At 38.6% G+C, this 1,084,984-nt stretch overlaps 45 protein-coding genes, 3 long non-coding RNA genes and 1 other non-coding gene across 53 annotated transcripts; 22 read left to right on the plus strand and 27 right to left on the minus strand.

The window, feature by feature from the left end:
- Nucleotides 1-2,724: 2,724 nt before the first annotated feature.
- Nucleotides 2,725-5,048, minus strand: LOC135076190 (dnaJ protein homolog 1). Its single transcript, XM_063970699.1, has 3 exons — nucleotides 4,926-5,048; nucleotides 3,962-4,790; nucleotides 2,725-3,661 (listed from the first exon to the last, which is right to left on the minus strand). The coding sequence occupies exons 2-3, from the start codon at nucleotides 4,784-4,786 to the stop codon at nucleotides 3,428-3,430; spliced, it is 1,059 nt and encodes a 352-aa protein (XP_063826769.1). The 5' UTR covers nucleotides 4,787-4,790; nucleotides 4,926-5,048; the 3' UTR covers nucleotides 2,725-3,427.
- Nucleotides 5,049-6,220: 1,172 nt separating this feature from the next.
- On the minus strand, nucleotides 6,221-15,538 carry LOC135076285 (cysteine-rich protein 2-binding protein). The gene is made up of 13 exons (XM_063970800.1): nucleotides 15,087-15,538; nucleotides 14,870-15,007; nucleotides 14,611-14,759; nucleotides 14,422-14,514; nucleotides 14,134-14,278; nucleotides 13,827-13,950; nucleotides 13,293-13,708; nucleotides 13,111-13,198; nucleotides 10,108-10,298; nucleotides 9,508-9,626; nucleotides 8,469-8,650; nucleotides 7,687-7,767; nucleotides 6,221-6,331 (listed from the first exon to the last, which is right to left on the minus strand). Exons 1-13 carry the CDS (start codon nucleotides 15,296-15,298, stop codon nucleotides 6,239-6,241), a joined length of 2,031 nt encoding a protein of 676 aa, XP_063826870.1. The 5' UTR covers nucleotides 15,299-15,538; the 3' UTR covers nucleotides 6,221-6,238.
- LOC135076380 (transcriptional adapter 2A) lies at nucleotides 6,325-7,647 on the plus strand. The gene has a single exon (XM_063970892.1). It carries the CDS (start codon nucleotides 6,340-6,342, stop codon nucleotides 7,633-7,635), a length of 1,296 nt encoding a protein of 431 aa, XP_063826962.1. The 5' UTR covers nucleotides 6,325-6,339; the 3' UTR covers nucleotides 7,636-7,647.
- A 775-nt stretch (nucleotides 15,539-16,313) lies between the features above and the next one.
- Nucleotides 16,314-25,474, minus strand: LOC135076493 (lysosomal Pro-X carboxypeptidase). The gene is made up of 8 exons (XM_063970979.1): nucleotides 25,173-25,474; nucleotides 23,934-24,022; nucleotides 22,759-22,916; nucleotides 21,027-21,228; nucleotides 18,372-18,615; nucleotides 17,829-17,942; nucleotides 17,257-17,473; nucleotides 16,314-16,540 (listed from the first exon to the last, which is right to left on the minus strand). Exons 1-8 carry the CDS (start codon nucleotides 25,368-25,370, stop codon nucleotides 16,365-16,367), a joined length of 1,398 nt encoding a protein of 465 aa, XP_063827049.1. The 5' UTR covers nucleotides 25,371-25,474; the 3' UTR covers nucleotides 16,314-16,364.
- Nucleotides 25,475-26,579: 1,105 nt separating this feature from the next.
- On the minus strand, nucleotides 26,580-34,241 carry LOC135074778 (dynein assembly factor with WD repeat domains 1). Its single transcript, XM_063969164.1, has 9 exons — nucleotides 34,040-34,241; nucleotides 33,471-33,680; nucleotides 32,858-32,980; nucleotides 31,899-32,083; nucleotides 31,570-31,702; nucleotides 30,302-30,461; nucleotides 29,379-29,516; nucleotides 28,935-29,027; nucleotides 26,580-27,609 (listed from the first exon to the last, which is right to left on the minus strand). The coding sequence occupies exons 1-9, from the start codon at nucleotides 34,150-34,152 to the stop codon at nucleotides 27,505-27,507; spliced, it is 1,260 nt and encodes a 419-aa protein (XP_063825234.1). The 5' UTR covers nucleotides 34,153-34,241; the 3' UTR covers nucleotides 26,580-27,504.
- A 25,150-nt stretch (nucleotides 34,242-59,391) lies between these two features.
- On the plus strand, nucleotides 59,392-106,060 carry LOC135078091 (solute carrier organic anion transporter family member 4A1-like). Its single transcript, XM_063972702.1, has 12 exons — nucleotides 59,392-59,536; nucleotides 88,003-88,096; nucleotides 88,665-88,866; nucleotides 92,517-92,685; nucleotides 96,081-96,183; nucleotides 98,572-98,693; nucleotides 99,305-99,553; nucleotides 99,931-100,024; nucleotides 100,860-101,071; nucleotides 101,982-102,123; nucleotides 102,677-102,859; nucleotides 103,332-106,060. The coding sequence occupies exons 2-12, from the start codon at nucleotides 88,005-88,007 to the stop codon at nucleotides 103,597-103,599; spliced, it is 1,836 nt and encodes a 611-aa protein (XP_063828772.1). The 5' UTR covers nucleotides 59,392-59,536; nucleotides 88,003-88,004; the 3' UTR covers nucleotides 103,600-106,060.
- A 75-nt stretch (nucleotides 106,061-106,135) lies between these two features.
- Nucleotides 106,136-108,924, minus strand: LOC135077909 (vacuolar protein-sorting-associated protein 25). Its single transcript, XM_063972475.1, has 3 exons — nucleotides 108,783-108,924; nucleotides 107,012-107,376; nucleotides 106,136-106,695 (listed from the first exon to the last, which is right to left on the minus strand). The coding sequence occupies exons 1-3, from the start codon at nucleotides 108,830-108,832 to the stop codon at nucleotides 106,583-106,585; spliced, it is 528 nt and encodes a 175-aa protein (XP_063828545.1). The 5' UTR covers nucleotides 108,833-108,924; the 3' UTR covers nucleotides 106,136-106,582.
- Nucleotides 108,925-109,445: 521 nt separating this feature from the next.
- Nucleotides 109,446-111,764, plus strand: LOC135074789 (NEDD8-conjugating enzyme UBE2F-like). Its single transcript, XM_063969173.1, has 3 exons — nucleotides 109,446-109,879; nucleotides 110,108-110,269; nucleotides 110,421-111,764. The coding sequence occupies exons 1-3, from the start codon at nucleotides 109,604-109,606 to the stop codon at nucleotides 110,538-110,540; spliced, it is 558 nt and encodes a 185-aa protein (XP_063825243.1). The 5' UTR covers nucleotides 109,446-109,603; the 3' UTR covers nucleotides 110,541-111,764.
- Nucleotides 111,765-111,851: 87 nt separating this feature from the next.
- Nucleotides 111,852-267,293, minus strand: LOC135076957 (obscurin). Its single transcript, XM_063971487.1, has 65 exons — nucleotides 262,574-267,293; nucleotides 262,365-262,480; nucleotides 255,135-255,281; nucleotides 241,044-241,175; nucleotides 232,487-232,657; nucleotides 230,368-230,533; nucleotides 219,052-219,144; nucleotides 212,220-212,522; nucleotides 211,554-211,707; nucleotides 210,190-211,305; nucleotides 209,399-209,992; nucleotides 208,732-208,980; nucleotides 207,933-208,074; nucleotides 207,284-207,474; nucleotides 194,917-195,038; nucleotides 194,034-194,169; nucleotides 193,048-193,225; nucleotides 192,367-192,544; nucleotides 190,465-190,655; nucleotides 187,528-187,683; nucleotides 186,979-187,099; nucleotides 186,035-186,195; nucleotides 182,915-183,090; nucleotides 179,400-179,568; nucleotides 175,835-175,953; nucleotides 174,687-175,292; nucleotides 174,451-174,552; nucleotides 173,240-174,061; nucleotides 165,060-165,341; nucleotides 164,493-164,726; nucleotides 163,797-163,986; nucleotides 163,545-163,597; nucleotides 163,329-163,461; nucleotides 162,543-162,721; nucleotides 161,528-161,754; nucleotides 160,663-160,838; nucleotides 157,757-157,935; nucleotides 157,100-157,225; nucleotides 156,364-156,497; nucleotides 155,639-155,784; nucleotides 153,678-153,856; nucleotides 152,485-152,681; nucleotides 151,223-151,381; nucleotides 149,498-149,742; nucleotides 148,793-148,918; nucleotides 147,802-147,977; nucleotides 146,015-146,202; nucleotides 143,765-144,026; nucleotides 141,397-141,631; nucleotides 140,776-141,013; nucleotides 139,768-139,925; nucleotides 136,033-136,157; nucleotides 134,423-134,721; nucleotides 133,831-134,100; nucleotides 131,324-131,529; nucleotides 129,625-129,740; nucleotides 127,538-127,646; nucleotides 126,893-127,031; nucleotides 125,054-125,286; nucleotides 120,433-120,613; nucleotides 119,601-119,899; nucleotides 118,556-119,265; nucleotides 117,202-117,383; nucleotides 116,530-116,679; nucleotides 111,852-112,606 (listed from the first exon to the last, which is right to left on the minus strand). The coding sequence occupies exons 1-65, from the start codon at nucleotides 267,164-267,166 to the stop codon at nucleotides 112,457-112,459; spliced, it is 18,795 nt and encodes a 6,264-aa protein (XP_063827557.1). The 5' UTR covers nucleotides 267,167-267,293; the 3' UTR covers nucleotides 111,852-112,456.
- Nucleotides 195,452-197,216, plus strand: LOC135077412 (putative nuclease HARBI1). The gene is made up of 5 exons (XM_063971985.1): nucleotides 195,452-195,968; nucleotides 196,039-196,320; nucleotides 196,475-196,862; nucleotides 196,943-197,076; nucleotides 197,166-197,216. Exons 1-4 carry the CDS (start codon nucleotides 195,714-195,716, stop codon nucleotides 197,071-197,073), a joined length of 1,056 nt encoding a protein of 351 aa, XP_063828055.1. The 5' UTR covers nucleotides 195,452-195,713; the 3' UTR covers nucleotides 197,074-197,076; nucleotides 197,166-197,216.
- On the plus strand, nucleotides 199,413-201,162 carry LOC135077502 (putative nuclease HARBI1). Its single transcript, XM_063972084.1, has 5 exons — nucleotides 199,413-199,914; nucleotides 199,985-200,266; nucleotides 200,421-200,808; nucleotides 200,889-201,022; nucleotides 201,112-201,162. Exons 1-4 carry the CDS (start codon nucleotides 199,660-199,662, stop codon nucleotides 201,017-201,019), a joined length of 1,056 nt encoding a protein of 351 aa, XP_063828154.1. The 5' UTR covers nucleotides 199,413-199,659; the 3' UTR covers nucleotides 201,020-201,022; nucleotides 201,112-201,162.
- LOC135078003 (14 kDa phosphohistidine phosphatase-like) lies at nucleotides 237,408-754,222 on the plus strand. The gene is made up of 4 exons (XM_063972585.1): nucleotides 237,408-237,426; nucleotides 751,946-752,063; nucleotides 752,251-752,450; nucleotides 752,532-754,222. The coding sequence occupies exons 2-4, from the start codon at nucleotides 751,988-751,990 to the stop codon at nucleotides 752,724-752,726; spliced, it is 471 nt and encodes a 156-aa protein (XP_063828655.1). The 5' UTR covers nucleotides 237,408-237,426; nucleotides 751,946-751,987; the 3' UTR covers nucleotides 752,727-754,222.
- Nucleotides 320,730-333,029, minus strand: LOC135076964 (uncharacterized). The gene is made up of 19 exons (XM_063971498.1): nucleotides 332,934-333,029; nucleotides 332,056-332,178; nucleotides 331,242-331,373; nucleotides 329,612-329,791; nucleotides 328,497-328,574; nucleotides 328,094-328,162; nucleotides 327,641-327,709; nucleotides 327,482-327,514; nucleotides 327,257-327,301; nucleotides 327,133-327,189; nucleotides 326,896-326,934; nucleotides 326,676-326,732; nucleotides 326,548-326,599; nucleotides 325,975-326,037; nucleotides 325,828-325,904; nucleotides 322,109-322,343; nucleotides 321,829-321,954; nucleotides 321,549-321,674; nucleotides 320,730-320,764 (listed from the first exon to the last, which is right to left on the minus strand). Exons 1-19 carry the CDS (start codon nucleotides 333,027-333,029, stop codon nucleotides 320,730-320,732), a joined length of 1,692 nt encoding a protein of 563 aa, XP_063827568.1.
- On the plus strand, nucleotides 335,294-336,569 carry LOC135074800 (uncharacterized). The gene is made up of 2 exons (XR_010257894.1): nucleotides 335,294-335,922; nucleotides 336,011-336,569. It is a non-coding gene; the product is annotated as an uncharacterized LOC135074800 (long non-coding RNA).
- Nucleotides 355,450-362,709, minus strand: LOC135076970 (putative leucine-rich repeat-containing protein DDB_G0290503). The gene is made up of 10 exons (XM_063971510.1): nucleotides 362,176-362,709; nucleotides 361,780-362,011; nucleotides 361,312-361,464; nucleotides 360,863-360,943; nucleotides 360,738-360,791; nucleotides 360,579-360,663; nucleotides 360,311-360,497; nucleotides 359,771-359,895; nucleotides 356,264-356,347; nucleotides 355,450-355,665 (listed from the first exon to the last, which is right to left on the minus strand). Exons 1-10 carry the CDS (start codon nucleotides 362,243-362,245, stop codon nucleotides 355,450-355,452), a joined length of 1,287 nt encoding a protein of 428 aa, XP_063827580.1. The 5' UTR covers nucleotides 362,246-362,709.
- Nucleotides 363,567-430,460, minus strand: LOC135076605 (uncharacterized MFS-type transporter C09D4.1). 2 transcript variants are annotated; one of them, XM_063971062.1, is made up of 7 exons: nucleotides 429,589-430,460; nucleotides 379,355-379,579; nucleotides 368,256-368,397; nucleotides 367,721-367,920; nucleotides 367,410-367,624; nucleotides 366,816-366,921; nucleotides 363,567-366,387 (listed from the first exon to the last, which is right to left on the minus strand). In XM_063971062.1, the coding sequence occupies exons 1-7, from the start codon at nucleotides 429,958-429,960 to the stop codon at nucleotides 366,226-366,228; spliced, it is 1,422 nt and encodes a 473-aa protein (XP_063827132.1). In that variant the 5' UTR covers nucleotides 429,961-430,460; the 3' UTR covers nucleotides 363,567-366,225. The 2 variants fall into 2 exon arrangements, with proteins under 2 accessions (XP_063827132.1, XP_063827192.1); XM_063971122.1 differs by lacking the exon at nucleotides 429,589-430,460 and adding an exon at nucleotides 408,754-409,407.
- Nucleotides 471,895-477,294, minus strand: LOC135074808 (proteasome subunit beta type-2-like). 2 transcript variants are annotated; one of them, XM_063969197.1, is made up of 5 exons: nucleotides 477,176-477,294; nucleotides 476,689-476,852; nucleotides 474,647-474,840; nucleotides 473,420-473,582; nucleotides 471,895-472,273 (listed from the first exon to the last, which is right to left on the minus strand). In XM_063969197.1, exons 2-5 carry the CDS (start codon nucleotides 476,801-476,803, stop codon nucleotides 472,110-472,112), a joined length of 636 nt encoding a protein of 211 aa, XP_063825267.1. In that variant the 5' UTR covers nucleotides 476,804-476,852; nucleotides 477,176-477,294; the 3' UTR covers nucleotides 471,895-472,109. The 2 variants fall into 2 exon arrangements, with proteins under 2 accessions (XP_063825267.1, XP_063825261.1); XM_063969191.1 differs by having other exon boundaries at nucleotides 476,689-476,860.
- Nucleotides 484,315-583,734, plus strand: LOC135076981 (uncharacterized). Its single transcript, XM_063971516.1, has 18 exons — nucleotides 484,315-484,333; nucleotides 484,450-484,776; nucleotides 503,688-503,795; nucleotides 504,344-504,444; nucleotides 505,273-505,422; nucleotides 568,603-568,823; nucleotides 575,186-575,330; nucleotides 575,499-575,612; nucleotides 576,821-576,960; nucleotides 576,992-577,102; nucleotides 577,812-577,926; nucleotides 578,008-578,667; nucleotides 578,783-578,903; nucleotides 579,233-579,279; nucleotides 579,459-579,816; nucleotides 580,006-580,336; nucleotides 581,456-582,115; nucleotides 582,489-583,734. Exons 2-18 carry the CDS (start codon nucleotides 484,673-484,675, stop codon nucleotides 582,801-582,803), a joined length of 3,801 nt encoding a protein of 1,266 aa, XP_063827586.1. The 5' UTR covers nucleotides 484,315-484,333; nucleotides 484,450-484,672; the 3' UTR covers nucleotides 582,804-583,734.
- Nucleotides 562,248-813,074, plus strand: LOC135077259 (unconventional prefoldin RPB5 interactor-like protein). Of its 2 annotated transcripts, XM_063971879.1 has the most exons (5): nucleotides 562,248-562,258; nucleotides 811,233-811,314; nucleotides 811,394-811,637; nucleotides 811,805-812,387; nucleotides 812,534-813,074. In XM_063971879.1, the coding sequence occupies exons 2-5, from the start codon at nucleotides 811,285-811,287 to the stop codon at nucleotides 813,042-813,044; spliced, it is 1,368 nt and encodes a 455-aa protein (XP_063827949.1). In that variant the 5' UTR covers nucleotides 562,248-562,258; nucleotides 811,233-811,284; the 3' UTR covers nucleotides 813,045-813,074. The 2 variants fall into 2 exon arrangements, with proteins under 2 accessions (XP_063827949.1, XP_063827891.1); XM_063971821.1 differs by lacking the exon at nucleotides 562,248-562,258 and having other exon boundaries at nucleotides 811,160-811,314.
- On the minus strand, nucleotides 584,176-587,155 carry LOC135077691 (queuosine 5'-phosphate N-glycosylase/hydrolase). Its single transcript, XM_063972297.1, has 4 exons — nucleotides 586,985-587,155; nucleotides 586,639-586,854; nucleotides 586,059-586,518; nucleotides 584,176-584,426 (listed from the first exon to the last, which is right to left on the minus strand). The coding sequence occupies exons 1-4, from the start codon at nucleotides 587,090-587,092 to the stop codon at nucleotides 584,200-584,202; spliced, it is 1,011 nt and encodes a 336-aa protein (XP_063828367.1). The 5' UTR covers nucleotides 587,093-587,155; the 3' UTR covers nucleotides 584,176-584,199.
- Nucleotides 588,970-591,655, plus strand: LOC135077600 (nucleoporin Nup43). Its single transcript, XM_063972188.1, has 3 exons — nucleotides 588,970-589,429; nucleotides 589,745-589,916; nucleotides 590,005-591,655. Exons 1-3 carry the CDS (start codon nucleotides 589,077-589,079, stop codon nucleotides 590,521-590,523), a joined length of 1,044 nt encoding a protein of 347 aa, XP_063828258.1. The 5' UTR covers nucleotides 588,970-589,076; the 3' UTR covers nucleotides 590,524-591,655.
- Nucleotides 592,415-720,144, minus strand: LOC135076984 (rho GTPase-activating protein conundrum). The gene is made up of 12 exons (XM_063971532.1): nucleotides 720,009-720,144; nucleotides 699,230-699,295; nucleotides 650,350-650,497; nucleotides 608,789-609,027; nucleotides 597,075-597,199; nucleotides 596,379-596,554; nucleotides 595,844-595,949; nucleotides 595,451-595,559; nucleotides 594,798-594,957; nucleotides 594,113-594,279; nucleotides 593,106-593,283; nucleotides 592,415-592,602 (listed from the first exon to the last, which is right to left on the minus strand). Exons 1-12 carry the CDS (start codon nucleotides 720,036-720,038, stop codon nucleotides 592,415-592,417), a joined length of 1,692 nt encoding a protein of 563 aa, XP_063827602.1. The 5' UTR covers nucleotides 720,039-720,144.
- On the minus strand, nucleotides 730,135-733,964 carry LOC135074823 (immunoglobulin-binding protein 1b). The gene is made up of 7 exons (XM_063969208.1): nucleotides 733,755-733,964; nucleotides 733,367-733,575; nucleotides 733,129-733,246; nucleotides 732,621-732,846; nucleotides 731,991-732,144; nucleotides 731,120-731,201; nucleotides 730,135-730,247 (listed from the first exon to the last, which is right to left on the minus strand). Exons 1-7 carry the CDS (start codon nucleotides 733,881-733,883, stop codon nucleotides 730,137-730,139), a joined length of 1,029 nt encoding a protein of 342 aa, XP_063825278.1. The 5' UTR covers nucleotides 733,884-733,964; the 3' UTR covers nucleotides 730,135-730,136.
- LOC135076986 (carboxypeptidase N subunit 2-like) lies at nucleotides 735,691-741,481 on the plus strand. 2 transcript variants are annotated; one of them, XM_063971595.1, is made up of 3 exons: nucleotides 735,691-735,794; nucleotides 737,821-738,253; nucleotides 739,180-741,481. In XM_063971595.1, exons 2-3 carry the CDS (start codon nucleotides 737,871-737,873, stop codon nucleotides 741,032-741,034), a joined length of 2,238 nt encoding a protein of 745 aa, XP_063827665.1. In that variant the 5' UTR covers nucleotides 735,691-735,794; nucleotides 737,821-737,870; the 3' UTR covers nucleotides 741,035-741,481. The 2 variants fall into 2 exon arrangements, with proteins under 2 accessions (XP_063827665.1, XP_063827734.1); XM_063971664.1 differs by lacking the exon at nucleotides 735,691-735,794 and adding an exon at nucleotides 736,083-736,189.
- Nucleotides 742,994-746,216, minus strand: LOC135076768 (putative uncharacterized protein DDB_G0291608). The gene is made up of 2 exons (XM_063971233.1): nucleotides 746,156-746,216; nucleotides 742,994-746,054 (listed from the first exon to the last, which is right to left on the minus strand). The coding sequence occupies exons 1-2, from the start codon at nucleotides 746,165-746,167 to the stop codon at nucleotides 743,079-743,081; spliced, it is 2,988 nt and encodes a 995-aa protein (XP_063827303.1). The 5' UTR covers nucleotides 746,168-746,216; the 3' UTR covers nucleotides 742,994-743,078.
- On the minus strand, nucleotides 748,526-751,548 carry LOC135074833 (uncharacterized protein C19orf47). Its single transcript, XM_063969216.1, has 6 exons — nucleotides 751,407-751,548; nucleotides 750,856-751,027; nucleotides 750,617-750,735; nucleotides 750,207-750,303; nucleotides 750,036-750,121; nucleotides 748,526-749,939 (listed from the first exon to the last, which is right to left on the minus strand). The coding sequence occupies exons 1-6, from the start codon at nucleotides 751,423-751,425 to the stop codon at nucleotides 749,389-749,391; spliced, it is 1,044 nt and encodes a 347-aa protein (XP_063825286.1). The 5' UTR covers nucleotides 751,426-751,548; the 3' UTR covers nucleotides 748,526-749,388.
- LOC135077153 (2-(3-amino-3-carboxypropyl)histidine synthase subunit 2) lies at nucleotides 754,591-756,516 on the plus strand. Its single transcript, XM_063971737.1, has 6 exons — nucleotides 754,591-754,848; nucleotides 754,923-755,035; nucleotides 755,131-755,345; nucleotides 755,430-755,636; nucleotides 755,717-755,976; nucleotides 756,061-756,516. Exons 1-6 carry the CDS (start codon nucleotides 754,711-754,713, stop codon nucleotides 756,496-756,498), a joined length of 1,371 nt encoding a protein of 456 aa, XP_063827807.1. The 5' UTR covers nucleotides 754,591-754,710; the 3' UTR covers nucleotides 756,499-756,516.
- Nucleotides 756,506-762,848, minus strand: LOC135077805 (coiled-coil domain-containing protein 124). Its single transcript, XM_063972375.1, has 5 exons — nucleotides 762,753-762,848; nucleotides 762,503-762,682; nucleotides 762,244-762,426; nucleotides 757,133-757,239; nucleotides 756,506-757,043 (listed from the first exon to the last, which is right to left on the minus strand). The coding sequence occupies exons 2-5, from the start codon at nucleotides 762,659-762,661 to the stop codon at nucleotides 756,860-756,862; spliced, it is 633 nt and encodes a 210-aa protein (XP_063828445.1). The 5' UTR covers nucleotides 762,662-762,682; nucleotides 762,753-762,848; the 3' UTR covers nucleotides 756,506-756,859.
- Nucleotides 763,040-764,903, plus strand: LOC135076846 (proline-rich protein PRCC). Its single transcript, XM_063971351.1, has 6 exons — nucleotides 763,040-763,213; nucleotides 763,291-763,544; nucleotides 763,625-763,678; nucleotides 763,766-764,269; nucleotides 764,352-764,567; nucleotides 764,759-764,903. The coding sequence occupies exons 1-6, from the start codon at nucleotides 763,114-763,116 to the stop codon at nucleotides 764,843-764,845; spliced, it is 1,215 nt and encodes a 404-aa protein (XP_063827421.1). The 5' UTR covers nucleotides 763,040-763,113; the 3' UTR covers nucleotides 764,846-764,903.
- LOC135076918 (small ribosomal subunit protein uS11) lies at nucleotides 764,891-766,026 on the minus strand. The gene is made up of 4 exons (XM_063971471.1): nucleotides 765,755-766,026; nucleotides 765,453-765,684; nucleotides 765,262-765,327; nucleotides 764,891-765,076 (listed from the first exon to the last, which is right to left on the minus strand). The coding sequence occupies exons 1-4, from the start codon at nucleotides 765,922-765,924 to the stop codon at nucleotides 764,969-764,971; spliced, it is 576 nt and encodes a 191-aa protein (XP_063827541.1). The 5' UTR covers nucleotides 765,925-766,026; the 3' UTR covers nucleotides 764,891-764,968.
- On the minus strand, nucleotides 766,542-810,495 carry LOC135076985 (NBAS subunit of NRZ tethering complex-like). Its single transcript, XM_063971548.1, has 44 exons — nucleotides 810,217-810,495; nucleotides 808,875-808,972; nucleotides 808,670-808,803; nucleotides 807,960-808,093; nucleotides 807,422-807,516; nucleotides 807,167-807,344; nucleotides 806,259-806,414; nucleotides 805,468-805,695; nucleotides 803,304-803,408; nucleotides 802,833-802,919; nucleotides 802,529-802,726; nucleotides 801,878-802,003; nucleotides 801,559-801,682; nucleotides 801,328-801,467; nucleotides 800,929-801,245; nucleotides 800,308-800,632; nucleotides 799,876-800,031; nucleotides 798,638-798,774; nucleotides 798,065-798,250; nucleotides 794,139-794,244; nucleotides 793,714-793,913; nucleotides 793,038-793,150; nucleotides 792,749-792,881; nucleotides 790,330-790,462; nucleotides 790,020-790,183; nucleotides 789,535-789,729; nucleotides 788,613-788,789; nucleotides 785,678-785,792; nucleotides 782,334-782,437; nucleotides 781,431-781,639; nucleotides 778,899-779,110; nucleotides 777,718-777,905; nucleotides 775,918-776,073; nucleotides 775,416-775,576; nucleotides 774,794-774,981; nucleotides 773,831-773,967; nucleotides 773,381-773,470; nucleotides 772,424-772,549; nucleotides 771,787-771,954; nucleotides 770,879-771,129; nucleotides 768,897-769,023; nucleotides 768,387-768,504; nucleotides 767,871-767,987; nucleotides 766,542-766,957 (listed from the first exon to the last, which is right to left on the minus strand). Exons 1-44 carry the CDS (start codon nucleotides 810,286-810,288, stop codon nucleotides 766,649-766,651), a joined length of 6,993 nt encoding a protein of 2,330 aa, XP_063827618.1. The 5' UTR covers nucleotides 810,289-810,495; the 3' UTR covers nucleotides 766,542-766,648.
- Trnaf-gaa (transfer RNA phenylalanine (anticodon GAA)) lies at nucleotides 776,731-776,803 on the plus strand. Its single transcript has one exon. It is a non-coding gene; the product is annotated as a tRNA-Phe (tRNA).
- Nucleotides 813,075-813,316: 242 nt separating the features above from the next.
- LOC135074838 (small ribosomal subunit protein mS29) lies at nucleotides 813,317-815,593 on the plus strand. Its single transcript, XM_063969222.1, has 8 exons — nucleotides 813,317-813,480; nucleotides 813,590-813,803; nucleotides 813,987-814,079; nucleotides 814,322-814,467; nucleotides 814,617-814,777; nucleotides 814,868-815,009; nucleotides 815,153-815,245; nucleotides 815,344-815,593. Exons 1-8 carry the CDS (start codon nucleotides 813,403-813,405, stop codon nucleotides 815,530-815,532), a joined length of 1,116 nt encoding a protein of 371 aa, XP_063825292.1. The 5' UTR covers nucleotides 813,317-813,402; the 3' UTR covers nucleotides 815,533-815,593.
- A 94-nt stretch (nucleotides 815,594-815,687) lies between these two features.
- LOC135074847 (ATP synthase subunit g, mitochondrial) lies at nucleotides 815,688-816,414 on the minus strand. The gene is made up of 2 exons (XM_063969232.1): nucleotides 816,261-816,414; nucleotides 815,688-816,008 (listed from the first exon to the last, which is right to left on the minus strand). Exons 1-2 carry the CDS (start codon nucleotides 816,295-816,297, stop codon nucleotides 815,749-815,751), a joined length of 297 nt encoding a protein of 98 aa, XP_063825302.1. The 5' UTR covers nucleotides 816,298-816,414; the 3' UTR covers nucleotides 815,688-815,748.
- Nucleotides 816,415-816,523: 109 nt separating this feature from the next.
- On the plus strand, nucleotides 816,524-824,476 carry LOC135076987 (dolichyl-diphosphooligosaccharide--protein glycosyltransferase subunit 2). The gene is made up of 12 exons (XM_063971564.1): nucleotides 816,524-816,695; nucleotides 817,058-817,242; nucleotides 817,499-817,767; nucleotides 818,340-818,501; nucleotides 819,035-819,182; nucleotides 819,476-819,912; nucleotides 820,465-820,606; nucleotides 821,207-821,354; nucleotides 822,762-822,943; nucleotides 823,035-823,071; nucleotides 823,192-823,431; nucleotides 824,096-824,476. Exons 1-12 carry the CDS (start codon nucleotides 816,683-816,685, stop codon nucleotides 824,233-824,235), a joined length of 2,103 nt encoding a protein of 700 aa, XP_063827634.1. The 5' UTR covers nucleotides 816,524-816,682; the 3' UTR covers nucleotides 824,236-824,476.
- Nucleotides 824,477-825,099: 623 nt separating this feature from the next.
- On the minus strand, nucleotides 825,100-827,934 carry LOC135078273 (ribonucleoside-diphosphate reductase subunit M2). The gene is made up of 6 exons (XM_063972899.1): nucleotides 827,728-827,934; nucleotides 827,268-827,498; nucleotides 826,716-826,951; nucleotides 826,311-826,539; nucleotides 825,822-826,040; nucleotides 825,100-825,747 (listed from the first exon to the last, which is right to left on the minus strand). The coding sequence occupies exons 1-6, from the start codon at nucleotides 827,785-827,787 to the stop codon at nucleotides 825,595-825,597; spliced, it is 1,128 nt and encodes a 375-aa protein (XP_063828969.1). The 5' UTR covers nucleotides 827,788-827,934; the 3' UTR covers nucleotides 825,100-825,594.
- A 3,588-nt stretch (nucleotides 827,935-831,522) lies between these two features.
- Nucleotides 831,523-840,652, plus strand: LOC135078360 (COP9 signalosome complex subunit 2). The gene is made up of 8 exons (XM_063972969.1): nucleotides 831,523-831,668; nucleotides 832,261-832,455; nucleotides 832,808-832,933; nucleotides 833,047-833,214; nucleotides 833,437-833,611; nucleotides 833,913-834,051; nucleotides 834,212-834,544; nucleotides 837,095-840,652. Exons 1-8 carry the CDS (start codon nucleotides 831,612-831,614, stop codon nucleotides 837,246-837,248), a joined length of 1,347 nt encoding a protein of 448 aa, XP_063829039.1. The 5' UTR covers nucleotides 831,523-831,611; the 3' UTR covers nucleotides 837,249-840,652.
- Nucleotides 840,653-841,728: 1,076 nt separating this feature from the next.
- LOC135074857 (arrestin domain-containing protein 4) lies at nucleotides 841,729-847,851 on the minus strand. The gene is made up of 7 exons (XM_063969242.1): nucleotides 847,745-847,851; nucleotides 847,222-847,422; nucleotides 846,856-846,972; nucleotides 846,392-846,609; nucleotides 844,234-844,416; nucleotides 843,518-843,703; nucleotides 841,729-842,045 (listed from the first exon to the last, which is right to left on the minus strand). The coding sequence occupies exons 2-7, from the start codon at nucleotides 847,340-847,342 to the stop codon at nucleotides 841,881-841,883; spliced, it is 990 nt and encodes a 329-aa protein (XP_063825312.1). The 5' UTR covers nucleotides 847,343-847,422; nucleotides 847,745-847,851; the 3' UTR covers nucleotides 841,729-841,880.
- Nucleotides 847,852-853,150: 5,299 nt separating this feature from the next.
- On the plus strand, nucleotides 853,151-859,740 carry LOC135078472 (tubulin gamma-1 chain-like). Its single transcript, XM_063973048.1, has 10 exons — nucleotides 853,151-853,364; nucleotides 853,441-853,643; nucleotides 853,777-853,923; nucleotides 854,684-854,820; nucleotides 855,297-855,491; nucleotides 855,921-856,041; nucleotides 856,123-856,254; nucleotides 856,399-856,581; nucleotides 856,940-857,126; nucleotides 859,486-859,740. Exons 1-10 carry the CDS (start codon nucleotides 853,316-853,318, stop codon nucleotides 859,500-859,502), a joined length of 1,371 nt encoding a protein of 456 aa, XP_063829118.1. The 5' UTR covers nucleotides 853,151-853,315; the 3' UTR covers nucleotides 859,503-859,740.
- Nucleotides 859,741-861,502: 1,762 nt separating this feature from the next.
- LOC135078577 (alpha-endosulfine) lies at nucleotides 861,503-864,019 on the minus strand. Its single transcript, XM_063973139.1, has 4 exons — nucleotides 863,855-864,019; nucleotides 862,162-862,208; nucleotides 861,954-862,070; nucleotides 861,503-861,829 (listed from the first exon to the last, which is right to left on the minus strand). The coding sequence occupies exons 2-4, from the start codon at nucleotides 862,198-862,200 to the stop codon at nucleotides 861,638-861,640; spliced, it is 348 nt and encodes a 115-aa protein (XP_063829209.1). The 5' UTR covers nucleotides 862,201-862,208; nucleotides 863,855-864,019; the 3' UTR covers nucleotides 861,503-861,637.
- A 5,507-nt stretch (nucleotides 864,020-869,526) lies between these two features.
- On the plus strand, nucleotides 869,527-893,758 carry LOC135076989 (structural maintenance of chromosomes protein 6). The gene is made up of 23 exons (XM_063971578.1): nucleotides 869,527-869,840; nucleotides 870,351-870,509; nucleotides 870,717-870,958; nucleotides 871,199-871,449; nucleotides 871,697-871,889; nucleotides 871,957-872,048; nucleotides 872,118-872,208; nucleotides 874,816-874,939; nucleotides 875,142-875,264; nucleotides 875,622-875,735; nucleotides 876,100-876,213; nucleotides 876,953-877,099; nucleotides 877,639-877,766; nucleotides 878,453-878,648; nucleotides 879,617-879,782; nucleotides 880,381-880,600; nucleotides 881,285-881,455; nucleotides 881,699-881,857; nucleotides 885,407-885,601; nucleotides 888,730-888,840; nucleotides 889,255-889,455; nucleotides 892,045-892,178; nucleotides 893,529-893,758. The coding sequence occupies exons 1-23, from the start codon at nucleotides 869,618-869,620 to the stop codon at nucleotides 893,548-893,550; spliced, it is 3,576 nt and encodes a 1,191-aa protein (XP_063827648.1). The 5' UTR covers nucleotides 869,527-869,617; the 3' UTR covers nucleotides 893,551-893,758.
- A 94-nt stretch (nucleotides 893,759-893,852) lies between these two features.
- Nucleotides 893,853-914,757, minus strand: LOC135078819 (G1/S-specific cyclin-E1). Its single transcript, XM_063973414.1, has 10 exons — nucleotides 914,510-914,757; nucleotides 913,682-913,735; nucleotides 913,528-913,594; nucleotides 913,175-913,452; nucleotides 912,799-913,030; nucleotides 903,238-903,349; nucleotides 901,790-902,012; nucleotides 901,206-901,414; nucleotides 898,688-898,893; nucleotides 893,853-897,481 (listed from the first exon to the last, which is right to left on the minus strand). Exons 2-10 carry the CDS (start codon nucleotides 913,693-913,695, stop codon nucleotides 897,209-897,211), a joined length of 1,614 nt encoding a protein of 537 aa, XP_063829484.1. The 5' UTR covers nucleotides 913,696-913,735; nucleotides 914,510-914,757; the 3' UTR covers nucleotides 893,853-897,208.
- On the plus strand, nucleotides 903,635-905,403 carry LOC135074866 (putative nuclease HARBI1). Its single transcript, XM_063969251.1, has 5 exons — nucleotides 903,635-904,155; nucleotides 904,226-904,507; nucleotides 904,662-905,049; nucleotides 905,130-905,263; nucleotides 905,353-905,403. Exons 1-4 carry the CDS (start codon nucleotides 903,901-903,903, stop codon nucleotides 905,258-905,260), a joined length of 1,056 nt encoding a protein of 351 aa, XP_063825321.1. The 5' UTR covers nucleotides 903,635-903,900; the 3' UTR covers nucleotides 905,261-905,263; nucleotides 905,353-905,403.
- A 499-nt stretch (nucleotides 914,758-915,256) lies between the features above and the next one.
- LOC135078911 (protein pigeon) lies at nucleotides 915,257-934,541 on the plus strand. Its single transcript, XM_063973529.1, has 14 exons — nucleotides 915,257-915,462; nucleotides 915,542-915,967; nucleotides 916,140-916,279; nucleotides 916,508-916,639; nucleotides 917,582-917,752; nucleotides 918,769-918,949; nucleotides 919,380-919,684; nucleotides 920,159-920,332; nucleotides 925,218-925,418; nucleotides 928,520-928,693; nucleotides 929,786-929,979; nucleotides 931,587-931,801; nucleotides 932,660-932,866; nucleotides 933,920-934,541. The coding sequence occupies exons 1-14, from the start codon at nucleotides 915,402-915,404 to the stop codon at nucleotides 934,066-934,068; spliced, it is 2,730 nt and encodes a 909-aa protein (XP_063829599.1). The 5' UTR covers nucleotides 915,257-915,401; the 3' UTR covers nucleotides 934,069-934,541.
- Nucleotides 934,542-936,917: 2,376 nt separating this feature from the next.
- LOC135078989 (replication termination factor 2) lies at nucleotides 936,918-938,638 on the minus strand. The gene is made up of 4 exons (XM_063973639.1): nucleotides 938,470-938,638; nucleotides 938,204-938,383; nucleotides 937,829-938,038; nucleotides 936,918-937,663 (listed from the first exon to the last, which is right to left on the minus strand). The coding sequence occupies exons 1-4, from the start codon at nucleotides 938,536-938,538 to the stop codon at nucleotides 937,133-937,135; spliced, it is 990 nt and encodes a 329-aa protein (XP_063829709.1). The 5' UTR covers nucleotides 938,539-938,638; the 3' UTR covers nucleotides 936,918-937,132.
- Nucleotides 938,639-941,987: 3,349 nt separating this feature from the next.
- LOC135079086 (uncharacterized) lies at nucleotides 941,988-942,786 on the plus strand. Its single transcript, XM_063973722.1, has 2 exons — nucleotides 941,988-942,333; nucleotides 942,414-942,786. Exons 1-2 carry the CDS (start codon nucleotides 942,105-942,107, stop codon nucleotides 942,746-942,748), a joined length of 564 nt encoding a protein of 187 aa, XP_063829792.1. The 5' UTR covers nucleotides 941,988-942,104; the 3' UTR covers nucleotides 942,749-942,786.
- A 55-nt stretch (nucleotides 942,787-942,841) lies between these two features.
- On the minus strand, nucleotides 942,842-943,501 carry LOC135079282 (uncharacterized). Its single transcript, XR_010258775.1, has 2 exons — nucleotides 943,340-943,501; nucleotides 942,842-943,204 (listed from the first exon to the last, which is right to left on the minus strand). It is a non-coding gene; the product is annotated as an uncharacterized LOC135079282 (long non-coding RNA).
- Nucleotides 943,502-943,679: 178 nt separating this feature from the next.
- On the minus strand, nucleotides 943,680-946,482 carry LOC135079198 (MICOS complex subunit MIC19). The gene is made up of 3 exons (XM_063973820.1): nucleotides 946,279-946,482; nucleotides 945,659-945,934; nucleotides 943,680-943,932 (listed from the first exon to the last, which is right to left on the minus strand). Exons 1-3 carry the CDS (start codon nucleotides 946,381-946,383, stop codon nucleotides 943,816-943,818), a joined length of 498 nt encoding a protein of 165 aa, XP_063829890.1. The 5' UTR covers nucleotides 946,384-946,482; the 3' UTR covers nucleotides 943,680-943,815.
- Nucleotides 946,483-1,070,129: 123,647 nt separating this feature from the next.
- LOC135074878 (uncharacterized) lies at nucleotides 1,070,130-1,070,763 on the minus strand. The gene is made up of 2 exons (XR_010257895.1): nucleotides 1,070,559-1,070,763; nucleotides 1,070,130-1,070,306 (listed from the first exon to the last, which is right to left on the minus strand). It is a non-coding gene; the product is annotated as an uncharacterized LOC135074878 (long non-coding RNA).
- Between the last annotated feature and the right edge of the window lie 14,221 nt (nucleotides 1,070,764-1,084,984).

Here is a 1,084,984-nt window from a genome sequence, read left to right on the forward strand (position 1 = left end):
ATATTAAGTCCTCATAAATCCTTTGTTTGCATTGTCAGAAGAATCGAGAATGTTTTGTAATAAACGATTATATTTTTTTATATCGGGAATGTAGGTTACCACACCTACATACCAATTTAATTTTTGCTTTTTATGTCTTTAAGTTTCAGTTGTTGTTGTGTGGGTAATATTCTTCATCTTCATCATCATCAGTTTTATTCTAATGGATCGCTAATCTTTACCTAGGTTTAATTGTAGTTTAAGTTTTAGTTAAACCAACCAACCATCATTGCTCTTTCTCTTTTTTTTTTGGGTCAAAGCACCAGTAGGTATAGTTTAATTTCACCGATCACTGTAAAGTAAAGTAATGGTAACAGGTTTATTCATTCCTGTTACACTTTTTCGTGGAGCCCACATGGCAACGGCCAATGACCTCTCCCTCCTCCAACGAAGCACGGTGCCCAATGGCCATCATTTGAAACTAGTACCGAAATATAGATTAGACAATACGTAACTTTTGAATAGGCCTTCTAGGTAAGTGAGTGAAAGTGCTGAGTCAATTTTAGAAACTTACATGTAGGCCCTGAGTAGTTTAAATTGGTAGGTAATTAAAGTTCGTGGAGATACTTTATAATTTCTATCTTTGTTAAACCTATGACATTTGAGCCTATTGTTAAAGACTCTAGTTCAAGCTAGAGCATGATACGGTTTGCAAAAACTTTAGAGGTAGTTACTTAGCCGTACTAAGACGTTAACCATGTTGTGGACTTGAAGGGCAGTTAGGGTCAATGTCGAATGTTCTTTTGATTATGTTTCATCTTATGTAACATGATATTGATATAGTACATAGAAATAGGCAAGTGGAATGTCGCGTTTTAATTACTGAAGTGACATTGTTAATAGGGTAATTACCTGCTATATTGACCTGTTAATTTATTTACCCATCAGCTAGCTAGTAGGTTTGTACGTACAGTTTGGGGCAGTAACCGCGCCTGTTGACCTACTTAATTTGTTCGAAAGTGAAAATGTTTACTTCACCTAAGTTGGCTGGTTTTTAACAGTTTTATAAAGAATATTAACCCCTCGAAGAAAGCTAATAAAAGCTTGTGTTCACCGCAATAGTCCAGCGGCGCAGCAGGAATCGAACCCGCGTTCCTCGGATCCGATCCGATCTCGACACCATTGGGCTATTGTTATATTAATAAAATTGATTTTAGGAGTTATTTATTTATGATTAAAATGGACCTCTCCTAATTTACCTTATGTGTAAGTACAAGTACCTAATTTATTAGGTATAAGTATTAGGAAGGTAGGTACTTCACAAAACCATGATTAATTTATAAATTCTAACTGGGATAATCAAATGCCAGAAATAACATTCTACGTCTCTCATCTTCTACATATTATTATTTCTTAGTTAACAGAGAATCAATGTCAAGATATTTTAGGGACACGGAAATTTGGTGAGTTTAAAAACCTTGGTGAAGTGTTGACGAGTGTCTTATGGTTTTGATAATGAAAGCAAGAAAATTAAATAAATAATTAAATACCTCTATTAGGTAGGTATCTAGAGCAAGTTAGTGTTGGTTAGGGTTTAGATTTAATTGATTTGTAGTACAGCGCATCCTATCAATGTTTCCCAACGATCTTGCTGCGTTGCGTGCGGAACTGCGGACTGCGGTGCACGGGTCGGGCGCGGCGCGTATTTTTGACGCGTGACGTCACCGCGCCTCGGCCTCCATAGCACACGTGTGAGGCTGGGCCACTATAACGGCGATTATGTTGATTAGATTATCACCACCTGAACCACCTCCAATGGCTTCCGGTACCCGCTCACACATGCATAATGTTGCGAATGCACTAATGCAAATGCAAGAACAACAAATTCACAGGAAATATTTTTTAAAGCATAGGTATTTGGTAGGTAGGCACTAGGTAGATACTAGGTACTATCGTATAGGCAGGAACTAGGTAGGGGGTAGGGGGAGGTAAGTAGGTACTTTGTATTTTACAAATGGACACTTGAAATTAGTCGTTGTTGTAGTGATGTAACAACTCAGTACCTACCTAGGAAAAAACCACGTGATTAATTTAGCCTTGAAAGATAAAAACCTAATCAAAATGTTGATCCGTATGAGCAAATATTACCTAATAATAAAACACGTGTTTTGCTTTATTTATAGTGGGAATGTTTATTTCACATCTCATCCCGCTCGATAGCATAATAGCAACTCGCGTATTTCGTGGCCCGACGCTTCCAGCTCAGCACCAAGGTCCATCAGGTTCCCGTCGCTGCCAACGCGACGATGTGAATTATGAATTTACAGCTGTTTATACATTAAAATACCCCAGTGAATTTAAATTTTCTTTTGCATCTTTCTCTCATATTGACATCCAAAAGTGGATTGCTATTGCTACCCTCTGGATACTTTGCGATCCGTGCGTACCTACACACTAACACTAATCTGTCTTTACTGTAAAGAAAGTGTGGACATGTCATGTCAATAGGGAGGAACCAGGAGGAACAGACCTCCCTCCTGCTGCCTTTTCATTCTCTGCATATTTATGTGGTGTGTGTGTGGCCAACTTATAATATACAAAAGCCCTAGAAATGCCTACATACTTATCCCTGGCGTCTGAATACTCGCGCGCGCAAAAATAGATTCGCGTGGGCGATCTAATCTTGAATATCTAACGATTAAATGTGGCTTCCCACCGAGACACTTATAAAATGAAACAACTGCAATCTTTTGAATGTTTGTTTATTAGTTAGTCATTTTAACAGCAATTATAAGTGATAAGTTTTCTCTTACTCTTGCCTATAAGTCACTACTACAATAGAATTCGAACAATTTAACCTATGGGCCACAAAGAGTTGTCACAACCTGTCACGTGGTGACTCCACTTTGGTACCCTTACAATATGCAATTGCTAGTTCCACGTTTCCCTTCTGCTCCGAAACCTACAACTTACAATCGCTGTCATGAAGATCACAATATTTACATAACAATGTATAAAATATTTACAGCTTACCAAATTAAATAAAAATACACACACAAAACAAGTAATCAGTCATCCTAACAGCACTTTGTACTAAAACGCACAAAGATCACTCAAACACACAAATTTTGGCTAAACCAGGCATTGTCCTACAGACACACACTGGACCCAATATTAATTAGGCAGCAACATAATTAACATCCTACATGACTAGTAGGAATGTCTCACAACAAATTGAGCATATAAACTGCAGTCCTGATGGCTTCCTTGGAGATCAGGCAAGTCCATACCAAAGGCCTAATCAGTATGAATTTGCAGTCTCCAAGTCAATTTGAAAAAGATTTACTTTGACAAATGAACACTACAACTAGAAAGTCATCGGAACTAGCCAATTATACACTTAAATCTGTACTAATGAGATACACAGCAGTCTTGGGTGGTGATTAACTTAGTTAGGCAGAGTATCACTGAGTATTTCCTTGACACCTGATGACAGACGGTCGGGGAATTTGATGTCAAAGGCGACCAGAAGGTCACCTTTCCTCGTTGGTTCCTTGGGGAAGGGCAGCCCGTATCCCGGGAACCTCTTCACTGTGTGTGGCTTGACTATTTCTCCTTGGAGGTTCACTGTTAACTTCTCACCAGACATGGTCGGCACTTCAATGATGGTCCCGCAAAGAGCCTGCAACAAAAGAAAACAATGGTTATCTACTGGATGATGACTCATACTTTAATAAACTTGCATTACCATAAACTGAACAATGATATCACAAGTCCTATAAATGTAGTAGGTTGGAAAATAATACCTAACAAGTTCATTGCTACTCTCAATGACAGTAAATCATATCCAATTAAGTTCAATGACATAAAAATTAAGATGAATATTCATGGAATTTCAAGTTATGAACATTATTATGACAATACATAGCACAATCTAGAAACAAAACAATGATTTTATAGCATACACAAAGTGACTGCTTACCTGTTTTAATGAGATTTTCGCTGTATATCTGATGTCACTGCCTTCTCTCTTGAACTGAGTGTGTGGCTTATCCCTGATGATGAACACTATGTCTGCTGGGATCTTGTTGCGGCCCTGGTCGCCCTCCTTCTGGAAGGTGATCTTAGTTCCCGCTTTCCATCCTGGCTTCACGTGTATTGTCAGAACTTTGTCTTCCTTCTTCGACGTGCCGTCGGGCTGTATGACGCGTCGCGAGATCTTCATCTTTTTGACGCACCCACGCGCGATGTCTTCTAGTGACACGTACAGATCATGTTCAATGGGCGGATCCTGGGTCTTCTCTTTTCTGCTTGGCGAACCGTGGAAGTTGAAACTGTGGCTGCGGAACGCGCCGCCGGGGCCTCCCGGCCGCGACTGCCCCATGCCCATGTTCGCAAACGGATCCATGTCCACGTCCATATCGCGGTCGAAGAACATCGTCGTGCCACCGCTTCCGCCATTCAGATCGAAGAAAGCCTGGAACGGGCTTGCGGAACCGAAGAACTGAGCGAACGTCGCCTTCGGGTCTCCGTGGAAGGCGTAGGAGTATGACTGACCCATTCCAGGACCATGACTGCCGGCTCCGCCCTTCAGACCTTCCTCGCCGTGAGCGTCAAAGATTTCTCTCTTCTTTTTGTCTGACAATACCTCGTAAGCTTCTGCCACCTCCTTGAATCGTTCTTCAGCGCCCGGGGCCTTGTTTTTGTCTGGGTGATATTTGAGCGCTAGTTTACGGTATGCTTTCTTTATCTCATCGTCCGTCGCACCTTTTGAGAGTCCTAGAATTTTATAGTAATCTTTCCCCATATTTCTGAAACAAAAAACGTAAAGATATTTAGCCTCTGTTCGGCTGAGACCTTTTTTGGAGATGTGTACGCTGATCCGTTCTAATTCCGTAAAAATGAATTTACAAATTTTAAAACACACTTGTTACAAAGATACTTACAATAACTACGAAATCCGATCGATAATTCAACGAAATCCAACGGGTTACTAGAAATATTGTCCAAATTGCACCTCACACACTACACAACACTTCACATTCGCAACTTCACAAATGAATGAAACGTTGCGCGCTCGTCGCGCCAAAATATATACATTAAAACGTCTAGAACATTCTGGGGCCTTCACCCGCCATAGAAAAGAGATACAAATAACTTTAAATGCGCTGCATCAGGTGTGTTAGAAAGAGATAAATATAAATTTCACAGTTCAAAGTTCCAGAAAATTACCACTGTTTGCTCACGTCATATTTAAATCAGTATGTTCTCTGTGGCTACGTCTGATAAGATTTTACTTTGAACCAATCCGAATAACTCAATCCAATCAATCGGAACCAATCAAAGGTTTTGACAAAAAGTTTCATTCAATCGTAAATCAGTATTTTGGGAGTGGAAGTAGTATTTAACCTATTAGTCGCCCAGCCCATGGCGGGGAGGCGCCTGGAACCCTGGAAATTAATGAAATATCTTGGAATTATCTTAGAAGCTGCTTCTTAATTTGACAGTCTCTAACATAATTTTAATAGTCCACCTGATCAATGAAAAACTTCGCATTTGTTCACCTGGGTGAAATAATTCCTAGGTGAACAAAGGCAACCCTTAGTCGACTCAATTCACCCGGAAAATAATGTTGGGTGAAATGGTTCCGAGGTGAAATGAGGACACTATTAAAAACCATGGGTTCACCTGGGTGAACAAAGTGGAATAAACCGTCCATAATATCTGTAAAACCCACAGATATGGATTAGAGGCTTAGATTAGAGGTAAAACCCTAAGTGAAACCGTCCCATTCCAACTATTATGATATTGTCAGGAGCGCGCTACTATTTATACTGGATTATTAGTTTCGATTTTTGCCACATTGGACAACCAAAGAAATATGACATTTGCATGAGGGCGCTACTATCAATATATTGCTGGGATAATATAAAAAAAATATAGTTTGTTCTCTATTCTGAGAGATTTTTGACGTTTTTCTGAATCGTCGGACGTCAACCAAAATTCATTTAGAAGAAAAAATAAACTGAAGACTTGGCTGTATAGCGCAATTGCCTTGCCTTTTCCTGAAAAGGAAAGATTTACAAAAAAAAGACAAGTGACAACTTTGACAAGCACGAAAAACGAAAACAACCATTCGCGTGATCGTGCTATTTATTTTTATCATAATTTGCTTGCAAATACTACAAATATTTGTGTTTATTGTTTGTATCGAGGAGTGTAAGTACTTAAACAACAGTGCTGTTTTTGTAATCTTTATTTATCTGATAAGCCTTAAGAACAACGCGTGCCGGCAGCCCTTGTACTCGATGTCGAAGTACTTTTCGTAGAAGTCTTGAATTAGCTCCTCGACCTGCGAACATGTCGAACGATATATTACAAACGAAATGCGATGCTTGCTCGGAGGTGGCTCACGAACCCTTCATTGAGTGTTGCGAGTGCGAGAGTAACTTGTGTATGTCATGTTTTGCCTCTGGACGCGAAGTGAATTCCCACAAAAACGACCACAAGTACGCTGTCCGCCGCAACGACTTCCCTCTATTCGAAAACTGCAACTGGTCCGCCAAGGAAGAGTGCAAGTTACTCTCTGCACTGTCCTCTTATGGTTATGGTAATTGGGAAGAGATCTCTAAAAGTGTACACACTAGATCAAAGCTTGAATGTCAGGAACACTACAAGAAATATTATATCGAAAATGTGCAGTATAAAGGGCTGAAACTTTTGCCAGAAACACAACAGTCCCTGTTCCCTAGACCTGTGATACCTTATTTGTATAGCACAGAGGTGACAATAAATCCACCTCGCAACAACCAGGGTGATCAGCATTTGGCCGGTTATAATGCACACAGATCTGAATTTGAGTTAAGCTATGATCATAATGCAGAAAGCATTTTTAATATTGAAAACAATTATTCCGATGAAGAGGATGATGAAGATGATTGTATGGACTCTTTGAAAATAGCTTTAGTCAACTCACTGAACACCAGGCTGAGAGAGAGGCAGAGGCGGTATAAAATTATACAAAACCATGGGCTCATAATGCCCAGCAAGCTGGTCTCCTGGTTACAAAAGTTTGATAACACCCTGGGAAGGCAGAAATGTGAGAGGTTACTTGCGTACATGCAGTTTATGACTGGAATACAGTTTGATGCATTCATGGAGGGCCTGAGTTTGGAGTGCGAGATCATGCAGAGAATACTGCGGTTGTGCGAGTACAGGAAGTGTGGCATTCGGACACTGTACGCTGCAAAGTTGTACAAGCACTTGAAGAAGGACAATGACATGATGATAAAGGAACAGCAGCACTCCACATTTGTGATGATGAGGAAGTTTGAAGGTATATCACCCGTCAAGAGCAAAATCTTTGGGAGAGACGATGGGAAAGTCAAGAAAATCAAGAAGTGTATTATGCCTCTTGAAATTGTAGATTTACCAGGTTTTCATCTTTTGTCGGAGTCTGAGAAAGTTTTGTGCTCTAATCTGCGTTTGGTCCCGAAAAACTACTTGGAATTCAAGGAACAGCTCGTCACAGAAAATAATAAGTTGGGTTTCCTCAGGCTTTTGGATGCTCGGAGGATAGTTAAGATAGATGTTAATAAAACTAGGAAAATCTATGATTACTTAGTAAGCGAAGGATTTCTTACTAAACCTTTATAAATAAACTCATAATATTGTGTCATTATGTTGTTTTCTTTTGTCTTTGCTTACCTTGAAACCAAACTTTTGGTACAAAAATATGGCAGGGTTAGTTGGGGATACATGGAGTGTCACATCTTTTCCGGAACAAGTCTGTAATAAGAAAAAACATTTAGAATGCCTAAAATGCATTTCAAATAAATATAATAATGAAAATAATCGCATTTCAGACATTTTTGTTCTTGAATACATTCTCTTTTATTTCTTGTTAAATATTTAGAGCTGATTTGGAGTTTTGTTAACTCGCGATGATATTATGAAGCCGCGTTTTTGCCTCGGCCAGCAAGTTTTAGAGGCGAGAATAGACCCAATAACGACATCTTTTACCATTTTCTTAGACGATTATCACACTGCACCGCGCTCCGCCGCGGTCCGCGTGATTACATATAAAAAATCCCGTGCGCAGACGCGTTGTCAGTGTGTTGTGCCGCGCGTGTTATCTATACAAACTGAGGTACTTGTATACAATGATTAAATCTATCGTCCCGCGTACCGCGGCGGAGCTCGGTGCAGTGTGATAATCGCCTTAGTCCTCGGTAGGGCATGGAATCTGCGCGTCATAGCAAGAACCGGTTCCAAAACCCGGTACTTGTTATGACTCACAAGGACCTGTTCCAAGTCTCCTATACCTAAGGCCCAGAACACACGGTGAAACGCAATTGCAACGAAACTGCAACTTCTAGTTACTTTTGAGTTGCATCTAAGTTTCTGCCATAGATTCCGTTGAGACCATACATGACGCGACCATTTTAAAACCGGTTTCAAACTGGTCGTCTGGGCCTTAGTCCTCATACCTGCAGTAGATGGTACAGCATGAAGGACGCGATGCCAGCGCCGCGCCACTCGGGCCGCGTGAGCACGAAGGAGATATAGGCCTCGTTCGCGCGCGCGTCTGGCACCAGGAACGCGCAGCCCACCACCAGCCGCCGATACGTCACCACGCAGCTGAATTCCGGGTACTGCAGCGCTTCGGTCACTAAGCAACAATGTAAGTACTCGTAGGGCTATATTTCACCGGGACACCATGGCGGCGCAACCAGTTGCCGCTACCAACAAAATGTATACAGCTTTGCGCAACCAAACGGACACCAGGTGAGTAACTCTCCATAGAGCTGTATACATTTTGTTGGTAGCGGCGACGGGTTGCGCCGTAAGTTTATGATGTCGAGCCCTGCGTACCCAAAGGGCTATATTTCACCGGGACACCATGTAGAAGCAACCAGTCGCCGCTACCTACCAACAAAATGTATACAGCTCTATAGAGAGTTACTCACGTGGTGTCCGTTTGGTTGCGCAAAGCTGTATACATTTTGTTGTTAGCGGCACTAGTTGCGCCGCCATGGTGTCCCGGTGAAATATAGCCCAAACACCTGCACGCAGGAAGATTTAATCAAGGCTACTGACAACGCCGCTCTTGTAGCGGAGTTTTGGGCTGACACTGTGGTGTAGGTTTGCTGTCGACACGACAAGAAGACGAAGTAAGTTCATGTGTTCTTCACAGAGGACATAGACAAGTACCTACATACAGTCGGCAGTACATCTTGCATCAAAAAAAATTTGATTGCACATTTTTATTTCAAAGAACTTTAGTGCTTAGCTTGATGATGTCGTCATCACATTACGACGTCGAGAGCTGATTTTGCGAAATACATATTCTGCGTTAAATACATCCGATAGTTTGCAAAAACATGGATTAATCTCCATGGTAAAAATCAAAAGATTTTTTTCTGTAAACTCTTGATAGGAACATGTGAACTGCTTGCAAATCTTTTCTCAGCAGTGATTAAGTTGGAATCATTAATTTCTTACTTAATTTAATTAGGGAAGACTTACAATCGATCCCCGGCCAGAAGAACTGCGCGCAGAGATTGTTGACCGCCGCGATGTGTTGCGGGCGCACGTATGAGAAGTCCAAAGTGCCGCGCGGTGGTGGTACGTAACCTTTGATGTGCCTGCAAGAATACGTCTCTTAGCTTTCCAGATTTGGAAAAAAAATACTTTCATATATTATTATACCTACTAGTAAATCTAATTCTTACAAATAGCGCACAGCTGATGGTCGCTGGTACAGAAAAAATCTCGAGTTGGCGACTACGAGACGGATGACTTAGTGTGGGCAGACCGTCAACTAGGTGGACCTACGAAGGTCAGGTGAAGGTCACGAGAAGCACCTAGATGCGGGGAGCGCAAGAAATCCTTGGGGGAGGCCTTTGTCCAGTAGTGGAACGTCATATGGCTGAAACGAACAAACTTCAACTCTGTGGGAGAATGATGCAAGGACACTATGTATGTAGCAAGTCCTAAAACCCCTGTTAGCCTTGGCTTTAGTAGTAAATAGTATGTCTGTCTAGTGTCTACCAGTTCACCCAAGTATCCACCAAGTAACAGCGGATACTAGGCCGAAAAATTTTCAGATTAATCAGTATCCCTCACTTGTTGGTCTTCCGCAGCAGCTCATCCGTGAGCTTCAGCCACAGCGGCGTGGAGTCCGCGTCCCGTCGGATGTAGGGCTTCAGTAGCGCGCCCGAGTACGGCGATCGGAACGGTGCCGGCTCCGTCTTGGCCACCACAGTTGTCCCGTAGTTTGTACTGGCTATGGTGCCGCACAGGTTGTCCATTAGGTACTGAAATAATAATGAATTAGTTTAAATTTTAAATTAGACAACATATTTTCATTTGGTTAAAAACTAGGGAAGTTCATCGAGAAAACTACTTTAGACTCAGGGCCGGACTGTGAGTTTAAGGGGCCCTTGGCTAACATTTCTTAGGGGCTCACTCTCGCATTATTGTCGACTTTGACTTGACTTAACTAGGTGCCTCTTGAATACACGGGGCCCTGGGCTGAAGCCCAAACAGCCATAATAATATGGTGAATCCAGCTCTGTTTAGACTCGTCGTTTCAGCCAAATGACGTCCACTGCTGGACAAAGGCCTCCTCCAAGGTTTTCCTCCAATGTTTGCGCCTCAGACTAGCGGATCAGGTTCAGCTGGGATAGGTAGTACTCGTACTCAATGAATAATTTTATATTTGAATTTAGACTATAACGTTTATTTGACGTTTACAATGGCAATCGAATGAAATTTAACAAGTTAGGTAATGAATTGAAGTTAAACCAAGTATGTGTGACGTCATCGGGTACGGTCGCATCCCAATCTATTTTTAGAAGCCACAGCTTTTGAATTAATATTTTGGCAATGATAATAGCTGGAGCTAATAAACCTAGCGGGTCATAAATTTGAGCTTTAATGGCTAACATACGACGTTTAGTAAGTACTGTATTTTCTTTCATATCGATTTTAGACGCAAAATACAGGGTGTCCCGTAATGCAACGTCAAGCCGGAACTGGGTGTTGAGGCAAGTTATGCTGGTTATCAGAAAAATATAAAAAAAAATCTATGTGGCATTTTGTCAAAATAATAGGCATTTAAAAAAAAACAAAAAATTCTACTCCCGGTGACGGTCTTTTTACTCGTGTTGCCACTAATCTTCTCTTTTTCCAAATTTTTTTTTTGTTATGTAACCCTGAATAATGCTTCTCTAAATTGTTATCAAAATTACAAAACCAGCTGCTCCAGCTTGGATGAAAAAAATACATTATTCCCAAAAAAATTTTCAAAATAAAAATTTTGCCTAGTTTAAACTGACTGTACTGAAAAAAAATTGTACTACGCGAGTGTGGCAAGTGACGTCATAATTTGGCGCATTTAGTAAGGATTCCAAAATAGTATAACACTTGGTAAATTCTTGCTGTAATTGTCGACAATTTTTGTTTTTTTGGAAATAATCCCGTTTTTAACTTTATCTACCTTGGTTAAAAAATATTATTCTAATGTGCCCAAAATTCAAGTTTCTGTGACTGACTACCGTACAGTCAGTCACAGAAACTTCTGTCACCATGACAGTAATTAGTAGTTGACATACTGTGACAAAAGTCACCCGTGCGCGCCTTTACTACCTGCTCTGCCTGCACTTGTACTTGGTAACAGGGATAATAAGGATATAAAGTTTCGGTTATGGATACGGTTACGGATATTAGAATAATATTATACCGGTTTCGGTTACGGTCACGGATATGAAATCATTTCAGATTATCCGAAAGTTTCGGATAATTTCGGTTACGGAATTATTAGAATTTCAAAAATGTAGGTATAATTCAAATAGCAAAATGCTGCATGACCCACATAGCTACTTTATGTAGGTACCAACTAAGACGACACCTATGTATGATAAAGGTAAAACAGGCTGGCATATTAGATGGTGCCAGGGAATGCCAGACAAGTTGGTAACAAATATTAAGATTTAAGGTACAATTCCAAGACGGGCCGCAGACCGCAATCTGCAACCGCAAACTGCAAAACTCTATGAAATCGGCAGCGCGGCATTGCAGCTGCGGCCTGTATACTGCAGATTTCATAGAGTTTTGCAGTTTGGAATTGTACCCTTAGACTCCGCCTTTATCCGAAACTATCCGTAACTTTTGAATCAGTTTCGGTTACGGTTATGGATATTTTTTATTTCGGATATCCGATAGTTTTGGTTACGGTTACGGATATCCATAACATCCCTGCTTGGTAAGATGGCCCTTTCCGTCCCGCTAATACCTTTTAAAATGGCTTCTTCACCTCAATTAAGCCAGAAACTTGAATTTTGGGCACATTAGAATAATATTTTTAACCAAGGTAGATAAAGTTAAAAACGGGATTATTTCCAAAAAAAACAAAAATTGTCGACAATTACAGCAAGAATTTACCAAGTGTTATACCATTTTGGAATCCTTACTAAATGCGCCAAATTATGACGTCACTTGCCACACTCGCGTAGTACAATTTTTTTTCAGTACAGTCAGTTTAAACTAGGCACAATTTTTATTTTGAATTTTTTTTTTGGGAATAATGTATTTTTTTCATCCAAGCTGGAGCAGCTGGTTTTGTAATTTTAATAACAATTTAGAGAAGCATTATTCAGGGTTACATAACAAAAAAAAAATTTGGAAAAAGTGAAGATTAGTGGCAACACGAGTAAAAAGACCGTCACCGGGAGTAGAATTTTTTGGTTTTTTTTAAATGCCTATAATTTTGACAAAATGCCACATAGATTTTTTTTTATATTTTTCTGATAACCAGCATAACTTGCCTCAACACCCAGTTCCGGCTTGACGTTACATTACGGGACACCCTGTATAATTCATCAGTAGAATTTAACCAGCCCAATCCTAACGTTTTGTTTTGAATTAGTTCACCAATCGAAAGTTCCTTTGAACATTGTTGCGTAATGTCACTACTTAAGGTCCATTTTCGAAGTGGAAAACTGTTCTCCACTGAACTGAATTCTGTCGATTCTGTTTAGACTGCTTTTATTAAAACTGCAGAGCGCAATCAAAGATTTCTGATGGATCACTAGTGAATGTGGTGTGTGGGATGGGATTGTAACTTACCGATCTTTGGAATCTATCCAACACTCTTTCAGTGTTCATGACGTCTCTGGGGTCTTCTGTCAAGTAGCCACCTAACAGCTTCACAGCTCTAAAACAATCAAGTAGGTACGTCAAGTTTACCGATCTAGTATTTTCTAAATTAAAATATATCAATAGAGTGCAGAATAAAATTGAAAACTCACTTGTCCAAATCAAATAAAGGCAAGTGTTTATGCCTCTTCAGTCTCCTCAAAGCCAGTTTTGCTTTCAACCTGCACAAATACGCCTTCTTATTTGGATCCTTCATTTTCGGTATCATTCCCTCGACCTGTTTCAACAGCTGCACCTCTTGATACTGCGTCATCGGCACCAAATTCTTATCTGGTTCTGGAAACTTTTCCATCCAAGGCAAATCGACAGAATTCAGTTCAGTGGAGAAAAGTGATTCTCTTTTTTCATAAGGATTTTCCTCTTGTTGCTTTTTGGGTTTCACGTCTGTGATCGATTTCTTGGTATCGTAATCATCGGATTGCGTTTCTTGGGGGTGACTGGAGCTGCTTAGACGAGAGTCGGAATCGTAGTACAGGAGGGGTTGAGAGTGGATGCTTGATGAGTCACTCTGTAAAAAAGATAGAAGATGAATGCTAGGTGTTTCCATTGGAGACATCCAAAATTGGACTCATGTGAGCTGATGATTACACAGTTCCTACACAGAAAAGGGAAAGGAGTATACTTACGTGGAATAGCGTTTGCACAGTGGTGGGCGTGAACTCAAACTTGCACATCCAATTGCTCTCCACCTCCGAATAGCTCGGTTCGCGCGTCGACGACAGTAATTCTTTATATTCTTCGGCTTCTTGTCTGGATACACAAGATTGATAATATAAAATTTGTGGATGTAAAAAAAAAAGTAAGAAATTTTCTGCGTTAAATAAAAAAAATTGCACATTAATACATCCCCATTTTGTCCCTTTTACAAGAAGGATAATAAGGAACTACCTACTAGAAAACTTTTGGATAAATTCTTCACTATTCTAATATTACCTTCCATCTGAATCTGGTTCACCGAACAATAGGCTGCTTGAACTGTCAAAGTCGAACCGTTTCTTTTTGGCTGGCACAGGCTCAACACTCGGGGTGATCGGTGTAATTGGCTCTTCCTCCTCTTTGTTTATTAAATGCTGGTAACCTGTTGTTAATTAGGAATTACATTTTGAACTAATTAATCAAAACATTAAGTTAGTAAATCAGTTTCCTGCAGTGGAGAAAACATTAGCTTACAGTTTTGATGTTTCTTATAAAGTTTATCGATATTTTGTGTTTGATATTTACCCAATTCTATTACTTTTGACATAAAGATAACTTTGGCCACAGAAAAATTATTCCGAGACCGGCCCTTTGGCTTCTCTTTGGCTATTTCTTGAACTGAAATGCAAATAAAAAACATTTTAATTAAATGCAATCATAACATCTTATGTTAATTATTAGTTTCTACTGATTTAGGATACTACTTCTACATACTTATATCAGCAGCAACGGCTGGTGAGAATCCGTGCAGAAGCTTCCACCAGCCTGTTTCTCCGAGCACGTAAGATCCAGAGCGAAACATAAAGTTGTTGTACACCGACAGGACTCCAGCAATGGTGCCAACCCAGTTCTTCTTTTGTTTCCTGGAAATATAGTATTGAGTACATTAGAAGACATGTACACAAGACTATTTGGATATTAATTTTATGGATAAAAGCCTTTAGATTAGCTTTACAATACTAATACTACTTACGTATGCGCTCCAAACAACAGACTCCATGACCGATCAATGAAGGAGCAGATGTGTGTTTTGTAGTGGAAGAAACCATTGTTGCTGATACCATGCGCCTGGGTGTTCAGGTGATGAAGAGTTAGTAAAATAACATTTACCCTGGGCAAGAAAAATATATAAGTAGTTTTCTAGTATAATTGGGACTGAATTTTGAAAATGTAGACAAACGAGTACTAACCAGGGGAATTTATTACGTTTGAAAATTTCTTGATGTGTAGGCGAGCATTCGTAGCATGTAAAATCGAAAAACACGTCGCAGGCAAAATCACCAGGCGTACCGGGGCGGCGAAGACACGATAGGTGCACGAAGCAAGAGCAAACCTCGCATGTCAGCCCAGGGCTGTCTTGCTTGCACTCTGGCTGTTCGCAATACTTGCAATTAGCACACATTATTGATGAAAGACTCCGTTTGATGTTAATTATCTTCAAAAAATACACGATACAGTATTTTAGTTTTCCGAAAACAACACCAAAACAAACAACATAACCTCACTTTTTTACGTCAAATAATGTCAATGTCAAATAAATGTCAACATTGATAAATGGCAACGGAATACTATAATATAAAGCAAACGTTAAATTACCGTGCTCAAAGTAATTTTATTTCTCTAACAATGTTTCAACAGCATTGAATTGTACATACATGTGCAGGAAGATACAACTTGAACATAAGCCAATTCTACTACTAAAACATTTTTAAATAAGTTAACGTGGGTAGGTATTATTCAGTGAACAATAAATTAAACACACTAGCTATTATAGCTTAATTGATCACGCTAGATAATAAATATTATTTCCCGAAAGTATTCGTTTGTATACCAGTTTGTATTCCAGTGGGCAAAATAATAAAAAAGTGTGCGGTCGGCTAAAATAACTTTTATTCTAGTGCTTTATTCCTAAGCGCAATAAAAAAAAAACATTATTTTGTAAAGAAAAAAAATACGCGGGGTACCAATGTTTTCTTGGGAAAGTGAAGCTGGTGATGAAGCGTTAATTTTTTATTTTTAGTTACAATGCATTTACAAACCGTCGGTCGATTATTGTAAAATAGGGTTCATAAGTTTTCGTGAAAGTTCATGAGGTGCAAAATAAAACAACGATTTCAGCAGTATGAGGTAAGATAGCCAGTTCTTTTTGTGGTTGACGATTCTAAGCGAGCTTGCTTCCACCTTCGGCCAGATCATCATTTTCCATCATCTGAGATGTTGTCGATAAAAAAATCACGACGGTTAAGTATTTCAACAGTGAAATAACGTTTATTTAGAACGCCCATACCGTTTGTGAAACTGCACACGATGTAACTAAAATTATATTGCATTAGACAATAATATACCGTAATTCTTGTCCTACAAATTCTACCTACATGGTGTCAAACAGGGGATTAAAAACAAAAAAAAAACAAAAATAAAAAATCCTTATTCATTTATTTATCTAAACTAAAACTAAACAGCTAACTCTAGTTCATTTTCCTAAACTGCCTGATCCACTTTTGGATCCTGTGCTTGTGGAAGTCGCGCGCATACACGACGGTCGACGGGTCGCTGGGATGGCTCGGCATCAGGTCGAGGTGGTGCGCCCCGTTCAGGATCACCACGGCTTCCACCGACTCGCTCACCGTGTTGAGGATACCACCTGAGACAAAATAGGGATTTAACCATCATTTATAAAACACTAGCTGCTCGGAGTGCTGGGCGTATTTCTTACAGCCTAAGAGCGTGCGCGCACGGGTTTTGTCACCATGACAGCACAAGATAGAATTTTGTGGTATAGATGACCCACGCTGAAATGTCCCACCAAACTCAATGACAGGGGGGCGCTACCATCGTTCAACTATATGGTTTCCAACATGGCAAAAATCTGAACCAGCGATCCGGTATTGACGGTGGCGCCCCACTGTCAATGTCATCGACAGGACAGTCCAGTATTTTGGAACTATAACAGTTTGTCTCTCTTTTTCTCTTTATAGAAGTGTAAAAGAGAAAGATATATTGTCATGATGACAAAAAGTCACCCGTGCGCGCGTGCCTCTACTGACAATGATTGTTGTCAGTGAGATGGTCCTAACGTCGCGTCGCGGGCTATCCGTAGTTTATTAGATTAACTAATAAACTACGGATAGACATTGCCCTCCTTTTTTGGGTAGTTGGGTAAAAAGTCCTGTATGTTATTCCAGGGTGCCAGTCACCTACTTCGATATTAAATTTCATCAAAATCTGTCTAGCCGTTCTTAAGTTGATCGATGTTGTATTGTTTCTGAATCCCGACCAGAAAACGATTAAGTAAAGTAACTGAGATGTTTTTGGAGAGTATGAATGTGAACTTTCGCCAACAAGAAAGTGGGTACGAACCTGCTGTCCACGGGTCCAGTAGCCCATTGCTAAACACGATGTTAGAAGCGGCCGCGAGTCTGTCGCCCCCATACGCGATCCTGGCTGCGTCAGGCTGCGGGTAGACTCCAAACTTGGCGTGGCAGTCCTCCGAGAACCGCGTGAAGTTCCACGGCTCAACCTCGAACATGTCGTATTGCCCGTTGGTGCACATTGGCATCACCATCTCTGTGCATGCCTGGTGGACGAAAGATAGCTATTTTATGATAGTACTTTGGGAAACTTCATGACATTTGTTGGTGATTTTTAGATGAACTTGTAAGATTAAGATGATAAAATTAAATAAAAGTAAAAGTAATGTGCACTAACTCAACTAACATAATATAAGGAAAAATTGTTACTAATCCCAACTAACAAACTATGGATGAAAGTCTGAAATAAATTATTTATTATTTTTTAGATATTTTTTTTTACTCTAAGTCCATAGGTTCTTCGGTTTAACGTTAATAACTCACGGGCTCATGCCATTATTAAAAGATAGGGATTCCCAAAATATGGAATCCTTTTACAGCTAAGTAGAGACGGGCATATACCTGATAGTCCCAACCGGACGCGTCCAAGTTTCCGTAGTCGCTCCCTTTCTTGTAGTCCACGCATTTTGATTTCTTGTCGTAGTTGGTGAACGTGTCCAGCACCTTTCCGATTTGCTGTGGAAATAAAACAGTGTTTTAAAATAAACAGCAAAGTTGCATAATATCGGTAGGCAGGTACCGTACTTCATGTATTTTAACTTGAAAAATATGTTGAAATAGAAATGTTAAGGTCGCTGGAGGTGCCTGAATGCGAGCAGCGCAGGACCCGTCTGTGTGGAAATCATTGGGGGCGGCCTTTGTCCAGCAGTGGACGTCTTTCGGCTGAAACGAACGAACGCGTTTTTTTTTCCAAGAAATAGATAAGGATATGGAAGACGTAGTGTGGGCAGGTCTTCCATTAGGTGAACCGACGATCCGGTGAAGATCGCGGGAAGTACCCGCTGGATGCGGGCAGCGCCGGACCAGTCATTGTAAAATCCTTGGGGGAGACCTTTGTCCAGCAGTGGTCGTCATTTGGCTGAAACGATGATATAACGATCTTACCTCCAGCAGCACCGTGTTATTATTGAACGTCTCGTTCAAGTACTGGCACACGACCCTGACTGGGTAGGCGGGCAGCGGCACGAGGAAGTCCGACTCGAACGGGTAGTTGACCATGGCCAGCGTCTCGTACATGGACTGCAGGAAGTCTACCAGCTGCTGCACGTCGGTGGTGTTCTTGACGGGGTCGCAGAGGTTCCATTTGGATTTCAACCAGGCGGTGTTGTTGGCTGAGGTGGCGAAGTTTCTGGAAAGGGATTATTGTTTTTTTACCCGACTGCGCCAGAAGGAGGGGTTTTTTGGCATCCAGAAGGAGGGTTATTGTATCTAATTGCACTGTTTAGTTCGAGCCCAATGTAGCTTAGCTAGTTAGTCTTGGCAAGTTCTCTAGGAATACTAAAAAAGCCAACTAGAGTCAGTTTAGGCGTGCAGGCAGGCGCTTCCAACTAAGTTACAGGAGTCATCATCATCATTATTTCATGGCTGCGAGGCGATCTTTATTGCACTTACCATGATCAGTCGCTTAGCGTATTATGTGTTTATGATGTTACTATAACAACAGAAAATTTTACGTAACGCATCTGACGCCTATAATTTAGCATGCACAACTTACTGCCAGACATAAGGAACACTATCTGTTGCTTGTGTCTTAGCACGTTGACGTCCTAAGACGATTCATATGTAACTTCACCAGGTGAGGGCACTTCATGCGGAGTATGCGGCCAGCATACTACCGTACGAGTCTGAAGAGGATGGCAAGGTAACCAGCTCGTGTCCTTACCTCAAGACTTTCCAAGAGCGCTTGATATTGTCCCGTGCACCGGCGCCGACGCCGCGATGGTGCCCGACACCAGGTGAGGGTACTTCATGCGGAGGTATGCAGCTAGCATGTCGCCGTACGAGGCTGGTGAATGGATCAAGGTACTAGCTAGTTTTCTTACCTCAAGACCTTCCAGGACCGCTTGATGTTGTCCCTACAGGCGCCGCGCCTGTCACCAGGTGAGGGTACTTCATGCGGAAGTATGCGGCCAGCATGACATCATACGAGCTTGGAGAATGGACCAAGGTAACCAGCTCGTGTCCTTACCTCAAAACCTTCCACGACCGCTTGATATTGTCCCTGCAGCTCTGCCCTTCAAGCGCGAAGCTGGAGGTGACGATGCGGAAGTAGGCGTCGCAGGGCGCCATGCCAGGATACATGTGCACCGGTGCCGACGCCGCGATGGCGCCCGTCACTAGGGCTGGTTTTAGTGTCACGCGGACTGTCAGTGCGGATCGCTCCGCACAGCCGATCTGTATGAACTGCTAGGGAGCGGAGCGGTTCCTCCGGACCGCATTACTCTAAAACGCTCCCTAGAAGTTCATACAGATTGGCCGTGCGGAGCGGGTCCGCACCGGACGGTCCGCGTGACACTAAAACCAGCCTAGGTGAGGGTACTTCATGCGGAAGTAGGCAGCCAGCATGCTACCGTACAAGCTTGGGAAGGATGGGCCAAGGTGACTAGCTCGTGTTCTTACCTCAAGACCTTCCAAGACCGCTTGATGTTGTCCCTACAGCTCTGCCCCTCGAGCGCGAAGCTGGAGGTGACGATGCGGAAGTAGGCGTCGCAGGGCGCCATGCCAGGATACATGTGCACCGGCGCCGACGCCGCGATGGCGCCCGTCACCAGGCGAGGGTACTTCATGCGGAAGTACGCGGCCACCATGGCATCATACGAGCTTTTTTTTTATCCACAACGAGGAAGCTCTTGGCCTGTATCTCACCTGATGGTAAGTGACGATCAGGCCGAAGGTGGAAGCGAGCTTCACCCGGAATCCTCTACCACGGAGGAACTGGCTATCTTACCTCTAACTGCCGGAACACAACAATCCTGTTAACATTGTTGTTATGGCGACAGACTTAGGTAAGAAGGTGGTAGATAGCCAGGCGGACTTAGAACAAGCCCTACCACCAACCAAACCGAACAGAAAAATCAGCCCCCACTGGGAATCGAACCCGGGACCTCTGCGTCTGAAGCAGGTGGTCTTACCACTAGACCACAGCGGCGGTTGGAGGATGAGCTAAGGTAACCAGCTCGTGTCCTTACCTCAAGACCTTCCAGGACCGCTTGATGTTGTCCCTACAGCTCTGCCCCTCGAGCGCGAAGCTGGAGGTGACGATGCGGAAGTAGGCGTCGCAGGGCGCCATGCCAGGATACATGTGCACCGGCGCCGACGCCGCGATGGCGCCCGTCACCAGGTGAGGGTACTTCATGCGGAAGTATGCGGCCAGCATGACATCATACGAGCTTTTTTTTTTATCCACAACGAGGAAGCTCTTGGCCTGTATCTCACCTGATGGTAAGTGACGATCAGGCCGAAGGTGGAAGCGAGCTTCACCCGGAATCCTCTACCACGGAGGAACTGGCTATCTTACCTCTAACTGCCGGAACACAACAATGCTGTTAACATTGTTGTTATGGCGACCAGACTTAGGTAAGATGGTGGTAGATAGCCAGGCGGACTTAGAACAAGCCCTACCACCAACCAAACCGAACAGAAAAATCAGCCCCCACTGGGAATCAAACCCGGGACCTCTGCGTCTGAAGCAGGTGGTCTTACCACTAGACCACAGAGGCGGTTGGAGGATGAGCCAAGGTAACCAGCTCGTGATCTTACCTCAAGACCTTCCAAGAGCGCTTGATGTTGTCCCTACAGCTCTGCCCCTCGAGCGCGAAGCTGGAGGTGACGATGCGGAAGTAGGCGTCGCAGGGCGCCATGCCAGGATACATGTGCACCGGCGCCGACGCCGCGATGGCGCCCGACACCAGGTGAGGGTACTTCATGCGGAAGTAGGCAGCCAGCATGCCGCCGTACGAGCCTGGAGAGGATCGCAAGGTAAATAAATTGCATTATCACTACTTACTTATTAAAAAACAAAGTCGCTTTCCTGTCTGTCTGTCCCTATGTATGCTTAGATCTTTAAAACTACGCAACGGATTTTGATGCTGTTTTTTTTAATAGGTAGGTACTTAGATTGAATCAAGAGGAAGGGTTTTAAGTATAATACTAATCGCTAGTTTTTCATAAAATGTAGAGCTAAACATTTTGGTGCAGCAATAGACAGATTATTTAAGATAAAAAAACTTGATGCAACATGTATGGTACAAAAGGTCAACTTAATGCCGTGACATTTTCTTCCAGTCTTAACTTTTGGTCCAAACATCTCATTCTCGTTTACCTTCATAACTCTTGGTTTACTAACTATTTACGTTCTTAGCGCCATCAGCTTTTGAGTCATTATTAGCGAAAAAGAGATGGTATACTCATACATAGCGTGTGTTTTTTTCAGGCATTTCCATCGAATGGAGTGCTCCGTGTAAGCGATCGTAAAACGAACATATTATTATGTACTAGCGGCCGCCCGCGACTTCGTACGCGTGGATCCCGTTTTACCCCCTTCATCTATCTTACGCGGTTTAGATTTTTTCATACAAATGTTTTTTCCCGCTAACTCCCGTTCCCGTGGGAATTTTGCAATATCCTGTTGTAACTAAGCTTTAAGTTTACTAAGGTACCTGCACGCCAAATTTCAAGCGTCTAACTTAAGCGGTTTAGATTTTTCATACAAATGTTTTTTCCCGCTAACTCCCGTTCTCGTGGGAATTTTGTAATATCCTGTTGTAACTAAGCTTTAAGTTTACTAAGGTACCTGCATGCCAAATTTCAAGCGTCTAACTTAAGCGGTTTAGATTTTTCATACAAAAGGATTTTCCCGCTAATTCCCGTTCCCGTGGGAATTCCTAAGTATCCTATAACCTGCCCAGGAGTATGAAGAATAATTGTACCAAGTTTCGTTAAAATCCGTCGAGTACTTTTTGTTTCTATAAGGAACATACAGACAGACAGACAGACAGAAAGACAGACAGATAGACAGACAGACAGACAGACAGACAAAAATTTTACTGATTGCATTTTTGGCATCAGTATCGATCACTAATCACCCCCTGATAGTTATTTTGAAAATATATTTCATGTACAGAATTGACCTCTCTACAGATTTATTATAAGTATAGATTAGTGTCTGAAAAAACCTCGTGTGCATAAAGCTCAGAGTTCTAATTTTAGTTCAACACAGCAGTTCTAAGGCCCCTCGCCAACGCGACTTTTGTAGCGATGTAGTAGTGATTCTATTGCGCGTTCACATCGATACAGTCGTGATTCTGTAGCGCGTTAGTAGTGCGTTGGCATTACTTCTGTCTGTAGTGCGTTGCAAATGTGTCTAGCGCGCGTTAGTAGCGATGCTGTGGCTCGTTTACGAAACGCGCGACAGCATCACTACAAAAGGTCACCGTGGGCGAGGGGCCTAAATGCTGCAGGTAATCCGCAATATTCCAAACTGTTCTCATACCTCCAAAAGCAATGACCGGGTACTTGGGCTTGACTGCGTGGTCTTGCAGATGGTCGAGCAGGTCGGCGTAGTCGGCCAGCGCCTGCGCAGACGTCAAGTAGCCCACGTGCTCCTTGTCCAGGGACTTGTTGCCGAACGGCATCGACGTGCCGTAGTACCTGGAAGTTTATGTCAAGATGTGGATGACGACTGAAGGAAGGTTAGAAAGGCTCGGGAAACAATTGCCAGCTGTCGAGGTTTCAAAGTAGGAAGCGTCTTTTTTAAATCTTTTTCATTACTATGGGTCTTTCTTTATGCTTAACTCAATCAGTGCCTGAGGTATACGAGCGGCACGGGAGTGTGGGTGTTTTTGTAACGGCAAAATGTCAGCGAGACTTCAGATTTTCTTCAGATTTATATGCTCTATCACGTCATAATGTTAATGTCACCACTCCCGTGCGGGAGCGGCACCTCAGACACTGACTGAATTAAGCGCTAGATCTATTAAAGTATTTTGTTAAAATATTCCTTTCCTTTTTGAGCTAATCAACCGACTTCAAAAAAAGGAGGAGGTTCTCAATTCGACCCGTATGTTTTTTTTTTCTATGTTTGTTACGCGATAACTCCGCCAATTATGAACCGATTTGAACAAATCTTTTTTCCGCGTATAGGTAATACCTTAAGAGTGGTCCCATTTAAATTTAATAATAAAAAAAACAACCCCCAAGGGTGGAAAATTGGGGATGAACATTTTTATACGCAATATCTCCGCCGATTATAAACCAATTTGAACGATTATTTTTTTGTTGAATAGGTATTATCAAAAGGGTGGTTTCATGCGAATTTGAAGAAAATATTTCACCCCCAAGGGCGGAAAATTGGGGATGAACTTTTTTATACGCAATATCTCCGCCGATTATGAACCAATTTGAACGATTATTTTTTTGTTGAATAGGTATTATTTGTGTACACGCATTTGAAGTCGGTTTTATTTTTTTTTAAAGTTATTATTATTCAATACCAGTAATGATTCAAGGGTAAAATGTAAAAAATAAGGTACGTAGGAGAATGGAACATTGCAAGTTCCACCCTCTTCCTAGGTGTCAAGTCGTTCACCGTAGGAAAAGTTTGCCTTTTGCATGATCACTTTTCCCGTGGTATACAAAAAGTGGTATTATTCCTTCAATAGAACTAACCTGTGTTCTGCAAATACAATCTTTGCGTTGAACTCCTGCGCGATCTCCCACATGAAGCCCGTGTGTTGGGCGAATACTTCAATTTGACCCTGAAACATTTTATTCACATTTCAGGATGGGAATTGATTAAAATTGCCAACTGTTTTATTAGATTCGTCATTAAATGACCATAAAATCGTCAAAGGAATGTAGGTAATGTACCTTAAAAATAACTCTACATTTTCATTAAATAACCAAGAAAGCCGTGGAAACTTATGAAAATCAGAGAATAGAATATTTATCGACCTCCACCCACTTGACTGTAATCTTTCTTGAACATTTTTTTCAGAGGTTTGAAATTGGCTCAAAGTAAATTAAAGTTCGCAACTCTATATTTTTTTTGTGAGGTCAATAACCAATTACATTTCGGTCATTCAACTTTTCTAATCAGTTCACTCTTAACTGTTCTTTTCTATAAATATACTGACGAGCAAATCTTCTAAATTAATGATAATTTTTTATCAATTAAAACGCGAAATAAACATGGTTCACAGCTAAAGTTATCAAGCAACGACGAACTTCTTTATTGAAATATTTATAAAAGTGCGTAACTTATGTAATAGCAGTACATACATACAATGGGTACATAAGTAATTTACTTTAATAGCAGTACTGATATTTGAGCCATTTAAGATCACATGTCAAGAATGCGAACCACAATACTTAAGTACGTTAAGTACACTACTTGATTCAACATACAAAGTTCACTTGAACTTAGACACATTATTATTACTAGTAGAAGATAAAATTAATGAGTACTCATAAAGTAATGAGGAATTTGATGTATTGCGAAACGCGATAATACTATTAATCTGAGAAAATGAGACCTTGACCTAACCCCTATTAGTTTCGTAATACCTACTAGTAATAAGTAGATTAGCGAGCAGCTTTGAATGTAACAATCTTGGGAATACCCATATCATAGTCATAATAGATTTTTTATCGAAAGCATTCACGGAATTATTGTCAATGATGCTGCTGTTACTTTACAAACTTTTGACTCTACCTCTTAATGCCTACCCATGCTATAACAAGTCTTGCCAATTGTACACATGATTCTTCTTCCTTTTGAGCTGATGATGGTTTCAATGTAAGACTGAGTTATCCATGTTGTAGACGGATTGCAATGAGCAAATGAAACGCTACTATTTTTATGCACAATTTTAAATAACACATCTAAAAGAAGAACCGTTGTCTTACCTCATTCCCGGTGTAGAAGAATATAGGTCCATTATTAGTGTTCCAGTAATCGTCATTCACCAGATACTTGATCTGGAACTCCTCGCTTCTCTGGTAGCCGAAGTGATCCAACGGCACTTTGAAATATTTCGTCTCATACTTATACTCTGACTTCGCTAGCGCTACAACTAGAGTTAAAATTAATAACTTTGGCAACATTATCACTGGTATTAACTAACTAGTAACTGTGAACACAACCGCTCTGCAAGGAGTTCGCAGTGCTAATGAGCTGACCATCCATTTGAGCGGGAATGTGCACATATGTAATGTTTACGTACGCTCCGTAACAGAAGTGTTACTTACTTGATAAAACATTAAAATTGACGTACCTATTTTCCTTAAATATTTGTTTTGATTTATAAATTATTATTCCTTATAAGTGTTTGAGGAAAATTATTTCTGTAACATTGTAGCACTTGTTTTTCAGGCTACAAAGGGTTAGCAACATTTTAAACTGTGTTTTCAGAGAGAGTTCTAAGATGAAAATTACTGGATTACAGAAGTAATCCGTACAAACGGATTTTCCCACCATTTTCATCTTTGGTGTGTTCTGAAATGGACTATGAAAATAAAAACCATAGTAACAACCTCGCTAATTGTTACCTCTACGGTTTCGGTAGCTCTACGTCTGCCATAGGGTTCATATAAACACCATTGAAGCGTGTTTCGTTTTGAAAGGATGCATTTCTAGCGATGGTTCGTGATCAAATGTGTGGTGATTTCTCGATTGACAGCGCCAAACTGATTCACGCCCGTATTCACAAACATTACTATGAGGTCTCACAGTGCATGTGGACGCACAGGGTGACACACACCTCTATTCAACGCTGTGCGTTCGATTTGCTGCTTCACTTAAGCAAGCATCGTTTGTAAATACGGGCGTCAGACTTCTCAAATAACTCGAGCGTCAGATTGCACTATTATGTAACACATCTAACGCTAGTGTTGGCGAGTGTGCGGCTTATCGGGTCTCATTTGACCCCCGTCCCGGCAGGATGCTCCCGTTAGCGATGACTCTTTGTTTACACTTGTTGATATTGTCGACGATTGCCGCTCAATTTACTCGGCTGAGAAAATACAGATAATCTAGTTACATTTTAGTAGCAGCCATTTGTGATTGAAGTTATGGCCAATAAATCACTTTAGTCAGTTTTTGTGGGTCAGAGATCATTTTTTTATCTCGTCTTGTTGTTCTGACGTCATCAGAAGATAGTTGGAAAGATTATTTGTGAATGTAACATTGTTTTTAAGTATGATGGAAGCATCCTGCGTATTATTGTTTTGCAACCCTGCGGCGTTAAATTAGGTAGAGACGGCTACGTACTTAAGTGAATGAATTGTTCATATAGGAATTAATGAAAAAGTGTGTCATCGTAAAAAATTATTTATTACCCTCTTTATCACTAAACAATGCATTGAGCAGCAGTAAAAAGTGCATTTTAGTATACTCTATTATAATGTCAATTATTGATCAACAACAGTAAATATCGTAGTGCTTCTTTAGAAATAATTTAATTACATAACTTGTAGTATTTTAATAAACTGGAAATACAATGAATTATTTTAGGTGTACATTATTCATGATTCCAATAAGTAAGTTTACTGGGAACTCATTCAGAAAGTTACTTATCTTTGCAGTAAGTAAGTAAAATAATTGTTGTTTGTTAATGCGATAAGTCGGTATACATTAGTTTCGAAACATTGATATAATATAAAAGCTAAGATCGATAAGACTTCAAAAGTTCAAAGATAAGACTGTTCCAATTTTACGCGGTGTGTGATCCGCGGTGTTACCTTTCAACTTTCATTTTAGTAAATGGATTTAGCTACCGCGACATAAGTTTTCTTCGACTAACAATACTAAGGGAAAGAGCTAGCTAAATATTATACTAGTATACCTAATTATGTATCGTATGAGAAAGCTACGTAAGCTATCTACGTGAAAAAACTATGCAAGAAAAGTGTTTATCAAGTTTTCAGACTTACAAAAAATAAGATTGAAATGATTACTTCGTGATACTGTTTTTGTAAATTGAATCTAATTAAATTATGTACGTTATTATTTTAATTAAGATTAATTGTTACTAATCCTCTTCCGCATTATTTTTAATTTCATTACACATTTTTCCTTTTTTTCATGTGTTTCTCAAATAAAGTTTAAAGTATATTCGTTCCTCATATAAATCGTTGCTACATTATTGCAGGAAAATTCTCAGTTACCAGATCTCCAAAGGATAATAAAATAGAAAATTGTAAGAAGTCCCAGTGGCTGCGCCTACAGCCACCAGTCGAATCATCTCCAGATCCTGCAGGTGTTGTCTTTGGAGGCTGTGATGATGGCATCTCCGGCGTAAGAGTAGGCGCATGAGAAGATTTCCCCTTGGTGACCAGAGAGAACCTACAAAGAAATCATCATTAGGTCTTGAAAACATCATCTTGATGATGGTCATTTAGTCTCCACTAAGGAGAGACGACCCTTTGTAATTTACTAAATTAGAGGCAAATGCATGATTAGATCTTCATGAAAAAACCCTAATAAAATGAGGAGAATCCTTCAGCCCACGAGAGGTCGCTTTCTTTGCTAGGAATGTTTTAAAATGAGGTTGAGACTGCATTACGCGGAATGCGAGGCTGCATTGACAATGATTTTTGCCTGTGCGCGTGCATACAATCATCATCATCATCATCTCAGCCATAGGACGTCCACTGCTGAACATAGGCCTCCCCCAATGCTTTCCATGTTGCCTGGTTGGTAGCGCATACAATGCATTCTAGCAATCCGCGCAAAGGAAGTCGCTGAGTCAATGTTCCAAATGAAAAAAAATTGAAAACATTCGCGCCAAAACACAAATACTCGAAGACGAAACGATTCAAACGGTGATGAACAAAGAAAACACAAGTAAAACAATAAATACAGATGTTCCTTGTGAAATGGAATTAGTAGGTAATTGGGAAATGAAAGGAAAACTGTATCGGATCCACGAAACGGTGTCGCGTAGTGAATCATTACATTCGCTGTAACAAAGTTGAAATGAGTCAGTGACTAATTATTATGCAAATAATATTGTGTTGAATAATTTACTTGCAATATCTACATAATATTAAGCTAATTAAAACAAGGAATTTGATTAGTATTTTGCATGATTTATTCAGGTTTTTCATGCTTATCTTTTTAATGCAAAAAAATGAATGAATGAATTTGTTCGCCATACCAATGAATATGACAACAAACTATTGAGGCCATGGGTTCGATTCCCGCCTTAGGCAGTTGGATTTTTTCAAGTTATTTATAATTTAGTTTGATATGCAACTCTTATCCCAAGATCGCTGGGCCAGAAAGACCCGGGAGCGAAGACCCCGCAACAACACCCGCGGCAGGGGAAGACCGCCTAAACGGTGGACAGACGACATCCGGCAGCAGGCTGGAGTAAACTGGATGCAAGTGGCCAGGGACAGAAGTCGGTGGAGGGTTGAAAAGGATAGGCCTCCTCTTCGTTTGCCGTTCGAAGGCGAACCCCCTAAAGGCTGATATAGACAGATGCAACTCTAGGCTGGTATAGATTAAATTTAAAAACTATTGAGTACCTGTGGCAGACGAGGCGAAGAAGATCGGCAAGACTTGGAGCGAGATAAAACACATAGCTCAAGACCGAACGCGATGGAGGACTGTTGTGGACGCCCTCTGCCCCATCTAGGGGACATAGGACCATAAGTCAAGAGTACCTGTATACAGTTGCCCGTGTTGGTATTCCAGACCCTGGCGGAGCGGTCGGCAGACGCCGTCAGCAAGCAACCTCCAGCCGGGCTGAAGCACACCTGAATGGAATAGAGCAAGTAAGTGGCAGTTTAGTCAGTTTATCAATCTTATAACTAAGTCATGTATCTAATTTGTCTTAATTTCAGGCAGAAAACATAGTAGAACATACGAATTAGAAGCGACCTGCACCATAATTATGTTTATTGGATGAAAAGTACCTATTTTAAATAAATTTTAGTACGCACAGAAATACGAGTACATCACAAGTGGTTTGGCTAAAATCCTGGCCTGATTGTACCACCCTCTCGTTGCGCTGCTCTTCTACTGCAGGAACGTCATTTCGTTCCATTTTCCAGTAGGACAAACCGGACAATACGAAGAACGAGATGACGTCCTAAATAAAGTCTGACCTTGGACACCTCCTCCCTATGGCCCTTCATGACGGCCAGCTCCTTGAAGTCAGAGCGCACGTCGTAGATGCGCGCCGAGCAGTCGCTGGAAGACGTCGCCATCCTCTGCCCGGCCCAGTCGAAGCAGATATCGAGGACCTGGTTATGCGGAAGATAGGATGATAAGTAAATTAAGTGTTTGCATGTATGGTTGGATAGAGCATTCATAGTCAACAGGTGTTTGTACACTTATGTTATACTTGTGCCGCCCTTGTGGGCGGCTCGAGTGTTTATAGTCAAATTGAGCAGATCTCTGAGCCTTAATGACTGCTCAAGCAGGCGGTTTAATGTATTCCAAAGAATGAAATATCATACTTCATATTAAAGTTTTTGTTGCTTGAAACAATTGGTGCAGACTACTTCAGCTAGCTTGCGTATCATATTGGTAAAGTTCTAAGTTGCATGAAATCTTCTGAATACCATCATCTGTAGTTCAGTTGGTACCTATACTGTTTTGTGCTTAGCAAATATTATGATCATCATCATCATCATCATCATCATCATCATCATTTCAGCTATAGGACGTCCACTGCTGAACATAAGCCTCCTCCAATGCTTTCCATGTTGATCGATTGGTAGCAGCCTGCGTCCAGCGCTTCCCTGCTACCTTTATGATGTCGTCGGTCCACCTTGCAGGTGGACGTCCCACGCTGCGTTTTTCGGTACGCGGCCTCCATTCCAGAACCTTGCTGCCTCAACGGCCGTCAGCACCTATTATGCTTGTGCATAAATGAAGTGTACAAGAATCTATATGCTACGGGACTACTCCCACCTCTCGTTACCACCGCTGCAACTCCTGTGTAGCCAGGATCTACAGCATCTAATCTAAAGCCTAATCAGTACTAAGCTTATTGACAGAACTAGTGTAAATACCAGGCACCGACCTCGTCCGTGTGTCCCGCCACAGTGGCCAAACAGGCGGTGCTGCGAGCGTCCCACAGCTTGGCGCTGCCGTCCAAGGACGCGGAGCCCACTAGCGAGCTGTCCCAGTTGAATTGCACGCTGGAGATTTCACCATCGTGGCCTTGGAGCACTGATACACGGCTGAAAAATTACAGTCAGTCAGAAGTAGTTTTAGAATCCGATAGTTAGGCCCGGTTTCCATCAAGGCAGAACGGAGACAACGGAGTGGAGAAGGGTTTTGAATAACTATATTTATTCAGGAAACTAGGAAATCTGATTGGTTATTTAAAACACGTCTACTGTCATCTTCGCTCCGCTTCGCATTGGTGGATTTAATACTTTTTGCTTTTTGTATGAAATTACTTCCGAACGCGGCAGTACTGATGTCGTGTCAGTGTAAATTATCTTATTTAGATTAATCGATAGCGAATGTGGACCACAAGGTGGACCGACGACATCATAAAGGTAGCAGGAAAGCGCTGGACGCAGGCCGCTACCAACCGGGTAACATGGAAAGCATTGGGGGAGGCCTATGTTCAGCAGTGGACGTCCTATGGCTGAGATGATGATGATGATGATAGCGAATGTAACATTGTCTACATAGAGCTCTATAGGCATTTTGGTGCAACATGTTACCTGCCATTTACCTCTTACAAATTGGTGTAATTTTGTATGAATCCAATTACAATCTGCATCATTCATGATCAATGGCAATATTCAAGATGAGGCGTAAGAACAGCTACATGCTTAACTAACAAGAAACAACTTGTGTCTATGCATTTAAATACGAATTTATGCAAATGCACCCAAAATGCAGTCTGGAGGTCTTTATTCTGATTGAAGTAGGTGGACGCCTACATTCGTCTGTCTCAGTGACTCCGAGCATAGCGTCATCGTCATATTAGTTGAATGAAAATTTCCTGCTCAAATCCTTTATTTTTATGAAGACTGAACAATTTGTATGCGTCATGACACGCACGACTCCTACCCTGACATGACACTCCTGTGACTAATTTTAGTTCTCTTTACTTCTAAATTGCAAGATAATTATGTAGTTTTGGATAATGTAACTATCAAGTAAAGTTTTTACATTATAACCAAAATTAATTTCCAAATAACCAACAAAACGCCTATTAGAAGTATTAGAGCAAAGTTTCTTTGGTATGAAACATTGCGCACATAGATACGCAAGAAATATTTTGTTTGAGTCAAAAAAGATATTTTGGATGGCATTGTGCCGACTACTTACTCCTTGACCCTGGTGTCCCACATTGAGATGGTGCCATCGAAGGAGCCTGTGATGAGGCGTTGGCCTTCGTTGGGGTCAAACTGCAACGCGATCACCTCCGCCGTGTGACCAGTGTAGTTGTGAATTTCAGCCCCTGTGACAAAGTAACGTCAATTTTGGCAATTTTTGTATTAATACAATAACAATACCTTAATTCCTGTAGTCTTCAGAAGGTATAGCCATAAGGTAGGTACTTATTAGTGAGGTCATTATTAGGCATCGAAACTTTTTGGACGCGCTTTTAATTTTTTTTTCCTTTCTAACCAGTATTGTCAAGCATCCAATCTCACCTGTTCTAACATCATACAGCTTGGCCGTATGGTCCATAGAGCCAGTGGCTGCAAGGTCCCCCTTGGCGCTGAACTGGGCCGCCACCACCTCGCCGCGGTGGCCCCATAGAGTGGCCAGGCACTCTCCCGTGGATGGGTCCCATACGCGAGCCGACTTGTCGAACGAGCCGGTGATGACGCGGTCGCTGGTGATGAAAGCATTGAAGAATGATGGTGCTGGTGATGATTTGATAAGTAAGTGTGTAGTAAGTGATAAAATCCATCATCTTACAGAAGATACTGAAACTGCAAAGTTTTGGTTTAGGTTAGTAAATTACTTTTGTGCATTTGTAAAATATTATTTTTTCTAATAACTGAATACAAAAGCTTTGTAATGTCAGACACGACTGACGCGTCGCCTTACAAAAACAATGAAGATGACTCAAAACCATTGTTTTCAATTAGTATCCAATGTTGGGTCTCTGTTCAGTTTAATATTTAAACTTTGTGAATTTTTGTAGCCTGCGTCTAATGTCTTTCGCAATTTTAATAACAAATTAAGTAGATGATTAATATTTACAGCGAACTGCCCCTAGTGAGAAAGAAACTATTTATGTCTAGTTGCAAAATAAAATGTATTTTGTAAAACATTTCGATACCAGTTTTTCAGAAGAAGAGGATTTTTATGATGTCATTTAGAAAATTGCCAAGGTCTACTAGTGCGTACTACTTATCGACAACGAATTGCACTGGAAATCCTCGTAATACATTTAAACCTGATTGACGTTAAGTGACCTGTACATAAACTGTTGTTTTGTGGATATTCTGCCATGTTGTTTTTGCGATTATGTTCCACTGAAAAAATTTTTGGTTATCCAAAATCAATCAGATTATTATTTTATTTTCAATGACGAGACTTCATCCTAACTGTGCAGTTTAAATGTTATTTTCTTGTTAAGAAAAAATAAACTTTAACTCACCAGGTGGGAAAGTTAAAGGCAACAGAGTACACCACGTTCTGGTGGCCAGCCAAGGTCTTCAGTTCCTTGCCGGTGTCCACATCCCAGACCTTGCATGTCCTGTCGTAACTTCCCGACAAACATCTGTGAACACAACCTTACTATTAATGTGCTATTAAGTATATTCGTTCGTTCGTTCCTGAATTCGTAGCCAAATGACGTCCACTACTGGACAAAGGCCTCCCCCAAGGATTTCCATAACGACCGGTCCTGCACTGCCTGCATCCAGGTTCTTCCAGCGACCTTCACCAGATCGTCGTTCCACCTAGTGGTCGCCACTCGAGAACTTTTCTGCCTCAACGGCCATCAGCTCTACGAGCTATGTGCCCCGCCTGATCTCCTTCTTGAGGGAATCTATCAAATTACTATAGAGTATTGACATTATTATTGTTACTAGATTACCTGTTGCCAGTCTTATCAAAGGCTACGTTAGTCAGTGGCAAAACGTGGGTCTGCAGGGTCTTGTACATGTAGAATCGCTTGCCAGTCAGGCGTCGTGCTCGATCCTCTTCTTGAGGGTAAGTATCTACTCTATCTACCACCTATTAATATTGGTAATACTCTACTAATATACCTATTGCCAGTTTTATCAAAAGCTACATTGGTGAGCGGCAGGACATGGGTCTGCAAGGTCTTGTAGATGTAGAACCGCTTGCCAGTCGGACCCTCGTGCTCGATCCTCTTCTTGAGGGTATCCAGGCACTGCTCCAACTGCTCACGGACCTCTTCTGTGATCAGCACCTCCTTCTTGTAGAGGCGTTTGGCTATCTCTTTTATGTCTGAGCTGGAATCAAGAAAAACACATTGGAAAAACATAATATTATACTCGTACAGGTTGTGGAGATATTCTACCATGCATGTGAACGAAAAGAAGAAAAACTATTTTACGAATCGTTCGCTTAGACTAGCTAGAGTGTAGACCTGCCAGCCAGCGCCCTGCAAACTATTAGCAGGAAAAATACGAAAAATACAAATCTTATGGCGAGTCAAACCTTATGTCAAAGTGTACACAAGTGCTCTAAATTTTTAACCACACATTCAGTTTAGTCACCCATGCAAATCAAATAAGATAATTATAAGAATCTGATCCAGATAAAAACAAGACCGTTTATTGAATATTACTGATAAGAAGCACATTCTTACTTGCAGTTAAGATCTAACAGGTCAATGTCCTTATTCTTGACGACCCCTTTCTGCAGGTACTCCAGAATGATCCCCGGGGGGTGGTACCTCAGGTGGAACTTCAACAGCTTCATAGTCAACTAACAAGCTTCAAAAAACATGTTTATAAATATTTTTTACGTTTCAAAAATTGATTACAAAACGTCTGACGATTTTGTCAATACGGCCGTTGCTAGGCAACGACGTTTTGTTTATTTTTCTTTTTTCAGCGATCACGTTCTTATAGGTTTGACTAAGTAGGTCAGTATGTTTTTTAAAGAAGTTTAAAATACTGTCAATGGTAAGGTCAATGGCATGCAATAATGCAAAAAAAAACTATAACGAAATTCCTTTTGCATTTTGCAGATTAATCAGTAGATGCTTTTATCCTGTCTAACTGCTCAAGCGAGAGCATAAATACTTATATTTTTGATACAGTGTTTGAAATAACTTAATCGACGTCTTTACGTGGCAGGCAGATACCTATAGGAATCGAATCTAGGACCTCCCGTTCGGATACCTCTCTAGACAACAGATGTTAGTAAAAATCTACTTGCAAGATTAGTTTTCAGGCTTACGTGGCAGTTTTTATGCCGTCATCTGGATTCCGTGTGAGGCATACGGGCCTCTGATTAGACGGGAACAAAGGCAGCGCACAGGTGCCCCAGTTTGTTCGCCAACTGGCTGGCTGGTAAGGGCGGGCGCATACGTACCTTACCAGATCGTGAAGTAGGTAACAAACCTTAGGTTCAGTTTTCTCGAACCAATTAAAAAATATGTTACTAAGGAGTCGATTTACTTTATAAATGAAGGTATTTGTTTTAGACTAAAACGTAGGTATTGTAACGTAACATTGAATATTAATTTCAAGATTCAATGTTACGTTGATTCGGTATTTTTTATTACAAGCTTTTTATTACAAGCTTTATATTGACTTCACTTGTTAGTATGTGTGGGACAAATCTTGCAACTGAATTTAAGACCAGTTCTCCTCAACCGACTGAGCTGAAATTTGGTATACTTATGGAAGTACAATGACAATGCAATATTATGGTACCATTGAGCTGGTCTGATGATGGAGTCGGGAGGTGGCCATAGGAACTCATAAACAAAACGGCAGAAACTCATCGAGTTTGGGTTCGTTGGATTTGTCTTTTCGAGCACTTTAGTGTTAGATAATTTCCAGGGTCCTGAGATTAAGATATAGCTAAAAAGTGTAAAATAAAATTATAATAAAAATAAACTTTTTTAAAAACAAGCTTTTATTCTGAATTTCGAAAGCTTGTAGCGCAAACAGAGAAAAAGAGGAATAAATTCCATGCGCGATACAAGCTTTCGAAATTCAGAATAAAAGCTTGTTTTTAAAAAAGTTTATTTTTAACTTTTTTGATCATTCATTCATTACTGAATATTAAATTAATACTTATGAGAACTCGTTGATGTCTTTTTTACAAGTGTCGATTTTACGCTTATGTATTTATTATTTAAGTTTTATTACTTAACATCATGCTAAATTGAATTATCATCATTTCAGGATATGGCAGTCTACTGAATAAGGAGACCACAAACCAAAGTCTAGATTTTTTGATCCTGCAACACTACCACCAGCTATCTTCCCGAGGCTAACTCCTACACTACGACCAAGATGTTTATTATTTTAACTATTAGACTATTTAACTCTCTGTATGTTTTGATTTGCCATCAGTCAGCCTCCAGCTTTCGGTCGGTTCTGCTGTGCTTTTTTGTCTATCAGACTATGTTGCAAGCGTGCCCCCAGCCTTACCTGAAAGGAGTTCCCCAGTCTCTTTTCAGCACCTTTCAGCGCACATTAGCCGCGCCCGCGGCTGAAACAACCTGCCGTTTTTGTAACTGTAAGTAGTCTGACATTGCGGCCGTCTTGAAATGAAGCCAGAATACAGGTCATATTTATATTTTTAACTTTGAGTGGTTAAAAGTGAACAGATAAATCCTTAGGACAATCCATCTTACTTCAACTTTAACAAACGTCAAAAATCAGCCAAACTCCATACAAAAAACACCGGTTATCGTCAAAGTTACTACGGTCAAAGTTGGGTGGTGCAATTTAGCAGTAAGGTTCATTGAAACGTTTATGTAATAAAAACCAAAATACAGTAAATAGGTAGGTAACTAGGTAGGTACTGAGGAATTAGTCTACGTATGACGCCACTTGTTTTACAACTCTATTTACTATACTAATCAATTACAGGTATTTTTTTATACAGTTATGCCTTGGAATTTGGTGTTAACTACCTAATCAGAATATTTTTTAAACTTTAGCATTAGCAATTCAAATTTTATTATACTTGATGTTTACTCCATGAGTGTGGTAGCACGACTTGTTCATTGTAATTCAATTGAAAGTTACAAAAGGAGCCCAGTTCCAGGCTACTGGGCACGGCAACGCTTTTTTGTTCAGCTTCGGCTGCCTATTTCTCTGACTGGGCTCAGGTATTTCCGGTAGGGCGACCACATGTTGCACTTATTTGTAAGAGTGGCTTACGTTAGCCGAAGTACCACTAATAGCAGGACCTAAACGACTAGTGCCCGTTTTCACCATCAAGCCCTAATTTTTAAGTGACCGCTATGAAAACAAAATTCCGGTTGTGTTACCATAGGGGTCACTTAAAAAGTAGGGATTGATGGTGAAAACGGGCATAAGTCTAAAGAGAAAACAGTTTAATAAGTATATCTCTTTGTACACAATATTAAAAACCAAGAAAAAAGTGACAAAACATAACAACACAAGATCAAATTTATCGCTAGAAGACAAATTCTATTATTACTGATGCTTACCAAAAATCTCTAATGAAGAATGGAACTCTGCAAGATGCTATTGTTAATTAATTAAATGATTAAAACCAATCATCTGTGTAGCGTTAGAAAAAGGGAAAGTGAAGTCATTCGTTCCGCTGCTAATTATTAATAGAAAAAATCTATTTCGTTGAACACTAAATAAAGGTGAAACTTCTCATTTAAGCTAACAAAGTTAATAAATCTTTCATCGGGATACTTGCGATCAAAGTGAACGTACCTACACTACTGCGTGTTGTCTAAGGGATTAAGAGATTATCTAATGTGAATGTGATTACTATCTCACTTAGAACTTTTGGCTTAGGAAATAAATTGTAATACCTAACCACCACCTACTTAGGCTGAGTTCACTACCTAACTTTGACCGTAACTTCAACGATAACCTGTGTTTTTTGTATGGAATTGTTAAAATAAGATGGTGCAACCCAACCTTAGGATTTTCGTAACTATGAAGCCTCGTCTTTAGTTTAGAATTCAGAAGTTGGAATACAAAATTCGTATAAAAGGAATTTCTGAGTTGGTATAGTGTATCTTAAAAATTACTTTGTGTGATGTTTCTTGTTCGATTAAGGTTCCATGTTAGATTGAATCTAAATTAACTTATGTATACCTAAGTTGGATAGGCACAGATTATAGGTATTCGCCTGCTAAGGTATTAGCAGTATTCAGTATTTACCATTATTACAGTTTTTCGCTGTTCATTTTAATAGAGTCGATAGCACATAATCAAAATTTTTATTTACAAAATAGCATCTTATTACCTCCACTTAAGGTGTCACAGTGAAGCTCAATGGGCCTTCCGTACCGCCAGTATAACTGTGCAATAGTAAATTAAAAATGTAAATTGTTTCCCTTCCACAATAACCATGTTATCAAGTCTTCAAGCCCCACTGCGTCTGTAGTTATAATTAGGTACCCCACCGTAACTACGAGAAGCGTGTCCAACGAAATTCCCTGCTTCCCCCAACTTATGGTGGCCCTACACATGTCCGGCCAAACAGGTTGTATACTCCAGGGGTTAGCAACCTAGGGCATTTATGGTGGTTTATTTTAAATGTCATTAATTTTATTTGAATGATTTATGTCGGTAATTTTATTTTATAATTAAGCTTGAATTTTGAAAGCATGATTTAATTGTTCATATAATACAGTTTAATATTTGCGTGCTTGCTGCGTCGTTGTCCGTAGGTACATAATTATGTACTTTGTAAGTAAAGTAACTAGAATATGTTTAATAACTTAGTAACATGATGCCTACAAAGTTATAAATTAACTTAATATTGTGCATTACAAAGTAATTGAGGTTATTATTTTCCTAAAAGTATTTTCAATAGGAATAGTAGTAGTTAATTATATTAATTTAATAATAAACGTTCAAAGTGATTTGTTTCATGCGAAAAGTTTACAAGACTATTTAACAAACGATTAAAATGCTACGGCATTTAACATGACAAGACAATACTTACTTAATTATTGACATCAGCTTTATTTTTTAGGACCGAGGAGAATTGAAGAAAGATGTTAAGATTTCAGGTTCGCACCGCAAAATGCAGTTATTGAACAGTATTTGGTAAGATTGCAAATTATGTCATATTTATCTACAAATTAAAACTACGTAATTTTATTAGTCGTATCGTAATCTTTAATTTTATTTTACTGACCAACTGTCGGTCTTGTTTTTTAATATGTAACCTGTTTACCTGGACAACGTTACTCGATAACTGATTTTAATTCAAAGGAATCAAAGGAAATGGTTGCGCCAGTATTAAAATGCAGGAACTCCCTGTGCCATAAATGTGTTGACTCAAAAAATGCTGAGTTAGGTACCCCTGTGTTAATCTCCAATGCGGGTAAGATAAGAGATAGTAATGCAAATTACTAAGTAAAAATGTTCGCGACCCCTGCGCGGGCCTTGACACGCGCGGGCGCAGTCCGCCGCGAGACAGGTGCGTGAGCGCTCGTACTGCGCGTACGCCGCTATACCGCACACTTTTACTTTCGTTGCGTCACTAAATACGATGTAACACAACCTTTTGCTTCAAGTGTTTCCGTGGTGTTGTGAAATCCATTGTCAAGTTTTGGATGTGCTATTGTTTACATTGTACCCGCGGTATTTTTGTAAAGTTTCAGTGAAATGATTGAAATTGATTTATAGTGATACGGTTTGACTCCTGGAATCAAATAAAAAGTATGTACGAATATAATTAATTAATATATATTTTATGTTAGTTTTGTAATTCTTTTAACGTACTACAAGTGCAAACAACGCTCGATGAAGCATTAATGTTATGTAAATAAGTTTTTTTATAATAAAGCAAATTTTTCAAGCATGCAATTAAATACCTGACATGCTATTAAAATGTATATTACTTCACAATATTTTAAACATTTAGTATGTAGCATTAGCATTCTGCAAATATTAAACTCAACGGGCGGAACGATTTACCTGCACGAATGTAAGTGAAGGCTTCTATGTCTTGGTAGGACTTCTTAATAATGCTCGGGCAGGCTTACAAGACATAGAGTGTGGGTAGAATCTAACTTTTAATAAATGGAAAAATAGTCTTAGAAACCCCTAAGCCATTTTACAAGACCTATCTAACGATATCCCATATGATGGGGTAGAAGGTGAAAAAAAAATTCATCCCCACTTTACATGTAGGGGAGCTACCATAATTTTTTTTTTTTTTTCAAAATTTTATTTTACCTTTTTGTCGCCGTGATTAATAAACATACCTCCACAAAATTACAGCTCTCTAGTGCCAATAGTTTTCAAGCAAAACCTCGGACAGACAGACAGACAGACATAACATCGAAACTATAAAGGTTCCTTGTCAGGACTACGGAACCCTAAAAAAGACTAAAAGACCTATGCGACACAAGAAATCTTAAAAGCTCTAGAAGAAAAGTTTTTAGTTATGTAAATGTTGTGGTTTAAGGCTGAGTTGCACTACCTAACTTTAACTGTAACTGTAACGACAAACAGTTTTTTAACATTTGTTATTCTTAGTTAAAGCACAGTTAAAGTAAGCCTAGGCGCAGACCATCGATTTTTCGTGGGCCGATAGTTTAGTCGGGCAGTTGATCAGTATGGGCATGTATGGAAGTGCGCACATTACGCCGATTTGATTTGGCCAATTCTTCACACAAATTAAAATCGGGCCCAACTATCGGCCAACTAAAAATCGGTGGTCTGCGCCTAGTCTAAGATGGTGCAATCCAGCCAAAGAAGTCAATTTCAGATAAGTACCTAGCAAATTCAAGTACCAAGGAGATAAGGAATCAAAATCGATTCTTTATTAAATCGTAGTATAGCGTCAAAGCCTTGTATTGCTACGAAATCTGGTATAGGGAGTGGACACTATAGTGCTATGGTAAGGTGTTGCAAATACATAAGTAGTTTATAAGTATGTAAGTAATAGCAATAGGTACGGGTTGGTACGGCCGATAGGCAATCGTAGCATAACATTGTTTAATTAAAACGTTTCCACCGTAGTTGTGACCGTAGTTGCAATAGCTAGGATAGCAAATAATTAAGATACCGCAAGTATTGTTTGCTCAGGATTGTGCATTGATAACTCATTAGTGGTTAATTAACTGTGAAATAATTGCTAGTTAAGCTTCGTATCTCTGTCTGTGATATCAAGTTATCAGACTGTGAGTGTCATGAATGATTTACTCGTAGCTACTATTTGAACCATTTATTTCTGTTCATACACACCTAGGTAAGATAACATAAATAAATACATTTATGTATCTAGCTAGATATGAAGGCATTCTCAAACAACGGTTTAGGCCCGATTCGACCAAACTTTAATCCGAGAATAACTCCTGGTATAACTGGCACATTGACAGTTTCAGTATGGGAAATACATGTTACATATTATGTCAAAACTGACGATTTATTCTGAGATTATTATTTACTCTTGTTCGGTCGAATCCACCCTTAGGCTGAGTTGCACCACCTAACTTTGACTGTAACTATTACGATAACCTGTGTTTTTTGTATGGAGGTTGACAGATTTTTGACATTTGACTTAAAGTAAGATGGTGCAACCCAGCCTTAGTGTTTAGAGATTTGGTATGGGTTATCTGTGGTCTATGGAATGTAGGTACAGTTTGTTTCATGACGCGTGTTCGGCGAAACTAATCCAGATTTGATATGCTGATTGTTATTCATCATTGCAAAAGACGCACAAAGCGACTAGAAAAATGAAAATCTGAACAACTGATTTAAAAGTAAAATAAAGCTTTTTCTTTACATCTAAAAGTTTTGCTCTAAAACCGTGATTGGGTGCCTAAAACCACCGTTTAATTAATATATTTTCGTTGTTTTATTTTACTAGACATTTGACCGTATTATTTAAACAACTTTATCTTATCAATAACGACATATTACTATTTAAATTATGATATTTTCTAATGACTAAGTAAGTAAGTAAGTATGTATCGTAAGTATTCTCTTTGTCGAAACTTACAGTGGTGGAAAATTCGTTTCATGTTAATGTAAGAAAATTTCACAAGATTTATGTAAGTAACATGATGTTTTCATAGATGAACGCGAGATGATAAATGAACATATTTGAGAGTTGTTTTACATATTAATTACCACTTTTTTGTCTTCAGATTACACAGTCGGTGTCTATGATGAAAACTGTAACATTATATTTGCATACAGGTGGTTTTATTATACGAACTTGTCTACACGTAGACATCTTAAAAGTACTGTAAAATGAACTGAAAAGATACTGCAGTAAATGAAAATTGTGTCTTAGTATCTTAACTTTTAATTTATTTCTTTTGACCTTCAGAAGAAGCATTACAAAAAGTAAAAGAATCACTCGTATTGTTATGCCAATCATACTAATTTTGATTTAAATATTATAACAGTATGTTTGTCTGAAATACAGGTGATACAGGGGCAGGCATTGTTGTTATTTCGAGTATCGTACCTACTTACACATCTCATACTAGAGGGTTCTACTACATAGAGGGTTCCATTTAAACCAGTACTCGATTGTTTTTCAGCAATAATATAAGTAGGTGCTCGCTTATTGAACAAAAACAAGTAGATAAGCCAGCGTCATAGTCACCCTAACTATGATATACATATTTACTAAGTTATACTTATCAGATTTTAGGGAAAGGATTTAATTTATGAAACGTCAAATATTACAATGCAGGTTACATTCTCGTCACAACTTTGTGTAAATTTTATCTTTCAGCCATCTTGTGATAATAAAACCAAACATGCAAAATCAACATACTTAATACTTAAGTCTCTTATCTAGTCTCCTTCGTATTATTTGTATATGATTGTGTGTATTAATTGAAAAATGGCTTAAAGAGCTTTATGTGCCTCTGAACTCAGTGTCCTATATTACACGAGAAAAGAAAACTGGTAGGTACACTGTCAAGACTGTCTTATGCGTGTTGTTAAGGTAATACGTAGAGCCTTGAATTTCTTGTGGGCCTTAGTTTTCTTTCAATCACATTTTCTAATAAAGTTTATTATAATTAGACAAACCTTCCAGTTCTTATTTTACCAAGAATCTAGGAGAAAGTTATTTCCTTAATTTTTCTTAAAATTGTGAAAGCTATAATTTTAATGAGGCTAAAAACTGTTAAATTAGTTTTGTCTAGACCCTTTTTTGTTATCGATTACAACGATTATTAAGACCCTGCATCTCTCGTGAAGGAGCAAATCTCTTGTGACTCTACATACATCTCTACACGTGCTTATCAACAATAGTGTTCCATTAATCTGCCTTTACAAGTTTAAGATAAGGTGACCTTAAGGTCTAAGCCGTAGAGCGTAATCATCACTATCTCATATCTCATGTGGAAGGGGAAGGGGAAGTTCATAGAGTTCGGGATCGTAATAATTAAAGTAATCGTGTAGTGATAAGAAGGCTTTGATAAGAGATAAGCCTAAAGATGTTGTTTATTTTCTTAGAAATTATCCACAGATCAGTTTGCAAACATAATATTATGATTACGATTGAGTCTGCGAATGTGTCTATCTATGATAGACCTTAGTTTTATGAGACAAATAATAAAACTGACAAATATTTTTTAGTTTCATGCATGATATGATGATACGTATAATACACATCTTTTATTCAGTGCTTAGTATACGTAGGTCGATAGTACCTGACCATGAAAAACGATTTTAACTTAGTCATTCTTAGCTCTACAATAAGTGAGTGACTGCGGAGAAAAACTAGTATGGGCGGTGTGTGGTACTGTACTGTAAGGTACATTCAACTTTTATACCTTGGCCAGCACTGTACAACTCATGTACGTTCAAAACACCGAAAACCTTTTTTACGAACAGCTAGATGTTCGGAGCAGGTCGTGCTCGAGTCAGTAAACAGTAATTTAATATGATCAGGTACGCGGGTTATTTTCCAGGGCAGTGAGTGTGAGTGGAGACGAGTGAGCGTCGTGACAGAAAATTGGTTCGCATACCACAAGTGTGTTTGTATTTTATTATGCGAGAGAGTCTATTTTTAAGGGATGAGATGAGATGAGAAGCCGTCCTTAGGTAACTAACTAGTTATCTGTTAAATTAGTAACTACTGAAGCCATGCTCGAGGGTTTTGAATCGAGATAAGATATTATGCAAAGTTTTGGTATGATTTTCATCTCTCCAGAGGTTTTTGCAAAATGGTGATTTTGCTCAAACACTTCAGGGTGAAAGGATAATAGAGCTGAGTAACTATATGGAAATGGTCATATATTAACTTATGGGTTCATGGATCCATGGTAAAATTAGTTATTCCATTTGAGCAACATAAAGTAATAACTTATTAAAAGATCGAATATAAATAATCAATATCTCATTTCAATTTTATTGAAGTCGAACTTACGCACATGGTTTTTCCGACGGCAGATTAGGCATTGGGATGTCAAATGAGAGAGGTTTTTTTGTTTAAAGAGCAAACATATCATTGTCTGTAGTGTTCACGTACAAAATATCTGAAAATATCCTTCGTAAGTTCGAAAGGTTTATGGTATTTTTATGTTCGCCATAAAGACGTATTGTTATTGCTAGTACATATATTGTTACCCAATACCGCAAGCGTTTGGAGGCGTGGGCACATGTGCACAACGCAGAACTACGGTGACGTCTCTAGGGATGCTTTACTTTAGTTTTCGTGTCAGTAAACATGCGTTTGAACTGTCACTTTCTACGAGTATACAAAGTGGAAACGATAAGTGATCTCATTCGATTATTTCTAAACTATACAAGATATTGAAAAACTGGTTACTGATCCTAAAAGTGCTTCACGAGCTTTTTCAAACGGTACCAATAATAGGTTACAGAATAAACTGGAACTATCCGAAAATTCAATGTTTCCATACTAAATGTATGCCAACCACACAATATTAGAAGTGTAATTTATTTTTGTTTTTTGGAAGCTGGAAACATTGAATTTTCGGATAGTTCCAATTTATTCTGTAACCTATTATTGGTACCGTTTGAAAGAGCTCGTCAAGAACTTTCAGGATCAGGAACCAGTTTTTCGATATCTTGTATAGTTTAGAAATAATCGAGTGAGTTCACTTATCGTTTCCACCCTGTATAATATTCCGATTGTTAAAAAATGACGTGACATATCCGATTCTCCCTGATGTTCCTCATAAAGGAGTCTTTCTCTTTTGTGAGTAAAGCGGGAAGGGAACAAACTTACTTAACTTAAGGGTCACCTAGTTTTTCTCACGAAACTCCAAAGAAACTGATCTTCAGCTTTTCAGCTGCGACCAGCTATTTATTACAATCGTCCATCGAGCTGAGAGAGGTCCAACGTGTGTAAAATTATCCTAGCTTATAATAGCTTCAGTAGAGTACACGTAGTCACGTCAATTATAAAAGAAAAGTTTAGGTTGACGGGATGACTAATTGTGGAAATGGAAAACACTATAGAAAATCAGTTAACAGACCACAGTGACAAGCTGAGATTTCGAATCAATATCAATTTGATTCTTGTGAAATCTGCATGTTAACTGAGAAATAAAATGACAATCGTGCGTGCTTTCACTTCGGCTTTGACACAGCAAATGTCAACGACAGCGTATGACAGCCCTAGCTCATAGAAGGTGCGCCGGCGCATATCGTTTCCCATGGCGACCGCCATTGTGGTGTGGTTTCGAAAATCTCTATACCAGTTGGATTCTCATGAGTTTCAATCGCGTTTCCTATGTGACCGTTTATGGAAGCTTTTTTGCTGATTGGCACTGCCGGCTTTCTATACGTGTGACTTATTAAGTTCTAGCAAAACACACTTAAGTGTAATTGGCTGTAAGAGCTAAGTTGTGGTTTTCTGAATAAAGAAAAATAAAATAAGTACTTTCTGGACGGGATGATGCCTGTAGTTCTCGTGATTTGGACGCTATCAGAAACAGCTAGGCTACCTACAATAGATTTAATCCAATTTTTAACCGACTTCAAAAAAGGAGGAGGTTTATATTCGACTGTCGATGAACTTCCTGAAAAAGTAAGAAGTAGTTAGGTAAATTCCACTCCAGTGACACGTTTACTCTGAAAAAGTTCGGGAAACTTAACTCGCGCACACGATAGAAGAACAAAAAGTAGTGATCAGGATCTGATCACTCATTTCACTGTTATTCATAAATATCTAATGTCCGCCTATTATTAATTTTAATGAACAAAGTTTTTCATATTTATTGTCATTATGGTCACGTCAGTGTTCCCTTAGAACAATGGTACGGAACCCCCGCCGTGGGAGCGTGTCGCCCGTGACCCGCTTTTACTCGTTGTTCATTCATTACTTGTCTTAGAAGTAATATTATTGGGGTCTCAATTATTGTCTTTTTCGTTACAAAAAAAAAATTCATTCCATGAAACAAATTTCTGCCATTAAAGTAAGGCCCGGTTTCCACCAAAGCGGAGCGGAGCCGAGAAGTGACTGTCAAAGTTTATCTATAGAACTAGCGACCGCCCGCGACTTCGTACGCGTGGATCCCGTTTTACCCCTTATGGGTGGAGTTTCGTAAAATCCTTTCTTAGTGGATGCCTACGCAGCTACGTTATAACATCTACCTGCATGCCAAATTTCAGCCCGATCCGCCCAGTGGTTGATAGATCACTGGTGGGGCTGTGCGTTGATAGATCACTATGTCAGTCAGTCAGTCACCTTTGAGTTTATATTTAGATTTGACAGCGGCGGAGCTGTGCGGAGTGGAGAAGAGAAGTAGCAATAATGAATAATCTAATTGATTATTCAAAACACTTCTCTGCTCCGCACTGCCTAGGTGGAAACCGGGCCTTAGTCTTCTATGTATTTAAGTTAAAGTCTATTAATTATCCCAGTTCACATAAAATCATAAGTTCTAGTCATGCGATGAATGAATGATAATGATAAAAAAAAATATAGGTGTGATTAAACTAATAGCCGTGTATTTTATTCGTTTGTTCTCTTAACGACCATGTGTACATTACTTGTGTGCTGAGCACACGTACCTATAAATCATTGTTGACACTAACCGATGACTTTGGTTTGGTTCCTGTTGAAGTTCAATGTACCGTATTTAGGCCGTCTTTACGGGAATCAAAAAGTACCTACCTACTTAACAGCTTTTCCTTTAATAGGCTAGGTTGCTCTTGGAATTTTCCGTTACGGTCACACAAGGTCTTTAAATTGAAAAAATCTAGGTCACAATTTTGGATCACCATTTTATTTCATACTCAAATTAGACTAACTAGAATGCTAATTAAAATCAATTTGGGTATTTGCAGTGTCAGTTTATCTTGAATTTGTAGCTTGTGAGAGTCAAAGCACGCGATGTGTTGCGGCGCCGCGCCACACAGCAATATGATATCGCCGTATCACGCCGTGTTTTCGCTACAGACTTAGATTAATAAAACCTAGATGGATAGTCTTCATACAAACGCTTCGTCAAGAGTGAGGCAAAAATCTTATGTCATTAGTGTCAATTTTGTTGGGGAGTGTAGACAGTGAAGGCGATTTTCCCGAAAGTAGGGAAATTTTTAATACGTTTTTAATTATTTTATAATTAACAAAAACAAAACGCATCATGTACTTACTTATTTATTGAATTCAAAGTACCTACCTAATTACAATAAGATAAATCGACTTAAAAGTCTCGATTTCATAAAAAAAGGAAGTGTATTTGTACGGCGAACAATTGGGAAATAAATTTTCTTGTTACTGGTATTATTCCCGTATTTAAGCCAAATTCAAGCAAAATACGCGTCGAATCGTAGTACTTACTTATGAAATATAACACTGGTCACTTTCTTTCGTTTTTCTGATGTATTTAGACACCCTTTCACAGCACAAACCGTCTTAATTAATTAAAAGTCGTCGGACGTGTTTACCAATTTTTCACTTTGACAGTTCATGTGACGTTTACGGGTGAGCCATTCTGGCTTACTAAAATCTGCCTCACTTTTCGTGCACTGACTATCTATCTAGGTTTTATTAATCTAAGGCTACAGATATTTCCATGTAAGATGACGCAGCAACACCGCTCCGTCGCAACGCATCGTGTGCTTTGGCTCTGAGTAACAAAAACTGTTTTATTGTATTTAATGCTTGTGTCCCCAGGTTCCAAGATGGCGCAGGGCGGGTGCGTGAACAAAGCCTTCGAGGGCGCCGACGACGGCTTCCACACCATCGACCTCCGCGCCAACCGCGACGAGCGCCACGACAGATTGCACCCGGTAATTATAACATTTTTAGCCCGTCTTCACCATCAATAATCCCTAATTTTTAAGTGACTCCTATGGTAACATTTAACAACATTTTTAGCCCGTCTTCACCATCAATAATCCCTAATTTTTAAGTGACTCCTATGGTAACATTTAACAACATTTTTAGCCCGTCTTCACCATCAATAATCCCTAATTTTTAAGTGAACCCTATGGTAACACATAACAGGAATTTTGTTTTCATAGGGGTCACTTAAAAATTTGGAATTGATGGTGAAAACAGGCATTAATCTAATCTAATTAGGGCGAGAATAGCCCAAAGGTGTCGGTGTCAGACTAGCTGGCTCAAGATACGATAAGAAAGCTGGTTCGAACCGCGTCGCCTGCTGGATTATTGTGGTTAGTCCACTTCTAACACAAGCATATTATTGTAGCTTAGTCACGGAACTTTTGATAATATATTGCATAGGTACTTAGATTAATAGTAGAAGCCGTTAGGTCTCGGCAGAGTAGAATAGGACCACGACCACTATCCTCATGGCTGTCGTAAGACGTGACTAAGGGGTTAATATGGCAAAATCATCGTAGGTATCCCAACAGACTGGCCACCTGTATGTCAAATCCTCCATTTGCTATCAAATTAGAGGGCGTGATCTCGCAGTGGAGACTTGTGACCCTTTAATATCTTTTAATACTGATAATTAAGTAAATAGTAGCTATAAAACTACTCCTAGACCAATTAAGATATTATTTCTTTTTTTAATTTAATTGGTATTGCTATCACTAGCTCATTGAGTTGATTGCGGGCGAGAGAAAAGAGCGTAGTCCATGATAAGGTTGTATCTGCCAGTCACACTCGTATTGTTTATAATGCCGACCGAGAACTCGTTTATATCGATAACTTTTTATTAACTTTTGCTTGTCCTGGTATCTATGGGTCATAATTATTACCTTGAATTTGATTGGACTGAATTGCCGGAGATAAATTAAGATGTTATTTTGCATAGAGGTGCTTTAGTACCTATTAATTAGCAATTTAAATGAAGTTAGAGAAATTGATTTTTAATTTTAAAAATCTATTGAAAATATTGCTAGATCTTGTTAAAAGCTCAATTAAGCTTTTATAAAAATAACGAGCAACATCCATAAAATCGCCAATATTTCTCTTAAAAACTTTTACGTGTAATTTTTATAAACTCAATTATACGAGAATATCGTAGAGCTTTCTCGCTACAAGCGAAACAGGAAATTCTTTTATTCGCTAAAAGGCTTCTTAAAGCAGCCTCTCACTCGGCCACTCTCGATTTCCCCCAAATGCCATAAATATGGCGCGAATTTAATTTTGTTCCAAATTCAAATTAAAGTCACGTCAAGTTGCCGCACGTGCGCAATGCACCGCGCAGAATACTCAAAAAGTTGAGAGTTTACATGTTGCGTAATATTGTCTGTGACCCAATACGGACGTGGGTGATTTTCAACCGACTTCAAAAAAAGGAGGAGGTTCTCAATTCGACCCGTATGTTTTTTTTTTCTATGTTTGTTACGCGATAACTCCGTCAATTATGAACCGATTTGAACAAATCTTTTTTCGGCGTATAGGTAATACCTCAAGGGTGGTCCCATTTAAATTTAATAATAAAAAAAACAACCCCCAAGGGTGGCAAATTGGGGATGAACTTTTTTATACGCAATTATCTCCGCCGATTATAAACCAATTTGAACGATAATTTTTTTGTTGAATAGGTATTATCAAAAGGGTGGTTTCATGCGAATTTGAAGAAAATATTTTACCCCCAAGGGTGGAAAATTGGGGATGAACTTTTTTATACGCAATATCTCCGCCGATTATGAACCAATTTGAACGATTATTTTTTTGTTGAATAGGTATTATCAAAATTTTTTAATTTTTAGTTTTTTTTTGTGTTCACGCATTTGAAGTCGGTTATATTTTTTTTAAAAGTTAATTATATGAAATAATAAAAAAAAACGGGTCAATGGTCTATTCATTGACAGTTTCTGATTTCTTGATTAAGTGATTATGTAATGCGACTTTCTTCTGTTCTGGTTAATTAATAAATGCAGATGGCGATGAAGCGGAACTGCCCCAATACTTTCATTATAATTTAAGTTTCATTGTCAATTTTATCGCACAAGCCCGCATGACTTGCATTATTTTAACCATTGTAACAGCTATTCCTTGTAGTCTAGTTAGGAGGAATTTAATAGAAAGTGCATTTCGGCCATTCTCAAATTAGCTAGTTTTTGCGTGTCCGGGCTGTTAAATCCTTAAAAATGACAAGTTAGAGACATGCAAGTATTTTTATATGTTACTTCACAACCTTATCCAGTTGTGCATAAAATCATAGGCCTCTATTTTAAGTATTAGTGGCTAAATTAATTTCATGAACCTCTGTTATATAATTATCGTGACGCGTCCGCACACCGACTTAATGTTAAAAGTTGGCTGTAATTTTTATGTCGTATAGATTTGATTGACTCCATTCAACATTTTAAAGAGTTTATAAGATTGTCTTATGCTTGGCAAAATATCTATTCAATAGAACCATTCTGTAAATAATTATAATTAAAAAACCGCTTGTCCGAGCTAAAGTCCTAATTACCGTTACGTTTTCTGTTCGTGGTCATACTAGCCTAAGTAATAGTATTTGACACATCATTACCGCGCGCGGCGCTAGCCCTTAGTTAGTGCCTTGACCTGTTAGCAAGTGGATGTCTATTGCGTTGGCGTAACCGTCGATGAATTGCGTTAGAGTATAATTACCATATCTTTGGTTTTCAATTTTTCTAATTACCATGTCCTTATTTTTATACTAGATTTATAAAGGTAGATCCACGTTGTTAGTTTAAATAGAAACATTACTTTGGCCTCCGTACATTGTAGTAAGACAGTATTTGCATACCCTGCAGATTTTGGAAATTTTGAAGAAAAACTATCGTTTTATAATTTCCATGTACTAATTACCATATATTTATAATCACCGTTGTATGAAATTATTACCTACAAATTGCACTTACGATTGAATAAGTATGTTAATAAAATATGAAAAAAATACCTTAACTTTCGCATGACATGTTTACGGACTTTTCTTCCAATCTGACATCAAAATTTTGAAAAGTTTTCGTTAGTTACCTCGAAATAGATTCGATTTCATGACGAATGTTCAGCTTTAGTTGCTGCATGGTTGTTGGATTATAGAGTACATTTTAACTCTTAAGGTAACCCCACAAAAAGAAGTTAGCTGGAGTGAAATCGGGGCTTTCTGATGGCCAGGAGATGTCACCCCTGTGTGAAACATGTCTTGTACCAGATATTTATTTTTCTATCCATATTACCTTCGCTATAAGAAGAGGAGATTGTCCAACAGTAACACTTACCTGGCGTGAACACATTAAGAACAAAAGGGAACAAATGAACAGACAATGGGCCTTTTCAAGGCGAGAGTGTATAGGCACTTTGTACCATCCTAGACTGCATCCTACCTGCCTTGTTATGCATAGAAAAAGCATCGTGATATGCAATGAATACTGGGCAGAAGAAGCTTGGAGAACAAACTATTTACAAATGCATCCTAAGAGCCATGTAGACATATGGCATCGACCCAGCCTCTCAAATGTAGAAATACTTTAACGTTTTCAAATCAAAGTATTAAAAATCTTGAGCTGTACACCTTGGTTTACAAAGTCCAATGAAGTGATACCAAACTTCAAAGAGGAAATCTATTTGCTGCATCCCTTCTAAATTCTGAGAACTCTACATTCAGGCTCAGGAGAAAGCGAATAGCATCAATCTGAAAACGTATTGTAAAAGAATCGAGGTAACAAATCATGGGCTATGCAGAGCTGGAACTGTCATTATTACAAATTCAATCCAATCTGATGAGGCTGATGGCTGATCGCAGATAGATTAAAAAAGGGAAAAAAACACTAATATCATTAATTAATTTTTCGATATATGCATTTTAGGTTATCCGAAAAGACAAATTTGTGAGATTTGATCCATTATCTGTATCCATCGTTTGTACCACATTTAAAGCAAATAAAATAATGATGATTCTGATTCAGCTAAATGCTCTCATTTGAAATGTGACACGTAGCCCCTTCTTGCTCAAACTAAGTGTTCCTGTTATAGCCTCTATTCTTGCAGTATACTGAAAATATCTTAATTCAATAAATAATAGAAATTGGTGTTTTTCTTTTTAAAAAGGGTTTTAAGAGTACCTACAGCGTTTTTTATGACGGTATATATTTGTGTACAAATTTATCAATGCAAGATGTTGTTTTGTTTGTTATTTTACATATCTTTTCTAATTACCGTTAGATTAAGTATTAGTCTTATCTAATTACCGTGACCATAAAATTTTTGGGCCTCATTTGCGCGAAAACTGCTTTGAATAATTTGACGCCTTTACGATTATTCAATTCGTACTTTTCAGGTGTTTTATATTTAAATGCGTTTAAGTCAATTAAGCCAAATTTCAAAAATGATATGGTAATTAGGCTGAGAACGCCTAATCGTGAGAATGACCGATTTAATTGGCACAGTTATTAATGCCATAGATAGAGTATAAAGTAAGTTCGCGCCTTGGATCCGCGCTAATACAAAATTAGTATGTAATGTAGTATTACTATGCTGCAGTAGCGGCGTAAGGGGGGGGGGCGGTGGGGGCGCACGGTGGGCTGATATTAGAGCTTCATAGACTTAGCGTCGCTCAAAAATCAAGTGCCTAATTTTGAAAAAATAAATACGCCAATGTGTTCCTTTACCAAAAAGGAATATTTTATGTTTTGTAACGTTTCTTGATAAAGTTATTATTTAATAAGTTATTGACAATTTCCTTTTTTTTTTGTATGGAGCTCAACATTTATTTTTATTTTATTCGTTATTCTTAAGCTTTCTTAAGAAATTGACTTTTGTATTTGACTCATGTCCTGGACCCGACGAGAGAGAGAGTTTTGGAAGGCCAAGTTGGTCCTGACGGCGGCGGCACAATCTGGTATCGGTTTCATGGCAAACTCGAGCTAGTATTGGCACACAAAAATAAAAGTATTAAAAATATTGGTAAACACTTACTGCTGTCGTCGTCTGGATCTGCGAGGCTGAAAAGATTGCTTGTCATCGGGAAACCAGAAGTTCGGGACGCTACTCCGGTCGGGATGCCGAGGGTCACCAAGCTGCACCTGAAAAAGAAAATATATTTTACTGAAAATATAGAAACACGGGTCGGGATTCGAAGGGATTATCACGGGCGTGGAAGCGACGGGAATTCCCATATTGAAAGTGGGTCACAGAGTCGGGTAAAAAATGGCAATCATCGGATAGGAGAAAATGTGGGAGAGGATCTCAGTGGGCATGATGTATCCTGCTATCTGGCATTCGCTCTCACTTATCTTGGTATGATGACACGGCTTCTGTATCACACGAGGAAGAATATGGCTGATGAATGCGATGTCGCCAAACGCTCCCATGCGTTCTATCAGATGTGTTTTGTAGCATCTTTTTCGATATTCAAAATTCAAAGTATTAAAATAATACTTACTGGGTATATTGAATATAACCACGTCAAGTATAACGTAGCAAAATTAGTAGAAAAAACAGTAATACACATTTGGCAACACTTTAGTAAACTCCATTCGGGATCGAAATCTGAAAATAAAAATAGATTAATAATAAATAAACAAAATATATAGTCAAAACAAGTAAAACAGTAATAAATAAAATTGGAATAATAGTATTAAAATTATAGAAATTAAAAGAAATAGTAAACTTCATGAAAACAATTCATCTAAACTTCTCTATCTTCTAAATTATACTGAACAAAATTGAAAAACGTCATAAAAAAGGCTCTGATCACCACGTCAGAGGTACCAGTTTAAAACTAAAAAAAAAAAAAAAAAAAAAAAAAAACATCTATTGTAAAACAAATCCTTTTGCAACCAAATGTAAGCTTACACAGTGTCAATGTTATTTCTTAGTTAATTTGAAAGAAACATTGCATAAAATTGCAAAAATAAACATAATCCGGACAAAAGGTGCTAGGGATATCATAATTTATTTATTTAGCATGTTAACAAAGTTGACGAATTACAGTCATGTGTTTTAACTTCGTATTTCATAAAAAGCAAAAAGCTACTCGTATTACCGCAGTAACATTTTAGAATAGGAACTCAAATATTTACAATATCTCCTAACCCACGTCCATTAAGGAACCACTTATTTGTCTCCAAGCTGAGGGTGTACTGCGGGCCCTTTGTTTATATACAGTGGCGGGCCATGCCGGCTCCCAGTTTCCCGCGTAGGGCGAGTCGGGCGAGTCGTCCTCGCTACCCGTCCGGACGAAACTTTTACGACACGCTCTTTTCGAATTTGGAATGTTTTGAAGTTTGTTTTTTTATTTTTTATTGGAAGCTGCCAGTGTGCTCGAATATGGTAAATGAGTTTTTTTTAAATAAGGTTTGGCAAAAAATTTAAACTGTGTTGACTTGAAGTTCACACGCCTCTAAGAAACTTGTGGGATTTTCCCCACATTTTTCCATTAATGTTGCTTACGAATCATATTCATAGGTGGAAAATTGTTTTTTCATTCTAACTGAAAGAAAACGATTTACAAGATTTACTTTAAGTGTTTGTTAATCTATCAAATTACTGTAAAAAATAAAATAAATCGACGTCAAACATAAGTAGGTAAATTAATTAATTTTCTCCTTACGTTAATACCAAATACCTACCTAATTATTTAAAATATGAAATGTAATAAGAAACGAAAACTTAAGAATAAATATTAATGAACAGTTTGATCAACATTACACGCGTGAAATTTTGACAGGAAAATACATTAATATTTGGTGTAAATCATTTTTTTAGTGTAAATATTTACTAAAAATATAATTTTCTTTGAATTAAATTATCATAAAACTGCACAATCCATTTGTTATACGTTTAGTTTTTCACTACGGCTTAGCGAAACATTATTTGTCTGTAATTGATAAAAGAAAACGCGCTTTTCATAATAGAAAAAATTGACATAAATACTTATCTGAGTTATTAAACCTATCATTCAATGTTATTTATTATAATAATAGTAACAAAGTTTATCAGATATCTTTATAAGGCAGTTAACAAGACATTTCTGATTTAATTGACTTGTTATTAGCAATAAGTAATAATACAAGTTTTTCTTTATGTAAAAGTGATTGGCGCTGAAGTTAGAACAGTAATCATTTTGCAGTTGTTAACTTAAGTTACAGTTGTAAGCATTTAGTAGCCTAACGAACCATGCTTAAAAACAAATTTAATGGCAGTATTATTTTTGACTAGAAGATAATGTTAACTGCATTTCTGATGTTGATTACGTGTTTACGTGTGGTGAAGTGTGGTCATGAGGCATCTAATGCATCATCATGATTAATAATGGATAAATTTAAGCCCCCTCTCGAAGTGCTACTAAGTACAATCTCTCGTTTTAGTCATAAAAAAAATTAAAAACAAAATAAGTGTACAACGCAGTTAAGAAAAAAGTTCTGACAAATGAATTGTATCTTCTTTTACAGCCATAATATATTGTGTATATCAATTACTTTTGAGTTTGGACATTGTACACCTATAAAGCCTTGTGGTTTTCTAATCAGCGTGAAGGCCACGGCTGGTCACTGGCAGGCCGAAGCAGGTCGTTGCCACAGGCTGTCGGCCATCGGTCATCAGGCGAACTTATTACTATTCTTGTACGTAGCAATTGAAAGCACCATAGAGCCCGATTCTAGGAAATTATGAAGGTATATTACATCAAATCGCTTTTTATCGTTTTTCATAATAAAATTAACGTGTCGTAAAAATAAATTAAAAGGATTTATTACGGTAATGCAGCTGTGATAACAATTTAGTAAACCATATTTTTAGATTATCGTTTAATGGTTTTATTAGTATAAAACCATTAAACTATGTACGGGATGCTTATGGGATACTTAGTAGTATCCCTTAATATTGTCGCATCTTAAGTACTTTCTTGAGTGTAAGATCCTCAATATAAGTGTTGTACAAATATTATTGGAATTAAAACCCACACACCTAATTTTAGATCCTTTTCCGTGTGTTACTGTGCGTGACTGTAATTACAAACTAGTATATGGATTCGAAAACCATTTTAGTTCTAGTTTTGTGTGGAAAAATTCGTCATTAAAAAGTTTCTTAGATTTTTATTAGATAAGACGTCATAGCTGTATAAACTTATAATTTACTTAATTTATTTGGGAACTTTTGTAGGTCATAATGGTATTATTTTCAAACTAAGTATGTTTTCTATAATAAGTAGAAGAAGAAAAAGTAGAAGTAATTGTTATTTATTTAAATCCAAAATCGTCTTTACCATTCTTCTCATCAATCTTACAAACCCACAAACTTTTATCTTCGTACGACCTACAACCAATATTAGCACAGGTTTTCATACGTGCCTATTACGAATACCACACTCCCGACCATGGCTTGACAAATCAAATTATTTTAACGCTATATCCTAACGGTGCTAGCATTAACTTGGTGTCTCATCTTAAACCAAGACCAAGGCCGGATGATCACCGACCCCACAAAGCTTTACAGCTATTAACCGGCACAAAGGCCAGGATGGCAGCTGTTGCGAGCCGCATTGTGTCGCTGATGCATGGACTACGTGATAGCGTGAATGGCAAGCCGATTAGTGTATTCAGTAGGTCTAAGGCGGGTTCCTCATTTGGATGGATGGAGGGTATCAGATTCATAAGCCTAGTATAGATTCATAATACACTACACAGCGTTTAAATACCCTAAGATAAATCTTGCTATAGATAAGTATGTAGTTTTTATATTCATGAAAACAAAATACTGAAAGCAAATATGAAAAGATCAAATGATTAAATTTCGTGTTTTTCAACTTGTAAATATCAGAGTGATTACCACGTTGGGCGCCAATTAGAAAATTATTAGGTGGATTGGATTTATCTAAAATGAAAAAGAGATCCAGTTTAATTAAGAACAATCGGTTGGTAGACGACCTGCAATGTAAATGAAGTATCGCTCAATGATTGTGTTATTGTTTTAAATTGTCTTTTTTAATTTAGGTTAATGTTAATTATTTTTAATTAAAGTTACTGCTTAATCATGTGTGGGTTACGTAAGGTCAGAAACTTATTAAAAACTTTATCACTATTCCACCAGGTATTATACCTAACAGAGTCTAGTTTAGTTAGTAATGACTACAACCTTGTTTAATTATCTTTTTTCTGCACTTATCATAAATAATTACGAGTGTTTGCTTTTATTACTGCACACTTGTGAAGCAATTGTTGCGTGAGCGACCGCTTCATGTATGCATGCAAATAACTTACCATGCATGATTGTACTTTATTATCTTTCTATAACGTGTTCATTAAAATGTTATACTGTCACACCATAATAGTCGGCGATGCACGACAGTCGTTAAAACAGAATAATTATATGTGTCACTTAAACATAATGTAATAGATACTACGTACCTATTGAAAAGCTGCTCTACTGCCACTTTCTACGGTTGATTTTGGTTATGCTATTCTGCTACAAGTAATATCAGCTGTTTCTGTTCCAAATTAAACTTGAGTACCTACCGTTTTGCTAACAATACTCGTAGATATAGAGACTCATGAGACTCTTTCATGAATACATGAACAGACACGTAGGTGGATAAGATTAAATAGGTCCATTTATTCAATCGGTTCATATAATGAAAGCTATTTACATACCCTCGTGATTCAACGTCGTAGGGATGGCCGTTGCAAATCAACAATTTTATCGAATTCGGTTGTTTCAGGATCGTTTGAAATGCTCCATAGATCTTCATTTTCTAGAGATTTTTTTTATGCATAACAAGGCAGGTATTTGACCGCAATCGCACCTGGTGTTAAGTAAGATGCAGTCTAGGATGGTACATATCTGCCCTGTAAGTGCCTATTCACTCTCGCCTTGAAATGATAATGAGAATTATAATGATTGGACTATCTACTTATTAGTAACTAATAACTAATAAGTAGATATTATAAATGGAAATTAAGTCACAAGTTTCTCTACTTTATCCGCGAGGATTTCAGTCTGTAACAAAGGTGAACATTTTACACACAATTTTTGTATATCTTATATCCTTATTCAAAATACAATCTACTTATCTCTACATAAAATGAACCAAAATTAACCACAAAGGTGTAAAAAAACCTACATGAAACACGTAATAAAAGGGCAAACGAAGTAATTTAAGAAAATACTTTATAAAGTTACTATTGATTTGAATTAAATAAATCTTGGTAGATGTTGAGTAATTGGACTATCGCTATCGATGTTTAAAGTCAAAGGCTCCCAACCTTTAGTATCCTTAATTCGTGCAGTCAGCCCGCCCACCGAATCCGGCGCAGCGCACATGCCGCATTAAATCTTTATTTAACTATAGTCTGTCTGTCACAAATGTATTAGACCAGTTCCGGTCTCCGAGTCCACTTGTGGGGAAATTAGTGTAGGACGAACAGTAATTTATTGAGTACTAGCTTTTGCCCGCGGCTTCATCCGCGTGAAATTTAATTTGTCACAGATCGTCATAAATTATTGCCTATATGTTATTCCGGGTTATAAACAATAATACTGTAAAGTTTCATCAAAATCCGTTCAGTAGTTTTTGTGTGAAAGAGTAACAAACATGTTGACATCCAGACATCCATACAAACTTTCGCATTTATAAATTAGTAGGATAGGATTAGTAATATGATTCATTTTGGAATGTAACAAAAATTGTCTAGTGACAAGACATCGTTCCAACGTCTCTTTCTTTAATTTGAAGATAAGAAAACAAGTTCACTAGTCCGTTTTTTAAATATTTCGATTTCGTGATCGCTTTGCAATAGGTATCCCCAAGCTAAACAATACTGCAATTAATGTTACATCTGCGGCAGTAGTTACTCACTAACTTGTAATTACAAAATAATACTACAAAAATATTTATCGATTTCTGCACCAAATCTTAATTGTTTTGATTGGTCATTGTAGGATATTCGACATTCTACAGTAATTTGTGTTCAAACAGAATAATTTTCCAAACCCGTTATTTCAGTAACTAGGTTTGAAAGTAGAGACAAGTGGCGACCTCATTGTAAGGCCATTGCCGTTCGGTTTCAATACACTCATGAATTTTTCAGTGATCTGAACACAGTTTACCTAAATGACATTTCTCTATTATTGGAAGTTGTTAGTAAGTAAAGGTAGAGTGCGCAGTGTTATCCTCAATGAAGTGAATCTAGAGTTCTAGACTCTAGACACAATATTTAAAAAAATGTTGAATTTCTAATCAATTTATTGGGAAGTTTTCAAAGTCATTTTGATCAATTTTGTTAATTGGGATCCCATTCACTGTACGCATTAAATAACTTTTTATGAATTGTCTCAGTTAATGTTCCTGGGGAACAACATAGCGTAGATATAGACGCTTAAAATAAAATTACAACACAATATTATTGTCAATTTTAAACTAAACTTTTGCTAAATGCATACTTATCCTATCCTCAGCAACACGGTGTTTACCTAATTGAAAGTTGAGAATTATAATAAATATGTTTCGTTTGCTTTAGCCGAAAGACGTCCACTGCTGGACAAAGGCCTCCCCCAAGGAATAATATAAACTCATAATCAAAGATTTTTGCAGTCAGAAGTGGTTTTGACCGGGTTTTACAGTAACATGACGTGCTACTTACACATTGTATAAGTATTTAATTGGAATTTTCTTTGCAGCCGGACCCAGAGCCGCCTTCGGACGGGCCGGCGGCGTCCCCGGACAAGCCCCGGGCCTTAGACTGCGGTTGGGGCGTGTTCCGGCCGGCTTGGCTGCAGCGCTTCCGCACAGCCAAGTGGGCGCTGTTCTGGCTGTGCTGGGCAGGCGCTATACAGGGTGAGTGGTTATAGTAGGAACCTAGAACAGATCCACATAATGAAGCAGGCAAGATAAGACCCGGATCAAATACGTACCAGTTTAACTTTCGCCCGGGACAAAGTTGACCTTCATTAGTTGGGTTTTTACAAGCTCAAGCTGTAGATCCTGGCTACACAGAAGTTGCAGCGGTGGGAACGGGAGGTGGGAATAGTGCTGAAATCCGCAGTACCCCTGGATGTGATCGGTAGTAGACCGGCATACGATCCGTACTATAAGTCCTGATATTAACCGTATTAGACCCGAAAAAGATACGTACTGAAACCGGGAAAGATCTGGAAGCAAGCCGGCTAGGACATCATATTCTGGAGAGCTTCTGGAAAGAGTCTCGTCTATGTAAAGCACAAAGTAATGTCTCTAGAGATAGGATAGAGTTTTTTGTTTGTCTGTCGGAAAATGAAAAGTTACGTAAAACACTAAAATTATATCGTCTTAAACACCTAATAAGATCGAAAGAGTGAGATATAATTAAATATCATGCCTGGTACTGCAGTATGTAGTTTATCAAATCACAATAGTCATTACAACTTAGCATAACGGCAGCATAATTACCTCTACAACGTTTTTTTGTTTGTCATCACGTCGCATGTCAATATTTACGAGTATATGCTCTTCGCAGCAACGAGTCGAGTCGGTGAAGTTTAAATGTATATTTTAATTTTTTACTATTTATCATCGCGATATCACTAACTGACTACTTAGACAGTTAGTTAGCCTTTTTTATTCATTTATATCTATCACAACAGACATTGTGTAGCAATTAGCACAGGCGTATTCATTTTACATAAAAAAGTAACAGAAACAATTACACAGAAATATGTATAGATAAATTACCCACAGTCAATTACCGACCGCTTTAGCGTAACTAGATAGAGTTATCGAACGCTGAATGTAAGGCAAAACAAGTGATTGACATACTTATAACAAGTCTATAAAACGATTATGTAACTAAGTTTTCGTGCATGTAGCTAATACTAAACATACTTACTTACTTTTGTCACAATGATTCTAATTGCAACATTAAACATTTTCTTAGTGTTTTGATGATTAAGTTTAATATGTCTGCCTTTAAGATTGACGGGAGGAGGAATCTATGTCTCGTTTAAACCTTTTTAAGAGCGGAAATCATTCAATTATTTTTTAATAGGTATCTATTTAAAGCTTACTTAGAGGAGTTAATTGGGATACCATAAGTACATAACTTTAGAGGAGCTAAGAATTAAGAGCGTTTACGCGAAGCGCGGCGTTTCAAGGGGCATCATTGGAAATGATTCGCGCGCGGCGTTTTTTAATAGTTTTCAAATGTTTATAGCAAAACAATAACAATGAATTATATATCGTTTCAAAGTAAATATTTCAAAGATGTTATTTTTTTATATTAAGCTACTTTTATATTGAATTAATGAAGAATAATGGTGTAAAAATCACTTTGATTTTTGAGTATTTCACGTTCTTTGAATTTGTGATTTCTTATTGTAAAATGCTTAAATCTAAGAATTTTCTCAACTAACTATTTGCCTAAGGACCTATACTATAGGATATAAATGTTTGTTATATCGTTTTCACAGTATTTTTATAAAAATTTCAGCTTGTAAACTGAAGCTAAAGTGGAAATTTGAAAACCTGTGTGGACTTATCTTGGTAGCATTCTTAAATACTATACTAATCGTAATATTTTCTCAACTATTTAGACGACAAAATTGCCTAATTATTTATGCCTGTTGTATTTGTAATGTAACTGGTTAATGATTGTAACGGGTTGAAAAAGTTCTGTTTTTGCGCTAAACGGCGTAAACGCTCCTAAGTGTAAAATTATGAGTGACGTTTAGTTATAATTAAACAACCTTAAAATAAAGCCCTGTGTGTATGATACCTGTTCAATAGTGTATTGGCGACGAGCCTGTTATTGAGAATGTATGTCATAACACGCGTCATAATGGCCCATTAACACCACGTTTGGTTTCACCTCGCGTGCGCAGACGCAGATTGCGTCCACAATTTCTGGTAGGGCTGTCACAAAAGACTTGTAATGTAGGTTTATTTATTAATTTCATTGTGTCATATTTCTTCCAAATATCATTAGTTACATAAATTAAGCTTGCATTCCTCGCGAAGAATATTAATATTCTTATCTTCTATCCCAGGTTTTTTTTTATCTTAAAAAGGAGATTTTTTTTTATCATCACGATTATTATTGAGTATTTCTTTTCCAACTTCATCACTGTGTTCCTAATTTAACTAATTTTCATTCCATTCGGTAGTTTGGTAACCCTGTAGGTGATATACCGTGATACGCAAATAACTCAAATCAATTTTCTCGCTAAAACCAGTGCAGTGTCGGAATTTATTAATAGAGTATGCTAATTACCTAGCTAGTCAGATAATTATAAATCAAGCTGTTGAAAGTGCTGGTTTTAATTTACTCACATGAAGTCGATGTCTTTACTTTTTTAAATAAATGAAATTTATGTTAAAATATATTAAAATAATTTTAAAAACGACTGATATTCGTACTTTAAAAAGCCGTTAGCGTTTTCTGTATCACAGGCCATTTATAGTTTACCTATTTTTATAATTAGAATTAAGTATTTATGACAGTTTTATTTTTAACATGAAGCAAATTAAATAATAAATGACCATTGTAATCACTTTTCACAAAAACCTTTATTAATTCTGCTAAAATTAAAAAGTTTACATTCCCCGTTCCTCGAAATTCAGCAGCACTTAATTCAAGTCATTCGCACCTCAAAATGGCCGCCGTTCCCGCCTTCATTAACCGCGCAAACACCGAAAAGGGTTAATGAAATAATAAAACACAGTAATTAATATAAAAAACACAAACTACAGCTTCCTGGGGGGAGCTAACTAGATTTGGGCGATTTGCTCTTGGAATTAACTCGGGGCAAGTTGGGGCGAGAGCGGGTTATTTAGGAGCCATTTTAGTGTTAATTAATTTAATTTTGGTGCCATTTTCGTTCAATCAAAGACGATAGGTGAGGTTCTAATGCAACGACCAATAAGTTACGTTTAAGTTTACGTGTGGCGAATAAAGTTTATAAGTAGGTATTTCATAAGACAGACATTACTAAAAGCTCGCTTAAAGTCAACGGTATTTTTAAAAGATACGGTCGCCATTTTCCTTGTTGTTTTCAATCTTCGTTGGATAGTCACCGTAAAATTGTGAATTCCGTCAGATTATAATCTAACGTAGTTAAATTACAATCTATCCTAACCTAACCCACTGTTAGTTTACAATCTAACGCGTTATATTATAAAAGATAATAAGATAAAAGATTTTGGAGAGGCTAATGCAGCCTGAGCTGGCGAAATATGTACGCGTGAGTGATGCTCAGTTTGGTTTTCGTCCGGGCCTCGCGACGGATTCCGCTATATTATGTTTAAAGCACGCGATTAATTATTATAACACCCGTGATACCTCAGTATACGCATGCTTTCTCGACTTAAGCCGCGCTTTCGACCTGGTAAATTATAATTTATTGTGGTCAAAAATGCAACAATCGCACGTGCCTAAACGTATAACGGGACTATTCCCACCTCTCGTTCCCACCACTGCAACTCCTGTGTAGCCAGGATCTACAGCTTGACCGCCACAAAAACCCAACCAATGAAGGTCAAGTTTGTCCCGGGGGAAAGTTAAACTGTCATTGGACCCGCAACGAAATTAATCAGAAGAACATAGGAGGAGTTCGAAATTAAGGTTCGACTTCCCTCCATTGCAAAGCGGATGACAGGTGACAAACAAAGGTTTATTAAAAACCTTTAAGAAAAAGATTATGCACCACGGACAATAAATTAAATTAAGGGGGCCTATCTTATGAGCAATTAGCAACTACCTGCCAATAATATTTTTCACAAAATCGCTTAAAAGCACGGAAATTTTTCCTTGTCGCGACAAGATCGGTGTAATAAATTGCGGAAACAGATGTGTGTTGTATTGAATTAAGCATTATATCACGTTCATGTTTCCAAAGATTACACTCCCACAAGATATGATGGGCAGACTGCTCATGACTGACATCATCAGTGGAACACTCGCAAAAAGGAGACGGAACTAGTTTGAATTCGTGAAGTGCCTAAACGTATAGTGGACCTGTTCAGGTACTGGTACGGGAACCAAACTAACTGTGTGAGATGGGGCGACGCGCACTCTAGTGCCTATAGACTAAAGTGCGGCGTTCGTCAAGGTGGACTTACCTCGCCGGACCTGTTTAACTTATTCGTAAATGACCTGATTGAGGAGCTGAGAGGCACCGGACTCGGTTGTCATGTGCAGGGTGTTTGTTTCAACAACCTCAGCTATGCCGACGACATGGTGCTTCTCAGCCCCTCAATAGGTGGCCTGCGTAAACTTCTTGCCGTCTGTGAAAGGTTCGCCTCCACACACGGCATGAAATACAATGTGAAAAAATCAGAATTAATGATTTTTCGCGCTGGCAAGGGTCCGGAGAGGGTTCCGCCGGTGTATTTGAATGGCTCGCCGGTTCAGGTTGTGAAGCAGTTTCGCTATCTGGGTCACGTCCTCACCGAGCACCTGGACGACGACGCCGACATGGAGCGGGAGCGCCGGGCGCTGGCCGTGCGCTGCAACATGTTGGCGCGCAGGTTCGCGAAGTGCTCGAGGGATGTCAAGGTGACTCTCTTTAAAGCATTTTGTACATGTTTTTACACCTGTCAGCTGTGGCGCAAGTACAAGAGAAAGTCCTACGGCACCCTTCGGGTACAGTACAATAATGCTTTTCGTATTATAATGCGATTGCCGAGATGTTGCAGTGCATCTGCTATGTTCGCGGAGGCCGGCGTTCCGGATTTCTTTGCCCTGTTGAGAGAACGCATAGCTTCTTTCTGGCAGAGGATTCGTGACTCACCTAACGAGCTGCTAACTGTAGTCAGCAATGACCTGTATAAAAGTCCATTCCTCTCACATTGGTTGGATGTTCACCGGAGCGCGAATAGGAAATAAAACAATATTTTTTACAGTTTTGAAAATTATTCAATAATCCATTAATTTTTAATTTATTAAATAATTAAAAATTTTACCCATGTTTTTAAATAACTTTTAAAATTTTATAAATTTTATGTACTAGGTAAATTATAATTATTGTCTCCAACGTTACAACTTACATTTTTTGAAAATTTATTATTAAGATATCTATGGGATGTAAAAGCCTGAAATAAAGACTATTTATTATTTTATTTATTATTATTTATAAACTGACAGAGTTCACAATTTCACGTTGACAGATACAAACCTCTATGGAACACGTTGATGTATAAAAAAAAGAAAATTGCAATAGAGGACAGAAATAGTTTGGCTAACGAACGTTAAGTTTATTAGGTTAGTATCGTCAGTGTCGGAAACGATAGCAAACCGTGGCAAACGCTTCAAAGGCAAATTTTTAAGGTTTTATTGGAATTAAGAATTAAATGGTGTATGGATGGATAGATTTGATTCGTTAGGTGTTTAGTGATCCTATTTGAAATTTGTTACTTGGGATGTAATTATAATTTGCAGTGTTCTTAATTTGGTTTTGAAGGTACCTATTTAGTTTTCAAATGGAAAGATTATAAAACGTTTCAACTCTAAATAAAACGTTCTTTAAAAGAACGTTGGTATAAGATAAACCAAAACCTCAATTTGAGAGATGTTATTCTTCGCCAAAAGCCACTAACCGGCTAAATTAATACGAAATTAAACACGTTCGCAGCTCTGTTTCAATGGTTCATAAAATGTTGAACTCGCGAAACTTTGTACTGAAAATCTTGCAAAAACAATTTTCCCTGGTCTGAAACTTGATTTAAAATGAAGTTTTTATTATTCATGGAAATTATAATAGTAAAGGAAATGATATAATGATTAACTTTTTAAAAAAATAAAACCGACTTCAAATGCGTGAACACAAAAAAATACTAAAAATTAAAAATATTGCGTATAAAAAAGTTCATCCCCAATTTTCCACCCTTGGGGGTGAAATATTTTCTTCAAATTCGCATGAAACCACCCTTTTGATAATACCTATTCAACAAAAAAATAATCGTTCAAATTGATTTATAATCGGCGGAGATATTGCGTATAAAAAAGTTCATCCCCAATTTTCCACCCTTGGGGGTTGTTTTTTCTATTATTAAATTTAAATGGGACCACCCTTGAGGTATTACCTATACGCCGAAAAAAGATTTGTTCAAATCGGTTCATAATTGGCGGAGTTATCGCGTAACAAACATAGAAAAAAAAAAAACATACGGGTCGAATTGAGAACCTCCTCCTTTTTTGAAGTCGGTTGAAAATGAAATACAAGATAGGTATGAAGGAAATTATCAAAACCATTTGAGTGTCTATTAATTTGGTCTTAACATGAAATACCTAACGAAAATCATTTCTGTTTCTACACTTATCTGATGCAATTTAAAAACTTACATAAACTGCATTGAGGAAGTAGAAAAGTAGACACACCGACACAGATATCCAACAAAATACTTTTAAACCAGAGACCCAATTCTGCGAAATGTTAGCTGTAATCGAATCTATTCGACTCTCTCGTTCATTCTGAAAAGTTATCAAGTTTGAAGGAGACAGATACAGCTAATACCTCGCTAAGTTTTCCCAGGTTGTATTGGATCCTTGCTAGAGTTAGTGCATGGTCTATTCTGTAAAATTATATCGCTATGTTTGTCTCTTTTACGCATACGGAGAACTAAAACGATAGAAAGAGTCGGATAGATGCCATATATCGAAATCGTTTTACAGAGTAGTCCCGCGGGTTGTATCGTTGCTAATAGCTTGTGCGTTATAATTTCCCGCGGGAAGGCGCCTAGGGTCCCCACAGCAATGTTGCCAATGCCGGACATTTACCAAAATCTGCGGATTTCTCAATAAAATTGGAAATATTATGTTAGGTATTTCAGGAGTGGTAGTTTAATGCAAAAAATATATTGGGACGTATAAAGGGTTCTTTAAAAACCAACTTAGAGAAAAGAATCGTATAGCAAAGTTTATAAAAATTTTCATCTGTAACATCTAACATAGTTTAAGGCGGTTTCAATAAAAAGTAAAAAGTAGTTGTAGTTGATATTAATTTGATTAGATTAAGAAATTAACTTAGAAGAAGAGAAAAGAAGTCTAGTGTACTTATTTTGAAAATTCTGCTCCTTCAGACGTTCCTCGACACTCTTTAATTCGGAGAAATCTAGGGAAACCCGGACGTATGGCAGCCCTAGTCCGGCAGACGCGGGATCAGAACCGCGGGACCCGGGACCCCGGGATCGCGATAATGCGGGATCTCATCCCGATAGCGCGCGGGATTTCAATTTATGAGCGCAATCTCTTATTGGTATCGGAAGTGGATACTTGGATGTTATTTTAATCAGATTTTAAATTGGTACTTCAACATTTTTAAGTTAAGTTCATGTTACATGAAAGTAGATTGTTGCGATAGTGCACGCCAGTGTGGTTTCAGTATCCTTAATCAACCACACTGGCGTGCATTGTATTGTATAAAACTTATTTTAAGATGCCTTATTTTAATACGAGTACAAACTAAAACGTTTTTGCTTTCTTTTGCTATATTATATCAGTCATCATCTATAATGTAAAAGTGCTTTGATATCTGTTGCAGCAATTTTTCAAGCAACCAAAATATTTACAAATTAAAACTCTAATCTATGTATTTACTACATTATACAAGTCATGTCCTATCTTTCAGATAAAAAGATAGATAGAATTCCTTGGACAATTTCTCACAGCGCCAGTTAGGCCCAAAGTAAGCAACTAATAATAATATGCTTGTGTTATGGGTGCTAGCTTAACGGATTAACTACAATATACTTTTTTAAATACATACTTACATAATTATACATAGTAACACACAGATTAAATTCGATCAGGGGTGGAATTGTGTAAAGCAATCGTAATCCTTTGACAGTTCATAACGTACGATACAGTCAGTTAAAGAAAGCGTTTGCCAGAATAATCGTACGTTATGAACTGTCAAATGATTACGATTGCTTTACACAATTCCACCTCTGATCAGATAACATAATCTAACTCCCAGACACTGCATCAACTTATATTTTTGCTATTTATCTGCTATCGAATGTCCGAAGCTCAAAAACCCGTAGTTTTTATAACAAAAGTGAGTTTACAGCACATTCGAAAGCCATTACGCCTGCAGCGGGCGACGTAATACGCTGTGTACATAACGAGATATTACTTACAATGAAACACAACGAGATGGGGCTGGAAGCGGTATTCAAATATTACTTTACAAAAAGATTCGTACTCAAATACTTCAAATATAAACGCAAAATAGGTAGCTCTACATTCAAGAAAGTAGAATAAAATCACTTTGCCTTATACTCGACGAAAAGGAACTAGTAAGATTGCCTCAAAAATACCTATCTGTCCGTTTACCTACACACAAGTGTTGAAGTGTTCAGAAGTGAAGAACTTCAGTCTGTTTATGAGTATTAATAAACCAATTACCAATTTTATCGAAGCAAAGCCAAAGGCAAAAAAGCTCTTAAGGGTAATGGTAGTAAGGGTAACTAAGTAATTTGTTTTATATTTCCTTCTAACCGTTAAAAACTATCCTGAAAAGGTCATATTGAGGAATTTATTTGAAAGCAATTTCAATAAACGGCCTACGGTGCTGATATGCGCGAAGGCGACGGTAGAGCGAAAATACGAAAATCTTTTGTTGACAATCCTGCCTCTTCCAGTGTTGCTATCCTGCGCCCCGTTAGTATCCCCGTAAATCTGCATTAAGGCGGTCTGGCGCGCGAGTTACGGGGACAACAGGTGTATGCTTCTTTTTGTCACACGTACTTTCATTCTTTACAAAAGAACGATAATCTCTCTCAATAATGTTGTATTGATAAGCTTTTCAGCGCACTTTTTCGACCGGTTTTTGCAAGAGTACACTTTGATGAGAGCATCCCAGTGGGAGCAGATTTTTTTGTTCGGTTTGGTTGGTGGAAGGGCTTGTTCTAAGTCCGCCTGGCTAGCTACCACCATCTTACCTAAGTCTGTCGTTTGTTGTGTTCCGGCAGTTAGAGGTTAGACAGCCAGTTCCTCCGTGATTGAGGATTCCGGGTGAAGCTCGCTTCCACCTTCGGCCTGATCATGACTTACCATCAGGTGAGATACAGGCCAAGAGCTTCCTCATTGTGGATAAAGAAAAACACTAAATTAAAACTGAGTTTTGGCACGCGTGGCTACTCTAGGAAAAAAAGAGCTGGAAGTAAGTAATATAAAGCGAGTCCAAGGTTTGTTTTTAAATAAGGTCATACAATTCGCCGTTACATCCAGTGTTACCTGCAATGACCTGCATGTTAGCCAAAATAAGCGCAAATGAGCAATTTGTTTTGACGGCAGTCGTGTTGATACTTTGGTACTCCAGTTTTGCTTTCCTCGCTGAAATTCAATATCGTTTAATCAAATTTGGACCAAAAATTTCATATGCTCTCCTAAAACTTGGCTGGTAAGCCATTTCAGCGTCTCTATTACTTACTGTCTACTAGCTTTCCGCCGGTGGCGAAAAACTATATCTCGCGCGTCTCTGCTTCAAAAACCGGGATAAAAACTGTGTCCTTTCTCGGGACTCAAACTATCTCTATGCCAAATTTTATCAAAATCGGTTCATTGGTTTAGGCGTGAAAGCAAGACAGACATAGTTACTTTCGCATTTATAATGTTAGTATAAACTAGTATAGATAGTATAGATGATTGAATACCTATAAGAGAACAATCACTAGTTCCCTGCCTCATCCAGTGTTGCTATCCCTTACGTGAAGTCCCGTAAATCTGCATTAAGACGGTCTGGCGCGAGAGTTACGGCGGACAACAGGTGTACCCTCTTTTTGCCGGCACTTTGTTCTCTGTACTAAAACATTTCCAGGCAGTATATTTCTTCCTGATGTATGAGGTATACTTTATGGTCAGCCCTCGCTGTCTGAGGTACGAAATGCTTGGATTTAAGGTACTGGTAGAGGTAGATAGTTAGTTAGAGACTGTTGGAAACTACATCATTGTATACGAGCATATTTTTTTTATAAATGATCCGGGAAACTTCAACATAGCCGAGCGGTGAAACCACGATAGCCGAGCGGTGACGGGGTCGGACTGGCTGACTCGTGATCCGGGGAACGCGGGTTCCGTCCCCGCCGTCGCTCGACTATAGGTATTGTGGTGAGCTCACTAACGGGAGGGTGCGTGACAGTTTATATAAGTTTATATGATATAAATTCATTTCAATAACGTTCATATTGTATAATAAACGTATGTTATAATAACACTTGATATAATTTTTTTACATATAATGTTTACTTCATATAATAAATCATTTCTAATAATATCATTTCAGATACCAATCACAACGCATAAAGACATTTGATATAAACCTTACTTAATCTAAGACTCATTTGATGTAATTTTGTTTAATATAAATATTATTTCACATAACCATTACTTGTAATAAATATTATTTGTTATACTCTTTAATTGATATAATTTCTGATAGATATAACTTTAAGTATGTTCTTCTTTAGCTTGACTTATAAATGACTTTAGTGACAAAAACGAATCGCCGTAAAACCGACTCCACGTAGTCTTGTCTGCCCTACCCCTAGAGTGTAATTTAGAAGCGCGTAGGCACGGTGTCGAGCGAAAGCCATCTGCGACGATTAGCACGCGAGGGACCGCCAGAGCCCCGCAGTGCCGGAGCCGTGACAGAAGTCTCAAGTTTTAAGTCAAATTTGCATGCTGCATGCCTGCATGCCTGCTTGCTTGCTTGTTTGCCTGCTTGCCTGCTTGCTTGCTTGCTTGCCTGCTTGCTTGCTTGCTTGCCTGCTTGCTTGCTTGCTTGCTTGCTTGCTTGCCTGCTTGCTTGCCTGCTTGCTAGCTTGCTTGCCTGCTTGCTTGCCTGCATGCTAGCTTGCTTGCTAGCTTGCTTGCTTGGTCGCTTGCTTGCTTGCTGCATGCAATGCTTATTATAACAAATGAACTTTATATAAAATTATTATTGTTATATGATTTAAGTTTTATAGGAAAAGAATTTTATCTCATTTGATTGTTCGACATTTTATTTTTATATGATTTGAATGTTATTTGTTTTAAATAGTATACATTGTAAGTTTTATAGAAAATATTCATTATATCAAACCATTTTATATCAGTTAATAGTTATTTGTCTTAAAATTATTCGTTTTAAAATTATATTATTCGTTTATTATAGTAAATAATTATTATATTAAACGATTTTATATAATTTGATGTTATATCCTCTAAGTATTATATGATATGTAGTTATATCATACATTACACACCCCTAACGGGAATAATATTAGTAATTTGTGTATTAACAAATTTTAATTACTAATAATCTTTTCTAAAAAAACATTGTTCAACTCTGTTTAAATCTACTGCAATGTTCGACTATTTCGTTTTAACTGTGATGATAACGAAAGTGTTTAAAAAACTGACGAGTATGAGCACAGGAATTTTAGACAGATTAGTGAAGTTGTAAAAAGGCATTACATACTCGTAATTGAAAGATATTAAAGATCCTTTTTGTTTAACATTTCCCTCCACATCTTGTACCGTTCGCAAAATATCCTCGCAACGTTCAGTTCACAAATCAAGAGCTTACGGCTACCGCCCGTTAATTCTAATATCGTTCCATTGCAGCCGTTATTGCATCTAATATCGCTGCGTTATTGAGCTGATGATATCCGCTAAATATGGTAAGTCGGCCATAAATAAGGCTCCTCTTTAGGGGCTCCTTTGAATAGTTAATTGAAACTCCAAGATCCGTATTCTGAAACGACGCTCAAAACTCGGTTCGAACTCAAGTAAATGAATGATAATGATAATAAATTGTTTATTAAATGAAATCACTTAATATCAGTTTCAGTGTAAAACCGCTTTTTAGAAGCCTACTTGCATAAATAAAATGAGTTTTATAAGTTTTTTTACGAGTTTTCATTTGTTCAGTTAAGTGAATAGCGTTTATTATGTAATTTTGTGTTAAGGCTTAAAAAAGTAAGTACCTACTTCTTCTGAAAGTCTCCTAGTAAGTAGATAGATAAAGTTAATTAAGGTAGAAGTTTTTACAGCCAACTAAGGCACAATAGCCTGAAACTTTGAAATTGTCAAGATTTTCCATTAGACAAAGCGTTTAAGGAGCAAACACAAAGTGATAAAAATGTCTAAAATTAAATGAGGCACACCTGTTGTGCCGAGCACCGAGAACTAGAGTTCAACTTGCTAGGGCTGGGACAAAGTCCAGGATCCGTACGCAATCCCCGGATAATTTAGGCCCCGGATCTCGGATATCCGAAGGAAGGACCAATTTTAAAGGGTCAAATGGGACAACAATGTTTAGTTTCAACAAAATACCGTCGCGTATTCATTTAAAAATATATTTAGATTAGTAGTAGAGTTACGACTATAACTAAAGCTTTAATAAAATGTTGAAAGTAGGTAGGTAATTCTTGAAGCTATTTTGGTAGAGTATTTTACTTAACGGAAAATTGTGTTTCATACCAAAATATTCTACGGAAAATAAACTTGTAAAAATAATGTCTTTACAATTTATAAACATTTACCATACGGATTATTGCAAATTAATATTATTGTAAAATAAAATTAACCCTTTTAAAAGTGCATAAAATCATTTAACTCGGACAACTCTACCGAGAGTGGCCGACGCAACTTGCAAACTACGCTAACTTCGGAAATTATGCTTGCGCTCGAGACAGATTGGCTTTTTTGTGAGGGAAATACAAGTTTGAGCTTCATAATAGCGTTGGTATTAAACCTTTTTCTGAAGGCTAACTACTTGTCTTTCGTGATTGCAATTCCACGTATTATTTCGTATGTACTCACTGTAGGTAGCACTCGCTACACATGCTTAAAATGGTAGGAAGATCTGACTAACTGCTCTGTTTTTTATTGTAATGACTAGCGGCCGCCCGCGACTTCGTACGCGTGGATCCCGTTTTACCCCCTTCATCTAAGCTTTAAGTTTACTAAGGTACCTGCATGCCAAATTTCAAGCGTCTAACTTAAGCGGCTTAGATTTTTCATACAAAAGGATTTTCCCGCGAATTCCTGTTCCCGTGGGAATTCCTAAGTATACTATAACCTGCCCAGGAGTATGAAGAATAATTGTACCAAGTTTCGTTAAAATCCGTCGAGTACTTTTTGTTTCTATAAGGAACATACAGACGGACAGACAGACAGACAGACAGACAGACAGACAAAAATTTTACTGATTGCATTTTTGGCATCAGTATCGATCACTAATCACCCCCTGATAGTTATTTTGAAAATATATTTCATGTACAGAATAATTCTGTGCCCAGGAGTATGAAGAATAATTGTACCAAGTTTCGTTAAAATCCGTCGAGTACTTTTTGTTTCTATAAGGAACATACAGACGGACAGACAGACAGACAGACAGACAGACAGACAAAAATTTTACTGATTGCATTTTTGGCATCAGTATCGATCACTAATCACCCCCTGATAGTTATTTTGAAAATATATTTCATGTACAGAATAATTCTGTAAATCTGTAGAGAGGTCAATTATTGACCTCTCTACAGATTTATTATAAGTATAGATAGATGATAGTTAGTCAAGGATAGAAGAACCTTTTATGTCAAACTACCAGCAAAATTGATCAAAAGGCACAAAAGAACCTAAAGAAATTATTTCAAACAGACAAAACGAAGTAAAAACACAGCCACGACACGACGAACGCAACGTAAAAATCGTCTAATACTCGATTACCCCCAATCCCATTGTAATAAAAAAGAATTACATTTAAATTCGCTTTATTTATTCGCGAACACTCCAATGACTCCAATATCCACCCATATCAAATCCTAGATGGGCCCGAGGAGATCAAAAGGTGTTTACAGGCGTGTAGTCAATAAACGACAGTTATCACCGGCATCCCGCCAGGCTTCCATATTGGATCCCGAGGGCTTTTCCGTCCGTTTGGGGGCAGGGATGCACTCTAAAAATGTCTAAGGGGCCCCGTTTCAAACGGAAGAAACTAACTTAAGTCAGTCAGCCTTAAGGCTGACTTGCACCGTTGCATCACCTAACTTTGACCGTAACTATTATGTATAACGATAACCGGTGTTTTTTGTATAGAGTTTGACAGATTTGTGACGTTTGTCAAAGTCTAAGTAAGATAGTGCAATCCAGCCTAAGTATCTTATTGTCTTGGGAAGTTTGAATGACTGCGGAGCCCCATTGATACAGAAGCTTTAACACTGACTTGTCTTAATGTCTTGTAAGTTGCACATCTATTGATGTAGAATAATGGTACGACTAGCATTGACAAAAACATTAAACCTATTAAGATTCTACGCAGGTCCGAGCCGACCTTCAAATATTTAAGTATTTCAATTGGGATGCATGACATCGTGGCAAGTGACGACAACCGCTAAACCTGATTGTTCATATACTGGAGTAAATTTTGGGCTAGAAAATAGTTAAACAACTATTTATTTATTTTCTTGATATATCAATTACTTATTTTGACGTTCTGGCTACGTTAGGATAAGAATGGATGGAATAATACTCAATATGATGATTTACGTACTCTAAGCTGTCTTTCTTTTTCCCCTAATCACCGAAAATGGGGACTAAAGTCAAATGCAAATATTATTGCGCGCACCTTAATAGTCCCTAGATCCGTCCCTGTGCTGTTGCTATACCTACACTAATTGAGTTGTCGGCATCGTAGTAAAGGGCCCTCAGTCGATCAGCGTCGATGTAATTAGCCTGTAACCGAGCTGTCTGCCATTCATACGGAACAATACATAACAAATAAGCTCCGAGGGTGCAAGCAAATGATTGGGAAAATCTTAATAATAGAGGTACACCTAATTGTGTGCGTTTAATTAACGTTGGTACTTTAATTAGTAGATAAGAATGTCCGCAGCGATAGTGCCAGAAAACCAATCCAAGCCTCTGGCTAGACGGAGCTTTTAATTGTACGTTTGTTCGGGATTCTTATAGATATCTACTCGATGAAGGAGACACTGTTTCGTGTTTCAGACGGTTTATTACTTGTTACAAGGAAATACATTAAAATTGCGTAGTTGCTCTGATGTGAACGATGCAAAAACAAAGATGTGACAGGCGCGCGCGGGGGCCCAGCGGGCGCGGGCCCCACCACGCGGCGTAGTGATGTTCTTGTGAACAACGTTTCTTTTAGATACGTAGCTCAAACTCGAATCAATTTTAAACATACATTTAGGTTTTTGTTTGGTTGAATTTCAATATATTAGACTATGACTTGACAGATCTATGACTGAGATTTAATTTTATATTTTGAATCTTAGAGTAACAACTATTTCACAAAATACGCACAAAATAAGTAGTAATAACATCATCCTAATTTAGTTTTTCCGGGCACGGTATTGTCACAAATGATGTACAACAATACTATTGAGGGCAATTTGTATGATCCATTAGTTAGTGTACTATGGATCAATCGTGATTCGTTGTACTATACAAAGCCGTAGCTAATGCGGAAGCTGCAATTAAGATTTAATAGGATTTTTATCCACTTGTCCTAGTTGTAGGGCTAAGTTAAGTCAATTTATATAATTTTTACTACATGTGTATTTGCTTACACGCCCGCGACTTCGTACGCGTGGATCCCATTTTACCCCCTTAGGGGTGGAGTTTCGTAAAATCCTTTCTTAGCGGATGCCTACGTCATAAAATCTACCTGCATGCCAAATTCAGCCCGATCCGTCCAGTGCAGTGGTTTGGTCTGTGCGTTGATAGATCACTATGTCAGTCACCTTTGAGTTATATTATTTTGATTACAAGACTAATATCAGAGATATTGCTTAATACAACTATGTCATAGAAACAACATATTAAATTTATGTTCGTCATTTGTCACTCGTACACTCGAGTGCATTTATGGAATGTCATAATCCGAGCAAGGAGTGCGACACCACGACCACACCATAAGGGGAAGAGCACGGGTGAAATAGAATAAATACATACCAATCGCAATAATAATATAATAAGTTATTTATTTATTATTTATAAATTATACTGAAAACGTGCTGCTACTGATCGCCTGACCGTGTGTTGGTTATAGAAAAACATGAGGCATTTACAGTAAATTATTTAATAGTTGATGATCGTTTGTAAATACGCTTGAGGTTGAAAAATGAAATGGAGATAATTCAAAGATGTTTTTTAGTTAGGTTAAACTATTTTTGCTATAGGTACATAGGAGACAGCTATCCCGAATATCAGTCCTTTTTTGTAAATAAATAACAAGCTTATACCAAAGTACGTCACGTCACGTAAGTCAAAAGAGCTACATAACAATATTAAATAGTTATGTGTTCAAATTAGATTACGTATTGTTTTGATTTCCCACCCCTAAACAAATTAAAGTTTCTTAAACAAAGCGTCTCTAAACCCGCCAACGAAGACATTAATCAAAAGTTCAACGTGTTAATTTACACACGATAATTAGTTCACCACCTCTGGCGTAATTAAAAAAGTTGCGCGCCAGAGGTTGACAGCCCTCGGTCGGATTATGTACCGTCCATTTTTAATTTATGTCCGGGATAAACCTGGATTTGGGGGACGAGGAAACTGTCGTAATAAATAAAATAGCAGGTGCTATAATTAATTTTAATAGACGTGATTGGCACCAGCTATAAGTTGGGATTATGATCAGTTAACTGTCCGTTAAAATTGAACTGGCAACATCGATTAACAATCGCGTCGTTTTAAATAATGTTTTTACTATTATAGTTTTACTATCATACTGTGAAGTTACTACGTTACGTGCACAGTTACCTACGTGTCTTCTACATTAGAGTAGCATATTGTGCAAAAATTTAACCGCAACATTTATATTAGGTCGAATAATAAAATGAAAAATTAATAATAATTGTGTAAACTGTCTATAAATAACTTTTTCTGATAATAATTAATTATATTCTACGCCTACGTTTGCTTGAAATTAAATTTAAGAACAAAAGAAATTAAAACAAAAACTTGTTTTGTTTGTTTTAATTTCTTTTGTTCTTTTTACATGATACTGACTAAGCTGGCTGGATACGCTAAGGTTAGCCATAATTATGAAAAAAGAAAGTTTTTCCTCAAATTCGAAATTCAAATTCTTAATTTTCCGGGCACACGTCCCAAATACAGTTTGGCTTGCGAGGACCAAAATTAATACCTCTCAAGTAACGCCAAGCGAAGTGGCTAAGACCTATTAGTTTCTGGTCGCGATCGTCAGCGACTTCGATATTCAGGAACTAATCCATATTATGGTGAACGGAAAAGCTCTCAATCTTGAAAAGTCCTAAATGATATTATTTCGAAACTTCCGCGTTGTATAATTTAATTTCTAACTTAATCAGACGCCACTAACTTACAATGGGGTAGTCCTAAATAAATGATAAATACAACTGAATAAATATTTAGTCCATCTATAGTTTTAAATTGAATTCAAATACCTACGTAAGTAAGCTTATATTTTTAAAACCAATATTTAACCAACTCCCGTCAAAAGCACAAGTCTAAATAATTGCACAGCATTATTTCAGAACAGTGTATTTCGAAAAACGATAAGAAACGCGCGGTTATCAAATGCACGGCCGCGGGGCCCGTCGCCTGGCCACCATGCACCACACACACTCGGTGCAACCACAGTATATAATTTATCTACTGTGGTGCAACTTTAATGCGTTGTTTTAAAATACTATTGCCATTTTCAAACAAGTCTCTATTTTTTTTTCAGTACTCAATAATTTATTTCATACCACAATGTAATGTGAATCTTGCAAAATAAATACTTTTTTGAGTAGACAAAGAAATAAAAGGCGGCTTTAATGGATTTTTTATTTTTATTTTATTTATTTGGAATAACAACAGCCGACACATATAATAGACTTAAATCAAATATTTTTCTTAAACTAATTAGGCCAAAAAGGTTATCCACATTAATTATTGATTAAGTCGTTTGTACTTTTGTATTACTACTAGATACTATACAATATATCTGCTCAATACTTTAATCATTCACCTTACAAATCCGGAATCATCGGAACTCTACATTTTCCTTCTACAACATATGGCCAACCCATCGCTACTTAAGTTGAAACAATTGGGGGGTTCAACCATCAAAAACCTTCCCCTATAAGCATTTTTATTTCCTAACATACTAGAATGTTGCGAAGAAAAATTAGCAAAAGCTCTGTTCGGGCAGTGTGTCACCCGCCCTACGGCTTGGGCGGGCGGCGAGGCAATGTTGTGTACACCCGCGACACGAGTCCATTGCAGTCCGTCCGTCAACATACGTATAGGTAGAGTCCACCCTCGTTTGCAGTGTATTTAACTGCTGTGTATTATTTTGTGACTTTTTAGATGTCTACCTTTTTCACTTGTGTCCGAATAATGCAAATAAATTATTTGAATAATGTTGCTATACATGTATTTGTAATGTAGTTATTGTAGTAGCCACTTTCGACGATTTTTGTCTGGATTTGATGTCTGGAATGATGTCTAGAATGCTGTCGAAAAATGGGTTTTAGGCCCCAAGAACTAATTTATAAAGTGGAGTGTTCAAAGATCAAGACAACGTGGAAAAAAAAATCCATGAACTTTAACTCCTTAAATGCTACTTTGTTCCCTGAATGCAATACATCTCTCATAGAACCTGCTCTTTACCGTTTTACTCAACTCTTGCAATTAAATCCAAGTGCTCACCTTAATATACGAGCTCCGCAACATTCTAAAATTAACGTAATGCACACTAAAGTGTGCGTTAACGAATTACCCCACGCAGTCTCGAGCGGTTCGTAATACACCCCCGAGTAGCTTAATCGAGTTAGCTCGCTCGAGTGGAGCGCGAATCGAGAACCCCGCAATAAGGAGTTAAATGAGTTTATTTAATAAATTTAAATTACGATTGAACATTAAATTAAATGTTGTGACACCATTTTCCTGTGCTGTTATAATACCTAGCTATAAAATAATGGTGTAAGAATTATCAAAATTACTCTTCGTTTGTTCGTTTCAACCGAAAAACGTCCACTGCTGGACAAAGTTCTCCCCCAAGATTTTCCACAAAGACCGGTCCTGCGCCGCCCGCATCCAGGCACCTCCCGCGACTTTCACCAGAGCGTCGGTCCACCTAAATACATTTTTTTAAATCTAGATCAAATTCGTTTAAACGGTACATGATGGTCAAACTTCTTTTTCCTTGGAAGTATAAATTAATCAGCCAGTAGAATAAGTCCTACTATCTATCAATAACAAACCAAAGCCCGTCGCTGACGATTGTATTCGTCTGAATGGCTCGATTGCATTTGTAAAACTAATCGAATGAATGCTCGCCGCGACCTGTGCGCGGTCAGCTGCGAACTGTGCTAGTTGCCTCGATTATGATGTAGGGCCAGTAGTGGCACAACAACTATTACTAGAATAAGTACTAGCACTTCGTAAAAAGGCAGTGATTAACGATTCTGCAACGTTACTTTATGTTGGAAACCAACAAAGAGTTTTTATACATTTTATTATTTTTTCTTCCAAAACAAAATAAAATTACTTCTTCACTTTGACAGCTGAAAGAAAGTCGTTTGAATCATACATTTTATCCATATTTTAATACATTATTCAGTAATTCATACATTTTATAATTAATTTATGTCTTATGCAACACTTTACATACATTTTGTTTCGATTGAAGTCACTCTGTTTAGTGATATAATTGTTTACCAGTATGTACATTTTATTTCGACTGAAATCACTCCTCTTAGTAATTGACAATGCTACATCCCTATTAGATCGAAGAAACCTACTTACTTCTGTTTTTAGCGTTAAGTAAATGGCTGTTTAGTCGGAGGTTCTGAGAAGCATCTCAGTCGCTACGACAGCCGTTTTGTATGCGGTGTGTAAAGCGGTTCAGTTGATAGATTTGCTTCCAAAATTAATGATCTCCAAATGCTTAATAGTGTGTATCACACTTGCACGGTAATACTATCTATACAGTATTCCAACTCGACCATATTTTTAAAATAAATGTCAACAGCCGCTCGGAACGTCACGGTATGACAACATGCGATAGGGCTGCTCACCTGCAGACCCTATTTTCATTACATCTGCCTACTTAGAATTTCTATCTAGTTTTGTAAATGTTTTTTGTGATTGTATTTTGACAAACAAAATATTTTGTGAATGAAATAGGATAAACATGCATGTTGTTTAGGATTTAATTAAAAAAATATATTTGTGTTAAGATTTAGTAACAAATCTTATAAATTTTCGATCGTAAAATGAGGCGAACAAAATGCTTGATTATTATACAGGGTGTTAGGTAAATAGGTTTTTATGCCGACACTAGTTCATGTTAACATGTGTATGTATAATTATAAATGGTATGGTGAAGTCAGAAAATTGATAATATAATTTTAATAATTTGAATTTTTATACAAATCTGGTTTTATAAATTTTATTTTGTATGAAAATTAAAAAAAATAGAATGATGATATCACTGACTTCACCATACCATTTAATGTTAACATGGCCTAGTGTCGGCTTATAAACCCATTTACCTAACACCCTGTATAAATAGGTACTTGTAATATTTTTTATAAAAAAAAGAGCGCTTACTGTTTATAAAATAACACATCGTCCGTTTATTACTGTGGCACATTCGTGACACCCCCGACTTTTGCATGTCGAGCGCATACCGAGATTTGAATTTCGAAGGAAAGCTCGCGTTTCGTCCGTTTATATGAAGTTACAATACTGTATGATAGTATTACCGTGACACTTGCCTTTGCCCCCTGCTGGGATCAAACCCGCAACCTCATCTGGCATTGTACTCCGGTTCGCAAAACCTCCGCAAACCACTATGTCGAGCAAGCGTTAATATGGTATATGAAACTGTGTTACTTATAAACGCTTGTAAAATTAATCCGGTTAATCTCAACTTCGAGTCACTTTTGAATATTTTAAACGCAACTTTTCTCGTTTTAGCTTCAGTGACACTAGGGACATATTAATGTCCCCCAAGATATGACATCGCTGAAACTATGTCCCTTTCAAAGTGAGTGTACTTGATTAAAGTAAATACTATGTAGGACTTAACTATGTCTTACTTGTATTTATAATGACATAATGAATTCAGTTACATGCAAGTGAAATTAACAAAAGCGTGTTATCGCGTGTTAAGCAGATTTTCTTTTGATCGCTTTATATTAAGACTAACTCAAACATGTAAAACATTTTATTAAAATTTATTGTGTCATTAATAGAATGTTGTATATCAGTCGATGTTTATTTATTAACATTACAACAACTTTGAATTTTTTACCCGACTGCACCAGAAGGAGGGTAAAAAATTCATTCATATTTACTACGATATACTGACTAAAAAGTTACACACTACTATGCAGCCATCAAAGTAAAAAAACCTAACCTAAACGACTCTCGTGGTGTTACCATAACCATAAATCCTTTTTAAAAATAATTTGAAAATAGGTCGCACGGCAGCGCACGGCTAAGTTCTTAATGCCGCAAAAATAATCATGAAGTATGGTGCCGCCCGCGGGACGCATTTGTCGGGTCATCCCGGCCCCGGGACGTCCGGGACTCTCATTGTTTTCCGCGATCCCGGGATATAACCGCTAATGCCCACATTAGTTTGGATTGCGAATGGACACGTAGCGGAGTTTCGGCGACTTTTCTTTGCGAAGCCAAAGCCGAGTTATCAATTAGGATGTGAAGCATCTGCTGTACTAATTGTTGTTGGATAAATGTTTGGGAGGACGAACCGTTTCATTGTGATAGAATTTTCTGCCATTGATATTTTACGGAGGCTTTTTATCTTTGTCAGGAATTTTCAGACCTAACACAAGATTTTTTAGCAAACTTGTCAATACCGTTGATTGGTATCCATCGTAGGTACAAGCTTTGCTTAGTTTGCGACTAGATGACGCAGTGTAAAATGTCCAAGTATATTTATTTGTTTATTTATTATGTGGTATCCTACAGAACGCAGCGTGGAACGTCCACCTACAAGGTGGACCGACGACATCATAAAGGTAGTAGGGAAGCGCTGGACGCAGGCCGCTACCAATCGAACAACATGGAAAGCATTGGGGGAGGCCTATGTTCAGCAGTGGACGTCCTAAGGCTGAAATGATGATGATGATGATCCTACAGAAAGAGTACAAATAAATACTCTATACTATAATATCATAATAATACGCAAGGTACAAATATATTCGATTTTATCCATCAAAGCAGAACGTAGTAAAGCAAACACAATACCCCGCGATCTTTTCGTTTTGCACCCCCCTCGATCAGTAATCCCACAACAGGATTACTGCGCAAGCGACGCGATGGAGCGAACACTTGAATGCCGCGGTTTGAGCACGCATTTCATTGTCCAGGCTATTTTTAGTCCATTTCAATGCACATAGGGGGAGAAGGATTCTTTTCCGTCGTCTATGTTATGGTTAAGTATCAAGTGTTTGTTGAATTATGGTTTTAAAAGCACCTGGCTGCAACTAGACGTATGTCATGGTTGGTTACCGATGCCATAGCCTATGCGCTCCAAACGTGCATCATCATCATTAAGTATCACTTGAATTATAGGACGTTCACTGTTGATCATAAGTAGGCCTCCCCTAATTGTTTCCGCGACATTAGTTCGTTTACGGATCTCTTCATACGAAAGTGCAAAATAGAGATGAAATTGCCAGGTATTTAGATTTTATACTTTTAAAATAAAAAAAATCGAATAAACAATTTTTTTTTTGCCAAACTTGGGCCTATTTTGCCACGTTCTACAGTAAACAAATAATTGCTAAGAGATCTGATTACTAGTCGAGCAAATCTTAACCACTTTCTCTTTCACGGATGTCAGATAACATAAGTGAAAGCTCAAATCTTTGTCGTCCGGTAACTTAATTGAATTTGCAAAAACACGCCCGAATTGTGCCAAAGATAAGCGATTCATTTCATTACATTCTTTCTTTAACAAGCACCAAGAGATCTAATCAAAATCGATTAAGTGGTTTAGGCGTGAAAAGGTTGTACAGACAGACAGAGTTACATCTTTTATAACAACTTTTGGTACCTAAGTATGAAAGTTATAGAGACAAATGAGTAAAGTATGCGATGGAACTGTGGAAGTTATGGATTTCAGTTAAATTGCCTTTAACAAACGGGGACGTCTTTTAAACTTGTTTTCATATTCATTCTAGAGCACGTGTTGATCGTAAAAAAATATGTCAATTGATTGGAAACGTGCTTTTTGAACCATTCTTACACTATCGCGTCCATAGCTTTTCATCTCATCACAGAATTGTAACCTAATTCTTTCTCTGCAAGTCTCATGCCCATTTTCACCATAAATCCCTAATTTTTAAGTGACCCCTATGAAAAAAAATGTCTGTTAAATTTTATCATAGGGGTCACTTAAAAATTAGGGATTGATGGTGAAAACGGGCATCAGGGTCTCACCAAAGAGGTTTTCAGCTCTGATGAGAAGCTGCTTTCTGCCATTGTGGAGTGAACAATGAAAAGTTTTAAAAGGTGTTTGTACATCCATTATTGTTGGGTGTATAGCACGTGATGCGGCAGACTCGAGGCTATTAATCATCGGCGGCTAATAACAAAAAGGCTGCTTAAACAAATCTCGCAAAATTATAGGGCCGAGGCGTACACGAGCACTCTATAAAAATAGAGAGAAGATTCTTTAAAATATTTTTTTTTCTTTATCACTAAGTGACCCGATAAAGGGTTTCCTGTTATTTGAAATTATTTAGCAAGTCGTATCCTATAGAAAAAGGACATTCAGTATTTCCCGAATTTGTAATGTTTCCGGAAACTTTTTCAAAATTTTCTTTTCATGAACCATTACTTGAACTTCAAAGAATACTTAGAAAAAAAAACATCGAATTGGCCCAGCACTTGGCAACACATTTAGCGATAAATGTCAGGAAATAAATTGATTTTCATTAAAATTTAAAATCCTAAAACTTTTTAATGAATCAGAGCATTAAAACGATTATAAAAAAATATTATGTTACGTTCGACGTTCGTCAATAAAATAGTCAAGCTTACGTGTAGGTAGGTAGGTATATCGTAATAGTAGCTGGTTTAGTGTGTACATTAAATTAAAGCTTAAAATAGTAAGTATTTACGAAATGTTATTTGGGCAATAATTAGAAGTAGTTTCCCCATCAGCCGGACAGTTTTGACAGTTCCAACTCCTTGCCAGAAAGTTTTTTAGGGTATCTGCTAAAGCCACGATGACCCAAACTTCATGATTCACCAACATTATATCCTATATTGGGAGCATACGCTGACAAACTTTTAGCTTTTATAAAATGACTCTATAAAAGCTCTTAGTCTATAAGTTACAGGCTAGACGGTCCAAAGTCCAAAAACAAGAGTCCAAAGTTCTCATGGTGTCTAACAGTGTACCTACCATGAGTTTACGTTAGGTGTGCTCGCTAGCGAGTACGTCAAAAATCTCTATGAAGATTTTGTTTCTTGAAAGTAGCCGCTAGGGGCGCTGCACAATATGTCATACAATTAAATGTCATTTTTATACGCAGTCGCTAGCGAGCACACCTAACGTAAACTCATGGTAGGCACACAGGTTTATTGTGGTTTTAACATTACCTAATAGACAAATCCGTTGGGTTGCGTAACTCTCTTTCTTGGTTATAAATTCGTCGTTTCCTAAAAATAAAAATTAATCAGACAATGCAGTCCACATTTTGATTAATAACAATTTGATATGAAAGACTATGTTAGTAGGGTTAGTAAAATGTTCTTAGAAGTAAGCAGTACAAAGAAAGCTTAGTGTGGCTAACGTCTATGCAGCCAAGGGTCGTTTAATCTCACGAACGAAATTAAAATAATAAAGTAAGTAAATCTTTCTATAGTAGCGCCGCCCTGGTGGTAGAAAGTGATACCTCATTGATATCAGGATCAGCACGCGATCGTATATTGTTTGCGAATATTTCCACGAAAAACAAACGCCCATTGTTTCATCCGATCCTCCTAATTAATTTTGTACTAATTGAAGTTTGATTTATCGCTACCTTCATAATTAATTAATATTAATTTTAGCTGTCATGTTAAATATGTAGTATACGAAATAATTACTTATTGGTTTAATAAATGCGTAAACGCGGGCGATAAATTATTCGCTTTGATTACTTTTTTGTATTTATTTACGTCTAACTAACTTTTTCGTGGTAATAGATAGGTATTAATAAAACATGAATTTTCAGTCTTCGCTTTTTGTAAATAAGATTTTTCGACTAAAATGTTTTATAATCGCGTATAAATTACAATTAATCTTACAACTTAGGTAATTATTAATACCAAATAAACAATTTCTGTCTAAGTAATAAAATACTTTAAAAATCAATGTTGTTGTAAAAAGTTTTTGCGTGTCTTTGTACGTTTAATTCTGGGATAGAAAACTGATTTTCATGGGTACGGTTTTCATAGCCGTCTTATGAAGTATGCCCCTTGAGTAAATATACACAACAATTTTATATAATTTTCTTTTGTTTTATAAAAAACTTTTCTCGTCAATCATCACAGCCACACATTCATTTAAGCTTATCTAGTATACGGATATTACGGATATTGCTCTTTATGGTCTGTGCAACGATTTGCCATACCACGGCATTCCTCAGATATCTGCGGACTATGTAATGGACCCATAAGGAAGGCGATGACCTCCTTCGTGTCTATGCCCCATGGCGGCCAGACCGGTTCCAGTTAAAAAAGAAAATTATTACCATGTAACAATGCTCATTAAAATGTAAGAAATGTATGATGCGGCCGGTGTTCTTTATTAGACGTTAATTAAGTATTAATCCATCCGATGCAGGAATGTAATTTCCTGTTGGACTAACTTGCCATAGTTGCCGGTGTTCATAGATCATTTAACAAAAAATATGAAAAACTTACATTTTATACGCAGCCGTTGGCAAAAGAAATTAAAATGGCAACTGAAATACCTCATTTAGAACTTTATGGGGGTAGGATACTCTACCTGTAGATGTAGGTACGATACGGTAATATAAACTTAATTAAAGATTATCAAGACTAACAAATTCTATTAAGCGGTCAACAACTGCAATAGTTGTCGTCAGCATAAAAATGCTATACTTACAATAAAACTATAAACAATAAAAAAAACTAACCGGGCATAACTACGACTAAAGCCTGAGGTAGACCTCGTCCGAAAAATAACATTTTACGGTTGTTTTTTTGTAAATTTACCCATTTGAAGCACTTGTAAGCCTCTCAGTGTGCCCCAAGCCTCCAATTTCGGGGATGCGTGACGCGGCATAAGTTTGGCCCGCGAGTGTTCGCCGCTTTATTTGTCTACCTCGCTGCGGCCTAATGGAATTTATTTGAAACCATGAATAGAGACGAGCTTCTGTTTAGATATTGAGGCAAAGTGTTGTTTATCTTTGAGATTTTTTTTTGCTGTTTTAGCCGGAGTATCATCGCATCTATGTAGGTATGTATAACAAATCAATTTCGATGGCCCGGTTCCTGGATTGAGATTTTTGCCTTGATTGTGCTCATTTTCGTCGCTAAGACTCAATTTAGAATTCGGGCCAATGTGTGTTGTTTTATAAAGATTTCTTATTGATTGATTATCACCTAAATTAATAAATAACTTTCATCTTCTTGGACAAAAATGCGTCACCAAAATGTATCATTAAATTGTTACTTTTATTTGTTGTTCTTCAGTTCCAAATGGAAATCGGAAGTACAATAATGGCTGATCTGTTTCAGATGATCGACCTTGTGTTTACCGGAAGTCATTTCACGGTATAGCTCCCTCATTGTGCCTTAATGACGTAAACACAGTATTGGAATTGATCCGATTTTATCGTTTCAAATTATAAATCTGCATAATTATAAGGATGTAATGTTTATTACGCCTGTAAAATGCCAATGTCATAATATCAATTAAATAATTTATCATCACCATCACAATTTCGGCCACAGGACGTCCACTGCTGGACATAGGCTTCCCCCAATGATTTCCAAATTGGCCGGTTTGTACTTTTGTAGCGGCCTGCATCCAGCGCCTTCCTGCTGTCTTTAAGAGGTCCACCTTGTTGGTGGAAATAATTTGTAGTTGGGCCGATTTTTCAATCTCTGGTTAGTTAACATAATTATCAGTTTTTGTAAAAATGACTATAAAATTAACTCTCATAGTAAATAGCTCTACATATTTGGACGTGAGCTTTCCGAAAGCTTCGTTGAAAATAATTGACTTTCATGACTAAGTATTATCATGAAGAGTAAATGACCTGCTCATTTTAATACCGAAAATAAACTTTAACTGTGCTTTTAAAATGAGCTTTCGTCCAAAACTAACACAGAGCGACGTGTGGGTTCTATTTCGGTCGGATCGGCTGTCCGTCCATCGAGCAGTGCAATTTTAATGGCTGTCGAGCGAGGATATTTTTGTGCAATAACTGAGCCTTCATTCCAGTTAATATTGGTCGAGGATGAGGATTAAACTTTATTATTGTGAAGTTAAAATCCATTCAATCCACTTTAAACTGGTTAAACATATATAACAACTAGATACCTGATGAATACAAATAATGATATTCATTTATTCGAACTGACCTGGCATTACTATTCAGAAATTACCTTCTAATTATTATAATTCCAATATATTTTATTGTATCCAATTACTGATGTCCAATTTAATGCTTAAAATTTATACAAGACACGAATGTTAATGTTTTAAATATGTATTTTATGCAGTGCCTTCCAAGGGATCATGTTAGATCTATGTACAACAACCTGCAGCAATGAATAAATGCATTATAATTTAAGATTTTCTCCGCTGGTAATATTATAGTATGACTAGCTGAACAATTTATTTATTCCAAACATATTATAAGCTAACAGAATAACTGGTATACTGGCTAAAGCGCTTCAAGACTAATTACAGTGCAAGAAATGTTAAATTATTTCTACAGGTGCTCTAAAAATAATAAAACTGTTACACAGGACTTTTTTACATAAACATGCTATACGTATATCTCAAAGTTATTTGAAACTTTAAACTTATAAAAATCGACTATTTCATCCTCTCGTTCTCAGAACAGTAGCCTTGCAAGCGAAACGTCGTGAGTTCGATTAAAATTTACGAACACTAAGTCGTTTTATCACCTTTACTGGTTGGGTTTTTATGGCGTCAAGCTGTAGATTCTGGCTACACAGGAGTTGCAACGGTGGGAGCGAGAGGTGGGAATAATTACGGAAACTAATTTCATGATGTTCTAGTCCTCGGAAAAGGGCAAGATTGTGATGCTATGGTTTGTTGCAGGTATGGTGGTGAACGGGTTCGTGAACGTCGTCATCACCACCATCGAGAAAAGGTTCGGGCTGCGCTCCATGCAGACGGGCGTCATCGCTGGCGGGTATGTTATAAAAACGTTATAAAATTATAAATAAACATAATTTATTATCTAGTTTATGATGTAATCTTGTTGGTGATCTTTTAAATAAATATTAAATAAACAAGTTAAAGATTCAAAAGTTTGGTCCAAAAATAACTTAACTCTACGAGTAAATGTTCTCTCTCCAAACTCACGAAAAATGTTAAATTGGTAGAGTGAACATGAAACATTTTCACTGAATTCATGATAGTGATGAATCATCAGAAAGTGCATAATTTTAAATTATTCATATTGGTAGATTATTCCTATGATCATCTATCAATCAGCCATCATAATTCTTTATCGCCATGAACAAGGTTTACATCATTGAATAACTGCATACATACCATACAACCATCTAGTTACTTATAATATTTATCAGGCTCTCTTCTTGTCAGACAATTTATAGATCTTCTTTATGATTTTAATTTTGTGTAAATCTTATTGCACTTTTCCACTTTGTGATTATTATTGTCGTATGTTTGTTATATCCAAAATACCATTTTCATTCTTTTTTAGATGGACTGTCATGTTAATTTCCTTCTTCTAGATACGACATGGCCTCCTTCGCGTGCCTGGCGCCCGTGACCTATCTGGGCGGGCGGGGCTCCGCGTCCAAGCCTCGCTGGTTAGGCTGGGGCGTGCTGCTGATGGGCGCGGGGTCTCTACTCTTCGCACTGCCGCACTTCCTCGTGGCTCCTTATAGAGTGGCGGGAGAGGAGCCTGAGGATGTGTGCGCTGTTAACCAGACTGTGGTATGTGATCAACATTATTTAATAGGCTAGTAGTTTTGTTCTGGCTCGCTGCAGTTCGCACTGCCGCACTTCCTCGTGGCCCGCTTCAGAGAGGCGGGCGAGGAGCTTGAGGATATCAGCGCTGTTAACCAGACTGTGTAGATAAACTGAGTAGGTACTAGCAGTAGGGTTGATAACATAAACTTATTGGGTAGGGTCTGAAAGATTGACAAGAAGATCAGCAGGTGCTGATGGGCGCGAGGTCTCTGCTATTCGCGCTGCCGCACTTCCTCGTCGCCCCTTATAGAATGGCGGGAGAGGAACGCGAGGATGTTGCGCTGTCAATCAGACTGTGGTAAGTGCTGGACATTCGGATGTTTCGTAGTGACAGAACGACGTAATTACCTACAGGCGAATAGAGTACCTTCGTCATCGTAAGGTCAGCTTCAAGAAGGCCCAGATAACGCCTGGTTATGTCTAGGTACTGGTAAAGCATAATTTGCTTTGGGAAGCTGCTTTGGCTAGATCTTGCGTGTTTTATTCTGTGCATTTATACTGTTTTCCATAGACTGTCGTCTCTTGCTTCAGAAAACCGACCACTTAGATATAATAAACGATTACCTACATAACTAACTACCGCAGAACAAAACATAAACAAAGCTGCTCAGAATTTCCTCCGACAGCTAAAAGCATTAAAGAGATCGAACGTCAATAATTAAAAGCTGAGCCGTCGGATTGTTCGCAACTTTTTGACGTCCGCCAGCGTCGCAGATTTAATGGAATCTGACAAAAACTTTGTAGCATCAGCTTTGTCGGTTTTCAGTCAACATTGTGAAGTGGCTTAATATGACTTACTTACTGCTTAAAGCTATTTGCAAATATTTTTTACACATCGGTGCCTCAGATCAATTCTATCTCATTTAACAACCACTCTACGCAGGGAGACGACAACTTCGAGGCGCAATTTGTTGACGGCTATCGCAGGTTGCCATAGGAAACCAGCTGAACGCTCGGGCGCGACTACAATGAGCCTGTCCTTCGGTAGAGAGCGGGGAGAACAGCCACCACATAATATTAATGTAGAGCTACGACGCTACAGGTAAAAGATCGAGTTCGCGCGCTGTAGTGTAGAGCGCGAATAATAACTGGTGGTTATGTAAAGTAGCTTGTAATTCAATATTACATTCACCAAATTACAGGTTTGGTGAACCTATTTTTGAGTTCTGAGCGTCGGTCGGTACGTAGGTTCGTAGCAAGGTAGATAGGTTCTCTTCCTTTAATAGTGTGTGCAGAGTTAGATAAGTAAATAAGTATAATTAACAAGCGAATAGAGTACCTTCGTCATCGTACTACGTAACAAGCGAAAAAACAGTGTACAAATCTTAATTAGCAATTCAGGTAAGCTGTGCTTTAGCGTTTAGGTAACCACACTATAAAATTGTTCCCGACAACATGTTTTTCATAAGAACACAAATATTGATTTGGACATCGCGTAAGAATTAAATTATTTTGACTTTCGGATTTCTTCAGGCTATGTCCCCGAGGTCCCAGTGGCTGCACCTATTGTCAACTAATCGCATTTAATACTATATTTGATATATTTGATGCGCGTTGTTTGATACTTGTCGAGCTCTTGGAACAGATTACAATTTCCGATTCTATTGAGGACTTTAATAGAGCTTAGCTCGTAACTTACGCTTTTGTTCTCTATTACACAAGTACATACCTAATCGTAATTATTTTTGGTATTTTTTTTATCAAATAAATGAAAAACTTTTAAGTTTTAATTATTTTTGAGGCATTTGCTCATAAAGCGTCTCTAATTGCATCGTTTAGGCTCGTAACAGCGCACTTATTGCGCGCGTTGCGTTTTTTGATAAATCTATTATTGCAATTCAAGTGCCGTAATGTCTAAATCCTTTTAAAAATAACCAGTAATTTTTGGGGTTCACTAAAATGTGATAAATAATGCGTTACGTTTATAAACTTATTATTTTTACAACACACTCGTAAAGTGGTTCTTTCTGCTCTATTTTTCTTGTTTATTTATGATGCGTATAAACACGCACGCGCAATTTTTTCTTATTTTCAACCGACTTCAAAAAAGGAGGAGGTTCTCAATTCGACCAGTATGTTTTTTTTTTTTTTCTATGTTTGTTACGCGATAACTCCGCCAATTATGAACCGATTTGAACAAATCTTTTTTCGGCGTATAGGTAATACCTCAAGGGTGGTCCCATTTAAATTTAATAAAAAAAAAACAACCCCCAAGGGTGGAAAATTGGGGATGAACTTTTTTATACGCAATATCTCCGCCGATTATAAACCAATTTGAACGATTATTTTTTTGTTGAATAGGTATTATCAAAAGGGTGGTTTCATGCGAATTTGAAGAAAATATTTCACCCCCAAGGGTGGAAAATTGGGGATGAACTTTTTTATACGCAATATCTCCGCTGATTATGAACCAATTTTTTTTGGTCTCAGTGTACTGCCTACCTTCAGTGGTAACAACTAAAAAGCAAGAAATAAGTAAAATTTTATAAAAAAAAATAAAACCGACTCCAAAAAACCTTTAGTGCAGGCAAACTTTACATGTTTCATAATCTTGGCACCGACTCCAGAAGTATCAATCATGGTATACCTACATAAATATTAATAATTCGTCCTAATAAATAAGTAGGTAATTAGTAATAATTTTTCTACGTTTTAGTGTAGGTTTTTTGGAGTCGGTTTTATTTTTTTTTATCATTACCACACTGTGTTATAAAAATATCCTCCTCCATTTATAAAGTATTTATTGTTTCTAATGCCGCCTAGACTACAATAAACAGCTTAGTTTCCTTCTTTTCTTTGTCAGTGAAATAAAGATCTAACACACATAGAATATAAAGGAAGGGCAAAAAATAAGGGTTGTAGTATTGTGCCGTTTGTCGCTTCTATGGACCCGGCTCGCGAGCGGTGGTTGTTAACACATATTTATATTATCTGACTTAAAACTGACTCTATTGCACCATTTGGCTCGCAGTCGAACCATTGCTGTCTAGGCCTCTCGGTAGCATCTTTGTTCTCAGCAAGACCACGCGACTCCAGAGATAGGCTCGTGGTGGTGGTGTTATTAAGCTTTTGCACTTAGTCGAGCTACTACTGTCAGGACCACGCTGTTCCAAGTTTGTGGTGGTGGTGTTAACCAACTTTTAACTGACGTTTAACCTTTTTTCTGCAGTCGAGCCATCGCTGCCAGGGCCCGGCGGCGGCGGACTTGTAACCGACGCCAGTAGCGGCGTAAGGGGGGGGCGGTGGGGGCGGTCCGCCCCGGGTGCCAAGCATCAGGGGGTGACACAAGTCGCGCAGATTAGTACTCACTGGCATATCTGCATGGCAAATCTGCGGTCTATGTCATGATACGGGGGGGTGATTGTCTTTTAATCTTCGAATCGGTAGGTAACCCCAAAATCCTGGGGGGTACCAGGGGGTGCCATAGGACTTGTGACGGGGGGGGGGGGGGGTGATCGCCCCGGGTACCAACCCATGCTACGCCGCCACTGACCGACGCCGTTTCACCTTTTGTTCTTAGTCGAGCTACCGATGTCAACACCACGCGGCGTCAGAGATACGCACGTGGTGGTGTTTTTACTTCTAAGTAACGTTGAACTTCTTGTCTGCAGTCGAGCCACCGCTGCCAGGGCCCGGCGGCGGCGGAGAGCGGCTCGTGGGCGGTGGTGGTGTTCGTAGCGGCGCAGCTGCTGCACGGCGCCGGCGCCACGCCGCTGTTCACGCTCGGCGTCACGTACATCGACGAGAACGTGTCCAAGAAGATGTCCTCGGTGTACTTGGGTGAGTGCATTGATTCATCATCATCATCATCATCATTTCAATCATAGGGCGTCCACTGCTGAACATAGGCCCCAATGATTCCCAAGTTAACCGGTTGGTGGCGGCCTGCGTCCAGCGCCTTCCTGCTACATTTCGGTCCACTTTGTGGGTGGACGTCCTATGCTGCATTTTCCGCGGCGTCCACTCCAGAACCTTGCTGCCCCATCGGCCGTCAGTTTTGCGTACTATGTACCTTGATTGTTTAACTAAAAGTCGTAAAGTCATAAAATTAATTAATTTCTGCAACACTTCTAAAAAGCGCTTTTACTTGTCTCAGTTTTAATTTAACCCTACCACTGATACGGGAAAAGAAATGGGTCAGTGCTGAAAAGAAGCAGCGTAAGAAAACCTTTGACTTATAGCGCAACATCTATGAGAGATATAGGCATACTTTTAAAGTCTGATTGTCCACTGTTGAAAGGTACATCCATCATTTACCTACCTCATAAAGGCAATTTAACAGTGATATTAACGTTTGCAATACTTCAGTGCAAGTATATTAAGCTGAAAGCTCCTTTACCTAAACAAAGCTGAAAGTAACTCATGGCATTTCCACGGAAATCCGCTTTACCTTCCTAAACGACAACTATTAAAGCGACGGAAAGTTTTACACGCACGTTTAAATGCTTTATTCGCTTTACAATCACTGATTTAAAGCAATTTTTTTTTAATTTAAAAAAATGGGGTGTTCTACCGAAGTGACCACAAAATAGATCTTGCTCATCAGTCTTGTTGAGTGTATACGATTATTAACTATGAAGTTACTACCGTTCCCATGCAAGTCTATATTTACATTGGCTTATTAAAATATGTAACAAAACTTTATGCCATCAAGCCTGGTGCTTATATCAGTAATTTGTGTGTACATTAACGTCATCTTGGAGCCATAGAGTCGCAGCGCCGCGGGAGCCGCTACAGAGGAAAGCACTCCACGTTATGTGCGCCTGCGGTCGTAACCGTATCTCGCACAATCCACATGCTCGGCGACTTTATTTTTATGGCCATAAGGCACAGTTTGACAAGCCACTTTGTGAACGCCGGGAAATATTGCTATAGGCTTTTAGCTCATGATGGTGTTAGGTAAGCTCTTTTAGCGCTTAGTGACGTAATGTTGCATTTTATTTTTAATGGTTTAATAAACATTGAGTTCCTAAAGATACTAATGCATCGATAAGTCTGTTGAGTTCAATAATGCCACTAATAAACTACGTAGAATTAAATAAAATATATAAGTTTTTATGTCAAGTCGAAACTTATTGTCTTTAATGAAATTATAATGTTTATGGGTATAAATTTCTCTTTAATTGTCAATGTAATAAGTATAATTAATTAGAACTATAATTTTAATTACAAAAATATTTCAAGGCCAATTTTATTTTATGACACAAAATATTGACAAGTATTTTTTTTTGTAAATACGGTTTTTAATAAATTGTATTGTGAATCGAGAACCAGTACATAGTACGAGTAATGTATAATTACAAGTAAAAGAAAATGCGTAATTATTTTTCACTTTAAAAGTAAAATAAACTAGTGATCTTACTTCAAAGAATACGTCAGCTATTGCATTGTGGAAATCATTGGGGGAGGCCTATGTTCAGCAGTGGACGACCAGTGGCTGAAATGATGATGATGATGATGACTTACCTAGTTATAGTTAGAAGGATCCATTTAGGGCTGGCACACTCCCGAGTCCCGATGGTTCCGGCTCACCGCGTTGTCAATTTACCTATGCAATTAATCGAGTTGCGATTGCGGAAACGCATTTGGCTGCATTTCCGATGCATGCCGCGCGGTGACGTCTCGGCCGGATTGCAGGCTCACTTCAGAACAGATACCAGAAACTATATTATGGTGCATTCTAGCAAGATACCAGAACCTAAATCATCCTGAAAACTAGGAACTAAAAAGGTGTCATTAGAATTCAGTAAATAATGAAATAAGTTTGTACTATTTCTTTCTTTCAGTGATTTAATTGGTTATCTGCTTGACTTTTAACTAAGATTATCTAGCAAAAAAAGCCTTACTTATGGCAGTAAGTTCGCCATAGGTAGGTATGTAGGTAATATGGCATTCAAGATTAAATAAATAAATAAGGGTAGAAATTATATAATATTTGTTTGATAGGGTATATAGAGTAAGTAATTAATTTAGTTCATTGAAAAATCATTCAAGGGCTGAAAGTTTCAGACTTGCCTTAGTCAGATTTCAATGAAAAACTAATTTCAATGTCTCTAATTTTGGTATTGGTATCAAAGCACAATAAAATTCTGGTTTCTGTTACCACCCACACTAGACCTCTGACGGAACCAATCCGCCGGCGATGTTTATTTACCCGGGATAGATCGGTTTCGCCCCATTGTTCCTTGTGTAGGTGACGACTCGGATCCGATATTATTCGATTCGGATACGTTCCTGACTGACGTTTCATTCCCCCGTGAATGGCGGGAACGGGAACAAAGCCCGATTGTATTACTTTAATGGGGAATATAACGTGCCTTGATTACCTTATGTCCGCTATTCTGATGCCAACTAAAGGATCACTGTTCATTCGTGAATTGTAGCCTCGCTACCATGAAAATTGTTCGTTCATTTGCTGGGTAACATTTTTGGATCTGTCGCATGTTTATTAATTTTTTTTTCTGTGCCTACTTATTCTATTTTTCTTACCAGTCTACCACACTGGGTCTTTTGTAAAGAAAAGTTATCTTTTGTGAGACAAAAATGTTTTAACTTTACATTTTCAACTGAAAAGATGTAGTAACTAAACATACTATACCAGCAGCTATACCACTGGACTACAACCCCTCCCCCGGCTTTTAACTGTGAAAATACAGCCCTCAAGTGGTCCCAAGACTACGAGGAACGTGATATCGCCGATGGTGTTTGTTCGGAACTCGGAACAATGCGGAGTGTCGCCCGCACTCGCGGGAAACACTGAAATCTTTTAGTGCACGAGAGCAAAGCACCCTAGGTGTCGATTTCCTCACCATTAACTTTCAAACAAGCTTTCACAGGCTCTTCAAGGGCTATGCACTTGATACATAAATGCATACTACATTATTATGCTCACAGTGCGACAATTTCCAAATAAGCATGAATTTTCCTATCGTGAAAATTGTGTTGGATAGCGCCGTAGTAAATAGCTGTGTTAGTAGGAGCAGAGCATCGATGAAAAATTTTGCGAAAATGGGAAAAAATATTCTAACTGTTTTCACGTTTAGGGAGTCGCGGGCATATAACAGTAACTTTCTTAACTTTAAAAAATGATCTCTCCTAACCACTTCTTTTCTTGCAAGCCGAGATGATGGAAACCTGAAAAGTTCAGTCCAGTTCAAACTTGTTATTGTTGACAGGCGTGTACTACACAATGGCCGTGGTGGGCCCAGCGCTGGGCTACGTGCTCGGAGGACAGATGTTGAAGATCTACACGGACTTCGTCACCGTCGACTCTGACACGTAAGTTTGGGATTTAAATTGATTTTTACGAGTATTTTTACATTTTTATTATGTTACTTAAATAATCTCATTTACAAAACTATTGTTGTTTATTGCAAACTGTGAACAGTTTTGATGAAATGCTATGCTTTTTTACAAAGAAGAATAAAATTGAAACTAAGTGCGTTATACTCGTAGACTCATAGGAACTTATCAATCTAAAAATATTCCTTGATCATTTAAAATCCTTTCTAAATAAATCGTGGTCTCTCATTTTTAATTTTGTTCTCCTGGTTAAAAACTCAATTTGTGTCCAACCAACAGAGATGAAGAGCGCATAACCTCAAAATGAGTCGTTTTCCCCGCGCACGGCAGTCCTGCGTTTTTAATATTTCACCGGCGATGGCGCGGCTTCATTCAGCCAACTTGCCCTCTCGCTTTCATCTCATTGTGCGCTCTCCAAGCAACTTTTCAGCCAAATTAATTCCCCGTTTATACTTCCATGGCTTCTGCAACGAAATATGATTTTCCGCGCGCCGAGTTTTGAACGACCTTTTCGGTATGGCTTCACTTTTAATTTATGGCGCGTTCGTAATTTGAAAATTTGATTTCATTATAAAACTGGAGTTGTAAAGCTTCTTAAACCCAATACCAGCCAGTATTTTTATTTCATGTTGTGATTGGAAGAGATTAGATGCAAATTAATTAAAATTAAGAAATCCAAGCATAATTAAATGAACTCGTTAAGCGATTAATAATTACTTCTTAACTTCTTTTTTTTTTGCCGATATGGCGCTTGCTTACACAGAACTTGGTTGTATAAACTTCAGAACAAACTCTGTAGTTTATTGTTGGACCGAAAGAACTTGTTTTCGAAATAAAAACAGACGTAGGGTGAGGCCATTTGCAATTCAATGGCCGAGATCGGCGTATTGTTTTAATTCATCTCCGCAGCCCATAGACGTCCACTTCGTTTTCATAAGGACCCTGGGCCCGATTCTTGAGTCGATCGTAGGATTTAGTACTAAAACTGAAAATTTATATTCTTACTAGCTTTCCGCCCGCGGCTTTTCGCGCGCGTCCCTGTTTCAAAAACCGGGATAAAAACTATCCTATGTCCTTTCCCGGGACTCAAACTATCTCTATATGCCAAATTTAATCAATTTCGCATTTATAATATTAGTATAGACTAGTATAGATTGTAGTGAAAAAGATAGGAGATAAACAGTTGACATACTTAGAGACGTGCGTATTGGAAAGAGACAAATTCTTACACAAATCTTTATCAATCATACTGTAACTAAAAAAACTGTAAGTTTCAATTCTTAATGCCACTAGTATTAGAGGGGTCGTTTTCCAGTTTCATAAACGTACCTGATACATAATAATATTCGCTTCTGAAGACAAATCAATTTTCCCCGAAAGATCTTATTTAAGTACTTGCCTACATAGTGTGTAAGGAAGCTACTGTAGTCGAAATTGTTTTTGAATGTAGAACACCCAAATCTACGGACTCCAGAATAGGACCTCTTCTGAAGTCAGTCCGTCTGCACTGAGAGCATCGGTCAGATTTACATAAGAAAACACCGGCTGTTGCCGCGTAATTACGACAAGTCATAACAGACTTGACTTGAGTTGAGTGACTTGACTCACAACACAGATGCATTTACTTCGTTTACATAATAAGGTATATTCATGTTTACTCAAGTAGTCAAAACTTAAAAGAGATTTGCTCTATTGGGTAAAATTAGTTAATGCCGACCACCTGGCCTCGTGGACGGACTACGGACTACACTAAAGCCACGGCCAGGCGAACTTCCTTCCTAGACATAGAATAGAATATACTTTAATTTAATTACCCTTTTTGATGGATTAGTCAAAGCATTAGGTGTAACCTGCAAAAGAGGAGTTCGAAATTGCAAGATATGAACCGACCTAAAACTCTAATGACATGCATGATACCTTCTAAATGAGGTGCTATTATCCACGCAAGCCTTGAAACGCCGCGACATTGCGCTTATCCAGCATGTAAGTGCCAAACTTTATGGAAAGTTCGCGTTCTTATTGATACAGGTGTAGACATACGTACCTATATACATAGGTACGCAACGGCTCATCAAGGGTGCATAGGTACTGCATACTGTAGCAATTTGCTGAGTAAGTAAGTATTATAGGGCCAGGATTTGATTATTTAAAGCATAATAACTAACTCCTTAAGCAAAGGGTGACAGAGGCGATCTCTAGGTCAACGTTAAGGCTAATACTTTCTTAGATGGTTGTGAAATCTATGTGAAGCAGGTAGATAGTCTCTTACCTACTATGAAATAAAAATTGTTTTCTTTTACGTTTCACGAATAGGAGGGCATGAAAAACAACCCTTGCAATTAAAATGTTCTCCGTTATATTCAGGTTGGGAATCACTCCGGCGAGCTCGGTGTGGATTGGTGCGTGGTGGGTGGGATTCATCCTATCAGCCGTGTTGTGCCTCATCGTCGCTGTCCCACTGCTGGCCTTCCCTTATGAGCTGCCAGGTAACTCTACCATACTCGCTATCGGACCTTTATCGTGATCGATTGTAGTGACTTTTGTGCAATGAGAACAAGTTCGAGTGTATTAGTGGACAGTACCTCTAGCACGAAACACTTTCACTTCGAATCGTTTGTGTATTATTATCGCCATCAAAAGGTTTAGTACGCCCCTGTGAACGTGACGTAAACGTAGCACGAAAGTAGTTTTGACAATGAAGATCGTCACTTTATCGTTGAATTCGAAGGCTGGATATCGAATTTTGTCAAATACGCAAACGATTCGAAGGCAAAAGTTTTTCGTGCTGGAGGTACAGTGGTAACAGTATCAAACGTATTACGAGGGTAGACAGGTTTGTCGTTCGATAAACACCTACCTACTTAAATGTGAAGTAGGTATATGAGAGCTCATTATGCGAAAACATGTAAATGGTGTATAGTTTCTTAAGCAGTGGTTATTAATCTGTTATTTTCCGAACGTGAGTTTCACTGTATGTTTTCCGAACAAAATAAAATAAAATAAAAAATAAAATAAATTCTTAGAAAATATTAAAAAAAAATTGCCGCCTTCAAAAATGACTGTTTGTAGCGAAGATCTGAGTAAATACTACTTGCAGGTGCCGACGAAATCCGAGCGTCAAAAGTTTCCGAAGCGCACGAGGGCGCGGCGTCCAAGTCAGCGGCTTTTAGCGCTCTCCACGAGCTGCCGCGCGCCGCTGCAGCGCTGCTGCGGAACCCCACGTTCCTGTTCCTGAACTTGGCCGGTGCCAGCGAGGGCATGCTCATATCGGGCTTCGCTGCGTTCCTGCCTAAGCTTATTGAGAACCAGTTCGCGGTTAGCGCTTCTGAAGCGGCGCTTCTTTTAGGTAAGTAGGTACTTAGATGAGTAGATAGGTCTTTTAGAATCTTTTATTTTACATGCCCTGAAGTCAAGAAATTTAATAAACTAACCATTTTTTTGGTTCGGTAATTTAGGTTTCAAAAGCTCTTTTTCATTTGATTTCAGTACCTTCGTTTTTGGAACTTCTCACGTTCTAGCTTTCTTTCTGGTGAAGCAAGCCTCATCCAGTTACAATTACTTACTTATTAACATTCACTTTTACTTAATATTATTGCTGGCTGCTAAGAAACTGCTCTTTGATTATAAAGTATGATGATGCGATTCGAATTTCGGGCCGATCAAGCTCGGCTCTTATGGCTTCTGAAATCCTGGGGAGGTAAAACCATAAACAAAACTTTCCAGGAGTAATAACAGTGCCAGCGGGCGGCGGCGGCACGTTCGCGGGCGGCTGGCTGGTGAAGCGCTGGCGGCTGTCGTGTGCCGGCATCATCCGGCTGTGCGTAGCGGCCACCGTCATCGCCGCCGTCTTCACCGTCAGCTTCGTGCTAACATGCGACGACTACCCCTTTGCGGGCGTTACGGTGCGGTACAACTCTCCTGCTGTGCCGGGGTGAGTGGCGTCAGTGGATAGGTAATGAAGTTTGGTACTTAGGTCTTTGAAAATAAAACCCATTAGACAAAGATGGAACAGTCTCATAAACAGACTGTGTGGTGACCAGTGACCACTGTCATCACCGCCGCCTTCACCGTCAGCTTCGTGCTCACGTGCGACGAATACCCCTTTGCGGGCGTTACGGTGCGGTACAAATCTCCTGCTGTGCCGGGGTGAGTACCGGATAATGGAGATTGGTATTTAGGACTTTGGAAATAGGACCCATTATACAAAGATGGAACAGCCTTATAATCATCAGACTATGTGTAGCGGCCACCGTCATCGCCGCCGCCTTCACCGTCAGCTTCGTCCTCAAGTGGGACGACTACCCCTTTGCTGGCGTTACCGTGCGGTACAATTCGCCTGCTGAGCCGGGGTGAGTGGGCTCGCTAGATGAAGAAGTTTGGGTATCCAGGCTGTGCGATTACACAGACGCTGCAGGATTTGTAATAAAACCTTGCCTTGACCCTCAATTGTTAAGTTTTGCGATGCGGTACATGGGAACAAGAAGTGGAGAAATAAGTGCCGTTTAATTCCTGGAGCGGCCTGTCTCTCTCTGTGTTTCCGAACTCTTATAACCATAAGACCTTCAAGGTATGGTAAACAGCCATCTTCTGAGCAATCTCGATCCATCATAGATCCAATTTACACCTGTTCTTAAATGCTACTTAACTTCCAGCGGCGACCGGCTTTCCGCCAGCTGCAACTCAGGCTGCGGCTGCGCCGATTCCCGCTACGCGCCGGTGTGCGGTGCCGACGGCGTCGTGTACTACTCGGCCTGCCACGCCGGCTGTCACGAGCGAACGCTGGCCGGCACCGCGCAGCTGTTTCGACGCTGCGACTGTATAGCACCGCTCAACGGGACACTGCCCACTTACAAACTTGATGGAGGTAGGTGGAGAAGGATGCATTGTCCACAGCAGGTGTGCTTTGCAGACGACTCCGAAGAGTTCTCTCTTTAGACGCCCGCTACGGACGGCGTCGTGTATTACTCGGCCTGCCACGCCGGCTGTCACGAGCGAACGCTGGCCGGCACCGCGCAGCTGTTCCGACGCTGCGACTGCATTGCGCCGATAAACGGAACGCTGCCCACTTACAAGCTTGATGGAGGTGAGAAGAGATGGATGTTTTGTCCACAGCAGGTGCATTGCAGACGATTCTAAAGTTATCTTAAGGCACCCGCTACGCGTGCCGTGTGGTGACGGCAGAGTAGAATACATTTGTCACCAACCCCTACTCTTCCCGCGGGTGTCTTAAGAGGCGACTTAGGGACTACACATCAAACAGAGAATGGGCAGCAGCGCTCTCTGAAAAACATCAATCTTTTAAACTGCGATCTCCAACCCGCCTGCCAAGCGTGGAGATTATGGCAAAACCCTCCACTATAGTGGAGGAGGCTCATAGTCCAGCAGTGGACTGTAAAGGGCTGTTGATGATGACCCGCTACGCGCCGGTGTGCGACGAGGACGATTTTTCTACCGCCCTAGTCAAAGTATCGTTCGAATCAATTCGTAAGTAAATTGACTCATAATAATTGACCATGAAATCTGAAGCGAAGCGGAATTAAGATTGTGACGTTGTTAATTACTTACAGACTTTGTCAAGGGGGATCTTACTTTAGAAGTGCAGTCTAAGTATTTGACAGAGTCCTCGGCATTCAATCGACCACGTGCTCTTGATCAGCGGCACGCAAGTAGGTGTAGGTGAGTCCTGTAAATAAAGCGCCGTGTCTTTCGGTTATAATTGTTTTCTGCACACAAAATAAGCGCCATTGCAATTTTAATAGAGTCGTTTGTTGCAGCGAACTCGTCGACGTCGTACGAAGCCATCAACAGCCCGTGCAGCACTGACTGCCCGTACCTGTGGCTGTTCGTGTTCCTGTCCTTCTGCGTCATGCTGTTCACCTTCCTCGCCACCATGCCCGCGCTCTCCGCTACTTTGAGGTTGGTTCTCTTCAGAAAACGTAGCATTTTCTCTGTGCTGTCTTTCTGATATGTCGTTACAATCCATTCAAACCAAAGGTCTAGTCTTATCATCATCAGGTCACTTAGTCTCCACTGCAGGAGCACGACCCTCTAATTTACCAGAGGCAAATGGAGTATTTGGCCTACACTCCCCACCCTGGCCAGACGAGTTGGAGAGGCAGGTTAGAAGGTCTAGTCTAGACACGATAATAGGCTGTTCTGACATATTTTTCCATGGAAGAGTAGATAGAGAAGAGAGAGAGAGAGAGAAACAGACGAAACATCAGAGTCGAAAATATTACTCGCCCTACTAACTACTCCTTCACGTCACGACTGACGATAAAAAGAAGTTTCATAGAATTTTGACACTTTTGCAAGCTAAGAAATCTTCAATCACCATCATTATCAGGTCTCCCCTTCAGGAGAATAACCTTCTCTAATTTACCAGAAAAAAATGTTGGCTTTGGCTTACACTCCCCACACTAGCCTACGAGTTGGGGCATCTTCCAATCCTTTTAAACTTCTCTTCCAGATGCGTGCGGGAAGACCAGCGCTCGTTCGCGCTGGGCATCCAGTGGATCAAGGTGCGTCTGCTGGGCACCATCCCCGCGCCGCTGCTGTTCGGCTTCCTCATCGACCTGTCGTGCTCGCTGTGGGACCAGGCCTGCGGCGCCACCGGCGCCTGCCTGCTGTATGACAACGTCAATATGAGCAGGTAATGTTAGCCCCCCTATCTGAAGGTCTAGTCCTTGCGCTGGGTAAGGTGAAGTAAAATCTTCCTCACTGGCAAGGGGACCAGGCCTACGGCGCCACTGGTGCCTGCTGTATGATAATGTCAATATGAGCGAGCAGGTAATGTTAGAACTCCATTTGAAGAATTATCCATTTTGCGCTTGGTGCAGTCCAGTGTACCAAAGGGTGCCTCATCGACCTATAGCAGGAGGCTCAGTCCTGCGGCGCGTGCTAGGTATAGTGAACCCTCAGATCATACTATGATCTGAGAGTGAACCAGAGTTAATTACGTAGGTACAACGTGTCGATCTCACTGTATGACCAGGCCTGCGGCACGACTAACTTTATGGGCTTTTCGTGATCGTAACTGACGATTATCGCTTTGTCTTCAAATATGACTGGGGGATATAACTAAACTAATTCATCTTGATTTACTTATTATTATTAATTTTCAGATACATGTTGGCTCTGGCGCTAATCGGGAAGCTCTGCTCCGTTCTCTTCTTCTTCCTTGCGTGGTGGTTCTACCGCCCGCCTGGCGGCAAGAGCGGCAACGCCATTGTACCGTCTGTGGACCTCGTGGTCCGCGGCGAGAAGACCAACGGCAACGTCGGCAACGTTCCGAACGGGACCAACGTCGTGAACGGCAACGGCGTTGCCAACGGGAACGTCACTAGCAACGGGTATTGTAACGCAGCTTTAGAGTGTAGCGAACATCTATAAGTATGTAGATTATGTGACCGTAATGCTTTTGATGGTGACTGGAATACTACTGAGATGTGATACCTACTCAATTACTATATAGTAATTGAGTAGGTATCACATCTCAGTAGCTGGTGTGATTGGTGATCGAAAAAGCTTTCTCTTACGTTTTCGGAAGAATGCTCAGCCAGCATCTTGTACCTAACAGTTGGAGCTTCTTACTATTTAGCGGATGGAAGACATAAATTACCAATCATATCAAATACGAGAAAAGGTTTATAAATTGTTGGATACTGAGTACCTACCTCGTGGTAACTTAGTACGTAAATTACATCAAATCACTTATACAAATTGACCGATAAAATAGAAGAACACTGCCAGAGACGTTAAACCTTAATACCTACTTGGGTATTTAGCTTTTATACTAAAGTTATATTGAAACACAATCTTTTTCTATAAATACATAAAACATTCTGATGTATTATTTATCTTCTGTGTATCGTCGTAATATTATTTCCGTTCTTGTTATTTATTTAAAAACTTTATTTTAAACTTTCTTAAAATTATTATTCTTGAGAATTTCCATCTCGAAATTATTTATATTTATTTAGATCTAAAGCGTGTGTAAATAAAATTAATTATTTTTAATGAATAAAATATCGAGGCAAGCAACTAATAAAAGTACACGATATTGTATGTAGCTACTACACAATTATTATTAATAATTATTAGTTTAATTATCAAATGTAATTAATCATTCCAAATCATTATTTCTGTTGTAATGTTATCTGTGATGTTGTTAGACTAGAGTAAGCTAATAGATAGGACGTCTTAATAATTAGTATAGGTTGCGATAGCATTTTATACGTAGAAATGTCTGCTACTTAGGTATATTTTGTGCTTACTTAACTCAAGTTTTATAATCATATAAGTAAGAGGTATAATATCAATTAAATGTCCCCCAATTTGATGCTGTTCAAGCCATTTACAAGTTATATTTTTAAGTACATATTTATTTATTCCATTTTAATAATACTGAGGGATAAAAGTTGCAGACATTGCTATTGTTTTAAGAATGTAAAAGATACCTAGTTGTCAAATAGAGTACAATTTGTAACATTTCGGCAATTTTATTAAAACTAAGGGTTTTTAAGTGTAATTAATGTTTAAAACTTTCGTGGATACAACTTCAATAGGCCCTAGCTAGAGTACTGATTTGCTTGTTACAAATTTAGCATGACAAACGTCGTCATCTAGCAGGGGAAATACCGAGTAGGGATTTATCTACTGTCATTTTACAAACTCCACATAAGTAGGTTGTTCTTGTGTCCACGAACGTGTTAACTTTAGCATCACATAACTAACTAGGCCTAAGGTATGTACACTGTGTACAGAGTTTTTAACTTATTTGTTGAGTGTCAATAGTTGTTAAAGGTGTATTTTGGTTCAAGACTGATTGTTTATTATTGTAGTGTAGATTTAAAAATATACAAATGTGGTGTGGGGTGTGTCAGAGTTATTCCTTTTTTTGTAAAGTAGATATCTATATCCTTTGTCTACCTAGTAACATGATTGTTTTTAAAATATCGTGGCACACCTTAGACAAATACAATTGGAAAAAGCTCATAGCATGAAAACTCAAACTGAAAAACTAATAACTTTGAAGTTGTGACACGCTGCATAAGCGATAGGTTTCCGTACGTTTACCAAGCTTGGTATTTTGAATGGACGAAATCGCTTTGAGATATAAGTGCGCAAATACTGATTCTTGTCGATTTATAAATATATCCTTAATTTTCAACTAATATGAATGTATGGTGGTGGTTCGTAAAGTACGGAAACCTAGAAGTAAGTACAAGTGTGTCTCGAAACATAATAGATACATAAACAAAACAAACGTGTATAGTTATAGTTTCGAACTGAATTGGTAATGCAAACAAAGACGTTTGAGGCTACAATCCTAAGTGGATATTATAATTTGATGTAGGTATAATAAAATAGATAAGTCAATGGTTGTATTAGTAAATGAAAAGTGTAAAGGTATGAACTTAAGCAAGTGTTAGATGATAAAAAATAATGTTTCTAATACTATTTAACCTGAACAAAAAGCACACAAATACAGAAATAACTTACATATAATTTCATGGTACAGTATGTAAAACAGCATGTAAAAATATCAATAAAGTCTTTAATGGTAGGTTGGTTTGCTGTGACTGTACTTAGTTTTATAAATATGTAAGTTTAAAATATTCCTTAGCTGCAACTAATGTTTCTTCAAAGTGGAATATGAGGAAAAGAAGAATCTACCAACATTGAGAGTGCCGCCGAAATGATCTTTGAATATTAAAAATACACCATTTTGGAGTTGTAATGTTTTTAGATTTTCTAATGTAATTTATACTAATAGATGTATTTGAAGTGATCCATTTTGTAATTGTACAATTTTACACGGATTGATTGAAATAAAAATTTCCAATTTTAACCTTTGATGATTCCTTGATATCCCACAATATTGAACATGTGTAAAAATTGGTATGTATTGAAATAAAAGACTGTATAAAAAATATGAGGCAATATATTCCAACATTAAAATAGCTATAACTTAACAAAATGCATTCAACATTTTCATATAGAAAATAAAATGTACTTACAATATTAATCGATTCACCCCCTTTTTCTGAGCTCCACCACGAAAATTATCAGCTTTTAGTTAGCGCCATCTAGCGGTATATCAATGAATTAGATACTTAGTACAATGAATTATAGAAATTCCTGTTGTGTTATTACTTTTTAATCATTCTCTGAATAGGCAATGGACATAATCCATACAGCCTAGTATTTCATGATTGGGTTGATATGGGTTTAAGAAAAATGTATAAAACAGAAATCGCGGGTAGGTCGTAACTCTGAGGCACCCGCGTTTTATCCTCTGATAATGCTTTAAAAACTGTTAATTTTGCGTCGAAGTCAGTAACCGGGGGTAGGAACACTATCTAACAGTCGCTCAGAAGAACTTCACACCTTGGTTTTCATCAAATTCTATCAGTTCACATTTGCCTTTCAGTTCTAGTGTTTTTAGTGCCTTCACAAGTACGTTCATGTCTAGACCGTGGAACTCTGGAAAAGACAACCAAAATGTAAGTACTAACATAATTACAAACAGAAACAACAGATTTTGATACTTTATTCAATTTTACAAGCTAAATTAGGCAGGTCTGCACTACCTTAATATCTTTTTAAAGAGTATTATCTGAAAAATGATATTTTATGGTGCGTCCAGACTGGGCGAATGGGCTCGCGCGGCAAACTCAATATCCTGCTCACTCAAGAGCAGTGTGAGCAGGATGACAAGAGTGCCGCGCGAGCACATTCGCCCAGTGTGGACGCACCATAACAAACATGCATTGATGGTAGAATTTATTTGTTATTATACCTTCATCAGTAGTGTTGTCTCCTTCCCTCAATTCAAATAAAGTACAAACAGAATTGTTCATTCCATTATTGCAGGCCCAGTTGTACACCATGTTGCCCCATTCATCCAGCGAATGCCAGTATATTTCCCATATAGTTTTACTTTTATCTATAGGCGCTGCCTTTCCCGTCTTAACCATGTCATCTAAAACAGTCAGAATGGCTTCTTGTGATAACTTTCTATTTATAGATGTATTATTGAATAAAGGGCTATTCTGTGACTCCCTTATGTCTATAGTGGACTGTTTTGTTTCCTTCAAGTAGTCTATTATCAACTGTTCCCACGCTTCTAATTGCTTTGCTCTCGTTTCTGAATGTGGCTGGATTCTGTAAAGATAGAGAAGGTGATAAATAAAATTTCCATTTCTTTTCTATATTGTCATTTCTGTTCAGTATATACCAGTAGGTACTTGAGAGATTTTGCAGTTGAAGAAGCCCATGATTGAATACTTACAATCTTCTGTTCCATTACTGTTCAATTTCCCTAAAACTCTTGTAGAGCTCAAAGAACATCTTTTCATTTTTCTTTCTTTTCATCAGAGTTTTAGTTGATTTTGGTTCTAAATCGGTCACAGCAATTCTGTAGGATGCTTTGTTACCTCCAATATTTATAATTGGCAACCCTTTAGTGACATCAAATGTAAAGCTGATCATGATGGAACAGTCTTTGGCGATGGCAGATATCATTGCCAAGTGCAGAGGGTGACCAGCAGTGAAAAATGTTTCTCTAGCCTTCTCTGAGCTTAGATCTACTTTCTCTGAGTCCAAATAATTCAATATCTCAGACACATAATCAGTGTTTTCTTGGAATGATTCATTGTCAACTTTATACTTTTCTGATAGCTTTTGAATGTGGAGTAATTTGTATAAGAAACTATCACTAGGTAGTTCATGACCTTCAGTGCATTTTTCATTTTTATATCTGATTGATGACATTTCCTTTGGGATTTCCATAGTGATTACATCCTCATTACTACTGAGTAAAATTGCTATCACAAAGTCAATGAACAAATGGGTTGAGTTGCTAAAGGGCAAAATATCTTTTATGATCTCATCAAAATCTTTGACTGATGATGTTTCATTAAAAACTAGAACTTCATTTCTAAAGAGTTTAAAATTGTTCTGGGGGTTGTCCATTAGGCTTAAAAGGGCAAATTTCATTCTCTCTTTGTTTCCCGAGAATAGATCTAAAGGACAATATTCACTAATATTATCTATTTGTCCCTTGTTCAATTTTACATACTGCTTTAAACAATAGAAACATTTTGATGAATTCTTCAAAGTGGAAGGTATGAAGCCTTCTTTAGGTTTAATCTCTATGCAGTAGTTTGAGACACATTGTGGGCCAATTATTAATAAATTAGGAGCTCTAATGGCATAGCAGCTTATGTTTGATTTATTCTTTCTATGTATTGGCCTAACATCCTCCAAACGTTTTAATAAATGTATTAGATCATTCTCAGAGATCTCAATGATGTCATACCTGACATGCTCATGGATAGTTAGTAATGGAATCATTACTTTGTTTACAAATTCAGTGGAATTTGTTACACATTTCAAACTTGTAGTTTCTCTTTCTTCTTTGATGAGTCGAAGGACGTATTTTGAAGATTCTATTTTGATGACAATGTGAGCATTCCCTTCGTTGATATATTTCCATGATTTACCCAGAAGACTCATTTTGTAATCACAAATAGTACGAAATTGTAGCAAGTAAGACAAAAATTACTTACGTAAAGAACGGTGGGAAATTATACTGCCAAGGCCACGATATTTCTGCCATTTTTATTTGTTATGATAATATCAAATAATTATATTTTCACTTTTATTTCGCTGCCACAAAAGAAAGAAATTCACGAAAACTCCCAGCCCAGCTGATTCAGATTCTTGATAAGTCAAATGTCAATGTCAACATAGATAGACGTTGGACAGTTGGCAGAATTGATGTTTGTAGTCTATGGACTAGGGTAGGATACAGGTATAGATGACCCACGCTGAACTGTCCCGCCAAACTCAATGACAGGGGGGCGCTACCATCGTTCAACTATATGGTTTCCAACATGGCAAAAATCTGAACCAGCGATCCGGTATTGACGGTGGCGCCCCACTGTCAATGTCATCGACAGGACAGTCCAGTATTTTGGAACTATAGCAGTAAATCGTGGGCGTTTTTTTATATGGGGTTTTAATTTCACTTATCCTTCCCCTACTAAAGCTGCTGGTATCGAATGCTTCATTTATGGATCACGGAATATGATACGCATCAAGTAAAACATGATGAATCCTAAGTGATGCCGAATGTGATCGAATCGCTGACTCGCTGTACGTTATTGTTCGATTTTGTACCGCTACCACATCCCTAACAACCAGCTGTCCTGTCACTTGTCAGTCGTGACATCTGTGGTGACATAGGATATTTCGCATTTTGCTTGCAAAAAACTGGCAAAAATATTTTTTGTACTTTGTTTTGTAAAACTAATTTCAAGAAATCATTGTAGTTGTCACACTTGATATGTTTCAAATTTATCCTAGTTTTTAATATTTAAGTTACACCATGATTACGCTTAATAGAAAATTGAAAAAAGATGTTGAGCCCCCGATCACGAATGGTATAACTGTGGAGTCCGTGAAAAGAATCTCCGTGAGGGACAAACTGCTGGTGAAGGAGGTGCAGGAGATGAATGAGAACCTGCCGGCGACGTGTTCTGTCCACTTTGAGGACCACAACGTTCTTAGTGAATTCATTCTGAACGTGTGCCCAGACGAAGGCTACTGGCAGGGGGGCAAGTTTAAATTTAGTGTGTTCGTCACCGAAGACTATAATATGGCGGTAAGTGCGATACTTTTGAAATATCCCAATCATGAATGAAGCTATAAAATTGATGTGGAAGTTAGAAGACTTCCTATTTAATTTGTTAGTAATATTAGTTGTTGTTGCAGCTAATTGTGGCTATTAATTACCTACTGACCTTAATTAAATTGTGTTTTGAATGTTGAAATTCTTGGTACTTCTTTTGTATTTTTATTGTTATTATCAAGTTCTCTGTCTCTCTTTTAGCCTCCAAAAGTAAAATGTCTGACAAGACTGTGGCACCCGAACATAAATGTTGATGGTGACATCTGCCTATCATTGCTCCGACAGACTTCCATTGACGAGCACGGCTGGGCGCCCACACGCCGATTGAAGGATGTGGTTTGGGGACTTAACTCTCTATTTACTGTAAGTGAGCTTGTACTGTTGTAACATAGGATTAATGTAGACTTCTAGATTCATTACTTTATAGCCTAAAGTTTGTCTTATTTATGTTTATAATAAAATAACTTTTGTATTTGTTTTTGATACTGATAGATTTGTCAATGTTTTGTTCCAGGATCTCTTAAATTTCGAAGACCCTTTGAACATAGAAGCAGCAGAAATGTACAAGAAGAACAAAACTGAGTTCCAAGCGAAAGTTCAAGAGTACATCGCGGTCTCCAAGGGTAAAAGATGAAACTGGCTAAAGCTGGCTCACTCGCTACCTTTCTATCTCATTAGGAAACTTTATACATACTTCATTCTTATCAACTTGTTTGTATTACACCATTTAGCACAAGAATAATGATGCTAATGTTGTTTTCGTGTTTGCCAAAAATAAACTGAGGAAATATTGCATTGTTGAGCACATATTTTAAGAGTTTATGGCATATTATTTTCCTGGTGACAAAACTAATAAAGTATCTAGGTAGCATTTAATTATTTTGGAGACAATTTTAGGTGTTTTGTCAACCATTAAATTGAAAAAGAGTACTCTAAATACTAATTGCTTATTTTTTAAAATTTAATGTTGTTACTGAAACAAAAACTTGATTAGCTACTAATGCATTATTTTTGGTACCCACTTAAATTCTTTTTCTATCTCTTATTTATGTATTATTTTGTCGCCGGGTTAAATGCATGCCTTTAAATACATGTATTATAATATATTCTTCACATTTCCACACTATAATAATTATTGGAACAATTCTAACTTCACTTCTGTATCTATGAACTAGAATTTTGTGCAAACATGAAATTAAACAATAAGTTTCAAAATGTTCGTTAATAAAATTGTTGGGAATATTATAGCTAAAAGTTAACTAATGCTGAGTGGTTTAATATTTGTAGATAAATATAATAAATACTCCAAAATGGTGATATGTACATTTATCTGTTTTTGGTGTATTTTTCTATTGATGAATTAATCTTGTCATTATTTAAGGAACTTTCCATTATTATAAATAATTAATAGATATTAGTTTTACCTTGTATTTTGAATGATCAAGATATTTAGTGTTTTGGCATAGTCAACATGTATTTTTTATTGAGATAGCAGTAGCCATTAATTTTTTATAGTTCTTTCTTATCATAATAACATACAAGGTGTCAATAGATAAGTATTTAATTTGAAATACCTGTAAAGATATTGGATTTTCATGCATTACATATAATGTGACTATTTTATAAAAAGTTTGCTTTGAAACTTACTATGTGAGCTAAATGTGTTGATAGTTGCTCAATTCTTCACTTCATCATTTTGATATTATGTTCGTAAAATGTTGTTGTATGTTTAAATAAATTAATAAAAATACACCAAAAACTAATCAACACATAACAACTGTGAACAGATTGCAATAATTTAAATGAATTTTAATGTAATATGTTTATTGCTGTAACATAATAGTGAATTTTTACTACAGATCTGGGTTTTATTTCCTAATTTATAAATGGTTTTTTGGTAGTAGCACAGGTAGTAGTTACAAGAGTAATAAAATAAAACAAAATATCAAATAATGCCCTTTATTAAGTTCTTTAATACTGGAGCATCAAGTATTCCAATTAGTATAAATAGTAAAAATTTGTATACAATAGTAATAAATAGCTTAACAATAACAAAAGTTTCGTAACAAAATTTCATTATGACTAGAATTTCGTTTTGTGTAAAAATGTACATGAATTTAATGTAATGATAGAATGAATTAATGAGTTTAAAATTGGCAGATGATTGGACGTATATTTCACCTATATTCAGTTCTGAATGATTTATTTATAAAATCATAAGAACATATTGCTTTTAATTAGTAAATTATTTTAAGAATCATCTACTGTCAGAGGAGAAATACTTTCTTTAATTTTTTGTTTTCCAATATGATCTGCCAGAGAAAGATGAGTAATCTGCTTTCTTTTTTAAGCTACAAGCGTTTACTTAAATCTGCTTGAGACAGTCTCTTGAGTTCAGTTGGTGACTGCGACCGAGGGATGCATATATCCCAGTTGTTATGTCAGTGGAGCTATTAATGGCGTTTTCATCCCCATTCATATAAATAGCCAGAGATGGTTTGGTTTAAAATATTTTGGTCAAAGATATGTTGAGTGGCGGTGTGTGGAGTGTCAGTGGCTGGAGAAGTTTGTGAAGAGTTCCTCCTGGATGCTGTTGGAGCGCGTGAGGTGCCTGGGCGCCATCTTGCCGAAGGCGGCGGCGACGGAGTCCGCTTGTGACGCCACGGCCGCCTTCTGCTCGTGGTATTCGTCGGAGAATTCCTGGAAACAAAATAAGGTATTATTGTCGGTTCTATATTGGCTCACATAAAATTCTAAATCCTATTCTTTGTCTTACTACCGATTTGTGTTCATAATAATCTCTCTTCATAATTTTATTTTTCATACTTTTTTTATTCATACATTTTTATTACTACCATCGGAGCTCATAACAGTTAGTAATCATATTTTTTTTATCAATACTGTTACTACCAAGAAACATTTAAAATACATAATTTTTATTTTCAGATCTTTTTTCTTCATAACATTCATTGATCATATTGTTTTAATTAATAATGTTGTTACTAAGAACATACTTCAACTCATAATGTTGTTGTTCAGAATAATTTACTTTATAACAGACATCCTCGTATCTTTAAAAAAATCATATATAATCTAATAGAGTAGATAAGCATGCAGAGCATGCAGCATGAAAGCAAGCATGCAGCATGCATTGGTATCTCCTCGTCTCCGGCGCTGCGGGATGTGCAGCCCTTCCGCCCTTGCGTAACGAGGCTCATGCACCCACGCTTGCTTCCGCAGCTTCGGCTTTTTGGATCGCCATCGGCGCCTTCGGCGCCTCGGCGACCAGCCTCAGCCGCTCCAGCTCGCCCGGGCGCCTGAGCCTCGTTACAGCGGGCGAGGGCTGCCCTCCCTCCGCGCCTCCGGCTTTTAAATTACACTCTAGGGGTAGGGCAGACAAGACTACGTGGAGTCGGTTTTGCAGCGATTCGTTTCTGTCACGTTAGTTTTGTGGCACAAAATATTGCCTGTTTTGGACCATTTCAAATTAATTTAATGTTAAAATACGATTTAATACGAATATAGACATCATGATTTTCAATAATATGGATAAATACACTTATGAGTAATAAATTTATGAAAACAAATATTAGGATACATCACATTTATGAATATTATAGTTATTTATTCGAATGATTATGAGTTTCGATCATTAGTATAGAAAAATATATGAAAACAAATATTAGTAAAAACTAAGTGTATGATTAGTGATATTATGAATATCAATGATTATGTTTTTAAATAAGTAGGTTTTAAATTTTTTATGAGTAATGATCATTATGGTATCAAATTGTATGAGAAATATTTTCGGACCTCCAATGATAGGAATTGAAAAGTTATGTAAGAAAATGCGCTACCATTATTGTCATTATATTCTATAGTGTTGGGTAATCTATCTTCTTATTTTATTCAATATTTGTAAGAGAGTGGTTACGTACTACGCCCAAATCCGAGAAAATACGGTTCGGAGCAGTCGCAGAACTATTTGTATGGTATGTTACACACTTATAGATCATTCGATTTCTGTAATTAGTTTTCTAGATCCGTATTTTGAGAATTGTATCAGATCTAGTATGAATCCGTTCTAAGGGGGCGTGGCCTAGATCGGTAACTAAACTCGATAGGTGGCGGTAGCAGCAGTTAATTCTTGGGTGCAGTCCTGTTGTCCCCCCTGGTTGGCCCCCCTGGGGGAGCCAACAGGATTTCGAAATCCTGTTGTCTCCTAGATTACTAGATTTTTAATCAATGATTTGAGGACTGTTGTCCCCCCTGGCAAACATGATTTAAAAGCCATATATTATTTGTATAAAATATTTTTTTAAAATAACTGAAGTACTTGACTGAATGCCAAATTGCCAAACTGAATACCTCCTAACCGTTTGTTAAATAATAATTACTATTTTGATAACGAAAAAAATAAGATGTTGGTGCCGATACTGACACCTACAAACTTAAAATTTGGCAGGTAGGTTCCTTATAGAGTGTAGACATCTGCCAAAAACGGATTTTATTTAACTATTTATTTAAGGATATGAAATAATATGAAGGATATAATAGAATTTTACGAAATTTTAAAACGGATTCCACGCATACGAAGTCGCGGGCGGCCGCTTGTTGAATCACTGAGCAAGTGTAGAATATTATGATTAATTTAAAATTATGCAGTTTTAACGTCCTACCTACTAATATTATAAATGTCAAAGTTTGTGAGTATGGATGTTTCATACTCTCCACGTATTTAAAAACTACTAAACGGATTTTAGTAAACTTTAAAGAAGATAATATTTTTTATACATGAGAATAGCATACCTTTAACTTAGCTTTTGCCCACGGCTTTGTCTGCGTAAAATTTTGTCTGTCACAGAAAAAAATATAAGAGCGCCTTCCTGCTTAAAAAACTGGCATAAAAACTATCCCACGTCCTTTCCCGGGACTCAAAACTATCTCTTTACCAAATATTAAAATAGGTTCAATGGTTTAGGCGTGAATTCGTAACAGACAGACAGATAAAGTTTTTCGCATTTACTTAATATTATTTAGTAGGGATAATTCATAAAGATTTTCGGATACCGGTACTGCCGATACCAACAACTTATATTTTTTTCGTTAACAAAATGTTAATTATTATTTGACATTCGTTTAGGTATTTAGTTTGGCAATAAGTATGACATTCAGTTAGGTACTCCATTTTCAGTTCATCTTAAAAGTTATAAAAATATATGGCTTCTAAATACTCAATGTTTGCCAGGGGGGGACAACAGTCCTCAAATCATTGATTGAAAATCCAGTCCTGTTGTCTCCCCTAGCCAGGGGGGACAACAGGATTTCGAAATCCTGTTGGCTCCCCCAGGTGGGCCAAGCAGGGGGGACAACAGGACTGCACCAATTCTTGTAGGTGGGTGGTCGTATTTACATGTTATAGTCTATCCAATATAGCTTGATTAGAATGACAGCTGCCATCAAAAGTAACGACATAACTTTGTAGTAGCGATCAATGAGAGCTAAATATTGGCGGACAAGAAATAATTCACGTCTGACCTACAAACAATATTTTCGACGACAGTGCTTCCAATAAAAATGTTAATTTCGTGTAAATGCAGCGTTAAATTACACCAATAAGTAGTAATTCGAAATTATAAAAATCAAGCTATAGTATTAACGACGTCTCTACAAGGTTATCTCGAGTTACAAAAATGTTAGTGTTGGGACATATCGACAAATGTCATATTAAATTAAAACTTATTGTTTAACATATTTAACAATTTTTTTTTCTAATTTTTTAACATATTTAAGTCAAGTTATACGTTTTTCTAAATGTTCACTATTCAAAACCAAAAAACATTTCATTCTTAAATTAATCAAACATCGAAAATCAATCACCAGTAATTTTTTGGGTATTCATAGCACCGTTGCTCTAGAAGAGATGCCCACCGCCCTCTAGCGAGAGGAAAAAACCACTGAAGAACACTGATGATAATGACTACGACTTAGGTTGTACACCCTTGACATGAATTTTAAATTTTACTGTCTTTAAATTTAAATCATAATTGTCATTTTTATGAATAAAAATATGAAGAACAATTGGGTGCATTTTTTTATATCATTTTTTCGAAAACTTATCGATACATCTATGTGAACCGTACGAAACATACACAGCACTAGTCACATTCGTTTGACAGCCGTCATTCTAATCAAGCTATATTGGATAGACTATAAAATCATTAGGTTTGTTCTAAACCAATATTTAGCGCCATCTATAAGCAACTGTTTGTAAAACGCCATCTATGGTTCTTCCTTTGTTACGGAAGTACCGGGAGACTCGTCAGGACGAACTAATTTATACAAAGAACCATAGATGGCGCTACACATGTCCGTGCTGCTTTTCATCGACAGGGTTGTACTCCTGCAGTGGAGACTATGGCCTGATGATGGCGATAAAGCGTACCTTAAATGGTCACCGCAAAATAACAGCGTCATGTTCTGGGTTTTATTTACCACTCCAGAGCATGACACATGCTGAGCGGTGGCCAATTTTGGTTCTAAGTTGTACTTGTTTTTTGTTATCTGTGTGTTATATTTTAAGTTGGAAGCAAATAAATGTTTTTCTTTCTTTCTTTCTTTACCTTCAATCTGTTCCCGAGGAAGACGGCGCGCTCTCGCTTCTTGTTCATGAAGTCGCTCTGCGTCAGCCAGCGGTGCTCGTAGCACTCCTCGGCCGTCGGCCGCTTGAGAGGAACCTTCTTGAACAGGAACATCAGGAACCGCGTAGCCTCCTGTACAGGGAAATGAGATTAGTTGACGTCACGAATGGAAAGAAAGACATTGTTTTTGTTAACTGACTATTAGAAGATTTAGCTGCAAATACTCTGAAGTTTTTGTGAGCCTCTCAATGATGTTAAAAGGATGCACTATTGCTGAAACAGGGATATCTAATACCACCTTCGACTTTCTTTCACCAATGGAAAAAAATGATACATCTAACTTAAAAAAAACATATTATTCTTCTATTTTTCAGTGGTGTGCGATAAAAAGTATCCGTACAGGATGTCCCAAAAACAGTGTCAAGCTGAAGCCCAGATGTACCCGAATCACCTCCATGGATTTTCCGCGCTTTTGATAGTTTTCGAGTTTTCTTTTATTACAATTTCTCTTCTCTCTAAACTTTAAAAAAATCATAACCCGATATAAAAAAATCGCGAAACATACACATACTTTCTCTAGGCTTCGACTTGACACTGTCTTTTGGGACATCCTGTATAAGGAACATGTTACGTCAATCAGATACTCCACTTTACCTGCGTGATCTCCTTGTAGAGGTGCTCGAAGCGGTACCGCACGAAGGAGATGTTCTGCTTGGTCTCGGCGTCGTCGGAGCCGCGGAAGGGCGCCACGCCCGAAAGCATGATGTATGTTAGGACGCCCAGCGACCAGATGTCCGTTTGAGGATACGCCGGCTCGTCGTTCACGATTTCAGGCGCTGCGTGGAAAGTAAGATGGTTATACCTATTGATGATTTTTTATAGTAAAACGAGAAATAGGCTAGATGACAAAATTTCAATTACTTCTAATTAGAAAATATTACTCTTTTTTTTTTTTTTTTTTTTTTGTTTAATGGCAACCAAACCTCTCTGGGAGGTTTATTTCTGCCAACGTCGAGTGAAAATTGACATAGTTATCAATAGAACGTGGGTGTTTCAGTCTTTTAGTTCTATGAGTTCTGAGTTTGTTCCGGCGTTTCTTCTCAGCACTTGCCATATGTTTGTCTCGAAGCGCTGGTAGGGCCCAAAAGATAAGGAGACATGTAAAGTGCCCCATAAGGGCTACCTTTTTCTTTTTTTATTATTTTCTATTGACGTTCATAAGTGCCACTTGTGGTCTAAACTGAATAAATATTTTTGATTTTGATTTTGATTTTATTGATTTTTCATGGATTCCGTGGAGTTAAGTAAGTTTTATTTCATAATTAAATAATAACAGTGCTACATCGAGTTGAAATGGCGCGATACGTCACGCTTGAGTAGAATTTTTACTCAAAAATAACGTCACGCGACATTTCAACTCAATATAATACTGTAAATATTCGATTATGGAAAAAATTAAAAAATATGAGTCTAATATTTTCTTATTATCTGTCTGACGGACTAAATAGAATTTTGATTTCATTACCCAGTCATCATCCCTATTATAATTACAGAGGTCGCGTAAATAAAATGCGGACGGAGGAATGACACTTGACAACATTGCAGCGTCATAAGCCGCGTATCCAATAGAGGCAGCCTCGGGTCGAGCGGCTGCCTCGTCCCACAAAACATGTGGCTCGGTCCGCTGCGACGAATTTGCCTCGCAACGAGTCGTACCTCAGGTTTTGGCAGCGTCTCCATTTGAGTAGCTGAGGTTCAAAAAGGCCGCTCGACTCGAGGCTGCCCGGTTGCCTCTAGTGGAGATCTGGTTATAGAATGAGCGTTGCGCGTAATGTTAAGTTACACTATTTATTCTGCGGAATACCTAGAAGTTTATTAGAGGTGAGGAAGGTATTTATTTATTTTAAATGCAAGCTGTGACGTCACACACTTTAAGTACATCATCTACTCAGCTCTAGTTTTAAAAATAATTACTTTTACAAAAAATATGAGGGAAATTGTCACATACCTTTGTAATCTAAATCTCCCACTTGTGGTACACTAGTTCCCAGCTTCGTGACCTTGTGCGCTGATCCGAAGTCCACCAATTTGACCTGGATCGACCTGACAGACGCCATGACAACGTTATCCGGCTGCAAGTCCAGGTGACAGTAGCCTCGCCAGTGCAGGTACTGAAGTCCGTCCAGGATTTGTGTGACGATGGTCGCTACCATCTGTTCCGTGTAGTCATGACGGCTGGATAAGTATGTCAAGACGTCAGCCCCTTGTAGTTTTTCCAAAATGAGCGCGGTAACAGGCGAGCCGGGCGCCTGGTAAGCGGCTAACAAGTTCGATATCCTCTCGTGCCTGAGCCTTCGTAGACATTCGAACTCCCTCTTGATCTGGACTTCGGTTTCTGGTCTGTTCTCCAGGATCTTGGATACGACGACGTTGTCGGTGGTCTTGTCTACGCCTTTGACGACGATGGAGAATTTGCCGCGCCATAATTCGGAGATGAAGCTGTAGCGTTCTGTGAAGGCATCCGAGGAGTCCCATTCTACAGGTTTCTCCTCAGTACTGTAGTCCAGACGTGGCCGTTGTTCGTCTAAAGATACTTCTTGTCCGGATTCCGTGATCTGCTGCAAGTGCTTCATGGCTTTGGTGACCTCGATCTTGGGCGCTCCAGATGCTTTGGTCTTGATCAGGTTTGTAGGGATGCCTTTGTCGCTCCAGCCGATCCTGTAGCATGAGAAAAATATTACTCTGTTAATTTGTTTTGAATTTGCAAAATAAATTACCTCCACGCTCCATCTAAAATAGAAAGACACGGGTCTTAACGAGACATTTAAAAGTGAGCTATATTATGTACTCACGGCTTGTGTCTTTCTATTTTACTTTGAAATGGAACGCGAAAGATTATTTCCATCTTTGTTCATTCAGGCCCCTGGCAATTTTTTTCAGTGGAAATCGCCCTGAAGCATCGCGAATAAGGTCCCGTGGCATTTTGCCAGCCCTGCCACCTATAGTTACAGACTTGTGAGTAATATTAACTTTAAATTGAATGTTATACTGACCTGTTCCTTGAGGATAGCCTGAACTGGTAGCTAGTGTCGGGTGTAAGGTCGCGTACTACAAAGAACTCGTGGTCGATGTTATTGGCGACGTCCTTCCATTCCACGCTGTCGCCGCGTTTGTACTGCAGTCCATAGCATAGCACCGGCGAGTTCCCATCGTATTTGGGCTGCTTCCAACGCAGTAAGACCTCAGTGTCGGATGTTTCAGTCGCTTGGGGACTATCGGGGGCGTTAGGCGTGGTTGCTTCGACGACTCGCGTGCGAGCTACGGTCTGTCCGCACTTGTTGCGCGCGACGGCCTTAAAGATAAAGATATTTATTTACATAAACATATGTGAAAACATATTACAGAACAATATGATTTTTTATCTTACAATTTGCAAAGAATAGGTTGTTACAGATAGTGCTTTAAATACATAGTGCTCTAATCTCCTAAAATAGGTACATTAACATGAAATTATTGTCCAGACATTCCTGAATACTGTAAAAGCAGGAATTGTCTAAGCTTTCTGGTCATTACTTTCACATGACCTTTTTTTACAAGTGTGTCAACATGTTTTACCAAGATATTGGCATGTGAATTATAATATGTCAAGTAAGAATATCAATAATACATTAATAATTTTTAAGTATTAATAAAAAACACTAACAATAAAGGCGAAAGTTTGTAAGTGTGTATCTTTATTATTTCTTCACGTCTAAACGGTTGGCGCGATTTTACAAAATTTGGTATGGAGTTAGCTGATACCCTGGATTAACACATAGGCTTCGTTATACCGCGGGTAACACCACGGGGCACAGCTAGTTGATAATAAAATGAAAATTGTATAACCTTGTAGAAGCCGACGTCGTGGTGCATCGCAGGTGAGAAACGCAATAAAGAGCGTCCTTCTTCATCCTCACTGATGGTGACGCGGGTTCCTTCGGCGAGCACCATGTCGTTCTTGAACCACTGCACGCTGGGCTTCGGGTCGCCCACGGCGTAGCACGATAGTTGAGCTGGTTCGCCCTCTCTGTAAAGATAAATATGATTAGTTTCATCCCTTAAGATCGCTTTAGATAGTTTCATACTATATGACAGCCGATGACTGCCTTCACATTATAAAAACCCCGCTGTCGCTCTAATGTGAAAGCGGTCGAGCGATCTAACCGAATCGCTATAGTAACATCCGTTTTAAGCTGCCTTGAGCCTCAATTGAAGTCAGAGTTCGACCTGTGTACTTTAGCGCAAAAATTCAACAGGTTAAACGGATGAATACATGTCGATTGGTATTACCTTTGGGTACGTAGTTCTGTTGACTGTGTACCTAGTTGCTGTGAATAACTTACGAGTACATGGTCTGTAGTGAGAATTAATAATATTATAAAGCTGTGTATCCACTAGTCACTAGAGGTAGCATTAGGCCGAGCGGCAGCCTTGCCCCGAGCGTCAAAATGTGTCTCGGTCCGCGGCGACGAAATTTGCCTCGCAACGAGTTTGGAGTGAAGGCTACGTACCGGAAAACGTAGCGTGGGACTACCACCCGCAAGTTGGACCGACGACCTGATAAAGGTAGCAGGAAGGCGCTGGATGCAGGCCGCTACCAACCGTGCGATGTGGAAGTCATTGGGGGAGGCCTATGTTCAGCAGTGGACGTCCTGTGGCTGAAATGATGATGAACGAGTCGTGCTTCAGACTGAAGCAGCTTCTTCATTTGAGCGGCCGCCTCTGGTGGAGATTCCCGAGCTCGTGCTCGGCGGCGGACGGTCGTGTGACGTCACCTGACGGGCAGCAGCTGCGGCCGCTCGCGGAAGAAGGGCGTCTGTCCGTCGCGCTTGGCGTCCATGAGCGCCTGGGCCTCTGCGTAGGAGTCGAGGCGCGTGCCGAGCTCGTGCTCGGCGGCGGACGGTCGTGTGACGTCACCTGACGGGCAGCAGCTGCGGCCGCTCGCGGAAGAAGGGCGTCTGTCCGTCGCGCTTGGCGTCCATGAGCGCCTGGGCCTCTGCGTAGGAGTCGAGGCGCGTGCCGAGCTCGTGCTCGGCGGCGGACGGTCGTGTGACGTCACCTGACGGGCAGCAGCTGCGGCCGCTCGCGGAAGAAGGGCGTCTGTCCGTCGCGCTTGGCGTCCATGAGCGCCTGGGCCTCTGCGTAGGAGTCGAGGCGCGTGCCGAGCTCGTGCTCGGCGGCGGACGGTCGTGTGACGTCACCTGACGGGCAGCAGCTGCGGCCGCTCGCGGAAGAAGGGCGTCTGTCCGTCGCGCTTGGCGTCCATGAGCGCCTGGGCCTCTGCGTAGGAGTCGAGGCGCGTGCCGAGCTCGTGCTCGGCGGCGGACGGTCGTGTGACGTCACCTGACGGGCAGCAGCTGCGGCCGCTCGCGGAAGAAGGGCGTCTGTCCGTCGCGCTTGGCGTCCATGAGCGCCTGGGCCTCTGCGTAGGAGTCGAGGCGCGTGCCGAGCTCGTGCTCGGCGGCGGACGGTCGTGTGACGTCACCTGACGGGCAGCAGCTGCGGCCGCTCGCGGAAGAAGGGCGTCTGTCCGTCGCGCTTGGCGTCCATGAGCGCCTGGGCCTCTGCGTAGGAGTCGAGGCGCGTGCCGAGCTCGTGCTCGGCGGCGGACGGTCGTGTGACGTCACCTGACGGGCAGCAGCTGCGGCCGCTCGCGGAAGAAGGGCGTCTGTCCGTCGCGCTTGGCGTCCATGAGCGCCTGGGCCTCTGCGTAGGAGTCGAGGCGCGTGCCGAGCTCGTGCTCGGCGGCGGACGGTCGTGTGACGTCACCTGACGGGCAGCAGCTGCGGCCGCTCGCGGAAGAAGGGCGTCTGTCCGTCGCGCTTGGCGTCCATGAGCGCCTGGGCCTCTGCGTAGGAGTCGAGGCGCGTGCCGAGCTCGTGCTCGGCGGCGGACGGTCGTGTGACGTCACCTGACGGGCAGCAGCTGCGGCCGCTCGCGGAAGAAGGGCGTCTGTCCGTCGCGCTTGGCGTCCATGAGCGCCTGGGCCTCTGCGTAGGAGTCGAGGCGCGTGCCGAGCTCGTGCTCGGCGGCGGACGGTCGTGTGACGTCACCTGACGGGCAGCAGCTGCGGCCGCTCGCGGAAGAAGGGCGTCTGTCCGTCGCGCTTGGCGTCCATGAGCGCCTGGGCCTCTGCGTAGGAGTCGAGGCGCGTGCCGAGCTCGTGCTCGGCGGCGGACGGTCGTGTGACGTCACCTGACGGGCAGCAGCTGCGGCCGCTCGCGGAAGAAGGGCGTCTGTCCGTCGCGCTTGGCGTCCATGAGCGCCTGGGCCTCTGCGTAGGAGTCGAGGCGCGTGCCGAGCTCGTGCTCGGCGGCGGACGGTCGTGTGACGTCACCTGACGGGCAGCAGCTGCGGCCGCTCGCGGAAGAAGGGCGTCTGTCCGTCGCGCTTGGCGTCCATGAGCGCCTGGGCCTCTGCGTAGGAGTCGAGGCGCGTGCCGAGCTCGTGCTCGGCGGCGGACGGTCGTGTGACGTCACCTGACGGGCAGCAGCTGCGGCCGCTCGCGGAAGAAGGGCGTCTGTCCGTCGCGCTTGGCGTCCATGAGCGCCTGGGCCTCTGCGTAGGAGTCGAGGCGCGTGCCGAGCTCGTGCTCGGCGGCGGACGGTCGTGTGACGTCACCTGACGGGCAGCAGCTGCGGCCGCTCGCGGAAGAAGGGCGTCTGTCCGTCGCGCTTGGCGTCCATGAGCGCCTGGGCCTCTGCGTAGGAGTCGAGGCGCGTGCCGAGCTCGTGCTCGGCGGCGGACGGTCGTGTGACGTCACCTGACGGGCAGCAGCTGCGGCCGCTCGCGGAAGAAGGGCGTCTGTCCGTCGCGCTTGGCGTCCATGAGCGCCTGGGCCTCTGCGTAGGAGTCGAGGCGCGTGCCGAGCTCGTGCTCGGCGGCGGACGGTCGTGTGACGTCACCTGACGGGCAGCAGCTGCGGCCGCTCGCGGAAGAAGGGCGTCTGTCCGTCGCGCTTGGCGTCCATGAGCGCCTGGGCCTCTGCGTAGGAGTCGAGGCGCGTGCCGAGCTCGTGCTCGGCGGCGGACGGTCGTGTGACGTCACCTGACGGGCAGCAGCTGCGGCCGCTCGCGGAAGAAGGGCGTCTGTCCGTCGCGCTTGGCGTCCATGAGCGCCTGGGCCTCTGCGTAGGAGTCGAGGCGCGTGCCGAGCTCGTGCTCGGCGGCGGACGGTCGTGTGACGTCACCTGACGGGCAGCAGCTGCGGCCGCTCGCGGAAGAAGGGCGTCTGTCCGTCGCGCTTGGCGTCCATGAGCGCCTGGGCCTCTGCGTAGGAGTCGAGGCGCGTGCCGAGCTCGTGCTCGGCGGCGGACGGTCGTGTGACGTCACCTGACGGGCAGCAGCTGCGGCCGCTCGCGGAAGAAGGGCGTCTGTCCGTCGCGCTTGGCGTCCATGAGCGCCTGGGCCTCTGCGTAGGAGTCGAGGCGCGTGCCGAGCTCGTGCTCGGCGGCGGACGGTCGTGTGACGTCACCTGACGGGCAGCAGCTGCGGCCGCTCGCGGAAGAAGGGCGTCTGTCCGTCGCGCTTGGCGTCCATGAGCGCCTGGGCCTCTGCGTAGGAGTCGAGGCGCGTGCCGAGCTCGTGCTCGGCGGCGGACGGTCGTGTGACGTCACCTGACGGGCAGCAGCTGCGGCCGCTCGCGGAAGAAGGGCGTCTGTCCGTCGCGCTTGGCGTCCATGAGCGCCTGGGCCTCTGCGTAGGAGTCGAGGCGCGTGCCGAGCTCGTGCTCGGCGGCGGACGGTCGTGTGACGTCACCTGACGGGCAGCAGCTGCGGCCGCTCGCGGAAGAAGGGCGTCTGTCCGTCGCGCTTGGCGTCCATGAGCGCCTGGGCCTCTGCGTAGGAGTCGAGGCGCGTGCCGAGCTCGTGCTCGGCGGCGGACGGTCGTGTGACGTCACCTGACGGGCAGCAGCTGCGGCCGCTCGCGGAAGAAGGGCGTCTGTCCGTCGCGCTTGGCGTCCATGAGCGCCTGGGCCTCTGCGTAGGAGTCGAGGCGCGTGCCGAGCTCGTGCTCGGCGGCGGACGGTCGTGTGACGTCACCTGACGGGCAGCAGCTGCGGCCGCTCGCGGAAGAAGGGCGTCTGTCCGTCGCGCTTGGCGTCCATGAGCGCCTGGGCCTCTGCGTAGGAGTCGAGGCGCGTGCCGAGCTCGTGCTCGGCGGCGGACGGTCGTGTGACGTCACCTGACGGGCAGCAGCTGCGGCCGCTCGCGGAAGAAGGGCGTCTGTCCGTCGCGCTTGGCGTCCATGAGCGCCTGGGCCTCTGCGTAGGAGTCGAGGCGCGTGCCGAGCTCGTGCTCGGCGGCGGACGGTCGTGTGACGTCACCTGACGGGCAGCAGCTGCGGCCGCTCGCGGAAGAAGGGCGTCTGTCCGTCGCGCTTGGCGTCCATGAGCGCCTGGGCCTCTGCGTAGGAGTCGAGGCGCGTGCCGAGCTCGTGCTCGGCGGCGGACGGTCGTGTGACGTCACCTGACGGGCAGCAGCTGCGGCCGCTCGCGGAAGAAGGGCGTCTGTCCGTCGCGCTTGGCGTCCATGAGCGCCTGGGCCTCTGCGTAGGAGTCGAGGCGCGTGCCGAGCTCGTGGCGCAGGCGGCGGATGGTGTAGCTCTCGGCGCCGTAGTTGTTGATGCGCTCGCGCTGCTCGTCCTCGATCTCCTCGTCCATGATGTCGGTGAAGCGACGCCGCTCGCGGATGATTGGTGTCTGGAGGAAAACAATTTGTTTAAAAAAATACCTATGAAAGAATTGGACACGCCCATTGTAAACAGTTTTTGTCAGGGGTGTCACTTCTGTCCTGAGAGATGTATAGCTACGGGGTTGCCGCTAGGCGCAAACGCAAGTCGCGTCAGATTCAGCAATCTAAATAAATAAAAGGAGAAACTGACTGACTTAGTGACAGATCAACGCACAGCCTAAACGGCTAAACGTATGCACTTGAAATGGCAATGCCAGATTTTGTATGGAAGGTGGCGTCTTTTTTTTTTCGCGCGGCCATCGACCAAACTTTGTTTTTTGATTACAAAATAGTGTAATAAACCAAACTTACTATGACATGTATACCTCTAAACTCAGTCTGAACTGAGTTACGAGCATTAGAAGTTTGATGATTTACATACTAGATTTGCTTTTTGGGCGCAAGTTTTGTAAGAAATTGCAACAAAATATTGCGCTATTTTTTATTGCGCTGATTCTGCTCCACGCTGATGTCTGGAGCCTTTAATGGATGGTATTGTTTGTTTACACATACAATGTCACTATTTTGTTGCAATTTCTTACAAAACTTGCTCGCAAAAAGCAAATCTAGTATGTAAATCATCAAACTTCTAACGCTCGTAACTCAGTTCAGACTGAGTTTAGAGGTACACATGTCATAGTAAGTTTGGTTTATTACACTATTTTGTAATCAAAAAACAAGGTTTGGTCGATGGCCGCGCGAAAAAAAAAGACGCCAATTTCCGGCATTGTCTTTTGGAAGGGACGTAGCCTAGGTACCGTAGAGGTGCACTAAGAAAGGAATTCCCGTAATTCAAACGGAAATGAGAATTAGCGGGAAAATCCTTTTGTATGAAAAATCTAAACCGCTTAAGTTATACGCTTGAAATTCGGCATGCAGGTACCTTAGTAAACTTAAAGCTTAGTTACAACAGGATATTGCAAAATTCCCACGGGAACGGGAGTTAGCGGGAAAAAACATTTGTATGAAAAAATCTAAACCGCGTAAGATAGATGAAGGGGGTAAAACGGGATCCACGCGTACGAAGTCGCGGGCGGCCGCTAGTTGTTTATACGCGTGACTGCGTCTCTCCTATTCACTCCTTTTTCGCGCGCCCCTTCTCCCTTCTTGAGGCGCGTAGTTTCGGCAGAGTAGAATAGGACCACTGCCATTCATTCCGTGGATGAAATAAGAGGCAACAAAGAGAGGAATATGCGGACATCAATCCTCTTTAACCCGTCTGGCTACCTTGGGAAGTGTTGTAGGCTACTGGTAAATTAAAGAGTCGTTCTCCTACATGGAGACTAAATGATCAGCAGGGCTACTCTGAAATGACACTGTCATTGTCGCTGATGCTGCCAATCTCGTTGTTATAGGAATGGAAATCTTCGAACTTCGAATTAAATTTTTGGGAGTAGCCCCACTGATGTCTCCGCCCTATACTTCTCTCTCACTTCTTAAGTAACCTTGTAACTGGTAAAGCGAAAAATATTTTTAATATCTTTTGAAACTTATCTCACCACTTAAAGCTCAAAATCTGGTGACACCAATTCTGCCATCGCCAGGTAAAGACTTAAAATGGTGTAGCTAACTCACCCGTGGGTCGTATGTGTCGTGCACGCTGATGCTGTATCCAGGCGAGCGGTGGCACGCCACCTTCATGTACTCGCGGAGACGAACCGGGAATTGGACGTCACGGAGTTGTAGGAGATACGTGTCCGGACCGTTCTGGTAGCTGCAAGATATTGTAAATATACCATAGCGGCCAGACAACCGAAGATAGATTGTATTGTGATGCGTTGCGAGGAGAAGCGACCTCAAATATAGGAAAAGGCAAAGCAGAAGAAGAAGAAATAGTACCATATTGTCATTTTGCACACAGCTACGTAAGGTTATGGAAACAGTCACGTTTTTTTGCTTGGCAAAAAGATGGGACCCTTCATCATCATATTGCACGATATAAGATTATAATTTTAACACCCAGTAAAACGAATGGAACCATCTTCCTAAAGACAGCACCTAGATCTGTCTCACACGTGTGGTTGGAATTTTTTTTTGTTAAATTAAAGAAGGTTGATCTCCTGCAATGGAGGATAATACTATTACTTCTTTGCCTGGCCCATTCCCATTTTATTTGGGGTCGGCCCTCCGCTATCGGTCGTTATTGATTACGGACATCAATGTAATGGAGAATAATGACCTGATAATAAAGACTCTCTGACTTGGCGGAAGTGAACTTACTGGCTTTCTGACTTGGCGGAGACCTCCCAGTCGGGGTGCTCCCACTGCTTGAACTTCAGGTCCCAGCCGGCCGAGCGGTCGCGGGACGAGCGCTCTCTTTCGGGGGTGCCTGCGAATAAACGAAGGAGATGGTTTAAAACTTTTAGTATTGATTTAGGTAACGCGGTTCCGTATGTCAGCGTAAATTAATGTAACTACAAAACACTACACAATAAGATTGATGGATAATACAGGGTGGAAACCTCAGATATGGAAACGTATGTGATCTCACTCGATTATTTCTAAACTATACAAGATATCTGGTATACTTAGATAGCTGGAAACATTGTATTTTCATATAGATCCACTTTATTCTGTAACATTATTGGTACCGTTTGAGAGAGGTCGTGAAGCACTTTCAGGATCAATAACCAGTTTTTCGTATAGTTTACAAATAACCGAGTGAGATCAATTATCGTTTCCACCCTGTATAATACACATTAGACAAGTTCTCGTCACAAACTTTGTTATGATTTTATTTACCTTCTTTTAATCACATAAATTAAAAGGTTTCATATTCTCATTTACAGCATGTATCAATGAGGATCATTTCGATTTTTAGCTGTGAATGCAGATTTATAGGGCTAAGAAATCCTTAATACACAGTCCAAAAATTTTTGTTCTACGACAAAAATTGACGAAGTTATGGCCAAATTACTAAAAAAGTTCACTGACCGCCCGGCGCGGGGACGATGACGTCATTATATCCGATCCGAACGCTGCCGGCGTACTGCGTGGATAGAAAATATTTTTTTCTAGCCAAACTATCAGTTTTAGAAAAAAACTTGTAATGACATTTATTCATCAGAATAAAGTAAGCTATCGACAGGTAATTTTTAAAAATAGAAATTGTGAAAAATATCGCAAAAAATCAATACGCTCATACGATTCAATGGAACGCAGAGACGCGATTGGGGTCTCCGCGGTGGTATATTTGGCGATTTATTCAAATAAAGTGTTCATAAGTGTTGTTAGAGTCATGTCTTCTTCCAAGTAAAATATAAAAATGTATAATTTATTTCCTTCTAACAATAAGGTATAGCTGAGGCAGATACACTCTGCCTAGGCTACAAGACATTGCTATGAAGATCATTTCGATGTACACGCAATACCTACCTGTTATTTAGTTTTTCTGAGTTAAACCTACGTACCTACCTATCTATTCGCCGTTCCCATGGGCGGGCCAGCTGCTGCAGGAAAGGACAGCTGCACCTTCCTGGAAATCTATTTAATCTTAGCCCAGAAGCTGGGTATGACTCCCCCGCCCCCCTCCTTTCCCCAGGTCATAAGCTGGGCATGACTTCCCCCTCGGCCAGAAGTTGGGTATGATTTACCCCCCCAGGCCCGAAACTGGGTATGACTTGACCCCCCCCCCCCCAGGCCAGAAACTGGGTATGACTTGCCTCTCCCCCCCTCCCACCAAGGCCAGAAGCTGGGTAAGGCTTGCCCCTCCCCCCAGGCTATAAGCTAGGTATGACTTATCCCCCCCCCCCCCCTTAGGCCAGAAACTGGGTATTAGCATCATATTTTGTATTATTATGTTCAATACAAACAATCATTAAGTTACACTCACCCCAACCGCGTCTCCGCATTCCATCGAATCCTATGAAAATGTGGTTTTTGGACATAGCGATACTTATTTTTCACAATTTTTATTTTTAAAAATTACTGGTCGATGGGTTACTTTATTTTGATGAATAAATGTTATTAAAAGTTTTTTTCTAAAACTGATAGTTTAGCTGGAAAAAAATATTTTCCATCCCAATAGTACGCCGGCTGCGCTCGATTCGGATATAGTGACGTCACGCGGCCCTGCGTACGTTGACTTTTAGCGGCAAAAACGGCCTATGTTTATTACTTAATATCTTCGTAAGTAATGGTCCGATTTGGATAATTCAAAAAGATATATCTTTCTTATGTCTTAAAGATTAACGTAGATACTAGTTTTATTGCATTTTCTACAACAGTACTGATCCTCATTGACTCCGGCACGGAAGCTTCGCGGTCAAACTTTACTGTCAAAGTTTAACATGTAACAAACAACTCACCCTCCGGCGTGTAGACCTCTCCCGGCGGGTAGACCATCTTGGAGGGGTGCTCGAAGGCGCCGGACAGCGGCCGCCGCCGGAACCACGTGCGGCACGCCGCGTTGCCCGTCCAGTCCCTGGCCAGGTCCAAACATTGGTACATCCACGACTTCACTATCTCCATGTTCAACATTTTATCCATTTTTGCACTTATCAGTTTGGGAAGACTTGAAAAGGTACACTTCAGTATTCACTGATTCTCAGTTTACTACTTTGGGAAAACTTGAAAAGGTACAACTTCAGTATTCACTGATTCTCGCTTTACTACTTTGGTAAACCTTGAATAGTTACACTTGAATATTCACTGGTTTTCTCACAAACAAAGAGTCTATTCCAAAGTTATTGACACTGCTTGATGCACGTTTGAACAAAAAACTACATGTATCCTCAATATTTCAGATACAAAAAAAAATTAAATAAGTTTGAACTTTGATCTGAACATTGAAAATAATGCAAACTAAGCTTTAGGATATTCGTTCAGTAAAACATATTTTTAGCACCACTCTTTTCTTTATCAATTCCCATTATTAATTTTGAAAAAATGATTAGGTATCGTATTCAATTTGAAACGTTAATAAATGAGCTCCCAAATAAGTTTTGATATCTAGTCTGACAATAGATGCAATGAAGGTGATCTGTTCTCGGTCAAAGATTTCCGCGATCATACGCAATGTGACTCAATGTATTGTGTAATCCACGCATCTGTACAGATTAGGTTGGTTAGCCACTGATTTATAAGCATAGCATGCGATTGAACATACAAAAATCTTAAGGAAACGTACACCACAATCATGGCGTATATGACATGCACCAATATCAAAATAAGTCTCTATTTCGTTTAACATTTTAAATTTGTAATCCACGTAGGTTAATTAAACAAATATTGTCATAATTTGTGTCATGATAATAATTATGTCCTCATTCTGCTTCATGGGTAGACAATGGCCCTAATTATTTCATAAATAGACAGCTGGCGTGGTGCCACGGACTAATTAAAAGTCAATCAGTAACTCTTGGAGAATTCATTAACGCAGACGGGATGGCTGATGCTAATTTCAAAGGTGGGTGCGTAAATATATTGATGACATTATTGTTTGTGCAAAAGGTAAATATATCAATGACATTATAGTTTTTTGTCAGGCCATTTATGATTCATATAATTTACGACTATCCCGCAAAGTATTTATTATGCCACATTCAAAAATATACGAGTCACCTTCATAACAAACTTATTTGATCTTATCTTTTTTTCTAACTGGAAATAAAGTAAAGCGTCAGAATATGTACCTAATGGCAAGCTCATCGAGTCAAGCAGTTAGTTACTCACTTACGGCGAGTGGGTACTGTCTCTTACCTAATTAATTGAAAGTGCTACAACTCAAATAAAAAATTTGGGAGCCCATTTTAGCGCATATATCAAAATTTTATAGATACAAGCATACGATACAGCCCAGTAGCCTTATTCACGTAACAAAACTTCAACGACTACAAAACACTGAGTTGCGACCCTATCGAGTAATCGTTCTATTAAAATGACCCTTGTGAATACGGATTTAGAACTGTTTTTCAATGGGATGACTTCTGAACGTCAGCGAGATCTTGACTGTCAATACGCGAATTAGGCCACTGTTTAGTCTTATTTACGTTATCTCAAACTCACCGGTACAAGTTGTAGTAGTTCCTCAGCCTGTCAGTCGAAATGTGGTACTCCTCTTGGTAGACCTTATCAGCCAGCGTCAGCCAGGGGTGCTGCAGCGCGGTGTCCACGTCCATACGCTCGTGCCAGTTGTACACCAGCAGCTTGCTGATGAAGTCCCGGCTCTCGCGGCTCAGGCGCGACCACCATTCTTCGTCGTGCCATTCCCACTGGGGATAGATGTGGTTAAGATAGGGTATGGATCTTGGATGTTAAAATAGTAAATAAGATTAGCTAATAGATATCGTCCATGAATGATAAAGATATAACAATGGTATTCCCATCAGTCCAAAATTTAAAGGTTATTGTAAGATAAACGAAATACAGTGACGTAGCATTTTCTGAATAATTTAATTCGAAAGGTTTCACATGATGTGAGTTGTGACTACCGCAAAAGCAGCACATTCTTGGTTGACTTTTCTAAACAGCAGCGAAGCAAAGGCCACGCCCTCGTCCTTAGAGCCCACGTAGCTTTAAAAAAAAGACGCAACCATTTACTGTACTGATGACGCCGACTCTTCATATACCAGCAGCCACAGAAACGTCCTCAGGCTACCAATCCTCCTACTTCTAGTAGTTATAAGCATTTAAACCCCACAAACACAAATAACTTTACTTACTCTGCCTTCCCTGATCCTGGTCAGCGTCTCCCTGTCGTTAATTCCTCGGAAGGGCGAGTGTCCGCTCAGCAGGATGTATGTTATTATTCCCATGCTCCACATATCAGCAGCGAATGACACGCCCTCTCCTGACGCCACTTCAGGCGCCACGAACTCTGGCATGCCGTAGTCTAATTAAGAATCCAGAATCCCAATCCAGTTGTCAAAATGGATGCGGCGCGAGAGTCCGTAGTAGCTGATCTTGAGCTCATCGCAAATACAAACATTGAGGCAAATAGCCAACCACCCACATGTCAGCCGCAATAGAAAACCTCAACGCTAGCACCCTTCTATAGTCTGGTCAGTGAGCACGTAGAATTTTGTCCAATGACCCCAAGCTACCCATCCTTATCGCTCTCGCGTAATTATGTTGCTATCGCGCTCGCACACTCACTGCGGGTGCCTGTCGCACAGTCGCGACAGCAATATAATTACGCGCGAGCGATAAGGATGGGTAGCTAGGGGTCATTGGACAAAATTCTACGTGCTCACGGACCGGGCTTTAGAAGCTTTATGCTTTGCAACACCACTTACCTCTGCTTTCCCTGATCCTGGTCAGCGTCTCCCTGTCATTAATCCCCCAGGAGATCGAATCCACTGAGCAGGATGTAGGTAATTATCCCCACGCTTTAAATACCCAAACCCGTATTACATAACAAAGATAAAAACCACTTACTCTGCCTTCCCTGATTCTCGTCAGCGTCTCCCTGTAGTTAATTTCTCGGAAGGGCGAGTGTCCGCTCATCAGGATGTACGTTATTATTCCCACGCTCCACATATCAGCAGCAAAGAACACGCCCTCACCACTATCGCCCTTCATAGCTACAAACAATAAAATTGCTACTTACTCTGCCTTCCCTGATCCTGGTCAGCGTCTCCCTATCATTAATTCCTCGGAAGGGCGAGTGTCCGCTCAGCAGGATGTACGTTATTATTCCCACACTCCACATATCAGCAGCGAATGACACGCCTTCTCCTGATGCCACTTCAGGCGCCCCAAGAGGTGAATATACCCACGCCCCAGATACCAGTAGCTATGGAATCACCTACACTATATAACAATGATGTTGCCACTTACTCTGCCTTCCCTGATCCTCGTCAGCGTCTCCCGATCATTGATTCCTCGGAAGGGCGAGTGTCCGCTCAGCAGGATGTACGTTATTATTCCCACACTCCACATATCAGCAGCGAAGGACACGCCCTCTCCTGACGCCACTTCAGGCGCCACGAACTCCGGCATGCCGTAGTCTAATGAGGAATCCAGAGTCCCAATCCAGTTGCCAAAATGGATGCGACGTGAGAGTCCGTAGTAGCTGATCTTGAGCTCATCGCAAATACAAACATTGAGGCAAATAGCCAACCACCCACATGTCAGCCGCAATAGAAAACCTCGTCGCTAGCACCCTCTTAGAAGCTTCATGCTTTGACAACACCACTTACCTCTGCTTTCCTTGATCCTGGTCAGCGTCTCCCTGTCATTAATCCCGCAGGAGATCGAATCCACTGAGCAGGATGTAGGTAATTATCCCCACGCTTTAAATACCCAAACCCGTATTACATAACAAAGATAAAAACCACTTACTCTGCCTTCCCTGATCCTGGTCAGCGTCTCCCGATCATTGATTCCTCGGAAGGGCGAGTGTCCACTCAGCAGGATGTACGTTATTATTCCCACGCTCCACATATCAGCGGCGAAGGATACACCTTCTCCTGATGCCACTTCAGGCGCCCCAAGAGGTGATTATACCCACGCCCCATATACCAGTAGTTATGGAATCACATACACTATATAACAATGATGTTGCCACTTACTCTTCCTTCCCTGATCCTCGTCAGAGTCTCGCGATCATTGATTCCTCGGAAGGGCGAGTGTCCACTCAGTAGGATGTACGTAATTATTCCCACACTCCACATATCAGCAGCGAATGACACGCCCTCTCCTGATGCTACTTCAGGCGCCACGAACTCTGGCATGCCGTAGTCGAGTGACGCATGCTTGCCGAACTGAATGCGGCGAGATAGACCGAAGTCGCAGATCTTGAGTTCGTCGCTGCCAACGTGTGAGAGGAGGAGCTCGCCGATCTGCAAAAATAGTTGATAACGTTAATATTTTATGTATTGGTGAATGTATTCTAATCATGGATCATCAAGCAGCAGCCTGATGTAGCCCACTTTACTCTTTATGTAGCCCAACTTATTAAAAATCTATTAGCCGTAATAGATTTTTAATAAGTTGGGACAGTATCGACTGAATCAATCATTTTTTGTTCTAAATTATTACATCACGCATCGTCATACCAAGATGCGCTACATGAAGTGCCCGCATCAGCTGGCTTATGTATCCAACTGGCGCACGTGGCCGGCGATGTCGCGCTCGGTGTAGCCCGGCTGTGACGTCACTCACCGTGAGCCCGAGGTGCGCCACGCTGTTGTCGTGCATGTGCTTGAGGCCGCGCAGCAGCTGGCGCACGTGGCCGGCGATGTCGCGCTCGGTATAGCCCTGGCTGGGCAGCAGACGGTCGCGCACGAGTTGTCCGCCGGCGGCTAGCTCGGTGACGAGGGCGAGCGTATGGTCGTGCTCGTAGGCGTCCCGCAGGCGGATCAGGTGGCGGTGGTTGAGCAGGTTCATGATTTCGAGCTCGTTCTTCATGAACGGCTTGAGCTCGGAGTGACCGTGCATGATCTTGGCGGCGTAGTTGCGGCCTGCGGGTGGACACAGTCATTAAAATGTAGTCGTTCAAATTTGGCAAGTCACACAGAATTTTCTAATCCAAGTCACGGTAATACTATCTATACAGTATTCCAACTCGGCCATATTTTTGAAATAAATGTCAACAGCCGCGCGGTACGTCACCATATGACAACATGCGATAGGGCTGCCCACCTGCAAACCCTATTTTCATTACATCTGCCTACTTAGAATTTTTATCTAGTTTTGTGAATGTATTTTGTGATTGTAATTTTTTATTTTATTTTGACAAACAAAATAACTTACTGAATGAAATAGGATAAAATGCATGTTGTTTTGTGATTAGTAGATTTAATTAAAAATTATATTTGTGTTAAGATTTAGTAATAAATCTTATAAATTTGCGACCGTAAAATGTATGCGCCTCGACTGAGGCGTACAAAATTCTTGATTATTATAATAATATAGGGTGTTAGGTAAATGGGTTTATAAGCCGACACTAGCCCATGTTAACATGTGCATATAAATGGTATACTTAGTGAAGTCAGAAAATTGAAATCATCATTTTAATAATTTTAATTTGCATACAAATCTGATTTTATAAATTTTATTTTGTATGAAAATTAAACAAATTAAAATGATATCACTGACTTCACCATACCATTTATATGCATAATATGTTAACATGGGCTAGTGTTAGCTTATAAACCTATTTACCTAACACCCTGTATAAATAGGTAATTGTAATTATTTTTATAAAAAAGAGCGCTTACTGTTTCAAAAACAACACATCATCCGTTTATTACCGTGGCACATTCGCGACACCCCCGACTTTTGCATGTCGAGCGCATACCGAGATTTGAATTTCGAAGGAAAGTTCGCGTTTCGTCCGTTTATATGAAGTTACAATACTGTATGATAGTATTACCGTGTCCAAGTTAGGTCTGATTTACCATCACCGGAGAACCAGAAGCAGGTTACCGTATCGTCCCTACATTGTCGAGGAAGGAACCAGAAGCAGGTTACCGTACATTGGCGACGTTTCACCAGCTCGTACTAAGCGTTTCGATAACTCTTATAATGCAAACAGCTAGGGACTAGAATTCACTGCTTACTGTTGTCTTTTCCGAACACTAGTCCAGGCCTTTACAAGGCGAGAATGAATAGCCACTTACAGGGCAGATACATACCATCTCATTTCATTCTCATAAGATCTCATTTAACAACATGTGCGACTGTGGTCAAATACCTGTCCTGTTATGCATAAAAAAACTTCTAGTTCCAAAACCTAACATCTCAAAAACAAAAACTTTGTTACTAGTTACCGGTGAGCCTCTCCGCGGCGTGGTAGACGACGCCCTGCACGCCGCGGCCGAGCTCGTCGCCGAGGTCGTAGAAGTCGCCGAAGGGCTTCGTGCTGGCCTTCACGCGCGGCGGGTGCTCGCGGATCCTGGGGGAATAACAGAACGTCAACGTAAAGATCTATGTGTTTTTGCTCTTGGAGATAGATGATACAATGAGCTGCTACACTGGCGGATTCCAAGCGTTTTCAAAGCGGAGCGGCGACGCAGCGAACACGCCGCGTGTCCACGGCGAAGACGTCGCGGCTGCGCGGCGAACACGAGGAGAAAACTCTAAGCAGAAATCCGCCAGTGTGGCAAGCAAGGCCCTTAGGTCCGGTTTCCACCAAGGCGGAGCGGTGTGGAGCGGAGCAGAGAAGTTTTTTGAATGACCAATTAGATTCCATTATGTGCACCACTCCGCTTCGCTTCGCTGGAAATGCGCAGAAAAGCGGAGAAGTGTCTTGCACACTTGTTGTCGCATTTGTTTTTCTATAGAATTTGACAGCGGTGGCGGCGTGGCGCGGCGTAGTGCGGAGAAGAGCGGAAATATGCGAAGCGGTGCGGTGTTTCATAGATAGCAATAGACTGACAGCTGACAGCTACGCACAGCTCACACATCTCCTCTAGTCTCCGCCCTGCTCCGCTTTTCTCCGCTCTACTTTGGTGGAAATAACCTGGCAGCTTAGCCGCACATCTCTAGTCTCCACACCGCTCCGCCTTGGTAAAAACCGGGCCTTACTCTACAAAACAATCCTTCTCAAATTCTCTCTTGTAATTGGTTTTTTTTTGGGGCCTTCATTTGCGTCAGCTCGGCCTGTGTTTAGAGTTCACTGCTTAGTCCCGTTGAGTCTATACATTTCCAGATTCTTTGGAGCGTGATATCTGCTATCTCATCCGGGTGCATGATGGTGTCGCCCGAGATGGATACTTATTTTGCTCATAAGCGGGCCGCATGAGCAGAGAACACGCATGGCCGTTTCTTTTTCTGTTCTTTCTTCATGTTCATGTTTGATTTATGTTTGTTTAGTTTGCAGTGGCCGGTTAGTATTCTAGTCACTGCACAAGCTTTGTATCTTTTGAACTTTAACAGTTCCTTAGTTACTTTGTTACTATTTCCCTGAATGAGAGTTTTTGTCCCGATGTAGACTTCCACCACTCAATAGCCTCTTGTTTGCAGAGGGCGGTTAGTAGTGTGGTGGCTCGTTGTTCTCTCTTGTGTTACAAAAGTGGATCTAACCTGTCGGAGTAGTGGTGCTCGTCCTCCTCGACGTGCAGCATGGCGGAGGAGCTGACGGCGCCGGCCACGTTGCGGGCCGACACCGAGTACAGCCGCGTCCTTGAGGATGCAGTTAAGTCCGCTGTGACCTTTATGTCGAGCTACCTGTCGGAGTAGTGGTGCTCGTCCTCCTCGACGTGCAGCATGGCGGAGGAGCTGACGGCGCCGGCCACGTTGCGGGCCGACACCGAGTACAGCCGCGTCCTTGAGGATGCAGTCAAGTCCGCTGTGACCTTTATGTCGAGCTACCTGTCGGAGTAGTGGTGCTCGTCCTCCTCGACGTGCAGCATGGCGGACGAGCTGACGGCGCCGGCCACGTTGCGGGCCGACACCGAGTACAGCCGCGTCCTTGAGGATGCAGTCAAGTCTGCTGTGACCTTATGTCGAGCTACCTGTCGGAGTAGTGGTGCTCGTCCTCCTCGACGTGCAGCATGGCGGACGAGCTGACGGCGCCGGCCACGTTGCGGGCCGACACCGAGTACAGCCGCGTCCTTGAGGATGCAGTCAAGTCTGCTGTGACCTTATGTCGAGCTACCTGTCGGAGTAGTGGTGCTCGTCCTCCTCGACGTGCAGCATGGCGGACGAGCTGACGGCGCCGGCCACGTTGCGGGCCGACACCGAGTACAGCCGCGTCCTTGAGGATGCAGTCAAGTCTGCTGTGACCTTATGTCGAGCTACCTGTCGGAGTAGTGGTGCTCGTCCTCCTCGACGTGCAGCATGGCGGACGAGCTGACGGCGCCGGCCACGTTGCGGGCCGACACCGAGTACAGCCGCGTCCTTGAGGATGCAGTCAAGTCCGCTGTGACCTTTATGTCGAGCTACCTGTCGGAGTAGTGGTGCTCGTCCTCCTCGACGTGCAGCATGGCGGAGGAGCTGACGGCGCCGGCCACGTTGCGGGCCGACACCGAGTACAGCCGCGTCCTTGAGGATGCAGTCAAGTCCGCTGTGACCTTTATGTCGAGCTACCTGTCGGAGTAGTGGTGCTCGTCCACCTCGACGTGCAGCATGGCGGAGGAGCTGACGGCGCCGGCCACGTTGCGGGCCGACACCGAGTACAGCCGCGTCCTTGAGGATGCAGTCAAGTCTGCTGTGACCTTATGTCGAGCTACCTGTCGGAGTAGTGGTGCTCGTCCTCCTCGACGTGCAGCATGGCGGACGAGCTGACGGCGCCGGCCACGTTGCGGGCCGACACCGAGTACAGCCGCGTCCTTGAGGATGCAGTCAAGTCTGCTGTGACCTTATGTCGAGCTACCTGTCGGAGTAGTGGTGCTCGTCCTCCTCGACGTGCAGCATGGCGGACGAGCTGACGGCGCCGGCCACGTTGCGGGCCGACACCGAGTACAGCCGCGTCCTTGAGGATGCAGTCAAGTCCGCTGTGACCTTTATGTCGAGCTACCTGTCGGAGTAGTGGTGCTCGTCCTCCTCGACGTGCAGCATGGCGGAGGAGCTGACGGCGCCGGCCACGTTGCGGGCCGACACCGAGTACAGCCGCGTCCTTGAGGATGCAGTCAAGTCCGCTGTGACCTTTATGTCGAGCTACCTGTCGGAGTAGTGGTGCTCGTCCTCCTCGACGTGCAGCATGGCGGAGGAGCTGACGGCGCCGGCCACGTTGCGGGCCGACACCGAGTACAGCCGCGTCCTTGAGGATGCAGTCAAGTCCGCTGTGACCTTTATGTCGAGCTACCTGTCGGAGTAGTGGTGCTCGTCCTCCTCGACGTGCAGCATGGCGGAGGAGCTGACGGCGCCGGCCACGTTGCGGGCCGACACCGAGTACAGCCGCGTCCTTGAGGATGCAGTCAAGTCCGCTGTGACCTTTATGTCGAGCTACCTGTCGGAGTAGTGGTGCTCGTCCTCCTCGACGTGCAGCATGGCGGAGGAGCTGACGGCGCCGGCCACGTTGCGGGCCGACACCGAGTACAGCCGCGTCCTTGAGGATGCAGTCAAGTCCGCTGTGACCTTTATGTCTATCTACCTGCTAAACAAGCACCTATACAACATAGGTGTCACAGACAGCCCACTGTGCAGGGGGTGCATGGAGGCAGAGGAAACACCGCAGCATGTGCTCATGGAGTGCAGTAGCGTGGAAGAACAACGGGCTCAATTTCTTCGATCACCGTCGTCGCTACAGGAAGCCTGCAGCAGCCTGGACGGGCTGCTCGCCTTCTGGGGGGATCTGGGGTGGTTGGAGTAGGAAGATAAACCACAAATCGCGCACAATGGCCCTATCATGAGGCTAAGTGCGGTATTCGATTGCCCTGCAAAACTAACTAACTAACTAACTAACTATGTCTATCTACCTGTCGGAGTAGTGGTGCTCGTCCTCCTCGACGTGCAGCATGGCGGAGGAGCTGACGGCGCCGGCCACGTTGCGGGCCGACACCGAGTACAGCCGCGTCCTTGAGGATGCAGTTAAGTCCGCTGTGACCTTTATGTCGAGCTACCTGTCGGAGTAGTGGTGCTCGTCCTCCTCGACGTGCAGCATGGCGGAGGAGCTGACGGCGCCGGCCACGTTGCGGGCCGACACCGAGTACAGCCCCTCGTCCTTGAGGATGCAGTCGTGGATCGTCAGCACCGTCGTGTCCGGCTCGATGAATTGGATCTGGGAAAATATGTGGCGTTTAAAAGAAGAACTCTGTATTTTGGATAGTGTGATTTTTTGCAGTTTTTTATGCATGTAAAACCGGGTCTCCAGCGCGTTTTTTGCCCTACACAATCAACAAAAAAATCTCAACATTCAACAAAATTGCCTACAAAAAATGTTGAATGTTGACATGTTTTTGTTGATATGGTAGGAAAAAACACGCACTGGAGACCAAAGTATAAATAATGTGCACTACTAGTATGATTGCGCATGAATACAACACACACACAAGCTTTGGGTGTGATAAAACTGAAGATCCTAGTTTCAAAGGAGTTGCAGTGTTAGGTAATATCCCAGCTACCTAGTAGTTGCTCAAGCTGAAATAAAACATGTGAGCGTCATCTCACCTTGATCCTGATGCTGGCTGCGAGCAGCTGCCAGTCCTTGTACCACTTGATGTCTGGGTACGGTACGCCGGTGACGCGCGCTTCTACGCGGACCGTCTTCCGCTGCAGTTCCACGGCTTCTTCAGACCGGCAGAGTAAAAGTAGGATACTCTGACAGTCCCAGGCACACCTGGTCACACTCATTGGTGGCTACAACCTAGTACCAGACCACATTACGCTTTAGCATGATACCTTGATCCTGGTACTGGCTGCGAGCGGCTGCCAGTCCTTGTACCACTTGATGTCTGGGTACGGCACGCCCGTAACTCGTGCCTCTATGCGGACCGTCTTCCGCTCCAGCACGACAGCCTCTTCAGGCCGGCGAATGAAGGTGGGGTACTCCGAGAGTTCTAGACACGCCTGGTCGCGCTCGTTGGTGGTTAAGGCTTCGTACAAGTCTTCGTCACACTCTAGCATCATACCTTGATCCTGGTGCTGGCTGCAAGCGGCTGCCAGTCCTTGTACCACTTGATGTCTGGATACGGCACGCCAGTGACGCGCGCTTCTATGCGGATGGTCTTCCGCTCCAGCACGACAGCCTCTTCAGGCCGGCGGATGAAGGTGGGGTACTCCGAAAGTTCTAGACGAACTCTCTGGCGAGCTTGACCGTGCTCGTTGGTGGCTACTGCTTCGTACCAGCCCGCGTCGCGCTCGAGCATTCTGGAGGAGAAAGGGTGTGTTAGAAAATGTAGTGAGGGTAGAGCAGGAAATAAAATGGGCAGTCAATCTGGCAGTGAATTTAGTTAGAACTTTGAATGCAATATCGTAAGTTTTATTTTTTGGAAAAAATCATTTCATTATTGCACTCCTTTAATACATTTTGTATGAGTTTGTATTCATGTAGCCTAGCAATTAGTCGATGATCAGACAATCAGGTGTGACGTCACGAGACGAGCCCCTACTACGTTTGAAGCGCTTTATCTCTGTGAATTTTCATTGATTTGATAAAGCGAAAAATAAGTGCCGGGTATTTTTGATAAGTTATGGAAGACTAATTCGAACTATTGCATTTTTACTCAAGAAACCTATTATAATAAACTCACTTGTTGATAAACAGCGTAGCCTGTCCATTCCTAGTGTAGCTCCAATCATACCGTCCTCCGATCTCGATGGGCTCATCATTGAACAGGTACGTGATCTTGGGCTTGGGGTACCCGTACACGAACCAGAACAGGCTCGCGTTGTGGTTCTTCACGCCGTACTGAGCGTCGTGCTCCTGGCGCAGGAAGCGTGGAGCTTGCGCGTAGCCGTCGTGAAGCGGGCGCTCGATGTCGAAGTCTTGAATAAAAAACAAACAATTTATTTCTGTTATATCTGTCACCGTAAAATTGTGAATTCCGTCAGATTATAATCTGACGTAGTTAAATTACAATCTAACCTAACCTAACCCACTGTTAGTTCACAATCTAACGCGTTATATTATAAACTGGAAGAGTTCACAATTTCACGTTGACATATCCAATACACAAGTTATACAGCGTGTTGTGGAGAGGGTGTTTTTTTAGGAGACTTAATAAAAAATGTGGATATCCGTTAATGAACTAAGAACATTGACATAGCTTGACGGATTTGCAAACTGAACTGGCAATGGGTAGGGCACATAGTACACAGAACTGACGGTCGATGGGGCAGCAAAGTTCTGGAGTGGAGGCCACGCCACGTACCGGAAAGCGCAGTGTAGGACGTCATACCCATAAGGTGGACCGACGATCTCATAAAGGTTGGAGAAAAGCGCTGGATGCAGGCAGCTACCAATCGATCAACGTGGAAAGCATTAGGGGAGGCCTATGTTCAGCAGTGGGCGTCCTATGGCTGACATGATGATGATGATGATGAACTAAAAACATTGACATAGCCTGACGGACTTGCAAACTGAACTGGCAATGGGTAGGTCACATAGTACACAGAACTGACGGTCGATGGGGCAGCCAAGTTCTGGAGTGGAGGCCACGCCACGTACCGGAAAGCGCAGCGTAGGACGTCATACCTATGGTGGACCGACGATCTCATAAAGGTTGGAGAAAAGCAAAAGCAAAATCATTTGGGGGAGGCCTATGCGTTCAGCTGTGAACGTCCTGTGACTGAAATGATGATGATGTTCAATGTGACACTTGAGACCCAACAACGAGCAAACTGCAATTCAGTAGACCGAGGTATTTTCTTTCCGAGGGCCGAAAAGATAATCTCTATAAAAACTCCAAGGTTCACGCGGTATTCTCACAGGCTTCGTTAAGGAGTTGCGTAAGAGTGGGCACTGGGCACTGACCTTTAGGGCTATATTTCACCGGGACACCATGGCGGCGCAACCAGTCTACCAACAAAATGTATGCAGCTTTGCGCAACCAAACGGACACCAGGTGAGTAACTCTCTATAGAGCTGCATACATTTTAAAATAAATAAATAAATATCCTTAGACATTTTACACTGCGCTTCTAGTCCCAAACTAAGCAAAGCTTGTACTAGGGTAGGGGTGGGTACTAGACAACGGATATAAACATACTTAAATACTTTTTTTTTGTAAATACCTACTTATTATACATAGAAAACACCCAGTCCAATACAAACAAATATGTTCATGCACACAAATGTTTGTACTGTGCGGGAATAGAACCCGCTACCTCCGGAATAGTAGTCCGTTTCGAACCACTACACCAAACGGCCGACGAATTTTGTTGGTAGCCGGCGACTGGTTGCGCCGCCATGGTGTCCCGGTGAAATATAGCCCTTAGGGAAGTGGTCTACTGGGCACTGACCTTTAGGGAAGTATGGCGAGGTCTCGAGACGGAATAATCTCTCCAAGGTGTAAGCCAGTCTTTCCCAAAGTGGGCGATAACGCCCCTTTGTGGGCGCTGCAGGCTTAAAGGGGGGCGGTAAGGGACCCAGAAAAAAAATCGGGACGTTGTGTAGAGGCTTGGGAGGCGTCATCTACTAGGAGGACTCTTAGACACCGACTGAGTTCGACTCTTGACTACAAAAATGGGGGGCGCTAAAAAATAATTTATTCTCAAAGTGGGCAGTAGACTAAATAAGTTTGGGAACCGCTGGTGTAAGCGGAATTCTCACAGGCTTTCTTGAGGTTGCGCAGGAGTGGCCTACTGACCTTTAGGGAAGTACGGCGAGGTTTCTGGCCTGAAGTCGATGCCGGGCGCGAGGTAGGGCACGAACTTGGGCGGCGCGGGCTCGAGTCGCGCGCGGTGCGTGGCGGCGTACGGCGACGGGTCGCTGACCCCGTGCCGGTTGAAACACTTATAAACTAATCGGCTTAAGATGTCGATTTATTTAGCTACATATAAAGTATCTATCCTACCTAAATTGTTGCTAATTATAAATTAGACTGAACGTCTATGGTGCGCCGCCATGGTGTCCCGGTGAAATATAGCCCTTAGGGAAGTGGTCTACTGGGCACTGACCTTTAGGGAAGTATGGCGAGGTTTCTGGCCGGAAGTCGATGCCGGGCGCGAGGTAGGGCACGAACTTGGGCGGCTCGGGCTCGAGTCGCGCGCGGTGCGTGGCGGCGTACGGCGACGGGTCGCTGACCCCGTGCCGGTTCTCCACGCGGACCCGGAAGCGGTAGTCCCGGAACGGTTCTAAGTTCCGAATGTCGCACACGCAGGAACGGAGGCCCGAGCGGGCGGTGAACCAGTCGCCGTCGGGGACTTCGCACATCTCCACCTGTGAACGCGTATTGGACGTTAATGATGAACTACACTGAAATATCTTTTTTTTTGACACTGACAGGGGGGCCACCATCAATAGTGGATCGCTGGTTCCGACTTTTGCCACAGTGGAAACCAAATAGTTGAACGAAGATGGTGGCGCCCTTCTGTCAATGTCGTCGGTGGGACATTTCAGTGTAGTTTACCTCTAACAAAGTGATTTGTACAATGACGTCACAGTAAAGCGTCCATTAAAGTTCTTGCAACTCACGAAGACAAGTGAGCTTTACTTGTGTGTGTACGTGTGCATGCACATAACGATTAGTGTAATGTCTATCAAAACTTTTGGAAAATGAACAGTAGCGAGCCACCACACATGTAAAGCTCACTCGCCTTCGTTAACGCAACAACTATTCAAAAAAATAAAACAAAACTATTTTGAATGATCCCATTCTACATAGTAAGCCAGCCATGCATCGGGGAGTTGATCCCAATCCCTGTCGCCTTATGTGACTCATTTTGACAAAAAAATGGAGTGACGTCACAAAGCGTCCTTAGCGTCATAACGTTTAGGACGCAAGTTTTTTATTGCACAACTTTACAGATGATGTCATAAACGCCAGTTTGCTTCATCCGGACCAATCCATTCAAAACTGCTTTTGTTAGTATTGCGGAACTTTAAAGTTTCACTATCGACAGTGGACCACAAATTTTTTTCAAGATATCGATAGTATTACAATATTGGTATCGATATTTTTACTTTTGCCTTTAATATTAGTTCAATAGTAGACTATCAATAAGCAACAGTACTTTTTCTTCCACCAACCTGGTATGTGACCGGGAACCTCGGCCCATGTGGAATAGAAGGCTTCCAGGACAGCGTGAGGTTCCTGTCTGTCATCCGGGAGATGATTGGCGGCTCGGCGAGAGGCATGGAAATGCCTGTCTGCTTCATCTTGTCGAAGCCCGAGTCATTAAGCAACACTACAACCCGGTCAAGTAGCTTGCGCACCTGGCAGCTGTGACGTCACAACGACCCTCTGACAAGAGGGATTGAGAATCGCATTCTAGCGAAGTACGCAGTTTGTTAGCTCGACCGGGTTGTACTATTCTTCCACCAACCTGGTATGTGACCGGGAATCTCGGCCCGTGTGGGATAGAAGGCTTCCAGGACAGCGTGAGGTGTCGGTCAGTCATCCGGGAGATGATGGGCGGGTCGGCGAGTGGCATGGGAATGCCTGTCTGCTTCATCTTGTCCAAGCCCGAGTCATTAAGCAACACTACAACCCGGTCAAGTAGCTTGCGCACCTGGCAGCTGTGACGTCACATCGACCCTCTGATAAGAGGGAGGGAGTCGTATTCTAGCGAAGTACGCAGTTTGTTAGTTCGACCGGGTTGTACTATTCTTCCACCAACCTGGTATGTGACCGGGAACCTCGGCCCGTGTGGAATAGAAGGCTTCCAGGACAGCGTGAGGTGTCGGTCAGTCATCCGGGAGATGATTGGCTGGTCGGCAAGTGGCATGGGAATGCCTGTCTGCTTCATCTTGTCGAAGCCCGAGTCATTAAGCAACACTACAACCCGGTCGAGTTCCTTGCGCACCCGGCAGCTGTGACGTCACATCGACGCTCTGATAAGAGGGAGGGAGTCGCATTCTAGCGAAGTACGCAGTTTGTTAGCTCGACCGGGTCGTACTCTTCTTTCACCCACCTGGTAGGTGACCGGGAACCTCGGCCCGTGTGGGATAGAAGGCTTCCAGGACAGCGTGAGGTGTCGGTCAGTCATCCGGGAGATGATGGGCGGGTCGGCGAGCGGCATGGGAATGCCTGTCTGCTTCATCTTGTCCAAGCCCGAGTCATTAAGCAACACTACAACCCGGTCAAGTAGCTTGCGCACCTGGCAGCTGTGACGTCACATCGACGCTCTGATAAGAGGGAGGGAGTCGCATTCTAGCGAAGTACGCAGTTTGTTAGATCGACCGGGTTGTACTTTTCTTCCACCAACCTGGTATGTGACCGGGAACCGTGGCCCGTGTGGAATAGAAGGCTTCCAGGACAGCGTGAGGTGTCGGTCAGTCATCCGGGAGATGATTGGCGGGTCGGCGAGCGGCATGGGAATGCCTGTCTGCTTCATCTTGTCAAAGTCGGAGTACTGCTCGCCGATGGGACGCTTGTGCGTTGTCGGCTCGAGGGCTGTAAGAAAAAGCGTGGTTAAGACGAGTATACAAGGGTTTGAAATGTAACCGACATAATTAACATAATCAAATCCTAATCATCATTGTAATCGGTGCCTCGCAAAGGTAACCATTAGAACGGAAACTTTAACTTACTTTATTGTTTTATAATTTAATATTGTTATACTCTGTGTCGCTATTCATCGTGCTGTGTGTATACAATTAGGTTGCCAATCTAGCTCTTAACTACTAACCATGTGTACTTAAGTATCTACTAACAAAACTCGATTGTCAACTGTAGTATATACCTAATAAATAAATAAATAAATCGTTATTATTCGCCGTTGCAGACGGACGACCCTCTCAAAGGCAAATTGACGATTTGGCCTACACTTCTCACGATGGGTAGGCGGGTTGTGAAGGCCTAACTATGTAGCATTTCTTAAGCAGCCTCTTCCGATATCAACGGAAAGAGTGGGAGTGGTCATATTCTGATCTCACGGAATCACACGGCTGCAACTATGTAAAGGTTCAGTCAAACCTACGCGATCACTCGCGATCAGCCGGCGTGCAGGGATGGCGATCAGACCTAAATGCATTGATCGCCATTGCTGCACGCAACCTTAAGTCAACGACTACTTTATTATCTTTCGTTGCGTAGTTTTGTCATTCGCTTGGATAACGGGTAACGGGTCCACGCCGCTGATGGTCAGGCGTAGAGGCCAGCGGTCTCCTGTCCATGCTCTCACGAGCGACTGTTACAAGCTACGGCTCACTGTCGTATGTCAGCTGCGCGGTGCAGGAGGCCTCGCCGTGCGGGTTGTAGGCGCGGCAGGTGTAGGCGCCGACGTCGCTGGGGTCCACGCCGCTGATGGTCAGGCGTAGAGGCCAGCGGTCTCCTGTCCATGCTCTCACGAGCGACTGTCGTTACAAGCTACGGCTCACTGTCGTATGTCAGCTGCGCGGTGCAGGAGGCCTCGCCGTGCGGGTTGTAGGCGCGGCAGGTGTAGGCGCCGACGTCGCTGGGGTCCACGCCGCTGATGGTCAGGCGTAGAGGCCAGCGGTCTCCTGTCCATGCTCTCACGAGCGACTGTCGTTACAAGCTACGGCTCACTGTCGTATGTCAGCTGCGCGGTGCAGGAGGCCTCGCCGTGCGGGTTGTAGGCGCGGCAGGTGTAGGCGCCGACGTCGCTGGGGTCCACGCCGCTGATGGTCAGGCGTAGAGGCCAGCGGTCTCCTGTCCATGCTCTCACGAGCGACTGTCGTTACAAGCTACGGCTCACTGTCGTATGTCAGCTGCGCGGTGCAGGAGGCCTCGCCGTGCGGGTTGTAGGCGCGGCAGGTGTAGGCGCCGACGTCGCTGGGGTCCACGCCGCTGATGGTCAGGCGTAGAGGCCAGCGGTCTCCTGTCCATGCTCTCACGAGCGACTGTCGTTACAAGCTACGGCTCACTGTCGTATGTCAGCTGCGCGGTGCAGGAGGCCTCGCCGTGCGGGTTGTAGGCGCGGCAGGTGTAGGCGCCGACGTCGCTGGGGTCCACGCCGCTGATGGTCAGGCGTAGAGGCCAGCGGTCTCCTGTCCATGCTCTCACGAGCGACTGTTACAAGCTACGGCTCACTGTCGTATGTCAGCTGCGCGGTGCAGGAGGCCTCGCCGTGCGGGTTGTAGGCGCGGCAGGTGTAGGCGCCGACGTCGCTGGGGTCCACGCCGCTGATGGTCAGGCGTAAGAGGCCAGTGGTCTCTTTGTCCATGCGGATGCGCTCGCAAGGGAATAGTTTTTCTCCGTTGCGGAACCTGGCAGAAGTAGATGGCAGAATTAATGGAGGTTAGGGCCTTGCCACACTAGCGGATTGCAAGCGTTTTCTGGGCGGAACATAAGACGCCACGGCATTTTGCAAGCTTTTTGGCGACCGCAGCGTGCTTGCTGCGCCGCCGCTCCGCTTGCAATCCGCGAGTGTGGCAAGACCCTTACAATAGTGTAGTTGGCACAATCAATGGACTGAATTTGAAGGGCGATGGGCGAGGCAAAGTGGTGCCATGATCAGTTTTTTTTCAAAAAGTATAAAATTTGAGCCCAAATTATAAATGTGACAACTATTTCAGTGGTGGCCTTCTATGAAGGGTCAGGTTTTAGAGACGTAATTAAAATACAATTTAGGAAAAATCAATCTTTACGAATCGTAACATTTCTCATGTATAAAATGTATCTTACATCAATAAACTTCAGTGACTTTACGCGAGTGAGTTGATAGAAATGTAGGCGTTATAGCATGAGGGATAAAGGCGAGATTATAGATTTAATGTTCCTCAAACTAGGATAAAAATGGCAAAACAAACTGTTGAGTTTTTTAAATCTATACTAATATTATAAATGCGAAAGTAACTCTGTCTGTCTGTATGTCTTGCTTTCACGCCTAAACCACTGAACTGATTTTGATGAAATTTGGCATAGAGATAGTTTGAGACCCGGGATCCTTTCCCGGATATGAATTGGATAATTTTTATCCTGGTTTTTGAAACAGGGACGCGCGCGATAAAGTTTTCCTCTGACAGAAAAAATTCCACGCGGGCGAAGCCGCGGGCGGGAAGCTAGTAAATAAATAAATTACCATTCGACGTCGGGGTCGGGCGTGCCAGTGGCGCAGGCGGTGAACTTGGCGCTCATGCCGCGGAACACCTCGGTGTCGCCGATCTTCTTCAGGAACGCTGGGGGCTCCACCTTCTGCTTTCTTGCACTGCAACATTATGCCAGCGTCATTAACCGCTATGAAGTAGGTACTTGTAGCTTTAGACTTGGATATTTTTAGAGGTAGTAAACACAAAAGGAAATTATTCTCAATTTAGGCAATAATAGCACCAAAGTGTTAATCTCGGACTGATATCGTAGGAGGATAACCTAACCTAATCTAACAAAGGGAAAAAATTATGTGAACATCAGGGCTCAATAGCGCATCTGGCCAGAGTGAAGAGTGAAAGCCAAATCTTTCATTTGCCTCTGGTAACTTGAAGTGTTCTTGGAGTGGAAACTAAATGATATGATGACTACTAATCCTCCATTTGTCTTTAGCAAATCTAAATCACCTGCAGGCCTAGGATAAACGCCGTGAAAAAATCTTATCAATGATTTTAGATGACAAATATTAAAGCTTGTTGTGTAAACTCGATAAAATGGCACGATAAAAGCTAGGACTACAAATGATGATAACTGTAGTACACTTACAGAGCAGATATGTACCATCCTAGACTGCATCCCACATCAGGTGCGATTGTGGTCAAATAACTGCTTGTTATGCATAAAAAAAACTGCTACTCACATCTTGTCCACTACGTCCAAGGCCGCCTCGCACGAGGCTTCACCCTCTCTATTCTTGGCCACACACTTGTAGGTGCCAGCGTCTTCTGGAACCAAGTCCCGCACGTAGAGGCAGCAGGCGTCGCCGTCCCGCTTGATATTGTATTTGTCCCCGTGACGTAATGGCGCACCGTCCTTGTACCAGGAGATCTCTGGAGCGGGAACGCCGAGAACGCGCGCCGGGAACTTGGCGTCGAATTTTGGGAGCTGGGAAAGTAAAATGTTGGTTATGAGTTTTGATGAGGAAATGTTCCCTTGTCTTTTCAATGTGTCACTATGGCTATATTGACGGTAGATGTTGTGCGCTAAAACTTGGGCGGGTGTCGTCGCGCGTATGAAAATTGCCTCACAAGTCTGCGCCAAACTGCGCCAAACACAGACACGCGTGTGTCGCAGTACCGGTCTTTTTGAAAATCCTTGGGGAAGCCTTTGTCCAGCAGTGGAGGTCATTTGGATGAAACGAACTGAACGAGCTATTTTAAAATTCAACCTGTTGGCAGCGAGAGCTGGGACCGAAATGAACTTACTCTGGGCTCTGAGAGCTCCTAACATTTAGAAACGTTGAATCGGTGCGACAGCGGCTGGTCAGCCCTATTCTATACAAACATCCGATATAACAAACAGTGCGCTCGCTCAAGTTTTAGGCCTTGTATCCACTTGAGCATGTTCAGGCGAATAAGCGGCTCATTTGTTCAAGTCGCTCGATTAAATATACAAGACTTTTCTGCCTCGCTGATCTCTAGGCCAGCTGTGGAGAAAGGGTCACACCTTGCGCACGTTTACAGCCGCCTCGGAGTTGTCCAGCTGTTGACCAGGGTCACGCCATACTAGCTAGCATCAAGAATTCAAGACGTTCTGCCTCGCTGATCTCTAGCCCAGCTGTGGAGAAAGGGTCACACCTTGCGTTCGTTAACAGTCGCCTCGGAGTTGTCCAGCTGTTGACCAGCGTCACGCCATATTAGCCAGCATCAAGACGTTTTGCCTCGCTAATCTCTAGCCCAGCTGTGGAGACAGGGTCTCACGTTGTCAAGTTTACAGCCACCTCGGAGTTATCCAGCTGTTGACCAGCGTCACGCCGTACTTGCCAGCGTCAGGCAGTTCACTAACCCAGTTATGGAGACAGAGTCTCACTTTTCGCACGTTAACAGTCGCCTCGGAGTTGTCCAGCTGTTGACCAGGGTCACGCCATACTAGCCAGTATCAAGCAGTTCTGCCTCGCTGATCTCTAGCCCAGCTGTGGAGACAGGGTCCCACCTTGCGTACGTTAACAGCCGCCTCGGAGTTGTCCAGCTGTTGACCAGAGTCACGCCGTACTAGCCAGCATCAAGACATTCTGCCTCGCTGATCTCTAGCCCAGCTGTGGGAACAGGAAGGAGGTCTCACCTGTTGCAGGTCAGTGAATCGTTGCGAGAAGGTGGGCGGCGTGTAGGCCTTGCGCACGTTGACCGCTGCTTCAGAGTTGTCCTCGCCGAGAGGGTTGACCAGCGTCACGCCGTACTTGCCCGCATCAGGCAGTTCAAGCTCACTGATCTTTAGCCCAGCTGTAGAGACAGGGTCTCACCTTGCGCACGTTAATAGCCGCCTCGGAGTTATCCAGCTGTAGACCAGCGTCACGCCATACTTGCCAGCGTCAGGCAGTTCTTGCTGATCTCTAGGCCCAGCTGTGGGAACAGGAAGGAGGTCTCACCTGCTGCAGGTCGGTGAACCGTTGCGAGAATGTGGGCGGCGTGTAGACCTTCCGCACGTTGACCGCCGCTTCAGAGTTGTCCTCGCCGAGAGGGTTGACCAGCGACACGCCGTACTTGCCAGCGTCAGGAAGTTCTGCCTCGCTGATCTCTAGTCCCACCTGGGGACAGAAAGTGATTTATTAGTAAAAGTTGTCTTTCGTGAGTATTGTAGGTTGCGATGATCTCTCTAAGCCCAGCTTTGGGGGGAGACAATGGTGCTTATTAAAGTTGCCTTTCTGAGGGTTGTGAGTTGTGACAGTGAGTCACAAACTATTCTTCTGTCGTGAAATTAATAAGAATGAGGGCAACAAAAATTATGACAGATAATGACGAATAAATGTGCCTTTTCAAGCTTGATTTTTTTTCAGTGAGAGATGAGTGAGCGGCAATGAGTTTGAATACACTTGGTAAAGTATTATTGGCTAATGAACTATTAGGTGATGTGAGACAAAAAGTTTGCAAACAGCTGCAAAGTGTCAGTCGTCACAACTTTATATCTCGTACTTACTAAGGTATCGTAGATAATTTACTCACCCTTTTGCCATCGCAAGTGAGCAGCACCCTTTCGCTAGGCTTCAGCGGCTGGCCGTCCTTGGTCCAGGCCACTTCAGGCACAGGGTTGCCTACGAATGGAGCAGATAGCAGCAAGAGCTGGCCCTCCAATGCGAAGGTGTTATATTTACCAAGCTGTTGATATTCCACTTACCCTCTTGCCATCACAAGTGAGCAGAACCCTTTCACTAGGCTTCAAAGGCTGGCCGTCCTTAGTCCAGGCCACTTCAGGCACAGGGTTGCCAACGAAGGGAGCAGATAGCAGCAAGGGCTGGCCCTCCTCCGCGAAGGTGTTATATTTACCAAGCTGTTGATATTCCACTTACCCTCTTGCCATCGCAAGTGAGTAGCACCCTTTCGCTAGGCTTGAGCGGCTGGCCGTCCTTGGTCCAGGCCACCTCAGGCACAGGGTTGCTTACAAACGGCACGGATAGCAGCAAGGGCTGGCCCTCCAATGCGAAGGTGTTATATTTACCAAGCTGTTGATATTCCACTTACCCTCTTGCCATCACAAGTGAGCAACACCCTTTCACTAGGCTTCAGCGGCTGGCCGTCCTTAGTCCAGGCCACTTCAGGCACAGGGTTGCCGACGAAGGGCGCAGATAGCAGCAAGGGCTGGCCCTCCTCCGCGAAGGTGTTATATTTACCAAGCTGTTGATATTCCACTTACCCTCTTGCCATCACAAGTGAGCAGAACCCTTTCACTAGGCTTCAGCGGCTGGCCGTCTTTAGTCCAGGCCACTTCAGGCACAGGGTTGCCTACGAAGGGAGCAGATAGCAGCAAGGGCTGGCCCTCCTCCGCGGTGGTGTCGCGGAGGCCGTGGATGAGGCGCGGGCGCTCTTGTGGGTTGGAGTCGTCAGTGCGACCTGCGAATGATGGTGGTGACTTTTTAAGTGATTTATGTATAATTTAATTTAACACGATTTTCCCCCTTGTGCTTCATGAAAAAGAAAGATCACCCAAATCTACAGGTGATAAGAATAAATGAAATTACGAGTATATCATCATTCCAATAATTCAAGTTATTTATGAATCTATGCTCGAGTTTTAATCAAGTTTTATACGCCGTTTCAAGACTTGAACCGTGTAGCGCTGAAAGTAGACATTTCATGAATCTCAAACACAAGATAATTAAATGAGAGATAACGGGAAAGAACTATAGAATATCAAAGTTCATAACGCTGTACACAAAGAAAGTTTTAACTACACTCGGCATCAAATAATCGCACCTCCCGCGACAAGCACTTATCAAACGTATGCATCCCCACTTCCCACCAACATTGGTACCATTTGAAAGCCTAGTTCTAAACTCCATTTCATTAAAGGAAAGGTTTTTACCCCAAAAATGTGTCTTTACAAGGATCCAGAGTCACTTCTTCAAAAAATAGTAGTTACGCTATAGCCATTTTTTATGACTATAAAACTGTTAAGTTGGGATTAGTCGCTATCCATCTGTTAAAGAGGACACGTGAGATCTTTATTTGGTTTTAAAACCATAAAAATTGGTCTAATTGATCCCAGAGGTGAGCCCAAAGTGAGGTCTATTTTCAAGTCACATTTATGGTAAATGTTAATCATTTATTTAGAAATGAAATGTATTTTTCTTTAAGGATATTTGTTAGGCTTTCAAATAACACCAATATTGTTGGGGTAAATGATTGTGTCAGAAGAAAATCTTTAAAGTTCGCGTCGCGGAAGGTGCGGTTTATTTGATGTTGAGTGTATGTTATGTGATCAAAATATGGACTAGATTGTGACGAGATAACTTCTTCATGTAGTCTTCAATAGTGATGGACTTATGAAGCCCCAAAATCCAAAGAAACTGTAAATGCCAGATATACTTTTAATGTAACAATACTCACTGGCAACAGTGAGTTCAGCGCTGCTGCCGGTCTCTCCCTTGTCGTTGATGGCCATTACGCCGTAGGTGCCGGCGTCGGCGGCGGTGGCCTTGTCGATGAGCAGCGCGTGCGAGCCGTCCGGCTGCGATACAACCCGGACGCGCGTGCCGTCCGGGACGATCTCTTTGCCGTTGTGGGTCCTGCGGAAGATAATTAAATAAATAAATATCCTTGGACAATTTGCACTGCGTCTCTAGTCCCAAACTAAGCAAAGCTTGTACTGTTGTGAACAAAACTCAAAACTCGACTCAATTTCAGACAGAATTTCATGTGTTAAGCAATCGTAATCATTTGACAGTTCATAACGTACGATAAAAAGCGTTTGACAGAATAATATCGTACGTTATGAACTGTCAAATGATAACGATTGCTTTACACAATTCCACCTCAGGTTAGTTGAATTTTCGATATTTGGACCAAACACAGGACAGAACTTATGACCAAGATTGCTACAAGTTTTGAGCGTTGTTTGTTAAAAAAGCATGATAAGTGTAAACACTTGTTATAGTGAGCAGCGAAACGTCATTCTTTTTTAAAGAAATTTTTTTTAAATTAATTTGTCTATTAAATTATATTACATACTTGATTACTTCACATAGAAAGACAGTAAAATCACAGACTCACGCGGCAAAGACCCTCCATTTGACAGGGTTATTCTCATTTCTCACGGTCACGAAAAGATCCACAAATGAAACAAAAGACACTAGATGCTTGAGACATCCAGTCTTACCACTTGATGGTGGGTGGCGGGAAGCCCAAGACCTTGACCTCGAGCTTGACGGGGAAGCCCTCGATGACCTTGGTGGGCATCAGCTCTGCGATGAACGCTGGCTTGCGCTCCTTCTGCGTCAGTTCCACCTTTGTCCTTATTAAAGTAAGAACAAGACAACCAGCCTTACCACTTGATGGTGGGCGGCAGGAAGCCCAGCACCTTGACCTCGAGCTTGACGGGGAAGCCCTCGATGACCTTGGTGGGCATCAGCTCTGCGATGAACGCTGGCTTGCGCTCCTTCTGCGTCAGTTCCACCTTTGTCCTTATTAAAGTAAGAACAAGACAACCAGCCTTACCACTTGATGGTGGGCGGCAGGAAGCCCAGCACCTTGACCTCGAGCTTGACGGGGAAGCCCTCGATGACCTTGGTGGGCATCAGCTCTGCGATGAACGCTGGCTTGCGCTCCTTCTGCGTCAGTTCCACCTTTGTCCTTATTAAAGTAAGAACAAGACAACCAGCCTTACCACTTGATGGTGGGCGGCAGGAAGCCCAGCACCTTGACCTCGAGCTTGACGGGGAAGCCCTCGATGACCTTGGTGGGCATCAGCTCTGCGATGAACGCTGGCTTGCGCTCCTTCTGCGTCAGTTCCACCTTTGTCCTTATTAAAGTAAGAACAAGACAACCAGCCTTACCACTTGATGGTGGGCGGCAGGAAGCCCAGCACCTTGACCTCGAGCTTGACGGGGAAGCCCTCGATGACCTTGGTGGGCATCAGCTCTGCGATGAACGCTGGCTTGCGCTCCTTCTGCGTCAGTTCCACCTTTGTCCTTATTAAAGTAAGAACAAGACAACCAGCCTTACCACTTGATGGTGGGCGGCAGGAAGCCCAGCACCTTGACCTCGAGCTTGACGGGGAAGCCCTCGATGACCTTGGTGGGCATCAGCTCTGCGATGAACGCTGGCTTGCGCTCCTTCTGCGTCAGTTCCACCTTTGTCCTTATTAAAGTAAGAACAAGACAACCAGCCTTACCACTTGATGGTGGGCGGCAGGAAGCCCAGCACCTTGACCTCGAGCTTGACGGGGAAGCCCTCGATGACCTTGGTCCTCGATGGACCTCGACCAGCTCATCTATGAACGCTGGCTTGCGTTCTTTTTGGGTCAGCTCCACCTTTGTCCTTATTAAAGTAAGAACGACAACCAGTCTTACCACTTGATGGTGGGCGGCGGTAAGCCCAAGACCTTGACCTCGAGCTTGACGGGGAAGCCCTCGATGACCTTGGTGGGCATCAGCTCTGCGATGAACGCTGGCTTGCGTTCTTTTTGGGTCAGCTCCACCTTTGCCTTCGATGCGACCTGGTGGTTTTGGAATTTTGGATGTTAGGATTCTGTTTAGAATACGAAACAAATAATAATATCTTCTTTGGTTTTTTTAGCTAGCAAAATTTGTATAGTGATCATAATTTAAATGAAGGGTTGCATGTAACCTCCTTGCTCAAACATACCAGATATGTGCGTATTATGTTATGTCAAGTTTATGGACGTGCACGCATTCGTGAACCAGTGACTTAACGCTTAAAAAGTTCAAAATTGTGAAGTGTAAAAGTGAGTTTTACTCGATGGACCAACGATCTATCCAGTTAAGGTCGCGGGAAGCACTTGGACGCAGGCAGCAAACTCTTGGCTGCTGTATTTGACACCGTTTGGATGAAACGATTGTTAATGGTAAGGTCTTCGACTGATAAGGACTTAAGGATTGTATTGATGTAGTTTACTGGTTACTGGTCGCTAGTGAAAACGAAAACGAAATGCGAGAGCCGACCCCGCGCAGACCGCCGTAGTGACGTAGCTAGCTTCAAGTCGCGCGTAGTGATGTGGGCAGCCTGGTGACACGAGTCCAGAAGATGTGCAGACACGATTTATATCAAGAGTTACCTCTCCCAGCTTGTTGGCGACGGTGAGCTCGTAGCGGCCGGCGTCCTCGGGCCGGCAGCAGTCCACGCTCAGCCCCACCACGCCGCCCGGCTGGTTGATGAAGTTCACCGCCTGCGACGGACGCACTGGCAGCCCTGTATGAACACACAGTGTAAAGATGACGGCAGATCAAGCGAGACAGTGCGGAGTCTTATGCAGCGAAAGGTCACTGACTGACTCACATCAGGACATCCCAGAAATTACAAGTGCTACGAGTCTCAAATTTTGCATGGGGGTTCCTTTTAGAATGTAGGTGCTCACTGACGGGATTTTGCAAAATTCAGCTCCTAAAGAGGCAAAACGGGGATCACGCGTACGAAGTCGCGGGCGGCCGCTAGTTTTAATATCACATGAATCCAATAAGCTAAGGTGTGAATCGAATCCACGAACCCTTAGCAAAATAAATGTCACTGCAGTATAAGTTGACAAAACCTATTTAAAAAAAATTGGTGTAGAGATAGATGGAACCTAGGAGTTGGACAGGATTTGTCAAAGGAATATTAAATGAAGTAAAATAGGGAATGAAAGATTATGGTAAAGGAACTATTTCATGAAAAAGACGAAAATTAAGACTATTCTGCAAAGGGTAAATCTCGAAATTATCACAGAGTAGCTGAAGACTAGCTACCTTTATTTCTCTCAAACTCACAGGGCCAAAATAAATAAAGTTTTAATAAGAACATCATGAATGACTCACCATCCTTGAACCACTTGACCTCGGGCGCGGGGAAGGCCATGACGCGGGCCTCGAGCTTGAAGGGCTGTCCCACCACGGCTTTCACGTCTTCCAGCTCCTGCGTGAACGACGGCTTGCGCGGGGTCGCTGGTGAACACACACTTGTTAGAAAAGTGATAAGAAGTTTGGATGCTAAAAGGACCATTAAAAGATTGCTGACAATTAACAGCAGAAGTATCGTCTAAAAAAAAATAGATATCTCATAGATGCGGCTGAAATGGCTGCGCGTTGATATGTCGCAGGTGACTGGATGTGAAACCACACAAGATCAAGGTAAATGGAGAAATCTCTTAACGAATCTCTAGTCTTGTATCCTGTAGGACAGAGGTTCCCAAACAGTGTGTGGTCTACGGACAACCCCGGCGGTCCGCAGGGGATAAAATATGGTCTGCAAACAACTTTAAATTTCGCGAGCGATGGACTTATCATGAGATTATCTGTATTTGACTTTCTAAATGAAGATGTCCTCTTTTTAATTAATGCTTGTTTTAGATAGACTGTTTGGTATCTCTTTATTTACAGATTTTTTTTAAATGGTCCCTGCGAACAATAAAGAAATCAAAGTGGTTCCTAGTCCTAGAAAAGGTTGGGAACCACTCATATAGAGGGCACACTCACGGTTGACGGCGACCGCGCACTGCGCCGCCTGGTCGCCGTGCGGGTTGGAGACGACCAGCTTGTAGGCGCCGCAGTCGGCGGGCTCGGCGCGCTCGATGCTCAGCTTGATGGTGCCGTCGGGCAGCGCGGTTTGCTTCACGCGGCTGTCGTCTTTGGGAAGCTCCACGCCGTCTTTGTACCTGAGAAAGAAAATGGAACATGTCATCATCATTTCAGGTGAGAGCAGAACCTCAAAGAAAACTAGAAAGCAAATCCTGACTATCTGACAACCCAGATCAGGCGTCTCGCGCGCCAGATAAATTTCCGCGAGGCTCACCTTGATCATCATCTCATCGGGGGCGTGGCTTTCTTACCACTTGGCGTTGTATCTTACTGTGGGCGTGGCATGGTGCTTACCGCTGAGTGTTAGATCTCACTGTCGGCGTAGCTTACTATTTAGCGACGGGTATGGGGCTGCCGTCGATCTTGCACTTGGATGAACCCAGGCGTCGCGCGCGCTAAAGAGTTCCACCTACGCCGGCCTCGCATGCTGCCTCACCTGCTAGGTTTACTGAGCGAACCTTGACCATCATCTCATTGGGGGCGTGGCTTTGTGTACTAATTAGCATTGTATTTCCCTGTAGGCGTGGCTTACCACTTGGCAACAGGGATAGGGCTGCCGTCGACCTTGCACTTGAGCTCAAGCGGCTCGCCCTCGTCCACGTCCTTCTGTTTCTCCAGCTTGTGGATGAAGCCGGGCGACGCGCGCGCAAGAGAAATCTCGCACACTACCTTATCCGCTATGATCACTGCGCGGACTTTGACCTTTGTGGGCGTGTCTTACCTCTTGGTGACGGGGACGGGGCTACCGTTCAACTTGCACGAGCTTGAGCTCTTCTGCTTCCAGCTTATGCATGAAGCCGGGCGTCACGCACGTTGAGAGACATCTCCGTCTTACATACAGCCCCGCGCACTAGACTCACTGAGGGGACCTTGAGCATCTTCTCACTGTGGGCGTGGCTTACCACTTAGCAACAGGGATGGGGCTGCCGTCCACCTTGCACTTGAGCTCGAGCGGCTCGCCCTCGTCGACGTCCTTCTGCTTCTCCAGCTTGTGGATGAAGCCGGGTGACGCGCGCGCGATGTATATCTCCGCCTCGCACACTGCCTCATCCACCAGGTTTACCATGTGGACCTTGACACCTTGAACCGGTGTTGTATCATATTGAGGGCGTGGCATGGTGCTTACCGCTGAGTGTTAGATCTCACTGTCGGCGTAGCTTACTATTTAGCGACGGGTATGTGACTGCCGTCAATCTTACACTTGGATGAAGCCAGGCGTCACGCGCGCTAAGGAGTTCCACCTACGCCGGTCTTGCATGCTTCCTCACCCGCTGACTCATTGAGCGGACCTTGACCATAATCTCATTGTGGGTGTGGCCTTACCACTTGGGCATTGTATCTCTTTGTGGGCGTGGCTTACCACTTGGCGACGGGGATGGGGCTGCCGTCGACCTTGCACTTGAGCTCGAGCGGCTCGCCCTCGTCGACATCCTTCTGCTTCTCCAGCTTGTGGACGAAGCCGGGTGTCACACGCGCGAGATCTCGCACACTACCTTATCCGCTAGGCTCACTGCGCGGACTTTGACTTTTGTGGGCGTGTCTTACCTCTTGGTGACGGGGATGGAGCTACCGTTCACCTTGCCCTTAAACTTGAGCTCTTCAGCTTCCAGCTTATGCAAGAAGTCGGGCGTCGCGCGCGCTAGAGAGAAATCTCCGTCTCACATACAGCCTCGCCCGCTAGGCTCGCTGAGCGGACCTAGACCATCATCTCAATGTGGGCGTGGCCTTACCACTTGGGCATTCTCTTTGTGGGCGTGACTTACCATTTAGCAACAGGAATGGGGCTGCCGTCGACCTTGCACTTGAGCTCAAGCGGCTCGCCCTCGTCGCCGTCCTTCTGCTTCTCCAGCTTGTGGACGAAGCCGGGCGTCGCGCGCGCGAGTGAGATCACAACCTCGCACGCTGGCTCATCCACCAGGCTTACCATGTAGACCTTGACACCTTGAACCGGTGTTGTATCTTAATGTGGGCGTGGCATGGTGCTTACCGCTGAGTGTTAGATCTCACTGTCAGTTACTATTTAGCGACGGGTATGGGGCTGCCGTCGATCTTGCACTTGTATGAACCCAGGCAACACGCGCGCTAAAGAGTTCCACCTACGCCAGCCTCGCATGCTGCCTTACCCGCTAGGTTCACTGAGCGGACCTTGACCATGATCTCATTGTGGGCGTGGCCTTACCACTTGGGCATTGTATTTCTTTGTAGGCGGGGCTTACCACTTGGCGACAGGGATGGGGCTGCCGTCCACCTTGCACTTAAGCTCAAGTTCTTCTGCTTCCAGCCTGTGCACGAAGTATGCGTCGCGCGCGCTAAGGAGATCTCCACCTCGCACTCTGTATTATATTATTTATGTTTAGCGTTATATCTGTGGCTAACACTATGGGCGTGGCTTACCACTTAGCAACGGGGATGGGGCTGCCGTCGACCTTGCACTTGAGCTCGAGCGGCTCGCCCTCGTCGACGTCCTTCTGCTTCTTCAGCTTGTGGACGAAGCCGGGCGACGCGCGCGCAAGAGAGATCTCGCACACTACCTTATCCGCTATGATCACTGCGCGGACTTTGACCTTTGTGGGCGTGTCTTACCTCTTGGTGACGGGGACGGGGCTACCGTTCAACTTGCACGAGCTTGAGCTCTTCTGCTTCCAGCTTATGCATGAAGCCGGGCGTCACGCACGTTGAGAGATATCTCCGTCTTACATACAGCCCCGCGCACTAGACTCACTGAGGGGACCTTGACCATCATCTCATTGTGGGCGTGACTTGTATACTAATTAGCATAGTATCTCACTGTGCGCGTGGCTTACCACTTAGCAACAGGAATGGGGCTGCCGTCCACCTTGCACTTGAGCTCGAGCGGCTCGCCCTCGTCGACGTCCTTCTGCTTCTCCAGCTTGTGGACGAAGCCGGGCGACGCGCGCGCGAGAGATATCTCCGCCTCGCAAACGGCTTCGCCCGCCAAGCTTACTGCGCGGACCTTGTACTGGAAGAAAAGAGTAACTTAGTGTAGATCGTTAGCAAAATTTCTTGCGTTCAAATTGTAGTCAATATCGACATAAAGTTCTGAAGTAGTTCCTTTCATAATAGGGACCTAAGTCGCGAGTTGTTGACACTTCTTCTCAGCATCAGAAAATATGTCGTCATTGTTGACATTCCACCAGCTCGCACTAGGCGTTTCGACGACTCGTTTATAATGCGAACATCTAGGGACTGGAATTCGCTGCCTGCTGCTGTATTTCCTGAACACTATAATCCGGGCCTTTTCAAGGCGAGAGTGAATAGGTACTTACAGGGCAGATATGTATGTATGTACCATCTTAGACTGCATTTCACTTAACACCAGGTGCGATTGCGGTCAAATACCTGCCTTGTCTTTTATAAAAAAAAAAACCTCCAAAAGTACTGTTAAGGCAAGCTATATTTGGAACGTATAAAGGATGAAGCACGACACTTATCAACCCGGAAACGGATCGTAACCGTATCAACTCGAGGCAGTCAGTATTCTTTGTATGAAACTCCGTACTGCAACGTACACTTATCCGTACTGTACCGTAAATGCCTCGGAAAGGCGATACGGTGTTGATCCCTTTCCGGTTGATAGCATGCTATGACATTAAGTGCTATAAACAACTGAGCCTACATACTAAAAATTGGAATCTGAATCTGACTTACTTTGCCAGCATCCGAAGCGTTGAAGTGCTTGATGGCCAGTTCGCTGTTGACCTGTCCCTCCACCTCTGTAGTAAGTGTATGGCGATCATCATTAACGATTTCTTCTCCGTCCTTGTACCACAGTACGTCGGGTTTGGGCACACCGTCACAGCGCACTTTGAGAGTGACGTCATCGTAGTCTTTCACAGTCTCCTTTTGGAGAGGCTTCACGAATATCGGCTCGCCAGCTAAGGGTGTGAAAAGGGAATTTATTGGAATACAGTTGTAATCCAAACCATGATCTAAACATCGATTTTTAAATTATATTCTGGTATTTGCTAATTAAAAACAAATTTAAAATATAATTGTTTTAAATGAGATAAAGTAATATTCATGACAGTTTTAATTTCGAAATTGGTTCATCGGGCGAAGTTACTTCTTAAATTGAAATTAAAACTGTCACGATTGTAACTTTGGCAGATCATTTTCATGCATTCCAAAATACATCTTATAGATGACCCACGCTGAACTGTCCCACCAAACTCAATGACGGGGGGGCGCTACCATCGTTCAACTATATGGTTTCCAACATGGCAAAAATCGGAACCAGCGATCCGGTATTGACGGTGGCGCCCCACTGTCAATGTCATGCATAGGACAGTTCAGTATTTTGGAACTATACTAAATTACTGTTCCCAACAAGTGCAGAAGATCAATACCCTTATTCATAATAAGGTAAACAGCATAATATAAACCTATTTTAACTTTTGCACCGTTTTGTCACTTTCTATCAAATGATGACAGCGCCAAGTAAGAACGAGATCAAAGAGTGTAGTTGTTAAAATAGGTTTAATAAGTTGTTTTTTTTTTATGTGACAGGAGGCAAATGAAACTGTTTGCATTATTATGAATAAGGGTACCAGAATTTAGCAGAAGTAGGGTTTGTAACTTCATCTAAGGGGGAAGATTTTTGTTACATTCCAAAATGAATAATTTTCCGAACAAGCAACAGTGCAGAAGATCAGAAGACACTCACTGTGAATGGTAAGCTTGGCCTGCATAGCGGTCTCTCCAAGCTCGTTCTTGGCGGTGATGGCGTAGACACCGGCGTCGTCCACGCCCAGCTTCTTGATGGCGAGCGAGTGCGTCTCGGCTGCTTTGTCTTCGGAGATCTCGAAGCGCGAGGACGGCTTGATGACTAGGCCGTCTTTGCTCCTGAGGGTTTGAAAGGGTTTGGAGATTAGTTTATTTTGCATTTGTGTGTGAAGCCGTCGTTTTCGAGACGCTACATATTACCTGTTTAAAACTTAAAGTAGCCGTACCTATATTTTTTAGACAGGTAATTTAAAACGTTTCTTTATTCAGAACAGTTTTAGGTGCTTCAAAATAATTGTACGCAAGACCCAAGCAATTTAAAGTTGAAATTGTTGCGGGCTGTTGTTTTGTACCGTCACGATAACTTTCCATATACAACTGGGTTGTTCTCGTAAAATTTTTAGTGAGAGAATGCATTCCTGACAGATCAGAATATCACGCACTCACCACTGAACTTCAGCGATAGGGTTAGCTCGCATGTTGGCGATGAAGGTGGTCTCCTCGAAGGACATGGCGGTGACGTCACGAAACCCCTCGATCTGTCCTCCTAACAGAGAGTACCACAGCACTCACCATTGAACCTCGGCGATGGGGTTGGCGCGCACGTTGGCGATGAAGGTGGTTTCCTCGTAGGGCGCGGCGGTGACGTCATGCAGCCCCTCGATCTGGCCTCTTACCAGACAGTATGACAGCACTCTCCTCCTAACAGACAGTATGAAGCACTCACCATTGAACCTCGGCGATAGGGTTGGCGCGCACGTTGGCGATGAAGGTGGTCTCCTCGTAGGGCGCGGCGGTGACGTCATGCAGCCCCTCTATCTCGGGCCGCAGCAGGATGTCCAGCCGCGCTGAGCTCTCGCCTTTACCTTACTCGTTCTTGGCCTGGATGACGTGACGGAGCCTCTCGATCTGTTCTCCTAACAGACAGTATGACATCACTCACCATTGAACCTCAGCAATGGGGTTGGCGCGCACGTTGGCAATGAAGGTGGTCTCCTTAAAGGACATGGTCGTGACGTCACGAACCCCCTCGATCTGTCCTCCTAACAGAGAGTACCACAGCACTCACCACTGAATCTCAGCAATAGGGTTGCCCCGCACGCTAGCGATGAATGTAGTCTCCTCAAAGGACATGGTCTTTACGTCACAGAGCCCCTCGATGTGTCCTCCTAACAGAGAGTACCACAGCACTCACCATTGAACCTCGGCGATAGGGTTGGCGCGCACGTTGGCGATGAAAGTGGTCTCCTCGTAGGGCGCAGCGGTGACGTCATGCAGCCCCTCGATCTCAGGCCGCAGTAAGATGTCGAGCCGCGCCGAGCTCTCGCCAACTCCGTACTCGTTCTTGGCACGGATCGTGTACACGCCCGTGTCGGCGTGACGACCTGGATTTTGACATACAGTGTGGGTCAATAGACAGATAGATAGGTAGAGATTTGTAGAGAAAAATTAGAAAATTTTAATCTGAAAAGTGCTACCTTAAAGAGTATTCAATCGTCTGGAGTGTTCTGGCCCAAATAACAGAAAAAGAAAAATTCCTCTGCACAACTAAACTTCTAATGTGGGTTTTCGCGAATGAAAAATCCACCAGATGGAAATACGTAGACTCGAGATCCAAATGCTGCATGACTGGTTATTTTTGACATGACATTGACAGATATGTCAAAATCCACCAATCACGCAGCAGTCAGACCCCACATCCACGTCCCGCCATCTAGCGGATCTTTCATTCGCGAAAACCCTCATTTGCCTATCTAGTTTCAAGCTACATGGGTGTGGTCTCTACTTCAGCGATTAGCGTAGTGACAGCTCTCTTTCTTCCGGCCAGGACATGTGAGGCAGTGGGTCACGCTATATCACTCGCTGCGCTTCAATATTATGTATAACTCACCAGTAGGGATGTTCAGCGTGAAGACGCACTCATTCAGGCCGTGATCAATGGGCGTGGACTGCACATCAGCAACCAAGGTCGCATCGGGGACCAGTTCCCGTCCATCAAGCAACCAGGATACGTGCGGTAGTGGGTCAGCCGTGCATACAGCACGAAGAGTGACGGGCTCGCGTTGCATCACGCGTTGGGCTTCTAGTGGGCTCGTGAAGATTGGCTTGCGGAAGTCACTCGCAGCTGCGAAAAAAAAAGCTTGTAAATATTATGATCTATCATGAATAAGATGATTAGATGATTCTAGAAGTTGCAGCGATGAGAATTTTCTTGTCTCACTATGATTTCTGTTACCTGAGTAGGTATGATTTGACGCAGTTATGAAGCAATTTAGAAGCAAAAATTAAGGATAACTTGTTTTCAAAACTCGATAATCAATATTTAAGAGATAGTTTGAGACCCTGGGAAAAACAGGATAGTTTTTTCCCGGTTATTTGAAGGGTGCTCGTTATACTCTATCTGAGACACGTTTTTTAAAACATGTAAACTAAGCATTACACAAGTACTTCAACTCACGTTGCACACTCAGCTGAGCTTGCTGCACCTTCTTGCCAAGATCGTTGCTCACTTCACACTCCCATTTCCCGGCGTCCTTCATGTCCACCTTGTCTATGACCAGTTTATGCAGACCGCCGTCGTTTGTGATCTGTACTCTCTTGCTGGGCTTGACCTCTTTGCCGTCGTGCAGCCAACGCACAGCAGGCGCGGGATTCCCGTTGACCTCAACCGTGTAGGTCAGAGGCAAAGACTCGAACGCTGTGCTATCCGACATGGAGCTGTCTTTGATTGTGGGGGGTGCTGCAATAATTGAGGTGATGATGTAGTTTTGGCTCAAGATCTGTTTTATTTATGATCTTTATTTGAAAAGAAAATGCTTAGTAGAATTTAATTTTTTACATCTACAGGGTGTTAGGTAAATGGGTATATGAGCCGAGACCAGCCCATGTTAACATAGTCATATAAATACTATAGTGGTGTCAGAAAGTCTGGGAAAGGTACCATTATTGAGTAATCAGCTGATTCAGTTTTTGTCGCCAAATTGCGTCGTGACACCCCTGAAAATTAATAGTACGACAAACTAGCGTAGATAAAACAAATGACAGAATTCATTATAATTTTCTGCCTAAAAGTTTGTCTCTGAGAGGCAAAAACCTTAAGCAATCCCCCAGGAAAATCAGTCCATCTAAAAAGATTTAGCACAAGACAAATACTCCCTTACCTTATTTGATTCGATTTGGATTTTGGATAAGTAAAAGTAAACAAAGTGGTCAAGAATTATTTTACTTCATTGACTGTAACTTACTTATTCAAATAAACTGAATAATCAGGACCGTTCATTGTGGACGTCATTCGGCTGAAATGTATGGAACGAATCATTAAACTTGATAACTTTGATTAAGGAAAATGAGAAATTGTAGGTAATCATCTAAATTTTATCATCGTAAATCACGATATTGTGTACTAAAAATACCTTAACTAAAAATAAGACACCATTGAAAAAAAACCTTAGGCATTAAAGAAATGTGCCCAACGCACTGTTTAATCTTTGAAGGTCAACGAAAGGTCTTACAATGGGACCGGCACGTGTAGTGCGAGTGAGACGCAAGACGTATCGCACGGCGGCTTTCACTTGCAAGAAAGAGTCGGAAGATCATCGCGGCGCAGGAGTAAGGATGTGTAAGGAGGTGACATTGAAGGCTAAAAATCGATTAAGATTTTTCACGTGTTCAATAATAAATCGTTGAAGGATTTTTTTTCTACAAATAATAAATTTAGGTGCCATTAATTGTGGTTGGGGTTAAGTTTTCATTTCATGATTGACTAATGAAGGTCGAGTCGTCTGAGGTCAAAGTGTCGTAATTACAGTGCCGTAATTACAATCCAGTTGGTCAGTACAGTAGTCTTGCCGATTGTCTATCAATAGCCTATCGAAAGGCCACCCAATCACTCATACTATCGTTAATAAAATATCATATTTTCTAAGAAAAATAACAGCGTTTATCGCAAATTTAAATTTAGCTAAAACATTTCCAAAAGCATGGCAGATTACGGTTTTCTTAATTTACCAAATAAAACTGTGTTGTTTTTTTTTTTCAATGTCTTCTATCAATGCAATGGTATCGTTAAACTAATTTAGACCCATCGATAGTATGAGCGATTTCAGGTAGGTAGGATCTATCAATTAATCGATAATTGATTTTAAGACATTCCTATTGATTACTCAGATGGTTTTCAAACAATTTGATATTTTAATCGATTTTTTGTAATATCAATATCGATTACCGATTTTATGGAAAAAATAATGACCCCGCACTAGTTGCACCGCGCATGCGCCATCGCACCATGCGGCCATGTTTATTTGTTTACATTATTTTATCAGTAAATAATTTGCGTTCGTTGCGATGTTTTGTTGTTGACGGATATACAGTGAAATTATGGTGATGTGTGTTGAGTGGTGTTGGTGCAATAGGACTTTGTTTGTGTCTTCTTTAGTGTGATGAACGATTTATGTCCGGGAGACCTACCGTTCCACGATGCCTTGTATCTTAATGTTTTCGCGGGTGGGTGAATCGACACCACCATACCACCGAAGGGAGACCCGGAGATCCCCTTCTTGAAAATAGGATTTCACTACAAGAACCTACCCGACCACTTGAAAGCGTGGGAAGGTGAATAAGTGAGTGGATTGATGTGATAGATGTGTTGCGATTCGTTTTGTGAATTTATTTATTTATTTATTTATTTATTTATTTAGGAAAACCAGGGTTTTACAGTGTGTAATAATGACATAAGATAGGCAACGAGTAAACCACTTATAGGTTCCCACAGGTAAAAACAATTTAAAAAATTTAGTGAGCCTTTGCACCAGGGTTACTACATACTACGTACTACACTACTATAATATACTATGTATACCTAAATAAAAAGTATTGGAAAACATTGCCAAACAGAAAAACAATTTAGCTGTCCTTAAAAAAACGGTCGCCTAGCTTTCTCCTCGCCACAGCAATGCTAGTACAAAATATGTCGATGTTAGTCTCCTTCACAAATTCGTTCAAGTTCCTACTCGCCCGCCAGAGAAAACTATTTTGCCTGTAGTTAGAGTCTACCTTGGGGATGTATAGTGGATCATTATTGCGCAGAATTCTTTTTGGAGCATTAAATTGAATGTTAGCTAGGAGTTCAGAGCAGTCAATCTCAGCTGTGATAACTTTTATAAGATATGTGATATCAGATATTTCACGCCTAATGGCAAGAGGAAGGATGTGGTGCCTTTTACAGATGTTAGAGTAGTCCGACGAACTATACTGTGATCTGGTACGGTAACAGATAAACCTTATAAACTTTTTCTGGATATTCTCCAAGCGAGAGACGTATGTTTGGTACCTAGGGTTCCAGATCTGTGACGCATACTCAAGGTGACTACGCACAAATGTGCAATATAGTATTTTAAGTGTCTTTACTTTGTTAAAACAGACTGAGCTACGCATTACAAAACCGAGAGCCCTTGACGCCTTAGCTACTATGCTATCTATATGGTCATCAAAAATCAGTTTGGAATCGTGTATCACTCCCAGATCGCGAATGGATGTCTTCCTCTGTAGAGTTTGGCCACCCATAAGGTATGGATACAATTTAGTATTTAGCTTGCGACTGAAAGTTACAATAGAACATTTGGAGGGGTTGAGATCCAGTTTATTGAACTTACAGTATTCAACCAGACGTGACAAGTCAGCCTGCAGGGCAGCAGCATCCCGTTCCGACGCAATTGTGGAGTAGATTTTCATATCGTCTGCGAAGCAAAGAAGGCGGGAGGAGTGCAGACAAGAGTTAATGTCGTTTACAAATATGACAAACAACAACGGGCCCAGTAAAGATCCCTGAGGAACGCCGCTAGGGATGGGTATCCAGCTGGAAATGTAATTGCTCACCACCACAGCCTGAGATCTATTTGAGATATAAGATGCGAACCATCTAAGAAGGTCACCTCTGATTCCAATCATTTGAAGCTTGTTCAGAAGAAGGTTGTGATCGATTCGATCAAATGCTTTGCTGTAGTCCGTATAGATTACATCAACCTGCTCACCATTATCCATATTGAGGGTTAAGTAATCATTAAGCAAGACAAGATTTGACACGGTCGAGCGCTTTCTCAGAAAACCATGCTGAAAATCACTAAAAGAATTTCTTAAAGCCTCATACACCTGATCGTGGACAACCTTTTCCAGGACCTTCGAAACTATACAGAGCTTGGATATGGGCCTGTAATTAGTTACTTCCATCTTGGATCCACTTTTATGGACAGGTGTAATAAAGGCCTTTTTCCATAAGTTGGGCACTAAACCTTCAAGAAGAGATCTTTTGAAAAGCATAGAAATTGGAATCGCCAAGCTTTCAGCGCACTGAATGAGTAAACGAGCTGGAAGGAGATCAGGACCGGCTGATTTAGCAGGGTCCAATTTTAAAAGTAGCCTCTTGACTAATCGTGGGTTAATTTCTATAGAAAAAATGTCGGCCGTGCCGTTTGCATGAGACAAGCCAGTTGCTGAGGTAGTTCGGTTCGTATTTGAGTTTAGAAAAGTTGACTGAAAAAACGATGAGAATGCATTGCATATACCTACGCCAGAAGTAGCCATAGTTGCATTATATGTCATACTACTAGGGATAACACTAGAACCACGTCGCGACTTAATAAATGTCCAGAAGTGCTTAGGGTTGCTTTCAATGGAATCTTCGACCAAAGAGATGTACTTCTGGTAACAGACTAGTTCTAGGTCTCTCACTCTTTTGCGCAGAACATTATAAGAATCTAGGTCAGAACGATTTCTATAAGTTTTATATTTTTTCAGGAACTTACGTTTTTCTTTTATTATTTTTATTAGAGAAGGCGAATACCACTTAGGGTGTCGATTGTGGACAGCGTTTACGGACGGTATGTATTTATTCTTTAGTTCATCTAATGTTCCATAGAAAAACGCAACGCTCTCCTCGAGTGACCTAGCAAGAAACTCACCTTCCCAGTCAATCCTTGAAATATGGTCATTCATTGCGGTGTAGTTACCTTTACCATACCTATACAACAAAGATGCAGCCGGTTTAAGTTTGTTAAATTGCAATAGAGACATGGAGAAAGTAATCGCATTGTGATGGGGATCGATAGGTACCAGTGGATCATCACACTCAATTACCGACACGTACTCATTCGATAACACCAAGTCGAGTAACCTGCCGAATTTATTAATCACTCCATTATATTGACAAAAACTATGAGTACTTAATTCATCCACAAGCAGTAGCTCGTCCGGTGTTTTACAGTTAGATGGCGAAAAAGTACCATCATCATTATTCAGCCAACCAATACCACTCAGATTAAAATCGCCAGCAACTAAGAACTTGTCTAAGGAGTTGTTCATTACAGTATTATTTAGAGTATCTAAGTAGTTTGATAGCTGTTGAGAAAACGAGTGACCTAAGTTTTGGCTGCATAAGTAAAGTACACATAAGTGCAACTTTAACGATTTATTATTTGGCTGATCAAAAAGTAAAGTGACCCATAAATCCTCAGCTGAGGAGTGGAATTGAGGCTGAGGTGAAACGCAAAGATCTCTGTGTGTGGCTATCAGCACACCACCACCGCGACCCTGTCCCGTCCGGACGTAGTCACGATCGCGCCTCCATACAATATACCGGTTGTCAAACAGTTCGGAGTCCGATATTCCGTCTAACAACCATGTTTCTGTCAGTAAGATAACGTCATAATTAGCCAAAGATAAGTTACGGAAAAATGTTGTAGTTTTGGATCGAAGCCCGCGTACGTTTTGGTAGTAAAATACTATATTTCCATTCCCATTTGCTATATTACTTGCATTCATTTAATTTAATTACAAATTTAGTTAAAAACAATATAATATCAAAGTAAAAGCATAGATTTACGACTGGTAAATACGCCGGGTGAATAATAGCGAGCGGACGATAATTTATTCCGTAGGCAGTTAGTAAGCGAAACCGGTAGCAATAGTTAAAAAACAAAGATAGATTAAAGTCGCAAAGCTCAGTTATTCGGTAACTACGGCAAAGCAGGCGGCGGAACGCGCGAGGTGCCAGTGCGAGCGGGACAGATAGCGGTTCATCGCTGGGATATTTACGCAATAATGACCAGAAGCGCATAGCACAATAGACAGGCGATAACTCGGCGTAGGCGAGCGGATGAGTAATATGCGAGGCAGAGGTTATAAACATTTTAGCATTACTGAGGCGGGAGAGTATAATGTTTGTTAAAGTGCATGGGCTTAAACAAAAATTATCTGAATAACACAATAACATATTAAAAATATAAGTATTGGCAGTGTAAAAATAATAAATTAAAATTAAGCAAAATAAGATACAGTCTATACAAGCCTGTTTAAATCGCTTTCCGTATGTATAACTACCACATGCGATGTGTCATTTTTTCGGACATGTATTTTTCCATATTTAATCCATATGTAGCGATAGTCTTTAGCTTTCAAAGCTGACTTTGTCTTCGTTAAGAGCTTTTTATATTCCGAGGTCAGGTGATCGTTCACGAAGATCCGGTCAGAATTTCCACTGAAGCCTATCTCATTGGCAGTTATGGTTTTCATAGCTCGAGCTGCAGCGACAAACTCTTCCTTGACGTATCGGTTGATGAAGCAGATAATAATCGATTTATCCTTTGAGTTATGGATAGGTATTCTCGACACGTAGTTAATTTGCGTCTTGGGAAATTCGTATCCTACTCTCTTAGCTATCGCTCCCACAACCGAGAATAAGTTTTCACCCTTCTTCATGGGCACTCCTTTTATCTCAACATTATTGAGACGGGCCCATTGCTCCTTAGAGGAAGACTCGTTTTTTACTTGGCATAAAGCCTCCTGGGTTGCAGAAATAGTCTCCTGGATACGCGCTACTGCAGGCAAACTCGATTCCACCGTGGCCAGCCGCGCAGCATGTTCGTCTATTTTCGCACTGCTAAACTCAGAGGCGGTCTTGAGGTCAGCAATCTCGGATTTGATTGCCCTCACATCCTCCAAGAGAGTAGATAAGCTGGTAAGCTGAAGTTTAATTCCGCGTATTTCGTTGAGGATGACCTCCAGAGATGCCGATTCAGGTGATGCGGGAATCGATGAGTGAGGCGAAGAACTTTTGCACGCAGGGCATCTCCACGCAGCCCTACGATCAGAGCGTAGCTTACGGTAGGCTGTTTCTGATATGTTGGCACAAGCGAAGTCCAAATGTCTCTTGCATGACCCACATTGAGCTCCATCGTTGAAAGCTGAGTTGCACATCGCGCACTTCATATTGTAGGAGACAGTATATTATAAGTAGATTATATAAAGAAGTTCGGCCAAAAGGTTGGCAACAACTGGTTTTGGTGGTAACCGGTGTGCGTACGTGTTGTACTGGTAAGCTCTCGGGCTTGACTGATTAGAGTGAAGTGTTACCCCCTGAATACCTTGGATTGCTTGCAGAGTCAATAAAAAGAGGTAAGTGAAGAATTGGTTCAAAAGTAATAATAAAAGTGCCGACTCGCGTCAAAATTTGTGAATGAAATACCGTTTGACCAAGTTTGACCTAGGAGGGAGTTGCGCGATCGTAGGGCTGTCCAAAAATTAAAATAATAATAATTTATTTAGTTTTGTATGGGAAAATATTTTTTATTTAATATTACGATATCCACTTTCTGACACCACTATAGTATTTATATGAGTATGTTAACATGGGCTAGTCTCGGCTCATATACCCATTTACCTAACACCCTGTATACAAAATATTATGTAATATTATTTTCTTTAAAGGCAAAATAGAGGCTCTTATGATTATGCTTTTAAGTAGTTTATGACCGTAGATAATCCTGAATCGTCTATAATATTTATATCATATAAAATAATATTATGTCACCATAATAAACTGCAAACATTCAGATTTTCATTGGACTGTCCTAATGTGGAAAATATATACAAAAGAAAGAAAAAAAAAACATAGAAAGACTCTCGACGAAAGCGATCACTGAAGCTCCTAAAAGAAAAACCTTTTATTATTTACGATAACACAGTAGAATAGAATAGAATTGCAAAATATACAGCAGTTATATCGAAACTTACGGCAGAAGAGACGGATACTCACCAATACGCCTGTTCGAAATAAAACCGAGTATACATGTACAAGGAGAGTTGTGTCGAGTTCTTTGTGAATACTTACCACTTCCGATGGATTACAACATAGTACAAAAAACTAGGAACGTAGATATAAAACTTCATGCGGCATAAATCATGCAAAAATATAAAATTTGGTAAGTATACCTTGATGATGTGATGATTGTCTCGATCCTTCTAATATCTCTGTCTCGGGGCAGTCCAAGTATTAGTATGCCAGAAGGGAATGTTATTACGCATGCGCGCTAAAACAAACATACGACAGAGCATTAGTAAAGTACAATGATGCTACATCGCTAGTCAATGATGATGATCTGATATTTTCCTAGTTACTCGATAATTTAACTGACGGTACATAAGCGGAAAACAACAGATCACTGTTAAGTATTTGTAAAATAATTTAAAGTTTATGTTTATAAAGCAACACATTACCCCAAACCGACATTGCGTAGCGTTACGTTATCAAATGCCAGCCTCTTTCGTTAAGAGTCCCCCGTAATACTTTATAGACTTGAAATTTACCTTTTTCTTCTTCGTGTGACAGAATATCGTCAAGAATGCTCCTTTGTCTCTGACTTCGTCTCAACAGCGCTTCTAAGTCGTCGTCCACTTCTTCTTCCTCTACAATAAACAATTTCGATCCTTGCTTCTTCTTTTTCTCTACCGTCGTTTCGGTCACGTCTTTCGTTATATTATCTAAATTCTTCAAGGGCCCTAATACTAATTCTTCATAAATTCTATTTTTAACATCATCTATCTTCTCATCCACAGATTTGATTTCGTTTTCGTCAAATTCCTTCGAGATATGTATGAGTCGCTCTGTGATATCATTCTCGTAGACTTTTTGAGATTTCTCTCTGACAATAAATGATTCGTCGCCCTCATCAGTGAAATAGTCTTCTTTGAACGAGGATTGACGTACATAAGAATCTTTGCTGAACACTTTCTTTGTATCATCGATATCGAAAATAGATTTAGAAAGGTCTTCGATAGAGATTTCTCGTGAGAGTGGTGAGCTCTGCCAGCTCATCTCGTCTTCTGACATTGACATGATCGAGATTGTTCTGTTATGACTCTGTCTTCCGCATCTAGAGTTATTGTCAGCTTCAGAATCTGTCTGTGGTTCTTCAATGATTCCGTACGTTCCTCTCCTCAAGTGGTCAGGTATTGTGTAATATCCCATATCAGTTAAGAAATAACTATGGCTGGCTATCTCTTCCACCTCTAAGGAAGTTGAGTGAGGTTTGGTCGGCTGGATTATCCTCCTGCCTTCGAATTCGTCATCATCATCGTAATAAACGGCAGTGGAGGTCATTTTGTGTAAAGTGCGCGTTTCGGCTGGACCTACCAGTTAAAATAGTATTATGTTGATTTCGATACAACAATTATTTAAAGATTGGATTAGACATGCGATGTGGTCAATGCGTTACGATTTCTATTTATTTCTTAGAAGATTTAAGCAATCTGGTGGATGGTGGTTAGTATAAAGGGGTACCTACAGAGGCTTACCTATCAGCTCAAATATAATATTTTTTAAAACTTTTGTTGGAGTCGAATTGCTAAGAATCGATGATAATTTTTGACTCCCAAATTATTTGGATTTGTTAAATATACCTATGTATAAAATAGCCCAGTGACTTTCGGTAGAGCTGATCTGTGTAACAGTGTAGGCACCCCATCAGGATAAAAATGAGGTTAAAATTGGGAAGAGAAGGAGGAAGCCGCATACTGACCTGTGATGATGGCGCCGTGGGCCCGCGAGCTGCTGACCTTAGACATTACAATCGACCCGTCGTCGCCCGTCTTGAACGTGGTTACTGTTTCGAACACTCGGCCTAAACAACAAAGCACACTTGGAAGGTTAACAACACGGAAGCATGCAACAGTGTACGCGAAAACGTGAGATTCTCGCAGACTAGAAGCTGTTCGCTAATTGAAGGGAAGCGTGAAGCGGTAAACGAGTTTATACCTTCAGTTTCAGCACTTAAAGGTTCTTCTGTAACAGACTGTTTTTTAACCGATTTACGTTTGGGTGTCTTGATGTCCTCGTCTATCGGTACTTCCTCGATAACTTCGGCTTGCGTGCGAGTCTTCTTGCCCGCCTGGGGTTCGGTGTCAACTTCTTCAATAATGGGTTGTTTGTTCTGCTCGTTGTGGTTCTCATCCCATATCGACTTTTCTTCGGCAACCTCTGGTTCAGACACAGATTTTCTGGCTTGGTTCCCTTTTGGCGCGTCCACTTCTTCGACCTTGGGTTTCTTGGCAAGACCATCATCATCTACGTCATCCCAAATGGACTTCTCTTCAATAGTTTCGGGTTCTGTCACCGACTTCTGGGCTTTGACTGGTGCTGGTGTTTTGACATCTTCAACCTTAGTCTTTTTGAGAGCGTCTTCCTCTACATCATCCCAGAATGACTTCTCCTCGGCCTCTTCTGGTTTGGTCTTCCCCTTCTCTGCCTTTTTCTTTTCTCCGCTATCCACTTTCTCTTCTACCAGTTTTTTACTCGATTTGCTATCTTCCTCGATTTCATTTTCGACAATGTTTTCTTTTGTGAATGAATGAACTTCTCTCGCTATAATGATGGAATGAAAAAAGGGCAATGATAAAAATGTTCAATCAAAATGGGGTACAAAAGACGACACAAATGATCAGTGCGGGACACAGTGCATTATGTTCGTAAGTGCATTCTACAGCATTCTAGTCTATTGAATGCTTGTGGGTAAACTTTGACCAGATTTGTATGGTATCTAGGGACACCACAACAAAACGTGCGGTATGATGCAGTAACTAATCACTCATACTGTTAATTCAAACTACTACTTTACCGGACTCTTTCCAGCGAAGTGCCATTCAGTGATGCGGTCACTGAACCTATGTAGTTGAGTGTGTAGTGTAATATACTTTACCATAGTTGTGTGTTTGTGTGTAAAGGTGTGTGTAAGTGTTGTGTATAACCTGTGTAAACTCTAGTTCTCTATTATAAACTTCACTAGAATTAAACATTGATCAATATAATTTGAATAATAAATGCATCCTCATAATTTTACTGCAATTTTGAATTCTATGGCCCTAGTCTCAACGTTGTGTTTCCTTCGTTGTTCGAGTAATACTCACTATGTATGGTGACAGTGCTCTTGGAAGAGACGCTTCCCATCTCGTTTTCGGCGCGCACTTCGTATTCGCCGCCATCTTCCTCCTTCACAAGGGTCACGGTTAGGTGGTAGTTCTCCAATCTGTGAAATGGCGTTATTTTCATTGTGATTCAGCTCGACAGAGATATGTAGTCTAAGGGATTCCAGAGCAACTAAATGGCTAGACGAAATTATCTTAGGGCTAATGAATCAATGGAGGCTACTAAATTTGCGGACAGCTGGCTAATACAGAGTATTACAGAGGCGACAACTGATGAGTGCTAAAACAGAAGGAGTGCTACTGTGATAAACTGTAAATGAAACCTGTTTTGAGACAAATAAATACTCTCTATTCTATTCTATTTACATTTTCACTCATTAGGTTGTCGCCTCAAATAGTGATCTTAATTCAGTAGCCCTCATTGCAAAAGAACTTGAATCTGAAGATCGAATTTGATAGATGTACGTTTTAACTAAACGGTGACTTCAGTTGAGAAGACAAGAGTGACCTGAAGAATTTTTTTCCTAATAGTTATAGTAGAATAAGAGGTTGATGGTGTGATTTGAATTAAGAACGGGATACTTAAGAATTTTTTTCCTACAGTTTCTGTATTTTTTTGAACGAGAAACCAACCCAAGTAGCAACAGATTATCTTCATAAGGCATTGAAGATATCTTGAAGACTAGTAGCCTAATTCCAGTCGTTGTCTTGGCCAAGACAATAGTCGCACTCAAGAAATCTTGAAGTTATGCCCCAAGACAATGGTAAGCAAAAAAGGGCACAATCCTTTGGAAATCAGTGAGACAGAGTTAAGACAACGCTTAAGGCAGAATTAAACCCTAATTAAGAGTGTAGTTTTAAGAATTTCTAAACAAGTACTATAAGATGTCTAGTAGTATGACTGTAGACAAGGAAATAGAGTTGAAGATATCTTGAATACTTATTTAAGACTAATAATTATTTTTACAGCGAATGTTTATTTAACTTCATGAAGAAATATATAAGACACTTTTTAATAAAGAGGAACTTAATTTAGAAAACATTGTCATCTTTAACACTAAATTAACTTTAGATAAAGGTTAATGAAAATGGCGATTAAATATTTTAATAACTAATTTATATTATGTCTAGAAAAGACTGTGAATGTCATTTTTGCATGGGATATATAAAAACGCATTGTGGTTTCTCGTGTAAAATCAATAGATAATGTCATAAAATAGGAGGGCCTTGAAAAAAACCTAATAAGATCAATAAAATATTGGGAAATTGTATTGTATAAAGAAAACTTTGAGGTTATAAAATATAATTTTATTTTATGCAAACGTTATTAGACATTTATGCAACTAGAAAAAGTGTAACAAAGACGTACTTCAATTTAAATGTCCTCTTGTTATGATAGTATTGGTTAATTTCTGATTTATTTTTTGTTACACATATCTCATAATGGCGGTAATTCTAATTTGTCTTAATGTAGCAAGAGTATAGAAGATTTTGAATTTGTAAGTTTAGTAAAGAAAGAGTTGAGTCAAGTTATACTTTACATAGTATTCGTTTAGAATCATTAGATTTAACTTACACTTAAAATTCACTTGATGAAGTATTACTTACGTGCATGTGGTATCAAGTAGATCTTTAGTTTTATTTAGTTAAAACTAGATAGTTTTCATTCTGTCTTAGTCTTGCTAAATTATTGGTGCTGCTATACATTAGAGAACAATTCATTTACTAACTTATTAAATAATTACATGATTTCTCCCTCGACTTTGTCCGTGTGGAAGTCGAAAATGGTACTAATAGGATTTTAATTGGTTTTTACGTTTTTAGTTTTGTTATAACATTATAAGGGAAAGTTCGGTTTAATGTATTGGCGGGTAAATTGCACCACCCTCATATTTCGTAAAGTATTCTTTGAACTCTGTAATTGCAATACTCAGCGATGAGCAATTAAATTCATTGAATTCGGCCATATGATTTTTGCCGTGTTAATGAACACATGACGTATTTTATTGTGAAAAGTTTTTATTTCATTGTTTTTATGGAACTTTTAACAATTTGTAATTTTGTTAAATTTAATCACACAGTGTTTCTAATTTATTAAATGAGAAGCGTAAATAAGCGTGGATTACAATTATTAGAAACATTTTTCGGTAGTTATTATGTTAAGATTTTTTAAAAGTACCTAACTATTGGTACCTAGTTAGTTAAATGAACAAGTTTCCAATTTTTTTCTTTTAATAAATTTTGAAAATATAAGTAAAACTAATAATAATTGTGAAAGAATCATGAAAATATCTCTACAAATACAAAAGTTATAGTGCCCTAAAGTTACAAATATTCGCGCTATTTTGATCGGTGTAATCACAACAGTCATTCGGAGTACAAACAGTAAATCACCCCTAGTCCAGTGCTGTTGACAAATCCATTTTTTTAAATATAATAATATGTAGTACATAGTTTTTAATTTTTCAGCCAGGGTCACTCAAGATTCTTTCTTAGTAAAATTGTGTAAACTTTTTTGACACATCCAAGACCTGACCATATAAAAAAGAAAAAGAAGACTTTGACATTATAGTGTCATTCTCGACAATGCGTTAGAGGTGGTAAGCATGATGATTGAAACTTGAACAGGTGGCCTGACGTCACGGTACCGTCTTGTATGTTTAAGTTCCACGCGATATTATGGAGGTAATTTAAATAATTGATTTCTCAGCCACTTCTTGATGGATTTCAAAAATAACTCCAACTTTAATTTTTTTTGGTCTATGTTTTAATTCCATTCATTTAAATCTAATGTTTTCAACATCACGAAACTTCTCCATTGTATAATATTATTATCATCTTGTACCCAACTTTACCATACAATTTCGAAAATATTTTAAACACTATTTTAGTAAATCATATTTTGAGTTTACTTATAATAGCATAATTAGTTCGCAGGCGACCGCACGCAATTTATATCAAAAATTAATACAATAAGCTGTGCACCACGCCGCGGGCGTGCATTACATTGAATTAATAGGCGTGATCCTGTTTTATCGAAATCGTCCCGTTAAGTATATTTTTTCTCAAAATGTACTAATTCTAGTAATAAAGTAATTAACTTAATCTTCAGAAAACTATTTCTAGGACAATGGTCTTTAAAAAGTCTTAAGTAAATCTACGAATACTTCATTTACTTTGCCACACTTAAATAATACTTCATCTATAGTATTTAGTATTAAGTGAGCATACAAAAAATCTTAATTTAGTAAAATAAGTTTTTTTTAACTTAAGCTAAGAATAACTTAAGACCAAATTATCTAAAGAATACTTAACTTGGTTTTGGGTATTCTTAATTCGCTTAAGTAGCGCTCGATGAAGAATATAAATTCTTAAAGAAAAAAATCTCCATTCTAAGTTTATTTGGTTTTAGCTTAAGCGTAAATCTAGATAGAGTTAAGACAAGTAAGATTTTGCCATTAATACCAATTGCTACTTGGGAAGGGACACTTGGTAATCTGTGAATGTTTGCCCTACAGGTCAGTGTGTTCTTCTGAACGAGCCTCACCTGTTGGAGTCCCTCTCGATCTTGATGCGCGCGTCGGTGGTGACGTCACGTCCGTCCTTGTACCAGCGCAGCTTGGGCTCGGGGCAACCCTCCACCTCTACTTCTAGCTTGAGCGTGCTGCCTGCATCCACCGTCATGTCCACCAGGCTCTTGGTGAAGCGAGGCTTCCCTGGGAGATGTACAAAATTTTAGCTAAACATCCTGGACTGCATCTCACTTAACACCAGGTGCCTCAATACCTGCCTTGTCATGCATAAAACATTAATATACAGGGTGGAATGCCACCTGGAGGGAAAGTACTCTTAATACTGTAGATAGAAAATTTTACTCAAAGAAAACATTCCTTTATTTTTGAAAAGAAAGAGAACTGCATTCAAATTTTTCTATTTTTTTTTAATATTTATCACCATACTATAAAATTTTCTGTAAATAATTAAAATAATTTAAGATATCATGGTTTTCCTTTCATTTGATTTATCAAGTTTGTTAGAGAGATTTCATCCTTATACTTAACCCTAACGATCGATTCAATAAAAATACAGGGTGTATTTAACAAATTTTAGTTGGTTCGATTCCCGGGTGTGGCAAGCAAATTTTTAGAAATTTTTGAATGCAGTTCTATTTCTTTTCCTAAATTAAGGAATATTTTCTTTGAGTAAAATTTTCTATCTACAGTATTACGAGTACTTTCCCTTCAGGTGGCAAACAAAAATCCATCCTGTATAAGCCACGATAGCCGAACGGTGAAGGGGTCGGACTGGCTGACTCGTGATCCGGAGAACGTGGGTTCGATCCCCGCCGCCGCTCGACTATAATATTGTGGTGAGCTTACTCGTGATATAAGCATATTTAGCTTAGTACGAAGGGCTAATTTAATTAGTAAAATCTTAAAAAAAATAGTGGCCGATGAGGCAGCAAGGTTCTGGAGTAGAGGCCGCGTACTGGAAAACGCAGGGGATGTCCATCGACAAGGTCTACCGATGACCTCATAAAGGTAGCAGGGAGGCGCTAGATGCAGGCCGCTACCAACCGGGCTATATGGAAATCATTGAGGGAGGCCTATGTTCAGCAGTGGACGTCCTCTGGCTGAAACGATGATGATTTACGTGCGTTGGAGACTCATGTGGATCGGTCACACCGTTGCTCTTACGCGAGTGACGTCATTGAGGCCGCGCCTGCGCGAGTCAGTTAACATGCGTATGACCTAGGTGGCTACGCTATGTTTCAAAAGTTCAAAAAGAGTACATCATCATTTCATAGTTATTAAATTTTTAGCGTTAAGAGATAAATTTTTAGCGATCTCAAACTAATTTGAAAATTATAAATAACTTGAAAAAATCGAACTGCCTAAGGCGGGAATTAAACCCACGAATTTTTTCAAGTTATTTATAATTTTCAAATCATCATTTCAGCCATAGGACGTCCACTGCTGAACATAGGCCGCAATGACTTCCACATCGCACGGTTGGTAGCGGCTTGCATCCAGCGCCGTCCTGCTGCCTTTATCAGGCCGTCGGTCCACCTTGTGGGTGGACGTCAAACGCTGCGTTTTGCGGAACGTGGCCTCCACTCCAGAACCTTGCTGCCCCATCGGCCGTCAGTTCTGCGTACTATGTGCCCTGCCCATTGCCACTTCAGCTTGCTAATCCGTCGGGCTATGTCAGTGACTTTAGTTCGTTTACGGATCTCCTTATTTCTGACTAGCGGCCGCCCGCGACTTCGTACGCGTGGATCCCGTTTTACCCCCTTCATCTATCTTACGCGGTTTAGATTTTTTCATACAAATGTTTTTCCCGCTAACTCCCGTGGTTCCCGTGGGAATTCCTTAGTATACTATAACCTGCCCAAGAGTATGAAGAATAATTTTACCAAGTTTTTTGTTTCTATAAGGAACATACAGACAGACAGACAAAAATTTTACTGATTGCATTTTTGGCATCAGTATCGATCACTAATCACCCCCTGATAGTTATTTTGAAAATACATTTAATGTACAGAATTGACCTCTCTACAGATTTATTATAAGTATAGATTTGATCTCGTAAAGAAACACCGAGAATAGTCCATCCGAGCATAGTAGTCCAGTCAATAAAGCATTATAGATGGAAAACTGTAGAACACAATTTCTGACTTCAGGACTTTATTTAGACTAGTTAGGAGGTGAACATAGCAAAAGTCCCCGCCCTTAGCCCTTGAGCCGGCGGGGAGAGGGGGGTTTAAAGGTGCCACTTTTCAGTTTTTCGCTTAATTCTCGGAAACTATGCGTCCTAGTGACATGACTACTTTGAACCAAAAAAAGCATATTCAATTTGCTACAGGTGAGATAGACAAGTTTTTCTATAAATTGTATAGTTTTCGCGGCATCTGCTCTAGAAGGTCTGTAATATTGGAAATTTTATTTTTGTCTTACATGTTCCCATCAGGAGAAAATCGACTAAATCAACATTGAGCAATCATTCTAGACATGCGGGAGCATGTTAAGCCTAGTTCCTGCGAGGGGACTACACCGTGCGTATATTTAGACGAATCACTTTGAGCCACTTTTGACTCCTCATCACTCAAAAACTACTGTGCATTAACACTTCAAATTTGGCTCATGTGTTGAGACTTGCAAGATATACATCAGTTTTAAATTTTATAAATATGCCTCAAACGGTTCTTTAGATATTGACGTCCAAAAATCTACATGTCTGACCAATAGACCAAATTCCAACCACTTCCAGATGACCTCAAAGGTTCAAATTTGGCATCCAGAAAGGTAGTTATGTAAATACAAAGGAACAAATAAAAAACCAGTAAATTTTAACATTTCACATGTGATAGATAGATTTTAGTGCTCTAAATATCGATTTTTGAACGTCAATACCTAAATAACCGTTTGAGGTATATTTATGAAATTTGAAGCTGATGTATATCTTGCAAGTCTCAATACATGAGCCAAATTTGAAGTGTTAATGCACAGTAGTTTTTGATTGATGAGGAGTCAAAAGTGACTCTAATTGGTTCGTCTAAATATACGCACGGTGCAGTCCCCTCCATGGAACTAGGCTTAACATGCTCCCGCATGTCTATAGTGTTTGCTCTATGTTGATTTAGTCGATTTTCTCCTGAAAGGAACATGTAAGACAACAATAAAATTTCCAATTTTACAGACCTTCTAGAGCAGATGCCGCAAAAACTATACAAGATATAGAAAAACTTGACGGTCTCACCTGTAGCAAATTGAATAAGCTTTTTTTGGTTCATAGTAGTCGTGTCACTAGGACGCATAGTTTCCGAGGATTAAGCGAAAAACCGAAAAGTGGTACCTTTAAACCCCCCTCTCCCCGCCGGCTCAAGGGCTAAGGGCGGGGACTTTTGCTATGTTCACCACCTAACTAGGCTAAATAAAGTCCCGAGGTCAGAAATTGTGTTCCACGGTTTTCTCTCTACACCGTCGTTAAGGCATTCATTGACTGGACTATAGCCCTTTTCAAAAAGAGTACGTTTGCCGTTTATTTGTCAAAATAACTCACTGTTGACAGTAAATGTAGCGTGGCACTCGTCCTGGCCCAGCTCGTTGCTGACGCGGCAGCTGTAGCGGCCGGCGTACTCCGCCGCCACTTCTTTGAGGATGAGCTTGTGCGAGCTGCCGCTATCCACGCGAGTGAAGACTGACTTCTTCTCAGTGATCTCCACATCTCCCAGGTACCTGTTTCGTAACGGTAATGTTTAATTCAGATATTCCTAAAGATACATTTAGGGCGTGGATATATCACCGTAAAATTGTGAATTCCGTCAGATTATAATCTGACGTAGTTAAATTACAATCTAACCTAACCTAACCCACTGTTGGTTTACAATCTAACGCGTTATAGCCTGACCAGGAACATAAAAACCCTCGCCATGTTGCGGAAAACTAATGGTACTAATTTCTTTTAATGGCAACAGTAACTGAAAACTTCATTGACATGTCACCTTGCATGTCAGTCTATTGCTGTCAAAGTGTAAACAAACTTTATTTTAAATGTGCGCAATTGATTTTGTGGATGAAATTGCTAAAATCTTTTTATAGTCGTGAAAGAAAAGTGGTTCACAATGTGTTAAAGTATTTGTCGAAGAGAAATACCAAGGGTTCGAACAATATTTTCATTGAATAATGTTTCCAACAAAGGTTGTCAAATTGACTGACATGTTTATCGTATAGTACAGTCCACTATGAAAATTAGCTGTGGTTTGTTTCAACTACCTATTTTAAAGTTTTTTGTCACTTTGTAAGTGTTGAATTTTATGGAATTGGGAAAGAAGTACCGAGTTTGAAGCGTTCATGAGCAGACATTGCAGTTGAATATTCAAGTTCTGAATTTGATTATTGATGAATAATAAAATAAATCCTACTAGCTCGATTGATGGTTTCATTTAATTTATTTAAACCAGGTTACCTATAATAATATTTTTTTGTTAATTTATGAAAATATTAAATCAGCCCGTAATCCTGAATCCTGATACGTAAAGTTAGCCTATTAATTTAACACAGGTACGACTGTACTCTGTGTTGCACTATCAAATGCAATTGACGCGCCTCTATGCCAGGGTTTTTATGTTCCTGGTCAGGCTATATGTTATAAACTGACAGAGTTCACAATTTCACGTTGACAGATACATGACATGACATGATACGGTGCGGCACCAGTCATAGTGTTATGGCACGGAAAATAGTATAGCGTCACAGCGGCATGCCTTGTTGCATTGCGGTAACATACGCCGGTTTTGTTGTTCATATTGGCTCTTAAAATGACCTCGGTCATGGTTCATTAATTCAAAAATTCAAAACGTTTATTGCATGTCACATTACAATTTACATGTTGTATTAAAAAAGGTGACATCACTAAACTTCTTCGTGTGCACAGGTTCACTCACACAAAAGCTGCGCACGCGGCAATGACGTTGACATATTATGACGCGACAGAGTAAACAAATCAAATCTGAAAGTCTTGCTGATGTTTGACATCTTAAAAACACCCTCCCGTGCCACTTCCATACTTCAGACACCGACTGAATTAAGCGCTAGAGCTATAAGTAGTGTGTACTGTTTGTGCTTGTATTGTACTCACCACTTGACGCTAGGCTCGGGGTAGGCGTCCACAGACACGGTGAACTCGACGTTGACGCTGCCCTCGCTGGCCGTGACGTCACTGAGCTCCTGCGTGAACACGGCACGCGTCCGTCACGGTGCCGTGGATGTTGCGGATCTAGTACACATTATGTACTCACCACTTGACGCTGGGCTCGGGGTAGGCGTCCACAGACACGGTGAACTCGACGTTGACGCTGCCTTCACTGGCCGTGACGTCACTGAGCTTCTGCGTGAACACGGCACGCGTCCGTCACGGTGCCGTGGATGTTGCGGATCTAGTACACATTATGTACTCACCACTTGACGCTGGGCTCGGGGTAGGCGTCCACAGACACGGTGAACTCGACGTTGACGCTGCCTTCACTGGCCGTGACGTCACTGAGCTTCTGCGTGAACACGGCACGCGTCCGTCACGGTGCCGTGGATGTTGCGGATCTAGTACACATTATGTACTCACCACTTGACGCTGGGCTCGGGGTAGGCGTCCACAGACACGGTGAACTCGACGTTGACGCTGCCTTCACTGGCCGTGACGTCACTGAGCTTCTGCGTGAACACGGCACGCGTCCGTGGCGATGCCGTGGATGTTGCGGATCTAAAGCCTGGTCCGTGAGCACGTAGAATTTTGTGCAATGACCCCAAGCTACCCATCTTTATCGCTCGCGCGTAATTATATTGCTGTCGCGACTGTGCGACGGGCGCCCGCAGTGAGTGTGCGAGCGCGACAGCAACATAATTCCGCGCGAGCGATAAGGATGGGTAGCTTGGGATCATTGGACAAAATTCTACGTGCTCACGGACCAGGCTTTAGTACACGTTATGTACTCACCACTTGACGCTGGGCTCGGGGTAGGCGTCCACAGACACGGTGAACTCGACGTTGACGCTGCCTTCACTGGCCGTGACGTCACTGAGCTTCTGCGTGAACACGGCACGCGTCCGTCACGGTGCCGTGGATGTTGCGGATCTAGTACACATTATGTACTCACCACTTGACGCTGGGCTCGGGGTAGGCGTCCACAGACACGGTGAACTCGACGTTGACGCTGCCTTCACTGGCGGTGACGTCACTGAGCCTGCGTGAACACAGCACGCGTCCGTGACGGTGCCGTGGATGTTGCGGATCTAAAGCCTGGTCCGTGAGCACGTAGAATTTTGTGCAATGACCCCAAGCTACCCATCTTTATCGCTCGCGCGTAATTATATTGCTGTTGCGACTGTGCGACGGGCGCCCGCAGTGAGTGTGCGAGCGCGACAACAACATAATTTCGCGCGAGCGATAAGGATGGGTAGCTTGGGGTCATTGGACAAAATTCTACGTGCTCACGGACCAGGCTTTAGTACACGTTATGTACTCACCACTTGACGCTGGGCTCGGGGTAGGCGTCCACAGACACGGTGAACTCGACGTTGACGCTGCCCTCGCTAGCCGTGACGTCACTGAGCTCCTGCGTGAACACAGCACACGTCCGTGGCAGTGCCGCGGATGTTGCGGACCTAGTACACATTATGTACTCACCACTTGACGCTAGGCTCGGGGTAGGCTTCTACAGACACGGTGAACTCGACGTTGACGCTGCCCTCGCTGGCCGTGACGTCACTGAGCTTCTGCGTGAACACGGGCCCGCTGCGCACATTGAGCCGGCACGCGTCCGTGGCAGTGCCGTGGATGTTGCGGATCTGGGTACATACACGTTATGTATTAAACTTTTTGTTCTTAGTCGCATTAAACAGTCAACATCAGTAGGTCTAGACAAGTGGCACTTTTGGATCGAATCGAAAATAGAATCCGTTGTAGCTCGATACAAAAAAAGGCCGTCGACAATATTTTGAGATTAAAACTTTTCTATTTTAAGATTATTAGCAATTTGTATTGCACAAATTATTAATATTCCCGTTAGTCCCTCGTGTTAAGCTAAATAAGCTTGTGTTACGAGTGGGCTCACCACAATAGTCGAGCGGCGGTGGGGTTCGAACCCGCTTTCCTCGGATCTCGAGTTGGCCAATCTGACCAAGTGTCACACTTTGCTACTTGCCTAGGAGGGCTGGTCGTTTGGTCTTCACCGCAGGAACACAGCACTCTCCCTCTCTAATTTACTAAAGATACATCACCTACACTCCCTACACTGACGAATAGATAGGGAAGCGCATTATAAATCTCCAAAACTATTTTTACTTTTTTTCATTCGGCAAAATCTACTCTGACCTAATTAACTAAGTAGGGCTCGAACGTATAGAATCCCAGAGTATTTCGACTACCAGTTAGTAGAAGATTATCTTGGGTAATGCCTGTGGTAGTAAATACAATATACCTAAAGTGTTCGTTCGTTCGTTCGTTTCAGCCAAATGACGTCCACGGCTGGACAAAGGCCTCCCCCAAGGTTTTCCGTAATGAACGGTCCTGCGTTGCTCGCTAAAAAGTGTTATTTAAAAAGATTTAAAGTAAACTAAATTGCTATTTACCTCGCAGGAGTATTCGCCAGCGTCGGCTCGAGCAGCAGAGGTGATGACGAGCTGGTGCGCGTTGCCGGATGACGTCATTTTTATCGCCGACGATTCCGTCAGTTCCGTCTTGTTCTTGAACCTAAAGATAAAATCTCTAGGTAAAATAACTGATAGATTTGCATAATGTAGACTGCGTAACTTTGAGTAAGCAGGAAGGGAGTGCCAGAAGACTGACTACAAGAGACTACGGTACTACGAAGCTACAGCCGTAGCATTTGTAGCAATTGTAGCTACGAAGACTACGCTCTTAGAATAGACCGCTACAAGAAAATTCTTTAGTATACATATTTTGGAGTGCAAAATGAAATATTTTGACAAAATATAAGTTTTCCCTTTTCGTTTTAAAACTAGATCGAAATCATAAAGAAAACTTGTCACTACGCTTTTGCGTAATTTTTTTTTATAAATTTTAAATTTACTACTTGACATTTTGGTCTCAATTTCTGATTAAATCCATTAATTGATTTCTTTACAGGCTCTTTTAAATCTTTTTGTAAATGTGATTACCATTTAACAGTAGGCGCGGGTTCGGCTTCCGTCTCCAGCTTGAAGGTCACAGTCTCCTTCTCCTCGCACACCTTGCTTTCACCGAGCTTCTTGACAATGCGCGGCGGTGACGTCACGTGCCACTGCCAGAAGTCCGAGCACTGGTTCACTTCGTTCCTGGACAAATAGAATATACAATTTGAGTTTAATAAATATTATGATATTTATTTCAGCTCTTTTGTAAAGACGCACGTTATAATATCGCGTCAATGTATAATCCCGACAGAAATCTGTTACTTTGAAAGCCTGTATCGACATTGCACTTCCAAACTTGCGAATTTGCTCGTTTCATGTACTGTGAGTATGCAGTCTCGCAATGTTGATATACCTACGCCTTTGGAGTCGTATCTCAAAGGCCGACTTAATTTGGTGTTTATTTAATTTCAACTGGTTTACAAACAATTTATGGCCGCTTGACCGAATAATTTTATTTTATTTTTATTTATTTATTTATATTAGGGAAACAAACAATTTTGATAAACAGACAAATAATCACACAAAAAATAGGACAGAAATCAGCAAAGTTTCGACAGTTAGAATGAAGAGAATTATGATATTTTTTATGGTTATTTAAACTGTACTATCGGTAACAGTGTTAACTGCCCATTGCCGGTCATGTCGTCTTGTTCTATCGCAAAGAATCACCATTTGATGAGAGCGAGAGCAAAAACTGAAATAGATCTTTAACACTGTGGCCGATAGGTGATTGCTACAGTTATTGGCCCTTTAAGAGCGTTGTGTAAGTTAACTTGTGTAAAATGTAACAAAAACTCGACTTTTGTTTACTTTTTATATTTTATTATGAGAAAACAATATTGCTGCTATTTAAGCTAGTACCTATTTGGTGTTATACGATAAGAATTACAATAATAATTTTAAAAATATCAGAGATCACATTAAATTTAGCTATTGGCCCCAAAAACACAGTAATTGGCTCCTAGAAGTACAGTTATTAGCCACCGAAAAAAACCCATAAAAATCACTGAAACTTCACACTTTGTAATCCTAACTCATTTTGTCTTTCCTTAAGATTAGCTAAGAATTCGTCATCAGTATCACTCTTATCGATTTCTTCATCTATCTCATCATCGTTAGTACATTCAGTAACATTGTAACAATTGTGACAAAGATAACTGTCTCCTTCTTCTTCAGGAATATGCTGTTGCACAAGATTTATGAAAGACACGGTGACATTCAGAGCATACTAAAAGTCTATTTTTTATAAGCTTTTTGCAAATATTACAGATTTGATTGGATACAGATACATTATTCTTACTTTTTTTATTTTAGGAGTTTTCTTTTCTTCAGCTTTCCGTTTTCTGTCCTCTCTTTTTTGTTCTCTTTCAATTTTCCGTTCCCTTTTTTCTTTCTCGAGGATTTCTTTTTCTTAAGCTTTTTCTTCCAGAATCCTCTGATATTCTGGCCTGATATGTGAAACGGTAATCGCGATAAATTTCTCTCCCCTTTTCGAGTTGGCTCTGGGGGAATCCGTAGAAAGTCCTTCAGACTTGGTTTTTTTTTGCCTGTTGGCGTGATGCAAAAAGTGATGAGATCAGCATAGCTTCCTCTTTCTGCTTCTAAAGTTTCTTTACAGTTTACGTTTTCTATTTCTATTAAATCAAAGTCTTTTCGTTCTATTTCTTTCACCTTAATGTACGTTTTAGTGATCATTGTCTTTTTTTCGTCAATTTAGCCGGTAGTGGATGTACTTCTGCTGTGATACTAATAAAAGTATTGGTAGTCCTTGATTCAGTTTTTTCCAGGTCGTCAAATTTATTTTTTGTTGTGTTCTATTTTTAGATAACGCTGCTTCATTAACTGTTATTTCCTTTTCTTGTGCCAACGGTTCACCTCGTCGTTCTCGTTCGTCTACAAGTACCTATCTCATCTTCTTGGGTCCCAGTTTTAGGGTCTTTTGTCTCTCTTTCTCTATCTCTAGTTTGAAGTTCTCCTATTTCACTCAATGTTGATTCTTTCTCCCGACTTACAGGTTCATGTTCATCTGTAACTTCCGCTTCCAATCCATTTTGCTTATAATAAATAGTCCCACAAACGATAGACAATAAAAAAAAATCATTGTTTTGCATTTCAGGTATTATTTGTTTTATTTTTTTAAACTGATTAAGTGTTTCTGTTCCAACTACTTATACCAACCTTAGTATACTGTGTTACCTACGACATCTTGTAACAATCTAGGTAAAGTAAATCAATAAAAATAGTTATTGGCCGTGCATAAGTGTCAGTAATTGGCCCCCCGGCTAATTACTGATCCTAATAGGTTAGGACGTTAGTATTTTAATAGCAAATATTAAAGGGTTAAATTAACTTAATCTTGAATAAAAACACAATAAAAGTAAAATTTAATTATTGGCCACCCATGGCCAATAACTGAAATAAATTGAAACGTGGTATAGTTATTGGCCGGTATAATTTTAAAGTTATTTTATTCCAAAACAAAGTAACTTAATCTATTTACATAAGCTACCATTTATCTCTTTACAAAAAAAACAGTAAAATTACTATAACAAGCAAAAACAATTAAATTACGAACAATATTCATAAATATTTGCCTTAAAATTTTGACAAGCATGCGGCTACTCGGACGACTCGTTGTCGAAAGAAAGCTTCTGCTGTTTAGAGTGCCATCTGTTCTTACTCTGACATACTACATTGGACAGCGTATTGCTCAGAGAAAGTATTTGTGTCTCTTTTCCACTCTTAATAACGTACATATGCTTGTTTATTTTTATTTTAGCCAAGGTGGCCAATAACTATGTACAGGCCAATTACTATAGCAATCACCCTACGTTAATATTTAACTATCATCATTTCAGCCAATGCCATTTTCATCCCTCTGCGTTTATGATCTTGGCACTGTTGAAAAGAAAGATTACTTACTTAGCGACAACAGAATACGAGCCGCTATCCGTCAGCTTGGCGTCGCTGATGATGATCTTGTACACCTCGTCCGACTCCTTGACGATCTTCACGCGGTCCGAGCTCTTGATCTCCACGCCGTCCTTGTAGAAGGACACTTCAGGGGCCGGCTGGCCTTCGATCTCGATGGTGACTGTGTGGGTGGAGCCGAGCTGGTGATGAGAACATAAAAGTTTAGAATATTTATTTTCCACTATTACATTGTCAGAACAGAATTAACGAGTGAAGATTCCGTAAAGGTTGACCATATCAATTTGTCAAACCTTCACTAATTAGTTCTTTTTGACAACCAAACTGTAAGGCCCGCCATACACAGACAGCTTGAAGCAGCTAGTATCCGACAGCTTCAAGCTGCAACTGCATAGCAAACTACAGTACACTACGTACACACATACACGGAACCGCTCGAGCAGTTACAACTGTTTCCGTAGTTTGCTATGCAGTCGCAGCTTGAAGCTGCCGACACTAACTGCTTCAAGCTGTCCGTGTATAGCAGGCCTAAATCTTGGCTACACACTTAATAGGAAGTGCTTTAAAACCCAATTTCACATACAGTGTAACCTTATCTTAACTTCTGGTTTGGTCCATCTGTTTCACAGATTGCTGACAGAAAAATTGTACTAGAGACGTACGTACAGTCAACAGCACATTAGACTTGACATTTTTGTTGCAATATCGCACATAATATTTTAGCTTGATGTGCGACCGCATCCCCTCTAAAGTCCTTGACAACTCACCATGCAGGTCTGGTTGTCGATCTTCTTCTTGATCTTGGGCGCGGCCTTGACGATGAGCTGCATGGTGGTGGAGTCTTCTCCCAGCTCGTTGGCGGTCACGTGGTACATTCACAAGCAACTTGCTCTAGTGGTCTTCCTATAGGAACCTGTGTAGTCCCCTACTGTCCCCTACTCACCATGCAGGTCTGGTTGTCGACCTTCTTCTTGATCTTGGGCGCGGCCTTGACGATGAGTTGCATAGTGGTGGAGTCTTCTCCAGCTCGTTGGCGGTCACGTGGTACGATCACCAGCAACTTGCTCTAATGAGGGCTATCGTTTTTATACTTAACAGTTGGCACCCCTGGCGATTGACAGGACCTTACTCTACAGTGGCGCCATCTTGATGAGTACAATTGCGATAGTCCTCTTACCACTTTAGCGCTCACCAGTTGGTGCCACTGTCTTCGCTACTAGCAAGTGACAGGACCTTACTCTACAGTGGCGCTAACTGGTGAGCGCTAAAACGATAGCCCTCATTGTCTTCCTTTAGGAACCTGTGTAGCCTCTACTGTCCCCTACACTCACCATGCAGGTCTGGTTGTCGATCTTCTTGATCTTGGGCGCGGCCTTGACGATGAGCTGCATGGTGGTGGAGTCTTCTCCCAGCTCGTTCGCGGTCACGTGGTACGATCACCAGCAACTTGCTCTAATGAGGGCTATCGTTTTTATACTTAACAGTTGGCACCCCTGGCGATTGACAGGACCTTACTCTACAGTGGCGCCATCTTGATGAGTACAATGAGGGCTATCGTTTTTATACTTAACAGTTGGCACCCCTGGCGATTGACAGGACCTTACTCTACAGTGGCGCCATCTTGATGAGTACAATGAGGGCTATCGTTTTTATACTTAACAGTTGGCACCCCTGGCGATTGACAGGACCTTACTCTACAGTGGCGCCATCTTGATGAGTGCAAATGCGATAGTCCTCTTACCACTTTAGCGCTCACCAGTTGGCGCCACTGTCTTCGCTACTAGCAAGTGACAGGACCTTACTCTACAGTGGCGCTAACTGGTGAGCGCTAAAACGATAGCCCTCATTGTCTTCCTTTAGGAACCTGTGTAGCCCCTACTGTCCCCTACTCACCATGCAGGTCTGGTTGTCGATCTTCTGCTTGATTTTGGGCGCGGCCTTGACGATGAGCTGCATGGTGGTGGAGTCTTCTCCCAGCTCGTTGGCGGCGGTCACGTGGTACGTGCCGGCGTCAGCCGCGCTCACGTTCTTGATCACTAGCGACATGCTCTCGTCGTCTTCGTACAGGAACCTGAAGGTAGTAAAGTAGGAATAAGGTGGGTGCGAGTGTTGTCCCTTGTAGGATGCCATAGATATTAGGCTCGTTGCTTGCATTCTTTCCTATCGTAGATAGTAAGCTGCTACCCACCCTTATCGCTCGCGCGTAATTATATTGCTGTTGCGCTCGCACACTTACTGCTGCCGCCCGTAGCACAGTCGCGACAGCAATATAATTACGCGCGAGCGATAAGGATAGTTAGTTTGGGGTCATTGGACAAAATTCTACGAGCTAGGCGACCAGACTTTAGATGGAGCGCTACGTCACGCTCCCGTCTCTGCCATCGAGAGTTTTATAGTTTTGTATGTAACCTGGAGTAGGCGTACATTGGTGTACGCCTACTCCGCCTCCGTAGACAGTTAGTCTTACGATAACTTTATATTTTTTACGGAAATTAAAAGCAACTTATTTTTTTAGTCGACCTACATGTTTGTAGAGATGAGATAAAGCTAAGGACTAGGTAGAGAAGATCTTACTTGTGCCTGGTGTCCGCCTCGATGATTTTTCCATCGTGCTTAAAGACGACTGAGGGCTTGGGGAAGCCCTTGCAGGTCAGTTCCAACATGGCGGAGGCGCCGGCCGATACCACAGCGGAGCGGTGCTCAATCACCAGCGTTGGTTTTTCTGGCTCGCGGTGAAGCTCATTGATGGCACCTGTGTGAAACCCAAATTAGATACTTAATAATAACTTAAATATGTGGTTCATTTAGAAGAAAAGGACTACCGTTTTTTTTCCTTAAATGTCAAAAGATGCGGCTTAGGAAGAAAGAGATGACAACGTTTTTCCGAGTAACCACATAGACGTCTTCAACCCATCTGGCCTGGCCAGCGCGGTGAGTGTAGGTTAAATGGCTACTTACCTCTGATAAACTAGAGAGCCGTGTTCTTTTCGACCTGATAATGATAAATATATTTGGATATTGTATTCAACTCCACTCAGAATTTGTTTACTGCAGGTTGTGTTAGTATTTAAGGCTATGCTTTTAATGAAAGAGGATATGTACCTAGTCATGTGCGAGAATTGACCTTGCAACTGAATTTTTGCTTGGTGGTGCATGATAGATAAAAATCACAGCCGTACTGCGTCAAATGGGATTCAAATCGATGACGGTGGCTGTGGGCGGGTTTTGTTTACTTCTTGTTTTACAGCATTGGTTCGCAAACTTATTTGAGACGCGCCCCCTTTCGACCATACAAAAAAATTCCGCGCCCCCCGGGGTCCTCCAGTCAAGATTATTTATTGGTCGTATCGAGCAGTCTGGAATACATTCTCTGAGCGGTCGCAGGGTTTTTATACTTAAGTACACAGTCCCAGTACAGCGTCCCGCGCCCCTCTTTAAAGGCCTTTGCGCCTCCCCTGGGCCAATGTTTTGGGAACCAATGTTTTACAGTATGGAGCACTTATTCCAAACCTTAACACAAGGCAATAAGGTAGCAAACCTGTTAGCAACTATATCGTTACCTTGCACGGTGAGCTCGGCGGAGCAGGAGATGTTGCCGGTGCTGGTCTTGGCCACGCACGTGTACAGCCCCGCGTCCTCCGGCTTCACGTGCTGGAACACCAGCGCCAGCGAGTCCTCGTCGTCGCCGAGTAGCACCTGGATACAAGCAAATGTTGGAAGGTTTCGAGTGTTTCCCACAGCATGTAAAACATATCGCCCCAAAAGATACTGCTTTACTTAATAGATGCAGGACTCGGAGGTGAACTGTAATGGAGCGTCCACACTGGACGAACGGGCTCGCGCGGCAAACTCGACATCCTGCTCACTCTCACTAAGAGCAGGGTGAGCAGTATGACCAGCGTGCCGCGAGAGCCCGTTCGCCCAGTGTGGACGCACCATAAGGAAAACAGCGACGATCACAATGTATATCGATCGCAGCACAATAGAATCAATACCGGTTGCAGTGATACTAGGACTTTAATAGAACTAGAATAGCCGGTCAACACAAAAACTAATTTTTCAAGTGTTTGCTACTATCATTGGCGTCTTTTCCTTACTTTACCACATGATATACGAAATGACTTCACAGCTCTATTAGCTGTCTTCCATCTCCTCAAAGACAAACATTGTTGAAGGCAAATTCAATTTGGAAATCGCTTCATGTACAAAAAATCAGAACGCAGGCAGGGATTATGGAATTAAAAGCGTCACGAATGTCACTTTGTCCAGGGTTAGAGAGCTACAAGGCGTTTGACATAATCAATAAAAATATTGAGTAGGTCTCTATTGTTTTTAGAAATTATTTCAAGTGTTAATCAAATTGGGAACAATTAATAAAAAGTATCGATTTCGATATTTCTATTGATGATGTATGTCTTCTTATATGTATGTCTTCTTACATACCTTGAATCTCTCCTCTGGGTCGAAGGGCTGGCCATCGCGTTTCCAAGCGAACGTCGGCTTCTCGCCCTTGGCCAGCAAGCCTTCCCCACCGGGGGGCAGCTCGAAGAAGATGTTCTTGTCATCTGAGAAAATTAATTTATATTTGATCAGTAGTTTGACCTATAACAGATCGCAAACACAAAGTCCTAGTAAACTCATTATGTAACGTATTTCATAATAGTATTTTGATTGCTTGTAAGCTTGAATCAATCGTAATGACACAGTGATTCCATGCCTGAAGGCGTATTTTTAAAACTTACAAATTCATTCAACGTTAAATTAACGTCCAACGTCCAATCAATTTAAAGTTCGTAAAACAGAAGCACATGGCTTCAGAAAGCGCATTTGATGTAAAGTAACACACTGAAGTAATTAAAATGTCATAAAATAATTTATTTTCTGCAATTCATGCCCTACTACTAAAAGCAATAATACTTGTGAATGAGAGCAACATTGTATTTGTAGAAGCACCAATAAAACACACTACGGTCTAACGGTCTTATTCATAATCATTTTTCACATTTTATCAAATGCTTATTAGAGGTTTATAAAACGTTTGATAAAAATTGTTATTCATAATCGTCATTTAGCGCTAAAATCCTCTTTTATCTGTGTGATAAGTTATCGAGAGCTCGGGCCTTGTTTAAAGCTCTAATAAACCTATTTTAACCTAACTTTTATAAATGTCATTTCATATGAATGTCACTTCGTTGGTTTATTTATTCAAAATATCCTTGCTGTGATCCTTGCTTGTGAAAATGAATGCTATAAATGCAATTGTGCATTTAGCCAATAATGCCGACCCAGCGCGACGTAGAAAGCTCTACCGCCAACGAAGCAACCCATTCGATTTGCGGGACCTAAATTTTAAAATAAAATATAGGTTCAATAAGGACACAGTGCGCACCATCATAGATTTGGTGGAAGATGATCTGGTTCAGAGCGCTAGAGGTGGTGGCACGTGTCCTGAACTGCAAGTTTTAGTGGCCATAAGATGTTGGGGACGTCGTGAGGTAAGCACAAAAAAGTGTTTTATTTTATCCCTTTGTCGTGGCTGCTATAATTATTTTCATACATTTTCAGGTACAAGATGATGCTGGTGACCTCCATGGCCTAAGTCAGCCGACAGTGAGCCGGATATGCGCCAGAGTCGCGCATGCAATCGCGAATAAGGCAAATTCCTTCATCAAAATGCCTATCACTATAGGAGAGCAGGAAAGAATTAGTGCCAAATTTAGAGCAATTAAAAATTTTCCTGGGGTGATAGGAGCCATAGATTGCACCCACATTAAAATTAAAAAAACCGGAGGTGACATGGCCCAGTACTATATTAATAGAAAAGGCTATTATTCCCTGAATGTTCAGGTAAAATATATTTTGATTTTATACAGTTTACAACAGAGAAAGATTTGTTTTAATAATGTCTATAATTTTTACTTTGTATGATCTAAATTTTAGCAACATTCAACACTATATTATTGGATGGATTACCTACAGGATACTGTTTTTTTTATTTTAGGTTGTCTGTGATGCTGACCTCAAAATAATGGATATAGTGGCTAGATGGCGAGGCAGTACACATGACAGTCGAATTTTTATGGAGAGCAATATAAAACAACGATTTGAGGATAGGCAGTTTAGAGGACGCCTTATTGGCGATTCGGGCTACCCTCTTCTGCCATATCTATTTACACCTATTTTAAGGCCTAGTCGTCCAGAAGAAGAAGCATACAATAATGCTCACATCTCAACTAGGAACACTGTTGAAAGGTGTTTTGGGGTGTGGAAGCAGCGGTTCCAATGCCTACTCCATGGCTTACCAGTAAGCCTCCAAAATGGAAAAGCTGTGATCATAGCATTGGCTGTATTACATAATATAGCCATTGATATGAATGACACATTGTTAGGTAAATGTTATCAATTTGACTGTACATAAGGAATACAAATCTTTATGACAAAATGTTGACAAATTCATAATATTTTTCAGAACAACATATGGAGCAGGTCCCTGTAACTCCGCAACTTTCGACGGAGAACAGTGTTCACGACAACCGACCTTCATTGTTGAGGCGTAGGTCGCAGTTGATACTACAAAATTTTATAAATCAACATTTTTGAATGGTACTAAAATACATTTTGATAAATTCCAACGATTTACTTTTATGTAATGTCATTTGAGTTCATGAAAATGTTGTATTTTAATTTTTCAGATACTGTTCCTGGCATCTTAATGAAAATAAAAAGAATATTTGATTGAAAAATACCTGTATTTCAATTTTCAGTCCAATTTGTTACTATCACAAAAACAAAACCTGTAGTTCTCTTTAAAAAAGCAATTATTCTGCAAAAATTCAAAACAAATTACTTTATATCACTAATTTAAGTACAATTAGTTTCAACAAACTTACTTATTAAAAATCACAGTTCAATTCTTTAAAACAAAGAAATTGCTTAAGTATAAACGTTTCTATTCGGAGGTTATCAACCTTCTACATTTAAAACAAAATAACCATAATTTACACTATTATTATAAAGGCGAATGTTTGTGACTAGGCATATGTGTATTTACTTTATATCACTAATTTAAGTACAATTATTAAACTTACTTACTAAAAATCACAGTTCAATTCTTATAAACAAATAAATTGCTAAAACAGATAGATTATATAGTCTCGAATAACATATAGGCTTCTTTTTATCCTGGAAAAATGCACAGATCCTGTAGGTTACAGAAATAGTAGTCTACGCAGGCGGAGTCGTGGGCAACAGCTAGTTAATAGTAATCTCAAACTCTTATTAAGTTATGACTAGTAAACATATTCATAGCCGTCTAAATATATTGCAGAAACACAATCAAAATGCGGATTGGAACTGCATAAAATACAAATTAAAAACAAACAGAAGTAAGGGAGGAACTAACTTATTATTTAGAATCTGTTAGTACTTGAAAAACTTTAACATCAAAAGACTTATTATTCTTTATTAATGTGAGTGTAATATTTAAGTTTTTCCTGTAATAATTGATGCTCAAGATCCAAGTTTCTCCCTTTCTTCCGTTCGTTTTCCATTTGAACTTCATGCAGTTCAATCCGGCATTTTGATTCTGTTTCTGCAATTTCGGAAATCCTAACTTTGCTTAAATCAATTAAGCCTTCTTTGTTTAACAGTTTCCTTTTTTTTTTGATTGCTGGTGCTTTAAAATTAGGTTTTGCTTTATTTTCTTTTGCCTCTACTTTTTTATTTTCTTTATCTTCCAATATGCCTCTAGTAGTACAAGCATGTGTATCTTCTATTTCTTCATCAAGTACCACCAATTCATATTGGATTTCTTCATTATTTATCAATTCCTGATCTTGCGTATTTTGAGTTGATTCCTCCTCTTGAATGTTAATTAATTCACTTTTATTTGAGTCCGAGTCAAATCTGTTAACATCGACTACAAATTCATTGGGCAACCAAGATGCTATATCATCAGCCCTATCGTCAGGCACTGATAATGGTGGACCACCGCCAGTTTTAATTTGAGCCTGCCTAGCAATGGTCTTGTCTTTCTTCGCACTGATTTTTATGAGGCTCCATTGCGATTTTAACTGGGTAATGGAGCGGTTCATACCAGCGCACATTGAATTAAACCTGAAAAAGAAATGACAGGATTTTGAATTACAGGTAAAGGCAAAATTTTATATTGAAGGCAGAAATCAAAAGATGTACCAACGTTGTTTGTAAATCAGCCCAAGCCGCAACCTTCCGTTTATTCGTGTTAGTGTCTGTATTTTTATTTTCGATTGCATTTACTCTTTCTTTCACCAACTCTTTCAGCAAATACTGAAAAGCAAACACTAGGCGTCAAACATAAATAAAACCATGCTACAAAAATTAGTAGGCACTTTATCAGGCTAAAAATAAGTACTACCTTATCTTCCTCCAACCAGTTTTCTGATCGTTGCCTTTTAGGCGGTCTGTTCTCCTTCGTCATGGACATAATTAGTATCCGATGTAACTAGCCGGGTCGTCGTAAGAGCTTATTGCAGAGTACAGGGTAAGAGGTACAGAATCCAGAACATACAATCCCAAGTTTTATAAAAGTTTGATAAAACTTGGGAGTTGATCGAAAAAACCGAAAACTTTATTAAATTTTCGTGCCAAATGTCAATGTCAGTAAGTAAAACGTCACAGCTGCCAATTTTTTGTTTTTTTTTTCTGCGATTTGTCTATGATTTTACATGGTCCATCAAGTTAAATCACCAAAAAAGCTGTTTTCGTTCATTCTTTTTGTATAGTCTGTGGAAAGAAAATATTAAACTCTGTTTTAGCTATCAAAGGTTTGTAAACGATTATGAATAACGTTTTTTATCAGAGGTTTATAAGAGTGTTTTAAGCCTATCAAACGTTTTAGCTAATGTAGGTTTTAAACCTATATTAGCATTTTATTATGAATAAGACCGTTATTCATAATCATTTTTCACATTTTATCAAATGCTTATTAGAGGTTTATAAAACGTTTGATAAAAATTGTTATTCATAATCGTCATTTAGCGCTAAAATCCTCTTTTATCTGTGTGATAAGTTATCGAGAGCTCGGGCCTTGTTTAAAGCTCTAATAAACCTATTTTAACCTAACTTTTATAAATGTCATTTCATATGAATGTCACTTCGTTGGTTTATTTATTCAAAATATCCTTGCTGTGATCCTTGCTTGTGAAAATGAATGCTATAAATGCAATTGTGCATTTAGCCAATAATGCCGACCCAGCGCGACGTAGAAAGCTCTACCGCCAACGAAGCAACCCATTCGATTTGCGGGACCTAAATTTTAAAATAAAATATAGGTTCAATAAGGACACAGTGCGCACCATCATAGATTTGGTGGAAGATGATCTGGTTCAGAGCGCTAGAGGTGGTGGCACGTGTCCTGAACTGCAAGTTTTAGTGGCCATAAGATGTTGGGGACGTCGTGAGGTAAGCACAAAAAAGTGTTTTATTTTATCCCTTTGTCGTGGCTGCTATAATTATTTTCATACATTTTCAGGTACAAGATGATGCTGGTGACCTCCATGGCCTAAGTCAGCCGACAGTGAGCCGGATATGCGCCAGAGTCGCGCATGCAATCGCGAATAAGGCAAATTCCTTCATCAAAATGCCTATCACTATAGGAGAGCAGGAAAGAATTAGTGCCAAATTTAGAGCAATTAAAAATTTTCCTGGGGTGATAGGAGCCATAGATTGCACCCACATTAAAATTAAAAAAACCGGAGGTGACATGGCCCAGTACTATATTAATAGAAAAGGCTATTATTCCCTGAATGTTCAGGTAAAATATATTTTGATTTTATACAGTTTACAACAGAGAAAGATTTGTTTTAATAATGTCTATAATTTTTACTTTGTATGATCTAAATTTTAGCAACATTCAACACTATATTATTGGATGGATTACCTACAGGATACTGTTTTTTTTATTTTAGGTTGTCTGTGATGCTGACCTCAAAATAATGGATATAGTGGCTAGATGGCGAGGCAGTACACATGACAGTCGAATTTTTATGGAGAGCAATATAAAACAACGATTTGAGGATAGGCAGTTTAGAGGACGCCTTATTGGCGATTCGGGCTACCCTCTTCTGCCATATCTATTTACACCTATTTTAAGGCCTAGTCGTCCAGAAGAAGAAGCATACAATAATGCTCACATCTCAACTAGGAACACTGTTGAAAGGTGTTTTGGGGTGTGGAAGCAGCGGTTCCAATGCCTACTCCATGGCTTACCAGTAAGCCTCCAAAATGGAAAAGCTGTGATCATAGCATTGGCTGTATTACATAATATAGCCATTGATATGAATGACACATTGTTAGGTAAATGTTATCAATTTGACTGTACATAAGGAATACAAATCTTTATGACAAAATGTTGACAAATTCATAATATTTTTCAGAACAACATATGGAGCAGGTCCCTGTAACTCCGCAACTTTCGACGGAGAACAGTGTTCACGACAACCGACCTTCATTGTTGAGGCGTAGGTCGCAGTTGATACTACAAAATTTTATAAATCAACATTTTTGAATGGTACTAAAATACATTTTGATAAATTCCAACGATTTACTTTTATGTAATGTCATTTGAGTTCATGAAAATGTTGTATTTTAATTTTTCAGATACTGTTCCTGGCATCTTAATGAAAATAAAAAGAATATTTGATTGAAAAATACCTGTATTTCAATTTTCAGTCCAATTTGTTACTATCACAAAAACAAAACCTGTAGTTCTCTTTAAAAAAGCAATTATTCTGCAAAAATTCAAAACAAATTACTTTATATCACTAATTTAAGTACAATTAGTTTCAACAAACTTACTTATTAAAAATCACAGTTCAATTCTTTAAAACAAAGAAATTGCTTAAGTATAAACGTTTCTATTCGGAGGTTATCAACCTTCTACATTTAAAACAAAATAACCATAATTTACACTATTATTATAAAGGCGAATGTTTGTGACTAGGCATATGTGTATTTACTTTATATCACTAATTTAAGTACAATTATTAAACTTACTTACTAAAAATCACAGTTCAATTCTTATAAACAAATAAATTGCTAAAACAGATAGATTATATAGTCTCGAATAACATATAGGCTTCTTTTTATCCTGGAAAAATGCACAGATCCTGTAGGTTACAGAAATAGTAGTCTACGCAGGCGGAGTCGTGGGCAACAGCTAGTTAATAGTAATCTCAAACTCTTATTAAGTTATGACTAGTAAACATATTCATAGCCGTCTAAATATATTGCAGAAACACAATCAAAATGCGGATTGGAACTGCATAAAATACAAATTAAAAACAAACAGAAGTAAGGGAGGAACTAACTTATTATTTAGAATCTGTTAGTACTTGAAAAACTTTAACATCAAAAGACTTATTATTCTTTATTAATGTGAGTGTAATATTTAAGTTTTTCCTGTAATAATTGATGCTCAAGATCCAAGTTTCTCCCTTTCTTCCGTTCGTTTTCCATTTGAACTTCATGCAGTTCAATCCGGCATTTTGATTCTGTTTCTGCAATTTCGGAAATCCTAACTTTGCTTAAATCAATTAAGCCTTCTTTGTTTAACAGTTTCCTTTTTTTTTTGATTGCTGGTGCTTTAAAATTAGGTTTTGCTTTATTTTCTTTTGCCTCTACTTTTTTATTTTCTTTATCTTCCAATATGCCTCTAGTAGTACAAGCATGTGTATCTTCTATTTCTTCATCAAGTACCACCAATTCATATTGGATTTCTTCATTATTTATCAATTCCTGATCTTGCGTATTTTGAGTTGATTCCTCCTCTTGAATGTTAATTAATTCACTTTTATTTGAGTCCGAGTCAAATCTGTTAACATCGACTACAAATTCATTGGGCAACCAAGATGCTATATCATCAGCCCTATCGTCAGGCACTGATAATGGTGGACCACCGCCAGTTTTAATTTGAGCCTGCCTAGCAATGGTCTTGTCTTTCTTCGCACTGATTTTTATGAGGCTCCATTGCGATTTTAACTGGGTAATGGAGCGGTTCATACCAGCGCACATTGAATTAAACCTGAAAAAGAAATGACAGGATTTTGAATTACAGGTAAAGGCAAAATTTTATATTGAAGGCAGAAATCAAAAGATGTACCAACGTTGTTTGTAAATCAGCCCAAGCCGCAACCTTCCGTTTATTCGTGTTAGTGTCTGTATTTTTATTTTCGATTGCATTTACTCTTTCTTTCACCAACTCTTTCAGCAAATACTGAAAAGCAAACACTAGGCGTCAAACATAAATAAAACCATGCTACAAAAATTAGTAGGCACTTTATCAGGCTAAAAATAAGTACTACCTTATCTTCCTCCAACCAGTTTTCTGATCGTTGCCTTTTAGGCGGTCTGTTCTCCTTCGTCATGGACATAATTAGTATCCGATGTAACTAGCCGGGTCGTCGTAAGAGCTTATTGCAGAGTACAGGGTAAGAGGTACAGAATCCAGAACATACAATCCCAAGTTTTATAAAAGTTTGATAAAACTTGGGAGTTGATCGAAAAAACCGAAAACTTTATTAAATTTTCGTGCCAAATGTCAATGTCAGTAAGTAAAACGTCACAGCTGCCAATTTTTTGTTTTTTTTTTCTGCGATTTGTCTATGATTTTACATGGTCCATCAAGTTAAATCACCAAAAAAGCTGTTTTCGTTCATTCTTTTTGTATAGTCTGTGGAAAGAAAATATTAAACTCTGTTTTAGCTATCAAAGGTTTGTAAACGATTATGAATAACGTTTTTTATCAGAGGTTTATAAGAGTGTTTTAAGCCTATCAAACGTTTTAGCTAATGTAGGTTTTAAACCTATATTAGCATTTTATTATGAATAAGACCGTAAATGTATTTCCAATTAAACTCATTAGGTCAGCAGGACAAGGCACATGGCAATGAAAGCTTTAACATAAAACAACAAGTTAAGTCTAATTCGAGCGCGATATTTATAGCCCACATAGGGCATGCAATTCGGATATCCGGATATCCATATTATTCGGATATTCGCCACATTTATTATTCGAATAGCATCTATGTAATTATTCGGTCTTTTCGAACAATACGAATACGCCTTTCCTATTAAAAAATTGTAAAAATATCTGACCGCAAACTTATTAATAAAACTTAAAACTATTAAAACTGCAGGCAAGAAGTTAGCGGTAAGGTTAGATTATGGACAAGTGCGCGCAATCGCAGATATCCCTTCAAGTGCCAACCAATATTCGCGAAAAAGGTTAAAGTGCCAGGCATATGGTTTCCAATGGTGCTAGTGTTATGGTGTAGTTATCTCCTGTGGTACTGAGATTTTTTGTTTGTAGTAAATCAGCAGGAGTCCAGTGACTCAGTTGCCCTCAGTGGGCATCCGGTTTCTCAACTGTCCTAAAATCTACTAAGGATACTCCTGCCTGACACAAGCTCTTTGCAGTCTGCTGAATAGGAAGCCTTCAATGGTCATGAGTTGTTGGACTGATGAGTTTGGATGATTTGAAAGTTTATCCTTGTAGCGGAGTGTGTGGCTCTTTATTTCCTCACTGACTGTGGGCAATGGCAAGTCCTGATAGATGAGCCTGTTGCTGATATACCACGGCATTTGGTAAATCAAACGTACGGCTTTTGTCTAAGTGCTCGATTATGTCGAGATTGGAGTTGGCAGCTGTTCCCCACAGCTGTATCCCGTAGGTCCAGATAGGTTTAAGGATAGTTTTGTAGACCATCATTTTACTACTGGTGTTCAGCTGTGACTGGACTCCGACAAGCCACATCATGTTTTTTAGTTTGGCATCTAGTTGCGTCCTCTTTGTCCATATTAAAGGTTCCTGTGAATGTATTTGCAGTTGTTGGCAGGTCAGCGGTAAACAATAGGTATAGCACGGGCCCCAAGACACTACCCTGGGGTATACCGGACGTTATGTTGCATAGGGCAGAACCAGAGTCTCCAGATCTGACTTCAAAGCATATGTCTTTCAAATACGACCTAAGTATTTCGTAGAACGGACATAGGCCAGTAGAATTAAACACAAAAATTGATTAAATCGGAAATAATTCCTACAAAAGATTTTTTTGCTTTAATGGCTTCATTGGTTGCCCATTAAGACTCTCCTAAGTTTTCGACTTCGACGGAGTTGTGCTTAAGTGGTGGGGGCCCCCGAAAGGGGCGTTTTTTCGGTTTTCCGGTTATACCGCGTAAAGGACTTACCCTATCGAAAAGTGGTCTTCATGACGGTTAAAGGGCACTTAATCCTGCATTGAATAAGACCAAATTCATATGTTTTGGACAAACCGTTCTCGCGCTAAAGTTCGGCAAAGTAGAAAATATACGTATAATTAATGACCCTCTCCACGTCCAATGGCTTGTTACCCACATGCTTCCAAGCCTTGTAAAGGGTCGCCTTAACCAGTGTAACCCTAACAAGGCTCACGAGTTTGATTCGCTTATCCTTGTTCGTCCCAGCCGTTCCTTAACTGCGGTTGCTGCACCTCTTCCTGGCACTCTCCTGAACGACTCTGTGTTACCTAATGTGGCTGCCCCTCTTCCTTGTACCCTCCTGTACGATTTCATTGCTTAGCCATATGCCTGGTCCAAGGTTCGACGCCACAAAATCAACTACGTACGAGTGAAAATAGTTTAAATACTATTTCCCGTGCTTGCAACATTTTTCTTTACTGCTTCGCCTCTATTAGTCGTAGAGTGATTGTATATATCCTATAGCCTTCCTCAATGTATGAGCTATTCAACACAAAAATAATGATTTCAATCAAACTAGTAATTCTTAAGATTAGCGCGTTCAAACAAACAAACAAAAAACTCTTCAGCGTTTTAATATGAACTTGTTGTTGTTGATTTTTGGCGTCGAACCTTAGACCAGGCATACGGCTAGGCAACGTAGTCATGCAGGAGGATACAAGGAAGAGGGGCAGCCACAGTAGGTAACACAGAGTCGTTCAGGTGAGTGCCAGGAAGAGGTGCAGCAACCGCAGTTAAGAAACGGCTGGGACGAACAAGGATAGGCGCATCAAGCTCGTAAGCCTTGATAGGGTTACACTGGTTGAGGTGGCCCTTTTCAAGACTTGGAAGCCTGTGGGTAACAAACCATTGGACATGGAGAGGGTCATTAATTATACGTATATTTTCTACTTTGCCGAACTTTAGCGCGAGAACGGTTTGTCCAAAACATATGAATTTGGTCTTATTCAATGCAGGATTAAGTGCCCTTCAACCGTCATGAAGACCACTTTTTGATAGGGTAAGTCCTTTACGCGGTATAACCGGAAAACCGAAAATTTGCCCCTTTCGGGGGCCCCCACCACTTAAGCACAACTCCGTCGAAGTCGAAAACTTAGGAGAGTCTTAATGGGCAACCAATGAAGCCATTAAAACAATAAAATCTTTTGTAGGAATTATTTCCGATTTAAAAGCTAATTCTACTGGACTAACATGGGAGGTTCTGTTTAAGTTTGTACAAGAGCCCTTTATGCCAGACCTTGTCGAAGGCTTGACTTATGTCCAAGAACGCAGCTGAGCAGTATCGTTTCTTTTCTAGTTCTTCAGAGACGATGTTTATGGTTCTGTGGACCTGTTCAATAATTGTGGAGTGTCTTTCCCGGAAACCAAATTGATGTTCAGGTATCAGATCACCGATGTGGGGCTTCATTCGTTTGAACAGTATTTTTTCGAATACCTTCGATAGCAGCCTTTTTTTTAAAGTAGTTATTGAAGTTAGATGATAGTATTAAGCAAATTGATCCTTATTAAAATGATTATAGACAAAAAAGTGTTTCTTTTAATTTACATTATATTGAAAATAGCAGTATTCGAAAAATTCGTTTTATTCGAAGTATTCGAATACCATAAATTTTAGTATTCGAAATATTCGAATACCAATATCGAACGAATAATGCATGCCCTAAGCCCACATAAATACTGGAGGACGTCCAACGGTAAAAATGTGGCACACTTGTAAATAAAGCGAATTACGTCCGTCCATCATTGATTACGTGTTTGTAGAACCACATGATGGTACATTTTTTTTGGAATTATGACATATAGTAATTAATTACATATACACCAAGAAAAACGATCGGTAATTGGTAAGGATATCATTGATCAAATTGTCTAACATGATGTGTATAAACTTAGGCCTACTGTTCACAGAGGCGAAGAGTCATTCTCAACGGTCGCAGCTTGCAGCATGATGTCCACATGCAGCAACGCGACTTTGTCGGGCCCATCGACAGGGTTGCATAGTATTACATGTATGATACGCCTCCGTGGACAAATGATTAATTACACCAAATACTTTCCAAGTAGAAAAACAAGTGACAACGCAATATTACACACATCGACAACGGTGACTTGGCTTCGGTAGTGACGTCAACATAAATGTTAAGCGCGGCAGGAGTGCACCAAATGCTTTATAGATCGTTTCATCCACGAAGACGCGCCTCACCATTCTTCCGTTAATGTTTGAGTGTTATCGGTACACGTTGTTATCCATGAATGCACACGCACACTAAGTACAATAATGACGCTCGGATTGCTCGGATCAAACTCCCCGCACCCTGCGCTTCCCTCGACCAAAAATTGGTGGGGCGCGTCTTCGTGGATGAGACGATCTATGGTCTCTAAACAACCAAGTGCCAAGCAAATAAGATAGCTTTTACTTACCAACAACGGTGACTTTGGCTTCTGTAGTGACGTCACCATAAATGTTAAGCGCGGCAAGAATACACCAATCTATAAACAACCATGTGCCTAGCAAAATAAGATAAGTATTACTTACCAACAACGGTGACTTTAGCTTCGGTAGTGACGTCACCGTAGATGTTGAGCGCTCGGCAGGAGTAGGTGCCGGCGTCGGCCGGGCTCACGTCGGCGATGACGAGTTCGTAGCAGCCCTTGTCGGCGCGCGTGCGCACGATTGACACGCGGTCCGTGTCCGAGCCGGTCACGATCTCTTTGCCGTCGCGGAAGCTGGGGGAGTGACATGACAGTGTCTTGGTTAATAATTAAAAGCCGATGTATAATTCCTGTAAACTGCAATGGATTTAAACAAGAAGACTTTCCCGATTCAATAAAATAAAGCAAATAAATGTATTCTTATTCTTCTTAATCTTATAAAGTACTAAAGAAATCAATTAATGAGCATACTCGTACTTATAATCTTTTAACCCATAGTGATTTGTTAGATGTCGTATTTTGGACGCGAAAGTAGTACTTAATGCATATTATGTGAAGAACATCAAAAATTCCTGTGTCAACTAATAAAAGTAGAAAAGGTTATCTAGGAAAAGTTTATACTTTCCAAAACTACGAGTATGTTTGCTATGGGATACTTCTAGGGTCTTTTTAAAGTATGACGCACGAAAACGAATTGAATCTTTCTACATTTAAATAACAGGTTAAGTAAGCAAACAGTGATAAATACTTACAATTTAACTTCAGGATTAGGGTCGCCCTTGACCTTGACCATGAAACGCAAGTAGGTGTTCTCCAATATCTCAGTATCCTTCAACGCCACTAAGAAGTACGGCGCATTCAATGCGTTTCTCTCTTTCCTCTCTTCTGCAGTCACTATAAATCATTGTGAGATAAATTAGATTACAAATACAATTACTTAAGATACAGTTTGTATTGTGTTTGTGATTAAAAATTAATTTACATTTTACCCTTAGCGGTAAATGACCAGTGCTATAGGCTACCGGAAAAATTGGTCCTGTAAAAAACTTCTCTTCATTACCAAATACTACAACAGCATGCAGAGACGACATTAATTCTAAACAACGGTGCCTAAAAGTGCAAAATACTGCCAAATAATGATAAAGAGTCAGTACTACTTGTTATACTGCTTTACGATGTCTTAATCGATGATCTCGCGCACATGCAGAAATTAAATAGAAGATAGTGTTGATTTATTGTGATTGGAGTTGAGCAAGCTGTATAAAAAACTGGCCGTAATTTTTGGATTTTGTCTACACGAAGATGTTAGAGCTATTCGACTGTGCCACTGTTATGGTGGTACAGTCGAACAGTGTCAAAATGCCAATGTAGACAACAGGAATGGTTAAAGCTGAGTTTGAGATCACAAAAACAGCTTTAACTGTCTTAGATATAAACTAAAACGAAGCAAAGTAAGAACGAAATTTGAATGTTGTTGACTTGCTCGAGGCTTTCTACCAGATTGAAACAGCGTGCTCAACTCGTGGAAATAGAAACGATAGGAGCACTCACACTCGTGGACGACTAACTGAGCGGTGCAATGGGTGTTCCCTTTCACGTTTTCAGCGCGCGCCGTGTACAGGCCCGTATCATCCTCCCTGCAGTGCTTGAGTTCCAGCTTGTGCGAGCCGTCTTGTTTGGACGATATCGTCACGCGGTCCATGAGCTTGTCGGTGAGCGGCTTGTTGTCCTTCAGCCACGTCACCTTGACGGAGTCGAGTGACTCGCGCAGCGTGCATTCGAAGTGAGCGTTCTCGCCCGCTGGGGATTCAGATTATGGTTATGGGAGAGTTCGTACTAGGTTTCGAGTCTATTCGTCACATAGAAGTTTTTGTAAATTAAAGAGTCGGCTGACCGATTTGAAAACATTAATAATCCCGTTTTAGAGAAATAAATCACGATAGTAGAAGTGTAGCAAAAAAAAATAAAATAGTAACATAATACATCAATACAACCTGATAAAAAAGTGTACATTGAAACGGATAAAATAAAGCAAATTTTTAAAATTGAATTTCCATAGTACGAACCCTTAATAAACACATAGGATGTAAGCGTGTTGTTAGCACAATGTGTAGTGTAAGTTAGTCATCTACAAGCGTAATATACAAGCACTAACAGTGTATAGTCTACTTCTATCATGAAGTGATTTGCTATTTTTCTCTGCTGTGTGGCTACTTACGTTCGATGTTTTGGCCTTCCAAGGTCTTCGAAAATATGGGCTTTCCATCCTGAGATTCGGACTTCGATATCGAAGTCGCAGATGCGTACTGCCCGGTGCTCACTGAGCCGTTGGCGATGGCAGTCTTAGAGTATGAAGTCTCCGAGGAGACTCCACCGTTTTTGATGCTCTGGTATCTAGACTCGGACGATGACGACACTCCCTCGACCTTGTCGCCATCGAGAGTAGTTTCTAGGCTGTATTTGCTGGTGCGACCTTCAATCCTGGCACCATTTCCGTTGCTGTCTCTACCGTATTTGGATGCGATGCTATCAATTTTGCTAGACGCTTCGTAGCTGGATTCGATGCCGTATTTCGAAGCGATGCTATCGAGTTTGCTTGCGGTGTCGTAGGAGTCCGAGCTGCCCTCGGTCTTGGAATACTTGGACTCGATGCGCGAGAGGGCACTGCCCTCAACGGAGCCCCCGGTCTCGTACTTGCCGCTTTCGATGCGGGAACCACTCTCGCGCCGAGAGTACGAGGACACGCCCGTACTCTCGTAGGCGGATGATGACGATTCGTAGTTGGATAACTTTCGACTACTACTGGAGTATTCTGAAAAAGGTAATTCATGTAATACCAGTCATTACTTAACATTATTTACTATTTGGATGTTTTTATTTTGCATAATATACAAGTAGATTGCTGTGAGAAAGCTTAATGAAAAGGTAACTTATGTTATGGGACATTATGCAGCCCTCTCACGCTACATTGATATGAAAATCTTTAGTATTAGTTTCTTTATATCTTACCTCCAGAGAGCCGCGAACTGCGACTATATCTCGACATTTCGTCGTCCCCGGTCTGCTCTGTGGTTACAGTTTGACCGCTTGCGGAGACTTTCTCTGCAGACTCAGCTCCAGTGGAGCTGACTTCTACACTGCTCTTCACCGAACTCTCTACCGCAGAAGATTCTTGCGCACTTACAGACTTCTTATCGACCGACTCAGTCACTTGAGACTGGACAGTTTCTTGAGTTTTAGAAGACTGACCACTTGCTTCTACCTTCTGAGCAGTATTTTCTACTTTTTGCTCAACTACAGAAGATTGAGCAACTTGAGATGCGGTTGTCTGTTGCACCGATTCAGCGATGGATTGTGCAACTGAAGACTTTTGTTGAGTTTCTTGGCTACTTACAGTTGAAGATGATACGGCTGTTGCACTTGATTTCTGTTCAACGGTAGCTTGCGTGACAGATTCCTGAACTTTTTCAGTAGCCTTTGATGTTTGCTCGACTGTAGCAGATTTCTCTGCACTAGACACAGATTCCTTGCTACTTGAAACTGATTTTACGGCTGTAGCACTCGACTTCTGTTCAACGGTAGCTTGTTTGGCAGATTCTTGAACTTCAGTTGTCTTCGAAGTTTGTTCGACTGTAGCAGATTTTTCTGCACTGGACACTGAAGTTTTTTGAATTGCTTTGTCTTGTTCTGTAGTAGACTTAACTTCTTTGACAGTAGCTGCTTTGACAGTTTCTTGTGTTGTAGCTGATTGCGAGCTCTCAACAAGGTTGGAACTCTCAACTACTACTGACGATGATTGTACAGTAGAACTGACGCTACTGACTTTGGCAGACTGTGTTTCACTGACGGAGGAAACTTCGGTTACTTCAGATTTTGATATCTTAGTCGCGACCTCAGTTTCGATGGAAGCTTTTCTTTTGGTGGTAGATTGTGTGGTCTCCTCCTTGCTGGCGACCTGAGCGACTTGGACCTCTTCGACTCGAGACCGTTTCTCTTGGATCTCTTGTCCCGCTTCCGCTTCGGTGTGTTCTCTTTTCTTCTTCTTGTCTTCTGGGGGTTCAGGGGAAGCGACGTTTGGTGGAGAGAGGACTTGGAGGTCGTCCGCTGCGTGTTCCGCTAGAGCAACTGTTAGGGCAAAAACATTTGACTCACTACTTCGTTAACATAATTTTGACATCCATTTTGCAATAGTAGATACAATAAATGATTACAAAACATTAATATTAAACAACTGAATAATTCTCATATTTTTGATGCACAACATCAAAGTCGTTGGCTACCACGTTCAATGAAATACCGCAACATTAAAGCTAAAATATCACAAATTTTACGATTATACTCTCAAAATGTCACACAAATATGCTCAAACTCACCGACGTCACTGGCGTTGAGTTGGATTTCCTTCAGCCAGTTGGTCTTGACGTGCTCCTTATGGGCAGCGAGGGTGACGGTCAGCGGAGGGTTCCTCTGCACCAAGTCGAACCTCAAAGGGTCACCGGGCCGATCCTTGGCCTCGACCTCCGGGAGCTAAAACACGCGTAAAATGACCAACTTTTGGACAGACTCCAAGATGTGTTGTCTTAATTCGTGCTATTTCTGATATAAGAATGTCAAGATTACTTCATATTATGCAATGTGCTCGCGTTATAGCAACTGTTTGGCGTGTACTTTTGGGAAGATCTAGACGGTTGTTATTGTCAACGTGACGTACAGATACGAAGAGCGAACATTAAAACGTTTAACTCAGAATCAGGAGCAGTTCCTTATAGCATTTCACTATTACATTTATCTAAATTAAGTTGTAATGTGACTTTTATTGACATGTCTGCCTTAATTAGTCGTATAATTAGCGGTTTATTAGCTCTAAGCTCGACACGTGTTGGAGGTAACTGGATGTCCAAAGAAAGTTATTAATTAAAAATTAATAATTACATCATTAAACTGAATTGATTATACGAGTATGTACATTCTGACAAGCTTCATCTAATATGTATTGCTATTTTAAAGTATTAATACTAAATTGTGGTAGTAAAACTTGCCTTAACGATATCCTTTAAAACGAACACCGACCGATCGTCAGCGACTCTCTTGACCTTGCAGATCAAGATCCTCGCCTTAAACAAGAAGCAGTATCTCTCCTTGGGCTTGTCTTCAGCGTCGGAGACGGTGAACCAGTCGTGCGTGAGCAGCCGGCCTAGCTTGTAGATGTTCCCCCGGTAGCCTTCGATGCTCGCGATGAACTTATTGTCTGTGGCTCGGTTGGGCACAGACAAGAAGAGGTCTAGCGCCTTCTGGAGGTCTGTACAGTCTTCGCCGAGACGTTTTGAGTACTTCACCAGTTCCTAACAACAATAATTAGGGTTTAATCCTACGGATTACAATATAGATATTATTTCATACAAATATTATGATGGCTGCTCTGATAAAATGGTAACATTCCAACCGGATGTTGGTGTTTTCTCGGCTCTCCTCTAAAGCAACATGTATGTTCAGAGATTGCAAATTTACGAGTATCTGAGTTGTTCAAGGGAGCAAAAAATATAATACAAATTTTCTATCACCCTTAAAATTATGTAGGGTAAACCAGAGAGTGATTGCCCACTGGTAGTGATTGCCCGCTTTAAGAATAATATTCTCAGGTGCTGACATTGAATCACTCTAGTTAGATTTGAATTTACTAAGTAGATGGCTCCGAGATCAATGTACAGTAGATTTAAAATTTACAATAGGAAACACTAAAAAAAAACAGTTATGGCGGATTTTGTCAAGACGGGTGAAAATGTTACTCAAACAGGTAAAGACTTTAACAATTTTACTAAGGAATTACTTGCTTAGAGGTTAATTTTTTTTGCAAGTTATTTAATGTTCAACTAATGGTGTATAGTCATGATGAAATTATAAGTGTTTTCTCCATTATCAATGAAAATAACTGATAAAATTTGATTTCTAACGGTCATTTTAACGGTGGGTAATCACTGCACGTAAATCTGTATATTTTTAGTTATTGCCCACCATCATTTCAGTTATTGCCATATGTTAATGTATAGTTATTGCCCAGGCCAATTATTATTAGAGTGTTGCCACCATGCAGTAGCAGTGTTTAAGTTGCTCATTGCTAGACTTGTTTTGCAATTTACAGGCATAAATAGTGAAATGGCTTTTAATGTTTCATTTTCAGTATGCCAAAGACTCCAAAATTTCAATATAGCATAGAAAATTTGCAAAAAGCGATCGAAGCTGTACAAGATAGCTGAAAATATGGTTTGGCTTGAAAAAATTGATAATTGATACAAAAAATGAAAATCCTACGTTAAATCTACTAGTGAAAATGTTAATTGTAAGGGAATAGATACACTTTTAGGGAAGAATAACCAACAGCTAATTGAACATTCTGAGCAACCACTTGAACTGATATCAAAGAAGATAAAAAAATAAATACATATAAAATTTACATATAAAATTCAAATTTTTGCGTCATCTATGTTTTGAAGTAGATGATTACCGATTCTGACTCATCAACATCAGCTCAAGAAATATTTGATAATATTATGTTAATAAGGCCAAACGCAATTTATTTTGAAATTTTGAAAACTGTACTACTAGAATTTAAGTTTAATGTTTTGTTTTGTTTATTTAAAGCCTATTTTGTCATTTTAAAATTGATTATTTTGTTTTAAGATACTGGGCAATAACTGTGCTTTGATGTGGGCAATTAGTGTAAGCAATGGGCAATGACTGTACTTTTTGCAGGATTTTAAATTTATTTAAATATTTTCTAAGTTACGTAAGTTTTAACTAAAAACTGTTAATATTCTGTTTAAAAGTTTATTGAGTTATAAGAAAAAAGTCATAAATGGTCGATAATTAAAATACTTTCTTTAATTTTTCATCTCAATGTGTTTGAAATCTTTAAGTGGGCAATAGCTATACGGTTTACCCTAAGTAGTTTTAAGAAAAGCTGAGAAACTATTATTTAGATTTTTTTCATTAAACTACTTACTGTAAGAAAACAAAGTCTTTTTGCAAACCTGACAGTTTTGTTATTTCACTGTCACCTGTCACTAGCGTAGTGCGAACATTTGTATTTTCTTAAGCATATCACGTTTCCGCCTCAATCTGTATTCTTGCGCACACGCAATTGTTAACGTAAAAACGCGTTCGCTATAAATCCTTAATGAATCATTATCGTAGTTTCCTGTGATGTCATCCCCAGGGCTTAACACAAAGAAAGCAGATCGGAAAGTATGTCTTATGGTCTAAACAAATAGGTTTAGAGTCGAGTGTTAGCCGCCAGTCGTCTATCTTTAACCCGGCTGAGTCTCTGGAGCGGGTGCCAACCACTCGTGCGCGCTTTTTATTCGATTGCTGTGAGCATTGCGGTCGTATATTGTTTAATTTATGCTCGTTATAGGTCAATGACCCAGTGCGATGATAATATTGGATTGTGTGGATTAGAGTAATAGGTACCACACATTGACTATTTAATATCAACAAACCAATTTTTATGGGTCGCGTTAATCTTTACTTCGGAACGCCTTTTAGTGTCGGTCAAATAGTGTTTCCGCTTTAAGAGATTCGAAGTAAACTGGTAGTTTGGTGTACCAAGACTTTAAACAACTACAATGTTGTTGTAAGGAAATATGTATTTTCAATTAATGTGGAGAGACGAGCGATTATCATCCGACAGAGCAGTGCAATTATTCCTAATTGAAATTTGAGAGACTGCCCGAGCTTCCGTATGTAACGTAAACAACAATTTTGCAAGTTTCGTACACTGTACAAACTGTACATAACCTACACACTGACGGTATAATCGGCGCTAGCACGTGGGCCTTTGCTGTTTACTTCACGCACTCTGACGCACGCAGACGAATGCTGTGAAGTTTAGTCAGTCAAGTATTTTGTTACAAATTATCATATGAAATTAAAATGAAATGTAACGAAAATTTACTGATTGACTTACGACTACAGCCAACTGAAAACTGAGATTAAAATGGCAATGCCAGATTTTGTATGGAAGGTGGCGTCTTTTTTTTTTCGCGCGGCCATCGACCAAACTTTGTTTTTTGATTACAAAATAGTGTACTAAAACAAACTTACTATGGCATATATACCTCTAAACTCAGTCTGAACTGAGTTACGAGCATTAGAAGTTTGATGATTTTCATACTAGATTTGCTTTTTGCGCGCAAGTTTTGTAAGAAATTGCAACAAAATATTGCGCTATTTTTTTATTGCGCTGATTCTGCTGCATACTGATGTCTGGAGCCTTTAATGGATGGTATGGTTTGATCACACATACAATGTCACTATTTTGTTGCAATTTCTTACAAAACTTGCGCGCAAAAAGCAAATCTGCCGTCTATAAGCTAAAAGGCCGCTAAATGACAAAATCTAATTTTGAGCTAGAGCAGAAAAAAGCGGCAAAATTTTCAAACCGATGCTGCTCAGTGTCTATAAACATTTTGTCATGTTGTCATATACCAAAAAAAAAGGTATTTTTTTCAACTTTCACATGAAGTAAGTTGATTTTGTAAAATATTAATAATTAATTCAATAAATACACATTTTCCTTTCTAACTTTGTAAAATTTTAAGGCTTGCTTCAAGTGTGCAGAACTAAATGGCGGCTAAAGAATCATAACTGCTTTTAAGTTATGGATTTATTAATAACTGCCAGAAAAGACAGGAAGTTATTAACATATCCTTAACAAAAAAGCGGCTAATTACACATAGCCGCCTTCTAGCCAAGTAGATATCGCTTAACTTCTCTTCCAAAACTTTTTAACAACTTTTAATACAGTTATGCATAACTTAAAGGCAGTTAATTACTAAACCTTTTCATATAACTGCTTTTTAGGCTAGCACTATCCACATCTGTATTTTTCGAATCCTGCAAAATTAAACGTTAACTTATAAAATCAAACTAAGTTTTTGCAAAGAAAAGTTCTTTTTTTTCCACAAAACTATCGGAAATGGTGATTACAAAATAAAATAGTCCATTCTCTTAGGGTAGCATTTTAAAAATTGCCTTTATTCTAGTTCTAACAACCTTATTTGCATGTGTGGGGTATCAAATTAAATGTAATTAAGTGGTGTACAATGCTGTAATATGTGTAATAACCTCAGCTGAATTACAATTAAGAAAACATTTATCAAAATAAAATCTCAAGTCCATATTTTCAATTAACAGTCTCGAAAATATAAATAATAGACAGAAAATATGTAAAGCACACATAACGAGCAACTCATTATCTATTCAGGTTTTTTTTAACTCAATCAAATTCAAAATGTCTTAGTTACATAGTTGTCAGTGAGGCGCTCTCTACTCCAGACAGCTGTACTCCTATTAGTTTCAACTAATTTCAGTGGGAAAGGAGACGAGTGAATGATAGTATTTTATGTTTCTTAAATTAAAATTTAAATATATTACCAACATTATTCAGTACACTGTTTTTATCATTATTACTGTTTTCATTCTTGAGCAAACTTATGTTTCTATGAAACCTAGAAATACCATATTATTGAAATCAAATGAAAAGTAATTATATTTTCTTCAACTTCTCTCTCATGATTTATGCAAATGACCGTGCTGAGATGTTTACTTTCGAAAAAAATTTTTATCTCTGACAAGGCATATCTTTAAGGTTCTAGAATGCTAGATTAAGCTCAAATTGTAGAAAATTTAATTGACTTTACAAAACTATTAAACAAAGAACCCTGGAAACATTTTTTATATTTAAAATAACTGAAATAAGCGCCTGAGTTATTCAGTATTATGAATTATTTCCTTTGACTTGCTGTATCTCCAAAAAAATTGACTAAGAGCATTGGAATGAACTTCAAACGGTGGCAAACTATATTAAATTTAGTAAAATATGAAGCAACGATATCGACAAAACGCTCTCTTGTGGTAGTTTCCCCAAAACAGTGAAGATAGCGCCAAAGTTACATTTTGGCGCATTGTTGCAAATAAAGGTAAAAGGGACCTAACAACATCATAAATACTGTAAAAAAGCGTGTTTACGATGTTTTGATGTCGACATTGACTGGCCTATTATGTAACTAAATAAAGACCCCTATAAGCTTAGGTAGGTACTTAGCTTAGATACAAATATGTACTTATTAATCCAAAGCAAAGTTTTAAATTATTTATTACAAAATATAAACGGTGGTTACTAGCAAGTTTATTTTATTGTCGATTTCGAGGAAAAACTGATTTATTTTTGTATTTTCAATCGATTTTATTAATGTTTTTTTTTAATTATATCCATTTCAATACTGTGGCATTTCTTCTTTCTTATAAGTTTTATAAACATACAATATTGTCATTCACTCGTCTTATTTCCCACTGAAAGTAGTTAAAACTAACAAACTACACGCGCATAAAATAGAGGGAGCGCCTTACTAACAACGATGTAACTAAGACATTTTCAATTTGATCGAGTCACAGTTTTATTCTTTGGATAGCTAATGAGTAGCTTGTTATGTCTGCCACATGTATTTTTTGTCTATCTTGTATAGTTTCGATGCTATATTTAAAAATATTTGGTTTTTATAGCTGTAATTTTCATTTAATTTGAAATATTTTCATTATTGTACTATTTAGTTGATATTGCGTATCATACCTTTATAAAACAGTTATGGTATCATTTGACACCCCCCACAGTCATGCATGTAAGATTCATAGAATCAGAATCCTTTGCATTTATCAAAATGTTGCAGCTGCTGTTTTGACGATGTCTTTTCTCCGGGACCAGACGTTTTACAGATGGGCTCCGACAGACATACTTAAGAACATACTAAAATTTGGTCCGGTATCACAGAATACATAATAGTCCGGTATCACAAAGTGAACTATACTTACAAGCGAGATGGGTAGTTTGCGGCTTTTTAGCGATGTTTTGTTATTTAACGGCTTTTTTGTTATGCAAGACACAGAGGGAAATATTTATTTTACTTTGCGTACGGTCTAATAAGGCTTTCTATAATAGTATATTAATTTTAAAAGTAGTAACACTACAACGTTTAAAGGCCGCAAAATTATTTTAACTGCTTTTTAGTTCGGTAAGAGCGTATAACCGCCTTTTAGTTAAGTATATGCCAGGTATTATACTCCGACGTAACCAAGCTAAAAAGCCGCAAAAATACTTTTGCTACCTTTTAGTTAACTGTTGAATATTAACTGTTTTATAGCTAAGCATTGATAGTAAAAATGTTCAATCGATCCAAACGTTAAAGTAGTATAGCTGCCTTCTAATCTAGTTGTGCCGTTTAACGACCTTTAAGCGATGTAAGGTTTTTGATTTTTGTATTTAGCTGCCTTTTGAAAACAAATATCTTGAGAACGGTAAAAGATAGAATAACCGTTCCTAGACAGATCGATAGAGAATTTTTTTTTATTACCGTTACATTAAAAAAGTGAAAAATGACCAAATGTCATTTAGCGGCCTTTTAGCTTATAGACGGCAGAAATCTAGTATGAAAATCATCAAACTTCTAATGCTCGTAACTCAGTTCAGACTGAGTTTAGAGGTATACATGTCATAGTAAGTTTGGTTTATTATACTATTTTGTAATCAAAAAACAAGGTTTGGTCGATGGCCGCGCGAAAAAAAAAAGACGCTAATTTCCGGCATTGTCTTTTATACACGTACTTAGGTACCTAAGTTTCATGCGGTTTCTTGCAACATATTAATGGCATACGAGTATGGTGGACTTTTTCACTCTAATCGATCAGTTTTTGATTATCACCTTCGCATAATAACATAATTAGAATATACTATTTAAATAGCTATTTATGACACAATGTAACAATTTTCCAGATTTTGTCTACTTAAAAGTTTGATAGAGATGTCAAGTAGGTATTTACCTTAAGAAGAAGCTGGTAGTCGTTGATCCTCTGAATGGGAAGCTTCAGGTGCTCGGTGATGCCTTTGTCGTCGCCGAGGTTCTCCGCCAAGCCCTGGACAAACGGAAAGTAAAAAAGTTACTTTTACGATCAGTGTGCCTACCATGAGTTTACGTTAGGTGAGCTCGCTAGCGAATACGTCAAAAAATTATATGAAGATTTTATTTCTTGAAAGTAGCCGCTAGGGGCGCTGCACAATATGTCATACATTTAAATGTCATTTTTTTACGCAGTCGCTAGCGAGCACACCTAACGTAAACTCATGGTAGGCACACAGAACTTGTACGTATTCAGTAACTTCTAAGGAACAATAAACTCTATTCTTTATTGCCTTCATCCTATTCCTATATCTTGTTCAGCGATAAAACAAGGGTTATTATTTTGAACGACACATTTATTAACAGTTAATCACATCTATTTAAATAATGCTCGTAAAGACCCCGTGCCGTAAAATGGTAGTTGTATTCAATGCGATAAAATAAATTTTCACTACATAATACCACAGAATAACAATAAGTACTAAGTACAGAAGTTTTACTTCGCGAAGGTATTTAAAAAAATGTATGCTCAATGTCATTAACAATATGGTGTAATTTAGCCTGTCTCAAGAGTCAAGCACCATTTTGTTGACAATCGTCAGTGATCGGCACTGCGCCGAAGCTATAGGGCTGACTTTGGTAAAATGATGTGACGTGAGGTGCCAAACTGCGGAAAATGGCGGAGGAAATACATGATTTAGCATGAATTATCATGAATAATATTAACTACTTATTTACCTCTCAGTGTCTTGAGGCAACTTAAAAAAGTACATTTTGTGTTTTTATTATTATTTAGGCAGTTAAATACTGCACAGTATTTAGTACACCATTTTCTTTATTTTCTTCCACCATACACAAGAATACGCGTGCGTGAGTCAATGTTCGCTCGTATGTGAGGCCTTGTCGAATAGTATCTTGTAGGTGGGCCATCGTGCGTGTTTTGTTTTCGATGTAAACTCGCGGAGATGAACAGGCCTGATAATACATAAAGAACCAAGGTATGTTGGTTGATTTTGGGAATAATAAACAAATGACTATCGAAATAAGACGAGAAAAAGAAAATAATGAGGAGAAAATTCAAGAATATACTGACAGAAAAAATAAAGAAAATAAAAAATGTTGCTGCAGAGTGCACAATTCCATTCATGATTCTATCTCATGACTAGACCAGTTACGGGTACATTTTCAAAACCAGTTTAAAATCTAAATAATTCATAGTATTCAACCTGAGTAACCTTGGCAAAGAACGCTCCGGACGAAATAAATTCAACCAAATATTTGGGTCAACAAAATCTTGTTTCAGAATTTTAGTTCTGCAAGGGCGAATTGAAGTGATGCTTACTCGATATAATGTTAATATTTAATAAATTAAATGTAATCAACACTTTATTTATTGATAACTTGAAACTTAACTATGCATTTCATTCAGAAACATGAGTTTTCACTTTACGAGCACACAAAAGAGGATTATTTTAAATAAAACCATCAATTAGAAAAAAATATTTGAAACTAACAGAGGGAGGAGATATAACAGGAAAACTGACTAATTTAAAAACCACAAAAAAAAAACAGTAATGAAAGAATTACCTAGGTAAAATCGTATTTGTTAGAGTTGCAACAAATAAAGTATTTTCAAAATGGTGTGCCAAAAGATTTTTGGTTGATACTTTCTCATTGCTTAAGGTTGAAGTCTTGTCCCTTTCCTATATTTACCAAGGAAGTAAAGAAGTGACCTAACACTTGGATAAGAGATCCATTGTTTACAGTGCTGTGAACCCGTTGCATCACCTGGTCCGGTGCCAAGCAATTACCGCGACATGCGACGAATGGACAGCGCTTCCGATGCAACGGCGCGCGGCTGATTGATCATACGAGTCGGGCGAGGCAATTAGGCTTGCTGCAGCGCATGTAATCACTTGTTGGTGGTTCTTAATTGACAGGTACTTGGGTTAACAATCAGTTTTCCGGTGACAGCAGTGTGCAATTTTTTGGGTAGTTACTGTTTGTTTGTTTTATTTAGTACTACAGTTGTTATCGTCGCGAAAATTGAGTTGTTTTTTTTTGAACGAGAAAACCAATTATTACTTTTTTTTTGTTCTGAAAATAAATGACTTTTATCGATTCACCTACAGTCGTTACTTCATTGGACTGATCATCAATAGGACGTTTGAAAGATTCATCGTCAGAATGTTTCACCTATGGACGTTTCGCCGACAGAATGGTTCGCATGTGTGTTTAGACGACAGGTGTTTTCCACAATGTACAGTCACGGAATGAAAAGGTTCGTCAGTTTTCAAATTGATTCCTTCAACGAATCGCGAGCACATATTACCTTTTGAAACTATGTTACAGAATAATCTCGAGTTAGAGAAAATAATCTTTAACTGTTCGTCAGTAAAGTTCAAAATTATTCAGATCAAAGTTGTTTGACGACTTATCTTGTCAAGAAGATTATTATGATTGATAAACTAAAACCTTCTTGTTGGTTCAACCTGCCATTATTATTTCTTATAAAATGAAAATAACTATTGTCAATTGGTCAATGTCATCATTGCATTGCACTGATGGGATAGAAAAATAAACAAGCAAAACCTTATTCGTTAGCAAATGTCATATTTATTTAAATGTTAGCAGCACTGTTTCTTGCACTGTTATGTTGGCAGGTTTGACTCTTACAGTAAGTACCTAGTGCAAGCGAAAACCGACACTAAGGTGACGAACCTTTTCATTCTGCGACTGTACTATTCACAGAAAGAACTTACTAATTTGCTATGAAGACATGAAGAAGAAAACGTTTAAAAGAACGCCTATGTTGTGCATGTGAACTGTCAATTTTATAACTTTTTCTGTGACTTTTGTAGAATGCGAACATTTGAATTTAATGAATAACAGTATTAATTCGTATAACATCAGATTAAATTAAATCAAAGATACAAGGTACAGATGTCGGTCATTACAAAGTGCATAAACAGAAAGTCGTTGAACTAAATCCGCGGAACGAGCGTTTTATGCGCGCGCGCTTCGTAGCGACCGCGCGCGCTCGTAACTACGGAATTAGATCGCCTTGACACGCGTTACGAGCTTTGCTACGGCGTAGTTCGGAGTCGGAGGTGAAGATGCAACAAAGCTTTTGATGTGGATTTAATGTAAATATGAGCTTGCCTTTTGTTTTCGTGTATAGTGATTTATTTATTTGATACTTTGTATGTTCTGAATAAATTATAGGTTGTCACAGAAATAAGCATTTTCTAACTTTAATTGTCATAATAATTAATGTTGATAGACTGGTTTTTATGAACGACCGAGATCGCTCTTGACTCCAATCATACTACGATAAATTGTAGCAGTATTCAAAGTCATAACTAAAGTATTTTGCTGATCATACATTCGTAAAACGTTTGGCTTTGGAACGTATTCAAGATTCATTTATTATCATAGTTTTGAAATAGTTTTACTTATAAAATAATAACATAATATGAATATATCGAGTTAATTGCCTTTAGTGAGATCTATTCGTAAATTCTTTGTATAATTTTGGCATAAAATGTTAATTCACTTTATGAAACATGTAAGCTAACTGGTTTACAGTTGCTGGCGTATTATTATGAAAATTCAATGTAAAATTAAATTTGTGAGTAAATAACTTCAAAAGAGACGAACGGGAATCACATTGTTTGCTTTGAGCATTGGGATTTTTGGAGGTGACCATATCTTTTTTATTATCCACAACGAGGAAGCTCTTGGCCTGTATCTCACCTGATGGTAAGTGATGATCAGGCAGAAGGTGGAAGCGAGCTTCACCCGGAATCCTCAACCACGGAGGAACTGGCTATCATTAAAGTTAAGATGTTCTCATTTGTTTGCATTTTCATAAATTGTCCGGCGATAACAACTGTTTCCGTAAGGTGTTGAAAGAAGATTTAAATTCACACATGTGATACTTATTCAACTTCCATTTGTTGATATTGCAAAAAAGCCAAGAATAACAACGTGTAGGTAATTAGTACGGATCCATCATAATGTTTGGATAAGGAAAACATGAGAGAAAAACAAAGCTTTTAAAAGAACAGGTGTGAATGTTTTCTTTTTAATGAGTTGTTATCTTCAAACTAAGTACCGCAAAATACTGCACAATATAACGTTTCATAAAAAATTACCAGTGTTGTTGTTTTCTTTAATTTAGTTTTAGGATATTCAATGAATGTTTGTCCAATGTAAAGTGAATGTGATTAAGGAGAAAGCTCGTACTTTGCGCTTTTAAAGTTTGTTGAAAAGTTATGTATTGATAGTCCACCGTCTATGTGGGTCGTTCAATGATGATTAGTGAAAACTGTGAGACAACCTGACAGTATTCAACATTTTTCATTTTGAAACGGACATTAATTTCGGTCAAGGTTCAAATGGATAGAAAAACATCTGTTCCCTTTACGTAAAGTAGGTGAAAGCTGAAGCAACGGAGCAGTTCAATCATGACATGATAGAACAGGAGTTAATATTCTTCTGCTTTCTTCATTTTGTTTTTATAAAATAGCAAAATATAATTATTTGTTTTGGTTTGTGGCAAACGTTGTGGTGGGAATGGGAAATTACTTATCTATCATGTGTAATGCTTTGTTTCAAAGCAGATTGAATGTTCACTTTAATTTGTTTGTTCATGAAAGAAATGTAATGGCCACAACCTGCCTGATCATTCATCAAAAACAGAACTGAAACGAGCGGCCATCCTTCGAGCTTTATGCGAGATCGATGATCTAATCTGTATTCTGGAATTTTGACAACCTAATGAATGCTGCTGGCAATGCTCATGTAAATATTGAATAACTGTTATTGTTAAAGAGTGGAACATATTAAAAAAAAAAGTATGGATTAATGAATGATTCGAAGGATCTTTTGGTAATGTAAGATCAGAAGCTTTCAGATGCAGTTTCAGGTTTAAGATCTGAGCTTGTAATGATGATTTCATTGAAAAGAAAAAGTTGAAATTTTGAGCAACGATAATATATTTTTAACAACAGTTTCAGAAACCAAAACAGAATGAGAGGCACAGAGTAAGATGCAAGATGTCAAAAATAGCATCCTAATCCCTACAACACATGTGAAAGTAGGTCAAGGTCACCCATCGTCTGATTCGAAAAGCGGCCGCGCAGGGGCGTTCGCGGCGGCACGCGAAAAATACAATATTGCCGAGCTTTCGGCACCGCCCACGCGCGCCTAGAAATAACCCGACGCTGTAACACTACACCTAACATTGGAAGTTCGGGCTAATAATAATCCGTTACCTGAGCGGAGGGTTGGTAAGTTGTCCAAGTCACGAGAACACTATCACAGTCACACACTTCACTCGGGCGAGTGGTCGATCGAGGTGCGCTGGAGCGGGCGAGGTGTGCGCGGGCGCGGCTTCCGAGCGACTGCGGCGGCGGTGGCCCTGCGCGCGCGCCTCTAAACTTAGCCCGGGTTAGGATAACGCCATTTCTCCGGTGACGTCGCCGTTATCTCCACGGTCAGCTGCCGCAAGGTCGCCAAACAGACCTTGGGGAGATCCTTGTTGATGACAGCTGGCTGAGCAGTCTGCGTGAGACGCTAGGTGTGCTCCGAAATTTCCTCTCGGTTGGGCGAAGGTTCAAGTATTGTCATCGACTTTGGTGAAAACGACAAGAAAACTATTGATTTGTTCGTTTTAAACATCCACAGCTGGACAAAGGCTTTCCCTACGGATTTCCATGACGACTAGTGGTCCTACCGAAATTGGCTAAGGCTGTGTGATGTCATTTTCTTAGACGCCTTTGTATCCACCAGCATGACAAACCACGATGACTCTTGATGACTTTAAAACTCAATAATAGTCTGCGTTTTTACAAAACACCATTCCGAATTATTTTCAACTTTACACTCATCGGTGCTGAAAGGTATGTCTACGCCGTGAGTCAGATTGGAGCGTGGACGCTGCATGCGAAAAATACGTCAATTAATTGTTTGCACTGAACTGAAATTGTAGACAATGGTAGCAATCGCTTTCGAGTAATGATAGTGATGACAACGTTCTCATTGAGTAACACTGACTGACTTTTCAACTCGAAACAATTGCTCTAGACTAGAGGCACTGTCACCATTGATTCCGATGGCTACTATGGACATTACTCTCTCAATTGCTCTAAGATAATCTCTATGCAAATAGAGCTGTGAACAAAAGCTGTCTACCTAGAATATATGAATGAATACGTGCAACTACATACATAAGATGCTATAAGCTAAATTGCAAGCTCTACGTTGCGCCAAGTCAAACAACATTACGACTGCACACGTTGGATGAGATAAATAAAAGTACCAAAATAACTGTACGCGAATTCCAGAAAAAGTCGTGGCAACTGCATTGTATTATTAGGAGCATTGAGTATAATTATACTTGAATCTGAATGGATCCTCAACGTGGGTTCTGGTGGGAAGTGCGTTGGAGGCACGGGAACTAACAGTTTATGTGCAAGTTGACGTACTGATTATTCATATTGCTACTCACAGACGCAGATTGGCTATTTTAAGAGGTCATCAATAACTGTGAAAATGTGTGTGAACAATGTTTTGTTATCAGTCTAGGAACGTAAGCAAGGGAAATGCTAAAGACAACTACAACTTATCGCATCATATTGTGTAATAGCCTAAACAAACTAAAGACATAATACTAGAACAATACTTTTTCGTCGAAATTCCTCACATTGAATACGTCATTTCTACCTTCCGAAGAATTTTCCTGAGCCACGCGGCTACGGCTGTCCGGTTAAGTTTTAGGCTAGGATCAACTATTCGGAGGCCATCAATAATTTCATTTACGTATTTTTCTTCTTTATCTATCGTGTGGGCTGTTGTAACAAGCCTGTAGGTGTGATATGAAGCATTAGTATATGTCTGTTGATGACTATTTTACGAATTGCAAAAGGCGTCATGCCCCGTTCGGTTCAACATGGAAGACAAGTTGGATTTGAAAGGTCAGTAAATACGCCCCGCAGTGATACTGACACTTTTAGACACGCTGTGATACTACCAATGCTATTTTTCCTAAATGGTGGCTCATTCAAACCTTCATTTGTTTTTATTAAGTTGACTGACTTATCACGCAAGTGAACTTAACTCTACTTTGTATGTCCTATGACACGTTTTATGACTACCAGAAAATGTTGTGCATTTTTAATCTACAGTGTTTTATGGATAAAAATAATTGAAACACTTATTTTGCTCCCTACCTTAAAAATAAGGTTAATATTCGCCAGTGTATACCTGGGCATGGACAACATAACTTCGGCGCGAAAGTTCCCTTATTTCAGAATATATTAACGTTTACAATGTAAGGTTGCGTTAGCAATATGTCGTCGTGTTATGATCAGATTCCTCGCAGGTCAACTGGTAACCGCTGGCATGCGGCCACGCCGCCGTGTAAACATATCGACACGGGTTGCGGCCTTTGTAGCCATCCATTATAGACAAACTAGAGTTTAAAGGGGCACCACTATTGTCTATTTACTTTGCTCATAAATGATTATGATTCATAATGTAATTGCTTATTGTTTTTATTAAGATCTATTAACGGCTATGCCAAATATTATGACTAAGATAGAGTTTGTGAAGTTAGAGCAAGTAGAGCTTGGCTTTACAAGCAAGCTTCTAGCTCTACTGTCGTGACCACATTTTACATGAAAATGTTTTTGGTGAGATTGACCATTTCAAATGTAAGATGAAAACACTTCAGTACAATTAAATACTTTCCGTAGCAGTATAAAGGACCGTTGCTGGGACTGTCTTTGAAACTACTAAACCAAACGGTAGATGAAAAAAAATCTATTCAGTGGAATGAAACACGTCATAATCCCTTAAAAACGTATCATGTCAGTTAAAAATAAAAACAATTTCAAAAACAAGATGATTTATAACTATGGCGTATAATTTGACGTCGTTTAATATGTGCTAAGAGTCTTGTGAAATAATTTGGTCAGATACAAATAATCGAGTTTCCCTGAAATTCAGACAGAATAAAATAGACCATAAACACTTCTAAAATTACGAGCAACATCAAGCTACCCGCCAAGATTTCATAGCCAAAACACCGTCAGATCGAAGAGTTTACGCCAACAGAACTGTATTTTAACAGTCACTACTACCCAATATCTATTTATTAGGTAATTTACATTTTCAGTAAGAGCATAATTAAATGCCATAACTTCTAAACAAAGTCACACTATGATAAGCTCCCGGAGAATGTAGTCTCCATGAAATTCAGGCGCCCGTTTCCGACTCATATCATTATTTATGTATTTAATCTCAGAATACAGAGTATTTAATTTAGCTTAAGATTCATTGAGAGAGAAATTAGTTTCGGTGCCGTTGTTTAATGTTTTAAGATTATGAATATCTATCACCAGTTAAAGATGTCAACTGCTAAACTGATAGATGAGAAGCAATTTGCTATTAGTAAACGAGGTGGAAATGAGGTAATCCTTGGCGTGCCCAGCAGTGGACTGCTGCGGCTAAAACGAACGAAACTAGGTTTTTGGATTCAGTAAAAATAAGTATGCAGGGATCTAATTAATCATTTTAAGAGCCTTGGAAAATATCAGAATTTAAATCATCTCCAGCTATCGTCTCCAGCATCACGCGGCAATTTGTTAATGCGCGCCGATGACGGCTGACAGCGATCATACGCGGCACGCGAACTATTCTAGGACTGGCACGCAGCCGGCTGCGCGGGCGCCGGTCAGCGAGACTAATCCTACGGAGCGGATCGACTGTCTGTTGTCAATCGATTGGGAGTGGAATGTGATGGGATGGGCTTTGACAGGGGTTTATACACTCGGGTTCTTGGACAAAAAGCTGAGTTATCAGCTGATACGGATTTTTTTAACTGAGGAAAAATGCATTGAATTGCATACCTACCCTACGGGGCAGGGTAGATTATGTGGGGCTTATAAAATCAGGAGGAAAACCTAACCCACCTAAGTATAAGTTTTTATGCAGCTATGAATGATCCATGGATCATGTGACAAGGAATAATGATTTTGATTTGATTTAAATCCATGGGCATAAGGGTATAGGTAAAATGAGTTAAAACGATATAAGAGTATTATTTAGTATGACTTTTATGCTCTTCTATCAATATGAATTCAGGCAGTTTCTATGAAAGTCCGCTACATTTGAAGCAGCTAGCGACATCTGTGACCAACGTAAAGAAGTTTAAAAATAAAATCAATCGCACGTACGTATCTAAACCAACAGTGAACAAAAAGTACAGATGGCGTTGTGAAGCGTAACTGAAACACTGTAATGTGTGTGTCTAATTTTATGAAAACTACAGAGAGGGCGCTTTTTCGGAGACTTGTTTTAAAAATAAAGTACCGAACTATTGATGCAGAGGGCGTAAGCGTGATTACATCTTTGACCTATTTTACTTTGCCAAGGGACCAAACAACTTTTAGACAGGAAGCTTTTAGAAGCTTCAGACAGCGTTCTCTGATCAGCATCACGCTTTTATGCCTAGTATCTTCAGCAAGCACTGCCGTATCTTTCTGTCACAGAACTGACGAAAGGTTTGACGGGAGATCCGCCACGGCATTGTCATCTAGTATGAAAAGTCTATGAAATGATGTCGTACTAACCTGGAAGTAGGCAGCGACAGCAGGGTCGATGTGCAGCTTGTCGAACTAGTACTTGACGCCACTGTGTTCAGCTGGCTGTGGTACTGACCTGGAAGTAGGCAGCGACAGCAGGGTCGATGTGCAGCAGGTGTATCGTGCGCGGCTCGTCGCGGCAGTAGGCCACGTGCTTGTCGAACTAGTACTGGACGCCACTGTTCTCCGCGTGATGTGCTGTGGTACTGACCTGGAAGTAGGCAGCGACAGCAGGGTCTGAGTGCAGCAGGTGCCTCGCGCGCGGCTCGTCGCGGCAGTAGGCCACGTGCTTGTCGAACTCGCGCTCCATTCACAGCACCGGTCGCCCTAGCTAGATCATGACGCCACTGTGTCCAGCTCGATGTGCTGTGGTACTGACCTGGAAGTAGGCAGCGACAGCAGGGTCGGTGTGCAGCAGGTGTCTCGCGCGCGGCTCGTCGCGGCAGTAGGCCACGTGCTTCTCGAACTCACGCTCCATTCACAGTAGCGGTCGCCCTAGCTAGATGATGACGCCACTGTGTTCAGCTTGATGTGCTGTGGTACTGACCTGGAAGTAGGCAACTACAGCAGGGTCGGTGTGTAGTAGGTGTCTTGCCCTCGGCTCGTCGCGGCAGTAGGCCACGTGCTTGTCGAACTCGCGCTCCATGCGCAAGAGCCCGCGCCTTAGATAATGATGCTACTGTATTTAGCTGGCAGTGGTACTGACCTGGAAATAGGCAGCGACAGCAGGGTCGGTGTGCAGCAGGTGTCTCGCGCGCGGCTCGTCGCGGCAGTAGGCCACGTGCTTGTCGAACTCACGCTCCATGCGCAGGAGCGCTCGCCCTAGACAATGATGCTATTGTATTCAGCTGGCTGTGGTACTGACCTGGAAGTAGGCAGCGACAGCAGGGTCTGAGTGCAGCAGGTGTCTCGCCCTCGGCTCGTCGCGGCAGTAGGCCACGTGCTTGTCGAACTCGCGCTCCATTCACAGTAGCGGTCGCCCTAGCTAGATGATGACGCCACTGTGCTCCGCGTGATGTGCTGTGGTACTGACCTGGAAGTAGGCAGCGACAGCAGGGTCGGAGTGTAGCAGGTGTCTTGCCCTCGGCTCGTCGCGGCAGTAGGCCACGTGCTTGTCGAACTCGCGCTCCATGCGCAGGAGCGCTCGCCCTAGATGATGACGCAACTGTGTTCAGCTTGCTGTGCTGTGGTACTGACCTGGAAGTAGGCAGCGACAGCAGGGTCTGAGTGCAGTAGGTGTCTCGCGCGCGGCTCGTCGCAGCAGTAGGTCACGTGCTTGTCGAACTCATGTTCCATTCACAGTAGCGGTCGCCCTAGCTAGATGATGACGCCACTATATTCAGCTCGATGTGCTGTGGTACTGACCTGGAAGTAGGCAGCGACAGCAGGGTCGGAGTGCAGCAGGTGTCTCGCGCGCGGCTCGTCGCGGCAGTAGGCCACGTGCTTGTCGAACTAGTACTGGACGCCACTGTGTTCAGTTTGATGTGCTGTGGTACGTGCTTGTCGAACTCACGCTCCATTCACAGTAGCGGTCGCCCTAGCTAGATGATGACGCCACTGTGTTCATCGTGATGTGCTGTGGTACTGACCTGGAAGTAGGCAGCGACAGCAGGGTCGGTGTGCAGCAGGTGTCTCGCGCGCGGCTCGTCGCGGCAGTAGGCCACGTGCTTGTCGAACTCGCGCTCCATGCGCAGGAGCGCTCGCCCTAGCATTCGTGGCTCCGCGGCGTAGTACTTGATGCCCTCCAGCAATGCGCTGGAACAAATATCGATTCATTGTCATCATCAAGTCAAAATAGTCTTCACTGCAGAAGCAAGAGCCTCCTTAATTAATCAGAGGTAAATAAATTGATTTCATTATGGACAATATGACATATTATTCTGCAACTTTTCCCATTGTTATCACAAAACTTTTGAATGGAGTCAATCGCAAATTAAGTGCGCAATACATGACATGTTCAGCTTAGGACAACTTTTCTAATGATCTCAGGCTTTTCTAAACCTTTGAATCACACATAACATGCCGTTAATTTCGCCGAGAGTGAATTATAATTTTATCTCTATTTAATTACAAAAACAATAATAAATAATAATTTTTAACATACCCAGATTTCTTTAAAATATGGCAATCAAACCCCTGGGGTTTATTTGTGACAAATGAATTCACGTGGAAATTGATGTGTAACTCGAACAATAGAGCATAGGTGCTTGAGTTCTATTGTTTTTTGGATTCAGTGGAGACAAGTATTCACGTAAGCAGGTTTCAAGACTCCATCGGGTCCAGAGCGATTTGTTCATACAACAACTCGCTTAACGCTCGACGCGCGTTCAAATTCAATGTATTTCAATGTTTTTATAAATTTATCACTTCACTGCACTTTAGAACACAAAATAATAATAATAAATAATAAATTAAAACCCATGGACCTATAAAAAAAGGCGGACGGAACTCGCGCTACAACAAAACTGTGACGCAAAATTTTGGCGTTTGTCTATTGTGTGAGTGAATTTAGGGATGCCATGTTAGCCAAAACATTTTACCCATTTATTTTAAGAAAAACATAGATCGGCAGATGTTACTTGGAAATGTAGACAGAATTATTCCGTGCCATTTTAAAAGGATGAAAGGTGAATGCGATGAGGTAGGCGCGAAATTTTCAATGTTCAAATTTTCTTACATTGTTTGCAAGTCAGTGTGTCAGGGTATGTAGTTATGTACATAATGTTGATCAAAAATGATTCACGCAGTTACAAATTACGAATCTTGTGTACATTATAATCATAATCTTATGCATCATCAATATATTATTATTATCTCTGATAGATTTTTTTTAACATACAACCTGACACTGACTTGAAATCAATGTAAGAAAATTTGAATTTTGCAGTTCCACATTTTTGGGAAGGATCAAATTTGCCTATGAAAATATATCCCATTAAAACACAATTATTATGATAAATTATTTTATTTCCATAGTATGCGTAATAAATAACTAAAAAGTCCTAAAATTATTATTAATTTCCCATATTTCGGGTAATTTTCCCACGTAAATAACTGAGAACACTGGTCTTTGACGTATTATTTTTTCGAGTGAATGACGTTTGATTTAAATTAATTTCAATATTTTAATGTCGGGAAATAAGTGATTGGATTATTATTTTGCCTGTGAAATGTGATTCCTTAATTTTTGTTTGTTCGAACAGAACGGTTTTTACACAATTTCATCACACAAGACATGTCGTATTCGTGTTGTTTTTTCGCTGCTTAAATGTGTCAACTGTGTGAAGTTTGCACTCGAAGTGGTGTAACAGGGTGTGAATGTGTGCGTGCCGGCCTGTACGTACAGGCAAGCTGGTGTATCCTAATGTCACAGTATTTTGTTGATGAGAATCCGTCCGACTTTTTTTATAGGTCCATGTTAAAACCATTAAAACAGATCGACATGCTTTCCTTTTTTACCCTCCACGGAAAAACGCGGCAAACCAAAAGTGACATTTCGAACTTTTTTTATTCTTTCCTTTTCAGGAAAAAGGCAAAGACTTAATATACCATACTCCAAGAAGTCCGTGACATTTGAATTTAATTTTTAAATAATGTGGTGTTCAAACTCATGGTAAGTATACTCGTGGTTGGTGAAATAATAAAAACAAACAATAAGCAACTCGCCGATCACCCCTAGTAGGAAAAAATCAAGAAAAAAAACCTCACGTGTTATGAAACTCGCAGATCTGCTTGAAGTTGGAGAACAGCAGCTCCCTGTTGTCAAACACTGCTTTAGGAGTGGTGGCCTTGTCCATGGGCTTCATGTAGCGGGACACCACCTGCAGCATGTCGCGCCCGAACTCCTCCTCCGTCTCGATCAGCTCGCGGACCACGGCTCTGGGGAAAGCAAAAGTATTTTTTGAAATAACAGTTTTCATCTGTCATGAGGTTAGGAAAGAACAATAAAATTGAGCTATGAACCCTGATTATTTTAGCTCCAAGGACAAAAGAGGTTTTCACATCACTTCCATCGTCAAACCACGACATGACTCTTCATTTTCCCGCCAAAAAGTCTGAACTTTTTTTCTTTTTTCAAATAAGACTTCGTGCGGTTTGCACATTGCCAGTGTCGAGTTGAATTTGGAACGTCAAAATTCGAATAAAAAGAACCTCGTATTTTCTTTTAATAAGGCAAAGGCGTGAGTGAGACATACAGCTAATTAATAAGTTTCATTTATTAATCTTATATCATTTGATCGATCGATCACTTTGGGGACCCACTGAAAAAAAAGGCATTGCAAAATAGAACGCGCGACGATCGACCGTCCATCATTGTGAAAAACCAAATTAGTTACACTTATTATGATTCCAGTACTAGTATTTATTGTATTACTTATTTCGATCTAATTATATCATTGGGCGAAATTCCCAGCGGTATTTTCAGATATTTAATGATGAAATATGTGTTGTCAAGAATTCATTTGTACTGAAATAATTCAAATGATATAACGTTTCGACCTTGTTTATTAATTACTTGATGAAAATGGTCTTGTCACATTAAAGTGAAGACCAACAGTAACGACAGATTAATCGCTTTAAAGCTCATAAGCTCACGTAAGCTCCTTTGACTGGCTGGTTCGGTGGCTGAGTTTCTACTCAGTGATTGGCAAAAGCATAGAGGCAAACGAATATGATGGATTAATAGAAAAGTGGAAGGAAATAAGAGCACAAAAAGTGATGTCATACCCTAAACCATGCCCTGTAGCTTTTCAAGACACGTATGTAAAAGTACCTACCAAAGGCACCTTTCTTTTTATTTTGAAAATAGCCCATCTATTGTATTGGCATTTGATCTCAAACTTGACACGTACTCTTGACTACAACTGGTTGCTGCAGCCTTACTTAGCCTTATTTAGCTGCCTATTATATGTTTCTATCTTTTCCCTTAGCTTTTAAGGAGGCTGTAAATAATACTGACACGAAATTGGCCACCATTTTTATGGGTTTCTACTAACTTTGATCAGTCATTTCTAGTTGTCAGTTCTTTATATTTTGCAAAGACGACGTATTGGCGAAGACATTTATAAAAGCGATATATTATCAGGGTATTTGCTAGCCCTGAGTCAGAGGGATTATATGCGGACGGCACGCCAAGAGGTGGGCGTGGGCGGCATGGGAACGTGAATGAAATTCTATGTAGAGAACAAATAAAGACTATTTGTTATACCTAGTTTAATAAAGAAAAATAATATCTAAGCAAGTAGGTATAGCTTTTGCAATGAAGAATGTTCATTAATTTTGTTTTTTAGCTTTTTGTATTCTCTATTAAAAATAAAAAATATATGTGAAAGAATTATTTCGATACGTCAATTAGTTTCCAAGATATTGAATTTTAAAGGTGCGGGCGGCGGCCGGCCCGCCATTTTATGCGCGTGACGTCATATTACAGTGACTGGCTCAAATTTGTATGGGTGGAATCTTGCAAGCTGAATTAAGACCCACTTCCGGACCACCGATTAAGCTGAAATTTCGCATGCACATGTAATTTGGATGACCATGCAATATTATGATGACATGGAGCTGATCTGATGATGGAGCTGGAAGGTGGCCATAGGAACTCCATAATAAAACGACTTAACTCCATCGAGTTTGGGCTCGTTCGTTTTGTATTGACGAGTACTTCAATTCTATATAGTAATCAGGGTCTGATGATGGAGCTGAAGGTACTTCGCAATAAAACGACACAATCGCATCAAGTTTGGATTTGGTTCAATTTTAATTTCTGTGATGGGTCTGAGTGTTAATATGTATAATATGTATGTATTTACAAAAAAAAATGTATTTAAGTATGTTTATATACGTTTTCTAGTGAGCGGACACTGTGAATCTACGTCACGCGGGGTCACGTGACCGTCGGCGGGACTCAATTTTTAAGCGAACTTTGAATGCCTATATAATCATAACTACTGGGTATTTTTGAATGAAATAAAAACAAATGTATTTGTATATGTAAAAGCTTAACTGTAAAAAAGGTTTCAAGTGATTTTGCATACCTAGTAACATTCTCAATTCACGAAGGCGAGTGAGCTTTACATTGTGGTGGCTCGCTACTGTTCATTTTTCAAAAGCTTTTGACAGACATTACACTATCATTATGTGCATGTACGTACGTACGTCGTACACGTACTGTTTTCACAAGTTGCAAGAACTATAGGTATTGTTACAGGAAAAAGCACCACCAGTGTACAACGTATCTTAAAATAAGTGTCTTAAGAAATACATAATTAGGTCATAAGTTTAGAGGAGCCAAGAAGAAAGAACATGGCTGAATGGGCAGATCTAGTCAAAAGTTTTATAGAAAATGAGATATTTTCGATATAATAGAAATGTCAAACTCTTTCTGGAAAGTCTGACTGAATCTGGAGGTAGCAATTTCAAAGATTATTTTGTTAGTCTAGATTTAGAATAAGAACACAGATTACTTTAAATGTAGTTAGACTTATGGTGCTGAATGATGATGAATGATTTGTGTCTAGTAAAGGAAGTCATCAAGAATTTTCCTAATTGGACGTCGGACGAATTTGTCACGCCGTTTCTGGACACAAGAGTATGTAGTCATTCTGTCACCTTTTGGAACAGATGCACAGACGCCGCCAACTAGACGCAGCGAGTAATTGCCGTGATTAATGTAGGGAAACCGCCGGTTTAGGTTAATATCCGTGCATGTGCAGTGTGCAGTGGCTATTTTGGAGCGTAATGCGTTTGCAGGTGTGGGGAGACAACTTGCAACTGCTTTCAGAGATGCTTATTGATTTTAGATGGATACATAACCGTCAAATTCTTTATTGCTCTTAGGAGCGCGCAAGTCAGCCTTGAACCCTCTGTAAGGAGAGTTATGTTATGCATAATAAGTGTGTAGTGTGGTGTGGTAGTGATTGAATAGTTTGAATATCTTGATCAGAAAGTTCTGGATTCGACTCTCAGGTGTTTCCATTTCTGTATTGCAGAGCCGAATAAACCTACATAACTATCCGAAAATTACTAAGATATTTTGAGAATAACATGCAATGGGCACGTGTCTCCTGGCAAAAGCATTAGATATGAGTTCATTTTCAAAGAACACATTTTATAATCAGTTTTTAGCTACTATTAAATTATCAATATTTAGCATTAGAGATTTAGAGATGAGGTCATTTTGAAGGAACACATTTCTATGAAATCATAGATATTCCAGTCACTTCAGAACAGAGTGACGTCACTGCAGGATAGTTGATTGTCGGATGCTATAGGTGCTATAAGTATAACTTATTTAAAGCGGAGTCACAAACAAAACCTAGTTAACTTTATCCTATAACCAAGGTGTTCTCTGTTCAGACATGATAATAAATTAAACGACTGGCACCCGATCAGGTGGTGGTGAAACAGATACTAATGGCAGCAAGCTTGGCTTGCATCGGCTTATTTATCACCAGCGCAGCCCCGGCCAAGAAATATCGGCATTTATCACCGCATTAATGTGAGAGGTTTACTGTTACAACAATATTGTGCGACAAATTAGTGGAGTGGTTAATTTATGGGGAATTCCACCGGTGAATATGGCAACGTTGCCAGCCGAAATACCTATTAGCATTTTGCTCATGTCTATAGACGAGCAGATCATTGAAAATGTAATTGTTTCAGTTAATAGACCAGTAGTTACTAAAATTATTTATTTAGTTGAACGACACGAGATTTGTAGAGACGAGTATTTTAAACTATGATGTCAATGAGCAAAATTATATTCAGATTTTAAAAAGTTTTGCTACGAACAGCTAAACAACTTTTAAGCGTTTAGCTTTGTTCAGTGTTAATGATTAATAAAGTTCTTAAGACAACTGTGTTGTTCCAATTTGTTCAGTTGTTTCCATATTTGTTTCTCATTTAATTTGAGAGCTGACTAACAAAAGAATGATATATGGGACGCAACAAAGTGAGCTTTGCCAATAACACAACAAAGGGTTGCTTTGTTACCTTTAATTAAATAAAGATCAGGAATAACGCGGTTATTTGTACAGGAGTACAGTCTGACACGAAGTACATTATAATTCTGCGGCCTGACGCGGAAGGCCGTAAGGCCGCCCGATGACGGCCTGATGTCGCTAACCTGAATAACTTGGTATTTCATTGCGCATTTGCGATAAATTCCCCAAAAAACAACCCTGTACCCGTTTAATGAAGGAATCACATGAGGAAGGAAGATTGAGTGACACGCAGATTTTGATAAGCCTTGACGAGTGTTGTCTGCGCTAAAAATCGGGACAGGGGATTAAATTAATTGAGTTTTTTAAGTCCCAAAGCGGGATAAATAAGGGTGTCTCTTAACAAAAAAAAAAATGTATGCAACCATATGTAATCTATCTTAAACCTGTATCTATTCAAATCTTTTTTTCTAAACAAATTTACACAAATTGCTTGTGTGTAAATCTATAAATTTAATTGCTAAGTACTTACGTATGATCCCAATTAATTCAAGATTTGTAACAATTCGTATAACCCGAACATGTGGACTCTTTTAAAATGCGGGACGTCCCATAAATCGGGACACCTGTACCAACACTACACTGTGCCCTGGATTTTTCAACCGACTTCAAAAAAGGAGGAGGTTCTCAATTCGACCCGTATGTTTTTTTTTATATGTTTGTTACGCGATAACTCCGCCAATTATGAACCGATTTGAACAAATCTTTTTTCGGCGTATAGGTAATACCTCAAGCCAGGGTGGTCCCATTTAAATTTAATAATAGAAAAAACAACCCCCAAGGGTGGAAAATTGGGGATGAACTTTTTTATACGCAATATTTTTAATTTTTAGTTTTTTTTTGTGTTCACGCATTTGAAGTCGGTTTTATTTTTTTAAAAAGTTAATTATTCACCGACGTAAATGTGTTGTCAGCCGAAGACAGGTCGGCCATATTGTTATGGGTTCACAACGTTGCGGTGCGTCAGCCGCCTTACTTTATGTAATGGCTTCCTCAAACATTTAAAGAAACGGACGCTGGAGAAGTTTAAGATGTGTGACGATTAAGCTTTTGGGCCAGAGCTGTTAGGGAACAATTTGCTTAAGGAAATGTTAAAGACTTTATAATACAGATGCCATTCATGCCAACAACGTTTCCAGTAAGACGCGTTGATTGAAAAAAAAAACAACCGAATTGAGAACCGTATTAAGAGATATTTGAGTCAATAAGGTTTAATTTTAAGAGTTTATTAGACTAAGGCCCGATTCGACCTAACTTTTAACCGAGAATAACTCCTGGTATAACTGGCGCATTGACAGTTTCAGTATGGGAAATATGTCAAAACTGACGATTTATTCTGAAATTAATTTATAGTCTTGTTTGATCGAATCCATCCTAAGAGCTAGTGAACCTGGCGTTTACCTACGTTCTTTTATAAAAGCTGACCGGGAATTACCTGGAATTGTTATGTTTCGAGAATATGATTTCTGTTTTTATGGATTGCGAAAAAGCTAACGACCGTTCATGACTCATGCAGCCATCAACATCAACCATTGGCCACCATTTAGCAATGAGTCAACCCTTGAGGCAAGCAGTGCCAAGCACGGAGTACCACGGACTGTTGAGTTTTATGGCCACGTCGAGTGCTCTGGAGAATCAGGGTAATTTCAGTACACGTGGTCTGGAGTAGGTATTTATTTAGTTATTTTGTAAGAAAACCAACAGCGTATTTCACAGGTATTATAGATGGAAAAGCATAGTATTTAAATTATAAGAAAAACTAAAGTATTTTGTGCTGTTAAATAGAATGGATAGATAATAATAATTTGGGCCTACTGGCGGTGATTGAGTTATCGTCCGCCAGTTCTCACAGTGGATCAGAGTTTTGGTGTAAGTATACGAGATATACGACTTACGAACAAACTAATAAAAATTAATATGACAACTCGATAATAACTCTGTCCGAATTCCGAGAACGAAACAAATCATTGTGGTGTTTATAGCATATTCGATTTAGAATACAAATCGAAGCGCGCAGTGATCCAGTTCACGCGCTGACGCAAGTGACAGTTGGGCGGTCAAAACGGCATAGATCCCGGTAGGTTCGTTCTATACTAGGTTATTTCCCATTAAATTCGTTCAGTACTAGGTGATTACCTTACTAGGTTCGTTCTCTACTAGGTTCGTTCTCTACTAGGTTCGTTCTCTGCTAGGTTCGTTTTCTACTAGGTTCGTTCTGTACTAGATTCGTTCTCTACTAGGTTCGTTCTCTACTAGGTTCGTTCTCTACTAGGTTCGTTTTCTACTAGGTTCATTCTGTACTAGATTCGTTCTCTACTAGGTTCGTTCTCTACTAGGTTCGTTTTCTACTAGGTTCGTTCTGTACTAGATTCGTTCTCTACTAGGTTCGTTCTCTACTAGGTTCGTTTTCTACTAGGTTCGTTCTGTACTAGATTCGTTCTCTACTAGGTTCGTTCTCTACTAGGTTCGTTCTCTACTAGGTTCGTTCTCTACTAAAGCCTGGTCCGTGAGCACGTAGAATCCCGTCCAATACCCATCCCTATCGCTCGCGCGTAATTATGTTGCTGTCGCGACTGTGCGACGGGCGCCCGCAGTGAGTGTGCGAGCGCGACAGCAACATAATTACGCGCGAGCGATAGGGATGGGTAGCTTGGGGTCATTGGACGGGATTCTACGTGCTCACGGACCAGGCTTTAGATTCGTTATCTACTAGGTTCCTTATCTACTAGATTCGTTCTCTACTAGCCTTTTAGTGTGTGGCCTAATAAGGTCATTCTATATTATTAGGTACGATTCCTAGTAGGTGGTTAAACGGGACTATCCAGGTGTTTTTCTAACCAGAGCGTGGCGGTGGCTGAAATGGCGTTAAATGGTAAAAGATTAGGTCAACTTGTCTCTACTATACAAGAGAAGTGAAGGATATCTTTCGCCAATGAATTGTATGGAACGAACTTCAGCTGAACTGCTTCAAAAACTAACGCTTTTTTTCTCTGTTCGAAATCCTTCGGTCATAGGCTTCGTGATTATGACCGAGAAAGATGTGACAAACGCATTCAAAAGAACAAAAATAAATAATACGGCCACTAAAACATTATTACAGTAGCCCCAATATAAAAATAATGCTTTATTTATGTGCGCACCGTTTCTCTTCGTCAAAGACACCGCATTATTAAGTGCGGGCTTAACTTCGTGTTTTTATTTGGAGTAATTAGTTCATGGATTTACGACTGTACAGTGAGCGGCGGAAATGGCACAGCGAAATAAATTTTATTGCCATAGCAATAAGGATTAGTAACTTTATGTTTGTTCCTGGTCAGGGAAGTGATACAAATAACAATGGGGGGCTACAGCAGTGGGATTCGTTAAAACAAAACTAATGTAGGCATTTGTTTTTCTTTCAAAATCCATGTTTTGGTAATGTCATCATATTCTATGGCAGGATGCAGGATGGTCTAAAGCAACTTTTTCAATCATCGTGTTAAAGAACCACCACATGAGTATTTTCAATAACCTCTGTCCTACAGGACAAATATGCTGAGAATCTACGGAAACTATATCTATTAAATATATCCGAATCAATTCAAGCGGTTTTTTGACCATTGATCAAGAAGGGGGTGAGGAATGGTGCTTCTGTATTTCTTTCCATTGTGCAGCTGACGCGCGGCCCACAAGATGGATCGCACGATGTAAACGGCTGTTATTTAAAAATACACTTGTACGTTCGGCAATTATTCGCTAATGAACTAAAGTGGATGTGCCGCGTTACCGCGAGATGAAAGACGCGCTGCAGATGGGATTGGAGATAGGATTGTTTTAGTCAGATTTGATTTATTTGAGGATTTATTGTTTGACTATTTACAAACTTTTCTTTCGCCACATAAAAAGTCACTTTGGATTTTGTGTCAGCCAAGTCTGGTCTGCCACTAAGACTTCATAATGTATAGTAATCAGGATGCAGCGTGAGATTTCAGAGGTTCCTATGTTTCTTCGTGCACGTAACTTATGTGATGTACCTAATGACAAGTAGACCCACTTACCATTATATTCATCGCGGGCCCTATTATAGGTTAACTATCCAAAAAAAAACCTCTGATTTTGTTGGTTGGGTTTTATTTTTATAATGGCGGATTATTATTATTATTATCGAACTAATTTTATAACTTGCAAACACCGTCTCTCATCTCATCTGTTTCAATCATATGGGAATTGTATGACTTCTCCACTTGGTATATCCTCACAGTTAGTATACTGGTGTAGCTACTCACTGCCTCCTCGCAGCCAAGGCGGTCTTGTCCTGCTCGGGCGTGCTGGCCTCCTGCAGCACCCGCGCCGGCACCCAGCCCTGCCGCGTGCGCAGCTCGCCGTCCGCCACGTCTTCCACCACGCGCACCAGCCATCTGCAAGCGAAAACGGACGTTTGACTACTGCTGGTCATCTATAATAAATCCCATCAAAAACAATACTTGTCAAAAAAACCAAGTCTCGCAACTCAGTTGTTCTACGGTAAAAAGTTGTGAGATCCATGTAATACCAAGTCCAGGCCAGGAAATCTTTAATTAACGTTTTACATAAATTATTGACTTGGCCATCGCACTAAATAATTTAATTTACACGTGTTTTCATGCGATGGCCAAGTCAATATATTTATGTAAAACGTTAATTAAAGATTTCCTGGCCTGGACTTGGTATTACATGGATCTCACAACTTTTTACCGTAGAACAACTGAGTTGCGAGACTTGGTTTTTTTGACAAGTATTGTTTTTGATGGGATCTCATTTCTTTTTGTATTTTGTAGACAGCAGTTATGTATCTAGAAAACTGGACCGAAATTGAAAAATTTTACTCGACTTGGCGGTTGCACTACCGTGCCCCCAAATATCATTTCTTTTTGTATTTTGTAGACAGCAGTTATGTATCTAGAAAACTGGACCGAAATTGAAAAATTTTACTCGACTTGGCGGTTGCACTACCGTGCCCCCAAATATTTTAGTTTTTCCTTGATTCATACACCAAACACTACTTATATTCCAAATTTGAAGCTTCTAGGTCTGCTAGAAGTGCCTTAGAGTTTTGATGATCGGTGAGTCAGTGAGTCAGTCAGTGAGTGACAAAATTAAGTAACTTTGACCCGTTATAATTCTTAAACTACTGGTTCAAATTGAATGAAATTTAAAATATACCGTGTCTTTACAATGCCTGCATAGCTAATGAAAATTCAGCCTTCTAGTTTTATCCTAGTAAATTAACTTCCAAAATATATAACGTACTAGATGAAAAACAAAAATGTATAGGCATATTTCTTGACTTGCAGAAGGCTTTCGATACAGTCTCAATTCCAATACTGATTTCACGAATGGAGAATTTGGGCATCAGGGGAGTCACACTTGATTGGTTTTCTTGCTACCTAAGTGATCGAAATCAAATGGTTCGAGTCGAAGGGCAAATGAGCAATACCGCCTCATGTACCTATGGAGTTCCTCAGGGCAGTATCTTAGGTCCAACGCTATTCCTTGTGTACATTAATGAACTATGTAATATGCAATTACACAATGGTGAGTTATTGATGTTTGCAGATGATACAGCCCTCATATTTCATGGATCTTCATGGGAAAATGTCAAGCAATGCGCTGAAAGTGGCCTCTCAATGGTTACTACCTGGCTCGAAAATAGTTTACTCTCTTTGAACACAAGCAAAACCAAATATATCTGCTTTAGCATTACTAATTCTGGCCGGCCTGATGACACTTTCTCGATGACAATACACACCTACCCTTGTAATATAGAGACCAACACTCCTTTGCGATGTAATTGCCCCATTCTAATTCGTACCAATACCATCAAATATCTGGGCATCATGATCGATGAACACTTGAATTGGGAATCACATCTGTCACTTATTACCGGACGTATTAGAAAGTTAATGTTTGTTTTTAAAAACCTTAGAACTGTAGCTGATTTCCCTCTCCTGATTAAAATCTATAAAGCGCTAGGTGAATCTGTCTTGTGTTATTGTATCTGCATTTGGGGAGGATCTGCTCAAGTACACTTTCTCCAGCTTGAAAGAGCTCAAAGGGCAGTATTAAAAGTAGTGACCGACCGAATATTCGTTTTCGTTTTCGTTTTCGGCCATTTTCGGCCAAAAAATGGACATTCGGCCATATTTTCGTTTTCGGCCAAAAACCAGCCGTAGCTTCGGCCAAACCGAATATAAGAAATACGTGAATAAGATGGTGACGTTTATCGTTCCGATATCTTCGGGAGTGAATCTGAGCCCCGATTACGGTAACTTTTAACGTTTCCAATCCAGACACGCTTCTCGATTCTGCGATACGATTGGTCAAAACAGCTGACGTACGCTGTTGAACGGCCAATCGTATCGCAGAATCGAGAAGCGTGTCTGGATTGGAAACGTTAAAAGTTACCGTAATCGGGGCTCTGGTGCACTTATGATTCCAATCAGACTTGAACGGACGCGGTATTGTCACACTCTTTTGAAGTTGTGAAGTGAGGTTACGTTGTAAAGGGTGTCCAGCGAGAATTTTCCAAGTTCAAAATTGAATACAAATAAAACCAAAGAGTTTTCATTAAGTTTAATTGTTTCAAAATAGAGTCTAATGCGGATTTGAAATACGCCATGAGTCACTGGTCGGGAGCCTACAGAGCGTTCGCAGTATTTGAAATGTATTGTCGAATGATCGATGAATGTCTGATACCACAACTGCAACTGCATCCCGGTCAATTACGTAACTCTATTTCAGCAAGAAGGTGTCTCACCACACACGGAGAGTAACTCGATGGAGACACTGAGGACTATTTTTTTTTTAATAAATGATCAGCAAGTACAGGGACATACCCTAGCTGCCTCGGTCACCAGATCTCACACCATGCGACTTTTTCTTGTGGGGATATCTCAAGTCAAAAGTTTACAGCAAACAATCCTTAAATAATTCAGGTTCTGTAAGAAAATATCCGCCGTGAAGTTGCAGGAAAATTATTAGCGCGATTTGCTCTCGCATAGTTGCGAATGTAAGGGTCCGGCTGTGAGAGTGCCTATAGTAAAACGGGCATCATTTAAAAGACATTGCCTATAACAATTAAATCCGCATTGTTAAACTCCAGTTTGCATTAGTAACAAATAATAAAAAATCATTAATTTATTTGTATTCATTTTTGAAGTTGAAAAATTCCCACTGGACACCCTTTATTTCTTCTTCACTTCCCAATATTTCATTATACACCGGAAATAATATTCTAGTAAGAATTCATAATTATTTTTTTTGTGTTTTAATGCCGGTTTTCTTTAATCAATCCTTATCAAAATCAACTGTCAAACTTCATTATGTTTTTGGTCAAAACATTAACGGTTTTCAAAGTTTTTACATAATTTCAGATTGAAATTTGAGAGTTGAAGGTCATATTCGTTTTCGTTTTCGTTTTCGGCCGAAAATGAGACTGCAGCCGAAGCTTCGTTTTCGTTTCCGTTTTCGGCTGAAAATCCATATTCGGTCGGACACTAATTAAAAGTTTTTTTTTTTTTTTTTTTTGTTTAATGGCAACCAAACCTCTCTGGGAGGTTTATTTCTGCCAACGTCGAGTGAAAATTGACATAGTTATCAATAGAACGTGGGTGTTTCAGTTCTATTGATTTTTCATGGATTCCGTGGAGTTAAGTATGCCCGAAAGCAGGTTTCAAGACGCCACCGGGTCCAAAGCGGGTTGTTCATACGACAACCCACTCGACACTCGATGCGCGCTCAAATTCGAAGTATTTCAATGTTTTTTATAATTTATCACTTCACTGCACTTTAGAACACAAAATAACACCAAATTTGTACACTAAAGTCCATTAAATAATAAATTGAAACCATTAAAACAGATCGACCATGCTTCCCGTTCAACTACCCTCCACGGAATCTATTAAAAGTTCTCATGTCCCTGCCAATTCGACACCCCACAACGTTGCTCTATGAGAAAGTAAAACAACTAAATGTACGAAAACTTTTCATTTATCAAACCATACGTAGATTCCATAGTAATTCTGTTTTAATCACCCCTGATCCCGGCACTAGACTAAACCGCTGTAATGTACCATTCTTCAAAACCCAGTTTGCACAAAGATCCTACCAATTTCTAGCTCCCAGATTGTACAATATGTTACAAAATAAACTGAATCTCAGAACGTTTACAAGCAGACAAATTAAAGAGCCATTATTTAAACATCTATTAGCATTAAATGAAAATGATATTCGTCCCCTACGTACGCCCCTAAAATAAAATTAAATTACGCCCCTAAATAAAATAAAATTTAATTATTTAATCTTCTTGACTTTATCTATTCTTGGTTTCATGTAACTTACGTTACTCTATGAGAATACGAACAAAGTTAGAAACTTCTACACTCCCACACTATCACACACGTTACACCTTACACCTCACACCACCTACCACACAACTCTCACTCACCACACTCCACACTTTTAAATTATGTCCTTTCTAACATAATCAGTAAGAAAATAAACCTTATATTAATTCTTGTATTGCCATGTTAGTTTAGTTTAGAAGCATTCTTTCTATTGCGTTATTTTCGGTTTGAGAGGTGGAGACCTGGTGTCTTGTATTACAGGTTGTCTCAACCCATATCAAGCACCAGTCTTCACAATAAGTAATATTGTTTAAAAAATGCGTTTTATTGTTAGTATATGTAATTGGAAACTTACTTGTGAAGAAATTAATAAAGATTTATTTATTTATTTATTTATCCACAACGAAGTTACAGGCGGTCGAAAATGGCCTGAATTGCTTCGAGAAAAGGATGGTACGGCCGTGCCGCTTTTTTGCTCGACTTGGTTCTCTTGGTTGGTGGACAGATCTGTAGAGAGGTCAATTCGAGAGGATGATTAGTGATCGATACTGATGCCAAAAATGCAATCAGTAAAATTTTTGTCTGTCTGTAGTGTTCCTTATAGAAACAAAAACTACTCGACGGATTTTAACGAAACTTGGTACAATTATTCTTCATACTCCTCGGCAGGTTATAGTATACTTAGGAATTCCCACGGGAACGGGAATTAGCGGGAAAATCCTTTTGTATGAAAATCTAAACCGCTTATGTTAGACGCTTGAAATTTGGCATGCAGGTACTTAATAAACTTAAAGCTTAGTTACAACAGGATATTTCAAAATTCCCACGGGAACGGGAGTTAGCGGGTAAAAACATTTGTATGAAAAAATCTAAACTGCGTAAAATAGATGAAGGGGGTAAAACGGGATCCACGCGTACGAAGTCGCGGGCGGCCGCTAGTAGAGAATAAACTTTTATTGGTTAACCAGGCAAGGGAATCAACAAGAGTAGTAGGTACCCTCAAACTTCTTATCGGCCGACAGTTTGGTCAGCGTCTAGTTTGTATGAGGAATTGGCTGATACTGCGCGAAGTTTCATCATGTTCATACTGTTTAACAGCCTGACCCCAAACTATCGGTCGACAAAAAGTTTGTAGTCTGTGGAATCTGGAGAGTACAATTGTTTCAGTCATAGGACGTTCACTGCTGAACATAGACAATTATTTCCAGGTTTACGGTTGGAAGCAGCCGGAATCCAGTGACTTCCAGTACCTTTATAAGGACATCTAGAGTCTAATCTTGGTTTGCGCTTGATAATTGTGGTAAATATAACTATTACAATCAAAGTTCCATGACCTTCGAGTTCACGTGGAGACAATGACCGGTTTGCGAATTTTCCGTAAACTGTCAATTTAAAACAGCAGCTACGTCGGAAGCTGTCATTTAGGTATCAGTATGCTTTGCCAAGGTTTATATAATCTAAACGCCCATACACTAAAATAACAAGGTGTGAAGTTTAACAATTTTAAGGTCGAGTCTACATTTATTTCATTTCAGACGGAGTATAGGTGTATAGGTTATGTATTGTGTAAATGTTAAAGCACATTCTGTGGTAGAGGAAAACATGGTCCAACGCGGAAGTCTTATGTCTTGAACAGTGTACTAGTTGGGTGGAATCTCTGATGTCGCCTTTATATCGTGAGTAGTCAGCTGCGTGAAATAGTTTGATTTCGAAGAGGAAGAGGAATCTACAGAGAGGTTATCTTCTTCCAATAAGCTCCACCCAGTGTAGACCTAGCCCTACCCCTTGCCGTAACAACACTAGCAACGAAGATGATGCAGCCCGGCCGTCGACCCAGGGTCAACAGCCTAGATTCATAGACTAGCCTGTCTAGTGTTTGTCAGTCTTTATAGTCCAATCAAAGTCGTCGTGAATTGGTGCATATCTTGTTTGTTTTAAAAACAAGCATTTTAGAAAATAGGCACTTCTGATGATAAAACTGACAGACAGTTTACAGATGCCCATAACTTTTTGGATTTATAAAGATAATAAGAGGCGACTGCTTTAGTTCATTTTTTTTTAAACTTAATGACCAACGATTTGCCAAAATGATTTGAAAATAAAGTTATGAAGAGCGAAATACATTCAAATACATTTTCATTTTACTAATGCAAATACATCGTATTTTACAAATATCTCAAAGAAAACGAATCAAATAATAATTAATGGAGTTTTGCTTCTAGTCGAAAAAATACAAATGAGTTTATTTTGTTTTCCCAGACAGTAGAATCTTAAACATCTCATAAATAAAAACTCATGGTAATTGGCACTTCGCGCACTCCTCATGAGCGTGATTCAGCCCCAGTTCAGCAGGTCTTTAGCACCATCCATTCTGCACACTATTATTTAACATGACACACTTTATCCGCATTAAATTCATATCAGATATTAATGGCGACACACATAAATAAACATGTCATTTAAAATAATTCCATTCCTTTTATTCGGTCATAATTTCAGGAGAGTCGAATAAATCTCAGGAGTTTTCATATTTTTTAAGGTCAAGCCGCTTCTCCGCAAAATATCTACTTGACACAGAGTAACAAATTGTGGTAACGGACGGCTTTTGGGAGCTTCTTGGAAGCGATAATAATTTATCCTGAAGACGTTCTAATACAGGTTAATTGGTTGGGATCCATGTTGCCAAAGACAATCATATTAATCAAACGATACGAAAGATTCGTCGCTTAGTTGAGAATTTACTGGACATTCATAGAAACACTCATGAATTGCTAGATGTGTTTTTCAAACTTATCCCCAAATAACATTAGTAAACCATATTAAAAGTAGTAAACTACTACTTTCTAATGGAACATGACGAACGCTAGTCCCTGTCAATGAATTTGGCGCTAGAAATAATGGGCTTATCAAAACAAGCTCTCAAGTGTTGTGAAAAAGTCGTTTATCGACTTTTTGACTAAGGGAACTTTTTTTTTTTTTTTTTTTTTTTTTTTTTATGTGATAGGCGGCAAACGAGCAGACGGATCACCTGATGGTAAGCAATTGCCGTCGCCCATGTACACCCGCAACATCAACTTAATTCCAAGCAGCTAAAGGTGACTGAAAAAGGTTACCTATTTCAAATAAGAAAAATACAAATGAGGCTTAACCATGTGAAATATAATATTACCGTATAATAACCAGGTTTTTTGGTTGGGTGCAGGCGGTGGAGATCTCTACAGATCTACTACTATAGGATAATACCTACAAGAAGATTATTGATAAAGACAGTATCGGTATCGACATCAAAATTGGATCGATAAGATTTTTCCTGCCGCACTAGTCTTTATTTGAAACAGATATGAACCAAGATTGAGTCCGGAAGACGGATTAGTGCGATGGAAGTAAATTAGGTTCGAAAACAAACGTAGTTATTGCAGGACACGAGATGTTTGATTCGTGGCCCACATACGAGACGGGAATGGCGCACGCATCAAAAGCATGTGAACAGCAAGTAGGTTTGACCTTTTTGTACACAAGCATGTATTTTTGAACCACGAAAATTCTAATTTGTGAACGAAATCATACTAATCTTAAACAAGATTCTATTCATCATCATCATCATAATTTCAGCCACAGGACGTCCACTGCTGAACATAGGCCTCCCCCAATGACTTCCACATCGCACGGTTGTATTGAATTTCAAACGGTTGTATTGAAAGATTCTATTGAATCTTTCAAACTCTATTAAGTTTATATCGCATATAATCGAGAATAAGTTTGATGAATTTCTTTATTTGATGGCCGGTCAGCATTAGTAATAATACAAATCCGATCTCTACTTTTGAAAAAACCGTACCTACTTCAGTAATCCTCCAGATTTTCATGATAGAATATCTGAAATATTGTTGGGAAATGTAGACTGCGGATGTGCCTAGTTCTAGACCGAACCGTTTTAATTAAGCTCTCATTCAAAGTGGCGTGTCAAATCTGATATGATACTTAGAACAGTAAATTGGCGCGTATCAGGAAGCGCCGTAGCGTCTCACCTACTTACCTCTTGGCACCCGCCGCACCTCGGCTGGTTACACACCGCTAGTGTTAAGCAGCCCTACATTACTTATGCCCGTTTTCACCATCAACCCCTAATTTTTAAGTGACCTCTATGGAAACCAAATTCCTGTTAGGTATGTGTTATCATAGGAGTCACTTATAAATTAGGAATTGATGGTGAAAACGGGCATTAGTCGAATAAATACATATTAAACAGTTTACTAATCATCAAAAAATATTTATCAGATGCTTATGTTTCTTTATCATTAAAGAAACATAAGCATCTGACTTGACTTTTTAGCGTCAACGTAAGTAAGCATAAGTAGCCTTTTTAGTTAGGCGGCCTACTGGCAACCCGTGCTACTGTAGGCATTTCATGAATTTTCAGCAGCAAAAAAGATGTAAATAGTGTACCCTCAGCCTTACTGCGGGTTACCTCCTCATATAATTTTACTGTATGCGTTTTAGCCCGCTATAAATCGCACTGACTGTCAGCTTGTCAGAGGATATTAACTGTCCCCTACATTTTGTAATTTTACCCACCTACTTCCCTAATAAGATAAAGATACTGATATTTTGGCACCTTTTTTGTTCCTCCAAAGTAATAATGACTTGTTAACACAAAACACTATACTCGTATGCTTAATAAATTGTAATAAAATGACTCAATGATTCAATTAGTCACATGTTTTGCTTTGATTTTGTTCAAATAATGAACTAAATTATGACTCTATCAAAACAACACAGATCTATTTCACAGCTTTGAAAACTTTCAAGTCGTTTCAACAAAGCTTTGATCTCCAAAGCTTGCCGTTATCATATTTTGAGATGACCCACAATCCCGGATCCACTTAAAGTTCATGGCACAGGGTTAAATTAAGCTCGCCCATCCACATGATACAGCTTCGAAAGCTCGTAAACTTACGCGACACTGAAATATACGCGAGAAAAACTCAATGATCCAAGGATTAAATTTTATTATGGAGTTACAACACCGGGATTAGGAACGAAAAAGAAGGTTAGAGTAATAAAGATTAGATCCATGACGGCTATTCATAGATAATGTTTATGAGTTGAGAAATCAGATCAACCAGTATTTAGGTTCATTAACGTTGAGTTATATTTAGTTTTATTGCCAAAAGTTGCGATAGCTGCCGCTGAGTGCGAAGACTCTTAAAAGCTCCAACACCATCGTTGACTCTACAATTTATGAACATTAAAAATCTTTAGGAAAAAATATGGCAAATGTAAGGTTGGGGTCCCTATTCAGTTTCAATGCAATTCCTTCTGACTGTTCATCACCTTCAGTAGCAATTTGGGCATTTTTACACTGCGCTTCTAGTCCCAAACTAAGCAAAGCTTGTACTATGGGTACAGACAACGGATATCTATCATTTCAGCCACAGGACGTGTCGTCCACTGCTGAACATAGGACAACGGATATAAACATACTTAAATACTTTTTTTTTTGTAAATACATACTTATTATACATAGAAAACACCCAGTCCAGTACAAACAAATATGTTCATGCACACAAATATTTGTACTGTGCGGGAATCGATCGCGCTACCTCCGGAATAGTAGTCCGTTTCGAACCACTACACCAAACGGCCGGCAATAGGTTTCCAACGAATGCAAAAAGAACACAAGTAGGCTGACTCGTCGGAGAGATTATAAAATGTTTCTCCCAGGTGTGGTGTTAGGTAATGAAATAATAACTATAGGTGGAGGAGAATTGATCACGCAGAGCCAGGATGACAATCTTCTGGAAAAAGAGGCCAACCAAAGAGTGAGAGAGATGGAGATATGAATACTTCTTTGCGTTTTATTTCGAACTCATTCGCGTACGGAAGCACTAAAGAAATCAATGGGGCATAAAATTGTCTGCTCATTGGTATCGCTTTCTTTGCGTGGGCAGTCTTTTTAATACATTTTTATAAGAAAATTGATGCTCAAGCCAGGCCAAGATCATTAATTAACATGCAGCTTAGTCTTTCGCGTAAAAGATTGATTCTTTTGCCTAAGTGAAGCAAATCGAACGCACAGCGTTGAATAGAACTCTGTGATTGGTTCGTGTGTCACCCTGTGCATCCACGCGCACTGTGAGACCTCATAGTAATGTTTGTGCATATGGGCGTCAACAAATAAAAATAAAACCCGGCGTTTCGGCATTATCTATGAAAGCATCTACGATTGCAGGTGCATATCTCGCGGGGAAATCGATTCGGGGAAAATAAATCGTACAGCCTAAGTGATGTCAATGTCAAGGGCACTTAGGTCAATTATCGTTTAACACGCGTCCTCAGGACGTAAAACGAATGCACTTAAGTACTAAAATGTGTTGTTGATTTTACGAGTATGCTTGATGGCCGATAAAGCTGGCAAGCGTAGGGCATAGGTGAGAAAGCTTCCAGACACGTATGTGGTGGAAAATAACGATGGCTTGCTGACGTAAATATGAGTCATTTAGCATTGGCTTGATATGTATTCAAATGGCGAATTGAAACAATGTTTATTAAGGCACAACACGTATCCAAGTTAGAATAGAGGCGGTTCATTAACTCAATAGCAACTATGTCCACGAATTCACCCCTATGATAATAATTATTATGTGTAGAGCAGATAGCAATTTAGGATCTAGGATAGGAGCATACATAAATGAACTTATACTCGCTGTCACAAGAATATAAAGCAGGTGTCCAAAAGACTGAAAATGTCATTACTGTTTAAATAGGCACAGAATGCCGTTGATACCACAATAATTCATTCCTGAGAAATGGTTAACTGAACTACGTAGTCATCAATCAGTTTCATATACTCTACATATCAAAGAGCGACCACACGTAGCCTACAGCTCCTGAATTACATAAATTATGTGCTTCAACTCCGAAGAGTGTAACAATAAAACTAACGGACTTGTTATGCGCGCGCTCTTTTGAGCGCTCGTAAAGCGTTATGAGCTATTTAACGATCACTCCTGCTCATTAAAATAGCTCGTTTCACGGGTAGAAAGCGATCGGGAACCGCAGCCAACAGGTCAACTTCATAACTGCAGAAGGTAGACTCTACTCCTAAAAGCTCTTAGAATTAATAGCCCGATGGTTTTGGACGTTAATTATTGCTAAATCGATATGATTTCTTGGTTTTATTTTTTCATTTTGCAAGAACAATAGTATGAGTAATATTTGTAATATTGTAGATATGAATGTGTCAAACAAAAGTTCATTGACATATGAGGATAGTTGCAAACATACCTCAAGGCAAAAATAGAGCAGCAAAACTTTCATTCAAATCTAATAGAGTTAACCAAACACAAGATGAATGATGCTGATGTGAAACGTCATAATTCAACCCAAAAAACGGTATCGCCAACAAAAATTAGGCTGGCCAGTCCCAAATTAGCGGTGTGCCCAAAACTGGGGCAGGTGGGAAGGAGCAGTCAGTCTAGTGAAACTGAATATCCCCATTTGTTCAGAGTGGGAGGCAAGTCATGTTAATAACGCTAATAATGTGAGTAGATTATTTTCAGAACTGCGGCCAAGCCAATTTTCGGGACCGGTATTTTTTGAACTCCCGCACCCCCTGGTGTTTGATTTTGACAATACAAATAGAGTGGATGGGGAATTAAATGAGGGGTCTGCGTTAGCTGGCAATGCTGCGCGTTAGAGTAATGTGTAGTTAGCTTTGTTTCTTAGAAGTAGGGACGTTGACCCAATCAATCTTCCCGCGAAGAGACAATTTGCAACTCTTGCACAATGTTACCTCAGCATCAGATATTGATTTATTAATTTTGGTATATCACAAAATATGAAGACTAGTTAGTGGAGAGTTGAGGATTCGAATTCCTGATATTGCCACTGTCTAGATATCTTGCGATTTAACCAAGTAAAGTCAATTGAGGACTATGAAGAGTATGATTTCATCATTATGACTAGGCAAATAAAAACATCAAATTAATCGATTTTTGTGAGATCATTTTAAAACTAGATTTTAAGAACAAATTAATATAAGAAGAAAACACCGAATCACACGGACGATAATATTTCCAAATGGCGCGTTGGCGGCAGTGATAAGTGTAGGAGATCTAGGAAGCCATCCGTTACATGGATGTAGGAGATGAATAAGTACAACACATTATGTCGTTGGAAATATGTCAATTTCAGACTGTTTTGAGACTGTGATACATTCGCGGACTTTGTTAATATTTTCGCCCGTGATTCCTCAATTTTTATTCGGTTAACTAAAATAATGTATCCCACAGGAAATGTGGACAGAGTTCAAAATTGAACAGGTTACCAAAACATCGTTGCAGGAGATACTCGTAACGTTATTTAAAAAAGCAGCAAATCGAACGCACAGGGTTGACTAGAGCCTGTGATATTCACATTCCTCATAGGTGTATGCAATCTGTTTGTGAAATGTGTGTGTGAATCTGGGCGTAAAAGGTCAACCTATGTATTCTTCTTTAATATTCTGAAAATAATTTTATAGGTCTTATTAGCATTGTTAAAAAAAGCGTTTTAATTATCTAAGAAAATATTTCGAGATGAAAGTCTCTTTGTAAGTATTATAAAGCGATTCTTAGAAAAGATTGTCTTTGAAATGAGCTAAAAGGATTTTAGTGTATGTATTAGCGAAAATAACAATAAAACAAATGAGATTACCGCGAAATGTAATCATTCAAGCACAAAAACCTTGTAATAGCTTTTTCACAATTAAAGCATATTTTGAGATTTATTTTGTGACACGTTTTGCGAATTTCGTAATAGTTTTTAGGTCACCTAGTGGAACACATCAATCTATACTAATATTGTGGATCTGAATGTTACTCAGTATATACCTACTGTATTATAATATCTTTCTGTTTGTTCTGTTTTAAGCTATACCGCTGATCACGTCGTAGATACATCTTTAGAAGGGTGAAAAGGGAAATAAAGTTTGCGAGTAGAACCTATTGCTTCTCCACCGCTCTACCGATTTGCTCCTCCGATACCAAACTAAACATTAAAATATCTTCAAAGCTAAGGCTCTAGTCGCTATAGATAAGGTTTAAAGAGCTGCAGTTAGTCTCAAATTAGTCAGAGCGTAAATAGGTAGTTTTAGAATTAAAAGTGAATTAGTCCAGTAGGACTAAATAGTTTTTCAAATAGAATTAAGTATGTGCTCGAAGTAAATAATAATACGCAGACGAAGCCGCGGGTAGTCACATAAGAAAAGCGTTATGTAACTGTTACTGAACTAAATAGAGTCATCTAACAAATGGCTCTAGCGTTCGCTCCAAAACGCGGTCATTCCACATGTAATTTATTTTGATTTATTTTGTTCAGTGTAAAATTTCGTTTAATTCCATCGGAATTGGGGAATGGGACCACGGTCGGATTCCAGTTGTAATGTTTCGGAATGGTGAAGGTCGTTCGGAAGCTTAAGTGGCTATGAAAAATGCAGTTAGGTTAGATAAACAGGGCAAACCGTTATTAGAACCAATGCTGCACATTATACCTACTCGTACCAAGAAGTCTGTGTTTACCATAGAAGAGGGGAAAAACTAGTAGACTATAACTTCTTGGCTGCATTCCTATAGCATTTTCAATTTACAGCTTATGTAGAAAATTAGTAAAAGCTGGTAAGCGCATATCGCGTAATTTAAGCACAACCGTCACCACCCTTTAACCTAAGTTTACACAATAACTGGCAACTTCACTGGTTCATAGTGAATGTACCATCAGTCACCACCCTTTAACATTGGCAGCGCCAGAACAGTTTGCCTGCCCTGAGTTGTCTTTGTCGCGTAGAGCTGGTCATTTTTGCTGCGACTCGCTACTACTGGTAGGATACGTATAGAGCAGATACTTACTTCAAAAGCTGCTGTTTATTTCATTTTGATCCCTAATTTAAAGATGCTTACGACACGTGAACATGAATTCGTTAGTGCGAAAAGGAAGCGTTATCTGAGTACAGACCTGTCGGCTGCCGCCTTGACTCCGTTGGCCCTGGTCTTGGGGTGGTTCTTCTTGGGGCGCACTGCTATCTTGTGCTTGGCGGCCGACGTGTCCAGGAGTTGAGCGTCTCCTAGGTCCAGGGCCGGGTCCAGGTCCAGCCGGGGCCTCCTGGGGGAGGGGACCGGTTAGTATGTTGTGGGTGCTAGACTGGTAGTACGTGCTTCGTGAAAGATTTTGTGGGGATGTTTTTATAACTGAGACTATGAAGATAGGGGAGTATATTAAGTATGAAACTGTTTCAGTGCCAATAGATTAATTTTAAACTTCAATATTATGGTAAATTATTATGAAATGTATTTATAAATGAAGTCACTAATGTAGTAGGTTTTCAAAATGTTTAAATGAATAGGTACGTAAAAATTAATATCTTAACACAATAAGTTACCTACAAGTAAAAAAATCAATCACCAACATAACCTATGCTGGTTTCAGAAGAGAACAGAAAGGACAGAAAATTCAGACACTAAATATGAAAAGCTTTCCAATGTGTATGTAAGGACTCTACATTTTTATTTAAGTAGAATCATCTGATCAGAAATCTTAGAATACATCTCAAAGGTGCAAGTTTTCATAATTCTGAATGCTGAGTTTCAGCTTTTTAAAACAGAAAGTATCCTACTCCTTTAACTTCTCTCTTACACTTGAGCTTGACCATAGTTACAGGTGGATCATATTATGAAGAAAGTAATGATCGATAAAACGATCTTGCTGAAAGCCCTGCACCAATTAGGGCGGATAAATTAAGAGTTATACAAAAGATCGTGTTCGTTCCATTTGCGAGAGCTCCATCAATCAGCGTGCAGGTGTCTCGGGTGTCCATTGAACTGTCCAATGTCAGGGTCCGCGCGGCTCGGGTTACCTCATGTGATCTGTTTTGACAGGTTTATTCCTAGATGGAGTGGGAGTTTAAAGAGCATCGATGATCATTATTGTATTTTAAAGAGCATTTTGATTCAAGATCTAGGTTTGTTTTAGAATAAGAATACGACGAGTATGACTCTCATTCGGCTTGGATCTATTGAAAACATTGACTAAAAACTACAGTCGTCACCTTTGGGTCAGACTTTCGATTAAGACAAGGCTTGAAACCTATATTTTAGTGATTATAAGACAAAATTATATGGAAATAACTAAGGCTGAGTTGCACCACCTAACTTTGACCGTAGCTTTGACGATAACCGGTGTTTTTTGTATGGAGTTTGACAGATTTTTGACATTTGTCAAAGTTAAAGTAAGATGGTACAACCCAGAATCTTGTCCTTTTAACTGATGGCTTCATCTTTTTCACGACAAAAGTAGCCGAATTGTCCTATTGGAAAGGTTTCCTGAAGCGCACTTCTCATTTTTTGTTGCAATTTCACCTTTACAAACTTATTTATAAGTGTTACCCATATTTCATCTTAATATACCTATAATCATTTATTTCAGCACACACATCCTGCTTTAAAACAAATAGCGGTATAAAATTAAATAACCGATTACCCCGTTTGAAGTGGCCCGCCATACGGCTGGTGCTCAGCCAAATGTGCTTAGCTGCGCTTGCGCTTATATTCACGCTTTGTTTGCTGTCACGACGAGAACGCCTTTACCATAAAAATTATACGAATGGTGAGAAGAGAGATGAGAAGAGAATATTATTATGTTCATGCCAAGTCAATCACATCACAATATGTTTTATTAACAACCAGCTTTTTCCTTGGGCTTTCGGTCCGTCACAGTGTGAGGCGAGTGAGTCACCGGTGCGGTGATTGATTACCAGTCATTTTGTTTGCTAGATAAGTATACACTATCGAAGCTTATAATAGTCAGTGATGATGGGTCTATAAAAATAAAACTTAACTTATTTATTTACCAATTTGCAACAATTTTTATTTTTTATTTTTATTTTTTTCCAAGCCTTTCTTAGCCAGTGATGAGGAAACATGCCTTTAAAATTAAAACTACTACATAAAGGTTTTAGTCCTCTTTTTTAGAACAATAAACGAAAATTACCCCGCTCAAAATAAATCATTATTATCCTTATTGGTCAACAAAGTCCGGCGCAACAAAGGTGTCACTCGCTGCGCGCGCGCTATTTCAGGCCGCCCCAGAAACGGCGTGACGTCAATGCGGCACAGATTCGCTCTCCAGCGCTCCAGCGTCTAGCCCAGTTAGCCACGGATCAGATTTAACCCTCACTTGGCTGTGCAGGCACTGGGCCCTTATGACCCTCACCATATCTTCGAAAAATTTACTCTGATGAGAAGATATGGTTTTCCTCCACCATTTGTCGTTTTACCTATTCATGGGCATATTATTTAGAAGACAACTTGTTTTTTTTTAAATAATAGTAATATAAGTATACTTTTTGATTAGCTTCAGGCATGTCTTTACTTACAATAATTTAGAGTAATCGTATCCTAGATTCATTCGTTACAATTGGACTTAGATTTTGGGTTATCTCAAAGGATTGGAAGATTAAACTCTATATATTTTTTAGTCTGTATTAGGTATGGGATAAAAGTGAAACTCTCGATTAGTCAGAAGCCTTTCAAATGCCTTAATGAATTTACATCATAGTACTAGTTTTTCAGTTGGTACTAAGTACGATTATATTGGCTATAGTATCTTTTTACCACTTTTTTCCATCTTTCAGGTCGATAAGACCCCGGCCAGAAATAACCTCTTCATGTCAACAGCGTTTCATAATGCGGTTAAACCTGTTACTCAATTAGTTGTGTAAACAAACTGTATGTAAACAGGTTCTATTGAATTTGTTCCAAGACAATGAATTATTTGAGTCAACAATCTCTTGTCTGGTGCCAGCTTTTCTTGTGAAACATGCTGATCCTATCTAATTACTTAGTTGGAAGAGAATATCAGAAATAAGGTTATTATCATTCCAAAGTAACTGAAAATAATGTAACAACAACCTAATGATGTAAGTATTTAATGTCACCTCAAAGTAAAAAAAAGAAAGAAAGAGTCATCGAATTTGCTATCATTAACAAACCCGGTTGCAAATCGAGTCCAACTACTATGTTTCCAAGTTAAAATCTGTTTACACCACAATATAGCTGCTATACGTGTACTAAACGTACTAAATCTGAAAAACGTTAACCCTTTTTAGCAGACGAGGGTGGTGATGATTCCTTTTATATCTCCGACAGACTTGAGCGTAATGTTTATGAAGTGTAGGTATTTAGTGTCCGTAATATTTTTAAGTGTCTACAATTACGATTTTTAAATTTGGCTAAATGTATCATAGTAACTTGTTCGTTGTTGGCCTTTTCTTTGTCCTTTTTTATTCCATCAACATCCACCATTCTGATAAGTCTTACTTACCATATCTGTAGACGCTACTTATTTGTATCGGAGTAAACCTATTGTTACTCTCTAATATTTCATCCAATTCTTAGTTAATAGGTAATGCATTTCGTTGCGGGTCCAATGACAGTTTAACTTTCCCCCGGGACAAACTTGACCTTCACTTGTTGGATTTTTATTGGCGGTCAAACTGTTGATCCTAGCTAAACAAAAGTTGCATCAGTGGGAATGAGAGGTGGGAATAGTCCCGTTTAGTGTAATGCAGTCGCTGAACCAAAAAGAATATCATCGCGACATTACGATATGTATTAGGATTTTTATGATAAATCGATTACTAGTTTGGTATATTTTATAATTGTGTATTATGTACTTCTGTTGCTGATGGACGTTTTGGGTAAAACTGTAAGTCCACAGTAAATTAAATAAATAAGTATACCCTCATTGGTAATTCGCATTTTTTATCGAATACATTATACTGTATTTTACAGGCCCACGACACATAACTGTTTCTCATCAGATTTATACAAAGACTTTAAGCAAATTGCTGCATACTATGGCGTCTTAATTCTTACTGGACAGTTAACAATTACTGTATCGTATTCGTGACTGCAAAGTGCAATTCGGCGTCACTCGCGCGAATATATTATGTCGTGGACAAAGAGCCAGTAATCAAGGAACGTGTGATGGAATTATAACGCGAAGTTACCTGGATGATTTGCTTGGCGTGACGCCAGATTCAAATTGGCAGTATAAGTGGTAGAACTAGTGGGTGCACTTGGATATGTCTGCATATACATACATTTTTGCCACGGCATTTATCACAGAGTATCATAACATAACTAGGTAGTTTTATTTTAGGTAGGTTAGGTAGGTTTAGGAATTGCTAGGTTAACCCTATTTAGTTTCTTCTTGTAATTTGTAAATTAATCTAAAACTGTAGTTTTAGATTATTTTTTGACATACGGAAAATATTTAGTTGTAATGCAATAGGGATGTTCTATCAACGAAATTTAAATAAAAAGTTAATTTTACGAGTCAATGGTTTCATAAAACTTAGCAAATTTTGCATTTACTGAAAAAAAGAAAACCAAAGAAGTTTGTGTCACCATTTAGTACGGACATACAAACTTTTTGTATGTAAATGGAAATATGAAGTAGTCGGTTTCCACAGCGATATTAATACATGATCCCACGCGAAAGGACAGTCTACTGACTCACCGGCTTACGTCACGGGAAATACTTCAAACGGGGAATAGGTGGGAAATTATATTCATATGACTAATATTTGTAGGAGATTATGGTAATATGAATTATTAGGGATAATAAACTGATAGGTGATGACTCTACACAACCGTAACATTAAGTTAATGAACTTTACACTAACTGGTCACTATTGTGGAACTGAACATATCATAATACTTATTAAAATCATTGTAATTTCATTCTTTTTAATTCAAAGCAGTAGAAAAGCTCGACGAATACTACCATGTCTGAATTTATTTATTGTACCTACATAAAGAATTAAAAATCTTAAGATGATGTAAATAAAAACAAAAGACAAGTAACTTTTTATAGCTTTATTCTTAAAATTAAAATCTGTCTACATTTTCGTATTACTAACCTTTCCTGCATAAACATTATCAAGTTTATTTGGACCTATACCTATTGAAAGCATGTTTTTGTTTGTTTAATATTGTTCGAATGTTAAGTTTTCCAAAAATATTTCAGATTTAACATAAAACTAGAGTTAGCAATCTGGTTTATAGGGATAATAATAAAGGCAACAGTATCGTATTGCACACCTACAGTGGAGTTACACGAATCTTATAAGCCTGCTATAGTAATATACAGTGTGAGTCACGTTAAAGTGTACATATGAAAATAGATAAAACTAGACCTGTTTTTATCGACAAAAAAGAGGTCAAAAATTTTTTGAGATTTTTTTTTTATTTTTTATAGAATTTTTTTTCTTCCAATTACTTATTGTAAAGAAAACGTAATAACTTTTAAACTAAGCGGTATATCCTAATAAAATAAAAACAGTAATAATGCTAAATAACAGGCGATACTAAAAAAATACATAAAATACACAAAAAAGGCCAAAAAATAATAAAAAATTATACTTTTTGAAAAAAATCTGCTTAAAAATTCGTGTTTTTTTGGTTATTTGATAAATTTCTCCAAAAAATGCCCCTATAACCGGTGGTTTTTATTACTTTGTATTGTTCTCTATCGTATTATCTTTGTAAAACCAAAAATCGCATGTCTCTATCCCTATCACAACATTTGCTATGATCGTTTGAACAAAGGCCTGCCACAACATTATTCTCCGCTACAGGTAGAGACAATTTAATTTTAACTAAAATGCTTATTTTACTTCGAAATCTTTTGTTTTTATTTGAAATCTAACTTGTCTTTATCAAAATTACAAATCTAGAGCCATTTTCAGTTTTGTTGTTAACGAAGCGTTGAATGGCGCGCTCGGAGAGGCTTAGTTCAAACGATCATTGCAAACGTTGTGATAGGGATAGAGACATGCAATTTTTGGTTTTACGAAGGTAATACGATAGAGAATAATACAAAGTAATAAAAACCACCAGTTATAGGGGCATTTTTGGAGACATTTATCAAATAACCAAAAAAACACGAATTTTTAAGCAGAATTTTTTCAAAAATTGTCATTTTTTATTATTTGTTGGCCTTTTTTGTGTATTTTATGTATTTTTTTAGTATTGCCTGTTATTTAGCATTATTACTGTTTTTATTTTATCAGGATATACCTCTTAGTTTAAAAGTTATTACGTTTTCTTTACAATAAGTAATTGGAAGAAAAAAAATTCTATAAAAAATTAAAAAAAAAAACTCAAAAAGTTTTTGACCTCTTTTTTGTCGATAAAAATAGGTCTAGTTTCATCTATTTTCATATGTACACTTTAACGTGACTCACACTGTATTTTGATAAACATAAATCGCAGATAGGTATATCTTAAAAATACACATAAAATGATTTACATACAACACTAAATGGTAAGCCAACACATGGCGCGATTGAATACAGATTATCACAATATGTAGTTAAATGTCGATCACAACACGGAGAACAATGATATTGGTAACATACAACAAATATTCAAGACACCTCTTGTTTGAAGCGGGATATTTACAATGCGGTGTATGATCTGCTCCTCCTCCTTGTCAGGCTCAGTAATAGTACATTCTGTACGTGGGGACGCTAAACACATAGTCTAGAGACGGTCCTCTGGACTGGAAGAAATGGTTCTCGTAACAATATACCCGACCTCTGTACCTGTACCAACAAGTGTAAACCATTACGTCACTGTGTGTGTAGTGCAGTGGTGATAACGCACACGTGAGTGATGACGAGCTCGTTAGTTAGGTGATGGAAGGTGCAGCAAACGAATGAGTTTATTGACAAAACCATTGCAGATAGACAAAATGTGGACGCGTGTTGCGCAAGGCCGGTGCATCGACCCGAGCTAAATTTACCCGGTATCGAAGTCCCATGCGGAATGTGCGCATCGCAGCCGAAAACTTACTAAAGCGCATTCTTGACATTTCCCTTGCGTAACCTACTTCCAAAATGAATTAATCTGATTCTTTTAGAATTGCAATTTATTATGTTGTCGTTAAAATATTTTCGTGGCGTTTTGTTAGGTGTTATTTCGGTGCGGTGGTGTGTATTTAACTATTAGTGCGATGTGTAGTCTGTTTAATATTTCGTACGAAAGCCAACCGGGTTTAGAGGCGAAGTAATGACTCCAGTTTCACAAGACGCGCATGTCTAGTTATTTATAAATTATGAAGTACATCAATGGGGGCACAGTTGTGCAAAGCTCATGCTGACGATAAGAAAAGTGTACTTACTTGGATCCGAGTGCGGTTTTCGTGTCGAGAACTTCTACGATATCGCCGGCCCTGAGCGACACCTCGTCATCCGCCGCGGCGGTGTAGTCAGTCGTCGCAACGACTACGTCTTCTACCTGTAACAATAGAAACCAAAATTAAATAACAATATCAAAATAGTGAAACCTACATACGGTTGACTGTTTACAGTTATTCTAGTAAGTTTTTACCTTAGGAGGACTTCTGCTACAACTAGAACGAGATCTAGATAAAGATCGGGACGGATATCTTTTATAGCTTGGCGTGTTTTCTAAACTGCTCATTCGACTTCTGGTATTTTCTCTGTCTAACAAAACTCCGCTGTATCTTCGAGACCAACCACCGAACTTGGTGATCCTCTGATTGTTGCTAATATTGCAGTAGCCAGTAAACGTTTGCAAGTCTTCGTCGTCATTGTCTACCACAGGACAGCTGTACATTGAAAATCTATGGGCTGTCGGCTGACTAAGGTTAAGAGCTGAGAATACGTGCATCGGCTCAAAATGTCTGATTCCGCTTTCGTCAAGAACTGTGTATGCAACTTGACCGGTCAACACGGCGCGGCTGGCTTCACGGGGCACGACCGCTTGCAAGCCTTTTTTCATAATCAAAAGAGCTCCAGGGTGCTTTTTCCGCTGGAATAGGAAGTCTTCCATCGCCAAACTGTTTTCGGGATCAAGTAAACTCAGTGGAACGTCGGCTGAAGTCATGAGGGGTGGTTCCTCGGGAACGATCATAAGAGCCGCACTTTCTCGCACTAAATCCCTGAGATTAGGATCGGTGCGAGCCAGTTCTGGGTTTGTCTCTAATTTTTTAAGGGCAGAATTGAGACTCGGCGTTTGATCAGCCAATTTTCTCATAACTGTCAATCTTTTCAAAATATTAAGACTCGTCGCATCATTAGCGATTTGTGCCAAGCTTTCTTCATTATTAACGACAGAAAGTAAGTTCATAGCGACATCCCTCATGCCCAGTATCTTAGCGAGTCCCACTGATTGAACAATCAGTTCTTTCAGATTTTCTTGATTGGGATCTTGTAGCATTATATCTAACTCTTTGCTGCTAGCTTCTTGCACGGCAGATACAATAGCTTTCTGCAATGTTTCAGTTGCTTCATGGTCTGTTTTCACAAATGAGATTGAGTCTGAAATATGAGCCAAAACGTGATGCAGGACACTCGCGTCATTTTTAGAAATATTTTTGAAAGCAGGACCTAATACCTCATTTTCAGAACTCAAAAAATCTCCGAACTTTTCTATGATGTCTTCTTCGGTAAAGGAATGTTTATGCAAACCGTTATTTACCGCAATTTTGATTAATTCTACTTTAGGTTGTGTTGTGTTGTCAAGTATTTCTTCACAGAGTATTTCTTTGTCTTCGTTCGTCTGCAGAATTTGGAACATAGATGCCACAAAATCTTCGTCAATTGTATTTCCTAATATAGTATTAATAGATTTGAGTATAAGCTGATATTTTTCTTTACTGTTATTATTGTTGACTTCTTCAAACTGCTCAGCCGTTACTAAAGCAGCCAACACAGCAGCAGCAATTGAGTTTTTAACATGTTCCTGCTGAGCTGTTTGCCCATTTTCTTCAGTCGGTCCATTGTGTTGTTGAATCCCTAGTCTTTTTTTGTCTGATCTTCGCTTTTTCTTGTCATTGATCGATTCATTTTCAGAATTATTATCACGAATTTCGGATTTCAAGTGAGCACTCATTTCTATGATCGAAGTGATAACTTGCATTAATTGATTGGCAACATCATCTTTCAGTCCAAAATCGGTCACAAATGCTTTTAAAGCTTCTGCATTCCTTGTTTCATTCAAAACGACGTTAATAGCAGGTAACTCAGCTGGGACTTGCCTTCCAATAGACATACCAGCTTCTGAAAGCTGTCTTAACATGTTTGTATCGATAGTTAGCTCTCCTTTTGTCGATGTAGTGTCATTTGGGTTCGTTTTCACTTTTAAGAGCTTGAGTTCCTCTGGAGTGACGACAAAGCTTTGAACTGAAAATTCAAGGCCTTCTTCACCTTCAGTAAGGTCAGGGGCAACGAATTTCAAGCCCTCTGGCGTTTGAACTATCTGTCCAGGCACAAATGTCACCCCATGATCGTCTGTTTCAATAACTCGTCCAGGCACAAATCTTGGACCTTCTTCAGTATCAACTACTTGACCAGGTACGAATCTAGAGCCTTCATCTTCAGTAGAAATAACTTGTCCAGGGATGAATGTTGGTCCAGCCTTTGTTTCAATAATTTGTCCCGGAACAAATCGCGGCCCGTCGATAGTATGTATTGTTTGACCGGGAACGAATTTAGGGCCTGTTTTAGTATTTACTACTTGACCTGGGACGAACTTAGGTCCATCTGCAGTATCTACTACCTGGCCTGGAACAAATTGTTCACCGTTTTCTGTGAACACAATTTGTCCCGGCACAAAAATGCCTTCGACCATCATTCCAGGAACAAAGCGAGACTCATTCGCTTCATTTTTAACCAATCTTCCAGGCACAACTTTTCCTTCAATTTTAGGTATTCTTGGACCAGGGTAAAACTCAATACCTTTAGCTGTTTGAATCATATGTCCAAAGACATACAAAGATTCTTCAGATAATGAGCTTGTTTTGATGTCGATAGGAAGGCCCACAGGAGCACCTTCAGAGAAAGTAATATCTTCCATTGTTTTTGCTACCGAAAATTCAACGTGTCCATTAGATTGAACAAAAGTTTTTCCAGGCATAAACTTTTCTCCTAACTCAGTATGGACTATTTGTCCTTCAATGAACTTCGGTCCATCTATTGTTTCCACTGTTGTGCCAGGAACGAACTCTAGTTTGTCGCCACTCGTAGTTTTTGTTATGCCAGGTACAAAGCACGTTTCACCATCAATGGCTACCGTTTGCCCTGGAACGAACTTGAGGCCATTAGGAGTTGCAATGGTTGCACCGGGAACAAAGTGTAACTCATTATCTTGATGAACTACCTGTCCGGGTATAAATTGCCATTCATTGTTTATTTTGGCATTTTGTCCGGGCGTGAATATATTACCGTTGCTTTCTGTTATTGTTTGACCAGGCACAAATTGGACTCCTTCTGGAGTCAAAATAGTCTGACCTGGCACGAACACATCTTCTGGGCCGTTGTTTATTATTTTTCCAGGGACAAACTTAAGTCCTTCCTGTGATAGCACTGTTTGACCTTCAACAAACCGATACGTGTCATCTTTATTTTTGATTGTTTGTCCACATACAAATTCTTCTCCATTTGTCGTTTCCATCACTTGTCCCGCAAGGAAGAAGGGTTCATTTGTGTACTCGTTGGTGACAATATGTCCAGGAATAACTGCAGGACCTGCAGGTGTATTTACAGTCAATCCTGGTACGAACACAGGACCTGAAGGAGTTTCCACAGTTTGGCCAGGCACAAAGACAGGTCCTTGAGGTGTGTTGACATGTTGACCGGGGATGAATTTTTTCGCCTTGTTTATGTCTAATGTCAGGCCTGATATTTTAGCAATTTTTTCTCTTTTACCCTTCTTTATATTTTTAACTAGATCTGGCAAGTGCTCTAAAATAGGGAGCATGCCAATTTTATTTTCTACAACTAACTTTTCTGTGACGTCTGATGTTTCAGTCAAACGTTCTTCTGACAGTTGTTTCACAGCAGTTAATACTGTTTCATCAGGCCGTGTCTTGACTGGTTTCAGTGGGTTCACACAAGGAACATTTTCTAAAGACATCGAAATATCACTGATATTTCGGTCAGTTTCATAAATTTCAGCATCACAATGATGAGGTGTTAACTTCACCGGTATAGGTAATTTACTAGCCTTCGGAACTAAATGTTCATCATGTTGATGCATTTCTTTTTCAAACACGTCCCAATCCCAAGATTCAATAATAGGATGCAACTGATCTCGCCATTCACCACTGCACATAATAATACTAGACTTTGAACGCATATGATTAACATCATAATTCGTTGAAGTGAAAGTTTTGACGTCGTGTTTTTCGTGTTTGTATTCCTCTAATTTTGCTTTCTTAGCCATTCGATCTTGACGATGTCTTTCCTCTTCCAACTCCTGCACCTCAGCCAACTTTTCTTTGTTTTCAAATATCTTTTTCATCGATGAGAGACCTGCTCGTTTTCTCTTCTTTTTCTTTTCTTCCAATTCTTCTAGTTCTCTTTGTTTTAAAACTTCTGCGTTTGGTCCCTCTCCTTCGTACATTTCTACGTCTTCAGTAAAATCTTTGAAGTCCATCGATACACTGCGGCCTTGTTTCATTTTGATTAGCACTGTGTCCGAATCCTTCGCCAGCATGACGTCGCGCACATCACCATCGCGGACGGCCGCTTCCATTTGAGCCGAGAAAACTAAACTGCACCGTCTCTCTTGAACCGTGTACACATATCGCTTGTCTTCGGTCACTTGTTTTCCTATCAGCATTTCCATTAACACTTTCTGAGCCTCGGTAGAGCCGTCTAAAACGGGGAAAATGTATCTGTAGTCCGGTAGCATTTCGTGCTTTCTATTACCGTAGTTAATTTCGGGCGCATAGTGGTGCGGGCCGAGTTCACCGGATACGTTAGTAATTTTGCATTTGGTCTTTCCCGAGCGGGAGGTGAGTAGCACTGGAATGTAGTGGTGAGACGGGAGTCCGTAGGATTTGCCGGTGATCCTGCAGCAACGCTTGGCGTCCGCCGGCGAGATGGGCAGAAGAAGCGGAAAATAGTTGGGTTTGGGCAGCCCCCTGCTGCGGCCTGTGATTCTGCAGAACGACATTGTTGCTGATTTGTTTTACGCCGGCATAATAATATTTGTTTGTAAACTCGAGTGTTTGCGTGCGCGGCCGATGCGGCGGAGCGGCGGTGGCGCGAGTGGTGCGTGAGCTCTGAGCGTGGCGCGCGGAGCGACTGGCGCGGACGCCGACTCGCACCTTCGCGGAGGCAGACGGTGCGCCCGCCGTATGCTTTTTCCGGTTACAAGTTATTTATAAACAAAAGAAAGATGAATATATTTTTTAAGCAAAAATATATCGATCTATCTCATAAGATCCATTCACTAGATCCATTATGGATCTACTGAGATTTTATTTTCCAACTAGATCCACCGTGGATCTAATGTGAAGTTATTTATCATTTGATACACCATTACTCCTAGTCGCTACAAATGGATCTGATGAGAATATTTTTCTCATTAGATACAACTTTTTGTAATGGATCTAGTGAGAAGAAATTTAAACTACATAAAAAATAGTTGCTCAACTTCATACGAATATTTGTCAAAAAAAATGTTATCTAACTTTTTCAATAACGTCACTCATTGAGGGTTCGGGGTTTAAATGTTATAATTATTATTCAAAAGATAGCATGATTTTAATTATATTTATTGCAATTCATATAAAAACAAAACAAAAAATACAGGCTAACCAACGACTTTTTCTTTTTCAAGGCAGTTCTAAAAACAATGGATATTTTTGTAATTTATTATCGACTAGCGGCCGCCCGCGACTTCGTACGCGTGGATCCCGTTTTACCCCCTTCATCTATCTTACGCGATTTAGATTTTTTCATACAAATGTTTTTTCCCGCTAACTGCCGTTCCCGTGGGAATTTCGCACTGTTGTAACTAAGCTTTAAGTTTACTAAGGGACCTGCATGCCAAATTTCAAGCGTCTAACTTAAGCGGTTTCGATTTTTCATACAAAAGGATTTTCCCGGCAATTCCTGTTCCTGTGGGAATTTCGGGAATTCCTTTCTTAGTGCACCTCTACGGTACCTAAGCTACGTCCCTTCCAAATTTCAAGTGCCTACGTTTAGCCGTTTAAGCTGTGCGTTGATATGTCAGTGAGTCAGTCATACCAAAGGATTTTCCCGCTAACTCCCGTTCCCGTAGGAATTTTGCAATATCCTGTTACAACTAAGCTTTAAGTTTACTAAGGTATCTGCATGCTAAATTTCAACCGTCTAACTTAAACGGTTTAGATTTTTCATACAAAAGGATTTTCCCTCTTATTCCCGTTTTTGTCCGAATTTCGGGAATTCCTTGTTGTAACTAAGCTCTTAGTTTACTAAGGTACCTACATGCCAAATTTTAAGCGTCTAACTTAAGCGGTTTAGATTTTTCATACAAAAGGATTTTCCCGCTAATTCCCGTTCCCGTGGGAATTCCTAAGTATCCTATAACCTGCCCAGGAGTATGAAGAATAATTGTACCAAGTTTCGTTAAAATCCGTCGATTAGTTTTTGTTTCTATAAGGAACATACAGACAGACAGACAGACAGACAGACAGACAGACCGACAGACAGACAGACAGACAAAAATTTTACTGATTGCATTTTTGGCATCAGTATCGATCACTAATCACCCCTTGATAGTTATTTTGAAAATATATTTCATGTACAGAATTGACCTCTTTACAGATTTATTATAAGTATAGATAGGATTCATTATGGCTTTTTTTGTATTTTTAGAAAATTGCCACCTGTGATTTCGATGTGAGAAAACTGAATTATTTTTTCTTTTTTTCTTCCCGAAAAATGTATGGATAATTTTTGTATTATTATTTCCATAAACTTTGATTTTTTTCTAATTACTACATGTGATATATCATTGGAAAGAAGAGAAGCTAGAGATGTTTTTAAGATCATTGGCTATTCATTATTATAACCATTTTTTTTTAATCGAATCGAAGTTGATTTTTTTATCGTTTTTGTTTTTGTTTAAGGGTGAATATCAACAAACTCGTTTTTTGCCTAATTCCGGTGGCGAATTTTAATTTCCACTTTCCAAAACTTTTTTGTGGCAGAAATAATAGTAAATAACTTGTATTATTCAATGATATGGTAGAGATCAAAATATTATTAATACTTCTCGAGATATGTCAATTTGAAATTATCAAGAGCCACCGAAATTGTATTTGAGCCACCGGAATTAAGAACCAATCCACCGAAATTTATTTATACAGCGGACTTCGGAATGTTACGGATGATTGTCTCAAATTACTTATTTATTTGTAATCAATTAAGTATTATTATCCAGTAAAGATGTTTATAATTAAAAACAATATTCAGGCCTGTGTTGTGACCCTAAAAAAGCATCAAATCTTCCCACGTGAGTCGTAATAGCCGACTAAGGAATCAAAATACTGGAGGGTGGGCTGCAGCATCTTTCCGGGTATTATACTACCATACTGGAACTACCAACCAGCCTGCTAAGCATGGTGATAACGGCAAAATCCCTCCATAGAGAACAAATCCAAAACTTTCTGGCTCTAGCCGCCAACAGCCCCGTTATTCTAGAGTCATCACAAAGACATCATACATGACCCTCAAACCCAGAAACCAACTCTAGTCCCGGGAGGGCGACCAACTGCCCCAGGTTGGTGTTAGGTTTATCTTCCATAAGTAAAAATATTGGTCCAGGCTAGCCAAGTTTTCATGATGGTATCATACCTATCCTATACTCAGAATTACGCAACTAATTATTCGCTAAAGACCATGCGAACTGGAGATTAAGTATGAAGATATTTCTAGATCTATCCCAGCTACTGAACTAACACATTACATATTTGTGACAGGGTAATTTAACGGAAAACTATGCAAACCTAGCGACAATGAGCTAGATGAAAGTAGTACAATTAAGAAACGGAGGACTAAATCCAGCCAGCCTCATAGAGAGAGAAGGCCTAGCAAAAGATGCCAGAACTGTAAAAGCGTACTGAGCTGCACCCTAATAGTACTGCAAAAATCAAAATGTAGTAATCATTTTTAGACGAACAGGCAATTTAATCACATTTGCATTCTCCGATCACCACACAGCTTATGACCGCAGTCTATGAAGGAACACTATCTGCGGTTGCGATCCTCATCAGTGAGGGACCGAGGAAGAAGAAGAAGTCATCACCGAAATAGAAGAATGCCGAATAAAAGATGCTCAAAAGCTGTCGACTGATGAAGCCTAAGCCACGACCAGTGCCAATCCAGCTCCAAAGCCCCACGAATTTTCATCTCGAGTGGCAGAATAGATTGCAACCTACGAGACTAGGGAAATTTTAGCTGTTTCAGGACTATTCTCATCTGTTTTTAAGATTCTGCTTAGTATCGATGTATAAATAGCTATCCAAGTCCTCACGCTGATACAAAGTGTATTATAGAGACGATTTTTTTGTAATAAATCGAAAGTATGTATTTGCGAGGACCAAATTGAATATACCAACATGAATAACGAGGATAGCAGAACCATTTTGGTAAATGCCTAAGCTGCTAGGAGAGATTAAGAAGCACTACTAGTAATTAGGCTGAAGATCGAGATTATTCCGACACTTTAGCGAAGATATCCTAGACTTTAGCTTGAGTGAGATTAGAATGCCCTATTAAAAACAACAAGGTATGTACCAGGAGATAATGAAATCACAACTGAGCTTATGAAATCAGATGGAATGCTAGTACTAAAGTTCTCTTAAATACCACCATGTTTATTGGTCGATAAACCAAAAAATAAGACATGGTGGTGGTGCTAGAGACTGGAATGGAATGGACGTTGGCGATGGTCCAGAGTCAGGTGAGGCAGCTTTTTCCTGAAACATCCAGTCTCCCAGACAACCTCATTTTCGAAAAGACGTTTGTAATACTACGTACATATTTAATGCTGCGTCAAATTATGCAGAAGACTGAGGACTATAATCAGTCATTATTATTGGCCTTTTTGTACTGTCTTCGATTCGGTCAAGACCTGGGCTGTGCTGCAGTCTCTTTAATGGCGTCAAATTGACTGTCGATACATGCAACTTCTGAAGTATTTGTATGAAAACTTCATCATATCAGCCCTCCCCCAAGATCAGAACTCGAAACTTATCTGATTGCTGCGAGGGTTCAGAGTTGGAGACACCATAATCTCTTAAAGTCTTCACTACCTCCCACTTCGAGGTTTTCAAGCTTTTGAGCTAGACCGAGCTCAGTATCAAGATACGGCGAGTACATCACACAACTTCGATTCACTGACGATATTGTAGTTATGACTGAGACCTTAGTAGACCTAGGTACAATGCTCCAGAGCCAATAAGACCAATTCCGGCAATAGATTCGCCACCGGAGCCACCGAAATTGCGCCACCGGAATTGAAAAACTGTTACAAAATTCAAATTATAAAGAAAACTATAATTCTGATCAATAATTTCTGTATGCAGATACAACAAAACACCAAACTTTAATCATGTTAAAGAATCGTTTAGCATCTAAGTAAGTAGCTTTCACTCATACACTTGCCAGCGAAATTGAAAAATTTTGTATTCCTGTGCCGCTGATACTAATATTTACGGGTCTGCTGGAAAAACAATACCACAAGTCGCAAGTCTTTATAGCCCGATCAGGAGGACACAGTTGAGTGATGCAGGGAAGAAGAACTCTACGTCTCTCAAAGCTTCTTTGGAGAAGTAAGAGAGTGTCGAAATTGAGCCACTATAATTGCTTTTTTTCGTGGGACAGTTTTGAAAGGCTATTTAAAACACTTAAAATATGAAATATCACATTTCTTTCATATCATTTGGAAGTCTTATTTAATGTATTTTATGGCTATACTATTTTTAAATTACTAGAATCCCCGAGAAAGAAGGAATAACACAATTTATGAGTAGAAATAGAGTTAGGACGCGCCACCGCTATTAGATTTTGGGTCTTTGAAAATTTTTTTAGTACATAAAATAACTACCTATTGTCCTGAAGACTTTGCTGTCGTGTAAAACGCTGTATAAACTATATACAGAAAAAAAATCATCGCTCCAGTTACATTTCTCCCATCGATTCTCAGCTCCGCCGCGTAAAAAACGTGTTTGGGATATTCACCCTTAACTTTGGCGGCTCGTAACTAGGTATCGAATCATTATCTGGATCTGATATTAATTTTATTTGACCAAAAACATATTCGATATTAATTCCAAATAAAAAAAATTGGTTGAAAATACGCGAGAAAAAAAAATTAAGCAGTTTTTAGATCAAATTTCGGAAAAAAATAATACAAAAACACCAATTAAAAAAAAGCTCACTTAGCTTAGGGTCAAATGGGCGAACTTTTATTCTAAAAATGTTACCTATACAACACTCACCTTCCACCAAACACCCTGTAATGCCCTGTATACACATACACTTGAAAAACATAACCCTCCTTTTGGCGCAGTCGGATAAAAAGTACCGAATGACGGACATTTAATTACTACTTATCCTACTAATACTATAAGAGTAGGCGCACACCGTTGATTTTTCGTCGGCCGATAGTTTAGTCGGGCTGTTGATCAGTATGGGCATGTATGGGGGTGCGCACACTACGCCGATTCGATTTGGCCGATTCTTCATACAATTTGAAATCGGGCAACTATCGGCCAACTAAAAATCAACGGTGCGCGCCTACTCTAAATGCGAAAGTTTGTATGGATGTCTGGATGTCAACATGTTTGTTACTCTTACACGCAAAAACGACTCCTTTTGACGTTCGTAATATATTGAAAATAAATATATTTTATGTATTTGAATCACAGTGTACCATTAATTAGTAAAACGGGGTACATGCGTACAAAGTCGTGGGCGGCCGCTAGTGTGTAATAAAATTGGCATTGATGTTGTAGTCTATCCAATAAAGTTGATCTAGCAGAAAAACTGGATCTAGTAGTGCTAAAATCTCTGTAGATCCATGGATCTGAGTTAATGTATCCAGTGGGATAAAAAGTGTCACTAAATCCATCGTTATGGAAATCAATGGATCCAGTGAGAAAAAATCTACATAGATCCATGCTCGAGCATATCAATAGATCTAATGAGAAAAATATTCTCCTCAGATCCATTTGTAGCGACTAGGAGTAATGGTGTATCAAATGATAAATAACTTCTCATTAGATCCACGGTGGATCTAGTTGGAAAATAAAATCTCAGTAGATCCATAATGGATCTAGTGAATGGATCTTATGAGATAGATCCGTGCAGCCAGGCAGTCATATGTCTTATTGTAAATATCACGTAGAACTCATCTTACGCAAAACAAAATACCAAACGTAACTTGCCAACGCAATCATTAACAACATGTTATGAAGTGCTGCCAAAATGGCAAAGCGTAAAAAATGGTGCAACCTTTGTTCGTTAGAGCTTATTTGCCAAATTACCAATTTAACCAATAACTTTCCCCAGAGGCATACAACGAGGCATCATTAAACGAGTAATTTATTCAATTCTAAAATTAATACTTAAAGATTCCAATTTTCAAACCAAAATTACTAGATCTCGACAAATTCGACCATCAACGCCAACTAATCATATCCTCAAAACTTAATTTACAAAACTAATTGATTCCTTGAACAATGATTGACGGGAAAATTAAATCACACTGCAGCGCAGATGGAGTCATCTTGTCTGGAGTAACGGCTAACCTCGCTGTAACCGTATTTTTAACGCGATCGGAACCTTGCTCGCGTGCAAGACGTGAAGGAAAGCAGTTATTTCTGATACTTTCGTTAAGTGCTTTGAACGTAAAATAGAGCGGATTGTGTAAATGTGCATCCATCTGCTCGTTTCGGATGATGATTACAGATGAGGGCAGATATGTACCATCCTAGACTGCATCCCACTTAACATCAGGTGCGATTGTGGTCAAATACCTGCCTTGTTATGCATAAAAAAAAAAAAAAAAAATGATTGTTTCGTGTGGCAACATTTGGAATAGCTATAGATTGTAACATAAAATGTCCATGGTAATATGCCTAATAAGTTAGAAAACTTTATTGAACTATCACATTAATGAAGCTATCAATGAACTATTAATGCCACATTTAGTAGAAGTAGCCTAAGTAGTTGAATATTAACGAATATTATTCAATAGAAGCAAGGTAAAGAATTTTGGGCTGACTGTATTTGTCGAAAAAAAAAAGCAAGGCAAAGATAAACCACTTTCGTATAATAGTATAGAGACGGGCAAATAGAAGCTTCTATCAAGTAGAACGCTAAACTAGGGGAGACTGGGTACGGATGTATGTCATCATTGATACAATGATGACAAAGGGAAGGGTATAAGGCGACACGACAAATAAGGTTGTATGTAGTACACTAGTCGCCCGTATGCCCTTCTCCTTGTACCCCTCACCTACCGAGCACTGTTCGATAACATTTGAGTTATTACAACCGTACCCTGTTACAACCGTACTCAGTCTCTCTCCCCTACTCTACTACTGACATAATAGCATTCAGGTAAGCGCCGTTCCTTTCAACATTTTGTGAAAGAGTGTTGATTGTTTATTTAAAATCTAAATGTAAAACCAAACGCAAATTAAAGCAATGGCAAAGTGCTGCGATGAAGTTTGTTTTTAAATATTTTTCTGCTTTTCAGCCTTGAATGCAGCCTGTGTTTTTCGTTTTCTTTATTTTGTTTTGTAGTCATTAAATACTATTTTAAAACCTTTTTACCTGGCGCCGCTCTGTGGTATCTTGATTGGCGATTTTAATATGGCCGTCGGCTGAAGCTAAAAATTTATTTATTAGCGAAATTACGGTTTGTATCAGATTGGGAAGTAGTGGAAGACGATTTAAAAAATGAGATATCTTTAACAGAGTATTTATTATTTGACGCCACCATTTTACTTAGTGGTTAGCGTACCGGACTATTATACCAGCCGCAGCAGCGGGTTCGATCCTCGCACAATACTTACTTTAATAATGCACATTGCACACCATGCCTAGTTTTCTACCCTATCCTGATTTGGGACTAAATGACGAAGTGTAAAAATGTTCCAAGATAATTTTATTTATCTACATTGCATGGCTGACAATGCGCAAGAGTCCTGTCTGCTCTGTCCTCGTCGTCACCCGGACACTCGAGGTGATCGTGGACAGGCCTTATCATACGTGACTCATTGACATTAAGGTCGTTTTCTCATGTCTGTTATTATGAAACTTTCTGATGCGCGTGCGCCGTGCGCCAATAGAAATGAAACGGTGACTCACGTAGATAAATAACGTAAATTACATTTTCATGGAACACTGACCATGCGAATTGTTTGTCAAAATTTTTAGAAAAGTCATGAGTATTTATGTATTTTGTAGTATAACAGGGATATCAATTTCCCCGTTTGTTTTTGTTGATTCATTAAAAGTGATTAGGTAAGTATTGATTTTAATAATTTTAGTAAAGAATGATAAAAGGTTGTAACGTAAATAAGCCTGACTATTTTTCTCTCCTTTTCTTTTTATATTTATCGCCTACAGAAAAAATATTTTGACGGCATTGCTATCATGTACCTTATTTCAGCTCAAGCACACGCTTTTTAGGGTTCCGTAGCCAAATGGCAAAAAACGGAACCATTATAGATTCGTCATGTCTGTCTGTCTGTCCGTCCGTATGTCACAGCCATTTTTTTCCGAAACTATAAGAGCTATACTGTTGAAACTTGGTAGGTAGATGTATTCTGTGAACCGCATTAAGATTTTGATGCAAAAATAAAATAATAATAACAAATATTGGGGGCTCCCCATACTTAGAACTGAAACTCAAATTTTTTTTTTTCATCAAACACATACGTGTGGTGTATCTATGGATAGGTTTTCAAAAATGATATAGAGGTTTCTAAAATACTTTTTTTCTAACCCGAATAGTTTGCGTGACAGACGCTTCCAAAGTTCCAAAGAAAAAAGTTGCCCCCCCCCCCTCTAACTTCTAAAATAAGAAAATGAAAAATTGAAAAAAACATATGATGTACATTACTATAAAAACTACTAGTAAGTAGTTTTTTTTTAATACCTCGTAAATCGTAAACCGCTTATTACCGCGTAATCTTTCATAGGTACTAATAACTTAAATAAAAAATAATAATTTTAATTTCATAAATCAATGGTACGGAAGCCTTTGTGCGTGAGTCCGACACGCACTTGGCCGGTTTTTTATTTTGATAATTTGTACGATAAGCAAATGTATTGGTAAAACATTACACATATAATTCATACTCAATAAATAAATAAGTTTTCTCATGATTCCTCCATAAAATAACATCAAACATTGCAAAAAGTTTACATGTTGTCACGCACGAGAAATCAGTGATTTATAATTAAATATCGTTATTTTTTATTGTCCCACAAGGTAGATCTAGAGACGGGACAGCGCCGGAAACGTCGCCCGACGACACCTGCGGCGCTTCCGCAGGATGCCGTATAATTAGATGTGGTGACATTGCGCGCGCGCAAGTTCACCACTACCTGGCTTTTCACTTGGCAGTGCAATGCTGGGCAAAAATAAATAAATATGCGACAGGAAAGAAATTAAGATATTTACGGAAGTATGGATTTCACTGATCATCACTTGCTATCTATCAGGCTAGATGCACGCCAAGAGCTTTTCTGTTGTGTGTGATAGTATTTTCAAGTCTACGTCCGCTAGCTAAATATCTTTTACCTACAGCGAAGAAGCTTTTATCTTGGATTTCACCTGATGGAAAACGATGATCAAGCCGAACTTTAATTGGAACCTTCATAGATCTAATCTACTTATTTAGCAAAAATCCGGCTGGATTACGCAATCATAGACGAAAGGCTTTCAGTTATTAGAATGCATGAAATGACAAATCATAGAAACAATTTTCTCAAAATTCTGCAAATAAAATTAAATTAAATATAATTTTTGTGACGCACGCAAACAACCGTAGTATTACCCGTTGCCGTTTGAACCATAGACGAAATGATAAACGGACTGAACAAAGATCCGCGTGATTTATGGTGAATTCAAAGCGCCGGCCCGTCTGCCGGCTCTTTCATCTTCAGTGATAAATCTTTAAGCTTTTCCGCGAAAAATCTAATTGAAAATTGTTCGATAGTTTTCCCGGCCTGCTTATCTCGGTTCTAGCTAAACGATTGTTCTCTAGAACAACAATGACAATGGATGGATTTAATTTATTTTAGACATATATTAAAGGTGTATTCACGACAAATTAAAACTGCGGAAATAATACAGCACCACCAGTAGAACTGGGAATAGTTATAATACCTGACCTAGCAACGACGAGCCTCTGTCATGGTTGGACGTTTCATACGTCTTTCTTTCGTGAAGAAACACTAGCGGCTCGCTACAGTTTGGGCAATTAAAACAGCAATAAAAGGATAGAACGAATAAACGTTACAAAGCAAGTGTTAAAGGACGATGACATAAACAAAAGACAACGTTAATGAACTGGCTTTCAAACAAAGACGATCTTTAACAAATGTCAAATCATCCTGTTTGTCAATAGCCGCGTAAAGTTCTGCAGTGTAAGACATGACCGTATCAGTTCTGGGAACGGCGGGAAAACTCATAAAAAGATTCTGGGAAAATGCCCGCCATCGAGTTTGCCTTGAGGAAAATTAATGTTAAAGTATTTTTATTTACAACGCAGAGTCATGTAAATAATTACACATTTCATGGCTTCTTTAAATTAACACTGTGATTCGTGTAAAGTTCCCTGCAAAGTGCAATGGAAAACTTTATTTCTACTGTGTTTCACAAACAGCGTGATCTCAATTTAACCTTCCAAAACTTATACATCTCACTATTGTTTTTATAGAGAGAAGAATGACCATTTTATGTTGAAATGAAAATATCATTTCAACATAGGTATAAGTACCTGTCTCTATGCTTTTCACTTGCAAGACTCATACCATGTTTTAAATTGTGTTAAAAATAAACGAATGACGAAGACGACAGTTTCTAGTCCCAGTTCTTTCAATCAGCAACCGATTGTCTTCCCTATCTAGTTTTCGGGTAGCAAAATTGAGACAGATTTTATCAGGAAAACAAAACAAGGCAAACAAAATCAAAACAAAACTGGACATCACCTCGACTCAAAAGCTCACCTGCAATCACCTGTAAACAAAACCTGCCCCAAAATAGACCTCATCATCCTCGGAGCTACAGGCGTGGGAGGCGAACCTCAGCCAACACCAATAATAAGAACAAGAACTAGGTCTTGCGCCCGACGTCGTCCGCGATATTATTTTAGTGTAATGGAGGCAAGCTTTTAGAAAACAAAACATTTTTGAGTGGTCTTGTATTAAGACAATTATTTCTTGCAGTACTGCGGTAGATTTTATTTAGTCTTTTTCTAGACTTCCTGGAATAGTTAATAAGATCCCCACAGCAAGACCTTCAGATATATGGGTACCGTACTCTGGGTATCAATGGTCGGTAGATTTTGTTCCTGGCAAGAAAATAAAACAAAGGGTTTCCCGATAAGGAGAGGACTAATCAAAGCTCTAACCAATACGTCATTTTTAATGGGTAAACCGTGATATGCATTAATCCTTATTTCCTAAAACCTTTTCTAAACGAAGAAGATTCTAGTCTGAACTGCCAAAACCTGACTGAAGACATCCATCGATCGACAAATTCAATCACAAATAAAATCAACGTTAGTGAAAGATGCAAAAATAGACTGCGTAGACGGACGACGTGACAAGCATTCTTGATAAGAATTGTTGAAACAATTTTCAGTGAAATGCTGGCAAATAATTCGCGTTTCGAGTTGTCCTACACACACCTTGTATTAATAGCTGGCGATGGACAGGCCATTGTTTTGCACAAGATAGCAAGATTCAATAGTTCCACTAGGTTTGCATAATTTAGCATAGTTACAGCATTTGCCAAATAAATCGCACTGCGCAACTCAGTCACCATTCTCCAGTTTCAATTAATGTATTGATTGGACTATGTTTTACATATTTACAGCTGAACCATTTAAATGAATTCAGTGAAAAATCATAGCAGTAGTTAGTTCCTTCATGTCCTATTTGTCTGTGCCTTCGCATTGTACACTTATGAAGCAGAAATGATTATGATTATGATTGCAGAAATTGCATAAAATAAATTGCGTAGGTACTACATGTTACATCCTCGTATTCTATCCATACTCATTTGCGAAAGTAACTCTATCTGTCCACGGTTATCCTGGTTTTTGAAAATGAGACATGCCGTCGATGACGATACCTCGGTCAAAAGCTAGAGCGTCTCTAATCCAAAACATAGGTCTAATGAAAGAAAGAAAGAAAGCTGAAGTTATCTAATGCATTGATGATGTAACAATAGGAAATACTGCTTATGCAGAGTTGGGAAAGGGACACGCGCGCAGTAAGGTCTTCTGTGACATACCAAACCTCACGCAAGCCAAGCCGCAGTTAAAAGTAAGTCTTAATAATCCATAAGCAGGTCTACTGTGTATCTCTACCTGAGCAGTGCAGGTGCTTCTCTAATCGGCGGCGCTAGTGCGCGATGACAAGGGAATGTGCGCAAGCGCGTGCGCGTCTAAAGCCTGGTCCGTGAGCCCAAGCTACCCATCCTTATTGCTCGCGCGTAATTATGTTCCTGTCGCGCTCGCACACTCACTGCGGGCGCCCGTCGCACAGTCACGACAGCAATATAATTACGCGCGAGCGGTAAGGATGGGTAGCTTGGGGTCATTGGACAAAATTCTACGTGCTCACGGACCAGGCTTTAGACAATACGCGAGCTTCGTTATCTAATCAATGCATTGGTGACATCGTGATTGGAAATACTACTCACGTAGAGTTGGGAAGAGGACACGCGCGAGATGAAGTCTCCTGTGACATACCAAACCTCACGCGAGCCAAGCCGCAGTTAAAAGTAAGTCTTAATAAACTAAAACGCAGGTCTACTGTGTATCTCTACCTGAGTTGTGCAGGTGCTTCGCTAATCGGCGGCGCTAGTGCGCGATGACATCGGGAATGTGCGCAAGCGCGTGCGCGTCTAGACGATACGCGAGCTTCGTTATCTAATGCATTGGTGACGTCACGATTGGAAATACTGCTTACAAAGTTGGGAAGAGGACACGCGAGCAGTAAGGTCTTCTGTGACAGACCAAAACTCACGCGAGCGGGAGTCGAAAGCTAGTATTTGGGAAGGGGACACTAAAACTCGCACGAGTGAAGCCGCGATCAAAAGCTAATCTTTATGATCCAAAACGCAGGTCTACTGTGTATCTCTACCTGAGTTGTGCAGGTGTTTCGCTAATCGGCGGCGCTAGTGCGCGATGACAACGGGAATGTGCGCAAGCGCGTGCGCGTCTAGACGATACGAGAGCTTCGTTATCTAATGCATTGGTGACGTCACGATTGGAAATACTGCTTACAAAGTTGGGAAGAGGACACGCGGGCAGTAAGGTCTTCTGTGACATACCAAACCTCACGCGAGCCAAGCCTCAGTTAAAAGTTAGTCTTAATAATCCAAAACGCAGGTCTACTGTGCAGTAAGGTCTTCTGTGACAGACCAAAACTCACGCGAGCGGGAGTCGAAAGCTAGTATTTGGGAAGGGGACACTAAAACTCGCACGAGTGAAGCCGCGATCAAAAGCTAATCTTTATGATCCAAAACGCAGGTCTACTGTGTATCTCTACCTGAGCTGTGCAGGTGCTCCGTTAATCGGCGGCGCTAGTGCGCTATGACAAGGGAACGTGCGCAAGCGCGTGCGCGTCTAGACGATACGCGGGCTGAAGTTATCTAATGCATTGGTGACGTCGAGATTGCGAAGAGAGCTTACATTACGCAGTTTTCTAGAAGTAGATTGATATTTAGAAGCAGAAATTACTTAAAAGAGAATGCATTGTTTTAAAATAAATCATGTCAGCTCTTAGCTTTTTAACCGACTTCAAAAAAGGAGGAGGTTATATGTTCGGCTGTATGTATGTTTTTTTATACTACATTTTTATTTTAGGTTTAGAAGGCTTAATTATGTATCTATTTGTTTTTTCTTTTCATGAATCTTCAAGTAAGACCCGAATCCATGAGCTTTTATTAAATTGCCAGAAGATGATGAGAGAGACAGCCGTAAAACTAGTTAAAATAATAAATTAAAAAAACGATAATTCGATTGTTACGCTCTGACGCTCCATAAATTATTTGATCATCTACTAATTCAATTAACCTTATCCATCAACAAATTGTACAAATAACACCAGACTAAAGCGTTTCTAACTCAATACTAATTTTTGTTCTAATTTACACCAGCCCAGCTCATGTTTTCGCTATTATTAAATTAGTTAAATAGGGTAATAGCCGAGAGAGATCCCTACGATTGTTGTGACAGGGCACCTCGGGAAAAAACTTGTAGTAGCACCGATATACGAGCGTTTATTTTTAAAACGTTGTGATAATTTGATACGTTAATTTGTTTAAAATTAGTTGTTTAATTGATGCGCCATTTTTTTTTGTTTATAGATGTTATTTTTGAATGTATCAAGTGTGTCATCGCCACATGATTTCTTGGCTTGATAATTGATTCCAATCATTACAACATCTGTTTACGTTTTGATGGAAAATTGGTCTAAAGTCTTTGACTGCCAAGACACTAGACGCAATAGTTATTGTTTGAGGCTCAAAGGTGAGCAATGCATGTGGCGTCCAACGTATTAAGCTTCTTTGGTTACACATTTCTAAATAATTCTAATCAATTTGATAGAGTATCTTTGTTTGTAGGCATATTCCCAAGTTCAAAGATTTCAATGACCCTTCATTGCCGCCCTTTCTTTCCCGGAAAAACCTTCATTAAAGTCTCAAACAAGTCCATAAATCAGTCGGATCTTCTCATCTCCTCAGAGGCGACAGAGACAATAAAACATAAAGCAATAAACACATTACCCCGGATAAATGATCCTCAAGAATTGGGTTAAGTCCAAAGTAATTATTTCGCAGTAAATAACTCGCAACCCTTCGGCGATCAATTAGGCGGCTGCATTAGGATGAAAATGATTTTGGGAATCGTGTTATAATCGTTACTATGAGCAAGTGATCATACAGTGCATTTTTATCGTAATTAACCTTTCCTTCCATAATTCAAAATTAGCACTTTTCATCTATTAACCTATGTGTGTCTTAAATTGAACGCACGCTGATTATGCTCTCTGCAAACAATACATTTTGTAATGTTTCAGCAGTCAAAGATTTAACTAAATGTCTGGTCTTTACTAAGGGTCAGGCAGACAAGCTGTTAGTCAAAACTGTTTTGGTTCTGCTGGGCTATAGACATAAATTAAAGGAGTCATAAACAAACTACAATTTGCTTATTCGAATAAATACCCAATTTATATACGCTTAAACTCGGAAAACCCCAAAAGTTACTAAAAATGTACCTATAAAGACACATCTTTTGGTCTTGTCATCATTGCATGTATTCCTTGTTTGTGTTACGATGTGCTGTTGGTAGATCTTTGTCAACAAATAAATAAAAATATTGCCATATTTACCCGGTTCCCAATTGGGTTAAGTCCAACGCGATTACGCGGCCCTTCGGCGCACGCGCATAAATTGCGCCGCGACACACAAGGAAGCGAGACAAATGCCGACAGATTGTCACGACCGGGATATTAATATTAACGGCCAAGAGAAATTATATATGTCACCGTAAGATTACAAACATCGTTCGATTACAATCTATCTCGTGAGATTGTAAACTGTCGAAAAATTGTGAACCGTAACATATGATTGCAATTTAACGCATTATTTTTCGCTATATTGTAATCTATCGAAGTGAAACTGTAAAATTACAATCTGTCCCGCGTCAAATTGTCAACTGTCCAAAAGCTCTTCCTGATTGGTCGGTCTTATTGTAAGAGCTACCAATCACGACCTGCCGTTCTTTGTCCCCACAGAGTTAGAAATGAAATAGAGGTGTTAGTTAAATAAAATAAATACACTTCAAAAATTCTTCAAGTATGTATTTATTATTTAGTAGGTAACAATTATTTTGTCTTTAAACATAAAATAAAATTGGAAATATTAAAAAAACACTTTTATAAAAAATATTTTGTCGTGTAACAAAAAATAAAATTAAACACAAAAACGGTTATTTTGTCCTCAATTAAAAAAATTATAAAAAAAACTTATAAAAAATCAGTCATTTTGTCCTCTAACACAAATTAACCTTCAATTGGTGACGTGACGTCAAATTGACGTCGCACAGGAGAAAACGTTACATATTATTCAAACGGCTTATTCCCCGCCCCCGCACCCTTCAGTAGCTGATTCTTTCTTAGTTTGGCGTCTGCCGTGACTAAAATCGGATGTTGCACGCGCTTAATTAGTGAGATAGAGGGTACCAAACGTCAATTTGACGTCACGCCACCATTAGTGTCAGTGATTTATTTCATGATTTGTTTCATTTTGTGGTTGAAAATGAATCCAAATGACGAGGATTTCAAACGTGTTGTATCGGGATTATTAGAAGAAAATGTGAGTGACATCAGCGATACGGAAGATCGATTTTTACACGACACTCACTGCTTAGAATCGGATCACAATACTGCGAGTGAACTATGCGACATAGAAAATCAAGATCCAGCACTATATGTCCAGCTAAGAAGATGAAAAGAACATCATACCTCTGCAAAAAGTGCAAGAAACCCGCATGTTTTGATTGCCTAGAAAAAGATTGTGTTGTTTGTTTCCATAATTAATATTATTAATTTTTTCTATGGGACAAAATACTTAAAATGATTGATTCTTATTTTTTACTTATTGTTATTTAAGAAGAAAGTAATTTTTGTTAAATTCCTTTGTTTTTTTTTAAATTCTATTATATGATTGATCTCATGCCTACAAAAACAGACCAAAAATGACTGCCATGTTTCTAAGCGTTATTTAATTAAAATTTTCAATATTTATTGCGACCAGTGTGTTTTATTTTCGAAAACGAACTCATATTCTTATAAATAATGTAATTTATTACATTGCTTATGCTGTAAGTCTCCTGAATTTCGGATTTTTAGTATTACGTCAAAATGACGTCACCTCACCAATACTGTGACCCATATTCACGTCACCAGTTGAAGGTTAAAATACCTTGAGATTTAATTATGCTGTACTCATCTAACAATTTTATTATACTTTGTATTCTTTGATTTGTCCATTCTAATTTTTTACTATTTTCATTATGCCCACTGTAATATTTTTGTAACTCTATGGTAAATTCGTTCGGATTAACAATACCTGTTTTTTCAGAGGTATTTTGTTGACCAAGCTCAATATCCGACATGGCAAATAGTATTCAATGAGATCACTTAAGTTCACACGCATACAAATATTAAAACACGAAAAATTTATGTAATTTACGTTATGTTCGGAAACTAGCACTAATTCGTTGGTTTATCACATATTTTTTTACGTCCACAATAATTTTACATAACTAATTCTATAGATATGTTATTACCCGACTACGGCAAAGCAAAAGGAGGGTTATGATTTTGACAGGCTATGTATGTATGTATGTATGTATGTATGTTCATGTGTTCCCTCGTAACTTCTAAACTACTTATCAGAATTCGACAAATGACATATCATTAGAAGCGTCTTAATTGTCCGCTGGTTATAGGCTATATGGGGTTTCACCAAATCTAATGTGGCGCCCTCTAGCGGACAAAACATACAGAGTAAAAAAATAAAGTTAAGATAAATATGCCGTGTTTGGTATCATTTGAAAGCGCTTTACTTGTACATTTTGAATATATATATATTACTAGCATTTGCTTGTGACTTTACCTGTATTCATGGGCTGATTGCTTATAATTCACATCTTTTCGTTCGTATCACCAAAATACTACAAATAATAAAAAGTAAAAAAACTAAAACCCAACTACGACAAAAAACGACGCTGAAAAAGTATAAAACAAGATTTTCAGAATACTGAACTGAACAAAGTTGCTAATGTAGTTGCATAGTAATTTTCATGTTTGGAAAGGCGTAGTCACACGTTACATGTATACCTACTTACCGTAGCACTTTGACAACGTGTGACTACGCCTTTCCAAACATGAAAATTACTATGCAACTACATTAGCAACTTTGTTCAGTTCAGTATTCTGAAAATCTTGTTTTATACTTTTTCAGCGTCGTTTTTTGTCGTAGTTGGGTTTTAGTTTTTTTACTTTTTATTTTTAACACGAAATTAATTTATAATCACAAAAACACAATAGTTTACATTTAATAACAAACCAAATAACAAACAAATATGGCGAGTGCCGGGGCGGCGGGGGCACGCGGGGGGCACATAACGTTCAACCAATCAGCGCCTGAGATCACAATTTGACCGCTTCCCATCGATAGATTACAATAAAGCGAAAAATAATGCGTTAAATTGCAATCATATGTTACGGTTCACAATTTTTCGACAGTTTACAATCTCACGAGATAGATTGTAATCAAACGATGTTTATAATCTTACGGTGACATATACAATATAAGTTTATTTAGTATAGAATGTACGATTACTCGGCATATTATTAAGTTAAGCACTAGCGGACGCCAGCGAATTTGTTCCACTACAATTTTATATTTTTCTTTCGGAGTAAGTAATTTTCCAAAATGGTAACGCAATTTATGAATAAATTATACATTTTTAAGAACTCTAATGTTTATTTATTACTAGCTTTCCGCCCGCGGCTTCGCCCGCGTGGAATTTTGTCTGTCACAGAAAAACTTTATCGCGCGCGTCCCTGTTTCAAAAACCGGGATAAAAACTATCCTATGTTCTTTCCCGGGACTCAAACTATCTCTATGCCAAATTTCATCAAAATCGGTTGCGAGGTTTAAGCGGGAAAGCGTAACAGACAGACAGACAGACAGACAGACAGACAGACAGACAGACAGAGTTACTTTCGCATTTATAATATTAGTTGGGATATTAGTTGGGATAGTTCTTCACTCCAATAGTCGGAAACTTGGTTGGGTTTTTATTGTTGGTCAAGCTGTAGATCCTGGCCACACAGGAGTTGCAGCAGTGGGAACGAGAGATGGGAATAGTCCCGTTTTGACTCCAATAGTCGGTCCAGTCGCCAAAATAATAAACCGATTTATATCTTAGCTGTGTTACAACAGTACAAATAACCTTAGAGAAATATTTTTATTTTTTACCAAGCACCTGTTGTCACGTATTCGTCCTGGGACTTTGTTGAAGTCTAAAATGACAGTCCCTCTTATTTCTTCGCATATCAGCAAAAACAAACCGTGCTCTCTAAAATCATCGAGGATCATAAAAATCATCGTAAATTACAGCATTTTACGACTATCAATAAACTGCTACACTTAATACAATTAGTCGCATGAGACAACATTTAATGGCATTTTTGATTATTTTAAACTCATTGCATAACTGATTAATATTAAATGCGTGATATGAGCCTCAGCCGTCGAACTATGCATCAGCTATTTAATAGACATGACTGAAAACTCTTGGGCAGTCACTTTTACTTTTATTCAGTCTTAACTGTTTATAATGAAAGACCCTTCTACAGTTTTTCAGGACCCTTCTTCAATGTTTCGAAACGTAAAATACTAAAAAAGCAGTAAAATTGCACAAAATATTTTTTCACGATATCGCCGCACGCGCATCCTCGTAATATTTTTACGAGACACTCCGCACTGGGCCACGCTAATTTGTTCATGGATTTATACGCGATCAGCGATGTTTAATGTCTGCACGCTGGAATAATTTCTCTAATTTATGTCCGCGATATGTGCTAACACATCGTAACATTAATTGATGGTTTGTTAGGTAGTTATGGCACTTTTGGTTTGGGCAAGTATTTGATATTGCGCAAAGCAGGGTGGTGGAAATGGGGCATAGATGAAGGCCTATTCAATAGATGGAACAATGTTGTACGTCTTGGAACAGAAAAGACAGTCCAAAATCGAGTTTAGTGCAAAAGCGATGCTCTATCAACCCCACTCGCGTAAGATAGAGTCGAGTTTAAGAGAGTTCCATCACAATTACAAAAAGAATCACTTTCACCACAGCCTGCAGGACACACGTGGGCTAATTATCTTATAGAATAATAAAAAAACTAAAACCCAACTACGACAAAAAACGACGCTGCTCTAATGTAGTTGCATAGTAATTTTCATGTTTGGAAAACCGCAGTCACACGTTGTCAAAGTGCTACGGTAGGTAGGTATATGTAACGTGTGACTACGCCTTTCCAAACATGAAAATTACTATGCAACTACATTAGCAACTTTGTTCAGTTCAGTATTCTGAAACAAGATTTTCAGATTGATTTTATACTTTTTCAGCGTCGTTTTTTGTCGTAGTTGGGTTTTAGTTTTTTTACTTTTTATTATTTGTACTATTTAGGTGTTAAAGTGTTTTTGTGGCGCATAATATTAACAAAAGTTAAGTTGATGAAGCTATGAACAAAAAGATGTGAATTATATGCAATCAGCCCATGAATACAGGTAAAGTCACAAGCAAATACTAGTAATATATATATATATTCAAAATGTACAAGTAAAGCGCTTTCAAATGATACCAAACACGGCATATTTATCTTAACTTTATTTTTTTACTCTGTATGTTTTGTCTGCTAGAGGGCGCCACATTAGATTTTGTGAAATCCCATATAGCCTATAACCAGCGGACAATTAAGACGCTTCTAATGATATGTCATTTGTCGAATTCTGATAAGTAGTTTAGAAGTTACGAGGGAACAGATGAACATACATACATACATACATACATAGCCTGTCAAAATCATAACCCTCCTTTTGCTTTGCCGTAGTCGGGTAAAAAGTAATTCTTATTCTTATTCTTAGATTGGATATTTGAAACATTATTTTTCCAAATTGCATCACCTCATGAAGGTTTGTCAAATCATGCCAGTCGCACACTGCAAACAACTAAAACGAGCTTTTTTCTAACGGTGCCAAATTAACTAGTTCTTTAAAAATACGCTGGTTTCTTTGAAGTGGGCTAGTTATTGTATCACAGCTGGCAAGGTTAACCCGTGTCACAATGTCAAGCGTCACGCCAACGGATAGATGAATGATTACGTCTTCGTACATAGAGTTCATAACATAAATAAATAAAGATGATAATGCGTGAAACTTTTATATAAAGTAGACATTAGGCTTATGGTGTTCACAATGTGGATCATCTGTTTCAACGTCTCTACCCTTTTATTTCAGGCTATCAAGTTCTCTGAACAGACAGCTACTGTGACAGATTACAATGACAGCGTTTGTCTATCATCATTATCAGTTTGTAGAAATCCACAACGACTTATTTATTCAGCATCTAAGTCAACAGGAGGGTAACTTCAAGACAGGTACATTATTGAACAGAGGTATATGAACGTACATGTGAAAGCTCATGAAAGCCCAGTAAACTGCCACACAGAATAAGCAACGCGATACTTCTATAATCACCACGTCAGTTTGACATGGAGGTCCACCCAAGGCGAACAGTGCGAAAATCTTTAATTATTTTCCGTCAGTTTCCTATGTTTTCTGATTATTTCTAGGCAATGTTCTAGGCTGTCTAGAATAGAACAGAGGTCAGCTAGTTACGTCAAAACTTATTAGGTACATTTGGCCAACAATGTCTCCATTTTTTGAGGGAAAATGGCCAAATGGTTTTGTTTTGCTGTGAAAGAAAATAGAGACAACACGAACACCATTATTGGGATATGAAATATAAAATTACAAAATGAAAACAAAAAGAGGCACAAAATAAGGAACACAACATTTAGGTCTAGACAGTAGGATGTATTGTGTATCATCATTGGTATTATCCAAACTCGATATTAATATTATAGGGGTTTATATTTCTGTACTAAGCTTAATGAAAATTGATTTGAAAACCATTCTCCTAGCTGAAAAGCCAAGAAAACGGGTAAAAGCTGAAAAAATATCTGCCAAGCTTCGTTTAGTACTCTTATATTCCAGAATACAGCCAACTTTTCTGGAGTAGCGCTAAGTTTCCGTGACGTAACCGTATTTTAGCGTATTATTAGTTAACTGGTTCAGGGCCGCCGGTTCAAACGTCGTCCAAATGTAATAATATCGGTTTTCTCGGAACCCGCCGGTTGCCACTATTATTGTTTTCTAGATTTTGTTGACAAACGCCCGTCGGAGAGAACGAAATATTACTTAAGCTTTGTTTTGTCTTAGCTAAATATTATTTGCACGAGTTGAATCCCCAGTTTTCCAAACAACGGACGTGTTCCATATTTTCTAAACGTCGTAAAAGCTATAGCTGTTATGATATGTATTTTTATTTCCTTTTAAAAAACTCTCTTAGCAATAGACTATGTTTACTTTCGCGAACTCTCATTTCTAGGCGAGTCTAAACAATGTTAGTTACTGCGATTGGCATATATTATAAAATGTTTGGGTTTCGAATCCCGATGAGATGTTAGTGTGATGATCACATGTATAATATTGTATCTATTTGAGACCAGACGATCACGTGATTAAAGTTTCTTTCCATCGCCACAAAAAGAGAGGAAGAGCCCCAAACCCTGGTTGACGAATGTCCTTAAGGACATGAAAATATTGGGACTCGATGAACAAGACGTTCAAAATAGAATCAAATAGAGGAGCATGATTGGGAAAGCCGACCCCGCATGACGGCATAAGTCGAGGCAGAAGAAGATGTATTTTTCGCACATTGCACAATCTGGCCATGAATTACCGACAGTAACCAGACAACGACCTGGAAAGTGGACATTCAACAGGCCCGCAGTGAAAGGGTTAGTGCAGTGAAAAATGTCCTGGTTATTGGGTGCATGGTCACGAGTTTAAATCACTCAATTACTTAATATCGAATAAGTTAGAGTATTCACAAACGATGCTTGCTTAAGTAAAGCAGCAAATCGAACGCACAGCGTTAAATAGAGCTCTATGATTGGTTCGTGTGTCACCCTGTGCGTCCACGCGCACTGTGAGACGTCATAGTAATGATTGTGAATACAGGCGATAATTTGTTTGACCAGACCATAGCTCATCAGATAAATTTTTGTTCGAAAATAGCACCTATTATAGCCCGACCAGGAACATAAAAACCCTCGCCATGTTGTGGAAAACTAATGGTACTAATTTCTTTTAATGGCAACAGTAACTGAAAACTTCATTGACATGTCACCTTGCATGTCAGTCTATTGCTGTCAAAGTGTAAACAAACTTTATTTTAAATGTACGCAACTGATTTTTTTAATTAAATTGCTAATATCTTTTTATAGTCGTGAAAGAAAAGTGGTTCACAATGTGTTAAAGTATTTGTCGAAGAGAAATACTAAGGGTTCGGACAATATTTTCATTGAATAATGTTTCAGACAAAGGTTGTCAAATTGACTGACATGTTTATCGTATAGTACAGTCCACTATGAAAATTAGCTGTGGTTTGTTTCAACTACCTATTTAAAAAAAAATATCACTTTCTAAGTGTTGAATTTTATGGAATTGGGAAAGAAGTACCGAGTTTGAAGCGTTCATGAGCAGACATTGCAGTTGAATATTCAAGTTCTGAATTTGATTATTGATGAATAATAAAATAAATCCTACTAGATCGATTGATGGTTTCATTTAATTTATTTAAACCAGGTTACCTATGATAATAATTTTCCGTTAATTTATGAAAATATCAAATTAACCCGTAATCCTGAATCCTGATACATAAAGTTAGCCTATTAATTTATCACAGGTACGACTGTACTCAGTGTTGCACTATCAAATGCAATTGACGCGCCTCTATGCCAGGGTTTTTATGTTCCTGGTCAGGCTATACAACGACCTAAGAAACCTCAGTGTTTAGATTGATGTGCTGTAGCCATAGATTGTGAGCAAAATATTTTTTGATGGATGAAGAAAGTATGTAATTAGGAAATTATGGAAGGACCATGCGGAATGTAAATCCAGAATGATTAATAAGTAGATGCAGATTAAGCAAAGAATGTTGGTTTATCCCATTTGACTACAATTTCTAGGTCTGCTATGCCTATAAACCCATAATGATTTATATTTTTCGTAATAGAAAGATAAACTACAGTCCATTTAGTAGAACGTCCAGCCTCACGCATAGGCGAAGATTTACAGGCTAGTTGCTAATTGACAACCGTTTGTCAAACGGTCAGAAATAGCATTGCACGTTAATACACGAGTGAGGAAACTTACTGGGAGAACTTTTTCTATTTATGAACCACCAACCAAACCAAACAACAAACCAAATTTCTGAGTTGAACTCAGAATATACAAATAATAATATGTTGCAGAGAAATCAAACGTAGATTTCTAATTCAGTAATCATTTGACCAGGGCTCTACTTTAGCTTAACAGCCAGATGATCCTGCAAAGTACACTCCAAAGGAAATGAGTAATTTTCACGAGGACGATAGTTAGTCGCGGTAGGCAGCGCCATCTCTTGTCATTTTCACGAACTCGCTGAAATTTTTGTGGTGTGAGTCTGAATCAAAAGCAGATCGTGTAAAGCGAGTATGTGATTCGAGGCATTGCCGGTAGATGGCGCTATACGTACAGTTTTAACGGATTTTATTTATAGAAGAAAGTAAACAAGTAAAAATAGCACTGTTTGTTATGTGCGCTTGGCAGTCAAATAAATTCAGCGATGCATATTACAGCATTGGTGACATATTGAATCCCATGGACCTATAAAAAAAGTCGGACGGATTCTCATCAACAAAATACTGTGACATTAGGATACACCAGCTTGCCTGTACGTACAGGCCGGCACGCACACATTCACACCCTGTTACACCACTTCGAGTGCAAACTTCACACAGTTGACACATTTAAGCAGCGAAAAAACAACACGAATACCACATGTCTTGTGTGATGAAATTGTGTAAAAACCGTTCTGTTCGAACAAACAAAAATTAAGGAATCACATTTCACAGGCAAAATAATAATCCAATCACTTATTTCCCGACATTAAAATATTGAAATTAATTGAAATCAAACGTCATTCACTCGAAAAAATAATACGTCAAAGACCAGTGTTCTCAGTTATTTACGTGGGAAAATTACCCGAAATATGGGAAATTAATAATGATTTTAGGACTTTTTAGTTATGTATTACGCATACTATGGAAATAAAATAATTTATCATAATAATTGTGTTTTAATGGGATATATTTTCATGGGCAAATTTGATCCTTCCCAAAAATGTGGAACTGCGAAATTCAAAGGACATTGGGAACTTTAATATGAGAAAATGCCCCACGGCGGACAAAGATGAAACGTATTTTATTTCAAAGCTTTATACTTGTAGGTATATTCACTTAAAGCGCTATGTTGTGATATATGGGAATTCTGAGATATGACGAGTCTAAGTTGAAAATATATTTGTCTAAAATGATTTGATATTTTTATATGTTATGTTGTTTGGCATTGCAGAGTAACCAATAAAAGTAAATAAAATAATATAAATAAATAAAAAATATAAATAAAATAATATAAATAAATAAAATATTATAAATACTTAAATTAATATTAGACAACATCTCATATATTACTCCAACCCAAAATAAGAAGCTAAGGGCCGTTTTCACCATCAATCCCTCATTTTTAAGTGACCCCTATGTAAACAAAATTCATATTATCCGTCATCATAGGGGTCACTTAAAAATTAGGGATTGATGGTGAAAATGGGCATAAGGCATTTGTGTTATGGAAATCGGGAACGACGAACCACAACACACCCAAACCAGAGACAATGTGAAAAGATCGTTTTCTATATTGTCCCGGCTGGGAATCGAACCCGGGACATCAGGATTGGCCCGGCACACCTTGAAAACCGGTGTGTGCGCCTCTCCGCCACCGAGGTCGTCAAAAATGTTACCTAAATGTAAAATAAAATAAAATATTAAAACTTCATTTTCTCAATATTCCCATATAAGAGAGAAAAAAAAATGCACGGAAATTCATTGGATATTAGTATGTATCATCTGTGATAGGTTTCGTTTGTGTCTGCTACTTTTCGAAAAGTGGGGCAAAAAGTTCCCAATGTCATTTTCTTACATTGATTGCAAGTCAGTGTCAGGTTGTATGTTAAAAAAAATCTATCAGAGATAATAATAATATATTGATGATGCATAAGATTATGATTATAATGTACACAAGATTCGTAATTTGTAACTGCGTGAATCATTTTTGATCAACATTATGTACATACCCTGACACACTGACTTGCAAACAATGTAAGAAAATTTGAACATTGAAAATTTCGCGCCTACCTCAACGCATACACCTTTCATCCTTTTAAAATGGCACGGAATAATTCTGTCTACATTTCCAAGTAACATCTGCCGATCTATGTTTTTCTTAAAATAAATGGGTAAAATGTTTTGGCTAACATGGCATCCCTAAATTCACTCACACAATAGACAAACGCCAAAATTTTGCGTCACAGTTTTGTTGTAGCGCGAGTTCCGTCCGCCTTTTTTTATAGGTCCATGTTGAATCCCATCATTTATTCAGTCGTCATCGTACTTATTTATACCAAAATTACTCACCAGTCACCACACTATTTTTGCATGACACGAGTAATATGATAAATCGTGACACAAACGATGTATAAATCATAGCCAATTGTTTTTAACAATTTATGTGGCCTTAATAAGACATTACACGAGTTTCCATGGGTCGCCTAAGACAACGGAGAAGCTTTTGGCCTGCGTTTTACTGTATTACGTTTAAAGTGAAAATCAGGCCGAAAATGGAAGCGAACTTCTTCTAAACTCCTATCCTCAACCACAGAGGAGCAAAATAGAGAATTTTTTTAGTTGAAATGGAACGCGAAAGTTTAAAATCTTGCACAGATAAGTAATCTTACAACACAATGTAAGTCTCTAGTTATTTGTGAGATGTGGACACCGGAATTCAGTTAAGCTAAGCGTAGCCGGCAACTAAACCATCTCATAAAATGGTTTACGAAATAACCACAAGAAATGAACCATAATATGATGGTAGGAGGTACAAAGGCGGTGTTATGTTTAAGAGCTATAAAACTCAGTTAATAGTCTCGAAAGCCTAGTTTACGAGTTAGATCGAGTTTGTTTGCATTGTATTACATGGGAAATAACGCTTAACGTTTGGTTAGCTTACGGACAAACAACGTAAACGAGTAACAGTGAAAATTAGATGAAGTTTTTGTAAATCAGTAAGTCCTGAAATAATTGTAATAATTCTTAGGCACAGTGGGCCACAGTTCTAACTACCCATTTAAGTACGGCTTTTCACTCTCATCAAATGATAATTTTTGCGATGGAACGAGACGATATGACCAGAAATGGTAGCTGAAGCTGTGGCTCCTATACAGCGTAAGGTGGAACAAGGGAATCGAATAGAAAGAAGTTCTAACCAGCCAGTCAATTACCAGTAACATTTGTTTGTTACATAGCATAGTTATTACGCATAATAATACAACTCTTAGCCTAGGCGCACCGATTTTTAGTTGGCCGATAGTTGGGTCGAGCTGTTGATCTGTATGAACATGTATGTAAGTGCGCACATTACACCGGTTTGATATCGGCCGATTCTTCATACAAATTAGAATCGGGCCCAACTATCGGCCAACTAAGTTGGTGGTCTGCGCCTGGGCTTAATCAGACTTTAATGACGTCAATATTTATCATCTGCCAGCGAGACAACCTTCTACAGACACCTACTATATTTCCTGCGCTTGAGATCGTAGTTATTAACTACCCGTGCAAGATTTACGACTGAATCAGAAACGAGCTGCCATCTACTAGTTACTATGACTAATTACAGACAGATGTGAACGAAGTGGGATTAAATTTGAATTATTGGGAATTACTAGGATGTTTGAACGAAATCCAAACACGTCTATTCATTGTCTGCCATTGAGGAAAGCTTGAGGTATACAAATCGCGTCGGCGGATTAGATACATGCGTCATGCGATTCTCTTAAATCATAGGTAGGCACATTGAGATTGCTAGGGGTTCACAGCGGCGGTGTAACTAGAAAATGTAGATGATGTAAGTAAATCATGTATTAATTTCAGACAAAACTTTAATCCTTAATTACAACAACATATCTCTGACGATTTCGTCAGTCAAAACATTATTAGTAAGTACACATTTTATCTATCATTTTATTATTAATGCTTTAATTGACGCCACTGACGAATGACAAGACCTTATTTAATTGAAATCACTTATATTCAGTGGCGCAAATGCAAAAGCCCTACCACTTCAGCACTTATCAGTTGGCGCCTGTCTTAGCCACTAGCGAGTGACGGACTTTAATCTACCTACAGAAGCTACCAACTTTTGATTGTTGGGCAGTTGACTCCATTTTAATAGTCAGTCAAATGAGTTGGTGAAAATAGTCCCTATTTTACGTCATAGTTTACGTCACACTTAATTCAAAATATTATTATATTAATTATTTCACTCGATATAAAATGTTTTTAATTGTATAGATTGAAATTGCTTCATGATATTTGCATGCAATATGTAATTGGCTGAGTAGGATAATGAGCTTTTTTCCTGTATTCCATTTGTACCTGTACCCTACTTAAGGCTTGGTATTTCTGCTAAAGTAGGTATTTCGCGCTGTCAAAATCTGCGCGCGCAATTCTTCGCCGAAGACAGCGCGCCAAAGAGCTCCCGCCACAATTTCCAGCTACATAGTATAGAAATACGCAGTTGGTTAGGTTAGGTCGACTTCCTTCCCTTCAAGCGTCACACTCACAACACTTTCTAATACAAATCATATCCAAGTGATACAAATTAAAACACCTTACAGACTTTTTGGGAATATATTCTAGAATCGAATAAATATGAAATACTAGCTTTCCGCCCGCGGCTTCGCCCGCGTGGAATTTTGTCTGTCACAGAAAAACTTTATCGCGCGCGTCCCTGTTTCAAAAACCGGGATAAAAACTATCCTATGTTCTTTTCTCTAATTTCATCAAAATCGGTTGCGAGGTTTAAGCGGGAAAGCGTAACAGACAGACAGACAGACAGAGTTACTTTCGCATTTATAATATTAGTTGGGAAGTTGGGATAACTGCAGAAGTAAACACGGTTCAAAGTGGCCGTGGCGTCGCCTGACCTTCTGGAAGTTCTGCGCCGGCTTAAAGAATTTCAAGATTACGACCTATCGGTAGGCCCTTGGAAGCTTGAGCGACTGGAAAAACATTTTATGATAAGTTACTCTTAGTAGCGATTATTTAGAGCTTGGATAATAAATTATAGTTGTTGCAATTCACGAAGCTTTGCATGTGGTTAATAACATTAATCAGTACACGCATTAATTTTGTTCAGTCTCTTTGTTTATTAATAAATAAAAATATCATACTAAAATTGCAGAAACATATTTGTTTGTATTGGTCTGGGTGTTTTCTTTCTATAATATGTATGACGTATATACGGGGTTCTGTATCGAAAATTACTATGAGCATCACACGCGGTTACCTGCTTACCTCTGTGCACTCATGGGAGTTTAAGCAGAGGTCCCTAGAGTTTGACTTTGAGCTTTGTTTATAATCATTACGAAGCAGACTGATGGGAAACTGCACTGGCTTGAATTCGAAAAGGCAATTTGACGGTGTTAGGGGAATTCTAGGAATAAATACAGAGTCTCCTCATTGAGATTGAGACATTTCAATTTGAGATTTCACTTGACATTGAACACAATCTGACATGGAGTTTTCAAACACTTGTAAAAATAAAAAGTAATTAAATCAAAGGCACTAAGTAGTATTGATATCAACTTCGAAGAAAATGACTGCCAAAAAAATTACTTTCTACCCGTTCCACACGTCTTTCATGAATTATATTAAGGAATTGTTAAGCTAAATTTCAAGTAGATTGAACCAAGGAATCACTTTGTCCCATACAAACTTTGCCCCCTTTTTTTACCCCCTTCATTTCATGACCCCATTTCGGAAAATCTTTTCTTATGAGATGCCTACGTCATACAAAGAACACACCTTCCAACTTTCAGGTCTCTACGATATATCCGTCAGTCATTTAGGACAAAGCATTTTCATTAGTTGTCCAATACTCTATCGTTCCAGGTATGTCATTGATAGGAGGGCGCTACTATCTTAATGGGTTATTCATTAGTCCCAACTTTATGCCACTTGACATTTCAGAATCGTTTGACTTTAGATACCTAAGTGATTTGATATTCGGAGTCTTTTAATGAAATCAAGTTCTGAAATAACTTGAGGTGTTGTACCCGATCAAGCTTTTCATTGCAGGACAGTTAAATGGTTTTATTATTAGTTTCTTCTCTAAATCTTAATTTGTCAGAGTAGGTAAAGGCTCCATAAGAGCAAAATTTAGCATTATAATATAGTTTTTAATTTTTTTCTTGAAATATTTGACGCCTTGTAATCTCTCGTTAATATAGGTCCACACAAATAAATAATGTTTGACTTCGACTTTAATAATTATGCTCTTACATAATTATAAATAAACTAGGTTTCCGCCCGCTGCTTCGCCCGCGTGGAATTTTTCGGTTTTTATATAACCTATTACACTCAGATATAATGTGGCTTTCTATTGGTGAAAGATTTTTTTAAAATCGGTTCAGTAGATCCCGAGATTACCCCTTACAATTTAACAAATATACAAACACACAAACTTTACCTCTTTATAATATTAGATATAGATAGGTAATTTGAAACCCTATTTTGTTTTATTCTTTTTTTTATTTTAAATATTTCACAATCCAAACTAATATTTACTGTAAGTAAATGCTAAATAGTAAATATTAGTTTGGATTGTGAAATATCCTACTAATATTATAAAGGCGAAAGTTTGGGTGTCTAGATGTCATGATGTCTGGATGTTTGTTACTCTTTCACGCAAAAACTACTGAACGGATTTTGTTGAAACTTCACAGTATTATTGTTTATAACCCAGATTAACATTATGACGATATGTGGCAAATAAATTTCAATAAATAAATAAGACGTGTCTAAAAAGCGCCATCTATCGTCATTGGTTAAAATCTACAGCACTGGACAAACTACGGTATGACGTTCGTAAATATTCATTCGGGGGAAGCCGTGAAACGCCATCTATCAACAACGAAGTAAAACATCATATCTAACGGGGGTAAAACGAGGTCGCGGGCTGCCGCTAGTTTATAATAGGTAGCTTTCCCTCCGCAACCTTATTGGTATTCCATGTATGTGTCTTTTAACTGATTTCTGTTAAACATTTAAAATTTGTCCAGTTATAACTCTATTTACATCTGCATCTGTAAGCAAGGATTCATGTTCTCCAGCCCAGATGCCGAGTACAGAATCGTCTTTCAGTGACGTGCAGCTGCCCCTATATTTGACCTAATTTTTATTATTTATTTGTGTTATTGTGCTCTTCTAAAGAGTGTAAGACGATTATATGTAGGTACTATAAAAATGTAATTTTAACTCATTGGTTTTGTCTCATATTTGAGGAATGTACTATGTATCATGAGTAGGGTCTTAGTTTAAAAGGATGCCAACGATTTAAATTTCAATAGGTAGACAAAATTCATAATTCTTAATTATCAAAAATTTTAGCTTTCTCCAGTAACACTGATGTTATTATACTGTGACTCATCAAAGTCATCATTGTCAAAAATATTGACAAATCGCGAACTGTCACGACCAAAAAACTGACACGCGTCCGTCCTCCGTAAGCGCCACCGCGCGACTGATTGAGATTGTCCAAGCCGTCATGGGCGATTTTTTGCACATTTTTTAACATAGTAACTAAATAAGAGCCAATATAAAAATTTCATCCGTTAAAAGCCCTCAAGTTATTTCTGAACTTTAGTTTAGTAAAAGATTCAGAATCTCAAATCGCATATTTAAAAAATAAAACCATAAATAGAAAACGAATAGAGGTAACTTTGGGAATTTATTCTATCGAGTCAACTTCATCAAATCGTGTTTCCATCCGTTAATAGCCCTAGAAAATATCCTCAACTATGCCCAAATAAAATCTTAGCCTTTAATTTTACTGTTTAGTACCTCAAAAATGAAAAATGAAAACCTCATTTTCGCCATTTTCACTGCTACCCGGCCTTAATGGCAAATAAAATGTTTGAGTTTGAGTTTAGCTTATCTTTGTCTTACAACGTTTTTCAGAGAATTGCGTTTTACCAGCTTAAAAAAGGACGTGAAAAGTATTGTCAGACCGGGGTCCATAATGAGGATCAGTACTGTTGTAGAAAATTCAATAAAACTAGTATCTACGTTAATCTTTAAGACATAAGAAAGATATATCTTTTTGAATTATCCAAATCGGACCATTACTTACGAAGATATTAAGTAATAAACATAGGCCGTCATACCCAACTTCTGGCCGAGGGGGAAGTCATGCCCAGCTTATGACCTGGGAAGAGGAGGGGGGCGGGGGAGTCATACCCAGCTTCTAGGCTAAGATTAAATAGATTTCCAGGAGGGAGCAGCTGTCCTTTCCTGCAGCAGCTGGCCCGCCCATGGGAACGGCGAATAGATAGGTAGGTACCTAGGTACGTAGGTTTAACTCAGAAAAACTAAATAACAGGTAGGTATTGCGTGTACATCGAAATGATCTTCATAGCAATGACTTGTAGCCTAGGCAGAGTGTATAAATAAATACTTATACATTTTTATATTTTACTTGGAAGAAGACAACACTTATGAACACTTTATTTGAATAAATCGCCAAATATACCACCGCGGAGACCCCAATATCGCGTCTCTGCGTTCCATTGAATCGTATGAGCGTATGGATTTTTTGCGTTATTTTTCACAATTTCTATTTTTTTAAATTACCTATCGATAGCTTACTTTATTCTGATGAATAAATGTCATTACAAGTTTTTCTCTAAAACTGATAGTTTGGCTAGAAAAAAATATTTTCTGTCCACGCAGTACGCCGGCAGCGTTCGGATCGGATATAGTGACGTCATCGTCCCCGCGCCGGGCGGTCAGTGAACTTTTTTAGTAATTTGGCCATAACTTCGTCAATTTTTGTCGTAGAACAAAAATTTTTGGACTGTGTATTAAGGATTTCTTAGCCCTATAAATCTGCATTCACAGCTAAAAATCGAAATGATCCTCATTGTGTTAGTAACAATGTTCACTTAGCCTATGTTAAAGCCTGGTCCGTGAGCACGTAGAATTTTGTCCAATGACCCCAAGCTACCCATCCTTATCGCTCGCGCGTAATTATATTGCTGTCGCGACTATGCGACGGGCGCCTGCAGTGAGTGTGCGAGCGCGACAACAACATAATTACGCGCGAGCGATAAGGATGGGTAGCTTGGGGTCATTGGACAAAATTCTACGTGCTCACGGACCAGGCTTTAGCAAGATAGAAAATAATGTTATTAAGTAATGACTCACCTCCATGTTTTCCCGCAGCGTCAACGCCCGTGCCCTCGCCTCGCTGGGCCGCCTGCGCGCGCGCACCAGCGCCGCCACCGGCCCGCGCGACAGCCACTCGCCGAACTCTGCGCAAGGGCTCACGTCACTACACCGCACTACCGCACACTAATATGCTCCCTGTGCCCTAGGTGATACGAGTGACAATCCGACTGTGATATGCTTTGATAAAAGGGGAAACTTTATCAGAGTAAATACAAATGAGTAGGTCATCTTCATAGAAACGCACCGAGCGCGGTTTGAACGTGAGCGCGCTTTATGGTGCTTTCGTAAAGATGTAGATATGCAGCATCAGGCAAATGTGATCCGAATGCAATAAAGATACGGTGCTCTTTTCACAGACACGCACGAAGTGTCATTTGTGGGAAGTAAGCTCTATGTATGGATCACATTAATTATATCGGCTTGTCACTTCTATTAAATAGGGTCCAGGGAAATGAAAGTGTCACCGGCCCGCGCGACAGCCACTCGCCGAACTCTGCGCAAGGGCTCACGTCACTACACCGCACTACCGCACACTAATGTGCTCCCTGTGCCCTAGGTGATATGAGTGACAATCCGACTGTGATATGCTTGATAAAAGGGGAAACTTTATAGTGCTTTCGTACAGATGTAGATGTGTAGCATCAGGCAAATGTGATCCGAATGCAATGGATATACGGTGCACATTTCACAGACACGAAGTGTCATTTGTGGGAAGTAAGCTCGATGTATGGATCACATTTGTATCGGCTTGTCACTTCTATTAACCCATTATAGACTGAGTTTTCTTAAAGTGTCAGATTTTTGTTTTTTTTTTAATATGTTCATAATTATGGTCTACATAATGGAATACAAGCATTAAAAAAATGATCCGACCTGTAATCTAGAAAAAAAATGCTGGTACCATATGGTACCGCTAGCCTCTTACCGTGTCAGTCGGTTAAAACATAACTTTATCATGGACTTTATAAAAATAGGGTAAATTATATATTTTATTATTATTATAATATGTATCAATATACAAGCAAATAACAGAAGTGATATTAAATGTAAAAAAAACTGTATGTTGGGTAAGCACTATTCAATTTTATCTTTGAATATTCAAAAATTTGGAATGGAGTTTGGCATTGCACGCTGCACATAGCCCCATGTTACATTTTCTATACTCTAATATTGTTCGAGAGTTGCAATTATCTTGAGTTCGTTCTATAAATATCTGCTTCGTCTTGGGACCTTCATCGTCCTCCAAAACTGCCAATGTTTTATGTAAGTTACATCTAAAATAAATAAAAATACCTGGTTTTGTAAAGTATAGGAAACTATTTTACTTTATCTTCCTGTATACCTTATATACCATGAATATATCACATACTTCCCAATAAATACAGTAAAAACTAAAAATCATAAAATAATTAAAAAGACACGGTAAGCGGCTAGCGGTACCGTACGGTACCAGTAATTTTGACATACAATATTTCTTATTATTATTACCTATCGACGTAATTTTACACCATTTCACAATAAGAGCACTTATGGAAAATACAAGATTGTAACAAAATCAGTATTTCACTATCACACAAAAAAAATATAATCACTTACTTGAATGGCGCGTCAATTTTTAAAAGAAAATTTTGATGCGCTCACTTCAATCATCAATTACACACAACTGAAAAGAATAACTGTCAATTTTTATTCCTAGAAGCATAGACCATATCTATTGGCTACGACTTGCATCAATTAGAGCACTGCATCTTTTCACGTGTTAATGTATAGAGCCAAATTAAAACACACAAAAATGTGGTACCATATGGGACCGCTAGTCTATAATGGGTTAAATAGGGTCCAGTGAAATGAAAGTGTTACCGGCCCGCGCGACAGCCACTCGCCGAACTCTGCGCAAGGGCTCACGTCACTACACCGCACTACCGCAGACTAATGTGCCCCCTGTGCCCAAGGTAATACAAGTGACAATCCGACTGTGATATGCTTGATAAAAGGGGAAACTTTATAGTGCTTTCGTACAGATGTAGATGTGTAGCATCAGGCAAATGTGATCCGAATACAATGGATACACGGTGCACATTTCACAGACACGAAGTGTCATTTGTGAGAAGTACGCTCTATGTATGGATCACATTTGTATCGGCTTGTCACTTTTATTAAATAGGGTGCAGGGAAATGAAGGTGTTACCGGCCCGCGCGACAGCCACTCGCCGAACTCTGCGCAAGGGCTCACGTCACTACACCGCACTACCGCACACTAATGTGCCCCCTGTGCCCTAGGTAATATGAGTGACAATCCGACTGTGATATGCTTGATAAAAGGGGAAACTTTATGGTGCTTTAGTAAAGATGTAGACGAGTAGCATCAGGCAAAAATGACCCGAATCGAGGTGTCATTTGTTGAGGACTAACTTCTATGCATGGATCACATTTTCTTTAATGATACATAAGGTTTGTATCGGCTTGTCACTTTTATTAAATAAGGCCCAGGGAAATGAAGGTGCAAGTAGAATGATTGAATGAATGTTACCACAATAACAACAAGGTAGGTTATAATAGACAAAATGAAATGGCGAATATTTGTAAGAGTTATGGCTCTAGAGACTAATATGGTCATAGAGGCTAGCAAAATAACTCAAACAAATAAATTTTCTTCATAGAATGTAATACAAATAAGTTTGTCGGTAATATTAACTTCAACGATATACTTAATAATAACTTTAAAGATATAGCCAATACCATACTAGATTCTATGACGATAAGTAAACAAAAATATGACTTAATTAAGTACAAATGAGATTCAATGAACAATTTGAAAGTGTACATTAAAATGATAAACAAACAATGAGAAGCGATACACGTTAACCACAACTACAAACACAACGATAATAAGATTTAATGAAACAGACTAAAGGAACTTACACAAAACATGCTGTTTATTGTTAGTATTGGAGGCATAGCTGATGTCAACAACACAGGAAAATACAGTGAACACAGAACAGAAGGAAAGCGCGTGCGTAGGTGTTGTTTGTAAATATCTCGGAATCGTACAGTCAGCGTCAAATAATTCGTGAAACCTAAAGTGGCCAAAAAGTTGACAGCACAATTGTATTCCAATGGGGATGTTTCCTGAGTAAAAAAGCAAGAGTCAAAAAATAATCGACACGTATTTTTCACTATTTCAAAGTAATGAAAATTTAAAGATAAAAAGCGCCAAAGTTCAAAAAAAGAGGCCCGTGACGTCAAGACGTGGTATAGCACTTTGTGACGTCACGCAGAACTTCAACGCACCATAACTTTATAATGACAAATAAAAATATACGTATACGATATTTTTTGATGACATAATTGTCAGATTGAAAGTTTTTTTCAGGAAACTAGCCTATTGTAACAAAGATTTGTTGCGAACTTTTTGGCTACTTTGGGCGTCACGAACTATTTGACTCCGACTGTACAGCAGTGGATACTACTTATCAATTCGTGCAAGTTTCACTGTAGCTAGTTGTTCTTTCGTCAATATAAGAAAGTGTGTATTGTGTAGTAAAGAAACCAAGAGGCTTGTTGCTACTAACGGTCTGCGTTGAGTTATTGCTACTAGACATCCAAAAGACATCCGAAAGGCGTTCTACGGCCTCATTTTCAGAGTATACATTAATAATTACTGCATACCGACTAATCAAAATTAACGGCTAACTAGTCACATCATTTTTAACGCTGTCAGTCATTAATAAAGTTGATGAGATTTCTGTCAATAAATTATGGCAGTTGGAGATGACGCGACAGCCCTTTAATAATTTGGCGTTGAGCGGTAGAGGGATGCCATCCTTCCTATAGGTCAAGATGGGCAGCTTTTCCTTATGCACACGTAAAGCTGGAGAAAAGAATAGTGTTACCCATCGGCGTCAAGCTTAACTTGAGTTAAAACATCATCGGCCAAATCACAAAAAGAACTAGACAGGTTGAAACATTTTAAAGAATAGCCAAACAACAAAATTTTGTCATAATAGGCACATCCAATACAGCTAAAAAAGCATACATTTGGTTGGCCATTTTTTTAAATGAGCCTTGCCTATCTTTTCAGTAGTTCAGCCGTATTAGTCTACTAAAGAAAGAAGAGCTCATGCTTTTATTAATATCTACTGAAGAACGTTCTCACTGGGCACACGTAGAGTCGTGTAAACTGACCTATCGCCTCTTTGGTCATGATGTCTGATGTGTCGTGTTCGTACATGTTGTGTGTATTTATATCACTTTCTGTTTAGTGGAATCCAATTCGTTGTGTTCGTGTCGGCTCACTACACTTTACATCACAAATCACTCGTTGATTCATTGACGTCGTTCGTTTTATCGGTTTTCATTAGCATGTTTCGTAACACCGAATATTTCACTACGAGATTTTTCTTGGAAATAAATATTTTTATTTTTTTATACTAAAAGCCATAAATTGGTGAAGAAACTGAAATTAAATTTTGTACGATTTAACTTGACGAAAAGACGTAGGAAAGTAACAGCAGCTCGAAGAGAAACATCTATGTGTATTTTTTTATGCATAATAAGGCAGGTAGTGACCACAATCGCACCTGGTGTTAAGTAGAATGCAGTCGTAGGATGGTACATATCTGTCCTGTAAGTGCCTATTCACTCTCGCCCTGAAAAGGACACTTTTATCTGTGGACCAATCACGGTGGCAAATGGAAAATCGGTCAACTCAATTTAAAAAGTAGGTGTCTTGGATAATAATTTGAGGTAATTGAAACAATCATCAATTTCAAATTAGCACCTACAAAATCCCCAAAAATTGGGTTAAACGCCAGTTTACAAATACTCGAAAACTGCCGCAAAACGAAGCCAACGCAATTTGGCAATGCGAAGACGCATTGTGCAGCGAATCTAGATAATGCAAAGGAATGACCCGCGCGAGGGAATGCGTGGCGCAACTGTCAGCGGCTGCCAGTGGTTGCCAGAACGCACTGCCAACGTTGCCAGCAGTGCACTTGCTGGCTATCTGATTCCGTGATTTGATAAACTGAAGAAGGCTGTCAGCGCTATAAAACTGGCCAATAAATCATCTTTCTCTCACTCTATTATCTGTTTTATTCCTAAAGGATTACTCTATCATCTAAAATGCACTCTTAGGCTATTATCAAGATTTATCAGACTTCTAAATTCAACACTACAGAGCTTTAAGAGTCATAATTTGTAATTTATAAGCGTGTCTAAAATACTACTACTGCGACAGAAATGATATGCAATTTGAAATGGCTTTAAAATATGTAGTAACTGACTAATACAATTGCAGTAAAACAACACTACGAGAGTTGGCAAGGGTGGCAGGGAGTGATCTGATGCTTAATATCTTTTCATTGTATTATTTGCACTAACTTACACCAGCAAATATGTTTTCATGCCAGGTTTACTGAGCTCTTGGCAGATCAAGCGTGACGCGTTTTACTATATTTAGTCAGGATCATTTTAGATTCATTCATCAATCACCTTTATTTATTTTAGTCACTTGACTGTTGACGTGCTGACAAATTAAGGAATGTTGTTTATGACTCTACTTTCGAGTTCAGTTCTATTAAAATTCTAATTGTTGAACAAGACCTATCGTTTACCGGAAGTTGACTTTTATTTCGGTAAAACGAACGATACACATAGAGATACCATAATATGTACGCCTAAAATATTGCACTTCCCACTACATAACAACCATTTGAAAGAATAGATATCTGATGGAAGAGACCCCTCTTAAACAACCTTCATGGAAATTTCTGTAAGTACAGTTGAAGTACAATTTGTCGTGTGCTTTTGTAAAGCAGAAGGCTCGAGGGATGGTACATAGCGGTATGCATCAGACCATTTGCTACTCATCTAATTTAACGCCACCATGAATCGAAATTTCTTCTCACACTTAACAAATGCTGGTTGTGGAATGATCTTCAGCTAATTCCTGAATTATCACAATGCAGCAATGGAATCAATGGCACAATGGTACGGTTTTCTCATTATAGAGCGGGTCTTCTTTACAGCACGTTGATTGTGCTATCAATGAAGGCCCCCGTCAAGTGACATTCAGTTTATCGAAATTGGCACAACCCAATGTGGCGATGACGAACTTTCCGCTACATTGACATGAAAAGCTAGACGGAGCTTAATAGCAAATAAGATGACTGCCAATAAGACTACGGAGGATAGTGGAATAACACGAAAAGAAACATCACGAATAAATAAACTTTACGGAAAAATATTTAGCTCATCACAATCATTTAGGAAACGGAATTTCTTCAAGACATTAACTGCAAAACAACGCCAGATAACCAAAAAATTAGGTTATAGATTTTATGACGGATAAATGATTATCTAAAACTAGCTGTAAATTACATTTTATGTGAGCGTTATAGACATTATGACTTTATAAAATATGACATTCACAGTTTCTTGAAGATAATGTGAAATATTTACAGTTGTACCAAATATACGGACGTCAGAAACGTGCGAGTAATTGATGAATGATGATCAATGTCCTCGGACTGTGAATATTTTTGTAAGGCCGTCGAAAGTTGTGCAAAATAGTTTTGACTCAAAATATTCAAAATAACATAATGCATCATGTAGTGAAATGTACACTAAAAGAATCAAGAGAGAGAGATACTAAAAATATTCAATAAAGAAGAAGAATTTTAGGACACAAAACAGACATGATTATTTGACTCCCAAATTATGCGAGAATTTAATTTAAAACATTGTAACAAAGGGCCGAAGAATTCAGAAGTGTCATAGTCGAGATACAAAGTATTCAGTAAGTGCATGAACTTGAAATAGCTAGGATTATAAATAGAGCCACCTACGAGCGGCTTCTGTAAATACTACGTTACGTTGACTCACTATGACATTTGGGCAAAGCGGTTATGATGATTAAACTATGGCATTTGTTCATAAATCCGTTACTGAACTATTTCTGCAATTAAGCAGAGCTTCTAGCACTAATTTGCATAATCCTGAAGTAAATAATGATGATATAGTTGCATCAATCAAATATACGATTAGACAGGTACCGGCGATTTGAAGTCAATAACATCGATAAATCAGAATCAACCGTGACAAGCACTGCAGCTGTAAATGTCACGTAGTCGAGATAAATTGAAGGCGTGAATCACTAGCTCAGTGAACCACTTCGGGATCGGGACTATTGTCAAGACGTTTGATGAAAGAATCCCGTACGTACAACCATAAGTAGACCAGAGAGATGGGTGCAGAAGTTGACACTAGGTCTTAGATGAAAGAAATAACCAATTTACCATCTATGTTAAACCATTTTTTATGAAACAGGAGGCAAACGAGCAGACGGGTCACCTGATAAGTGATTACCGCCGCCCATAGACACCCGCAGCCCCGGGAAGTCACAGGTGCGTTGCCGGCCTTTAAGGTATAAGTACGTTCTCTTCTTTAAAGAATGAAAGGTCGTATTGGTCCGGACATAGCGCACATGACAGTCCATTCCATAGTTGGTTGTAATTAATGTCTTTGCCCTGAAGTTTTGTCCTTAAAATGAAAATCAGAAACAAGTCAAAACAATATTTTTATATAATGGATTACAAAATCTATAAAACTGGAACAACTGGAAGATGATTAAACGCAACAGCGTGTAAATAAACACACGCAATATGAGTTTACGAAACAGTTTAGTCTCGAGAGCATTTGAATGGGATCTGAAATAGACTGCGATGGCGTTGTAGCCATAACTCATGCGAGCGTAATGTACGGACAATCGAACGCATAATTTCAAGATTTATGCAATTCGCTATCAGACATCAAAATTAAATCGTACTCAACTATAGATCGTACCTCACATACCGAGAGAAACAAGCAATGAAAAAGCTTTCTCCAAAAAATTACTGAAACGAGATTTTTTGAGTCTTTCACAAAATCGGGTACATTGACCCATTACAAAAAATGCTCGGAAATAATATAACTCAGGCATAAATAGAGTATTCGAAAGAGTTCAGAGAAGTTGCGCTAGATGATGCAACGTTTTTATTAGATGCAACTGATCTGAATAAAACTGAATCGAAAGTCTTCAGCAACCCAAATGTCAGTGCAGAGCCCCAATCAGGTCCGCGTTCCTCTGTGTTTACAAATCGACAAGCTTATCGCTTCATGCGACGTCAGCTTTATCCCCGATGATTACGGTCGGTAATCCCGCAATTTTTAACTCGGGAAAGTCTGCTGGGATTAGACGTGACAGATTTATCTGTGCATCTATCAAGCGTCTTAATATAAGGATAGTAAGGGTTGTATTTGAGTGATTGATCTCGAAGAAAGTGTGCGAGTCAAAGCCGGATAGGCAGGTCTAAAAGCGTCGCGTCTCTGACACCGTAGTGGGGCAAGGACGCCTAGCGCCTATGCAGTCGGTAGATTGATTAACCGATTAATCTTCTCTTGAAGACTAGACTTCGGACGTAACAGCTTACTGAAGTGCTGAAGCGTGCCACTAAATAATCCCAGGACTTTGAATCTTGAACAATTTGGGTAAACAGACATGCGAATCTGCGAATGTTGACAAATTGAGTAGAGATTTTAATATCACAAAATAAGGAATAGGAAACACAAACACTAATTCTATAACTGAAAATATGTTTCAACTGTACAGTGTGCATTGGTTTGAATATTTGGTGCAGTTACATTTAATGTGTCGCATTAATTTCATGGTTAAATAATCGCATTATTGAAACTGTACATCTTTTAAAACTTTTTTACGGGTAACTTTAGTTCGAGTTTACACTGTGTTGTGTGCACGCACTGAATGTAAACAATGTGCACGCGTGTTAGGCGGTTATCACTGGGGTACACACGGGTACGGATGGTACTCTACGGGTACGCGGCTGGTACTCGGCGGGTACGGTTATGGAGCAGCGAAGCCCGGACGCGGTGCTCGGGCGGGAACGCGCGCGGTACTGGCGGACGACTGATAGAGTTACTAGACGCGCGGCTTTATGGGAGACAACTTTGAACCTGTAGCGACGGTTATTGTCGCTGAACGCTGGCAAATATTTTCAGTCTCTTTCAGACATTTTCATGCTTGTAAAAAGTTCAATATTGTCATATTAATAAGAAAATAATTGATTTATTTCTTGCTTTAAGACTAAAGACACAACTTGGAAACTGGTAGCCAATTATTGTCGCTGAACGCTGGCAAAATATTTTGAGTATCTTTCAGACATTTACATGTTTGTAAAAAGATCACTATTCTCATATCGATCAATAAGAAAATAATTGGTTTATCTTGCTTGATGACTAAAGACACAAATATGAACCTGGTAGCGACAATTATTAAAGCTGAACGCTGGCAAAATATTTTCAGTATCTTTCAGACATTTTAAGAAATATTTTATTTTCATATCGATTAATAAGAAAATACTTGGTTCATTTCTTTCTTGATGACACAATTTCAAACCTGGTAGCGAATAGTTATTGTCGCACTGTACGCTAGGAAAATAATTTCAGTCTCTTTGAGACATTTTCATACTTGAGTTTTTATTTATTCTCATATCGATCAATACGAAAATATTTGGTTTATTTCTAGCTTGATGATTAAAGACTGCTTTCTATTGTTGAAGTTTAATAATAATTTAATAAATACATTATTCTTACAGATAATTTATAAAGAGAACGATACGTTTTACTTTTATGCGGCTTTTAATACTCTTGGCAGTCTTGGATGCGGATTCTGAAAGGAAGGAAGGTGGTAGGAGTTAGGAAATACATTTTAAATGGGGTAGAAAGGATTATGTCTCTGTTATAGTAGGTATAGTTCTTGAAGGTGTTTCTTGAGGTTAGGCAGTTTTTGTTGGCGGGGCCTATGCCTAGACATATCATACAGGGTGATTTTGTTATCGGTATCCAAATTTTTAGAAACGACTCAGTATCAGTAATTAATCGATTTACGTAAAAAAAACAATACGGTGTGAGTCTTGATAAAGTGCACATATGAAAATAGGTGAAACTAGACCTATTTTTATCGATAAAAAAAGGTCAAAAAAATCTGTGATTTTTTTACCTTTTTAAGATAAAGTTGTATTGTTAAATGGTTCTATAGAGCTTATTAAAAATATTTGGATACTGTTACCAAAATCACCCTGTATATCCTACACATATGCTAGTGAAGTCATTTAACATAAGGTAAGAAAATAATGTAGATCAAGGCAATTAATCTGAATACTCACTCAGTAAGCAGATAGGTCCCGAGTCTGCGAGACGGCCATCAGTGCGCACCGGCGGAGCACGTCCAAGCCGTCCACCTGATGAAATACAGTTATTTGAGCATCTTACACAATACTAGCAACCTGCCCCGACTTCGCACGGGTGCTAAGTGAGAATAAAGTGCAAAAACTAGACTTGCTTAACCTTAAGGCCGATTTACGTGTTAAGAGCCATTTTACATTTTCGTGCGAATTTCTAAGATTTTGGAAGCATGAATTACTATCTTAAGCAACACCCAGAGATTATTTAATAACTGCGAAAGATAGGTCAATCCTTGGTATTGACCATTAATGAAACGGATTTACTAAAACTCTTTTGCTTAATTCACAGTGCCCCATCTCCCACAACCATTTTACGGAAAAATTGCCGCAGACTCATTTTCAAAGTCCTGTATCTATTATTTATGCTCATATAATAAGCTTAAAAATATAAAGTAATCATCGGACATATATTCTTGTAGTCCATTAATGAAATAGTTTCTTGAATTTCATTACCATTATTGAGTAAAATCTAAAAATAATTTGGCAAATTTGAAGATTAACGTCACATTTTGATCGTGGTTTTTGGTTTAAAAACACAGCAATAACTGCAATAAAAGTATCCCAAAATAAAGAATATTCATTGTAGAATTGATTTCTACAGTTATTGTTTACATATTAGTAACCACTTTGTCAAAATATTGATGTGAATATCAGTATAAATTACAATGCGCAAGCCGACATCGATTAGTATGGCGCGAGCGCCCGTCAAGGCAGGACCTGTGTCATTTTTCCCGCCGTGACGTTTACGTGCGTTCGTGTCGTAAAGCGGTGATTTGTAGGGCGACTAAATACATTTGATACTATGCCGAGAGGCTGTTTCGAGTCGGCCGGCCGAGCAGAAATTGAAATGATGAATTTTAATTTCTTTGACGGATCTGGGTGTAACTATGTATAATATGTAGGTAGCATGTATTTAATTTAATAAATAAATTATAAAAAAGTATAACCATTATGCTAGCATCGACGTTTAATAAATAAATTAGATAACATATTAATACTTTTTTTTCAGTACGATTTTAGTACCTTTTTTCAGAAATTCTACGATTTAACTAAACTTCTAAAGTGTTTATATTTTATGCATAATTTATTAACTTCTAAAATATACATAATATATCCTATGGATAGATGACGTGCTTCGTATTTTATTAAAATTATTACCTGACTAGGTTAAAAAGGTGTGGAATGTTATTTTGGAGATAACTTGGTTCCATAGAAATATAGAGAGATGCTAAGTAATGCGCTGACTTCGAAACTCAGTGTCGTACTAGAAATTCACACACACAAAGAAATCAAATTATGTGCTCATTATCCACTGCGGTATCAGTATTCAACGTTCGAATAATCTTAAGTACTATGCAAGCAATATAAACTGTTTACATAATGACGTCGCTTGCTTTGCTTAAATTAAATTGCTTTCACAAGCAATATGTTCCAATTTATCCCTTGTCACATTTCCCTTTAGTTCTGTGCTTGTTTCTGAGTTGATATCAATGAAATATTCCTTAGTACTTTTGATTTAAATTATTTTTTTATTTTGACACGTGTTTGAAAAATCGAGGTCAGATTACATAAAATAACAAGTGAAAACGTAACATTGCATTGCAACTCGCAATTTCGCAATATTGATGAGGAGATTCCATTGGAAAGTCTGTATTCATTCCTAGGATTCCCCTAACACCATCAAATTCAAGAGAATTCAAGAGAGTGCAGTTTCCCATCTCATGCTTAGGGACCACGGTTTAAAATAGTGTGGTTGCATAGAGCCTGCAACGGGCAACCGCGTGCGCAGCTGCTCATACTAATTTTCGATACAAAAGCAAGTGTTGGCGTCCTCACGAGTTTTAGCAGAGTTCCATATTATGGTAGCGGGAGTAGACTTAATGGAAATCTATGCTTCTCCGACGACCATGTATGTGGAATACTCCAGAGTATGCGCACACAATAGCCTGGTGATTTTAGCACCTGAAGGAAAAACAAAAAAACATTGTTTACAAAGAAATCTGCGGCAGGTGTAGTGTTTTAATTTTGTTTTAGAAAGATCTCATAATTTTGTAAGTATTCAAATATTTAAACAATAATTTGTAGATTTTATATCAAAAAATATAATCATTTAACAAAACTAATTTTCTTAGAATATTTTAATTCTATTAGAACCATTTTCCACTTCATCGCAGAAGAAGTCGCGGGCAAAAAGCTAGTATGAAATATGTAGTATTGCCCGCGGCTTCACCCGCTTGAAATTTAGTTTGTCACAGATCGTCATAAATTATAGATAGACCATTGCTATTCTGGTCGACGCCAGGGATGGATGAGCGTCGCTGTCGCTGGCGACAGGGTCTTCTGGTTCAGGGTTCATGGCGTAGGTCTCAGGCAAAATGAAATCCACTCGTAGAAATTAATAAACTCAGTGTATTCACGAAAATAATTACACACAGCACTAGAGTCGTATCGGAACTGAGTGAACCAAAGGTCTTGCGATAGGAACGTCCAACCCGAGTGATAGTTGAACACAGACTGCCTAGTACTGCTGTACTGTACTGTAAAGTTTAATCAAAATCTGTTCAGTAGTTTTTGCGTGACAGTGTAACAAACATCCAGACATCCACACAAACTTTCGTATTTATAATATTAGTAAGACTAGTAAGAAGTAAGATAGTAAGATGAATTATTTTAGTTATTTGTTTACTTATAATAATATTTATTTATTTATTTATTTCTTAGCTCTGTCTGATAATGGATCTGGAGGAGATGCAATGGCCACCTCCGTAACAAAACAATAGAACCCTATGGAGTTTGGGCTTGTGTGATTCGCCTTGACGAATATTTCGTATCCAGGGTCTGATGATGGAGCTGTAAGGTGGCAGAATTTTTTTTCACTATGTGACTGTCTTTATTTTGTACTTAATATATATTTTACATATTATACCTATTCGCTTAGATTAATAAAACCTAGATGGATAGTCTTCATACAAACGCTTCGTCAAGAGTGAGGCAAAAATCTTATGTCATTAGTGTCAATTTTGTTGGGGAGTGTAGACAGTGAAGGCGATTTTCCCGAAAGTAGGGAATTTTTTAATACGTTTTAAATTATTTTATAATTAACAAAAACAAAACGCATCATGTACTTACTTATTTATTTAATTCAAAGTACCTACCTAATTACAATAAGATAAATCGACTTAAAAGTCTCGATTTCATAAAAAAGGAAGTGTATTTGTACGGCGAACAATTGGGAAATAAATTTTTTTGTTACTGGTATCATTCCCGTATTTAATTTTTGAAAGCCAAATTCAAGCAAAATACACGTTGAATTGTAGTACTTACTTATGAAATGTAACACTGGTCACTTTCTTTCGTTTTTCTGATGTATTTTAGACACCCTTTCACAGCACAAACCGTTTTAATTAATTAAAATTCGTCGGACGTGTTTACCAATTTTTCACTTTGACAGTTCATGTGACGTTTACGGGTGAGCCGTTCCGGCTCCCTAAAAACTGCCTCACCTTTCGTGAACTGACTATCTATTTAGGCTTTATTAATCTAAGCCTATTCGTGTTTCATTATGAATCGAAATATTTATAAAAGACTTAATAAACTCTATTAAAAATTTAAATTAATTTATCAAGTTTGAATACCTCATTCTACCTTAAAATTAATAACTTAAATCAAGTCTTAATACGGTCACGGCTCAAGATTTTTTTGTCCATTTCAGCGTTCTTTTTACTCTTTTGACGTTGCGTTGACAGCTTTTACCTAAATTCGCGCGGAATATTTTTGTGAAATGGCTCTTAAGTAGTTAAATAGGTAACAAAATTTTTGCTTGATTTTTACGTCAAGTTGGTGGGCGGGGCTTGTCACTTGACACATTTTGACAAACAGTTTCATAGTAAACATGAGCTTGACGCAAGTTGATCACTTAAAATTAAGTTAAAAAGTTACCTACTTAACTACTTAATACGTGTAAACCAGCCATTAGACCCGGTTTCCACCAAGGCGGTGCGGAGATATGTTCTGAATAACCAATCAGATTTAAATCTGTCAATTTTATTCAATCTGAATGACATCTGATTGGTTGTTCAAAACATTTCTCCCCTCCGCCCTTGGCAGAAACCGGACCTTATCAAGGGTTAACGTGTTTCGATGTTTACCTTGACGGCGAGCACGCCGCAGACGGCCTCGCCGGGCAGCGCGCCTTGCACCGGCACCACCTCGATGTAGCTGTCGTTGCCGGAGCTGTATGCCAGCAGGTCGCCCAGGTATAGGTACGCGTAGCTGACGACAAAGCATTTAAATATTGGTCAGCATTGACAACGACGATCTGTAGGCCTAAGATGCGCGCCGTGATAACTTTTATCGACGTCAAAATGTATGGGAAAAATCGATAAAATGGCGTGATAACCGCTTATTGCGGCGCGCATCTTAGACCTACTGGTGAAGGTCGCGGAAGGTGACTGGATGCGGGCGGCGCAGGAGCGGTCGTTGTGGAAAACCTTGTGGGAGGCCTTTGTCCAGCAGTGGACGTCTTTCGGCTGAAACGAACGAACGAACAGTGTGCCGGTATGCACAATACCAAATCTCTTCATATCTTATCTTAATCACGTTCACAGTGTCAGCACATTTATCACGTATAGTGCTGATGCTGTGACGTCATTTACCTTTAATCTATATCGTATAAATAGTCACGCAGTTCACATTAATAAACAGATTAATATCAGAGACTAACTACAACCCGTGTCTCATTTATACGGTCCCCCAACATGGCACAAATTGGTGACCCCGACGAAGAAGATGAACCCGACGAAGATGACACAAATTGCTGACCCCAACGAAGCAGACGAAGCCGACGTACGACGACGAAGATAAAGTACCAAATCAACGTGATGTGAGACGTAACCTCCATCACCACCATCTTCGGCATCAGCCTCCGCCAGCTTTCACCATCTAACATGGAATCAAATTGGTTACCCGATTGAGCAGAGCAAATCCGTGACGTCACCAACATACAATCACCGTCATCATGTCAACTCCGTGCAAATCGTGCAACACAACACTACGAGAAGTCGCTGCCAGTACCCCTGTCACGTCCGTATTCCCGAATTCTGGAAGGACCAACCTCGTCTGTGCAGCTGGAATCAATTTTGGCAATTCAAAAGATTCAAATCGCTAATATTAGAGAATGCAAAAATAATGAAGTCTCAGCAGTTCAACAGTCAACTACAACATCAGCAAAATTCAAGACCAAACAATAGAAAATGTGCTAACACAGCTATAACATGTGCAATTGAAATAATGATTGTGCCATGACCGTGAAAATTTTGCGACGCAGCAGTTACAGGCCAAGGTCGCCTAGTCAAGTAAGAAGATTTTGTTATTATAATATGTATCAACGTATGCAGAAAAATGTGAAAAATCATGTGATTGGAAACAAACGAACCAAGGAAACTAAAAATCGCACAGCCAGCACGGCTTCTGTGCTATCTACCCGTCTAACCGCCTTATTTTTACCGACTGAAAAAGTGGTATGAGGTTTTTTAATCGTTACGGGAGCAATGTAAAAGTGATAAGCAACAATGCTAAATGAGCAATATGTTATATACCACGAATGGTTCAAAGATAAACACTTACGGTGAGAAAACGCTGACTCTTAACTTGGGAATTCAATCATTTAGAAAAGTGTGAGTCCCTCCAGAGCGAATAATTTCTTAGGTTATCCGATAACGAGCCAAGGAATCGCCCAACAGAGCAGAAATACAAAGCAATCGATGAATTTTGAAACACAGTTAAGGAATTGAGAAAATTACGCAGCCGCGTATCAAAGTATTCATAATGAATATTTCAAGAATGATAATTCGCCTATCCTTTGGTCTTCAGAAGCCGATAACGCTTATGAAATGTGCAAGGACACAAGGCATGAACGCTGTGACTACAGCGCACCCATCGCGTAAAGCGCGAGGGCAACCCACGACTGTGAAAACGCCAGATAAGGAAGAAGCCAGTGGTTATATTTTGTTACATTCTCATCTTTATAAACATTTCACTATTTTTCTCCACATGATTTGCATAACGTAGATAGTTATTGTAATTTGTAATAAGTAATTAGCACATTATTTTTATTTCTTGTATGTAAGTATGTAGAGATTGATTGAATTGAACATTGAACCTGTATTAACGTAGATAATTTATGTATGTTATTGTAGTTAGCGCATTATTTTATTTTTTCTTATTTAAAGGGGGGGAGTACTGTGCCGGTATGCACAATACCAAATCTCTTCATATCTTATCTTAATCACGTTCACAGTGTCAGCACATTTATCACGTATAGTGCTGATGCTGTGACGTCATTTACCTTTAATCTATATCGTATAAATAGTCACGCAGTTCACATTAATAAACAGATTAATATCAGAGACTAACTACAACCCGTGTCTCATTTATACGGTCCCCCAACATGGCACAAATTGGTGACCCTGACGAAGAAGATGATCCCGACGAAGTTGCCACAAACAGCATTGATAAAGAGGCTTCAAGATTAAACGTGAGTAGCAATTTGATGTGGCATCGTAAATTAGAATAGAGCACGGCATTACAGAACGACGTTTTCTCACAAGTCACTTTTAAGCATTACCAATCAGGTACAGATTTATGAACCGAAGATGAAGAATTTAAGCTCTGACTGACTTTGAATTCGACTTCGAACGTTGTGGTGTAGTAATAATTACTCCAGTTATTGAGCAAAAGGTCTTACCTGTAGCAAAATAATAACAAATCATATTCCTATGTCACGGGATTCTCACTTTATCCGTACGGATACAGGCAGCTATTTTCAAGTTACGTTACGTTTAAGATTGCAAACAAATCTGACAGTTATGTAATGGTTTAGAGTAGTTGAAATTTAATATGATTTCTCACCCAATATCCTCACAGTTGTCCAAGCCCAGTGGGTCTTCAGGCGGCTCGCTGATGACGCTGAAGATGACGCAGTCTTTAGAGCTGTGCTCGGTGCGGTTGGTGGAGCGGCACTTGGCCATGTGCCCCAGCAGCGGCAGGTCGCAGTCCGTCAGGTGGAACTCTGGGGGGGCAAGAGTCAGTTAGTGACTGGTGGAAGAGGCTCAGTGTGCTTACCATGACTTTACGTTAGGTGTGCTCGCTAGCGAGTACGTCAAAAATCTCTACGTACGTAAATGGTAGGCACACTGTTCTTGAAATGGGGAACCTTTTAGATATGGGGTATCGGTTACTAAAGATCGTCGCGGGCGGCTCGCTAATGAGGCTGTAGTGTCAGGTTGAATTTTGGGGGATTGGAGCAAAAGTTGGGACTGGTGGAAGTGGCTGTCTTTTAGATATGGTGTATCGGTCGTACGTACCGGACCGGAATCGTACGTACCGGAAAACGCAGCGTGGGACGTCCACCTACAAGGTGGACCGACGACATCGTAAAGGTAGCAGGGAAGCGCTGGACGCAGACCGCTACCAATCGACCAACGTGGAAAGCATTGGAGGTGGCCTATGTTTAGCAGTGGACGTCCTATCAGTAGCGGCGTAAGGGGGGGGCGGTGGGGGCGGTCCGCCCCGGGTGCCAAGCATCAGGGGGTGACACAAGTCGCGCTGATTAGTACTCACTGGCACATTTGCATGGCAAATCTGCGGTCTATGTCATGATACGGGGGGGTGGGGGGTGTGATTTTCTTTCAATCTTCGAATCGGTAAGTAATTCCAAAATCCTGGGAAGGTACCAGGGGGTGCCATAGGACTTGTGACGGGGGTGGGGGGGGGGGGGGGGGGGGGGGGTGATCGCCCCGGGTACCAACCCATGCTACGCCGCCACTGCGTCCTATGGCTGAAATGATGATGGTGATGATGATCGGTCACTAAAGGTAGCCGCGGATCTTCGGGCGGTTCGCTAATGACGCTGAAGATGACGCAGTCCTTAGAGCTGTGCTCAGTGCGGTTGGTGGAGCGGCACTTGGCCATGTGCCCCAGGAGCGGCAGGTCGCAGTCCGTCAGGTGGAACTCTGGGGGGTTGGAGTAAGAGTCAGTGACTGGTGGAAGTGACTGTCTTTTAGATAAGAGAAATCGGTCAATAAAGGTTATCGAGATCCTCGGGCAGCTGATGACGCTGCAGACAAGGAAATGACTGTCTTCCAGATATGGGGTACCAAGTACCGGCTCAAATTTCAAATCATCTGGCTTAGTTAACCTTGCCAATAGAGAACACGAAGGTAGCTGCATTTGAGACTCCTAAAGTCGGGCCTCATTCTTTAGCGGCACTCCAGTCAACGTGCTGCGCGGCACTACGCAGCAACTCACAGTGCTGCGTAGTGCCGCGCAGCGCGCGACGCGATGCTTCAGTGCATTCCAACCTTTTATGACCAACCTAGCGTGCCTTCTACATGTGCAATACCGAGCGTCATTGTGTAAGCGACGTGTAGCGCAGTGTCGCGCAGCGACACGCCGCTGGAATGCGTTCCGACCTTTAGAGTACATAATATCATGACCAAATCTAAGGTGCCTTCCGCAAGTGAAATTAAGGCAAATGGGTGCTTACTCTTGCTGAACTGGAAGTAGCACTTGTCGACGTAGCTCCGGGGCTTGGGCAGGCTGACGGGCGTCTCGAGCTCGGCGCCGCACAGTGGTCCCGATTTAATAAAACATGGACATTGATGCTAGAAGCACGAAATTTTTTTTGATGGTTACTGTTATTATAACTAATAAGGCAAAAAAATATTACAATCCTACGACGTCTATTTCTTAGTAAAAAAAAATATATACATATTTTTTGTATGGAAGAAATTACGTTTCTGTCAATTTTTCGAAATTCTTAAACGATGTCAAAATGCCGATCACACATGTTATAAAACAAGTGATTCTGAGTATTTCATGCGAAGATACTTGTCACTTATCTCTGCGTACTTTTGAGTTATCGAGGGTTGAAAAATCGATTTTTTTATATTAAATATTACCACGAAAAATTGCCAAAATTACAATATGGTGTATAAGGGACACCTTTGATGACACATAACAACGACTCGCACTCGCGCGCGCTCGTATGCATCAGCTTTTAATAAAATAAAATAAAAATTTAAGGGAAATCGTTGTATGTATAGGTCTGCTGGCCGTCAAAAAGTAGCTTATACGAGAGGTTGCCCAATTTACAATATGTCCATCATTGATAACTCACACAAATATCATCTCTCTGAAGGATAACAAGTTTTTTTTGTTTCCAGAAGCTCTTGATAGGATGGAAGTCCATAAATACTCTCTGAAGCGAGAATGAATCTCAAATTGCGATATTGCCATTTTGACAAATTACATGATGTAACTAGCGCTAACGTTTATCTTCAGGTAGACACAGTTTTAAGTTAAAAGATTGTCTACTATTTCACACTGTTCTTCGGTTTTGGAACAGTTCTTTGATTTATAGGTAGTCGCTAATTTCGTTTTGTTAGAATCTTTCAGTTTAGCACATAAAGCGTAAACTAATTCCTCCTCAGAATGATCTAAAAGTGTTAGAGAGCGCCTCTTCTTCTGCAGAAGAAGAATTTTGAATAAATCTTCAAAAGGTTTTTTATTTATACTAGAAGTCGATGGTTGCACATCTACTTTCTCAGTCTCATCAACTGGAGCGTCTTCCTCGGTATTAACGTTGTCTATGCGTTGTGTTAACTCGGTAAAAAACATTGTTTAAATCTATATTTTTACAATTCGGCCAGACAATTTCAGACTAAAATGACGAACGTATTGGCATTGAATTGTCTTCCGAAGATTTGAGTAATTATCAAATCATTAAGTCGTAATTTTACAAGCAATATATCAAAGATATGGTCTGCTTCCAGCAGAGCCCAAAAGACATTTTTGCACCAGAATTCGCATTGGCTAGACTCTGAACTGAACTCTAAAACTGTGTCTACCTGAAGATAAACGTTAGCGCTAGTTACATCATGTAATTTGTCAAAATGGCAATATCGCAATTTGAGATTCATTCTCGCTTCAGAGAGTATTTATGGACTGCCATCCTATCAAGAGCTTCTGGAAACAAAAAAAACTTGTTATCCTTCAGAGAGAGATGATATTTGTGTGAGTTATCAATGATGGACATATTATAAATTGGGCAACCTCTCGTATAAGCTACTTTTTGACGGCCAGCAGACCTATACATACAACGATTTCCCTTAAATTTTTATTTTATTTTATTAAAAGCTGATGCATACGAGCGCGCGCGAGTGCGAGTCGTTGTTATGTGTTATCAAAGGTGTCCCTTATACACCATATTGTAATTTTGGCAATTTTTCGTGGTAATATTTAATATAAAAAAATCGATTTTTCAACCCTCGATAACTCAAAAGTACGCAGAGATAAGTGACAAGTATCTTCGCATGAAATACTCAGAATCACTTGTTTTATAACATGTGTGATCGGCATCTTGACATCGTTTAAGAATTTCGAAAAATTGACAGAAACGTAATTTCTTCCATACAAAAAATATGTATATATTTTTTTTTACTACGAAATAGACGTCGTAGGATTGTAATATTTTTTTGCCTTATTAGTTATCATAGCAGTAACCATCAAAAAAATTTTCGTGCTTCTAGCATCAATGTCCATGTTTTATTAAATCGGGACCACTGTGCGCCGGAGCGGCCCAGGAACGTGTACGCCACGTAGAGCGCGGCCACATTGTCTCTAGACACTCACTCTTGCTGAACTGGAAGTAGCACTTGTCGACGTAGCTCCGGGGCTTGGGCAGGCTGACGGGCGTCTCGAGCTCGGCGCCGGAGCGGCCCAGGAACGTGTACGCCACGTAGAGCGCGGCCACATTGTCTCTAGACACTCACTCTTGCTGAACTGGAAGTAGCACTTGTCGACGTAGCTCCGGGGCTTGGGCAGGCTGACGGGCGTCTCGAGCTCGGCGCCGGAGCGGCCCAGGAACGTGTACGCCACGTAGAGCGCGGCCACATTGTCTCTAGACACTCACTCTTGCTGAACTGGAAGTAGCACTTGTCGACGTAGCTCCGGGGCTTGGGCAGGCTGACGGGCGTCTCGAGCTCGGCGCCGGAGCGTCCCCGGAACGTGTAGGCCACGTAGAGCGCGGCCACATTGTCTCTAGACACTCACTCTTGCTGAACTGGAAGTAGCACTTGTCGACGTAGCTCCGGGGCTTGGGCAGGCTGACGGGCGTCTCGAGCTCGGCGCCGGAGCGGCCCCGGAACGTGTACGCCACGTAGAGCGCGGCCACATTGTCTCTAGACACTCACTCTTGCTGAACTGGAAGTAGCACTTGTCGACGTAGCTCCGGGGCTTGGGCAGGCTGACGGGCGTCTCGAGCTCGGCGCCGGATCGGCCCAGGAACGTGTACGCCACGTAGAGGCGCGTGACGCGCGCGTCCGCCATGGCCGCGCACTCTTCGTTGAGCGCGAGCCACATCACCGTGATGTCCACGCACTGGCCGACGTGGTCGTCGCTCGGGTCCCGGTCCGTTGATGATGACGTCTGGGACATACAGACGTATTGTTTTTGGAAGTTTGATGGTCAAATGTCTAATAGAGTAAGTGTAAGTGAGCTGCCACACTGGCGGATTACAAGCGTATTCAACGCGGAGCGGCGACGCGGCGGAGACGCCGCGGATGCGCAACGTTTCTGCCTAGAGTTTTCGCTTCGTATTCGCCGCGGAGCCGTCGCCGTTCCGCTTTACAACCGCTTGTAATCCGCCAAGGCCCTAAAGGTATATTTTTGGGAAAGAATGAAACTTTTAATTTATACCTAAATTTCTATAAGCAAAAAAAGTTTGAGAATCTTAAGTGTTGAGGAGTAGACGTTATTTAAATTTACATAACGTTGATAAACAAACTACTAAAACTTTTGTAAAAAAAATCCTGATAGACCGCCTATAACGCACAGAAATCATTACATAATGGACATGGCGCACAATTTTTGTTGAAGATGCCAATAAAAACTACAAAAAATTAGAATGAATACTGTATTTTTACTTTTTTGATATCTTTAAAAATGACTGAAATATTCAAGCTCAAAGTGCGCTCTTCCGCTTGGAGCGATTTTCCGCGCGGATTTTGAAAATGTGACGTAGTAACATGAAAAGCTGCATGTAAGATATTATCTGTGTACAATGGTTAGAATGGTTAGTAGGGGAGCCGAAGCGGGGATTTCGGGACTTACTAAAGAGTGGCAGACTAACATACAAGGAAATACTTTGTACCTGGTTGAGTACCTCTAAGTATGAACTTTTGATATAAAACGGCATTAGTTCTTATGCCTCTCACCCAAAAAATACCTCAATTAAGCCCAAATTTGAGACACGCAGTCAAACGTTGAGTGACGACGGAATCTAGCCTAGATGGAGGACATATGAGAACTTCTGCTTCTTCATTGATGAAAACTTATCATTTACCATACCTTATCATTTTGTATTTCATTTTCATGTCACTTTTTTTTCGCTAACTGTTTAAACAAAACGTCGAATTTTTTTAAAATCTCAGGTCTTTTGAACGCACTTCTGAACGATGTCTGGTTTTAATTTCACCCTGTTTCTGCTGTAGACTACCTCCAGGGTAAACAGTTATAAAGCATGGGATTCTTTGGGTTCTCGCCTTCACTGCTTTTAACGCTACTACTACTAGGTCTCCCTATCCGTGAGAGGGCAACTACTTTTATTTTTGATTTTTTACACTTAAAACTTCATTGTACCTATTGTTCACGCAGAACTAATTAAAGAAATACATTAAATTATTTAGTTTAGAGAATTTATTGTACTTTAGACAATAAATTATATTACATTGAAATTGGAGTTAACGTGCCGGCCGGCCAGCCGGTTCGGTGGCTGATATAGATGACCTACGCTGAACTGTCCCAGCAAACTCAATGACAGGGGGGCGCTACCATCGTTCAATTAGATGGTTTCCAACATGGCAAAATCGGAACCAGCGATCCGGTATTGACAGTGGCGCCCCACTGTCAATGTCATGGATAGGACACAGTATTTTGGAACTATAGGCGAGAGGGGGATACAGTGAATGGAAGAGTGAACGCGCGCGCAGACCGAATGAGATCGACCGATAGTGATGTGTAGCTGTCTGTCATAGACACCTATCATTTAATGAAAAGATGAACTAAAATTTTTCATCGCGACTAAAATATGCTTTGGCGCGTAGCCGCACCAATGCAGCGTGACAACTGCAGTTCGGACTTCATTATGCGTCCACTACACATACAATAAAATTTGAACTATCGCATATTTTTTCTTTCTAATTCTAATTCAGTAAAAAATGTTTTTGAGACCTTCATTCAAAATTCAAAAGTTATTATCATATGACAGAACTTATGATCAGACTATGTACATTGAATAAAATATTTTTCTTTTTATCGTCAAGCTTAGCAACCTAATGTTACTAAGACACCCGAGTTTATCCACATTCAGCACCATAGCCTCCCCTTCTACAAGCCCCTCTACAAATGTCAAAATGTCACTTAACCCTTTTAGCACCAGTTTTCTTTTGTTTTTGAGAAGATGTAGGTATCCAAATTTTTATTTCAGTTAAATTATAGTCCAGTCGTTTGGTACAAATTAACGTGGTTACCTGGAGAGTGTTCTGGGAGTTTTGAAAATTGGTGTTTAAATAGATTTCGCTATGCTCTCTGTTAGCCTGTTAGTTAAGTGTGATTGCCGCGCTCGTTGAGAAATTGGAAAAATGCTGCATTAGAGAAAGTTTTGATAATTTTACATTCTTTCCTATTTCGTCGTTACAGCCAAATGACGTCCACTGCTGGACAAAGGCGAGAGGCCTTTGGGTTTTCCATAGGTTTTTTACAATGAACAGTCCTGTGCTGCCCGCATTCAGGTTCTTCCCGCGACCTTTACCAGATCGTCGGTCCACCTAGTAGGAGGCCTACCCACGCTACGTCTTCCAGCCCGTGGTCGCCACTCAAGAAATTTTCTGCCCCAATGGCCATCGTATCTACGAGCTATGTGTCCCGCCCACTGCCACTTCATTTTAGCAATTCTGCGTCCTGCGGATCTCCTCATTTCTGATTTGATCACGCAGGGAAACCCCGAGCATAGCCCGCTCCATCGCCCTTTGGGTGACCTTGAGCCTTCTTATGAGACCCATAGTAAGCGACCACGTTTCAGATCCTTAAACTTTCCTATTTATTTCACGACTAGCTTATGTCTGCGGCCTCACCCGCGTGAAATTCAGTGTCACAGATCGGCATAAATTATAGCCTATATGGTAATCTGGGTTACAAACAATAATATTGTACAGTTTCAACAAAATCCGTTTAGTACTTTTTGCGTGAAAGAGTAACAAACCTAAGACACAAGAATCTTCCTAGTTCAGGTATCAACCCACCAACGTCCAACATTCTTACTTTTTATTTTTCCTGATTATTTGTTATTATAAATATCATAATATAATCTGTTATGTTGGTGAGAAATAAACATGACTTTACTTTACTTTAAACATCCAGACATCCAAACTTTCGCATCCGCGACTTCGTACGCGTGGACCTCGTTTTACTCCATTAGGGGTGGAGTTTCGTATAATCCGCTCTTAGCATCTATAGCGCATACATAAATGTAAAAATGGCTTAATAGTGCACAAAATTGGCAATAGGTGGCATAATAATGGTTACTTTTGGGTTTGAAATGTGATTGAACGATGACAACTAACAACAGTTGTCAGTTGGGTAAAATTTTATTTTATTTGGAAAAAGACAAAAAGTGGTAAATGGGTTAACGTGCGGGGGCTGAAAAATCATGTTGTGACGTCACGCGCGAATATTGGAAATTTTTGAAAATTTAAAAAGGTGCGTAAACTTCTCGAGGCTCTATCTTCGGTAATACTGGATGGATTGAGGTGAAATAAAGACTAGTGTAATGTATGTGATCTAAACTTTAAATTAAATCATAATTTAACTTAATATTACAACTTATGCGTGTTGTCCATTCAAACAACTTTACCTTATTTTCTTTATCCCAAGATTTACTGTTTTTTGCGATGGTGACGAATTTTTTTGAACCATCTAGCCCCCTGGAAGCTGTAAAATAGTATAGGCGCTGGTTTACGTTCCTTCCATCGATTGAAATACAAAGGCTGGAAGTATTTACATTTGCTCAGCTCCGGAGGATCGTCTACTGTCGGCCGGGTCGTTTGCATGGCTTTGGATTGCTCTGCAAAGATATATTAGGAATGAACGAGACCTCATCAATCAAATCAAAATCCTCTTGTCGCAGTGTTACAACCCGGTCGAATTAACTGCGCACCTGACGACACTGACGTCACATCGACGCTATGGTACGAACGGGGGGAACGCGGGGCCCTCCCCGCGCACACTTATGCGGGTGGGAGGAGTCGTATTCCAGCGAGGTGCCCAGTCAACTTGAACAGGTTCTAGTTGCCATACTCTTTGGAAACAACTGGGCCGATTCTTGTGAAATTATTTTGTGATGGTTATTTATTAGGTTTAAGAACAAGACGTAAACTATTACTCATATCATAATCCTACGTGGTAAGGGTTTAACACGTACGATGTTGCTAGCACAGCTAGTCTCTTATATTTTTTTACTATGATTGAGGAATGGAGATAAACGTTTACACATACAACGAACATAACTCTTGATAAGTCCACCTCTATACCACAGGCTATAAAAATATTGTAATGTTTGCGAAAAATTACTTACTATTATAATTAGTGTCCTTTTTTACTAAACTAGTCATAGAACATTCATTTTTCTGTAAAGAAACTTGTGAATGAATGAACGAAATATTGAGGTAAAAAACAATACAAAATCACGATTAAAAAACTCACAAAAAAGCTGCTTCGTTTGTTTGATTTCGGAATCTGTCGCCTCGTGACTAGGCCTCTCTAAACATTAAAAATAAAAACATTAAATATATCTTAACATATGTAAACTCTTCTTACAAAGTAATGAAATATGTAGTTATAAATTCAAATGTAGATGGAATAGAGAAAAATATGAAATATAAAGATACAGACAGATATAAATAAGGTTAAAAAATATACATACCCAAGAACTAGCAGTAGAATGTGTTTGAGATGCTGCATCCTGAAAATATTAAAATGTTTAGAACTCTTTATTTTAGGCTGGGCTGCACCATCTTACTTTAACTTTAACAGATGTCAAGTCTGTTAAACTCCATACAAAAAACACCGGTTATGGTTATAGTCACAGTTAATATAAGGTGGTGCAACTCAGCATTAGAAACAAATAATGACAAATGCACATGAAATAAAAAAATCTTACATCCTCTATTTTTTCCAGTCGTGATATAGGCGGTATGTTTTCATGCACGGCGTAACGCTGGAATACAAGACACTGTTCAAGAATGTAATAGCAAACAAGAAAAATAATGGCAGGTTTCACTTACATCTAATGCTTGTTTCATATCGTTCGCCGATTTTATTTTTGCAGGCTGAAACAAATTATAATATTTATCAGTAAAGGTATGACTTTTACTGTCTCTAACTAAATAAAGGACTAGATGTAATGGAAATACTGAATAATGATACGAATACGAATAATATGTTTTCATTAAAAATTATCATACATTTTCTACGGTTAGTAACTGCGTGAATAATTAAAAAATACATACCACTTCATTCACGAGTATTCTGGATTGGGTTGACTGTATGTATCAAAAATAATGTGATTAATATTTTAGGTTTTGGTAGTAAGTACCTTATTTACCTGCATTATTGGACAGGTAAATGTTTTTAAATATTTTTTTAAGATTTGAAAGCCTATCTCTTACATCTGCATCTTTAAATCCTACTGGTCCGCGTTCGCGTTGTAGAGACACTCGGACTTGGTTTTGTTGAGGCTGCAACAAATTAAATAAACACTAAGGCTGAGTTGCACCATCTTAACTTTAACGGTAACTATAACCGGTGTTTTTGTGTGGAGTTTGACAGACTTTTGACGTTAAAGTTAAAGTAAGATGGTGTAACCTAAGGTTAAAGTGAAGATGGATTGATAGATGTATGTATTTTACAGAATAACAGTTCAACACAGAACAACATTCGAATATTTTCGATGATAATAATCAATAACATAGCTTAGATGTCATACAAGAGATTTATGTTTTGATAATTGTTTGGAAACTATAGACTCTATCCGCCTATTTGATGAGTGATGAAGTTAGAAAAAATATGTTGAAGTCGATCTATTGAAATTATAGCATTTACCACTAACAAACAAATATTACCAATTGATTGGCGTTCGATGTTGTAGCCTGTGCCGAAATACTACGACGATTTTCGGTGTTCAATGTCACCTGCAAAGATGTTACAAACAATATCTGTCACTGTCAATTATTATTCATATTGTTCAAAATATGTCATTATCCTACTAATCCTACTAATATAATATAATATAATATAATATTATAAATGCGAAAGTTTGGATGTCTGGATGTCATGATGTCTGGATGTTTGTTACTCTTTCACGCAAAAACTACTGAACGGATTTTGTTGAAACTTTACAGTATTATTGTTTGTAACCCAGATTAACATATAGGCTATAATTTATGCCGATCTGTGACTCTAAATTTCACGCGGGTGAAGCCGCGGGCAAAAGCTAGTTATTAATACATATTACTAAGCACTTACAGGAGAATTGCTAGTAGACTCCCCGTGGCTCTGACTGCCCACGCTGCGACAACGATCTGGCGGTCCCAGCGGACGACTCTAATGATAAGACAATAAGGTTCATTATTCTGAATCAAGGTACATTTTGTTATCATTACGATGTACAGGACTATTCTCACCTCTCGTTCCCACCGCTGCAACTCCTGTGTAGCCAGGATCTATAGCTTGACCAACAATAAAAACCCAACCAGTGAATGTCAAGTTTGTCCCGGGGGAAAGTTAAATTTTCATTGGGCCCGCAAATCAGTTAATCAGAACATAAAAGGACATACCACAAACACATCTCATTTAATAAACATGTTATTTTCTAGCATTTGAATATACAGGGTGTTAGGTAAATGGGTATATGAGCCGACACTAGCCCATGTTAACATGGTCATATAAATGGTATGGTGAAGTCAGAAATTTGATATCATCATTTTAATTTTTTTAATATTCATACAAAATAAATTTTATAACATCCGATTTGTTGATTGATCCGCCTCTATTGGCTGTAAAGCGATGTTATATAGCCTAAAGCCTTCCTCGATAAATGGGCTATCCAACACAAAAAGCATTTTTCAAATCGGAACAGTACTTTCTGAGATAGGCGCGTTCAAACAAACTCTTCATGATATTAGTATAGTAAAAATATGCCGAAGACAAAAATAAAAATATGACAAGGACAAAAATAAAAATATGCCGAGGACAAAAATAAAAATATGCCGAGGACAAAAATAAAAATATGCCAAGGACAAAAATAAAAATATGCCAAGGACAAAAATAAAAATATGCCGAGGACAAAAATAAAAACATGCCGAGGACAAAAATAAAAATATGCCAAGAACAAAAATAAAAATATGCCGAGGACAAAAATAAAAATATGCCAAGAACAAAAATAAAAATATGCCGAGACAAAAATAAAAATATGCCGAGGACAAAAATAAAATATGCCGAGGACAACAATAAAAATATGCCGAGGACAAAAATAAAAATATGCCGAGAAAAAAAAATATGACGAAGACAAAAATAAAAATATGACGAAGACAAAAATAAAAATATGTCGAGGACAAAAATATCTGTAATCTTTATCTTACCAAATCATACATGTCGTTCTTCTTCGCGCTGTAAGCCGCGGGAGTCTCGAAGTCGTAGAGCCCGGCCTTCTGCTTGGACGGCCGCATATCCAGGTCCTGGGACAGCTGGTCTTCGTTGTAGCGGTCGTCGTCGTCCATCAAGTTCTGCTCTAGCTGAGCTGACGGGTCGGCTGGGCCTGGCTGGAGAACAAGGTTAAAATAGTAGACTATGAAGACATATGGAGGTACCTTCAGATTATAGACCCAATACACTGAACTGTCCCACCCGGGACATTGACAGGGGGGCGTCACCGTCAATATTGGATCGCTGGTTCCGATTTTTGCCATGTTGGAAACTATACACCACTAAATTTTTATCACCGAAAAAATTTTAACAGATTAGGTAGAAACGTGTGGAATATTGAAAGCAAAAGAAAAAGAAATGGTTTTCATGAAGTTAAATTTTTTATTAAATTTTCGTTAGTCCGTATTTTACGCGTCACAGCTGGGTCACTCCGCTGCTCGCTAGAGTAGTCGTACGCGCTCGCACGTTGCATCGATCTGTCTGTCTCGCTCACGCCTCGACCACGCTTCCAGTGTTATTATTACATACTTAGCTAACTTAGACCATTTTTAATTCTAATAAGTGTTACATTATCGTACTTAAATAGTGCTAGTGACGCGTGTGTCAATAAATTACCAATTTTAGGAGGATATTTTGAGTCACTTTATTTTACTCTTTTTTTTGCATAAATGGGATCAGTATCAATAACTCATTACCCAGAATTTTTTTTTCGGTGATTAAAATTTAGTGGTGTATAATTGAACGATGGTGGCGCCCCCATGTCAGTGAGTTTTTTACCAAAAATTTTGTCTGATATTTGCAGTCAAAAGTGGTTTTGACCGATTATGAGTTATGACTGCCACACACACAACAATATTTGAGTGAGACGTTACAATGGAGTTTATTACTGGGCGTGTTAGGGAAAGTCCATAGAATAGTCGTTACTATAGAGCGTTATAAAGAAAAAATCTAAAAATGTATTTGAAAAAGCGATATCTCGGAAAGTTTTCATGCTAACGAAGTGATTCTTACACCAATACCAGGCCTATTCATCTCCGCGAGTTTACATCGAAAACAAAACACGCACGATGGCCCACCTACAGGATACTATTCGACAAGGCCTCACATACAAGCGAACATTGACTCACGCACGCGTATTCTTGTGTATGATGGAAGAAAATAAAGAAAATGGTGTACTAAATACTGTGCAGTATTTAACTGCCTAAATAATAATAAAAACACAGAATGTACTTTTTAAGTTGCCTCAAGACACTGAGAGGTAAATAAGTAGTTAATATTGTTCATGATAATTCATGCTAAATCATGTATTTCCTCCGCCATTTTCCGCAGTTTGGCACCTCACGTCACATCATTTTACCGAAGTCAGCCCTATAGCTTCGGCGCAGTGCCGATCACTGACGTTTGTCAACAAAATGGTGCTTGACTCTTGAGACAGGCTAAATTACACCATATTGTTAATGACATTGAGCATACATTTTTTTAAATACCTTCGCGAAGTAAAACTTCTGTACGTAGTAGGTACTTATTATTATTCTGTGCCAATACTTGTAACGTCACCATGCTTACATTAGCGATGGCGCGGTTGATGGCGGGCAGCAGCGCGGGATCGACGCGTAACATGCACCACAGGTCTAACACGCCCACCTCGTCGCCGGAGTCTAATGGGTCCTGTGCACGACGCAAGTGAGGTCCGGCCACCTGCAACCCAATAGGTGTTGTTATAAAAGCCCAAAAAGCCAAAACGGTGTCAGGGTCGGAATAGCCGACTCGAAACCCGAGAAACACTATTTGAACCTGTGGATCTGGAAAAAGTGCACATTATAATCACAAACCAGTCGAAAGGCCTTTTTTTGTATGGAGTTATGACGGATTCGATTTTCAATTCGATCAAAAAGTGCATGTCTAGGGGGGAGTGTCCGTTGAACTATTGTGGTAAACCCAGTCCTTACAAGCCTGTAATAGCTCAGCTAGAAGAGTTAACGGGGCTATTAGTAATTCGTGCAATCATAATCATCACTATTCATCACCAATGATTTCCACATCACCCGGTAGATAGAGGCCTGCATCTTGCGCCTTTCTTAATGAGGTCCACCAGGTGGACATCCCACGCTGCATTTTCCGGCGTCCACCTCGGAACCTTGCTGCTCCATTGATGTCGGTCGGTCATTTTTAATCATCATCATCATCTCAGCCATAGGACGTCCACAGGTGAACATAGGCCTCCCCCAATGCTTTCCATGCTGCCCAGTTGGTAGAGGCCTGCATCCAGCGCTGCTTTCTAATGCTTTTTAATATACTTTAAAAAAAGAAAGTAAATACAAAGATCACCTGAATGATATAGTCAGGAAGTCGAAGTACAGTTATTACAGCAATATCTTACCAAAGCTAAAGACATGTCAGCGCGCCTGTTGGTGTGCAATAACGCATCGCGCAGCGGCAGCGCGCAGCTCGCGAACGGTTCATTCTGCTTGTCGAGCTCGCTGATTATTATCTGCATGTTTTCCTGAAGAGAAACAAAACTTCAATGTTTGAGATCTAAAAAAATTAAAATATGAATACGTCGTCCATCGTCCCTTTTAAACCTTGAACGAAAGCTTTTTTTCGACTCTAAACACTCGACATTGGCGAAACCAATGTGCTTTAAATACACACTATTGAGGGCATTTAACAGAATAATAAAAATCCAGGTCTACAACACAATCATAGTCTAATTAAAATTAAATGTATGGTTGTTTGCCTACTTCTTAACTATAGGAATTCAAAATGGATTTCATAAGCTTATTATTTATTTACTAGCGGCCGCCCGCGTGGATCCCGTTTTACCCCCTTCATCTATCTTACGCGGTTTAGATTTTTTAAACAAATGTTTTTTCCCGCTAATTCCCGTTCCCGTGGGAATTCCTAAGTATACTATAACCTGCCCAGGAGTATGAAGAATAATTTTACCAAGTTTCGTTAAAATCCGTCGAGTAGTTTTTGTTTCTATAAGGAACATACAGACGAACAGACAGACAGACAGACAGACAGACAGACAAAAATTTTACTGATTGCATTTTTGGCATCAGTATCGATCACTAATCACCCCCTGATAGTTATTTTGAAAATATATTTCATGTACAGAATTGACCTCTCTACAGATTTATTATAAGTATAGAAGATTTATAAATTACTAGGCGTTAGCACTAGTTGTAGATGAGAACTGGTTAACATACGTGTTTGAGATAGTCTAAAAAAATATGATGAGTGATAGACACATACGTGTTTGAGATAGTCCAGGAAGTGGTCTGTGATCTTGACGTCATACTCGGTGGAGAAGTCGAACAGCACCACGCGGCCGGCGCGCATGCGAGTCATGGCGGCGCTCTGCTCGTAGAACTTCCACGTGGTGTATGATATGTTTAAGTAGGTATGAGAGATAAAGCCCGGTCCGTGAGCACGTAGAATTTTGTCCAATGACCCCAAGCTACCCATCCTTATCGCTTGCACGTAATTTTGTTGCTGTAAGGCGCCCGTCGCGCATGCGCGTCATGGCGGCGCTCTGCTCGTAGAACTTTCACGTGGTGTATGATGTGTATAGGTAGGCTTGAGAGATAAAGCCCGGTCCGTGAGCACGTAGAATTTTGTCCAATGACCCCAAGCTACCCATCCTTATCGCTTGCGCGTAATGAGGGCTATCGTTTTTATACTTAACAGTTGGCACCCCTGGCGATTGACAGGATCTTACTCTACAGTGGCGCCATCTTGATGAGTGCAAATGCGATAGTCCTCCTACCACTTTAGCGCTCACCAGTTGGTGCCACTGTCTTCGCTACTAGCAAGTGACAGGACCTTACTCTACAGTGGCGCTAACTGGTGAGCGCTAAAACGATAGCCCTCATTATGTTGCTGTAAGGCGCCCGTCGCACATGCGCTTCATGTCGGCGCTCTGCTCGTAGAACTTCCACGTGGTGTATGATGTGTATAGGCAGATATGAGAGAAACATACGTGTTTGAGATAGTCCAGGAAGTGGTCTGTGATCTTGACGTCATACTCGGTGGAGAAGTCGAACAGCACCTCGCGGCCGGCGCGCGTATTCTGCGGCGCTCTGCTCGTAGAACTTCCACGTGGTGTATGATATGTTTAAGTAGGTATGAGAGATAAAGCCCGGTCCGTGAGCACGTAGAATTTTGTCCAATGACCCCAAGCTACCCATCCTTATCGCTTGCGCGTAATGAGGGCTATCGTTTTTATACTTAACAGTTGGCACCTCTGGCGATTGACAGGACCTTACTCTACAGTGGCGCCATCTTGATGAGTGCAAATGCGATAGTCCTCCTACCATTTTAGCGCTCACCAGTTGGTGCCACTGTCTTCGCTACTAGCAAGTGACAGGACCTTACTCTACAGTGGCGCCATCTTGATGAGTGCAAATGCGATAGTCCTCCTACCACTTTAGCGCTCACCAGTTGGTGCCACTGTCTTCGCTACTAGCAAGTGACAGGACCTTACTCTACAGTGGCGCTAACTGGTGAGCGCTAAAACGATAGCCCTCATTATGTTGCTGTAAGGCGCCCGTCGCACATGCGCTTCATGTCGGCGCTCTGCTCGTAGAACTTCCACGTGGTGTATGATGTGTATAGGCAGATATGAGAGAAACATACGTGTTTGAGATAGTCCAGGAAGTGGTCTGTGATCTTGACGTCATACTCGGTGGAGAAGTCGAACAGCACCTCGCGGCCGGCGCGCGTATTCTGCGGCGCTCTGCTCGTAGAACTTCCACGTGGTGTATGATATGTTTAAGTAGGTATGAGAGATAAAGCCCGGTCCGTGAGCACGTAGAATTTTGTCCAATGACCCCAAGCTACCCATCCTTATCGCTCGCGCGTAATTATGTTGCTGTAAGGCGCCCGTCGCACATACGCGTCATGGCGGCGCTCTGCTCGTAGAACTTCCACGTGGTGTATGATGTGTATAGGTAGGTATGAGAGAAACATACGTGTTTGAGATAGTCCAGGAAGTGGTCTGTGATCTTGACGTCGTACTCGGTGGAGAAGTCGAACAGCACCACGCGGCCGGCGCGCATGCGAGTCATGGCGGCGCTCTGCTCGTAGAACTTCCACGTCAGCACCAGCGACAGGTCGCGCGAGTTTATCACCGCCTAGAAATAGTACATAAACTTCTTTCTACTAGTACACGACAAGATTCCACACCCTCTGGGCTATAGATCTAGCGCTAACTGAGTCAATGCCTGAGGTAATTATGTCAGCGGCACGGGAGGGTGTTTTTGCGCTGTCAAACGTCGGCGAGATTTTAGATGTGCTTCAGATTTGTATACTTTGCCATGTCATAATAGGTCGATGTCACCTCTCCCGTGCCGCTTCCATACCTGTGTCTGACTGACTTAGTTAAGCGACCTATAAATGTTAAAGTTAAGTATGTACATAGTTTATCGTATCCGTTATAATACGACCAAAATTGCGCATGCGCATTATCGCCGCGCTCTGCTCATAGAACTTCCATGTCAGCACTAGGGACAAGTCGCGCGAGTTTATCACAGCCTGGAAACGATAGCCACTCACTAGCACAATCTAGAAACTTCTTCCTGATAGAACACGACAAAATTCATATCCTCTGTAACGTTGCCGTTTGCTGTTTTTTCACAAATTAATATTTCTTCTCAATATTCTGATTTTGGATACCACTAGCGACATCTATTGGCGTGATTTAGAATTAATTTGCAATAGATGGCGCTTTTTGCTCAGTTAATTGAAATATACTTTGATGAAACATTTCCTAGTGTTTTTATATTGATTATTCTATTTTTCAAATAGAATATTTTCAGTGTTCTGGAAATTGTTTTCATCATGGTTTTATTAGTACAGTATTTACTTTTTCAAACGGCGAAACGAAACGTATCGCGATGTCTATGACAGAGCGGCTGTCAGTGGAGCTGTCAAATCACTTAGGAATTTGTCGATCGTGCGCAACCGCAATTTGATTATTTTCGGGAATGTAATTCCTTTTATTTCAAATCGGGTGGTGCAAAATGCATCCACGATAATTTCTTGATGAATAAATAAAAATAACACACATGAGGTAAGTTCCCGTCGGAGAATTTATTTATTTTTCGTGATTGATATTTTTCGTATTCCAGTACGTGGTTATTTCATGTGATCGTTTCTTTCAGAGATTCCCTAAATCCTATTCGGATGAGGGTATTGGGTTGCTGAAGACTGCGAGTGAAGCTTAAATTAGCGAACAGTCTTCGTAAGTATTTCTTTCCCATTGCGGTTTTTTTTCATAACCTAATGCCACGTTCCACTTGTGATTCTGACACTAGTATTTTTCGTTTCAGATGCGGGATTTCATATTTTACGATTTTACATTTCATATTTTAGATATTTCAATATTTCATATTGATTTCTATAATTATTACTCCTTTCTGAACTGCTGATCTCTTCGCATTTCCTCCTTGTCATCAAACCTCTGTCTCTGCAAGAGTTTGAACGCTTACCTGTCAAAGAGATGCAAGAGCTTCATCTGGCACTGCGCGCTTGAGGCCGTGGAGGACGCTGCTTGTAACCTAAAAGTGTGCGAGACCCGTTGGACCCCGGAAGAAGAGAGGAACGTTCAGGGTAACGGCTTATAACCGCATGGCTTCCAAGGTACCCACTTTTCCATCCTTCAAGTAGGAGTCTTTCCGACCTGACATCGCGCAGTTATCTTAACTAGTAGAGTCTTTTAATATTTAGGCTGAGTTTTAAGAAATTTGTAGTGGCAATAATATTCACCAAACCGAACCTAATTAACGACCCTGAATCCCTTGAGATTGGCACTATTACAGTAGTTATTATAATATCGTAATTGTTAACTATATAGGAGCATACGAGATAAAAATAAATTGTGTCAATTGAGAGGGAGCTGTTTTATTTATATTTTTTTAATTTCACACAAGGAACGGTAACTTATATAAATTTCTGCAAGCCGGACAACCTCTTTTTCACGTGCAGACAACTCACCATCTTCTCAGTCTGCACCGGTGGCGGTTCAATTCCAGTCACCAAGCCGCCAGGAAAAAATCCTTTCTTGCACCTCTCGACTAGATATGATTTGTCTTTGTACATGACTAGCCGCGCCCCCTTTAGTCTCTTGGACTAGATTATGATTTATCGTAAACCATTAGAATACGATCAAAACAAATAGGTACATACATACGTGCTGTGGGGTGGGGTCCTGGTGAACTGTAATACAGGCTTACAGTCTCTTACGCCTTTCATAAACACCAACTCCTCTCATACTCACTGTAGTATGAAAGGAGCTTCTTTACTTGTTTTCAGTAGCACCCATTATCAAGCTTGTCCCAACGTATCGGGATTAAAATAAGGGCTTCTTTTTTATCTAAGATATAATACAAGGTGCTTAAAGATTGACTATAGTCTGGTCCGTGAGCACGTAGAATTTTGTCCAATGACCCCAAGCTACCCATCCTTATCGCTCGCGCGTAATTATGTTGCTGTCGCGCTCGCACACTCACTGCGGGCGCCCGTCGCACAGTCGCGACAGCAATATAATTACGCGCGAGCGATAAGGATGGGTAGCTAGGGGTCATTGGACAAAATTCTACGTGCTCACGGACCAGGCTTTAGTAGCATAACAACCTCGTCAGACAGCACCACCGTCCCGATGTGCAGCGTGAAGATGCATTTCGGAGTAAAAGCATCTCCAATGCGCGGCGAGCCTGCAGCCCGCTTCAGAGCGATGGGCCCGGGGCACAGATCTACCATCAGGGACGCGTCCTTTGTAGGCTGCTTCGTCTGGAAGAGAAATAAAAAACTCATAAAACTCATTTATTTTTGCAAATAGGCTTTTAAAAAGCACTTTAACACGTCCCAATATTAACCCTACCACTGCTTCGGGACAATAAATGACTTGTAAGATTCTATCGCTGAGGTTACTTACAACGAACTCTATTAAGTGTTGGTTCTATCAATGAGGGTTTTCGCGATTGAAAAATCCGCCAGATTGCAATACATAGACGCGAGGTCCAAATGCTGCATGATTGGTTATTTTTGACATGACATTGACAGATATGTCAAAATCCACCAAACACGCAGCATTTGGACCTCGTGTCTACGTATTGCCATCTGACGGATTTTTCAATCGCGAAAACCCTCATTGTCGTAAGATTTCGGCATGAGCGATTGCAGCACATAGAAATACGCTAGTAGCCTCTCACCCGTTGTCTTAGGTGAATGACAATAAACGCAACAACGAGACGCGATCCGATGCAAAAATATCCAGAAGTCGTTTAATATACCTAATAGTGGCCTACGTAGTTGCGTGTTATGTGTCATTATGTCACGTAAAGTATTGGTCGCATTGCCTCGCATCGCGTCGTTTTGTCGCGTCCCGTCGCTTACTTAGGACAACGGGTCAGAAGACTCGAGCGATATGAACGCAGAATAGGGACAGGTCTACTATCAAAGCATCAAAATCAACACTTTTTTGTTAGGCCTGCTATACACGGACAGCTGCGACTGCATAGCAAACTACGGAAACAGTTGTAACTGCTCGAGCGGTTCCGTGTATGTGTACGTAGTGTACTGTAGTTTGCTATGCAGTCGCAGCTTGAAGCTGTCGGATACTAGCTGCTTCAAGCTGTCCGTGTATGGCGGGCCTTAGGGTTTGGAGCTGTTTCTAAGATTTAATATTTTAACAGGATATAGCTATTAACCCTTCATTTGATTTTGTTCACTGGGATGAACATTCAATTGAAAAAAATAATATGCCGAGTGCATACGTCTTAATTTCTGGTAAGTTTTTTTTTTTCACTAGAAAATATACTTAAGTTTTGGTAGAAAAATATTTTTATGTGCTAGTCACAGTCTGAAAGTGTTAATTTTAGCCAAAATGCCGGCCATAGCGAAGACTAGGCTTTAGTGTCAAGGTGTTTATTCAAGCTTTACATGTTTTTTATTATAATTGAGTAATGACAGTGGTTTTAACGTATTGCATAGTGTTCATGCTTAATAACTTGATTGATTTACAATGCTCATTTAATAAATAAGCCATGTTATACCAGGTCAAAGTCGAGTGTTCATCCCAGTGAACATTGCCAAATTACTAATAATCTTTGATTGTTCATCCCAGTGAACGTTGTCAAATAAGCTATGAAACGTTTATTTTTGCTTAATTTTATTTCAGTGGACTAATTTCTTTATTTAGAGTAATTTTTTATTTTGTTTGGGATGTTGGCAGCTTAATACTGTATATTGCATGAAATGTAATATCAGAATAATGTTTTGTTACTGGTAAAAGTGGACATAATTGTTTTCTAAATTTTCATACTAAATAATTACATATTTTAATTTAGCGGTTGTTTGTAGATTCAAAGTTTGTAGTTCCAAAGAATATTTTTGATTAAAATCATTTTTAATTTTTTATTTAAGCCCTGAAGAATATATTTTATAAATGTGAGAGCTGTTTTTTTATTATTTAGTGCGACTTGTCCACTTTTAAGTTATATGAAAAAAAAAATTATGATTTTTTCTTTATAAACATTAAACATTGTTTTACCTCAACGATCACACATAATTGTATGGTAATAGTTAATTTCTTACTATTTTGTGCACCAAAAAGCATTTGATAACATAAATTTTACTTTTTATATGAATAATTGTTTTAATTTAATGCCGCTACCCTAAATTGGCAATGTTCACCCCAATGAACAGTTAAAATTCTCCATGTATTTGGCAGTGTTCATTGGGATGAACATTGTTTTTTTTTCTATTTGGTGAAGTTTCAATTTTTTATATATTTTTTTCTGACCTATAAATAACCCTAAGAACATAAATCCGACGATGTATTTTTATTTTTTGATAAATAATGAGTCTGCCAAATTAAGGGTTAACAACCCAAACATCTATCTACTGAAAGATTTGACACAATCAACCAGCTACCTTGTTATAGCTGACCACTTATACCACTTTATAACTAGAAAGCTATTAAAATAAATATGAATACATACCATTTGTAAGGACATCCCATGCAAAACATATAGCAATGATATACCTACTGTCAAATCGAATACCTTTTACTACTTACACTCACGGAACACCAATTACTACTCAAGCTAAGGTTCAGAAAAATAAAACGCAAATTCAAAAAGATATTTCGCGTTTATTTAATATTTAAAAGGACGGAATATATTGAAAATTCACTTTGGTGAGAAAAATAGTTTACATACTATCGTTAGATATTTGAATAATATAAGACAGATCTAGGTCAAATATGTATTTTTATGTAGTTCTATTATTAAAACATAAACTACTCACGTATACATTTTTTTCTTATATTTAAAGGAGGACAAGCAGTCTTAATATTTTTAAGTTTTAACATTTAACAAAAATATAAAATAGTAACTAACTACATAGACTTTAGTCATAGTGACTAGATTATTTTCAAATACAATGAAACTTAACAGGTAAATAAAGAATAACTCCCACGCAAAACAAATGTGTATTAACTTCACAAGGCGACTATAGAAGAAAATTAAATTTAAACCAACAATTACATAATATTACTGAAATATAAATAGAATGCGTTTGTATCTACTATCAAATACGAAGGCAAATTCAAAAATACATTTTCATCACACTAAACTAGACGAGGTACTTCATAAATTCACTTCTGTAATACCACCACCTGTATAATCTACACTACAAACTAAACTACGGACTAAAACTATGTCTAATAAATGCTGCTGCAGTTTGACTAGATTATTGGAATTATCATTAAAATTAATAGCAGGCCCATATACGTAACAACAACTTAATATTATATCCAAGTAAGTAAATAATATTGTTTGGAAATAGTCCAAATCAGAAAAAGTGACTACATGACACCATTAACACGAGAAAAGAAACGCTATTCAGTAGTATAACAAATTCTGTCGCTGCAACAACAAATAAAATTATTTTGAATCTGAATTTAGATAAAAGGCATCCATTGGTGTCATAATGGTTACCTCTTTTAGACTCCAGGGGGCGTAGTTTGTGTCAAATGCATTCGATATCGACTGCTTTAAAAAAATATATGAGGATCTTGAAAGTTTCCGCTAGGGGCGCTGTACAATCCGTCATACATTACCTAACGCCCGTATTCACAAACGATGCTTGCTCAAGTGAAGCAGCAAATCGAACGCACAGCGTTGAATAAAGCTCTGCGATTGGTTCATGATCATGTGTCACCCTGTGCGTCCACGCGCACTGTGAGACCACATAGTAATGTTTGTGAATACGGGCGTAAATGACTTTTTACGCTTTCAATATCGAATTCGTTTAACGTAAACTCACACTACGCCCACAGGGCATGGAAGAGCCGAATTTCGAATTTCGAAAAGATACAGTGGTGTCATGGCACTATACAGGGTGACTTTTGTATCAGTATCCAAATTTTTTTCCTGACATTAGGTATCGTTTATAGATGACATTTTTAATAAAAAATAGGTAGGTCAAATTTTAACATCAACTATTTTTTTCCTAACCAATTAATAACGTAGTGTGGTTACCGCGCTTAGCGCGTAAACATTTTGCGGGAGAGCGGGTCGAGCGGAGAGCTGGCAACGTGTGGCAACGCTCGACCGGCCGGCCTGGCCGCGCGGCGCATCATCAATCAATCAGTCGCCCGCGCAACCCATTACGAGACGCGCGTATCGCTGCGCGCGCCGATCGTTCCGTCGCGCGGTCAACGTAACGATGTATTCGCAGCGCGAGTGTTATGAAATGATTCGGTGCTACATTTTAAGTGGAGAGAGTTTGAACCGGGCCCAGAGGAATACCTCGACTTCGTAACCAAGGACTAAACCCAACAGTGCCAAACCGGTGAACGATTTTAGCGGCAAACTGAAGCGAGATCCGCGAGCAAGTAAGTAAGTACCTACACGAGACGCGAAGTGCGAAATGACACTGTAGTTTTAAATAAACTCAAAGACAATGTACAAAAGCGTGCAAGTCTGTCTGGAGAAAAATGGTATGCACTTTGGGCAATTATTAAAATACCTACTCATAATTTGTTAGTTTGTTGTTAGGTTAGGTAGGTTTGGTAAGCAATCTCAATTATTGCACATGAAAATAACGATAAATACCCCCGAATAGGTACACAAGAAAAGTAGTGTTACCGCTCTCGGTGATTTTATTTTCTTTTTGATAGCGTAATTATTGTCGTAGGTATTTAATTTTTCTACCATAAATTAGTAAGTCTGTTTAATTAAAACTAATTACCACTTTGAAATCTTTTGTATTTTGACGGTCCTAAGCCCGTGAAAGTATGAAGGGAAAATCGACAACTTATGAATCGTATCGCAATGAATGAAATGCGGCGCGGGCAGGCGCGTACGTGTGTGCGTGCGTAAGCGAGTGAGCCGTAACCACGGTGTAAGTGTTTTTTCAGACTGTTTCTGGGTGCTTTATTTTGACATTTTTGTACTGGACGATACAAAAATAAAAAATACGTGTTTTGTCTTTCGCTTCATAGATTATTATATTAAAATTTGGATACTGATACAAAAGTCACCCTGTATATTCGTATAGTTCCAAAATACTGAACTGTCCTATCCATGACATTGACAGTGGGGCGCTACCGTCAATACCGGATCGCTGGTTCCGATTTTTGCTATGTTGGAAACCATAAAGTTGAACGATGGTAGCGCCCCCCTGTCATTGAGTTTGGTGGGACAGTTCAGCGTGGGTCATCTATATCCCTCGTACACTTCAGTGCAAGGCAAGGCGGGTCACCTCGACAGCGCTGCGTGCGTGTAGCAGGTCGCGGCATAGTGCTAGTTCCTCCGTAATGGCCGCTAGTGCCTCCTCCATACGCGCGGCAGGTGGCGCCGTGAACGTCCTGCGATGGAAAATGGATTGTGAGGGTCAGAACTTAAGGAGCAATTTTCAAAAGCTCTCACTGTAGTGTGGCGTGACTGAAACATTTTTTTTTATTATTGTAATAGCCTAAAAAAATACGATTGCGGTCAAATACCTGCCTGGTCTAGCATAAAAAAAAACTTACTGTTTCTTGTCTTTGGGGTCGACTTTTGCTTCTCCATCTGACAAGTTTGGACCTGTAAATTGAAAGTAGAAAAACATTATTTATTTATTTTATTTAACCGAACCGAACACTCCCGATTGATTTTTGATTAAAAATCCTGGGTGACTTGATGTGACCACTGATAACTAAGGTTGAGATGCACCACCTAACTTTGACTGTAACTATAAACGGTGTTTTTTTGTATGGAGTTTGATAGATTTTTGACGTTTGTCAAAGTTAAAGAAAGTTGGTGCAACCCAGTCTAAATGTAATATAGTTACCCTGCGCCTAAGTTATCAACAAAAAGTCTTTCATTCTAGCGATTTAAAAAATCTGAATCTGAATGAATGACAGCTGTCATTTTACTTACCTCCCCCCGCACCAGGTAGCTCCCCCTCGCTAAGCGAGCTGTAGGCCGTGGTGGAGTGCGGCGAGTATGATTCAGTGTAGGTGGACGTCGTCTTCTGCTCGCCTGGTGATCGCGCCGAGCGGGGGGACTTGCCTGGAATTGACAAAGATATACAGTGTGAGTCACGTTAAAGTGTACATATGAAATTAGGTGAAACTAGACGTATTTTTATCGGCAAAAAAGAGGTCATTTTTTTTTAGATTTTTTATTTATTTTTTATAGAATTTTTTTTCTTCCAATTACTTATTGTAAAGAAAACGTAATAACTTTTAAACTAAGCGGTATATCCTGATAAAATAAAAACAGTAATAATACTAAATAACAGACAATACTAAAAAAATACATAATATTCCCTGAAAATGCCAACAAATAATAAAAAAATATACTTTTTGAAAAAAAAAACTGCTTTTAAATTCGTGTTTTTTGGTTATTTGATGAATTTCTCCAAAACACTTTAACGTGACTCACACTGTATACGGGTGAAAACCATCTGGTATTGGAAGTCAAATATAAGTAAGTCCAACAGCACATTACAACGATATAAGGTGTAACAGTATTTAGTGTGCTAGCGTCTGTACTAAAGCGTTACAGACTAAAGTTAGGGTGGACATGGCGACGAATTCTGAAGCTTGCAAACCACCACGGATGTGAAAATCACGAACACATGCATCTGATAGCTTAGTGAGTTGTAAAATAGTATCCCTCGCAAAAGTCTGTAAATGAAGTGCCAATTTCAATGCCAAACAGTGTAACTTTGACTTTGAAATTGTCTGATCTGATTGTTGTTTTTGACATGGCCTGTTTGAATGTGTAAATTATAATGATTCGAGTTCATGGTTTCGCAGCGAAGGTGTGCTGTATGTGAAGGCATATGTACTGCGAATATTTACCGTCCTTTTCGGAGGGTAGGTCAGTGAGCGAGGATATCTCGCAGTCGGTGTTGTCGGGCGAGCGCGGCGGCACGGGGTAGGTGTGGCCTCTGCTATGCGCCGCCTCGGGCTCCACTTGAGTACCCGAGGTCGCTAGTACTCACCGTCCCTCTCCGAGGGTAGGTCAGTGAGCGAGGATATCTCGCAGTCGGTGTTGTCGGGCGAGCGCGGCGGCACGGGGTAGGTGTGGCCTCTGCTATGCGCCGCCTCGGGCTCCACTTGAGTACCCGAGGTCGCTAGTACTCACCGTCCCTCTCCGAGGGTAGGTCAGTGAGCGAGGATATCTCGCAGTCGGTGTTGTCGGGCGAGCGCGGCGGCACGGGGTAGGTGTGGCCTCTGCTATGCGCCGCCTCGGGCTCCACTTGAGTACCCGAGGTCGCTAGTACTCACCGTCCCTCTCCGAGGGTAGGTCAGTGAGCGAGGATATCTCGCAGTCGGTGTTGTCGGGCGAGCGCGGCGGCACGGGGTAGGTGTGGCCTCTGCTATGCGTCGCCTCGGGCTCCACTTGAGTCCCTGAAGTTGACAATGAAGGAATATTCATTAGTCCTAACCAGAACAATGGACCAATATATCAAAGTACTCGGAGTTTCCCTGCGTGATCGAATCAGAAATGAGGAGATCCGCAGGAGAACCAAAGTAACCGACATAGCTCGCAGAATTGCTAAAATCAAGTGGCAGTGGGCGGGGCACATAGCTCGTAGAGACGATGGCCGTTGGGGCAGGAAAGTTCTCGAGTGGCGACCACGGGCTGGAAGACGTAGCGTGGGCAGGCCTCCTACTAGGTGGACCGACGATCTGGTAAAGGTCGCGGGAAGAGCCTGGATGCGGGCAGCGCAGAACCGTTCATTGTGGAAAACCTTGGGGGAGGCCTTTGTCCAGCAGTGGACGTCATTTGGCTGATACGAATATCAAAGTAAGGTGGAGTAAGGTAATATGATCTACCTTTGTAATTATTTCAACTTGTACTAATCTTAAACTCTATTAATAACTACATCCAACAATAGGACCGTGGATACGCTAATCATTGACATACATAAGGCGATTTTCTAATATGGGTTTTGTACGGCTATGGAGAAATCACTACGACTACGGTCTCCTATTAAACGCTATACGAGGCATCCGACGTCAGCATCAAAGGTTCCTATCGCATCTGAACGCCGAGTCGCCGACGTCAACGTCTGGAGAAGACCACAACAATACATTTCTACAGTGTGAGTCACGTTAAAGTGTACATATGAAAATAGATGAAACTAGACCTATTTTTATCGACAAAAAAGAGGTCAAAAAATTTTGAGTTTTTTTTTTAATTCTTTATAGATTTTTTTTTTCTTCCAATTACTTATTGTAAAGAAAAATAATAACTTTTAAACTAAGCGGTATATCCTGATAAAATAAAAACAGTAATAATTCTAAATAATAGGCGATACTAAAAAATACATAAAATACACAAAAAATGGCAAAAAATAATAAACAATTATACTTTTTGAAAAAAATCTGCTTTTAAATTCGTGTTTTTTTTGTTATTTGGTAAATTTCTCCAAAAAATGCCCCTATAACCGGTGGTTTTTATTACTTTGTATTATTCTCTATCGTATTACCTTCGTAAAACCAAAAATCGCATGTCTCTATCCCTATCACAACATTTGCTATGATCGTTTGAACAAAGGCCTGCCACAACATTATTCTCCGCTACAGGTAGAGACAATTTTAATTTTAACTAAAATGCTTATTTTACTTCGAAATCTTTTGTTTTTATTTGAAATCTAACTTGTCTTTATCAAAATTACAAATCTAGAGCCATTTTCAGTTTCGTTGTTAACGAAGCTTTGAATGGCGCGCCCGGAGAGGCTTAGTTCAAACGATCATTGCAAACGTTGTGATAGGGATAGAGACATGCGTTTTTAGGTTTTACGAAGGTAATACGATAGAGAATAATACAAAGTAATAAAAACTACCGGTTATAGGGGCATTTTTTTGGAGAAATTGATCAAATAACCAAAAAAACACGAATTTAAAAGCAGATTTTTTTCAAAAAGTATAATTTTTTATTGTTTGTTGGCCTTTTTTGTGTATTTTATGTATTTTTTTAGTATTGCCTGTTATTTAGCATTATTACTGTTTTTATTTTATCAGGATATACCGCTTAGTTTAAAAGTTATCACGTTTTTTTTACAATAAGTATTTGGAAGAAAAAAAATTCTATAAAAAAAATAAAAAAAAATCTCAATAATTTTTTGACCTCTTTTTTGTCGATAAAAATAGGTCTAGTTTCATCTATTTTCATATGTGCACTTTAACGTGACTCACACTGTATAGTAAGGATCCATGGGTGAAGTTGATTGACTGTTTCATAACTTAGGTGATTTCAAAGCTACTAAAAATATTAAACAATACATTTGAAAACTAACTCGGCTTGAAGAGCTAGAACAAAGAGTTTCAGTGCTTTAGTTTCTATAGAAGTTATCAACTACCCAGCAATCAAAGTAAACCTTGTTCACACGTCCCAGCGTTTTCTTCTTTAGCGGCGCACGCGCAGCGCTTGAACACGGCGGCGGGCGCGGTGCGGAAGCGTAGCGTGCCCGAGCACGTGCGGAACACGGCCACGTCGCGTCGTTGTGCGCCCGGGCACGTGCACGCTCGAGTATGGTGCAGACACAGCTCTACGTGCAAGGAAAGTTAGAGGAAAAGGGACTTTTTTATGCAGAACAAAGCAGGTATTTGACTGCAATCACACCTGTCGTGAAGTAAGACAGATCCCTCTTTCCCACTAGGCACTTTCCACTTCCCACGAACGACCGAGGGTCCCCCAAATGCCCTAAAGACCTTTTTCTAGATGATAAGTGCCCCCTTGATCCCTAAGATCAGAGTAAATACAAATGAGTAGGTCATCTTCATAGAAACGCACCGAGCGCGGTTTGTATGTGAACGCGCCAATATCGATACCTCTGGGCTCAAAGGTCGTAAAGGACAAAATACCGAAAATGAGTTATTTATACAGTTTTGCTCAGAATTTAATTCTCTATCGATCTGTATATTTAGTTTGTCGAAATTCCCAAAAAAAGTGCCTTTACGACCCATCATATTTGATAAGCTAAACAGAATTCATCGTGAAAATTGGGATGTAAATACCATTTGATTTTTTAGTACAGTTACCATGGTAGTAAAGAACAAGTAAACCCAAATTTTTGGGCGTATAATGTACATGTAGTATATCTATTGTCCTATACAACCTCACATTTTCATACCCAAGTCTAAATAATTTGTCCTTTACGCTCTTAGATTATCTAAACAAATATTTTAAAAATCTACACAGTGAGGATATTAAAATAACTGTGAAGGTAAATTTTATAGACGTTTCTTATAGTATTTAAGTATGTGCGTTTGGAACAAACGAAATAACCTAATAAATCATCAAAAATATAATAATAAAACTATTTTAGAGTGTAATTTATGTGATTTGTACATATAAAATGATGACATCTACCCACATCGGGTAAAGTAATGTTGATTTTTATTATTTGTCATATTTGAAGAAACTAGGTATTTGTCAGGTAAAAGATAATTATTAAAAGATGATTTAAGAAAATAAAAACATGCTATAATAACGTATTACCTAATTAAGTTAGGATAGTCATCATTAAAATTGAAAAAATGAAAAAGCTAAATTTGTTAAAAATATTATGAGCAAAAAACCTTAGGTGTCATTATTTTGTATGCACAAATCACACGAATACTACACTTTACAATTATTTTTAATGATTTCCTAGTAATTTTGACTAACGCCCTTGGTCAAAACCACTTATGAGTTTTGACTGTTACAATTATAATAAATTAGTATAGTTTCTAAAGTTATTTGGATCAGCTAATAAAGAATAACTAGTAGGAAAAATATTTACACAACATGGGAAAATATATGTTGAGACTAAGAGTAGGCACACACCGTTGATTTTTCGTCGGCCGATAGTTTAGTCGGGCAGTTGATCAGTATGGGCATGTATGGGAGTGCGCACACTACGCCGATTCAATGTGGCCGATTCTTCATACAATGAAGAAAGAATTAAAATCGGGCCCAACTATCGGCCAACTAAAAATCAACGGTGTGCGCCTACTCTTAATCTACTAAAAAGCGTGAATGCAGTTTTTTTTATACCAAAAATAATTGGCTGGATGGATATTGGATGTACTTTACTGGAATGAAAATCTTCCTACTTGTAATCTTACTTACCTAACTTTTCTACTTTTATACCAAGTACAATGACATAATTTTATGCTACTATGAATTAATAATGTTTAATTTATTTAGAATTTAGAATGATAATTATTCTAAATTCTTATTAAATAATATAATTAATATAGTTTGGTTTTCGTTTGTCCTTAATAATTCTATTATATCTGCATTATCATAAGGTCAACTGGTGGACAGACTGCCCTATGGAATTAAGTCCGCTATTTGTAGTTTTTCGAAACAATAATAATGATTAAATAAATGGTATATTACATTATGAAATACCATATAATATTAAATATTTAAGCTAAATCATCAATTTACCCTTTCATAATACCTTACCTGGGTGTCCCGTTACGACCCATGATAACCTACAAAACTATTTAAATTGTCATTTATTACCTTAGTTTTGTAGTTTTGTGAAATAAAAATAGACTTACGACCTGAGTAACTTGCCTAGGACGAATATTTGAGGGGCGTAAAGGTCTTTTTATTGTAATTTTGAGGGCGTAAAGGAAATCTATCTCAGTAAATACAGCTCTAGTCCAGTTTTTCAATACCTCTTCGGAAAATGCAGTGAATTCTAAGCACTTTCTTCATAAGTCATAATTTAATAGCTCAAAAAACAAAAAAGTTATCGTCGAATAAAAAAATAAAAAAACGTTTTTTGCTTCTCCTGAAAAGTCGTACTTTGTCCTTTACGACCTTTGAGCCCAGAGGTATCGATATACGTATGCGGCGCGCACGCACACACGACTGGCTCCCCGCTAAATTTTGTCAGTGTGTGCGTGCGCGCCGCATACGTGTTGGTGCGCTCACATACAAACCGCGCCCGTGCGTTTCTATGAAGATGACCTAATCATTTGTATTTACTCTGCAAAGATCCTTAAATGCCCAGGGCCTCTAGTAAGTAGGTTAAAGACGGCCCTAAAGCACATACCTGCCCTGTAAGTGCCTAATATTCACTCTCGCTTTGAAGAGGCCCGGATTTAGGAGAAGTGGAGGGGTGGGGTGCATTTTTTGGCTCTTGGGGTGAGTGAGTTAGTTATTTGAACATACGACAGCACTTCAGCTTATACAATTTTATAGCCAAAAATTGCTCTTATTACAAAAGCAGGTTTTAGGCAAGTAGTGGCTTAATAGTAGATTAGAGATAGATTGGCAAACAAGCACACTTTTAATTTTTATTATGTATCCTGAATGTTTTTATAACTTACCAATTACTTTGCTGTCTTCTGCTTCCGGTTTCTTGACTTCTGGCAAAATAAGCGTGCTCGATGTCCCAACTCTCTCCGGATCTTTTTCTATATATTTCTCCATCAAACTACTCATGGGCATTAGAGCCTTGCCTGAATGGACAGATTCTTTGCCGTTCGTTGCTTGAACTTTTCCTCCCTCTACGCTATCAATTGCTTGTATAGTTGCATCTTTCAGATTCAAATTAGTCATAGTCGAATCTTCTACAATATTTTGTATGCGCAAAGGAACTTCAACCTTATCGTCTTTTATAACATCAAAGCCTTGTAGCTTATTGATTTCTCTCGCTCTTACTACCTCTTTAGTTTCCTTTTCTTTTTTGGATTTCACGCCATTTCTCTTCTTGAACTTATCAACGGCTTTGTCAATTATGAAAGTTTTACCCACAGGCAATGGTCCAGGTATTTGAAGGCTGTTGTGCGAGTCCTTTTTAGTGTGCTCAGCAGACTCCGCCGTAAGATCAGAGCGAATCTGTTCAACGTTTTTGCTAACAAACGAATGTTTTTCCTCTTTATCGATCACGGCATTGACACTGTAAAAGTTTATGGTCATTAAATTAAAGCCATAAAAGTCATTTATTTTCTGTAAAGAGGTTTTATAAAGCGTTTTACACATCTCAGTATTACCACAGAATAATAATAAGTACTACGTACAGAAGTTTTACTTCGCGAAGGTATTTGTAAAATTTGTAAAAAATGTATGCTCAATGTCATTAACAATATGGTGTAATTTAGCCTGTATCAAGAGTCAAGCACCATTTTATTGACAAACGTCAGTGATCGGCACTGCGCCGAAGCTATAGGGCTGATTTCGGTAAAATGATGTGACGTGAGGTGCCAAACTGCGGAAAATGGCGGAGGAAATACATGATTTAGCATGCATGAATAATATTAACTACTTATTTACCTCTCAGTGTCTTGAGGAAACTTAAAAAAGTACATTCTGTGTTTTTATTATTATTTAGGCAGTTAAATACTGCACAGTATTTAGTACACCATTTTCTTTATTTTCTTCCATCATACACAAAACTGTACGCGTGCGTGAGTCAATGTTCGCTCGTATGTGAGGCCTTGTCGAATAGTATCCTGTAGGTGGGCCATCGTGCGTGTTTTGTTTTCGATGTAAACTCGCGGAGATGAACAGGCCTGGTATTACTTTAACCCAACCAATGCTTCGGGACAATAAATGGGCCAGTGCTGAGAAGAAGCAGCGCACGATTGGTAGAATTTTTTTTCCTGTAGATCGTTTCATCCACGAAGGCCCCACCAATTTTTGGTCGAGGGAAGCGCGGGGTGCGGGGAGTTTGATCCGAGCGATCCGAGCGTTATTAGTGTAGTGTGTGTGTGCACTCTTGGATGATTTAGCGTGTACCGATAACAATCAAACATTAGCGGAAGAATGGTGGGGCGCGTCTTCGTGGATGTAACGATCTATAATTATATTTATTTACCCTTTTGCATCAAGCGCGAGCCTCTTGTCTAGTATTGTATTTTTTCTCCCAGCGAGTCGTTTATTTTTGAGCAATGGAGTCTTCTGCGTTTCTTCTTTAACCTCGCGTGCAGGCGACTCTACGGCCCTGTCGCGATCGGGAGTCGTATCCACGTCAGTCGGCTTTGATTTGGAGTATGAAGCTTCCTGTATGAAGAATTTAAATTGATAATGATAAGGGGGCGTCCATTAATTACGTGAGACTTTTAGGGGGATCCAGAAAAACCTCACTTGATCTCACGTGGGGGAGAGGGGGGGTGTCGAGAAATATCACGTAATTTTTTTCCACAACAAACAGAGTAAATCCTCCGTCTGCATTGTGAACACAGGCCCAGTTTTTAGATCCGCAGTTTACTACCAATGCTTAAATATTAACAAAATGTAAACTAATAGTTAAAAATTGTACAAAAAGTAAAAAAACTGGGCCTGAATTGTTTTGTTTTATCATTTCAGTTAATTTTTTTAACGCAGGTCGGGTTTTTTTATAAAATCTAATATTTTCGAAGCATGAATTATCTCATTTACATTGCAAATAGGCATTTTGGAAAATCTCACGTGAGATTAGGAGGTGGGGGAGGGGGTCTGGCAAAATCTCATGAAATCTCACCAAGGGGGGCGGGGAGGTAAAAAAATTGCCAACATTGTCTCACGTAATTAATGGACGCCCCCTAAAAAGCTAACAACAAGTATGATCATAGTAACAAAATGTATGTTTAAAAGATAATATAAAAAGGAAAATAAAATGTGTAAAAACAATAGATTAAAAAATACAGTAAGAGCACAAAGAGCGCTTTCACATTTAGGCGATTTAGCAGCGCGACCGACGCGCTGCCGAAAATTTCATACTATGTGACAGCTGATGCCTCCATTCACATTACAAAAACGCCGCTGCCGCGCTGCTGTCGCGCTACTAACGCCCTAATGTGAAAGCGCTCTAATGATGTTAGGCACAAATCTAGCGCATAACTGAGTCAGCGTTTGAGGTATGGGAGCGATACAGGATGGATGACATAATAATATGACGTGACAGAGCATACAAGTCCCAAGATGTCTGAAGTCTCGCTGACGTATGACGTCACTAAAGGCTGATTTACACGTATTAAATAGTTATGCAAGAGGTAAGATAGCCAGTTACTCCGTGGTTGAGGATTCCGGGTGAAGCTCGCTTCCACCTTCGGCCTGATCATCACTGGCCTCACCAACAGGTGAGATACAGGCCAAGAGCTTCCTCGTTGTGGATAAAAAAAGTAGGTAACTTTAGTTGACAACTACATTTTAACTTGCCACTTGCTACTAAATTGTGTTAGCACGCAATTAATCACTTAAAATTAAGTTAAAATTTAGTTACCTACTTATCTACTTAACATGTTGTGTAAATCAGCCTTAAAACACCCTCCCGTGCCGCTTTCATACCTCAGGCACTGACTCAGTTTTGCACTAGACCTGTACATTACGTACATTTTTCATTATAATTGTTCCCATTTGAAAAACAATAAATCAGTTCTCACCTCCAATACAATTCCATACTCTTCATCATCACGTTTATCGTTGACGTCTATCGCGGGAGAGTGAGCCATTCTAGGGCCCGAGTCATAAGCTTCAAAGTAGAATGATTTGGAAACTCTTTCCTTGGGGACTTCAGATGCATCTCCTTGTTTCATCTGGAAATAAGAACATTGCAATGTGGGAACCAAGAGCCAGTTAATAAAAGATGTTACGATCTAGCGCTTAACGTGTTAGTGCCTTAGGTAGGTATGGGAGCGGTAAGGGACTTGACTTAAGGTCCTATGTCCCCTAAATGGGGCAGAGGGCGTCCACAACAGTCCTCCATCGCGTTCGGTCTTGAGCTTCGCGTTTGATCTCGCTCCAAGTCTTGCCGATGTCCTTCGCTTCGTCTGCCACAGTGCGCCGCCAAGTTTGCTTGGGGCGACCACGTTTGCGTTTTCTTTGGGGGTTCCAATCCAGAGCCTGCTTGGGGATGTGATCGGGGTCCCTTCGGAGAGTGTGGCCAATCCAGTTCCACTTGCGGCGCTTGATCTGCTGGTCGATCGGAATTTCGTGGCAGCGTTCCAATCGCTCGACGCTGGAGATTTTCTCGGGCGACAAGGGAGGGGTAACATTAAATCTATATATATAAAAATGAAACCCGTTTCGCGTTGTCACGGCATCACGTGTGAACGGCTGAACCGATTTCGATAATTCTTTTTTTTAAATGTTTGTGGAAGTCCAAGGATGGTTCTTACGGAAAAAAATATAAAGAAAATCTCTACGCTAAGGCGGTACGAAGTTCGCCGGGTCAGCTAGTAAATAATAAAATAAATAATAAATATCCTTGGATATTTTACACAACGTTTCTAGTCCCAAACTAAGCAAAGCTTGTACTATGGGTACTAGACAACGGATATAAACATACTTAAATACTTTTTTTTTTGTAAATACATACATATTATACATAGTAACACCCAGACCCGTCACAGAAATTAAAATTCATAATTTCAATTTCTGCCCGGCCGGGAATCGAACCCGGGACCTCTCGGCATAGTAGTCCGTTTCCGAACCACTACACCAAACGGCCGACAAGACATTATTAACATATTATATAATTAACATATTATGACGTGACAGAGCATACAAATCTCAAGCACAATTATTGATGTCTCGCTAACGTTTGACGTCACAAAAATACCCTCCCGTGCCGCTCATACCTCAGGCACTGACTGAGATTAAGAGCGTTTACGCGAAGCGCGGCGTTTCAAGGGGCATCATTGGAAATGATTCGCGCGCGGCGCTTTTTAATGTTTTTCAAATGTTTATAGCAAAACAATAACAATGAATTATATATCGTTTCAAAGTAAATATTTTAAAGAAGATGTTATTTTATTATATTAAGCTATTTTTATGTTGAATTAAAGAAGAATAATGGTGTAAAAATCACTTTGATTTTTGGGTATTTCACGTTCTTTGAATTTGTGATTTCTTATTGTAAAATGCTTAAATCTAAGAATATTCTCAACTAACTATTTGCCTAAGGACCTATGCTATAGAATATAAATGTTTTTTATATCGTTTTCACAGTATTTTTATAAAAATTTCAGCTTGTAAACTGACGCTAAAGTGGAAATTCGAAAACCTGTGTGGACTTATCTTGATATAATTCTTAAATACTATACTAATCGAAATATTTTCTCAACTAACTATTTAGACGACGAAATTGCCTAATTATTTATGCCTATAACATATTTGTAATGTAACTGGTTAATGATTGTAACGGGTTGAAAAAGTACTGTTTTTGCGACAAACGGCGTAAACGCTCTTAACGCTAGAACAATGGTGATATCATATGACATCTATTACGGTAGTATGTGGGTGGCGCGTAGACCTATAACATCAATAGAGAAGACAGCGTTTTGGATCGACTATAGCAGTGTTTTTCAACCTGTGGGTCGCGACCCCCTGGGGGGTCGCGAGAGGTCGTAAAAACTACTTCAGTAAAAAAAAATCTTATAAAGACAGATTAATCCGAAATCTAATTATGCAAATGTTGTATGGGTTGAAGTATTCAGTCCCTACAAACATCTTTGCAACATTATAAAACGCATGAAAAAAAAAAAGCGAACGGTCGGGGGGTCGCCAAAAATTTTTTCATACTAAGGGGGTCGTGTCATGAAAAAGGTTGAAAAACACTGGACTATAGGGTTGACTTTTGATGCAGCGAGCATACTCTATTGTTAATGAATGAAACGTTGAATGAATACTCACTACAGACAGAATTTCATCCATTTGTTGTTGTAGATAAGCTATTCTATTTTTCAGCTCATCGTCCATGCGAGTAATTGTCTGAAAAAATACAATTTTGTATTGTTAAAAAATGATTATATGTGAAAATAATATTTAGACAAATATAAAGCCGAAAATCACTTATTCATTAGTTCATTCACTCACTCACTGACTAGACACGAAATCTCTTAAAACTACTTGACCTCGGCTAGGCGCGGACGGGCGACTTTTGCCGTGACAGTATATCTGTCTCTTTTGCACGTATAAAGAGAGAAACAGAGGGACATACTGTCACGGTGACAAAAGTCACTCGTGCTCGCCTAGGTTTATTCCTCTAAAAAATCGTTTCCTCGACTTCAAACAAACTTTGTCGTGAGGATCCTAGTCTAATCTTAAGATCTATCTATAGTCTGGTCAGCGAGCACGTAGAATTTTGTCCAATGACCCCAAGCTACCCATCCTTATAGCTCGCGCGTAATTATATTGCTGTCGTGACTGTGCGACGGGCGCCCGCAGTGAGTGTGCGAGCGCGACAGCAACATAATTACGAGCGCGCGATAAGGATGGGTAGCTTGGGGTCATTGGACAAAATTCTACGTGCTCACAGGCCAGACTATAGCTAAGGTTTATGAAAAGCAAATAAATACCTTCTGATCCGCCGCAACAGGGTTCTTATAGGCGTCGATGTACCCCGAATCGTTGGACAGCTTGGACAGACGGTGCTGGTCCGCCTTCTCCGTGGACTGGTCCTTGTCTGAAGGCTTGTCAGTCGCTTCCGAAGGCTGGCCGGCCGTCTCACTGGGCACTTCTAGCTGGGGCACTTCTAACTGAGGCACTTCTAGCTGAGATGGGAATAGCATGAATAAAATTAGTTCTAGGGTATAATTGATTTTGATGGACTTGAAGTGAGGGATTTCATAGATAGGTAAATAGGTACATTTTTTTTACACTCACTAAATTATTACAACACTAGCGGCTGCCCGCGACTTCGTACGCGTTGACCTCGTTTTACCCCCTTGGAGGTGTTTTTTTGTTGATAGATGGCGTTTCACGGCTTTGCCCTCATGAATATTTACAAACGTCAAAAGCATGTCGCTAGATGGCGCTTTTATAGATATTTCTCACCTCTTATCTATTTATTGAAATTTATTATCGTATTTATTTATTCACAATATATCATCGTCATAAATTATAGCCTATATATTATTCTGGGTTATAAACAATAATACTGTAATGTTTCATCAAAATCCATTAAGTAGTTTTTGCCTGAAAGAGTAACAAACATGTTGACATCCAGACATTCATACAAATTTTTGCATTTATAATATTAGTACTAGGATTTGCAACCATTCCAACTAGGTACTTTTATGTATAGTATAGAGATGTGCAGCTGAAGCAGAATCCGAGTTTTGATCGGCTGATGAAAACTATCATACATACCCGAGGTGAAGACTCCCATCGCGGAGTGTAGAAAGGCGAACCTCTTGGCTCCGTTTCTTCATTTTCGATTTCATTCTTCATTTGCTGAAATTATTTGAAACATTGACATTGAAGTCAATAAGTATTTCAATAACTCTAGGGCTGGGTTGCACCGTCTTACCAGAGTAAATACAAATGATAGGTCATCTTCATAGAAACCCACCGAGCGCGGTTTGTATGTGAGCGCGCGCCAAGACGTATGCGGCGCGCACGCACACACTGACAAAATTCGGCGCAACCACGACTGGCTCCCCGCTAATCCCCGCTAAATTTTGTCAGTGTGTGCGTGCGCGCCGCATACGTATTGGCGCGCTTACATACAAACCGCGCCCGTGCGTTTCTATGAAGATGACCTACTCATTTGTATTTACTCTGGTCTTACTTTTACTTTGACAAACGTCAAAAATCTGTCAAAATCCATACAAAAAGCACCGGTTATATTTAAAGTTACTGTTAAAGTTAGGTGGTGCTCTCAGATCATAGATATGAAAAAAGATATGAAGTCGCGCGTAACTACAACGAGAACCAGTGTCCCCACATTTCCCCCACCACAGCTCCCACACACACATTCAACTGTGTAAAAACAAAGCGACTGAGAGTCTACGACAACATGTGCAACCGGCTTAAAAGTGCTGTGATTGGCCAGAAGGCGTGCCTTATGGCCAATCAATGGCCGCGTGACGTGACGCACACTTTGAAAACTAGTGAGAGAACAAAGACAAAATGGAGTCGACAAGATATCGATACTTTAAATCGCTAGGGGCAAGGCTCGAACGAAATTGATTTCACAAAATGCTTATGTATGAAAACCTTTTTATTATTATACGTTATTATTAACTACTATCACGCATTTACTTTTTAATTATGGCGATCTGCGTACCGCATATTTTTATCAAAAATAATGCCTATATTAGGCTTTAAACTAGCTCTTATAGTAATTACATAGTTGACAGTTACTAATTACTTCTACTGTTATTATTTTTTTTGTAAAATCTTATAATCGCAAGTAACACATCATTTTTTTATTTAAAATTACAAAATAGAAAATTATAATTTACTTCTATTTATCGATAATAGGAAACCGCATTAGAACACGAGCACGGCACTATGTTACGACCGGCACATGCGGCCGTACTGTGTATTTTCACACGACAGTGGATATCGGAAGAAATTAAATACATTGCGCAGTAGTTGAGCATGACATAAAGTGGTTGCTAACTAAATCGTCAATGTACAAGTGTGTTAGAATTTTTATCACCACTGATTTCGATATCGCAGTAACTGTTACGGCACTGAATTCGTTCGTAAAAATGTTTAGTTTTTAGGGTTCCGTACCTCATAAGGAAAAAACGGAACCCTTATAGGATCACTTTGTTGTCCGTCCGTCCGTCTGTCAAGACCCTTTATCTCAAGAACGCGTGAACGTATCAAGCTGAAATTCACATGAAATACTCAGGTCTATTGTCCCTTTAAGCTGTGAAAATATCAAACTTCTAAGCCAAGCCAATCAAAAGATACAGCCGATTATGTCGATATTTTCAACAAATTTTCGACACTCGCAAAGGAATCAAAACCTACAGGATACTTCCCGTAAACTCAGAATCTTGAAATTTGGCATAAAGCATTGTCATATAATGCAAATATAGGAAAAATTGCGAAAATTTCATTTTTTTAGTTATATAATATAATAAAAATATTTTAATAAAATGAAACTTACTACCTTATTTCTCACGAACGAATAAAGGTATCAAATTGAAATTTATACCAAATACCTAGATCTATTGTCCCTTTAAGAAGTAAAAAAATCAAACTTCTAAGTTAACGCGATCAAAAGATACAGCAGTTTATACCGACACCTTAGACGAATTTCCGTCACACGCTAGGGAATCAAAACCTACAAGGTACTTCCTGTGAACTCAGAATCTTGAAATTCGGCACGAAGCAACGTTATATAGTACAGATAAAGGAAAAATTGCGAAAATGATAAATTTGAAGTTATATAAAATTTAAAATATTATTTTTGCTTACATGACAAAATATTTTTTTAATAATTATAAACTTACTACCTACCCTTTTTCACATGAACGCGTAGAGATATTAAAGTTGAAATTCATATCAAACACTTCTTAAATCTAATTGCCTCTAAACTGTGAGAAATTCTAAATCAACGCAAAAATTCAAAACGCTGAGGTAGGTACCTACCTATAATGCAAATATAGGAAAAATAAATAAATAAAAAATAATCATACCGCATATTTTGAAATTCGCCACTACTCGCAACGGAATCAAGTAAGTAATTTGATTTAATCTAAATATATAAAAGGAGAAACTGACTGACTGACTGACAGATCAACGCACAGCCTAAACGGCTAAACGTAGGTACTTGAAATTTGAAAGGGACGTAGCTTAGGTACCGTAGAGGTGCACTAAGAAAGGAATTCCCGAAATTCCCACGGGAACGGGAATTAGCGGGAAAATCCTTTTGTATGAAAAATCTAAACCGCTTAAGATAGACGCTTGAAATTTGGCATGCAGGTACCTTAGTAACCTTAAAGCTTAGTTACAACAGGATATTGCAAAATTCCTACGGGAACGGGAGTTAGCGGGAAAAAACATTTGTATGAAAAAATCTAAACCGCGTAAGATAGATGAAGGGGGTAAAACGGGATCCACGCGTACGAAGTCGCGGGCGGCCGCTAGTACGTCATAAATTGTAAACCGCTACGTTTGTACGGCGGAACCCTCGGTGTGCGAGCCCGACTCGCACTTGGCCGGTTTTTTTTTTATTTATAAGCAAAATACCAATGGATTTGCAATAGGTACTTACATGTAGTAAATGACTCCATTGTTCCTGTAGTTCTTCGTTTCACTTGTTTTATTGCACGTAACGACGCATTATCCAAAATATCGGAGAACATTTCCTTAGTACGACTGAATCGCGACTAACCTAGCTACGCGGCCGATGTTCGTTTCTGGGCATATCGCGGAGACACGCGCCACGCCCCCGTTTCACATCTATTCCCTTCTATGATCTGAGGTGGTGCTACTTAGCCTAAATCTTTAGAATTTTAGGCAATTTTTTGACCTTGACTCTTATTTGTAATCTAATTTTGCTATGAAGATTAATGTTTTTGTGCTCAACAGTTGGCACAACTTGCAAGTGACAGGGCCTTACTTTACAGTGGCGTCATCCTGGTAAGTGCAAATGCTATGCACCTGCTAGGTACCGCTTCAGCGCTTCACTAGTTGGCGCCGCTATCATAGCAAGCCACTATCGAGTGACAGACTCTACAGTGGCGCCAAATGGAAATGCTAAGGCTTTTAAATCTCTGGTCAATTTAGAAATCATTGGGTAAGGCCTATGTTCAGCAGTAGCTGAATCATGAGGCCTTTTAAAGTTAAATATAGTCTTTAAATAATGGTTTAAAGCTTAATGCTTGATCTACATAAACAAGATATCAAGCTTACACTGGAGCTGTTGAGGTGGTCCTGCAGCGTCTTGGAGACGGCGGCGGCGCGGTCGGCGGCACGCACGCGTGTTTCTAATTCTGCCACCTTTCTCTTCTCGATCGACAGCTCCGTTGACACTTCGCCTGTGAAAAATAGAAAATAAAAATTTATTTTGAATCTATTTCAATTTGTTGTTGTCTGTGATTCACGCACCAAGCAAAGTAACATTCGTGACAGATAACCGAACGGTGAAGGGGTCGGACTTTCCGACTCGTGATCCGGGGAACGCGGGTTCGGTCCTCGCCGGCCGCTCGACTATTGTGGTGAGCTCACTCGTGATACAAGCATATTTAATTTAGCTTCGTACGAGGGGCTAACGGGAGTATTAGTAATTTGTGTAATAACAAATGACTAATAATCTTTTTTTTTAAAGATTCAACTCCGTAATCGCATCACGAAATGAAACCTGTCAACAATTTATTTTAGGTGGTTGCTTCACTTTTGATGTTATCTGTGCGCGCTGTGTTCGCTCGCAAATGCATCCACTCGCATACTAACCGCACTTAGCTTCAGCGTCCCTCAGCCGGCTCGCGAGCTGCTCAGCTTGTTGCGCGCGTGCCTTAAGTTCGTGGTCGCTCGCGGCGCGCTGTGTTCGCTCGCGATCATTCGCCGCTCGCAGTTCGGACACTTCATCTTCGAGGCGGCCGATGCGGGTGGAATACTCGTTGTGAGTCTTGGAGAGTTCCTGAAAGTGTTTTAAATAAATATAAAAGTTTACAGTCAATAATAAAATACAAAAAACAGGACTAAATAATAAACTAATTACCTCTTGTAAATCGACGATTTTTTGTTTCAACTCTTCCATAAGACTTCGACATCTATTCTCATTACATAACGTCTCAGGGTTCTCTCTAAAATCATAAAAATAAGAATGAAAATGAATTAAGAATTCACACTAGAAAAAAACACAATGCAAGTTACCCACTTTTCTGGTTCTTCAGTTTCAGTCTCCACCGTCCTCGTTGATAACAAAGGATCCCTACAATCAACAGTTACAATCAATGTGGATGACCAAATTAATATTTTAAATCAAAAGATTAACCATCATACTTATCAACAAAACGGGTGGATACTGCTGTTTTCACATTGCTGTCACTTATCCTTGCATTTAATACACTCACAGATGAATTTCTGGAAAATACAATAATGTATTTTGATATTAAAGTTGCATCATAGCTTAATTTCAATTTTACAGAAATATTTCTTAACATTTAGGCTGATACATCAAAAATAGAATAGAATAGTTTTTTTTTTTTTAAAGAAATGCATACAAGCAGGCAAAACAGAGGTACATAATGAAAGAGATACACAAATGGACAGACAGCAGCTTGTGCCTCTCTGACAAAAAGGCACTCGCACAGCATACATCAAGACCGCGCCAGGGCTTGTCTCGAAACTGATGTTCAGTGGGGGCCCTCTGTTGTCAGCAGGGAGGCGCAATGTACAGGAAAAGAAGAAAAACAAATCATTTGTATTGTATGTTTACCAGTTTAACTTACTTCAGAGATGCTGGTGGCGCAGAGCACTTAGTACAACGAGAGACAGAGGTGGCAGGGCTTCGGCGGAGGAACTGTTTGGCCGAGCACAGCCTCATGTTCAGCACACGAATCCTCTCGGATAATCTTTCATTTGCTCTTTTCAGGTCTGCTATCCTGTTGGAATTAAAATAGGAAGTGTAACAGTACTAGGACACATTACTAAAAAGGATGGAATAGTCAACAATAGAGAATAAACTGTTTAAGGTTTATTGTATTTGCACTTCTGCAGTAATGTGACTACTTGACTGGAGCAAATATAAAATAAGTTGTTTCACGAAATGAAACTCACTAGATGCAAAATTGAAAATTATTAATTAGAGTGAGACAATGTTTCTCGTTGTTTAAAAAAGAAAATAGGCTTACAATTTATTGTTATTGTACAAAAAAAGTGTGGCTAAACACTTAAATAACATTGTTTACAAGACTCACGATTCTTTCTGTTCGTTGACCATTGACTTTGTGTAAGTACAACAGTCTTTTTCTTTGGCCACATTGTTCTTGTTGGCAGCGGTCATTCTCTGCACTCGAGTAGACAATACTTTGATCTGCTCTTGCTGCCCGGTGACTGTTCGCTTTAGTTCCAAGTTGTTCTCCAACAGAGTGAAGTAGAGATCCTCCAGTTCTTTCTTACTTAGCTTAGACGGGCATACTCTGTATAACTCTATAATAAAATTATTATTTTTTTGTCATCTTTTAACTGTAAAACCTTTTGCAGTAATAAATTTGATAATTTTGAGGTTTAATTCAATCATCAGGAAGCTCTTTCAGTGCATTTGGTTGGTTATTTGCAAGTAGAATTTGGTTTATAGGTACAATGTAACTTACCTCGATCTGACCGGGCAGAGTGACTTTTACACATATCACGCTTAAATCCCTCTTTTTTTAGACCATTCATTATTCAATAGATGGTTTTATCAACCAAAACAAAACGGAAGATAAACTTTTGATGCCATAAAAATTTAGCGAAGAATTAAGTTTCCATCACGAAATTTCTTCATTGTCATGGATTTTTATCGACGAATTCTTAATTTTAACTTCATCTAGAATAGCTTTAATTGTGGAATATCACATTAACTGGAAAATATTACAGGAAAAACGAAAATGCCGCCATAGCAACTATTTTCACAAAACTGTCAACAACATGAATCAGTCAGCTGTCATTGTATTTAAATTACGAACTATATAAATGAAACATTTGAGACGCTATTTAGTGACCGTTAAAGTCTATTTTGGTTTAGCAAGCAAGGTGACATCTGATGCACAGATTATGGCTTTGGACATCGCAATATTGCACCATGTTGCATTCAAACTGTAAGACCATCCATTTCATAAAATGTCTGACAAATAAACAATACTAAAATGAAGCAACTTTTGTCTTATAGCCCGACCAGGAACATAAAAACCCTGGCATAGAGGCGCCTCAATTGCATTTGATAGTGCAACACTGAGTACAGTCGTACTTGTGTTAAATTAATAGGCTAAATTTATGTACCAGGATTCAGGATTACGGGCTAATTTGATATTTTCATAAATTAACGAAAAAATATTATTAAAGGTAACCTGGTTTAAATAAATTAAATGAAACCATCTATCAAGATAGTAGGATTTATTTTATTATTCATCAATAATCAAATTCAGAACTTGAATATTCAACTGCACATGTCTGCTCATGAACGCTTCAAACTCGGTACTTCTTTCCCAATTCCATAAAATTCTAAACTTAGAAAGTGACAAAGAACTTTAAAATAGGTAGTTGAAACAAACTACAGCTACTTAATTTTCATAGTGGACTGTACTATACGATAAACATGTCAGTCAATTTGACAACCTTTGTCGGAAACATTATTCAATGAAAATATTGTCCGAACCCTTAGTATTTCTCTTCGACAAATACATTAACACATTGTGAACCACTTTTCTTTCACGACTATAAAAATATTTTAGCAATTTAATTCACAAAATCAATTGCACACATTTAAAATAAAGTTTGTTTACACTTTGACAGCAATAGACTGACATGCAAGGTGACATGTCAATGAAGTTTTCAGTTACTGTTGCCATTAAAAGAAATTAGTACCATTACTTTTCCGCAACATGGCGAGGGTTTTTATGTTCCTGGTCAGGCTATAAATATATTAATTTGTTACAACAATAATAAAATATAGATTTATGATATTTTTTTCATAGTTTTTGTTGATTGTAAATAAAAAACTTCATTAATCCATCAACAACGTTTAATGAACAATAAACATTTAGTATTACATCGATCTCTTATTGCTACTTTAATGAGAGAAATGACGTAATTACATACAAACAGAGAAATAAAACAGCACTGGGTAACAAAGCTTGAAGAACTGCAATTAAAAAGAAAATTGAAACTTTTATTTTGTGTTTTAGTGTTATTTTCCTAGTAATACACGTGTATTTAACAGCTACTTTTAAAATTATTTACATAATAAGCAATACAAATATACCTAAGAATCGTATTTGCTTACAATTTTAATGTAACTTTGTTTTTAAATAATTTAGTCCAAAATTAAGCTTCATGCATTCGTTAGATCTTTTTAAATCTGAAGCTGAGACAATTATTGTAAAAAAATAACTTAGGTATTATTAGGATCTAGTTTTTAATTTAAGAAGTGATTAGACAGTTATGGAAAGTTTGAGTAGGCCAACTACAAAACTTATTTTAAAAACATTGTTCCTTCATTATTGTCGATAGCTTCGGTAATAGGCATTAATATTTATATAATACTACGGTCTCGGCATATAATGGAATGCTTATACATTCTGAAATCACTTAATCTACCAAGATGATTATTATATTTACAGGAACGCTAAAATAATAACAATAATTCGCAAACAGAATGCTGTCCTTTACAAAGTCATTTTTAATAATTTATTACAAATATGTTTATTGCATAAACATGGAAATTTATAAAATAACAATAATTTATATAGAAATTAAAATTGTCCTAATGTTCACCTACCTACTATCAGAACAGTGATAAGACTACAAATGCATCGCAAGCAACTATTTGAAATAGTCATTATTTAATTTGATTATACAGAAATAAATAGTATTGTTATTATTACATTTTTAATAATACTGTTTTACTCACATAATTATTGGGTCTCATATTATTACAAAATTTTATATAAAATATATAGGCCACAAATAATTTAGTTAATAGTATAATATTGTAAAGACAACCATATAAGTTACCTTTTAATCTAAGGTAATTTACGTCGAAATAACTTTTCACAAGCCTTGAATAGACACGCACACGCATTTATGTACACAATAAATTATAACTACTTTCAACTTATGTTTTGTGTTACCTATTTATTACAAATAAGAAGAGTTACATCTTTTACACAGATACAGCCTTCCATAAATAATCATATAGGCCTGTTTTCTAATTATCACAAATGAAATCTGCCAGCGTGCATATAATCATTAACAGAATTATAAGGCTAGGTAAATTTTACATTTGATTAAATAATTTAAATAGGATAATGATTTAAGTTCATTGGTTTCATGAAGTTAATTGTTGACAATTTATGACGTCAATATTTCCTTAGATATTTTTGCTATAGACTCGTTATGATAACACCGAAATAAGTTTAATCTTACTGAACATTTAGGTGATATAGGTAGGTAAGTACCTATGGAATCTAAAATAGGATTTTCTTGTTCATAGCTCAAAAATATACTTAAACGCAAATAAAGGCAAAGTTCTCCTAAGACTATTTTCTAAGTAAACTCTAAATTACACTAACTATCACCTACTTAAAAATCACATGAAAATACCTGCTAAATCTCAAGTTATCATTATTTTATGACCTCATAGGTTCATCAAACCAAATTTAAGTTAATCCAATAAATTAACATAAATCACACACACCCACGCTCACAACAAATCACAACAGGACCACGACCACGCTATCAATTAAGAATATAACAACTGAGAAGAAAAGTAAAATCACTGGTCGAGATTTTGTCCAAGAAAAAAATGTATTTTTGTTTTCATAAGAAGGTAAGTTAAACAGCTTTTTTAATTAGGTAAAAACTACTAACTTTAGATCAATCAATAATAAAAATTAAAACCAATACTGAGCCAGAAATCTACTATGCTAAATGAAGCTTTTCAATGACAAACAAGTATCTGAGTATTACTCAAGCTTTTTATTGATTCCTTGTTTTTTATATTAGGTAGGTATACCTACTACCAAACACCTATATCAAAATAAGAGATTATAATAATATTTCAAATTTATCTTAAATACCTACAGTTTACGTAGTAAAACGTCTACCTACAAAATACGTTCGAACTCTTCTGGTTCCTATATTCCTGAAAAACCATCTTACCACAGTATTTTTGGCAAGTCATCTAATAAATACAGTCACACGTTATTGTCGCGATTACATAATTATTATACATAATTATCTAGCTACCAAATTTACTCTTGGGTGTTTCATTTTCAAGGGTTTTTACGGACGTTCTAAACGTCTTCTACTTTGTTGTAAATTTAGATACTAAAATCTATAAGAAATATAATATTAGTAGGCGCTTTGTAAAACATCATAGTCTACACTTTAATTGCGACGTAAATAAATAGTTATAAAATGACACACTATAAGTTAAAATATAAATAACGATTTTGTAGAATTTTGGGAATTTAAGTAAGGTAAACGTTAAAATGTTCATTACGGTCAAGAAAAAGAGTCGCAATGTCTTCTTTCGATGTAGGTATCTATCAATCACCCAACACCATTAGATCCTTCTTTGGTGTCATTACGTGACCTAAGGAACATACATTATAGGTATTAAAGACCATCAGAAGTCCTGACATCAACGTTCTATAGTTGGTTTAGGCTTTTGCTTCAGCGGATTGGCGGCGTAGGTCTGGGCGGATGGCTGCGGTGATGGCGGTGCCAAGTACCAGCAGCGCGCATAGAGTGAGGTTAGCCCAGCGGTCGTGTACTGCGCTTAGCATCCACTCGTACAGCAACGTCAACAGAATGCCAAATACCTGGAATCAATGAGCGAAAAGTTAAAAAATGTCGTCGTTTGTTAACTAGATGTTGAATTTAGAAATTGGGTTCCTGTTTACAGGATAAGATTACTGATGTCGTTTGAAAGAAGGGTAGCTAAGGCAGGGTGAATTTTGTTAAAGCCACGTCAAAGGCACCTAGAACAATGTATAAGGTGTTTCAAAGAGGCATGCTAAAATGCCTTTCACATTTTAGATACCTACATGGCTTGCCCAAAGAATTCCAGGCGTACCTGCCTTACTTACTTGTTATAAAGTAATAAAATACTTTAATGTTGTTTTGTTTTAATAATTAATAAACGAATTCTTCACTTAGCCTTAGGTTATTATACGCAAACATCTTTTTCATTGAATAAAATAAAAATAAAGAAAAATTCACACATTACAAAATAAGAAAATATCCGTACCTGAACGACAGCATTAAGGATGCCAGATGTAGTTCCTTCAGGTTCAGGATACGTCACTTCAGAAGCGAACTCAAAACCGACGGGCAGGTAGCCGTTCATGAAGAATCTGGAAATAATGAGTCAGGATTTTAATATCATTACAGTCCCAATCTGTGAATTAAAAGTTTAGAGCCATTACTTTAATATAATTTAATAAAAAAAAAAAGAAAAAGAAAATTCATTAAACAAATCTCAGAATTTATCTTCCTACAGCGTATACAGTTACGAGCGACCAATCCTATGCCTTTGTTGATGATTTGATGCCGCGACTGGGCGGCCAGATAAGCCTCATTTCATACTGTCCTTTGTAATGAGATTCCTTCCCATTGTGCGATATCAGTTGCGGAAAAAAGCTCATGTGGTTAACTCTGTTCCGTAATGCTGTTATTTATATGCCATGAGAATAAAAGCTTCGTTTAATACCAATTTTGGGCAAAGTTAATTTTAACATAATTTTGTAGTTCTGTTTAATGTACCTACTTTTGTTAATAAAATAGTTGAGTGTTTAATGCATTATTGAAAATCAGTAACAAAATTATAATATAAAAAACTCACCCAAGGAGGATGCTGCTCAAATACACAACTCCAATGATGTCACAATTTAGCGTAAAGGTAAAGACGACCATGCCCACGGCAGATGCGGCGTAGACAGCCAGTGTGGTCTCTTTGAAGCGATGTGTCTTGTCCAAAACAAGGCCACACATCACAGACCCTATCATACCAGCAACCACCATCACCAAACCAATGCGACCAGCATCTTCGTTTGCGCCCTGGAAAATTAATAAATATAATATTAATATTTATTTATATTCGCATTCTGGAAACTTATTGATTGATGCTAAAAACAAGTTATAATAAACACTCACTTGATAATACATCAAGACGAGCTGATTGAGCAACGTGGAGATGGCATAGAAGACACCAACGTTGAGGCCGTAAGAGATCAGTAGGAGAACGTAGTTTCGATTTGTCATAAGTTTCTTGATAGACTGGATAAAGTTGGAGTCCAGACTGGAACCCATGTCAGCAGCTGCCGAAGGCGGGCTCGGTGGCGCTGCTTTGAAAACTGTAAAGGTTTCAAAATAATGTTTATTTTTTTTTATTTATTTATTTATATGGCATACCAACAACATATATATTATACTCTTATGATTAACATTTATGAAGATAACATTTCTGATATATATGTCACTTAAGGGTAAGCACAACACTCAGACGTAATGTTAATGTAGGTACTGTAGAACATAATATTTCTTTTAATCATTGGAACTTAACAGTGTTGTCTTGATGAGTGAGTTTACATAGATGTTCTAAGAAACCAATATTTTAAAAATATGTAATAATTTGTTGTACAATAAATGCATTTGAAATTTGAATATTAGCCAGTATGCAATAACTTACATAGCAGAATCAAAACGAACAGCACACTAGTAACGCCAGCGACTAGATAAAACATCACTTGGAAGTCAGCTCCAATCTGCTCGATGGTTCCAGTAGCTCGCACCAACATCGGGGGCAGTACGAAGCCCAAGGCCACTCCAAGCTGGGGGAAACATAAAAGGAGTTAACGAGAAACAATATGAAGCTGTTAGCATAACCGAAAACTAAGGCCCTAATAAATTTTCTTCGACTTTTATTGGTAATTGAATTCCGTAGGCAGGTTTTCCCAACATTCCCTTCCAGTTCAGTAAGGTCGATCGTAAAATTATTGAATTTGAAAGATTTTACGATTGCTGCCCGTAACCATATTTTTACTAAAACAATAATCTAACTAGAATTTTCAGAGAAATCCTAATTTTAGAAAAGCCTACAACATCGTGACAGATAAAAAAAACTACAAACTGTCATAACATTTATAATCTGTGTTATCAGGTAGTTTAAAAAAAAAAAAAAAAAAAACGTTCCTTTTTCAAATAGAGATTAGTGATAGTGAATAATAATAATTATAGTGATGACGTGGTGCCAGTTGACGTTGTTACAAGCTTTTTACATTAAAATTTATGCTAATTAATTATTACGATATTATTACATTACAATCTAAATTAAACAAGAAGGAACAAATCACACTGTTAAAATTAATGCCGCCAACAATCCGGAAAAAGATTTCGTTCGCTCAGCCAATCGCGACGCCACCCAATGGGAAATAGGGAATATTGGTGGGTCAATTTTGATTGGATAACAAAATTAAATTAGGTACCTTAGTCCATTACCAATTACTTATTCAATAAGTATTAGGCCGTGTTACCGCAAGCTCGGCTGTAAGGTGTGTGGTGTCATGGTGTGTATTTTCTGTAGGTAATTAAATAAAGGAAGGGACTATTCAGATAGGTAAATTATAATTTATTTTGATAAAATATTGTAGTGAGGTTTTGGGTGAACTTATTTACGAGTGTGATTTTCATTCCAGTTGGGATTTGACCTGCGCACGATCAAGAGCTCGTGTAGGTACCTATTCCTTATCAGATTTCAAAGAACCATCACAACTTTCATGATGGACTACTTATCCTGTCTACTGTGTCGTGTATAGCCTGCTGGTCCTCCTGGTGAGTAGTTATTTAATTATTGCCATTATTGGTGGTGGGATAGCGAACCGCGATCTTGTTAAAATTGGTAGAGTGCCTCTCGGGGTTCTCTTCCAACTTCCAACTCGTCAAAGGCCATTATTGGTTATGATATTAATGTTTTATTTTAATCTATAATGATTCTAGAGAGATATCTCATTTCACTTAAAACAACTAACTCCAAAGCCTATTGTTATTTTAAGCTTATCTTATTATGGTAATTTACGTAAATTATGTAGATAGGTAGTAGGTACACGACCTCAGATCATAGTTTCTATGATCTGAGTACACGACAGAACATCGGGCTACCCATTTTTTTTGCAAACTCGCTCCTATTACAACTCACAAGAACCCACAGTGACTGGTTACGTTGACGGCCGTCGTCTGTACATACCTAATTAATTTGATTGTGGAAGATATTTTATTAGAGTCCTTAGATTAAAGATTTATTAATCTAAGTTAGAGTCTATGTTTGGCATATAAAAACTCGGCATTAAAAAACACGATAATAAATACCAACAGACATATAAAATTGATGTGAAGAAGTTGGAATGAGACATTTAAAAAATCTGTTGTCTCATTGTTTGTAGCACATATTAAATCTCTGTGAGTGACAACCTAATATTCAAGCAGCATTTCCTTATTAGCGGATAATGTATGGTTATTTGGTAATCTTTATAATGTGCCATTTCCCTGAGTGGGGCAATCATCATTGACATCACACAGAAACTGTAAACGCAATAATTTCGAAAAGATATTCCTGTCTATGTAAGGCAATATGTTCCTCTGTAACTGTATGTTTTCTAGTCGGATTCACCTAATATTATTCGATAGACACAGGCTTAGATTACGATTATCTAACCCATTAGGTTCTAAAAGAAATTTCTCAGTACCTGCCTACCTACCTACTGACTGAGGCATTTCGCCATCAAAACGTGAAAATCCACGCTATGAAACAGACTGTATCTAAAAAAAGACTGTTTCTAAGTGCTTTGAGTACTTTTAATTTTACAATCTTAAAACAACTCTGGTTTACTGCAAACGTAATATGGACGTAAGCTTAGCGTGGCATAAGCGCGTGTGTGCCGCGTGACGTTATCTCGTATATTATACGATTTTATATGTAATTAATCCTAATGACTGTGTGGCGACGCCACTACAAACTAGTGACCAACAGATGGCGCTGTCACTACTTCACTATGGCACACTCCGCCGCTCATACAAACCTGCATCGCGGTGACGGAGTTTTAGATCCTGCCAAGTATATATAGACAAACCAAGATGGTGTAAATCGGACCTTGGTCCCCGAGCACAACGCCTGCTCGGAAGGAAGCACTAACATCTAGCTTCCTTATTGTGGATGAACATCATATCCCACATTGGTGACCCCGACGTGATGTGAGACGCAACCTCCATCACCATCACCACCATCTTCGGCATCAGCCTCCGCCATCCTCACCATCTCCGCCACTCCGTCATCAGCTCCAGTCTTCAACAAGCCAGCATCCAGCCTTAGGGACCATCGCAGATCGCAACCGACCTTCCTGGTTCCTCGGCAGCAAGCAACCGTCACTTCACTGGTCACGGGTACAGCTCTGGCCCAGCTCCACGCCCGACCATCGAAGACACCTCCGCTCACTATCCCGACTCACCGTGGATAGAGCACCGCAACCTGCTCGTCTCGACTCACCGCAGACTTGAGCACACCCACACTGGCACTTGTAAGCTCATCACGCACAGACTGCTGAGTTCATCCTGACGTCATCCACCTCCGGTTCTTCCGGGGGGAGTGGTGTGGCGACGCCACTACAAACTAGTGACCAACAGATGGCGCTGTCACTACTTCACTATGGCACACTCCGCCGCTCATACAAACCTGCATCGCGGTGACGGAGTTTTAGATCCTGCCAAGTATATATAGACAAACCAAGATGGTGTAAATCGGACCTTGGTCCCCGAGCACAACGCCTGCTCGGAAGGAAGCACTAACATCTAGCTTCCTTATTGTGGATGAACATCATATCCCACAACTGTATCACAGAACATAGAAACCTCTTTCTATTTTCTATGGACTTTATAAACGGGATTATTCCCACCTCTCGTTCCCACAGCTGCAACTCCTGTGTAGCCAGGATCTATAGCTTGACCGCCAATAGAGTGAAGGTCAAGTTTGTTCCGAGGGAGAGTTAAACTGACTGTATAAATATTTAATTTAATAAGGCAATTTTAGAAGCTCATGAAGAATTGGGGTCCCCAACTTCTCATGGCTCATATTTTCCAAGACGAACAATCCAAATTAAATCCCAAGAGGAAAATAAATTCATCTGCGACGGATAATTGCTTCATAACTGTCCGTAGGTAACAGGCTTTTTTGCGGTTTTTTTAGTAATAAAAATCCCTATGCAGGCTCCCGCCACGCCACCATTAATCTCCCATTCAGGTCGGATACGCGACAGAGCCGTTATTCCTAATTTATGGCGTGTTATGGCGCTACTGGAAATTGGGATTCACACCACAGTTGATGGGCGAAAGTTTCCTGGACCACAATGCGGTTCTATTCATTAGTTAAAGTTAGCAAATAAAAGTTGCACGAATCACTTATTTACTAAATTAAATTAATATGCAGGCAAAGGAATTTCAAAACACTACTTTATGAAACCTAGCGACGTAGATTTTCCAAAAATACTTATAAATAACATTTTGTCGTACCAAATGGCAGATTTTCCGGGCGGTGGACACGGGGAAATGCAAAGGTACCCCAATAATAAGCAATCGTTAAATAAAATACGCAATGATTTAATTAAATGCATGATGAATACAAATGACGAGGGGAGAAACAAAGGACCCAGATGTCCAAAATATTGCGATATTTTACGAGACATTACGTTTTACTGTGTTGGCTGCGGAAAATGTTACTACAGTCTTTTGTTAAATTGGACATTGAATAAGAAATAAATGCGTATTCATTTATTTTGTTACTATACTTTTTGTAGAGTTACAGTAAAAAATGTCATTTTGGCAAAAATAGTGTTGGTATCGTAAATAGTAATAATCTGCGGTATTGTTATGTCGAGTATAATAATCGTGGAAGGCCTTGGAAAATATTTTAAATTGCTTACTGAGTTCCACGTTACTTGGTAATGTACTAGTGACTTTTTGTAGTAGTAAGTGCAATGGTTTAAACATATTGTTTGGTTATAATTGGTGCTCCCATTAAAATTAGATCTTAATTAAACAATGTAGAGCCTGTTCAAAGTGTTACATAAATAAAAATCATGAGCTAAGTTTGTTCCTTGTTTAAAATAAGAGTGAAAATCGTGAGATTTTTGGAAAGATTCTTTTTTCACAAGCAAAGTTGCTATTTTTCGACACGCGCAAGATGATTGGCAGAGCGGTAGAAAGTGAACTAAGGAACGCGGTTTCAGTAACGTGTATTTGGGCAACCTGAATGAAGATGATGGACGGATGATGAAATACGATATGCAGATTTATTGGAAAAATTACCCTTAGGGACTACGCGTAACGATTTTCGAAAATTACTCGGAAAATTTATTTTTTATTTTATTTACACTTTTGCACATACAATTGTACAGTGGCGGACTTAATGCCAGGTGGCATTATCTGCCAGTCAACCACAGGTCGAGTAGAGAGACTAAGGCGGTGCAATAAATATGACGTTTAATTAATATACTTACATAGCATTAGATAAAATAAATAACATAAGAATACATATTAATATAATAGACATACACCTAGATACATAAACATAATAATAATATTGGCGTACACAAAACACATGTCAGAGATAAGAAAAAGTTTTAGTCTTTAAAATAATTGCGCAGAGCCTTTTTAAATGTAAATTTGGAGGTTGCTTTTCGCAAATTCGCCGGAAGGCCGTTCCAGAGCCGTACCTGAGACTGAGAAGGAGTCAGACATGAAGCCGGAGGTGTGGCGAGGGGTGACAAGCTGAAGAGTCTGACTAGAGCGAAGATTTCTGTTGTGAGTAGAATGAAGGTACTGGAACCTCTCTTTTAGATAAGGTGGAGAGTCAGGATTGAAGAGAATCGAGTGAAGCATACAGAGAGAACGAATGTTTCTACGCTGTCTAATGGGAAGCCATCCAAGCTGTGAGCGAAAAGACGAGATGTGGTCAAACTTGCGGAGGCCGAAAATAAATCTGATGCAGTTGTTCAGGAGGCGGTCCAACTTGTTCAGGAGTTCCTGTGAGATGTCCGTACAACATATGTCATCATAATCAATGATAGGCAGGATCAGGGACCGCACAAGCAAGGTCTTTGTGCAGGAGGGTAGAAAGTTTTTGAAGCGGTACAGTGCGCGCAGTGTATCAATCACCTTTCTGCTGGTTTCCTTGACATGCTGAGACCAACTCAGAGTGCTATCAATGACGAGTCCAAGATTTTTCACACACGGAGAATAGTTAACAACAACTCCGTCAAAGACAACACTAGGAGCCGATCCCAGATCCATTTTAGCCAGTTGCCTAGAGCCCCCCAGCACTATCGCCTGACACTTGCCAGGATTGACCCTTACTCCGAACCTACCCGACCAGTCTGCAATACTGCGAAGGTCTGAATTTAGCTGCGAGACTGCATCAGAAATATTAGAGGGGTCAGCTTGTACGTAAAATTAATTAATTAGTAAAATTAACTATTTTATTAGTCTCTACGCCCCGTTCTGTTGGAATTAATCAAAACTTTATCCTGATCGGAAGGAGAGATAATAAGTAGGTGTTACTTTAGTAATTAGCAGAGCAATCGCTAGATGTAAGCAATTATTATCTTAATAGTGAACATGGGGATGTCACTTGTGCAATTAAGGATAATTATCGCTTGCAATGTTAGCCTCTACCTTTACCTTGTAGCCTTCCGAGGTGACCGGCCTTTTTTGTTATTTCCTTATCAGATTGGTAAAGATTTACAATACTACCTCAGCATTGTATGATTTCCGATATCTGGCAATTCTTTATTAATCTATTGTTCATTAGTGGATTGGAACAATTAATGTTAACAAGGATTACAACGCGGCTTCGCTTGTCCAATTATTTTGATGAGTTTTTATAACTAGTTTGTAAAAACTAAAATAAGTAGGTAGGTACTTAGGTACTCTATGCCTTTCATAAAATGACCTAAAATCTAACCATCTGTATCACTTTATTGTAAGAAATGACTACTATCGAACATTAGCTGTCTGTGTACCTACCATGAGTTTACGTTAGGTGTGCTCGCTAGCGAGTACCTACGTCAAAAATCTCTATGAAGATTTTATTTCTTGAAAGTAGCCGCTAGGGGCGCTGCACAATATGTCATACAATTTTAATGTCATTTTTTTACGCAGTCGCTAGCGAGCACACCTAACGTAAACTCATGGTAAGCACACTGATTCAAGCTTGTAGGTACTCTAGAACGACGTTGAGTAGGTATGGCTCCACACTCATGAACAGTTGTAATCTGACTGTTCTACTATTAGGTATCTGAAATTCAATCAAACATTCACAAACTTCAGACTTGAATCTAATGAGTTACGCCCGTATTCACAAACGATGCTTGCTTAAGTGGAGCAGAAAATCGAACGCACAGTGTTGAATAGAGCTCTGTGATTGGTTCACGTGTCACTCTGTGCGTCCACGCGCACTGTGAGACCTCATAGTAATGTTTGTGAATATGGGCGTTAAAATCAGTGTTTGGTCGTAGTTTCAGAATGCGGGCCTACAATTGCACGTTATTTGCCAGACGAACATGGCGGCGCGGACCCCTCACTCCTGATAGGATAAACGCAGAGTAGAGTATTTACTCTGATAAACGCTTCCGAGTGGCGCAATCACACTACTCCTAGCTATTACTACCTACAGTCATGTTCGCCTACTGCTTTGTACTCACCGCTTAACTGTGGCATTCAGAGACGTCAGTTAATGTAAAATATGTCAATGTCATTATGACTTCTCTCCACTGCACCCTCTTAATATGGTACAGACACAAATGAAGGCCTACACTCACCACGCTGGCAACCTTTTTTTTTTTTTTTTTTTTTGTGCAGGAAAATACTTTGCGTATACTCGCCGCCTCGGGGGAAGCGACGGGTTATGTGGGACTCCCTTGTCGGGTGGCAGCAATAGCGGCTGTCACCCGACAAGTATACCCACTAAAAACCTGCGGTGCACCCTCTGCGTTTTACTGGCACGACGTGGAGTCCTACAGATTCAGACCACGCCGTGCCGACGCATGGCCCAGCCTTTGCCGGGCCTCCCGCGCTAAAGAGGGGGTCTGCCGGTACACTGGCAGACCCCCCCAGACACGCTGGCCTACCTAATATTAGTTAGTCTAAAGATTGAAGATCATTTTAGTAATGGACGCAAGAGACACACGCGTGTGCATGACCACTTATGTGAATTAGATCGAACTAAGAAACAAAAATTATATTATGTGCCATAGTTTCTGTGAGAGCCGTTCAAATCTTCACAAAGCAAATGGTCTTGTTGTTGGTGGCAGAAAATAAACTTTGTAGGCCGCGAATTGGAGTGACTCTTCTAGCCCTCTACAACTAACAATGTAATCTTGAAGACAGCTCAACACTGAGTTACTTTTTGTAGAGAGATATTAATGATTTTTTTATGTTAAAAAGAACTAAATGAGGTAGAATCATTGACTACAGTTAAGTATTTACATATTTAGCAGTTTATTATAATAGACGATTCATACATTGTGCGTACCTAAATGTAAATAAAGTATTCTTTCAGAGCCACTCAATTTTCCTTCAGTGAGCTGGAAAGGGAGCGCGTTCATTAGAATAATAGGCTCTTTCTAAGATAATTCGATCAGGTATGCATGAAATCTCATTTTACTTTCATATCTGAAACTCAATTATTTAATTTTCCACGCTATATTAGCCTTCGAAATATTCTTCTAAGGGCGTCCCAAAAGTCGAAAGGGAATTACACTAACAAGAAAGAAATTCCATCAAGTAACTGGAATAGGTAAGCGAATTTCATAACATTTTCTGCTTGCGATTTCTTTAGTCGTGATTTTATTGCATTTTTATGTATCCGAATCCCAAATAATAAAGGAAATAGGGGTTTCCAGAGGTAAGGCCCAATAAACTTATACACGGCCCGACAATATCATACAAATGTGTGTGTGAGAGACATTTGTGCGATAGGGACTCAATGAATAAAGTTACGATTTGTTATAAATTATGATGATAACTGTGGGAAAATTGAATCGGAAATGAAATAAAATTACTTTCTTCATAAAAACGAATGAAAAATTAACTATACCCTAAGGATATTTAATTGAAGAACCAAGGTAACAACATCACTTAATTTAAAAATAATGAGTTTGATATCAAATATTAAAATTAAATTGATCTATCTATAAAATCCGTTGAAAAACGTTTTTATTTTAGATCCCATCATAAAGTCTAATAGCTCCAAGAAATTTTATAAAATCTAGCAAAAGACCTCGTCCGCTTGCGCTCGGAAGCTGAAAATTTGTCTGCATCATCACGAGACGGAAAACTGCTTGCGACTCTATTTTTACCGTCTTAAGGTCCATAACTCAACGGCTCGCCCTTATCACGGAGGAGCAGCCAGCTTTAAGTATCCGAGTAAATAATATCAGTTATATTTTCCCGTAATTGGGGCTGATGGCAGACATGAGGCATTTGTAGATGCTGGTTAAAAATTGCGGTCTTGGTTTTAATGCCTCTGGCGGTTATTTCGAATGAAAACTAAGTTTGGGATTGCATTTCATTACAAACATTTGTACGTCTTTTGTTTTTGAAAATTTCTTTTATTATAGTCAGCGGCAAATATTTCGTGAAAAATTTGGCAACAAAACCTTAATCCAATTGTAACAAAGACGTGTTGCGAACTTTTAGGCTATTTGGCACTGACTGTACAAGAGGTGTAAGGTTTTCCATCGACTACATTGTTAAGAAATTTTATGTTCACGAACGGCACAGGTTGACGATCGATGACGTCATCGTTCCCGAAGTTTACTCGAGTCGAGTTGGTTCATTAGTGGCGCTTAAAACGGGACAAAGGCAGGCGAGTAGCCTGTTGATAGGGTAACCATGAGTTTTACAGGCTAACTGATAAAAAGAAAGATTGTTTATTTAGTTTAAAATTTAAAAATCTGAATATGTAAGTAGTGTGTTTTGTTCCAGGGTAGAGCCCAGAACTTATGTTCTCCCAGAGCTCCCAGGGCTCTCATTCTGTGGGAGAATATTTAGCTCTCAATAATTGCATTCTAGAAAAATATCTCTAGACTAGATTTTATAGAGATTACTAAATATTATGTAATATCATTGTATAATCTGAGCATTTGGGTAAAATAGAAAGTCAAAAGATACTATTTAGGTATCTTTTTCCTTATTTTGGATATTTCCAACTTCACCTTCCCACACTAACCGGATCCTAGGTCGTTAGCTCTTGACTAAGGCCGAGCAAGGTACTTAAATACTTTATTTATTCGCTTATCTTACGATATGAACCGTTAAAATAAGGCATTGGAGTATTTTACTACACCTTGACTAGACTGAACATTGGTTTAATGTTCAGTTAAGTGGGGATCTTCAATTATGTACCTGACTTATGCCCGTTTTCACCATCAATCCCTAATTTTTAAGTGACCCTAAGTGTTTACATAGAAACAAAATTCCTGTTATTTGTTACCATAGGGGTCACTTAAAAATTAGGGATTGACGGTGAAAACGGGCATTATTCTCCATTCCTTTCACTTAGAGCAAGATGTTGGCTTGAACGACAGGGACAAATGGATCCAAAAATACAGAATCCAGTTAATTAACTTGAAATTATTCTGGAACGCGCTAGAAATCAGAACTAAATAAGATCTTTGGTGACCCTACAACTGGCTCCGATGCCCTTATCCCGCGATGCTCCATTAAAAATTCCATTATCGCCCCATCGGCACTTCAGGGGGCACTCATTAGCCAACTTCCCTTTGATTGGTTGACGCAGTGCCCTGAAGTTTGCTAATCGCAGGAGTAGAAACAATTTCGAAGCTGCTTAATGAGACTGGCGAAAAAAAGTCGAGCTGAGAAAAACAAAGAAACATCAGCTTCACGCGGTTTTCGTTTTACTTATTCTTTTTTTATCGCTCTGATATTACATACGTAATTTTTAACATAACATCAGTATCCTTATACAGAAGCTCTCACCTTGAAAACAACCTAACCGGTAGAGGAAAATATCGTTTTGAGAGACATATAAGTACCTACTTAAACGACATACTTCTGTGATAAATGCACATAATGACATATCTTACATAGCCGCACCAAGACTCAAGACGCAATTAGCATCATCTAGCAAGGTAAAGTTTACATTCCAATTAAATTTTAACGGCTGGTCATTTATACGAGTACCTAAGTGTAAGAAAGTATTTTGTGACGTTCAACTTATCAGATAAAACTCCATGCATCACCGCGATGCAAAAAGTCGCAGTCCGTTCTACAAACTTTGTGAAAAGGTGCAAAGGGGCAATGACGAGCGCACATGCTGCACGCCAATGAGACTTGGTCAACGCCGAACCATATGACAGCTCATTGAAGAAAATTGCAATTTGTTTTACGAATTTTCAGCAAGGGTGCTATGACGGGCGCTCTAATACTTCTTTATTACACGTTTAAGAGCAAATGACACGTATCTGGTTCCAAAACACGCGAATGCTGCCAGCCAAGACACCTGGTCAGCGCCGAAGTTTCCCGCAACAAAAAACCTCAGTTTGTTTTACAAACTTTCTGGACGGACGCAAAAAGGATGCTATGACGAGCGCCTACGTCCTACGAGTACGAGGACTTAAAAGGGTGCTATGACGAGCGGCCTATGCTTAGAGTACGAGTATCTAAGGGTGTTATGACGAGCGCTCTAATGCTATGAGTAGTTCATTCACAAACAACACGCACCTGGTTCCCAAAAACACCAATGCTGCACGCCGAGGAGACCTGGTCAGCTCCGAACCACACAGCCGCCAGCCGCGGTGGCACGTTGAGGATGAACACTTGTGACATGGCCACCACGGTCTGCCCCGTGAAGCCCAGCCAGAACATGTCCTGCGGCACCGAGAACACCTTCAGCCATGCCCCCAGGCACGTGCCGAGGGAACCGATGATGGTGGTCACCCGGAGACCCTGGGGACAAACGAGATAGTTGTTAAAAGAGTTGCATCTAAAATATTTTTTTTTCGAAATCTATTGCCTTAGGTGAGCATTGAACCATCGACCTTTCTAGCTCACAGCGTAATATGTAGGCCAGGGTTTCCCAATTTTTCTTTGCCAAGGAACCCTAATTGATTATACTTTTCCTAGCGGAACCCCCGTACTACTCCGCCCGCACGCCCTGCCCCTCCCTTGTCCGTAAACAAGTCGGTGCGCGCGAACAACGTCGGTCACGAAACGTGGGATAATATTTTTTACGGAACCCTTGCGGCCTTTCCACGGAACCCCAGGGTTCCGCGGACCACCATTCGGGAACCGCTGATGTAGGCTACACTTGAAAAGGGTTATTCTCAGTTGCCTCTCCATGATCGCCCCCACTGAGGAGAACTGGGAATTTATTAACAACCCAACGCAATGTCTCCGTAGCTTAACTGCTATAGCAGTCGCTCGGCAAGCGAAAGGTTTCAATTTCCACCTTCATCCATCCATTTTGTTAAGTTTAAACAATAAGATAGTTTTTACGACAAAAGTAAATGGCTGAAACGAAAGAATTTCATTTGAAGGATCACACGATAGCCTTGCTTTACATCTAGACTTCCTATTAGAGATAATATGTAATACTTAAATCCTCAATAGGACGTGGAAATGTCAATTTATTGATTATTATAAGTATGATAATGTCTATACAGTGTGAGTCACGTTAAAGTGTACATATGAAAATAGATGAAACTAGACCTATTTTTATCGACAAAAAAGAGGTCAAAAATTTTTGGAGATTTTTTTTAAATTTTTTATAGAATTTTTTTTCTTCCAATTACTTATTGTAAAGAAAACGTAATAACTTTTAAACTAAGCGGTATATCCTGATAAAATAAAAACAGTAATAATGTTAAATAACAAGCGATACTAAAAAAATACATAAAATACACAAAAAAGGCCAACAAATAATAAAAAATGATAATTTAAAAAAAAAATCTGCTTTTAAATTCGTGTTTTTTTGGTTATTTGATAAATTTCTCCAAAAAATGCCCCTATAACCGGTGGTTTTTATTACTTTGTATTATTCTCTATCGTATTACCTTCGTAAAACCAAAAATCGCATGTCTCTATCCCTATCACAACGTTTGCAATGATCGTTTGAACTAAGCCTCTCCGGGCGCGCCATTCAACGCTTCGTTAACAACGAAACTGAAAATAGCTCTAGATTTGTAATTTTGATAAAGACAAGTTAGATTTCAAATAAAAACAAAATATTTCGAAGTAAAATAAGCATTTTAGTTAAAATTAAAGTTGTCTCTACCTGTAGCGGAGAATAATGTTGTGGCAGGCTTTTGTTCAAACGATCATAGCAAATGTTGTGATAGGGATAGAGACATGCGATTTTTGGTTTTACAAAGATAATACGATAGAGAATAATACAAAGTAATAAAAACCACCGGTTATAGGGGCATTTTTTGGAGAAATTTATCAAATAACCAAAAAAAACACGAATTTAAAAGCAGATTTTTTTCAAAAAGTATCATTTTTTATTATTTGTTGGCCTTTTTTGTGTATTTTTATGTATTTTTTAGTATTGCCTGTTATTTAGCATTATAACTGTTTTTATTTTATCAGGATATACCGCTTAGTTTAAAAGTTATTACGTTTTCTTTACAATAAGTAATTGGAAGAAAATAAATTCTATAAAAAATTAAAAAAAAATCTCAAAAAATTTTTGACCTCTTTTTTGTCGATAAAAATAAGTCTAGTTTCATCTATTTTCATATGTACACTTTAACGTGACTCACACTGTATACTTATGATAACAAACAAGGTTTAGGTCACGATTTTGTAATCGTTATTATCTTGAAATCACTAATAAGAACTTAACCGTAAATACAAAAAACAAATGGTATGACGTGGGCAGTAAAGTCGATAGCCAATTCCAATTTAAATCAGACAATTAAAAACATCTAAAACTTCACAAAAAATCCGTTTTGTGTCTGAGATTTGCTTTGTTTCAGTTACACAAACGTGCAAAAAAGGCGTGTAATATTTAACAATGTATGTAATAACCGAATATGTAATACATTTAAATTTTGTATACTGCTAGGACTTACGCTACTGCTTACGTGTGGTAAGCATTGTTACATGAACATGAACTACCTTAACTGATTCTCATAAACGACTATGTATACTAATTAATCTATATGATATTTTTGAAACCAAAATTATTACGTAGCTAAAAGCATCGCAGTGTCGCTGCGATAAAATAAAACATTATTATTAATATAGATACCGACACATTTAATTACCGGAAAAGGTTTTCAGTATGGGAAACGCTCTGGGATTGCTCCATACTTTTCACTAGCATTTTATTATAGCGAGGAGAGCTTTCTTGATATTATTATGAACACGAATCAGCTACAAAAATGTTTTGAAATGTGAATAGATGGAAAACTGTCCAGTTACATTCATTTTGGATACATAAAAAAATACTTTTAAACATTCCGTGTGTGAATATTGTAGTCTTGTGCAAGATTCTTAAATTATCATAATAATTGTATTGTAAATGATTTAAAATTTTAATGATTTGCATGTTATTTAAGGCTAAACATGAGCACATTGTAAAAACCAATCCTTATAACATGTTTGAAGCAAATAAAGATATTCTTATTCTATGTATTTTAAGTATCAGGTTTTCACACAACTTATTATGATGATGATGATACAGATTTTTATTCGTATGTAGATTATCCTGTGTATCTACATATCTCATTATCATAAAGTTAGCGTGAAATGATAAAAATAGCATTTAAGCACACAAACGACAGACATGCTTATTACAATTTATGTTCAGCAAACATTGTGATCGCAAATATTTTTATGCTTGGATCATTTCACACTGCCTTTACCGGATTCATTTGCTGAAATGGTTAAGGCTAAGCCGATGTGTGAGGAAATGCAAACATTCGTTTGGTCCAAGGTCAAAACCCGTATCATTTACATATGAGATAAAAATTACGTTTTTGTATGCACCAAAACCAATCTCAATACTAATTCAGCTGTTAAACCACCTTAGAGCGTGGAAATGCATTCATTAGTTCGTCAACTCTAGGTACTGAATAACGTAAAATTAAAATACTTAAATGTTAGTAACAGGTTATTAAAAGCATTGAAATTCGATACCCAAGCCTAGATTGATTAATACTTGAGAATTACATTTTAGTTACGTTGATTCGGATTACAATGAATCTAAATGAACATTAATTGTTGACAAAATGCTAGGGACATTTTAGTTAAGGGGTTGGTACTTTTCGTATTTTGTTTTAGGACAACTATAGTTCATCATAAGGTCAGTGTGCTACAGATGTTTAATTAATGCAAACTGCAAATGGATACATTTCAAAGAACCTCGCTAATTTTGGAGCAAGTGACTATTCACTATTATTGGACTATCCAATTTGATGAAGACTGAGTTACCGCCGAGTAATTGAGTTGTTAGCAGCCAACAGCCCTCATACCCTTAGCGATGCGCCATCACGGAGTAAGTAATGAAGATACGCGGGCATCCTACGTTATTGGGGCGCATAATCTGCTTGTGGAGATTGAGGCGTCTGGGATAGTTGAATGTCAGAAAGGGAATGGACAACACGCATAAGTTGTAATATTAAGTTAAATTATGACTTAATTTAAAGTTTAGATCACACACATTACACTAGTTTTTATTTCACCTCAATCCATCCAGTATTACCGAAGATAGAACCTCGAGAAGTTTACGGACTTTTTAAAATTTTCAAAAATTTCCAATATTCGCGCGTGACGTCACAACATGATTTTGCAGCCCCCGCACGTTAACCCATTTACCACTTTTTGTCTTTTTCCAACTAAAATAAAATTTTACCTAACTGACAACTGTTGTTAGTTGTCATCGTTCAATCACATTTCAAACTAGGCGCTAAAAAGTAACCATTATTATGCCACCTATTGCCAATTTTGTGCACTATGAAGCCATTTTTACATTTATGCACTTAAATATACATTTTCTGGAAAAATAACCAAGTTTGTGTCTTTGTGCTCAATAACGAGTAAATTGTTAATTTTACTTGGAAAGTTTTCCGGAATTTTTGAAAATTGGTGAATAAATAGACGTATTAGCAAGCTGAAGTGGCAATGGGCAGGGCACATAGTACGCAGAACTGACGGCCGATGGGGCAGAAAGGTTCTGGAATGGAGGCCGCGTACCGGAAAACGCAGCGTGGGACGTCCACCTACAAGGTGGACCGACGACATCGTAAAGGTAGCAGGGAAGCGCTGGACGCAGGCCGCTACCAATCGATCAACATGGAAAGCATTGGGGGAGGCCTATGTTCAGCAGTGGACGTCCTGTGGCTGAAATGATGATGATGATGATGATGAAATAGATTTCGCTGTTCTTTCCGAATTTTGTGACCTCGTTTATAGCCGCGCGCGCGCCCGCTTTATTGAAAAAAATCCGCCTTAAAAAAGGTTTTTGACAACTACTTTTTATAATTTTTGGGACATAGACAAGCTAAGAAGCTTTGATAAATGTGATAAATTTCATGTTATGTAAGTTGTGAAACAGTCAAATTAATGTACCTGAAGTATACTTTTTTTTTGTCTTGTTTGTTTCTACATTACATAATTGTATCCTACTAATATTATAAATGCGAAAGTTTGGATGTCTGGAAGTTTAAAATAAAGTAAAGTAATGTTTATTTCTCACCAACATAACAGATAATATTATGATAACAAACAATCAGGAAAAACAAAAAGTAAGAATGTTGGTGGGTTGATACCTGAACTAGGAAGATTCCTGTGTACCAGGTTTGTTACTCTTTCACGCAAAAAGTACTCAACGGATTTTGTTGAAACTGTACAATATTATTATTTGTAACCCAGATTAGCATAATATAGGCTATAATTTATGCCGATCTATGACATTAAATTTCACGCGGGTGAAGCCGCAGGCAAAAGCTAGTCGTGAAATAAATAGGAAAGTTTAAGGTTCTGAAACGTGGTCGCTTACTATGGGCCTCATAAGAAGGCTCAAGGTCACCCAAAGGGTAATGGAGCGGGCTATGATCGGGGTTTCCCTGCGTGATCGAATCAGAAATGAGGAGATCCGCAGGAGAACCAAAGTGACCGACATAGCACGCAGAATTGCTAAAATCAAGTGGCAGTGGGCGGGACACATAGCTCGTAGAGACGATGGCCATTGGGGCAGAAAATTTCTTGAGTGGCGATCACGGGCTGGAAGACGTAGCGTGGGCAGGCCTCCTACTAGGTGGACCGAAGATCTGGTAAAGGTCGCTGGAATAACCTGAATGCGGGCAGCGCAGGACTGTTCATTATGAAAAACCTATGGAAAACCCAAAGGCCTCTCTCGCCTTTGTCCAGCAGTGAACGTCATTTGGCTGTAACGACGAAATAGGAAAGAATGTAACTATCAAAAATCTTCTCTAAGGCAGCATTTTTCCAATTTCGCAACGAGCGCGGCAATCACACTTAACTAACAGACTAACAGAGAGCATAGCGAAATCTATTTTAATCACCAATTTTCAAAACTCCCGGAACACTTTCCAGGTAACCACGTTAATTTGTACCAAACGACTGGACTATAATTAAATTGATATAAATATTTGGGTACATCTTCTCAAAAACAAAAGAACTGGTGCTAAAAGGGTTAAGTGACGTTTTGACATTTGTAGAGGGCCTTGTAGAAGGGGAGGCTATGGTGCTGAATGTGGATTAACTCGAGTGTCATAGTAACTTATTAGACTGCTAAGCTTGATGATAAAAAGAAAAATATTTTATTCAATGTACATAGTCTGGTCATAAGTTCTGTCATATGATAATAACTTTTGAATTATGAATGAAGGTCTCAAAAACATTTTTTACTGAATTAGAATTAGAAAGAAAAATGTGCGATAGTTCGAATTTTATTGTATGTGTAGTGGACACATAATGAAGTCCGAACTGCAGTTGTTTGTCACGCTGCATTGGTGCGGCTACGCGCCAAAGCATATTTTAGTCGCGCTGAAAAATTGTCTATGACAGACAGCTACACATCACTATCGGTCGATCTCATTCGGTCCGCGCGCGCGTTCACTCTTCCATTCACTGTATCCCCCTCTCGCCTATCAGCCACCGAACCGGCTTGACGTGCCGGCCGGCACGTTAACTCCAATTTCAATGTAATATTATTGTCTAAAGTACAATACATTCTCGAAACTAAATAATGTATTTCTTTAATTAGTTCTGCGTGAACAATAGGTAGTTGCCATCTCACGGATAGGGAGACCTAGTAGTAGTAGCGTTAAAAGCAGTGAAGGCGAGAATCCAAAGAATCCCATGCTTTATAACTGTTTACCCTGGAGGTAGTCTACAGCAGAAACAGGATGAAATTAAAACCAGACATCGTTCAGATGTGCGTTCAAAAGACCTGAGATTTTAAAAAATCCCACGTTTTGTTTAAAAAGTTACTTGAAAATGAAATACAAAATGATAAGGTATGGTAAATGATTAGTCTTTATCAACGAAGAAGCAGAAGTTCAATTTCATATGTCCTCCATCTAGGCTAGTTTCCGTCGTCACTCAAGGTTTGACTGCATGTCTCAAATTTGGGCTTAATTGAGGTATTTTTTGGGTGAGAGGCATAAGAACTAATGCCGTTTTATATCAAAAATTCATACTTAGAGGTACCTACTCAACCAGGTACAAAGTATTTCCTTGTATGTTAGTCTGCCAAGTCCCGAAATCCCCGCTTCGGCTCCCCTACTAACCATTCTAACCATTGTACACAGATAATATCTTGCATGCTGCTTTTCATGTTACTACGTCACATTTTCAAAATCCGCGCGGAAAATCGCTCCGAGCGGAAGAGCGCACTTTGAGCTTGAATATTTCAGTCATTTTTAAAGATATCGAAAAAGTAAAAATACAGTATTCATTCTAATTTTTTGTAGTTTTTTTTTGCATCTTCAACAAAAATTGTGCGCCATGTCCATTGTGCAAGCACCATATTATTATCATAGCTTATTAAAATCAGTAACAATGATATGCCAGCCAAGCACGTAATCATCTTTCTTTTACAACAATCGACATTTAATTTAAGCCTGCAATGAATTATCCTAAGCTTAAAAACCGGCCAAGTGCGAGTCGGGCTCGCACACCGAGGGTTCCGCCGTACAAACGTAGCGGTTTACAATTTATGACGTAAGTATTAAATCAAATTACTTACTTGATTCCGTTGCGAGTAGTGGCGAATTTCAAAATATGCGGTATGATTATTTTTTATTTATTTATTTTTCCTATATTTGCATTATAGGTAGGTACCTACCTCAGCGTTTTGAATTTTTGCGTTGATTTAGAATTTCTCACAGTTTAGAGGCAATTAGATTTAAGAAGTGTTTGATATGAATTTCAACTTTAATATCTCTACGCGTTCATGTGAAAAAGGGTAGGTAGTAAGTTTATAATTATTAAAAAAATATTTTATGTCATGTAAGCAAAAATAATATTTTAAATTTTATATAACTTCAAATTTATCATTTTCGCAATTTTTCCTTTATCTGTACTATACAGGGTGTTTCTTGTAAGGTGTCAAGCCGAAGGCAGGTGATAGGTGAGGACTAGACCTATCGATTTCACCCCTATGTATGTTCTACGATTTTTCGTAGTTTAGAAGTTATCGTTAATTTTGTGATTTTTTCAAATTTCATGACCTAGTAGGCTTTAAATTTTTTTTTCTTTTTTTCGGGTTGGCTTTTCTCAGATTTATTTTTTTTGACAGATTCCCTATTAATTGCACATGTTTGAAAAAAATAATCACCGTCCTATCTTTGATGCAAGATACAAAATTTTTGCTAGAAACAAAAAAAAATTGCTTTTAGCGGAACATTCAAAAATTTTCAACTTAAAAGTTTGAAAAAAAAAAAAAGAACTTACATAGGTCCAAAATAATTTTAAAAACTGCACAGTTTTCTGAACTTTCATAATAACACAAAAAAACATGTACTTAATAGGCCATTATTTTCTGTAATCGCTCTACTAAAGTGGTAAGTCGGAGATTCCGTTACATGTTTTTGACTTTCTTAGGACTAACTAATGTTTGCAATTCTCTATGTTTACGTTACGTAGAACACATTTAAAGACAATAACTGAACAGAACATTTTTTTATCCACAACGAGGAATCCCTTGCCCTTCATCTGACCTGATGGAAACTGATGGATGATCAGCGAGCTTCACTCGGAATCCTAAACCACAGAGGAATTGGCTGTCCTAAATAGGTGGCCTTACCACTAGACCACAGTGGTGGTTGTTACTTTACGATTAAATTCGATATACCTACATATTAGAGTGTGAGAGAAAGGGAAAGAGTTTGTGTGTGTGTGTGTGTGTGTGTGTGTGTGTGTGTGTGTGTGTGTGTGTGTGCGTGCGTGTGTGTGTGTGTGTGTGTGTGAGAGAGAGAGAGCAAAAATGGGTGTAATGATTTAATTTAAAGTAAATGTTCAAAATGTCCGCCGTTGACCTGAATGCACATTCAGGTTTACTTTCATATTCCCTATGGTATTTTTTTGATTTTTTTTTGATACCAGATGAAGGGCAAGAGGTTCCTCGTTGTGGATAAAAAATGTTCTTTTCAGATATTGTCTCTAAATGTGTTCTAAATAACGTAAACTTAAGGGATTGCAAACATTACTTAGACCTAAGAAAGTCAAAAACATGTAACGGAATCTCCAACTAGCCACTTGAGTGGAGCGATTACAGAAAATAATGGCATATTAAGTACATGTTTTTTTGTGTTATTATGAAAGTTCAGAAAACTGCGCAATTTTTAAAATTATTTTGGACTTATGGAATTTCTTTTTTTTTTTAACTTTTAAGTTGAAAATTTTAGAATATTCCGCTAAAAGCATATTTTTTATGTTTCTAGCAAAAATGTTGTATCTTGCATCAAAGATAGGAAGTTGATTATTTTTTTAAAAAATCTGCAATTAATAGGGAATCTGTAAAAAAAAAGAAATTTGAGAAAAGTCGACCCAAAAAAAAGATAAAAAAATTTAAAGCCTACTAGGTCATACAATTTGAAAAAATCACAAAATTAACGATAACTTCTAAACTATGAAAAATCGTAAAACATACATGGGGGTGAAATCGATAGGTCTAGTCCTCACCTATCACCTGCCTTCGGCTTGACACCTTACAAGAAACACCCTGTATAACGTTGCTTCGTGCCGAATTTCAAGATTTTGAGTTCACAGGAAGTACCTTGTAGGTTTTGATTCCCTAGCGTGTGACGGAAATTCGTCTAAGGTGTCGGTATAAACTGCTGTATCTTTTGATCGCGTTAACTTAGAAGTTTGATTTTTTTACTTCTTAAAGGGACAATAGATCTAGGTATTTGGTATAAATTTCAATTTGATACCTTTATTCGTTCGTGAGAAATAAGGTAGTAAGTTTCATTTTATTAAAATATTTTTATTATATTATATAACTAAAAAAATGAAATTTTCGCAATTTTTCCTATATTTGCATTATATGACAATGCTTTATGCCAAATTTCAAGATTCTGAGTTTACGGGAAGTATCCTGTAGGTTTTGATTCCTTTGCGAGTGTCGAAAATTTGTTGAAAATATCGACATAATCGGCTGTATCTTTTGATTGGCTTGGCTTAGAAGTTTGATATTTTCACAGCTTAAAGGGACAATAGACCTGAGTATTTCATGTGAATTTCAGCTTGATACGTTCACGCGTTCTTGAGATAAAGGGTCTTGACAGACGGACGGACGGACAACAAAGTGATCCTATAAGGGTTCCGTTTTTTCCTTATGAGGTACGGAACCCTAAAAATTGTTCACTCTATGTGTGTCCTATTTGGAAATTAACCTAAATCCTCTACTAAATCTAAAGCGTCTACAACTATTTGGTGATTGTTCTGGGAAACATTTTTTCATTTCGTTTCGTAAAAATCAAATATCGCAACCGTAATCGCGCCGATTAAGCGGTATTATAACTAGTTACACCCAGTACTCGTAATTAAGAAGAAATAATATTTGGAGTAAGAAGTATAGTGCAAAACCACAGATTAGTAAGGCTGGGTTACACCATCTTACTTTATTTAACTTTGACAAACGTCAAAAATCTGTCAAACTCCATACAAAAAACACCGGTTATCTATAAAGTTACTAACTAATAAGTTTAACTAACTAATACTCGTCTAATTACCGTTCAAAGTAATCTCGTAATCAAGCCTCGTTCGACGTTTTCATCGTTTTTGCTGGAGCGCGCCCTGTGAGTTGCGGGCAAACAATTTTAATCAAACGAGTCCTGACTGTACCTCAAATCTGATATGAATTCTTCTCAAAGTTCCTAACTTTGATTCAAACATTTCATTTCATAGAAATATTAACCTTTGTTAAATTAATATTTTCCGTTACACAGTAGTTTGTTACTGATAGAATGCTATCTTTGACAATTTTCAGGATTGATTAGCCTCCATTATTAAAAACACAATAAAAACATTACATAAATAAGGTCCTAAGAAGAATTTTAGGTGGTCAGCAAAATAATAGATGTAGGTAAATTCAAATCACCAACGATAAAACTTGAAAGAAAGAGTTACTCGTAGTTCCAATTAAACTTAACAATGGGTTAGAGCTCAAAGTTGTAGATGTTAGCGCCATCTGGCGGTAACAGTGGTGAAGTCGATAAGGTCGGCTCAAAAGCCACGAGTTACTATCATAACTTGAGCAACTTGGAACTTGCCATTATTGTAACCTCCGAGTCCGAGCGAATCAAACGCAAGTTGAATATTCTTTGACTTAAAAGACAAACGTTTTATACTCAACTAGCGGCCGCCCGCGACTTCGTACGCATGGATCCCGTTTTACCCCCTTCATCTATCTTACGCGGTTGAGATTTTTTCATACAAATGTTTTTTCCCGCTAACTCCCGTTCCCGTGGGAATTTTGCAATATCCTGTTGTAACTAAGCTTTAAGTTTACTAAGATACCTGCATGCCAAATTTCAAGCGTCTAACTTAAGTGGTTTAGACTTTTCATACAAAAGGATTTTCCCGCTAATTCCCGTTCCCGTGGGAATTCCTAAGTATACTATAACCTGCCCAGGAGTACGAAGAATAATTGTACCAAGTTTCGTTAAAATCCGTCGAGTAGTTTTTGTTTCTATAAGGAACATACAGACAGACAGACAGACAAAAATTTTACTTATTGCATTTTTGGCATCAGTATCGATCACTAATCACCCCCTGATAGTTATTTTGAAAATATATTTCATGTACAGAATTGACCTCTCTACAGATTTATTATAAGTATAGATTACTGACTCGAAAGCACCTTTATTACATTTATCATTTAATTAATATTATCATTAGCACTTTTTCACTACTTGATTGTGCTACAGTTTCAGTTGTTTGTTACAAGACGTCTTTGTTACAATTGGAATAAGGTTGTGTTGTCAACTTTTTGGGCAACTTTGGGTGTGACAAACTAATTTGCATGCAGTGCATCTAAAATTTCGTTTAGTAGAGAAATCCTACACGAGATTTGCTGTTACTGCAAGTTGTTCCACAAAGCTACAAAAGCACAGCTTTTCACAAATTCAATTTCCTTAAATCCTCAAAGAATTTCGGAACTACCAGTTGTTTCACAGAAATGCATATGGTTATTGCTTTAGTACTGCTAAATGTCTTCTTAGAGTTTACCACTGAGTAAATACGTACATTTGCATACTTTAAGTTTTATTGTTCGTTTTCATAAATAATTTTAATTCAATTTTTGATTAGTACAAGTTGTTTCTGGAAACCCATAACATCCATAATAATATAATCATTAATATTTATCATTATTCTAATGAGTATCTATAAAACATAAAAAAATCCGCATATTTTAATGCTTCACTCACACTCTAGAGAATTTTGCGTCCTTTACTTCAATTCTTCCAAATATTCAAAGCCTCACGAGAGTATGTGAGGAACGACGCAATATGGCTCCTCTTTACGCCGTCGTCCTCATTTCCTGGCGGCTGCGTTACATCCTGTACGCAGCCTGCGTATTTTGCATGAAGGAAATAAACATGTTGGGCTTTTATTACACTTTCGGGAGGTCCTGAGTTTGTTTCCCAAATAGGACACATAAAAAAGCAAATCACGGTGCGTTTGGTTTCCAGCTTACATAGAGTACTGTTGAATTGAATGAAATGATAAATCGCGTGTTTCCGTTTCTGTAATGTCTCCACGAATTAAATTTTTTTCTTGGAATAGAAAAAAAAATTTTTTTTTTTTATGTGACAGGAGGCAAACGAGCAGACGGATCACCTGATGGCAGGTGATTACCGTCGCCCATATCTGTTACATTTGTTATGATATTGAGTACTTTCTATATAATTTTCAATTGTTTTTCGCTTAAAATCAAAAATCAATAAAAATTAGGTCAAGGATTTCTAACCTAAATTGTGAGGAACTGGTGCCTGAAATAGGTTTTAAAAGAGAAACCTGTGCTACGGGACAGCAGGCCCATTGAATCATGATAGAAAAATATTACAATAGAATTAATTTAAAACAGCATACACTATGCTATACTATAGCTTATACAAAAAAACTGTTTCATTTTAGTGTTCTTCTCCTAAGGTATCTGAAATGCAATAAGTACAAAACTTGCAAAGGAATAAAACTTGTAACTGCAGCTTACGAGAGCTTTCTACGAAGCTCGTAGCAATTCCAACTCCGGATAACGTTCGTAGTGCTACGACGTAGCTCGTAGCTTACTCCGGCTTGTGAATTTTAATTTCGGGATAGGATTTGTAGCGACGTGAAAATACTGTTTACGGTGAATCGTGAAATTTGGCATTAGTATTTATTTTTAAAAGTGATAAATTATTCTTAGTGCCTATATCTTTAGTAAAATATGGTATTAAGGTTTATTTTAAAAGTTAGTTATGATTCTTAGTACCTGTTTCTTTATTAATTCCTGTTTTAGCTGGTTATCTGACGTATAACGTTATTTTGCTTAAAATCTTATAGCAACTCACAAAGAACATTATCACCTTGTTAAATCTTACCTGTCAATATAAAAATTATTATTAGCAATATGATCATAATCGTTTTATAAGTTACGTCTTAATTTTTGTACCTCCTTATAAGCAAGTCCTAATTTGTTACCTGCGTTTTGCTACTACTAAAGTAGGTATTTACACAAACCATTAACATTAACGCGGCGTTAATCACAGTCGGTGAAACATGGCCGTAGTAAATTCAAACTGTAACAACTACGCTCTGGGCAAAGTCGTTCGCGCTCGCTACACGGCCCGTACAGACGGACGCGTAATGTAATCTATCTGGTAATCTACCGTTTTTTGCAGGATCCCGTTTAGCAGTAAGTGTGTAAATTATTTTAATATTAACATTTACACGAACAAAACGAAACGAAAACGAAAGGTGGACCGACGACCTCATAAAGGTAGCGGGAAGGCGCTGGATGCAGGCCGCCACCAACCGGCCATTGTGGAAATCATTAAACTATGTCTATGTTCAGCAGTGGACGCCCTATGGCTGAAAATGATGATGATGTTGATTTACACGAACATCCCGTTTGCAGTGTCCCGCAAAAAACCAAACCGTCAAAGTGACACATGTGTTCACACGAAAGTTCAGTTTTGATAGATCCTGCCTAATTTTTTTTTTTTTTTTTTTCTCACACAGCGCCATCTAGCCCCAAAGTAAGCAATTAATATGCTTGTGTTATGGGTGCTAGCTTAACGGATATACTACTTATATACTTTTTTTTTTTTTAAATACATAAGTACATATTATACATAGCAACACCCAGACCCGTCACAGAAATTAAAATTCATCATTTCAATTTCTGCCCGGCCGGGAATCGAACCCGGGACCTCTCGGCATAGTAGTCCGTTCTGAACCACTACACCAAACGGCCGACTTTTAAACTCACATGTGTTCAGTTTTGGTATAGAACCTGCATTACTGGATCCCGTAAAACTGGTTTGCCGTAGGAACGAGCCCTAATGTAACGCAAATCTTGCATGTGGATGGCACCAGCGTTACACATAGTGCCGTTTAAGCTATTTCCATTACATTACACGTTACGTCATGTTACACACGTCTGCATCCGGCTTAATATTGTGCGAATCCTGCTCGCGGTGGGTGGCAGTTCCAACTATTTCCTATTTATATATAACCGCGATGTAATCCGCTCTGGGAATCGGAATAAAATAATATCATAAAATCTTGTTTTGAATATTTCGAGTTCGTTTTTAATGACAGCAAAACAAACACATTAATTGGAAAGAGGATACCAGAAAGAGCAACATTTATTTCAATAAACAAACAGCAGATTTGGCTGACACGACTAATAATGGATACAGGTGTACAATTCTTATGGTTAATGAACTCTTTCGTTCGGTTTGCTGTAAATAATTGAAAATTATAAAATTCATAAAACTGATGTAATTTCTGAGAATAGGCTTTTAAAGATTGATCGCTGTAGTAGCTAGCACATGTTTAATTTTGAACGGCCCATAATAATAGGTACATAATATATTATTATGTATATTCAGAAGATCTTTACACAGGAAGAAAGATGAGGCAGATGCACGATTTAACACTACTCGTATGTACGAAACATGACCGAGTTAAATTCAATTGCAAGTTTGAAACAAGTCCACACGCCGCAGCGTAACTCCACGGATAAATTGTACATGTAGATTCTGCATTTATTTATTACAATCAACTGTTACATTTTTCGTTAAAGTGTCTTCAATGTTATTGAGGTGTGTAGTCCACACACTATTGTTCTCTAGACAAAAAATAAAAAGTACATTTAAGCATCCACAAGGCTACCATGATGCCGTGTGACAGCTGAAAAATAGTCCATTTATGTTCGTTTCAGCCGTATGACGTCCACTGCTGCACAAAGGCCATAATTATGAATTTGGTGATAATCCGCTTGGGCCGGAATGTAATTGGGCTGCATTTGGTTTGAAAATTTCGGTGTATTTTTAATCATGTAATGTGTGCAATGAATTCAATAAAATTATGAATAGCTCCAGCCATTTGATGCGGCTCGCATATACACAAGACAACGAGAATGGAAGATTTTGAATGTTTGTGTGCAACTGATTTGCATATTTCGGTGTACGAGTATTAATCATGTAATGTGTGCAATGTATTCAGTGACACTAATTAGTTTTTTTTGTTTTGAACCGATGTTTGTCGTTGGTTCAGTTTTTACGATGGAATACAAGTCGTCATTTTAACGTTTCTGTAGTTAGATAATGTTAAAATATCAAACTTCATCAACATCGATGATTTGGATTGAATAAAGGCAAATATTTATAACTAACTAAGCACGTAGCGACCAGATCAAATGATTTGTACCTACTTGATTTCTCTAAATATCTTCTTCAAAGAAAATGTTTTACCTCTGCGTGTCCAAACTGGGAATCGAATCCAAGACTTTCGTGTTCTACTCTCTAACCAATAATTTCTTTACATAACATAGTATACTTTAATAAAGTACCACATAAGTGAGTACAGTGGGTCACAGTTCCAGCTACCCATTTCTGTTATTTCTCTCGCTCTCATCGAATGGCGATTCTTTGCGATAGAACGAGACGACATGACCGCAAATGGGTAGCTAGAAGTGTGGCCCATAATCGCTAGTATTGACGAGTGCATATCCTACATAATTCAATCCACGCTACCCTCACGTGATGTATTGAGCACGGGCACAAACGCGGGATAAATACCGCGGACGGATTCAGCCTTTACATTTCTCCCGCGTCGACACAGTGTGTTTCCTGTAGCCGCTGTATGAATGTGACGTGCGGCCTAGCAACGCCTGGCAAAAGTTAGGTCATTCATTGAGACGCTGGCACATTTCAGAAGATAACATTCACAGAGAGAGTCAGAGTAAGGTGTGACTTAGCTTAACTAACAGTACTTATTAAAAATTAGGCCATTCACTGAGAATTCATAATGTTTTGAAGAGACTAATTTGACAGCTTCAAGAGGAACGAAATGAAAGTTATTTCTTCATTAACGAATGTTATTGACGTTAAAACGTATGATGTTGTCACACTTGGGATAAGATAAACCATAAAAATTATCTTTGCGTTAGGCGCTGTATAAATAATTTGTAAAAATAGATCTGTCATTAAAATACCTGAAACGTACGGTTCAATCCTACAGCCAATTTCAAATATACGTACTAAATTTATCTATTCACAACTACTGCGAAACCATTTCAATGAAATTTACATTTTCATTATGATTAAGTTTTATTTTTGTTGGGCTACAATATTTTCCCTCCCTATACAATAATAGCCTTGTCCGTATTTACGTTTTTATTCAACCCTCTCATTCATCAGATAAATCAGTTTAGCTGTCGCCGAGTGCCTAAATCAATAGAACGTGTCCTGCATTGAAATTTTGGCATTCGGTTCCCATATCACGAAAGCCAATCTCTGAGCAAAATAGAGTACTAACTCGGGTGAGGTATATGACATTGTTTGATAGGAATAAACAAAAAATACATCAAACTATCACACCAATTTATCTTAGGCACTGTTTCCACCAAATCGGAGAAGATATGTGTTTGAAAAACCAATTAGATTCGCGAACCGAAGCTGAGCGGAGTGGTGATGTGGAACGAAATCTGATTCATCCCTTATCTTGCGAGAGTTACTCCTACCTACGCTACAGTGACTAAACACACATAAAAATATAACATCACCCTACAGCCAATAGGGGCAGAGAAATAAAGAAAAATGTTGCAATAACGGGAAATATTATTCAAACTATTTTCACGCTTATAAAGTTGCGGGCACAGGTAGTTTTTTAATAAAAATGCTTGATGAAAACTTTTGCCTTCAGTGGGAATCGAACTCACAAATGCTAGCCAATAGTCCGCTTCGACAACCACCCGGCCAGACAGCCAATAATGACTATATTAATGAAGGGCGACTACGTCATCACACCATTCATGCGCCACAAAAGGGTTTCCGTCGTGTCACTGCGCATTATCCCGCTAGGTCATGTATTCAAAAGCTGGGAATGGAGCTCATGTTGGCTGTAATCCTGTCTTTGTTTTAGGATGAGCTGTATACTGGATGATATTATAGGCTAAATAATTAATACATGTTTGAATAGTGTTTACCAATATTAAGAGTTAAAATAATGTAATGTAACTGGCTGACGGACTAATTGCGTACCACGTACTCGTACTTACATAAAACTCTATTATATTCTAACAGTCGATTCCGTCGTGTCACTGCGCATTAGCCCGCTAGGTCATGTATTCAAAAGCTGGGAATGGAGCTCATGTTGGCTGTAATCCTGTCTTTGTTTTAGGATGAGCTGTATACTGGATGATATTATAGGCTAAATAATTAATACATGTTTGAATAGTGTTTACCAATATTAAGAGTTAAAATAATGTAATGTAACTGGCTGACGGACTAATTGCGTACCACGTACTCGTACTTACATAAAACTCTATTATATTCTAACAGTCGATCCTTCACTCAACTAAACATCATCATAATTTTATGAAAAAGCATAGCACACGATTGCCTGAATGAGTCAAAGTAATTTATTTTCTGCAAATACTTGAGACTTAAAAAGCGGTTTAGCACGTCCCAATTAAAACCAAGCTACATTATCCCATTAAAAGTATTTAGAAAGAGAGAGAGAGAGAGAAAGAGAAAGTATTTACAAACCAGAAATCCGTTATCGTGTAATCTAACGAAAATACGCTCTAAATAAACAGATCACAAAGATATCAACTAAACTAGGATTACCGGTAAATTCTGTTCAAATACATAAAAGCAGATTAGCACGAGCGTGTCATGTATTCAAACAGCACACAGCTATCAGCCGTATATTCGCTAGAATTTGTAGAGAAGCACAGACCACATGCGTGGACGAGTGCACTTACTGCTCTATCGCCTAAAAAGAACCAAACCAAAACAGACTTTCATAATTGTCTTTTTATGTTGTAAACTTCATGGTATTCAAATTCTAGTCTGAATAAATTTCAGAAATATGTTATTGTGATTTTATACATGAGTTTTTAAACTAAAAAAATACAAAGTTGCTTTGTTAGGTACAATTAGCTGCCTTGTCACGCATAAAAAAAATTAATAGTGCAAAAATACCATGAAATTACGACATGAGTAGGATATGTAAATATGTAAGTTGTACTTTTATATAAATAAGCACTGTTATAAAGTTCATTGACTAAATAGAAGTTTCGTAATTATTACGTAAAAATAACAATGAATAAAGAATCTCAGTTACGCAATATATTGTTTTAAACTTTCATGGTCACTAACATATAATTATTACTAGCGGTCGCCCGCGACTTCGTAGTTTTCGTACGCGTGGATCCCGTTTTACCCCCTTAGGGGTGGAGTTTCGTAAAATCCTTTCTTAGCGGATGCCTACGTCATAACATCTACCTGCATGCCAAATTTCAGCCCGATCCGTCCAGTGGTTTGGGCTGTGCGTTGATAGATCACTATGTCAGTCACCTTTGAGTTAATAAATATATTTTTAGAAGAAGAAGATTGACGGGATTGCTACTCCTCAGTTACGCATTTAAATTTTTCCAGTCCTTTCCCCACTTATCTTTGCCGGGGAATTTTTTTATCATCCCAGTTTTATTGGCCCTCATAAAGTGTACTGCAATATTGCCTTCTCGCTACAGGCAGAACATTGTTCTCCTTCGAGAGAAGTAAACGATATTGCATATTGTAGGACGTTATGTATGAATTTGGACATGAAATGTGTGATCTATGGACGATTTCCCTATTTTTACTTGTGGTAGTGGTGGCTGGGTACCTACTGTATGGGCCATAAACGCATCACTTAAAAATAACTGAAATATAGTTTTCACAGAAGCGTTTTTCGATTGTCGCGTCATTATTAAATCCTTATATTTTACAAAAAATCAGAAACATAGCTTTATCTTCAGGAAATATAGGTGTAAACCACTCCCAAACCAACTTTTTGTGTGTGTCTTAGTCTTAAGAACCTGCTTTTATAGGCCGTAAAAAGTCGACGCAGGGAAAAGCCTAAAACATGGGTAAGATAAGAATTCATAATTTATTGCACTATAAAATTTTGCGAGGATTCTTTTCATTTTCAGTTTTCAAAGAAGTAATAAGTAGCGATAAGTTAAAATGCATAATAAATAATGCTAAGTATAAAGTCGTTATACAAAATCTTCTCATCTTCCCAAAGTAAGTTATCGTTATTTTAATAATGTTCATGAATAAAATCACAAGTATGAAATAAAATGAAATAGCTAATAGTTTCAGTAAAGGAAAACTATCACTCACGTTCAATACCAATGTTATTTTGGTGTCATTCGTTAGGCCCCAAAAGTTTAGCTTTTTATCCGACTGCGCGATGCAAAAGCGGCTGATGTGTAAAATTAATCGATGCACAGGTGGTTACTTCATCCCAACTAATATTATAAATGCGAAAGTAACTCTGTCTGTCTGTCTGTCTGTCTGTCTGTCTGTCTGTCTGTCTGTCTGTTACGCTTTCCCGCTTAAACCTCGCAACCGATTTTGATGAAATTTGGCATAGAGATAGTTTGAGTCCCGGGAAAGAACATAGGATAGTTTTTATCCCGGTTTTTGAAACAGGGACGCGCGCGATAAAGTTTTTCTGTGACAGACAAAATTACACGCGGGCGAAGCCGCGGGCGGAAAGCTAGTGTGTTTATAATTTAGCTCGGTGAGTTCCTGAAGACATCTCCCTAATGGCTTTAAAGCGAACCAATTTATCACCTCGAGGCGCAGGCTGTCGCACGCACATTCACGATGTGTAGGGTAGGTGAGAACATTAGCATCAGAGACGCATTACTTGCAGATGTTGGTTGAGCTCTACATCCACCGACGAATGCGAGGTTTTAGACTAGGCGCAGACCATCGATTTTTCGTCGGCCGATAGTTTAGTCGGGCAGTTGATCAGTATGGGCAAATGGGCATGTATGGAAGTGCGCAGATTACACCGATTCGCTTTGGCCGATTCTTCATACAAATTAAAATCGGGCACAACTATCGGCCAACTAAAAATCGGTGGTCTGTGCCTAGTCTTAAGTTAGATTTGGGAGTTTATTAAGATTTTTTTAATGCATAACAAGGCAGGTATTAGACCACAATTGCACCTAGTGTTAAGTGGGATGCAGTCTAGGATGGTACATGGTCCTGTAAGTACCTATTCACTCTCGCCTTGAAAATGGCCGGATTACAGTTCTATGAATGTTTTTTTTATCTTCTTAAACTTTAGTGAAGTAAGTAAGGTTCGGGCATTCATAATAATTTGAATAAGTACTTGGGATTTATGAATGTTTTTTTATCTAAGATACTGTTTTAAATATTTGATGTCTCTGAGTGAAACTTGTTTCAGGGCAACTTTTTTTAGCTTTGTATTATTAAAAAGGTATTTGTATAATATTAAAGAGATGGTCTTAATAATATTATCCTAAATATCATCGCACTTACATCTGGCGTGATTGTGGTCAAAACCTGCCTTGTTCTACTTAAAAAACATACGATTGTAAAAGTCAACAGAGATCCGCCATTCTTTAATAATATTCCAACATTAAATGGCTGATTATAATTTGCGAAACAGAATAAGGTAAATCTGTCGTTTATCGCCTAGCCTTGCTCGACATCTAACAAAGCCTTACAGTGTATAATGTAGTCATTGCTCTTTATTCAGCCGAGTAAAGGCGCTGACGTGTTTGTGCACGCTACATGTCTTTGGGAACATTAAATTTATATCTTGTCGTGAGTCTAACTATAAAGCACAAGTAATAGATAAATAACAAACTTTATTTATGGAGGAATGTTCAGTAAACTTGTAAACCCAAGATGTAGTGAGAGCATAGAGATATAGAGAGATGCCAACTAATGCGCCGAGTTCGAAACTCAGTGTCGCATTAGAAATTCACACACACAAAGTAATCAAAATATGTGCTCATTATTCACTGCGATATCGGTTCTCAACGTTCGAATAATCTTTAGTACTACGCAAGCAACTCTTTCGCTGCTGTCATTATTGCTGTCACGAGCAATGTGTTCTGTTTTTGGGCATATTGCTGCGACACCGGCTCCGCCCCCTTATCACATCACATCACCCTTTAGTTTCTGTGATCTGTGAGTGAGAGTTTACGGAACTATCTCTGCGCTACAACTCACACTTGACAATTTTTTATCTCAAGATTAAACACAGCGATGATCCTTTCATTAGCAAATCGTACCGCGTAATATCTAAATCCCAACCACAACATTAAGGAAAATCTACACACGTCATTAAAGTGGTTAAGATTTTATGTTTCCCGCGTTAGGCAGTACTGAGTCATTAAACACAGATACCGATGCTATCATCGTTTACCTAATCATAATACCCAGCTATATACCCCTTGGGACTAGTTAATAATACCTATTTGATAACGGTTCGAGAGCAAACGCGTTAATTTTAAGATATTGGTATCATTCATAGTGTTGGAAACTTAGGTTGGCAACAACATAATAATGCAAGAATCTGTTTCCAACACGAATGGTACTCTTAAAATATAATAACTTAAATATGTTACCTTACCTAAGGTAATTTCCGCGATTAAGTAGCTCATGTCTCGTAGTTTTCCTTAATGATTAAATACATACCTACAACTAACGGCGAAGATTATTGGACCATCAAGTCTTTAGTACCTATACTTATACGGCAATGTGTGGCACATCGATTTTTATTAGATTTTTTCTACTATAATATTATAGCATGTACAATTATTACACTTACATATCACAAACCTTCACATATATAGAGTCTATTGCTAAAACTGTATTAAACACAGACAGCGGCAGCGACTTTGTTTTTATACTATGTAAAATGGGATCTTTGTCACTTAAAACTACGAGTAAAGTAACGTGTGAGGACTTTCGAACGAAAGTTGTAAACAGTAAACAAACAGTCTTTAAGCTTGGCTAGCTCACACTTAAAACAATCCTGTCATCGTTTACAAAATTTCAACAATACGCTTTCAAAAGTTCTCCATAAAAATAACTCCTTTTAGATTCGATCCTTTTATTCTTTTCATGATAAAAGTTTTTAAAGACAAGACAACAATCTTGTTCAAAAAAGTTTTGTTTTGAGCTAAAAAAATGTTTAGTTTTCTCAAGAACTGTACTACTTGTTACAGTTAAAAGGCTTCTTATATTTAGAATGTTTTTATGAAGTACTTTTTACTAGATTATTATTTTATTACACGCATTAATATTTTCAATTTGTTTTCTACAAAAAGTTAACAACCTCTACGTGTCAATTTATTTGAAAATACATTAAATTTGTGTCCATTCATATTTTTTGGTAAGTAGCTAGAGATATCAGCTGCTATTGTCCTGTAATACATTTTTTATTTGACCTTTTATACATATCAATAACTCATAGTAGGTAAATATACGTGACATATTTTATCAAAGTTTTTTACGTTAAAATGATGTTATTTTTTCAAAACATAAACATTTAAATCACAATTTATTTTATATGTTGAGCACATAGAGTATAAACATTGTGGCATTTATTGTAGTTTTTTTAATGCGATTTTACAAATTTTCAATTTATTACATTTGAAACAAACTAATAAAGGTCAACTACATGATCAAGTAGGTATTTTGGGAGAGCCAGTGATTTGCCTCCGCTCGTTAATTAAAAGTTTCAGTTAATTACCTTGCCTTTGAGGCGTTTCATAAACCACTCATAATTAATGAGCCGAGCGAAGTTTACAGTAAACAGTCGCATTAATTACTAATAACTTGTTTTTGCTAGCGGCTTTGCTTTGGCCCGAATGGGTTTAGAAATGTCACTAAAAGTTAACATCGCGCGCCATCTGAACTATTCCAAAACAGTATTTGATAAATACATGAATAATTATATACCTAACGATTAACTTTTGTGAGGTTTAATCATAACTCTACCAAAAGTCATCTAAACAAACAGACAGTCATTTTATAGAAACAAAGTTATTTCTATGTTTTGTTAATAAGTGTGCAATATGTTTGTATGTAGGAGGTTATCTCTGGGGGCTGTTGATTTCATTTGTCGAAGAGACAGCTAACATCTCTTCTATCCAGCGTCATTAGTTATTGTTTAATTCCGAGAAAATACGCTCACGCTCATGGAATAAGCAACAGTTTTGTTTTTGAGACAACATTATTTTTACCCAGTTAAAACTGCAAGTTTGTAGAGCTTTAAAGCCACTAAAGAGTGGTCCCCTGAACATTACACGTTTGTGACAGTTTTGATTCAAAAATTGCTCCGGCGTTTTTTATAAACTTTCTTCGATCGGTGAAGCAATTTTGAAATCTAAATTATCACAAATGTTACTTTGTCTGGAGGGGCAGAACATATGGCAGAAGTTTTCATAAATATTTATTATCATATGATAGGTATTATTATGCAAATATAAAAACAAACCTTTTATTTATAGCACTGATGATAAATCACATCGCTCTATAAGCCACGCGATACTCGTAGGTGTTCAATTAATCCTGTTTGCATCCACGTTCAATCCATTATGTAGATTTATTCCGCATTCAAAGTAAAGTGATTGGGAAAACGAATCTTCCGGGCTCTTAAATAACAGCCTTTGGAACGTCTGTGGTCAACGGCTAAAAAATGGACCCTCTCGACCCGGAAGTGTTATTCCCAGATGGGATACAAAATGTAGGTTAGGATAACCTTGACACTATTTTTTTATTGGAAAAAAAAAGATAAATATCCACAGAGGAATTTAACGAGGCTGGATGGGTCCAGCGCCCTTATGCAGCACTGGACGCGGGCCCACCTTGCCAAAAACACTAAATTCTTCATTATTTTAATTGTGTATGATCTTGCGGGCGGCGCAGGACCGGTCTTTGTGGAAATCCTTGGGAGAGGCCTTTGTCCAGCAGTGGACATCATTCAGTTGAAACGAACGAACCTTATAATTGTCTTAGTTTAACGAATTGCCTCCTTTTTATTCAAAATTTGGTCAAAATGGCATTAACCAGTCTAAATACTGTATAGATTTTTCATGCATGAACGCATACCTACCTCTTTATCTTTTCAAACTTGCATTGTTGACTTTGAACTCGAGTTTATTCACTTAGATCACTATGGCCTATGGTGAATAAACTAAGCTGTATATTTTATCCCATCAAAAACAATACTTGTCAAAAAAACCAAGCCTCGCAACTCAGTTGTTCTACGGTAAAAAGTTGTGAGATCCATGTAATACCAAGTCCAGGCCAGGAAATCTTTAACGTTTTACATAAATTATTGACTTGGCCATCGCACTAAATAATGTAATTTACACGTGTTTTCATGCGATGGCCAAGTCAATATATTTGTGTAAAACGTTAAAGATTTCCTGGCCTGGACTTGGTATTACATGGATCTCACAACTTTTTACCGTAGAACAACTGAGTTGCGAGGCTTGGTTTTTTTGACAAGTATTGTTTTTGATGGGATCTCATTTCTTTTTGTATTTTGTAGACAGCAGTTATGTATCTAGAAAACTGGACCGAAATTGAAAAATTTTACTCGACTTGGCGGTTGCACTACCGTGCCCCCAAATATTTAAGTTTTTCCTTGATTCATACACCAAACACTACTTATATTCCAAATTTGAAGCTTCTAGGTCTGCTAGAAGTGCCTTAGAGTTTTGATGATCGGTGAGTCAGTCAGTGAGTCAGTGAGTGACAAAATTAAGTAACTTTGACCCGTTATAATTCTTAAACTACTGGTTCAAATTGAATGAAATTTTAAATATACCGTGTCTTTACAATGCCTGCATAGCTAATGAAAATTCAGTCTTCTAGTTTTATCCACAACGAAGTAACAGGCGGTCAAAAATGGCCTGAGTTGCTTCGAGAAAAGGATGGTACGGCCGTGCTCGACTTGGTGGGGGCACTGCCGTGCCCCCAGATAATTTATTCAATAGTAAATGTGTAGTATATGTATATGCCTAGTGTTCAACGTATAATAATTTGGTTATGTATTAAGTACGTGCTAAGTATGTTTATCTTTTTAGTTTGGGACTAGATGACAATGTGGAATGTCCAAGTATAGTAAGTTATTTATTCGGTTTTTCCCAAAACACAAATGTTAAGCGGTTATCATTTTTTAATTACCGTCTTTGACGAACAGATTGAACAAAGTAACATTTTTTCCTTCTAACAAATCGAATGAAATCATTTATTTACTTTGCTACTAGTAACACCGATACAGATAATCTATTATATAAAAGAAAGTCGTGTTAGTTACTCCACTTATAACTCAAGAACGGCTGAACCGATTTAGCTGAAAATTGTCAGGGAGGTAGTTTAGAGCCAGGAGAAGGACATAGGTTACTTTTTATCCCGTTCGAAATTAAAAAAAAAGTCTGCTTATTTATTGCCATTAAGGCGAAACAAAGTTCGCCGGGTCAGCTAGTATCTATATACAGGGTGTTAGGTAAATGGGTATATGAGCCGACACTAGCCCATGTTAACATGGGCATATAAATGGTATGGCGAAGTCAGAAATTTGATATCATGATTTTATTTTTTTTAATTTTCATACAAAATAAATTTTATAAAATCCGATTTGTATGAAAATTAAAATAATTAAAATGAAGATATCAATTTTCTGACTTCACCATACCATTTATATGAACATGTTAACATGGGCTAGTGTCGGCTCATATACCCATTTACCTAACACCCTGTATATAAAAGAAAGTCGTGTTAGTTACTCCACTTATAACTCAAGAACGGCTGAACCGATTTAGCTGAAAATTGTCAGGGATGTAGTTTAGAGCCAGGAGAAGGACATAGGATACTTTTTATCCCGTTCGAAATTAAAAAAAAAGTCTGCTTATTTATTGCGATTAAGGCGGAACAAAGTTCGCCGGGTTAGCTAGTTAGTAATAAAGTAAATGAATTATTTCATTCGATTTGTTAATATTTTAATGACCCGTGGAGTAATTAATTTCTGAAAACAAGTTCAGAAGCCCTTTTTAAGGTTAGAGCCAAATGAAGATCGCGTTTTTGAATCTACAAGATTGTAGTCTTGTATTTCTTTTGTTTCCTCATAAATAAAGACAAAAGAAACTATCAGTTTCAATCTGCTAACGTATTCTTCAAGAGATCTTTTTTTTTATGTGATAGGAGGTAAATAATAAATAGTAAATAATAATAAGAAATAAATGGATGGTAAAATAATCGATATCCTTTTCTTTGGTTTCCCCAAACCAATCTATTAGGGAACACGATCTCTTCATTACGGAATCCATTTCGAATCAGCAATTCAGGCCATTTTCGACCGCCTGTAACTTCGTTGTGGATAAAACTAGAAGGCTGAATTTTCATTAGCTATGCAGGCATTGTAAAGACACGGTATATTTAAAATTTCATTCAATTTGAACCAGTAGTTTAAGAATTATAACGGGTCAAAGTTACTTAATTTTGTCACTCACTGACTCACTGACTCACTGACTGACTCACCGATCATCAAAATTCTAAGGCACTTCTAGCAGACCTAGAAGCTTCAAATTTGGAATATAAGTAGTGTTTGGTGTATGAATCAAGGAAAAACTAAAATATTTGGGGTACGGTAGTGCAACCGCCAAGTCGAGTAAAATTTTTCAATTTCGGTCCAGTTTTCTAGATACATAACTGCTGTCTACAAAATACAAAAAGAAATGAGATTTGGGGGCACGGTAGTGCAACCGCCAAGTCGAGTAAAATTTTTCAATTTCGGTCCAGTTTTCTAGATACATAACTGCTGTCTACAAAATACAAAAAGAAATGAGATCCCATCAAAAACAATACTTGTCAAAAAAACCAAGTCTCGCAACTCAGTTGTTCTACGGTAAAAAGTTGTGAGATCCATGTAATACCAAGTCCAGGCCAGGAAATCTTTAACGTTTTACATAAATATATTGACTTGGCCATCGCATGAAAACACGTGTAAATTAAATTATTTAGTGCGATGGCCAAGTCAATAATTTATGTAAAACGTTAAAGATTTCCTGGCCTGGACTTGGTATTACATGGATCTCACAACTTTTTACCGTAGAACAACTGAGTTGCGAGACTTGGTTTTTTTGACAAGTATTGTTTTTGATGGGATTTAAGGTTTTTTACGATTATATGAAAGTCAGAAGGATTAATCAGATACATGATAACTAAGGCAGGGGAGACCGAGGAGAGTTGAAACAGAGGAATGTTGTGACATTGTTGATTTTTTGGAACTTTTTTTTTTATGTGACAGGAGGCAAACGATCAGACGACAGCAAAGAGCAGCAGCTTATTGGAAATTGTTAGCTCGAGACTTGGAACTAAAAACACGCACTGCTACGAGGTTGCTGGTGGTAATAAGTTCCAAAGAATCGACAATGTCACAACTCTCTTCTGTTACAACTATCCTCGGTCTCACGTACCTACATCAATCAAGGAGTTTTTTCAGCTTTGAGTAACAGCACGATTATGCCAACAAAGGTATTGTTTCATTAATTTGGGTTAAAGATGTACGGAAATTTCTGAAGAGTCCATGGAAATTTTACTAGTGTAAGGAAGTGGTTCATTTCTATACATGGCGTACTTTTTTATTAAATTCACTACAATTGACGTAACATGAGAATAACATCGTAAACCAAAGCAGTTTAGTTTATTTAGCTGGCCGTGTCTTTATAATTATGTTTTCATTTCTTTATGCCTTTTAAGTGTTCCAAGTGTCTTCCAAGATACCTTTCATTTGTGATTACAAAAAATATAATTTATCTATTAGTATCTTATTATTTATGATTGTGATAAAGAAAATTTTAAACGTAATATTTGTGTACATAAGGATTTTAAAAGACAACAAAGGATACTTATTTGTAAACATAGAAAGGTAATTATTCTAAGGTGAAGTCCCTAGTACGCGATCATCACTATAATCATTCACATTTCAAGTTGCAAAACAAATAAGTAATAACAAATCATAGTATGACAATGATTTCGAACGGCAGATTAGGTAACAAATTATCGCTTTTAATTAGAACAAATCCAAGAAATTCTCACGCTGTCGGCAAGTGGAGTAATTAAAAAGGTAACGCGATTCAATCGGACCATAATTGATAAGATAAAGTAATACTGACTCACTAACAAGATTAGCTCTATCATTCATTTATCAAAAATGAATAACACGTGTTTAAGTAAAAGATACTATGCAAACAACGGATGCTAGAAACTTAGTTAAGTATGTTACTATGTTTGTTCGCGAAGATCGGCTACGTAAGCCATCTTTGGGCACACCAGCGCCGCCGAGACAGCTAGGAGTCGGAGTGGTCGCCATGGCCGAAATCGGTCGGATGGATCATCATCATCATCGTTCGTTCGTTCGTTCGTTTCAGCCAAATGACGTCCACTGCTGGACAAAGGCCTCCCCCAAGGTTTTCCACAATGAACGGTCCTGCGCTGCCCGCATCCAGGCTCTTCCCGCGACCTTTACCAGATCGTCGGTCCACCTAGTAGGAGGCCTGCCCACGCTACGTCTTCCAGCCCGTGGTCGCCACTCAAGAACTTTCCTGCCCCAACGGCCATCGTCTCTACCATCATCATCATCATCGTGTTTATTCTCAAATGTTTTGCGAAGATCGAACCCGCGACCTCTGAAAGTTAGTTAAGCGAACAACTAGGCGGCAGCTGTTTTGGATTCACGTGTTTTATTCCAATAAGTAATCGTGAAATGATGTCGCATTTTATGTGTAGCTTAACAATTGGTAAATATTTATAATCTCATTTATGGCCCTTGTAAAATACAGGCTTACCTTTTGGTGAATCATGTAGTTACGTGAAATTGTTGCTTTTAGTCATTACAAATAAATTGATAAATATTTTTATTGTTTGTTCAATGTTCAATTAATCATTGCTTGAATTCGATATTTGACATTTGATTTTTGACTACATAGATGGACCACATTTTATTACAATTATGAAAAAAAAAATGTTTCATTCCAAACAATTTACACTGCAGTACTGCACCTGTGCAAATCTACAAGTAGGTGTAGGTGTTGTTGTTCTTACCGTTTTCTCAAGCAGCCAGCTGGCGGGGAAGATCAGGGGAATGTACGTGACCATGTAGATCATCGAAGTCCAGTACACGGTGATGCTGCTGACCCCGTAGTAAGCCGCTACAGCGTCCTGGATGATGCTGTACTGCACCCATTGCATCGCGTTCGAGGCCGAGTACAGCACGAAGATGAACAACACAGCCCATCGGTACGGATACACCTTGTACTCCACAGGAGTCTTCTTACTCGGGGACTCCAGAACACCCCCCTTTTCAGCCACACCGTCCATCACACTCCCGCATACCTCCATATTCTTTGGCTCACCCATAATTTCAATCTCTATTTATAAATTTTGCGTAAATATTTCTCTCTTAACCCTAAATATTATTGTCGCAATTACGGAACGTTTGTTTTGGCTTTGCCTACGGTAATAACTACCAAAATATGCAACTACGATATACCATTCAATAAATAATTTCTAGTAAACGTCTAATCTAATCGCTTGGAGCTAATTTATTTTTAATCTGTTTAAAACTATTATTGTCAAATTTTCCCGCGCGTGCGTGTTTTTTTTAACGCCGGAGTTAGAGTGGGGCGTGTGTACCGCGCGGCGACCCGCCGTCGACTGTTTTCCTTCAATCAGAGGCTGAATGGAGCGCTTCCTTTGCACCCTCCGTCCGGGCCGTGCGTGACGAGCACAATGATAAGGCAGGCCAGACCGGCTGTCTGGTACCAGTAGTGCAATCATCTGCCATTGAGAGCCATTATCAAAGCGTATCAGACTCACAATACGACCGCTTTTTGTTGCCATGTTTATTTTTAAACGGTTGTTTGTTTACGCAGAAATGTACAAACAGAAACGGATCCAATGGAGTTACAGTTACAGATGACCTTTCAAGGTAATTACATTTTTATCGATTGCATCTTTTTGTATAGTAACATTGGTAGGTAATATAATTTTGTTTGGTTGTTTGTTACATAAATAAGCAGACGAATTTACATGATGATATTCTGTAATATTCATATAGGTAATGTAGAGTCGAAATTACTCATAATATTAGTAATATTACCAATCATGTTGGTTTTGTTAATGAAGCGGATACGATTCAATCACTTTTTTCATTAACCTACTTATATTAAATACAAATAAAGAAAATATCCAAATACCAAATCGTATAAAACGCTAAATCAGCGGAACTAAGTTGGCGGATAATTCAATAAATTACATCTGAGCCGTAGTCAACTATAACTGAACCGTCACTTCCCGCCATTGTGTTGCGTTTAGCAATGATTTGTGTGGGACTGATGACTGTTTACTGCCAATGGAGGTATAAGAAGGACTATTTTCAGTGCGTTTTCAGATAATATTATTGTTTTCAAAAGTATCATCAGCTTGACCGAAATCAACAGTGGAATTTTCTTCATAAGGTGCATTTACAACGTCAAATTTTGTTGCTGGTAAATTGTCATTTGGTATTTCCCCGTTTGTTACTCACCGCTGTGTTACGTAGAAGTAGATTAAGCAATTTTTAAGTAACTTTACCTTTAAGTAAGAAGGTAAAGTTAGTTAAAAATTGAATTTGTTTTCAGTATGATCGCAACCTATGGCAGTGACATTATAATGAGACGAAACAATATGGAGATAGGTACAGTTTAGTCAATTTTAGGCGTTTTTGTCATACCTATCATATGTCCGACTAAACTAAACTAACTAACTGACAAAAACGTTTTGTAGGTACTAATAAAATGTCATATGTATATTAATGGAGATACATGCATTACATTTTGTTATTGCTTATTGTCTATTATTCACCAATTGCAACAGAATAGAGTATTCATGGCAGAACGCATGTTGTTCTAGGTATAAACCGTTATCATCGCTGATAACCCCAAGATCACATTGCTCCGGGTGGTGAATCCACCGTTCATCTTTAAGGCTTGGTACCTACCATTTAGAGAAATGACATAAACAAACACAGTCATGTTTCAATGGGATTTCTACCAGTTAAGTTGTAGTGTTGTCGCATAATCGATCACGGATCGATTATTAATCGATATTGCCAAATAACGATTTATCGATTAACAATTCGATTAATCGATTTTATTGATTACCATCATTACTATCATTTGGTTGTTAATTCAATTCCTTATTTTCAGAAATATAATCGATTATTTCAATCGAATAATCGATTATGATTTATTCGGTACACATACTTACTAAATCGATAGAATCGATAGTAAGATATGATACGATACTCTCAATATGATCGATAAAAGCAATCTAATTGACCTAATACTATTTTTATTACCCTAATGTGATGTGAAAACTATGGAAACTTTGCATATTCAACGACCTCTATCTCCGTATCCCCGCGTATTTCAGGATTGTTGTCATACTATGAAATGAAGTACTAGTATTAAGCTTTAATTTAGTATACTTTTTGTTTCTGTTGGTTTAACGCCCAATATGCCCATCATCCTTTGGAATATAAGTAGTGTTTGGTGTATGAATCAAGGAAAAACTAAAATATTTGGGGGCACGGTAGTGCAACTGCCAAGTCGAGTAAAATTTTTCAATTTCGGTCCAGTTTTCTAGATACATAACTGCTGTCTACAAAATACAAAAAGAAATGAGATCCCATCAAAAACAATACTTGTCAAAAAAAACAAGTCTCGCAACTCAGTTGTTCTACGGTAAAAAGTTGTGAGATCCATGTAATACCAAGTCCAGGCCAGGAAATCTTTAACGTTTTACATAAATATATTGACTTGGCCATCGCATGAAAACACGTGTAAATTAAATTATTTAGTGCGATGGCCAAGTCAATAATTTATGTAAAACGTTAAAGATTTCCTGGCCTGGACTTGGTATTACATGGATCTCACAACTTTTTACCGTAGAACAACTGAGTTGCGAGACTTGGTTTTTTTGACAGGTATTGTTTTTGATGGGATTTTGTTTTTGTTGAACTCTACTTACATGGACAAAGATGCGAACAGAAACCCTATTTTTGGGAATCGGGCTAGGTTTTAACCATATCCTAATTATGCTCATCCTTTTTCATGTTATTCGCAATGACATTTCTGTAATAACATAAAGGATAAAACAGACATCACAAGGCATACATTACAAAGATTTTACCAAAAATTAAGATGCCAATCGGTTTAGCAAGATGTGTCGTCCTTACTTTGAAATTATGACTGCTGCTGTATGACTGCTCTACCTCGTTAAGGAAGCTAGCAATCTCAGCTCACTGGGTCATTAGCGTCACCTACCATTACGTAAGCTAAACGCGACTTCCGCGCTCGCCATGTCCAATAACAAACTCGATCTAATTCCAAAGGAGTCTCCTTAATCTTCATAGCGATTATTGCCAAATCGCGATGTCATTTTACGTAATAGCACGCTGAGCGCAGCTGTGACGTTTGAAATTCTGTTTTAATATAGAAATAGCTTTTAATTGATAGAAATCGCGGTTTAGCTATTTTGGAATTCTTGAGAATTAATCAAATTATCTTCTTTACGAAATTAGTATAGCAGTAGGTATACATATTCAAAGAAGACTATGTTTGAGCCGTCTCTATGTAATCACTTAAGATATCACGATTTAAGCGCCATTAAAATGGTGTAAGTAACTGTATAGAGCTAAGTATTCGCAACTTGTTTTTACTAAGCACAAATGATTTTATGAATGTTCAAGACAAGGAACAAAGAGCCATAAAACACTGTCAACACCTCGTCTACCGGTCAACAAATTAATTTAAACATAATATTAATCATAGTTACAAACGATCAATACTTATAAAATGAAATATTTTTATTTGACAAGGCACAGAAGACGTGACACAGTAAGAATATTATGAAACCTGAAACTACTCGCATAATCTATTTATTTATTTGCATTTATAAAATAAACAAAGATATTTTTGATCACTTGCATTTTAGCATTTACATCAAATGTCATAGATTTAAGCGATAAATCGCTAAAGTCTATCCTAATGAAGATAAAATTAAATTGGGGTTAATGAGTAGAATAAAAATTATTCTAACATTTTAAAGGGGATCTACATAATTTGGGCTTATCCCAAACATTCCCGATGACACACCTTCCACGTCGGGGGTAATTTACGACTATCTCGGGCTATAAATTTCTCTAAACCCTTAAAGGGACGGTGGTCTACCATCATAGGGTGCGAGTCCTCGCTCCAACCTGACCCGAACATTATGAAAATGTCGCGCGAAAATTCATTGCCAATGTTACGAATAAATTTCGCATGTTTTGTACCTACATCATCTGTGTAACCTTTTTCCGGCTTGCCCTAGTTTGGCATTCTGGTTTGTCACAGAAATGCTTCGCATACCTTGGGTGTAAAGTATTTGCGAAATAAAAAGCGTTCGTTGTAGAAATCCTTGGGGGAGGCCTGTACGGGCGGGAGGCAGTGGTTGTAAGGCACCGCTCCCGTGCCCGGGATATGCGGTCAGGAAGGAAACTAACTCCCTAGTGAGCCTAGAGTCCCTATTCCCTAAGACACTAAGTCCCTAGAGCCCTAGCCCTGCCTAACAATAAATACTTAGACATAATAAGGTATGATAGGAAGGAAGCTGTGCCCAGGTCGCCCAGGGCAGCAGCGTTAGGACGGCAGGTAGGCGGCGGGGACCCGCTGCCAGCCCGGCAGACTCACCGGACTGATCATAGCGACGGCTAAGGGTGTCTTGGCCGCAGCGGGGGGAAATGAGACACAACGACGGACGGTTGATATCTGTTTTATTGGTATTATGATAAGCTATTTATATATGGTTTATTGTATGTACACATTTACGTCTATAAGTTAGTGTGCCGTCGGTGTAGAGTGCCGACGGTGCACGCTGAGGGTTCATGGGTCGCCCGGCGGTCGATGCTGACGGTGCAGCAGGATGTACGATCGTGCTCGTACATATTGGCACCTCGCAGAAGAAGAAGGCGCGGAGAATGCTGCACGTGGCTGCCCTGCTGCCCGATGACCGTAGACCGGTGACTCCATGAGTAGTTGATGACCCAGGTGGTGGACCTTTGGTTGGCTGTCCACATGGTGTCCACCTGGCTGGTTGACTGACCAGGCAGCTCGCGGGCCTGGCTCATGGTGATGCCAGGATGCTCGCGGGCCTGGCGCTGGTGAGGCCTGGCACTGGTGTTGCCTAGGCTGATGGTGGGCCTGGCGCTGGTATGGCCAGGCTGGTGTGTTCAGGCTGATGGTGGGCCTGGCGCTGGTGTGGCCAGGCTGGTGTGTTCAGACTGATGGTGGGCCTGGCGCTGGTGTGGCCAGGCTGGTGTGTGCAGGCTGATGGTGGGCCTGGCGCTGGTGTGGCCAGGCTGGTGTGTGCAGGCTGATGGTGGGCCTGGCGCTGGTGTGGCCAGGCTGGTGTGTTCAGGCTGATGGTGGGCCTGGCGCTGGTGTGGCCAGGCTGGTGTGTGCAGGCTGATGGTGGGCCTGGCGCTGGTGTGGCCAGGCTGGTGTTGTCAGACTGATGGTGGGCCTGGCGCTGGTGTGGCCAGGCTGGTATGGTCAGGCTGATGGTGAGCCTGGCACTGGTTTGGCCAGGCTGCTGGTGTGGAGCCTGACGCTGGTGTGGACAGGCTGGTATCGTCAGGCTGATGGGAGGCCTGGCGCTGGTGTGGCCAGACTGGTATGGTCAGGCTGATGGTGGGCCTGGCGCTGGTGTGGCCAGGCTGCTGGTGTGGAGCCTGACGCTGGTGTGGCCAGGCTGCTGGTGTGGAGCCTGACGCTGGTATGGTCAGGCTGATGGTGGGCCTGGCGCTGGTGTGGCCAGGCTGCTGGTGTGGCCAGGCTGATGTCCCAGTGGTTGGTCGGTTATCCAGGCTGCTTGTCTCCTGGCTGTTGTCCTCTTCAATGGTGCCCTCTTGGCTTATGTTGCGCTGAACAGCATCTGCGACTTCTCGGTTACCGGTGAGACCCACTTCCGGGAGGCCGGTAACTGATCCGCTGCTGTCAGATTGGTGATGTTCTCATGATGGTGGTAGTTGCTCAACTTGGTGGTAGATGATGGTACTTGTCGTTGATGATGGTAGTTGTCGTTGGTAGGAAAAGTAGGTGTTAGGATGGTAGTGAAGGACAACAGTATTGGTAATTATGTTTGTTATAATAATAATTTCCCTCGCCTAATATTGTTAACACTGCCTAATGGTGAATTTAAGATGTTTACTTGAAAACGTAATAAATGTTTAACTTAGTATGAAGTCAATGGACTGCGAAATACTTAGTTGCAGAAAGGTGAAACTATGCGAGAATCGCTGAATGGTATTAATGCGCTCGCAATGTAGCAAAGTATGGTAATGTGAAAAATGAACATTTTGTGGCAATGCACAAGCCACAGTAAAATAAATAAAATAATGGTTAGTTGTAGCCTCTTGCTTACTACAACTTGGTAAAAATGGTCGTTTTAAGATCTGTAGCTTCTGGTTGCTACCTGGTCGATCTTATTTCTTGGTTTGTAGCGTCTTGATTGCTACTGGTTTGGTAATGGTCGTAGGTTATGTAGACTGGTACGCTACATAACTTGATAATGGTAAAGTTGTTAGCTTCTTGGTCGCTAACTTAAATGGTAATGGTAATAATTATGCAGTCTGGTTCGCCGCATAACTTGATAATGGTAAAGTCGTTAGCTTCTTGGTCGCTAACTTAAATGGTAATGGTTAATAAATTATGCAGTCTGGTTCGCCGCATAACTTGATAATGGTAGAGTCGATAGCTTCTTGGTTTGCTATCTTAAATGGTAATGGTAATGGTAATAACTTATGTAGACTGGTTCGCTACATAAAATAATGGTAAAATTGATAGCATCTTGGTTTGCTACCATTTGATAATGAATAATGATAATGATGATGTTAAGACCGCGCTCGGTATAAATGTTAATTCACGAGTTGGTCAGTTTTGCTACATTGCTCGCTAAAAGTTATGAATGGTAATTTACATTACGTAACAATAAATAATGGTAGTGAAATAAATTAATTTCCAATTGATTAGGTATTGGAAGACCAAAATAAGGTCATTGTTTGGTTAATGTTGAATATCAATAATGGTAAATGGTCAAAGAGTTTAAAAGCAATCGAGAAAATATGGAGTGGTTGTAAGGCAATCCATCCCGATGCTGAAATGGTTTAAGGATGAAAGACCGACTGTAGGGTCTGGTGGTCACTGATGAACTATCCGGCTCGAAGATGTACGGGCGGGAGGCAGTGGTTGTAAGGCACCGCTCCCGTGCCCGGGATATGCGGTCAGGAAGGGAACTAACTCCCTAGTGAGCCTAGAGTCCCTATTCCCTAAGACACTAAGTCCCTAGAGCCCTAGCCCTGCCTAACAATAAATACTTAGACATAATAAGGTATGATAGGAAGGAAGCTGTGCCCAGGTCGCCCAGGGCAGCAGCGTTAGGACGGCAGGTAGGCGGCGGGGACCCGCTGCCAGCCCGGCAGACTCACCGGACTGATCATAGCGACGGCTAAGGGTGTCTTGGCCGCAGCGGGGGGAAATGAGACACAACGACGGACGGTTGATATCTGTTTTATTGGTATTATGATAAGCTATTTATACAGTGTGTCCGGGCATGTAGTGATCAAACTTTATGGGCGTAATCTATGGACAATTTTATCGATGAAAATACTTCAAATTTGGGGCCTGACCCATTTCTCGAAAAATTACATCGATTTAAGTTTTTAATTTTTAGTTTACACCTCTTCTTTAAAAAATAAGTGAAAGCGTGGGTAGCTTAACATTAATAGGTAAATATTTTGTATCATGCGATAGCTAATAAAATTATCTATTAGAAGAAGAAGAAAGCAGACACAAGTTTCATACATTTTATGGGAGTAAGAATGGATTTAATTAGAAAAATACATTACTTTTTTCACTTCTTTTTCAGTTATTTTCCAACACAAGAAAAACCAGGTCGTTAAGGTATGTTTTATTTGCATTGTATTATTAGTATTTGAGCTATTCTACAAAACGAATGTAAATTTATTAGTCTACGTCTATTAGTTTTGACGTAATTGCTAAACAAAGATACCCCTTCCCAGCGGTTTCCATAGCGCACGCGACATGCGAAAATGCACTGCCTGAAAGAATCACACAACCTATTCCGATTACTATGGAAACCGCTGGGAAGGGGTATCTTTGTTCAACAATAGCTTCGAAACTAATAAACGTAGACTAATAAATTTACATTCGTTTTGTAGAATAGCTTAAATACTAATAATACAATGCAAATAAAACATACCTTAACAACCTGGTTTTTCTTGTGTTGGAAAATAACTGAAAAAGAAGTGAAAAATGTCATGTTTTTTTCTAATTAAATCCATTCTTACTCCCTTAAAATGTATGAAACTTGTATCTGTTTTCTACTTCTGCTAATAGATAATTTTATTGGCTATCGCATGATATAAAATATTTGCTTATTAATGTTAAGCTACCCACGCTTTCACTTGTTTTTGAAGGAAGAGGTGAAAACTAAAAATTAAAAACTTAAATCCTTGTAATTTTTAGATAAATGGGTCAAGGCCCAAATTTGAAGTATTTTTATCGATAAAATTGTCCCTAGATTTGGCCCTTAAAGTTTGATCACTACATGCCCGGACACACTGTATATGGTTTATTGTATGTACACATTTACGTCTATAAGTTAGTGTGCCGTCGGTGTAGAGTGCCGACGGTGCACGCTGAGGGTTCATGGGTCGCCCGGCGGTCGATGCTGACGGTGCAGCAGGATGTACGATCGTGCTCGTACAAGGCCTTTGTCCAGCAGTGGACGTCATTTGGATGAAACGAACGAACCTATACGAAAGTATGGAGCGTCTTTATAAGGTGTGTAAGCAATATTTGTGGTAAATATCCTTAGTGATTAATTGATACTTAAAAAAACACGCCTGTTATTTCGCGCTTTCGTGTTTGCGTGGATATCGAAAAAAGGTAAATCCCGTTGTTTTACGTGAATGAGTATCAAACATCCTTCCTCGTCACATCCTCACAAACTTTCAATACAAGTGCAAGTATAGAAACGCTGAAAAATCTGTGGATAATAGGTCTTCATCAAACATCGCTCATTCAATCCGGGTGTTTTGTCCGGCTAAACAAACGAGGTGATTGTGTTCGTTTCGCCGTGGATTGTGAATTTATCAAATTGTAGAGATTAATTACTCCGTCTCTTTGTTTTCGGCCCAGTTTCGTTTGTTTGGGGCTGGGGTCACCATCTAATTCATTCATAAACATTTTAAGAGTTCTGAAAAATGCCAGACACTTTAATGTTGTCAAATGACAAAGTCATAATAGTAACTTAACGCGTATGTTTAGTTAGATGATGCATTTCTTATAATAAAAGATTAAAGGCTCGGCTAAGGCTCGATTTGCATCAAAGCGAAGAAGAGGTTCATTTAAAAAACCAATCAGATTTCCGATCCTAAGCTATGCGGAGATGTGATGGAGAAATAACGAAATTCAAACAGTTATTCAAAACCACGGGCATAATAAAAAGGCAGGACATAGTCGGGATAAAGAGCCTTTTATATCCTGAAACATTCGAATAGACGGTATCCCTATTCGGGATTGGTGAAGTCAAACAAAAGTTTGATTTATCTGTAGCGCGATGAACCGCGAGGACTCGAGGGCTTCCGAAGTTAATCAGATGCCATATTTTTTGTGAATTTAGTAAAATATGGATCGTTTGTCATTCGAGTCGGTTGCCCTTCAGACTATATTTTTTCAGTCGATTGCACGTTTTCGACTGCATAGTCACAATTTATGGTTGATGTGCTGTCGTCCGTACATTTAGGTTTGATGTTATCGGATTGTTGTTTTGTTGAAACCATACATTATTATAGTTTTTACAATAGAATTAACATAAAAGCTACAAATCATGTTGATGATATTTTAGGTGTAGGTACGCGGGTGATGCCGCGAATAAAGCCAGTTGAAAATATTTAGTGTTTAGTGTTCATTTCATCCCCATAATTATTCACTAAACAGCCGTTACGTGACAAGAAGGCTCTATAAAGGTTCTGTAGAGACACATCGTTCACAAAAGTTTACTCTTTCTGCATGACCCGTGGTTGACTGGCAGAGAATGCCATCCGGCATTAAGTCCGCCACAGTGCATTTGTTACTTTGTGTGCTGAAGTATAAATAAATAAATAAATAAAAAAGTTCGAAATAGGAAAGATACAAAGCGATAAGGGACGTGGGAGTTGGGCAAATCTGCCGCGAGTATAATGGATGGAGCGCGACGAGACTGGCCCATTTGTCAAACCAGCGGCCTGTGAAGTGGGGGGAAGGGGGAGGATCTCTTGCACTGACTTACATAACTGACTACCTACACTGACTAAGCATACCTTAAAGTACGATATTGAAAAACCGCACTACCTTACTGTCAAACTCTACATAGCTAACCTCGAACTCTGGCACTATACACCTTAAGTTACAGGCCATCGTTATACCATATTTTTTCTCCGAGGAGGTTCCAAACCTATGCAACGCAAATCTATCCAAACAGGCCTAGTAGCATAGGAATAACCTCTAACATATTCACATCAAACTGAGAATCGGAAAACTTTTTTTTGCAAACTTTAGCAACCGAATTTGCACGTTCTAGTATGATAAAGTAGAGGTCAAGAACAAGCCCATAAAACTTTCCAAACGGAAGAAGTTTGTGGGTACTTAATATTCTGTTTAGTTCTTTGACCAATCTGATTGAACCAATATTCGTTATAGGAAGCTCGAGGAATGCCAATCACTCCGACTAAGAATTTTCCTCTCTAGATAGGAGGCATCAAAGGCGTAGGGCACACGAATAGTAGAAGCAATAATAGAGATTCTATGCATGGATGCATACAAAGCTTTCGAATTTTTATTAATGTCTGGAGAACAGTAAACAGTTTTCTATTTTTTAAATCTCTACAAGATGAGTTACTTACTTTAAAGTCACTGTTGCTTGGTCATAGCTCTAGTTTTTGTTTAGAGGATAAGTACCTAATTAGGATTCGGGATTAATGCCGTTTCTCGTTCCCACCACTTAATGTCTTGTATGTAATGTAATAAATAAGCAAGGATTTAGTTCAGCCGCCAAGAAAGCCAACCAGTATAGCGAGTAACTAGTTTCGCCTGGTTTCAAATAAAAATATTGATTCCAAAAAACTATAATAGCACTTTGTATACCTACGTTAAATACTAAATATCGTCTTTTAGAAACGCAAAGCAAAAAGAAGGAAAACATTCTTAAAGAAAAAAAACGTACCGAAAATACATTTCAGACAATCGCCAAATCCTTAAATACTTTAATTAGAAACGCCTCAAACATGCCCGGTTCAAATAGTACGAGCCCGGTCATCCCGGATCGCTCGTTTATCTTCCGGGATCTCTTCGCCCCACTTCCTGGAATCGTTCTCAAGCGATCCTCCCGCAGGAACTCACGGACACTAATTCGGGCGGCGGGATTACATTTTTTACGGGTCATTTAATCTATTCCTTTTAATCTTTCAGGTTCAGTTGTGTTTGGAGAGACGTGAGTGGAAATTCAAGTTATTTTTAAAAAAACATTCCAAGGAAAATAAAAACTTCTCAGAACCGTATTTACTTAGGCTGAGTTGCACCACCTAACTTTGACCGTGAATATAACGATAACCGGTTATTTTGTATGGAATTTGACAGATTTTTGACATTATGTTAAAGTCAAAGTAAAATGGTACAACCCAGCCTGAGTAGGTATATTTTGGTATTTTGGTAACGAGTTAGTTTCGATCGATTTGAACAACGAAATTTCTGACTACAAACATCGATGATAACAGTAATGATGTTCGTGTCCATGAAACAAATGACATTCTGACTACGATGTCCAAACATTAAAATAGCTAGCATCCTCGTGTTTCATGGAATTTTAATTCCTTTTCCAGTCGATATTCCACACACACGTAAACACGTTATATTTCAGTGTCGACGACATTAATTTATCTTCATTCCATTGAAAGTCTTAATTCCTGTATCCAATGACCATCAATAAGTGTGAAGTCGTCGGTAAAGTTTCGTGATCAGTGGCACGCGTCGGTTGTAAAGCTTAAAAAGCTCTTACACTGTAGCAATCAACAGGGCTTCTATTAATTTGATTCCGAGCACTAACTGCTGGGGGTGATTGATTTGTGGCCTCCCTCCTCTTGCTGGGGTGGGGAGGTATTATCAGTGATAAATATAGAAGTGGTTGAAATTTGAGTAAAACCTGTTTGAATACAAACAAATTTTAGTGAGGCCAATCATGCACTATGGTAGATTTCCGCATACGAAAATAGCTTGCATTTGTAACTAATTAAAACTGACAGCTAAAATACATAAATAAATTAATATGTTATAGCATTCTCTATATGCCCTTGATTTTAGCTGACATATACATATGTATAAGATATTAAAATAGATAAAATTACTTAGCTTAAGATTTCCGCAAAGTAATTCCTGATACTATTAATTATTTAATATGTATAATTTAGAGCCAGTTCTGTAACTTTTAATTAATGACTGAAAGATTGTTTAATATAATATTTTAAACTATTATGTTGCATTTTTTACTATAAAATTATCACTTCACGGGATTTATTGCAACAATATCTATTTTAACGGTAAATAATATTTATTTATTTTAATAGATATTGTTGCAATAAATCCCGTGAAGTGATAATTGAAAGATTGTTGTTATCTTTCGTCAGATTTGTCCTATATCTCCTAATATTATGCTTTCATGTCACATATTGTACAAACCTTTGTTAAAAATCGTGTCTATTGTAACCCTTAACTTTATGTCCACTTATTTTGTATGTAGATGACATTCCTAGTTATCGCTGTGACGAGGGAAACGTCTGCCTCTAGCACTCATGTCAGATAAGGCTACTATACACGAGTTTGTAAGCTTATCCATGACCGTCTTTTATTATGTCAATAATAGTGCCAAGTTTTGTATTTCCAAAACCAATTAATCATAACTGGTAGCACTTAAACTTGACAAACTTTGGGACTCCTAACTCAGAAACGAAAAGAGTAATTGGAATTTTTGTACAGTTTTGAAGTAGGACTTTGTATCTACAATTTTAACTTACGAGTGGCTTTGAAATACCTCAATAAAATAAAGATAGTTGCTGGAATATTTGTTTGTTTGAAATTAAATTAACTACAAGGATTATTAATAAGTATAAAATGTGATGATTATTGAATACCAAATACGCAGTTAATTAGAATAACAAATTAACAATTTGTTCAAGTTGTCACAACTAACTTGAATGGGTAAAACTTATTCACTTTATAGGTAAATCAATTAGCGTTTACTTGTCACCTTTGCATTGTACAGAAAATACAGTAACAAATTATTATAAAAGATTCATTATTGAGTGGATAAATACTAATGGGTTTTATTCCATTTTTTGACAAAACTTCGTCATGGAAAACGTAGCGCTGTCATTCTTCTTTGTATTCTCTGGATAGGGTTGAGCTGTAGTTTTGGGAAAAGTCAAGTTTCACAATATATCAAAGCTAAGTTACCTTTGATATCGAGAAACTTGCTAAGGTAAAGGCAGCTCTAGACAATATCCTTAACCTTACTTTAATCCAGTCACTACGAGTTCTGATGAAACTATGGTATTTGTTAAGTATACATTTGACGGCACATCAGGCTCTACATTTTGTTGGAAAATCGATCCTACTCATATTACAACTAAGTACATTTTAAGATTTAACAGTGGTGTCATGTACCTTCGCGTTAAAACATGACAATACATAATTATACAGGGTGACTGGAACTGAACCCGCCATAGCTAATACGCGTATAGAGGAGGTCATTTGCTAATAATTGAACCTTACTTTCTATGGCTAAAGTTTTATAGTTTAGGAGATATATCAATTTTTATACTTTTTTCAGATTTTTCCGAAATTTGACCCCTAAAACTGCTTAATTTTTTTTCTCGCATGATTTTAACCGATTTTTTTATTTGATACTAATATCGAATAAGCCTTTAGTCAAATAAAATAAATTACAGATCCAGATAATGATTGAATTACTAGTTACGAGTCGCCAAAGTTCAACAAAAGTACGAAACACGATAAAAAATTCAAGTTCGAATTCGATTTAAAAAAAAACTTATGGTGATAATGGATTGCCAATGATCTTAAAAATATCTCTACCTTCTCTTCTTTCTAATGATATACCACACGTAGTAATTAGATATTGAAATTTATTAAAAATTTAAAGTTTATGGAAGAAAATGGAATAATAATACGAAAATTATTCATACAAAGTTTCTTCAAACATCTCATATTTTCTGCTATACTCCTTTTCATAACTATTTTTGTGTTTTTTGAAAAATAAATTTTAAAATAATAATCACAATATTATGAAGAAAAGATTAAAAAAAAATTCAAAATCAACTTTGTATGGATAATTTTTGTACTATTACTCCATTTTCTTCCATAAACTTTGAATTTTTGACAAATTTCATTATCTAATTACAACGTGTGACATATCATTGGAAAGAAGAGAAGCTAGAGATATTTTTAAGATTATTGGCAATCCATTATCACTATTAATTTTTTTTTAAATCGAATTCGAAGTAGAATTTTTTATCGTGGTTTGTGCTTTTGTTAGATTTTGGCGGCTCGTAACTAGCTATTCAATCATTATCTGGATCAGAAATTTAGTTTATTTGAATAAAGACATATTCGATATTAATATCAAATAAATAAAACTGTTGAAATCATGCGAGGAAAAAAATTGAAGCAGTTTTTAGGTCAAATTTCGGAAAAATCTGAAAAAGTATAAAAATTGACATTTATCTCCTAAACTATAAAACTTTAGCTAGAGAAAGTAAGGTTCAATAATTAGCAAATGACCTCCTCTATACGCGTATTAGCTATGGCGGGTTCAGTTCCAGTCACCCTGTATATTATTATGTTCTATTATGTAGGTCCTGTATCACCTACCAAGTGACCACGTTGACGTTTACCGCCGGATTTCCCAAATGGGTCCAAAAGATACGTTATTTACTTAATTTGATATCCAACCCAAGTAATCTCATTTGTGGAAGTGCCCATAAAAGTTGAGAGTTTGTTCGCCATTATTAAATTTGTAACGGTCCGCGCGTTAATGAGGGCCGAAAATAATCCTTGAGGCTTATGGAATCAGTTTAAATTTGGATTTGGACTTAATAGGTATGTGGTTAGTTTAAAAAAACTAGCCAAGCATGAGTTATAGGTACTCGTACCTACCTACTCGAATGCATAAATTCTTATCACTTCACAATCACATTACATGATTTTATCTTATCACTTTTTAATTTATTTATCAAAACGATCAGACAGATACAAGATTACTTCTAGAGTTTTATAATTGAAGTAGGTAGGTATAGTTTCTTTTAATAGTCGGATGTGGTTCTGTACCAACTTTTAAATTCACCACTGCAATTCGCAGATTGAGAATTTATTATATGCTCGTAGATTGACGCCAGGCGTTGCGAGACTTGCGAGGCGATCCAGCTTTATGATTATGATCATATTAAAATTATGAAGTTATAATAAGAGTGATCGGTTTGTATTCGATAAAAATAAGATTATATGTACTTACTTATTTCCCAACCCATTCGGCCAGCATGGGATACGTTGGGATAGATAAGCCAAATCCTAAAATTGCCTCTGGTAAACTAGAGAGGGTCGTGTTCCTGCAGTGGACACTCAAATGACTTGTTGATGATGATGACGATGCAGATGATAACCCTCCCTTAATAATGCAAAAACAAAATATGTAAAAGACATGGAATCATAGGAAACCTTCATTTTCGTTCTTAACGTTCATTTGGAGTTTTCCTTCCAAGTTTTTGTATAAACAATCAAGTAATTAGTAGCAGAAGCAGCAGCCTAAACGATAGCAATAGCAGTGAGCACAGTCACGAATCCCATTTGTCTTTGGCGCGCACTTTGACTGCGAAATGGGATCCCTGGACCCTTAGCAAAGACAATTGGATCTCTAGATACGAAACAATAATAACTCCCGATGTAAAACGAATAAAGAAGAAATTCGTTGTTTTATTTGATCCAACGTAAAGAAGAAAGTGTTCAAGTTTCAAATTTACCTACTTACTTTCTCGATTGAAACTTTAAAACATGAAAAATATGAATTTCACATGACATGAAACAAAGTTATTCACAAAGACTTTTCAGAATTTCAAATTAGTGATTTATCTATCAACAAAATGACATATGCCCGGTGTGCGATATCTACTTGAAAATAATGCTCCGCACGCCATACTTAGGGATCAGGTTCAAGGGGGTATATGGTCGCCCAAACCAGAGTCAAACCCTACATCTTAGTTCCTTTCTTTAATTATATTTTTAAACTCGCGGCCAATTCGAATAAAATAAATCCATAGTTCCATCCAGTTATTTAGATACAGTATCAGCATCGTGTGCGTGTAATAAGCGTTCGCTGAGTCAGCGCTTGCTCCGGAGTTAGTCCCCCGAGGTAGAGAAGCAATTGATTCCGGTATATTATACTACCTACTACATAAACACCATCACTTATTGTCTGATCAGAACAGAAATGTACTTTAAAGGATGTTAATGGTTCAAATGGTACATAATAATATTTCGCTAACAAATAGCAAACTTATACCCCTCGATGCTTTAGGGAATCGTTGAATTTTTGTGTAATTATAAGAGCCATTTGATGTATTTCGTTTGAAATACAAAGTCATAAATTCGGGAATGAAAGACCGAAAAAGTACTAAAAGCAGTAACAATACAATTCTTTCTTTGTAACCGAAACGATATAAGATAGGATTAAAATATTTCAAAGAATTTCCACACACTGAAGTCCCGCAATTCTTTGTAAGAGGAAAATGTATTTTCAGCAGCAATCTGTGAATGGCTGAATGGTTGTCGCACGTTTCAAAGTAGGTGCTCCATCCGAAAGACCCCTGAAAGAGCTTAGATTTTCTGTAAAATCTTATACATTTTCAAACGCAAGTAATGACGTAAGTTCCAACAATTTGTTGTCATGTGTTTCTTTACATTTTGAAATAATTTTAAGGCATTTTTGTGGGTTAGAAGATGTTGTGGAATAGCGTAGATAGGTACAAATAGACTTAATTTATAATGACTGGTGCAGTACTTATCGCATCTTCAACTTCCCTTAATAAGATATAATATCTCGATAACCCAAGTAGGTATTCGCAGGTAACAATTTTCTTACATTAATAAAACCAATCATCTGGCTTATTTTCAAGTTTAATGTTCCCAAGTTTAGTTCTGCCTAAATGTTTACACGATACTTTAACTAAAATTATCTGGCTTCGAATATGGACTTCCTCCTCCTCCTTTTGCATTTATTACGTCATTAGTGATAAAGATTACATAAATAATGATCCACGTGTCAAAGACTACACTTTCTCATTAACTTGACTTTATCACTCTACCTGAAAAGCGGTACATCATCACTCCACAATAAGGTTTACTTTCAAAGGACTCAAGACTTAATTACACGGTTGACATGCGGTTTTCCTGATCCGTCATGCCCAGAACTTGCAGACCTCTGGCGCTGCGTTTTCGTTTGCCAACTCTTTAGTTAGAAGCTAAGACATGGCTCCAAGTACGTTGGTTTGATGAAGATGGATGGGGTCAGGACAGTCAACAAAGGGTGGAATGTAGCCGTGATAGTATCGAGCTATGAAGTAGGTTACTTGTTAGTTACGTAACTAAAATATGGGTATTTTAAGCTGTAGCTTGATTGACTTGGCAAACATTCAATTTGAGGATAATTTAATTTTTACTTTTAGTGGGTAGTGATTACATTACTAGGTATGAGATTAATATCTCGAATACTTGCTTTACTTTTGGAATGTTACTTTGTTGGCCAAAGAAAAACATAAAAATATTAAATTAAGAAGGCGTTTTATTAATAGGTGGTTTAATTCAAATTACCTCAAAATCAGAGTTACCTACTTTTAATGCCTGTCTCTGTTCAAATGTCTGCAACCAAAAGTAACTCGTGTAAAACTGCAGGAAAAACTTTTTATTTATTTACGTCGAAAAGTAGCGTAAGTTAAAATTTACATTCCGTAATTGGTATGCTAAAATTCCACGTTGAAAAAGGTGTGCATTGAAAATAACTGAAGTTTCAGCGCTAATTTGGCGCCCACTGAGCAAACTTCAGGAAAGGGGGTGGGAGCAACTTCTACGCTTGGTAGAGCCATTCAAACTACGAGTATAGTCGGCCTTAGACCTTCCGATTGATGAGTAAAATGCTTACTGTGAGTGGTGTACGTACATGCTTCCTATGTTTTAATGTATTAATACGAGGATGTATGTGCGCTAATGGAGAGTCGACAACACAAGTACCTATATTATATCGTTGCGTAGTTTTTACCTTTGTTTATCATAATTCTGTACACTAGAATTCATTTATGCATAATAGGTATTTTACATAATAACAAAAGATCAAAAGATCAAAGAATCATCCAATAAAATCTAAAAGTGATAAAAACGTCGATAAAAAATACTAGGCTGGGTTGCACCATCTTACTTTGATTTAAACAAAGTCAAAAATCTGTCAAACTCCATACAAAATACATCGGTTATCGTTATAGTTATGGTCAAAGTTAGGTGCCGTGCAACTCTGCCTAAGATTTATCATTTTTGATAAAACTTGCATAATTACGCATGAACGGTTTTGTTCTTATCGTCATAAAACTGATAGCGTATTTTATTGCACTAGTTTAATTCAAGGGCTTATAATAAAATCATTGGCATTGGGAATTTTAATTGCTTTTACTTTTATCTGATACAATAGGCCTTATTATGACCGATTAGCGATGTTTGTGGCGCATTTTATAAAGCTATTGAATTATTATATGCAAATATAGTGTAATATTGTGGTAACTCCTGTTTGTCTGTTTCCTTTTCAGCCAGACATCCACTGCTGACGAAATGAGAAATAGTTTAGACGCAGGAAAAACATGATAGTTTCATCCCAGTTGACATTTACATTCGTATGTACTCTACCAATTTATGCATTTAATTAAGAAAAAAGATATTTATGAGAGTGAAAGAATCTTTCATAAATAGGAGATCGAATCGCAAGGTGTAAATCCTTCTGAAATAAAATTGGGAAGATTTAAACCGTAGTTAGCCGGTGCGTCCATTAGTCAGCATTAGAGTTAATGCCGTCTTTAGTCTACCTCTAACGACTCTCAATTAACGGCCTTTGATGGAAACCACCGGAGATTAACTACTAGACTTAAAGCCAATGTATTATTAAGAGGACTTAGAAAAGTATAAAGTATGAGCTATACCCGACTGTAGAGTTTTGTCTTTCGTTATATCTGTCAACGTGAAATTGTGAACTCTGTCAGTGGGTTAGGTTAGGTTAGATTGTAATTTAACTACGTCAGATTTTAATCTGACGGAATTCACAATTTTACGGTGACATATCTAACATACCACAGACCGAGATACAAATATTTTGCTATAATATTTGTATCTCCTATTAGTGTTATAACAATGATGACAAGTAGGTATCTTTATCATATTAAAATAATATTGACCGAGATTACGTAGTCAAACTCTAGATCAGTAGAGTCACGTTAGTATTATGGGATAGATAGAAGCATTGTTCGGTCACATTCCTCAACATACTGGAACGTAGGAAATGCTGAAACCGGCTTGCAAGGCGGCGGCAATGTTTTCCAATATTTTTTATTTAGGTATACTGTACTGTACGTAGTATGTAGTAACCCTGGTGCAAAGGCTCACTAATTTTTTAAATTATTTTTTACCTGTGGGAACCTATAAGTCGCTGTCAGTTCAAAAGGATGTATGTTATACCAGTAGGTTTTCAGGAGACACAAAAAACTATATTTTTTAAAATTTGGGATGACATAAGTCCTTTTGAACTGACAGCAACGTCGTCGATGTCAGTTCAAAAGGATGTATAGTAGGTTTTCAGGAGACACAAAAAACTGTTTAATTTTTACATTTGGATTTGACATACGTCCTTTTGAACTGACAGCAACGAGGTGGTTTACTTGTTGCCTATCTTATGTCATTACTACACACTGTAAAACCCTGATTTTCCTAAATAAATAAATAAGTTGGTTTCCAAGTCCATATTAATAAAAAAGATTTTAACATTTAAATATGGTTAAAACGATTATAAACTACGTTGTTTTTGTGTTGTTATACAAACTGTTCAATAAATCAACAGACGTGTACGCGGAACTAATAGAAAATCAATTGACTCCCGTCAACATGGCTCCGTCATCGAGGCAGCAATTTGGAAGTGTTTGGTGTAGTTTGTAAAATGCAGAATCTAACTAAGCTATTTAGAAGTTTCAAAACACAAAATATCTTTATACCATTGACAAGATAATAACTTTACATTAAATCTCAATCTCATCTAATGGAAAAGAGATTAGATCTCTTTAATTAGTTATCTTAGATCTGTTAAACTCAAAAAACACTTATTTCTAAAGCTGAGAAATTCCATTATTTTGCCAGAAACGTAATACACGAATCAGCGCGTTATCAATTATTGTGAATTAATATCAATCATAAATGCGTCGTACGTTCTTTGACCCTGCCTTTAAACTCAAATGTTTATAGCTTTTATGTTTGACTGCTTTTTAATTAGATACCCCTGGTCTCTTTTCTCTAACTAATATTAGAGAAAAATAAACCACCCTCTAACCACCCCTCAGCTATTTTATCAATAAACACTCCGTTAGCATGTTCGTTTCACAACCAGCGTAATCGCGTCATTGAAGGATATGAAAAAAGAGACACTCACCGTTCTGGACAGCAGCCAGCTCCCCGGAAAAATCAGCGGCACGTACGTAATCATGTACACCATAGAAGTCCACGACACCACATTTCCGCTCACACCATAATACTTTGTCACTATGTCCTGGATTATGGTATACTGGGTCCACTGCATCGAGTTCGATGCTGAGAACAACACAAACAGGGTCAGAATGACCCACCGCCATTTCGTCACAACGTACGGAGGCTCGTGAGCGTCTATGGTCAGTCCATCCATGACGCTTCCTGGGATGAGGTCCACGTCCTTGTGAGGAGGATCTTCAGCTAGTAGCAGCTTGGATTTGGACGCCTCAGGATGAATCAACCCGTTGCCAGTTCGACCATCTTTTTGCGGTGACATGTTTCACAGTCTTTATGTAGGAAACGTTTTTGATCGTCTTTAGTAGCAAGTGCAGTTTAAAATCTTTTATCAAATCACTTAGACGATGCAATTTTAAATTCGAATTAGCACTCACTTTATCTTCTACAACACTTTTCTGAATGTTATCACTTAGTTACTTGGTTAAATTTTAAACAGTTTATCAAAACGTTTAAGGCAGTTTAAATTTACTTTTGTTTCACTAATGAACACTGTTTTTTCTTAACACTTCTTGCAACCAAATCGGTTAGCTATTTTGGATCTGAGTATATTTTATATTTTGTGTAACTTCGATCATTATCGAGCTGATCGAGCGCAGTTTTCTTTACAAGTAGATGTTTATCTGGGTTCGTCTGCTAGCGTAGTATCACAGGTGATTGGTCCCATAACTGATATCTCCGCTAGATTAGAGTTTAGACCGTTTTTGTCTCCATCGGAAGACTAAAACACGTGTTAGATAATTTCGTTGATAACAGCTCGGGTAGGGTGACCTGCAAAGAAGAAAATATTTTAAATAAATAAGTATTTTAAACAAATTATCTAATCTTATGTTTCATTGAGATGAGAGAGATAGAAATCGAATTCTTCTACAAAAAGATTTAAGTCATTCGTCATTGAAATTACTCTCATAACTCAACGTGAAGAAAATTGTAGCAATGAAAAATAAACTTTTTCTAATTTTTTAATTTTCTTTATGACTTTTATCATTTAGGCAAACGGTGATGTTTTCAAAGGGAATATAACTGATCAGAACTCAGTTAAATACAAACCGAACATTGCACTATCTGTAAACGAACCACGACATTATCATAAACAAGCGCAAGTACAAATGGCGCGAATGCACCGCGCGTCGAACGAATTTATGTAGAATGCCTTGGGCGTTAAATCGTGATTTATTTGGTCACATGTGCATTGCAGCGGCGTTTGAATAAAATTGCAATAAATACATGCGCCGTCGATGTCACGCGTATCAGGAGCATTTGGTGAGCACGCGGGAGTCACGCCTGAAAGCGTGGATATTAAATATTTTAAAATTCTAATAGATATGAAAAGGAATATGACCTTTGAGACCAAAAATGATATTTTGAGACTGTATCAAATGAACAAAATGTCATGATATTCATAGCTCGTAGAGACGATGGCCGTTGGGGCAGAAAAGTTCTCAAGTGGCGACTACGGGCTGGAAGACGTAGCGTGGGCAGGCCTCCTACTAGGTGGACCGATGATCTGGTAAAGGTCGCGGGAAGAGCCTGGATGCGGGCAGCGCAGGACCGTGCATTGTGGAAAACATTGGGGGTAGCCTTTGTCCAGCAGTGGACGTCATTTGGCTGAAGCGAACGAACGAACTTGATATTATATGCCAGCAAGTATAGAATTTATAATAAACAGGTTCTAGATCTTAGCTTTCAGCCAAAGCTACGGGAATTTCAAAGTATGGATATGGCAGCCCTACCTAAAATACCTCGTTTTCGCGTATTTTAGGTAGGGCTGCCATATCCAAACTAAGCTCTGGACAACTGGTGGATTTACCCCACTTACCGCTCCGTTTCCTCAACAAACAACTTAAGTGGGGAGCTTGCCGGTTTGTCGGGTAAATTCGTCGACAATAACACCTGTCATTATGAACACAATTTGCTACGATAATCTAATATTATGATCATAATATTGACATATTACGTGATCGAATTAATCAGTATAATATCGATGGTAATCAGGCGCATTTAACGATATCAATACGAGCGATTTTACGTCCGATTGTTCTGGCATTCGTTTCGGTATTATTTGAAAACCCAGATCATTGTAAGGTTTAGTGATAACAAAATTCTTTCTGAGAATTAAATCAAGAAGAGTCTTGGTTGATCGATAACAAAATATAAATAAAGGAAAACATTACACAATTCTTTTTCTCTATGAATGTGGGGGGCTCTATATCAATAAAATAAGTAGATATTCAAAATGGCGTAGCATACTTTATCGTAGATTAAGCTCATGATAGCACCTAGTTGTTCAAAACTTGGCTTTAAATTGATGAAAAACAAACTTACCTGTTAAGTAAAGTTTGACTGCAATTTTTTAAGCGAAGTTGTTATGCCAGAGAATATAAGCCAGAATGACACTAATAAACCTTCATTATCGACTAGTACATTACTGCACTAGTTGCAAAATGGCACTAAGTAATCTGTTTTTTAAACAAACAATCAGTTTATTGAAATAACTTTTACCGGTGATAACGTCAAGTTATTGGCACTGTTCGCATCGCTACTAGTCGTTCAACCCGACGTCACTCCACTGATAATAACGTGACAATGCATAATCAGTGCAAGGGCACGCAGAGTTCTCGTACTTTATCTAGAGTCAACAGCTCCCGCGGTTTATGGCTCAAGGAGAAATTATTGGAAATTGCCATTGAAAAAGTTGTTGGAACGGTAACTATAGTTAAAGGAAACTTAACTAAGGAAGTCCCTGAGGTATGGGAGTGGCAAGGAAAGGGTGATTTTGACATATTATGACGTGACAAAGCATATAAATCTGATGTCTCGCTGACATTTTACGTAATAAAAACACCCTCTTATGCCGCTCCCAAACCTCAGGTGCTGCCTGAATTTAGCGCTAGAACTAGTAAATCAGTTTTAAAAAGCTCTACTTATTTAACTTTAAAGAGGGAAAAGAGGGCAGTGTTGAAAAGCTAGGCAAGCATATATTAATAGAGATATCTTGTGCTCTCACTCCTTGTAAAAGCACACACAACATTTTTTTAATAAATTACTGAAATACTGATCTGATCATGATTTTAGATAGTGTATTAACCATAACGCTGAGTTGTTGCGTTTCAAAAATAAGTAGAAAAAAATATTTTGTCAAAGTTAAATCATGAAGAAGCGTATTTTAGAGGAGCCTTTCGGAAACTTAAAGTTCGCGTGAATTCACGCCGATCGTTGTTCAGCAGTCTAAATTAAACTGAAAGTACCGATCGTCAACACGAGAGATATTTCATTAACTATTTTCTAGAAAAATTCAAGATTTTCGTCTAATTTGACTATGTTTCAACGTCTAGAACGTCAATAAATATTATTGAGTATGTTGAATGCTTACAAAAGTCATGAAATTCAATAGGTATGAAAGGGTTATGATGTTGATGATGAAATCGCGATAAAATAATTTGCTCCATCATCGATCCCATTAATCACACATAGTTGAATATGCACTCTATATTTTTGTATTCGTTTGCTGTATGCATTGTGGACATTTGTACACTAAACTGGCTAAACAATTTAAGCCTTTTATGCTGACCCTACTCCAGTGACGTGGCGCTCGATCCCAAGAGAAATGGCCGGAGTTCCTTGAGCGAAATGGCGCGATGCTAAGCGAGTAATCTTTCCGCACTACTGGACGCCAGCCGATGGCCTATCCCTTAAATAATACCTTGAACCACGCTTCTTTACTTGCTGATGAAAATTATTGATTCTCATTTAATTAAACTGATTGGTTTAGCCTTGAATCAATCTGTGGTAAATATTTGTCAAATGTTAATTTTATTATGGAACTAAATAGGACTATGGGATAGAGCTTCGAGTCTCTCTCGTAGCAAGCACATTGAACGCTGTTTTCACAAGTCTTTTACCAAATAGTAATTACTAATTACCTACCTCCAGAAGTTACCAATATCTAACACACATAAGTTTACAGTTCATATGCAAGATATTATATTCCAATTTTTACAAGTCAACTTCGTAGCACTTCGTGAACTTTTTTTGTATCGTGTTTTTAATAAATTTATCACAAACATGTTTTCGATATCACAATCCTAAAATTTTTAGTACTTGTAGAAGCTACATTGTTTCATTAGTGGTAGGTGTACCTAGCAACACAAACAGCAATAATAGGTTTAGAACTTTTCAGAGTGATAGAGTGACAATGCGTATTTTAGTCCTCTGCTGTCGTCGTGCGTAACTTTTGTCAAGATGAAAATGGAAGAGCATTAAAAGGGCAAAACCATTTTATGTTCGTAATTTAAAACATTTGGGTTAGGTATATAGGTAATTACAATTTGGAGGTTTTAGTTATTCCACATAGTTTAAATCCTAAAACTGTAACCTGTTCTTGACCCAAACCGACTTAAAGTAACTTTATTGGTCAGGCCACTTGAATAATTATGCCGAAAAAAAAGTAGCTCAAGGCTCGCAAAATTAAAGGGTGTTTTGTGAGAGAAGGGTCAGTGATAAAAACTTATCGCGTCGGTTAGACCACAGGCCCAATACATCTGGGCATTTCTACAGAACGGTGTTTTTTTTCTCAATTCGGTGCTAAAATTAATATTTAGTTTTTTAAGTAGTTTCAATACAAATAAATAAAGTTTACTCCATTCTGAATGTTAAAATAGCATTGTCACTAAATATTGTGAAGTGGTTTATGAGAAAAGTCAAGCACCGAATTGAGCGAGCACCGAATTGAGAAAATGAATCACGGAATTGAGAAATGAAACTCCAAATTTAAAAATCGCTATGCAAACTTAGAATTGATGACATTATGTAGAAATACCTAATGTATTTCAATAATCAAAATAATAAATACCTAAAACGTTTTTATATCTATTAGTTAGATGGTTAATTTTAGGTTTAAGTGTCTGAAATATCCAAGCGAATAAAACAAAAATCCTAATCATTATGTTAAATTTAATTAAAGTCTCTTTGTTTATTTATTCTTAACCTTAAACATAAAACAAATATAGCAAGACCCAAGAGCTAGATTGACCTGTCACTATACCGAAGATATACCGGACGTCAGTTTGTACAAGATTAAAATGGCTCTCAAGCACCTGAAATACAACAAGGCACCGGGTGTTACGGCATCACGGCTGAGCTTCGCCGGTACGGTAAAGGCTCTAGAGAAGTAAAAAAAACTCAGTAAAACTCATTTATTTCTGTAAGTAGGCTTTAAAAAAGCACTTTTACACGTCCCAGTATTAACCCTACCACTGCTTCAGGACAATAAATGGGCCAGTGCTGAGAAGAAGCAGCGCAAGAAACTCAGACACTATTGTGAGCCTCTTTTTCAAAGGTTTACAGGTTTTCAAAATACATAGTTATAAATATATATGCGAGCTAGGCAGTAACGCATCCCAAACATTTTTATCTTTTAAATAATCATCGACTTTATAGTAGCCCTTTTTCATTAAGGTACTTTTAATATGTGCTTTGAATTTATGAGTGGGTAGTTCTACAGCAGTTTGTGGTAATTTATTAAATAATTTAATACATTTCCCCATAAATGAATTCCCAATCTTATGCAGTCTGAAATTTGGAACGGCAAGTTTATTTTTGTTTCTTGTATTAAAGTTATGCAAATCGCTCTTTTTCGTGAATTGCTCTATATTTTTGCGAACATATAAAAGGTTTTCATAAATGAACTGTGAAGCTACTGTCAGTATGTTAATTTCCTTAAAAAATTCTTTCAAGGCAAATCGGGGTCCAAGGTTATAAATGGCCCGCACTGCTCTCTTCTGCAGAACAAACACAGTTTCAATGTCCGCGGCTGAGCCCCACAACAATAGTAGAAGCAGTTCAATTCCGTCATCCTCGAAGGAAAAACGCCTTCGGCATGACACAGAAGTGTGGTGATAGAATTATGGACTCATCTCACTTCTGAGGCGTATTTACAAGCTGTTTTCGAGAGTCCTTACGAATCATCTCGCTCGCAGACTCATCGACTTCCAGCCTTCCGAACAAGCTTGTTTCCGAAAAGGCTTTAGTATTATGGTACACACACAGGTACGCTACGGCAGATTATACAGAAGACCAAGGATTCGCGGACGATATTGTAGTCATGGCTGAGACCTTAGAAGATCTATGTACAATGCTCAATGGCCTTTCCAGAGCCTCTCAACAAGTGGGTCGCAAAATGAACATAGACAAGACAAAAATCATGTCAAATGTTCGTATTGCACCCATTCTTCTGAAGGTTGGAGACTCTACACTCGAAGTTGTTGACAATTGTGTATACCTGGGACAAAGAGTCCAGATAGGTAGGTCTAACTTTGAGAGGTCTATCGCTGAATTTAACTCAACTAAGCAGCGTTCGGGAAGCTTCGCTATTGCGTCTGAAATATCATAGTGTCTCAAGACAAAATTCTTCGACCAGTGTGTGTTGCCAGTGATGGTGTATGGATGTGAAACGTGGTCGCTTACTATGAGCCTAATAAGAAGGCCCAAAAGGCGATGGAGCGTTCTATGCTTGGAATTTTCCTGCGTGATCGAATCAGAAATGAGAAGATCGGCAAGAGAACCAAAGTGACCGACATAGCACGCAGAATTGCAAAAATCAAGTGGCAGTGGTCGGGGCACATAGCTCGTACAGATGATGGCTGTTGGAACTGAAAAGTTCTCGAGTGAAAACCACGGACCAGTGGGCTGGCCCCCCACTAGGTGGACCGACGATCTGGTAAAGGTTGAAGGAAGAACCTGGATGCGGACAGTGCACGACCGGCTGCTATGGACATCCTTGGGGGAGGCCTTAGTCCAGTAGTGGACGTCATTTAGCTGAAACGAACGATCGAACGAAAAATAAAATAAAATAATGAATTAGGTACATAATATTGAAATAAAACACATAATTATTTAAACAATTAGTAAAAAAATGGTTTTGTTTAAACATATCCCATTATTTTTGTGCCTTTTGCTCTTAAAGTTATGATGAACAGAGGTGTTTTACCTGTACATTATCAAGTTTTCAAACGAAAAAACTATTAATTATATTGGACAGCAAATATTCATTACTCAATAATTTATAACTGTGTTTTGTGGAACCAATAATTATTAAATTATATACAAAATACAATAACTCCTCGTAGTATAAAAACAATTGAGCAAATAAGATAGATTTAAAAATTATAATAATATAAAAATGAGACAAGCATTCTATTTTCAAAATCGTTGCGATAAGTTAAAGTACATATTTTTAAGCTTCTGCTTACATCGATTACTAATGTTTTGAACTATTGTTATATAATATTTTGATAAGATAGCAGTACCAGTCTATTCTTTTTAATTAAACCTCAAAAATAAGTTTTATTGTCTTCTGTCCAATGACTGGTAGTGTCCAATGATTGTTAGTTTACCCTATTATTATGCTCTATTGATTTCATTATTATTTTAAGATACACAAGCAATTTATTGTCTCCATTTTCACTAAATATCAATTCTGTGTATACGTTTTCTCAATTCGATGCCCCATATTCCGCGGAATTGAGATCCACGGAATTGAGGAAACATCACAATCCATCAAATTACTCGAAAATGTTATAAATTACAACAATTTCTACAAAACGTAATGGCAGATATCAGTTAAACACTCAATTAATTCAGCAGTAATCTCATTAAATACTTCATGAACATTATTAATGTCGCACACCGATTTGAGAAATGACCAGTGACCAAAAATTCTGAGTGATTTCAAACCTCTGAAAAATGCTCCTCAAAGCGACAGATCCCTCTTCTACACTGCTCAACCACTCGAGCGCAACTGCTAGTTTGTGGGAATCAGTCGTGGGCGTTTGTACTGTGCGTAGTTAGTGATATAGGAGCACAAAAGTAAAAATCACGGAATTGAGGCACACACGTCGGACAAAGTTTAAATGTGTTACTGTATTAAAACCCAAGGACTTACATTAAAGAAACTCATATATATGGCTTTATTAACTATCCCTTGTTCTGTGAATGTGGATATCATAATGGGGAAGTTATTATTTCAAAAGTTATGAAGCATAAACGAGTAAATTCTGGAAACCGGACACTCCATTTTGAGCCAAATTTCGCCCGTTTTTGAACTTTCAGTTTTTTTGAAGGCGAGATGTAAAGCCTGGCGGTCTTCTAAATATGCTCTCCATCAAGTCAAGAGTCCTATAAATACGAGTGATTTTTTTCAAGTACGTACTTCAATTTTAAAGGTACTTTTTTTGCCCCAGTAGGTCAATCGGTCGTCCCCGTAGAAATGCCCATCTGCATTAAACCGGACACCGAACTAACCGGAATGGCCCTTTATAGAAGGTTGAGGGGTCGCCTCAAGGAAATTGCCAAGGGTCACCCCTGTCCCCGTTTGAATTGAAATAAATGACTACGTCAGAGATGGCACGCGTGATCGTGATATAACGCAACTTGGACGCAAGTTATTGACCCTATTTTTATTCTGCTGAAAGTTATTATTTTGAATAATCTAGGTTGACAGAAAGTTACGCATGTTCGGCTATATTTAAGACAGAGTAAAAAAATCTACAAGTTGGTTATTATAATTTTTTTAGACTTATTTTTCGTGAGTGCGTTTTGCAGATAGCTAACTAATACACGCACAACACACGCATTTCATTCATGCGGTGGTTTTAATACAATTGCTAGGAAAAATAGTCAAACACTTAGGTGGTCCGCAATTTTTTTTTAAAGAGGATGAAGAATGCACATGACCTGTTATAAAAAAATAATTTACCGCCCAAATTAAATCTTAGAATCTGGTAAAAATAAGTTGGATACGCTGGTTACTCTGAATTTGAACTGGATGATGCAATATATTAAGGTAACATAGGAAATATGATAGAGATTTTTATGTTACTAATGTAAGAAAATTATTATCACACCCATTATGTAGATTTAGCGGGCATAAGAATGTTGATTAGGCGCACAGATGGTACGCTTTTGCACAAGTGTAAAAACAACTTACCGGTGACGGTGACTCTTCCAAAATCTTCAAGAGAAAAAGAGAGGGGCGATAACCTCTATCCGCAACAGCTGTCCAAAGAACCCGACGCGACTAATCGCACGTTAGTAAAATACGATTAAAATTCACCGCACAGTCACAAAACACAACACTGCACGAGCGTCCGCAGTTCGCAATCAAGATCGATTCGCCACAAACTCCATCCACTCAATTCATGTTCACACACAATAGTTTTTATTAACTAGCAACTAATTTGGGGCCGATGGTTCGATGTCTCGGACCAATGGGAAGCGAAGAAATTCTTGTGTACGCAAAATACCGGGCAGGGTGATCGTTTGTTTTGGTTCGACTTTTAGGTTAGGCAAGGCACGGGCAAGGTGACAATGTGTGACAGCAGCAAAAATTTCACGCATGCGCGGAATCCTAGCTTCGTTCGAAAATGTAGAACCCTCAACTACTTTTCGGTGGAGTGTTTAGTAGCGTCTGAACCAACGCCAGCAATTTTGCGTAGAGTTTACAGTTAGTTATGTTGATGAATCACTGCTTTTTGCTGCTCGCGCCAAACGGAGCTCGGTCTAGTTGAATAATTTTAATCAGTTTTTATTTAATATTCCCCCGACAACCGCTGATGCTCCGGTCAAGGATAAAACAAAAACGTTGAGAGGAAAATAAAATGTAATAACCTGTAGTGAAAATGTAATTAAATAATGAGAATTTTATCCTCATGAATTTCAGCATAAAAGAGTTGTACCTATGAAACTATTTAGTTAGATAATTATGGAAATGATATGTGTAAATATATAGGACGAGTTTTCCTTAGTGATCGTAGGTATAATCCGTTCCTAACCACAAAACTAAATCGTGAAAGTATATCTTCAACGTTAGGTTCTACTTTATTAGTTAAGTTGATATAATTTTAAGTGGTTGTGGTCAAAAGGAAAATAACCCTTAGGTTAAAAACAGTAAAACCAATAAGAATAGAACCAACACAATGTTAAATTACTCGATCAATCATATTATAACTCGAACGTGGTCATTCATTTTGGTCAAAGTCTGAAACAAAAGCTTTGGGGACAATACCCGTAAGAAAAATTACATAATGTATAAATACACACACATACATACTTACCTAGCTTCCATCCAAGTGTTCACCAGCGTGAATTTAATAGGTAACTACTATTTAATTTCATAATTTGTAGAAGATCTTAAAAAATATTTTTAGAGTAGAGCCATCGGGCACAACAACAATTATTTTGGTCTGTCAGAGAAAATCTACGTCTGTGTCGTCGCTAAGCTTGCGGGTTCGAATCTCGGTTGAGGCCACAAACGTTCTCATTGCGCATTGATATATTTTCGCAAACTAAATTAAAGTGAATACCTAGTAGCCCGCGCATTGATAAAATCAACGAGTTTTAAATCAATACTGAATGGACCGATTGATAAGCGTCGACGGCAATCAATAACGAACGCAGTTATTTATAGGTATAATTGGTCACTACTTTAGCCAATGCACGCTTTGTGTGGTGGATATTGAGTTTTCAGTATTGAAATGTTGAGACCTAGGTTAGTTTAGATTACCTACTACCAGTGTATAAAGCACGGCACTTGCCCTGTGTAGCTAAGATCCTCCTAGATCCACCACTTAGATATTTGAAGTTAAGTATACTATGATTAAAAAAAATGTCAGGTAGCTGCATTGGGGGAGGCCTATGTTCAGCGGTGAACGTCCTATGGCTGAGATGATGATGAGGTAAGCTACACGGCTACACATATTTTTTTGCAAATAAAGTATTGAATGTTACATGTTACTATGAGATTCCTTTTAACTTTGATTAGTAAACATTTTTTTTTTCACAACAAGGAAGGTCTTGGACTGCATCTTACTCACCTGATGGAACGTGATGATCAATAAAGGATAAAACGTTTTAATACGGCGAACGTGTTTCACACACTTGAAACATTGCTATAAAAGTTACGTAGGAGAACAACCTGTGTAAAAACTTTGTGGAAAGTACAATAAATGAGTATCATGATGCAGTGTTAAATTGACTGCAACTGAAATTGGGAGGTTAAATTGGTACAACGCTATTTTCGTGTTGGTAGAGCATGTAGTCGATCGATGCAACAGGGATCTAGGTCACTCTACATCCCAAGGCAAGAAGAAACTCCATGGGTCGAAATATATTATCTTTAATTTAAAAGCAAGTTAAATGTGATTCAACACTTTTACCAATCTTGAGAAAGCCATGACTACAGAATCTAATCAGTGATCACGAAATCTGACTTAGCCTACGCGTACCTACGCGTATATGTAGACATGCATCTAATGAAGATTATTAGGTAGATTTAATGTACCAAACCTAAGTAGCACCAACCATTATTACTACCTACCCTTGAAACCACTTTGATGATGGACGATTACGCAGTCCCATTCATTTAACTTCTGCCTAAAACAAATTTGAAACTGCAATTTATTGAGCATAAAGCTTTGAATGTAGCCGGCCGGTGGAAAGGGCTTTCATCGGAACATTTCCATGGAAAAAGCAACAAATCCGCCACTTCGCGTTTTTAAATTGAATTTCAGAGAGCGATTCGGCGTGATTTATCCTGGAAACCAATGGTGGGAATGAGAACTACGGATAGTTTTAATGCAAATTCGGCTCTGGGAAATGGGCAACTAATGAAATTTTATAGTTTGTTTATTCAGTTTCATTCATGGCTAGAGAGTGAGCCTGATAACATGATAAAATCTAATCTAAATGTAACTGAGTATTCGTTATTTATCTATATATATATAAAAGAAAGTCGTGTTAGTTACACCACTTATAACTCAAGAACGGCTGAACCGATTTAGCTGAAAATTGTCAGGGAGGTAGTTTAGAACCAGGAGAAGGACATAGGATACTTTTTATCCCGTTCGAAATAAATAAAAAGTCTGCTTATTTATTGCCATTAAGGCGGAACAAAGTTCGCCGGGTCAGCTAGTATTTTATAAATTTTATTTTTTTTTAACGTCTGCTGAACCCTCTGGCCGTTTTGTTCCAGAATATTTTCACAAGATCTACATATTTTTATGCAGATACATATTACTTTACATGTGAAATCCAATATGAGTGAACATAGATTTCAAGAAATAAAATTTAGTGAGTAGGTAGGACGTAAAGAGTTAATAAATACGAGGGCCGGCTGATAATTCCGCGGCCTAAGGTACTTAATGAAATAAAATAAATGGTTTCTATTTTTTATTTTGTAATATAATCTCCCTCAAATGAAATACATTTCTTAAATCTCGCATGTACAATGCCTTTTACCCACCTAAAAAATTTTTTTTCAAAATGACGACCAACCGCAGCTTTAATTTCGTTGTCATCTGCATATCTCCGGCCCCGTAAGTCTTTTTTCAAATCGAAAAACAGGAAAATATCGCTAGGTAATAGGTCTTGGCGATATAGTGGCTGGTCAATCTCTGAGAACCCGGTGTCTTTCAGGGCTTGGCCTCGCAACACGTGCGGCGTGAACGGGCGCGTTGTCTTGCAGAAAGAGCAATCCGCGTGTCAGTTTCCCACGTCATTTCTGTACAATAGCCTCGCAAACATAAAGAAATATTCTTCAGCTATCTGCCACGATTTAATTCTTTGGTCAGCCGGAACGATTTTTTCGACTATTGAACGTTTCCTTCACTCAGTATCGTGACAGGGCGGGGGTCGTTTTCACAGGTCTCTCGTCCGTGTTGAAATAGTCGGGCCCATTTTTTAACCATGGTATATGAAGGTCCAGAATCCTGAAGAACCGATGACATCTCTTCAAAAATGTCTTTCGGTTTATTTTCCTTCTTTACGAGGAATTATGTCCGCGGCGCGCGGTGTCGAAATTCCGCAAATCTCCAGATTCGGCGGACATGGTGATGTCATTTGTTCGATAGAAATTGAACTATCAGTGCAAACTTAATTAGTGATTGCTTTTTATAATACTACTGAGTGTCGCAACTAGTGACATGAGTAACAAGCTAATTACTCGTCGCTAAGTACCTTAGGCCGCGAACTTTTCAGCCGCCCCTCGTAGGTCCTACCTAGATTATTCAAATGAAGCCGACTCTAGATCAGACAAAATTTTCATTGCATATCAAATCTAGCTCCTCATTCGAAGTAAACCTCTCAAAAACCGATTTTAAACCGATTTTCGAATGCAAGGGACGATCTGGAACGTGTTTGTCGCGAGCCTATCTGTCCATCAGGAATTCCTGGACCGGGTCGCTCGACGGATGCCATATTTGCGGAAACACGTCTAGCTATAGCTAGGCTGGAACTAGATCTAACATGGAAACGTATCTAGCTAGACTTAGTAGTTGAGACTAGTGTAGGAAGATAAGGTAGGTAAATACACTTTTACCTACGCAAGTCAACTACAGCCCGTATTCACAAACGATGCTTGCTTATGTTAAGCAGCAAATCGAACGGATAGCATTGAAAAGAGCTCTGTGATTGGTTCGTGTGTCACCCTGTGCGTCCACACGCACTGTGAGACCTCATAGTAATGTGTGTGAATACGGGCGTACGGTATACATGAGACAGTACCTAACAAATACCTACTCGTACAATTCATTACATTGCGTGATAAATTGAGCACACAAAATTATTGCTATCTTTTTTATGTTTGCTGTGTATGTACCTATCTTATATGAGTAAGTAAATAGTAAATTAGGTAAGTAGAATGTAGCATCTCAAGAGTATATTAATAGCAGGTACATTTTTAATAATAATTCAAACTTGTGCTGTATTTATAGAAAGTTATCAGTATAGACATATTATTTCCTACAAATAGAGCGCTAATGTTTTTTTGTTTGTTTTAATTAATTATTAAATTAAATATAGTTGCATAAAAGATACGTAATACTTATCTGAGTCAAAAAACTGTATTGGCTAGATTTTTGTTGATAGGTCTTAATTGCCTGTTAACACCTAATTTGTTCAACATTATAAAATTTTGAGTAATCGTACACCGGTTTGTTTTATTTCATAATTTGTTCATTGACGATTAAATTGCTTACTTTTTATACCTAAACTATCAATGATTACGTGTGACTCTACTCAAGGTATACGGTACGGGTAACGGACAAGGTACGGACATTTTCAAAACTAAATTGTGGGTAGATATTGAACACATCTGCGACCCAGATGTGCAACAAAAGAAGAGGGTAACCTAGTTCGATGATTTGCACATTCCAACTTTGCCTATTAATATAGTACACTGGTCATCATAAAAATCGACCCACCCGCGACAAGCACTTTCAAACGTATGCATCCCCACTTCCCACCAATATTATTACTATACTATATTACCATTTAAAAGCCTAGTTCTAAACTTCATTTCATTAAAGGAAAGGTTTTTACCCCAAAAATGTGTCTGTAGAAGAATCCAGAGTCACTTCTTCAAAAAATAGGTAGTTACGCTTGAGCCAACTTTTATGGCTATAAAACTGTTAAGTTGGGATTAATCGCTATCCATCTGTTAAAGAGGACACGTGAGATCATTATTTTGGTTTTATAACCATAAAAATTGGTCTAATTGATCCCAGAGGTGAGCCCAAAGTGAGGTCTTTTTTCAAGATTTTCAAGTCACATTTATTGTATACTAGCTGACCCGGCGAACTTTGTTCCGCCTTAATGGCAATAAATAAGCAGACTTTTTTATAAATTTCGAACGGGATAAAAAGTATCCTATGTCCTTCTCCTGGCTCTAAACTACCTCCCTGACAATTTTCAGCTAACTTGGTTCAGCCGTTCTTGAGTTATAAGTGGAGTAACTAACACGACTTTCTTTTATATATGTTACGGCTAAGGATAGGTGTGAACATAAACTTAAGATTAGCCGGCTAAACTTAAGTTTATCTTCGACGAGGTGTTAATGTTAGTTTCTTCTATCTTTAGCCGGCTAAACTTAAGTGTAACCGCAGGCCTTTGGCTAAAATTGTAGAAGGAAATGGAAAAGGAAACAATGTAATAATGTATACTATTTTGACACGAAAACTTTATTAAAAAATAATCACTTTCATTACACATACTTTTATGCACCTATGTAGGTATTCAAAATTACAATTATTACAATAACAAAATATTATTTTCCTACTTAAAACAATATAGTCTACCTAATCATTAAAATAAAATAATAAGGATCCATTTGGTCAGTACAGAATCTTCTGTAGGTATTTAAGATACAAAATAAAACTTCTTCAGTGTTAATTACTTAAAACAATATCTAGTCACAATTGTTAAATAAGTAATATGGCCGGCCTGGCGCGCCCATTGAACATATTTTTAGCCGTTTCGTTTTGGCTAATGTGCACATTAGCCGGCTAAAGATGGAATATCACGATGCAAACTAACATGTTATCGAACTTTAGCTGCTTCTCGAAGATAAACTTAAGTTTAGCCGGCTAATCTTAAGTTTATGTTCATACCTATCTCTAGCCGTAACATATATATAGATGTTAATCGTTTATTAGGAAATTAAATGTGTTTTTCTTTAAGGATATTTATTGGGCTTTAAAAAACACCAATATTGTTGGGGCACCATGATTGTGTCAGTAGAAACGAGTTTTCCTGTAAAACGTAGGTGGGCCGATTTTTGTGATGACCAGTGTATTTCATCTCCAAATTTATTATTTTACTTAGTGTTTTCTTTACTAGTTTATCAACTAACCAACTTCTATTAATCTTGTGTCAAGATATCTGAACATCTTGGGTTGATAGATACATCAATTACAAGCGAGATTGTGTTGATAGCCCGAGCCCGAGCCCTCCTAATTTGATCGAACACAGTAGGTGATAATAACTCAGCCTGATTACAGGCGAGATAAATGGGCGCGGGGAAATCACGAGAGTTATGGCCTATTTGTGGAATAACTATAAGCTCAGCTTATTTCTTGGAAAGCTTTAATTGTAGCTAAGCTATGTAGCTGTTAAGCTAGGGTGATTAAAGGTCATAAGAATAGAAAAATCTTCATGAAATAAATATAGACACCAAAAACAAAATAAGCGCAGAAACAGAAAACAAATACTTATTTCATAAGTCGTAGCTAAAACAGCGCCTCAGTTGACATAAAATGTAATTCAAACATAATCCTATATCCTACACCGGTTTTCAGCAGGCTTTTGCATTCGTACACCACTTGCATACTTTACCACCTCTGTGGTCTAGTGGTAAGGGGGCGTCCATAAATTACGTGAGGCTTTTAGGGGGGGGAGGGGGTCAACAAAAAACTCACTAAATCTCACGTGGGGGAGAGGGGGGGTCTCGGGAAATATCACGTATTTATTTCCACAAGAAATAGAGAAATAGAGTTTGCCAGAAAACTGGGTTAAATCTTAAGTAAAAAAATTGGCCAAGTGCGTGTCGTGCCACGCGCAGTGTAGGTCCGTAGTTGTCCGTCGTTATCACAATATATAATAATATTTCCTTGAAAGTTCATAAAAAGCACTATAATCTTGAATTTTTCCAGATTTATCAAGCTAGCAGTTTAGTTTTTAGCGGGGGGGACGCCCTACTCGGACAAAAATTGGCACTTTAAACTTTAACATTTTGCAAACGGATCCCTAAATCGAAAAATGGTTTTAGAAACCCCTAAGCCATTTTAAAAGACCTATCTAACGATACCCCACACGATGGGGTAGAAGACGAAAAAAAAATAATCCCCACTTTACATGTAGGGGAGCTACACTAAAAAAATTTTTTTCAAAATTTTATTCTACCGTTTTGTTGGCGTGATTAATATACATACCTCTACAAAATTACAGCTCCCTAGTGCCAATAGTTTCCAAGCAAAACCTCGGACAGACAGACAGCCAGACATATCGAAACTATAAGGGTTCCTTGTCAGGACTAAAAAATGATATTTGTATGATGATAATGTCATTTTATTCTATACAGTCTAAACAAATAAAACTAAAAATGCTTCCGTCTGCATGTGTGAATACTAAAATGCAGAATAAATGACGAAATTAAGAAAATTATAAAACAAGTTCTTTTTTTATCAAAATCGATTTTGCTAGATTATTAGTGATTTTGTAGAAAGGAACAATTAGACTAGGTACTTCTGTAAAAAAAACAATGTGACCCTAGTACTAACCGCTGTCACTACACGTGTTTTTCTGGATCTATTCGTAATCAGTGGGCTTAGTGCGACTTTACATCAATCGTCATCCGCTAGCGACTGCGTAAAAAATGACATACATTAAATGTAAGTATGATGATTGTACAGCGTCCAGCAAATACTTTCAAGAACTAAAATCTTTAACTTTATAGATCTTTTTGATGCACTCGTTAGCGACAACGTTAAAGCACACAAAAAAAATGTTTCTCGGTTATATTACTCCATAACTATTAAATTTCGGATTTTTTAAATATCACGTGAGATTTGGGGGTGGGGGAGGGGGTCTGGCAAAATCTCACCAAATCTCACCAAGGGGGGCGGGGGGGTTGAAAAATAGCCAAAATTGTCTCACGTAATTTATGGACGCCCCCTAAGACCACCTGCTTCAGACGCAGAGGTCCCGGGTTCGATTCCTAGTGGGGGCAGATTTTTCTGTTCGGTTTGGTTGGTGGTAGGGCTTGTTCTAAGTCCGCCTGGCTAGCTACCACCATCTTACCTAAGTCTGTCGCCATAACAACAATGTTAACAGCATTGTTGTGTTCCGGCAGTTAGAGGTAAGATAGCCAGTTCCTCCGTGGTTGAGGATTCTGGGTGAAGCTCGCTTCCACCTTCGGCTTGATCATCACTTACCATCAGGTGAGATACAGGCCAAGAGCTTCCCCGTTGGGGATAAAAAAAAAAGTAAATTAAATTTAAAAGTAATTCATATGAAATACTTATCATTATCATTCTCATGTGTTCGGACTCGGAGAGATTGGTTAAAATAAAGATTTGTTAAATGAATTCTTGTCTGTCATGCCTCGTTCGGCTGACTACCTTATTTTTTGTCAAGTAAAGTATGATTAAATGGTATAGTATAAATTAGTAATTGAACAATATTAAAACTACCTTTTTGTTACGTAACAATGCCAACTAAACAAAAAAGTTGACAGTGTTATTGTAGGACGTCGTTCTTTGAAGTGTTAATGAACTAAAAGGAACATCCAATTGTTCTGTCTGTCCACTCAGAACGCTCCTCCCCTTAACTTTGTCCGCGAGTGTACATTTTTCTCTCAAATGAATTTTTCCAGCGGATTTTCATTCCTTTCAGCGAAGTTCCAGGTTTTCGGTTAAAATTACTTCCGATTCAATGATTCTCTCATTGAAAATGGTGGGAAATGTAGCGAGGTCCATTGCAGTATACTTTGCTGGCACATTTTCTTTGCTTTTCATTAGTTTTCAATGTTTTATTGAGAGATTTGGTATTAAACGGAGTTATAGCTACAAGTTTACATATTTACACTACACGCATAGTAGGTATTGGCAATTTTTGTAACAAATATAAGTACCTGTTATAGTTGAATAACATTCAATAACTTATCTTCGGAATTTCTCAAAAAACGTGTTTATGCCCGTTTTCCCCATCAATCCCTAATGTTTAAGTGTCCTCTATGGTAACACATAACAGGCATTTTGTTTTCATAGGGGTTGATGGTGAAGACGGGCATTAATCCTCTAGGAAATTTTTAATAAGCTGTGAAAATTATAGAGTAGCTTCTAATTGAGAATACCCTCACAATAAAACTTCAAGGTTTATTCACCAACAAACTTGAGTTTCATCTCATACTTACTTCAAAGGGCCAGACGTATAAGTATTAGTTTCCCGCGCCTGAACGCACCGCTGCGCACGCGTCACACTCCATCTGCGCTGACCCCACACTTGAAACTTGGCGCAGCATCCAAGACGCAGTTTGATCTTATACATAACGCAATAAGACCCATAATCGAAGACACAATTATTTTAAATCTAACAGTATCTGTCAATTAGTGAGCTGCAGGGAAGTGCGAGTATTACGAAACTATTAAATTAGCTGGACATAGAAACTCGATTGTCTGAAAAAAATTGATCCGTAGGCATTTATTTAGGAACACACGCTAAGCCGGTTGGGCATGTCAGGCCGTCAAGCTCATAACACTTGAAAGTTCATTAGTATAAATGTTACGGTTAATGTGATAAATTGAAAATTATTAATAATAACCGGTTATTATGAATAATTACCAACAGTCGCGGTAAAAGTGATAAATTAATCACATTTAACAGTGATTATTTAATAATTCAACCTTAGTACTAACAAATTTCTTAACCCTAATATAACTAATCCAAACCATACAATTATTTTTTCTTTAGTTATATCTATTTATTTTAGTCTAATTTAACATAAAAGTAGTGAAAATATAAGTGCTATGTATTTCAGTGTTTTTCAGTAGGGGACACATATGTCCCTATATGCGTTAAGGTATACATTGCCTCATATATTGGAAATAAAATTCTTCGACGCTTTTGTTGCAAAATAAATACAAACCACACTAAAAATACAAATGAAATTTAATCAATAAGCATAATATTAATATTTATAATAAAAAAATTAAAATAGATAGCGTCTTATCTTACGTATTTTTATGTTTGATCCTCATCTCATCATAGTCCTCTTTCTTGAAGTTAGACCTACCTAACTTGACTGTTTGTTCCAAGAACAACTTTGAGTGTACGGTCTCCAATCTTCAAAGGAGTGCTGTAACACGGATATTTGACATAATTTTTTCGTCTTGTCCATATTCATTTTGAATCCCATTTATTGAGAACCTCTACTGAGGCCATTGAGCATTGATTCTCGGTCTTCCAAGGTCTCAGCCGTGACTACAATCGTTGAATCTTACTCGGGGGGACAACATCCGAGAAGCTTCGCGACATCTTCTTATCAAAAATACCGCAGTGTATCAAGACCTTTGATAGAAAGTCTTGGACCAATGTGTGTTGGCAGTGATGGCGTACGGAACGGAGACGTGTTCCTTCACTATGGGCCTCATGAGAAGGCTCAAAGTCACCCAAAGTCTGATGAGGAGATCCGCAGGAGAGCCAAAGTAACAGACATAGCCCGCAGAATTGTCAAACTTTCGTGGCAGTGGGTAGGGCACATAGCTCGCAGAAGTGAGGGCAGAAAATTTCTCAAGTGGCGCCCACTGATAGGAACTTATAGGATGACGCAGTGTGGCTGGCCACATGTTCCTGTGCTTCTCGTATACATTCATGTATACGAGCAGCACAGAAACGATCGTTGTGGAAGTCCTCAGGGGAGGCCTCTGTCCAGCAGTAGACGCCCTTTTATCCAGGAGGAAACCACCCTCATTGACACTATCATCAGTCATCATGACTTCCAAAATTTCGTCTTTCCTGAGCGAATTTTTTATGTCGATTTGAAGACATATGATTTACAAAAAATGTATGAATATTATAATAAAACATCGATATAAACATACAAATTATAACGACGCAAACAATATCCTTAGTAAGAACCAAGTTTCCCTTGACGCATATAGGGACACCCGTGTCCCAATTAGATTTTTACATAATATTCCTAACTCGTACGAAAATAAACGAAAATATGCAATGAAACGATAATTATACTTACCATTGAATGTAAAATTGAAAGAAACAAAGTGGCAGAAAGTCGATAAGTAATAAAAAAATAATTTTCAATTTTGACGTCTGACAAATTTTTTTTTCACATGTTGTGCCTGTATTTTTTTACACACGTAATCGAGTTTTTTATTATTTCTAGCGCATAATCATAAAAGGTAATAATAAAATTGAAGAATATTAAACTACAAATGGTTTAACTTAACCAGTATTACTGTAAATCGTGAAAACTATGTGGGGACAAATGTGTCCCATATGCGTGAAAGGGTTAAAAGAGAACAACATCTTGTGTACGTGCTCGTGTACAGCCAAACTTTTGAACGTTTTGATATCATATATTAATATAATTTGGCATAATGAGTTTGGAATGTTTCTTGCATAATATTACTTTTCCATGATGCCTATAACATAATGTTTTGATTTAAAGTGAAAAATAGGTTAAGGTGCGGCGGGGGTGGCCCTTGGGCCACCCCTAAGCCGCCTATTTAGTTTTATACACACATAAATGACCTCATATTAATCACATTAACCAAATCATGCGGTAATTATTTAGAAGCAGTGACATAATAGAATTTAGATTAGAAGTTAGAGAAATAAAAGATAGTTTAGGTTAACAAGTAATTTATTTAAATTAAGAATAAGAGACCTTAAGGGTGTGGGTTACGAGCTAACTATCGTATCGCACGAGATTCGTCACCGGTGGTAGTATATTCAAACCACTGTCCTCGCTAGCATTGATGGTGATGTGATTTGGTTCCTCGCTGGTGGTGAGCCCGCAGGGTCGTCGACGCGCCAGACGGTTAGGGACCGTACGCACTGTGGTGTAGGGCCACTTAGAGTGTGCGTACGGGCCGTCCGACACGACAGGCAGCTCTGCCGGGTTGAGGAGCCGCTGGCCATGCATGGCAGGTAGTTTTAGTGAAGTTGGAGGTGAGGGTGAACGTGAAGATGAACCCTGCGAATCAAAGCGGACACTAAAGCAGTTGCCAGCTTAACCGTTTGACTGCGACATCAAAATACTAGCGAAGCAGATGGAATGATTTTGGTAATAAATGGTGATGTAATGATGTGGCAGTCAAACAGAATTACAGTAGTGAAAGTGATTGCAGTGAAGTAGGCAAAAATATTAAATAATGTAGGTAGATAATAATTCAGCATAAAATATCATCTATGTAGGCAATTAATTTGTAAAACAATATAGGTAGGCAATAATTTAGAATAATTAGAACAGGAGAATAAGATTAGAATATTTCAATTTAGCAATTTAAACAGAATTTAGAAAGTGTCGTTACAGTACGACCAAGGTCATGTAAGGTCATGACGTGTCGATGTCATTTCATAAAATATTTATTTTATTATGTAGTAGGATGTAAAACATTACGAGTAACAATTTGTAGCAACGGTTAAAATTACGAAATGACATCGTCCAGATACACTGAGCACATGGATTGCACACCTGAAGAACAAAATGGCGGCTAGGTACTTACAGTTAGCACAAGTATAAAATCTAGGCATTAAAAATACTTTTGCAACACTCACCCGGTAGCGGGGTTCACCAATACGCGATTACATATTTAGTTTTTAGAACATTACGTAAATCGCGGGTCTGGCGGTGACGGACAGCGATACGTCCGTGCTCGCTAACGCTCTGGCTCGGACTAGGAGACGCGGCGGGAGCATCGCGGCCGTAGGCGCGTCGCTTGCGCATACATAAAAAACAGTCCGCCCGCTCGACAGAGAACAAAAGAAATCTCTAACGACTTGTTTCGCGCGGGTTTGCTTGTAGATTTATTATTTTATTTATTTTATTAGTGTAGAACAAAATGAATTATTTAATTAAGTTATTTAGTTAGGTAGTTTACGTAGATTTAGATATTTTATTATTTAAGTATATTTATTTAGGTAGATAATAGTAATTAAATTAGAATTTAGATCTAAGATAAAGGTCAGCGGTAACGCTAACCGTTACATATCCCCCTTTTTACGGTAGGATTTTACCTAAGGAAAATCCGCTATCTTAACTGTACTAGCTAATCTTGAGTCTGACTAACAAAATAAACATTTTAGGTCTGTTTACTTGCAACCTGACGTACAGAGTATATGATTTTTAGTAGATCTCATAATACTCACAAGATTTTTTAAGTTAAGATTTAGAGAAAGACATAAGATAACCATTATTTAATTAAGAGGTCGGAATATTATCTGTAGGGTAGACTACAGCTAATTACAAGTATGCGCAGTTGTTTAGCAACTGCTGCACCCAACAACTTCCTATCTTAAGTCCTAAGCAATGCAAAGAGGTACTTAGTAGAGTGTACCTTGCAATCCATTTTAGATGGTGCGTCAGACAAGACAGTTTAAAATTAGTTTCAGACTTTATAATTAAGGTAGATTTTCAATTATAGGTTTAAGAGATACCAGTAGGTAAGATACGAGTAGGTATAATAAATTGTTTATTTTTAGTATTATTTACAATTTATTATTTAATTTAATAGCTCAGTTAGAAGTAACGTTTTAAGTTACAAGTTAAATTTATATTTTAGTTAGAATTACCGAGTACGTAATATAAAAAATACTAGGTAGGCACGCGGGTGTGTGTTGCAATTTACACAATAAGACAGTAAGCATTACAATTTAGTTTAACAAAAGTAAAATCTGTGTGTGGTAGGTAGTAGTAAAAGATAAATTATATTACCAAAGGTAGGTAGAATTTAGTTAATATTATAAAATGTAGGTAGATACATTTTATATTTTAGAAAATTATAGTAGGTAGAATAGTGTAGCTATTCTCCACAAAAATTACAAGTTTAGTACTACCACACAGAGATCACAAATTAGTTACAATCTTAGAACTAAGTTATTTGAATGCCAACACCAAGAATAACCATTTATTACAAGTAAGACTCACTGGTAACGTCTCAAGTGCGATAGAATAGACCGGTATGGGCGCCAATGTCACGTTTATGGGCTTTAGAGCCAAGTGACATGATTAGAATTTAGATTAATAGTTAGATAAATAAAAGATAGACTTAGGTTAACAAGTAATTTATTTAGATTTAAGAGCAAAAGAGACCTTAAGGGTGTGAGTTACGAGCAAACTATCATATCGCACGAGATTCGTCACCGGTGGTAGTATATTCAAACCACTGTCCTCGCTAGCATTGATGGTGATGGGGTTGGTTCTTCGCGATGGTAGGCCCGCAGAGTCGTCGACGCGCCAGACGGTTAGGGCCGTACGCACTGTGGTGTAGGGCCACTTAGAATGTGCGCACGGGCCGTCCGACACGGCAGGCAGCTCTGGCGGGTTGAAGACCCAGGTGGTAGTTTCGGCAGTGGTGACCATGCATGGTGTAGTAGGTAGGCGTAGAAGATGAAGGTGAACGTGAAGATGAACCCTGCGAATCAAAGCGGACACTAAAGCAGTTGCCAGCTTAACCGTTTGACTGCGACATCAAAATACTAGCGAAGCAGATGGAATGATTTTGGTAATAAATGGTGATGTAATGATGTGGCAGTCAAACAGAATTACAGTAGTGAAAGTGATTGCAGTGAAGTAGGCAAAAATATTAAATAATGTAGGTAGATAATAATTCAGCATAAAATATCATCTATGTAGGCAATTAATTTGTAAAACAATATAGGTAGGCAATAATTTAGAATAATTAGAACAGGAGAATAAGATTAGAATATTTCAATTTAGCAATTTAAACAGAATTTAGAAAGTGTCGTTACAGTACGACCAAGGTCATGTAAGGTCATGACGTGTCGATGTCATTTCATAAAATATTTATTTTATTATGTAGTAGGATGTAAAACATTACGAGTAACAATTTGTAGCAACGGTTAAAATTACGAAATGACATCGTCCAGATACACTGAGCACATGGATTGCACACCTGAAGAACAAAATGGCGGCTAGGTACTTACAGTTAGCACAAGTATAAAATCTAGGCATTAAAAATACTTTTGCAACACTCACCCGGTAGCGGGGTTCACCAATACGCGATTACATATTTAGTTTTTAGAACATTACGTAAATCGCGGGTCTGGCGGTGACGGACAGCGATACGTCCGTGCTCGCTAACGCTCTGGCTCGGACTAGGAGACGCGGCGGGAGCATCGCGGCCGTAGGCGCGTCGCTTGCGCATACATAAAAAACAGTCCGCCCGCTCGACAGAGAACAAAAGAAATCTCGAACGACTTGTTTCGCGCGGGTTTGCTTGTAGATTTATTATTTTATTTATTTTATTAGTGTAGAACAAAATGAATTATTTAATTAAGTTATTTAGTTAGGTAGTTTACGTAGATTTAGATATTTTATTATTTAAGTATATTTATTTAGGTAGATAATAGTAATTAAATTAGAATTTAGATCTAAGATAAAGGTCAGCGGTAACGCTAACCGTTACAATTATTCATAATAACCGGCGATTATTCATAATTTTCACATTTATCACTTTGACCGTAACATAAATACGGAAATATTTCTTTACTTATTTACCTAACACTTCGTACATTAAATTACAAATTGAGACATCACGGTGTAGACGAGCGTAAGTATTTCTATAATATCTGCTAACGGTAATTATAGATAGTTATACGAAAAATTATTAATGACGCAATAAGCAGGGAAATACGTTACCTTATGCAATATTCTTTTATAAACTTTTCATTATTATGTAGAGCCATTCATAATGTTATTAGGCATATCAAAAGTTTATCTTTCTTAGGGAAAACATTTTCCTTTCCTTGCAAAGCACTTATCTCATTACTAGCTTTCCGCCCGCGGCTTCGCCTAAGTGGAATTTTGTCTGTCACAGAAAAACTTTACCGCGCGCGTCCCTGTTTCAAAAACCGGGATACAAACTGTCCTTTCCCGGGACTCAAACTACCTCTATGCCAAATTTCATCAAATGCAGTTCAGTAGTTTAGGCGTAGCAAGATAGACAGAGTTACTTTCGCATTTATAATATTAGTATAGAAGTATAGATTTATTAGGGTGTTTTTAATTATTACCAATTAGTCCACTATGGCTGATTAAACAAAGTCTAGACTAGATCATTATGCGATCACCAAAAACTTATATATATCGTTAAGAATGTAACCCGAACGAATCATTTCCACTCGAGTTAACATTAAAGCGTTGAAAAAGCCAACGATTAATGTGCAAATGTTTAAAACTAAATAAACTGTCTTTATTACCAACTCTATAAAGATGTTGCACATTTGCAACTCAATTCGCACGCGATAAGAAACAGATAATACTAATGTAAATGATGTATAACAATGAATGACTAAATTATTTATCTTTGTTTTGAATACGTGACATCATAATATTGCAGAAAATAACGATTTTCACACTCAAATGGGAATCGTGTCTTCGGGAATTAGACGTCTTCTAACTTTATAGCTTTGTCTACGTTAACAAAGAAAACAAAAAGATTGTCAGCTAGATTGCGGTGATCTGTTTCACAGAATTTGCCAATACATGCATCATTATTTTAAATATTTCATGCAACTTTAAAATTCTGAAACTTGTCCACAAATGCAAACCTAACTATAACTTTATGAACACAGTAGGTAAATCAAGTAAGTAGCGAGTTTTTAAAGCTCCTCGATATAATATAATTTGCCTTAATTATTATTGTGATAACTTTAATCGTGAATCTTGATACATTATGTCCGAAGAACATTGAGCCCTTTGTAAAGACTATCTGAAAATGATCTGAACCTATTTGAAAATTATTTGAATTTGAATTGAAAGGAAACGGTCTAGGGTCTACTAGTTAAACATTATAAACAAAACGGTAACTGCTAAACAAATTATGGTGTCAAAGAGTGCCTGTGAAAGGTGTACATTCTGATATTCCTCAATGATGAGAAGTATACCTACCATGTTTTGCGGAATAATTATACCAGTAATTAACCGTACTGTCGTTTCCCATTAAGGCAGTGATAACTGCGCGCGCGCAAACGGACAGGTGATGATTTAAAGCTAGCATTCATCTCGCCGCTGTACGTGTTTACTCTAATTGAAGGAAATTAATATAGTTTCTTTGGATCAATCACCAGTGCTGTATAAATTTATTTTCATTTGTGTATTAGCATAGAAAACGTATAACCACGACGTGGTTTTTAAAATACGTCAAACCTATATACGTTTTCTTTCCTTTGTTTTTGGAAGGTGATACTTTAACATAATATTATACCTAAGCATACAAAAAAGCTCCTGTAGATAAGCTGATACTAATTTGATAATACTCGCTTAAACATCCCTTATCAAGATCAGATAGCAGACAAGGGACTGAAGCTTTTGAAAGTTTTAATTAAAAGTAACTTAGCCAATCAAAAGTACAAGAGTTTGGTAGTTCAGTGTTTTAAACTTTGTTGAGCTTTCTTTTAACACAATAAAACGAACCTAAATTCCACAACTTGTTTTTATGGAAACTAAGTAAGTATACCACTTGTCAGGATTAAATTATTATACCGACTCTTCAAAAAGTACTTATCCTTTGTTGGAAAAAACATAACTTATTTTTATTTCGTACTTATGTTTCTGAATGAAAAATACTTCAAGCGTTATCTTGAAGTGTAAAAGGAAACTACTTAGCAGAAATGAAGACGATTACGTCCAAAAAGCCATAAAAATGCAAATACGGTCATTTTGAAGTACAATTGAAGGTGACAGGCACTAACTGCTAATATTTTCTAATGACTGTCTACATGATGGTTAAATTAACAGAAAAATACGGGTAGATTTAGCAGGTTCTCTACATATGAAAATATCTTTGAAGTGTTTTACGCCCGTATTCACAAACATTACTATGTGGTCTCACAGTGCGCGTGAACACACAGGGTGACATACGAACCAATCACAGAGCGCTATTCAACGCTGTGTGTTCGATTTTCTGCTTTACTTAAACAAGCATCGTTTGTGAATATGGACGTAAGTATTCAAATACAAGCCCATGACCAAAGGCTAAAAGAAAAACTCTCATTCAAACTCAAGCTTAAAATTCCGTTTCGACAAAGAAGCTTTTCCATTTTAACCGAGTTCACAAAAGGAGGAGGTTCTATTCATATTATTTACTTACCACGCCCTGCGTCTACTACCATCAAGTGGTATATAAGAAAATCACCCATAGTTCTGATGAATGGAAAGATATTATCTCAAAATCTATCTATCTTAATTTTTCCTGAAAATTGCGAAAAAAGCTTAGGCAGTAGCAGTAAGTAGTCAGGTTTTACTCTCGCACTAGAAATAACTTTTTAAAATCAATTTAATTCAAGGCCAGACCAATGTAATACACTTATGATCTTATAACCGCATGAATCTTTCAAAACGTAAACTAGAAACATACACGTTTATGTTATTTTCATTGCCAGTCTCGTGATAACAGCCTCCGAGCTCATCCGCGCCTGCGCGTCGGAGCGTGCGCACGCGTTCATGTCGCGTCACCGCTATTAACAGCCTTATTCCTTCTGTTTTTAAGTCTATTATCGCACGCGGTTTGTTGAAGAAAAATGATTTTTGTGTGAGAATTAGTGAAGTGTTTGAATTTGTGTGTGTTTAATTAGTTCTGAACCGGTAAGGTTTAAGGGTGCCTTAGTAACCGCCACGCAATTGATAAGTCTGAGTTAATTGTAAAACATTGAGTATTGTTTCTAGAAAGTTATCTCATTAAGTTTTAAGATCTTCAGCTAAGATTTAATTTGGTTACGGCGGTGTTTACGAGTGGAGCGTAATGAAAGGTAGACGCTATTTTAATGAATGCACGTTTAAAATCCTTAGTTACTTTCAAATACGGTTTTGCCGGGAACTTGAGGAAAGGCATAAAAAGTTTGTAACTACGATAATTTATTAAGGATTGTTGTGTTAATACCTACTTTATAATAAAACTGTATTTCAATAACTGAATTATCAATCACACCGCAATTGATGTTATCTACGTAAGTAGGTAATAAAAGATAATGCAGGAATTCATGCAACAGACTTATCCTTTTATACATACGAGCATACATACATGGATGCACTGTAGTGATATTTCAACAAGAAAATTTTCAAATATTAGTAGTACCTGTAAAATCCTTCAGCCTTTATCTACTATTAGTCTATCTAGATAGATACTGTTGACAATATACCTAGACCAAATTACTTAGGTATCCTTCAACTCGCGTAGATTTCATTTGAAGTCAATTGTAGAGTCGTGTATCGTGATTCGTCTGTCTATCTTATGCACATAATGTGTTAAGCGCATTCTACGTAAATATGACAGGGATATTACATAGCCTGCTAAATAAATACATGAAGCACGTGGAATATAATACGCAACGTTAGTGTCTTGATTACCACTAGCTGTCAGGTAAAAAAGACTAAACCTAGATATTGGGTAATAACTTTATTCGCAGTTTTAATATAAAAACACGCGGGAAATCATGCTATGTTTACAAAGCATTAGGTTCTCTTAATTTCTAGGCAAACAGCGGACGAGTTTGTTGGGCAAACATTAAGAAGTGCTTGGGTCGTGCCGGTCACTGTTTACTTTAAAAACTGAGCTTTCTTAGATCCAGAGACGTACTTTTGGCTTTAGTTTTTACTGGTTCCTCATTTTATTCACAACACAAAAACCAATTGAGTTTCAATTATGGAGGTATGTATTGTGAATTTTGAAAAAAAATTACCTACTTATCGTAATTTAGTTGGAAAATAATTAGGTTTGGTCAAATTAAATTGCAAAGATGGGAGGCCAAATAAATGAAATATAGTTAATACGCACTATCGATTTCAACGAGCAAGTACAGTTACCAGCATCCATCACACACATCGGCTTTTCGATTTCACTGCAAAATAGCAGTTATCATAGTCACATACGAGTGGATCTTGATGTGCCAACGCCCGCTGTAGCTCTTCAAGCACCGCAAATCGAGACACAATCCTACTAATATTATAAATGCGAAAGGTTTATAACCCAGAATAACACATAGGCTATAATTTTTGACGATATGTGACAAACTAAATTTCACGCGGGTGAAGCCGCAGGCAAAAGCTCGGAGATAATACAATCAATTGTTACGTGGTCTTATGACCTTTATGCGACCTTTTGGGGTTTCATGGGCTGAACGGCTGCATATACATTTTTGCCCTGTCCCCGAACGTAGCGTCCCGATGGAAAACCGGATATTTTCCGGATAGACACGGAACGAGACGAACCGGGCCCTAGGCCGACTCTGGCGTCGATGTTCTTCGAATAAATTGAACAGCTCACGCGCGGACCGGAATCGTCGCAAATGGAAGGGTTGACTGCTATATCGCCCGAGGATTTACGATTTCCATAAACTATTCACTTAATACTTGCCTCTTGTTGCTATTTAGGGGAAGTTGGGACCCACTCGACGCCTACCTACGCATCGACGCTCACCGTGAAAAATGTTTTAGACCCTAGGTACTCTACCTGTACCTATTTTTTCAGGATCCTATAAATTCACATTGACATTTAAGGCCCCCAGAAACAAAGGAAAATCAATTTTCTCTAGATGGTGGGATAATAGATTACCGGCTTGTTGACTTTTTTTTCTAATGATTGCAATATTTTTTGCTCATTTAATCCAAATTAAATTATGACGCGGAAATATTTGTGTGCTGTCTGTCCGTTTTTCACGTTAAACTAATATAGAAGTTCTCTAAATATACTTACTAGTAAAACATGCTTTTTGTCATTAAATCCCGAAGAAGTTAAAACAGGGAATGAAAGTTTGTTTGTAATATAGAGCCCGTAATTTCTGAAATTAGGGGTAAGGGAATAAATTATGTATGTCGTGTGTGAGTGCCCTGAACATACACTATTTGAAAATTTTAATGTTCTTGGTACACATTTACTAAATGTAGATGTTACCAAATACGAGTATTAGGTACTTACAGTGCCAAAACGTCCAGACATAGAAATAAAACTTGCTGTAAATGAGTATAATTTTGTTTTTTTTACATTTTCACACTTAAATCAATTAAATAACGTTACAAAGTGGGTATTTTTTGCATCGCCTCTATCTTTCGTCTGTTCTAGTTCAGTAGCCATTAGGAAATAAGCAAAATAAATCTAGAAAAACTTAAGCACTATTTACCTGATTGATCAATCAAATTGTGAAAAGAAACAACTGTTTTCCGGAAAAATTGCAGATCTTGATTTTTTCACAAGTTTTAGGTATTACTCAATTTAACCATGGATTACTGAGATAGCGCAAACTATGTTTATTAATTGAGAAGAATCATGAACTATCAAATCGAATGAAATGATGTAAATTGATCTGTTGCGAATAGAAATGGCTACATAGTACCTGCCTTATGTTGTGTTGCTATGTAGAACTTTTACTACTTAGCGCGCGGGAAAGTTGATTTACCTAAATCCCTGATCAAATCTTTTGAAAATATAAAGCTCTGTACAAAATTTCCCATAAGTTAGTTAATGTGTAAACAACTTGAATATGCAGCTCTCGTTTTAAAAGCGACCGCAAACAAGCCCCGCGAATGATGTGGAGTAAACAGACTGACCGCAATCAAATTTTCAGGTTACCACAAGTTTCAATCGCGTGTTCATTAAATGTTTGTTGAAAGTTGTTGAAAACTAGTATTTATTACAGTAGTTAATGTTTGGAAAGTCTGCCTTTATTAAGCCTCAGAATTTAATATTGGCGTAACATACTTTGGCCGATCCCTTTTTACTAATTTATTTTGATTAGGAAGGTTGAAATGGTCTCCTAAGCCCGCCTTTTCCGGATCAATAGAATCCACCTTAGATTTTCACGTGACTAGATATTTGCAAATTCAATTCTGAATTGAGACATAAACGTATGTAATTAACGTAGGTAATTAACACCTTCCAAGTTAAAGTTCATCAATTAAAATAGTTCAGCAATGTCTTCATATCATCGCAATCTTCAGCCAGAGTTCAAATGAGCAACGTTCTCATGCATATAGTTTGGATCCGCAACACAATACTTCATCTGTGTGCAACGTTTTATCGCGATTTCCAGACGATAGGGTTGCCACTTTCAAGTTCTCATTCTAAATCTAGCTTACTAATTCAGTCTAGACTCTAGATACATTATACCACGAATTTACTGAAGCTGCAATATCTTGGTTGATCATAGACATACATTTTGAAACCATATTTTCTGACTTCATACACTAACACTTAACAGAGTTTCAATATAACCACAGAATAATAATAAGTACTACGTACAGAAGTTTTACTTCGCGAAGGTATTTAAAAAAATGTATGCTCAATGTCATTAACAATATGGTGTACTTTAGCCTGTTTCAAGAGTCAAGCACCATTTTGTTGACAAACGTCAGTGATCGGTACTGCGCCGAAGCCATAGGGCTGACTTCGGTAAAATGATGTGACGTGAGGTGCCAAACTGCGGAAAATGGCGGAGGAAATAAATGCTTTAGCATGAATTATCATGAATGACATTAACTACTTATTTACCTCTCAGTGTCTTGAGGCAACTTAAAAAAATACATTCTGTGTTTTTATTATTATTTAGGCAGTTAAATACTGCACATTTCTTTATTTTCTTCCGTCATACCTACACAAGAATACGCGTGCGTGAGTCAATGTTCGCTCGTATGTGAGGCCTTGTCGAATGGTATCCTGTAGGTGGGCCATCGTGCGTGTTTTGTTTTCGATGTAAACTCGCGGAGATGAACAGGCCTGATATAACTAAGTACGTAATATGTATATTAAGATGATAAGTCATTAAGCCCATGCAAACATCCTCTAAGATTAAGTTTGAGAAGGAAGTAGCTATTAACTACGTTACTTAAGAAAATGTGAGATAAAGCTTTACCTACGTGCAGGGATTATGCATCCAAAGTTTGTCGTTGCTTGCTAAATTTAAGTACCGTTGTTTAGAACTTTAGAAAATCGCGTTGTTGAAACTTTGTCGACACAAACAAAAATCTTTGACTCTTTATTTTAATTACATTTAAGACATTTTATTTCATCTTATTTTTCGTAAAAACTTACCTTACAACCAAGTGCCACCCCTATACCTTCATCTCGCCTGCCTCATCGTTGTTTCTCGCGATTGCCAATTTTTATTAGCTTTTGTCAGGCCTGGCTCACTCCGCGCGGTACATCCGATAATTACCTACAGCGAAGCGCCCCGCCGGCGGGTATTATATCAGTCGAGTGTCACGCGCGCGCCCGTCAGGACGCTGGCACAACGCTGGCGTGCGTTGTAGTACCTAATTCTATGATCGAAGTATTATTTAAAAATGGACATAAATAGAAAGAAATATTATTGTGCGGCGTTCGGGTGTTTAAATTCGAAAAGAAATCTACAGGATTTATCTTTTTTTTCGCTTACAAAAAGATGCTGAAAGGTATGTTGGCCATGTAGGTAATCAATAATTCTTAGGATAGTATAGGAACCTAACCTACCATGACTACTGCTCAGAATGCGTTCGTTCGTTTCAGCCAATTAATGACGTCCACTGCTGGACAAATGCCTCTCCCAAGGTTTTCCATAATGAATGCGTTCCTACTTACCTACATACGTACCTCATTACAAATAAGTAGATTAATTATTTTTTTACTAGACACTACTAGACAGCAACCCTAACAGCGTAAGAAGAGTTCAGAGGCACGCGATAGAAAGAGACAAAACTTGTAGGTGAATAAAATTGTAGGTACGTAGTGCTGTGCGAGCTGAATTCCACTGTATCGCGTCGTAGCAAGACTCGCATTTATTTAAATCGTCTTGCGGAGTAATCCTTCTGTACCTGTACTATTACTTATTCTGTGCTTTTGTTTTGTCACTGCTTGCTCGTGAAATATGGCCGCTTATCAAGCATTGTTCTCATCTTATGCCGCATCCTCACTGCCACGTTTGGCGAACATTCGGAGCGAACGTAACAAAATTCGCGACGAACAACTGCATTTCAATTTGATAAATGAATTTGGAACAATGAATAGCTGTTAATGTAATGAATACTCATTTCAGCTTTCTGAATTAATTGATAAGATCATAAAACTGTTGTTGCGGGAACCACGATGAACTAAAAAATGACTTCCTCTGTTAATAGTTTGAAAAAAAAGGGGAAGTTCTTTTTATTGAATATCAATTGCTTGTTCCGTCTGTAATTAGGTGGCAAATCGCATCATTATTGTAATAATTTGTTTTATTATTTATGAAAAACAAGGCGTTAACGATTGTGAGAGACTTTTATCGACTAGCTGTGCCCGCCATTTCGCGCGTGCTAATCGTTGTCCAATCTGTCAGCCAGTCAACCGAGACATCTCATTTGTATTATTGTATAGTCCATTTAAAAAGGACATGCTATTAAATATCACCGAATCTAAGTTCATTACTAATTGTAATTACTTAAATAATTCGAACGAACATTTAATCACGAGTATTTCAATTAAATCACTAACGAATGTTTGCGAATGCTTGTGTCGAAGATAAAACTTTATTGATTAGCAAAAAAAATGTCCGTGTTGCACCCACTCCTCTGAAGGTTGGAGACTCTACACTCGAAGTTGTCGACAATGGACATGGCGCACAATTTTTGTTGAAGATGCCAAAAAAAACTACAAAAAATTAGAATGAATACTGTATTTTTACTTTTTTGATATCTTTAAAAATGACTGAAATATTCAAGCTCAAAGTGCGCTCTTCCGCTAGGAGCGATTTTCCGCGCGGATTTAGAAAATGTGACGTAGTAACATGAAAAGCTGCATGTAAGATATTATCTGTGTGCAATGGTTAGAATGGTTAGTAGGGGAGCCGAAGCGGGGATTTCGGGACTTACTAAAGAGTGGCAGACTAACATACAAGGAAATACTTTGTACCTGGTTGATTACCTTTAAGTATGAATTTTTGATATAAAACGGCATTAGTTCTTATAAATGCCTATCACCCAAAAAATACCTCAATTAAGCTCAAATTTGAGACCGCAGCCAAACTTTGAGTGACGATGGAAACTAGCCTAGATGGAGGTCACATGAAATTGAACTTCTGCTTCTTCATTGATAAAGACTTATAATTTACCATACCCTATCATTTTGTATTCCATTTTCAAGTCACTTTTTTTTCGCTTACTGTTTAAACAAAACGTGGGATTTTTTTAAATCTCAGGTCTTTTGAACGCACATCTGAACGATGTCTGGTTTTAATTTCTTCAGTTACTCCGTGACCATGGCGCTTGCAACAGTGCCGAAATATTGGAAACTCAAAACTAAGGTACATGGTAGCAATCCCGTCAGTAATATAATAGGAAAATGTCTTGAAAAGTAAGTAAATCGTATATTACTTTATGTAACTAATTTTATTATGTATCATACTTATAACTAATCACTTCATTCAGAACTAGAAAACGATTCCAAGGATTCCACTTTTCTTCAATGATGATCAAGATAAAGAGTTATTTATTATACATAAATTGCTCTTCCACCATTTCAATTATTCTATCTTACATCTTACTTGATGAAATCTTTTTCAATTTTATTTACATGGTCATAACATTTTCACCATTCCTCTGCACCAATTTGTGAGGTACACCTGAAACCCCCGATAAAGCAGCTATTATAAGAATAATATTTAAAAAAACCCTCCTTCTGACGCAGTTAGGTAATAAACTAAATGTATCCAATTTCACTCCAACTTACTGTCAACTCAACGACGCGCTTTAAAATCAAAGATTGACTTCGAATTATGCCTTATTTTACAATACACGTTGAAAACAATATGACTTGCTTGAGCTTTTTCGACTTTTTAACAAAAATAACAAATAGGCATGAAGAGATTACAAAATTTCTGCAGCGACTGACAGTTCACTTGATTTACGTTGACAGGTGACAATAAAGCCATAGACATTTGCCATATGAAAGACACACTTTTCCAATATTTTTGTTTGCCATGAGTTTCTGGTACACCTATACCTATCATTTAATTTTAATGAAAAGATAAACTAAATTTTTTCAGCACAACGAAAATCTGCTTTGGCGCGTAGCAATGCAACGTGACAACTACAGTTCGGACTTCTTTATGCGTCCACTACACATAAAATAAAATTCGAATTATCGCACATTTTTCTTTTTAATTCTAATTCAGTAAATAATGTTTTTGAAACATTCATTCAAAATTAAAAAGTTATTATCATATGACAGAACTTATGACCAGACTATGTACATTGAATAAAATATTTTTCTTTTTATCATCAAGCTTAGCAGTCTAATAAGTTACTGTGACACTCGAGTTAATCCACATTCAGCACCATAGCCTCCCCTTCTACAAGGCCCTCTACAAATGTCAAAACGTCACTTAACCCTTTTAGCACCAGTTCTTTTGTTTTTGAGAAGATGTACCCAAATTTTTATATCAATTTAATTATAGTCCAGTCGTTTGATACAAATTAACGTGGTTACCTGGAAAGTGTTCCGTGAGTTTTGAAAATTGGTGATTAATTAAATAGTTAGTCTGTTAGTCTGTTAGTTAAGTGTGATTGCCGCGCTCGTTGCGAAATTGGAAAAATGCTGCCTTAGAGAAGATTTTTGATAGTTACATTCTTTCCTATTTCGTGGTTCCAAATGACGTTCACTGCTGGACAAAGGCGAGAGGCCTTTGGGTTTTCCATAGGTTTTTCATAATGAACAGTCCTGCGCTGCCCGCATTCAGGTTCTTCCCGCGACCTTTACCAGATCGTCGGTCCACCTGGTAGGAGGCCTGCCCACGCTACGTCTTCCAGCCCGTGGTCGCCACTCAAGAAATTTTCTGCCCCAATGGCCATCGTCTCTACGAGCTATGTGTCCCGCCCACTGCCACTTGATTTTAGCAATTCTGCGTGCTATGTCGGTCACTTTGGTTCTCCTGCGGATCTCCTCATTTCTGATTCGATCACGCAGGGACACCCCGAGCATAGCCCGCTCCATCACCCTTTGGGTGACCTTGAGCCTTCTTATGAGGCCCATAGTAAGCGACCACGTTTCAGAACCTTAAACTTTCCTATTTATTTCACGACTAGCTTTTGCCTGCGGCTTCACCCGCGTGAAATCAAGTGTCACAGATCGGCATAAATTATAGCCTATATGTTGATCTGGGTTACAAACAATAATATTGTACAGTTTCAACAAAATCCGTTGAGTACTTTTTGCGTGAAAGAGTAACAAACCTGAGACACAGGAATCTTCCTAGTTCAGGTATCAACCCACCAACATTCTTACTTTTTGTTTTTCCTGATTGTTTGTTATCTTAATATTTATTATCTGTTATGTTGGTGAGAAATAAACATTACTTTACTTTATTTTAAACTTCCAGACATCCAAACTTTCGCATTTATATAATAGTAGGATACAATTATGTAATGTAGAAACAAACAAGACAAAAAAAAATGTATACTTCAGCAACGCGAATTTTTTTATACTTCAGCATATTTAGGACACCCGGCAGCGTGTCCTGCCATGATCAAAGAAAAAAGAACTCGCAATTTAGCAGGTACATTAATTTGACTGTTTCACAACTCTAAATCTATTTAACCTACATTACATGAAATTTATCACATTTATCAAAGCTTCTTAGCTTGTCTATGTCCCAAAAATTATAAAATGAAAAAAGTAGTTGTCAAAAACCTTTTTTAAGGCGGATTTTTTTCAATAAGGCTGGCGCGCGCGCGGCTATAAACGAGGTCACAAAATTCGGAAAGAACATAGCGAAATCTATTTATTCACCAATTTTCAAAAATTCCGGAAATCTTTCCAAGTAAAATTAACAAATAACTGGACTATTTACTCGTTATTAAGCACAGAGACACAAACTTGGTTATTTTTCCAGAAAATTTATATTAAAGTGCATAAATGTAAAAATGGCTTCATAGTGCACAAAATTGGCAATAGGTGGCATAATAATGGTTACTTTTATAGCGCCTAGTTTGAAATGTGATTGATCGATGACAACTAACAACAGTTGTCAGTTAGGTAAAATTTTATTTTAGTTGGAAAAAGACAAAAAGTGGTAAATGGGTTAACGTGCGGGGGCTGCAAAATCATGTTGTGACGTCACGCGCGAATATTGGAAATTTTTGAAAATTTTAAAAAGTCCGTAAACTTCTCGAGGCTCTATCTTCGGTAATACTGGATGGATTGAGGTGAAATAAAAACTAGTGTAATGTGTGTGATCTAAACTTCAAATTAAGTCATAATTTAACTTAATATTACAACTTATGCGTGTTGTCCATTATGTATACCTGGGACAAACAGTCCAGTTAGGTAGGTCCAACTTCGAGAAAGAGGTCAATCGTCGAATCCAACTCGGATGGGCAGCGTTCGGGAAGCTTCGCCATATACTCATGTCCGAAATACCGCAGTGTCTCAAGACGAAAGTCTTCGAGCAGTGTGTGTTGCCAGTGTTGACATATGGATCCGAAACATGGTCGCTTACTATGGGCCTCATAAGAAGGCTCAAGGTCACCCAAAGGGCGATGGAGCGGGCTATGCTCGGAGTTTCCCTGCGTGATCGAATCAGAAATGAGGAGATCCGTAGGAGAACCAAAGTAACCGACATAGCTCGCAGAATTGCTAAAATCAAGTGGCAGTGGGCGGGGCACATAGCTCGTAGAGACGATGGCCGTTGGGGCAGGAAAGTTCTCGAGTGGCGACCACGGGCTGGAAAACGTAGCGTGGGCAGGCCTCCTACTAGGTGGACCGACGATCTGGTGAGGGTCGCGGGAGGAGCCTGGATGCGGGCAGCGCGGGACCGTTCATTGTGGAAAACCTTGGGGGAGGCCTTTGTCCAGCAGTGGACGTCATTTGGCTGAAACGAACGAACGAACGAACGATTAGCAAAATAATGTTAATTTTATAAGGCATTGTTACTCTTTCGACTTTTAATTCCCACGTTATGATATCGATCTTTTCGAAACGCATATGCATGACTTTCGATGTTAGATTATCTTGACTCTATTACTTTTTGCTTGTAATTTGTACATAAATTAAACGTGAAATCGAGTTTTTTTTTTAAATCTTGATCAAACATGGAAGGTCAATGTCAGTGACCTAATAATTACGTCTATTTGCGGACTCCATATTCATGTTGCGGAGCACTTACGATGCAAATTGAAATGTATTTTGAATGTGCCGACAAAATACTTTCGCATATGGCGTGCATTCTCACACTTATTTACTAGCTCTTCGGATGCGAAGATGTGTTGTCAATGGCAGACCCTAATATTTATTTCGCAATTTCTATAAATCTGCATCAAAATGAAATAGACTTGCCTGAGCTGAGAGACAACTAGAACCAGTGTTTTTGTATGGAGTTTGACAGACTTGATGTTTTTTAAGTTAAGTTAGTTGGCGCAACCCAGCCTTAGACGAGCTAGTTCTATTATAACATCTTATGCTTCAGCTTGTCCAGTAGAATAAGAAAAAATATTAACTGATGGAGTGGACCCTCTTGTCCTAAAACTTCTTCGCTTTTTCTTTCTTTGAGTGTGTTATGAGTTTTTTCCCAACGAGTAACAGTGTTACACTTTTGGGTCTCGTTGGGAACAAGTGAGATAATTATGTTAATTCCCATTAGCTCTACATTTATTCCGTAAATAGACTATTATTACAAAATTACAAGAGTAATAATAGCCGACCGCGACGTGACGGCTCTTTTCATTTCATATTTCAGTACGTACAAGCGATAATGAACGGCTCGTGAGTCCTGCGTTATCGTGCGCCTGCGCCTTGGCTTGTTTGCTGATGACGCGTGTCAACAGTGGAGTAACGATACCTACTATCAGAGATAGATCTCTGCTATCTTGTGACTGGAGAAGTGAAAGATAAAATGTAGGAAAATTATTCCACAATTTGAAATAATTAGTCTCTACCATCGAGTTTCTGCAGCACCTTACACCTTAGAATAACAAAATAAGTCATTAATAACACCAATATATTTTGATGAAATATTTTTTGATTTTGATTTTGATTTTGATTTATTAACGTACGTATTTTTCACTTTAATTTTTTTTTTAAAGAACAAGTAAAACAGATAAAGAATGCGGGTTATCAGCATTCACAGGCATCTTCCTAGTTACAATAAAACATTAAACAACTTTGTGACAAAAAGATTATAATTTTTAGTAAAAAGAAAACTTTTTAACCGACTCATAATAAAGAGGAAGGAAATTAAGAAAGTGTGTGAGTGGGCATATCTTCTCGTCGTTTCAGCCAAATGACGTCCACTGGCAAATTGAAATTGAAATTGAAAAAATTTATTGTCAGACCGGGTTCCATAATCGTGTTAGTAACAATTTTCACTTAGCCTATGTTAGTAAGATACAAATAATGAATATGAAGCCGCTTACATAGCAAAGGCCTCCCCCAAGGTTTTCCACAATGAACGGTCCTGCGCTGCCCGCGCATCTTCTGCTTATCTTCTAAAATGGATAAATCTTAGCCGAGCAGGACCCTAAGTAGGTGGGGAAACTAGGACGATTGGCAACCCTACGCATGATTATGCAACTGCACCCAAAGGGCTATGGAAATGCGTCTGCTATTGCAGCCGTCAAGAGAAATGCAAACGCTGCGCTTTGGTTCGGTTCCGCATCTATTAACTGGTGAGCACTAGTGGCTAGCCCCAGCTTCTGAGTTATAAATGTGGGAATAGACTTCCATGGTACCGAAGTTATAAAAAAAAAACCGACTCCAAAAAACATACACTAAAAAGTAGAAAAATAATCACTAATTACTTATTTATTAGGACGAATTAATATTTATGTATACCATGATTGATACTTCTGGAGTCGGTGCCAAGATTATGAAACGTGTGAAGTTTGCCTGCACCGACTCCAAAAGTATCAATCATGGTATACATAAATATTAATTCGTCCTAATAAATAAGTAATTAGTGATTATTTTTCTACTTTTTAGTGTATGTTTTTTGGAGTCGGTTTTTTTTTATAAAAATTAACTTATTTCTTGCTTTTTAGTTAACTAATTATTAACTTGGTGTTACCACTGAAGGTAGGCAGTATATTCTTAATGTCAAGTGTAAAATAATATTCCCTACAAAATACAGGTTACCATATCGGCAACCTAAAAAGACCTTAAACCGTCAGCCCACCTTGAAAACATGAAAGAATACAACTGTTAGCTATTTGTACCTATAATATTTAAAGAATTATCCTCCAACTCCTAAGCGTTAAGGAGTTGTACCTACCATGACCAGTTCATCGTGATGAGATGATGGCTATCTGATGCAAACACTTGAATAACTTTAAAAACTATACTTATCTATAAAATTAAAAGAATTATCCTCCAACTCCTAAGCATTAAGGAGTTTTACTTTCTATCATCAGCTCATGAATTTGAGATGATGATTTCCATGAGCAAATACTTGAATAACTTAAGAAAATGTTTGAAAAACGATATACGTGCCTATAAAATTTGAGGGTTGCAGTCGATTTCCCTAGGATCCCATCATCAGATCCTGACTTGGTGACAATGGGACCACCTCAGAAGTGTACCCTATCGAACAAAAAAAGAATTTTGAAAATCGGTCCACAATTGACATTGGTGAACATACATAGAAAAAAAAAACATACATACAGTCGAACATATTTTATAACCTCCTCCTTTTTTGAAGTCGGATAAAAAGAAAAAAATATAGATGACGCCCTTGAGAAAGTACCTACAGAATTTGAAGCGAGTTCAAATGCAAACTTCAAATTAAGTTACAATTTTTTATGAAGAACCGTATGATTTTATTTTTCTCATATTTCTAATTATGTATTACCCTTGAATGAGGGAAAAATGGAAAAAGGCATTGTTACAATAGTCTTATAAACGTAGGTTTCGTAAGAGAGACAGAAATACTTTTACTTATGGACTTATAGAAACGTGGATGTTAATAACCACTCATGTTACTTCTTTCAGTTTCAGTATGCAGCATTTCATTCATAATAAGCATCGAAGGGTTAAATGTAGTTACATAATTATTTAGGCCAGAGCATACGTGAAGAGAAATGCAAACTTGTTTGTAGTCTTGTTGCATGCTAATCTTGAAATGCAGTTCCTTCATTAGGCAGAAATGAGTAACATTTCCTCAAGTTTATGGTAATATAGTGGATGCCCAACCTTACTTTAGTGTTCATTAGTTAGGGATTGGTTATTAGTTACTTTGCCTATCCACTAGCTAAGTGAAACTTCATTGCATCGTAATTTCTAAAATGGAATCTTTAACTAGTTAGGTACATACATTGTTATGTTTTTATCATGGGACATTTTTCTATGAAAATTTTCTTAAAGAATGAACGATACCTACAACAAAAGATCAAACGCAATTGGATAGGTACTTATTTTGATTGATATGAAAAAAGTAAATAATGTTCCAATTAGTTTATTAAATACATACCTAATTAAACTAATGACCTACCTATATCCACGCACACGTAGGTACGTAGTTGTAATTTGTTATGAATGAATCGCATTCCAACCTCAAATAAAAAAAGGAGTTATTATTTACTTTGTATATTTTTATCAATATTTATAAACAAATATAAAATAGTATAAAAAATAGTTGTAAAAAATAAATCGTTCAAACATAGTAAAATGTAAAAAATAATTAATAATGTATAAAAAATAATATTTTGCTTCAGTCCACTCCAAAAGTATTCTGCCTGTCTGCCATCATTTCTATCAGCTAGTGTAGAAAATGTAGTTACAGGAAATAATGATCTGTGCTTCCTTCAGGAAGCTGTTAAAGTGATGTAGAGATTAATCACCTTTTGGTTCCATAATTTAATACCAACTTTCACGTTAAGAGCACTTGTTACCTTCACTTATTGATGACGAAGGTGGCAGGGTTGATGGGCGGCAGCTTCTTGACGCCGTGGGAAGAGACCACCTTCACGGAGAAGTTGGGCAGGTTGAGGAACAGCCGCCGGTGCACCTCGCGGACGCACATCTTCAGGACTTCGTATGCTTCTTGCTCCGTTAATGCTGAGGAATAAACAGTAGCATAAGAATCATTTGCTGGGCCCTTTCTTGCGGAGGAAATGCTTTGAGCATCGTCATCTCTACCGGAGGGCAGAATGGTGGGACTGACTCCGTCCTGAAATGACGGGGTATAGGGCACAAAATCTTTGACGGCGTTCCGTCTTATGCCGAGTGTCGTCGTTACGAAGGTGTCATTGCTGAACCCAATCCTTATCATCAACTCCGAGCGAGAGTGGACTATGCTAACCTATATGGATCAGGTCATCATGTAGGATTAATCTTCCTTAATGATTGTTGATCTTATGCTCTACTCGTACATAAGTCGTTGTTGATAGTTCTCACTGTCCCTACCTCTCACTAATCCTCTGGGCTATGGATGAACAAATTTTATACTATCAACACTGTCCTTGTCAGCCTTGATATTAAGTACATACACGTGTATTGCTTGTTAAAAGAAGATTGAAGATCGTAATCAGTGCAAAGTAGCTTCTGGTTGCAGATGCGTTGAATGCGGCGTAACGTTTTCATATAAATCAACGTAGCCGTAAGTGTGTGTGCCAAATAATTAAATGTGAAAACGCACAACACTTAAGCGCTAATTAAGTAAGAGGTACATTTAATTTGCATATCTTATCTCTCACAAGGTAAAATGGTTATCCAATTTTTCCTAATGGCTAAAGTTATGAAGCATACTTATTTGTTATTATTTTAAATAATTATAACCCTCTTCATCATATACGTAATAAGACACACGCTATAATATGGGGTAAGTCATGTCTATGTAGAGTTTCCATTTGCCGGAAAACGTAATGTACCTACCGACGACTCAGTGAAGGTCGCGAATCACCTGAATGCGGGCATCGCAGGACCGGTCGTTTTGGAGATTGTGGACTTGGACGTCGTGGCTTTGGACGTCCTTTGGTCTAAAATAAATGTTTGTTTATTTGGATCCTTAAGGACATCCACCCATACGGGACCGACGATCTCATAAAGGTAGCAGGAATGCACTGGATACAAACCGCTACCAGCCAGACAACATGGAAATCATTGGGGAAAGCCTATGTTCAGCAGTGGACGTCTATAGCAGAAATGATAATGATAATGATGATGATGAAGGATCCTTAAAATATAGAGACACATGAAACTCACTGGGCTTGTAGTATCTGTCCAAGATACTGAGGCAGAACAGTCCCGCGCAGCCATGTGAGGCGAAAGGCACCTTGACGCAAGCAGCTAAGAAGTCCAGGCTGTACAGCATGCCGCCGAGGTGTTCATCGTAGCCTGCCACCAGCATATTCACCATGCATGGGTTCTATGGGTAACGTGACTGATAAGTTCGCAGGATTTTTCCCATCTTTCAAACTATGAGGCATACGCATAGGTTATTCATTATTTTATCAAGATTAAAGGCATTCAAGAGGAAATTGAACAAACCGGGCCGAACGCTGCAATAAGCGAGTAAAAAGTGAATGTTTGGGTGAGATTGAGCGATATCTCATCAAATCGCAAGACCGCTGATAGAGAGTGCAACTTCTTTCAGAATCTGCTGAAACAGCTGTACGTACTACGAAGCTAAACAAAAATTCTAAAATAAAACATTAAAATTAGTCACTAACAGTGAAAAGTTTCACAAACCTCAGTCAAATTTTATTGTAGCTGCGTACAATTTCTAATTTCTTAGAAAATTAGACCATAAAACAGCATCCATTTAATCGTTATTTAGACAAAATACATAGCATTAACGCTGGAATATTATAGAAAATGACCGCTCTGACTCAGGCAAACTGTTTGAAACTAATTAACCCTGTTTTAAGCGATTTTATAATCCAAAAAATGAAAGTACCAGCCGACAATGGCGCGAAGAAAGTACGTATGATTTACTGAAGCCGCCGCGAGCAGTTTAAAAAAGTGTATATTGACGTGGGAATTAATATTTATGTAACGTTACAATTTAAATCGTAACAATCGTCATTTTTTTATTTTTACGAAAATGATTTCAAATAATGGGAATAGAATCCAAATGATTATTATGCTGAAACGTAAGGTTAGGTTTATCAGTGTAGATAGGGGTAACTCAACTCAACACTTAGAAAGTGACAAAGCGCTTTCCATTCATATTGATAGGAATCTAAATAAAGTCTGCAATTTTATGTCTGCACTAAATATGCCTACTAAATTTCAGAAGAGTTTTTATTTTTCGTGACTGTGACATTTTCATTTGTACGCTACTGAACTAATTTTGGTGAATTTTGGCTAGAGATTGATTAATCTGAAAGAAACGTTCAATTTTAACTCTTTTAGATGGCCAATATCCCATTACTGTTCAATTAATAGCATTCCCATAAGTGCAGATAAAGAAAATAAAGTAAGCCTTACCCCACTCTTCAGCGCATCAGCCAGATTCTTCCTGGTGAAGTGCACCACGGCCGCCGTGTCGAGTTTGTATCCGTTCCGCATCTTGTATAGGTGGACGTTCTTGGCCACGAATTGGGAGAACTGCAGCGTGTCCCCTGTACTGCCGTTCAGGCCCATGACCAGCCTGTCGGATATAGTGTGGAGCTTCTTTTCGTCTGTGGAGGATAACTTATTCCACATTAAGTTCCACACACCAAAGTCTATTGGGGCTTTAGCAACAGCAACATTTATTTAATTAATTTAATTTATTTTAAAGTTTATTTGTAATTTGTATTGCACAAATTACTAATAGTCCCGTGAGCCCCTCGTGGTAAGCTAAATATGCTTGTGTTACGAGGAGGCTCACCACAATTAAACGAGCGACGGTGGGATTCGAACCCGCGTTCCTCGGATCTCGAGTCGGCCAGTCCGCAGTCCGACCCCTTCATCGTTTATTTTTGATGCCTATCATGGGTTTGCTCTTGATAACAGTCTCAACCAAAGGGTGCTGATGTGACCCTTGAATAAGAAGCCTGTTCGCTCGTGCCTTATTGACCTTAGAGTTGAAGGCATATAGACAAAGAAGGAAGGAGGATTCATATAAAGCACGAGTTGCGTTTGCGTTTGTGTAGTGCGAAATGTAGAGTTAGTTCTAAATTAGAAAAAATAGAGAAGTTTTATCTTTTTTAATAGTACACTGCCTATACAGTCATTAAAATCATAACTCTCGAGAAAAATACTAATTTCACTCAGGTATTCATTCATATTCCTCAAAGGTTTGAAACCAAAGGGGCACGCCAAGTCAAAACGCGAACTTCTCGGAGATCCATGATGACGTGGCTTGGATCTAGGTCGAAATCTAGTCATTAAATCTGCGGCTCCGACCTTGCTCGCAACCGCAATGTCACTCGTGTTGACTTTCCTCGTGGAAATTATCAGATAACGTGTAGGTAAAACTTACGACCTAACTCGTCGTGACTTGGACAGTATGAGAATTAATATCGGAAATTTTAAAATAATAAAGAAATTAATTATACGGCACACAAAGTATTTCAATTAAGACATGATCATCATGACAAACCGAAGACCGAAGACATGTAATAAAACCCAAAGTCCCCAACTCAATCTGAGTGTGATAAGATGCAGTAGATACACGCGATACACACAATAGAATAAACATACCCTGGATTTTGTGGCATAAAAAATAGCTATTTTATAGAAAGAAAAACATGTAGTAAAATAATTAGATCTTCAAATAGGCTGAATGAAAAACGAGATCGGGTTTAGTAGAAAGTTGTTATTTAACAATATTTATTTTACTATTTTTGTCCTAATTACGACAATCTGGTATATTTGCTTCTAATTGGGTGTGCTTGAGTTGGATAACTATCAAATATTGAAGTGGAATAAAAAACAAATAGAAATGTAAACTAAAAGGAAGTACTAGGCTACTTTAAAATATAGGTTTGATAAATATTCTTTATAAGTTTATCATCGTTGATTTCAACAATATGCGGTCTATGGTAGAGCTGGCTAGTCTAGTAGAAGGCTTTTTAGGATTTTTCCCTTGAGCCTGTCTACTAAGCTCCAAAATTGCCTATGTCATGATATCACTATAAAATGCATGGCAGGAAGGGAAAAATAGTAATGAGCGAGGTTCGGAAGATTATCGGAAGTTTGAGAAAATGACACAATGACAATATATTTTCAATTTCATTTAAAAACATTCTATTTGGTCAAATACGGCAAATAATAATTATTCATTCCAAATATTGTCTTGTTTTTCTCGAAGTACTTACCTATTGTAAAACGTTGTTTGTCTTCATAATAAATAAAAAAATAAAGTGGAAAGAAAGGAAAAACTGTTTATCATATGACTATTGTTGCTAGTTTGCTTAATAGGTTCGTATTATAAAACAGCGCTTCAGTCATGAAATCGGTCTTGTGTTTGTTTTTAATACTGAAGTTCCTTAATTAAAAGCTATGCTTAAAATGAAATCCAACTTAGGGCTTAGTAATCTTACCGTCTTTGAGAACGATGATGCTTTGCGTATTCATCTGATCAGCAGCAATCATCGTGAAGTCATTGCACTGTATCCCCAGCAGGCATTGGAACACGCTTATCCCAATGCTGGACATGTTATCTTATTGTTCTTCTTACTGTTCTTCGAACAATTTTATGTTCCACCTGAAATACTGATTATAGCTATTAATTGTGTCTAAAACTCAATAACAATTATTTTTAAACCACTTAGGAAGTGTAGGAGAAATTCCTATAGGGCACTATAGGATTGACTATAGGGGAGGGAGATGAGCATAACCATAACGATGATCTGATTTGGATTCCAATTAAAGCAACAGTCCATGTCCGAAGTGTTAATGTAATGTACAAGTTTTCTGATAAAGTTAATATCCACCTTTCTTTCAGGACCTAAAGATATCTAGCACCCAGCAGTAGGTTATCATAATTGACTTAAGTTTTTCTTACTACGTCATGGAGGAAATACGTACATTAATATTGTGTGGTTTCTTCAGTATGGTGCACAGTTTGCCGCGTGATTATTTTAGATTTGCTGATAATGAGGCTATTTTCCGCGTCGTCGTCTTGAAGGGTAAACAAATCAAGCTTGACATTGGCATTTGGCATACATCATGAACCATTGACTAAGGAAAGAAAAAAAACATTAAAATTATTTTCACCAAAAAAAGGATATAATCAAAACGTTCAATAATGGCTCCAAAATAGGTCATGCAATACCTACAACTTACACCCGTATTCACAATCGATGCTTTCTTAAGTGAAGCAGCAAATCAACCGCACAGTGTTGAATAGAGCTCTGTGATCGATTCATGTGTCACCCTGCGCGTCCACGCGCACTGTGAGACCTCATAGTAAGGTTTGTGAATGTAGACGTAAGTCCTTTTTTCTCAGAATGACCGTGGCTTGACCCGATGTCCTGTGTTTGGAAACCATATAAATAAGGTATTAATATCTGTCGTCCTGGGCAAACATAGCCTATTACCCTTACCTTATTCGTATTCATAGAACCTGCCTATGAAAACAATAATAAATAATCGATTCGCAAATATTATGTTAGAGCCAAGAGTGTCTCATTGACCTCCCTTGGTCTGGTGGTAGTGCAGTCTAATCGCATTGAGAGTGTATATTTGCGATAAAGTGTTGTGAGTGAGCGTTTAGCATAAGGCAATTTAATTTAAGTACTTTTTTATGGATGTTAATTGTCAATCTATCTTAATCATCAATAAATACCCGTGTTACGTGTATTAGATAAGGTACGGAAAGTTTAAGAAAATTAAATTAAGTTAATAGCCTGAAATTAACTCATATTTAATGTTTTTATAGCAATTAACGAATAAAAACAAACATTTAAAAATTACTCAATAAATTAGTATAGTAAGCCTTAACTGCTAACAGCTGTCCGTCAAGTTTAATGAAAAAATAAATAAAAACTGGTAGGAATTAAATACCGTATTTACTGTACCACAATTAAGACGTAGTGTGGGCAGGCCTCCCACTAGGTGGATCAACGATCTGATGAGGGTCGCGGAAGATGCCTGGAAGCTGGCGGCGCAGGACCGGTCTCTGTGGAAATCCTTGAGGGAGGCATTTGTTCAGCAATGGACGTCGTTCGTTCGTTCGTTTCAGCCGAAAGACGTCCACTGCTGGACAAAGGCCTCCCCCAAGGATTTCCACAAAGACCGGTCCTGCGCCGCTTGCATCCAGGTACTTCCCGCGACCTTTACCAGATCGTCGGTCCACCTAGTGGGAGGCCTGCCCACGCTACGTCTTCCAGCTCGTGGTCGCCACTCAAGAACTTTCCTGCCCCAGCGGCCATCAGCTCTTCGAGCTATGTGCCCCGCCCACTGCCACTTGATTTTAGCGATTCTGCGGGCTATGTCAGTCACTCTGGTTCTCCTACGGATCTCCTCATTTCTGATTCGATCACGCAGGGAAACTCCGAGCATAGCACGCTCCATCGCTCTTTGGGTGACCTTGAGCCTTCTTATGAGGCCCATAGTAAGCGACCACGTCTCAGAGCCATACACCATCACTGGCAACACACACTGGTCAAATACTTTTGTCTTGAGACACTGCGGTATTTCGGACGTGAGAATTTCGCGAAGCTTCCCGAACGCTGCCCAGCCGAGTTGGATTCGACGATTAACCTCTTTCTCGAAGTTGGACCTACCTAACTGGACTGTTTGTCCCAGGTATACATAATTGTCAACAAGTTCGAGTGTAGTGTCTCCAACCTTCAGAGGAGTGGGTACAACACGGGCATTTGACATAATTTTTTGTCTTGTCCATGTTCATTTTAAGACCCACTTGTTGAGAGGCTCTACTGAGGCCATCGAGCATTGTGTTTAGGTCCTCCACGGTCTCAGCCATGACTACGATATCGTCCGCGAAACGAAGGTGTGTGATATACTCGCCGTTGATATTTATGCCGAATCCGCTCCAGTCCAGAAGCTTGAAAACATCTTCCAGGGCGGTGGTGAACAGTTTCGGAGATATGACATCTCCCTGTCTCACCCCTCGCTGCAACTGGATAGGTTTCGAGTTCTGATCCTGGAGGCGGACCGACATTGTGGCGTTTTCGTACAAGCCCTTCAGCGCTTCGATGTATCTATAGTCAATTTGGCACCGTTGGAGAGACTGTAGCACTGCCCAGGTCTCGATCGAGTCGAAGGCTTTTTCATAGTCCACAAACGCCAGACAAAGTGGCTGATTATACTCCTCGGTCTTCTGTATAATCTGCCGTAGCGTATGTATGTGGTCTATGGTACTAAAGCCTTTTCGGAAACCGGCTTGTTCGGGAGACTGGAAGTCGTCGAGCCTGCGTGCGAGACGATTCGTGATGACTCTCGAAAACAGCTTGTAGACATGGCTCAGAAGTGAGATGGGTCTATAATTTTTCAACAAGGTTTTGTCGCCTTTTTGAAAAAAAGTATCACCACACTTCTGTGCCATGCCGTAGGCGTTTTTCCCTCAAGTATGACGGAATCGAACAGCCTCTGAAGAGCCTTTAGTACCGGCGTTCCGCCTGCTTTCAGAAGCTCAGCCGTGATTCCATCATCACCCGGTGCCTTGTTGTTTTTCAGCTGTTTGAGAGCCATTCTAATCTCGTACAGGCTGACGTCCGGGATATCTTCGGTGTAGTGTCGGGTCAGTCTAGCTCTTGGGTCTTCGGCTAGATTTGTGACAGGTGTACGTACACTCGTGTATAATTGTCCGTAGAACTTCTCAACCTCTTCCAATAACTCAGGCCCCGACGAGATGTCTCTGCCATCCTCGGTCTTCAGCTTGGTCAGTTGACTTTGGCCAACAGACAGATCCCTAGCGAACACTTTAGAGCCTTTGTTACGCTCAATCGCCTCTTTAATACGATCTGTATTAAATTGGCGTAGATCGCGAGTCAAAGACTTGGAGATCTGTCTGTTAAGACGCCGATACTGAGCAGCATCTTCAGAGGACTGCAGAACCAAGTTTCGTCTCTCTTCCATAAGTTTATTGGTGAGGTCAGAGACCTTTTTGGTTCCTTTTGGACGACGGGTTTTAAAGAACTTAGACCCAGTCGTTTGGACAATTTCCACGAACCTGTCATTGTATTCGTCCACATTTTCGCAGTCTCCTAGGCATTCGAAACGATTTTGCAACTCGAGCTGAAAGCTTTCGGGGTTTTGGAGTTGGATGGGCGCTGGGCGGAGCGTAGACTTCATCAGTCGACGCCTCTCGAGCTTGGGTCTGATATTCAATGTGCCTCTTACCATTCGGTGATCGCTTCCTGTTTTGACCGAGTTGATCACAGAGACATCATTGAATATATGCTTCTTCGTCGACAAGATTCAATACACCCAGCACATCCATTTGTGAAAGTTCCTCTTCTGCATCATGCCCACGCGCAGACGTAACACGATAGATTTGACATGTCAGCACCAAATCATTACCCAAAGCAAACACTTGGCATTCTTTAGCTTTCGATTGTCACACGTTCATTGGCATAACTCTACGCTTGTTCACATCAAAAAATACTTAAAGATCGTTTCATTCATCCACGAATACGCGCCCCATCATTCTTCCGCTAATGTTTGAGTGTTATCGGTACACGCTAAATCATCCATGAGTGCACACGCACACTACAATAATGACGCTCGGATTCCTCGGAACTAACTCCCCGCACCATCACGCGCTTCTATCGACCAAAAATTGGTGGGGCGCGTCTTCGTGGATAAAACGAACTATAAACATAAACTACAATGGATTTTTGCAAAGAGATTATAACGTAATTAAGTAGCTTACCTGGCGAACTTCGTACCGCTAATAAAAAGTTGTCATAACTTACTATACAAATCGCAATTTTAATTTCTGAAGTTTCAAAATGCAAATTATAAAATTATGAAACGCATACTTAATTATTCGTGGCGTAAAATTATTGCAAGCAATTTTTTATCAAGAGTGAAAAAAAAATTGAGTAACAAAATTAGTTGCTGAAAAAAAAGAAAAGTTTCGTAGTGGCCAGGGTCGCGCGCCTAAGGAGTCCGTTCGTATACATACAGCTTTGAATTTTTTTTTCTAGGCAGTTAAAGGCGTCGTGAGTTCAGATCGTAGCTCCTGATAACCCCCAGCCTTGAATCGCCAGTAACAAATACCTAATTCCAACATTGTCAACGGATTTCCCACGAAAATTCGTCGCAGTTAATTATTTCGGAATTAGTGTTTAATTTAAATGTTTATCTAAATGACGACTCTTTGTCTTGGTTCTATTAAAGTCATTCGTCGCATTTATATTGTCTATTATACCATACAAAAGATTATTTTATTGTTTTTATAATGCACTAAAAAATTTATTACTGTATTTTAAAGCAAAAAACCCAACTGCATGTATTAGTTTTTGAGATGGAAACGAATATAATAAACAGCAATTAAACGAAAACAAATTCGAATTCCTTATTTTGTTTTTCAGCACATCATTAAGGCTGGGTTGCACCATCTTACTTTAACTTTGACAAACGTCAAAAATCTGTCAAACTCCATACAAAAATCACCGGTTATCGTCATAGTCAAAGTTAGGTGGTGCAACAAAGCCTTAATGTTCTTTCCTTTGTACAATGTTAACTTTCTATGTATGAAAAGTGCCATTATTGTACCTAATAAATAAATTTAATTTCTCAACACATATCATACGAGTTCCAATCCAATTAACAACAAGTCAGCAATGTCAGCTGACTGCGGCTCAAACTTGAGCCACCGCAAGCTTGCCAAGTGCCAAGTCAACGTGTGAGATAAGCGCTTAGTGGAACCGAAGCTTTTGTAAGTTTAAATTAAAGCTATACAGGGTGACAGGGTTACTCGACCTGTTCATTGAGTGGGGTAATACAAAGAAATAATTAGCAACAAATTATTTCCAGTGAAAATATAAAAAAAAGCTCACAGAAAATAAAAAATATTTTTACTTAAGACCTTTTATCTCTGAGATTATGTAAGTTTTGGCCAAGAGCTTTTTTTTTAAAATTAACAAAATTTTTTCAACTTACAGAAAAGTATCAATTTAATGTTTAGCATGGAGTACCTACTGGTAGTTCATTTACATTTTTTTTTAAATCGAAGAAACGAAGAACCTCGATAACCATCCAGTTTCGACCCCTGGTTCACTGGACTTAACTTGTTACTAATGACCTTTAGTAACTATAATCCCTTTCAAGGAATAGGTCGAGTATCCCAATCACCCTGTATAAATACGTCACGCGTGCTGGCGTAATGCCACGAAACCTTTTTGCATGTGGAGATAACACCATTATATCGCTAATTGGAAACTGATTGGCTTAATTACTTCTTAATTCCATTGCAGGGTGTTTTACGCCACCTGTGGGTCGTTTAATGCTTATTAGCAAAGCAATTAGTGGTTTTATAAAAAGGGTTGACTTTAGTCTCGAGTAAGGATGATGAGATTAACACGGGTTAGATCGTTTTTTCACGGATAAGAAATGATTAAAATCAACATAATATTGTTACTTTACTTCGTTGATGTTGAGTCAGGTAGGTATTAGGTATGGAAAAACTCTTAATAATATTTTTGCGACTTTAACATTACTACAAGGAAACTTGAAACGAGTGTTTCATGGTTGAGGAGGTCTTCGAAGTTACCTCCTATGCCAATGTTTTGTTATACTCTTAGCACACATGATATGTAACTGATTTATCTGCAATGATCTAATTAAGTTATAACTTAAAATCAATTAACCCATTGGCTCCCTGCCACAGCGGATAATCCCGTGAAAACAATCATCTCGTGTGACCGCTCTAATAGAAGATTAACTCTGTACAGGCTACGGCACGTTAAGCTTAACACTGCGGCATCTTATGTTGTGGCAATAAGAGCGACTTTGCAATAAAAAGATTATAGTATGATGTGCTGTTGACTGCAGGTACCTACACAGCTTCCGAGCATTTTGTGCAATCACAATTTTCTATTAGCGATAAAGTGCTTTAATTTTCTATTACCCACATCCATAATTGTTTATTGGAATGACATAAGGTAGTGTTACCTATGTAATTTCTTGTTGCATTTATAGTTTGTTGTAGAAAATAGATAATCCTAACTTATTTTTACAATTATTTTTGTAAAGTCTCATTTTCAAGAGTTAAGTTTCACTTTGTAGCATGAAAATAACAGTAACTAGTAGTCAACAAGAAATTGGACTCTTGAGTTACAAAGACTCGTCATTAAAGTTACATGCATTTTTGTTTTGATTATGTCAAGGGAGAGCAATCAGTCTCTATAATTAAAATAAGCATTTCCAACGCCTCGATCAAGCATGGAGACATCACTAATATTCATTATCTCGATCTAAACCAGTGGTTCTTAACCGGTGGTCCACGGACCACTGGTGGTCCCTGGAGGCATTCCAAGTGGTCCACGAAGACATCGTAATAAACAAGTGACGTGACGTGATGAGTCGAGTCAACACAACGCAAACGGCGCACAGTGGGCGAAAAATCCCTTTCATAGGATTTAAAAAAAAAAGTGGTCCCTGACAAGACATAAATTTGGTAAAATGGTCCCTCGTAATTTAAAGGTTAAGAACCACTGATCTAAACAATGCAAATGTACCTATTTATCACACATTCTCAGCTTACTTTGTGGCAATGTACCACTATGCCTGAGAACTTCAATTCTCCAGATATTCTCAGGGATTCTAGAGCACCTGAATCTAGTGCCAGTAGTCCAGGCTGGGAACCAAACCCGTTGGCCCATTGTGGAGGTAATTGCCTTTATCTCTATGTGAAGTGCGCTTTATACTGTTATCTTCTAAGCTTGGCTTTAACAAAGATAAGTGTTGGGAAATTAAGATTTTTAAACGTTATGAAGTTGTTTCATGTTTGACGTTAATCTTTTGGTTTGGCGACAGATTACATGGGTAAATAAAATAGTTGTGTATTACAAGGAAAATGTGAGATATTGGTTTGGCGATAGTTTATGTAGGTAAATAAAACAGATAGAGTTGTGTATGACTACAAGGAAAATGTGAGATAACTTTTATAACTTATGTATGCTATTGTCTGTTAAGGTTGCTTATTAGTTGCGTGACGGTGTACGGTTACGGTTTATTTATTACATTACCGATAGGTAAAGATAGGAAGGTCCAGTAAGTTACTTTTTCATTTTTCAGTCATCGAAAGCGAACAGTAAAAATTGCCTTGAAGAAGATTTAGCTACATACACATAAATTGAAACAACTTGAATATCCTTTACCTACATCAGCAGTTTTCAAGAGCACACGAAATTCAAACACAGTCATCTAAACCCTTCAAAAGTTGTTTTAAATAAGATCTAATAAAAACAAACGAAGAACAGTTTGACCGAACCTCCAAAAGAAGAGAACATAATTAGTGTGAGTGTGAAAGTGAAACAAAAGCCGAAAGAAGAAGAAGGAACCCACAGTGAAACAAAAGACGAACGCAGAAGAAGCCACATGTGACCCAAAATGCCGGACACTCTCTCCCTGTCGACCAGTGTCAGCCTGGGCCTGATCGCAGGCATCGTGTCGGGCGTCTGCTACCTGGTCGCCAATGGACTTTCGTGGCCCAAGTAAGTTGTTGAATTTATTTTATTTTGATAAAAAAGTACTTTGCAGGGAGTGCTCTGCCACACCACATCCAAAGCCAACAGCCCTTGCGTCAGTTTTTCTAATTTGAAACGTCCAGACTTTCTAAGCTTTAAAGTTCAAGAAAATCACATATCACAAAATAAATAGATGTAGGGCTCTGATGTCAGCTGACAATTATCTTAAACCTTCATGCTACTATGAAGTGAATTTATTCCAATTTGTAATAATTTCCAAGCAATAAGGTGTAATACTATTCATTTACTTCCTACTGGTTTAAAACTTTGATAAATGAAAGTTTAAACCTTTATCACATCACTTTTGTAATAAATAAAACAGGTCAATACCGAACGACTCTACATGCTATTTTGATCACGGTCTCACGGTGTGATAGTCTCACGAATATCAGTTTCATAACATTCTGGCTGAAAAAAGAAAAAAAAAGAAAATAATGCTCATACGAAAAAAGAAAATACCTAATGTTCTTAATGACAAAGTAGTCGACATCTAGCGACGACACAGAACACTGCCTCCGCGGATAATACGTAACAAGCAGCCGCGTAGCCGCGTAGAGCCTCGAACCGTAACCGTAACGTCGTTGCTGGTAGATTCAGCTAGAGGGCACTGTTAGTACAGATTTGCTGAAACTTTTTCAACATATAATTGCTGAATGTTATACAAGATCTATTAAAATTAAATTACTTATGTCTAATGTTTTTGAACTAAAGTCTTTAAGGAAGGAAACTACATTAGGACTTTTACTTTTTTCTGTTACATAAAAATAGTGCATGACTTTACACAACACACGCATATAGGATTTACCTAGTCAAAATATTTTCAGCTGTTAAAAGTAAAGTGGAAAAGCTAACAAAAGACAGAGAATGAAATATTTTACGACGTTGGTATGTATACTAATGTAGAGTTAATTGTAATCAAAATCTACAGCAGATATAATCTTTTCGACCTTTCCTTAATGAACACATCCCATCGATACGCAGATAGCCACATTGTAATATATTCGGTGTCGTCACATCCGATCCCGACGCGTTTGACAATGGCACGTTAATGGCGCCCGTAGAGCGTGTCGTGTCCACATGGCTATTGTGATGAACCCATCACTAGTTTGGCTACAATTATACTGGAATCTCATCATAACTGTTTTTACTACAGTCACAACTTTCATTCATTCACCCTTACTGCTTTTACCTATTGATAAAGCTACAGGATTTTACCCAAATGAATTCAACTCTCTGAGGGCATTGCTTTTTCTGTTTAACTATTTTTGTCTCAATTCAAAGTGGATTTACTTCAAAGATAGAGAGAAACATTGGTCTGAACTTTCCGCCTATTTTTCAACTTCTATGAATACGTTGAAACTTTGTGAAAACAGCTGATGAAGATAGCGTAAGTTGAGTGCTCTACGTTATACCTATCTATAATAATACATTGAAGTACCACCTACGTCATCATTTGTCACGAATTTATCAATGATTATAAAAATAAAACCGACTCCAAAAAACCTACACTAAAACGTAGAAAAATAATTACTAATATTTATGTAGGTATACCATGATTGATACTTCTGGAGTCGGTGCCAAGATTATGAAACATGTAAAGTTTGCCTGCACCGACTCCAAAAGTATCAATCATGGTATACCTACATAAATATTAGTAATTATTTTTCTACGTTTTAGTGTAGGTTTTTTGGAGTCGGTTTTATTTTTTTTTTATAAAATTTTACTTATTTCTTGCTTTTTAGTTAACTAATTATTACCTTGATGTTACCACTGAAGGTAGGCAGTACACTGAGACCAAAAAAAATTGGTTCATAATCGGCGGAGATATTGCGTATAAAAAAGTTCATCCCCAATTTTCCACCCTTGGGGGTGAAATATTTTCTTCAAATTCGCATGAAACCACCCTTTTGATAATACCTATTCAACAAAAAAATAATCGTTCAAATTGGTTTATAATCGGCGGAGATATTGCGTATAAAAAAGTTCATCCCCAATTTTCCACCCTTGGGGGTCGTTTTTTTTATTATTAAATTTAAATGGGACCACCCTTGAGATATTACCTATACGCCGAAAAAAGATTTGTTCAAATCGGTTCATAATTGGCGGAGTTATCGCGTAACAAACATAGAAAAAAAAAAAAAAAAAAAACATACGGGTCGAATTGAGAACCTCCTCCTTTTTTGAAGTCGGTTGAAAACGAGGAAAGAGGAGAGGAAATTTCCAAATTATGCAACACCACAGGTCACAGAGTGTTTTAAATTCATGAGGTTAAAATTAATTTGTTTAATGGTAGATTGTTAGAGTGAATGTAATTGGTGGATCCTAAAAATTACCGTAAATCACTTGTCAATTTCCTCCTTTACACTGTTGTGTGTTGCGAATAACATTTGATGCTAAATGTACCCGTTTATTACTTACTCCACTTTCTATTTTTTGTTACTATTTACGACTAATTATCATGTTTACGCTGAAATTTTGTATAAAAAACTGCGGAACGCAATTACACAGTCGCCAAAATGCGTGTCACAAACCAAAACGAATCCTTTAAAACAGAAATTTTAATGATAAAGGTTGAAATCATGTGAATGGCTGCACTCAGAATGGTCTTTTTTGAAACAATGTCCATTTGCTTACGATTGTGGGTCACGATTAGCACGTCGGGTTCCGGTACATTGTGCATTGTCTGCGATTTGGAGTGACTTGACCAACCGCAAAATATAAATTGCATTTCATCCACCGCAAACCTATTTATTTATTGAAATGATAAGAAAAAGTACATCACCAACTTTGTTCAAAAAACAACCTCGGCGTTAGGTGACTCGAAACAAAACATTTTATAATATTTCTATCCCAACTAATATTATAAATGCGAAAGTAACTCTGTCTGTCTGTCTGTCTGTTACGCTTTCCCGCTTAAACCTCGCAACCGATTTTGATGAAATTTGGCATAGAGATAGTTTGAGTCCCGGGAAAGAACATAGGATAGTTTTTATCCCGGTTTTTGAAACAGGGACGCGCGCGATAAAGTTTTTCTGTGACAGACAAAATTCCACGCGGGCGAAGCCGCGGGCGGAAAGCTAGTCTTGAATAATGTCCTTCGATAAGGACATTTCAGGATAGAAATATTAGGATCCATAGTAGTATTTAAGTAATGCTTAAATTAGGACTTTAATTTCATGCTTAATACAAACTACTTAATAACTAGGACGATAAGCAATGATATTATATAAAAACAAAAGCAGATATGTTATAAGCGCTCGCGCTGTGAATACTCAAATACGTCCCAATTGGGACGTCTTGTGTTTAGTCTTCGTGTTAGCTTCGTGTGGCCTGCGTCATGCGCAATCGCGTGCGTACCACACCGTAAGTTCCTGTGTTCTTACCAAAATAAATAAAAAATGCCATCGTGTGTGTTTCGAAAGTGTACCAATTATGACTCTAAAGTAAACAAAATACAAGGGATCTCTTACCACATGTGATTATGCAAAATTATTTAGTATTTATATTTTCAATTATTTATGCAAACAATCAAGACGCCATACGCCATGTTCAAGTTAAGAAAGAGAAAGCGATCTTGTTTTGACGTTAGAGCGATAAGGATGCGTGCGCTGCGGACATAGATTAGTTAGTGCAGAATCGTTAAAACTATAGCTATCTCTTTCATTTGCGTGCTATTTCGTATCTTTTGTTTCACTTATCAGTTACATTTGTCAATGTGTGCAATTTGGAATAGTTCGGCACGGATTAAAATCGTAATTTCTATGAACGTAACATATCTATAGTTCTATAATATCATTGACGATAAGCTATTATAACAAGGTTCAATTTCAATAAAAACGTCTAGAATCTTTGACAAAACTGGAGGGTTACCTTTCCTTTCAGTTGCAGCAATAGCAGGAACTACCGTCCATTCATAATTAAGTTCACATTTCGCTATATAATTCACAATTCGCTATTTTAATTGCAACGGAAATCAAAAGTCAAGGGTAGGTTTGAATGAGGAAGGCGCGATGCATATCGGCGCCCGCGCCTCTGCCACTGGCCGGTTAGTCGATTTGTACCCGAATTCGGAAACGCCCGTCCGCGGCCGTGAATTTTAAAAATAATAAACGCGAATTTTGAATGAGAAATTACTTTTAATTGGTGATAGTGTGAAGTGGCCAGCTTTTCTAGTGCTTGTGTATTGTGACTTTTTGGATACAAAATTAATCGGTGAGTTTTTTTACTTAATTATTCGAAAAAGGTTAATTATTTACTGAAATTAAAGCAAAATTAAAGCCATATTTTAATGCTACTCGTATTTCATAAATCAATGGGTTTTTGTCAGCCATATCTGATTATTTGATCTATTTCATATTGGGCTTTGATAATAACGCGAAGATAATTTTGATAAGCTTTTGTTTTCATCTTTTCATTCAGTGCCGGTTTATTTACAATTTACGTACAATTCCATACTGTTATAAAAGAACCAAGAAGCAAAATTCGCCACATTTACCGGTCATTAAATTTTATGAACACGTTAGTGCTCTACTAAAATGTTATTGCATTAATTTAACAATTAGATAATAACTAAATGAGCTCTAAAAAACAAAAGGAGGATATGTCGAAACTCGTCATTGGATTTTAAAAGTTATTTTACAATTAAAATTTAATGCTTATGTTTAAATTAAAAATAGACACATTCCCTAACTAATTGAACCAATTTTTAGTGTAGATTGAAAAAAAAATTAACCATCGTTAATTATGCAAAATAAAATAATTAAATACTAAATACCTATATTCAGTATGGCTAAGCATATTAAAAAAGTTTTTACAAGACTTGCGTAAATAAAATAGTTAGCCTCAGTTGCCACCTTAACTTTAACCCTAACTATAACCGGTGTTTTTGTGTGGAGTTTGACAGACTTTTGACGTTTGTATTAGTTACAGTAAGATTGTGCACCCAGCCTTAGAAAATGCGGATTGTCATGTTTTGACCGACACAGTCCGTCCTATAACAACCTTTGAAAGGTTATTAATTGGCAAATTGAATTACCCAAGTCAACCGAATTGCGTTAGGGTCGAACAGACCTCGTAACTACGGTTAAATGAGATCACTTCGCGAGAGCGTCGGAAGCATTGCAAGCGGTTACGTGTTCGTTACCGCTTGTGTCGCAAACAAAGCGTTGCGGCATGGATGGGTGACCGGTCAGTTAGTCAGTAGCAGATAAATAAAACCCTGATTAATTTCGTTGCGGGTCCAATGACAGTTTAACTTTCCCCCGGGACAAACTTGACCTTCATTGGTTGGGTTTTTGTGGCGGTCAAGCTGAAGATCCTGGCTACACAGGAGTTGCAGTGGTGGGAACGAGAGGTGGGAATAGTCCCGTAGATAAATAAAACCCCTTCTGTCCTAGTAAAACCTGTTTTTCCTGACGTTTGGCCGCAAGAGAGTTAACCCGGTCGAAACGTCAGTCAAAAACAGGCAAATATTGTTTTGAGTTTGAGTTTTTTAAGTTCCAACAGATAGAGTTAGTTTGTTTTCACAGTATCACACGGTAATAATACTTACACCTACATCCTAATAACCTGGAATTATCCAAGGTTGAGATGCTGGAAGCGCGCAGGGACAAACTCATCACCACCTACAAGGAGTATGAGGGTGTATGCATAGATATATCATGTTTAGACGAAAATGATGAAGAAGACCAGGAATGCAAGTATTTAATTCTACATTATTATGGTGACAATACAGCAAGGACCCTAATTCGACACGCACTTCAAAGTTAGAAAACTCAAAATGTGTATTTTGGAAGCATTTGTTCGCAAATCAGCTTTTGGAATTTGCTGAAGCCTTATGTTTTAAATATGTTAATAAACACTACAGTTTCAGCGTCTATAAATAAAGTTAATTGTCGTCTCACTGCATGGTTTTTGCGGAATCACCGCTCGTACAATACAATCTGGGTTACACTCAATTCGGCTGTCAACGTATTTTGGACGCACGTAGGGCTGGCACGTGCAGTTCCGGTGTCAATCAAAAAGAACACAAAAGTACTTAAGCGAGCAAAATAAAAAAATATGGATAAGATTACTTTCGGAAAAGAAATCTCTTTAAAAAGTGACTTTCGTCATGGATGTTTTATTGAAAGTTTATAACTTCCGTTAATAGTTCTTTCAGCCTATTTTCATGTAGAAAACGTGTGATATAGGAGAATGTGTTTGTTTCCGTAGACAGTGGAAAGCCAATACTTATCATTAATAGTGAAGAATAGAAGTACCTAGCCTTCCATGTCTTCGTTCACAACCATCTGGGCCTGCTCTTCTAAGTTACATGTTCTATGTCTGATAATACGACTGTCGCTTTTGCCACGGTAATACTATCATACAGTATTGTAACTTCATATAAACGGACGAAATGCGAGCTTTTCTTCGAAATTCAAATCTCGGTATGCGCTCGACTTGCAAAAGTCGGGGGTGTCGCGAATGTGCCACAGTAATAAACGGACGATGTGTTGTTTTTTTAAACAGTAAGTGCTTTTTTCTATAAAAATAATTACAAGTACCTATTAATACAGGGTGTTAGGTAAATAGGTTTATAAGCCGACACTAGCCCATGTTAACATATTAATATGCATGTAAATGGTATGGGAAAGTCAGTGATAATATCATTTAATTTTTTTTAATTTTCATACAAAATAAAATTTATAATATCAGATTTGTACGAAAATTAAAATTATTAACATGATGATATCAATTTTCTGACTTCACCATACCATTTATATGCACATGCTAACATGGGCTATTGTCCGCTTATAAACCCATTTACCTAACACCCTGTATAATATTCAAGCATTTTGTACGCCTCAGTCGAGTCGATTTGTTACTAAATCTTAACACAAATATATTTTTTTAATTCAATCTACTAATCACAAAACAACATGCATTTTTATCCTATTTCATTCACAAAGTATTTTGTTTGTCAAAATAACATAAAAAATTACAATCACAAAACTAGATAGAAATTCAAAGTAGGCAGATGTAATAAAAATAGGGTCTGCAGGTGGGCAGCCCTATCGCATGTTGTCATACGGTGACGTACCGCGCGGCTGTTGACATTTATTTCAAAAATATGGCCGAGTTGGAATACTGTATAGATAGTATTACCGTGCTTTTGCTCTTTTTATCTAGCAAAATTATGACACTTTTAAAAACAAAAAACAGAATAGTTAAAACGCCACCTGTCATCTGTCACCCCTAACCGCCAAATGCGCTCTGCCACGGTCCGGCGCGCGCCATCTGCGCCCGCGACCGTTGCGCCGCCATATTTCCACGGTGCGCCCGCCTTTTTGTTATAAATACGTGTTATTCGGCTATCTAGGGCTTATAGACTTATCCGGTTACTGGTTTGCATTTCGGAAAAAACAACTGTCGTGAATCCCAGACAAGACATTCATAAAAAATACTAACGCACGAAATCCATACTTATAAGATAAGCCACTGCGTGACAATGTCAAATTAAAATCGCTGTAGAGGAATATGGAATAAGGGATGATTCTCCAAATGGACAAGTGTTGTTATTTAAATAATCATAAAAGCTAGAGATATTAATCTGCTTGAGGTGCCTGAGACTGTTGAATAGTTGAAACTGCCGCTGAATTATGGAAGACAGATGGTATGGTGCAAACCCATTATTATTCTATTGACATCGCCATCTTCCTGGGCGTGGGGTCCAGTTCCGGTAGGAATCTATTTTTAACGTTCCGGACTAGGTTTACTGACGTGATTGGTTTTCACAATAAAGAATTGTAAAGAATTAAGACGTCACCTGCAGAGTTGTTAGATGACCTTTGAAAAGATGTTAAAATTGGATACTTAATACGAAAAACTTTAAAAAAAAAGCGCTCGCCAAATTGTAGAAGTATGAAAAAAACTTTTTACAAACAAATATCCTGATATCTTACCAAGATTATAAATACGAAAGTACGAAACGACTGTTGATCAAATCGGCCGAATGCAACTGATTAATATTTGCAATAATAATATCTGAGGCTGTAGACTTACAGTTACGGACAGATATACAGATATACAGACAGACATATCACGACGATGCAAGATGTCCACCTTAACACTTTCGTGGATAGTGAACTGCTATAGCATTCATAAAAATTAAATTTCTATTGTGTCAAAATCAAAAATATTTATTAAGTTTAGACCACAAGTGGCACTTCGTTCGTTCGTTCGTTTCAGCCAAATGACGCCCACTGCTGGACAAAGGCCTCCTCCAAGGTTTTCCACAATGCACGGTTCTGCGCTGCCCGCATCGCAGATCGTCGGTCCACCTAGTAGGAGGCCTGCCCACGCTACGTCTTCCAGACCGTGGTCGCCACTCGAGAACTTTTCTGCCCCAACGGCCATCGTCTCTACGAGCTATGTGCCCCGCCCACTGCCGTGGCACTTATGAACGTCAAAATGTAGTAAAAAATAAAAAAGTAAAGGTAGCCCTTATGGGGCACTTGTCACATGTCTCCTTATCTTTTGGGCCCTACAGCGCCGTCCAGCCGGTACCAGCGTGTCTGGGTTACTGTTAAGCCACCGCAAGCACTGGACAACAGGCTTTAGCACAGCTTAGATACTTGTAATTCAGCGGCACGAGCTGTCGCATCACGCGTCGTGCCGTTCGCGCCGGAAGGTGGATAAACTCGCGCGTTGCATGATTCACGATAAACCCGTGAACTGTCACAAGGATCTATGAGGAGCTTGGATAAACTAATGCCATAAAACGATTAATTAACATTAAGGCAAGGTTAGGTAGAATAATGTAGAGTGCATGCACAATGCTAACGCCGATTTCCAAAAATATTCACTTAGTTTTTCTAAATTACCTATAAGAGTACACCTACCTGTGAGCTCGACTCATCTGCCCTATTTTTTATGTTTCATTGTTTTAAACACTTACTTATACTATTTTAGTGCCTGAGAGTGTATCCACAGCAATAAACTTTTAGTGAGAAACGTATCTCAACAACCTACATCAGGCGCTACATTGTTGTTGTTAAATAAAGTATTGGAAAAAGTATTTTGCTAATTGAAATACCACCCCACCACGAGAGTGCCCGACTAAGAAGAAGAATTGAAATTAATGTAATATTAAATTCGTTAAACAAATTGTAGGTGTAATAAATATCTAATCCCATAAAACTATCACTTTATGTAGAGCTAATTCAAGTAACATCACATGACTTGCATAAAATACGCAGTCTCGAAGATGTCACTTCTTCTTCATAACCGACTTAGCTGGCGCGGGAGGAGGGGTGACCTTCCCAGGAGGGGTGGCCTGAGGGCTCACGTCACCGGTAGCCAGGAACTTCTTCACGCGGTTCTTCAGGTCTATGTAGATTCGATTCTCGTGGTTCAGTTGGGGTAGAACTGACAGGCGTTTGTCGGCCTCCTGCAAAAGAACGGAGGGCAAAATTTACAGAGTACAGAATATTAGGCGTGGTGTGTGTTGAAATATTACTTAGCTAATAAATATACAGTAACACGCTATCTGACGCAGCGAAATGCTTTTTTTTTTAACATCAACTACTAATCCAAAATCAAACAAAAGAAAGGAAAACTCCATTAACAAATCACAAGGTATATTTTGTATATTAGTGATTTCTAGTTTTTTGGATTTCGTTCCCCAAAACACAATTTAGCTCTTTACTAAATCTCTAGCATCGAATTCTAAATTTTTGCAGATCAGGCGTTAAATTGACAAGGACTAGCACATCTTTGCCAACTCCATAGTGTTTTGTAAAAAAAATAAGATTGTATTTGTCTACTAACCATAAATAGATATAAGTACTTACTAACATTAAAAGTAATTTCAAATTGGCAATGTGAGCGCTTTGGACATATCTGTAAGCTCACTTGCATTTTAATTAAATAAATAAATAAATAAAATACAGGGTGGCCCAGAAGAAAGTTCATTTTTGAAAATTCAAGGAAACGAAAACTGTTCATTTTTGTAGAACTTTAACTATTGCAATTTAATGGAAATTTAGTGCAATTTATTTTAAAATTTACTTTCTTTCATAAATTTTATCGTACATGTGATTCCCTTGACGTTTACAACATTCGGTCAACATACATCGAAATTTTGAAAAACTTTCGTTAGAGTTGCCTCGAAATGGATTCAGGATGGATGAATGCTGCAGAGTTTTTGGATTATTAGAGTATACTCTGCTCATAAGGTAACCCCACAAAAAGAAGTCTGCTGGAATGAGATTAGCGCTTCTTAGAGGCAGTGAGAATTCACCCCTGCTTAATTGGTTTGTTGCATTGAAAGGATAATTAATTTTTGAGAGCGCTATACTGGAAGGCTGAAAAGCTTTTTGATTTCAAAGCTGCAAGATTCGCAAGGCTATGACCGGAGCACTTGGTTTCATCAAGATGGGGCTACGTGTCACACTTCAAATGAGAGCATTTAGATGGTAAGAGACATGTTCCCACAAAAAAATAATTTCAGGCAGGGGTGACATCTCCTGGCCCCCAGGAAGCCCTGATCTCATTCCAGAAAATTCTTTTTTGTGGTGTTACATTAAGAATAGAGTGTACTTTTATAATCCAACAACCATGCAGCAACTGAAGCTGAGCATTCGGAAAAAAATTGAAAATAGTTTTCGAGGTAATTCTAACGAACGCATTTCAAGATTTTGATGTATGTTGATCGAATGTTGTAAGCGTCAAGGAAATCTCCTTGGCGATGTAATTAAATAAAGTTAAATTTAAAAATAAATTGCATTAAATTTCCTTTATATTGCAATAGTAAAAGTTCTATGAAAATGTACAGTTTTCGTTTCCTTGAATTTTCAAAAGTGAACTTTCTTCTGGGCCACCCTGTAGCACTACAACTATTAGGTAATACGAGTATTGACCACATATTCATGGGACTGTAGATATTTTTCATTATTTTAGGCCCAATTAGTGGGGCGAAGGCCACGAATTACCGTGTGCAGTGAATCTGAGGCCTTGGCACCAAACCCCACGATAAGTTTGGTACATGCATGGATGTGCTCATAGCGTATGCATTAGGTTATTATTTACTGATTGTAGCAATTGTTTAGATCGCATGTCGGTGTAATAGCGATGTTTATGAGCAACGAGATTTCCCTTCGGTGTTAGGAAGGCATAGGCAGGTAGTTCCTATATTTATATTAGAATTTCGTGCTAGTTATAAGTTTTTCTGTAACTCTTTCATGCCAGATCAGCCATCTTTCTTCATTGATTGATTCCTTTGCTAGAACGAATTTGAAACAAAAACATACCAATTTTCCTTTCCAAAACAACCTTGCAGCAATCACTCCTCTGTAAAATGGGTGTGATTCATTAAAATTTAAAACTACCTAGTCCCTTTTAAGTAAGAACTTGCCTTTCTAAATAGTGGGTATGTACGAACAGGCTTACTGAGTTTTTGATTGCAACATACTCGTATTTAACTTGGTCCTTCGAGCTCCATACCTTTCGAGTTCAAACCTGTCCTTAACTGTTGCCAAATCCAGACCCAGTCGGAGTTTAAGCCACGGGTACACTAGGGGACAAATGGAGCAACATGTTGCGGAACATGTCGCTGACTATGTGATGTTCCCGGGGACAATGTTTTGTCCGTAGAGCGTTAACATGAAACATGTCACGGGTCACGTAAAATGTTGCGCGAAACACTGAGGGACAGTTTGGGGCAGTTTGAGAACGTTGCTGCAATACGTAGTTTCTGAGTTGTACGGGACATTTAATTTAGTCCCATTGTGTATCCGTGGCTTCAGTTTAAACATGAAAATCTATAGGTGAGATCTATCATAACACCTCACAGTAGTATTAATTTTGTTTAAGCAACAAAATATGTAGTTTACAACGATTGGTGTAAATTACTCATTTAAAAACATCGCATCGTATTGATTACTCACTGTCTTCACCACAATTATGTAGTACGTCCTCTTGTGCTCAAACTGGTCCGTGGCATAAGCATACGTGGGCATATTGAACAGCCCCATTAACCCCCCACTTTCGTCACATAGGTCGAACTGCGTAAACGTACCCAATCGGCACTTCTTCCTAATATACTCCAGCATTATCCTAACAGGACAGTTAGGGTTAACCAGCAACGTCCTTTCTAGAGACACGTCTGGTTCAGAAGACCGACGTCGCAAGTGGGACAGCTCTGGAGCGTCTTTGTACGCTACGTAGATGAACATTAAATCTATTTTCCCTTGTCAATCTCAACTATTTGGCTAGCTTACACCATCCCAATTAAGCGCCGAGGTGGACTTTGTATCTTGCAATAAGCAAAGGCTGTTGCAAATCACACGAAATCTCTAAACAATCAAAGCAAAACTGACATGCAATGATTGTTTACATTTTTGATCACAGTTAATAGTCTGACATTGTGACATTAATATGTCAGTTCAATGTCATACTAAAAAGGATTTAAGCAATATGTCCTTTTCTTGAAGAAACTATCAGCCATCCTCTCGCAATAAAAACAGTCATTGTATATTTTTTTCATGAGTTAATGACGAAAACACTACAGGACGAGATTGAGGTCAACAAACGCAGAACAAATGTATAAAAATGAACTGAAAAAATTCAGTTTATGTGATTGCTAGATAACCTTGCGACATCACTAACCGCAGATAAAAATTCGCGTTCGTAAATCTCCAGCTATCGCATCCTGACCTAATAAGATTATCGACACCGGCAGCGTCCCACCAAAACAAACATCGCCTACAAAGGTCACCGCACACTGCCCGCTAACCTTGGCCGCAAAACAGTTGCGTTCACATTCAACCATTTCCCAACGAAAGGAATCTAACTAAAGCGATTCATATTTCATAAGAGCGATACGTTGCAATCGCGGGCGGTGCAACCGTCCCGCATTGGCGTCTCAACGCCGCCGTGAGCGCTCGCCCGATAACATATTTCTTTTTCCATTGCTGTCCCGTCGAGTGGCCAGTACGCACGTTTAATTCGAATTTGGAATCGATTATGAGGTGAATGATGTCTGCGAGCGGGATATCGAGTTTAGTGATGTTCGGAGTATCAGCCTGGCCCCCGCCTGGACCGTTGCCCAACTCTTACCAATTCCACCACCAGGGATCCAATTTTGCAGTATTCCTCATACTATTCGCTCTATGCATGATGGAGGTGGTGGTCCTGAGGATAATTACAGAGGAGCAAGCTCGGGAGCAGGGAACCAGGAGCGTCACATCGCTATGGTTCGATGTGGATGAGGAGTGAAGTGAAGTGATGGTGAAGTGATGATCGATTCTGTGAATATTCATGTGGATTCGATAGTCATTATGAGTGAACTACGACCTTATCAAGACATTGATGTTTTGTAGGCTAATTACTTTTACGGGTAATATAGTGTTATAATAAGAAAAACATTGCCTCTATCGAGAGGCGAGATGTATGAATGAACGAATTATGTAAAAGCTCTTGTAGCCATATCAACAAGCATGGAAAATCGATGATAATGTAAATTGAAAAGCTTAGATTGTTATCAATAAGATACGAACGACAATGTTTTCGAAATGAATAAGCAATAGAATGTTCAGAATAAAACAACCCTACAGCCCTTGAAATACCGAAATAGAAGTAAAAATCAATACACACCGGTTTATTTTTAGTAACGAGAAGCTACTTTCCCGTTTTATAAAACGTGAACTGACCTAAATAGTCTGCGAACTTTGTAATTTTTCCTCTTTTCCACTCCAATATTAATTGCCTTTCCCGTTAGCTATTATGTTCAGACCATTTAATTAATCATACAGTAGTTTAGATAGTTAGGACTATGAGTAAGGGGAAGTTTTGTAAAAATGTTTCCATATTCTTGGAATTCTGAAATGTGGAATACCTATAGCCAAACGCGACATACAAAAAAGGTGTAAAATTTTTAGTGACAAAATACTAAAAGTTACCTTAATTTGGTGCCTCTTTAATACTTATCAATTTGATTTTGGATTAAGGTTATAAAGACACCTTGCCTCTGGCAAACAGTGGGTATGAGAGGACCGGGCGCAAGGTAGCGACAATAAACAAATTTGTACTATGTACTAAAGTGGCAAGTCGTATTGCAGTCACGCTTGAGTGCCATAGATTTTAGTTACCTGCCTATGGTCAATTTGTCAGGTCAGTCTTGCATAAATTGCTTCGGTAGGAAGGTAGAAACTTAAAATTTTCTACATTAGGTACCCATTATTGTCTTCATTATGTACTTACAAACAAAAGAACATGGCAACTATTTTTTCTTGTTTCTTATCTCTACCTATTAGTTGTATTGTTAATTCTAAAATGTTATTTAGTTATAAGCCGAAATCCTGTAAAATTATGTTTCTGTAATGGGAAAACCTTTTCTTTTTAACCCGCCTTACAATAATCTAGTATCATAAAATCTAGTTCCTGAATAAGAGTCCTAGGACAGTCCTTATTTGACCCGCTTTTAAAATTGAAATCCTATGTTGGACAAACATTCTTATTAGAAAATCTCACATGGAACATTTTAAGGAAAAGATTTAATTTATTTTGAGAGTGTAAGCACAGAATATATTCTGCCTCAAAGCCGTTCGATCGTTGACCGTGACCTAGACCCGCGCGAGGCGCTGCACAAAAAGTTGTTTGCGATGTAAACATACTAACTTTAACTTGCTTTTACGAAATAATCTACTAATGTCCGATTTGAAAAAATATTTTTGTATTGGATAGCCCGTTTATCGAGGGAGGCTTTAGGCTACGAGGTCACAGCTAGTAATAGAATGCTATTTTATTACAACAAATAGCATTCTATAGCGACGCTATAGCGTCAGACGTCATTGACAAGGACAGAAAATTATCACAAAAACATTAATTTGTAAAATATCTTTAAATTATACAATTTGAGTGTTCTTATCGTTACGAAAACGTTCTCTTCCAAACAAGCTGGGGAGAGGATTAAAAATTGTTTGTAAAATAAAATCAATTGTCTTTTTCAATAAGTGGGCTAGTAGAATATGATAGTTAAAACATCTACAGGTCTGAAAGACATTAGGTACACCTCTACATATAAAATACCTTTTATAAAATTAAATGTGATATTCGTACAAAGAAGAAAATTTTTTTGAATTTATAAAGATAATAGGCATGGTACGTCCATAGCCTTGAATTTCAAATGTCTGTCCATGATGATACATAGTTTAAGTAACTAACGAGAGTAAAATAGTTTGTCACTAATTTTAACTTTGGCTGGAAAGTATTTTTTTTATTTTACTTGTACTTATCTATTACGTAGGTAACATAGGTTTTTTATTCCACTACAGTAGTATCTATTCATAATAAATTATAAAAATAGTAATAACAATAAGATCAAATAAAGCCTGCTTTCTGAATTACTTAATGAACTCTACATATATTTTCTTAAAATTTAACATCTAATTTGTTTGTTAGACAAAGCCTGGATTATGTAAGTATTTTGATCTTTTATCACTGTCATGAATTTTCTTGCTCAAAAGTAGCATTAGTAGTATTGTAAGTTTAGCTGGCTCTTTACTTATTTCTGAAAATTATAGTCTGTAAGAACATGGGAATCGAGCTCGTAGAAGGTATGGGTGTAGTGTTTCAGTGCTTACTTAAATTACAATTATCGAGAGAATGGTCTGGCCTTTCAAATTTGTGCAATATTATGTTCACATTTCAGCTTAGCGTGTCTGGATTGTGTGCAATGATTTAGGTGAATAGGCTAGTAAAATTATGCATAATTTGTGAATACGTCAAATGTTTACCTGTTTTATGTTATTTTATTTTATTTAAATCGTGGTCCCTGTGAGTTAATTTTTTGTCTAAGTCAGTGAAACTAGCCAATACTTATAACGACCAGAGTCAAATGATTTTTCATTTTGCTGGCCTCAATAAGTGTTGTCATTTTGCATGTTTACGCTGTGATAAAAATTGTACAATAAAAGATAACAAGGATCTTTTTAATGCAGGAATATTGTGAAAAAGTTAACTACAATGTGTGTAGGAGGTACTAAATTTGTAAATGCTTATTTCTAAAATCTAAGCAACCGCCTATGGTTGTGCAACATTTTTTTATTATTCTTATCTCTGGGATCTAGATCTAAAAGTATAGTCAATAACTTTTATTTTTCTTTTTAAATGGCTTCATGAGGTTTGTCCCTATTAATAAAGCCTAGAAGCCTAGCCTAAGTAAAAGATATGGATATAACTTTTTTCCACTAACAATTTAAAAGCATCTCTTAGTGCAAAAATCTTAATAACTGAAAATCATAATTTATGTACCTTAATATTATCCATAAATTATTATTTTAATGCTTGTATCTAGACTGCAATAGATTCTAATTTTGTCGCTATGTGTGATAGATAACCTGAAGTGATGGCACGGTTGTGTGAGGGACAAAGTGAAAAGTTACCGTAAATATTATAAAGTTAAATTAGGTTTAAGTAAAAGCCAAGTATTGCCACACAGCAAAAGTAGATTTTAATTGTTCAAAACTTTACAATGCACAGTCGACAGCAGACCAGACTGTACATTTTGGTTGCAAAATAACACCTATTCCAACTGTTTAAGATACAGTGTTTACTTTGATGTGTTATCGTCTGTATAATTAATTATTACCAATTGTATTTGTAATCCTAATCTGATGCAAATGAGACGGTGTCGCGGTCGTAACCTGTGAGCCAACAATATATTTTAAGTATAATATTAATTAATTCCAGTGAACAAGAATTGATTAAACGATTTTATTACTCACTGTGTCTTATTTGTTAGATTATTGGAGACTAAAACGAAATCTCAAAGGTGTAGGTAAACTGACTGACTGACATAGTGATCTATCAACGCACAGCCCAAACCACTGGACGGATCGGGCCGAAATTTGGCATGCAGGTAGATGTTATGGACGTAGGCATCCGCTATAAGAAAGTATTTTACGAAACTGCACCCCTAAGGGGTTAATCTAAGGGGGGATCTACGCGTACGAAGTCGCGGGCGGCCGCTAGTACACCTGTAAGTATGCGATCAAGTCGTCATTTCATCATCAGGTCATCTAGTCTCCACTACAGACACTACCCTCTCTATCATCATCATCATCATCATCATTTCAGCCATAGGACGTCCACTGCTGAACATAGGCCTCCCCCAATGCTTTCCATGTTGATCGATTGGAAGCGCTGGACGCAGGCCGCTACCCTCTCTATCACCAGAGGCAAAATGGAGGATTTGTCCTACACTCTCCACGCTGGCCAGACGGGTTGGGAAGGCCCACTGCCATATAAGTTTGGCAAATTGGTAATTCTGCGGTGTAAGTGCGTTACTTTGGTTTTCCTGCGTATCTCCTGTTTTATATTATGTAATGTATAGATCAGGCAATTTACAATAATTAGATAATTCAGTGTTCAAAGTGAACCATAATTTTAATAAATTGAAAATAATACCCAGGTGCTCCAATTTATTTATTTATTGTGGATGCTGTCTGTGTTCAGATAATTTTTATTATTTATATTTTAATTTGTTTACATCTCAAATTAGTTTATCTACGTTACAGATCCAATTAGCCGCATTGATTAATAAGTAAACTTATCCAACAGATTGTGTTGCTGTACAATCAAATTACTCGTACTTACTTTAAATATAAATCGCGAAAAATTATAAGTAACAACAGCAAGTAACATGATAAATTCTTGTATTACAGTACATTATTTTCAGGTTAGTGCTGTGAAATTAATTAGTTTTAGAATAAATGAAATTATATTAAAATAATGCTCTACAATTCTACATTATCTGAATACCTCATTAATATTTTCATAGTAGGAACTACATTTCTTCCAGTATTCACCAAAAGCCTTGTAAGTCTACTTAAATAAAGCTCTGCTCTAAAAAGCTCAGGGTTTCGCAGCTTTCCTCAACTGCGAGTGTTGGGCAAGCGAGCAGCTGTTGCAAGCGTGTTGCACCGATTGCAACGCTCGCACATCTGAAATATTGCTAACTATGCATTGCCTAATAGTTCCATACACGTTTCGGGTACCTATATTTATCTGTGGTGTAGAAATACCTCAACTTACTAAAGAGCTGGAAGCAGGCAGCGCAGTACCGGTAGTTTTTGAGATCCTTGGGGGAGGGCTTCGTCCAGCAGTTGATGTCATTTGGCTGAAACGACGATGACGGCTATATATTTTTCTACATTTATTTGAAACCTAATAATAAAATATTGGATTTATAAAGTTCTAAATCTATTGAAATAATGTCATGTTGTGATAGGTCAATGTGCTGCTGTTCGTTCATTACTTTACTAGCTAAATGCTAAGTATTCATTATACTATTATGATTAAAATCTTTATTCATTCGCCAATATCGTAAGCTTTACACCAAAATAATAAATAAATCATCTAATCGAAGAATTTTATTACAAATCAATCATCATCAATCACCCCAATTAAAGAGAGAGTCGTTAAAAATATCCAACTTTTTAATGTGATAAACAATCAGAAAGTAAATAAATAGAAATATCATTATGAAGTAACATTGCTGGCGTGGAATCGTAAGGAACTCTCACCACTAGAAGAGTAGTAAGATAAAAATGTGAAAGCCATTAAAATTACTCATAGATTAACTTTAACCCCTACAGCTGAGTAAATATGGTTGTGTTGTGTTAGAAGTGGGTTGACCAAAATACTTGTAGTGCTCGGATAATTTTTCACCCGACTATGGCTCAACTGTCCTTCTCATAGGACATAAAGTCTTAACCGCTCTCTAGTTCTGAGCTGTCCCAGTACTTTCATGTTCGTCATTGGTCATCCAGGTGCTTGAGGTGTTCCTCTCCCCTTTGAAGAATAAACAACTAAATAAATGCCCTTTCTGTTTCCAGGGACGACAGGCGCCAGCGCTGCCTGCCAAGCGCCGATGACGGCGTGTGCCGCGGCTGCGGCGGGGACACGCAGGGCGGCCTCGTGCCCTGCATATGCCGGTATTACAAGTGAGTTCTGTGCTATTATTATAAGAAAGTCTGTAAGGTCGCCTGCAAGTCCATAATGATCTAAGCAAGTCCACGAGGCTAGTAGTATAGGTACTAAGACAAATCTACGGATCAATACAGAATGCCAAAAAGGTAAAATTTTCGTGACAGCAAACATTCACATCGTAGTGACTTAGCTGACTACTACCATTTAGAGCTGTGACAAAGTAAGTACTGGCAGTTGTTCCTAGGAATAAAAGTACCTAGGTACCTATTAAGAATATGACAAAACTAATAGGTATGCTCAAAACTCGATTTAATACTTTCTGCTCTGTGATTGATATAATTTAACCCATCCAAAGGATTTCCTCATCCTTTCGGCCAATTCAAAATGCAAAATATTGTTGTTGTTTGTTACATATTGTTGTAACCAACCGTGTTTTTATCATACTCATAAAATGACTGGGAATTTCGGAGCGGACTCACGGACTAGTTATATTATTATGCTATGAATTGAATGGAGTTGATGTTCGTTTTGAGATATTAAGACATTTTTTCCCTCGTTCCAGGCCGGTGAAGTACGATTCGAGCGCGTGGCTGCTGCAACAGCTGCAGCGCGCCGTCAGCCTCATGCCGTGGAGCGTCAGCACCGACAAGCTCGAGCAGATCGGTCAGTATGCCCTTAGTCTTCTTGAATGTATGTCCACTGCTGAACATAGGCCTCCCCAATGCTTTTCATGTTGCCCGGTTGGTAGCGGCCTGCGTCCAGCGCCTTCCTGCTACTTTATGACGTGGTCGGTCCACCTTGTGGGTGGACGTCCCACGCTGTGTTTTCCGGTAAGCGGCCTCCACTCCAGAACCTGGCCGGGACTATTATTCTTTATATCTTTTCCACCGCTACAACTCCGTTGTAGCCAGGATCTACAGCTTGACCGTCAATAAAAACCCAACCAGTGAAGGTCAAGTGTGTCCCAAGGGAAAGTCAAACTGTCATTGGTTGGACCCGCAACCAAATTAGTAATGAGAAGAACATAGGAGGCACCTTGAAAGTGGTGACATTGTCAAATCATCTTCGACTTCCTCTTGCATTATTTGTTCATGCCGCTTGTCTTCTATGAGTTAGAACCTCGCAAAAATCCAGAGGAACAAGAAATAAAACCCTGATTTTGTCTTGATTGCAAATTGTGTTGCCAAAAACAAAATAATTAGGTAAAGGTTGTGATACGGCTGTGGGCTGATTTTCTTGCGCCACTTCTCATCATCAAGCTAATAAGGTCCTGAAGTGGAATGTAGGACAAATAATATTTGAGACGTATTAGTCCTCTGTAAAGCCCCACGATCCTGCGTATAGGGTACACATGCAGGCCGCCACCAACCGGCCATTGTGGAAATTATTGGGGGAGGCCTATGTTCAGCAGTTGACGTCCTATCGCTGAGATGACGATGATGATGAAAGAACCTACATACCATACTAACGAAATCACCTTAACTTTTCCAGAAGAAGAATGCGAAGGCCGCGAGAGCCCGGGCCCGAGTGGCAGCCGCGAGCTGCGCAGCGTCCGCGAGTTCCTGGAGACGCTGTCGGCGCAGCTGGCGGGAGGAGCGCTCGAGGGTACCCGGGTGGCGCCGCTCTACGACCACCCCGCCTGTAAGTACACTTTTTCTTTAATCCTTAGCTTAGCTCAGATTCTAGAGTCTACTCTAGAATCTAGACCAGAGTCTCTGGTCTAGAATCTAGACCATTTTTATTTTACCATTGTCAGGTAGTTGACACGGACAATGCAGTTAGTCTAAATAAGTAATTAAAGCTAAGGAAAGTCTTGTTTGGCTTTACTTAGTGACATAAATAGTAGAAATAAGACGACGAAAGATAATGTTCTTACCAGTAACTGTCGAGAAACTGCTTTTTGACATTGTTTTGATACTGTTTTCTTTTAATGGTAGGTAAATGAGTTTTTCCTCATCACGATTTTACGTGAAAGGTCTAGAGACGATCTATGGTGGAGCGAGCTTACCCAGTCTATTTATTTACTCATGCTCTCATAAGAAAGATTCACCAAACTGAATACACTCATGATTGGTGGTATGTTAGACCAGGAAATACAGATTTGGATATTTTTATACAAATTAATTTATACTGTGCATGTGAAACAGGAGTGGCTCTGTAGATAGCAATGTACTTGTAGATGAGAGCATGTTCGAGCGCAACCACGCGGCCCTGCGCGACACGCTCGCCTCGCTCGCTCGCGCGCTCCGCGACGCGCTCACACGTAAGCTAGGGGAGCTAGGTCGCATGCTGTGTGTAGCACATTGTACAACTAATAGTTTCTTGCACGATTGACGAGAGTGGCTGTAGTAGCAATATCCTTGTAGATGAAGCATGTTCGAGAGGCACCACGCATCCCTGCGTGACACGCGCGCTCCGCGACGCGCTCACACGTAAGCTAGGGGAGCTAGGAGCGCATGCTGTGTGTGGCATAATTATTAAATTAACAGAAGATTACTTGTTTCTTGCACGATTAACCAGAGTGACTGTAGTATAGCAATGTGCTTGTAGAAAAAAGCATGTTCAAGAGGTACCACGCATTCCTTCCTGCTCATACGAGCTAGAAGTGCTCGCCTCGCTCGCTCGCGCGCTTCGTGACGCGTTCACACGTAAGTTAGGCGAGCTAGGGACGCATGCTGTGTGTAGCACTGTGTTAATAAAATAGTAGCTAAGTTTGTTTTTTGCATGATTCATGTGATGATACCACACGGCGTGTTCGAGCTTCCAGTCAAGTGAGCATATGAAGCATGATGAGTGAGTGTTGCACCGCTGTAGTAGACATTTTATTTTTGTTGTGATTGATTAGATAGCGTCCTAAGCTATCTCTAGCTCGAGTGCTAAGCACACACGTACCTAAGTACGTGTGCTAGAAGAAGCTAGAGTCACAGATTTTTATGTACCCTTACTCGTGTGCTTTAAGATGCAAGTAAATAAAATAAGCTAGAGAAGGCTAAAGTCGCAAGCTGTGTTGCACCATTATTTTTATCTCTCTATTAAGGTTCACCAGTATTAGCAGCAGCTTAAAGTGTGTGTAATTGTGTGTTGTGCTTATTACAGCACGTTGTAAGTTACGTATTTTTAAGATATAACAAGTTTTCATTTTTTATTTTAGTGCTACAACCCCATAATTTACAATAATATGTTATTTTGTGTAAAATGATCTCAATTCAAAAACCCTACAGGAGGGAGATTTATAATGCTCTAAGTGTTCCTTACCAATTTTCATTCGCAAACTTCACTGCAGAAGCATTTTGCTATGAAAGATCTAAAGTACGTAACAACACGATTGGAAACAATCACGAACCACTAAACGGTTGACGTTAAATATTGCTCTAATTATAAAAAAACAATTAAATATTACAAAAATATAATAACAAACGTATACAGTGTGTGTCACGTAAATATGAAAATAGATGAAACTAGACCTATTTTTATCGACAAAAAAGAGATCAAAAAATTTTTGAGATTTTTTTTTAATTTTTTATCGAATTTTTTTCTTCCATTACCTATTGTAAAGAAAACGTAATAACTTTTAAAGTAAGCGGTATATCCTGATAAAATAAAAACAGTAATAATGCTAAATAACAGGCGATACTAAAAAAATACATAAAATACACAAAAAAGGCCAACAAATAATAAAAAATGATACTTTTTGAAAAAAATCTGCTTAAAAATTCGTGTTTTTTTGGTTATTTGATAAATTTCTCCAAAAAATGCCCCTATAACCGGTGGTTTTTATTACTTTGAATTATTCTCTATCGTATTACCTTCGTAAAACCAAAAATCGCATGTCCCTATCCCTATCACAACGTTTGCAATGATTGTTTGAACTAAGCCTCTCCGGGCGCGCCATTCAACGCTTCGTTAACAACGAAAATGAAAATGGCTCTAGATTTGTAATTTTGATAAAGACAAGTTAGATTTCAAATAAAAACAAAAGATTTCGAAGTAAAATAAGCATTTTAGTTAAAATTAAAATTGTCTCTACCTGTAGCGGAGAATAATGTTGTGGCAGGCCTTTGTTCAAACGATCATAGCAAATGTTGTGATAGGGATAGAGACATGCGATTTTTGGTTTTACAAAGATAATACGATAGAAAATAATACAAAGTAATAAAAACCACCTGTTATAGGGGCATTTTTTTGAGAAATTTATCAAATAACCAAAAAAATACGAATTTTTAAGCAGATTTTTTTCAAAAAGTCTCATTTTTTATTATTTGTTAGCATTTTCTGGGTATTTTATGTATTTTTTCAGTATCGCCTGTTATTTAGCATTATGACTGTTTTTATTTTATTAGGATATACCGCTTAGTTTAAAAGTTATTACGTTTTCTTTACAATAAGTAATTGGAAGAAAAAAAATTCTATAAAAAATTTAAAAAAAATCTCAAAAAAAATTTGACCTCTTTTTTGTCGATAAAAATAGGTCTAGTTTTATCTATTTTCATATGTACACTTTAACGTGACTCACACTGTATATTAGTTTAATATACAATAATCGCAGACTTCAGTGAAAACTTTCAATTGTTAGCCGAGTCATTAACAAATTCTTAACCAGAAGATGTGGAGATAAATTAACGGCTTGTTAGCAGTTAATTGACGTCATCAATCAAATCAGTCAGGACTGATTGTCTGATGATCTGTGAACAAGCTGTAACAAGCTGTTAAGACGTGCAGTTCGGCAATCAGCAGCTTGAGATGACAAACTGTTTTTCAGTTTGTTTTAAAATAGCTAAACGAATGACTTCGGTCGATGACTTTTTCAAATAAATGCTAGGGTTTCAAGCATTATTTTTTTAATGCTTTCAGCATTTAATTCAATTTTTACAAGTAAACGAACCATGTACCCAACCTTTAGAATATTTAGGGGAGACTGGGTACGGTTGAAACAATTTTGCTTTAATTGTCTATAATTTTGTTGTTTAATAACCAAGTGACGATTATGATACGTGAAATTGAAATTTGAAGTTTTAGCTATGATATGGCTGTATCATTATAGTTCCCGGGTTACTATTCATAGAAATATACGAAATTTAAAAAAAAAGAAATTTTGTTTCAACCGTCCCCATGCCAGGGGCGGTTGAAACAGCGATTGGAATCTGTTGAAATACATACAAATAATACAAAAAGTACTAATAAAACGTGTTTTATTTATCATTAATACTACGAATATTAAAATTATGGTACCACATGACGACATTAATCAGTCTAAGTATTTAATATTTCTAAAACATTAATTAGCCTTTGATAAGTAGTAAACATTTAAAAAAATAACAGAAATATGATTAACTAAACGATATTTCCAAACCTAATAAACATTAATAATAAAATAATATTAATATTCTGAATAAAGTTAACGAAAATCTTTTTTTGTTTTCAAACTATCCTTTTCCGCCACTTTCCGCAGTGAATCTCCAGCTTTTACCTCCTCTTATGCTTTACGAAGTCAATTTCCTCTCTGGAAATATTCCTTACCCAAACTCTCGGTATCTACAAAAAATAAACATTAATAAATTTTATGTTTCAACCGTACCCACAAAAAATGTTTCAACCGTCCCCAACCCCACTTTTGGTAAAATATACTTTATAGTTTCGACACTAATGATAACAAATTAAAAATAGTTACTGGACCTTATTCTACAAGCTTCATTTTAATCGCAAACGCACACTCGATACATTCACATAAAAAGAACAGGTAGTATAAGCGTTAATGTCTGAAGAAAAATACTTAGTTTTGGGTAGTAAAAAACAATATGGCGTTTTGCACACAACGTCAACGCGTTAGGAAGTTTTAGGCATTAAATTCGTGTTCGGACCTGTTGTCAGCTTCTTTTTCCCCTAGGACCCCTAACTCCTCGCGGAACCGTTTACGAGATATTTGCTCTGTTTCAACCGTCCTTTGTTTCAACCGTACCCAGTCTCCCCTACTTACAACTCGTGTAAACCAGTCCTGTAAACCCAAAAGCAATAGCTATTAAAATTGATATAAGTATGATTTAACACATACCTACTCCTCATTTCATACGGAAATCTGAAAAATCTGAAAAACTCAGTGTAAGGCTGGGTTACACCATCTTACTTTAACTTTGATAAACGTCAAAAATCTGTCAAACCCCATACATAAAACACAGGTTATCGATAAAGTTACGGTAAAAGTTAGGTGGTGCAACTCAGCCTTAGTTTAGTGTCCACATATTACCTACTTCTTATGAAGAAAATAGAAAAATAATACGATTCATACTTGTAATAAGTAGGTATTGAATAAGTAGTTGACCTTACAGCTAGAGAATAAAAATATCGTTTCTTTTTATAAAAACGTCATCCAAGGTATATTATTGACGAGGGTAAAAACATTTATTAGGTACACGCGCGTTACTGGTTTTATCTACCTAATGACGTGACGTCAGATGAGACGTCATCCGCAATTGTTTTTATATTTTTGCTAAAGATTTGAAATAGTCCAGTCAATGAATGCTTTAACGACGGTGTAGAGAGAAATCCCTGGAACACAATTTCTGACCTCGGGACTTTATTTAGACTAGTTAGGAGGTGAACATAGTAAAAATCCCCGCCCTTAGCCCTTGAGCCGGCGGGGAGAGGGGGGTTTAAAGGTGCCACTTTTCGGTTTTTCGCTTAATCCTCGGAAACTATGCGTCCTAGTGACATGGCTACTATGAACCAAAAAAAGCTTATTCAATTTGCTACAGGTGAGACATTCAAGTTTTTCTATATCTTGTATAGTTTTCGCGGCATCTGCTCTAGAAGGTCTGTAATATTAGAAATTTTAATTTTGTCTTACATGTTCCCATCAGGAGAAAATCGACTAAATCAACATTAAGCAAACATTATAGACATGCGGGAGCATGTTAAGCCTAGTTCCAGGGAGGGGACTGCATCGTGCGTATATTTAGACGAACTAATTGGAGCCACTTTTGACTCCTCATCACTCAAAAAGCACTGTGCATTAACACTTCAAATTTGGCTCATGTGTTGAGACTTGCAAGATAAACATCAGCTTCAAATTTCATAAATATACCTCAAGCGGTTATTTAGGTATTGACGTTCAAAAATCGACATTAAGGACACTAAAATTTATCTATCACCTGTGAAATGTTAAAATTTACTGGTTTTTTATTTGTTCCTTTGTATTTACACAACTACCTATCTGGATGCCAAATTTGAACCTTCAAGGTCATCTGGAAGTGGTTAGAATTTGGTCTTATAGGTCAGCCATGTAGATTTTTAAACGTCAATACCTAAAGAACCGTTTGAGGTATATTTATGAAATTTTAAGCTGATGTTTATCTTGCAAGTCTCAACACATGAGCCAAGTTTGAAGTGTTAATGCACAGTACTTTCTGAGTGATGAGGAGTCAAAAGTGGCTCCAATTGGTTCGTCTAAATATACGCACGGTGCAGTCCCCTCACTGGAACTAGGCTTAACATGCTCCCGCATGTCTAGAATATTAGCTCAATGTTGATTTAGTCGATTTTCTCCTGATGGAAACATGTAAGACAAAAATAAAATTTCCAATATTACAGACCTTCTAGAGCAGATGCCGCGAAAACTATACAAGATATAGAAAAACTTGACTATCTCACCTGTAGCAAATTGAATAAGCTTTTTTTGGTTCATAGTAGTCATGTCACTAGGACGCATAGTTTCCGAGGATTAAGCGAAAAACCGAAAATTGGTACCTTTAAACCCCCCTCTCCCCGCCGGCTCAAGGGCTAAGGGCGGGGACTTTTGCTATGTTCACCTCCTAACTAGTCTAAATAATTTCCCGAAGTCAAAAATTGTGTTCCACGGATTTCCATCTATAATGCTTTATTGACTGGACTAAAATCCTGAATGACATCACGCGACTTTACCTACACAACTTTATGATACTTGGGGCTAATATTGCGTAGGTACCCACTATGGTAGGATGACATGACATTTTGTACCCACTCTGCCATAAGGTCATCTTCTGAACTCTTACAACCGTAGAAACTTCCACTTGATCTATCAAATTAAGAAATTATAATAACTTTTCATATTTCTTTTGAGCTTAAGCCTAGGCGCAGACCACCGACTTTTAGTTGGCCGATAGTTGGCCCCGATTCTAATTTGTATGAAGATCCTGCCGATAACAAATCGGTGTAACGTGCGCACTTTCATACATCTCCATACTGATTAACAGACCGACACAACTATCGGCCAACTAAAAATCGGTGGTCTGCGCCTAGGCTAACTAAAGAAAACTTTTAATTTACCTTGACGATCGAAAATCACAAGTTATTCATGTACCTATTACCTATGTGATAAAACAGTAATAATAAATTATCAAATGCTGGATAGATTAGAATTTTAATTTCACAAGAAAGGTAACGAGTCCGTCATTGACCTAGTGTGAACTCGGCATAATCACAACCATAAGCTCTTGCAGTATAATTATAATGAATTTGCGATGTTTCCGAGCCGCTGCGCCTGCGCTGCTGTAGTGATGTCTGCTAGAAATATCGATAAAGATTTCTTACCAGTCACTATTTTAGTCGCATGACTATTAACCATACAATATTATGAAAAAAGCTTTCAGCTAACTTTTTTTCTATTGTAAACAACTTTGAAATCGTTGCTTGCCGAGTTTTATCGATTCAAAATGTTTTAGCACACAATACAAAAGGAGAACTTAATGCCATGTGACTTTCTCTTCCAGTAAACCTAGAGGTTGTTGGTATTGATGACTTGTTTTCTAAGGGAGGAAGCTTTAAACAACTAATGACAATTAACGTTCCGGACCTTTTGTCTTTATGACCCGGGTCTTTTAACAACGGAACAAGCACGTACAATTGATTTAAAAGTAAAAAAATCGACTATCGATAATGTCGAAGTTACATCACTACACCCGTCCGCGTGCCGGATCCGTCACGGTCCATCCGTTGCTTTTAGCATACGATTGAATTGCGAATTATAATTATAATTGATCGGTCGTTCACAGCAGCTCGTTGTTAAGAGCTGAGACGTCATTGTTGCGTCTTTTGGAATTACCACAAGGAATCATTAGGATCTTTTGTGATTAAAACAAAGGCTATCTCGTCAACCTGCCTGTTAAAGTGGTCATTAATATGAAAAATGTGCATTTGACACAAACAAACTGGCAGGATTAAATTAATAATACAATCCGTTCGTTCGTTCGTTCCTTTCAGCCGAAGGACGTCCACTGCTGGACAAAGGCCCAAGGATTTCCACAAAGACCGGTCCTGCGCCGCTCGCATCCAGGCACCTCCCGCGACCCTCACCAGATCGTCGGTCCACCTAGTGGAAATACAATTATATTATTGAAAAATAGAGTTCTTTGTACAGAGTAACACGTAAGTGTGTTGCATTGGCTATTGTAGGAATTAATGGTATTTTGTTGAGTTTTTGATTTTGGACAACTTTGTACTTTATATGACTTTGTGCTAACATAGTTGAGGACTCTGTCGGCTCATACAGGGTTCTTTTACATGCTCTTAAAGAGAAAATGATTAAAATAACAGCGATATCAACCGCCGATGGCTGTGGATAACCGATTTTCCATGGATTTTGCACCGCGCGTGTTGAACCATTAAAATATTCCAGCCGTGAAGGATGGCAGCCTATAAAAACCTACGAAACTAAAGCGTAACGCGAAGTGAAAGGGGTGACGTTATGATATTTTGAACTTGTAGAGATGCGTGAACTGTATAAAATGCAAAAATAAATAAATATATTCTCGGACATTTTACACTGTGAAATTCTAGTCCCAAACTAAGCTGAGCCATAGCTCTTTTACTAAACTATGATGGGTACCATTCAACGGAAATACACACTAATTATGTAAATATACGTTTTCTTTTTCAAAAATGATAAAACTGGGAAGCAAGCGTTTTCAACTTTAATAATTACCTAATCAATAATACAACCATTTTAAATGTAGAGCCGCCCCGCTTGCACGCAAAATTCGAGGCAGCGGCCTTAGACTCAAAGAAATCTACTTTTAAAATTGAACTTAGCTTTATTTTACGACTCTACACTTAACTAAAACTAGAGTTAAAAAAATTAATAAGAAACTAATACCAATAACACTATTATATGTATAACTGAAGACTTCAGTGAATCTACGTAGTTGTTTTTAACGTAACTACGCCTTAGTCTTATTTAATAGCTCTAACATCACCAACTTAAATGAGCTTAAAATCTAGTAAGTTATACGTTTCTAAACCTACTAAATTCTTCCTTCAATATTATGCCAATCACATACTTGACTTAATTTATACCGAGATTTAAGTGTAAAGTCTTGCATTGATAAGCCAGACAGGTGATCGCTTAACAAATTCTAAATAACATTATGTCTGACCTTTTAAATAGACATTAATCTACCTAGAACAACAAAAAACATGCTCGCCTCGTCAACCAACAAAATAATGAATTGATTAACCCAGAAAACGAAATTAATTTTTTTTTAACACATGTCTGCCAAACAACCTGCGACGAATAAATTAGCATCAATCGACCTCTAATAATATAAATGATAATATATTTATTTTCTCTCATGATTTATTGACTATAAATACACATTAAATAGTATATTTCCTTCAACAAATCGTCTTAGCGAAATCGCCCATAATGATTATTGGGTAATTATTTAATTTAAGTTGAAACTATTAGAGTACCTTGCGTGATGCGCAAGAGTTTTTGGGTCAAGTACAGTAGGTGCTGTGGACGTGAGAATGTGGTTACATAAGGTGTAAGAATATAAGTGAAAGATCACGTGTGCTGAGATTAAGAAATCTATATCTTTACTAATATTATAAACGCGAAGGTTTGCGAGGATCGATGGATATTCGACGATACGGATTTTGATGAAATTTTGAATAATGCCATAATTAATTTACCTTCCTACTTTTGATCGCCAATTGTCACTTAAATACATCGGTTTGTTACTGATGTAAGATAGTTTTAAAATACATATACTTCAGTAACTGACACAACTTCTACCAATTAAATGGGTGGATCGCATAAGTTTCTTCATTCAATACTCATATTAGGTGTTAAAAGATCTGAATGAAAACATACTACCCGTTGGCGCTAAGTTTGCCGGTCCGTGGAATGCGCGTCCCCTCCCCCAACCGCGATTAAACGCAATTACTTAGTGATTAAATGCAATTAATGTGTCTTATTTTACGCAAATACACAATTTTTATCAATAATGATAAATAAAAAATAAATATTTTAAATATAGTTTGTTAAATTTATAGACGCTTCCCTTCGAGTGATGTCATATCGCCAGCGGGAAACTTAAAGCGAACGGGTAGTAACTTAGATTAACCTATCTTGTTTTACATGTCTGCACTGACTGTTGAAGAAAATAATCTTGAGACCATCGCAAAAACTAGTGTCCGCTTTTTATCAGAATTACAAGTAAATGCGTGATCAAGGTAATCTCAGATCAATAGTGTATTACCTACTTATCATCACTAGTCCAGTCAATGAATGCTTTAACGACGGTGTAGAGAGAAATCCGTGGAACACAATTTCTGACCTCGGGACTTTATTTAGACTAGTTAGGAGGTGAACATAGCAAAAGTCCCCGGCCTTAGCCCTTAAGCCGGCGGGGAGAGGGGGGTTTAAAGGTACCACTTTTCGGTTTTTCGCTTAATCCTCGGAAACTATGCGTCCTAGTGACATGACGACTAAGAACCAAAAAAAGCTTATTCAATTTGCTACAGGTGAGATAATCAAGTTTTTCTATATCTTGTATAGTTTTCGCGGCATCTGCTCTAGAAGGTCTGTAATATTGGAAATTTTATTTTTGTCTTACATGTTCCCATCAGGAGAAAATCGACTAAATCAACATTGAGCTAATATTCTAGACATCCGGGAGCATGTTAAGCCTAGTTCCAGGGAGGGGACTGCACCGTGCGTATATTTAGACGAACCACTTGGAGCCACTTTTGACTCCTCATCACTCAAAAAGTACTGTGCATTAACACTTCAAATTTGGCTCATATGTTGAGACTTGCAAGATAAACATCAGCTTCAAATTTCATAAATATACCTCAAGCGGTTATTTAGGTATTGACGTTCAAAAATCGACATTAAGGACACTAAAATTTATCTATCACCTGTGAAATGTTAAAATTTACTGGTTTTTTATTTGTTCCTTTGTATTTACACAACTACCTATCTGGATGCCAAATTTGAACCTTCAAGGTCATCTGGAAGTGGTTAGAATTTGGTCTTATAGGTCAGCCATGTAGATTTTTAAACGTCAATACCTAAAGAACCGTTTGAGGTATATTTATGAAATTTTAAGCTGATGTTTATCTTGCAAGTCTCAACACATGAGCCAAGTTTGAAGTGTTAATGCACAGTACTTTCTGAGTGATGAGGAGTCAAAAGTGGCTCCAATTGGTTCGTCTAAATATACGCACGGTGCAGTCCCCTCACTGGAACTAGGCTTAACATGCTCCCGCATGTCTAGAATATTAGCTCAATGTTGATTTAGTCGATTTTCTCCTGATGGAAACATGTAAGACAAAAATAAAATTTCCAATATTACAGACCTTCTAGAGCAGATGCCGCGAAAACTATACAAGATATAGAAAAACTTGACTATCTCACCTGTAGCAAATTGAATAAGCTTTTTTTGGTTCATAGTAGTCATGTCACTAGGACGCATAGTTTCCGAGGATTAAGCGAAAAACCGAAAATTGGTACCTTTAAACCCCCCTCTCCCCGCCGGCTCAAGGGCTAAGGGCGGGGACTTTTGCTATGTTCACCTCCTAACTAGTCTAAATAATTTCCCGAAGTCAAAAATTGTGTTCCACGGATTTCCATCTATAATGCTTTATTGACTGGACTAAAATCCTGAATGACATCACGCGACTTTACCTACACAACTTTATGATACTTGGGGCTAATATTGCGTAGGTACCCACTATGGTAGGATGACATGACATTTTGTACCCACTCTGCCATAAGGTCATCTTCTGAACTCTTACAACCGTAGAAACTTCCACTTGATCTATCAAATTAAGAAATTATAATAACTTTTCATATTTCTTTTGAGCTTAAGCCTAGGCGCAGACCACCGACTTTTAGTTGGCCGATAGTTGGCCCCGATTCTAATTTGTATGAAGATCCTGCCGATAACAAATCGGTGTAACGTGCGCACTTTCATACATCTCCATACTGATTAACAGACCGACACAACTATCGGCCAACTAAAAATCGGTGGTCTGCGCCTAGGCTAACTAAAGAAAACTTTTAATTTACCTTGACGATCGAAAATCACAAGTTATTCATGTACCTATTACCTATGTGATAAAACAGTAATAATAAATTATCAAATGCTGGATAGATTAGAATTTTAATTTCACAAGAAAGGTAACGAGTCCGTCATTGACCTAGTGTGAACTCGGCATAATCACAACCATAAGCTCTTGCAGTATAATTATAATGAATTTGCGATGTTTCCGAGCCGCTGCGCCTGCGCTGCTGTAGTGATGTCTGCTAGAAATATCGATAAAGATTTCTTACCAGTCACTATTTTAGTCGCATGACTATTAACCATACAATATTATGAAAAAAGCTTTCAGCTAACTTTTTTTCTATTGTAAACAACTTTGAAATCGTTGCTTGCCGAGTTTTATCGATTCAAAATGTTTTAGCACACAATACAAAAGGAGAACTTAATGCCATGTGACTTTCTCTTCCAGTAAACCTAGAGGTTGTTGGTATTGATGACTTGTTTTCTAAGGGAGGAAGCTTTAAACAACTAATGACAATTAACGTTCCGGACCTTTTGTCTTTATGACCCGGGTCTTTTAACAACGGAACAAGCACGTACAATTGATTTAAAAGTAAAAAAATCGACTATCGATAATGTCGAAGTTACATCACTACACCCGTCCGCGTGCCGGATCCGTCACGGTCCATCCGTTGCTTTTAGCATACGATTGAATTGCGAATTATAATTATAATTGATCGGTCGTTCACAGCAGCTCGTTGTTAAGAGCTGAGACGTCATTGTTGCGTCTTTTGGAATTACCACAAGGAATCATTAGGATCTTTTGTGATTAAAACAAAGGCTATCTCGTCAACCTGCCTGTTAAAGTGGTCATTAATATGAAAAATGTGCATTTGACACAAACAAACTGGCAGGATTAAATTAATAATACAATCCGTTCGTTCGTTCGTTCCTTTCAGCCGAAGGACGTCCACTGCTGGACAAAGGCCCAAGGATTTCCACAAAGACCGGTCCTGCGCCGCTCGCATCCAGGCACCTCCCGCGACCCTCACCAGATCGTCGGTCCACCTAGTGGAAATACAATTATATTATTGAAAAATAGAGTTCTTTGTACAGAGTAACACGTAAGTGTGTTGCATTGGCTATTGTAGGAATTAATGGTATTTTGTTGAGTTTTTGATTTTGGACAACTTTGTACTTTATATGACTTTGTGCTAACATAGTTGAGGACTCTGTCGGCTCATACAGGGTTCTTTTACATGCTCTTAAAGAGAAAATGATTAAAATAACAGCGATATCAACCGCCGATGGCTGTGGATAACCGATTTTCCATGGATTTTGCACCGCGCGTGTTGAACCATTAAAATATTCCAGCCGTGAAGGATGGCAGCCTATAAAAACCTACGAAACTAAAGCGTAACGCGAAGTGAAAGGGGTGACGTTATGATATTTTGAACTTGTAGAGATGCGTGAACTGTATAAAATGCAAAAATAAATAAATATATTCTCGGACATTTTACACTGTGAAATTCTAGTCCCAAACTAAGCTGAGCCATAGCTCTTTTACTAAACTATGATGGGTACCATTCAACGGAAATACACACTAATTATGTAAATATACGTTTTCTTTTTCAAAAATGATAAAACTGGGAAGCAAGCGTTTTCAACTTTAATAATTACCTAATCAATAATACAACCATTTTAAATGTAGAGCCGCCCCGCTTGCACGCAAAATTCGAGGCAGCGGCCTTAGACTCAAAGAAATCTACTTTTAAAATTGAACTTAGCTTTATTTTACGACTCTACACTTAACTAAAACTAGAGTTAAAAAAATTAATAAGAAACTAATACCAATAACACTATTATATGTATAACTGAAGACTTCAGTGAATCTACGTAGTTGTTTTTAACGTAACTACGCCTTAGTCTTATTTAATAGCTCTAACATCACCAACTTAAATGAGCTTAAAATCTAGTAAGTTATACGTTTCTAAACCTACTAAATTCTTCCTTCAATATTATGCCAATCACATACTTGACTTAATTTATACCGAGATTTAAGTGTAAAGTCTTGCATTGATAAGCCAGACAGGTGATCGCTTAACAAATTCTAAATAACATTATGTCTGACCTTTTAAATAGACATTAATCTACCTAGAACAACAAAAAACATGCTCGCCTCGTCAACCAACAAAATAATGAATTGATTAACCCAGAAAACGAAATTAAATTTTTTTTAACACATGTCTGCCAAACAACCTGCGACGAATAAATTAGCATCAATCGACCTCTAATAATATAAATGATAATATATTTATTTTCTCTCATGATTTATTGACTATAAATACACATTAAATAGTATATTTCCTTCAACAAATCGTCTTAGCGAAATCGCCCATAATGATTATTGGGTAATTATTTAATTTAAGTTGAAACTATTAGAGTACCTTGCGTGATGCGCAAGAGTTTTTGGGTCAAGTACAGTAGGTGCTGTGGACGTGAGAATGTGGTTACATAAGGTGTAAGAATATAAGTGAAAGATCACGTGTGCTGAGATTAAGAAATCTATATCTTTACTAATATTATAAACGCGAAGGTTTGCGAGGATCGATGGATATTCGACGATACGGATTTTGATGAAATTTTGAATAATGCCATAATTAATTTACCTTCCTACTTTTGATCGCCAATTGTCACTTAAATACATCGGTTTGTTACTGATGTAAGATAGTTTTAAAATACATATACTTCAGTAACTGACACAACTTCTACCAATTAAATGGGTGGATCGCATAAGTTTCTTCATTCAATACTCATATTAGGTGTTAAAAGATCTGAATGAAAACATACTACCCGTTGGCGCTAAGTTTGCCGGTCCGTGGAATGCGCGTCCCCTCCCCCAACCGCGATTAAACGCAATTACTTAGTGATTAAATGCAATTAATGTGTCTTATTTTACGCAAATACACAATTTTTATCAATAATGATAAATAAAAAATAAATATTTTAAATATAGTTTGTTAAATTTATAGACGCTTCCCTTCGAGTGATGTCATATCGCCAGCGGGAAACTTAAAGCGAACGGGTAGTAACTTAGATTAACCTATCTTGTTTTACATGTCTGCACTGACTGTTGAAGAAAATAATCTTGAGACCATCGCAAAAACTAGTGTCCGCTTTTTATCAGAATTACAAGTAAATGCGTGATCAAGGTAATCTCAGATCAATAGTGTATTACCTACTTATCATCACTAGTCCAGTCAATGAATGCTTTAACGACGGTGTAGAGAGAAATCCGTGGAACACAATTTCTGACCTCGGGACTTTATTTAGACTAGTTAGGAGGTGAACATAGCAAAAGTCCCCGGCCTTAGCCCTTAAGCCGGCGGGGAGAGGGGGGTTTAAAGGTACCACTTTTCGGTTTTTCGCTTAATCCTCGGAAACTATGCGTCCTAGTGACATGACGACTAAGAACCAAAAAAAGCTTATTCAATTTGCTACAGGTGAGATAATCAAGTTTTTCTATATCTTGTATAGTTTTCGCGGCATCTGCTCTAGAAGGTCTGTAATATTGGAAATTTTATTTTTGTCTTACATGTTCCCATCAGGAGAAAATCGACTAAATCAACATTGAGCTAATATTCTAGACATCCGGGAGCATGTTAAGCCTAGTTCCAGGGAGGGGACTGCACCGTGCGTATATTTAGACGAACCACTTGGAGCCACTTTTGACTCCTCATCACTCAAAAAGTACTGTGCATTAACACTTCAAATTTGGCTCATATGTTGAGACTTGCAAGATAAACATCAGCTTCAAATTTCATAAATATAGCTCAAACGGTTATTTAGGTATTGACGTTCAAAAATCGACATTTAGGGCACTAAAATCTATCTATCACCTGTGAAATATTCAAATTTACTGATTTTTTATTTGTTCCTTTGTATTTACACAACTACCTATCTGGATTCCAAATTTGAACCTTCAAGGTCATCTGGAAGTGGTTAGAATTTGGTCTTATAGGTCAGCCATGTAGATTTTTGGACGTCAATACCTAAAGAACCGTTTTAGGTATGTTTATGAAATTTGAGGCTGATGTTTATCTTGCAAGTCTTAACAGATGAGCCAAATTTGAAGTGTTAATGCACAGTACTTTTTGAGTGATGAGGAGTCAAAAGTGGCTCCAAGTGGTTCGTCTAAATATACGCACGGTGCAGTCCCCTCCCTGGAACTAGGCTTAACATGCTCCCGCATGTCTAGAATATTAGCTCAATGTTGATTTAGTCGATTTTCTCCTGATGGGAACATGTAAGACAAAAATAAAATTTCCAATATTACAGACCTTCTAGAGCAGATGCCACGAAAACTATACAAGATATAGAAAAACTTGATTATCTCACCTGTAGCAAATTGAATAAGCTTTTTTTGGTTCTTAGTCGTCATGTCACTAGGACGCATAGTTTCCGAGGATTAAGCGAAGAACCGAAAAGTGGTACCTTTGAACCCCCCTCTCTCCGGCGGCTCAAGGGCTAAGGGCGGGGACTTTTGCTATGTTCACCTCCTAACTAGTCTAAATAAAGTCCCAAAGTCAAAAATTGTGTTCCACGGATTTCCATCTATAATGCTTTATTGACTGGACTACACGCAATCCTATCAAGTTATAAAACTTAGGTAGACTCTAATTAAGATTCTAGATTCTGCCATTGATCTTCTTGTAAATACAAGGCAGGTGTCTTGACAATCTTGTCTTACAAAAAAAAACACAGTAAATGATTCTAGGATTCATGTTATATTTGTATAAAGTACTAGCGGCCGCCCGCGACTTCGTACGCGTGGATCCCGTTTTATCCCCTTTAAATTTTTCCTGAATTTTCTTTACTATAAACCTCACGGAGCCCGAGACCTTTCCAACGAATGCAAAACCGTGGAAATCGGTTCGTGCGTTCTGGAGTTATAGCGTCAGGGAGGAAAACCCGACTTATTTTTATATAGTAGACTAGCGGCCGCCCGCGACTTCGTACGCGTGGATCCTGTTTTACCCCCTTTTCCCGAATTTTCTTTGCTATAAACCTCACGGAGCCCGAGACCTTTCCAACGAATGCAAAACCGTGGAAATCGGTTCGTGCGTTCTGGAGTTATAGCGTCAGGGAGGAAAACCCGACTTATTTTTATATAGTAGATAAACCGAGTGTTTTATGTATTTATTTAATTAATTATTTTTTAATTTTCATAATAAATTGGTATTCTAAAAAAAGGGAATTTTATAAACTAATCGTTAACGTGCATTTAACGTGTATTTTCCATTTAAATAGTTTTAGATTATTTCACCTCGCTATCGTTGCCTCTTTCCTAAATATTTTATTATTGGCAATGACGTAAGAACTGTATAACTATACATTTCGTTACAGCCGTAAGACATGCAATATGTTGCATACTATTAGTTAAGAAGCGAAATATAAATAATAAATTATCATAATTATGCCAACTCAAGCGAGGAGTGATACTATCGGTTCGCGATGCTCCAATGGATTTGCAATTTATATTAGTGTTATTCACTTCTAAGTTTAAATAACAAATGTTAATTTTATATTTGTTTAATTTAAAACAGGATACAGAACTTATTATTAGTTAATAATTGAACCCAAAGTGAAAAGTCTCTAGCTTGACAAAAACGATATTGTCGATATTATAAATAATAATCAATCTAAGTAAGTGCAGAAAGTAAAATAGGTACGTTACGTGACATGTACGAGTATGACCGTTTTTGGAGCGAAACGGATTTTAATAAAATACACGACTTTTTATAACTTAACCGTTAATTTTAAACATAATAAGCAATATTTGGGACTATAAATAAGTTCGTTCGTTCGTTCGTTTCAGCCAAATGACGTCCACTGCTGGACAAATAAGTATCAGGTGGTTTTACAGCTGAAAAAGAGAGGTAGATCGCCTTAAAAAGAGCTTAAATACAAAAATAGCTTATTTTACTCATCATAGTTTCTGAACATAATAATACCATGGAGCTTATCTTAGTATCAAGTGACATAGGATATTTTACGGTGCCCTTTCGTACTAATAGTGTGCGAAATAGCCTTGCCTTAAAAAAGGTGTCGGTCGTAGAGCGCGATAGGTGGGTAGTTGCAAAGTCACCGGGTGACCCGGACTATAAAACCTGGAATGCCCGGCCGGCTCGCTCCCAGGACGGTCAGGGTTATGGTTAGTAGGGCTGGCACACTTAAAACTATTATTTTCACCAAGTGCTTATAGCACACGATATAACGTATTAACATTATTAATTGGTTTATGTGTTTTCTTACTGCATCTAAGTTAAATTATATTGTAACTGTATGTTTCCCAAAAATAAATAAATATTTTTTTACGAAGATACCATGCACACGATTTACAAAATTGAGGTTAAGGAAGCCATGATGTAGCCTGTATTTTAATTCTGGAGTATATTTTATTCCCATCTGTCTCATCTCATAATATTCATATTATTTAATATAACCACATTACGTTAATTACTAAGTAATTATTGCTACAGCTATCTTACACCCCGTACCAAATTAAAAAATTCTGGAATTTGTACCAATGATTAGAGCAATGATGTGAAATTATGTGTCTGCAAACATATTAAGTAATGTCTAATATGCATTTACGTAAGCACAAGAAATCAAAACATTGCCAAAGAATTTAAATTTATGATTTATTGACATCCTGCTAACTTTATTTTTGTCGTAGGCGGCAATGAATAAAATGATGACTTTTGATTTTGCATTACATCTATTGACATACTAAATGCAATATGTAATAGTGCTTGTGCTAAAAAGTACTTAAGTAGTAGTGTTAGTATTTAAGATAAATATAATAGTTTTTATCGAAACATCGTCAAGTAAGTTCACAAATTGGCAGCCCTATAGAATAGCATATCGGATTCATTCAAGGTGACTGACGGTTATGAGCACTTATTTTTACTCGTATTCCAGTATATATTCACAATAAAACTTTGCATAAACAAAACTAACTATATTTTTTGTGTCATGTAGAGTACTCTAGCTAGTATCACAATTGATTAATCTAGTACTAACAAACGTCTTTCCCCGCACTAACACTAATCTGCACTTTTAATTTTTGATTAAGTAATTCAAAGGCTTTTGAACTATTCATTTCTTTTTTGCACAGGGGCTGTATTAGCTGTATTCGTATTGTACAACATGCAATTATTGAATTAAAAACTTTTAGGCATAGTGTGTATAAAAAAAAGTTGCTCCTGCTGTCTGTGCGTTTCATCATCATCATCATCATCATCATTTCAGCCATAGGACGTCCACTGCTGAACATAGGCCTCCCCCAATGCTTTCCATGTTGATCGATTGGTAGCGGCCTGCGTCCAGCGCTTCCCTGCTACCTTTACGATGTCGTCGGTCCACCTTGTAGATGGACGTCCCACGCTGCGTTTTCCGGTACGCGGCCTCCATTCCAGAACCTTTCTGCCCCATCGGCCGTCAGTTCTGCGTACTATGTGCCCTGCCCATTGCCACTTCAGCTTGCTAATCCGTCGGGCTATGTCAGCGACTTTGGAGTGATTCATAAGAAAGGTTTATTTTTTTAATACATTGCACCCGTATGGAGTCGAGGACGGATCGCTAGTTTCACAATGAACAAGAATTGAAGACAGTTTAAGTCAGGGGTTCCGAAACCCACGCGCGGGGCGCGCTCCAAATCCACCCACTAAACAAACTCCACCTTTAAAGGGGGGCGCGGGCCACCTGTGTAGTTAAGTATTAAAAAAACCTGCGACCGCTGAGAGAAACATTCTAGACTGCTGGAATTCCAATAAATAATCTGGACTGGAGAACGGGGGCGCGGATTTTTTATGGTCGATAGGGCTGCGTCTCAAATAAGTTAGGGAACTGGTTTAAGTTAAAGTTACAGTCTACTTTAGGTTACCCACCAAGTCTAAGTTAGCAGTTATTGCTCGTATTTTGAAGTGGATATTTTCCCAACTATTTTAATATGCAGTAAAAGTTATGGTTTAGTATAGGGCAGGCCTGCTAATGAGTTTCTCATTTCAAAGTAGCCCGCCAACCGCAGCTCGACTGCGGTCCATCTGCGCCCGCGCTGGTTGTAGGGATGGCCGATGTTGATATCGATATCGATATTAAATGCTTAGGTAGTAGTAGTAAATGAGGGGAATTTTTTCCTGCTACCTTTATGATGTCGTCGGTCCACCTTGTTGGTGGACGTCACACGCTGCGCTTTATCCTTTACAAGCTGTCCGCCCGCGGCTTCGCGCGCGTGGACTACATTATCTACATATCTATTTTTTTCCAAAATAAAATTTAGCCTATGTTACTCGTGGATAATGTAGCTTTCGAATGGTGAAAGAATTTTTAAAAACGGTCCAGTAGTTTTTGAGCCTATTCATTACAACCAAACAAACAAAGTTTTTATTTATTTATTTATTTATTTATTTATTTTTGGGAAACATACAGTTACAATATAGTTTTCCTCTTTAGTGTAGATATTAGTGTAGATGAATGCCATATCAGAATTCTAGCTTTTGTGTTACTTGTAATTTTCAGTTTAATTTAATATAGGTACCTACTTAAAGCATCTTTCTATTTTATGTCGCCTAGTGGTAGGCTCTCATTGCATTACTCCTTTAGTGTGGAACTGTATGGTCACAAAAGCATGTAAGCACTCGTGATATCTTCTTCCAGTAGTTTGAATGAAAGCTTATACCGGGAATTAATTTTAATCCTTTACCTGATTGAATAAGGTAAAACAGTCTGTTTATTTGCAAATAAACTTATTAGTTACATGAAGGCACTGGAGATCGATTAATGAATAGTTATACCGCATACTTCAAAATTAATAGCATCGGTATGGATGGACAATGAAAATTAACAGCTGGTTATTTTTTATCGTAGTAATTGTTAGTTATAATGATTAGTTGATTCGGAGCTCATTACACATCCATCACAGTGGTTAACAAGCTGCTCAATTTTTTAGCTGAATGTTAAACCATATTAGCTGTGGCACAGTAACATAACACACTGCCCAATATCCATTTACAGGCAGGCTAGGCAGATTGGACGAACGTCCAATTTTAGGACAATAACTCGCGGCTTCGTTTCAATGACCACGGAGGACACCGTTGGGTTTTAGTGGGTTCTAGTCCCAGTTCCTCCTGGCGGGGAGAGTCCCACATAACCCACTGCCTGTCCCTATTGGCCAGTGTGGGTATGCGCAAAGCATTTCCCGACGCAAAAAAGGCAGGTTCTTGAATGGCGGTACTCATTTCATAAATTCAAATTCTTTTAAAGAATGATGGTCCTTTTTAGGGCACTTATACCCCACATCCAAATGTCCTAAATATAGTATGTATACCCTATCATCACTTCAAGACAACGTATCGGCTGATTCATAACGATACCGATTCTACTTACCCTTTTCCGACTTTTTTTGCATAACTCAAAAAGGAAGAGGTTAAATGTTGTCGTGACATAACTTTGATATTATCGATATTTGGTGACCCTAGCACATCACTAGTGGGCATTGTCCGCCGCGGGCAGACCATAAAGCGCTACAGGCTAGTCCCCAGGTTAGTGTTGTTTTATTGGCGTCCTACCGTGGGACCCACTGCGAAAAAACGTTGGGAACTGAAAAAAGGTGACATTATGGCGCGTAGGGTATGCATAACTTTAATAAGCCTAAAGTTTTAGGTTTTATGGAAATCTTACCCTCGCTTGTCATTATGCCCATTTACCATTGTTGTAATGAGATGTGCTTACACCATATTATCACAACTAAATACTTGACATCTCATTTAGTAGATATATCACTGTAAAGTGTTTCTTCGTCGTTTTGCGACATCCCTTAACATGACGTAACAATAAATCAGATGTCTGTAAAAGCAGGCTGATTTTAAGTAAATTATGAAATACGGACTAAATAAGGACAGATGGCGCCTTCGCTTATTTTGTGTCGAAAACACTTATGATTACCTACTAATCCGAGTCAAATAAATAACAATTGTTACATTATCCACAGACACTTATCATTCACTCCCTATTAACTTACTTATTGCCCGCGAAATTACTTGTTTTTAGCGCACTAATTAGCACGTACTTATAAAATAGACGGCTCAATACAGATCGCTTTCCTTTCCGTGGATATATGAAAGCAATCGCAAGAAACTCTATCAATTATGGGAAAATGAAAACGAGTCATGGGGATTGTAAGAGTAAATCAGCACGGTCATTGTTCACAGATCTGATTGGAAGACAGGCGGTTTTTGTTGTATTGTAGAGATAAGTAATTGTTCATTGACAATCATTCTTGTCTAATCCGTTTCTACTAAGTACGGAAATCGGATTTGTGATTGTGACCTCATTTTCTATAGGCCTTTCTTTTTTGATGCACTGTGTAAGTATTACTTCTATTTGGATTCAAAATGGATGCAATTTCATCACAATTAACGTACAAATACAAATGAATTTCTGCTGTAAAAGCACCTACTACTAGAAGCTATGGTTTTACTATTCCTCTATAAGGAAAATGTTGTCTCTATTTTATCTTTACCCATCTTCTTCATAGTTTAATACCCTATGCTTTTTTAACTGTTTCAATTATATCAAATGAGATATAGATACGTATTCATAAACTACAACTTAATTATTTTTCTGCACGTGTAAAAAAATAAGGGTGTGTCTGCACTCTACCATTTTTTCTTTATTTAGCAGAAACTAGGAAATAGAAGTTCAAACAAGGGGAAGTAGTAATAAATCACTAATCGTAGAGTTGATTGGCATTGAAAATAATGTGCCATTAGTGTACCTAAAATCAATATGACGATGATGTATAAAAAATACTAATTAACGTCACTCGCAATATCCACAAATATCTTCAATTTTACACTTGACAAGTGCTACAGTGGATTATCGTAACAATACATATCCGTAATGTAAAAATTGACTACATATATACATTTTTTTAGCGAAAGCGCACCTATTGCAACGGGTTAAGATGTCACTTGATGTGCCGTCATTTGTGCCTCTTCATTTTTTTACTGCGCTATAAAAAAAAACCGTGTGGTGACGGCAGAGTAGAATACATTTGTCACCAACCCCTACTCTTCCCGCGGGTGTCGTAAGAGGCGACTTAGGGACTACACATCAAACAGAGAATGGGCAGCAGCGCTCTCTGAAAAACATCAATCTTTTAAACTGCGATCTCCAACCCGCCTGCCTAGCGTGGAGATTATGGCAAAACCCTCCACTATAGTGGAGGAGGCTCATAGTCCAGCAGTGGACTGTAAAGGGCTGTTGATGATGAAAAAAAAACATACATTAATCTAAAACGAAAATTATTATTGTCGTTTTAGTATTTCATGATGAGAGACAAGGTAAAATAAATTAACTCTGAATCCATATTCATAAATTAATTAGATACATTTTAATCACCGTTATAAGTTAAAAAATACTTTTTTTTTGCTCTACCAAAAACATTTAGCAAGTTCTGAAAAGAAGCGCCACAACAAATTCAGACGCTACTGTTTAGTTTCAGTACAAAATAGGTAATTGTTGTAATTGTAATACAGTTTTAGTGTGTACCTGTACAAGCAAGGCTGTGTGGGTGTCTAGCCAAGAATTATCTTGTAGGAGGTAGGGTCAAGTTTGACCCGAAAATCCCGTTTGTTATGTCTACAGTGTGTGCACACCCTAAGCAGTTAGGTGATCACACGGGTCTATAATACCGAGTGGCGAGCGTAAAATTAAAACTGACATTTAAGTGATCAGCCGGATATGCTAACAGGTGCATCGGCACTTGACGCTTAATGCTAAGATACCTACTTAATTAATAGTTCTTCGATCAGCATAGAAATTAATTATTTTAGTGCAAGGGTGTAAGGTCAGTAAGTAGTTAGCACTGCATACCTACTTACCCCCTTACTAATGAAAGTTACACGCGTGTTGAACACTTGTTTATGGTGACGTTTAGTAAGGAAATGTCATTTTATACTACAGTTCAAAAAGTGTGTATATTTTTATTAGTAAGGAGGTTAGTATATTTTTACTGATTACGGTATTACCACAGAATAATAATAAGTATGGTATTACCTACATTTAGAATTGAACAGTATCCATCTAAATCTTCATAACAAAAGTATTTTCTCATTTCTTAAGTAGCGGGGAATGCAACATTGAATATAAATTGTTATCACATCGGTATTTGATCGAAAAGTGACACGAATAGCAAACCCCACATTTTTTAAACAAAATCTTGCTACCTTAAAAAAAAAATATAAACCGCTTATTTTCAGACATTTTTGATTTGACGCAATTTTAACATAAATTCCTCTGGTATAATTGAGGCAAATCGGCTGAACATCTTTATTTGTACATCATGTTGCGAATTATGCTAAGTACGCAAACCAGTTTCCGTAAACGCAGCTTTGAAAATAAAGTAATTTAGAAAATTGCTAATAACACCCCTCGATGAGGATGCTTTTGGGTATTTTATTTTCACAATTTCGTATAATTAGGACCAAGAATAAATACATAATACCTAAATTAGCTGTTAATCGCTATCGATAATCAAAAACTAGTGTTATGCGATACAATTCATAACGTGTCTTGAATTATCGTTTTGATTAACCTTTCGTTATAAAACAATGACTTAATAACGATTTATTTTATGTATGAAGTGCGATAACGGTGTAGTTATATTATATTGAAACTAGTTTCTATCCGTGGCTTTACCTGCATTGTGCTAATTTGGAAAGTGGCGCCTCTCTACGAAATCACGTAATTGCACATATTTAATGCAATGTTAAATGATGATTTCCTCATAATTAAAATTTTACAACCTATTTTTTATATCTCCAAGTAGGTATTTCTGCCTTGAATTGGACAGGACACACTTACACCGACTCACGTTTGTTTTGAAGCTACGTACGAACTTAGTTCCAAAGCATACACTAGCTGCCTGTGTGTCAAAGTAGGTAAAAATACACTTTAGCATGAAAAGTTTTTAGTGGTTTTCGTTGCTTGCAACAGTTGTTTGCAAACATTATTAATTCATAGTTTAGTAATTAATACCTAGTAATTTAATAGCTGAAGAACCGTTGCTTCGAAACTGCCATAAAATAACTGGGCCGTGACGCGTTGGAACATCTATGGAAAAATATTCGAAGGTGAAACCCGAATATTTGTTACAATACACTGCTTTTACCTTACTTATGTATTTATTTTATATTTTTCTAAATTACTACTAGCTGTTGCTCGCGGTTTCGTCCACATAAATGCTGTGTCCCAAAAATACTATATCACGAACGTTCGCCTTTAAAAACCAAGATAAAAAATATTTTTTATTTTATTTTGTGAGCCTTAAATCATTAAATCTTTTAAATTACATATTGTGATTCTCTGACCGTGACCCTTCCAATAAATATTATTTAAAAAAAAAAACAAAAAAAAACAGTAACTAACACTCAAGTTATTAAATTGTTTTTACCTAAAATGAGTTAACCAGTTCGTTGCAGGATGAGGAAAAATACAAAATCAGGCTGACACGTAGGAAAACCGCACATTTTCCGTTTAATGTTTTTGAGTTTTTTACTTCTATCATTAAACCAGCAAAAATACGTGTGACTTTGACACATTTTTTTACATTACAAAACGCTAGGGACCCATTCTAAATGGGTGTCAGTAATTTATTCTTCAATTATTTTAATGCTGACAAACGGTCCATTTATTAATTTTCACTGCATTATGCATCTCAATGCATTTCAGCATCATAAATCATACATTAGCAACGTTTAATAACAAAGAGAATATAAACATTTAAATGAATGACGCCACAAAACATTGTAACGAACAACTTTCTCACGTTATTTTGTCATAAAACAGGCCGTTACCGTTTTCGATAACTTTCTGAGGTAATATTTTTCATTTTACATTCGAAAGTGAAGGTTTTCTCGCACTCACTGCAAAGGCCACGTGTATCGATTATCGAGACGGATCGAATCGATTACGTATCGGAATCGGACGCCGCACGCAGGTATCGAGAAATCTTCGCGATTGCGAAATGATGTGGTAGGTACTTCACACGTATCACATAACATATCCGCACTTAGTTTTTCGTCTCCATGGTGTAGTAGGAAGACTATAATTTGGAGAGGTCTCTAAGTTCAGCATCGACTTAATTTGAAAATTGACACATACTTATAAGGGCTTTACCTCAGTAGTCGATTGAGAACAAGCAACAAAACTACGTAGTAATATATTTTATACAAAACTGTCGTTATACCTAGCTTAATCTGCAGATACCCAGGTCTTTCGAAAAACATTTAATCCATTTGTTCCTTGTTCACTTTTAAAGAGAATTGTTACCCTATATTAATATCATATTTCTTTTAACATTGCCTAACGTTATTGTTTTGTTTTCTTAATTAATGAGCAAACAGTTGCTTCAGAACGTACCACTTTTTTGTCTATTCTTTAATTAATAAGGTAACACTATGAGTGATAGATCATTAATACACTCAACATCAAATAAACCGCACCTTCCGCGACGCGAACTTTAAATATTTTCTTTTGACACAATCATGGTACCCCAACAATATTGGTGTTATTTGAAAGCCCAATATATATCCTTAAAGAAAAATACATTTTATTTCTAAATAAATGATTAACATATACCATAAATGTTACTTGAAAATAGACCTCACTTTGGGCTCACCTCTGGGATCAATTAGACCAATTTTTATGGTTATAAAACCAAATAAAGATCTCACGTGTCCTCTTTAACAGATGGATAGCGATTAATCCAAACTTAACAGTTTTATAGTCATAAAAAATGGCTATATCGTAACTACCTACTTTTTGAAGAAGTGACTCTGGATCCTTGTATAGACACATTTTTGGGGTAAAAACCTTTCCTTTAATGAAATGAAGTTTAGAACTAGGCTTTCAAATGGTACCAATGTTGGTGGGAAGTGGGGATGCATACGTTCGATAAGTGCTTGTCGCGAGAGGTGCGATTTATTTGATGCCGAGTGTAGTTTAAGACGTGAGACAAACTATACTTACCTTATTCTCCCACGTTCATTAAAAGGTGTTTTATATCTTGAAAGCTATTTAAGCTTCAACCACACCAACGCGTGCAGATCGTCATCGCCGGCGCGATCACGGCGCGATCAAAGGAAAATGTGAATTTTCTATTGTCACTTACGAATTCTAAGCTTAAAAAGCTCGCTCAATTATTTATCAAGCTTTAAAAGTCAAACTTTTAATCAAAATTGGATCGCAATGCAAACAAGATTCTTTCAAGCAAGATTCTTGGCGGCTGCAACTCGGTTTTTGCCTGATACAGGTAGCATATCGCTCTGATTCTAGATAATGTGTAACAGTCCATAAAAACGTTGTCTGCTGCGCTTGCGCAAGTAACCGGACAGCCTCAAAAAGTCACGTAAATGATCTATCAATTTCATACAGTTATGTTCGATTTAATTAAAATTATTGCGAGTGTTTGTGAGATTGATGTAAATAAGTCAGTAATTTTGGATAATTTGGTTTTCAATCGAACTGCCAGTTAAAAGACAAACATTAGTTAGAATTACCTCGAAATGGTTTCAGGGTGGATGAATGCTGCAGAGTTTTTGGATTATTAGAGTATACTCTGCTCATAAGCTAACCCCACAAAAGAAGTCTGCTGGAATGAGATTAGCGCTTCTTAGAGGCAGTGAGATTTCACCCCTGCTTAATTGGTTTGTTGCATTGAATTTTCAAAAGTGAACTTTCTTCTAGGCCACCCTGTACTAAAGCGGTCAGTTCAAAAATCACTAGTGACATAAGTAGGTGGTCACCTACTACGTGACATAAGTGCGCTCGATATTTGGGTGCCATAAAGGTACGACCACACCGACAGTTCATGTGCAGCACATTTTTAAAACAACATAGATGTTGACTTTTTCAAGTATGAATAACTTTTGAAGTTACAAAAACATTATTAACTGATAGTTTGCAACAGAGCTAGAAACATTTAGAAAACTTCCTGGTAGAATAAACCGTGAGAAGCATTAGCGAATAATTACCGTACGCATAGCTCTCACCAGTGGAATCTCACCTTTACCGACCAACCTGTCAAGGGCGGTGTCCATTACAAATCCGACGCGCGACAGTAATTAGTAATTATGTAAGAAATATGAAAGGTAACCGAGTTAATAAGTGTTATGTGTACGAAAACAAGTCAACCTACAGGCGACCTTCTTTTTGGGTTGGGAAGGTAAACAAGTGAAACTGGAAGAGGTTTTTCCTGATTGATGGTGTGATCTGACCAAGGCACAGAGATATCGAGATTACCTTATCTTACCTTCGTTCGTTAGTTCGTTTCAGCCGAATGACGTCCTACAAAAGCGTCCCCCGCTAGACAAAGGTCTGCCCCAAGGATTTCCACAGAGACCGGTCCCGCGCCGCCCGCATCCAGGCACCTCCCTCGACCTTCACCAGAATTCACCAGATATAAGTGTATAGTGACCGAGTTTCTTGCGCTGCTTCTTCTCAGCACTGGCCCATTTATTGACCCGAAGCAGTGGTAGGGTTAATACTGGGACGTGTAAGTGCTTTTTGCAAAGCCTACTTTCATAAATAAAATACGTTTTATACCTTTTTGCGTCAGTAAAAAACCTACTCTTACCAGTTTAAACTGGTAACATATTGGATTTTTAACTAAAACGTAAACATTAGTTTTATCATTTCACAAATACTGTTATCATTTTTTCTCTACATCCCATTGCAAAGATCATGTGTTCTAAGGGCCTTGACAGTCTCAAAGTCCTACAGCGCACGTGTTTCAGAACTGTAATAACTGCTTCAAGATTATCATTAACCAAGATTACAGTAATAAACGTGAACCATAATTAACTTGATAGTTAATCTAAAAAAACTGACTTGGCAACTTTGTAAGATTGAGTTGTTATCTCATTGAATCCAATGATATCTATGGTGAAGTAGTGTCATGAACCACCATGAACAAACTCACTAAAAGAATCAACGGCAGAGACAGCGTTCGTGAAACCCAAAGTGGCTAAAACAACACAATCTTATTCCAATAGGTAATTGTAACAAAGACGTGTCGCGAACTTAATGGCTACTATTAGTAGAAATGTTAATTTCAAAATATCTTCATCAGTGCATTAGAAATACGAAATTTCCCAAACAAAAAAGAAAATTATGTGAAAGTAATTTATTATTATCACTGAGCTAGTTTAAATTCATTTCTGTTTCACTAGACTTGTCACATTCTGAACATTACCAAATATCGGTGCAGATTAAAAACGCACGCTAAATCTTACAATCTGAACGGTATTTTGTGAGTCTGCTAACGAACTGAGGCGCCGAAGATATCCAATTAGGAGAAATAGTGATTAGTGCTCTCGATACTAAACTTTATCTACCACTAGCTTTCCGCTCGCGGCTTCGCCCGCGTGGAATTTTGTCTGTCACAGAAAAACTTTACCGCGCGCGTCTCAATTTCAAAAACCGAGATAAAAACTATCCTATGTCCTTTCCCGGGACTCAAACTATGTCTATGCTTTTCATCAAAATCGGTTCAGTGGTTTAGGCGTGAAAGCAAGACAGACAGAGTTACTTTCGCATTTATTAGTATAGATAGAGTATAGATACATAGTATGAATTTGTCCCGCGTACGTGAAAACGCGCGGCCGGTCGCACCGACGCTGGTTAGGCGGATTAAACAGGGATTAAGGTGCCATTGGTAGAGGCACGTGACTTCTAAAGTTAATATTAACTTAAATCCATTTATCTTATCCATGATGTGAGCAATCTTTAGTCCAACCTAGACTTGTGTTTACTAAGTTCTTTATTAACAATGTTTAAGTACAAAAACATACCAGTTAGATCTTTGAATGGCAATCTGACTGCCACGATGACTCAATTGATGATACTCACTTGGAAGCGAGGCATCGTTTTTATTTTTGCAGTAATTCCAAAACAATGGCGAAGTAATTATCCTTACTTTGAGGACAACTTGAGAAATAACACCATTAGCGTTATCTTAAGATCTATGATTTGCATAATTTACGCATTGTCTTCAAAAGAAAAATGACAAACTGACGGTGCAACGCGAGTTTTAGTTGTTCGCTTATTTTTAGAGTTGACGCGATGTAAGAACGACATCGTAAATTTCACTTTGCTGATTTCCTATCAATCTTCACTTGTCCTAAAGTCAAAAATTAAGTAATGACCTACCGAAATACGTTCACTAATTAATGACCTAACAAATCATAAGCGCAGGTTAACAAACCCGATTATTGTGTCACCGCCTCCATTTCCAGTAGAGTAAGCGCGCACGCATTGACTCGTCCAAGCCGGCACGCGGCGCGCGCATCCGAGCGCTCTGAATTTTTCGCGCGATCGCGAAAACTTTCCGAACGTAAATCTTCAATAAAAAAAAACTGTTTAAAAAGAAATTGTCAATTTCCACTGCGTCATGCCGTGAACTTTTGTGAAAAAAAAAACAGTTTACAGTTTTCTCGCCTTTTCCCGTGAAGTGAACTTTTTCGCCAGTGTAGTGAAAAGGAATCAGTGCTGTTTCAAAAAAGGAGAGCTGTCAAAATTGACATTAGTGTTGTGATTCTTCCCAGTTGGTGATTTTTCTACTGTTTATTGCATTTTGATGTGGTATGGGTTTACTGTGTTTGAACAGGTGCGGTTATCTGTCGAATGACGCGTGTTTTCAGTCAACCACGTTTAATAATTATACATTCGTTACTCTAATAAAGCACTAATCGTGAAAATAATTGGATTTTGTTAGTAGCAGGTAATTGTGACATATTAACACATTTCTTATGTATAGTTTTCGTACAACCATTACTTGTTTTGGTTTTTTGAACGATCCAATTGGCATTTAAAAGAAATGGCCCGTAAATTATTACAATTATGTTTAAAAAAGAAAAAATGATTAAGCGTTAATATAATTTTTAAATTGTTCGTTTTGACAATTGAAATAATAGTCAAAAACAAGATTTCCCTCGATCGATGAACTTGACTTGTCTGCCTGTGATAAAAATATTATATATTATTTTAAATAATCTATTTCTCAGTTTTAATTATTAGTCTCAAGAGAAATCAACAATAAATTAGAAACAATTAGCAATAATTTGCTTGCTTATAAATAAACGATTAATTTAGAAAACACGATATCCAATCAAATATTTGAATATGGAAACTAATTTTTAATTGGATCGACTAAACGGCACTGGAATCGCAGACTATTATTTCACCTGTCATCGTGGCTAAAATCTATGAAACTTTAGGACTTCGATAGCAATTTGTTACTGAAATCGGTTCATCCGTTTGGCATTCAGCCGTGAAAACGAAACAGATAGACAGACATGCAACTGCATATCCGTGTTTTTGTAAATCAAGTTAATAAGTTGTATGCATAACGTAATAACTAAGTGATATGAATAAGTACGCCTAATTGGTTAACACGTAAGTGGTGAAAATAATTTGGGAAAAAACTTGCTCTTAACCTTTGCTTACACGTTTTCCGCAAAAACTAAAAAAGAGTAACATGTACGAAGCCACATTAAGTTTTTAACTTTTTGCAAAATCACGTTGACCTTCGGTCAAGTGCAAAAGCCACTCCTGACTTACGTCAGCCGACAATTGAAGAACCGTCTGCATAGTGATGTAGTATATCGATAATGTTTTTAGAAATACTGCTGAACCGTGCACAATGCCTAACGAATTTGTTCACCTTTTGTGCACTTTTATTTAGGTACACAAAACAAAATAATGGATTGAAAAAGTTTGACTTTAGGTAGTCGAGATGCGCGCTCTATATCTAATCAAAAGTATCTCACGATACTTGAAGATTTTTCATGTATACTTTGCTATGTTGTATTTCCTGTTAAAAGACTCTCGCCCGTATTCACAAACGATGCTTACTTAAGTGAAGCAGCAAATCAAACGCACAGCAATAGAGCTGTGTTTGGTTCATTTGTCACCCTGTGCGTTCATTCGCACTGTGAGACCTCATAGTAATATTTGTGAATACAGTATTTTTGACTTATTAAGTCGCGCGTAAAAATTCAGAATCTAAAATATCAACAATACCTATCTACATTTAGGTAAGCTAAACATATTTTTCCCCATTAAGTACATGGCTCAACAGGTTGTATTTGATAATATCTGTGTTATCTATAATGCTGCTATCAGTGCCTGTTGACAGTATAGCTAGTTAAAATAAAATTCTGAAGGTTATGAAATTATCGTTACATCGATATTTAATTGTGAGCAACACTAACTGCTGTCGTTACAGGCAAGTGTTTGTGAGAATCATTATAATGACTTTTAATGAAATAACAGAGTGCTTGGTAACTCTACAATTAAGTAAGCTTGAAATTTTCGTGTGAACTTTGTTTTGCGACGCTTTTGGACAGACAGCAAAATAATCGAATACAATTTTAAAATGACGTTTTGAACTAAAAGTCGCCAATAGATTTTAATATTGGACTTTGGTATTATGTCAATGATCTAAACGATGATACACCGCCTTTTCCTTTTATCTCGACTGTTCTTTCCCAGAGATATTTGGAAGAGATCGCTGCCAAACGCTAAAACCGCTTAAAATGTTCCGTTTCAATTTTGAATTTCATTTTTCAGTTTAGTGTGGTGTGCAATAAATCTATCGATGTAATACGATCTTCTTCTATCGATCTAAAATGATATTGCCTTTCTGTAGCTGTATCATCATATGTTATAAACAATTCAAAATCTTTAGTAACTGTAGTTTTTATCACAATCGATAAAAAAAACCTTCCTCGTGCTTCAAACTTTTATAAGTCATGACTAAGTAAAATACCCACAACACACAAACGTAAATCATTCATTATACAACGAACACGAAAGTAAGGTAATAATCATAATCTGTAACTAGACAATACGTTGTCATTTATCAATCCGAGATGGATTAGATATTAGAAAGACCTTTCGCCGACGAAACTAGCGCCAACGCTCGTGAGAAAATTAGTGAATAAGTGAGAAAGAATTCAACGTAAGAAAGTGCGCTAGAGCAAGCACGCGCCGTGGGCAGGGCTGGCACGCTGCCTTTCTTGTTAGGGACTTATTTATTTATGTCCAAACGACAGATATCAAACTAAACACAGTAGCGACTTATTTCGTTGTAATACGCTATTTTGCAATAAAAAAACGTTTTCTTTAACTTGGCCTAAACACCGACAAAAATTGAGTGAGTAACATTAATATGATTTTCAAAGAATAAATGAACCAACTACTGAAGTCTCTACATACGCGTCGTCCAATACACGTTATCTTGTCCAGTCCGCAGCTATTCAATTATTTTCGGCTGCTAATCGTATATAGCCAGTGCCGTATTATCCATAAGGCACTTTAGGCCAGTGCCTAGGGGCCCACTATGACCAGGGGCCCAGCACTCATGATAAAAAAATGGAAAAAAATGTTAAAGATTATTTTTATGCAACAAAACTCAAACCACCTCAAAACTTCGCCTTATTTTGTTTTAGGTACACATTCAATCGTCACATTTCGATATTGTGGAACCTAATTCATCTTCGTAACGTTGGTATTACTGCTTTGGTTTACATGACAGGTCGACCGTCGACGCCCTTCAGAGGCTAAAAAGCCTCACTGCGGAGGCTAGGGAGAGGGGTGAGGGTGTGTTGGCTGTGTCATTCGATATAGCCAACGCTTTCAATACCATCCTTCATTCCACCATACTCTTAGATTAATAAAACCTAGATGGATAGTCTTCATACAAACGCTTCGTCAAGAGTGAGGCAAAAATCTTATGTCATTAGTGTCAATTTTGTTGGGGAGTGTAGACAGTGAAGGCGATTTTCCCGAAAGTAGGGAAATTTTTAATACGTTTTTAATTATTTTATAATTAACAAAAACAAAACGCATCATGTACTTACTTATTTATTGAATTCAAAGTACCTTCCTAATAACAATAAGATAAATCGACTTAAAAGTCTCGATTTCATAAAAAAGAAAGTGTATTTGTACGGCGAACAATTGGGAAATTTTTCTTGTTACTGGTATCATTCCCGTATTTAATTTTTGAAAGCCAAATTCAAGCAAAATATTCGTCGAATTGTAGTACTTACTTATGAAATGTAACACTGGTCACTTTCTTTCGTTTTTCTTATGTATTTTAAACTCCCTTTCACAGCACAAACCGTTTTAATTAATTAAAATTCGTCGGACGTGTTTACCAATTTTTCACTTTGACAGTTCATGTGACGTTTACGGGTGAGCCGTGCCGGCTCCCTAAAAAACTGCCTCACCTTTCGTGCACTGACTATCTATCTAGGTTTTATTAATCTAAGACCATACTCTAGGCACTTCAAAATCACAGATTGCCTCAGTACCTTCGAGCGCTGCTGGCCGATGACTTACGGGACCGCGAAGTCCTGTATAGCCAGCTCAAACGGCGCGGCGTAGCCAGCGGGGTTTCGCAGGGTTCCGTGATCGGTCCACTCTTGTGGAACCTAGGCTTCAACTGGCTCCTCCGGGGCGTCCTTCTCGAGGGCATGAGTGTCATATGCTATGCGGATGACACTCTGGTCACTGCCCGGGGGAAGACATTTGGGGCCGCGGCACGGCTGGCGTCAGCCGGCGGCACATTAGTCGCTCGCAGAATACGACGCCTCGGCCTGAAAGTCGCGCTGGAGAAGACTGAGGCCCTCTTCTTTCTGGGGCCTCGCCAGCGCGCTCCTCCCGACGCCCACATTGTGGTTGAGGACGTTAGGATTGACGTCAAAGGCCAGATGAAATATCTGGGCCTCACGCTTGACGGGAGGTGGCATTTTAGCCCGCACTTCAACGGGCTAGCGCCACGCCTCCTCAAGGTAGCCGGCGCACTGAGTTGGCTCCTCCCGAATTTGGGAGGGCCACCAACGAGGTGTCGTCGACTTTATGCCGGCGTTCTGAGGAGCATGGCGCTATATTATGGCGCCCCAATCTGGGCGGACGCACTCAATAACAGGGCAGGGCACGCTGCAGCGTGCGTCCTCACTGATACACCTTGGGAGCTAGAAGCTGGGGTCTTGTCTATCATCTATCACTGGATGGCAGACCAGAAGGTGCGTGGAAAGCGCCCGGCCCCGGAGCGGCGCGGCGCCATCAGGCAGGAAGAGCGCGAAATCATGATCGACCGCTGGAAGGAAGACATGACTCGCGCGCAGTTTGGCCGCCGCACACTGGACGCCATTGGTCTTTTACCTGCATAGGATCGGGCGAGAGGAATCCCCGTTATGCCACAAATGCGGCGCGGTGGATGACACGGTGCAGCACACCCTCGCGGTCTGCACAGGCTGGGAGGAGCAGCGCCGTGTCCTCACTGCGGTCGTGGGCCGGGATCTTTCGCTTCTGAGCTTGGTCAACGACATGCTGGGAAGTGGAGGATGCTGGATGGCGGTCGCCTCCTTTTGCAAAGAGGTCATCCTTCAGAAGGATCCTCTCGCCTCATCACTCCGCAGTCCGCACCCCCTTGGTGGAGAAGGCGGTAGTACGACCGTTCTACTCTGCCCCCAGGTGGCGGCCAGCAGGCCGGGGGTGCGGGGCCACCCTTGTCACCTCCGTCTGACGGGAACGGCTTGGCGTTTCGGGTCATTCCCGTCGGACCCCCACAAGGGGGGCGTGTAGGGTCCGCCGCCGTGTTGGCGAGCTGTCGCCGGTGGTGTCGCGGAAGTCTAAGGCTACGGCCGGATACTCGTGACACCCCCACTTGCGCGATGACGGAACGCCGCGGGATATACCCCGTCCTTTTCAGGACGGAGCAGCGCCCTTTTTAGGGCGCCGGGAGTCCCATACACCACCCTGTCCCCCGGCAGTGGTGACGGTGCGCAAAGCATTTCTTAAAAAAAGGGGGGGCCCGAAATGAGCTGTGCCTAGGGGCCCCGAGATGGTTAATCCGGCCCTGTATATAGCCTGTACAGTAGCACTGAATAATGGGCAGTCATACAGTGTATATCTTACTCCATCTTACTGCAATGCCCTAGGACATAAATAGTATCTTTATTACGACTGGTTTTGCAATAAAAAAACGTTTTCTTTAACTTGGCCTGAACACCAACAAAAATTAAGTGAGTAACGTTAATGATTTTCAAAGAATAAATGAAGTAGCTACTGAAGTCTCTACATACGCGTCCTCCAATGCACGTTATCTGGTCCAGTCCGCAGCTATTATTTATTTATTAGACAATATTTTACATGCTTATATACTTAATAGGTTAAGTGCTATCTTAAATAATAGGCGTTACACGTTAAATTTTTTTCGGCTGCTAATCGTATATAGCCTGCACAGCAGTCATACATTGCATATCGTACTCCATCTTACTGGAATGCCCTAGGACATAAATAGTATCTTTATTACGGCTCGTTTTGACAGCCCTAGCAGTTGCTACCGGCTTGTATTGCGCCTGCGTCTGCATCAATCTCTGATCTCTTGTCGCCCAAGCGTGACTATTAAACCTTTCTGAAACATAACCAGTGTGTGCCACTGGGTCATATTTTCTTTCACTTGCTCACCTAAAGTAATATTTTGATGTGTCCATACTTAGTTATAGCATACCTTCAGAAGTTCGATGAAGGATTGAAATTGAAAGATTAAAACAAACACAATTTATCCGTTTTAAATGGCATAAATTCTTATTGAAGATGAGACAGTTTTTTTTGGTTGAAAAACTCATAAAAATAAAAATGTTCCTATTTTTAATTAACTTCTTTTAAAATCGTTGTAACTTTTATTACTTACATAAATAAAGTTTTTCATTTCAAAATTGATGCCTACATACTTTTACAATTAATTAATTAAAATGCTTTACTTTTATAGCAACCCTATCAGCGTTTGGGCCATTGACAATTTTATTGTTAGTGCTCAATCAATAATATGAAAAATTATTACGAACACAGAAAATTTATATCGAGTTAAAAGAAAATCGACAGTACACGAGTGCTTTCCAAAGGAAAAAGTAATCTGCTGTATCTAATGACAGGGTTACGATATGAGTATGTATATAATTAGACATTATAACCATAGATACTTCAAGGCTATCTTGTAGATAAGGTAGAAAATATTTATCAGTGTAAGGCTAAATTATATTTTGGTTCATTAACTAGCATCTTTCGGTAGTTGGACTTAGATCCACCTTTGCCCTCAAGAATAATTTTACATAATGTAACCCTGATCACTGAAAAATATGTTTGTTTTTCCTAGTCTAGGTATTCTGCGAGTGAGTCATTATGATAATTAGGTATTCTTTAAAATGTTTTCAATGGCACTAACCTTAAGACTTTGTCAACGATAAAATCACATCGGAAGTGTAAAATACAATGTACTCGTATATCGTAAATTCAATGTAAAAAGTTATAAAATAACAATAGAACGGAAGCGTTTTTAACATGTTTGAGTTACTTATTTAGCGTTGTTTTAGTTAAAACACTAGACATAGAATATAAGTAAGTAACTATTATGTACTTAAAATCTCCAAAAATGATACTATTTTTATCTTATCTTAACTTCATGCTATTTGAAGGTGAACACGTACGTTTAACCTTCGACGTGTATGTATAACAGTCCCATACAACTCATACAAATTAGTAATTAAACCAACCATTTGAATATTGATATTAATACTTATGATATGATTGATATTAAATCAGTCACACAGTTCTTTTTCACCAGTATTAATACACAAACTGTTACTTTTTGTGAAAATATCGCCAAAGAAATAGAAAGCATTAAATTGTTGTCGTGTAACCAATAAACAAAAAAAAATACGTGAAAATAACAAAACACGTGTCAACTTTTTGTAACTTCGATGCCTAAATTGTCACAATAAAGTTAATTACAAAATTGTTTTTAACCCAAAATAATTACCTAATAACCACGCATCCACAAAGTGATATCTAAAAAAAACTAATATTGAAAGAAATCAACATTAAAAGATACAAAACGACGTTGTACTTTCATTAGTTTTGTTTTTCAGTGAATCACTGCATACATGTACGTAAATAGTACAAAATAAAGTCGCTTTCCGATGTCTGTCCCTATGTATTTGATCTTTAAAACTACGCAACGGATTTTGATGCGGTTTTTTGTATTACATAGTGATTCAAGAGGAAGATTTATATTGTATACTTAGCACCCGTGCGAGGCCGGGGCGGGTCGCTAGTTTAAAAATATAGGGCGGGTCAGTAATAAATTTAATTAATATACATTCAAAGTTAAACGGTAGCTAATTAAGATTTTTGAGATTCAAAAATTACAATCTTGACAAAAAATAACGACTGTAGATATTTCTAGCAACTTTTGTCATTTGACATTATTGTTAGTTAAAATTCTTATTTATTCGCTTGGGACTTTATACTAACAGAAAAAAAACTAATTTATCATAATTATTATTCGAATTTAATGGACTCAGTCTGAAATAAATAAATTTTATTTTATAATTAACACGTTGGGCGCCAGGGATTGTACGTGACCCATCAAACAATATTTTTTTCTTTGTACTTATTTATTTACTTTCTTGCCTTTTAAAGATTTTAACTGTATTTGACGTCGTCCATCACAGACACCCTATTAGAGCGTTATCAGTGTGAACCGCGATAACCCGCTCTTATATCCCTTATCACACGATTACTGTACATAAATAACTCACGTAGGTATTGTTTATTGCCATTTTGAAACTAATTAGCAGAGACTTCTTTATACTTTCTCGAATGGTATGGACCTTGGTTGCAAAATCGCAACAACTAAGGCTGGGTAACACCATCTTACTTTGACTTTAACAAGCGTCAAAAATCTGTCACACTCCATACAAAATACACCGGTTACCGTTAAAGTTAGGTGGAGTTACTCAGCCTAAGTAATCAATTTTAAACGGTTAACTTGTATTCTTTTCTTTGACTCAAACATTTTGCTTTTAATTACTCGCGTAGTCATGTAAACTTCAATCAAAAAACTATAAAGCCTCAAAGAAGCTGGCAGTGCTCTATTTGCAGGATATGTTCTAATGTTCGCATGCAAACAGATTTAATTGCTTGAATACATTATTTATCCATCGGTAGACTGTTACAATTAAAGTTTAATTACATTTTATTTGTAAGATTGCAAAACGTTTATCCGGAAGCGTGTGGAACGCTTTCTTTTTTAGACGTTTCCTATATAACGCCTTTATTATTAATATGTACCTAAAATAATTCGTTTTAAAACTTAATTGCTGAAATTATTTCGTCGTGCTTTTCATTGTCACAAATAACGCAGTTTATTGTATAACTGTATGCGTGGATTCTGTATGCATGGACCCCGTTTTACTCCCTTTTACGAAACTCCACCCGAGTTTCGTAAAACCTACCTGCCAAATTTTAAGTTCGTAAGTGTTATAGTTTCCGTGATTAATCAGTAAATAGGTATATAGATACAGATTAGAACATGATTAGTTTAATTGTCCCGTAAATTGCAGTACAGTAATGGATTTATTTTGTGCGTACCGAGATGCCGGTACGCTTCAGTGGGCAGCGTAACGACGCTGAGAAACTCGTCTAGACGATCCGGTACACGGTGGCCCATTCAAAAAATAACGTTTCTTTCTTTCTTTCTTCTTTATTTACCGTTTAATTCTAATACACTAACAGAACTTGCCTCAGACTCTCACTTGCGTGGCAGATTGTGCTTTTTATTAATTACCTAAGTATTGGCTATGAGTACGAAATCCTCATTGCTGAAAAACGCTCTAAAATGCTCTATTAATTTTCAAATTCAAATAGTTTATTCAGTAGGTACATAGGCCCTTTCCAGGGCACTTATACACGTCCCAAATATAGCTTGCTCTACCACCATTTCGGGACAACATTGGAATTTTCGGAAAATTTTCGAGTAGGTACCTATGGGAGTTGGTCAAAGTAGAATAAGTTAAGAAAGATAAACAAAATACCTAATCTGAAATCATGGATAGTCGGATTCACAACAAGTATTGGAGGATAGATATAGGAAGAACCTTCAATAGTTTCAAAAAGGTGAAAAATTAAAAAAAAGTTTATTATTCTCGTGAATGCACAGTCAGAGGCAGACACCTTTTGTTTTTCATGTTATTAATATTCTTGCACGTTGAACATTGTTTTCAGTAAAATATTCATATATTCGTAACGTACAAAATCTTCTGAGTACGTCAAACAATTTCCCTATTTATTTTAATTTATTTTGTATTTTTTTTTTGTAGAACATTGACGCAATATCATAATTAATTTAATAAGAATCATAAAGTTTTTACGATAAAACATGGCCGTTGCTAAGTGGATGGTTTTTGTAGCCAAGCGTGAAATGTTACATCCATACTTACTTACGGGCAATGAAATATCTTTAAATGAGTTATAATATTCTGTGACATAACGTTATAAGTGTCTTAATCTTAACACATTTTACACGAATTATGAAATAACTGTAATTTTCCTTAATCGTGCCTGTTAAAAATATTGCTACTCGTGTTTACCTACTTTTTGGATAAGTATTTTAATACTAGCTTTCCGCCCGCGGCTTCGCCCGCGTGAAATTTTGTCCGTTACAGAAAAACTTTATCGCGCGCGTCCCTGTTTCAAAAACCGGGATAAAAACTATCCTATGTCCTTTCCCGGGACTCAAACTATCTCTATGCCAAATTTCATCAAATCGGTTTAGTGGTTTAGGCGTGAAAGCCACACAGACAGACAGAGTTACTTTCGCATTTATAAGTGGGGATTATAAAACTAACTCTATGTAATGTAAAATTTCAGGCCCAACTGTTCAGGCATACAAATTACAATACAGAACATAAATTATGATTTTACAAATGGTTGCTCTTATATTTAATTAATAATTAATTATCTGAAGTTCTAATAACTTAGAGGCGAAAGTTTTGTCTTTCAAATAATAATATCTTAATATCACTATTAATTAATTGTTCAAGTAACGTATTTTTTATTTGTTATGTTTGCGTTTGTTGCAAAAATATCTGTTTATTTTAATTATTTGTAAATAAATTAGTAAGTGACCCCTTTGAAAACAAAATTCCTGTTAAGTGTTACCATAGGGGTCACTTAAAAATTAGGGATTGATGGTGAAAACGGGCATGTCTTCCTAATTTCTAAATTATATTGAAATTATGTGCCCGATATTTATCATATAGCTTATATTGCCACTATTGATGCTTAAAGCATATTATGATAGCAACACTTATCTAAGGCTCTACGAACACACGCGTGACGTCAAACCTTGAGGTTGTTTACTAACACCAAATAGAGACATGGTACTGTACCAACATTGGTTTAACCATCTAATAAACTATTAAACAAGTAAGGTAATAAGTAGATACTTATCGAATAGTTAAATATCCAACGTAATACAGTTATCTAATACTGTTTGCTATTTTCATGAATTATTTTTATTTCAGTAAGATAAGAGATTTTTAAGATAAGATACAGTGAATACATAAAATAACCTACTTCAAGGCTACAATAAGGCTTTTCACTTTAATATTTTAGGTGCTCAAAAAAAGTACTCTATGTATAAACAAAATAATCCACTCAATGAAACCGAACCGGAGTCCGTATTGAATTAGAGAAATAATGTTGCTAGTAGAATTAATCTGCTTTCAGTCTTTATTTATTGTACCTGTATTAGATTCACATTCATTTTCGTCGTCTATACGAAGAAAACATTGATTTGGTAGCCTAAGCGCAGTCGTAACTAATATTGTCATTTTTAATAAAAAAAAATATATGCTTTACAGTTTTGTAGAGCCTCGCAATACGAATAATAGCGAGTTATTGTGATTTATTTTGTAGCACATACTCGTACAATGCAGTTATTTTGTAGCACTAGTTAACTAGAGCATCAATTTCCAATTTTGTTACGGCGATTCCCTCCCTACGATTTTTTTTATTTACGGACCCCTTAAACTCTACCTTCAGAGAGCTTAGTGGGAGTTTACATCAAACGTCGTCACTAGTGAGCTTAAAAAATGTCATTAAATGTATGATGGATTGTACAGCGCCCCTAGCGGAAACTTTCAAGAAGTGAATTTTTCATATATTTTTTTAACATGCTCACTAGTGACGACGTTTGAGGTAAACTCACACTAAGCCTTCAGCTTACAAGTACCCACATAATATGCTATAATATTCATGAATTGATTAATATCTACACCTATTGCTCGCAAGTCCTATGTTGCCAGGATCTACCGTTTAAAGTCTAAAAAATTATAATAAAAAAAAAACTTTTTTAAAACAAGCGCGCATGGAATTTATTCCTCTTTTTTTCTGTTTGCGCTACAAGCTTTCGAAATTATTAATTTGAACCTAGCATACAATTATTTTTTTCATTTTAGTACAACTGCATTTCAGAATAAAGCTTGTTTTAAAAAAGTTTTTTTTTTATTATAGATAATTTTATTTTACACTTTCAATCTCAGAGCCCTGGAGATCATCTAGCACTAAAGTGCTCAAAAAGACAAATCCAACGAACCCAAACTCGATGAGGTTCCGCCGTTTCGTTTAGGAGTTCCTATGGCCACCTCCTGACTCCATCATCAGACCAGCTCAATGGTACCATAACATTGCATTGTCATCGTACTTACATAAGTATGCCAAATTTCAGTCCAATCGGTTGAGGAGAAGTGGTCTTAAATTCAGTTGCAAGATTTGTCCCACACATACCTACTAACAAGTGAAGTCAATATAAAGCTTGTAATAATAAAAACACCCAAGCAGTATAGTAAGTCTCAGAGGAAAACTAAACTGTCATTAAACAAATAACAAAATTAACCAAAAGAAACATTTAGCTAACTGTTGACGTGTAAATCAACAGTTAATGTGAACCTTCAATCAGTTAAATCGGACCTAAACATTACCGTAAATACCTGTTTAAAATGATGACGGCATTATTGCTCGACATGACGAAAGACGGTTCCACAAAATAATATTCCTTATCGAGCAAGTGGGTACTTAGTTGTATTACTTGAGTGTAATTATATCGTTTGCCTTGTACTTCGCCCCGACATAAATAGGGTTGTCAACACTAAGTTAACAGCAAGTTTGTGGTTTTAACTCTTTTTTACATTAAATTACTTACAAGTATTAATTTATTTGGTATTGGTGGTACAATTGTCAAATAAATATATAAAGAAATGTTTTAGAAGCAACTTACTTATTTATTTATTTTATTTATTTAATTTAATTACAAGGTTAGGCTTATAATCTAACATTTCTTATATCACTAAACATAAAAATGTTTGTTGTGACATTGCACATTCATCGCAATAGCTTATAAGTAGGTATAAAAATTAATATTATAGGAAGGCGGTAGGTATCAATAAATTTGCCAGCTGGAGGTGAGTCGCACGACGCGATACTACGTCGACTCGGGTCGAGCGTTCCGCTAGTTATTTTTTTGCAACGTACCTACAGGGTGTCTTCATGTTTATGTAATACAAGTTATACTTGTTCCAAAGAAATATATTTTATTTTTATTTTATTTTAGTTAGTAAACTAGTATGACTCTGTGTAAGATGTGTAATAAGTGCATAGTTTGGTCAGAGGAAAGTTTTGTTATAGTTTTAGTAATTTATATTAAGGTAGTTAAGGGTAAGTTTTATCATTGTGTTATGTTATTTGTAATTCAATTAATATTTATAGATTAGGTACTCGCTACTTCTGTTTCGTTTCGTCAAAAGAAATGTCCAATAGTTTTAAATCCTACTCTTCGCGTCATATGTGCTGAACATTAATAAATAAAAGTATTATTAATTACGCCTTATATGCAGTATTACATTTTTTTCGTTAGTTATTGCATTAGTGAACAAAACATGAAGGACTGTTTTTTAGAAATGTATTTTTAGTAGCTCGTATTTTGATGATTTTTCGACACAAGCTTTGTCGCATGGCAATAGGTAATTACTTAATATTACTAATATAAAAGAGATTCAGTTAATAGAACGCAAAGAGCTGTAAAGATTTTTTCCACAAGTATTCTATAAATAGACATTTTTATTTATTAACATACGCTTGTCACAGTCAAAATCAATATCAAAATATTCTATTTGTTTAGACTAATTAAATTAGTTCTTACAATTCGTCAAATGCTATAAGGAGCGTTTACATGTCTCATTAATTTTTTGCCCTACCAGCGCTCCGAGACAAACGTTTGACAAGTGCTGTTGTTAAGTACCAACCCTAGCCCTAAAGGACTGGTTCCATAGCAATCAACAACAAATTGAATCACTACAAAAACTACCCAAAGAACACTTGTAAATGCTCATCATAATAACTGGTTTTTGTTTTCGGCAAGCGGATTTTTGATTTAAGTAATAGACTACAATATTCTGGTTCCAATTCCCGTTTCTACTTAAAATAAAAATGCAACGAAATTTTAATTGGAAAACATAATTTAGATTGTTGTTCAAACAACAAGTGTTTATAAACATAAAAAATTGCAATTAAAACTACTTACTCAAAATGTCATCTTGAGCAAAATAGCGTGTTTTATTAATACTTATTATTAACATAACACCAACTAACAACTATTTTTATACGTATTGTTAAGATTTAAAACAAAAATCAGTTATAATATTTACCTAATGTTTTCTTTCGTCTTCAAATCTAAAAGGTCTAGTTAGTTTTCTTGGGAATTCACCACCAAACCTTTGAATGTGATTTAGAGTACCTACATAACTTTAGATTTTCAAGGTACTCGTATGAAGTATGAACCATCCTAGACCGCATCTCACATACGATTGCGTTCAAATTATTTTGATGATTACGCCTTGTTTTGCATTAAAAAACTATTGCTCTTTAATGCACCCGCTTCAATACCCGCTATACTCAAGACTCTACTCGTCCAATTACGATATTGTTCGTTTGCGAGTCGGTTGCCGACCGTTTTTCGCGCGAACTAATTGACAGCGTGCTCTCCCACGCGCTGCGCACGCGCATAATATCTAGGACTCCTTATGGTAGGATAGCCATAAGTTTTGATAGTGCTGAAACTTTAGATAGCACCATCATCATTTCAGCCGTAGGACGTCCACTACTGTATATAGGTGATTGACCCAATGATTTCCATAATGGCCAGTTGGACGTTGGTAGTGGCCTTTACGTCCTACGCTGCGCTTTACGGTATGTACGTTCCGGAAACTTTAGATATAATAATTATTTAAAAAAATGTTTTGTACTTACTATCATGGTACTAAAACAATGATTAAATAGGGCTTACAAGATTTGTGTGTACATAGTAAATAGCAAAGTTTTATAGCCCTTGTTAGTCCGACCTTGGAGTTATAAAGTTCCATACTTATTTCAGGTTTTCATGGTCACCTTACATAAAGTGAAGCTGCTTCGTATCCTGGAAATCTATGTGACATTCGTTACGTCTTGAGTTATGATTTTAATTAAAGAGTTTAACTGCCTTCAATAAATTATTCAGATAGCTTTGTCCTGACACTGTTTCCTATATAGTTCGTTCAGGATTTATTAACAAAAGGATACTTTCCTATTATATGAGATTATTACATGCTATTTAAATAAATTCAATTACGAAATCACGAATATGAAAATCGAATCGAATGACAATATTGTGACTTTCACTATTATATTCTTTTAAAATATAAATAGTAAAAACTTTAAATACAAGTAAGTACATAGGTACTAAGTAGATATTAAATACTAAAGTCAATGCCTTTTCGAAGATACTTTCAATAGTACCGTATCTTCGTTAAAACTCAAACACGAAACTTAATTATCCGAATATAATGCTGAAATTATTGCATTAAAGAAAATACTTTTTCCTTCTAAATTGCTAAGTAAACAATGCGAAAAGCGAATTTATCAAAGCTTTAATTAAGTGTAAGTAATGTGTAATTTCAAGGCCTGTAATTGGCTAGTTTCATTGTTCGTGATGAATTGTCGTTTGCTCCTGCCTAATGATTGTTGATGAAGCACTTCTATGCAGTACTAGACAGGCTGTGTTGATCGGAAATATAGCTCTTAGTATCAACAGACTATTTATTTGATTGCGATCGAGGTGCAAATGTGCCCTGAGACCCGAAAAGTTAGGACAATCGACAAAGTAAAGGTGGATTTTAAATGAACAACTTGAAAAATCGAACTGCCTAAGGCGGGACTCGAACCCACGACCTTCCGACATGGAATTTCGACAGGTTCATCCCGTGTCTAAGTAGCTCAGTTGGAAGAGCAGTAAGCAAAGCTAAACTAAGCGAAGCTTGTACTATGGGTACTAGGTAACGGATATAAACATACTTAAATACTTTTTTTTTGTAAATACATACATATCATACATAGAAAACACCCAGACCCGTCACAGAAATTAAAATTCATCATTTCAATTTCTGCCCGACCGGGAATCGAACCCGGGATCTCTCGGCATAGTAGGCCGTTCTGAACCACTACACCAAACGGCCGACAACATCTGACAAGGAAGGTCGTGGGTTCGACTCCCGTCTTAGGCAGTCCGATTTTTTCATGTTGTTTATTTAAAATTTAGGTTGGGAAGCGACTCTATTCGCTAAGAAATTTTAAACGGAAGTAAAGGTAGATTTCATAAAATAAAACTAATAAACTTAAATAATATTGATAAAACGTTATCATTATTAACGTCCACATTTTGTTTACTTTCAAATTATGCTCAGTAACCGCGTTGTATTTTTCTGAATATCTTGTCTAGTAGTACGCAAGACTGGCATGAATGGCTGCACGCTACACTCTGATATCATCCAAGAAATCTCTATCTTCACTTTATCTGGTTCACATCGGATGGAAAACGTTTAACAGCTAATACAATATCTTTTTTATGTATTCTAAGTGTAGTTTACATAGTAGAACAATGGATAGATAAGTATTTAAAGAAAACGGACAATGATGACTGAGTTTTTTTGCATTAAGTGATTCTTCTAAGCACTATCCCACATCTTACGACCATGGTAGAGTCAAAATTAACGTCTTATTCTATCTAGACAAATTACTTTAGTGACTTTTCTTCTTCGTATTTTCTTTAGATTCATTAAATTCCTTGTGTAAAAAGTGGTAGTGCTCGCTCATCGTAAACAAACGTCTGCTCAAAAAAAAATTGCATGCGTGTAAAATGTTTTGATCTATACTTATCTTAGTTACTTGGTTTAAAATTACCACTTGACTATTAATATCATCTCACAAAATCTAATCCGCTAGTTATCATTGATGTGACGTGTTAACACAGTGAGCTGGTAAAGTGACAGATTTAACCACGATTAAGTATATCACTGTTTTGTACTCAATGCACCGTGAAACTGTGATTACTTTGGATTTGCAATAAATAGTTTTATACCACATAACATATAAGTAATTTGTCTACTACCAAATGCGTTGAATTAACAATTAAATAAATAAGTTTAATAATAAATTTGAATTAATAGTTTCACCTGCGTGAAATTTAGTAGTTTTTCATGAACATCCATCCTCGCAAACTTTCACTTTTATAATATTAAGTAACTTGGTTCAATCTTTTAAACTATATCGATAAAAAAATTCTAAGAAATCTATTAGTATTAATTTATTAAAAGTATGTAGCTAATTTGTTTATTTTGTTCTACATAAATGTTCCGAAACCAATAATTAGTGAATTGGGTATCGAAATCGTGACCTAATGAACCGTATAATTGCAGCAGACGTCTCTTACGCATAATCACATAACATTATTTATGTTTAGAAACTTCGATCGCGCAATAATTAGCAAATAACCTTGCAAATTAATCGGCCGATTAAATAACTATGCAGTGATGTAGAATATCCTACAGGATGAAACGATTGTCTAATTCTAATCAATCAAATCGAAGATTAATAAAGTCATATCCTTACACTTAGGTAAGTGTTGAAACCAACGCTGAAATAGCTTTACATTACAGTACAACAAGCAAAGGATAATCCATTACTTGCAAAAAGATTTTGTAAATTTTTCCACTTCTCGTTGCCATTGCTATACTCAACTTCTGGATAGTCAGGATCTTCAGCTTGACCGCCAATAAAACTCAACCAGAGAAGTGAATGCTAGTCTTCAGGAAAAGAAAACTGTTATCTGACCAGAAACAAAATTAAACATTTCACAGTACTTAATGTATTAAGTTTTTCTGAGCTTAAATGCTCTTACCTATAAACAACAACAAGAATTGAAAATCTACTGATGATACATAAGGTGTGCCTATTATAATACGTTATTAGTAGTCATTTCATATGGAGGATCGAAACACACCTTATCAAAATGATTTTGCATTCTTTACTTCATTTAGACTCGCGAGTTGCGCACGCGTCGTCATCTATCACAATGTCTGTCATTTGCCCAACACATAGTTTCTGAGGCTATTACAAGATCTACATCGAAATCGTAGCAAGATCTTTATATGTTTATGTTAATTTTTATACATTTGATAACGTAATTAAAACATACGCATTGTAATTTGGCCGTAACCATCATCTAAAACAAACAAAAGTTAACAAATGCATGGGTTAAGAAATCCTATATTAGTACATTATACACTTTTGTATATTATTTAAGAGGTCGTCACACCTGTCAGTTGCAACAACACTGCAGGCGGTGAGTTGCGCTTGCGCTTAAGGTTAGTTTAGACCAGGGGTGGCCAAACTTTTGACCTGTGAGGTCTACTTATGCTCGAAAATATTTCTTGCGGTCGACTGCAAGGTAGAGTTTAGAAGAGTGAAATAATACATTTTAGCAGCTACAATACTACCACGGTACGACCGACCGCAGAATCGCTAAAATCAAGTGGCAGTGGGCGGGGCACATAGCTCGAAGAGCTGATGGCCGCTGGGGCAGGAAAGTTCTTGAGTGGCGACCACGAGCTGGAAGACGTAGCGTGGGCAGGCCTCCCACTAGGTGGACCGACGATCTGGTGAAGGTCGCGGGAAGTACCTGGATGCAAGCGGCGCAGGACCGGTCTTTGTGGAAATCCTTGGGGGAGGCCTTTGTCCAGCAGTGGACGTCTTTCGGCTGAAACGAACGAACGAACGAACGACCGACCGAAGCGTGTGAGTACCTATATTTATAGGTAGATAGATAGTGTAATTGGCGCGAATACCTACATTTTAAAATAAGTTCAGTTTATTTAACTCTCGCGGGCTACCAAAATCGTCTTCACGGTCGACCTCTTGGCCATAATAGACTAAAGCATATTTCTGTAATGTAACGTTCTTACGAATAGTACAATAGGTACAGGAAAAATATACGACGTTTGATTCGTAAAAGCGTGACACTGACACTAAAATATTTTATAGAGCGGCTCGTTGTTCTGTTACAAGCAAATGCTGTAGTCTATACTCACCTTTAGATTCGTTACAGAAACATGCACGATAGTCGAAATTCGACTTTACATCTCATTAAAATTGTTGCGAAATTTATAGCTCGAGGCGTTTGATTCTTTGATATTCATTTGATTGCAAGATTAAATAATCTTTATTGTACTAGCTGCGCAACTATATTACGCGTGGAAATTCATTTTCAGTAGAGACCCGATGCTAGTTACGTAGGACATGACATTTTATATTTATTTACTAGTCTACGCAACGAAGAGAACAATACTTTCTAAACTTACGTTAAATAAAAAGTGTTATTCTAGAATAATTTATAAATTATTGGTAAACATTCACTCTAAATAAGTACCTAATATGTAAAAAGAAGCATAAGCAACGACAGTATCCTTGGATTTGCAATATTTAGGCTGAGTAGTGCCAACTAACTTTAACCATAACTATAACGGTAACCGATGTTTTTGTATGGATTTGACGGTTAATTGACATTTTTTAAATTAAATTAAGATTGTGCAACCTAGCCTTTTGTTGTAGTATGCAGTAAAACTTAGGTAAGTACCTATGTACTTACTTTTATCTTTTTATGTACTACCAAGGACCTACTGAACTTTCTGTTTAATAAATTGGGAACAGCAGTTACGTAAAATGAGGTTAATCAATGTCAGTAACACCCCGATTAACCCTAAAAGGAAGCCACAATACAACTTTCCTTACGGAAACAACATTGCAAAATGGTTCCATTAAAAATATTGAAACAGCTGATTGCGGAGTAAGAAAGACTTATTTGTAATTACTTATTTATTTCGAAGCAATATTCTTGTAATCAATGTAGGTATGTCGCGCAATCAAGCTCCCTTTTATGTAAAGCTATATTTGGCTTTTCATTGCATTATATTTGTAGTAACTAGTCACCACATTGGTCTATTCCACTTTGATCACCTGGATTTGATCACGCAGGTGATCGAAGTGAACTCCAGGTGATCAAAGTAGAATAGACCAGACACTCAGTAGTACTGACATTACGTGCCAGGCTTTTTTTTTTCAAATTCAAACATTTATTGCATGTCACATTACAATTTATATGTTGTTCCAAAATAGAGGTATACATGTGACGCCCTGCAAGGGCACAGCAAAGCAAAATGCATCAAAAAAGGTTTATTACATCTGAATTGTCAAAAAGTGACAGCTGTCAGAATTCCGCCGAATTAAAAATCGGACTATAGATACGCGAATGACGACTACTTAATTAATTGCATTGCTAAATTATCGAGATCGTATCCTAATCCGTCCATGCAAGGTAATCCACCAATCACCTGTTTCGCAAACGATTCCGGTCAAAACGCCGCAATCCCTCATATCTAGCGTGCGTGTGCGCAAGTGACGTAGTTCACGGCGAAAGCGAACGCAGACAAGTACATCCCTGCAGGGCTGGGCCATAGAGACTGGCCGGATAGACGCCCTCTGAGCCATAGGGATGTTAATATTCTGACAAAAATATCGATATCGAAAGAAAGTAAAATCTCGTAAAATAAAAATGATAAGAGAGACCTATAGATGATTTTCAAATACAATCATTAAGTAGTTCGTCAACTTTTCTTTCTTTCTTTTTAAAAAAGGTATGGCATCTTGTGGTCGCCACATTAAAGATTATGTACTGTCATGTTTTCAGTGACCCTCGCAAAAGTATCTTCCGTCAAAATTATCTATCCTACGTAAATTGATTAATATAAGAATCATCAAAATCGGTCACCTCTAGAGTGCCACCAAACATGTTCATAGACTGGTAAACACATTATCCTCCTCAGAGCGTCGGAAGTCAGGTAAAAGAATCCACTGAAGAACCCATGCTACTACCGTGGCACTCTTCTATTACGAAGAACATAATTGAATCAAGGTTTATCGATAAAACATCGACACATTTTATCTCTATCAAACAACTTTACTCGCCATTCTATCGTAATATTTGCACATATCGGATCGGTATCCGCGATCGAAAGTGGTCAGACCACGTGCAACCGGGAAAGCTTGAAATTGTCTTATGCCTATGTTAATAAGATTGAAACGGGCCTTTCATTTTCCTTGTAGAGTTAGGAACACAAGTTCGGATTCGCTTTCCGCCGTAACTCTATTGACATAAGGGAAAAGCTCTGTTGCTGCGTGTATGAGGAAATCGTTTGAGAAAATGCTAGTGTGTTCTGCTGATGGTTTGTTTTTGCCATAATTGTTACGTCTCTATGTTGCAACTGTTGCAAGAAGTGGACATTCATATGTACATACAATATTACTTAATAAGAAGAAAACTAGGTTAGTAACATCAAACACTTGCCGAAAGCTTGCATTTTCTTTTAAAAACTAAAAATGAAATTACCTGTCCCGCACGAGCCAATAATTAATAATTAATTAACGCTCATGATCACGTCTGTGCCAATATCGTAACGAAGTAAAATTTAGTGATTAATAAAAATATTTCAAATGATAATGTGACGATTTTTCACTTTCTACAAAGATTAAATTAATAAATCATGATTTTATAACCACTTGATTGATTATGCCACTATTAAGCCTTGGTATTTCTTTATTTTTGCGGTTGACAGTTTTTGATCAAAGAAATCGTTTTCACAAAAGCATCACGATACGTATTTTTGCGGCTAAATTCGTTGTTCGTTATTTTACTTCGAGACGAGTGCAAAATATTTCAGGATTTTACAGCATCTATGTAATTTTTCAAACCTCAATGTAAGTACCTACTCATTTTAAGGCACTATGTCACGCAAAGAAAGTTATTTAATAAAACGGGACATAGACACGTAATGAAATAAGGGGACACTAGATTTAGAAGAGTCAAGACTCTAAACTCCGTGACAGATCAAGGGGGATTTGGGATAGGGTATGAGAAAGTAATTATTTTTTGGTGGAACAATAGCTTACTGTCTATTTAAGACAGTTAATTTAATCTATTCGAACTCTACACGAAACAAAAGCCTCCTTCTTCTTTCGAAAAACTTTGCAATTTTACACTAAAAGACCAATTCTAAGCATTAACCTTCAGACTATACATCTATGTCCACAAAGCTGTCAGACGTTATCAGACTTAGGTACCACAGACAATTTCAAAACAAAACGGACAAAGTAAATCCTACCCACATCTTTATCAACACAAGGCGGCAACGTCCTCGACATGATACCAACAAACCTACAACAATAAGGAACCAGCATCGTGAATTCCTCATTACCATTTCTATTAACCGGCAGACAGTGGTGAACTGGTGACTGAGTTTGTTGCGGCGCTTCTTCTCAGCACTTGCCAAGTGTTGGTCTCGAAGCGCTGGTAGGGTAAAAAGATTATGAGACATGTAGAGGCTCCTTAAGAGCAAAATATTTGACGATTTGCATGCACTATATAATAGTATATAGAAATAAAGAAACTTTGACTTTGACTATTTTGTGCATTACTCAGTACCATTACCCTACATTACCGTGTATCGTAGTGCAACCGTTATCAGCAACTAGCGCGACCTTGCAACGTGACAGATAGCTGCGCTCGGGCATGCGTGAGCCTATTTCAGCTATGCGATAAACAATGGAAGATAATTCTGCAATTATTTTAAATGGGTAATCGAGTTGTTTATGTACATGTTCTATGAATAGACAAAAGTAGGTAAAATGAAAAACTGTTGCTAGAAAATGAAGAAGATTTTATTTCATGTGACCAAGACATGAATAAATAAGTACTTCTATAAAGACAAGTAATAGAACTTTACATTTAATTTGGCAAATTAACACAAAAGATAGAATAACTACTTAAATAATGCCAAGTTAACAAAGACGACTTTGTCTGATTTGTTAAACTTGGTTAAGTGTGTAAATTGACTTAGTTAATGCCTGAAAAATACAATGATAAATTATGATTAAGGAAACCCAAGAGCAAACATTTATTAGGAAAAATAGAGTGATTTATGTTTGGCCTTAGTTTTTGGCGAAGAAAATAAAGATGTGTGACGTTCGTGAATTTTGATTCTTAACTCTGTTTAAATTTGAAGGTTTTGTACAAAATAGGTAACACGTGTAATTCAAAATTCGTCTCACGCGCACATTAAAGCATGTAAGTAAATCGCTAACAGTAACAATCAATGGAATCCTGTCGGTAGGTCGATTTAGACGTGCTTCGTTTTCAAATTCATAATGTCCTTAAAAGAGAACAAATTGTAACGCTGAATGCAAATGGTTTGATTTAGTTTTGGATGTTGGCCTTTATGTAGAACAGTTTTTCCAACGGGAAAATGGAAAAATATAGGTAATCTGATATGGACTTGACCAAATGGCAAACGGAACGAGGAAAATGTGCTTGTGAAACCTACTCATAGTAAAGGTGTGGCTGTGATTTCATGTTTTTATCTGGAAAACTAGTCACACAGTAGGGTTGGGTATTCAATTAACTCATAGATTTGAAACACAATTTAGAGCTACGAGTAAGTAATATAAAATACAACAAAAACCTATTTTTATAACTTTAAAGTTAATTCTTTTTTTCAATAACTTTAAACCCTATGGTAAGAACTCTTTCTCACTCTCTCTTACTGTGTCGATCCCTCATGAAGAGTCGAGGTCAGATTCAGAGTTACTGGGAGCAAACTATCGATCTCCACTGGTTTCTATAAAGCGCTTCCCTTACCACCGTAATAGAATTTGGAGTACCAACAATGATTCTTCCTCTGGATCAAAATAGATAGACATTTAAAGAATAAATAATTCCGTAATTTGAAAGAAGAGAAAGAAAAGAAAGAAAACAAATTTATTTTGGCAACAAAAAATTCAGGCAAACAAAGACAAACACAAAAAAAAAATTAACTAAGTTGCCAAAAAAGGTCACCCACTCAGTAACATCTTGACAGTGTGACTGCCAAGACACTGATTTTCAGTGGGTGCCTTTAATTTGGATTACATCCTTTGTAAACAGTGCAGTGACTGTAAGTAGCTTATGGCATTTTCTGACGGCATTCATTGACAAAACAATCACGAATTCGTATCAATTCGCAAAACGTCGCTCTTTATCATAACATCATAACATTGCATCACTGGTTTGTATAACAGTGAGTGCACATTTTTGATGCTTTCCTCTCGCGCCTGCGCACAACAATCGGTTTTTGTTTTCCGATTGAGTTGCGCAAACGTCATAAAAGCGTGCAAGGTGTGCGGCATTGTAAACATTTACATTGTGGGTTATTTTGAAAAGAGTTTTAAATATAAACTATTTAGGTAGAGTTTACTAAGCATAGATTTCGAATTCGTTCGATAAATCAATATACTTGTATCTTTTCAAAATATTTAATATACCTTACTTTCATTTATTGATAACTTTTCTAGCTCTAGATAGGTAGAGACTATTCTTAACACAAAAAGTGACAATTAGAAGAAACACTGCATTCCAACAGCACATAATAAAGAACCGTTAGGACAGACAAATTAGGTGGTCTTAACATTAGGAAGCGACCTCTTCCAGACAACAGCGAGAGGACATTATTTAAATTAAAGAAGATAAAATTACACCACACTCAATAAATCTGTATTTAAATTCTCGTGCTCATCATATTGTAACCATAATCAGTCTGATGTACATAAGTTAAGGAATACTTAACTACCATGACCTCTAAGACATTACCGACGTCACTAATTAAATGTAGGTACGAGCATCATTTGCCAAGTCATTGTGTTGTGATATGACAATATTTTCTTCGTTTATTCACAATCATGCATACGTGGATATATTGCTGTGATATGACCTTGCGGCATTTTCTTGATAATAAAAGTAATTTTAAAAGTTATTTTTACGTTCACTTGCAATTTTTTAGGTATTTCACGGACAAATTCCTTCTTAAATGTCGTCGTTAAGATTTTTACTATTTTTATCTTATATGTTTTAAACACCTACTAGTTTTGGACATAAATAAAGTGCCAGCTTATATTGCTGAAAGGTTTTGAGTGCTTTTCCTTCATATCAGTCGCATTAGAGACATAAATATTCGTTACATTTAACATGGTTTTACGTTTCTATCCGTAGTACTACGGGCAAGATAAATGTTGTTTGACTATCCAAACTAAAATTATGTAACTTCAGTAAATTACCTACTTCTTACCAAACGCCTAATACTTATAAAAACTTCGGAATTTAAAAAAACATTAACTAATATTATATTACGATAGTTAATTAAACTAAAATAAACAGTGAACTCATACCACAAATTTTCATTAGATTTTCAGGCATGAAAAACCTTTACTTATAACAGTGATGTGCCCATGTCGATAAAACCAGTGTTAGTGATGTGCAGTGTCGATAGCTAGTGATGCCACAATGTTGGAATACGTAGCCGTTTTGCTCATCGGATTTTGGCTCGGAGTTGCCATTTTCTTGTACGCGTCATGCTACTGGCTGGAAGAGATCTTTGGTAAGTTGGTTTTGAATAAGATAATGCTAAAAAAATACTTTGTGCTTGTGAAGGATTTTTCAATAGTTTTATAAAAGTTTTTGAGCTCCCTCGCTGAAAATGAGATTCTAACCTCAATTTATTTGCGACTTGATTATTTAAAAGCCTTCAAACACTTGCAAACTTGACCTTCACTTGTATTTTATTGGCGGTCAAGCTGTAGATCCTGGCTACACAGGAGTTACCTACAGTGATGGGAAAGAGAGGTGGGAATAGTCCCGTATTGGGAAGCCTGCTGAGCCTATACTAAATTAATAAGGCAGCTCATTTTCCTCAGTTTCCTCTACAAAAACAGAAAATTAAACGATTTGTACGTACGCTAAGAGGTTCATTTAATAAACATAAGTCCCAATTAGTTCGATAATGCTTAACAAACCTTTGGTTAAATATTTATTGTTTCCTTACAAGAAACTTACAAGTTTAATCATTAATTAACAGTAGGCCTGATTCACTTTCAATATTTCCCTTTCCGTCCTAATTAATGTAATGAGACAAGATTAAAAAGTAGAGCTGTCAAACTTAAACTGTAGTTTAGTAATTTGAAAATAAAATAGATTAAATAAATAATTTTTTTTTTACTAAAAATTAAATCGTTTACGTAAGGGGGCGTCCATAAATTACGTGAGACTTTTAGGGGGGGGAGGGGGTCAACGAAAACCTCACTAAATCTCACGTGGGGGAGAGGGGGGGTCTCGGAAAATATCACGTAATTTTTCCCGCAAGAAATAGAGTAAAATTGCCAGTAAACTGGGTTTATGAAGTAAAAAAAAATGTTTTTTTTTATGATGATAATGACAACCGTCTAATCAAATTAAACTAAAAATGCCTCCATCTGCATTTGTGAACACTAAAGATGTAGAATAAATGTCGAAATTAAGAAAATTTGAAATTAAAAAAAAAACGTCATCGGCATGCATCGCTATTGCGTAAAAAATTGGCCAAGTGCGTGTCGTGCCACGCGCAGTGTAGGGTTCCGTAGTTGTTTGTCGTTACCACAATATATTTCAGAAACAAGCAATTACTTCATCTAAAGTCACTTTTCATATTTTCTTCTAAAGAATTTTTACTGGTTAAGAAATTGTATAATACATGCATGAGTCAAATGACTATTACTCTTAAACTAAGTAATGTATCTTAACCGTTATAGTTTTCCTTGAAAAAAATTCATCCCCACTTTACATGCAGGGGAGCTACCCTAGAAAATATTTTTTTTCAAAATTTTATTTTACCGTTTTGTCGGCATGATTAAATCCTACATACCTTCACAAAATTACAGCTCCCCAGTACCAATAGTTTCCAAGCGAAACCTCGGGCAGACAGATAGACATATCGAAACTATAAGGGTTCCTTGTCAGGACTACGGAACCCTAAAAAAACCGGCCAAGTGCGAGTCGGGCTCGCACACCGAGGGTTCCGCCGTACAAACGTAGCGGTTTACAATTTATGACGTATTAAATCAAATTACTTACTTGATTCCGTTGCGAGTAGTGGCGAATTTCAAAATATGCGGTATGATTATTTTTTATTTATTTATTTTTCCTATATTTGCATTATAGGTAGGTACCTACCTCAGCGTTTTGAATTTTTGCGTTGATTTAGAATTTCTCACAGTTTAGAGGCAATTAGATTTAAGAAGTGTTTGATATGAATTTCAACTTTAATAGGTATCTCTACGCGTTCATGTGAAAAAGGGTAGGTAGTAAGTTTATAATTATTAAAAAAATATTTTATGTCATGTAAGCAAAAATAATATTTTAAATTTTATACAACTTCAAATTTATCATTTTCGCAATTTTTCCTTTATCTGTACTATATAACGTTGCTTCGTGCCGAATTTCAAGATTCTGAGTTCACAGGAAGTACCTTGTAGGTTTTGATTCCCTAGCGTGTGACGGAAATTCGTCTAAGGTGTCGGTATAAACTGCTGTATCTTTTGATCGCGTTAACTTAGAAGTTTGATTTTTTTACTTCTTAAAGGGACAATAGATCTAGGTATTTGGTATAAATTTCAATTTGATACCTTTATTCGTTCGTGAGAAATAAGGTAGTAAGTTTCATTTTATTAAAATATTTTTATTATATTATATAACTAAAAAAATGTAATTTTCGCAATTTTTCCTATATTTGCATTATATGACAATGCTTTATGCCAAATTTCAAGATTCTGAGTTTACGGGAAGTATCCTGTAGGTTTTGATTCCTTTGCGAGTGTCGAAAATTTGTTGAAAATATCGACATAATCGGCTGTATCTTTTGATTGGCTTGGCTTAGAAGTTTGATATTTTCACAGCTTAAAGGGACAATAGACCTGAGTATTTCATGTGAATTTCAGCTTGATACGTTCACGCGTTCTTGAGATAAAGGGTCTTGACAGACGGACGGACGGACAACAAAGTGATCCTATAAGGGTTCCGTTTTTTCCTTATGAGGTACGGAACCCTAAAAATGACATTACATACGTATGAAAATATTATGTGGGTCTAGACAAAGTGCAATTATAATCGCAAACCAGTCGAAAAGCGGTCGAAAAGCCCCTTTTTTGTATGGAGTTTTGACGGATTCGATTTTCGATTCGATCAAAAAGTGCGTTTTGTCTAAGGGGGATGTATTCGTAGTTAAAGTAACCAATAGTCAAATTTGACAGATGTCAAATGACAATAACAGAAAAAAATGTTTAACTTGACTTTTAGTACATTTTTTAACTATTAGTTTACATTTTATTAATATTTAACCATTAGTAGCAAAATGTAACAATTAGTTATTTTAACTATGAATCCAAAAGCTGGTCGTAGGTTGGAAGAATGTTCACTAATTTTGTTTTTTAGCTTTCTGTATTCTCTGTTAAAAATAAAAAATACACGTGAAAGAATTATTTCGATACGTCAATTAGTTTCCAAGATATTGAATTTTAAAGTTGCGGGCGGCGGCCGGCCCGCCATTTTATGCGCGTGACGTCATAGTACAGTGACTGGCTCATATTTGTATGGGTGGAATCTTGCAAGCTGAATTAAGACCCACTTCCAGGCAACCGATTAAGCTGAAATTTCGCAAACACATGTGATTTGGATGACCATGCAATATTATGATGACATGGAGCTGATCTGATGATGAAGCTGGAAGGTGGCCATAGGAACTCTATAATAAAACGACTTAAATGCATCGAGTTTGGGCTCGTTCGTTTTGTATTGATGAGTATTTTAATTCTATATAGTAATCGGGGTCTAATGATGGAGCTGGAAGGTAATTCGCAATAAAACGACACAATCGCATCAAGTTTGGGTTTGGTTCAATTTTAATTTCTGTGATGGGTCTGGGTGTTAATATGTATAATAAGTTTGTATTTACAAAAAAAAATATTTAAGTATGTTTAAATCCGTTTTCTAGTGACCGTCGGCGGGACTTAATATTTAAGCGAACTTTGAATGCCTATAAAATCATAACTACTGGGTATTTTTGAATGAAATAAAAAATAATGTATTTGTAAATGTAAGTAGCTTAACTGTAACATAGGTTTCAAGTGATTTTGCATACCTAGTAACATTCTCAATTGCTTGTCTTACTAAACGACGGGAAGCTATTATTTCATATAAATCTAATAGACTCGAAGCATAGACATTGCAAAATAGGCATTTTATTAAATATCACGTGAGATTAGGGGGGTGGGGGAGGGGGTCAGGCAAAATCTCACCAAATCTCACCAAGGGGGGCGGGGGGGTTGAAAAATGGCCAAAATTGTCTCACGTAATTTATGGACGCCCCCTAATCTGTGCCTGCCATTTTTTCGCAGCACTTACTATACAAGGTGACTTTGCAAACAGTATCCATTTGTCTCGAAGCGCTGGTAGGGCCCAAAAGATAAAGAGACAATATTATGGTGAAGAACTCCATAAGGGCTAACTTTTTTACTAATTTTGTTATGTTCAAACTTGCCATACTATCTTGGCCATTAAATCGAATAAAGACATTTCATTTCATAGCTCTGAAATTAATTTTTCTTCCAGGCATTTTTTGTGTTCTACCTTATGCATTTACATCGTAAATGACTACGTAACACACATTTACCTCGTTTAAACCAAAATGGCGATTGTACCTACCTGTCTTGTGCGTTTAAGGACATCAACTACGGACACGTTGGTTTAATGGTCTTTTAATTACCGCGTTAGTTAGCCTGCTCTACATGGTTGGTCTAAGAACACTTCCTAGCTCGTATGTACCTGACTTGTACCTATCCTACCTCAGCTTTTGGATTGATAAAATAAATTAGACCGGTTCTGGTACACTTGCGCGAAAGACACTAGCGCGAAAGACATTAGCGCGAAGACATGACTTTTCGCGCTAACGTCCGTTCGCGCTAGTGTCTTTTCGCGCAAGTGTCCATGCGGGCAAATGGCTTTTCGCGCTAGTGTCTTCGCGCTAATGTCTTTCGCGCAAGTGTCCCGATACGAATTAGACCAGTTCACATATTAAACCGGAGCTATCCTAGAAATTGAAAATAGTAGTGCTAAATAAAAGCTTGCAACAGTAGATGTATCGTTCCTAGCAATAGTAATATTAGGGCAATAATAAATACGTACCTATTTTTAGACAACGAGACAAGATGCTAATAGTGTTAATCTTTTTTGCTGTCATTCGTACCAGCTCTACTTAGTTTTGAGTTAGGTAGATATAAAACCGAAAAATATATTTACAACTAGAAGTAAAATTAATAACTAAACGAGGCAGCCGTAAACAAGTGCTGCACTTTGGTCTTCGCAACACCTATCACAATTGAGCAGACTTATGAGGTCATTGGTCATTCAGTCAACCAATTATCTGCAATAATAACTAACTTTACACAAACAACGTGGTATACAGGGTGTCACAATTAACAAGCCTTGCAAAAGAAAGGAGGCAAATGCAATGTGCTATCCAACATGAAAACAATTACAAAGCGATTGCAGAGTTGGCTTCATCAGGGATTGAACTCGGGATCTCCGGGTTGAAACATTAATAAAATAAATAAATAATTATAACATCGCGAGATGAATGTAGCCGAAGGTCTTGAGGTTATCCTATCGAGGACAGATATGACCAACCCACTGCCGGGATATAAAATGGTGAACCAATTAAGCATTATCTTCGTGGGAAAAAGATGTTTTAATGAATTGTATTAGGTATCTTAATACCTTCTACTTCGAAATGTACTTCAAGCCAGCCTGTGTATACGCCCTGTATAAGAAGCAATCACACTGTGACCCCTGCCTCCGCACCTGACTGATAAATTTGACGTTTGACTTTACGCAACTACAAAATTATCAAAACAGATTTAATTGCTTGCACATCTTATGCATTTCTTTTACTCGGAAATTACACTATGACAAATTAGTTATAATAATTCATAACATAAGTATTTTACTTCCGCGATTATGATTCTACTAAAATAAAATATGTAGTTCCAATTTCTATCGGATGGAAAGATGAGATCAGTACAATTAATCCGTTTGATTATTTTCAAATCCGCCGTTGCAATCCGCATTGCAATGATTTATATTGATCATTAGTGTGCTAATAGACAAACGAAGGCAAAAAAGTAAGTTATGGATATTTTTCTTAAAGAATAGTTATGGAGAGTCATTGTGCGTGTGACGAAAATTATCTACTTCTTTGGCTTCCAAGTATTTTAACGATTTAAGAATTAGTAAGAAAAAACTAGGCATCAAATTTCCTTCAGCTTTTTGTCCATAAAAAGAGGCTGCAGACTATAGTGACTGAGTTTCTTGCACTGCTTTTTCTCAGCACTGGCTCATTTATTATCCTGAAGCAGTGGTAGGGTTAATACTGCGACGTAAAAGTATTTTTTAAAGGCTTCTTGCAAAAATCAATGAGTTTTTATAAAATCAGTAGCTTATGAATGAAGTTTCCGTATTTCATTAAAGAAACTCTTTTGACGGTTTCTCAATCAAAAGCACAAGCATATCTTACCTTATACTTACTTACTAAAACTAGGTAAGTTGACAGTAAACAAGCAACGTCCTGCGTATCTCTTGCATTTGTTTACAGAGATGTGCTAACTCCAGGCTGAAGACATGGTATAGTCGGACAAATGTTTATAAGCACGATGAACTTTTATGACCTAACGTCTGGAAAAGCCCCCGTCAACGTCAACTGACGTCATCCCACAAACCGTTATAATCTGACAATGTTACCTTTAAAATAAATTGAACATCGAATTTGTAGAGTTCAGGTAAATGAACCCTACCTTTAGAAATTCGATATATCACTGTTTTTGTTCTACACGCACACGTTTCGTGCTTTTTCTTTTTAAAGGCATATTTTTTCGTATTCAATTTGTTACAATATTTGTTAACACGATGTATCATGTCAGCAGTCGTAAACTATTTTGGGAGTTGGCAATAATAAATTGCTCAGTTTTTAACTAGACCATCAATAAGTGTATTGTCGATGATATTGAATAAACATTTTTCTTCTTTCTTTCAAAATCTCAAATAGATAAAGTCAAACATGTATATTTTTAATTTCTATCGTTCACGTTTTTAATTTAGGCTCTAAGGTACCTACTCGTGCTTTTTAAGATGAGGATATCAGTATAAAAAAATCCTATTTAATGCAGCCGACTGTACATCAAATGAGTGCGTGGTTATTTAACCTGTGATACTGTTCCGCAACTTGACAAACTGAGAAGTTGCCACACTGTGCTCTTATGGCAATGTACCTAACAACATAGTAAAAATAAGTTAGCTCCATCATTGAAATATTGAAATTCGAGTACTTGCTACCTTGAGTACCTACTTGAATCTTTTATTTTAATCCAGCTTTTATTTCTCCTACCCTATTCAACCAATCCTACTGTAAAATTTCATTAAAATCCGTTCAGTAGTTTTTGCGTGAAAGAGTAACAAACATCCAGACGTCCAGACAAACTTTCGCATTTATAATATTAGTAGGATTTCTATTGTCTTAGTTATCGCGAAATACATATTTCAGTTAGTGTAAACAGCACGCCTTTTGATTAACTATATCGACTCATGGTTTTGGAATGCCACACTATAGTAATAAAGTTGTGTAAACTCGAATTTGTTACGCACGTTTTGGTCCTCGTGGTTTGATAACGATTTTCTTTTGTTTTCTTTTTTTTTTCAGTGAAAATGCGCCCCAAGTTTCGAATTAACAAAGGCTTATTTATTGAACTATTTTCAGTTTAAAAGGTTGACAAATGAACACAATTACCTAAACAATGCAACATAATTTATTGCTCCAATGAATGTTCATTACTATTAGGTATATACCACTTAAAGCGTGTAGACAGGCTCACGCTTTTTTGCATGTAATTAGGTACATCATCATGATATCATAGTCATTTACTAGTTTAGAAGATACAAATGAGAAAACTAAAAATTATGACCTATGCTATGTTTCCCTTCCCTATAAGTACTGGCAGATTAATAAAAATAAAAAACGATGGAAGCGCAAAGTAGTTGCCGCTGTACGCTAATGGCAATTAAACTTTTTTTTATTTTTTTTGACAAATATTTTCGCGCGTAAATCTAGGCTGTGGCTTCAAATTCCTTGCGCTTTGAATTAAAAAAAAGCAGCTGACCAATTTGTTTCTTCTTCCGCAGATCTACCACCCCCGCGCGACGCCCCATCAAGCGCTTCACACGCCGCCCCGTCTAGCGGCGCGAGCGGCGCGCACTACCAACTCAAGCGCTTAGTGGCGCGCGTAGTAGAAGAGGCTGCAGCGCTTCCAGCGCTTGCGCGGTACGCGTCCGAGCCGGCCAACCCGCCGAGCATAGAGTCGTCTACGTACGAGGACTTGCTGGCCACTGCTATTTTGAATAAGGTTGGTTGAAGTTTTCTTAAACACGTTGGACGCCACGCGGCTCACCGGTGAGCCTCGAACAATACAATTTCCATTGTGTCTAGCGTCTCGGCGTTCAATGACTTAATATATGGTGGTAGTTAAAAGCCGTAGCACATTTATCAACCCAGTCAGTATACTTTGTATGAAACTCCATACTTCAACGCACACTTATCCGCACCGTAACGTAAACGCCTCGCTGCGCGCGAAAGGCTATGACAGCTCGCAAAAGGCGATACGGTATTGATCCCTTTCCGACTTGACATGTCTGCTATGACCTTAATACACAAAGCAAATTTTAATGCGTTAATGGAAAAGCTGAAAATTGCTGAAAATTTCAACATACAAACAACATACAAACTGAATAGAATGTTAGTCATAGTTTTAACCATCCTGTGGATCCACCTGCTTATCGCTAAGGCAATCGCTTAGTAACTATAGATAGGTATTAGAAATGAATTGCTCTAATCTTTGCCGAATTAAATGATACCGGATTTTTATAAAACATTAGATTGATGAAGTCATGCTTTTTAATAGATCTGATAAATAAAGATCTTCACATCTTCCTATTGGCATTGGCATGATATTATTATGTACTCGCATTAGGTAGATTACTATATGATACCTTGCAATTAAATTGGTTTTCAACATCAAGATATTTCATCGATAAAAATCATTGGTTTGTGATTTATAGACACGCTACCATCTAGTCCTCACTTCGAAATAAAGATCAGACTCGCCGCATACATTTAGTACTTAGGTAAATTATTTGCTATCGAAAACAATTGAACAGTGTACTCATAGCATAATCAAGTAGGTACCTACTACTACTAGTGATGTGTATTTGTGATTGCGTGATATCGGACACATGTCCTTGTACCAATATGATATCAGCGAGGAGACGAGCGACGACTTTGTACCAATTTTATCAGGTTTTTAGCCAAATCGTTGAATATTAGTCTAACGTTACTTTGTTGATTTATAGTGCGTTACCTTTCCAATGGCGTAGTAGTTCATTTTCAATACTCGGTAGCTCCCAGGTTCGATTATCGATAGTTAATAATTGAGAGTCAGTCATTTCTAAATAAGCTGGCAGGTTGCGACTCTTTGCGTCACCTAAATAAATAAAAAAATCGGTTGACACAAGTCTGTAGTAAAGCAAGGATGTAATTCCTTACTTTCAAGACTATGCCTAGGTATACCTACATAGATCCTGAATGACCTGTATTGTATATGTATAGGATTACGTCTTCCAAAAGCTCCTGAAAGCCCTGTCAGGTTTAAGCAGCTTATCCTTTCCAGGATATGCAATTTCATCAATGACGTAAACCATTATTGTCTTATCTAGGTATAGGTTTATTTAATGGATTACATACACCTGCTTGCACAACCAGTAGGCTGTATAAAACTGATTGTTACGTGATTTTCGATAACCAAAGGGCCTAAGGGATATGCGGAAATTGTACTTACAATCATAATTTATAATTCTCTCTCATTTCTCTCGCACGCAAAACGCCAGAAAGTAGGTAGGTGCTGTAATTATTCCTAACTGTAATTACAACAAACGAATTAACTGTAACACTGATGAGAACGCATGGCTTATTACGACTTATTATAGCGTGGCCATCTTGCGGACTGCGATTGTCTTGACAATGAGTCAAGTCATCTAGTCATTTACTGATCAATTACCGTCGTTTGTCGTTTGGTTACGCAAGAAGTAAGAATTAGAGAAAATTAGTTATGTAACTGCAGAATTATGAAAATGTAACTGTTTCTTGCTTTTTCTTTGTCGTGAAGTGCGTGTGTAACAGTGTCATTAGAGATATCACACTATTAAATGGTTATCACTGGGGCAGTCTGATTAATGACTTCCCAAAATGTTTTAAGAAAATCAATTTTATACTTGTTATAAGGTACTTTTAACTCAAATAAAAAAAAAAACAAATTAATAGGTTAAGCATAACATTAAGTAGCAATGTTCAACAATGCTAAAATGCCTGGTAGGGTCCAAAAGATAAGGAGACATGTAAAGGGTCCCATGAGGGCTACCTTTTTTTTTATTTACTAAGTATAATATTTTGACGTTCATAAGTGCCACTTGTGGTCTAAATTGAATAAATATTTTTGATTTTGATTTTGAGCGTAAGGGCTCAGTGTCTGTTTACTCAATTTACCAGAGCACGTTTAAACCTAATTTTGACGTAGCAACGCGATCACAAAATCAAATCAATAAGTAAATTACATAACATAGCTTAATTACCGCACCTGCTGAACTAGGATGATATCAACTGATTCAAACTAAGATTAGGTGTTGAATGATTCACAGCAATGATTCAAGCAGAACGATAAATTCGCCCTAAAACCACATAAGTACTTGAGTTAATCAGATTAATTATGCGTAGACTAAGCAAATAAGCGGTGCCCGCGCCGGTAATGCGCACCGTTTATGTAAACAACCTTATGAAGGGAATACCTACAAGGACGTTATGGAAGCATGTATGATGAGCTAATTTAGGGCTGCCTACAAGTCCAGGGCAAGTCGCGAAAAACTCATAAAAAACTCATTTATTTTTGCAAATAAGCTTTAAAAAGCACCTTTACACGTCCCTGTATTAACCCTACCACTGCTTCTGGACAATAAATGGGCCAGTGCAGAAGAAGAAGAAGACTCGCTAGAAAGGCAGTCACTATTGAAACGAATACGCATTTGAATGTCATATCAGAAGCCAAACGGTGTAACTAAAGAAACACGATTGTTACAGCAGCCCCAGAAAAAAGAAAATGAGAAAATGTTTATAAATTTATAAATCTTATAACTAACATTTTCAATGTATCGCTGTTGCTATCGCGGTTTCTATAAATAAATAAATAAAATTCCCTGCTCGATGGACAGAAGATTCCAATAAGATGCTTGATCTAGTAGCTAGATAACGGGAAATCGTGATTTATGGCGCTTCTTGGAAGATTATCAGCCATTAGTGAATTACCACAAGCTGAAGTGATGATTTTCTTTTATTATTATGGAGTAGTCCCCAAATCCCTGAATGGAGATTTTTGGCTTGAGCGTGCTCAGCTTCTATCAAAATTAAATATGAATAAACTTTTCATGTTAAATTAATCCTCGAATAGAAGGTGAGGCACACTCAAGCTGGAAATCTCAAGTCAGAAACTGGGCCTACATCAACTTTATCTTGACAGTGAAGGATTTTCCCAAAAAAAGGCGCGATAACAACATTGGGAAACATCACTTCTCATCTATGAATCGTGCGTTCGACATCCGCCTGTAACTATCACAGTAGCTGTTGCGAAATCGGAGATCCGTAAATCAAAGGAGAAAGAATAATGTTTGTCAGTAGCAAACAACAACAATAATTATCAAAATACTAATCCAATAAAAATGGGGTTTAAATTGAAAATTTCGATAACAGAATAATCTGTACATGTAAGTGATAACAGCTATTACCTTCGCTCGTTAATCGCTACCCGGAGCAATCGATTAACGAAAAATGAAGATATCAAGCGGATATCAACTTTTTTCGGGCTATTTTCGTTAAGAAAGTGTCCCGTAGCCATGATTCGTGATAACACTATCTGATAACACATCGATAGCTCATATCGGCTTTGGTACAGCTAATGATATACTGTCTCGACGCGGGAAAGAAATGGTATGTATTAAGTGTAGATCTTAAGCCTAATTAAAGTTCAGTGCTGTTGACTCACTCCCGCCGGCCGGTTTTCCTAAATGTAGATAATTTGTGCAGTGAAAATGTTGACGTTGTTCATGATTGGTGTGGTGATATGGCTGTACTTCATAGCTTTTGTGAGTTACCTAACACTTTGTGTGTGTTTATGTGTGAATTATTGGGTTTTAGGACGTTGTTTTAGTTTGCAATTTATGAGGAAAATCTAACGATCGGAAAAACTTACCTACGTAATGTTTTGGTGTTTTACAGTGATTACAAAATTCCATACACAATTATTGATTTAAATTCTTGATGTGTAATCTAGTTATGTATTCAAATTGCCAGAACTTTCTAGATATAAACAAGCCTCTACAATAGCGCATTTTTGTAATTAACCTTCTAGTTAACAAACCTAAGTTATCTATTATTTTTGAACTAAGGTTTACCAGCTAGATAACTAAAGAAAACAACCAATTCTTACTAGTAATTACAAAACTATTAGGGGTCTGTAAGTATTCTTTTAAATCACATTCTTCGTCCGAATAAAAATGTGTTCCGCTATTTCGTTAGCGATAATCAATATGATAATTAATTTTAAAAATTGCAAATAATATCGGCGTCTTTAATGTCAATTAATTATGGAGTGTTCTCGATCGAAAGTATCGCAATGTGTCAAGGTGATCGCTTTGCATAACTACCGGTTTGTCGCAGACGTGCGCGCGCGCATACGGGATATGGCTAGGCTCGTTTTTAGTAAACAAACGAATGAATGGTGAATGAATGAATGGTGTGGGTAAACAGGAATAAGGCGTAAACAGCAGTTTTAAACATTACAGTTGCAAAAATTAAACAACCTACGAAACGTTCCCACCACTGCTAATTTCAGTGTAGCCAGGATTTACAGCATGACCCACCAATAAAAACTCAATCAGTGAAGGTTTGTCCCGAGGCAAAGTTAAGCTGTCATTGATGCTTGCATAAAGTGAAGCAGCAAATCGAACGCACAGCGCGCGTTGAATAGAGCTCTGTGATTGGTTCATGTGTCACCCTGTGTGTCCACGCGCACTGTGAGACCTCATTGTAATGTTTGTGAATACGGGCGATAGAGTTCGAAGCTAAGAAAAGACCGATTTCCCTTCAGTGCAAAACTAACTACCTACTACTTCTAATGAATCTAATTTTTCCACGGGTCCCTTTATTTAAGTAGGTAATAATTACGAAAGTAAACATCGAAATCTAAAAATACTTCCTGTTATTTAGGAAATTGTTTTTGGATGTGCAAAAAATTGCAAGTGTGGATCAGGAACATAAAGTAGTATTTTTGCACTGTTCGTGCACCTTTCAAGAAGGCAGGTGACAAGGCCACGGAGGGTCATTGGCATTCGTAGCAAACGCACATAGTCATACTGAAACGCGTGTTTTTGCAACAGCTGGATTACCACATAGATAATGTAGATTGAGAAAGATGAGGTGTAACTAATTTACATATCAGTAATTTGCATAGAGAATGGCTTTGTTATTTTGAAGTTAGCACTAATTCATATTTGAAAATTCTCGAAAATTATGACGCTATAAGCAGGATAAGTCTTAACTCTCCTTAGGTTTTTCTATCCTTCAAGTTCTTTTCAACAGCTGGATGCCAATGATAGATCGTAGGTTTTCTGGTGTTACACATCATTTGGCTTAAAATTTGAGGTTTGATATTTAACCCAGTGGAATTAGAGCTAGAAGCCCCCTCTATTTGGTTAGCTCTGGCGTAGTTAGGTATGAATACCTATACGTACTACTCCTTGTAGGTAGGAATATTAAGAGCTTGACTAAAATTGCTCTGTGAAAGCAACTGCCAACGTATAAATAAAACCGTTTAAAAACAGTGAATAGACACAGCCCTAGATGGCACCCCGACAAACCCTTTCCTCCGCTCCGCAGTGCGAATCCGTTCGCGAGCGAGTCGATGTCAACTCGATCGAAACTCGAGACCGGGGGCAGCTCGATCGATGCCCGATCCGATTTCACCTTCAAAATGTACAACTTCTTCGGGGGTGTCGTGTATTTCCCCAATGAGGGTGGGGACGGAGAGGTTGGCATTTGTTTTAGGACCCAAATCATTAAGTTCTGCATTTTTCATATTGTCTAGTTAGCCATACTTCATGTCATATTAACATGAACAGTACCTACCTACTTAAATGATCCATTCACTTTAGCGCAAAATAATAATTTCGTTTTAGCTATTTTTCAGCAAAAGGCTATGTAGGTCTAGGGCCTAGACTCTAGGCACTTACATAATTAAAGTCAAGTCCATTATAATACTCGTGTAATAAATCCTACCTACAATTACAGCGATTATCTACAAACAATCTAGCCTTAACCCAAAACCAAATAGCAATCGTACTATAGCGACATGCATAAGTAGGTCCATAAGATAATACAATAATAATATACCATCTGACCATTAGACAAAAATTAATCCTTATTTTAACGACCTCACACTTTATACCTACATTTATGTGTAATACTTACTTCATAAACTTTCCATTCCTAAGTCCGACACCTTTGTGACCCGCCAAAAGCGGCTGGCATGGTTCAATCAGACTGACCGTGCCCTCCAAAGCACTTTAAACATTAAGACTGAGCTATAAGGTAGTATTTTTCTCATTCCAGGTCATCGAAAGATACCAGACGGAGAGCGGCTCCGGCGGGCGCAGCAGCGGCATCCACTCCGCCAGCGCCAGCCCAACGCCGTCCGAGCGCTCCTCGCCGCGGTCTCTGCACTCCCGGCGCAATAGGGACATCTCGCCCCCTGTGAGTACCCCTCTGCATTCCCTCCTCTAAGGCATCGAGACACCAGACGGAACGGCATCCACTCCGCCAGCCCCACGTCCTTCGAGCGCTCCTCGCCGCGGTCTCTGCACTCCCGGCACAATAGGGACATCTCGCCCCCTGTGAGTACCCTCCTACATTCCCTCCTCCAAAGCATCGAGAGACACCAGACGGGGCGGCATCCACTCCGCCAGCCCCACGCCGTCCGAGCGCTCCTCGCCGCGGTCTCTGCACTCCCGGCACAATAGGGACATCTCGCCCCCTGTGAGTACATGTCCTTGCATTGGGATCCTCTAAGGCAGTCTAAGGCATCGAGACACCAGACGGAGCGCCAGCCCTACGCCCTCTGATCGATCCTTATGCCTCCCGGCACAATAGGGACATCTCGCCCCCTGTGAGTACCCTCCTACATTCCCTCCTCTAAGGCATCGAGAGACACCAGACGAGCGCCAGCCCTACGCCCTCTGAGCGGTCCTTATGCACTCCCGGCACAATAGGGACATCTCGCCCCCTGTGAGTACCCCTTGCATTCCCTCTTCTAAGGCATCGAGAGACCAGACGGAGCGGTATCCACTCCTCCAGCGCTAGTCCGACGCCCTCTGAGCGGTCCTTCTGCACTCCCGGCACAATAGGGACATCTCACCCCCTGTGAGTACCTCCCGTGGCATTCCCTCTAAGGCATCGAGAGACACCAGACGGAGCGGCATCTACTCCACCAGGGCCAACCCCACGCCCTCTGAGCGGTCCTTCTACACTCCCGGCACAATAGGGACATCTCGCCCCCTGTGAGTACCTGCCCTTGCAATCCCTCCTCTAAGGCATCGAGAGACACCATGCGGAGCAGCATCTACTCCACCAGGGCCAACCCCACGCCCTCTGAGCGGTCCTTATACACTCCCGGCACAATAGGGACATCTCGCCCCCTGTGAGTATCCCCTTGCATTCCCTCCTCTAAGGCATCGAGAGACACCAGACGGAGCGCCAGCCCTACGCCCTCTGAGCGGTCCTTCTACACTCCCGGCGCAATAGGGACATCTCACCTCCTGTGAGTTGAGAACCCCCCTTGCATTCCCTCTACGGCATCGAGAGACACCAGACGGAGCGCCAGCCCTAACACTCTGAGCGGTCCTTCTACATTCCCGGCACAATAGGGACATTCGCCCCCTATGAGTACCTGCACTTGCATCCCCTCCTCTAAGGATCGAGAGACACCAGGCGGAGCGGCATCCACTCCGCTAGCCCCACGCCCTCCGAGCGCTCCTCGCCGCGGTCTCTGCACTCCCGGCACAATAGGGACATCTCGCCCCCTGTGAGTACCTCTTGCATTCCCTCCTCTAAGGCATCGAGAGACACCATGCGGAGCAGCATCTACTCCTCCAGCGCTAGTCCGACGCCCTCTGAGCGGTCCTTCTGCACTCCCGGCACAATAGGGACATCTCGCCCCTTGTGAGTACCTCTTGCATTCCCTCTTCTAAGGCATCGAGAGAGACCAGACGGAGAAAGGCTCCGGCGGGCGCAGCTGTGGTAGCCACTCCGCCAGCGCCAGCCCCACGCCCTCCGAGCGCTCCTCGCCGCGGTCTCTGCACTCCCGGCACAATAGGGGCATCTCGCCCCCTGTGAGTACCCTCCTACATTCCCTCCTCTAAGGCATCGAGAGACACCAGACGGGGCGGCATCCACTACGCCAGCCCCACGCCCTCCGAGCGCTCCTCGCCGCGGTCTCTGCACTCCCGGCACAATAGGGACATCTCGCCCCCTGTGAGTAACCCCCTGCATTCCCTCTAAGGCATCGAGAGACACCAGACGGAGCGCCAGCCCTACGCCCTCTGAGCGGTCCTTCTACACTCCCTGCGCAATAGGGACATCTCGCCCCCTGTGAGTACCCCCCTTGCATCCCTCCTCTAAGGCATCGAGAGACACCAGACGGAGCGGCATGAACTCTGCCAGCGCCAGCCCCACGCCCTCTGAGCGGTCCTTATACACTCCCGGCACAATAGGGACATCTCGCCCCCTGTGAGTACCCCCCTTGCATCCCTCCTCTAAGGCATCGAGAGACACCAGACGGAGCGGCATCCACTCCGCCAGCCCCACGCCCTCCGAGCGCTCCTCGCCGCGGTCTCTGCACTCCCGGCACAATAGGGACATCTCGCCCTCTGTGAGTACCAATCCTATATTCTCTCCTGCTATGACATCGACTGTTAGAGCTCTACACGTCTTCGAGTTGTACCACTAACTGTTGATGATTCCAACGCAATTGTCATAAAATTTTCCATGTCGGGGTCCTGCAAATCGACGACTAACGGCCGCCTCAAAACTTCTAATTTAAAAGACCCCTTAAGCCTGTGTTCAATCAAGTTTAAAGAGGCTAAAGTTAAAGTATATGACTTCAAATCATAGGGTTGATCTATCACACCATGACAATGAAGCAACATCTAAAGATCTAACATGATCTAAATCTGGTTTTCAGCTTCGCGAAGAGGAAGATGTGTCAGACTGGGAAGAAGGAGAAGCAACTGATGATGCACTGGAACTGCCCAGACGAGTGCCATTCCCCGAATTCGGCGGAGACATCGTGCATCATGGTAAGTATTGTAAACAATGATGAAAGGACCAATAGGGATAATGGTGTATAAGTAACAACTTTGAAATCTTTCACATTACAGACAACGCAGACCGCGATTTCGACGAAGTATCCGGCAGCGATATCCAAGCTATCGACGGCACATGGGAAGAGAACTGGCTGTTCCAAAAGAAGAAGATAAAGACACTCCAATCAGTCCCAGTCCCCATGTTAGTTCCCAACTCCAACACCGAGTACAGAGCGCTCATCGGCGACCGCGATGCCGACGACACCACCGACTTGTCCGACAACGCCAGCGACCAAGAAGAAGAACCGGACGAACAATACAAAAGCGACATCAAGAAAGTACTAGATTCCAAACACGTCATCGGCGGAAAACCAAAACACGACGACATGGACTTTGAGCCAGACAGTCTAACCATCATTGACGGAGACGACTTCGAACAATCTGGCACCGAACACGAAGACAATGTAGCAGACGCCGTTAACGAACAACTGAACAATAACAAGGTCATCGACGCGAAAATTATACATGCTAATGATGATTATGACAACAGTCATGATTCTATTTTGATCATAGACATAGATAGCGGTCCGTTGCCAAAAACAGAGTTCTCCGTCAAAGAAGAAATTCACAGAGCTATTTTGAGTAGAAAACCTGATAAGTGTTTTGATGAAGTCGATGCAAAGATTAATGGAAACAGCTCGGAAGATTTATTAGACAGCTTATCGAGTAATAAAGGTATGATATAATTTTTGAAAGGTTGCTGACCTCTGATTAGAATTTTTTGCTAATACTTACCTATTTTGTAATACGTTAGATTTTATTGTTATCAATTCATTATCATACATTCCAGGGTCAACAAACACTCTTAATCGCCACGAACGTGTTGGGGAGTATGAAGAAACTGTCACAGTTCCTGTTCAGAGATATGCCGACAGTTTACGAAGAAAACATTTTGATGATGACACACAGCAGTAAGTATTTTGATTTTAATTCATTACATAATTGGTTGACAAGCCACGTAAACAGCTTGTGCGCCTGCAAGTGAACGCAAAGTTATTGCCCATAGTTGGATAGGAAACAACTAAACACCTATTAGTCCCTGAGTAGATCAGGTGTATAGAGAGAGACATCCCTGTGTTTAGTACACTACATTTTATATGTCAGCTGCATAAGAAATAATGATCTAATTTAAAATAAGAAAAAAAAAATCTAAAATCTTCTCAAAAACATTGTTTTTAACGGGACAAAAATCAGTCAGACTATTATATTATTGTTTATTAAGAAACTTAACATCTTTCAGAATACCGACCCGAGACACCGATAAAGATGTCGACGATTTAATACCAGGTAATAAAACGATTCATTTATCAAAGTGTAATTAAACTTTTTGCAATTTTTCAGTTGCTAGCAAAAATATCTAAATTCGTATCAGTAACGTCACCGTAGGTATTTACATAAAGAAAACCTGTATTGTAGAAACTTGTTATTTGTTTGAATGAGCATTAAAATAAATAAATCATTTACAGGTTCAATCGCATACCGCGAGCGCAAGAAGTGGTTGAACTACGTTGAAATGCCAAACAATCCTTATTCTCCTGAAGCCATTCAGAAACGTCTGTCAGCTAAAAGCAATTCATCACTATTCGACATGATTACCACAAAAACTAAAGAAATGGATGATGAAAATCCTAAACAAGCGACAGACGAAGATGTTAACAAGAATGTCACTGAAGACGAAATCCCAGTTAAAGAAGAAGCTTCTCAGAATAAACCGGCCTTGGTACTGAACGGTGATGCTGTGCATATGAACGGCACGAGGTCAAAAAGTCCATCACCTAAGATACTTAAAGATGTATTAGCGGAGGAAGTTCCACAATACAAACGGTAAGTGGCAGAAGATAAAAAGAACATAAATAGTAAAATGAGTATATTCAGAGTAGCCGCCCGGCAAACGAAAGGTTCGATTCCATCTAAGGAATTATTTTTTTCCAAAATAAAAAAAAACAAGCTAGAGGCGCAGCATTAAAATTTTCAAACTTTATTAACTACGATACCATATTTATTTTTTCGCAGATACGGGAGAGATTATTACATAAAAGAGGCGAAAGCGTCCTCCGGGGGTCGGAAGAAGACGAGTCTGAGCGACGCTAGCTCGCTGTCGTCGCTGAACAAGTCGGCCAGTTTAGACAATTTCGATACAGAGCTCGCTCCTGTAAGTGCCAGCAGCTCCCTGGGCGACCTCGAGGCGTGCGCGCTGCACCAGAACATCGTGCGCGCCGTCCTCAGCCCCAGAAACGCGAGCCCCAACTTCGCCATAAACCCCATTTTCGAAAACCCCGACAAACACGATAACGCTGATGAGAATCATGCGACAGACACGCGTAATGTCAGTCGAAACGCCAACGTAAGATTAAATAACACGATTGAGTACGATGAAGGTGACGGTTATGTGGAAAACGAGGATATAGTTAGACTTAGAATACCGAAAAAACCTGAAATAACTGAAGATCTTTTCGAGACGTATAGCAATGTTAGGCGCAGCGGCACTCTGAGGAGCGACGACTTCGGCGCGCGCGCCAAACGCCGCCCGGTCCTCAATTATACGTTCGGGGGCAGTCTCAGGTTAAGCAAGGGCTTTCGTAACGACCTCTGGTGAATCAGATCGACATTCGCTAATACACATTCGCCTTGAAGCACCCCAACTGACAATATCATTCCTACCGATTCTTTAACTGTTGTACTATACGAATCTCTACACTATGTACGATACATACATAGATGGCCAGACTTTCCGATCTTTAATTTAGGTTATACTAGGTTACTTTTTAACAATCTTCTAAGCATTTCCGGAGGTGGAAAAAGCCAGTCATTACTAAATCATCTATTTGAATGAAATATCTTCGTTTTGACACAGCGTACCTATGTTGCCTGTTGTGTTTAAAGTTGGCATGTTGAAAGAAATAATATCGCTGACTAACAGCACTCTGCACTTAATACATGAGAGTATGATCCTAGCTGCACTTATAGATTTGTGTCCTTCTAATAAAATTTTCAGTAATATTACTACAGTAATCCACCGAGACGTTAGTGGTGAGTGTTGTATGATTTTGGCAGACTTATGACTAACATTGCAGCATTGGATGGCTTGCCACTAACTAACAAGGTTCCGAATAACGACTCTATCAATCACACTTTACCATGCGACAATCACATAGAATGCTTCACCGAAACCATAACAATCATTTCCTACCATTTCTCTTACATTAACAATTTTAATTACTTCTTCACAATTTCCAAAGACGCACGTTTTAATTGTCCCTAACAGCACGTCGTCCACGTAAACAAAATAGAAACATAACTTGAGTAAATTAGCACGGAGTGGGGCTTCTAGATAGCGCTCTAGAATAGACACTATGTATACACATACCTAAAACGTCAAGTTGTACTGGAATTAAAATTATCTTAATGTTTATTATACTAATTATACCTAAATCACTTTATCCAAATGACATTTAAATTTCAGGGATCGCTCATAAAACAATTTAACGCCATTGCGACGAACCAGCAGTACACCAAATTTGCTGTTGACGATCAAACATACGACTCTATATCCACCATGCCGAGGAACAATGACACGATTTTGATAGAATACGAAGACTTAAATGAACACACACTATTTTCTGCAAAACCCGCTTACGTGGACGATGACGACACTGATAAGAAATTTGAAGAAATCCTGCAAACTGCCTACAACACAAATACACCTTCATTGGACGTAGAGAGTAAGGAGATAGAGGAACCTGCCAAATCACCAACAAATCTGAGCGTTGACAATTCTTACATAAGCTCTAGTAGTTTGGAAGACTCCATTAAGATCTACAATGTACAAACAGGCGAGATAGTGAGATGTAAGCCGGAAGATAACGTATCGCCCAGATACGAGGTAGTAACTGACACGAACGACAACATCGATATACCAGATAACAACGTTTTCGAAGAAGCCGGTGAGAAACTCAGTCCAAATATCGAGTTTGTCGAAGAATCAGTTATAATCGAGGAATGTTTCGATGAAGATTTATCGGAGAGGAACAGTGAAATCGATGACATACTAGCTCAGTTGCCCAAAGTTAAGGAGTTGGCGAAGAAATTTGTAAGCATGGACAATCTCAATGAACCGGCCAAGGTTAGTAAATATATTTGTAATCTTAATCCCAGCAATATCACACACAATGTATCAAGTACATTAGTACGTTAATTATTACTTTATATTTTAGTATTTGATAGTGCCTATCACCATGTCAAATTTAGTCTTACAAAATCATTATGTGATTTTAAAGATTTAAATAAAACACAAGAATTTTTGACAACTGAAGGTTTGACAGGTGTTCTTCACAATCTAAGTCAAAATTAAATTAGTTTAACACCACACCGTGTCATACACACACGGGCCACACGGCCCTTATGAATAGAAGCAACTTCTCGTTCTTAATTACATAAATATACCTACTAATAAAGAATGTGTACCTAACCTAACCAATCACTATCAATTTCCATAGCTACCTCAACCTTACTCATACATGCGGCGACGAAAAAGCAAAGAGAACATCCTGAATGGTGACTCCAAACCGAGCAATAAGCAAGTGTACATGCACAGCCTTACTGCCAGAAGCATCTCGAAGGAATTTAGGGAAGAACTGAAATTGTCCATGGCAACTCCCCTAACAGTTCCTGGAGGATCCAAAGAAATCCCTGAAGGTGAGGAGGTCACGAAGGAATCCAGTCGACCCGGCAGCCCACTACCAGAACCTGGCACCATTAAGTCTAAACTAGCGTTCTTCGAAAGTCTGAAATCTAAGTTCAACAATAAATAGATCTAGAATGCTTCATTATAAATCAGTATTATTTATTCAACAAATAATTTTAGATTTTCTACGATTACGATCTTCAGTAATTTTCTAGTAATTTTTTAAAATTAAACGTGCCTTATTTAGTGTAATCTTATCTTGTACTGGCCTATCAACTGAGTCATCATAACTCATCGCGTACTTTCCAAGAGCAAATAAACTAAGCAATGGTGTTGTTTTATATCCCACTAACATTTTAAATTTAAGTAAGTAATAAATGTTATTTCTCATAGATCAAGAACCTCGGTTAGTTTAGAACTGGGTCTACAAGAAGTTTATAAGATCCAATTTGACTTATAATATTTATGAAAAGAGCCATTTTCCCCAGAAAACTACTTTATGTGTACGAAGAGTTCGTGTCAAAAATGCGTGATTTTCATTCATTAGCGTTAAAATATCTTTCATAAGAGTGGAACTACAGCTTGTTTATCAACCTGTAAACAAGCTATGGTAGTTAAGCCACTTGGTGTCAATGTTTATGACAGAAAAAATTGTTTTTTTTAGAATAAGCACTTAATTCACGAATCATAAAAACTGTGTACATAAATAGATCGTTTATGATGTAAATATTTAGTGCCATTTTTGTAAACATTGTCACTTCACTATTTAAGTCATTATTATTATATTCGAATGCCAAAGTTGTAAATAATCATGAATACATTGGGTAATTCTCTAGTGGTTGTGTCCATAGTAAAATTTAGGTATCCTAGTGGTAGTTTATAACGGTAAGACATTGTGCTAAGTGCAATAATACATTTTCCCTTGAAAAATATAGACCACTGCAATCATGTGATAACGATGTAGCTAGAAAGCGAGCTGTAGACATACCAATAAGCTTAATGTGTAAGAGAATAAGGGTTATAATGTATAAATAAATTCTACATGTAAACGATAACAATTTGTTTTATTTTATAAAAATACTTGATCTCCTTAAAATATATTATCACAAAATTCACAATAAACCTAATGTGTAGTTTTATTTTTACAATTAAATGCGTCAAGAATATAAGTATGCACCAATGGTTTTTACACTAACTCTACTAATGTGTAAAAAGTCTAAACTAATGTGTAAGCTCTTTAATAAAAAAAAAATTTTTTTGTATTTTATTATTACCAATTTTAGCCCCAAAAAAAGCTCAAATTTCAAATCAAATCATGATAGTTCTGATATTGTTGTATCTAAAACTTTTTGACTCAGGCAACACCACAGAAAGTTGTGATTATTGTCTATGGTTTTTACACTGGTTACAACAGCCAAATTAAAAAAAATGGCCACCTAGAAATTTCTTACCTACCTTCAAAATATTATTCAAGTCATATTTGAATATTAAGAATACTTTAGTTACTCAATTGTAAAATAATATCAATAAAATATACCCAATGTTTTGTGGAAGGGGACTTTCTCCAGTTCATCAGCGTATTTCCTTCGGTAGCACCATAGGTAGTAGTCAATCAGACTGGAGTTAGGGACTTGTACGTTGGACTGACCTTTAGTCTTCTCCTTTAGTCTGCGCTTGATCAGCTCAACTGTGTGAATGGAGCAGCCTCGGATTTCTACTTCTTCTTCAGAACCACTGGGTAAGAGGATATCTGTAATAAAGCAATAAATAATTCATCAAATTTTAATAACCTATATTTTTAGGATAACCTAAACCAATGACTACCTACTTAGTGCTAAACTCAATTTACTCTGTGATGATACATAGTCCAGTAGAATTAGCTTTTAAATCGGAAATAATTCCTACAAAAGATTTTATTGCTTTAATGGCTTCATTGGTTGCCCATTAAGACTCTCCTAAGTTTTCGACTTCGACGGAGTTGTGCTTAAGTGGTGGGGGCCCCCGAAAGGGGCGTTTTTTCGGTTTTCCGGTTATACCGCGTAAAGGACTTACCCTATCGAAAAGTGGTCTTCATGACGGTTGAAGGGCACTTAATCCTGCATTGAATAAGACCAAATTCAAATGTTTTGGATAAACCGTTCCCGCGCTAAAGTTCGGAAAAGTAGAAAATATACGTATAATTAATGACCCTCTCCACGTCCAATGGCTCGTTACCCGCAGGCTTCCAAGTCTTGAAAAGGAGCGCCTCAACCAGTGTAACCCTATCAAGGCATACGAGCTGGATTCGCCGATCCTTGTTCGTCCCAGCCGTTCCTTAACTGCGGTTGCTGCACCTCTTCCTGGCACTCACCTGAACGACTCTGTGTTACCTACTGTGGCTGCCCCTCTTCCTTGTATCCTCCTGCACGACTACGTTGCCTAGCCGTATGCCTGGTCTAAGGTTTGACGCCAAAAATCAACAACAACAAGTTCATATTAAAACGCTGAAGAGTTTTTTGATTGTTTGTTTGAACGCGCTAATCTCAAGAATTACTAGTTTGATTGAAATAATAATTTTTGTATTGAATAGCTCATAAATTGAGGAAGGCTATAGGATATATACAATCACTCTACGACTAATAGAGCCGAAGCAGTAAAGAAAAATGTTGCAAGCACGGAAAATAGTATTTAAACTATTTTCACGCGTGCGAAGTTGATTTTGTGGCGTCGAACCTTGGACCAGGCATACGGCTAGGCAACGTAGTCGTGCAGGAGGCTGCAAGGAAGTGGGACAGCCACAGTAGGTAACACAGGGTCGTTCAGGAGAGTGCAAGGAAGAGGTGCACCAACCGCAGTTAAGGAACGGCTGGGACGCACAAGGATAGGCGCATCAAGCTCGTAAGCCTTGATAGGGTTACACTGGTTGAGGTGGCCCTTTTCAAGACTTGGAAGCCTGTGGGTAACAAGCCATTGGACGTGGAGAGGGTCATTAATTATACGTATATTTTCTACTTTTCCGAACTTTAGCGCGGGAACGGTTTATTCAAAACATTGAATTTGGTCTTATTCAATGCAGGATTAAGTGCCCTTCAACCGTCATGAAGACCACTTTTCGATAGGGTAAGTCCTTTACGCGGTATAACCGGAAAACCGAAAAAACGCCCCTTTCGGGGGCCCCCACCACTTAAGCACAACTCCGTCGAAGTCGAAAACTTAGGAGAGTCTTAATGGGCAACCAATGAAGCCATTAAAGCAAAAAAATCTTTTGTAGGAATTATTTCCGATTTAATCAATTTTTGTGTTTAATTCTACTGGCCTAACAGGCATACCTTTATTTATTACTGTTGAGACTTAATTAGATAAAATATTTGAAAACAATGATTATAGCATTGCAGTTTCTCACCTTTTTTCAACTTTTCCATCAATTCATCACTGTAACTCATCGCCCCAAAGTACACCAAAACTTGAGGCACTCTATAGTCAGCGAACATTGTTATCTTGTCTATATCTTCAAATTCTCCCCATCCAGAGCCTCCAAAGAAGTTCCAAATATCTGCCACCAGGATTTGAGCCCGTTTGTACAAAGAAACCTTTTTGTTTTTAAATTCGGCTTCGTCTCGGAAGCAAGGGAAATCATTGACGACTATCTCTAGAAGTTTTTCAGCAGATTTAGAAGCCAATTTCAAACATGTTGTAAAGGTTCCATTGTATTTGTCTATAAGTATGCTCCCAACTTCATGCAGAACTGAGAGCCTCTCCCCAAATAATGGTATTTCAGCATCATTGTCACTTCTAAAGATATGTCTGAGGTCATCTGCAGTTATTTTGGAGTAGTATTCTGGGTTGGTGACATTGTGGCCTTCCTGGAATAAGATTTATGCAATAGTTTATAAGAGGAAACTGCTTCTTAAGGCACATAATTTGCATTAAACTGTAGTGTCCCTTTCTGAGTATTTAATTAATTGAAATTATTGTGTACTTACTTTCAAAGCTCTACTAAGAGCAGCTTCCAAGGCATAATAACCTGAATGTCCATCTACGGTCCACTTTTCAGCTCCAGAATATGACCAGAAGCAAAAATTCAAGGCGTCCGCTACAAATATCCAGTCTACAGAACGTGGATCTTCTTTGCTCAGATACTGTATGCTAGCACCAGTGTCGGGGATCTCAAGTTTGTTGGATATCATTGATTGAAGCATCTGAAAATGGTTTTATCAATTTTATCTCAAGAGGAGGGTTTCAAAGTTGGCAAGTCTCAAGGTAGTTAGGTACATCAATTATTTTAGTTTAGTCAATATTTGATTGTTGGTGAGAAAACTTATCACTTACTTCTCCACAAAGCTTTTCGATTCCTTCTTCGTGTATTTTTACATGTTTAGAGTTATTAGCGATATAAAGTGCAGAATCCGCTGGTGACATAATCCCACTACGCGCCATTCTAGATGAGATTTTAATTACTAATTAGGTAAAAGTTAATCAATCAAACAAAAAACTTTGTTGGCGTTGTTGCACTTTCTTTCTACTTTGTTTACTTCTATGAATGAATCAGAATGAATGATATGAAATGAATGAATCTAGAATAGAATCTATGAATGAAAAGTTGATTGAATTTTGGAAGAAGTCGTAGGAGTGAAAAGGATCACAGATTCTGTGAAAAGGATAGACGAAAATGAATGAATGGTAGAGTAAAGCTATAGCAGCTGACAGATAGTTCTGTAACAAAATTAACAACTAACGTTTTGACGTTATTCGTTATTTATAACATCGTTTCAGCCATTTCAAAATTTAAAAGCCGTCACAATCCTCAATTTTTCTAAAATGTTCATCGGGACGAGAACGAATTTTAACTGTCGTATAGTAATTGTAACTTTAAATAAGCCAAACCAATTATATTCGCCATATAAAACTCAATTTCCTTGCCACCCACGACTAGAGATGGGTAGTGGGTAAAAACCCATTTCACCCGATTGGGTTAAAACTGGGTGATTTGGGTAAAAACCCGGTTTTTACCCATTATCACCCATTCGGGTGGGTGAAAACAAAAATAGCGTTTTTGTTAAGTGAGAAGTTGTATTTGTTGCTAAGGGGGCGTTCTAGTGTTACGTAATGCAATCTGGAGGGAGAGGAGGTCTTGAAAAGCGTTACAGTGACGGAAGGGCGGTTCGATTTCAAGTTTTTAAGCAGAAGTACTTTGTAGTTGGTGTTGTTATTTGTAACTTTATACCGTAATGTCATCAAAGAGAGAGTTTGGCATCTTTGTCACCCCTCCCTCCATGTCCTTGCCATGATCACAAATTATTGTGTTCCTACTAAATTTCTTCTAAATCGGTTCAACGATTCTTGAAATAACACTATTTTATAAAATAATTGGTCACATCATCATAATGTGATCAATTTTACGATTTGGACACTATATAAATGCATATTAGTGTTAAATTTGACTTATTACTTATCTATACTTATAATAAATCTGTAGAGAGGTCAATTCTGTACATGAAATATATTTTCAAAATAACTATCAGGGGGTGATTAGTGATCGATACTGATGCCAAAAATGCAATTAGTAAAATTTTTGTCTGTCTGTCTGTCTGTCTGTCTGTCTGTCTGTCTGTCTGTCTGTCTGTCCGTCTGTATGTTCCTTATAGAAACAAAAACTACTCGACGGATTTTAACGAAACTTGGTACAATTATTCTTCATACTCCTGGGCAGGTTATAGTATACTTAGGAATTCCCACGGGAACAGGAATTAGCGGGAAAATCCTTTTGTATGAAAAATCTAAACCGCTTAAGTTAGACGCTTGAAATTTGGCATGCAGGTACCTTAGTAAACTTAAAGCTTAGTTACAACAGGATATTGCAAAATTCCCACGGGAACGGGAATTAGCGGGAAAAATTATTTGTATGAAAAAATCTAAACCGCGTAAGATAGATGAAGGGGGTAAAACGGGATCCACGCGTACGAAGTCGCGGGCGGCCGCTAGTTAATCAATAAACTTAAATGAGAAAAATTCAATAAAAATAAAGAAAAGATACCAATTGAAATAATTATAAAATTATTTGTTTTCACCCGGTGTAAACACCCACGGGTGGAATGAAACGGGTTTTTATTGGGTTTTTACCCTCATGTGGGTTTTTACCCGGGTGGAAACCCATCTCTACCCACGACAAGCTGCCTTTCCGTTCCATGCTAAATGGCGCTGCTGCCAGCCTTTTAAATCGGTACTGAAAATTTGACAAAGTTAAATGGTAACGGAATCTTAAATAGTTGATAACGTTATTTTATGGGCGTCACTATTATAACCTCAAAATGTGACGTTTGACTTTGACAAATGTTCACAATTCGCGCAACGGCTAAGAACAAATACAAAAATTAAAAAACAAATAAATAAATTTAAAAAATACCCCTAAAGTGTTTTGAAAATGCCATTAGAAGTGCAAGGTACGTTCGTGTCTCAAAAAATTAACAAAATTCGATGGATCCCGGAAGAGTACGAAGAAACGAAGTGTTTCTTCACCGGCAGTTGGGATGATGAGGCAAACTCTATAAAAGTTTGGACCCTTGAGAGTCCTCATGAAGATGAAGAGATAGAATATCCTCGGGCGTTATCTGAATTCCCTGTGGATGGTGATGTCACAGAAATAAAGTTCACGGAAAAGAACAAAATTGTTGTCTCAACATCGAACGGCGACGTGCGTCTACTGGAAATTAGCCCCTATGAGAAACAGACTCCGTTGCGGGAAATACATTCATGGACAAAACTACATAACTTTGGGTGAGTAGATAGATAATGTTACAAATTCCTTAGCTTTAACTAAACAATGCATGTGTGAATGATTTTTCCAGTTTTTTTTATAGAATACATTAGAACAGGTGTAATTCTAAGACCTCTCTAATTTTTACTTAACAAATTACATTGTGACAAATCACTGACTTGAAGTCATTTATCCTAAACCCTAAAGAGTGTAGGGTTTCTTCATTAGTTTCAAAATGTTGACCTTAGATACATCTTTTGTTTATTTTTGATACTGATACTGATTTGATATTAATTTCCAATGTGGGACTAAGTTTTTACTGTTTTACATTATAGGACAGACCTTTGCTCATGTACCTCTCTTGATGCTATTGATGGTGACATAGTCACAATTGGCGAAGACGGCAACATTAACATACTGAATGGCAGACGAGGGGAAACTACTCGAACTATTACTGGTGCTGATAGCTGTTCCTTGCATTCTGTTTGTTTCTTCAAACATAGTGAGGTAATTTCTACAATACTTTTCTTCACTTTTTGAAATTGATTTTAATGACTTTGTGAAACTAACAGTTGTTCCATTTTACTATTTTTAGATTATAACCGGTAATGTAAGAGGCCACATGAAAATCTGGGATCTCCGAACTAACAACAACAAGCCAGCTGCATCATTTTTGCTTGCTGGAGATGAAATGGCAGCCACATGCATTTTGAATCATCCCACTCAGCCTCACATAGTTCTAGCAGGTAGTGAGTCAGGATCTCTAGCCATTTGGGACCTGCGTGTGAACTCATTTCCAACGTCACTGCTCAATGCACATGCTGCTGGCGTCACAGAAATGCATTTCCATCCAGAAAACCCACAAAAGCTTTTAACTTGTTCTGTGTCTGGTGAGATTTGGGATTGGAACATGGAAGCTATGACAAAGAGCTCCAAAGGACCAGACAACCAAGTTACGAACTGGATGCCATTAGAAGATAAGAATGCAATGATGGTCAACTCCCTCATGCCTACATTGCACAAAGCCATCAATACCCTCCACTGTGATAAAGGTAAGGTAATCTGTGGGGCAGATAATGAAGCCATCTATCTCATTAAAAACTTCAAATACTAGTTTTTGGGTAAAATAAAAAATGTGATTTGTAATAATATGCATTTTATTTTAATTATTTAATAATATGGAAGTAAATACACTTACGAAATATCATTATACTTTATTAATAATACACCAAGTCAGTCTTTGCTTGCCTAGTCAAAGTATTGGTAAAATATTTTACAAAACGAAAGCTATTTAGAAAAACATATTTACATTAAATACAAAGAATACATGGAATTCTGATTGTGGAGACTTATAATTTTAAATATTTTATTGCAATATAAGGCACCATGTTATAAATCCATAACAACCATTACATTGCCAAAGTGGTAACTTTTGTATACAAACCAAACGATTCAATGGCACCACACCTTCTCTTTTACACAAACAAATTCGTGAATTTAAGGACAATTTCGCTTAGGCTCAGCCACCACACAGAAATATCAATATAACACTAAATTAAGGAATATGATGAATATTTGGCATCTCATTCACATTTTGTATACCACACTAAATGCGTTAACTACAAGATTAACACGGAGTATATGTATAATTGTTATCATTAAATAATATTTATCATATCACTCAATTGCAACATTGTTCATATAACTTTAAGCACAGCACAACTTGACTGAAACATAACTCATAACTAGGTACACTGTCTCTGACACTTGTGGCTTCAGGCCTCATGTCTCCTCTTGGTTTCCACACGAAGCTAACACGCAGGAATAACTGTGGCGAATAATACAGTCATTGTCTTCCAAAGTACACAACAACGATACTGCATGTAGCTTGTATAATATTACTCCACCTGCATGTTATCTTCATGCATTCTATTGACCAATGGATGCCAGTGACCACGGACATGCACTGCATTATATCTACGTATATTCTAGTATTCGTAACTAATTATTCACAATAATATATTTGATCTTATAATAATTTAGCAATAGTTATTTGCGTAATCCTACATGATGCAATTCTTGCATCTTTGTTTTATTATCAAATATACAGCCATAAAACATTTTGGCTGGTAATTTTCCATGCGGAAAATCCAAAAACAAAGCATATTTGCTGGAATTTTAACGCGACGAACAAACGATATGCATAGTGTCATATCCGTGGCCCATCTGTGGGGGCATTAGGCTCAAGTGTGGTGGTTCCGCCGGTGTGGCGGGGGTTTCCGCTGCGCTGCTGTGAGCAGCGATGCTGGAACCGTCCAGAGCTGCTCGCACCAGCGCATGAGCGCTTCAGTCACGTGGCAGCTGTTGGCCGCGGTGGCGAGCTGCGTCTCCAGGCTGTCTGATGCTTTGATCAGTAGGCTGGAAAGGAAATACAAGTTAGTGTTTCGATAAATCACACTTGTTTACGATTGCTAAATGAGACACATGCAATAAACTTGACTACAGATATGATCATGTAGCCCAATTTTAATGACTACAGTAACGCTTTTGAACTTGTTCAAGTGCGTTTTAATTTCAGTATATCGCCAACTACGAGAATGTGCGAACTTGACGAAGACAGTATAGATAGACTCAAGTAAGTGTCAATAGTTCAGCTTTCAAAGAGGTGTTCTTCAGTGTAGTATTCTGGTAAAAATGTCTACGTTAAGCTCGATCATCATCTTAACTAAAAATGGGTGTTCCTCAGGGAAGTCTCCTATGCCCAGTACTGTTTCATATAGGAAACTAGTCTCGCCTGAGCAAGTTTTAGCTTTGAAAAGGTGTTCCTCAGGGTTTTCTCCTGGGACCTATTGTTAATACTGTTGAACTTGTCCCACCTGGGCGGGAAGAGCGCGGGCGCGATGATCATGGCGACGTTGTGCTCAGTTATCTTGTTGGTTTTATTTTAACACAAGTGTTCCTCAGGGTTGTATACTGGGGCCTATATTGTTTTATATGTAGTGTTCTCACCTGGGCGGGAAGAGCGCGGGCGCGATGATCATGGCGACGTTGTGCTCGGTCATCTTGTTGGTGTGGTGGTGCGCGACGATGTGGCGCACGAGGCGCAGTAGTTCGCGCAGGGTAGCACGCTGCTCCGCCGGCAGGAGAAGCACCAGCAGGTTCAACGCGCGGCCCTGCGTCGTGCCTGACAACGCTGTAATTACAAACAACGTTAAAGAGGTATTTCGTACTCGTAATTTCAAAGCACATTTTTAAGATAACACAATCGTTCTGGCTGTTTTGAATAGTGGTGTCCGACCCCTTATTTAATCTTTATTTAGTTTCGTGAGACCTATGCTGTTATTTAGAATCGTGCGGTGTATAAAAGGAAGCTCAACAGTGCGAGACAGCACCTTTAGAGTTAGACATAACATTTATCTTCTTCTACAAGTTGGGGGGTTTCGTGGGGCACGCCGGTTGCCTTCGTATTCATGTCATCTGACTCAGACAGAAAATTAAATACATACACCAACTTGACCTCTTGCCGTATCATTAGTCTTGGTATAGTCTGGTCTGTGAGCACGTAGAATTTTGTCCAATGACCCTAAGCTACCCATCCTTATCGCTCGCGCGTAATTATATTGCTGTCGCGACTGTGCTACGGGCGCCCGCAGTGAGTGTGACCGGGCTTTAGTCATTTGCAATGGCGACACTCACCATAAGTGTGGTAGAATAGTCTCATGAGCTCCTGCGTAAGCGGCGGCTGCGGCAGGTCCCTCATCAGCCGCTTGAACACAGCTGCTATATCGTGGCTGCTGGCTCGGCTTAGAGCGGCTTCTACGAGCTCGCGCTGCCCGTACCATTCGCGCTCGATCAGCTGGCAGAGGCTCTCGATCTGGAAGATAGAATTCAAATTAGTCTCTTGTTGGGTCATTTTCAAATATTTTACATAAACTTGTAGATCCTGGCTACACTAGAGTTGTGGTGGGAGCGAGAGGTGGAAATATTCCCGTAAACTAAACTTGCTTGATTTGCAATGGTACCGTCTGGTGAGCTCTACCCACCCATATCCTAGGACAAATGATGAAAGACTTCACTGATTGGGTTTTTATGTGCAATCAAGCTACACAGGAGTTACAGCCGTTCGAACTAGATGTAGGCATAACAACTCCCGTACATTCTGCTTCATCATCATCATTTCAGCTACAGGACGTCCACTGCTGAACATAAGTAGGCCTCCCCCAATGACTTCCACATCGCACGGTTGGTAGCGGTCTGCATCCAGCGCCTTCCTGCTACCTTTATCAGGTCGTCGGTCCACCTTTTGGGTGGACGTCCCACGCTGCTTATAATCCTGATTACAGGAGGTGCAGTGAAATCGAGAGGTTATTAGCAGTGAAGTGAAGTTTGTCGGCCGTTTGGTGTAGTGGTTCAGAACGGACTAGTTACTATGCCGAGAGGTCCCGGGTTCGATTCCCGGCCGGGCAGAAATTGAAATGATGAATGTTAATATCTGTGACGGGTCTGGGTGTGACTATGTATAATATTTATGTATTTAAAAAAAAAAGTATATAAGTAGTATATCCGTTAAGCTAGCACCCATAACACAAGCATTAAGTTGCTTACTTTGGGGCTAGCTGGCGCTGTGTGAAATTGTCCAAAGATTATTTATTTATAGTGAAGCTAAAAATCCTTTCAAGGAGTTGTCTTGTAAATAGTCTTACCTTTTGCTTGTTCCCTGGCACGCGCAGCAGTCCCTCGTCGGCGGTGCGCGCGCGCAAGGCGGCTGATAGAGCGCGCAGCACGCTGGGCACGCACGACCACGTGTCCTCCCACAGGATCATGTCCTTGCGCACCAGCGTCTCTAGGGACACGCCGAATACGTTGCCCTCTGGAGGGGAGAGAGGGAGATTAAAAGGCGTTGAAAAGAGGATGAGGCATGTTAGAAGAAGAGCTTAAGACGGTCTTTTGGACCGTCTTAAGCTCTTAAAAGGCAGTCTTCTATTTCTATCGTGATTGTTGGTCTTGAATATCTGATGTCAACCCTGATTTCAGGCTTAATAAGTCTAAAATGGCTCAATCAAGCCATCGGTATATAAAATGGCTCAAGCCGGCCGATATTGAGAAAATCATGTTTCTTTTCGGAACATCACGTCCTATTTATTTCTTTGTTCCCAGTCTTAGTAGGTACCAATTTACACTTTTTTGCATTATGAATGAGTGTCCCACAACCTGAACTGAGTCTCAGTCGTCATAGAGTCGATAGTCTCTAGAACATCTAAGTTAAGAAAATTCAATTTTCTAGCACTGGCTTAGCTACCCAGAACGAAAAGAACATCTTCCTAGACAAGCTATCTCTTTGTTAATCATTTGAGAAACTAAGAAGACTTTAACAATACTCCTACTCACCCTCCTTCCTTTTCTTCTTCGGAGGCTTCCTCTTATGGAAGGGCAGCGAGTAGCGGTCGAACAGCGCCGTCAGTTCCAGCCACAGCAGCGGCGGCAGCCGCTTCAACTGCGGCTCTGGGAGGCTCTCAATGTCCACGCAGCTGTCTTCTTCGGGCCATTCCTGAGAATTTAGACCACTTTAGCACCCTTCTTCCAAACACACTTCCATTAGGACGGTTTGCAGTCAGTTGGATGTTACAATCTGGAATTCACGTGTAATTTTTTGTCTGACAAAAGCATATCCCTGTGCAGATAGCTGTTTTGTACTTAAATGTTTAACGCATGTTAGAGAACATTACCTACTAGACCTCAAACAACCATTATTATACTAGCTACACTTGAACGTTTTACAAGTAAGGCATTACTGCAGAAATCGAACCAATAACCTGTTATTGTGGCGTGGTACTTTAGTAGGACGTGAAACATCCAGCATTCGTGACATTTGAAATTCCGAAATCGTCTTTTTTCAGATTTTCGCTCCATAAAGCAATCACAAAATTGAATATCTTACTGATCTTACGAATATTTGCCTAGAGGGGCATATCAGGCGCCGTCAAAGTTATCTTCATAGGCTTAAAAGTCTATATCGACATGTTCCTTACTCCAGTACCCACCTCCTCTTGGTCGAGCATCTGCCGGTCGAGGTTGAACTTGTGCTCGAAGCTCAGCGGCTGCTGCGCGGACGCCGAGCTCTTGGCGCGGGACACCGCTGTGTGTTTGTTTCTGTGGAATACATTCGTTGGTAAATGGATCTATGTTTTCCAGTTATAAGGTCTATTATTATATTTCTTCTCGTTTCCATCACTGCAACTCCTGTGTACTTAGTGTGGTGGGAAGTTTCATCAACAAAAAACGCAATCAAAGAAGGTGGAGTTAGGCGCAAAAGAAATTATCAGAAAATAGGAGTTTGAAGTTGCACGCAACTGCAGTCAGATTTGGTCGAAAAATGGATAAGCTTGTAGGTCAGAAACTAGGCAAGAAAATACATGGATGATAAAAATACTTACATAAATGTATCATTGTCTTTTAAGATTGATCCGTTGATTCGTTCCTTGCCTATTCTCGGTCCCTGAACTGTTCCGTATCTTTGGTACCCCAAAAGCTCGATGCCCTCTGAAAGTAAAGGTTGAATATTATATTAGATTTTTTCAGGATTTCCTCCTAAGAAAGCTGTCTGTCAGCGAATCATAGATTTGCAAGAAGATTTCTGTAATAATGATCTTAAGCTGCACTAGTCTCGTCACTTTTTGATGCTTAAGAAAAGAAGGCTCGTCGTGAAATTATGTTCACATGAAATTGTTAATCCATTTCATCATCATCAGGTCATTCATTCACTTCTGCAGGAGAATGATCCTCACTAATTTGCATGGCAAAATTGAAAATTCGGCCAAACAATAAGTCCCATGCATGCTAGTTTCTAGTTTCGACCAGACCAAGGCCGCAACTAAGTGTTCGGTTAGCGAAAGTGCCCGGAAAGCTGTAGTCCGCGAGGAATGGCGCCGTATTGCGAGGAACGAAGAAGAAGAAAGTTATAGTCCTCACCAGTATTAGTAGCTATATCAGCCCAGTGCAGGTCGTTGGGCTTGAAGAGCTCGTGCATGGGCAGCGGCGGCGAGTGCGCCTGCGCCGGCGGTGATAAGCGCGCTCGGCGCCCCCCGGCCGGCGCCGACGGCGTGCGGGCTAGTGGTGCGTGCGCGCCGGCTGGCGGGAAGCTATCGCTGTAAGGAGATTGGTAAGTAACTAAAAAAATCCTTTAGTTAGGTAAGGAACACACCCGTCCACAGATCACAGAAATCTCTATGCACCCGTCGAACTTTTGTGTAGCGTAACGCATGGCATGGCATAATTACATTGAAAGCGTAGGTGAAATATTCAGCTTTCAGCCGAATAGCACGTAAATTCGGCTAATTTCATGGGCAACAAAACACAGCTATCATTTTAAGCTGAACTTTCAGTATCGTACTTTCACATAGCAGGCGTGTTCCTTTCCTAGCGCTTCATTTTGGGAGGACTCAAGCTCCGAAAGTCTTGGAGTCGATTCCCAGATGAATAACAAGAGTTAAAAAGGCGACTTAGATTTCGGAGATCAGTGCATGCTCTTGAAAGTTATGGTGCCACAACAAATCGGTTCGCACTTTATAATGACGTGGAAATCAGCACAATTTATTTGTGATCGTGAAATTAAACAAAAGACAAGGATGACTTTCATAGCGCAAGTTAATATTATCAGATACTCACACAAAGTCTGGTGGTGTGGCGGAGTCTGCCCACTCTGCGGGCGGGCTACCAGACCCACCGCTGGGCAGCGAGTCCAGAGAGTCGGGGGTCGCACTGCGAGACCTCGGTTCACTGCCACTCGAATTCTGAAACAAGAACAAAAAAAGGATTAAATTACAGCCACAGAAACCGAAAATCCCATAAACGAAGATTCTACAATAAATTCCTTGTCATGAACTAACTAACATTTTCATAATTGATCAAGTCACAAAAGAAAAATCCGTTCACTGGCTTTTTCCACCGGCAATTCTAGTTCTGAAATCGTTTATAAAAGAATTTGAAACTCACTTGGCTTTTATATTTATAATTTTTATACTTGAGGTTCCAATGATACGTGATAAACTCCATGAGTTTCATGGTTAGAAGTTTAAGGAAAGTTATAAGTAAACTTAAAACGTCCTGAAGCGTTCACGTCGCGAAAACTTGTGAGGAGCTTTGACAAAAATTGAAATTTAGGGCTGCACAAGTAATTAATTAAGGGTGATTAATATAACGAGCTATCTAATTGACCGCTTACTGATGGATCGAGAGAGTACTTAGGCGTGTTTTGTCCAAAACAAAACAATGAGATGTGTGCAATTTAAAATACCTAATTTAATTATTATGTTATGATGACGAGAAGTAGGTACTTATCCACACATAAGTATGTACTTAGTACCTATGCTAAGAGTGAGTCATAATTTGAGTTTATTGGCATCATTTATGTTTTTTTGTGTGAAACATGGATCGTATTTATTTTTGAATATTAATAAACGTAAGTAGTCCGGTATAGGAACGAACAATCCATACATCCGACTATGGTAATCAATCTACTATCTATAACAAAATCTTTATCTCTGCTTAGCATAACGTCTAGATTCCGTAACTTTCTTCGCCGCAGACAATTAATTTCCATACACATTTCACTGTCTCGACACGCGAGTGTTTAACACTTTCTCGATGAGAACATTTCTTTATCGATTGATTGCTATAATCGCTTACGGAACTCGATACATTGTTACAGAATCGAGCGTTTTCTTGTAGTAGAAAGCACGTGCCATTATCGATGTGGGAAACTTAAGAGCCGAGTGTGATCTAACGTTGAGTCTTTCACTCGACGGAGACGTATTTGTATTCCGATCTCAACTACAAAGAACTCCTAAATACCTAACTATTAAAATATTTGCAAAACCGTTTTAAATAGGTACATATTCGTTTTACGAATATCAACTCAATTGGCTCTATATTACAAAGAAACCTAAAAAACGAATATTCATTGTCCCACGTTTCATTGCGCAATGCTTAGAAAGCTTTTTAATGCAATAATTTTATAACTATTTTGATTAAAAAACTTTCTGATCGCTAATTATTGTATCCTTACGTAATAATTGCGATTAGATCGTTATAAATTGCTATAAATGTGTTCTTAGAAGCTAATGGATCTGATATGATGAATAAATTAGTTCTAAATATTTTAATGCACGCTTTTTTATAATGGTATTTAAACCTACATTATGTAATTATTTGGTCTACCATTTTCACATAAAATAACAATGAAGCGCATATTATTACCTATTATGACTATTAATGCATGGCATAATATTATTATTTTTATTACGTAGACCAAGTGCCAACTTAACTGCCATATTATTTTACTAATTTGTTAGGGTAATTACTTACTGTTATATTTGAAAACATTCTTACGGAATGAGAAACATGTAAAGTTTTACTGTAGATGTCGTGAAAATTTTCATTCTTTTCAACAGTAAAAATGTAGAGTTTTTTTATCTCTACCAACAGTGGGCCATACTTCCTTTGTGAGGTCGTGGGAATCCCAGCACCGACGTTCTATAAGGAAGCCCATTCCGGATCGAACACCGATCGGTTTCCTAATATATGACTTACACACTGGAAGCGATAAAGAAAAGTCATCTTTGACTTAATTTTATCTTAAAGAAGCTGCGAACTTTCGTATAAATATCAATAAATCTATTATTGAAACAGATAGAACCAACAACTAAATCCTGCTGTTTCGTTTAAAAACATTAATTTTCAGAAAAGTTTAGAATTCCAGAGAGTAGAGCTAATTTCAGGATCTATTCCCCAATATACAACGTCGTTACTCTACCGAAAAGAAAAAGGTTATTCATTTCTCGAAGGGTGCAATAATTACGTACCAACCTACTTACGAAGCTTTTATGTTATAGGTACTAAGATGTAGAGAAAGGCAATTTTTCATCTCATCTCCTGAAAGTTGTTTAGACTTTCTGTGAGTCTGTAAGCAGCTTGTCAATAACAATAAAGTATTTTTGAGTAAAATGATACAATTTATATCTTTCATCTCTTATCCGCTGCTGTGCACAGCGCGATTTTCCACGAACAGATCAATTAAGTAGGCGCGCGCGCACGCTCAGTTTTGCCCATATTAAGAGTTATTACCGCGCCTTCCGGCGTGGCGGCGCATTTTATGCACTCAGGGCTTTATGTGACAGCGATCTAGGACTTGTGTTTCTTTGATGACGTAGATACACTAGACAGTTCATCATTAATCTCTCAATATGGTAAAGATATCGAGGAGTTATTTTAAGACTTTACATCTAATAACAGTAGACCAAGTAGGTAATTAAATTTGAAATCACTTAAAAGAATTGTCTGCAGCTTTTTTCCAAGATCTTTCATAATGTTTTTTTGCTTGTTTTTAATAAGTTAAGCTTCACACGTTCTAATACCTACAATAGTAGAGTAGGTATGAAATTCAAATTATATCTATGGTTATTTTCATTAATTTCAACTTTCAACTATCTAAGCTAACTGGCAACAGCCAATGTGAAGGCAATAGTGCCTCTTCATTATTTAATTGTCTCAAAACATTTTGTGGCATACACATTCCAGAGCCATGTTCAAATAAGTTATTTTACGCACTATCTTAACAAAGCCTTTATCAAAACACAAAACCGGTATCCGGTTGACAATGAAGTCAATTTAATGTAATTTAAATTCACGTCTCGATATCAAATTATTATTCAAACGTTTCAAACAACTGTTTCGATACGATATTCGAGATAACAACTTCAGTGATTTTCCGAGAACACCTTATTGTCGGAACAAAATAAATTGCCTTTTGCGCATGATTCTAACACTTCTAAGTAAACGCGTAGATTTGTGTCTTATTGTTTAGTCTGTAGCAGTAAACGGTGCAATATTTAGTTCACCTGTTAAAGTTATTTATGTACTTATAATGCAACATTCGTTATAGATTTCGATTCGATAAAGATGCATAGGTGGTGTGCTGCTGTTTGTATGCTATTCGAAGACGTAGCGTAGAGCAGCGATTACGGTCTTGAATTAAAATCTGCATTTTTTTTTCTTAATCGCAGTAAATTGTCATTAAGGCAATGATAATTTAGGCTATTTACCTATTTACGATAGGTACGTCTACTCCTTGGTGAGTTTAGTGAGTCTTTAAACAGGCGTAGACATTGCTATTGTTTAGTGTAAGGGCTTGTCTTTTTGTTAATTCTCTACTTAATATAAAAGTTACATTGGCTTTTCTTACAATTACTATCTGCAAAACTGCTGAAGAGTTTGTCGGCAGTCGATCCCGTGCTACTGCGTAAATTTACAGAAAACTCAAAAACTTATTTAAGCTACGCTGTGCGAATAGTGCGATTAATTGTCTACTGAAGCTTAATCAACAATCCTATTGACGCTGAACAAAATGACAATCTTACTTTCGCAGGAACCTTTAAAAATTGACGTTATTTTTAAACTAATAAACATTAAGAAAGCAAATTGGCTCTTAGTAGGTAGGTACCTATTTCCTGATATTGTTAGTTTAGCACTAATTAAAACAAGTAACAAAACATTTACCTATTACCTATCGAGCATTAGCGTTAACAAACATTTAATTTATTTGTTTAATTTATCAATTAGTGATTTCAAAAAAACCGGCCAGATTAAGAAACCGCAAGGCGCCTGCGTTTAGGCTTAGTTAGCAGTTTCAAGTTATGAAACAATTAACTAGTCAATTAGAGGAAAAACGGGATTTACCTAGTGTAGGTACGTCAATGTCATAATACTTAAGTGCCGACTTTTCTTTCTGATAATCTTTGTTTGTTAAAGAAGGAAAGCACAGTTCTCTTGTTGAAAGAAGATTTACGTTTCCATTTTGCGCTCGACTATGACAGCGAAACAACTTCAATATACATCTCTGAAATCACATCCCCACCTTAGCAACGTGGTGAAGTAAACGCAGAGATGTATATTGAAATCGTTTCGCTGTCTTGGTTTTGCGGCGGAGGTGTGCTACAGACGTAAGATTGTAGTTACAAAAATGTTTAATATGCATATACGTATAGGTTTTTCAGGCAAATGCATTACCTACCTAGTACATAAATTACCTTCAATCATCGCCTAAATCTGTTAATGCCTGGGCTATGCAACCTCAACACGCAGCGGTGTATCTAGAAAACAATTAATTAGCAATATCCTTCCTACGCGAAGAGGTTGTTCTTACGATGTACCTACAGTATTATTGATGAAAAATATCAGATATTCTAGAAAGATAAGAAATTTCACCCTTGAGGTAGGTAAAGTAACGCGATGATTCCTCAAATAGGTAGCTCTAGCTACTACCATAGATCCTGAGTTCTCAAAATTAGGTCAATTCAAAACAGTGATGGGATTCTTGGTAGGTGTAAGTATTTTCTTTAAATAATCAAGGGGGAAACGTCTAATAAACAAACATGATTGACCTGTCAACTAGCACCTGACCTTTCAAAATAGTAAATAATATAAAACCGAACGTACTAAATAAACAACTACTTATTTGCTGACAGCAAACGAAATTACTATTTGTTTACAACTTTCAGTCGCAAAGGCTAAGCAGCTCCAAAAGTATCATATACTACATCAGAATTTCCAGGACAGTTTCCGTTTGATAAGGAAAAACCCTTGGAAAATAGGAAATCTTGGTCCAGTAGTAGAACGCCTTCCAGTTAAAAACTAAAATTAATCGGTTAATAAATATGTATCCAGACATTGTACTGTACAGTTGTAGATACACTGTGTAGCACGTCAGTGGCTTTAGTGCCGGTATATTTTAATCAATGACCTATATTAGTTAATTTATTGAATGAGTTAACACGTGAGTCTGCATTCGCGTGTCCAGCAACATCCGACAGTAATAATTCAGAGTGCTGACGGCTCATCAAGTTTAACACTTTTATGTATTGTAGTTGTAATAGGAGTTATTTTGCAACAAAAATGTAGAATTAGATGTGCTGTAGACTCTACATAACATATAGCACGGTAGTTTTCCATTTACATGTTATTTGTGGCAATAAATGAAACAGGCGCTCTATGTATTGCATACAAATTTAATATCACAGTAGCTCTATTACATTTATTTTTTTATGTAAGTAGGATCTTATCAGGACACTTTTACAGGTCTCAAATATATTAGCTTGCCTTACAACATAGTTATTAATCGGCTTTAAGGAATTTAAATGTCTTTAATTGTTTTACTTGGATGATTAAGTTGCAAACTAGAAATTCTAACTGTTTTCTTAATAGTGTGGTTTAATTAATAAACGTTCAAGTGCTTTCTTTGAAAGACGTTCTCTCCGGTTCATTACTTTTTCTAGATAAGATAAAAAGATAACATCTTTTTATCAATGTCTTAACGTCTAGTAGTTATCGAATCGAATTTTACATTAAAATAATCTTAGATGTAGATCGATTTGCTGACCAAGATAAGAGATGGTAATTAGTAAGTAATGTTGATCTACCGAAAAAAGTATGATAAATAAATAAATATTGTACCATAACAACTAGATAACGGATCAATATTTGTGTATTTAAATTGATAGGAAAATAAACTACATTCTATGTCTGCGTGTAAAAATTCTTGTGATCATACATTAAGTATGTCACCATCGGGATTCGAATAGCAGCTGACGTTGTCATGCGAGACACCAAGCCAGGGCGTTCTTGATACCCAAGAAAACCCGACATTAATGCAACCCTATCATAAAAAAAATGTTTCAATTTTAAAAATAAGTATATGTCCATTTACTAAAAAATGGTCTGATTAAAAAACTATTTCAAATACATAGCTTATCTTAAAAAAAGTCATTAGTCCAGAGAAGCTGAAATATGCGTGTTATCCGGTCATAATGGCATCATTACTAAGGGAACGACCAGCTGTCTGATGGACAGACTCCTAATTAAGATTGGAGAAGACCATTGGATGATGACCATCATGGATCATCCTGAGATCAATGGCAAAAGTTATTGCATTTCAGAATACAAGCTTTAGATGATTTTAATTTATGCATTAAATGTAACTTGACTAAAACTGAAACAGTGTATAGTTTATAGGTAGGTACCTAATGTAAGTGCACTTCTATACTACAGCTAATACTACTGATTGTTCTTATGATAGTTTTTTATTTATTTGTCCATAGGTAGAAGGACCTTTGTATTAGTATCATAAAATCTACTATACAGATTAATAAATATTTGTACTAAAAGTTAGTAGGAAACCTTGTAGACACAATTGAAATAAACAAATAATCAGATTATACGTTTTACTTATGATGAAGATAAGATTTTTCATAACAATATGTTAGATTGAAGAGAAGATGTAAATCAATCAAAAAATATGTAGGTAGTTGTGTTATGTTTTTATCTCGATACGAACTAATGCGTCTATTTTAAAATGATTGACGTGCTAACAAAAACATGTGACATGACGATTTCATAATAGCAGGTTGAATTCGAATAGTAAACAATCGTTATCAAAAATAACTGTCAACAAAAGCTATCAGGAAAACTCTACAATACGTTTTATGTCTATCAACACACTTCCTACATACTTCAGTTTTAAGTGTATACTTGTCTATTACTTGTAGTGTTACCGTTCTCTAGCACTTCGAGGTTTCACTAACTCCCTTATCACAAAGCATGAGCAAACTCACACAAACAAAAAACATACCAAAGAGTCCAAGTAGGTTTTGACCAACGCCAGTCCCTTACAGCTGTTCATCTTCTCGCACACCTTCGAGCGAACCGTGTCACAAATCATGATGCCACTGTTTACAAACAACTAAACAACTGCACGCACCACCGACACTCAGCACTCTGTGTAACAACACTCAATTCGGTTTTGAAATTTACCGGACGCAAAGCAATTTTACGTTCAGCCAACGTCCGTTTCGGCTGACTATTCGCGCGCGCCACTTATTTTTTAAACTGGGAACATGATCCTCTATTGTTTCGTTTTTTCTCCATTTGTTTTTTTTATTTTTATATGGCCAAAAAGTTTCGATCATCCGAAATGCCAGTGTTATCTACATTGTCGCGCGAGTTTTTATAAACAATACGACCTCATCTGACCAGTAAGGTTCGAAAACTGAGGTTATCCAGCAAACTAATGTCTGTGAGGCTTAATTGCGTATTTATCTAATGACCACCGATGTTAGTTATCTGTGCCCCTAATACACCTTCCGTCACGTAAGGTACATTAATAACTGGCTTGTTTTGAAACAATTTTAATGGTGGCCAGCTCTATTTTATTACGTAGAGGCTATTTGTAATAATCAAACATACAGTTTTAATGTATCATAGATGATGCTAGAGTACAGCATTGATCGCGCTTAATATATTTGCATAGGTAATGTTTGCTATTTGCAATCCATCTTCCATTGTTTGCTTTGCCCTAGTGAATACTAATGTGGTGCCCTAGAGATGCGTCATTGCAAAACTCAGGTGTACCTTTTGAACTTTATGTGTACTTACGATAACTACTTTGAAAATTGTACTTCATTTTTGACAGTTGTAATAACAAGAACTATAATAATATGATATCGCTGATCTGTGGTAACCTGTCATTTGTAACCCTTTCTCTACATAACTGCAAACTCGTCGCGACCGCAATGAGAATCGTTCGATTGATTGGACATGAGCATGAGACCTGCTACCTTTGGTACACTCTGCCGCAATATTATCTATCCACTTCCTGACTATTCTATGGGGCTATGGATTAAGGATCTTTGTAAATACATATATGTTTATAGTGATTAGGGTTTCTGCTCGAGCTTTCTCGAACTCGAGAAAACTCAAGAAATTTGGCTTCATTCGAGACGAGAAAAAAATTGCCGGAGCTCGAGAATTCTCGAGTTTCGATTTTAAGCTTTAATATTCTTGAAAGCCTATTTTCTTAGACAAAAGTAAGTTTTTAATTATTTAATAGGTTAATGTTGCTTTTAGACTGGCCTAGTCTTTCCTTTTTTAACTGATTTGATGTAAGAAGCAGTAATGATCTCAATCGAAACTAAGTAAAAATGTTCACCAATGAGTATGCTATATTTATTATGTATGTTTAATCTGACTGATTTAAAGACAGTCACCTTACCTAACAGACGTTAGGTTAGGTACTCGTGCCTCCTCGTAAAGTTTATTCAAATCGTTATGTGTAAGAAATTTAAAAATTTATTAAAAGTTTTTTTGTTCATAAAAAAAACTATTTATCGTAATTTTGCTATTTGGACTTGTGTTTTTTGGAAAACAAGTGATTCAATTGTAGCTCCAGATTTTTATTGTTATTTATCCTTCAAGAACACACGACTTTATGACTTTTGCTATGATTATTAGTAAAAATTAATTATGAAAGAAGATTTTAGTTTTTGTTTATTTCCTTACCAAAATAAGTGGTACTAAATTCTAATATTAATTGGTGTGCATAAAAGTAGGTATATTAGTTTAAAAAAACCTGTGTTTTTATTAAATTTCAACCGATTTCAGCAGTTTTCATTAAAAGACTCGAGACCCGAGAAAACTCGAGACTTTGGCCTCGAGAATTCTCGAAACTCGAGAAAAAAAATTGGTCGAGAAATCAGAAACCCTAATAGTGATAGTGAAAGAATTTTATTCGTGATGTAGAGTCGTTCGTTGAATGTTATGTACAGTCGCCAGCATATCACTCTGCGATAAAATAAATTGATTTTAAATTATGACTACAGCTTTAAAGTCCAAAATTAATTATTTTGTTGTAGGTATATCTCTTGGCGACCGTACACACATTATTATAATAATACAAGGCAGTTATATTAAAATGTGTCCATGTAAGTTTAAATATTCCTTTAAATATTTAATTTTCCTCTGCAGCTGTCTGCATCATGGCACCCGCCTCGCCTCAGGGTGTCTGCTTGCGTTTACAAGTCGCGTATTCTTAAGAACTTGTCTACTTATTACCGGTTACACTGCAGGTGTCACAAGGCTAGGTTTTAAACTTTCCTCCAACCATCTTAATCTATGTATTGTTATGACACTATAGAAAAAACTTAGGCTGATTTGTACCATCTTACTTTATCTCTGCCAAACTCCATACAAAAAACGCCAGTTTTCGTTAAAGTTACGGTCAAAGTTTGGTGGTGCAACTCAACTTTAGTGGCTCGCAGTAGACTAGAGTAACAATGACACATTTTACATCACAATCGCTTCTTTGTTTGAACGTAAATAGCCTTGGCTACATATTTTCCAAGCTGACTGTACGCACTGAGAGGAAATGCCGCCAATAACCTAGAATTTTCACACGAACGACTCGAAAGCCTATATTTACGACGTCTGGGGGAATACTTATTGATTCGTTATAGCCATTGCTTATATTATAAACAGCTGTTTATTTCTGTTGTCTGTTACTATTAATTAACACTAATTTATTCAATTATGTAGGGTGTTTAAGGGCAATAACTATACAGTAAACAATTATAGGTATTGGATTGGACAATGCTTCTACGTTGAATACTTCAATCAACTCAATAAAAGAACTCACTTCTCAAGTGCGCTGTTATTTCCCGAGTAATTTTTGCGCTGACCCGATATCTAATTGGTATTGTTGATCGAAGGTTCAATATCAGTGGATTATTTTTCCCGCAAAATTGTTTAATTATATCGAAAAACATTGCGATTACATCCTCATTTACTTGTAATAGCAAAGTGAAAATAATAAAAAATATATCTACAAATAAATTAACTTGGTGAAAAGAATACGAGCACCATAATTTATACATTATTACGAAATATAACACTAGTAATTAAGTAGTTCACAATTAGCAGCGGAACTAAAACTTAAACGCTCTACATTTAGTATCGAACAGGAACAATAAATTGTAAAGTACATAACCAATTAAACCTCGTACATTTTACTGATTTTACGAACAAGTTACGGTCTTGATTGGGAAATCCGTGATTCACAATTTGCTGCTTACACTGAACGAGAAAATGTGGTCGCACTTTATAAAATGAAAATCATCAGTCATCAGAAAATCAACTGTCATTGGACCCGCAACGTAGAGTACGTTGCGGGTCCAATGACAGTTTAACGTTCCCCCGGGACAACGGACGTTTTTTTGTGGCGGTCAAACTGTAGATCCTGGCTACACAGGAGTTGCAGTGGTGGGAATAGTCCCGTAGACTCTACGTTTTTGTTGCTCTTCTGAAATTATTTTCACTTGATGAAAACAGACTAAACAGTGTTTTATAATATGGTGCTCTTCAATTATTTTTTCAATTCATCCTCATATCAATTCAATGGATAGTCATAACAGTGGTATGAAAACAGTAGTTGGAGTGAGGTTAATTCCGTTACGTTATCTTATTGTTTTTTCCATTATTTCCTAATTAATAAATTTTAACTCAGGTTTAACAGCTATTAATGACATTAATTAACTTGTATTGCTATTAGTTTTAAGCATTGTCAGCCCTGACACTCAGACTAGCGCCTGCTTATTAAAGTTCCTGACGATCTTGTCAACTAACTGTACTAAAATTAAAAGCATTGCTACATTTCTAGCTGAGCAGTTAACAGCCACACGCGCAAACCCGTCGGGTCGGATTCAGTAACGGTCTCGTAGAAACCACCAAAAAAACGCTCTTAAACTTGACAGAGCCAAACCAGTCGTGACACACACATATTTAAACAATCTCAATACACAGATCTGTTTATGCATACCAATCACGACCTCGGTCCAATCAAAAAGCGACTTTGATAGACGAAATTAAAACACAAACTAGATTGCATTCGCTGCAGACTTGATGTCTAGCTCGGCTACATGCCTGACAGCTTTTGACAAGAGGAGGTACAACTTGATCTAGAACATTCAACTTATTTTGAAGAGGCCTAACTCTTTCTGACACCTGTCTGTCTTGCCGTCCAATGTTTCAAGCGCATTCTTCAGTAATTATCTTTTGAGAATTGGTCCGTTCTAAACGAGTTACGATGAGATTTAAATCGTTTCGTTAAAATTAGATTATCCTAATCGTTGTTTACGTGAACACGTGTATTCAAGTTGCCGACATTATAGCATTCTCGTGTTTGTCCCTGATTTGTTAAGCAGTGAAGTTAGTCGATTTACTGACTCGTCACATCAAGTCATAAGTTTTCAAGTACTTTTCTTCAATAAAACTTAGAAATTCTTTTTCAGGCGTTGTGCTTCCAAACTACAATAGAATGGTCTATTATGCAATCTATGCAGTATCAGTGCTCTATCTACTTCATCATTAGTTTAGTTCTCGCAATCGCAAAAGCAATCCATGAGATCCAGAGACATGATAACGTAATCTATGCCTTAATTTTCATATGTTCTAATCGAGAACTGAAACCAACTAATATAATAAAAGATAAAGACACTCACCTCGAGATCCCTGAACACATCGCGTATATCAGGCTTTTTCGCTCTGGAAGCGGCCCGCTTCCTCCTCACAGTTCTGTTGAGCCGGCGCACGCGCCGCCTGACGGCCGCGGCCTGTTCCCTCGGCAGAGGCCTGACAGCCTCACCCAGTTGGGCCTCCGTCACCTCCAGGCCAGCTTGGAAGGGCGCTGCGAGGGACCCCAGGCCCGCCGCTTGCAGCCATTCCGCCTCTAATTCGCCTTCTGCAACAATCAAAGATGGCCGTCAGTTTTGATATTCTTTTTTCTTTTGTTTAAAGGCAATTCATTTTTTAAAGAGGTTTATTTGTGCCAATGGCAATAGGAAAGTTTTGAAATTGGAACACAACTGTCAATGTCAGAATGGTTTCAAATTGATATCGGTAGATGGCGCGATATGGTTTAAAAACAATTACCTACCATTTGTAATTAAAAACGAGTTAAAGGGTAGTTATTTTCGAAAAGTTATTTATTGTTAATTAATAATAAAGAGCTTTAATGACCTAGGTATACGCCTATGTTTTAGTACCGACAGGTGAGTACTGAAGTAAGAAATAAATATAGGCTATTTCGATTTATGAATTCTGAGCTATAACTTTTATTATCCTGTTTTACGATTCTATCGTATCATTGCTACCTACACTTCATTAGAGATATTTTAATATGAGGTAGACGACTAAGAATCGTTTGATGAAATTATGATATTTTTTACGACCTATAAAACTATTTCGAACGTGTTGTAGAGTTCTAAAAATGACAAACATCCTGTAATTAATGACATTTAAAGTTATTATTATAGCATTAGTCAATGGAGTGGTTAACAGCAATTTAAATCATTGGTTTGTAACAACATACATTTAAAATAATGTAAGGATTCAATAATTGCATTTAAGGGCTATTTTCATAGAGCAACATATTATGTACAGTTTCATACATTATCAAGATTATGTGTTAAGTGCGTGTTATAAAAAATTCGCCCTTCAAACATAATTCACGCTCTACCTATGTTTTTGTGCGCGCGCGCAAATCTTCCGCACATTTTTTCTATCGATGCGTGCACGTAGTATCATGGTATAGTTATTATGCTCATAATCTCAACACGGTATACCGCAACTACTAGGTTCGATTCCGACTATTTCCTTAATGATGCTGATTATAGTTTTTTCGCCACAAACCATCATTATCTTTTTACCCCATAAAAATAAGGAAGCCATAATTCACAGAATAATGTAGCTGCTGGTTTCTTCATACAGAATGCTAGTAAATTGACTAACAAAACTGTAATGAATATGAATAGGCAGGCAGACATGAAATGCATTGAAGTCTTTCAATATGGCCTTAAATGCTAATGATAGTAAGTAGATAGGCATAGGACTAAAAGAATAAGAAAAACACCGCTAATCAATCCTGAAACGAAAAGAAACAATCAAATCCACTCTAATGAACATTTAAAATTGTTTTAATTTAAGTACAAGTATTATAAAGCGTAGTTGCACATTAACTAATATAAAAAGTAATAAAATTACTTAGTGTAGCCTTATAAAAAAGAGGATAATTACCTAAGCATTAGACAAAAGATGATAATAGGACCACACAACTTGCTTTCCTTGATTATCGTTGATGTCAAACAAAACTCACTAACAAGGATAACGAAAAGCAGGCAGGATACGCTGCGCGTGCGATCCCCACTAAAAATAGCCAAGTCTGCCTTCTGAACTTCTGATTCACCCTTGATGCATTTTTGGCTAAACTGGTAACAGAATAGTATTTTTCTGTAGGAAATGAAAAGATCGGGATGATTTCTTTGTGAAACCAAATCCGTAAACCACCCGAAATATTCAAGTTTAAAAAAATATGTGCGATATAATTACTTAATAATCCTTTTTTTTATGTAGTCGTATTGATAGCATCTAGAATTATAGATGCTATCAATACGCTAGCTACTGTCTATTTATGATCGCTATCTACCGCAATAAAAACATTATTATTATTGTTTTAATCCAATAGTTGTTGATTGATAGCATCTAGTTACTGTCTATTTGTGGTCGCTATCTACCACAGTAAAACTTTATTAATATTGTTTTGTTCCAATTACGACTGAAGTAGGCAATTCAGGCCATTCACCGGACACACTCACTCGGATGAGTCACAGCTGACTGTTTCAGAAATGGTAGTAGTCAGCATTTAAACAGGTGCATGTAACTTAACACAACCCCGTTGACATAGCGCATGCATTAATGAAACAAGTGACGAGCGGTACCTATTAGGTATACAGTGTGTCCGGGAAAGTAGTGATCAAACTTTAAAGGCGTGATATTATGGACAATTTTATCGACGAAAATACTTCAAATGTGTGACTTGACCCGCCTCTCCCCAAATTAAAGATATTAGGAACATTAATGAAAATTGTAAATCTATTCCTAAACGTCAAGTATCTATTACTTCCATTATACTGCCTTGTTCGTTCCATATGTCAGCGAACGGTACACTTGATAGCCAGCGGTTTATCCTTAACGATCCATCTACGATCTACATGTCGGCCATCATTGGTGATGACAAGTAGGTGAACATTAAAAGCTTTGACATTACATTGAGGCAGTAATTGTAACATACACTAGCTGTTGGCTGGGTAAATCCATGATGGTATGGCCTAGCTAGATAGAAAATGGTGGCGTGAAATTCAGGGACAGCTGTATGTTAATAACAAAGAATACTTATGAAATAAGATCTCATCGCCATTGCCACTAAAAGCTTTTTCTATAGACAAATAAGTTGAAATGTAAGTACCTACGGCGTGATCATCACTTGCCATCAAATGAGAAATAGGCCAAGAGCTTGCTCGTTGTGGATAAAAAAAGGAATTAGCAAAATTGTCTTTCTAAACAGGGAAAATTTTATAGAACTAAGTACGGAAAACTAGCCGCTGTTTTTTTAAGTGACTGAAATGCAGGATGTACCTATCGCAATCAAATTAAATTAAACTGTAGCAACAGTAACTATTTTTCAAATTGAAATGACAATACTATGTACATATTTTCAAAGTACATACTCGTAACGACACCTAAAATACCTCAACCGAGGTATTTTTAATTCTTAAAGGAAAAACAACCATTATCCTTTATACATAAATAAATGTTAGATTACAGCCGTTGTTTACGTTTTAGTCAATCATCAACAATTAAACCATAAAACTCCACTTTCCTTGCACTGCATCGACGCACACGCCGCGGGCGCCACAGGATGCGCTTGTTACCGCCTATTTATATCGCGGAACTAGCGATTAATGCACTGGAGCTTTATTTTATAGGCTTGTGTGTGTTGTTTACGCAATAGAGCGGTAAAATGGAGAAGGAAGTGATGAATGTACCAGCCAGACAGCCACTGTATGTATGTGAAGTAAACACTGTGGCATTTTATGTGGTTGTAATTAGTAATAGAAAAACGTAACGTACGTAAAGAAACTTTTATTAGGTATACCTACTTATAATAAAAGTTGGCGGACTCAATTGATTGTTGGCTTAGATTTCATTAAAATTCCAACATATTTTAAATTTTCGGTAAAGAAAAATTTGCAAACCTTAAAAGATCTTTGAGTAAGGACGTGCACCGTTAACTGTCCGCGAGCTCATTAAATCCAAAGTATATTACATACTTCATTTTACCTATTAAGCTTCGTCAAAATTTTAAGCTTTTCCGTTTTAATAAGTAGCTCTCTATCACCTAATGCCCTTTATTTAATTCTATTCTAAGTTACTATAAGACACTGAGAGTATATGTATAGAGACTGATATACAAAGTGAATCTTATACATATGAACTGAAGACTGATACAAAAAGAGTAAGAGTAATGTATATGAGCGAATTAATCCTTATTTACAGCGTGCACCCGACTCAAGCTAACACCGGATGCAACTGGATCGCCGTAGCAGCCCTCTGTAAACATTCTGCGATCTTTCAGAGGATTTATCGTCCATTTCAATTGCCATTGTTCTCGCGTGAGAAGCAGTTTACCTTGTATGGAGCGGAAAGTTATTGGTTTAAGCGAGGAATACGTTTACGTGCAAAACGCAAGTACATATTCAATACGTATACACATAGGTGTATACGTAATAACTATGGGAGATTTGTGTGTTGTTGTACTTAATGAGGGTGTGTTAGTTTTTAGTAATAACTACCCTTATTATTAATCTATTTATTAATGAATTACTTAACAAGGTTAATTACATAAGTAATGTATTTACCACAGACAATAGTAACTCACCGATAACATATTTCGCATGGAAACGGCATAGCGCACCCATAACACACATTAACAAAGCGATTACTGGCCACTGATAACACAAAAAGATAATATTCACTTTACATTACAATAAAAAACTAAAGCCATGACTCCCTAGCTTTTGTTTTACGCGCCAAACGTTATCGAACGCTGCCGACAGTCTATTGTTTCGGATTCAAAAGATAGCGACCTCATTCAGGGAGTAAGAATGAATGAACCACGTAAAAAATGCATCCAGTAGTTAGCGTGGGAGATACAAAGACTTGCCAAGACTGATAAAATTGTAGGGGCGTCTAGAGTTAGTCACCAAAACGTCACAGGAAGCACTGTGACGTTGACGTAACGATGAACAATTGAACCAGACCAATCTCGCAATGTTACTCACACAAATAGAATAGATTGCTAGCAATTTCTCTACTATCTTTTGGGAAGATCCTTTTAGGGAATAATCTTTTATTCGACTTTTAAAATAGATAAGTAAATCGATGGCACAAGTCTTTGAATCTAACAAAGCACTAGAACACTTCACATTTTAACTGCACTACATAATTGTTGAACTGTTTTTATTTATCACAGTTATTTTTCCTCTAGCGAGACCAAGATACCAACGTCTATCTGTCATCTTACTTGAACTACCAATGAATTAACTATATTGTGATCTATATGATAATCACAAGGAAACATGCACTAGAATATTGATCAGTGTCATAGCTAATTGAATAACTATACATAGACATACAGTAATATATTCTATGTGCGTGTATATTAACGTCAATCAACGTCGGCAGGAACAAAACAAATAAATTAATGACATATTTTTTATAATAAATTGCTACCAAATTCGTAAACTCAACATTTTTTAAATAATGTACTCTTAGTTCCAATAGAATCAATACTCATTAACTATTAATAGAATTTAAAAGTATTTTGGTACAATATAGACATCGCAATAATCAAACTAAATTAATTAAATTAAAACAACAAATTCCTGATTTAATCCTAAAAATCCTTTACTGAAATATTTTCACATTAATGCATCTGTTAGCAAAATCGTAGATAATATCTGTTGGATGTTAATCAAATCAGTGCGTTTACCACTATTTATTGCACAAAATAACTGTAAATAAAATATTATTTTCCCAAAAGGTATTTCCCTGTCACCTTATCAGCCACTATCAATAAATAAACAAAATCTTTTTTCTGGCAAATCACAGTGTTTACATTTTTCCGATCCGCCCTAGCACGTGACGTCACTCGCGGCGTAGCGCGCGTCGCGTTGCGCCCGACTGGGCCACGATGCGAGGGCGGGCGGCGCAAGAGGCGGGCGTATTTATAGACTTATGGTGCGTGCACACTTTGAACTTTACACTATCTTATTTTAGCAGATTGACTCAGATATTTGGTTCGATTTAAAAAAAGATAGGTATTATAACCCTCAACGGAGAAGCTTTCAGTAGGAAAGGTGGCTCGTAATAAATTACGTTACGTTATCTAGTTTGTTAGGAAGTTAGTTTTCCTACTTTACCTCAGTTGTTACAAAATAATTTGCATAAGTAGAAATTTTAAGCTGCATCAAAACTTTTTGTAGAGTCATACTAAATTCACGTAATGTAAGGAGTACTTAGGAGCTGGTTTATGAAAAAAAAAATCCTTGGACATTTTACACTGCGCTTCTAGTCCCAAACTAAGCAAAGCTTGTACTATGGGTACTAGACAACGGATATAAACATACTTAAATACTTTTTTTTTTTTGTAATTACATACATATTATACATAGAAAACACCCAGACCCGTCACAGAAATTAAAATTCATCATTTCAATTTCTGCCCGACCGGGAATCGAACCCGGGACCTCTCGGCATAGTAGTCCGTTCTGAACCACTACACCAAACGGATGACTATAATATAAAGTGTGTATAGTGTAAGCAAAATATAAAGTGTGCACGGGCTCTTACCTGAGATTAACGGACGCGCGTTAAATTCAGACCGTTTCCGATCGTAAACGTGAGTAGAGGAAGTGTCTATAGAACATAAACTGGGGAAAAGTTAATGTAGATTTCATTTTTAGGTCAAAATATTTGAATTTAATTGACAATCATAATACATAGTAAAAGTATTATTTACGACATGATAAAGTTGTAAACAATACGCGGTTTTGCAACGTGTTTTTAAATGGTTATTTTTATTATAATTCCATGTGTTCACAGATTCGTGAAGCACGCGTGTTTGGGCGGGCGGGACGCGCTCGCGCCGTTGTTACGTCCTTATTTATAGACTTTGGACTTTTAAACTAAGATACGGAATTTAGACCATTTCTAATCATACAATGTAGAGCCTTTTATTAAATAAAACATATTTTACATGTAAATAAATAATAAAATGTGAAATACATTCGTCTTACATCCTACAGTGCTGTAATTAATATTTACCTAAATAGGTATTTGCCTAGTACTAGTTCAGAACCGATAGGCACAAAAAGTAAAGGCAGTAAGAAGGTAATTAATTACTTAAAATATCTACTGTAGTTTAATGAAAATAGGTAAAAGGAAGGAGGCTAGATATTATAAAGAAAACTTTGCCATAACTTTTTTTTTCGTGCGTCATAAGAAACTTTATCCGTCAAAAAAACCACGTCGCAAGCGCATCCTCCGGAATGTGTGTCGCACTGCGTCTAGACGCACTATATTCGTCGCGCGTCTCTCGGATACATTTCTTGTCTTTATTCGCTCCCGTTTCTACATTCCTATTGGCAACAAACCCCACGAGGTCTACCAAAAGGAGTTAAGATAATGAAAATCTTTATATCGAAACTCAAGTATCATATTTATTATTGATAGAGTTATTATGCGCCAAAGATCGTATTTGCTTAAATTGAATTAACATAAAAAAAACTGGAATTTAATGTAGTTGACTTGATTTTGGGTTCATAAAATAGACCCGTTTTATCGGGTATTATTGGCCATATTAAATTCTGATTTCAAGATTTAATCATAAATCAAAAAATTCATGTCAAAAAAGTATTCCAATACGAAAGCTTACCGCCTTCAGAGCCATCTGAAATGTACAGGAAATCCCGTAGTTTATAACTGACTAACACCACCATGATCAACTGAATTCACATAACACATAAACTGTCCACAAAATATCCACGACACCAGAAACGGTCACGCCGGAGTCCCAAAGCAAACTAAGTCAAAAATCTCGAAACTTTAAAAATGAAACTTTTACTGCTGATAAGGTTTGACAATAAACCCATAATGTTCACAAAGGACGGTAGTCACAATAGATAGGCGAAAGCGATCATTAGGCCCAAAACAAATAAAAACAACTATTCAAAGAGAATGTCGGGACCGCTGTACATTTTATGACCTTGACCGTATTTGGAGTTTATAAAGGCTGACACCGAACGACGTCATAAAAACGTCAGTGTTAAATACCAATACTTACCTACTTTACTTTACTATTTTAGAGTTACTTTTGTAATAATCTAGATACAGCTTAAATTTATGTCATACCTAATACTTTACTTACTCGCACTTGTTAAATATTTTTGGCACAGGTATTACTCGTATTGAAAACTAAAATCTTAAAAAATAAAATTCATAAATTATCAGTCTTCTTGATTTTATTATGTAAAAACAAAAAATCTAATCCTTCCTTTACAAACTATACCAATTTATTAAATAGGTATGCAAAGACACGTGTGATTTTAAGCTCCTACCTGCACTGCTAGAAGTTGAATAACTGTCTTAGCGACACCCACTGTACCATCCCTATAAACTTACAAATATTCATACATTTTCATTCATCAAACCAAACAAACGGCGGACTACTATCCAACAATAAACTTACTGAATGGAAGAACGGGCAAAAGAAGCAACTGCATCGTTGGGTCCCATTAATACCGAACTTTTGTTTCTATGAACAACCTCTCTGCCTCTATCCATAAACCTGACTGAAGGCTATTGTTCTGCGCAGAAAGATAAAGGCCCGATGGTCCAGATAAATAATATCAATAAAAGCCAAGCTCGTGACCGGTTTATCTTATTTTCACTACGATTGACGTATTTCAAATGTATATTTAGACGCGGCTATTTTCAACGCTCAATGGAGTGGCTCTAATAATAGAACTCACTTTTTTCGCTAATAATTCGTAACAAAACATAGTACAGTAGTAATGGAGGTGATTAGAAGAATTTATTAGTGTTAGTTGGTCACTTTTTGCCATCATTGTAACACGGTTTTTCAATATTGTGTAACAAATACACAATGCGACAACTTTTAATGTCACGACGCGACGATAAGATCTTGACAAATGTAGAGTACGAGAGATTTTGATCTTGGAAAATCAATGTTATTGTAACCCAATCTTGTGTCTTTATACGTCATTGTAGGTATCATATCTATCATAATCTGGGGATCACCAAATTCATATCAACTATTTTTTTTATTACTCTATTTCAGTGTGCCTTGGAGATTGAACTTTGCTCTATTTCTCCAAATATCTAATCTTAAATTTTTATATTGCTAAAAGTACGCACTGCGTGTAATAGTCATACCTATCAATAAATATCCTGAAAATGGGCAGCCCTTGAGATGTTCTCGTACACAACACGCATAAAAACGTATGTATATACATGGTTTATACAATACATGTCTTCTAAACTCCTTGCTCTCTCTGTACCTAATCCGAGTTAGAATTTCACCCAGGGCGTGGGGTCAGCCACCATAACACGTATGCATGTGTGTCAGGAGCGCGTGCGCAGAACAAAGCACGACCGCCATTTAGATAAGAGTAATCGGACCAGTAGGTGTGCAATAGTTTATCTATTTCCTAATGTTTTATACAAACGGTAAGTAGAGCTACCTGCTTTACTTCTTCGTGCCATATACCATTTTTATTACAAAAAAATACCATTCAGTGAAGGGACTACTAAGACGAAACTGCTATACCATCTGCTACGAGACAATATTATACACGTAGTAGATTTATGATTTACCACCAGCTCAACCGTTAGGTTTATTATTGCCAATGCCTTTACAGGTAAAGGTTCTTTCTCTTCGTAAAACGAAAACAATGCTCATTCATAACCATTGGGTCTTTGTAGCTATATTCGCCAAAAGGAAGTACAGACCTTCATTCATTTCGTTCTCATTCGATTAGATAAAAAACACACTTGACAATATTTTACAGCAAAAACCAATTAAAACTGAACCAAATAAATTAACTTTGTAACTAACAACAATTTGACGTGCGATATCAAACAAAGGTTGCACAAACTCAGGAAGTCAGATACCGTTCAGTGCCAATTGCAAATTTTGCTAAACAATCGTGCGAATACGAGGAAGTAGTTCAGATGAATACGTTTAATTTAACCGTGTCTAATAAATAATTAATTAAAAAATTCATAGCAACCGTATTGTTTTCGATTATTGTTGACTTACAAGTTTTTGCACGCAGCCTTAAAGTAAAAACTACTACATCAGGCAATACAAGAAATCAATTAGGCTATTTCAATGTAACTAAACTTTGTTTTTACTACTGTATTATTGTTTTGATCGAGGTTAAGCTTTTAGCTACTTCTTTCGTTCGGTGTTAGGGTGTCAAGTTATAACAAATGGATTTAAATTGAAAAATGACACTGATACTCTTTATTAATTAATTGGTTATTTGTAGGCGTAACGTGAAGATTTATGCTTCCAAATAGCCGCTAATTAATACTTTCAAATCCAAGCTTAACCTGGTTGTGTAAAGATACTTATCGCAAAGCAATTGGACCGCAATTTATTTAGGTACAATAGCTGATGCCTTTCTTTTTCGAGTGGGTTTTCACAACTCTAGTGGGTGTCACATTGACAGCAGATTTAACTACTGAATACCTATTTTAACATCTTCTAATCCAAGTACTTTTTACGTTTACCTTATTCAGGTATTTTTTTACAGACAGTAAATATCTTATGGTCTGAAATAAACTGAAAGAAATGGTTTTGAAGCAGTGCCTGAATTTTGCAAGTGAAAAACCATATTCAGACTTCAATTTGCCTATGTTAAAAAAGGACAATGAAGGGATTCTGAAAATATTACGTGCTTGATTTATCTTTCCAACAACACAAATGAACATCTTTGTAACAGTATGTTCTGGTGACTAATCAGACAGAATAAAAAATAAAGCAATCGTACTGACCCTCACAGCCTTCACAGCATATATGGCGACCAGTGAAAATGATATCAATGCACTCGAACGGAACAATGGTTCGTTTAAGGATATACCGTTGGAATCTGAACGGGGATAGTGTGTTAAGCAGACTGGTTGTGAGCTGTGTGCTAATATGGAGGCTTTTGGAGGCACAATTAAATAAATATGAGAAAATTATTGCTTCGGTAGCAAATAAATTTACATAATACATGAAACGATTAAGCATCGGATAAATCGGTACTTGGAGGAAAAGGTGCCTCTTCCCGCACAAAGCTTCACGTGATACCTTGTTTTCCGCACCATGATAAGCTATACTATTTTGAAACATTTTTACACATTTTTAGCTCTTGAGCGCACGTGCGATATTGAGCAAGTTTTTGGGCCACATGTAGCTTTATTTCAAGAAAAGGGCGATTGAAATTACCTTCCGAAAAATTGACTCTACATTCTTAATGGAGTTTCAAGCCTGATTTGGGACGAAAACACATCAATCTAACACTGCCTCTTCGTATTTAGCTGTAATTGGTTATTTTTTGCAACAAAAATGTAGAGTTGTTTACGTTATTGATAAACATCGCAAAAATCAATACGCAATAAAATACGTTTTTCCTCAACCACAAAGAATTCATAGCAAGTAGGTATTTCAGACAAAAAGTATTGTAAACTCGATTCAAATCCATAGGATTGTTGACGAGCCAAAGTAAAAATGTCGTCTTAAACAGCTCGTACGCATGCGCGGAATGCTAATAGTGATCTACGGCTTGTTGACGATTCACTAATTGATTTCCTCATTCCTACATGTGTGTTCTTAATCCTTATTTTAATCAATTCAGTATTTATTTTCTTTTATTTGTTCTGGCGATTTCTATGGACGAAGGCCAGTTTTTAAGACACATTTTTTTGATCAGTAGTTTTTTCTTAAAGGATGAACGTGATTTGTACTAGTTTTTGACCTCGTATCGTCGAAACTCTCTTATGTAGTTGTAATAGTTTGCAACAAATCTATTAAGTAGGTAATAGTCTGAATTACTAGTTACTAAAGTTAAACCACCGCGTATGACCAACTAAGAAAGACCCGAAAACATGGTAATGGCATTTTTACGTAACTAACCCCTTTGATTTCTTCCTACGACTTACGAGAAAATCAGACTCTGTTAGTAAAGTTTCGAGTAAGAATATAACAAGGACCAAGAACGTGTATCTTTTCTACGGAATCCCCACAAAACCACCTCCTTTTTACGGGACTATTCCCGCCTCTCATTCCCACCGCTGCAACTCCTGTGTAGCCAAGATCAGCAGCTTGACCGCCAATAAAAACCCAACCAGTGAACCATCACCTTTTTGATATTTTAGACTGAGTTGCACCATCTTACTTTAACACTTTCCCGGACAGTAACCCAGACACAATAGAAGTTTAATTGTTATGACTGCTATAGCAGTTCACTGTCACGGAAAGTGTTAACAAACGTCAAAATCTGTCAAACTCCATACAAAATGCACCGGTTAGAGTAGGCACACCGTTGATTTTAGTTGGCCGATAGTTGTGCCCGATTTTAAATTGTATGAAGAATCGGCCAAATCGAATCGGCGTAGTGTGCGCACTCCCATACATGCCCATACTGATCAACTGCCCGACTAAACTATCGGCCGACGAAAAATCAACGGTGTGCGCCTACTCTTATTGTTATAGTTACGGTTAAAGTAAGTTGGTGCAATTCAACCTAAGTTTAAAGTTTCTACCACGGAAGCCTGGCACCATGGCAACACCATGCAGCCCACGTGCGACGCCCGCGCAGGTATGCGCTGATTGTGACCCGCATGTCATATGGTCGCCACAGAACGTTACGCATCATACTGACACGTGTGACGAATTTTGATAATGTTATATGATTTACAAGAATTTCTTTTAAAGTCTGATAGATGTGTAGAATGGCGAAGAAAGAAATATTAATTCTTCTTCTTTTCGTGTCGACAACAAACCTACACAGTGTCGTACGTTCTGGGCCTGGCTTTCCTAAACCGTCTCCAAAATCCAGGCAGCTAGAAAATCTTTCATTTGCCTCTGATAAATTACAGAGGGTGCTAATGCAGCAGACTAAATACCCTAATGGATGGATGAATCGGAGCAAGTCATTGCATGGTGTACTAATGTAGGTAAATTTTTAAAGTTATACAACTTGTTTACCTAAGTGCTGTGTCTATGCTTCAAGATTAAAATAAGGCATGATTCATGATAGGGAATTCATGAAAACCTCGCAGGAAAATTAATAAAGTGCTTGTAACCTACGGGTATAAATGCTCGTGCTCATCGACTTTACTCGTTACATTAATTATTTTGCCCCCAGCAAGATTCAAACTCGCAATCACAGGTAACTTTGCATTACTTCATAAGCACTTGCACGAATGGACAAGCTAATGGAGTACTTGATCTATCTATCGAACTATTTGCGCAGATCCTCTAATCGTTCACGGCATTGCAAACTGCACCTTATTTACATTATTATGCTTATTTACAAAGTTATTGACCAACTTGCCTAAAATAAAAAGAAACAAGCCTAATGGAAGTTATTAAGAGAGGAAAAGAGACAAATATTTTTTCTGAGCTATACGCAGTCCAATGTACTTAGTAAATATTTTTGTCGCTTACTTATTAACAATCCAATATTACCAATAACTATGTATAGGGTAATTACTATAACAATCACCCTATCTGGATGACTTTCCTCTCTAGGGACTTCACCATCAAACAGAAATGTTAGATAATGATCTTTTAATGTGTACAATCTTAAGCTGTGATTTCCTGATGCCGTAATAAGATACAATGGCGTCGGATTAAAACTAAGTAGGTAATATAAAGAACACACGAACTTGAAAACATGATAAAGGAACTATCTCTTCAGTGATAAACATAATGATCTATTAATCAAATACAACGGTGTTTCTTTACGAGAAATCAGAAATGAGGAGATCCGTAAACGAACTAAAGTCGCTGACATAGCCCGACGGATTAGCAAGCTGAAGTGGCAATGGGCAGGGCACATAGTACGCAGAACCTCGTTTGCCTCCTGTCACATAAAAAAAAAAAAAAGAACTGACGGCCAATGGGGCAGCAAGGTTCTGGAGTGGAGGCCGCGTACCGGAAAACGCAGCGTGAGACGTCCACCGATAAGGTGGACCGACGACATCATAAAGGTAGCAGGAAAGCGCTGGACGCAGGCCGCTACCAACCGGGTAACATGGAAAGCATTGGGGGAGGCCTATGTTCAGCAGTGGACGTCCTATGGCTGAGATGATGATGATGATGATGAATCAAATACAATAGCGAAATATTTATCTGTAGATCTCGGTGCACTATTGCGTAGTCTTTGTTGTAATGTAGAGCATTGTTCTAAAAGATAACACTGCCGTTGCAGAGCCCGGTAAAAACATAGTCATCAAAATATTTATGTTATCTTGCTTGCCTAGTTATTTTCGATTCAATTGTTTATGGTTTTGTTATTAGTTTGAGAAAAACAAGAACATATTTTTTAAGAATTATCCTCTTTGTTTGGTGTTTGATTATATTTCGACCATGTGGTAATAATATTATTAAAATAGGTAGGTCTGTGTAAATAAATAGGCACATTTATGTTAAAAAGGAGAAAAATCTTGACAACAAAACATTTTAAGACATGTTTTATCGACGAACAATGTATATTTAGAAGACACTTGCTGCCTTATTGTTTTTATTTTTTACTTCAACATATTTTTTAACGAATATTTTATTGCAGTATCCAATAAATACATTTTAACACACAATGCACTCGCCTAAGAAAGAACTCCACAAGAATGTTTTACATAGTTGCCGATAAGCCAACAATGGTTTGGAAGCATCTAATTAAGAGGACTAATTAACGTTATAGAGCAAGCAGCGGCTAAATGGTGCGCAGGCGCTTCTCAGTGTAGGGTGACCACCACACAACGACGGAATGTTATTTCGTACCAGGATGAAATAAATAAAATAATACTGTTTCATATGTAATGCGCTTTCAGCACAGGCATAATATTATATCCAAAACTAGCGGCCGCCCGCACTGGGTGCGACTTCGTACGCGTGGATCCCGTTTTACCCTCTTAGGGGTGGAGTTTCGTAAAATCATTTCTTAGCGGCTGCCTGCGTCATAATATCTACCTGCATGCCAAATTTCAGCCCGATCCGTCCAGTGGTCTGGGCTGTGCATTGATAGATCACTATGTCAGTCAGTCACCTTTGAGTTATATAAATTAGATAAGTGCCTCATTCAACTGACTTTGTTTTGTCTCTCCTCTCATATTATCTTTGTCATAGGTACTTTAATTGTCTTCATAAAGCTTTATTTACGCAAGTGATGTCATTTTGAAGACGGATTTTCAGTGTTTAAAAATTATATTAAACAAGGAAGATGTTTTTAAATATCTAGCGAATTACATGGCCACCCTACTCATGTGAACCGGCGGCAGGCGTGCGTGCGCGCAGCCGTAACACCCTTCGCTTCCGAGGAGGCTCCCAACGCTGGGAGCGGTGGGAACCATTATTGCTCTTTTGTTTAACTTATATCCGAGATAACACTATCATTACCATCAATTACCAAGTGCAACAAGTCCCGTGAATTCACATGAAAGGTTAAACATGAACTGTTAATCGCTAATTAGCTATTAGTTGTTAAAGAGGAGGAAATAATGAGAGATGTTATCAGGGTATCATCGCCACTTCAGTTAACGAATGCCGCCTATCATGGCATCTGTTGATTTCAATTAATGGCAATAAATAAAATAATATAGAACTGCAATTTCTCTTTACAGTTACGTATCAGTTAACAGCTAGAAATAAATGTGCATTAGATTTTTTCATTAGTAGATCGATATAGCACCACGTAAAGTTGTGAATTTGTGATACGAGTACGTGTGCACCTATAACTCAAGAAATAGAACTACTAATACCAATCAAACTTTAACTTTTTTTAAGAATATGATTGTTGGATTACACACATCTACAACACACATATTAAACAAAAAAAAACAGATACCGCGAGTCAACTCGGTATAACGTCATCTATGAGTGCAAATCGGAACTAATATTTCTAAGACGTCCCATTATGTAATATTTATACATTTTCAACTCATAATAACTGAGACTACACAGTACACATGCTCCCCGAGCAAAGGTCGCGTCGGCACACAAACAAGCACTTTCTCATGGGACCGGCCGCCATTGTCTCTACACAATCACTGATAATGACATTGTATACTTTCTTTGCCAGGAAAATCGCTGATTAGGAAAAAAGTTGTGTAATCAATTAGCTCTTCATTTCGCTTAATAGCTCGAGTGAGGGAAATTAGACGATATGATGGGAAAATGGAAAATTATGTTTGAAAATTGCTGAACAAGTTTGAATTAGCGTTATACTTTTTTTTATTAATTCATTGTGAGACTTTAATTGCATTCGTCAAAAGAACTAAGTTAAACACTTTCTGATTATTGGCAAATCTTAGTAATAAATGGAAACAAGAGTCACACACACAAATTATGAGCTGTAACTCCACTGCAGTCAAAATTGTATTAGGCGTGCAGCAGAATTTAATCGTACTGATTTGTATAAAAAATAAACATAAACCATCAACGTATTGGTCATCTGGTACTTATAACAGATGGAGCAAAGATAATCTTTGAAATGTGTAATAACCGAGTGGGTACATCCTTGTGGATATTACAAAAAGGCTGGTTTAGCAAGTATCCAAGAGTTGAAGACATCTGCTAATGTGTACCCTAAGCAGTCCTATTAAAGTTAATTTTAAAGCGCAACTTCAGCAGCTTGTACAGGACACTATTAAATTAATAACCCCTTCATATTTCCGAGACGACCGTGAAAAGAGGGCATAAAGTGTCCTCTGCCGTGTATAATTGGTGTGTAATTGAAATGGAGGTAGGCGCTCATTACTGGCAGGATCGGGCGGGGCAGGATGTGGGTGACGGTAGTTAGACAAGGCGCCTGGGCGCGACCTGCGATAGGGTTGTGGCAGTGGGTAGTAAAAATTAAATATGGTATGATGACGCAGAGCGTAACAACCCGATCGAGTTAACTGCGCACCTTGTGGCCGTGACGTCACATCGACGCTCTGGTACGAACGAAGCGAACGCGGGGAGATGTGCGGCAGAGTCGCATTCCAGCGAGGTGCGCAGTAACTCGACCGGGTTTTACACTAAAAAATGTTTGGTGTTTACGGACTTGGTACACAAAAAGTGAGCTGTAAGAAACCAGCAACAGAGATAAACTATGTATTATTATTGATGAATAGAAGCTCACAATTTTTTTCTCAATAAAGGAAAATAACGAACAGTTTTTAGTAGGAATTCTACCAATGGGTTGAAATTAAGTATTTTAATTTAGCTGTGCCTTTACCTAAGCTTTGTGACAACCCTGAATGTGACATAGTAAGAGCTTCCATGTAAACGATTTACGGCATACAATAAGGAAAATAACAAGATTGGCAACCGTCTCATAACCGCAACAAATTATACTTTACAAAATCGATTAACTATGAATGGAAGACTCATTGATGAGTAACAGTTTATTATTTTAATTTAACACCATGCTTACAATGTTTCTGGTCGATTAGTGATGTTCTTATACCGTGTGGGCTGTAATAACTGGGGTCAAACACCCGGTGTCAAAATTTATCATCCGCCATAGATGTTGGCCCGAGTACTTAAAAGCACGACATCATATTGCTGTCGGATTATGTCCAAAACATAAAGTGATTTTAAACTAATTGATATAAATGAAATTTAAAACTAATTAACTAAGCGTGGATTCAAACACAGTAACCATTATGCCTCAGGCGTAATTAATTAGTGGGAATACTTAAACCTATCAAACAATTTACAAAAACACAACTGCTTTAATAATATGAAGTCTAAATAAAAACACGTTTAAGTAATTAATTACGAATGTCTTATAATTTATGTAATTTGTTCTTCTTACAATTACATTAAATCAATTTATTGATGATGTATGAATTCAAATCAATAAAGAAAATACCTTTGTGTTGATGCCGCCACCTAAATCTGTATCTAATTAATCACTTTTTGATCAAAAGGTGGAACAAAAAATTCGTAGTTTTTCCTTATATAAAATTAGGACAAAAACATATTTATCTATTTATTAATAAATCCTTTTAATGGAATTTTATATTTTAGGTGTTAGATTGTTTATAAATTAACGCTCAAAACTTTATTCGTTTCTAATAATAAGTTCACTCTGTCTTGTGATTTAAATCTAAGTATTTACATTCAACCAAATCACAATTTTCACTGAATCTTCATTAGAGCTAACATAAGCGTCTTTATGTTTTACTTATTGTTGAAACAAAAAACGCATTACAAAGAATAATTTCTTCAGTGACTTTAAACATAAATAAGTATGTTTTAATAAGGTCAACTATGACATAGAATCACAATCTAGTACACCCATTATTTCTCATCGTATGAACTGGATTTGGCAACGCATTGTTCTGCCCACAAATTAAATTTGGACAATTTATCATAATGAGATCCAAGTGGCTGCGCGAGCGCAGGACGAGTGTCAGACGTCGGGTGAAGGCTAAATTAATTATGTCTAACTGTACGTTGACCCAATAATTTTGAAATATTACACCTATTGCACAGGGACAACCTAAATATTGACACACTTGTGTAGACATTCAACATTACGAGGCTACATTATTATAAGCTTTTTAAGTAAACAAGTTTTAAAAACTTATGTAATATAAGTATTTTTTATTAATTATAATACGAATTTCTTGTACATTCAAGATATTTAAAAATCATTTAACAGGCTTTTGATGTTTCTAGAATTATTCATCGAATGTAGGAAAAAAATATGTCATTCTTATCATACATTTAGGTATTATTATCAAAGAAAATAGATATCTAGATTATAAGAGCACGCAAATATTAGTTACTAGGCTATCGGAGTGCAGTATCACATTATCAAACGTGCGGGCCAGGGCCATTTTATATTTGGATGATGTCCTACTTCTGCCTATAATGCTAACGTGACATTTTGTCAGATAAATTAGAACAATTTATACATGTATAATAACTGACAGGACTTCATTAATTTACCTAAATTATATCATATTCGATATGATAACTTAACCGACTCCTATACAAATAAAGGCTATTGTTAACAAGAATGTCAATAACAATTAGTAAATCTATACATTCTCCTAAGTTATAGTTTTTAATTTCAATTTGTAGGCAGTAGTATACTCGTAGATTTTCCGCAACATTTTCGCCATTTCTCAAGTTGGTATAGGTACTGCCTAATTTATGCGCCACAAGCATCTGTCTTGTCTGTAAATCAGCCGTTTCTCGCACAAAACAACAAATACTACACCAAGTGCGTGCGACATGGTGTCAAGTATGGTGTATTGTCCACTAGGCTAACTCCGTTTCTGACCATGACTACATGGTAATTCATACATTCCAACACACAAGGCACATCTGCCATTCCTGACGCTAACTGCTTTGCATTCACTGATTGAGAATCTCCTCCATTCTCATAGCCCTAAACTGTTTGTAATTAAGGTTCACAATCGTTTAAATCTATACACTTCTCAATATAGAGATGAACTCATGAGTTTGACTCGATCTGAGTAGATGTAGAAGCTGCTTAATATGTATGTCATTCCATTAATGACGTAGGAATTCGATACAAACATAAAAAACAGCAAACACTATTGTATGGAAATGTAGTTTGTAAAAGAAACAAATGAAGTAAACAATGAATGTATTCAGCTTAATCGAAGCGAATAGTTTAGTAATGAATCGGTTTTTAATTGTTAACAAAGGGTAGATAAAGAGGTGATTAAGATAGTCATCTTTCTTCAGATATTATTATTAAAGAAATGTAAGTTACCCATGTGGAAAAAATGTGAAACATTTCCACTTAAAAGTTTCGACGATAAGCTTTCGCATGAAACTAAAGTCTATAAGTACTAATTCCTTGCAAAGAAAACAAAAAACGTACCACCTAGCCACTAAAGAGCCATTTGGAGAGGAGTTTTGAGTCATTCGACTTCCAAGATTCGCATTCGAATCTGCATCAATCTTTGTACTATTTCTGAAACGATTGTATTTCAAAATCAAAGCTATTATTCAGTAGGACCTTTCCAGGGCGCTCATTATTACACATCCCAAATATAGCTTGCCCTACCACTTCGGGACAACATATGGGCTGGTGCTGAGAAATGGCGGAAGAAATTCAGTCACCTTTGTCGATCATCGAATACGTCTCCTAGAGTGATGTTTTTCCTATATTAGTAGTAGTTTTTTAGCTTTATTTAATGCTTTTAGCGACACCATCCTAGTCTTGCGTCACCGCGCAGACATTCGCAAGCCAATGTCAATGTTTGCTCGTCACCGTTTGACCAACAATAGTAATCTAGCTTTTGGAATTTTAAATCCTCACCTTCGAGTATTTCAAAGATTCGCAAGGTCGTTGAAAACAAATGTTTTTCATCAAACAGCGTGATTCTCCTTGACAACCACATTCAATGCGACAAGGCTACTACTGTCTAACTTTCCATGTAGAAAATGAGATATGCAAGTTTGTATAAAGATAGGTAAATTGTATGCGTAATAAAATTAAATATACTTATTGTTAGTTCAGTTCATCATTTGAAAACGACACAGTTTCAATCAATTTTTTTTACAATAAAAATGTACCTACTGTGCTGTCATATAAGTAACTTTTAAGTTAATTTAAGATGTCCCAAACTCTATAAATTCAGACAAGCTGTATCTGGTAACTAACTTTTGTATTTTGTGAAAGCATCTCATTATAAAACTAAAGTTAAGTAGGTGAAATAATATAGAGAAATGTTTCAAAATGCAATATAATAATATAAATAACCGTAAACTCTAGAATCATACGAAACATTTTATCTATTCCGCGAAATCGTATAATCTAACATTATAGCCCGCACCCAACCTAACAGTATAATCAATGAATGGACCTACATAATACCTATTCGATTTATATTTTATTGCCAATTTGACGATGTTGCGAAACTCGAATGCTTTAGTACCTTGCAGAGAAAATTAAAATACATAACTAATGGTTACGACTCATAAGTTATTATAATGAAACCTCCTTTGATTAGAAATTAACTTTTATGTAAGAAGTAAGAATGTAGACAATGCCAACTGGTTACGAGGAAGAGACGAGCGATGTTATGTAAAGAAAATTGATGTCTAGGACTGTCGATCGCGAAATGATAGCCGCGAGGATACGATACGATCATGCAGATTTAATTTATCAGTTGAATAAAATTTACTTTGATTTAACAACTCACACAAATGGTTATTTAGAAACAAATTATACATACGAGTATGTATAGAGTTTAAGTTTTAGAATATCACGTTTACGATACGATTACAAGAGGATTTGTTTTTCCCTAATTTTCCTTCAGTCAAAGTAACCAGTTAAGTAGGGTTATTTTACATCTTTTCAGTCATTAACATCACCTCGCAAGGCACATACAATTAAATATCTAACTAAAAAGTTACCTGCACATTGTCACCGCTTATACGGTGCACTTTCTAGTGGAAGCAAGTGTCACCTCGCAGGCTGCAGCAATAATTGGTCACAATTAAAGCGAGTCTCCATCACAGAAATGGGCCACGAGTTTCACACGCCTTTCCTTCCGGTCCCTTATGACACATGGTTGCCAAAATATTGTAAAACACATTCTTTCGGTATTTTATTGCTATATTTATTTGATTAATGAATTTTCCACCATTATCCTAAAACTTATGACAAGCATACTATCGGGATACCATCGGAAACTTTAGCATCTAAAATAAAACGCGTAAACTTGATTGAATCATGCATCAAAAAGTATTTTAACAGAGGCGCAATTAATGCTTCACACATTTATTTTATGTACAGTAATGATCCGATTGTAACGGAATTTAATTTTCATGCGAATTAAAGTTCTAAATAGCTCGTATGCGAGTTCGGGTACCTAATGTTTATTGGTCTCTATCTATAAGTTCTAAAGCTCAACCATTAAGACTTTTAATAGAGAGAAGTAACTTGCAATGACATCTCGTATAGACGGCAGCCCTATAGCCGAAGCTCGTCACGGCTTTCCCGCTGTCACCAGCAGTCTTCTCATCGACTATTACACCAGGTTATAGCACACACGCTGCGCGCGCGCAACCGGTTAACAAAGCTACCTACGGGAACTTCCTGCGAGTTTTCTAGACTTTTCTCACCTGCCTCCGGGAAATGATGAGTTATTACTCGTTAGTATAGGAGAGTACTTACAATAAGGAGGGTCGTTGACGTACCTGCAACAGAAGAATACAGTATTTTAGTTATTGATTTAATTAAAAACTACAGTACAATCGACTGAAAAGACAAGGCATCCCAGTCTCGCCCAAAGATTTGTAGATTGAGTCAGGAAGAGGGTTTGCTGGAAAGTTCAGCAATTGATTGGCTCTCGAACACAACATAAAACATATACTCGTAGCTCGACCCAAACAAGTGGCTTATTGTTTTCAAACAGATTGCCATAGTACAGAAAACTCAAAAAAAAATATAAGTATCTAATATCCCACAATGGGTACCTCTATGACATAAAACATTGTATTACTTATGTATTTAAACAATTGAAACTGCCCAAGCCAGTCTGATTTACCGTAGCTAGAAGTCATAAAAATAAACTAAAAAGGTAATCTACTGAGCAAAAACATATTTTTGGAGAGCAATGAGTCAATCAACAAACGAGCTCTGACCTTGCGATAAATTCCTTTTTAAGTACTTGAATATTTAAGTTTAGACAATGATTATGTAACTTAAGTACTTACCATTTAACCTTTTGATTTTCAATTTTTAATCTTAAATGCATTATAAAATTATTCATATTTCATTTCAGCCCAGCTCAGTCAAGTGACATTTTTAAGCTTTTTTGCTAACGGTAACTTGGAATATCCAATGAAAACCCGGAGATCACGTTACAGTTCCACGTTACTTATCACCGAACGGTTTGCTCTGGCGATTGACAGCTCCGTTACCCGATAAAAGCGGTATAATAGACTGATAGGCAGCAAAAAACATAATTAATACCTACCCGATTAGGCGATTCGATAGTTTAGTATAACGGGCCGCCACGGGCATCAATACTCACCCAGTTTAGGTGCTGTTCGAAATGTTAAAAAAAAACAGAGGAACGTACAGTGAACACATAAAATTTTATATTTTTGGTGGAAATAGTGCCTTATTTGAACCACATTAGACGCCACAGAAATTAGATTCTACTGAAGCCTGTTCCTAACTCTATGACTAAAACCAATCGACCACGTCGAAACCGAAATGGGTTACCATAAATTATTTATTTAACAAGTTAAACTAATTAATGAGGCGAGCTTTTTGTATCAATCGCATTGAAATATGTTTATGGAGGTAATGATTCTGTTAATTACTGTTGTGTTTAAGTAAATGATACATTTCGCCGCGGGTTTTGAAATTAATTAATTAATACTGGGTAAGAATGAGAAAAACTGAACATCTTTAATACATGTGCTAATATGAACGAGTACGACCCGATATTACTAAGGCTGGGTTGGCTGTCAATCTTACTTTAAGTTTGACAAACGTCAAAAATCTGTCAAACTCCATACAAAAGCACCGGTTATCGTTACAGTTACGGTCAAAGTTAGGTGGTGCAACTCAGCCTTATTGTGATATTATGATCTATTTTAGACGATACGATTTGTAATCTTCAATCTTCTTGAAAAATGTTAAAATGACAAGTTTAATTTTCAGTATAGTTCATATCTGTCGATTGAAAAATCGGCCCTTAATGGCACTGCAATGCCATGCGAAATTTTTAAATTAATTTAGCCACCAAAATGAGGTTTCCATCGCCTTGTAAAGCGCGTGATCGGCAAACAGATCTAAATTCTCACGGCAGCCTTGCAACTTGACTTTCAACGCTAACCCAATGACCGATTCTGTTACGGCTATAAAATTACTTGAACTTGTTCTAATGCAACCGATAGTTTTATTACAGCTGCGTGCATGCCACGGTTTTAACTTTTACACAGTTTCTGGTACAATCGGATTTCATTAACACCTGCCATTCATGAAATATACTTTGGTAGCTACCAATAGATCAACATGGAATCTAATGATTTAATGATAATTGCGGAGGCCTATATTCAGCAGTGGACGTCCTATGGCTGAAATGATGATGATGATGATGAAGCATTTGACTTTATTTAATCAAATGTTAATCTAAACTGTAGTCAGATACTCATTTATTGTCAAAGAAAGTGTAGAAGAAAAAGACTACCTACCTAAAATATTTTTTACCTAATAATTACCAAAAGTTTTCGACATTACAACACCTGGAATATCCAATCTAAGAAGAAGAACCTTAAATCTAAATAAATCCAGTTCACCGATTACGAAGTAATTACTTAATACTTCTCAAATACAACTCAAGGTTTCCCCAGTTTATAATATTTGCTCAAATAAATTTGCAATCGCCCAAAACGTTAACGCCATCACTAATGAAAACAAAACAGATTTTAAACAAACTTTGGTAATAACCACACAAATATTAAGATGACTTAGTAAATAAATTCGCAAATGACCAGTATTACATAACAGCTGTATGTGCTCCACAGCTGGACGCTATTTATTACTCAAATCGAATCATGTGAGAACCTCTAATTTTCCTTTCACTGGTGGTGATTTTACTATTTTTATTGAACTTTCTATTTAATACTCTACGTGTGGACGCACTAAGGATCTTGATAGCAATTGCAATAGAAACACACATGTCGAATGTTTATTCTTCACAAATGTTGGCTCATGTTAATTTTAAGTTACTATCCGGAGTCGCTCTGAAAGTGCAACTGTTCAGTAATTAACAGATATATTCAAGCTGCAGTAGACGCAGTAGCACATACGCAATCACTGCAAAGATGCTAATGCAAGTTCCCAATGTAGGTATGCCAGGTACCGTACGCCAATCAACGTCATAAAAATCAAATAATTCCTATTTGAAACAACAAAATTTTAATCAAAAATCCTGTATGGAAGACTGTTTTAATACTTATTAGTTAATATTGTTTGTTTAATATTAGTTAAAAATCATAAAGATGATGAATGGCATATCAAAGTAAAAAAAAACCTGGAAAAAGCTCCAAGTTAATAGCAACTCAATGGAAATTATAATAGCCACTGCATCACACGTAATCAGTCCAAACAACCAGTGTGCGCGTGCGCCGAGCGGCCGTCAAATTCACTAACACCATGTCGTAACTGTTGCACAACCGCTCTATGACCATTATTGATAGAATAGATCGGTTGCTTGTTTGAAGAACATTTGGAGACGCTTTGTGAATGAGTCAGCATAATTTTAAACCTAGTAGCATCTAGTATTGTATAACCCACTTTATCATTAACCCCCTTACTAATAAAAGCTCATTGAACAGAATTTTAAGATGCCGTTTAGTATGGAAATGACATTTTGAAAATGTTAATAGGTAAGTAGGTAATTAAGAAGTAGCACTAGCTTAACTTTAGCATTTCCAATCAACCACTTTTCGGATACATCTTTCTCCCTATACCTACTACTTTCAGAGAACAAACCAGTAATTACAATTTGATTGAAGCCACAAGGAATCAAAATATAATCAACATAAATTGTCTCTATAAGGAAGTCCATAGATTGGTTTTGTATCGTCTGAGAAAATCTCTATGTATCTAAACAATCCAAATGTGGAATAAATTGTGTATAGTCCGGTATAACGGGACGCATAGATGATGGCTCTCATAGCTGTGTATAGGAATGCGTTGCCTGGATATTATTATAGGCATACGCATAAAAGGACTTCAAGCTACATGGTTCTCGTGGGTGTTTTCAATAAAATAGCTTTTAAATTTACATACGCTTTCCCTAGAAACGAAGATGGTTAATTTTAAATTACGTATATCGTAAACGTTATATTAGCATTTCAAACTGTCGAATAGCAATGAATCAAATTACATCGTCGGTTTCATTTAGTTTGACCAAATAAAACTAGTCATTCATTTATCATGGGAAAGGTCTTTGGTACCTCACAGTCTACACGTTCGAACGTAATATGAATTATCAAGTAATATGAAAGAAAATTATAGACGTAAAGCATAATTCTCCGAATAAGAATCTTCCTTATACAGAAAGACAAGCTGTGGCTGGCCAAGAAGATCACATTCTTATTCAGCTCATGACTGCAGTACACGAGTACTGGCCTACTATTAACACCGCAAATTCGATCGGCAGTAACATCAGCCGGGCGGAACCTGAAGACATCAATACTACGGAACCTGTTGACGCAGCCGGTGTAACGGTGAGGCGGGTTCCACACGCTGTGACGTCACTAGATGATAGGGTTGCCATTTAAGTAACAAGTTTAGTCCTAGAAGCTTTGATAGGGTTGCCATCTAAAAAAATAGAGTCTTTGCAAGAAGCCAGACAGACCTTCAGGCAAGTCTTCAAAGAAGTCTCTTAGATTCCCGTACCCTGATCAAATACGGACGAATGGTAACCCTAGATGATGTCTCCGTTATGCTACGCTGGTCATTGGCTACCTACGGTTGGGTGACAAAGGTGACATTATCCAGTAAATGGCATAACAGTCAACTGTCAGTTAGTGGTCTGTGTTCAATCGACGAAGCGAATTATGCCGTAACAAAGTTGACAACGTTTTTCGTTGACTAAGATTTAGCAAAAAGGTAAAACAGCTCCAAATATATGACTCAAAAAACTTTTAATCGGAAGGAACATGTTAATCACCCTTTAAATGTGTTCTTTCTTTCTTACACCCCGAACTTTATTTTATTCGAGAAGCTCAACGAGCATCTACAGGGTGACTTTAAAATCGTTAGCATCCTTTTAAAATAAGACTACCTACTTACTCATGACACATCTTAATACATTCCCCAAAAATATGAGACAAATCCAATGACATTTTTTGACATAATTTTGATATGATGAGTCTTATATTAAAAGGATGCCAACGATGCCAACGATTATTTTTTCCGTAACTAAGTAGGTAGGTACAGAACGACCTCGTTCCATTCAAAACTGCATTGGCCACATCTTGTCGTGCTTACGAGTCGAGATGTATGCAAAATACCTCTTTATTGGTGCAACGTCGTGAATGAGCATTAACGGTGTATCGACGGTCGAACAAACTGTGACGTCAGATACCTCCGTTATGCCACCATCATAACATCTACTTACATTCTTATGTGACTGCGCTTGCACGTAACTATTACTTGTCAGTCTACGGACTGTAATTAAAGTGCAATTATGGATCTGAAGAATGCGTAATTCATGAACTCTTTATTTAAATTCTGTTTATCTATTTGTGAAATAGTTGTCTATAGATATAGTATATCATAAAGGTAGCAGGAAGGCGCTGGATGCAGGCCGCTGCCAACCGGGAGATGTAGAAGTCATTGGAGGAGGCCTATGTTCAGTAGTGAACGTCCTGTGGCTGAAATGATGATGATTGTATACCTATTGTAATTCTTGGTTTTTTCGGACGTTATTTCATACTTTGAATGGACATGACAACAACACAGTTGATGTCATGTGTCGCTTTTGTAATTTGGCCTTCAGTCGTAATAACATGAAAACGCGTTTTTTAATTAATTCGCCCAAAGAACTTTAAGCATTAGTGACTGAACTTTGATGAACTCCTAATTTTCAGATCATATCCTATTTCTGTCGTTTTTGAGAAAGGTGAGTTTAATAGGTAATATGTAATTCTTTTTGGCATCATAATCAACTTTAATGGGTATATTTTAGAATCAAACATAATTTAGTAGTCTAGTCTGCTAGTTACAAATAAAACAAAAGATTCGCACGCTTTGTTTAAAACAAGATGTTGATCGAACACATCCAAGCAGCAACAACTGAACAGGTTGTATACACGTGTGAATGTAATGCTTCAATGTAGCCGACCTTACTTTCTACTTGCTAACACTATACTAGCTGAGGAATCGTTCTCGAAACTGCTTTTGAGCTAAGTATTTATTACTAGCTTTCCGCCCGCGGCTTTGCCCGCGTGGAATTTCGTTTGTTAAATTCTCCTGAATTTTCTTTGCTATAAACCTCGCGGAGCCCGAGACCTTTCCAACGAATGCAAAACCGTGGTAATCGGTTCGTGTGTTCTGGAGTTATAGCGTCAGGAAGGAAAACCCAACTTATTTTTATATAGTAGATTACATTGTGATGAACAAAACTATTTTCCGAGACAGCAATTACACAGACCCAAATTAAATAGAAACCTCGGAAACTAACTGACGGATAAGTTACTCATAAATGCCTATACTGAAATATAGATAGATACATTAAGCTGTATAAGCCCACAAGTACCGGGCATAAATAAACACGATATAGGTAGGTAAGAATTTAAATAAAAACCTATAATAAAGGTCCCAACACAAAAAAATACCATTACTTAAATTTTCCGTCATAACTGCCCTGAGAAAATCGTTTAATGACGAAATAACGTGTTCCCAGCGCACGCGCATGTGAGGTAAAAGTCCTCCCAACGTGCAAGGTCGATAAGTATACTTTCCCCTCTCAAGGCTGGCTAGCCCTTGCAGTGGAAGCAATTAATTTATGCCTTTAACTATTATTGCTAACACAGAGTAACAATAGGTTTAAGTAAACCAGCATTTACATAGTTACATAGGTATTTTTTCAACATTGCACATGGACTCGAAATTTTACGGACGAAACTTACTTAAATTGAAATTGAAATCAAAGGAACTCAGGTTGTGTGGTCTGTGGAACTCAGGCTCACTCCAGAGCCCAAACTGACTGGTAGATAGGAGCTGCTCTTGTAAGCTTAACTGTACCAATATTCCTTTGTGCAATATAGAAAATAAAGCAAAATATTAATCTAAATAAATAAATTTTAGGAATCGGACAGCAAAAACTTCAATCGTTCTGGCTGGTTCCTTCTCGTCTATTACATTGCACCTGACATTGATAGATTTGATATCTGGCTTATAAATTAAGTGGTATAGCGGCATCTTAATAGTCATCGCGCCATCGTATATTGCCTTTTATATCCTTGTTTTTGCAAATACTGACCCCTTTGATAGTTAATGAAAACTTCTGAAATGAAGTAAACTACTACTAGAGAACGCATTTTTAGTTAAACGAAATAGTTATTAAACTGCCAAAAAATTTACGACATTTGAGTTCTATGTGGGTAACTTTAAGAGTCATCTTCTTATATATATAAAAGAAAGTCGTGTTAGTTACTCCACTTATAACTCAAGAACGGCTGAACCGATTTAGCTGAAAATTGTCAGGGAGGTAGTTTAGAGCCAGGAGAAGGACATAGGACTTTTTATCCCGTTCGAAATAAAAAAAAAGTCTGCTTATTTATTGCCATTAAGGCGGAACAAAGTTCGCCGGGTCAGCTAGTAGTTCATAAAAAACTAATTTAGACATCTCAAAAAGATTTTTTTTAGTTATTACAAGTTCATATAAATAAGTCGAGAGCACTCGTATTACATCAATCAAAGTAGACATCTGTTAATAATTTCAACCCTTGATTGATCATTTAATCAACCACTGTAATCAACTCGGCAGTGTGTAGGCAATTGCCTGTTTACTCTTGAACTAGAGCTTTAGAGCAATAATTTAGATTGCTAATACCAATTTCAAAGTGGGCGCTCATTTTATGATCTGTTTCAATTCTCCGCTAGCCTTCTATGGTGCCGATAAATTGCTCCTAAGCACCGAAATACAGAAAGGTAGAGTCATAAAAATAAACGACAATATCATTGTAATAGCAGCAAAAACGACTACCAAAAACGTTCAACGATGGACGAATTTAGAGCAAGTTTTCAAGGTGATCTACTTCAAAATTGTTTTTCTAATTACAATCAACAAGGCCTCTTTTTGCTTATCAATTGCAATTAAGAGTACTATTATTAAGGCCGTAGATGTCATATTAGGTGTAAATTGTTGTAGGTGGAGCCGAGCGAGTGTGACTGACTATTAAATTTAAAATGATGTGACGACATCCATGTACAGTAACCTTCAAAATTATCGACACCCATGTGAAAATCTGAATTTATTTTGTAAGCTATATGATATACTATTTTAAAAAAATTTTTTGTCGTTAGAAAACCTAAAATTAGACTCAATTACGAGCCTAGTATATTTCATAATGCAATACTTGATTTCTTAGTAGAGTCTACCTAACGCTACTATAGTTTATTAACTTCGTGATTATTAACAATGCTTTTCTTATATTATGATTAAGATATTCCTAATTGCCAGAATATTTTTGGCTAACAGCTACGTCCATTCATTTCTGACTGACTGTACCTCGAAATCGGTAGTATGTAGTCTGTAATTACCGATCGTACAGGTTGGTATATGGCGCAAGAATAAACTTCAAATGCAATACCGTCTCAATTATATTAACTCCCATCTATTCGGCAATTAAGGAAATACTTATAATTTTATGTTGCAATTTAAGTTCACTGACAAAAATCCAAATAAATCGGTTGGTACAAAACGTACTTTTAGAAGCTCCTAGAAACAACAGAAGCAAAAGAACGTTCCCGGTCCTCTTGTTAATATTTTAAAACGATTTAACCATTATTTCTCACGATTAAAGAATAACTACTAACGAAGCAACTCGATCATTCAACTCTGTTATGTTTGTAGTAGAAACATCGATAAAGATGATGTGATGAGAGAAATTGGCTTTGTTCTTCAGGGTTTACCAAACAAACTACCGATGTAATAATATTTAATGTTATGACTTTACTTTTATGAGCACAAATACATTAAAGATGGGTTAATTTTTTCTCTTAAAATTGCCAGATGACTATTAAGAGTCAGACAAATACATAAAACTTGAACATGTTTTTTACTTCATTTACCTACGTAATAATGTCGATAAATTAGGTTTTTTTTTTGTGACCGAATACTTAATTTATCATACTGTTTAGAATGAATTTGTATAAATCTCTGAAACTATAAAATTAACCTTTGACGAAACAAGTAAAGCCGTGGGTAAGCGCCATGAATATACCTAATTATGGTTTACCAAATATTATATCTGGATCCACCATATATGCAAGCACAATGGCATAGCATCAAACCTTATGCAGCGCGACCTTCTTAGCATTTCCTTGTGGTCGTGACCTTTGTCACGTACAAATTAATAAAATAATGTATGGTTTTGGTCACAGAATGTCAACCTACCAAATAACGTCGAAATTCCGCTAAAATCTTGCCCTTTATGTGTGTGATTCAAGATACATTAAAGAACTGTATCTTTACCTATTTAGGCTGAGTTGCACCATCTTACTTTAACTTTGACAAAAGTAAAAAATCTGTCAATTTCCATACAATAAACACCGGTCATCGTCAAAGTTACGGTCAAAGTTTGGTGGTGCAACTCAGCCTTAGTAACAGCTTCTAGTACTATCAAAATTTCTTTGACATGGACAAACTCACTAGGAAACTTATTACTTTATTTGTATACTTAATTAAATACACTTTTGGTTTTCATATACAACGCTAAATCACATTCAAAAATATAAAATGAACACGTCAACAAGTCTCAGAAACTCAGATTTTATGATAAGTTATGTGGGCTGGCGGAAATGTGCAGAAAGCGAGACGTTAATTAACTCATTAGCACTAATTGAGTTCGCTGCGGCCCCGACCTTGTGACCTGAGGATCTGGAATTAACATAATGAATGGGTCACATCATCAGTCAACAGAAAAAGGTCCGAATTTTAACAAATATTTGCGCTCATATTGTTTCAACGAAATGCGCCTCCATGGTTTTTTTTATCCACAACGAGGAAGCTCTTGGCCTGTATCTTACCTGATAAGTGACGATCAGGCCGAAGGTGGAAGCGAGCTTCACCCGGAATCCTCAACCACGGAGGAACTTGCTATCTCACCTCGTAACTGACGGAACACAACAATGCTGTTAACATTGTTGTTATGGCGACAGACTTAGATAAGATGGTGGTAGCTAGCCAGGCGGACTTAGAACAAGCCCTACCACCAACCAAACAGAACACAAAAATCTGCCCCCACTGGGAATCGAACCCGGGACCTCTGCGTCTGAAGCAGGTGGTCTTGCCACTAGACCACAGAGGCGGTTATTCGTCACCAAGATCATTAAATCTCCACTGCAATAGCATGACCCTCTCTAATTTACTATAGGAAATGGAGGATTTATTCTACTCTTTCCTATGCTGGCCAGACGGGTTAATGATGCCTGATTTAGCGTATTTATCCCTTAGTCGCTTACAACATCCACCTGAACAGTAGGAGTGGACCGGACCTATTCTTCTCTAACTGACCTAACGGATAAATGTTACGGTTAGTACGAATAGAAGGGTTCAAATCAATTATGATCTTCGTTTGACCCCCCATAGCCAAGGCCGCGACCTTGCGACCCGCGCGCGCGCGTCCCGCGAACACCGGCGCACGCGCATCGGGTCCCGTTACGCGCGTAACGGAATGCGCGACGCCCCATTGGCTGGCCGGTTGTTGAGGACTGAATAGGGCTGCAGTGTCCCAGTAAACAAAATCAAAGAATCAGAGCACAAGCAAATGAACCAAAACATAGATTTTAATTATCTACATTGCTCGTGAAGCTTTATAAATCACATATTTTATACCTTTAGATCGTAACTAATCTGCCACTAAAAACTGAAGTCTCTTTATTGAATTCCTGTTTCTTGGCTTGAAGACTAATTATTACTTCTGATGAGGACTTCTGGTTTTAAGAAGAGATAAATGAGATTTGTTGAGTGTGCCACAATTAAGGACCACAATAACTGCAATAAACTGTTCCCAGTTACTTACATACTAATAGTCGGCCGTTTGGTGTAGTGGTTCAGAACGGACTACTATGCCGAGAGGTCCCGGGTTCGATTCCCGGCCGGGCAGAAATTGAAATGATGAATTTTAATTTCTGTGACGGGTCTGGGTGTGACTATGTATAATATTTATGTATTTAAAAAAAAGTATATAAGTAGTATATCCGTTAAGCTAGCACCCATAACAAATAATAAAGTTCGCCTAATGTTAATATTTTTGGCATTGAAGTATAAATAAATAAATAAATAAATAACACAAGCATTAAGTTGCTTACTTTGGGGCTAGCTGGCGCTGTGTGAAATTGTCCAAAGATAAAAAAAATAAATAAATATCAAACGAGGTAATCTTCTGCCTCTCATTTGAAGATACACTAACTCCATCTATCATAAAATCTGCCTGTACATTATGGATCCACACACCAGCCCTGCCCAACCGCACGCTAGAGTAAACACGCCATTAACAATTCAAATGCGCGGGCGCAGGTCAAACGCGCTGACATGCGATTTTTTCGGACGAAGAATTTCTCTCTGTACTTCCGCTTCGGCAAGCTTGGTGTAACGAAGCGAGAAGGTACATTAGATCTGTGATTTAACAAATTATTTTCATAATAAAAGGTTATGAGTGATGTTCAGATCTAACAAGATGCCACAAGAGAAGTTAACATTTGGAAAGTGACGATAATAAGAAGCTAATTGACTTTACACTGTAGCGGACGAGGCGAAGAAGATCGGCAAGACCTGGAGCGAGATCAAGCGAGAAGCTCAAGACCGAACGAGATGGAGGACTGTTGTGGACGCCCTCTGCCCCATCTAGGGGACATAGGACCATAAGTCAAGTAAGTCAATTGACTTTACAGCAAGTGTAAAAATAGGCTTACTAAGGCTGAGTTGCACCACCTAACTTTGACCGTAACTTCAACGATAACCGGTGTTTTTTTGTATGGGGTTTGACAGACTTTTGACGTTTGTCAAAGTTAAAGTAAGGTGGTGCAACCCAGCATTTGGCTTCTTACTTTAACTTTGTCAAAAGGTGGTGCAACTCAGCCTAAGTATTATTAACTTGGGATAATCTTCTAGTGCAGTTGTGCAGTTAGCACAAACCTTATTGAAAATAAAGGCACAAAGAAAGAATGAAATAAACATGTTTTCTTTCTTTCTTTGTGGCTTTATTTGACACCAAAAACATAATTTAAAATACTGGGCACATTGGTCATCATGTTCATCATTAAAATGTTTCACCTATACTGTTAACTATATTTCTGTTATTTCTATCTCCACTTAACCGGCTTCCTACTGCGTCAAGTGCCCCACAACTTACAACTAGGTGGTCTTGCCCGTAGCGCGTTATACAAGCCTTACAAGCTCTCGAGCTTGTTCGAGACGTGATTACATACAACGTAATTCCGATCTCATTGTCGGTAATTGCCGAGGCCCTTCCGTTACCCGGCTCGGGGCAATCGTCAGGGCTGGTGAACACAAGGACTTAATTTTGAATAGCTCCTTTGAATTTGCCCCTTGGGAACGGTATCACGCATCATTCAACGGGATAGCGTGCTTGCAACCTATTTAAAGGATCAGACTTGATGGTAGAAAAAGTTTTAAATCCTATTATCCTATCAAACCTATAGCTTCGTTCATCTTAACAGCATTTAATAAAGTTTTTTCAAAAAGAAACAGCATTCTAGCGACTGTTTCATATGGATGCTGCCAGAGTGTAGGAGGTATACTCTACAATTTATGATATTTAACTACAAACCAACAATTAACCTAAATATACTAGCTAAAAACCTTTCTGAAAATATCTGTAAGTAAAAGTTACATATCCCAACTATCACTATATATCCCAACAGAGTTTTGTATACCTCACTAAAAACTACAAAATTAATATGGTTGTCCTTATACTTCGCAGCCCTGCCAAGGGCTCGTCGCCCATGAATGAATGCAACTGCATCGACTTGCGTCTAACTGATCGTATCGCAGCTTGAATGAATAAATCTATCCTTAATGAAACGCACTGGAGCGCACATAGACACAGGTGTGACAGTTACAACCAACACTTATAAAATATTCCACCTTTCTCTGCATAAAATAACGTTTATTTGTATACCTGTAACGTGCTACATAAATAACGTGTATATGTATAATTTACACTACAAGCTGCTAATTAATAAGTAATGTAAACTACCGATTAGCAGCTAAAGTAATAGCAAGGAAAAAAAACTAATTCACATTTAAGTTTGCGATCAGTTTAGTCCAAATTATTATATCTACGCATTCTTATTAGAGACCCAAGTTTATCAATCAAAGAAAATTATAGTATAGATAGAGGTATTTAAAGATACCCAATTTCATACTACTTAGTTACTACGTGGAATTTCCTCGGGATTTTAGGAAATGTGAAGTGGTTTCTTTGACATAGATTACGCTAATCAACAACTACTAGATAATGGAAATGAATCATTAAGTAGGAATCTGCTTTAAACATCACCTTATTTGGTATTACATTTATTTGCCTTTAATTGATTTGATTCTGCGAATGAAACGCCTCTAAATGATTTATTTCAGCCAATAATTATATCACAAGAGCCTACTTAACGAGTTCCACGTGTGAAAGCCGCCGGTCCCCTTCGCTGGGAAGGGTTGGGTGATGGCCACACTCGTCAAAACGTCCGAGAACCTGTTGCGAGAGGAATGCGGTGGCCGATCAAGAAAGTGCTGCGGCGATTGCTTTCTTAATGCCGAATAATCGAGCCGGCTCCACAGCGGAGGTAGGAATAGAAGGCTGTAAGATCATAATAGTCAAGCTAAGTAGTAAGCAAACGGGACATTCTTCTTTCCCACCAAAGCTCATATTAAGGTAAGATATAATTCCAATCTAATTTAGAGTCCATTGCGAGAGACACAGTACCGTTTTTGTCAACAAACTATCACTCACATCGTTTAATGACATGATGAGCCAGATAAATGAGTCGTTCTTCATAATTTACAGACATATCTCGTACTTCGTCTTAAGTAATTTGAGGAAGATCTTCATGTACCAAACATCGATTAAGCTCTATAATATCTCCAATCAGAATGAGGCTATGACGACACCATATTAGTCTGAATGCACATTAAGTCTGAGTACATATATTATATTATACAGAGCAGTTCTTCTTAGCCTTCGTGTCTTATGTGGCGATCTTCGATTGCTGTTTTAGAGCCATTAATGGAGCTCCACAACAATCGGTTGCACCACGGAAGGCCGAGAGATTCTCCACATTCCATCGATTACGTCAGAAGTGAACAGATCGCGAAGCGTGAGATAACTTAGAATATTGGAAAAAAATGATCCAACGACCACACACATTATCTAGCCTAAAATATACAAAGATAGTACATTACTATGGGAACCAATAGAGAGATAAGACAAAATAATAATACTTAACTTATCTTAAGAGGAAATATTCAGGTACTCTGTTACATTATTATAAGGTATTAATATAACAACAGACACCATTAACCTACAAATACCATTAAGAATAAATTGATACGCACATTTGAATGCGCACTTTATTCAAATAAACAGGAAAGACAAGGACACCAGTTATTTGATAGACGCTAATCTGTGATATGACAAACAATCGTATTAAAATATCAGATTTTATGTAAATTAGAGCTATTTATTTTATTATAGTCATAGTACAGCGTAAGGTCGACTAGTATGTAAGCAGAAATACTTACAATTGTCAGTTGAAACTGGCACTGGAACTAATGGGCAAGTATAATTTGGTTGTTTAATTTTAATTGCTTAATAATCAGGTTTCCAAAATCTGTCCATACAAAACAAATGCGAGTCACTTGCTTAAGATTATAAGCGCCTTTTTGGTTAAGACCTTCAGAGCTTGGGGTCCAAATCCGAACGCAGACTCCTTCGAATCATTTCGTCAATTTTCTTATATATTTTTTTCAGAAAGAAAAAGTTTATTTTCTCTTTCAAAGGCTAAATATCTGTAAAGTACTTATTGAAAAAATGCAGCTAACAAGACATACTTTTGTTTAAACTAATAAGTTAGATTTTGGCTTTTTAATATTTCAATTATTCTAATTACCTACATCTAGACTTGGCAGCTAAGGCTGCTGCAAGAATGCGCAGAACACCAGACTTCCAAAAAGTCCCCATCAGCCTCGTTAAACATCAAAACAGGCAAAAATGTAAAGAATCGGCCAAAACTTTGTATATGGACCCGAACACCTGCGTCCATACAAGATCCCTCCTGCCAACATACAACACCTTGCAGGAGTTTATAAAGATCGTCCGACCGGACTTTGCCACCACCCATGTCTTAACCAACCACGGTTATCATAAGGAATACCTACATCGTTTCCATATCGTCGCAGATGACCGCTGTCCCTGCGATGACCAGACTCCACAAACTTGGAAACACCTCTTAACACAGTGCCCTAGATTTGCTTCAGCCCGATATAACCATGAAATGACATCCCGCTTGCTAAATATCAACCCATATAATCTACCAGACATAATTAGAACAGAAGACACAGCAAAAAGCTTCAAAGCCTACATTACCCATATAGTCGATCACCTACAATAGGCTAGTTTCCTAAAAAAATTTTTTTAGTCCGTCATGTTTAATATCAAAAAATATTGAACACATATATTTTTATTTGTCAATCTATCAAATAATTACATAGTTATGGTGCACTTTTATGCAAGCATTGACGTCACGGGCCTCTTCTTATGAACTTTGGCGCGCTTTATCTCTTTAAATTTTCATTAGTTGGAAAAAGTGAAAAATACGTGTAGAGTATTTTTTGATAAGTTAACTGACGGACTAATTAAAACTCTTGCTTTTTGACCCAGGAAACATCCCTATTATCAAATTACAATCATCATAATTCACAAACTAAATCACTGCATTGCAATTGGAGTACTCCACTAGCTACCATTGCAGGTGTATCTCAATAACACTCACTAACAAAAAAAAATACCTACATCTCATTCAGACTGCTTTTGTACCTACTGAACAAGATGTGATGGAAAATAATTGAATTGCACTCTACTCTCTATTCGTGAATAGTGTGTTATAATAACTCTTTGTACAGGTTATTACGTTTACCACTTAAATTATTATGATTGTCATTGAAACTGCAATTTGCGTGCGACCAAGTGGACATTAGAAATCTTGATAACGTTTTAATTGGTTTACATGCTGGAAATGTTAACAATTAGTTTGTCAATGCAGATTGAAAACGCATATTAGTTGGCTTAAAGATACTCCTGCTGAAATGTGGTAGTTAATTCTGATTAATTGTATTATTTATGTTTTGAGATAAAGATAGACAGCAAGCTAGTTGATGATCCGAGCTGATAGAAAGCGGCTACTATCGCCCTTGGATATAACTCTTCTTCTTGTCGTGTCGACAACAAACCTATACAGTGTCAGCCCAAAACTCAGCTACAAGGTATGACAATTAGTATTAAATTACATGCTTTACACTAACATAGTTATAAACTTCGCTCCCATTCAATGTGGTCGTTTGATGTTTCCACACTTTTGTAGGTCTAAATCAACTAGGAATAGTACAAAGCGTTTTGTAGTAGCGAAATATAATTGCATTTCTAATACTGAAACTAAAATCATAGAAAAGAGTTTTGAAGATAAAAATAAATATACTGACTGTCAGTTTTAGAAGCAGAATCGAGCTCACTGGCCAGTTAAGGCCACCTAACGCTACCTGTTCCGCTATTAAAACAATCGCCTACCACCGTAATAATAGAACAAAAAACCACCTTCCCGAGCGTGACGTAACCGAGGCGGCCTCAGTATTGTCACTCGATTGTTTGCCAAATCCTAGAATCGATTGTCGCGACTCGATTGTTTCGAGCGATATAATTGGCGGAAAACGCAATTTATTCAACTGGACGTGTAAATTGACAATTTTAACGCGTGTCGACTCAATTTGAAATGGGGAGAACAAAACAAGATATACAGATTTATCTTCACATTTGACGTTATAATGATTGTCGAAGATGAGCTAATAAATAGGCAAATAAATTGAACGCACGCAAGCAGTGATGTCATATCACAAAATTGATTTTGATGTAAAAATTGGTGAATTTTTGGCTAGTATTACCGTGATTTTGGGCTCGCATTCTTAAACTATGCCCAAACACAAACTCAAGCACATACTCTTAAAATTCAAGTCTGATTGGTACTCAGGATTGGTAGTGATATTTGGACTAATCTATTAGCTTTTTGAGTGTAGTTATAATGTGAGTGGCAATGCGATGCCATTTCTTAAAGGGTCCTTTTAGCTACAGGCTATCAAAATTCAGACTTTTACTTATTGTATAGAGCCAGGGTGAGTCTTCTGGGTTTTTCTCGAATGAACAAGCAATGTTTCCCCGAAGCACTTGTGTCGTAACGGTGACATTTGCGTGACGACCTTCATGCTTGGACCTCAACCTGTTCCACACCAGTTGTGGGTGCGCCGCTCTGTTTTGGACAGAACATGATTTTGTTTTATGTAAGAAAAGTGGCCTGATGTCTGGTTTTACGCAAAGTTAAAACTTTCATCTGGGTAGTAATTTACCTATTTGGTTAAAACCATCTCTTATGGCTCAATCTCAGGCTTTATAGTAGAGTCAAGACAATAATTTGAGAACTGTTTCAAAGTTTTTGCGACTATAAAAAGCGAATAATTATGAATGACAAGAAAATACCCTCAATTCGAAGTGGGATTCCTCTTGTAGAAGCCGTAAGTATAAATGATTTTAACGAGTTTTACAGTGACAACTCGTCAGTCCGAGCAATTTACATGAATTTAACATTACACTAAAATACCGTGAGGCCTGATCCCGTTCGAATTGAGCGCCACAAATTTAAGTTAATTACGAAAATAATCGCCTCTCTTAAATAAAATACTTAAACCGACGAAAATGTTCGAGAGAAACGCAGAAAGATTTATTTTAAAATGTTTTCAGAGGAGTAATTACCGAGCTTATAATTGCTATACAAAAACACCTACCTCATTAATCTTTGGTGATATTTTAGAAAGGGGTTTTGTAGTTGTACAAGAAAAAAATATTTTCTCTGTACCTATATACCATTTCTTCTCGCAGTACAAATTACTAAGACTAGGTTTTGTTGATTTAAGGAAATCAATCATTCCAATTTTTATTTTCTGTATCTTGAAACACCTTTTCTTAATTTTGTGTCCGTTGCCGTTCTATTAACGCGTTAAATAAAACAGGTATGTGTAGTAAACCTGTGAGTGGAGACTACAGTAAGTACTTTCTCCAGCAAATTGCTCTGAGAGTGCAGACAATTAATATCGCAGACCAATCCAGGTTATTAGGTTTGTTAGGTGGTTCCAATTAGCCCAGCCAGACACATACACCATTAGACTTCTCTGCTAATGTCTAGCGTGTTATTACACTCTATTAGAGCTTTACACGGATTATCCAGTTTTTTTTCTATCTTAGCTATGATTGGGATAGGTAATAAACTTGTCAGTTAAGATAAAGGGATGAAAGTTTTCTTAACAGTAAACAATAACACTGCTAAAACAAGTACGAGTATTTGTACCACATACATAAATTCATACCACAAGGATTTATGTCGATTTGGATAATTATACAAAATTACTAAATAAATTACCCAATCCCTTGGCCACGTTACACCTACAAGGTTGCCACATCTTACCAACCAGAGAAAACTTACCATCTCGTATATTTACCCAAATGAGGGCCATAATTCTAATTTAATTACCAGTTAGTATGTTAAACTGATGTTTATCACCGTGTTTAGTCGATTGATCAATGTAATAAACAAATACGTTTCGAAACGCTTGGGAAACGGAGTTACGTTGGTAGCAATCATGCGATGATAACTCATGCGCATTGTTCCATAGAGCATGCGCGTGCCACAGACTATATTACAGTAGGTTCAGACTTTGTTAGTCTCTCTTAGGTATTAGGTAAACCAGGGATAAAACTCTAGCAACAGTTGATGCGCTAATCGGGACGTGCAGTGCATACTGAAAAGTGCGGTACCTAATTAGGCAAATGGCGTAGTAAGTATGCATGAAACAGAGTGGTTAGAATTTTTTATTGCCTACTAAATGCCACTGTTGGAAATTTCATGAAACTGATCCGCTTCTGGCAGGTCCAATCTAGTTAAAAGCATAAAAAGTGGTAAAAACCATACTGCTTCTAATATCAGTCGTTACCATGCCAACTAAGCATCAATTCTGCTGACCAAGGTTCTTATTCTTATTATTACTTTCTGATATACCTACATATTTGTACCTACTTGTAAATGAGTAATTGCCATTTCACCAAAAAACTCTTGAACTGAGTTTAAAATTTTAGGTAACCTTCTGCATCCTAGTGTATTGTGTCAAAGATCATTTGCGTTCACGGCTGAGCGATTAGTGCACTGTCATTACCATATCATCGCAGCAGGTGGGAATATAATGTGGAACAGTTAATGGAACGGTAGCAGTTTAGACATGTTTTGATGTTGCGAAATTTTGCTATAAGGACGAACGATTTCATAAGCATAATAGAGTCCTAAGTGTGCCTTTACGATCCTGAAGAAATGTGCAGTCAGATTTTCTCATCTCCGATATCAAAACAATGCGATGACATTCCTACTTCGTGCAACTCGCTTTTAGAAACATTTGCTGCCATCAGTGTTTACAGGTGTTTCCTAATAAATCAATAGAGTCTTTAAGAAAAAGCGTATTATGATCCTAAGACAGACAGCGAATCTGCTATTCTACTGATATTTTTTTGTTTTTCATCTTCTGGATTAGACCAAATCGCACTCCTGTTCACAGAAATATGTTGTCAAGGCATGTATGCCTATAGCAGATCTGCAGTATTGTTACACCTACAGATTAAGCCAATGCTTCAGACCACCGATTTTTAGTCGGCCGATAGTTGGGCCCGATTCTAATTTGTATGAAGAATCAATCGGTGTAATGTGCGCACTTCCATACATGTCCATACTGATTAACTGCCCGACTAAACTATTGGCTGACAAAAAATCGGTGGTCTGCGCCTAGGCTAAGACAGACTTTTAAACGTTCGTACCTTCATAATGGTTGTCGTCGTCATCGAGCTGGTGGCCGGCGCTGATCTGGCGGCACAGGTCCTCGTACTCGGCCCAGTAGGCCGCCAGCGCCGCGGGATCCGGCGCGCGCGGCGGCAGCGGCAGCGCCATGCGCACCTCGGGCGACTCCTGCGCAGAAAACACGACATAAGTATACGAAACAATCTCAATAATTTAATAGAGAGAGTATGGAAATGGTCGTAAAGGTAGCAGGGAAGCGCTGGATGCAGGCCGCTACCAATCGATCAACGTGGAAAGCATTAGGGGAGGCCTATGTTCAGCAGTAGACATCCTATGGCTGAAATGATGATGATGATGTATGGAAATTTCGTTTGGAGCCAGCATCACGAGTGTGTGTTGAGAGGAATCTTTATGGCTTGTGTCCGTAAATATGTAGTTCGATAAGGTCATTTAGTAGGGTAATTTACACACTTACAGGGTAGAAATGTACCATCCTAGACTGCATCCCACTTAACACCAGGTAAAATTGTTATGCATAAAAAAAATAAGGTGTAGGTCATAGTCTCCATTGCCAGTACGACTAGGTGTTGTACGAGTATATCTAATTTTTCAGAGGCAAATGAATGGTTTTTCCAACACGACTAAGCTGTCCAGATGGTTTGGGGAGACCTGAATCCTGAAGCTCGCATATTTGTCCCTTACTCGTCTTTGTAACTTAACAATGATGACAGAAATGTTTAGTCTGTCTGTAAAGATATCGATGACAATAATTGCTATTTAATGGCAATTCCACTTTAATGCTGCCTGTCTGTGACACAAGTTCTATATCAAACAGCAACATGTGGTGAAAGAGCAATAAAATTTAGTATTAAAACAGGGCACGAGCGCGTGCTATATCAGAACATTAGTGCCCTATTTAGTAAGCAATATTTTGCACAACATGCGCAAATTATAACAGAATCATATTAAACTCACGACGCTTGGGAAATAATACATTAGTAAATTCTATAGCAGCATCTGCGAGTTGAATCTGAATTGCATCACGCTCTACTTCTGCATTGAACTTTTGAAACCTAAATACCTACTATCTGATCCTAAATTCTTAAATACATATTATAATACCCTCGCACAAACAAGGGATGCATGAATCTCGTACAAAGATAATAATATCATTGCAAAATAGAGATAGGTACCAGTATTGGATTTCTACCTCCTTAAGGATTAGTAGTAATAAAAAGTCATAAAACTCATTTCTTTTTGCAAATACCTAGGCTTTTAAAAACACTTTTACATGTCCTGCGACTTCACTGCTTCGGGACAATAATGGGCAATAGGCAAAAGTAATAATCACAATACCACTCTTTGCGTCGCACAGTCGGGTAAAAAGCGCCATAGTAACATAGATAGGATCCGAAACTCATTTAAATATACACAAGGAAACATAATATCACCGCTTAAAGAATTAAAGTGTTAAATCATTAGACGCTAACTCCTCATAATCGCATCTAAGCCGAAGTCGTGCCTTCCTCGCGGTGATCGTGATCAACATGCGGAATCGCGCAGACATTCAGGCTGTGTCTAACTATAGTAGGATCAATTGAGCGATTTGCTAACGTCTAATGCGCGAGCGTTAGGACATTAGCAGACGCGCGACTTTTACCCGCAACAACAGAGTAGGATCTCAACGCTTTAAAATAAACTAGATATTTGTGGGGTTGAAAAAGTATTTAGTATACCTATAAAAGCCTGATTGACTGACTCACTCATCACGAAATCTCAGAAAGTACAAATGCTAGGAGTCTCAAATTTTGCATGGGGGTTCCTTTTAGAACGTAGTTGAACACTAAGAAAGGATTTTACAAAACTCCCACCCCTAAGGAATTAGTAAAGCGGGATCCACGCGTACGAAGTCGCGGGTGACCGCTAGTATTAATAAATTTTTGAAAATCAAAACGTCGCGTTGCTTACTAAAGCTTTTATTGAGCTTTTTTTACTGAACTTTCGATCGAAATTTGATGAATGATGATGAAATGCGTTTAGTAGTCTTCATGAGCGCAGTCGAAGGTTTCTGTAAATTATTAACATTTATCTAACGACGAGCTAAAGTAGCGTAGTCTGTTTGGGGCCTAACACTGCTGCTTATGCTGATTTAGTTTACTCACGATATATTTTCCACTAAGGACCATTTACAATCCAATAACGTAACAGTTTCATTAATATTACCATTTATGTTGACTCTAAATGAAGCGTTGATATGGTATGTGAATAGCAATTTGGAACACATTCTGTAAGTTTTAAGTCTTTCGCTGCTCTTTACAAATAAAATTATCCGTCTAAAAATCTCTGATATTAATTCTTAATTGCATTTTCTTAAACTAGAAAGGAGTTCAACTTGAATATAACGAAGCATATAGACTGAATTTAACGCTATTTCTTTGAATCGAATCTTTATTTATGATTACAATAGCTTCAATCATCTTACAAATTCGCAATTCATCAAAGGTCGAGTTCTGCAACTCTACTAACAGCTAGAACTGGACATGCTTTTTCAAATGTCAAATATGTATTGACAGACCCACAGGCCATGCAGGGATGTCGAAATATGTTTTTTGCATTCTGACAATGGTGCCCGGCGGCTTGAAACATGATCGCCAGTGTTCAAGCCGCTTCAAACGGATGATGAAACATTATGACGATCGCGCGCAGTTCGAAACAATTGAAACTCTATTGTCAGTCGCATGTACTATTAATATAAATGCTGGTAACCGCCTGTCTGTCTAGTTACCTTTTCATGTTTAACCACTGGTCCGATTTATAAAATGTAGACAGACAGTTTGAGACCTAAGGAAAACTAAGAAAAGGAATGTTTTTTTTTTATCCCAGCTTCGGTGGACATGCACACGATACTAGTCTTTCAGGTGGGCCAAGGCAAATCCTTACTCATATAAATGCAAAAGTAATTCTGTCTTACCTTTTCTCGTTAAGACCACCTAAACCGATTGAGAATTTGAGATGATAGCGAGAGTTTCAAGACCCAGAGAAAATCGTAGTATCCCAGTTTTTCAAAGGGTGAACCGCATTATAGACTTTGAAACAGGCCGAATTTCAACCAGGCATTCTTATAAGCAATACAAGTACGGCCGCACCTCGTACGAAATGCAAAACTATCGCTATCTGTAGACGCTCCGCGCGTTAGCATACCGCGATTGCCGATAACGCAAGGTCGACGCCGAAGAAAGAGGCGGAACCATGTAGGTACTTGCCATAGATTGGACAGGGTTTAATACTTCCTAGCTTGAGACAGGTGTAATACTCTCGTAGCTATTTTATGGGTTGACATATACAACGTGTCCCAAAATTCAAGGATAAGCCGGCGCCGCAGGATGGACATAGTCATGACTACTTCAGGAAAAATAAGAAAAAAAATCTATCTCAATTATTTTTTAAGTTACACAATAAATTATGAAATTCGTCGAAAATTGACACCCCTTGTGATATTTTACATTACCACGACTACAATTTTTCAAATACTTCTGTTTTTTTGTTTGTATTGGCAACTTAAGTAGTGCTGCTGTCCACTCCAATTCTTAAAACCCCCAGAATCCTTGCAGTTTTTACACAAAAGTTAATCAAAATATGATATTTCCTTAAAATTTTAAACGATTTTTACTTTCACTCCACTTTGACTCGTCGTTTTGTAAAAAAACAGTATGAACACTACTGCGGCAAGTTTATTATAAAGTTGACGCAACTATCCAAGATTCCAAAATGGTATAATACTCTAAGAAAACTAGTCGCAATAAAGATATGCGTACCATTTTTACAAGAACTTCGCTTGTTAGTAGTATGGGATAAATCTTGCAACTAAATTTAAAACCAGTTCTCCTCATCCAATTGAGCTGAAATTTGGTATACTTTTGTAAGTACGATGACAATTCAATATTATGGTATCATTGAGCTGGATGGAGTCTGGAGGTGGCCATAGGAACTTCTAAATGAAACGGCGGAATTGCATCTAGTTTAGGTTCGTTAGATTTGTCTTTTCAAGCACTTTGGTGCTAGATGATGTCCAGGATCCTGATGATGAAGTCAAGAGGTGGCCAGGAGCTGGCCATAGGAACTCCTAAACGAAATAGTGGAAGCTTATCGAGTTTGGGTTCGTTGGGTTTGTCTTCTCGGGCACTTGGGCCATGAGATTGAGAAACAACTTCTTCTTCTTCTTCTTTTCAGCCAAATGACGTCCACTGCTGGACAAAGGCCTCCCCCAAGGTTTTCCACAATGAACGGTCCTGCGCTGCCCGCATCCAGGCTCTTCCCGCGACCTTTACCAGATCCTTTACCAGAGAAACAACTAAAATGTTTAAAATAAAGTTATAATCGCTCATGGAATTTTTTTCTGTTTGCGCTACAAACCTTCGAAATTATTTGAACCTTGCATACAATTATTTTTATCGTTAAATTCTTTCGTAAAATTTCGCATTAATGCTTGTTTTTAAAAAAGTTTTTTTTATTATAACTTTATTTTACACTTTTTAGTTGTTTCTCAATCTCATGGTCCAAGTGCTCGGGAAGTAAAATCCAACGAACCCAAACTCGATAATCTTCCGCCATTTCGATTAGGAGTTCCTTTGGCCAGCTCCTGGCCACCTCTTGACTTCATAATCAGGACCCTGGACATCATCTAGCACTAAAGTGCTCGAAAAGATATCCAACGAACCCAAACTAGATGCGATTCCGCCGTTTCGTTTAGAAGTTCCTATGGCCACCTCCAGACTCCATCCAGCTCAATGATACCATAATATTGCAATGTCATCGTACTTACATAAGTACACCAAATTTCAGCTCAATTGGTTGAGGAGAACTGGTTTTAAATTTAATTGCAAGATTTATCCCATACTAACTAACAAGCGAAGTGCTTGTAAAAATGGTATGCATATCTTTATTGCGACTAGTTTTCTTAGAGTATTATACCATTTTGGAATCTTGGATAGTTGCGGCAACTTTATAAAGAACTTGCCGTAGTAGTGTTCATACTGTTTTATTACAAAACGACGAGTCAAAGTGGAGTGAAAGTAAAAATCGTTCAAAATTTTAAGGAAATATCATATTTTGATTAACTTTTGTGTAAAAACTGCAAGGATTCTGAGGGTTTTAAGAATTGGAGAGGACAGCAGCACTACTTAAGTTGCCGATACAAACAAAAAAACAGAAGTATTTGAAAAATTGTGGTCGTGGTATGGTAAAATATCATAAGGGGTGTCAATTTTCGACGAATTTCATAATTTATTGTGTAACTTAAAAAATAATTGAGATAGATTTTTTTTCTTATTTTTCCTAAAGTAGTCATGACTATGTCCATCCTGCGGCGCCGGCTTATCCTTGAATTTTGGGACACGTTGTAGAAGCCACATAAAAATTAACTTTAAAAAAAAATAAAACCGACTTCAAATGCGTGAACACAAAAAAAAAAAAAAAATTAAAAATATTGCGTATAAAAAAGTTCATCCCCAATTTTCCACCCTTGGGGGTGAAATATTTTCTTCAAATTCGCATGAAACCACCCTTTTGATAATACCTATTCAACAAAAAAATAATCGTTCAAATTGATTTATAATCGGCGGAGATATTGCGTATAAAAAAGTTCATCCCCAATTTTTCACCCTTGGGGGTTGTTTTTTCTATTATTAAAGGACATTGTCAGAAACCGCCTAAAAAACCGCCCAAAAACATTAACCCATCATAATTATTTTCTATTTTTTTTAATACATTAAGCACCCTTTCATTCTAATGGACACTTAAGCATTGAAAAATTAAATAAATAAGTCTTTTAACGTTTATTCTATAATACTATTACAACTTCCGGACGTTTTGGTGCGTGGCATGGTCTAAAACCTATCAAGTTCCATAATTTTTGCCGATAAAATCTGTACGAGGCATTACCGTACTTTATTGCTGGGAGTCCATGTATAGTGATGTTCCTGCGGCCATCATAGACAATAAAATATCGATTTTGAAAATAAAATAAATCGATTAAACTGCTTTGAAGACTAGATTTGCGTTAAAAGCTAAAAAGATATTGACAGTTTGACACTATTACAAGAAGATATCTAAAGTGTCCAACTGGTCGAAGGTCGTAAATAAAATAAAAATAATTAGGACCATAAACTGATATTCATGGTATCATAACTGTAAAAGTGTCAGAATCCGATGTTGAATCCAATGCCAGTTGAAGTGTGAGAAACATATATATTTTTTTTTATGTGACAGGAGGCAAATGAGCAGACGGATCACCTGATATCAACCTAGTATAGTAGCCAGTCTCTCATAATCTATGCCAATGAGGGTTTTCGCGATTGAAAAATCCGCCAGATGGCAATACGTAGACGTGAGGTCCAAATGCTGCATGATTGGTTATTTTTGACATGACATTGACAGATATCCACCAATCATGCAGCATTTGGACCTCGCGTCTACGTATTGCCATCTCGCGGATTTTTCAATCGCGAAAACCCTCATTCATAGCACATGTATAATAATAGACCAAATGAACTTTTATAGATTGTGAAAGAGAAGATAAAGATTTTATTATTTTATTAAAATCTTGCCACGAGGTAGTTTTTCAGTAGAAACCAGGATTGGATAATCGCTACAGGCAAGTATCAGAACATTTTATAAATATTTTTAATCGATTATATCCATGTGAATCGTTTTAATAAATTGTCATTTTACTTTTTCAATTAAAACTTTTTCAATCCCTAGTCTTGTCAAACTGTCATAATGTCAACAAATTATAAATGTCACGTCAGTTGACTCAATTTCAGTCTTCTGTGCGTTTATTGTATTTTTATTTCAATGAAATAGTGCTAAAGGGTTAGTACTAAAACTGAAAGCCTTTTTTCAGAAAGAAAACCAATGTGGTGCCCTTATTATTCATGCTGTTTGAAAGTTACAAGTCAGTGATACAGAGTTGCCGACATTATAACTCCGTAGTGATACCATACCAAAGAAGAAGTTTTCCTAAACACTTGTGTTGTTTTTATATGTGATCGAATAAAAAGGATTAATTCTACTGCTCAAATGGAATAACTTATCCCAAGAGACCGAATATAAAAAAAACCTCTCCATAGAAATTATCACCATCACGAGGATGTGAATTTTTTTGAGAATTTGATATTGGTCCTGTAAGAAAAGTAGTTGTATTTCAGTAGTAGAATCAACCCTTCTTGTTTCATCAGCAAGAGTAACTATAAAAACGCCCTGTAGGTAGGTATTATTAAGCTGAAGAGATTGTTTAGTGTCAAAGACTGTCACACAGTGTAACTTAAATTGGCATATTATGATAATGAACATAAAAACTTAAATAAATATTTATGTTAATATTTTTTCTATTTATTTATTTTCCCAAAGCTTCACAGTGACAGCTGAAACAGCAATACTGTTAACAAAACAGTAAAACTAAACTTGGAACAAACTGTTACAAATATGAGGGGTTTAATATTTTACAAATTAAAATAAAACCGCATGTTGCTTTACTTTCTCGTATAGGTAATAAATGTAATTAATGGCTAGATTATTAATGTTACTTTGTCACCCTCAATAGTGAGGAAATCTTATAAAATGGTAACCCTGATTTTTATTGTCATTCAAGTGCTCTTTCTTCGCATAGGCTTCTGTGATTTGGCCAAGGGCCACACACATTGCGATAACATTATGCGACATTGATTTGACAGCAGCGGAGTGAAGTCTTGCGACTATGCAAAATGATACCCTGTAATCGTAGCGCATACAGACATAGACGGGGCGGGGCACATAGCTCGTAGAGCTGATGGCCGCTGGGGCAGGAAAGTTCTTGAGTGGCGACCACGAGCCGAAAGACGTAGCGTGGGCAGGCCTCCCACTAGGTGGACCGACGATCTGGTGAAGGTCGCGGGAGGTGCCTGTATGCGAGCGGTGCAGGATCGGTCTTCGTGGAAATCCTTGGGGGAGGCCTTTGTCCAGCAGTGGACGTCTTTTCGGCTGAAACGAACGAACGAACGATACGTATTACCACTATTTACCAGACATTACTATTTATTGCATACTCGCCGGATTACACGTAGGAGCACGCGCGTAACAGCTTCGGCCTTGCATTATTATAAGATCTTGTTCCGCCCTTTTACGAACTTCCTCCGTGAGGATATCCCCGCCGAATTCTATGATGAACCTATCAAAAGTCATATTCTGCAATGTCAACCCACCACAAGGTGGACCGACGACCTGATAAAGGTAGCGGGAAGGCGCTGGATGCAGGCCGCTACCAACCGTGCGATGTGGAAGTCATTGGGGGAGGCCTATGTTCAGTAGTGGACGTCCTGTGGCTGAAATGATGATGATGATGAAGAAATGAATGAAAATGACAAATCTTCGAACGTGTATAATACCGTGCCAAAGTAATCATATAATTTTGGCACCTTAATAACTATTGCCGTTTTTGTTGTAAAGATCATGCAGCGCTACTTGCGGATATTATTGGAAAGAAAACTATGTGGGCTCTAGATCTGAAGCCGCTTTAACGAACACGAAGTGCTCATACAATGCGGCGTATTTTCTTCCAGTCTTTAGTCAGGACTTTAGTCGAATTAAAACCCCGGTTGAACGTGATATAGCCGCACTAGAATACGATGCTTTTTTGCATAATCGCAAGACTTCGTTCCGGTGTCGACCGAATGTTATCATGATGTATGTGGCCCAGGGGTTACCGTAGCCGCTAAGGTTTGAAACTTCTTGCTTAAAATATTGTAGTCTTTGGCATAGACTACGATGGTAGTCATGGAGATAGGAGTTTGTTATCTCGTGTCAGATGTAAATGGTGAAAAGAAAACTCATGATTCGTGGTATTTTTATGTAATATGTAGGTATTTTATAAAAGTGGAACCCCGAGTGATCTCCAAAACCCATTCTATTATTATATACGATTCGGCTTCGATATCTATAATACAATAGGAGTTTATTTTATGTGTCAGATGACAAGGGTGGAAACAACCTACGATTCATGTTGTTTATTTACGTGCAATATGTGGGCATATTGTAAAAGTGGAATGCCGAGTTGTATTTCTAAAACTTGTTCTATTATTTTATACTATTTGGCTGCGACTCGGCGTGACGACAATACAAAACATTTTTCGCGAATCGGTGTTCATACATTCACACAATAGGTACATTAGACGCCATGTTGTCATAAACGACATATTATAAAATCGCTGTGATTTAATATTCTTAATCATTAATTTTATGGCAAGTGTCCATCAGGAATCATTGTTCTTACACACAGAATCGTATTATTTCGCTTTCGGGTAGTAATATGTCAAAATTGTTGGTTCTTTAGGCGAACAATGTATGGAGAACGAACATTGTCCTTTAAATGGGACCACCCTTGAGGTATTACCTATACGCCGAAAAAAGATTTGTTCAAATCGGTTCATAATTGGCGGAGTTATCGCGTAACAAACATAGAAAAAAAAAAAACATACGGGTCGAATTGAGAACCTCCTCCTTTTTTGAAGTCGGTTGAAAATAGATTAACAGATGCCAATCGTGCTTGCACTGGTTTAGGCTGGTTTGTAATTATTGGTGATATCGTGTCCGTGAGCGTTGTTTATGTGTGTGTTGCCCGAGCGCACTTTATATGTAAGCAGATTATCTTCTGCTCCTATCTATTTTATGTAGAATCTCTATCATACCTAAACAGCGGCAGCTATCGTCAAGATATTTGTATATCAGACTTATCAAGCAATAAAAGAAGATAAATAATGATAAAAACATTCCACAGTAATTTATCGGTCACATCTTTCTTTTTAAATCAATAATTGCATTAAATGGTCAATAGTTAGGCCCTGAAAATAGTGTTTCTAAATCTGGGGGCACGGCAGTGCCCCCGCCAAGTCGAGCGCGAAGCAAACACTGCCGTACCATCCTTTACTGGAACCATTTCGCCGCATTTTCAGGCCCCTATTTGAGAACCTCTGGATAAAACCAGAACGCAGAAATTTTCGTCATCTAGTTAGCTATAATCACATACTTAAAATCCAAAATTTCAAGTCTGTAGGTTATTTAGTTCCGAAGTTAAGCGAAAGCAAAGTTTCGCATTTATGACACTCACTCACTGATGATCATCAAAATAGAACTAGTACTTCCCATAAACTCAGAGAGCTGAAATTTGGTACAGAGTTAGGGTTTAATGGCCACATAAAGGGAAAACTATAAAAACTAGGAAAATCGAAGATCTGGAGTAACACCACATTCATAATCAATACTACTAGCGCCACACCGGCACCGTGGTGTTCGCCTGTACCGCTCACCGCTAGATGGCGCTAGCACTTTGAGCGTCGATTTTCTGCACCGCGGTGTCCAGATTTTTTTTCCTTTCTAGACCCCCCCGTAATTTGAATTTGGTTGATTTCATTTATTATATCGTGAGGTTCGCTAAGGTTAAGTTATTATTAAAACAATTGTGATTCGTTGTCCATTTTAAAGGTCGCTATGTTTAATATCGTAAAAAACAATGTCAATATTAAAGAACGACGACGTTAAATAATTATGCCACATTCTACAAAAAGAAGTGAAATCCCACCAAAAACATTCTGTAAAAAACTAGCCAAGTCTCGATGGAGCTGCTTGTTTATCTCTAAAAAGTAATGAAATCTAGACAAAGTCGTGCCAAGTCTATGGTTCTTTACTGCGATTCTTTATTATTATAGTTAATGTTGTGTGACTTGGCCGTTTAAGGGTACAAAACCAGGTGCTCCATGATACCATTGCACCAATCTGTTGCCAGAACCGCTACCCATTGACGATGGAATATTGCCACTTGGAAAACGTTGATTGTAGGCTTAATAAAGCTGCGTATTTCAATAATACTTAAGCATGATTATTGATTATCTTAATAAAGATTGTTCAACGGCCAAGTCACACAACATTAACTATAATAATAAAGAATCGCAGTAAAGAACCATAGACTTGGCACGACTTTGTCTAGATTTCATTACTTTTTAGAGATAAACAAGCAGCTCCATCGAGACTTGGCTAGTTTTTTACAGATTGAGAATTACAGCTTGAAGCTCGTCTTTTACCTACTCAAGGAAAAGTTCATACTTAATTAGAAGATGACCACGCTCAAGCCAAAAATCTCAATTAAGAAACTGGGCCTTTGTCGCATTGATTCGAAATTAAAATACAAACATAATAAATATGTTTTAAGTCGTATTTCCTTAAAAGTTCGCAGTCCAAAATAAAATTGACCCGCATGTTCTGAGAACCCATGACTCACCGTTCTGCACGAATATTAACAAAGCAATCAGTTTCATTGTGCTAATCGACAGAGAACTTAAAACCTGATTAATGTGAAACCTTTTAAACTATTCATGACCAGGAAGCAAAATAATGAAGAAATTCTTCAAACTGCATCAATTTACTATCTCTCTTTTTATCTGACTTTCATAAGTGCCAAAATAATTGTCAAAATTGAATAAATATTTTTGATTTGATTTGAATTGATTAGGCATTTAATGAATATCGAATGGAATTTAAAGTTTATAAGTACCTAAGGAAATAAACCAAATAGATAAATACTTAGGCTGACTCGCACCACCTAACTTAAACGGTAGGTAATTATAACGTTAGATAACCGGTGTTTTTTGTATGGAGATTGACAGATTTTTGACGTTTGTCAAAGTTAAAGTATTTTGCAAGCCGTAGGCAACAACTCTAGACGAGGTAAGCACTAAGCACGTCCTTAAACGACGTAAACAAATATCATGGAAAATATTAGGATATTAAAGATGGTATCTATGTGTTGTATGATCTCAAAGACGTTTGATGCATGATAATTTTAATCAGATTCCCAAACTGGAAGTAACATAATTCCGAATCACTGTTACACGTCATTTTTCTCGCGTTACGTTAATATCTCGAGTGGTTTGCATCGTCATCGCACCTTTACTGCATCGAGTGATGTCATGCATCAGACATCCGGGAAGATACATCTTGTAAATCCAAACACCAACTTTGGTATACGTCAATTAACACATTGACAGTCGTCTGCATGCAATGATAAATTATCAAAATCAAACCACATGCTCTGTTTAGTTATTGTTTGAATTGTTTCAAGGACTTGAAACAATTCTTGATTGGTTCAAATCAATAACCACCTAATCTATGCTAGAATTTGAAGTTAATAGTTTCTTAATACTATTTGATTTGATTTTGATTTGCAACGTCAATTGTCAAAATGAGAATTACTAGCGCAAAGTAAAACATTTAAGTGTTCTTAAATTTGATCTCTTCCATTTACAGATCCTATTTGGAATCGCACTCAGCACCTCCAGTTTAGGGCCGAGTTGCACCACTTTACTTTAACCGCAACTATAACCATAACCGGTGTTTTTGTATGGAATTTGACAGACTTTACGTTTGTTGTAGTTACCCAGCCTAATAGGAACTGTCCACGCACTGGATCACAAGCGCTGATATAACTGTATGATTCACAAATTAGCCATTTATGGTGCGAGAGAGACTGGCGAAGTAAGCCACGATGTTACTAAACAGTTCCACAAAATAAACAATCCGGATCAAGGAAACTAGGCAAAGCATAATCACGTGCAATCAGCAAAGAATTCATATAGATTGATTGATCTGCTCTAAAACCCTCGAGTTTTATATTTATGGTCGATAAAAAGCATCCAATAAAAAAGTATTATAAATTTTTTACTCCAATAAACAATTTTATTTATTTATTTATTTATAATCTGCTTGAAGGCTTACAGAAAGTCCAACGCGCCAACAAGTTATACAATACAGATAATTTATAATAGCAATTTCAATATGCAAAATTGTCAAATAATTAAAACGATAAATTAAATAATAGTCAAATAACATTAAAATTAAATACATAAAATAATTAAGTCCAAAATAGAATGTCATACCTAAGACTACTAATAAGAATAAGCGATAAATACATTTATGTCCAGAGATCAATGTCAAAGTTATTCAAAGTTATTACTTACACAAAAATCTATGAATTAATACCATTATTGTACCTAAGCGGTCGGCAAATATGTCGATATCGTGCTGAGCAACTAAGTCCCCGATTAAACGTAATGCGCGGGTAGAAGGCGCGCTCGCTGCGCGAGTGGTGCGCGTGACCGGCCGGTGTAGCAGCCTAGGGCGGCGACGCGGTTCAACCATCCCGGTAACATCCCGTGGTATGCGCGTGGGCACTGATAAGCCTACTTTCGCTAATATTTGTGGACTATCAATTTTGCCATGTATAATCGACAAATAGTATATTATACTTGACATTATCCTCCTAAACTTAAGGGTTTCCAAATCAACCATGCCGGAGACAAACAAGGACGGGTACAAATAGGGGTAATATCCGTATCTCTTTTTATACAGCCAGCGAGCAAACTTGCGTTGAATTTTTTCTATCATTAAGGCATATTTATCCTCGTAGGGATCCCAAATGACAGCACCATACTCAAGCTTGCTACGGACGTATGCGCTATACAATATCTTAGCTACCCTAATATCGTCAAATTGAGCAGACGTCCTTATAACAAACCCTAATAACTTACTAGCCAATTTACAAATTTTTGTCACATGTTTGTGAAAGTCCAACTTAGAATCTAGCATTAAACCTAGGTCTCGTATGTCAGCGACTCTTTCCAGTGGAGTGTCATATAAATAATAATTAATATTCAATGGAGAACGTTTACGTGTAAAAGTAATTACTTTACACTTGTCAGTATTAAATGCTAGGCGATTGACGAAACTCCATTCTAATACCGCATCAATGTCGCTTTGCAATGCTATAGCGTCTGGAACACTGGAGACACCCAAACAAAGTTTGAGATCATCCGCAAACAGTAGGCATTCAGAAAATTTAACACATGTAGGTAGGTCATTTATAAAGATTAAGAAAAGTGTGGGTCCAAGGGTACTACCTTGACTGACACCTGATCGTGTGTAGTATTCATCAGACTCAAATCCATTCACTCTTACAAATTGACTTCGATTTTCAAGATAACTGGCAAAAAAATCCAAAAGTTTTGGAGTTAATCCTATAAGAGCCAGTTTCTGAAGGAGAATATCATTATCTACCATATCGAACGCCTTTCTGAAATCAAAGTATCTCCTATACGTCATTACAATTTGCATGATATGAGTATCTCTAGTGATTGTCCAGATATATCAATGAGCAGCCCCGATAGGGTAACAGTACGCGCTGGAGCACGATATGCTCAAGTGACCAAGCAAAATGATCCTGATCCGGTAAAAAATATCCTAGATTGTATGCAAGCTACCCTATTGAAAGAACTGAAAAAGGCTCAAGATGAGTTTGAAGCGCGATTAACAGAGAAAATCAGTACAGTACTTACTGAGCAGTTTTCGGTATTGAAATCGGAATTACTGGACAAAATATCTGACTTGACAATGAAAGTGACAGATCTAGAGAAGAAAATTGAAGATATGGGTGCCTCCAGCACTAGACCAGAGAAAACCAAAGTTCCCAAGGTCTCCAGGGAAATTAACATCATTCCTGGGTCTACTAACCCTAGCCTCAAACAAATCATAAACAAGCGTAAACCATCAGACAAGCAAGAAGGAAGGAGAAATACCGGGGCTACTAACGGAACGCCTACTAGAAACCTCTCTGCTACTCAAAACACGCAGACTCCTATCTCTGGCAAAAAAGATGAAGAAGCCGACGACGGTGGCTGGATACAAGTGAGACGGAAACGTGCGCATACCTCACTCCCTGGCGTGCTGCGAGGAACTGCTGTGCCCGGAGCCACGTCACTATGTGCTGCCGAGAGATGGAGATATCTTCATCTCTACTATGTACAGGAAGGTACTACAGTAGAGCAGGTGCGTACCCATCTTAAGTCTATTTGTGATAGTGACATTTGCACAGTGGAGGCATTAAAGCCACGTGGGCGCTATGCATCATTTAAATTGGGAGTTCCTGCAAAATATGCTGAAAATGTTATGTCTTCCAATAACTGGGCAGAAGACATCTGCGTGAAGCCTTGGCGTCAGTCCTTTCGTGTCAAGGAAAGTAAAAAGTCAGAGTCATAGACGAATCAAAAATGTGTCCTTGATCTACCAGAATGTTCGAGGGCTGCGGTCTAAAACTAGCGTATTTCTTAATAATGTTACTCAGTCGAGTTTTGATATTATAGCTTTGACTGAGACATTCTTGACAAGCTCCGTGTCCGATGGTGAGCTCTTTCCACCGGGCTTCACTGTGGTTCGAAAGGACCGTGCGGGAGATTCTGGATGGGGAGGAGTTCTGTTGGCAGTACGGGATTGTTTCAATGTTAGAGTGATTAAAGATGTTGATGGTCTCACACCCGACATGGAATTAGTTTTAGCTATTGTAAATCTTAAAGGAATCAGTTGTTTATTTTGTGTTGTATACCTGCCTCCAAATTACAATAATGAACAGTATCTAAATGTATTGACATGTATTGAAAATGTAATCTGTACCTACCCGAATATGAATGTTTTAGTTATAGGTGACTTTAATCTGAAGTCATGTAGTGTTAACGTTAACATGAATTTTAATCTATTTTGTGACTTCTGTAATCTCCGGCAATATAATAATGTATTAAATAGATATGGTGGTATGTTAGATCTCGTGTTGGGCAACCTCGAACCCGAGCAGGTTACGGTGTCTACAGGATTGGACCCCTTAGTGCCAATAGACCAGTACCATCCTGTACTTGAAGTTAGATTTCAACTTTCGATTGGTTTCCTGCCCACCTCGCCACCTACTGATGTACGCCCTAAAACTAGGCCTGATTGGAACTGGCGTAAGGCTGACCTTCAAGGTTTATATGGGACGCTGGCTGCTATGGATTGGTCTGATTTGTTTGGCGTTGACGATGCAGATTCAGCTGCAGAACTGTTCTATACAAAATTATATGATAGCATAAATTGTTTTGTACCATCTAAAATCAAATCCACGTGTAATAAACGGTACATTTATCCTAAATGGTATACTGCAGACATTATACGTGATATTAAGAATAAATACTTTCATTTGAAACGCTATAGGACTGAAGGTAAGGAGTTCAACAAAGAACTTTTTAAATTCTATAGATGGCGAGTTAAAATATTAATAGACAACGCTCATAAGCAAAATTTGAAAGAACTCCAAAAAAATATTATCAACGACCCAGGTAAATTCTGGGAGCATGTTAAAGATAAAAAGAGGGAGAGATGTCACATCGATGCTTTTAAGTTTAACGGCAATGAAGTGACTGGTCAGGCTGCAGCCGACGCCTTTGCCGAATACTTTGGCTCAGTGTTTCAGAGTGAGGTTCCACAGCTAGATTCTGGTGAGGCTGCACGTTCAGCACGTGCGGATGCCACTGCCATTTCTATAGATATCATTGACAAATCTGATCTAAGAGAAGCAATGAAGCGCATTAAGGCGCGATCATCTGGTGGCCCCGATGGTATTCCAGTGTTTCTTGCTAAGGACTGCATATCTGCTCTTCAGGAGCCCCTTTTGTACATATTCAACCTCTGTCTCAGACGCTCTAAGTATCCGAAGCAGTGGAAGACATCGCGGGTTACGCCTATTCCTAAGGGGGAGTCCACTATGGATGTCTCTGGTTTTAGGCCTATTGCCGTGCTTTCAGTGTTTGCGAAAATTATGGAATCAATTTTGAATCTACGTATCGGCAAACAAGTCAACCACTTGCTGCATGATGATCAGCACGGCTTTCGAAAAGCACGATCGACCACTACTAACCTGGTTAGGCATGTCGATTATGTGCACGCTGAGATGGATGCTGGTCATCAGGTAGATGCAGCCTACTTTGATTTCAGAAAGGCGTTCGATATGGTAGATAATGATATTCTCCTTCTATAAAAACGAGACTCCATTTCATATTCTATTATTTGAACTTAATTAAAAAGAAATCACGCTTTATTGTTAATGAATTGCTTTTAACGCAAACTAGAACAGAGACATTGCTTATGGAGTAGGTGTTGATTGGTTAAAATTTTGTCACTAACAACAGTACAAAACATACCTCGTTAAACTTAAGTTCCAACTTCACTATTCTTCATCAGAATCAGAAACTTCTTTCTCACTTTATACGTTCACAAATTCAACTTAGGTTTGACACAAGATCAACACACACGTAAGCCTGTAATTGGCAAATTGGTCTAAATATTGTAAATTGCCTTAAATAAATAAAAAAAATCTACCAATCACGGGCCAACTTCAACAAACTCTACCATTATCAAAACTCGAGTTTAAACAAGTTTTGGTCTCAAAATACAACCCTTCTTGCGAGCAGTGCATTAGCCTCAAAGCGACTTGCTTTAGTCGCGGTCGTTTGTCCACGTCCCACGCAGACAATGCCGAAGATATCTGAAACATCCTGCGCCGTTTCCGCTGCGCATGCGCCGCGCAACCGTTGCCATGATTTCAAAGTCCGTTTATAACCCACTCGTTTGGGTAATAGTAGTTCGATGTTTATAAATAATGCAGTATTCCAATGGTGAAAGAATTTTTCAAATCAGTGTAGTAGTTTTGGAGCCTTTTCAATACAAACAAAGTAATCTAATCTAATTTGTCCTTTTTATAATATTAGTGCAGATGTCTATACTTACTTTCTGCAAATTTTAGTTAAGTTATATACTTCTTGTACATAAATATTTGCGATGACTCCGGAAAATGGTGGAAAAAAAACGAAATTTTGTCATGCTCGTGAAAATGTTTAAGGAAAAGCCATACTAGACTTTTTGAGTATTAAACTTCGTATTTGAATGCCAATCATTATTTATGACAAAACAATAGTTCTTGATAATAGCTGTGACAGAGTGTTTCGTCGATTATTCTACGTAAAACTATCAAGTATTCCGTGGTTAAACCACAGAATACATAAGTTAAACTAAGTTATTCTAATCTGTGCGGGTAGGTATGCCAAGGCTCGAATGACAATAATATTTGGTGGCGAGATGTCCGAGCATTTCCATAAATTATATCATTGGCTAAAATATACGCAAATTCCTAACACAGGAGAGATAACGTTTTCTATATTCAGCATGCTAATTCATTTGTTAAGCTCAAATAACATCATGGTACCGTAATGTTTTGACACACAATATGTTTTGCAAAGCCTATAGAGGAGAATTATAATAAAAAGCTTTATAATAACTGTATCTCTTTGACATATTGTTCTCGCCTTTCTCAATTCCTTTATTCTGCTATCTAAATAACGTTTAGCGTGGGTAAAGGTCTGAGTATTGTTTATAGTTACTTTCTACGAAAAATTCTAATATTTTAGGTTCATAGAGTACATAATATTGGCGTAGATTAGGATAAGATTCCTCTTTATTGCGAAAAAACAATTTATCCGTTTTAAACAGCCTTTTTTGAAGAGAAATTACCAAGCAACCAGGTCAAAGACCTTGTGCATTATTCTCAATAATTTCTCAAAGCCGATTCCGGATGTTCAAGAATTTGCATTTTCAAACCAAGCGAGAGGTCGCGGCTCGTGTGGCGCCTGATTCACTGCCGAATGCATGCCGGTTGCATTTTATTGGACTTTTTGAAGTAAAGTTTTTAACGTGGCTTGACGTCATTAACTGTTTTGAAATATTTTTACATGAACCAGTGTACCTACCATGAGTTTACGTTAGGTGTGCTCGCTAACGAGTACGTCAAAAATCTCTATGAAGATTTTGTTTCTTGAAAGTAGCCGCTACGGGCGCTGCACAATATGTCATACAATTAATGTCATTTTTTTACGTAGTCGCTAGCGAGCACACCTAACGTAAACTCATGGTAAGCACACAGGTTTTAAAATATAGCTCTACTTTTGTATTTTGATCTGTTTGCTGAATGTGAGTTTACATCAAACGCACGTGAGTGCGTTACTAGTGATAGTGAGCGCGTTTGAAAAAAACTCACACTCAGCCCTCTGATAAATTGCCCAACTTAACTGCTTCAATAAATATGGTAGGTAATATTTTAATGCTGAGAGTTGACTCTGTACTTGCAAGGTACACTCTCCAGTCTTTGAGATACTTTGAGGTATATCTTACTGCTGTCGTCACAAAATTACGCCATCACGTCCTCCTTATTAGGTACTTCACCTAATACGAGAAAACCTTACTAATTAGCCGTACTTGCCGGTCGCTGTTGAATGCAATGAGACAAGCTTGTCGCCTACACGTTGCTTAATTTCCGTAGTTAAGCAACTCAATCATTATAATGATAAGTATCACCTAAACTGGGCAGGTATAGGACTTTTTTGAAAGGCGTCAAAATTTCCTAATTTTACAAATGTTATTGTTTGTGTTATAGTTTGTTGATCTATTCTATTCTAGGTAACTAAAGACAATGCAATGAAAGAGCTAGTGTGTCTAATGTGCGTAATTTTATATTCCATAGATTTAATTGCACTTGGCTATCTATTCACTTTACCCATTAAACTAATAATAATAAAAGTCGTAAATCAAGGAAGATTGCAGCCTAATGTTTTACTTCCCCAGTTATTATGATGCGTATCTTAAAAAGACATTACGCTCACGGATGAAAAACAATAAAGTCATTATAGCCAGCTCGATTTCACCGCGCCCACATCGCGCGATAACGAGTATTTTCAAAGCACCATATGTAATGGTCGGCCCATCCATATTGTCGTTTAGAGCGATTCAGGCCTTAGACCCAGAACAGACGGTGAAACGCAACTGCAACTGCTAGTTACTTTTGAGTTGCATCTAAGTTTCTGCCATAGCGTCCGTTGAGAGACCACACATGACGCGACCAGTTTGAAAGTTTCGTTGCAGTTGCGTTTTGCCGTCTGTTCTGGGCCTTAGATCTGGTACACACTGAGCAGTGGCTATTTGCAGAATATCCATTTATACGATACTATTAGCACAAATCGATATCGGTATAAAGACAACATCGCATCATAACAACCAGAAATGATAGCAGATAAAAATAAAACTCTATTTGCAATTCTGTACAAAAAGTCAATGGTGTCAGAGTTATTTAGAAGACCAAAAATAAACTAGCCCTTTGTGAGTTTACGTTACATACGAGAACTAAAATCTTCATAGTAGATTGTTTTTTATGTACTCACTAGAGAGCACACCTAACGTAAACTCATGGTAAGCACACTGGACTCAAAAACTGCGAAAATGTACCTACCTAATCGTGGAAGTTATACCAACTTGAATATCAATAATACGCATTCATTGTCACATTGTGTTGTTCAACGCTGTGTGTCCCAGCTTTTAGCTGCTTTCTTTTGTAATGTCGCACTCGATGAAACACATTACCCCCATTTTCGAAGTAGGCTCAAGTTTAAATTCCGAATGCACGATACTGAGCCTAGCAATCATTATCTTGCATTAGACTCACCGTACTTTTATGTTTGTTTTTATTTCAATGCTCCTAATGCAAGTACGTTGTTTGTAGGTATGTATGTGAGAATTGTATTGATATATCAGACTCGAATCAGTAACATTGATTGATCATCGTGACAATGGCTTTGTGTAAAGGCTGGATTCAATTGTTTTATTAATTGATAAAAAAGATTCTTCTTACTTATAATTATCTTGACGATAATGATTGATTCTGCTCAATATTGTCTCTGCTAGCAAGTCTAAATTTTATGAATTTGTTCTCTAATTTCAACATTCTGAGTTTGTTCCGGCGTTTCTTCTCAGCACTTGCCATTTAATATTTGTCTCGAAGCGCTGGTAGGGTCCAAAAGATAAAGAGACATGTAAAGTGCCCCTTAAGGGCTACCTTTTCTTTTTTTATTATTTACATTTTGACGTTCATAAGTGCCACTTGTGGTCTAAACTGAATAAATATTTTTGATTTAGATTTTTATTTATTTAAGACAAGACAGATATTTGACCGCAATCGCACCTGGTGTTAAGTGAGATGCAGTCTAGGATGGTACATTTATCCGCCCTGTAACTATACCCTATTCACTGTGGCCTTGAAAAGGCCCGGATTATAGTATTATAATATTTTAAATGGCTCCAACCTCTAGACAAGTTTTTGCTATGTTACACAATGTGTGCACCAGCTGTGTTCGCTGATGGTAGACAATTAGCGGATTACGTAAACAATGTAATTAGTGAATTTGTGGCTCAAGTGTGTGCTCTATGCTTTATTTTTGGGATGTAGAGTAAGCGTCAATAAGTAGGTGTACTTTTTGAGAGCGTAATTCTTTTTCTTGTCTCCAGACAGACAGCTCCATAAGAGAACGTATTGATGAGCAATAATATTTTTCGTACTCTCTGAATTAAATTTTACTAACGATAAACATAAAGCTAATTAAAACATTTTGCAAATTAATAAATGCTTCTGTAACCATAAAGTCAATATCATTACTCGACATCTTTAGTTTTGTTGACGTAAAAATCTAATTCTGAAGCTGTTAAATAAGTTTGTAAAATGCTGAAACAACAGTTTACATTTTCAGTATCAAATTACCGAATTATGACCATTGCATAATAATTATGTAATTGATGCTCAGCATATAAATAGAGTTTCCTATTTTGCAATCAAACCTAATGAAGATGTAGTGAATGTTGTAATTAGTAGACTTATGTTCTTTATCGTTTCGGCCTTTTATTCCGGTTTAATTGGATCGGACTTCCTTTCAGTTTTGTTCTGAAGGTGATGAGTAATAAATTAATTAGTTGGAATGTGTAACAAAGGAAGATTAATTATAACTGAAGCGCTTCTTCTTTCTCAAACTAAAGTACTCGTAGATAAGTGCAATGTGCAGCCTTAATAAAAGATTTCAGGGAGTGTATAAATGTGTTTAACAATGCATTTAATTACCTACTATTCCTATGTCATGCTTTGAACTACTTTAATAGCTAGGTAGGTACTAATGCTATTGTAGTGTTTTAATATAAATTCATATGCCTTAGAGGAAAACTAAGTCAACAGATTTTCAGACACTGCAAGAATCCTGAAAATGTTTTCAAAGTTAGCAATGCTGTATCACTTTTGAAGGTTTCTCCCGCATAATTATAAAACAAATTAGCAATACAATTCTCATTCCGGTTTTTTATTGTATTACATCGAATTTTGTCCGTGTGATTATATAGTGAATTTGTTATCAAATATGCCGCAACTATCGCTCGTTTCCACATAGAGGCACGTCCGCAGGCGCCTGCGCCGCTCGCGTTTCACGGAACGTATAGAATTGCAAATATTATACCGATGCAGTGGACCAATGCACTTTGCATGCTGTTTCATGAGCCAGCTGCATTTCAATCTTTGGGTCAACGAACTGCCCTAGCTTTGACAGGGATAGGCTACAGTTGTCTGTACATTAGACTATACATTTTTGTTGGAAATGGCACCTATTTACCGAAAATCAGGATGCAATTTAATTTCCATGACACTAAAAAACGAAATGAATAACCTAATAAGTAAAGTACCTTATGAAATAATAAGATTTTTTCGTAAACAAGATATTGCTCAACTTTTTGTAAAATGGTCCTCACATTATTATAATCGAACAACAACAGTATCATCGAAGATAATGCTAACCGTGAAGGCGACCGTTTACACGCAACTACGAGTAAGTAGGTACCAATATCAAGATCAAACTCTTGAAACAACATAACCCTCCTTTTGGCGCAGTCTGGTAATGATACGAAATCATTACCAAAATCAAGATACCCATTGCTTCATCCACTTGCATTTTTGTAAAGATCCAAACATTATCAAGGATAATGCTGACTGTGAAAGCAAACTGTTTGTATGCAACTCCCGCGCAGCGCTGTTGAAACGGAGAAATAAAGACGATTTTATTTTGTAACCTACCGCCACTATAACTATAAAACCAAGCTTCGAATTGTGAGAAAAATATAAAACGGAGGTGCCTATTGAAAACGCATTTTGTATCGCAATTTAAATCTAAGTTAACTGCAGTAGACTACGAACACAAATACCTGAGTCTTTCCTGAGATTGTTTACCTTTCTTTTAAGTAAAAAATACTGGTCTTGTTTCCAACTACCTACATATCTGCACATTTTCTTTAGCCCGTGTTTCAGTAAGGTATTAAAATTTATACATAAATGTGTATTTAGATATTTAAAATCAAGTTCAGTGAAAAATAGCCTTTTGTTGGTTAAGCAGTAACTAAATGAAAATGTTTATAAATGGTTTTCTTTTTGTAGGTGACCTAATGCACAGTATTACATATATTCCGCTATAAAATATGAAACTAGCATTAATTTATTTTGCAATAAAGATCAAATCAGTGTTCGATACCCACTCGTAATTATTTTCATACTACCTATCTATAATAATATAACTGGTTTTATGTAATTAATTTGTTAATAATTAAGAAATCAATTGGTTACACGAAAACCCAGCTTATTTCCACGTTTTGCACTTTGTTTAAATGCTCTAAATATTGTGGTAAGTAACGTTAGCTATAATTATATTTATATTAGCCTTAAGAAATATTATTCCAGTATTAACATTTTATACATGTTTTTATTAAAATAAACATGGGTACTATCAGATAAAGCATCTGTTGACGTCATTTGTTTTTCATAAATCTGTAACCATGAAATCTTGAGAAATACTTTAAAAATACTGTTTCCGTGGACAAATATAATACTGAGATGAGATAAAGATAAACACCTTTCATGTGACTTCGTTCATTGAGATAGACGAGAAACGTAACAGAGTTAAGCCATGTTAAACGCAGATTTGATGCTCGTATCAAGTATGATATCCCCGGTTTTTGAAAATTAAGAATAAGTGAGATCTTAGCTTGTAACAATTTTTGATGGATGTAGTTCATTATTGATGTGGTAGTATAGTATAAATAGTTTCATTATTGAACGTAGGTATTCTTATGGCCATAGTCAAGCTATCTGTATACTGACAAGTCTTTTTCGTGATTTTCGGTTCGTTCGCGCTTGATGAATTAATGAGGAAACAAGAAGTACATTTCTAAAACCTGTTTAATTTGTAGCAAACAAAAAAATATACTTTGCATATTGACGTAAGTAGTAATACGAGTTGAAGGTGTTTATTGAGGCTAGTTTGAAAATATCATCAGAAATACTGGCCACTTCAGCCACTAGGATACGAAAAAGAAAAAAGATTTCAAGCTGAACCTCAAAGCCCGGTTCCACTAAAGCGGAAAGGAGATTCCGAACAGAGCTGAAGAGGTGTTGTGGAAATAGCGAAATCTTATTGGTTCCTCTTAATTAATAGTTTAGGTACGCTTCATTTGGTGCGCTTCGAGGGATACCCCATTCAACCACGTCTCCTCTCATTTTGGTGGAAAACAGGCCTTAAGGGTGACCATTAGCGTCTAATGGGCCTCGACCCTCGTTGGCTCGTTATCACTAAGACAATAAACTTATCTGGCCAGTGAAACCGAAGTGTTGCGCCACCCAACTCAACCTTACCGGCCGCAGCCTATGCACAGTGGAGTTGTTTAGAGGAGGCTCAGTCCAAAAAGTCCAAATATATTGAAACAAAAGATAAAAAGTACCTACCTAAGTATAGTATATTATTTGTTTGTCTCTTACATAGACGACTTGTTTGCACAAAGGGCACTCTGATATGATAAGTATCATGATTACAGATGAAAGTAATTTACTCTATACTTATATTATAAATGCGAAAGTAACTCTGTCTGTCTGTATTGCTTTCACGCCTAAACCACTGAACCGATTTTGATGAAATTTGGCATAGAGATAGTTTGAGTCCCGGGAAAAGACATAGGATAGGTTTTTATCTCGGTTTTTGAAACAGGGACGCACGCGGTGAAGTTTGTCTGTGACAGAAAAAAATCCACGCGGGCGAAGCCGCGGGCGGGAAGCTAGTTTGATATAAAGAGTGGCGCAATTGTTACTGTAGGAAATGAGCCCACTGTTCTATATCTTATTCACCGGAGACCGAACAATGACGCAAGCGGCCGGCCGGCCTAACATTGACAGAATATTTTAACCTATTGCTAATAGAACTGAGATACCTGTGTTCTAGTGTACTATTTCTACACTTCTAAAAAGAAATTGTCATCTATCATTGTATCACTAAATGAGACAAAAGTAATGAGTATTAAGGTTCGGTCTACTGATTTTTATAGATCGGCATCGCCATCATCGCGCACGCGGGCTGCACGCGTTTGTATGAATCTTTAAGTATTCCGTTTATATCAATCTCCTGATAGATATGATACATAAAATAATCTTAATACCCCTAACACTAATGATAGATGCAACAATAAATAGCAGAATTATTTCAAATATGTCAAGGATTTGATTAGATTACTAATTTACTAGATACCTACATATTATTTATTTGTATTTTAATCTACTTTATGGATTACACTAAGTATTAGATAACTAGGTATCATAACCTCAAACGAGTAAATCAGTATCTAGCGTAATCAACCTTACTGCAACTTACAATTTAATACATAATTAAGTGGAGCCTTACTGTCAGAACAATTTGTGTTTCGTCTGACACATACAATTTTTATATTCAACATCTTTATTTACAACGAACAGAAATTCTAACGCAAACTTATTAATATTATATAATATTTATTATATCAAAAATTGCATTCAAATCAAAAAATAAAATAAAAAGAAAGAAAGAAAAAAAGGTAACCGTTCTTTAAAAATCTTCACAAGATTATCTTGTGACGTGTTTATTTGCCTGAAGCATCCAAACATGGCGGTAATCCCGTCATCAATCGTGCAGCGAACCGCAAAATGCAGGACACACGAGATTACAAGACCGATGAGCTGAGACTTGGACGATAAATCTTCAGCGTCAATGTATTTTAGGACAAAATAAATTGATTGCACAATTCAAATACGGTAGTTGACATGCACTGATTGCATATGATCGATCGAGATATCACAGAAAATCCCTTGGTTTTTAAGACAAAAACAATCTTGAATATGCTGATGTCATAACTTGGTTAAGCCTGCACTTATCTGACTGTAGGATATCACATTTCTATTTTTAAAATATAGGTAACACTTCAGACACAAAACTTGTCAAACCAGTGGCAAATATCAAGGTGAAAAATCCGACGACATGTCTACTTGTATTAGTTACAAACATGTAAATGACGTAAATCTTTTGACGCTCTCCGTTCAAGAGTAAGGAAGTGCGTCAGAATGACATGCGACACCGTGGTCGTCTTCAGCGACCGTGGTGAAGTCATAATGTTTGTGTGAACATGAACAATACAAACAAGAAACAACGCCTACGTCACCTCGGTCAAGCGCAGTGTATTGTCCTCAAAGGCGTCAACTTGAGAAGTTCACATATTAGTTTCTTGGCTTTATCTATGTATTATTTAATTTATCACATGGCTTTGTATTTAATCCGTTTTTGCGCATACGCCCCAAAATTTACCTATATATTTTTTACGTAGTACCCATTTTTGGCTTTTTCCAGGACTACTGTCAACCATTGATAGTTCGCTCAGGGAGACACTCTCCAAAATTCTAAATTGTGCATTTAGCGATAACGCCTGGAAACAGGCCTCTCTCCCTGTGCGTTTCGGAGGACTAGGCACACGTCAGATATCGCATATTGCCCTTCCAGCTTTTCTGTCTTCTGCGTATGGTACAGCCGAACTCTTTAATAAATTACTAGCCCCTTCTTTAGGGGTAGTGGAGTTGGCTCACCTCGCAGAGGCCAGAAACGCTTGGACTAGGGCATGCCCGGGAGCCGATCCACCTACCTCTCTATCGTCTCAGAGGCAGTGGGACGAGCCGCTCTGCTTGCGTTTTCAGAGTGATCTATTGGCTTCCTCCGAAAATGCTGTCAAGACAAACCATCCCCATCGCTGTCGTTGCGGTACTCGCGTCGGTGAGTTAGGACACCATGGCCTCTCATGCCAAATGAGCGCTGGTCGAGTCTCCCGACACGCCTGCATCAATGACGTCATCCGCAGAGCTCTTGTCGCCGTCAATGTGCCAGCAGTTTTAGAGCCTAACGGCATACTCCGTGACGACGGCAAGAGACCTGACGGCATGACGCTCATTCCCTGGAAGCAGGGACGTCCTCTTGTGTGGGACGCAACATGCGCGGATACGCTTGCTCCGTCTCATACAGGAGGTACCTCCCTTGCCGCAGGCGCGGCGGCGGCCTCGGCTGAGTGCTCCAAGCGGCGCAAATATGCAGCTCTCAATGAGAGTTATATATTTGTGCCGTTTGGGGTTGAGACTATGGGACCATGGGGTCCAAGCGCTCGTTCCTTTTATAAGGAACTGGCAAAGAGGCTCACCGAGGTGACCGGTGATCAAAAGGCTGGCAGCTATTTTGGTCAGAGAATTAGCCTGGCCATTCAACGTGGCAATGCTGCCAGCCTTTTGGGCACGATTCCTGACTGCGGCGCTGGGGGTGAAGTATTTTTTATTTTGTAAATAGTTTTTATCATTAGTAATTTTTAAATTTTAGTTTTTAGTCATTTTAAGTTAATGTAATATTATAAAATTTATTCTCTTAACATTATATTCGTTGAATACGAACAAAAGAACGGAAAACTAATGATAATAAAGATAATTTTGATACAAAGATAATAATCGTTTCTTACATAATTTAACTAATAAAAAATACACGTTACGAAATGCAAAATGTGACATAATCAAACATGTTATCAAGTAACCTTTAAGTAATAATTTAAAAAATATTAGGTATAATAAAATTTGACAATCTACCAAAAAAACATATCACATCATTAACAAAAGTTTTACTTACTTACTTACTTTTTAGTTTTTAATAATTAATCTTTTGGTGCAGACTCCACTCTTCAACTAACTGTTAAACTTATTATTGCCACAATATCAGCCCACTTTAAATCCCTAAATATAAATATCAACTACACTGTGTTGTCAACACAAATGCAAGATGCACAGAGCATCACAGACCTCACACGCGAGGTTCAAGGCGAACCGGTGTGCAGCGGACACTTCTAGCTGTGTCAATAGGTAAGCGTATACTGGCCCGGCAGGCTTAGGGCTTCGCTTTACAGGATTACCTTGCAACAGCTTCCCTACATTCTATTTTTAACCAGAGAATTAACTAGGTTGTATTAAGTAGATAGACTAGACTTCGACAATTGTAGAGGAACGGAATAGGCTACAATTAATCATTGACGGGTTTGGTGAGTGCAATGAAGAGTACGTACACAACCTCAGACGTATGACCATCATGAAACAAGACCTTTATGATGCTCACAGCCATATCGAATTAATGGAAGCTGAAAGAGAAGCCTGCACAGCCACCAAAACCCAAATCATGTTTGACGAGTTAGTCGGTAGTGCGCCCAGCCTGACCCAAACTGCATCTGACAAACAATTAATTACCATAGACCTAACTTGTGATAATACTTTAAACAATACTCCTGTATGTGGTAAGATTGTCAGATGCAGTAAAAATAAATTTAAAAAGTATGTAAAAATTAGTAATTATATTAAAAAAACAAATAAGTTGATTAAAAAACAAAAATGCTTATATAACAAAGTAAACTATATAAATGAGAGACAGCGTCTAAAGAATGAGCTTGACATATGTTCCACAATGTTAGAGAATAGTGTACTGAAATATGAACATGATGTCGAAAACCTAGAATATAAATTATGTAATCTTAAGAAATCTTTGAACACAATGTCTGAACGGTATCAATGTACAAAAAAAGAGTGTGATGAACATTTCCAGGCTTTGAAAAAATTTATATCTAATTGCAACTGTCAAAATTCTATCCTATTGGATGAATCTTGTACAGATAGTTTTCAGTCTGGTTGTGAGTCACCACCTACTCTAAACACCCTAAACAAAGACTACTGTCCTAGGATATCACACACATTTACCAGCGGCTCCCCAACTAAAAATATTGAAAAAACCAACATAGTAATGTTCAGTGATGAGTTAGGCAAAAATATGGGCCAACTTATTAATAGTTACTTGGGACAAAGTGTAATCAACCATTGTTTACCGGGTGCTTCCTATTTACAAATTATGAGAAAAATAACAAATTATTCGTTCTCAATAAATACCACATTAGTAATTTTAATAGGAAATAGGGGCAATGTAGGCAAAAAAGACCTACTAAATATTTTTGATAGCTTATGTTTACTTAATGTAGATAAAATAATTTTGTTCACATTCCCCTACAGTAGAAGCTTGCCACAGGAGGAAAATAATTTAAGATATAAATTGAATTTGACATTGAATACACTGACATATAATCAATGCAAATTCCATGTAATTGACATTAACAATTATTTAAAAAATAAATGTTTATTGACAATAGATAAATATAATTATCTAAATAAATATTGTAAAAGACGAATAGCGAATTCGCTATCATATTTTATTAAATATTTAGCCATTAATTTGGCTAGCCAAACTGCTTTTATTGAGCAGAACATGGATGTTCGACCCTTGGAATCTGTTCCAAATCATAATTTAAATTACATCGTAAGACAATAGAGGATAACTCTGGCATACAAAATTCGGGTACAAAGAAATTTAACGGTTTTAATTTAGTGCATCAAAATGTACAAGGCTTCTCCGGCAAAGACTTGGAAATTGAGTTATTTATCCAAGAATTGAATATTCATGTCTTATGTTTAACGGAACATTGGCTCAGGCAATATGAACTAATGCTGAGCATTAATAATTATAAGCTTATTAGTTCATTCACTAGAGAGTTAGCTATTCGTGGAGGGTCACTAATATTAATCAATGATAAATTAAAATGTAAAGAGCGTAAAGATATTGTATCTCTCTCTGTCGAGCGAACTATTGAGCTGTCATGTGCAGAACTGGACGACTATGTTATTGTATGTGTATATAGACCCCCATCTAGTAACTATGAATTATTTGAAACCACAATGGAAGAGGTACTTAGAAGAGTGTGTAATAGTTCAAAGAAAGTAGTTGTATGTGGAGACTTTAATATTAATATAATAGAAGATTCCTCTCTTTCAATACGGTTTTTAAATTTATTCAAATCTTTTAACTTGTTAAATCTTTTCTCTGAACCAACTAGGGTGACTCCAACATCAGCTACTTGCTTAGACAATATATTCTGTAACTGCTTAGTGCTAGAGAAATCAATAATAAATTTTGTTAATTCTGATCATTGCGGTCAAATAGTGTCATTTCAACACCATTTTGTGCCATCGAGCAAGGAAATAGAATATAGACCAGTCACTGCATCCCAGAAAGACAAATTTAAATCTCAAATATCTAATAAGGTCCCACTTTTGCATTATTTTAACTGTAGTATAAATATTTTATATGAGCAATTATTTGAATTAATTAAAAATGAGTTCAATAAAACTTTTCCTAAGAAAACAATTATTATTAAAAATAATAAAACTAAATTCAGTGACTGGGCTACAGTAGGTATTTATATTAGTAGGAAAAAAATGTTTGAATTATATGGTAGAAAAGCCTATAGTAGCGACCCGGACTTTATAGAATATGTAAAAAAATACTCAAAAGTTTTTAAACAAGTTTGTACCATGGCAAAATCTATTTACATACGTGACAAAATTAAAAACTCTGGCAACAAAATTAAAGCTACTTGGAATTGTATTAATAAAGAAACTTGTAGAATTATATCTCGGGATGACACATTCGCATTAAAAATTGATAATAAGTATATTAAATGCAATGATAAGGTAGCAAACGCATTCGAAGGTTACTTCTCAAATGTACCAATCATAACAACAAGCAATCTTAATTCATGTTCATATCAGGCAATGTCTCTTCTCGAGGGTTGTGTTGATGTTTGCAATAGCCCAGTAAAATTTAGACAAATAGACCCCATAGTTATTATAAAAACTTTCAAAGAACTAAATATAAAAAAGACAGAGGATATATGGGGCATATCAACAGACATAATAAAACCCATCATTCCTCTTATAGCTCCCCATTTAGCTCATATCTTTAATGAATGTATTAACGAAGGTCAGTTCCCTACCCTGATGAAACATAGTAAAATCATACCATTATTTAAAGCAGGAGACAAAAGTGACCCATCCAACTTTAGACCTATATCGATACTACCTGCGCTCAGTAAAATATTTGAAAAAATTATTTTCAATCAACTACTGTCTCATTTTAACTTAAATAAACTGTTTCATGAAAAACAATATGGGTTCACAAAAGGGAAAAGTACGACCGATGCAGGGGTTGCTCTTATCAAACACATTTTCGATGCTTGGCAGGAGAAAAAGGATGCTATTGGTGTATTTTGTGACTTATCGAAGGCGTTTGACTGTGTTGATCATCAAACTCTGTTATTTAAGCTAGAACATTATGGCGTATCAGGCAAGGCCTTAAGCCTATTACACTCTTACCTCTCAGACAGATTACAAAAAGTAAATATTCACGGAACTAACTCTTCGGGCGCCCCCCTAAAAATGGGAGTGCCCCAAGGCTCAATACTGGGACCATTGCTCTTTCTGATTTATATAAATGATCTACCTTTTTATTCAAAGGACCTTTGTGAGATAGTATTATTTGCTGATGACACTTCTTTAATTTTTAAAACTGACAGGCGTCAGGAAATATTTGACGACGTGAATAATGCTCTTTCCAAAGTATTAGACTGGTTTACAACTAATAATTTGCTATTAAACGCAAAAAAAACTAAATGTTTAAAATTCACTATGCCTAATGTCAAACAAGTTAATACTAATATTACAGTAAATAATGAACGCATTGAACTGATAAACTCTACTGTCTTTCTAGGTATTACCCTAGACTGTAAATTACAATGGGGCCCCCATATTGCTGCCTTGGCGGGAAGACTTAGTTCAGCTGCCTTTGCGGTGAGAAAGATCAGAAACTTGACTGATGTTGAAACAGCAAGGCTTGTATATTTTAGTTATTTTCATAGTATTATGTCTTATGGTCTTTTACTGTGGGGCTCAGCAGCAGACATAGAATCAATTTTCATTTTACAGAAAAGAGCTGTTCGGGCAATATACGGTCTTAAACCACGTGACTCGCTTAGAGAAGTTTTTAAAGAAATCAATATATTGACTGTGGCTTCGCAATACATATTTGATAACATTATGTATGTCCGTAAACATATACATTTATTTACTAAGAAAAGTGACGTCCACTCATTTAACACGAGACATAAGAATAAACTTGCTGTTCCATCATTTAGGTTGCATAAGATAGGTAATTCATTCTTGGGGAAATGTATTACCATATTTAACAAAATACCACACAACCTTGTCGAATTGCCAATAAACAAATTTAAGATACATATAAAAAATACCCTTATGTCCAAAGGGTACTACAAGGTTCGAGACTATATTGATGACAAGGATGCGTGGTCAGTTCAGTCTGCACATATTTGATGTACTTAAATTTGACTATTCTTACCGTTAGATAATTCCTGGCAATAAGTGGTGACTGAGTTTGTTCCGGCGTTTCTTCTCAGCACTTGCCATATGTTTGTCTCGAAGCGCTGGTAGGGCCCAAAAGATAAGGAGACATGTAAAGTGCCCCATAAGGGCTACCTTTTCTTTTTTTATTATTTTCTATTGACGTTCATAAGTGCCACTTGTGGTCTAAACTGAATAAATATTTTTTGATTTTGATTTTGATTTTGATTTTTGATTTTGATTCGAACACGGATTTAATTTTACTTTCTGAAAGTACTGCATGTTTTGCATTAGTTAAACTGTATGTTATGTACTTATATCAAATTATAGACTTTATCGGGGCTTCATTCATAAGAATTTATTTTGCAACAGTTTTTCTAAGTCCATAACTTACTTTTTAACTAAGTAACTCACTACGTTGTCATTAGACTTCTAACACTGAAATTATTTTCTTGTTCAGAATATTTCATGTTTTGCATTAGTTGTAATTATCGTATCTTTTTCTGTCGAGGTAACGAATTGCGTCACGTACAAATGAATTAACTTAATTAACAACTAAAATGTGTTAAAATAATTGCAAACTTGTTACTATTATGTATAATGATTAGTTGGTCCTATTACATATAAAAACCTACTTCATTGCACATATTTTTCCTACTTATTAGTAGTTACTAGTTACTGTTGAAAGTCTTTATTATTTTTCTGGTCGCAATTAAAAAATAAAAGAATATCTTGGTAAGTTTTTTATACTTTTATTATACGTAGAAACTGCTGCATTTATTTCTAACAGTGAATTTTTTACAATATTTTGTGGCAAAGAAATAAAATACGATTATTACTCGTACATACCTAAATTATATTTTAAAAGAAATATCTAACTAAGACCTGTTCCAAGCTTTTTATTTAGTTTTATTCGAAAACATTTAGGAAATTCGCATTACGAAGTTTTTAAAAGAGATTAAAGTAGGTAGTTAAGCAGAAATTATTTTTAAGGTAAACGTGTAAATTCATAGGTGGTTGTTCGTTCAGTCATGCGAAGAAACAGTTGCCTTATTTTTGACATGCTTTTATTAGGGTCAGGGACTCAGGGATTCAAGCGTTTTTATAGTAAAAAACGAAGCATCCGTTAACTAGCTAGCTCTTAAGGTTTTTACACGTGAAGATTTATAGCTTTTATTCTTTCTCTACAGTAAAAACAAAGTGAATCAAATACTAGAGGTAGAGTTAAACGCTTAAGGAGTACTTTATTCAAATCGTCAAATGTAAAGTTGTAAACCCATTTTCATCAATAGTGTTGTAAGCTAGGTCCTCCAGCGGTCAACAGATGCAAAATGTTCACATGGACATTTATTAGAAACCGTACTTTCGTCGCACTCGCCGAAGTAACGCGGCGCGAGAGCAGGAGAAACCGGCATAAGTGATGTGCGCTAGCATCACTTACGTATATCGTACCTGCCACATACACCTATTACTATTATAAACCTATCGGACACTTTCTAGATTGTCTGTCATTTGTCAACTATGTTGCACTGAAAGGGAAGTAAGTACATAACTTCGAACAATTTTCTTCTAACGAGCCGAGTTCAAAAACAGTTGAAACTTAAACTGTAACAACTGGCTAAATTTATTGGACAGAACTTAACTTTAACCAGAGTAAGCAAATCATAAATCCATCTAGGCACTTCTATAAGTAAATACTTAGATGAAGAACACAAATTTATCATATCGTTTTAAATTGATATAAGTGATGGTTGCGTTACAATTATTGTGGATTCCGTTTCTTTTTTAATCGGCTCAAGATCTATATGATGTAGAAAAGAATTTGGCTACCTCATCCAATTATAATGATTAGGTAATGAAACATGGAACCTAATTAAACCCATAATGACAGCTCGCGGAGGTATTGATATGCAATTGATAAATTATTAAGACCAATGATAAAATTACAGCTGGTCGGTTTTGAAGTCAGATAAGCGACTGATGTTATGAATAGATATAGGTAGGTACATAAAAACATTACTTACTAGTTTTTACTTTTATAAATTTTAATTTTAATAAAATATACGAAAAAACCATGTCTCTACAATATTCATAGAAACTATGACCTCTGTACTAAAAAGGTTCTATATTATGCCAGGTGCTTTTGTATCTTGAATGACACTTTGGTCAACGGCCAATTAAAAAATGATACCGTATGTTGAAATCAGTAATAAAACCATTTATTAGTCCTCCAACCTCACAAAATTGCAATCATCATAATCGTTTAGTTAAGATAACAATTAAAGGTTATAATAATCGGCGGATTTATAAAAACAAATATAGACTTCAAACTGCGGGGCCTCGTTAAAATTGTATCACTTTTTGGAGTTGATAAGACATGGCTCTTTGACAAAAAAGGATTTTGTCCGAAAAATATTTTTTGGGCACATCACTAGCACGTTCATTAGGCAGCTGGCGGCACACGCGACGCAAAAATACAACACTAGAAATAGGTAAGTGGCACAATCCTCGCAGCGCTCGCAGCGCGTACGAAAGTGATCGCTTGCTTTCTATGAGATTAGGACAGAACGCGAGCGAATTCACAATTACGTTTTTTCAAGGAAACTTACTTGGCAACTTGCTTTACTTTATTGGTTTACATCGACATTGGATTAATCGTGGTTTCCAAAACCCAAGTTGCTTGTTGTTGCTTGCAACTGGTGGTGACAACCATACATGTAGGATGTCACCATATAATCAACCTTTTGTCCTTTATCCACAATTAGAATTTAGTCCAGAATGTCACAGGAAAATTATGTTCTAGTCTTAATTGATATGGGTCTCTTTGACCAATGTAAGAACTTATATTTTTACAATTAAAAGTATCGGAATTTAATTCAACCAAACTTAAAAACATAACATTGTCGACTTATTTTAGCAATAAAGACTCAAAAAGAACAAGAATATAAAAAAAAACTCAATAAAATTAAAATTACCTTCACCAAGGAAAGATACGAACGATCGAACATAAATTCAAGATTACCCAAAGAAAAGGGACACTGTCAAATAAAAGGGACAAATAAAATTGAATTTATTGACACTGGAGAAGTCGCAACCCCTATTGGAGAAATACAAAATACTTTTTTAGGGTGAAATATTCCCATGGATTCAAAAATATGTTCATCGTATAACTATTTATAATTACTCCGTTACGTTGAAAAATTGTTGACGCAAAGAATTTACAAATGCGTGCCACTTCAAAAGTCATTGGAAATTAATAACTCAATACCTATAGTACTCGTAGTTTTAACTTTTTTGTTTGGACATTGTCATTTAGTCAATTATGTATTGTAGGCTATAAATTTTATAAAATACCAATTGCATTCTACGTGTCTAAAAGCCAAACCATGTAAGTGCTATTGTTAATCTACAACGATGACGTCTGCAGCGTTATCAGGTAATGCTCATATTATGATAGCTACAAGTGATCCGGCTTTAGCGAAATTGCGATCTCATTACTACGAACTTAATAATCTCAATGATGCTATAAAATTAATGGAATGGAAGAGCTGATCAATGAGATGAGTACAATCAGAAACACAGGTAGCACTTACATAAGAATTCATAAGATTTCTTTACCATGGGTTGTTGTATTTTTCTAACATACTGACACAATACCCTTAGTTAGATCAGAAGACAGCATCCACCCAAAACATATTCTGTGCCCAAAGTCCGAAACACAGGTTGGTTAATCTTGTGCATCTTTTAATCTTCAACTGAAGACTAACCTCCTTTGTTTGGTGAAAGAAAGAGCTACATCGGAGTGTTTCACTTATCAAAAGAAAACATAATACCTACCTACTCAGCGTACTAATTATCAGAGCGGGAAACATAAAATAATTATAGGTTTTTCAAGGCATTAAGATAAACAGTTTTTATTGCGTTGAAATGTCTTTGCATGCATTTTGCAATGCAGTGCATTACTGGGAAACGACTCGAATGTACGCTTTTGAGTAACTAAATAAGTAGAACGGAGCGATAACCACCTAAATGCAATAAATACTGCAATGTTTTATATTTAACGAATAAAGATGTTTGGATTAATTGAAAGTACATAACTTGCTGCACAATTATTGATGTAGAACAACTTTTACTATAGCGACAATTTAGAAATCGTGTTTTAAAAATATTTATTTCGACGATAATGTAAGACCTACCTACTTGTATTGAAGCATTTGTTCTTTTTCATGTTTTGGTTTATAATTACTTAACTTTTACTCGAAGAATGAGGTTGACATTTTGACACATTTTATTTTATATTTATTGCATATTTTTTTAATTGTGTATTGAAACGAAACGTCACATTTCAATCAACTTAATTAAAATTTGTTTAGAAGTTTCACGATTTAAATGTTACTTCAAAGAGAAGATAATAAACACAAGATAAATGCCAGAGGAAATGAGTAATCAAGAAACAGGTAGTAAATCCAATTTAATAACGGGTAACAATTTTGATGCAAAGTTCAAGTTTACTGGGCAAAATTATCGTATGGAGGATAGTCAGTCCAGCCTACGCCCTTTGAGTTAATAGTTCATTAAAAAAGTTAATAACATCGTTGGCCTTTTTAAAAACAGAATACGTCGATATTTCAAAATTTTTCTCTCCTCTCACTATAGGCCTTATACAGAAGCTCAAAGTTGCACAGCGTGCTATGGAGAGGGCTATGCTTGGTGTTTCTTTGCGAGATCGAATCAGAAATGAGGAAATCCGTAAACGAACTAAAGTCGCTGACATAGCCCGACGGATTAGCAAGCTGAAGTGGCAATGGGCAGGGCACATAGTGCGCAGAACTGACGGCCGATGGGGCAGCAAGGTTCTGGAATGGAGGCCGCGTACCGGAAGGCGCAGCGTGGGACGTCCACCTACAAGGTGGACCGACGACATCGTAAAGGTGGCAGGGAGGCGCTGGATGCAGGCCGCTACCAATCGATCAATGTGGAAAGCATTAGGGGAGGCCTATGTTCAGCAGTGGACGTCCTATGGCTGACATGATGATGATGATGAACTCTGTGTAATCTTTCGTTTTTGCATAATTATTGATTTCCAATATTTCACCAGATACTCTATTATCGAGTAATGATTTTCTGGAGCTAAGTTTATTTTAACCACAGATGTTTACAACATTTAAAAATTATTACATAAATAAACATTATAAACATTGATATAAAAGCTATTATTTTTGTTAATATCAATTCATTAACTCCAAAAAGTTAGCTAGCTGGTAAGTTCGAAGTTTTACATGTTTATATTTTACTTATTACTTACTACTTGTGCTGTAAGAAGACAAAAATAAAATCGTCAATGATATCGTAAAACCGAAAAGTTATTACATATAACTCATAAATAAATAAATAAAATAAATAAATATTGTCACAAAAACCGAAGAGCAATAAAGCATGTTACATGTTACTTAGAAGAAAATGGTTAAAATAAAAAAAAAACTAAATAGATTTTTGAGGTAAAAATAATGATTTAAGGTAGAAAATAAGGTAAATTATAATTAGGCCTACATAAAAATGGTATGTAGGATAATTACGAAGACTAAAGAATTTTAAAAAAGGATTACTTCAAGAATTTAGGTTTTACCTGTGTCTTTGAATTGTAAAAATTTCCATCTATCAATAGATTCCACATGATATCAGACAGTTATTTGAATGAATCCTGAGGATAACCACAGGCATCTTTATGATCTTCGCTTAAAACTTGTTTTGTCTTTCTCATTCAGAATCATTTGCGGTATTGCTATCAATTTAATCCAATAAATAGTAATTCCCAATGTCCCTTCGCATCAAATTTCATTCGAGTAGTAGTTACACCTTATCTACATAAATCCCTCAATAATTATCAGAGTATCGTAACCACTATCGACAATTTATCGACTTGATTACAGGCGCACACAAACATCGCGATAACAAATACATAACACACCATTCACATGCTGGGCCCAACAATAACGCAGGTGGTGAGGCCGAGAATCAACGGCCCAACGCGAGTATAGCTGTGGAAAGAAGTATCGACGAAGATGACAGTAAAACAGTTACAAAACAAGTGATGGAATGAAAGTTTAGTAGTCCAGTGCAAGCAAACAAAAACAAACACTAACCAACTTCAACATCCGTGACTCGGGATGCCCACGGGCCGTCAGCACATGCAAAGCCTATCGAACTAGTTCCAGTTGAACATCAAGCGTCCACAGCACACACACTCACTTTTGCCAAACTAATTATTGCCGGGGACCATCGGAACACGAGACGAGAGTTTGTTTTTATGTTCCGCCACGCGTCGTTAGATAGGTGGCTGTTCTCAACAATCGATGCACTTGTTCACAACACCATTTAATTCGTTATTCGATTTTGTTCGTTGGCAATCTGTTTATGGGTTTATCAAATCACACGGACTTCGACAAGGTTTTTATTACGTTAAAACTTCGAGACAAAGCGGTGACAGAGCGGGTGATATTGTCAGCGGTTGGCGCGGCACTGCGGGCGAGAAATCGAGAATGAGTCGCGCAGGCTCGATCGTGCCTCTCGCTCGCGGCGCGGGCAGCCACGGGCAGCGCAGGCGCAGCCTCAGCCGCGTCCTCCGCTGATTTCGCGGGGCGACCTCACGCGCAACACCTCTTTTTTGTCAACGCTCCAGGTGCATTTCGAATCCCACGGCTCGCCACTTGCTTCGTTAAATAAGTATCCGGTTTGGGGACGCTTTTTTATTTTTCTCGAATAATACTTTCACGGGGACCGCATGACGAAACTCGCCAAAGGCTACATTCTGATTAGACGCAGAACAATAGGAATTGAGGTTTTGTAATTGCAATCTAGTTGAATTAATATTTAGAATGAAACTATTCATGTAGAAAAAACATATTAAAAGAAACTCAACGAAGACAGAACACTTGTTCCAACAATGAATCATGATATTCGCGCTGAAAATAAGCAATTTAGAAAGATGTTATGAGAATGACTGGGCACCGAGCATGCGTACGAGCATGGTAATTGCTAGCTATTTCAAATGTTATTGTGTTCAGAAATGATTTTCATCGAATGATTGGATATTTGTTCGGCGTTACAACATGCGAGAGCGATTCCCTTTATTATTTTATCCGACAAATGAGAATGATTCTACCTTCAGTTTAGAAGTGGTCAGCTGTATCTCTCCTTAGTCACCATGTAGGTACCGAGATTGTATCAGTAAAAGTGAGTCAAAAATTTCATGAGTAAACTCAATTTACAATCATTCGTATTTGCTGCCCAATCTTTCCACTGTCAAACTCTTCAAGATAAGCGGCGAGAGGTTACATTTACACCGGGCATGTGACTTTAGCTTTAGCACTTATAATGGTTTTACCCGAGATAAACAGTGGTAGAGATAATATTCAACGTGCTGAACTTGATCTCAGGCTTAAGATGATCCAAATTTAGATTTTACAGGAGTCCTCGAGGGTACTATCTTAAGCCCCAAACTATTCCATACAATTACATCATTTCTATTACCAAGTTTGTTGGACAGTAACACAATTGTTAACAGCAACTGGATTTGTTTCTGTAAACATCTTGCTAAGATTCTAATTAAAGTCTTTGTTTACAAGGTTTATTTAATAGAACATAATAATCAATGTTTTGTTAGTCGCTGTACAATGCCATTGCTAATAATAATACTGAACCTGTTTACAAAACCATTTCATGTGCAATTTATTAGAAATTTTAACGCTACCCTAAGTAGTTTTGCTATGGGAAAATTTAAGGTATCAATACCTTAAATTTTCCCATTAAATCTTTTTGCCATTAAATCGCCGATTTCAATGACACAAAATGTCTTTAAAAGTATCAATACAATGGACAAGAATCATTAATTTCTGTATCATAATGACAATATACAGAGGGAGAGTCGCAGCAAGTTAGTTTTACTTAATAGTGAATTCGGACTAGGTAACCAATAAATCACCACCATTAGTAATTTAACTGAGTCCAAATGTAGGTACCTAGGCTGTTAATTAAGTAATAAATTGTTTCTTATTCTTATAAATCATCATTACCGTTTAATGTTGTAAAGTTACTTTAAGTAAAGTTAGTTAACTAGTTACATTTGAAGAAAAACAAAAATAATAAATCAATAACTTTTCGTGAAATTTCATAAAAAGTACTAAATAAATCTGTCTTGTTTTATTAAAGCCCCAGTCAAAAAGCCTAGGTATTTTTTTAGAATTTACATCAGTAGATAATTTACAGTTAATTCGAATTAAACTTGTAATGTCTCAATATTTTTTTATAGATTCTAACAAAAAATATGAAAACTTATTATAACGTGACGACTGCGGGAATTATGCGTTAAAATTACTGGCCACTGTTTTTTTATCGCTCATGAATTTGAAATTAGAATAAAATGCTTGCCATCACGAAACTAGTCTATTTTTCTTTTTTAATTTACCCACCAGCATATTTTTCAAAAGCAATGTACAATTATTTATCACCAGCCAGTATTTTCTACTAAACTTCCTTATTTTTCTTGACCTTCATTATCTGTAATGTTAACTAAGCGGGCAATCAGCACTCAAATTGCAATTTGGTTATGTGGTGTTGCGCGGTCGGTGACCGGGTACTGCCAAACTTTTTGCTGTGACAGGTCATTAAACCTCCGTGGAAATTGATTCTGAGAACAAATATCGATTTAAGCGGGCTATGAGGTGGACGATTACACGAAAACAATTAAAATTAACTTGAATTTGTATAAATTATACTTGATAACGCAGTTACTAGACAAAGCGAATTGGCTTAATAACAGTTTGTTATTTAATGGTAGATTCATGGTAGAGTTTGTATTTATATGTTCTCGTTATATTCAGAATAAATCCTTCACATCCTGATAAGTGTAAATAATATGGACTCCATAAAAAGTCTCACGACTAAAGAGTTAAGTACTAGCTCTACATAGCCCTTTTCCGACCATTCGATTCAGTAATCATTTTATTTTGTAAATTTTTAGTATTTTTCATTTCCAACTTGTTTCGTGGCCTCACAACAACCTGAACTAATTCAACGAAGTCTGAAAACGAGTGTTCTTTCTTCGAGCAGCAGGATATTTGCTCGGCGAGCGATTTTTTACGCTTGATTTGATCACAATCATTTCTCCAGGAGTGCAGATGCGATGTATGACAAAGTGAATTCTCCCACATTTGAAGTCAGTATCTTTGTGTCTTACGGTTTTTACGTTTTAGGGACTATTCTTAACTCTGTCCCTACTGCTGCAAGTCGTGTGTAGCCCATAAAAACCCAACCAGTGATAGGCAAGTTTGTCCCGGGTAAGTTAAACTGTCATTGAACCCTAAACAAAATTAATCAGAAGAATATAGGAGGAGTTTGAAGATAAGGATTGACTTCCACGGATGAAAAAATATTTACTTATATGTATGTATTTAATTGCGATTTGATGTTGGAGTTTTTTGAATTTCCAAGTACAGTTTCTGGCAAAAATCCACTCCTTGGTACACGCATTGTAAATGTGGCAAAAGAAAAGAGCTTGATTCGATGCGAGACTCGTTACGACGAAACTTCCAAGCCAATGAACTGCAAGTTTTTTGTCCTGGTCCTCTTTCTTATTCTCGCCGTGAAAGTCGGATATAATTGGAAATTTTTAAAGCGTAATCAACGAAAATGAAATAAAATATTTAAAAAAACTGAACATCTTAAATTGAACATCATTCAATAATTCATTGATCAATAACAAAGAATGTTTACAAAAAATACCTACACAGTAGTTTGGCCGTCTAATATTCTAGTGAGCAGGTGTTTTTCAATAATACATAATTAATAACGCTCTTGCGGACTACATTTAATTGACATTGACACATTGCTAATTGACTGCAATTACTTCAATACACTGACAATTATTCTGATCTTCAATCGAGAAACGGATAATTTTCTTTTTGTAACCGTCATTTAATTAACTAATAAAGATTTCATTTATTTAAACTACTTTCTTCTCGTATTGTTATTCGTTAAAACGATGTAGGTATAGCTAAATTTTAATGTTTTTGCCTTAGCAGCCTAATGCTTCAATACAAAAGTTTTGGTTATTAGCATAAATAAGGCTCTAGCATACTTACCTATTGATAGAAAACTCAGTCACCACCGTATTAAAAATAAACAAAAAATAGAGTGAACTGTAAACTGCCAAGTATTATCAGAAGTGAGCAACGTATTATGTACTCGTAATCAATCTTTTTTGTCGTAAACATTAATTAAGTACCGTACATTGTACATGATTCGGCCATTCTGAGGGGAATTTTGTGTCCTGAAAACTGGGTTAGGACTTATTATTTCTTGACCTGACCCACTTACATTACCTGAAATTACGACCTTGTTGGAATAATATAATGCCTAAGTCGTTGTGTCTCTCAGCCTACATTCGCCAAATCAAAGCGACGACACGCCATTGTACGACGGAGTTCACGAAATAACAACAGCTTCATTGACGTCTGTAATTTCCTCTAATTGGCTCGATTATACCATTATAAACCCACAACTACATCACACATGATAAATACACCTTATGACAATGAAAATAAAACCCCAAGTTGAATAGACTGATGCCTTTAAACAGAAAATCGCACCTTGACACTTTGGCCTACAGAACAAAAATAAGAACAGCAATAACTCTTTTATTGAGCAAAATATACGGGCTATTTTTGAGTAAATATGTTTTCATAAATTCCATAGTGTTTGTTTCGCGAATAGAGAGGTCACTGTCACCACAATTAGAGTCCTCGCTTGATAATTTGCGAACATAATTTAGAAAATTGTGAGCAATTCGAATAACTGTATGTTTTAGAAATCGTGGGTGCAAATTGAATTTGAAGAAAATTCGGGACAGAATATTGTATTGATGAAAATAAACCACACGTAAACAAGTTAGACGTCCTAACCGATTGTCTAGTTATGAACTCACATAAAACCACTTTTGAGAAAACTTTCGTTTATTTTCAGCGCTATGCTAATAAACAATCTACACTTGTGAATTATCACATTATCATATAACTACATACTGCTAAGTTTTTGCATATTCTTGCAGCCACTAGGACAGCAAATTGTAGAAAATATTACGCAGTTGGTAAGCTAACATACTAACATAAAAACATACCTAATTAAAATAAATTAGGTAATAATTCTTAGAAGTATTTGGATGATTTATAGTGAGGTTCTTGCTCAGGTGATAAAAATGTTACCTAAGAAACTGCCTTTTTAAATATTATGAGACCAAATGTGTACAGAAAACAGCACAGCAAGCTGTCCATTTTCTTTGCAAAATGGCTCCTATTGCATCTACATTAGACCCTATAGTGTACAGATTGATGCGCATTTGACTAATTAGCCAAAAAAGCCCAAGATTGCAGCCATCCCAACGCAAATCCATTTTAATTGCACCATCGCACGCGCACACTTCGCGCACACTTTTACAATCGCGTGCGCGCGCGCATTACGCGGGTGGCGACGCAGCCTAATCTGCATTTCTCTCGTTTTTACTATTGTCTTCCCACCTTTATGCCAGGCGAGGAAGCACTCTGTCATGTTTGCCAGTGGGTTTTTGTTTTTCGATCGCGAGAGGTGTGCATTCTTAGACACAACATTCCATCCATCCAATAGGATTCTGTAGTGAGCATTTTGTTTGCATTTATTATGCGAGTAGTTGACGGTTTTGCATATTACAAAAGAGTGATTGTGCGTTTTTCTGATCTTATGTTATCTACGAGTATGAGAACACCTCTAGTAGATGTAGAACGTGTAGGTAATACATATTATTTTAACCCCAACGTGTAAGGCCAGCTGCAGCGTGCAGAATACCAAATCCTACTTGTATCTGGTAAATTAGAGAGGAAGAACCTAAAAACTAGTACAATACACTATTATCTGTCAATTAATCAATAATAACATCATCACGGGACATTGTTAAAACATGCTTTCACCGAACTGTTTGTTTGTCAGTTAAAATTATATGAAAAGGCTGAAAGTGGTGAAACTTAGATTACATTTTGACATCACATGAAGCACGTAGCGCTTGTTAAAAAACTGATTTATCTTCTTTCGTTTTCAGCAGTTGCAGCTCGGCTATAAACGCCAATTTAGCCACTTTTATTGGATTTCAGTTGGTGTCGTGTCTCGTCAGTTACTAACAAGTAAAACGAGACACAGCGCTATTTGATTCAGTAGGGTCGTCATACTTTGGCTCATATTTTTCACAAAAGAGATGGTTTACTCTCTTAAAAATCGTTAGTTTTTGGTACTTCCTTTTCCAGTTTTTTTTTATTTTACCGAATGATTTTAACAAATCCTTTATACGAAGTAGAATTATAGAGGTTCAATAACCCTTTTCAGCATAATTTCTTTTACTGTTTGAACCTTGAACTGAAATATAGAGTCCTTTTTAACGAATGAATTCAGGAATAATTTTATCACTGAAATTAACTTAATTTAGTAAGAAAGTTAAATATTTAGATAATTTACATTTATTAGTGGCATCTTTCTTTTAGGTAATATTTTCGTACCAAGAATCCTCAACCAGGAACTGTAATTTATGACAATAATTATGAACCTCTTATAACTGAGTCTTGGGCTGACACTGTGTAGCTTCAGGAAGAAGGTAAACCTATTTTAGCCCAAAAGGTGGAACCTACTACACCAGCTTCCACTACCGAAAAAATAATTCTAAACCAGTGATGTATTGGTCGGATCACATTCCGCGGCGCAGTGCAGCAGTGGCAGACGTTGTCCGTAAATCGCGCCGCAACGCTTTCTGCCTGGCGGCGGGACATGAATCAATCCGGGCATAACTATTGCACTGATAACCGTATTCTGGCACTGATTGCTGATTGCTGCTGAAATCGTCATAATGTTCCGAGTTTTACAGGCAGTCACGCAAAACTGAATAATTTATTAACTGTCACGAAAAAACGCTCATGAAACAACCATTGAATAAGAGTATGTAAAAGGGTAACTACTACATCAATTGAATTTACATATTACCAGATTCAATTTACATCTAAAAATATGTCTGATGTGCTTTAGAAAACGAATCAAAAATAGGTACGCGGGAATTGGGGGAGGCCTATATTCAGCAGTGGACGTCCTATGGCTGAAATGATGATGCGGGAAAGACTGATTAAATCCCCATCAGGAAAGTGTTTAGGACTAACCTACACCCTGATAGTAAGGAACACTTACTTTTGCCATATTGCCAAGCTGATTTCTTAACAGTTACCTAAGTACTCGATATCTAAAGACGCAATGGTTTAAGACGATGGAAGCTGTTCCACATTTCCAGAATAAGTGTACGTCATAGAGTGCCACTCATTAGCGCGCTTGTAATTAGTACCACTCCCGTAAACCGTCGATTCGTTCGATTCGATTAGTCGTCGCCTACGCTGAATGCTCGCACTCATATGATTTTAATTTTAAAGTTACAAAATGACCAATTAGCAGTATCTGTGCCTGTTGATAGCTCAATTTTAAACTTTTGCAATTTGAGCATTAAAATAGCAATTTCAAATTTACGTTTACAAATCTGAAAGAGAAGGTTTCACTACTTTTTGTGACACACTCCTTCTCACTCTACTTACCTAAAAGAAACCTAATTATTTTATTTTATTGACCTATTTCACATTATTTTGAATCAGAAGCGATCAATCAGAAGTGTTAAAATTACGAGTAGTTTCTGCCTATGCTAAGGATAAATATTCGTAGGACCTACCCAAAAGGCAGCTCGAAATTCGGTATTTACTCGAAATCAAGATGATTTTCGGTCTGCAAAAGAGATATTTGTCAAGAAGCTGCTTTTCATCTCCAGAATAGGCGTGCATCACGACACTGCCACTCATTAGTGCGCTTTTAATTAGTATTTTCACTCGCTACCGACTCGTTCCTCTGTCGCCGGCCCGTCGCCCGCCGCCCGGCGCGCACTTTCGTTCGCGTGAAACCGATCCGAGTCACTCAATAAATTCGATTTAAGTTCATAATTATTCGATTGTGCGCAGGATACGTCTCGCATCCATCTCGGATTTCTCACCAATTTCCATTACAAATGAGTTTTCAGCGTGTTTTAAGAGCAAAAATAAAATCATCAAGAAATATCGTTTCTTAATGATGTTTGGATTTGATGGACAAATATTAGTAAACAATATTGACAAAACACAATATTTGTCTTCGATTCAGCTCAGATGTCTGTCAAATAGCAAAGAATTTGGAGGAAAGTCTTTTATTCTGTCTCTTAATTGCCTTTCTTCTCGTTCGATAAATTCCTTTCGACGTATACAAGTTTTAACAATATTTTTACATAACATTGAGCCGGGAGCCCGGGACTAATGAAGATTTTAAGTTCCCAAATGCAATTAGAGGCTGAAATTAATCTGTGATGTTTACCCATATAATAAAACATGTTATTTCAATTTAATTTAATTACTTTGATACGATGGTAAATTGGTAATTAATCTAATTAGTGGTAAAATTGCATCCTCAGTTTTTAGCATTGACCTCTTGACTTGCACGATTACTGGCATTCTCTACAACATAATACAGGAATGTATGTTAGCATTTGCTAAACCTTTATTACGTCCGAATAAGGTTCAACATGCAGGAATGACATTCTGCTGACTGTACCCGTCCAAAAACAAGTAATTAGAGCCCACCGCTACATTCAGTGGTAATTAGAGATGCAAATAGTAGCTTGTATCGCGATAATTAAAACTGAACAAACAATCGTGTTCTGGAAACATACTGATCGAAGGATGGATCAGACCGCGACTACGAAATTTGGGAATCGTAGCAAATCGTAGGTCACCAATATGCCAGTTGAAGGGGCAAAGACAAGACAAATTGTGAGAAGAATTGATGGATATGATACAAAGTTTAGATATGGACGTCCAACCACTGCAGCTCCCGACAAAGATGCCAAAACCCTGATACAATCATCCTAAAGCACATGTCATGATTTTAAATAAGATATTATCAGAAAAAACGAAAAAATATTTTTAAATAAAAATAAAAAATATTTTTAAATTTCCACTGATGCGTTGATGTTTAATGTATGGGGAAACTGAATTTTGTTAAAAAAATACAGACTGTCTTTTATATTTTTTACATGGTGCATCTTGGAAGATTGTTTTTAAATTGAAATAAGTCGGGTGAAAATGCTCAACATAATATAATGTTCGATTTTATAATCCTTCCTTGAATTGAAAGATGTACCTACATACATTTTAAATTTTCATTAAAATATTTTAACTTAATTTATTTTATTATATTCCATATTATAAAACTAAATCGACATTTTAAGTATGTCTTATGACGGATATTATAAATCCAATTATTTCATATAGTACCTATTTTCAAACACCGTCAGTTACGTATGAGTAATCACAGTTACGCGGAATAGTTTTCCCGCAAATTAATTGAACTGAAACGTAGCGGTCCGGTCTGAAAAATAGTTCCGTGTGTTTCTCTCAAAAATCGTGTTCGATTTTATAATCCTTCCTTGAATTGAAAGATGTACGTACCTACATACATTTTAAATTTTCATTAAAATATTTTCACTTAATTTATTTTATTATATTCCATATTATAAAACTAAATCGACATTTTAAGTATGTCTTATGACGGATATTATAAATCCAATTATTTCATATAGTACCTATTTTCAAACACCGTCAGTTACGTATGAGTAATCACAGTTACGCGGAATAGTTTTCCCGCAAATTAATTGAACTGAAACGTAGCGGTCCGGTCTGAAAAATAGTTCCGTGTGTTTCTCTCAAAAATCGTTCCGATCGCCTTGACCGCGGAGTAGTTCACGATCGGCGATTATCGGCGCCGGCGCAACGTTGCTAACGTTCGCGTAGCGAGCTTCTGAATGAACTCTGCCATTGCGATTTGCGCCTATGTAGAGTCAACAGCACATCAAACTATACAGTTTTGTTGCAATAAAGCTACTATTACGACTAGGTTAGGTACATAAGTTACCATTTATATTCAGTTTCATGTCACAATAAATCCTGAAAAATACCTATGAAAATTAACGTATTCGGTATTCGTATTGACTTACTTTTCTATTATATCTTTAACTATAGTAATATTATAAAGAGGTAAAGTTTGTATATTTGTTAAATTGTAAGGGGTAATCTCGGGATATACTAAACCGATTTTAAAAAATCTTTCACCAATAGAAAGCCACATTATTGCTGAGTGTCATAGGTTATACATATAAAAATCCGAAAAATTCCACGCGGGCGAAGCTGCGTGCGGAAAGCTAGTCAATACTTTAAAGCGGTAGATATATGTACATGTAGGTAGTTAGCCATAGCCATAGAAAATAATAAATAATGAAAATGCTCTTTCGAGCTTTAACATAAAAAAACATAAATGAAACTCACGCATTCAGTTTTGATCTCACGCCACGAACTGAGTGATATCTTGCTGGGAGCCACGATGGTACTGTCCTGGAACAAACATAATGAAACGTTAAAATTGATTTTTATTAAAAACGGGACTTATCCCACCACTGCAATTCCTTCATTGCCAGAATCTACAGCTTGGACTCCAACGAAACCCAAACAGTGAAGGTTAATTAGTCCCGGGGGATAGCTTTTATTAGTAAAACAAAAGATATTCTTTATCATCTATACAGGGTGTTAGGTAAATGGGTATATGAGCCGACACTAGCCCATGTTAACATGGTCATATAAATGGTATGGTGAAGTCAGAAAATTGATATCATCATTTTAATTTTTTAAATTTTCATACAAAATAAATTTTATAAAATCCGATTTGTATGAAAATTAAAATAATTAAAATGAAGATATCAATTTTCTGACTTCACCATACCATTTATATGACCATGTTAACATGGGCTAGTGTCGGCTCATATACCCATTTACCTAACACCCTGTATACTTATAATAAATCTGTAGAGAGGTCAATTCTGTACATGAAATATATTTTCAAAACAACTATCAGGGGGTGATTAGTGATCGATACTGATGCCAGAAATGCAATCAGTAAAATTTTTGTCTGTCTGTCTGTCTGTCCGTCTGTATGTTCCTTATAGAAACAAAAACTACTCGACAAATTTTAACGAAACTTGGTACAATTATTCTTCATACTCCTGGGCAGGTTATAGTATACTTAGGAATTCCCACGGGAACAGGAATTAGCGGGAAAATCCTTTTGTATGAAAAATCTAAACCGCTTAAGTTAGACGCTTGAAATTTATTATGTAGGTACCTTAGTAAACTTAAAGCTTAGTTACAACAAGGAATTCCCGAAATTCCTACGGGAACGGGTATTAGTGGGAAAATCCTTTTGTATGAAAAATCTAAACCGCTTAAGTTAGACGCTTGAAATTTGGCATGTAGGTACCTTAGTAAACTTAAAGCTTAGTTACAACAAGTGATTCCCGAAATTCCCACGGGAACGGGAATTAGCGGGAAAATCCTTTTGTATGAAAAATCTAAACCGCTTAAGTTAGACGCTTGAAATTTGGTAGGTATGTAGGTACCTTAGTAAACTTACAGCTTAGTTACAACAAGGAATTCCCGAAATTCCCACGGGAACGGGTATTAGTGGGAAAAGCCTTTTGTATGAAAAATCTAAACCGCTTAAGTTAGACGCTTGAAATTTGGCATGCAGGTACGTTAGTAAATTTAAAGCTTAGTTACAACAGGATATTGAAAAATTCCCACGGGAACGGGAGTTAACGGGAAAAAACATTTGTATGAAAAAATCTAAATCGCGTAAGATAGATGAAGGGGTTAAAACGGGATCCACGCGTACGAAGTCGCGGGCGGCCGCTAGTCATCAATATTTGGCATCCTTTGGCAGTTTTCAGACACCTGAAAATGCGGATCAATACGCTCTATCGGTTGAATTCATCTAAAAATCGAATTTAAAAACTTCTCCGAGTTGCCGCGGGCTATAACCACAACGTACACGTTAATTAATCTCAAAGATAAGAGTTTAGTGATCGAGACCAGTTGGCATACGACTCGACATGGATATCCAATGGTCAAGTACACTTGACATTTTGAGCAATTTGCATAGCGGGATAACACTCAATGGCATCTGGTTGTGCTATTACATTGCTATTTCTATCTACCTAGTTATTATAAGACAGTTTTTTAACTGTCGCCTGGTTGAATAGTTTAAATGGGTACGTACTGCACTTTACTTAGGTTTGACTCCTGCTGGGGTCACATTGTTGCACAGTAACTAACATCTAACGTGTGATGATTGCCATCGGCTGGGTTGCAACATCTTACTTTAACTTTGACAAACGTCAAAAATCTGTCAAACTCCATACAAAAAGCACCGGTTATCGTTATAGTTACCGTTTAAGTTAGTTGATGTAACTCAGCCATAGTTTAAGCTCTGCTTAGTTTGTGAAGTTTGGAGCTAGGTAATTGATGTTATTGTTGGAGAAAAAAAAGTTTTTTGCTGCAAAATAGTCGTATATTATACAAGAACATAAAATTCTAATATTTACCATGATGTGGCGACGTAAATTATTTACAAATAGACAGAAATGCTTACCAAGTACCCACATAAGTATAATTAAGTTATTGTTATGCTGGTTTAGTCTGGTATTTATATCGCTAAACTTGTTAACAAATACATAGGTGAAATCTCGAATACCTAAAATATAAGTACTCGTACTGCCTATACCCATTTAGTCCACAGTCCAGTGCTTACAAAATGAATCAACCAACAATTATAATTTCAGTTAAAAATACTGTTTTATTTTGTTTTTAAGCATGTCACAAAAACATTATAATACGAGTAGAATAGGTGTACAACACAAACATTTCAACAACATACTGAATTAATTTTAATTGTAATGTATCTCAATCGAGTGTAGGTAAAATTCATCACACTAATTGCTGGAACTGCCAAGATTTTTACCAGGTGGACCACTGTACTAACTACCACTTCGAACCAACTTAGAAAATATCAATTTATTTATCGACCCGACCAAGTATGAACCAAAGACCCTCTGCTTGTGGCGTCAGCGCCACTGCGCTATCAGGCATCATAATGCTACTGCACTTACAATCGCTACACCAAGGTGCCACACAGGTGTTCTGCAAACGTGACTATAAACCACCGGTAATAAAATATAGCGGCCGATTGTGGAAGCGAACAATGGCCATCGGAAGCGGCTGAATGGCAAGGACGCGCCACCAAGGCGAGCGATAACACTTTATTAATTGAGACTTCGTGGCGTTCCCAGCTATTGACGACAAAACTTCTTCAATGTCTTTAGGCAAAACATTCGTGACAGATTAAATCTCGCGATCGGTTCAAGTAGTAATATAAATACTCGTACGAGTACCTACTGCAAAGGTAAAATGGCAATCGCTGATGCGCAGGTTAAACTAAGTAAACTAGTAGGACCACAAAGAATTTATCACGATGAAGATGAGATAGGTATGGATATGAACTGTTATGAGCTTGAGCATGAATATGTAAGTGTATGTCAGTAGATAAACCTTTTTAAAGTATTTTCCCACGCGTGTCTCGATTTCATCGAGATTTCATCGAGATTTTGAAAATTGTTTGACAAAGTTTCTGAGCTTTTTAGCTTATAGAAAATAAATAAAGAAATTAGTTAATATTTTAATTTCCTAATAGTGTTAATTTATTCAAGGCAATTATTGCTACGAAAGCCGATCCAAGAACATACAACATCCCTTAATAAAGAAGGTTTATAGCACAGTGAAACAAAACCTTTACCTTTTCAGTAAAACCTCTTTAAAAGGTTGCAAAATGTAATTAAAACAATGGCGCTAAAACATTACGCGTCCGATAAGGAGTGATAGGGGTCATAAAGCAAGCATCACATATGCGGTCCTTCAGCTGACGTAACGACCCTCGCGCCGAATGCTAAAACCGTGAAAGTGTGTGAAAGCGCGCACCGGCTGCGCGTGCGACGCGCGCGGCTGCGGTGACCAAGCAGTAGCGGACATGAAGGGCAAGAACACTAGCATGTTGGTGTCTAGGACGACTGTCGTTGGATCAGCATTATGTACTATACAGAGTATCATAAACAGCAAAGATTTTTTTTATTTCTGAATTACGTGACATATTTTCAATGTAAAATTGTTACTACTATTTTCTATAACTTTTTACCTAATTTCTATGAAAGGTTACATCCAAACTATTGAGTAACTGAAAAATCTGAAAGCCTCAATGCTATTTCAATCAATCTTTTACGAGAAATACCACTGGCTGGCACTATAACTCAATCTTTCTTTTGAGTATCTATGCAGCAAATATACAATGTAATAGTACGATATCTATCGACATGATCATATCAAAAGTAATATAAATTACCAACTTACATTCATGTAAGAATGTATCCTGAAATAGCATCAAAATTTGTGGCCACCCCAGCGCGAGCGGCGCGCGCGTCGCGAGAGCCTGCAATTAATTTCAAATTGTTTAGCCGTTAGAGATGATTGAAAGTGTTCCAGTTTCAGCGATCAATTTTCACTTTTCTGTGCAACCACTAACTGCCGATTAGCACATTTTTGTGTTTTCACTGCGTCACACGATCTTCCCAGTGATTTACTAGCGTGAGGTGCAATAAACAAAACAATAATCGAAAAATGTTTACAGTTAAAAATGTATTGGCGCTCTCTTTCATGAGCTGAATTTATAATTGTAAATTAAAATAAATACATTGATGCATCGAGCATTAATTTTTTTTATTACTTTAAGATTTTATTTGTGACAGATTACTTTCATGTATTATTGAGATTTATCTATTTTATAATAATTATACTAGGAATAAAAAAAGAACTATTTTCTTGAAAATACAGTATCATAATTATTATTTTTATGTGACTTAACGAAGGCATGTCCACCCACAACATGGACAGATGACCTAATAAAGATTTCAGGGAGCCGTTGGATGCAGGTCGCCTTTAACGGGCCAGTGTAGAAATCATTGGGGAAGGCCTATGTTCAGCAATTCACGTTTTATTATTGAAATGATGATGATGATCCACAACGAAAAACACAACATTTCATGCCCCCATTAATTCTAGTTTAACTAATTCTCGTCCACTAAACAATGCAATGTGACAATAATGATAAATTACAAAACGTACTGAATATTTTTCACATTGTGCCTAGAAAATGGGCACAATATAACAAATCGCGATAAAAATAAACTTGATGAAAACTATGTTTCGGTGTCAGCTGTCAAGCGCGGGCGCAGTGATTCACCTGACGTTGGTCGCGGCCGCGATATAGCTGTCAACCCGGCTTTGTTCGTGAGAACAAAGGATAAGTATAAAATGCATTGTGTCCGTCCACTATCAAAACACCATACAGTATACACACAGTTATTGAATAAAACAAATTGTGGAAAAATTGTGACCGTCACGTATTAGGACAAAATGTTCACATGTTCCAAATTATGATAATACGGTTTTGTTGACAATGAATTTCATAGTGCTTTCAAATGTAAAAATTATTCTTTTTATCTTATCGCAGGAGCAGGTAAACTTTTTTTAAGAGTACACACTATGAAAATAAGTAAGTATTCAAAGTTAAAAATCCATGCCTGTAAATTGCATAATACTCCACTTTGACAAGAAATAGCTAGAACATGACTAACATAAACAAAAACTTTTAATAAATGAGTCATCAAAATTAGGCTGCGTGTGAGCTAACGACACAGCACAGAACAGAATAATCAAGCAGCACCCAGCAAATAAGGACCGCTAAAAGCCGTGTACGTGGGTGTAAGTTTATATTAAACCAAATCTTATTCCAGTCCCTATTAGGTTATGTATCATATTTGATTCATTTGAACCAGTTAAATTACAAGCCTTCTTTGTGCCTTCTTTCTTTACTCGCTGCATGACTCATCCGGTCGCATACATTTTATTGGTCTTTTTATTGTTAATTTACCTTCACTCGTTACCTACAAACTTATTTCTAGGTAAAACAGTAGTCGATACGCAATATAACGAATGCAATAAAAATTAAATTACAAAATAAATCCTTTTCCAACAATAAAAAAAAAACAGAAACCGATTTCACCTGTCACGAATGGTTTTCAGCTTACCGAACATATTAATAAGCTGTGTTATTAAAAATGTATTACATTTTAAAGTTTCCGACATTTTAAGTCTCAATCATACACTTCAAGATTCTTTTTTCTTCATATTTGCCGTAATAAAATTAAATCCAACTGGAATTCTTAACTGATAACGCCATATCTCTACGCCAACATCATTCAAGTCATTAAGAATCTCGCAATGTCACTTAAAACTTCCATAAAAGGAGCGAAAATGTAATCCAACAGATTTACTGTAACACCTTCATCTCAAGTACAGATTTAACTGTAACACCTTCATCTCAAGTTGTACTGTCACCTGATAATGGTCGCTCTAGTCTTGCAACGCGCAATAAAACTAAACAGTTTGTAATATTGCGACGAAATTGCGCGCTTGTGAATTATTTCTTGGAATGCTTTATGTTTGAACTAAGGCGAAAACCTCACTTTGTTTAGGTTAGAGCAGTCAGAAATGAAATACCTAAATATTGTTTAGGTTAGGACAGTAAATTTCAGAAATGAAATAAATAAAAATCCAATCCAACAAATAACATTTTTTGGTAACAATACGCAAAATAAATTGATTATGCTGAAAATATTAATAATATATTTTTGTTGAATAATGACACCTGTCAACTACTTAATATTAACTTAATATTTTTACAAACGAGTTGCCAGCTTTTTAAAAGGATATGCAGGAGGTCTTTTTTCAACAGTGATACTCGTAAATTCAGTACTTAGATGAAACTGAAACTTGTAAGAACTTGAGAAGTTTTGTAAGAGGTCTATATTTATCTGTAGTTATTGAAATTCAAACGAAGTAGTTAGTAGACAAAAGTTAGTGCAACATGAACCTAGATTCACTCCGTAATAACAACCAGCACCGGTTGCCTCCATAATGTTACGAGATGTCTGTATACTTCTAACTTCTCAGAGACAACGGAGATTTATATTTCACGGATTTAACATTCCGAGAAACCTAATTAAAATATTTTCATAACTTATTCTAATGCGACTAATGCGATGTCACTCTTCTTGAGAAAAAAGAAATTACAAATAACCAACTGATAAGACGTTAAATTAAACTCTAAAGAACTAACCCACGTTAGCAGAAAAAATAAAGACATCAATAATGATATACCTACCAATGACAGCCAAGTGAACCTACAAACTGATTATACTTCTAGCAAAAATATTATGAAATGTTGTTAAAATTTAACTTAAATGGAGCTGCAATTCATCAATACGGTGGTATTGTGGGCCATATTGCTCGACCTCAGACATTTTTGAGAACGTCAGGCTTAGGAACATTCTAGTTGGATCAAAAGTACATTCGAAGTAAATGACGACAATCTAAAACACAGGGGCGACATTTCCTCTGTCTGCGTTGATGAATTTCAATGAAACCAAACAGTATTACGTCAAAGCGAGGAAGTCCTTAACATGCGAAACCATATCGTGTATTACGCGACCTGACAGATACTGCAACTGAATATAAACAGCTGTTGCTAAACTTTCATAAATGCTAAAGTTTGGTACTTTTAATTTGTGACCATTTTTATTTGCACCTACTTACCACATGATATCTGATTCGCCAAAGACTCAAAGTTAATAAAAATATTATTATAACTTCGGGACTTTTACCCTCGGGCTTAGCACTTGGATCGTGCACCCCACACTTTCTTCTCCACATTACGCTAATGTTGCTCGTCTCTACCTTTGACTGCCCATTTAGTGAGCGTATTCATAAACGACACTTGCTTAAGTGAAGCAGAAAATCGAACGTACAGCGTTGGATAGAGCTCTGTGATTGGTTCGTGTGTCACCCTGTGCGTCCACGCGCACTGTGAGACTTCAGAATAATGTTTGTGAATACAGGCGTAAGAATAGAAACCAATGAAATAAGCGGTGTTCAATAAGTTTACTGAAACGTAATAGCTCAATCGAATGCTAAATTACTGACCAAAATTATCCAAGACAAGGTAACCTTGCTGAAATAATACAATCATTACGAATCGAACCGTCATCGCTGCGCCCGCGCCGAACAAAGCCGGTAATGGCAGTGCCGGTTCCGCCGATTTGGCGCCGCAATGTTTGCCGGCAAATGGCCCAGAAACAAGTGGCTCAAGCACGAATCGTTGGCTTGTCATTAGTTGATAGTAAATTATGGTGTGTCTGAGCTTAACATTGTATGAAGTATCTGCTATATGAAAAAACAGGAGTTACTGTGTTATGCTTCTCAAATACAGAGTGTAAGTTGCGATTAAATGATCCACGACATCTGTAAGTACAAACATGAAAATAAGTACGAAACAAAAGTATGTAGTTGAGCGCGCACACTAACTCTATGTGATTAAAGTTGTGATGAAAAGCTCAATAAAAAGGGAACAAAATTTGCCATTTAGGTTTTGCCTAAAATAACCTATGCATCGAAGGCCCCTGATTTCTATACCCTTTTAATTTAAGAGAGATATTAATGTATTAGGTATGAAAATGTAGAGCTGCTTTCACGCTTAGTGACAATAAACAAATGGCTAAACATTTGGAAACACTGATGTTTCGTGCTTCTGTCCTAACGACCCCATAGTTTTAACAAGAGCGGTTTATGATTAACGCAACCACGCGTTTGATTTGGCTGCGTTTGTCACGCTTGTTAAAGCAAGGTTGTAAACTAAACTGGGCGTGAATTTGTGCTTCCATTTTTGAGAGGTGATGAAATCTAGTCGTAGTAATAATCATATTTTTTCATTGCACTATTGGTTCCACAATTTAACTGCAATTTTAAGGTTCCGTAGGTAATAAAAGTCCAAATTGCTTAATAGTGTAGTGCCTTAAAATAGGACAAACGATAATCTGTATGTATAAATCTGGCATTACATTCAAATTAATATTGATGTGGGTAATGATATACGTACATAATATTCAATTTACCCATTCGATCATAAAATGACTTGCAATTACATATCTATTCCCTACCATCATTACGTCTTCGGGTCAGTCCATAATGATGTATGTAATTCAACAAAAAATATCAATATAACCATGAGTTACCTAACTAATGTCATTTTACAATGGTGTTCGGTAATAAATAAGTTAAAGTAGTCCGAGGATTTCACGGCTCGTATTTACCTACGATTATGCTTCGATCGAGGCCAGGATCGATTCTTGGTCGGGACAGTAGTAGACTTTACTACTATTACTAAAAATAAAGACCGAAAGAATAAAATAGAAAAAAAAGACAGTGCAACATTAACCGTACCTACTGCACAATTTTGATGACTGCATTCTTTGATGATGATTCGATAAAGTCTATTATTTTGTAATCAACTTAGGCATATAACGAGGCGATCACAAAATTCGATCTTATACCGAATACCTCAAACGTTACAATGATAATGAAGTTTCTCAATGCGCAGTGGTTGGAAAACATCCTTCGATCTGACCTACACAACTCGAGCAGGACCTCAGGTCGTCGCTCCTTGTCCTCGATTTTCCCTCCATCTTCCGCATACCAACAGATACGGTTTGAGGACGACTCGGAAGCACGAAACATGGTAATGCATGACATATCACTACCGCAAACAATAGGATTTAAACTGGAATTAGAATAGATATGAAGATAAAGAGAATTTGTGACTGAAAACTTTAGCATTAGATCCATTTCAGTTAAAGTAAACAATAATACAGGAACCAAAAGAGCAGATTAAACGCTAAAATATTTATGTTACCTAACAATGTAATAATTTCGGAAATACACGACTATTTCTTGTGCGTGAAGTGAGGTATAAACAAGACAACGGATTATAGGAACTTGTCACTTTGCGAAGAGAAACGCAAAAAGCTTGTTTAATTCAATAGATAGTCATTTTTTTGTAATTGCAGTTGTATTAGTGGGTACTAATTTGTGTGATTGTGTTGTGACTGATTGTTGAAACAAACAAAAACTCGTTAACTTAATTCCACTCGCGATCGAGGAAGCGCCGCTGTCAGTCGCCGTCACTGTATCGTTTACATAACTTGTTTTGCTGAGTATCTACCAGTAAACTTCACATAAAAGTAATTGAAGCTTTGTTTTACACATATTTTACTGTCGCGCTAAACTCGGCGATAGAAGAAACGACTTGACTGTTAAATTATTGTGAACTAACGCATAAGTTTCACAAAGTTCGAAGCTTGAGTAGGTCTCGCAATCAAAACTACTTTTTCAAAAAGCTGATATCGCTAACATTAGAAATGATAGCTTTCCAACTGATTGATACAATCACTAATCTAAACATCCGTTATTAAATAGCAAATCACTCGAAGCAAACATCATGTTGTTAAAAGGTTGTTAAATCACACATAAAACTAAGCCAACAAAATAAAAGTAACCTAAAACATGACCTAATGAGGCTGTACGAGTATACCACATTCTCATTAACGGCCTCCGCAAATACCAAAAAACATCGTTGACTTTGACATTCCCAATTTTGTTAATCCGCGGATTTGGTCTTTGGTCAAACGATGCGCGCACGCATCTCTCATTAGACGGCATCCTCGCACTTGACCCGCTAGCCTCTTTGCTGATGAAAATGGTAATGATGATGCCCAAACAATACTGGCCTTAATAAATTCGTGATGTCTTCAAGCCACATCACTTGATGAGCTAGCATGTGGAATTGAGGATTAATGCACAAGTGCAACATAATTTAAAGTACTCAACATCTCGTCGTAATTTAGTCAATGCCTTTTAAATAATGTAAGTAGGTAGGTTCGTCTAAATATTTTGTAATTTAACTAAAATTTGAGTTTTTGTGATCTGTGGAAAATAAGTTTGTGAACACATACTTACTTACCTATCTTACGTAGGTACAAACAATATAGTAACCTAAACCTAGATAACAGCTATGTTACTAAGAAAATTTATTGCTTTAAAATTGCCAAGAATATTAATTAGCAAACAACAAATGCTATTGAAAACGCTAATTAAAAACATTCATAATTTACCTATAGCAAATTCGCATCCTTTTTGTACGCCAGATGAGCACAGTTACCTAATAAAAATAACTTCCTAATTTGCTCAGATTCACTTCTCCTTTCACAGTCAGATAAGGAATAATTAGCTCGGAACGGTAATTAGGACCGAAAATAAACTAATTATAATTGCAGTGGCTCAAACTTTCTGTTTCGGGCCCGCGGAGGTCATTGTCATGCAGAGCTTACGTAAGAGACTGGAGTTCTATAAGAATATTACGTAAGATAAAGAAGACTAAGGTCAAATTGACCCTAATAACAAAAGTAAATAGCAAAAGAACTGCAAAAATATATTTCCATATCTAAGGAAGCTTTCAGACAGAGGCTTAAACGTAGGTACTTATTTTTCAAGATTGCCGAGCTTTTGTTAGATTTCTTCAACTTTTTATGGTAAGAGAAATATACAATAGCATAATTTATTACGTAATATGTTAGTTGATTATAATTATTAGTAAATCAACATAAAATATTATGTATTTTATGGTTCCTGTAAAATTTATCTATGCATTCAAACCTGCAATTGAAAAGAATGTCTGATTCACACTTGAATCTACTCTTAGGAATAACGATTAAACTTAATACGAGATGGAGCTTAATTTCCAATCAAAGATAGGATTGAAATCGCTATGGCTCTGCTGACCTTAATTAGCTTTCAAGATTGCAAAGTTTATCGACCTAGCTAGCTTGACTATTGTCTAAGAAAACTACCCACTAAAAGCTGGGGAGAGAAAGCACACACAAACTCGTTCTTATTCTAGACTCGTAACGACAAATGTGGAATTAGGTAACCGAGTATAAATTACATATCTACATAATTCAGAGCATCGCATTTCTAAAAAGCAATCTTATTGCGAAGAAGTGCGTTCAGTGACGTAAGAGTGCGATAACAATCGGGTGACGCAACGCGACGCACCGCATGCGCATGTCGAAACGTACTAAGCCTAATTAGCTGGTGGACTCTTCCGGACTCCTTGTTCCGCATTTTGAGCGACTCTCAGGTGTGAAGCACTAATTGATCGGTTTCTTTTCGGAGATCCGTGGCAGTTTGTGACGCAAGCTAAGACACGAGAGCTTAATTACTTGGGTATTTGTTAATGAATAAGCATAGTTGACAGTCAGTTAGCATAGTGGTTAACGTGCCCCAATATCCCAACTACGGTTGCCAATTCTTTGTCACACACTTATACCTGTGCTTATACAATGTGATGTAGAGACCACTGCTTATCATGGTAAGCACTGTGGCATCTTATAGCTACTTATATGAGCATCACATGAATACTTATCTTTTAATTTTATTGACCATAACGGTACATAATTCCATGTCTGTGGCCTCTTCGTTAAAATTCTTGCCACTTTGTTGTAAGTTCGGTTTGATTCTGCAACACGTAAGAGGCACTACTCAATTTGTTCATAGGCCTAAAATGATGTATGATGACGAACGCAAATGACCAGCTGACCACAAAATGTGACCTACAGGGCTATAATCTAAAACCAATTGCGTGAATCTTACACAAACCTTTACAATGTACGAGTAAGCCAACATTGTCATCATAATGATGGCAACAAAACAACTTAACCTTGTTTAATATACCACGCAATTTTGTATACCCATTCTTATAAGATACACTATACAAGAATGCATGGTAAATTCAGTGAACTGCTCCTGAATCGAATGTGCCTACTACTGCTATTTCTATTTATTTATATTAACCGGCAGACAGTGGTGACTGAGTTTGTTGCGGCGCTTCTTCTCAGCACTTGCCAAATGTTGGTCTCGAAGCGCTGGTAGGGTAAAAAGATTATGAGACATGTAGAGGCTCCTTAAGAGCAAAATGACGATTTGTAAGAACTATTTATTAGTCTAAACAAATAAAGAAATTTTGACTTTGACTAACCCCAAACTAACGTTACTAAAATAATGATTTCAATTAAGTAAAACAATACAGGTTAGCGAAAACAAGTTCCGCAGACTATTTTTATAATGTTTATAGCCAGTTCAACTTAGAATCAATCAAGTTGTTTTTCTCTAGAAAATACCGATCATTGCTCGTCCTTCGCTTTGTATGAATACGAATAGTAACTAAGTATAAAATACTTTTGCTAATCACACTTCAAATCCTTAAAATTCATCATCATCATTTCAGCCACAGGACGTCCACTGCTGAACATAGGCCTCCCCCAATGACTTCCACATCGCACGGTTGATAGCGGCATGCATCCAGCGCCTTCCTGCTACCTTTATCAGGTCGTCGGTCCACCTTGTGGGTGGACGTCCCACGCTGCATTTTCCGGTACGTGGCCTCCATTCCAGAACCTTGCTGACCCATCGGCCTTAATCCTTACAATTAAAGATCACTAAAACCGACGTCCTCCCTTTTAAACGGTAATCATAGCATCGAATCCTACTCTTAGTTCATTTCGACTCATTTTGGCTCATAAACATATTTGTTAATCGAAGACTAAAGGCTAAGACTCATCAAAACGTCTTAAAACAATTCCCTTAGATAAAATCCGATCTCCAGTTTCATATAAGAACGAAACATGACGTGCATACATATCGAGTAGACAACAAAAGGTGCCAGTCGTACAGGCGCAAACATGTAGAGTCAGCAACAAGATAATAAGCAAATAGCATAAAGTTCGCCTTATGTACCGTGGTTTACGTGCATAAAAGTTTTAAATAAATAAATAGAACTTAAGTAGAACTGCTTTCAAGATACCCCGTGAAGTATTTACCTATCAGCAGTGACGTACCTTACAATTCTCCTTATAAAAAAAAGGAAAATGAAGTACAAATTGGGAAAGAAAACCTACAGCTCATGGTAGAGGCTTGGCACAATGATGTTGAATTCTAAACACAAGACGTTTTTCTTAAATATTGCACATACGGTGCAATAACGTCATTTATGCAAATAGTGGTTTTTTTCTGGGGAAGCATTTCAAAATTCAACATCCTATGGCCGGTACAGTTCTCCTCAACTAAACAAATAAAATGATAATAATTTAACTAAAACTTTGAACTTCATTTTAAAGTAAAACCAAACATCTTACTAATTACTATAAAAAAAATCCTCATACTTGGTTCAATTTTGTCAAAAATTGCATAAGTGACGTTATTGTACCGTATCGATTATGTTAAAAGATAAAAAGAGATTGCAGAATGCAAAATAAGCATTACTTTATCTTTTAATACATTTTAACAACAGGTAAAGGACAAATTGGGCATCAGTTACAATGATTTGGACAAACAGATATGACACAGGAGAGATATCAATGCAAAATGCTAATCTACCGACAAGATTTATATGATAAAGATGCAGAGACACACCCATAAACCGTAGGTTTATGTGTACTTTGTAAAAAACAATAAAGATAACAATATACATAAATATAATATAGAATTTGTTTGTCCATTAAAAAAGGTCAAAAGTGTCGATTGACGTAAACTTGTTTGCTATGATTATCTTGTACGAAAATTTAAATTTTCCGGCAACACCTTTCTTAACTGACTAAATAATAAACTTCCAAAACGATTTGAGTTTTCAGAACTATCAATCGTGCCACTATTGTACTAATTATAGGAATGGTAATCCAAAAAATACGGGCGTTGTAAGAGCGACTAGGCTATGCACCCGAGCCGACTTCTGTTGCGATCATTTTTCAGATTCGACAAATATGCAGAACATAAACACCTATTGAGTAGTCCCACCGGCATCTTGAGAACATAAGTAAATAGAAATGTTTGACTTGTTAAAGTACTTTTGTTGCTGACTCTCCAAAGGATTTTCCTTGTCCTAAGATGCTCACGCGCAGCGAGGCAGTCGGCAAATGGTTATGCAAATACACATGAATACACAACACACAAGGTCGCACAGGGACCATAAAACACTGTACCGCCAGTGTTTTGTCGTGTACAAACAGTATTCTACGTAATTCTACACCACAAGGTAGCTCTTTGAAAAGCTTTAACATTGTTAACTTGGCTAATGTTTAAATAACAAAAGAAGATCGCGAAGAAGCGCATAAATGCATTGCAAAATTGAAGTTATTCATGGCACGAAGTTATAAGTAAGAAAAGATGTATTATTTCTTTATTAGAATTAGTTGTAATGTTCTGTGGTTATACGTATGTATCATAAATTCTATTGTTTTAATACTGCATGACTCAAGTTTCTTATGAATTAGAATTACGAGTTTTGCTGAAAAATTTAATTCAATGCAGGTACTTATACTTTATCATCTCATTGTGAATACATAACGGTGAATATAACATTATGTTTTCATCAGACAGGCATACGTATATTTTTGTAGCGAAATCGCCCATATTTCAAGTACATAAGATGCCACAGTCAGCTTGACATGCCATCGTCTGTAACTAAAGCTCATTCATTGTGCCCTCTCAACTGTATGCTAATGAGTGTTTTAATGCCCACATGTTCGCATCATAGTGCTAAAACACCGGACAAATAAACGCAAACCTGATGCCCTTCGAAGGTTTAAGTTTAAACCTGTACCGCGCTGTTGGGCTTTTTGCATTTTAATGCTAGATGTTTCAAAAATGATAGAAAGCATGAAAAAATTTATGGAATTGATAGTTTCGGAGTTCATTTTGTCGGAATAGATTTTTAGCAAATTCATCTTGCTATAATAAATTGAGTCCTTAAAAGAAGTTTATTGAATTATTGCACCATCTCAATCAACCAACGTGGTCTAAGATTGTAAGACATGTACACCTGAATATCATAATATTGTCCCCGTTGTTTGTCGAGTCTGCAGACAGAACAATACTTTTATTGACATTCCTTTATCACTGCACAATGGCAGATGCACAAGCGCATGTAAACTCAGCCATTTTACACATTTCACTGCACTTTTCTAGAATGTTCTCTAAAAAGTAGATAAATTATTGAAAATTGCTTTATGCAATGTAGAATGTCTGTATTAGTCAAAAACCCAGACGCTTAATGGATATAAATATTCAAAGTCATACAATTTGTATTAAAATACAAAGCTATATGAATTATTACTATCATTAGTTCGAAGAACATGGGAAATCACACGAGCTCTACATGTAGATCTTCCTAACGATGCAATGGCTAATTCTGTGGTCCATTAAGAAACCGCAGAGGTTTTTTATTTAGTGCATAATTACTGAAGGCCAATCGTTCAAAGTTTGTAGGCCACCCAACACTTTCCCTAAAACATGTTTTTCATCAACATTTCTGTTTGAGCCTTGATTTTGCAATTAAAAGTAAAAAGTATAATGGTCATGGGTGTGGATAATAGTTTTAATTGCCATTTGCCACGCTTTATTACTCCGGTCCAGTCAAAGTAATCAAGTGTTTAATTTCTTTCTTCTTTATGAATCATCCAACCTTTAAATCCAAAAAAATATGGTCAGAGGTCATAGTTTCTACATTTGGCATAATCGATCAATCAATGATCGCAGAAAATAAACAATAAACTTAACAACACTATAAACCTGTACACTTCCGTGTTAAAATTACACAAGTAAACTTTGGGCAGCTAGATAACGAATCTGCGAGATCCCGAGTTATTGTCATTACCAGCACAACCAGAGCGGCAACAATCATTAGCGTGGAAGTTGCGCAAACGCAAACGGAGCGCACCTTACTCGTATAATTGCCACTTCTGGGGTATCCTTGGACTATACAACAGTTGGAATAAAGATGCTTTTTAAACTTAACGTTGCGTAAGACCACCAAATATCGTACAACTTCATAGACAAATTAAACTGATTGTCTAACGAAAAATATGGCTCCAACCCTCAGAACCATATCAAATCAGACGCCTATAGACAAGACTAGGATAAAATAAAAACAGGCATAGAACTTACCAAGAAGGTAGCTAGTGTCCTTGATTTTAAACTGCTCGAGAGTATAACAATATTATACTACTTCTCATACCAAAAAAAAAACATATATTTTCATTCAATCCCAATGTCTGAACTCATTTTTCTGGTGCGTTCATTCACGGTTAGCAAGTTGCGCTTGCACAGTCTCGATTCGGGACGGTGGCGGTGGTCCACGGGGACTCCATTGTTCGTGATCAGAAGCACATAAAAATATTTCCTAACTACCCTTTGTTTTGCAACTGCATCTGTGCGTCCGTTGCGAAATAATTACGCATGTAGGAAACACGCTATGGTAATGCTCATGGCTTTGTTGACACATTTCCCTAATTGCTCAAAGGTTCGGATGTTGACATTTATTAAGTCGTTATGTCTTGAAGACCTTGGAGATATTTGCCATGTTTTGGGTTTTCCAATAATAATAAAAATCCACTTGATATCAAGGTAAAGAATGTTTGAAAACGAAATTAAGTCGTTGAGAGGCCATGAACTTTGCAGATTACCTAGCCACATTTCCATCACTGAAGCTAATTCTAAATATCGAGTAAGTTAATTTTTCCAGCAGTTTTACAGAATTATCAACTGGTTGTAACAACGCCTTTATGTAGTTTTCAAAGCAGAATTGTAGTAAAATGATCCCATAAACAAGACAATTACCACCTCTCTTTCTGTGTAGCCGAGATCTGCAGCTTCACCGTCAATATCGCATACGCTAATGTCAGGTTAACTTTCTTCAACATGATTATCCGCTTTGGTATTAGCTAACAACTATAATTCAATTGTCTCCAAGAAAATTGCGCACTCATACTTAGTCACTTACATCACCCGAAGAAAGCATGTCTCTTGCGATGGTACAAGCGCGCCATGCATGTAGGGAGGGCCCGTAGCTTGTTGTATGGGCCAAGGAGTGTCTAGCGAGAAGTGACGTCATTGGTTGATTGAATCTGACTCCATAACGCACATGTGGTTAGTGCACAGGGTGAGATAATCTTAATGCGAGGCAGACAGTCTGAAGGTTAAAAGGATAATTTGATCTTTCGAATCGAGGTCCAAATGTCAAATTACTGAAGCACATTTAAACCTCCTACTATGGGTTCTGTCCCCGCAAAACCGAGGAAAACAGAAAGTTAACAAAAAAACATAACCCTCCATCTGGCGCAGTGGTAATCAGTGGAGCTCAGAAAAAGCAGCACGAGTCCCTAGAATTATAATTAACTCTACTGAATTACGTGTACTTAAACGAGTAACGATTAGATTTTTCCAAATAACTAAAATTAAATCACTTAAGAAAGCCATTTAAGACAATGAGGGCCCATATTATTACCATCAAAGTTCCGTTATTTGCTGTCGTCGTGAGAAAACGATTACTAATGTAATCGATTCAGTTATGTTATTATAATAATATTTTTAATTAGACCTGAATGTCAGTGAACCGTGCCGCGATCGAAACGTTGAACTGCCTCCTTTCCTTTCTTGCATATTAAAAGCCTGAGGCCTTCCAACAGGACAAAACGAATAAGAAACACGCTGTATGCGCGGGCGCCGAATACAGCGTCGCGGTTCACTGACCGCGCTGATGAGCTGGACCGAATGTCCTAGGAGTGCCACATCACATGCGACTTCACAAGCGAATCACTGTCGCTTAGATAGTACACATTTGTTTGAAGATTTACGATCTGAACCGAAATACTGTGGTAGAGTCACTTTAAATTTTAAATGACACTTAACAAAAATCTTAAAACATACCTATATTTGCCCGAGAGTAAGTAATCATGAATCCTATTTAAACAGGACATACATAAGTAGTTAGATAAAAAATTTAGGGTAGGCCTTTTAATACCAACCAAGACGATAGACATTAAATCGCTTCCCTATGACCACACAGGTATAAATTCTGATACCAGAGATATTGTAACCTGCAAGAAAGAGAATCAAGATTCAAGAAGCAATTAATGCATAGTCAGTCGAGGTGTTAAGCAATCAACAATTTAATGTGACCAAACACATATTACCCACACAGAGTTTATTTTTACGAGAGCAAACAAAATCTCACACCAAAAGGAATATGTTGCATCATAATGGCGTTAAGACAAAAGATTTTGCCGAAAACCTGTCCGACCTGGGCTATAAGTCTTGCGCCTGCGCTTTCAAGTGGCAGGGCTGTCACCTCACCTTCCCCAAGAAGTTTACTACAAAAAGTATTTTATGAGCGCTCTCATTGTTAAATAGGTAAATTGATTGCTACTAAATAGGAAAACACACACGAGCAAAACAAGAAAGACATGAAACAAAAGCTCTCCATTTATTGCCACTTGAGATTTCATTCAATATAAATTACGTTAGCCAGCTGGAAGCGAATTCTGTGCCAAACGCTACCTTTTAAGAACTCTTTTTTGCTAACTTTTAATTGAATTTTACTATAATTATTACTGGCAGATACTAAGGGTGACATGTATAATGAATCACCTGTAATAGAGTTCTTTCTAATCTAGTAAAATCCGCATAAAATTTAATAAAGATGAATCAAAGTCGTCTTAAGGTCAAATAAAGAAGCTTTTTAGTTTTTCTGTAGAGTCAACCCTAAGTAGAGAAGATGACTTTCTAAATGCGGTTGACGTAATTGACGCAACGCGTGAACACGCCCATCATTGTGGTCATCTGCGATGTTTGCACACCTGCTTTCTACTGCAGTAAGCGGATGTGAATCAACCAATCCTCGATTGATTGTCACTAGAAGTGCCTTTTTCCTGTAATGCGGATTTCGCCACGCGTGCGGATCTGGTCCGCGAGCGACTAAAATCAAGCTGCTAGTTGCATGCAGGACAAAGATTTCGTATTATGTGCTCGCAGCCAATCCGCGTTCAGGGTGCGTGTAGTCCGCGTAATGGGAAAAACATGTAAGAATTAATTAAATGCAATCAGCCCGCATGCGGATTAAAAGCGCACGCGTGCCGAAATCCGCATTAAAGGAAAGGCGCTTAATCTGTTTTTGTTGACAACCCTGTTGTGATTGGATAACTAAATCCAGAATTAGAAATGTTAACCTAACTTGAAAAAATCGAACTGCCCGCAAATTAGTTTGAGATGCGACTCTTGGCGCTAAAAATTAAATAATTGTTAACTATGTTTTGTGATTGATTAACGAGATCCATGTTTAACAATTAAAGTAATTAATTAAGCCTTTTTGCTTTTTTAGCTTTGTGTTTTAATTCTGAGATACAACAAGTATCTACGTGTAATGATATAGAATTAAAAAGATCATTAAATGCTTCAATCAATCTACGAGGCAAATGCACAAGCCGCGCAAGTCATAAAAAAGCTATCTAAATAATAATTATTAAAGACAGCTCTATAATAAGACGTCCAGTAGTGCAGTGGCTCGATGAACCTTGAAAACACATTGGTATCCAAAAATCAAATTTCTTTATTAGCAAACCCTTTTCAGGGCAGTGAAATCCCTTGGCCTGCAACCACTTCAGGATAACATATCGGCTGGTGTACATCCGCCCGTTCTGCGAACATCTGTGCGAGGGACACCCGGTCAATCCATAGGACTAGTCTGATACCTCATTCTTCATATCGTGACCATGGCGACTTACATTATTTCCTTATGTATTCTGTGCTGCCTATAATAATATCTTTATGCTTGTGACTACATGATGCAGCGTCAACAGAGAACCGTGACAGACTGGCATACATATTTGCACATGTATCATCAACTTGACATAATTTCCACCCGACTATGTTTACTTCGATCAAGATATCAATGCGATGCAGTCGAGTGTCATGGAAACTTACACAGTACAAAGTATTCATCTATTAACATTACCAGGATGTTAATAGAACGTGAACGTTATCAGTCCACTAATCTTGGCTTGATCACATAATAAAATGTTAAACAAGAAAACGGAAGCGATGGTTTGAAAAGTACAGCCATAGATTGTAAAGATATGTACATAATATACATCAAGGTTAAGACCCTTGAGATATAAAACATCATAGAGAGAGATAAAGGCTTTCAGTAAAAATTATTTAAAGATATTTGAAATTTTCGTCAAGGCTTTTGGTTAACTTTAACAAATAAATGGTAAAGTTTCAAAATGTATAAGAATATCAAATGCCTATCTAACTTTTGTATTATCAGTTAACAACCTAAAAGTCATACGCAAATAATAATCTAAATTAATGTCAAAAGTTCACTTACCTCAGCAGATTCGCACTCGCTCTTCAACATTTTGGAAACAGCTCTCAAATCATATACTTGATCACTTGATTGTACTTATTCAGTTTATTTAAACCCTGAAATGTCCAAAACTATCTTCACTGTCTCTCACATTATACACCACTGCATACTGAAGAAAAACTGACAGATAAAAACGCGAGCTGAATAGACTTGAGATGATAGTAGCAAGATAAATGTATCAACGCTGACAAATACAATTCTTTCATAAACATCTTATCGGGACAGCACTTGAGAACGCTCGCAATGTGATCGGTAGCCATAGTTTTTTTAACCTGACGAGTTGACGACTGATAATATTAAAAAATAAAACATGTGGGTAAGCGGGTATTTTAAAAATAAGTGTCAACTACCAAAGAGAAACATAGCGAAACTTACACCCGTATTCACAGACATTACTATGAGGTCTCACAGTGCGCGTGGACGCACAGGGTGACATATGAACCAATCACAGAGCTCTATTCAAAGCTGTGCGTTTGATTTGCTGCTTCACTTAGGCAAGCATCGTTTGTGAATACTGGCGTTAATCATGCATAGATGGCAGCATTGTTTAATCCTACCAACTTGAGAACACGAATCTTTCGGGCGGCAGTGGCGCTACCTACGAAAAACTTTTATACGCCAACTTGGCCAAGTATTAATTACAAGTTTACAATTCTCTTACCTTTCAGACATGGCTCTAGCTTCCATTACTTCCACAGTCGGCTAAGACGATCGAAAGAACTTCCTGCCATTGCTCTGCCATTCTTCCTCAAAAGGGCTGCTACTTGCCTGCACTGCCTCCATGTAGGGATGTCGGTCGATTTTCAAACGGAAGCGACGAATACATCAAGGCGCTCTCGCGCATTGAGACATTATGGCTTTATGGGCCAGGCCGGAGATTAACACCGATCGAGGAAAGTTAAATGAGCAATACACATTGCAATTGAATGCCTTTTGGAAAAGCTGTAAGGAAATTAGTTCTCCCATAATAGATACATCAACTCTCTCTCTCTTCATCTATTTTACTATCTAATTATCTATGTTTTCATTTCAATTTCAGTTTATGGCTTAGCATTAAGTAATTAACTTCTTACATACATATTTAAAGACCCTTTTAAACTTAATTTCATGGTCACTAACGTAATCATTACTACGGATTGCTACCATTGGACGGAACGGGATGCTACCATATCATCTCACCCGCAAGTTTTCTCAGTTACTCCGTGACCATGGCGCTTACTTACAACAGTGCCGAAATATCGGAAACTCAAAATTAAGGTACTCGTACATGGTAGCAATCCCGTCAGTAATAATAATTACCCTGAAGGTTGTCCCATGCTCAGCCAATAAATCTGAAATCCCATCTTTCGTGTAGAAATTCACACCCACATAAGGCCTCAGCCTCGAACTTAGCGGGCAGCGGGGCGGGAGCGGCGGCGGCGCTGGAGCGGGGCGGGCAACGCAGACCCGTTCTCGAACGAAACAAGCGGGCAGCTCGCGCGGCGCTTTAGCGGCGAAGTGTTGTGTTCGGGGTTGTGTTGTCGAGATATTTGTTTTTATTCGCAGTCTGAACAACGGCGACAATTTTATTTCGATTCAAATTTATTCCTAACGCTCGATTTATTGTGGGCAAAAGAAGGAGTGCGCTGCCCGCTCGTTGCCCGCTCCCTCGCCGCTGCCCGCTCATTGCCCGCTCCGGCGCCGCTGCCGCGCCGCTGTTTTCGAGAACCGGTCTATTTGATTTTACGCATAAGATCCTGCCGCTCCCGCGCCGCCGCCGCCGCCGCTCCGCTGCCCGCTAAGTTCGAGGCTGAGGCCTAAAAGTTAGAGCAAGGAATCCTATAACTTTTTATCTCTGCAAAACGGCCTAAACCAATCTTCATGAGCATGCAACATTCTTTTTGCTTATTAACGATGATGACAGCACTTAAATATAACAGCTTTGGATCGTTTACGAATGCGTGGCCGTAGCGGGGCGTTCTCTGGGGCGTTGGAAATGTTGGGATGCCCCACTGATTGCGGCTGCATTCCGCACTAACTCAAATCGCGCGTAAATCGGCGCAGTGACATGCGAGTTGAGGAATCCTCGGCTAATGAAGCTGGGGAAACCACACGACCATCCATAGTTCTAATTGTACAATTAGACCAGTTTACATTACTCCAAGCTGAACAACTAGATACGAAGAGATAAGTAGAAGCTTAGTGATAGATTAATCTAAAATAATATTCAACAAGCAAACTGAAGCCCTAACTAACTCTTAGCTAACTCTAAAATATGCCTTCGAGAAGGATACAAAAAGTTATAAACTCTTGAATTTGAATTCGTTTGTGTGAAATAAAGAAACAAACAAACTCTAAAATATGCCTTCGAGAAGGATACAAAAAGTTATAAACTCTTGAATTTGAATTCGTTTGTGTGAAATAAAGAAACAAACAAAGAGACTATCAAATCAATTTAAGTCAACTTTTACACAAATCCAAAGATCTTTAGAGTCGTAAAAAGTCAAACTTTATTATCACTTGAGTTTTACAACACCAATAAAACCCTAACACTGCTTCGGGACTAAAATGATCAGCTGTGAAGTGTACTGATACAAGAAAATGTTATTGCAAATTCCTCGAATTCCCATCATATTGCCAACCAGTTGTGCTTATTACGGAGTACAGTGGCAATATATCTGTAAGCTCATAACTAACAGCTGGCTTAGATAAGTTAGATCTAATCACAGTATTGAAGGTGCTTGTTTGTAGAGCGTTCACGGGCGAGGTCGGCGGAAGGGAGTCACCGATAAACTACATAAATGTTGGCGATTATATTACTACCCATATAAGGTATAAGTTTAACACATTTTGTCGTATTTATGGCTGGATTTCTTGCTAAGAAACATGATTTATAAAATCAGGTTAATGGTTCTTTGATAGCCTTATAGGATCTTGGTGAATACCTTGAAAGGGTAAGCAGAATTATCATTGTTTAACTGTGATGTGGCAGGCTTCTTTTACAAGAGTCGAAAGCTTTTATCAAATAAATTGGTACTACTAACAGCAACTATGAATAATAATATACCTAATAATTGATAGCTTACGAAGATAAGAGATTCATTTAAATAAACCGTTGTATTGTATCTTAAGATTGGCTTGTTAGACTTAAACATGCTATTCTAATTACGTGCGGTAAACAGCTTAGAAGAAAATGTAGGTCCACCAAGAAATTATACGGTTGTTTACACATAAACTAGATATTAACGCTATAATATTCACACTTTCGCAACCTGCCCGGTTCCGAGGGAGTTCTATTAATTACTATGTAACCTGGGACCCTATTCCGCTCAACGATCTCGATGTATCGGATTTGATCCATCATCTCAATCACATTGTCCAGCGCTACGGCCACAAGCTACGGGGTATTTTAGTGTATGAACGACAACAAACTATAAGTAGTCATACACGATCAGGCGGAACCGATGGGTAATCTTACCATAAAAATTTACACACTTTAAAAATATAATAAAAATAAAGCATTAAATTTGCCACTGAGCGCCACAATTCTCTTTTGCTGAAACACAACATACCTACCTACCTTATGTGCTGTCGACAACGATTACAATAGTACACCAAAGAATCAGAATTAATACCTCCAGGATATCCAACTCTAAAACTACTCGGACCAGAGGTATATCGAAATCGTTTAGCAGAATAGGCCCCCTCGCACCTGACCCACATAGCAGCGCCTCCGATGCAACTCCTGCGCGTGCGCCTATGCATTCAAACAACTGCTTGGCGTCGATTAACGGGACGCAGTTCGGCCTTTGAAGTGGACCGAACACCAGTTAGGACTTCGAGGCAAATTATACGGAAAAGCTTCAGTTCTGATCTTATCGAAGCTAAATTGGCCTGTTAATTTCAAAGACGCCGCTAATGTTATTTCCTCGTATTCTTAATGTTAGGCCATAAATAAAACTAACTGTGATACTCCATAGGTACCGATACTAATCAAATCCTATTGCAGCACACGGCTCTAAAAAGCAGAATACCTAGTTAATTCGAATGATTTTATTTAAAAAAATGATTGTGCTAAATCCCATTCCTACGTTTAACAGAGGAAATACGTTCAGGAGCATTCGAATTTTTATCCAGACAATAATCTAAGTAGGGCAGGTGACCCGGTTTTGGCCATTTTAAGAATTTTTTAGACTTTGAGGCTATATCATTTTACAGTTTTTGTTATCACGGACTTATGTCTTGTAAAAAGTGATTAAATATATTTAGATCTAGCCTAAGGATACATTTTTTTTCATAATGATTCAATGGAAAAATAATCCTGTAGAAAAGAAAAAGAAATGGGAATTTGTGCCATTTTTGGCCAGCTTTACCCCATTTCTGGCCACAGTCATGTGCCAGTTCTGGCCATCAAAATTCATCAAAAAAAAACAAAAACTACCCGACGGATTTCAATGAAACTTGGTACAATTATTTTTCATACTCCTGGGCAGGTTATAGTATACATAGGAATTCCCACGGGAACGGGAATTAGCAGGAAAATCCTTTTGTATGAAAAATCTAAACTGCTTAAGTTAGACGCTTCAAATTTGGTATGTAGGTACCTTAGTAAACTTAAAGCTTAGTTACAACAAGCAATTCCCGAAATTCCCACGGGAACGGGAATTCGCGGGAAAATCCTTTTGTATGAAAAATCTAAACTGCTTAAGTTAGACGCTTGAAATTTGGTATGTAGGTACCTTAGTAAACTTAAAGCTTAGTTACAAGGAATTCCCGAAATTCCCACGGGAACGGGAATTCGCGGGAAAATCCTTTTGTATGAAAAATCTAAACCGCTTAAGTTAGACGCTTGAAATGCATGCAGGTACCTTAGTAAACTTAAAGCTTAGTTACAACAGGATATTGCAAAATTCCCACGGGAACGGGAGTTAGCGGGAAGAAACATTTGTTCGAAAAAATCTAAACCGCGTAAGATAGATGAAGGGGGTAAAACGGGATCCACGCGTACGAAGTCGTGGGCGGCCGCTAGTATTAAATATAATATCTCAGCTCGAATTGAAATTACAATTAAGGAGATCAACATTAACCTATAGTATAAGTTTATGCGGTTAGTACTGGAACAATTCTTTTCACAACACCGATTTTTTTAGTATTTGGTTTCGATGGAGGCATTATAATCGTAACTCTGAAAATGAATCGATTACTTATATCAAAATAGCTAAGTAATTAAATTGCAAAATCACGATAATAACTAAATGGCCAAAAGTGGGGTTCTTCGTGCACCACTTTTGGCCAGGCATGTGGCCAAAGATGGGAAAATTCATTCATTCTGGCTCCATTAGTGGCCACCTCTCATAAACCCACTTAATAAACAAATAGCGATAAAATATCATTAGTACCACTTAGACAGTGTAGGGGGAGTCCGGGAGAGCTTACCCGCCTTCCACTAAAATGCTCATAAATATTTCTATAGTTACAAATCGCTATTTTTATTAATTGTATCTTAAGCTACATTATTTAGCTATATTTTCTTCTAAGAAACTTTAATACATCATTATTAGTTTAAGAGTAATTAACAATTTTAACCAAAGTGATATTTGGCTAATGTCTCCCGCCTGGGTGGGAGACTTGACCCCCCAAGTAGGGAGCCTTTAGCCGGGTTTAAAAATAAGCAAAAAAATCACTACAAGTTATAATTCTATAAAGAAATTTAATCTTCTTGAACGAAAATGTGTAACAATTTAATTCTTTGAGGTTTTCAAAAAAATCAGCAACGTTTTTTCTATTAAAACTGGTTGATCTGGATAAACTGGTTTCTACTGGGGCAACACCTCTAATAATTTTCCTTTATCAATGTTACATACCTATAGCATTTTTTATTACTGAAAGATCTAAATTGATCCTGTTTCTAGATACCTTTTTACATTTGAAAGGCATTTTGGATGATTATCTGCAATAAAAGTACCAGAATACCCTGGGTAAAGTCTCCTCCCGATGCCAGGCTAATGTCTCCCACCCCAGGCCAAGCTGTCCATTATTACATTTTTATAAAAAACTATAACACTTAATTAAAAACTGTCTACCGTAAAATGAACTAGGATAATTACATTTACGGTGTATATAAATGACATGTTGGAATCTATTCATAGTAAACAACTGAAATCAAATATCGAAAATTGAAAAAAGTTACTTTCCAGGCTCAAAATTGTGTTATCACTTGTCACTTCTAAACCAAACTGCCAATCGCAACGGCAATGCGTGAGCGAGGTGCGACGCGCCTTTGGAGTCTAAGAAGTGTGGTTACGTCGCAATATTTAGTTCCACAAAAATTATATGAGCAGTGGCTATTGTCTCCCACCTGCTAAACTCTCCCGGACTCCCCCTATCCTTTATTAAGGATTAACATAAACATTTAAAAAAATAAGAAGGATTTAGAAAATAATGATTGTTTACTCACCCGCTCGCCTTAGCCTTTTTGCTAAGACTTAAAACAATTAACGCTTCTCAAAAAGTAATGACTTGTTGGATTGAAGTGAAGCTTGACACATCAAAGCTGTTAACGCTATCAGTGTTGCTAATATTAGATATTTTTATTCCCGTAAACCATAGAGTAATATATTAGTCTTTGCCTTAGTTATAACGATTTGAAGTTCTAAATGGCCACAAAGGGGTCGGTGGCCACAACCGGGTCACTTGCCCTAGTTGAGCCACATATTTCTATAGCTGGAAAATATTTCAAATAACTTTTATTGGGTAAAGCTATTATTGTTAAACGCCATTATTTGCCAAGAAACCTGAATAAACTCGGTTGCCAAGAATGTTGAAAGCACATCAATGGAAACACATTCATTGTTGAGCTGTGGCGTCGTGACAGACCCTGATTAAGCAACGACGTCCCATTGCTAAACGAAAGCTTCAGTCTTCAGTACAAAGTGGCACGTAGAGATTGTATTACTGGCTGATTTGCGTACCAAAGATAAGCGTATGCGGCTCACTTTGATTCAAAGGTTCTTGAAACCATTAAGTCGGTGCTTGGGTTGGCCAGTCGTGGTGCAACAATCAGCATAAACGGCGAGTACAAAAGCGTCTCTTTAGCGTATTAAATGCGCTTAACAGTTTGCTTCAACTTTTAAACAAATGACTTTTCCTCAACCATAACCCAAACCACAAAGGGCTAAAAAAAGAGAGAATCGTGCTCTTCTTCCAGTAGAAATTCATGTTATCAGCAGATGATAATGAAATGCATTGCAATGGTTCTAGAACAGGGGTCTCCAAACTACGACCCGCGGGCCATATCCGGCCCACCACTGCCATCAATGCGGCCCGTGACAGCTTAAATTGTTGCGAAAAAAAAATTGTTATGGTCCTTGCAACATACCGAAAAAAATATTATGGTCCCAATGCTTCAATCCTCGCATACAAATTCAAGAAGAATTATGTTAGTCCATGAACATTGAACAGCCATCCTTTTGTTTATAAGGAATCGGAATTTATTAGCTAGATGAGACTAAAATGCAAATCTAGCAATTAGTAAAACGTCGACCTTGTCTAAACTTTAGACAAAAGTATACAACATACATTATGAGGAAGGCATTAAAGCCGAAAGTTCCGCTGTAAAGCAGCATCAATCATTTAAAAAAATAACGGCACAAAATAATCCGCCACCCATCAACTCATCTTCTTAAATCGAAACTTTTAAAAGAGCTAGATCCCAGAGCCGTAAAACCAAATTTAAAAAAACGTTTGCGTGGCCGTATAGCGCGGAAGTTGACTCTCCTTGCCCTACAAGTCGCGAGAAGCGAGTTAAGCTGCGGATAGAATACTAAGTTCAAAACAGATTGTTTATCAAAACAAAGTTCCGGTACTATCGTGGCAGTTGTTTGTTTCAGAACAACAGGTGGTAGAGACTATCACAATTTTGGTTTCCAAAAAACAAAGGTTGACTGGGAGAGAAATCAATATGGTATCGAGACACTCTTAAGAGTAGTAAGAAAACACCCCGAGTCTTAAAAATAATCTTACAGCTGAGTTTCTAGAGAGGAGAATCGGTCATATCTATCCTTTGCCATGTAACTGGCAAAGGATAGCTGACGTCAACTATGATTTATCAATTTAAAAATCTACAAGTTGTAAACTAATTCGGACTTGCAGACTCGGTTTCTTTTGAGTTATTTTGGAATAATAGTCTCAATAATAGACTCAACTACCCAAATTGCTAAAACTTAAGTTAATCAACGGCGAACTATAATTACTTCTATGTATCGAACTACCGAAGATGGCGGCGCGTAGGGCGCGGCAGTCACCATTTATGGTCATAATTACGCGTTGCACTTTCGTTTTCGTAGTGAAAGTGTTGCGGTGCGGTGCACCGACCACTGACCTTGGAAGCCAGCTGATCCGCGGTCCGGTACATACGATATAGCCCTACTGATCATGAATAAATTAATTAATACCATATTTTTTTATAGAGACAGACACTCAATAATCTTAATGAACCCTTATTTCACTTCGTAATCAAAGATAGGTTCATTTCCAATACTAGAGGTCAAGCCACAGAAACACAGGTGTCACATAGGCTTGCCATAGTTGCCATATAGGTTTGAAAGATTGCCAAAGTATAAACGCGAACTGAAATGAGTGTACCTAGATAACAATATAACAAAACGCTAATAAGGCTGGTTTTAGTGTCACGCGGACTGTCAGTGCGGATCGCTCCGCACAGCCGATCTGTATGAACTGCTAGGGAGCGGAGCGGTTCCTCCGGACCGCATTACTCTAAAACGCTCCCTAGAAGTTCATACAGAATGGCCGTGCAGAGCGGGTCCGCACTGGACGGTCCGCATGATACTAAAACCAGCCTAAATGTTGAAATTAATAATGCATGAAAATCTTATCTTAGGTAGTGCAGTCTCCATGTTTAAAATTAATAAATAAATACAATTTTCTTTAAATACATTGTATATTTTTGATCTCTTAACATCACTGGTGTACATCGCGGGTGTATCCATAGATCACCTAATAAACTAATGTTAAATGTGTCTCTGTCAATTCAGTAAGGTAAGAAAGAGATAAACTGAGTTTCTAGAGACGAGACGATACTCAATGGTTATAACTTATATCACATACAATTTATGTAAGTATGTATAATATATTTATATTTTTTGTATAAAAGTGTTAATAATACGTACGGGCTGTATAGTCCTTGACAATGTGTTAATTTAAACACAAACAAACGAGACGCTATCTCCTTGTTAACAACAGTCGTGTAAAATTATGTTCAGTGTACTAATAATACTATTTAGTTAAGAGTATATTGTATAAATAAATCTCAAAGAGAATACAGTAAAATAAAGACATACCTAAAGCGTCAAGCGCCATTTAGGCAGCATAGTAGATACCATGTATTTAGCCTACAAGGCTGAATAAATTTTAAAAATGGCCGCCCCAAAAAGCCACATCTAGTAAATTAAAACTTTTGTCGCTATTTCAGATTCAAATGCAAAATTGTAAAAATATATTTATTTACGTCAGAAAAATAAAGAAGGTAATATTAATTATTACCCAATCGCAATCGCGTTTAATTCCCGTACATAATGAGTTATTTAAAATAAAAATACTTATTCCATCTCAGGCGGTGACGTGAGACGTAAAGTTGCCTAGCTCCTGTTGTTAAGACTAGGCGCAGACCACCAACTTTTAGTTGGCCGATAGTTCGGCCCGAGTCTAATTTGTATGAAGAATCGGCCGATAACAAATCGGTGTAGTGTGCGCACTTTCATACATCTCCATACTGATTAACAGCCCGACCCAACTATCGGTCAACTAAAAGTCGGTGGTCTGCGCCTAGGCTAAATCTTGCCATTTTCGTCTCAAATGTAAATACAATAAAGTCGTTAATTCCAAGAATCAGGAGTGTCAGGTGTAGTAGTGTAGCCTAGCCCCTGTTGTTAACTTTTGCCGTCATTTTCGACTCAAATGCCAATCCAATAAAGACGTTAATTCCATGAATCAGGAGTATCAGGTGTAGTAATAGTGTTGTCTAGCTCCGGTTGTTAAATCTTGCCATTTTCGACTCAAATGCAATTACAATAAAGTTTATTCCATGTTTTCCTAACTCCGGTTGTGTCGGTTGCCCCACCCGCGGCGGTGGTCGTCCTTGTACTCGTCCATGCCGCGCTGGCGAGCCAACTCCTCTGGGTCGTCTTCTTCTACTAGACGCTCCTGGAGAAGAACAGAAGAAGACTATTAAAAACATACTAACCGAATTGAGAACCTCCACCTTTTTCTCTCCTCCTCCGTGACGCCCTCCTGTCAGTGTCATGGCTGAGACGGTTAATGTCCGGCATCATCTACAGGGTGTTAGGTAAATGGGTATATGAGCCGACACTAGCCCATGTTAACATGGTCATATAAATGGTATGGTGAAGTCAGAAAATTGATATTTTCATTTTAATTATTTTAATTTTCATACAAATCGGATTTTATAAAATTTATTTTGTATGAAAATTAAAAAAAATTAAATGATGATATCAAATTTCTGACTTCACCATATCATTTATATGACCATTTTAACATGGGCTAGTGTCGGCTCATATACCCATTTACCTAACACCCTGTATATTACTTTTTTTAATGTTGTATTTTTATTTTGTTTTTTCTCTTTTATTTGTATTTTTTTTTGTGTGTTGTCTCATGTTTGTTAATAATTTTTCACGAGTATTCCAGCTCTCTCCAAAAAAAAGTCACCGCAGAATAACAGCGTCATGTTCTGGGTTTTATTTACTACTTCAGAGCACGACACGTGCTGAGCGGTAGTCAATTTTGGTACTTGCTTTTATTATCTGTGTGTTATATTTTTAAGTTGGAACCGAATAAATGTTTTTCTTTCTTTCTCCTGTTTGAAGTCAGTTAAAAAGTAATTGTACAGACAACAGCACATCAGAGTATACACTTTTATGGAATAGGAGCATTACATTACACATTACTTCACGATTTTATTTTTTAGAACTACTTCTAGGGATTTTATTAGCTGTACAGTGATCATTTTCCATACAACTTTACAGATTAATAAAATTTTCACATGGTAGACAAACCTTGCGAATTCTTTCTTCCTCATCGCCGTCTGTTTCTGTGCTTTGTATGGTTTGGTGCGGGATATTTGTGCCGCCTGGGAATCTGCAATGAAATAAATGGACTGTTAAGTTTGACTTTATCGATTTTCTTTTGTTTTTTTTTAAAGCAAATGATGATTTTAGAGTTACGGTTTTACTTGTTGTATTTTATAACAAGTATTAAAAAAATATCTCTCTTCAAGTAAGCTAAGCTTGTGTTCTACCGGTTAGCAGGGATCTAACACCGGCCCTCAAATGTCCAAAGTAGTTTTTTTTATGCATGACAAGGCAGGTATTAGACCGCAATCGCTGATCGCAATAGTCCTATGACAATATAGGCTAATATTATTAAATATTATAAAATTGTTGTTGTATTGTGCGACAATGGTTTCGTCTATAGTCTGGTTTGCGAGCACGTAGAATTTTGTCCATTGACCCCAAGCTACCCATCCTTATCGCTCGCGCGTAATCATATTGCTGTCGCGACTGTGCAACGGGCGCCCGCAGTGAGTGTGCGAGCGCGACAGCAACATAATGAGGGCTATCGTTTTAGCGCTCACCAGTTAGCGCCACTATAGAGTAAGGTCCTGACACTTGCTAGTAGCGAAGACAGTGGCACCAACTGGTGAGCGCGAAAGTGGTAGGAGGACTATCGTATTTGCACTCATCAAGATGGCGCCACTGTAGAGTAAGTAAGTCCTGTCAATCGCCAGGGGTGCCAACTGTTAAGTATAAAAACGATAGCCCTCATTACGCACGAGCGATAAGGCTGCGTAGCTTGGGGTCATTGGACAAAATTCTACGGGCTCACAGACCGGGCTTTATCCATGAATGTTGTATCAATCATACTGACATGCCGTCCCGCACGCGCTGGTCGTAGAACTCCTCGATAGTGAGCGAGGGTATGGCGGGGTAGCCGGCGCCGAACACCGCCTTCTGCACCGCGTCGCGCGTGATTATCACCGGCCTCAGCGGCGTCCGCGGCGGCGCCTTGGACGGCTTGGGCTCTGCGAACAACCATTTACGATGTTACACCATCAGTTCAGCGGTTTATCCCCTGATGGGGCAGTCAATGAAGATAAGAGGAATCCCTACGTATTTTTCACTGCAGAAAAACAAACTCGTAATTATTTAGCAGAGGGATGATTTCAAATAATTTGGCTTACAGTCCTCACACTGGCCAGACAGGTTTCAAAGGCTGATGTTGATATTTCTCCCTAATCGTTTGTACTCTATTCTGCCTGTTAGCAAGTTATAAAGCAAGTTAACAACATGTAGGCTAAACCTCAATTAAAGTCTGCCACTTCCTTCATAAGGCTTGAATAAACATTTTAAAGTGAATAGTTTATGCCTGCAATAACACCAGATCTCACTTCAATCCATTCAATTAAAAGGAGACTGCCGCTTTCAAAAAGATCACATCAAGATCTAAATGATAACTCAAACAAAATATTAATGAATAAATACAAAACACATTTCTTACCTCCAGCATGCTTCTCCATGTATTCCAAAATGGGTTTTTCCTGTTCAATACTACTGAGTTCATCTAAGGCTTGGTTCACATAGTTCTGGAGCAGCGTTGCGAAGTAGGTTCTCTTGGTGTCATCATCTACAGAAGGTGAGGCCATGGCCTTGGACAGTGTGCTAAGTTTGTCCTTCAGTTCTTTCATCTCTTTATACCTCTTGATTTTGGCTTCCCTTGTCATGACCTGAAACATTTTTTTTTTTTTCACAATTTTAATTATGTGCTAAATATCACTTGCTTTATATGTCTCTATACTATATGTGAAAAATAGACTTATTATCTGAGCAAGGTGGAAGATGTTTTCTCCTTTACTAAGATTTTCCTATCTATCTTTACTAATTAATTATTTTATTCCATTTAAATAGTTGTTAACATTGCTTACAGTCATTATAACAGTGTAGGAACCAGGTTTGTATTGTAAATTAACATTGGAAATGGTCTAATAAGATAATGTAACATATCATACCATGCTAGCAATTTTGGCTTGTTCACTCTGAGTGCGCGCCACCGTGCCCTGGCTGTCACTTGTAGCGGGCACCTCCACGTCTGTCACTCCATAGTCTTTACATCTCTGTAGAAAGTCTCTGCAAAATATATACAAAATGGATAATTTAATACAGTTGGCACCCAGTTATTAACACACACAATCAATAAATAGAAATAGTAGACAAAAGCTAGTAATCCTAAACTTGAAAACAACTTACTTGAAATATACTTCTGCTACTTGTATCAAGTCTTTTCGGGGCGTGCCACTCCGCTTCAAAGTAAGAGTCCCGAGTAACGCAGGCAACAATAAGTACTGTAATGTCTCCGTTGGCAGCTCCTCGAGGTTCTCATTACGGCTGAACATCCCCGAGAGAGACACTAGGTTGGTCGCCTTCTCAAACTTTGATATTGCCGACTTAATACTCATCTGTATAAAAATAAAATGCATAAAATAGATGTAAATGTTTTGGTAAATAATAAGTCTTGACTGCTTCGAATTTACTTCAAATTGGTTAATGTATAGCACACATAACTTCTACAGTTTTACTTTAATAGAAATAACCCATAATTTATTGGGAAATACATTAAAAAAAGAAGTAAAATCACCTGAACTGCATCACTGTTGGTAGCTTCACTACCGCTTTCAATAGAATCAAACAGTTTCATAGCCTGGTCGTATATGGTTTTCAAAGACTCCTCCTCTGTAGATTGCCCAGCATCAGTAGGCTGAGACATCTTGAACTATTTAATTCTCAAAATTTTCCAGAAATATCACCGCAAAACACAAAACAAGAAAAATTCACGATTGGCCATAGAGAAAAGTAATACATAGGAAATAGAGAACCCTCTCTGTCAAATTTTTGAGCCTACTAATTGACAGCCTGGTGTTAAATTCCCTGTACTTAAACTACGTACGTAACGCTCACATACATACATAGTACACGCACACATACATACATAAAGTCCACGCACACATACACACAGTTCACGCACACATAGGCCCTCATAACCTTCAAAGAATTATTGTTTTTATGATGTACAATGTAGAATTTTTTCAAATCCATTATTTTGAAAATATTTATCTTTATGGTGTACGTATTGTATTATTTTCAAAACAATGGATTTGGAAAAATTCTACATTGCACATGGAAATGCAAATAAGTAAACAAAAACTTTTGAATTTAATAATTTTACTTTATTTATGAACACACATAATATTATACACCAAAAGCGTCTTTTCGCAAAGTTTTCAACAACACTAAAAAAGCATTTGCACATTGAGAAAACTCAGATCACTTGTGAACATAACAGAAAGTTTCTTCGCGATTCACGAAGGAACGAACAAAACTCCGATGAACCAGAACAGCAGCAGGTACGAAGGAATGAACTTGAATTTGACTCGACGACTCTTCAATACTTTAATAGGGCCACAGAACACTTAAATGATGGCTAAGAAAACAAGAATGCATTTAACATAACAAAAACAACACCGGCCATTTTGGAGGAAAAACAAAGTTGCCATATGTTAAATAGTAATTTCTACTACTCTATTATGTAAATTATAACAAAAATGTCAATGTTCAGTTTTAAATTAAAACAAATTAATTTCATTTAAAAAAAGTTTTCACATTGTAATTAACAATATTCTCAAATATATTTTAATTAAGAAAAAAATGAAAATATGAAGGAAACAGGAGCAGCGACATCTAGAGCGTTTTAGGGTAGTTAAAAAGTATTTGAATTTATTCACCGATGTCGCTGTTTGGAAGCAAGTTTCACTTCGATGACCGTTGTATGGAAGTTTCCTTACCCTGCGATTGGCAACTGACACTGTTGACAGTGACATTGACAGTTTGATAGTTTTTAGAGCTGATAATGCACTTTGGGCCAACGTATTTTAAGACGAGGACAATTTATCATGAAATCATTTTTAAATTGTATTGATTAAGATGTTCCCATTTATCTACCTATAGTTCTCAATTTATCCAAAATTCGCTGTTGTAGCCACTGTGTAGCACAGATAATGCCAAACTAAAATATATTTCTAAAGGTGGTTAAGCGCCTTATACGTTTATGGCAGCAATGTTCCCTTTCTGTGCATATTTGGCGAAAAATCGTCAATGGCTATTATGGCCACGAATGCATAAGCCTTCTATGGCAAGGCGTATGCATTCGTGGTCAGGCTCACCAGGCTATATTCCAAAACGTATGCATCCTGCATGACTATCAAATCAATCAACTAAGTGAACATGCTTTGCTTGTTTATTTTAAGTGTCCCTATTCCAATAATGATTAATTGGAATAATGCTAAGCATTGCCTAAAATGTAAATTTTACTATAATTTCAAGCTTATTTAGTATAAGACACAGGGTTTTCTACATTATTTACCCACCCAACATACTTGTATTCGCATATGGTCTCCCCCTGCAACATTACTGAAGGCAATATCACAAGACTATTACGATTTTCCTCCAGAACAGTCATCGCTGTCGTGCAGAGTATATTAATGGCTCAGTGCAACGCAATAAGGGCCATCGATTTAAATGGTCACACTAATGTAGACTGCGCATCACCGCGAGTGCCACCGAGGCAGCTTCGTCCAGTGAGCACTCGGTGGTCGAGAGGCGCGCACGCCAGCTGTCACATGTAAGTCACGCGGGTCGCTCGCCGGCCGGAACCAACAGGATCGGCTGACCTCGCCCGGCCATCACAATAGCCCTGCCGAGGACGTGAATCTTGTGTTTTCATTCCATTTTAACACGGAATCGCGTTTCGCAACCCGCCATGAAGTAACAGCCCTTTGCACGTCTCATTGTTATGAAAACTCAGCAGTTTTCGATTGTTTGGTAACATGAAAAGTTGATGTGACGTCTGTGCATAACATGAAATAATAACAGTGCATTTATTTAACGATACGGGTGCTTCTAGAACTCAGTCTAGAAGGGATATAGCGTCCTGTCCGAACTAGCCAATTTCGTAATAGCCTTTGAAAACCCGCCTAACTAGTTCAATGCTGTGTAAACAGTTATGTGACTATTAGTGTACGTATTTATAGTAACATTGACTTTAATCTTTCACGAGCATTGCATGCATCAGGCAAGAACTTATAACTTAGCGGCTGATGCGAATAGTTCTCTGCGTTTTCAAATTCTTGAGTCACAACAATCGTTTAAATTCACTAACTCCACTCAACCATTTAATTAATTGCTGAAATTTAGCGAAGTGCTACTAATTGATCCTGTTTTTTATTCATTTTGAAGTGTTCTTAAAAGGGTTGAGTTATCTTCTGTTTATGTTTTCATAAACACGTTGAGAAAATAACTCCTACTTCTAAAGTAGGCATTATATTTTGAAAAACACGTCCTTTATCATTTTCATATAAGTGTATATTTTTCGCAATAAAGCTAAATGTCACTCATAAGTAACACAATTACCTTCAAGAAAATGCTAATGTAGTCGTAATAAACGGAAGAAATTCATGACGACAGCCGAGCAGAGACGTAGACCTAGGTCGTATGACTCAACTGATTTTACGTCGTCACTGCGTGCTGAGTTTTCAATTATTAACAAGTATCTGGGGGCACGCAGTCAAAATAAGATAACTTTGTTATTGATTCGTCGCTTTTATTTTGGTAGCTTGATCGATAAGTGACCTAGGTGTCACTAATATTAATTGAACACAATGGGTATCACAAATTGTTGCTTCGAGAACTTACTCAATGACGTCGATCAAAACGAAAACATTTCGTGTTATTTCACTGGATATCGATGAAATCTGATAGGCGGCATAATATCCGTGTGAATGGGCATATTCGCTCAGCAGACTATCTTTTTATGGCATTATGGGATTACATTGAGCAATAAATTCAATGCATAATAACAACTGAACATCAATTTCACTCTTCCTCATTGTCAATGAACCATAAAAGTAGCTTTAATAAAATGAACTCAACAATTAAATTCTTTGACAAATAATAATACGACTACGCAATGTAGAGCTACCGAATATAAGCTAAGTTTGGTTCTCAACTGCTTCCTCCATATACTATTGTTTCGATCCATTACAATTCACCTTTTTAAACATAGCATAAGCGGAGATTTCTGGAAAATTCCAGCGAGAGACGAGCTGCGTCGGCCCGGAAATGCCCATTAATGCTCCTGTCTGCGGCGCCCCACTTACTCGCCTAAGAACTTGCTAGAACACGCGGGTATCATCCAGACGGGAATGCATCATGCACTTGAAGGGGGCTAATTGACCATGACAAAGTGTTCATTGATAAGCAGAAGTTGTTAGGATTGAAGGATTAGTCATATGATTTTCCTGGTCGCTGGTCTCGTTAGCGCCAAAGAGTTTACCTCATAGAGTAGATTCTTATATCTTATTCACCAATGTGACTTGTTATATCAGTAGAAAAAGAATCGTCATTTTGCTTACGTAGATGATAATAATGTTGATGAAGTCATGCAGCTCTAGTCTAAACAAACAAAGATTACTTTCGTACCACATTTACAAAAACAGCTCCAGTTGATGACTGTCATACACATGTTATGGACGATAAATCCTCTACAAACATTCACATGTGGATGCGATCGTTTTCCATGTCAATTATCGCCATAAATCTAACGAGGCTAATCATCCACCAAGTTCACATGTTATTTTCTTCTGTTACAGATATCATGGGTGTTGCTATTGCTTGAAACTGCTGATTTCAAGATAAAATTATGGCTATGTTCACGGTACTCGCTCTATACCTGCTGGCGTTTGGTCTGGCGCACGGATTCAATGGAGACAGCTTCGAGCTGGAATGTCCGGATGAATGTGACTGCCACTACTTCAGAATCAACTGGGTGACGGACTGCTCTGAAAGCAATCTGACCGAAGTTCCTTATGATGAGCTCAGCATGAGCGTGTACATCCTGGATCTCAACGGAAACAACATCACTACGCTAAAGACATTCCCTGCAGACATCAAGATGCGGAGGCTGCAGATAGCCAACAACAGGCTCGCCAGGGTCGACAAGGACGCCTTCAAGGGTTTGGAGTATCTCATCGACGTTGACTTGTCCGGAAACAACATCAGCTATGTCGATCCAGAGGCTTTTCTGTAAGTATTACCTATGTTAAATTATATTACCAATAGTCTTCTCTATTTACCACCCCATTTTGAAAAAATATTCACGTACAAAAGAATTATAATACATCATAGAGTTAAAACGCTCATGGGCAGGTATTGTGGTGTCACCCCTAAAAAGACGTGAAACCGCGATGTCATTGAAGTTAATAATTAAATTACAAGCTTGTTACGATTGTGGCAAGCGGCGCTTCGTATTGTAAAGCGAATTGTCAAATCGGGCGCAGCCGACACTTGCAGCGCAAGCTGCGCAGCCGCAACATTCGCGACAAGGCCGCGGGAAGCCCGTTTTTTTAACGGTTAATGACATCAATCGCTGAAATAAATAGTTACAGACTGTCTGCTAAATATTTTCATTGGATTGATTGGACATAAAAATAATCATGTAAAAAGATAGCTGATAGCATAGCTTTTTTTTTTCTAGATTGCCTACAATGCCAATCAATATTATTTTTTGTGAATTCAATTTGGCAACTGTACTAACCTTGACACCTCCAAAGCATTTGATAGTCTGAATATATGCCACTCGTATGATCATTACCCCTACTCAAAGCGCAGATCGGTAACAATGCGTGACACATTGTTTACTCCACGTACCTAGTACTTCTATTCTCACGAACGACCATTGTCTGCCGCAGCCTGACATTCATCCCCGAAGCACAATGCTGATGACAAAATTGTTCCAATTGAACTTGATGCCGTGTCGACCAGAACCGACAATTGACGTTAAGTCGTTATGCCAATATTAGATAATGGTCACACAACGAATGCAAATTGAAATCGCTGCTAGAAACCCATTTACGAGTTTACAACTCGTGTATCGTGACAAAAGACACAAAGAAAAATACCTTAATTGAACATAGTGAGCTGAGTTGATATGATAAACGTTTTCTTTTCAGAGACTCCCGAGGCCTTCTCAACGTCGAGCTGCAAGACAACCCGATAACCGTCGTGGAGGGGCCGTTCCTCATCTCCAGCACTCTGCAGTTCCTGGACATCAGCTCCTGCAACCTGTCCACTATAAACCCGCAGTTCTTTGACAACATCACCTCTTTATCGACAGTGGACCTTTCAAACAACCCTCTCCAAACTCTAGAGGGAAGCGTTTTCGACGCTCTGACTAGTTTGGAAACTCTCAAACTGAACGATTGCAAACTCACCAGTGTCGCTGAAAACGTATTTTCATCATTAATTAATTTGAAGTTTTTGGAACTCGCAGGCAACCAATTAGCGAACACTGACTGGCCAGAAGTATTAGGGAAGCTGGCCAGACTCGAATATCTAAACTTAAGGAAAACAGGAATAACATCGCTGTCGGAAGACGCATTCTCAAATTGCACTAATTTGGTCTCGCTAATATTGGCTGATAACGAATTACGTGATTTGGACGTTGCCGCTACATTGGGAAGCAGCGTCGATCATCTAGAATTTCTGGATCTTTCCAATTGCAAAATTAAAGGACCCATTTCAGGGGAAGCATTTGCAAATGCCACGCGACTGAAATCACTTTATCTTTCAGGCAATCCCCTATTTGCTCCAGATTTACAAGAAGCACTCGAGCCGTTGCCAAAACTTGAAAAACTGTTTATGAGCAATTGTGGTTTGAGAAATCTACCCGACAATTTCAACGTTTTCGACAATCTCCAAGAGCTGGATATATCACATAACCCTCTTGTAAATGTATTTACGAAACTCTTGGCTCCTCTTGAAAAGTTGGAATACCTCAACATGGGTTACAGTAATCTGTCTTACATAGGACCCGATACGTTTTCCAAAATGACATCAATGAAGAGGCTTGTTTTATCTGGTAACGATCTCTTGTCATTAGAAGCCGGTCTGTTCGGCAATTTGACACAGTTAACTACTTTGGAGTTAGAATTTTGCGGACTGAAAAGGCCTTTAAACGCAAACGCGTTCTTCAAAAACCTAACGTATATGGACCTTCGAGAAATCAGACTTGGTGGTAACCCACTTGTGATTCCTGAAAATGGACCGGTGTTCCCTAAACAACTTTCACAGGTTTCAATCCTCGATATGAGCGACTGTAATATAACTTCGTTACATGCAGATGCTTTTATGAATACTGAGAATATTACTGACTTAAACCTTTCAGGCAATAAGATCAAGTCGGGCGATAAAAGCTTATTGTTTTTAGAGAGACTAGAACATCTCGAAAAGATCAACCTCAGCAACAACAATCTCACAACAATAGATCCGGAAGTATTCATACACAATCCTAAACTTCATTCATTGAATTTGATTGGCAATCCGTTCCGTTGCGATTGTAAGATCGCCGAAATGTGGGACTGGGCGAATATGATAAAGGGCAATCTGGACGTCCTCATTGGAGCCAAAAGCGCAGAGAGAGACATCGTGGTAAAAGGTAACAAGAAGAAGAAGCACTTGTACTGTCATTACAACGAGACTCAGCTGCGCAACATGACTATTGCAGTCAATAAGACAGTTCCTGGAAGGAGGCCTTTCATGAAGCCCAGAGAATTGACGTTCGCCAACCGCACGTGGGCCAAGTACGTGAGGGAGTCTGGATGTGAGCCGGTTGTCAAGATCCTGCGACCTGTTGCGTTGATGGCTGGTATCCTTCACATCAATGATGGAAAGTTGTCAACTGGTTTCTTAGTTATGGCAGCCCTTGCGGTAGCCATGGGCGTGGCGACCGCGTTGATGACTTACAGACTATTTCGCAAAAATAACTTTACAGAAGTCGATACAGAGCGAACTCGAAAGCAAAGATAGCAGTCAAATTGATGAATCGTTTCCTATTTGAAGTTTACATCAAAAGCCAGTCGGCTTGCCAGCCACGTATGTTTTATAAGTAAAGTTCTTTATTTTTTTACTGTTATAATGCATAGGTACGTGAAATATTTGGTAGAAAGTTGGACAGATATTTAACAGGGCAAATATTCATAAGAGCATTATTGTTTACTTCGCTCTAGTTCAGTAATTGCAGTAGATAGGTATACAAATAAGTTTGATCCTCGTCTTGAGTGAGCCTTTAGATTTAGAAACATGTAAGTATCTATACCGATGACTTTATTTATTTAAAGGTATACGATGCGGATTATGGACTAGTCATGTTCACACTGAACTAATAAAAAATATTCATCTTCAAAATGATTTATGAATTTATAACCCTTGTAATTTGCTAATACCATCAGTGAATAAACTTTTGTAAAAATAAAAGCTTGTCCTTATTTAATTCATCATCAACGATAAACAATCAGGTGAACATTTTCCAATTTAAATAATAGACGTGAAAAAATAAATGTGAAATATTGCGCTACTTTTACAATAAGAAAATAAAGAAACCTAATTATTGTGAACTAGCCCAATAAACTCAGACGAAACCGATTTTATGTAATTTAATTATATCTAGTTAAAAGTGCAATATTAAATTAGGCAAAGTGCAGCTGACCGCAGAAGCTGACGATTGTTTGTTTCTTCACGACTGCGCGCTGCGCCTGCGCTTGCGGTTTGCATCACCATCCATAATAATCCCCAGACTAAAATATCTTAATTTACACCTTTTTATATTTTTGGTTACCTAAATTAAATTATCCAATTTTCAACGTGAAACAGAAATTCTACAAAGAATTTGTAGAATTATAAGAAAATAACCGATTTTTTTGCTACGTATTTTTTACATCATTATTTACTCCTGATTTTTATCATTATTAACTTATATCGTATTCTAATATTTTTCCTCTCATAAGGGAAGTGATGGGTTCCCTACACAAACTTTATCTCCTCTTTTGTGGCAAAAGATATTATACTGATAATCTTTTGAGTTCCATCTATCTCGATACCAACTTATCAAAATTGGTTTGGCATTTCGCGGGCTACAGCGTGCCTCGTTGTTTCAAGTGGAAGTATCGTTAGGTTAGAAGTATGTGCTAGATACAACACAGACACCAAGTTTCAAACACTATGAAAAATCGATAGGCCGCGATAGTTCAGAAAACTAATTAAGTAAAGTAATAAGTAATTTAAACAGAGTATAAATAAATGCATTAATTACACGGCTTTCAGCTTCTAACAACATAATTAAGTAGGTATTAGATTGAATAGGAACAAAAAAAAGTATAAATTAAGTATAATTTAAAGCTTCGAACTCCGAAAGTATATTACAATTTTAACGTAATGCTCCGATTGTTTAAAAAAACCGGATACCGGAAACTTCCGTTAAATTGCAAACATATAATCTTGCATGCATCAATTAAATTTGCATGAAGTAGCATGCACGCTACGATACTCACTATCTACAATTCTAATATTGTAATTATCGACGTAAAAAATCTTGCAAAATAGTTTTAAACCTGAACAAAAACTTCCAAACATTTGATTAAGCAAGTTGTTGTTTTTTTATAATACTCTATGAAGCTAAGTTTTTGTTACTGAAAACAAATAATTTCAATAGAAAGCTCTAGGTCTTGAGCACCTGCTCTTTATGCATCCGCTTGCGCCACTCGTGACGAATCGCCCTCTACTTTTTGCGTCTCTACGGTGACTGGCTTTGTTGATAACCAAAGATGGAGTTTTTTATTTGCGAAAACGGGACTCAACTGATATTGGTGTCACGTAACGTATTGGCAGATAGGGAAAGTCTTATTGCGCAAGATAATCGCTGAAGCAACACTGAAGTTTTTGCTTCTATTAAGCTGACTTAGGAATCGTTAGATCAATAAAAACTATACGTTTTATAACATTTTTATTTTTTCAAAATTGTAAAAACTTATTACTAAAATAATTACAATAAATATGTACTCTCATAATTTATCTATCAGCTTGGTTTGCCGCCCGATGTGCTCGTTTTCTTGATGTACCAGTTCTCTTTGTAGATTTTTTTCCTCATTCCCGGCTTTTCACTCTCGGGACTGTCGTTGCTCGCCATGGCCGCTAGCTCGCTGTCGAGCAGGCGCGGCAGCCCTATCGGCTCGAACCCGTATTGGAACTGTGGCTCCACGAAATGGGTTTTACTCTTTAATCTTTGGTAAGGACGAGAGGCGTGCGCGGAACTATCGCGCGGGGCTTCTTTCCCGAAATTGTACTCATATTTGATCGGCTCCGCTTTGTACTGCGCGAAATAATTCTGCTTTTTCTCTGGGGCGAAATCAAATGACGGAGCCACTGTATACTTCTCAGATTTTTTCTTCTTCTTCTTATCTTGGTCGCCGGCGAAATACTTTTCAGGCTTCTGGCTTTGGTACAACTTGTAGTAGTTGGCCTTGTTTTGATAGCGATCGGCCAGACTCTCCGGTCTGTTAACCGAATAATCTAAGTAGTAATCTTCCTTAGTACTGTCTCGGGCGTCTTTGTAGTTCGCGCGCGAGCTCTTCGGGAAGCTGTCGCCCTCCGCTTGATATTCTTGAAAAGGGGTTTTTTCCACCTCAAAATCACCGTGATCGGAGGACGGGGAAAAGCCGTAACTACTCGGACTGTAAATATCCTTCTCGATATCTGCGGCTTTCTTCTCAAATGCATCGAAACCGAATGCGGCATTTTTGTAAGCTTTTTCAAAATCTTCTTCGTTGTTATCTTCATGGTCGACCATTTCAGCCTTAATTTGTTCGTGGTGTGAATGCATTTCCTCAGGGCTTTCCTCCTGAATAATGATTCGTTTGGCCTTTTCGAGCACGACGGGCGCGGCAGAGCTGTACTGTTGCGGAGGCTGTGTGGGCTGTGCCCGAGTTTGTTGTTCCACAAACTTTTGATATTGTTCCAGCGATGTTAACGGAGGCGGAGGCTTATTGTAAGACTCTATCTGTTTTAAAAATTCATCACTGGGCGCTTCAGAAGGCACAATCTTTATATCTTCCTCGTATTCTGGCGTAGGATGATACTCTGCCTCTGTGTGCTGAGCAGGACCCTCCGCGTGTTGCGAGTTACGTTGAGGGGCCTCTTGATGCTCTTCGTAACGGACTTCTTCATTTGGAACCAGTTGGATATTACCATTTGACCTGTGAGTAATTATATCGTTTGACTTATGCTGTCGTACGGCTTGATTCGGGCTATAGTATACTACATGCCCTTGAGGTCGGAATTGACTTTCTGGACCAAGAGGTACAAAGTTATATGTCGGTCGCGAAGGTTCGTTGTAATGCGGTTGATTATTGAAGTTATTTTGAGGATAAGGTGTTGGCTTCGAAGGTTCTGAATGATGTGGTTGATTATTGTGGCTATTTTGAGGATTAGAGGGAGGAGGAGCATCATTGTCCGATTCCTCCGCCGAGCCCCCATCTTCAGACGAACCTCCATCATCAGACTCAGCATGGTTGTGTTCTCTGTTTTGCTCCTCAGGCTTGAATGTGTATATGAGTTGTTTAGGCCCTTGACTAGTAACCTGATAATTTACTTGTTTAATCTGGACTGGCTCTTTCGATGTATGAACGAAGTTATAATGAACTGGTTCTTTCTGTTCAGTTTTCTGGTAACTATAACTAATAGGTTCAGATTGTGTTTTCTTATCATAGCTATAGTTCACAGGATCCGATGCAGTAGCCTTGTTGTAGCTGATGTTTTCCTCTTTGTAAGTTTCTTTATAGTTAGGTGACTTAATCTCGTAAGAAAATTCAGGGCTCTTATTAGGTGTACCCTTAACGGTTATGGTCGGATTGACCGGATGCGATTTGTGGTGGTTGTCACTGTGCGACGAGGGCTGCTTTGTTTTCTTTTTTGGTCCATCATTGCGGTGTTTGCTTTTGCCACTATCATAGGACTTCGTCTTTTGTACAACAATATCCTTCTTGTGTTGTTTTGCTTCATTGACATTGAATTCCGGAAGCTTATGATAAGTGGCTTCATTTATTCTGGGTAAAAAATGTTGAACTTGTGGAACCAGGGGGTTGGCAAAAGTCAACGGCTCAAGCAGGCTGAGATCCAACAAAGGCACTGGAGGTTTCGTGTCCAAAGAAATGACCGTCTTCTTTCCATTTACTATGGCTGTCACAGAAGTCTTGGCTGGTGCGGCTTGAATTTGCGCTTTATTTTCTTGAGAATTTTCAGCACTGTGCGCGGTTTCAGCGTGGTTTCCTTCAAGATGATGCTCCAAACGCTGGAATTTAACTTCGTTCTGGGGATTTTTGTATTGATTGACTTGATGCTGTTGAGCTGTCTGTGAATTAGCATAGACTGCACTGTTGCTACTAGGTTGCTGCTGGGCTGTGAGCGCTTGCGTATGCGATGGAGCAGCATGCGCGTGTGTGTGAGCTTGCGACGGAGCTAAGCTTCCAAAGTTTTGGGCAAACGCAAAAGGTTGAGAGTAGCCTCCAAAACTGCTCGTTGGAGCATTATTTGCCACTTGGAAGCGATACGGCGATCCAACGAAGTAATGCGGTGCTGTCTGCTTACTTTGCGGTGCCGCGAGCAGAGGCTGAGACAGGTGTGCGGGCAGCTCTTGAAGCGGGAGGAACTGCTGCGGGAAAGCAGTTTTGTACGCGGCCGTTTGGGGCGTGTCCACGTACTTGTTGCCGTACGAGTCCCGTAGATAACCGTTCACATTGTGCAGTACCAGCTGTTCCTTGACCGGGACGACCCGGGACGCGGCGGCTTTGGGCGCGGCGATGAAGGCGGGCAGGTGGAAAGAGTAGGCGGCGTAGGGCGCGGCACTCGCGTACACTCCGAGGGGAACGTTCCGATAGAGTCGCGGCGCACTTTCTGCACTAACTGTATCTTTAACTACCAAATTGTTCACAGTCTTCCCTGTTGCTTCGTGAATCCCACTTAACGTCAGCCAGCAGCATAACGCTGCGTGAAATGCCTGTAATGAAAAAATATCGAAGTTTTAGATTTTGATCATGATTTTTGTAAAAAAATCAAATAAAAATATTAATTATTATATTGCTAGATTAATTAAATTACCTTTCTCCACATGGTGGGCCACGTTGAGTCCAAGACAGTGAGAGCGGCACTGCGCGGCGCGGCGCCCTCCGCGCGTTTATAACGAAGGTGCGCGCGCGCAACGCTCGCTTTTCTCAAACCGCACCGTCTCTGGACTTCGTTAATTCGTTATATCACCCGACACACTTTACGACGGATCTATGTTGTTCATTCACTAAATTTAATTTGTCGTAAATAAATTGCTTCCTATGCTCAGCTAATGTAACAAAGTGTAACAATAGATTGGCTGGAAGCAAAGGGTTGTGCAATTCGGGTGATAGCTCTTCACAATACCGAACTGATTGTCTGCCGGGTTTGGTCAGTTTGGAAATAAATCAAGCAGCACAGTGAAATAAAATTATTGCAATCACAATAATATTCAATTAAATTAAATTTCCAACTAGACTGACACAGGGTCTTGAGCATAAATTGGAAAAGGAGCATTGTTTATCAATTTGTTTACATTGAATTTATATGTAGTTCTGTCAATTAACTTATTCAATTGGATATTGGGTTTACTGCAGTACCTACGTATGCTCATTACGATTCAGGAACAAAAGCGCGCGTAGATACCCTTTGAATGTCGTTATGCAACCGAGTTCGAGCACGCAACTATAAGTATCTACTAAATAGGCATCCATAATAAACATTACACAAAAAATGGTAAGATATCCCGTTAACTTATGTAGGTACCTACCTACCTAAAGAACTGATAAGAATACGACCGGATTTAAAATTACCACACTTACCTGAGGAAACTTAAGCGCTCCTACGCATTAAAGTAAAATAATTATTCCTTTCTGCCTTGTGGTTGCAGCAGACAAACCGAATAGGGACCTCTTTGAGGACTACCAATGTATTATTGTGTAAACGATAAAAAACATTTACCTACCGAATCCGACTCCGAGAATAACGCTGAAAAGCCAATGCTTTCTTATCCCATAGACATAGACAATAACAAATTATTTTCAATAACGATCTAGCATCATCTAACGAACCAAATGAGCCAGTTCCATATTTCCAGGTCATTTCACAGGAGACCAGGAAAACAACAGCGGAATTTCCCTAGGAAACCGATACATCGCGGATAGATCCGTAGTATCGGGTGTCGCACTTTTCTCCCGCTTTCCTGCGGTCATGGTCAGGAGCGCAGGCGCAGTGCCGCAGCGAAAGTTCTGCTCTTCATTATCATCGTAAACACAAACATCCAGTGGGAGGAAGAATTAGTACTTCGGATGCTTTCAGAAGACAAAAAGCGTTTGGTATAAAACATCACATGAAAAGGCCAATCGAAAACATTTAGTTACTTAAAGAGATAAGTTCTATGCACACCTTTGTCATTTAAATTAGGAATTTTCGGAAGCGTTTAGGACATGCATCCAATCTGCTAAATCACACTTACTTTGCTTAATAGCCGAACTGACTGGTCGACTTGAGATCCGCAGAAAGCTGGATCGATCGAACCTCGCCACCATTTGACCATTGTGGTGGACTCATTCGTAACACACGTATTTAGCTTAGTACGGGCCTACAAAGGGTTAACGGGACGTATAAAAAACTTAACAGGTACTATTTTTAAAATTTCGGCACTCTAGCGAGTTAAAAAAACAACAAATTCACGAACTAACTAGATTATACGTACCCATTTCAATTATTCTGACAGTTTCATAAACACCGACGCGAATTCATTTATCCGTACAAATACGCCAAAAATCGCTAGAAATCGCCACGGTTTCTGCAGAGTATTGGGCGACAGGTGTTGCCACACCGCTGCACCGCCCAGCAGAGTACGAGTTGGAATTTATTTGTAATGACAACCAAGTACCAACCAATAACTTTAATCGCAATCTTCTAAATCGGAACTCAAATCTATGTGTTAAGCAGCTACGGTACAGTCGGTTTTATGGCGTCGAAGAGGAGGTAAGGCTCACCTTATTTATTATAACGACAGCTGCCTTTTAGACTTTTAGCCCTTTACAGGGTTCTGGCAGACATATTGCCACAATAACTTAAACTTTTCTTCAGTTTCTTTTTTATTATGTTTTGCCTTATAAAGGGTTAAAGACTTGCGTATGGTTAACTTTGGTAAACGAACTTTTTGGCTAGATACGAGTAGGTAGGTGAATTAGTATAATTAAAGGAAAAATTATTTGAATACAGTCAGTAACAGACGAGAAAGTGAAATTGCTGGAATTTATTTTTACGTATTTTTTCGTACAATAAATCTTTAAGTGGGCGATTTATTATTATTAAGTGGGTCATTATTATTATTAAGTGCGTCATTAGAACACTAACACTATTATCATCATTACTTAGAAAATTAAATTAAAAATTCCTTTTAGAAACAAATTGATTTATTACACAAAAGAAAGACACGAAACAATGAACTAAATTATTAGTGTTAATTTATAAAAGTATGTTATTTCAGTTTAGGATACTCCTAGTATAATTCGATACATAGTTACTTTTAAGTAAAAAAAAGCTATTTATACAATGTCCTGAGCAATATAAAGTAAATTTAGCTGAGGTATTTCAATTAAATACAATGTTTTGTAAAACATTTGAACTAGTGTATTTTGTTCCTAAGTTAATATTAATTTATGATAAATATTTACATCTTACTCTATGATTTGTAGCTTACGGATTTGAAATATCCATGAGCCAACACAAATTAATAGCACACACTGAAAAGTATAACGAAATACACAACTTTTTATTACAAAAATATAAGCTGGCAAGTTTGCTACGTAACCATGCAACAAATGCGTTTTAAATTAATCTCACTTCTTCAAGTTTTTTATTAATTGTAAAACAGAGAGATTCTCATATTATTTTAGCATATCAGGGTAATTTTATTGAATACTTGTTTTAGTTATAGGCACTATTTATAACAAGCTCTTTTGAGTAGTTTTTTTTTATAATTTAATTAATTCTTTTTTATAATATTAGTTTTCTTTTATAAAATGTTTTAAATGTAAATGTTATGGAAAAGTATAATAACATTGTTTTGTCAACTGAATAATACAAAAATTTAATAGACAGTCTATAAAAGTAATAGGAAGAAAGTAATAGAATAAAAATTAAAAGATATTTTAATGGTCCAAGTCTTGTCATATAAAATGTCAATAAAAACTGAAACACTCCTCCTTGCAGGATCAACTAGCCACTGCTCTTAAACACACTTAAAACTAAATTAAAATTACGACACAATACAGTTATACACCTAATCTATTAAAAACATTTCTAGTTATCGTTAAATTGTTAGGATTCTTTGCGCCTAACCTAGCTTTGACTCCATTGGATCCTTCAGGCATAGATAGCCTCCTTTCAGGTTTATTAAAAAAAGTTGTAAACTGCTTACCACCTTTTACTGCTACATTGGTCTTCTTGACAGTTTCAATTTCTTTGTACTCAATGTGATTAGAGAATTTTACAGACTTAGATTTAGGTAAGTTTAATTTGTCTTTCACACTTACTGGAGTTTCATCTGCCCTCATGGTGCGTCCGATGGCAATTTTCCTCATATTATTCTTTGAAGAGGTGGTAACTGTGACTGTTTTCTTGGATACTGGCGGGGCAGGGCTCTTGAGAATACCTTCATATTTAAGGGCATCTTTCGATATTGGTATCACTTGTTCCTCTGCTGCCATTTCTGGTTTAGATCCCAACCGTGAGTAAATAGGCTTCACAGGCACATTTGTTGTGGCTGTTTTAACAGTGTCAGAATTCCCAAGTCTTGAAAAGACAGTGTTTTTGATGGCAGGACCTGAATCAAAGCAATCATTTTGTGAATGATATGACTAGGTAACTATAAATGCAAAACAATCATTGATTTTATTACAATTTTGGCTAAAATAAGTACCTTCTTTAATCTGTGGACTTTTGACAGTTGCATTAAAACGTATCATTCGCGCCTTTTTTGTACTGGAATCAGCCATCTCAGCAACTCTAATAAGATAAAAGATATTATTTTGAATCAAGTTTCTATACATATAAATTAATTTTAAGCTTTTTGTTTATTACAATCACTTACTTGGTTTCAACTAGCTTTCTTTTCTGTGCAGTAGCAGTAGGTGACGTCTCCGGAATTTGAGGGTTTCGAGTGTAATGTTCCAGCATGCGACTTGCAGCTGAAATAATATTTAACATCTTTTGAAAATCTATATCTATAAAAGCGAAAGGTTACTGATTGACTGACTCATCACGAAATCTCAGAAACTACAAGTGCTAGGAGTCTCAAATTTTGCATGGGGTTCATAGGTGCTCACTAAGACAGGATTATGAAAAATTCAACTCCTAAGGGGGTAAAACGGGAACCACGCGTACGAAGTCGCGGGCAGCCGCTAGTAGTTTATAACTATCATAATAAGTTAAAGCACTTGCTATTGAATGTAAAATAAAAAAATAACTAACAAAATGTTACATTTTCTCTCTCATACTTACGTGAAGATGGCTGTGTGACCGTTGATCGTCCAGTTACGGCTGCTACAGGCACTTTGGGAGGGGCTGTTGTGCTAAGAACCCGGTCTCGTGCTGTATTTTCATGTACTTGCTTGGCATGCCTTCAAAAAATGTTATTTATGTTAATCTTCAAACATGGAGATAACGGACAGAGCAAGTGTACAATATTATTTGTTTAATTATTCATTCACCTCTAAGTATTTTTTTTACAAAGTGCTTACCTCAAAATAGCAATTACGTCTCCCATCCTTGATATGCCCATGTCCCTTAGATACTCCTTGTTGAGGTCCAGCAGCATGTCACTCTGTATCCTGTTCTCTGTGAAGGTCAGCGCGTATGTCGCTGCGACGTCCGACGGAATGCCAGCCGTCGTGAAGAAGCTCACCCACATGCCTGCAAATAGAAACAATAAATACCACACAATTCACAAGATATACATTAAATACCACGTATTAATTCACAAGTACGCACTTAAAACGGGAAATATTTATTATATTGGAGTTAGACAACTAGCTATTTTAATTTACAAATAGTTTTGTCACAGCTTTATTACTTGCCAATGCAAACCACCATTATAAGAATTAACACATTAAACAAGTGCACTATTAAGATACTGTTTTTGGGATATTGGAGTGCTAAAACAGCTGTCCTAACATGTTAAAAAAACAATTCAATAGCTTGCAAACACACTCATCTTCGCAAGAAATTGGGTAACCTTGATAAAGTTGTGGGCGATGAATTATTCTTAAAATAAACTTAACTTATGACTTACCAGTTAAATTAGAATCCATGGTGATTTATAAAAAGAAAGATTATGATAAATTCACAACAGAAATCACAGAAATATCAAATTTCAGAATTCATTGATTGAAAATACGACGTTTTTCCATCGACGACCATTGACAACAATGACATTAATGACAATTCAACAATTGACATACGCTCTATAGTCTGTGGTTTTTTGACAGCCAACAACATGATTTTTTAATTAAAAGCAAGCAAGCATTGGTTTCGGCGTGGTTTCGGGCTAGAAAGCAGTACAATACCTGTGAATATTATACCTACACTACAATGTCTATGTTATTATGTATCAGTTATATAGGAACAGCAAAGATCCTTAATTTACTCTTAATTAAGAAATCAAAAAGTTTTTTAATTAATTTTTCGCGAAGCAAATTATATTTTAAAATAATTTTTATCATCCACGTCGAACTTTAATGTTGTAGAAAGAAACGTTTTTTTGTTATTGCCTAATGCCTGCTGAATGACAGTAGTGACAGCAAACAGCTGATGCTGACGTCTTTCTCGATCTTTTTCTTTTTGTGATTGTTGTAATTTATTTGTTTTAGTCGAATGCGTATTATCAGTTTATTTGCAAGGGCCAAAAGTTTCACCTATTTATATGATCATTTGATTACACCCACAAAAGGTAAGTAAAACATCTAACATTTCTAACCTCAATCACCGGCCGAATTATTAGCAAGCCAGTTTTATTTTGGTCATTTAGCAATACGAGTACTGTTGCAATTTATGACCTTTAACAAAATTGCCTTGTGAGATTGTTTATTCCTCGTCTTACATCATTTATTGAACTCATGCTAGATTATTGTTTTCAGCATCTTACCAGTTTCGCATAGTTCGCAACATGTGCACCTGCCCACTTGATTCTGTGCCAAAGGTGGACATAGATCCTGAAGGAGTGTTCAAATACATACTGGTCAAGGTGTATGGCAAGGAGAAAAACAATGAGGAGCCATCTGTAACGGTTGTAAGAGGATACAAAAGATGCAACTATCACTCGGATATTTATGATGAGGTCTGTTTCCTTCCTGTCAGTAATAACTAACTCATTAAGATTTACTATTCCTTAGTCTCATGATGTGCCTTTTTTATTCAGGTGCAAGAAAAACTCCAACCTTTGGATTGTGAGCCGCTGGGTGGTGGCAGAATATCTCATGATCCTGGAAATAAGAAAATCCATATTTATGGCTATTCTCAAGGCTACGGCAAAGCAGACCATGAGGTGGCAGCAAAACTAGTGAAGGATGCTTATCCAGAATACACTATCACAATCAGTGATGAAGGATACTGAGCTAACTCCACAAATTATTTATTTATATGAGGAATAAGTGTTGTCAATAGCTGCATTCTCATTGCATAATTGTATTAAAATACTTCTTTTTTCAAAACTATTAAATAAATTGCACAGTTATGGAATTCGTGGTATTGCAAATGACTGGTTCACAAGTTATCTCAGTGGCCGAATGCAATGTACTAAAATAAATAGATTACAGAATTTTTATAAAAAGGATTTTTTCTCTGACTGTGTGATAAATGATACTGGAGTCCCCCAAGGAAGCATTTTGGGTCCAATATTATTTTTATTGTAAATTAATGATCTTCCCGACACAATACGACACAAATGTTTACTTTATGCTGACGACACGACAATATTAATTAAAGCAGATAAAACTTATGATCTTGAAACTGAAATAAACAACACAATAAAAACATTGATGACATGGTTAGATAGTAATAATATGAAAATAAACATTGACAAAACAAATAGGATACATTTTAAGACAACTCAATCGAGAGACATTAAATTAAATATCCATTATCAAAATAAATCTATCAATGAGGTCGAAACAACTAAATTTCTAGGTGTAATTCTCGACAAACACTGCACATGGAAACCACATATCGATAATGTGTGCAATAAACTAGACAGATTTGTATTTGTATTAAAAAGATTAAAATACGTTTCAAACAATGAAGCAATGATGTCGGCATATTACGGTTATGTCTCCTCTATACTAAATTATGGAATTATTCTCTGGGGGAACTCTGTTGATTCCGAAAAAGTATTTAAAATACAAAAAAAATGCATGCGTGCGATGTGTGGGGCAGGCAGGCTATAGAGATAGTTGTAAGCCACTCTTCAAAAAATTAAAAATATTGCCATTGCCATGTTTATATATCAAGGAATTATGCCTATTTGTAAAAAAACATCCTGATAATTTTAAGACGCATGAACAGGTATTAGAAAAGACTACTCGCCACAAGAACAGATTGTATTTGCCCAAAATTAATTTAACGTTATATAAAAGAAATGTATTTTGTATGGCTATAAGAGTTTTCAATAAACTGCCAGCTTATATACAGGGAGCTTCTATGCCTGAATTTAGAAATGTATTGCACAAGTGGCTGCTCGATAAATGTTTCTACTCTGTAAATGAGTTTTTTTAGAATTAAATAATTGTGAAATTTTATGTATTAATATTGGTTGTGTGTTATTTTATGTAATTGACATTTAATTGTAATGATTAGTATAATTGGATTGTTGAAATGACTTTTCATAAGATTATTAATATTTTGACATGTTCTCCTAATTAACTTTCACATGCCAGTCATGGCAAGGTACACTGTAACGAAATTGATTATTTACAAACATCTAATGGACGTGTATTTCTGTGAATAAATGAATTTGAATTTTGAATTTGAATTTGAATTTTATTAATAGGTACTCTGAAAATGAACTTAGTTTTCTGTATTATTTTTTAAAATAAAAGTAAAACCATAGTTGAATTTTGTATTATTTAATAACTAAACCAGTCTAAAATAAAATTATACAGATTGAAATTAATTGTTTTAAAATTAGACTACCTACCTACATCCCCCAAACATGAAAAGCAAATAAAATTGCCTAAAATGTTGCAGAAATGCATGCATTCTCTTTTTCCATTCGGCACTATCGGTTATACTAGTCTTTTGGAAAAGTTAAACAGTTTTAGAGAATTCATTCCTTGTACAGAGTGGGCAGTGGCCCATAGTAGGATAACATTATTTTTGAAAACGCCCGCGCCTGGACAGACCTTATATAAAATTGTGTATCTGTGGTATACTAAATAGAATAAACGGTAAAATAAAAAATGCCTTCTACTCAGTGACAGACGGCTAAATAATATTTTTGACAACTTTGTAAACACGGAAGACGAGAAGACGTGCTTTCTGAAACTCTACTGTTTGTAATTATTTTTATGTGAATTTACTATAGATTTTCCCGCAACTAAAACATGGCAAATTTTGCGACAGATGGAAAAGTTTGCATTGAACGTGAAATTGAAGTTTTACCTTTAGAAGTGGATGATTTACTCACTCGTTTCGATGTCGAACAAACAAGCAAATGGATATCTGAAAACAACTTTTTGAAGGTTAATCAAATTTCCAAATCTTCATAATGCTAATATCCTTAATTTGCAAGTCTTAAAATTTCCTTTTTTATCAGGTTTGTCTGCAATTTTCTGATGAACTGCTATCAGTTAGTGCTAGAGTATATGAAGAGATTAAAAAGCGAGTTGATGTTGATCTGTACATCCTTGGAGATACTTCATATGCCAGGTATAATACATTCATGCTGTTCATAAAGTTGTTATCACATAAGTATACCCAGATACTTAATTATAAGTGTACAACCCTACTTGTATATTTTTCAGCTGCTGTGTAGACACTGTAGCAGCAATGCACGTGCAGGCAGATGCAGTGGTTCACTACGGCCACACCTGTCTATCCAAATGCAATAAACCTGTATTCTATGTGCTGCCGCAGAAAGAAATTGAGGTTCCTTCAACCATGAACATTCTGAGAGATAACTTTCAATCAGGAGTTCAATTGTGCTTATTTTATGGTGAAGAATATGAACATTGTAAAGGTAAGTCCATTGGAATTACAAATATGACTTGTTTTATATGTGTAACATAAATTAAGACTACAGTGTCCAACATTATTGTTTCAGATGAAATAAAAAATCACTGGTTTAAATACTACCCAAATAGCTACATAGCTTGTGTTGAAAAAGAAGAAAAAGAAATCAGATTCCTCGGAAGAGTTATTCAAGATTCAAATGGCAAATGCCATCCTGTACAAGAATTGGAACATTGTATTTGTCTGTTCTTGGGATCCAGGGGACAAACTTTGTTCAATTACACTATTTCTGTTGCAGGTAATATTTACATAAAAAAAAACAGTTTATTGTTCTTCAATAATTAAAAATTACTATATCGATAATTGATTTATTTATAGCTAAGGAGTGGTATGTCCTGGACCCTGACACAAAGAACATTGAACACTTGGAAGAAACAACCTGGTTTAAACGCAGACGATTCCTGGTGGAGAAGTGCAAGGACGCCAACACCGTGGGCATCCTGGTGTGCAAGCTGGCTGGAGAACAAACCAAGGACATCATCAGCAGAATGAAAGACTTGTGTCGTATCAATGGCAAGAAAAGCTATATTGTGTCTGTTGGGAAGCCAAATGTAGCTAAATTAGCCAATTTTCCTGAGGTCAGTTACTTAGACATAGTAACAGTATTTATGAATTATTCTTATCAGTTTTATCAAGAAATTAATTATATTTTCTCATTTTAGATTGACATCTATGTAATGATTGCATGCCCAGAGAATGACTTGTACAGCAACAGAGATTTCTACAAGCCAATAGTGTACCCATATGAACTAGAAGTTGCCCTGAACTCAAAAAGAGACCCATACTTCACAACACATGTGACCGACTATGATGACTTGCTGCCTGGTAAAAGACATTTTAGTGAAATAGATCATGTGAAGGAAACCACAGATGTGAGTCTCATCACAGGCAAGATAAGAGAAACTAAAGTTGGGTCCACCATAGGCAGCAGTATGGCTCTAGAAGAAAAACAGAATTGGGCTTTGGAAAATATTGGACAGAACCTCCAGGATAGATCATGGAAGGGTTTAGAGCAGAAACTTGGCGAAACTGAAGTGAAAGAAGTAGAGAAGGGTCGAAGTGGGATTCCATTACAGTATGAAAATGAACCAGAGAAATAAAAAACGATTTAAAACCAACATTAATTTTATTTGACTTTTTTTTGTTGATAACATTTATGTCCTACTGGGTAAGACTGCATATTTACAAGTAAAATAAAAATTTAGAAAAAAAAAGAAGAGCTATTTTATTATAATTTAAAAAAAAACATCATAAATAATAAGAAGTGACCAATATAGTAACTGCTAAAATCTTCAATCTAATAAGAGTGAATTGATTCTTTAACATCACTACTTGAAATAATTTTATTGCATTACATACTTTTAATTCTGACTGTGATTATTTACATACCTGCTACATAATGTGTTAAACCATAAATTTTCTGTAGGTAGTACTAGAAAAATTGTGTATAAAAACCAGAAATTAAACCTTCTGATTGAGTGGATTCTGTGGCGACTTCAACCATTCTTTCCTGAGCATCTGCTTCAGCTGGGACAGACGAAGAGTAGGGTTTTCTTGCTTTAGTCTAGGCAAGTTGGAAGTTTCAAATGCTGTGTATGCTGCCTTCAGTCGTTTTTCAGGATGCTTGTCAATGTCAGCTTGATCACTGTAAAAAAAATAAGATGTAGGTATGGCAAGTTTTAAGACACTAAATTATAAAATAATCACGACTACAATAGTTCTTCTATAATTTACCCGAGTATTGATATAGCTTCCTCAACCGATTGAGCAACTTCTCCCTCAATCTGCAGCCTATTGAGATTCTCTTCCAGCGGTGGCTCCTCGACCACTACCCTTGATGGCTGTAAAACAATAGTTTATTGCAACATGAACATTCAAGGTCACTACAGGTCCTGTCCATCATACATTCAGTTAATGCATTATATTTTGACCTTAGTAACATTGTGATTTCCTGTAAAATAGTACAAGTTTTACAAAACAATAAAACTTGTATTATTGAGCAGAGACGATGCACAGCATCTGGTGAGAGATGCGTCTACTTCCGGTGTAGTTTTTTACCATTTTATACCTTAAATGACGTCATTTCCGCAATTATTTAATAGGAATTGATTTGACTTACTTCCGTTTGCCGCCATTTTAGTCACCTGGGGGCGAGCTTGCTCGGAGTTCTTCATAGAGAGCTCACCAGGAGGCCTTCTTGGGATGCTGTGCATCGTCTCTGCTCAATAATACAAGTTTTATTGTTTTGTAAAACTTGTACTATTATTCGGCATGTGACGATGCACAGCATCTGGTGAGAGACTTGTTTATTAGCTCCTGGTGACTACTTACCAATGGCGCTATGTGATGAAAGTTTTCGAGTTTCTGTAACAGAACTAGATTAGAACATGATTAATTTCAGGGTATTAACATGTTTTGTTCTAAATGCACAGTGAGAGCAGCACTAATATCACAAAGTAGGAGGGTTTGTACTTTTGTATGTTTGAAATGAATAAACTGGAAAGCTACTGAACTGAATTCAGAAATTCTTTCCTCATTAAAATGCAGATTGAGTGTGTATTGATATAATTTGCCCGTATGGCAGTAAGATTCATGCGAGTCATCAACATAAGTTTATAATACAGGCGTACGATGTGATTGAAGAGTATCCAACATGCATGCTTTAGATCTGTTGATTGAAAGTTATTAATTAAATAATATGTTATTTGGTATATCGGTCGTAGATCAGTTAATAAAAGTGTCTGCCTTATAATATTGCTATTATTGTTCTGCCTACACCAATATCTCATCAAATAATTTAATCTATGGCTAAATATCAACCCAAATTAAAGATGCCACAACGAAGTCAACAATGCCAGGAGAGGTTTTAAATCCAACAACCTTTATACTGTTTTTATCCATGTAGATTCCTAGTATTACTTGGTGTTGAAAAATAGATAAATAATGTGTTAATATATTCCGCTGTTCGCCTCTGCTCGCCTGATTCCAGTAACTTACGCAACCGTAGCTAGGGCATACCTATGTTGTTTTTTGAGATTTGCTGTCATTTTTCCCAGTTGTTTGTATGATGCCGTAACGGTGCCGAACTTACTCGTAGGTCAAGGTTTATTAACTTAATCTTGAAATTATTCAGGTGAGACTATGTTTTGTCATGTCAGCAGCTGATGTAGATGGTAGGAGAAAAATATACATAAGCTAGTCTACGAGAAGCCTCGTAAAGGTCACATTTTAGATACCTACTGTTGGGTTTAAGGCCTTTATCGGGAAGTGAAATTGGTTAAGCTTTTATGCTTAGTAAGAAAATTAAAGTTATCTTTAATATAGTTTTAGATTAGTAATACCAGCCCCCCTAGACAAGTAGCACTTTTTGATTGAATCGAAAATTGGATACGTTATAACTTCATATAGAAAAAAGAAGGCTAATCGACCATCCTTCGACTGGTTTGCGATTTTAAAGTGAATTTTGTCTAGACCCACAGGGCATAAAGGTAGTAGAAGAGTAGATAAACGATTTAGTCTAGCAAATAAATCTTGCTGTCGAGCTTCAAGAGGTAAGTATATAGCTACGACTGTTTTCCTTAGGCCATTAGTTTAACCACCAAGGCCAGGTTATTTTATAAGTTTTTAAAGTGGGTTTTTGCCAGGTATGTTTTAGGAACGATACCTTATTACCCCCAACTCAACATACTAAAAAATTACATGTTACCTGATCCTGACGTGGAGGTCACCATGTGGTAAGAACATGGTGGAGATTCTGTATTTTGAGGGTCGGCCTCGAGCCCTGCTAAGAAAAGCCAGAAAGGTCACTTCGAGGTGCTAAGCAGGTACCTTTTGCTGTGGTGAGAAACGGGACAGCAAAGATTTAGCCTAGTTTACCACCATAGCCACCCTGGTTGAAGTCTTTGCAAAGGCTGCTGGTGAATCTCTGTGGGGTCTCTGGATATCCAGTTTCCCGAACTTTTGGAATATTTACCTTTAGATTTGAACCCAGGAGATGCCACTAAGTAGGTTGTTTTCCCCGTAAATCGACCTAGATCGTCAGATAAATTTGATTGAATCGACCTGGGAGATAATATTTTGCGCTGTCAGAGCTATTTTTACCCGACTGAACCGAAAGGAGGTGATGTTTTTCAAGTTGAAAAGTTAGAGAGACAGTTCCAATAGAGGCTCTGAATGTGCCCCTTCCTCCCTTAGTTTCGAGTATAGGCTATGCTTTGATTGTCCGATAGCAAAATTAGTGAACGCACATGAAATGAATGAAAGAATGAGAAATCCCCCATCGCTGATTATGATTTCTGATATTTTGTAGACATCCAGATGGTTGTTAAGAGATGCTGAGCTGGAGTCTTGTGTATTGGATCGGTTGTGTGGGGTCGAGTTGTGATGAGCCCTCACTGGAGATCAAGCTTACCATTATAGGCACTTGTTGAGTCGTATAGATTTCGTATTTACCGACAAAATCCTTAGAGATGACGACTTGTTGAACCTGAGTTCACGTAATTGACAAGGTTTAAAGTGTTCCAGAAGATAAAATGTTACACACTAACCTTCCGTTCCAGTAGTTGCTGTCTCGCCTAGTTTGTCAAAGGTGACGAGGTTTAGTAAGTAGTTTGTGATTGTATTAATGTTTTTCGGTATGCAGTAGAGAACGAGAGATTGATAATTTTAGGGTACCTTGACAAGACATGCGGAGAGGCCGGCGGTGTCTCTGTGATCGGTATCTGCATCCAGATTTAGAATTTAGCATTCAACTACTTCAGATCGGATCAATACTTACATAATTGTATCTAATGATTAAATGATTAGGACGTTTAATAGAATAGGTTGTTTGGTCTGTCCTTCTTGCGAAGGAATATTGTGAGGAGCAGGCTCATGCTGAGCGGTGCCTTATCTGGTAATTTCAGCACCTGTTTTAACAGGATTTCGGTTTATTTGGTCAGCGTTAGACAGTCAAGAGTGTTAAAACGCTGAATAAAGCACGGCGTTGAAGGGACAAGCACCGGCTTGGAGGTGAATGGCAGACGCATCCCTGGAACCATTGTCAGGTAACAGGTTGACCTCCGCAGTCTGATGACGCCTGCCACTGCCTAAGATACGCTCAAAGGCAGCCTCCGTAGAATTTGCTGAGTGGAAAGTCACTTGACTTTGCTATTCTTATTTGGTCAGCGCTAGACAGTCAAGAGTGTTGAGACGCTGAATAAAGCACGGCGTTGCAGGTGCAGGGGCAAGCACCGGCTTGGAGGTGAATAGCAGACGCATCCCTGGAACCATTGTCAGGTAACAGGTTGACCTCCGCAGTCTGATGACGCCTACCACTGCCTAAGATACGCTCAAAGGCAGCCTCCGTAGAATTTGCTGAGTGGAAAGTCACTTGACTTTGCTATTCTTATTTGGTCAGCGCTAGACAGTCAAGAGTGTTAAGACGCTGAATAAAGCACGGCGTTGCAGGGGCAAGCATCGGCTTGGAGGGACTGATTTGGAATCCTTGGCTTTTTGTTCTAAATCAAAGGGAGTTATTTTGAGGCTTATGTATTTGCTTTAAAGATAATAAGATGTGTAGGTAAAGGTTACTTATTAGTATTTGACGATTTGTAAGAACTAATTTAATCAGTCTAAGCAAATAAAGATATTATTATGTTTTGATTTTGCTTGAAGTGACCGGCTAGAGAACCAAGGTCGGATTATTTTTTAGATATCACCAGTACGAGCACAGGGTGATTTTGCCGAACAAAAATCCAGCACTGGGAGGGTGCTCCTCGCACAATGCTTATTAGGAATTTTAGCCAGGATACGCTCGTGACATGTTCAAATTCAAATTCAAAAACGTTTATTGCATGTCACATTACAATTTATATGTTGTTGCAAAATAGAAGTATACATGTTCGATGTACTTAGCACATTTTGTCATACTTATTAAGCTTCTTGATTTGCAAAAAACATTTGAATTTAATAATTCAAGCTGTAAGCTGGCTCAGTGTTGGGGGTGGCCACCCAGTCTACTAATAGTTGTAGTTTAAAGTGCTTTGTTGATGTGGTAAAGCATTTGTAGGTGCTTTATTTTATGAGCACAATGAGCCTTTTTAAATGGGTATTTATTAAGAAACTCGTACCAGAAAGAGTTATCGTTCGATTGTGGTGATGCTAACAACGTATTTTGATTGGTAATGTTTGCGATTGGGGCTGACGGGGCCGCCGTTAAAATTGTATAAGATGGTTGTGGGTACGTTATTCAATCTATTTATACAATATAGAGATTCGCGAGAATGCTCATTTGATCGAAAAGAGTGTTAAAGCTATCAGAATCCCACGTACCTCGTTTCATCGGTTTTGAATCTCGCCGGGGTCCGAGTTTCTCCGGTATCCGACGCTCTGGGTCCACCTGCTCGTCGTCCGGAAGACACTCGTCCCCTTTGGCGCCAACCACCATCACGTACATGTCGTTCGCGGTCACACACGCGCGGTCAATTGCACTTTTTAATTTTAAACTTAGTATAAGAACGTTGAGAAATAAATTATTTCAGTAAAAATCTGAGCAGAGTTTCTGCTTACGATGTTGCTAGTTTGGAAGTTAAAGACGCTATGAAGAACTCCGAGCAAGCTCGCCCCCAGGTGACTAAAATGGCGGCAAACGGAAGTAAGTCAAATCAATTCCTATTAAATAATTGCGGAAATGACGTCATTTAAGGTATAAAATGGTAAAAAACTACACCGGAAGTAGACGCATCTCTCACCAGATGCTGTGCATCGTCACATGCCGAATAATAGGTCTTTTTGTTGAGAAGACTGCAAACTAAATCAATCTTACATTGAATATCTAGATTGAGAATGGAAAGAAAACTCCTTACCACAGGTTTTACAGGCTCTGGCCTCACAACTTTCTCTTTGGCGAAAGATATCTGTGCTCGTGTGATCTTTGGCGGTGGTGGTGCGGCTTTCACACTTTTGATTGATTCCATCTCCTTTTCCAGCAAAGCTTTTGCCTCTGCCTTTTTTTGTAGTTGTTCAAGGCGTTTCTTTTCCTGATCTTCCTGATAATTAAAATTACACCATAAAGTAAAAGTACCCACATCAAAATAAACTGCTGGAAAACCAAATATTACAAACCTTTTTTTGTTGCTTTTTCTTGAGTTTATCATCATTATCTTCCCACTGAGCGTCCTCTATAACCTTTTTAATTTTTTGTTCTTTCTCCTGCTTAGCATCTTCTTTACGTTGCCGGGCAGCAACAGCTTTACTATTTTCGCCAGTAAATTTCTTCGGCATTTTGATGACTGCACTGCCTACCTACAAACAAAAAACGCTATAAATTTCATTTTCGTGGCTAAATAAGTCAGGCGTATAATAAATATCTTACCTCAAATCAGTAGTTACAATAAAATATATTTTCGACTTTTCGCTACTTTTCAGTGACACTCTGACACTGACAAGTGACACTACTGTCAGACAGATGACAGAACAGCTGGATTTCGTTCAGAAATAGCCCTCGCTCTCCACACAATCGTGTACTATCAATCAAACAGCACAGCAAAGGCACAGTGCCCAACACAATTGTCCATAGCCATTATAAAAAAAAACTATTGTCAAAAATAGCAACTCACTCATTCATTCTCACAGATGAGACAGGGTTCATTCTGTTCAAAAATGACCGATTGCCTGGCAAGGCAAGCAAACACAACAATTTTTTCTATAAAAATCTTTAAACTACAATTTAAATAATGGCTTTGGTTGCGTACGATTACAGTGACTCTAGTGATGCTGAAAATGAAGATGAAAATCCAACAACTGTCGCTGTATTGCCTACCAAGATAGAAGAAGGTAAGCACTTGCACATATTTGATTTTAACATTATATTTTGTTTTCTTTCCATAAATGTATTTGAATTTACATTCCAGCACAAACAATACACAAACCAGATTTACAAAGTACTAAACCTGAAGCAGAGAACGTCAAATCAGAAACACCAAGTAATTTAGCAAGTGCAGAATCCAACAACAGTTACAGTCAAAGTCTGTTCAATCTTCTGCCACAACCATCAACGAAGAAACCATCAGTTGAAGAGGATGACGATGAGTTTCTGCACAAGAAAGAAAGTTCCAGCAGTATGGTTAAACCCAAGGCCAAGATTACAGTCCCTTCTCTAAGTGATGTAAGTAAAAAATAATTTAATTTATAAATGATTTAATGAAAGTAAAGTTTAAATACTTATTGATAACTTTCTAATTTCAGTTCAAAGATGTGGAACCTAGTATACCAAGTAACAAACCGAAAATCTCAAATGGGGTAAGTCATCAGTGTGTTTGTAAGAAAAATATTAAATACAAAATTCTTGACGGTCCCTTATATTTTAATTTTTCATTGTGTTTACAGAAAAAATCAGGATTGTTAAGTATATTGCCTCAACCCAGAAATGCTGTTTCAAGTTCAACTACAAAATCTTTTGTACCTCATGTACTCACTCAGAAGCCAACTGCCACAGCTAAGAAAAAGCCATTACCATCGCCCATGAAAAAGGCAAAAAGTCAAGTTAATACTTTGGCTCAAGACTATTCTGATGATAGTGATGATGAAGAGATGCAGAATGACTTCTTTTCTATCAACAGAGTTGATGATACACCCATTGAGGACATACCACTGGACATAGATACTAAAGCAACAGAAGTTATTGTGAAAAATACAAAAACTGAAAAAGAACCTCGAGGTTTACAATCATATTTCAAACAGGATATTCCTGAAAATCCTGCTGAATCATTGCATGAGCAAGAAGGTAGTGATGCTCAATATGACTACCCTAACAGTTCTACATCAGGGTATGAAAATGAGTATGTAAATGGAGCTAGTACCAGTAATGAAGCAGTACTTGATGATGAAGCTGTAAGTATAGTAATTTATTGAAAAAATAAAATAAAAAAATTGTAACAAAACTTTATAATAAAGAAACCTCTTCTATTTACAGATACTGAAACTATGTGGAACTCGGGGTAAGAGAAAGAGAGAAGAAATCCAAATTGTGGATGTGAATCAGAAAGAGGTGCTGGCAGACGCCCGGGAGTGGCTCCTCAAGGGGCTCATGGATGACACCACCAAGAGAGTCTCGGCCAGCAAGAGAAGGGGAGACGAACCCACCAGTCAGCAGAGGAGGAAGCATCAAATCACATACTTAGCCCACCAGGTAATTAATAATAATAATAGCATCAACACCAAAGAAATTATCTTCGAGATTTAATTAAACTTGTAAAAACTTTTTTGATTCCACAACTTACTTAGAGACATATTTTGTGTTTTTCTCAGAAAAGTATTTTTACCTACCTAAAGAGGATTCTAATGAGGAATACAAGGTTCTAATTCAATTATTATTTTCAGGCAAAGGCAAATGAAGCTGAACTACAGAATCAATGGGCTAATAACAGAATGACCAAGAGACAAACTCAGTCAAAGTATGGTTTCTAGTTGTTAAGATTAATTACTTGTAAATAGTCTAAAAATAAAACAAAATTGTTATTTAAAAGTTATTTTATTTTTAATTTAACTGAACTAAAATGTACATGGTGTAAATGAATTAAAGATAAATGATTAAAGTCTCCTGGCCTTCCTAGGTCTTGGGGGGTTCCATGAGACTGGAGTACTGTCAGTCACTGACACTATGTCTAAACCACCCATTTGCAATCCTTTTACAGCAGCCTGTAAAGAACAAACAGTTTAAAAACAACTAAAATAGGCACAAAAAATTAGCTTTACTTAGCACAAAGTTCTTGAATTATGTTGATAGCTAAATTGTATCTGTTTATCTGAATCTAAATTGATATTTATTTAACATTGGACAATACAAGATTAGAACATTATAATTATGGAATTATAAAGCTTACCAATCTCCCAGGTCCCAATCCTCTCACTTTGACCCTTACTGTTTTGATACCTCTACTTATAGCTTTCTGAAAACATTGAAAAAAGGATGATTATCTAAAATTTTGAGTTGTAAAGGAAACTAATCCACCATAAAACATGTCTGAAATATTGTAGAAACAATAGGCACTAATAAAACGTAAGAATAACTCACCGTAGCTATACTGATAGCAGTGGTCTGTGCTGCAATATTGGTACCCTTTTTAGTGTTCTTAAAACCTTCCATACCACAAGACTTGAGGACCTTTACAGCTCCATTTGAGTCAGTCAGAGTGAATATTGTGTTGTTGTGGCTCACTCGAATGTTGCAGATCGGGAGCTGCTTGTACGGTGTACCGTCAAATAACAAATCGTCGGACTCTGCTGTTGGGAATAAGCTTTGTTTCCTGAAAGAAGTCGATTGATAAGCTTCGTAAAGTGTTAGCAAAATAGACTTAAAGATTATTGCAAACATACGCTTTGAGCACAGAATCGAGGTCAATGAGTTTCTCCCCCTGAACTCCTTCATCGTCCTGAGGAATTCGCTTGTGATCAAACTTCTCCTTCGACTGTACTGGTGTTGTGTGAAACAGCCGTCCCACACTTACGAATGGAGCTCGTATGCTACTTCTGATAGCGCTGAGCATTTTAAAAGCTTTATGTATTGAAAATAACTTTTTATTTCGTTTTATTCAGACGATTACTCAAGTTCCTGTAAATATAACCTAAAAATGTCACTGACAGCGAGACTGTCAGTTTGACGTTGACGTTTTATTAAAGCGCGTTTTGTTCAATGTTGGTAATCGGAAATAAAATTTTGTGCTATGCGTTTCGTTGCTTTCAGTTGTTCCTTTCTACACCTGAGAAGTACTGAGAACCTTCTAGTGCTCATAGCATAGCTAAGCTACACCAATCTAAGGTATCTTCCCTGGTAGTAAGTTAATTTATAGCGAGGAGGAGGAATGAATGGCAGCGATTGATTTGTTTGAGTTAGGGATTTATTGATGTTAGATGGCGTTTTGGCCTAATTTAACATGGTTTAAATAAGTATGGGTAGTGGTGCTGCTAACTTTATCTACCAGATAACATTGCACAATATTGTCTTTTACCTAATGCTCTTTAAAGCATCTTTTTTTATAGGTCCATGCTTTAAAGCATTTTATTCGACTAAACTGTACTGTTTGTTGTTGAATTATGCAATGTGCACCTATGCTATTCAGTTTAATTAGGCCCACAACCCATTGAATAAAAAGAAACAACAAAACCCAGTGAATCTCCATTTATTAAATAATTCAATAACTTATAGACATTGATTTATAGTTTCAATATATTTCATTATAATTTGAATCTTAGAACTATAGAATAGAATGATTATATTTTTTTGCTAAACATTTTTTTGCAATATTGTATAGATTGTGAGAATCCCCTGAGTGGCGAAGGGACCCCGATGGCCAGGAATTGCAGGTGCCCAGCTTCTGCTAAGTAGTTGGCTTTGCGGAGCTCCTCCACCGCCCACGACACAGAGTAGGCGTTCGAGGCTTCGTCGCTAGAAGATTCTCTGCTAATAATGTAGTTTATAACTGACGAGTATATGGGGGTAGAAACTAATTTTATAAATATTCCACTGTCCAGTAACTCCTTGATGAGTTCGTCGTCGATTTCTTGCTTGCGGAATGATTCCTGTAAAAAAAATATCGTTTTAGTCATTTAGTCCAGTTTCATTGAGACAGTTTCTGATCACATTTAGACTTATATTTTTTGTTGCTAAACCGCCCTGATTACACAACTACATAAGATGCAGCAGTGTGGTGTACCTTGTGCGCGCGCAGTAACCTTAGCACGACAGCGGATGGCGCGCTCACATACTGAGAGAACATCAGACTACTCATTTTTGTTGCAAAATCGCGCTTATTACAATTACACAAGATGCCTCAGCGTTTAGCTTGTCATATGGTCCAACAGCGCGCTCACCTAGTGAGAGAACATCAGCCTATACATGTTTATTGTAAAACCGCCCTAATGAGGGCTATCGTTTTTATACTTAACAGTTGGCACCCCTGGCGATTGACAGGACCTTACTCTACAGTGTCGCCATCTTGATGAGTGCAAATGCGATAGTCCTCCTACCACTTTAGCGCTCACCAGTTGGTGCCACTGTCTTCGCTACTAGCAAGTGACAGGACCTTACTCTACAGTGGCGCTAACTGGTGAGCGCTAAAACGATAGCCCTCATTACAACTACATAAGATGCACAATGTACCTTGTGCGCACGCAGTAACGCTAGCACGGCAGCGGCGCGCTCACATACTGAGATCATCAGACTTTACATTTTTAAAATTATCACTTCACGGGATTTATTGCAACAATATCTATTTTAACGGTAAATAATATTTACCCTCCCGACGTTTCGGCTCGGTTGCACGAGTCATGGTCGCGGGCAGACTGAAGAGATGCGGCGTCGTCTGCTACTTTACATTTTTGTTGCAAAATCGCGCTTATTACACCTACATAAGATTCCTCAGCGATGACAGAACTTAAAATTCGTTTTGGTTGCAAAGTCACCCTAATTACAACTACATAAGCACCAATTTACCTTGTGCGCGCGCAGTAACGCCAGCACGGCGGCGGGCGGCGCGCGAGCGAGCGCGGCGCTCCAAAGTGCGTTGACGCAGACCGCCGGGTGCACGGACTCCAACACCAATTTTATTTCCTGCAAATGTAATAATGGTTACACGAACTCTAGGCTCAGGATTTCTGTTTCTCTAATGTCCCGATAGATACAACCAGATACCAGAACCGATAGATTCATAGGTGCGTTTCTATGAAGATGACCTACTTATTTGTATTTACTCTGATACAACTGTCTATTTACTGTAACTATTGACATAAATAGGGTTCACAGTTGATTGACCAGCCCCCCTAGACAAGTCGCAAAACGCGACAGTTTTAATGCCGAAAGATGATCGAAAGGCCTTTTTTGTATGGAGCTACAACGGATTCGATTTTCGATTCGATCAAAAAGTGGCACTTGTCTAGACCTACAGCTCTTTAACTCTTTGCAAATAGCATACCTCCAGTAATAACGCGAAATATGAACTTTTAGTCTCACCTCTTCATTTAACACCGGTCGCCTGAGCAGCAGCTTGATCAAGACCAGGCTTTCCTTCAGCTCACTGGTGTAAGACAGCAACGATGCTAAGTACACGCAGTGGAGGCTTCGCGAGTCGCTGCAACATAAAGTTTTAGAAATAAATCATTTTAATTTTGTTTCTAACTTATACTTGTTTTTTGTTATCTGATTCTGTGTGTTATATTTTTTAAGTTGGAACCAAATAAATGTTTTTCTTTCTTTCTTTCTTTCTTTTAAAGAGCTAGTAAAGTCCGATCGCCGAGCTCATAGATTTTCGTTCAATGACCCGAAGCTACCCATCCTTATCGCTCGCGCGTAATTATATTGCTGTTGCGACTGTGCGACTGGCCGCAGTGAGTGTGCGAGCGCGCACTTTGGACTTTAGAAATTACCAAGACAAAAATTTCGTTCCGCCTTGATACGTGAAGCAACGTGAACATTGTCAAACCTTCAGAATATTGGTAGCTGAATGAATGAATGAATATTAACCTGTTAAGTGTATGCGGCCAGCAGTTAAGCGCGTCGACAAGCGCTTTGCGTCGCTGCCACGTGTCGGCCGCACATATTAGCGTCGAGAACGCCTCGCACCGGCCTTCAGGGGTTAACAGCTTCTCTTCTGCAAAAATACACTTGTTTATTGCGACAATACCAAAGTCATCATCAAGTCTTCCTTTGCCTACTAGATAGGTACCATCGGCAACAGTGTTAACTATCCATTGCCTGTCATGTCGTCTCGTTCTATAGCAAAGAATCACCATTTAATGAGAGCGAGAGCAAAAACGGAAATGGATAGTTAACAATGTGACTGTGTGTACATACAATATCTTATACACTAGTCATAAAATTGTACCAAGCATCGTCAGACTTCATAATTTTCTGTACCTATCCCTGTAATAATACCCTGTGTTTTGAGCACCCTGTAGAACAGAACAGCTGCTTGCTGCGTGATATACGACGGGGCAGTATCAGTAAACAGCTAGGGGTTATCCCCATTGACTCGCCCCACCAATAGCCCTTACCTGTAAGTTCCCGCACGTAAGCCAGGCCAGCCAGGTTAGGCCAGCGCAGCAGGTCGGCGGTATAACGCGCCACTCGCGTCAGGTCGTCTCCAGACAACTCACGTTCGCCCCAGCGACAGTAGCGCGATCTGCTTGTGCTAATGACGAAGCAGGTCCTATGCTTACTCGTCAGTTCCCGCACATAATCCAGATCAGGCCACTCTCCGCGCAGCAGGTCGGCGGTATAACGCGCCACTCGCGTCAGGTCGTCTCCAGACAACTCACGTTCGCCCCAGCGACAGTAGCGCGATCTGCTTGTGCTAATGACGAAGCAGGTCCTATGCTTACTCGTCAGTTCCCGCACATAATCCAGATCAGGCCACTCTCCGCGCAGCAGGTCGGCGGTATAACGCGCCACTCGCGTCAGGTCGTCTCCAGACAACTCACGTTCGCCCCAGCGACAGTAGCGCGATCTGCTTGTGCTAATGACGAAGCAGGTCCTATGCTTACTCGTCAGTTCCCGCACATAATCCAGATCAGGCCACTCTCCGCGCAGCAGGTCGGCGGTATAACGCGCCACCCGCGGCAGGTCGTCGCCAGACAACTCACGTTCGCCCCAGCGACAGTAGCGCGATCTGCTTGTGCTAATGACGAAGCAGGTCCTATGCTTACCCGTCAGCTCCCGCACATAATCCATAGGCCTATGTTCAGCAGTGGACGTCCTGTGGCTGAAATGATGATGGCGATGATGATCAATAGCCCTTACCTGTGAGTTCCCGCACGTAATCCAGGTCAGGCCACTCTCCGCGCAGCAGGTCGGCGGTATAACCACAGAATAATAATAAGTACTACGTACAGAAGTTTTACTTCACGAAGGTATTTAAAAATTGTATGCTCAATGTCATTGACAATATGGTGTAATTTAGCCTGTCTCAAGAGTCAAGCACCATTTTGTTGACAAACGTCAGTGATCGGCACTGCGCCGAAGCTATAGGGCTGACTTCGGTAAAATGATGTGACGTGAGGTGCCAAACTGCGGAAAATGGCGGAGGAAATACATGATTTAGCATGAATTATCATGAATAATATTAACTACTTATTTACCTCTCAGTGTCTTGAGGCAACTTAAAAAAGTACATTCTGTGTTTTTATTATTATTTAGGCAGTTAAATACTGCACAGTATTTAGTAGGTACACCATTTTCTTTATTTTCTTCCATCATACACAAGAATACTTGTGCGTGAGTCAATGTTCGCTCATATGTGAGGCCTTGTCGAATAGTATCCTGTAGGTGGGCCATCGTGCGTGTTTTGTTTTCGATGTAAACTCGCGGAGATGAACAGGCCTGGTATAACGCGCCACCCGCGGCAGGTCGTCACCAGACAGCACGCGGCGGCTCACACTTCGCTCACCCGCGTGTTATTCCACTTTTTCCTAAAGTCTCGCCCCATCAATAAGTACAATAACCCTCACCCGTTAGCTCCTGTACATAATCCAGATCAGGCCACTCTCCGCGTAGTAGGTCGGCGGTATAACGCGCCACCCGCGGCAGGTCGTCTCCAGACAAAACGCGCGCTCGCCCTAGCGACAGCAACGCGATCTGCTTGTGTGGTGGCAACCCTAGGGAAGAGCCCGCGTGCATCACGCTCTCGAGGAGTTCTTCGGGGAACTTCACGCCTTCCTTGTGGTACTGCATTATCCTGTCCACTAGGGTTTCCACGTCCCTGTGGGTGAGATGTTTTTGATTTTTAAGAAAATTCGAAAACATAAGTTTCGATTTAAAACAGCGCCTGCGCAGTGTCGACAAAACTGGCTCAGCGTAACCAAGATGCCATTGCTGAACACCGGACCTACGCAGCGCTGTCGTCCGTTATTAAGTTTAATAAAAGAGTTGGTGCGCCGCATTATCGCTGCGCAAGCGCTGGCAAGCCAACGTTTGAGGCCCTAATCACTAGGCTGTTTGTTCAACGCCTTTGACACCTCCAGAAAGCTGTTTGCTAAATGCCTTTGCCCCTTACAGAAAAAAAACACTAATCTCACTGCAGAGAATACGCGCATCGCGCCAGCTGTGGTTGCAGCCCTGGTTATTAGGCTGCTTGCTCAACGCCTTTGCTCCTTACAGAAAAAAAAACAATAATACTCACTGCAGAGAATACGCGCATCACCCCAGCTGTGCTTGCAGCCCTGGTTACTAGCAGAGTAAATACAAATGAGTAGGTTATCTTCATAGAAACGCACCGGGCGCGGTTTGTATGTGAGCGCGCCAATACGTATCCGGCGCGCACGCACACACTGACAGAATGACCTACTCATTTGTATTTACTCTGTTACTAGGCTGTTTGCTCAACGCCTTTGCTTCCAGAAAAAAAAACCATACTCACTGCAAAGTATTCGCGTGCCGCGCCAGGTGTTCAAAGGCGCGGTGGCTGTCTTCGCCCACGAGGCACTGCAGTAGCGAGCTGAGCGGTCCCGCTCGCATTCCGCGGGACACTAGCGCCGCCGCTTGTTCTATCACCTTGTCCGGGTCACCGTGACTCATTTCTATCTCTCTGCACAGAATACAATATCATCGTCAGACTCTAGAATCAGTAAATAGCATTAAAAACGCGGCAGAGCGGAAATGTGTCTCGCCGCGCCTCGCACTACTAAAATCGTCATTTCAAATTCTGACATCTCACATCTCCGCTAAGCACAGCTCACATCTCCTCTCTGCTATACATCTCCTCATTCATCATCATCATCATTTCAGCCTTAGGACGTCCACTGCTGAAAGGCCTCCCCCAATTATTTCCATAATGACCGGTTGGTAGCTACCTGCATCCAGCGCCTTCCTGGTACCTTTATGAGGTAATCGGTTCACCTTGTGAGTGGATGTCCTACATTGCGCTTTCCGGTACAATATGTGTGGGAGCAGTTAGCTAGAGACCTTTGGCTTAATTTATTTTGTTGTGTTTAATACTGTATCTCATGTTGATAGCCCAATAAAGTAAATAAATAAATAAGACCCAGTATACTCACGGCCATATCTCTGTGCGCGGCACGCCGGAGCCGTCAACTAGCGCTTGTATGGTGCTGGAATGGAAGTTGTCTAGGAAGCGCGCCCAGCGGGACAACTCCTGCCCCACGCCCGCCCACGTTTGCTCGCTACGGGACAATAATGTAGTTTATTAAGCTTGTAGTATCTAATGTCATCTGGTCTCTTTAAGATGAATGATTTAGGCCTCAGCCTCGAACTTAGCGGGCAGCGGGGCGGGAGCGGCGGCGGCGCTGGAGCGGGGCGGGCAACGCAGACCCGTTCTCGAAACAAGCGGGCAGCTCGCGCGGCGCTCTAGCGGCGAAGTGTTGTGTTCGGGGTTGTGTTGTCGAGATATTTGTTTTTATTCGCAAACGAAATGTCTGAACAACGGCGACAATTTTATTTCGATTCAAATTTATTCCTAACGCTCGATTTATTGTGGGCAAAAGAAGGAGTGCGCTGCCCGCTCGTTGCCCGCTGCCGCGCCGCTGTTTTCGAGAACCGGTCTATTTGATTTTACGCATAAGATCCTGCCGCTCCCGCGCCGCCGCCGCCGCCGCCCCGCTGCCCGCTAAGTTCGAGGCTGAGGCCTAAGGGAAGATCACAGCTCCCAAACTCGTTGCGCTTGTGTTTAAGGGATACTAAGGGAAAAATGTGCAAACATCAGGGCTCCCCAACCCGTTTATTGTGCTTGTTCTAAATCATTTGTTCCAGCGAAGAATAGAATCACTCCCGCTCTTCCCTCAGTTGTCATAAAAGGCAACTAAGGGACAAAATATGCGCACATCACTCACTCTCACTCACACATCATCACTTCCCCGACTCGTCTGACCTATGTAGTAGTATATTACAGGCCTAATCTTTCTGGTGAATTAGAGAAGGTCGTGCTTTTGAAATGTTGACTATATGCACTTATGATGATAATGTATACGTTCAGGAATAATTGTATTAATACGTACTTCTTATTGAACTTGAAGTCGTTTTCCTGCTCCTGCTGGCAGTAGTCCACTGCTTGCATTATCATGAGACTGCGAGTGCCGGCCGGTACGCTGAAAAATAAATTTATGTATTTTAATCAATAGTCAACAAAATGAACAAAAAAAATTGCTAAATCACTCTTGGCAGGCAACAAAATAACGTGAAGTATTATTTTATGAACAAAAGAAAAACAATTGAGAACTGTTCCTATTTTGAAATCGTTTAAAAAGAAGCATAATTATGGAATAGCTGTTAATACCGCGAGTAGATCAAGAATAGCAGGGCTACTACGAAACGCTGTTAACATAGTTTCGGGTTTATTTGTCACCGTCTCTCATGCTGGCATCTCGCTTTGCGTGAGAGGGATGGCAACATTCGAAACTTCGGATAACGTTTTTCGGAGTAGCCCCGCTGGAGTGGAAGGTATGTACCGTTCGATAGCTTCCCTGGTGAAGCAGGTGTTGGCCACGAATTCCTGCAGGTCGTCCTTGGCCAGCTTGTTGAAGTAGCTCGCGCACTGCCGGTACTGCTGCATCCATTTCTTATTACTAGCAGCGCTCGGCGGCACCTGGACATAAAAAACTTTTTGCTTACTATCTTTACTAAGTTTCGTCGAAATTCGTTTAGTTAGGTACTTTATGTTGACGTTAATTCTATCATTTGTTTAACATTTGAAAGTTGAAATTTTACAGTTTCTAGTTAGAAAAATTATTCAACTACATATATTCTTATTAAAATTTCTTAGCGAATAGAGTCGCTTCTTTACTTTTCCAACATTTGCTGGACGGAGTAGTGACCCGTTGTCGTCTTTATTCTAGAAGCATCTAGGTCTGAACAAAAAATGCTTACGCTCAGAACCTTCATATTGAACTATACTGTTGTGGATCAACCTTTTTATTTTTCACTTTTATCGTTGTTTACGGCTTCATTTCCACTATGTCTTTTTTCTCTTCCCCGTATTCGTTTTCTTTTGTAATTATTGTATCCCTGAAATCACTTACGCTAAAGAAGAGCCTGGTGAGCCACATGGTGTAGAGCGCGTTGACGGACAGCGGCGGCTTGAAGGCAGGCGGCAGGGTCCTGATGAGTTTCACCACCATGCCCACGTTTTCAGGTTTCAGGACCCGCAGCAGGTGCGCCGAGTACTGACCTGCTTTGGGCTGCTCTAGAGTGTCTTTTAAACAACACTAGACTTACGCTAAAGAAGAGCCTGGTGAGCCACATGGTGTAGAGAGTGTTGACGGACAGCGGCGGCTTGAAGGCAGGAGGCAGGGTCCTGATGAGTTTCACTACCATGCCCACGTTTTCAGGCTTCAGGACCCACAGCAGGTGCGCCGAGTACTGATCCGCTGTGGGCTGCTCTAGACTTGTAGTCCAGACAACACTAAACTTACACTAAAGAAGAGCCTGGTGAGCCACATGGTGTACAGCGCGTTGACGGACAGCGGCGGCTTGAAGGCAGGCGGCAGGGTCCTGATGAGTTTCACCACCATGCCCACGTTTTCAGGCTTGAGGACACGCAGTAGGTGCGCCGAGTACTGATCTGCTGTGGGCTGCTCCAGAAGCATCTTGTAATCCAGCTCTGGGAAAAGACATTGTCATAAGGAGAGTTATTTGGTCGACGTCGAGACGTCGTTTGGTTGTGGACACCGTAACATATTTTTTATGAGCTGTCAAAATCCCATAGATTTTGTATGGCAGTGGTGATAATGTCGCGAACTCCATTGATATATATTTTTTTAAATCCAATAAAAATCAATTTGTACAGTCGACAGCACATCAACCTATACATTTTTGTTGCAAAATAGCCTGTATTGCAACTAGATAAGACGCCACTGTGTTTAGGTTGATGTGCTGTCGTCCGTACAACCCGTAGAAGAGTAACTCGGTTTTCAGAGCTGGAATGAAGTGTTTCTTGATAGGTTGTTGGTGTCAACTGATCAATTGCAAAAAAACGATACCAATATTCCTGCTATTTTCATTGTACTAAAACGAAATGATGACTATTTTGTTTACCTGAAGAAGCAGCCTTGACTTTCTTCAACAGCTTGATGTGCTCGGCGGCGGTGAGGCCGAACAGTGGCGGCTTGTCGTCGATGCCCTTGAGGATCGTGAATAGGTTGATGAGCGCGCTGTGGTCGTCGCCACGGATCAGGGGCCATAGGGTCTCCTTGATTCTGGAGTGGTAAAATTAAATGTAATTTTGAAATTATTTAAGCCTACGTTAATAGTAATTGGGAAAATAGGTTGACTTAGATTACGACTATTTGAGAAGAATATGAAAATTTTTACTTCTCTCCAATATAAAAATGTCGTTTCAGAATTCTTGAGAAAAAGTGGCGGAACAAAGGCAGTCATATCATCATCTATCTAATAATAGTTTAAATTAAAACTCTAGTGTAGCGATATTCATAGCATAAATCACAAAACACATTCTTGTTGCAATATCACACTGTACTACTATAAAGAACGCTACAGTACACTGCATTGTGATGTGCCGTCGTTAGCTAGCACTAACCTATCGTGCGCGCCGGGCTGCCGCGTGGCGGCGGCGGGCGGCGGCAGCGGCGCGTGCGCGTGCGCGGCGGCGTGCTGCAGCCACACGTCGAGCGCGCTCAGCCCGTACTTGGCTCCCAGCGAGCACGCCGCCTCCACGTGCTCCGGCTCCTTGGACCTGGGATAATAAGAAACGTTTATTTTCTGCAAATAGGTCAAAGTTTTTTATTCAGTACTTGGACCCTTTCCAGGGCGCTTCTACACGTCCCAAATGGCTTGCCTTACCACCACTTCTGAGGGCTGAGTGTGAGTTAAAAATTGTATGAAAATTTTAGTTTTTGATAGTTTCCCACTAGGGGCGCTGTACAATCCGTCATACATTAAATGTCATATTTTGAAAAAAACTCACACTCAGCCCTCTGGACAACATATCACTTCTGGATAATAAATAGGGTTTTAAAAATGCTTTTAGATTTTCTTTTACGAACGTTGCGAACTCTTCACTTTTTTCTTGGCTTCTGTGGTTTGCTAAAATGATAAAAATATTACGTTAACCAAGCTGTGACGTCACTGTCTTATAAAAGGCATATTTTATCATTAAATAATCTTTTTGACTAAATATTTTGGCGAGGCAATAAGGAACCGTGCGGTAACGGCTTGATGCAAATGTACGAGAACTGCCCAGCAACTGTGTCTGAACCAGGCATTATATGTAAAAAAGTGTTTTAAGATATTGCAAATACCTATACAATTTATCTTTATTTATTTTTATATAAAAAAAAACAGCAACAAAAAAATAGAGATACTCATTGCTAATTTCGTCACAACTAATATCGCCGAAATAGCTCAGTTGGGAGAGCGTTAGACTGAAGATCTAAAGGTCCCCGGTTCAATCCCGGGTTTCGGCAGAAAGTCTTTTTGTATTTTTTTTACTTATTCAATAATTTTTTTTAATGTTTTTCTTATAAATTTTTTTTATTACTTTTTTATTTTACTAAAATATTTTTAGTAATTTTGTTTATGAAAAGTGAAGAAGTAGTTCAAGAAGATTAAACAAAACCATAGTCAACAGGCTTCAGCCGACTTGGCGCAATAGTGACGTCATGAGCTTGTATTGCTGTAGTAAACGCATTGCTACCTGGTGACCAGGTAAATGGTCTCTGGCCTCTGCCCGGTTTTTTACTTTGACTGTGACTTGACGAAATAAAAATGTCATGCATCACCTTGAAATGATCGCTTGTTGCAACTTGCCAAATAGGCCATTTGAGTTGGCGCAACAGTGACGTCATGAGCTAGTTGTTTGTAGGTGTGAGGAGGCGTATTCGCACCTGGTACACGGTCTCTATCCTTGAAACTTGAAAGTGACAAAATAATAGTCAATGAGGGCTATCGTTTTTATACTTAACAGTTGGCACCCCTGGCGATTGACAGGACCTTACTCTACAGTGGCGCCATCTTGATGAGTGCAAATGGGATAGTCCTCCTACCACTTTAGCGCTCACAAGTTGGTGCCACTGTCTTCGCTACTAGCAAGTGACAGGACCTTACTCTACAGTGGCGCTAACTGGTGAGCGCTAAAACGATAGCCCTCATTGATTTAGCGCAATAGTGATGTCATGCGTTGATTGCTGTGTCGACTGGGTACCCTATTGTTCGACGCGCTCCCGGACTATGACCCACCAGGCGACCCGGTACACGGTCTCGGCGCGGTAGTCGTCGTCGGCGTTGAACAGCAGCCCGTTGACGCCGTAGCCCAGGCGCCGCAGCCGCTCCACCTCGCCCATGCCGGTCAGCCGGTCGATGCTCCCGGACTATGACCTACCTGGCGACCCGGTACACGGTCTCGGCGCGGTAGTCGTCGTCGGCGTTGAACAGCAGCCCGTTGACGCCGTAGCCCAGGCGCCGCAGCCGCTCCACCTCGCCCATGCCGGTCAGCCGGTCGATGCACTCCCGGATTATTTCGAGTTGCTCTTGCGACGCGTTCTTTTGTTTTAGAGTTGTTTGGGCCATCTGGAAAGAACAAAAAAATCATCTTCATAAAAATATTTTGCACTTCATGAGAGTTTTTTTTTATCCCCAACGAGGAAGCTCTTGACCTGTATCTCACCTGATGGTAAGTGATGATCAGGCCGAAGATGGAAGCGAGCTTCACCCGGAATCCTCAACCATGGAGGAACTGGCTATCTTACCTCTAACTGACGGAACACAACAATTCTGTTAACATTGTTGTTATGGCGACAGATTTAGGTAAGATGGTGGTAGCTAACCAGGCGGACTTAGAACAAGCCCTACCACCAACCAAACCGAACAGAAAAATCTGCCCCCACTGGGAATCGAAGCCGGGACCTCTGCGTCTAAAGCAGGTGGTCTTACCACTAGACCACAGAGGCGGTTAAAAGTGGCGCTGACGGTCGTATCGATGTTATGAGCATTCTGCGCGCGCGCAAATCTGCGTAGAACGCAGCATGGACAGCATGCTCAGAGGTGTGTCCTTGTACAGGATCTCTTTGGCGCATATATTTTGGGAGAGGCGTAACTATATTCAACAATAGATAGATGAAGGTATACCCACCACAGAGGGCGGCGTCAGATAAACATTATCCCTCAACTCCGGCATGCTCGGAGTTTCCCTGCGTGATCGAATCAGAAATGAGGAGATCCGCAGAAGAACCAAAGTAACCGACATAGCTCGCAGAATTGCTAAAATCAAGTGGCAGTGGGCGGGGCACATAGCTCGTAGAGACGATGGCCGTTGGGGCAGGAAAGTTCTCGAGTGGCGACCACTGGCTGGAAGACGTAGCGTGGGCAGGCCTCCTACTAGGTGGACCGACGATCTGGTAAAGGTCGCGGGAAGAGCCTGGATGCGGGCAGCGCAGGACCGTTAATTGTGGAAAACCTTGGGGGAGGCCTTTGTCCAGCAGTGGACGTCATTTGGCTAAAACGAACGAACGAACGAGGCGTAACTACATATATTCAACAATAGACAGATGAAGGTATACTCACCACAGAGGGCGGCGTCAGATAAACATTATCCCTCAATTCCGGCGCGTTGCACTTCATGAGCGTGGCGTAGAGCGTGGCGCTGACGGCCGTGTCGGTGTTGTGGGTGTCTAGGAGCTTCTTAGTGCGAGCATAGTCTTGCGTCGAGCGCAGCATACAAGCCACGCTTAGGGGCGTGTCCTTGTATAGGATCTCTTCGGCGCATTTTTGGACAACTGCAATGAAAAAGTCAAGTATTACTTAAGACTACCCCAACTCTTTCCGTTAATAACTTAAACTTTAGCTAGGATTGTAGGGCAAATCAAACAAAGAGGGCGTGCACCTGCAGTGAAGACTAAGGCCCAGAGACGGTGAAACGCAACTGCAACGAAACTGCAACTTTCTAATGATTCCTATGAATGAAACTGAAACTGAAAGTTTCAAACTGGTCGCGTCATGTGTGGTCTCTCAACGGACGCTATGGCAGAAACTTAGATGCAACTCAAAAGTAACTAGCAGTTGCAGTTTTGTTGCAGTTGCGTTTCACCGTCTGTTCTGGGCCTCAGCTTTTTTTAAAATTCACAACGAGGAAGCTCTTGGCCTGTATCTCACCTGATGGTAAGTGACGATCAGGCCGAAGGTGGAAGTTTACCAGGCTTAAGGCCTTAGCGGCCGCAGCCTAGATGGCAGCCCTCGAGTTTGCCTCGATCAAAATGGTGACATCATCGGCGTAAGCCACCATGCTGACCCTATGTCATTCGCAATCACAGCAAGGCATCCACTAGACTATAGCAGGGTAGGGTAGGTAGACTCACCCGCGGGCGCGGCGTGGTGCAGGCAGGCGTGCGCGTAGTAGCAGCCTGAACGGATCGAAGCATCTCCGAAGCAAATGACTGGGCGTATTTCGAGTTTTTCCCTGATCGTCATCGTAGATGAGTTGACAGGGAAAAAGCCTAGTCTATTCCGGACTGCCTAGCTAGTCGGTTACCAGGACTGAGGCCTCAGCCTAGATGGCAGCCCTCGAGATTTCCTCGATCAAAACATTATTGGCATAAGCCACCATGCTGACCCCCCCCCCCCTGGCAAAACGTTCCAAAGTATAGAGTAGACTCTGGGCAGTGTACGCGCTCGTCACTACTGACTTGACGGCCTCTGTGGTCTAGTGGTAAGACTACCTACTTCAGACGCAGAGGTCCCTAGTTCGATTCCCAGTGGGGGCAGATTTTGCTGTTCGGTTTGGTTGGTGGTAGGGCTTGTTTTAAGTCCGCTTGGCTAGCTACCACCATCTTACCTAAGTCTGTCGCCATAACAACAATGTTAACAGCATTGTTGTGTTCCTGCAGTTAGAGGTAATATTGTTTCTCCGTGGTTGAGGATTCCGGGTGAAGCTCGCTTCCACCTTTGGCCTGATCATCACTTACCATCAGGTGAGATACAGGCCAAAAAAAACTCACCCGCGGGCTCGGTGGCGGGCGCGGCGTGCTGCAGACAGGCGTGCGCGTAGTAGCAGCCTGAACAGATTGAGGCACTTCCGAAGCGAAAATTGGGGGTCTTATTCACCAGGCTTAAAGACCTCGGCGGCTACAGCCTAGATGGCAGCCCTCGAGTTATTCTCGATCAAAATGGTAATATCATCGGCGTAAGCCACCATACTGACCCTCAGGAATTGGCAATCGCAGCAAGTAGGGTTGCCAGGTCCAAAAACACAAAAGCCGGACTATGTGCTTCATTTGGCCGGACATTTTACCCTAAAAGCCGGACGGGGGGGGGGGGGGGGGGGGTGTAATTAGTGAGCTCACGAGTGAGTACTATCATCATCAACGTCCTGGTGCGTGCGTGCCTTATTCTGTGGTTCGGCTTTCACCTGGCGCGGACTTTCGCAGCCAAATAAAAAGCCGGACATCGGTTATTTTGGCCGGACACGCAATCAAAAAGCCTAACTATGTCCGGCTTTATCCGGACGCCTGGCAACCCTAGCAGCAAGTCATCCCTTAGACCAGTCTTTCCCAAAGTGGGCGATAACGCCCCCTTGTGGGCGCTGCAGGCTTAAAGGGGGGCGGTAAGAGACCCAGGAAAAAAATCGGGACGTTGTGTAGAGGCTTGGGAGGCGTCATCTACTAGGAGGATTCTACCGACTAAACTCGACTCTCGACTACAAAAATGGGGGGCGCTAAAAAATAATTTATTCTCAAAGTGGGCAAATCCCACCACCACCCATGGTTCTTCCTGCCTCACGGCGTACGAACCGAATCTCGGGAGAGCGCGCAGGTACTTGCTCAGGGCTCTTTCCCCGGGCGCTTTGCTTGACTCCCTACAAATTTCTCTTATCCTTGTCCCTTCTCATTGTCAATTCTCCCCCTTCTGGGGCTTGACACCACAAATACGGTACTTCGCGTCGGGCTGCTAACATTGATGAATGTCATCACTTCTTCTCATAACTTCGCCTGATTGTGTGCCAGGAGTGCGCGAACTCGCGCGAACTCTCAAAGTGGGCAGTAGACTAAATAAGTTTGGGAACCGCTGCCTTAGACGGTAGGGTAGGGTAGGTAAACTCACCCGCGGGTTCTACGGCGGGCGCGGCGTGGTTCAGACAGGCGTGCGCATAGTAGCCAGCCAGCAGACGCGCGGCGGGCGGCGGCGCGGGCGCCGTGAAGCGCGCGTACCCGTAGCACGAGCCCGCCGCCGCGTGCTGCGGGTACAGCGAGCGGTAGAACTCGGGGCAGTGGACGGTGCGCTCGTCTGGGTCCTCTGATGAGGACTTGTCACTGGAAAAACGAAGATGTTTCTTCAGTTTTGAGAGTTCATCTTATATTCAATTCATGTAGGTATTCAGTTAAAGCTAAATAAGTATTAAGTTATTTAATAGTAACCAAAATTGTTTATTTATAGAGTCTGTATTAGAGGAAGGCGCTAATGACTGCGACACAGTCTTTGACTACTGCAGTCATTAACGTTTCAATTTGTCTATAATATTGTAATAGGCTACAAATAAAGTTTTATTTTGAAGTTTTTATTTATAGTTTTGAGAGTTTCTCCAAGATGCCTTCGTTCAACCAACAGCTGGACAAAAAGCCTCTCCCGAGGATTTCCATATCGACAGGACCTGCACTACTCGCATAATGGTGCTTCCAGAGAACTTCATGTTTCGTCGTCAGATTCGTACTTTACATACGATTAAAAGCGACGGTTCACGGAGTGAGGGGCCTGCCTACAATACGTCTTTCGGTCCGTCGTAGCTACTTGAGAACTTTTCCGCCCTAACGGCAAATGCGTTATTTGGTGATTCTCGGAATTTCTCGGCTCTTTTCGGGCGACATAATTAGCTTATTCGGTGAAGTTAACGGAGATACTAAGAATTAGTTTAGGTATCACTAATTACCAATTACCTTAAAAAATTTAGCGTAGGAAAGTTTAAGGCTTGATTTAATTATCTAATTATGCAAAAAGAAGAATATTTACCTCAGAAGGAACTTGCTCTGAATGGAGTCGAGCAGATACGTGAACAGCGGCGCCTTCTTGTCGGGCTGCGGCGGCGCCACCAGATCCTTCTTCTCTATGACGGGCTATGATCAGAAATAAAGCTGAATTTCCATAACAAGATTATTCCCAAAGCCATTAAAACTTAACATAAACTCCAATATCTAAGAGTTTAGTGTCTTTTTATTTCTTTTTAATGAATGAAATTAAAAATATTTTATTGAATGTTTTAAATATCAGATTATGAATTATGATACTAAATACAAGCTGGCGACACAGAAACGGAGCTGGTAGTTATATCTCTAGTTTATAAAAAAAATGTTAAATGTAACGCGACCTCTGCGGTTAATGCTCGCATTCGAGTTTGGCGGGCTTTATTTTACAACTCACGGGCTCGCGCGCTCTGCCGGCGCGCTCTCACCAACGGTCGCCGGCGTCTTTTCTAAATTCGACCTTATTGCCAGTCCGCCCACGGCCGCGACGCGTGATTATTACTCTCCCAATATTTCGGTGTTTGGATATTGTTTTGACTGATATAAACCAAGTTTCATGTACATTTCGTTGTGTTAAATTGACAATATACTTGTTGATGATCGAATTGTGCCTACGAACTTATTTCACGACCCCGAGACCAACTTAACAAGTATTACAGTGACGCCCAACTTGCGGGGCACGTTCAACACAAAGTGTAAACAACGAAAGCCTTTCGACATTTACTTGAAGAACCCACTCTTTCTATCGTCTCAACATGCCACCGAAGAGGAATGCCGCGAGGACCGCGAGAAACGAGGGATCGGACTCGGACGCAGACTACACTGACACCGAAGCGAACCGGACAGTGGTTTCCTCACCGAACGTCACCATGTCGGAGGAAATGCTCCAGAACCTGGTCTCCAGCATCACCAGGAGCCAAGCGGAATCCAGTCGTACGCTGATAGAGAGCATCCTGACTGGTTACAGAGGCCAACATTCGCAAACATCATCGCCACAACCCGACTCACAGCGCCCGGGTAACTTCGCGAAGTGCACAGCGCGCTTCGACGGAAGGTCAAAGAACGCGGACGAGCTCGAAGCATTCATTGATGCCATCGAAGTGTACCGCGAATGCACCAACGTCAGTGACGAGCACGCCCTGCGAGGGCTACCGATGCTGCTGGTCGGAGAGGCCGCCGTGTGGTGGCAAGGCGTGAAGTCGTCGGTGACGTCATGGACCGAAGCCCTACAGCGACTTCGAGGGATGTTCGGCGTGCCGCGACCCGCGTATAAAATATTTCGCGACATATTTTCCGCCGAACAAAGTGACGAACGAGCCGATGTGTTTGTGAACAAAGTGCGCGCCTTATTATCAAAGTTACCGTACGTAGTGCCCGAAGCAATGAAGCTAGACATTGTTTATGGACTTTTAGATCGTAGAATAAGAAAACGAGTGCCTCGTGACGCTGTGGACGGGCTGGAACAGCTGATATGTAAAGTCAGGTTGGTAGAAGAGTCGCTGGCAGAGGTGAGTTCTCACGTGGATAATAATAATAGCGCGAGCCCCGTTAACCCACCAACTGCGCGATGCCGCTCGACCGCGGCGGGCCCGAGTGTTAACCCGTTGCATGCCGTAAACGACCCCCCCGAATTCATTTAGTCGTGAATGTCGTGATGAAGTTTTTCTCGATTCGTGTAGTGAATCCATGTCGATGAATAACCCGCGAGTTTTAAATGCGAAGTATAGCGATAGTGAGGGGAAAAGGCGCGTTCGACCCAGGTGTAGTTACTGCAAACTTTTCGGCCATACTAAAGATAACTGCCGCAATAAAGAAATTAAAAGTGACGTAACTACATTTGAGTCGAACGATAGTAATGTCCTACGTTGCTACGGATGCGGTCAGCTGGGAGTAGTTAGGTCAAAGTGCGATAATTGCAAAGGCGCACCCGGTCCGAGTAGTACGAGTAAATCGGACTTTAGTACGGCCTATGTCATAGACAGCGACGACGATCCGAGACCGCTGATAGAAATTCAGGTCGTAAACCGAACGGGGGTGGCAATTATTGACACGGGGGCCACACACTCTATCGCAAGCCCCGTGCTGTATAATATGTTACGCGAGGCAGGTGTTACATTTAGGGAATCCAAACGTATCGTAGGGCTTGCAAATGGATCGCAACACCTACAGACGACGCTCGAAGGCGAGGTCAATGTCACCTTGAAAGGTCGTATAATACCTACCGCGTTCTTGGTGCTACCACACGCGCGAACAAGAACCCTATTAGGAAGAGATTTTATAACCAAAGCTGGTATCCTGCTGGACTTATCGCAGAGCAGCTGGTGTTTCAACGATGGGCCGCGACGTTGGCATCCGTTCATCACCAGCTTCGAATTATCTACCACCGGCAAGGCAGAGCTGATGAAGGTAGAAGCAGCAGACCGGGTACTTCAGGGGAAGGTAAGGCCTAAGGGCGTATCAAGACCGACGATGCAGCTGAGTACGTGTATAGTGCACGGAGCCAGCGGCACTCAATGTGTTAACGGTCGGAGCGACCGGAAACCCCCTACGATATCGCCTCCCGATGGTTATTGCCCCGGGGCAGGTTCAATGCAGGGGGAGGCTCCCGGAAACCCACTTCATCCATGTTGTGCCAATGTTGATTTAGCTTCTTTTAGTAAGAACCAAATCGAGTACCCAGAGTCACGTGACATGCTGCCATCCGACGTTCCGTCTAGGGGAAGGAGAGGGCCCTACAAGGGGTTCCATAATGTAATTGAGGTCATCAACCCCGCTGACGAAGCACGTCATATTCATTCCGCGCGCTATTATTCCGCTGGCGATTTATATCGACGAAACCGATTTCGTCATGTTAGGGAGGCCGCGAGTACTGCATACTGGCCGGAGGAACACGCAGGAAGGTATCGCGTCCCACAGCTGACCCCGTCCGTAGGCGATGGACCGCCGAAACGGCTCAGTCAGAGGCATAGGCGTAGTAGACCCAAGGTATCATTTGCTGACCTTGACGCGAGGGCGCTATGTCTTGGTCAGAGGGGGAGGTTGTAACGCGACCTCTGCGGTTAATGCTCGCATTCGAGTTTGGCGGGCTTTATTTTACAACTCACGGGCTCGCGCGCTCTGCCGGCGCGCTCTCACCAACGGTCGCCGGCGTCTTTTCTAAATTCGACCTTATTGCCAGTCGCGCCCACCGCCTCGACGCGTGCGAACGAGCTATCGTTTTTATGTTTATTAATGTAAATATCCATTTGTCAACGTTTCTTCATGTCTGCTGATAAGGTTCAAGAAAATGCTCTAAAAATACTTATAATTTTCAATGTAACACAAATCACTTACTGTGGTGATAGCGTCGTCAAATTCATCATCGGTGGAAGGCCAGCGCTCGCTCAGGTGTGGTTGCTCCCTCAGAGCTGCTGCCATTGGTTGCAAATCTTCGAGCTCGAGTGCCAGTCTGTAAATGAGAACATGTACATATCAAAACTCATGTTTTGTGCCAGTAAAAAAATAAGTGGTGAAAAGCCCGGTCGTGAGCACGTAGAATATTGTCCAATGACCCCAAGCTACCCATCCTTATCGCTCGCGCGTAATTATGTTGCTGTCGCGCTCGCACACTCACTGCGGGCGCCCGTCGCACAGTCGCGACATTGGACAAAATTCTACGTACTCGCAGACCAGACTATAATAAGGAGTCGATACAGCTCCACGTGGCCGAAGATCTGATGTTGCAATAATGTACAAAGATAAGGTTCTCGAGTGGCGACCACGGGCTGGAAGACGTAGCGTGGGCAGGCTTCCTACTAACTGGACCGACGATCTGGTAAAGGTCACGGGAAGAACCTGGATGCGGGCAGCGCAGAACCGTTTATTGTGGAAAACGTTGGGGGAGGCCTTTGTCCAGCAGTGGAAGTCATTTGGCTGAAACGAACGACCGAAGATAAGGTAGTTATTGCCGGGGCGTGTGTAGAATGAAACTTGCTTCTGAATGTATTGTAACTTCCTAATTTTTTATATTTTAAACCGGCAGACAGTGGTGACTGAGTTTGTTGCGGCGCTTCTTCTCAGCACTTGCCAAATGTTTGTCTCGAAGCGCTGGTAGGGCAAAAAAAGAATGAGACATGTATAGGCTCCTTAAGAGCATTTGACGATTTGTAAGTACTAATTTATTTAGTCTATACAAATAAAGATAATTTTGATTTTGAAAGAAGACTTACGAGTATAACAGAGGTCGTAAGCACGCAGTCTTTTATCCCGTCTGTGGTTTGATGCCATGCCGCCGGCGTCGAGGTCGTCGCCGCCGCGTACAGTGGTGCCCTTAGTGACTGACCATTAAGGGCACAACAGTACGAAGCGGCGCGTATTGCAGTGCCAAGCGTGAGTCCACCGACACATCTTAAGGAAAACACTAGAAATAACAACGTTATACCAAGAAAAAATCGAGACCGTTGCATTGCTTAGCTGAAAAACGCCTTATGTAAAACAACAACATGAAATTGAACTAACGCCCATTAGCAGAATTATCTATTGTCCTCCTCAACAAAGAACAGCTGACAGCGCGGGCGCAGCTGCCAATAAGGCTACCGGCGCATATCCAAGTCTCCAAGCGCGTGCGCCATTTGAGCTAGCATAGTTTGTATTGCTTAAAGTTTAAGAATACTTTGTTCATACAATGCATTAACTGGTTAAACTGCATTACCTTGCGCCGCAAGCAAATACCGGCGTGTATCAAGGTCAGCGTGTGCGTGCACAACTCTCGCTACGTGTGCAAGCAGCGCGTCCACAGGCGCGTTGTGTAGCTCGGCCAGCTGCCGCACTTTGTGAGCTAGCATAGTTTGTATTCCCTGTTGTTTAACAATATTGTGTTCAAGTCTTACCTGGTCGTAAGCACGTCCTCCAGCCCATCAGCGGGTTGATGCGCAGCCGCCGCCGCAAGCAAATACCGACGTGTGTCAAGGTCAGCGTGCGCGTGCGCAACCCTCGCTACATGCGCTAATAGAGCGGCCGCGGGCGCATGGTGCAGCGCCGCCAGCCGCCGCGCCTTACTAGCCCCTAGCTAGCTAGACAACCCACTTGAGCTAGCATTAGTTTGTATTCTCTGCTCATTAACAATGTCGTGCTCAAACAGTCTTACCTAGTGGTTAGCACATCCTCCAATCCGTCTGCGGGTTGATGCGCAGCCGCCGCCGCAAGCAAATACCGGCGCGTATCAAGGTCAGCGTGCGCGTGCGCAACCCTCGCTACATGCGCTAATAGAGCAGCCGCGGGCGCGTGGTGCAGCGCCGCCAGCCGCCGCGCCGCATAGTTTGTATTCCCTGCTCATTACCAATAACGTGTTCAAACAGTCTTACCTAGTGGTGAGCACGTCCTCCAACCCGTCTGCAGGTTGATGCGCCGCGGCTGCCGCCAATAGGTACCGGCGCGTATCAAGGTCAGCGTGCGCGTGCGCAACTCTCGCTACATGCGCTAATAGAGCAGCCGCGGGCGCATGGTGCAGCGCCGCCAGCCGCCGCGCCGCGTCAGCTAATACACCTAGTTTGTATTGCCTACAGTTTCAGAATACCTTATTCAGACAATGCATTACCAGGTGGTGAGCACATCCTCCAATCCGTCTGCAGGTTGATGCGCAGCCGCCGCCGCAAGCAAATACCGGCGCGTATCAAGGTCAGCGTGCGCGTGCGCAACTCTCGCTACATGCGCTAATAGAGCAGCCGCGGGCGCATGGTGCAGCGCCGCCAGCCGCCGCGCCGCGTCAGCTAATACACCTAGTTTGTATTGCCTACAGTTTCAGAATACCTTATTTAGACAATGCATTACCTAGTGGTGAGCACGTCCTCTAATCCATCAGCGGGTTGATGCGCAGCCGCCGCCGCAAGCAAATACCAGCGCGTATCAAGGTCAGCGTGCGCGTGCGCAACCCTCGCTACATGCGCTAATAGAGCAGCCGCGGGCGCGTGGCGCAGCGCCGCCAGCCGCCGCGCCGCGTCAGCTAATATACCTAGTTTGTATTGCCTACAGTTTCAGAATACCTTATTCAGACAATGCATTACCTGGTCGTAAGCACGTCCTCCAAGCCATCAGCAGGTTGATGCGCAGCCGCCGCCGCCAACCGGCGCGTATCAAGGTCAGCGTGCGCGTGCGCAACCCTCGCTACATGCGCTAATAGAGCGGCCACGGGCGCATGATGCAGCGCCGCCAGCCGCCGCGCCGCGTCAGCTAATACACCTAGTTTGTATTGCCTACAGTTTAAGAATACCTTGTTCATACAATGCATTACCTAGTCGTAAGCACATCTTCCAGCCCATCAGCGGGTTGATGCGCCGCGGCCGCTGCCAACAGATACCGGCGCGTATCAAGGTCAGCGTGCGCGTGCGCAACCCTCGCTACATGCGCTAATAGAGCGGCCGCGGGCGCGTGGTGCAGCGCCGCCAGCCGCCGCGCCGCATAGTTTGTACTCCCTGCTCATGAACAATATCGTGTTCAAACAGTCTTACCTAGTAGTGAGCACGTCCTCTAATCCATCAGCGGGTTGATGCGCCGCGGCCGCTGCCAACAAATACCGGCGCGTATCAAGGTCAGCGTGCGCGTGCGCAACCCTTGCTACATGTGCCAGCAATGCCGCCGCGGGCGCGTGGTGCAGCGCCGCCAGCCGCCTCGCCGCATAGTTTGTATTCTCTGCTCACTAACAATATCGTGCTCAAACAGTCTTACCTAGTCGTAAGCACGTCCTCCAACCCATCAGCGGGTTGATGCGCAACCGCCGCCGCAAGCAGATACCGACGCGTATCAAGGTCAGCGTGCGCGTGCGCAACCCTCGCTACATATGCGCTAATAGAGCAGCCGCGGGCGCGTGGTGCAGCGCCGCCAGCCGCCGCGCCGCGTCAGCTAATATACCTAGTTTGTATTGCCTATTGTTTCAGAATACCTTATTCATACAATGCATTACCTAGTGGTGAGCACGTCCTCCAACCCATCTGCAGGTTGATGCGCAGCCGCCGCCGCAAGCAAATACCGGCGCGTATCAAGGTCAGCGTGCGCGTGCGCAATCCTCGCTACATGCGCTAATAGAGCAGCCGCGGGCGCGTGGTGCAGCGCCGCCAGCCGCCGCGCCATAGGTCCTAGCTAGCTACGCTGCCCACTTGAGCTAGCATAGTCTGTATTCCCTGCTCATTAACAATATTCTGCTCAACCAGTCTTACCTGGTCGTAAGCACATCTTCCAGTCCATCAGCGGGTTGATGCGCCGCCGCCGCTGCCAACAGATACCGGCGCGTATCAAGGTCAGCGTGCGCGTGCGCAACCCTCGCTACATGTGCCAGCAACGCCGCCGCGGGCGCGTGGTGCAGCGCCGCCAGCCGCCGCGCCGCGTCAGCTAATATACCTAGTTTGTATTGCCTACAGTTTCAGAATACCTTATTCATACAATGCATTACCTAGTGGTGAGCACGTCCTCCAACCCGTCTGCAGGTTGATGCGCAGCCGCCGCCGCAAGCAAATACCGGCGCGTATCAAGGTCAGCGAGCGCGTGCGCAACCCTCGCTACATGCGCTAATAGAGCGGCCGCGGGCGCATGGTACAGCGCCGCCAGCCGCCGCGCCCTACTAGCCCCTAGCTAGCTAGACTACCCACTTGAGCTAGCATAGTTTGTATTCCCTGCTTATGAACAATATTGTAAACAGTCTTACCTAGTGGTGAGCACGTCCTCCAGCCCGTCTGCAGGTTGATGCGCCGCGGCCGCTGCCAACAGATACCGGCGCGTATCAAGGTCAGCGTGCGCGTGGGCAACCCTCGCTACATGCGCCAGCAGCGCCGCCGCGGGCGCGGAGTTAACTAGCATAGTTTGTATTCCCTGCTCATTAACAATACCGTGTTCAAACAGTATTACCTGGTCGTAAGCACGTCCTCTAACCCATCAGCGGGTTGATGCGCAGCCGCCGCCGCAAGCAAATACCGGCGCGTATCAAGGTCAGCGTGCGCGTGCGCAACTCTCGCTACATGCGCTAATAGAGCAGCCGCGGGCGCGTGGTGCAGCGCCGCCAGCCGCCGCGCCGCGTCAGCCGCCGCGCCCCAGCCGGCCGGGCCCGCATTAATAGCCGCGCTGCCCACTAGTTGCAACACGCGGGCTTCCCTGCGCAGGGAATATAATAATGAGGGTTTTCGCGAATGAAAGATCCGCTAGATGGCGGGACCTGGATGTGGGGTCTGACTGCTGCGTGATTGGTGGATTTTGCAATATCTGTCAATGTCATGTCAAAAATAACCAATCATGCAGCATTTGGACCTCGCGACTACGTATTGCCATCTGGCGGATTTTTCATTCGCGAAAACCCTCATTGACACCAATCGTCAGCTATAGTTGTTGCAATTCACGAAGGCGAGTGAGCTTTACATGTGTGGTGGCTCGCTATTGTTCGGTTTTCTAAAGTTTTGAACTTGTGCATGTACACGTACACACACAAGTAAAGCTCACTTGCCTTCGTGAGTTGCAAGAACTATGATCAGTTGTTGCATTGTAACAGTTACATCGATCCTTTTATTTGATCAATTATAAAAATTACACACTGATCTTGATTCAAGCTACAATAGAAAAGATGCAATTCGAATGATATAATGATGTTGATTTTGAACGCAAATAGAATAAGCACACAAATATTCGTATTGTCATGAACAAGTAAAGGCTTTAGATACATTTTAATATTAGACAGTGGAATAGACACACAAATACGGTTGTTAAAAATTCGATACATTTCAAATTAGGTAGTAGAATAGACACACAAATACGGTTGTTAAAAATTCGATACATTTCAAATTAGGTAGTAGAATAGACACATAAATACGGTTGTTAACAATTAGATACATTTCAAATTAGGTAGTAGAATAGACACATAAATACGGTTGTTAACAATTAGATACATTTCAAATTAGGTAGTAGGATAGACACATAAATACGGTTGTTAACAATGAGATACATTTCAAATTAGGTAGTAGAATAGACACACAAATACGGTTGTTAAAAATTCGATACATTTCAAATTAGGTAGTAGAATAGACACATAAATACGGTTGTTAACAATTATATACATTTCAAATTAGGTAGTAGAATAGACACATAAATACGGTTGTTAACAATTAGATACATTTCAAATTAGGTAGTAGAATAGACACATAAATACGGTTGTTAACAATTAGATACATTTCAAATTAGGTAGTAGGATAGACACATAAATACGGTTGTTAACAATGAGATACATTTCAAATTAGGTAGTAGAATAGACACATAAATACGGTTGTTAACAATTAGATACATTTCAAATTAGGTAGTAGGATAGACACATAAATACGGTTGTTAACAATTAGATACATTTCAAATTAGGTAGTAGAATAGACACATAAATACGGTTGTTAACAATTAGATACATTTCAAATTAGGCAGTAGGATAGACACATAAATACGGTTGTTAACAATTAGTTACATTTTCGAATTAGGCAGTAGGTAGACACACAAATATGGTTAGTAATAATTAAACACATTTCCAACAGTGATGTAAACAGATTTTAAAATTAGGTAATAGATTAGATACACAAATACTTACGATTAATAACAATCAGATACATTTCCAGTGATCTAGTTGACAGTACATCAAGCTAAACACAGCGTGGCATCTTATACAATTATTGTAACAGAGGTTACTTTGCAACGAATTTCTGGTCTTATGTGCTGACTATACATAGATTTCAAAAGTAGGTACTAGTAGAAATAGACACACACATATCAGTCGCTTCGAACCAGCTGACGCGCCCTCTTTATTCTGTAAAGAACAAAATGAAGAGGGTGTGTCAGCCAATAACAGAATTAGCTTATCTTCTCATTTCTTCAACTAGCTCGCTCCACCAGCGGAAAGGTTCTAACACATTCCTGCAGAATAAGCGCGCATGGAACACACTTCTACATGCGCGCTTATTCCGTAGAAATGGGTATAGACCTTTGTCTTCGAATCTTCTTTCTGGAAGCTTCTGATGTGAGATTCTTAGCTTGAGCGGGCTCATCTTCTACTAACACATGAGTGGAAGATGAGCCGGCCCACGCCAGAAAAGGTCTTCAAGTTTTTTCTACATAAGATGTTTGTTCTCTTCTGCCGCGCAAAGGTCTAGCACATTCATACAGAATAAGCGGGCATGGAGTATTATACATCTCTACATGCGCGCTTATTCCGTAGAAATGGGAAACACCTTTAAATGTCCATTGATTGATGTGTTGTCTTCTTCATATAATGTCTTTCGCCTTTATGCCTGAAGCCTGAAAAGATGTTGATCTTGGCGCTTACGTTACCCATAATACAATTTAAAAAAGTTACAATGGATTCAAACAAATCGTGAATGAATAGTATCCACGGGTACACACTTTGCTACTAACCTCAAATGTTCGTCATTGCCAGACACTCGCAGGAGCTTCGCCAGTTTGAGCAGCTTGTGACTCGCCAGATAAGCGTTAGGGTCCGCTTTCAAGCAATCTTCGATCAGCGTCATCCGGTCCTCGCATAGACGAACTAAAATTAAAAATGAACAATTGATTTACAGACAACCCATTTCTTTAAACATGGTCTAGTAGATAGACGGAATCATAAAGCTTCAGTAAAGTAAACCTAATTATAGTGCATATATTTTGTAACTTGGAACAATTAATAGTAAAAAAATCCCTGTACCTTGAATAGGAAGAAGGTTCAAATCGAAAGCGCTTAAGATTTGAAGGGATGCAATAAGATCCAGCTCCTCTTCTATCTCGGGATTCCCCTCTTGAATCAATTGCAAGCAACACCTAAAACAACATTAGGTTTCAGCAGTGTTCACAAATGCAGTCAGAGACATCAAATACATATCACCAACAAAATAATTAGTCATTGATGCCTCCGACTGCATTTGTGAACACTAAGGCAGAGTTGTCTTGTTTTTATCTTTTTAGTTCATTTTTACGATGGGTTCTTTTTATTCAATAATTTTATTATTTTTGTAACATTGATATTTTCAGCAGGTCATTTGGTCTCCACTGCAGGAGCACGATGCTTATAATTATACCAGAGGGAAATCGAGGATTTGAACAACTCTCCCCACGATGACCAGACGGGTTAGGAACGACTGATGTTCCCATATTTATTATCCCTTATTCGCTTTTTAAGACGTCCACAATTTTTTTACCACTTACATTGCTCATTAAATTACCATTGAAAAAATTCTACCCCCTTATTACAAAAAGCTAGACCAGTGTTCGTCCCGGTTTTGACATTTTTTGTTATAAGGGGGCTTAGAGTCTACCTACAATACAAGTCGCTATGTCCTTCTGAAAATAGTACCTATTTATCTACATAATAAAGGCGTGTTTACCTCGGCGCCTCGAGCGCGGTGTCGTTGAGCGATGACGCCGAGTTGAAGTACTCGCGCGCTGCGATGGTGACGAGGTGCACGCTGCGAGCATACGGCACGTTGTGCGCGCCGCGCCGAGCGTTCGGCGAGCACGTCAGCACGTCCGAAGCTAGCTTAATGCTGTTCGTATCGCCTGATGATAGCAGAGCGGATGCGTAGATCTTTGAAGAGATTATAACAGTCAGTCAATTAAATGTGTTGTATCTTCTTCTTTCGCATTACGACACTATTGACCCTAAACTTAATTGTGCGACCTTATAACTGAGAAAGCGCTTGTTTAGTTTTGATTGAATTTATTTAGGCAAGAGTGCAAATGACTGTCGAGTTACTGCCACTGTGGAGATTTTAATGCCTTAAAAATTATGGCAATAAAAGTATTCACCTACCTCGTAAACTTCATCCTTGGTGATGCATAACAAGAACAGGTTTGACTGCAGCTCCAGTAAGTCTTTGAGCAGCTCCGCCCAGTCTTGTGGAGACGGCTTCTCACCCCTAAAATAGAACAATTTAAACTTTTAAGTAACGACATCGCAAAAACATGAATAGAGGACAGTATAGAAAGCATTACAATCTTAATATTGGGTACAGTCAAGCCTGTTCATCTCCGCGTGTTTACATCGAAAACAAAACACGCACGATGGCCCACCTACAGGATACTATTCGAGAAGGCCTCACATACGAGCGAACATTGACTCACGCACGCGTATTCTTGTGTATGATGGAAGAAAATAAAGAAAATGGTGTACTAAATACTGTGCAGTATTTAACTGCCTAAATAATAATAAAAACACAGAATGTACTTTTTTAAGTTGCCTCAAGACACTGAGAGGTAAATTAAGTAGTTAATATTATTCATGATAATTCATACTAAATCATGTAGATATTTCCTCCGCCATTTTCCGCAGATTGGCACCTCACGTCACATCATTTTACCGAAGTCAGCCCTATAGCTTCGGCGCAGTGCCGATCACTGACGTTTGTCAACAAAATGGTGCTTGACTCTTGAGACAGGCTAAATTACACCATATTGTTAATGACATTGAGCATACATTTTTTTAAATACCTTCGCGAAGTAAAACTTCTGTACGTAGTACTTATTATTATTCTGTGGTACAGTATACACTTATACAGTGTTTTAAAGGGCAGTATACAACTTACAGTGTGATTGTCTCTTTCAGAGAAATTTCACAAGAGTAAGGCATGTTTTTTTTACAATAAGTGCTATACAATAAAATGTAGTTACAGATTTAAATTTCAGAAACACAAATCATGTAATAGATTCTTCAGCAGGCCGTCTTCAGTCTTCGTAGTTATTAAGTCTGGTAGAACTTCCCCGACGTTGTCCCCCCGTACCAATAAAACCGGGAAAACAACGTCGGGGGGGCCCTTCCGGACAAAATATACACTCCAGCGACGAAATTCTTGAGTCTTCTTCTTCTTCATGTATTTTCTAACTCGTTCAAACATTACCTAAAAAGTATCTATTACATTAAAATTTGTTGTAGGTACATAATAAAGAAACATTTTAAATGTCATAGTTTCAAAGTCCAAATCAAAAATGTCTTTATTTCTATGGTCTATTAAATAGTTTACAAACGTTGTTTCAAATCCTGTTTTTCTACTCCAGAATTGCATTCGGTCCATAGGTATTAAACGTGGATTTTAACATTTAAGGGGTTGGTAAAAGAAAGAAATAACACACAATATTATTAAATCCAACCCCCATCTTTTTGTCAAATTCTCGCAAACTAGGTTTAGACCAATGCGTACCCAATACCAAAACGCTCTCAGTGTAGGTGGCTATAATACAGCATTGTTGCGGAAAAGCGTTCTCGGTATGGGTCCAATAATATTCAATAAATTACCAAATGACATAAAAGAGTTAACATTTCAATTATTTAAAAAGAAATTGACATTACTATTGAAAAACAAATGTTATTATACTATAGACGATTTCCTGAATGACAAATTTTGAAATTTAATATCTCATAAAACATTAATCTGACATTTCTACGCCACATGGCAAAATATGATGGACCTTTATTGTAATAGTTAAGACCTTATGACTGTACCATATTTTAAGAAATAAATCATTTGAATTTGAATTTGAATAACTTATTATTATCGATTTTCTCTGAACTTTAAGACAAGTGATGGTAATAAAGTTGATTAATATTCCAGTCCGAATAGTTTTCTAGAGTAGGGGAAACATGTTTACATGAAAAAATAGATACAAATCAACACGGCAACATATCAATTTTCATTGTTTGGTAGAAACAAATATATCTTCTGGTGGTGGGCAGCCAGCACAAGCATCCCCACTGTTGGCACCCGGGCAATAACCTTCAACCACGGGGACATCAACGGGGGGTAGCCTGGACTGACGTCTTCTTCATTCTTGCTGTTCTTATTCATATTAATCTTCTTACAGTGGTTTAAATTACAGTAAATGGAAACGAGAACATAATATCATAGACATAGAAATATGATAAAGTAATTTGCTTAGTGCCCACTGGTCCTGCTGTGTCTATCAATAAGTGCACAACGAGAAGGTGCTTCCTTTTGTGAACATCCACAATCCACATAAAAATTGTTCAAGAACATAGCCAGTTAAAATGACATTGGACAAAAGGTGGAGGGTAAAAAATTGACTTGAGTGTCGTAGACCACGTCTCGAAGTGCAAGACACCGCGTGTTCGACAAATCAAAGATTTTAGAAAGATATTGTTGGTATTGGCTGGCTAAAAAAGCAGGAAACATGGTCTCTGGCGCTTCTGGGCGAGTCTTAGGGCTTCCGCTAAAACTGGTGCAGTCCTGCTGTCCCCCCTGTTTGGCCCCCCTGGGGAGGACAACAGGATTTCGAAATCCTGGAGCCCCCCCACACACACGTGTCGGTATCGATAAATGTGTGACACTGCCCTGACATGACTGCGCATGCGTGTGACGTATCAACACGCGCGGCGCGAGGCGGGCACCCGTACAAGTTTTAGGGTACGCTAATGGGTAGGATAATGATGGAAACTCACTCGAGAGCCAAAGTCCGGGAGAGCCGTATGATCAGCATCTTGGCCTGCCGGTGCTCGGTGTAGACAGCTCGTAGGTCCTGCAGCGACAGCTTGACGCCGCACCGCGTCATGCGTTCGCAGTCTTTGAGGAGTGGGAGCTTACATTCAGCTGTAGACTATATGTTTTTAAAGAGATGATGTGTACTCACTCGAAAGCCAGGGTCCGGGAGAGCCGTATAAGCTGCATCTTGGCCTGCGGGTGCTCGGTGTAGACGGCTCGTAAGTCTTGCAGCGACAGCTTGACGCCGCGCCGCGCCATGCACTCGCAGTCTTTGAGGAGTTGGAGCTTACATTCAGCTGTGGACTGGTTTAAAGTAAAGAAGGATACTCACTCGAGAGCCAAAGTCCGGGAGAGCCGTATGAGCAGCATCTTGGCCTGCGGGTGCTCGGTGTAGACAGCTCGTAAGTCCTGCAGCGACAGCTTGACGCCGCGCCGCGCCACGCGCCCGCAGTCTTTGAGGAGTGGGAGCTTACATTCAGCTGTGGACTGGTTTAAAGTAAAGACGGATACTCACTCGAGGGCCAAAGTCCGGGAGAGTCGTATGAGCAGCATCTTGGCCTGCGGGTGCTCGGTGTAGACAGCTCGCAAGTCTTGCAGCGACAGCTTGACGCCGCGCCGCGCCATTCACTCGCAGTCTTTGAGAAGTTGGAGCTTACATTCAGCTGTGGACTGGTTTAAAGTAAAGATGGACACTCACTCGAGGGCCAAAGTCCGGGAGAGCCGTATGAGCAGCATCTTGGCCTGCGGGTGCTCGGTGTAGACAGCTCGTAGGTCCTGCAGCGACAGCTTGACGCCGCGCCGCGCCACGCGCCCGCAGTCTTTGAGTGGGAGCTTACATTCAGCTGTGGACTATGTTTTTAAAGTCATAATGTGTACTCACTCGAGGGCCAAAGTCCGAGAGAGCCGTATGAGCAGCATCTTGGCCTGCGGGTGCTCGGTGTAGACAGCTCGTAAGTCTTGCAGCGACAGCTTGACGCCGCGCCGCGCCATGCACTCGCAGTCTTTGAGGAGTTGGAGCTTACATTCAGCTGTGGACTGGTTCAAAGTAAAGATGGATACTCACTCGAGGGCCAAAGTCCGGGAGAGCCGTATGAGCAGCATCTTGGCCTGCGGGTGCTCGGTGTAGAAGGCTCGTAGGTCCTGCAGCGACAGCTTGACGCCGCGCCGCGCCATGCACTCGCAGTCTTTGAGGAGTTGGAGCTTACATTCAGCTGTGGACTGGTTTAAAGTAAAGATGGATACTCACTCGAGGGCCAGGGTGCGGGAGAGTCGTATGAGCAGCATCTTGGCCTGCGGGTGCTCGGTGTAGACAGCTCGTAGGTCCTGCAGCGACAGCTTGACGCCGCGCCGCGCCATGCGCTCGCAGCCCGACACCAGCTTCTGAAGGATGCCCACGCGCCGCACTAGCTCGCTCTCAGAGATGCTGCCATCCCTGTGACGAAAAATAGTGTTATAGATACAGATAGTTTTTGGGTGAATTCGATTTTATTACGGTTTATTTCGAACAAAACTAATAAGCTTGAATGGTATCGCAAATTATATTCAGTAACACGCGTGCGAATCCTTGAATTATTCTGTGGTAAATGACGGCATTGCTCACGAGATGGAGGGAGATCAAAAATGTAGGTACTATGATTTTAACGACGATATATCTATGTGCCGCATATGCTACAGAAGGACAAATATTTTAATTCTCTGTTAAACATAAGTTCTTATCCCTAGGAGAAACGATCCATATCGACTGCAGATGATCATTACTTGTGATCTATCATGAGGACTTCTCGTGCATAAACGTATACGTATATGTTCAAATACATACGACTCCTTGAGGATGGTGTCCAGCATGAGGATGGCCTTCTCGAGCTGGTCGGTGCCGGTGTGCGCGAACAGGCAGCGCTCCACCAGGTCCAGGTGCGTGCGCACGTCCAGCTCGAACTCGTTGGGAGATTGCAGCACCTGCATGAATGATGGTACCCTATAGTACAGCGGTTAAATGGTGGTCCGCGGAACCCTGGGGTTCCGTGGAAAGGCCGCAAGGGTTCCGTAAAAAATATTATCCCACGTTTCGTGACCGACGTTGTTCGCTCGCACCGACTTGTTAACGCACAAGGGAGGGGCAGGGCGGAGTAGTACGGGGGTTTCGCTAGGAAAAGTATAATCAATTAGGGTTCCTTGGCAAAAAAAATGGGAAACCCTGCTATAGTATGTCGACTCAAAGGCAGGCGAAGTTCAGGGCAGAGCAGAATGGGAGCAACAAAGGAATAAGGTAAGTAAGTCTTTGACATCAGGTCCAGGTGCGTGCGCACGTCCAGCTCGAACTCGTTGGGCGATTGCAGCACCTGCATAAATGGTAACCCTACAGTGTGTGGACTCTGATGCTGATAGTAACCCTATAGTGTTGACTCAAGAGGTAGACAAAGCAGTTGAGGACAGTGTAGAAGTAGCAACAAGGGAATAAGATACGTAAGTCTTTGACATCAGGTCCAGGTGCGTCCGCACGTCCATCTCAAACTCGTTGGGAGATTGTAACACCTGCTGCATGAATGGTAACTCTATGGTGTCGTCTCAAAAGGTAGACAAGCAGTTCAGAGCAGAGTATAATAGTAACAAGGGAATACGATCCGTAAGCCGTTGACATCAGGTATATTTCAGATTGAATCCATAAACGGCGTGCAGGCATGTCGTCTAGTAAGCCGTTGACATCGGATATATTTCGGGTTGAGTCCATAAAATGCGCGCAGAAATTGGTACGTCTCGGCGGTTCGATGATATAATGCACCTTATGCTCACGGTATTAGGACTTTATTAGTTGGATGTCTCTTAATATTTCTGCTCAGCGTGGCAGTTAATGTGCATTATATAATACTACTAAAAAGTAAGGGATAAAGATACTAAATCAGCTTTTTAACCCGTCCGATTTGCGTGGGGAGCGCTCCAACATTTACTTCTGGTAAAAAAAGCAAGTTTTTTCTGTCTAGGCGGTGCTTCAGATTACAATGATTTTGAAGTACCCGCTACGTAAAATTAACTAGAGACTACATGATAAAATAAACGTACCAACAGTATCATGGAAAGGTCGTCAGTGCTAATATTTTGGAGGTAGTCAGTGAGCCCGTGGATGCAGGCGGCTTTGTTCAGCGTCAAGTTCTCATAGCGCTTCAGGAACGGAATCACGAACGCCTTCAGATCTGCCACGAACGTCGCTGGCGTGGACTAACAACAGAAAAGTTTGAAGATTATTTGGGAGTTAATAGTGAGATTTCGAATCAGCAAAGTTTTTTTTCCATGTATATGTGACATACCTAACATAACCTACATGGTTTAATAAAAAAAAAACTAACTTAAAGGACACAGGCAACAATCATAGACAATAACATAAAACAAATATAGTTATTAGTTACTAAGAATTTAATTTTGCATCTTATGTCCTTTGCAACAGGGGCGATTTTGCATTAAAAATGAACATTTCTACCAAATATCAACACTTACCATCTTCATCAGCAGCATGCAAGTGTGAAGCGTCGAAAGCTTCTCAATGAACGCAAGCGTCACCCCTTCCACATTAATATCATATATCAGCGTATCCAACGTCAGTAGGTGGAACATGATAAGGTCTAGGCCTTCAACGCCGCCACCGACTGTGGCTAAAGTGACCAAGTGTAGCGCATATGAAGCGAGACCGCTACGTTCTTCGATCTCACGCGCTCGCTTGTTGTACCAGTCCGCAATATCGTGGTCTGTGACCGTGGTCAGAGCTGCTGGGGCCTCGCTCTCGGGCGTCGTGTCTTCTGACCAGTTGGAACTCCATATGGATCTATTTGAAAACAAATAGTTTTAAAAACTAGAAAAAGTAACGTCGAGAAGAGTCCGCCTATATTGTGAAATAAAAATTTTTGGGTTTAGTTATTGACAGTTTTGTGTTGTGTGCAAAAAAGAGTGTCCATGTTCTTATACCATTTTTGTAAAGAAATAGTAAATGAAGAGAAAATAAACCATATGACAGTTGATTTGATCCCTCATAAGCATACAAATGTAGACGGTCTAAAAAAAGTTACGAAACTTCAACTGCTAAAAACTGAGATAAAAAAAGATGGTTAAAAAAATAGTAACCTGAAGATTTCCTTCCTGCACCAATCATGCTCATACTCCGTTGCTTTAACCTTGATAGGAGACTTTTTGTCGAACCAATGTTTGAATGGGTGCTTCGTCGGCAAAAGATGTTGGTACTCCAACGGATTAATTGTCTCTGGCAAGTGCTCCAGTACTGTCAGCTGCATGGCCACAGATTTGATGTTTGGCCATAGACAAGTGAGCGCGTCTATGCGGCCTTCTTTGGCGATCTCTATGGAACTGTGCACGAGGCTGTGGCTGCGAAGGCGGTCGTACTCGTCTTTAGCGTATATTGACTTCTCACTCTTTAGAATCGACTGAAACATTTTTTTTATTATAAATTCCGATGTCTAACCAAGCATTCTTGATACTTTATTTGATATTAAGTGTGATACATACCTCGTATAGCTTCAGGCGTTCTTTATAAAAGAGCATGACGTGACGACACCTCAGCAACTCACTGGTATAAGAATTAAGATCTTCCAGACGAATATCATCGGGGTCCTTCAGATCATCTTCATCACGATCTTTGTTGATCTCTAAAAATACATAAAAATATTGCAGGTAAAGAAAATGCATGTCAATTAAATAGGCCAGAAATACGCAGGGAAATGAAGAGTGACAACTTACCATGTAAAATATGTTCATTGGTTAACTCCAAACCAAACTGTAATAGTTCTTTAGCTGCAGGTAGCGTTTCTGGCAAACGGTCTACACACTGATGGACGGCCCAAATCTTCTTTGATACTTTACTCTAAAATAACATAGCAACTAATTTAGCATAACATTCGATTTCTTCAATTTAACTCTAATAATAATCTAATGATCAATGTAGAAGGTAAGTGGCAACAATTAACTACAATGATCAGCTTCTCATTTGAAAATAAGTAAATGAAAATTAAATCTGTCTCACTATATCTACCAAATATTTATGTAATTGTAACTTTACCAGATATTTTTGTATGGCATCAGTTGAGACAGGATTCTTCCTCCATTGTTGTTGGTAAACCAGGTCGCTGTCCAACTTGAAAGTTTCGGCTAATGTTAGCGCTTCGCTGTAGCTGCCGCTTTCGATCTAAAATGATGATTAGTGTTCAGAAAAAAAGGTTTAAACCTTAAAATAACTTCACTGGAATTATGACTGAGTTAAGTCAACCCCACCAATATAATTATAAGCCTAGCTAGCAGTCTGAACGCCCAGTGTGTTGCCGCCCTTATTCAATCGATTCGTAAGTTCGCGCAGGCGCGCTCAACGACGCAACCCACACCCAGCTCCGATCAGAACCCAAAGGTCAATAATCTCGATACGATTTGGTTCACTATACCTCTCTTGCCATTTAAGCAAATTGTACACTGTTTTTTGCAAAAAAAATTGCTCTTTAATACCATTAATGGATAGTTGACATCAAAACTGCAGAATATGCCACTGTGATTAGTGGCGTGTTGTTCCGTTGGATAGACGTGGTTGTGATCACATTTTTTTACTTTTTGGTATTTATGTAACTTTATGGACACACATTTTAAATTAATCTATAGTTTATAGGTTATTATCTATAATTATTTGTGACATTAAGATTTTTAAACATTTTCCAACACTCACTTTCCTCGAAAATAACTCAGTGGGCGTGGTGCTCTTGACGCCCAGCAAGCGATAGATCCGCGACACGACCGTGATGCGGCGCGGCTTCGGCTGGAAAGTCTCCATGTCCGTGATGGCGTATAACACGGACTTAAGCAGCTCCTTGCCCAATTCGTACATCGAGTCGTCAATGGCTTCTTCTATTTTTACCATTTCCATCTAAAAACGTAATTTTATGAAGTGTGGACAAGGACATCCATTCTCAAATGGACAAAGTAATTAATTTTACGAAATAATATACTTTTTCATTATTTAATTTACTTACACTTTCGTCACTCCTAGACTTCTTAGCCGGCAGCACATTTGATTCGCATTCTAGAGCCATGAACGCTCCATCGTGTGCGCAAGTTACCTGCAACCATAATAACTAAGCTATAAAGCCGTCACTTAAGATCGAATACCACCTCTGTGTGCAGTTTTGGGTCTGCCATAGGACGCATCCCCGGGTTGCGGATAGGGAAACCGGTTTATTAAAGTCATCGGGGTGTACTGGTTTACCAGCGCGGCAGAAACCCAACTACCAAGAAAATAGTATGTAGCCAATGTGTAACAGCCATAGCTGCTCGGTTTTCCGTTACGACTGAATTATGCACATTTTTTCGGAAGGCCTTTGCTGGTAGCACCAGGGGGCTTCTCAAGCTTCACCGGGTAATAGATGAGCGCAGAGGGCTTTCACCTTCAAAAGCAATGACATTATTTAACCTTTTTATAATTCCTATACCTAAAAATAAATTACCTGCGGCGTCCCTTGGAAGAACTCTGGTTTCTTTCCCAGCAAGTTGACCATGTTCTCAATATTGCACACCGTGACGGCGCCGCTGAACCGCGACAATATTATTTCCTGTGAAAAGAAAACACATTTCCTTTAATCGCCGTCCGCACCCACTCATTTGCTTATTTCACTTTAAAACAATTTTTAAAGGTTACACCCATGTATTCTATTTTTTTTTATAATTGTGTTAAAAAGACAAGCTTTCCTGCCGATTTCTTACAAATCTGTGAAATGAGTTGTTCGTAAAAATCTAAAATCTTATTTTATAGGAGGGGTAATAAGGAGACAAAATTAATAAACAGTACAAATTCTTTATTTATATTCCATGTATTCAACTTTGGATATTTCTCCATCAGTTGACACCGGCAGCTACGATTTCTGGAACAGCGTATTTCAACTGTTTCTCGCTCACGACCCGACCGCTCTCCTGTTCACGATCTAATATATAGATATGTTGCATCTATAGAGATGTTGCAGCCGTCGTGTAAAGATGACTTCAATGTCACACAGCGAGACGATGGCACATGCTGGCGATGCAGAAGCTTGAGCGGCAGCCATATTGCCGCAGTGACATCACACTCACCTCGTTGCTCCACCAGTTGACTTCAGTCGCACTTGGCTTGCTTGTCGCTCACGAGCGGGCTGCGCATATCGTGCTGCGGTTGGAACGCGAGCGGGTGCCGGTGCAGTAGCTTGAGCAGCGGCAGCCGCCATGTTGCCGCAGTGACGTCACACTCACCTCGTTGCTCCAGCAGTTGACGTCAGCAGCCAGGAAAGTCGCGGCGTCGCACTTGGCTTGCTTGTCGCTCACGAGCGGGCTGCGCAGGTCGTGCTGCGGCTGCGACGCGAGCGGGTGCTGCAATAGCTTGAGAAGCGACAGCCACCATGTTGCCGCAGTGACGTCACACTCACCTCGTTGCTCCACCAGTTGACGTCAGCCGCCAGGAAGGTCGCGGCGTCGCACTTGACTTGCTTGTCGCTCACGAGCGGGCTGCGCAGGTCGTGCTGCGGCTGCGACGCGAGCGGGTGACGATGCAATAGCTTGAGAAGCGGCAGCCGCCATATTGCCGCAGTGACGTCACACTCACCTCGTTGCTCCACCAGTTGACGTCAGCGGCCAGGAAGGTCGCAGCTTCGCACTTGGCTTGCTTGTCGCTCACGAGCGGGCTGCGCAGGTCGTGCTGCGGCTGAGCGTGTGTGCCGCCATGTTGCCGCGGTGACGTCACACTCACCTCGTTGCTCCACCAGTTGACGTCAGCGGCCAGGAAGGTCGCAGCTTCGCACTTGGCTTGCTTGTCGCTCACGAGCGGGCTGCGCAGGTCGTGCTGCGGCTGCGACGCGAGCGTGTAGTGCCGCCATGTTGCCGCGGTGACGTCACACTCACCTCGTTGCTCCACCAGTTGACGTCAGCGGCCAGGAAGGTCGCAGCTTCGCACTTGGCTTGCTTGTCGCTCACGAGCGGGCTGCGCAGGTCGTGCTGCGGCTGCGACGCGAGCGTGTAGTGCCGCCATGTTGCCGCAGTGACGTCACACTCACCTCGTTGCTCCACCAGTTGACGTCAGCGGCCAGGAAGGTCGCAGCTTCGCACTTGGCTTGCTTGTCGCTCACGAGCGGGCTGCGCAGGTCGTGCTGCGGCTGAGCGTGTGTGCCGCCATGTTGCCGCGGTGACGTCACACTCACCTCGTTGCTCCACCAGTTGACGTCAGCGGCCAGGAAGGTCGCAGCTTCGCACTTGGCTTGCTTGTCGCTCACGAGCGGGCTGCGCAGGTCGTGCTGCGGCTGCGACGCGAGCGTGTAGTGCCGCCATGTTGCCGCGGTGACGTCACACTCACCTCGTTGCTCCACCAGTTGACGTCAGCCGCCAGGAAGGTCGCGGCGTCGCACTTGGCTTGCTTGTCGCTCACGAGCGGGCTGCGCAGGTCGTGCTGCGGCTGAGCGTGTGTGCCGCCATGTTGCCGCGGTGACGTCACACTCACCTCGTTGCTCCACCAGTTGACGTCAGCGGCCAGGAAGGTCGCAGCTTCGCACTTGGCTTGCTTGTCGCTCACGAGCGGGCTGCGCAGGTCGTGCTGCGGCTGCGACGCGAGCGTGTAGTGCCGCCATGTTGCCGCGGTGACGTCACACTCACCTCGTTGCTCCACCAGTTGACGTCAGCCGCCAGGAAGGTCGCGGCGTCGCACTTGGCTTGCTTGTCGCTCACGAGCGGGCTGCGCAGGTCGTGCTGCGGCTGCGACGCGAGCGGGTGCCGGTGCAATAACTTGAGAAGCGGCAGCCGCCATATTGACACGTCACCGTTGCAGTGCAGGCAGACGAGGCGGCTGGCGTCGGGCGACAGCACCATTTGGACTATGAAAGCCTGGAAAAAAGGATCTACTTAATTGAATATAGGATACACAGTATTACACAGACACGGTTACAAAAGTACAGGGATAAGTCAAGAAAACTCAAACAATAATGTTAACAGCATAGTTGGTTGTGTTCCAGCAGTTGGAAGTAAGATAGCCAGTTCCTCTGTGGTTGAGGATTTCAGGTGAAGCTCTCTTTCACCCACGTCCTGATCATCACTTTCCATCAGGTAACCTGTATGTTTCCTCGTTATGGACAAAAAAATTCAATCCCATCGAGCGGACGTTGAAGACGGCGCTGGATGCAGGCCGATGTGGAAATCACTTGGAGGCCTATGTTCAGCGGTGGACGTCCTGTGGCTGCACCAACCTACTACCGTACAGCTTGCGCTGAGCCGGATGCCCTTATCAGCTTGTTTTTAGTATTTGAGCTGTGTTTTGTTATCTTTTTAATGATGATGATGATCGGACCAACCGGGCAACATGGAAAGCATTGGGGGAGGCCTATGTTCAGCAGTGGACGTCCTATGGCTGAGATGATGATGATGATGAAGATGATGATTATCGGACGTACCAGGTGCTTGGCCGACACGAAGGGGATGTAGACCTGGAAGCGCTGGTTGGCCAGGCGCGCTTCCAACTGATCGCACACCACGCTCAGCTTGTAGAACGGCTCGTCGTTCAGGATGCGCCATGCTGTGATGCCCGCGCTGAGAGGCGATGATGGGTCCTGGGGACATCATCATGATCATTAAATCTCCACAGCAGGGTTATGACTCTAACACCATTCATTCATTCACAAACGAACTTTCTTAAGTCAAGCAGCAACGCTATGCGAAGTCGAACGCACAGTGTTGATTAGGGCTCTGTGATTGTTTCGCACTCACTCAAGTATTGTCTATGAATAGGTTTTTGGAACCCTGTGCCTCCACGCACACTGTGAGACCTCATAGTAATGTTTGTGAATACGGGTGTAATTCACCAGAGGCAGATGGAGGATTTGGCCTACACTCCCTAATCCTCATGCTATACCGCTGGCCAGGGTTGAGGCGGCATATCAATGCTGAGTATCCATATGATACATCTCTTAGTAGAAGGCCTTGGTATAACTTGATCATCTAGTCATCAATTTTAAACGCGGAAGCGTAAATTCCAAAAAATTATTCAATGAAAGTTAATTTTCCACAATTGAGTTATATTAAAACTCGCAATAAGTTTCAGAAAATCTTTCGAAAAACTGCAGTATCACATACGCGGATCTAAGTTGTCGGCTGAATTCGTAGACTGTCGCCAAGTGTGAACTGTATTTCTTTAATTTACTACAAAAGCTTTTCAATTATTGATAGCACAAATCGTTAGCAATCAGAATCCTAGAAATATAACTGAAATTGTCACTCTATTCTAAGTTCTATCTAAGTAAAACTTCAAAATAGCTGTATCCATTACACGTTATCGATCGACAAATCTATTAATAGCTCATACCTTCCCAGGCCCGCGAGGCAAGCCTGCTACGTAGAGCGTCGAATGTAGTGCGCAGTACGTCACCGCGCCGACCCCGCCCGCGAATCGGAAGGTGTGGTGCAGCTTGAAGCCGTCGGTCTGAGAGACCAAGTACCCGCGCAGGCGCCCGTCATATGTCACTACTAGCACCTCCCAGCTCCTAGACAAAGAAAAATCATATAAATCACATAAGTATGAGAGAACAAAGGATTCGGTTACTATAGAAATTAAACTCACCATTTGTTGTCCTTCACCCGTAAAGGCATAAATATAACATCAGCAACTGCATGGGTGTTGTCAGTGCACTCCAACCCGCCCGGCCGGTTGCAGTCCTGAAATTATTATCATGTTGAAAGCTAGTCCGTAATATCATTATTGAAAACCAGTCTGCAAAAAGGGTTCAGATACTGGGCCCCACCCCATTAGCAACTGTTGTCGGCTGGTCGGAATAAATAAAGTCTATTGAATTCAAGGTTCCAAGTTAATAATTTCTTGCTTCGAAACCCATTCTCTACCTATGGTTACTAAGGGACCCCGCCCTCTATTGGTGGCGCCGCGTCTGCCTAGATAGGCATACATAATAGCCACGGATCGATAGGGATCAATGCAAGACAAAGAGTGCCACGCCCTTTCCGGGTCAACCGGCCATTTTGAATTTTCTCGCCAAAAACGGCTCATAAAAGCAGGTTTGAGGACTAGAGTTAAAGAATTAAAAAGAGCTATGAATGAAAATGGTCTGAAAAGTACACTTCTTAATTGGAGGTGAGGCACTTACAGCAGGTATGTTGAACAGGTTCGATGCAGTGAGGTCGTAGAAGCTGACGATTCCATTCCCGTAAGCGACAACCACGAACGAGCAGTCGGGGCTCCAGACCAACTTGCGCCACTGCGAGTACGCATCGCGACTTACTAAAACAAGACGTGACGTTGAAACTCAAAGAAAAAGTCTTTGAAGTCGGTATTGTAACTTGTAGACAAAGAACTATCCTCCTACCAAAGTCTTTGTCTCGAACAAGTCGCCGTTCACGAACTGACTACCCACTCGAAATCTGGTAGAAACGTAACCGATCGCGTAATTTCAAATGTATACAGTCAACCGCGCAATGGAAAACTATTTTTCACATTTCAGTTACATGTGGATCAGAAGTAATGACAGCAATTAATTTATGCGACCGGGGCCATGACGCGTCGTAACTCACCGGCGGCACTAAAACGGATGGGGCTGCAGGCTGCAATCAATATTGCACCTGCAAGTCTGTCTGGAAATTTCCCCCCTCCCCTCGTCTGAGTGGACGAACATCGACGCGTATTTTTTTTGTATCAGTTCGCGCATGCGGCCGGGAATCAGGACATCAAGGAAGGGGGAGCGTCTGCCACTTTAGCTAGGGTTGGCACTATAGACACTATTTATGGAATAACACTGAATGTGCAACATTACAAAAATAAATTAAATTTAAATAGAGTTGAATAGAAATAAAGACAAACCTGTAGTCCTAGCAGCGATTGTGGCATATTCAGACCTCTTTGTTCTGATCTCTAATATATTATCGGTTAAAACGGCTATCACTTTGCCCTCATCCCCGAGAGCAATGTGCCATTTTTGTTGACGCTCTTTATGACTAAAATACAAAGAGTAAGTTAAAAAATCTAGCAGTCTAAGATACATAATAAATATAGAAACAATACTAACGCTGTAACACTATCGATAAGGCTTTTCTTAGGCCCGAAGAACTTCAGCCAACGCCATAGTGCTGAGATATTTTCTGGCAAAAGACTATCTGGTTTTTGCTGAAATTAAATTAGACACATAACTGTTTGACATTTTATAAAATTGACATTGTATTTATTTGACATTTAGAAATTAATGTATAATTTATTACTATTTAATTAATTTTTAGTCTGCACTCTGTATTAATTTTAACTGTGGAAACTTTGCTGATTTCTGTCCTATTTTTTGTGTGATTATTTGTCTGTATATCAAAATTGTTTGTTTCCCTAATATAAATAAATAAATAAATAAACATAATTACACTAAAACGTACATGTTAAATTCGCACTGGCACGACAGCAATTTAAAAATTGCGACTATCACGCCCAAACTACCACCGGCGTAGCGGTTGTCGGCACATTTACCCCCTCCTCACTCCCCCCACAGGGTTCCGTCTAGCCTGTGCATCTAGGGCTTGCTTATCGCCCACGCACACATTCGCGCAGCTGCTACCCACACAAGAATTCCCACCGCGCCCTTCTCTCGCACATCCGTTTCCACTGCGCCCATTGCCCGCGCTTCCATTCCACCACACCCTTTTTCTCGCGCATCCATTCTCGCGCAGCTAACTTCAGCTCAACCATTCGCTATGTTTCCATTCCCTACACAAAGGGCTGCCATTTTGGATTTCAGCTATTTGCCCAATATTGAGATACGTCTGGGCAGACCCGAAATGGAGTCTTTTGACCCAAATAAGGCCAATAATTTTACAGTTACATCTTTAGAATGAAAGGTAGGAATATTATGGGGAGGCCTAAGTTTAGCAGAAAACCTTCGATATAGACAATGTTCATATTGGATGATTGAGGGAATCACCATCATCTAATCATCCTATGCTTTTTATTGCATTAGTTTTCATGACTGGCTCAATTCAAAAATAAATATTTAGAGAATATAATTATTTATAACTATAAAAATAATCTCAATAAGTAGTTTCCACAAATTAACGGTCTTTAACAGCTCAAACATCGCTAATTCTTTTAATATAGGAATAACCAGTTTTTTTCCCGAACTATCCATACACTTGCAAAGGTTGTCCCCGAAGATTGAAAACACATACTATTTCTCATAATATTAACAACTTGCATAAAGAAAGCTCTTACATTATCAAGCATGTAGTTTTCTATTACCAGACGACACTAATATTCTCAAATAAATTAATTTTAAGTTGAGTAATGCAAGGCGCATAATGCAACTGCACGCCGGTCAACAATGGCAGGTATTAACAGTGTATTAATCATAGGAAAATATTAGGAAAACTCACCAGGTACTCAGGCTCCGGCTTCCACTCCGAAAACACATACAGCTCGTGAAGAATTGACTTTGTTTCCTCCATGGCGAGCAGGCGCCGACACGGGCCGAACGCAGCTTCAAGCAACAAGCTCTCGGCAAAATCAATAACCGGAGCTTGGGTACAGGTAATCTAGATGTTGGTAATATGTAAGCACTAAATCAATACTGTATTTTCCAACTAGATGTTTTTTTTTTGTTGGTGCATCGTATTCACTCGCACTGTCTGGTGCTATCGATCCATATGTTTTTGACAATTGTAGTGAGGTATACAATTAAAGGCAGTGTCATCATATCGATAGATATTATTCTTAGAACATAAATTTTATTGAGTTGTACTACAGACCGTAGTGGTTACTTGCTCATGCCATGAATTTTCCTAAGTTACAAAACGTGACAGTAGTAATTCTAAATCGCTTCATGGAGCGTTGCGTAGTAAAGTAGTAAATACATACTTACATACAAGAAATGCCGGAATGATGGGTGGGGTTTCGAAATTATAACTGTCACGTTTTGCCACTACATACAATACACTTCTTGTCGTTGAGCTATACTACTGTGTTGAGTTTGATGCATGGAGAAAAAGTTGTTTCGATAAAGGAAATAACATACTTTGCACATCACTAGTTTCAAATGTCAAAATCATCCTACGTTGACTATCGTTCAGAAATTAAGTTATGAGATATTCATGTTAAAATAATTCGAAGGTTAAATTAGGAAATAAATTATTTTACTTCTAATCGAAAGTTATTGTTTTCTAGCTTTTCGTAATTAATCACATGTTAGGTAGGTAAATAACAATTAACGTACTGTCTTCGCTCATGGACGGATGAACTCACAGATGGTCTAAATGCTCTAATCCATATCTGTGCTCCTGTGCTCTAATCCTTCTGAATCTGTGGACTAATGTCATTTTTGACAGTTTCATTTGCAGAATCTCAGAGAATTTGTTGATCGGTCGGTCCATTTACAAAATTACAGTTTTACATGGTTTTACATTACAATTTCTAACTGAACATACATTTTGGTAATAAATCTTGATATGGACATCCTTCAGAACATCTACACTAAGGTAATATTAAGTCTAGTTGGTCTTGTTTCATTTTGTGTTCTTACAATTTTAATAAGATTTATTACCCACCACTTCACAGAGTGTATCCGAAAATGAGAGGAATTTGGGATTTTGGGAAGATTACTTGAAGAAACTTAAGTCCCTTGACTTCAATCAGTATGCCGAAAAGCTGACTGTTCCGATATTAGTTCCTGTTGGGAACAGGATCTTGTTCAGAGGCGAGTTGAAGCACACCAATGAGGTTACAGTGGCGATGGGAGCGAATTACTTCGCTAAATGTTCTATCGCTCAAGCACAAATACTGAAGCAGCATAGAATTAAAGGTAAGTCAAATATTTTTACTTATTCATTTATTGCTGCTCATGCACTGTCGATAGACCATACCTGATATGCCTGCCTTACTTTAACTTTAAAATGGAGTTCATAACATCCAAACTCCAGTACCAATTTGTTTATTGTATATTAATTCCTTATTTTCACTCTTTTCCAGATGCCCAATCCAAAGTAGATCTGTACAGAAAAGAAAAAGACTTCTTGGATAATCAATTAATATTCAGAAAACAGAACATATTGGACACAATAGGCCAAGAAATTGTAGAGGAGTACACTGAAGAAGAAGAAAGAAAGTGGAAGATAAAGCACAGGGAAAACGTGAGACAGTATAAGAAGCAGTCTAAGAATAAAAAGGAAGAGGAAACGGAAGGTATAACTGATGAGGAGCTGTGGAACAGGCTTGAAGAACTGGAATTGCAAGAGGAATTAGAGAACGAGCTTATGACTATGGATAAACAACATGAGAGGAAACAAATTGACAAACCACCAGACACATTCATAAAAGAAGAGGAATTCAGTGATCCAGCTATAGAAGAGAATAAACTAACTAAAACTGAAAGTAATCCAAAGCAGTCAAAGTTAGACCTGCTACAGAAAGTCATTGATAGGCAAAATGAACTGGAGGAAAAATTACAAGAACTTAAATACAAAGAAAGGAGCACAAGCAAAACTGAAAATGACCTGATTTCTAGGCTAGACGAAATGGAGCAGCTTGATGAGCTTGAAGATGAAATGGACAGGTATGGTCATTTTTTGGGCTATTTACATGGTAGTTATTATTAGTTTTAAATCAAAATTCATAAATTACCTCTTTTGTTTTTTGTGTTACATTGTGAACATTTTTTTTTCTTTATCACATGGTGTTAATACCATTTGATGGTTACAGGTTAAATGACATCATTGAAGATCAGGATGTGGAGTATGAGGAGGAAGAAGAAGAAGATAATGATGAAACTGTTAAGTCACCAGCTAAATCAATCAAACGCAGTGTTTCCTTTGCTGATGAAGATGATAGCGAAACTTTGGAGATCACATTCTCACACAGTGATGTACCACCATCTTTAGAACCTTACGACTCAAACAAGGGAATACAGAAGCCCAGTGACATTTACAGTGCATATGAACAACTATTTAACAGCGAAACAACATCCATTCTTAAAAAGAATAAATACACCGATAATGGAATCAGAGAGATATCCAATGTGAAAACTGAAAAGCCACCAAAAGTAACTTTCATGCAAACTGAAGATGATGATGCTGAACAGAGTAATGATCGAACAATAGTTGTTGGCGACATAGTAGAGAGAATAGATCAAAATGGAAATATGATAGAAAACACAGCAGCAAGACCGACAAGTCTTTTTAAAAAGAAAAGAATGCAAAAGTCGAATAAATAAATAAATAAATGAAAAATGTAAAAGTATGAAGAGTTTCTTTCATTTGTAGTATTTAGTATCCAATTTATTATTATTAACACACAGAACAGAACATTAGGTTACTACTTGTACCATTTGAGTTGACTGAACTTATCATCGCTTCTTAATCGCCAGAGTTATTATGTGCCCTCTCCATGATGCTAAACTCGAAGTCAAAAAATATTTAGACTGACCATTTACTTTCTTTGATCTGTGGCCGTTGCTGTCAAAATTTTAAGAAAACAAATGTCAAAAAAATATTGTCTATGTTTTTGAGGTTATAATTTCAGCGAGATACTGTTTTGATTTTTTATATTGCTAAACAGAAGTTCTGAATAAAATGCTGTCGCGTAGTTGGAGGCATTTATGCCGACGATACTCCCAAGCAACTACATTTCGGACGAGTGAAGCTTCTCCAGTTAGTAGTTTATTGGTTCAGATATTTTACTTGACATTTTTGTACTTATTTCTTAGATAAATTTTCTTCTTTCTATCATTAAGATCATACACACAATTTATGTTTTCAGTCACAGCAAAATGAGAAACAAGTTGGTCTTTTCTACACCATGAATAAAGATACATGTAAACAATTATTCAGCCAAGGCGGTTTCCCCAAGAGTTTCCAAAAACAGAGCAAGACATTCACAGAGACCGCTATTATGATCCGACAACCTGCTCTAGACCTCATCAATTGCATAAAGTCTTCAGATTTGGACAAACCGGCCATCCGTTATGTGCTTTGTATCCTTTTGAAAAAAATAATAATCTCAAACATATTCATAATCAATTATAAAAATATTAGATGCTATATGAATTTAAATAGGTATTTATTGCTTCTTATTTTTGCAAAATATTGTGGCAAACGAGTGAAATAAATGCTTGTAAATTACAACTTGATAATTAAATTCCTTAGCAAATATTCAGATGGTGAAAAAGGTACTGGCAAGTCTCTCACTATGGCACACCTTCTGCATTACGCCCATGAGGATGGTTATTTGATAGTGCATGTTCCATGGGGTAAGGATAATAATCAGCTTAGCTAGTTGATGTTAATTATGTCTCCTTTATAAACTCTAAGTAAATGGCTTAAATTATTCTTCATAATATTTAGGTACTTCGTTATTTAATTAATTGTTATGTGTATTTTGTCAGCTGGTCTCTATGTCGTTGATCAAATTATGATACATAAAGCAAGTTTTTTGTAACATGTACATTTAATTGCATTATTTATTTACTTTGTAATTTTACTAATTCCTCAGTGTCAGAGTGGCTGAGAAGGCTGCCCAGGAGCAAAGAGATGTCCAACTCCCAGACACATGAGGGCCTTGTTGACCTGCCACTTGATGCAGCATCCTGGCTGCTTCACTTCAAAGGACAGAATCAACACATCCTGAAGACTGGTGATGTAAGTTGAAATAATAACATTTATATTTAATTTTTGTATTTGTCATTTTCAGTATCATCATCTTTGACCAAAATATAAAAACAATTGTCTTCTGCATCTGCTTTTCAAGGGTAGTGCTGCAATTAAACAGGTTTTTCTCAATGTTTCAGCTCAAAATTTCCAAAGACTATGTTTGGAGTAAACGAGAAACAACCGCAGCAGGTTCACCTCTGGCCCAGCTGGTGGAACATGGAATAAACCGCGTGAAATACGCTTGTGACGTCATTGATGCACTTGTCCATGAGATCAAGATTCTATCAAATAACAAACAGTAAGTAAAAAGCTAGTTACCAAAGATAGAAAGCCTAAATAGGTGATTTATGGTATGTGATGAAAAACACTTATCTTCTATTTATTACAGATGCAAGACCTTTGTGGCTATAGATGGGTTCAACAGCTTTTTCTACCCCTTGACTAGACTGAGCACTCCCACCAAAAAGAAGGTCAAGCCAGAAGAAGTAACTCTCACCACATCCTTCATGGAACTTACAAAGAATGACTGGGTAAGTTTACTGATCATATTGACAATATTGATTTCAAATTCAAATATTTATTTCAATAGCAACTAGAAAGCATTACTATTATTAGGATCAACTTTTCAAGAGCAGTCTTTATATTACATAGAAAACCATTTTCAATGTTTCAGACAAATGGAGTTATATTGCTCACTGCAGACCAACTTGCTGTACCTGATGACCACCAGGAAAGCTACTTCCCAAGATATCTATTATACAAAAAGGTATGTCAACTGCAATATTTATGATTGTAATAATGTGATAAAACCTTTTTAGTTTTTATCTTTATAATTGGTATTTAATTCTTTTTCTGCTTTTACAGGGCTTTGAACATCTGGACCCCTTTGTGCCTGTTGAAGTGGGAAGGTACAATGACAAAGAATTCCTGACTTGTGTCAGCTACTACAGAGACCGCCTGTGGCTGCGTGGCCCACCAGAAATAGACTCCGAACTGAAGTTCACTAGTGCTTGCAATCCCTATAGGTTCATGGAACAGTGTGCCCCATTGTAATATAATTTATTAGCTGTTTAGTTTGTATCTATAAAACATTATAATAATTAATTAATTAAAATACTGTTTTAATTCTACTATCCCCTAATTTTGTGTATGTCAATCTAGACAACAGTATCATTTTTAAGTTATTTAGAAAAATAATAGTCAGGATATAGGTTTTGCTGATTTATTTCATTTGACTGATTATATCTACAAATTAACACTTAAAAATATCTAAACATCATAGCCGACAAGGTGGCGCTTGCCGATGCATTCTCCAACATAGAACCAGAACAGCACCTCGGCGCCGACTAGGGCGTTTAGGCTGGCCTGCTTCACTGTCTGTTGCTTCCAGGCTCCAGTCTTGGCGCTCGACATCAGCTTGCCAATACCGGCCTTGATTTGTGGGATCTCGCTCAGCTTGGGTGGGGCCAGTTCAACTCTCGCATACTTCATGAAGATGTTGAATTTGGGGCGGGCCTGGGCTAACGCCGCTGAAAAAGAAAGGACATTAGATTCTAACCTTAAAAAGTTCGATAATGTCACTATTCAACATTGAACGGGATTGAAGGTAGGAAAATATTTTAACTAAGTAAGATGTACACTTTAAAGGAACACAATACATTAATATGATGAAGAAATAACTTTTCAATATGATTTTCGGAATATTTTTCTAATTACATAATCCACCAGAATAATAAACATTAATGTATGAAGAAATGTGTATAACATTGGGGTATACGTACAGTTTATGAGAGCCGGTATTTTAGCTGCTGCGGCCATCGTAATCAATAAATAATCAGAACAAATGAATATAATCTAGCCCCAAATCCACTAATTTTGGAATGAAATTAAATTTGATTTTGACGTAATACACACCACAGACAAGATAGAGTACGGGTCAAAGTGGAGATCTGTCAAAAAAAATCAGTGCGTTTTCATACCACATCGCTTTGATATCTTTTTATCTTTATTTTCATGATATTTTATGAGTGGCAACATTGTTTGCTACGTCGATCACTTCTGTCAATTTGTCAAAAAAAGGAAACCGGCCGCAGTCGGATTTATTAATTTTCAATGTTTTTTATGGCTAATTATTAAGGATATTGCTTAAATAAGATTTGTGTATTTAAGATCAGACTCGTCTCTGATCAACGGAATTAAAACGATGCATTTAAATAGTGAGTATTTATATGAATTTTGACCGTAAACATAGGCTTTGGCGTGGTGATCATTTTATCAGCGTATTTTTGCCTTTCTAGTTTGAAAAATGCTACTGGTGTACGAGAATGAGTCTTTTTTCGTACATAGGTATTATAAAGCTAAATAAGATTGACAAATGTTAACATTAAAACAATGAATTGTTTGGGACACGTCAGTCTATTGATTGTCGCGTCGCCGGCCTATGTAATGCGTGCTTTAGGTTAGAAGCATCTTCAGAATAAGACTACAATCCTCTTAATTATTCATAACAGCAGTTTTAATCATATACCTATAGCAGGAAAAATCTGTGTTACCAATGTTCTATGTTATTGTTTTCCAGCATTCAGCATTTTAGTGTTATGCCTAGTTGGCTGGAGCAGTGCTAACACCCTCCAAGGCTCAATAGACTTGAAGCGGATCCAGTCTATCCTCCAAGAGGGCCTCAAAAACAAGGATGTTGCGTCACTGTACTACTCTATCAAGGGTTTGAAAGATCTCAAAGTACCAATCCCTGATGTTTGCCAGGTAATTAATTTATATAAACACAGACATGTTAATCTCGTAACACCCCTCTCTTTTTGAGTAGAGGGTTAAAAAACAAAAAAATTAAAAGTATTTTTATTGATTGATTTATAAACTTGATACATATTCTTATTAGAAATACCTTCCCAGTTAGAGTTTTAGATAATCATGAATAAGTAACAAGTGTTTTGACCAGTAATGGCAATAATTAATGTTATTTTCATATTTTTCATCCCAATATTAATTTCTCTATTTGCAGGACATCAAAAATGCCAAATATGATTCCAAAAACATTGAGCAAGTGTTCTATCTGGCTAGCGCCGCGGCCCTCTCAGGCTGTCAGAACTCCTTATCTCCGGATCTCCTCCGGCCGCCGTCGCAGGTGCTAGACAAGAAAGACGCAACCATCCAGGAGCTGTATTATGCCGTGTACACACTAAAGGCTCTCGGCAAGGGCAGCGTTTACGACAAAGAAGACAGCCTCAAGAATCTCATCCAGCTGTTGAAGAAGGATGACTCTCCTGCTAAGTAAGTGTTATAAAACTCCTGCATGTTGCTAAATGTGAAATTTATTAAATTACAATTTTATCAGCTTACCTTGGTTATAAAATTATTTTCCACAAGTTTGAATTATACTCTTTTAGCATTAAAATTCAAATTGGCTTGCAGATAAGAAAGTAGTAGTATTAATTAAGTGTAGAAACTAGCAAATTGATAAGTTAGTACTTCCATTTTTATGTCCCTAAAACCAAATGGTTTCATTCTTTTGTCAATGTTTAGTAAGAATTTTTATAACTGTCATTTGTTAGGAAATGGTGTAACTACCAGGACCAGTATAGTTCTTCTTCTTCTTCTCGTCTATGGCTATTGTGTTTCCACGTTTGCCAATGTCACGTGAGCATAGCCATTCATAATGTGTTTGGAATTTTACAGCATTATCTGTTGATACCACATAGAAAGCTGATCCACAGAAAAAAATATTCCTGACATTTACAACAGAATTCTTCACAGCCTAAATTGATCTTTTGTATATTTCTTTCTTTTTCTTTTCTTGTGTAACTTGTGTGATGTGCAATAAAGTGTGTTTTGTCTTTCTGCAGCTACGGCTACGTGTTCGCCCTGTGCGAACACATGGGCTGCACGGCGTGGACGGCGAGCCACGCTGAAGGCGTGCTGCTGGCAGCTGATGAGAGCGACTCGCGCGCGCTGCACTTCGACGGCGGCCTGCCCGTCACATCGATGCTGCTGTCCACTATTACCAGGTATGCTTTGTACCTAGGATAAGACCAATAGGCTAGTTTCCTAAAAAACATTGATGGGAGCCATACACGAACAGCTACTGTATTCTACCGCTCGAGAAGGTGTAACAGCTTCGGGCGGTTGGCAGCAAAGAATTTTCATCGTGCGGTCAAGCAGTCGCCAGATTGCTCGAGCTACCGACTGCTCTCAAGCAGTTACCTCCGCCTGTGCTCTTCATACCACATCGCGCGCGCTTGTGACTAGTTGAGTACTTAATACCAATTGTTTCAGTCAGTAGCAGCTTCAAGCTGTTGAATATGACTTCAATAGCGATCCGTGTAATACACGGAACTTAAAGTTGGATCATTGGCTTGAGCTGTCCGTGTATGGCGACGGGCCGTAGTCCGTCAAGTTTATTACAATAAAAACATTTGACACCTATTTTTATGTGCTGTCGACTGTTATGTAAACGAGTATGACATGTGTGTCGTAATATCATGTCAATGGGACGCATCTGATATGCCGTTATGTCTGATATCAAGCGGTTGTGTCGCAGGTCGTACAAGCAGCAAAAGAAGGCGTCCCCTCTCAACCCTGAGCAGAAGCTGAAGTTCGCTGAATACGTGCTGTCGCGTCGCTCCGTGACGTCACCGCGCGGCGCCGCGCTACTGTTGGATGCCGCCACCGCACTCGCTGACGACCAGGTTAGAGCGAACTTAAGCTTTATTCCTCTTTGTAGCGTGAGTTTTGAATAACTGAAGGCTTCCAAATGATCTCGATGAATCTGACACACCTATTTTGATAGTATCTGATAGTTTATCTATGAGTATAACAAGTTCCATTGATTGCTTTTTCAAAAGTCAGTTCATTTCCCATCTCTTAGAACTTGTTTGTCTTGGTATTCCTCTGTATGTCATTGTACTCATCATTATTAAATAACGTAGCACCAACTTATTCATCACAAACCCAGCAATAATATAAATTAACCACCCAACAGCCCACCCCCATCAGCATCGTGATCAAAGGCAAAAAATACGTCACCTCGGACTCCGACTCCATCGAGTTTGCCGTCACCGACCTACTTGGACGTCCCGTGCCCGGCCTCAAGCCTGAAGACGTAGTCGCTCAGTCCGGAACCCGCCTCGCCGATGACGTCGTAGTCCTCTCCAAACAACCGCTGACTCAAAAACCCAACGAGCCCACGACTTTCGTCCTTAACCTCAGCAAGATTAAGGCCCAATACGGCATGTACAAGATCGCGCTGAGCGCTGGAGGCAAGACGGCCAATGTGAACATTGCTGTGTTGGGCGAGATCCAGGTGTCGAGTATCGAGGTGGGGATCGGTGATGTGGACGGCACTACCAGCCCTAAAGTCACCACCGTGACCTACCCCAATAAGCTGACTGAGAAGCTGCAGGCTGATCACTTGCAAAAGTAAGTGTTAGTTCTTATTATGAAATGGGTTTTTATAAATTTTTTTTTGGTCATAATATTTTGTTAATCATAGCATATTCTTTTCTATAAAAATTAGAACTTGTGCACTTTGCTATGGCAACTAAATAGCAAATAAACAATTTACTTTGATACATTCATCATCAATTCATCACTATTCTATAGGAGCTCACTGCTAGACATAATTCTTACGCCATTTTTCCGCGTATCCAGCTTCTGCCCACCGCCAGTACCGCCACGCTAAGGTGAGTCTACGAGAAGAAAAAGTCTAGAAATCTCAATGATGATAGAATCGACACACCCAAAAGGTTTATACATACTTATTCGCACTGTTAGAGTAGGCGCACACGGTTGATTTTTAGTTGGCCGATAGTTGTGCCCGATTTTAAATTGTATGAAGAATCGGCCAAATCGAATCGGCGTAGTGTGCGCACTCCCATACATTCCCATACTGATCAACTGCCTGACTAAACTATCGGCCGACGAAAAATCAACGGTGTGCGCCTACTCTAAGTGTGTACTCGTACTATGCAGGGTGACGCTGAAGTTCTCTGTGCGCGACAAGTGGAACAAGGCGGTGACGGTGCAGCAGGCCTTTGTGCGTGTGGGCGGCGCGCGCGACGAGACCATCTTCGTGGCCGAGCCCGACAACGCCAAGGCCTACAAAGTCGAGCTGGTGAGACCAAGTTACTTATTACTTGCCATTTATATGATGCTATGTTTATTATGCTAATTGGTATAGGTATGCCGAGACTTCTATAAAACAGATTAAATCTTGTTTTCAAGAAATATTAGTATAGTTCTTGCAACTCACGAAGGCTAGTGAGCTTTACTTGTGTGTGTACGTGTACATGGCCATGCACATAACAATAGTGTAATATCTGTCAAAACTTTTGAAAAACAAAAAGTAGTGAGCCACCACACATGTAAAGCTCACCACTCGCCTTTGTGAATTGCAACAACTATAATTTTGGTTTCAAATAATCCCTGTAACCCCTTCAGTTGAGCTGAATACTTATTATGCTTCTGTTAGGAGTGGATTCACCACAATAGTCCAACGGACGACGGAGTTCCAACTCCCGACGTTGTTGGTTGAAATCGGTAGTTTGACACTGACACCGCTGAACTAATGGTTGCCATAAATTTTATTTATTGTACGAAGACTCCATCATTTACGCCAGTCGTGTCCTTGAATGTCAAATTATTTTTTGATTATCTAGATATCTATCTTGTTTTCAGTCTATTATAATACCGATTTGTTTTGTTATTTATGTAGAACGTGGGTTCGCTGAGCAAGCACCTGAACGCGGTGAACGGCGCGTACTCGCTGAGCGTGCTGGTGGGCGACGCCGCGGCCGCCGCGCCCGTGGCCTGGCCGCTCGGGGCCATACACTTCAACTTCGGCCGCGACGGGAACGCTGTCGGTGAGTTCGCAGAATAAGTTTTTTATTGTTAGGTTCTGCAGGAAAAGGCAAAGGCATACGCCATACAGCCAAGTCTTTAGTTTTTATGCTTAGTCACCTATTCAGATGACGGTGTTTCTTTTCTTTAAAGCTCTTGCGGAACGCGTTTTGTTACAACGGGGTGAAGGATTTGTTGTATAAAGTATAATAGTGATAGTGTTGTTGTCCACGATATACTTATTTGTAGTGTTATTGATTTAATGTTGATATGTACATATTTGATTTAAAAAATCGATATAAAACGACGATAAAATTTGGTCGCTGCGCACTTCCCAGCCAATCCGATCCTCATCCACATTGTAAATTGAAACTCTTAATTGATTCCTGTCCTATTCCTTAGGCGAAGTAGTAACAGCGAGCGTGCCTCACCGCGGGCCGCTGCCAGATATCGTGCACGCGTTCCTTCGTAAACACAAGACGCAGTCTCATTGCGCGCTCATTGATGTTTTCGCGTTTTTGACTTATGTATTCACTAGCTGGTTATGATAAGACTGTTGATAATTGTAGTAGGTTCATGTCTATTATGTCTATTATGTAAGAACTTTTGTATACCAACATGGAGCAATAAAAAAATTGAATTTAGTTGTAACTAGCAATGTTGTCACCAGGTGAGGTAGTAACAGCGAGCGTGCCTCACCGCGGGCCGCTGCCGGAGATCGTGCACGCGTTCCGTCAGCCCGAGGCGTGGCCTCCTCGCGCGCTGTCCGACGTATTCGCGGCCGCGGGATTACAAAAAACATTATCCGTAGTTTCGAATGTTGCTATCCTTCTGGCGCAAAGCGAGATGCCGGCATGAGCGACAGTGACAGATAGACCCGAAACTACGTAAACAGCGTATCGGAGTAGGCTTGCTGTGACTTATGTGGTCACTAAATATAGACTGTAGTTATAATTAACAATGTTTCCATTAGGCGCTGTAGGTACAGCGAGCGTTCACCGTGAGCCGTTACCAGAGCTGTTACGCGCTGTTTGTCATTTTCGCGTTTTTGACTTATGTATTCACTAGCTGGTTATGATGAGACTGTAGTTGTAACCAGCAATGTTGTCACCAGGTGAGGTAGTAACAGCGAGCGTGCCTAACCGCGGGCCGCTGCCCGAGATCGTGCACGCGTTCCGTCGTAAACCAAGACGCGGTCTCGTTGCGCGCTCTTTGATGTTTTCGCGTTTTTGACTTATGTATTCACACTAGCTGGTTATGATAAGACTGTTGATATTGTAGTAGGTCCATGTTATGGGTCTATGTCATAAGTGCCACTTGTGGTCTAAACTGAATAAATATTTTTGATTTTGATTATGTAAGAACCTTTGTATACCAACATGGGTAATAAAGAATTTGAATTTAGTTGTAACTAGCAATGTTGTCACCAGGTGAAGTAGTAACCGCGAGCGTGCCTCACCGCGGGCCTTTACCAGAGATCGTGCACGCGTTCCGTCAGCCCGAGGCGCGTCCCCCACGAGCTTTGTCCGACGTGTTCGCGGCCGCGGGATTACAAAAAACATTATCCGTAGTTTCGAATGTTGCTATCCTTCTAGCGGAAAGCGAGATGCCGGCATGAGCGACAGTGACAGATAGACCGGAAATTACCTACGTAAACAGCGCATCGGAGTAGCCTTGCTGTGACATGTGGTCACTAAATATAGACTGTAGTCATAATTAACAATGTTTCCATTAGGCGCTGTAGGTACAGCGAGCGTTCACCGCGAGCCGTTACCAGAGCTGTTACGCGCTGTTTGTCATTTTCGCGTTTTTGACTTATGTATTCACTAGCTAGTATGATAAGACTGTAGTTGTAACCAGCAATGTTGTCACCAGGTGAGGTAGTAACAGCGAGCGTGCCTCACCGCGGGCCGCTGCCCGAGATCGTGCACGCGTTCCGTCAGCCCGAGGCGCGTCCCCCACGAGCTTTATCCGACGTGTTCGCTTGCGCGGCCGCCGCGCCGCTGCTGCTGCTGCTGCTTCTGTGGGCGCGTCTTGGGCTTAACCTGTCCAACTTCCCTTGGACGCTCAGTGCGCTGCTGTTCCATCTGTCGCTCGGAGGTGAGTTCTTGAATAGATATAGCCTGTAGTTTATATCGCCACAAACATTCAGCCAGCTTGTGACTGTCTTCATAACTGCAATATGATTTCAAGACAAATGTTCTCAATTCAATAGCGTCGTCATCGCGAATATGGATCACAACTTGTGCCTTAATGCAGATGAGACATCATGATCACGAGGCATATAGTGCCGTAGCGCAGCCCGTGACAATTTATAAATTATAATAGTGGCGATTTTAAACTCAACTTGTCTTTGCTAATGACGCTAAACTTCACTCCAAGGCTTCAAGTTAAGGACCGTTACCATAATATAATTGGAGAAGAAGTCTTTATCCAGCAGTGGATTAGGTTGAAACTAGCCAGTCTCGCTTGTTCCAAAACAGAATGATGTGACGATGAATCATTAATCAGTTTGTCCTCCGCGGGGGGCAATCGGAATGCTCTTATTTCCACCTGTGGGGACAACTGGAAATTATACAATCAATGCTGCAACTAAGCTCTGGTTCATCATCATCTTTTCTATCATAGGACGTCCACTGCCGAACAGATTTCCATAATGACCGGTTGGTAGCGGCCTACATCCAGCAGCGCCTTACCTGCTCTGGCTCTGTTTGTTAAAATGTAAATACTTATTATTATTATTCACCAAGCAATTCCCCCGCAGCGTCGCTGGTGCTGTACTACGTGCTGTGGCTGCAGCTGTCGATGTTCGACACGCTGCGCTACCTGCTGCCCCTAGGCGCGCTCACGTTCCTGTCGGGCCACCGCCTGCTGCGCCGCCTCGTCGCCGCCAAGCAGCGCTAACGCACCACGAGGGAACCTTGCTCGATAACAGCTGTTTGTAATTGTACATCACTATGCACGTCAGCGCTAACAAATTCGTGATGCGGGATATTCAACCTTATTACTATCGTCATCTGTCCCGAGTGTCGGTAACAATTTTGATTACTCGTCAACTGTCCGCAGTAGTGAAGTATTTTGTTTTATCCAAGATACAAGTCAAAGATGGACTGCAGACCGCAAACTACAAGCCACCACGGTTTTTTACATAATGATAGATGTTTAGAGAAACCGCGGTGGGCCTTTGTTTGCTGTCGAAGTCCATCTTGGACTTGTATGGGTGGGTAACAGTGCACTAACTGTAATTAACTGTATCTACAGTTGTTGGCCTAATCATGAAGCCAAAAATTACTGGCTTGTCTTGTTTGTAATAAATCCTAACTCCACTTTCAACTTGCATGAAAACTTTATCAAATGATAGTTTTCTCAAAGAATGTTTTGGGCTCAATATAAGATGGAGTATATTATCGATTCAAGGTTCCCGAGCATAGCATATTGCAATAATTTAATATAATATTATGTATGTGAGAATGCGTGTATGATTTAGTATGTGCGTGAATCGCGGTCCCGTCACACCATTATCTTCAATTTCGTAGCCCACACGTCTGCGTATGATTGTATCGGAGCGCATTTCCAAATCGTATTTTTAATAAATATTTGAGTTGTTGATAAAAAGTTATTTTTATAAACCTATCCCTTTTCCCACTTCGGCTGCGGATGTCGCGCTGTACATTGGGCCCGGTTTCCACCTTTTGGTAGGAGAAGTGTTGAATACTAACTAACCAATCATGGCTAATGCAAATATTACCACAAAGGAAGGAAACAAACTTTAGTCGGACTTATAATATATTTATTATAAAAACATTAATTCTAAAGAATTATATTACTATCACACACATCATTTGCGCAATGATTGATTTATATAAACTATGTTATTGCTAAAAATTATATGCAAAGCGTTAAATCTTAAGTAAAAATAAGTATGTATTCTGCTAATTATTGCAGGCACTTCAGTACATAGTTTGTTTCAACTTCATCAAAATACATACTTTTACAATAACATACAATAGAGGCACTCTCATCTATTCAACACTCACTCACAGGTACTTGCATTCATCTTAAAAGTAAGAGAATTGGTCTAGTTTAAACCATTGTAAACATAATATTAAAAAATATTCAAGTATGTCCGGGTCAACCGAATGTTTTAACTTATATCTAAATGTGTGAAATATGTCAATGAAATCTTATTTCAATGTAGAGTTAAACTGGAATTTGGGTCATAATACTGTAGTCAGAAATATGTCAGGATTGATAAACAACCATTTAGAATTCGGCATCGAGGGTAAACACATTGTCAGTAGGGTTTGCCATGACTCCCCACTTCTGGTACTCTCCGACTTTCTTTTCGAAGAAGTTTGTCTTGCCTTCCAGGGAAATGAGGTTCATGAAGTCGAATGGGTTCTTGGTGTTGTAGTGCTGTAACAGAAATTCTATGTCAGTAAACGTTCTAGCAAAAAGAATTAAAAAAACTTTTGATTTTGGATACAAACCTTTTCTTCAATGAGATCCACCAGCAGCCTATCGGCGACGAATTCGATGTAGTTGGACATGAGTTCACAGTTCATGCCCAATAGCCTGACGGGAAGCGCGTCGGTCAGGAACTCTTGCTCGATGACCACCGCGTCCTTGATGATCTGGAGCACGCGCGCCTTGCTCGGCTTCTGGACCAAGTGCTTGAACATGAGGCAAGCGAAGTCCGTGTGGAGGCCCTGTAGGTGATGTAAAAAATAATAGTTATGAAAACAAAAGAAATACTATTTTGTTTTATCGATCTTGTTGACCTATATTCCTAAAAATGCAACTAAAATTAGCCATGATAGCATGTATGCCCAGTCATAAAAAATAATGAATTAAATACGTAAATAAAAAGATAGGGTGACCCATTTGAGTATTATTACCTACAAGACTTATCATAGCAATTCACTGTGATTTAGATAAAATGTACGTGAGTAGACACAACAAGAGATAAGAAAGCTCACCTCGTCCCTAGATATAAGTTCGTTGCTGAAAGTTAAGCCGGGCATGAGTCCACGCTTCTTGAGCCAGAAGATAGACGCGAAACTGCCAGAGAAGAAAATGCCCTCAACCGCGGCGAATGCCACGATACGCTCGCCGAATGTCGCGGTCTTGCTGCCGATCCATTGAAGTGCCCAGTCAGCCTTCTTCTTTACACATGGTAGTGTCTCAATAGCATTGAAGAGAAAATCTCTGGAAAAATACAAAATGTTTAGTTGTTAACAACTACCTCAAATGTATGACTCATACTGAGTAGGTAGGTACTACATTTGAACAGCTTTGTTTATTGTATAATTTGCAACTTGAGATACTGCATATTACAATGATTCCTTTATTTTGTTACACGATAAGCAGCCAACCATACATACCTTTCCTTAGGGTCTCTGATATAAGTGTCAATGAGCAATGAGTACATTTCAGAATGTACATTCTCCATAGCGATTTGGAATCCATAGAAGCATCGAGCTTCAGTCACTTGAACTTCTTGAGAGAAGCGTTCAACCAGGTTCTCATTGACGATACCATCAGATGCAGCAAAGAAGGCCAGCACGTGCTTGATGAAATGTCTTTCACAGTCTTTTAAATTTTCCCAGTCAGATAAGTCCTAAAGCAAAAGGAAAGTGGGTAAATAAAAACAATTTCAGACTTTTAACATTACATCAAATGAAATGGTAAAAATGTAATAAGATAATTGGTGATTAAATTCAATTAACTGTTGTAAAATCCTAAGTCATTACTTCAGACAAGTTTCTGTTAGCAATTTAGAAATTAATTGATAATGAGTCAAAAGAAAAAAACATTTTACATGAAATTATTGTGCAAGTGCACCAATCTATTGCAACTAAGTAACTACGCATTTTCCTGTTTGGATGTACCGCTATAAAATGCCATGAGGCGTTACTATAATTAGGTTAACTAACCTTAGACAGGTCCACCTCTTCTACCGTCCAGAAGGAGGCCTCGGCCTTTTTGTACATGTTCCAGATGTCGGGGTACTTGATGGGGAAGATGACGAACCGGCGCGGGTTCTCCCGCAGTAGCGGCTCCAGCTGAGGGTCGAACTCCACCTCCTTGGACTCTTTCTCCACCTCCATTTTATCATCAGTCACGTTGTCGTTGCGAAGAGTCAAAATGTTGTTCTTTGTCGGCGACTGTGAATAGTTGATTCGTCACAATCTCTCCAGATGAAAAACCCCACGCAAGAAATCGAGGTTAGCGTGACAAACTACAGTATACAATAAACTGAGCACTAGACGCTTAACCATGATTTATAGATTTAACATACTTAATAAATATTGAAATAGAGATATACATAGTTAACTAATATCAGTAAAACTGTCGATATATTTCATGTAGCAATAGAAAAAGAAAACTACAAACCTTGATGTGGACATTGTTGATTCCATTGGTGAGGTTTTCCTTGTCGTTAAATGTAGACATTCTGATAAATTCTTTGTTCACTGGTTAGACTGAAAAATACTTAAGTCTTTGTTTAATGTGCTAGGCTACTTTGCTGGAGGAATATTCCAGTCCAGCGATTTATAGTCTACTGATTCACCACACAATTTTCTTACCGCTTTCAATTTATGACGGCAATTTGGCGGGAAACTTTCGTTGTTCCGAATCGTACTGTGATCGAAACGTTAGTCAGAGAAATCTATAAAAATAGATTTATAAAATTGAATGTAGTGCATCATTATGGAATATTTATATTTTTCTCTTATCTAATTACCTCTATGTACTTCATTACTGTGTTATTGCCCTGAAAGTTAATAAAAAATAATATTTATTAGATATTGCAAATAAGCTACAGAAGCTAACGGAACTCAATGTAAAGTTCAATGAACCAGTCACAGCTGCTTTTACAATAATAGCGGCAAAATAATACAGTCCCACCTCGCCGTGATAAATGGCAAAAAAACAATATAAAGTGTTGATGAAATCCCTAAAAATTATACGTGAGTGAATTTTAGTCACCCCGTACTTCGATATTTTTGATTTGCAGATTTAATAATTCAGTAGTTTTTGTAAGATCTTAAGTAAGCATATTCCCGCGTAAAATTAATAACAAAGTCCATTGATACCATTGGTTGATTCTTTAACCAATCATTTTCGTAGAAAATCTTTCAATGCTATGTACTACTTTTACGCGGTTGAAACTTGAAATCAAAATGTAAGTGGAAGCAGCAAAAGTCGGCAAAACAAGGAGATGTTTGTGTACAAATGTATTTTTAATAATCTTTTTATATTCAGTAATTAAAGTAATACCACAGGTAATACCTACCACAGGTATGCGTACTATCTATAATATAGTTTATTCGACTTCGGATAAGAGAGAGTTTCTTGTCTTGTCTTTTCAATTTTTAAGATTTGACCAATCTTTTTTGGTTGGTCTGGGTTCGATTTCTCCTAATCCGTGTACAGTTTTGGGTCTGTCATCGTCGGACGCGTCTTCTGGTTGTATTGCTTTCCATTTAATTTTATCGAATAAGGCTTTTTTTTATAAAAGAACTAGCTGACCCGGCGAACTTCGTACCGCCTTAGCGTAGAGATTTTCTTTATATTTTTTTCCGTAAAAACCTTGTACAGAGTATTAGAAAACTACAAAAAAAAATCGGCCAAATCGGTCAAGCCGTTTTCATGTTATGTCGTGACAACGGAAAACGGGTTTCATTTTTATATATATAGATATTATAGCAATTTATAAATTTTAATACATAATCCCGTTAACCCTTCGTGGTAAGCTATAATTTTTACGAGTACGTGAACGTATTCGCGGGCACGTAAAGTATACTTTTGTTTTTTTACTTAATTACTTTACATTTCCTACTGCCACAAGTAGATGAGTATTGAGTGAACATCAGTTAAAAAGATGTCCGGCCAGATGAAGCCAGACATTATATAAGGTGTTATTTTTTGTACTGATCATACTTTACCAACGCATCTAATAAAATCATACAAATACAACCCAAGTGTTTTTAAAAAAAAATTCAGGCTAGTTTTCGAGTAAAACGACAAAGAATGTTTCGAAAAAAATAAAAAATAAATCATCCTTTGAGCGCGGTGAGTATTCGTTTGTACGCACTATCGTAGTAGCCGGCCGAGGGCAACGACCACTGCCACGTGCCGCGCCGCGTGAGTCGGCCATATTGATATCGCTCGCTGCCAGTCGCTCCGCGCCCACAGCCCGCGCCGAGCCGCCGATCGGCATGCGGGAGCGCAACAACATAAATAATCGTCCCAGTCCGTCCAATGCGCCCAAACGTATTGCAGTGTATGTGTGATTTATTACAATGCCGCGCTTGATCAATAACAAAACGCAGGTGAAATTATGTTTCGGGCACACTAACTGGCCGACGAGAAACATTGACGAGTCGAAAACCTTCATACCTTGCTTGTTTGGAGCCGCGCAGCGCTTCAGGGAGCGCAGCCGTATCCTGACTTGACGAGATTCCGTGCGCTTCGAGGACGAAGTTCTGGATTTCAATTTCAATCACCGGCACAGTGCTGGCGGTACCCAGATGCGAGCGCCGCAGACGGCGGCTTTTGCGTAAAAATACGGAATGCCTTATCAAGGAGTTGTTGCCAGAGGGCCACGACCGCGACCTAGTTCTATCGATGGTTATTGCGGAAGTCTACCTAGGTACATACCTACCTACAGTGTGATTTGGACAGATGAGTGCTTGTTTACGCGAAAGGGACTTTTTCCGTAAAAAAGTTAGTGCGCGAATTGTGAATACAACATCCGACGTGGTGTCTAGTGAACAGCAAGCAAGTGTGCAGCCCGAAAGCATTACCTCAATTCGATCGTGGCTAGATTAGACAGTGCAAGACAGTGTTTACGTGAACATTCAACAAAGGCTTGACGTTCAAAATGTATTGTGATTAGTGTAATAATAACCTAGGAACTTTAAATAACAACATTCAAAATAGGTAAATGTGTGAATAAGTAAAATCAATGAATCTAAAGTGTGATGGCAAATCATAATTTAGGAATTAAAACCAGGAAAATTGATCAGTGAGTTTTATTTACAACACCTATTCATATTCAATATTAGGGTGCATTTCCACTGAAGCGAAGCGAAGTAGTAATAGGTATGTACCTATCAATTTTTTATTACGTCTCTAAATAAATTGCGTAGGCATTACGAAACCGTAGATATTGAATTCCAATTTCTATCCTTTTTTAAATTTCTAGTTTAACGCGGATGATTCGCCTCAGTTCGTTGGAAAAGTCCCCCGCTATTACACTAATGAAAATACACTTATTTACCTACTTATGTAGCTAGATTTTGTTTCTCCCAGCGCGTAGTACCTATTAACATGACGTAACATCGTACATACTCACGAGTGATAATTTTTGGTAACGTAGGTTTAGTGTAATCTAACCTTTATGTGTGTGAACGTTGAATGAATGCGCGCGGCCATTGTTCGTACTCGTATGAATGAAATGAGTAAAGAAAGAGAGAGAGGCAGTGAGTGAAGACAGGATGGTTGTAAAAATAATATCTTTTTTTTGTTAGGAAAAGTAAAAACATAAACTAGCCTGAATTTTTTTTTAAAAACACTTGGGTTGTATTTGTATGATTTTATTAGATGCGTTGGTAAAGTATGATCAGTACAAAAAATAACACCTTATATAACTTAATTAATTAGTTTAGTTAAGCTTTTTGTTTGCGTGCCCAGCCAAAATAAATGGTGTCTGTTCGTGTCCGGTTTCTTGTTAGGCTTTTTACATTTCGCATACTAAAAGTGCATAATAAAAAAAGCTTGATTTTACGCACAATTTTCTTGTCGTCTGAGACACAAAATCCTCAATAACGTAGGTTGCTCGGCCTTTTTACCCAAATGTCCGGCCAAACTGGCTGGTCTATCCGGCTATTAAGTTTGGAAACCTGGCAACCCTACCCACAAGACCAAATGTTAGCCGACACAGCTTTTCAACTTAAAACCAAGTTAACATTATATTCGTGTGCCACAACACAACACCCACCACCTTATAAGAAAAACTGCAGATATTTGTCTGCTCCAATATTCACTTACTCGATGACTGCTGTTTTTTTAAATGTGAGACACTATTGTCAAAAATTTATAGGCAGTATAAACCACGTTATCTTTGCCTGACCATGTTTTTACGAATTTCGAAAAGTACAATACAAATGTCATTATTGTCATTCTCTGATTTTTGCTGTTTGCCGTCATCCTTGGGATAAAACATTTTCGTATTATATTGTTACTTTTACGATACAGTGAAACTCTGAAACATGTCTGACAACGATGACGATTATAATATGTGCGAGGAAGAGGAGGACTATGGCTTGGTAAATTAATAACCTTCATAAGTTACTACAACTCCTTTCGTTGTTGTGACTGCTGTTCCCACTTGATAGCAGAGCTTTTTGACTTTAATTTTTAGTTTCAAAGTTCCTTGTTACTATTATGAATAAATTGTAAATAGCTACATACAATATTTATGAGTTTATTGATGATGCATGAATGTCAAAAATATAACTTGTTTGTAAGTGGTGCTGGGTGCTAATAAGAATGTCCTCTTGCATTTAAATCTGATCTGTCTGTTATATTTTTTGATAGCAATCTCTCTTGAGTATGACAAATATGTCAAACAACCAATAATTCATTTATTTCAACACTACATAATCTCAAAATTTTATTGTGCATCATGAGTTATAGCTGGGTATTCATTTTATTCTATGTTGCTGTTGCATCTTAAGTATTTTATTGTATACATACACTTTACTATATTCTATAAAATGTATTAGGTATATTTTTGTAAATATGTTTTACTTTTGGCAAAGGTTTACTTTTTATCGCATTTCATTCCAATTAGACACAATTTTAGTTTGGCAGGAACCCAATTTAATATATTACATTTTAATAATTTTAAATGTGCAGGAATACTCGGAAGACAGCAACTCTGAACCGGACGTGGACTTGGAGAACCAGTACTACAACAGCAAGGCGTTGAAGGAGGACGAGCCGCTGGCCGCGCTGCTCAGCTTCCAGAAGGTTCTGGAGCTAGAGGGCGGCGACAAGGGGGAATGGGGGTTCAAAGCCCTGAAACAGATGATTAAGATTAATTTTAAATTAGTGAGTTACATTTAGTATTATATTATCCTACTAATATTATAAATGCGAAAGTTTGGATGTCTGGATGTTTGTTACTCTTTCGTGCAAAAACTACTGAACGGATTTTGATGAAACTTTACAGTATTATTGTTTTTAATTCAGATATAGGCTATAATTTATAATGATCTGTGACAAACTAAATTTCACCCGGGTGAAGCCGCAGGCAAAAGCTAATTTATTAATATTTATGTGATTTGTATCTAAAGTTTGCATGTTCATCACTAGAAATATTTAAAAACCTTAATATGGCCAAAACTACACCCTTTTATTGCTTAAAACAAAAACCACATTTTAATTTTTATGGTTTTTTCAGAATAATTTTACAGAAATGATGGCAAGGTACAAGCAACTCCTCACATACATCAAGAGTGCAGTCACAAGGAACCACTCTGAAAAATCTATCAACTCAATTCTGGACTACATTTCCACCTCCAGAAATGTATGTATTATTTATTAACCTCTACCTCTATGCCATAAGTGCTCACAAACTAGTACATAACAATGTTTTTTTGTATAAGTTTTTTTAATTCCTAAGTTTCTCTTGTTATACAGATGGAACTATTACAAGACTTTTATGAGACCACACTTGAAGCGCTAAAAGACGCGAAAAACGACAGGCTGTGGTTCAAGACCAACACAAAACTGGGCAAGCTTTACTATGATAGAGGAGACTTCAACAAATTAGCTAAAATATTAAAACAGTTGCATCAAAGCTGCCAGGTAAGTCATTCAATGAACAAATACTAATTAAAGCTAGATTATTAGGTAATCAAGGTGTCTCTAACATCCTTTGCCAGGGCATCACTTTGTTTTTTCCTATAAGAAAGAATGAAAAATCATTATGGTTGACATGGAACATTCAAATTTCCAAAGCAAATCCATAGGTAGGTACCAGAAGTTTATAAATGAAGAAAAACTAAAACTTTTATTTTTGAATTGCAGACAGATGAAGGTGAAGATGATCTTAAGAAAGGCACACAGCTTCTAGAAATCTATGCCTTGGAGATTCAAATGTACACAGCTCAGAAAAATAACAAAAAGTTGAAGGCTCTCTATGAACAGTCCCTGCACATCAAATCGGCGATACCGCATCCGCTAATCATGGGTGTAATTAGAGGTAAGAATATTCATTTTACTTTAACTGCTGTCTACTTCTGTAGGCAAGGCCCAAGGATTGCCATCCTTTTGAGTAAGAGCCAAAGCACACGATGCGTTGCGGCTGTCGTGCGACGTCGGAGCGCTGTTGTTGCGTCGTCTTACATAGAAATATGTGTGGCGGGCATATGAACGATGCGGCGAAATATTTGCGGTGCGGCGCCGCATCGCATCGTGTGCTTGGGCTCTAAAAGAATTTGATAAAATAAAAACCATATGCTAGTGAAAGCTTACTGTTGTGTTAAAAATGTCTCATTTTGTAGAATGTGGAGGCAAAATGCACTTACGCGAAGGTGAATTCGAGAAGGCGCACACAGACTTCTTTGAAGCCTTCAAGAACTATGATGAGTCTGGCAGCCCAAGAAGAACCACCTGTTTGAAATATTTAGTTTTAGCTAATATGTGAGTAATTTTTACTTGTGTAAAACAATAACTTGATACTCAGTTTTTCTAGTGACTCCCACCAAACTGGTTAAACTAGTAGTTAAATATGGGGCTCAAATACCCTCACTTGAAGTAGCTTGTTATAAAAATATATTTACCTTTCTTTTCTTTCACACAGGCTCATGAAATCTGGCATCAATCCGTTTGATTCTCAAGAAGCTAAGCCTTACAAAAATGATCCTGAAATCCTTGCTATGACTAACCTCGTGATGGCCTACCAGAACAACGATATTAACGACTTTGAGTCCATACTCAAGCACAATAGGAACAACATTATGGACGACCCATTCATTAGAGAACACATAGAGGATCTCCTGAGGAACATCAGAACACAAGTGCTGATCAAACTGATAGGCCCTTACACTAGAATTCATATACCATTTATTTCCAAGGAGCTAAATATTGACGAGAAGGAAGTGGAAAATCTGCTTGTCACCTGTATTTTAGACAAGTAAGTTGAATTTCTTTCGTAATTTTAACGTAGATTGCAGTTAAGGATTATAATCTCTGTTCAGATATGCTTTTAACGATATTTCCCCTACCGCGCTGATATGCGTACGTTGAGTTTAAATTAGGGCATAGAGTAATGGTTCTTAACCGGTGGTCCGCGGACCACTGGTGGTCCCTGGAGGCATTCCAAGTGATCCACCCCAAGTAACATTTTACTCCATTTAAGAGTTCACATTTAGTTCCAATGTGTACTTAAAGCATTAGTACAGTTCACTCGTGATGTATAAGCTGTATTATTGCAATTAATTACACCTATACCTGTCTAAGGGACTTATAGGAGTGTAGACTAGTGTAGAGTTATACTTTTATACGATTGTTGGTGTTATAATACTCTAACAACTATCCTTTAGTCAGCCATCTGACTAAGAGCATTATAGGAGGGTAGAGATACGGCAACCGCTGTTTAACGGCCTACTTGTACGATGTTATAGAGCTAGCATTTTAATAGAACACACGTGGTCATTTATAAAGCCAAAGGCTGTTATGTTTACTTGTTTTAGACTGTTATACAGCTAGTAGCTGTAGTAGGACTTGTTTGTGATAATTAAAATAACCTTTTTTTACTATCTGTACAAAAGTGTTTCAATGGTTCGCATGTACACTGTAGGCTGTTAAAAGGACTATAATGTGTTGTCCATTAACATCAATAGCAGTTTATTTGTCCACAAGTACTACTCTTATTTGCTTTAAGCTGAACACGAATGTGAATGTGATATTCTATTACACATTTCCCCAAGCCTGTTTTTAGTTGTTCATGGTGGTTCTGTACATGATGCAGAGGAAAATATTATGCCTGAACCTGAAATTTCCCTTCAAAATATACCAGATATCAGAGTGTGATGATTGCAGTTCTTGTGATAGTGAATACCATTTTGATTTGGACAATTATTTAACCTTTCGCAAAAAAATATAAGAACATGGGCTATTGAAAATCGTATTCCTCATTCCGCTTTGAATAAATTGTCAAGCATAATAAACGAATTTAAACCGGGAACACTACCGTCTGATGCTTTAGGTATTCATACTTGACTATTAGTACCTGGGCTAGGCGATTAAATCATAATTTTTATTGCGGATCTCTAAAATTTCAGTATTTGAAAGAATTAAAGATACACAATTGACCTGAACTAGGTACATCTTAAAGCTGTACATAAGTTCACATTAGAATAAATTTATAGACATTAGCGCTGTAGTGGTACAAATGTGGAACTTCATATAGATAACAGCATTCTAACAGAACACATGTGAACCTAATATACGCTCACCGCATTAAATTGGAGTTATAACAGTTCACATAGCCGTATTTCATTTCCACCATTTTGTTCTACATAACCTAAAATATTTACCAAATAAATCTCCAAAATTAATGCAGATTTATCACAAAATTCGCAGATAGAGCGATTGAGTTTTGGTTTCATGTTATAATTAATTACCGTAATATAATTATAATGCCAATCCAATATCAAAAACTGAAAATTGTAGATTTCCTCTCAGCCAGTTTTAAATATTTTAAAATGAATATCGCGTTTTTACAGAGGCGCGTAAATATTTTAGCTGTAAATATGTATACATTTCACGATAAAGTTGCATTCCCAATGGCATTAACATTATTAAGTATTTAAAACCCGTGTTATTATTTGCATAAATGATTATCCGCCCGAGTTGTTTCCCTCTTGGCACTCACGTACAAATACCAAACTAATATTAAAATGTGGAAATAATTTAAGACACACGTGAACTTTAGGTAGCATTGGAGTACTTTTGTCGGACTTTATAACTTTGAAAGCTGTGCATTTAGCCACTTGTTACTCTTTATTGTCCTCACGTACGTTGTATGGTTCACACTGCGTCCCATATAGTGCCGTAAGTCAGCCTTAAGTACGATGTTACTACTTAAACTGCTATTATAATGCTATTATACTGCTAATGTACAGCCATAGTGAACTTAAAGCTGTCTAATTTGTGCCCAAACTGGTTCTATAAAAGCATTATAGCAAGCTATACAGCTCGTATACAGCTGACATACACAGCTTGTTGAGTACATGTGAACGACTATTGAACTCTTAAATGGAGTAAAATGTTACTTGGGACGAAGACATCTCGATGAGTCGAGTCAACACAACGCAAACGGCGCACAGTGGGCGAGAAATCGACCTTTCCTTTTATAGCATTTTGAAAAAAAAAGTGGTCCCTGACAAAACAGAAATTTGGTAAAATGGTCCCTGGTGACTTAAAGGTTAAGAACCACTGGCATAGAGGAAGACGGCTAGGCGATCAATACATTTACAGCACTAGTTCAGAAAAGATTTTATCGTAAACCTAATTCATTTCATTTCATAAACCTCGAGGTTCCCATGTGAATCTACCGCTGTTGCTTATACCAGTTTTGTGATGGGAGAGATGAATTTCAAAATTGTAGCCTGAAACTGAAGTAGCCCCTATCTATGTATACCAATGGCAGTTAGTACATCAAAGCTATTTATCTTTGCAGCACAATCAGCGGTCGCATCGATCAAGTGAACTCGGTGCTGGAACTGGGAGGGGGTGCGGGCGGCGCGGGCGGCGCTATGCGCTACTCCGCCACCGACAAGTGGACGGCGCAGCTTGCCGCGTTACACCGCGCGCTCGCCAACAAAATGGCCTAGCCCGGTGCCGCGCCGGTGTCACGTCGGACTTGAAGTTGCAACGGCAACGGATCAGTGCTCAGTGCTAATGTTTATATTATTCGTACACAATAGAAATGAACGGAAGACAATCACATTCGTGTACTTCGCTTTGTATACCCACGCTCGGCGGTCGCGCTAAGCAGGATCACCTGCCATGCAGCACGTAACGTAGTATGTAACGTAACCAACCAAATGAGTACGGCTCGTCCACGGTCACCGCGTATCTGGCTGCGAGCTCCTGAATCCTACTGCGAGCCGCCTTTGTGCTCGCAGTGATACCGCCACTAGGCGGGTCGCTGCGATCTCCCTGCGAACCACGCGCGAGCAGCAGGCTCGTGCCTTGATACAGTATCTGATACATTACATCAATGCTACACGGCTAGATGAGTACCCTGCTTAGGACTGACAGTGGCGGCCGCACATTAGTCGCTAAAACTCATTTGTTACAAAGTCATGCTTTCACAGCGCGAGTCTCAAGCGGACGGCACTCACGCTCGTACTGGTCCGAGACAACGTGTAAATGAGCGGTGTCTATGTGTGCGTTAGTCGAGCGCACTTTGTATGTACATTGTCTTTTGTTCATATCTGTTTTGTGGTACTTCTCTGATACAGGTTAATTCACAATCAATTGCCCCCGGAAAGATCTGTCTAACCTGGCAGCAAGTTATTGAAACACTTTTTTACGCTAAACTGATAGCTGTACACTGAAACGGCACTAGGTACTAACGTTTTTTAAAGAAAGTGAAAGTGTACATCTCCTATATTTATCACCATAAACTTGCATCCATTGGTATGGATAGGAAACGCATCTATTTATTGAAACTATTTTATTGGTTTACGAGCCATTAACGTAGCGTGTATGAACTAAAATTCTCATGCATGAGATTAAAACACAAAAATTACGATACAAACTGGCACTTGGTATTTTTAAAATCAGTGCTAGTTGGTTCTTGTCCCTTCCATGCAAATGGATACAAGTTTGCTACTGATCTTAGCAATGCAATTCAATTTATAATTGAATGCAGGCTTTATACTCACGTCATAGACATTTTACCAGATTAAATGACGGTAAAGATAAGTGGACTGAAGAGTAATCATTATACTCCTGAAGGTTTTATATTCAATTGAACACTATCCCGGTTATTAAATACACTAAACAATAGCAAATTCAATGCCCTGTTATAACGTCGCGCGTCGCCCATTCAACAAATGCAAGCAATATTAATTTATATGGCAAGTCTGTTACCCACTTTTATGACCGCGAGCGATCCATTTTCCATATAAGAACATTGCATATTAATCAATGTGATTTTCTTGCTCTAATAATCCAAGCCTAATGTAGCAATATATGAGAAGTTCGAGCGCCTTAAATGGTCGGTCATAAACGTTCATTAACGTAGGTGGAACAGGAACATAAGATTAAATGGATGTCGGATGTTGTGAACAAGAATGCAACGCGTTTAAATTGGATTGGCTTGATTATACAATCATAAAAAAGAATACTGTTGATAATTGTTGAAGCAGTACAGCATTAAAATTGATCTTTAAATTGATTTTTCTGTTTATATTCAATATAAATAGATATAAGTAATCATAATGTAGATAATACAATAGATTTTGAGTCTTGAATTAAATTATTTTCTTCTATGTTGATACTATAATGTCATCATATAACAACATTATTTATAATCATTACAATGAAATGTAAACCAACATTGAATTAACACTTAGTAATTAATCTAAGAGATGATTTTGTATAACTTTACATTATGTTCACTTCACATAGAGGATAATATTTTGGCATGATTTTAGATGCCACTGTACAATCAAGCCAAATCTTTGGTAAAATTGTGTACCTACTTTGAAAGTTGCCGTTTTGTTTATCAGCTATCTGATGTAAATGTAAATATTTGTCGCCAATAAATTGGTTACTATAAACAAAAAGCCTTGAACTGAAAGTTCTCTTAAGCCCATGATAGACCAAGCCATACAGTGCCCACTTGGACGTATCACTTAAAACGCTCAAAAAACCTAATGTTTATAGAATAATGCAAAATGCATTCAAGTGGTTTGGCCGAAAAGTATGTCCTACTCTATTCTTTGCTAATATCAAATCTAAATCCACAGGCATACTTAAACTTAATTATTTAATAACATTTGTTTTTTGGTAACAATTGAACAGAAATGAATTATGAAAAGATTTTTACTTCCCAGTGTAATTAATTGGTTGAAAAATACAAACATTTTAAATATAATTATTCTTTTATTTATTATTAAAAATAGTAAACTAGAATACCATTATAAAACTAGTACAGAATGGACGGATTGATATAATATCACAGGTTAGTTTATACAATTCTTAAAATAAAGTACATTCCTTTTTTACTGGAAAAATAGTACAGTACAATTTAATTAATGTTAAGATTGTGGTTATAAATGGCACTACAATAAGTCCATAGTATTAAAACGAATATGATGCTGATATAAGTCCATTACAATAATAATTTATTCTAGTATTAATCATGTTAATTTTTGATATGTGCCAGAGAACACATTTTGTGGTAATACCCTGAAATCCTAATTAAGGTGCGTGTCTGGGGCATTTACTGTGTTAAAGTGAGATTCTACTTTGAGAGTAATGTAAAGGCAGAATTCAATTGAAAACATGAATTTCGGTAAATAACAATTTCTCATAAGAGATACAGAACGATTTTTCACTTGAGGCATCTAACAAAAAACACAATATTACACAAATGTGTGTAATAAACTAAGTAAAACATAACTCATAAAACACTGGTCTTCTTGCTTAGTAGGAAAGTCATACCCATGTCTAACATAAGCAATTCATCATGCACTCATCACATTCTCACAGAGTCAATACAATTTGAAAAATCATTAAAATGATTCCAACTTCACTCTCTTTTATAAATATCAATACTGACTTGTGCTTTTTCATAATAACGCTCAACTAAAGTTAAAGAAATTAAAATACAATGCACGATAGTAATTATACTTTTCCAAATACATAAAATATCTACTTATTAACAAACTTAAGACTCCTTATTACATTTTGTAAAGAGTACAAAAAGTTACTATAAAAAGCTCTACTCCTGCTTTAAAATATACTTAAATAAAACCTAAAAGTATATAAGTAACACTATGTATAAGAATATTAATATGAAAAAATAATGCAACTATAAAAACATAAGTGGGTTTTGATACCAGCACTGGTCTTATTAGATTATCTAATGCCAGCAAAAAACCAAATTAACCTAAGTATATTTTTACTATTATTTGAATGACTACAAGATTGGTAATACCATATACCTTTAGCATTCTCTCACAGAATATTAAATTATTTAAAAAAAGCTGTGTAATATTATGTAACGCAAGTATTAATTTATATTGAGCCATACTGAAGTCATTATTATAATAGATTGCACCTTCATAATAATCATGAAGTTGCGGCTTGTTCACATAAGATAATGACGTCAAGTACATAATATAAAACAAAACATACTCGTTATTTGTGTACAATATAAGCACCAATTATATTAGCTTTAATTCTGAACTAAGGCTCAGAATGATCATTTATTTTTGTAAACACTGGCAACACTAAATGCTATAAAATTATATTGCTAGGCAATATTCCTAAGCTTACTTGGTCCCAGTCTAGACAATATTTTTTAAATCATACATTCACTTATATGCTAGTAAAAAGAAAAATAATAAGGCAGTATTTTGATTAATATCTATAAAAATTGTGTTCATTTAAGATTCTATTCAGCTTCAAAGCTGTCTCGTAAACGTTGGGACTACTTTATGATCATAAAAGTCTCAAGAGAGTGGATGATCTGGAGCCAGGTTAGGATCTAAGGCTTTTTGGCTTCAGTCCAGAGCCCCGTGGATTCAAGGGGCCCCTCTAAGTAGTATTAGCCCAGGCAGGGCCTAAACTCATGGTCCGGCCCTGCCTGGAGCTGTTATTATACAGATTGGTCCAAACGGCAAAATTGTGAATGTTACCGTTTGGATCATCCAGTAAAGTACACTGGCGCGTGAGATGTAGAATGTGTGCGCAACATGCAGATTTATAAGCAGAGAATGTCGTGTAACTAGCGGAAGATGCATCACGAAAATTTAGATGTTTCCGCTGTTACTTGTTTGCTCGGATATTTTACTGGTCGCGTTAGCGAGCGGCATTTAAAGACATAATTCGGTCTTGTCATGTCTTGTAAAGTGCAAGATGTGTCTCGGAGATGTTCAGGTGTTGCCGTTGTTGTTACCTGGGCCCCGATTGCGCTAAAAATTTTTCAACTGCAATGCGTCTGGCCCACGAACGGACTTCAGCTGTTTTGACAAATCTGTATCGCGCGCGGTGCCGTTTTGACAGCTAGTTCAAACGAAGCAAAACAAAGTTATTTTTTTTGCTTCGTTTGAACTAGCTGTTGTTTTAATATATCCGTTGTTTCGTCATTGTTTGCGCGTGAACTTTAATTTGATACCGAATTGCACATCAGCTGGAATGTAAATGAAGCGTGACTGGAGTTGAAATGCGAACGGAGACATTACAAAAGGCAATCGGGGCCCAGACTTTTATCCTTACTTCCCGTGTCAGTGCGCAGGCTTGTCTTGCAGCCAGGGCCGGAAGATGGGCAGCGTGGACGGGTAGATGGCGGGCGGCGGCGCGGCGCCGGGCTCGCGCAGCGGGTACGTGCCGATCAGCACGGGCAGCTGGAGCTTGACGTCCTTCTCCATGCTCTTCGGCTCGATTATGAACTGTGAATGGGTGGGTTGAGGTTAAATATTGCGCAAAGGTTTTAAGTTTCTACATTTTTATTTATTTATTTAATTAATAGGACAACCAACAAGACGTACACTAGAAGACAATCAATATTTACAGTGTATTTAAACTTAATCTAAGTGCAATTTTAAGTAAAAATATGTTTCAGTTAAACAATGGTCAAGAAAACTACGCACCTGGTGGCCATGACGTCATATTGACGCTCTGGTACGGACGGGGCGAACGCGGTAGTTTTTGCAGGAGAGTGGCAAGGAGAATCGCATTCCAGGGAGGAGCGCAGTTAGCTCGTTGTAATTATACTTTCAATCCTTTAGAATCCACTGACGACACTTCATCAATTTAATTTTCGCCTTGAACTGGTGCAATGGTGGTTCGAAAAACACGGCGTTCGAAACCGCGCCACACGTCGCTCTCGCCCGGAGGCTCCTTGCCGTGACGCTGGCACGCACCTCCTTGGCCGCTCCTTGCCGCGGGCGAATGTTTTTTTTTCGTAGAGCGGCTATTCTGGTATACTGGTTCTATGAAGTTCCAGTACCGATCGATTGTGAGGGGCGAGTGTCGCTCGCTCCAGTCTCACCTGCACGTCATACTGCACGGAGATCAGATGGCAGCCGCGCAGGTTGGTGGGCGGCAGCGGCGGCACGTACAGTAGTTCCTCGCGCCACACGTCGCTCTCGCCCGGCCGCACTGCCGTGAGCACGTGACGCTCGCTCCAGTCTCACCTGCACGTCATACTGCACGGAGATCAGATGGCAGCCGCGCAGGTTGGTGGGCGGCAGCGGCGGCACGTACAGTAGTTCCTCGCGCCACACGTCGCTCTCGCCCGGCCGCACTGCCGTGAGCACGTGACGCTCGCTCCAGTCTCACCTGCACGTCATACTGCACGGAGATCAGATGGCAGCCGCGCAGGTTGGTGGGCGGCAGCGGCGGCACGTACAGTAGTTCCTCGCGCCACACGTCGCTCTCGCCCGGCCGCACTGCCGTGAGCACGTGACGCTCGCTCCAGTCTCACCTGCACGTCATACTGCACGGAGATCAGATGGCAGCCGCGCAGGTTGGTGGGCGGCAGCGGCGGCACGTACAGTAGTTCCTCGCGCCACACGTCGCTCTCGCCCGGCCGCACTGCCGTGAGCACGTGACGCTCGCTCCAGTCTCACCTGCACGTCATACTGCACGGAGATCAGATGGCAGCCGCGCAGGTTGGTGGGCGGCAGCGGCGGCACGTACAGTAGTTCCTCGCGCCACACGTCGCTCTCGCCCGGCCGCACTGCCGTGAGCACGTGACGCTCGCTCCAGTCTCACCTGCACGTCATACTGCACGGAGATCAGATGGCAGCCGCGCAGGTTGGTGGGCGGCAGCGGCGGCACGTACAGTAGTTCCTCGCGCCACACGTCGCTCTCGCCCGGCCGCACTGCCGTGAGCACGTGACGCTCGCTCCAGTCTCACCTGCACGTCATACTGCACGGAGATCAGATGGCAGCCGCGCAGGTTGGTGGGCGGCAGCGGCGGCACGTACAGTAGTTCCTCGCGCCACACGTCGCTCTCGCCCGGCCGCACTTTGCCGTGAGCACGTGACGCTAGTTCACGCACTTCCTTAGCCGCTACTTTGCCGTGGGCGGAGTATTGGATCGTCTGGAAACAAGCAAATATGTGGTTTGGAAAGATTTTTAGAACACCTTTATCTGGCAAGAGTGGGGTAGGTTATGTGGGGTTCACCCTGCCAGAAAGGCGGGGCCTATACCATCTAAAATTTGACGGTGTCCTCCAGAGTCTATTCGGACGAAACTGCCCGGAGCTAAATGGTCTCGAAATTCTTTCGCGACACGTCCTACTGAACTAAAATAGTAAGACAAGGGTCTTAACTCGACGTTTATTAATGAGTTACATTATGTACTCACAGTTTGACGTTTCGGCTGCGGCATCGCGGTGGTCACAAGCAGACTGGCGGCTTGCGGCGTCGTCCGTTCGGGCGGGCTTCAAAATTTTCAACTACCCTACTGAACATCTGAGAATGTTCAAATGTATGTGTGCGCATCACGGTCACACCACATCACATGCTAATGCTGCCGCGAACTTCCAGGTTTGTGTGCGCGAATAATTGCGATTACACCACGTCACTCGCTAGTGCTGCCCTCAGTCTATTGGTCGTTGTTAGTCGTTACCTCAGTAAGAGCCGCCCTGGTGGCCTTAAGCGTGGTCTTGGAGTTGTTGACGAGGTGCGCCGACAGCGCCACGCTCTCGCCCGGGACGTAGGCGCCGCGGTCCAGCACCACGCGGCAGGCGATGGCGCCGCCGCCCACGCAGCCCACGCCTAACCGGTGCTCGATGCTGCACTCGAACTCTTGCTGGATGTTGAAGATGGACAATAACGATTTCTTTATCTATCGATTAACGCAAACTACGTACAGCAGCGTCAAATTGTTCGTGACACTCAAGTAGCCAAAAAGTTCCACTACACGTCTTGTTATAATGAGGGCTATCGTTTTAGCGCTCACCAGTTAGCGCCACTGTAGAGTAAGGTCCTGTCACTTGCTAGTAGCGAAGACAGTGGCACCAACTGGTGAACGGCTAAAGTGGTAGGAGGACTATCGCATTTGCACTCATCAAGATAGCGCCACTGTAGAGTAAGGTCCTGTCAATCGCCAGGGGTGCCAACTGTTAAGTATAAAAACGATAGCCCTCATTGGAATAACATTGTGTTGACAACTTTTTGGCCGGTTTGGGTGTCACGAACTATTTGACGCTGACTGTACTATCGGCCACAGTTTCAGCTACCCTTTTCCGTTTTTTTGTCCTCGTCAAATGGTGGTTCTTTGCGATAAAAAGAGACTACATGACCGGAAATGGGTAGCTGGAACTGTGGCCGATAGCCGATAGTGCGTAACGTCTTGCGATCAATTCGTTTCAAAATTCAACTATTAGTTGGAACAATATGAATTGCACGACAAGAGATAAGGTGCGGGTAAGAAATTAAATGTAAAAACGAACTGGGAAATTCCGCTCAATGCGATTATGATAGTAACTCAGCTGTGAAAGTTTATGTATTGGAAATAACGGGCCATTAATTTGCTAGTCTTATACACGGCGTGAGCCGCTCAAAACGCAGTTGGCTGTCGGCACTCGGCATCCGATGACGAGCGCATTGATAAGGAATATGTATTGCAAATCGTGACAGCCGTGGGGAACTCACGCTCTTTCTAAGAGTAGGCGCACACCGTTGATTTTTCGTCGGCCGATAGTTTAGTCGGGCAGTTGATCAGTATGGGCATGTATGGGAGTGCGCACACTACGCCGATTCGATTTGGCCGATTCTTCATACAATTTAAAATCGGGCACAACTATCGGCCAACGAAAAAACAACGGTGTGCGGCTACTCTAAGTGAGGGCGTGAGGAGCTAACTACGATATCGCGATTTACAATTGTTCTTTCGATTTGTATGTTGTGTTCTCAGTCTCATCTGATGGTCTTTTTAATAATGAACATTTAGCCGTAAATACTTGTCGTGTTCACCAGCAGATAATAAACAATGGTTGGTTACAAAACTATATAAGTCTTAATTGAATTAAGACAATGGCACATAAAGGTAACTTGTGGCATATAATGTCTTGTAATAGGTGCTATATTGTGACTATTACATAATACCTGCATATTATAGTGGAATATTTAAAAAGCAGGAAACTATACTTGGCTAACCAAATAATGAAGGATAATTCAATTCTTTTTCACTAAAACTTACACATATTCCAGTTAGTTCATTAGTGAGTTTGCTAATAGTTTTGTTCTAATTGAAGCATTGAGAAATATTGTCTAATAAAATAATGAATGGTCACAAAGTTTGGGTAATATACAAACACAGCTGTGAATTAACACACATAACTAAGCTAAACACATGGAAATAGCTGTGTACTTTACAACTTTCGTAAATATCAGCTAGCTAATATTTTTCAACTATTCCTATTTAAGTAACATTGCAGTCACATAAATTGAAAAGCAGACAGTTCAGTTAACAACTTTATCATTCATTTATATACCATTTATCACATTTTCTAAACAGATAATAAAACAATAGACTTTACATACAAGTGATATCATCATGTAACCTTCAAGGATCATATGAACACCTTGAAACATAATACTCATATCATATTTCTCTCCACATTGTGCCAAGTGCTTGAAGAGGGTTCATATACTAATGAAGAATTTGAAAACAAGTACCTACATAATATTATAATTTCTTGTGACATAATTGTATTGTGTCCTAAATTTAAAAATTCTCTTAGATGCAAAAAAATACACAATCATAGTAAATAAGTACTTACAGCTAATACTGGTGGCTCCAAATTCAAGTCTATAGGGTTCATCACAATGAAGACCTGTTGGTTCTTATGTGTCAAGCCGTTGGGCTCCCTCAATGCTGCCTTGCAGTAGTACTGAACCCATCCATGTGTGCCAAGGAAAGTTGAAGGTAGACCCATAGGCAAACCCAGCTTAAATGGGAAGCTATGAATGCCTGGGGAGAGAACTGAGGTGCCTTGGCCTGTAGAATAATTATTGTAAATAAGTATTTTTATTTGCTTTAAACAAAAAAGCTTAGTTATACTGCTAATAAATAAATAAAAATTGTTTATTTTATCACACTCATTCTAGTACATCAAAAATTTTTGGAAGATAACAATAATTGTTGTTCTGAGTGTGCGATCTGGAGCCTAAACTAGGGCCACCCTGTATTTCAGGCCTCCAGGTCCAAATATAGAGCAAAATATTGAAAAAACTTTAATTTTACCTGGTTCTCCAAGCAGTCTCATTCGAAAGTCAATGTAATTTTCTTTATCAAACAACCTTTCATGTCGGCCGGAGCCCACTCTCACCACTCCTTCACCAACCACATGGAAATGTAGACCTGGAAATAAACAAAAACTTTTTAAAGGAAAAGTTCGTTTTTTAGTTGTCAATCATTGATGTTAATTGCCTACATCAATGTATTTTTCATAAGTTTGGATTTCACTTATTAGCATTCTTAAGCATAAGAAACAGATTAATAGTAAGTAACTTTTCATTATTATTAAAAAAATCTGGCGTTAAGAGTTAGACCTTAGACAGTTCCATTTTTTCAAGTAATTTTAAAAACTTTTCATTGTTTCCCTCTTACCTAATACTGGAGTATCATCCTGCAGTTCCATCAACACTTTCCCGGACAAGAACTGTCCAGGGAAGTAAAGTAACGACGTGTTATCGAATACGATAAGGAATTTCAACAGTTTCCTCGGCATTCTCGCTGTCGACGCGAACGGCCAGCCACTTCACAAACAATTACACATGAACAATGTAACCACACGACAGCATGGACTTCCTACAAAACACATATGAAATGTTTATTTATGCTAATTTATTGAATTATGTAATTAAAAACGTGAGCAATCAGCACACTTTGTCACTACCTGTGTTTTACAAAATCTGAATAAAAACTTTAAAACTACTCAAGCTGGAGTTGATGGGGAGCCTTGCAATTACGAAAGATACGCCCACGATGATATTATCCTCAAAACTTCTCACGTCGTAGGCAGTGGACGACAAAGTTGAGAAATATGCTAATCGAAGGCCATCAACATGCCAAGTTAGCTCCAAGTTACGAACCACAGTTAATATTTCTAAAGTATTAAACTACTACATACCTCAAATAAAAGATAATAACCTTTATTATTTATTCACCCAAAATTCTTCTGTAATGAAATACGTTATTAATTTATTTTATTCATTTTATCTAGAAATAAAAAACTTCGTCAACAGTCAAGTTCGAGGAAGAAACTTTTTTGACATTTATAATTGCCAGCTGTCAGTGTCACTCATTCGAAAGCATTCTGATTAAAAATAATTAACGCAAAATCCTTTTCGTTTTGCAAACCTAAATTAGATAATAGTACAAGTTTTACAAAACAATAAAACTTGTATTATTGAGCAGAGACGATGCACAGCATCTGGTGAGAGAGATGCGTCTACTTCCGGTGTAGTTTTTTACCATTTTATACCTTAAATGACGTCATTTCCGCAATTATTTAATAGGAATTGATTTGACTTACTTCCGTTTGCCGCCATTTTAGTCACCTGGGGGCGAGCTTGCTCGGAGTTCTTCATAGAGAGCTCACCAGGAGGCCTTCTTGGGATGCTGTGCATCGTCTCTGCTCAATAATACAAGTTTTATTGTTTTGTAAAACTTGTACTATTATTCGGCATGTGACGATGCACAGCATCTGGTGAGAGACTTGTTTATTAGCTCCTGGTGACTACTTACCAATGGCGCTATGTGATGAAAGCTTTCGAGTTTCTGTAACAGAACTAGATTAGAACATGATTAATTTCAGGGTATTAACATGTTTTGTTCTAAATGCCCAGTGAGAGCAGCACTAATATCAGTTTGTACTTTTGTATGTTTGAAATGAATAAACTGGAAAGCTACTGAACTGAATTCAGAAATTCTTTCCTCATTAAAATGCAGATTGAGTGTGTATTGATATAATTTGCCCGCATGGCAGTAAGATTCATGCGAGTCATCAACATAAGTTTACCTATAATACAGGCGTACGATGTGATTGAAGAGTATCCAACAATGCTTTAGATCTGTTGATTGAAAGTTATTAATTAAATAATATGTTATTTGGTGTATCGGTCGTAGATCAGTTAATAAAAGTGTCTGCCTTATAATATTGCTATTATTGTTCTGCCTACGCCAATATCTCATCCAATAATTTCATCTAAGGCTAAATATCAACCCAAATTAAAGATGCCACAACGAAGTCAACAATGCCAGGAGAGGTTTTAAATCCAACAACCTTTATACTATTTTTATCCATGTAGATTCCTAGTATTACTTGGTGTTGAAAAAAAAAAAAATGTGTTATTATATTCCGCTGTTCGCCTCTACTCGCCTGATTCCAGTAACTTACGCAACCGTAGCAAGGGCATACCTATGTTGTTTTTTGGGATTTGCTGTCATTTTTCCCAGTTGTTTGTATGATGCCGTAACGGTGCCGAACATACTTGTAGGTTAAGGTTTATTAACTTAATCTTGAAATTATTCAGGTGAGACTATGTTTTGTCATGTCAGCAGCTGATGTAGATGGTAGGAGAAAAATATACATAAGCTAGTCTACGAGAAGCCTCGTAAAGGTCACATTTTAGATACCTACTGTTGGGTTTAAGGCCTTTATCAGGAAGTGAAATTGGTTAAGCTTTTAAGTTATCTTTAATATAGTTTTAGATTAGTAATACCAGCCCTCCTAGACAAGTAGCACTTTTTGATCGAATCGAAAATTGGATACGTTATAACTTCATATAGAGAAAAGAAGGCTAATCGACCATCCTTCGACTGGTTTGCGATTTTAAGGTGAATTTTGTCGAGACCCACAGGGCATAAAGGTAGTAGAAGAGTAGATAAACGATTTAGTCTAGCAAATAAATCTTGCTGTCGAGCTTCAAGAGGTAAGTATATAGCTACGACTGTTTTCCTTAGGCCATTAGTTTAACCACCAAGGCCAGGTTATTTTATAAGTTTTTAAAATGGATTTTTGCCAGGTATGTTTTAGGAACGATACCTTATTACCCCCAACTCAACATACTAAAAAATTACATGTTACCTGATCCTGACGTGGAGGTCACCATGTGGTAAGAACATGGTGGAGATTCTGTATTTTGAGGGTCGGCCTCGAGCCCTGCTAAGAAAAGCCAGAAAGGTCACTTCGAGGTGCTAAGCAGGTACCTTTTGCTGTGGTGAGAAACGGGACAGCAAAGATTTAGCCTAGTTTACCACCATAGCCACCCTGGTTGAAGTCGTTGCAAAGGCTGCTGGTGAATCTCTGTGGGGTCTCTGGATATCCAGTTTCCCGAACTTTTGGAATATTTACCTTTGGATTTGAACCCAGGAGATGCCACTAAGTAGGTTGTTTTCCCCGTAAATCGACCTAGATCGTCAGATAAATTTGATTGAATCGACCTGGGAGATAATGTTTTGCGCTGTCAGAGCTATTTTTACCCGACTGAACCGAAAGGAGGTGATGTTTTTGAAGTTGAAAAGTTAGAGAGACAGTTCCAATAGAGGCTCTGAATGTGCCCCTTCCTCCCTTAGTTTCAAGTATAGGCTATGCTTTGATTGTCCGATAGCAAAATTAGTGAACGCACATGAAATGAATGAAAGAATGAGAAATCCCCCATCGCTGATTATGATTTCTGATATTTTGTAGACATCCAGATGGTTGTTAAGAGATGCTGAGCTGGAGTCTTGTGTATTGGATCGGTTGTGTGGGGTCGAGTTGTGATGAGCCCTCACTGGAGATCAAGCTTACCATTATAGGCACTTGTTGAGTCGTATAGATTTCGTATTTACCGACAAAACCCTTAGAGATGACGACTTGTTGAACCTTAGTTCACGTAATTGACAAGGTTTAAAGTGTTCCAGAAGATAAAATGTTACACACTAACCTTCCGTTCTAGTAGTTGCTGTCTCGTCTGGTTTGTCAAAGGTGACGAGGTTTAGTAAGTAGTTTGTGATTGTGTCAATGTTTTTCGGTATGCAGTAGAGAACGAGAGATTGATAATTTTAGGGTACCTTGACAAGACATGCGGAGAGGCCGGCGGTGTCTCTGTGATCGGTATCTGCATCCAGATTTAGAATTTAGCATTCAACTACTTTAGATCGGATCAATACTTACATAATTGTATCTACTGATTAGGACGTTTAATAGAATAGGTTGTTTGGTCTGTCCTTCTTGCGAAGGAATATTGTGAGGAGCAGGCTCATGCTGAGCGGTGCCTTCTCTGGTAATTTCAGCACCTGTTTTAACAGGATTTCGGTTTATTTGGTCAGCGTTAGACAGTCAAGAGTGTTAAAACGCTGAATAAAGCACGGCGTTGAAGGGACAAGCACCGGTTTGGAGGTGAATGGCAGACGCATCCCTGGAACCATTGTCAGGTAACAGGTTGACCTCCGCAGTCTGATGACGCCTGCCACTGCCTAAGATACGCTCAAAGGCAGCCTCCGTAGAATTTGCTGAGTGGAAAGTCACTTGACTTTGCTATTCTTATTTGGTCAGCGCTAGACAGTCAAGAGTGTTAAGACGCTGAATAAAGCACGGCGTTGCAGGTGCAGGGGCAAGCACCGGCTTGGAGGTGAATGGCAGACGCATCCCTGGAACCATTGTCAGGTGACAGGTTGACCTCCGCAGTCTGATGACGCCTACCACTGCCTAAGATACGCTCAAAGGCAGCCTTCGTAGAATTTGCTGAGTGGAAAGTCACTTGACTTTGCTATTCTTATTTGGTCAGCGCTAGACAGTCAAGAGTGTTAAGACGCTGAATAAAGCATGGCGTTGCAGGTGCAGGGGCAAGCACCGGCTTGGAGGTGAATGGCAGACGCATCCCTGGAACCATTGTCAGGTAAAAGGTTGACCTCCGCAGAATGATGACGCCTGCCAATGCCCAAGATAGGTACGCTCAAAGGCAGCTTCCATAGAATTTGCTGAGTCATGGTCATTTGACTTATTGGTCGTCAAGGGGACCTGAAGGGACTGATTTGGAATCCTTGGCTTTTTGTTCTAAATCAAAGGGAGTTATTTTGAGGCTTATGTATTTGCTTTAAAGATAATAAGATGTGTAGGTAAAGGTTACTTACTTATTAGTATTTGGCGATTTGTAAGAACTAATTTAATCAGTCTGAGCAAATAAATATATTATTATGTTTTGATTTTGCTTGAAGTGACCGGCTAGAGAACCAAGGTCGGATTATTTTTTAGATATCACCAGTATGAGCACAGGGTGATTTTGCCGAACAAAAATCCAGCACTGGGAGGGTGCTCCTCGCACAATGCTTATTAGGAATTTTAGCCAGGATACGCTCGTGACATGTTCAAATTCAAATTAAAAAACGTTTATTGCATGTCACATTACAATTTATATGTTGTTGCAAAATAGAAGTATACATGTTCGATGCACTTAGCACATTTTGTCATACTTATTAAGCTTCTTGATTTGCAAAAAACATTAGAATTTAATAATTCAAGCTGTAAGCTGGCTCAGTGTTGGGGGTGGCCACCCAGTCTACTAATAGTTGTAGTTTAAAGTGCTTTGTTGATGTGGTAAAGCATTTGTAGGCGCTTTATTTTATGGGCACAATGAGCCTTTTTAAATGGGTATTTATTAAGAAACTCGTACCAGAAAGAGTTATCGTTCGATTGTGGTGATGCTAACAACGTATTTTGATTGATTGATTTGGTAATGTTTGCGATTGGGGCTGACAGGGCCGCCGTTAAAATTGTATAAGATGGTTGTGGGTACGTTATTCAATCTATTTACCTATACAATATAGAGATTCGCGAGAATGCTCATTTGATCGAAAAGAATGTTAAAGCTATCAGAATCCCACGTACCTCGTTTCAACCGTTTTGAATCTCGCCGGGGTCCGAGTTTCTCCGGTATCCGACGCTCTGGGTCCACCTGCTCGTCGTCCGGAAGACACTCGTCCCCTTTGGCGCCAACCACCATCACGTACATGTCGTTCGCGGTCACACACGCGCGGTCAATTGCAGATGTTGCTAGTTTGGAAGTTAAAGACGCTATATATGAAGAACTCCGAGCAAGCTCGCCCCCAGGTGACTAAAATGGCGGCAAACGGAAGTAAGTCAAATCAATTCCTATTAAATAATTGCGGAAATGACGTCATTTAAGGTATAAAATGGTAAAAAACTACACCGGAAGTAGACGCATCTCTCTCACCAGATGCTGTGCATCGTCACATGCCGAATAATTATTAATTACGTGATTCTTAATCATTCCATAAAAAATCATTCACGCATAAGTCAATGCCAACTTTTCTCTATGGTCAATGCGTTTGCATTTACGTGAATGGTCTAATTTTTATTTAATGGATGTTGGCGATTTTAAGGGCCTCGTGAACGCGACCATAATTTAATCCTGTTCTCTTTGGTTATTCCTTTCAGTAATAAATTTCTGTTCGACGCTGATTGGTCAATTCAAAGAAATAGTACAAGATTTCATTGGTGATCACTTTTTCACTATATGAAAAAGTCCAATGACGTTTAATTTCTGTAGATGTCAAATATCATGAAAAGGAAAACATATTTGTCAATGGAAGGCGGTTGAATGTTGTGCGTTTGTTTGTTTATTTTGAGAAATAGAAATTAAGAATAACACCGGCTTATTAGTACGTGAAAGCAGATATAAAATAGACAATCACTATGCCGAGTGAAATGATAACATTGCAGCTGGGCCAATGTGGCAATCAGAGTAAGTTTTGACCTACCCACCTAACCATTTAATTAATTCCTTACTTCGACCCCTAAATCATGTGTTTCATTTGCAGTTGGCTTTGAATTTTGGAAGCAACTATGTATAGAGCACGGTATATCGCCTGAAGGAATCCTTGAGGAGTTTGCATCGGCAGGATCCGATCGCAAAGATGTGTTTTTCTATCAAGCCGACGATGACCACTACATCCCAAGGGCTGTGCTGCTGGACCTGGAACCTCGTGTTATACACACTATCATGAACTCTCCATACGCCAAGGTACATTTAGTATTGCCAAAGTTTCTAAAAACTGGGATTAAGCCTACAAATTCACTGCTTTATGAACATAACTATCATGTTTTTTGCTAAGACAAAGGAATTACTATACTTACTTTGTGTTTTTATTGTTTAGCTATACAATCCTGAGAACGTTTACTTATCAAAACATGGAGGAGGAGCAGGAAACAACTGGGCATCCGGTTTTGCTCAGGGAGAGAAACTCAACGAAGAGGTTTTTGATATTATCAACAGAGAAGCTGATGGCAGTGATAATTTGGAGGTGATTATTTTATTTTAATTGCCAAGATTGACAAGCTCTTGAATTTTACATTAATTGTTTTCCTGGTTATGTCCTCCAAACTAAAAATGATTACTGATTGATTACCATAAGTTACCATCTTCATTCAGTCCATTTTGCCATTTTCCTTAGGTGAAAAAATTTGGTGGTGCCTAAGAAAACCCCAAAATATTACCAATTGTAATTGACACTATTAAAAAAAAACCATACGAAAGAAAAGAAAATCAGCCCTACCTTTTAATGATCCCTAGTTCTTATTGACGCTCAAGTTCATCAGGAAGTTTTCAACCGACTTCAAAAAAGGAGGAGGTTCTCAATTCGACCCGTATGTTTTTTTTTTTTTTTCTATGTTTGTTACGCGATAACTCCGCCAATTATGAACCGATTTGAACAATTTTTTTTTCGGCGTATAGGTAATACCTCAAGGGTGGTCCCATTTAAATTTAATAATAGAAAAAACAACCCCCAAGGGTGGAAAATTGGGGATGAACTTTTTTATACGCAATATCTCCGCCGATTATAAATCAATTTGACTGATTATTTTTTTGTTGAATAGGTATAATCAAAAGGGTGGTTTCATGCGAATTTGAAGAAAATATTTCACCCCCAAGGGTGGAAAATTGGGGATGAACTTTTTTATACGCAATATTTTTAATTTTGTTTTTTTTTGTGTTCACGCATTTGAAGTCGGTTTTATTTTTTTTAAAAGTTATTGTATCAATAATCATTCTTTTGTTGCTAGGGTTTTGTGCTGTGTCACTCGATAGCTGGTGGTACAGGGTCAGGCATGGGCTCGTACATCCTGGAACACTTGTCGGACAGGTTCCCGAAGAAACTTGTGCAGACGTACAGTGTGTTTCCTAATTTGGATGAAATAAGGTGAGATAGATTTGATAAGCTTTTTTTAATAAAATTAAAATTAAATTGCTTATGTGCTATTGATGTTGTATAAGCTATATTGTCATTGTAATGCCCTGGAAAGGGCCTATGTATTGAATAAACTATTTTATTTTATTAATTGTAAAGATTCATCAAAATCCTTCCAGTAGTTATTCCATGATGGAGAAATAAAGATTAATAATTCAATGAAAATTTGACTTCATTTACTTAGTTTAGAATGCCAATGACTTTCATGCATAAGGGCCTTGCCACACTGGCGGAGTACAAGCGTTTTCAAAGCGGAGCGGCGACGCGGCTGCGCTACGTTTCCGCCTAGAGTTTTCGCTTCATGTTCACCGCGAAGCCGCGGCGTCTACGACGCGTCGCCGCTCCGTTTTGAAACCGCTTGTCATCCGGCAGTGTGGCAGCACACTAAACAACAAATTGTGGCTAACTTATTTTCTAAATTTTTTCAGTGACGTAGTAGTCCAACCATACAACTCGCTTCTCACGCTGAAGCGGCTGACGGAAAGCGCCGACTGCGTGATGGTGCTGGACAACACAGCGCTGAACCGTATCGCCAGCGACCGCTTGCACATACAGAACCCCTCGTTCGCTCAGATCAACACATTGGTGTCTACGATCATGAGCGCCAGTACCGCCACGCTAAGGTAAGTTGACAAGAGAAAAAGTCTACAAATCTCAATGATGATAGAATCGACACACCAAAATTTTATACGCACGGTGATGTAAACGCCTCGCCTCGCGGTTGACAGCGCGTGAAAGGCGATGTCAGCTCGTGAAACGCTATACGATGTTGACCCCTATCTGAGTTGATAAGTCTGCTATGACCTTAATGCGACACACCATACAATATGTGTTAGAATATTAGACGCGTGTGCCGTGCCGCGCAGCGACGATCAAATTATTTCTGACCTTTTAGTAATAAGTATGTCACATAATGTCGCGGGAAGAGCCTGGATGCGGGCAGCGCAGGATCGTTCATTATGGAAAACCTTGGGGGAGGCCTTTGTCCAGCAGTGGACGTCATTTGGCTGAAACGAAAATGTCACATAATCATTTACATGATTGCTTCATAGGTACCCATCATACATGAACAACGACCTCATCAGCCTGGTCGCGCCGCTGATCCCAACACCGCGGCTGCATTTCCTGATGACGGGCTACACTCCACTCACGGCAGACCACGAATTAAATACTGTATGTTATATTGAACGCTTCTCTTATGCATTATGTCTAGACTGTAATATTTTTTTTAAATATTTTTGTATTTTCTTTTAGGCGCCGAAAATTCGAAAAACCACTGTCCTCGATGTGATGCAGAGACTGCTACAGCCAAAGAACATGATGGTGTCCCTAAGTCCTGACAGAACAAATCAGCACTGCTACATATCAATACTGAATATTATACAGGTACAAAAAGACTACTATTAACTAAGACATTTTCTGTTGCCGCTTTTAAAAAATCCGGCTCGAAGGACCATGTTTATTGACGTCATTCATTTTAGTAAAAAAATGTGTGTTATTGCTTTGTTGAATGTATTCTCTCTTCTCCAGGGCGAGGTGGACCCATCGCAAGTGCACAAGTCATTACAGCGGATCCGCGAGCGGAAACTTGCCTCGTTCATCCCGTGGGGCCCGGCCTCCATCCAGGTGGCCCTGTCGCGTCGCTCGCCGTACGTTCACGCCTCGCACAAAGTCTCGGGCTTGCTGCTCGCTAACCACACGAATATTTGCTCGGTAAGTTGTTGTGGAGCTGGGGAAATTATGCTACTCTTTTTCTACAGTTTATCTGGATTTTTATTTTCAATAAGCTATAAAACGAGGCTGACTAACCGTCCCAACCGCCTTGCTGTGCATCCTAGACGCTATGTGACGACTAAAACAACTGCAAATTCTCCTCGACATGGAGGGCCAGAGTTAACCATGAAGAGATTGTGCTCTCATCTCTATCTATTCAGTCTTCCGGTCGATTGCATTGTCGTATCATGGAGAAAAAGAGAAAATTCGTCACGACGCATCCACTCGCCAGTAGACACCTACATGACGTCAAAAGTTTCATATCCACTACTAAGGTCCCCAAAATCCTTATTTCCAGCTGTTCGACCGCTGCCTACAACAGTACGACAAGCTGCGCAAGCGCGAGGCGTTCTTGGAGGTGTTCCGCAAGGAGCCGATGTTCCGCGAGTCGCTGGAGGAGTTCGACGAGTCGCGCGCCGTCGTCGACGACCTCGTGCGCGAGTACCAGGCCGCCGCCACGCCCGAGTATGTGCACTGGAACCCGGGTGAGTACAACAGCTGTAGCCTTAAGGCTTCTGCAGATCAAACGCGTAAAAAAATACAATATTCGTCAACCTGCCTCCGGTGAGTCATGCTAATATGGCCGCCATAGTAAAAAACAGCGCGGGCCCGTAATCCAGTAGACATTTTAGTTTTATGGTGGATCCACACAATTTGAAGCTACAAACGAGTTGCACCCCAGCGACCGGCAGCAATATGGTGCCGATCGATGGAGATTAAATTGATTATAAATTGGACGTAGTTACACGAAAAGGATCCAATCCACAACATTGTCAAAAATGACTTTAGTATACCAAACTGATGCTAAATATCTATATTATCGGTCAGTAAAAAAGACCCACGTCAAAACAGCTGTTTTTCATTGAATTTGAACATCGGAACCAACCCACATCTATAGCCGCTTATGTATATTTTTTCACTTATAACGATCCAACTGTCGTGGTTCTTACCCTGTGTTAGAAACTAAATCAGTAAATCGATCCAAATAGGTTGGATCCTTTTTGCGTAATTCGAATACCAACTTCAACCACACGTCAAAAACGCAAAAACGATCCACTCTGCTTGGATTTATTTGCTGAATTGCTTATTTTATAATCAAATTAATAAATGGATCCAGAAAACTTGTTTTTTTTTTCAATAAATGCATTTTTACGTTTTATTCTAATAAATCTGTCAACGAAAACGATCCATAATAGTTCTTGGTATTTACTTACTGATTATATTTAAACAATAGTATAGAAATATTGTTTCACAAAAACAACCCAAACCCAATCTAATCATACTTAGTTATGAAAAGGATCCAATCCACATCAAGTCATTTTCGAGATATTAACATTTGAAGTTTATGACGTACTTATTTCTTCATAGGTATTAATTATAAAATAAGTTGTCAGTATGTTGTTATTGTGTATTATTATTATTCTTTTTATTGATTATAGTACAATCAAACACAATATTGTATTTCAGGAGATATTTGTAAAAATATGCAGTTGGATCCTTTTTGCTAAATAACAGTTAATATTGTGCACGCTCAAGACTTTATTCATTAAAAGACCCATGTAAAAAATATTTAATAATAATGAATTTTTTTTCAATAAAACGTCATTTTTTTTTATTATTACTTTAATTTTATAAAAAAAAAACAATTATACACACAGAACATTAATCGCATTTTGAAGAATTTGAATAGTCGGTAGTACAGTATGCACTCTTTCCTACTTGCAAAACACAAAACATAAATTATTTGAAAATTACTGAAGTGAAATTTTCTAAAATGTTTAAATTTAAAATCAGTTCGAAAAAAAAAGTAATCTATAAGTTAACAAGCCTAATAAGTAATCGCTCTCCTCAGGAATAAAATCAAGATCTTCGTCGTAGCCTTCTATGTCTTCTACGATGTTAGAACTACCCTTTAGTCTTATAAGTCTTGACAATCTTTTGGGATCAAATCTAACATGGACAGAAGATCGTCCAACTTGGGTTGAGGGATCCATAAAAAATACTTTATGGGGACCAAATCACTTGAAAAGAATACAGTAAATAGAAAACTTTTTATATCCAAAGAAAAAGTTAATTGGTTAAAGACAAAGGTGATTTTATAAATAAGGACGATAAATTTCATCTATATATTGAAAAAAAGTTAGAAGGTAAATTCTTTGATATTAATGAGAAAGACCTTGTTTTATTGTGGCCCAACGGCAAGGTAATCCCTCAACCCAAGTTGGATGATCTTCTGTCCATGTTAGATTTGATCCCAAAAGATTGTCAAGACATTTATAAGTCTCTAAAGAGTAGTTCTAACATCGTAGAAGACATAGAAGGCTACGAAGAAGATCTTGATTTTATTCCTGAGGAGAGCGATGACTAATAAATGATGAACAATAAAGAATTGAGTATTAAAAAATGACGTTTTATTGAAAAAAATGTCATTATTATTAAATATTTTTTACATGGGTCTTTTTAATGAATTAAGTCTTGAGCGTGCACAATATTAACTGTTATTTAGCGAAAAGGATCCAAGTGCATATTTTTACAAATATCTCCTGAAATACAATATTGTGTTTGATTGTACTATAATCAATAAAAATAATTACAATAATACACAGTAACAACATACTGACAACTTATTTTATAATTAACACCTATGAAGAAATACGTCATAAACTTCAAATGTTAATATCTCGAAAATGACTTGATGTGGATTGGATCCTTTTCATGTAACTACGTCCAATTCATGTGTTACTTTTGTAACCTACAAGATGAGTTTCTGAATATTCTCACTTGCAAGGTTATTTATTGATAGTTCTGATCAATTGAACTAACAAACAATTTATTTGTTTACAGAGAGCAGTCAAATATAACAGATGATGAAATGAATTACTATTGGGACTAAGATGTAACGAGAAGAATACTTGAGAAGAATTAAGAAGGAAAACGAGAGAAGTTGAAAGGAGAACACACTCACAGTTGTTATTTAAGTTTTTGTTTATCTATTGTGCCATTTTTAAGTTATTAATAATCTCATATTGTTACTCGAATGCTCTCTAAAGTGTAAAGTAGAAGTACATGCAGGAAGTTAAATAAAAGATTTTGCTTTTATTAAGAATTTAATTTAATAATCGCTAACTCTTCAACATTCCATCTGTTTCATACACATAATTATATCACTTGTGTGAACATACACTCTGTGGTTTGTACATGACGTCACTGTCTTTCTATGTGCTTTCTTTTATTGGGATATTTTTTGCAAGATATATTCCAGAACAAGTTTTGAGATTGAACTCCATGTGATTATAAGTAGATTGTCATACTGCTGTGTTGCAAAATAACAAGGATAATTAATATCCAAGTAAACATGATAGATAGTAGTTTATATATTTGTGCTTTAAGATGCACAGTTGCTGGCTTGCTGGTTTGAACACCTTCATTTGGATGACAATCTATTAGATATCACAATAAACGAGAAAAGTGTGTTGTTAATGATGCATACTAATATTAGGTCACTTGATTTGACACTTGTCTTTTATTACAATTACATTATAAAAAAATAAAATTCCCTTTACACCTATTGTTTACGTACTAGCTATCATAAAACTAGTAGTGTATCCCGAGGTATCGCACTAGAGAGCAGACCTATTAGAATCCATACATTTTTATACCTTCAACAATTTTTTTATGTACAGGGACCAAATTTTGATCTATGCCAGCATACTTAAGAATTATGTATGTAATATAATAATTATTGTTTTTTATTTATGCTATTGTTATTTATTTTATGAAAGCGTGAAATATGATTCATTTGACCCAGTTTAAAAATGTCAACCCCTTACTAATACACCCTATATCTAATTACATGGCATTGTGTGGTATGTTCGTAGAATGTGCCTACATTTGGCTGCCGTATTAGCACAGAATAATAATAAGTACTACGTACAGAAGTTTTACTTCGCGAAGGTATTTAAAAAAATGTATGCTCAATGTCATTAACAATATGGTGTAATTTAGCTTGTCTCAAGAGTCAAGCAAGTTTGTCAGAAGTTTTGTTGACAAACGTCAGTGATCGGTACTGCGCCGAAGCTATAGGGCTGACTTCGGTAAAATGATGTGACGTGAGGTGCCAATCTGCAGAAAATGGCGGAGGAAATACATGATTTAGCATGAATTATCATGAATAATATTAACTACTTATTTACCTCTCAGTGTCTTGAGGCAACTTAAAAAAGTACATTCTGTGTTTTTATTATTATTTAGGCAGTTAAATACTGCACAGTATTTAGTACACCATTTTCTTTATTTTTTTCCATCATACACAAGAATACGCGTGCGTGAGTCAATGTTCGCTCGTATGTGAGGCCTTGTCGAATAGTACTCTTGTAGGGGGCAATCGTGCGTGTTTTGTTTTCGATGTAAACTCGCGGAGATGAACAGGCCTGGTATTAGTATGAATTTTAGGCTATGTACAGAAGATACCATTTAATGTAAGCATACATGTTTTACACAACTGAACTTCTGTAAAATGTATGACGTAAGATACCAAACCAACTCTAATTTGGAATCAATTTACAATATCTGGCTGTGCATTATCAATGCTATCAATGGCAAGCACATTGAGACTTCACGAAATCTATGCTGATGACAGCCAACAACAAAGTTCCTCAACTAACACAACTGCAACATTGCAAGAATAACATAAACACACATACCCAACATGCAATATTACACCTAATTGCTTTATACAATAACAGTTGTTCTTAAAAAGTTTTGATAAATTTCAACATACACTACTTAATTATGATGAAAAAATCAAATCAAAATAAAGTTTCATTGCCCAAGTGTATGTGATGAAAACAACTAACACAAATAAACTACTGAAATGGTGTTATAATTGTTAAAATTAAAAGCGATGCTTAAGTGCGATGCATTAGCAAAATTAAGTTTGGAATAGTAACATTAGTGATTAGTTGCAGGTCCTCGTGCCTGCAGCGGGCGGGCGAGGCTAGGAAGTCTGACTCGACTGCTGGAATTTAGGCTGGATGATGGAAGTTTTCCTCACTGGCACGGTTTCAGGGGTAGGGATGGCATCACCGGTCGGCAGCTTGGCGGGGACTGCGGGCGCTTTGAAAGGAGCAGCAAGATTTCCAGGTCTCTGTTTAGCCATTTGATAATCTCCAGAGTCAAAGAATTTTTGCTGAAAAATTGAACAGGGTTGTAAGTGATGGTGATGTTTATTATGTATAGCATTTAATATCTGATGGTATGAAAATAAATGCATACATGATGTATTATTTTATAAAAAAATTACAAGAACTTACTCCTTTAGCCAGTCTTTTCTGCAGGAAAGCTGAGTGTCCTCCTGGACCTCTCCCAAGCATTGCATTTGGGAACTTTGCCTTCAGTTTTGCTTCTTCTAGCTTCTCCAATTCTTTTGGCTGAAAATTATCAAAAATTAAATACATACCTACTTCTGTACAATATTCTCGCTTTACTTGTATTTGAAATAAAATATTGAAAGTAACTTACATCTTTTGGTGGGTCATTTTGATCTGGTGAATCACTCATTTTGCGTCCTGAAAATAAACAATAATATTTCGGACTTCAATACCTATATTTACAATGTCACAATATGCAAATAAATTATCATTTTGACCCAATTTTATTTAGGAAAAGTCTAATGTAATTTGAAAGATCTTTGATATTACATACATCACAATTTAGTGGGGAATAATAAGCTTTAGGTCCGGGAGTACCAAAGGGGGTCCATTAAAATAACACTTAATTTTTTTTTTTTCGAAAATAGCAAAAAACATAGTGATCAAAAAAAGATAGACTGATTTTTAAAATTTTTTGAAAAAAAAAAATAGGTTTTCTGACACTTAGAAAAATTATGACGAGTTTAGACATAGCCGAATTTTCGAGCGTAATTTGTATGGAGCTGGGACTTGTAATATTTTTCGCTTTCACTTAGTGTAGCAAGGGGGGTCTGAGAACATAGCCGAATTTTCGAAGGCATTTTGTATGGAGCCGAGACGTAAAAATTTTCGCAAATTGTTTACGCGGCGCGTCGTAATGGGATGGCTTAATTCGGATTTTCTCGTCTCCGGCGCTGCGGGATGAGCAGCCTCTTCGCCCTTACGTAACAAGGTGTAATCACCCACGCTCGCCTCCGCAGCTTCGGCTTGCTGGTCGCCTCCGGCGACCAGTCTCAGCCGCTCCAGCTCGCACGGGTGACTACGCCTTGTTACAGTGGGCGGAGGCTGCTCACCCTCCGCGCCTCCGGCTTTGGAATTACACTCTAGTATCGGGCAGACAAGTACCACGGCCAAAGGACCACGGCGAGTCGGGGTAAACGCAATTGGATAATGGTCTTTCATACATAGATTAATAGACTAGAAAACTGCAAATATCTCAGTAACGGTGCGTCGGATCGAAAAAATAATGGAATTTTGAACCCCCTTAAGAGCCTCGTCCGGCACCTAGGCCCATAATATTCCGACCTCAAAAAACGGTCAAGTGTGAGTCGGACATTTTTTTGCGAAAATTTTACAAGTCTCGGCTCCATACAAAATGCCTTTGAAAATTCGGCTATGTTCTCAGACCCCCCTTGCTACACTAAGTGAAAGCGAAAAATATTACAAGTCCCAGCCTCCATACAAAACACGATCAAAAATTCGGCTAAGTCTAAACTCCATACTAAAGCCGTCGAAATTTTTCTAAGTGTCGGCGCCATACAAATTACGCTCGAAAATTCGGCTATGTCTCGGACCCCCTTTGCTACACCCTAACCAAGCTTTAAAACTAAAACAAATAGCTTTCATCTAAATGTTAGTCTTTTGAGAACATGATGACAAAGATACCTACATAATTTAGAAAAACAATAACATAATTATACATATATTTCTAATTAAGATGTTTCTTCACTTAAAGTTTTGTTTACACTTAAGTGTACATAAAGCGAACACTATAGAAAAATAATCCAAATGAGAAATGAAATGATAAACATGGAAAACAAGGTAGGTGTATTTTGTAGTTTACCCTCTCTGTAAGGTCGTCAGATAGTCATGCCACAAATACTTTACAATAATTCCCAAGGAAATGTTCTTACTAGAGAATTCAAAAAGATGAAAAATAATAATCAGTAACAGCCGTACACCACACACCACGAGCAATAAAAAGCAAACATACTTTTTGTTCTTACAAGTTGAAAGTAGTTTACCTTGAACTTCGTGGATTAGTCAAACTGGTAGGATTTTATTTGATTTAACTAAACTTCACAATCTTCTTTGTAAAATCACAAAATTACTGGTGTATTCAACAAAGCTACGATCAACAAATCGAATTACTCTCGTGATTTTCAAGTAAAAATGGCGTTTGAGAAAATATTGCCAGCGTAAAAAATCTAACGTATTTTGACGTTAGGTAGAGCTCAAGTGAGCTCACGAAGGCTGTGGAAGGGTTGATGTGAAAACTTTATAGAACCTAGTTGGACCGAAGCTTTTAGTTCTATAGGTTGGCAACAAAGTTTGTCTATGACTGTCTGTCAGTGTCATTGTTGTCATTCGTTTTCAGCAGTGGGTAGACACTTCTCATTCAAAAACTAGTCTCTATATGTAGCAATTGATATACAACCTTATCCCTTAAGCAATAAAGTGCATTTTGGATTGATTTCACTACAGCAGGGGAACCCGCGGATCAATACCACCATACTAAAAATAATTGTTAGTGTCCTTATGTTGGTAGTATTGTTAGTTTGACAAATGAAAAAAAATGTCTGTCAATTGAGTTTGAGTTTTTAACCGGCGAATTGATTCGTGTGAAGTTATTTTCTCAGATTTGGTGCAATATTACTGTAAATAAACTTTTCTGTCGTTTACGTTGAGTTGATTAAGTTCCTCCGTATCGGGCGTGATAAAGTTTGCTGTTCAGTGTTATGTTTTTTGTGAGATAGAGACTCTTTTAAATAAGCTGTGTTTCAACTTCTACAGAAGTTTAAACTCTTATTTACTTTTCTGTTTAATGGGTATGTTATCTACTTACTTGAAATATTAGATCTATTACAAATCTATTATTCATTAAAAACAACCCTATGTGATGAAAATGTAAATGTACTTTCAAAACTGGTAAATGCATGAACCAGGGCATTGACACTGGTTGGAGAGAAATTATAGGCTTTGTTTAATTAATACCTATTTCATTTTAGGCTTCTACTGATAATGGAGAGTAGAAACAACAAGAAGTGCGTTATTTGTAATAAGAGGCGAAGTCGTGGTGGATCACCCTTACTTTTGAGTAGGTTTCCTCTGGATTCTGACCGGTAAGTTTCTAATAACACTCATTTATTACAAGATAATTTTACTGATTGTGTAAACTTAAAGGCTGGGATTAATATTTTTAATCATACAGTAAATAACCATAACCAATTTTTAATTTCAGTATTTTGTTTCGTACTCTGTAAATGAATTGCATAACAATACTAAAAGAAATTAGTTGATGAATAAATTTCAGTTTGTTATTCTTTTTCTTTTCTAATAGGTATTTCTTATTTCAGTTGTCGAATGTGGGTTAAAAATGCTGGCATAGAAGACTTAGCATATGTACCTATTGAAAAGTTACACCAACTGAAGTTTGTTTGTGGTGGGCACTTCACTCCTGAATCCTTCAATGCCAAAGGAACTCGGCTGAAGAACTCAGCTATTCCAACACTGGAATTGAGCAATCCCATCTTGCCAGATGAAGTTTTGACAGAGTTTCCTCTTCATGTAAAAGACTCCAATAAAGAAAACCTCAAGACAGGTATGATGATGACTTCAATTATTTTTTTTAAATTTAATTTACTATCAATTTTTCTGAATTATTTAGATGTCTTAATTAATTTTCTTTGGTTTCCAAAACAAACCAACCGAATGCAATTTAACAAGGTTCTTTCTTTGTAACCACAAACATGTGTTGTATGCTTATCAATAAATAATATATAATTTCAATTATTAATTATATCTATACTTTGTTACAGTTCTTTATGATCATTCATATTGCATTCCAAAGAAGTCAAATCCAGTTGAACGAGGTATGTTTATCTAAAATTATACTAATAATATAAAAAGGAAATATTTAATTGTTTGTTTGTATTTGATCGGCTCCGTAACTCGAAGCCAAGATAGCCTAAAGTGCGGGTTAGAACCCCACAGCTTGAATATTGTAGTAAACCCACTCGTAACACAATTTAGCTTAGAATGTGTGTTGAGTTAGAGGGACTTTAGTAATTTGTGTAATACAAATTCTTCAAAAAAAGTACCGGACCAATTTGAAAAATTTTAGGCAATCTACATTAATTAGCCAGGTCAGCTAGTTTAATAATATTTATAAGCTAGTAATTTTTAATGTGAGCAAGACATGTACTAGACTGATTGTACCCTAAAGTTGGGTAAGAACATGACATTTTATTACCCAATTCACATTTCATTATCTGCTTTCAGTTCCCCTTACAACTACAACCAAACAACTAAATTCAACATGTTTGGGAGCTGTGGATATACCAGATTCTGGTATTTCTGCGAAAACAACTTTTGAACCTCTTCCTTCTACTTCCAATGCACCAGAACATATGACCTATAAACCCATTACTCATGGTAAGTGTACAAACTAATTATTTACCTTCTAAAATATGCCTTCCCTCAAACTAAAGAATGCCACCCTGGATGCGTTCTGCAGTCTGCAGTCAGGTCAAAATGAACTTATATGTACAACATTCTACCACTTACAGATTGTCTTGACATACCCGCAGACCGCATCCAGAATGCAGAACATTAAAACCTCTAAATGCCTTTAATTTAATATTATGTCATTGTTATTGAAGGTGGGCCCACGCTTCATATTTTATGAGAAGAGCTATCATTATCCTGTCTTTGCATTTTTTTAAAACTTGATAATGATTGATTGATTTGGAAATAATATGTTTCATAAAACAACAAAATAAATTTTAAACTAATTTGCATATTTATAATATTTCAGATGATAAAAACATTTGCCATCAAGATGCACAGGCAGAAATATTAGTCCACAGTTATAAAAGACCTAAGAAAAACATTGAAATGAAAGGTAAGATAAAACATCCTAATTTAAAAAACTAAGTAAAATTGCTGATTAATTAACCAATATTCAATTCAATTTGCTTTAATGTTGTTTTTTTTACTAATGGAAATGTTTTTATTACAGACACTTCATCAACATTTACAATTAAAGAGAAGAGGCTTTGGCGACAGTTACAAAATGCAAAAAAAACAATAAGGAATATAGCGAAGTCAAGAGTGAATTTAGACAAGTTAGATTCGGAAGTGCTGACATCGTTAGTAAAGGATGTAGTGCAGAATAACAAAAAAAAGTCACAAGGAAAAAGGTGGACTTTAGCCAACAAAATATATGCTTTGGCTATATTTAAACGGTCCCCTAAAGCATACCGCTATATGCAAAAGCTGTTTACGCTACCAAGCACTAAAACGCTCCAAAGGATTTTAAAAAATATACCAATGGAGCCTGGTATAAATAAAAATATAATTGATATGTTAGAGGCAAAAGCATCAAGTATGCCAAAGGAAAATAAATATTGCTCGTTAATATTTGACGAGATGGCGTTAAAGAAACGGATAATTTATAACGAAATTGCTGATAAAGTGGATGGCTACGTGGATTATGGAGAGGGCGAGAACATGGGACGAGAAAAGAAAATTGCAGACCATGCGTTAGTGTTTATGATACAGGGTGCTAAACATAAATACAAACAATATATTGCGCACTATTTTGTGGAAGGCACAATATCAACAGCAAAACTGGCAAAAATTATATCGGACATCATCAAAAAATTAAAAGAAATCGGATTTATGGTTCTAACAACAGTTTGTGATCAGGGATCTACAAATATAGGAGCTCTTAACATGTTAAAAAGAAACTGTGGACAAGGCATAGATAGCAACTTTTTCTCTGTAAATAATGACAAAATTTTTATAATCTATGACATCCCTCACTTGTTCAAATCATTACGAAACAATTTCTTTAAAAGTGGAAATATGTCTTTCGATGGAAAAATTGCACAATGGAGGCATTTGGTAGTTGCAGAAGAACACAACAGAAATTTTTTAAATTTTAAAAAACTGAATAGTACCATTGTAAATCCAACATTCAAAACTAAGATGAGGGTGAAGTATGCTGCGCATGCTCTGAGTAATACCGTGGCAGCTATTTTAAAAATGATGGCATGGAAAGAAGTTTCTGATTGCAATGATACAGCATTTGTGATTGAACAGTTAGATAAACTATTTGATTGTACAAATGGTCCATCATCTTTAAATGACGTAAAGAAAGGGATCCGGGAAAATGTTTCCACATCAAGTAATCACATTGAGTCTTGGACCTTTTATACTGATAAGTTAAAAACCATAAAATTTATAACAGCAGAAAACACGATACTAAAAAATGTTAAATGCGTAAAGGGATATCAATATCTATCAAATCCTTAAACGATATTTGGGAAAAGTTAAAGAATGAAGGGTTTAAATATATGAACCTTAGACAGTTTAACCAAGACTCTCTGGAAAACTTATTTGGAATCATTAGGCAACACAGTGTAACCAATAGAAATCCCACTATCACGCACTTTACTGCAGCGCTTAAAACAAGCATGGTTACTGGGCTGAAAGTGCCTCATAGCAGAAGTGCTAATTGTGAAGCAGACAACAATAAACATATGCTGGAATATAAAGACATTTTAAAAACTAATTTAAAAACAACAGAAATAAAAATTAATGTTCAAGATTCCACAGACACTGAATTTTATCCTGTGTTGTCTATCCCGGACCCTGAAAACTTAGAACAGCCCATTGAAAATTTGTGTAGCCTTGAAAACCAACCAGTAGTATATGTAAGCGGGTATTTAGCTGCCAAACTATTACAGAACAGTTCTTGTTTAATTTGTGAAGAGTGTTTGAGCGTGAAAACTCCTGTTGACAATGATTTGTATGCATATATATCTCTTCGCGAATGGTGGCATGATAAAAAAAGTCTCGTTTATCCAACAATTCAATTATGTACCACCGTAAATGAAGCTAAACAATTTTATCATGACCATATTGCCGACCAGATATATATGGAAAATGTTGGAAAATTCATTTTCTTAATGTTGAGTACAAATTGTAATTTTAGTTGGTTTAAATGTCAACAACATAATAAAGAAATTTATGATAAGATGTTTAAAATATTAAGTTACCTTTTTCTAAGAAAAAGTTGTAAAATCATTAATGACAGCTTCATAAAAAGTGAAAACAATTTTGCTGACAAAAGTAAAAAAGCACAGCAACAAAGCATTGAAAAGTAATCTTGAGGCTGAGGTTCGATCAGCTGATAAGAAAATTAAAGATGTTTATAAATAAAAATCCTATTTTTTCTTAGAAAAAGTTGTGAAAATAAAAGTTTACAAAATTATCATTTCTGTACTTTGTTATAATTTTCAATAATTCCTCATGCCTACAACTGCTATGTCATGTTCAATACTTATTGTAATATACCTATTTTATTTCGAAATAAATAATTTACGTTACAAAACTTCGTTTTACTTACACATAGTATAAAATAAAAATAGTAATCATTAAAATATTGAAGGTTCCTATACTAGATATCGATATGCAATTACAACCCTAGCAAAGTATCGATAATCGATAAGTTATTACGAACGTCACTAATACTGTCAGAAAATAAGGCATTATGTTGGTAGCTCCGCCTGTAGTTTGTGCGGTTGGTAAAGATTTGCGGGTCGTTCTCTAAAATGCATATGTGTGCGTGAGCTCAAAAAATATCTATGGAGTGCCGTCTCTTACTCTTTTATGCTCTTTGGTTTTCAGCGCAATTTTCCACTTCCAGCAGCACAAGTTCAATTTTATTGAAATTTCATAATTTTATTGTGGTTTCGCGCTCATAATATATTTTTTTCGTGATGGAATGGACAGAAGAAGACGTCGAAGAAGATATAGACGGGTGTATACACAGTATACATGTCCGTAATTTCTTTTGCCACGATAATTTGGAAATAAATTTGAATAGAAATGTAAACTTTATTGTTGGTCGTAATGGTAGTGGTAAAAGTGCAATTTTAACGGCTTTGGTTGTGGGGTTGGGCGGCAGAGCCTCTGCTACAAACCGTGGGAATAATTTACATTGTAAGTTATGTTTACCTTTTCTGTGTTCCACTAAAGAAGTTATGTATCAAACTGTTGCTTTGTATTTGCAAACAAACGTTGAAACTTTTGTATCATAATATTGGGTCCGATCAACTCATCAGATTTGTCTCATATTTAGGGAATCTACTATGTACTATGAGTAGTCTTAGCTTAGATCAAAAGAGTCTTAGTTTAAAAGGATGCCAACAATTTAAAAGTCATCCTGTAGATATTGGCTTGTTACTACTTATTTTAAATACCATGCAACTTTGTGTTCATGCAAAATTTACCATAATTTATATTGTGAATACATGCATGTTGCGATGCTTGTATTTAATGATAAAAATGTTATTAATTCTTCGACTCTCCATTTAAGATATTCCAAGTGTCTCAAACAAAATATGACAAAAACATTATTTAAATATGTTTCTTATCCCTTGTCTGGTAACTACAGCTTTCCTAGCCATGTAAAAAAAGGTTATGTGTCTCACTGTATAATAATTATTCCAGCATTTATTAAAAAAGGGGCTAATTCTGCTACAGTAGAGATAAAAATAAAAAACAACAGTCCAAAAGCATACAAGCACAATGTATATGGAGATTTCATCACTATTGTCAGAAACATCAATGCTTCTGGAGGTTCCAGCTACAAAGTCAAGTCGGCTACAGGTGGGTTAATTCAAAATCTAATGTTCTCTATGATCTCAGTGAGAATTTTGCTTTATGTATCTTGGTCTATCCATAAATGAAAATGTCTGAAAGTTAGACAGTCATCATAAGATGATCTTTTAGTAGACATTATTATATTGTTGTTCAAAAACATATATTTTATATTTTCTTGATAAACTATGTTAAAACATACAATTTATTATTTAGGAGAGGTCATATCAACCAAGTTTGAAGAGGTCAACTCAATAATATTAGCACATGACATACAAGTAGACAACCCAATCTCTGTCCTGAACCAAGACGATGCAAGGAGTTTTCATGCTTCTGACGCTAAGAAGAAGTATTCCCTGTTTCGAAAGGCAACAAACCTTGATCAGACTGAAATCAACTATGTGAAAGCACTTGAAAACTGCAACAAAGCCTCTGCGACTTGGAACAGGAAAAACGATGTAAGTCTCTTCACAGTTATAAAACCCTAATCCTTAAGTTTGTTGATGTTTATTACAGTAGAATCCCTTAAGTACGTCGTCGCTTATAACGACCGACTGCTTTTAACGACGTGTGTTGTGTGGGTACATTGGCGCAAAAATGACTTCTTTAGTACGACGTAATATCATCGGTCTTGAGCGTCAATATAATCTGATTCTATTGTACTTTTTTCCACATCTTTTTTTAATTTCCAAACCTAGGCCTGTCAAGAATTGGAAAAGGAGTACAAAAAATGGAAGACCAGTCACGAACAGCTACAGTCCCGCGACGAGATTGAGGCACAGAAGCAGGCTTTACAAAATGAGTACTACTGGAGCGAGATCGCGGACTTCGAGCGCGAGGCCGCCATGGTGCAGGCGCAGTATGACAAGCAGCAGGCGAGGGTCGACAGGCTTGTGGAGAAGTTGGGGAAGATGAAGGATAACTTCGGGAACAATAATGAGGCCTTGGAGTGAGTAATATTCAAATTATATGTGTGATTTGTGTTTGTTACTCTTGCTCTGTGGGGGCTTTTAAAATATGTCTGCTGAAGTTTTCTGTATTCTATGTCAACCATATTTAGCCTAAAGTGGGCCTTCTGCTAAGACTTTTGGTCTTTGGGCGCCACTCTAGGACTTTTCTGCCATAGAGACAGCTTTTATAAACTAAAAAAAAGATCGTTTTTAATGTATACTGAATCTGTCTTACCTCTTTACTAGGGCGTTAAGGACCCAAATGGACGAGAAGACCCTCGAAAAGACAGCCCTTGAACAAGAGTTGCGCGCTCTAGAGACGCAAGTGCGAGAACTACAGGTGGAGCAGCGTACAGCGCAGCACGCCGCCTCCAAGCATCAAGAACTCAAGGCCAGAGAGGAGCGGAAGGTGGCGGATATCGAGCGGGAGATCAACAACGTAGAGTGAGTATATTGAACAAGAGCTGTAAGATCTAGATAATAATATGTAGGTGTGTGAGCTACAGGTGGAGCAGCGCGTTGCCTCCAAGCACCAGGAGCTCAAGGCCAGAGAGGAGCGGAAGGTGGCGGATATCGAGCGGGAGATCAACAACGTGGAGTGAGTATATTGTAGACAGATCTTGAACAAGAGCTGTAAGATCTAGATATGTAGGTGTATGAGCTACAGGTGGAGCAGCACGCTGCTTCCAGCACTAATTGTTCAAGGCCCGGGAGGAGAAGAATGTTGCGGATATGGAGCGGGAGATCAACAACGTGGAGTGAGTATATTAAAGATAAATCTTGAACAAGAGCTGTAAGGTCTAGAGACAGAGGTTCTTGAGCTATAAGTAGAGCAGCGCACCGCCTCCAAGCACCAGGAGCTCAAGGCCAGAGAGGAGAGGAAGATGGCCGACATTGAGCGGGAGATCAACAACGTGGAGTGAGTATATTGTGGACAGATCTTAAACAAAAGCTGTGAGGTCTAGAGACAGGTGTGTGAGCTACAGGTGGAGCAGCACGCCGCCTCCAAGCATCAAGAACTCAAGGCTAGGGAAGAGAGAAAGGTGGCCGACATTGAGCGGGAGATCAACAACGTGGAGTGAGTATATTGTGGACAGATCTTAAACAAAAGCTGTGAGGTCTAGAGACGCAGGTGTGTGAGCTACAGGTGGAGCAGCACGCCGCCTCCAAGCATCAAGAACTCAAGGCTAGGGAAGAGAGAAAGGTAGCCGACATTGAGCGGGAGATCAACAATGTGGAGTGAGTGTATTGAAGACAGTCCTCGAACAAGAGCTGTGGTCTAGATATGTAGGTGTGTGAGCTACAGGTGGAGCAGCACGCTGCTTCCAGCACTAAGAGTTCAAGACCCGGGAGGAGCGGAAGGTCGCGGATATCGAGCGGGAGATCAACAACGTGGAGTGAGTATATTGTGGACAGCCCTTGAACAAAAGTTGTAAGGTCTAGAGACGTAGGTGTGTGAGCTGTAGGTAGAGCAGCACGCCGCCTCCAAGCATCAAGAGCTCAAGGCCCGAGAGGAGCGGAAGGTGGCTAATATCAAGCGGGAGATCAACAACGTGGAGTGAGTATATTGTAGACGGCTCTTGAACAAGAGCTGTGCGCTCTAGAGACACAAGTGTGTGAGCTACAGGTGGAGCAGCGCAGCACGCCGCCTCCAAGCATCAAGAACTGGCGGACATAGAGCGGGAGATCAACAACGTGGAGTGAGTTTATTGTAGACAGCTCTTAAACAAAAGCTGCTCGCTCTAGAGACGCAAGTGTGTGAGCTGTAGGTGGAGCAGCGAACCGCGCAGCACGCCGCCTCCAAGCACCAGGAGCTCAAGGCTAGAGAAGAGAGGAAGGTGGCGGATATCGAGCGGGAGATCAACAACGTGGAGTGAGTATATTGTAGACAGATCTTAAACAAAAGCTGATCGCTCTAGAGATGCAGGTGTGTGAGCTACAGGTGAAGCAGCATGCCGCCTCCAAGCACCAGGAGCTCAAGGCCAGAGAGGAGCGGAAGGTGGCCGACATTGAGCGGGAGATCAACAATGTGGAGTGAGTATATTGTGGACAGATCTTGAACAAGAGCTGTAAGGTCTAGAGATGCAGGTGTGTGAGCTACAGGTGGAGCAGCACGCTGCCTCCAAGCATCAGGAGCTCAAGGCCAGAGAGGAGCGGAAGGTAGCCGACATTGAGCGGGAGATCAACAACGTGGAGTGAGTATATTGAAGACGGCTCTCGAACAAGAGCTGCGCGCTCTAGAGATGCAAGTGTGTGAGCTACAGGTGGAGCAGCACGCCGCCTCCAAGCACCAGGAGCTCAAGGCCCGAGAGGAGAGGAAGGTGGCGGATATCGAGCGGGAGATCAACAACGTGGAGTGAGTATATTGTAGACAGATGTCGAACAAGAGCTGTGGGGTCTAGAGACGCAGGTGTGTGAGCTACAGGTGGAGCAGCACGCTGCTTCCAAGCTCTAAGAGCTCAAGGCCAGAGAGGAGCGGAAGGTGGCCGACATTGAGCGGGAGATCAACAATGTGGAGTGAGTATATTGTAGTTATGCAGTTGGACTGATAGCTAAAAGGGTGGCAGTTTGTTTTGAACACATTGATAGTATGTATTTTGGTATTGGATTTTGAATGCCAAGCTCAGTCAACTTATCATTTGAGAGTCCGGCGTTGCGCAGCTCTAAGTTTGCGCCACACTTCATCTAGTGGCGGATTTACAGTTTTGCCGCCCGTAGGCTAAGGTGGGGTTGGATCTTTTATCGAGTAAGCGTCATCTGAAATCTGCCGCCCCTAGGCCGCGGCCTATACGGCCTATTGACAGATCCAGGACTGTTATCGCACTATGTAGCGACTCTAGCTGTAATTCCGCTCTAATGCGACATATACTGTTCAAAATGTACAATGTCCGTCTCGTGCCAGGGAGCGCAACTCAGCGCTCAAGTGTAACCCGACCTTGATACTTCTGTTAAAATTTTCTAACGATATTTTTGATATTTTTCTTCCTAGCTCCGGCAGCTCGGCATCCCGTCGCGCCCAGCTAGAAGCGAAGGCGGAGCGTGCTGCGAGCGAAGCGCAAGCGGCCCGCGCGCGCTACGACACCGCGCACCACGACGCTACACAGGCGCGCGCGCATCAACAACACGTGCAGCAGCAGCATGATACTGCTGTCGCATCCGCGCAGCGCGCCAGGGACTCTCTTAGTAAGTGACGTCACCACTAGTGAGCGCGTTTAAAAATGTATGAAAATGTTAGTTCTTGAACGTTTCCGCTAGGGGCGCTGCACAATCCGTCATACATTAAATGACATTTTTTGACGCGCTCACTAGTGAGCGCATTTGATGTAAACTCGCACTAGGCCCTCAGTTTGCCACACAACGCGTAGGCTTCCCGAACGAACTATGACACCGCGCACCACGACGTCACGCAGGCGCGCGCGCACCAGCAACACGTGCACCAGCAGCATGATAGTGCCGTCGCATCCGCGCAGCGCGCCAGGGTCTCTCTCAGTAAGTGACGTCATAAGTAGTTAGCTACGCAACGCGTAGGCTTCGCAAGTGACCTATGACGCCGCGCACCACGACGTCACGCAGGCGCGCGCGCACCAACAACACGTGCAGCAGCAGCATGATACTGCTGTCGCGTCGGCGCAGCGCGCCAGGGACTCTCTCAGTGAGTGACGTCACCACCAGTTAGCCACACAACGCGTAGGCTTCTCGAGTGACCTTGACACCGCGCACCATGACGCCACGCAGGCGCGTGCTCATCAACAACACGTGCAGCAGCAGTATGATACCGCCGTCGCGGCTGCCCAGCGCGCCAGGGACTCGCTCAGTAAGTGACGTCATGAGTAGTTAGCTACGAAAGCGCAGGCTTCCCGTGTGACCTATGACGTGACGCACCACGACGCTACACAGGCGCGTGCGCATCAACAACACGTGCAGCAGCAGCATGATACTGCCGTCGCGGCTGCGCAACGCGCCAGGGACTCGCTCAGTGAGTGACGTCACCACCAGTTAGCCACACAACGCGTAGGCTTCGCAAGTGACCCACGACGCCACGCAGGCGCGCGCATCAACAACACGTGCAGCAGCAGCACGATACTGCCGTCGCGGCCGCCCAGCGCGCCAGGGACTCTCTCAGTGAGTGACGTCATGAGTAGTTAGCTACACAACGCGTAGGCTTCGCAAGTGACCTATGACGCCGCGCACCACGACGCCACACAGGCGCGCGCGCACCAACAACACGTGCAGCAGCAGCATGATACTGCCGTCGCGTCCGCGCAGCGCGCCAGGGACTCGCTCAGTGAGTGACGTCACGAATAGTTAGCTACGAAATCGCAGGCTTCTCGAGTGACCTATGACACCGCGCACCACGACGCCACGCAGGCGCGCGCGCATCAACAACACGTGCAGCAGCAGTATGATACTGCCGTCGCATCCGCGCAGCGCGCTAGGGACTCGCTCAGTAAGTGACGTCACGATTAGTTAGCTACACAACGCGTAGGCTTCTCGAGTGACCTATGATACCGCGCACCACGACGCTACGCAGGCGCGCAGCACGTGCAGCTGCAGCATGATACTGCCGTTGCATCTGCGCAGCGTGCTAGGGACTCGCTCAGTAAGTGACGTCACGATTAGTTAGCTACACAACGCGTAGGCTGCCCGAGGGACCTATGACACCGCGCACCACGACGCCACGCAGGCGCGCGCTCACCAACAACACGTGCAACAGCAGTATGATACTGCCGTCGCGGCTGCCCAGCGCGCCAGGGACTCGCTCAGTAAGTGACGTCATGAGTACCGCCACTCGGCTGGTCGCTGCGATCTCCCTGCGAACCACACGCGAGCAACTCGCAGCGGGCTCGTGCCAATGTACTCACTTGCTACAATATCTGATACATTACATGCTACACGGCTAGATGAGTACCCTGCTCAACGCATAGGCTTCGCAAGTGACCTATGACACCGCGCACCACGACGCGCGCATCAACAACACGTGCAACAGCAGCATGATACTGCTGTCGCATCCGCGCAGCGCGCCAAGGACTCACTCAGTAAGTGACGTCACGACTAGTTAGCAGGCTGCTCGAGCACGTTACACCAAGTAGTGACGTCAGCTTATTACTGCATAGCCTCATCACCTTAGCTCAGCGCACTCAACTAGATCACCACGCAACGCGCGAGTGGCCCAAGGTCGCTCGTCAAGTAGTATGACGAAGATCTTAATGTAACATGTAGAATAAATAATTTCAATTTAATGTCGGTTCTTCGCCTCTTTAGCTCAGCGCGCTCAACCAGTTTGCCACGCTTCGCGCCAGCGGCCTAAGTGCATCACGTAATGACGTCAGTTCTTTACGCCTTAGTTTAGAGAGATAATGTGGTCCACGTCCCGTGTGCACTAGCATATCTTGCGAGCGGACAACGCTGCGTAATAGCATTTAAGGCGATTATAATCAGTAATCACAAACGTAGTAAAATTGCCTCTAGACGTAGGCACTAAAAGTTACTTTCTCTTAACAGAACAATTAAAACAGCAGCTGCGCGAGCTGGAGTCGCGCGGCAACGACTCGCTGGCGGTGTACGGCAACAACATGGCGGAGCTGTGCCAGCGCGTCAAGCAGGCCGTCGCTAGGGGAGAGTTCAGCGCGCCGCCGAGGGGACCCATTGGTGAGACTTATAAGAGAGACATCTCAGTAAAGAGACATCTTAGTAATGCAGAGACGTCTTCGTAACGCAGAGATAACTCAATAACGTATCTTAAGCTTCAACCACACCAACGCGTGCATATCGCCATCGCCGGCGCGATCATAGTCCAATGACATGTCGCACGACCCATGACAGTTCACGCGACGTGGTTGAAGCTTTAGTAATGCAGAAACATCTTAGTAATACATAGACATCTCTGTAAAGCAGAGACATAGTAACACAGAAACATCTCAGTAAAGCAGAGACATTTTAGTAACGCAAAGACATTTCAGTTACATATAGACATCTCATCTCAGTCATTCAGAGACATCTTAGTAACAAATAGACATCTTAGTATTGCAGATACAGTAACACAGAAACATCTCTGTAACGCAGAGATATCTATCTTAGTAACACAGAGACATTTCAGTAATGCAGAGACATCTCAGTAACGTAGCTGTAGTAACGCAGATACACCTGAGAAACAATAATTTTAGTAACACGCATTCTTATGTTCGTAGGTTCATACCTAAAAGTGAAGGATAAAAAGTGGGGGGGTGTTTTGGAACACATCATCGGAGGTTCGCTGACGTCATTCTGCGTCAACTCCCCGGAGGACTCCAGGAAGTTGTTCGAGATTATGGGCCAAGTAAGTTCGTCTATCCATAATACATTTTCACGTGCCCACCCACCCCAGAACGTTTAGTGCCCGCCCCAGGATTTTAGGCTTCAAAGATAACTTGTTACACATTTTTTTATCGCCGGAACAACACGCATAAAGCTCGATTCACACATATCAGTGAAGCCACAGTCCCGTCACAGTGTCCGCTCAGTTCAGTTTCAGTGCTACAGTGTTGCGTCAGTGAAATATTTTGAATATTTTAAAATGTCAGAGAACTGTTTCAATATTCTTGTTCAGAAACTATGAAGTAAGTTATTTTGTTTTTGATGCCGCGGCGGCGTCCGTGATCCGACAAAAAATATCGTCGTCAACGAATACGTCCGTATTGCCGGTGTCGGCACTGACACTGAGAGCACTGTGTTGTCACTGACACTCACAAGTGGGGAAGCGTTCATAGAAACTGTATGAAAGAATATTTCGCACTGTGCCGGTACTGAGCCTGAACTGTGACTTCACTGATATGTGTGAATCGAGCTTTACCCGGCTAGGTGAGCGACGGAACGTGACATGAACTTCACGTGACTTATGACAGATGTCATGTGCACACGCGACTACGTAAGCGACTATTTGTCTATGCCGTGTTTGTCGTTCACCTAAGACAACGGGTACTATACATCATGTCAATATTGTAACCGACGGGATTGCCCTTATAGGTGTACGGTCGCGCAGGCAAGCCGGCGGTGACATCTAGCAAGTTTCTACCGCGTGCGCACGATGTAAGACGACATAAGGTGCGCGCGGCGGGCTTCACGTGCGCTTTGGACGCGCTCGACGCGCCCGACCCTGTTATTGCCAACTACCTCATTGATAATGTTGGTTTAGAGAGCGTGCTGCTGGTGCCTAGTCATGGTGAGTTTATTTTTTACATCTATTAAAAAGGTCGTTAAGGATCAAGGGTTTTTTTATGCAGAAGGGCTCTCTCGATTGCGGAGCCCTATTTTTACGCTCGGAGCCTCTAAATCGATGTGGCGCCCCTAGGCAGTTGCTTCCTCTGCCTAATAATTAATCCAACCCTGCTTTTGCTTTCATGGAGAATTCCATGGAGTTGTATGTTGATAAAGAATTGTGTGTGCTTATTTAAAAAATGTTAATGTGCAGAGGTGCTTCATGTCATGGATTGATTCGGATCCGGAATATTTGCGGAAGGCTTTTGTCCAGCTCTATTAGTGATGTACAAGACACGAGGCGTCGAGTCCTATTTTTGAAGCCTCGAGGCGGAATGGCAAGACTCAGTGAACTCGGTAGGCTCGGTGCCCCGAGCTTAGCCGAGCTGCGAGCTCTCTGAGCCATGCCTTCTTAAGAGCTCGAACCTTCAAAAGAGCTCAAACCTTCGAAAAAAATTAAAAAACATCACCTACATTGATTTTTATTATAAGATTCTTAAAATTTACTTATATTTTATTTTGTTAGGAAAAGTTATCCTATTTCTAATCGTATGTAGTCATTATTTGATTTGTGTCCTTTTGTGAAAAACGTTTTTCAAATATGTATTTTATTGTAGGTATCAGAATTTCTGCAGTTTTATTGGCAAAAGTTAACTGGGCTTTCAAAAAGGCTCGAGCTTTCAAAAAGGCTCAAGCTCTGCGAAAGACTCCCAAGCTTCATTAAACGAGGCGAGCCCCGAAAAAAGGCTCGAACTCTAAAAAAGACTTCCGAGTCGTCGAGCTTCATACAAACGAGGCGAGCTGTAAACGACTCTTGAGCTCTCGGCAAAAGGACTCGGAAGCCTCGAGCCTTGTACATCACTAAGCTCTATACGGCAACTGTTTAAGACAAAAGCCAGATTTTAAAGACTTACAAGTATACCTCTCCTTCAGAGGACGCGGTCCGTCTCTCCGACACGGTGGAGAACGTTCCGGAGAACTGCGCACGCGTCGTGACGCTAGAATGTGGCGAATACTACCCGGCGCCCAACTACCGCTGCTACGGCGGCACGGCGCGCCCCACGCGGTATCTGCAGGTCAGCACGGCCGAACGCAAGAGGTTAGTGAACAATACACACCTACACAATATTATACAGCTTATTAATCCCGATGGAGCCCGCTATGCTCGGAGTTTCCCTGCGTGATCGAATCAGAAATGAGGAGATCCGCAGGAGAACTAAAGTGACCGACCTATAGTCTGGACGCTGAGTGCTGTTGCTGTTGCGCTCGCACACTCACTGCGGGCGCCCGTCGCACAGTCGCGACAGCAATATAATTACGCGCGAGCGATAAGGATGGGTAGCTTGGGGTCAATGGACAAAATTCTACGTGCTCAGAGACCGGGCTTTAGCTCGCGAAATTGCTAAAATCAAGTGACAGTGGGCGGGGCACATAGCTCGTAGAGACGATGGCAGTTTGAGCTAGTGTAGCGTCCTAGCACCGCTACAAAGCATTGCTAGCCCCCGATGTGACGCGATACTGCAGTACGACATCTGTTCGATGGTATTCTATTGTCACGGTACAATACAATTTCAGCCTTATAGCGCAGCGTTAGAACACACCGTTCGGCGTAGTTTTATACCCATTCATTTCCCTTTGTTCACAAGACTTTTTACTAATATGTATATCGATTGAAATTTTACTGCGAATTTCTTTAGGCAAGTGCAATCCGAGATCCAAGAAGCGGAATCGCGCCTCAAAGCGCTGGAAGCCAAAGCCGAGGAATTGAACCAAGAGTTGCGCGAGGCGCGGGACAACGAGCGCGCTGCGAGTAGGACGCTTCAAGCGCTGGTCGGGGAACGCCATGAGAAAGACGAGGCGGCCAGGACCGCAGCCGCCGCGTTGGAACAGCAACAAGCGCCGCACCATGCTGTATTGGTAAGTTTGGAATAGTTATAGTATGGTGATATGAGATAAAGATCGTCGGAAGAGAAGAAGAGGAAACGTGTCAGCTTTGAGAGATTAAACCCGTTGCTACTTTTTTATATTACTGACGTGGGACTAACCACCTATACTTAGTTCTAACCATTGCAATCCTGTATAGCCAGGATCTAGTTTGATCGACGTGAACCCAACCATAGAAGGTTGAATAATTATTTATTATTCAACTAGAACCTTAAAACTCTAGGGAAAACCGACTATTTGAACCTCGCAGTAATGTATTGACATCCACATCGACTACCCTTCGATACAAAGCGAGAAGCAGAAACACCACGAATCACGTGAGTTGTTTACTATCTGCTACTACGCTCGAATATCCGAAAATGTTTGACAAACACGTAGGGTAAGGTGGGGCACAATGTTACACGGGGTACAATGTTACAATGCATATTTCTCCGTCCCTTTCTATTAGTTGTATGATGTTGGTATACACGTTTGTCAAGCTCATAAGAGCTGCTGAACTGAGCCGCTGAACATTATACAACTAATAGAAAGGGACGGAGAAATATGCATTGTAACATATTATTGTACCCCGTGTAACATTGTGCCCCACCTTACCCTACCTACCCATTTTGTGGTCACTTCGAATCGCCCTTTTTAATTCTATTTCACTTTCCATAGCTGGACGAGCTAAACATCTCTAAAGAGAAGCTGCATACCATCTCGGAGAAGCTCGCCTCGCACTCGCAGCAGTCGCAGGCGCTGCGGCGCCGCATCGACGAGCTCGACGCCGGCGCGAGGCGCGCCAAGAACCGGCTGGCAGACGTGTCAGCTGCCTGCCGCAGCATGAGCGTGAGTCATTGAGGATGGTTACACGACTAAAGCCTGGTCCGTGAGCACGTAGAATTTTGTCCAATAATCCCAAGCTACCCATCCTTATCGCTCGCGCGAAATTATGTTGCTGTCGCGCTCGCACACTCACTGCGGGCGCCCGTCGCACAGTTGCGACGGCAATATAATTACGCGTGAGCGATAAGGATGGGGTAGCTTGGGGTCATTGGACAAAATTCTACGTGCTCACGGACCAGGCTTTAGCTGGACATCTCCAAGAAGCTGCGTACCATCTCCGAGAAGCTCGCCTCTCACTCGCAGCAGTCGCAGGCGCTGCGGCGCCGCATCGACGAGCTCGACGCCGGCGCGAGGCGCGCCAAGAACCGGCTGGCAGACGTGTCCGCTGCCTGCCGCAGCATGAGCGTGAGTCATTGACGATGGTTACACGACTAAAGCCTGGTCCGTGAGCACGTAGAATTTTGTCCAATGACCCCAAGCTACCCATCCTTATCGCTCGCGCGTAATTATGTTGCTGTCGCGCTCGCACACTCACTGCGGGCGCCCGTCGCACAGTTGCGACAGCAATATAATTATACGCGAGCGATTAGGATGGGTAGCTAGGGGTCATTGGACAAAATTCTACGTGCTCACGGACCAGGCTTTAGCTGGACATCTCCAAGAAGCTGCGTACTATCTCCGAGAAGCTCGCCTCGCACTCGCAGCAGTCGCAGGCGCTGCGGCGCCGCATCGACGAGCTCGACGCCGGCGCGAGGCGCGCCAAGAACCGGCTGGCAGACGTGTCAGCTGCCTGCCGCAGCATGAGCGTGAGTTACGGAGAATGGTCACTTAGTTTTGTTTAGTTGCCTTGCATTGACAATTAAAATAATGTGTGAAAAAATATTTTTGTGCGTATAAAATTGTTTTTGAGATATGGAATAACGAATGTACGAGCGAGCAGGGTTGTGTGGAGTTGATGTCACACTTGAGGGGCAGAAAAGTTCTCGAGTGGCGACCACGGGCTGGAAGACGTAGCGTAGGCAGGCCTCCTACTAGGTGGACCGACGATCTGGTAAAGGTCGCGGGAAGATACTGGATGCGGGCAGCGCACGACCGTTCATTATGGAAAACCTTGGTTGAGGCCTTTGTCCGCAGTGGACGTCATTTGGCTGAAACGAACGAACGAACGATGTCACACTGACGGGAGTAGATTGCTTTACTCGTCAGAAAATAACGTTGCGTTGGCGCCGCACGAACGCAATGCCAGCATTCTGCGCAGACGCTGGCCGATAGTCCAGTCATTTAAGCTTAAATTAGGTAAGAATCTCGGAATTCGAGATACCCAGCTGTAAGTCTGTAAATACTTGTGTATTGACACCCTAAAAGTTGTCTCAAAACCTACATATGGTAGGGTGTAAGCAACTATTAAATTTCAAGGTCAAAGGTCACAAAAATCGTTTTTTTTGCGCTTTTTTTGGAAATATCTCATATCCTATGGGTTTTTTGCTATTTGTATTTATTATCAATATTGTAGAATACAAAATTCTCTACAAGTTTTGTTCAAAAAAATTTTTTCTACGGTGAACCGTTTTCGAGATAGAGGGCGGAGAGCGCGCGGTCACCGCATCAAATTGTATTTAGCAAATCTTCTGGAGCAGGTGGTAAAATTGTCATGATAGGCTCCAGAAAATCGTTTCGCATTACCCAACCCCATACCTGGGGTTCCAAATCATATCCTAATCAAGTTTGAACTTGATAAGAGATATTATTAGAGAGTGGAACCAGGCCTGTTCATCTCCGCGAGTTTACATCGAAAACAAAACACGCACGATTGCCCCCTACAAGAGTACTATTCGACAAGGCCTCACATACGAGCGAACATTGACTCACGCACGCGTATTCTTGTGTATGATGGAAAAAAATAAAGAAAATGGTGTACTAAATACTGTGCAGTATTTAACTGCCTAAATAATAATAAAAACACAGAATGTACTTTTTTAAGTTGCCTCAAGACACTGAGAGGTAAATAAGTAGTTAATAATTATTCATGATAATTCATGCTAAATCATGTATTTCCTCCGCCATTTTCTGCAGATTGGCACCTCACGTCACATCATTTTACCGAAGTCAGCCCTATAGCTTCGGCGCAGTACCGATCACTGACGTTTGTCATCAAAACTTCTGACAAACTTGCTTGACTCTTGAGACAAGCTAAATTACACCATATTGTTAATGACATTGAGCATAATTTTTTTTAAATACCTTCGCGATTTAAAACTTCTGTACGTAGTACTTATTATTATTCTGTGGTGGAACTCAAACCTTATTGGCAGTCTATAGTGCTCCGAAATCTGTGAAAAGTCTCGATCATCTTCGTTATATGCATTACGTCAAGTCTACAAAACTTAATAAACCTGTGCAGCTTTCAAATATTCCACCAACAAGTGCAGCTGCTCATCAACATTTCAACCGTGTATATTCAAGTTCAAACTTGGTTAGGACATGATTTGGAACCCCAGGTATCGGGTTGGGCAATGCGAAACGATTTTCTGGAGCCTGGACAATTTTACCACCTGCTCCAGAAGATTTGCTAAATACAATTTGATGCGGTGACCGCGCGCTCTCCGCCTTCTATCTAGAAAACGGTTCACCGTATTAAAAAAAAATTTAACAAAATTTGTAGAGAATTTTGTATTCTACAATATTTATTATAAATACAAATAGCAAAAAACCCATAGGAAATGAGATATTTATAAAAAAGCGCAAAAAACCGATTTTTGTGACCTTTGACCTTGAAATTTAATAGTTGCTTACACCCTACCATATGTAGGTTTTGAGACAACTTTTAGGGTGTCAATATACAAGTATTTACAGAGTTACAGCTGGGTATTCCGAGGTGAACTTACTATAATGACTGGACTACGACGACGACGCTAGCGTGAACCCTTATCAAACAAAATCTTAATCGTTATCAGGAAGAGATCGAGCAAGAGCAACTGAAGCAGGCGCAAGGCGCGAGCGAGCGGCAGGCGTGCCAGCAGAAGCTGAAGGAAGACCAACACAAGCTAGCGCAGGTGGCCAGTGTGCTGGAAGAGAAGACTGCACACATCGAGAAGCTCACCGCTGAGGCGCTCACGCTGTGCGAGCGGGTTCATAACCCGAGGTGAGTGAGCATTTTCAAGGCGAGAGTGAATAGGCACTTATTTTATTTAGGACTAGCTTTCCGCCCGCGGCTTCGCCCGCGTAGAGTTTTGTCTGTCACAGAAAAACAATATCGCGCGCGTATTTGCTCACCGTTTAGACCTACCCTGGACTACGACAAACATTTTAAAACCAAAATCAGCTCAATCGGCCCAGCCGTTCTCGAGTTTTAATCAGACTAACGAACATCAATTCATTTTTATTTATATAGAATAGATAGATAGATAACAAACAATAGTACAATTCAGATATGCAGAAAAGTTCTGGCTAGATGTGTACCATCCTAGACTGCATCTCACTTAACACCAGGTGCAATTGCGGTCAAATACCTGTGTAGTCATGCTTAAAAACATCTCGCATATTGATACTTCGGGACTCAAAAGGTGTAACCGCCACTTAGTCAAAAATTTACTTTTAAATGCATTCTAATATAGTTTTATTTTCACTCTATCGATCTGTATATTTGAAGTTCCTCAATTTTTTATTATTCGGGTTAATATTTGTCTTAATCACGAATTTTATATACGCTTTAGTATGAATGCTAAAACTTTATTAAAGTGCACGGAGCGGGCACCCGCTTCGGACGTCTAACGGAGCCCGAAGTCGCACCGCTGGGACAAGTTTCTGCGCATGTGGAAACCCATCTCACGTGTTCGACACTTAGTTGCTATTATTTTTTTCAATACACTCGTGAATGCGCCTGCGCAATTTTTAGCGTAGGCTTTAAAATCATTCTTCTTTCACTGGATTTCAATTAAATTTAACAAATTCCAGTCTACAACAGATGTACTTTCCTCCAGGGACCGTGCCATAGTGACCAACGAGCTGAAGAAGACTCAACTGAAGCTGAGTTCTATCCGCAGCGACGGACTGACCAAGGCGCAGGTGGCAGAGCGACTGCTCGAGGTGGAGCGCAAGTATCGCCGCACCAAACAGACGCTGGCTCGCCTCAAGGGGCTCATCGACGAGGTCAGTGGCCGGGCTTGTCCACAGAGATTTATCCTGCTAAAGGACATTGTCAGAAACCGCCTTAGATTCCTGGGCACAGCAGTAAAGTATCAAAATTAATCTCTTACTTTTTGAATACTTAAATATTAATCAGATTGTAACGGACACTTGAGGATTAGAAAATGAAATAATAAAAGTATTTTATATGTATTCCATAATACTATGACGACATCCGGACATTTTAGGGCGTGGAGTGCTCCATATCCTATGAAGTTCCATAATTTGTGTCGATAAAATCTATGTAAAATCGGCACAAGGCAATGCCGTACTTCATTGTTAGGAATCCATGTAATAGTGATGTTGACTGCGGTCATCATAGACAATAAGATACCGATCTTGTAAATAAAATAAATCGTCCAAATTGCTACAGTATGACTAAATTTTAATTAAAAGTTAAAAATATATTGCACGATACTACAAGAAGCTATCTAATGTGTCCAACTGGTCGAAGGTCATGAATAAAATAAAAAGAATTGTGATCATAACACTGATATAGACAATGACAACAATATGGGATCATCGTTAATATATCTGTTACAGTTTCAAAATCCGATGAAAAATCCAATGCCGCTTAAAGTGAGAGAAATGTCTAAAGTTCTAATAGAATTGAAAGTTTTATTCGCTCAAAATGCTTATAACAATAATTGGTAATACATTTCAAATATTAAGTACCTTTATAATGTATCGATAGAACCAAAATGATATCCTCTCAGCTTGGAAAGGGAAAACCCAGGATTGGGGGAGCGCTCCAGGCAATTTTTAGAACATTTCATAGGTGGTAGTAAATAATATTTATTTTATTATTAAAATTGAATATTTTGATATTGATAAAATTGAATATATCTTTCGATTCAAATACCGAATATTTTTCAATCGATAATAATTATCGAGAATTGTTAATAATATTCAATTAAAAGTTGTTCAATCCCTGGTCATGCATATGTTACTGTAAAAGCTCGAATTGCAGTAAATCCTAAGATATTCCAGTAAAACCTAAGATCTACCAATTCCTAATGGTAAATGTCCCAAAAGGTTTGCGATTCGAACTCTTACCACCATTTCTTTGGTAAATCTTAGGATTTACATTAATGGCACGGTAAATGTTGAAAAACAACAAGCATTTTTGACAGGTAATAGTCGGTCTTATCTACGCATTACACGAGCGCAGCATTTTTGTATTGTTTAAATGTACGAACAATTTAAGAACTAAAAAGAAAGACCACGGCATCACTTTAATTTTAATACAATTAAAGAAACCATGATGTCACTGACTTGTTTTTTCTTCAGCAACGTAAGATCATGTCATATAAAATACTAGCTTTTGCCCGCGGCTTCACCCGCGTGAAATTTAATTTGTCACAGATCGCCATAAATTATAGCCTATATGTTATTCTGGGTTATAAACAATAATACTGTAAAGTTTCATCAAAATCAGTTGAGCAGTTTTTGCTTGAAAGAGTAACAAACATCTACACAAACTTTCGAGTTTATAATATTAGTAGGATGCATGCAGTACAAAATTTCAGTGTCCTAGATAGGCTAGATATGATATTTACAGGTATGCGCTACTATCAATGCTGGGTTATAATAATTCCGATTTTTTCCACTTCACATTTCGTCCATGCCATGGACGAAATAACAAAAATGATAATACCATGGACTCCATGGATCACAGAGAATACAGAAAATTATGGCAAGGGCGGTGTTTACATAAATCCTACATCCTCCCTTAAACACAAACCCATTTGCGATACACAGTATTCTAATTTTGCATGCGTCGTTGCCTTGGTAAGTGCATCTGCAACCATCATGTTGGTTTGTACATAGCGAACATCAATCACTCCACTTAGTACCTTGTCTTGTCGGACAAAATGGTGCCTCACGTCAATGTGTTTTGTTCTGGCATGATATCATAACCTGTTGGAAGTATACTAATAAAAGAGGGAATTATTTAACTTTACACGGTTTATTGACGTCCACACGGACGGACAGATCACAGAGAATACAGAAAATTATGGCAAGGGCGGTATTTACATAAATCCTACAGGAATAAAAAAAAGGAAACAGTAAAAATGTGAACACCAAAACACAAGAAAAAGAAATGATTGCAAATAATTTAAATGAGTTGGTATTAATTTGTACTTATTACTATCATAATGATACCTTTATAATACTATGTACCTACCTGTTTTGTCTAATAGTTGATGAAAGTAAGTAATTAAGAATTACTCATTGTTTTATTCCTAAAACCAACATCTACCAGCTGACAGAGGTAAAACCTAGCATATACTGAATTCGAATGGTAAAAGCTCGAAAAAATCGTCGTATTTTCAGAAATACTTACATTTACCAACTCATATCGGTAAATCTTAAGACTTACACTTAAATGTTAAGATTAACCATAGTTCGAGCTTTTACAGTAACACATAGACTAAGACGGTAACCATGGAGATAGTTAATTTGGTAAGTCACGTGTTAAATGTCAAGAGTGGAAAGTAAACATAGGATTCATGTTATTTATTTACGTGCAAAATGTAAGTAAGTAAATCATAAAAGTGGAACGCCGAGCTATTTCCAAAACCCGTCCAATATTATAATACAATTTGGCTGCGACAACTACAATACAGAACATCTCCCAAATCGATGTGCATAAAATAATATAATACAATACTAGTAAGTAAGAGGTTATGATAACAATATTGCTATCAATAAGTTTATAGAATTGGTCCGCCAGGAATAATTGTTCTTACATAAAGATTTGTGTCATTTAGAACCTAGAAAGTATTATTTCGGCACTGTTGATCTAACGGCGAACAATGTATGGAGAACGAACATTGTCCTTTGTCCACAGAGACTGCGCTCTAGTTCTCTTTAGTACCCCTGATGTTGAATTATGCCCCATTTCCTATTATGACCAATTTAGTTCGTGAGATTATCAATAGATGTCGCTATTGCAGGCTTACACCGCGGTGTACAATTTTAAGTGATTGGAGTTAGACTTTCATTTGTATGCTACTGTTAGCACGTGACTCCATAAAACATTGTTTACGTTTTATTGTATGCAACACTAATGTATCGCTTATTTTCAGATTCAAAACACAACGGATAAACATCTCAACTTCTGCCACCGAGTGCAGACTTACATCGCGAGACGAGTTCAATATTGTTTCCAGTCTATACTGACTTTGCGTGGATATTCGGTAAGTACAATTATCACACGCATTTATTTACAAAATCATTATGTTTATTCTTGCTATCTGTACGATCGCCTACACTTCGCATCAAAATAATCTATTTTAATGTACAAGTTATAACTTAAAGCTTCATCAATATTTCATTAGCTTTGCGTAGATAACATCCATCAATCAATTTTCGCGTCAATTGAATGTTTAGGGCTGAAATGACGTGTTTGGGGACCCCCCACACTAGCCTCTTTCGAGCATTGTCTTCTTGCCAGCGCTCGCGCAGCGTTAACACACGCTAACGCAACATTTCCTCGAACGGAGTTGGCGACCGCGTAGCTGATGGCGAGACGATGACGCTCAAAAGACAGCCTTTATAGAGAAGTGATGTCCTAGAGTCACGGCTCATAAGTGCATAATTACCTCTCACAGGGCAGCATGGAAATAGACAACGCGCGCGGCGCGCTCGAGATCGTATGCACGGGTCGCGAGCAAGCCGGCAAGCGACACGCGTCCAGCACGTCATCACTATCGGGCGGCGAGCGATCCTACTCTACCGTGGCCTTCATCATGGCGCTGTGGGAGTGCGTCGAGCTGCCCTTCTATTTTATGGACGAGTTCGACGTGTTCATGGTAAGATATTGGCCGTACCGTGGTGTCCAAAACCTAATGAAGAATGTTCACTAATTTTGTTTTTTAGTTCTCTGTATTCTCTGTTAAAAATAAAAAATACACATGAAAGAATTATTTCGATACGTCAATTAGTTTCCAAGATATTGAATTTTAAATGTGCGGGCGGCGGCCGGCCCGCCATTTTATGCGCGTGACGTCATATTACAGTGACTGGCTCATATTTGTATGGGTGGAATCTTGCAAGCTGAATTAAGACCCACTTCCAGGCAACCGATTAAGCTGAAATTTCGCAAACACATGTGATTAGGATGACCATGCAATATTATGATGACATGGAGCTGATCTGATGATGGAGCTGGAAGGTGGCCATAGGAACTCTATAATAAAACGACTTAAATGCATCGAGTTTGGGCTCGTTCATTTTGTATTGATGAGTATTTTAATTCTATATAGTAATCAGGGTCTAATGATGAAGCTGGAAGGTAATTCGCAAGAAAAAGACACAATCGCATCAAGTTTGGGTTTGGTTCAATTTTAATTTCTGTGATGGGTCTGGGTGTTAATATGTATAATAAGTTTGTATTTACAAAAAAAATGTATTTAAGTATGTTTATATCCGTTTTCTAGTGAGCGGACACTGTGAATGTACGTCACGCGGGGTCACGTGACCGTCGGCGGGACTCAATATTTAAGCGAACTTTGAATGCCTGTAAAATCATAACTACTGGGTATTTTTGAATGAAATAAAAACTAATGTATTTATAAATGTAAAAGCTTAACTGTAACATAGGTTTCAAGTGATTTTGCATACCTAGTAACATTCTCAATTATTCCATCTCTGAATTTTTTAATGAAATAAAATTTTATAAAAAAAAATAAAACCGACTCCAAAAAACCTACACTAAAAAGTAGAAAAATAATTACTAATTACCTACTTATTTATTAGGACGAATTATTAATATTTATGTAGGTATACCATGATTGATACTTCTGGAGTCGGTGCCAAGATTATGAAACGTAATCTGTTATGAAATGAAAATGTAAAGTTTGCCTGCACCGACTCCAAAAGTAGGTATCAATCATGGTATACCTACATAAATATTAATAATTCGTCCTAATAAATAAGTAGGTAATTAGTAATTATTTTTCTACTTTTTAGTGTAGGTTTTTTGGAGTCGGTTTTATTTTTTTTTATAAAAATTTAATTATTTCTTGCTTTTTAGTTAACTAATTGTTACCTTGATGTTACCACTGAAGGTAGGCTGTACATTGAGACCATATTCTTAATGTATATTATAAAAAAGTTCATCCCCAATTTTCCACCCTTGTCAACAAAAAAGTAATCGTTCTAATTGGTTTATAATCGGCGGAGATATTGCGTATAAAAAAGTTCATCCCCAATTTTCCACCCTTGGGGGTTGTTTTTTTTATTATTAAATTTAAATGGGACCACCCTTGAGGTATTACCTATACGCTGAAAAAAGATTTGTTCAAATCGGTTCATAAATGGCGGAGTTATCGCGTAACAAACATAGAAAAAAAAAAAAAAAAAAAAAAAACGGGTCGAATTGAGAACCTTCTCCTTTTTTGAAGTCGGTTGAAAATTATGTATAGTTCCAAAATACTGGACTGTCCTGTCGATGACATTGACAGTGGGGCGCCACCGTCAATACCGGATCGCTGGTTCAGATTTTTGCCATGTTGGAAACCATATAGTTGAACGATGGTAGCGCCCTCCTGTCATTGAGTTTGGCGGGACAGTTCAACGTGGGTCATCTATAATGGTTTGTCTTTGTTTATACAATAATAATAATAATAACTTGGTCTCGACCCGTGGATAACATTAATACCAGCATAAAATGCTGAGAATTTAAAACAACTTAAAATAATAATAATGTAATTGTATAATTTTAATGTTTATTTAATTTGATAATTTTAATGTTTATTTAATTTTATTTTAGTTTGACAAATAATTCTCTATTTTAATGTTATTTTTAAGTTTTTGCAACGCCTTCACTGGGCGTCACATGTTCAATATTATGTTCTTGTCAACCCTTACCCATGTGACATGCAATAAATAATTTGAATTTGAATTTAACGCCTTGCACTCCAGCATGGTTTGACGCAGACCAACCCATTCGCAAAATGATCACACTTTTTCAACCTACAAGTTGAATGTTGAACTACTGTTTCAAAAATGGCAGGTTTTAACTTTGTATCAAAGTGAGACCATTTTGCTAATGGGACCGTATTTAGTTCGTGACGAAATGCTAATGGGATGGTCTGCGTCAAAACCTCCAGCACTACTGGCAACAATAATTTGAGTAACCCTATTATCTCGGGCTCACGATGAGGCTGGATGTTGAATAAGCAGCGCAATCTTTCGAGCTATTCAAGTAGCAGGATTGTTGTCAAAATACCTGCCTTAAGCAGAAGACGAATGGCCAACTGTAGTACAAATACTAAGTTCATTTTTTTCCAATAATGAACTGAATTTCACAAAGCTAGATAACTGGTTTTCATTTCATTATCTAGTTCACAATATTTTTCAGACTTGTAATTTAAAATTGAAACATTTTATGTCCTCAGGACAACGTGAACCGCAAGATAGTGATGGAGCTGCTGATCGACCACGCGCTCAAGAACACGAGTCGCCAGTTTGTGTTCCTCACGCCGCAGGACGCTTCAGCCGTAGTCGCGGGCCCGCAGATCAGCATACACCTGTGAGTATAGACCACTCGCACTCGCTGCGGCCTCCCGTCGCACAGTCGCAACAGCAATATAATTACACGCGAGCGATAAGGATGGGTAACTTGGGGTCCTTGAACGAAATTCTACGTGCTCGGAGACCGGGCTTTAGACTGTTTCATCATCATCATCTCAGCCATAGGACGTCCACTGTTGAACATAGGCCTCCCCCAATGCTTTCCATGTTGTCCGGTTGGTAGCTACCTGCGTCCAGCGCTTACTGTTTACTTACTTTTATAGGCTCAGGTCGTTACCACAGGTCACAAATTAATGTGCGATAGCTCAACGGTAACGCTGGCCGACTTGAGATCTGAGGAAAGCTGGTTCGAACCTCGCCGCCGCTGTGAACCCACTCGTAATGTATAGACTAGCTAGAGCATTTACTTGTAACAGAACAACGAGCCACTCTATGATATGTTTTAGTGCAAGGCTGCTCAACTCCAGGCCCGCGGGCCACAGTGTGGCCCCCAAAAGAATAGTGGCCGGCGCATGTAGTTTGAAAAAAAAAAAAAAACGCACCAAATAAAAAATCCCGCCGAGCACAGTACAAACTTTAAGATCTCTCTGAAGTTAGCTGTCAAAAATGTAGGTGGCCCGTCGTTAACGACTGAATCCACCGTTTGGCCCGACACTCTTCAAAAGGTTGAGCAGCCTTGTTCTAGTGTATCACCCTTTAACGAACCAAACGTACTTTGGAAATTAGTAAAACCGCCGCCGCGCCATCAAAGCATAATTTCGCCCGTGGTGCTGCAGCGGTGTTCACGCGGCGCGTATAAACAGTGCAAAGGCGTGGCGACGGCGCGGCGGCGGCGGCGCGGTAGCAGCGTCGTGTGCAGGAGCGCTAAAAGCTCAATAATTTCCAAAGTACGTTTGGTTCGTTAAAGGGCGATACACTAGCTAGAACATATCATAGAGTGGCTCGTTGTTCTGTTACAAGTAAATGCTCTAGCTAGGAGCGCTTACCTGTATTGTACCATTCGTAAGAATGTTAAGCTTACATAAAAATGTTCGAGAAAATGTTCTAGTGTATATCCACCTTAACAGAATCATATTTAGCTTCATGAGGGGTTAACGGGACTATTAGTAATCAATTAGCACCTGAGTCATCCTTACTTCTATCGGTTGGTACATATCGCCCCCAAAAGAACACAACTGCACACACAAGCTAATAAATGCAGAACTCGAAGGCGTAGAATATAGCGGCGATTGCAATAGATCCATACTGATCGCAGTGAACCTACTTGTATCATACTAGGACTCCATTGATCTAGAACAAAATAAAGAAATAAAACAGGTCACAAATTAATGTTCTTATCTTGTTACAGGATGGCTGACCCACGACCGTAGTGCCGAAAAAGTTAAGTAAACAGTTCAGTGATTATTAATGTGATTGCAATTATTACACCAGTGATGTGTTTCAATGTTACCATAGGTATTTAAAATGTCTTAACTACTTGTCTAAACATTCCGACACTTAAAAACCCGCCGAATGTTAGATATTTTAATTGATTTTATAATATTAAGGATTTAATTAATATACATTTTATTTTTTAAACTTGTTTTATTTTTTTCATTACATAGAAAATAGAAATACAATCAACACCATATTTTATTTAATACTATATTCTTGAAACATTCACGCACCGACTCTGACGCACAACATGTGATCTATGCATATTATTGCACAAGTGACAAAATATAATACGACTCTGGACAAATAGGTTTATGGCTTCCTGTTAAACTGTCTGAGATCACACACAACTTATTCGGGAATACAATTGAAAATTCCACTACATTAGGTTTTATATTAGTTTAAATTTTATGTAAAATACTTAAATCTAAAAGCGCCTTATGGGTACAGTTAATGAATATAGTTACATTTTAAATTATTTCCATATAAAGTAATTCTAAAAGTCTTATTTATAAGGCGAAAGTTTGCCCTAAAAGATAAGCGTAATCGTTGGCCTTAATTCTATGATCAACAGTTCACTCTCGATACAACACTTTCAGCTCTAGCGTTTATGAATATGATATTTGTAACTTTTGAATAACAAATATAATTTACTATGTACTTAGTTTGCATCAGGTCTCAAAAACCATTTCTAATGAGAATGACATGCTTTCTACGAAAATGTAGATCACACTTTACTATTTATAAACTTTAGGAATAGACACGTGTTTAAAGTTAATGAAACGTGAATGAAGAATTATTATAAATATGTATTAGGAAGTTTATAATGTTATCATCTAATGATGAAGCAAAGCTCTAATTTTCACTATTCTTAAAGTTAATATTCTAAGGAAACCAATAGTATTCAGTGATCAAAAGATTTTTCTGTTCTTGGAAAAGTAAGCTATATTTTTTTTTATCAAGAGCCAATCTTTAATTACAACATTTTTACTCATAAGACACAAGTTTAACAATGCAAAGTCATGCATTATGCGATTTCTTTGTGATTATGTTGTACCTTATAAGATCGAATTTATCAATAACATCTTTAAAGTAGCCAAACATTATACTTTTGACAAAACTAAAACGTTTTAACCTCTCTTAACTCAAATTATAAAAAAGGGAATCTTGCCACATACAAATTTCACTGATAATAATAATTAGCTAGCACTTTTTAGATTTCCATCTAGGTCTTTGGTTAAAATGACGCTAATTTGAAAACGGCATTTTATTATTTCTTTACATTTAAAATAATTTTTTTATGAATTATAATTTTTAAATCAGTCTCGTGAACAATGTGTTCATTTAGCGTGATAAGTTAAAGAATAATTTATATTTACAGAGTTAGCAATGAAAATAGAAAACCCTAAACCTTTATAAACAGTACAAGAGTATCATAGATAATTCGAAAGAAATGAATAAAGTAATTGCTTAATGTTAAATTAATTCAGATAACCTTAAATTGATTTATACAATTTGCTAGTGCAAGTAAAATTATAATTCGATCTATCGAACGATTAAGGATTCCTTTTTGTTTGATGGCTTATTATGAAGAAAACAAATACAGTATTTATTTAGAAAACTTAGATTTATATTGTAAAATGACTGTTAATTCAAAATGCAACTTTAACATTTTCACAAAAGTTGATACGTTAACATTTAGATATCAATATACATGTTGATTGGAAAGCGATTATATTGTAATGCATTCATACTTTTATTTACAAAAAGTAATATAAATTCAAAAAGAATATACGCGAAGAACAACGTTTAAAAAGAAAATGGGTGTGCTGTTTAGGATTTAACACACGACACACTTGAGAAAACTTCTAGCGAGTAACTTCAAACATTTGGAATGTTTCTAAGACATGGCAGTTTCGCCAATTTCATGTCCGAATTAAAATATTCTTGTTTATAAATTTTAAACAAACTCAATGTGGTGTCCCTAGATATTGATAAGGGACAATCAGTCCGAAATGAATTTACATCCATAACAATCATCAACATTTTATTCAGTCTTAATGATCTTAACCAAATCATGTTTTTTCCTTACAATGTAGTTGTTAACGTTTCATCCGCCTAATATTAAACAAGTACATCCACCTGCAGAAGTGTATTTTTTTCACTAAAATTATGTAATATAATTTGATTTGTAATTATGGTTTTCTAATAGCCTGAAACTCCTTTCTGTTGAACTTTAGAGAAACCAAACTCATACAAAAGTAGTTTTTAGAATATATTTAATTTTTAATGTGCATGTCAGAAACTACCCATATTTTAAAAAGTTAATTTCATGCAACAAACTTGCAGTTAATTTGAAATTAGTTGGTGAGTAAGCTAAAGCTTTATCACACAAAGCAGTTAGTAATAACTCTTTTTAGTTAATTCAATTTGGATAGTCTCTTTCACGTAAACTATGAATGGTTCTCATACCTTGGTGTAATATTCGAATGTGTTTATAAAGTGATTTTTAACGTGTATTTGAAATGATCACTAATATAATTTACATGCAAAATTTCAATAAATTTTGTATCATGTAAGTGAACGACTTGTTTCTTTCTATAAAAATTGGTGGTATACTTTATTCGAGTTGAATAAATTCAACAGATTTCATAAGTGCATAATCAATAGAATTATGCAACACATACAACATGCATTTACGAATATATCCGTGAGATTGTCAATATAAAATGAGGTATTTTATTATCGGGTTCAACTTACAACGCGAACAGTACTTAAACAGTGATAACAATTAACAAGGAATAATAGTACGCACCATAAACACAACAGAGTTAGATATAGTAGCTGCATTGCCTACTGGACCACAATCTTAAGTACTGATGATATCAACGTGACCTTTCGCAATTTTCAATGGAAACTACATTTTATTGATAAAGAGTTACTAGACAGGATTATAGATCGTTTCGTCCACGAAGACGCGCCCCACCATTCTTCCGGATAATTACACGCTAAATTATCCACGAGTGCACACGCACACTACAATAATGACGCTCGGATTGCTTGGATCAAACTCCCCGCACCCCGCGCTTCCCTCGACCAAATATTGGTGGGGCGCGTCTTCGTGGATGAAACGATCTATACTTTTCTCAATAGATTTAATTATTTATTCGGATCAGTAATTTGACGTTTAAAGTTTTGGAACTATCAATAGGAATCGCCAGTGTCATGTTGGTGATAAAGATTCGTTGAAATAGACCTTCCAAACATCAAGTTACTAACTCGAATTCACGAAATTGCCCTAACAAAGTGTCCGTTTGTCAAAGACCACACTAATGTGACTTTATGGCGCAAGTACACTATGCGGGAAATTGACCGAGACGAAGCGCGAGCCCGCACACCGAAAAATGGGCGATGCGACGCACGGCGAAACTAATCGAATTGTTTGTTTACACTATACGTTTCGATCAATTTCCCGCATAGTGTACTCGCGCCATAATAATGTCAAGTAGTTCGATCGATAATGGCGCTGCAAAATATCCTGTACATTGTGACCTGCAGGAATGTGCCTACTATATCAAACTGCATTGTACCTGCTCACTCAACATCTGTGTATTGCAAGTCCTGGTGCCTGGTGGTTTCCTCCTGGTGCCTGGTGAACTCTTCCTGGTGCCTGGTGAACTCTTCCTGGTGCGTTATGAACTCCGCCTGGTGCCTGGTGGAGGGAGTTTTGGTGGTGGGGGTCGTGGGGCTTTTCTGGTCGGACTGCGGCGGCGTGGGCGGATAGATGTGCTCCGTATCGTGAGACGTCGACGCTCCGGGGTCCGTTTGTGACGTAGCTTGGTCTAGTAGTTGTTGGGATACTTTGTCCTGTGGGAAATGGTGAGGCATTTTTATTGTGTTGAATTTTTGGTGATTATGAAGGGATGGGATGAGCTTTATGGTGAAAAGGGCTTGAAGTTTTTTTAAAAGAATATTAGGGTATGACATGTGCACGGTTTGAAGTCAAGACTGCACAAATTAAACATAAAGATTAACTTGTTAGAGCACATTACCGCCAGTTTGCTCGCAGTCGAAGTGGTGGTATTTACTGAAGTAAGTCGTCAACAGTGCATGTTTTAAGCAATCCCCAGTATAAATAAGGGTTGTTACACCTAAGCGGGCACCAAATCTGAATCTAACAACAAAGCCGGCTTGAAGCAATTACTGCACTTTTTGCACCCAAACGATGAATCTACATAATATTAGATTATACTACCTATTTGTGCCGATTATTACCAGCCCGTTTAGGCCCGGTTTCCACCAAGGCGGAGCGGAGCGGAGAAATGTTTTGACCAATTTTTCATTTATTATTGGAGAATGAAATCTGTTCGGTTTTTCGCAACATTTTTCGGCTCCGCTCCTTGGTGGAAACCTTGCCCTTACGTGTGTAGGACCCAGTGATCGTGTAGGAATGGCAATGAGGGCTATCGTTTTTTTACCTAACAGTTGGCACCCCTGGCGATTGACAGGACCTTACTCTACAGTGGTGCCATCTTGATGAGTGCAAATGCGATAGTCCTCCTACCACTTTCGCGCTCACCAGCTGTCGTCACTGTCTTCGCTACTAGCAAGTGACAGGACCTTACTCTACAGTGGCGCCAACTGGTGAGCGCTAAAACGATAGCCCTCATTGCGCGGATACTTCGGGCCCTTACGTGTGTAGGCTAGGTACCCTGTGCTGTTATCGTTAAGGAATGCCAATTGGGATGTTTCCTGGGTCAAAAAGCAAGAGTTTTAATTAGTCCGTCAGTTAACTTATAAAAAAATACTCTACACGTATTTTTCACTTTTTCAAACTAATGAAAATTTAAAGAGATAAAGCGCGCCAAAGTTCATAAGAAGAGGCCCGTGACGTCAATGCTTGCATAAAAGTGCCGCACGTTGTGACGTCGTGCGGAACTTCAACGCACCATAACTATGTAATTATTTGTTAGATTGACAAATAAAAATATATGTGTCCAATATTTTTTGATATTAAACATGACGGACTAAAAAAAATTTTTTAGGAAACTAGCCTATTGCGCGGATACTCACGAACATGTCGAGCGAGACGTTGTGCGACTGGATGCGGTGGCTCTCGTCCATGTTGAGGTCGGGGCAGATGAGCTGCAGGCCGGCGCCGCGCTGCACGAACTCGCCGTCGCCGCCGCGCACCACGCACACGGCGCCTTCCGAGCGGACCACGCGCACGAATGGTGCGAGCCACGCGTAGCACGGCTCGATCGCCTCCCAGCTGTAGCCTGCACGAATACGGATGGTTAGATATTTTTATTGCACTTAGAGCTCTTACACACGAGCAGCACATTGACGACAGCAAAAGCGACCGCAGTCGCCGTCACTTGTCGGCAGCTAGCTGTCGACGTGCCCGCAGCGTGCCGCAAGCTGTCGATACGTCGACGTCTGCCGTCGACGTGTCGACAGCTTGCTGCGACGACCGTGTCGGCGTACGTCTTTGTACAGGAGCCAGTTCAATGAAAATGGATTTCATTGAAGAAACACTTGTTGCTTTTACTCCGTCGTCGTCGACGAAAGAGAAAGAACCGGTCATTGTGGGTTTAAGAAATGTTATTGAATAGAGAACGAGACTACACAAACCGACGCCCATGCTCAATTTTTAGCGAAGTACGCAAGTTTTAGCGCAACCTTTAGGCTTTTATACGTCCACTGCATGGAACAGACGAGTCAGCTCCTTAATAAAGTATGTAGCTTAAAGTTAATCTTATCACAACTAGTATAAAGCGGCGAATTGTATCAAAGGATTATTATATGCACCTTATCAAAGGATTATTATAATAGAAGAATGCGCCACTCACCCGAGACCCGCACCGCCAGCTCCTTGTTGAAGGAGTGCGCGATGGCGGCGGCGGCCACGGCGCTGTGCGAGTGGCGGTTCACGTCCACGTGTAACACGGCTAAGTCGATGAGCTGCCCGCACACCACGAGCTACTATAGTATACCAACTGGCACGTGCAACTAGAGCCACTCACCCGAGACCCGCACGGCCAGCTCCTTGTTGAAGGAGTGCGCGATGGCGGCGGCGGCCACGGCGCTGTGCGAGTGGCGGTTCACGTCCACGTGTAACACGGCTAAGTCGATGAGCTGCCCGCACACCACGAGCTACTATAGTATACCAACTGGCACGTGCAACTAGAGCCACTCACCCGAGACCCGCACGGCCAGCTCCTTGTTGAAGGAGTGCGCGATGGCGGCGGCGGCCACGGCGCTGTGCGAGTGGCGGTTCACGTCCACGTGTAACACGGCTAAGTCGATGAGCTGCCCGCACACCACGAGCTACTATAGTATACCAACTGGCACGTGCAACTAGAGCCACTCACCCGAGACCCGCACGGCCAGCTCCTTGTTGAAGGAGTGCGCGATGGCGGCGGCGGCCACGGCGCTGTGCGAGTGGCGGTTCACGTCCACGTGTAGCACGGCTAAGTCGATGAGCTGCCCGCACACCACGAGCTACTATAGTATACCAACTGGCACGTGTAACTAGAGCCACTCACCCGAAACCCGCACGGCCAGCTCCTTGTTGAAGGAGTGCGCGATGGCGGCGGCGGCCACGGCGCTGTGCGAGTGGCGGTTCACGTCCACGTGTAGCACGGCTAAGTCGATGAGCTGCCCGCACACCACGAGCTACTATAGTATACCAACTGGCACGTGTAACTAGAGCCACTCACCCGAAACCCGCACCGCCAGCTCCTTGTTGAAGGAGTGCGCGATGGCGGCGGCGGCCACGGCGCTGTGCGAGTGGCGGTTCACGTCCACGTGTAACACGGCTAAGTCTATGAGCTGCCCGCACACCACGAGCTACTATAGTATACCAACTGGCACGTGCAACTAGAGCCACTCACCCGAGACCCGCACCGCCAGCTCCTTGTTGAAGGAGTGCGCGATGGCGGCGGCGGCCACGGCGCTGTGCGAGTGGCGGTTCACGTCCACGTGTAGCACGGCCAGGTCGATGAGCTGCCCGCACACCACGAGCTACTATAGTATACCAACTGGCACGTGCAACTAGAGCCACTCACCCGAGACCCGCACCGCCAGCTCCTTGTTGAAGGAGTGCGCGATGGCGGCGGCGGCCACGGCGCTGTGCGAGTGGCGGTTCACGTCCACGTGTAACACGGCTAAGTCTATGAGCTGCCCGCACACCACGAGCTACTATAGTATACCAACTGGCACGTGCAACTAGAGCCACTCACCCGAGACCCGCACGGCCAGCTCCTTGTTGAAGGAGTGCGCGATGGCGGCGGCGGCCACGGCGCTGTGCGAGTGGCGGTTCACGTCCACGTGTAGCACGGCTAAGTCGATGAGCTGCCCGCACACCACGAGCTACTATAGTATACCAACTGGCACGTGCAACTAGAGCCACTCACCCGAGACCCGCACGGCCAGCTCCTTGTTGAAGGAGTGCGCGATGGCGGCGGCGGCCACGGCGCTGTGCGAGTGGCGGTTCACGTCCACGTGTAGCACGGCCAGGTCGATGAGCTGCCCGCACACCACGACTACTATAGTATACCAACTGGCACGTGCAACTAGAGCCACTCACCCGAGACCCGCACCGCCAGCTCCTTGTTGAAGGAGTGCGCGATGGCGGCGGCGGCCACGGCGCTGTGCGAGTGGCGGTTCACGTCCACGTGTAGCACGGCCAGGTCGATGAGCTGCCCGCACACCACGAACTCTAGCGACGAATACTGCGGGAACACGAACGTGTAGCCGCGGAGAGCGTTCGCGCCCACGTCGCTCTCGCCTAGTAGCCTGCGGAATTCAAACGTCTAAGTTACATCTAAGCAAGAAAGATTAATTGTTCACAAAATTTCAGTTTCTCAATTGAGATTTTAGTTTGAGCGTGCTGATTTTCATACTACTAAAAGGGGTCAGTAAGCAGATTATACATGAAACTTTGAAACCCTTAACGTCACTTTTAGATGACCACTACTTTCTCCACCTGGGATAAGTACATGAACCTAGGTGGCTAAATAGGGAACTCTTGTTGAGTTTCAAATAAGTTTTTCCACTTTTATGAGTTAAAATTAGATACCAGCTTTTAGAATAAGTATAAAATGATGATACTACAAATGACAAATAACACAATGAAATCTTTCGAAATAACTGATAACAGAATGTGCTTACCTCCGTTTCGCACTCCGCCCTTCACTGGCCAGCTGCATGTATACATTCAGCCAGCTGTTGATAGTGATGGGAGTTATGCTCCACGACAGTTCCCGCAATATCAGCAGCTCCTCGATCAGGATCTCTTCCGACGTGCACGCGCCGTCTGTCACGTACGCGAACTCGCCAATCTTCGGTGGGTACACCTCTTCGACCTTCGCAGCTATGAAGAGACACGTTATACCTGCAACAAAAGGATGTATTGTTAACACTCCAGCTGGGATGCGCGCCATGATAAAATTTTATCGACGTTTGTAGCCCTTTTCAAGTACCAGCGAGAGAGAGACACAATAATAGAAATAAATTGTTACTGCGGTCTCATGTGACCAATTAGGGTTCCACAAGTTGGACGACAAATGTAGGCTTTTCGAATAAAATCTATAAAATGCCTTGATAAAAGCTTACAGTTTTTATTTCTGAGAACAATTGAACAAGCTTCATGATACGAGTGTTGCAAAGATTAGGCGATTGTCGCACGGGTCGAGCCAATAGGTCAATGAAAAAGGCGTTGAACGTAAAAAAGCTCCACACAAAAGGGTAACGCTCTGAATGCTAATGAAACAATGCAAGTGTACGATCACATGTTTTTTGCAAGGTTTTTAGTGATGGCAAGATGTAATGCTTCTTCTTTTTTCCAGGAGAGTATTTTTAGGATACATTTTCTCTGTAGACCGACCATCGGTCATTGTGGAAATCCTTGGGGGAGACCTTTGCCTTTATCTAGGAGTGGAGGGCACTAGGTCGAACATTTTCCCAGAAGCCGTTCGGAAAACGCAAATGCAATTTATAATGAGTTTTCTGATAACGTCATTACGTAACAGAATCTCAAATAAGACCACAAATGGCACAAAATCCACACTATACAGACATGTTCTTTGAATGGAAAGTTGGAAACTAAGCCAGGATAGGCTACTGCCTGTAGAAAATGCGTTATCGATTCAATGTAATTGGCATTACTGATAATATTTCACTATTAGTAAGCTACTACATATGAGCGATAAGTACCTAAGCAAAACATGGCTTTTAGCGCTCACGCCGCGCTGTAAAAAACATTCGAGATTTTTTTTTATAATGTACGACAGAACGAAACAGCTATGGAGTGGTACAGTACCTTTACTTCTGTGGGAGTGGGAATTACCCAGACTAAAAATTGAAACATAATAAAAACATGTTTGTGGTTAGCTTATCTTTTTGATATGATGACAAATAAAGCTTCATTGACGAAAATATGATATATTTGAACATACAAGTCATGGCATTTTTTTAAACATAATCGTCGATATTATAATTATACTGCCGAACCGAATCCGTCAAACACTAACCTAGAGAAAACGGATGATGGATCTAGTGTGGAAACTATTTAAATAAATAAAAATAATTACCAGATTATTTTAATTATTTCCACTCACCTATTAGCTGCAACTGGCCTTTGTGCACGTCTTTGGTGGTGGTTAGATACCGGTCCACGTAGTCTACAGTCAGGTGGAACGTCTCTCTGTGCAGTTTGTACACCTCGCACACCTGGAGCAACAAATACGATATCTCTTTGAGTGTATTTTGCAACAAACGCAGCCTTATGTTATGTTGACTGTACTTAAAGCTTGTTACAGCTTGGTAGCGAGGACGAGCCAGCGCTTGCAGAGCTTGGAGTCGAATGATATGGATATTGGATATTATTTGACACGAAAAATCACAAAAATATAATTAATAATCAAAAACTATGTAAATGAAACAATGCCTATGATACGTGCGCGCCGCTGCATCCTAAAAACAGGGTAGCTCAGCTAAAATAATTTTGTATTGTCTTACGGTCTTATTCATAATCATTTTTCACATTTTATCAAATGCTTATTAGAGGTTTATAAAACGTTTGATAAAAATTGTTATTCATAATCGTCATTTAGCGCTAAAATCCTCTTATAACTGTGTGATAAGTTATCGAGAGCTCGGGCCTTGTTTAAAGCTCTAATAAACCTATTTTAACCTAACTTTTATAAATGTCATTTCATATGAATGTCACTTCGTTGGTTTATTTATTCAAAATATCCTTGCTGTGATCCTTGCTTGTGAAAATGAATGCTATAAATGCAATTGTGCATTTAGCCAATAATGCCGACCCAGCGCGACGTAGAAAGCTCTACCGCCAACGAAGCAACCCATTCGATTTGCGGGACCTAAATTTTAAAATAAAATATAGGTTCAATAAGGACACAGTGCGCACCATCATAGATTTGGTGGAAGATGATCTGGTTCAGAGCGCTAGAGGTGGTGGCACGTGTCCTGAACTGCAAGTTTTAGTGGCCATAAGATGTTGGGGACGTCGTGAGGTAAGCACAAAAAAGTGTTTTATTTTATCCCTTTGTCGTGGCTGCTATAATTATTTTCATACATTTTCAGGTACAAGATGATGCTGGTGACCTCCATGGCCTAAGTCAGCCGACAGTGAGCCGGATATGCGCCAGAGTCGCGCATGCAATCGCGAATAAGGCAAATTCCTTCATCAAAATGCCTATCACTATAGGAGAGCAGGAAAGAATTAGTGCCAAATTTAGAGCAATTAAAAATTTTCCTGGGGTGATAGGAGCCATAGATTGCACCCACATTAAAATTAAAAAAACCGGAGGTGACATGGCCCAGTACTATATTAATAGAAAAGGCTATTATTCCCTGAATGTTCAGGTAAAATATATTTTGATTTTATACAGTTTACAACAGAGAAAGATTTGTTTTAATAATGTCTATAATTTTTACTTTGTATGATCTAAATTTTAGCAACATTCAACACTATATTATTGGATGGATTACCTACAGGATACTGTTTTTTTTATTTTAGGTTTTCTGTGATGCTGACCTCAAAATAATGGATATAGTGGCTAGATGGCGAGGCAGTACACATGACAGTCGAATTTTTATGGAGAGCAATATAAAACAACGATTTGAGGATAGGCAGTTTAGAGGACGCCTTATTGGCGATTCGGGCTACCCTCTTCTGCCATATCTATTTACACCTATTTTAAGGCCTAGTCGTCCAGAAGAAGAAGCATACAATAATGCTCACATCTCAACTAGGAACACTGTTGAAAGGTGTTTTGGGGTGTGGAAGCAGCGGTTCCAATGCCTACTCCATGGCTTACCAGTAAGCCTCCAAAATGGAAAAGCTGTGATCATAGCATTGGCTGTATTACATAATATAGCCATTGATATGAATGACACATTGTTAGGTAAATGTTATCAATTTGACTGTACATAAGGAATACAAATCTTTATGACAAAATGTTGACAAATTCATAATATTTTTCAGAACAACATATGGAGCAGGTCCCTGTAACTCCGCAACTTTCGACGGAGAACAGTGTTCACGACAACCGACCTTCATTGTTGAGGCGTAGGTCGCAGTTGATACTACAAAATTTTATAAATCAACATTTTTGAATGGTACTAAAATACATTTTGATAAATTCCAACGATTTACTTTTATGTAATGTCATTTGAGTTCATGAAAATGTTGTATTTTAATTTTTCAGATACTGTTCCTGGCATCTTAATGAAAATAAAAAGAATATTTGATTGAAAAATACCTGTATTTCAATTTTCAGTCCAATTTGTTACTATCACAAAAACAAAACCTGTAGTTCTCTTTAAAAAAGCAATTATTCTGCAAAAATTCAAAACAAATTACTTTATATCACTAATTTAAGTACAATTAGTTTCAACAAACTTACTTATTAAAAATCACAGTTCAATTCTTTAAAACAAAGAAATTGCTTAAGTATAAACGTTTCTATTCGGAGGTTATCAACCTTCTACATTTAAAACAAAATAACCATAATTTACACTATTATTATAAAGGCGAATGTTTGTGACTAGGCATATGTGTATTTACTTTATATCACTAATTTAAGTACAATTATTAAACTTACTTACTAAAAATCACAGTTCAATTCTTATAAACAAATAAATTGCTAAAACAGATAGATTATATAGTCTCGAATAACATATAGGCTTCTTTTTATCCTGGAAAAATGCACAGATCCTGTAGGTTACAGAAATAGTAGTCTACGCAGGCGGAGTCGTGGGCAACAGCTAGTTAATAGTAATCTCAAACTCTTATTAAGTTATGACTAGTAAACATATTCATAGCCGTCTAAATATATTGCAGAAACACAATCAAAATGCGGATTGGAACTGCATAAAATACAAATTAAAAACAAACAGAAGTAAGGGAGGAACTAACTTATTATTTAGAATCTGTTAGTACTTGAAAAACTTTAACATCAAAAGACTTATTATTCTTTATTAATGTGAGTGTAATATTTAAGTTTTTCCTGTAATAATTGATGCTCAAGATCCAAGTTTCTCCCTTTCTTCCGTTCGTTTTCCATTTGAACTTCATGCAGTTCAATCCGGCATTTTGATTCTGTTTCTGCAATTTCGGAAATCCTAACTTTGCTTAAATCAATTAAGCCTTCTTTGTTTAACAGTTTCCTTTTTTTTTTGATTGCTGGTGCTTTAAAATTAGGTTTTGCTTTATTTTCTTTTGCCTCTACTTTTTTATTTTCTTTATCTTCCAATATGCCTCTAGTAGTACAAGCATGTGTATCTTCTATTTCTTCATCAAGTACCACCAATTCATATTGGATTTCTTCATTATTTATCAATTCCTGATCTTGCGTATTTTGAGTTGATTCCTCCTCTTGAATGTTAATTAATTCACTTTTATTTGAGTCCGAGTCAAATCTGTTAACATCGACTACAAATTCATTGGGCAACCAAGATGCTATATCATCAGCCCTATCGTCAGGCACTGATAATGGTGGACCACCGCCAGTTTTAATTTGAGCCTGCCTAGCAATGGTCTTGTCTTTCTTCGCACTGATTTTTATGAGGCTCCATTGCGATTTTAACTGGGTAATGGAGCGGTTCATACCAGCGCACATTGAATTAAACCTGAAAAAGAAATGACAGGATTTTGAATTACAGGTAAAGGCAAAATTTTATATTGAAGGCAGAAATCAAAAGATGTACCAACGTTGTTTGTAAATCAGCCCAAGCCGCAACCTTCCGTTTATTCGTGTTAGTGTCTGTATTTTTATTTTCGATTGCATTTACTCTTTCTTTCACCAACTCTTTCAGCAAATACTGAAAAGCAAACACTAGGCGTCAAACATAAATAAAACCATGCTACAAAAATTAGTAGGCACTTTATCAGGCTAAAAATAAGTACTACCTTATCTTCCTCCAACCAGTTTTCTGATCGTTGCCTTTTAGGCGGTCTGTTCTCCTTCGTCATGGACATAATTAGTATCCGATGTAACTAGCCGGGTCGTCGTAAGAGCTTATTGCAGAGTACAGGGTAAGAGGTACAGAATCCAGAACATACAATCCCAAGTTTTATAAAAGTTTGATAAAACTTGGGAGTTGATCGAAAAAACCGAAAACTTTATTAAATTTTCGTGCCAAATGTCAATGTCAGTAAGTAAAACGTCACAGCTGCCAATTTTTTGTTTTTTTTTTCTGCGATTTGTCTATGATTTTACATGGTCCATCAAGTTAAATCACCAAAAAAGCTGTTTTCGTTCATTCTTTTTGTATAGTCTGTGGAAAGAAAATATTAAACTCTGTTTTAGCTATCAAAGGTTTATAAACGATTATGAATAACGTTTTTTATCAGAGGTTTATAAGAGTGTTTTAAGCCTATCAAACGTTTTAGCTAATGTAGGTTTTAAACCTATATTAGCATTTTATTATGAATAAGACCGTTAGTCCGTGTGTTTCACAAAAAAGAGTGATGTCACTTCTCTGTACTTCCATACTGATTTTGAAGAAGCATACTTTTGAGAGATCATAAAAAGTATGTCATATGTTGGCGATGTCATCATTTCTATTAAATTCGTGGTCGCCAAACTATCCTAACTTGGTATGACACAGAGATATATCGCTGTAGGCGTGAGATTGAGTACCTGCACAGCAAGCGAGTCTCTGTCGATATTTATCGTTTATCGATAGATATACAACAGCCCTTTAACTGTTCATAGTTGTGGCATGCAAAATTTATAAATTAGGGATGTATTGAGTAAGTTTTCCCGATGATAACAAATAAGCTTAGTTTTTCAATTAAAATTATAACAACAGATGAAATTCGGAGATTCAACAAGGATATAACAAGAGTTCCTATCCTAAGCGGGCAAATAATGACGACCAATTAATAAAGATGAGAATAGTCGAAGACAAACGCTATGAGGTCATTGTGCAATACAAATTGGATCTTTTGTCGCTGCCGTTAGTTCCGCGTTGTCATCAAAGCGAGGTTTCGGAGGACGACGCGACGTCATGACGACAAAAATGCAGAATGTATTTTATAGGTGTAACTAGGTAGACATAACTCGACAATTTTGATCTAGGTTCCTTATAAGAGAAGTATGAAGTTTTCTATCATAAAAAGAAAATAACATGTGCTTAACCTGTAGCTTTTCCGAATACTTGAGAATTGAGAATGATTTTCTCAAAATACTAAATTATTTTGGCAACTGTTGGCGATTCTAAAAATATTCTAACATCGATCTCAATGGGAAACGATCATACAGACGTCAGTCAGTCACCAGGTTACTTTTTAAAAGACATCAAATTATAACTGTGAGAGAGTTGTGCATGCTGCGCTGCGTATAAATTTTATGCAGGAACGTACATAAAATCCGAAACTTTATACACATAGCCGTTAAAAAGATTACAAAGTATGAATTCCGTATTAGAACGTCGCCCAAATCACCGTATGTGACTATAAATGTTATCACGGGCCAAATACGCGAAGGTGAGCCACTTAAGGTCAGTGTGCACGTATTGTTATAAGAAAGGAGGGCTCAAGCTGCATGCTATAATGTAGAGACGTTACCCTCTGGTAGGGGAAAGAATGGGGTTGTCGTTGAGGGCTACCGTTAGATATTAGGTACATTATTTGTAAAGATACAACCTAGAGAACAGAGCACGTTGCTTTATAGCAGTAGCAAAACTTCGGTAAAATTCTAGGAACTAAGGAGTTCCCAGGTAGAGTACACATTATGACGAACAAAAATAGCTACGAAATGTATTTTAGGGGAATAGATAAAAATAAAATTCAAATTGAAGTATCAAGAATACCTTTAAATATTGTGTGCTAGTGTTAGATTATTATAACCCCTCAAAATTCAGCGAGGATAACCACGAGTTTCTAAAGTAATGCATCCGATAGCAGGCCTGGCTCACTCCGCGCGGTACATCCGATAATTACCTACAGCGAAGCGCCCCGCCGGCGGGTATTATATCAGTCGAGTGTCACGCGCGCACTCGTCAGGACGCTGGCGTGCGTTGTAGTATGATTATAATTCTATGATCGAAGTATTATTTAAATATGGACATAAAGAGAAAGAAATATTGTGCGGCGTTCGGGTGTTTAAATTCGAAAAGTAATCTACCGGATTTATCTTTTTTTTTCCGCTTCCCAAAGATGCTGAAAGGTATGCTGGCCATGTAGGTAATCAATAATTCTTAGGATAGTATAGGAACCTAACCTACTATGACTACTGCTCAGAATGCGTTCGTTCGTTTCAGCCAAATGACGTCCACTGCTGGACAAAGGCCTCTCCCAAGGTTTTCCATAATGAATGCATACTTACCTACATACGTACCTCATTACAAATAAGTAGATTAATATTTTTTCACTAGACAGCAACCCTAACAGCGTAAGAAGAGTTCAGAGGCACGCGATAGAAAGAGACAAAACTTGTAGGTGAATAAAATTGTAGGTACGTAGTGCTGTGCGAGCTGAATTCCACTGTATCGCGTCGTAGCAAGACTCGCATTTATTTAAATCGTCTTGCGGAGTAATCCTTCTGTACCTGTACTATTACTTATTCTGTGCCGATAGTGAATATTGAAATAAAATGCATCAGCCGAGACATTCTAGGGTGAAGCATTCGTATGATCGTATCCTATCGACGCTGCACCCACTCCACAGGCGCCACATACGGCAAAATGTATGCATTTTAATATTAAAACTACCAAGCCCGCATACGTCTGAATATTTTCGGCATGCATTTATACAACTGATAACCTTTATTCCTCTTTATTTTTACTTTTGTTACGGTAATTTTGAATGTACGCGTATGTAACATAGCGCGTAGTAAATAGGTAACCTTGTGTAAGGTGACTTTATAAGGTGTAAATGACCTGAAAATTATTTATTGTATGTAGTAGCGAAAAACATGCACAATGTTATTTACAAGCTCATAAGCGGGGTATAGAATCTGTACCAACTTTTTACTTAGAAATTCGCAAACATCTTTCACCGTCGTGTCCCTTATTCAGAGTATCGTGATCATTACGAGAAGTGAAATTGAAAGACACACGACTGAGCTGGCCGATTTAATGGTATCGTGAAGACAGATGAGCGGGCAACAAATAAATCATTTAATTAATTGATTAACACGGGAAAACGCTTCATTAGATTTGTGGCACTGGCAACACTTTCGGAATTTTAACATCCCTTGATTAACGTATTGGTGAAATGGCGATCTATTTAATGGCTCTTGCTTCATGTCCTGACAGACACACAAAGCTATCGCTCGCTTGGTTCGAATAGGTTCTGAAGACTTTTGTGTGACAAAATCTGCTACCGACCTAGTTCTCAGAAACAGTCTGTTGTCGACGTTGTCGTATCAAGCGTTATTTTATTGGAGATAGGTTTGATTCTAACTAGATTTGCACTCAGTATTTTCGAATACTGACTGCCACAAGGACCTACCTAACAACTAAATAGGCGAATTGCTTGTTGCCCCGTCATCTTTGCGTGCCAGTCAAAATATGCATCCCGGTTCGAAGAGGAGGTGGTTACTTTCATGTATTATTCAATACTCAAAATCATTGATCGATGATGACATGCATATTTTGCTATTCGTAGTTCTAACGTAGACCAGCGAGATGATAGACAAAGCTGTAACTTTATGTATTTGAATACATTATACTATTCATTCGAGAAATATTTCCTTGTAATGTAATACAGTTCTCCGTGTTTTTATTGCGATTATTTTGGAGTTAGATGAATGAAAAGCCAGGTATGCTTCAGACCTTGACTTGTTATATTTAGTCTAAGAGCTAGACTGAAAAGTAATTTTAGTGTCTGAGATCTCAGAATAAATAGAAATTGGTATTTATTTTCGCCTTCTTAAAGTCGTTATTGAACAATTTGTCTTGATAATTAATTCCGAGTAACATGCACATACCGAAACAGTCAAAGCACGATCGCTCTTTACTAAGGTACTTTTTGTGGCTGAACAAAAACGCCGGTTCATCCTCCCAACAATGTAACGGTAACTCGTGATCAACAAATGAACTTCAGCAGAGGTATTCTGAATTTTCCCCTTGCTTTTGATAACTATAAATAAATTATAAAAATCATATCAGTTTTTGGCATGGATGAGGATGTTAATCATTAGGAAACAACCGGGAAAAAGTACACGATCGATGAGCAACACCACAGATGGTTTAATAGGGCATAAGTTACTCCTTTTCGTTACCAAGATATTATTGTTACGTAAATAGAACCGCGTTTATAGGGTTGTACAAATAAGTTTATTTTGCCTACTTTCCTAGTAATTAAGCACTTGTACGATATTATCGTAATGTGCATTAAACAAAAATCGTAGCAATTAACTTGTGAGAAAGAAACCTTTTGTTAAATAAGATAATTAGGAATTGAACACTTTCAATTAAGAAATGATTAAGTCGTCAACGTACAATGGCCTTAATTACTAAAAGCTCAACCCATTTATTAATTTATGAAATAACGTAATGACGCAAAGTTTGCAAAATACCACCAAAGCTTAACTAGACTATTTTCCCACATAAGATAACGATAGCATGACTCAGTCGGGAATCGTGTAGCTTTCTATTATATTAAATATTCCGATCCATTAGCAGACAATTCTTAATTTCTGTTAAAATATTCTGAATTTCTTCAAACATACGACCTTCATATTAGTAAGACTGTAGCCGAAAACAGCAGACATTACGCAGTCGGTCGGGTTCGGGGCGGTTCGTGAATAGTTATCAGAATGTATTCAAATCAATAAAGCACTGAGGCCCGAAGAGGTTACGCGAGCATGGAGTCGTGAATAAAAATCGCCAGCACTAAAGACGACCTAAAAATAACGGTCGCTTGAGGCAGCTCGCCACTTTACCTAAACTGTCCAGACTACAAGACTTTACTTCCGACTCCGCGAGACATTGTCACGATAGGCACAGTGCGTTTATCACGCATCTATTACCTACTAATCTATTTTTTGTTCAGACGTCATCAAAGTCTAATTTGTAACAATAAAATCATTAAATTACTAACTCACATAACATATTGACCTCCTAATGCTTAGGCAATGCAAAGTACATACAAACATGTGGACTAGACAGTTTAAAAATAGTCATTAGCAGCAGAAATATAGCTTAATTATTTTTGGGTAACAACACAAGTATTAAAACAATATTTGCATGTTAATTAAAAGTAAGTTATCAAACTAAAATCTACAAAAAGGTAGCTATTAAGGATAGTGCAGAATGAAACACGTTGGTTCTGGAGAGGTCATTGAACACTGTAAAAAAGAGGTCAATGAACCTCCTATTACATCATTACTACATGTAAATCCATCTGTGAAAAAGTGCTGTATCTGCAAAATTTCGTGCTATTAATGTTAGGTGTAATTCTGCTACATTAGCTTGAATGTCACTTACCTTCACCTAGGACTTCAAGTGCAGCATGTAAAAACAATTTTATATTATGACTCATGTTCTTAAAATATCAATAAACTATTTAAATATGCATTTTTTATTTATTGCTGTAAAGCTGTCTATTTTTTAATAGGTGTAATTAATATTTATATCAATGAAAACTTAAGGAGCATCAGATAGTATACTCAAGAACAAAACATCAAAACATGGAAGCTTACCTCATTGAGCCAGTCCAGAAGGATGGCCCTCATGCGTGGCTGCAGATTAGGGTGCCTGTCAAACATGTTGGGGCTCTTCTTGGTCTTGGAGCGGGCATCACACTCACACATGCTGTTCCATACATCTGAGGGGTCGGCCCAGGACAGCCCGGGCAGGGGACATTTGCGTTTGGGCAGCAGGGAGTACTCAGATTTATTTGTACTGGAATTGTAGTTCTGGTATATTTCATTCCTAACGGACAAGGACAGGAGTGAATTAGTTACTTTATTCGGAAATTAGAAGGGTATTATTGTAATATTCAAGCACATGTAGAGTTGGGCAGTAGAATAAGTTATTGCTGTGCAGGAGCTAAACTACAGGTCAAGTAAAACTTACCTATGTCTCTTGTTTGAATGAGGAGTGGACTCTCCTCTAGCAACATTTTCTAATGGACTCAACACACAATTGGGCAATTCAGGTATGCTTTGTGGGCTCAACAAACTGTCAGCGTTAAAGTCTAAGTCAGTATAAACACTCCTAGGCTGTTCTAGGTTTCCATATCCTTCGTCATCGCTGGAACAGGATGAGGATTCCACAACAACATTGTGTGCTGGTTGGTCATACAGTTCTTCTTCTAATTTCGACGACATTTTCGCCGGAGGCATATTTTCAACCTAAAATTAGAGTTAGAGGCATGAGTATAGAGGAATAACTTAGGGCAGCTTAGACTTTGATGAAAGGATACAAACCTCATCGTCACAGGAGTTCCTTTTACGTTTCAAGTTCATACGTCTCTCATTGTCTTCACTGGAAGAACTGCAAACAATTGGTGACATGACTGTGTAAACAATACTTATCAAGGTCGTCAAGCAAACGTGTGTAAGCATCAGCTGGTAAACATACCCAGTTTGTGCCATTGTAGGTGGGACAAAAACGCTGGCACTCTATCTCCTGTGCCTAAAACATATTGCACATTATATTTCTGTCCTCATAATAGCCGTAAATCATTTGCAAAATAAGGATTAATGACCTAAAATAACCGCATGTCTTGTTCACATTGCAAATAGGGTTATGTCACTTGACAACTGTATTGAGAGCACAAATCCGAATTTTTTCAATAACTGAGTTTATCTAGTATAATTTTAGATCCAATAGGCACCCATAAGTGCCACATAACATGCTAAATTTGCGTTTCAGTCGCTCTGGCAATGGTGTAAACCTTCAGCGTGCCCCCTGCTGATTGGCGGGAGATTTTTTTCTTGAGCACTTTTAGACACGAAATAATGATAAAATCGACTATTTATTGCATTCAATGTTCACTAGAATAACTAAAGAACCCATTGATTGCGTAAAAATGTAACATTTAGCTAATCAGCTGTCTATAAAAATGCCACGAATCCGTCACAATCGCGCGCGAAATCCTCCGTCAGCGCCATTAGACACGTCGATAGCTTGGGTTTCTCGCCCCATCCACTTTTGGATATTGATAAAAATAGCACATAGATGACATGACACATTCACAATACTAATCTCAAATTGAAATAGAGCACTTTTGTACGATATTCTAGCTGTAATAAGGTCATAACCGTTGATCATCTAATTGGCTTGGCTTATCGCCCCCCTGAGCTTTATAACCTAAATTATTAGTAAAGAATAAAAATTTAAACGAATTATTATCCGACAGAAGATGCATTATATCCTAAATATGTAAAATATTACACTCGAACATACCTGGTCATTCAAAAAATATAACAAATTCCACAATGCAAAATTTCCTTGAGCACTAGATAATATGGGATAACGACTTGAGCCCCGTATCATGCAAATTTTACAATATTTTTAGCACACACACTTTCATCAACACTAAGGATTAGTAAGAAGATTACACAAATGGTAATTATTTCAAGTTACACATCTCTTTTCAGCTTTTCACGGCTCGATAACGCCCGGCTTTCCGCGCGAAAATGTCGCGGTAAAACTTCGGTTCTCAGCAAGTGGACTAGTGGCTATATTCAGTGTTATTTTCTACTGAAATGAAATGTCACTTGTCATAATGTTTCAATTCACGCAGAAATAGTTTTCAGGCTATTTATAGGAACATTGATGCCTATGAATTTCTATTAATCAAAATGATCAAAAAACACAAACGTGATAGCTAAAACTTTACAAGATTTTAATTTATTACGCGCTTAAGACTCTATTTGTGATTTATAATGAAGGAAATATTGTAAAGTTATTGTACTGCAATGAAAAAATGAAATTGACTCAGGTCAAAGCTTTTTAAGTGGAAATAGTAATAATTCATAAATTAATAAAATATTTTTACAATACCTTTCCGTATAACGAATTTTTTACGCAAATTCAATGCTCGCTTGTGATTGGTAAATTTTTAACGGTAGCGCCATATTGATGGCGTTGGTAGCTGAAATTAGAATCTTGATGTTGGTCAACATGAAATTGCTAACTTCATGTCATACTACAGCTGGGCGCCAGCTGATAGAAAATTGAGCGAGAAAAGTCAATAAAGGTGCGCTATTTCTGTATTGATAACGTGGCGGAGTAGTAAGATTGCAAGAATATGTTACAATAACAGGTGAATCTGACCTATTTATGATAAATCGAGATGGCTGCACAAAATATTGCGGTCAAATTGTGCGGAGTGCTTCAGGCCCAGTCTGAGGAAGGTAGGTACTATGATTTAGCAATGTCCTTTCTGTTTTAATATGTTTCTGATTTGCTAAGGATGCTGAAACCTCTTTACAGAAGTAACTGCACACGAGTGGCGGTTATTAGGGCAGGAGCAGGATGGATCTCAAGTGTTGACATGGATCTCTAAAGATAACCACGATAAAGAAGTATTGAACATCGGCGTGTATACAAACAAAACCAAAACATTGAGTGTTCTTCATATGTTCGATGAGAAACTGAATATCGTGCAGGCGTCAGTGAATGCTACTCGAAGCTTGTTGGTTTATGTGGTCAAGTTATTGCCTGAGGATGACAATGACATCAAGGAACCATTGTACTGCCCATATTTGATTTGTCTCTTGAATGAAAAAGATAGAGTACCAGTAGAAGTCGAGGAGAGCTCTACTAAACAGATTATGGTCCAGTATGTGTATGGGAAAAGCAATAAATACAGCCCGGGCATTAGAAATGATAGATTTCTGTTATTCAAACATCTTGAATGTAAGTATTTTATATTCTCTAGTTATTCTTCATATTACATGATTAATTTGTGGTTGACTCTCTGCCAGTCCATACCATCGAGCATTAAGTCCACCACAGTGCATTGTATGTATGTGTGCTAAAAGTTTAAATAAATAAATAAATTCTACTATAAATTTGTATTTTCTTAAAGGTATTAAGATTTACCGGAGCCCAATGTTCCTGAATGAATGTGATGATGGCACAGAAAAGTGGGGTTTTGATGGCATTTATACAGAACCTGAGAAGATTGTCAAGGTTTTTTCTTGGGCACAGTGGGATTGTGTTAATCAGGTAACTAATACTTCAAGAACTATACAGACATGTTAGATAATTATCTACAATCCTTGATGATGTTTTTGTGGTATTATTATTAAAAAGGATTTGTTTAGAATTCAATTACTTTGTTACTAAAATTTTCACTTCAGCTGGCACAGAAACAGAAAATAAATTTGGTACTTCTGCAAATTGTAATACATTTATTATTTATCCTAACTTTATTTTCTGTGCTAATATTCACAGGTTCTCTACTACATCCACTACCGACAGCCTTCCCAGAGCTTTGCTGAGGGCGAAGAAGTGAAGTCACCATCAGAAATGACTCCAACTCTGTCAGCATTGCAATTTCATGCTGATTTGCCACATGAGACTGTTGTATGTATTAGAACTATTTTAATTTCATTTACATTTATTTTTAAAATTAACTTATTAATATCTTATCTTAGGGTGTCCCCTAAACAACTAATATTTTATATGAAACATATTTTGAGCCCTATGCCTATTGTTTTTAGCTTGACATTCCTTCCAGCCTCCCGTCCATGAACTGCACATTCTATTTTGATCACTATGCCTATAGTTTTTAGCTGAACATTCCCTTGAGTCTCCCCCACGTGCCGAGCTCGAGCGAGGGCGCGGCGTGCGGCGCTTACGAAGGTTCATCCAATTTTGATCCTTAAGCCTATTGTTTTTAGTTGAATATTCCCTTGAGCCTCCGGTCCATGAACTGCACATTCTATTTTGAGCCCTATGCCTATTGTTTTTAGCTGAACATTCCCCTGAGCCTGCCGCACGTGCCGAGCTCGAGCGAGGGCGCGGCCTGCGGCGCTTACGAAGGTTCATCCAATTTTGATCTCTATGCCAGAGGGCCAACCCTATTTTGTGATCTGAGCCTAAGTTTTTAGCTGGCCAATGGTCACTATTTTGAGCCCTATGCCTATTGTTTTTAGCTGAACATTCCCCTGAGCCTGCCGCACGTGCCAAGCTCGAGCGAGGGCGCGGCGTGCGGCGCTTACGAAGGTTCATACAAATTTTAGTCCTATGCTAGAGGGCCAACCCTATTTTGTGACCTGTGCCTATATTTTTAGCTGGCCAATGGTCACTCTATTTTGAGCCCTATGCCTATTGTTTTTAGCTGAACATTCCCTTGAGTCTCCCCCACGTGCCGAGCTCGAGCGAGAGCGCGGCGTGCGGCGCTTACGAAGGTTCATCCAATTTTGAGTCCTATGCTAGAGGGCCAACCCTATTTTGTGATCTGAGCCTATGTTTTTAGCTGGCCAATGGTCACTCTATTTTGAGCCCTATGTCTATTGTTTTTAGCTGAATATTCCCCTGAGCCTGCCGCACGTGCCGAGCTCGAGTGAGGGCGCGGCGTGCGGCGCGTACGAAGACGATCCCGTCCCGCTGCGCGTGCACGACTGCAGCCTCGACCTGCAGATACTGTGCGACCAGCGCGGCGTGCTGTGCATATGCCACCACTACCTGTATAAGGTGAGAGAGCTCGTTTTCACCATCAATTCCAAATTTTTAAGTGCACATAACAGGAATTTTGTTTTCATAGGGGTTGCTTAAAAATTAGGAATTGATGATGAAAAAGGGCACTAGACTATCTATTACAGCAGTGTTCCGCTAACTTTGTCTTCAAGGTACATCTAGGAAAACGAAACTTTTTGCGTACACCACACATGAAAAGTCAATTTTTAAGTAATTACCTTTTTTAGTCTTACCCTTACCTACTTACCCTTCGTTCGTTCGTTCGTTTCAGCCAAATGACGTCCACTGCTGGACAAAGGCATCCTCCAAGGTTTTCCACAATTCACGGTCCTGCGCTGCCCGCATCCAGGCTCTTCCCGCGACCTTTACCAGATCGTCGGTCCACCTAGTAGGAGGCCTGCCTACTTACCCTTACCTAAGATAAACTTATTTTTCTGAGGAACATTATTTAATGACCACGGTACACCCGTTGTGGAACACTATATTACAGGTTTACCAAGACTTGTACGAAGGCCTGGTTCAGACACAGCGATAATCGCGCGGTGCTGGCTGCAGTTCTCGAATATTTGCATCAAACCGTAACCGCACGCTTACCGCCTCATTGCCTCACCAATGATAACCACCAAGAAATCACGCGGCTGTTTGAACCAGGAGTAATACAGGTTGTGAATACAGTCGGGCTATTGTCTCTTTCATTGTACTCTAAAGCTTCAACGACATCAACGTGTGCAGATCGCCATCGCCGGCGCGATCAAAAGCCGATGACAGGTCGTGCGACCTATGACAGTTCACGCGACTTGTCATTGGCCTTTGATCGCGCCGGCTAGGTGGAGGAGGAGGCGATCTGCATGCGTTGGTGTGGTTGAAGCATAAGGCTGGGCTGCACCATCTTACTTTAACTTTAACGAACGTTAAAAGTATGTCAAATTCCATACAAAAAACACCAGTTTTGGTAATAATCACGGCTAAAATAAGAAGCTGCAATTCAGCGTAAAAATATATTTTTATTCTAGCCACTAGACGACTCCACGACATCCTTGGTGCTGGAAGACAGCGCTGATCTCAAAGACTCTGGAGTCAACTTCGCGTACTCAATAACGTTGCTGCAACACGGCTGCGTGGTGCATAGTGTCGTGCCCGACCTCCCCTGGGCGCGGGCCAAGTCGCTGCGGCCTTCGTACACTCTTTACGCTGGTGAGTCCATCCATCCCTAGTGTTGGAAGATAGCGCTAACCTTAAAGACTCTGGGACTCTGGGGTCAAATTTGCGTACTCTATAACGTTGACTGACCCTTGGACTGCTCCGAAAAACTTAACCGAATTTTCGAATCTTGCTATCCATCTCAACTCAAGCGAGATGCCAGCATAGACCCTAAAGTACGTAAACAATACTGAGTGACTAATGTCCGTTTTCACCATCTATCCCTAAATTTTAAGTGACCCCTATGAAAATAAAATGCCTGTTATGTGTTACCATAGGGGTCAATTTAAAATTAGGGATTGATGGTGAAAACGAGCATTTGCGTAAACTGATTGCGAATTATGTCAACGACAGTAGCGATTAGCATTGCTGTAATTTAAGTATAAGATTTTATAAGATTCTACAGAAATATATTTTTTGACAGATAACCACCTCCTAGTCAACATCCCAATGCTGTTCACCCATCTAATCGACATCAGTCTGTACCACGAGCCATGCTGCCACATCGTGCTTCCCTTAGAAGAGACAGAAGGCGGCCCATCCCTTGGACCCCTGCTGGGCTGGGGACCCCATGCTATGGTGGATCTGAAGACGCTGGACGTGGTCACCATGACTGTCCAGGAGAAGGACTTAGCAGCCACGTTCAAGAGTGCCACGGTGGTTGAGAATAAGCTGGCGATCATGCATTATTTGATCCTGCATGAGGGCAACTTTGAATTGGCTGAAGAGGTATGTTTCATTTCTAGATAGATTTTTAAATATGTGTATTTGTTTTTCTAGGATGTAACAAATTATAGCTATTTTATTAAATTTTATTGTAAGAAAGTCAAATTAAAAGTTTATTTAAAATTATTTGGTAAAATATCAAAATACATATTTGGCACACTGTCGACAAGAGTGTGGCGAGGTACTGTGCGACAACCCTCAGATTAGACTACGAGTATGAGATTGTCAATCCAATTTTGTTCTGACTTATTTCGTTGCGGGTCCTTATGATATCTTTCTCCGTGACAATCGCCTCTCGGTAGACAAACTTGGCCTTCATTGGTTGGGAGTTTTGGTGGGCAGTTATGCTGTAGGTCTTGGCTATACAGGAGTTGTAGCAGTGTGAACGAGAGGTGGGATTGTTAATATATCGTTGTAGTGGTGTGGGAAGAGAAGGTAATCAATCTGGTATCTTATTCATAATATTGTTGTTGCCAGCTGATCTCGTGGATGTGCGTGAACCAACGCGTGGGTCCGGGTTTGGAGCGCGTGTTACAAGAGTTCCTGGTCGCCGGTGCCTTCGCGCTCACGCGGCGCACGCTGCCCGCGTCTGCTCTACCACTCATGCGTATGCTGCCTTACACGCTGCACGCCAACTTCGCTGACGTCAAGGTTCGTTACGGTGTGACTGTGTTCCTAGCAGCTGACTATTGTTGTGTGTGAACCAACGCGTGGGCCCGGGCTTAGAGCGCGTGTTACAAGAGTTCCTTGTAGCCGGCGCCTTCGCGCTCACGCGGCGCACGCTGCCCGCGTCCGCGCTGCCACTCATGCGCATGCTGCCTTACACGCTGCACGCCAACTTCGCTGACGTCAAGGTTCGTTACTGTGTGAATTTGTTCCTAGCAGCTGACTAGGGTTGTATGTGAACCAACGCATTGGTCCGGGCTTGGAGCGCGTATTACAAGAGTTCCTTGTAGCCGGCGCCTTCGCGCTCACGCGCCGCACGCTGCCCGCGTCCGCGCTGCCGCTCATGCGCATGCTGCCTTACACGCTGCACGCCAACTTCGCCGACGTCAAGGTTTGTTACTGTGTGACTGTGTTCCTAGCAGCTGACTAGGGTTGTATGTGAGCCAGTGTGTGGGCCCGGGCTTAGAGCGCGTGCTGCAAGAGTTCCTGGTAGCCGGTGCCTTCGCGCTCACGCGGCGCACGCTGCCCGCGTCCGCGCTGCCGCTCATGCGTATGCTGCCTTACACGCTGCACGCCAACTTCGCCGACGTCAAGGTTCGTTACTGTGTGAATGTGTCCCTAGCAGCTGACTAGGGTTGTGTGTGAACCAACGCATTGGTCGGGGCTTGGAGCGCGTGTTAAGGTAGCATTCGGATCAAGACGACCGCGACGCGAGACCGCGACTCGAGACCGCGACCGGCGACCGCGACCCACTGCTTTATATGAATTAAGGCCGGGTAGCAGAGAAAATGGCGAAAATGAGGTTTTCATTTTTCATTTTTGAGGTACTAAACAGTAAAATTAAAGGCTAAGATTTTTATTGGGCATAGTTGAGGATATTTTCTAGGGCTATTAACGGATGGAAACACGATTTGATGAAGTTGACTCGATAGAATAAATTCCCAAAGTTACCTCTATTCGTTTTCTATTTATGGTTTTATTTTTAAAATAAGCGATTTGAGATTCTATATCTTTTACTAAACTAAAGTTCAGAAATAACTTGAGGGCTTTTAACGGATGAAATTTTTATATTGCGTCTTATTTAGTTACTATGTTAAAAAATGTGGAAAAAATCGTCCATGACGGCTTGGACAATCTCAATCAGTCGCGCGGTGGCGCTTACGGAGGATGGACGCGTGTCAGTTTTTTGGCCGTGACAGTTCGCGATTTGTCAATATTTTTGACAATGATGACTTTGATGAGTCACAGTATAATAATATCAGTGTTACTGGAGAAAGCTTAAATTTTTGATAATTAAAAATTATCAATTTTGTCTACCTATTGAAATTTAAATCGTTCGCATCCTTTTAAACGAAGACTCTACTCATGATACATAGTACATTCCTCAAATATGAGACAAAACCAATGAGTTAAAATTACATTTTAATAGTACCTACATACAATCGTCTTACACTCTTTAGAAGAGCACACTGACACAAATAAATAATAAAAAATACTGTCTAAGGTCTGTAGCTAAAGGTCTAAGCTGTAGGATAGAAGAATCTTCTAGCCAAAAAGATGGCAGATGCAGCAGATGTCAACGGATTTAAAACTGGAGTTCATGTGACTCCTTGTAGACTTGAGTGTCTAGAGCGTCCCTTCCTCCACCGTGCGTAAGAATGTTTGAAAAATACTGTCTAAGGTCTGTAGCTAAAGGTCTAAGCTGCAAGATAGAAGAATCTTCTAGCCAAAAAGATGGCAGATGCAGCAGATGTCAACGGATTTAAAACTTGGAGTTCATATGACTCCTTCTAGACTTGAGTCTCTAGAGCGTCTCTTCCTCCACCATGCGTAAAAGTTTTCCAAAAATACTGTCTGAGGTCTGTAATAAAAGTCTAAACTGCAAGATAGAAGAATCTTTTAGCCAAAAACATGTCAGATGCAGCATATATCAACGGATTTAAGACTGGACTGGCACCACCTTGCAATGTCATCCTCTCATTGTTATCTGTAATGTAAATTATTTTTAAACTGTATTTAAAAAATAAAATGTTCGTTTTATTATTTCAATAATCTGACCTCTCAACTCAACTACACTACACAAACACCTTTGTTCGCAACTGTACTGACGAAACCTCGATATTATACCGTTCATTTAAGATGGCAAGCTTTTTGCTGCGGTAATGCACTCCAGGTAACCGTGTGTGATGCTTATTGCTCATAGTGATTTTCGATACAGAGCCCCGTACATACGTTATACATAAATTATGGAAAGAAAACACCCAGACCAATACAAACAAAAATGTATGCAATTTTAGTATGATATTTTTATTTATTAATAAACAAAAAGACTGAACAAAATTGATGCGTGTACTGATTAATGTAATTAACCACATGCAAAGCTTTGTGAATTGCAACAACTATAATTTATTATCCAAGCTCTAAATAATCGCTACTACGAGTAACTGATCATAAAATGTTTTTCCAATCGCTCAAGCTCCCGAGGATCTACCGATAGGTCGGGTGACGTAATCTTGAAATTCTTTTAGCCGGCGCGGAACTTCCGGAAGGTCGGGTGACGCCACGCCTCTTTGAACCGTGTTTACTTTGGCAGTTATATTCTATATTAAAATTTATTCGATTCTAAAATATATTCCCAAAAATTTTGAAAGTTGTTTTAATTTGTATCACTTGGATATGATTTGTATTAGAAAGTGCTGTGAGTGTGACGCTTGAACGGAAGGAAGTCAACCTAACCTAACCAACTGCGTATTTCTATACTGTGTAGCCGCGAGAGCTCTTTGGCGCGCTGTCTTCGGCGAATTATTGCGCGCGCAGATTTTGACAGCGCGAAATACCTACTTTAGCAGAAATACCAAGCCTTAATAGGAAGTGCTGACGGATGCAAGCGACCGAGTCGCGCGACGAGTGGGCGTGGCCTGCCGGCTACTTGCGTCGCGCGACTCGGTCGCTCACAAGGCAGTGCCGTGGCGCGACAGATGCAAAATGGCCGTGTTTTCTTCGCACGAAGACGAAATTTTAATAGAATTAGTAAGTAAAAACGCACCTGTATTCGATACGAGACTTCAAGCTTTTAAAGATAGACAATATTTGGGAAAAAATTGGAAAAGCATTAAATAAAACAAGTAAGTTCAAATGATACATATTTTTATTAGAAAAGGTACTTATTTTTATTGTTTACAGATAGGTACTATTTTACTTTAACTGCAAACATACTGAGTTTCGTATGGGTCGCACGACTCGTGTCGCGAAGATTCGTAAGTAGCTGTCGCCCTGCGACCTGCGACCGGTCGCCGGTCGTGGTCTCGAGTCGCGGTCTCGCGTCGCGGTCGTCTTGATCCGAATGCTATCTTTAACAAGAGTTCCTTGTAGCCGGCGCCTTCGCGCTCACGCTGCCCGCGTCTGCGCTGCCACTCATGCGTATGCTGCCTTACACGCTGCACGCCAACTTCGCCGACATCAAGGTTTGTGACTGTGTGACTGTGTTCCTAGCAGCTGACTATTGTTGTGTGTGAACCAACGCGTGGGCCCAGGCTTAGAGCGCGTAGTGCAAGAGTTCCTTGTAGCCGGCGCCTTCGCGCTCACGCTGCCCGCGTCTGCTCTGCCGCTCATGCGCATGCTGCCTTACACGCTGCACGCCAACTTCGCTGACGTCAAGGTTCGTTACTGTGTGACTGTGTTCCTAGCAGCTGACTAGGGTTGTGTGTGAACCAGCACATTAGTCGGAGCTTGGAGCGCGTGTTACAAGAGTTCCTTGTAGCCGGTGCCTTCGCGCTCACGCGGCGCACGCTACCTGCGTCCGCGCTACCGCTCATGCGCATGCTGCCTTACACGCTGCACGCCAACTTCGCCGACGTCAAGGTTCGTTACTGTGTGACTGTGTTCCTAGCAGCTGACTATTGTTGTGTGTGAACCAATGCGTGGGCCCAGGCTTAGAGCGCGTAGTGCAAGAGTTTCTGGTAGCCGGCGCCTTCGCGCTCACGCGGCGCACGCTGCCCGCGTCTGCTTTGCCGCTCATGCGCATGCTGCCTTACACGCTGCACGCCAACTTCGCTGACGTCAAGGTTTGTTACTGTGTGACTGTGTTCATAGCAGCTGACTATTGTTGTGTGTGAACCAGCGCATTGGTCCGGGCTTGGAGCGCGTGTTACAAGAGTTCCTTGTAGCCGGCGTCTTCGCGCTCACGCGGCGCACGCTGCCCGCGTCCGCGCTGCCGCTCATGCGCATGCTGCCTTATACGCTGCACGCCAACTTCGCTGACGTCAAGGTTCGTTACTGTGTGACTGTGTTCCTAGCAGCTGACTATTGTTGTGTGTGAACCAACGCGTGGGTCCGGGCTTAGAGCGCGTGTTACAAGAGTTCCTTGTAGCCGGCGCCTTCGCGCTCACGCGGCGCACGCTGCCCGCGTCTGCTCTGCCACTCATGCGTATGCTGCCTTACACGCTGCACGCCAACTTCGCCGACGTCAAGGTCCGTTTTTCTTGTTATTATAATAATAATAATGTTTTTTTTTTAATTTAATATATCCAGAGTTACAAAAATATTGCCTCTGGTAATCCTCCATTTGTCTTTGTCTTGACAACTGGGTACGAAATCTTAAAGTGTTGAAACATCTAAAAGATCTCATTATGTTGACCAATAGTGTTGTGTTGTGGAGACATCCACACGTTAGCCCCAAAGTTGATCCCAACATTCCTCGTCTAGCGTGCAAATCTAGAAAATAGCTTATCATAACGTTGGAGCCAATACTACTAATTTCTAAATTCACACATAGGACGAATGGGACCAACGTTAGAGCCAACTTGTGATGCCGGCTTCAGCAGTCATAAAAACAAATGAAGATCATGATTTATTTTTTATATTTCTCTAGGTTGGCAGCACAGTAGTGTCGGTGAGCCAGGAGAAGCTGTGGAGCGGCGCGGCCGTGGTGCTGGCTCCTCGACAGCGCGTGCTGCAGTTCGCGGAAGATGTTTGGACACGCGTGTGGGCCGCGCTGCACGCGCCGCCGCCGCCGCGTCTTGCGCCCGCGCAAGTGTTGGAGAAACTGCGTGTGAGCCTGCACTGCTACCAGGTCAGTACCAATAGTCTTAGTACTTCAAGCTATGTAGTTGTTATTCTACTTCACACTAGTCGGAGAGTGTACGGAGGACGTCTGGACGCGCGTGTGGGCCGCCGCCGCCGCGCCTTGCGCCCGCTCAAGTGCTGGAGAAACTACGCGTGAGCCTGTACTGCTACCAGGTCATTGCTTCAAGTTAAACTACAGCTTATGTAGAGTTTATAGATGCTACTTTACACTGTCAGTGAGTATACTAAGGACGTGTAGACGCGCGTGTGGGCCGCGCTGCATGCGCCCGCACAGGTGCTGGAGAAACTGCGTGTTAGCCTGCACTGCTATCAGGTAAGCACTAATTTTATTGAGCGTACTTCAAGATAAACGGCAGTTTACATAGTGATATTAAGGAAATTTCACAATTTATTGAGTAATGATTATAGCCAGCTTATAGCAGTCCACAGCTGGACTTATACTACTTTAGTTTGTTTTCAACTTACCGCATCCATCCAGCGTCTATTAGCTACCTTTCGCAAGTCGTTACACCAACTATAACGTTTTTCACCGCCCTTGCCAAGTTATTCAACAAATTATCATCTAGGTAAAATCCGCGGGAAGAGTGGGCAGTGCACTATACCGCAATCACATAACCACCTTACGACTACTTTTTTAAAAAGTTTTGACGATCTGGTGAAGGTCGCGGGAGGTGCCTGGATGCGAGCGGCGCAGGACCGGTCTTTGTGGAAATCCTTGGGGCTCCTGTTCAGAAGTGGACGTCTTTCGGCTGAAACGAACGAGCCTGTTGCTTGCAGCCAGAGGCCGTATCGCGGTGCAGTACGCCTATCGGCATCACTGATTTCTGTAGCCCGCTTTAAAAAGCATCTTAATGATGATGACTTTGCAATGAGGGCTATCGTTTTAGCGCTCACCAGTTAGCGCCACTGTAGAGTAAGGTCCTGTTACTTGCTAGTAGCGAAGACAGTGGCACCAACTGGTGAGCGCGAAAGTGGTAGGAGGACTATCGCATTTGCACTCATCAAGATGGCGCCACTGTAGAGTAAGGTCCTGTCAATCGCCAGGGGTGCCAACTGTTATGTATAAAAACGATAGCCCTCATTGCTTGCAGCCAGAGCCCGTATCGCTGTGCAACACGCCTTTGTGGAAATCCTTGGAGGCCCTTGTCCAGCAATGGACGTCTTTTGGCTGAAACGAACGAACGATTCTGTTACTTGCAGCCAGAGGCCGTATCGTGGAGCAGCACGGCTATCGGCATCACTGATTTCTGCAGTCCGCTTTAAAAAGCATCTCAATGATGATGAATTTACCATTACTTGCAGCCAGAGGCGGTCTCCCGCTGCAGCACGCCGCTGTCGCCGAGCGGCGCGGGCGGCGCGACCCGTTGAACTACTATTGATCTTGAATTTGCAATAATACCTATGTGCCGCCACCAATCGACTGACGTACTTTTTAAAACTGAAAACGAGACTCTCCCATAGATTTTGTATGGCAGTAATGATCTCACTGGCTAGCAGTGAGTTCATTATTTTGTCAACTCAAACTACTTTTTTCAATTACAATGCAATCAAAAATCTTAATTTACAGGTAATATTCGTTCGTTCGTCCGTTACAGCCGAAAGACGTCCACTGCTGGACATAGGTCTCCCTCAAGGATTTCCACAAAGACCGGTCCAACTCGGTACCACAGGTCGGTCCGACAGGTAATGTAAAATTAATTAAGCTTTTAAGAACAGAAAGAAGTGTCTTTTTAAAAAGTTGTGATTTCGAATTATTGGGGAATGGTGTCAAATAGTCTGTTGCTTGCAGCCAGACGCCGTATCGCGGCGCGGTGCAGCACGTATATCAGCATTTCTGTAGCCCACTTTAGAATAGCTTTGAATTATTTGCAGCCAGAGGCCGTCTCCCGCTGCAGCACGCCGCCGAGCGGCGCGGGCGGCGCAATGGGCGCGGCGCAGGACCTGCTGCCGTTCTTTGGCACCTCAATGATGATGTATTTGCAATTGATCGCTTGCAGCCAGAGCCCGTATCGCTGTGCAACACGCCTTTGTGGAAATCCTTGGAGGCGCTTGTCCAGCAGTGGACGTCTTTTGGCTGAAACGAAACGAACGAGGATGAATTTGCAATAGACAATTTGACACCATTCCCCAATAATTCGAAATCACAACTTTTCTAAAAATACACTTCATTCTGGTCTTAAAAACTTAATTAATTTTAAATTACCTGTAAATTACGATTTTAGGTCGCATTGTAATTGAAAAAAGTAGTTTAATTGAGTTGACAATAGTAACGTCACTTGCTCGTAGTGCCATACAAAATCTATGGGAGAGTTTCGTTTTGACAGTTTTAAAAAGTACGTCAATTGATTGGTGGTGTCAACATATTACTTGCAGCCAGAGGCCGTCTCTCGCTGCAGCACGCCGCTGTCGCCGAGCGGCGCGGGCGGCGCAATAGGCGCGGGCGCGGGCGGGTGGGCGCGGCGCGCGTCGGCGTCGGCGCAGGACCTGCTGCCATTCTTTGGCACCTCAATGATGATGACTTTCCAATGAGGGCTATCGTTTTAGCGCTCACCAGTTAGCGCCACTGTAGAGTAAGGTCCTGTCACTTGCTAGTAGCGAAGACAGTGGCACCAACTGGTGAGCGCGAAAGTGGTAGGAGGACTATCGCATTTGCACTCATCAAGATGACGCCACTGTAGAGTAAGGTCCTGTCAATCGCCAGGGGCGCCAACTGTTAAGTATAAAAACGATAGCCCTCATTGCTTGCAGCCAGAGCCCGTATCACTGTGCAACACGCCTTTGTGGAAATCCTTGGAGGCTCTTGTCCAGCAGTGGACGTCTTTTGGCTGAAACGAACGAACGAACGATTCTGTTACTTGCAGCCAGAGGCCGTCTCCCGCTGCAGCAAGCCGCTGTCGCCGAGCGGCGCGGGCGGGTGGGCGCGGCGCGCGTCGGTGTCGGCGCAGGACTTGCTGCCTTTCTTTGGCATCTCAATGATGATTGCAATATACTTACAGCCAGAGCCCGTATCGCACTGCGTTCATCACTGATTTCTGTAGCCTGCTTTGGAATGATACCATTGATGTTGAATTTGCAATATGCTTGCAGCCAGAGGCCGTCTCCCGCTGCAGTACGCCGCTGTCGCCGAGTGGCGCTGGCGGCGCAATCGGCGCGGGCGCGGGCGGGTGGGCGCGGCGCGCGTCGGCGTCGGCGCAGGACCTGCTGCCGTTCTTCGAGCTGGACGTCTGCACTGCGAGTAGACAGGAGCATGTTATAGCCGCGGTGAGGATAGTTCTATTGTTGTTTGATTTTGAGATTTTAAACTTTTTTTTCATGTGTACTTATCCTGTTTCTCCAATTTAGATTATCGAGGATTGAACTCAACCTCATCACTTAACTTGCAGGCTTATCTTTACCTTTACATTACTTTAAAATTATGTCACAAAGTTGAATTTATAGTACCGTAACACGCGGCTTAGAATCTGCGCAAGGTGAGCGTCCACCTATAATGCGCTTGACAGCAGTTGCTTAATATTTAGAGAAGCTTGCACGCGATGAACGAGCGTTGAGAATCCGCACAACTGGAAACATCTCGCGCATTCCATATTCACACGTTATGGGCCTTAGCCAATCAATATAATGTTAACTTTATTCCTTACGGCATAGAACCTGCACGAGGTTAGTGTCTACTTGATAATGACGACCGCAGGGGTGGCGTGGAGAGCGGTGTGGAAGTACGCAGTTGCCAAGCCTTGGACAGTCGCGTATTTTGACACATCTTACACGATTAAGCTACCTACGCCAGCAATTATGAACCTTATTCCTCGGGCATAGTACCTGCGCGAAGTAAGCGTGCACCTCATACATACGCTCGTCGACGGCGGGCAAGGGCGGTCTCTAATGACTTTAGCTACAATCAATTATGAACCTTATTCCCCGGGCATAGAACCTGCGCGAGGTGAGCGTGCACCTGATGCGGTCCGCGGGCGCGGGCGCGGGCGGCGTGGAGAGCATCTCGCGCAGTCATGTTCACACGTTCTATGTCTTACATGTCCATTCAATTATGAGCCTTATTCCTCGCGGCATAAAACCTGCTCGGGGAGAGCGGCGTGCACGCACTCTGATTACTTAGCCTTTAGCTACAATCAATTATCGACCTTATTCCTCACGGCATAGAACCTGCGCGAGGTGAGCGTGCACCTGATGCGGTCCGCGGGCGCGGGCGCAGGCGGCGCAACTGAACGCGTCTCGGGCGACCCCTTATTACTTAAGCAATCAATTATCAACCTTATTCCTCGGGCATAGGACGCTCTCTGTTTAGCCTTGGTAGCTAAAAAGCTGCAATCAATTATCGACCTTATTCCTCGGGCATAGAACCTGCGCGAAGTAAGCGTGCACCTGATGCGGTCCGCGGGCGCGGGCGCGGGCGGCGTGGAGAGCGGCGTGCACGCGGTGGCCACGCGCTGGGCGGCGGCGCAGCTGGACGCGTCGCGGTCGTTGTGCCGTGCCTTGTGCCGCGCGGTGGCAGCGACGCCGGCTTCCAACCAGCAAAGAGGATTCACTTTCATGTACTTATCGCGTGGTATAAGGCTGGCAACGTATTTTTTTTTTATTCCCTTCGTTCCTTCTGGAACAGGCTAAGGTCAGAGACCATGCTGCCTAGTCATCAGTAATCTTCTTATTTTTTTCATTTCCAGGGTAGCTGCATTATTATCATAGAGGAATTAACGACAGGAGTAGAACTGACAGGCAATCCCCTCTAGCAATGTACCTAGTTAGACCAGTGGTCTAACTAGTTTATAAAAACTAGTTGCAGCGCCACCAATGACATATTCCAAATGCTGGCAACGTCTCACTCAAGTCATTTTATTTCTTCTTCTTCTTCTTTTGTTCATGGCGATGAACTTGTGCCTTTTCGCCACTGTTCCGCCAATGTCACGTGAATTTTTATTTTTGCAAGTAGGCTTTTCAGCACTTACACGAGCCCAGTATTAACCCTACCACTGCTTCGGGACAATAAATGGGTCAGTGCTGAGAAGAAGTATCCTTTACACGTCCCAAATATAGCTTGCCATAACACCAATTTGGGGCAACATATCGGATAGCCTAGCCTAGAAGAAGTGGCAGAAAAAAACCACCTTTGTTAGCCTAAGCAGTAGTAAATGTATGAACTGCTGCTGGGATGAAACTTTTTTTCTTAAAAACATTCTTTCAAGGAACTTGAAAACAAGGGCCAATAACAAGTCCTTCAGAAAACAATTATAGTAAAGTTTTTGAGATATTATAAATATTTTTTAAATAAATATAAATACGTTGCCAACCTCTTGACTACGTTTAGGGCTAGTGTTTGGTCGCTTCTTGTGTCGTGGTTTTATTTTCGTTTTGTTTGGTTTTAGCTGTTGGTGTTTTACTATGGGTTTCAGTTGTTTTTGGTTTATTTGCAGGTTTTGTCTTTTGTGGTTTTTGTTTTTGGGCTTTTTACACGCAGATATTCTTTCATATCTACACGCATTTTTATAATACTTTTTGGAGGTTATTAGTTTTAATTTTTGCACCGAAAACATTCTCATATCTACATTAGAAAGATTATACCAAAGCTCTGCCATTTACTTAAGTGTACATTTTAAATTGTGTTTTAATTGGGCTTAATGGTTGACACCGGCATTCCACCTCACTCCCACAAATACTGGTTGAATCACAGCTTACGGTTTGGGGGTTGGGGTTCCCTATATCGAAGTCCCATTAAACTTCATCCATTTTTAGAAAGACATAGAATTTTCGCATTTTTTAAAAGAGATTTTTATCTGAAGAGTTACGATACTTTGTTTGTATAGGTACGGTGAAAGTAAACAGCTTTTAATAAAGTAAATCATCTATCGTTTGCGATCAAAAAGCATCGTATCTTTTTAACTCTAAGCCTCTTCAAGTTTAATTATTTTGAAATAACTATCTCTTTCTTTGCTTGATCGAGCAAGATAGATTCGTTATCCGTATTACAGGCTATTGCTTAACGAAAGCGATTTTTAGCGTGTCTGAACATTGTTGCTGTAATTCGTCAAATCCCCAAATGAAACCCCTTTAAGACCATTTGGTACTTTAAGATCATTTAACTTTCCCAATTCAAAGAAGCCTCTAGTAATTAGTTTAATTTATCAGTTACACCTCTCCATTCCAGTGACGAGATGGAACCGAGCCACGCGTTCATAGTGTTCAAAGTGCTCGAGCAGTACTATTTAGCAGCTGACTCGCTAGCCTTCCCGCTGCCGCAGGGCTTCAGTTCTTTCTTCACGTACCTGGGCTACCGCACGCTGCCCTTCCACGCGTTCGTCATGTACGTGCATCGGAACGTATTCGAGCTGCAAATTGACGTCATGAAGGCTATTATTGCTTGTAAGTACCAGTTTCGATTTATTTACTTATGTTTAGGTCATGTATTAGAAAATTAGAACTTCTCAAGCGGGACATTTGAGTGTTGTCCGTAAGTGCGAGGTGGGACACACACAGGCCTGTTGGACGAGGGACTATTAGATAATTGGGTCGATTGCAAACTAGGTCTTTGCTCGGAATTGATAACTTGAACTGATTTAGTGTTTATCTTGGTGTCACGTTTATGGCCTGACCTCGGAGGGTCGTCAAAGAGATTTTATTTCTTTCTTGTTTAATGTTCAGGATCCTAATTTTATGTCGTATTATTTAACCAAAAGGGGGTTCAGGAAATATGATCGACATAGAGCCATTCTTAACTGCGGGGGCAGCACAGCCCTATCTAATTTACCAGAGGAAAATGAAGGATTTGGCCTACACTCTTCACGTAAGCTATAAGGGTAGGATGGCTTAACTATTTCAGATTGTTAAAAAGTTTTTTAAACATCTAAGGTCTAGTATACGCTAAATTTATTACTGATTGAATTTCTACGTGATGTCGTCGGTTCACCTTGTGAGTGGTCGTCTCACGCTGCGTTTTCCGGTACGCGGCCTCCACTCCAGAACCTTGCTGCCCCATCGGCCGTCAGTTTTGAGTACTATGTGCCCTGCCCATTGCCACTTGAGCTTGCTAATCCGTCGGGCTATGTTAGCGACTTTAGTTCGCTTACGGCGCTGGACGCAGGCCGCTACCAACCGGGCAACATGGAAAGCATTGGGGGAGGCCTATGTTCAGCAGTGGGCGTCCTATGGCTGAGATGATGATGATGAATTTCTACGGTTTTTTCTGCGATGCTAAAGCTATATCTTTTGTCTCTATTCCAGCCAAAGACGACGACAGCAAAAACTCCGTGAACAACAAGCTGCGCCTAGTGCAATTAGCGGGCGAGGGCCGCGCGCGCCGCGCTCTCGGCGCATGGCCTCATCGCGCTGCCCTCGTGTTACGCGCAAGGGACCATGCCGCTACGCTGCTTAGTGGAGGAGCGCCCGCTGCGAGGGACCCTGCTCGTGCGAGACAGGCCGCTCATACTGGTTAGTACACTTGGCGGTTTTGTAGACGTATCGGGTCCTTTCTAGCTAAAGAAGACAGAACTCCGTGAACAACAAGCTGCGCCTAGTGCAGTTAGCGGGCGAGGGCCGCGCGCGCCGCGCTCTCGGCGCCTGGCCTCATCGCGCTGCCCTCGTGTTACGCGCAAGGGACCATGCCGCTACGCTGCTGAGTGGAGGAGCACCCGCTGCCAGGGATCCTGCGCGTGCGAGGCAAGCCGCTCATACTGGTCAGTACACTTGGCTTTTTTGTAGACGTATCGGGTCCTTTCTAGCTAAAGAAGACAGAACTCCGTGAACAACAAGCTGCGCCTAGTATAGTTGGCAGGCGAGGGCCGCATCGCGCCGCCCTCGTATTGCGCGCGCGAGATCACGCCACCACGCTGCTTAGTGCTGGAGCAACCGCTGCGAGGGAACCTGCGCGTGCGAGGCAGGCTGCGCACACCGGTTAGTACACTTGGCGTTTTCTTAGACTTAGCGAGTGAACAGTGAAGACGATAACAACAAGCTACGTCTAGTACAGTTGGCCGGCGAGGGTTGAGTACTCGGCGCCTGGCCGCATCGCGCCGCTTTAGTACTGCGCGCGCGAGACCATGCCGCTACGTTGCTTAGTGGGGGAGCGCCCGCTGCCAGGGATCCTGCGCGTGCGAGGCAAGCTGCTCACACTGGTTAGTAAGCGAATAAACGGCGTATTTACAGACGGGGCGCTTGTTACATCTAGTGTAGATAGCAGGCGACTGCGCACTCGCGACAATGCCGAACGCGCAGGAACTGTTTCGCCCAACAGGACAGAGGCTTCTCCCAAAGATTTCCACAACTGGTCCTGTGACCGCATCCAGCAACTTCGAACTCCTCCTATATACTTCTGATTTCGTTGCGTGTCTAATGACAACTAAACGTGACCTACACTGGTTGGGTTTTTATTGCCGGTCAAGAAGATATTGATCCTTAGTCTTCTGCAGAAATGCCTTCCTGTGGCAGAAAGGCTCAGTCATCCAACTAAGATGTTGAAAGTAAAACGTAATGTTTCATTTGCAGGAATAGCAGCACTGCCGTCTGGCGAGCGATTATCGCCGCTTGACACATTCCTGGACCTCCTGACTGCCAAAGCGAGCCTCAATGAACTGGACTTCAACCTCATCATCGAGGCGACCCTAGCGCTGGTCCAACAAGAAACTGCTGCATGAAGAATCTATAGCATTACATAATAATCTCCACTCTTGCCATATCTTAAAACATTCCAGTACAATTACGTCGTAGGATTTTTGTGAAGTTTAAACCAAAACGTTATTTATTCATTTTATGTACTTAGTTAGGATAATAGCATAGGATTTAGTGACTGAGGGGGATATTTCAATTGCATGCCAAAATAAAATGCAACGGCGCAGTTACTTATACAGGGTGTTAGGTAAATGGGTATATGAGCCGACACTAGCCCATGTTAACATGGTCATATAAATGGTATGGCGAAGTCAGAAAATTGATATCTTCATTTTAATTATTTTATTTTTCATACAAATCGGATTTTATAAAAATTATTTTGTATGAAAATTAAAAAAAATAAAATGATGATATCAAATTTCTGACTTCACCATACCATTTATATGCCCATGTTAACATGGGCTAGTGTCGGCTCATATACCCATTTACCTAACACCCTGTAGATACCCAATCCTTCATTTCAGTTTTATTAGTAGCTAAGGTGTAGTGAAACCTGGCTATGCAGGATTTGTAGTAGTGGTCATTATTTTTGCTATGTGTAGTCCAGTCAAATTAGACATGAACCCTGCATTAATTCGCATACAGCTGAAAATTGGTACGAATGTTCGGAGCACCATTATGAATTAACTGTGAAAAGTCCCCATCGATCCGACATGTGCTAAAAAAAAAATTCTATGTCAAAGTTAAAAAATACGGGTTTTTGAGATTTTCAGCCAAACGGTAAGTTTTATCACAAAAATATGTATGACAAAGTTTAAGACCATACAATTATCTATCAAAATTGTCTATACACTTTCTCCTAAGAGTCAGCGTTTCTGAGATTCGATGATCCGAAGAGTCAAAAAAGTGTTTTCTTCATAACGGTCTTACACATAAATCCAATGTGATATCGCCTCGTGCCTCGACTCAGCATTGTATTATGATGTGTTGTCGACGTCGAATATAAAATGATCAACCTCAATGTCGTCTGTCATCTTTAATTATCGAAAAATGGGTGCAACTTTGACGAAGGACTGCACCGTGAGTTTCTAAGATACGAAGTTTTCGTGTCTATTAGGTTTAAGAGCTCTTATATGCTCACGTCACTACTCTACTTGTAACTCTATGGTCACTCTTTTAGCCCGGTCGAGTCAGAAAATCCAGGTTATAATAATTCGCATAGAGCTGAAAATTTGTGCGAATGTTGAGAACACCATCCTTAATGAAATGTCAAAAGTCCCCAACGATCAGTCATTTGAAAAAAAAATTTACGAAGTCCAAGTTTTTTGCAATTTTCCGCCAAACAGTAAACTTATCATAAGAAATGATAAGAAATAGTAGTAGATCATAAAATTATCTATTAAAAGTGTCTTTGCCCCTTTTTCCTAAGAGTCACCGTTTATGTGGTAACGATGCAAAAAGTTGAAGAATTCGCATTCTGTTAACTACTCCACAAGTCCACAACTTCAACTCTATTGAAATAGTTTTTAATTGAACAGGATAACAAATACATCTTAAAAAAGGCCTACTGGGGAAACCTGGTAAAAAAAATGCGCCAAATAACCATCATAGGTGTTGTGCATATAACGAGAACATCTTAACTAACTTTTTGATTCGTTCTACCTCATAATCGGTGACTCTTAGGAAAAAGGGGTAAAGATAATTTTAATAGATAATTTTATGATCTACTATTATTTTTATCTATTTTTATGATAAGTTTACTACTTGGCCAAAAAATGCAAAAAACTTGGGACTTCGAAAACTTTTTTTTTAAATGACGGATCGTCGGGGACTTTTGACATTTCATTTAGGATGGTGTTCTTAACATTCACACAAATTTTTAGTTCTATGCGAATTATTATAACCTGGACTGTCTAACTTGGTCGGGCTAAAAGAGTGACCATAGAGTTACAAGTAGAGTAGTGACGTGTGCATATAAGAGCTCTTAAACCTAATAGACACGAAAACTTCGTATCTTAGAAACTCACGGTGCAGTTCTTCGTCAAAGTTGCACCAATTTTTCGATAATTAAAGATGACAGACGACATTGAGGTTGATCATTTTATATTCGACGTCGACAACACATCATAATACAATGCTGAGTCGAGGCACGAGGCGATATCACATTGGATTTATGTGTAAGACCGTTATGAAGAAAACACTTTTTTGACTCTTCGGATCATCGAATCTCAGAAACGCTGACTCTTAGGAGAAAGTGTATAGACAATTTTGATAGATAATTGTATGGTCTTAAACCTTGTCATACATATTTTTGTGATAAAACTTACCGTTTAGCTGAAAATCTCAAAAACCCGTATTTTTTAAGTTTGACCTTGAATTTTTTTTTTAGCACATGTCGGATCGATGGGGACTTTTCACAGTTAATTCATAATGGTGCTCCGAACATTCGTACCAATTTTCAGCTGTATGCGAATTAATGCAGGGTTCATGTCTAATTTGACTGGACTATGTGGGAATATAGTATCTTGGTGGATTGTGTTTATTTATAGATTTTGATAGGCTAGATGCCGCGTATTTAAATGTGACTGGCTGCCAAAGTTCTAGTGATGATTACAAATACCATAGTATTCCAATAACTTTGTGATAAGCTAGTATTTTTGTGTAGTACATATTTTTCAGACATTCCATATTTTAATTTATTACCATGTGATTTATAAACTTAGTGACCTGATTTTGTTCATTGTTCATCAAACCAAAGAGCACAAATTTTGTTTTTACAATTGGACTTAAAAGGTGTTTAACATTGTGTGCAATATTTCATAGTGCAATTTTTGTTTTGTGGTTATAGGTATGTGCAATAAAAATGAAACTAAAGTAACATTATTATGTTTTATTTATTTGTAACCAATAAAATCACCTAGACAATAATTATTATCTAAGAGTTTCCCCTAGTAGTTGAGCTAGATCAAAATTTTAGATTTTTTTATTATTATTGGTTTGGTACAGTAGCTAATATCTACCTTAATTATTGTGTCTAACTCAACACACAAGGGCAAGATACATAAGAGTATTCATCTAATATAATAATGATCAATTGTAAAATGGATTATAAGTTACCCAGTGAGCCCTCTGCTGCTCCTGATCTGTTTTGTGAGAAGTAAACAGAGACTTGTACACCTCACTTGACTGTGGGTCCTTTGCTATACTGTATGTTTTCTTAGTCTTTTTATATGAAGGGTCTTCCACCAGCTCCGTTGGATGTGCCCTTTTGCTTGACCCAAAGTGTCCCCGAGCGATCTTATTGGGATTATATTTTGGTAATGACAGTGGGATTGTATCAACCATTTCTTTTTTAGTCTCCTGGCTTGGTCCAGCTTGTGGTTCTTCTTTTACTTCATTTTCATTTTTTATGCTGGCATCGACTGAGGTAGATGAACTATCAGTGGTTGATGTGACAGTAGATGTCGATGGTTCAACTTTAATTTCAACTTTGCCTGCCTTGGACTTTTTACTGCTCTTTCGGTTGGCAACACGCACAGCCATCTTTTCTTTGTGTTTTTCGATGTCCTCTTCTGTTCCGTTAAGTACTACAATGTCGTTGTCGGTGAAAGGTTGTTGACACTGAAAGTATGAAGTAATAAAAATGTTAATTTCTCATTTTATTATTGGAGTATTGACCATTCATTATCCTGATATTAAGCAATAGTTAGATTGTACTATCTTGTTTTGAACTTAATACATTTGCCTAATGGTTTAACATTTAATGAAAATGAAAGTAAGTCTTACCATATGACAGATATTCTGCTTGACCTCCTTCAAAGCCCTCTCAGCCAAGACACAGCCACAGCTCCACAGGAACACGAAGCGGAATTTTCCCGTCATCTCAAGTCCACTGATCGGACATATGTAGGGTGCGCTGCCATCTCCAACAGTGCCTTCAGTGTGTTCTGTTGCTACATATGCTGGGTTTTTTACCAGCTGTAGGTCTTTGATATCCTGGAAATACAATGAACTTTTAGCGTTGCTCAATTTACACCAATAATAAAACACATGTTTAATGAATAATTATGTGGGATTATTGGTTGGCATCACCTAGTTTGTTGAATGTCTGAAAATGATACTTGTATTATAAGTATGGGCAAACAAAAAAGAATAGCTTACCTTAAGATTTTTAATGTGATTGATAGATTCAGGTTTCGTCTCTTTGTCCAATAGGGCTTCAAGTACAGAGCTTTTACTGTAAAGCCTTCCCAGTCCACAGGCGACTATTGGCTCCTGCAGAGGCTGCTGCGACAACGCACAGTTGCGCCACTTGAATGAGCGTTCTGCATCTTTGTCTTTCTACAAATGAAAAAGATTAGGGTAATAAGATTCGTGGTCATATTCGTGGTATTATTGGGAAACAAGAGACTGAAATATTTACTTACTTGTTCAGGCTTCTTTTTCATACGAACGAGTTCGTCTCTCCGAGGTATAGTACCACCATCGCAACCCATTTTTAAACTAGATTGATTATGAAATAAAGTAATTAATGTATATAATTCCTTTTTACAAAACACAGACAACACTCAATGCAACAATATGCGATTGTTTGTGAGTGACGTCATCGATGATCGATCGTCAATGTCATTCATGTGTCAAATTTTGAAGTTTGCCATACTTTTTAAATAATAATTTACGGCTTTGGACAAAGGCTATTTTACCATTTCTTTGTTGAATATGGTTGCGCAACTTGCGCAGCGTAAGTTGAGGTGAACACATACCGTCCGAGAACCGGCATATGAAAGACTACGCAAGACATTAGTGCGTTGAGCATATTTTATACAGAAACCTACAGAAACAAATGTTTGCTTGTGATAATCGCCTCAATTCTTGCTGCACGACCTCTAAGTCCTCTAACACGACCTAAGTATATTGTTGCATAGAGTTTCGGAGGTAAACGTCACAGTGCAGTGTGATTCTTCGGATTCTCTCAAGTAGTCCACATGAAGTCTCATTAAAGCACCACAATCCCACTTGGCACGGTAATAATATCATACAGTATTGTAACTTCATATAAACCGACGAATCGCGAGCTTTTCTTCGAATTTCAAATCTCGGAACGCGGTTGAGATGAAAAAATTAGGGGTGTCGCGAATGTGCCGAACGGACGTCGATGGCCTAATGTTGAAAATGAGTAGGGTGATTGAATTTGACTGACCGTCATTTACGGTCAAATTTGTCAAAAACTAGTCATTAACTGTCAGAAATGGTCATTTTCAGTCAGTTTGATTTGAAATGAAAATTATATATTGTATAAAACAAGCTTTTGCCAACGATTTCACCCGCCTGAAATTAAAGTAACAGGTAATTAAGTACTCTTTATGATTAGTAGATTCAAAATTATTTTAGTATATTTTTTAAAATTAAATGTGGGTCATTCCATAGAAATCTGTATATTTTCGACGTCATTTTGTCCGTAACTTTTTTAAGATGCTTTTGAATACTTTATTAGTGTAAATTATAGTTTATTAATTAATTATGTTATGTCTAAAAGGGCCAGTCACTTTATGCTTTATTTTAGGAGAAATTATAATTTTCAATTTTTTCATACTACATTACTCCTATATGACTTCTAATAAAGTATAAAACTTATAACCTTAACATTTATAGATAAGTTAATATACATAATGTAGTTGTTTTGTTATTATCACTATATAAAAAACATCATTCCCTAACTAGTAATTTAGTCCCAAGTGCCGTTTAAAGCTAGGGCCTGACGCTCTAGGGACTGACGATTTGGAGTAAAACTTAACACAAATGCAGATGAACTTTATATTATAAGATGCTTAATACGATGTGCCGAAAATAGCCAAAAAACCACACGTAACTACTAATTAAATTATATACAATTTCTTATTGTAATCAATAAAGCTACTCAACTAGGGACTGACGAAGTGACTGGATTAACACATGTTTCCGCAACAACTGGCACGTTTGCACTAATTCAAAAAACGGCTACCGCAAAGCAAGTATGGTCTGAAGATAACTTCGTATCGTACTTTAAACTCAACTAAATGGCATTCACTCTAAATACATAATAAAGCGCAAAATTATAAAATCAGTGCGTGGCGAGGGAATGACGCTAAAAGCTGTAGACTCTTTTTCAACTAAAGAAAATCAAATTATTGTTTATTGCAACCGCAAAATATTAATAGAATTTGGTGTAGTATACATGTATATAGATTATTCGTTAATTAAAACAAAGGATAAAGTTGATGTTTTTAAACTGTGGGTCCCAAAACACAAACTTTTGGAGTACGGACATGCCTAGGGAATGACGTTTTGGGTCATTCAAAAGGAATTTAAGATGTTTTAAAAATATTTTCAAAAAATATAAATGGGTGATGAATAAAGCACATTGCGAGCTGTTATTTAACAATTTTGAAATAAAATATTAACAAATATTTCATGTGAAATGTGGCGCGGACTAAGAGTTGACATATTTTTGTGGAATGACCCATGGGTCATTCCATAGAAATCTGTATATTTTCGACGTCATTTTGTCCGTAACTTTTTTAAGATGCTTTTGAATACTTTATTAGTGTAAATTATAGTTTATTAATTAATTATGTTATGTCTAAAAGGGCCAGTCACTTTATGCTTTATTTTAGGAGAAATTATAATTTTCAATTTTTTCATACTACATTACTCCTATATGACTTCTAATAAAGTATAAAACTTATAACCTTAACATTTATAGATAAGTTAATATACATAATGTAGTTGTTTTGTTATTATCACTATATAAAAAACATCATTCCCTAACTAGTAATTTAGTCCCAAGTGCCGTTTAAAGCTAGGGCCTGACGCTCTAGGGACTGACGATTTGGAGTAAAACTTAACACAAATGCAGATGAACTTTATATTATAAGATGCTTAATACGATGTGCCGAAAATAGCCAAAAAACCACACGTAACTACTAATTAAATTATATACAATTTCTTATTGTAATCAATAAAGCTACTCAACTAGGGACTGACGAAGTGACTGGATTAACACATGTTTCCGCAACAACTGGCACGTTTGCACTAATTCAAAAAACGGCTACCGCAAAGCAAGTATGGTCTGAAGATAACTTCGTATCGTACTTTAAACTCAACTAAATGGCATTCACTCTAAATACATAATAAAGCGCAAAATTATAAAATCAGTGCGTGGCGAGGGAATGACGCTAAAAGCTGTAGACTCTTTTTCAACTAAAGAAAATCAAATTATTGTTTATTGCAACCGCAAAATATTAATAGAATTTGGTGTAGTATACATGTATATAGATTATTCGTTAATTAAAACAAAGGATAAAGTTGATGTTTTTAAACTGTGGGTCCCAAAACACAAACTTTTGGAGTACGGACATGCCTAGGGAATGACGTTTTGGGTCATTCAAAAGGAATTTAAGATGTTTTAAAAATAGTTTCAAAAAATATAAATGGGTGATGAATAAAGCACATTGCGAGCTGTTATTTAACAATTTTGAAATAAAATATTAACAAATATTTCATGTGAAATGTGGCGCGGACTAAGAGTTGACATATTTTTGTGGAATGACCCATGTACTAATCACAAAACAACACGCATTTTTATCCTATTCCATTAACAAAGTATTTTGTTAGTCTAAATAAAAAAAAATTACAATCACAAAACTAGATAGAAATTCTAAGTAGACAGATGTAATTAGAATGGGTACTGTAGGTGAGCAGCCCTATCGCATGTTGTCATACCGTGACGTACCGCGGGGCTGTTGACATTTATTTCAAAAATATGGCCGAGTTGGAATACTGTATAGATAGTATTACCGTGCACTTGGTCTCATTTTGTAACTCGTCTCACTTGGCACAAATCAAGTTGGTCTCGACGGGTATTGCCAACATCAAAAAAGAAGAAAGGTCGAATAGACGACGTCAACAACGTCAAAGTCAAAAATTGTCAACAAAGCCACATGATTTTATTCTGGATTAAATCTTTTAAAATTATAATCTAAAAACTTCACATAAAACCTTTAATTAGGAAGATATTTAAAAAATGTCTCCTGCCTCACGGGAAGAGATGGAAAGGGTGCCTGAAAATGGATCCGATTGTGGCACGAGAGACAGTATATCGGACTCAGAAAATGTGGTAAAGCAGAAGAAATTAAGAAAGAAAGGCATTATTTATTTATCTACCATCCCTCCTTATATGAATGTTGCTAAGATTCGCGAGATATTTGGACAGTTTGGTGATGTGGGAAGAATCTATCTTCAACCAAGTGGCAGTAAGTATTTTGAGGTTATCTTGATATGATTGCAATGATTAAGTTCTAAAATGATAATAATGCCGTTTTATTTTTTTTAGAGCCAGGGGAGAAACGTAAGCGTGTTCCTAACCAGTTCACAGAAGGTTGGGTGGAGTTTCAAAGGAAGAAAGTGGCCAAAGAGGTTGCAACAAAGTTGAACAACACAAAAATTGGGAGCAGGAAAAAGTCCCGGTACTATGACATGATATGGAACATCAAGTACATTCCAAGGTTCAAGTGGATACACTTGAGTGAGAGACTGGCCTATGAAAGAGCTGCCTACAAACAGAGATTGCGTGCTGAGATCTCTCAGGCTAAGAAGGAGGCACACTACTTGCAGACTAATGTTGAGAAAAGCAAGAAGATGAAAAAGAGAAAAGCTCTTGAAGAATAATACTAGTTTTATGTTTTAATAAATAGGATTTAAAAAAAAAAAAAAATGTTTCCTTTATTCAGAATTAATTTTTCAGGAGTTAAAGAATAAGGCTAGAGAAATAAATTTTATTTCCAAATCTGATTAATATGATATAAGGAGCTAAATCAGCTACTGAAATGCTTTATTTACCACATGAATCAAAACGCTCCTTATTTTTCACTAAAGTTAACTCTGCCACTTATTATTTCTTCCACTCTCATTCTTTCATGGGAGTTCAGAGGGTCTGGTGTTAACTTCTGTATGTATCGCCTTGGAGGTATTTTGTGCGAGAGGATGCCCTGTGAGAACTCACGGTGCACTCTCACTCCGTCCAGTGCGTTTGGCTGGAGTTTCTCAAAGCTGTGTAGCTCCCTCATGAACTGCTTGCGTTGGGCTACGCTGGCCCAATGATAACGATGGCGACAAACCACGCGGCTAAAAACAATCTCCTTTTCAGACCTTTTATTGCATTTAGGATATACAAATTTTATTGTAATCAATAATATAATTTATGGATTTGCATACTAGTTTTAAATACAACTTTAATTGTTTTGGTTACATAACACTTACTATGCTAATGCCAATTTGGAATAAGATGGGTAGATGCTGACATCAGATCTGGCCAGCTCAGGGAAGCCAGGGTACAGTGGCACCCTTCGTTTCTTTTCCTCTGGAGGAGGCAAAGCCATTTTTATATTTGTTATTATTTTTGAAGACCAGTCACCAGTGGTGCAGAAATGCCAAGTTATTTCAATGCCATTATGGTTACTATGGAAACAATCAACTTATAGTAAGAACAAATAATAAATGCTCAATGTATCAAAAAGATCTCTCCACATTTTTAGGCTATGAACATAACAGATTTGCTTTTACATTTTCACATTTTCAGAGAACAAAATTAAAACACAACTTTAAATTAACAGTTTATTCATACAGTTTTAATAATATTAAATCTACATCCAGAGCCAACCATTCCAGAAATTCCGATATTTGACAGCTATTATTGCAAGAAGTCTCAGTAGACCATTATTTACACGACTCTACGCTCAGGAGGATGCAGTAACAGCAGCGACGCGACTTTTGCAGACACAGTCATTGAATTCATTCACTAGCACTGAACATGAGAGCGACTTATTGGGATTTGTACTGTAGCACTCAAGAACCTGGAAAAAAAACCAAAAATAATGAGTATGTCGGCGCCGGACACAGATGCTGCAAATTATTATTCATGATTAATAGTACCAATCTTAATATTATGTTATCTGTATAAATCTGTAGAGCAGAAGGTTTGTGATTCCTAAACGTAACACCCGACTGATGCGCAGAAAAAGATAACTGTCAATCAGTTGTGTCATGTCAAGTGTGAGCAGGCGGCTGCGAGGCCAAAATAAAAGAAGAAGAAGAAGAAGAGGTTATCTTTGAAAGCGTGTTGAGTTTGGTGGAACGTTAAATTGTAGGAAAAGTGATTGTCAACCATCCAAGATATTATCTCCTTGCCCGTTAACCCACGCCTATGGAGATTCCACCCCTAGAGTTCCTTCTGATAGAGACCCCGTGCCTTTATCAGAAGTGGGATTCGAAGGGCACTATTCAAAGGAGATAAATCTTTCAGCATGCACACCTACGCTACGCAACTCATCAAGTTTTACATGGAGGATGCTGGCTCAGACATTGAGAGTTGGTGCAGGTTGACGGAAATTATTGTGATTGACGTAAACTGGAAGGGCCTTTGTAAGTGAGTGAGTTGAGGGGGCCGGGCCAAGGGCGCCCGGGCCACCCTGTTGCCGTGGTTGAAGGGGCTGTTTACGCCCGGGCCACGCTGGTGTAATGTTGGTTTCCTGGTCGCACGGCTGCATGCCTGGATCAGCAGTAATAGTGGTAGTTGGGTTTGAGGTAACTGGTTGAAGGAGCCTTGGCTTAAGCCTTGCGCATCGGGCCATGTTACCTAAACTCTGGTTTCCTGGTCGGCCAGCTGTAATGTGTTGGTTTCCTGGTCGGGCCAGCTGTAATGTTTTGGTTTCCTGGTCGGCGGGGCCTCACCCCGGGCCAGCTGCAATGTTTTGGTTTCCTGGTCGGCGGGGCCTCACCCCGGGCCAGCTGTAATGTTTTGGTTTCCTGGTCGGCGGGGCCTCACCCCGGGCCAGCTGCAATGTTTTGGTTTCCTGGTCGGGCCTGACGCCCGGGCCAGCTGTAATGTTTTGGTTTCCTGGTTGAAAGGGCTTCGCGCCCGGGCCAGCTGTAATGGTTTGGTTTCCTGATCGAGGGTCATCACGCCCTGATCAGCTGTATTTATTGTGATTCTACGATATGATATTCGCACGCTCTGTAGTCAGGAATGGACGAGCTGTGATAATGAGAAATTGAATGTTTACAGATGGACAAACCCTGGACTAAGCGCACGAGGCCGTGCGATAGTCAGGCTGGCCGTGTCGGCGCCGGACACAGATGCTGCAAATTATTATTCATGATTAATAGTACCAATCTTAATATTATGTTATCTGTATAAATCTGTAGAGCAGAAGGTTTGTGATTCCTAAACGTAACACCCGACTGATGCGCAGAAAAAGATAACTGTCAATCAGTTGTGTCATGTCAAGTGTGAGCAGGCGGCTGCGAGGCCAAAATAAAAGAAGAAGAAGAAGAAGAGGTTATCTTTGAAAGCGTGTTGAGTTTGGTGGAACGTTAAATTGTAGGAAAAGTGATTGTCAACCATCCAAGATATTATCTCCTTGCCCGTTAACCCACGCCTATGGAGATTCCACCCCTAGAGTTCCTTCTGATAGAGACCCCGTGCCTTTAAGTAAATGCCTTCATTATGCTTTCAGTTGTAGGTTGTACTGGCTATAATTCTAAATATTACTTTTTAGTGGCAGTTCTAAAAAATATTACCTTAGCTTTTTCTTCCTGACAAGGTGGTAATTTAGTGGCAACTTTGTCAGACTGTGTTAGCTCAAATAGCTCATTGGCTTCTTTCAATGTTTTTTGATATTCTAAAAGCATGCCGGAGTTGATCTTTTCGTGTGCCCGTTTCAAGTTCTCAATGCGCCGGGCCCAGTAGGCCTCCTCGGACGCATAGTCGGCTTGTCGTCTTTGATCGTACGAAGGAGGCGGAGCGTACTGAGGTGGCGGTGCGTATTGAGGCGGCGGCTGCGCTGGTTCAGATTGCTATAAAAAAAGATGTGTCAGTAATAATTATTTGTTTTTATGACATCTGGGAACATAAAGTAGAATGTAGCATATCTGAAGGAGAATAAGGCTTTGACTCATATAAGGTAGGTACTTGAAATGGGAAATGGCAACAACACCCTGGAATTAACAAAACTAACCTACAATGCACAGGGTTCAAATCATCAATAAGATATTGCCAAAAAACAATTCAAGTGGGCTGTATTGTTTGCAATAAAATTATTAAATAATAAAATGATGTCAAGCACCGTTAGTTTTTATTTACTATCTCGTTCCGAGAGTTGACATTGATCTAAATTATGTAATGAAACATTTGCATTTACTTTTGCAGATAGTTGGGATTGTATCCGATCTAGCGCTTCTTGGGACACTTGTATAGCATTTTCATTATCCACAGTAACTTTTCTAGTGCTTTGAGAGCCACCCATGTTTATAAAAATGTGTTTCAAATAATGTTATCGGCAAAGCACCTCACGAAAATTCATTTTTTGACGTTTACGTCAACTTGTGACATTACAAAAAGAAATGTCATATTGTCATACGACGTTCTGCTCTATACTCTATGGTTAAAATATTCTGAGGTTGGCAATTCCTTTTTTTTGGTAGGTTTTATCGTTTACCAATAGATGGCGGTATAGTCCAAAATCTTCATTTGAAGGTAGGAAGTAGGAACGACAACGATTTCTGTTTTCTCTTCTCAATAAAATTGTGCTTGCTCGCTTCGTTGAAACAGAATTGTTCTTCTCTTATTTTACTGCTGGTTATGACTAACATTGGTTGACTGATAATAATTTTGAGGTTTTCAGGATACGGGCACAGCTATGGTTTCGTTCTATTTATTTGTAACTTCCATTAGTCACATTATACGGTGACTCCTAGTATCCATGCTTTTGCTAGTAGGATTTAAATCTTAGTTTCGGTTTACTCGCTATTTAGAGATAGACGGCTACAGCGTTAGTAAGTTGTCCTGCCGATACGATGAACATAAATATTGTTGTGTACGAAATCTTGTGTTTTAAATATTTGCTGACCTTATTAACTCCTGTGTAGGTTTCGATGTCGATGTAGATAACATAGTATGTTTCAATAAGCTCAAAATATTCGGTAGGTACGTAAAGATATGCCCCCGAATTACTTGGGGTACTCAACATTTAGGCGTTCAACTGCTATTAAATTCATTTGGTGTTATTTAATTCCCACATTTATGGCTTTCGAATTAAGAGCGCAGGAGTTTAAGCGTGTTACAGCGGAGGCTGTGCTGTGGGTATGGCAAGATTTTATCCCTTACGGTTTTGGTTATAAGGGTGATTAAGGCTTGTCGGTGGAGAGTACAAAAACTGACCACAATTGGGTTTAGCATAACCGGTCGGGGCAGTCGGCCGCCGCCGCTATCATCCCGCGCCTGCGCACTTTCTTCTGTCTGATCGGCGCGCGATCCGGCTCGACAGCACACTCAACATTATTTTTAGTCCACAGCCTCAATTTTATTTGAAAACATGTTTCAATAGATGCAAATTTCCTTCAACTTTGACTTTTCCTTATCATTTTTCCACTGAAAGTTGCGAAAAGAAAGCACCTAAGCGTAGAAGCAAACCATTACTAAGCATGCACATACCTAATTATTACTGACGGGATTGCTACCATGTACTTTAATTTTGAGTTTCCGATTTTCGGCATTGTTGCAAGCACCATGGTCACGGAGTAACTGAGGAAACTCAAAATTAAGGTAAATGGTAGCAATCCCGTCAGTAATAATAATTATGATAGTAACCATGAAAGTTTAAAACAATATAAAAAAAAAAAAAAAAAAAAAAAAAAATAACTTTGACGATGTAAATAATGCACTAACAAGAGTTTTAAGTTGGTTCACTACAAATAATTTACAACTCAATGCAAAGAAAACAAAATGTATAAAATTCTCTTTGCCTAACGTAAAAACAGTTAGTACACAAATAGAACTTAATAATAATGCAATCGATCTGGTAGACTCTACTGTATTTCTGGGAATTACCCTGGATTCAAAACTCCAGTGGGGCCCCCATATAGAAACTCTGGCGGGAAAGCTCAGCTCAGCGGCTTTTGCAATAAAAAGGATACGGTCATTAACCGATGTTTCAACAGCTCGCTTAGTCTACTTTAGCTACTTTCATAGCCTAATGTCATATGGAATCATGCTGTGGGGCAAAGCTGCAGATTTTGAAACAATATTTATTTTGCAAAAACGTGCGATAAGATACTTGTATAAAATGAAAGCAAGAGCATCCCTTAGAGAATTGTTTAAAGAAATTGGCATTCTCACGGCCGCTTCACAATACATCTTAAACTGTATTCTATTTATTCAAAAAAATATTACTGAATTCAAAAAGAAAAGTGATATTCACCAAATTAACACTAGAAATAAAAATAAATTGGCTATACCCGTTTTTAGACTTAATAAAGTGTTTGCTACTTTTATGGGACAAGGTATCCATTTTTATAACAAAGTCCCTGATAAATATAAAGAGCTACCGTATAATAAATTTAAAGATATAGTTAAAGATCACATGCTTAAAAAAGTCTATTATACAACTCGAGATTTTCTTAATGATAAGTCATCCTGGGAGTAGGATTATGGTCCTCTCATGCTCGCACTAAAAAGAAATTAAAATGAAAAGTAATGTATAAACTAATAATAATTTCTCAAATGTTATAGTGTCATGCTTCTCAATCTGGACTGTTACTTAGCTTTATTATTAGTTTTTTTTTAAAGAGATAACTTGGAATTGTCATTCTCACTAAAATGTCTCTGGGGTGGTGGCGTAGTGAGGCGGGTCGTTACATTCCCTCTAATATGGTCGAGTGAAGCGATGGCTGGTTCACTCGTCATGTCTGTGAACAGGCGCTGCTTTCGGGGACTGGTCAATCCAAGTTATTCAAATTTATGTATGCGAGTCATTTCTACTAGTATCTTAATATGTAAGTCTAGATATTAGCACGTCACTACCTTGTTTAATATACCACGCAATCTTGTATACCCATTCTTATAAGATAACACCATACAAGAATGCATGGTAAATTCAGTGAACTGCTCCTGAATCGAATGTACCTACTACTACTATTTCTATTTATTTATATTAACCGGCAGACAGTGGTGACTGAGTTTGTTGCGGCGCTTCTTCTCAGCACTTGCCAAATGTTGGTCTCGAAGCGCTGGTAGGGTAAAAAGATTATGAGACATGTAGAGGCTCCTTAAGAGCAAAATGACGATTTGTAAGAACTATTTATTAGTCCAAACAAATAAAGAAATTTTGACTTGACTTTGACTTGACTAATATAGGTAATGACATACCTAATTAATGCTAAAACCATCATAATTGAGATTTAGGTACTACTTGATTGTCCAATATTAAATTACTTAAGTACCTACACATGACGCTAAGCAAACAGATTGGTACAGAGCCGGACCGTGAGTTTAGGGCCACTTTCGCATTATCGTCTATTTTTTACTTTGACTTGACTTAGCTGTGGGCCTCCTTGAATCTACGGGGCCCTGGGCTGAAGCCCAAAAAGCCCATATGGTAGATCCGGCTCTGGATAGGTAGCTAGGTACTCGTAGTTAATTGAGTACCTACTTAATTTAAAATCAGCTCTATTTTAACGGATAAGCTGTAATCAAATTATTAATACTATTATAAGAGTAAATAAATAGATTGACCTGTACTCGGTATCGCGGCATGCGAACAAGTGCCTCAGGTGTAGAGCGTCATTTCATGCATGACATAGAGTTCATCATCATCATCATCATTTCAGCCATAGAACGTCCACTGCTGAACATAGGCCTCTCCTAATGATTTCCACAAAAACTGGTTGGTAGCGGCGTCCAGCGTCTTCCTGCTACCTTTATGAGGTCGTTGCTCCACCTTGTGGGTCAGTGGACGTGTTACGTAGAGTTTTCAAACCACAAATACCTACAAATTCAAATTATATTATTTATTCAGTACATAGGCCCTATTCTAGGGCACTTATACACGTCCCAAATATAGCTTGCTCTACCTGGTGCTGAGAAGAAGTTGCGGAAGAAACTAAGTCACCTTTACAGAAGGTTTATGATAGAACATCGAATGATAAAGAATCGGGTGGTTAAGAAACTGATCTAACTAACAATCTTCATCTGTTTTATCAAAACTTGTTGCTTTTTTGCGTTTTGTGTCTTCGCGAGCCGGATCGCGACGCGGTCCACGCAGCCAGCGTATGCGCCTTACGACTACATTCGATACCAAACTCGATACCGCCGCCAAATTGAACTCAATCGAATGGAACTCGTTATCGTCTACCACGGAACTGGCCTTTTAATTATTGCCCTCAAATATCGTAACTTTGTCGCCTTGGCACCTATTTATGACGAACTCTGTCGTATTAAAAGATACAACATTAGAATTTATTTCGTTTTTATTTTTACCTTAACACTTTATTTGACATTAATTTCTCTGTGCTCGAGATTTAGATGAGCAAGTTAGAGTTGAATTCATGTTATTGAATAGTGTAAGTAATTTTATTTTTACTACATAATTCAGATGTAGGCAAATGTTTGTATCGTGGCTATTTAACTGACAAACTCTACCAGTTGGGAATCAAAGTTCAAAAGCACTTGATCATTTTATGCTAAGAAATCTTAGCGTAATTACTACTTTACATACGTGAATGACTTGAGATTTTCATGTTAAGTGCAAAGAGAATATTAACGCTCGTGTGAAGTGTTTCTTTAATACTGGACATCTCTACGTACGTAATCAGCCTTATTTTATCATCTGATTTGCATAGTTATTGCATAGCATTAACTAAGATATCCCACTTGTCATCTAGTTATTATTTCGACTTATTATTTTTAGCATAACGAGGTCGGTCCAAAATTGAGTTCTGTAATCATACTGTAATTGAATGCTTTTGTGCCATGTATGTGTAAATAGATGCCTTATTTAAGTTGTTTCTCTTAACTTCGACTCTAAGCATTCAAGTTCTCTACGTTGACTGCTTGACTGCCAAAATCTTTCGAGAATAAAATTATATCCTACTAATATTATAAATGCGAAAGTTAGGATGTCTGGATGTCTGGATGGATGTTTGTTACTCTTTCACGCAAAAACTACTGAACGGATTTTAGTGAAACTTTTATAGTATTATTGTTTATAACCCAGAATAACATATAGGCTATAATTTATTACGATCTGTGACAAACTAAATTTCACGCGGGTGAAGCCGCGGGCAAAAGCTTGACCAATCATAAGTAAAGTTAGTTATTATACCTATGTATACCACCCAAGGGTGAGTAGGTAAAAAAACGTATTAAGCTGAATGTAGAGCCCACTTCGTCTAGTAAAATGCTGAGCCATGTCAACCACCTTCGTTCTCCTTTGAATCTTATTATACCTCCTCATAAATATCATGTATCAAAATCATTTTGCGGAGTAGAATCTCAGGTAATAACCGGGGTTGTTATAAAATTAATAGTTGATAATTTCCCGCGTCGCGGAGACGCGGCGTGACAAGCGCTCGCGCAGGATATTCAGCATAATTGCGATTTATCCAGCAACGCGTTTAGGATGTCTGTGCGAGCGCAGCTTGAGTAATGCGATCAGCGGGACCAGATTGCCAAGCATTCTTGGTGATGTCAAAGGGCTGGATTTGTTCGGATGTAAGTCACGGGCCTGTTAGATCCTTCCATGATATTGCATTGAAATGCTTGATTTATAGCACTGACTCATGACTCAAGATGTTTGCATAACAAGATTGTATTTATGGCGAAATAAAATAAATATCATAACTTCTCGTGTATAATTTTGTACTGCTTTATTTACATAGGTGCTTAGGTACGAATCTAGAAACGTAACTACATAATGTTGTGGTGTCAGGTAGTATGGTGTAGTATCATCATCCGTAACTTATTATTGTTATAGTTAGTTAGCAGTCCAGCTGTCTATCCCTTGAATCAAACATTCAAGTTTTATAATATAATGCGTTTATCTTATTGTGCGTCCGACTGACATCGAATAACAATCGATTTTCTACCTGCTTGCCCCGGGCTGTCAGTGGCCGAGTATTCTCACCCTCTATTCTTAAGGACTAATTTTTTAAATCACGTTTTCATCTCACAAAAATCAGCTTTAAGATGTTGTTCTAAAGCTTAGTTTTGCTGGTTGGATATTTAATAGTTTTATTTGTCCAAAAATAACCAGTCATCGGAGTCATCGGGCCGCTTTTAGGCACAGGTGCTCAATAAAAAGGGCCAAAAGGACCTCTGATCCCGTCAATTAATGGATTATTACAATAAGAAGCGTCGATGCCGTAAAATGTGGTAACGTATTAACGACGTTCGGCTTTACAACCTCGATTTTTTGCAACAGACCTATAAAAGGTGTTTTTTCAATCAATGCTACGTGTATCTATTGCGTTTAACATATGATTTGTTGCTCTTATTTTATATTTTTAACGAAACGAAACTAAACACTTAGAACTTACCAAATCTACTTAAAAACGATAGTTTCGTGAATAAGTTTTCCACCACCACGTATTTGATGTTGTTTGAAAAAACACAAAAGATTTCCTGTCAATATTTTTTTCACTCGCACTTTATTTTTCCCTATTCCGTCTACAGATTAGATCACTAATAACCATTACGCTTGCAGATATTACTTTCAAAGGAACTATTCCGCGACATAAAGGAATTTTCTGAAGCGTTATTCATAAGCTGGCATTACAGGCTGAGGCTGAGGAGAAGTAAAGGCCCCCCGAGACAGAAGAGGCTAATGTAATAATTTGTGATTTACTGTTCCCCGCCCACCCGGGGTATTGTGCGGGTAAATACGCAGTTACATGACAATCAAATATTTTAGTAATAAGCAGAACCGAGCAGGAGTCAAAGCATTCATCATCATTAATCATACTAATGAATGCTTGCTATCATGTTTATTTCAGTGTATAGGGTCAAACGCATGAACGGCTACACCTTCAGGGTAGAGTTATCTGGGGGCACGGCAGTGCCCCCACCAAGTCGAGCAAAAAAGCGGCACGGCCGTACCATCCTTTTCTCGAAGCAATTCAGGCCATTTTCGACCGCCTGTAACTTCGTTGTGGATAAAACTAGAAGGCTGAATTTTCATTAGCTATGCAGGCATTGTAAAGACACGGTATATTTAAAATTTCATTCAATTTGAACCAGTAGTTTAAGAATTATAACGGGTCAAAGTTACTTAATTTTGTCACTCACTGACTCACTGACTGACTCACCGATCATCAAAATTCTAAGGCACTTCTAGCAGACCTAGAAGCTTCAAATTTGGAATATAAGTAGTGTTTGGTGTATGAATCAAGGAAAAACTAAAATATTTGGGGGCACGGTAGTGCAACCGCCAAGTCGAGTAAAATTTTTCAATTTCGGTCCAGTTTTCTAGATACATAACTGCTGTCTACAAAATACAAAAAGAAATGAGATTTGGGGGCACGGTAATGCAACCGCCAAGTCGAGTAAAATTTTTCAATTTCGGTCCAGTTTTCTAGATACATAACTGCTGTCTACAAAATACAAAAAGAAATGAGATCCCATCAAAAACAATATTTGTCAAAAAAACCAAGTCTCGCAACTCAGTTGTTCTACGGTAAAAAGTTGTGAGATCCATGTAATACCAAGTCCAGGCCAGGAAATCTTTAACGTTTTACATAAATATATTGACTTGGCCATCGCATGAAAACACGTGTAAATTAAATTATTTAGTGCGATGGCCAAGTCAATAATTTATGTAAAACGTTAAAGATTTCCTGGCCTGGACTTGGTATTACATGGATCTCACAACTTTTTACCGTAGAACAACTGAGTTGCGAGACTTGGTTTTTTTGACAAATATTGTTTTTGATGGTTCATTATACTATTCACGAACTAAGTACCTACCTACACGTACGTAATATGCGTAAGAAAAATATGAATCTTTCTATGAAAGTCCGAAAACTACGCGGTCATTAGCGGGGACATAAACTAGTATTCTCATATTAATTAACAGCTAAATGAAGGGACCAAAATTTATCCCTAGTGCATAATGTACAGTCGCTCCTTTATAATTTTGATGAGCATAATTGCCATACTTTTAGAGACGCTTACACATGACGGCTGACTAAAAATAAAGCTCTACAAAATAAATAAAAACGTGATATTAAAATTTTAATTTATTCTGTACTTATGGGCTCCGCCGAACGATGGAGACGCCTAAACGGGCCAACCGAAACACGAGCAGCGAAATTAAAACTTTTACAATTATTGTTTGTACAAAGAAACCTGAGATTGACTTTGTTTTGTTGTTGCTTCGTTTGTGAACAGTATTGATTGTTTCCTTATCAAGGCAGTCTTCCGATGTTGGCTGCAGAGAGATTCGGCTGTAAAACTTTTTATATTTCAGCAAGAGATCACGGTCTGCCCCAATGGTGTAGTTCTGTGATGAGGCAAGCTGTCCTCTCTTTTCCTTGTTATGTGTCACGACCTGTTAGTTACTTTCACGTAAAAGTTGGACAAAGAAGAAATGGATATAATCAGTACCGAACTATTGCCAAAAAAAGTGTGACGTCAAACATTCATGATATAATTATTATTATTCTACACTTTTCTGCAAAATAACTGTTTCGCAAATTCGCGTCTGTTGTAAAACCGATTTCCCAGCATATGTTTTTTGCAATTGATATCTAAAATAAGTATGCGTTTGATTTTCCTTTTGTGTAACCTTTATATGCGAAGTGTAGGTTTTGTATGTAATACTGGCTTTCCGCCCGCGGCTTCGCGCGCGTGGACTACATTATCTACATATTTTACGGAACCCTATTTTTTTCCAAAATAAAATGTAGCCTATGTTACTCGTGGGTAATGTAGCTTTCAAATGGTGAAAGAATTTTAAAAAACGGTCCAGTAATTTTTGAGCCTATTCATTACAACCAAACAAACAAACAAACAAACAAAGTTTTCCTCTTTATAATATTAGTGTAGATTTATTAAAAGTTTCGTTTAGCTGCCAACAAAATGTCTTCGTTATCTACAGCTTAGGAGTGACTTTGTTCTTATGGAAATTAGTTTGCCTTCTTACTTAAAGAGTCACGACGTCATTATTTTGGAGGCTCGACATTGATTTCGTGATTGGATGGAAGTAAGGGTTAGGTCACATCGTCTCATCACCAATTTTTACATCTTTTTTTTAGAAACTTTGAGAGTATAATTTGTGAGCTTTATTATTGCAAACAATATAAAGCACTGACAAAATATCCAGACTCAGCTTTAAAACCAATACAAAACTCGCTCTACTTATACTAGTTTTAAGACCCAAAATTGAGCAAATAAATATTTGAATTTAAAAAAAAAAATCTGTGATACTCTACTAAGCCGGTGGATACAAATAATATGAGTGTCAAGTACCTACCGAGTCAAATACTTGTTTGTATTTTTTCAGAATTTCCTCTTCGTACAGTCGCCAACAGTAACTTCACCACAGAAATATACTAGTTTCTATTAAGCAGCATACGTTGTTACACTTGCATTGAAATCATACTTCGCCCATACTTGGTTGTCACCTGGACTCGCTGCAGTTCCTCTTGGAATAAATTAGAAAAAACCAGCGCTGCATGGACCTAGTGCCGTACAGCTTACGCTGAGCCGGATGCCATTGTCATCTTGTTTTAATAGTTAAGCTGTGTTATGTGCTTTTGTTTTGGTCACAATGAATTGGTTGGTGGTTTATTTATTTCTTTATTTAAAGTAGAAAGAAACAGTCCCGGCCAGGAGTACCTGATTCGACAGCAAAAAAGATGCTGTGGTGGTTTCTAATTGTTTAGTACTTTACCAAGTCCTTTGATTGACGTTAACTTTGCATTACTTTTGATTGTTAATTTGTTTTGCGTGCAATAATCATCAACGAAAAAGAAGAAAATGGTAAAAACTGATCAATTGGAATAACATTTCAGAGTAGGACCTCAGCCCTTATCCAGATACGAGCCAACACGACACATGTGCCAGCAACTGGGTTACGCAAGGAAATGATTTAAAACCCTCCACCATATAAAGGGTGAGCTTGGGATCGCATTCTTGAAGACACCTTGTTAGCTGATTTTACCCAATTTGTTTTTATTAAAATGTGTACTTATCTATTTTGAAGTTTTAATGATAAAAAATGAAACCCACCTAATGACATTTTATTTTATTACCTACATAATTTTGATTTTAATAATAAATTACATTAATGGACAGTAGGATGATTGCAGATTTTAGGACTCGTTGTTAATTATATTTCAAGTAGTCCTTGATAATTTCTAGTATTGATAGAAAGAACACAATTGCAAACAAAAAGTCATAATAGTACGACGCGACGAAGCGAGTGCTGTCGAGAGCGATGCGCGCGCGCACGTAGCGCGTTGATGTCTTTTGTTTGCGGCTACAGACGCATCATTTCTGTTTGCGTTTTGGAATCACAAAAACTATTTGGAACTATTTAGAATGATTTTTAAATGTTAAATTTCATATTTAAATCGGATTTATAAGAGAATAATTTATAATTTAGACTTTTTGTTACCTCCTCAAGCTCCTATTTACACGTCGCCGTTAGCAGTTATTAACACAAATGTATTATATTTTCGGATAATATAAATAATAATTATTGTTAGAATATTCTTGCAACTAAGAAATTACATACAAAGCTTTTGCTTAAGCGAGGTATCATCGTCGAGGCTATTGGATATTAAAAATACATATTAATTTATTTTAATTAATCATTATTACAGTCGAAATGACGTCAGTGTCCTTGAACTTATGAAAACTTAAAGTAATGTATAACTAAAATTAATAACAATATGACTGGAATATCCGAGATTCCGACCGATCCTAGGAATTACGTCAGCCCACGAACTTAGGCTATAACCTAAACACGCGTTTCTCAAACTTTTGTGCCACGAAGTAAAAAAAAAAAAGTATTTACTAGTCCATTAATTATTTTAAATTTACAATTTACTTATTTATTTAAAGGATGATGGGCACAAATGTATGGAAAGTGGTACCCGCTCCAATAGCCATAACCAATATATATTTCAAAAGGTCTTTAGATGTAGAAAAATGTCTGCTATGGGGCCAGTTCTAATTCACGTTTTGAAAGCAGTAATTCCACTAAGTATTATATGAAAGTATAACACAATCATCCATGTATACGAGTATGTACTATGACTAGAATCTATTAATATAACTAGAATATACATTGAAAAGGAAAGGATTATACCTACGATGAACTACCCAAGCCATTAGCCCTTTATTCGCTTTCATCATCATCATTATGATCATTTGAGCCATAGGACGTCTAGTTGAACATAGGCTTCCCCCAATGATTTCCACAATGGCCGGTTGGTGGCGGCCTGCATCCAGCGCCTTCCCGCTACCTTTATGAGGTCGTCGGTCCATCTTGTGGGTTGACTTATTGGGTCTTGTGGGTTTATTAGCTTTAGCAACCCATAATAAAACCCTTAAGAAATAATAAAACTCCAACCCCTTTATTAATAAAAGTTACACCCTAGTTGAACTCTGGCTTAAATTGTCATTTGGTATGGAAATGTCATTTTAATCCAAGATTCATCCTAGGTATAACTTTTTATTAATAACACTGGTCAACACATGTTTTTTTTCCTTTAATTTTTTTTCTGTTATTGGGCATTTCTATGGCGCTGATTATGAAAAAAATACTGGGAGATCGCCAACAGCTTTACTTTTTAAAATATAGAGCTTTATTATTTTGACAAAAAAATACGAAAAATTATACATTGTGCTAATAAAATTTCAATTGAACACTAGCAAATGATATTTTATATAATTTCCTTGAATAGGCAAGTTTGAGTAGATCTCGTTGCAAACTGCAGCAATGGTCTGCCATTCATATATGAGCACCACGCCCCTGATAACCTTCTTCCATTGTCAGAAAATTCCAATGAAAACTTTTATCCTGCTCCTCACTAAAATCACCCACATTTTGTGGAAATCGATGTTAATGCGAGTACATGAAGTGTATTTTTATGCCCATGTTGCACCCTAGCTCTTGCAAGTTGGATAGCATGCTCTCAACAATCTGTTTTTGCTTAGGAAATTACTTATAACCAAAAAAAATCATTTTAAGCTTAGGACTGGACTTCACTCATTGATTTCTTAAAATTACGATCATTCACCAGTTGCCTAATGTGAGTCCCATCAAAATTACCAGCTTTTAAGTTTTCTGTGCTTAATCCTGAAAAATTGCGTGAAAGAAAATTAAAACATTCGTCACTTTTGTCAAGCGCCTTCACAAACTGTTTCAAGATGCCGAGCTTAATATAAAGTGGTGGAAGTACGGTGATAGGGTCTTGGCTAACTAAAGGCACGTTTATAAAATTGTTTGTATCAACTTTAGCTGAAGAGCTAAAAGTTGTGTGTGCGGGAAGCCGCACTGGTCACATTTTTTGTAACCAATGCTATTGTTTGTTACGACTATTCCAGAGACACATGGAACGGGAATTTTGTGTAGCCCCCTTGTTGGCCTAAAAGATGTTACCTATTCTCAGAACACAAATGACTCATTTGTGGGCTTGATTACTTAATTTCAAATATTTATATTAAAGTGTCGATGTTACGCAGTTTTCATCAAGTCCGATAGAGGTTTTCGATGTTTTTCAAATATCATATTTACCACAAACATAGCAGAAACCATCTGGATTAAGCACACAACATTTTCATAACGAAGCAATATCGAAAACACCAACAAAATATTTTTTTTGTCCAATTAAATCAAAAATCTAAGTAAAAATATTAAATGAGGGTAGATAGCTATAACTTAAAAACAAAAGCTGTAAGAGAAAAACTGTTGCCATATTTAAAAAATATGCGTTAATTTGAGATAGAAACAGAAAAAAAATCACAGGAAACAAACAATTTTATTTTTTTTGTTGACCAGTGTAAGGGGGTAGTAGTTCTTCAAATACAAACATTTCACAATTATCCCTATCAATAATTATAGAGTTAAGGAAGGTTGCTGGAGCTGTAAATCATTCATACCTCGCATAACCTAAGTACGATACTATGGACACGTATGATACTTCGGTTACACAAAAAGTATGTTTATCTTCGAACGCAACCAGATCTGAGGCTGGTGGCCATAGTAAATGTTGTTCGTCTTGATAAGACCTTTCAAATGACACTACAAACGTAACCATTGGAGCCGGGTACAATTTTGCAAAAAAGTATGTTTATTTTCGAACACAACCAGATCTGAGGCTAGTGGCCATAGTAAAAGTTGTTTGTCTTGGTAAGACCTTTCAAATGACACCAGAAACATATCTATTGGAGCCGGGTACCATTTTGCCCATTGTCCTTTAGGTTTAAATAAGTCCATCTTGCTTTACAGATATTTCAACAAGTATACATAATTTGTTAAAAATACCGTGTTATTTTTGATTGATCTTATAGTTCCAATACAAGCACCCGATAATTTTCCCGATGGATTGTGATATTTGTGATCATTCTGATCTATTGGATTTATATCTAAGATGGCACAACGTAACACCTATATGATATTGTCAAAAGCGGCGTGCAATATGAAGCCAGTACGGCTAGCACGAAAAACTTTCAAGTTCGAATCGTTTGCGTATTCGAATCGCCATCAAAAGATTTAGTACGAAAACTACAACACCGCCCTTGTGAACGTGTCGTAAAGTGAACTTAGTATTAGAAATGGTTGTACGAAACTTATTTTGAGAATAAAAATTGTCACGTTATCGTTTAATTCGAAGGTTGAGTATCGAATTTTGTCGAATACGCAAACGATTCGAGTCGAAGACGAAACTTGTTCATGCTAGAGGTACAGTACCTAAACCCAGAAGCCTTTATTTAGCCAAAATGAAAAAAAGGGACTGGGTGATATGTATGTAGTTTAGCTCGTCATATAGTTACTTGATCCCGACTATACCTAATTCAGAAGAAGCTATTCCATTTTTTTATCTAATACGACCATTTATGGTCTTTTGATATCCCCTTGGGAACTGTGAATGATAGTTTGAAAGCCGCTGGCTAGAACGTATTCAGGTCTGATCTAGCGTGCCTGCGGGGTCGTTGACCCGCGAGCACGACTCGCGATTTGCCACACTCATCCGCCGCTCATATATATCAAAAGTTATTGAATAAAAGATTCGTTGACCTCGATGACCTCGCGGTTAGTAGGCGGGCTAGACGAACGAGGTAATTTTTGTCTATATCTTTGTGCATCAAGAAAGCTTTTATCTGAATCGGCTAAAACAAGAAAATTAAGCTATATAGGGTGAAGCTCGCTTCCACCTTCGGCCTGATCGTCACTTACCTTCAGGTGATATACAGGCCAAGAGTTGTGCCAAGAGCTTCCTCGTTGTGGATAAAAAAAACTGATATGTTTATTTTACAACAGGACTCCAGTCAAGCTACATTTTAAATTGGTTTGAATACGTAAGATTTTCATCAAGTGGAAAGTCTAATACGGCTGTGGTTGAAATTTTTATTTTAAAATTAAATAACTAATTGTTACATTACATGCTGTAGTCACTAGTTAATTAACAATATATTAGAGGTGAGGTTTAGTCTTTTCTTTTTTATGAATTCCTTTAGACGAGTATGTATCACATCATTTTTAGCTTATTATTATAAGACGTACAAGGCTTATCTTATAATAATAACATGTTCCGAGCCCAATCACTAGAAGATTCACAATGTCCGTAGTTTTGTTGCAGCTTGAGGGCAGGCGAGGGCAAGGCTAAGGGTTAAAGCAGACTTGCTACTTTTAGCATTTATGTACAACGATTTTGCCTCTTATCGACGCATCCTATATTCCCACCTCTTGTTCCCACTTCTGCAATTTCTGAAAAGCCAAAATTTAACTAACTGCCAGTAATGTCTATGGCAAAATCTTCGACAAGCACTGGCTTTTCCTTGTTATAGCAGATCGGTTAATGAATAGTAGAACTAATGACTATGAAGCATATCGTCACATGCGGGTCTAGACAAAGTGCACATTATAATCGCAAACCAGTCGAAAAGTGGTCGAAAGGCCGTTTTTTTGTATGGAGTTTTCACGGATTCGTTTTCGATTCAATCTAAAAGTGCACTTTGTCTAGACTAGAGAGTTACGTACGTACATACGTTCGATCACTGTATCTAAATCTCGTTACAGTGACTTCATTATAGCTGCATCGTTTTAACAGGTTTATACTGACGTTGTTTACAGGTCCCACAAAATTAGAAGAACGCTGTCACGGAAGTTTTGTCTGTACGCAGTTCAAAAAGTTTTACTGAAGTTTCACAAAAAGAAGCATGTCTGCCATGGCCCTCAGTGGATGGGACTCGAGAGGTTCTTGAGAGGGTCTACAAACATCGCTCGTTACTGGACGATGACGATGCAGCACGTAAACACTGGAGCAACTCGTAGTTAAGTACGCGCCGTCAGACTCCTATTTTTGTTTGTTGGTTTAAGTTGGTCACTATTTTGAAAAATCTTTTCAAAAATACATACCTACACAAAAGTTTTTGACTAAAACACTCGAAGAATTAACCTAGATTTTGTTAAGAGCTTAAAGTTATAATATTTACGTAAAAAAATGTGTTATTATAAGTTTTCATAGAGTGAAAATTACGTAAAATCTTGACGAAACTTAATAAGTTAGGCGATCGTTAAATAGGATTAGTAATTAATTTACTTTCTACTTTAAGAGTTTTGGAAACAAAGTTTAATTCCGCTTAGTAGACTAGTCTTGAACAATTTGAGGAATACCAAAAACAAAAGACGGATTTGAAGTTCTAAATCTTGTCTAGACCAACATTCTAAGAAGAAACCGTAGTTTATGTTCGCAAACTTTCTAATCCGTGCTCCAGACATATAAATCAGAGTTGGCCATTTTCTCTCGCCTTCAAATTTCGTTACAGACTCGTGACGCGCAAAGGGCATCCGATGTGCGGCGTACTACTGCTCTTTACGATGCACTTTCAAACATTATATAACACCAACGGACAAATATAATCATTAGAGTAGCTGGTCAGCTTCTCAGGATGTTTTAAAGAAATACAAGAACGGAAACTTCCAAAATTCTATCCAAAAACACTACAACGAATAGGAATTCTTGGTATCATCATTACAAAAACATTAATCAGGAGAGAAAAAAATAAGCTATGAAATGAAAAACCTTACTGCGGTATCGAGATTCGTTTGCGTGAGTAAATAATTTCCTCCATTAAAATGTCGCCCGCAAAAATCAGCTTAGCGAAATTAATTTCTCTTTGGGCGACAGGAGACCATTAAGCCAGCCGATATGTACCAACATTTCCACATAACACTTTATTTGTTTCGAATTAATCCTTCCGTGGTTTCGCGGCGGTTAAAAAACGACCGATCGTCGCTACATTCGCTACATTTGCGGCTGCTTGAGATTTTCACGTTGTAAATTATACTTTAATACATTTTATTAAGGTGGTATGGAGTTGTCGGGTGGTGGTAAAAGTGGTTGGCGCTGGTAGTAACATGTAGCGGGCAGGCGCGGGGCGGGGAAGGAATGCGGTCCTCTGAGATACCCCATAGGCTATATGCGTGTATTGATATCTGTATAAGCTTTTATATCGTGTAGGTGCTGGCTGATTGGGTAAAGCTCGGAGCTTGGAACATTATTTGATCATGATAAAAATAGCAAAAGTTACAAGTATATGTTTTTACTGTATTGTTTGTACTGTATATTATGAATATGAACTTGTAAAATATAATAAAATAAATAACCCACTATATTAAAATTTCAATTTTATGATTTTCCTACATTTTAGAGTTCTAAATCGTGCACAATTTATACAATTGTAAATGTTAATGTTAAAACCATGCCCACTTCAGCTAAGAGTCAAGGTGTCACAAAAAGGTTTAAAATGTTAGAAAACCGTCCACCGTAATTATGAGAATGAACAACACGAAAATTATTGTGACTTTGTGACAAAAGGCTGTCAAGTGACTCAACTAAATGGCACTTGAAAACAAGATGAATTTAATCGCAAATCTGTGAATACTAACTTATTCATAAGAAAATCAGAAAACGGAGCTATGGATAACACAGTTTTAGCTTTCGAAAGCTTCGCCAGAAGTTGATTTCGCTATGGTAAACAAGCGAAAAAGTATTTTATCTAAAAATTGATTACAGATTGTTGTTTTTTTTTATGAATAAAAGGGTAATTTCTTGTCTTAATTTTGTGCTTAGTCGCCAGTGTTTCCAGTCGCACCTTTCACATAAAGAGCGTAAGACCGCTCGCGACTCCAGCGCGGTCCAGCATTCGTTTTTTGGGCGGCGGGGTCGGTGACCCGCTTAGACAATCGACGGGTACGCGATTCATTTATATCACTGATTGCCAGAATAAGCCCACTCTGAGAGGTACAGTCGGCACAACAAACTATACACTTTTGCTGCAAAATTACATCTTATAACAAACACGTAAGATGCTATAATTTGTTTAGCTAGTGTCGTCGACGGTACAAGCAAAATTAAATGATGCTGAGATTGAAGCTGTTATTTTATTTTTTATTTATTTTATTTAATAAGTACACATACAGGTTACAGTCATTTACATATCAAAATACATAAACAAAATGAACACTGTCTAGACTCTAACCTACAAGTAGCGTACATTTAAGTTACGATGATTTTCATTTACGTTGCACAATTAATAAACACATACAAAATGCTCAAATACACAACCCTATAAACTGTGTTAAAAAAGAAAAAAGTAAAAAGTTATCAATTATTTTTTGTATTATTATCAATATCTATATTTAAAACTGTGTCAATGCTTCTGCGAAACGAGTGTAATTTTTGTTGAAATATATCAAATTCCGGATTCTCTAACGCCATGTCATTATAAAGTCTGCGCATCCTAACCAGGGGATTGTAAAAAGAGGTGTTATTTTTGTAAACTTCTAGTGGGAACAGTTTAGAACGTCTACTTCTATAATTGGTGTTAAAATTCAGTTGAGTCACTAAATCGGGACAGTCAATGAATGAGTGTACAATTTTGTGTAGATATACAATATCAATTTTCTGGCGACGAGTATGCAATGAAGTTACTCCGAATTTAACCATTCTGTCATTGTAATCTTTAAGAGTTCTACCAAATCCACAGCGAAATGACACTATCCTTAGGCACCTCCTCTGGACACGCTCAATGCTATCCGAGTGAATTGTTACTTATAAAATGTATGTTCGTTGCCGTCTCTGAACGGTTTACTCTGAGTAACGGCTGCTTTGACATTTGAGATGACTTAAGATTAATTTGTGGAAGACAAATGTCTTTTTGAAGATTTTACATTACTTTTCAATCATGGGGAATTAATATCTGTAATTTATGTTTCTTTCACTGTCTTGCTCTTTCTAGTTCTAGTCTACTCGTAATCTTTATGTGTAGGCGGTAGAGTTAAAAATACTAAACCCGTTTTGTAGAAATGGATCTCTGGTAACTAAATAATTAACATAACATCGTACAATAAAAAGTAATTTAAATAAAAACTCGCATAGCAACAATAACATTCAAACAAACTTAATTACCACTAGGTATGAGAGCTTGAGACAATACATCGTAATTGTGATGGCCAACGGTATTCTGTCTAAAAATAAATTGCCTATTTGCTACAAGCAGGTTTCCCTCATATGAAGAATTCTCAGCGAATTGCCTATTAATAGAGCTGGTTCTGACGCTCGGTCAATATTGTAGTGTAACTCTTGGTAACCGAAATCTAAATATGTGATCTCCTATCTCAATAGTAACGTGAAAATCATTTAGTAAACAGTGATGACATAAAATGTTAAGCAAATGATGTAAAATCAACACAAGCGATTGTGTAAAAACACGAATGTGCTTCAATGGAAGATAGCAACTGCAATTTTGTTCCTTTCTGTTTCTCAACAAGGTTTTAGGTATGCAGGTTGTTGACTATAAAAAAACGTGTTTTTAATGTGTATAATTATATGCCATTTTAGTGGTAGATAGCAGATTCTTGAGAAAACCATGAAAATAAATGTTTGCTTTCTTTCTTAACCTTATTCCTTAGCCAAGTAGCCTGATATATTGTATGAGGGTAGGCAGTAAACGTATTCTACTGCCTAATGCATGCTGAAGTCACGCTCGTGACCGCGCGCGCTGCCTGTTACGAACGTCTGCGCCGAAAGCTTCAGCCAAACCAACGCGTGAAGATCGGAATGACAGGACGCGCGACCAATGACAGGACGCGCGACCAATGAAGGACGCGCGACCCATGACAGGACGCGCGACCAATGACAGGACGTGCGCCCTAATCGCACGCGCAGTGATCGCCATCGCCGACGCGATCTACACGCGTTGGTTTGGCTGAAGCAGAAGTTCGAAGAATGATAGCAGATCGTGCTGCGGCGTGCATACGCTGACTCATACGAGGGGTTACTACGAAAAACGTTATCCAAAGATTCGAATTTTACCATCCCTCTCACGGAAAGCCAGATGCCAGCATGAGTGATGGTGACAGATAGACCCGAAACTACGTAAAGACCGTTTCGGACGGTCTTTTCGGGCAAAAATAACGTATGGTTAGCGGGAGGTGTAGTAAATTATCAGTGTTTTGCTTTATTTTTGTCGGAGTTTGTGTGGATAATGTTTTAAAGTCACGTGATTGGATTGCGTTCGGTTACTAAAGTCGCTAATAATTACTTGATACTAAATACTGAAGTGACTGGTGAATCGTTTACGCCTTTACCGTCATGACATAAAATAAATTGAGGCTTGCCTAACATTTAGCTTTCAATTACATTTCTGATCTCTTGGCTCTTAAGAGCGTTGTCACATTTTTCATGCAGAAATCGAGAATTTGGCAGATTTCGAAATGATTTTAGTCATATAATTTATTGTTATAGCTTCTTTTGACTTATATCATCGTAATTATCATACGTTTTTACGGAATGTCTATTGACAAAATCTCGTTCAAATTGGATTTTTGCCTACGAAAACAGCGAATTTCGAAAGCCCGATTTCCAGGTAACTCGCGAAGGCACAACTTTGAACTAGTTAATATTACAACAAATTTATTTCAAAGTAAGAAGATAGAATGTATTCATTAGAATAAGCATACCCTGAAGAAGAAAGTGTATTGAGAAAATTTTGATGTTTAATTCATTAAAATGCATTTTTATCATGTCTAAGATAGTCAAAATTCGAGAAAATTACTGCAAGAAAACAGGTCACATCTCATAATCTAAAAGTCATTTGGCAACATAAACTACTTTATACTTAAGAAGAAACATAGTACTATTATTGTGTGAAAAAGAAAAAATATCTATCTTCAATCTTCAAATGAAAAATTAATTTGAAAATACTATAAAATCGGGTGCATCAAATGGCATAAATCAGTCGTGCTTCGGCACTCGTAGACGCCGGGTCTATGTCAGTTGACTGCCCACTGACGTATATGCGTCACGCGTGTTTTTTTCGTAAATTGTAGTATGATTGAGTACTTTTGATCCGCAAGTATTTTTAATTTATTTGTTTAGTTAAATCGGACTTGTAATTTCTTTCTTTTCAAACTTTTTATTATTTTACTTACAGAATATGGGTAGAATAGATAAAAGATATTATTATGGTATCTGTTTGGTCAGAAAAAAATAAATGACTAATGAAAATTTTAACAGGGTGTCAAAACATTAGTCTATGCTATTGTGTTTCTACCAACATAAAATATACTCTTCCTTACTAATAAAAGTTGAATAGCGTCTGTATGGTCACACAACGCTTCGTCATGTTTTTCCGAAAGTTCAATTACTGACGACTGAATGAAAGAAATTGGTGCGTAACTATTCATCTGATATTAAACGTTTAGTAATAAAGGGGTAGGTCAGGTAAATGGCAAATCCACTAGCGGTCGCTCAATGACACTTAGACAAATAGTTTTATAAAACGTCAACTAAGTTGGTTAAAAGGTATTTGTATTGTAGATACTTATATACAAATAAACGTATAAAATGAGTTTATTTTTAAAAGTATAGGTACAGGGTGGAAACGATAAGTGATTTCACTTGATTTTTAATTATACAAGATATCGAGAAACTGTTTACTGTTCCTGTAAGTGCTTCATGAGCTCTTTAAAACAATAACAATAAATAGGTCAAAGAATAAACTGGATCTATGCGAAAATTCAATATTTCCGAATTTCATACTAAATGTATGCCGCCAGCCATACCTACCATATTAGAAGTGTTAATTTTTTAAATTTAATTTTTTAATTGAGTAATATATAGTAATCAAACAACAAACTCGTAAATTGCATTCTTATTTAAATTATTTACGGAATACATGATTATAGGTTTAACTTGCTACAATATCATCAAGAGATACTAATTAATAAATACTAAATAAACAGATAAAGGGGACGGCATTAAGGCACTCAGAATTCTCAGAAACCATTGATTTCGTGTTCGTTTGTAACTGTATTAAATGTATGAAAGCTGGAAATATAGGTTTTTTGAATAGATTCAGTTCGTTCTTAAACAAATTATTGATGCCGTTTGCTAGGTCTCATGAAGCACTTTTTCAGTAAGTAACCATTTGTTCGACATCTTGTATACCTACTATAAGAAATATTCGAGTGAGATCACTTATCGTCATCCTTATTTGTATTAAATTTAATTAAAATACACTAAGGCCTAACCTAACTTTGACCCTAACTGACAATAACCGGTGTTTTATGTTAGACAGATTTTTGACATCCAAAATTTTGATGTCAATGTTAAAGTAAGACGGTGCAACACGGCCTAACAAATGTATCGTAGACAGTACTTTTTATTTTCTTCATAAATCTTTCTTTTCTTTGTAAAGCTATCTACAAGCTTTTATTTTCTTTGACATCTGGAGTTGTAAAATCTTGCAACTTAAAATTTACTTACTTCCCGTTTTCCCATTGAGCTGAAATTTTGCATGTCTACACAGGCATGCAAAATTTCGTTTCATTTCGCACTAAATAATTTAATTTACACGTGTTTTCATGCGATGGCCAAGTCAATAATATTTATGTAAAACGTTAATGATTTACTGGACTGGACTTGGTATTACATGGATCTCACAACTTTTTACCGTAGAACAACTGAGTAGTGAGACTTGGTTTTTTGACAAGTATTGTTTTTGATGGGTTTGTATTACAGAACGCATGTGTATACCTAATGGGATAACTGTTTAAAAACACGATTAGATAAATTTTGGTCTATGGATAAAAATCTTAAAGTTACCTCTGATTTTTTAGCATTATACGACCGTGGTTTATAATAATAAATTCTATAAAATCACAATGATATCAGTATTTACCTCTTTGATTTCCTGACTTGTTTAGATTTACAAAAACTAAATATTTATTATTAACTTTTAGATCATAATTTGAATGGCGCTTACGATGTTTAGTTACGAGCTCTTTGATGGACACAGATATTATAGATAACGTTTAAAAAATGGCACGCTCGTTTTCATACATTTCATTCTATTTATTTAACCTATCCATATTTATGTGCGGAAACGTCACAAAATCAGAACAAAGGACAGTGCCAATCCATGTATGGAAGTTGGACCAAGTGCTGCCCAGAATGAAACCATAGTGCATTTTGTTCCTCAGGCCAATACTAATTTGTAAACCGAAGCGCACTGAAATCTATCCCTGGAGTTAAGAGAAAAAAAGAGTTTTGTTTTGAATTATTTACATACAAAATATCATCGATGTATACGTACTACGCATAAGAATTCGCGCGCGATTATGGCATTAAATAACACTCGCTATATTGAACTTAACCATACTGCATCCGTACACGTTACTTTAGTGCGATTTAGACATTCTTTATAAACGATCTAGCGCTGTTTTAATTGTTTGGTAAGTTGACAGAAATTCATTATTTCCAAAATGAAGCAAGAAGTTTTAGTTATCTATCCTTGCAAAAAGTCAATTTATTGGTTTGTTACAGTCGATTATTGAAGTTATTGTAAGCTAAAACTTCTTGCTCTATTTTGGAAACAATTTATTTCTGTCAAGTAACCAAACTACTGCAACAGCGCTTGATCGCTTATAAAGAATATCGAAGACGTATGCAGTATGGTTAAGTTCAACATAGCAAGTGTTATTTAATGCCACAATTGCGAAATCTTATGCGTAGTACGTATACATCGATGATAATTTGTATGTAAATAATTCAAAACAAAACTCTTTTTTTCTCTTAACTCCAGGGATAGATTTCAGTGCGCTTCGGTTTACACATTAGTATAGGCCTGAGGAACAAAATGCACTATGAGTTGATTCTGGGCAACACTTGGTCCAGACCCTGGCACTATCCTTTTAATTTTTCCATCCCGCATCATAAAAACTAAAAAGTCAAAAGTAAAATTTAAATAGTAAATATTTTTCATAAACAAGCTTTTGATGCTGTAAAAAGAATAAAATAAAACATAAATTCTTTCAAACCCATCAACTTATTACTTTACTCAATTTAAAGATTAAAAACTTGTCGCGGGATTTACTAGTGTAAAAAATACATTAATTACGTAACTTGATTTTGCTAAAAGTCTGATCTGAGAAAAAATCAAATAGGTAAATTATACATTATTTCTTTATTATTATGTATGATGTACTGTCTTAGGTACGATACAACTACGGATTAAGATCGTTTAGTCGACGCAGCGTTGAAATTGTACAGATAAATGCAGTTTGCGCACTCACTACGCGACGTCAAGCAATAAAAACCTAAAATTCGAACGCCAACTTTTTGCTACAACGCTCTTAATGCTCCGTAATCAGAAGCTCGATCAGGTAGCATTTAACAGGTAGTGAGTACCTCTGATTTAAGGCCCGTAATACCAATGCTTAAACTTGCCCTTAATTGTAATCCGAGCCAATGCAATGGTGCTAAATGTGGTTTATGGTGAAGGAAGTTTGCTCGAGGTGGTAACGGTAACGGTGGATTTAGACCAGTGATCATTAGGTTGGATCACCATATCCGTCTGGGCCGTAGACGAAGAGATTTGACAGTTAATTGTCCATCTATAGATTTTGCCTGTAGATAGGTATGCGTCTCTACCCGATACCGAAAGATGTTTTTGAATATGCGGTTCACAAAAAGTTTTAAATTCGGTCTTTTTCATTACAAGTCTAGCATAGTGAGTGCAAGAAAGCTGTTAAAACATTTGTTTTGCAAAAAAACATTTTAAAATATCTTGTTACCATTAATGTCCAATCTTAAGTTATAGTACGAGGGGCGCGGTGCAAAGCCTCGAGGTATAAATATAATATTTTATGGAGAGTAAAACTGCCTGTGATGGCTGTAGTTAATTACCCTTGTTTTCTATTCTTTGCGTCGTAAATACCTCAAAATGGCTGACGTGGTGTTTTTATTGACCTTTGATTGGCTCGATCGGATCTGTCGGCTTCGATTTGTGTAATCGTTGTTTATGCGGTTTTAAAGAAATACCATAAAATTGGACTTGGTAGTTAAAATACCAAAGTAATAAACTCGTGTAAATGTGATGGTTAACATGTTTGTTCAAAATAAGGTACAGACAGAAAAAGTTGTAAGAGTAAGACAATTTTATAAAAGCTTATAAAAGCTTTCATCCAGATTAGACGACTATGCATATTTTGAGCTACCTATAAATACCCACGGGAAAGCAGCATTAAAATGTTAACTACGTTATCTATATGCTCGAATAATTTTCCAAACTATTTACAGAAATCAAAGTTACTAAGTTCCACGGCGTCATACTTTAAATATTAAAATCTAAAGCATGTCCCCAACGTAAACGCCCAGTAGCTGTTTCATTTGCAATATTCTTCAATAAACGCCTTAAAATACACAATAAAGTTGAAAACGTCGTAAAATACGTGAATATTAATGAAAATTTGAAAACAACGAATAATATCGCCCACGAAGACATTTCACTTCAGCTAAGTGTCCTTTAGGGTTGTCACCTAGGACTAACATTGTAATTCCTTCTAACTGACGTGAAAATGCGCAAATGACAATAGCTATTATTTTGTGAAGCCTTTTGTGTCTCAATAATTTATATAACATTTATAAGCACCATTAATTCTAGTAAGTAGTGAAATATTTCAAACTGGAATTTAAGGAGAAATTCTATGAGCAATGAGCTTTCGTAGTCAATATAATTACAATTAATATCTACCTATTTAAATTTACATCTTATCTTTCGACTTGACATCACATCGAATGGTGACACGCCTAGATTTAATGTTCTCCTTGGGAAATACACCTTTTTCGTAGCTTTTGCTTAAGGTATCCCAAGAGAATGCTCTCTTTTTAAGATTTTCTTTATTAATAGCATTCGATGGATAACGAGAACGTTACAATAGTATAAAAGCTCGAGCAAAATACCTATTATTTGCAATAAACATCTTTTACTTCGTAATACGAGTATAAAAAATATTTAATTTTCTATTTTTGCTAGCCCTTAAACCTACACGTCCTCGGTTTGTGTAAACTCTTCACACTCAATGTTTGTCTATATCAGTCTGTCTTGCCATCGCCATTTACGCTCTTATTACCCAGAATTAAGTGTCCAATTGGTATTCCAGTAAAGTGTATCGAAATTAAACTGTGTTTGGTGCCATGATGGGGCATTTCACTGGCATGGCCGAGGGCAAACAGGCTCTTATTGACATTGAGTCGTTTTGGACTTATTATGCACGTTTTGTAATTGCAGGGAGGTGTGAATAAGATATCACTAACTACTGCACGTTTTGTGAATCAAGACGTCAAATCGAGAAGTCTTAATTTTTTTCTTAGGTCAACTTATGAAATATGATTACGAAACTTATTTTTGTTTTTGTTTTGCTGCTAAGAAGTTATCTCAACATAAAATTAGTTAATATTGCACAGTAAACTGTAAAATAACAAGAATAAGTTTTTAATAAAAAAAAACAATTTATCATAAGTAATTAAAAAAACGTTCTTTGTAAATATCTTTGGACAATCTAGTAGGTAGTTTTTTCTTTCTCTAAAGTTTAATTAACGATGTATTCGCTCCACGTGCTTTAAAACTTTAATCTACAAGCTTAAGAGCGTTTACGCCGTTTGGCGCAAAAACAGTACTTTTTCAACTCGTTAACCAGTAATACTACAAATATGTTATAGGCATAAATAGTTAGGCAATTTCGTCGTCTAAATAGTTAATTGAGAAAATATTGCGATTAGTCTAGCATTTAAGAATTCTATCAAGATAAGTCCACACAGGTTTTGTAAATTTCCACTTTAGCGTCAGTTTACAAGCTGAAATTTTTATAAAAATACTGTGAAAACGATTTAACAAACATTTATATCCCTTAGCATAGATCCTTGGGCAAATAGTTATCTGAGAAAATTTTTAGATTTAAGCATTTTACAATAAGAAATCACAAATTAAAAGAACGTGAAATACCCAAAAATCAAAGTGATTTTTTCACCAATATTCTTCCTTTATTCAACACAAAAATAGCTTAATATAATAGAAGAATATCTTATCTAAAATATTTACTTTGAAATTTAAAATAATTCATTGTAATTTTTTTTCTATGAGTATTTGAAAAGTACTATAAAACGCCGCGCACGAATCGTTCAAATTCAGTCCGCCTCGAGGCGTTCCAGAGTGAGGTCACGTCGCTCGGTGCTCTGCTGACATGTGTCACGCGTACGTTGATCTTTGACAGGTAGCTGGATTTTTATAGTGTATCCGCAAAATCTTGGTGGTAGATTTTTCGATCACGTGGTAATTAAAATATTTTATTGTTATTTTTCATTACAGTCTATTTTTACTACAAATTCTATTTCAGACGTAATGAAAAATAAAATTAAGTTATTTTTAGCGATGAAACGAAAACGAATGACGAAAATTTGGAACAGCAAGTTATGTATGTATACCTACTAATATTATAAAGAGGAATAATACTAATAATTTATTTGCCATAAATAGGTGGTTACAGAATAGTTAATAGGAATACTCTGCCAGCAGGGTCCCACCTAGTTGTAGGGGGAACATACACAACATATTACAGTCGGAAAATCTTTGCGGTAGGTACCTCGTATTGTAGTTAGTTGGACAGTGGTCATTTGACGGCCACTTGAATCGTCTCACCCCTAAGCTTTTGGCTACCGCCGGCGCATTAAGCCGGTTGATGCCTAATCTCGGAGGCCCGGCTGCACTGAGTCGCTGACTATACTTTTGCGTCGCGCGTTATATGGTTCTATATGGGGCTCGAGTATGGCACAGTGCTGTGTAGTCGTGGAGCATCCTACTGTTCAAAAAAGCGCAACGCATGATATCACTGAGGCACAGGCTGAGGTAATTCGTGGATACCGCATAGTATCCGCAGTCCGTCTATTCCCGGTTGTGGACACTGACTATGTCCCTACTGAGGATAAATGGGAAAAAAAATATTGTCATTAGTGGCGACGTATAACAATCCTACTAATATTATAAATGCGAAAGTTTGGATGTCTGGATGTTTGTTACTCTTTCACTCAAAAACTACTGAACGGATTTTGTTGAAACTTTACAGTATTATTGTTTATAAACCAGATTAACATAATTATAGGCTATAATTTATGACAAATAAATTTCAATAAATAAATAAGACGTGTCTAAAAAGCGCAATCTATCGTCATTGGTTAAAATCTACAGCGCTGGACAAACTACTGTTTTTGACGTTCGTAAATATTCATGCGGGGGAAGCCGTGACACGCCATCTATCAACATGATATCAAACAACAGATTTTACGAACTAAGGAGTAAAACGAGGTCCACGCGTACGAATTATTAATAAAATTAATAATATTTGTATTCATCTGGTCTTACTTGACTTTTACTTTACGTATGTCATGCACGATGACATTTGCGTCAATATTTGTGTACTTCCCCACTAGGCATAATTGGGATGTATTTTTCTAATTTGTCATAAGCTGTGAGAAAGCCTGTAGCTACAACTGGGAAAGTATGTGACACCACTGGTGACAATCGATATTATTTATGCCATTTATCCTCAGTGGCGACAAAGCTAGTGTCGACAACCGAGAATAGACGCCAGTTGCGAGGTGACCATAGGTCCCAAGGGGAAATGTACGTGTACGTGCACCACGAGAGGTGGAAACCAAAAGGTAGAGGCTTGAGGATCTAGGCCCTAGAGTGCTGAAGGGTACGCCTGGCCGTCAGCCAAATTTTACGTCGCACCATAGAGGCAGTTCTGCCTGTATTAGAGGAGTGGGTGCGACGGCATGATCGCCTCACACAAAGGGCGACCCAGGTTCTACCGGGCCATGGGTGCTCCGGGCCGTTCCTCCACCGTATAGGCCGAGAGCCTGTAGATGGTTGTCAGTTAACACTGCAGTCTTGGCACGTGAGTCACCGCAGCAGACTGACACGCTCCAACAGTGCCCAGCCTAAGCGAACGAGCGGCGGTTGGAAATGACCTCTCCCTACCAATCGGGAAGAGGCGTGAGATAGATAGATAAATTGTTTATTTGTTGTAAGACACTTTCTTTAATGCTTTTAACACACATTATGTATAGTTGCTATTGAAATTCAATTCAATACCGAAATAAAGGCAGTTAGTCAAGAAACACACTAGGTGACACCTCTGGTATTTTGTTACACAGGTTAGTAATAATTTCAACAGTTGCAACATAACAAAAGTGACAAAACAACATAAGATAAAGATGACTAGCGTTTCAAATAGTTCCCTGCGTCAGAGTGATGTGTGCCGCAGCGATGCAAAAAGCAAAGAGCTCAGTATAAAATATTATACCCACCTTCTGGTAGGAAGAACCCCACATAACCCACTAGCTGCCCCCGCAGCTGGTGGGTATGAAATGTTATGCATTTTCCGGATAAAAAAGGATAGTAAACAGGAAAAGTTTGTTTTGAATAGAAACGATTTGAAAAAATCTCTCACCATTAAAATTCAAAAATTTTTCTGCTGAACATTGGCTGTATAAAATATTCTCAAAATAGTAAAAAACCTTTGATAATTTACTATTTGATAAAGAATTTACGTATTTATTATTGATTAGGACTAATGTATACCATTATTTATAATTATGGAGTCGGTGTTGGAAGATTTGAAGATTTTATAGTTTCCTTGAGCTGTCACTTGACAGCCTGGCACACTTTTACGATGGTGGATCAAAGTATTTTGGTTTGACTATAGAGCGTGAGAACACGCACACAGTCATAATTATTTTAGTGTGAATAAAACTAGCATCGAAATTACCTAAACTTGACATGCCACGCTAGACGTAAACGCTCTTAAAAGGGTAAGTTATTCTACCTGCAAAGCTTGCCTCTATCTCGGAACAAAGGGAGCTGACTTTACTACCACTATTATAGCTTCCTCAGTAAACAACTAATCGAATAACTACCGACTATACTCTCTAACACTTTTCATACTTTTTGCGGTCTGTAGGAAGATACTACGATAGCGTGCTAGGGAGGGGAAACGATGGAAAAGTTATCGATACTTTTCCACAATTAGGCTGAGTTGCACCACCAAACAGATATGTACCACCCTAGACTGCATCTTACTTAACACCAGGTGCGATTGCGGTCAAATACCTGCCTTGTCTAGCATAAAAAAAAACTATAACGATATAATCGGTGATTTTTGTATGTACTTTGACAGATTTTTGACGTTTGTTATAGTCAAAGTAAGATCGTGCAATCCAGCCTTAAGGTTGTGTATTCAGTAACAATGATTTTAAAAAGAAATACATACTGCTGTTTTCTCATATCAACAATTTATTGGACTAGTAATAACGCATAGCGGCTTGCTAACATTCGTAGACATATCATATAATCCATACTCTTAAAAATATTACTACTATACATGTATTTTAAAGAGCTTTCGACAAAGCTTGAATGGTCGTATGCAAAAAATATGCCCAGTGTCTGTTGCGGCGATTTATAAAAGTATCGATACACAACCATTGGCGTGCCAAACCGCTTAGAGACATGCTCGCACAATGTACTATAAACTAACCTCTGCAAATGTGTCATTACAGTAAATCTGGCAGGGAATATACGAGGATATTTATTTAAACGGCCAGCCTGTATGTATCTATTTTGCATACCATCTTGGAAGCGGTCGGGACTTTGTTTGAGAGCCCTTTACACGCACGTCTAGACATTTGAACCATAAAATGTATTTTCATTTCAGCATTTATGTAAACGGATTCGGTTTTGTTTTTAAAGGCGATAAAAATATTTTTGCTGCAGAATCTATATAAATAAAAATGAATTGATGTTCGTTAGTCTGATTAAAACTCGAGAACGGCTGGGCCGATTGAGTTCATTTTGGTTTTAAAATGTTTGTCGTAGTTCAGGGTAGGTCTAAGTCTAAACGGTGAGCAAATACGCGCGCGATATTGTTTTTCTGTGACAGACAAAACTCCACGCGGGCGAAGCCGCGGGCGGAAAGCTAGTAAGAAATATTATTGCTGTTTGAGTTAGACCGAGCCCATTTATCAACACTAAGAAGGGATCAAGTTAGGTTCTTTAATGACGATCATAAATATGATTTGGGATTTCACTATTTTTATTTTATCCCACTTTATACTGAACTATGTGGCCCTTTTTAAAGGCACTTTTACATGTCCCTAATATAGGTAGCCTCTACCATATGGGACAACATACATGCTGAAAAGATGTTTCAGAGAAGACGCAGCAGCATTTGTCTTTACAACAAATACAAGTGATGCAAGTAAAGTCCCCAGCTCATTTAAATACTCATCCACTTTAGTGCCTTTTTTCAATTTTACCTTACATTTAGGCTTCAGGACAAGTCCGTATCAAATATAAACAGCTCAGGGAACACGATCGGTGAGCTTAGGCGCAGACCATCGATTTTTCGTCGGCCGATAGTTTAGTCAGGCAGTTGATCAGTATGGGCATGTATAGAAGTGCGCACATTACACCGATTCGATTTGGCCGATTCTTCATACAATTTAAAATCGGGCACAACTATCGGTCAACTAAAAATCGGTGGTCTGCGCCTAGTCTTAGTGTAAATTTGGTGTCGTCGTAAAATCTATACGACGGATATTTTGTGCAACAGAACGTCATCTTCAAAGTGCAGTATGTACAGAGCTTAATAGCAGGGCTTAATGTTCGAGTTCTTTGGCTTATTTTGTTCAGCCTGTTATTTTTCAGATAAAGAACATTGGCAGAACGTGAAATTGTTATTGGGTTTTCAACCTCATAGACTTTATGGGTTTCACAGTTATTTTACCGCAGCACTACTTCATCAATTTATATCTACCCCTTTACTTTATAAGGTCACATAATAAATGCCTAGAAATTGTCATTTTATACAAATTGACTGTAATAAAGATAAAGTGCGTTTTATTCAAAAGTTCAAAAATATAGTTCTAATAATGTTTGTCAATGAGTAGGCACTAGGCACCTATGTTTTTTTATTTTAACTTTAGAAAATTTTATTGTTGTTCATTTCAACTAAAGCAAAGGTAAGTAATTATTTTTTCATGATCCACCCACAACGTGGACCGTCGACATCATAAAGCATCAAGGCGCTGGACGCAGGCGGTCAACATGGAAGTCATTGGGCCTATGTTCCGCTGTGGATGTCTGTGGCTGAAATGATGATGATGATGATGTAGCTTGTCCTTGAACTACGCCCAGTATAGGGACGCAGTTCGATGTCAGATGTAAGTACATACCTTCTTCGGTGGATTACTTATTTAATTGTAATTACGGAGGGTCTACCCTTGAGAAAGCTACCTCGCGTGCCTTTATATGTAACTAAATCTTCGACAGTAACGATTGGAACATCGTTACTTCGGAGATGCGCAGGCGGCTGTGGGCAGACGCATTCTGAGAGTCATTCGACGTAATTGAGTGGTGCTACTCCAATTGCATGGCTTCCTCTATCTTCCAGATTAAGGTTTATTTATCTTTCCATTTTTCTTGTTCATTTTATAAAGTGGTAGTTCGCCATATAGTCATGCACATAGGGATTAAGTTATACGAAATAATATTGGTAGTAAAAGATAACTTAAAGTAAAAACAGGCATGGCACCTGCCATCGGTTTAACAAAAACGTTATTGTATAATCCAATAAAAGACTTATCAATATTGACTAGTAGGTACCAACTACGCTGTATCAAAGCAATTCATTGAATCTTATCGAAGCGCCTTACAAATTGAATGCATTTGTTTATCTTTCAGCGAGAAATGAACTTCTTCGAATAAATGAGAGTAATATCTATCTGTGATTGCTACAATCAGAGTCCTTTAGAATATGGAAATGGAGGGCCTGATAAAAGGGTGTCGATACTGGGGCCTCGTCGGCGACTTGTCTACGTCACGTTCCGGGGACCTAACCACATGTAATATGAACATCAAACACGGCTTACAAAGCAATTTTATTTATGGCAAACTCTAACAGACTAAATAATATGTTCCAACGTTATTTAGAGACTTATCTCATAAGTACATCAAATGTGATACGCCTTTTGATTAAAATAGAATCACTGACTACTAGTATTGGCCTAGGCACTTGTAGTTTTTCTGGATAACTACGTCATTTCTTCGCGGCCTGCAAGAAAAATGCTGGTGTATTTCACCTGGAGTAAATACAGACATAAAGGGACAAGTTTGTTTAGTTTCAATGGGCGGTAGAAGACTACCGGTTCTTAATTAATTTTCACAAAAAGGTTTGCTTTCGTGATTGTCAAGGAAATTCAAAGTAGAGTGTTGTCAAATAGCGGAGATTTGATAGCGACTGGTCGCAATGTCTTTACTTAATACGGCCGTGGATAAAGCACTGCACTTTAAACGCTATCTGTTACGTGTCGCGTGTATCCCGGGACCACTTTTCACAGTGGAAGTCAGCCAAGTTGTTTGCGCCGCCATTTGCGTTCCGAACGGTATAACTTTTTGCTAGTTCTGTAAACGATAATGTGATTTATGCACACCATGCTATTACACTGGTGGTGTGAATTAGATACGTTCGCACCTGGCTTGTTAGTTGTCAAGAATTACGAATAGTGTAGGAAAGGAATGGCGTCTTATAATAATGATCATTATCAATTAGGTAGCATTTTTTAATGTCATCAAGAGGGATGATACTCGAGAAGAATTATTAATTACGAGTAGTCTTGAATTTATATGATTGGCTTTCATGATAATATAACTTTTACTTGAGGAGTCTGGGACCTTCGGCCTGATCATCGCTTTTCATCATCACCATGAGATGCAGACGAAAAGCTATTTGGCTATGGCTAAAAATGGTGGATTTTTGGTTTTGTTTCGTTATTTCTAAAATAGAATAGAATAGGTATTATTTATTTGGCACAATACACAATAGTTACATGATATAGGCACAATACAAGATTAAAACATAGAAAAAAACAAAAAATAAAAATAAAATAGATTCTAAGATATAGGCACTTATATTATGTGTGTAGTAATGCAATATGTAGCTAATATAAAAGACAGTGTGTTAGTTGAAGATACGTACAAACAACCCCGTTTTTTTTTCTGAATTGGTCGGCAATTTTATCATTTGACACACTTTCCTTAACTAACTTGCAAGGGCCACCTTTACCGATGGTATCTGGTTGCGTAAAGCGCAATGAACACGTATGAAGCCATAGCAAATAACCGAGTTATACCAATCTGCGCGCACGCAATTACCTCGTTAAGCCGAGATGCGGCCGGAGCGCCCGCGTTTAGTGCCAGTAAGTTAGTGGACATTTCGCTTGATTGGTTATCTTGTTTTGAACGGAATTACGCGTGTTTGGCTTCTTTTACATGGTGTTTGATTAAGGTGGCTGGTTCTAACTCTTACAAAAAATTGATAAGTCAATAGGATTTAATTATGGACCATCTCTGTAACTATCAAACCAGAAACGTCACAAGATTCATCGTAGTTGAAAAAGACCTATTGATTCTTTATACGCTTTAACCACTGCGTTTCTTACTGTTTCTTGCGCTGTTTTTTCTCACTGGCCCATTTATTGTCCCGAAGCAGTGGTAGAGTTAATACTGGGACGTGTAAAAGTTCTTTTTAGAAGCCTACTTGCAAAAATAAATGAGTTTTATGAGTTTTTTTATGAGTTTTTTAACTGTAGTATACCAATACAAGTTTTCGATGGCAACTCATAATGGTAGAGTTGTGATCATAAATATTTGTTGTCTGTTGATTGTTTGATAAGGTGTCTCCGCCTACTCTATCCTGAAAGAGGATTATGGTTTAGACAGGTTAGGGTACCGGTCCTAGTTATTGCTTCGTTTCCTGTTAATTTTAAATATGAGACAAAATGCTTCAGGCGCATTGATGAGTTATTAAGTGGAATAATTTACGCCAAAACATTTTACGCGAGGCATACTAAATTAAAAGCTTATCGCATCACCTCATGATGATAAACTGTATCCTGATATGACTCTCAAATTGACGTGTACCTTCTCTAACTCTATGTTATTTACTAGTTTACTGGTACCTACAAGAGTAGATACTTGCTTTGAACTAATATTTAATATCAGTTCAAGTTTTGAGTAAGTTAACATATTAACATATTTAGAATTTAGTTTGCAACGTTAATACAGAAGATTAAATCTTGCCTTGTCTGTGTTGGCTTCTCGTGCGATGGCGATGCTTTGTGTACAATTTGCTTCGATAGTTTGAGTTCTCTGTTTTCTCTATTAGGGTTGCAAATATCTTGAGCTTCACTGCATTTTACCTAAAACTACATTATTGACTTTACTCCTAACTTTCATAGAAGAAAATGTTTCTATCACGAATATATTTTTGTTTTTCAATATCATTAATAAAATTTAAAATTGTTAGTTTCTATTTATGATTCTTTTAAACTTAGGTACACAAATTGTTTATTTTAAGTTAATACAAAAACGTGACTGACGAGCTGCCTACATTTATTAGTTAGTTTTGAAAAATCATTAAAAATTCTAGCTTAACTGCCATTATTTTCTGTGTTGCCTATTCTTGACAGTTGTTTTTAACTGAACTTGAGGCAGCCCTACGCATAGTTGGTTGTTTGTTCATCGGAGGCTTGTCGTTAAGTTCCGTTCAGATTACACAGAGTCTGCGGGTCTGTTCTGCACCAAATAGTTACTCTTTAGTTGTTCGATAATTCGGTTTTTTATCAGCGGGAAAAGTGTTAATATAAAGATAAAAATATTTTAAGGCAAGAGAATTTGTACTAGATGTTATGGCGGTATTGTTTGTACAATATTAATTTTTGCCTTATTTAGATTACTAAATAGTTTACTATAAAGTAACACCATAAAATAATGATAGGTATTAATAATATATAGTACATATATTAATAAAAGAGAGAAATTTGTTTATTTACAGCTTCCAACACTATCTCAAAAAGAAAACGAAATCCTATCAGTTCTTTGGGACAGCACCACCTGCCAACCCTAGCTTCAGGCGAAAATAGTAACAGACTCTCAAGTCTAGACGACATCTTACGAGAAATAAAACACGCACCAGAATTCTTTATACGATCTAACAAGCTGAAAACCGGGACAAAGCTAATTGTTAGAGCAAAACTCGATCGTTGTTCAAAGGAATTACAAGCGCTCAGAAGTTTAATAAGGGCCTGAACCAGCAGCGACATGGGGCGGAATGTGTAATGGAATAGTGTTCGCATCTGGAAGCAAATACGTTTGTCTTGTCGAGAAATTGCACTAACTATGCGTTATCGCAAGAAGCAGAAATACTAACGATGCGGTGTATTGCTGTGCGTTTCGGACAAAAAACGGGACAAATCATTGATAAGTGAAAAAATGCTTACAACTAGGGTTAAAAGGAAACAGTAAAGTGAAAACTGAAGAAATCGACTCTGACGTTGAATGGAATCTTGCAGTTTCTTTTTAAAATTTTCGTAGGCAGATTTTTTTTGTGTACAAATACGCTCTCCATCTTCAGTAGAACTATCTACCTCGATCAAACTTGTAATGATACGAAAATCGGGACACTATTCACCGTAGACAACCTTATTATGTTTGATGATTACGTTGATCATGTTTTCTGTTACAAGAAAACATGATCAACGAGTAAGAATGAAAATTGACTAAAACTAAAATTCTGATGAGGCACTTTAACTCAGGCTTGAATCTACTTTTGACTTCAAGCGCCATTTCAGAATATGAGCTAAGAATACGGAATGTCCCCCATATCTTTTTACTGTCCCACAAATACCCGTGAAACTAGCAGCCCTATGAGCTGTGTTACAAGCAATTGCACGAGTGTGCTTAAATAATTGTGCTTCGCCGGTAATGTCCATTCGTTCGGCCACTTCTCACGTCGGCGTGAGCAGCGGGGAGCGTGAGTTGCTACCGACTACTCTAGCGACTACTCTACAGACTGGTCTAATCACTATTTACTATTGCTAAGAGCATATTAAAACCTTTAAATAGCATCCCAATGGCTACTAATACCAGCAGCATTAAAGAAAGACTTTATGAAAATTAGTCAGTAGTAACGTTATGATTATTGCAGTATTTAAGTTGCAACTAATGGATATTACTAATAACGATGAGATGGACACGAATGGGTTAACTTACAAAGTTAATTACAATTATGCTTTTAATTGTCGTTGAATATCTGGATGCTTTTAATGTTTGTTTTGAAAAGGCTATTTAAACTTTAATTACAACCTAGCTCGAACTCATATAGGTACTCGGAATACAGATATTTAATACCTTGTAATGTATTTTCAGTAATATACAAAGAGGCTAAGAAAGATGACTGCGTTTCTATCACCACTTTTTCTCAGCATTAGCAAATATGCTTCCCGAAGTACCTAGTTGGACAGGTTCTATACTAGGTGCCAAAAACAACGCCATAAAAATAATTAACAACAATTTATGAGTAAAACGAGTATAAATAACAGCCTGGGAAGAACTCAAACAGCTTTATACTTTATCTTATATTTTGCAGTAAAAGTTGCAATTTTCTCCTTAATACCCAAATAACATACTCATTATTTAGCTCTCTTTCAATTTTTATTTTTGTCAAAGTGCTTTTGAACATGCCTTTCGCAAAATGCAGTTAACGACACCAACTAACCTCATTTCTGCTATTTTCGTTGGTTCGCGTGCGTTTGCGACACCCGAAATCTTTAACGGTTTCGTTGAATTTAAAAATCGAAGTCCAATTTGCAATGGACGCTACGGCCGTATTACTCGACCACTTAAATAGTATGCCTCGACCGAAATTATGCAATGAAAAAATAAAAAATATCCCGGAAGAATTTAGTAAATTCTTCTGCGAATGAACTTGTTATTTTGAGTAAGTCAGTCAGATAGCAAATACTTTGCTAAAGGCAAGAATGTATTGAAACGATCTAGCCTCTACTCTTCTATACTGTGGATGAAATGCAAAATCCTAATTAACATATTATTTGAATACGAATTGTTCTTTAATGTTAATAACACCCTTTAAATTGCATCTTTATATTGCATGCAGTAGTTGCGATTTCGTCCTGTTGAATGTAGGAAAAGTAGAATCTGTGAAAGTGGCTTAACAGCAGTGGGCGTCCTGTTTTTGGTTGAAAACTCTTGTCAGAGTGGTCGTGGTTGCGCTGACGAGGTACATGGTGGGGTGATGTCATCTCCGAGGGTAGCTCTCCTGGCGATGTGCTTACATTTCTTAAACAATTAATTCTTCTTAAAAATAAGTCCAAGTGGTTCCTTTGAAGTAGCGTGGCTATACCGGCGGCGGTCCTGGACCGGTTCCGCGTACCGGTCTGTTTTTTCGCAACCCGCTCCTTCCTGCTGGCGCGTTCTCACACGGGTTTTCGATACTGCAGCATATAGATAGCTGGGTATATGTATACCCAAGCATGCTGCGTTTATGCCTATGAAAAGGCGACGAAATGGAGATACATAATATGTTTATTAAAACTTCTTTTCTAGCCCAAGACCTGCATTTCTCTCGTCTCAGTTAGCCAAAATATGTCTGATTCAAAGTATAAAAAGCAAATGCAAATGGAAAATATCGCCAGAGTTCTTTATCACTAGTTAACAGCAATTCAGATTCAAAGCGTTAACCAGTTACAGAATTTTCCAAATGCGATTTCCATCGCATAAGCTTAAACTTTTCTGAAGTGAACTTAGCTCCAACCGATGCCTCATTGAAGGATGGAATATTCCTTTGGACAATCAGATTGAGGTTTAGGTCTACAATACCCTCACCATTTGCAACTACCGCACGATGATTTCCATCTTCATGCTTCTCTTGGTAACCAAAGCCCTACCTTCTCCATCAAAAGCTCTGTAAGCTCTAGACCACATTGTATGTTTTTAATCCCATGTTTTATCCACGAGTCAAACAGCAGAGATTATAATAAATTTTCTACCCACAAGCAAAGCCGCAGACAAAAGCTAGTCACTTACAAAACCGACACCACATTCTGGCCCCAATTTATGTACTTATACTGGTACCTCGATAATTGTATTCGACTTGGCCAAAAAAGACAACATGGCCGAATCCGCGGAGCGTTGACTCCGATGGACCATTTAGCCGATTATGTGTACGCCAAACCACACAAGTTGCTCGTTATATTATCATTTATGCACTAGGAAATAAGGGTCAGGAGTGGTCAACTAATGCGGCTGGTTGTACGCGTACAGAGCACTTATGTACGGAAAACGAGTTGTGGCGCGTTTCCGTTGCACCTTTACAAGGGATGCTTTTAAAGGACATAACAGCGACTTGTTTATTTAGTTTTTTGAACACGTATGATATGAAATTATTAAAGAATTCTCCTATTCATTTTTAGATTGCATGACGAAGATGGTTTCATTAGCTGAAAGGGAATCTTTTGACTTTTACTTTTACGAAGTGATTAATTTGATACATAAACCAATTTTTGATACCAAACTTGGCTACATTCACTATTGTATCTAGATTTTTACTTTTAGTCATTATTTCAGTCTTTTATTGAGAGGATACTTTATCATTCCTACACCATTAAATCTTAATTTGATATTAAACCCGGGTGGCCAGTTCCTCGTATCAATATTGTATGAAATTCCGCCGGAATGACGCCGGCTATTACCCTGCGAATGGAGACGGGGCGCACGCGCAGTATACGCACACTAGCGCGAATCCACGCCCACATACGCACGTGATACGAGAAGGGTTGTCACAAGATATTATGGGTATAAGAAAAAAATATTCAGGAAACGTTTTGGGCAATTTTGTTTCATTATAATTATGAATATTTATGTGCAGATTGTATACAGAGTTAATATTGTGACAATTATGAGATTCATTTGTAACAATTCTCTTTATACAAAAGTTTATAGCGTTACTAATTTAGGAGAAATGCTTTTTTATATACTTTTGAAAATGAATATTCATTCTTGAAAGCCATGTAAAATATTACTTGACGATACGACGATGCCATTTAACCTTCGTATTCGTCTACGTTACAGATAACCTTAACACGCGGCATTATCAGTTATATACATGATAAGATCTGACAAACCGCCTCCAAGTAGAAGCCTCCAAGCCCGTGGCAGCCCTAGGTCAGTCACGAGCGGGCCCGAGATTATACGAAGATTGTCTTCCCTTGTCTAGGTCCCGTCTATGTATTACATAGTCTATGTGCCTATTGTTCGCGATGACTCGTACAGTTCAATGCGAAAGGCATTCCATTGGAGATCGAGGTACAGCTTGATGATTAAGAGATGCTGTGCTGAAGCTAGCTCGCCAACTACTAACTATGCCCATTGTTTTTTTCATTCTCATTTGTTGTATTGTGTAGATACTGTAGTTTTTATTTGGTTAATGCAAAGATAATACTTACATAACTCGGCAACTTGCAGATTTTCGAAACCTAGAAAAAAGAAAAATTAAAGTGAGAAAATGGAAAAGATTTTCAAAATTATACAGTCGCCATACCATATCTGTAAATTAAAGTATGATAGGAATCAACTATTTTCATCTTAATGCAGTTGATAAATAATTAGAATGGCTCTCATCTCGGTATGGCGATACCGTGATAGTTATAAATGTAAAGCTTTTTAAAATAAAATAAAGCACTAACTAGAAATACATCACACTCTTTTTGTTGCACTCGGGTAGAAAGAAAGTCATCCTTTAGTTATGGTTGTCTAGTATAGTTGTTAAAACTTTTGGTCATAAGCGTTTGATGAGATCTTATATGCGAGCTTTTAGAGGGTTAAATTTTCTCAAAACTTGTACAGAACTCTACAAGGCGTACAAAGGCTATTTGTGGATCCCTGAAGCCAAGAAAGGGGAGGCTGGGCATACCGGCGCTGAGACAAGATGTCAGGGGAGGGTGGGCACAGGCACTGAGGAGACGTCATTCAACTCACCGCGCGTGTAATTGGAATTAATTGTGTTAAGCGAGCGCGTACGCAGACGATGATGTGACCACACGTTAAGGTTGCAAAAGGTGGAGGAAAATTTGAGTTATAAATTGTATTAACTTTACGTATCAGAGCTTTACATTACCGTAGAAAGTTTGATACATCATTGAATTTTCATAAGATTTCTATGTTCCATTACCTCTCAGTAACGCAAGTACAACCACTGGATAGAATACTAATATAACTAGCGACTCACCCCGGCTTCGCACGGGTGCTAAGTATACATAAAAACTTTCCTCTTTAATCACTCTATATATGTTGAAAAAACCGTATCAAAATCTGTTGCGTAGTTTCAAAGATCTAAGCATACATAGGGACAGACAGCGGACAGCGACTTTGTTTAACGAGTACACTATGTAGTGATTAATTTGGTGAGTGTAATTTTGTGCAATGAAAAAGAATAAGCCTTAGCTTAAAAATAAAAAAATCCAATGTTCATATCTAGCTATTTTAAAAGATTTTACACTTCTAAAATTTTAACTATGATCTAACAAAACATGGTCACTACTCTGTCGAGATTTTTAAGCGATTTTTACGCTGAGAGTTGGCGTCGTTCTATTATTTTGAGGTAGTTTATTTCTGAAATAAAATATCTCCATAAAGAAACAATAATATAGGTATCATAACTATGCCCATTGTAATATCCTGCATTACTGCTGTATAATCATAGTCATCCTACAAGTTCGCATTTGTTCTCTTTGAAAAAACTAATTGCATTTGCTTAACGACGGGAATGCTAAACTAGTATGGCCCGTAACTTGCATTCAGACTTGTAGAATATGCCTTTGCTGATTATCTTCTATTTTAGAATATTGGATTGTGTATAAAATAAGTTTTTTTAGTTTCGTACGTACACGCTTCAGAGCTTAAAAGCTTTTTAAAAAGCTTTTGCGATTAAGACGGAAGAAGAATTTTGTTGTATTATTAAGGATCGGTATAATCTAATAATGACTAATAGGTACAGGACCTGTGAGAGTGCCTTAACAAGAGCATAATATACAAAAATTAAATTTGAATAGGGTGGGTGTACCAGTAACAAACCGAATAAGCGACATTTTAAAAGTAATTTTGATATTGTGACTCAATTATTACAACAATCATTGCAAAAAAAAGAATTAACTACTCCTTGTCTATCATAGAATCAAGTAGCTTATTCCAATTTTCTTAATAGCTGTAAGGTTTATTTTTATTTAACAATCAATGTGGAAAGTCGCAATGTGCCTAAGGTTGACCAGATCGTACCAAGTCGTGTTTGTCGCTTTTATTTAGACTAATGATTGGTAGAAGTACGGCAATGCTACCAAACGTAACAAAAGTGGCGGGAAATTCGACAGATTGTTAATATTTTGATGTGAAATTAGAAATGGTGTACTACTGGTTCCTGAGCCCCGATTACGGTAACTTTTATAACGTCTACAATCCAGACGCGTTTCTGATTCTGCGATACGATTGGTCAAAACAGCTGACGTACGCTGTTGAACGACCAATGGTATCGCAGAATCGAGAAGCGTGTCTGGATTGTTGACGTTAAAAATTACCGTAATCGGGGCTCTGGTGTGGGACTGGTGCACCCACCCTACTTGTTCTTAAATTGTGGGGTTCATATTATTTCGATTCATAACTAAGATTAACTAAAGATATAGCTATGAATGAATGGTCTTAATTGGTCCGTCTAATGTTACCTATGTAATTTGATTCTGATTAATGAGGCCTGTCACTAGCTCGTCTAGCTAAATCCTAATGATGCATTAATCTATCAACTAGATACGCTAAAAGGCCTAGGAAACTGATATCCCTCAAACCGAGAGCCATCAAATTAATATTCAACGCAAAATCTAAGCAAGAAGATTTTAGTTACAACGACCACGGACAGATTTAATAATTATTTTCACCTGATTAAAGGCAAATACCTATGTTTTTCCAGTTAGTTTAACTAAAGAAATTATTATGTAAAGGATTACTCGACCTTTATTTTAATCACAAGCAGTTTATTTTAATGTAAATAATAATGCGAGACAGCAATTGGTCATACTCGTAGTCCGAGTCGGATAAAGTCGTACATGGAACATAATTTATCTGCGATTCTTATGGTTACATATCGTAAATCCATTCGATAGTATTTTATTTATATTTTGAATAAAGTTTCTTGTGAGAGATAACTTTAAACTTACCACCTTTCAAAACACGTATAAAAGCCAACTCTCTTTAACTGCACTTAAAATAATCTATTTTTCCAAATGACGCCGTTATCTTCTCTCGAGCAATTGCAGTAAATTAGATCTAGACCCAGAACAGCCTGGCAGTGAAACCTGCCTGCAAATTTATTCAGATATAAAAGCGATTTTACTGCGGCGCGAGCGCAGGGCGGTTAGAAAGTTCCCTAGGATAGGCTTTCTCAAACTTTTAAATGCAGAAGCCGTCCTTTGGGTTCATTTTATTTACTTAACCACTAGTCAACCTTAGTTTTAAAGCTTTGAACGAATGCTAATCTGTGAAGCCTTGATGTACAGATCCAGTGATTTAACAGCGATGCAAGAAGATGACTTATCATAATGGAGAGCAAGTGGCATTATACGTAGAGACGTTTGTCACGATATAACAATATCTCCAAGTCTCCTATACAGCTTGTTGTTTCAATTATTGCAACGATATCGCTGTGTCCTCGCTACGTTTACCCTGCTGTGTGTGCTTACTCTGTCGGAAAAATCGCTAGTGTGGAAAGGCTCTTAAGTTTTGCAAAATATTACCAAAAGTTGGGAACCGTAGTCCTAAAGCACGTCTCGCATAGAAACGCTCCGGCGGGTTATTATGGGGCAGATTTGTCATAGTTCTAGTTCTTGGTATTATGTCGAGATGAACGCTTAATTACGACGTATTACAAAGTTGAATGAAAACTAACGTAAATTGAGCAGTTTGCAGAAGTTTGAGATGCAAACTTTCTACTTGTTTCGAAGATTTATGTCACAACTAGCTTTCCGCCCGCGGCTTCGCCCGCGTGGAATTTTGTCTGTCACAGAAAAACTTTATCGCGCGCGTCCCTGTTTCAAAAACCGGGATAAAAACTATCCTATGTTCTTTCCCGGGACTCAAACTATCTCTATGCCAAATTTCATCAAAATCGGTTGCGAGGTTTAAGCGGGAAAGCGTAACAGACAGACAGACAGACAGAGTTACTTTCGCATTTATAATATTAGTTGGGATTAAGGATGTAATAAATTGGTAATAATGTCTGATTGTTTCTTGTAATAAGTTAATTTCGAGTCTTTTAATATGTAGTTAGATGCAGGCTATTCCCGTCTAATCGTTGACTCTCTGTGAAATTATCAAATCTGACATCAACAGAAACATTAGTAGTGATCTTAAAATTTTCCTTTACTTCGAGTTGATCTGGTTTGCTCAAGAATTTGTTCTTCTGGACTCTCGACTAGGAGTCCTTGTAGAATCAGACGTTACATTAAATCAGATGATGATAAAATTATGTATTTAAATGGCCATGTAACAGCCACGTTAAATGCCTGTGGCAGAGGAAGCGCCGAAGGCTGGAACATCTTAGACAGGATGTACATGGACGATTTCTTGTAGTTCGCAGTTCTTGAGTGTTATGTTGCTTCATGGGCAATGAAATCCAAGTGGAACTATGGAAAATATTACAGCTAAATAAATTAGAATGGATGGACCAATAGTCAGTCAACCTTCTAAGAATTTCAAAGCTATCAAGGATATCTTTTCTTAAACCTTTAAAATCGGGCATCAGTTCATCTTCAACTTGACAGTTTCCCATTAAAAAAGGTGCCCGGAAATTTTTAACAGATTTAAAACAAAGAACGCCCGTTAATGGTGTACACACATCACATCGATCATAGGCGGTCAGTCTCCGAGAGCGATTACCGTGACCCTTTCCGTGGGGGCAAAAAATATCGTTAAAATAAGACCATCATTTATCACCAGGATCTAACGCTCGTGAGGCTGCAGTGATACGCCGGGCGCAGTGCGGCGACGGATCACAGCATCATTTTGAAAGGGGAAGGGCAACAGAGGAGTATCATATTTTTTTGGCAATTTTGTTCCTATATTTTACAAATTAATAGGAAGACGACCACAAACATAGGTAGCCGTTTAATCTAAGCACTAACGCATAGAGGGATAGTACGTAAAGGTTTTTTTTTATGCAAAAGAAGGCCGGTATTTGACCACAATCGCACCTGGTGTTAAGTGGGATGCAGTCTATGATTAAAAGTAAAAAAAGCTCTAAGATGTAGCAGGTTGCATAAAAACGAGTTGAATGTAGAGTTCGCAAATAATTAATCGCAAATGTATAGGTATCGATACATTATGTAAATATACCTACTAAAGTATAAGATATTCCGTTTACAGCGAATAACATTATTTTGAATGATTGAAGCATGTGTTTGACCACAACCAACAGCCCATATCAACAGCCAGAAAACATGTGGTCAATACAATCGCAGTAACAGTTGTATACTATGTTGTCGCATATATTTACTGATTTGTACCTAATTCAGGGATAGAGCGATTAATAACTAAATAAATTCTTATTGAATGCTAAATATACCTAAATACCTATAGATCCAAGTAGTTTACTCATCAAAGGCAGGTAAAGTTTTATCTTTAGTCATAAGTTGGAAAGCTTCCCGCTCAGAAAAAAGCGCTATATGACACAAACGTCATGTCGATAAGCTGGTTTTCAGCGGGAAGAATTTTCGGAGGGAAATAAGAAGCTACGTGACTATGCATCTTCAAGAGGTATCGCTTGGAGTCCTTAGCGAAATGTTACTACACCTACGTGGCCTTATGTCTTCGCATAAAATAGGTTTGGCAATAGAGTGACGCTAAACGAACGTTTCCCTGCAAGTTGTTAGAAATGCTTTTGCATGCCGTGGCAGCCTGTAATTAAGATAGCACCTAGTCCTAAGAAAAATATGTATGTAAACCCCTCTGCTTGTACTTGTGTCTGTCTTGTTGGTTGTCCTAAATAAATAAATAAAATAAAATAAAATGCTGTTGTTTCTTGCTCGTCAATTGTCAGTTGATCCTTAGCCACAAGGTGCTATACTTACGTGGCTTTTCAAAATAGTTTTGGCATCAAAATGATTCTAAAGAACGTAAGTTGTTAGCCCTTGATTGACTCATCTCCAGGTGTAGACTAGAAATGCTGTTGTTTCTTGCTCATTAATTGACAGTTGAATCAGTACGTCGAATTAATCGCGTTGAATTATTTATGGAGCTGGTCGGACGGGGCGCAACAGGTCCGCATTGTGTCGGATGCAGGGGATGCGGAGTGCTTAGGGCTGGCGCCGATTAGAAAATAAAAATATTTTTTCTTCTCAACTCTACTTTTTACTTTGTACTTTAACTAACTTATTTAAAGCTTTGCACACAAAAGGTGAACTTAATGTAGTATGGCATTTTCTACCACTTAGCCATTTAGCCAAACAGAAAATTAATATCTATGTCACGGAAAATATCTACAAACAGTTACAGCTTGTAGCCTATAAAACGATCTCACTTTTTCATACGGTGTTATGAAAACAAAATATTTAGGCCTACATATTTTTTCTGTAGTGATAAAATCAGTTGATTGGAAAAACTATTCTATTTACATGCCATTAACTTATTGCATTTGTCTAGCTTTTGTCAAGTTCTGGAGAACCAGGTGAAACTTGTATGAATAAATTGTAGTTTCAAAAACAGTAACATAAATCAATCTCGCGGCGATAGATATTTACGATTACAATCGCCTGTTTATCAATACCCTGATTAGTGGACGCCCATTGAAATTGCAGGTCAGTAAATCTGTCACATTGCATGTTTACTAAATTCATTTCCTTATTTGGCCGTTTGGAAACAGACGTTAAGAATGTCTAGCTAGTAAATTTTCTGACCTAAAATGCATAACTAGTGTACTTGTACTGTATTATACTTTCTGGGCAGTCACCTAGTTTGCACGAATATTTATGAAGCAAATATTTGCGGGAACATTCCGCAAGATGTTGATTAAAATACGCAATAAAATCGAGCCACGGTGTAAAAATAAAAATAATTATTTTATGGACGTTAAAAATCGAGAAAAAAAAGTTTGTGTCGGCACCCCTACGCATCGGGTCCGGGCGAGGGCGGCGGGGTGAGCGGGGGGTGCGGCAGGAATGCAGGCTCTTGTTCGTTTTGGGAGCGTCGGCGCAGGTAGGCGCGCTGCAGCCTCCCCTCTGCGCCCGCGCACGCCGCGTTGCTAAGGCTATACCCGGCTCGCGAGCTTTTTATTGTTTTAAGCGTCGAGCGTAGAGGCTTTACTTTAAGACATGGTAGAGTTATTCAAATCTTAGGTATTTCATTAAATAAATAACGTACCTTAATACCCACTGTACAGATTAATATACTTCATTTGATTTTCTTTTCAAAGCTAAAATAAAATTCATAAAATTCATTTATTTTTGCAAATAGGCTTTTAGAAAGCACTTTTACACGTCCCAATATAAACCCTACCACTGCTTCGGGACAATAAATGGGCCAGTGCTGAGAAGAAGCAGCGCAAGAAACTCAGTCACTATTGTCAGCCTCCTTTTCAAGGGTTTACAGTCTTTAAAATATTATAGTCATAAGTGTTGATGCGAGCTAGGTAGTTAAACATTCCAAACATTTTTATCTTTTATATAATCATCAACTTTATAGTAGCCCTTTTTCATTAAGGTGCTTTTGATATGTGCTTTAAATTTATGAATGGGCAATTCTACAACAGTTTGTGGTAATTTATTGAAAAGTTTAATACATTTCCCCATAAATGAATTACCAATCTTGTGCAGTCTGAAATTTGGAACGGCAAGTTTATTTTTGTTTCTTGTATTGAACTTGTGTAAATCACTCTTTCTAGTAAATTGCTCTATATTTTTGCGAACATATAAAAGGTTTTCATAAATGAACTGTGACGCTACTGTCAGTATATTAATCTCCTTAAAGGATTCTCTCAAGGAAAATCGGGGTCCAAGGTTATAAATGGCCCGCACTGCTCTCTTCTGCAGAACAAACACAGTTTCAGCTAAGACAATGTTTTGTGCTTTTATTCCTCCTTTTCTGAATAACTTTCGTATTCTAAGGATAAAAGTTACATTCATTTTAACCCATTTAGACCGATAATTATTTTTGTAAATAAAATTTGATTTTTCAGCAAAAACTTTCAAAGGGAAGCATAAAAATCATGAAAAAAATATTTAAAAAAATAATCCATAAATAGGGGGCCGTGGGGAGCCCGTACCATATAGGGTACAGTAGGTCTATACGCGTGCAAAACATACTCGTTGTTCAAACAAAGTTTTTGTTGATTTTTGTATGATATAAATTAAAAATAAAATCACATAATCACCAGCATCATACTTGGCATATCTTGTAAGACGTTTTCTACTATCTCCGAAGTTAGTGAGGATCGCTGAAGAAGACCTGGCTTCTTCTGACTTGTTACGTTTAGTGCTATTTGTAATCGCATTTAACAACACGACGATGGAAATTCAGCAAATCCATCGAAGAAAACTCTGAGGGTAATTATTTACATTGAAACTATCTTTATCGCCTGAATCTTCGTCAGTCTGATCATCATTAGCGGTCATCTGACAAGACAGCAGTAGAAAAATACCAAAATTGCTTTATGTTTGCTGAAATTGCCAAATTTTTCATGAGTTGTGGCAATATAGTGAAGTATCAATAGCCTAAAACAAGTAATAATAATAAAAAAAAAAAATATTATCTCGCATGATTGGCTCATGCATAGACCTACTGTACCTTATACGGTACACCTATTATAAACTGGAATAAATCGTATAAAAATAATCTCACTAATATTTTATTAGTGGTCATGATATCTATTGTACTCTATTTTTGAAATAAAATTGATAAAAAATATAATTTACCATGAATGATAAGAAATATACCTTCTTGAATACATTGTTAATATTTTTTTTATTTTCTGTCGAGGGATTTAATAAATATTTCCAAAACCACTTGTTAAAACATATTTTTATGTAATATATTCACTTAAAGCTTACTGTCACCATCATTTTTAAAACTTAACGACGGTTTGGTATTTCAAAATATTTTCAAAAAGATACTGTACCACATAGGGTACGGTAGGTCTAAATGGGTTAAATCCCTTTGAATATCGTTTCCCCTTATTTCGGTACATCGGATAGAAAATTCAGAATGTGTAACGCAAAAGAAGAGACGGTTAAATAAACGTACATTTTCCTTATAAGAAACCAATCTCGTACGCCGTTAACACGGGAGTTGAGTATAGTCGACGAGGCCCTTCAGTGTTTTTTACTCGTTCTCTGGCGGAGGTCAGTCGAGTAGTAAAAGTAAAGTATTGAATCAAAATAAAAAGCGACCGCGTATGGGAGCCGAATCCAGGTCATAAACGGTGCGGCCACTTAAACTAAACCCAGGGAAATGAGGTTTGTTTAGGACCGTGGTCGATGATCACCCTCATCAAGAAGTCTTCTTGGCTTTATCAAGGGATGCAATGAAGTGACGAATCAAAAGTATCGATACTTACTCGAGTTCGAAAATACAATAGCAACATTAATATGCTGAAAAGTGAAATAAGGTGTCTTAGCACTTTTTTTCAATGAAGATGAGATGAGAAATGTATGCAAGTAAGTAGTTGTACTGGAACAAGTTAATCTTTTTTAATCTCTATGTACTTACAAGGCTCATATGACACGAAATTATAATCTGTTTTGTTATTTATTTTGAAGATTGTGATAATTATGTACACTTATTTAAAGTACACCAAGATATTACCTAGTATCATAATCAAATAAATCCAAGCTCTACAGTTTTCGGAAATATCCCCGGTCTTAGCAGTAGCTACTCGCGTAAATAGACGAATAAATAATTTTCCCAAGACCGTAGTTTAGGTAGCGGCCGGCTTGGGCAGTCAATGAGGTAAATCCGATTAAACATTATTAAGGATCTCCTTCCGAGGACTGTGTATCTTGAGGATTACACTTATTTGTTTTAGCTTAGCAGCTGTTTGTTGCGCTGTAATGAGCAAAATATTATTTCCTTCGCTTGATATTAGGCTTTGAGAGATTTGGGCAGTTTCGTTGAAGGAGTTTTTGTTTGGGATTGTTACAATATTCGTGATATACTTATTTGAAATCAATATCGAAGGGGTAAAGCTTAAGACTCTATCATTTATCACTTCATGTACTCGTAAAGTAAGGGAAACATAATTAATTTGTCAGTGATTTCTCAAAATATAGGTCTAACTTATCGATCATTTTCTTAACAACATTGGGAGTATACAATACCTACGTCATGATATTTTCAAAATATTTATTAACAGTCCCTTATTTCGATTGTTTAAGATTACTCGTAACATAAAAAATATTTTTTAATTTTAATTAATTTAACATTTAATTTAGTAATTTATCAGCGTTACGTTCGTGTTATCATTGTATCCTCCTCGTATTCAGAATTTAGAACCAAAGGGGTTCTTACAATTTATATGCCCTTTATAAAAAAGTGATTAATTTTGATTTTATCTAGTTTTCAACCGCGTGGCTCTGAGCGTATTAATTTAATTTTAAATCTGTATTCAAAAGATAGAATGTTTAAAAAAGAATTTTTTTCAATGCCAAATGAATCACATGCGAATGCGAATAATGTATAAAAAAGTTCAGACAGACACATCCGCGTGATATTTATAAGATACAAAGTATTCTCAAACACAGCCTTTCGGCTATGTGCCCCTCGGAATGAAAGTATATCGCTTCTTGTCTGAGGGGATCGTTAAAGATGCTGGTTTCATTTGAAATTGTAATTTCTTCTGTAATCCGACTTAGCAGCGTTCCTTTGAAATGTTTTTTCGGAACAAAAAGCTCGGATTTCGATTAATTGAAACGTTTTTTGGGGCACTTCGTAAATAACTAAGTGGAAACAAATGAATATTCGCCCGTTTCCAGTCTAGATTAGAATTACGCATTAACTTTTATTCGGTGAAATTATGAATAAATTATTGAAATATAAAGCTCTTTGTGTGTATTTTTAAATCATAACGGACAAACGATTTAGTGCGATTTTATCAACCCCTTCATTTACTTATTGTCTCACTGAATAAAATTAAAATACGAGTGATTGATTGTAGTAACTAATAGAGTATACAGAATGATACTTTAGACTTGATCCCCATTATTACAAAGAAATTAAACCCGTGATGAACACTGGTTTAAAATTACATAATCCTTCCTGAACGTTAATTTAAACTATTGATTAACGCGAGTTTAACTTTTTGTAATAATGGGGGATTAATTAATTTAAGAACAATACTGCCCAGTGCTTTACTTTAGAAATATTAAATGCAATAGCGAAAATAGACAAGCTTATGTTCCCATGAAAGAAGGCAGTACTCGCCGGCCAGTAATGAAGTCATGTACGTGTATGCTATACTCGTACCGGATATTTTTAAATGCAGAGTAAAAATAGTACCAAACAAAAACTAATCGCCGGGGTATCTGTACTAGGTAATTGTAGGGCCGAGGGTTAAAAATAGCAGAACCAGTCTGGAAGCGTGAATATTGCCATTTGAAGACGCTCCTTCGCATGTTACAAAGAGGTAATGGCTCCCACCATATTATTATAGTTCTTGACCTTGAATTAATATTTTAATTATTTCTTTATAGCATGTATAGTATACTTGTACAGACTTCTTTTGCCTTAATTAAAGGTTTCGGCATAGGTATTGTTAAATCAACGTAAAATAATTATTTTAATAAAATAATAAAAATCAACGTAGTGGCAATAGCAAGTCTTAAAGAATATATTTGTGGGAATGTAAAGCAGGCAGGAATGTAGAAATATTAAATAATGAGTATAGTATGGATTGGTTTAATAAGCGCTATGGTGCAGCATCTTATATGAAAACTGTCAAGAAAAATTCTCCGGTGCGCTTTTCAGACGACGCGTGGGCACGTTGTCAGAATGCAGAAAACTCAGTCGGTTTCTAGAGATGAAATGAAGATTTTTGTTAGTTGAAGCAAGTGGATAGATGGGTAATCAAAATATAAATAAAATATATCTTTATTTCTATGGAATATTTAAATTAATAAATTCAAATCGTCAAAGTGGTCCTAAGAAGCCTTTACATATCTCATTATTTTTGCCCTACTAGCGCTTTTGTCAGAGACAAATATTTGGCAAGTGCTGTGAAGAAGCGCCGCAACAAACTGTCACCACTGTTTAGATATACAGGGTGGAAACGATAAGTGATCTCACTCGATTATTTCTAAACATACAACATATCGAAAAATTGATTACTGATCCTGAAAGTGCTTCGCGAGCTCTTTCAAACGGTACCAATTATAGGTTACAGAATAAACTGGATCTATCCGAAAATTCAATGTTTTTTGATATCTTGTATAGTTTAGAAATAATCGAGTGAGATCACTTATCGTTTCCACCCTGTATAGATATTAAAGCTAAGATATGCATTACAGAAGATATTACATTAGATACAGACAGAAAGAAAGACCAAAATAAGTGTCAGATTATTAGGCCCCTGAGTTAAGAGTAAAAAAATTTTCCAATAGCAAAGGTCTAATATAATATTGCTTATTGCATTAGCTGGTGACTGGCTCTGGCGTCGCTTCCTTACTAAGATTAATGACTCTCCCGGACGGTATTACTATATTCATCTCGGCTATTTCATTTCATTTCAAGCAAAATACGGGGTTGGTGTGAGCTTCCTTACTTTCGCTACTTCGCCTGTCTATGTCACTGAAGTAAGAGTGATGATCAGTTAACTTGCCTAGTTAATCAACATAATATATCTTTGGATTCTAGCTATTATGTCTTTGATATCTTTAGGTAGAATCGTAGGTACACGTTTATGTAAATTAAGTTTGGACGTTTCGGTAAAGGTGAGTTTCTGTATAAATGAAGTCATTCATGAAAAAACAAAGCTTTGTAAAAGATATGGAGTTGTATGAACCCTAGTACCTTACCAAAATGTATTAAACAAACTTTTAAGAGAATCCATGAATTACATATTTTGATGTTTTTTACAGTATCTTCAAGTTCAAACCAAGAATTGCCTAACTCCGTGAGTCCTTGAGACGAAGTAAAAAGGAACCCAACAGGTTTCTGCCACCGTGGTAGTAAACCGCCATGATTGTACTGCCCCAGACAGACGCACTATTACGGGTGCTTGCGGTGGGCAGGGTGGGCCGCCCTTTGTTTTACGGTGAGATCTGAAGAAATCGCCATTTGCTCTAATTTGCTAGCATATTTGAAGCCGAGACTTATAATTTTTCATGTAGGGACTTAAATTTAAAAAAAAAAACGTGGATTGCAATAAATAATTAAGTTTTGAGTATAGATCTAGTTTCTTTGTAAATAAATACATTTTGGCACAACACATTATGTAGCGACAGACGCACATCTTCGTCGTATTTTTTGGTCTAAAATACAAACTGCGTAGTCTGGAAACTGCGTAGATTTTAAAAGTAGCTTGTGTTGTCCTTTAGTAACATTATGACATAAAATGTGGCATATACTGAAGTTTATACAATTCCAACCACTGTACGTCTACTACCACAATCATTATACTTAGTCACTTTCTCTAGGTTCAGCATTAGGTAATGACGCATGAAATAGAGGGATAAGTGGGTTTGGATGTCCTCGGGCTAACTCTAGGCCCCTCGATTCAGAGGTCTGGTCAAATTATACGTAAGAATCTACTCGTATAATATCATGAGCTTTATATGAGTTTTTTTTATAGTTTACTCGTAGTTTTGCATTATCCTCCGAGACTCTTTATGTTAAAATAGGGTCCTATTTTGTTTAAATTCCACTCTTGATGAATATATTGTAGATTTTTATCAAAGTGACTTTTCAATTTATAAAAATATCCGTTGATTATGACGTTATGTTTTTGCGCGATGTTTTTGCCTGCCGTGCGTTTGCGCAGACAATAGAAAATCAATTGTTTGAGCCGTTCTCGCGACTCAGATGATCGGCAACATTATAATACCTGCCTAAACTGAGGAAGATTGTATATTCGCAATTCTAAGGGCACGATTCCACAAAATAATGGTGCACGATGAAGTTTGATTGTGATTGATAATAAAGTGTTTCTTCGTGGAGTAGCTCTAACATATTATTGCTATTGGTTACTAAGATTATTTTTATGTAATATATTTGATAAAACTCTGCGACAACGTGTAGTCAAAATATATGGCGCATCAAACATTTAACCAGCACTCCTACTCGTAGTTTATGATGTACTTCACTAGGTAGTTGATGGATTTTAACTCCAAAATAGTAAAGCTTTGATGCTATTTGATTCTCAGCGGGTCTTTGCATTTCAATGGCATTTAAGATAAAAGCCAGTGGATCGCAATAGATCACCGAGATACGGGTATCTCGAACACGGACAAAAATCACTCGAAAGGTCACAAAACTCCCATGGGCGAGACGAATGGCCACATTTATTTATCGGTTTATCTGAGGATTTAATAATAAATTCAAGTAAGCATCGATAAAAAAATATCGTGTACTTTTATTGCATTCGTACGGTACTTGTTGACAGACCTATGTTGAAACTGCATTCTCTTGCAGAAATGTGCATGACGCACAGAGAAAGTCTGTTCATTATTTTTATATTCAAAAGTATTTCACGTGAATACCTCCTTTGCATCACATCATTGTCTCGTTGATTACATTAAATCGATTCGTTAAGAGAAAGACAAAGTTAAATCCTCTAAATATTATAGCATGGAATCGCAGCTCTGTTTCTGCTTAATCTACGAGTAGCATGATTTCTTTGCTATTATTTTTCAATCTCACGCAATTACTGCTATCATACTGAACAGCATCTATGCCCCTGCGCAGAATCGCGCCTTATATCAGATCGGCCGCCAGATACCGACACAATATACACACAAACACATCGAACTCAATAGTGGTATCGTCGACTCGCGAAAAGGTAACCTTGGTTTAAAAATATGTGAGTACGATCAACTTCGACGATACAAGCCTCTCATTCAACTGTCGCCTTTATTGCTCATGGGATAAAGAGCAAAGGTGTGTAGAGTGAGGCTGCGACCACAGGCGGGGTCTGCTTTTTATTCGTGTTTTTTATCTTATTTTTTTTCACTGGCTCGCCCTCACAGAAACGGCCGTTGAGATGCTGGAGCCACAGTGCCTTGAGATGAAGTAGAATGACTAAATAATATATTTAATGCATAGTACTGGACTATATCATTTATTTAGCTCAGTAGCTGGACGAAACTTATTATATTTTGTAGGTACTCGTAAGTCCGCTAATATAATATGAAGCAACGCTATGCACTTGTAGTTCTTTGTTAATGCACTGAAAATGTTGTTGATTGATTGTCTCTATCTACATCATATTTTTTTAGGTATTGTCAAAATTAACATTCGCTTTTGTTTTCTTTTGACTCTCCTATTGAACGTCAAAATACCTTGAATTTATAAGCAAAGAATAGTCACAGAAATTAAGTTTTAATGTTTGAATAAAAGAAACCGCATATTCAGAGAAATGTTACTGTTTACTACCTTATTACACTATGGCGGAGGCTATTATTGATAGATTGTAGTTACAAAATAAAGAGTTCTTTACGTTATGTGCACGAACGAAACTCTAAAAAGAAATAGTAATAGTTCTGTTTAGATTTATGTTCCTTTGTTTGGTTCGTAATTAATATATTATGCTTGTTTTCCCCGGCGTATGAAATCAATCAAAACATTGCTGTCGCTCCTGGTCCAGTCAATGGTATACCATTCTTATGTCTATGGACTTATTGAATTTCATAGAAATGTTAAGAAATATTTATTTTAATGGCCCTTTTTATTAGCAGTGCATTTAAAATGTTGGCAGAAACTTTGTACAATTTCTATTATAGAGACTAAATATAAAGCTTTTAGCTATTAAGTTACATGTTGAAAGCTAAATTCCAATATTAAATTTATCTCCATCTAAAAAGTTGAGCATTTAGTTCAAAGTTTAACGACTCCGTTTCTTTAATAACATAGTGGTAACAGTTAATAATTCAGTTTTTTATTAATTGCCTAGTGTTTTGTTCATGTTGCCAGCTAAGTGTAGTTAGTTAGGGAGGCAATTACATGGTGTGATGGTGGGAAAATGTTTTTTAATAAATATTTCTTAATAAATCTTCATTATCATCTTACTGATTAGGTTGATGATGCTCTAGTGGTTGACATATCGATAAATATTATTTCTGAAGTTTTCAATGTACCTACTAGACATCATTTGCAAGAATTTTGATATACGATATAAGTACAGGATAATATTTCCCATAACCATTCTGTACTTCACGGGTAGAATATAACCTAATAAGTTTTGTAGAAAAAAATTAACTAATAAGTTTTGTAGAAAAAAAATTTAAGTAGCGAACTCTACGACATCAATAATATTGTAGTTGGTCTTTAGTCTTTACACGGCTCTTTCGTGCTCCGTTAGATTTCAGTAATTCAGAAAATTTCCCCAAATATAGCCGTCCTAATAGAAATTATACAGAGTTAGGGTAAAGATCTCCACTATCAATATCCTACATCCCCACTCCGGCATTTGGTTAGTAACGACGGTCGTCGCAAGCCTTTTTAGCATCATCATTCATCACTCCGCTTCTTACAGCGTGGATAGAAAAACTCGACGGCCCGACCTTGTTGGCGTAATGGGGCCCGTATGTTAGGGTCCAAGAGTCGCATTAAGGGCGGCTTGGGGCCTTGAACAGGGCATTTTCAGGTCGAGCATACGAAAATTAGATGTTTTAAAAATATAACTATGTAAATACCCAAAAGATTATTAAATAGAGACAAGTGAAAATCTCACAACGTAGCGTTAATGCTCCCCGACTTTGAACCACACTGCATCGGATAACGGCGGATATTTCTTGTACCATTTTGTCCGTATTGAGATTGTGAGAACATTAGAAAATTACTATATCTTTTGCCTTATATTCTTCTCTTGATTTTGCTTGTGTGTTAGTCCTTGGCGATAACTTTATGCTTAATGTTGATTATAGGTACGAGTATATTCTATTCATACGGTATTTTCGCAAATGAGACCACTACAAAAATACATACATTTCATACGTATAATCTTCATCTCAGAATATTTCCCATGGGCCCGTTCTCGTTCATGGGGCCCGTTACCCCTAGTGCTTCCCTGTCCACCGCCATACAAAGTATGTAGTGTAATTACGACGTCAGATGTGTAACTCAATGAAATTAATTAGTTTTGTCGATTGGCGAGGAATGGCGGCCAGTTCGGTTCATGAATATGGCTCTATGGTGCCAGGTGGGCAGCCCAGGAGTTTTTGTTGACTGAACGTGTTCATGGGTTATGGGATACAACTAGAACTGAATGTTGTTGGTACAATTGTTGCATACTTTACAGCTTTGTAGGAATTTTCTTTTGTTATGAATGAAGTTGCTGAAAAAATCGCAGTGGAGAAAAAATAAAGAGGGATATTTTATGGTACTGATTGGGGAAACAAAGAAGTTTCTAATTGGTAGATAAGGTTGGTACATTTTAAAATCAAAATGAATGAGTTTCATATTGTCGTCTAAAATAATAATAAGAGTAGGTAGGTACGTTGGAGCAAAACGCAGTATGCATTTTTTAATTTTTTTTTATTTCTATTGTACGTAGAGCACTTGTTCACAAAGAACCCTGAGGGAGTCAGGACGGCTTAGAGATTAAACGGCGTACAATGCAGAAAGCACTAGCAAGTCCATAAGTACATCATGGTCTTTAATGGCAATGGTATGTCACCACTTCAGGAGCACGACCCTCTCTAATTTATCAGGTGGCAAATATATACATCCCATGGTGGCCAGATGGGTTGGGAAGACCTGATATTTGTATATTTAACGTCATCCCGAGAAGATTGGGCAGACGATAACCTAACTCTTCTGCAAGTACATTACGTACGTTAACTAACGGGCACAAACTACTCCACATTCAGCGTAAGTTTTTTGCATTGTAAACCTAGACTTTTATTGCTACGGGCTATTCCACCTCTCATTCCCACCGCTGCTCCTGTGTAGTCAGGATCTACAGCTTGACCGCCAATCAAAACCCAACCAAGTGAAGGTCAAATTAGTCCCACCCGGGGGTGAGTGTAGATTAGCAAGCTGAAGTGGCAATAGTCAGGGCACATAGTACGCAGAACTGACGGCCGATGGGACAGCAAGGTTCTGGAATGGAGGCCGCGTACCAGAAAACACAGCGTAGGACGTTCACCCACAAGGTGGACTGACGACATCATAAAGGTAGCAGGGAAGCGCTGGACGCAGGCCGCTATCAATTGATCAACATGGAAAACATTTGGGGGAGGTCTGTGTCTTTCTTTCTAAGGCAGGTATTTGACCACAATCGCACCTGATGTTAAGTGGGATGCAGTCTAGGATGATACATATCTGCCCTATAAGTGCCTATTCACTCTCGCCTTAAAAAGGCCCGGATTATAGTCTTCGGGAAAGACAGCAGCAGGCAACGAATTCCAGTCCCTAGCTGTTCGCATAATAAAAGAGTCATCGAAACGCTTAGTGCGAGCTGGTGGAATGTGCAGCAGTGGACGTCCTATGGCTGAAATGATGATGATGATTAGTGTTTTTGATACACAAGCTGTATTAGTAAGGCTTCTGTCTCTTCCCCTATTATGGTACCTCAGCAGAGATTAACCGGCGTCGGCGCAGCGCCGGACATATTCAATAAGAGTCCCGTTACGCCGACCCGGAACTCGCGCTAATAGCTATCAGCCGGCCAACAAAGCCTACGGTGACGATATGGTAAATGCAGCGTGTACGACTTAAGGCGATGAGTAAGTGTGCATTTTTGTAGAGCTAACGGTGTTGGTTCAACTTTAAATTGGTCTTCATTAAAAAGTGTCCGAACTGTAGAAAACTAACAAGTTCTTCATTTTCAGCCAAATGACGTCCACTGCTGGACAAAGGCCTCCCCCAAGTACATCAAATGTATAATATCAACATGCTTACGACTAAATCTCCAAATATTATGAAATCTAAGCAAAGGTATGGAAGTGTTAAGTATAAAAGCGTGTTTATAAAAATTTAATTATTATGTTCAATATTCTGGCTGAACGAACATCGAAAACATTACAGTGGCTGAGTAGAAAAGTTTTATGACGTAGTTAAACACATAACACAGTTTCCAAACAGGCTGAGCCCAGACACGTCCAACCAGTTAAACGAAGGTTATTTAGGGCTCAGGATAAAAATAATATACCCTACTGCGTAAATCCTTACAGATATTCTTCAATGTCAGGCAATTGCGCACTATTTTTCAATTAATGATGTCGGTGCCATGAATCAAGGGCATGTAGGAGAGAGTTGAGGCAAAGGGATGGTTTATGTATAACTTTATGGTTTAAGTATAATTTTCACCGATGAAACCAAGCAAACATTGTGTTAAAATGCAAATTTAATTAAGTGCAATTAAAATTTAATATGCTGAGTGTAGTCCTTTTAGAACTTTTGGTTCAATTTTAAGAAAAGAAGCATTTAACGGCTCCATAAGACTGACTCTGACTCCATTTTTTTTAATCAATAAGTTAATAAAGTGACGGGATCATAACGAAATATAATTTATGTCATGTTTATTTTCCGAAAGACATTCAATAAAAGTTGTAGTTAATTGTATATCACACAAATAAATTAACTTTATTGTGCCATCAATGTGTCACATTGCAAATTCCGGCTTAAAAGGGATTTGGGTATAGCGGAGCAGCAGCCAGCAGTAAAATGCAGGTGGGTTCTTCAATAAACTTTATGAAGACAAAATTTTGTATTCTTGGTCGCTTAGAGCACATCCTCATTCCAGAGATAATTCCAGGTAAATTATGTAAATTATTCTGATGTCGAGCCTAATTCAAAAGCAGCACGCCCGAGTTTATTTTAATTAAGTCTTAGGCCACAATAAAGATAAGTATAGTGCTTTTAGTCCCTATCTACATTCGCTCAGATTCCTTATTAGCCACCATTATAGGCTTACACGCTATGAATAAATAATTACACCACAATTAGGTCTTTTCATAAATCTTGGAAGTAATCTGTTCTTTAGTTAAGATTTAACAAGTAGGTACATTTGTTTTTCAATTGACCATTTAGAAAGAAAAATTTGCTAGTATGAGTATGTCACAGCCTCACAGCTGAAGCTTTGATCAAGCATTAGATTAAATCATACATAGATATGTATTTTTACATGATAATTAGATCTGCTAAAGTATAGAAGTGGAAGTTAATATTTTAAGTACATATAAGCTGCTTGTTTCATTAATGGCCGGGGGAATTCGGGCGCAATAATTAGTTTTTAAGTTTATTAGAGCATTCCTAGGATTAGAAGTGGCCTTACTGTTTCAATTTATATTGTATCTTAGGCACACCAGGGTGGTCCGAAGACGCGTGGTGCCCTGTCGGTGTGAAGCGGCTCAAATCGCTAATGATACCACCAAGGGACAATACACCACCTTCACATATCGACCCTTTGGGCAAAATCCTTATTCCATCTTAATAAAGGTCGAAATAGAACAAACGGGTCAATTTCTCTGCATCGATATTGCATCATAAAATAACAGCATACAGTACGCTCGTTAATTACGATTCTATCGATAGTAATTATGTTGATTATCTAGAAAGACAGTCTAATCTAGAATAGTCGAGAACCACTCGTATAGTTGAGGAAAAACTATTTCTACACCAGTCATACCTTATAATCGCGATCTCTCTGACCACGAACTGTTATTCCATTTTAATTTTAATAACTACTATTATGAGTTATGTAGTGATAATATAATACGAATGTCATACGTACAATATTTTGACAGACTGGACACAATTTCCGAAGCTAACTTTTTCCTTTACGACTTTGTGTCTTACCCTAGGAACTCTATCTCAGAGATTACGACTTGCCCGGTTTATCGGTCCAACTATTTCCATTAGTTTTCGAACAATGTTGTCAAATGTTGAAAGCCAAAATCAGTATGTAGAGAACCTACTACAAAAATAGCACACCGTCTTGCAACTGGAGTAATCCAATAGCACCTTTTGCAAGGCATAACAAAAGCTCTTTTAAAAAAAACCCTACGACATTTTATCTTAACGTTATATTGTAAGGTCATGAGGCGTTATTTTGACAGCTCTAGAAAGTACGACGACCTTTGGTAATGTTGTTTTTTGTTATAACATTTTATTGTTCATTCTCGGCGATCATTATTCTCAGTTGGAATACTTTTTGTTCTACGTTACACCCACTTATTTGATGAAAGTGTGGTGATATCTTCTACCATAGCATACCAGTATAATATTTGTGGAACGAATTTTAATATCAGTTTCAATTACATTGTCATAAGCAATTTATTTTGAAGCCAAATTATTTTAAACGATTCACAGTAAATTGAAGAGTCCATAACACTTGAATGAAATGCAATAAAGTTAGTGATTTTCTTTGTCTAGTAACGTTTTGTTTCAACTATCTGTAACTGCCACACATCCATAGGTTTAGTTGAAGAAATATTTCTTCCAGATTCGAGTTTTAGTACATAGTTTCATTATATTTTCATCAGTTTGTATTTTGTAATACGAACTATAATTTTGATATCAAATACATTTTCCTAACAAGTTGAACAAACTCGTATTTTAAACGTCAAGCTATTTGAATATCAACGTCGTTCAATTCGAACAAAACAAATAAAACTTTATATGCAGGGACAGATGTTAACAAGCGTGGTCAACGCTTAGTGCTTATATGGTGGTCTACACAATTACGCTGCGGACTTGTGTAAAAAGCTTAGGGCTTTTATAAGGGTCCATTTCCACTGTACAGAACTAACCTTCCCAACTCTCGTTCCCACTGATGCAACTCCTGTATGGCCAGGACAGATCCTGGTTTTAGAAAATAATAACAGTGATGTTGAGGGTAAGTTTTTCTCAGGCGTAAGTAAGTCAACATTTTATTGGATCCGTGATGAAACTATCGTAATGTCCGTTATCACCATAATCCCTAATTTTTCAGTGACCCCTATGAAAACAAAATGCCTGTTATGTGTTACCATAGGGGTCACTTAAAAATTAGAGATTGATGGTGAAAATGGGCATAATTCTTAGAAAATAGGAAGGAAGAGTGCGAAGTTTTTACGAAGTTATTCCCCTAATGACAGATGACAAACAGATAGGCATAGGCATAACATAACTTTGAAGAAAATAATATATGTAGAATCAAGGATAGTACCAAATTTTGGGATCTAATGGCGCGGACTACATAGTATTTTCCACTTTGCTACAGTGGAAACACACTCTTATATGGGACTTAGAATGGTATTGTGGCATGATCGTCAGGTGTTTTTGTAGTCTCCTATGATAATGGGCCGGGTAAAGGACGTGACAGTTCGGTCTTTATACAGTTGGTTAGTGGTTCTTGCCACGTTTTCATTGGGTCAATTATTTAGAGGCGACAGTCAAGGATTCCTAGTTCAGTCAAGATTCTTCTTAAGGGATAACGTTTTTAGAAAATAACCACCTGGCGGAGATTCTCAGGAAAGGTATTAATTCATTCGTACAAATACGTGTCTGAAATATTTGTTTCATTTTACTACATTGAGGAAAGTTAAAAGCAGTGGTTTTTGCCAAAGCCATGTTTTACTATAACGGTAGGGTTGATATACCTACCTAAATCGATGGTTTTATGGTTATTCATATCACAGTATCTGATACCATAAACTATACGATACGTACTTTGTTGCAATTTCCACAGAAGTTTACTATAATGTCGATTTTATAATCTTCCTTGTTCACGTAGAGCCCTAGATTCCTATAAGTTGAGCTAGAAAGTCGTGATAAAATAACGAGTGCGCTATTACTAGATCGCACGACTCAGTCCGGCCTGGGAGATTTTTCGCGAATAACTGTTCCGAGCAGTGGTGTTCAAAGTTGTATTATGATACCGACAAGAAAGATTTCACATGAGTTTTTTTATTTGATTAAAATTCTTTAGTAATTCTTGATACTAGTCGTCTGCACAAACATAATGATATGTACACATTTATGAAACTAGCCCGTGAGTCTATACTCTACCAATGATATATCTTTAAAGCACTGTCACTACGAAGACTTGAAAATAGTGCAGTTACTAGCGCGATATTAATAAACTCAAGTGATATAGCGCCCGCTATTTTGCAAACACCCTGTACAATCCCCGCTAGTTTCAAATTACACGCATTCTCCCGGTGATTTAGAAATGTAGAAAGATATTTTTAATGCTGTTGTTGTAAGGATATATGGGGCACTTAGGGAACTCGACGTCGGCTGCGATTTGCTTGAATTACATAGACAATTCAAAGCTATTGTACTGCAGCAACGTTTTTTGAAATTGGTCTAATGTTACATTAATAAAACGTCATATCGCGATCCGATGCGATGGCCGTTTTACAGTGTTCATATTATTTCTACTTATTTTATTTCTACTTATCTTCTTATTAGATCTAATCGTTAAAAGATATGTGATGCTATACAACTCTATGGGTTAGAAAGTTTTCAATATTCAAGCTGTTAATTCAGTTTTGTATCTGCAATTTCACCAATATAGTCAAGACAGAAATGATCTTGCCTTTAATGGCTCAGTTTATAATTACAGTCTTATTGACTTCACTCGAGAATTTATCTCTCGAGCGCGCGAATAGCGCATCTTACTCGCTATCTCATAATCGCGTCTGTCCGACAATAAGCCGTATTCTTTATAGACAAGATTTTTTCAAGAGATTTTAAACTTTATAACCTAGGAGCTAGAGTTTCACGATCCTAAGTGGGGTAATATACGGCTACAAGTTGTTCTGAGATTATAATCTTGACGCGTATTGTCCTATGGACTTGAGTTACGGCCCCTTATAGTTGCGCTGTAAATTGGCACTTCAGTCTATTTTACGATTGGCCTTTATCGATATTCTGCGCTGTTGTGTTGGACACTTAGAGAGCTTTTACATGAGACGGTTTAGGACGTTCTAGTGCGGCAATAGAAGACGAGTTGTATGTATAAATCACACAAGTCATAATGCTTCATCGTTGCATTTTCATTTTGATCTCAAGCTACTATCGCAAGTTTCTGTTTGTAGTACGACACCACTTATAATTGTTTATGTAATATGATAATACACACCACTCTGTTATTGTATGTAATATGATTCCCAGTCGAGGTAGAGTGACCCGCTACATATCGCGCGTAGTAGCCTCATGTGAAAGCGCTCTTACTGACTCTACTCTCTTACTTGACTGATGTAAGTGTTGGAATTGTCTTCGTAAACGCAATAAAATTGACAAGCTCTGTAAATGTTAGCTGTCAAACTTGTCACTTTCTCTTTCATATCTCCTATTGTCCGATTATGTACTGTGCTCTTTGGTTTTTCAATAAATCCACGCAAATCCACCAAAGTTTCTTTTTTTATGTCCATAATCCATCAGGTTATGGGCCCAGGCACGGTCCTGGTTATTATTTTTGATATATTTCATCAAATAGTTCGAGATTTCGACATAATCAAAAAACTTAACCTCTCATCGACGTTCCACCACATTGCGCAGTATGGCTACAGGTATCAGTACACCTTCTCTAATCATGGACAAACTAAAGGGCATCGAGAATTACAACTCATGGAAATTTATGATGAAAATGGTGCTGATCCATGAGGACCTATGGGATTTTGTGGAGAAGGAGCCGACGGATGCGGAACACGCCAAAAAGGTACAAAAGGCGCTCGCCCGCATTGCTCTATCTGTACAACCTGCGGCATTTGCACATGTAAGATCTGCAAAAACTGCACACGAGGCATGGAATAATCTTCAAAAGGCTTATGAAGACAGAGGTTTGTGCCGGAGACTGACACTACTGCGAGCATTGTTCAGTACAAAATTGGAAAACCAACATATGGAGAGCTACATCAACAAGATCGTTGAAATATCACAACAACTCAGCGATATTGGGTCACCACTTGATGATGATTTCATCGCAGTCATCATGCTAAGCGGACTGACTGAGGACTACGATCCCCTGATTATGGCAATTGAAAATTCTAATATCAAATTGTCCAGCGAGGTAGTACAAGGCAAGTTGTTACAAGAGAACCTACGCCGTGATGACAAGAGTGATGGCGGATCGGCCCTGGCAGCTGTGCGGAAACAACCCAAATGTTTCCGATGTAAGAAGACCGGTCACTTCATAAAGGACTGTCCAAAGAAGTTGGATAAGAAGACAAATACCAACACCAAGACAAACGTGGATGTGTCCAAGGCCCTGCTTACAGCCTTGTCAGCGAATATTGAAGCAGATTCCTGGTATATAGATAGTGGCGCTTCGAGTCATATGTGTTGTGATAGGTCTGTGATGTGTGATTTTGTGAAAAATAAAAGTCTTGAAGTGAAAGTGGCTAACGGGGATAAGTTATACACCGAAGGAATAGGAACTGTAAGAATAAAATTAGCAAATGGTACAATAAAAACTGTTAGCAATGTTTACTATGTACCTAAGTTAAGCGCAAATTTGTTATCTGTGAGTTCTATGGTTAAAAAGGGTTTCAAGGTTGTATTCAGCTTCAGTGGGTGTAATGTTTATGATAATGGGGTAGAAGTGGTCAGTGCTACTCTTGAAAAAGGCATGTATAAACTGAACATTGCCGAAACACTATCGGCCACTTCTAGTACTGTTACAGTTACTCCTCAGCAAGCTACGGGGAATCTGGTGGTGAATGCAGCAGTTGAATGTGGCAATACGGAGACCGAGACAGAGCCAAGTTCAGCTGAATTATCAGAAAAGGTATGGCATCGACGGCTTGGCCACCTCAACCGAAGAAGCATGAAACTCCTCAATCAAGGTATGGTTTCTGGTATTTCTTATAACGATTCCAATTTCGAACCTTGCATTGCATGTATACAAGGAAAGCAAAATAGATTACCATTTCCAAAAAAATCATACACCAGAGCGAATGAACCATTAGAGCTTGTTCATACAGATCTATGCGGCCCGATGCCCTGTTCTTCTCTTAGTGGCTCAAAATATTTTTTACTTTTTATTGATGACTTCTCTAGAAAAACATTTGTCTATTTCTTGAAGAGTAAAAATGAAGTGTTTGAGAAATTTAAATCTTTTAAGGCCTTGGTTGAGAACCAGACAGGTAAAAAAATTAAAGTTCTCAGGAGTGATAACGGTGGCGAATACATTAATTCAAATTTCCAGATGTTTCTAAAGGACAACGGCATTCGACACCAAACAACAGTACCTCACTCGCCGCAGCAGAACGGAGTGGCGGAAAGAGCCAACCGAACTGTCATGGAAGCAGCAAGGTGTATGCTACACGATGCAGGCCTGGCTCAGGAGTTCTGGGCAGAAGCTGTTAATACTGCTGTTTATATACGAAATCATAGTCCCACAAAGGCTGTTATGGGATGTACTCCGGAAGAAAAATGGACGAATAGAAAGGTATCTATCAAATATTTCCGCATATTTGGTTGTGTCGCATATGCATTGAATCCAAATCGAAAAAAATTAGATTCAAAATGCAAAAGTTATATATTTGTTGGTTATTGCGATGACACTAAAGGGTACAGATTGATTGACCCTGAATTTCCAACAAATTGCATTAAAGCTAGAAATGTAACTTTCTTAGAAAATAAATTACTGAGTAAAGTGTCAAATGATGATAAATTAAACACAGTAGAACAATTTTCACAAGTTCAAAATTGTACTTATGATGAGAGTAGACATGTTCAAACTAATCCGTCTGAACCTCCTGTACAATCAGAGTCATCTGTTGTGAACACTGACTTATCTGATGACACTATTATGGAAATCAATCAGAGAGACAGCATAATCACAATAAATGATTCTGAGAGCTCAAGAGAGAGCTCACCGGAGGCCAGCGACCCTGCCGATGAAACTTACGTTCCAGATACATCTGAAGAAGACTATGATGATACAATGGAGTCACCATCGTCGTATATGGTGAGCACATGTCTTGAAGAAGATACACCACAGACAGTGCAAGAAGCACTTGAAGGGAAACATGCAAAACATTGGAAAGAAGCAATGACTAGTGAGTACAAATCATTTATTGATAATAATTGTTGGACCTTAACCGATAGATCAGAATCACAAAAACCAGTTAAATGCAAATGGGTTTTTAAAATTAAAAGGAATTTGAATGGTGAACTGTTAAAATATAGAGCTCGTTTAGTTGCCAAAGGATGCACCCAAAAATATGGGATCGATTATGAGGAGACTTTTTCCCCAGTCGTAAGATATTCCACAATACGAACATTGTTGGCTTTGGCAGCTGAATACAATATGGAGATTGAGCATCTCGATGTAAAAACAGCATTCCTAAATGGTGATTTATCAGAAACTGTCTTCATGGAACAGCCCGAAGGCTTCCAGATAAAAGGTCAAGAACATAAGGTCTACAAATTAAACAAAGCCATCTATGGTTTGAAGCAGGCTTCGAAAGCTTGGTACGAAAAAATTGATCATGTTTTGTGTAACAAATTAAATTTTGTTAGGTCATCATCGGAACCTTGTGTTTACATAAAGTCTAATAACAATTCAATGATAATAATTGCTCTTTATGTGGACGATATAATTTTGTTTTCACGGTGTAATTTGCAGGAAAAATTGAGTATAAAGCAGAGATTAATGACAGAATTTCAAATTACAGATCTAGGGCCAGCTCATCAAATTCTTGGCATGAAACTATGTAAGGAGAAAGGTAAAATTACTCTTGATCAAAGCAGTTATATTCAAAGGGTCTTGCAGAAATACAAGATGGATGATTGTAAGCCATCACCCACACCCATGGAAACGGGACTAAAACTACCAAAGGATAATAAGAAAGACGATAATCTAGATTACAGAGGGCTAGTAGGTTGTCTTATGTACATTGCTGTCTGTAGCAGACCAGACATCGCTCATGCAGTCAGCTATTTAAGCCAGTTCAATGAATCTTTTTCAGAAATCCACTGGAAGGCAGCAAAGAGAGTTCTTCGTTACTTGAAAGGTACGATAAACTATAGTCTATTTTTCCAAAAGAGTGGCTTGGACGTCACGGCTTTCGCAGATGCTGACTGGGCGAACGATGACAGAGACCGCAAGTCATACACTGGGTATGTATTCACCATTGGAAAATCCGTGATTTCCTGGGAAAGTCGTAAACAGAAAACGGTAGCATTATCTAGCACTGAGGCTGAATACATTTCCATAACAGATGCCTGTAAAGAAGGTTTGTTTATTCGCAAATTTTTAAAGGATGTTTTGAATAAGATTATTATCATAACTATTCATAATGATAATCAGTCAGCGTTAAAGTTGTGTAAAAACTCACTTTATCATTCAAGAACTAAACATATTGATGTTAGACATCACTTTATCAGACAATGTGTAAATGATAAAATCGTTATGTTAAAATATTTGTGTACAAATGATATGCTTGCTGACATTCTAACCAAACCTTTGTGTAAAGTAAAGCATAATAACTTTGTAACAAAGTTGTTGCTAATAAAATAATACTTACCGTATAATTTGCTTGTGTTTATGATTTCTTTTTGTTGAAACTTCTCTACATAATGATATTAAATCATGCATAAAAATGGTTTCTGTAAATGTAACATGCGTCATGATATTTCATTGGAAAAGTAAACAACATTAATTGTATAGTTATGAATGTATTTCTTTGTAATTATTTCAGGACTGGAATAAAGTAACATAGTTTATTTTTTTGGAAACTGTATAATTGTTGATAAATCTATTTATTTGTAACTTAATAAATAGAGTTATTTTTTTTGTTTCATAACTTAAAGAGTATGTACTGTACATACATTATACATACATTGTATGTTAATATTTGTATTTTATTGGTTTAAGGGCCAGTGTTGGAATTGTCTTCGTAAACGCAATAAAATTGACAAGCTCTGTAAATGTTAGCTGTCAAACTTGTCACTTTCTCTTTCATATCTCCTATTGTCCGATTATGTACTGTGCTCTTTGGTTTTTCAATAAATCCACGCAAATCCACCAAAGTTTCTTTTTTTATGTCCATAATCCATCAGTAAGTTAATGTTTTCCAACATTAATTTTTGATATTTATGAGCAAATCTTATGTTCAAAGCTCCGAGCACAATGCCTATTCGAATAATTGAAATGAACGAACAACAGAAAAACCTAAAATGCAGGCAACTTCTAGCACTGGATTTTTGGTAGTTTGGATGAAATTCTTTATCAGATGTAGGTAATCAGAATCAGGAAAAATATTTATTGCAAAAATACGTTCCATGATTTTCCCCAATTCCCCATTTATAAAAGTAAAAATACAAGTTGGTGCAGAGCATGTTGACTTTGGCCCCTCAAGCGGGTGGCGGGCAAACATTATTAGTGCCGGTTATATTTTGATAGGGGCAAACGGGAAATAGGATAATATCAGGTGCGCGTTTTTGGCAGCTTTATTGGTTGTATTTTTTGGAAGGTCGAACGAATTTCGGTACGTGTGTTAGGAATTTAGGATCATCGGAATAAGTGGACTTTAGTCGTGTATTTTTTGGGCGTTTTCGCTTAGTTTATCGTTAGAAATAACTATAGTTAGTAAACCAGGTAGTATTAGTAGGACCTACCTAACTATGGAAATCAAATACGAGTAACAAAATACGAAAACACGAGAATTTATGAAAACAAATAAAGAAATGAAAGCATAAAATATGGCTCACTTTATTTCATTGGGCAATTAACTGAACTTCGCAAGTCGTGACTACTAAAATTCTTTTTCTTCTTGGACATTCGAATAGCAGGATAATGAACGCGTTCTAATTACTCAACTATGCCGATGAACAGTTATTAACGAACAGTTACATTTAGACTGATGTCCCAATTACCTAATGTGATTGAAAGGCAACTGACGAGTACGTATGACAAAACGAGCCTCAGATTGTCAAATATCAGACAAGTAAGACCGCGAACTGTCATAGACCATCTACCAGAATGATAAATGGGCGTGGCCTAATCAGTTTTCCATCGTGGCTCCTCCTCTCGGCTGTCACATTTCGTTCGGTTCCAGTCATACAATTAAATGATTATCGAGAATTCGCGAGGTCGTTGAACCTTCGAAGTTGTGAGTCAAGCTGGGTCCGGTTGTGTCCGACCGATTGAAATGCCAGATTATTCGGCCTTTGAAGACTCTTGAGCTGGAGTGGTACTTATCGTTCGGTAATTCCTGGCGCTTGTCATTTGTTTTGTATCTTTTTCTTTTATTCTAAGAATTTTCGTGCACAATCATCCTCGAGCACTTCTTCGCTGATGAGTCAACGTTTTTCTTTCGCATTGATTGAATATCAAATTAACCTCACATTGAATTAATAGGTAGGTATTCTCGTATGACTTAAGGTGGTTCAGAGGTGCGTGATTCTAGTAAGCCAATATTTCTGGTAACCGTACCCAACAGACTTGATAGAGCAGGCGAGAACTCCATCCTACTAATATTACAAATGCGAAAGTTTGGATGTCTGGATATTTGATACTCTTTCACGCAAAAACTACTCAACGAATTTTGATGAAGCTTTACAGTATTATTGTTTATAACTTAGAACGACCTGTGACAAACTAAATTTCACGCGGGCAAAAGCTAGTAATAAATAATTCCGCATGGCTCTATAAAAGGCTGAATTTCTCTTGTTTAGTTCTAGGCAGTAATTTATCTAGGCGGCAATTCTTATGCGCAATGGACGGGCGCCCACGCGTCTCGGTGCGCCCGCGCAGGATCGACGCAGGATTAGCTTTTCATTTGAATATTTTCTCACGTCCAAGACTGTCCTGCTGGTGTTAAGTAAACCATTCCTAGGCTGCAATGTCCAATATGCTAAATAAAACAGTTACAGTTATAACGAAATATGTTTATTCAAATCTTCATTTAACTCAAGTACAGTACGAAGCAGCTAGCTGTATTGGGTAGGGTCTCTGTTCACATATTTTCTTCAATGACGATGAATATTGATTGAATTGATGAGCTATGTGTTTTCTAGAAATAAAAAGTAACACGTAAGTCAGGATTTCAATTTGTAAATTCGTTGAATAGGTCCAAAGATCGCTAGAAATGAAATTCAATGAAAAGTGATGCACATTACTCTTAATGCTAGACTTGGGTAGCAATTTGATATTCCCTTGTTTAATGTCTCCTTATAAGTCAAGTTCAAACACACGATTAGGCAAGAGTCGTTATTTTTGCCAAATCACGTGCTCAGCTTGGTTGTAATGCGCCTACGCATCGCCTTTGCGGTCGCGTATATACGTGCTTTGTATTACTGAGTCCGTTTTCCTATTTGGAATTAAAGACTTCTCTGCAAAACGATTTTGATGTACACAGCTCTGCCGCTCTCTTTTACTCATCTTAGGATGCTGGTATGAGTGTAAGAGACGACTGAATGATGATAAATTCGATCGATTACACATCAGTAATCGATTTTCAGAAAACGTCTTGTGTATTTCGGAACAAATTGTTCATTTAATGGCTTACAGGGATGTGCTAAGTGTATTGATTAGTACTACTCACGTTCCTATTTGAAAAACACTTTCATAAACGCTAATCTATGTGATAATGTGTTGCAATCGAGTTTCTGGAAAGGCCTTAGGTATGTAACCTTAAAAGTTCGTAATTAGTTATACGACTCATATTTACCACTTCTCTAAGAAAATCAGCATAATTTGAAAGACCTATCAAAGGAATAAAGGTAGGGATTTTATTAAGAGGACGCTTCAAAGGGCGTTTTTCTGTTATCCGTTGAAACGAAGATAAAAAGCTCCCACGCAATTTATAGAATTTCCATAGCAACATGAGGATTTAAATAGATCGATATCAATTAACGGTCGTCGATCAATCTTGATTCTGAACGTTGGAGCTTAAACTGTATCATAATAATTTGTCGGCGGATCTACGAGGTCGCTGACTTCAGACCTGTTTGGCAGAGACTGGCCTGCCAGTTGGCACACTTACATAGTGTTCAATTATGATATACAACATTGATGTACAGTAGACAGCATAGCAGACTATACATTTGTTCCAAAATAGTATCTATTGCAACTGTACAAGATGCCAATGTTGATTGCCAAACCTCGATGAGCCGTCGTCTGTACATACGGTACATACTTATACCATCTCTACATGTGGAAGCCCACCGTAATGAACAAGTTTGTACCTAATTGTAAATTATTAGAAAAAATATGACAGAGCTTTTTATATTTTTAATTAAATAATTTGGACGTACCTAATTCACAACAAAATTATTTGTCATTTGACACAAGTTTGTTTTCTTCCTGGGTCCGATTTTTTCCCTCGAGTCGTGAAGTCCAAGAATAAATGAAAAGTAAATTACATCAATCTTACCTATGAATTTTCCAGAAAGGCCTTTATTAAGTTCCCCAGGGTAGTTGTTTTACTTTTGTTTTGAGCAACTTCAGGGGCTCGGGCTGTGTATTGTTAAATGCCAAGGAAAAAATATTTTAAAAGCGGACGCTTTACCAAGTCGTAAAGTAACAGTCTGGAATTTTCTTTGAAAGACTTGAATGAAAAATACCAGCTTATGTAATTTGCATTTCAGGAGTTTCTTTGCTCTCTTTAATTCTAACTAGGTTATGGAGGCGTTGTAAAGAAATATTGGCGGCAAAATTCTTCTGAAAAAATGCTAGATGTAAGAATAAAAGAGAAGTTAGGGTGCTCAAATACAGCCACAATACATAAAACTATATTGCAACAAATTCATACTTTTTAGATTTTTCGAAGTTTATGCCACTGTGTTTAGTTTGATGTGCTGTCATTATACAAACAGCAAATGTTTCTATCTTTCCAACGCGATGATGTTCGATTTAACTATTGCTTTATTTTTCACTATGTATTCAAGTCACTGGATCTATAGTCTGCTAAATGCATAATGTAGGCAAAACAGCTTTTGTACGTTGCAAATAATGGTCGGAATTCTTCGGAGAAAGAAAAGGAGAGATAATCTCATAAGAATAAGGGAAAAAACAAGCAACGCCGCGAGGCAAGTCAGTCCGCAGTGAAATATAGCTTCGCTTGGACGCCTACAGTGTAAAGCTGCGTGCTCACTGAGATTGTTTCATTATATTCTTTATACTTTACTCTATTGAATCACACGAAATGTCTAAAGCTAAGAGGATTTGGAGAAAAACTAAAAATTGTTAATAATGTTAATAAACTTTTAATTTGAATTTAAAAGTTTTATCACAAATTTCAAAGTCCTTAGTAACAAATATCATTTAATCCATCCTCACAAATTTAGTTTATATTATTCGCATTTGTAATTAATGACCATTGTTAGCAATCAACAAAGAACATTGGAGGGTGTTGGCTCTACATTTATATTTATGTGAGATGAGTTTAAAGTAGGTAAGTTTCAATTAATACAGATGTTAACAGTCATGATAGGATTTAGGACTATAATAAAATGGTTTTATTACTAGCACGATATTGTCGGTCATTGTATGTTAATAAAATACATGCGGACCAACCCCGCCGTACACGCGCCTTTAAAACCACTATTGTACTGAACCGGATTTTTCTGACAACTAGTTCTACTAACCATCGATATATTATAATCATACGTGTAAAAGCGTCGGATCCAAATACGGATATTATCGAATGACTTAATTATAATGGTTTCTAGCATTTTATGGTACACGTTTTGGAAGTCAACAGGACGTAAAAAAAATTTGGACGAAAAAATTAATTGATATCTGTGTTCTCACTGTTCAAGTGATACAATTTATGAAGTCTATGCACATAATAAAAGAGTCATAAAATTATTTTTCCGGAAATAGGCTTTTATACAGCGCTTTTACACACAAAGCTTCACGTAAATACTACTATTATCTACAATTACATAAAATTATCCTGAGTTTATTTATACGAAAAAACCTTAACTTTATTTCATGTGCCTTAATCTATGTTTGCGTTGGAATCAAATCGCTATTGCAAAATACAAGCCATAAAAAGTACATAAATAAAATAACATGTAGGTAATAGTTTACATTGTGAAAAGATTTATCCACATTCTTTCTTACACTCATAATGTTTGCTATCATATTTTCTGATTCGTGATCATATATCTCTACCAAACATAGCTTTACATAATTTTTAATCTCAAAATGGCTTAGAAAACTTACCCAGCCTAATAAGGCAGTTATTATCACACTGTATAGGCAACATGGAGTTATATTAAGCTTTCTACGTTACGTCAGATAGAAAGGCGCCGCCTACGACTTGTATCAAGCTGGCTGCACCTAGGTCAAGTTAGAACATTGGTTCTCAAAATAAACTAGACTAGCCCATTAGAAGGGGCTGATTATAGGGTTCGATTTCGTACTTATGCAGATACAAGACCTGGGAGTCAGCGGTACCTACTTTTAAATAAAACGTGAGAAGCCTTTTTTTTAACATGATGCACTATTTATTTTTATTTAAAACTAGCTGACCCGGCGAACTTTGTTCCGCCTTAATGGCAATAAATAAGCAGACTTTTTTTTTTATTTCGAACGGGATAAAAAGTATCCTATGTCCTTCTCCTGGCTCTAAACTACCTCCCTGACAATTTTCAGCTAAATCGGTTCAGCCGTTCTTGAGTTATAAGTGGAGTAACTAACATGACTTTCTTTTATATATATACAGGGTGGAAACGATAAGTGATCTCACTCGATTATTTCTAAACTATACAAGATATCAATAAACTAGTTATTGATCCTGAAAGTGCTTCATGAGCTCTATCAAACGGTATTAATAATAGGTTACAGAATAAACTGGATCTATCCGAAACTTCAATGTTTCCAGCTTCCATACATTTGGTAAAGTCACATTATTTTAAAAACTACATATGATATCGTAAAACTGATTACTGATTCTAAAAGTGCTTCACAAGCTCTATCCAATGGTATCAATAATAGGTTACAGAATAAACTGGATCTAACCAAAAATTCAATGTTTCCTTCTTCCATACATTTAGTACTACCACAGTCATGACACTCATCTCTTGACAATATTATAGCAAGTAAAGGCTAAAACCAATGTTTTTCATTAATAATTTAAAATAAGAATACAATTTACGAGTTTATTTTAAGTATTTATTATTAAATTAAAAAAATTACACTTCTAATATTGTGTGTCTGGCATACATTTAGTATGGAAGCTGGAAACATTGAATTTTCAGATAGATCCAGTTTATTCTGTAACTTATTATTGGTACCGTTTGAAATAGCTCATTAAGCACTTTCAGGATCAGTAACCAGTTTTTTAATATCTTGTATAGTTAAGAAATAATCGAGTGAGATCATTTAACGTTTCCACCCTGTAGATATGTGCGTTAGGCATTTGGTTTCACAAACTTTTAATTATTTGGAATCGTGGTTCGGTGGTGCACCACCAAACAGTGAAACTTTGACCGTAACTGTAACGATAACCGTCGATTTTTGTATGGATTTTGACAGATTTTTGACGTTTGTCAAAGTTAAAGTAAGATGGTACACATCAATTTGATGTTCGAAAGAACGTATAGAGATAGTACTTAATATTACAGAAGAATCCGATTATTTCCGTTATTTCTCAACAAATCAACCAGACAAATCAAAAAATATATGCGTCGCTAAAAGCGGTCGGTCGTTATAGGCTTTATTATTTCTTATTTAAAAGTTTGGGAAGCGTATGCCACCAACCTAGAGCCTAGATTGCCAGTATCCTAGTGAGTCACGACTCTGCCTACGCTAGGATGTGGCTCAGCCATTGTATGCATAGTTGCAATTGCAGTTTATTTCGGGAAAGCGACTGGAGAATGCTGAACCATTGTTCAGCTAACCGTAGCTTTGACGTCAGTGTGAATATTTACATGTGCAGAGGTGGGAGGTTTGGTCTTTGAGTAGAATCCTGATGAGGTTGTGGTCTTCATGGAATAAGTGTTTCCAAATGCATTACGACTCTCCGATCATTCGCCATTTTATTCGGTTGCTGACCAGAGAGATACAAGTATATTAAATTATTTTTAACTGGCCGAGACTAGGTAATACCAAAATAGTGGTATGAGGCTACTAACCATGTGGTTTAATGTTGTCTAGAGGTAATTGAATTGAATTGAAATAAATTCTTAAAGAGACCAACTTCATCAAATTACGTTCATGATCTTTCTTATTTTTTGTTTTTAAATAAATGAATATTTTATACATAATAGTTTTGTATCAGATAATGCTGGATCCTTATCACATAATGCTTTTCCCAAAATACTTCTAGTTAGATGCCACAGACTGGTTCTATTTGGCTCCAAAATTTTAAATTATCCTCGCCATCTTTATTTGAAACTGGTTTTTTGCATAAATAAAATCATAACAGTTTCTATTCTCTAAAAATATTTTATCCTTGGCGCCTAGGCGCTTTATGGCATTATTCATTTACATAATAAATTCTTCTAGATTTTTCCATGCTTGCCACCTAATTTTATAATGTGGCATAATTAAAGTAGCAGAATAAAAAGCAACTTTTTTTTTTATAATGAATCAATGATTTGTTTTAGAAATATTTTTCGTCCACAGACTATAGTTATCCCCGTAAGAGATGATTGTATTTTTATTGTCAGTTCCAACTCAATAAAAGTCTACCTTTACGAGTATATAAAATGTTCTATCATTGTTCATAGAAGAAGATCATCAAATCAGCATTCAAAAGACTATTGTGCATATTGTAGAGCCGACTTTGCAACATAAAGCGGCCATAAAAAGGGAAGATAAGCATCGTTCAATATAAAAGGAGGCTTACGCGGGGTCAGCTCGGATTGACCTTCAGGTAATATTGCATTTTCCGCGAACTTAATAATAGCGCTAGTGAAAATCACGTATCGTCCTTTGATACTTTGTAAATGCGCGTATGCGCTTGTTATAATATGCTCGGTAAAGGTCAACACCAATCAGTTTTATGTGTAGACCGACCATTATAAGTCAAAAGTCAATGCTAGTGCGATATTTTTGAAAAATTTGTTGAATATATTTTTATTGGCTGCCCATTGCCACTTCACTTTGCTAATCCGTCGGACTATGCTAGCGACTTTACTTCATTTAAGGCCGATGGGGCAGCAAGTTTCTGGAGTAGAGGCTACGCAGCGTGGGATGACCACCCACAAGGTAGACCGACGACCTGATAAAGGTAGCAGGAAGGCGCTGGTTGCAGGCCGCTACCAACCGTGCGTGGAAGTCATTGGGGGAGGCCTATGTTCAGCAGTGGACGTCCTGAAATGATGATGATGATGTTGAAGGATTACGTGCTATATTTAAGCTATTGATTTCGGTAACTGTCTCTTCTTTACAAATAACGTCAGATGCTCAATACAAGTATGTCTCATAGAGCTACAGCCTACACAATCATAGTTCATTGAGTAATCAGCTAAAGTGTTTCGCGTAGAAGTCGATTTATCTGTACCCTATCTAAAGGTAAGGTTACCGGATGTATACTAGAAATGTGATTGATCTCTGCCGCACTTAGATATTCTCAGAAATGAGCTAGAGTTTATAGCTAGACTAATCTTATGAATGACTATTTTGAGATTGAATCTTGCAATCTCATGAAATTGACTTGTCGGATATCGCAGAACCATTTCGGGCCCATAAACTCTAATGAAGATATACAGGGCGTAAGGTTCAGCTTAGCAAAAACTAAAACGGAGAGACCATGTCACTAGTCCTAGACTAGATATCATTAGTTCTTTTTTGTCCAGAAATAAAAACGCAGGCTATAAATGAAAGTCCTTGCAACTTTATAACACGATATGATATTCATACTCGTATATTGTTAATACCAGTATGAGTTTCAACACCTGTTGGATTTTCCTAAATAATTGATATTTTCAGGCGGTTTTTTTACTAGAATTCACTAGATCAACAGAAACATAGTCTAAAATTATTTATTTCAGTTTTTCAAAGTTTTTACTTACACCCTGTGTTATGGTGGACTTAATTAATGTATGCAACTAGTTGCGTTTGCGACTTTTGAGCTTGTAGAAATCGTTGTACTTGGTAGAGCCTCATTACTTACGATTATATTTCATGTATGTAACTATGCCAGAAGGTAGATCGATTTGAATTGAAATGACCCAGATATAGTCCACCAATCCAAACCAATTTAGGTTACCTTAAAACAACAAACCAGGAACACACCTAATTCTGCAGTGACCAAAGCATAACCCAAAAAAGCACGCAAAGGAACATTCGAGTAATCTCATACAAAATTTCACGTTCCGGAAGACTTGAGTGGACTTCATTGTTCCCCAGTCGGTTATTAGTTCTCCCACGACCGCGGGGCTCGAGTTTCGGTTGTTTTGGGGATCCGCACACGAACGTGCGCGAACGTGCCAATCGCGCGGTTGTGCGTACGCGCATGACTAAGCGGATCGGTAATTGATTGGCTTTGTACTGCAGTGCGGGTGCAGGGAGCCTGGTCTGAATTGAGATTTCATCTTTTACTCCAGGGTGAATATAATATTTAAAGTTCATACCTACTTGATAAGAAGGAGAGCACGCTCACTTCAGCTCAGAGACAAGCTTTAGTAATTCTATTGAACCGGTTGCTAAAGACCAGGATTAAAAAATATATATATTTCTGATATTTGGGGATACAAAAATAAAAGTTTTAGTCGTGAGGGCTTATGCAAAATAGTCTTCACATTTTGTCACTGTTTTCTGAAAGTTACAGTGGTAGTAGATATAAGCGTTTAGTACTAGTAGTAGGTATTGCCTATTATAATGTACCATTAGTCCTGTACCTACATTGAATACTGAGGTTCCTATGCTTAATTATTTATTTATTTATTATTACATTATTTAGCCGTTACATCTTTGATTTAACCCATTTAGCCCTACCGTACCCTATGTGGTACGGTATCTTTTTGAAAATATTTCGAAGTACCAAACTGTTGTTAATTTGTAAAAATGATTATGACAGTAAGCTTAAAGTGAATATTTTACATAAAAATATTTAAAAATATGTTTTAACAAGTGGTTTCGGAAATATTTATGAAAATCCTCGATAGAAAACAAAAAATATTTACAATGTTTTTAAGAAGGTATAATTTCTTATTATTTATGGTAAATTTGGTTATTTATCAATTTTATTTTAAAAATAGAGTACAATGGATATCACGACTACAAAAAAAAATATTATTGATATTATTTTTATACGGTTTATTCCAGACTAAAATAGGTGTACCGTATAAGGTACAGTAGGTCTATGCATGAGCAAATCATGCAATTTAAATTTTAATTTTTTATTATTTTTATTTGTTTTAGGCTATTGATGCTTCACTATATTGCCACAACTCATGAAAAATTTGATAATTTCAGTAAACATAAAGCAATCTTGGTACTTTTCTACTGCTGTCTTGTCAGATGACCGCTAATGATGATCAGACTGACGAAGATTTAGACGATAAAGATAGTGTCAATGTAAATAACAACCCTCAGAGTTTTCTTTGATGAATTTGCTAAATTTCCATCGTCGTGTTGCTAAATGCGATTATGGATAGCACTAAACGTAACAAATCAGAAGAAGCCAGGTCTTCTTCAGCTATCCTCACTAACTTCGGAGAAGGTAGGAAAAAAGAACCAAATGTGGTTAGTATCACAGAAAACGTCTTACAAGATATGCCACGTGTGATACTAGTGATTATGTGATTTTATTTTTATTTTATATCATACAAAAATTAATAAAAATCTTCTTTGAACAACGACTATGTTTTGCTTGCTTATAGACCTACTGTACCCTATATGGTACGGGCTCCCCACGGCCCCCTATTTATGGATTATTTTTTTAAATATTTTTTTCATGATTTTTGACATGATTTTTCAGCAAAAACTTACAAAGGGAAGCCTAAACTTCCCTTTGTAAGTTTTTGCTGAAAAATCAATTTTTATTTACAAAAATAATTATCGGTCTAAATGGGTTAAATAGTGTCTTATATCATTTTGAGGTTTTGCGATACAGAATGAACAATCTAGCAATTTTCAGGAACTTAATTATTTTGCACCTAATTAGCTACTTGTACCATGCAAGTCTTCTCCCGTCACCTGAGGTGAGGACAACCAATTCTCGAACAAGGTGATATTGAAAAATAGCCTTTAATTCTACGGAACCGCTTACAAGTCTACGCACGTATCATCAAGCATGGCCGCAAGTGTAGCGAGACGTGCACCTCCGTGACGGTTCACATGCCCACGGCCGGTGAAGATATTGGGGGCCGTATCAAGTGCACGCCGAATTAGAATAAACGTACACGGAAATACAATGCGAAAGAATCAAATTAGAGGTGATAAAGTAACGCTTCTGTGGTCAAGCGGCGAGTGAGTAGACTCTCTTGATTCTGTGATTCATAAGGCACTATTTTAGTCTGTTTATATAACGGTATAAACCAAGCGAGTGGAGTAAAAGTTCAGGCCACGCTAATCGCTAAGCTTTCCTTCTTCTTCCTTAGTTTGGGACTAAATAGTATGTACTGGTATATCCAAAAATATGAAAAATATGGATAGGGCTAGGGTAAACTGCCAGTCATTGGACACTTAAGAAAGTTATTGGACAGTTATTTACTGAATTAAAAATAGCATTTCTATTTCAACAACTGAGAGATTCCGACTGATGGAGATAAAAGGGTGTTTTTTTTTAAGGAATATTCATTGTATTTGAAGGAATATTCATTTTAAGAAAATACAAGGGTTGTTTTGTCCAATGACTGGCAGCGTCCAATGACTGTCGTTTTACCCTATGTAAAATTATTGTAGAATATTTACATAGTTTAAGGTTTATTGTGAATGGATTGTGAAACTCTCACGGTAAAATGTCTAGGATTATGAGGATAAAGTTGACGACTTTTCTTAGAATTATAAGCTGTCCTGTTTAACACAGGATTTCGCTAACGAGTGTATCAAACAAAAAGAAACGAAGTCCAAGGGCTCAACAGTCTCGCCAAAGCTATAAAATTTAGATCACGTGTTCCAAAATCCGTTAAAAATATTTTAAATAGCGTAAAAATACAAATAAAGTTCGAATCGGGACTAGACGTCTAGGCGTTTGGTTTTTTGCGGCGTTTCGGCGCTTTGTGTAACGGCCGCGGTGGCCTTGGCTAACCCGTTCGTCGGGCACGTACAGACTTGCATTTGTTTGTTGAGTAATATTTTACCTAATTCTTTATTTAAAAATACATTCCGATTCTAGAATCTTATTTCAGTGGTCTAGCGATAAGAGTTAAAGGTCCGCTTTGGATTGTTTCCGTGAGAAAACGTCACTGATTAGAAAAGTTCTTCATATCACACACCTTTCTGGAACTTGAATTTGTGACGATTGATGTAATGAATAGAATAAAATCGTGCTGAAAAGTCTTACATTATATTTCATAACTTATAATAATAGTAAACGTAAAAATGTTTTACTATCAGTTTCTGAAACATAGTGTTCATTAAACTAAACGTCTGAGTTCAGAATGTCCAAGCAACATTATCTATTTACAGTTGCACCGCGCTTTGTCCGTTGAGAGTGATTCAGTGAACGAAAATATTATACAAGCAGTTGTATGTCTTAGTTTTCCAAAAAATACTCATCAAAATTTTCACAAATTGTATGAGAATTATGTATGTATGTATGTTATTGCAAGTCTCATGCGATTTAAAAAACTTTTTTTTCTGTAAAAATACTCTAAAATTGATACAACACAAGGGAAAATAATTTGGACCAATACTCTAGGTAAGAGAACATGCATTTCGAGTGAAGTCATTCTTCTTTCTTCGCAGTCCTACTGCGTGTAAGGTAATATTAGTTCCATATTTGAGGCACCTAGAGTCATTTTCAGAATCATTGATGTGATGGTTGATGGTTATAGCCGAAAATAATGACATGAAAGTGCAGCAATGAGACGAGAATTTTAGCGTGAGTTCATCGTGCATCGTTATCGTTTCGTGGTATCCTACGATAGTCAATGAAAATCGTATGGTAGTTTCTATGTTTCCCTCATTCTCCAGAGTGAGTCGAGCAAAGACTATAATTAAACGGCCATAAACTTTATCTCAACTCTCAAAATGCATCATTGTTCGCCGCGTATAATACGACAGCAACAATGTTGGCTTTAAAAGATTTCCTCTTTTTGAAATGTCATACCTTTTTTTGGTTAAAACTATCTTCTTGTAAGAAATCTGAACAAAAAATATATACAAAATAGTTAACAGGGAATATTCTTAAACCTAGTCTCAAAGAATACAACCATTAGTACTGAAATGATTTGTGGAGGGTCCAGTACTGAAAGACTTCTCTCTCTTCGGAAGGTACGATGTATTTGTTAATGGGAATATTTAGTGTTTAAAAATTAATACTCGAATATACTTTTTTGTCAATTTACAGTTAAGTGTTAAACTTCAAATCTAATACGGCCCTATATACCAAAACAATAGTAACTACTTAAGATATAACTTGACCCCAAAACTGCACGCAGTCCATATAAGCCCATATACGTTGACTGGACAACGATTTCCACGCGTTCCAAATCACGGGCGCTGTTAGTAAATAAACATTTGTATCGTGAAAGAGAATGGAACTTACTGAATAAACCGATCCCTGCCAAGATACAGGGTTGGACTTATCTTGTTCTTGTCAGTTCGGCTGACTAAACGGTTAGTTAGTGGTTTCTTACAGTGTATCGAGGCTTTATCTCAGGCTGGCTTAGACATGCCTTGTTCGGAAAGTGCGGTGTACAGTCCGAGATAAAACTACAATATGTAAGAGCTTTCTATATGTACTTAGTACTCAGTTTTTTTTTATAGTGCTTGTAGTCGCTTTTTTTTGCTGATTTAGAGAGCAAATACTTTATAGAGTATTCCTTAAAATCACGTCTTTGGTAGAGACCTATAGAAAAAGCAATTTAACTTTTGAAATAAATAAGCCGAAAGAACTAAAAGTACTCGTGGAAAGTTTTAGCTGGACTAGCCTCCAGGGATATACTTTTATTTGAAAAGTCATTGCACTTGAACCACGATGTACCCTTCAAATAAATATATCGTCTAACGGCAGAAGGCATTCGAGTGGGTGGCGACTCCAGCAGCGATTTGTCGTCGCTACCGTGCCGGAGATCATCGATAACCTTCCCGTTATTAAGTGCCATGGAAAATAAGCAATTAATTCAGGAATTGGACCCGGACAAAAGCCCGGGCCTGTAATATCACGGTAGAGAAATACACATTCATTTGCGCTTGCTATCTAAGCAATAAATCTAAATTATTGTATCCATCCCATCAAACGAGCAAGGTATTTGAGAATTGCGGAGATTCTTTCTTACTTAAGAGAAAAAATAAGTTTGTTTTCATACATGTAAAGGAATATTGGGTTCTTTCTTGATGTAGATGTAGCACCAAACATATAAGCTGACATTTATCAGGGTCAAAATATAGTTACTAAAAATAATATCTCAGAGAGTAATTTCTTACTGTATTCATTTTGGAATAGCTGCAGAATAATTTTGTTATAACTACTGGCGACTCGTCCAAATGGAAATACAGTTCTCTTCCATTCCAATCAGTCTTTGGAAGCTTGCCTAGAACTAGCGGATTTGGCTTTGCGACTGAGGTCTTTCTATATTCCATATTTTATGATTATTTGATGTTATGGTAAGACGAAATATATTTATTTTTATTCACCAGTGATCGGAAGTGGTTTAAAGATGCATATATTTATTTTACTAGCGTCAATATCATAGGAGTAATAAATCTATATTTAGAAGTAGTTTGTTTTTGAGTAAAAAACTCAACCGTGACATTGTACTTAGTAAGTAATCACTCCATCACCGTTTAGGAAGGAGTCAAGATCGGCTAACGAAAATTACTATTTTGGGTAGGTAAGGTTAAGATTGTCCGATAAGAGAGATGATTTCTATAGGCCATAAGCTGTTTATTTTCTTTGGGCAGTTCACTCTTGTTGCATGAGTTGTGTCAGGTACCTTACCGGCTTACAGCACTTTCAGTCTTTATATTTTTATATCGATTACAAGACGTTTTTTCGACGATTTGTAGAAACCTGCTTGTTAATTAAACGGATATCGCGTGCGGCTACTCTAAGGAGTGAAGTGGGATGAGATTAATTTCAGTGGCACTGCCTTCCTTGAAATGGTCCTATAGATGATACTATAGAACAGTAATAAAACGGAGTATCATAACACCATCTTTGGGAAACTTTAATTAGAATGACTGTAGTCATTAGACAATCTCGATGAAAACGTTAGGCAATCATTTTTCGGAAACTTGCGAAAATTACCCATCAAGTGTTATATTTTTTGAATGATTACTCTATCAAAATTATATCAAGTGAGATATGCTCTACCAACGTGAAATGCCAAAAAAAAAATGCTTATCATTACAGGACGGACTTTCCAGTTAATAGATTCATTTTTATCTTCAAATCTGATGACCAGACTGAAATAAATGATATGCATTATGCATGCCAGAGCAGCTACGTAGATAGATATGTCATGAAATGTAGTTCATGTGTGAAAAGTGCTACTCACCTCTTAAAGTCAAGTCAACCAATTCAACGCCACACACTTATTACGTGTGATAATAGAATTGGTTCCCAAACAATCTACATAAGAGCTGGGCGCAGCACGCAGGCTGTCAGTGGCTCGGTGGCGCGAACTAGCTTGTAACGAGCACCCAATTTAAATGCCAACAAAAAACATCTCAAATCACCTCGGATTTAGTTCGAAAACCCATTGTGTAGGCGGACTTCTTACGAACTGGTTGGGCGCTAAGCACAAGCGGTAGCGATTGTGAATGATTAGGTTTTGAATAAATTATCTGTAATGCAAAATCTCTAGTAGTTACCAGCATTCAATCTGTCCAAAAAGTGTATTAATTACATAGAAGTAACATGTATTTGTGAAAGCCACATAATATATTTGGGTGTGCAACAATTAATATACAACAATTAATTAATTGTTAAGTTACTTATTCTGTTAGGTTCAAATTAATTGCTTAAACTCAATGCTTTTTGCTGATGCTAGAAATCCCAACTAATCCCAACTAATATTATAAATGCGAAAGTAACTCTGTCTGTCTGTCTGTCTGTCTGTCTGTCTGTCTGTTACGCTTTCCCGCTTAAACCTCGCAACCGATTTTGATGAAATTTGGCATAGAGATAGTTTGAGTCCCGGAAAAGAACATAGGATAGTTTTTATCCCGGTTTTTGAAACAGGGACGCGCGCGATAAAGTTTTTCTGTGACAGACAAAATTCCACGCGGGCGAAGCCGCGGGCGGAAAGCTAGTAAAATCATATGATCTGTTCCATGTACTTTTTATATAAAGCTAATGTCTCTACATATTAGAATACGAGTATAAGAGGAGACATACGCTTAGGGGTCATCTGATGATGAGCTTATGGATTATCACCTATTGCCTAGTGGCAACGCTTGAAAACTTGTCGATGCATTGTTTATTTATAAAATAATCGTAATCATAGGGCTTGGATAACCAGCGAATTTGCCAGTATTTTCCCCGCTACAGCTTATGACTTGCACCTGGTCACGTGGGAGGTTGTAACACTACATGTGAAACGGCCAACGCATCTCTGCACCGGGGTCGTCGACCGCCGTTTGGATTATAACGACCACCGAGAAGGTCACACCGCGGGTTCGGCAACGAACGTGCACTCATGTCAGGGTTGCCAGCCTAGACCACAAATGCTTCCATAGCCTTGAACTGACAATGGGCTTTTGAAGAGTCTTTATGGTTTGAAAGTTAATCTGTGGTGATATCCTAAGCAGTTTAAATCATGACTCAAGAGTCACGCATGAGACTGCAGTCAACTCTTATTGACGATAGAACCCTGGAATTTTTTTTTCTTGGATTTATTCCATTACCATACAACTCAAATAAAAGATCACAGATCACGAAGTGAATGACAGGCAGTTCTCTCTTACGAACAGAATAATTCTGCATTCAGAATTCTACCCTGTACTGAAACACTCTCTCACTTTTAATTTTTTTATCCCGGGTACTGGCAATTTAGTAAATTGTCAAAGCGCTGCTCGTACAGAGGCTTCAAAAATGCATTTAGCCCTAAAAGTGAACATCAAAGGTCCAGGCTCGAAACCGATTTGATTTTGACGGCACGGAGCAAAGTGGACATACATCGATAGTAACATACTTATTTTCCTCTTGGGAGGGGTCAAATTGATGGTTTTTTTTTCTTCTTAAATGACGTAATCGTTTCTTTAATGTTCGTTACTCACCAAGTACTGGGTGAAGGTTGTCTGTCTTCTTAAAAAAGCAGTATGTACTTTACATCTTTACTGAGTAACTTAGGTACGCGTTTTTGGCTGCATAAAACTACCCATTATTGGCAGACCAATTAAATTTTCTGTTATATTCTAATAATGGTCAATCTGTTCTGCAGACTATTGCATCGTATAATTTCGTGCTTTTCTTTGCCCTATATGTATATGGCCTACAGCATTGTCTGATATTGTGGTTAATGACAGACAGCTGCCAAGTGCCAGCCCTGGCCACTATACAACTGCTCCGAATCCTCCCACGGATGTTAGCGGAACCATTTCCAGTGCTAGATTTGTTTATAGACGTATCTAAATCTGAATAGACGTTTTTACTGGCGTAAAGAGATGAAAAGTTCTGAGGAGTCAATGTCTGCAGCAATCAAGGCTCTCGTCAGTCCACAGCTGAACCAAGAGCCAAATACAATATGATCTCCAATTACAAACTCGTCTTTGGTTATTCGTCTTGCTGTATAAAATACTTTATGCATTATTGTGATGTAACTTTACTCTAGTAGTAGTTTCTAGTAACAGTGAACTTCAACTCTAGACCAAGAATCCATCTCTCCCAAACAAAATCTGCCATTCCGCAGTCCGCACTCCTCTAACTTGGGTGTTTTTAAACTTGAGTAAGTAATTACTATTTAGTAGTAAGCGTGCTCCATCTTGGATCTCAATTACTACATATTTTAATAATAAGGCAAAAAAAGGGTTTAGTTAATTTTATTAGTTACCGTGTCAAGTTTTCCACCAGTCGGAATATGTCAAGTTAAATGTTTCGATTAAAAAAGTTTGAACTACGAGTATGTATATTCATCTCTTGTTGTTTGAACTACAGTCATGTTTCAAAAAACACTGAAAATAGGAAATACTTATACAAGTAAGAACTTTGTTCTTTTACAAAGCTTGTTCAAAAGGAAATTTCGGAGCTTTGTTAGTTGTTTGGGTCGAGTTTTCAGTTCCGAATTAAATAATATATGTTTAATGAAAAACTTTGACGGGCTTGGAATCTATTTTTATTTTGTAATTTTCTATGAGAAATGTTTTAGAGGTTGCTGGATCTATCAAAGTTATTTCAAGGACTCCTAAACAATAACTAAGTTAAATAATTTAGACTTGAAATTCTTCATTAGTATAATAAGTATAAGGCCTTTTCAATGCACTTATACTAAATATGAAATACCTACATGGGACTAAAAAAATGTCCTTGAAGTACCAAAAATATCTTATACTAAAACATTTGAAAATATTTTCGTCACATTTCTAGCGGAGTACCCTGCTAACATGAGCAACAAATTAAATTTTACCAAGAACTTGCAGATATTTTATACAACCTAATCTCGGCTCACACAAAGTTAAGCCCGTATAGCTCAGCAACGGGACAGGCGACCGATTACATCTCCCGCAGCCTTTCGCAGTCATCGCGATTAGCAGCGTCATTAGCTAAAAGCAACTAAAGTTTAATTAACGGGACCATGTGAACTAACAGCGTAATCTGTGTGAAGGTAACATTTTATTTTGAGCTAGGTAAGCTACGTGAAAATGTTGTTGATTTTAATGGAGACAGGTTTTTGCGCGTTATTTACTTTTTAGTTTATTTTTGGCGTTGGCATTAAAGGTGACATGACAGATCTCTTTGCACGAGAGCTAAGATCTTTTAAAACAGGAGGGGCCAAGCCAAAAATAAAATCGTAAATTCATAAAGTTTATGTTAGAACTTTATAACGTCTGTAAGAGGCCAGTGGAACTGCGGTATAGTGAGTTCTTTTTTTCAACTACAATGTATAGGCTGATGTGTGCTCAAATGTACTCATAAAGTACGTGTACACATTTAACAACTTTAATCCCTGCTGTGAAACCGCCGCGCAGTATAGTGAATCACCTATAATTAATTATTTCCTTAATTCCAAATCAATTAAAGATTTATTGATGTAATTTAGAAAAGCAGCATGTCCACACTTACTGTCCAAGATTGGAGCTGCTGTAACACACAAGTAATCGTTTTAAGGTTGGTACTGACTGGCTTTAGGAGGCATAATGTAACATGCTCTAAAGCGAGCATACGCGCAGTCAGTATGGGGAAACTAGCGAGCAGTACATAGAATTTTTTAGCAGACAGTGTAACGCGTATCATGCTCGCTGCGAAACTTATATTAAGGTGAGTATAAAGTAGAGCAAGGATGCTTAACCTTTTGAAGAGTCGGGCCAACGGTGGCTTCAGTCGTTAAAGACGGGCCACTTACATTTCCTATATATTTCAGGTTCACTCTCAGGACAAGCGCAATAAAAAGATCAAACTTTACTTGCGCGGGGCCACTTAAAATTCTTTCGCGGGTTACTGGGATTCAGCAGCCTTGGAGTAGAGCATTTTCTCGAGCCTTTCTATGTAACGTAACGTTCTTACGCATCGTAACCTCTCGTACCAAACGTTGTTTGGTTTGTGAAAGGGTGATCCACTAGAACATATCATAGAGCGGCTCGTTGTTCTGTTACAAGTACTATTTAAGTTGGTTTGTAAGTACTATTTAAATAAAGAAATTTTGACTTTGACTAGTTAATGTTCTTCATGTCTATACTTACCTTTACACCTCGTAACTCCGGTCAAAACCTACCTTTATATTGGCGAAGATTGCGCCGCAACATGCGCACGCGGCGGGGGGCTAACGAGGGCACGCCGTGTCATTAGTTGCTACAGTCTCTTGCAAAAATATATTAAATACTGCAATAATCTTTGTCCAGATCTGGAACACTGAGCTCACAATAAAATTGGTTAGTTCATGTTTTGTTTGTTTCTTTTAGGATATCATCATTATGAGACCATTTAACCTCAACTGCAGAACGACCATCTCAATGTTTGACTCTCCACGCTGGCCAGACGGGTTGCGGAGGCTTGATTGAGTCCTTCTGTTTCTATTTACATAAGAATTGGAAGTAGTCTATTCTACTCTACAAATATTTATTACGATATAACATTAAAAAGATCCATTTAACAAAAACTTTCCTTTATGTGTCGCGCCCACCTTATAGTAGTGGGCACATATATTTCTATTGCAGACTGTCTTTTGGCATCAAAGGCATTAAAAAGAACGTTACATACAGTTGGAATTTAATTAAAGTTTGTATGGGTACTCAGAATCACGCTAATGTCATAATAGGATTGGAGGTTTTTCCACCGGTGAAATGTGAGCGTGTTTGATGTCTGTTTTATTACTTTTTGGTAGGTTGATGAAAACGTATGTGAAGGAAAGCTAGAGGAAAAAATAAGGAAGAGAAACTTATTTTATCAAAAAGTGGAAAATGTTATGGAATCTACTCGTAAGCTAGCACCCATAACACAAGCATATAAGTTGCTTACTTTGGGGTTAGCTGGCGCTGTTTCTAAAAAAATCTCTACAAATATTAAAAGAGTCAGAAATAATCTTAAAATTAAGTTACTTTTAAGTACTTATTTGAACTTTTTTGTCTCCAAAGCCACTAAGAAGTAACAATAAAAAAAGAAAACTGAAAATAATTTTCCGGAAATATCAGCAACTATTTTTTCAAGCTCTAATGAGAATTTTTTCAAAATTATCGGCCAGTATCTGTGACTATTATCTGTGGCCAGTATTTTTATGTTCTTTTTAAATAAAAACGCAGCAAACCCAATCAGGTCTAATAACAGCGCAGTCCGCTAATGGCTGCCCACGTGACCGGCGGTGTCGACGAACACCATTAGGCAGGACGTGACGCGGTGATGTCATAGACTATTTACGCGCGTAAGTCACTGCTCTGACGCGGTTAATTACATTAGTGGTGACAGTTCCGGGAAATATACGGGGAAATCGGATATGTTTTAGAGAAAATTTAAATTATACTCGTAAATTCACTTGGTGTCAAATGATTCATTGGAGTGGTTTCTGATCCGGCTAGTGCAGGTCTTGGTATTGGATGACTGTTATTCATAATTAATAATGCATGCACATTACGAATTTTTGAATAATTTATGGAGCATTTCTTCCAACAATTGCACAGATTACCAACCAATAAGTTATGGTTGCACTTAAACTTTGCTTTTGCTTAGTCTGTTCACCTGCCCTCATATCTATCTATCCTAGACTAAAATGTAAATAATATCCTAGTATAAATACTAAAAAATATTTCTAAGAAACATTATCATTTTCACAAATAATGCATAAACTCTCCAAATAATTTTCTTAGGCAGAAAACTTACCTATAGCACTTCTGTTTCTTATTACTTGAAAATCGACGCCCGCGCATGCAAATTCAGCTGCAGCGGGCCTTATCTCGCGCGCCGGTTGCGATTTCTCCCGACATTACTTAGGGTGAATGCACATTTGTATGTCTAAGAAATCTCTATGGGCCGTACTATGAATACCTTTAAGCCATTAAAATGAGTATTGGTTTATTTAAGTACCTACGATATGTAAGACTATAAGTTGTTAGGAATTTTATAGGACTTTAGGAAAATATTGTATTTTAGTTTTCTGATATGCTACTTGTACTTTTCGGTAGGACTATGTTTTTAAGAGATAAATGCCTCTGTTTACCATGAAACATTTGTAGGCTGTGGTTATTATGATGCTGACGAACAAAGATGTAGTGAGTTGTAAATAAATAAGAATATGGCCAAAGACCATTAATGGTAAAAAAAAATGGTAGTCGAATTTCATCCCACAAATAACACATCGTTTTACACGTCGCTCCTTCAATATAACTTTAGACACCAGCCATACCAGACAAAGTAAGTATAAAAGTATTTTTGTGTGAATTCTACTGCACATCAAACCACAGGTATTACAACAATGATTTGGGATAAACCTGTAATGTTTGGCTTTATACGTCTCGGTTACCACGTCACACATTTCAGTTAAACAGCGCTTATGGCCATATCTCCATTAAGCCCTTGATCGTGTGTCCGTGTAAGGAAAGGCATCCCGGTGCGTGCTTATCTCGCGAAATACAAAGCGATACGTTACTTTATTCGCGCGCCTTTGTCCCTCTGTTATCTGCGGACCGGGACACCCAGCGCTTAAGGAATTATTGCGTGTATGGAAAAGTTTTGAAATATTTTTACAGAATAAGGCCCGGTTTCCACTAAGGCAGAGCAGTGCGGAGCGTAGCAGAGAAGTTTTTCAACCTACATTACCATCAATGCCAGCGAAGACAGTGGTTTGAATATAATACCACTGGTGACGGATCATGTGCGATACAATAGTTTGCTCGACCCACACCCTTCTCTTGCTCACTTACTAAATTGTAATAAATAACTTGTTAAACCTGAATTCTTATGTCACTGCTCCTAAAGCTTCTACTAACCGTGACATGAATTACCAATTCTATTATTTGTACATCTCCACTCTGCTTCGGTGGAAATGGATTGAGCGGAGCAGTGCGGAGATGCGCGGAGCGGTGTTTTATAGATAGCAATAGACTGACAGCAGACAACTACGCAGAGCTCCCACATCTCCTCATGTCTCCGTACCGCTCCGCTCTTCTCCGCTCCGCTTAGGCGGAAAAGCCTGCCAGCTTCGCCGCACATCTCCTCTTGTCTCTGCCCCACTACAGTTTTATTTCATCTCAATATCATATTTCTCAATTTGTTTTACAAACTATTTTAACATGAAAATAGGGTCACTATTAATTATAATTTAATTACAACAGTAATGAAAACTTTGATGAAGGTTTAATTGTTTCTGACCTACGAGTGTTCCTCGGTCAGAGATCGCCTCCCAACTCCAGGGCTGTCCATAGGCCAAGAATTCACAATTAAGTTTTTAGTAAAGTTGAAGTCTATTACTAGTATCTTTACTTACTAGTGTCAAATCCTCCATTTGCCTCTGGTAAATTAGAGACGGTCATCCTGCACTGGAGATTAATACCTGATGATGATGATGAAAGTCCTACAACAGACATTTATCCCAAATAATGTAGAATACTAAATATTTAAAATTTATTTTTTCGGTCTTATTGAAGCAATGCTTTTATTTATAAAATAAATTCGGTGATTAATCTCTACATGTTACAAAAGCTGAGTTAAAAAAAAACATTAAATAACAGCGCACATACATATTTTATGGCCGCTAGTGTAAGCTTTAAAGTTACCAACATAAAAAATAGTTGTTAACCCTACACTAGTACAGTCAAGAGAGGACAGTATTGTTGCTATAGCAAGTTATTATGGATCCAGACAAAGGTAGGCCCGCGGGCGCTCGGACCTGGCATTGTAGTCAGGGAGCCATAGCTGACAACAGCCAAGCAATTTAAGAAAAAACTTTTGTTACAAACTGTTTCTTAATCTACGGCCAGTGTTAAAAACAAAAGGATGATCTTTTCATTTCAGAAAAGACATTTGTTACAGACCGTATTTTGTTTTTATTTAACCATATTGTTGTGAGCGACGTATGATTTTTACCTACTGAAAAAAACGGTAAAGAAAATTTTGAAATCAAAATATATCCTGAAGTTACAACAAAAATTGTTTACTAAGTTATGGTTTAAATAAATCGAGTAGCTTTCACTAGTACATGGGTGTCTATTATTCAATGTTAACCTACTTAAGCATATATTTTCTAAAATTAGATAAACTGAAACGTTCTTATGTGTTCGTTATTATAATATTGTTATCTAGTCTGGTTTTGTTCTGCACTCAAAGGGGAGCCTGCGGGCGGTTGCTTGTGAAAGGACTCTGGCGTTTTAATAATATTAAAGTACTTGGCTTTAAGGCTGCCGCACATTCAGTTACTATCTGCTGCCACAAATTGTGGACTTAAATATCCATAATCATATGTATCAGGATTTGAAGACATTTGCCTGATGTGGTGGTTCGTCCTCATTCATAGCGGATGGTTCAAATCCCACGGGGAAATAATATTATGCTGATTATGAACGCTTTATTTACCCTCTAGTCTGTAACCCTATATTACCTACTTCTATTGAGTATGCTCTGATATGAAAAATAATTAAATTTTACTCGTTAAAGGGTTACCTAAGTATGAAAATTTTCATCTTTTGTGGCGGCCTCTTGTGGCTTAGTTTGCGGCGGCGCTTAAATTTATTATAAGAGACGCGTCCGCTTTGAAGGGATAAAGGAACAATGAACACAAAGAAGTAGTGGTGCCTGTGGCTTATTTTCATTATATTAGATTCGGATGATACTTAACTACTTAAAAAGCCGTAAAATTAAATAATAGTCACTTCAAATTGCCAGAAATAGATCATCTCCTAACTATATGAGATGGCCTTAATTCTGACATACAAACTTTATTGAGTTCCTCGTAATTTACAGGATAAGGGATATAAACACAACTTAAACGCAAATCTATGAGATGCGTATTCCAACCAGATCACTATGAAAACACTGTCGTAGGGTGGAAGTGTGTGGAACTTTGGTTTCTAATAAATATAATTATTTTCTGACTGTTGCCTGTTGCTTCTTGAATCATAATCGTAGAAATGGAATAGGTAATCGCTAATACGATGAAAGTTAAGTTTCCTTGTTTTCCTTTAAACTCAATGACTAGGAAAATCAATATACTTAAAACAAAAACACATCGTTCTCAGCTAGTTAACCGGCACTAATAGGAAAACAAACAGGTCGCGGCGGGTCAAAGAGTCATGTGTCACACGAGCTTAAGTCATGACTGGCGGTCACGACGCCGCTGACATTATAAATGGAGAGCTTTTAAGTGCAGGAAAGAAACGTAGCGTTCAGTTTTTCTGAGACCTCTAAGGCTGGGTTGCACAATACTTTAACTTATACAAACGTCAAAAATCTGTCAAACCCCAAACAAAAAGCGCCGGTTATCGTTATAGTTACGGTTAAAGTTAGGTGGTGCAACTCAGCCTAAATGTCTAAATGTGCGACAGATATAACAAAAGACTCCAGGCACGAAAATATATTGATTAATCCTTCAAGCTCCGCGAATCTAGACACAATAGATAATTAATTGTTATGACATTAATTAATGCCGTCTGGGACTCAATCGGTTAATAGCAGCTTTGCACATCTCATGGTATATCTAGTCCAAGAAAAGCAAGCAATTTTTAGACTTGTAAAATTTGTGAACGCTCCTTTATTTGTATCATGTCTATGTCTATACATGAATTTGTGTAAAGATTGATCCGGAATAAATAAATAAATGATTTGATTTGATTTGATTTGATTTGGAATTAATTTTCACGAACTGATCTCCATTCAGTACATGCATGCAGTTGAATCATTGGCTTAAATATATTTTAGAGAACCAAACTTGACAGTCATTTTATAATGGGCCTTAAAGTTACTTAATATGGACATAAAATTTTGTTCTATATCAGAAAAGTATAGAAACACATATTTCACAACGGCTGTTTGTTACACGAAACACAACGTCATTTTACGTCAAAATCAATATCGCTACATAAGTACTCGCAACTGGTTTCCAATATAGAAAGTGCTCTTATCTGACGTTTGAATCATGACTTTCAACCTGTCCTGACGCAATTGACTAGTTTTAGGTAAGTTACTTTTGGTAGTGATTCTATTTGCTTGTATTTGACCTTTATAATACGTTGTATTAAAAATGGTAGTAGATGATCCTCTCCTTTCTCAACTTAGGCTGATTTCTACCACATAACTTTGACGATAACCGGTGTTTTTTGTATGGAGTTTGACAGATTTTTGACGGTTGTTAAAGTTAAAATAGGATGATGCAACCGAGCCTTAAACATTCCTGTACCAAATAAGAAGATTCATTTATTAATCTGACAAGTACAGAGAATTCTTTTTAGCGAATTTAAGAACGAAATGCTTACTTACAAGTTAATTAATAAAAATGAACTTTATTTAAGTGAAGATAATATGTGTAATCTACATTTAAACTTATACATACATATCCTAATATTGAGTTTTCGATGTAAAGATTTATGTATAAACGTGAATAAGCAAAAAAACTACGTAAATATGTCAACAATCGTAAAGTGTGTAAACAAAGATTATTCTTTCAGCCTTGAGATTTAATTAACTCTCTACAGGGTGTTAGGTAAATGGGTATATGAGCCGACACTAGCCCATGTTAACATGGTCATATAAATGGTATGGTGAAGTCAGAAAATTGATATCTTCATTTTAATTATTTTATTTTTCATACAAATCGTATTTTATAAAATTTATTTTGTATGAAAATTAAAAAAAATAAAATGATGATATCAAATTTCTGACTTCACCATACCATTTATATGCCCATGTTAACATGGGCTAGTGTCGGCTCATATACCCATTTACCTAACACCCTGTATATTTCTAAACTGAATAATGGTTTTATGTTATGCTTGTATCAAAGAACAGATTCTTGGTGTAAAAATGTGGACACAGAAAATATCGCTGTCCAAGAAGCATTCAAGAATCGAATTCGGGACCCACTGCGTCAAAGGCAACCGCCACACCACAAGGCCATGGGGGCGTCGATATAGTTTTAGGAATCTCCTGCTTAGGAATTTCAGCGACAGCTGGCTGTCTTTTAGAATTCCGTCCACTTTACCGCCGCGTAGTCTGCCCCCGCCTGCGTGCCAAGAATTCATTAGATGGAGCTGTTTCGGGAACAGTGTTTTTAACAAAAGAACGTTTCAATTGCTATTATTATCAGTCGAAGTTTGGAGAAATATTTGGATTTAGTTCGTTTCATGCATTCGGAGCGTACATTTTATATTACGATTGCGTATTCGGTGAAGTTTTCCTAAAACTAGCTAACGGTCATGCGATGGTGAAAATCCACGAAATCGTTCATTCTAAGCAAAGAGGGCTGGTAAGTAAAAATACAGTTAAACCAAATCATGAATTTAAATTGAAGAACACATCAGAATTTATATGTATTTAATCTTTACGAATTTTCCTAGTTATTTTTTTGTAGAGTTGCATAATTTGGTTTGTAAACTAGTACCTCTAATTGTTGAAATCATAAAGTATTATTGTAACTTATTTAAGTATAATGAAAACAATGTGATGTAAGTTTATAATGAAAAATATTTAAAAAACTTAATACCTATTTCGTTTCTTGGAAAAATACTGATGATAACGAGTTAATTTAAAAGCCTGTTTTCTAAAACGACGTTGAAAAATGAACCTATGTCTAAGAATAAAAGATTTGAGCCTAAGATTGGTATAAATATTTAAATTAAGCCAACCAAAGATTGCTCGAGTTTGAATCCAGTTTTTAGCATCATTTTGTATACAGATTAATATTTTTGCAAACATGTCCCTTGCACTGCGTTTTCAGCTTAAATCATAGCTGTAAATACCTGACAAAAACATTTGTATGAGAAATTATATTATTGTGTATGAGGCCCTCTTCGCGATCTTATACAAATAAAGCACGCCTCCACACACGTCACTAAGCACAGTCAATTTATATTTACCGATGTGATCTACCAAACGGTAAGTCAGTTTGCCTGATCGGACTACACCTCTATTTATGAAATCATGGGCCTATTGCTTTTTTATATAAATTATCTACATGCTGAAATTATTCCTAGGTGTTTTGGCCTCAGTCTATGTTTACTACGTGGATTGCATAATGCTTGCCTCCAGGTAAGGCCAAGTGATTCGTGTTGTCAAGTTCAAAGACACGACAAACAACGCAAACGGTTTTAAATAACAGCTGAATGAAATACTGAAATATTTACTACATAACACTTAACTATCTAATTTCAGATTCTGAAGAATCATGAGACTAAACACGGAAAATTTTATACTTTAAAGTTGAATCCATTATTGGATTTTTGAACTTGTGTTGTTGTTTCACAAGTCTTTATTTAAATAATAAAGTAAAAGGGACAAAAAAGATGCTTGCCGCTAATGAGTTTATTAAACTCAATGACGTGACAATGACTTTTAAGCGGAGCAAAATGTTTGCTTTATATTCTCTATTTTGAATGTGAAAATGCAACAAGATCACACATACAATAAGAAGTAACTTTCTGCTCTAAATGTAAGACAAAGAACAAAAAACTATCACACGATATCAAGTTGCTTATTTTTTAATACGTTCTTCAGTTCTTACAATCATTTCTTAAGAGAGAGGACGTAAATGTGCGTTCGCCTGCTTTTTACTTGACATAAAATCAGACAGAGAGGTTTTGTCGGACCTTCGGTGACCGCGGCCCTAGAGGGCCATTCCACAGAACAATTTCAATATCGATTTGCTCTGTCCTACTCTCTCGCCTAATATCTTAGTGTGAGTGAAAGAGGCGGGTTTAAGTGGAAGTTACCAATATTGTTTTACAGAGTAGAGCTCATAAACCGGCTCGGCCGGTTCGAGGAGAGACGCCATCGCGAAATTTCGGCCATATTGGCGGTAAAAACTGGGATAAGTGACGTTGGAGTCTGGAGTTTAAACGAAGGCCTGCTGCTTTAAAAAGAGCTCGAATTGCGATGCGCATTCGTAAGTGTTGGGGGTAGAAATGAAGATTAGAACGCAAAAAGTGCGGACTAACGCGACATTTGAAGGAATTCAGTCATAATGAAGCTATACACTTTAATGTATATTGAAACTAAAACAGAAACCTACTGTAATTTACCAAATGGCTAGAGCCATAACTTGGAGTAAATGATTATGATGAAATATATTAGCTGTCCCCGCGGCGTCATATGACTGAAAAACCCCTATCACCTAAGGGTATGAAAAATTGTTTTAAATATCCTAATCTCAGACCTACTGAATGTACACCCAAAATTTTATAAGAATCAGTCAAGCTGTTTCGGAGAACACTGTGACACGAGTATTTCTCCTTATTAAAGAAACAATGACTTCTGGTACTCTCATCACACTAACATTTTCCAAGGATTCAAATCCACAACCGCATCTGGCGTTGTAGGGCGATCCACGCGCCGTACGACCTTCTGTTTCCTTTTATAATATTATGAATATGAACACTGTTTATACTAACACTGGTTCGTCATATTCTCGTCTAAGGTCAACATTCTTGACCTCGCAGTACGAGTACACCGCAGCGTGGCAATTTAGCCTAAAATCTGATACACGTGTAGAACTTGAAGTTCATCAACATCTGACATATAATATCGGTGTTGAGCGACGCTCGGGGAGCTACCGCGGTAAGAAACGTCATTGTCACTGACTACAGAGTGTAGAATGACTTGCGGTAAGCGCCTAAAATGGACTTGGACTAGTAAATCGTGTTATTGGACTTTTGGCACTAAATTTGGCAGTTGTCGAGCCTGCGAATATAGGCATGTCGTAGCACGTGGCTTTATCTAACAAAACGAGTAACTAAAAAGAAACAGTTTTAACTGTATAAAGAACTCTAATAGAAAATGGCATTTTCACAACATTGAAACCCTTGTCATGAGTGTATCTTTGATTGCACTGTAAAATAATCGCAAATCACGGATTATTTATCAGATTATTAAAAAAAACAAGCCAGAATTGCTTCCTATGAAGGGAATATTGCAAAAAAAACTACCCAAAAAGCCTCTGAAACCCTTGGAATGAGTGTATCTTTGATTGCGCCGTAAAATAATCGTAAATCACGGATTATTTATCAGATTATTAAAAAAAACAAACCAGAATTGCTTCCTACGAAAGGCCATTGCAAAATAAAAAAAAACTACCCAAAAAGCCTCAAAATTTGACTTACGCGGTTCGAGTACCACATCAGTGATCGCCGTGACGTCACCGCGCGCCGGCCAATCGCGTGCCCGAGCGCGCGGGGCGGCGGCGCGAGCGCAGCGCGGGCCAGTCGCGCCCCGCCGCCGGCCCGGCCGCGCGTGCCGGCCGACGGGCCGACTCCCCTGGCCCTATCCACCAGTGAGTGTGTGTTTCTTAATTGGAGCGCTCGTGAAAAACCACGCCGGCCTCCAGAATACAGGACCTTCAACGTGGTAAGTTCTAAACCTAACCATCTCGATCCTCAACTCATTTCTAGATTTGAAAATTATAACTTGAAAAAAATCGAACTGCCTAAGGCGGGAATTGAACCCACGACCTTCCGCTTGCCGGGCGACTGCTCTTACAACTGAGCTACTTAGACACTGGATGAACCCGTCGAAAGTTTCATCAATATTGGGTATAATCATTTCTAGATTCTCCGAATCAAACCAATTATTGGGCGGCAAATGATTTGAGGATCAGCCCATAGGAAACTGGTTTCACAACCGAACGAAATTCACAAGTTAATCGACGGAAAAAAACCTTTACATCGCTTTTTTAAATGGCTGTAATTAATTACTCGAGTTAATAACGCATTTTTTGTGGACAGAACATGCCATGAAAAAGCGCGGTTACCCAGACTTCTTAATTAATATCGCTAAAGCGTGGGAGAGTAGGTACATCGGTATTCACTGGAATTTTTCTAAGTTGTTCAGCTGAGAACTGCTTCTTGTTATATTTTGTGCTATCTTAAAACAACTAGGTATTTACTACTTTAAAAAATTAAAATTAAATTGATATACGAGTTAAGGGAGTAACAAAAACAGTATTTTATGTATTTGCCGATACAGAAAGTTCTTTCGGGAAGTCCCAACAACCAAATCTTCTGATCCGTCAGGTTCAAGGAGCTGACGCCTATCTAAATATCTTTATATAACACGCAACAAGCGATCTACCACTTATTTATTTATCTTACTAGCTTTCCGCCCGCGGCTTCGCCCGCGTGGAATTTCTGTCACAGAAAAACTTTATCGCGCGCGTCCCTGTTTCAAAAACCTGGAGAAAAACTATCCTTTGTCCTTTCCCGGGACTCAAACTATCTATGCCAAATTTCATCAAAATTGCTTCAGTGGTTTAGGCGTGAAAGCAAGACAGACAGACAGACAGAGTTTTATAATATTTATAATATTAGTATAGAGTATAGATATAGATTATACAAGGTAATCTTTTTACTCGTCCATCATTAACTTTTGAATAGGCAGCATAGAAAACTATATCTGTGCGTCTAATGGTTAGGCCTATCTCATATGAATACTCGTCTCCGAGCATCCGGGTTCAACGCCGCCCACGGCAGCCTTGACCGGCGCGAACTCCTGCGCACCGCCTCCGTCTGAGGTGATTCAGACATTCAGACCGCTCGATCATAAAGTTTTTCCTTGGAAATACATTTTCTTTGCGTCCGACAAGGAAAATGCATTAAGTATTTCGATTGCGCGTCCATTTTGTTGGCTAGCAAGTTAGTTCTTGAGTAAATTCAATAAATATAATAACTCAGTAACAGTTTTGAAATGTTATCCAAGACAAAACTGAGGCACGTAAAAAAGGCGCGAGTTCCAATTCCAGCATGAGAACTTAAAAAGGGAGTAAAAGATTTCTTGAACTTTAAATCTTTTATGGAAGATATTTTATGCATTTAGTGTATTGACAAACTTTCGGTATTTTAAAGTACAAAAATTACATACAAATACTAATAAATATGTATACTATAAAATAATTGTACCATCTTACTTTAATAGTAACTATAACCATAACCACTGTTTTTTGTATGGAGTTTGACAGACTTATGACTTCTGCTAAAGTAAATATTTCTAAAGTCAAAGTAATTCAATATTTCTTTGGTGTGAGATTCCCATAAAAATGTATGGATTAAATCCATGACGCGGTCGAGCGCGTTGATGTCTTCTCTACGGGGAGGGGCGTTCCGAGCGCCACACCACGATTACCATACATAATTACAATTACACACACGTTTCATACATTTCCATAGCTACACATATCTATATATACAGGGTGTTAGGTAAATGGGTATATGAGCCGACACTAGCCCATGTTAACATGGGCATATAAATGGTATAGTGAAGTCAGAAATTTGATATCATCATTTAATTTTTTTTAATTTTCATAAAAAATAAATTTTATAAAATCCGATTTGTATGAAAATTAAAATAATTAAAATGAAGATATCAATTTTCTGACTTCACCATACCATTTATATGGCCATGTTAACATGGGCTAGTGTCGGCTCATATACCCATTTACCTAACACCCTGTATAAAAGAAAGTCGTGTTAGTTACACCACTTATAACTCAAGAACGGCAGAACCGATTTAGCTGAAAATTGTCAGGGAGGTAGTTTAGAGCCAGGAGAAGGACATAGGATACTTTTTACCCCGTTCGAAATAAAAAAAAGTCTGCTTATTTATTGCCATTAAGGCGGAACAAAGTTCACCGGGTCAGCTAGTTATATTATAATTGTACTGTGAGAATGTAATTTTTTACTTAATTTTATTGAGATATTTTTATAAATTAATAGTAGGGAGTTGGTAAAGATAGTGAAGATTTTTTGACTTCATATTCATTTGGTTACGTTAAAAACATTTTAAATGTGTACTATTGGAATTATGAAATTAAGTGAAAAGTGTAGATGTAGTTTTGAAATACTACACACTGAATTGGAAAGTATACAAAGGACCGTAAATTCCTGAAAAGACGCTCTCAATTCGTTTCAAGACGTGATTGGTTGAATTCAATATTTAGATTAATCACGGACTCCATTATTTTTAGTCATAGATTCATAATGCGGTCTACAAGTACGGCTAATTTTCCATAAGAGTAACATCTTGATTAAAACACAACACAAGTCACGTGTCGCACAGCTACGAGTATAATACACTCAGATATGGATTAATATCGATACGGAACGCTGGTATCTCATATTTTCCCCTCCGTTTGCTCTCACAATAAGTGGGACGTGAAAAAATCTATCTGCTCCCGAATATTTTATTATAACATTCCTATATTTTCCTTATTACAAAAATACAGACTCGTATTTCTCGGATTTTCTATTAGATACTAATATTGTATTGGATGAAACTATCGGGAAAGAAGTTTCATTTTCTGTAATGCTGCAACAATACATTGCATTTTGATAATTATTTACTTTTTATGAAACAGAAAATAAATTAAATTTTACTTTTCAGCAAGTCACTGTATAAAACTTGCAGTTAGCACTGAGCGTTTGACTGATTGATTGGTTTGAAAGTGTATTTTATAAAGACAATATTTACCAGTAACTTTTTTTGGTACAAAAATATTAGATTTAAACGGCATCTGAAAATATAGGTGTATTTAAAAAGACACTTTTTAGTAAAGCGTAATTGGCAGATTTCTAATGAACACAAGATTACGCGTGCTAAGCCGCGGGCAACGGCTAGTATTTGACAATTTAATCGTAATAGCAACAATCGCTGTAATGATAAATAATAGCAACTGCTTGCGAAATAACGTTTGAGCATCACGTGGAAACTTCAACATTTCATGTTCTTATTTCACGGTACATAAATTAATATTTTGTTAACTTGTATCTTGTTAAGTTTGAAAGAAATAGATGCATTATAAACGATATTGTACAATTTAGAGTTATAAATCAAAAAGATTGACAGCTAGAAAAGGTAGTTACAAAATAAGCACGAGCCGGCCTATTAATGCGAATTTGATGATGTATACCTAACGCTGATGTATGACTGAGGAATAACTAAAAAATATATTACTACGTGATTACCTTATAGACACTATATTTGTTTTGTAAATAGTGTTCAAATTGTTATTTTGTAGCACACTAAAAAGAAGTTATAAACGCTGATGTATGACGGAGGAATAACTAAAAACTATATTATTACGTGATTACCTTATAGACACTATATTGGTTTTAGTTGTGTAAACAGTGCTCAAATTGTTGTTTTGTAGCACACTAAAAATAAGTTTTAATATTAATCTTAAAACTAACCAACTCATATTAATCGTCTCTGTTTAAAGAGATAGACATCAAGCATTTAACGAATGGGTAGTGACCATACTTTAATGACTATAATTTTGCTGTTAAGATCAGAAATCGAAGTAATGAGCAACTTTCATAACTTTAAACATAAGTGTATGAAGTTATATTTTTAATATTTTTCAGTTAGTAGCGAATGTATAAGTATAAAATCTTTTTAAATAGGTCATAGCCCGAAGGCCTACGTCTTTCGTCACCATCTTCTTGACCACACGGGTTTCGCCACGTATCGGCACTTACAAATAAGTTGCATATCAGAGTTGGCCAACTTAATGTTAATAACGTCTGGTTTCTCGTTTCTGTCGCGGACATTTTTGTACCTAATTGTTGTAATTGGACGGCTGCGTAAGCGCAACCTCGTTTCTGCGTACGCTTAAAAGGTTGTTGAGGATTTTATTTAAATTTTAGTGTCAAATAATGTAGGTACAGACATCTCAGTGATAAGCTACATGTATAGGTAAAGAGATATAGGTATGTTTCCTATATTTGGAGCAGAATTAGGTAAATGGATTTTTCCGTATCTTACAAAATTCCGTGTTCGTAATTGACGATCGAATTTAAGATATTATAACGTGACTTTTGTGATGTGTGAATTGCTTTGTGATTTCTATAATTGGGATCACAATTACGCTAATTTACAAAGAAATTAAAAAGTACTTAATGCTCTGGTTGATATCAAACCATTCTGCTGTCTTTATCAACATAATAAATACATAAATTCCAACCTATGTATCATGTGTGAATCTTAACTAGGCCTAGCCTAGGTGTGGCTGAAACTAAGTTGGCTTAGTAACTTGGGAAAGTTTTAAATTTATTTTTGATAGTAATAGACTTTTATTAACACATCTTTCTCGTTCCCCCAAAGGTACCGCGGCTAATTAGAAGTTATTAATTAATTCAAATTGTGTCCAATTAATGGGCCCGTAAGAACCCTCATTGTTTAGGGTTCCTACACTATTTACATAGCCACTGACCGTGAATGTGAGGCGTGTGAATCCGCGTCGGCGAAGAATGCGCCCGGAAAAATCTAACAATCCGTAGGGTGCCCGTGATTTTGGCTCAAAAGGATTTTAGGATTCCCAATTTCTTTAAAAAGCAGGTTAATTCATATTTTTGTAGTTGTGAAATTTATATTGTTGTTTGAAAATGTTAACTGATAAGATATTATTTCTCATGATGCGGTGTATTAGTGGATTTGGTTTGAAAATGTGAAATAAGAAATAATATGACAGTGAATATCATAGTTAAGTGTATTTTAGAAGCAATATGTTTGTGAGAATTATTTAAAATCGGCATAAAACTAACCTACGCAAATCTATTGAGATACCTTCAGCAAAATAATATTTTCTTATAATAACGTCTCATGTCTATCTATCTTTAGCAACAAACAACACGTGTGTGATTATCGTATAAATTCAAAAATATCCCCATTTGACTACTAATTGGTGTGTTCATCACAATCTTCCCCCTTTGTTCTTGTAACTGTATTCTGTCTAACTGAGAATTAGTCATTGGTGCGTCTCCCATTTACATAGGCAGTGGCCGTGAATTTCTCGTGTGAACGACAGAGCGTTCACTCCGACTTGGCGCCAGGGCTGCCAACCGTAAATCTTATAGTTCTCACATGGTAATTTTTTGACTCGAGATAGCCTAAATCAAAATTTATTTACAGATTTAGTGGAAAAAGAAAAGAAAAACAGATAAACAGAGTTATTTACTATCGTTATTATATCACAAGTACGGATATTACTGAAAACGTAGGAAGACGTTCTGAAATCTATAATCTAAAATAAACTATTGGAACAAATACTCATTACTCACTGTATAAAATTTGCCATTTATCGACTGTTTAAAAATTCTTTAACCTCTTTTAGTTTCACTATATTTACAGTGATAACCCTATTTGACGCTGATAGCTAAATTGAATTAGAAACGGTACGGTTTGTCTGAATTTGTGTGAATGCTATTGGAGTTTTCACGATTGTAATTTTGCGGCTTTTTATTTTTTGTTTCGCAAATTAAGATTGACAATTTGCTCTTGGCTATACTTTTTATTATTCACTGGTGGGCTGCCGTCTCGTTACAGTCACTGACTGTAGAGTTTTGTAAAATTACACGAGATAAAATAATTCCAATTCGTCCATTGTAGTGTTGATAGTTGAGTAGTCTTAAAATGAAAGCTTTTTTTAATTGATTTGATTGCTTGGAGTTTGTTAATATCTATTACTTTGATATTCTTGGAGTGAAGGTATTCGTACTTCACTCTTAGCTTATCCAAATGTTTTATTGTTTTGTATGAAATAATGTAATAGATATGTGGTTTATTAACACAGATACTCTTGATTATTTATAACAGTGTTGAAATGTTCTTCTTGCAATTTATTTTAACGTGACATTATTTTTATCAAGTTACGTGTATTATATCTTCGTTTTCGTCCTTTTTCATCATTTATACGATTTATTAATTTCTTTTTTCGTTCCATTTTATCTCTCATTTGTATCGTGGTGCACATACCCCGAGGTTTTAAATCATTTTTTTGTTCTTTTGTATCCCTGATTTGTGGTATATCACGGAGCACCTACCCCGAGGTACGTTTTATTATTATTTTTGTTCTTTTTTATCCCTGATTTGTGGTGTATCGTGGAGCACCTACCCCGAGGTGCATTAGAAGCGGCGTCACGCTCGCGCGGCGCGTCCGCGGTATCAATGCGATCCATCGGCGTCGTTCGCACGCCATGCCATGTGAAGTGTCTATCGAGAATCATACTTTACGACCATTTTTATATATATAATTATATGTACAAATTGACCGTACAATCTGCATGCTTGGCCATTTGACCGTGTATATTTAATAGCTTCATTTGTGCGCGCAAAAAGATGATAGAGTTTTGAATTTGAAGGTAATTTGGTTTATCTTTAATTTCTAAATGCAGACAGATATTTTGATATTATAATTTAAACATTTGTCTTTTAAAATGTCATTCGTTTTTATAAATTCTCAATGAATTGCGTATGTTAGAGGCAAATCATGTTAAAATGTTTGACATTGCTGGTGTTGTGACGTGTGGTTTAAATTTAGAGCTGCGCGTGACCAGCACACTTGTTTTAAGGCAATAAAAATTCTGGTTTTGTCATACCTTTTGGTATTCCGCACAAGTGTTCCGCATCCGTATGCATTTTAGAATAAACCATGAAATTACGATTTTTGTTAAACACGCCTTTGTTATCAAAAATACTGCGACTATGAATTATTTTGAAAATAGTTGTATTTGCTAATAATATAGGAAGTTTAGATACTGATATTACAACGAATTTTCCGTAAATATAATGTCGGCATCAAACGTTCACGGAATATAAAGCATTCCTTAAAGTACGGAATTTCTATTATATTTAAACCCTTCAGGGTGTACCATAATTCTATAACGCTTTATTTTATATTAATCTACACTATTTCCTTAAATATCTAGGAGATATTAATAAATAATGTGAGCAAAGATTCATCAATTACAAAAAAAAAACATAACCTTCCATCTGGCACAGTCTGGTAAAAATAACATCTACAAAATCAGCCTTTACAATTAATTCTTAGTTAGGGCGTTGTTAAAAATATGGCAAACTTTAACTTGAAATATAGCCTTACGTTTAAACTAAGAACTGTCATTATAACGATACTTAACTACTCGTACCATGCATTACAACTCCAACTGGTCTATAGAAATCTTCATCCTATTTCTCAGAAGGTATTGTTACCTGAGCTACCCATAAGGGTTTTTTGTCCCATTTTTGTTTTGAAACAACGCTTTCATAGACACTCATCTTTTAAGATGGACTTTTATGGAGGCAACAACTTTTGAAGATCCTATATTTAATAGAGATAACCTTTTGTAAGACGTCCAGAACTTTCAATAAAAGATTCAGTGGAGAATTTACTGGAAGGAAACAAAGAAATGAAGAGGAAATTGAAAATTATCTGAATATTCAATGGAAAGAATTTGAATGGCTATTTTATATCTGAATAATGAAATATCCCGGAAAGTGTAGCCGAGATTTGAGCTTTGCGGAGTAGCTTTGAACTAAATCTTCACGTAAGACTTCATTGCGGGGTGAATTCAATTAGAACTAAGCTCTTTTTATTTTATAAGGCTGATTTTGTGACATAGATGACATACACAATGAGTATTATTTTTGCAACTGGAGTCATGTTAAGAGTGTATGCTAAGTTATACTTTATCCTTTGTAATTAGGACTTTGTACTATAGTTTAGAGGGCACAGACTTCGCTTCATGTCAGGAGGAGGATATAGATAAACTCATTTTAAATAATAATAATGTAAAATAGTCACGTGTCTTACATTTGTCACTATTTTCACATTAATGTAGATCAGTGTCTACCGTGACAGGTCATAATCTCTTTTTTTACTTATGGGGCCATTTAAATATGCAAATTGATACATTATTAAATTAAAATCTGCTATCCCGCTGGCCTTGACTTGCCGATTGCTTTTAGAATAATCACCCGCAATTTTTGGAATAACCTACTCTTATTAGTTCGCCCACAAAACACAGATTATATCACGGCCGGTGGTTATCAAATTATGGAGTTCGTTTTAATGTAAAGTGGTCTTTGTTTTGTGGCAATACAAATATTATTACAGTAGGCTCGTTACTATATGAAACTGTACTTTATTAATAAAAAGTTACACCTAGGATGAGCACTGGATTAAAATGACATTTCCATACTAAATGACAACTTAAGCCAGAGTTCAACTAGGGTGTAACTTTTATTATTAAGGGGGTCAGTGTTTATAAATCTATGCTTGTAATTCTTACTTATCTACACAAATTTACTTTGATGTATTCATAGGAGAGGTTTTTACAATAACAGCCTAATTATTTTGGCGAAAAGTTTTATCGATGTAGAGTCGTTTTTGGTTTGTTGTTAAATTACGAAATGAAACTTCTGAATCTACTTATTTTAGTGATGTAAATGAAGTGGCCGCTAGGATTATTTTAATATTAAAACACACAGTGAAATATTTGATTATTACGTATTAATCCGTTGACCTTTGCTGTGACGCATGTTAATGACGCTCTTCTTCAATGTGTAGGATTTACAATATTATCACTTCTAATACGATATAGTTAAAGCTATGGTGTCGTATTACTCTATGGGGTTTCCCTAATTTGTGCGAAGACCTCTCCAGAGCATTAATTAAAGATTTGTGTCGATTGCCGACACTTCGCAGGCTGAAAAAAGGTTTTGGGTATTAAGATAATAATGGGCAGAAAGGTTCTCGAGTGGCGACCACGGGCTGGAAGACGTAGCGTGGACAAGCCTCCTACTAGGTGGACCGACGATCTGGTAAAGGTCGCGGGAAGAGCCTGGATGTGGGCAGCGCAGGACCGTGCATTGTGGAAAACCTTGGAGGAGGCCTTTGTCCAGCAGTGGACGTCATTTGGCTGAAACGAACGAAGATAATAATCTTATAATGAAAAAATAATTGATGATTTAATCATTCTTACTCATATTATTAAGACGCAAGTCTTCCCAATATCTGTAGGCGATCGTGTGACTAACATTTTGATTCATGCACTAAGGCTCTCGCAAAAAACATGAGTCAATTTATTGAAAAACTATTTTTGTGACACGATAATCCATTTCCCAGAGGCGTTTTCTCGATCGAATTATTGGGATTTACTTAACGCCTATTCCTTGGAAATTATATTCCTTGCGGTATTTGACTTACATAAGAGGTTTCTAACTCGTCAAAGTGAATATTTTCCTTCTTAACTAAACGCTAGTTTCGTAAGACTCGCGCGCCGTGACTATCTGGCATCTACATACTTTGTTCGAAGCAAATTTTACGGGTGTGGGTTTTTCCTCAACTCTATTATACTCACGCATATTATTATAGAGTACTGACCGCTCTCATGTTGTATTTGAACTGCCAAGAAAGGTAAATTATTAAATATTGTAAAATACAGTATACTTGTGTCTATATTGGGCAAGAAAAGGTGTATTTATTTGGTTTATATAATATAGTAGGAAAGTTATACATTTAATAGTATTTTATGCTTCAGTTGATAAGAGATGATGTAAAGACCTTGAGATTTGCTTTGCATATTATGAATAAACACTTAATATACTTAATATATTATATTTATAAAGATGTTCGATTCGTTGTTTTTAAGATATAAAGAAAAAATTCTTAATAGTCACAAAACCGTATTATAGAAGTATTAGGTGGTGGGTACTGGCGTTCTTGATTGTTTATTCAAAATTATTTTCTGAAAAAGCATTAGTCTCACGGGTTAACACATTTCGTGTCGACAAGTTTTTGTGTCTGTGTTTGCAATGATGAATCGAGACAATTGCAGCCAATTAACAAATAACAATAACCCTTGATATAATTGAAATTCTTTAAAATGTATACCCCACTTTCCTTTAAATTACGTTGCCTGATATATACCATTACGAGTAGGTTAACTGACAGCATATCAGACTATAAACTTATGTTGCAAACTCAACCCTATTTTAACTACATAAAACCCCACAGTGTCAAGCTTGATGTGCTGGCGTCTACAATTCGGGTGTTTCTAACCAATGGCATTCGTGTATGCAAATGAGTTTACCTTGATTCGGTCAATTTCTCTGTTTAACGAGCCTAATGGTTCGTAAAGCCCAAGTATGGGTTTACAAATTAAAGACGGCGGTGTAGGCAGAATGATTGCTCGGGTATGGGAACCGCCATTTTCTATGAGCTCAACCGAAATGTTGGATGAATCACTGACGTGATTGATATACTGCTTTATAACTCGTTTTTACTTAGACCAAGCCTTAATAGTTTTACAAATCTAAAGTCACGAGTCATGACTCTACATAAAATCTAACTTCTGGATCGCTTGCTAATTGTATTCTTTCCCAGAACAAAAAATATTATAATTAAGGTTGATTGTGCATTTAATTCTGGATATATTCATGTAGAAAATTAATTAATTGAACTGGCCAACTGACCACTTCGATTTGTTTTTTATGGAAATGCCACGTTAAAACTGAAAAAACCAAATTGTTTTTACTGAAGTGAATATCCCATAAATTCACACTTGTTTGTTTTGCAGGCATAAAGATCATTTTCATGTGTAAAAAGTAATTAACTTTTTTCTTACAGTTAACGAGCAATTCACAAAATCTATTTTGCTATAAATATTTTTACACTTAACAAATTCCATTAACACTTCAATAAAACTATAGGCACTAATGATTTAGTATCAATTCCAATCCAATGAACCCTGGAATGAAATGAGCTTTTGCACACCGTTAAAGTTACACTCGATACTCAAGTAATTAATTTTATCGAAGATAAATTCAATTCCACCTTAAAATTGCTGGCAGATTTAATTAAGGAATCGAAGCCTCGTAGATTCAATATTACTTTCGCGCTAATGTCTTTAATAATTAAATATGAACTTGGCTGTGAAAATGAGAATTATTTGATTATCTTCACTCATTTGGACGAAATAACAATTTTCTTAAGCTTAGTGCTCAGCTGTGTAGACTTGTAAGGCCAAGAATACATGATGGAATACGAATATGTTGGGATGTGAATACGTTTGTAGTTTCAATGTATCAAAACTGTTATTTTCAAAATCAAAATTCAATCCGTTACACGTTTGAGGTTTTAATCTGAATTCTCAAGTAAATCTCTACTTCGTGGAAATGAGTCTATTACGCGTGTGATATTTTTGTTTTTTTCGGTTACGTTGGTTTTGATACCAATTCCGTATTATTCCATTTTGATTCCTGATTTTGTTAAGATTGTATTCCGATCCCAATCTCTACATACCACCGACCTCTTTATGTCTTCATTAATAATTCTATGCAAAGTAACCACAATTCGGGTGTTCGGGACCCTTCTGTCCGTTTCGAGCAATTAATCTGGAGACCGACCGGATCGCAGGTACGTCGGCAGGTAAGCCGTGCGTACGCGCCACCTGTCGCACGAGCTGACCTGGCCCGGACCCGCACCCCTCGGGGGCCCTGCATTCAGGGACCCGCGGGGGGCAGGGCAGGCGCAACCAAACCGGCCAGTCTTGTGCAGCCACCTGTGAGGGAAACACGACTCGTAGTGTATTGATAAAGTGCGTTATTGTGTCGAGACGATCTCAGGTATGTCTTTCTTTTTTTTCCGTTTTTAAAGTGCCAGCCAGTGTCTGTCTGTAGTATGGTTTTTAGGACCAAATAAGGTTTTCCTTTGTCTTTTCGAATTCAAAAAGACGCTCGTACAGCGATGAAAACGGTATTTATTCTTTAACGTAATATTCATCATCTTGTAGCATAAAATCATTAAGGTTTCAGGCCATGGATCCATAATGACAATGCCATCTCGTATAAATGCTTAGATATACATTAAGAAGCATTATGGATTCATTATTCGTCCGTTTTTGCACGTGTGATTTCATTCACCTGTCGCTCCCTCCGCTGAGCACCTGTGGCCATTATGTCTTTGTCAAAAATTCTCTTTGTGCCATTCAGAGAAAAGCATCCACGCTTTCAAAACCTCTAAAATAAAACCACCAATTTACAACCACGACGATCCATCTCCGGAGACGGGGAACAAAAAGCAGCATTATCATAATTCAGAAATTCTAATTACCACGGTAATTATGTTGTTCAAAGAGCGCACGCGGGAAACGTAATGGCCGCTAGTAATAACAACGTTGCAATAGTGCCGCGTAATGAATGAATCGATTATAATGTGAGGATGAATGAGCCGATCGGTGCTAATGTGCGCAATCGATGAAATTACTCGACTACCGCATTATAGAGTCATTCGATTCAGAACGCAATCACGTGCTCTACCGGGAACGGCTCGATCGAGAATACAAAAGGACAATGTTCGTTCTCCATACATTGTTCGCCTAAAGAACCAACAATTTTGACATATTACTACCCGAAAGCGAAATAATACGATTCTGTGTGTAAGAACAATGATTCCTGATGGACACTTGCCATAAAATTAATGATTAAGAATATTAAATCACAGCGATTTTATAATATGTCGTTTATGACAACATGGCGTCTAATGTATTGTGTGAATGTATGAACACCGATTCGCGAAAAATGTTTTGTATTGTCGTCACGCCGAGTCGCAGCCAAATAGTATAAAATAATAGAACAAGTTTTAGAAATACAACTCGGCATTCCACTTTTACAATATGCCCACGTAAATAAACAACATGAATCGTAGGTTGTTTCCACCCTTGTCATCTGACACATGAAATAAACTCCTATTGTATTATAGATATCGAAGCCGAATCGTATATAATAATAGAATGGGTTTTGGAGATCACTCGGGGTTCCACTTTTATAAAATACCTACATATTACATAAAAATACCACGAATCATGAGTTTTCTTTTCACCATTTACATCTGACACGAGATAACAAACTCCTATCTCCATGACTACCATCGTAGTCTATGCCAAAGACTACAATATTTTAAGCAAGAAGTTTCAAACCTTAGCGGCTACGGTAACCCCTGGGCCACATACATCATGATAACATTCGGTCGACACCGGAACGAAGTCTTGCGATTATGCAAAAAAGCATCGTATTCTAGTGCGGCTATATCACGTTCAACCGGGGTTTTAATTCGACTAAAGTCCTGACTAAAGACTGGAAGAAAATACGCCGCATTGTATGAGCACTTCGTGTTCGTTAAAGCGGCTTCAGATCTAGAGCCCACATAGTTTTCTTTCCAATAATATCCGCAAGTAGCGCTGCATGATCTTTACAACAAAAACGGCAATAGTTTGGCACGGTATTATACACGTTCGAAGATTTGTCATTTTCATTCATTTCTTCATCATCATCATCATTTCAGCCACAGGACGTCCACTACTGAACATAGGCCTCCCCCAATGACTTCCACATCGCACGGTTGGTAGCGGCCTGCATCCAGCGCCTTCCCGCTACCTTTATCAGGTCGTCGGTCCACCTTGTGGTGGGTTGACATTGCAGAATATGACTTTTGATAGGTTCATCATAGAATTCGGCGGGGATATCCTCACGGAGGAAGTTCGTAAAAGGGCGGAACAAGATCTTATAATAATGCAAGGCCGAAGCTGTTACGCGCGTGCTCCTACGTGTAATCCGGCGAGTATGCAATAAATAGTAATGTCTGGTAAATAGTGGTAATACGTATCGTTCGTTCGTTCGTTTCAGCCGAAAAGACGTCCACTGCTGGACAAAGGCCTCCCCCAAGGATTTCCACGAAGACCGATCCTGCACCGCTCGCATACAGGCACCTCCCGCGACCTTCACCAGATCGTCGGTCCACCTAGTGGGAGGCCTGCCCACGCTAAGTCTTTCGGCTCGTGGTCGCCACTCAAGAACTTTCCTGCCCCAGCGGCCATCAGCTCTACGAGCTATGTGCCCCGCCCCGTCTATGTCTGTATGCGCTACGATTACAGGTATCATTTTGCATAGTCGCAAGACTTCACTCCGCTGCTGTCAAATCAATGTCGCATAATGTTATCGCAATGTGTGTGGCCCTTGGCCAAATCACAGAAGCCTATGCGAAGAAAGAGCACTTGAATGACAATAAAAATCAGGGTTACCATTTTATAAGATTTCCTCACTATTGAGGGTAACAAAGTAACATTAATAATCTAGCCATTAATTACATTTATTACCTATACGAGAAAGTAAAGCAACATGCGGTTTTATTTTAATTTGTAAAATATTAAACCCCTCATATTTGTAACAGTTTGTTCCAAGTTTAGTTTTACTGTTTTGTTAACAGTATTGCTGTTTCAGCTGTCACTGTGAAGCTTTGGGAAAATAAATAAATAGAAAAAATATTAACATAAATATTTATTTAAGTTTTTATGTTCATTATCATAATATGCCAATTTAAGTTACACTGTGTGACAGTCTTTGACACTAAACAAACTCTTCAGCTTAATAATACCTACCTACAGGGCGTTTTTATAGTTACTCTTGCTGATGAAACAAGAAGGGTTGATTCTACTACTGAAATACAACTACTTTTCTTACAGGACCAATATCAAATTCTCAAAAAAATTCACATCCTCGTGATGGTGATAATTTCTATGGAGAGGTTTTTTTTATATTCGGTCTCTTGGGATAAGTTATTCCATTTGAGCAGTAGAATTAATCCTTTTTATTCGATCACATATAAAAACAACACAAGTGTTTAGGAAAACTTCTTCTTTGGTATGGTATCACTACGGAGTTATAATGTCGGCAACTCTGTATCACTGACTTGTAACTTTCAAACAGCATGAATAATAAGGGCACCACATTGGTTTTCTTTCTGAAAAAAGGCTTTCAGTTTTAGTACTAACCCTTTAGCACTATTTCATTGAAATAAAAATACAATAAACGCACAGAAGACTGAAATTGAGTCAACTGACGTGACATTTATAATTTGTTGACATTATGACAGTTTGACAAGACTAGGGATTGAAAAAGTTTTAATTGAAAAAGTAAAATGACAATTTATTAAAACGATTCACATGGATATAATCGATTAAAAATATTTATAAAATGTTCTGATACTTGCCTGTAGCGATTATCCAATCCTGGTTTCTACTGAAAAACTACCTCGTGGCAAGATTTTAATAAAATAATAAAATCTTTATCTTCTCTTTCACAATCTATAAAAGTTCATTTGGTCTATTATTATACATGTGCTATGAATGAGGGTTTTCGCGATTGAAAAATCCGCGAGATGGCAATACGTAGACGCGAGGTCCAAATGCTGCATGATTGGTGGATATCTGTCAATGTCATGTCAAAAATAACCAATCATGCAGCATTTGGACCTCACGTCTACGTATTGCCATCTGGCGGATTTTTCAATCGCGAAAACCCTCATTGGCATAGATTATGAGAGACTGGCAACTATACTAGGTTGATATCTGGTGATCCGTCTGCTCATTTGCCTCCTGTCACATAAAAAAAAAAAAATATGTTTCTCACACTTCAACTGGCATTGGATTCAACATCGGATTCTGACACTTTTACAGTTATGATACCATGAATATCAGTTTATGGTCCTAATTATTTTTATTTTATTTACGACCTTCGACCAGTTGGACACTTTAGATATCTTCTTGTAATAGTGTCAAACTGTCAATATCTTTTTAGCTTTTAACGCAAATCTAGTCTTCAAAGCAGTTTAATCGATTTATTTTATTTTCAAAATCGATATTTTATTGTCTATGATGGCCGCAGGAACATCACTATACATGGACTCCCAGCAATAAAGTACGGTAATGCCTCGTACAGATTTTATCGGCAAAAATTATGGAACTTGATAGGTTTTAGACCATGCCACGCACCAAAACGTCCGGAAGTTGTAATAGTATTATAGAATAAACGTTAAAAGACTTATTTATTTAATTTTTCAATGCTTAAGTGTCCATTAGAATGAAAGGGTGCTTAATGTATTAAAAAAAATAGAAAATAATTATGATGGGTTAATGTTTTTGGGCGGTTTTTTAGGCGGTTTCTGACAATGTCCTTTGTTGCACTATACGGAATTTAAAATATAACAAAACCGTGGATTCGAATTTCAAGTTTGCAGGTGCATTGTTTGCAAGAGATTTGCTACAATTTCTCTGTTTAGTCTGCTTGCGATTGTAACAAATAACACGTGCGGGGTTAATGTATTAAGTTCAGTGTTTTGGGAGTTCAAGTTTTGGAAATAAAACTTGTGTTTTATGTCGATTAGACTAAACATGTTAACGAGAGAATACCTTAGTGTACTCAGATGTAATTTACTTTTTATATCGTTAATGCCAAATGGATTCCCCGAAGAGGGGTCTCGTACAAAAGTTGCTTTGATATTTCCGCACTTAAACTTCTGTCTACTACCAGTGACCTTAATTGCTTTATATTCCCCTTTTTAGTCTTAATAATCTAATCTTTTCATCCTCACCGATCAAATAGGCCATCAATCGTTTTTGCTCCATACAGGGCTTCACAATGCCTTCCTTTAACGCGTTTTAACCGAAATCGAGTGTCGAAGGGACGCTTTGATCTTAGGTTAGGGACGAAGGAGTAATATGGTGTCATGGGTAGCTATCATGACCACAAAGTATTCGTTATAAAAGACTGGTCAGGTACATAATATTTGAAAATTAAGAATAATTATCCTGCTTTCGCCTCCGAGATTTATTTTACCGTGTAGTACCCCTGTACGACAAGCCAATCCGCACACAATATTCAGCGTAGTAGTAGTAAAAAACAAAAGAGCGGGCAACCCCACCCCTACCACGCTGTGGGCTCGGTGTCCGAGCGGTCTCATTCCTTTGTGCGCACGCGCAACGACCGCACGCAGTATAAGAAAAATGCTTAAGTGACGTCACCAGGACGTTTTTACCGACAAAAAACGTAATTATTTTAAGTTGTGCAGTGTAGTGACGAGAATTAGACCCAACACAAGGTTGGTTGTAACAACTATTTTGTGTAAGTGCTCGTACATTTTTATTATAAGCGTTGTGACACGACGCGTAACTTTGACCCATTTTTAGCTCCAAGTTAACGCGCGATGTTAACCAGTAGCCATTTTTTGCTCCGAGGTAATGCGAGATGTTACCCAGTAGCCATTCTTTTGCTCCGAGGTAATGCGAGATGTTACCCAGTAGCCATTTTTTTCTCCGAGGTAATGCGAGATGTTACCCAGTAGCCATTTTCTGCTCTAGCGAGTTAATACGAGATATTAACCAGCAACCACTTTATATTCGGTCATTTTTGCGGGTCATTTTTTAACCAGTAGCGTTAATACAAGATATTAACCAGCAGCCACTTTATGTTCGGTTATTTTTTAACCAGTAGCCGTTTTTTTTGCTCTAGCGAGTAAAAACGAGATATTAACTACCGAGATAGCCAGGTATTGTAATATTATTCACTTTTACGAGTTAAGTATCTTCTTTTCGGCCATTTTTAAAAGCCGTAAAAACAGAACATAATGAGCTCATACAGAAAAATGTTGCGTTTCTACGAAACTACCCACATTAAGAGCTTGCCTTCTTGGCCTTACACCTTATGAACCATCAACCGTCTTGGAGCATGATGACCCGGCGCCGCGGACGCACTCGCCCCAGTCGAGCCTCCGCCTGCTTTTATAACGACCGATGACCCTGTGGCCATACACATTGTTCAATGCTACAAAGGGTAACTGAATAATTTTGTTGTTTCGTATTTTTATACATTACACCAATCGATATTGGTCTAAATACAAAGGCTAGTAAGAAAGAAATAAGTATCAGATCAAAATTCAAAGTGCATTTATGTAGATTCATTACTTGCTATTATAAGGTCAGAATAAAAGATCCTAAATAAACCTTAGGCCGGTTTGTTGACCGAACCGAGTCGAAGTGGAAATAAATGCCTACTTTATATATGAAGTATGACAATATGTCGTGTTTTCTATGCAACGACTCATATTAACTGACATTGTGATTGTGAGTACTTATCAGTCTCACATTTTTTTTGTTGGAAACTTACAAAGATCTTTCTACATTTCCGGTCGGTCGACCAATTACATCGACGGTCGACAACTATAACTCATTATAATCCTCTAAAACGGGAAAAGAGGTATTTATTTGATATGACAACTAATCCAGGCTGCTGCACTGAATATATAATTTAAGCTTTAGCCGTTCGCATAACTGTGTGAATCGAGGCTTTATACAGAGGCCGTACCGACAAGCTACGCCCTGCTGTATGGTATGATGGGCTAAGACCTATCACCCGCCCGCGGCGCAACCACGCCGCCTTCCACAAGCGCAGGCGCCTTTATTTACGCCGCAGCGCCGCGCCGCCGCCGCCGCATGCCCAGCGCTGCCAGCGCAACGCGGGAAGCGCCATTAAAGACCGACCAGAACACCAAGGTAACCCGCGTCCCTAGACGACGCACCATCTATGTACAGGTATGTGCTGGCCGCTTAAAATATTTTTATTTTAAATGCAATGTACATATTATCCGGTTACAGAATTTATTGTACCGAGATACCTATTCGATTCCCGAATCGAACCCAGATGATTTTTTTCATAATCATCATAACCATGCGAGTAAACATAATTAATTATACAAACAAATAATTATACACGTCGGCGCAGAGACGTTGATATTAAGAATATTCTTAATCGCATCCGTCGACACGAGTACATTCTGAGATTACCCACTTGTTAAAAAAAAAAAAAAAAAAAAAAAAAAAAAAAAAAAAATGTTCCTTGATGGTGGACTTAGATAGCGTTTATATAAGATGCTAAACAAAGTTTCTGTGGTTTAAGCACTTCAAAAGGGATGATATTTTAACCGCAATTAAACTTTTAACAAAAGATTCATTTATGGTTTAAAGAAACTTATTAATATAATATGTTTATTACATAAACACGATAGCCATTGAAAAGCAAATAGAATTATGGTCTTATTTTAACGGATGTTTGTTTTGTATCTGAACAAACAGGCAACATTTTTGTTTGTCTCTTTGCGGCCTTGCTTTAGCCCTGATATTTTTACAAAGTTTATTTTTTATTCATGACGTCTCACCAGCTTGTATCTATAAATAATAGATAAAATCTAAGAGCTTCCTTAAACTGTATCGGTATCGGTACATAAGATGATGTCATTTTTTCTTGTATTGGAAAAACATTATTATGTAGGTTTGTACCTACTAATCAATGTATGATTAATGCTAATAATACTATTGATAGTCTTACAAAGTAAGGCTTCATCATCATTATTATTATTTATTTACTAAAAAAAAAAAAAAAAAAAAGGTCAGTTTTAACTCCATGTACTGTTTTACAATTGGTTCGTATAAATTATTTATGTATAACGTTAGAATTCTCATAAGAAGAGATGCGACATCATGAAATACATTGAATCATTTCTTATCTTGCTAAATCTTTTAGACAAGCAAAGTATCTAATTATGCGTTAAAGCGATAATAACTATGTCTTTATAAATATAACACAATAATAATTACATTGTAATCAATGTAATAGAAAATTATTGACGCATCAAAAAAGAAATCGGGCCGCTTGTAATAACAACCGGACTAGTGGACTTTGGTCAGTCAAAGAACGAATCAACCACATAAAATAAACTATGTATTATGTAGGTACCTACCAGTACTACCACTACTTGTAACCTTCAATTTAGATTAAGGACATTTTTTAATAATACCAAAAAATAATGCGATATTATTTTACGAATCGATAACGCTGCCACAAACTCATAATAATGAATGAGTCTTTCTTCCCTTTCTATAAAGTATAAATTGAGAATTAGTATTTTGTTATTTTTTCTTAACATGATTATAAAAATTCAATCATCACAGTCATAATACTGAAGCTGACTGAATCAAGGTGTCTGAATAAAGACACGGAGTAGGAGCTTGGTTTAATATTGTCTCAGAAAATGTTAGACGCTTTGGTTTCAGTACATGACATAAAACTATTTTTTGTTTCTTGAACTTTGTTTGATATTTAGTCATAATTCATATTTTATCGTCTGGCGTAGAGATTTCTACACGATTAACATGAATTAATTCCAATTAATTCGCCTTAGAATGGCGACCATTTTTTTTTAGACGTTAATACGTTTTTTCACTAAAAATAAATAAATAAAAAATAAAAATAAAATAGAATGCCGGGGCAACAGGTACATCAGTAGTACCATATTGCCCATTTAAGCTTACCTTTCCTTGGCAGTGAGTTTTGTATTTGGCAGTCGTTGATCAAACAAAACGTACCAGACTCCGCTATACACTCCGCAAATAATAAATAAATTTTAATATCCTTCTTTCGACATTTTACACTACGCTCCTAGTCCCAAACTGAGCAAAGCTATGGGTCCTAGACAACGGATATAAACATACTTAAATACCGTTTTTATATACATAAGTACATATTATACATAGTAACACCTAGACCCATCACAGAAATTAAAATGTATCAATTCAATTTCTGCCCGGCCGGGGATCGAACCCGGGACCTCTCGGCATAGTAGTCCGTTTCGAAACCACTACACCAAATGACTGACAAATAAATATTTTTACAATGCTCAATTACATCATTGTACCTACCTTACTCTATTTTCTTAGCATATTCTAAAGTCGGGTGCATCCTATAATAACATTAAATAACCACCGCTTAGCAATATCGTTAGTGAAATCATATAATTTATTGAAATATATAATTATTTAAATAAATATTATAATTTATAGGTCAGGTTTCAAGAATCAAAAGATTGCTATTAAATAGTGCTATTAAATAGAAACCAAACTTTTTCCTCGCAACAGTGTTACTTGGAATCCAAATTAATACTGTTTTGGAATACTGGTCAAACTGTATCCAAATAAATTAATAAGTTTTAATTAACCACATTATTTATTTATTTAATTAAAATGCAAGTGAGCTTATGTTTTACAACAATCAGAGTGTTAGCCTTGCAGTCACTGTGATCGATTCGGTGTTAACCACTACCGTCGTCAAGCTCAGTTCTGAGATGAAACTGGATAAATATAGGAAAGGAGGGTCGACACGAGGGCGTTCGGCCCACACAGCACGCGACACGCGGCAGTATGGCCTGCGGTTTGCGCCGCTGTCAACGTTGACACAATTAGCCAGTGTGCTGGATAGACAGGATGCTCTGTCAACTGTCTTGGCAACTTTTTACAATCAGTAGTCGTACTTAACAGTTAATAGAAGTACAAATAAATGTATATAATAATACTCTATAATGAACAAAATCTTGTTGAGACCGTGATACTTGTTATTGTTATGAATAAGTGATGCAATACGATTATAATACAAAAATATTGCTTTATTATGTATTTAGTACATTGACATTTACTCTCTTAACCATTTAACATGGACATTGATCCATGCTCTAAACATCTACACGGTAAAATAAATCTCGGAGGCGAAAGCAGGATAATTAGATGATCAAACGAACTTACCAAGTGAAGTTCGATCTGAATTATCCTGTTTTCGCCGAAGAGATTTAAGGTCCCTCCCAACCCGAAGATTTCTATATCTTCTTCCCTGGAGGTAAACGTCAATGTCATCTCTTCTCTAAATATAATGAGACCGCTCGGACACCGAGCCCACAGCGTGGTAGGGGTGGGGTTGCCCGCTCTTTTGTTTTTTACTACTACTACGCTGAATATTGTGTGCGGATTGGCTTGTCGTACAGGGGTACTACACGGTAAAATAAATCTCTTCGGCGAAAACAGGATAATTCAGATCGAACTTCACTTGGTAAGTTCGTTTGATCATCTAATAATATGGAACTGGCCAGGTGTTTGAATCGTGTTTAGAATATTAACAAAAGTTTGTTCATGCGATTTTGTCTTATAAAGAAAAAATATCACTCATTGGATGAAGCCAACAAAAGCTTGTCTTTTAAAAGGCATCTTCAATATTTTAGTAGGTACCTACATATTATAAAGTATAACGACATGGAGCATTCTTTTTGCAACAAAGAAGACAATATAGAATCTTTGGTCACAATACTTATGAAGTATCGTATCCTATGTCCCACTTGTTACAAAAACTGAGGGTAAGTTAGTTTCGAAGGTGGCTCTACCTTCATCCTTGGAGGACGCGGATATCACAAAGAGCTTACTCAACCGCCCGGCATTGTTTCCCAGACAATGCGATCAGAAATGAATTGTGCGTTTGTAGTGGCGCCAAATAGAGTGATACTAGCTTTTTGTCTGCCGTCACGCTTTCGTGCCTGTCCAATCATATAACAGAGGAAGATAGTTCCTTTTCAACATCGTATTATTTTTGTTCATAACTTCTTTGTTGTTTTGTTGGGGATTCCACGAAATATCAAGTGTTTTTGTATGTCGAGTGCTTAACTTATTGTTTAAATTAAAGATACTTCACAAAATGTGTCCTTTATTTCATTGTCCGGATTCGGGGTTTATTTTGGTTACAATCTGTTCTTCTTGCTCCAGCTTATATTTACATTTGATTTCATCAATGTTTGTAAAGCATATGTATTTATGCACATAAATTACAAATTAAAAGTTGCAAACTTCGTCTCCCATCTTCGTAATTCAAAAGGCTTCGACGAATGCGCATGACTTCATTCCGTTGCGAAACGCGTCAAATTATTTCTTGCGGCAACATATAAAGCGGTGGTAATTTTAAGTGCTTTTAGTTCTAGAACAGGCAGCCCAGAAAGGCAACACGCGGCGGGCTTGTTCGATTGAATAAGCTATTACAGGATTTTCTGCAGCAATTACTATGCCCGTATAAGGTGCGACCGCGGGAGCTTGCGCAGTGTCCGATGTCTCGTTTTATTTGGACGCATTGTTCGAGACAGAGAATGGAGTGTAATTGGCTTGGGCACAGGATAGCAACAGATATAATAAGAGAATGTGCACACACACCTTTCTCACTCCTCAACATCGCACAGTGGCTTTCAGGGGATCCTTTAGATTCGCAGCCACGCGGTGCTGGAATGACCTACCACCGCCAATGCGCGCCCTGAAAATTAAGAGTACATTAAGAAACAAGCTTAAAACCTACATAATAGAGATACAGAAGTCAAATGGTCAAAATGTACTCACGTCTAGGTTATGCGCGACACGTGTATGAACATTGTAATTCCAACACCGACGGAGGCCCTGAATGCTTACGCGGCGAGGGGAGAACGTTCGGTGCCCCTGTCCCATGACGTTTTATGCTCCAAACTTTTTGCCACGTCACTTTCCATCTGCGTGGCAGCGCATGCTCATGCACATATTTTTTATTTATTGCAAAACTAAAAATCACCCACTCAAACGGCAGTAAAAATAAAATGTTGACACTTGACGGATGAATGATTGACATGACTGATTGACTTTTTTTTTTTTTTTCTTTTTCTCCCAATTTTTAATTTTATTTCAGGACTGTGACTTATAGCCACGGCATGTTGCTTTTGATCTCCGAATTAAAGTGAAGTTGTACCTCCGTGTTGTTTTTTATTAGTTTTTTAAATAATGTAATTTAAGTTTTAGCGTAGTACCTACTTGTTATTATTCTGTGGTTTTAGTATTTGAATTGATGGTGGCGCCCTCTTGCAAATGTCAAAACAACTTCTTCTTTGTTGATGGCGGTGAACTTGTGCATTTTCGCCAATTTTGCTAAAACCCGTATGTGATGGTGGCGCCCTCTATTTACTTTTTTTTTTCTTTTAATATTGTATTTTTTTTTTGTTTTTTCTCTTTTATTTGTTTTTTGTGTATTGTCTCATCTCATATTATTTTGTTTCCAGCTCTCTCCAAAAATGGTCACCGCAGAATAACAGCGTCGTGTTCTGGTTTTATTTACCACTCCAGAGCATGACACATGCTGAGCGGTGGCCAATTTTGGTTCTAACTTAAACTTGTTTTTGTTATCTCATTCTGTGTGTTATATTTTTTAAGTTTGAACCAAATAAATGTTTTTCTTTCTTTCTTTCTTTCTAGTTGCCGATATTATTAGCGATAGTCGATTATGCATTCCATGTTGACAAAGAACACATTTTAGAATCAACCTGTTTTTAGTATTTACTATGCTAACATGCTAATACTGTGTTAATACGATGCATTGCGTTGAAATTGATTGTGTCTTCTCTTGCGCAGTTCGTTGTCGCCGTGTCGAATATTCACGGGGAACAAGTTTTTATAACAAGAAGCTAGAACAAAATCGACAAGGTTTTATGTTTTGACTCTTGATAGCAAGCTTGATAGAAAGAGTCGAAGTTGATTAAAGATAGCATTGCTTAGCTACGTTTCCAAGTTTCGTACAAAAAGTTAATGTGACTCTACATACTCGTAAAAAAAATAATGTTAAAATCATAAGAACTCTAATTTCAGTAGCTTATAAAGTTGATTTTCCAGTAAAGCTTTAGTGATTGGCCATCAGAAATTCCTTTTCAAGTCTATCATAGGGTCAGAAAGTTCGTTAGCAGGACGTCACGCACGCTATCGGGCGACGTTTCGTCCTTCGGCACGCGTGAACGAACTACACAAGCGCGCTTCAATTGGATTCCGTATTAGTATTCATATGTAAACGTTTGAATAAAGTGTTGTACCTAGTCGGAATCGCCTTGTGTGGACGTGATGTGAACGGACGCTAAGTTCGGTAGGGATGACCAGTGCCAAGAAATCAAGGCAGTTCAATTCTTTGTTTTAATTATTTCAATTCCGAGACCTTTTGGGTAGGGTCAGGGAGGCAACAGTGACTCACTTTTTTTTCGAAGCTTAATAAAAATAGATATCGCTTTAATATTGGCCTAAAATTTGCTCACATTTTAGATACACTATTGAACTGTAACTGAGCACTCATGATTCTACATTATTTACTACTTATGTCAAAGTAGGAACCTAAAACAAAAAAATGATAATTGAGCCACTGTGGACTACTAGGTGTACACACTGACTCACTACCGTGGTACACAGTATTAACGTGGTACGGCAGTATTTATATGAAAAGAAAATGCCCATTCCGCGTAGTTTTTTATTAGAAATAATAACAAAACTGCACAAGCTATTCTTATTATAATCAACAATTCAACACGACTCTTAGTACTTTTATTGCTACCTATAAGATCTTAAGTCATCTCAATCTCTTCGTTATTTATTTCTTCCCTATTTTTCTGTCGGTTTTTTTCCGTGGCATTCTGTAAATAAAAAAACAAAATTCGATTTAAAGTTAGAAAAATATTGAATTCCTATAAACTACAAAAGTATTAAAGTTGAGTCACTGTGTACTTCTACGCCATTTTGTAAATATTTGATCAAAAAAACCAAGATGTAAAACAAATAAGTCAAAATTCGGATTAAAGACAATTGATACAAGACCTACTATCCGATAAATATAACGGCTATTACCTATAGCAACAAACAAAGATATGAAAACAATCGAAACTCACCTTAGAATGTAATTTAGTGGGCGCGAAAACAAAAAACATTCCCTCACCCTTCCGCACGGCACTTGACCGGCGAGCAAACTGGTTTAAACGTGTTCGGGTACCAAGACCTTTGAATCGGTAAAAGAGACAAATATATATTCCTATGCCTTCAGGTCGAAACATGACTGAGCCACTGTAGCCGACCGAGTCACTGTTGCCTCCATGACCCTACATAATGAATTTTAAGTAAAATTGGTACAGGAAAAGCTGTTTCCGGAGACCTTTTAACTAATCTATTTGTAGATCCTTATTCATTTAATTTAAAATCCTGACTGCTATATTCTCTTAAACGAAGAATTAATTTATAGGAAGAGATTTCTTAAAAAATAAGTTGTATTGGTTAAGTCTTATGATCTGAAATATTAAACGCAATCGATATTTCGATTGGATCAGCCAGCCCTACGCTAACTGAATCATAGCTCCGCATTGGCGAACTAAACTAAATTCAAGTTTTTGGGAACGGCACGAGTGACGCGCATACATAATGATGTGCATTTGATTCTTTATAATCCAATTTAATTTTGATCTTGTGTTTGATTTTTGGAATGTAACAGATAAAAGACTTGTTATACAAGTCGGCAAACTCAGAATAATTGTTGTTGTTTGTCAAAGTGCTTTGATTTTGATAGCTTTTTAAGCTCTATCAACTGATTGGTTTTCTATCTTTTTATGTACAATGTCCTTTCAACGTTATCCCTTTCATTTCTGTAAAAAGCTTCGATTCGATTCCGAACTTTCTGATATTAATAAAATAAGTAATAAAGTGGCTTCAATATTGTATTGTCCGTTCAACGTTCAATTTAAAGTTGCAGAGCTTTGAAGTGGTGGAGCTGAAAAGTTGTTGAATCGTGATTGGATACTTGTTTCGAACAGTTGGTCATTAAAAGTTTGTAATAAAAGCACAAAATTTAAAAAAGGTTCGTTACGATTGTATTCACGAGTACTTCAGCTTAAAATGCCTTTTAATGGGGAAGATAGTAGAAATGTTTTTGCTTGACAACAAGAAGAACCTAGGTTCAAGTTCTTGTCCTAAGGGCAAGGATTCCAGTCATGCGCGCGCGCCATTTGTATGTTCGCCGCGAACAGCCAACGTTCGCTGGCGCCGTGGAAATTCCTACCCAATACTGGGAATAGCCAATAGGTTTGTATGGGCAGTGTATGTATAGTGACGTCATAAGGCAGCAGGAATTCGAAGTGACATGACCATGTCGTTGAGCTCGAACTTGACTACTTATGTGGTCATTGTACGGTAAAGTAGACCGCAAAATCGTAGTTAACCTAAAATTCTAGGTAATCAAGATGATTCGGTGTTTTAATTGATTAGATTTTAAAATAAATAATGTCGAATGGCAAAGAAACTTCGTCAGTCATTAGTAAGAAACTCTAATATTCGATTATTGCATTCTTTCATTGAATAGTTATTTGAGATATCTGATTTATTCGCAATTACAAGGCGACGCTTTGTAAAAATGGCGATTGATATGAGAACAATAGTTCTTTACTCTGTTCCTGCTAGTTTAGTCTAGCGCGTGTTTAACGATATTGATAACGATTGGTGAACTGATAAATTAAAAAGCAATTCTGTAGTACTTAATTGATTGTAAATATCTAAGTATAGTGCCGATTTTCTTCTAATGCAGAACAAGACAGGTTTTTGACCGCAATCACACCTGATGTTAAGTGACAAACAAAATATACCTACATTTTGGTGACAAAGAAAAACAAATGCAAAACAAATATCTAGCATTACAATGACGGTTCACTTGAGGCAGAAATAGACGTTATGAATTGTGTGTAAACTAGTCGGGTCTTAACGAACTGAGCAAATATAACATAGAGTGTCTAAGCAGGAGTGTTGGCAAGGCCGCGCTTGGTCGTTGGCTTCTACTACATGGGGGGTTTACACCTGCCGAGATACGGAAACTGTGTACAATGTCACGTTTTGGCTACGTTTACTTAAATTACTGTATTAATTAGGCAGTGAAATAGACAAAAGTAATTTATTTATTTATTCAAGAAGCAAAACAGATTACAATTGAGATTTCACAAACTGTGTGGCACGTAACCTAAAAGGCAAATTGTAATCTAATCCTATCCGTTACAAGTATCTCTTGTATCCTATTTGTTACAATTAAATATGACAACAAAACTTCAAAATATCAGAACATTCAGTTAGCGGATTCTATGCAGTCCCCTTGTAATTATTAAGCTCTACCAAACCTTACTGTGTAATATCATCATAGCTTGGATAGAAAATGTTTCTTTTTACAGCACAGGACTATGCACGATAATATCGCTGAAGTGCCGTAAAAACTTATTTTCATGACTTCACTGAAAGATTAAGATTCATGACTTTTTTTTTATTTATTTTTTTATGCATAACAAGGCAGGTATTTGACCACATTTGACTTAAAAAAATCGTAAAGAAAACAAAATACATGTGTAAGTAGGTACACAAACCTAAGTAATTTCGACATAAAAAACAGCTCAGTCATGGTCAAAATGGGGAATCAACGAGCACACGTTACCATCTTGAATATTCTAACGAGACACCCAAGGTCATTGTAGTTTAACGCCTCGTCTCGTGTAAACCGGCCTTACCAATCGTAGGCTTTTACTATTTCGGTCGCGTCACGTCATGCCGGTGTCACGAACTAATTTTACTATTAGGCTGAGTTGCACCGCTTAACTTTGACCGTAACTATAACGATAACTGGTGTTTTTTGTATGGAGTTTGACAGATTTTTGACGTTTGTCAAAGTTAAAGTAAGATGGTGCAACCCAGCCTTAGTGGAAAGAGTTTGTGGCGAGTCAAGGCTTTGTATTTGAGGTGACAACTCGCTTTTTGTGGCCTAATACGCCTAATAGCCCAATGATTTCCGAATCGATTCGGTTTTGCGTCATTGTGTCATTTATGGATTTTGTAGATGGCCGTTCACCGTCGACCTTGTTTATTGAGGAAAATAAATATTGGGTATTCGTTTAAAATTGAAATGTAAAGCAAAGTTTTGAGAAAATGAATTAGATTTAAATTCTAAGTGAGCCTAACGAAGTAAGTAATCAAACTAATTGTATAACTGTTCAATTGTCTGCATAATAACAGACGTAGATCAAAGTATGTACCCACGAAAGATTGAAATCAGTAGGAAAATTAACAGACAACCTCCACTTTGTAGGGCGCTATTTCCTCTATGAACGTCTTTTTGTCATGGTCATGCGTTTACCGCGGCTATTTAACGTAGACCCCTCAAGTCAAGGTGTCTTGGCTGAGTTTCGCGGAGTTTCTTAGCAGCGCGGGGGGCGCGGCAGGCCTGGCGGGCTGGTCATTGTTTACCCAACAGTGTATTAACCTAACCAAACAGTTCCGCGAACTGACGAATATCTTTACACAACTCATTCGCAGTCGAGTGACCACACCGACTGTGGCCAGTGTCAGTGTAGAAACTCTTTTCGCGGTAAAACATGACGTTTTGTCTTTTTTGTGTTATTTTTTCTTAAATAGCCAGTTTTTCTGTTTATGTAAATAGTTTCTAACCTTAAAGAAGTTACAGAGGCCAGTTGTTTTATGATAAACGCAGTTTAAGTCAAATCATATCAGGTTCAAAAGATAGAACAATAAACTGAAAAAAAATATACAAAACATAAATTAATATAGACTTACCGTCACTTTTCAGGGACGCCAGCCTTCGCTCGACGGGAATGGAGGAGTGACACTTCTTCCCATGGGACCTGTCAACAGGGAGGAGGACAAGTTAAACTTCACTGGCGGCTGAAGTGACGTCCATCAACATGGCGAAAGATAATTCAATTGTAAGTGTTGAGCCTATGGAAGATATTTTATTAGGTTTATAAAAATCTCTAGTAAATGTTGCATTTAAGGCTATAATGCACTAACTTACTTTAACCGTAACTATAACAATAACCGGTGTTTTTATGGAATTTGACAGATTTTGGATTCTGGACGTTTGGTAAAGTAATTTTGTGCAACAAACTTTACAGTTTCTAGAGTTAGCAAGAATTTATGTTTAAAATGTAATTACGTTACTTTTATGTTTGTTGCTGTTTATTTTAGTAATTAAACTCTTTTATAGATAGCCATACACAAAGGTATTTTATATGCAGTCAATATTAGCAATGTGCCATTGGCAGTTTCCCAAGTTTTGTTACATTATTTATTCTGTGGTTAACGTTAATGCAATGATGATTCACGCATGCATTTACCTAGCTAATATAAAATGCATTTATATTCTTAACCCACGTCAGACATTCATTATTCATTGACGTTGTGTATAATATTTGCGTTAAACTATTTATATCCGTGCCATGCTAGTTAATTATGTTATGTTGTAAATAATATGTATTTCGATACTAACTACAATAATGTAATACATTTGTCCAAGAATAACAGAAGAAATGAAGTCTTAGCTTGAGAGAATGTGCATCAAATTAAGAAAATCAAAAACAGTAGAAAAGAAGATTATTCAAGAACAGAAGAATAGCGGTAGATTGGTTAATTATCTTTGGTTATCTAGCTGTATGAGTATTGTAGACATCATAAAGCTAGGTTACCGGAGTTAAGTGCCATCTACGACGACCGATGCTGATAACTCCACGAGAACTGAAGAACAGAAGAACCGCAGAAGCTCGTTTAATTGACGCTTAAAAAATGATTTTATTACAATTTGTGTACGATATATTGTTTTAAACTTTCATGGTCACCAACAGAATAATTATTAATTATTGACGGGATTGCTACCATATACCTTAATTTCTTAAGTTCTGCCCATTATATCAATCAAATGCTAGTGCAATAAATGCTTAGTTGCACAATTAGGAAGTCGGCTATGCTATAATTTGGTTTCAGTACCTCTAGTAGGAAAAACTTTCGAGTTCGTTTCGTTGCGTATTCAAAGTGTCATCGAAAAATTTTGTATGAAAAATTAAACAGCGCCCCCTAGGGCGGCTATAATATAGGGGGCGCTGTTTAATTTTTCATACAAAATTTTTCGATGACACTTTGAATACGCAACGAAACGAACTCGAAAGTTTTTCCTACTAGAGGTACAGGTAAGTTCAAATCAAGCAAACTAGGACTAGCAGTATACGCCTCGGGCTTGGACTTGCGATTTGCAAGCAACAAGCAATATTTAATGCTATAGGATATTAAGCACTGTTTTTATCAAATGCTTTGAAATTTATAAACCTTGCATAGCTAACCGATTGTGAGAAAGCGTTATCTGCTAATAAAACAGATGATGATAGAGAGGGCTTTAATTGGCCTACTCTTATTTTGTTTAGGTACATTTTAAGACTACATTTATTATTTTATTCTATAATTTCTTGTCTATGATACATAATTGTTTTGCAAACGTCATTCTGTGATTAGACCTAATTTGTAACGTGGATAACGCTCACAACAAGATTTAAACGGGATAGGATTTAGTAGTAAATGCGTTCCTATTAACCAGATTTTATATGCAACTGTTTTTCGATTCAACGCTGTTTAACTTTTACCTAAAGTTATTATTTATTTATTCTTGCCAAGTTTATGAATATTCACCGAAGTATTTGAAAGAAACTCTATTGTTGGCAATATTGTCAAAATTGTTCGCTCAATCAACCCGAGAGTTCATTGTGCTATTTAGTACTCTACCTTCATTCAGATATTGACGTTAGGAACTATTATGTTAATTAATTATTATGTTAAGCCATGTATTCATTAGGCAACATTTTTTGATAAACTGTTTATGACTAGTGTGAAACAAGTTGGCCGTCAACATGTAACATAAACAATATTTCATCACCTATGTTTATGTACTGTTAATAAACTGTTTACAGAGATGATGAAACATTATGAAACATTGTTTATGAACAGTTTATAAACAGTATTAATTTATCAACAAATGTTGCCTAATGAATACATGGCTTTATTAATTTTAATTTTAATGTTAATTGTAAATACTATGAATTTTGTTAATAAATGTACAATTAATTATTACAATTATACAAGACAGAATTTCTTACTAGCCGTCAATTTACTTAATAAAAATTAATATAATTAAGGCATAAGACTTTATTAATATACATAATATTAGTATATTAATAACACTCTTTGAAACGAGTGTGTCGAGTAATAAAAAAAAGAGACAAATCGTTTTGTAACAAAGACAAACATATTTTTTCCAGTTAAAATAAGACAAACTTCATACACACAAATTCTGCGAACAGTAACTCAATATCTCCCCGAACTTATGTTTGCGGGGCATATGACTTGTGATATGATTAATGGAGTCCTCTTGGCTCTAATTTGGTTTGCTTGAGTCTTGAACGCTTGCAGTTCTGTAGAGCGAGGGTGGAAGTTGAAATTCACACTTTATTAACTGTAAGTACATACACCAATATTTAGAACTATTCCTGTATTATATTATGAACTTTGGTGGAAAGTCCATGTGGCTACTTCTTGTTGATGTGCAAGAAAAAATGATATCCTACTAATATTATAAATCCGAAAGATTGTAAGGATGTATGTTTGTTACTCTTTCACGCCAAATCAACTCAACGGATTTTGATTAAACTTTATAGTATTATTGTTTGTTTATACATCAGAATAACATATAGCTATAAATATCTTTTTAAACTGAATTTCACGCGGGCGAAGCCGTGGGCAAAAGGTAGCTATAATTATTGATACTGATAATAATTCCGAACTTTCACATTCCGTTTCAACTAAAATAAAGAAACACGCATCTCAACACAGCCTAAACGTTAAGCTGTGAGTACTAATGTAACTCGTATAAAAAGTCAACTGAGACCCCTGTTTCTCTATTTAATAGAGTCTATTATATGTATTTGAAGTCTGTTCTGTAGAGGTAGTAGGTAGCCTAAGTAAGTAGATAAGGCTACGTCCGTTCTCGCTCTTCATTTGATTCGTTAGTTTTACCTTGCCTTATTACCTTTTTAAAATATTTTTCCTTTGAAGTGTCAATAAAACTACATTTCTATTTCACTAAGGTTTTCTTTGACATATTTCACCCACTTCCCAGATTTCTATTGAGCTGAAATGAAGAAAGATGGCAATAGGAACTCCGTAATAAAACAAGACAACCCCATCGACTTTGGACTCTTTTAATCTGATTTGCATTGACGAGTACCTACTTTAATCCTTACAATTTTTAGAGCAAGAATAAAAGCTTCTTATAAATTGAAATTTTATTTAAAATCACTGGCAGAGCAAAATAGTCTCTGAACATAATCGTCAAAAAATAAACAGCTTCACAGTCCATTAGCGACTTATTTCCCAGAACTTCCCTAAAACGGGAGTTAATGGATAAGCCAAGTCGCGGATTGACACCGACCAATTTTGTCGACTTGCGACGACATAAACTTTTGCCCATTAAATGTTTTGGACGCCCACTTTCTCGTTAGGGTGCGTTTACATTGACGCGAAATGAGCGCAGCGGAGCGGGCTTTTTGATTACAGGAGAGGAGAACTCAGGTCAGGATAACGCAAGTTTCGATAATGGACTACATAGAAATGGTAATCCCCGTCAACCTCCAATCTAATAAGGCACACAAGGAACAAACATGTATTTTAAAACATCTGAAACATCAGGTTTCTTTTTTTTAAATAAACAACTTGAAAAAATCGAACTGCCTAAGGCGGGACTCGAACCCACGATCTTCCGTTTGCCGGGCGACTGCTCTTCCTTCCAGTAAGCAAGCTGAAGGTTGTGGGTTCTAGTTCCGCCTTAGGCAGTTCGATTTTTTTAAGTTGTTTATTTAAAATTTTGTTTGAGAAGCGACTCTATTCGCTAAGAAATTTTAATAACGATCAGGTCTCTTCTTTTTAAAAAGATTTCTAGTATGTAATTCCAGTTAATCCTTTGAACCAATTAAATATAAGCTTGTTATAAATATTTACTATGCTTGTGCTAAGAATGGGTTTACCTTCGAGTGGCATGTGAAACTTATGAAAACACCACTCCGCTTCACCCAGCTTCGACACAATGGAATCATACCCTTAAAATCGGACAGTCCCGGGATTTGCCGGGATCGTTCTGAATAATTGATGTCGATTTGGTCGAATTCATCACTTATTCACTTAACTTAAAATATGTTTTATGATGATTACGGAAAATAGTATGTGATAATAATACATTGTATTTTGGATAATATCTTCAACAGCTAATAGATTTGACAAATTGGACGTATTTCCATGGTAAAGGATCCAACCCACAACTAACTACACTCATATCGAGTTGGATCCTTTTCATGGAAATCTATTCGTTCCACGATGCTTCAGCCATATTGTGTGGCTGCCTTGGTGGTTAAAATAGAGAAATAACTCGATGGATAGACAAACATCTGGCTATCTTATTTATAGAACAACCTATGTTTTTGTTTAGCAAGTAATAATATTTTATGTGTTATGTATAATCAAAGAACCACTTTAATTATTCCAGTGAACCCATCATCAGGAAAAGACCTACCGACTACAAGTCACATTGAGCGAGCATGGGAAGGTGATGTAAGGTGATGTGTCTAAAGATATTAACTATTATTTATAATGCTCCATTAATAAAATACCTACCACTTAATTAGTTTCCCTATTATTATTCCATTTTGAGTTTGGTAATTTAATATACCAACACTGATTATACGACAAGAAACATGACGTTATATTGTTTTACACTTTCATGGTCACTAACATATAATTATTATTACTGACGGGATTGAGCATGACGCTTGCAACAGTGCCGAAATTTCGGCTCATAATTAAGGTACATGGTAGCAATCCCGTTAGTAATAATAATTTAGAAACATGACGGTTCTATACTATTCGTAGGATTGTTAAGCTATACTTAAGGTCTTTTATATTTTATCCACAACGAGGAAACTCTTCACCTACATCTCACCTGAAGGAAATCTGCGAGCTTTACCCGGAATCCTCAACATCAAAGAAACTGGCTGTCTTACCAGTAGCTTCCGGAACACAATAATGCTGTTGACATTGTTGTTATATCGATAGACTTAGGTAGGATGGTGGTAGAAAGCCAAGTGCAATGGTCTTAGAACAAGCCCTACCACTAACCAAACTGAGCAAAATATTTTGCCCACACTGGGAAATGAACGTGGGACTTCGAGGTCTGAAGACTACTACCTAATGTAACATGTCATCATTTTACCTATGATTCACAACAAATGATTTTGTATTTGTATTTGAAGCAGGTGGTCTTACCACTAGAGCACAGAGGAGGTATCAGATACTAGCGTGGGTTTATTTTTATAATAATAAAAACTCATAGGTTGAGTTGCACCATCTTACTTTAACTTTGACAAACGTCAAAAATCTGTCTAACTTCATACAAAACGGTAAAAATAAGGTGGTGCAACTCAGCCATCATGTTTTGGCAACATGGAAGCAACAGACGAGTGCAGAACCCCATTAAAATGCTAATATTGGTAAATGAAGACATTTGTATGGAAATTAAAGGGTTTAATAAATGTAGCTGGTCTTCTTCAGAGCCCTTTTCTTGGCTGATTAATGCAAGACACTCGTGTAAAAAATACATTCATTTTTCAAAATATGGTTTTCAAGATTATGGATGGTATGACTGGATTAATGTTAGAGGACGGATGTATTGTGTAAGTACGTACTTGCCTATCTTCATGATAATTACTATCGTAAATAATACAAAATGACGTTGAATATAGCAGATTTATTTCTTTAAAATATTTGGATGCGCCAATTTAAAGCTACATCTAAACTAAAATTACAGAATTTGGAATTGTACATAATTATAACCTTTATGAATCTCAAAGCCTTTCCTACGTAATCTTTATTAACGTTTTTGATTTGATAAAGCTACAATCATCCACTGATTTATTGATAAATAGGGGACGTAACGAATTAAATCCTCAAAGACTTAATAGGTCTCATCTCTACACAGGCCGATTATTTACTGTCTCTGCCTTACAGACAAAATGAAAAGCATGAAATACGATTACTAACTTAGCTCACCGTGGCCAAGTAATAAGAGTTTCCCCATGAACTGGAGCCCCAACTTTAATATTAGCCAGCGGTCGCGATTTGCGATTCAAAGCCGGCACCTGTGGAGTGCCGATTAAAATATTGAAATGGGCTCCGAGAACCCGCCTAGTTAGTAGTTACGTGCTCCTATTTGCAAGAAATTGCTGCGGGAAGAATGTTTTCTGACGGAAAGTAAGATTTAAAAAAAAGGTAAACATGTATCTGAATAGGTTAAGCATAGAGCCCTCTGTAATTATAATTATCACCCTTTCTAGGTAGAAAGAGTAAACCATAGGTATGTTTATGAATAAATATATTTGATTTGATTTCATTTCATTTGTAGTTCATAAGCAGACGTAATTATAGCTGTTCATCATCTCAGCCATAGGTCGTCCACTGCTGAACATAGGCCTCCCCCAATGCTTTCCATGTTGCGCGGTTGGTAGCGGCCTGCGTCCAGCGCCTTCCTGCTACCTTTATGATGTCATCGGTCAACCTTGTGGGTGGACATCCCACGCTGCGTTTTCCGGTACGCGGTCTCCACTCAAGAACTTTGCTGCCCCATCGGCCATCAGTTCTGCGTACTATGTGCTCTGCCCATTGCCACTTCAGCTTGCTAATCCGTCGGGCTATGTCAGTGACTTTAGTTCGTTTACGGATCTCCTCATTTCTGATTCGATCTCGTAAAGAAACACTGAGCATTATAGCTGTTAAGATATTGCGGGTCTGGGTGTGGGACATTTTAGGACACTCTTGAGTTTTAGGACTCCTGTTGAAAAATATACGCTGGGGTATTAGAATTTGAAGTTTAAGGACGTAGGTCTATACGACACAACTCCTAAACTTTTTATAAACTTGCTTGCTAAAACTGTCGATATTCTTATTACTTAGTTTTAACTTTGATATGAACTAACTAGATGAGTTCAAACATTAATCGGCACCAAGCACCTGTAGAGTGGTGATTATAATATTGAAATGCGCTCCTGGAAAGACGCCCAGTTACGCGCGCACACTGGCGATGAAGTTTCCTCATAGGGATTAATATTTAACTCTTACGCTGTTAATGGCTACGTGGATATAATATTCATGCAGGAATTGGTACCTATTGGAAAGTAGTATGTTTAAGTACTCACATGATTTTGTAAGATTTTGAGCATTCGAGTTCCATTTACAATTAAATAAGTAGTCAGTCAGATTGTGACCACGGCTGTAGCAATAAAGCCAATACGAGTACTCCAATATAATACCTGGATATCGCGTTGAGAGCTGAAATGGTTTTCGGATAACACATGATATTGGTTTTAATAATATTTAATTAAAAAAAGAGACATGACATGATCCGAAAAAAATTGTCCTATCCTATCATGAGGATTTATGATGATGATCATATGTACACGATGTTTTCATCATTTATGTATCAATAGCTTTTTTGGACAAATTTGCGTGGTGTCAATGCGTTAAAAATATGTATTCAGCCCAAGCATCTTTTTATTCTACCTGTCATCTTCGAAAACGTATTACTTCATGGTAGTTAATAAGTAGGTATGGCGGAAAATATTTATGTAGCGCGCTCCAGATTCCGCGTGACAAGATGGGTCCATTAGCAAATTGGTGCTTATTTATTACAAATTCCTTGAATGGCGCCCGTTTCATACGAATAAGTGTCGCGGAGGTATCGAACGAATAAATCAAACGAGACTTGTGAAACTTGTCCAGATACCTACTTGGGAATGATTTAGTAGTTTACTAGTGAAGATTTTTTGCAGAATGAGAATAAATAATGTAAGTATTGTGGCACTTTTATGGGCTTTAATTAAAATATGCAAATGTAATTGTTATTCACTGAAATAAATTGAATAGGCAGAGCCTATGGCTATAGCGACTAGGCATACCCTTAAATAACTTAAGGCAAAAAATGTGCCTTGTATGAAGTTGTGTGGTAGTTGAACTCAACATGGGGTATGATGTTACTGACAGTGCTCCTGTTGTTCCCGAATTTATTTATGACAAATTAAGCAATTCTTCGTATAAAGCTGAAAACAGAGTTTCTAACTGTGCCTATGATTGAAATTAGAAAAATGTGCAACATATTTGCAATGTTGTGCACCGTTTTCTGAATATATTTAGCTACTAAAACCCAAAGGATGTAAAGTATGGTAAGAATTAAGCACGTAAGCAATGCATCCTCAAGTTTGTGGCATACAAACGAACGCGCCGCTTCCGCCCTGTGTACACGAAAAACACCGCAACTGTTGGCTCATTAGTGACAACACTTTTCACTTTACGCAAAAACGATCCTGTGCTCATACTTTGCGTTTTACTTGGCGAGAAAAAAATAAATAAAGGACGCCTCTTACGTGTCAATTTGACTGAAGGAATGATACGAGTAGGTACGCGTAAGGACTCTACACACCAAATCTGCTGACATCCCCGGCAGGCATGTCGACTGCATGTGTAGACTGCATAATATGAGATACAAAACAATATGAACTTTATTTTTAGGTAGTGGTAGGTAGGTTTTTAATGTGATAAGTAGTTAGGTAGAGTCGATTTTATGTTTTAAAAAATCATTGACAATGAAACAGGGAATGAAATCCTAAAGCGGATCTACTTTGAAATGAATTCATCGCTATAATGTACCCATGTAATTCAAATATTTATATTATGTAGCTAAATACTAAAAATGTTTAGGTACTCTAAGTGGTATCCTTCCGTTTGGCCAAATTACTTTTCGCCAAATTTCACTTCGCAAACAACTTATCGCCAATTTTTCATTTCCCAAATGAACTTTTAGCAAATTAATGTACTTTTCGCAACCAATTCATTTGGTCAAATTGTCATTTGGCAAAATTTTACTTGGCAAATGTTTATATAGCAAATGTTTTATTTTGCCAAATATTATATCCCAAATAATTTATTTGGTCAAATAGACACAATATGCTTACCCACCGTTACCCACAAATCAAAGCATAAAGGAGATGATCATAGTTTTCACAAGAATTTTGTGTAAACAAAGATATTGCAGAAAATAGTATGGTTGCAGAAAGTAGGTATTGCAGAAATTAGTAGGTTAGGTTAGGTTAGAACAGTGACCCTAAACGCGCGAAGGCGAGCGAAGCGTGCCGCGGCAGCGGCCGCCGAGCGCTAGAATCACCTCTATTGTTAATAAATCATTTGGAAATTTCGATCAAAAGCATGAAATATGAAAATTAATTTAGAATAAATTTTATATTAACTACCTACTAAACAAAATAATACGGCCATTCTCAGATGAGCTAGTTTTTGCGTGTCCGGGCTGTTAAATCGTTAAAAATGTCAAATTAGGGACATGCAAGTATTTTTGTATTTTTATATGTTATTTAACAACCCTATCCAGTTGTGCATTAAATCATAGGCCTCTATTTTAAGTATTTGTGTCTTAATTAATTTCATGAACCTCTGTTCTCTAATTACCGTTACGCGTCCGCACACCGACTTAATGTTAAAAGTTGGCTGTAATTTTTATGTTGTATAGATTTGGTTCACTCCATTCAACATTTTGAAGAGTACAAAAGATTGACTTATGCATAGCAAAATATCTATTAAATAGAACCATTCTGTAAATAATTAGAATTAAAAAACTGCTTGTCCGAGCGAAAGTCCTAATTCCCGTGACGTTTTCTGTTTTTGGGCACACAAGCCTAAATAATAATATTTGACACATCATTTACGCGCGCGGCGCGAGCCCTTAGTTAGTTCTAAGAACTGTTAGCAAGTAGACGTCTATTGCGTTGGCGTACCGTCAATGAATTGCGTAAGAGTATAATTACCATGTCTTTGGTTTTCAATTTTTCTATTTACCATGTCCTTATTTTTATACTCGATTTTTGAAGGTTGATCCACGTTGTTAATTTAAATAGAATCAGTACTTTGGCCTTCATACGTTGTAGTAAGACAGTATTTGCATACGCTGCAGATTTTGGAAATTTTGAAGAAAAACTGTCGTTTTATAATTTCCATGTACTAATTACCATATATTTATAATCACCGTTGTATGAAATTATTACCTACAAATTGCACTCACGATTGAATAAGTATGAAGATAAAATACGAAATAATATGACTTTCGCATAACAACTTTACGGTCTTCCAATCTGACATCAAAATTTTGAAAAGCTTTCGTTAGAGTAACCTCGAAATAGATTCGATTTCATGACTAATGTTCAGCTTCAATTGCTCAGATGGTCAGGAGATGTCACCCCTGCGTGAAACATGTCTCGCACCAGATACTTATTTTTACTATTAATATCATTGATATTTACATGTTAAATCATTAATTAATTCTAATATAATACCATTAAAATCTATCCATATTACC

The sequence above is a fragment of the Ostrinia nubilalis genome, chromosome 1 (assembly GCF_963855985.1).
Source record: "Ostrinia nubilalis chromosome 1, ilOstNubi1.1, whole genome shotgun sequence".
NCBI lineage: Eukaryota > Metazoa > Arthropoda > Insecta > Lepidoptera > Crambidae > Ostrinia > Ostrinia nubilalis.

Excerpts from the sequence above, each read along its gene's own strand:
- LOC135076984 (XM_063971532.1), bottom strand. The coding sequence starts at position 720,038 with ATGTTGAAGAGCGAGTGCGAATCTGCTGAG. Across the intron at positions 597,200-608,788 it reads ATGTGTTCAGGGATCTCGAG|AATTCGAGTGGCAGTGAACC; the intron begins GTGAGTGTCTTT and ends TTCTTGTTTCAG. Across the intron at positions 594,958-595,450 it reads AGATGCTCGACCAAGAGGAG|GAATGGCCCGAAGAAGACAG; the intron begins GTGGGTACTGGA and ends CTAAATTCTCAG.
- LOC135078360 (XM_063972969.1), top strand. The coding sequence starts at position 831,612 with ATGTCTGACAACGATGACGATTATAATATGTGCGAGGAAGAGGAGGAC. Across the intron at positions 833,612-833,912 it reads AATCATGGGTGTAATTAGAG|AATGTGGAGGCAAAATGCAC; the intron begins GTAAGAATATTC and ends CTCATTTTGTAG. Across the intron at positions 834,545-837,094 it reads GTCACCTGTATTTTAGACAA|CACAATCAGCGGTCGCATCG; the intron begins GTAAGTTGAATT and ends TTATCTTTGCAG.
- LOC135074857 (XM_063969242.1), bottom strand. The coding sequence starts at position 847,342 with ATGCCGAGGAAACTGTTGAAATTCCTTATCGTATTCGATAACACGTCG. Across the intron at positions 846,973-847,221 it reads GGATGATACTCCAGTATTAG|GTCTACATTTCCATGTGGTT; the intron begins GTAAGAGGGAAA and ends GTTTATTTCCAG. Across the intron at positions 846,610-846,855 it reads GAGACTGCTTGGAGAACCAG|GCCAAGGCACCTCAGTTCTC; the intron begins GTAAAATTAAAG and ends ATTATTCTACAG.
- LOC135074823 (XM_063969208.1), bottom strand. The coding sequence starts at position 733,883 with ATGTCTCAGCCTACTGATGCTGGGCAATCTACAGAGGAGGAGTCTTTG. Across the intron at positions 733,247-733,366 it reads GTAGCAGAAGTATATTTCAA|AGACTTTCTACAGAGATGTA; the intron begins GTAAGTTGTTTT and ends TATATTTTGCAG. Across the intron at positions 732,145-732,620 it reads CATGGAGAAGCATGCTGGAG|AGCCCAAGCCGTCCAAGGCG; the intron begins GTAAGAAATGTG and ends GGTTGTTCGCAG.
- LOC135078273 (XM_063972899.1), bottom strand. The coding sequence starts at position 827,787 with ATGTCTACATTTAACGACAAGGAAAACCTCACCAATGGAATCAACAAT. Across the intron at positions 827,499-827,727 it reads TCAACAATGTCCACATCAAG|TCGCCGACAAAGAACAACAT; the intron begins GTTTGTAGTTTT and ends AACTATTCACAG. Across the intron at positions 826,540-826,715 it reads ATCAGAGACCCTAAGGAAAG|AGATTTTCTCTTCAATGCTA; the intron begins GTATGTATGGTT and ends GTATTTTTCCAG.
- LOC135076987 (XM_063971564.1), top strand. Across the intron at positions 819,183-819,475 it reads CCGCACTCGCTGACGACCAG|CCCACCCCCATCAGCATCGT; the intron begins GTTAGAGCGAAC and ends ACCACCCAACAG. Across the intron at positions 820,607-821,206 it reads AGGCCTACAAAGTCGAGCTG|AACGTGGGTTCGCTGAGCAA; the intron begins GTGAGACCAAGT and ends TTATTTATGTAG.
- LOC135076190 (XM_063970699.1), bottom strand. The coding sequence starts at position 4,786 with ATGGGGAAAGATTACTATAAAATTCTAGGACTCTCAAAAGGTGCGACG. Across the intron at positions 3,662-3,961 it reads CGAAAATCTCATTAAAACAG|GCTCTTTGCGGGACCATCAT; the intron begins GTAAGCAGTCAC and ends CTTTTGTTGCAG.
- LOC135074808 (XM_063969197.1), bottom strand. The coding sequence starts at position 476,803 with ATGTCCAGCATTGGGATAAGCGTGTTCCAATGCCTGCTGGGGATACAG. Across the intron at positions 473,583-474,646 it reads CTGATGCGCTGAAGAGTGGG|AACCCATGCATGGTGAATAT; the intron begins GTAAGGCTTACT and ends CGTTACCCATAG. Across the intron at positions 472,274-473,419 it reads GGACAGATACTACAAGCCCA|CATTAACGGAGCAAGAAGCA; the intron begins GTGAGTTTCATG and ends TTTATTCCTCAG.
- LOC135078819 (XM_063973414.1), bottom strand. Across the intron at positions 913,031-913,174 it reads CATTCAAACAAGAGACATAG|GAATGAAATATACCAGAACT; the intron begins GTAAGTTTTACT and ends CTTGTCCGTTAG. Across the intron at positions 902,013-903,237 it reads AGGCCAGTTGCAGCTAATAG|GTATAACGTGTCTCTTCATA; the intron begins GTGAGTGGAAAT and ends CTTTTGTTGCAG.
- LOC135076986 (XM_063971595.1), top strand. The coding sequence starts at position 737,871 with ATGGCTATGTTCACGGTACTCGCTCTATACCTGCTGGCGTTTGGTCTG. Across the intron at positions 738,254-739,179 it reads GTCGATCCAGAGGCTTTTCT|AGACTCCCGAGGCCTTCTCA; the intron begins GTAAGTATTACC and ends TTTTCTTTTCAG.
- LOC135077502 (XM_063972084.1), top strand. The coding sequence starts at position 199,660 with ATGAATGCTATAAATGCAATTGTGCATTTAGCCAATAATGCCGACCCA. Across the intron at positions 199,915-199,984 it reads GATGTTGGGGACGTCGTGAG|GTACAAGATGATGCTGGTGA; the intron begins GTAAGCACAAAA and ends ATACATTTTCAG. Across the intron at positions 200,267-200,420 it reads ATTATTCCCTGAATGTTCAG|GTTGTCTGTGATGCTGACCT; the intron begins GTAAAATATATT and ends TTTTTATTTTAG.
- LOC135077691 (XM_063972297.1), bottom strand. The coding sequence starts at position 587,092 with ATGGCGCGTAGTGGGATTATGTCACCAGCGGATTCTGCACTTTATATC. Across the intron at positions 586,519-586,638 it reads CTCTTAGTAGAGCTTTGAAA|GAAGGCCACAATGTCACCAA; the intron begins GTAAGTACACAA and ends ATCTTATTCCAG. Across the intron at positions 584,427-586,058 it reads GATGGAAAAGTTGAAAAAAG|ATATCCTCTTACCCAGTGGT; the intron begins GTGAGAAACTGC and ends GCTTTATTACAG.
- LOC135076918 (XM_063971471.1), bottom strand. The coding sequence starts at position 765,924 with ATGCTCAGCGCTATCAGAAGTAGCATACGAGCTCCATTCGTAAGTGTG. Across the intron at positions 765,685-765,754 it reads CTCGATTCTGTGCTCAAAGC|GAAACAAAGCTTATTCCCAA; the intron begins GTATGTTTGCAA and ends GACTTCTTTCAG. Across the intron at positions 765,328-765,452 it reads CTGCTATCAGTATAGCTACG|AAAGCTATAAGTAGAGGTAT; the intron begins GTGAGTTATTCT and ends CAATGTTTTCAG.
- LOC135076493 (XM_063970979.1), bottom strand. The coding sequence starts at position 25,370 with ATGTTGCCAAAGTTATTAATTTTAACTCTAGTTGTAGCGCTAGCGAAG. Across the intron at positions 21,229-22,758 it reads CCCGGTCATTGCTTTTGGAG|GCTCGTACGGCGGCATGCTG; the intron begins GTATGAGAACAG and ends GATCCTCTCCAG. Across the intron at positions 16,541-17,256 it reads ACTGGACCCGTGGACAGCAG|GTGGTATCCTCAACACGGTG; the intron begins GTTCGTACCCAC and ends ATTTTGTCTCAG.
- LOC135076380 (XM_063970892.1), top strand. The coding sequence starts at position 6,340 with ATGTCGAACGATATATTACAAACGAAATGCGATGCTTGCTCGGAGGTG.
- LOC135078911 (XM_063973529.1), top strand. The coding sequence starts at position 915,402 with ATGGCTGCACAAAATATTGCGGTCAAATTGTGCGGAGTGCTTCAGGCC. Across the intron at positions 918,950-919,379 it reads TTCGTACACTCTTTACGCTG|ATAACCACCTCCTAGTCAAC; the intron begins GTGAGTCCATCC and ends ATTTTTTGACAG. Across the intron at positions 919,685-920,158 it reads ACTTTGAATTGGCTGAAGAG|CTGATCTCGTGGATGTGCGT; the intron begins GTATGTTTCATT and ends TGTTGTTGCCAG.
- LOC135078989 (XM_063973639.1), bottom strand. The coding sequence starts at position 938,538 with ATGGGTTGCGATGGTGGTACTATACCTCGGAGAGACGAACTCGTTCGT. Across the intron at positions 938,384-938,469 it reads TGAAAAAGAAGCCTGAACAA|AAAGACAAAGATGCAGAACG; the intron begins GTAAGTAAATAT and ends TTTCATTTGTAG. Across the intron at positions 937,664-937,828 it reads AGCAGAATATCTGTCATATG|TGTCAACAACCTTTCACCGA; the intron begins GTAAGACTTACT and ends TCATACTTTCAG.
- LOC135076989 (XM_063971578.1), top strand. The coding sequence starts at position 869,618 with ATGGAATGGACAGAAGAAGACGTCGAAGAAGATATAGACGGGTGTATA. Across the intron at positions 876,214-876,952 it reads GCGCGCCAGGGACTCGCTCA|AACAATTAAAACAGCAGCTG; the intron begins GTAAGTGACGTC and ends TTCTCTTAACAG. Across the intron at positions 879,783-880,380 it reads AGCACGGCCGAACGCAAGAG|GCAAGTGCAATCCGAGATCC; the intron begins GTTAGTGAACAA and ends GAATTTCTTTAG.
- LOC135076970 (XM_063971510.1), bottom strand. The coding sequence starts at position 362,245 with ATGAATGGTCTAAAAAAAGAGGGATTTAAGCGTGATATGTGTAAAAGT. Across the intron at positions 360,944-361,311 it reads GCGCCACCAGCATCTCTGAA|AAATTCATCTGTGAGTGTAT; the intron begins GTAAGTTAAACT and ends TGTATTTTCCAG. Across the intron at positions 356,348-359,770 it reads ACCACCTCAACAGCTCCAGT|CAAATGAAGAATGAAATCGA; the intron begins GTAAGCTTGATA and ends AAATAATTTCAG.
- LOC135079086 (XM_063973722.1), top strand. The coding sequence starts at position 942,105 with ATGTCTCCTGCCTCACGGGAAGAGATGGAAAGGGTGCCTGAAAATGGA. Across the intron at positions 942,334-942,413 it reads CTATCTTCAACCAAGTGGCA|AGCCAGGGGAGAAACGTAAG; the intron begins GTAAGTATTTTG and ends TATTTTTTTTAG.
- LOC135076985 (XM_063971548.1), bottom strand. The coding sequence starts at position 810,288 with ATGGAGGAAACAAAGTCAATTCTTCACGAGCTGTATGTGTTTTCGGAG. Across the intron at positions 802,004-802,528 it reads CTGAGTTATTTTCGAGGAAA|ATCGAAAGCGGCAGCTACAG; the intron begins GTGAGTGTTGGA and ends TCATCATTTTAG. Across the intron at positions 790,463-792,748 it reads GGCAATGACGAACATTTGAG|GGAAGCCCGCGTGTTGCAAC; the intron begins GTTAGTAGCAAA and ends TTCCCTGCGCAG.
- LOC135078577 (XM_063973139.1), bottom strand. The coding sequence starts at position 862,200 with ATGAGTGATTCACCAGATCAAAATGACCCACCAAAAGAT. Across the intron at positions 862,071-862,161 it reads AAAATGACCCACCAAAAGAT|CCAAAAGAATTGGAGAAGCT; the intron begins GTAAGTTACTTT and ends GATAATTTTCAG. Across the intron at positions 861,830-861,953 it reads AGAAAAGACTGGCTAAAGGA|CAAAAATTCTTTGACTCTGG; the intron begins GTAAGTTCTTGT and ends TCAATTTTTCAG.
- LOC135078472 (XM_063973048.1), top strand. The coding sequence starts at position 853,316 with ATGCCGAGTGAAATGATAACATTGCAGCTGGGCCAATGTGGCAATCAG. Across the intron at positions 856,042-856,122 it reads CAGACCACGAATTAAATACT|GCGCCGAAAATTCGAAAAAC; the intron begins GTATGTTATATT and ends ATTTTCTTTTAG. Across the intron at positions 856,255-856,398 it reads CAATACTGAATATTATACAG|GGCGAGGTGGACCCATCGCA; the intron begins GTACAAAAAGAC and ends TCTCTTCTCCAG.
- LOC135076981 (XM_063971516.1), top strand. The coding sequence starts at position 484,673 with ATGCCGGACACTCTCTCCCTGTCGACCAGTGTCAGCCTGGGCCTGATC. Across the intron at positions 579,817-580,005 it reads GAAGTTCCACAATACAAACG|ATACGGGAGAGATTATTACA; the intron begins GTAAGTGGCAGA and ends ATTTTTTCGCAG. Across the intron at positions 580,337-581,455 it reads ATGTCAGTCGAAACGCCAAC|GGATCGCTCATAAAACAATT; the intron begins GTAAGATTAAAT and ends TTTAAATTTCAG.
- LOC135077153 (XM_063971737.1), top strand. The coding sequence starts at position 754,711 with ATGGCAAATTTTGCGACAGATGGAAAAGTTTGCATTGAACGTGAAATT. Across the intron at positions 754,849-754,922 it reads CTGAAAACAACTTTTTGAAG|GTTTGTCTGCAATTTTCTGA; the intron begins GTTAATCAAATT and ends CTTTTTTATCAG. Across the intron at positions 755,977-756,060 it reads AATTAGCCAATTTTCCTGAG|ATTGACATCTATGTAATGAT; the intron begins GTCAGTTACTTA and ends TTCTCATTTTAG.
- LOC135074789 (XM_063969173.1), top strand. The coding sequence starts at position 109,604 with ATGATTACGCTTAATAGAAAATTGAAAAAAGATGTTGAGCCCCCGATC. Across the intron at positions 109,880-110,107 it reads CCGAAGACTATAATATGGCG|CCTCCAAAAGTAAAATGTCT; the intron begins GTAAGTGCGATA and ends TCTCTCTTTTAG. Across the intron at positions 110,270-110,420 it reads GACTTAACTCTCTATTTACT|GATCTCTTAAATTTCGAAGA; the intron begins GTAAGTGAGCTT and ends GTTTTGTTCCAG.
- LOC135074847 (XM_063969232.1), bottom strand. The coding sequence starts at position 816,297 with ATGGCCGCAGCAGCTAAAATACCGGCTCTCATAAACT. Across the intron at positions 816,009-816,260 it reads AATACCGGCTCTCATAAACT|CGGCGTTAGCCCAGGCCCGC; the intron begins GTACGTATACCC and ends TTTCTTTTTCAG.
- LOC135076964 (XM_063971498.1), bottom strand. The coding sequence starts at position 333,029 with ATGACTCGCATGCGCGCCGGCCGCGTGGTGCTGTTCGACTTCTCCACC. Across the intron at positions 327,710-328,093 it reads CATCGAACGCCAATCAATTG|CCTCAACAAAACCAAGTCCG; the intron begins GTAATATTTGTT and ends AATTTGTTGCAG. Across the intron at positions 326,038-326,547 it reads AAAGGACACTAATTATAATA|AGCAATCCAAAGCCATGCAA; the intron begins GTAAGTAATTTT and ends ATATCTTTGCAG.
- LOC135077805 (XM_063972375.1), bottom strand. The coding sequence starts at position 762,661 with ATGCCGAAGAAATTTACTGGCGAAAATAGTAAAGCTGTTGCTGCCCGG. Across the intron at positions 762,427-762,502 it reads AGAAAAAGCAACAAAAAAAG|GAAGATCAGGAAAAGAAACG; the intron begins GTTTGTAATATT and ends TTTAATTATCAG. Across the intron at positions 757,240-762,243 it reads CAGAGCCTGTAAAACCTGTG|CCATCAAGGGTAGTGGTCGA; the intron begins GTAAGGAGTTTT and ends ATTGTTTTACAG.
- LOC135077259 (XM_063971879.1), top strand. The coding sequence starts at position 811,285 with ATGGACATCCTTCAGAACATCTACACTAAG. Across the intron at positions 811,638-811,804 it reads GAAGCAGCATAGAATTAAAG|ATGCCCAATCCAAAGTAGAT; the intron begins GTAAGTCAAATA and ends ACTCTTTTCCAG. Across the intron at positions 812,388-812,533 it reads CTTGAAGATGAAATGGACAG|GTTAAATGACATCATTGAAG; the intron begins GTATGGTCATTT and ends TGATGGTTACAG.
- LOC135074778 (XM_063969164.1), bottom strand. The coding sequence starts at position 34,152 with ATGAAGCTGTTGAAGTTCCACCTGAGGTACCACCCCCCGGGGATCATT. Across the intron at positions 32,981-33,470 it reads TTTGATAAAACTGGCAATAG|ATGTTTGTCGGGAAGTTACG; the intron begins GTATATTAGTAG and ends TTGTGTTCACAG. Across the intron at positions 27,610-28,934 it reads ACACGGGCAACTGTATACAG|GTTCTCTCTGGTCACCAAGG; the intron begins GTACTCTTGACT and ends ATTTCTTTGTAG.
- LOC135074866 (XM_063969251.1), top strand. The coding sequence starts at position 903,901 with ATGAATGCTATAAATGCAATTGTGCATTTAGCCAATAATGCCGACCCA. Across the intron at positions 904,156-904,225 it reads GATGTTGGGGACGTCGTGAG|GTACAAGATGATGCTGGTGA; the intron begins GTAAGCACAAAA and ends ATACATTTTCAG. Across the intron at positions 904,508-904,661 it reads ATTATTCCCTGAATGTTCAG|GTTTTCTGTGATGCTGACCT; the intron begins GTAAAATATATT and ends TTTTTATTTTAG.
- LOC135074833 (XM_063969216.1), bottom strand. Across the intron at positions 750,736-750,855 it reads GACGTAATTGCTATTTTGAG|GCATGCCAAGCAAGTACATG; the intron begins GTAAGCACTTTG and ends CATTTTTTGAAG. Across the intron at positions 750,304-750,616 it reads GGTCACACAGCCATCTTCAC|CTGCAAGTCGCATGCTGGAA; the intron begins GTAAGTATGAGA and ends ATATTATTTCAG.
- LOC135078091 (XM_063972702.1), top strand. The coding sequence starts at position 88,005 with ATGGTGGTGAACGGGTTCGTGAACGTCGTCATCACCACCATCGAGAAA. Across the intron at positions 96,184-98,571 it reads GTCACCGTCGACTCTGACAC|GTTGGGAATCACTCCGGCGA; the intron begins GTAAGTTTGGGA and ends CGTTATATTCAG. Across the intron at positions 102,860-103,331 it reads GACAACGTCAATATGAGCAG|ATACATGTTGGCTCTGGCGC; the intron begins GTAATGTTAGCC and ends ATTAATTTTCAG.
- LOC135077412 (XM_063971985.1), top strand. The coding sequence starts at position 195,714 with ATGAATGCTATAAATGCAATTGTGCATTTAGCCAATAATGCCGACCCA. Across the intron at positions 195,969-196,038 it reads GATGTTGGGGACGTCGTGAG|GTACAAGATGATGCTGGTGA; the intron begins GTAAGCACAAAA and ends ATACATTTTCAG. Across the intron at positions 196,863-196,942 it reads TATGAATGACACATTGTTAG|AACAACATATGGAGCAGGTC; the intron begins GTAAATGTTATC and ends AATATTTTTCAG.
- LOC135076957 (XM_063971487.1), bottom strand. The coding sequence starts at position 267,166 with ATGTCGTTCTGCAGAATCACAGGCCGCAGCAGGGGGCTGCCCAAACCC. Across the intron at positions 187,684-190,464 it reads TCGTATTCTGTTGTCGCTAA|GAACGAAGTGAACCAGTGCT; the intron begins GTAAGTAATCTT and ends CTATTTGTCCAG. Across the intron at positions 120,614-125,053 it reads CCGCAGCTGCTGCCCGTCAG|AGAGGGCGAACCAGCTCAAC; the intron begins GTGACGTCACAC and ends TTATCTTTACAG.
- LOC135079198 (XM_063973820.1), bottom strand. The coding sequence starts at position 946,383 with ATGGGTGGCTCTCAAAGCACTAGAAAAGTTACTGTGGATAATGAAAAT. Across the intron at positions 945,935-946,278 it reads AATCCCAACTATCTGCAAAA|CAATCTGAACCAGCGCAGCC; the intron begins GTAAATGCAAAT and ends CTTTTTTTATAG. Across the intron at positions 943,933-945,658 it reads GTCAGGAAGAAAAAGCTAAG|GTTCTTGAGTGCTACAGTAC; the intron begins GTAATATTTTTT and ends TTTTTTTTCCAG.
- LOC135074838 (XM_063969222.1), top strand. The coding sequence starts at position 813,403 with ATGCTGTCGCGTAGTTGGAGGCATTTATGCCGACGATACTCCCAAGCA. Across the intron at positions 814,080-814,321 it reads GATAGTGCATGTTCCATGGG|TGTCAGAGTGGCTGAGAAGG; the intron begins GTAAGGATAATA and ends CTAATTCCTCAG. Across the intron at positions 815,246-815,343 it reads GATATCTATTATACAAAAAG|GGCTTTGAACATCTGGACCC; the intron begins GTATGTCAACTG and ends CTGCTTTTACAG.
- LOC135077600 (XM_063972188.1), top strand. The coding sequence starts at position 589,077 with ATGCCATTAGAAGTGCAAGGTACGTTCGTGTCTCAAAAAATTAACAAA. Across the intron at positions 589,430-589,744 it reads ACAAAACTACATAACTTTGG|GACAGACCTTTGCTCATGTA; the intron begins GTGAGTAGATAG and ends TTTACATTATAG. Across the intron at positions 589,917-590,004 it reads GTTTCTTCAAACATAGTGAG|ATTATAACCGGTAATGTAAG; the intron begins GTAATTTCTACA and ends TACTATTTTTAG.
- LOC135076846 (XM_063971351.1), top strand. The coding sequence starts at position 763,114 with ATGGCTTTGGTTGCGTACGATTACAGTGACTCTAGTGATGCTGAAAAT. Across the intron at positions 763,545-763,624 it reads CAGTCCCTTCTCTAAGTGAT|TTCAAAGATGTGGAACCTAG; the intron begins GTAAGTAAAAAA and ends TTCTAATTTCAG. Across the intron at positions 764,568-764,758 it reads TCACATACTTAGCCCACCAG|GCAAAGGCAAATGAAGCTGA; the intron begins GTAATTAATAAT and ends TATTATTTTCAG.
- LOC135076285 (XM_063970800.1), bottom strand. The coding sequence starts at position 15,298 with ATGTGTGCTAATTGCAAGTATTGCGAACAGCCAGAGTGCAAGCAAGAC. Across the intron at positions 13,709-13,826 it reads CTGTGCAAACGCTATTCCAC|AGTGACTCATCAAGCATCCA; the intron begins GTAAGTATACTC and ends TCTTTTTTACAG. Across the intron at positions 13,199-13,292 it reads CCTTTATTTGATTTGGACAA|AGCTGTGAAGCTGTTAGGTG; the intron begins GTGAGTTTTCAA and ends TGATTGTTTTAG.
- LOC135077909 (XM_063972475.1), bottom strand. The coding sequence starts at position 108,832 with ATGGCAGAAATATCGTGGCCTTGGCAGTATAATTTCCCACCGTTCTTT. Across the intron at positions 107,377-108,782 it reads AATTTCCCACCGTTCTTTAC|AATCCAGCCACATTCAGAAA; the intron begins GTAAGTAATTTT and ends CTATCTTTACAG. Across the intron at positions 106,696-107,011 it reads AGACAACACTACTGATGAAG|AGTTCCACGGTCTAGACATG; the intron begins GTATAATAACAA and ends TGTCTTTTCCAG.
- LOC135078003 (XM_063972585.1), top strand. The coding sequence starts at position 751,988 with ATGCGTATTATCAGTTTATTTGCAAGGGCCAAAAGTTTCACCTATTTA. Across the intron at positions 752,064-752,250 it reads TTTGATTACACCCACAAAAG|CATCTTACCAGTTTCGCATA; the intron begins GTAAGTAAAACA and ends TATTGTTTTCAG. Across the intron at positions 752,451-752,531 it reads ACTCGGATATTTATGATGAG|GTGCAAGAAAAACTCCAACC; the intron begins GTCTGTTTCCTT and ends TTTTTTATTCAG.
- LOC135076605 (XM_063971062.1), bottom strand. The coding sequence starts at position 429,960 with ATGTCACCGCAAAAAGATGGTCGAACTGGCAACGGGTTGATTCATCCT. Across the intron at positions 379,580-429,588 it reads GCTGGCTGCTGTCCAGAACG|GGTCTCCGGGTGACCACCAT; the intron begins GTGAGTGTCTCT and ends GTTTGTCCCCAG. Across the intron at positions 367,625-367,720 it reads TCGTCTTGATGTATTATCAA|GGCGCAAACGAAGATGCTGG; the intron begins GTGAGTGTTTAT and ends TTAATTTTCCAG.